Here is a 1,153,433-nt window from a genome sequence, read left to right on the forward strand (position 1 = left end):
TCAGAACCACAGGCAAATGCCCACTGACTCCTATGTAACTGTGCAGAGACTCCTGTTACTATGTTTTGTCCCGTGGATTAGGAGGACAGAGCCATACTTAAGTTTGTTTTGCTCTTTGACTCTGTATTGCAGGCCCTTTTTCAGGCTTTGTAACATCTTTCTTCTTCCACCTCCTGGTTTATTGTTGCTCTTCCAACTTGCCTGAGCTCACTGTTCCTTAGTATGCCCATTCTCTCCTGTGTGATTTTTTTTCTTGCTATTTACCTAATCTGGAAAGGGCTTTTTTTCCCCTTTACACTCTAGATCCTACATACCTGACAGAGTCCAGAACAAATTCCAGTTTTACAAAACCTAACCGATATATATATATATATCTGTGCTACTCAATAATGAGCCCTTGTAGGCATAAAATAAAATGTGTGTTTAAATTAATTTGAGTTAAGGTAAACCTTCCTTAGTGGAATTTGGGATTTTCGCCATCCCAAACTGCATCTTACTCACTACCTGTACTTTCTCTCTACTTTCCCTCTCTACCAGCTTTTTTTCTGTTTAAAAAATTTACTATTGAAATAATTGTGACCTTGGCTTAGACAATGGTTTATTACACAAGCAACAAAAATTAAAAAAAAAGATTACCTGCATATTAACAATATTAAAAGCTTTTATGCTTCAGAGGACATCATAAGGTGAAAAGAAAGCCCATAAAATGAGAATTATTTTTGCAAGTCACATATCTGATAAAGGACTTGGATTTAGAATGTATAAAAAACTCTTACATCTCAAAAAGAAAAAGACAACACAATTTTTTAAATGGGCAAAGGATCTGACTAAACATTTTTCCAAAGAATATATATAAATAGCCAATAAGTACATGAAAAGATGCCCAATATTATTAGCCACCAGGGAAATGCAAATGAAAACCACAATTAAATACCACATCATATCCACTCACTCACTCACTCAAGTGGTTTTAATAAAGAGACAATAACAAGTGTTGACAAAAATGTGGAGAAATAGGAAGCCTGATATACTGCTAGTGGGAATGTAAAATGTATGACTGCTTTGAAAAACAATTTGACAATTTCTAACAGTTACCACATGATCCAGCAATTCTAATCCTAGGAATACACCCATGAGAATATGTCCATTGAAACACTTGTACATGAATGTTCATAGCAGCATTATTAATCATAGCCAAAAAGTAGAAATAACACATTTGTCCACCAACTAATCAACAGATAAATAAAATCTGGTATATCTATATAATGGAATATTGTTTGGCAATGAAAAGAATTGAAGTACTGATTCATTCTACAACATAGCCTTGGAAACATTATGCTAAGTGAAAGAAGCCAGTCACAAAGAACCATCTATTTTATAATTCCATTTATATGAAATGTCTACAACATACAGGTCTACAAAGACAGAAAGTAGTGTTTGCCTAGAGCTAGGGGAGATGAAGGGATTGGGAGAGTGATAGCTAAGGAGTATGGGTTTTTTTTGGTGGGGGGGAGGGGATAATAAAATGTTTTAAAATTGATTGTGGTGATAGATGCACAATTCTGTTAATATATTAAAAGTCATTGCACTTTAAAATGGTGAATTGTGTGGTATGTGAACTTCAATAAAGCTGTTTAAGAAAACCCCAGACTTCACTCTATTCAGCTATTCCTCCTCCCTGCTCCCAAAAGGTGCCATTGACTATTTCTTTGTAGGGAGTGTTGTGATGCATTACTCAGACGTACCCCTTAAGGACTAAAGGACCTAGTCTCACAGCTGCTGAGAGTATTGACGACTGTGGTTCACAGCTGAGTCTCTCCTGGAGTCTTCAGTTGATGAAACTGCTCTTCTGAGATGACACCTTATCCCAACCACAGCTCACACCAATTAACTGCTCATTAGTGGGAGTGTAAAGGCCTGATCCCCTTGCCTCAATTCAGGACATTTCTGAAGAGTTATCTCAGCCCCAGAGCTTCCCATGGGATCATTTGCAACTGTATCTCAGTTTAAGGTTTCCCTTACTCTTTTATAGATGTTCTTACTAGCACTGCTCAATAAACCTTCCCCATACAAATCTCCATCTGAGAGTCTCCTTCCCAGGGAGCTCAACTTGAAACACCCGACACTGAATAAATCTGACTGATTCTCACTGTCTTTTTTTCATTGATGCATAACAAATGTATGTAGTTCTGAGATATGTGTGATAATTTAATATGCTCATGTAATTGGCAAAGATCAAATCAATGTACTTGGAATATCAATCACCTTAAATATGTCTTTTCTTTATGCTAGAAACATTTGAATTCTAGCTACTTTGAAATGTACAATAGATTGTTGTAAATGATAGTCTCCCTGCTGATCTATCTAACACTAGGTCTTATTTCTTCTATCAAAGTGTATATTTGTACCCATTAATCAACTTCTCTTCATCCCCTCTTCCCTGCTACCCTTCCTGGCCTCTGGTAACCACCAAAATACTCCCTACTTCCATGAGATACACCTTTTAGCTCCCACATTTGAATGAGAACATGTGATATTTGTCTTTCACTTAAGGTAATGACTTCCAGTTCCATCCATCCATATTGCTGCAAATGAGAGGATTTCATTTTTTATGGCTGAATAATATTTTGTTTTCTATATATATATATACACATACATATATATGTGTGTATATATATACACACACACACACACTCCATTTTCTTTATCCTTTCATTGACTGATAAGCACTTAGGTTAATTCCGTATTTTGGCTGTTGTGTATAGTGCTGCAAGAAACATGAGAGTGCAGATGTCTTTTTGATATATTGATTTCCTTTGTTTTGGGTATATATACTCAGTAGTGGAACTGCTGGATCATATGGTAGTTTCATTTTTAGTTTTTTGAAGAAGCTCCAAATTGTTCTTCATAGTGGCTACCATGACATTACATTCCAACAAACAGTATACGAGGGTTCCCCTTTCTCTGCATCCTTGCCAGCGTTCATTATTGCCTTTTTGATACAGCCATTTTAACTAGGGTTAGATGATATCTTATTGTGGGTTTTATTTGCATTTTTCTAATGATTAGTGATATTGAGCATTTGTACATACACGTTTTAGGCAAGTTGTATGTCTTCTTTTGAGAAATGTCTATTCAGATCTTTTGCCCATTTAAAAAATCAGATTAAATTTTTTTTGCTATTGAGTTGTTTTGATATATATATATACACACACACATATATACACACACATATCTATACACATATCTATACACATCTATACACATATATACACATATATATATTCTGGCTACTATTCCCTTGTCAGATGGGTAGTTTCAAAATATTTTCTCCCATTCTGTGGGTTGTCTTTTTACTTCGATGATTGTTTCCTTTACTGTGCAGAAGGTTTTTAGCTTGACATAATCCCATTTATCTATTTTTGCTTTGGTTGCCTGTGCTTTTGAGGTCCTACAAAAAATCTACCCAGACAAATATCCTGAATTGTTTCTCCAATATTTTCTTCTAATAGTTTTATAGCTTCAGGTCTTACATTTAAGTTGTTAATCCATTGTGATTTAAATTTTTGGTAAGGTCAGGGGGTCTAGTTTCATTCTTCTGCATATAATATAGTTATTCATGTTTGCCAGCATCACTGATTAAAAAGATTGTCCTTTCCCCACTGTAGGTTCTTGGTACTTTTGTTGAAGATAAGTTGGCTATAAATGGGTGGATTTATACCTGGGTTCTCTATTCTGTTCCATTGGTCTGTATGCCTGTTTTTATGCCAGTACCATGACGATTTGGCTACTCTGGCTTTGTAGTAAAATTTGAAGTGAGGTAGTGTGATGCCTTCACTTTGTCCTTTTTGCTCAGGATTGCTTTGACTATTTGGTGTCTTTTGTTATTCTATGCCTTTTATATTTCTGTGAAGAATGTCATTGGAATATTGTATTACATTGAATCTGTAAATTGTTTTGGATAGTATTGTCATTTTAACAATATTCTTCTAATCCATGAACATGGAATATCTTTTCATTTTTGGTGTCTTTTTCAATTTCTTTCATCAGTGTTTCTATAGTTTTCCTTATATAGATCTTTCACTTCTTTGGTTAAATGGATTCCTAGGTATTTTATGTTCTTTGAAGCTATTATAAATGGGATTCCTTTCTTGATTTTTTTTAGGTTGTTCACTGTCGGCATATATGCATTTTACTGATTTATGTACATTGATTTTGGATCATGCAACTTCACTGAATTCATTAATAAGATCTGAGAGATTTTTTGTGTGGGTTCTTTAGGTTTTTCTAAGTATAAGACTATGTCATCTGTGAACAAGGCTAATTTGACTTTTGTCTTTCCAATTTGGATGGTTCTTACTTCTTTCTCTTGACTAAATGCTCTGGCCAGGACTTCCAGTACTACATTAAATAAAAGTGGTGAAAGTGAGTGTGCTTGCCTTTTTCCAGATCTTAGAAGGAAGGCCTTCAATTCTCCTCATCCAGTACAATGCTAGTTGTGGTTTTGTCATATATGGCCTTCATTATGTTGAAGTATGTTTCTTCTGTATCGAGTTCAAGGAAGGTTTTATTGTAAAGGGATGTTAAATTTTATTGAATGTTTTTGACATCTATTGAAATAATCATATGTTGTTTTTCCTTCATTCTATTTATGTGATGTATCAAATTGATTGATTTGCATATGTTGTAACATTTTGCATTTCTGGGATTAATCCCACTTGATCATAGTGTGTGCTCTTTTTAATGTGTTGTTGAATCTAGTTTGCTGGTTTCTTTGTTGAGGATTTTTGCATCTTTGTTTATCAGTTATATTGGCCTGTAGTTTTCCTTTTTTCTTATTGTTGTTGTGTCTTTGTCTGGTTTTGGTAGAAGGGTAATGCTGGGCTTGTGGAATAGGTGAAGGAAAATTCCTTTCTCTTAAATTTTTTTGAAGACTTTGAGTAGAATTGGTATTAGTTCTTTAAATGTTTGGTAAAATTCAGCAAAGCCATCTGGTTCTGGGCTTTTCTTTGAAGGCAGTCTTCTTATTATAGCTATTAATCTTGTTACTCATTTTTGGTTTGAGGTTTTCTATTTCTTCGTGGTTCATTCTTGGTAGGTTGCATGTGTCCAGGAATGTATCCATTCCTTCTAGGTTTTCCAATTCATTGGCATATAAGTGTTCATAATCTATATTATGATTAAAATGGAAATGATCATAATGATTTGTTATATTTCCATTGTTTCAGTTATGTTTCATATTTTGTTTCTGATGTTTATTTAGTTTTGTCTTCTTTTTTGTTAGTCTAACCAAAGGTTTATCAATGTTATTTGTATTTTCAAAAACCCATATTTTCATTTTGTTGATCTTTTGTATTGTTATTTTGGTCTTTCTGTCATTTATTTCTGCTCTAATCTTTATCGTTTCTTTCCTTCTACTAATTTTGGATTTGATTTGTTTTTGCTTTTCTAGTTCCTGGAGGTGCACTCTTAGGATGTTTATTTGAAGTCCTTCTGCTTTTTAGATGTAGGTGTTTATTACTATAAATTTGTCTCTTAGTACTGCTTTTGCTGTATCCCATAGATTTTGGTACGCTTTATTTCCATTTTTGCATGCTTCAAGAAAATTGTTAATTTCCTTCTTAATTTCTTTAACTCAATGATCATTCAGAAACATATTATTTAATATTTATGTATTCGTGAAGTTTCCAAAGCTCTTCTTGTTATTGATTTCTAGTTTTATTCCATTGTAGTAAGAAAAAATACTTGGTATAATTTCTATTTCTTTGAATTTGTTCAGACTTGTTTTGTTGCCTAGCATATGGTCTATTCTGGAGAATATACTATGTGCTGATGTAAAGAATGTGTATTCTGCAGCAATTGGGTGCAATGTTCTATCAATTTCAGTTAGGCCTATTAGATCTAGTGTGTAGTTTTAACTCTGATGTTTCTTTGTTGATTATTTTTGTTTGAATGAGCTGTTTATTACTGAGATTAGTGTGTTAAAGTCCCCTACTATTATTGTTTTGTAGTCTATCTCTACCTTCAAATCTATTAATGTTTGCTTTATATGCTTGGGAGCCCTGATATTGTGTGCAAAGAGATTTGTAATTAATATATACCCTCTTGCTAAGTTGACCCCTTTATCATTTTACAGTCACTTTCTTGATCTCTTTTTACAGTCTTTGATTTGTAGTCTCTTTTATCTGATATAAGTATAGCTACTCCTGCTCTTTTTTGGTTTTCAGTTGCATGAAATATCTTTTTTTCACCTTTTTGCTTTCAGTCTGTGTGTATCTATACAGATGAAGTAGAATTCTTGAAAGTAGTATATAGTTGGGTCTTACTTCTTTTATCTATTCAGCCACTCTATGCCTTTTAATTGAAGAATGGAGTCTATTTACAACCTGTGATGGTTAATATTGAGTGTCAACTTGATTGGATTGAAGGATACAAAGTATTGATCCCCTGGGTGTGTCTATGAGGATGAAACCAAAGGAGATTAACATTTGAGTCGGTGGGCTGGGGAAGGTGCCACCCTTAATCTGGTGGGCACAGTCTAATCAGCTGCCAGTGAATACAAAGCAGGCAGAAAAAAACGTGAATAAACAAGACAGGCCTAGCCTCCCAGCCTACATCTTTCTCCCATGCTGGATGCTTCCTTCCCTTGAACATTGGACTCCAAGTTCTTCAGTTTTGGGACTCAGAATGGCTGTTGTTGCTCCTCAGCCTGCAGACGGCCTATTGTGGAACCTTGTGATCATGTAAGTTAATACTTAATAAACTCCCCTTTATATATATATGTGTGTGTGTATATATATATACACACACACACATTCCCTTTTATATATATACACACACACATACACACACATACATATATATATACACATATATATCTCTCTCTATATATATAGAGAGAGAGAGAGAAAGAGAGAAAACAAGGGAACTAATAGGTTCTTTATATATAGTTCTGTCCCTCTAAGAGAACCCTGACTAATACACATCCTGTGTTGTTATTGATAAGCAAGGACTTACTGCTGCCATTTTCATTTTGTTGCTTATTTTCTGGTTGTTTTGAGATTCCTCTCTTCCTTTCTTATTGTCTTCCTTTGTGATTATTTTTTTCTGGTAGTATATTTTAATTCATTGCTTTTTATTTTAGTTAATCTATTTATAGATTTTTGTGTTGTGGTTACAATGAGGCTTCTCAAAAAATCCTATATATAGCTATATAGTTATATCTATAAGTTATATAAATTATATAGTTATTTTAAAAGAGGTGACAAATTATCTTAGATCACAAAGAAAATAGAAACAGAAAAAATAAAAAGAAATTCTACACTTTAACTTCATCCCCACACATTTTGACTTCTAGTTATCCCAATTTACATATTTTCATTTTACCTGTTTCTTAACAGGTTGTAATAGCTATTATTGTTTGTGATATATTTGTGTTTGGAAGCTTCATACTAGAGTTATGAGTGGATTTTACAATTATAGTTGTAGTATTCTGGGTCTGTCTGCATATTTTATTTTATTGGAAGGTTTTATACTTTCAGTATTTTTTCGTGTGTTATTGGTTTGTTTTGTTTTGTTTTAAGATTGAAGAATTCCCTTCAGCATTCTAATAAGATGAATCTGGTGGTGGTAAATTCACTCAGCTTTTGTTCTTCTGGGTGTGGGAAAGACTTTATCTTTCCTTCACATTTGTAGAACAACTTTGCTAGATACGATATTCTTGGATGGCAATTATTTCTATCAGCACTTTGAAAATGTTGTTTCCCTGTTTCCTGGCCTGTATGGTTTCTACTGAGAAGTTAGTTGCCAGACAAATGGAAGCTCTTTTATATGTTACTTATTCTTTTCTGTGGCTCCTTTTAGGATTTTCTCTTTATTCTTGAATTTTTTTTTCCTACTCTTGCTCTGTTGCCCAGGCCGGAATGCAGTGGCACGATCTCAGCTCACTGTGACCTCTGTGTCCCAGGTTCCCTTGACCTTTGAGAGTTTCGTTAATATGTGCCTTGAGGTAGTCTTACATGGGTCAAATATGTTTGATGTTCTCTGACTGTCCTGTACCTAGATATTTATCTCTTCAGTTTTGAAAAGCTTTTTGTTATTAATTATTTGAATGAGCTTTCTACTCCTTGCTCTTGCTCAATTACCCCTTGAACATCAATAGTTCTTTGATTTGGTATTTTTAGTTAATTTTCTGTATCTTGTAGGCAATCTTTGTCACTTTAATTCTTTTTTTCTTTTGTCTCCTCTGACTGAATATTTTTGAATAGCCTGTTTTCAAGTTCACTGATACTTTCCTCTGCTTGATCCATTCAGCTGCTGAGAGCCTCAAATGAATTTTTCAGTTCAGCAGATGTATTTCACAGTTCCAAGATTTGTTTTTTAAAAATTATTACAATCTTTTTGTTAAATTTCTCTGATAAATTTCTGGATTGCTTTTTTGTATTATCTTAGAAATTAGTAAGTTTTCTTAACTCTACTATTTTGAATTATTGGTCATAGAGCTCACATACTGCCATATCATTAGGGTCAGTTACTGGTTCCTTGCTTTGCCCATTTGGGAAGATTGAAGTTCCCTGTTTGTTGTTATTTCTTGTGGGTGTATATCTTTGCATTGAAAGATTAGTTAACTATTCCTGTATCCCTGTCTGGTTGTTTTGGTTTTTATTGGATATATTTGCTTAGAGGTTCTTTATAGCTAGTTTACTGTCTCCTTTTTGGCTCTAGGTGATGTCTTCAGCCTATGTTCACCCTGCCTCTAGTAAACACTCAGAGCACTGCCTTTGTCAAATAGGGGAGGTCCCCAAGGGGATGTCCTGGAAGTGGAAAGACTAACTATGGGTTCCTGCTCAGGGTACCTGTAGGACAAACCTCCTACAGCATGGTGCTGCTGAATAGCCACTTTAATTTGGTGTCTCCTTTGGCTGAGTTACAGTCCAGAGCTTCCAGGGCTGGGATGATAGTCCCACCTTCCCCTTTTTTCTCTGCCTGTTTTTATGGATATTTCTCCCTTCAGGCACTTGTGTTGCTTCATATGGGTGACGGCAGGGACAGGTCTCCTTCCAGGGAACCCAAGATGGTGGGGAAGCTGGTTGTCCACCTTGGTCTCACTTTGCTCAGTGTAGAAACAATGAGTTGAGGAAAAATTTCCACATGCTTGGTGCCAGGTAGTATGGGATGAGGCGTGTTGCAGATGTGGAAATCTGATTCTCTTACAATCTGCTTTAAGTTATTTCATTTCTCTGTGGTTCTAGGAATTGTCTCATCTTCATATTTGAGTTCTGGGATATTCCTGATGATGATCTCACTGTTGCAAATTTGTTTTTTATTTTCTGTTGGTGGTAGGCAGTAAAGCCAGTTTGCTTCTATACCACCATTTTGGAACTGAACATCCAAACAGTGCCTGATTTTCACTATCTTTAATACAAGTAGTCCTCATCAGTCACATACCAGGTGCTCAAAATACTTGATGAACTGAATTCTTCTCTAGAGACTGAGTGGTTTGCCATCTCTGTGGAGAATGGTTTTATGGACAATGGCTGCTTATCTTCTCCTTGATTTCTGAAAGTAGTTATTTCTCAAGGTTCAATCCTCTGATCTCTCTGTTCTGTACTTCTGGCAAACTCAACTTTTTTTTCACAATTACAATTCACCAAATAAATCTTTCTCCTGGTAAATGTCAAATCCTCACCAGGCTGCTAAGTATTCCACTTTGTCCTGCAGACTCCTAGTTAAGATTGAATGCTAGTCTGTTCTGTTTCTATGGGTTGGCAGAATTAAGAGTGACAGTGAGGGGTGGCGGTGAAGCATGCTGAAGGGGCTTCTTAGAGTCTAAGGGCAGAGGAGAATGGAAGGAAAACACAAGAAGCACCTGGAAGCTTGTGAGAAGGAGATTGAGGGAGAGAGAAAATGAAAGTATGCTGAATTTGTAGAAGAGGTAGCTGGGATTTGCAATTTAGGACTGAGAGATAGGCACACTGCAATCAGAGCAGTTAGAAATTGTGACTTTACTATGATTTGATCATTACACATTGTATACATGTCTAAAAATATCATAGGTATCCCAAAATATGTATAACTATGATATACCAAATTTAAAAGAAATTATGGCTTGAATCTTGAGCCATTTTTATGAAGCAGCCAGGTGTGTTTATTTCTGAAAATGTCAACTGTGGTGGATGTCACCACACCCCTAACTCAACAATCTAACACAAAACCCACTGTCCTATTTTAACTTGATATCCCTAAATATCTGTTTGTCAATTACTGGCCCCACTTTTGTTCTGATCACTCAGTCTCAGAATATTCAAGAAATCTCTGACCTTTCCATAGACATTGTCCTTCATAGCCACTAAATTTTAATATTTTTGTAAGTATCATTCTTTCTCCAGTTAGGGAGAATGGAGTTAGGGCGAATGCTTGCTTGATTATGAACTGAATTTTGGCATTCATTAAACAAATATTTATTAAGCATTTACCATATATTATTTACCGTTGTGCTGGGGCTACAATGAATACATTGTATATGTATGATGTATTTCATTATACAATGAATGTATTGTACAATGAAACATTATACATGTTCCTCAGCTTATAGTTTAAAGGAGGAGATAGATTTTAATAAAACAATTATGTAAATCAATGTAAAACTACAACCATAACAGTTGCTGGCTAAGTAGGAGAGATAAATAGTGCTACAGGTGTTTTAACAGGAATATTTTGATAAATAGTCAGATGGCAGGAAAGAGACTTTGAGTACATAAAGATATAAAGAAAGAAACATACATATGATATATAATAAATAGGCACTGATGAGACAAGAAAAGGAGGGAAGGGTATTCTTAACAGAGGGACAGTTTGTGCAAAGACCTTCGGTGGGAGGGAACATGGCAAAATAAGGGAATTAAAGGAAAGAAGCATGGCCAAGGCATAAGAAATGTATGGCTTATTGCTAGGCAGCCAGGAGCCAGGGGCTTATAAGCCATAGTCAGGTACTTTGTCTTTATTCCAAGAGTACCACTAATGTTCAAAGCAGGGATGTGGCATGATTGGTGTTCATATTTAACAGATCACTGGCTGCTGTGTAGACTGGTTTGGGGAGGGTGGTGAGAGTGAATGGGTTAGAACATTTTGGAGAGTTGCCTTGTGAGAAATGAGAGTATCATTCATTTGATGGCTGTGGTGGAGGCAGAAAGTAGTGGGCATATTTGAAAGGTACTTGAGATCAAATAGGCATGATTTTATGATGGATTGAAGGAGAGGAAAGTATCAAAGATGATTCTGAGGCATCTGGCTTTTGCCACTGGATGAATTATGATAAGATTCAGTGGCATAGGAAACACTGGAAATTAAACTTAGATTTTTGGGGAACTTTATAAGCTAATTTTAGACCTGCTGAGTTTGAGATACTTGTACGACTTCCAAAAGAAGATGGTGAAGTAGAGATGTTGGTTAAATAGGCAGCTGGATATATGAGTCTGGAACTCAGAGGAGAGGTCTAGGCTGGATATACAAGGGGATCATTAGGTTATGAATGATAATTAATGTGTTGGTGTATTTTAGCCCAGGGAGAGAGTACAGTGAGGAGAGGAGAGGGCCTAGGATGAAGACTTGAAGAACTCTAAGATTTAATGGACAAGCAGAAGGTAGGAAATGAATGACTATTAAAAGTAGAATGCAAAACACAAAAACCTTCCATCAAAGAAGCCAAGGAGAACCCACTGAGTGGTAGACAAGGGTAAGTAAGACTATTGGTTGGAGAAAACAAAATGTCACTTGTATTCAGTGAGGTGAATAATACTCATGGCCTTACTTTCAGCTGTTTTGTGGGAATAATGGGAGCAGGGCCAGATGAAAGAGTTGAAGAATGGGTTGTGGTTGAGGAAGTGTGTGAACTCTTTGGAGAAGCGTAGTCACCTACCGAAAGAGAGAGACAGGGCATCAGGTGAAGAGGCGAGAGGATGAACAGGGTGTTTTCTTTTTTTTTGTGATGGAGGAGACGGTTTAGATATAGCAGTATGGAAAACTTCAAGAAATGCAGACAGAAAGAAAGGTATCAGAATCAAGAAATACAGACAGAAAGATATCAGAAATGTGAAAGATGGTTTATGTAACTGTGAAAATGAATAAAGCATATCTGTACATACTGAAAAGGAACAATCTCTAAGATATATTTTTAAGAAAAGAACAATATGCAGAACAGTATTATAGATGCTACCATTTGCATAGAAACTTGTATATGCATGCTTTCTGGATAGGTAGACATTCAGATTGCTTTTAAGCTCTTTTTTTTTTTTTTGTTATAATCACTGTTGTAGTGAATACTCACCATATCTTTGCAAACAGATTCCTAGAACTAGAATTGATCTGTGGATGTTCATTTAAAATTTTGATAGACATCAGTTTGTCCTCCAGAGAAATTGTTTCAGTTTCCACATTCACATTATATGGGAGTGTCTGTTTCTCTACATACTGGCTGACATGATGTATTATCCAACAGTGCTAAACTAAGAAATAAGAAATAGACATGTATTCATGTCTTAATTTTATGTATTTAATTTTGATTGTTTATACATATACAAATGATATTTATATTTCTTTTTAAATGAACTATCTATACATAACTTGGAAAAAAAAAAGCTCTTGTGTCCAGGGTTGACTTTCAGTAAACTGTAGTGAGGGAGCTACTCCGATATGTACAAAACACCCATGCAGAAGCAGGTCATTTAGAATGGTTTAGAACCAGCATCCCCATGAACATGCATTGTGGAATGGGCGAGGGGGTGACCACATTTCTGGCCTCATCCCATTTCCTGGAATGAGGGGATCTTAGCACTGAATCCCAGTTCTGGTGTGCAGTGGGACATGCCTACCTAGTTATGACTGTTTTTTCCTATTGGGTTGTTGATAAATTTTTTTAATGACCTGTAAGAGCTTATATATTAAGGAAAATATCCTATAGCTTTCACACTTAGTTGCAAGTTTCTATTTGATTACTTGTTGTTTGACTTGTATGGGTTGTAAATTATTTTTGTTATGTTGAAATTTTGACATTTTGTTTAGTGAAGTAAGGGTCATGAGTTTAAACCCTACCTTCCTTCGAAGTTATTTAAAAATATTTTTTTTCTGGTAAATTTTTCCTTTACTTTTATGTTTGAACATTTAATCTATTATGATGCAGTATATTTTATTATGAAGAGTGAGTTAGGGATAACCAGATGCTAGCCAGTTTTTCTAACACCATTTGTTGAATAATCTATTTTTTCTACTAATTTGAAATGTCAGTTTACTAAACAATAAGTAATTGATGTATATGGGCCTATTTCTGGACTATCCATACTTTCCCATTGTCAATCCATTTTAATTAATTTGCTTTATAATATGTGTTTATGTCTTGTGGCTCTAAGTTGTATGATGACTTTTTCTTTTTTTATTTCTTTCCTGGGTTTTTCCAGCCTATTAAGAAAAACCCATAAAACTCCTTTGGTCTTCTTATTTCTTTCTTGACTCCTTCTATGTTTTAAACTTTTATTTCATAGATGCCATTTTTGATACTGAAATTTTCTAAAGAGTGGTTTAGCCGGATGTTCACCTGTTTCATGGGAAAATTTTTCTGGAGTGCATTCTTTGTCTGCCTGCTATTTGTCCACGTTTCTTTCCTTCTTTTTCTTTCAGTATTCTCACACAGGTTTATGTGTTCTTTCTCAGCCTCATTTTGTATACAGGTCCAATTTTCACTGCAAGCTCTCGTTCAAATATACTGTGGTTTGTCCCATCTATTTCTGTTTCTTATTCTCTTTGTTGTTTTCAGATAGTTTCAGAGGGAGACAGAATCACTAACATCTTTATTCCTCTGTTTTAACGCTTGGAGTTCTCTGACTTTTATCTTTTGAGGCTAGATTTTGCCTGCCTTGAGTGCTATTGATTTAAATACTTAGCTGCAAAGTTTTGAGAACTTACACCAATCTGCATGACTCTGTTACTGGGAAAGTACTGGAGTAGCTACAGGACTGTGGAGCAATTCAAAGTTTGCTGGTTTATACATTTTTTGGTCTGATTCTAATAAATACCTTAAAAAACTGGTTATTATAAAATATGTCTATATCAAGCCCTTCATCATGGGAGTTATTTAGAGTCCCCAAATTCCTGGTCCTCTATGAAAAAATATGGGAATAGGTGTGAAAAGCATTTAGGATCTGGGGATATCTCCTTGGTAGAGAAGACATAGGTGTATAATAAGGAAGCAGCCTAGACAATTTTTTCTACTCTTATTTTTAATAGAACACTCTTGGAAACTTATCAAAGGAAAGAGGTGATTCAACATTTCTTTAGGATTAACTGTTCTGGAAAGTATATCTCCCAAGGTCTGTTTTCTATGCCCCATTGTTTTAGTATTAGAAATTAGACCCACACAAAGCGTCTATTGTATTTCTTAATCTTATCAGGAAGTAGAAAATAAACTATGGCCTTAATAGGTGACTTAGTGATGCAGCCATACATTTGGGATATTTTGTTAACATCTCCTCTAGTCATGTAATTATCTTTAGAAATTATCTTTTAGGGTTGATTAAGGAGTAAGGCAGGAGAAGATGGTCTGGACATAGGGAACCTGAGACCAGTTTGTGCTGAATTCCTGGAACTGGATTAAAAGGAAAACCCCACCTCTCCATGCCCAAGTGACAAGGGACCAGAGGCCACTCCCCCTACAACCGCCCGACTCCACTGCGTCACAAACGAAAAGTGCCTCTGATTGGCCATGGGCCAATCCTTCATTTGTATAAGGTGCCAATTCACATCAGCCTCTGAGTGGCAGTGGGCCAAGCCTTCGCTTTAGCCTCTAACTGGCCATGGGCCAATTCTTCATTTAGATAGGGTGTAACCAATTGGAGACAACTAAAGGGTACTTTGAGGTGTTACCAAATTCTCTTAGCTTAATAAAAACCCTACAGAACATTGTAATTGGGACTTCTGAGCTGCTTGCTTAAACTTGCTCCCACCCTGTGGAGTGTACTTTCATTTCAATAAACCTGTGCTTTCATTGCATCGTTATTTTGTTGCTTTGTTTGTGTGTTTTGTTCAATTCATTGTTCAACACACCAAGTATCTGGACAACTCACACTCAAGACTATCCATCCAGTAACGGGGTACTAAGAAAACATTGCAACCCTACCTCAATGTAATTGCCACAGGTTCAGAATTTGTTATGTTCCACATTCAATTATATATATATTGAAAGTTTGTTATTAGTATCAAAATTTGAAGTATGTTGTGTGCTGGCTAAAAACAAAGAACTTTTTCAAATATATTAGAGAAAAATAAAAATCTAATATGAAAGAGAATTTTTAAGTGGGTAAAATAAAACCTTAGTAAAATACTTAAATGAATGAAAATAATTTAATATTTTCCCCTGTGGAGTTGGTTGTATAAGAAACTTGTAAAAATGAGGGGTACACTGAGTAGACTCATTGCTTTTATTTTAAGAATTATAAAAGAGTTCAAAAAAATCTACTTTTTATTTAAACAAACTTAATTATTTTTAAATGCAAAGATTTAGTTGTTAGACGATAAATAGGTGTTATTTCTTATCGTTCAGTTCAATGTATTAAAGGTATACAAAAATAACAATGACAATATTCAGACCAAGACAACATATTTCCCTCAACACATGAGTAAATACAGTATTTTTTTTCTGTTGCAAAGTGCATTAAGCACCTGTTTTCTCACACAGCATGTTTTGTAGAATCAACAGTTTTTGCTTTAGATTTTCTTTCCCATAAAACAGTGATTTTACTACATCCAAAAGAAAGCAGGCTAAAATGTTTTTATCTGACTTTTAAAAATATGCTGCTTGTTCATCTTTCCTTCATTTTTGTTGTTTTGTCACTGTTGAGAGATGTAATTTTTTTGATGTTCACTCAGTTACAGGCAAATTGTATATACAGTTTAACAGAAATGTTCAATTTTTTCACAATCATTTTAACCTATTTTTTAAGGGCTCCACAAGTTCAGATAAAAGAAGTAGATCCAAGATGTTTATATCCAGAACTTTTCTGGAATTTGCAGGTGTCCGGTTCTCTATATGATGACTTGACTTTTATAAAAAGAAGAGCTGCCGTCTATTAGAAGATAATCAACTGCTATAACCTATTTGTCATTTCGTCATAAATGATACTGTAGAAGGTTTGTTCCCATCAAAGCACTAAAAATTAAGCATTGTTATAATTCAGTTTTCTCTGATTCAGTACTGGTGATTCACTGTTGATTACTGTTCTTCCTAGACGCACATTATGTGAAGTGGCTCTAAGTTATAATTATCATATCGATTCCAATGTACTAACTATCAATGATCATCCTATATAGAGCATTCAGTCTAGTGTAAAGGAGATTCAGGAAAGTTTATTATATTTATTACTAACTAATGATTTTATTATTGTAAATATGGGAGGAGAATGATCTTGGATAATCTAAATCAGAGATTCACCCCAAAGTGATTGAGATTGGGGTTAGTAAATTATATGTCATTTTATGGTTGGAAGCAAATTCATCTGTTTCATTCTATTTTACTATATTGAAAATATTCACACTTCTCCTCTCCTGCTGCAAAGAAGGATCTGTAGGCTTTCTCCAAATCTAAGCCAGGCTATTCAGGAGAGCTACCAACAATGAAGGTTTAAATGGATGGAAATAAAACTTTTTGGGAACTTGGGTGACAAAACGTGACATAGAGTTGAACAGGTTGTCATTCTTTTCTCTTCCACATGGAGCTTAGAAACATATCTGATATTTGTTCCAAAGAATGGAAGTATTAGGAGTCTGTGTAGTTAGGACCCTTGATTTGGACCTTGGAGTTCCAGTTATGGATAGTGTAGAGTGGAGCCTCCCTTGGTGGTTTTATGAGAGGTGAACATAGAACAGCTGAAGACAGAATGGTGAGTCTCCTAAAAAATTGATTTTTGGGGGGAGTTCCAGAAAAACTGAAGGAAATTATGAGAGAAACTAGTTTTCAGTAATTGGTTTGTTGGGAAAGGGAAATAAGATTACGAAAATCTGGTCTTTAAAAGTAAATGGGGCCTTAAGGGTGCTTTAGTTAATTCTGAATCTCTACAGGGATTTTTATAATAATTGTGCAATATATATCTACAACCACTGCCTCACTCATAGAATGAGAATTATTGCTTTTTCCCAGAATTATCCTTAAAGCTGGGCAACCAGATTTTGAGGGGGCTTTTCTTTGGTCCTCCTCTCTATTCCCTCCCTAGAGGGTATGGAGACTGCTGGGCTAGGGCATGTGCCTGCCCAGAGCCTGTGTCCTATACTCCAGACAATACTTACTGTCTGTTATTCTGGAGCTTCTTGTTCAAATGTGCCAAGCATGCTTCCAGAACCAGCATGGGCCTCTGCTCCCCGGGTGTCCTCCTAAGTACAGATCATTTTCTCTTAGGCCCAAGTGGTGGAGGCGTGAATAAAGGTTGGCTCTTGGGTTAGAGTGTACATATACATATGTTTGAGGTCCCATACATTGCAAGTAAAAGCTGTGAATGGGAGGAGAAGGGGGTTAGACCATGGAACTAGACTCTCTTGATACATTCTTACCATAGGCCCTGTACATACTAGGAGCAAGCCTAAACTTGGGACAATGTCAATGTCTTTATTGGAGGATTAGTACATGGAATATGGAGGAGGACTTTCAGAGATTAGATATGGTGTGGTGGATATTAGCGAATTGAGGTAAAGCTTGATTTAGAGAGATTTTACACGTGGCCTTCAAGCTCATCGGAAGAAACTTCATGTGGGAAATTAACAAGTTTGCAACATGTTTTGAATTTTCCCAACATATTAATTTCCTCATAATTTTTCCTCTTTATAAGAAAAAGAGGAAATATGAAAGTTATTTTAATGTTTCTATTTATCAATTTGTGTCTTATTCCATTTTTTGCTGCTATAACAGGATACCACAGATTGGGTCATTTATAAAGAACAGAAGTTTATTTGGCCCACAGTTCTGGGGAAGTCCAAGAGCATGGTGCTGCCATCCCACAGTGGAAGGCAGAAGGGAGAAAGGAGCATGTGATACAGAGGAAATCTGGTCATCATTTTTTATCAGGAAAGCACTCCCAAGATAATTAGCCCACTTCACAATAATGGCATTAATCCCTTCACAAGGGCAGAGTCCTATGGCCTAAACACATCTTAGAGGCCCTACCTCTTAATACTGTTATAAGGGCAATTAAATTTTCAGTACATAAACTTTGGGAGACATATTCAAACCACAGTACTGTGGATTTTGAAAAAGACAGCCAACCCAAGAGGTTCGTATGAGGTTCATATGAGGTATGATAGCACTCGTAAAGTTCCCAGTAGCCTTTCTTAAGTGTACAATGATAGTTTTATTGCTCTTACAATGAATGAAATGTATACTTGTGTATTGTTTCAAAAATTCTGTTTTAACTTCTAATATGATAAATATCTATCTATCTATATATATAAAACCCATATAAACAAAAATATTTGGGCATGCAATAATTTTTAAGAGTATAGAGGGTTCTTAAGGCCAAAATGTTTGAGAACCACTGGGTTAGTCATTACTGTTTCTCACAGGAATACAGAAGCAAATTACTTTTCAGCAGTACAAGTGTTTTGCTAAGAGCTATAAAAAGACCAAACAGCATTGTGGTTTTTAGGCCTTCCCAGTACGGTAGTTGAATGTTATTACTATTATTTTTTATCACTGCCCACCACTAAAGACATTGTCAAAAAAAAAGACAGAATAAATCAAAGGGAGCCACTAAAATAATTCCTGCCAACTATTTCTGATCCTTGTTGATAAGAATAAGACCTGGAGAATGCCTTCATCTAGGTAAGATTTGCTGAGCAGCTCTCCTGATTGCATGGGAAAGAGAGAAGACAATGAGGCAGTAATACAGGGAATGAAGATGGGGCTACTGACATTTCATACTGGAAAGCCTGCATAGTTTTGCAGCACTTATTCAGTACTCTTTGATCCTGAAGGTATGTGAAGGACCTCTGACCTGTGGGAAAAGAAGCTAAGACCAATCCAGATACAGACTCTCATTCTGAAGGGGACCTTGGAATGAGTGGTATATTTTAGATGGTGATACAGTGGGAAGATTGTGGGAAGGAACAGGGCAATATATGGATTTGCTTCCCATCTCATGCTATTTCTGGGATGCCAGGAATGCCATACAAAAAAGTTGGGTTCCTGGTGAGACTGTTTCTTGGATCCCACCTATGAAGAAATACACAGGTATATCAATGGAATGATTGTGCTCTTCTTCAGCCTCTACAAAATAATTGTTAGAGGAGAAGTAATCTTTATAAGGGAGTATAATGATGTTTTCAGAGGGAAGGTATATAGAGAAAAACTTTATTTCCTGGATTGTTCTATCTTCCTTCTGCTATTATCTGTATAATAGAAAAACTAATTTTGAAATTATCCAAGGCATTTTCCATTCCTCCTAATTCTTGTCATCTCAGCCTTTCATACATTGAAGGGAGGTGGAACTCAGCCAGTGATAACAATAAAAATAATTATTATTTTGTTAGTGATAATTAACACTAACATAGTGCTTTTTAGTATATGCCAGACACTGTTCTAAGAACTTTACATATATGGGTATACCTTGCAGAAAGTCTCCCTGGTAAGCATTATTCAGGCGAACACCTCTTCTTTCTTTTTAATCGTGTGTGTGTGTGTGTGTGTGTGTGTGTGTGTGTAGCTCTATACATATATATTTCATTTTATTTAAGAAAGAATGTTCTTGTAGAATCTTCCAATTTCATTTTGCAGTTCTGATTTTGAATGTTAGAAATAAAATATATTGAGTTGAATACATTTCAATTCTTTAATAGTACAGACTCTCTGAGGGGCCTTTTGTTCCTGAGACAGAAAGCTCAACATGCAGGCAGCTATGGAGGCAAACATAAGGGCCCAGAACAAAATCTGAAAGGGTTTAAAGGAGGTTACAGTCAGAAGTTGGCTTATCTTTCATAAAATGCTTACAGATATAGATTATACTGATGTTCAGTTTCATAACTACATACAGTAGGACAAACAAAATCTTGCCATATTTTTCTAAACATAGAAAAATGATCGTTATATAAATGGATTATATGCACATATTGTTTTATTGTGTTTCATTTTATTCTGCTTCCCAAATAATGAGTTTTTCACAAATTGAACGTTTGTGGCAGCCCTGTGTCTAGCAAGTCGATTGACATAATTTTTCCAACATATGCTAACTTTGTGTCTCTGTATCACATTTCGGTAATTGTGGCTGTGTATCACATTTTGGTAATTCTCACAATGTTTCAAGCTTCATTATTATTATTATACCTGTTATGGTGATCTGGGATTGATGATCTTTGATATTACTATCGTAATTGTTTGGGGCACCATAAACTGCACCAATACAAGATAGTGAATTTAATGGCTAAACGTGTGTGTTCTGACTGTTTCACTCACTGGCCATTCACCTGTCTCTCTACATCTATATCTCCTTGGGCCTCTCTATCCCCTGAAACACAATAATATTGAAATTAAGCCAATTAATAACCCAATAATGGCCTCTAACTCTTCAAGTGAAAGAAAGAGTTACATATCTCTAACTAAATCTAAAGTTAGAAAAGATTCAGCTTAGTGAGGAGAGCATGTCAAAAGCCGAGATAGCCTAAAACCTCAGTCTTTTATACCAAACAACCAAACTGTGAATGTAAAGGAAAAGTTCTTGAAGGAAATTAAAAGTGAAACTCCAGTGAAAAAATGAATAATAAGAAAGCAATACAGCCTGATTGCTGATATGGAGAAAGTTTGAGTGGTCTGGATAGAAGATCAGAACAGTCACAACATTCTCATAGGCTAAAGCCTAACACAGAGCAAGGTCCTAACTCTCTTAAAGTCTATGAGAGCTGAGAGAGGTGATAAAGCTCAAGAAAAAAAGTTGAAAGCTAGCAGAGTTTGGATCATGAGGTTTAAGGAAAGAAGACATCTTCATGACAGAAAAGTGCAAGGTGAAGCAGCAAGTTATCCAGAAGATCTAGCCAAAATAATTGATGAAAGTGGCTACATTAAACAACAAGTTTTCAATGTAGATAAAATAGCATTGAACAATGTCATCTAGGGCTTTCCTATTCCAAGAGGAGAAGTCAATTCCTTGGCTTCAAAGCTTCAAAGGACAGGCTGACTTTCCTGTTGGAAGCTAATGCAGCTGGTGACTTCAGGTTGAAGTGAATACTCATTTACCATTCTTAAAATTCTAGGGCCCTTAAGAATAATGGGAAATCTACTCTGCCTGTTGCTCTATCAGTGATACAACAAAGCCTGGATTGACAGCACATCTGTTTATAGCATGGTTTACTAAATATTTTAAATTCACCATTGAGACCCACTACTAAGAAAAAGGTTCCTTTCAAAATACTACTGCTCCTTGACAATGCACCTAGTCACTCAGAGCTCTGGTGGAGGCATACTAGGAAATTCATGTTGTTTTTATGTCTGTTAGCACAACATTCATACTGCAGCCCATGGATCAAGGACTCATTTTGACTTTCAGGTCTTATTATTTAAGAAATACATTTCATAAGACTATAACTGCCATAGATAGCGATTCCTCTGATGGATATGGACAAAGTAAATTGAAAGCCTTCTAGAGAGGATTTACTATTCTATATGCCATTATAAACATTTATTCATGGGAGGGGGTAAAAATATCAACAGTAACAGGAGATAGGAAGAAGATGATTTTAACCTTCATGAATGACTTGGAGGGGGTTCAAGATTTCAGTGGAAAAAGTCACTGCAGATGGGGTGGAAATACCAGGACAACTAGAATTACAAGTGGACCCTGACTGATTTCTGCAATCCCAGGAAAAATCTTGAATGGATGAGGTGTTGCTTCTTTCGCATGAGTGAAGAAAGTGGTTTCTTAAGATGGAATCTATTCCTGGTGAAGATGCTATGAACATTGCTTAAATGACAATAAAGCATTTAAAATATTACATAAACTTAGTTGATAAAGCAGTGGCAGTTTTGAGAGGATTGACTCCAGTTGTGAAAGAAGTTCTACTAGGGGAAAATGCTACTAAACAGTATCACAAGCCACAGAGAAATCTTTTGTGAAAGGAAGAGTCCATTGATGGGGCAAACTTCATTGCTGTCTTAATTTTTAAAAATGCCACATCCACCTCAATCTTTAGCAACCACTACCCAGATCAGTCAGCAGCCATCAACATTGAGGCAAGATCCTCCACCAGCAAAACAATTACAACTCACTGAAGGCTGAGGTGATTGTTAGCATCTTTTAGCAAGAAAACTATTTTAAAATTGAGGTATGTACCTTGTGCTGTTGCACAATTAATAGACTGCAGTATAATATGTAATATGTAATTGTGCTGTTGCACAATTAATAGACTGCATTATAATATAACATTAATATAACAGTACAGTATAACAAAACTTTTATATTCATTGGGAAACCACAAAATTTGAATGACTGATTTTATTGTGATATTTGCCTTATTGTGGTAGTATGTAGCTGAACCTGTAATATCGCTGGAGGTATGCCTGTATTTACTTGTTCAAATAATTAGTATCAGTGAGCTAGAGTAATATTGGACAGTAAATAAGAAATCATGTTCAAGTGATGTTATAAGTATAAAATCTATTTGTTACTTCAACAAATCCTTCAAAATATAATTTGAAGCTATAAGAAAAATATAAACCTTTTAGCACAGTTATGTCAAGTCTTATTCATTACAATGCAGTTGTGATTGTTTGGATTAACTCAGACAAGAAACTTAGACTCTCTTTCAATTACTTATGACTTAGCTTTGTATTTGCTACAAATGATCCGTTCATAAAGTATATATGTTGAATTTAAGCATACTTGGTGTTGTGCAAAAGGATTAATGTGTTATTTTTGAGTATGTGAGTGATCATAACAGGAAGAGCCTATTGCACATTATCCTCTGAACTATAATTTAGAATAAACACGATCTTTCCTTTTTATGCACAGGACTTTCAAATTCATTTAATTGCACATGAATCAGGAATTTATGCAATTCTGAATTAATAAATATATTTATTCTACTTTCATGATTCTCTACAAAATCTGTAACAATTCTAAAATCAGCTTTGACATCATAACATTGTTTTAATTTAATAATTCAGATTGATTGGCACAAATGTCAAAACAATCCCACATATCTTTCCTTGATGTGCAAGAAATAATCCTGTATCTAGTAATTAATCATATCATTCCTTGATATTCTTCTCCTCAGGTAAATGAAAGAGTTAGATAATGAACCCTGGAAGTAGAAAAATGTGCCTGCCTGGAGGAGAAAAAAATATCTTAGATTTACAAATGATATGGAGAAACAGTGTTTTATGATCGGGGTGTATTATAGTTGACTGATGGACCTTTTACTCTTAGAGCATCAGCTTAATGTGAGGGTGTAAGAATTATGCCCATAATCAACATGGAACCCAAAAGATGTAAATGTGTATGTCACTGCAAACACTCTCATGCACACACACTCTCCTGTTCCATAAATTAATTCACAGTTTCAAGTTATTCCCTCCCTCCCTCCCTTCCTTCCTTGACAGTGTCTCACTTTGTCGCCCAGGCTGGAGTGCAGTGGTGCAATCTCAGCTCACTGCAACCTCTGCCTCCCAGGTTCAAGCGAGTCTCTTGCCTCAGCCTCCTGAGTAGCTGGGATTACAGGCGCGCAGCAACATGCCTGGCTAATTTCTGTATTTTCAGTGGAGAAAAGGTTTTGCCATGTTAGCCAGTTTGGTCTCGAACTCCTGACCTCAGGAAGTTAAATTTCATTGCACATAGTTTAAACCCATGGTTCTCAAAGTGTGTGCTGAGACATTGAGTCACTGGAATGAACTCACAAGGTCATTGCATGATATTTCAAATATTCAAAGAAAGAGGGCAATACTTCACATCTGTCAGGAATTACATGAGCTACTAGCTTGAGGTAGTTCACAGTTCGAATATTAGATAGTGCTACATTCCTTTCAGTGATGCAGTATCTTTGCAAAGTTGGTTTTTTGGTGGTTGCTTTGAGAAGAAAATGACTAACACATAAAATCAGTGTGGAACAGAAAATGAGGGTGGCATGTAGCCTGATGCCAAGATTTGAGAATTTTTTGTGTCCTAAAGGCTCACACATGTTATGAGTAATTGTTGTTGAGAATGAGATAAAAACATTTTCTCTAATTTATTATTTTTTCAAAGGCTACTAAGTTCTTAGTATATAAATATGTGTTGGTTGTTTAGACCTAACTACTTAATACATAGGATGGTTAGGTATTTCTTTGGGCCTAGAGGTGCTGTGAAAAGATTGCAAATGTTCACGCTGCTGTGAACATTTGAGAATCTTTGGATCAGCATTTATTTTTATAGTAATAGCCAAAGTCATTTTGTGCTAAATTAAAATTTTCAGTACCACAAATATTTCCCAAATGAAAGTTCTTTGTGAATGAAAAGAAAGTTTTGTTTTACATCACTTTTCACTTCCTATTTGGGAATGCTTTAAAAAAATGACAAAAGGTAAGTAACCCTTGCAGCAAGAGAATGTGAGGTAAATTCCTAGCCTTTCCTATTTTCTCCCCTCTCCAAGTAGGCGTCTGGCATTTAGGGAGGTTTAGCACATCCCAGCCCTAAGGCCAGCATGCCCCCAAGCAGGCAGCAACTCCAGTCGTACCCATGGGCGTTCAGAGTGGGGCCGCTGCCCTCCACCCTGAGCCAAAACGGTGAAGCCAGCGACGGGGCCCTGACACTTGAGGTGACCGACAGATCTCTGCTTCCTATCTTTTGCCGTTACCTGGATTCCTCGCGTCCATTTTCTGGTAGTCCTGGGCCACCACAGTAAAAGGCCACAGGCCTACAAAGCCCTTAGAGCTAACCAGTTTACTTCTGAAGCTGGTGAAGATCTCGGCCCATGAACAACAGCTAAGTCTGAGGCTACGTGACGGCCATTGTTTTTCTCTGTAGCTATGACCCCTTTCAAAGGCACTGAAAGACCTCTTTGCCTGTGAGAAACACTCGTTTGTACCTTGAGGGCACTGTCTTGACCCTGCAGGAGGTTTGCCAAGTGGGTGGACGGCTGAGGTCTCTGGATCACTGACAAGTCGGGGTCCACCACAGGGAAGTGGCCGCAGGTTGCTGAGGACTAGGCAGTGGGCGGGAGGAAGGCGGGGAGGGGTGCGGGGAGGAGTCACGTGACGGGCGGGACGCAGCGCGCGCTGGGGCTTGATGAGGCGTGTGGAGCGGGTGGAGGTGCCGCACGCTGAGGGGGCACAAAGTGCTTCAGGAGCGGAGCCCGGCTGAGGCAGAAGCACAGGTGAGCTGCCTTGGGGCAGCAGGAGGGGTTTGGGCAAGAGTTGGGGTGCAACTTGGGGACTTTTTTTTTTGTTTGTTTTAATACTTACACGTCATAGATTGTACATACCTTTCAGGCAATGCTTATATGGGGAAAATGTATATGTACCTTCTCCAAACTCAATACAACAATTTTAAACAAAAGGATGTACAGTAAAAAGTCTGGAGTTTTTTCAGAGTGACAGAAGATCAGAATACCGTGTAGACTTTTCGAAAAGCCATAATCTTGGGCATTTTGAATGCTACTGGCTCCAGTTGGGGCGTCACTGCATCATACTCAGTGTGACCCCCACTCTGTCATTGTGTGCTGGTCCTGAACTGTTTGTACAAAGGCTTTGTGTTTAGGCCTCGTTTTGCCTAAAACTGTGTAATAAGAAAATATTGAAGAAAGTAGAGAAGACGATAGCGAAATGGCAAAGCAACTGAGAAAAACAATTAAGTGGAAAAGATGTTACTTCATAGAAAGTTTTTAAACAAGCATATTAATGATGTTTAGTGATCAGAAAGAGATGTTTTGAACATTTTAATCCCCAAACGATTTTCTGTTAGTTACAAATAGGCACAGTGTTACTGCTTCAGATTCTATTTAGGAAGTTGACTGTGGATTTTTCTAATTTAGAATAATATAGGCTGGTGAGCCTTTGAGCATACACATTCAATTTTCAGGAACAGATTACTGGTATTAAGTACAAGAGGCTTTTAGTAAATTATTTAATCCTTACTATCCCATAAGGTAGATGCTATTATTTGGATCCATTTCGTAGATTGGGAAACTGAAGTTCAGAGAAATTAATTTGCCAAGGTCACACAGATAGATAAGGGCAGTGCCAGGATTGAATCCAAGAGACCTAACCCCAGTGTTTACGCTCTTAACCACAACTCTGTGAAGTCTCTCAAGACTTCTTTCCAAATGGTTTTCTATTAAATCCCTAGAAGAGACAGCAGCCATGACAGTGGCTTTCAACTGTAAGAATCCAACATCTGAAGAATATTTTCTTTTCTTCGTCCTTGCAGGATGCACTTATTCTTTCTCCCTCACCAATTCCTTCCATGTGATTTTGGAATAAAACCTTTCAGGTGAAGAACTCCCAGAAAACTTTGCTCATGGGTAAGCAGAGGATACTTGTGCTCTGCTTCTTGATAATTGTTAGTATGTTTATTCAGGGCAACAGATCCTTAGAAACAGTGAAGTTGTACGTAGTACGTATTAGACTTTGCAGTCCATGTGGTTTCTGTCGCAAGGACTTAACTTTGTTGTTGTAGGTTGTATTAGTCCATTCTCACACTGCTATAAAGAACTGCCTGAGACTGGGTAATTTATAAAGGAAAGAGGTTTAATTGACTCACAGTTCCTCATGGCTGGGGAGGGCTCAGGAAATTTACAATCATAGTGGAAAGGGAAGCAGGCACCTTCTTCACAAGGTGGCAGGAGAGAGAAGTGCAGAGCGAAGGGGGAAGAACCCCTTATAAAACCATTAGATCTTGTGAGAACTCACTATCATGAGGACAGCATGGGGGAACTGCCTCTGTGATCCAGTCACCTGCCACCAGGCCCCTCCCCCAGCACATGAGGATTACAATTCTGATTGCACTTCAAGATGAGATTTGGGCAGAGACACAGAGCTAGACCATATCATAGGCTGAAAGCAGCCATAGGCAATATGTCAATGAATGAGGCATGGCTGGTTTCCAAGACAACTACTTATAAAATCAGTGGCCCACTGGATTTGGCTTGTGGGCCTGGCTGTATTTTGCCAACCCCTGGTCTAGACTCTAATTTCTATTAATAGATCATTTTTCTGGATAATGGTCAAAGTATATTAAATGGATGTTCTGTGTCAGGCAATGCACACGTACATTATATGGACTCATTTGTTACACTATACGAGGCAAGTACTTTGATAACCCTGTTTTACAGGCAAGGACATAAAAATATACAGAAATGAAGTTAATTCACATACAGGCATACTTCAACTGTGCTTTGCTTGATTACACTTTACAGATACTGCATTTTTTATACATTGAGGGTCTGTGGCAACCCTGCATTGAGAAAGTCTATTGACATGATTTTTCCATCGGTGGGTGCTCATTTTGTGTCTCTGTGTCACATTTTGGTAATTCTCACAATATTTCAAACTTTTTATGATTATATCTGTTATGGGGATCTGTGATCAGTGATCTTTGATGTTACTATTGTAATTTTTTTGAGGTGCCATGAACTGCGTCCTTTTAATACAGCAAACTTAATAAATGTTGTGTGTGTTCTGACTGCTCTACTGACCAGTTGTTCCCTGTCTCTCTCCCTCTGCTTGGGCCTCTGTATTTACTGTGACACAATAATATTGATATTAGGTCAATTAATAACCCTATAATGACCTCTAAATGTTCAAGTGAAAGGAAGAGTTACAAGCCTATTAAAATCAAGAGCTATAAATGATTAAGCTTAGTGAGGAAGGCATGTGGAAAGCTGAGATAGGCCAAAAGCTAGGTTTTTTGCACCAAATAGTCAAATTGTGGATGCAAAGGAAAAGTTATTGAAGGAAATTAAAAATGTTATTGCAGTGAACACATAAATGATAAGAAAGCAAAAGAGCCTTAATGCTGATATGTAGAAAGTTTGAGTGGTCTGGATAGAAGATCAAACCAGCCACAGCATTCTCTTAGGCCCCAAGTCCTTTCTAGAGCAAGGTCCTAACTCTCTTCAATTATGTAAGGGCTAATAGAGGTGATAAAGCTGAAGGAAAAAAGTTGGAAAATAGCAGATGTTGGTTCATGAGGTTTAATGGAAGGAGACACCTTTATAACACAAAAATATAAGGTGAAGCAGCAAGTGCTCATGGAAAAGCTGCAGCCAAGTTATCCAGAAGATCTAGCTACGATCACTGATGAAGGTGGCCACACTAAATCAGATTTTCAGTGTAGATGAAACAGCTTTCTAATAGAAGATGCTATCTAGAATTTTCCTAGCTAGAGAGAAGTAGTCAATTCCTGACTTCAAAGGACAGACTGACTCTTGTTTGGGACTAATGCAGCTGGTGTCTTCAAACTGAAGCCAGTGCTCATTTACCATTCTTAAAATTCTAGGGCCCTTAAGAATAATGGGAAATCTACTCTGCCTGTGCTCTGTAAATGGAATAACAAAGCCTGGATGACAGCACATCTGTTTATAGCATGGTTTACTGAATAAGCCTACTGTTGAGATCCACTGCTCAGAAAAAATAATTGCCTTCAAAATATTAGTGCTCATTGACAATGCACCTTATCACCCAGAGCTCTAATGGAGATGTACAAGGAGAATCATGTTGTTTTCGTGCCTGCTAACACAATATCCATTCTACAGTTCATGGATCAAGCTGTCATTTGGCTTTCAAGTTCTGTCATTTCAGAAATACATTTTGTAAGACTATAACTGCCATAGATAGTAATTTGAGTCTGGGAAAAGTAAATTGAAAACTTTCTGAAGACGATTCACCATTCTATATGCCATTAAGAACTCTCGTGATTCATGGGAGATCAAAATATCAACAGTTACAGGAATTTGGAGAAAGTTGATTTTAACACTGATGGATAACTTGAAGGGGGTTCAAGGTTTTAGTGGAAAAAGTCATTGCAGATGGAGTGAAAATAGGGAGAGAACTAGAATTAGAAGTGGAGCTTAAAGATATCACTGAATTGCTGCAATCTGAAGGCTGAGATGATTGTTAGCATCTTTTAGCAATAAAGTATTTTAAAATTAAGATATGCACATTTTAAAGACATAATGTTAATTGTCTTTAAAAACTAATAGACCATAGTATAGTGTAAACATAACTTATGAGAAACCAAAAGGTTCGAGTAACTCACTTTATTGCAATATTTGCTTTATTGTGGTAGCCTGGAACTGAACCCACAATATCTTAGAGGTATGCCTGTGTCTCATAAGTAGGGCTAGAATTTCAGGGAATTTACTCTTAAATACTACATTGTACTAATTAGTCAAAAGAGTTGCTTGTGTTTTAACTCTTCCAGTATTATTTTTATTTTATTTTTATCTCATTATTCATTCTTATACACTTGGAAATTTATGTTACCATTCCAGTTATCCATATTACTTTTTGAGTCTGCAGTTGTTGCTGTTGTTGTTGTTGTTTTTAGTCTGCAGTTTCTGTCTTAACATTTCTGTTCTGAGTCTTTAAATTTAAATAGCAGCCCTGATTGCCCATTTTGCATCTGATGCTTAGCATGTAGTCATTAATATTTATATAGGCTACATGGATTATAATACCATCTGTTTATGGCTATGAACATAAAAGGTCTAATGACTTTGAAGAATACTTAAGAGCAATATCCAAGAATTCGGGAGGTAAGTACTTTTAGAACCACTTAACAAAACTATAATAGAAGATGCAGAGACAAGATCACTTCTTTCTGCACAAGAGTAACGAAGACAAAAGACCCTCCTGGGAATGTGAGAAGGTTTTCTTTTTGTTCTTTTCAAGTATGCACGTGCCAGCTGAGAAAGCTGAAACAGATCGACTAGAAGGGTATAATTCCAGGGGTGTGACTGACATCCTCTTTGAGAATCTTTGGTCTTTCACCAAAGGACAGGGGCCCCAAATTTAACTTCTGGTGAATTTTACAGGCACAATGATATCATTAAGCGAATGAGCATTAGAAATCATCAAGATATAATTTTTATATGCAAGAGGATGTATTTGCTTTTGAATTAATGTTTTAATAAAGAAATTTAGTCATGCACTATAAAATGTATTTAAAAGGAATAGTCATTCTGTTTGGATTTAAGAATTTGTAAAGTACTTATATAGAATGACATTGTAAAACGGAATTAATGATAGTATTTTTTAAAAACAGTATACATTTTAACCAGAGGCCTCACTGAATACGATAAACCATGTTATTTTTGCGTCAAACATTCTTGGTTGTACCCTTCAAGTAATATCTCTGTTTTCCAGTGAAAACAAACAAAAAACTAAAGCCAAGAATATATAATAGAATCCTGCTTATGGCTCTGTAATGAAACAGGACAGAGATGCTGACTGAATCTAGGTTTCTGGAGTATTTTTCTGCTTTTTATACCATTGGATTAAACAAATAGCTGATAGAGAAAAAGAAGTGATTTTAGGCAGAAATTTCTGGCATTTTCCCTCTTGTTAATTTTTTTATTCCATTAGACTATATCACCTACACTAAGGAAGTTTGCTGAGCATTATAACCATTTTCAACTTTTGAATTTATACTGAAATTTTATTACCCTATTTTCTTTATGGCCTACATATATTTCACTGCAGAAATTCACATTAAAGAAGTCATTTTTGACCACTTTTCGTTAGATCACTAAAATAAATACAATTCTAGTGAACATCAAAATAAAGCATCAGAGAATGTTAAAGGTGAAAGAGACTTCAGAGGTTATTTAATGAAGGATCTTTCAACCTCAGCACTATGATAATTTGAAATGGATAATTCTTTGTTGGGAAGTAGCGGGGGCAGGAGGAGACAGTACTGTGCATTGTAGAATGTTTAGTAGTATCCCTAGTATCTACTCACTAGATGCTGGTAGCATATTCTTATTTATTTGTAGCTGTGACAATGAAAAAATTCTCCAGATGTTGCCAATGCTTCCTGGGGGGCAAAATCACCCTCAGTTGAACCACTGATTCAGTGCAACCTCTTTTTTGTAAAGTGATGTTAATATCCTGTTTCCTGAATTAAGAGGCTTTCCCTTTTTGGCCCAATTAGTAGCTCAGGTAGGTCTGCCAGAGGTAAGATAAAACAATGAATGGAGTTATGGATATAAATAGAAATAGCAGATATAAATTTTTTATTTAGTAAGTTTGTTTTTGCTTTTAAGGTCCTATTATTTAGTTCTTTTTCTAGGGCCTTCAGATTGTGCTATAGATCAGTGCCACTAAAAGTCACTAAACACACTGTTTAAATTCAGCTAATTATTTATTTATTTCTTTTGCAGCAAGACTTTCTCAATGAAGGAAGCAGTGTTGATTCCCAGTGTAAGCTTCTGTCTTCCCACTGTCATGAAGCAGAGTTCACACAAGAAACTTGCTGGTTCCTTGTTTGGTGGCACTGATACAGAGATGGTCATGGCCTGTAAATGGGCACCCCATCTAGGTTTGCATCTATGCCTACTACTCTCCTTGGACTTTTCTCACCCTGAGGCTCTTTTCTGTGCCTGCCATATTCACAAAGCAAAATGTATTGTTACCTTCACCAGGTTCATTACATGCAGATAATTCTATGTCCAATTCTCCTAAAATTTATATTCGCATCTTCACAAAGATGTCCTAGTAAGAGAAATGTTTTGAGACAGATGTCTTTTGATGGCAACTCTAATTCTATCAGACATTAAGAAATACTGTGTGTATGTGTGTATGTGTATTAGAATCAGAGACAGAGAGATGAGATGAGAATGAGAAATAGGTAGGCAGGCAAAAGGGATCATAGTACTTCCAGCAAGAGTGTTCAGGTAGAGACAGGGATGTGTGCAGGCTCCAGTACAACAAAGAGTTTGGTGCCTTGCAGAATGGGAAGAAGTTTACTGAAGCTGAGACTAGAGTTCAAGGGGAAAATGGGGCCTTGGAAGAGTGAACAGAAGGCAGATGGTACAGGACTTGTAAGCCAAATTAAGTAGTTTTGATTTTCATCACAAAGACAATGGAAAACCAGGGATGTAAATTGAACAGATTTAATAAAGACTATCTACCAGAACGTTATTTCTACTATGCAAGGGTTTCTAGTGTTTTACTACCTTGATCTTAAAAGTGACCCAGGAGAGTAGAACTAAATCATAATTATAAAGAAACTGAGGCAACACTATTTTCTAAATGTGTTAATGTTTGTGGAATGATGCCACACTAAACAGAGGGATCAATCACAATTTCATACAAAGGGGAATTTGGTTCAGAATCTAATAGCCAGGAAAATATCTAGGCATATGACCAGATCTTCTAGGCAAGAGAGAAAAGAAATAGTCTTTAAGTTCAACTTAGAAAGCTAATGGCCACATTTAACTTCTATTAGCATTTGAATAAATAACCTTAGTCCTAACTAGAGCATGCACATTTGGAAAACAGTCTCAGTTTTAGAGAAAACTGCTGCTGGTTCGATTTTTGTTCTGCTGATGGAACAATCTGTTCCTGTTATGGTGCCCCGCTACCTCAGTGAAATAGAAAGATTGCAAGCTGTACAATTGGGAACCCAACGAAGTCAAGCTGTCCTGACTTTTCTAGTTTAGCCTTTGAATTGTCAACTTAGCCATAAACTGGGACATGTTTAACACAGGAGGAGGTCCATATTGCCACCCCAAAATGTGGAATGCTTATTACTTTTTCTAAATTTAATTAAACATATGATTGTTCTATGCAATATGAAGAGAGCGAGGCCAATGAATCAGAGGATGACTAAAATAGTACCATGGTGCTCTTTGATGTAAAATCATAGATTTTACATAATTGAGTGGGATCTGGCAATGATAACTCCTGTCATTATTCAACTTTTAAAGAGTTAAATCCTAAAGTTTGACTCCTTCCTACTGTAGTTCACATAGATAACAATGAGAAAATGATTAACGTAAATTCTACTTAGTACATTTCCCTGAAGCTGTTGGACAAGATTCTTTTCATATCGTGAATGAATAAACGAGAACCTAGTATTTTATCCATGTTACCTGTTAGACTTTGAAAGGCAGGACATTTTAACTGTAAGTTAGAATAATATTTTTTTCAAGATTGTTTTTGGACATGTACAGGATAAAAGTACTATTCAAATTACTTAAAGGATAAAAGTACTATTCAAATTACTTAAAAATAAATGTTAGGTATTTGACACAGTGTTTTGAGATGCTTAAACTCCAAGGATTTCTTTGACTTTTTACATTAAGATATCAAATTCTTTTCAAATGAGGGTTTGGGGAAAATTATCTTGGCCATATTGGCTTTGGTAATAATTCCATTCATTTAGTGTACTTTATTTCCTGTTTTAAAAAATACTAGTTTTGATTCTAAGAAAATTAAGAAAGCCAGTGTGATAAAGTCAACTTTCTTTTTATGCAAAAATAAAAAGTCTTACTAATTTTACAAACTAGTTCTGCATTCTAAGTGTGAGGTTACATTAAAAATTTTTTCAAAACCCGCATTTTTTTTTTCTTTTTTGGAGAGGTGCTTGTTAGGTCACAACTGGAACTCTCAGCAGTATTGCAATTCTTTCTACACTATTCTTGAAAATACAGGAAATTTCTGCATTTGATACAGAACAGAGGTATAGTAAGTATAAAAGTTGCAGGGTAAAAATATCATCACACTGTATTTAAGAACTGTGTTAAAATAAGAGTAGAGTAATAGGCCATGGAAGAGACATGTCTTCCAAGATTGACAAATGACTAGGAAGAGAACACTGGGGATAAGAAAGACTTTAGTGGACAATGGGTGTTTAGAATTAGCTGCCTTTTCTGAGGACAGAGGAATAATGGTTGCAGATGAAAGGGATTTGTTTTACGTTCATGCTTATTCACTCTCACTACAGTTGATGGTCTCTATGTCCTAGTAGCTGTTTACTTTTAAGAAGAAAATATCTAATTATTATCTTTTGGCTTCATCACCATGATGAACACTAATTATGAATAGTTTAGACAGACTGAGAGTAGTTAAAGAATCCAGTAAATAGTCTTCTCCAAACTGAGATATTTGGGCAGTCTTCTTTTGATTTATCTTATTGTAGTGAACAAGTAATATTGCTTCTCAAGTTTTATCATTATTTAACATTTCTCCATATAGTCATGTCTTAATGCTTTTTGTCATTCTCATTCCTCTTTCTTCTCTGTAGGTACGTATACTTTCCCACAATAAATATTTTAACATTTTTTTCTTTCTTTCTTGGTTCTCTCCCTATTAAACTTCTTGTAGTTTCTAACGTGTAGTATATGCAAAGATTGCTTAACTAGCTACCTCTGTACTTTAGACATGATCTTTCTCTAGTGCCTTCTTGACACATCTGGAGTATAAGGGGATGGACTAAAGCAGTGTATCTCAGTGAAGACTGTCATAAATTGGGTTCCATGGAAACAAACTGAGAGTGAGAGTTGAAGGCAGAAGTTTTACTGGTGTGTGTTCATAAGAGATACTTTTATAATGAAGTTGGGAAGGCAGGATTGGGCAGAGGGAGAAGCTAACCTGCAATAGGATACGAATTGAGGCCCTCAGTCAATCCTACAAGGAGCTATAGGAATAGGAAGGCCCTGTGGAATTGTCCCAGGTTGAAGCAAAGGAGTCAGCCATTGTTTCCTGTATTAGGCAGACATCACCCATGGGTACCATCTGGGAGGAGGAATAATAAAACCTTGGGCAAGGCAGGTCTCTGCAGCAATGCCTTGTGAAAGACACAGCTATGATCCAGAAATGAGCAATATTCCCAGAAACTGGGAATGGGTGACCTTGAAGAGAGGACCTGGGTAGAGCACCAGTTCTACTGCTGGTACTTTGGGCAGGGGAATTCTTTGTTATATGGAAATAATTCAGGCATTACCAGCATGTGACATCCCTGGCCTACCCACTAGGACCATCAGATACTCTCCAACATTTAAAAACCATACTTAGGAACCTGTTTGAAAATCACTGGAAATAACTGAGCAAAAAGATTTTTCATGTCTACTGCGGCTCTAACGTTGTTTCTGGTTGTGTGAGTGTTTTCTGTATTAGAGTACTATCTGATTAAAGTTAGAAAAAAAATCTGCAAGTGAATGAATCTATTGTGAATCAAATAATGCTGTGCTGGACTTACTTGACTATAAATAGTTATGTGGAATTACTGGGTATAAGGGCATGAAGATTTTAAAAAGCGTTGCTTTATATTGCCCTGCAGAGCAGTGGGACCAATTTATACTCTCATTAGCAATCTAGCAATCATGTGCTTTTACTTTTTTCTCCCTATTAACTTGAATCTCTGTAAATTTCACTGATAGTCTGGATGGGGTCCAGGAAGCGAGGTAAGGAAATGAGGCTTGTGTAACATGCTGCTATGCCTAGTTTTATTCAGGTTTCACTAATACTTCCAAGGACCACTTTGACAACACAGGAAAGAGCCAGGCAAAAGAGAGCAGTAGAATTGATAGGCACTTATTTACAAGCAATATTTAAGAAAAAGCAGAGCACTTAAAAGAGGTAAGCACAATTAGCTGGGCATAGTGGTGCCCGCCTGTAGTCCCAGCTTCTTGGGAGGCTGAGGCAGGAGAATCGCTTGAACCCAGGAGGCGGAGGTTGCAGTGAGCAAAGATCCTGCCGCCACTGCACTCTGGCCTGGCGACAGAATGAGACTTCGTCTCAAAAAAAAAAAAAAAAAAAAAAAAAAAAAAAAAAAAAAAAAAGGTAAGCAGTCATGGGGAAGAAAATGGAAATGTTCTAAATTTTGACCATAGAATTCAAATTCCCTTGGAGGCAACCTTTGTTTCCAACTTAATAAATTTAGATTAGTTCAACTCTATCCTTTTAACATCTATTAACAGTTCAAAAAGAAGTATCTGCTGTTAGCTTAGTCTTGTTCCCAAGAGGCCAACTGGTGCTGGGTTTGGCAGCTTCTCTGGAGAAAGGCTCAATGAGTGTGGAGACTAAAATAACAAACTTGTTTTGAGACTGAATGCTTTCAGAACATGATTGGAGACTTTAAAAATTAATTCCAGAAGTAGCCAACTATCATCTACAAATAGAAGAACCTGTCTTCCACATTTACACAGAATCCTTCATGTGATTAATTTCAGAATCCTTTATTTTCCCTTGTTTATTTTTTTCTGTAGCTATGATTCACCTTCTAAATAATTAATCTGTCATCGTATTTTAGTGTGTTCGTAGGCACCATGACATTTTTCTACACATTGCTAGAAAATGAGTCAGCCAATCAACAGCGTGTGTTGGATACTAATATTACATCATCCATTTTAGTTTAAAAACGAATTGACCAGCAGACACTTACAATTTTACTGTGGAAAGGCTAAAATTATAAGGGCTAGAGTAAGTATTAGCTATACTCCTTGGTTTTAGATTTTAGAAGCAATGAATCAATTTATCTTAAATGTGAAAAAAAATAATACTAGGAAGACTGGTCTATTTTAGTGTAGATGCAAAAAAAGAAAAACAGTATTCCTCTGTAAAATCAGATTGGTTTTCTTTAATTAATGTTTATGAGCCTATTAAAAAGATGAATATTTTAATATAAATTCTTTGGTTGTAATAAGTTTAATTACAAAGGCAAAACATGTTTATTAAAGAAAAATCAGGAAATATTGAAACTAAAGGAAGAAAATAATATTTATGATTTAGCTATTCATAGACAACCATGTTAACCTTGGTTTATATTTTTCCAAGCTATTTTCTTTTATTTCTTTGGCTACACCTTTCCGGACTTAAAAATATGTATTTGATTACATAAATTGTATTATGCTATAATAAATAATTATCCCCTAGCCTGCTTTAATCAAGCTATGCCAAGAACAGGTTTCTAAATATTAATCTACTTTACTCTACTTTACTTTTCTAAACAAATGAATTACATATCATAGTATGGAAATACCATAATTTGATCAACAAACTGAGGGACACTTACGTTGTTTGAAAGATGTCATCGTTTTAACTAATTTTTCCATAAATTCCTTTCTACACGACTTATTGAATACTTGTTAGATTTGTTCCTTAGAAACATCCCTAGCAGTAAAATTGCTATTTTGAAGGCACATATATTTTGAATTTGATGTAGATTGCTAGATTCCTTTCCAGAGAACTTGTACCTATGTATTCTCTCACTGGCAATGAAATGAGTCCCAACTTCCCCAGCACTGGGCATTAATAATCATAATAATTTTTGACAGATAGGTTAAAAGTATCAGATTGTTGTTTTAATTATTATCTTTCAATCATCTTTTAATTCCTGGCCATTTTCATTTATTTTATGAATTGTCTCTGTATGTCTTTTGATTTTTTAGAAACAATGTTCATCTTTTTAAATTGATAATTTGTACTTTATTAAAGATATGCTGCAAATGTTTTGCTCAATAATATATCTTTTGATTTTGTTTATCGTGTATTTTTTGAACAGAAGTTAAATTTTACAGGTCAAAACTTTTAATATTTTCCTGTATGATTTTTGGCTTTTTAGTCATACTTAGACAGAACAGCCTCAACATAAAAATACTCTAATTTTAAAAATATGCTATTGGGTTTTTATACATAAAATTTTATTTTGGGGACAGGTATGGTGGTTCATGCTTATAATGCCAGCACTTTGGGAGTCCTAGGTAGAAGGAGTGCTTGAACCCAGGAGTTTGAGAGCAGCCTGGTCAACAAAGAGAGACTTATCTCTACAAAAATTTTAAAAGTTAGCCAGATGTGATAGTGTGTGCCTGCAGTCATAGCTACTCAGGAGGATGAAATGGAAGGATTGCTTGAATCCAGCAGTTCAAAGTTGCAGTGAGCATGATCATGCCACTGCACTTGAGCCTGGGCAACAGAGCAAGACTCTGTCTCTAACAATGACAACAACAATAGCAATAAAAGTTACTTCCTCTGTAGTTTATTTTTTGTATGTTATGGTGTGTGGCAGGATTTCTTCTTTCCAAAATGGAGGGTTATTATCCCAATTATATTTATTTTATAATTCAATCTTTCTTATTTATTTCAAATTATCTTTTAATACTCTGAATTTTTTATTCTCTTCCATTAATATGTATGTTTGAAACAGGATAAAGGAATATTTGATAGTTTAGTCTCTCATGAGAATGATTCTAATGTTTCATTGCATCTGGGACCCCTTATGGACAGAACCCACTCTATGACCATTGCTGCCAGCTCTCGAGCTTGCTTTTGGTTTTATTATACCTCCATTTGATGCCTATGACCTGAGAAATCTCCTTTATTTATCTGATCTTTGATTTTTGCAGTAGTAGAATAAGAATCCTAATAGATAATGATAGAACCACCTCAATTAGATTGTTGTGTCTAGCATGTTAGCTACCACTATTATTAGAATCTTGAGTTTTCCAATGGATTCATTTCCCACCCAGCAGTCAGAAAAGCTCGACAGTGGTCACTTTCTGGACTGTCTTCAGAACCCATGGTCAGCAATAAATGTGGAGCTCTTGCTCGCTCTCTGTCTCTGCTCTTTGTCTTCTCACAAAGACCCATAACCTATTTCATGGGAGAGTTAATAATTAATGGCATGAATTTTCTTGCATAACATATGTTTCATGCTCTTGATATACATTATGATCTCTACTTCACAACTAAAAACCAAAACCAAAACAACCAAAAAATAAAAATAAAACAAACAACAATAAGAGCAAACACCAGAGGCTCTGAGTGATTATATAGCTAGCCCAAATTTACACATCCAGGAAGGATCCCAATCAGGATTCCAATTCAGGCTTTTGATTTTATGCAGTTCTTTAAATAGTCAAACTTTTCAAAATTTTATCTCTGGATACTTGGCCTTTTGTCCTAGGATTTTAAAAGTCTCCATTTAAATATTTTAAAAATGCAATTTCAGTTCTTTCACGTTCTAAACTTGGGAGCAACAGTGCAAGTTAGGAAAGTATACCTTGATATCTTGTCCGTCTTTGCAACAACTTGTTTCCTCTATCTTGTGTTCCTTATGTGATTTTCTATACTTTCTATTAATCTCTGAAAACCTGGAAAGATATCAGCATCTCTTAACCACTTTCTCCTGCTTGGAAACATTTGCGGCAGTCAAGCCTTTCTCCACTTGTGGAAATCAAAATAAAACTACTTACAGAACAGAATGCTTGAAACTTCTCTGACTTTATTTCAACCTTGACATTCCTACTGTAGGGAATTCAACTAAAAGAAATTGTCAGATGTAAGGGTTATAGTCATTGTTGAAAAGGTGAAAATGTGGAGGCTTCTGTATTTGAACTAACTGAAATTTCCCACCAACTTTTTATTTTCGGAAACTTTTAAAGACATTTAAGTCCTGCTTTTCTTCAGTTTTCTTATCCACTGCCTTATTCTTTAGGTATCAGGTGTTTATAGTTTTCATACTAAATTGTAGTGTCAAAAAAATCATCAGATGAACACATGCGTGTTCAGAAGACCCAAAGTCCTGAAGTCGTTTTTTAGAGTGTGCCCAGAGTGATATAGTGAAACATTATAATTCAGTGTTGTTGGTGAATTATGACCAAGGTCATGGAAAACACATTGCTTTTTCTAGTGGTTGCATGATTATCATGCCTGTGATGATAAATCTGCACCCACTGAAAATGCAGTTAACTTACCTTGGTGATTTTGATTTATTAGCCTTGCGATGGACAAGGTTGCCCATTTGTTAGTGCTTGTTTTATATTTGAATAGCTTGGAAGCATATAACTTTGAGGCATAGCTTAGAGTTGGTTTAGCTATTTCGTATTTCATAGAAAGCATCTGATCAGAGAACTTTGGTTTCTGATGTTTCTATTGTGACACTGCATAGTTTTTAGTATAGTGAGGATACCTGATTTGTATGTTGGAGCATCTCTCTTCATGATCAAGGTTGAAGTTTCAGAGAACTGTCATAACTATAACAGAAACAGGAAAATTGCCACTGAATAATCAACTTCATTTGGGAGTAAAAGTTAGATGGCTTAAATAGAAGACATTGAAGGACTAGTGACTGACAAAATGTATTTTATTTAGTTTCTCTTTGAGCTTTTGTTCAGAATAGACATATGACCCTGAGGGCTTTTATTAAAAATGGTACTTAATATTAATTATTCAGAGGTATCTGCCAGTATTGGATTGGAATGGCATAAGAAGATTCTTGAATGAAAGTATGTGACTAGAATGAGAGCTTAATGAATGAGTATGGATTTTGAGTGCCAAAATGTAGAATAAATTCTAGGGTTAAATTGACCATTGAAAAAGTTGTTAGCCTTAGTTCTTTCATCTTCCTTATTACAACATGAAGCATAGCACATTAATAGGATCTTTGTACTGTTAGTCCTTTTGCCAGGGTTTCTCAATCTTCACAATACTATTATTTTGGATCGGGTAATTCTTTGTTGTCTGGAGTTGTCCCGCACATTGTAAGGGGTTTAGCATCATGGTTTAGCATCATCCCTGGCCTTTACCCATTATATGCCAGTAACACTATCCCCATTGCGACAACCACAAATGTCTTTAGACATTGTCAAATGTCCCCAGGTGAGTAAAACCATCTCTGATTGAGGATCACTGCCTTATAGTGGTGATGCAAGAGAGAAGAGTGACCAAGAAGAAAGTGTCAATTTTGAAGATATCACAATGTGTGTATTAAGATCAGATGCCAGTCACAGTATTTAGTTCATTTACCACCAAGCCCAATTAAACTGAACTCTTATAATTTTAAACCCGTCAGAGATGGCTGCAAAGTAATTTCAGTTTTCTAGGTCTAATACTTTATAACATTTGTTAGTTTTGCATTCAATGTTGCATCAGATGCAACATTGATTACAAATGTTGCATCTGATGCAACATGGATTACATCAAGCCTTTTGATGTAATCTAATACTTGGTTTTATAAGCACTGCAGTTTTAATCATCCATGGAAAACTGTTGTTTTATACTGTTATATAATGTTAAATATTTTAAGAAATGATGAAAAATAAGGAATGCTTATCCTTCAGTCAACTTTTATTGGTTCTTTTAAATCTTACATGTTAAAAGTAGAGTCTTTCTTCTGTGAGGTATTTTATTATTTTCTGTTGTCAGATTTGGTGTTCTTCACGAAGGAGCTTAGTCTGGACCTATACTATTTGGAATAGGGAACTCCCCCTGACATAGGCAGGATGATAATAATAGCCAATTATCTAATACATCACAAAGAATTATTCTGATTCTAGAATTCTTTTGGTGCCAAAAGAAGACAGGCATATGTGAGAAGAAGCAATCAGAAGATTGGCAGGATTTCAGAATCTATTTGAAATATTCATTACCTATTTGGAATTGGTCTTAAAAATTTAAAACAATGTAAAGCTGAATAATTAAAGATAAAAAAATAAAGGAAGAATACAAGGTTTCTATGCTATGAAGCAACTGGGATTACTATGATTTTGGGGCAGTGAATTTGTTTCTAGAAGTTTTGTTGGAACTAAGGCAAAAAGGTAAGTAATTAAGCACTATCAGTTGGCTTAAGTAGTATTATCTGTTTCTTATAAAAGGCTTTCCACACTTTCTGCAAGGCACATTTTTTTTCTCATGGAATTTGTCTAAAGAAATAAGTGTTCTTAGGATTTAATAAAATTATGTTTATAATTTTTTTTTTTTTTGCTTAGATGATAAGATATATGGTTCACAATGTTTTTTGTTTTACAACCCATGAGTATATTTTCAATTAGCTCTTCTGTGCCTTCTAGGAAGAAAAGCAAATCACCTTGCAATGAAAAACTTTAAGGTGGAAGTTACTAATATACCACATTGTCTGTACACAACAATTCAGGCCCCTCGGTCTGTGTCTGATTTTAAGTAGAATTGCATCCTCATGCGCCTTCAGTTATAAACTATACCCGCATGTAGCTTTGTGAGTTGGTTTTCTTATTTGGGCTACTTAAAATTTTCCTTTTAAAAGCTAAATGATTTTACCAAATTAAATACATTTAATGTTAATACTGAGCTTTATGACTGTTGTCAACAGAGACCAACACTTATTTGAGAGGCCTCTTACAAAGAGAAAATAAAATCATGCATTATCAAAGAGTAGGATACTCTACTATTGCTTTATTTTTGTAAATCAACACCATTACTAAATCACTTTTACATATAGATTTTTAGAGTGCTCTTGAACACAGACATATTTAATCTCTTTAAAGAGTGAATTGGAAGATTGAATGTGGCATAAGAAAAATCCTGGCTTTTAACTGTATGTGATTGATATTCCAGAGTGGTCATATACACAATCGTCAGCATTATACATTTTTTATTCTTGATGGTCTCTGCCTATTGGGTCAAATGCTAATAATAGACCCAAGAGATGGGTCAGAGAAATTATTCAGAGAAATTAATTTGAACTGTTAATTAATCTTAACTGTCCCTAAGTGAGATGGAACAGAGGTGAATAGTGGCTTTAGAATAGCTGTTCTGGATACCTGATTGATATTTGTCATTTGTTATGAAAAAATCTGTTATGGAGTTCTAAAAAATACTAAAAATATTATCAGTCTATTTTTTGGAATGATTAAGTATAAAAATATCACCTTGCCCATCTTGAAGTAATTACCCTATAGACTTAAGATAATTAGCTTGATAAAGACTGGGTTGTTCTTCCAGAACAGACTGTGAAAATATTTCTGGTTGTAAGAGATCATTTTCTAGAGCTGATTCCAATATAGCATGACTAGTTATATGTTTTCAAGGGGAGGAATTACAGGCTTCTAACATGATTTTTAATATGGAACTATCAACATGAATTATCATTTAGAGTAAAATTATTTCACCAGTATTTGTTGGAAATCTGTACTGCAATATTTCCTCTTGGAAGGTCTTGACATTTTAAAACATAATTCTCTGTATTTTAGAAGTTTAGGTAGTGTGCAAAAGCTTTTATTGCAATGAATGTTAAAGAACTCAGGACCTAGGCTCCATCTGATTTTCTGTATCTTAACCATATCCAGAAAGTCTCCTGTTTACTTTTAGAATTGTAAAGGAATTCAGAAGATTCGTTTCAGCTGCTTCCTACCATTCAGATACTTTCTTCAGGAAGCCCTGGATTACAGCATGCTCATAATGAATTGCAGTTGTTCAATTATTGGGAGGTTTGTAATGAAGCTTTGGAGGCTAAATGGGTCAGAGCAGGTTTTGCACTTTATCAGCTTGTGAGAAAATCCAAGTGGCACTCTGTGCTAAAGACTATGGAATAATAATTTTGGCACCTCTTGGTCTCTGTTTTTCTAAAGAGAGGAGGATATTATTGAGGACTAGCCAATAAATGAATTCTTTTTTTTTTGTCAATATTATTTTTATTTTTTTTATTTTTATTTTTTTTTAAAATTTATTTATTATTATACTTTAAGTTCTAGGGTACATGTGCATAATGTGCAGGTTTGTTACATATGTATACTTGTGCCATGTTGGTGTGCTGCACCCATCAACTCATCAGCACCCATCAACTCGTCATTTACATCAGGTATAACTCCCAATGCAATCCCTCCCCCCTACCCCCTCCCCATGATAGGCCCCGGTGTGTGATGTTCCCCTTCCCGAGTCCAAGTGATCTCATTGTTCAGTTCCCACCTATGAGTGAGAACATGCGGTGTTTGGTTTTCTGTTCTTGTGATAGTTTGCTAAGAATGATGGTTTCCAGCTGCATCCATGTCCCTACAAAGGACACAAACTCATCCTTTTTGATGGCTGCATAGTATTCCATGGTGTATATGTGCCACATTTTCTTAATCCAGTCTGTCACTGATGGACATTTGGGTTGATTCCAAGTCTTTGCTATTGTGAATAGTGCCACAATAAACATACGTGTGCATGTGTCTTTATAGCAGCATAATTTATAATCCTTTGGGTATATACCCAGTAATGGGATGGCTGGGTCATATGGTACATCTAGTTCTAGATCCTTGAGGAATCGCCATACTGTTTTCCATAATGGTTGAACTAGTTTACAATTCCACCAACAGTGTAAAAGTGTTCCTATTTCTCCACATCCTCTCCAGCACCTGTTGTTTCCTGACTTTTGAATGATCGCCATTCTAACTGGTGTGAGATGGTATCTCATTGTGGTTTTGATTTGCATTTCTCTGATGGCCAGTGATGATGAGCATTTTTTCATGTGTCTGTTGGCTGTATGAATGTCTTCTTTTGAGAAATGTCTGTTCATATCCTTTGCCCACTTTTTGATGGGGTTGTTTGTTTTTTTCTTGTAAATTTGTTTGAGTTCTTTGTAGGTTCTGGATATTAGCCCTTTGTCAGATGAGTAGATTGCAAAAATTTTCTCCCATTCTGTAGGTTGCCTGTTCACTCTGATGGTAGTTTCTTTTGCTGTGCAGAAGCTCTTTAGTTTAATGAGATCCCATTTGTCAATTTTGGCTTTTGCTGCCGTTGCTTTTGGTGTTTTAGACATGAAGTCTTTGCCCATGCCTATGTCCTGAATGGTACTACCTAGGTTTTCCTCTAGGATTTTTATGGTATTAGGTCTAAGAAGGTCCTAAACGAAATGAAAGAGATGAAAACCATGACACGAGAAATACGTGACAAATGCACAAGCTTCAGTAACTGACTCGATCAACTGGAAGAAAGAGTATCAGCGATTGAGGATCAAATGAATGAAATGAAGCGAGAAGAGAAACCAAAAGGAAAAAGAAGAAAAAGAAATGAACAAAGCCTGCAAGAAGTATGGGATTATGTAAAAAGACCAAATCTACGTCTGATTGGGGTGCCTGAAAGTGAGGGGGAAGATGGAACCAAGTTGGAAAACACTCTTCAGGATATCATCCAGGAGAACTTCCCCAACCTAGTAGGGCAGGCCAACATTCAAATCCAGGAAATACAGAGAACGCCACAAAGATACTCCTCAAGAAGAGCAACTCCAAGACACATAATTGCCAGATTCACCAAAGTTGAAATGAAGGAAAAAATCTTAAGGGCAGCCAGAGAGAAAGGTCGGGTTACCCACAAAGGGAAGCCCATCAGACTAACAGCAGATCTCTCGGCAGAAACTCTCCAAGCCAGAAGAGAGTGGGGGCCAATATTCAACATTCTTAAAGAATTTTCAACCCAGAATTTCATATCCAGCCAAACTAAGTTTCATAAGTGAAGGAGAAATAAAATCCTTTACAGATAAGCAAATGCTTAGAGATTTTGTCACCACTAAGCCTGCCTTACAAGAGACCCTGAAGGAAGCACTAAACATGGAAAGGAACAACCGGTACCAGCCATTGCAAAAACATGCCAAAATGTAAAGACCATCGAGGCTAGGAAGAAACTGCATCAACTAACGAGCAAAATAACCAGTTAATATCATAATGGCAGGATCAAGTTCACACATAACAATATTAACCTTAAATGTAAATGGACTAAATGCTCCAATTGAAAGACATAGACTGGCAAACTGGATAAAGAGTCAAGACCCATCAGTCTGCTGTATTCAGGAGACCCATCTCACACGCAGAGACATACATAGGCTCAAAATAAAGGGATGGAGGAAGATTTACCAAGCAAATGGAGAACAAAAAAAAGCAGGGGTTGCAATACTAGTCTCTGATAAAACAGACTTTAAACCATCAAAGATCAAAAGAGACAAAGAAGGCCATTACATAATGGTAGAGGGATCAATTCAACAGGAAGAGCTAACTATCCTAAATATATATGCACCCAATACAGGAGCACCCAGATTCATCAAGCAAGTCCTTAGAGACTTACAAAGAGACTTAGACTCCCATACAATAATAATGGGAGACTTCAACACTCCACTGTCAACATTAGACAGATCAACGAGACAGAAAGTTAACAAGGATATCCAGGAATTGAACTCATCTCTGCAGCAAGCAGACCTAATAGACATCTATAGAACTCTCCACCCCAAATCAACAGAATATACATTCTTCTCAGCACCACATCGTACTTACTCCAAAATTGACCACGTAATTGGAAGTAAAGCACTCCTCAGCAAATGTCCAAGAACAGAAATTATAACAAACTGTCTCTCAGACCACAGTGCAATCAAACTAGAACTCAGGACTAAGAAACTCAATCAAAACCGCTCAACTACATGGAAACTGAACAACCTGCTCCTGAATGACTACTGGGTACATAACAAAATGAAGGCAGAAATAAAGATGTTCTTTGAAACCAATGAGAACAAAGATACAACATACCAGAATCTCTGGGACACATTTAAAGCAGTGTGTAGAGGGAAATTTATAGCACTAAATGCCCACAAGAGAAAGCATGAATTCTTTAAAGGTATTCCTTATTTGGAGATGAATCAGTTTGTTTTAGCTCAGTATAAAGATGCTTAGATTGAAACAAGATTCTAATAACTTAAGTGACTAAAGTGGAGTAGGGGAAGACATATAGGTATCTAAGTACTTCTGAGATAGCTTTTATCCAGTCTCCTTATTTTAGGTTTCTATCTGCCTACCCATTTTTAATTCCCAGTTTTAGAGAAGTTGGTACTGATAGTTGCTGAGCATTTGGGGGTATCTGTTGTGTAACTAGTTAATTCTTGGCTTTTCCTATCACTCACTTAAGATTGAGCTGTCTTGGGTGTAGTACTTCAATTACTATTTGTCCACCTGCTTCTCAGCTTTAAAATGTCATTGCCATTGTCTCCTGTCCTGTTCTTCCCATTCTTGTGGGTCATGTCTTTTAAAAAAAGTTGAATTAGATACATTTGTTCACACTATTCAAGATGTACCTTTGAGTGGGGAAATGACAGCCTCTTTCAGATGATAGATCTGAAGCTAATAGTGCAGCAGGGTTTGGTATAGAAAATTTACTTAGCTAGAAGGATTTATTTTTTGAGAGGAAAGAAAAAAACTAATAAAAATTTTCTTGTTTGGGGAATATATACCAGGACTAAGAATGCTTTTCTTGTGTAATAACCCTTAATCCAGCCCCATCATATGAATTTTGAAAATTAATACAAAATGTAATATTTTAATGCAATGAAAAAGTTCACCAAGGGCTAAATATAGCCTGACATTTCTGCAAAAAGATGCTTATTAACTCTGAGATATTAATGTAGTTGACTGATAACCAGGGTTAGGTTGTTGATTTTTAAAACTATTGCAACAGAGTAAAATGCTAGAGGCTTTTATCATGACCAGAGAGGTCTGCATTGTCACCTGGGTGTAGGGGAGGGCAAAATATACAATAAGCCAGAGCAGAGGATAAGCTTCAATTTATGTCAGTGAAACTGAAGGCCGAGATAAGTAGTTCCTTCTCTTTGCATTTTATGCCTGGTATAAGGGCAGAAAAAAATATACTGTCAATCAAAGCAAAAAGGTAGTCCTAACTACATCAAACCTATTTTATTAACAATAATGATATGATAACATTGTAATTATGAATGTTATTCCAAAATTTTAGATAATAGCTAAATTTTAAGAGAATACTCTGTAAATACTGTTTGAGGAATGGTGGATTTTACTGTCCTCAAAGGTTAATGTGCGTGCGTGTGTGTGTATGTGTGTGTGTGTGTGAGTGAGAGAGAGAGAGAGAGAGAGAGAGATCTAGAAGGTAGGATGGATGAAATGAAAGGAATAACTTTAGTATGAGGTTTCTTTCCCAGTATATTGTTATTTGCATCTTTGCAATATACAGAGCTATAGCATGTATTTCTGGTGCTCATTCCCATCCTCCAATTAAAAGTTTACAAACATGCAACTAATCTAAAAAAGGGTCACTTCCACAACAAAGGATTTGCCGTTTGTCATAGTGATATTTGGTGTTTAAGGATGACTCTTAGGAATTTGGCTCCAAATTTAAAGAAGCATTTGTATTTCTCAGTTCACCCAAAGGAGTAATAAACCATACTTTGACTTCTGAAGTCTGTTTCAAAGTCAAATGCCTTCCTTTGAGAGTACTTTGCTGCTCACTTATAAAACTGGAAAAGGACATTTCAGTCAATGCTTTATTCTCCTAGTTAGGAATGGAGGCTGGCTATGTGGCCGCCAACATGGATAATTTAAGGAACCCTTAGAAGGCCCTTCTATCAAAACATATCTCCCTGAATGAAGCCTATATATTTCTCTTTACTTTTTTGAACTGTTTGAAATTCTGCCTGTTACAGAGTCACTCAGATTAGAGTGTCCTCTTTTAGAAGAAAAATATCCCAGGGAGGGTTAAGTAGTCTATTAATCAATTATTCACAGTCCAGTGTGGCTTAGTTTAATTAAATTGCTTTTTTCTAGTTATGTACATTTTGATAGAGCCCAGGAAGAGAGAAAAGGGAAGTAATTTAGTCCTCGGGATTTTTCAGCATAAGGCAAGCCTGAGCTGAGAGTACTGAAGTGGGCTCACTATTGTCATCCAAAAGGCAGAATGAGGGCCCTGGATATCTGTGAGTGGGGCAGAGGAGACACAGGAGCTAAGAGAGGAAAAGAGAAAGAGAAGCAGGGAAATGCCAAAGATAAACTTTGACATATTGTGGACTAGTCCATTCTCTATCATAAAAGCTTTCACATTAATATTGTTGGGTGCTATGCTGAAATGGTTTTGTATTTCTTTTTTGAATTTGTTTTTTGTTTTAATATATATCTTGATATTTTGGGAAAGAGAATGTAGACGAGCTGTGTTAGAATGATGCCATAAACATATAGTTCTATATATATGTTATTCATTAAACAATGAATAATCATGGTTATGGATTAGTTATTAACCAAAACAAGGAGAAGAACTCAGAATTATTCAGTAAAATAATTTGGAAACTGTTGATGGAAAGAAATCACTAGATTTCTATCAAAGATGAATTTTTTTCATGTGCTTTTGGTACATGGCAGGGATAATGCAATGTAGTTGTGTCTTTGGTAGACTTGAAAGATATTTCAGTTCAAGCAGGTGCCTTTTTTTAAGACTTGCTCTAAATTGTAAATACTTTGAAATATAATACACTTATTTTAGAAATTTTTAGGCTTGTTCTTCTTATAGAACAGTATCTATGAGTAGAAAAGCAAGCTAAGAAATCAAACCAATCTTGGTTAATCACACCAATGGGAAACTGACAGCTATAGCAGGATTCAGGCACCACCTACCACTTCGAGTGTTTAATTTGCAGATGTATTACATAGGAGGAATGAAATATCATTCATACAAACTTGGCAAAATGACATCTGGTGGGTTGTATGAATTCAAATATAATAGCTAGGGTGATCACATGACTTATCACCCACTCCAAATCCAGACATTTTTGAGAGTGAAAGGTGATGTTCAAAATAATTAAAATTATATGTTTTTGGCCGGGCACAGTGGCTCACACCTGTAATCCCAGCAATTTGGGAGGCTGAGGTGGGCGGATCACAAGGTTAGGGGTTCAAGATCAGCCTGACCAATGTGGTGAAACCCTGTCTCTACTAAAAAAATACAAAAATTAGCTGGGCGTGGTGGCACGTGCCTTTAATCCCAGCTACTCAGGAGGCTGAGCCAGGAGAATTGCTTGAACCTGGGAGGCAGAGGTTGCAGGGAGCCGAGATTACGCCATTGTACTCCAGCCTGGGCGACAGAGTGAGACTCCCCCATCTCAAAAAAAAAATTATATGTTTTTGAAGTAATATGTATCCATCTATAAATAGGCTTATTATCTTGGTATAAGCACTCCAACTTTTTTTTTTTTTTTTTTGGATACAGTATCTTGCTCTGTCATGCAGGCTGGAGTGCAATGACAGAATCATGGCTTACTGCAACCTCCGCATCCTGGGCTCAAACAATTCTCCTGCCTCAGCCTCCCAAGTAGCTGGGACTACAGGCATGTGCCACTGTGCCCCATGATGGGTTTCATCATGTTGCCCAGGCTAGTCTTGAACTCCTGGACTCAAGTGATCCACCCACCTTGGCCTCCCAAAGTGCTGGGATTAGCCGGTGTGAGCCACCATGCCCAGCCCGTACTCTAACATTTTAATACCTGTGGGGAGGAAAAAGTTAGCAGCTGATCTATGACTGAAGGAGGAGTTGGAGATACAGACATGTATCTGTATATCTGCAGAGAGAGAGAGAGGAAAGAAACATGGAAATGATGGAAATGTGCTAATCAGACACTCGGTATTTATTAAGGAAAAGACATACCTGAGAGTCCTTGTCTGTGGAATACTTTCAGCAGAAAATATCTGATCTATCTGGGTTGCTTATGGCAAACAACTATAGAATTGAAAGATTCCTGGTGCATATCCTGTTTGAAAGTGTCAATGTCAGTTTTAGGTAATTATCAGAATATGAAATGGAGATACTTTATGATCAAAATAGTTCCCACTCTGTAAGTAATGCCTCCCATGCATCATTTGGTGATTACATGTGTTAGATGTAGACTGGAACACATCCTAATGTGGCAAGGATCAATTAAGGAGCTGTATTGTTGCCCTCAGACTTCTTTAGGTGTTGCCTGTGTATCAAGCTTACTTTTATGTTTTGAAATTACTAAAGTTTGATACTGGGTAAGATTTCTTATTTTATTGTATTTTATTGGCAATTCAATTATTTTCTGGTCTCAAACTATAGAATATTCCTATTCAAATACTATTTTCAAAAATAAAAGTCTTTAAGTCAATTAAAATAAATATGTACATATACATTAAATCTAAACAAACAAAAAACCCACTTGGTTATCTGACTATCAAAAAAATGACTATAAGTGGAATAGTCTTTTTTGGGAAGTATTTGTGTACTGTAAGATTGTTCTTAGCCTATCTGTTTTTATTATAGTGACACCAGTATTTGTCTGAAAATTGTACTTTTCAACGTTTTCTTTTCTTTTTGAGACAGAGTCTCACTCTGTCACCAGGCTGGAGTGCAGTGGCATGATCTTGGCTCACTGCAACCTCCACCTCCTGGGTTCAAGCGATTCCCCTGCCTCAGCCTCCCAAGTAGCTGAGTTTTTCATAAGATTGAACTTGTTGATACCTTCAATGAGTCTTGTCTAAGATCACACTATTTTTAACTGAGAAAACACTCTCTACAGGTGTTGAGGTGCCTGGTAAATTCAGGACAAATATTAAATGAAGGATATCCTTAGTTCTTATTTTTAAAAATATTAAAATGTATAAATATTCCAGACCAAACATCTTCAAAAGTGTTTGCTACCTTTTTACCTCCATTTAGAGTAACTTTCTTCAAAAAATGATCTTATAAGACAACTCATCAAATTTGTTTCTATTTATAATTTCTATGACTATTTAACAAAACTTAGATACTACAGTCATACCCTTCTAAATTTCATTACATTCTGATAGAGGATATATATTTGTCCACTTAAAAATAAGCACTTCATCAAGATTCTTCTTCCAAGTTGAGAAACTTGAAGCACAAATAAAGATTTTCTTTATTTTATTTTTTAGGATATATTGTACATATTTTGGGGATACATGTGGTATTTTGATACATGTATACAACGTGTAATGATCAAATGAAGGTAATTGAAATATCCAGCACCTCAAACATCTACCTTTTTGTGTTAAAAACATAATTATTCTCTTCTAGATATTTTGAAAAATATGATAAATTATTAACTATAATTTATTTACTGTACTATCAAATATTAGAACTTATTGCTTCTATGTAACCATATTTTTGTACTCATTAACCAACTTCTCTTCATCCTTTCTGCCTTCTCTAGTAACCACTATTCTATTCTCTATCTCCATGAGACACACTTTTAGCTCCCTCATATTTGTCTTTCTGTCTGGCTTATTTCACTTAACATAATGACCTCCAGTTCCATCCATGTGCCTGCAAATGACAGGATTTCATTATTTTTATGCATGAATAATATTCTATTGTGCATCTATACTACATTTTATTTATCCTTTTATCCACTGATGAGCACTTAGGTTGATTCCATATCTTGGCCATTGTGATTAGTGATGCAATGAAATAGGCTTGTAGATATCTCTTAAATATACTGATTTCCTTTCTTTTGGAAATATGCTCAGCAGTAGAATTGCTGGATCACATGGTAGCTCTATTTTTAGTTTTTTGAGAAACTTCCATAATATTCTCCATAGTGGCTATACTAATTTACTTTCCTACCGATAGTGTAAAAGTGGTCACTTTTCTCTGCATCATCACCAGCATTTGTTATTCTTTGTCTTTTTAATAATAGTATTCTAACTGGGGTGAGTTGGTTTTGATATGCATCTTCCTGGTGATTAGTGATGCTGAACATTTTTTCATATACCTGTTGACCATTTGTGTGTCATCTTTTAAGATGTGTCTATTCAGGTCTTTTGACCACTTTTAAAATTGGATTTTTTGTTCTTTTTCTATTGAATTGTTTTTTCCTTATATATTCTAGCTATTAATTCCTTGTCAGATGGGTAGTTTGCAAATATTTTCTCCCATTGTATGGGTTATCTCTTCACTTTGTTGATTGTTTCCTTTGCTGTGCAGAAACTTTTTAGCCTGATGTAACTCTTTTGTCTATTTTTGCTGTGCTTGCCTGTGCTTTTGAGATCTTACCTTCCAAAAATAACTTTGCCTAGACTGATGTCCTGTAGCATTTCATCAGTATCTTCTTCTCATAGTTTCTAGTTTCAGTTCTTACATTTAAGTCTTTAATCCACTTTCAGCTGATTTTTGTATACGGCAAAAGATGAGTATCTAGCTTAATTCTTCTACATATGGATATCTAGTTTTCCCAGCATGATTTATTTAAAAAGAGTCTATCTCTTCCCCAGTGTATGTTCTTGGAGTTTTATATCAGTACCATGGTGGTTTGATTACTGTAGCTTTGTTAGAATAATTTGAAATTAGGTAGTATGATATTTCTAGCCTTGCTTTTTTTGCTTAGGATTACTTTAGCTATTTGGAGTCTTTCATGATTCCCTATGAGTTTTAGGATATTTTTTCTATTTCTGTAAGAATGTCTTTGGTATTTTGATAGGGATTATGTTGGAAATGTAGATTGTTTTGGATAGTATAGAGATTTTAACAATATTCATTCTTCTAGTCCATGAGTGTGAAATATATTTCCAATTTTTTGTGTCCTCTTCAATTTATCAGTGTTTTATAGGTTTTCTTTTAGAGATTTTTCACCTTCAATTTAATTTATTCCTGTGTATTTTATTGTTTTGTAGCTATTGTAAATGGGATTGTTTTCTTGATTTTTTTGTAAGATTGATCACTGTCAGTGTCAAATATACATTTTCAAAATTAAATCATGTATGTTTTTTAAGCTCTCATCATTTGATTTGTTTACCCTTCCTTTGTTTTGCTGTGATACATGTATAGGTTTTTCTGTTTACAAGCTTGTTTTCAAAAATTGCAATTTGTGAAAAACTTCAAGGTCTTAAGATTTTTGAACCTTTATTTACTGATGACTTTTATTAAAAATTTCCAACTATTATTTAATAAAATATAAACAGGGACTTACTTATAAAAGTTTATTACCATTTCTCAGTTTCTAGGTACAGAAAGACAAATATCACCTATTCCTACTCATATGTAGGGGCTAAAACAAGTGTCTCATGGAGGTAGACAGCAGAATGCTGGTTACCAAAAACTGGAAAGAGAAGAAGGGAAGGAGGATGAAGGAAGGTTGGCTAATGGGTACAAAAATACAGTTACATAGGAGAAATAAATTCTGGTATTTCATAATACAGTAGAGAAATTAGAGTTAACAACAAGTTATTGTATATTTCAAATTAGCCAAAATAGAATAATTGTAATGTTCTCAACACGTAAAATAAATCTTTAAGGTTACTGATATACCTCCTTAAAAAATAACTAAAATAAATAATATTGTCCTGGAAAAATAATCCAATTGAGCTGCAGAGAAAGAAAACACATAATGCCATGCTAAAGCATATACATAGAAAAATTAACAGCTTTTTGCAAAAAAATTTTTAAATTAATATCTTTAATATTTCTATATGTACTTCTTTGCATAGTTTGACAATCAAAGTTTCTATTTCATTTGGCAGAATATCATAGCTCATTTTGGATGTGAATATATATATTATGTGTGTACCAATGCCAACTCCAATTATATTGCTCCAAGCTTTATTAATTTAGCAAAGCCATTCTAACTTGTCACTGTGCTGTACCTAAATCTATATTAACATCACAAAACAAAGAATTTAATCTTCAACATTGAATTTTAAGCTGATGTTACATGCATATTCACAATAGTATCTGATGTTTAATTTTGACAGACTAAAGATCCAGAAGCTTTAATTTCAATCCATGAATTAGATGAAAAATAAAAATCAAACACTATTGGAATTTTTTTTCCTTCAAAGCAACTGATGACATTGATATGAAATTGGAAATATTTAACCATTTGCAAATTCTTTTTATGCTAATGGAGCCAACATTTCAACAGCTATTACTTCACTTTTTATTTGTGTAATGAGAAAATGTAGAATTAAAAATGTACAAAATTGTTTTAAAAGCCTTATTTGATCTAAATGAAAGGTCATGTTTCACAGAGTGACACATAAAAATACCTTCTGCAGCTACATGTTAAATTTTACGATAATTTAAAAACAGATGCTGATATTTCTTCAGTATGTTTGTTCCTCTTGGTTTCATGTGGCTAGAAATGGCCATCCCAAAGGATGGAAAATGCTGAAAAACAGTTTGTGTCAGTTACACATTTATTATCAACTCTCTAGAGAAAAGAAAATTCATTGCTCACTTTTTATTTAACATGTACTTTTTTTGAGCTAATTTCTCAGTAAAGGATTTATTTAAAAACAAACAGAAAAGGATTTCCAAGAAATAAAATGAATGAATCACTGTAGATATACAGTATAGAATAAAATTTAAAAACTACATAGCAAGAGTACTCATACTATTCTCTATATGCTCAAGAGCAGATTTAAATTTCTTATACATATTCATGCAACTCTAGCCTATAATTTCTCATATTTCTTATGCTCATGATGGATGACTTGACCGCTTTATGAACAGTACAAATCTCAGCACAGAGCACTTTGCAACTGGCTTTTCCTTTAAGTGGCCAATGGGGCAGCAATGTGAATATTTCTTCCATCATCATTCAAGATTAGAGGCAGTTATATGTTCCCAGCAGCTTGCATCCTACTTAGTGCAGTTCATTTTACTAGTAAATGCCATAGATGCTATTCTTGAAAGGGATGTGCTACTTATACTGTATCCAGAAAGGGTCTGTGGAAGAGAAGGAAATACAATAAATATCTTTCAAATTTAATCATGTATTAAAGTGAGAAATCTGCCCACTGTACAACTGTTTCTCTTACATGTTACTAGAAAAGACTATGATAGAAGTTAGAATTAAAAAGCGGAGGTCTATCAAGCCCATCATGGTTTATTTTAATGCAACTGTTAATAACAATACTTCTTTTCTAAAAAAGGCATAAACATCCAGGGCAAAAATTAAATAGACAAAACTTCCAGTTCCTGGTCTGACATGTCAGCTTGGAAGTCGTCACTTCTGTCTTCACAACAAGAAAAAAGTGGAACAAACTGAAAGTCAACAACTCTTCTTAGATTCTTTAGACAATTGAGGTCACAGGCAGTCTGTCACTCTGTAAACTGGAGAGACAGGCAGATGCAGAGAATCACAGCTCACTGGCAGTGGAAACTGCTGCTAGTACCTGGAAGGGACACTTAAAGGGTAATTGATTGCTGAAGACTGAGTGTGGACTTCCTTGAGAAATAAAAATTCCTGGGGTTCTAGCTTAAAGAAGGCCCCCATACTTTAAAAATTTTGTGTCCAGGAGCTCTACTATGTTGTCATGGTGAAGATTAAAGAAAAATCCTGGCACGCAAGATGGCTGAATAGGAACAGCTCCAGCCTCTGGCTCCTAGCATGAGCAACACAGAAGACAGATGATTTCTGCATTTTCAACTGAGGTACCAGGTTCATCTCACTGGGGCGTGTTGGACAGTTGGCTCTGGTCCGCGGGTGCAGCCCGATCAGTGAGAGCTGAAGCAGGTCGAGGCATCGCCTCACCTGGGAAGTGCAAAGGGGAAGGGAATTCCTTTTCCCAGCCAAAGGATATTGAGACACACAACACCTGGAAAATCGGGTAACTCCCACCCTAATACTGTGCTTTACGAAGGGTCTTAGCAAAGGGCACACCAGGAGATTATATCCCACACCTGGCCCAGAGGGTCCCACGCCCACAGTGCCTCCCTCATTGCTAGCACAGCAGTCTGAGATCTAACTGCAAGGTGGCAGCAAGGCTGGGGGAGGGGCGCCCACCATTGCTGAGGCTTAAGTAGGCAAACAAAGCCGCAGGAAGTTCAAATTGGGTGGAGCCCACCACAGCTCAAGGAGGCCGGCCTGCCTCTGTAGACTCCTCCTCTGGGGACAAGGCATAGCTAAACAAAAAGCAGCAGAAACCTCAGCAGAGGTAAATGCCTCTGTCTGACAGCTTTGAAGAGAGCAGTGGATCTCCCAGCACAGAGGTTGAGATCTGAGAATGGACAGACTGCCTGCTCAAGTAGGTCCCTGAACCCTGAGTAGCCTAAATGGGAGACATCCCCCACTAGGTGCAGACCGACACCTCACACCTCACATGGTGGGGTACACCCCTGAGATGAAGCTTCCAGAGCAGGAATCAGACAGCAACACTTGCTGTTCAGCAATATTCTATCTTCTGCAACCTACGCTGCTGATACCCAGACAAACAGGGTCTGGAGGGGACCTCAAGCAAACTCCAAGAGACCTACAGATGAGGGTCCTGACTGTTAGAAGGAAAACTAACAAACAGAAAGAACACCCACACCAAAACCCCATCAGTACGTCACCATCATCAAAGAGCAAAGGCAAATAAAATGACAAAGATGGGGAAAAAGCAGTGCAGAAAAACTGGAAATTCAAAAAATCAGAGCGCATCTTCCCCTCCAAAGGAACGCAGCTCATCGCCAGCAACCGAACAAAGCTGGACGGAGAATGACTTTGACGAGTTGAGAGAAGAAGGCTTCAGTCGATCAAACTTCTCAGAGCTAAAGGAGGAACTATGTGACCAGTGCAAAGAAACTGAAAACCTTGAAAAAAGAATGGATGAATGGATAACTACAATAATCAATGCAGAGAAGACCTTAAAAGAACAGATAGAGATGAAAACCATAACATGAGAACTATGTGACAAATGCACAAGCTTCAGTAACCAATTCGATCAACTGGAAGAAAGAGTATCAGCGATTGAAGATCAAATGAATGAAATGAAGCGAGAAGAGAAGTGTAGAGAAAAAAGAGTAAAAAGAAATGAACAAAGCCTCCAAGAAATATGGGATTATGTGAAAAGACCAAATCTACGTCTGATTGGTGTGCCTGAAAGTGTTGGGGAAAATGGAACCAAGTTGGTAAACACTCTGCAGGATATCATCCAGGAGAACTTCCCCAACCTAGTAAGGCAGGCCAACATTCAAATTCAGGAAATACAGAGAATGCCACAAAGATACTCCTCGAGAAGAGCAACTCCAAGACACATAATTGTCAGATTCACCAAAGTTGAAATGAAGGAAAAAATGTTAAGGGCAGCTAGAGAGAAAGGTCGGGTTACACTCAAAGGGAAGCCCATCAGACTAACAGCAGATCTCTCAGCAGAAACTCTCCAAGCCAGAAGAGAGTGGGGGCCAATATTCAACATTCTTAAAGAATTTTCAACCCAGAATTTCATATCCAGCCAAACTAAGTTTCATAAGTGAAGGAGAAATAAAATACTTTACAGACAAGCAAATGCTGAGAGATTTTGTCACCACCAGGCCTGCCCTACAAGAGCTCCTGAAGGAAGCACTAAACATGGAAAGGAACAACAGGTACCAGCCATTGCAAAAACATGTCAAAATGTAAAGTCCATCGATGCTAGGAAGAAACTGCATCAACTAGTGAACAAAATAACCAGCTAATATCATAATGACAGGATCAAGTTCACACATAACAACATTAACCTTAAATGTAAATGGACTAAATGGCCCCATTAAAAGACACAGACTGGCAAATTGGACAGAGTCAAGACCCATCAGTTTGCTGTATTCAGGAGACCCATCTCACATGGAGAAACACACATAGGCTCAAAATAAAGGGATGGAGGAAGATCTACCTAGCAAATGGAAAACAAAAAAAAGCAGGGGTTGCAATCCTAGTCTCTGACAAAACAGATTTTAAACCATCAAAGATCAAAAGAGACAAAGAAGGCCATTACATAATGGTAAAGGGATCAATTCATCCGGAAGAGCTAACTATCCTAAGTATATATGCACCCAATACAGGAGCACCCAGATTCATAAAGCAAGTCCTTAGAGACTTACAAAGAGACTTAGACTCCCATACAATAATAATGGGAGACTTTAACACCCCACTGTCAACATTAGACAGATCAACAAGACAGAAAGTTCACAAGGATATCCAGGAATTGAACTCAACTCTGCACCAAGCAGACCTAATACACATCTACAGAACTCTCCACCCCAAATCAAAAGAATATACATTCTTTCTCAGCACCACATTGCACTTATTCCAAAATTGACCATATAGTTGGATGTAAAGCACTCCTCAGCAAATATAAAAGAACAGAAATTATAACAAACTGTCTCTCAGACCACAGTGCAATCAAACTAGAACTCAGGACTAAGAAACTCAATCAAAACTGCTCAACTGCATGGAAACTGAACAACCTGCTCCTGAATGACTACTGGGTACATAACAAAATGAAGGCAGAAATAAAGATGTTCTTTGAAACCAATGAGAACAAAGACACAACATACCAGAATCTCTGGGACACATTTAAAGCAGACGGATTCACAGCCGAATTCTACAAGGAGGAGTTGGTACCATTCCTTCTGAAACTATTCCAATCAATAGAAAAAGAAGGATGCTCCCTACCTCACTTTACAAGGCCAACATCATCCTGATACCAAAGCCTGACAGAGATACAACAAAAAAAGAGAATTTTAGACCAGTATCCCTGATGAACATTGATTCAAAAATCCTCAATAAAATACTGGCAAACCAAATCCAGCAGCACATCAAAAAGCTTATCTACCTTGATCAAGTGGGCTTCATCCCTGGGATGCAAGGCTGGTTAAGCATATGCAAATCAATAAAGGTAATCCAGCATATAAACCAAACCAAAGACAAAAACCACATGATTATCTCAATAGATGCAGAAAAGGCCTTTGACAAAATTCAACAGCCCTTCATGCTACAAACTCTCAATAAATTTGGTATTGATGGAACGTATCTCAAAATCTTAAGAGCTATGTATGACAAACCCACAGCCAATATCATACTGAATGGGCAAAAACTGGAAGCATTCCCTTTGAAAACTGGCACAAGACAGGGATGCCCTCTCTTCCCACTCCTATTCAACATAGTGTTGGAAGTTCTGGCTAGGGCAATCAGGCAAGAGAAAGAAATAACGGGTATTCAGTTAGGAAAAGAAGAAGTCAAATTGTCCCTGTTTGCAGATGACATGATTGTATATTTAGAAAACCCCATCATCTCAGCCCAAAATCTCCTTAAGCTGATAAGCAACTTCAGCAAAGTCTCGGGATACAAAATCAATGTGCAAAAATCACAAGCATTCTTATACACCAGTAACAGACAAACAGCCAAATCATGAATGAACTCACATTCACAATAGCTTCAAAGAGAATAAAATACCTAGGAATCCAACTTACAAGGGATGTGAAGGACCTCTTCAAGGAGAACTACAAACCACTGCTCAGTGAAATAAAAGAGGACACAAACAAATGGAAGAACATACCATGCTCATGGATAGGAAGAATCAATATTGTGAAAATGGCCATACTGCCCAAGATAATTTATAGATTCAGTGCCATCCCCATTAAGCTACCAATGACTTTCTTCACAGAATTGGAAAAAACTGCTTTAAAGTTCATATGGAACCAAAAAAGAGCCCGCATTGCCAAGACAATCCTAAGCCAAAAGAACAAAGCTGGAGGCATCACGCTCCCTGACTTCAAGCTGTACTACAAGGCTACAGTAACCAAAACAGCATAGTACTGGTACCAAAACAGAGATATAGACCAATGGAACAGAACAGAGCCCTCAGAAATAATACCATACATCTACAGCCATCTGATCTTTGACAAACCTGACAAAAACAAGAAATGGGGAAAGGATTCCCTATTTAATAAATGGTGCTGGGAAAATTGGCTAGCCATAAGTAGAAAGCTGAAACTGGATCCTTTCCTTACCCCTTATACGAAAGTTAATTCAAGATGGATTAGAGACTTAAATGTTAGACCTAAAACCATAAAAACCCTAGAAGAAAACCTAGGCAATACCATTCAGGACATGGACATGGGCAAGGACTTCATGTCTAAAACACCAAAAGCAATGGCAACAAAAGCCAAAAGAGACAAATGGGGTCTGATTAAACTAAAGAGCTTCTGCACAGCAAAAGAAACTACCATCAGAGTGAAAAGGCAACCTACAGAATGGGAGAAAATTTTTGCAATCTGCTCGTCTGACAACAGGCTAATATTCAGAACCTATAAAGAACTCAATCAAATTTACAAGAAGAAAACAAACAGCCCCATCAAAAAGTGGGCAAAGGATATGAACACACACTTCTCAAAAGATGACATTCATACAGCCAACAGATACATGAAAAAATGCTCGTCATCACTGGCCATCAGAGAAATGCAAATCAAAACCACAATGAGATACCATCTCACACCAATTAGAATGGCGATCGTTAAGAAATCTGGAAACAACAGGTGCTGGAGAGGATGTGGAGAAATAGGAACACTTTTACACTGTTGGTGGGATTGTAAACTAGTTCAACCATTGTGGAAAACAGTATGGCAATTCCTGAAGGATCTAGAACTAGAAATACCATTTGACCCAGCCATCCCATTACTGTGAATATACCCAAAGGATTATAAGTCATGCTGCTATAAAGACACATGCATACGTATGTTTATTGCAGCACTATTCACAATAGCAAAGAGTTGGAATTAACCCAAATGTCCATCAGTGACAGACTAGATTAAGAAAACGTGGCACATATACACCGTGGAATACTATGCAGCCATAAAAAAGGATGAGTTTGTGTCCTTTGTAGGGACATGGATGCAGCTGGAAACCATCATTCTCAGCAAACTATCGCAAGAACAGAAAACCAAATACCACATGTTCTCACTCATAGGTGGGAATTGAACAATGAGATCACTTGGACACAGGAAGGGGATCATCACACACCAGGTCCTATTGTGGTAGTTGGGGAAGGGATAGCATTAGGAGATATACCTAATGTAAATGACGAGTTAATGGGTGCAGCACACCAATGTGGCACATATATACATATGTAACAAACCTGCATTTTGTGCACATGTACCCTAGAACTTAAAGTACAATAATAAAAAAAAAAGATGAAAAAAAAAAAAAGAAAAATCATCTTGTGCTTCTGCCAGGGTGATGGAGAAAGTAACTGTTTTTAAATAAGCCCACAGTGCTCTCTTCTCCTTAATAATGATCTGCCCTCAAGGAAAACTATATTACCAGAGCCTAATCTCCTTGGGTTTTAGTAGAGCCTAAGCAACTTGAGGAAAGGGAAATACCCAACTCCAGCCCCCTGTAGCCTTCCACGTGTGGAAGGAAAATATCTAGTGCCAGCCCCCTCCAGCCATCTTGTATCACCTAAGGGGAGGACAGAGAAGCTAAGAAGCACTTTTGAAGATCACAACCAAAGGGCACAGGCTTATTAAAAGACTGAGACCTGCAAAATATTATAGAACATTTCTTCTCTCGTCTTACCACCACATCAACAGGGCTCTTATACAGTAACAGAAAATTAGAGCTCAAAGAAATGCACATCTCAGACCCTATTTAAGAAATAGTCTTTAGGGAAACCCAGAGACCACTGAGGAGATAAAACAAAAACACTAGCAAAAATGTTGACACCTATAAGAAAAGCAAATGTAGACATAGATAAACTTCTAGCCAGATAAACATAAAACTCCACACTAAAGGTGTGTTTACCCCTGTTCCTTTTCATGAAACTGTCCCGCTTAAAAATAATGGGACATTCTGGAAGGCTAAAAGCACACTCTAAAGAGACAAGACAAACATCAGAACCAGACTCAATTGTATCAGAAATTATTGAATTATCAGATTGGGAATCAAAGGAAATGTGAGAAATGAAGAATGCCTTTGACGTGCTTATTAGTAGGCTGAAGATGGTCAAGGAAAGCTCAGTGAGGTTGAATAAATGTCAATAGAAACTTCCAACCTTCTCTCAAAGAGAAAAAAGAATTAATAAAAAAGGAGCAGAATATTTAAGAATGGCAGGACAATTACAAATGTTGTAATATGCATATAGTGGAAATATTAAATTGCCCATTATATAATGTATTACATGGGAATTGTCCTAATGATGGTACATAACACAATATAGGAAGGGAAATGGACAAAATCAAGAGTATTGAAGAATTTTTTTCTTAAACACAATCTGTGTCTCAGAAAGCTTTAATGACTTTCCATACCAAGTATTCAAGAGTACATACAGGCTCTGGAACTAGAAGGCTTGGGTACAAACCTCAGTTCCATAGTTTACTAGCACATGGATCATGGGCAAGTTACTGCATCTGTCTGAGGATCAGTTACCTTATAAAATTGGGCTAATCTTAGAGTCTAACTTATGAAGTTGATGTAATGATGAAATGAGATAATATATATTAAATTTTAGGATTGTTCCTGACCTCCAAACATAGAACATTAGAAAGTATTGTCATTGTCATATGTAGAGCAGCATTTTCCCAAATGTCTTCTGTAGAACACAAGATTCTAGGGGTGTTAAGAATTACCAGAAACATGCTCCACAATAAAGAACTTTTAGGAAATATCTGACTACAGAAAAAATTTAAAAGAGTCTTTACTATATAACCTTAAAATGTTATATATTTTAGAGAAGGGGAATTAATATGAAGCATTTCTCAAATACATTTGTCATCCTAAAAGGAAGAAGGTGAGGTACAAAATATAATTTAGAGTTTACTTGAGCCAAAGTTAGGAAAGCTTCCCAGGACGTACTTTTATGTTGCCTTGGAGAATGTTCCATTGGCTTTTGTTACAAGCAGGTTTTTAAGGGCAAAGGGAGCAAAAAGTGGGCCGATACAAGTTTTTGACAGGAATTCTCATCAGTTTACAGAAACAACATTGATAGTGATTGGCTGTACATCATTGAACTATAGGTTATGAGTTATGGTGTCTAGCCTGTGGAATTTTTATGGCTACTTGGTGTCAGTTAGTCAAGAGGCCACATAGCCAGTGACTGCAAGAGGTCATTATTTAGCTCAAGGTGAAGTGAGATGTGACTGCTGTCACATTTTAAATGCTTCTGTTGGCCTGATAATTTTAAGGGGCTTGCATTCCTCAGATGAAAAGTTTTTTTTTTTTTTTTTTCCTCTTTCACATATGACCACAGAAACATTTTTAAAAGGCTCATCCTAGGGGACTAGTTTTGCAGAAAGCATACTTTGGGAAACATGGCTTTTTCATAATCACATCAAAACACATTGGCTGCCACTTAAATCCTTTAAAATTTGGCCTAATTTAACTTACCAAACTGTATAAGCCATACTTCTTTTATGTTTTATATTTTTATTCTTTTAATTTTTTGTGGGTACATAGTAGGTATATATATATATATAAATAGGATACATGAGATGTTTTGAAACAGGCATGCAGTACACAATAATTACATCATGGAGAAGGGGGTATCCATCCCCTCAAGCATTTATCCTTGATGTTACAAACAATCCAATTATACTTGTTTAGTTATCTGAAAATGTATAATTATTATTGACTATAGTCACCCTGTTGTGCTATCAAACAGTAGGTCTTATTTATTCTTTCTATTTCTCTTGCTACCCATTAATCATCCTCACCTTCCCTCCAGTCCTCCACTACTCTTCTTAGCCTCTGGTAACCATTCTTCTACTCTCTATGTCCATGGGTTCAATTGTTTTGATTTTTAGATACCACAAATAAGTGAAAACATGTGATGTTTGTGTTTCTGTCCCTAGCTTATTTCATTTAACATAATGATCTCCAGTTGCATCCATGTTGTTGCAAATAACAGGATCTCATTTTTTTAATGGCTGAATAGTACTCCATTGTGTATAAGTACCATATGTTCTTTATCCATTCAACTGTTGATAGATACTTAAGTTGCTTCCAAATCTTGGCTATTGTGAACAGAGCTGTAATGAACATAGGAGTGCAGATATCTCTTTGATATACTGATCTCTTTTCTTTTGAGTATATACCCAGCAGTGGCATTGCTGGATCATGTGATAGCTCAATTTTTAGTTTTTTGAGGAACCTCCAAACTGTTCTCCTTAGTGGTTATACTAATTTTACATTCCCACAAACAGTGTATGAGGGTTCTTGTTTTTTTTCTGCATCCTCACCAGAATTTGTTATTGCCTGTCTTTTGAGTATAAACCATATTTGTTGGGGTGAGATGATCTCATTGTAGTTTTGATTTGCATTTCTCTGATGATCAGTGATGTTGAACACCTCTTCATATGCCTGTTTGTCATTTGTATGTCTACTTTTGAGAAATGTCTATTCATTTTGCCCAAAAAATTTGCCCCCAGATATTTTGCCCCCAAAATGCCCAAGGGATAACTTTGGCTATTTGTAGTCTTTTGTGATTCCATATCAATTTTAGAAATGTTTTCTTATTTCTGTGAAGAATGTCATTGGTATTTTGATAGGGATTGCATCGAATTTGTAGAGTGCTTTGGGAAGTATGGAAATTTTAACAATATTGACTCTTCCAATCCATAAACATGGAATATCTTTCTGTTTTTGGTGTCCTTTTAAATTTCTCTCATTAGTGTTTTATAGTTTTCATTATAGAGATCTTTCACTTCTTTGATTAATTCCTAGGTAAATTTATGTGTGGCTATTTTAAATGAGGTTACTTTTTGATCCCTTTTTCATATTGTTCTCTGTTGGCATATAGAAATGCTACTACTTTTTCTTCCTTGACTTTATATGCTGCAAATTTACTGAAACTTTTTTCAGTTCTAATAGTTTTTCAGTGGAGTCTTTAGGTTTTTCCAAATATAAGATTATATCATCTGCAAACAAAGATAATTTGACTTTTTCCTTTCCAGTTTGAATGCCCTTTATTTCTTTCTTGTCTGATTGCTCTAGCTGGGACTTCCAGTACTAAGTTGAATAACCGTGGTGAAAGTAGGCATTCATGTGTTCCAGATCTTAGAGGAAAGGGTTTCAGTTTTACCCCACTCTGTGTGATTCTAGCTGTGAGTCTGTCATATATGGCTTTTATTATGTTGAGATATGTTCCTTCTATACACATTTTTGGCATGATTTTATTATGAAGTAATGTTGAGTTTTATCAAATGCATTTTTAGGTGTCAATTGAAAAGATCATTTGCTTTTTATTCATTATTCTGTTGATATGATGTATCACATTGATTCATTTGCATAGGTTAAGTCATTCTATGCATACCAGGAATAAATTCCACCTGGTCATGATGAGTGATCTTTTTAATGTATTGCTGAATTTGGTTTGCTAGTATTTTGTTGAGGATTTTTGCATCAATATGCAACAGAGATATTTGCCTATTAGTTCCTTTTTTGGTATCTTTGTCTGGTTTTGGTATCAGGGTATTATTAGATTGTGGAATGAGTTTGGAAGTATTTCCTCCTCCTCTATTTTTTAGAATAGTTTGAGTGGAATTGTTATTAGTTATTTATATGTTTGGTAGAATTTATCAGTGAAGCCATCAGGTCCTGATTTTTTTTGTTTTTTTACTGGTAGACTTTTTATTACAGCTTCGACCTTGTTACTTATTACTCATCTGATCAGGTTTTGGATTTCCTCTTGATTCATTTTTGGTAGGTTTTATGTGTCTTAGAATCTGTCCATTTCTTCTAGATTTTTCAATTTGTTGGCATGTAGTTGCTCACAGTAGCCACTGATGATCCTTTGAACTTCTGCAGTATCAGTTGTAATGCCTCCTTTTTCATCTCTGATTTTACTTCTATCTTCTTTCTTTTTTTCTTAGTCTAGCTAAAGGTTGGTCAATTTAACTTTTAAAAAAACAACTTTTTGTTTCATTGACCTTTTGTATTGTTTTCTTCATTTCAATTTATTTCTGCTCTAATCTTTATTTTTTTTCTTCTACTAATTTTGGGTTTTGTTTGCTGTAGCTTTTCTAGTTATTTTAGATGCATCATTAGATTATCTGAAGTTTTTCTTCTTTTCTATGCAGGCACATATAGTTATAAACTTTCTTTTTAGTACTTTTCTGCTGTATCCCATAGGTTTTGGTATGTTGTGTTTCCATTTTTATTTTTTCAAGACCTTTTTCAATTTCCTTATTAATTTCTTCATTGACCCACTGTTTCAGGAGCATATTGTTTAATTTCCATGTATTTGTATAGCTTCCAAAATTCCTCTTGTTATTAATTTCTAGTTTTTTTTCCATTGTGGGTAGAGAAGATGCTTGATGTTATTTTAATTTTTTGAATGTGTTAAGCCTTGTTTTGTGACCTAACACATAGTCTGTCCTTGAGAGTAATCCATGTACTGAGTGAAAAAAAAAAAAAAAGGTTGAGTATCTTGCAACTCTTGGATGAAATATTCTGTAAATATCTATTAGATCCATTTGGTGTATAGTGCAGATTAAGTCCAATGTTTCTTTTTTGATTTTCTGTGTAGATAGTCTGTCCAGTGCTTAAAGTGGAGTGTTAAAGTCTCCAGCTCTTATTGTATTGGGATCCATCTCTCTCTCCAGCTCCAGTAGTACTTGCTTTCTATATCTAATTGCTAAAGTACTGGGTACATATATATGCACCCTCTTGCTGAATTGACATCTTCATTGTTACTTTTTTCGTCTCTTATGGTTTTGTCTTGAAATTATTTTGTCTGATATAAGTATAGTGAACTTTTTTCATCTCTTATAGTTTTGTCTTGAAATTTATTTTGTCTGATATAAGTAAGTATAGTGACTCCTACTCTTTTTTGATTTATATTGGAATGGACTATCTTTCCCATCCCTTTATTTTTAGTCTATGCGTGTTTTTACAGGTGAAGTGTGTTTCTTGTAGGCAACAGATAATTGGTCTTGTTTTTTCATTCATTCAACTACTGTCTGTCTTTTGATTGGAGAGTTTAGTCCATTTACCTTTAAACGTATTATTGATAAGTAAGGACTTACTCCTGCGATTTTGTAGTTTGTTTTCTGATTGTTTTGTTGTCTTTACTTCCTTCTTTCTTTCCTCCTTGTCTTTCTTTAGTGAAGGTGATTTTCTCTGGTGACACAATTTAGTTTCTTGCTTTTTAATTTTTGTGTATTCATTGTATGCTTTTTCGCCTGAGGTTCTCATGAGGCTTGCAAATACTATATTATAATCCATTATTTAGACCTGATAACAACCTAACACTGTTTGCAAAAACAAGCAAAAAGAAAAGTAATAAAAACACTATGCCTTAACTTTGTCTCCCCACTTTTTAACTTTTTTTCTTGTTTCTATTTGTATCTTATTGTGCTATCTGTGTCTTGAAAAGTTGTTGTAGTTATTATTTTTGATTGGTTCATTATTTAGTTTTTCTACTTATGACAAAAGTAGTTTATACACCACAGTTACAGTGTTATAATATCCTGTGTTTTTCTGTGTAATTACTATTACCAGTGAGTTTTGTGCCTTTAGGTGACTATTTATTGCTCGTTAATGTCTTTTTTTTTCTGATTGAAGTACTCTCTTTAGCATTTCCTGCAGGACAGGTATGGTATTGATGAAATCCCTCAGCTTTTTTTTTGTGTGTGTGTGTCTGGGAAAATCTTTATTTCTCCTTCATGTTTAAAGAATATTTTTATCATAGTATGCTATTCTAGGAAAAAAAGTTTTTTTTTTTCTTCAGCATTTTAAATATGACATGCCACTATTTCCTGGTCCGTAAGGTTTCCATTGAAAAGTCTGCTGCTTTTAAGTTTCTTTCTTTATCCATAGTTTTGGGAATTTGATTATTAAATGCCTTGAAGTAGTCTTCTTTGGATTAAATTTGCTTGGTTTTCTATAACCTTTCTGAACTTGGATATTAATATCTCTCTGTAGGATATTGGATATCCTATGAGTCTCTTATTATCCCTTTGAACAAACTTTCCACCCCTGTCTCTTCCTCTACTTCCTCTTTAAGGCCAAGAACTCTTAGATTTGCCCTTTTGAGGCTATTTTCTAGATCCTGTAGGCATGCTTCACTTTTTCTTCTTTTTCCTATTATCTCCTTTGACTGTTATTTTAAAATAGCCTGTCTTCAAGCTCAGTAATTCTTTCTTCTGCTTGATCAGTTCTGCTGCTAAAGAACTCTGGTGCATTCTTCATTATGCCAAATGCCTTTTTCAGCGACAGAATTTCTACTTGATTCTTTTTAACTATTTAAATCTTTTTGTTAAGTTTATCTGATAGAATTCTGAATTCCTTCTCTGTATTACCTTGAATTTCTTTGAGTTTCCTCTACATAGCCATTTTGAATTCTCTTTCTGGAAGGTCACATATCTGTGTTTCTCCAGGATTGGCCCCTGGTGTCTTATTTAGTTCATTTGGTGGTGAGATCATGTTTTCCTGGATTGTCTTGATACTTTGTAGATGTTATTTTCTGTCTGAGCATTGAAGAGTTAGGTGTTTATTGTAGTCTTTGCAGTCTGGGCTTGTTTGTATTCATCCTTCTTAGAAGACTTTCTAAATATTTGAAATGACTTGGATGTTGTGAGCTAAGGTGTATCTGCTTTAGGGGAACCCCAAGTCCATTAACACTGTGGTTCTTGCAAAATCATAGAGGTACTGCCTTGATAGTCTTGGACAAGATCTGGGAGAGTTTTTTTGGATTACCAGGTAGACATTCTTGTCCTCTTCCCTTACTTTCTCTCAAACAAATGGAGTCTCTTTCTGTGTTCTGAGCCATCTGAAGCTGGAGGTGGAGTGACTCAACCACCCCTGTGGCCATCACCACTATGACTGCACTGTGTAAAACCTGAAGCCAACATAGGACTGCATCTCTCCCAAGGCCTGATGTAATCACTCCCTAGCTACTGCCTATGCTCACTCAAAGGCCCGGGGCTCCACAATCAGCAGGTGACAAAGCCAGTTAGGCCTATGTCCTTCCCTTCAGGGCAGCAAGTTCCGCCAGGTTTCTGGCAGATACAGAGGTGCTGTCCAGGAGCCAGGGATTAGAATAAAAGAACCTTAGAAGTCTACCTGGTGTTCTCCTGTACTGAGGCGGAGCTGGCATTAAACCATGAGACACAGTTCTTCCCACTCTCCCTTCCCCTTTTCAAAGGGAAAGGAGCCTCACCCTGTGACCACCACCACCTCAGACACAGGAGGAGTACTGCCAGACTACTGCTTATGCTTTCTTATAGCCCAATGGCTCCTCAGTCAGCTTGTGATTATGCTGCCTGGCTTGGATCTCAGCCTTCAGGGGAGTGGGTTCCCCTGTCCTAGGGCAGGTCCAGAAATGCTGCCCAAGAGTAGAGTGCTAGAATTGGATACCTCAAGGCCCCACTTGGTACTCTACCCTTGTGGCCAAAGACAAAGTTCCCCTTACTTTTCCCTCTGCTTTTCTCAAGCACAAGGAGTCTCGCCCCAGGGTCACAATAGCTGGCAATGTTCTGAGTCTCACCTAGAGCCAGCAAGTCTCAGAGTCTCACTCAAGGCCCTCAATGTAGTTCCTGGGTATAGCTGCTTGTTATTCAGTGCCAAAGGGCTCTTAAAGTTAACAAGTGATAAATGCTGCCAGAACTGAGTCCTTTCTTTCAAGGCAGTGTGTTCCCTTCTGACGCAGGGTGTTTCTAGAAGTGTCATCCAGGAGCTAGGACTTGGAAAGGGGCCTCACAATTCTGACTAGTGCCTTATCCTGCTGTTGCTGACCTGTTATCCAAGATGCAAGATAAAGTTCTCCGACTATTCCCTCTCTTCTCCTCACTCTTACCTCTCTTCTCCTGAAGCAGAAGGAAGGGGTATCTTTTGGAGGTGTGAACTCTGCAGCCTGGGGTTAAGGGTGAGGTGATGCCAGCACTCATTTTGCCACTCTGGCTGTTGTCTCATTAGGTTGCATGTCCTGTGAGTCCACTGGCTCTGGGCCCAGTTCAACACTAGGACTTGCCTAAATGTGGCCTTCTGAAGTTTATTTAGAGCTTCAGTGCACTTTAGCCTGTGGTGGTGAGGCTTGTGGGAACTCAATTCTGACCACTGGGATCAGTGATTCCCCTCTGACTAGGGCTGGTTTAAATGCTGCCTCCTTGGGCAGCTATTAGCTGAGTTTGGTCTGGTCTTCCTTTCTGTTACTACTGCACAGCACTGCGTTAAATGCCTCACAATTGCAGTCCTCTTCCTTCCACAGCACACAGAAGTGCCCTCCACAGCAAGCCATAGCTGCCAGGGGTGGAGGAGTTATTAATCTGTTTCTTAATCCATGCCTAGTTTAAACATGATCACTTTTACTGACCTGTAAGAGTTCACTACTCTTTTCTTCTGTAGTATGCAATCTGAAGTTAAGAGCATTCAAATAATTTTTAAAAATTTTAGATATAATTTTCAGTTGTAGAATTTCTCTTTAGTTCTTTTTAGAGTTTCCGTTTATCTCCTGAATACCCCATATTTTCAACCATTGTATCTTTTACTATAAATTCTTTAATGTAATTATAATAGATGTCTTAAAATCCTTGTCTCCTAATTCCAATAACAGGGTGATTCTGCTTCTGTTGAATATATGTTCACTTGATTATTAGTTTCTTGCCTCTTTGCAGGTCTTAAAGTTTTAAAAAATGATATTCTGAATATTATTTACTAAAGAACAAATGCTGAAATATCCATATCTTAACTTTTAAGTTTACTATTTTTTCATTGTGTGAGTTTCTTGACTTTATCTTATAGCTCTTGTATTGAATTTTAATTTTAGTAATTATATTTTCAATTTCCTTTAAGCTCTTATTTTCTAATCACTCCACCACCACAAAAGTCTTTTTTATTATTATATGAATGCATCATTTCTTGGAATTTCTCTTATACTATTGATTTACCTCAAATGTCTGGTGATCCATGGTTGCCTACTGTTCCTTGTTAATGGGAAAAGTTGAGTAACATAACTTGCTGGCTAGTTTTCCTTTGCCATTGTACTCATCTACTTCCCCTAAATGGGATATTTTAACATAAACTATGTATATTTGGGTGAACGTGTTCACTGATTCACTGGTAAATAGACTTGAATTTAAGATGGACACTGTGTAATAGGCAGATAGGCTGGTAGTTTTCTTTGGAGTGTAGCACTTCCCACAAAAATTATTCAAATTATTTAGAGATAAGCTGTTTTTTTCCTGTGTCATATGGCATTTCTGCCAGTTGTCTGAAAGAGAAAATGTGGGAGAGATTTATCCAGCTGTTCAGTAGTCAGTACTTTAATGAAATATCCTCAATACTGCCCTATAATCTACTCCTGCCCCATTTCTAGCCTGTGTGGTTAAATCCTTTCTGAGTTCTTTCCTAGGCACAACAGACCTATCTTCTGTACAGGCCTCATGTGCCACTCCACAGGCTCTGTCTTCTCCATCACTGCAGTAATCCCATCTGCATGCTGTCTTCTCTAAACCCTATTAAACACTGTAGAACACTCATTACAGTTTCCTGACCACTCTGCTTCCATACCTCATTCACTTTTTCCTATTGCATTCTGTTTTTACATTTTTAGAATCATTTCAGTGTGATTTAGGAGGTAGAAAGGTAAACATTCATGCTCAGTCTGCCCTCCTGCCTGAGCAGTAGCATGCATTTAGAATGTCATCTTGTTATTAAAATGTCCATGTTTTTGCCTTTTTTTGATTTTTAAAGAAATTTAGAAGCATTAAAATCAGTCTTAAATATCTTATAGGGTTTTTTTTTTTCCCTCTCTTTACATTTTATAGATTCTATCATGGACCGAATGCTGGACAAACCCAGTAAATATTTGTTGAGTGACTAATTTATAAAATCCATTAACATAAACCATAACTGAATGTATTACAACAGAATGTGTAGAAGTTTTGTTGTGGCAAATTTGTGTTCTGGCAAAAGCAGAAAAACTAAAAGCAAATTCATAACATGCATATTTAAAATAATATATGCTTAAAATGAATTGTGCTTAAAGCACTTTTTGGCTTTGCTTGATTTTATTCTTAGGAAGCAGGAAAGGATAAAGATAGTCAGAAGCTGGTGCAATTAGAAGAGAGAGGCACTAGGAGGAGTAAAGCAAAATAACTGACAAAAGGTGGAAATGAGGTGCCTAAAAGTAAAGAGTAAAAATAGAAAATATCTTATCTTCTGCCTCTTGTCTCCTTTGGCATGGAAGGAATTTTGAGGTGGCTCTGACCCTGAACACTCAGAACTCAAGACTATTACAGAAAAACAAATCTGAATTTCTGTAGATCTTGGGTATAAATTCTGTGGATTCATTAGTTTTCCTCAGGCAGAAGGTAGCTATCTACTTTTTAACAGTGAAGTGTTTATGAGAACTAGCAAGGGGCTGCAAACCTCTCTTAACACTTTTTAATTAGGCTAAAATTCCATCAAGGGATTTGTGCTGACCTCATAAATAATGAATATGAAATTTAATTTTCCAAAGTCACAGGTGCCCAGTCAAGGATATAGACAATTTATGTATCTTTTCGGGATAGGCTACTGCATGTGAACATTGCTCCCGTGCTGAGATGTATGGGGCCTATGGTAGAACCTGCTTTTGCATTATGGTTGAAAGCTTCTTAAAGCATTTGTTCGTCTGAACACTTTGGAGACCAGTCAGGTGCATGACTACCTGACTCACTATAATTTTGCAGCATCACTTGTATTTTCCATCACTTGGTTTAATTGTTTGCTTTTCTAATATCTGGGAATGATATAGTACAATGAAAACAGTAAGCATAGCAGTTAGTTATGGCTTCTGTTTATAAACACATTTAATACTAAAGAAGGTAAATGAAGATGGGCCAAAGACAAATGTAGAGACTGCCTACATGTTAAATTTTTCTGTTATTTGAAAGTCACCAATGATGCATTTTGGGAATGATTAGACAGAAAATATTTTTAAAAATAGACATTTTCCCCCTGACTGTCTAACTTTCCTGTGATGAATTGGCCTAAACATATAACTTTGTAAAAATAACATGACCCTTTAAATTATAATACTTTACAGTTAACATCACATAGTATAAAGTGCTCCTGCCTGAAAATTTTATATTATTTATTTTTTTGGTAGAGACAGGGTCTACTGTGTTGCCCGGGCTGGTTATATTTAATTTTAATCTTACAGAATTACACTGTATAAATAGTTCTTACACTATCAAAATTAGTTAAAAATGCATATTTCATTTTTACATATGGTAAAATTTTCTCAAGTGATTAAAATACTGTTAATCTTTTCATTGAATATAAATATGGACTCCCCTCTGATGTAATTAATATAACCTATACTATTCAGTAGATAACAGAAATGTTAAATCATACATAAAAAAGTGGTAAAGAGTATTTCATTAGCAAACCAGTTCTGCAATTTCCATAGACTTATGGAAAATGTTATTCACCTCTTGGGGAAAGCTTTTGGCAGAAAGCTGAGTTTTGCTTGGCATCCTATTTGCATCAGTTTAGTCTCTGGTTAGCCTGCTCTTGATGTCAATTGTGTATATGCTCTTCGTGTGTTGAAAAAACAATTTTAGTTTTCAACCTGTATTTATTTTTCTACTGGTATATAATCTCTGTATTGAGTTTAAGATTTAGCATTCCAATGTGATGGCTTAAATATGTACTGTTTGCAATAATGACTGTTTCCAACTGATCATATGGTATTCTGAAATTTTGATGCTTATCCTATTAGGTGCTCTTCATCTAAACATCCCTGTGGTATAAAATAAGTACATTATATGAAGTATGGTTATGTTACTTATGCACAGTAAGTCTTTTAGAATTCTCAGCCATCCAATGGCATACATGCAGAATGCACACTAAAAAACAATTTCTAGGTAAAAGTAGAATGATGGTTACCAGAGGCTGGGAAAAGGTAGTGGATGGGGAGGCAGATAAAGAGGGAATGGTTAGTGGGAACAAAAATACAGTTAGATGGAAGCAATATGATCTAATGTTTGATAGCATAGTAGGGCAACTACAGTTAGCATTTTTTACGTATTTCAAAATAATGGAAAGAGTGGAATTGAAATGTTTCTAACACAAAGAAATGATAAATGCTTGAGGAGATAGCTATCCTAATTACTTGGATTTGATCATTGCACAACGTATGCTTATATCAAAATATTACATGTACCCCCACAAAGTGTACAACTATTACATATCTATAATAATTTTTTAAGTTTCTAGTTAAAAAAGAAAATATTTAGAGTCAATAAAAAAGATAAAAATCAATAAAAGACAGTAACAAAATTTAGCCAATAAATATGTATTATCTACCAAAATGATTTATGTTAGTGAAATATGAAGCATACATGTCATTATTAATCCTTTTATTGGAATTTTTGGCTCCTGAATAAAATTTCTTGCACTTTATATTGTTTCACTTTTTAAATACTGAAGGTTTGATTATCTATAACTTTTGCTCTAAAATGAGGCCAGTGGTTCTCAACATATGAGTATAAGAGAGTTATTTTCTTTCTTAGAGTTGTTTATTTTATTTTAGAAGTAAATGTTTTATTCTTCCAACTAAATCCAGAACTTCAAGGGCAGTAAAACAATGATACACTGGAAAAAAATGTGGCAATAAACATTTGTTAAAAAGACTGATAGAATAAATAAAACTACCGGAAAAAAAAAAAAAAGAAAATCATATAAACCCATTCTGAAACCCCAAGAAGTCCTGGAATACAGAAATGCCCTCCTCCTTCGCTATTTCACAGGAGGCACTGCAGGCTTAATATTGTCCTGGGATTACATTCTAAAATTAGTAACTGGTTACAGCTTGGTTGTTGTGCACAATTAAAATCACACTAACTTCATTTGAATGTCATTCTACAATTTTTTAATACAACCAGTGAAGGGCATGTTCTAGAATACCAGCTTTAATCCTTTTAAAACATTAATATAAGAAGCCAGATTGTAATGATACAGCAAAATGAGGCCACTGGTATTACTACAGGTAGCAAACGTCCACATCCAGGTGGTACTGACATCAGGGAAATTTCCAAAACCGGTTGCTGCTCCCTAAGAGTGGTTGCCACTGAAGAAAGCTTGAAATAACCTGTATTCACAGAAGGGGTGTTGGCATTGCTGCATGTCATAATTGGTACCTCTTGCAACAACTCAACAAGGAACAAGGCAGCTCGCAAATGCAGAATACATGATTCATGAAACATAACTAGCAGGCTGTTCCCCATATCGTCGCATTATTTGGTCATGTGTAAACTTCACAGATGCAACATATTGTTCTGCAAGTTTTGTGTTCAATATTCTTCATATTCTTCCCAAACTTTCTCTTCACGTTCTTTCAACAAATGTTCACAGATCATCCCAACCTGCCAGAGAGTAAATAAGGGCTGCTCTTTTTTTAATGGTGAGGATGCTGCAGATGAAGTTCCTGGTGAAGCTGATCCAGTAAGGAGAAATGCATGTGCATCAGAAGTACAACATGGATCTGTCTGTTGGAAACTCATTTCTGAGTATCTTCTCTTCTGCCTTTCTTTTCTTTTTCTTTTTCTTGTTGCTTCAGCAAAGGCAAAAGCCTTTGCCTTTTTGCCTTTGCCTTCACCTGAGACAGGGTCTCACTCTGTCACCCGGGCTGGAGTGCAGTGGTGTGATCTCAGCTCATTGCAATCTCTGCCTCCTGGGCTCAACAATCCTCCCACATTAGCCTCCTGAGTATCTGGGACCACAGGCATGCAACACCATGTCCAGCAATTTTTTTTGTACTTTTAGTAGAGACGGGATCTTATCATGTTACCCAGGCTGGTCTTGAACTCTTGAGCTCAAGTGATCCATCCACTTGGCCTTCCAAAGTGCTTGGATTACAGGCATGAGCCACTGCATCTGGCTCTTAAGGTGTATATATTCATAGTATTTGTCTGGATGTTAATATTGAGATGATAAATTTAAAAGCTAAAGACCATTAAAATGGAATGACTGCATTACTTACCTCAAGTCACTATACTTTATTAAATTGATACTGGAAGGAATGGGGGGTACAAATGGGAGTTTGTTTTTTTCTTGCTATGTGGCCTGATCCTTGGGTTATCTCAGAATAGAATTTATAATTACTGAACTGTGCTATTTCACTGTCCTTTTTATATATAATACTTTAAATATTTATGGGGTACGTATGATATTTTGTTGCACGCATAGAATACCTAATGGTCAAGTCAGAGTGTTTGGGGTATCTGTCACTCTGAGTATTTATCATTTCCTTGTGTTGGGAACATTTTAAGCCCTCTCTTCTAGCCACTTTGAAATATACCATACATTGTTGTTAACTATAGTCACCCTACTTTGCTGTTGAACATTAAACCTTAACCTATCTATCTAACTGCATGTTTGTACCCATTAACCAGCCTCTCTTCATCTTCTCTACCACCTGCACATTCTTCCTGGCCTCTGCCATCCATCTTTCTACTCTCTACCTCCATGAGACTTACTTATTTAGCTCCCACATAGGAGTGAGAACATATGATATTTGCCTTTCTGTGCCTGACTTATTTCACTTAACATAATAACCTCCAGTTCCACCTATGTTGCTGCAAATGACAGGCTTTTATTCTTTTCTAAGGTGAATAGTATTCCATTGTGTAAATATACATTTTATTTATCCGTTCATCCACTGATGGACACTTAGGTTGATACTATGTCTTAGTTATTGTGAATAGTGCTGCAATAAACATGCGAATGCATGTATTTCTTTGATCTACTTCCTTTTCTTTGGATAAATATCCAGTAGTGGGACTTCTGGATTGTATGATAGTTCTATTTTTAATTATTTGAGCAATCTCCATACTGTTTTCCATAGTGGCTGTACTCATTTACATTCCCAGCAACAGTGTATAAAAGTTCAATTTTCTCCACACCCTCACCAGCATCTGTTATTTTGTGTCTTTTTATACAGTAGTCATTCTAACTAGGGTAAGATGATATCCAGTTGTGGTTTTGATTTAGGTTTCCCTGATGATTAATACTTTTGAGCATTTTCTTATATATCTTCTCCTCATTTGTATGTGTGTGTTTTTTGTTTTTGTTTTTTGTGTTTTGAGATGGAGTCTCATGCTGTCGCCCAGGCTGGAGTGCAGTGGCGTGATCTTGGCTCACTGCAACCTCTTCCTCCCAGGTTCAAGTGATTCTCCTGCCTTAGCCTCCCAAGTAGCTGGGATTACAGATCTGTGCCACCATACCAGCTAATTTTTGTATTTTTAGTAGAGACGGAGTTTCGCCATGTTGGCCAGGCTGGTCTCGAACTCCTGACCTCAGGTGATCCGCCAGCCTTGGCCTCCCAAAGTGCTGGAATTACAGGCATGAGCCACCGCACCTGGCCTGTATGTGTTCTTTTGAGAAATGTCTATTCATGTCCTTTGCCAACTTTTTAATGAGATTACTTGTTTTGTTCCTATTGAGTTGTTTGAGCTTCTTGTATAGTCTGAATATTATTTTGTCAGACAAATAGCAAATATTTTCTTCCATTCAACTAGCTGTCTCTTTGTTGATTGCTTCCTTTGCTGTGCAGAAGCTTTTTAGTTTAATATAGTCCCATTTGTCTATTTTTTATTTTGTTGCCTGTTGTTTTGAGGTCTTAGCCATAAAATCATTGCCTACACCAATGTTTTGAGGTGTTTTCCTTATGTTTTTTTCTAGTAGTTTTATAGTTTCAGGTCTTATGTTTAACTCTTTAATCTAGCTTGTGTTGATTTTTGTATATGGTAAGAAATAGAGGGTCCAGATTCATTCTTCTGCATATGGATATCCAATTTTCATAGCATCATTTATTGAGGAGGATGTTCTTTCCCCAATGGATGTTCTTAGCATCTTTGTACAAAAATCAGTTAGCTGGAAATACATGGATTTATTTTCAGGTTTTCTATTCTGTTCCATTGGTCTATGTGTCTACTTTTATACACATACCATGCTCTTTTGGTTACTATAGCTTGGTAATGTATGTTGAAGTCAGGTAGTGTGATGTCTCCAGCTTGGATATTTAGGATATATTTTTGTTTCTATATAGGTTTTAGGATTTTTTCCATTTCTGTGAAAAATGATGTATTTATTTATTTATTTATTTATTTATTTATTTATTCTTTATTTCTTCTTAAAAAACCCCGGGATACATATGCAGAACGTGCAGGTTTGTTACATAGGTATACATGTGCTGTGGTGGTTTGCTGCACCTATTGAGCTGTCCTCTAAGTTCCCACCTCCATCCCCCAACGTTGTTCCTCTCTCTGTGTCCATATGTTCTCAATGTTCAACTCCCACTTATGAATGAGAACATGCGGTGTTTGGTTTTCTGTTCCTGTGTTAGTTTGCTGAGGATGATGGCTTCCAGCTTCATCCATGTCCCTGCAAAGGACATGATATCATTCCTTTTTATGGCTGCATAGTATTCCATGGTGTATATGTACTACATTTTCTTCATCCAGCCTATCATTGATGAGCATTTGGGTTGTTTCCATGTCTTTGCTGTTGTAAGTAGTGCTACAATAAACATAAGTGTGCATGTGTCTTTATAGTACAATGATTTATATTCCTTTGGGTATATACCAGTAATGGGATTGCTGGGTCAAATGGTATTTCTAGTTTTAGACCTTTGAGGAATCACCATACTGTCTTCTACAATGGGTGAACTAGTTTACATTCCCACCAACAGTGTGAAAGCATTCCTATTTCTCCACAGCCTCGCCAGCATCTATTGTTTCCTGACTTTTTAATAATCACCATTCGACTGGTGTGAGATGGTATTTCATTGTGGTTTTAATTTGCATTTCTCTGATGATCAGTGGTGTTGAGCTTTTTTCATATGTTTGTTGGCTGTCTTCTTTTGGGAAATGTCTGTTCATGTCCTTTGCCCACTTTTTGATGGTTTTTGTTCTTTTTCTTGTGAATTTGTTTAAGCTTCCTCTTCTACTTTGGGGTGGTTCTGTTCTTGGTCTTGAGTAGTTTCCTTACATGCATCATTATTTAGCTGAAGATTCTAGAGTACATTTTTATATCTCTGGACCTCTTTCTCCATAAAATCTCTCCACTCTGGTATTCTGCTTCCTGATCTCTCCAGACTACCAGGTCCCCTTCAACTCAAGGAGCTTGCCTGGCTCCACCTGGCTTCCTTCATTGCCAGAAATTCCCTCCAGGCAGTAAGCTGGGGGCAATTGTAAGGCTAATTTTGTGTGGGTCATATGTCTCAGGAGTCACTGACCCTTCATTGTGTGGTTTCCAAAGTCCAGAAATGTTTCTTATATTTGGTTCATTTATTTAGTTGTTCCAGATGGAAGGAAAATTTAGCCCTTATTTCATCTTGGCCAGAAATGGAAGTTCTACACATTATAATTTGGAAATACAAAATACCACAATTAGTTTTACTTAAATTTAACAGAATCAAAAGATTCTAGAGTGAAACTGAAGAAACAACGGAATTTTGGTTCAGTGTTACATCATTGTAAGCCAGGAGTCAACAAACTACAGCCAGCAGGCTAAATCCAGCTCATGGCCTGTTTTTGTGCAGCTTAAGGGCCTAAGACTTTTTTTTTTTTTTTTAAACATTTTTAAAGGGTTGTAAAAGACAGAATAATAAGCAACAGAGATTGTATGTGGTCTGCAAAGTCTAAAGTGTTTACGATCCGACCATCCACAGAAAAAATGTGTACAAAAAAGCCTAAAAGATCTAAGGTGAGAAAAATTATTATGAAGGATTAAGTTTTTTGGGTCATTTTTAAACAATTTCATGCTTCAAGTTGAGATAATATAAATTTTCTCCGATGTTAATTGTAAGAAAGTACTTCTTTCAGCCACTTGCGTACCATCCTTCAGTTTTGTTGGTTATATTATTTTTCTTTGTCAACGTTTAAAACATTCAAATTATAGTTTCCTACCAATTGCTATAGTTGTTTAAATAAATTATTTAAATTGATGTAATGCCTACCAACCCTTATTCATTAATTATATTTCTATTTGAGTTCCTTATTTTATACATTTCTTCATTAGCATAGGATTTTACTTTTCATGAAGCTAGTGTAAAAATTATGTTTCTTATAACTTTGCGTGCCTAATAAAGTCAGCTGCCTCAGTCTCAAAGGAAAAGTTTGATGAATATAAAATTCTAAGGTCACACTCTCTTTCTCTTAGAACATTTTACTCATTGCTCCATTGTTTTCTGGCAGTTGCTGTGAAGAGGTATGAAGGCAGCCTATTTCTCATGAGTGGAAAAGTTATTATTTTTCCTGCCTAGATAGTAAAGAATTAGGAAGTTAGCATCTATTATAGCCATGGATGCATTTTCTGTTCCATTTGTTACATAAAACATATCTCTATATTAAATTATTTTGTTTACTCTTTGTATCCATTAACTTCTCTCTAATTTCTTCAATTTCATAGTGTATTCATTCTGATTGTTAATTTGTTCATTAACTTATCTACTCATCTATTCATTTGTTTATTTAACAAATGTTTTCCATGTGTAAGTTTACAACAGTTAACAAAACAAAGTCTGTACCTCCTTACAGTTTACATTCTGGTACAGAGAGAAATGCAATAAATAAATGAATGAATGCATATTAGGCGGTGATATGTGAATGCTAACGAGAAAATATAGCATTCATATATTTGCAATGCATATTGGTTGGGGATAAGATTTACTTTTTTCAGAGAAGGTGTCTCCAACAAAATAATCTTTGACTAGAGATCTAAACAAGGTGAGGGTTATGAGCTAAGGAGGATATCTGGGGAAACAGCATTCAGGCAGAATGTTTGAGATCCCTGAGCCAGTGGCAAGTTTTTCATATTTGAGGAGCAACATAAAGGCCATTGTAGCTAGAGAAAGTGAGAAATATAGGTAATGGAAGATGAGTCAGAGTTGGGTATAGGCCAAATTGCGGAAATAACTTGAGATTTTACTCTGAGTAAGATGGAAAGCCATTGGAGGAAATATTAGTTTTCTATTACTGTGTAATACATTTTCACAAATTAAGTAGCTTAAAACAACACACACATTATCTAATTGTTTCTGTGGGTAAGGACGCTAGGCATGGCTTGAGTCTGTTTTGTGCTTTGAAGTCTTAAAAAGCTTCATTCAATGCACTAGCCAGCCTGCATTCTCAACTGGAGGCTTGACTGAGGATGAATCCACTGCCATGCTCATTCACATTGCTGGAAGAATTTATTTCCTTGCAGTTTTATGATTGAGGGTCCCAACTGTTTGCTGACTGTCAGCTGCAGGCTGCCTCAGGTCCTAGAGGCCACCTGCAGCATCTAGATGCTGTTGAAGCTCTTTGTCACGTGGACTTCTTTACATGGTTGTTCACTGCATCAAGCCCGCAATGAGAGCCTCTCTGTCTAGTCTGATGAGATAGTCTTACATAATGTAATTATGGAGATAACATTATACTAGTCTTGCCATTTTCTACTGGTTATAAGCAAGTCATAGCTCTTGCCTTCTCAAAGGGAGGAGATTACATAATGACATGAATATCAAAGGGCAAGGATCACCCTAGAGTCTTTCCTCTACAGAGTTTTATGCTGGCAGTGACTTGGTCTGAATTCTGACATTAAATGATTCTTCTTGCTGCATGAAAAATATCCTGCAGTGAGATCAAGACAGAAGCAGGTGGCCCAGCTAGGAGGCTAATGTAATAATCAGGTTGTTTGCAATAGGGTGGTAATGGGGAAGGTAATAAGAAGTGGTCAGATTCTAGATATAATTTTGAGAGCATCTGTTAATACTAAAGAATTACATATGATATACAAGCAACATAGAAGATTTAAGAATTATGTGCCAGTTTTTGGCCAAAGAAAATTGAAGAAATGAATTGACAATTACTGAGATGAAGACTTGAATGAAGAATAGGTTTTACTGTGGGAAGGTTGGCAAAAAAAAATTCAGTTTTAGACTTGTTAAGTTAGGAAATGCTGGTTAGATAGCCAAGTGGAGATGTTGAGAAAGTAGTTAGATAGATGAATGTGGAGTACAGGGGAGGGTTCTGTGCAATAGATACACATTTAAGATCAACCAGACAAGACAGAATTTAAAACAGTGAGATTGGATGAGATCACCAAATAAGTAAGAATAGAGAATCAAGGCCATCTGAAGTCTGATATGTGAAGCACTCTAATGTTTAGAGGTGGAGAGATGAAGAGGAAACAGCAAGGAAGACTGAGAAGGAGTGTCCAGTGAGGGTGGAAGGTGAAAGAGAACCATGAGAGGGTATAATCCTAGGAGCCAAGTGAGAAAAATGTTTCACATGATTATCATAAAATCTGTCTTCCTTCTATATCACTAATTTGACTTGTAGCTGAGTCTATTCTATTCCTTGCTTTTTAAAATGTATTAGTTACCTAATGATGTTAGATTCACAGTGGTTGATAGTGGTGGTTTTTGTTTTCTTTTGTTTTTTGTTTTTTTAGTTCTGGAATCTTCCTTTTTCTTTTGAATCTCATTGTATTCTCCCCCCAACTTTTTTTATTTCCTTGAGACAGGCTCTTGCTCTGTCACCCAGACTGGTGTGAAGTGGCATGATCATAGCTCACTGTAGCCTGGGCTCAAACAATCCTCTTACCTCAGCCTCTCAAGTAGCTGGGACTATAGCCATGTGCCACCACATCTGGCAATTAAAAAAAAAATTGTAGAGAGAGAGTCTCATTTTGTTTCCCAGGTTGGTTGTTATATTGTTTTATCATCTTATTTTTGAGTTCTTGTTTTGTTACATGTTTCGTGTGACAAATATTTTGGGAAAATCTCTTTTTTATTTGCCTTATATTTATTTTTCTTTCCTTTTTTTCCTCATAGCTGAGTTCTTCATCTGTGCAATGATCATTTCCAGTTTGCATGTATGTGTATTTAAGTAGTAGTAGTAAGAGTAGCATGTATATTTACTTTATTATCTTGCTTATGTATAACGTGGGCAGAATGAATTTTCTGAATTCAGTGGAATTCAGAATTTCCACTGAATTTATAACTTATTTGGCCCTCTGGGCTAACAGTTTGAAGGCTGAGTATTGTTATTATTATTGTTGCTTGAGCAAATACGTGCTAGGGCTGTTTATTGTCTTATTTGAGACCTGGTCTCTTCTCTCTTTTCTGAGATTAAAAAATAATACTGTCTTATGCAGTGAGAATACATTATCGTCCTGGGGATGGATGCCTTTAGACATCATATTGTTTCTCCTGCTCAGTGTGTTTCCCTTAGCAGGCTTTTATGCTTTTGCCAAGATCTCAAATTCTTGGAGATTTTTCATGACCTTTTCCTAGGCTGCCTACTCATTCCCTTAGTCTACTTCTTTTCCAATGTATCAAGCATAGAATATTCTTACAGTTTTGTCAATTCATAATGTTTTGGTAGTTCACTAGTCTCCCTTTGAGGGGTATGCATTCCAAGACCCCCAGCAGATGCCTGAAAATGCAGATAGTACCGAATCCTATATATACCATGTTTTTTTCCTATATGTACCTATGATTAAGTTTAATTCATATGTTAGGCACAGAAAAAGATCAACAACAACTAATAATAAAACAGAACAACTATAACAATATACCAGCATCACTACTCTTTCATTTCATGGCCATTATTAAGTAAAATAAAGGTTACTTGGACACAAGCATTATGATACCTTGACAGTTGATTTGATAAATGAGATGGCTACTAAATGACTAAGGGTGGGCAGCATAAACATAACATATATATGCTGGACAAATGGGTGAGTCACATCCTGGGTGGGATGGAGTGGGATGGCATGAGATTTCATCATGCTACTCAAAAACAGCATGCAATTTAAAACTTCTAAATTATTTATTTGTGGAATTATCCATTTAATATTTTTGGACCATGGTTGACCATGGGTAACTGAAACCATAGAAAGCAAAACAATGGATAAGGGCAATTACTGTATTGTTCAGGGGCCTGGAGTGAAGATTGAAGCTACAACTTTATCATCCTTAGCTTTCTGCTTCTTTTCTCGAAATAGGAATGCTTTCTAAAATCCAGGTTCTCAATCTTTCTCTCTTACTTTGTACTTCTTTTAGGTATTTAATGATTATATCTATATAAATAATTCTTAGAGATTTATATCTATCTTGGACTTCTCTCATCATTACTTAAATTCACCATTTGAATGCCTTTGTTTCCTTAAACTCAACGTGTCTAAACCACTCATCTTCACATGACACCTGGCACATAGGAAGTGAACAGTGCATTTAATACATTCCATTTGAATTCATCTATCTCTTCACTGTCTTAGGCTTTTATTTCTTTGACTTTTCTTTTTAATCTAGCCCCATATACAACCAATTACTGGTTGTGGTGATGTTTCTTTGGAGTATTTTTCACCTCTAGACCTGGTTCCTACTCCCTTTGTCAAGGTATTTTAATTTTATTTCCACCCCTGACCTTAGGAAATGAAATTTAGGAACTGTTTTTCTTTCTCATGTATCTCTTTTCAGTACAATAAGCCTTTCTTGTTTATTTTTACCAGTAAGTTTCAGGGTAGCTCTATTTAAGGGTTTTCTTCTGTGGAAAAAAAAAATATATATTTATATATGTTATATATATATTTTTTATATATATATAAAAAATGTATTTTAAAGTTGCTTCATTAAGGCTAAGAATTTCTTCATTGTTCATGTTGGGTTTCTGATGATGTCTTGTATAATGAGACTCTCTGTCTGGGCTGGTAGTCACTTTTGGCCAATGTATTTTTTACCTGGGTTTTAAAATCTTCATGCAGATAATTTTAGAATTATTAAGAATCATTTTGTTCCCTACTGTGAACTTTCGTTTTCAGGCTAATCCATCAAGTCGTGTCAACAAAGAGATCATCCCTCTATGTGTTTCAGGGTCAAATGTGCAAAAGTTGGGCAGTATTTACTTGTTCTAACATGAGTTCCTTTTCCATAGAACTAAAAATAATTAAACATTTCTAATTACTCCTCACTTGTAGGGACTGTCTTCAACAATATGTTTCTAATGTTTATGCTGTAATATTTAATTGTATCCTTTTCTAATTGACATAGACTTGATGGTTTAAATCGAACAAATATCTCATTGAAGCTAAGAATTTGCTATTTTGGATACATTCAATAATTTGCATCTTTCCCACAAGTTCACTTGGATTAATATGACATACTTCCTATCACTAGTGACAGCAATTGAATTTTTCAGTGTTTCACTAATTTTGTGAAGTAATGAGGCAAAATGCAATAAAAATTTAATTAGTTGCACAAACACCATAGTATATAGTGACCTTACAGCAACTGACTTGTTGCCTGGTAGCCGGTGCCATTTCAGGGTTTGAAAGTTGGCATAAAGTTGTCAAAACATATTTATGGGATATTCAAAAATCAAATGCATGTTTGGAGACTCTATACCAGAACCTTTTACCAATTGCCTTCTTTTAGTGAATGAATAGCTGTCTGCTCATTTAATACTGGTTCTATGTGATTTATTTTTTGGTTTTGACTCTCCAAACCTATTCTTACATTTTATATTTAGTCCATGATTCATTTTGAATTTTTTGTATAAGGTTTAGGTTGATGTTCACTTTTTGGTTTACAGATATCCATTTGTTCTAGTATCATTTATTGAAAAGGCTTACTTTCATTGAATTTTGCATCTCTGTCAAAACCCAGTTGGGCATATTGCTGTGGATCTATTTCTGAATTCTCTACTCTGTTTTATTGACCTATTTGTCTATGCCAATACAACACAGCCTTAGTCACTGTAGCTATGGAGTAAATCTTGAAATTGGATATACTTTAATTCTTCTCACTTTATTAATCTTTTTCAAAATACTTTAGCTATTCTAGTTCCTTGACTTTCATATGAATGTTAGAATAATCTTGTCTGTATCTATAAGAAATCTTGATAGGGTTTGTATAGGAACCTGTTAATAGAGTAGATTACATTGCTGGGTTTTTGAATATTAAGCCAGCATTGAATCACTGGAATAAACTCCACTTGGTCATGGTGTGTAATTTTTAAAATATTTGCTGAATTTTATTTCCTTCTATTTTGTTAAGAATTTTTGTGTATGTTCGTGATGGTTATGAGTCCTTTAATTTTTTGTTTGGTATTATCCCTGTCTGGTTTTACTGGATTAGTAAAATGAACTTGGAAGTGTTTCTCTTGTGCAGTATTCTAGAAGAGATCATGTAGAATTTGTGTTCATTCTTCTTTAATAATATGATAGTATTTTCCAGTGAAACCATCTAGGTCTGGCAATTTCTCTTTCGAGAGTGTTAAAATTATCAGCTTGATTTGTCTAATAATTATAAAGTGATTCAAAAATATCTGTTTCTTATTGGGTTAATTATGACGATTTAAACTTTTTGAGGAATTTGTCTATTTCATTTGTTTTCATGTTTGTGTATATAGAGCTGTTTGTAGTATTTCCTTATTTTTTGATGTCTGCAAATCTGTAGTGATACCCATTTCATTTCTAATATTAGCAGTTTTTGTCTTCTCTCTTCTTATCCTTTGTCAGTCTTACTAGGGATTTCTCAATTGTATTAATCTTTTCAAATAATTGGGTTTTTGCTCTTATTTTTATTGCTCTTTTTCTAAGTTCTTAAAGGTGAAAACTCAAATTGTTGATTTAAACTTTTCCTCTTTTCTAATTTAAGCATTCAGTGCTATAAATTTCCCTCTTACCACTGCTTTAGCTGTGTTCCCCAAATTTTGGTATGTTGTATATTATTATTATTATTATTTGTTTTTTTCCGAGACGGAGTCTCACTCTGTCGCCCAGGCTGGAGTGCAGTGGCGCGTGCTCTCTTCTCACTGCAATCTGTGCCTCCCGGGTTCACACCATTCTCCTGCCTCAGCCTCCCGAGTAGCTGGGACTACAGGCTCCCGCCACCGCGCCCGGCTAATTTTTTTTTGTATTTTTAGTAGAGACGGGGTTTCACCGTGTTAGCCAGGATAGTTTCGATCTCCTGACCTCGTGATCCCCCTGCCTCGGCCTCCCAAAGTGCTGGGATTACAGGCGTGAGCCACTGCGCCCAGCCAATTCATTTTAATTTAACTGTGTTTTAAAAAATTTCCCTTGAGACTTTCTTTCTGACCCATAGTCAGAAAGTACGCTGTTTAGTTTCCATGGGTTTGGAGATTTTCCTGTTCTTCAAGGTAGAGAGAGTAGGCTTTGGTTTGGTTTGGGTCTTTTTTTGTTTGTTTATTTGTTTTTTTTTGGTCTGTATCTGTTGTTATTCTTGGATTGCTGACTTCTTTACTTCCAACTCTGAGATATTTGAAATGAAAAGAAAAGTTAGGGAACGCACCACTGCGTCATTCCTTGGGTGATGAGGTCCCTAGCTAGCGTGCCACCTCCTCTTTACTTTTGGAGTCTTCCAATGCTTATTTTATATAATGCCCAGAGTTTTTAGTTGTACTTCAAGGAAAGAAGAGGGAAAAGTACATGTACTCCGTTTTCTCAGAAGCAGAAGTTGGTATTTCCTTTATTTCTATATTCTTGAGGAGTACCATGCTTTTGATCACGTATGCCTGTTATAGTCAAAATAGATGAAAGGTGTCAGGGAATAATCTCAACACAACAATGAAATGAAAATTATTTTAATGTTACCAGCAGTTTTTCAAAGGGTGATATATAAATTGCATTGATAAATAAACTTGTTTCTCAGAGTTTGCTATCTTTTTAGAAATCAATTATAAAAGCTGAAAAACAGGCATAAAAAATGGGCTATACTGGGCTATGAGAAAGCCAGTTATGAACCAGACGATGTTCTAAAAACACATACGTATCCTTTTTATCATGGACATTTTTTTTCCTTGTCTGCATTGAATGCTCTGAGAGTGAATGTCAATATTCATACATTCTTGAAGAGTAGAAGCAGAGACAAATTGGCAATTTTTATATGGCCATAAATTTGCTGCTAGTAGTCAAAGATTAGGTGCAGAATTTCATACAGTCTCTTTGTCCTGAAAGGAAAGATTTTAGTAAATCCTAGTGGTCATAGATAGAGCAATCATTGCTCTAATAGTAGCTTTGGAATTTGGAGAAATTTTCCAAACAAGGTACTTTAGAGGTGGGATGTTCTAAACTCCGTTCAAGAACATAAAATCCTCGTACCACTGGAACAGAGATCTATACAGAATGAGGAGCGGTCTGGAGGTGCCTGAAACTGATAGGATGAGGACCTTATCAACAGAAATTAGAAAAATTTCTGATTTAAAACTATCTTAAATCTAGCCATCTTATCAATCTTAAAGGTTTTTAGTGATTATTGTTTATCGTCATTTTTATTACAGATTCTTGAATGTTCTATGTGTATAATCTTATTAGCAAAAAAGATGTTTTTATGTCTTTTTAGCCAGTATTCTTCATTTGTTACAACTTGCAAGACAATTTGAATAATAATGATGAGGAGGACATACCTCTTTACATTTTGAAATTGTTTTAACTATTTTTTGTAAGTAATCTTTACATCATATACAATGTTTCCTTTTATTAATCTACCCTTATTTATCCACAAATACATTTTACCATCAAAATAGTAATACTTTCAAATTGGTAAATGTTTTCTCCCTATATCTTTATATGGATGTTATAATCAGAAGAACCATGTTTCTTTCAAGTTGTGATTGTAGAATTTAGCTATGTATCTTGTGGTTACAGTTATTGATGCAGCAATGTGTTATAGTGGAAAGACATTAGATTTGAAATTAGAAAAGCTAAGTTCAAGCATTGAACCTAACGTTTATTAGCTATGTGACCTTAGGTTAGTCCTTTAGCTTCTCTGAGCCTCAGTTTTCCCATCTAAAAGTGGGGATAGTGTTGTGTTTATTAATCTCATATCTTTGTTTTCAGAAAGAAAATAGATTTTTGAAACAACTTAGTAAACTACAAAGCATTGTATGCCATAGTTAGGGTGATTATATGTTCCAGTTTTCCTTGGACATTTATGTCTGTTATCCTTGCTTGATCTCTTTTGCTTTCTAAATTTAAAATAAATTAAATTTTTTAGAGACAGAGCCTTGCTCTGTCCCCAACTTGAAGTGTAGTGGCGTGTCAGAGTTCATTGTAGCCTTGAACTCTTGTGTTCAAATGATTCTCCCAAATTCTTGCTTAATTTGTAAGAGCACCTCTTTCAGTCTCAAAAGTGTCCTAGATTGAATAATAAGTTTTGTCATCTAAAATACAGTTATTCTCTTTCTTATACATATCATCCTAGGTAGATTGAAAACTGACTGAGGACAGGGATAGCTCTCCACCTTTATGTTACCAACCCCACATAGCTCCGCGCCTTTCATTTAGGGCACTCTTAATCCTTGGATTAAGGAATATTTTTTAAAAATAGATATTTAAACCTGCTATAGATAGTATTTTCTAGTGAACGTCATTATCTTGGCTGATACTAGAACTTAAAATAGTTGTGTGGGAGGAACTTGCAGTTATATAATATGCCGTGTTTTTCAGTTTGGGCAAGCAAAGTATAATTTAAGAGATGTATCTATAATAAATTGGAAAATATACAGTTAGAATCATTGAGCTGCTTAAAGACCTGATTAAAAGCCCTATGCGATACAAAGTGAGTTTATGACCTGTGTTGACAAATAGAACTATAGAAAAGAACATTATAAGATTGGGAATTAAGAAGTGATGTTTTTATCTCAGATTATTTAGTAGGTTTTAGGAGTTTTAGAGCTCTATTTTTATTTTTATTTTTTGTCTCTTAATCAGCAGATTAAAGTGCTGGTGAACTGCAATGAATGCTTTGCTAAGTATTTACTGGATTCCCTTTTGTAAATCTTAAAACTTCAGACACTACTTTTTTTTTTTTTCTTGACTTGGGCTGAGAAATATGTATTCTGGGTCATATCATGAGACATTTGTTTTTGGAGAAGCAACATTCAATCAGACACTTATTTTAGAGATTTTGTGTTTAGTCATTTTCAAGAACACGAGTAATCAAGAAGTCTATCTTCAAGAAACCTTGAATTTAGGGGTAGTATGAAAGAAAATAATTTAGCTTTTAAATGTTCATAAGAAAGGAGAAATAATGCAAAGTGAAATCATTGAGTTGCTGCATTGTCTAAAGTAACTTGGATTTTTTTTTTTTTTGCGGGGGGCATAAAGAACTCAAGAAAAATGTGGGCTTATTTTCAGGATCATTAAATGAAAATGAAGCAGTGAAACTCATGAACCTGTCCAATAATGTGGAAATGATTACTTGGTGGTAAAAAAAATAAATTTCTAATTATTACAACATCTTAAGTTGCTAAATTAAAAACAAATTAAAACATATTTTTCTAACCTCTCTTTTATATATACTTTTTTGCTGGGAAAGGGAGACAGTTGGAGGTATTTTATTTCATCTTCCTGTGTGTGTGTGTGTGTGTATATATATATATATAAAATATATATATTTGGTTTTAAGGAGAGGGGAGTTTAATAGGCAAGAAGGAAGGGAGAAGAGAGAAGGAAGAAGCTCCTTCGTACAGAGACAGAGGAAGGGAACCTCCAAAGCTGAAAGAGGAGGTCCCCAAGTGTGGTAGACTCCAGCCAGATATATATGTGGAGGCTGGAGGAGGCAGTGTCTGGTTTGCATAGGGCTCAGGGGATTGGTTTGACCAGGCATGTCATTCACGTGGCCTGTGGAAAAAGCTGGCCCTCCTACCCTAGTCTTTTAATATGCAAATATAGAGCACCATGATGTACTACACACATGGGGATATGTGGGGGCAGCCATGTTGCCAGGAACATGTGAATATGTTTTTTTTTTTTTTAAAGGAAGTAAAGGTTTTATTTTATTGCAAGATTCTCGCTACTGTAGGTTTGCAAATTGAGGAGGTGACGTATTACAGAGTTAGTTTTGGTTCTGCAAGAAAAAGAACTTCTGGATATCTGTTTCACAACAGCGTGAATATACTTAAAACTACTGAACTTTGACACTTAAAGTTAAAATTGTAAATTTTATGTTATGTGTTTTTTTTTTTTTACCACAATAAAAAGACAATTTCAATGTAGTCTATTTTCTGTAAATAAACCCTGGTTTAGAACTTACCCAGAAATCTAAAATAATGATGCCTAGAGATTTTAACAGACCATTTTCTTGGTATGAATGCAATTTATCTTGAAAGTCACAGTAGAGAAGGACAAAGAATCAGCCATGTACATACAAAAATATATAAGGTATATAAAATTAGAACTATGAGTTAGGCTAGATGAGCTCACCATTACCATATTAATATTGTTACAGATTTGGCATTTCAGGGCTGAGATGACAACTATATTCTAAGTCTTCAATTGTAGGTTTAGTTAACAAACAAAAAACACCAAAGGGAAATAGATAATCAGGATAAAGTGTTAAGGGAGCATATGCATATACCAATTCACCACTTTGGCCAGTAGTATTGAATACTTGCATGAAATAATTATTCTAACTTTTAACATGCACAGCAGTCAACTCATTTAAGTGAACTCCCCTCTGCCCCCTCCACCTCTAGTGGGAGTGCTAATGAACAGTGAAGTGACTGAGAAGAATCACTAACTGGCTATTAAATGATGGAACATCAGCTTTATCTTACAGTTTGATGTAAAAAGCGATGTGAGAAACGTGGATTAAATCTCAGTAATATTAACATCACATTATGCCAGATTTGGAGAGATCATTACAGAACAGTTAGTTTAAATACCCATCTGATGCCTAGCTCCTTTCTCTAAAACAAGATTAAGAGAGTGTATTTAAAAACAATACCAGATTCCAAATTGGTCGTCATGTGGGCTTTTTTGCACTGTGATATTCGATCTGTTTGGTGGATAGTAATTCTTTTTTTGAGATGGAGTCTCGCTCTGTCCTCTAGGCTGGAGTGCGGTGGCTCAATCTCGGCTCACTGCAAATTCCGCCTCCTGGGTTCGCGCCATTCTCCTGCCTCAGCCTCCTGAGTAGCTGGGACTACAGGCACCTGCCACCTCGCCCGGCTGTTTTTTGTATTTTGAGTAGAGACGGGGTTTCACCGTGTCAGCCAGGATGGTCTCGATCTTCTGACCTCGTGATCCACCCACCTCGGCCTCCCAAAGTGCTGGGATTACAGGTGTGAGCCACTGTACCCGGCCGATAGTAATTTTTAAGTGGTTAGCTCTGACCATTAGCTATTTCTTCACTAGATGATGCAAAATCTATGTCCACTTAAATTTTCTCCCTCAGATAACCATTCCCAGGATCTTTAAGAGTTCTGTATACAACAGGCTTTCAAGTGTTTTTTTTTCAATCTTAGCTGCTAGCCTTTAATAAACATGTTCCACTTAAAAAAGTTTCTCTTTAAAGTGTTCACAATATTAGACTGAAATTGATATCTAGTTGTTAGTTTAAGTAAGTACTTCAATTTTAGATACTTTTCTGTTTGAATTACTGTTTGAATTAGTAATGTCTGAAAAGAACAACAGCACAGAAAATGACCTATGTTACTAACCAATGTTACCATGTTATTTTCAAAGATGCTTCTTGCTTTATGCCTCATTTACTTATACAAATTGATTTCTCTACTGCCCAAATTCCAAAGTGGTAGATTTTTTCTAGTCATCCTGATTCTCTTTCTTATATTCTTGTGACAATGTTTTGTTGTTGTTGTTTATAAAGTGACACATTATTAAACAAAATTTGAAAAACACAGCAGTTTGAAGAAAATATAGGACCCATAATAATTATCCATAACCATTCATCATTTTGCACATTTCTATTTTTCTGAATGGGGTGTTTGTATGTGTATGTATTTATGCATGAAATATATGTAACAGAGTAGAGATTATACTATATACACATTTTGCACTTTATTTTTTCTATCAAAATTACATTTTGAGCATTTATTATTAATTGAACATTTGAAAAACTATAATATGTAAGTTATGTATAATATTCCATTTATTTATGAACAGTTACTTATTTAGTGGTTCTTCTATTTACATTGTTTACAACTGTATTTACACTGAATTATAAATAATCTCATAATGGACATATTTCTATACAAATGTGTATCTCTGCATTTGTAATTATTTTATTTGCATAGATTTCTTGAAGGATTAATGTACCAAAAGATATGAACATTTTCTGAGGCTCAGAGTTATCTCTCTAAAAGGCAGGATGACCATATTGTTGATCATTTCAGCCAGGACATTTTTCCCAGAACAAATGCTAACCTGGACAGAACTGGGATAATGGTGCAAAGATTTAACTGATTGAAGTGGGACATAAGGTCATCTTACTAAAAGAAAATAGAGTTATTTTTCTTTTAAAAGTCTTCCAATGTTTACCCCTTAGTAGGATTAAAAAATAAATCCCTTAGTATGATCTATTTTAATAAAGATAGTAAAAGCATATTGTCATGATAATTCATTATCCGCACAAGAATTTATGCTTTCTTATTCATCAGAATCTGTTTATGAATGAATGTGAAGACACACTGAGTGTCAGAAATAACACATACAGACACACACACAAACTTAGGGTCTATAATGTAATCTCACTATAAAATTACAAAATAGATCTGAACATAACACATTTCAAAGCATTACTATAAAGAGGAAGCCTGAACCAAGTAACCAACCAAGAAGTAAGTAAAGATGTTGAAGAAATAACTTTATTAGTCTTTTAAGTCTTTCCCAAATAGAATGAGGAAAGGATTTCACTCTATAATGGGATATTTTGAAGAGATAACTTTTATCATCTAAGTGAATAAATTAATTAGCTTGTAATATGAAGATTTTTAAAGAGAATATGACATTTAAGTGTGACACAACTATGTGAAGGCCGTCTTTGTCTTAGCTTTTATTCTTTTGCCTTTGTATTACTTGGGAACCTGTGATAAGGCATTGTGCTTGACAGGGGCAGATAGTTAGATGATAATTCTAAGACAAAAATTTAGTAGGACATTTTTAAAAACAGTATGTTTAAAAGGGGTTGCTAAGAGGGTTCTTGGCCGGCAATGATACTCTGTTTCATAGATAACAGTTTTCTTGGGTCATCCGTTCAAAAAATAAAATTGTGTTCTTTATAGAAAATATATAACTGCTAATAAACATTCTTGCCATAATTTTAATTGTAGATTTCTTTTACTATTTAAGATACAGAAAGAGATGGAAAATATAAATCATAAAGTTAGAGGTATGGTAGAACGAGCACTGGACATATAAAGACAATTTTCCTTCCTTGCCAGTCCAGATGTCTTTCATTTAATTTTCTTTGCCTATTGTAATGATTAGAACCTTCTGTACAATACTATAGAAGAAGTATTGAGAATAGGCATCCTTGTGTCATTCCTGACCCTAGGGGGAAAATTGTTCAGTCTTAGGCTGTTAATTTAAGTATGCTACTAGCTGTAGGTTTTTCCCAGGTGCTCTTTATCAAGTCCAGAAAATTCTAAATTCATAGCTTGCTGAAAGTTACTCTAAAATGAAGAATGAATATTGAATTTTGTCAAACTTGTTTTTCCCTAAATCTACCGAGATGATTATATGGGTTTTCTCATTTAGTTTGTTAATATGGTGAATTACATTCATTATATTTTATTGTTAAGATAATTTGCATTATGGGATGAACTTTGTTATGATGTGTTACTCTTCTTACATATTACTGAATTTTATTTACTAATTTGATTTTTCATCCATGTTCACAAAGGATATCATCCATAGGTTTTATTTTATTTTTCTTGTAATGTATCTCTGGTTTTGCCTTAACACTTGCCTCACAGAAGAAGTTGGAAAGTATTTTTGTCTTTCCAATTTTCTGGAAGAGCTGTGTAGAATTTCTTAAATTTTTGATAGAATTCACCAGTGAAGCCATCTGGGCCAGGAGCTTTGTTTGTGAAAAAGCTACACAGTCAATTTTAAAAATAAGCAGGTTATCTGTTTCTTCTTGAGTCAACTTTGGAAGTTGGTATCTTTTAAGAATACAATTTGACCTAAGTTGTTGAATTTTTTTGATATAAAGTTATTGATAAAATACACTTATTATTTCACTTTGTGTAAAATCTGTAGTGATGCCCCCTTTTTTAACTGATAATTTGTGTCTTCACCCAGTTTTTTTCCATGAGTCTGGCTAGCAGTTTATCAACTTTATTGATTTTCTAAAGAATGAGCTTTGGAGTTTATTTTTTCTTTTTTTTTCTTTTTTGTTGATTTCTGCTCTGCTATTTATTTATTGTGCTTACTTGAGGTTTAATTTGCTATTCTTTTTATTCTATAAATGCCAGTTATGTCAAGTTACTTGATAGTATAATTTAAGTCTCCTGCATTGTTGCCAATTACCTATTTTTCTATCAATTATAGACAAAGAAATATTCAAGTTTCCAACCATGATTGTAGATTTGCATATTTCTCTTTGCAGTTTTGTTAGGTATTTACTTTGTGTAGTTTCAAGCTCTGTTATTAGGTGCATAAACCTAAGCACAATAGGATTGTTACGTCCTTTTATACAATTGACCCCTTTATTAAGTTTTCTTTTTATCCCTGGCAATATTCTTTGCTCTGAAATATACTTTAATATTAATATAGCTACTCCATTTTTTCTTTTGATTACTGTAGCATGGTCTACCTTTTCTATCCTTTTACTTTTAACCTTTTTCTTTTTTCTTTTTTTTTTTTTTTAGCTATAGAACATTGTATATTTTGTGGCTCTAAGTTTTATGTGGGTGGATCTTTGATATCATTTTGTACTTTTAAGGGACTTGGACTATATCTTCTCTCCTATGTGTACCCCATTAACATGCTGAGTCATAATGGTAGGTAGTTTTATTTGTGAAGATATGGTGAAGGGGATATAAAGGGTTGTTGGATTTTTTGTGGTCGATTTGAGCTAGCAGTTCCTGATGGTCTACCTTGGGGGCAGATATGTCCAGCCGGCAGTTAAATATATGTTTCTGGATCTCAGAACTATGTGTTCAGGGGGACTTGAATTCATGGGTATGGATGAGTTTCCCTAATAAAACTCTTCAGAATGAGAGGACCAAGTATGAAAACCTGGCATGCATGAATATTTAATAAGATAGAATCTGTAGTTTAGGACATTCTAATGCCATAGTGATACTTATTATAATACTTTTTTATATCTATGAATTGTTAAATACAAAAAACAGTGACTCCTACATAATGAAATGTTATTTGGATATTTCACTCTATGATCTGCAGAGATTTTAATATTTCTTCTAAAGTACTTGATCTAAATGTATTACCTCAGATAGCTTAAATGTCCATAAGTATATATTTTTTAAATTTAGTTTCAGATGCCACAAAGAATTCAGTTGTCCTGGTGAACAAGTTACATAAAGTGCCCCAAAATCACAAGTTTGTCAGCTTTTTTGTTCAGAACTCTTAGTACCAAGTAATACGACAGAGGAGTCACATATCCTAAACCTTTGATAATTATGTGATTCAGTTGCCGTGTCTCAGAGTATTTTCTCTAATAATCTTTGATTTCTCTTTAAGTGCTCCTGTTGTTGAGTAACCTTACCCTGATTAGGGGTGGGGCAAATAGTGGGATAATCCCATTACACGAAAAGTGTCACAGGCTGAATTCTGCATGCTGAACTCTTGGCAGCAAACGTTCAAGTTCCTAAGGGGTGTGTGTAGGCTGTTCAGAAAATTGGTCCATATAAGCTTTTATTTTAACTTTAAAATGCACTTGTCCAAAAACTTTTAAAGTGATGTAATAATATTTGGCATAATGTCTCTACTTAATTTTTTTCATGTTAACTGTTGGTTATCTATGAAATTTATTGTACTTGTCCATAATCCAATGATGTGATAGAAAATTGGATGGTTTCTTGTAAGTGATTTACCTGGGAAGTAAAAATTTCAAATTCTAACTCTGGTTTTATTATCAGCAGATTGTGATGTGGGCAAAGTTATACCACTGGCTGGTATTACAGTTAATCCAATGTCCAAATTTCAGAAGGATTTTGAAATTATGTCTCTACTGAAGGCATGATTACTAACAGTTTAATCTAACCATCCCTTCACGTTTTTATAAAATACTTAATTTAAAGCCAAATGCAAGATTTGTGAATGGAACCTCATCTCCAGTTTAATTATTTTAGGAACTTAGGTGATAAAATTAGTTACATCAGGGCTGTGAGTTACTTGAGACATGGAACTGATTGTCACATTCATTTCACATGAATTTTTTCTAGGACCATATAACTAAAATTAGGCCAGCTATATAAGTTAAAAATAGTAAATACTATAAACCGTAAAACAGATATTCTCAGTGTATTTATATTTATAAAAGTCCATTTTATGTTGTCACTTAAACAATCCGTTTATAGTTCCTCCTACAGTCGTATATGTTCTCTTTGTATTTTTCAGGAAATATTTACGCATAGGGATTGCAATTATTCAAATATCATTTTAACTTGTCATGTTAATGATAAGAGTGATGATCAGCAAAGAATAACACAGCTCAACAAACCATTTAATACAATGAAAAGGTGTAGTTACCATACTGAAATTTTTACTCACCAACATCATCAGTGAGGAAAGACCATAGGCCTTCAAACAAGATGCATCCTAGAAACTAGGGTCCGGTTCAGGAAATATTATCCTCCAATACTGATACTAGCACCATGCATGGATGGGATTTGCTATTTAAAGCCATCTCTCATCTAGTGTAATTTTGAAACTGCAGCAGCTGAATATGACAGCAGGAATGAACCAAACTAAAATATAATTAAATATAGTGAAATAAAAATTATATATTATGGACATATGTTGAAACAAATACAGGTAATAATCTTTCATGAACTGTTGAAAAACCAGTTACAGAGTAAACATTCTCTTTGATACACAAAACTTGTGTGTATCAAGTTTTCTGAGGCAAGATGGCACCCAGCTTAATACCCTTTTTTGGTAATATCTGAGCATCACATGTCTTCATGAAGATCTTCAGGATAGTTACTTTAAGAAATAAATAAATGGCCATTTTAGTGATAGATAATTTTGGTTAATGAAAATCATTTCATTAGATTTTACCTCTTTCTATTCTCTCTTTTAAAAATTATATGAGTAATGCAAATTTTTTAAGAAAAATTAGAAAAGAAAAAAGATTATGAAATTGCATCACAATTTCATTTGTACTTTTTATAAAATATGATCCTTTTAAACATATTATTTTAAAGCCTAATATTTGTTTTTGTTAGTGATATCTTTAGGTAAAGATATTTCAGTTAGCCCTAAGTAAGGAAAAAATATGATTACTACTATTAGGTTTGCTTTCCATTAATGTGAAAAGAGTAGCAGTAGTAACACTGAATGTAAACATCAGAAAGTTATATGCAATGAGTTTTTTAACTTACAAGCCTGAGAGCCAAATCCTGTACCTATAGGAGTCCACCACATTTTCTATTTTCATCAACCATCTTTTCTATAGTAATTATTCATACTAATTCTTCCTGTTATGGAGTAATGATTGCAAAATAGTAACAGTTGGGTCATTTGTTAGCAAGTAATAGAAATACAATAATAGAAATGTTAACAAAAGACTGTAAGACCTGTGGGGACAATAAAAGGGACTTTATTTTCTGAAAGTAATCTCTAGATTGGATAGACCCAGCCTTTGGGACAACACAAAAATACACTCTGAGGAAGGACTGGAGAGTTAGAAATTATAAAGGCAAAAACTGAAATGCAAGGGAGGAATATCTGGGGAGCCAGGAACAGAGCCTTGCTTGGACCACTTTTAAGCCTAAAACGAGAAGTCTCTATTGGATAATTCCGAGTGGTCAGTTGGGAAATTTTTAGCAGCAGTCTATTTTGGCATCCATAGGCATCAATAACAGGAACTGGTTTAGCTTGAGTGCAGAAAGGGAAGTCATAATAATTTTGCAACATTTTCCAAATATATGGAGTATGTGACTGCCCCTTCATCCTACTATGGCTGTCGAGTTTTGCTTTAACTTGAATGTCTCAGTTAGCCACAGGGAGTGCATTTTGTCTGTAGATGGGGCATAATTTGACAGCAATAAGTGTTACAGCCCAGTGGTTTCTTCTTGCCTGCTGCACAGAAAAGCCAATACACTGAGACAGTAGTGTTGCAGTACAGAAAGAGTTTATTTATTGCAAGGCAGCTGAGTTGAAGAATGGGAGATATTTCTCAAAGTCACCTCCCTGAGAACTCAGAGGCTAGGATTTTTAATGATAATTTGGCAGGCAGGGGGCTAGGTAATGGGTGCTGCTACTTGGTTGGGGATGAAATAATGGATCTTGGTCAAAAAATTTCTTCGGTGCTGAGTCAGTTTCTGGGTAGGAGCCTCTGGACTGGTTTAATCAGTTCCTTGGTATGAGTCATGGGTCTGGGTGGAGTCAGTCCGTTGCTAGAATGCAAAAGTCTGAAAAATATCTCAAAGACCAAGATAGTAATATTATCTATAGGAGCAATTGGGGAATTCACAAATCTTGTGATCTCTGGTTACATGACTCCTGAGAACTAAGAAATTATAGAAAAGTAAGCTAGGATACAATAACTGCTTATCATTTAGCTACACTAACATTTTAGCAGAATTCAGGCCCCTCCCATAATCCTAACCCTGTGGTCTTTTGTTAATTTTACAAGGGCAGTTTTCAGTTCCCAACCAGAAGGGACTTAGTTTGGGGAAGGGACTATTATCATCCTTGCTTTAAAGTTAAACTATAATTCTGTTAGCTTGACCTACACTCAGGACAGTTAGCTTGTGAGATTGGAAGCAAAATGGAGTTGGTTATGTTAGATTGTTCTCAGTGTCATAATTTTTGCAAAGATGATTTCATAAGCACAGAGATTCTTACCTTTTTTCTCTTCGAAATTACTTCATCTTTGATATATCTCTTATATTCTCACACATATTTTTATGTTGGCCAATGTTCGTCTCATCCTTCATAATAATGCCGCCTTTCTTTCTCCTTGAGGTCACCTCATCTAGGTGAAGACTGTTCCAGACAGACTCTGACCTTGTCTTTTGGTTTCCCTGATCCCAACATTAGCCAGTACATAAGATGCATTAGTGTAGCTAAATGTATCACATTCTAAATTTTTCAAGGATAGTTCATAAAGAAATTTTTATTGGTACTTTTTCTATGTTTAAAGTGATTTTGAATTGGTTTGATAGAAGAAACTTTTTTTTCTATGTCTAGCAGCTGTCAACTCTTCTCCTCTTTATCATTTTCTAGGTTAGTGGCAGACCCAAATATCATTCCAAGACCCCTTTACTGTTCTTTCCTGATTTCTGTAACATTCAGAAGCAAATGTTAAAGCAATGCTGCTATTGAGTTTGAGCTATGGTTGAAGTAGTAAAACCTTAGTAAATCATTTTTGTTCAATAACCCATACCATACCTGACCAGAGATATATGGCTTAGGACTTGTCATTTTTGTTAGGGAAATGTAGGATTTGTAGGATGTCAAGCTTTTATCCAGCTATGAGGTCCCTAGTACCTGTTCCTGCACTAGAGAGTTGTAGAAAGGCAGGGAAAACTTTTCCTTTGTCCTCTGAAAGTTTGCTGAAAATCAACTGACAAAAGGCAAATTAAAAGGAGAAAAGGCATTCAACATTTATTAATGTGCACATATATGCAGGGGAGTCATACAAAATATGAACTTAAATAGGGGCCAGACGGTGATGCTTAAATACTCTCTTCACAAGAGAGAGATGGCCGGGCGCAGTGGCTCACGCTTGTAATCCCAGCACTTTGGGAGGCCGAGGCAGGTGGATCATCTGAGGTCGGGAGTTCAAGACCAGCCTGACCAACATGGAGAAGCCCCGTCTCTACTAAAAATACAAAATTAGCCGGGGTGGTGGCACATGCCTGTAATCCCAGCTACTCGGGAGGCTGAGGCAGGAGAATCACTTGAACCCGGGAGGCGGAGGTTGCGGTGAGCCGAGATCACGCCATTGCACTCCAGCCTGGGCAAAAAGAGCGAAATTCTGTCTCAAAAAAAAAAAAAAAAACCCCAAGAAAAACCAAAAGAAAAAACAAGAGAGAGATGTATGGGCCTGGGAGGTGGGAGGCAGACATGGGAATGTGAGCGGGGAGCTGCACAGCAACAAGAGTTGTCTCATTATTCAGACTAAATCTCTCAGGAAATCTCTTAGGGCTGCTCTCAGAAGAATAGATGAAAAGTCTGTCCAGGCTAGTGAGGACTGTCAGTCTCTTCTCTTATACAGTGATTGGTCTTTCCTGGTTATTTGATGAGATCCCTAGGGAGAGGGTTTAAGACAATTGTATTTCTTTGGAAAGAAGCTTTCTTGGTCAGATAAGGAAATTCCAAAGGGAGTCTCTCCCTGTGCTTGGGGGTGAAATAAGACAAGGTTAGAGGGACCTTGAATCTGAGGCAGGTTCTAAGATCTCTTAGCATATCCAAGCACCAGTTTTTGTGGCGATTGGTTGTTGTGCTCCAACAGGGTATAAGAGCTTCCTCATTGAAATCCAAATTTGCCTTGTGATTCCAGCACTTGATCCCAGCACTTTTGGTCACAAGGTAAATTTGAGGATTTATTTATTTATTTATTTATTATTATTATTATTTTTTAATGCATCCTTTCTCTGGCAAGTAGGGCACTTTGCTCGGCTCTAACACCAAGATCACCAAGTGTTTTCTGTTCCCATTACAGAGATTCCTGCAGATTAAAAAAAAAAAAAGTCCCCTGTTCTTCAGGTATTGCATCTTTTTGCAGGACTTTCTCTTCACTCATTTCATAGTGAAAAGCAGCATGCCCAAAGGTTAAGAGCTTGAGTTTTGGAGTCAGAGGAGTCTGGATTGAATCCTGGCTCTGCCGCTGTAGTTCTTCGGCCTTGACAGGTCACTGGCTCTCCCCAAACCCCAGAGTCTCTAGCTAAGAAATTGAGATTATTTGTACTAAATGCAGAGCAATTATTATTAAATGTAGCTTTTCAATAACGTAATGTATTAAAGGGCTTAGCATAGTAACGGTCATACCCTGGGGACTTCACATACCAGTTTATCCTAATTTACAGCCTTTTGTGAGATTCCCTCTGAAGTTGTAGTTTAGGGGAGGGGCTCCTCCACTCATTGTGCTTATCTAAGCCTCTTTTTCTCCTCTAGAAAACTCTTAAAAATCTCATCTTCTGTGTGGATTTTTGTGTATGTGCTCAACTCAACATGCAAAAAATTAATATTCTGTGATGACGGCAGATGTTTATTTCACCATATCTGGATTTGGCATCTGCTTGTCTATCTTTCCAACTAATAGTTTAGGATGCAGACAAGGCTTTTTTGTTTGTTCTTACTGATGTCATATAAATTATGCTATACTGTACACCAGTTGGTATAATATGCTGTCCACATTATTGCTTCCTGGTGATGACCATGATGATAATGATGATGATGAGTTCTGTACAAATACAAACCCATAATATTTTTAGGATGAAGGCCAATATTAAATTAAATTTAATTAGATTTTAATGTGACTAATTGAATGCACTCCATAGCCTTTTGAACGCTATGGAGGCTACTGAAGGCTACTATGGAGTATGAAGTTATAGGAGCATGGAACTGGTTGTAATACATACAATTCTCAATATATATTTACATGAGGATGTGTGCACCTCATGTAAATATGTATTTAAATTTAACACTTTTATAAAGCTGCTACTAAAAATTGCTATGTGGCAAGGGATTAACATCTCTGAGAAATCCTTATAAGAGTAATTAGGAAAGGTGATTCAAATAAAGTATTAAGGGATTTGTTTGTTAAATGTTATAGAGGTCTGTGGAGAACCTTATCCCCTGACTTACAATTGAATAGGCTTTTAATAAATTAATCTGAACTGGGAATTATTTTTTCAAATCCCTCACGTGGAACTCCACCCAAAATTTATTAAATAACAAAGAAATTAAATGTAATTTCCCTCCTGGCATTGATTGTCTTATAGAGAGGAGAGGTGAGCAGAGCCTAGGAGATCACAATATCTTTTTAATATAGAAATACTGCAACCTTTGTCTTCAATGCATATGTCTTTGTTAGGAAGGGCCTGCTCTCCTAATCTGATCTTGTTCTGTTCATTACTTTAAAACTTGCATATCACTCCATTTTCCCTACCAATAAAGAATTTCCTCTGTCATATTTTTCAAGCTTTTAGATACAATTTTAAAGATTCACCATGCAGTTTTTCTTAATATTTTGCTTAAACTTGTTTTACTGTATCTTAACTTTATCATTTCTTATTTGGCTACCCTAATGATTTTTTGAGTCCTGTCCTCCCTAACTGTGACAGCTATTATCCTGCCTCCTCAGTCATTTTTTTTTTCTTTTTCATCACTGAGCATGCCTGGATCTTTTACCCTTTAATCATGAAAATTATTTTGGGAAGCTTGCACATTTAATTATTAAAGTTTTAAAAATTATGACCTCTTGTGTCTCACACAAGAGTACATTTTAATAAAAATCAAATAAAATAATCATTGTTTCTGGGCTAAAAGGCATTTTCCAGCACAAGAAATCTGAAACCAGACCCTTAGTGAGTAGTTGGATTAGGGATCCTTCTCTGGAGGAAGATTGGCTGTGCTTTCTTAATAACTACCTTGATTTCTGTTAATGAGCTATTCACACCCCCTTACCTAGAGATATTTTCCTGATTGATGATTAAGCCTTGTCAATGGAGATCAATTCTTCAGTTCTTTATGATAAGCTAGCTGGTTGATTTTTTTTGGAGGATACTTACAGTAAAATCTGCATTAATTTCTGAAGACCTTAGTTTTTACTTTGTATATCATGTAAATTTTTTCATAAATTTTATAAGTTAAAAAGTTTTTACTGCTCTTAATTAATACCATACATATTTGAGAAATTAAGGTCCCAGAAAATTAGTCATATCATACAAGAAGTCAGTAGCTAGACATAGTTTTGGCACATATATTTCTGAGGAACTAGTTTTTGTACTACTAACAAAATCACTGCAATTTATTGCTATATCAATTGTTTTGCAAATAGTTTTGACCACTTGTATTAGAGACTATTCCTAGGAACTATGAGGGATATTATGATAATTCAGATAGAAATATTATCCTTAAGACTCTTGCAAGTGTAGTGGGGGAAATAATATGTGCACACAGATAACCACACTACAAGATTTAAAAGGACAAGTATTAGAGAGGATAGATAGTGGAAGTGCTGTGGGATTCTTATGAGAGAAGAAAGACTTCGATGTGGAGGAGCAAAAGCAGAAAATTTTGTGGAGGAGTCATTCAGTATGTTCCTCTAAAGAAAATCAACATTGAAGAAAGCAGCATGAGCAAAACTCAGGAAGGAGGAAAGCACAGGATGGTAGTAGTGTTGGGAATAGGAAGTGAGTTCACCTTTGCCCAAGCGTGTTGAGCGTTAGTAAGGGCATGGGGACTTTGAGCTGGAAATGTGGTTTTGAGTTATTTATTATTAGATTATTTATAAACACCGGGACTTTTATCAAAAGAGATCCGTCAATAGATCCATGATTAAGGGAATTTTTGTGATTTTTTAATATTTAGTAATAAGGTTGTATGTGAAGGAAAGCTAGATTGTATATCATTTATTTGGCACTGTTATTTAGTTTCACATGCTGGCATATGTATCAAAGGTATTCTTAGCCCAAGGACTTGGCAGAATAGCAGTGGTCCCCCCTTTATATTGTGATTTTAGAAATACCAGGAAAGTTTGTTTTACAAAATTATCTGTCCTCTGATACCTGATATTTTCTTTGACATATTCTCTAAAAGCAAGTGATCAATGCCTGATACATTTCCTTTGTTAGAATACAAAAGACTTTGGGCATAATTTGGGAGTCCTGTGTAGGGAAAAAATATCTCTAGGAGGAGAATATTTAGGCCAAATCTGGTTTTAATATTTTTTGACTGACTTTGTAATTTTATCTACTCTGTTCTGGTGTATCTCAGAAAAATGTCAAATATAAGTAAATGAATATATATAAACATAAATATAACACTGAGTTCATTGGTAGATTTTATTTGTACATTTTAATAAAAATCAAATAAAATAATCATTGTTTCTGGGCTAAAAGGCATTTTCCAGCACAAGAAATCTGAAACCAGACCCTTAGTGAGTAGTTGGATTAGGGATCCTTCTCTGGAGGAAGATTGGCTGTGCTTTCTTAATAACTACCTTGATTTCTGTTAATGAGCTATTCAGATGTATAAAAGGACAATTAAGTTCACTTTCAACCTTCTGCTGTACTATTTTCATCTTGTATAAATAGTTCTTAATAAAGTCATTTTATTCTAAATTGCTTTTATTTTATGTAACGCCAGCGTTTTACTTAGAAGGAAAATACTTGAAGAGCTAGCATATGGTTAACTTATGCCACTCTTCACTTGGCTTTCTTTTTTTTTTTTTTTTTTTTTTTTTTGAGACGGAGTCTTGCTCTGTCACCCAGGCTGGAGTGCAGTGGCCGGATCTCAGCTCACTGCAAGCTCCGCCTCCCGGGTTTTACGCCATTCTCCTGCCTCAGCCTCCCGAGTAGCTGGGACTACAGGCGCCTGCCACCGCGCCCGGCTAGTTTTTTGTATTTTTAGTAGAGACGAGGTTTCACCGTGTTAGCCAGGATGGTCTCGATCTCCTGACCTCGTGATCCGCCCGCCTCGGCCTCCCAAAGTGCTGGGATTACAGGCTTGAACCACCGCGCCCGGCCTCACTTGGCTTTCTTGTTGGTATATTTCATGCTCTTCTTTGTGGTCTTTTTTCCTTATTCTCTGTTATTTCTTTTTCAATGTAAGACTCATTGCCTTTGTGCTGCTCTTGAATGTTTGGGCCTTCCTTGCTGTCCTCCTTTAACTGGGCCTATTTTGTCCACCCAGTACCCGAACAAAATCTAGACTTCTCTCCCCATGATTTTCAGCCTTGCCATTTTTCCTAATATTACTTATTTCTTCCTCCCTGCCTCCTTCGTTGCCCTCCTTCCCTTCATCCCTCCCTTCATCCCTCCCTTCATCCCTCCCTGCCTGCCTGCCTGCCTGCCTGCCTGCCTGCCTGCCTGCCTTCCTTCCTTCCTTCCTTCCTTCCTTCCTTCCTTCCTTCCTTCCTTCCTTCCTTCCTTCCTTCCTCCTATCTAAAGGTTTGTATATTTTGTTAATATTTACAAAGAACTAGTTTTGATTTTGTTCACAATCTCTGTTGTGCCATATTTTGTAGTTGTTTTCTATTCATTTTTACTCTTACAAATTTCTTTCTTCTATTTTCTTTGAATTTAATATATATTTTGCTTTGTATCTGTTAAAGTTGAATGCTTGTTTAAATACTTATTTTTGTTTTAATAAATATATTTAAGACAATTAATTTTTTTTGATATTACTTTGCTTTTCATAGGTATGGTTTATTGTGTTTCTGTTTACTCCCAATTCTAAATATTTCATAATTTCCCTTGTGATCTATTCTTTTTTTTAAAAAAAAAATTTAATTTTTTAAGAGAAGTTTTGGCTTTATGTAAAATTAAGAGGAAAGCATAGAGATTTCCTGTATATCACCTAAACTCACTTGAGCTGAATTTTATTTGTTTTATTTGGTAATCTCTATTGATAAGTGAGTGTAATCTGTTTATTTCATGAGGCTATACTATAGTCTCCCCTATTATTGACATCACCCCCCAGAGTGATATATTTGTTACAATTGATGACCCTATATTGACACATTATTATTGCCCAACACCCATAGTTTACATGAGAGTTCAGTCTTGGTGTTACACATTCTATGGGTTTGGACAAATATATAATGACATGTATGCATCATTACATGGTGTATTTCACTGCCCTAAAAATCCTCTGTGCTCTATTAATTCATCTCTCCCTCTCCCTTTACCCCTGGCAACTAGTGATCTGCTTGCTGTCTCAATCGTTTTGCTTTTTCTAGAATGTCATATAGTTGAACTTATATAGTATGTAGTTTTTTCAGATTGGCTTCTTTCACCCACTAGTATGCATTTAAGTTTCTTCCATGTCTTTTCATGGCTTGATAACTCATTTCTTTTTAGCACTGAATAATAATCCAATCTACTGAAGAATATTGTGGTTGCTTCTGTTTTAGCAATTATGAATAAAGTTACTATGAACATTCATATGCAGGCTTTTATGTGGACATGTTTTAAACTCTTTGAGTAAATACTAAGGAGTGCTATAGCTGGAATACATGGTCAAAGCATGTTTAGTTTTGTAAGAAACTGACAAATTGCCCTCCAGAGTGGCTGTATCATTTCACATTCCCACCAGCAATGAGTGAGTTCCTGTTGCTCTACATCCTGTCAGCATTTGATGCGGTCAGTGTTCTAGATTTTGGCCATTCTAGTAAGTGTGTGGTGGTATCTCATTGTTTTAATTTGCATTTCCCTGGTGATGTATAATGTGAAGTATCTTTTCATTTATATTCTTTGGTGAAGTGTCTGTTAAAATATTTGGCCCATTTAAAAATCAGATTGTTTTCTTATTGTTGAGTTTTGAGAATTTTTTGTATATTTTAAATAACAGTTCTCTATCAGTTATATATTTTGCAAGTATTTTCTCCCAGTCTGTGACTTGTCTTCTCATTCTCAAGACAGTGTCTTTCACATAGCAGAAGTTTTTATTTTAATAAAATATAGCTTAAATCAATTATTTTTTCATGAATAATAACTTTGGTGTTATATTTTAATAAGTCATCACCAAACCAAGTTATCTAGATTTTTCTCCTGTTATTGTCTAGGAGTTTTATAGTTTTGCATTTTACATTTAGGATTGTGATCTATTTTGAGTTAGTTTTTGAGAAGGGTTTAAGGTTTGTGTTTAGATTCTTTGTTTTTTGCATCTGGATGTCCAGTTGTTCCATACCATTTGTTGAAATGACTGTCTTTTGTCCATCGATCCCTATTTACCCCATTAATAATTTTTCATCTAATGGCTATTTTGTCTGATAATATTATTGCTACAAAAGCTCCTTTGTCACAGATCAGCTGACTATATGTAGATGTATTTCTGGGCTATCCAGTCTGTTCCATTTATCTACTTTTTTATTCTTTTACCAATAACACATTATCCTGATTACTATAGCTTTATATTAAGACTTGAAATAAGGTAGTGCCAGTCTTCAAACTTTGTCTTGTTGTATTGGCTATTGATCTATGGTTTAATCAATGAGTTATTCAGGAGTATGTTTTAATGAGCTTTCATTGTTGTTCATTTTTAACAATTATATTATTCAAACATTTAACATTTATTGAGACATTTCATGTGACTTACAATGTGAACACTTTTTGTAAATGCCCCACATGTACTTAAGAAGAATGAGTATTTTCTCTGCAGAAATACACACACACACACACACACACACAATATGAGGAATATATCTAATACTAGATCTAAATTCTTTCTAATTTGTGTGTGCTAAAAAGTTTGGAACTATTTTGTTAGGTACGTATAAATTCATGTTTTCCCTATCTTCTTGAACTGTTGTTCCCTTAATCATAATTTGGTATACCTATTTATCCCTATTAATAATTTTTCAACTAATGTCTATTTTATCTGATAACATTATTGCTACAAAATTTTTTGTTATTATTTCTTGGTATTTATTTTCTCAGGAATTTTCAACCTGTCTATGTTCTTTGGTTTTAAATATGTCTTTTATAGCCAACCTGAGCTGAATTGTATTTGTATTATCTTATTTGGTAATCTCTGTTGATAGATGAATAGAATCTGTTTATCTTATTGTACTTATTAATTTATATTTTTGTTGACATCTTAATTTAGGCTTCTGCTTATCTTCCTTTTTTCTTTTTTTTTTTCTCATCTTTGGCCTTATTTAAGCATTTTCAAAAATTACTATGTGGTTTCTCTGGTAGTTTGGGAGTTATACGTTATATTTCTATTCTATTAAATGTTACCTTTAACATTTCTATGGGAATATTTGTCTCTAACTTTTTCTTTAAATGTTGTTCGGTCTATTTATCCTCTTCTTAAACAAGCTAAGGACCCGAAACCATTAATCCACTAACTCCTCCTTTCTGTGCCTTCTTTCCCCCTTCTTGGTTGTTGAACTTAAAATTTTAGGTCTACATGAAAAAAATCTACACTGATTGCTCTTTTAAGTTTTTGTGGGTAATAGCTATTTAAATTTATGAAGATAAACATTTATTAGCATAGTTATAAACATCAATTTCTGGGCTCACTATTTTTTTTCTTGTGTTCCATTCATTCTTTTGAGTTCGTTTTTTTTCTTCCTGTAAAGCTTATTTTTTAGCAGCACTTTTGAGGATCTGTGTGTTTAGGTGTGTTGTATGATTTCTTAGACTTAGTATTTTGGAAAGTCTTTATTTGGTTCTCAATTTTGCATGACAGTTTAGATTGATTTAGAATTTTATATTTATTTGTATTTTCACCCAGATGTTTTAAAACATTGTCTTCTGTTAATTATCATTGCTGTCAAGAGTTCTTTTTATCAAAGTTGCCATCCTTTTCTAGATAGCCTATCTTTTCTCTATGTGAGAATTTTTTTATTCATTATTCGTCAAATATTTATTGATTTCCAATTAGTGTTGTAGGCACAGGGGATACATCAGTGAATAAAGCAGTAAAAAATCCCAGCATTCATTAACCTTGCAGTCTAGGGAGTGAATATATAAGCTAAGATAAAGCTAGATGCTATAATAAATTAAACTCCTAATTATCAGTAGCTTGATTACTTGGGATTTTATTTTTTATTCATCAAACTGTCCCAGTTAGACAGCTCTCCTCCAAACAATTATTAAAAGACACAGTCTTCTTCTTCTGCTATGTGACTCTGCCATCTTTTACATTTGGAGTTTGGTACCAATGGTGTCCTAGGGTTACCTCCTTTCCAGCAGACAGGGAGGAAAAAGAGCATAGAGGATTGCATGGAGGGTATTTAGGTACCAGGCTTGCAAGGAGCACTTACTTTGATCACATTTTTTTCTGGTGGCCAGAAGTAAGTCACTTGCCACACTTTAACATCAAGGGCACCTGGAAAAAGTAGTCCAGCTATGGGTCCAGGAGGAAGAGAAAATACATTTGGGAATCAACTAGCAGTCTCTGTCATATAGAGCCAGATAATAAATGAGTATATATATTATATGTTAAATCGTGTTAGTGTAAAGGAGGAAAATAAATTAGGAAGGATTTAGGGAGGGTTGTGATCATGAATGGGTGGCTGGTGAAGGCCTCACGGAGACGCTGTATTTAAGTACACACCTGGGAGAAGTGAAGTGTTGGTACCTTGTGAATCTGACAAAAGAACATTTCAGGCAAATAAAGTAGCAAATGCAAATATCTTCAGGTGGGGGCAAGCCTAGTCTGACCAGAGCAGCTGGGAAAGAAAGCTGTGTGACACCAGGAGAGGGAGTGAGGGGCTGGAGGGAAAATGAGGTCAGCTAGCCACAGATAATGTAGGGGTGCATGGGGACATGGTGATTTCTGTATTTACTCCATTGTTACTGGAAGGCATCAGTAGCTTTTGAATGGAGGATATTGTCTGACTTGTGTTTTATTTGAATACCTTTGGTTGCTAGGTTGGGTGTAGGTCATGGATGGGGCAGGAAGTAGAACTAGGCCACTTAGGAGGCTATTCTAATAATTCAGGTAAGAGAGAACAGTGGTTTCAGCTAGAGTGTTAATAGTAAAGGTGTTGTGAAGCTATCAGCTTCTGAATATAGTTTGAAGGTAGAGCTGACAGGATTAGCTAATGAATAGGATGTGGGATGTACAAAACAGAGAATAGCCAAGGATGATTGTCTGGCTTCAGTAACTGGAAGAGTGGAGATGTCATTTGCTAAGGGGAAATCATCAGAATACGATCAGAAACTGTTTTGATGTGTAAAATTTGAGATGACTTGGTGACATCCAAATGAAGACGTGAGATAGCCAAGGGGAGAGGCCCAGGATAAAAATATCTGTTTGCCAGTTATCAACATAGAGATGGTGTTGAAAGCCATGAACCGGGACTAAATCACAAAATAAATGTATGTGGTGGAAAAGAAGAGATTCAAGGCCTGAGCCTTGGGACATTCCAATATGTTGAGGTCAATGAGATGAGAAGGAACTAGCATAAGAGACTGAAAAGGAAGTAAGAGAAGGTAACAGAAAATCTAGGACACTGGAAATCCCTGGAAGCTAAATGAAGAAAATATTTCAAGAAGGAGACTGTGATAAAATACGTAAAATGCTGTTAACAGGTCAGCTAAGATGAGGACTAAGATTGACAAATTAGATTTAACAGCATGAAGGTTATTGGCGACCTTGATCCATGAATGGCAAGTTGCATTCCCCAGAAAGGCACTCTGACATGGAGATGAGAGAGATGTTTGTTAATTAGTCCTCTTGAAATAGCCATCTCTGGATTTCGAAAGGAAGAAAGCAGGAATTGTCAGAGGGAGAAATTGAGGTGCAATGCAGTGTAGTGAAGACTCCTGGCGGTGTGGGGGTGGGGGGGCTTTGATGTTGAGTTGACCCTTCAGAGTTGTCCTGAGTTGGGACAAGTTTATCTGAGTCTGCATAAACCCTATTTGACTAGTCACTGATATTGGACTGCCCTGTAAGGTAACTATGTGACTCCTCAGCCAGGGCAATTCTGAAGGGCAAAGCTGTGGACTGTAATCTGGTAGCATTGCTCGCAGCTGGGTAATAAGTTCTTTGGGGCCTCTGAGTAGTGTATCACAGAGTTCACTAGAAGCAGTTTAGATAAAGTAGCAAGGGCAAAAGCCTGGTGAGAGCCAGTTCAAAAGAGAATGGGAAGAGAGAAATTGGAGATAATCAGCTTAGATGACTCTTTTTTTCTTCATTTCTGATACTACTAGGAAGTGTCTGGGTGTGGATTTATTGTTATTCTTTCTTGGCATCTGGAATGTACTTTTAATCTCATTCATGTCATTTTTCAATATGATACTTCAAATATTGCTTTTCCTCCATTTCCCACCCCCCCTCCGAACTTCCTTTATACACATATTGGAATCTTTCAATTTTTCCTTTATATCTTTTCATTGTTATTTCATCTTTCCTTCTCTATCTCGTTTCATCAACTTTTGGGAAACTCCTTAGTGTTATCTTCTAGCTCACTGATTCTCTTATACTGTGTCCAATCCAGATTTTATTCTGTATATCAAGCTTATATAATTTTTGAAAGAATATATTTTTATTTAAAGGATTCCAATTTGTTCTATATCATATCTCTATTTTGTTTCTGGCTATTTTGTTTCATATTTTTATATTCTTTTTTAGAGGCATTATTTCCTCCTCTGTCTCTTGGTAGAGTCTTAACCTACTTATTTAAAATTCTTTTTCATATTTTTGTTTTCATTTCCTATGGAGTGAATTACTATTCCAATTGTTGATCTTATTGATCTTATTGACTGTCTTTTCTAGTGTTAGTTTTGGACATATGTTTAATAATTTTTAAATTACTTCATAATAATTTTCAGGCTTATGTAGAGTAGTAAGTTTTATTATTTTTTATGTTTTATTTACTTCTAATGCTCACCACTTTCTGATTCACAGTTTTGTAGTTGCCCCTGGGTTCCCAGTCCAGAACCAGATCTTATATTGGTTCCTTGGGGCTCCTGTCCCTTTGATAGTGATATTTCAAACCTGTTTCTGAGCCAGTGGTGGTGTGGCACGGGCATGGTGATGAGACATGTCTGTCTCCTCTCCCTCTCCAAACATGGAGCTTGTGATAACCCCCTGTATCAAGCACCAGTGGGAAGTTGCATTTCTACTTCTTTTCAGCTGTCATTTTTAGCAGAGCCAGGCTGTGATCCCCTACGTCGTGTGAGAATTATTCTGAGTTCTTGTTACTACACTGGAGCTGAACTCCAGGTTGCTTCTACCTGCTTCTGGGACCTGGGGACAGCATCCACAGCTTCAGTCCCATCACCCCTCTGTATTTATTTTCTATTTCTGGCCCTTGAAGATGACTAAAAGTACGTCCCTACCCTATTTATGCTTGTCTCATTCCTTAGGGAAAAACTTTCAGTGGTTTTTTTTGTTTTTCTTTTTTTTAGACAGTCTTGTTCTGTTACCCAGGCTGGGGTGCAGTGGCATGATCTCGGCTCACTGAAACCTCTGCCTCCCAGGTTCAAGGAATTCTCCTACCTCAGCCCCCTGAGTAGCTGGGATTACAGGTGCATGCTACCATGCCTGGCTAATTTTTGTATTTTTAGTAGAGATGGGGTTTCACCATGTTGGCCAGGCGGGTCTCAAACTCCTGACGTCAGGTGATCCACCTTCCTCGGCCTCCTAACGTGGTGGGATTACAGGCGTGAGTCACCTGTGCCTGGCCTTTCAGCCAGATATTGATGAGAAAAAGGTAGGTGCTTTGATAATAGTTACTCAATGTGTTATTCCTCCCAGGGATTTTTTCTTTTTTCCTAGAAAGATGTGAATGTTAGACATGGTACTGTATGCATCCATAATGTGTTAATTGTGGACAATATTTGCTTTCTTGGGGACTCTTCATGTTTCTAAAGTCACCATGTAGTATGCAAAATATCATACCTATTGATCTCTTATCCTTTCTCTTTCTTACTTTTGTTTTAATTCTTTACAGAATCCACACATATTTATAGACTCAAGAGTAGAGTTTATTACTAAGTCCTTCCACGCATATCATGTCCCTAGAATTCCCTTCTTTTCTTCTTTGATGATGTTGACGAATATGGCCTTGAGGCACTCGCCATCCTTTATGTTCTCTGTTCTTTCTATGCTATTCCCACCCTCTCTGAGTCTGCTGCTTGCCCTGTTTCTCAGAGAACTCATTCTCTCTCTTGGTTTTACATATAATCTCTGGTTTAAACTACTCTCAAATTTACGTCTCCAATATAGAATAAGATCCAATAAGAACTAACAAATATGGAAACAAGTACTTACTGAATGGACCAGGTGTAGACCTGTACTAAATGTTTTAGACATTCATTCATTTGGTCTCGCAGTAGCCCTGTGAGATATGAAGATTATATAATGATTATTACAGATGAAAGAGCTTAGTCTATGAGGGTTAAGAAAATTGCCATCCTAATTTCTGGGACTGTGCAGCTCCCAGGATTCAGGACCTTTTAAAGCCGCGAAAATCTCAGGCAGACTGGAATGAATTGATTACTCAAGGCCTAAGGCTGTTGATTAGGAAGTGATGAAGCCTGGGCTTGAACCCAGTCCCATCTGAGCGAGTCCCTGCTCTTCAGCATGACGTCATACTGTCTCTGTTAGGACAACGTAGAATAAGAGAGTTGAGTCAGAGAGCAGAAGGTAAAGAAAGAGTTCACGGAGGGGAAATTCACGGAGGGGAAAATCCTGGAATTTCATCAGGGGGATTCTTGCTTCATCAGGAATCAGGAAACCCATATTCTGGTTCCAGTTCATTCACAAATCCAGTGTTAAGCTGAAATCGCTTATATCCCTATGTTGCTCTTCCCTCCCCTGTAAAATGAGAGGCTAAACAAGACAACTCCCAAGACTGTTTTCAATTTTAAAGTTGTTTTCCTTGAAACTGTCCCTTACATATAAATGCTCCAAAACCATTTCAGGCCTTGTAAATATTAGCTAGTTTTTATAAGGTTATAGAGATAAAAAAGAAAACAGAACATATAAGCCAGAATTTTGCAATATTTCATGATTTGCTCAAATTTCTAGATTTTGCTCTTTAACATCACTATTTCTGAGTGCAGCATAATTCTATTGAAACAGTTGAACAGTTTTGGCCTTTAATTTATTGTAATTAACTTTATGGTGTTTTCATTGTTTTCTTTAACTGTTAACATAGTGTCCCAAACATCTCAGCGGGGAATGCTTATAAATTTTCTCTCTTTATTGTTATTTATAAGATGTTAATGGCTTCTATTTAAGGCATGTGAAATTAATAACTGGGAGAATGTACTTCTATAACAGCACTGTTTTAATCTGTGAAAATCACAAGAAAAACAGAGTCATAACATGCCACAATTATCAGTGAAGGCATAACTACATGTATTGATATGGGACTCTTTATAAAATACTTTGAAATCATTTCTGATATAACAGAGTGCTAAGGGAAGAAGGCTCTTATTACCTTTTCTGTTCTTGGACATATATGCCCTAACAGATACATTTCTAACTGAAATTCCCCAGAAATAAAATTTACAGTAAGACATAGCTTCTAATATTTTAACATTTTGTTCAAGAAAAGCCTCACTCTATTACCCCCACCTCTGCCTTTCTCTTGCATATGAGGGTTGTATTCAATGACTGAATGGGAATTTCAGGTAAGAAAAATGTGGAATAATGTGAACTTTTCTGAAACCAGTTTTTGGGGTGTGTGTGTGTGTGTGTGTGTGTGTGTGTGTGTTTCTTTACCACTCGCTTTGAATCAAAGTACTTAGCCCCTCATTGGATAATTATGGTCTTCCTATCAAAACCTTATCAAGATAACAAGAGGGAAAAATTAAATAAGCAAAGCCCACTATTCACAGTACAAAAATTCATGACAGGTTTCACATACATTTCAGTAGTAGTGGAATTTCCAAATAAATATTAGGAACTCTGAGAAAACTAAGAAGATTATAATGCTGATGCTTTAGGACTTCTTTGCAGGAATTCAAATAGATAGTTTTTATAGAGTTTTATTACTTGGGTAGTCATGTGCTCAGTCTTATGGGAGACAAAAGAAATTTAAACAACTGGTTCCTGCCCTGCTGGGGCTTACAATCCAGCACAGATCTTGGTGGCTTGTACCAAAGCTCTATGCTTCATATTTCTTTTGAGTGAGTGTAAGAGGAGAAATGGAACTACCTGTAAGGAGAAATGGAACTACCTGTAATGACTAGGGTAGTATTTTCAGGGTTCTAATAGGTTATACTGAAACATTAATAAAGTGTATATAATTATTGTTAAGTAAATTGTAATTGATTTATAACATATAATCAGAAAAGTGCACAATTCCTGTGTGTAGCTCAATGAATATTGATGAAGTGAACACATCTCTATAATCACCCTCTGATAAAGAAATGTCCATCCTCTGGAGGGTGTTCCAGAGGCCTTCCTTGTGCTCCTCACCTCAGACCCTGCATTCTTTCCTCACAGGTCACCATTATCGTGTTTCCTATTGTCATTAGTAAGTCTTGCCTGTTTTCGAACTTTATATTATTAAAAACATAGATTATGTCCTCTTTATGCTGTCTTCTTTCCAAGTAATATATGTGAGAATATACTATGTCATTGAGTATAGCAGTTTATTTTCACTGATGTGAAATATTCCATTGTATAAATAAAATGCAAATTATCTATTCTACTGTCAATGGACATTTGGGTTGCTTCTAGTTTTTAGCTGTTACAAATAGCACTGCTATGATCATTCTTATATGTGCCTTTTGCTACACATCATAAGCCTTTCTGTTGGGAGTCTGAGGTTTGGGTCATAGTTATGGATTCAATTTTTAAAGATAATACCAAATAGTTTCCTGAAGATTACCAGTTAACACTGCAACAGGCAGTGTGTGAATATTTCAGTAGTTCTATATCTTTCTCAACATTTGATATTTTTTAAGAAGCCATTATTTTGGGTGTGTGTGATGGTCGTGGTTTTATTTGTGTTTCCTGGTTGATGAATGAGTTTTGAATGAATATCTGTTCACATGCTTCTTTCCCATTTGGTTGCCTATTTTTATATTCAACTGCCTGTCTTTTTCATTGATTTGTAAAAGTTCTTTATATTGTAAGGTATATTTGTGCTTAGAATTGTGGATAATACATAGACTAAAAATTCAGTATTTCGATTTACTCTAGTAGTTGATCTCTAGTCAAGTATGGCTCCGTCTAACATTGATCATTTCCTTTTTACCCCCAAGTTACTCCACTTAACCACTATGAATGATAGCCTTGTCTCACCAACCCCAGCCCATCATCTGTTGGTAAGCTTTGATCTTCAGTGACCTTCAATGTACATGTTCATGTATTGCCAAATCCTATTTTATACATAACTGTATCAAAATCCTAAAATAAAATCACAGAAAAACTCCATAGCTTGTTGAATATGGCTCAGAATCGTTGGTTTTACCCATTAATAGAGGCAAAAGGTGAAAAAAAAAGAGTGCATTTTAGTCAAAAAGAGTAAGAATTTTAAAGTGTGATGGGAGAGTGTTCTCAGATTAACATCTCCTTTTTAATGAGTTGAGAACTGAAATGTATTAATAACTGCTTTTTTGTGATTTAAAGATTTAAATATTTCATGTAAAGCTGGGAATATATGAGATCTCTTAATTAATGTAAGTGTCCATGCATACCCATAAAAGAACAGAACATAACATCTATTTTATGAAATAGTGAAAACTTATATCCAGAAGGTACCTTTGAAGTCATTGATGGAGAGCCTCTGAACCTGGAATGCTGGGGTTGAAGATGGATGGGGGGTAATTGGGAGTGACGGACAGTTCAGGGAGAGCCCATGAGATCCTCTTCAGTCAGAGCAGCCAGGCTTTCCACCAGCTATTCTCATTGACTTCTGAGACTTATGAGTTCCTTTAAACATAAATTGAAGCTGCTGTTTTTAATATTATGGGTCTATTTTAAATACTTTGCTTCTAGACAAGGAGGTAGGACTCAGAGAGATTAATTGGTTTGCTTCAGATGACTTTGGCAATGGCAGAATCAGTATTGAAATCCAAGTTTGCTCTCATCACAGTGTTCCTAGACTCTGAGCTTTGTGTAGGCTAAAGTGATATCCTAATGATTCATTTATTTTCTTTCCTTCCCACTTCCTGGTTCTGGGTTATATATTAACCTGAGTTAATTGGAGATTTAGAGGAAGATTTCTGCATCAGGAAAGGAGTATAATTTCATGGGCTTTCCACTGTTCCATGTGGTCCCTGGGTTCCTAGCTAGCCTGATATTAATCATAAATTCATAGAGTATCTTCTTTCCAACTCATTTTATGGCCCTCTCACAAGTTTGAATTATAATTTAATTATGCAATTATAAGTTTCTTATTCTCCTTATTTCTTCTTCTCCTTATTCATCTACTGTAGTTGGACCTTTGTATCCATGGATTCCACATACATAGATTCAATTAAACATGGATTGAAAATATTTTTAAAAAATGGACAATTGTGTCTGTACTGAATGTGCAGACTTTTTAATTGTCATTATTTCCTAAACAATATGGTGTTAGAACTATTTGCATAGCATTTACATTGCATTAGGCATTATAAATAATCTAGAGATGATTTAAACTGTATGGGAGGGTATGCATAGGTTACATGCAAATACTATGGCATTTTACATAAGGGACTTGAGCATCTGCAGATTTTGACATCTACAGGGGTCTTGGAATCAATCCTTCATATACAGAGAAATGACTGTATACCTTTGCACATTTTAGATGCCTAGTATTGACCCTGTTATATTGGCCCTCATTGGGACTTGTTCTGTTTGGTTTTCTTTAACTGCTCTCCTTTCTCTTTTCTTATTCCTATTGTTTGGTGCTAGCAGATCTGATGATATGGTCTGAGACACCAGGAGACTTGACAGAAGTCAGAAAGAAAGTCTAGAAAATAACCTAAAGGTCCTTGTTGACTTAGTAGAGGAAAAGTGGAAGGGGGCTTATACTTATCAGAGAAGGGTGGCTAGGACAAAAGCTGGGAGGGAGGTCCTAGTGGCCTAGGCTTGAGAGACACATGATGAGGCCTGCAACTAGGGACATGACCAGAAGTGGCCTGTCTAGACTGCTTTTATTGGTATTCTGCTCCAGAGTTACAGAGCACAGAGTAAAGTAGAGAAGGACAGGAGGGAGGCACGAACTCTTGCCCATGCAGTTGATTTCTTGGATTTGGAGCCAACTATTTTTTAGCATAGTACACAAAAGCAATGGAATAATAGTTTTAGAAACTGGTGGGGTCTTAGAGATCTTCTCGTTCTAGAATTTTACCTTGTAAATGAGAAAACTAAGTCCAAGAGAAGTCAAACCAAGCTTCCTAGCTCAGTTCTGTGTGGAGTTGTGGAATACCAGTCCTATGCTTATCATCCATATATACTCAGTTTCATAAGAGAGAAGAGCTCAGGGCAAGAGGTTAGGTTTTATTTTAAATGAAGTTCAGAAACCATGGAAGGGAAATAACATAATCTGATACACAATTAAGAAGATGAGTTCTGCTGTGTGGAGAACAAATTGGCAGAGAAAGAGTGGAAATTGAGAGAGCAGTTAAGAAGCTATTTCAGCAGTCCCAGAATGAAATGATTGTGGCTGGGAGATGAAGATGGGGAGAAGCAGATGTATTTTTTAGTTAAAAACCTAGAAGACTTGATGAACTGGATATGGTAGACAAAAATATAGGAGAAATAAAAGATTTATGGCTTGAGCAACTAAGTGGATATAGGTACAATTTCTAAGATAGAGAAATGGGAAAGGGTGAAAGTAGGATTCGGGGTTGGGAGGATTGAGGTAGAGGGACAGTGGGGAGAAAGTTTGGGGTAGTAAATGAGGACTTCCATTTGCTATAACATCAACTGCTGAAACTGCCTTTCCAGATCCCTGGAACATGGCTTGTTTCCCTGCATCCTGCTAATTACCATAAGGCATTTTATTTTATTTTATTATTATTATTTTTTTGCCAAAGAATACTGAATTATAAGGGCCATGATAAAGTCTTGTCTTGTCTTTTTCTTTTTCTTTTTCTTTTCTTTGAGACAGGGTCTCACTCTGTTGCCCAGGCTGGAATGCAGTGGCATGATCACGGCTCCCTGTAGCCTTGACCTCCCAGGCTCAACTGATCCTCCCATGGCATGATCACGGCTCACTGCAGCCTTGACCTCCCAGTCTCAACTGATCCTCCCACCTCAGCCTCCAGTAGAGTAGCTGGGACTACATGAATGCACCACACCTGGCTAATTTTTGTATTCTTTGTTGAGAAGGAGTTTTACCATGTTGTCCAGACTTGTGTTGAACACCTGGGCTCAAACAATCCTTCTTCCTCAGCTTCCCAAAGTCCTGGGATTATCGTACTGAGCCACTGCACCCAGCCTTAAAGTCTTATCAGTCATCTACTTTAGGAATGTCAAGCTAAGAAGATAAAGTAGGGAAATAGTTTCTACTTCTGTTTGTCTTTCATCCATGTAGAAATGGAATTAGAAATCCTTAGCACTCCTGCAGCCCAGTTTCAGAGACCCTTAAGTTGCATCTACTGTAAAAGAAAGGGTGAAAGAACTTTTTCACAGATGTGCTGAAGGAAATGTGAGAAGGTAGGCCATCCCTGTCCAGTATGCTGTTGCTATAATTACTGATTATACAAATAGCAAATGCTTTTTGAGATCCTTCTAAATGCCAAGCCTTGTTCAAGGCATGGATGATTCCAGAGAGGAAAACAGAATCTTCGCCTTTATGGAAGTTACATTCTAGAACATTGGTTATGTCAACGCCCTGTTCAAAAACTTTCAACAGTTCTTTTACCATTTCAGCAGCATAAAATGTAGCTCTCTGCTACCATCAAATAGACACGCAACTTGATGTCCCCCAGACTACGTGTATTGTCACCTCCATGCCTTTGCTTGTGCTTTTTCTCTCACCTCCCTGTCTTCTCTGCTCTTAAGTTAGCCATTCTGATCCACTCAGGACTGGTAGTCAGTACTACAGGGGTGTACTGGCTAGCATTCGGTTCTGATTAACCCTGTGCTCACCCTTCCATGTATAAGTAGCTCAGTTCTTCTTGAACCCTCTTTTATGTCACCTCAGGCCTCGGTGATGTTGTCCTCATTTGAAGTCATAGTACTCACTGATTTATATCACTTATTTCACAAAGCTCACGTATTTCCTTATGACATCTGGCATACTTTTTTCCATGTTGTTTGCATCTTTATTTACAATTTGATTTATGTTTTTGGCTTTTTCTCCTGAAATAAATGGCAAGTCCCTTGCACAACCCAGGCACTAAATAGGCTTTTATTAATTGATGGATGCATTAGGAAGGACTCAGCGTCTCGTAACTGTCTGCTGGAGACTTAAAGTGGAGAGGGGCCCCATTTGCTGATATTTTGCATCATTGTGCCCATCTCTAAGCAATTCCATCCTTCATGGCCTTTCTATACTCCCAGCTCCTGTCTCAGAGTCCTCCCTCATCACCTCAAGTTTGCAGGGACATTACCATGCCAGCACCCCTTAGGATGCTTGGCTAGTTTTCTGCATTAAAAGGACAGTGGGATGTCTTGCTTGCCAGCCAATTTAATGCAGGCTGACACTCCTGGCACACTGAATTAAGGTGGAGGAGCCAACAGACCCAGAGAAGAGTCCATTTCTATGGAGATTAAAACAAGAAAATGATGGAGCACAAAACACTTCTATTTCCTTTTTATACTTAAAAATAAAGAAGACAGTAATTAAGCCAGACCAGAAGATGAGTTCTGATTGTTAATTGCTGAGGGAGATGCAGTATTTTAATTTATCCCAATTCATTTGCAGAACTAGGCAGACAAGGTAACATGTTCTGCGCTCTAGCCCATGAGATGATGCTGACAATTTGAGATTTAATCATTTTTGGATGTTCCAGATTTGCTATTTTAAAACTGTAACTGCAATAATATTTTCCCCCTCTGGGTAGAAGCTGAAGAAAAGTGTTGTAGCCTTTTATCTAAGAGCGTGAGGCTACAGGGTCCTGACTTTCATAGGGCAAAGCTGGCTTACAGATTTACTGAAATAATTACCAAATTATTTAATAGGTTTTGAATTCTGAACTCATAGTTTGTTAGTGGAGTCTGCCAACTGAACAATTATACATAGACTCTTAGAACAAGGGCCTCCATGGAACTCTGCTAAAGCATTTAATATTCCCATTTCTAATTGTAAAGCCATTTGAGCATATAGTAGTATGCACTGGTGTAACTGACTCCTTGGCTATAGAGGTAGCATTTGATACATTTTGGATAATGCTTTTGAAGTAATGATAATGTCAAATGTACAAGGGCTCAGCTAATGAACCCATTAATCAGCCCGTTATTGAGCACCTCCAGAATGCAATGCACTGAGCTGGGAACCATGAAGGATGAGGAACAAGGCAGATTTCATTCCTCTAACTGAACATTTAAATATTCTGGGAAACTTTAAAAAATGCAGATGCCTAGGTCCCACTCTAGGCATATGGTTAAAAACTCCTTAGGTGATTCTGATAGTCATCCAGCATTGAGAACTACTTTTATAAAGTATAGTTTTGTTTTCAAGGCATTTGGAGTCTAACTGGGAATATATAGGACTAAATTGGGAATATAGATATAGTATATGTCGATCACTCTGTGTTTTTAGCCCCGTAGACAGACAGCATCTGATAAATTTATAGGGAGAGGCACAGACAACATAACTACTGTATTTAAGAGAGGAACAGATCACAGGAACAGAGGCTGGGTCGTCATGGAAGAGGTAGGATTTGAACCTAGGCTTTGAGGGCAGGTAGGATATAAATAAATATAGATGAGAGGTCAAGGCATTCTGAGTGGAAGGCTGGCATAAACCTAAGCTGAGGGCAGGAGTGTATAAGGTATGTGCCAGGTATTAACTGCATATTAGTTGAAAGTTGTAAGAAAGCAAGTAGTAGAAAGTAGTAGGAAATCAGAGAGACCTGCATAGGGTCTTGAGCCCAAACATCTGGATTTGAGTTTTGCACATGCCACTACATAGCTTCTTACCTTGACAAATTATTTTACTTCTCTAAGCTCCAATATCCACATCTGCCAAATATTCCTAATAATAGTTCCTATCAAGTTGCTTAGATCCAGTAAGGCAATGTGTATATGAGCATTCAATAAACTACAGAGCCCTACCCAGTGCTAGCTATTGTTATTGTGTTTTGGAGGGGAAGGCATTGAAGGTTATAGAGCACAGAAATGACATATAAAAATTTTTAATCATTCACCCTATTTGCTTATAAGTGAGCAAAAGAAATAGCTAAAAATAAATATTTATCATCACTGAATTACTTAATGTAACTGTGTTTAAGGACTTGGAGCTCACACTTTAAAAGAGAAGATCATCCTAACTGCCCCTCATGACTACTGCAGAGGCTACGCCTGATAAAGCAAAATGTGAGTATCTATGCTTACCTAACAACTTGACATACAAGTCATAACACTCCAACTGTTTTAACCAGTCTTTTCTATTAATTAGTGACCCACAGAGCACTACACTTATTGGCACATCTTGAAAGGATTTATTCCATTCCCTTTATTTAAAAATAACCAACTTTTGAGAGATCTTTTTAACTTATTGTGCTGTCCCATATGGTATCCACTTGTCACGTGGGTTATTCAGTCCTTGAAATGTGGCTGGCGAAACTAAGGAACTGAATATTTAATTTAAATTTAATGAATTTTAATTTAAAATTAAAAACTGATAATTCAGTTATTGGAAAACCTTTAAGCATGTTTGGAACAAATTTGGGCATGTAAATCTATTTTTTCAAGTGATGATTTTATAAAATGTAAATACAGATTAAGTAGTTCTGATAAAAATTTAGCATGTGAGTTGAGATGTATGTAACTACAAACAAAATACATACAGAGTTTTGAAGATGGAACAAAAAAGAATGTAAAATATCTAATTCATTTTAAATATTGATTAATGTTGAAATGGTAATATTTAGATGTATTTTATTTAAATATTCTATGAAAATTATGTTATACAAATTAATTTCACCTATTTTAGTATGTCTACTAGAACAATTTAAATTACATATAAATTACATATTCAGTTTACACTGTATGATCCACCTTTATTGAGGTATAATTCACAAATAAAAATTGAATATATATTAAGGTGTGCAATGTGTGTGTTAACATACATACACATTGTAAAATTATTACCACTATCAAGCTAATTATAATATCTTTTACTTCACATAGTTAGCTTTTTTTCTGGTGTGATGAGACTACTTAAGAGCTCTCTTAGCAAATTTCAGGTATACCATACATTATTATTAATTACACATTATATTTCTTTTAGAGTTAATCTAGACTCGGCAACAAACACAAGCAATCCTAAGATATAGTGCTGCACATAGAGCTGAGGCTATTACTGTTCTGCTACTTCCTCTTGGCTCCTGTTACCCATGACAGTATATGATACAGGCCAGCTGGCATTTGCCCAGGGCTGCCAATAGAGCTCTGTGATGATCACTTTAACTCTGTTTTTATTTGGATAACACAGAACATTTTTAAAGATGGGAAGGTCAGAAAGGGTGGAAGATCCAGGAAGTGGAGGAGGAATGTTCTCTAGTTCCATTTTGCCTTAGGTCATGCCCACATGACCTTGATGCTATGAGCTTGGCATTTCCCTACATCTCCTTAGTAACCTGACCACAGTCTGAGAAATATTAACATAGAAAGATTTTTGGGCAGTACCCTGTAAAATCTGTCTGAGGTATATATGAAACTTATTAGCATTTCTTGGTGCAAAGAAGGCAAGATACTTTGTTAAAGAAGACCAGAGAATAAGGGAGGGGGAAAGTGAGTCAATAAGAGACAACTCAAGAGAGTGCCTTTAATTTGGAACTGAAGAGTTGAATCTTAATGAAGAATATATTATGAGAAAACATGTTGAATATGTGTTTTAGGAGATAATAACCAGATACCACTTGAAATTTGGGTTTTATTTGGTTCTTTAACTCTTTTTAGGAAGAAATTAGAAATAATTTGTGTTTTCTTCACTTACATGTAATGAAATTAATATAAATTATTATATTTGAAGTTTTTGTCCAAAGAGCTTCTACTTACTTTCCAGCTTCCATAACTCTTTACCCTAGAACTGATGGCCTTAGTTCCAGCTTCTCTCCTCTTCAGCTTCTCCTCTCTACAGCTTCTCCCCACTTCTTGGCACTCGAATCCTCCTCTCCATCTGAACCTGTTTACAAGCAGGTTTTTTCCACAGATGCACTGTTATTCAGACCTTTATTTGTTTTTTGCTTAGCTGGTGTGTGTTTACTTTTCAGCAAAGAAATTCTGCAAAACAAAACTTAGGAAGAGCTCAAATATGTAAATCAGATAAGATCTGAGCTTCTCTGATTGAAAGAAGGAAGCAGCCCCAAGGCACATGAAATTAATGAAGCACATATTTAAAACCACTGCCTTAGCCTGGCTTCCATTCACGTGTTATTTCTCTTGGGACATTTCTGTTTTCAATATTATTTTCAATAATACAGTGTAAAGCTTTATCTTTTTAAAGGGAAATTCACATTAGTGAGCTAGCAGTAGGGGGTGTTGGTGGTTTATGTTGGCTTCTATCACGGTGCCCATCTTAACTGACTGTCAAGGCATTTATTTACACATTTTTTCTGGCACTAGATTCTTAAGAACTTGGAAGACAGAAATAGCTAGTCTTATTTTAGCACATTTAGCATCAAAACAGCATCTAGCACTTAGTAGGTACTTAATTAATATGTGCTAAACTGAGTCCCTTGTGTCTGAGGTGAGGCTTTTGTTACACCTGTCAGGCATTTACTCTGATTACACACACAGGGTTGGCCTTAGCCATGTGGTCACACATCTTTGCTTAAGATTATCTTTTAAATAAATTTATGTGAAGCCTCTCTGAAAATGTAGCCTATTAATGGGAAGGATGGAAACCCTCTGAGTATGACCAGTTGTTTTTATTATGGTTATGAAAAACAAATGTTTTTAAGCCCCTGGGGCTTTTTGGATACAGAAAATACTTATTCAATGATTCTAATTAAGAGATGGCTCATTCTCTGTCATAGTTTCCATGACTAGATTTTCTTTTTGTATCTTCACTTCAGAGATTCACTGGAGCAACTCTGTAGAACCTCTAAAGTAGTAGAGAAATCTGGTTTTTTGAACCATCATTACAATTGTGTTAAGCTGATGATATATGAAAAATGAGGTTTTTTTAAAGATAAAAGAAATGTATGAAAATGTTTTAGGCTAGTGAAATATTTGGGATTAGAGCTACTTATATATTTTTTTTCTATGGAAATGTTAGTATTTACACTCATGTGTTAGATGAGTTTAATATGACCATTTCAACCTCTTCATGAACTTTATTGCAAAACATTTATTGCTTATAATGACTTACTATTTCTTTTGGGGGCTTTAATAACATGAAGAATCCTATGTATGAAAATATTTGATTAATTGCAAACATGTTGGTTAGTTTTGGATAAAAGGAATTTTAATAAGACAATTTACCCAAACTGCATTAGGAAGTTATCTTTGTGATTTTGAAGAAATGAGGATTGACTTAAAAAAGTAATTATATAAACACTTTTGAAGAAAAGTTTAGCCCAATGATAGTAATACAATAATATCAAAAATAATAAAATTTCTCACATTTATTGAAAGCTTATATGTCAGGTGCTGTGCTGTTTTGTAACAATGTTTAAGTTAATCTTCAAACAAATCTCTGTGACATATGTTATTATTATCCTCAGTTTACAAATAAAAAAACAAGGGTTAAGACAATAAGGTTCATGAGCAAACTGGAATTCAAGCACAAAATTGTGTGACTCAGGAATAAGAGCTCTTAAAAATCATTTTATATACTATCAATATGTATTTGCAAATTAAGTTATAAGTATAATTTGTGTAATAAAGAAGGAACAGACCTTGGCAACTTCCTCAAAATAATAGATGAAGTGCACTTGAACGTGTAAAAGATGCAAACTTATATTCTTACCCCATTATGAAAAAGGAAAAGAGAAGCCTCAAAGATTATTGACTAGCTGGAGCTTTAATATAAATGTTGCTTAATTTCTTGTAATTTTTAGACTCATTTGTGGAATAGATACTTGTGCTTGGAAATTATAAAAATAAATGATGCTAGCATTGTCTTTTCTAAGGCATTGAGGTATGAGTTATCTTGTTGTATCTTGTGAATTTAACTTTTTTGTTCAAAGGCTACTTTTTAGTGATGGTAGAAAATCAGAACAGCTACCTCATTGCCTCGAATGACAACAAGGACTCAGGACTGCCAGCTGGAAGTCAATGTCCACATGCCTTCATTGGAGCCATTTCAGGATCTATGTGAAATTTCTACTTTCCGACCATGGCTGCCTTTCTCTGCTCCTTTATGAACAAGTCTCAGGCCTTGTTCTGCTCAATAATCTCATGACCTGACTGTATGGGTATGCTGTGTCAATACCTTGATATGTCAAGATCTGCTTTCTGGCCCCAATAAGGACATTAGGGCTGCCAGATCACATATAGTTTCTCCACGGTCCACAGGTGATGGGTGGCATTTGTGGACAGGTGAAATCAGGGACTAATCAACAAAGAGCCCAGCAAAGAAGAAAATGCTACTTTGGGAATTAAACTACTCTGTCAAAAGCTAATTCTAGTTACAAAGGGGGAAATCGGAACAGCTGCATCAGCACATTAAATGACAAAAAGGGGCAGGAGTGCTGGCTTAAAATGCAAGTGTCAGGGAAATGTGTGTATCTCACCAGGGTGACCAGCCAAGTTTCAGAGGAATTTCCAGTACTTAGAGGGAGTACATGGCATTGGGAAAAGCAGTAGATTTGTAGAAAAGAGCAGCAAGGAACTCAGGAGCACAGTACCTATGCAGAGCCACAGCACTGCTGTGTGACTTCAGCAGGCTGTCAGGTCTCTGCATTTCAGAACTTTGCCTGTAAATGAAGACTAGCTCATCTCTAAGGTCTTGTCTGAAATGAAGACATGATGATTTCCACAAAGCTACATTTCCAACAACAAAACAACCCAGTGACTTAATATATTAATAAATTATATTGCTTGTCACGTGCACAACACATGACAATATTGTAATTATAAGTGATTGTAATTAAAGTAATGGTAAGGGATATTTGATTAGTAAGAAGAAGGGAAATAAAGGAGGAAAGGGCTGTCATGAGAGAAGGGAAAGGAGGACAGGTTATGAAGTTACAGCTAGGAATAACTCCCAGCCTTTCCTCCATGAAGTAAATGCTCTGGCTAGAGGCCTCCTCAAAGCAAAATTAGATTTTAGTTGAAATTTGATGAAACAGTTTTAATTCCAGAACTCTTGCCCTTTCCATGTGAGGACAGTGATTCTTTTGGCTTTGAATTGGGAAATTAATGTGAACCAGGCTTCATTCCTCAGGACCTCATTACCCTAAGGTAGCAGCTGCCTGTGGGCTGTGAGTCTACCTGGTGAAAAGCAAGGAGATATTTTGTGCAAGAATAAAGGGAGAGTTTGGCCTTCAATAATTTATTGTGAAATTTTCAAGCATACAGCAAACTTGAAAGAATGTTAAATTAATGCCCATATACTTACTACCAAGTTTCTTACCATTAATATTTTACTGTACTTGATTTGTCACATACTCATCCATCAATCAACATGCATATCATTAGTTAGAATTCATTATTTGTTTATAGTTTTTCTTCTTTTGATATAAAATGTACATCCAATGAAATGCACAAGTCTTAAGTGTACAATGAGTACACTAATGATAATATATGCCTGTGTAATCCAAATTCCTATCAAAATACAGAACATTCCCATCACTCCAGAAATTTCCTTCATGTCACTTCTCAGTTAATCCATCATACCTTCCAACAGAATAATAACTGTTTTGTTTGTTTTTTCTACCATAGATTAGTTTTATCTGTTCTAGAACTTTGTATAAGTGGAACCATATAGTATGTGCTTTTTTGTGTAAGTCTGCTTTAACTTGGCATATTATTTTTGAAATTTATCCATAGTGTTGTACATGTCAGTATCTCTTTTTATTGCTAAGTAGTAGTTTATTGTACACATATAACCATAGCTTATCAACTCTCCTGTTGTTATATATCTGGGCTGTTTTCAATTTAGAATTATTATGAGTAAAGCTACTGTAAACATTTTTGTACAAATCTTTTGAAAACATACATTTTCATTCTCTCTGGTAAATACCTAGGAGTGGAATTGCTGGGTTGTAGGATGGAAGTATATTTAGCTTTATAAGAGATTGCCATACCTTTTCCAAACTGATTATGCTATTTTACGTTTCTACCAGCAATACTTGAGGGTTCCAGTAACTCTACAGCCTCATCAACATTTGGTGTTATCAGTTTTTTAAATTTTAGCCATTTTGTTGAGTGTGGTGGTATCTCATTATAGTTTTGATTTACATGAAGATTGAGTTTTTAATTGCTTAAAATTTGAGTGGGTGAAGAGGAGAAAAACCTTCATAGTAAGAGTACTAACGGAGGTAGAGTTATAAAAACAGAGAGCCCACTGGCCAGACTTTGAATAGGTAATATATTTAAATTTTGCTGAGTTCGAGTTAAGAGGAGGAAGCCAAGAAACGCTTTTAAGTGTCTGGATCCTCTAATATAATTCAATTTTTAGTATTTGTGCTGCTGAAGCAAGCACACAATCAGCTAATAATAAAGAAAATATATAAAGAGGAAAACTTAGACAAGGCTAAATGAGAAGGATATAGTCTACATGCTGTAGAATTGTATACATAGCCCTGGTTAAAAGAAATTAAGAAACTTAGGCTGGGAGCTTTGGGTCATACCTGTAATCCCAGCACTTTGGGAGACCAAGGCAGGTAGATTGCTTGAGCCCTGGAGTTCAAGACCCGCCTGGGCAACATGGTGAAACCTCATTTCTAAAATAAGTACAAAAATTAGCTGGATGTGGTGGTGCATGCCTATAGTTCCAGATACTCAGAAGGCTGAGGTGGGAGGATTGCTCGAGCTTGGAAAGTAGAGGTTGCACTCAGCCATAATTGTGCCACTGTACTCCAGATTGGGCAACAGGGGGAGACTCTGTGTCACACACAAAAAAAGAAAAGTAGAAAGAAATTAAGAAACTTAAAAAATAGAAATAAGAATTGTTATAGCATCATTCATCCATAGGTATGTGTTTTTTTATTTCAGTGCTGCTTCTATTTAATTTATTGAGGCATTTTATTTTACAGTTATAATTTTATCTACAAGTTGGAAGGTAAATACTCTTGAGGAAATGTACAGCTTCATACATTAGTCATCAAGTATGGAAAACACAGATAGACTTGTTAATAACTTTTGTGCCCAAAACATGTTGTTATATCTTCTATACAGTAACATTTAAAGGACTTTCAGAACTGAAGGGTGTTTCTGTTTTGTATATTTTCTTTGTTTCTCTGGACTGAAGTAACTTAGGATAATCTATCTTATCACATGACCATTACAAGCTTATATTTCTTCTTAAAAGCAAAATATTATGTTAAGAGATCATTATATTCTTTTGCTTCCTTTTATAATGTCAACTTATAAAATTTACTTTCACATTAACTGCTTAAAAAATGTTTCTCTGTTTCTATATTAGGTCCTACATTAGAGATCACCAAGCAAGACTTTTTTCAAGAAGCAAAAACTCTCATTGCCCAACATTATGAGAAAATAAATGAGGTTAGTCCTTTGCATTTATCTAATGTTACATTTAAAAATTTTTGCATACTACAATGATTATTCCAAAGGATTGCATAAACCCTGATATGTGATCAAATAAATAGAAAAGAGAATAGAATTGAAGAGAAAAATGAAATTCTCACTAGCTATAAAAATTGATTTCAAATGACATTTTAAAATAAGATTTTTTAGTTATATGAATTTTAATTATACAAATGTGTTTAATTTGTACATTTAATACAATTTTAATTGTTTTGAAGAATTTAAACATAAATAATTGGATTTATCATCTCAAGTAAATATCCCTTTAAATGCTGTTTAGACAAAGCTAAACTAGAAAACATATTGTGAGATGAGTCTCTTCTATACTCTTAGCATGATTACCTTAGCATGATACATTATATTCCATGTGTCTTTTTGCATTAGGATTGTCTGTTTGCTGGTCTGATAGATCCTTGAGGGTATAGACTGTTTTTTGAATGTTGTATCTCTAGCAATAATGATTATGCTTGGCTCAATAAATATTTGCTGAATGGCATATATTTGGAACGTGAGAAGAAGGAGTGAAAGGGAAAGGGATAGCAAAGAGATGGAGGAGTGTCAGCACAGCACAGGGTGACATTTTGGAAGAGAGCATCTATAGGGGAGGCAGCAAATTTGGGGAAGGGGTAACTATTGTGAGCGATGGCCCTTTGGGAAGACAGGTGCAGGGAGGGTACCTTCGGATGGTTTACTGTGTGTCAAATGATCCTAGTCCCCTTTTGAATACTTAAAAAATTTTTTAAACAAATTTTTAAGTAAGCTTTTAAATATTTTTCAATATTTCTTGTGGTTGGAGAGGGGGATTCTAATTTTTACTTATGTTTCTTTTGAATGGTCCTCTATGCCAAGACTGGCCATACATAGTTTTAATCTTGTAATCAACATTGTACACATTGCTTAACTAGTTTTTCCTCTAACCAATTTAAAAGATTTTCAATTATATTAATTTCACTGGTGGGAACATGGGATGAACGTTTCACAGTCTTCAGAGTTAGACAGATGTGCCTCAGAAACTTGACCTGTTTTAAAATTTTTATCGAATAATAACAGCCCAATGTTCCATCTTCGGTTGCCTGGCAAATGTAATACTAGCACACTAAAACCTTCTTATTGACTTTTTGAGTCAGCAACAATTTGAATTTTTCTAAATCTTTTTTTGGGTGTGTGTGCTGTTGGGGGAATAGGGAAGAACTATAGCTCTGTCTGTGTGTAGAACAGTTACGCTATTTGGATAATTACCTGTCAGAACTTTGGAGCTGTATTATTTCTCTGTTGTTCAAGGTGGTCAAAATAAAGAAGCAACTTTGATTAAAAGGATATGAAATGTATGTCCTATTCCCAATATGCTCTTTTTGAGAGCTTACCTCCATGTATGTTCAGTTATTTCTGGTTCAGCAAAGGAAGAGGTTTGGGGGATGTTAGCATTTTATGGACATCTGAAAGTTCTTCAAAGATGGTTGAAAATAATTTAATTCCTATATGTTTATTTGAAAAACTCCTATTTTACAATGGACTTGAAACCTGTAATTAAAAATATCACTTTGGGGAGAAAGTTGCTATTTTAAAATTTACATTTCTTTCAAAGTGGAATATAATCCTTATGCTTGTGAAGGACTTTTAGAGAGTGACGTAGAATAACGTCTGATTTAGCTGGTTATTGTCATTTGTAATTTACTGTATAAGAGTAAATGTCTTATACAGTAAGGTACTTTGTAAAATGTATCTAGTAGAGATGCGATTTTGTGAACTTATTAATAAAATTTATTATATAACTTTATTAAATAATGCATACTAAAATTAAATTTTGCCAAAATCTGTTTTTGTTTTATTCATAGAATAAAGTTCAAAGAACTTCTATAAATGTTTTCAGAAAGAAACACCAAAAGCCGAAATCTGGTAAATACATACCTTTGGAGATTGACAAAAAGGAAACACATGATGTGGTGCAAGAACATCGGGCAGCACTCAGAAGGATTTGCTTTCCCAAGGAGCTTTCCAAAAGTGAACATCTTCAGGAACCCCCACAACGAATCTCCTTCAAGGAACCACACATTTTTAGTAGAAGAGAAAGATGCAGGCCCATAGATCTAATTGTGAAAGGTAAGTATGGTTGAAGAAATTCAGCAAACCCACAGGCAAAACTGTTTGCTTCTTATGTGCCTGTAATGGAATTTTCTTGTTCAAATAATTCCCTGAACTTTAAATCTTAACAGTGAAAGGTAGGCAGGCCTGATTATTAGAGCTGCCAGTCTCTGGGCACCACCAGAAATTGAGATGAACCCATTCTAAAGGGAAAGAGAAATTTAGGGGAACAAAACTGGTTAGCCATGTCTTCCAGAAGTGATCTTCTTCTTAGTGAAAATCCTCAGAGACTGTTTATTTCACAGATGCTAAAGCAGCCATGGATGATAGCCCTGAATTCTGTTTTTGAGCAGGATCGATAGGATAGGCAACTTACTCGTGAGTGTGTTTCCTCAAAACACTAAAATGATTTTTGGAAGCTATAGAGTTTTCCCTTAAAAGAAATTGTAAAGGTTTATCGTCTATCAGTAACATGGTAGGTATAAATTAGAGATTGATTTAAGCAAAGTGATACTGTTTTCCTGAAACTAATGGCTTGAATACATGACCACTTATAATACATTTCTAGTATAGCTTTCACAGCCTCATCTTATTTTTTTCCTCTTATGTTATTTCTAAAGATGTTTATTTATTCATGCACTCATTTGTATTTTTCCTATTCAACAAAGAGTGACTGCTCTGTGCCAGGAACTAAGTTAGGAGCTGTAGAAACAGAAATAAAAAGGCTCAGAGAGTAATGGTGAGGATAAACACAGGGTAATTTCTTACTATACAGTGTAACAGTTGCTGTAAGAGGGTAAGTGTGAAGCATTATGGAAACACTGAGGAGTAACCAACTAAAGGCCAGAAGAGATCTCTCCTGAAAATTTATCAGAAGAGATCTCTAGAACTGGGTTTTCAGGAGAAGTAGGATGGAAACAGGAGAGGCCATTTTGAGCCGCAGGAACAAAATGTATTAAAGCTCTGAAGGATGTAAGAACATGGTATATTTTGGGAAGGCAGAGATGTGGTAGGAAACAAATTTTGGAAGATGGGTGGGCTAAAGTTTGAAGGGAATATGATAGTAGACCTAGAATTTGAACTTATGTTTAATGGAAAGACATGATGATTTCAAAGCTATAGGTGGGGGAAGGGGTGAGGTATGATCAGATCTTTCTGTTAGAAAAATAAAACTGGCAACAGAGACTGTAGAGAGAGGGATGACAGAGAGCTAAGTGACGAGGCTGTCCAGGTGAGAGATGACAGGGCCTAAATTAGGGCAGTAGGGAAGCATAAAGTGTGGAGGAGGGCTGTTCCATCAGCATTTCTCAAAGCATGCTCTTCAGATTGTTAGTCCTGAGAGGTTCAGTGACCTGACAAAGGGTTCTTTGGTTAGAAACATTTTTTAAAAATACATGTTATATTCCTTATTGGAGATTCAGATTGATTATTAATATATTGAAAGGTCTGGGAAATACTGCAGAAATCTGTTTACTTTTTTTAACCTTGCTAACCCCAGTTCATTTGGCCAAAGAACCCCCATTTTTTTTTTCACTTTATACCAATTAATGTCCTCAAGACTAGTGTTCTTTTAAATACATTTTGGTAAATACAGGATTAGTGGATTATTTTAGGATGAATTAACTGGTTTTTGAAAAATCAACTCATTGTGTAATGAAAATGAAAATGATAAAGATATTGAGGTTTCTAGATTGGGAAACTGGACAAAAATCCTTAGGTTGGGATAGAAATTTAGAGGGTGTCTTAGTCTGTTCTTGCTGCTATGACAAAATGCCTGAATAATTTATAAACATACTACATTTATTGCTTATAGTTATGGAGGCTGGGAAATCCCAGATCAAGGTACTAACCAGCAGGTGGTTTTGTGAGGGTCCAGTCTCTGCTTCCAAGATGGCACCTTGAATGCTCTGTCCTCTGGAGGGGACAAAAGCTGTGTCCTCACATGGTGGAAGGCATGGAAGGGAAAAGGGTCAGCAGCTCTCTGAAGCCTGTCTTTTAATCTCATTTATGAGGATGAAGCCCTCATAACTTAATCACTTCCTCAAAGGTCTATCTCTTAATACTATCACATTGGATCTTAGGTTCCAACATGAATATTGGAGACATACAAACATTTGAACCATAATAAGGAGAGAAGCAGATTTTGGGCAGTGGGGAAAGGGGTGGAGGAAAATAATGAATTCATTTTTAGACCTTTTAAGTAGGCACACATGTGGAGATAGCCATCAGGAACTTAGAAAAGGAGACCTAGCTCTAGAGAGGCAGGTGAAGACTGAAGATAGATGTGAGGGTTCCCCACCATACTGAAATTGTGGGGCTCATGCATTTATTCACCTAACACTTGTTTAATTTAATATGTGAGGTATGAGAGACAAAAGATATGCTGCTTCCCCTCAGGAAATTCAAACTTGATGTAGTTTTTGCAGTGGCATTGGAGGAGGATAAATAGACAATTATAGTATGACTCATACTGTAATAGAAACTCTACTGCTTTAAAAGGAATAGGAGGATATCTAATTCTGATTTAGGGGTCAGGAATAGATTCTCAGGAAATTTAAAGTGTTTGGTAAATTTTGAAGGATAAATAAGTGTTAACTCAAAAAAGAAAGAAAATCCTGTCTAGCTAGAGGGCCTAGCATCTACCTGATAGTGGATATCTGAGAAAGTGATTATGACGTTTTTGACAATTAAAATGATTTTACATGATTGGACCATGAGGATTGGGGAGTGATTAGAGATAACAGACTAGATACTGAACAACATTTAATTTTAACCTAAAAGCTTTGAGAACAATTTAAATGTTTTAAAGAGAAGTTGCAGTGATAATGTTTGCATTTTAGCATGTTTACTGGCTGTGGAGATGGGGTGTGATGGATTTTAGAGGCATAGAGACCAATAAGGAGACAGTAATGCACATGAGGAAAGACAACTTAAATGAAGGTAGTAGCACTGGGGATAGTGTTGAGGGGAGAGATTTTACAGATATTAGAAAAATAGAGTTATTTAGACTCGGTCAAAAATAAAGTAAAGCATAAGGCACAGGGAAGAGCTGTGGTACTGGGTTAGTGGTTTACACTAAGTGGCAGCATGAAGCCAGGTATAGCAAGTTAGAAGGTTGGAGATGCATCTTACATTAGTAATGGTAAAAACTGCCACCAAAAATAAGTTGGAATCTAGACCATATACCTACTGAGCTTTGTAGCTTGAGGTAAAGAAGTTGGGAAATGCATTATTAAAATATATTGCTGGTTTCTGGCTGGCTTTGGGAAGTTATTATAAACATGAGATAAACTGAGAAAAGTCCTGGCTAGTTTCCAATTGGAAATGAAAGGGCAGAGAGAGATACTAGGTACTTGGGGTCTTGGTTTTAAGCAAATATCTACTAATACTTAACATTGCAGCAAAAAGCATATTAAAAGTACATCTTTTACCACCCAGCCCATTATCTCAGACACCCTCATGGCAGTCATTATTGAGAGACTAATCCAAGAGGTAAGGGAAACAAAGATACAAAGGATATTTTAGAACCATATATTAAAAAAATGACTTTGCATCCTGGCCAGCATGGTGAAACCCCGTCTCTACTAAAAATATAAAAATTAGCTGGGCATGGTGGCAAGCGCCTGTAATCCCAGCTACTTGAGAGGCTGAGGCAGGATAATCGCTTGAACCTGGGAAGTGGAGGTTGCAGTGAGCTGAGATCGTGCCACTGCACTCCAGCCTGGCAACAGAGTGAGACTCCGTCTCAAAAAATGTAAAAAGACTTTGAATGTGGTTATTGTCAGACAGAATTAACTGGAAGCAAATAGATTAAAAAGTCTAACAGATTATTTTAGAGAATTTCATTCCCAAAGAAATCATGAACCTTGATGTAATTGAATGTTCAAAGAGTAAGATAACTTAGATTTATAAGGAAGTAGGTGACACAAGCCATACAACCTCCAAGGAGAGTAATAGCAAGATGTAGCCAAGGAGCAAGTAAAAGGCTTCTCAGAGAGTAGATGCAGAGGCCACTAAAAAACTGAAGAGAGTACTTCCCAGGACAAAATCATTGTCTATTCAAGGAGCTTCCCCACCTTCAGGTTAGGGGGCCTTCTCAGTGACTTTCCAATAGAATTCTACAACATCTTTGGACTGGTGACTATTGTGTTTACTATCTTTCCTTTCACTGATGGAGTTTTTACTGAGGTTATCCTATACCTGCTCTATTACTATATGTTATATGCTTTGGGGAAGGTGGAGATACCTTCTGTACTTGGGTCTCATATTACTGGGCCATAAGGAACCATGTCTGAACTTGTTGGATAAAACTACACAGCAGCTGGAGGTCCTGTTCTCTGAGCTGGATGCAGTGCCTGGGGGGAACTTTCGGTTGTCATCTTTGGGGAGAGGAAAGGTGTGTTCTGTAAAGGAACAAGAAGGAATGAATATTTAGTGTCCTAAAGAACAGACTGTAGCAGAGACTGGATAGATGCTCATCAAACTTATATCCTTTTCTTCCTTGGTACTTGGAAAATAGATGGGGCTATGTGACAGATTTGTCTCAGTGGATTATAGCTGGAAGTGATGCACATAAAATGCACATAACTGATGCCCATAAAAGTGTCATGTATTCTCCTCCCAATGTGGCTTCCCACATTTTCAAGTAGGAGGACTACTTCTCAATATTATGAAAATAATGAAACAGTGGTAATAGTACTTTTAATATGTGTTGATTAACACATATTCAGTAAATATACAAAGCTCAGTGCGGATAATACAAAGGAGAAAAAATGGACATAAATTGTGTCCTCATGGAACCTGTGGTCTAGCTAGGGAAACAGATATCAATTAACAATCACATATATACAGATTGAGAGTACATCACAAATAAATTGGATGTGGACTGGGTGTCAGCAAGACTTCCCCGGGGGAAATTACATTTGAGCTAAGATATAAAAGATGCATAGGAATTACTCAAACATTGGGAAGTTTGAGGCAATTGCAAAACCATTTGCAGTGACCCAAGGTGTGGGGCACATGGAAGAACTTTCAAATAACGGAAAAAAGAGTTAATGTGGTTGCAGTTCTGAGAATGAGCTGGAGAGGAGTGAGCAGAGACTGTATAAGAACAGAACCTTTTAGTCAGTACTGTGCTAGCACATGTTTAACAACTGGCTCTGGTGAGGGGAGGGAGGAAGACCTGCTTTGTAGCTTTTACTGATTTCCATGGTGTAAATACTCTTAACATAGCCAATTTCAAACTACCAATTTGGTACCACTGATTATAGGAGTTGGGAAGAGATGTACACAGTCAGCTCTCCTGAGCAGATCTGAGCTTGTTGCAGCACACCACTGCATGCAGGCTGTGTCAAACACTTCTTATTCATCACCTGAAATCCTCTTGGGCTCATCTCTTATTCCAGGCACTGCAGCCACTGCTCGGGTGACTGGTCCTTGTTCCATACTTCCTGGACTCCTTCCTGGCTTGAGACACTTATAGGACCAGCTTCAGCTGACACATAAACAACCAGGAATGGGGGATGAGAGCCAATGGATAAATGTTTCCTCCTGTCTGTCCCTGGGCAGAAGGGTCTCAATAACATTCTATAAAGCTTCTCAGAAGGTTCTGGACAGTTAAGCAACCAGTATCTTATAATGATGGTCAACTCAGAAATTTTTTCACATTAGTTTTCCTTTCTCGCTTGTTTTCTTTTCTCCTCCTTATTTCTAATATCACTTTAAAAATGCTGTCATAAAAACATTTTGATGGCAGAATTGTCAGTGCTTGCTGAAAGATTAGGTGTGGAGTGTAAGGGAAAGATTGCATGAAGGATGGCTCTTAAGCTTTAGTCCTGATGAACTGAAAGATGAGAATTGCTCCTTTCTGAGATGTAGAATAGAGAGAGATGCATTTTAAATGGGCAGAAACCAAGAACTGGGATATGGATATATTAAGTTTGAGGAGGCTATTAGATATACAAATCAAAATGTCAAATAGGTAGTCCATTATAAGTAAGTGTGGACTCATGGGAAAGGTTGGAGTCATTAATTTATAGATAATATTGACCAGTAGACATGCCACATGAGCCACATGTAATAAAAATTTTCTAGTGACCACGTTAAACAGTAAAAAGAAACAGGTAAAATTAATTTCAATAATATATTTGGGGCCAGGTGCGGTGGCTTACACCTGTAATCCCAGCACTTTGAGAGGCTGAGGCAGACAGATCACTTGAGGGCAAGAGATCAGCCTGGCTAACATGGTGAAATGCCATCTCTACTGAAAAACACAAAAATTAGCCAGGCGTGATGGCAGGCACCTGTAATCCCAGCTACTTGGGAGGTGGAGGCTGCAGTGAGCCGAGATCGCGCCACTGCACTCTAGCTGGGAGACAGAAAAAAAAAAAAAAAAAAAAAATATATATATATATAAAAAATCAATATATATATAAAATAAAAATAAATATAAATATAAAATAAATATATATATAAAATAAATATAAAATATTTATTTTACATATATATGTAAAAATTATTGAGATATTTTATATTTTTCATATTAAATCTTCAAAATCCAGTGTATATTTTACCTGCAGCGACTCTTAAATTGGACTAGCCACATTTCGAGTGCTCATAGCTACATATGGTAATTGGCTACCATATGGGACAACACAGGTATAGATATTATTTACAGTCATAGACTTAGATATAAGATCATTGAGGAAGTAAATGTAGGTAGAAAAATAATTCAAGAACTGAGCCCTTTGAATTTCTAACACTTAGAGGGCAAGAAAAGGAGTATCCAGCAAAGGAAGTAGAAAATGAATAGGAGCCAAATCAGGGGAGTGGGAAATATATTAGTCATATTTCAGTTAAGGAGTAATGCATTAGAAAGGAGCAAGGACAGCTTATCTGTTGTCCCAAGAGAAAGGCAGGGGCATGAGCACAGATGCAGGTGGATCGATAGAGCAGGTGGTGAGATTACTTCAATTTCTTTTTCAGTGAAGTTAGAAGTGAGTTCTTCACTTGAGGGTGAGATGGGACTGAAAGTATTAGGGTTTTGAGGAGCAAGGAGAAGGGTGAAATAATCATAATTTGGAAAAATGTGAAAGTGAAAATATAGTTTGCTATGAAAAAATGAAATTCCTTTTCTCGTTTCTTTTTTTCTTTCTTTCTTTCTTTCTTTCTTTCTTTCTTTCTTTCTTTCTTTCTTTCTTTCTTTCTTTCTTTCTTTCTTTCTTTCTTTCTTTCTCTTCAAGGGAAGAGAAATGGTTGGGCAGTGTCACTGAGCATCAGGGAAGAAACTGCCTTTGCTTGAGGCCCTAGGGTATGTGAGGGTGGAAGAAAGGAATATCTATTCCTTGAGAGAGCTGCTGAAAAAGCTGTCTCCTTAGGAAAATAGGATTATTAGAACAAGAATATAGGGGGAACATGTACATAAGATAGCAAGAATATTAATTTAGGTGATAGAAGGTCTTGGGTTTCTTAGGGCAATGAAGAGTTTGGGAGCTGGTTCAAGGAAAGATGAAAGATGGCAGGTCTATGGAGATTGAGGTCAGCAGTAAGAAGAGTGAGAAGACTAGTTCCGAGGGTCACTTAGAGTATGTGAGTAATCCTTTCTAATGATAGTCTCTTTTGGGGGATTTTTGTCTTTAGCACTTTGTAATCATGAGGCCAAAGGTGTTGGGGGTGGACAATGTAAGAAGGAAGTGAAGATTTTATCAGGAGCACAAGGAGGACAGAAATCCTCCTGAAAATCCCATTATAGCTGAGGTCAGAGACATGCTGCTAGGAACATTTGCATGTGCCTCACTAGACAGCTCTGAAATGCTGATCTTTGAGTTTATATTTGAATTAAAATTGCAATTCATTTTTCAAAGTTCTTATCTCAAAAGGCATGTATTAGCTCTGTACTTTGGATCTATTTTTTAAGCACATTCCCAATATTCACTTCAGGGTGAATGGAAGCATGATCTAAGAGATCAGTGGCATTAATTCTAGAACTTGATTAAAGTCTGTGAGATTAGAAAGAAAAGTGTGTACTGCGTGTGTAGAGTATATAGTTTCTGCTCAGACAGCCCAGACAAATTCAGTTGCATTATCTTCCATAAACTGAATATCTTATGTGAGAATAGGCCAAACATTCCTTGAATTTGATCCAAGGATATCAACTTAAAAAATACCCTGTAACAATTATAGTATCAAATATCCTTAGTAAATATCTTCTTTGTGCTTGCCTGTAAATACATGCCCATAGTTTTGATACAGCAAAGTCAGGAAAAATATGAAACTATTTTTCTGTGTATAGATATTCTACAGTACTGCTTAACCAGTTTGTGTTGTCATTCTGCCAATAATTTATGAATCTTAATTATTAAAAATAATTAAAATTTAAATTATTAGATTACTAAAATGATTGACTATTAGAAATTAGAAATCTCATGTAAAAATCAGTGTTTTTGGAACATATATTCAATATTAATTTTAGTTAACATATAATACAGTATTGTCTTATCCATGTAGTACCATATAATATATAATTTGCATTCTCTTAGGAATTAAAAATATTTAGATCTATTTTGAGTTATTTAAATTTGAAAACAGGCTGTAATTAAGCTCAACAAAATTTCATTACATCCATGTCATGCACATATATTTAGGGTTGATATGGAGTTGTTCCTTACCCAGTCTGGAATAAGGTAGAAATATGTATGAGTGTGTGAGTTGTGAGAGTGTGTTTGAGTGTGTATGTGTGTGTGACTTTGTGTATGTGTTTATGGGTGTGGGAGAGTCTGTACATATGTGTATGAGTGTATGTGTATGTGTGTCAGAGAGAGATAGAGAGAGAGAGAGAGGGAGAGTGTTTGTGTTCCTTGGTCTCCAAATCACAAATTGTTTACTTTATATATAAAATGAGAGCATAATAAATGTTAATAATGCTTTAAAATGACTACATAGCTAGAAGGCACTGGAGAAATCTATCAGAAAAAAATGACTTTGTGCTGTGATTATTCCTTTGCCTACAGTGGTGACAACTTACCAAATAGTTTTTTGATCAACAGTGTTTATAAAACCTAATTTATATTTTAACAATTTCAGGTATATGGTCATTCCTTGGTATCTGTGGGGAATTGGTTCTAGGAACTTCGCAGATTCCAAAATTGTCAGATGCTCAAGACCCTTATTTAAAATGCTGCAGTGCAGAAATACAAGCATTTGAGACTACTATGAACACCTGTATGCACATGAACTAGAAAATCCATAGGAAGTAGATAAATTCTTGGAAACATACAATTCCCCTAGCTTGAATCAGGAAGAAATAGAGATCCTGAACAGACCAGTGACAAGCAATGAAATTTAATCAGGAATTTAAAAAAATATCCCAGGAAAAAAAAAAAAAAAAAAAAGCCCAGGCCCAGATTCATAGACAAATTCTACCAGACATCCAAAGCAGAATTGGTATCAATCCTACTGAAACTAGTCCAAAAGATCAAAAAGGAGGAAATCCTCTCTAACTCATTCTGTGAAGCCAGTATCACCCTGGTACCAAAGCCAGGAAAGGACATAACAACAACAACAAAACTACAGACCGATATGCCTGATGAACATAAATGCAAAAATCCTCAACAAAACACTAGCAAACTGAATCCAACAGGACATCAGAAAGATAATTCACCATGATCAAGAGGGTTTCATCCCAGGGATGCAGGGATGGTTCAACATGTACAAGTCAATAAATGTGATTCACCACGTAAACAGAATTAAAAACAAAAACCATATGATTATCTCAATAGACGCCAAAAAAGCATTTGAAAAAATGCAGCATCCCTTTACAATAAAAACCCTTAACAAACTAAGAATATAAAGAATATACCTCAAAATAATAAAAGCCATATATGATAAACCCACAGCCAATAACATGCTGAACAAGGAAAGGTTGAAAACATTTCTCCTAAGTACTAGAACAAGAGAAGAGTACCCACTTACACCGCTTCTATTCAAAATAATACTGGAGGTCCTGGGAGAGCAATCAGGCAAGAGAAAGAAGTAAGAGGTATCTAAATTAGAAAAGAGGAAGTAAAACTATCTCTGTTTGCTGATGATACAATCTTATATGTAGAAAACCCCAAAGACTCCTCCAAAAGACTCCTAGATTTGAGCAATGAATTCTGTAAAGTCTCAGTTTACTAAAACAATATACACAAATCAGTAGCACTGCTATACACCAACAATGACCAACCTGAGAATCAAATCAAGAACTCAATTCCTTTTACAGTAGCTACAAAAATAGGTACCTAGCAATATACTTAACCAAGGAGGTGAAAGATCTCTACAAGAAATATAAAACACTGATGAAATAAATCATAAATGACAGAAATAAATAGAAAAACATCTCATGCTCATGGATTGAAAGAAACAATGTCATGGAAATGACCATACTGCTCAAAACAATCCACAGATTAATGCAATTCCAATAAAATTACCAATGTCTTTTTTTTCCACAGATTTAGAAAAAACAGTCCTAAAATTCATCTGGAACCAAATAAGAGCTTGAATAGCCAAAGCAATCCTAAGCAAAAAGAAAAATTCTGAAGATATCAAATTACCCACTTCAAATAATACCACAAAGCTATAGTAAAAAAACAGCATGGTACTGATGTAAAATTAGACACACAGGTCAATAGAACAGAATAGAGAACCCAGAAATAAAGCCAAATACTTATAACCAGCTGATCTTTGACAAAGCAGATGAAAGTGTAAACTGGAGAAAGGACACCCTATTCAATAAATCGTGCTAGGAAAATTGGATACCCACATGTAGAAGAATGAAACTGGATCCCTATCTCTTGTCATATACAAAAATTAACTCAAGATAGATTAAAGACTTAAATATGAGACCTAAACCATGAAATTCTAGAAGAAAACCTAGGAAAAATTTTTCTGGACATTGGCCTAGGCAAATAATTTATGAGTAAGTTCTCAAAAGGAAATGCAATAAAAACAAAAATAAATTAATGGGACCCAATTAAACTAAAAATCTGCTGCCCTGCAAAAGAAATATTCAACAGAGTAAACAGACAATCTACAGAATGGAAGAAAATGTTTGCAAACCATGCATCTGACAAAGGGCTAATATACAGATTCTATAAGAAATTCAAACAAATCAGCAAGGAAAAGACCAAATAATCCCATTTAAAAGTTGATAAACAACATGAACAAACATTTCGCAAGAGAAGATATGCAAATGGCCAAAAAACATGTGAAGAATTCTCCATATCACTAATCATCAGGGAAATGCAAATTAAAACTACAATGAGATACCACATTACTGTAGCCAGAATGGCCATTTTAAAAAGTCAAAAACAACAGATGTTAGCACAGATGTGGTGAAAAGGGAATGCTTATACGCTGCTGGTGGGAATGTAAATTGGTACAACCTTTATGGAAAATAGTAGAGTGATTTCTCAAAGAGCTAAAAGGAGATCTACCATTCAACCCAGCAATCTCACTACTGCATATCTACTCAAAGTAAAAGAAGTCATTTTATAAAGAAGACACCAGCATGCAGATGTTTATCACAGCACAATTCACACTTGTGAAGATATGGAATCAACTTAAGTGCCCATCGACTGATGAGTGGATAAAGAAAATGTGGTATATTTATACCGTGAAATATTACTCAACCATATAAAAGAACAGAATAATGTCTTTTGCAACAACTTGGGTGGAATAGAAGGACACTATCTTTAGTGAAGTAACTCAGGAATAGAAAATAAAATACTGCATGTTCTCACTTATAAGTGTGAGCTAAGCTAAGGCTACACAAAGGCATATAGAGTAGAATAATGGACACTGGAGACTCAGAAGGAAGGAGGGTGGGAGAGGTCTAAAGAATGAAAAACTACCTATTGAGTACAATGTACACTGTTTGGGTGATGGGTACACTGAAATTCTAGATTTCACCACTGTACAGTTCAATTAGGCAACGAAAAACCACTTGTATCCCTAAGCTATTGAAATAAAGAAAAAAGAAGAAAAAAATGAAAATTGTGTTTTTGCATATAACTTAAGCATATCCTCTTGCATACTTTAAGTCATATTAAGATTACATATGATACCTAATACAGTGTAAATCTCATGTAAATAGTTGTTGTTTTTTAAATTGCATTATTTTTATTGTTGTATTTTTAAAAAATATTTTCAACCTGCCATGAGTTGAATCAGTAGACGCTGAATCTACAGAAACAGATGACCGATTATACATACAAACATGCAACAAACATGCTAAAACTTTTTTACTCATTCCTGCAAAATTATTTGGAAGAATTTAAGACTAGGATTCATAACAATTTATAAAAAAATGCAGAAACTAGAGATTGTTTTCAATGAAGTGGAAAATTATATGCTGAGTTTGGTGTCACAGAATAATTGGATTTGAAACCTTGGAACTTTAAACATACTAATATTCTCCATGCATAAAAACAGATCCTTATTGTGAAATTTCTAAATGAGGGAATAAGTTTGAGATAATTTCTTGAGAGATTATCACACAGATAATTTTGCAAATGCTTCTGCCTTTCGTTTCTTCCTGGTTTAGATTATTGTATTTCTTCCCATTTCTTGTCAGGAATTTTCTTTTGCTTGCCCTTTTGAATGCTCTTACAGAAAGAACCTAAGCAGAATTCTTAAATTAGCACATGAATAGAATTATATAATTCATATCTGAGTGACAAATGTCTTGAACATGCTCCTTTCTTCTTTACACTTTTTCTCTTCTTATACTGACCTGGTAAGCTCTGACATAGAAAGATGCAAGATGAGGACTCAGAGTAAGACAGGAGACTCATTGCTTCTGAGCAACATGGTTTCCTACATTGAAGTAGCCAAAGTTCACTAACTTTTAGTGAAGTTAATAGCATCTTAAATATGAATTAATATAATTGAATAAAACTATGAATACATATAATTAATAGTATGTTATAAATAGAAAACATTGTAAGGATTTAGAGGCAATTGAAACACATTCTTTTTTACCATTTGCCTTCTACTAACTCTGATATTTAGAAATAATAAGGGGAAATTTAGAAATAAAAAAAACCTTATAATAGATTGGTGACTTGCAGAGGTTTTCTGATTAAGCACATGTTTTGGAATATTAGAACTTGTTTGTTCCATGTTTTGTACTTGACAAAGAACACAAGCAGAGAATTAAGAGGTTAGTCAAATGTTTTACAGTGGGCCAGGGCCATTCTGTCAGCTTTATGTGGGTGCAAATAATACCACCTCTTCTGAGGAAGTGAAATGAGAGCAGTAGCTTTCTAGAAATGGTTTTCTATTTGTAGTGCAGACCCTCCTCAGTGAACATGTGTTGGTTTTGGCTTCTCGGTATTCTTTAACCTTAGATCTGGAAACAAGATTTCAATTTGATTTGGAAAAATACTCCTCTACTTGGAGTTCATGTAGTTTGGGTACGACTGTTATGTCACCTGTCAGCTTCAGGCTTGTGATTCAGGCATAGCCAATGATATTAGATTATTCTCCTAGCCACAGTGATGGGTTGAGTGATGGGGCTCAATCCAACAAGGATGATGTGAGCTTGAAGGTCACAGAGGACACAATGTGAAATTCTGGAATAAAGTCAACATGGAAGAAAGAGCTGGATGGTGGAGGGAGATCAAGTCCTGATGACATTGTTTACATCTCTGAACCAAGCATTGCTGAAGATAAACTTTAGCTGGACTTTCCAGTTTATGTGAATCAGTGAATTCCTCCCTTTTGAGAAGGCAGATGGTTTAGTGTCTCAGAGCAAGGGATTTCAACTCCCCAGGTTCAAATCCCAGCTTTATCACTTGGTAGTTTCTTATATTTGTTCAAGATAATTTAGTTTTGTGTTGGTAGTCACTGGAGGTCTAATGGAAACACCTTTTCTTTTTTCTTTCTTTTTTTTTTTTTTTTTTTGAGACTGAGTTTTGCTCTTGTTGCCCAGGCTGGAGTGCAATGGCGCTCAGGTCACTGCAACCTCCACCTCCAGGGTTCAAGTAATTCTCCTGCCTCATTGAGTAGTTGGGATTACAGGCATGTGCCACCACGCCTGGCTAATTTTGTACTTTTAGTAGAGATGGGGTTTCACCATATTGGCCAGGCTGGTCTCGAACTCCTGACCTCAGGTGATCTGCCCACCTCGGCCTCCCAAATTGCTGGGATTACAGGCATGAGCCACCAGCCTGGCCTGGAAACACCCTTCTTATACAATCATTCTTGGAAAATTTTCACTTCAGGTGTAAATAGTAGGCTGAATAATGGCCACGCAAATATATCAGATGATAATTCCTAGAACCTGTAAATGTTTTATTTGGGAAAAAGGTCTTTGCTAATGTGATTAAGATAAGAATCATTGGGTGGGGAGAATATCTTGGATTATCTGATTTGCTATAAATACTGTCACAAGTGTCCTTATAAAAGAGAGGCAAAGAGAGATTACAGACAAAAGAGGAAAACACAAAGAGGCCATGGAGGCAGGATTCATGTGATATAGCCACACCAATCTGGCAGCCACCAGAAACTGGAAGAGGCAAGAGATGGATTTGTCCCTAGAGACTCTGAAGGAGAGCAACCCTGCTAGGATCTTGATTCTGGACTGCTGGCCTCCAGAACTGTGAGGAAATCCGTTTCTGTTGTTTTAAGTCACAAGCTTCTGGTAATTTGTTTTAATGGGCATATAAAACTAATACAGTATACTACTGAAAGTACATTTCAATTCTACACATCATTTTTCTAAAATAATTTCCTTGTCAAAAGGAGTATAGAAGTGTGATCAATAGGCTAATTGTTTCAACTTTCATCTCTTCATTCATATATTTATTCAGCAGCTATATTAAACTCCTACTTGAACCAGATACGGTGTACCATGGTCTGTGTCCTCATGGAACTTTCAGTTTAGCAGGCATTACTTTTCCTCTCTCTTGCTTAAATAAATACATATTTCAGTGTTTTTGAGGGGAGGGTAGGAATCAGAGTTATGGTAACACCACCTTTTTCCTACTGAGTTTGGAACCACTTGAATTGAGAAGTAAGACACAGGGACAGAGCAAATGAAGATCAAATGTTTATTTTATATTGGAGGAAGTTGATGAGAGAATATGGCTTTAAATAAGTGGTTCCATGGTGTGTTGATCCTCTCCCAGAATTAAACTTACACTTCTAGTTGTCGGCAGGAAGGCCTTTTACTGTCACCAAAGCCATGAACCTCTCTGTCTAGCCAGTTTCCTTGGTCTGAACTAAGAGAAAGGGTATAAATATACTCCCCATGGATACAAATTCCTATTATCAGAGGCCACCATGTTACTAACTACTTGTAGGCACTGGGGATTTGCCAATAGTATGAGGTTTACATACCTTTTGGAGGGTTTAGGAAAGGGACAACCATAAACTGGTTATTAAAGTAATTAAATCTTTTATTGAATGACACATGCATTTCTTCCTAGCAGTATGAGGCCCTTTAGGACGTTAAAAGGATATGCCATGAAATACTTTCTGTGCCTCAGTAATTTATATGTAGCCAAGAGACCCATAATTATTTTTGCCATACTCTGTGTAAGTTGGTCAACCTCACCCATTGACATTTGTATTACTTTAACCTTTTTCAGGCTCAATTCTTCATATTAAATGCCAATTAGTAAATCAAGCATAGTTAACTTTAAACATTTGAGGCTGAACTTATTAATATTTTAGTTTTCTTTCTGGGATAATAGTGTGCTAAAATTGGTGTATAGTTATATAAAAGAAAGAAGTTAAAATAATGGAATTATCTTTTACTGACTTCGAAATGGATTTCTCAGTCATAAAGGGAAAAACAAAGTGTGTTTCTTCTATTCTCTGCTAACCACAACACAGAATAATTCTGTGTCCTCTGGTCACCAAAATGTATGGGAAATTCTCCCCACACACCGAGCAGTTCTCCAGTGGACACCAGCTGGGTGTCCTCCAATTCAATTCAAATCTGACACGATCTGCCTGGAGGTAGCATCAGATCCCATAGGTTGAGGGCTTAGTCCTCAAACTGCCCCGCACTTCAGATGCTATTCTCAAGTACGAGCATCTAGAATTTCTCACCAACTGGCTATGAATTGGGGTTTCCACAACTCCCAACTCAGTTTGATGAATTTTCTCAGTTCGCAGAAGGCAGGGAAACACTTTACCTAAGTTTACCAATTTGTTGATAAAGGATATAATAAAGGATGTAGATGAACAGCCAGATGAAGAGATACACAGAGTGAGGTCTGGATGGGTATTGAGCTCAGGAGCTGTTGCTGTAAAGTTGTCATGTGCCATCCTCCTGGCACATAGTATGCTTGCCAACCTGGAAGCTCTCCAAACTCCCATAGTTCAAGGATTTTTATGGAGGCTTCATCACGTAGGCCTGATGGATTATTAACTCAATTTCCAGCCCTTCTCTCCTTTCCAAAGAACCTAATGGATTTTCTAATGAATTGGTTATTTGGATTTGAGAGGAAGATGACTCCAAGCTTTTGCTTTTATGTACTGTGGATGGGGTTGTCATTTACCAAACTGGGGAAGTCTTTGAGAAGAACAGGTTTGATGGGTATGATCAGTAGTTCAGCTTTAGACATGCAATAGTGATGGCAGCAGTAGCTCATCTGGAGCGGCTGCTACAAAGATGCCGGCTGCAGGCGGGGAGGCTTGGCTGGGGCAGCATGCTCCATGGAGCTGCGGGGAACCGAAAACAGGTGGGAGCCTCACCCCCTTCCGAGTTGGAGGGTCTTGCCTTCTTTGGTGCAGCTGCATCTGCTTAGCTGTAACAGCAGACCTTGGCATCCCTGCACTTTTGGGGGCCCGAGAGGCTCCACCTGCCCTACAAGCTCAGAAATGCCTGTTCTGGCTGCCTGGCCTCTCCCAACTCCCAGTCCCCACTCCAATTTTGGAGCAAAGCTGTGGCCAAGCCCTGGTACTGTCACGACCCAGCCAGGTGTACACATGCTCAGGGCTGTGCTGACATGCCAGTCCCCTGCCATCTTGGCCTCCTCTGAACTTTGGGTGCTGACAAGCATGGGAGGGAGGCGAAGGGGGTTGCTGAGGGCAGCTTGGCATGGGACTGGAGGTGCCCCTTGGCATGAACAGCTTAGGTGCTGTGGATGGCAGGTCGATGGCAGCAGGAAGCAGATAGGCTCCTGGGCAGAAGGGGGCGGATCCCAGTGACGCTCCACCTTCGAGCTGGGGATGGCCTGAAGCCTGGGGCTGGGCTGCCAGTTCTGTGGACTAGAGTGAGAACCTATGATGCTTTTTCTGGGTCCACCCATGGCCACTCATGGACCAATCAGTAAGCACTTTCTCCCCGGGACTCAGCCAGACTTGGACAGAGGACAGGAAGACCTGTCTGCAGATAGGAGCCACCCACTACTCTTCTCATCTCCCCTGAGGGCTGCAGAGACATTGATGTCGGGATGATCTGACTGTGGAGAGGATTCTGTGGAGCTGAGAGCAGAGCAGATGTCTGGCCGGCCTGCCTGCAGAAAGAAGCTACCCACTTCAGGTCTCCTGAGAACTGTACTGTTGCTCAATAAAGCACCTCTTCACCTCACCATCCAGCTGTCCACATACCTCATTCTTCCTGGACATGGGACAAGAGCTTGGGACCCACCAAATGGCAGGACTGAAAGAGTTGTAACACAAACAGGGCTGAAACACGCCCCTTGCTCACCATGTTGCAGGTGATGAAAAGGAGAGAAGAGGGATGGAGAGAAGAGCTGCAGCCCTTCAGGGAGCCCAGGCCTAGGAGCTCCCCAAGTTAGGGCTGTGACACCCTCTTTGGGGCTCTGAGGTTCCTGGCATCTCCAAGCTTCCAGGGGCTACTATGTTCCCTGGTTCCAGCAGTGGAAGCTGCTTGCAATATGCCTGGTATTACTGCAGCCTTGCAGGAGTTGGTGCTGGGAGCTGGCCACCCCTCCACAGCCAGCATTACTGACTGTATGCAGTGGCCTAACCCCATGCTTGCTCGTTCATGCACCCCTTGCCACTCCAGGCCTGGCTCACCCTTAGCAGGCATGGGATCTGGGCCAGTAATGTGAACTGAGCATAGCCTGTCAGGCCAAGCAGGTGGACTAAGCCCAGCAGGCTCCAGCAAAACTCAGGCAAAGGCGCCACCAGCCACAGAGGTTTCTGGCTGGTGAAGTGATGCTCCAAGGATCCCGTGACAGTAGTCTCTCCTTATCCATGGTTTTGTTTTCTGTGGTTTCACTTTCTGAAGTTTTTGTTACATGAAGTTAACTGTGGTCTGAAAGTATTAAATGGGAAATTCCAGAAATAAAAAATTCCTAAGTTTTAAATTATACCTCTTTCTGATTAGGGAGATGAAATCTTGCCCCATACCAATTCATCCCACCTGGGATATGAATCCTCCCTGTCTCCAGCATATCCACAGTTTAGATGTGCCCCATCCATTGAATCACTTAGTAGCTGTCTTGGTTATCTGCTTGGTTGTTGCCATATTGCAGTATTTGTATTCAAGTAACCCTTACCTTATTTAATAATGGCTCCAAAATGTAAGAGTAGTGATGCTGGCATATTATTATAATTATTTTGTTTTATCGTTGTTGTTAATCTTTTACTGTGCCTAATGTGTAAATAAATTTTGTCATAGGTATGTATGCACAGGAAAAAAACATGGTATGTATAGGATTTGGTACTATCCACAGTTTCAGGCATTCACTAGGGGTCTTCGATGTATCCACCCTCAGATAAGGGAGTACTACCATATAAAGTCTGAAATGTTTGTTAGATATCTAGATGGAAATATTGAACAGAGAGTTGGATATGTGGATTTGGAGTTCATGGGAAAGGACCAGTATCAGTTATCAACCTAGGATACCTCAGTTTATAGATGGTATTTAATGCCATGAGGCTATGATATAATCATGGGAGGGAGTTAGAGAAGTCTGTATTCTGCAGTAGTAAGCTGCAGAGTATTTAGATGTCAGGGAAGTGAGGAGAAACTAACAAAGAGACCGAGAAGGAGCAGCAAGTGAGGAAGAAAAAAAAATGGGAGACTGAGATGTGCAGGAAACTGAGTGAAGATTGTCTTCCCAGGAGCAGAGAGTGGTGGACCTACTGTATTAGATTCTGCTTACACATTAAGGAAGACAAAGACTTAAAATTGACATTGGAGTTAGCACTGTGGAGGTCAATGGTGACCTTGATATCTACTCTTTTAGTAGAGTGATCAAAAGAGAATTGAGGGAGAGAAATTAGATAAATATGGAGAACTATTTCAAATAGTTATGAAGAACACAGAAATTAGGTGCCTGTTGGGGGAGGTGAGATCAAGAGAGAGCACTTCTTTTTTCCCCTTATTTAAGATGAGAGAAATGTCAGTGTATTTTTTTATACTGATAGAAACAATTAGGAGGAGAGGGAAAATCACCAGTGAAGAAAGAAAAGGGAAGAAGTCCTGGAACAGTATCTATTAGAAGGTGAGAGTGGATGAGAATTGTTGTAATATAAGTACAGGGGTTGGCCTTAGATGGGAATATAAAATATTTTCACTTGTAGTAATGAGAGGGCACATGGAGTGTATGGGAACACATACTCTCAGGACCCAGGCTTTAGAAGGTCTCTTCTGATTGCTTCTGGTTTCTCAATGAAATAGGAAGCAAAAAAAGCCGCTGAAAGTAAGGGCAGGGGAAAGTGTTGGAGGTTTAAAGAGAGAAAATATGAAATACAGACTGGAGAGTAAATGGACTGAGAAATGGAGGACGATTACTGGATAACAGTAATGTCCACTTGGGTTAGTGTTAATGTTATGTGAGACCAGTCATGGTTTTGTTTTCTTCCATCACATTAATTATGCAGAGTACAAACACCACAGGGTAGATAGAAAGACTTACATTTAACTAGGGCTTTGTGTTTTCTCAAATAAGATGACAAAATAAGAGGGAGGCAGCAAAATCAGCCTGAGAGAGAAGTGTTCATAAGGATTGACTTTGGAATTTAAGCTGCCTAAGGTGTGAAGGTGGCAAGGGAGGGTAAAAAGGTGGTAGGATCAATGAATCACAGGTCCTGGCGGGGAGTCCAACGTTGTTGGTGATAGGGAATAACCCGAAGAAAGGAGAAAGTGGTGATTGGAAAGTGGGATGCTTCCAGATGAGCTCCTCAAGTATCAATGATGTTTCAAGTAGCCTCTATGTTTTAATATTTTGTTTTAGTAGGACTTCAGTAGAAAGTAATCCTATTATCATCTAGATCATTAATCATCTAATATTGGTTATTTTGCTAGTGACCATTACTATTAGCAAGCCTTGGCTAGCCAGGATCTTTATAAACTTTTTGACATTTCCTCCTGATAAGGCCCCTTATTTGTATCCTGACCTAGGCAGTTAATTTGTACCAGAACATATGAGGGCAAGTTATTTTTCAGGCCAAATATTTTAAAAATAAGAAATATTCTTTATAGTCCTATACTCCAGGGATATGGATTTCTTGGAAAGTAGCCTCATGAGACATCAACAATCTTCCAAAGTGATTGGGGGCAGTATTCAGTATTCTTATTACCATTTTGGAGAGGTATTAGGTACTCATGAAAAACACCTTCCATCAGATTGGTTTGCCTATGTGCAAATCTGTACTCTATGCTAGAAAGTAAGCCTTTAGAAGGCAGAGACCTTACCAGTCTCGTTTGTATTTCTGTCCTCGGTGGCTACATAGAAAAACAGTAGGCTTCTTGAGAACTTGAAATATATTCTATAAATGCTTGTTGCATAATGAAATGAAGTGAATATATGAGTGTAAGTGTAAATTGCTAGCCAGGTTTAAGCAAGCCAGGTAGTTTTTCAAACTGATCTATGTACCACGGTGGGGGTACTTCTGTTATGCTGATCCCTGAGTTATACCAGAAGACTCTGTGTGTGTGTGTGTGTGTACATTGAAGGTATGACAGTATCTGCACAGAATAAAGAGATCAATCCTAATCACTGTCCGGTGCGAAACAGCTGTTGCCTGAGCAAATTAGTGCCCAAGGTAGTTATTAATTTCTCTGGCCTGCATGAATGCTTCCAAAATGATTCTGTCACAGCATGTGTGTTCTGGCATTCCCTCTGAACACTGGGAATCCTGGAGCCAAGGATCTATTAGTGCCTAAAGTGTGGAATGTGAGACATTGATCATCCCGTCTCTAAGCTGGCACTGCTCTGAAGCAGCCTAAGAACCAGGGGAACAAGCCTGCTGCCAAATCCTTCTGGTTTTGGTCCCATTACAGTTAATGAATCAAAACATTATTTTAGAGACACTTTATTTTTTAAACTATTCCAGAAGCCCAGTGAGTACTCAGAATATACTTAGTGAAGATGGATCAAAAAAGTGTTTTATATGGTTACTGTAGAGGCATTCGCAAAGACATATAACATGCATGCTATCATCACATTTAACAGGTGCTCATAAGTACTTCCTATGTGATTGAGTTGATGGTAGTTTCTGCCAAAGTTCCTGGTGTCCAGCTATACTCAACTGCTAAGTATGGCCTTTAAGTAGCATTCAAAATAGACTGGAATAGCTGGTTGTAGCTCTGTAAGCAAGTGACCTTTGCTTTTTTATTTTATGAAAGCTCGAAAGTGTGCTTATATCTCTGCAAATTAGTTTTTGGTTTTAAAAATCCAAAAATGCTTCCACTGCTTTATTGAAAGCCAATTAATAGAGAATAGGACAGAACAGCTAAAAAAAAGTTGGCTTGTATTATCTCCTAATTATCAGTCAGTATATTAAGCCATGTATTATCAAAGTCTTGCAAGATTTGCACATTCTTAGTTGGATTTTACAGACAGGAAAACTCAGGCTCAGAGACATGCTGAAATTGTCACCAATAGTAAATGGCAGAACCAGGATTTGAATCTGAATTTAGTCTTGCTGAATCTAAAGCTTTCACTCATTTAATTCATACAGTGTGCTACATCCTCTTTCTTGAGTAATTGGGGTACTTGGAGGAATGAGGGTCTCTCAAGTGCCTTGGGAGTATGGAAGTGACTCTTAATCTTTTTCCAAATTATTGTATAACCTTGAGCAAGTTGCTTTTCTTCTTAGCGTCTCAGTATGCCTTATAAAACTGATATAGTCTTAGCTGCTTGGAAAAACTATTTTATTTTCATAAGAAGTATGAGCTTTCAGAAGAAAGGTCGCGTTTAAAGTGCCCAACATTATTCTTAGAAAATAAACTGTCCTATTGTCAGTTATATCCTATAGCAATTGAGTACTTTCCTGCTTCTTCCAAAGATGTCTCCAAGTGTCTGTGTCATTTTCAGTAGGTCCTCACAGAGGCATTCTATGGACGAAGACAAAAAATGCCAGAGAGTGGTTATGGCTAGGTAGTTCAGCTCTGATTTCTTGTATGGGTCAGTAGTGAAATATTGGACTACTGCTACTGCCTCCACTCTCCTGTCTGACCAAAGCTACAAAGACCTGATGAATTTCAGAAACTTCACCAGAAAAGAAATGGCATCTGAGAGGTATATTGTGCTGTCGATTGGAGAGCTCAAGAAATCCCAGGAAACAAATATATTTTTGCTAGTAAAAATAAATAGAGAGCTAGTGTTGTACAGATATTTTAAAGGTTAGAATATTAGCTTTGGGATGAGCTTTGACAATCACTTTTTTATTGAGAAAATAGTGACTGTTCCTATGTCTACCTGGAGAGTCTTTCTAACAATACCACATTTATTAATGGGAGCACAGATGCTTTCCTTGAATGGGAGGAGCAGCAAGAATATGGGCATGGATTGCCTGTTTCTATAAAGAAGGTGAGGGCATGATTACTTTGCTGGGTCAACAATGATGAATTGTCCAAAATGGTCATAAAGTTTGTTTTGGAGCTCCTAGACAGTTTCTTAGATAAAATTGTTCTGTGAATAGTTAGAAATGAATAGACACTATACATTTAGAATTCTAGGACCCAATGCTGGTCCTTGGGTTTACACCTTGCAAGGCATTTCTTTGCCTGGCTTTTAAGTGAAGCCTGATTTTAATTTGTACACAGTGTTTTTGCCTTATTTAAGAAAGAAGATAATACCTAGAACCCTAATTTGCTCAGAGCTGCCTTTTACAACTGGTTCTATTTACTTATAGGGCATAATTACTTTTAGAAAGAGTTTTATGACATCAGCAATAAAATCAAATGAGTGTATAACTTTTCTAGTCATTTATTTCCTACAGATAATTTAATAGTCCAGACATTAAATTTGGATCCCTCTTTCCCTTGAAAATAGAATGTTACTCTCAAAGAGTTGATTTTCACTGTAATAAGAGGTTACACTCCTTTTTTGGTTGGCCTGCAAGCTTCACTTTCTTGAACCTGTAGTGAATTTTATATCTTCCTAGACTTGTTCCTGTGTTAGTTGCCCTGAAATAAACATTCCTTCGAGGAGAAAATATTTGCGCTCCTTACAGGAGCAGCTTCTGTGGCTGGAGAGGATGAGTAACAAGACTTTGCATTTGTGCATCCATGCTGTGAACATAGTCCAGAATAATGATTTGTTCATGGATGATAATGGGAGTCTAATTAAATGTGCCACACTTAATAAAATCACTGCATCTACTTAGAAAGAATCTGGGATTTAGGGACTAAAGATCAAACACCAAGGTCTGGTTCTCCTGCTGAAATATCCTGGCCAAATTATTTAATATACTGGATCCTCCATTTCCTATGTTGTAAGTGGTGATGATAAAAATAACTGCTGCCTATATTGCTGTGAGGATCAAATGAGATTTTTGTGTGAAAACATAATATAAACTATAAAATACCAGACACATTAGTGATGACTCCTTGAAAGACTCATAAGAGTATATATGCTCATACAGAAAAGCAGATGATACTATATCAGGGTAAAGCAGGCGCAAAGTGCTTTTGTAAAAAGAGAATTTTTTGTGAAATACAGGTGGGTTGCATGTTCTCTCTTCCTTTATTTCTTTTCAGCCGACTGTTTGTATTTAAACCTTACTTTCATTTGGTAGAGAATCTAATGCTAAGTATGATACATTTACCTGGAATTTATCTGAAAGGTAATGTTCTAGTTTTATGTGACCATGTTCAAGCTACGTTGATACCCAAGTACATTATGTGGTTTTAGAGTTTAGTGTTTCTTATGGCTTTAAAGAGTTAATAAAACCTTAACTACTTAATAAACTGCTACGAAACAACTGTGACACATGTTTTTGGCATCAGATATACTGGGAAATAGGACTTTCTGCAGAAGTGTTTTAATTAGCATTGGGGCCAGGTTCTATCCTTTATTTCACCTTGATTTCTGATTCTGCAATGAGTTACAAAACTGGTCAGCTTTACAGCCTAGAGCTTTGTGATTGGCTGCAAATGAGTCGGATTCCTGTTCTGTCTGGTTGTTAATACCATTGGCAAGTTTATGTAGATAAACAATAAAAAGAGTGCCAAATTCATTTGAGGACAAACAACATATTATAGTTTGGCAAGCATCCTTTGTCCTTTCATGTAGACTTAGTTTTAGGGATAGAAAAAATATGACTCCTAATGCAAGGTGAGAAAGTATGTCAAGATATTTGAGATATATTACCTAAAACAAACAGTAGTATACAGTGTGAGGAAAGCTAAGATCTGGTGAGAAATAATCATGTACAAAAAGCTGTTTACCTCACTGGAAAATGATCCTAATCAGGAATTTGCATTTCTTTAAAGCCTTTCTGTTAGTGATAATATCTTTATCCTTATTTCTCAAAAGGCAATTATCACATAAAATGGTTTATAATAGAAGTGTTATTGCTCTCCTAGCATTCAGCATGTAAGATTTTTATTGGTATGCTTGTCTTTTTTTTTTCTGAGCACCTGCAATTATATTTACATTCTGACAAAATAGTGTAGAGGTGGCACTTAAATCTTCAAGTTCCTGTCTATGATCCTAAGCAATTTTACAGTCTTTTCGGCTTTTTTTTTTTTTTGGTAGCAATTTCAAGTGCAATTAGGGATAGAAGTATAACTTGGAAAGTTTCCACTAGAAGAAAATATTTTAGATTTCGGTGCTGGATAACATTACAATAACTTGTTTTACAATTAGTGTAGCAGATCTGGGATTAGCTTAGGATCAGAAGAACCTTAGTAGTGAAGCTGTAAGACTTCAGCTTTGAACGTGGGAAACGTTCTGACTTTCTGAGGATAAAGAAGAAAGGTGGTAAGTACTGGCATTTGTCAGAAATGTTGAGTGGATGGCAGGGTGGGATGTTGATGATAGTGCAGTGAATTATGCAACTGATGACAATTTGTGAGAACTGGAAGAAGGAAGATTGAAAACATCTCACAAATAATCTTCCTGGTTCTAGATTAAAATATAGGACTGTGATTATTCTACCAAGAAAAGGTAATGAAATAGACTAATTTACATTCATCTAACAATCATGCATTTATTAAGCCTCTCCATAGGGTCTCTGAAGGGTCTGCAATTTCCCCATATTTATAAGCTAAAAAATTAGTACTGCCAGTTTCATGGGTACAGGTAGAAGACACAGTCAGGACTCATCAGAGACAAGGACATTATTACTTACGGTACAACATGTAGGCTGAGCTTTCCATCCATGTCAGGTCCCCGCAAGTCCACTGGGAGCAACACAGAGGGCTCAGGTCGATGCTGCACACATAGTAGATTTGTGTTAGAGCTGAGAGATGTGAGCTTGGGGAGTCTATCGCTTTTAGAGCAAGCTTGCTGTTTGTCCCAGGGAGAGATGTTACTTCATTCCTCAAGGTTGCCCTGAGAAAAGGCCTGGATAGAGAGCAAAGAGTGGCCGGAGCCTCACATTCGTGGCATACCAGTATGATTTCAGGGATGCTCTGGGTCCATGGTGGATAGCCTCTTCCAATACTAAGGAACTCATATCTTATAAACAATGTGTCTATAGTAACATGCATAACCACTATACACATATATTTGTAGTTTCAGATCATTATTATTCACTGTTTTTAGCAAATGAGGAAGTTGAGGCTCAATGTATTTGAAGAAGAAGCTAAAATCACAAATAAATGACATGGCAGGCACTGTAACATAGCATTCTTAGTTCATAGCCTAATGCTAATACCATTAGCCAGTTTACCTCACTGCTAAAGAATTTTCAAGCCATGTTGGCTCCATGTTTTAGTGAGAGCTTTTCCATTATTTTATTTATTGCTCTCTACATTTCAGGAAATGAGCACTCCTTTTGTTCATCTATTGCTGTCTTTTGATTCTGTCAGTCTACTGTGTTCTTACATCTTTTCTTCCTTTAGCTTAGAAAAATCTGTTTATTTCTAAAGACCTGTACCTTCCACAAAGTTCTAGGAAATAGGCTCAAAACAATGAAATTGCCTATTATCTTAGAACTGTAGAATTGTAGAAATAAAATGTACATTAAACTCACAATTTAACCATATCACTTTCATTTCAGGAATAAAAAATGTAGGTCCAGAGAGCCTCAGTGAATTTCCACTCAAGGTCCTAGGTCTTATTAGTAGAAAAGAGAAGACCAGAACCCATTTTTTTTTGTTTGTTTGTATCTAAAATTCAGCATTCTTGTCATTATACTACATTACATCATGAAAGAAAAAGAATGAAAGTATACTGGTAGAACCTTAGTACCTTCACATTATATGTTCTCGTTTGGTTTAGTAACAATAGGATTTCTGTTTTACACATATAAGATAATACCTAGCTATCAAAATGACAGAATTATAATTCCTTGGAAGTCATGAGTTTAAAACTCAAATGCTTTTCTAAGATGAGCAGGTAACATCAATGTGTGAAAAAGCTGATGTGATCAATGGAAGGGATGGAGTCTATGGCAATCTAGAGAAAGCACAGCCATCTAGACACATTCTGATTTAACATTTCCTAAATACCACATGCCCCCCAAATCCATGTCTGCCTCTGGCTTTGACTTTCTTGTTGCCATTTTGCAGCACCTTACCTGAATAGTGTGGTTTTAAAAGATTTTTCTATATCCTTAAATGTGATTTTTGGCACATAGACTTTCAGAGCTAAATGGGATATTAATTATCAGCTGCTCTAACGCATCATTATGCTGAAATGGAAATAAAGAAGATTCAGTGACATTCTGAAGTCCACAAAGCTAGCTTGTCACACCAGTTGTGACTAGAACTAGATTTGCATACTCCTAGTCCTCTGTTTTTTCTACTTCATATTGAAACTTTTTTGAAAACAGAATATCCTAGTTTGCAATGAAAGCAATGGGAAAATTAGATTTGACATGTAGCAGTGTATTTTGTACATAACTTCTGGAGAACCAATTAATAATTACTTATTGAGTACTGTATATTACCAAGTAACATGGGGCATACAAAGATATAGAATATTTCTGTTTATTTCTGTCTTCTCCAGTTGTGGAAGTCAAAACTAATATAGGAGAATAACTAAATGCTATAATCTTTGGCATTGACTTTAAATATAATAAAACTTCAGAAAGAACAGAAATTATTGGTGACTGAAGGCCTTAACTCTCCATATGCCAACAATTATTTTTAGTAGCATATTTTAAAAAACCCTCTTTCATGACCAAAGGAATACTATGATATTTACTAGAAGGTGCCAGTACTGGAATTACATGTGTGCAGGTATATGTGTGCTAGAGAGATACTGAATTGTAATCTTTGCTATTCATTATTTATGTTAAATTGTAATTTTTGCCTGTTGATATCTTAAATATCTCCTTGGGCCTATTTTGACATTTATGGCAAGTAGTAAAATGGGCGTAAAAGGTATGCCAACTGAAGTTGTGCTGGAATGGAGAGAGATACCTACCCTCTGATGGAGGTGTTATAAGAAACACCAGTTAAAAAAATAATGCCACAGCTATTGCTTTCTATGCCTTTTGACTTATGTTTTCTTTTTACTGGTATTGAAGTTTTGTTTTTGTACCCTGTCATGCTATAATCAGCCCTACTCTAATAGTTATATCCTGGTAGAAAATTTCACTCCTATGCCTATTGTATTAGGGCTCTCCAGAGAAAAAGAAACAGTAGGGGATATATATGTATCTATATGTAAAATATAGATATATATGATTTATTATGGGAATTATATCATTAGCATGTGATTAAGAAGGCTGAGAAGTCCCACCATATGCTGTTTGCAAGCTGGAGAACCAGCAAAGCTGGTGTTGTAAGTCCAAGTCTGAAGGCCTTGGAACCAGGGGTGTAAGTTCTGGAGTCAGAGTCCAAATGCTTGAGAATGTCTAAGGGCAGCTCTCATGTCTAAGGCCAAAAGAAGATGAACATTCCAACTCCAGAAGAAAGAATTTGCCCTTCTCCTGCCTTTTTACTTTATTTGACTCCTTGATGGACTGGAGTTGCCTATCCATGTTCATGAGGATGGATCTTCTTTATTCAGTCTACTGATTCAAGTGTAAATATCTTCTGGAAACACCCTCACAGACACACACAGTAATAATGTTCTCTAGTTATCTGGGCATCCCTTAGCCCAATCAAGCTGACACATAAAATTAATCATCACACCTGCTTTGCAAGTTTGTTAGCATTCTTGGCAGATTTATCTCTTCTGCCTCTCTTTTTTCCATCTCATATGCTCGGCCTTATTACTCTGGAGACCTTTTCCTTCATAAGTACCTTGAAATTAATCCTAATCTAGGGGTCAGAAAACGTTTTCTGTAAAGGGTGAGATAGTAAATATTTTTGGCTTTGTGGGCCATATGGTCTCTGTCACAATTATTCGTATCTTTGTGGCAAGGAAGCAGCCAGAAGCAATTGGTAAACAAGTTGGTTGGCTGTGTGCCAATAAATCTTTATTTGCAAAAATAAGTGATGGGCTTGATTAGGCCCTGACCATGGTTTGCCAATCCCTGTTCTAATCCATTGGTATCATATGGGGAGTGTTTATTCCAAGGGTTGAGCAAGATGATACATGATTGTGTAGGAAGAAGCTTCTATTTATATTTTTTCTATATCTTCTGAATATAATGTGTATTTCAGTGTTAGTTTTATAGTGTATGTGATATGTTAATAAATTCAAATAGGAATATAGTTTATAATAAGATAAATAATGTTAAGATAAGCAATAAGATAAATAACTTTACATATATTGGGGTAGCTGCTGAAAATTTCTTTTAGTGATAGCAGTGTGCAAAAAAGATTAGAAAATTGGAAGCTCCTGCTCCAACTTTTCACACTTTTCACAAAGATCGTACATTTGGAATATATCACTCCTGTGCTTGTATAAGTGAAAGGAATTCTTAGTATAGGGAGTAGTGAGTATGAGATGTGAAATAGTGAAGGGGTTCTAGAGAATGTTAGAACCTTATTAATTATCACTGTCTTTCCTAGTCTAACAGTTTTTGGAGAAACTGTCTCAGCTACTCAACATTTGACCATTAGTTCATTTATCCTTTTAGTAGTAATCATTTTCCCTTTGATAGTCACTAGAATATTCTGAATTATTGCTTTATACATATTGTTAAAATAAATTCTTATTCTGTATAAGATACCATTCTCTAATTTTATTGATGGCCCAGACCATGTATATTATATATTTTATAGCTTTTGTTAACCCTGCAGTGTCTGACGGTATGTTTGATATGCAAAGAGCAACATGTTCATTACTAAATAAAAAGTAAACAGAGTTGCCTGAAAGCCCTATTGGTCTCTATAGAGACCATAATTAAAGATGTTGGCCTACTGTCTGTACCAACACTTCCCAACCATTTTTTTGAAAGTTATGATAGTTATGAAATTTTGTATGTATTTTTTATCCATTCTTCCTAGCCCTCCTCCAAACAATCGACTCCTAAACATGCCACTGGAAGTACTAATTTTAATGTTAACAGGAATTAGAATTAATTTATTTTAAGAACTTTTTTGTTAATTCCATAAACCCATTTGATATAGTTTTAGTACCTTGGGGCTATTGTAAATCTAGAGCAGAATGTCTCTGCTTTCTAGTAGTGTACTTTTATCCTTGTACTAAAGAAGTTGTATGAATTACCTGTGGCTGCTAAACATTTAAGTGTGTATGCGTTTAAAGAGAAAGTTGCAAATGTAAAATATAATAAAGACAGTTTTGCATCTGTGGTGTGGCCTTGTCAAGTTAGCATTTGGATTAAGTTGAGAACATAGAGCAGGCTATGTTAGTATACTGTCTTGATCAGCTTTTCTTACATGCATTTTGTGGCAGGTTGGCTGTCTCCACACGCACATTTTCAGAATTACTCTGATTTCTTGTCAGAATATTTGAAACTCAAGTAGGCCTTTTGAACCTTTATCAGCGCTGTCAACATGTTAGCATAATTAGTCATTATTTGTTTCTCTGTTAAGAGCAGGATCCCTCAGATAAAAAACTTACTCTCTTACTTTCCAGTAATTAGTTAGAATCTTTCAGATAGCTAAAATTGTAAGTATAAATTCCCTCTTCCTAAGATGGAAAAATTCTTTTAAATTGTCTAAGGAAAATAGTTTCAGATACTAAAATCTTATTCAGAGCATGCCTAAAAATGTTGCTATGAGTTTCCATCTGTACTTTCTTATTTCTCTTTTGCTTTCCTTTCATGCTTACCAGTGGGTCTCAGTTTCTATTTGTATTGAAACAAACCAGACATTTGAACTTGAGGAGGCGTCTTGTGAAGTTGAAAAGACAAGGAGAGGAAAAGGATGAATCTTTACTGAGTGCTTGATTTATGTCAGGTGTTTCTTCAAGACCATTCTCCTGTGTGAAAAGCTTATTTTTATGAGTCTTAACATGTTTATTGTCATTTATTTATTTATTTGATTTTTGGTTGACTGTGGGGCAGAATAGGTTAATAAAAAATGCAGGTAGTATTTAGGTGGTCAAATGCCAATGTGCTATGGGGGTGTGTGTGTGTGTGTGTGTGAAGTGAGGGAGTCACCAGTGGTGTATAGAGGGAGAATGGAGGAAGTCATCACGTATGTGATTGCTTTACAAAAATTGATGGTGACATGCCTGTCATTATTTGTAAGTGCCAGTGAATATCTTACTTAGTGTGTTATCAGTTGTAATGACTTTATATTTGTGGCAGATATAAGTCATTCTATTTTTGTTTAAATAGATTGACTTTAACACATTAAGCTGAAACATGCATTGAGATACATACATAAAAATTCACTCAATATTTATACTGGATTAGATCAAGTGACTGGATTGAGGCTCTTGGGCTTGTTATGTTAGAGCATATGGACAAGTTGTGAGGCTAGAAAGATGTATGGTGTTTTAAATTTCCTTCTAATTATAGAATCTTATCTACATCAAAAGAAGTTTATATTTAACTTTATGACAACTGTATGGTGAGAAAATAATGGTACTCACCCATACATCTGTAAAACATAAGTCAGATTTTGATAAAAAGTAAATTGATTCTTGATAAAGTTCTGAATGTTAATGAAACAAAAATTCCCATCTGACTCTAACCATTTTCTATTCTTGTAGTATCTTTTTTAGTGATATAGGCTGATTCTTTTGGCACCCACATATAGCAAATAACTGTGAAACATTTCAAACCTCAAAGTGACACTAAAACTGTGAAGTATGAAATGGAAGTGCCAGAGCGTGTGAGACACATTGCATAGCACTGCTCAGTAATTCAGTGTGTGCATGCAAGAGAAATGACAACACCATTGCAAGATGCAACATGATTAATGCTACAAAAATTAAATAAATAAAAACAACCTGTATTCTCAAACACTCTCTCATGCCTTAAAGTTACCACTTTCTATGTTTAGCGGCCCTGGCCTAGTAATTACACCTTCTCGTCCCATGCTGTGAGGAACAAAATGATACATGAATATTCTTCTTGCTATGTCAAGGTTACTAAATGGTTATAAGAAAGGGCTGTGGTGTTTTAGGCTTCTCCATGAATGCTTTTGTTTTCCCCACAACACATGAAAAAAATTACTTTTGGTCATTACTTTGGTTTTTATTTCTGTCTGTCACCTGCCACTGATGATTGCTCCCTTCTCAGGTTTCCTCAGACAGTATTCCAGCTGGGGTTGAATGAATTCTTTCAGTTCTCAAAATATTATTGAGGGCCTACGTTAGAGTGATCCTATAAATTTACCTGTTTCTGAGACTCAGTTTTTATATTTGTATGCCTCATTTTTGGGAAGCATGTAAAGAGGGATTTGGGGTTATGACTAAGTCTCTTATATTCTCCAGTTCAAACACTATGGGAAAAAAAGATGAATTCTACTAGAGTATCCCTGATGATGTCCTTAGTGGACTCAGGAGTCCTGCCGGGTAAAACAGGTGCTGATGAATTTATGTTTCTTTTGCTTTTCACAATAAAAATATTAACAATAGTAACTGCTCTCTATTTCTTGAGTGCTTATATACTCAGTACTTTCTATAAGTTGTTTATAGCTTATTTAATACATCACAATCTAATTTATAATGCTCAGAAGTATCACTCACCAATTTTAAGAAAGAGGAAATGGAAGTTCAGAGAGACCAAGTGACTTTCCCAAGGTGAGCGGTCAGGCAGCTGAGTCTACTGACTCAAATGCCCATGCTCCTGACTTAAGTATATCACACTCTACAGTTTGGTGCATCTCCTGAGAGAATAAGTTTTTTTAATGAGTTGTTTTCAAATATCCTTGTCCTGAAAAACATTTGCAACAGGATAGTTAGCGTTAGAGGGTTTAGTAGGTACTCAGTAGGTACCCAGCAGTGAGTTAAAAGAGAATAGTGCCGAAGCCGTAAAGGTACCAAGAACAGCCTTCTTTTCACAGTGGTGAGAGAGCCAGGGGACATGTGTGTATGTGTGTGACCTGATAGAGCTACATTTGAGGACACCAGGAGCTGCCCAGAGAAGAGAGTGAAAATGCAAAGGTGTTTAAGCTTGGAGAGCAATTACAAGGGGCCACATTAATTGATGGACTAAAGATAGTTTAAACTTCTGGAAGTCAGCTCTTAACAAAGCTCCATTTGGGCTATTTGTGAAGGAAAGGAGTATGTCAGACCTGCTTAGATTAAGTTTTATGTATGCATATATGTATGCCTATCTATGTATCTTGACAGGAAACACAGGATTTCTACATCACAGACAGACTGTGATTATTCAGAGCATCTTGCCTCAGTTTTCCCATGCCTCGGTCCTCTTTGGGACAACACAATGAGGGCAGATGTTATCTACATGAATAATGCAGTTAGTACCACAAAAAAGGAACACTGGATTTATGAATCTCAGAACTTAAGTGGGGCATTAGGCACATTTGCCCGTCTTCCACTGCAGGGAGCAAGAGGGAAAAGAAAGAGAAAGAGATAGAGGGAGAGACAGAAGGGGAGGGAAAGCAAGTGCTCTGTAAATGCAAACACACCCAATCTGGAGACAGGTGGTGAACTAAAGGTCCCTAGGTCTATTATTCTTTGAAATGTAAGTAAATAAATGGCACAAGGGGAGGTGCCTCTAAATCTCCCTCAAGGTCTCTGTCTGTAACTTCCACGGCTTTTTTTTTTTCCCCCCCACTCAAACCCCTCTTAACCCAGGTGCCAGAATTCCTTGCTCAGAAAGCTCTGACTCTACAGATATGTGAAAATATTCATGGAGAATTGTCTCCTGGACACTTGTTTTAACTTTTTTTAGGGGGAAGATCAGGATTGGCTGACTAGGGATATATGCCTCTATCTTTCCATCAGATGGACTAGAGCCCAGTAAGCCTGAGCAAAGGCTCAGATTTGGTAAAGGTATTGAACTGTAGCCATATCTGTTATTGTTGGAGAGGGTAACCCAGGGAAGATCAATCTAAACACATTTCTTCTGGGCAATTTTGCTAAGCCTCTGACTGTAGTGTTTACTTGGTAAAGATTCACCTTTCTCACTAGTGGATAACTGGTATTATTTTCCTTTTTGGGGAAGAGTGTATACTATCTAATTTGGCAAAGACTGGATGAGCACTTTTGTATCTTATAACTGACATGGGAGAAAATTGTTGATAGAGAAGTTTTGGTCATGGGAATATAAAGCACAATATAACTTTGCATTTTGTTTTCAATATGTTGTGCTATTACTAAAAGTTTACGTATTTGAGATAATATTTTCATATCATTTTGTCTTATGGCACTTATAGTCTTATACTGTATAATGTTAGATGTCTGCCTCATCTCTTGTATAGACTATAATCAATAACATGTTATTAAAATTCATATCTTTATAATCATAAAGATCACTAATTTTATTAAGTACTTACTATGTACCAGGCCTTGTGCTAAGGACTTTGCATGTATCACTTACACAATCCTTATGGCAATCTGTTGTCCTCATATACTTTTTTATGAAGGACAAAGCTGAGCTCAGATGCAATATAGCTTGTTGAGGGTCATACCGGTGATAAATTGTAAAGTTCAAATTTATACTTACTTAAGTCTGTCTGCTCTCTTAACCACTTTTCTGAATTATATGTCATAATTAATGCAATGTATTTACCTGGAGGATAAGATTTAAATTCCTGAAATATATGTTAGCATAAAATACACTGAATTGGTTTTTATTACCTTGTCTTTATTAGAGTTGTGCAAACTTCATCTTACTTTTCATTACTATCATGTTTTTGGATTTCTGAAAATAGTTATGTTTTTGTAGTACATTTTGCACTGTTGCTACACACATTGAAGTTTCATGGTGAAGTTAAATTGCACTGACAAAACATGGATTAACTTTCAACTCTTCTACTGACATTATAGAGAAGTGTATATATATATATATATATATATATACATATATATATATATATATATTTTTTTTTTTTTCTTTTTGAGACAGAGTCTTGCTCTGTCGCCCAGGCTGGAGTGCAGTGGCTGGACCTCAGCTCACTGCAAGCTCTGCCTCCCGGGTTTGCGCCATTCCCCTGCCTCAGCCTCCCGAGTAGCTGGGACTACCGGCGCCTACCACCTCGCCCGGCTAGTTTTTTGTATTTTTTAGTAGAGATGGGGTTTCACTGGGTTAGCCAGGATGGTCTCGATCTCCTGACCTCGTGATCCGCCCGTCTCGGCCTCCCAAAGTGCTGGGATTACAGGCTTGAGCCACCGCGCCCGGCTGAGAAGTTTATATTCTTAAGCATTTAATTCAGCTCTGCCCTCAGTTCTTGGCAGAGTTTCATTCATTTATTCAGCAAACATTTATTGGGTGCCTAATATATGCTAGACCAGTCACTATGATATTTGTTCAATCAATATTATGAACAATATTATGGGATTATGAAATATAAACTTTGCTCTTATGGGATTATGAGATATAAACTTTGCTAAGTGGAGATGATGTTTCCTTTTTTTTCCTATAACCTCCATGGTCCCTAGCACATGGCTAAAAGAAATAGTCAATAACAACTTATTAGTTAAATGATCTTATTGAATTGAGGACAATAATTATTTACTTGAAGGTAGGGTAGGAAAAAAATCTATATAATGAAGTCCAAAGTATTCAGACAGTCTGTCTAGCACAGATGTCTTTATTCCCCTTCCTTACATCAAATCTGAAATTCATTATATCTGTACCTAGTAAACACATTAATAAATGATTTCATTTATCCAATTAATATTTATTGGGCTTCTGATTTATAATGCTATATGTGAGTTAGAGAATAAGAATGTTTCCATTCTTAAAGAACTCATACCAGGGGAAATTCATTCATTCAATAAGTATTTATTAAACATCTATTATATGCCAGGCATTCTTCTTGACATTGATGATATAGTTGTGAATAAGTGAAGCTTACATTCTGCTGGGAGTAGATAGGCAAAATGCAATTAAGGAGCAAACAGATAAGATATGACAAAACATGATAATCAAAATGAAGGAAATAGAATGATATAATAGACTAACTGTGGGGACACATTTTAGATGCAAATGCCATGAATGCCTGTCTTAGGAACTTATATATTTGATTTGAGATATGAAGGACAAGAAGGACCAGTGGTGTGCTGGTAAATTGGTTCTGCAGGGGACAAAAGTCTGATTTATGGCATTTCCTGACTTCCAGGGTATAAATATTCTCACCCTGGCTGATTTCAGGCTACCAGACATTTAATCTGGGTTGCAAAATTCCTTATAATTAACAATCAACTCTTGAATGCTGGTACAAATCAGCCCTGAGGAGGAACAGGCCTTGACTTATTCAAGGTCCTGAAGGGAAACATTGTGACTGCAGTGTAATGGCAGATAAAATGATAGTAATGTGAAATCAGGTGAAAGAGATAGGCATAAATTAGATAATGTATGGCCCTGTGGGTAATGGCAAATAATTGATTTATTTAAGAGTGGTAGAAAGTCGTTGAATGATTTAAAGAGGAATGTTGTGATCAGATTTCCATTTTTAAAAGATATGCAGGCCTCTATTCTGTAGGATGGAATAAACAGAGGACAGAGGGAAGACCACAGAAAGTGATTTTTCAATCCAGGAAAGAGATAATGATGGCTTAGATTGGGTTATTGTTCCACCTTTTCTTTCCGCCTCCACCTTGGTTTAGAGTATATTTTCTTGCTTCACTAAATTTGAGATGGACCCTATCTTGTTTTGGCTAATGGAATATGAGAAGGCATGATGCAGACAATGACTTTAAATGTACTTAGTAGTTTATCATGTCTCTTACACTTTTTGATCTACCAAGAAAAGACCATGCCCCAGGTGGTGGCACCTATCTAGCCTGATCCGTCTAAGCCAGCTGACTCATAGCCGGAAGCAGAACTGCTTTGGCTTATTCAAATGACCATAAGCAAGAGAAATCTAAACTTGTAAACTGCTGAGTTTTGATTCCATTTGTTATACAGTGTTATTGTGGCAATTGTAGTGTTTGGTAAAGTGAAGAGAAATGGACAAATCTGAGAGGTAGATAATGAGTTTCTGGTTTGAAAAAGTAGCTGTATAGTGTCATTTACTGACATGAGAAAGATAAGAAAGAATTTTTTTAGAGAGGATATCAAGAGTTCCATTAAATATATTATATTTGAGATAGTAATTAATGCATACATAAGTCTGAAATTTCGAGGAGAGATGTGGGCTAGAGAATAAAGTTTTGGAGTCTTTGGTATATGAACATTATTTAAAGCCATGGATGGAACTGGATGAAATTTCCTAAAGAATAAGTGAAGTTAACATAAACAAAAAGGCTTAAGACAGAGACTTAAGACACTTCATTCATTGGAGGTCTGATAGAAGAGGGAGAGTTAGTAAAAGAGATTGACAATGAGAAGTAGCATCATAGGAGGAACTCTAGGAGAAAGTGTTGGAATCTTTTCATAAAAGAAAATCATCATTATCATTGAGTGCTGCTGTGAAGCCTCAGCAAAAAGTTGACAAATACTTGTTCACTGGGTGTGCTACCATGGAAGTCATTGTACCTTTGATGAGAGCAGTTTCCACAGAGCAACCACTGTACCAGGTAGATTGGGAGTGTAGGGACAAAAAAATGGGGTGAGAAAGAGCAAACAATATATGTAGACAACCAGTCTAAACATTTTGCTATGAAGTGTGGAGAAACTGAACAATAGGAAGAGAAGGTTTGTGTTTCATTTCAAATGCTAGCTATGATTATGACTGCATTAAGTAGTAATCTAAGTTAAAAATCTTTCATTTGACCTTTTTCAATTATTTTACCCATCTCAGTTACTATTTAGCCCAAACCTCCACAACCCTTGTCAAATCTCTGCCTGCTTCCCTCAGTAAATGACCTTACCTCCTACTTCATAGAGAAAATAAAGGTCTTCATGGTGAACTCACTGGAAACTTATTAATAGCCACCTGAAATCTTGTCTATAGTTTTAGAAGATGCCTCTTCAGGTATTAATTCTATCTCATTCTTTCCCTTTTCTGTCAGGAACTTATCTCATCTATTATGTATTGTTTGCCCTCTTTTATGTCTCCATACTCTCCTTTCCTATAACCTAGAAGCATACTAAAGTTTCTCTCATATTAAAAATATATTGACACTATAATTTACTTTCTCAAACTTCTGTTTCTGTGGTGATCATTTCATTGCTGTCTGTTTCTTCAAACCACATACCTCTCGAAAAAGGAGTCTACATTTATTACCTCCAATAACATTATTCCTTCGACCCAAAGAAATCTTTCTTCTACTTCCATTAAATTGTCCAATGACCTCCCAATTCCAAAAGCGGAAGGGTGCATTTCATTCCTTGTTTTAAATTCATGAGATAATGAAAATAAAGTTTCATAGCACTGTATTGGGAATTATGTAATTATTTGTAGTTAATTTCATTCCTAAGAATGTTGACTTCATAATCTCCAGGTTCTTTTTTGCATTCCTAGTGCCTAGCAGACTGCCTGTCACATTGTAGGTATTCAGTAAATATTTGTTGAATGAATGATTGAATAAATGGATGGATGCATAAAAACACAATGTCTATCCTCAAGAAACCGTCAGAGTTCACAGTCTAGTGAGCAATTGGCATTCTATATAACACACATGTGCTTGAAATTCCAACAGTAGAAAATTATATGACATCTACCCAGCCCACACACTAGAATGTGAAATGTCAGTAAATTGCAATCTGTCATTCTTGACTAATGAATCTGTCTATAAATTTGAAACTTTAAAATTTTTAAGTTTCGTTATAATTCATATGAAATTAAATAAAATTTAAATAGTGGATCTTAAAAAGAGAGAAAGGTAAGAAAATCATTTTATAATTATTCAGTGTACAAAATATAAAATCTCTCATTGTTTGAATGAAAACCATTTTACCGACCTGAAGCACTTTCATAGTAGTTAGTCTTTGTGTAGAAGAGACCTTAAAGCTCTTCTAGCCCGACTATTTTCACAACATAAAATCCCCTCTACAATGTTCTTCTGAAATTTTCTGCTAACAAATATCTGTAATGAGGAACACACTCCCTTTTCTGACACTGAATTTCCAATTTGTTTGAGCTTTAAATTCTAGAAAACTAGTTTCCAATAGAGAGGAAATAAAACCTGAAATAGAGATGCTGGTTTTTGTGTGTGTGTGTGTGTGGAAGGAAGGGGAGAAATAGGGATTCTTTATGAAGGTCAGGAGAGCAGTGGGAATTAGTGGAAGCAAGTATGTATATAGTATCTATGGTGTCCGAGAAAGTAATGGAAAGAAATTAATCCATGACACTGGCAAACATAAAAATGATACTGAAAAACTATGTAACTGAGTAAGAGGTATTACATGTTTTATTTATTGATTCTTATAACAAATGTTTGTTGAATGTGCTGGGTACTATAAGGAAGTGCTGAGGATTCAAGGGAAATAAGTCCCAGTCCACCTGATCAGAGAGTTTACAGATTAGTAAAGGGATGGTGGGCCAACCAAACAATGAGCGCTGAAAATCGTTTCAGTGTTAAGATAGATTAGAGAATATCCTTCGTGCGGAGTCTTGAAATGACTAGCAAAATGGAGAACAACTAAATTAACAAATTGATTTATCAGGTAGATATAAGACATTGCTCCTAAGAATTAAAGAATATACATTATTTTCAGACAAATATGCGGCATTATGAAAATTGACTACACAAGGGTATATAAAGTAGGAGTCAACAAATTTCAAACAATTGGAATTATACAAAACCTGTTCTCTGATTACTGTGATGTTAAATCAGAAAATAATAACACAATGATAATTTAAAATTCCATAATTGGAAATGAAAGATTATTTATGGAAAGTATGGAGGATAGGTTAGAGTTTCATGGCTGGATTCAGGAATCCAAGTGAAGCTGTTAATGTACCAGATGAAAGATGATAAGGGTCTGAATTGAGAGAGTATGAGTGGGAAAGGATGGAAGGGATTAAATGACTCTATTAGGGGATTGAGGGGGAGTGAATGGGGAGATGACTTTCAGGTTTATGGATGGACAGTAGTGTCATTAAGTGTGAGAGGGACATGTTGATTGAGATGGAGATAGTTGGCTATTCAAATTTGGATCTCAAGAGTGGTCTTAGCAAGATATACAGATTTGTGCACATTGAGGTAATAAATACAGCCAAGGTCATGGACCATATCATTCAAGTTAAGGGTTAGAAGGTAGCCAAGGAAAGAAATAGCTTTGGGGAACACACAACAGCTGGAGGTGGTCAAAGCAAAATAAGCCCATGAAGGACAAAGGCACAATTTTCAGAAGTGAATGAAATTGAATGGATGATTGATTTCAGGTGAACAAATGATTGAGCTCAGGTGAATGAAGGATTAATTCCAGCTGGACTCTGAGGAGCACATAGTAAGTAGCGTTAGAGACTAAAGTCTTTTGGTTGGCAGTTTTTGTTGTTGTTGTTTTTCTTTTTTGCCTGTCAGCTCATACCTAAGTTGGCAGTTTTAATGCCTTACCTTCCTTTTGCTTAACTTCATTGTAAAACCTCTAAGAATTCATAACTCTACCTCTGTTTTTCGTGCCCTGATCTCCCTGTTGGTCTCTCGTGTTCTAATCAGAAGTTATTTCTAATTTATATTCCAGAACTGAAATTCTAGTTTGGTGGAATTGGTTTATCAACTAGATTTTACATAAGCAATAGTTAGAAACTCAGAGATGTTATAATTGGGCCTAAAGTCACACACTAACTCTAATTTTCCATCTAAACGTTTATCTGCAGCAATGTTGGATTTTCACATGTTTTAATTGCCTTTTTAGAGATCTCTTTTAACTCTATATACTACTTTTAAAAGAGTTTATCTGCATTTATTTTGTATGTTGGATGCAGTCCTAATACGACTTAGTTAAATGGTACTATAGAGGGCTTTTAGTTTAGCACTTAAATGGATTATACCCAAAGTATTTAACAGGTTTCTTTTCTCTAAAATAGACATATCTTTTTCTTAATTATTGTATTAACACAAGCTCATTATAAAGATTTTAAAAATACTTACATATATAGTATTGAAAGGGAAAGTCCTAACAATATTACATTTTCCCCTTCCTTCCAAAGATAGACACTGTTGATGGTTTTAGTTTGGTGTAAATATTAGACAAGAAAGGTTGGGCTCTGTTGAGTAATGAATGAACACTAGATTCTCTGTGGCTTCATGTTTCATAAAGACTTATTTATCCCCCTACATTAATCACGGTGTGATAGACAGTTTACCTTGTAGTTTTGCCATTTGGTGCACAGGCTTCCTGGGGCACTGTGGCAGGGAAACAGTGGGCTGGAGAAATTTAAGGCCCAGGTCTGGTAGTGGCTCACACCTAATGTGCTCACATCTCATTGGTCACAGTTTAATCACATGTCATCAAAGTAATTGTAAAGGGATATGGGAAATACAGGGAAGCACATGGATAATTTGGTGAGTACTAATTGTCTCTGCTGTAGTATGCATTCTTCCATATCTTTCGTGTGCATTTGCAAATAAATAAACCAAGATACACATATGTGTGTTTTATGCATATATGTGTATTTTACAAATATGAATTCCTCATTAGTGAAAATTTATTTTCATAATGTGGCTTTCAAAATAATATTATCCTTAAATAATACCTTCACTTGTGAACTTCATCACATCCTTCCTAGGTATGCAGTGAACCTGTTCCCTGGTCATGTATTCAATTCCAAGTGTGTTCAAATGTAAGCATCTGTAATCTCTTGATCTATATTGGCTTCTTTCCTATTGACTTGAAAACCTCCTGCGTTGAAAAACAAAACAACAACAAAAATTTCACTAAATCCTATTGCTTTCTTTAGCTTCTATGATTTTCTTTCATTGCAAAGTTAATTTCTTTACCATTGCTGTAAAATTCACTCTTTATATCTCCAGATTGCACGTCCCATCACCTTTGCCCCATCCTTTTTCTCCTTCACTTTTCTGCAGTGATTTTCACTGTTATACTGTCCATTGAGGGTAGCAATAATGCTTTATTAACGATTATATTCTACACTGCTCCCCTCCCAGGAGTCAGCATAGCAATTTTTACTAAGTAAATATTCTATAAATAAGTACAATAAACAAACAGGCAGATTGAGCATCAGAGTGATTAAGAATTCAGGTTCCAGAGGCTATCTGCCTGGGTTTGAATATCATCTCTACCTTTTGCTAATGGTCTAATCTTGGGCAAAATAATCACACCTCTACTTCCATATCCTCATCTGTAAAATGGAGATAGTAATAGTACTTAATCTTTGGGATGGCTCTAAGAATAGAACATGATAATCCATATATAGCAATTAGCGCACTTGGCATATGGCACGTATTTTAATGTTTCTATTTTTAAGACTCAAAAATTCTCCTTCACCTTAATATGATATCGGTTAACATATGACGTGTCTTTATATAAAGTGTGTCCTCTGAGCTTTATTGTTACCTTCTGAAGTAAACAAGGCAGAAATTACCCACTTTTACTGATGAATCCCCTGAAGACCCACAAGTTCTAGGGGGCAGTGTAGAGCACAGTGAAAAAGAATGGAGTCCTGGCTCTGTACCTTCCAAGTTAAAGGATCTTGGGAAAGTTGCTTCTCTGAGTAAATGGACTAATCACAGTACTTTACAAAAACAAAAACAAAAACAGAATAAAACTGTTGAAACTTACATGAGATAATTCACAGGGAATGCTAACCAATACTTCTGGTACCTTATAAATACAGCCTTTGCTCAGTATCCTTGGTGAACTGGTTCCAGGACTTCCCCTACCTCCATCATTCAAAGATCCGAGAATGCCCAAGTCCCTGATAAGATATGTAGTATATATTTGCACATAACCTATGCACATCTTCCCATATATTTTATTTTTTAAAATTTATTTACTTTTTCTATAGGTTATTGGGGTACTGGTGGTATTTGGTTACATGTTAAGTTCTTTAGTGGTGATTTGTGAGATTTTGGTGCACCCATCACCTGAGCAGTATACACTGCACCCTATTTGTAGTCTTTTATCCTTCACCCCCTTCCCACCTTTCCCCCCAAGTCCCCAAAGTTCATTGTATCATTCTTATGCCTTTGCATCCTCATGTCTGAGCTCCCACATATCAGTGAGAACATCTGATGTTTGGTTTTCCATTCCTGAGTTACTTCATTTAGAATAAGTCTCCAATCTCATCCAGGTTGCTGCAAATGCCATTAATTCATTTCTTTTTATGGCTGAGTAGTATTCCATTGTATATATATATACTACAGTTTCTTTATCCACTTGTTGATTGATATGCATTGGGTTGGCTCCATGATTTTGCAATTGCAAATTGTGCTGCTATAAACATGCATGTACAAGTATCTTTTTCGTATGATGACTTCTTTTCCTTTGGGTTGATACCCAGTAGTGGGATTGCTGGATCAAACAGTAGTTCTACTTTTAGTTCTTGAAGGAATCCCCACACTGTTTTCCATACTGACTGTACTAGTTTACATTCCCACCAGCAGTGTAGAAGTGTTCCCTGATTGCTGCATCCACGCCAGCATCGACTGTTTTTAATTTTTTGATTATGGCTATTCTTGCAGGAGTTAAGGTGGTATCACAATGTGGCTTTGATTTGCATTTCCCTGATTATTAGTGATGTTGAGCATTTTTTCATATGTTTGTTGGGCATTTGTATATCTTCTTTTGATAACTATCTATTCAGGTCCTTAGCCCATTTTTTAATGGGATTTTGTGTTTTTTTCTTATTGATTTGTTTGAGTTTGTTGCAGATTCTGGATATTAGTCCTTTGTCAGATGCATAGATTATGAAGATTTTCTCCCACTCTGTGGGTTGTCTGTTTACTCTGCTGACTGTTCCTTTTGCTGTGCAAAAGTTATTTAGTTAATTAAATCCCAAATATTTATCTTTTCTTAATTTTTGTTTTTATACTTTAAGTTCTGGAGTACATGTGCAGAATGTGCAGGTTTGTTACACATGTGCCATGGTGGTTTGCTGCACCCGTCAACCTGTCATCTACATTAGGTATTTCTCCTAATGTTATCCCACCCCCCAACAGGCCCCGGTGTGTGATGTTCCACTCCCTGTGTCCATGTGTTCTTACTGTTCAACTCCCACTTATGAGTGAGAACATGCAGTGTTTGGTTTTCTGTTCCTGTGCTAATTTGCTGCAAATGATGGTTTCCAGCTTCATCCATGGCCCTACAAAGGGCATGAACTCATTCCTTTTTCTGGCTGCATAGTATTCCATGGTGTATATGTACCACATTTTCTTTATCCAGTCTGTCATTGATGGGCATTTGGGTTGGTTCCAAGTCTCTGCTATTGTGAACAGTGCCACAATAAACATATGTGTGCATGTGTCCTTTGTTTTTATTGCATTTGATTTTGGGTTCTTGGTCATGAAATCCTTGCCTAAGCCAATGTCTAGAAGGGTTTTTCCAATGGTGTCTTCTAGAATTTTTATAGTTTCAAGTCTTAGATTTAAGCCCTTAATCCATCTTGAGTTGATTTTTGTATGAGGTGAAAGATGAGGATCTGGTTTTATTCTCCTACATGTGTCTAGCCAATTATCCCAGCACGATTTGTTGAAAAGGGTATCCTTTCCCTGCTTTGTTTTTGTTTACTTTGTTGAAGATCAGTTGGCTTTCAATATTAGGTTTTATTTCTGGGTTCTCTCTTCTCTTCCACTGGTTTATGTGCCATTTTTATACCAGTATCATGCTGTTTTGGTAACTATGGCCTTATAGTATAGTTTGAAATCAAGTAGTCTGATGCCTCCAGATTTGTTCTTTTTGCTTAGTCTTGCTTTGGTTATGTGGGCTCTTTTTGGTTCCCTATGAAGTTTAGAATTGATTTTTAAGAAATTCTGTGAAAGATGATGGTGGTATTTTGGTGGGGATTGTGTTGAATTTGTAGATTGCTTTTGGCATTATGGTCATTTTCACAATACTGATTCTACCCACCCATGAGCATGGCATGTGTTTCCATTTTTTTGTGTCATCTATGATTTCTTTCAGCAATGTTTTGTAGTTTTCCTTTTAGAGGTCTTTTGCCTCCTTGGTTAGGTATATTCCTAAGTATTTGATTTTTTGTTTGCAGCTATTGTAAAAGGGGTTGAGTTTTTTATTTGATTTTCTGCTTGGGCGCTGTTGGTGTATGGAAGAGCTACTGGTTTGTGTACATTAATCTTGTATCCGGAAACTGCTGATTTTTTAAATCAGTTCTAGGAATTTTCTGGAGGAGTCTTTAGATTTTTCATGGTAAATGATCATATCTTCAGTAAACAGTGACAGTTTGACTTCCTCTTTAGAGATTTGGATGCTTTTTATTTCTTTCTCTTGTCTGATTGCTCTGGCTAGTGCTTCCAGTATTATGTTGAAGAGAAATGGTAAGAGGGGGCATTCTTGTCTTGTTCCAGTTCTCAGAGGGAATGCTTTCAACTTTTCCCCATTCAGTATTATGTTGGCTGTGGGTTTGTCATAGATGGCCTTTATTACATTGAAGTATGTCCCTTGTATGCAGGTTTTGCTGGGAGTTTTAATCATAAAGAGGTGCTGGATTTCGTCAAATGCTTTTTCTGCATTTATTGAGATGATCATGTGATTTTTGTTTTTAATTCTGTTTATGTGGTGTATCACATTTATTGACTTGCATATGTTAAACCATCCCTGCACCCCTGATATGAAACCCACTTGATCATGGTGGATTATCTTTTATAAATGTTGTTGGATTCAGTTAGCTAGTATTTTGTTAAGGATTTTAGCATCTATGTTCATCAGGGATATTCCACGCTATTCTTGTGGAATAGTGTCAAAATGATTGGCATCAATTTCTTCTTAAACAATCTCTAGATTACTTATAATACCAAATGGTATGCAAACTCAATGCAAATAGCTTTCATACTATATTGTTTTTAAATTTATATTATTTTTGTTGTAATGTATTTTTAAATGTTTTTTTTTTCTGAATATTGTCAATCTGTGGTTGGTTGAATCTGTAGATGCAGAACCCGGGAATACCGAAGGCCGACTATAGTTAATCAATATTAATATTCTGTTTTCCATTTCTACAAAAATTTTATGTTCTCTGAATGTACATTTTGAATATACGTTACATAATTCAGTCTAGTATGCTCTTCTTTTTGTTGACATTGAGATCCAACTAGCCTATAATTTTCTAAAGCAGAGGGTTTTCTCTCATGTGTTCTGTGTATCTTTTATTAATAATATATCTGAGCTAGTAGCTGGGAGGTGCTCAATAGTTACCTGATAATGTTTTTGTTATAATATTTCAAACTGTATGTTTGTCCCATTATCTGTGCACAATAGAAAGTAATGTGTATTTTAAAAATACTTATGTAAATTTCTCTTTACACTTGAAGAATTAGATTTTTAAAAAAGTAGAACCTTTGCCTTTTGTGGACTTTAGTCTTACTCTATCAAATAATGAGATTTTTGGAGCACTTTGTGTTCCTATTTATAGGAACTAATGATTTGCCAAATTATTTTAAAATGGCAGCCCCTTCTGTAAGAACTAAGCTTTGTGATGATAATGATATAATAATACTGATATGTACAAATGAGGCTGTTTGTATTCATTGGTATATGCTATGCTGTTGCAGCCATTTCTCTGAGAGCAGTCTCCTTTCTGATATATGTAGTTCATTTGCACTATAATTTTCAGTCCTAAAGTTTAGTAATTGCAAAGCATCTGAGTAGCATGGAGTAAAGAAAACTACTCAACTGTGTTTTTTAGTATCTCTGTGTTAGTAACATTTTAAAAGATTATAGCTCTTGTTATTAAAATCTGTGATTTGCAACTGAATTCAAAAAATGCCTTTACAACTTGAAAACTAATAGTATGCAATTAAAACTTTAACAAAATTTCAGGACAAGTTAAATTGGATAAAATCATGACTATTATTGAACCAGTGAGTAAAAAAATGGAGACAGCAAAGCAACAGCAGTTTGAGGAGTCCAGGTAATGTATAATTAGTTAAACTATAGAAAATATATATTTTCTTCTACTTTGCCAGTATTCCCTGACCAATTGTCATGGTCTCTCAAGTTTATCTATTAACGCCCCATACATGAAGCTAATTTATTGTTCTGCTTGAGTTCTTCAAAGCATATCAATTATCAAAATTTTTGTTTTCAGTTCAATTAACTTTTGAACTGGAAGATGTCTGAGTAGTTAAGTAAACCATCTGGGTTTTATAGTGCATAAGCTTGAATCCAATTTGTGGCTTTCCTGAGAAAAAAATGCCATATTTTATGATAATATTACATAAGTTTAGAATTTTAATAACTCATCTGCAGCAATTATGGAGCAGAGTAAGTTATAATTTTCCTTTCTAAATCTAATAATTAAAGGTTAGTCTTTTTCTAACAGAAGGTGAGGCTGGTTCTACAGAACATAGTTTGAACACAGGAATTCTAAGCATTGCCTCTGCTTTCCAAAACTGTCTGAAGATGGGTCAGTTCCTTTTCTGAATTGCATGAAATAGCATCAGCGTCTTCAAGATAACTTTAAAATTACATACACAATAGTTGGCCCTGAAGCTACAGACAGAACCTCTAAGCTCTTCAGCACATATTTTGTAAGAACATTTGTACTTACAGACAGTAAATACTTCTCTGCTAAATGTATTTTTCAGTAGCTTGTTTCACAATAATTCATTGATATTATAACATGGTCAGAAATTTGGGGTGATTGGCACAGCTATAAGTTAGTTGAGGAAATGCTGGCAAGGCTATGAAGAACTTTGTGGGTCTCCCAACATTTAAGTTGTGAACTATGTGTTTAACACTAGAAGATCCATGCTCAGGGTAACCACTTTCTGGGCTTAAGTGTAATACAGTACTCAAATTTGAAAGAGTGAAATATATACACAGCCTTAATACTAAAGGTTTGGTTATACCCATGATAAGGGAAGATATTAATTTCAAAGGAAAAGAAATTATTATATTGGAAACTTATTTTTTATAAATTTCTTTTCTGCCTTTGAATTACCCATTTTAACTTAAGATCCAAATTGGTCTTGCAAATTGGTAGCTCCTAAAAGAGTAATCAATATAGCAATTTAGCCAAATTGTTTAGAATTTCAAGTCAGCTTTTACTAACTGAAAAGGTTAACTGATTTGAAAATCATTTTCAGTATCTTTAGATGAGGCTGGTAAGCCATGGCAGAATAGTCATGTTTTAGGGACAAGCGAAGCACTTATTAATAAATCTGATCAGGTATAATATCTTTCAGTATAACGTCTTTCTCAAGAGAGTTTATCATTTCCCGAAGAATTGTTTCTTCTGCAACTGGTAGAAGATAAAGGTCCCTTGACACCCTAACTTCCCATTTTTAATGAAAACATGTCCTGCTTAATGAGGAGGATCAACATCCTTTGAAATTAAGAGCAAGTGCATGTACTTCCAATGACAGCCCAGGGCATATAAAGCCTGAACTTCAATACACCTGGGCTGTCTTGTCTTTATTTATAGCTAGCTGATGGTGGTAACTTGTTTCCTACTTTAACAGTTAGCTTCATTTCATTAATGTTAGAAGTGTGATGGGAATGCCAGGGAAAAGACAAATAAGTGTTTTGGGATGTGGTGACTAAGGATTTTTGGAAACCTGAGCTTAACTAGACAAATAGAATGTCACTAGACCAAAATTTTTTTTTGAAATCTAGTTCACCACATAATGAAGACAAGGAAACAGCAATAAGAATATAAGCAGAAGAAAATATATTATAATCAGTTGGGAAATTAGGTATGAGATTGTTAACAATGCAGGGACAGACTCTAGGACTAATTAGTATGAATGACCCAGCTCTTCATGAAACTCCCAAAAGGTTTTTGTTCAAGTTAAATAGACCCCTGTGAGAAAAGTTGTATATAAACAACTTATAATTATCCTGAAGATGCCTTGAAAAATACTGATTGCTAAGATGACTATAATATTTTTGGGATGACTATTGAAATATTGGCCCAACAAAAGAAATTTCCTTGAGCAAAACATGAATATGATCAAATCTTTTAAATATATGATTTCTTCCCTCTTCTAAACTTGTCTATTTTTGAACTGCAGTGGGAAAACACAATTGAATACTTTTACAATTTCAATATAAATTTAAGAAAGTAAAGTTCTTCAATGTGCCTTTGAATTCTAAATTCAAAGATTGTCCTACGTTAAAATATCCTTTATGATGATGATAAATATGGGTTCATCCCAAATTTTAATTTCCCATCAGTAAAATTCATTTATGAATCACTTATTTACTAGTGCTAATTTTTACTTGATATTATTTGGTGCATTTGAAGGTATGACGACTGCATTTCAGTAAATGCGTTCTGTAATTCAGGCAAGTGAGCCTGGCCTTCTTCACCTAGTTTTGTGATCAGTGAGTTTCCTGTGTTACATAACAATTCATGTTTAGGTTATTCTGATCAATTTAATAACATAATGAGGGTATTAGAAAATAATGATAGAATCCCTCATGGCATTTCACATTTGTGTGAAGCAACTGCCATTTCATCTTAATGTCTGTGAAATATTTTGCTTCAGTGGTTGAATGGTCTCCTTCCGTTAGAATCTTCCATTAGTAGGGAATACTTGAAAATACATAATTAGTTCTAACTTGGAAATTAAATAACACTTATCCATGGACCAGATATTAGAAAGCAAAGGAAATTATGCCTGATCAATGGAATTTGACCCCATTCTTGGTGATACATAAAAACGTTCTAGAATTTCAAATGGAATTTTATAAAACTGACTGCATACTCACGTCTCTCTAATTTCTCTTGATACAACTTAAGGCATACCTCAGTCCTTTGGCCAACTCCATGGGCATGACCACATGAGTGACAGTTAAATTAATAGATCCTATCCTTAGTTATTTCTTTACTATCTATTGAGTGCCTACTATGTGCAAAATGTAAATCTCTGAAGAGTCTCCTCCTTCATAGACCATGCTTCTTTCTGGGTAAATGTTTTAAAATTCTAGAAATTTATGTAAGATGTATATAACTTTTGAACCAACATTTTAATTTCTAGGCATTTATAGTAACACAAGAAAATAATTGGACAGTTGAACAAATATGAATGTTCAAAGATTTTCATCCTTGTTTATAAACAACACAAAAGCAAAACCAACAAATATATCCCATAGAAGAAAACTGGTAAATAAGCGATCAGTATGTTAAAATCTATACAATGAATTTCTATGTAACGGGCCAAAATAACATGGAATTCTATGTAATGGGTCAAAATAACAATGTGCACCTTTGTACATTTTTAAAGAAAGAGCTCCATGATATATTAGGTGCAAAATAATAGTTTAAAATTTTGTGTGCATTTATGTACATTTAAACATAGAAAAGGTATGAGATATATTCCACATGCTAATCATGTCAAATGGAATCAGTATAAAATAGTAATATGGTTCCTGAAGTCCTGCTGCCTGAATTTGAATCCTGACCCCACCCATTTCTAGCTGGAATAATCTGAACTGTATACTACGTAACCCCTAAATGTCTTAGTTTCATTTATACAATGAGTATCATAATAGTAAGTACCTACATGCTTTTTTTGAAGAATAAATCAGATAAAACATATAAAAAGGATTAGAATGGTGCCTTAAATGCTGGCCTACAGGAAGCATTGAAGGGTTTGCAGTTATTACTAAAATATCAGGGTAATAAGATTGGGGAGATTTTTATTTTCTTTCTTTTTGCTTATTCACATTTTCCAAAGTTTCCATGTGGTACTTGACTTTATTCAGCTGTTGGGATTGAAGCTCTCCAAATCATGTTAGGAAAACATGCTACTTAAAAATCTCTTGTAAAACACTGAAGAAATAGATAGATATGATGCTTGTTCATTTTCCTGATTTTTGCTAGTTTGGGCTCATTTGGAAAGCAAATGTTCCTATTTGTTATTCATCTCAGAACCAGCAAAATTTGGTAGTATTTTGTCTTTGTTTAATAATATTTACTCTGCAAGGCACTGAGGGAACAACAGGTGTAGCCCTGTTGACCAGAGACACGTGGTTTTCTATGATTAGCATTTAGTTTTATAACTTTAGTGTTGAAGATTTGTATTACAAAATAGAGACTATTAAATCACTTAAAGATCGAACTTAATGTTTTGGAAACAGAATGTTGGAATTACTCTATCCCTTTCCTGTCCATCCTTACTCACAACCCGGGACCTCTACCTTGGAACTTCTGAAAGAACCTGGTGAGTCTTGTACATAAATATTGGTAGCAGCACATTGATTTTCATTATTTTGCATTCATTTAAATGCAGAAACAAAGAACTAGTATTGAACAGTTATTTCCTTTATTTTCATTTCAAATACTGTATCAAAGATAAACAGATTTTGGAAGAAACTATTAATAACTAGTTTTCCATGCCTTTATCTGAAATTGAGAGATTGGATTTTTAAAAATATGAATATTGGCCGGGCGCGGTGGCTCACGCCTGTATTCCCAGCACTTTGGGAGGCCAAGGCAGGCGCATCACGAGGTCAGGAGACAGACACCATCCTGGCTAACACGGTGAAACCCCGTCTCTACTAAAAATACAAAATAGTAGCCAGGCATGGTGGTGGGGCGAGTAGCTGTAGTCCCAGCTACTCAAGAGGCTGAGGCAGGAGAATGGCGTGAACCTGGGAGGCGGAGCTTGCAGTGAGCGAGATCATGCCACTGCACTCCAGCCTGGGCGACAGAGCGACTCCGCTTCATAAACAAATAAATAAAATATAAATATTGCAAGTTGTAAATTATAAAGATAAATTCTTATAATTTTAAAAGTTTATTTACAGTTGACTTATTGTTGTTTTAAAAAAATACATTTCTTTAAAAGAGAATATAGATGATTCTTTAAAGTCCCTTAAGTGTGACTGAGAAACTCTCTGGAACTTGAACTACTTAAAGACCTAGGGGGCTATTGATTAAAAGCAACTATTTTTTAGTTTTCCCTCTTTTTGACTTGTTCCTCATGAGCTTCAGCCTTCATTAAAGGAAAACTCTTTTTGTAAAGTGGGACTTTTACTGATTTCAGAAGAAATTTTTAAAAGTTTGCTGAATAAACTCCTCCTTGGGTTCTCAAGGCACTTTTGCATAAGATGCCCTTTATAATTTTACCACCTTTTATTTGCTTGGATTGTTATAGAAGGAACTCAAGCATTAACTGGAAGCTCACTTCCTAACAAATTCTATGAATCACGTTTTCATTATTCCAATCAATATTCACCAAAACTAAAATTTGTGAATATGCTGTCAAAATGTTGAAGATATGCAATAGATGTGTTTTACAATTTTGATTGTTACATTGATTCAGAGCTTAAATTCTTTTAAGGCTTTATTAGATAATTTGAGGTTCCAGAGCAATACAATAATGTATGGGTCTCAGTTGATTCTAAAATTGAATATACATGTGTGGAAGTAAATGTAGGCAAATGTTTATACAAGGCTAGGGTCTAATGGGTGTAATAAATAAGACTCTTAAAATCTGATCTCCCTGAAAGCTGTGTTCTATAGCTGTTTACCATAAGTTAAAGTTCTACTAATTCTGTAACATTTAGAATTTGTTCACGATGATCGAAGGGTTGATGAAAGCCTCAGTCTTCAAGTATCATTCACCTCACATGAATCAGTTGCGTCATCATCTTGCAGAGGAGCTTTTTAGCTCTTTGAAGGACTTGGCAATTCTCATAGCTTTAGTTTGGATGTTGAAATTCATTTAAGTCTTATTTTTCTGTATTTATGGAGCTTATATACAGGGTCTAGACCATAGTTTATTTAATGCTAAACAAAAGTAGAAAACTTTCCTAAAATATTTGAGAGAATCCTGGTTATTAGCTACAAATTGTTATGAAATTGTGAATGGAAAAGGCTGGCAGAATTGGTAGTCAACCATGTGGTAAGTTTTGAAATTTTCTAAAGGTTCTACCCATGCAAAAATGTTCTGCTGAATTGTGAAATGTTTATTAATTGAACCATAAGTTCATAGAAGCTAAAAGACTCCTCATACTTATTCCAGTGCATGATACATACATAGTAGGTGCTAATAACCATATGATAAATGAATGAACGAATGTAAATTAAAAAAGAAAAACCACCCAAGTGAAGTATACTTCAATATTATCTGTGTGCCTGTCTCTGCATAGTAGGCTAAAACTCAATAACTGCTAAAGAAAAAAAGAAATTGAGAAAATAAAATACTAGATACTATTTTTTATAATTCTTTTAAAAAACTGACTATATGTGGACTGCAGAGATACCATAAAAATAAATAAAATTTTATGCAGTTCAGTTTATATGCTTTAAAAACAAATTGTTGAGGAGATTATTAGTTTTATGATATTATAAGTATCTCAATACTCATATAACTTCATGGAGAGTTGAAAGGTTGAATACGCAGAAAAAGTAAAAAGTCTTACAATAAAAATCATTCTTTCCAAATGCTATAGAGTAGGTGATCTTTTTTCCTTTAAAATGAAATGTATCTTTAATCAAATAAGAATAGGAATTTTCACTGAAATGTCATTTATGAAGTTTTTATTTTATTTTCAGCTATATCACTCTTTTATAATTACATATTTTTAAAGTAAGGCTAGAAATATCTGAAAGATTGTGATCAGCAACTTATTTTGTGTAAGCTATTAGTAAAATGTGAAAAATGTTCATTTTTTTGGTAATCATTTAAGGGTGGTCAACACTTTGTGTCTTTGGTGAAAAATAATGAATACTTTTTATGGTTGTTAATTTTTTAGTTCATATTAAGGCTATAGTCTAAAAAGTCTGCACAAAATGCTTATTCTCCACATCATTATTATAACTCTATGTAATAATTTATACCTTCAATGAATATCTGACATAGTCACTGAGGTCTATTTGACAAGATAATATGTAAATAGTAAAAAAGTAGATATTGCAGTTTTCCCTGGGGTACATGGTAATCTACTGGACTCAAATTATCATCCAACTCTTTTTTTTTTTTTTTTTTTTTTACAATTCATGCATAATACATGTACATAGTTTGGGGATATGCATGATTATTTAATGCATTCATGTAATTTGTAAAGATCGAATCAGTGTTCTTGGGACATCCATTGCCATAAATATTTATCTTCTCTTTATGATAGAACCACTTCTATTCTTCTCTTCTAGCTATTTTGAAACATGTGATAGATTATTGTAAACTGTAGTTATCCTGATGATCTATCTAACACTAGGTCTTATTTCTTCTGGCAACCTATATATTTATATCTGTTAATCAACTTCTTTTCATCTTTTCTCCTCTCTGCCCTTCTTGGCCTCTGATAACTACAAATCTACTGTTTGTCTTTGAGATCCACTTTTTTTTTTGCTTTCACATATAATTGAGAACACACAATATTTGTCTTTCTGTGCTTAGCTTATTTCACTTAACGACCTCTAGTTCCCTCCATGTTGTCACAGATGACAGGATTTCATTCCTTTTTATGGCAGAGTAATATTCCATTGTGCATAATATATGTCACATTTTCTTTACTCATCTGTTGATGGGCACATATGTTGATTCCATATTTTGTTGTGAATAGTGCTACAATAAACATGGGAATGCAGATGTCTTTTTGATATATTAATTTCCTTTTTAAAAGATATATATCCAGTAGTGCAATTGCTGGATCATATGGTAGTTCTAGTTTTAGCAATTGTAAGGAAACTTCATATTGTTCTGAATAATGACTGTACTAATTTCCATGCCCACCAACAGTGTATAAGGCTTCTCTTTCTTCATATCATCAGCATCTATTATTGCCTGTCTTTTTGATAGAAGCTATTTTTAACTGGGGTAATATGATATTTCATTGTAGTTTTGATTCACATGTCTCCATTGAGCATTTTTCATATGCCTATTGGCCATTTGTATATCTTTTTTTGAAACATTATCAATCTCTTAGCAGGTCAATCTAACTATTGTTGTTGCTAGATTTGTCTTTTGGACCTCATACCAGATTGATTTATGAGTCGATTGCATATAACAATTATATTATTATAGTATTCTGGGTTTGTCCTTGTACATAATTTTACCAGTGGGTTTTATAACTTCCATTTTTTAAAAACACGTTGGTGTCTTTTTCTTTTAGATTGAAGAACTTCCTTTAACATTTATTGTAAGATGGGTATTATGGTAGTGAATTATTTCCACTTTTGCTTGTCTGGGAAAGACTTTATCTGTCTTTTATATTTCAAGGGTAGTTTTGTTGGATATAGTATTCTTAGCTGGCAATACTTTTTCTGTTTCAGTACTTTGAAAATGTAATTCTATTCTCTCCTGACATGTATGATTTCCATTGAGAAGTCTGTTGCCAGATTAATTGGAGCTTTTTTATATGTTATTTACTTCTTTTCTTTTGTTGCTTTTAGGATTCTTTCTTTATCCTTGACCTTTGAGAGTCTGATTATCATATGCCTCGGAGTAGTCTTATTTGAGTCAAATTTGTTTAGTGTTCTCTGACCTTCCTGTACCTGGATATTTATCTTTAATCAAGTTTTAGAAAGTTTTTTGTTATTTCCTTGAATAAACTTTCTACCCTTTGCTCTTGCTGACCTCCCTCTTAAACACCAATAATTCTTAGATTTGGTCTTTTGAGGTAATTTTCTATGTCTTTTAGGTGATCTTTCTTGCTTTTCATTCCTTTTTCTTCTCCATATATTTTCAAATAGTCTATATTTGAGTTCACTGATTCTTTGCTCTTCTTGATCCTTTCTGTTGAGAGCTTCTAATGAATTTTTCAGTTCAGCAAATGTATTTTTCAGTTTCAAGATTTCTGTTTAATTTAAAAAAATTATTTCAATCTCTTTGTTAAATTTCTCTAATAAGTTTCTGGATTGTTTTCTTTTGTTATCCGGGAGATCATGAAGTTTCTTTAAAACCACTGTTTTTGGTTATTTGTTGAAGAGCTCACCAATTGTTGTTTCATTAGGGTCAGTTACTAGATCTTTGCTTTGTCTGCTTGGGGAAATCATGGTTCCCTGTTTGTGGTTCTTACTTGTGGATGTATGTCTATGTCTTCTCATTGTAAGATTAATTTGGTCTTATTTATTATTATTTTATTTATTTTTGTCTTCTCTGTCTTGCTTCTTTTGTTTTTTATTGAATATATTTGTTATAGGTTCTTTACTGCCAGGCAACTGCCTCCTTTTCAGTTCTAGATAGCACTTAAGTCCAGATTTGTCTCAGCTGTAGCAAGTGTTTGGAGTTCTGCCCTTCCCAAGTGCAGGAAGTCCCAATGGGGATATCTCAGCAGTGGGATAGGCTGGCAAAGATTTCTGCCCATGGGACTTGTGAAATATACCTCCTAGAGTGTGGTGCTGCTGAAAAGTCACTCTTATTTGGCCTTTGGCCAAGTTATAGAGCAGTTTCCAGAGCTGGAGATGGTAGTCCTGCATCCCTACTTTGTCTCTACCTGTCCTCAGGGATATTTCTTCTTTCAGGCACTAATGATGCTTCCTATGGGCTAGGGGAGGGACAGATCTCCGGTCAGAGAACTCAAGATGGTGAGTAAGCTGTTTGTTCACTTTGATCTCACTTTTCCAGTCAAAACAGTGATTTTGGGGAGTATTTTTTGCACACTTGGTGCCAGGCAGAATGTGGGGTGAGGCATTGTGGATGTGCCAATTCTCTTACTGCCTACATGAAGTTTTTTCACTTCTTTGTGGCCCCAGCAACTGACCTGTATTCATAACTTTTGTATTTGAATTTTGGTATATTTCTGGTAATAATCTTGGCACTGTATATTTGCTTATGGTTTTTTAGGGGGTTATGCTAGCTTGCTTCTAAGCTGCCATTTTGGAACTGGAGGTCCTCAATTCTTCTTTAGAATAAATAATTATTCTTATTAAAGGAAAAATAAAAGGAAATTAGAATATAAGATATAAGGCAAGTTATGATTTCTATCCATTTGATTAAAAAATCATCTATTTCATTTTGAAGCCTTGCCTTTTAAAGCAGTATGGTATAGCAATTAATAGTGAAAGCACTGAAGTTACTCTAATGAGGTTAAAATTCTGGTTTTACCAGTTTCTAGCTTCAAATCTTATCCAAGTTACTTAATTGCACTGTGACTCAATTTCTTCTTTGGATAACAGGGGGATAATACCAATTCCAATCTCAAAATGTTTACATGATGCTTGTCAAGTGCATAATGTACCTCCTGGTGCTTAATAAAATTGAGCTACCATATTAGTCACAACTTCCTACATTCATATAAATCGTAATGCATAATATACTAAAAAACATGGTGTTTGATTACTTAGCTTTGTTCCTGTCCTAAAGGACATATTACTATAATCACAAGACACACCCCATCCCAACATTGGCTGACTTTCGCTATGACATTGTGAACTCAGGAAATGTAAGTGAGGTTTATGGTTTTGTGTAAATACTATAACTATAGCCCTTTGTGGAGTCTGTTATTTTTGCTATTGTCAATGTTATCCTGCTAGAGACCTTGACTCTGCCTTTTGCTCTTCTATTTTGATACATTTGGTAGGCCACTCTTAAAGTGATACTCCTCAAGTATTCACTTTACTGATCATTTTAAAGCTTTTGTAAGGAAATAGACCCATGGCAGAAACTCTTGTGTTAAGAGAAACACTTTAAGAGACTTTTTCAAAAGAAAAAAAGCTAGTAGTGCTCTACATAATAACCAACTCTCTGTGTGGCCTGGTGCAAATCTCTTCAAACCTCTGGGCTTAGTTTCATCATCTGTAATCCTCAAGGAAAGAATAAAACAGCCCTCAAAGAAAGAGATAAAAAGTTAGAAAATTTCCTCTTTCTGGATGGCTGCTTCTCAGATATTAAAAACATCTCTACATAGTCATTGTCAGGAGAGAAGAGGGATCCCCTAAAGTCAGCTCCTGGCAAAATTCTTTATTTCTCTCTACTTGCCAAGTTGACCGCCTTCAGACTCTTAAGATGGATCTCATTATGTATTTAAGCTCTGTCTACCTCAGTCTCCACAAGACACCTAGGACTTCCAGGCTACCTGCAATCACTAAAACCCAACTCTATGTAATTTTGTATATTTTCTTTTCTGATGTCACCCCTCAACCATCCCACTCCTGAAATTCATCCATTGTGCTCTCTGAACTCATAGCCAGCAAAAACTCTGAATCCTTAATCTCATCTGAGTGTTTCCTTCCCCTTCCTTGCTTAACTGAAATCTGTGCCCGGAAGATATTTCTTCCCCTGCCACCCTTTCAAGTGGTGCTGGGATTTTTCCTCCCATGCCTCATAACTCTGGGACTGGTGGTGGGGTGGTTTCCTCCTTGCTCCTCATTGCTGTTTCCAAACCATTCTCCCTTCCTCTTCCCTAGCATGCTCAGCTTTGAATCTCATGTCATCAAACTATATCCTCTCCTTCTTATAGTAATCTATTGATTTGTATCCATGCTTGCATACCTTTAAAGAAATGTAGACCCTGATCCTTGTCAATTTCTCTAACACTAATATTTTCATAGTTTTTGGTGATATTTATCTTGGATGGATACCATCTTTTAATCCATTCACTTTTCTATTCCTTGAGCTCTTTTCCTCCCATGATTTTGCCCTCCATCATAATACATACATTCTCCAATAATTATGGTCTAGATAACTTTGTAATACTTTCAAAATCTCACTTTGAAGAGCACTACGGTTTAACCAGATCACTTTCTATATGCAAACAATTTTTAAAATCCCTACTGGGAGCCTGAGGCTTACAGTAGGCCCAGATATCAAGTTTTTAATTTCTTCTCTGGCTAAACAACATTCTCTTGGTAATTTTATCCAGATCACGACTTTAAGTACCATTAATTGATGATTCCACACTTTTATCTCCAGACTGGTTATTCTCCAAAACTCCAGCTCATGTTCAACTTCTTAATTAACAGTTCCACCTGGATTTTTAATTTTTAATAGACATTTCCAACCTAACATGTCAAACTCAGGAACTGTGTACATGTTCTCTCTGCCTGGAAAGTTTTTTATTTGGAGATTACAGGCATCAATCCATCACTATTTTCATGCTTTGCCCAAAGGCCTCTCCAAAAAAAGTAAGGCCATCCCTGACTCCTCTGTCATAGGCATAGCCACATCCTCCAGACCTACCTACTTCTCTTTCTTTGATTTCTAGCATTTAAGATAGCAAGATATACTGCCTGCTTTACTTATCTGGTATTGTTTGCCTCCTCCTGCTAGAATATAATCTCCATAAAGGCAGTTAGCATTGGCTAATGTGTTCATACTAAATCCTTTAGAAGTGGAATAATGTCTAGCACATAAAAAGTGCTTACTATATTTTGTTGGATTAATTAAGGTACTGGCATTTTATTTTGTAAAAGTGTTGTGCCAATTATCATATTTTTTTTCTATTTAATGAGGACATTTACCTAATTTATTAGATTAAATATTTTCCTTTGGCTCTAGGGAGCTCAAATATGCTGTTTCATTTTTAATAAAAAATACACCTGAAAAAAATCATCAATGTGTTTTTGTTTCTTTGTATCTTTTTCCGAGAATATGATGAACAACTCTGCAAAGAAAGACTTCTGAGTACAGAATACCTAATAATGCTGCTTAAATATGAAAAAATAATTTTTAAAACCTGACCGAACTGGCATGAAAGTTTAAATAATTAAATTCATAAAATATAAGAAAGCTATATCACATAGGGGTTTAAATTCATTTAGAGTTTGATTTCATGGTTCATACCTACCTCTGGTGGCCTAGAACTCTCCTAGAAATAAAAACAACAACAAAAAACTTATCCTTTTTTGGAATAAGTGTGATGTGGTGCTGAGAAGAATGTGTATTCTGTTGATTTGGGGTGGAGAGTTCTGTAGATGTCTATCAGGTCTGCTTGGTGCAGAGCTGAGTTCAATTCCTGGATATCCTTGTTAACTTTCTTTCTTGTTGATATGTCTAATGTTGACAGTGGGGTGTTAAAGTCTCCCACTAGTATTGTGTGATTGACTAAGTCTCTTTGTAGGTCTCTAAGAACTTGCTTTATGAATCTGGGTGCTCCTGTATTGGGTACATATATATTTAAGATAGCTCTTCATGTTGCATTGATCCCTTGACCATTATGTAATGGCCTTCTTTGTCTCTTTTGATCTTTGTTGGTTTAAAGTCTGTTTTATCAGCGACTAGGATTGCAACCCCTGCTTTTTTGTTTTCCATTTGCTTGGTAGATCTTCCTCCATCCCTTTATTTTGAGCCTATATGTATCTCTGCACATGAAATGGGTCTCCTGAATACAGCACACTGATGAGTCTTGACTCTTTATCCAGTTTGCCAGTCTGTGTCTTTTAATTGGAGCATTTAGTCCATTTACATTTAAGGTGAATATTGTTATATTTGTATTTGATCCTGTCATTATGATTTTAGCTGGTTATTTTGCTCGTTAGTTGATGCAGTTTCTTCCCAGCATTGATGGTCTTTACAATTTGGCATGTTTTTGCAGTGGCTAGTACTAGTTGTTCCTTTCCATGTTTAGTGCTTCCTTCAGGAGCTCTTGTAAGGCAGGCCCAGTGGTGACAAAATCTCTCAGCATTTGCTTGTCTGTAAAGGATTTTATTTCTCCGTCACTTATGAAGCTTAGTTTGGCTGGATATGAAATTCTGGGTTGAAAATTCTTTTCTTTAAGAATGTTGAATATTGGCCCCCACTCTCTTCTGGCTTGTAGTGTTTCTGCCGAGAGATCCACTGTTAGTCTGATGGGCTTCCCTTTGTGGGTAACCCGACCTTTCTCTCCGGTTGCATTAAAAATTTTTTACTTCATTTCAACTTTGTTGAATCTGACAATTATGTGTCTTGGAATTGCTCTTCTCGAGGAGTATCTTTGTGGCATTCTCTGTATTTCCTGAATTTGAATGTTGGCCTGCCTCCCTAGTTTGGGGAAGTTCTCCTGGATGATATCCTGAAGAGTGTTTTCCAACTTGGTTCCATTCTCCCCATCATTTTCAGGTATACCAATCAGACGTAGATTTCATCTTTTCACATAGTCCCATATTTCTTGGAGGATTTGTTCATTTCTTTTTACTCTTTTTTCTCTAAACTTCTCTTCTTGCTTCATTTCATTCATTTGATCTTCAATCACTGATACCCTTTCTTCTACTTGATCGAATTGACTACTGAAGCTTGTGCATGCACCATGTAGTTCTCATGTCATGGTTTTCAGCTCCAGCAGGTCATTTAAGGTCTTCTCTACGCTGTTTATTCTAGTTAGCCATTTGTCTAATCTTTTTTCAAGGTTTTTAGCTTCTTTGCTATGGGTTCAAACATCCTCCTTTAGCCCGGAGGAGTTTGTTAATACCGATCATGATCATCCGAAGCCTTCTTCTCTCAACTCATCAAAGTCATTCCCTGTCCAGCTTTGTTCCATTGCTGACGAGGAGCTATGTTCCTTTGGAGGAGAAAAGGCACTCTGATTTTTAGAATTTTCAGCTTTTCTGCTCTGGTTTCTCCCCATCTTTGTGGTTTTATCTACCTATGGTCTTTGATGACAGTGACATACAGATGCGGTTTTGGTGTGGATGTCCTTTCTTCTTTTTAGTTTTCCTTCTAACAGTCAGGACCCACAGCTGCAGGTCTGTTGGAGTTTGCTGGAGGTCCACTCCAGACTCTGTTTGCTGGGGTATCACCAGTGGAGGCTGCAGTACAGCAAATATTGCAGAAGGGCAAATGTTGCTGCCTCATCCTTCCTCTGGAAGCTGTGCCTCAGAGGGGCACCCATAGTTGGAAGTAAACCACTCCTCAGCAAAAGTAAAAGAACAGAAATTATAACAAACTGTCTCTCAGACCACAGGGCAATCAAACTAGAACTCAGGATTAGGAAACTCAATCAAAATCGCTTAACTACATGGTAACTGAACAACCTGCTCCTGAATGACTACTGGGTACATAACGAAATGAAGGCAGAAAGAAAGATGTTCTTTGAAACCAATGAGAACAAAGATACAACATACCAGAATCTCTGGGACACATTTGAAGCAGTGTGTAGAGGGAAATTTATAGCACTAAATGCCCACAAGAGAAAGCAGGAAAGATCTGAAATTGACACCCTAACATCACAATGAAAAGAACTAGAAAAGCAAGAGCAAACACATTCAAAAGCTAGCAGAAGGCAAGAAATGACTAAGATCAGAGTAGAACTGAAGGAGATAGAGACACAAAAAGCCCTTAAAAAAATCAACAAATCCAGGAGCTGGTTTTTGGAGAAGATCAACAAAATTGATAGACTGCTAGCAAGACTAATATAGAAGAAAAGAGAGAAGAATCAAATAGATGCAATAAAAAATGATAATGGGGTTATCACCACTGATCCCATAGAAATACAAACTACCATCAGAGAATACTATAAACACCTCTATGCAAATAAACTAGACAATCTAGAAGAAATGGATAAGTTTCTGGATAAAATACATTCTCCCAAGACTAAACCAGGAAGAAGCTGAATCCCTGAATAGACCAATAGCAGGCTCTGAAATTGAGGCAATAATTAATAGCCTACCAACCAAAAAAAGTCCAGGACCAGATGGATTCACCGCCAAATTCTACCAGAGGTACAAAGAGGAGTTGGTAGCATTCCTTCTGAAACAATTCCAATCAATAGAAAAAGAGGGAATCCTCCCTAACTCATTTTATGAGGCCAGCATCATCCTGATACCAAAGCCTGGCAGAGACACAACAACAACAAAAAAAGAATTTTAGACCAATATCCCTGATGAACATCCATGCAGAAATCCTCAATAAAATACTGGCAAACCAAATCCAGCAGCACAACAAAAAGCTGAAGTACTCGCAACTTTATTTTCTTCTTCTTTTAAAAACCAACTTTTAGTTTTGCTGATTTTCACTGTATTACATTGATTTTATTTTATACATTTCTATTAATTGGTATTTCTTCCTACTCTTCATGTTGATCAGCTCTGACCAAACACTTTCTTTGAAATCCTAATATTTGTTATTTAATTTTACTTCAGCATTTACTCATAATAATTCACATTAAAAAAAATTATTATACTTTAAGTTCTGGGAAACGTGCAGAACATGCAGGTTTGTTACATATGTATACATGTGCCATGGTGGTTTGCTGCACCCATCAATCCCTTGTCTACATTAGGTATTTCCCCTAATGCTATCTCTCCTCTTCCCCCCCACCGCCCTGAGAGGCAATGTTGATGGTCTTTACATTTTGGTATGTGTTTGCAGTGGCTCATAGCAGTTTTTCCTTTCCTTATTTAGTGCTTCCTTCAGGAGCTCTTGTAAGGCAGGCCTGGTGGTGACAAAATCCTTCAACATTTGCTTGTCTGTAACGGATTTTATTTCTCCTTCACTTATGAAGCTTGCTTTGGCTGGATATGAAATTCTGGGTTGAAAATTCTTTTATTTACAAATGTTAAATATTGGCCCCCACTCTCTTCTGGCTTGTAGGGTTTCTGCAGAGAGATCCGCTCTTAGTCTGATGAGTTTCCCTTTGTGGATAATTCGACCTTTCTCTCTGCCTGCCCTTAACATTTATTTTTATTCCTTTATTTCAACCTTGGTGAATCTAATGATTATGTGTCTTTGGGTTGCTCTTCTCGAGGAGTATCGTTGTGGTATTCTCTGTATATCCTCAATTTGAATGTTGGCCTGTCTTGCTAGGTTGGGGAAGTTCTCCTGGATAATACCCTTAGGAGTGTTTCCCAACTTAGTTCCATTCTTCCTGTAACTTTCAGGTACACCAAACAAATGTAGTTTTGGTCTTTTCACATAGTCCCATATTTCTTGGAAGCTTTGTTCGTTGCTTTTCATTCCTCTCTAATCTTGTCTTCATGCTTTATTTCATTAAGTTGATCTTCAATCTCTGATATCCTTTCTTCTGCTTGATTAATTTGGCTATTGATACTTGTGAATGCTTCACGAAGTTCTTATGCTGTGTTTTTCAGTTCCATCGGGTCATTTATGTTCTTCTTTAAACTGGTTATTCAAGTTAGCAATTCCTGTAACCTTTTATCAAGGTTCTTAGCTTCCTTGCATTGGGTTAGAACATGCTCCTTTAGCTCTGAGACATTTATTATTACCCGCCTTCTGAAGCCTACTTTTGTCAATTTGTTAAACTCATTCTCTGTCCAGTTTTCCCTTGCTGGGGAGGAGTTGTGATCCTTTGGAGGAGAAGAGGTGTTCTGGTTTTTGGAATTCTTAGCCTTTTTGCACTGGTTTCCTCATCTTCATGGATTTATCTACCTTTGGTCTTTGCTGTTGGTGACCTTCAGATGGGGTTTTTGTGTGGTTGTCCTTTTTGTTGATGTTGATGCTATTCCTTTCTGTTTGTTAGTTTTCCTTCTAACAGGCCTCTCTTCTGCAGGTCTGCTGGAGTTTGCTGGAGGTCCACTCCAGAACCCGTTTGCCTGAGTATCACCAGCAGAGGCTGCAGAACAGCTAAGATTGCTGCCTGCTCCTTCCTCTGGAAGCTTTGTCCTAGAGGGGCACCCGCCACATGCCAGCCAGAGCTCTCCTGTATGAGTTGTCTGTTGACCCCTACTGGGAGGTGTCTCCAGTCAGGAGGCATGGAGGGTCAGGAACCCACTTGAGGAGGCAGTCTGTCCCTTAGCAGAGCTCGAGTGCTGTTCTGGGAAATCCGCTGCTCTTTTCAGAGCTGGCAGGCAGGGATGTTTAAGTCTGCTGAAACTGTGCCCACAGCCATCCCTTCCACCAGGTGCTCTGTCCCAGGGAGATGGGAGTTTTATCTTTAAGTCCCTGAATGGGGCTGCTGTCTTTCTTTCAGAGATGCCCTGCCCAGAGAGGAGGAATCTAGAGAGGCAGTCTCGCTACAGTGGCTTTGTGGTGCTGTGGTGGCCTCTGCCCAGTCTGAATTTCTGGTCAGCTTTGTTTACACTGTGAGGGGAAAACTGCCTACTCAAGTCTCGGTAATGGCAGATGTCCCTCCCCCCACCAAGCTCTAGTGTCCCAGGTCAACTCCAGCCTACCGTGCTGACAGCAAGAATTTCAAGTCAGTGGATCTTAGCTTGTTGGGCTCTGTTGGGGTAGGATCTGCTGAGCAAGACCACTTGGCTCCTTGGCTTCAATCCTCTTTCCAGGGGAGTAAACGGTTCTGTCTTGCTGACATTCCAGGTGCCACTGGGGTATGGATAAAAACTCCTGAAGCTAGCTCGGTGTCTGCCTGAATGGCCACCCAGTTTTGTGCTTGAAACCAAGGGCCCTGGTGGTGTAGGCACCTGAGGGAATCTCCTGGTCTGTGGATTGTGAAGACCATGGGAAAAGCATAGTATCTGGGCCAGATAGCACCATCCCTCACAGCCCAGTTTCTCATGGCTTCCCTTTGCTAGGGAAGGGAGTTCTCCAACCCCTTGTGCTTCCTGGGTGAGGTGATGGTCTGCCCTGCTTCTGCTTGCCCTCCGTGGGCTGCACCCACTGTGTAGCCAGTCCAAATGAAATGAACTGGGTACTTCAGTTAGAAAAATCACCCACCTTCTACGTTGGTCTCACTGGGAGCTGCAGACTGGAGCTGTTCCTATTCGGCCATCTTACCCAGGACTGAAGGGGAGTTTATTAAGGAGTATTGACTCATACAAGGTGAAGTCCCACAATAGGCCTTCTGTAAGCTAAGGAGCAAAGAAGCCAGTCTGAGTCCCAAAACCTCAAAAATAGGGAAGCCAACAGTGCAGCCTTCAGTCTGTGGCCAAAGGCCTGAGAGCCCCTGGCAAATCACTGATGTAGGTCCCAGAGTCCACAAGCTGAAGATCTTTGAGTCTGATGTTTGAGGGCAGGTGTCCAGCATGGGAGAAAGATGGTGACCAGAAGACTTAGCCAGTTGAGTCCTTCCACCTTTCTCCACCTGCTTTTATCCTAGCCACACTGGCAGCTGATTAGATGGTGCCCACCCAGATTGAGGGTGGGTCTGCCAATAATTAACATTTTCTAAATACAGTTCCATATGAAATTATTGTCCAATTAGTGTGATGAAACCTTCTCTCAATAAGATGAATGAGAGTTGTTAGGATAGCAATCTCTTTCTAAAATCAGCTCGTAAACCAGTGATAGCATGGCCAACTGGAGTTGCCTGGCATTTATCTCCCCACAAAGAGAGACCAAAACAACAAGTAGACAAGTGTATTTCATCTGGAGTGACTGAGGAAGTTTGCTGGATAGCACCAGAGGAGCAGCAAAATCTGTGGAGCATGGAAGTACAGGACAGCACCATAGAAAGGTGAGTGAGACACCCTGCCTCTGACACATACACTGTCTTCCCTGCTAGAACAGGCTCAGAGTCAAGGAAGACTTCTTCTTAAAAAGAAAAGGTAAGGTGGAGACCCCTCAGTGGTCCTCATTACTGCCGTAGATGCCAGTAGTTTGCCACAGGAGAATCCTACAGTCCTCACAGGATCTGAAGCCAATTTGGAGAATTGCTAGGAGTTTCTGCTGCTTAATGGTCTTGGGGTAGGGGTCCATGTTTAGTACTTTCCTTTCGTATGATTTAAGTTGCTATGGAATGGCACCATCTTGAGGCTGGACCTACTACCAGAGTGTGTCCTACCCCAGGGGCCAGTGGCCACTGACTCTTTCCATTTGTGAGGTCCTACAATTGTTCCACCACATTTATATGGGTTTCTGCAGCACTGCATTTCTGACTGCTCAGAGCCTAGGTCCAACAAAACAATGGATAATTTGGTGTCCAAATCCATGTGCCTAAACTCTTTCCAGGGAATGGAAAGACCTGCATAGTGAATAAGCTGCCTAATAGCTAGCTGGCCTGCTGCACCTGTGCACACTGGCATTGCATAGCCAGCTGGCCCACTGAGGCTGTGTATGCCTATGTCCAGCTTGAAAGCCAGGACAGTGGTGGCCCTGCCTCTCTGGAGAGATCAACCCACAGCCACCTGACTTGCAGAACTTGCTTGTAACCCCACCTGTTGCCTTTCCAGACAGCCAGTCTGGCAGCAGCCCTGCACCCTTAGAATGTCCATTGCACAAACTGTTGATCCATTATGAGTAAACATGCTTGGCCTGACAATCAGCCCAGTGCCCTTGTCCCCAACAAAACTGGCATTGCCGTCACAAACTCTCACATCTTAGCCGTTGAAACAATCATAGACATAATGAGGAGGATTATAATTACAGAAATTGCACAGAGATGATGCTACTGAGTCCTCACAGAACAAAAGGCAATGCACCATAGCCAACTGACACTCTAGGACAATCTGCAGGAAAATGTCTCTCCCTACAAAAGCTACTCCATGAAGTTAGAAAAAGTGACGGCTCCATTGGATACACAGATCTCAATGTGGGGACATAAGAAACATGAAAAAGCAAGGAAATATGACACCCTCAATGGAACAAATAAGTCTATAGTAACAGACCCCAAAGAAAAGAATATTTATGAAATGCCTGAAAGGAATTCAAAATAATGATCTTAAGCAAGCTCAGGGAGATGTAAAAGAATATAGACAAATAATTCAATAAAATCAGGAAAAATGTTTATGATCTGAATAAGAAATCCAATAAAGAGATAGATATCATAGAAAAGAACCATACAGCAAAGAGCTGAAGAATTCAATGAATGAAGTAAAAATACAATTGAAGGCTTCAACAACAGACTAATCAAGCAGAAAAATTTCTAAACTTGCTTTCAAAATAATCCAGAGGAAAACAAAATTTAAAAAATGGTTCTTAGGGAACATCATTAAGTGAACTAATATTTGCATTATAGAGATGCTGGGGGAAGAAATGGAGAAAGGTACATAAATCCTCTTTAATTGAATAATTACTGAAACCTTCCCAAGTCTAGGGAAAGGTATGATCATCAATATCCAGGGATTTCAAAAATTCTAAATTAGATTCAACCTTCAAAAATCTTCTCTGATGTACATTATAATCAAACTGTCAAATGTCAAACACAGAGAATTCTAAAATCTACGTGAGAGAAACATCAAGTTAAGAAACTAAAAATCCTGCTATATTATCAGCAGATGTCTCAGTTGAAACCATCCAGGCTAGAAGAGAATGGGATGGTATATTCAACATACTAAAAAAAGAAAACTAACTGGCAGTAAAGAATACTATACCTAGCAAAGGTTTCCTTCAGAAATAATGGAGAAATAAAGAAGAAATAAAGATCTTCCCAGACAAGCAAAAGCTGAGGGAAGTCATCACTAGCTTAGCCTTACAAGAAATGCTTAAGGGAATATTACAACTGTAAACTAGAGGATGATAATTACTATCATGAATACACATGAAAGCATAAAACTCACCAGTAGAGGTAAATACATAATCAAGCTCAGAATACCCCAATGCTCTAATGGTGCAGTCCAAATCTTTCAGTGTTCTAGTATAAAAGTTTAAAGTAAAAATGGTTAAAAAAAAAAAGCAACCAATACCGTTAGTTGCTGAGGAATGCATACTACATAAAGATAAAAATTAGGGAAAAAATATAAATTGTAGGGTGGAGGGAAAATATCTAGAGTACTTTTATGTTCACTGAACTAAGAATGTTATCAGCTTAAAATTAGCTATTATAACTACAAGACTCTTTATGTTAGTCCTGTAGTAATCACAAGGAAACAAATTATAGTAAATACGCAAAAGAGAAAGAGAAAGGAAACAAAGCTTAGCATCACAAAAACACCACCAATCTAAGGAGGTAAACAACAAAAGAGGAAAAAAGGGCCTTAAAAAATCAGAAAACAAGGAACAAAGTTGCAGGAGTAAGTTCTTACCTATGAATAATAACCTAGAATGTAAATGGATTAAATGCCCTTATTAAAAGAAACAGAGTGAGTGAATTGACAAAAAAACAAGACCCAACTGTATGCTGCCAACAAGGCACTCACTTTGCTTTTAAAGACAAACATAGACTGAAAGCGAAGGAATAGAAAAAGATATTCTTTGCAAATGAAAAACGAAACAGCAGGAATAGCCATGCTTATGTAAAAAGATAGGCTTTAATTAAAAAAGTATAGAAACAGAGAAGGTTATTATATAATGATAAAAGGGATCAACTCCACCAGAGGATATAACAATTGTAAATATATAGTCACCCAGTGCCAGAGCCCCAAATATATAAAGTAAATATTATTACATCTAAAGTGAAAGATAGACTGCAATATAAAAATAGTAGAGCACTTTAACACCCAACTTTCAACAATGGACAGATCATTAAGATAAAAAATAAAGAAATATTGGACTTAAACTGCACTATAGACCAAATGGACCTAAAAGACATTTATGGAACATGCCATCCAACATCTGCACATGGAACATTCTTCAGGCTAGGTCATATGTTAGGCCACAAAACAAGTTTCAACAAATTTAAGGAGATAGGGATTATATCAAGTATCTTTTCTGATCACAATGGTATAAAGCTAGAAATAAACAAGAAAATCTTCAGAAACATAACAAAAACATAGACATTAATCAACATGTTCCTAAATAACCAGTGGGTCAATGAAGAAATTAGAAGGGAAATGTAACAATTCCTTGTGACAAACAAGAATGGAAACACATATCAAAACCCATGGGACATAGCAAAAGCAGTTAAATCAGAGTTGTTTATAGCAATAAATGCCTACGTCAAAAAGGAAGAAAGATTCTTAATAAACAACATGATAATGCACTGCGAGGAACTAAAAAACACCAAGAAAAATTAACCCCAAAATTGGTGGGGGGGAGGGAATAATAAATATCAGAGCAAAAATAAACAAAATACAGACTGAAAACCAATTCAAAAGATCAATGAAACAAAGAATTTTTTAAGAAACATAACCAATATAGACAAATCGTTAGCCAGACTAAGAGAAGACTCAACTAAATAAAATTTGAAATAAAAAAGTAGACATTACAACCTGATACTACAGAAATACAAAGGTTCAAAAGAGACTATTGTGAACAACTATACCTCAACAAATTGGATAACATAGAAGAAATATATAAATTTCTAGACATTTACAACCTGCCAAGATTAAATTATGAAGATATAGAAAATCTTAACAGAACAAGGGTGAGTGAGGAAATTGAATCAGTAACAAAAAATCTTCCATCAAAGAAAAGCTCAGGACCTGATGACTTCACTGCTGAAATCTGCAAAATATTTAAAAAAGAACTAAAACCAATGCTCCTTCAACTCTTCTATAAACTCGAGGAGAAAATACTTTCAAGCTCATTTTGTGAGGCCAGAAATATACTGATACCAAAACAGAAAAGGACACAACAACAAAACTACAATTCAATATCCCTGACGAACATAGATACAAACATTCTCAACAAGATACTAGCAAACTAAATCCAACAGCACTTTAAAAAGATCATTCAATAGGATCAAGTGGGATTTATCCCAGGCATGCAACGATAGTTCAACATATGCAAATCAATAAATGTGATTTACCACATTAACAGAAAGGAAAACAAAAACTGTATGATTATTTCAACATTTTTAGGAAAGGCATTTGACAAAATTTAACATCATTTTCTGATAAAAACTCTCAACAAATTAAGGGTAGAAGATATGTACCTCAACTCAAAAAAGGCCATCTATGACAAACACACCACTAACACCAAACTGTTCCTCTAAGACTGGAAACAAGACGAAGATACCCATTTATTTTTTTTAACCACTTCTATTCAACATAATACTAGAAGTCTTCATCCAAGCAATTAAGCAAGAGAAAGAAACAAGATGCAACCAAATTGGAAAGGAGAAGGTCAAATTGTTCCTGTTTGAAGACAACATGATTTTATGTATAGAAAACTCCAACAACTCCACCAAAAAATATTAGAACTAATAAATGAATTCAGTACAGTTTCACAATACAAAATCAACATACAAAAATCAGTGCATTTCTATATGCTTATAGTGAACTGTCTGAAAAAGAACTCAAGGAAACAATTCCATGATAGCTATAAAAAATTAAGATGCCTAGAAATAAACTAAACCAAGATTCTGAAAGGTGCCTTCATTGAAGACTACAAAACACTGATGAAAGAAATGAAGAAGGCACAAATAAATGGAAAGATGTCCCATGTTTATGAACTGGAAGAATTAACATTGTTAAAGTCACTATACTACCTGAAGCAACCATATGAAAATATCAATATTCTTCACATAAATAGGAAAAAATCTTAAAATTCATATGGAACCACGAGAGACCCAAAAAAGCCCAGACAGTCTTGAGTAAAAGGTACAAAGCTTAAGGCATTTCACAACATGACTTCAAAATATATTACAAAGCTTTAGTAACCAAAACAGCATTGTACTGGCATAAAAACCAAACACATAGACCAAGGAAACAAAACAGAGAGCCCAGAAATAAATTCCGACATCTACAGCCAACTGATTTTCAACAAAAGTGCCACCAAGAACACACATTGGGGAAAAGACAGCCTCTTCCATACACAATGGTGGGTAATTGGATATCTACATGAAAAAGAATAAGACTAGACCCCTACCTCTTAACATACAACAGTAAACTCGAAATAGATTAATGACTTAAATCCAAAACTATCAAAGTACTAGAAGAAAACATAAGGAAAATGCTTCACAACATTGAGCTGGTCAAGAATGAGACCTCAAATGCACAGGCAACAAAAACAAAAATAGACAAATAAGATTATATCAAATTGAAAAACTTTTCCACAGCAAAACAAAACAAAAAATCCAAAACAAACAAAATAATAGCATAAAGAGACAACCTATAGAATGAGATAAAGTATTTGCAAACTATATATCTGACAAGTAGTTAGTATCCAGGATATATAAGAAACTTAACAGCAAAAAAATCTAGTAGCCCAATTAACAAATGGGCGAGAGACCTTAATAGGCATTTCTCAAAAGAAGACATACAAATGACCGACACATATAAGAAAAAATTCTCATCACTAATCATCAGGAAAATATAAATCACAACCATAATGAGACACCATCTCATTTTAGTTAGAATGGCAATTATCAAAAAGACAAAAGAAAACAAGGATTGGCGAAGATATGGAGAAAAGGAAACACTTATATACTGCTAGTAGGATTGCAAATTAGTACAGCAATCATGGAAAACAGTATAGAGGTTTCTCAAAATGTTAAAAATAGACCTGACATATGATCCAGCAATCAAACTACTGGGTTTATATCCACAGGAAATGAATTCTGTCTGTTGAGATATTTGCACTCCAATGTTTTTGCAGCACTATTCACAATAGCTAAGATATAGAATCAACCTAAGTGTTTAACAATGGATGAATAGTTGACAAAATGTGGCATATATGCAGAATAAAATACTATTCAGCTATAAAAAAAATGAATCCCATCATTTGTGACAATACGAATGAACTTCAAGGACGTCATGTTTAGAGAAACAAGCCAGACACAAAAAGACAAATACCATGTGATTTCAGTCATATGTGGAATCTAAAAAAAATCGATATCATAGAAGCAAATAGTAGAACAGTGGTTATTAGAAATTGGGGAGGCGGAAGGTGGAGGAGGATGGGAAGAGGTTGGTCAACTGGTACAAAGTTACAATGAGATAGGAGGATTTAAGTTCTGGTGTTCTGTTGTACAGTAGGGTGATGATGGTTAACAGTAAGGTATTGCATATTACAAAATAGCTAGAAGAGAGGATTTTGAATGTTCTTGTATCCCATAAACATTAAAGAGCATTTGGAGAAATGGAAATAACTTTTGTTAATGCCACCACCCTCTCTCAGCCATGATCAACAACTTAGTTTATTTCCTTCTGATTTTGTTGCCTTTGCTTCTCCTTAAAACACACTAGCTATACAAATTTGAACTTTTTTGTAGTTAAGTTTACTATAATTATTTCATTTCAGTAACTGGAAAAAAAATGTCCAGTTCATTTTTTCTCAAGGCTTGTAAGAGAATTCCGCCTCTACATACCAGTGCACCAACTCTCCAGCCTTCCCACCTGCCTGCCCCACCACAGATTGCTCAGTATCAGAGCAAAAGCCGTGCTGTTTTTCCCGGTCTTCTGATACTTTGTGAAGGCAGCTGAAGGAAGTAAGGAAAGGAAGGAGGTATTCTTAATCCATTTAGGAAGTGGAAAATAGATTTTTTTAAAATAGTAAAATTTAGACATTCTAAATAGATTTTATTTCATGCAGGAATCTACTGTATCACAACAGGTACAGTGGGAGGTAGATGATGCTTGCCTACGTACATTCAGGTTGTTGCTGCTTACCCTTTTAATTCTATGGTCAGCTATCTCCCAAAATTCGATTGTCATCATCAATTATCTTTTCATAAATATTTTTATTTTTTGGTGTGCTTTTAGTAATTAATTTATACCAAGATGATTCCAAATGATTTGAAAATGCTGAAATTTAATATATTTAAAATATTTTTATTTTGTTACAATAACTATTCAAAACATTAATTGAAGTGTAGATGTTTTTAATAAAATAATAACATAAACTCATTTTTAATATAATGATAGCATAATTTGTGTCACACATTACTGGTAACACATTTCTTTTATGTATGCTCTCCTTTGAGTTTCACAGGCTCCCCAGGCATGGCCAGCCTTACTTTTCCTGTTTTTCAGATGAGGGAATTAAAATTAGAAAGTTTGTGACTACCTCGAGCCTCACAGTATCTGGCTTGTGATTCCTGTGTCTTTATATGTTCCATTTTATAATATTGCTTTGTGTATGCTCATACTGTCTTATATGTATTATGACAATTTTGTTTTTGATGATAAAACTGGAATATTTCACTTTTATCAAACAGTTTCAGTTTTATCAAAAGGCAAAACAAAGTGATTCAATGTAGAAGGGGCTTATAAAGTGAGCATTTTGTGGTACATAAAATACCAGTTTAGTTTAGTTATGAACTAAAGCGGAGTATGAATTTGTGTGATTTTTTTTGACAGTTTTGATCCATGCACTCTCAGTCAAAATTTGATGTTTCTCACTATTGTACATATTTTTTTTTAATTACATTTTCGATCATTCTTACAAGTTGATCAATATAGTTACTGTATCTTAAACAACTTTGGGGTGTTCGATTTTATGTTGAATTATAAATTTATATTGCTCCTTCAGCCTGTAACAATATTATAGAAAAGATACCATTATGTATGATTCCCCACTGTTCACATTAATAGATATTTCATAAAGACACAAATGTTTTATTATCTGAAAATACACCTTGCCTCTTCTTCTTTAGGAAAATTTGAAAAATATTTTAATGTACCAAATTATAAACAATCAAAATTTTTCATGCTGGCAGAAATGCATGCTATGATGTTAAAAGTGTTCAGCAGATCTCTAAGAGAGACTTGTGGGATGTAAGAAAAGAGTTTTAAATCTATTACAAGAATTTCTGTGTCTGAAATTGAGGTATCTCCTGCTTATTGTGTACTCTGTCAGGAAAAGAAAAACCAACATGATTTAGCTAATTTTAATTTGACTTCTAAAATTTCAAGAGAGATTGAATATATAGTCAATAAGTATTGATGATGGCAGAAAGTGGATTACAGGTATTTCTTACTTGAAATAATCTTGAAATATAACATTTAAACATTACAGGTAGGTAATTCATGTGTATATCCTAAAGCGAGATTGAGATGGCATCTTTAGACCAGCGGTGTATAATAGAAATGAAATGTGAGACACACTTATAACTTAAAAATTTTTGGTACTCACATTTAAAAAGTAAAGAGAAATTGGTGAAATAAATTTTAAACCTCATATCCAAAATTAATTATTTCTACAGGCAATCAATATAAAAATTGTTATGTATTTTATATATTTTTTTCACCAAGTCTTCTAAATATGATGTATTATTTAATTTACAGCATATCTTAAATCACACTGGTCACATTTCAAGTGCTCATAGAGGTACATGGCTTGTAGTTACCATATTGACAGTTCAGGCTTGGATCTTGTGCTCCCAAGGACTTTGGTCACTCATTTCTATATTTGTACTACCTGTCATAATGCTTGACACTTAGTAAATGTACAGTGTGTTATGCTGTTCTTGCATCACTATAAAGAAGTACCTGAGATTGGGTAATTTATAAGGAAAAAGGGTTTAATTGGCTCACAGTTCTGCAGGCCGTACAAGCCTAGTGCAGACATCTGCTTCTGGGGAGGCCTCAGGAAGCTTTTACTCATGGTAGAAGGTGAAGCAGAAGCTTGCATGTTGCATGGTAAAAGCAGGGGCAAGAGAGAGTGGTGGGAGGATGAGGGGATGAGGGAGTAGGTGCCACACACTTAAACAACCAGATCTACCAAGAGCCCACTCACTATGGTGAGGACAGTACTGAGTCATGAGGGATCCACTCCCACAGCCCAAACACCTCCTACCACACTGCATCTCCAACACTGGGGATCACATTTCAACCTAAGATTTAGTGGGGACACAGATCCAAACCAGATCATACGGTAGATATTTAAGAAAGGAAGACAATGAGAAAGGCAAAGAAAGGTAATAGAACTTTGTAGTAGATAGAGGTACATATCCACTTACTAGCTGATGGCCTTGGTTAGTATATTATCCTCCCTAACTTGTGTTCTTTGTAGGAATGAGGATATTTGTATCTGCTTTTCAGAAACACTGTGTAAGAATCAAATGAATGTAACATAGGCAAAGCACCTCCTTTGTTTTCTTCCATCCCTTTCCTATCTGTAGTCTTAAGTTATATAGTTAGATGACATAATATATGTGTATCCACTTTTATTAGATTTTATAAATTGCCCACCAAACATAGTACATTTTTCCCCCAGTTACAATTGAGTAGAAAGGAAGAGACTAAAAATCAGAAAGTAGGAGTTTCTTGGCATCAAGATTATAACCAAGGACAATTACATTAAATTGCTTAGCATGCTGTGGAATTAATTGCCCATGATTTAAATTATAAATAACATATAAAACAGCTTCTAAATGTATATGTCCACATTTCAATGTATGACCATTTTGGTAAATGTGTCGGTCTCAGTCTGACATCCGATTTAAAAATTTAATGTCACAGTCATCTCAAATCTCACTTTCTTTCTGCTTACGCCTGATCCATGACTCAGGGAATTGCAGAAGAAAATAGCGGCATGATCTGTTCTTTTCTACACTCATGCTCATACATACACACATACAATATAAAAAGCCTGAAGAAATGTGCAGGAAATATATATGTGTGTGTGTGTATGTATACACACATATATACATATATACACATATACACACATATATATACACACAATAAATGTACACATGCACATATGTATGTTATATATATATACATACACAGAGAAAGAGAGGTTGGCTTCATGGGCATGAGACCCTGCAATCACACAAGACCTTGCCTTTAGAAGAGTTTAATGCTGTGTAGCTGCTGTCTTGAAATTCTTAGTGGCTTTGTCTTTAAATCTGTGTTTGGTAAGTGAGTCTGATGGGATAAGGAAACATGCAATGGAGGTTTGGAGCCTTAGCTTTCAATTGGCCACACCTGCTGCCATCTTCTCCACCTCCCAGGGAAGATTCCTGACCACCTGCTCCCTGGTTCATGTTATTAATTTTATTTTATTTTTATTTTTTTATTATTATTATTTTTTTTAATTTATTTATTATTATTATACTTTAAGTTGTAGGGTACATGTGCATAACGTGCAGTTTTGTTACATATGTATACTTGTGCCATGTTGCTGTGCTGCACCCATCAACTCGTCATTTACATCAGGTATAACTCCCAATGCAATCCCTCCCCCCTCCCCCCTCCCCATGATAGGCCCCGGTGTGTGATGTTCCCCTTCCTGAGTCCGAGTGATCTCATTGTTCAGTTCCCACCTATGAGTGAGAACATGCGGTGTTTGGTTTTCTGTTCTTGTGATAGTTTTACCAACTTCTTTTCCCTCTCAAAATTTTGGTTAGTTAAGATCTTTATTGATTTTATAACTTAGGCTAGGATAAAAAATCTCATGTTACACTTATTTTCCTTGAGTATTTTGTAAACATTTATCACTGCCTTCTAGTCTGCAGCTTTGCTTTTTACAGGCAGATTGTTCTTTTTGCCTGGCTATTCAAAAGATTATTTCTGTATTCCAGTAAAATTTATGAGGTGTGTTTTGGTGAGCATCCTACTGTGGCAACTCTTTTCCCCTGAGATAAGGTATGTCCTTCAATTTCAAGATTTTAATCTCATTTAACTTCAGTAACTTTTTATTAAACTATGTCTTTAACATGTTTTCTATTTTTTTTCTTTTTTCTTTTTGTTTCCTTTCTTCTTTTTCTGTTTACCATGTCTATCATTTTTCTTTTACTCCCTTTAAACTCTTCCTTTATTTTGTTTCATGTTTTTCACATCTATCAATCCTATTTTCAATGTTCCATCTTCTCTCTTCATTTCTGGAAATGATTTTTTTTTTCTTTGCTACTTTATTGAACTGTTGGCTCAAGTCGTACTTTCTGTTGTCTCACCATTATCTCTCCTCAGCTTTTATATCCTTTTTGTTTGTTCTTTTAATAGAGGTGATAAATTTTTACCCCCAAAATCTTTTTGGTTTTTACACTATGGTTTCTTTCTTTCATTTTTTTAAAATTTTACTTTAAGTTTTGGGATACATGTGCTGAATGTGCAGGTTTGTTCCATAGGTATACATGTGCCATGGTGGTTTGCTGCACCTATCATCCCGTCATCTGGGTTTTAAACACAACATGCATTATGTATTTGTCCTAATGCTCTCCCTCCCCTTCCCTCCACCCCCCAACAGGCCCTGGTGTGTGATGTTTCCCTCTATGTGTCCATGTGTTCTCATTGTTCAGCTCCTACTTATGAGTGAGAACATGAAGTGTTTGGTTTTCGGTTCCTGTATTAATTTGCTGCAGTTGATAGTTTCAAGCTTCATCCATGTCCCCAGAGAGGACAAGAACTCATTCTTTTTCCTGGCTGCATAGTATTCCATCGTGTATATGTACCACATTTCATTTTCTTTATCCGGTCTATCATTGATGGGTATTTGAGTTGGTTCCAAGTCTTTGCTATTGTGAATACTGCTGCAATAAACATACGCATGCATGTGTCTTTATAGTAGAATGATTTATGATCCTTTGGGTATATACCCAATAATGGGATTGCTGGGTCAAATGGTATTTCTTGTTCTAAATCCATGAGAAATCGCCACACTGTCTTCCATAATGGTTGAACTAATTTACACCCCCACCAACAGTGTAAAAGCGTTTCTATTTCTCCACATCTTTACCAGCATCTGTTGTTTCCTGACATTTTAATGACAGACATTTTAAGTGGTTGACCCCAAAATCTTCTTAGGCAATATATTTAGTCAAAATATTTATAATGTTTGTGGCAACATTTTTTTTCCTTAGCAACATTTTTCTTTTGTCATTAATCTGCCATATCTTTTTATACCTTTTCCAATTTGTTACTTCAGTAGTTTTGTGTAACTTACGTGTTAGTTCATTTTCAAATTTTTATTCACTTTAATGTGGTGAATTCTTCCCAGACCAGTGATTTATAAGGAAGTTTGTGTGTGAGAGTAGCCAAAGCAGTGTTCCAGGTGAATGGGAAACACTTGTAATGATACAAATTTGTGTATGTACATGAATCCTTTTAGCCTTTATTTCTCCTAGCCAGGTTATTTCCACACTGAAGGGCAACTCACTTTGTTGAGTAGCTGTTCTTATCTCTGCTTCAACTGGAGGTCGAGTCCTAAAAATATGAATTATCTGTGAGATTCCTCATCTATTTCCACCTTCCAGTTTCTTGAGACCTTGCGAAAATGTGGTCCAGGGTGCTTCTGCTGTCAGAATAAGCACTTTATCTCCCTTTTTCTCAAATGGATTTGCTCCTCAGGATATGACCACTTATTTTAGAAAGCAATTTTCTGTTGTCTCAGATCTGCAATTGTGAGTGTCTTTAACTTTCTCTTCTTTCACTTCCAATTTAATTTTCATTTGTATTAGGAAGTTTATTCTCATGCAATGTGCTTTAGGGTTATGGATGTCTTCTGATTTAATGTAAGGAATTTGAATTTCTGATTTTTCACTTTTATTAATGGTTTTGAATTATTTCCAAGAAGAAAAAGGGGCAAAGACTGTATTTTTCCTCCACAATTTACAAATAAGAAGATGTGTAACAACCTTTTGAGGAACTAAAGCAAATGCCAAGAAGAAAGCTTCCTTGAAACAATTGCAGTTCATACACAAATATTTAACACAAAACTTATTACCAATCTATACTTTTTTGTTAAATGATAGTATTATAACTTTGATCAAAAGATGTAAAACTAGGGTACATTAGTTTCTTAGCTCCGTGGTAACAAATTACCACAAACTGAATGGCTTAAAAACAACAGAAATTTAGGTCGGGCGTGGTTGCTCATGCCTGTAATCTCAGCGCTTTGGGAGGTCGAGGTGGGTGCATCATCCGAGGTCAGGAGTTCAAGACCAGCCTGGCCAACATGGTGAAACCCTGTCTCTAGTAAAAATACAAAAATCAGCCAGGCATGGCAGGCTCCTATAATCCCAGCTACTTGGGAGACTGAGGCAGGAGAATCGCTTGAATCCAGGAGGTGGAAGTTGCAGTGAACCAAGATCTCGCCACTGCACTCCAGCCTGGGTGACAGAGTCAAAAAAACAAAACAAAACAAAACAAAACAAAACAAAACCAAACCCAGAAATTAATTGAAACTAAGGTGTTGGAAGGGCCCTGTTGCATCCAAAGCTTCTAGGGAAGGAACCTTCCTTGTGTTTTTTAGCTTCTGGTAGTCCGTGATGTTACTTGGCTCATAAAAGCATATTTCTAATCTGTGCCTCTGACTTTCACAAAACTGTCTTCTTGTATGTCTTTGTGTCTCTCCTCTTGTTATAAGGACATAAAACATATTGGATTAGGGACCTACCCTACTCCAGTATGACCTCATCTTAAGGTAACTAATTACATCTGCAATGACCCTATTTGAAATGAGGTCAGATCCTGAGGTATCAGAGTTGGAACGTCAACATACCTTTTTGGGCAACATAATTGAATCTGTAACATAGGGCCTACTATCTTTCGGTAGATACTGGATTAGCTGATTGTTTTAATTCATTCATAGTTTATTTTTTAATAGATAAGGAAGGCTTGTGAAACGATCCTTAAAAAACACAAACATTGTTCTCTTTATGATAACTGTATCAAATCATTGAGACATGTGGATTTCCTTGTTTTAATACTGTGTTTAAATTTGTATAATTTTAAAGTTGGGTAAAAGATATATGGAGACCTGACAGTAGTTATTATATCAAGAGATTTAAATACAGTCCAGCATTTCCTAGCTGTCTATTTTATGGACAGATGAATACTTAGTAAGTCTTTAAAAGTTGTTACCATGCAGTCAAAGAAATGGAGGCCTTGGAATAGTGCTTTGTTTTAGTTTGTGGGTAAATGAAACCTATTAAGCTTTGGCTTTTTTAATTTGACAATTTGACTAAAGTAATTAGTTGAGTTAATGGGTGGGAGGTAATATTATTTGAATAAATAATCCTTTTTGAAATAATCAAAAATAAACTATTTTAAAAAATTATCTTTAAAATGTCACCAAAGAAATTAAATAACAGTGGGGGAACCCCACAGATCAATTTTTGTTTGACCAACTTTATCCAGAATAGGAAGTGAAATATTGGAGTGCCACACCTGTTTATACCATGAAGGCATTGTTGACACTGCACACTTAGGAAAATCAAGCATGCAGGTAAGGGAAACAGTCAAGACCTAGGGTCTGTCCATGTTGGAAATCTTCATAAAAGACCCTCCCTGCATTAAGCCAGGGTGAGAGCAAACTAGAATGGAACCCATTCCATCACCCAGCAGATGATGGGAACTGTTAAGGGAAGGATCCGTCCTTAAGAAAATGAGGGGTCCTTTTCTGAACAGGTGGGGTCGGGGGTTTCTTTGTTGCTGAAGAGAAAAAGAGAACAACAATGACAAAAAAAAAATCCTCTAGAAGTTGTGGCCACATACAGTCTTGCATGAATTTGCACCTTGTGTATGTATAGCCTAGCCTGGTCAGGTGATCTCAAGTTATAATGTAGTTTAAGATGATTTCCATCTGGCAATGCCCAAGATGCTGGCAGAAGGAAATGTGAACCATATTGAATAAAGGTAACTTATGTAAATTATTTTTTAAAGACAACAACAAATAAGGAGTCAATAATAGCTAAGCACATAAGGAAACAATGCAAAAGGTACAAAAACCAATGGAAAAAATAGACAATAGTAACAGCTTAAATCAGATTCAGATACTGTAATGATCAGATTTAGATACTAAAGCAATTATATTCCATGTGTTTAAAGAAATAAAAGTTGAAAATATCTGCAGAAAATAGGAAATTATAAAAAGGAACATAAATTTGAAATAGAATAGCATATCTAGAAAAAATATATTGTCAATGAACATATTTGTTAGCATATTGAATGCAGCAGGGAAGAGGTAACTAGTGGAGTGACTTATCCAGAATGCAACACACAGCAATGAGAAAGAAAATACAAAAAAGTAGGTAAGAATGATCCAAAAAAAAAAAAAAAAACTGCCAAGATCTTACATTCTTATAATCAAGAGTCCAAAAAGGAGAGAATATTTTCTCTTGTGGATATGGCAAAGGCCACAGCTGTAGGGATAATGGCTCAGAATGTTTCACAAATGATGAGAGACATTAATTCTTAGATTCAAGAGACCCAATTAATCTTAAATTTGATTAATATGAAGAAATATACACTTTGAAATCATAGTGAAGATGAAGAAAACCAAACAAAAAGAGAAACAATTTCTAAAAGCCAGCAAAAGAGAAGAAAAAAAGGAAAATCAAAAGAAGTAAAAGAAAAAGGTTAAGAAAAATAGAGAAAAATTATTTCCAAAGCAAGAACAGTAAAATAACTGATTTCTCACAGTGATAATGAAAGCCTGAAGATAGTAGAATAATAACCTTACTAGGTTTAAAAAACACAACTGCCAATCTAAAATTCCACAAACATATTTCGGGATGCTTGATAAATAAAGACAAAGTAGATAAATAAAAACATTGTGTTTATGACCAACAAACTTTCATGAAGGAAATAGTAAAATTGTACTTTAGAACCAAAAAAAAATGTTCTTAGAAGGGAGACCTGAAATATAAGGGAAAATAAAATTTTCCTTTAAAGACTTTAAAAGCCCGAAATAGTGATTATAATCAATTATCTATACATTAACATATAAATTAAGGTATTAAAGAGCAATTGAGTTGTTTTATCCAAAAAGTGGGTAAAAATTTTTACATATACATTTTTTAGTATCTATAATATCACTTTTAAAACTGTACAACTTTCAGACTAGTAGTGGGTTTCAAACAACATAATAAAAAGTATTTAATGCAAGTAGGGACAAGAAGGGGGAGAAAAGGAACAAGTGGCAAAAGAGAAGAGACAAATTAGAAGGTGAACACAAAAAAATTATTATTATTATTTTTTTTTGAGGTGGAGTTTCACTCTTGTCACCCAGGTTGGAGTGCAGTGGCACTATCCCAGCTCACTGCAACCTCCACCTCCGGGTTCAACCAATTCTGCCTCAACCTCCTGAGTAGCTGGGATTACAGTTGCCTGCCACCACACCCAGCTAATTTTTGTATTTTTGGTAGAGATGGGCTTTCACCATGTTGGCCAAGCTGGTCTCAAACTGCTGACCTCAGGTGATCTGTCCGCCTCAGTCTCCCAAAGTGCTGGGATTACAGTCATGAGCTACCGCACCTGGCCTAAAAAAGTTATTAATTGAACATAAATGAATGAAATATACCAGTTGAAAATGAAAGAACTTCAGAGTATGTAAATCAATGATCAAATATAAAAGACACATTTAAAACATAGGATATAGAAAAGTTGAAGTAAAAGGTTTGTCAACTCTCTTTTGATTACTGCTTATGTAGTATATCTTTTTAGTCCTTTTATCAATATTAAGAATGTAAAAGGTGATATTATAGATATAATAGACTAACAGAAAAGAGAGAGATGTTATACCAATACTTTCGAATATTTAAACATAATAAAAATATTCTGGAAAAATATGCTGTACCCAACTGACTTAAAAAAAAAACACTCAAGAATCTATGATGCATTCAAATAGTAAATAACTCTAATCTGATATTTCAGAGGATATTAAATGTTTATATTTCAGAAATAGAAAAGATTTATATTAGTCTAGGTCTAATCAAGAGACATAAACAATAGAGCGATTTAATTAAGGGGAAGTATAATATAAAGAATTATTAAGCCTTGATAAAAGAATAACTATTAGATTTAAGAGAACTCTACAGGATTCCCTAAGGCTGACAGAGAGTACCTAGGGATGGAAAAACTTGGATGCCTTCTCCCCGCCTTCTCCCCCATGGCTGGGATTCAGACTTCTTTAGAGAAGGTATAGTTGCAGACCACTGGATGGTAGAAAAGTTCACTGTGTGCCTGAGCCAATCCACATTCACTGGGTAAGCAGGAAGTATTCCTCTGGGTTGCAAGCAAGTCTCAGCCAAGGGCATGTACACAGGCATGCAGGTGTGCAGAGGAAGTAGGGATGCTACTGTGGGTTGGAGACCTGGAATGCCTGGTGTCCACATCAGGAGGGTATTGGAAGACAAGCCTCTGGGAGGGGATAGGTGAGCAAAGGGAGTTGGGTGCCACCGTGGGCAGGAGGTCTGGAGTGTGATGTCTTTCCTGAAAGGGCCTTGGGAAAGTAATCTCCAGGTCAGTCTGGAGCTATGAGTTTGCCAAGGGATCTACACCCTATATGCATATTTTATATACTAAAAAGGCAGTGCTATGTATGAATGGAAAAAGAAGTGATTTTTCAATACACAATAGAGAAATTATCATCATAGAAAAAGGTGAAATTGGACAGCTGTCTCACATTACCTTACTTTTGGGCAGTACTGATTAAAGGGGAGCATCAGAGAGGCTCCTGGATTGCTTGAAATGTTCTGGTTCTTAATCTAAGCACTATTAACCAAGAAGTTTGTGAAAATTCCTAAAGTTGAATTCGTATGTTCAGTTTTCTGCATGAGTTGTATTTCAATTAAAAAATTAAAAAATGTGGATCTTTTAACTTCTGCAGACAATATAGGAAAATACACTGATTTTGCAGTAGGATAGGATTTCTTAAAGAAGATGCATAATCACAAACATCAATTAAAAACTGATTAAGTTACATTAAAATTAAGAACTTCTGTTCATCAAATAAAGGAGTGAAATGATAAGCCACTCTGGCTTGCAAAAATTTGTAATACATATAACCAATGATTTTTAAAAACCTACATGTATAAGACATTTCTGGAAACTAAAGAGTAAATGAGGAACAACCCAACAGAAAACTGGACTGAGGACTAGAAAATGAGGTTTAAAATGAAGAAATCCAAATCCTCTATGAACTTATAGAAAGATGCTCAATCTCATTAGCGATTATGAATATGAAAGCAAATCTAGGAGAGTCTAGTCTATACCTACCAGATAGTTATAGATCTAAAAGACTGACAGTGCAAAGTGTTGGTGAGGATATGGAAGGCTGGTAGACTGCTGGTGCCAAGTAAAGTTTAATTCTAGTGATTGCACTCTTTACGTTATATTCTGGGGGAGTGCTTCTTTTATTTTTCTGTGCATACTATTCACACAGACCTTAATGTGCAAATGAATGTTGTTAAAATGGAAATTTTTATACAGTAGGTCTGGAATGAGGCCTGAGCATCTGCATTTCTATCAAACTCCCACATGTTGAAGGTTCTGCTAATCTGTGGACCACACTAGCACAGTCCTAGAGAACCTCTTGCACATGTACTCCTGGATGAACATACGGGAATGTTCACAGCAGCATACTCTGTAATAACCTGAAATTTCTAACAATCCAAATGTCACCAACAGTTCAATAGATAAATAAATTGTGGAAAATGCATTCAAGATAAGACTATATAACAAAAAAGTAGACGATCTACATTTGCATGCAATAACAGAAATCAGTTTTATGAACAATGTTGATCAATAAAAGCAAAATATAAAAGTGTCTTGGTAGATTAAATTCAAATTAAAAGTTAAAGCTAAGATTTATAGTTTAACACCATTGGCAAGTTTATTTTTTTTTTAAGAAGGCAAATATTTACAAGAAAAGTTAGGAAAGTTGTTAGCTCTTGGGGGAGGAAAAGTATTTTGGGAAGGAAGGATTCTGGGTGGTAGCATCTATGTTGTTTCTGGTAAGTGGCCCACTATTAAAAACTGTAGGTATATAATTTAAGTGCTTTTCTCCACGTTGTATTTTACAATAGTAGATTAAAAAAACTAAATTTACTAGAACAGGAGGTGCTGAACATCTATTTTGCTAGATGCTTTGGGAATAGGAAATTTTAGGCCAATCTAAGGCCAACTGGCCCAGTTTGCCTTAGACGGAGCTGTTTTCTTGGAGCATGATTTTCAGTGCTAAAAGCAAGGCAGTCTTGGGCAAACTGGGTGTTTGGTTACCATGTATCCATTTAGACCACTTTATCACTAAAAAGGCCATTAAATGTGAAGAATAAGGCCTGGATATATCATCAGTTAATATAAAATTATGATTGGAAATATATTAAGAGTAAGAAGGCGGAGTCTGTAAACCCAGGAATTAAAACAAGAATCTAAAGTGTAACCCACTGGAGATATTTATTTGAAGTTTCTAGTTATAGCATCTAGGAACAGGCCACAGTATTAAACAATTACTTGTTTTTTACAAGTTCCTGACTGCCAAGGCTTGTTCTGACTGCCAAGCCTCTCTGAATACCATTGGCAACCTCTGGATTTTGACTGGGTTCTCTCACTTACACCCTCCTGTTTGGGTTAACAGTGCTTGGTATTTAAGTCATAGAGATCTCTAAAAAGGATTTGAGTACTCTGATAACAAGAGACTCAGAGCCTGATCTCCTCATTTTTATTGTTGCTGTGTTCTGAGGAACTGAATCTCTTTCACCCCCTGGTAGACCTACTCACCAGCCTTTGATGTCCAGCTTAAACATCTCATCACCCGTGGAGCTATCCCTAGACTTCCTCTGGTAGAGTTGCTTTGTCTTTGAGAGAGCCTCCACAACATAAATCTACGATAACACTTAGCACAAGGTGATAGTGAATTTTTAAAATTTACTTTTCCCCATTAGATGGTATACTTTTTAAAGCCTGGGGATTTTTCTTGTTCGTCTTGCATTCTCAACACTTGGTACACGCATGACACATAGTAGGTATTCAGTGTTTATCTGCATCTAGTAAATATGAAATAAATACCTGCTGAGGTTGTAGACAATAGCTCCATGTGTAAAACTGAAATGCTAGGTATTACAATTAGTTTGGCCCAAAGAAAACCATGCTATGTTGTTGTTCCTATGTCTGGTTAAGTATTGCTTGTTTGATTAAATATAACCACGGTAAATAATGTTTTGATTTTTTTTTTTAAGTAAGGAAAAAAAGGAAAAAGTTAAAACAATTTTAAACAGGTCAGTAGTGAACTGTAGGCTACTGATTCTTATTGAACATAAATTTCTTAGAATATAAACTACTCTAGGGCAGGTACTGTATTGTGTATGAGTTCTGCTAAGTAACCACCAATTATTACGATTTTTTAAAAAAAGTAACATATGTTTTCTCTCTAGAATACATATGGCAAAGAGTGACACAAATTTTATGAACCAGTAGACTTGTTTGTGTCCCTAAATATATTTTTTAATCTATCCCAAATCTAAGGAGAACTATTCATTATTGTGTTCTAACTCATAGCAAAGTGAAAGTCATTCTCAAATTTAATATACTGGAACAATATTCTTGTGTTCTAAAATGTACTTTAAACCAATGAGGATCTCTGTTGTCTTTGGATGACTGAGCTTTGAAGGAGCTCCAAATTTTCCTGTGTAGTCCATAGATGAGTTTATAGTTTAGATATATGAAGGCAATAACTGTTGGGATCACAGAATATCTCTTATTTGCTGAAGGAGGAAAATACTTTTTGTCATTCCTGACTACTTTGCAAGAGGTAAAATATTTCATTGCCTTAAAGTTGGAATTAATTTATAGCACCTATTTGAAGAATCTATTCAATTACACACCAATGGGTATGAAAATAGATTTATTTTACAACCTCTCATTTTTATCAGTTTGTGCTAAGCTTTGTCCACTGGGAAATACAGTGGCTATATATATGCAATGTTTCTTTCAAGCATTTCATCTATATGAATCTTTTAAACATGAGGTAGTAAAATTATGCTGGCAAAATATACTATAATTCTATTGTTTTAAAATAATAAGCAAAGTTGGTTTGACTTGAAAATTTACTGAAGCTTAGCAGTTTTTCAAAGTGCCATTTATTAAATGTTATATTAATTACTTAAACTATCAGCCCTATAAAGCAACTCTCTGTGCAAGCATTTTCTGATTCTTTTCCCCCTTGTTCACTGTCTGGGCTATTTCTTCTTGAGTATATACACTGAGGATTTAACTTTGTCCACAGATAGACAAAGTATTAATGTTGGTTAATTTGTCTACAGTGACTAATTTTTATAACTAATTTTTGAACTAATTTTTAGAATATAAAAATCAAGATCTTATCCCTAATTTGCCTTTTTTAAAAGGCAATTTCCCAAACAGATTAACAATCTTTTTTTATCCCCAAGGTAGTTTCTCTGGCATATGTTTTAAAAATTAGCATTAATAATTCATGACCCTTGTAAATTACAGTCATGCTATATAACACTTTATGCGCTTTATCTGACTTAAGGAACAGCAAAGAAACCAAATCATGGAAATAATGATAATTTTAATGTTCTAAATTTTTCTTTTTCTGATATTATAGTATTTTGCTGAAATCCTCTGTAGGGGAAAATATGGTTGGGAAATATATTAAAAATACATTTAAATGACTGATGCATTTTTCTCTTATTGTGTTTAAAAAATGAGACCATTTACATCCCATTTACAAAAAGAGAAAACATACAGACTTTAAAAAATATTTTTGCTTATGTTTTTCATGATCTTTAATTGCCCCAAATCATTTTCATCTAATTGTATATGAATGAAAGTGTTTTTCTTCAATTAATTTGTAGGATATTGATTTTTAAAATGGTATTTATAATTTTTCTCCATTTTCAGTGTTTCTGAAATAGTGCATAATTAAATATGGGGAAGGATTTTGTGGGTGATTGTAATATGCTGGGTCTTTTAAAAATAATTTCAATCAGAATTAATAAATAGATGTAGAGAAAAACATTAAATAAACTGGCTAAATAACATAATTATTTTATCTTTTTGTTATAATTATTTTCTATTTTTCTATTGTTTTGTTTCTTCAGAGTTAAATATCTGAACATCAATTAAAATGAGAACACTTTTTTTTTTTTGAAACAGAGTCTCACTCTGTCACCCAGGCTGGAGTGCAGTGGCACAATCTCGGCTCACTGCAAGCTCTGCTTCCTGGGTTCAAGTGATTCTCCTGCCTCAGCCTCCTGAGTTCTGGGTCTACAGGTGTGCATCACCACGCTTGACTAATTTTTCTATTTTTGGTGTGGACGGGGTTTTACCACGTTGACCAGACTGGTCTTGAACTCCTGACCTTAGATGATCCACTGGCCTCGGCCTCCTAAAGTGCTGGGATTATACAGGCGTGAGCCACTGTGCCTGAATGAACACATTTTCTGAAAGGTGGATCAGGGATGTTATCTGGTTGTTAAAAAACGTTTAATATAGTCTCAACTCCATTAGATTGTCTTTGTATCAAAAGATTGGCCTCAAAATGAGAGAAAAAAATCACACAAACACAACGTTGGATAAAAAGGATAACTTCTTTAGAAAAACTGAAGATGTTAACTCTGGGAAAAGCCTTAAACAAAGATGATATAGAAGTGCAAAATGTGGCTAGAATTTAAGCAATCCAGAAGGAAGACAGTTTTAAAGAAAAGAGAATTTTCGAGCAAGATAAGGAAGAATATTAAGAGAAGAGAAAATGATAGCTTTGCCTGTTTTTAAAATGGGGGAGGAAACCACTTTCATCTACTTCTCAGGGTGAATATGACGACCAGGTGAGATTGTTTATGTAGAGGTTAATTTATAAATTGTGAAGCACTAAACTTTACTGATTACTGTGTTTAGAATAAAGTGTTAATACTTGAATTGTTGATCATTTAATATGATATTGTTCTGCATTTTAAAGTAACTAATAGAGTATAACTGGATTATTTGTAACACAAAGGATACATGCTTGAGGGGATGAATATCCAATTTTCCATGATGTGATTATTATGTGTTACATGCCTGTACAAAAATATCTCAAGCACTCCATAAATATATATGCCTACTACGTACCCACAAATTTTTAAAATTAAAACAAGTGTTCTAAAATTCTAAAGTCAATTTAAAACAACCACAAGAATTTTGATTCTCAGTATACTTTGAAATCCACCTGAATGCAACATTCAAGAAATAATTTTTAAACTTATTGCATGTGCTAGTGAAAGAACAAGAGCTTAATTTCAGAAAATTGAGTTGGCTACTTTAGATTTTGAAATGCTCTAATTTATTTTGCAAATATTTTATTTTAAAGATGCAGTTGTCTCATTGTGTCACCCAGGCGGGAGTGCAGTGGTGTGGTCTCGGCTCAAGGCAACCTCTACCTCGCTGTCTCAAGGGATCCTCCCACTTCAGCCTTCCAAGTAGCTGGGACTACAGATGCATGCCACTATGCCTGGCTAATTTTTTTATTTTTTATTTTTTGTAGAGATAGAGTTTTGCCATATTTCCCAGGCTGGTCTCAAACTCTTGGGCTCAAGTGATCCACCCACCTCAGCCTCCCAAAGTGCTGGGATTATAGGCATGAGCCACTGCACGTGGCCTAAAGATGAACTTTAAGAAAGTATCTTTAAAATATTTGGTAGGAGCTTTTGAGCTTTCAGGAATATGACTCAAATTTGATTTGGCACCATAACATGAATAATATAAATTGCTTATAAATTGCTTATGTGGGGATACTAATAGAAGATAAGTTGAATATTTAACTTGTCTTTTTTTTTTGTTTTTTTTTTTTAAGACAGGGTCTCACCCTGTTTCCCAGGCTGGAGTGCAGTGGCAGGATCATAGCTCACTGCAGCCTCGATCTCCTGCACTCAAGCAATCCTCCCACCTCAGCCTCCTGAGTAGATGGGACCACAGGCTCATGCCACCACATGCAGCTAATTTTTAAATTTTTTGTAGAGACAGGTCTCCGTGTGTTGCCCAGGCTGGTCACAAACCAGTGGGCTCAAGTGATCCTCCTATCTCAGCCTCCCAAAGTGTTGATATTGTAGGCGTGAGCCCCTGACCCAATCCTTGTCTTCATTTTTTGATTGAAATATAATGTACATTCAGTGAATGACCAGATCTCAAACGTGCTTTTCAGTCAGTTTTGGCAAGTAGATGTCACCTTAGAAAGCTCCCTTTGGCTCCTTCCCAATTTACCCTTGCTCCATCCCCTACCTCTAGAAGTAAATGCTGATCTGATTTCAATTATCAGAGTTTAGTTTTGCTAGTTTGGGACTTTGAAACGGGCAAAACTAAACCCTGATAGTGGAGAGTTTAAGCTGATGGTAAAGCCATGTAATGCGTTCTGTCCAGATTAGTATTTCAGGGCCCTGCTTTCTTTCTCAGTGTATGCATGAGCTGCTCACATCCGCCATTTTGGAACAGCCTTGATGAATCCGCAGTTGCTATTTAGATAACTGGCTAATTGGATCTACCTAGACTAAGCTAATTCACTGATTGGAATTAGTCAATAGTTGATATATGAAATCCTACAGTATGTATATATTCCTGACTAGCTGCTTTTAATTAGCATAATGTTTTTAGATTTATCCATGTTTTTGCATATATCAGTAATTCATTCTTTTTATTGAGTAGTAGTCCATTGTTTGACTATACCACAGTGTATCCATTCATTATATTATTGAACATCTATCTTATTTCCAGGTTTTATCTAGCATAAAGCTTCTACCAGCATTTGTTTACTCATATTTGTGTGGGCATATGTATTCATTTTTTTAATACCTGGCTGTGGAATTGCTGGATCATAGCCTAAATGTATGTTTACTAAGAAACAAAAGCGTTTTCCCACGTACCATTTTACGTTCTCATCAGCCATCTATGAGTGTTTCAGTTGCTCCACATCCTCTTCTACATTTTATGTTGTCAATCTCATTTTAATCATGTCAGTGGGTTTACCCATTGGGTTTTCAATTTACACATCCTTGCCTGATGACTGATGATACTAGGCACTTTCTCACAGGCATGTTTTTTATTTGTCTGTTTTCTATTGTGAAGAATCTGTGTCCTTTGCCCATTTTAAAAATCGAGTTGTCTTTTTATAATTGAATTGCAGAACTCTATATATATTCTGAGTTTAAGTCCTTTGTCATGTGTTGTGAATATTTACTCACAGTCTGTAGCTTGCCTACATTTTTCTTGCCTTTTTTTTTTGAAACGGAATCTCGCCCTGTTGCCCAGGCTGTTGCAGTGGTGTGATCTCGGCTCACTGCAAGCTCCGCCTCCCGGGTTTACGCCATTCTCCTGCCTCAGCCTCCCCAGTAGCTGGGACTACAGGCGCCCGCCACCGCGCCCAGCTAATTTTTTGTACTTTTAGTAGAGACGGGGCTTCACCGTGTTAGCCAGGATGGTCTCGATCTCCTGACCTCATGATCCGCCCACCTTGGTCTCCCAGAGTGCTGGGATTACAGGCGTGAGCCACCGCGCCCGGCCTCTTGTCTTTTTTTAAGAACAGTTTTTATTTTTGATTAAGTCCATTTTTTTCAGTTTTTGAAATAGTGTGATTTTGTTTTGTCTGTTCCAGGGTTGTGAAGATTTTCTATAGTTTTTCTCTGGTAGCTTTGTTGTTTTAACTTTCATAGTTTGACCTATGAACCACCTGAAATTGTTTTGTGTGTGTGGTTTAAGATAGTACCATTTGTTGAGGAGACTTTTCCTTCTCCATTGAATTGCTTTGGTACCTTTGTCTTTGATATTATATGTGCAGTTCGATTTAAGTACTCTCATTCTGTTCCATTGGTCTGTTTGTATATCCTCTTGCTAATACCATATTATCTTAATACTGTAGCTTTATATTAAGTCTTGAAGTCATGTCATGTATGCCCTCCATTTTTGTTTCTTTTTAAGATTGTTTTAGTTATTCTTGTGTCTTTTGCCTTTCCAGGTAAAATTTTAAATTATCTTGTCAATTTTCAGAAAAATCCTGCTGTGATTTCAATTGGGATTACTTTGAATCTATTTATGAATTGAAGGGACATGGAATAACAATCTTAAAATTAAGTCTTCAATCCATGAATATAGTGTATCTCTTTATTAATTTAGGCCTTCTTTAATCTCTCAATGTTCTATATTTTGAGTGTAAAGTTCTTACATGCTATTTATTAAATTTATCCTTAATACTCAGTCTTGAAACTATTATAATTAATATTGATTTTACATTTTTCTAATTGTTTCAGTTACTATATAGATTACAGTTAATTTTTAATTTACTTTGTATACTGTAACATTGCTAAATTCACTTTCTAGTTCTGCTAGTTTTCTTTTGGATTCATTAGGATTTCTACATACATGGTCATATCATCTGTTAATAAAGACAGCTGTACTCCCTGCCCCCCAATTTTATGTCTACTTATCATTTTCTTATTTTATTTAACTGATTAGAAACTCTAGCACAATGCTGAATAGAAGTAGTGATTATAGACATCCTGCCTTATTTTTAAATCTTAGGCAAGATATTAAATATTTCACTAATATTAACTATTCTGATGTAGGAGTTTTTTATAGTTTCCCTTTCTTGGGATAAGAAGGTTTCCTTTTATTCCCAGTTTGCTATAAATAAAAGTTTTTTTAAAAAATGTAAATGGGTGTTAAATTTTGTATAATGCATCTATTTAAATAATTATTTGATTTTTCTCTTTTAGTCTCTTAAGGTAGTGAATTACACTCATTAATTTTCACGTGTAAAGCCAACCTTGCATGCTTGGTATACACCCAAGTGATCAATATCTTCTTTATCTTATATTTTTCATATATTGATATATTTAATTTGCTAGTATTTTGTTAAAGATTTTGGTATCTATATTCATCAAGGACATTGGTCTATAATTTTCCTTTCTTGTGATTGCCTTGTCTGATTTGCTATCAGGGTTATAATGGCTTTATAAACTGATTTGGGTTTCTTGTGCCTCCCCCAGCAGCATACAGCTCTTGCCTGGTATCAGTGTAGAGGTGGGGCATGCGTGGCTTTTCTGATCCTTCTCAGCAGCATTTATGCAGTGTTTGGATTGGAGATAGACTTCTCTGGGTTCTTCTGCTCCACCTCCAAACCAAAAGAAGATCCACACATTTCTGTCATGGAGGAGGTCTACTCTTAGGTCTCCTTTCCTGCCACCAGTCTTTCTTATTGCCAGCCAGTGGAAGCCCTTACATAAGAGTAGGAGAGTCAGTGCAGCTGCCCCTTTTGTCCAGGGCTTCTGAGGATTCTGTACTCTCAAATTGGGTCACAATTGGCCTTTAAAGATTAATTAAAATTTTATCTGTTTTCTTCTTGTCTGCTTCTGTGGTGGCCATCTCTTCCTCTTTTGTCTGCCCAAGGTATTATAGTATTGTGTTCCGTCTCTGTGGAGTAGTTTGTCAACTTTGTATTGCAGTTCATCAGATTGCCTTGTGACCATAGCACTCTAGCTAAAAAACGAAATCATTATTTTGTAGACTGTCTGGTTGGTTCTCATTGTTATAGTGGGAAAGATCTTTTTTTATTTATGGCTTTCTATGTCTAAAGTAAACATAGAACTCTACGTATTTTAAGATTTTTAAATGATATTTCTTAATATTGTACCTAAAAGTTGGTGTAATGCATTTTATTTTTCAAATCTCCTATTCTGTGGGCCTGAGTCCAACCTCTCAGCATCTATTTCGTCTATTACTAGAAATAATGGTACTGGAAATGCTTGATTAATTGATGGGCCCTAATTTAAAGAAATATACAGGTATTTCTACAATGTATAGAATAATGAACTATGAGTCAAAAAACAGAGTTGGAATTTCATCAGATTATCAATATATTCTGAGTTTCATTTTTTTTCTTTTCTAGGACTGGAGAGGTAATTCTTGTTTTTATCTACCTCTCAGTGGACATAAGGCTAACATGAGAAGAGGCATGCAGGTTTTATTTGTAAATTTTTAATATGCAAAATAGATAAGTTAATGATAAGCTATTTTCAGAAAGGAACATAAAATTGGAAACTTTGAAATGAATTTGTATTCTAATAGCTTAACATTCATAATACTTTATGACCTCTTTGCGGTGGGCAGGAGAGGGCATATTTTATACATAGAAATAATTGACAAATGTGTATTGAGTACCTGCTATCTGGGCTAGATGCACTGCTTGTTGCTGGAGAGATACTGGAGTACAAAGTAAAGACGTTGACCTAGTGGCACTTACATTCTAGTTGAGAAGATAGCTAATAAGCAAGTAAACACATTTCTGATGCTTTGCTCTAACAGGATAGTTCTGATGTAGGAGTTTACAGTATTTTCAACAGTCATCCTGTGAGGATCTGGAGAGTTGCTTGGGGGATTGCTTAGATGTGCCTCCTAGCACTTTATAATGCAGTTCCATTCTTTCTTTTTTAAAGCCACACTTTGTTGGAAAAGTAGTAGTATTCATGTTTTGCTGTGAGTCTGATCTCTTTTCCTCATGAATAGATGTTTAATTCAAACTTTTCTTGGCGTTGGAAAAGTTTGTGCATTTTGGAACAAAGTAAAAAACCATTTTATTATGGAAAATCTAAATATACAAAAGTAAAGAAACTAGGATAATAAATCCACAAATATTCATCATCCAGCTTCAATAATTATGAATTCATGGCCAGTATTATTTCATCCACACACCCATTCAATTCCCTTCTCAGCTTGGATTAGATGAGGCAAATTCTTTGATATCCATTCATAAATATTTTTCAGCTTGTATTGTAAAAGATGAAGAATCTCTTCTTAAAGCACAATCAAAATATGTCACCTAAAATTAACAACTTATTAATATGAACTAATATATAGTAATTGTTCTATGTCCATGTTTCATTATATTTGATAGAGGCTTCATTCAAATGCAGATGGAGTTGTTACATCTTTTTTTGCTTCCATCTTTTAAAAGGATAAAGGCTTTTGTTATAAGTGTACAGAATGAAAGTGAAAATGTCCTCTGAGTTTTAAAGACAAAGAAGTGTTGACTAAGGACTTTTTGTTCATGTTTTGAAATGTGACCATACAAAATGCTGTGCTATATGTATATAGGAATACAAATTAATTTTAGATGTCATCCATGTCTTATAAGGAATTTGCAGACTTGTGGCTGAATTAGAATGCAAGAAAAGGTAATCCCTTTTGTAATCTACAGTACAAGGCAATGGGGTGTTTTCTGTTTCTGTGGTGGATATTAGTAGTTCTCCTTCTCCATGGTCATTCATGTCAGCAAATCAGGATCAGTGAAGTGATTGCAAGGTATATTTTTCTAAATACTGAAAAGAAAAAGCTCACTTTGGGAAGCTGAGGTGGACAGATCACTTGAGTTTGGGAGTTTGAGACCAGCTGGCCAACATGGTGAAACCCCATCTCTACTAAAAATACAAAAATTAGCCAGATGTGGTGGTGCGTACTGTAATTCCAACTACTCAGGAGGCTGAGGCAAGAGAATCGCTTGAACCTGGGAGGCGGAGGTTGCAGTGAGCCGAGATCATGTCACTGCACTCCAGTCTAGGCAACAGTCAGAGTCTGTCTCAAAAAAAAAAAAAAAAAAAAAAAAGAAAAAAAGAAAAAGATAAAGCTGAGAATTATTTAACCTTTTAATAATTAGAGTACATTCAAGGTTATCTTTGTTATCACATCATCACATTCCTTTGAATTCAAATGTACCATCATGAGTGGAAAGAAAAAAAATAACAGTATAGCTTGGCCTTGAAAGTTGCCCATACTTTGGGAAGGTAGAGATCAGTGAGGATGGGTTATTGGAGGACCATGGCTTAGGCAACTGTGTGGAGATATGTCTGAAAGTTATTTTAGGTTAAGGTAGTAGAGTAGTTTAACTGGAGGGAAGGTTCCTATGTGGACGTAGTAGTTAGTAAGACCAGTAAGATAGATTGAAAAATAAACTTAATTTTGTTCTTAATTCTTAAAATTTCTATGAAAGTAGTACTTATTATGTTTCTCAAAAGAACCAAATTATGTTGAATTTGATCTGTTGGTGTGTGGGAGGGAGAAGACAGAGCATATTTGGAATATTTTATTAGTACCATCAATTTTCAATTATTAGTAATAATGGAAGCAGAATCCATGTGGCTATCTGAGCTTCACAGATAACATCCAAAGCATTAATATTCAGATTTTTCTTCATCCTCTTAAGACTTAGTCTTTTACTTACATTGATAACAAGTAGAAATAATGATTTGTGTTACACTTTGCTTTCTTTCTGATGAGAGGACTGAAAAGGATAGGTAGAAATTGGCTAATATGTACATCTAATAATTGTAAATATTGATCACAATAATAGAAAGTCTTTGCCTTAGCTCATTTCACTATTCTTGTTTCTTATATTTATGTGTGATATTTGCTTTTTATCTTTATCTTTTACTTTAGCTTTATCACTTGGACTTCATGAGCCTCTCAGTACTGACACAGATTTTTAATTTAATTCTCCACATTACTATGCCTACAATTTAGTGAAGTTCCCACCAGTCATATACAGTTCATACCTTGTAAGGTGACAAGCTAGTTTCTAAAGTAAAACATTTGGAATGAATATATAGATATAGGCAGGGCTAAAATTTTGTTCTGTAGTTATCCCTTTGTTTTTGTCACCAGGATCTTTTTTTCCTCTTTTGAATGTATTACGTTAATGAGCTTTCAGTAAAGATAATGTTACATTAGTGACCTTCAATCTTCTGACAAACCAGTCATCAAAAACTGATGAAAATAACAAAATTAATACTCTTTTTTAGGAGATTAGTTTCTTATTTTTGTTTCCTAAAAAGGCTAGCTCATTGAATTTGCTCAGAATTTGCACCATTATTCTAGCTCATGCATAACCTGTGAATAAATAAAATACCAAAGATTTATGACCATACATTTTGTAGGTAGTTTTTGTTTTCTAAAGCTTAATCATTCTTTCACATTACCAATCAAATACTTCTTCATTGTAGAAATTCTGGAAAGCCAAATGTACAGGTCTGTTTCTTTATAAAACCTGTAGAAATTTCCTTTAGTGATGGAGCTTATATGTGAAGATATCATGGAAAGTCATCCCTTGACCCCTGTCATTCTTGGTTCTAGATTTCCCAATGCTGGGATTATCAACCAGCTTCAGAGAGAACTGGTGAGGTTGGTTCATCTCTCAGCTAACATGGCCTGCTTCTATTCATTCACCTAGCTTTTAAACTGTTAACATGTAAGATTTGATTTTATCAGATTATTTCTATGTGGTGTAGAAACCAAACTGGGCAGAGTTTGAGCCAAATATGTCCAATGTGCTTAATCACTCATGTCCAACTCATGTGCGTTTGCTTCAGACTCACAGACTGCTTCCTAATCTTGTACTCCAAAGCTCAGTGGCAAGTCTGGTTTCACAGTGAAACCATGGTTTAGGTACAATGGCAATTGATATAGAGAAAAAACAATTAGAATAACATTCCTTAAGAGGTGGCTGTATGTGAGTCAGATATTTAAGGTTTCATGAACTCCACAATCAGCCCATTCAGAAATAAGAGAATAGAATACAGAAAAAAAAATCGATCAAACCAAAAGCTACTACTTTTATCATTTTGGCACAATTTTGTCAAGTCTTTTTGTTTATGGACTTCTTTTGGTCCATAATTAAAAGCGCAAGGTATATGAGACTTTTTTCTTACAATGCAGTTATAATGTAAAATATTTCATGAGCATAACTTTTGTTGTTGAGGAATAAGTCAATGCATGAGATAGTAAAATTTACCCAGTCTCCCATTTCTGGACATTTATATTATATTTACATTTATATTTTTTCCAACTTTATTTTTATGTTGGAGTCCCAAAGACCACCCCAAGTTTGGTGATTCATTAGAGGATCTCACAGTACTTAGCATATGGTTGTAGTCATGGCTAAGATTTATTACAGTGAAAGGTTACAAAGCAAAATCAGCAAAGGGAAGAGGTACAGGGAATGAAATCCACAGGAAACCAGGAGCAAGAGTCCAATAGTTCTCTCCCAGTGGAGTCAGAAAGGATGTGCTGAATTCCTCCAGCAACAAGTCATGACAACATGTGTGAAGTGTTATATACCTGGGATACTTGTTTAAAACTTAGTACCCATGATTTTTATTGGAGCCTAGTCACGTAGGCATACTCTGCCTAGCATGTACCAACATTCCGGATTTCTGGAAGGAAAGCAGGTATTCAACAAAAACCATATTGCTTGCACAATTGGTCTGGGTATAGTGAGACACTCTTATCATTTAGGGAAAGTTTTATATCAGGAATTGTTTACCTGCTGAGTTCTAAGATATCAACTGAAGGTCAACTTTACAAGCAGATGTTGCTAAGAGTAGCAGTCTCAAGCTTGCTATATTAAGTGTTTTCTGTATAATTATTATAAATAATGCTATAATAAACAATTTTGTTAACCTTTACTCACATTTCAGATAATTTTCTTAGGAAAGACTCTTAGAAATTGATATTACAAAAAAATGAACATTTAAAAGACTTTTATTACTGACAATTACTTTCCTAAAAGTCTTTTCAAATTTTCATTTTCATCAGAGATGTATGAGTTCAGGCATCAAAGTCTTGGCTAAAATCGGTAAGGTACATATGATTCATTAATATATGATAAACTTGGAATAAGTATTTTTTTAAAAAAATCAAATTATGTGAGATAAACAAAAGACTAGTTAATTGTTGCTTCTTCTCAGGTAGACCACTAAGAATATGCCCTTTAAATTATCACTCAGTGTCCATTTTTCCCCAGGACCTCTGTCTTTCTTGCTTAGAAACCTATACTTCACTGTTATCTGTAAAACATGTATCATCTAGTTCACCAGAACAATCATTTGTACTACACAATTAGTGCATATCCTGTTCCAGTAACTGTGGTTATGCAGGTGGCAAAACTGCTCGGGACGCAGTCCCAATCCTGCTGGAGTTTGCAGCCCATTGCCCGCAAGAGCTGCGTTTGGCAGGGTACTTCCTGACAAAGATGACAAGTATGCTGCCATCCAAGAGGCTTTTTCAAATTACAAAGCCAGATAGTAGCCCCTACATTGCAGAAGTCAATCTTTGATAGACTTGTCATCAGGACCTCCGATTTTCTTAATTAAGAGTCTTCACTTTGTAAGCCTGAGACCAAAGTTTTCTAAAGCTATTATGACACAGCAGGTTGTCTGTCTCCCTTCCTGGGAAGGTAATGTGCGTTCTTACTTTTACCTAATGATATTGTGGTTCACACACTGCCCACCCCCCCCACCCTACACCCACATCCACAAAGGTGCCATTGAGGGCATATTTAAAGGAAACATTCATTTTATTATGTATCTTTATTAAAGGAAGTTTAAACAAATTGTATTTTCTCCTTTACAAATACAAAATGTTCTCTTTAGAAAAAGATGAATGAAATTTAGTCTAAATCTAATGCTTCCTTAGAGACAAACATTTCTAAACTTCATTTTGCTATCTCCATACCTTGCTTTGCTCATAATTTTAACATAATTTTTGCCCATATTTACCTAAAATTATATAGACTTATTTTTAATGTGTTTTCTCTAAAATTGCCATTAGTTATGATTAATTGCAAAACATTTGGAAAATACAGAACATTATCATGACAGCCACCTAGTATTCTGCTGCCCAAAGACAATTGCTTGTTATTTTTTTTCCTCTTAGTTAAGCCACCCAGCTTTATAGGAACACCCAGAGGCTGCTCCTATGATATAAGGAAGAGCTTTGTGAAGGGCATGGTCATGATTCAGGTGATTCAGTTTGAGTTGCTAAAACAGAGAAAACTCATATTTAAGTTACAAGAAAATAAAAATCGCCATTATATTGGGTCTCTGGGTACATGTTCCAAACCAAATAAAATGTTTAGTCTTTGCAAGTGCCTAACAGAACAAACTGGTTATTGTTTCTTTGGATAATCATAGAACAGAAATCAGTTTGAAAGCTCATTTCATTTGAACTGTGAGTAAGTTCAAGTTTATACCCTAGGGGAAAAAAAATGGTTTGGTAAGAAAGTAGAATATGCAGAATAGAAACTGTGAGGTGAAGCCAGGCAGGACCACACTTTAAGACCAAGCTGTAGTATCCGTGTAACTGCACCTGATCCTGTGAGAACTGAGTATACTGGTGAGGGGAAGAACTGCTAGTTCTCTTATACCGTGGTTTCTAAATTCTTTTATTGATTCATGCTTCAGTCTTCAGTCAAGTGTTTTCTCAGCAAATTTTCAGAGCATTGGTATATTTGATACTGATTTTTTTCCTGGCCTTTACACATTGAAGACAATTTGGTTATAAAATTTATTTAACTTTTCACTTTCCTGAAAATTCTCTTGGTGGTCTATTATTTATTGATTCTTTTGCTGTTTCACAGAAGAAATTTGAGAATAACCTGGAGTTTATACCTTTGCAGATGTTTTTCTTCTTGAATATGTATGAAATTTTCTTTATTCTTATCATTTAAATTTTCTTTACTCCTGTAATTTTGCAGAATATATTTGTATGTAAGTCTCTTTTAATAAACTTACCCCAAAATTCAATAAACTCCAATAGTCAGATGATTCAAATCTTTTGTTCAGCTCAGGAAATTATTACATAGTATATTTTCTTCATTTCTGATTGTTCTAGTTTCATCTTCAGTAATGTGTGTGGTTCCTTTGATGGATATTTATTTTTTGTGCTCTTTAATCTATAATCTTCTCTCTTATAATTCTCATCTTTGATGCTTTTCTTCTGCATTCTAGGAGTGCTTGCCAAATCCAGTCATTTGATATTCTATGCTGTCACTTATACTCCTACTAACTCTGAAGTACATTTTTATTCTGCCATTACATTTTTGGTTTCTTTGTATTTCTTCCCTTCAAAAAATGCTAATTTTCATTTTTATTTGACTTACAATTATTATTATTGTTAAACTCTTAGTTATTTCCTTATTGTTTTGACTTCTATTTCAAGGAGTTGGCTTATTATAATATAGTGAGAATGCCAAGCACTTTTCTATAATTTTCCCCTGTGTCTAGCAGAATATTTTTAGACTTAAACACTTTTACTGAATTTTTAGAATTGTAGACTGTGTTAGTTTCCCTAAGGCTGCTGTAACAAATTACCGAAAACCTGGTAACTTGAAACAATCCCCAATTTTTTCTTGTATTTTTAGAGGCTAGAAGTTTGAAATCAATTTCACTGAATTAAGTCAAGTGTCTGCAGGACCAGTTCCTTCCAGAGACACTAGGAAAGAATCTATTTCCATGTCTTTTTCAGCTTCTGGAGGCCACCTGCATTCCTTGGCTCAGGAGCCCTTTTTCACATCACTCCATTCTATTTTCTGCCACATCACATCTTCTCTTCTGTAGTAAAGTCTCCCTCTGCCTCTTTTGTAAGGACACTTGTGATTACATGTGGGGCCCACCAGGACAGTTCCAGATAATCTCCCTCCCCATTTCAGAATCCTTAATTTAATCACTGTTGCAAAGTTTCTTTTGCCATATAAGCTAACATTTATAGGTTCCAGGGATTAGGACATGGTTCTCTTTCTGACTGGTCTACCAGAGACCCTTTCCCTTGTGTCAGTCACAGGTAAGCTTCAAGATAGATCTGGGTTCACACAACCCCTTACCCTCTGTCTGAGCTTGAGCAAGGGACATAATAAGTTTTCTCCTCTGTCAAATGGAACATCCGCCTCATGGGGTTATTCTGCAGCACAGGTCAGGTAATGTGTGTAAATTGTTTAGTAATTTGAGCCTTCAATAAGTGTTAACAAGTATTACCGTGATTAATATAGGCCCTAGTTTATTTACTCTGCCCCAGATAAGGAGAAATTGATCTAGGCAGTGAGTGATTACAAATAGAAAGAACGTGTGGATTTTTCTCAGCCCTGAGAAAAATCTAGTTCTATAGTTGATGATCAGGTGTCAATGCCTGGTTCTCTGCCTAATTCCCAATAACTTGCAGACATCTGTCTCAAACAGTTGAGCTCTGCTAAGGTGGAGACTTGCCTATTCCACACCTTCGTTCTTATTATTTGCAGCTATTTAGCTCATGAAAAATTACAATCTCCATTATGCATTGTTATCAATACCTGCCCTCCCCAGCCTCCACACAGAACTCTTTCCTTTCCATAGGACTGTATCAAATACTATTGCTGAAGTCAGGGCTGCTTTCTTGCCTAGTTGTTGTCCTGGAGCTGTAGTGTCTATGTGAATTGTGGTAGATGAAGGTAGGAAAAGGGAATCAGTTATTTTAAAGTGGCACTTACATTGTAGAGAAACATTTTTCATTCTTTTTTTTTCCTGCATTTTTTTCCTTGGGAGATATTAAGCATCTTTCTACCGTTTTTCAGATTAGGGAGGGGTGAGTATATTATTATGTAAAAGTCACTGATTGGTTTCCTCAATTCATTTCCATTATCCTATTTAAATTTTCTTCTCAATTGCAAATTGGTAAATAATTAGATTTATTTTTTGTGACCTTGAGATTTTCATCTTCTCCTTTGTCATTATAGTATTTATTGAGGTTGTAAAGGGGCTGCCTCACAGCCAAGAGTAACAGACTATATTGGACCAGAAGTCATTATTTTGTTGAAGATTTTTTAATCTACTATTAGCTTCAAAGTATCTTCCCAACTTGTTCAAATACTTGGCAGTTCAGAAACATGTTACGCAACAGTGATGCTACTTATCTATATTACATTCTTTTCTAATCAGAATGAAGTTCCCATATATATTCTGACTTACCTTAAGCTTATTTGCTTCTTAGTTTTTGCTCTCTATCTACAAACCTCTGGTTTCTTCAGATAGCCAAAAAAGGATTAAAAGCATGTCTTGTTTGCTATAAACTCATATATGTATATATATGTTTATTAAGTATAACTCACAGAATCACAAGATCCCACAAAGGTCCCACAATAGGCTGTCTGCAGGCTGAGGAGCAAGGAAAGCCAATCCAAGTTCCAAAACTGAAGAACTTGGAGTCTGATGTTCGAGGGCAGGAAGCGTCCAGCACGGGAGAAAGATGTAGGCTGGGAGGCTAGGCCAGTCTCTCTTTTCATATTTTTCTGCCTACTTATATTCTAGCCATGCTGGCAGCTGGTTAGATTGTGCCCACCCAGGCTAAGGGTGGGTCTGCCTTTCCCATCCCACTGACTCAAGTGCTAATCTCCTTTGGCAGCACCCTCACAGACACACCCAGCATCAATACTTTGTATTCTCCAATCCAATCAAGTTGACACTCATTATTAACCATCACAGCACACAAAGTGTTAAATAGAACATAGTATGAAAAGAATTATCCATATTTCTTAGATATTTTATGACATAGAAACGGTATCCATTATTATTAACCGGCATTCACTAGATGTACATAATTTAGTCTATCGAATCTGTTAGGACTCAGAACATGATACCCCAAAAATGTGGTCTCTTGGCATGCTGAGTATTTTGAGCTGCAAGGATTGAGAGGACAGTAGAAGCAGGAAGCTCTCTCTGGATTTTTCTCCCTAGAAGCTGGACATAGAAACTAGAATTCCTTTACTCCAAAACTAGCCATAAAACCCAGGAAATTCACTCTCTGACGTCCTACCTTCCCTTCTGAAGACTCTCTTATGACAAATGTCCTGCCCCATACCTGGAAGCCAAGACGAATCTGAAGAAATAGGCCTTGCTGAGTTTCCCCTAGTTTACTACCATAAGGTCATACGGCATTTTTGTCCAATCATACTTCTACATGACCATTCTTCATAAAAAATATAGTTTTCCCTGAGTCTTTGGGTCTTCATTTCTGAAGCTTCCCATGTTACACAAAACTTTGATAAACAAGCTTGTTATACTTTTCTCTTGTTTATCAGTCTTTGTTATAGAGATGTCACCTCCATGAACACTTCCAATGGGTGAGGAAAATATATTACTTTTTCTCCTCTACAAATCTTTAATTGAATCCTTTTGGAAACAGCTTATTATAAACAAACAAAAGAAGATGGTTTAAGTAATTTTAGAGTATATGCCTTGTTCATTTTGTACTATAAATTCAACACATAAGAACTGATTTAAATGGACATTTCAGTCATTAATTCTAAAATTTAAACTAATGTAACAGATGGAATTCAGCCACCCAAGCAAGCTTCTGGGGTTTGATTATTCAAATGATTAAGATGCTATTTGTCAACTCTAGTTTACCACCCCTTTTAATTATATAGATAATCAAACTAAGAACTGCTAATTCTGTCTCCTAACTATTAATTGTTTGTAATTACCTACAGATTAAAACTGCATGTGCAATTAACTCAAAGAATTAATTGATACGAGAGAATTGATAAAAGGGAAACAGAACGAGCTTGGCATAAAAGAGGCTCTAGGGACACAGGACCACTAAACCCAGTAATGTCTTTGATTTTATCATATCCTAATAAAGATTCATTTTCATTTGAACTTCCTTCTACTCTGGAAGACACATATACAGACTATTTCTTAAGAGCATTTGGTTTCTAAGTTGACTAAAACAGCATATTTTTAAATGCTGAACTACTATTGCCTTTGGGTCTTTTGCTGATATCCAGGTGAATTGAACCAATGTATTCATTTGCGATACGAAGATAATATTTGTCACTACAAAAATTACAGATGTGGGGACTGTTTTAACTACCTAAGAACTTTTCTTTCCTTCCTTTTTCTTTCCCTTGTTTCTCGTTCCCTGACATTATCACCTGTCATATACGATCTTTTCAGTTTTCTGTGAGTCATTTGTATAATTTAAGCTTCTAAAATAACAACTGCTTATTAGGTTTTGGAAATGTCTCCCACCTGTGTAAATAATTGACTAATTGTCAACTACATAAATTTGAATAAAAACAGAAAATAAAATTGGAAAATGATTATCATTATAAACATCAAGATGATGCTAGAAAATGAGGGGAGATGGTCTGGTGAAAAATATCTAAAAATCAGAATTTTAAAAGTCCATTTTTAAGGATTTTCTGTTTCTTCATGTATTTATTTCTGTTGGATTCTATGGGACCTTTCACTCTTATGGCTTTGTTGGTTAGCCTTGTAGTCAATGCCAAATCAGTTTCTAATCCAGAAGCACATGCGCGTGTGTGCACACAGACATGCACAGACACTTGGGGCACACCATTATATTCAGTTTTATGGTGCATACAAAGCAAGCAAAAGACTTTTAAGTCTTGATATGCAAATTAGATATGCAGAATGGCAGCACACTAACATGAATTAATATTTTTTGATGATAGTCTAAAATATTGAAGAAATGCAAAGTCAGATATCAGTATGAGTAGTTAATTAACACATTTTTTTATGTTCAAGGATAGCTACTTTTTAACTCCTTGTTAAACTGAGGTGACCATTTTGGTTTCTTTCCAAATCTTGATATTGAGTTTTCCTCAGATTTGTTTACTCTTACGATATTTTCTTCTGTCCTGCTGACTGATAACTGGGATTACTGACAAGATTTCTGTTCCACCTATCAATATATAGCCTACTCTTGTGCAGATGTGTACACACACACACACACACACACACACACACACACCCTTGGGATTCAGAACCTTTATTTCTATGTGGCATTATCTGTGAAGATTGTTGACTCCAGGAAGGTTTTGTGAAGATTTAGTCTGATTAATGACTTTGGTCTTCATCAAACTATTAGCTTATAACTTTCGACTGACTTTGTGGAATAAACTGGAATTTGTTGCATGTCACCTTCTGTGCCTGGCTTCTAAGGGGGAGTCATTAGCATACATCAGTATGTGAATGATTACCTTGAGGATTTTAGTGGAGGCTTTACTGCTTCCAGAAAAGTTATAGCTATATTTTCTAGTATGATACCTATATACTGGGAGAAAATAATGCATGGTGTTTTCAACTCTGTGAGTCTGCTTTGTGAGTAAACAAGATAAAACATTTGAAAATGCTCTGGACACTATTGGAAAAATAAGTCGTATAGGTTTTAGTTTCATATATTGGGTTAGACTCTTCAGTATCAAGAAGATAACCTCTTTGCCTGTAAGATTTAACCTTTTTAGACCAATTCTTTTTTTAATCACAGAGAAATTTTATTTATTTATTTAATTTTATTTTTTAAATTAACAAATAATAATTGTACACATTCATGGGAGTACAGAGTCATGTTTTTATACGTATAATGTATAGTGATCAGATCGGGGTAGTTAATATATTTATCATCTCAGAAATTTGTCATTTCTTTGTGTTGGGAATGTTCAGTATCCTCCTTCTTATTCACCAGTGTTTTCATAGCTACCTCATTCACATTGCTAATGAATCAGAAACACAGAGCAGTTCCAGGTAAGTTATAGTCCTTGCCTTGAAACAGTTTATAAATTCAAAAAGAAGATTGGAAAGAGAAGCATGATTATCTAAAATATGAGATATCGTTTATTGTATGTAATGGTGCATTAAGGGGAGTGGGTAGGTCAGGAATAATGCTGATGAGTTGGAGAATGCTTTGAATTCATTAAGAGGGCTTCATAAGAAATGTAAGGGTGTACACATCTTAATAACTCTTGTGTTACTCTTTTATACTCTCTTGGTCTTATAAAGCTTCCAAATGAAAATATAAAGGGCATAGCCTTTTCCTTGCTATCTTCTTCTTAGGACTAAAATGCTCAGATTCTCTACAAGCTACTCGTTATTGGCCTTTGCTTCCATTAAAGAATTTTGAGTTTGAGACCATCCTGGCTAACACTGTGAAACCCCGTCGCTACTAAAAAATACAAAAAATTAGCCGGACGTGGTGGCAGGTGCCTGTATCTCAGCTACTCAGGAGGCTGAGGCAGGAGAATGGCATGAACCCCGCGAGGGGAAGCTTGCAGTGCAGTGAGCCGAGATCCCGCCACTTCACTCCAGCCTGGGAGAAAGAGTGAGACTATGTCTCCAAAAAAAAAAAATAAATAAATAAAAATAAAAGATTTCCACTGTTTCACATTGAATTTTGATTGAAATATATGATTGTGTTGCCTCTTCGAGAGATTTTGCCTTTTTGAAAGAGTGCAGAGACTCTTGATTGAAATGGATGAGGTAGAATGTATTTGTAATGATTAGACTGTCTCTGAGATACCATTACCTTTTTATTGTTTTATGTTACTTCGTTGCCTCCCCATAGAGCACTCAACTTATGATCCTGTAAATAAATTGAAGCAGTGAAGTGAGAGAATTTATTACTTCTTGAGTTTTCTATAAATTTATATACAACTAAGCAGTCCATGGATGACTTTATTACATTGAAAGTTTCAGGAAAGACTATATAGATACACACATATACATATATGAAAGAAAACTGGAAATATGAAAATAGTTTGGTTCATTTGGATGGCAGGATTGAACTGAATTTTCTTCTTTTTAAATGATTAATATATCTGAGAAAAAAAATGGACAAATCAATCTTAAATCTCCTTCCTATGATTAAAGAAAAAAGGTTCCTGTAGAAATCTTATGTACCAACTGCCAAGAGACAGAAGAAATATGTGGCGATGCTGGCTAACCTTTTGTGCTTTCAACCTATTTACCTTAAACACTTTTCATAATTTAATTTACTTTGCAATATCAAAACATGTGCCTTATAAAATACTGAATTTTCTTTTAAAGTGTGTAATACAGAGAGGTTTTCTTTTTATTTTTATAAGTGCTATTCACAAATATGATTTTGCTTTAAGCCTCTTTTAAAAAAAAAGAAGTTGATGTTCTTCAGGAGGAGATAGTGAAGAGAATGAACCTATTCGTTTTCTGATGGGCACACTGTGCAATAAAAACACGAGAGCCTTACCGTATGAAGGCACCAGTTAATTGAAGCCTCTTTCTATGCAGTCCTATCATTTCTTCATTTCTCTCTGATTAGATGACAAGATGTGATTTTAATACAGAATAGTGAGGCCATAAAGATGATTTGCTTTACTCTTTGCAACATTAAGCAATATAGTCAGTGTGTACTTTTCCTGGATAAATATTGTTTTAACCTGCATTGATATTTCTAACAGACAAAGCATTCTATGATTGGAGAGGATTTGTGCCGACAAGGTCTTTCTGTTTGCCTTATGACTCCAGTCGAGTTACTTTCTCTCAATCATCATCAATATTTCGGGATTATTATACTGTAAGTATTTATAAAACTGGATGTAGATTTGAATTACCATTTTTCCAGTAAATTATTGGGTTAATTTTGATGAAAGCACTTGAGATTTTACTATGGACCTATTTCAGGCCTAAGATAGTTCTCCACTGAAATTCATTTTTTTCTGAAGCAATGCTTTAGTTCTGTTCTTGTGTCTTGTGTAAATCTTGCTGATCACCCGATCCCACAATATGCGTGTCATTTTTTATTTGAAGAGCATTAGTTAAAATGATCATCACATGGTTTGCCCCAAATGTGTTAGCACCTCAACTATTTTTGTAGTGGTACATAGGCTATCAAGAAAACATAATGAAGGCAAGGGGAGAATGTAGATATCTGTTAAAGGCATGATAATGAAAGGATTAAAGAATCCAAGGGCAGTTTTATGACCACATGTTGATGGTTTTCTGAATGAAGGCTCTCTAATCCAGGACATGAGAACTTGTGATCTTAAAGCAGAATTGGTACTTTAAATTCATCTATTTCTCAAAGCATGTCCTAATATATACATGTAAATAGCAGAAGAAACTCATGTTATTCAGACATCTTTAGCAACAATTTCTTAAAAGACCATGTAATGCTATTTTACAATATTGTGTTTCTCAGTGTCTGTAAATATGTCTGGGTTTCTTGCATCTCCTACATGTTCTGTTCTGTGTGTGAATGTGTCTGTCCTGTCCTTTATCTTCTTTATCTTTTTCTCTCTTTTCATATCACTGATTTTTTTTTCCCCCTGGACTTGCCATTTGCTGCTATTACAAAATACCACAGACTGGATGGATTAAACAACAAAAATTTATTTTCTTACTGTTCTGGAGGCTGGAAGTCCAAGATAAAGTTGCTGGCAGCATTGGTTTCTACTGAGACCCCTTTCCTTGGCTTGCAGACTGCTACCTTCTCATTGTGTCCTCACATTGTCTTTCTTCTTTTTGTTTGAGATGGAGTCTCGCTCTGTTGCTCAGGCTGGAGTGCAATGGTGTGATCTCAGCTTACTGCAACCTCTACCTGCTGGGTTTAAGTGATTCTTGTGCCTCAGCCTTCTGAGTAGCTGGGATTACAGATGCTTGCCACTGTGCCGGATAATTTTTGTATTTTTAGTAGAGACGAGGTTTCACCATATTAGTTAGGCTGGTCTCAAACTCCTGACCTTAGGTGATCCGCCCACTTTACCCTCCCAAAGTGCTGGCATTACAAGTGTCAGCCACTGTGCCTGGCCACGTTGTCTTTCTTCTGTACTAATGCATCCCTGGTGTCATATTGGATTAGGACGCTACCCTGATGATGTCATTTAATCTTAATTACCTCCTTAAAGGCCTTATTTCCAAATTAAGATACAGTGGTGGTTTGAACTTCTACATATGAATTTCAAAGGGACACAATTTAGTCCATAACATCATTAGACAACTGAAATATATTTTACAAAATTATTTTATCTACCTGTTGAATAGTTCTTAATCTGTCATTTTAAATAACACATGTTGAATTTTTATTTTTTCTGTAAACCAAAGCTTTTAAGTTATTAATATATAATATTTAGCATATGTTGCTAAATTCCTTGTGAGTCAAATTTACTAAAACTAATTTTATTTTATTTTTAATGTTTTTATTAAGTTTGTTTTTATAGATTTAGCAATAGTGCAGTTAGTTGTTTTACATGGATAGTTATATTGTGCTGAAGTCTGGGCTTTCAGTGTAACTGTCACCTCAATAATGTACATTGTCCACAATAGATAGCATTTCATGCCTCACCCCTCTCCCATCCTCCCACCTATCAGCATCTGCAGTGTCTATTGGATGACTATCGCTATCCATAGTTTAGCTCCCATTTACAAGTGAGAACATGTGGTTTTTGACTTTCTGCTTCTGAGTCATTTCGAATGGCCTCCAATTCCATCCACATTGCTTCAAAATACATGATTTCATTCTTTTATATGACTGAGTAGTATTCCACGGTGTGTGTGTGTATGTGTGTATGTGTGTGTGTATATATATATATTTCCCATATTTTTAATCCAATCACCTATTGATGGACATTTATGTTTATTTCATGACTTTGTTACTGTAAACAGTGCTGCCATAAACATAATGAATGTGTGTATCTCTTTTGATACAATGATTTCTTTTTGTTTGGGTAGATACCCAGTAGTTGGATTGCTGAACTGAAGGGTAGTTCTATTTTTAGTTTTGAGAAATCTTCAGACTGTTTCCCATAGAGGGGGTACTAACTTATATTTCCACTAATTGTATAAGTGTTCCCTTTTCTCTGCATCCTCACCAACATCTATTGTTTTTGACATTTCAGTAGCCACTCTGATGTGTAAGATGGTGTTTCATTGTGGTTTTAATTTGCATTTCTTTGGTGATTAGTGATGTGGAGCATTTTTTCACGTTTGTTGGCTGCTTGTGTGTCTTCTTTTGAAAAATGTCCACTTATGTCCTTTGCCCACTTTTTAATGGAATTATTTGTTTTTTTCTTGTTGTTTGCATTTCTAATAAATTCTGGATATTAACCTTTTGTCAGATGCATATTTGCAAGTATTTTCTCCCATTTGGTAAGTTGTCTGTTTATTCTTTTAATTATTTCTTATCTTGTGCAGGAGCTTTTCAGTTTAATGAGATCTCATTTGTCCATTTTTGTTTTCATTGCATTTCCTTTTGAGGGCTTATCTGTAAATTCTTTGCCTAGGCCAATGTCCAGAAGAGTTTTTCCTAGGTTTTCTTCTAGGACTTTTGTGGTTTCAGGTCTTATGTTTAAGTCTTTAATCCATCTTGAGTTAATTTTTATATACAGTGAGATATAGGAGTCCAGTTTTATTCTTCTGCATATGGCTTTCCAATTTTACCAGCACCATTTCTTGAATAGGGTGTCCTTTCCCCAATGTATTTTTAATTGACTTTGTCAAAGATCATTTGGTTGTAATAATGTAACTTTATTTCTGGGTTATTTATTCTTCCGTTGATGTGTGTGTCTATTTTTGAACCAGTATCATGATGTTTTGATTATTATAGTCTTATATAATTTGAAGTCAGGTAATGTGATACCTCTAGCTTTATCATTTTTGCTTAGGATTACTTTGTCTATTCAGGCTCTTTTTTGCTTCCATATAAATTTTAGGATTATTCTAATCCTGTGAAGAATGACATTGGTAATTTGACAGGAATTGTATTAAATCTATACATTGCCTTGGGCAGTATGATCATTTAAATTATTTTTATCCTTCCAATTCATGAGACTGGGATGCTTTTCCATTTGTTTGTGCCATCTATGATTTCTTTCATCAGTATTTTTTAGTTTTCCTTCTTGAGGTCTTTTGCTCCCTAGCTTAAATGTATTCCTTGGTGGTTTTTTTTTCTGTAGCTATTATAAATGGGATTGAGTTATTGATTTGGTTTCTCACTTGATCATTATTGGTATATTGAAATGCTGCTAATATTTTGTACATTGATTTTGTATCCTGAAACTTTACTGAATGCATTTATCTGTTTTAATAGTTTTTTTTGATGGAGACTTTAGGTGTTTATAAACTGAAAATTTGGGATGTACTGGAGTGGACACCAGGTGGTCAATAAAGTGACATTTTGTGTCTGTCCAGTTAGAGATAATAAAGGTTTATATCTTACCCTTGTGTACCAACTACATGGGTGGGGCTGTGTCTGAATGAATATGAGAGAATGATATTCAAACACTCAAATTTGTTGTTTGCTGCTCACTTCATTTTCAATTTTCATCACTGGAAGTTTAAATGGAAATTTTAGTAAGGATTCCCCTTTTGTTTATTTTTTAAAATACCAACACTTATAACAGGAATCAAACACCAAGTTCTTTTTTTGTTTGTTTGTTTGTTTGTTTTCAGTTTACTTTAAGTTCCAGGATATTGGCTGGGTACAGTGGCTCATACCTGTAATCCCAGCACTTTGGGAGGCTGAGGCAGGTGGATCATCTGAGGTCAGGAGTTCAAGACCAGCCTGATCAACCTGAAGAAACCCCATCTCTACTAAAAATACAAAATTAGCCAGGTGTGGTGGCGCATTCCTGTAATCCCAGCTACTTGGGAGACTGAGGCAGGAGAATTGCTTGAACCCAGAAGGTGGAGGTTGCGGTGCTGAGACAGCACCATTGCACTCCAGCCTGGGAAACAAAAGTGAAACTCCATCTCAAAAAAAAAAAAGTTCCAGGATACATGTGCAGAACGTGTAGGTTTGTTACATAGGTATACATGTGCCATGGTGGTTTGCTGCACCTATCAACCTGGCACCTAGGTTTGGGTTTGTTACATAGGTATATGTGTGCCATGGTGGTTTGCTGCACCTATCCACCCACCCATAGGTTTTAAGCCTTGAATGCATTAGCTATTTATCCTTATGCTCTCCCTCCCCTCCCCACACCCCACTGCCACCCAACATGCCCAGTGTGTGCTGTTCCCCTCCCTGTGTCCGTGTAAACACCAAGTTATAAGTAGTCTTTTCTCATTTTAAATAATGAAAATAATTTAAAATTATTGTTTATAAATTTATATTTTGTAAAATATACATAACATAAATTTTACCATTTTAACCATTTTTAAGTTTATAGTTCGTTGACATTCATCATAATCACATTGTGTGTAACTGTCATCACTATCCATCTCCAGAGCTTTTTTGTCTTCCCATACTGAAACTCTACATAGTAAACACTAATTGTCTGTATGTCCCTCCCTTGATTCCCTGGAAATCACCATTCTACTTTCTGTTTTCATTAATTTGACTACTCTAGGTGTCTCATAAACAGAATCATAGAATATTTGTTCTTTTGTGGCTGGCTTATCTCAGCATGTTTTCAAGGTTCATACGCATTGCATCATGTGTCAGAATTTCTTTCTTAGGCCAAATAATATTCCATTGCATGTATATACTACATTTTGTTTATCCATTCTCCCATCAGTGGCCACTTGGTTTGCTTCCACCTTTTGGATATTTTGAATAATGTTGCTACGAACATGGGTGTACAGATATTGTTTGAGTTCTACTTTTACTTCTTCTGGGTGTATACCCAGAAGTGTAATTGCTAGAATATATTGTATTTCCCTGTTTAATTTTTTGAGGAATAGCCATATCATTTTCCACAGCAGCGGTACCATTTTACCTTTCCACTAGCAATGCACAAAGGTTCCAGTTTCTCCCCATTTTCTTATATTTTCTGGTGCTTCACATACTAATGGATATGAAGTTGTAAGTCATCTTGATGTGAAATTGTTAATTCAGAAGACAAAACATAACTGGGAAAACTCAAAACAGAGAAGCCTGCATTGTTAAAGGAGGAATGGAGACAGGGACATAGGAAATTTGGTCTTTGATTTCATTGGAAGAGAGATAAATATAACATACTCTACTTGGAAGAACTCTTTACAGCTTAGTTACTCTTATCAAAATTTTAATTTGCTATAATAAAGTCATTGTAGATATGCTTTCTTTAGGCTAGAAGAACACTATCCTTTTTAAACCTGAAGTGCTTTTTAAATGTATTTTGTATCCTCATATGTTTTTAGTTCTAATTAAAAAATTCAATAGTGCTATATGTCTTTATGCTTTAATGTTTCACTTCTGCAACCACATGTTTATTGTAGTGTAATTATATTAGAATTTCCAGTTACTTTAATCAGTGGCAGATGGGCCCCTAAACTTTTTAATGTAAAATTTTAGAAACTGCATCCTGAAGAAACAGTTTCTCATATTATTTTTCTGGTCTCTGAAGTACTAAGATATTTTTAACCTTATTAATTATCCTGAAAGATAATATTTATCTAAGGTGAATGAGACTTGTGAATATAATTTCTCATGTAACATAAAATGTAATATTATATTGCAATCAGATAGGAAAGATCATCATCTCCAACTTTTTGTGGCAATGTCTCGTCATAACTCTTCTTTAAAAGGTTTGCTAACTTTATGATAATGTATGAAGCAATCATGGAACATATAATGTAGAGGATTGTAGTCATAGTTGAAAAAAAACAACATCTAACCTTGGTATTTATCAAACTTCTGAGATGCAGCAATCAATGCACTTATCTATAGTGTTCTTAAAATAGGAGGATAGAAACAAATATTGGCAGAAATTTATATAAGTAATTTCTAGTTAGTATTTAGAAATACAGAAGAGAGTGAAATAACTGTAATCAATTAACTGTCATTATGGCGGGACTCTCCTCAGCAAGTGGCTAACGTACTATGTTGCAGTGGTCCAAGAGTCAGGAAGGTATCCCTGAGAGGAGCTCTGCCAGTTGTGGATGCCCTAGAACAAGTTTATCCAGCCCAAAGCCCATGGGCCACATGTGGCCCAGGATGGCTTTAAATGAGGCCCAATACAAATTCGGAAACTTTCTTAAAACACTATCAGATTTTTTGGTGATTTTTCTTTTTAGCTTGTTAGCTATCGTTAGTGTTAGTGTATTTTATGTGTGGCCCCAGACAATTCTTCTTCCATTGTTGCCCAGGGAAGCCAAAAGACTGGACACCCATGCCACAGAATTAGGAAGAGCTGACAAGCAAGGGAATGTCTGTGCTGCATGAGTACATGCACTTTGCAATGGTGATAGGGCCCAGGGATAGCAGGAAAATTGTTCCAGCCCCAGAAAGGACGCTTGTGGTTGTCCAAGGTGGAAGGACAGGATTCATCTCAGAGATTGAAAGAAATTCAGTGTGGCAAAAGCACAACAAGCTAGAGGGAAGGTGGCAAGAAATGAAGCTAAAAAGATAAGCAAGGACCTAGAATCATCAAGTGCCATGTAGACCTCTTTGATGAGCTTATGCCCTAAGACAGGAGGAAGCCATTCAATCACTTTATGGCTTCTTAACTCTCAATGAAAAGAATTTGACTAACCTTGTTGCTTGAAGTACAGGATTACAAACAAATAAAACTCAGTCTCATAATAGGCTGCATTAAAATTGTTTACAGAGAACACATTATGGACTTCTGGACATTAGACTTTTCACCTGCATCCTTAACACTCCCACTAAGGGGTACACATCCTACATGAGAGAGGAGAATAAAAAAGTTGCTGGTCATATTTTTTAAAAAACATACTTATAGGTTTAGGTCATGAAAAAATCAAAAGCAGGTCATTCATTTTGTAGAAACATATTGTTTAAAAGTGAAAACAGGAATTTCAGGTATAGCTTAAGTTCTTCACATCAGGTTAATTTTGACCATAGAATGGATTGATGAGATTTTAATGTATGAAATTTTTCATTTTTCTCTGGAGAAATTTCTTGAATCATTTTGTTACAAAAGAATATCGCAAGAATCTAAGGAGATTTTCTTCTTCTGACTTGGAAATTTCAACATGTTTTTAAAATTCTTTACCAAATTGTACTGTCAGATAACTGTGGGCATGCACTTGAACAATTTTATTATGTAATAAAAAATAGTAAATTAAATTTTATTATGTAAAACATACTTGCTCATTTTCTTCTCCCTCATCACATTTTCTTCTCTTTGCCCTTTTTCTTTCTTTGCCCTTCTTCTCCTTTCCTCGAAAACATTTGAGGAGGTATTGTAATTATTTTCATACTCATGATTTTCTCCCCTAATGGGTTACATTTGATAAAAGGTGGTTATCTCATTTGATTTCCTGACATTTCTATGAATTAGCACAAATCATCAGAACTACTGATTTTAAAAATTATTTTTATTCATATGATTTCCTAATTTTGGGGGGTCATTTTGTTTAGAAATAAAATTACTTTTGGGAAATTCTGTACTGGGGTTGGAATTAACTCAGGTCCTGAGTTAACAGTTAAGTGACTATGATGTTTTTTGACATTTTGAATAGCATTCCAGTAGTTAATTCTGTGTTTTGTGTTTGTTTTCTTCCTACCATAAGGAGTAGTGATGCCCAAGGTTGTACATTATCTTTAAACTTCCCAATTTTAATTTTGAAACTCGTATTTCTTTTCCTATGAAATATTAAAGTATGAACCTCTGACAAAATGACATAGATATTTACTTAGAAAAAAACCATATATTAATTTACATAGTTACAGTTAAAACCCACTTTTTGTGTTTTTTAAAAAAATTTTATAGTACAATTTAGAGCAGAGAAATTGTTCCTGCTTTGCTACTTTTAGTACAAGTCATTTCATGTCTTTGTGATCCATCTTGCTCCTTTGAAAATGAACATACATATGTATGTATGTATTAATAACTCACCTTGTTTCACAAAGGTTGTAAACCTATATCTAAAAGTGTCACAAAAATGACCTCAGAAATATGTAAATGAGAAAATGGGTGGAAAAATAAAATGAAGCTAAGGCTATATTGGACATACATAAAGTAATTTCACTTGGTAGAGATGGCCATGAATGTGCTTTGGAGCTTTGCAATCATAATTGCCAAAGGAGTAATATGGTTTGGCTCTGGGTCCTCACCCACATCTCATCTCAAATTATAATATGTCAGGGGATTATACCTCCTGGTGAGAGGTAATTGAGTCGTGGGAATGGATGTCCCCCTTGATAGTGAGTTTCCACAAGATCTGGTTGTTTGAAAGTGTGTGGCACTTCCTCCTTTGCTCTCTTTCTCTCTCCTTCCACCATGTAAGATGTGCCCTGCTTCCCTTTACCTTCCACCATGATTGTAAGTTTCTTGAGGTCTCCCCAGCCGTGTAGCATTGTTAGTCAATTAAGCCTCTTTTCTTTACAAATAATAAAAAATTATTGTTAAGCATTGTAAATACATAATAGTACATTTTCATGGGGTACATATGACATTTTGATACAACATGTCATTATCAAATCTCAAGCATTTATTATTTCCTAACATAAAGTTAGGAACATTCCAATTTCACTTTTTAAGTTATTTTGAAATATACAATAAATCATAGTTAACCATAGTTGCCCTACTGTTCTACCAAACACTAGATCTTATTCTGTCTGTCTAACTATATTTTTGTACCCATTAATCATCTCTTCTTTATCTCACCTATCCCCTTTACTCTTCCCAGGCTCTGGTAACCATCGTTTTACTCCCTCTCTCCGTGAGATAAAATTATTTTTTAGCTCCCATATATGAGTGAGAACGTGCAATATTTATTTTTTTGTGCCTGGCTTATTTCATTTTATATAATGTCCTCCAGTTCCATTCATGTTATTGCAAGTGACAGGATTTCATCCTTTTTTATGCCTGAATAATATTCTATTGTGTATATGCACCATACTTTCTTTATTCATTCATCTGTCGATGGACTTTTAGGTTCATACCATATCTTGGATTTGTGAATAGTGGTGCAACAAACATAAGTGCAGCTATCTCTTTGACATACTGATTTCCTTTCCTTTGGATATATACCCAGCAGTGGTGTTGCTGAATCAAGTAGTAGTTCTATTTTTAGTTTTTTGAGGACACTCCATACTGTTCTTCATAGTGGCTATAGTAATTTACATTTTCCATTTCTCCAAATTCTCACCAGCATCCATTATTCTTTTTTTTTTTTTTTTTTTTAAATAAAAGCCATTTTAACTGGGTTGAGATGATGTTTTACTGTGGTTTTGATTTGTATTTCTCTGATGATAGTGATGTTGACCATTTTTTCTTATATTTGTTCATTTTTATGTCTTCTTCTGAGAAATGACTTTTCAGATATTTTGCCTATTTTAAAATCAGATTATTTGTCTTTTCCTATTGAGTTGTCTGAACTTTTTATATATTTTGGTTACTAATCCCTTGTTAGGTGGTAGTTTGCAAATATTTTCCCCCATTTGTCGGCTGTCTCTACTTTGTTGATTTCTTTGCTGTGAAGCAGCTTTTTAACTTAATGTGATCCCATTTGTTAATTTCTGCTTTGGCTTTCTGTGCTTTTTAGGTTTTACTCAAGAAATCTTTGCCAAGACCTACATCCTAAACTGTTTACCCAATGTTTTCTTCTAGTATTTTCATAGTTTCAAGTCTTATATTTAAGCCTTTAATTCATTTTTGTTTGAGCTTTGTATAAGGCGAGATATAGGGGTCTAGTTTCATTCTTATGCCTATGGATGTTCAGTTTTCCCAGCACCATTTATTAAAGACTGTTATTTTCCCAGGCCATGTTCCTGGCACCTTTGTTGAAAATGAGTTTACTGTAAATGCATGAATTTAATTCTTGTTTCTCTGTTCTGTTCCATTGGTCTATTTGTCTGTTTTTATACCACTATCATGCTGTTTTCATATCTATAGCTTTGTAGTATAATTTGAAGTCAGGTAATGTAATGCCTCCAGCTTTATAGTTTTTACTAGGATTGCTTTGACTATTCAGGGTCTTTTGCAGTTCCATATACATTTTAGGATTTTTTTTTTAATTTCTGTAAAGAATGCCGTTGGTATTTTGATATGTTTTACACTGAATTTGTAGATTGCTTTGGGTAGTATAGACATTTTAACAACATTTGTTCTTCCAATTCATGAACATTGGAATATCCTTCCATTTTTTTTGTCCTCTTCAATTTCTTTCATCAATGTTTTATAGTTTTCCTTGTAGAGATATTTTACTTCTTTGGTTAAGTGTATTCCTAGTTGTTTTTATTTGTGGCTATTATAAATAGAATTACTTTGTTGGTTTCTTTTTCAGATTGCTTGCAGTTGGCATATAAACATGCTACTGATTTGTGTAAGTTGATTTTATGTTCTTCAACTTTGCTGAATTTGTTTTCAGTTCTAATTTTTTTGGTGGAGTATTTATGTTTTTATAAATAGATGATCATATAATCTGCAAACTAGGATAATTTGGCTTTTTCCTTTTCAATTTTGATGCCCTTTATTTTTCTTGTTAAATACTCTAAGACTTGCGGTACTATGCTGAATAAAAATGGTGAAAGTGGACATCCTTGTCTTGTCCCAGATATTAGAGGAAAGGCTTTCAGTTTTTCTCCATTTAGAATGATATTGGTTGTGGGTTCGTCTTCTATGGCTTTTGTTATGTTGAGGTATGTTCTCCCTATACTGAGTTTGTTGAGAGGTTTTATCATAAAGGGATGCTGAATTTTGTCAAACTGTTTCTCAGCATCTATTGAAACAATTGTGATTTTTGTCCTTCATTCTGTTGGTATGATGTATTACGTTTATCGATCTGTGTGTTTTTCCATCTTTGCATCCCTGGGATAAATCCCATTTAATCATGATGAATGGTCTTTTTATTGTATCGTTGAATTTTGTTGCTAGTATTTTTGGAGGATTTTTGTATCTATGCTCAAGATATTGGCCTGTAGTTTTCTTTGGTTTTGTTTTGGCTTTGTCTGGTTTTGTATCAGCATAATACTGGCCTTGTAGAATGAGTTTGGAAGTATACCTCCTCAATTTAAAAAAAAATTTTTTTGAGTATGATTGGTATTAGCTGTTTTTTAAATGTTTGGTAGAATTCAACAGTGAAGTCGTCAGGTCCTGGACTTTTCTTTGATGGGAGATTTTAAAATTATTGCTTCTATCTCAATACTAGTTGTTGGTCTATTCAGGTTTTTTATTTCTTCATGGTTCAATCTTCGTAGGTTGTATGTGTCTAGGAGTTTATTCATTTTTTATAGGCTTTCCCATTGATTAGCATATAGTTGCTAATTATAGTCTCTAATGATCCTTTGAATTTCTGTGGTATCAATTTAATATCTTTGTTTTCATCTCTCATTTTATTTATTTGGGTCTTCTGCCTTTTTTTCCAGTCTGGTTAAACTTTTGTTCATTTCATTGTCCTTTTAAAATATCAACTTTTTGGTTTTTGATCCTTCATGGTGGTGTTTTCATTTCATTTATGTCCGCTCTGATCTTTAAATTTTTTTCTTGTATTAATTTTGGTTTTGGTTTGTTCTTGCTTTTCTTGTTCTTTAAGAGGCATCATTAGGTTATTTGACTGTTTTCTGCTTTTTTAATGTAGGCATTTATTGCAATAAATGTCATTCAGTGCTGCTTTTGCTGTATCCCATAGGTTTCGGTATGTCATGTTTTCATTTTCATTTGTTTCAAGAAAGTTTTCAGTTTGTTCCTCAATTTTTTAATTGACCCACTGATCATTTGGGATCATATTAAGTTCCTTATGTTTCTACTATTTTCAAAGTTCTTCTTGTTATTGATTTCTATGTTATTCCATTGTAGTTAGAAAAGGTACTTCATATGATTTCAATGTTTTTAAACTTGAGATTTGTTTTGTGGTATAACATATAGTTTATCCTCGACAATATTCCATATATCGAGGAGAAGAATGTGTATTTTGCTGCTGTTGAATAAAATATTCCATAAATGTCTATTCAGATCATTTGGTCTAAAATGAAGATTAAGTCTAATGTTTCTTCATTGATTTTCTGTCTAGATTATCTGCCTAATGCTGAAAGTAGAGTGTTCATGTTCCCTGCTGTTATATTGGAGTCCATATTTGTCTTTAGTTCTAATAAAATTTGCTTTATATTTCTGAGTGCTCCAGTGTTGGATGAATATAATTTGGAAATTGTTACATCCTCTTGCTCTATTGTCTCATCTACCATTATATAATAACCTTCTTTGTTCCTTTGTATACTTTTTGTCTTGAAATCTCTTTTATCTGATAAGTATAGCCATTCCTACTCTTTTTTTTTGTTTTCCACTGGCATAGAGTATTTTTTTTTTCCATTCCTTTATTTTGAGTCTATGTGTGTCTGTAGGTGAAGTGAATTTCCTGTAGGCACCATATTGTTGTCTCTTGCTTTTTAAATCCATTCAGCCACTCTATGTATTTTGATTGGAAAATTTAGTTCATTTACATTCAATGTTATTATTCATAGGTAAGGACTTACTACTGCCATTTTGTTATTTGTCTCCTTTTTCCCTCCCTCCCTTCCTTCCTTCCATCCATCTTCGTTTGTGTAAAAGTGATTTTCTTTGGTAGTATGTTTTAATTTCTTTTCTTAAAATGTTATATATCTAAAATAGGTTTTTGTTTTATGGCTATCATAAGGTTTACAAATAACATCTTACAATGAATTATTTTAAACTGATGACAACTTACCTCTTATTACAAAGAAAACAAAGAGAAAACTAAAATACTCTATATTTTAACCTCATGCTTCCTATTTTGTGACTTTTTATTATCTCTATATCTTTTATATTATTTATCTCTTAAGTTGCAGTTATTATTTTTGTTATATTTATCTTTTAGTTTTTCTACTAAAGATATGAGTGGTTTACACATCACAATTACATTGTTAGAGTATTCTGTGTTTGTGTACTTTTAGCAGTGAGTTTTATACCTTCAAGATGATTTCTTATTGCTCACTAACATCTTTTTTTTTCTCAGATTGAACAAATTCCCTTTAGTATTTCTTGTAATGGTGTCAATGAAATCTCTCACCTTTTGTTTGTTTGGGAAAGTATTTATTTATATTTGAAGGATAATTTTACGGGATATAACATGCTAGTTGTTTTTTTTCTTCAGCAATTTGAAAATGTTGTCCTACTCCCTCCTGGCCTCAGGAGCCTGTGGTCAGACTTGTCAGAGTTCCTTTATATGTGATTTCATTTTTTTTTCTTTTGCTGATTTAGGATCATTTCTTTATCCTTGATCTGTAAGACTTTGATTATTATATGCCTTGTGGTTGTCTTATTTGGGTTGAATCTGCTTGGTATTCTTTGAACTTCTTGTACATGGATAGTAATATCTTTCTCTAGATTTGGAAAGTTCTCTGTTATTATTTCTTTGAGTAAACTTTCTACCCTGATCTCTCTGTGTTTATATCTTCTTTAAGGCCAATAACTCTTAGATTTGCTCCTTTGAGGCTATTTGCTAGATGTTGTATGTGTGTTTCGTTGTATTTTTTATTTTTTCTCTTTTATGTACTTTGAAATAGCTTGTCTTTGAGTTCATTAATTATTTGTTCTGCTTGAGCAAATCTTCAGGTGAGAGACTCTAGTGCATTCTTCAGCTTGTCAATTGAATTTTTCAGCTCTAGAATTTCTGCTTGATTTAAAAAATTAATTTCTTTGTTAAATTTATTTGATAGAATTCTGAATTCCTTCTATGTGTTATCTAGAAGTTCATCGAGCTTCCTCAAGACAGCTAGTCTGAATTCCCTATCTAGAAGCTCACATATCTTCATCACTCCAGGAATGATCATTAGTGCCTTATTTTGTCAGTTTGGTGTGGTCATGTTTTCTTGGATGTTCTTGATGCTTGTGGATGTTCACTGATGTCTGTGCATTGACAAATTAGGTATTTATTTCAGTCTTTGTGGTTTGGGCTTGTTTGTATTCATACTTCTTGAGAGGGCCTTCTAGTAGTTTAAGGGGACTGAGTGTTGTGACCTAAGGCTGTGGTCACTGCAGCTGTTTCAGCACTATGGTACACCAGTGTTCCTGGTAAACCCAGGAATATTGCAACTCTTGGGTTACCAGGCAAAGTCTCTCACTGTATTTCCTATGTTGCCTCCAAACAGAAGGAGTCTCTCTCTGTACTGGGCTACCTGGAGCTGGGGGAGGGGTGATGCTGGTACTCCTATGGCCATCACAAATGGCACTGTGCAGGTTCCCAGATGAAGCCTCGCAAACCAGCACAGAACTGGGTTTCACCCAAGACCCACAGCAAATACTGCCTTGCTTCCTCTTTTGTTTATTCAAGGCTTAATGCCATTTTAGTCAGAAGGTGGTGAATCTTGCCAAGACTGGGTCGGTCCTATCAGAGCTGTGGATTTCCTTCTGGCTGAGGGTAGGTTTAGAAACACCATCCAGGAGCAAAGGCCTGGAATCAGGGGTTTCAAGGAATTTCTCTGGTACTTTATTTCACTGTGGCTGAGCTGGTATTCAAGTTGCAAGACAAAGTTCTCTGTACTCTTTCACTGCCTTCCCCCAGCAGAAAACTCTCTCTGAGCTTCACTGCCTGGAGTTGGGGGAGGGGTTATATAGGCATTGCATTCCCTTGGCTACTACAGCTGGTGTCATACTGGGTCACATACACCCCAAGTTCACTGCTCCAAGACCAGTGTAGCACCAGAATAAAAGCCCACATTTTAATAGTAATGTTTTCTTTTGTGTGTGTGTGTGTGTGTATTTTTTTTTCTTTTTCTTTTTTTTTAAATTTATTTATTATTATTATACTTTAAGTTGTAGGGTACATGTGCATAACGTGCAGGTTTGTTACATATGTATACTTGTGCCATGTTGCTGTGCTGCACCCATCAACTCGTCATTTACATCAGGTATAACTCCCAATGCAATCCCTCCCCCCCCCCTCCCCCCTCCCCATGATAGCCCCCTGTGTGTGATGTTCCCCTTCCTGAGTCCAAGTGATCTCATTGTTCAGTTCCCACCTATGAGTGAGAACATGCGGTGTTTGGTTTTCTGTTCTTGTGATAGTTTGCTAAGAATGATGGTTTCCAGCTGCATCCATGTCCCTACAAAGGACACAAACTCATCCTTTTTGATGGCTGCATAGTATTCCATGGTGTATATGTGCCACATTTTCTTAATCCAGTCTGTCACTGATGGACATTTGGGTTGATTCCAAGTCTTTGCTATTGTGAATAGTGCTGCAATAAAAATACGTGTGCATGTGTCTTTATAGCAGCATAATTTATAATCCTTTGGGTATATACCCAGTAATGGGATGGCTGGGTCATATGGTACATCTAGTTCTAGATCCTTGAGGAATCGCCATACTGTTTTCCATAATGGTTGAAATAGTTTACAATCCCACCAACAGTGTAAAAGTGTTCCTATTTCTCCACATCCTCTCCAGCACCTGTTGTTTCCTGACTTTTTAATGATCGCCATTCTAACTGGTGTGAGATGGTATCTCATTGTGGTTTTGATTTGCATTTCTCTGATGGCCAGTGATGATGAGCATTTTTTCATATGTCTGTTGGCTGTATGCATGTCTTGTTTTGAGAAATGTCTGTTCATATCCTTTGCCCACTTTTTGATGGGGTTGTTTGTTTTTTTCTTGTAAATTTGTTTGAGTTCTTTGTAGGTTCTGGATATTAGCCCTTTGTCAGATGAGTAGATTGCAAAAATTTTTCTCCCATTCTGTAGGTTGCCTGTTCACTCTGATGGTAGTTTCTTTTGCTGTGCAGAAGCTCTTTAGTTTAATGAGATCCCATTTGTCAATTTTGGCTTTTGCTGCCGTTGCTTTTGGTGTTTTAGACATGAAGTCTTTTCCCATGCCTATGTCCTGAATGGTACTACCTAGGTTTTCCTCTGGGATTTTTATGGTATTAGGTCTAACATTTAAGTCTCTAATCCATCTTGAATTAATTTTCGTATAAGGAGTAAGGAAAGGATCCAGTTTCAGCTTTCTACTTATGGCTAGCCAATTTTCCCAGCACCATTTATTAAATAGGGAATCCTTTCCCCATTTCTTGTTTCTCTCAGGTTTGTCAAAGATCAGATGGCTGTAGATGTGTGGTATTATTTCTGAGGACTCTGTTCTGTTCCATTGGTCTATATCTCTGTTTTGGTACCAGTACCATGCTGTTTTGGTTACTGTAGCCTTGTAGTAGAGTTTGAAGTCAGGTAGCGTGATGCCTCCAGCTTTGTTCTTTTGACTTAGGATTGTCTTGGAGATGCGGGCTCTTTTTTGGTTCCATATGAACTTTAAAGCAGTTTTTTCCAATTCTGTGAAGAAACTCATTGGTAGCTTGATGGGGATGGCATTGAATCTATAAATGACCTTGGGCAGTATGGCCATTTTCACGATATTGATTCTTCCTATCCATGAGCATGGTATGTTCTTCCATTTGTTTGTGTCCTCTTTGATTTCACTGAGCAGTGGTTTGTAGTTCTCCTTGAAGAGGTCCTTTACATCCCTTGTAAGTTGGATTCCTAGGTATTTTATTCTCTTTGAAGCAATTGTGAATGGAAGTTCATTCCTGATTTGGCTCTCTGTTTGTCTGTTACTGGTGTATAAGAATGCTTGTGATTTTTGCACATTAATTTTGTATCCTGAGACTTTGCTGAAGTTGCTTATCAGCTTAAGGAGATTTTGGGCTGAGACAATGGGGTTTTCTAAATATACAATCATGTCATCTGGAAACAGGGACAGTTTGACTTCTTCTTTTCCTAAATGAATACCCTTGATTTCTTTCTCTTGCCTAATTGCCCTAGCCAGAACTTCCAACATTATGTTGAATAGGAGTGGTGAGAGAGGGCATCCCTGTCTTGTGCCAGTTTTCAAAGGGAATTTTTCCAGTTTTTGCCCATTCAGTATGATATTGGCTGTGGGTTTGTCATAAATAGCTCTTATTATTTTGATGTACGTTCCATCAATACCGAATTTATTGAGCGTTTTTAGCATGAAGGGCTGTTGAATTTTGTCAAAAGCCTTTTCTGCATCTATTGAGATAATCATGTGGTTCTTGTCTTTGGTTCTGTTTATATGCTGGATTATGTTTATTGATTTGCGAATGTTGAACCAACCTTGCATCCCAGGGATGAAGCCCACTTGATCATGGTGGATAAACTTTTTGATGTGTTGCTGAATCCGGTTTGCCAGTATTTTATTGAGGATTTTTGCATCGATGTTCATCAGGGATATTGGTCTAAAATTCTCTTTTTTTTGTTGTGTCTCTGCCAGGCTTTGGTATCAGGATGATGTTGGCCTCATAAAATGAGTTAGGGAGGATTCCCTCTTTTTCTACTGATTGGAATAGTTTCAGAAGGAATGGTACCAACTCCTCCTTGTCCTTCTGGTAGAATTCAGCTGTGAATCCATCTGGTCCTGGATTTTTTTTGGTTGGTAGGCTATTAATTATTGCCTCAATTTCAGAGCCTGCTATTGGTCTATTCAGGGATTCAACTTCTTCCTGGTTTAGTCTTGGAAGAGTGTAAGTGTCCAGGAAATTACCCATTTCTTCTAGATTTTCCAGTTTATTTGCGTAGAGGTGTTTATCGTATTCTCTGATGGTAGTTTGTATTTCTGTGGGGTCGGTGGTGATAGCCCCTTTATCATTTTTAATTGCGTCGATTTGATTCTTCTCTCTTTTCTTCTTTATTAGTCTTGCTAGTGGTCTGTCAATTTTGTTGATCTTTTCAAAAACCAACTCCTGGATTCATTGATTTTTTGGAGAGTTTTTTGTGTCTCTATCTCCTTCAGTTCTGCTCTGATCTTAGTTATTTCTAGCCTTCTGCTAGCTTTCGAATGTGTTTGCTCTTGCTTCTCTAGTTCTTTTAATTGCGATGTTAGAGTGTCAATTTTAGATCTTTCCTGCTTTCTCTTGTGGGCATTTAGTGCTATAAATTTCCCTCTACACACTGTTTTAAATGTGTCCCAGAGATTCTGGTATGTTGTATCTTTGTTCTCATTGGTTTCAAAGAACATCTTTATTTCTGCCTTCATTTCGTTATGTACCCAGTAGTCATTCAGGAACAGGTTGTTCAGTTTCCATGTAGTTGAGTTGTTTTGATTGAGTTTCTTAGTCCTGAGTTCTAGTTTGATTGCACTGTGGTCTGAGAGACAGTTTGTTATAATTTCTGTTCTTGTACATTTGCTGAGGAGTGCTTTACTTCCAATTACGTGGTCGATTTTGGAGTAAGTACGATGTGGTGCTGAGAAGAATGTATATTCTGTTGATTTGGGGTGGAGAGTTCTATAGATATCTATTAGGGCTGCTTGCTGCAGAGATGAGTTCAATTCCTGGATATCCTTGTTAACTTTCTGTCTCGTTGATCTGTCTAATGTTGACAGTGGAGTGTTGAAGTCTCCCATTATTATTGTATGGGAGTCTAAGTCTCTTTGTAAGTCTCTAAGGACTTGCTTTATGAATCTGGGTGCTCCTGTATTGGGTGCATATATATTTAGGATAGTTAGCTCTTCCTGTTGAATTGATCCCTTTACCATTATGTAATGGCCTTCTTTGTCTCTTTTGATCTTTGATGGTTTAAAGTCTGTTTTATCAGAGACTAGTATTGCAACCCCTGCTTTTTTTTGTTCTCCATTTGCTTGGTAAATCTTCCTCCATCCCTTTATTTTGAGCCTATGTATGTCTCTGCGTGTGAGATGGGTCTCCTGAATACAGCAGACTGATGGGTCTTGACTCTTTATCCAGTTTGCCAGTCTCTCTCTTTTAATTGAAGCATTTAGTCCATTTACATTTAAGGTTAAGATTGTTATGTGTGAACTTGATCCTGCCATTATGATATTAACTGGTTGTTTTGCTCGTTAGTTGATGCAGTTTCTTCCTAGCCTCGATGGTCTTTACATTTTGGCATGTTTTTGCAATGGCTGGTACTGGTTGTTCCTTTCTATGTTTAGTGCTTCCTTCAGGGTCTCTTGTAAGGCTGGCCTAGTGGTGACAAAATCTCTAAGCATTTGCTTATCTGTAAAGGATTTTATTTCTCCTTCACTTATGAAACTTAGTTTGGCTGGATATGAAATTCTGGGTTTAAAATTCTTTTCTTTAAGAATGTTGAATATTGGCCCCCACTCTCTTCTGGCTTGGAGAGTTTCTGCCGAGAGATCTGCTGTTAGTCTGATGGGCTTCCCTTTGTGGGTAACCCGACCTTTCTCTCTGGCTGCCCTTAAGATTTTTTCCTTCATTTCAACTTTGGTGAATCTGGCAATTATGTGTCTTGGAGTTGCTCTTCTCGAGGAGTATCTTTGTGGCGTTCTCTGTATTTCCTGGATTTGAATGTTGGCCTGCCCTACTAGGTTGGGGAAGTTCTCCTGGATGATATCCTGAAGAGTGTTTTCCAACTTGGTTCCATTTTCCCCCTCACTTTCAGGCACCCCAATCAGACGTAGATTTGGTCTTTTTACATAATCCCATACTTCTTGCAGGCTTTGTTCATTTCTTTTTCTTCTTTTTTCTTTTGGTTTCTCTTCTCGCTTCATTTCATTCATTTGATCCTCAATCGCAGATACTCTTTCTTCCAGTTGATCGAGTCGGTTACTGAAGCTTGTGCATTTGTCACGTATTTCTCGTGTCATGGTTTTCATCTCTTTCATTTCGTTTATGACCTTCTCTGCATTAATTACTCTAGTCATCAATTCTTCCACTTTTTTTTCAAGATTTTTAGTTTCTTTGCGCTGGGTACGTTAATTCCTCCTTTAGCTCTGAGAAATTTGATGGACTGAAACCTTCTTCTCTTATCTCGTCAAAGTCATTCTCCGTCCAGCTTTGATCCATTGCTGGCGATGAGCTGCGCTCCTTTGCCAGGGGAGATGCGCTCTTATTTTTTGAATTTCCAGCTTTTCTGCCCTGCTTTTCCCCCATCTTTGTGGTTTTATCTGCCTCTGGTCTTTGATGATGGTGATGTACTGATGGGGTTTTGGTGTAGGTGTCCTTCCTGTTTGATAGTTTTCCTTCTAACAGTCAGGACCCTCAGCTGTAGGTCTGTTGGAGATTGCTTGAGGTCCACTCCAGACCCTGTTTGCCTGGGTATCAGCAGCAGAGGCTGCAGAAGATAGAATATTTCTGAACAGCGAGTGTCCCTGTCTGATTCTTGCTTTGGAAGCTTCCTCTCAGGGGTGTATTCCACCCTGTGAGGTGTGGGGTGTCAGACTGCGCCTAGTGGGGGATGTCTCCCAGTTAGGCTACTCAGGGGTCAGGGACCCACTTGAGCAGGGAGTGTGTCCCTTTTCAGATCTCAACCTCCGTGTTGGGAGATCCACTGCTCTCTTCAAAGCTGTCAGAGTCCTTTGCGTCTGCAGAGGTTTCGGCTGCGTTTGTTATTGCGGTGTCCCCAGAGGTGGAGTCTACAGAGACAGGCAGGTTTCCTTGAGCTGCTGTGAGCTCCACCCAGTTCGAGCTTCCCAGCAGCTTTGTTTACCTACTTAAGCCTCAGCAATGGCGGGCGCCCCTCCCCCAGCCTCACCGCTGCCTTGCCGGTAGATCACAGACTGCTGTGCTAGCAATGAGGGAGGCTCCGTGGGTGTGGGACCCTCCCGGCCAGGTGTGGGATATGATCTCCTGGTGTGCCTGTTTGCTTAAAGCGCAGTATTGGGGTGGGAGTTACCCGATTTTCCAGGTGTTGTGTGTCTCAGTTCCCCTGGCTAGGAAAAGGGATTCCCTTCCCCCTTGCGCTTCCCAGGTGAGGCAGTGCCTCGCCCTGCTTCAGCTCTTGCTGGTCGGGCTGCAGCAGCTGACCAGCACCGATCGTCCGGCACTCCCCAGTGAGATAAACCCAGTACCTCAGTTGAAAATGCAGAAATCACCGGTCTTCTGTGTCGCTCGCGCTGGGAGTTGGAGACTGGAGCTGTTCCTATTCGGCCATCTTGCTCCGCCCCTTCAATAGTAATGTTTTCTTGCAGCAATATTATCTGGGCCTAAAGTGTATTTTTACAACCATCATTTACTTTATTTTACTTAACGTTTCTTTTTAGATAATAACCCTACTATTTTGCTAGCTTAGGAATGCATATATACACATACTTATTGGGAGTATGCATATATACATGCTTAGTATGCATATATACACATACTTATTGGGAGAATGTACTACATGCATAATTTATTTAGCAGTAAATAGATCAAGATGTATATTCAACTATTCTCATAGAGTTTTGAAAGAAAGCAGTCTTGGCAAATGCAAGATGTGAGTTGTAATGTTACTTAGATATACCAACATGCCCCCTCCTAAACCACATCACAATCCCACCCACATAAATGATTTTCAAATGTGAGGTTTAGGTAAATAAGTAGTATAATTTTAAATGTGTATTTTTTTTTTTTTGAGATGGAGTCTCGCTCTGTCGCCCAGGCTGGAGTGCAGTGGCTGGACCTCAGCTCACTGCAAGCTCTGCCTCCCGGGTTTGCGCCATTCTCCTGCCTCAGCCTCCTGAGTAGCTGGGACTACAGGCGCCCACCACCTCGCCTGGCTAGTTTTTTGTATTTTTTAGTAGAGACGGGGTTTCACTGTGTTAGCCAGATGGTCTCGATCTCCTGACCTCGTGATCCGCCCGTCTCGGCCTCCCAAAGTGCTGGGATTACAGGCTTGAGCCACCGCGCCCGGCCCTTTAAATGTGTATTTTTTAATGAATTTAATATTATAGAGAAAACTCTTAATACTATATTTTCAGTTTTTATATTATTTTTTTATATTATATATTTTTTTATACTGATATATTTTTATATCAGTTTTTATATTATATTTCAGTTTTATATTATTATCAAAGGCCATTGACTTTTTGCTTTTGGAGGCCATTTCATGATCTTTGTTTACTGTGGAAGCCAAAATATTCAACCCAATTATCAATCATAATTGACCTTTTGCTCTGAGATATCCTTATGTGGGAAAGATATTTGGGGAGCACTAGGCCCATACACATTAGTAATACTGTTAACAATAGTTTTAGTTATACAGTTGTGTCAACATAGGCATTCTTTGGTAAGATAAACGGATATGTGATTGTAAAATCACACAAGTGAATACCTGGATGGGAGAATGAAAAGTTGAATGTAGAGAGCATTTGAGCAGATAGTAGATTAAGAAAATGAACAGACTGTTCCTGCCCTGGGGAATCCCTCCTCCCACCTCCCACCCCCCCGCATCACCTCCTGGGAAGCTAGGTATGCTTGTTCTCTAGTAAAGGGAACATTAACTAAATTTCTTAAAAGTAATGAAAGAGAACAAACTGTAAAAAGGCAGCCAAATAAGGCAAACATCTGTTACTGAACATGTCTCACTTGACTTCCTTTTAATGTTCTTAGGAATAAATTTATGAACTAGGGAAGGTTTAGCATTAATTAGCTTGTTTTCATCAAACAAAATGCACCAGACATGGATGTTGAATATGAATAAAAATTTCAATAGTAATAATAAGAAGACTTAGAAAGTGCTAGTAGTCAGGGTTATGGCCACAGGCTTTGGATATTGTGGCTATTAATATTGTGCTGGTTTAAATTTGCGGTACTTTTTTTTAAATGATCAGGTAAAATGTTTTAAAAGTTGTGTATCCATTAAACAATAGATGGATCTTTAGTTTTACACCTTTAGGCTGATGAGCTGTTAGAATGATCTGGAATAACAAATATAGAGCTACATAAAGGCAAAGTTGTATAACACATGCAGCAGCAGTGGTAATAGTTGTAGCTTATATTAGTTGTATAGATCCATAATCCTTTATTTGAAACTCTTGGGCCTACACATATGTAAGAATTCTGAAAATTTTAAATTTTAGAAAGGTAAGAAGATAAGTGGATTCACAATCAAACTAGTAATTACACTTGCTAATATTTGTTGCATATGCATATTCTCATTAGGTGGTAGACAGAGGCCATTATATAGGCCTTGTGTTGGTCAGTTTAGATCAGGTTTTGCCACCCAAAATCAGGTGTTAAGTTTTGCCCTTATGTATGTTACGAAAAATTTGTTGGTTTTCAGAGCTTTTTATATTTCAGAGTCTTAGAATTGTAGACTTGTAGCAGTAGTACTAATAGTAATAGTAGTGGTGGTAGTAGTTGGTGAAGGAGACCAGGAAAGATAAGGAGATGAGAACGCACATGTCACAAGTGTGCATATATACACATAGTTCAAAAGCAGTGAAAAACACAGCTATAATATTAAGAAGAGGAAAAAGGGTAAAAAATACTGAATTTAGGATGTTGTCTACATTTTGCTGTAATTTTTTTTCTATATTGACAACAAAGACTCATACAGTCCTTAATTTCTTTGTTCTGAAATTGACTTTTTTTTATTTTTATTTTTTAATTTTTATTTTTTAACCATTCCTCTTCTCTGAAATCAGTGGCCATTCTCATTTTGTCAGGGAGTTTTCTTGTTGATTTCTCTTCTTCTATTTTCTAACACCCTCTAACACTCATTGGAAGACAAGTTTTTCAACCACAGGCAAGGCATGTTGCATTGGCTAGATGGAAGGATTGAGTCTATCATAGGGACACAAACCCAAAACTCCAACACTTACGGGATCCTAGTAATGAAAAATAGGTCACAAATGGTAAGACCTGGTTGGTAGTAATTAAGAGGCTACACCAAGTTGTTGTGTTAGGAAATATCAAACAATTGATGCCATATTAATGATGAAAGATTATTATTATTATTTTTTTTCTTGGAGACGGAGTCTCGCTCTGTCGCCCAGGCTGGAGTGCAGTGGCCGGATCTCAGCTCACTGCAAGCTCCGCCTCCCGGGTCTACGCCATTCTCCTGCCTCAGCCTCCCGAGTAGTTGGGACTACAGGCGCCCGCCACCTCGCCCGGCTAGTTTTTTGTATTTTTTAGTAGAGACGGGGTTTCACTGTATTAGCCAGGATGGTCTCGATCTCCTGACCTCGTGATCCGCCCGTCTCGGCCTCCCAAAGTGCTGGGATTACAGGCTTGAGCCACCGCGCCCGGCCCAATGATGAGAGATTATTTTAAGATGCTTGAGTCCTCAGTGATTGTTTCCTAATCTGATTCCAGTTTTACTCTTGAACCTAACATGTAAGATAACTTTTAACCTTTGCCTTTTAACATTTGTCTTTTATCATGTGTTAAGATTTTTAAAAATTATGCTTTCAATGCATATATTTTGAAGAAAACTCAGATAAGCAAAATAAGGAGAAAATCAACCATAATTAGTATAACGATGCTTAATAGCCACTATTTTTTCAAAATTAATCTTTCTGTATAGATTAATATATTTCTTACCATGAAATCAATGACAGCAATATCCTATTTATGGAAATAAATTGTTTTTTGGTTATTTGGCAATTGAACAGTGCTTTGGCAAAATGTAATACACTGTATTTGTAGTAAAGTTTTTGTAGATTTAATATTTTTACAATAAATTCCTTGCAGTGGAATTTTTGGTACCTCTCCTATTCTCACTTTTTTGCTTTGTCTTTTGTTATATACTGTTAAATTGCCCTCTAAATAGTGTTGGTTTTGAATTTTTTGGATTTTTTATTGATTCTTCTATTCCAAAACAAGAGTGCATAAAAAAAGACAAACTGATAACCAACAAAAAATAGATAATCATATATGAAAAGGGCTTAGCATAGTATTAGTGGGTTATAGTAAGGACTTACTATATTATAGCTATTATTAACTTTATTAAATTATTTAAAAAATTATTATATTCTTTCATGAAGAATTTATGATACCTTATAAAAATCTATACAACATGAAATGTTACATAAAGACATCAGGTGTTATGGAAAAGAAAATGGAGAATAAGAAATTAAGATTTAGGTAAGTATACAGATTCAGAATTTGGTATATTAGATGTTTGTAATAAGAAGGCCATAAATTTGGCTGTGGACATTTTAGCAATTAATAAAAGAGGATATAATTTTTGGTCACTTGATTCAGAGTGTTTCCATAAAATAAATGCAAACAAACCAGAAATATGCCCATGTAGATGATAATGAAGAGGGTACTATGAAATCAATGTAATGAATAGTTATCTCACCATATGCATGGGGGATTGGTTCCAGTGTCCAAATTAGTATTCGAGGTTCTGAATTGATATTCAGCAGATACCACATTCCAGTAATGTTCAAATTCCTTATATAAAGTGGCATAGTATTTTTTGTATAACTTATACACACCCTCCCCTATACTTTAGATCATCTCTAGCTTACAATACATAGTATGATGTAAATACCATGTAAATAGTTGTTATACTCTATTGTTTTTTTCCTTGTATATTTTGATTGATATATTCCAATTTCTTATTATTTTGTATAAAAAGCATATATATATATATTTTTTTCCTTTTTTTTTTTTTTGGTCACCCAGGCTGGAGTGCAGTGGCGCAATCTCCGCTCACAGCAAGCTCTGCCTCCCAGGTTCACGCCATTCTCCCGCCTCAGCCTCCCAAGTAGCTGGGACTACAGGCGCCCACCACCATGCCTGACTAATTTTGTTTTTGTATTTTTAGTAGACGGAGTTTCACCGTGTTAGCCAGGATGGTCTCGATCTCCTGACCTCGTGATCCACCTGTCTCAGCCTCCCAAAGTGCTGAGATTACAGGCGTGAGCCACCACGTCTGGCCATAAAAAAACGTATTTCTAATCCACTGTTGGTTGAATCTGCAGATGCAGAACCAGCAGATATGAAGCGTTGACTGTAATGTACTAAGACATATACTTTCATAAAATGTAGTAGTATACTAAATATTGACCCTTATTTTATTTATAAGCCTGAAGTGCAATTTGGTGAAAGCACTTTTTCAGGGGTGGGAGGGCTTGGAGGTGTTGGTTGTTGTGGAGGTGGTGTGGAAACAATATTATCCTAGAACAGTTGGCCATCCTTATCCATAGGTTCTGCATCTATGGATTCAACCAACTGCAGATCAAATATATATATATTTTAAATTGCATCTGTACTGAACATGTACAGCCTTTTCTTCTTGCCATTTCTGCCTAAACGGTAGCACAACTATTTTGTTTAATTGTGTCATTGTTTGTTTAAGTTTACCTACATGCTGTCTTAGTTTCAATTAGAGATAGATTTGAAGGTATCTTGAGGAGTGGAGGAATATATTTTTGGCCCTGTCTACTCTATGTGTTGTCCATGGGTCAGTAGCATTGTTATCACCTAGGAATTTGTTAGAAATGTAGAATCTTAGGCCTCAGCCTGATCTATTGAATCAGAAGATCTGTAGTGATTTATAAGTACTTTAAAGTTTGAGAAACACTGTTTTAAAAGATTCTCCATAAATTATTCATATTAAGTGAGCTTTTTATAAGTAGTGACAATGTGTATTAGGTAATTTTTTTTCTAATAAATACCTGAAGTGCAGAAATTCTATGAATTTAGTCATGGTGTGGGGTAGGAATTCATTTCTCTGTGAAAGTTGAGGAATGAGATAATACCCAATCAAATATATTAGAAATATATTCTCAAATAATGAAATAGGACCACAGTTGATGTCAAAATTTTCCTGAAAAAAATTTCCAGATATTTGGATAATAGAGCTTTCACCCAAATGGATTAATCTGGACAGTTTCAACAAGCTGATATATTTATGTAAGCTTATCCTGAGTCTCTAGGAATCAGATCCGTGGTGATTTATAACCACATTAAAGTTTGAGAATCACTGTTTTAGATAATTCTCCATCAACGTCCTCCAAACAAGGAGTGATAGTTGAGTTGTAGTTGGGAGGCTAGGGCAGCCTTTGACCCCAATGCATTTGATTGGCAGCTGTAAGTCCCACTAAGATTAATTCCCAGAGACTTACTAGAAAATCACTGGATCTTTTCTTAATAAATAAACAATGTAGAAGACAAAATTGCTGACTGCTAAGTAATTAAAAATCTAATGCGAACTCCATTATTGTATTTTTTCACTGTATTCTATTTCATAGATTAAAAACTTCCTGCCTATAACCCCAATTTAACTTTCTGAACTAGTATATGGAATTTGAATCCTATCCATCTCTTACTTGTGGAATCAAGGTAAGGATACTAAATTTTTCAGTTTCCTCAGGAAAAGTGGGAATAAAACATCTGCTTTGCAGAGTCTTTGTGAAGATTAAAGATAATACACATAAAGCACAAAGCAGGCTCTAATTGTTAGATATAACGATTTATTAGTTCTGTGGTGCAGCTCCAGACCTGCCACATAGAATATAAATCTCATAATAATAGCAAAACTCATCATTGAGAATGGATTTACATTCAAATTAGTCCTGAATAAATACACAAATAAAAAGGATCGAATTCAATTTTTTAAAATACTGTCCAATTTATAGCTGAATTGTTTAGTAATAAATTAACTACTCAGGAGCCTCCCTTAAAATCCAAAGCTGGGAATCATGTTCAAAACCAAATAATCAACGTGTAGTTTTAAGCATCAACTTCAACATCAATATGAACACAAATATATTAAAATGCCCCAAATTATAAAATGGAAATTCATTTCTTCAATCTGACGTTTTAGATATAAAGTTTTAATTCCAGTTAATAAAAAATTAGTAACAAGTATTACATACTCTTACACTTTAAAACTTCAGAATAAAGTAATGAACACCTGGCAGCAACTGTTTGTTGCTTGGCATTCTTCAATCTTAGAGTTTCCAAAACATACACAAACCACAGGAGAAATTTGAATCCATATAACCTTCTAGGAAGTTGTAATATATCTGCCAAACTTATGGGTTTTCAAATCTTTTTATCACAGGGTGATATGCTCAATTAAAGCTCAAGGAATATTTCCACAATTTTATTAAACATTTTCTATTGTTTTATATGTCAGTCATTTAAAAGAGCATATATATGTATACATGCATGTGTGTGAAGGAATAATACTCAAAAAGTCCCACAAAGCTTAAGGATTAGAACATTGTGTGTCTTTTTCCTTCTCTTCATATCCTGAGGAAACATCTCCTTAATTTTATGTTAATGATTCTCTTACATTTTCGTACAATTTTAGCACATGTACACACATTTCTAATTAGTATTTTGTTCACTTTTGCTTGGTTATAACTTTGTGTAAATGGAATCATTTCTTCACTCTCTTTTTTGCTCAATGTATTTTTGTGATCCATTCATCTTTATTGATGTGGTTATGTAATCCCATGGTTCATTCATTTCTATCAATGCACAACATCCCATTGAATAAATATACTCTAATTTATTTATCCTTTCTATAGCTGAGAGATATTTGGCTTTTAAAAAAGTTATTTCTTATTGTGAAAAAATCTGCCACAAGCATTCTTTTATGTATCTCCTGAAACATAGGTGTGAGAGTTTCTCTAGGGCAAACACTCCTAACATCAATATAAACCTACATTCTGTTGCATCTGGGATGGCATATATATACATACATACACACACACACACGTGTGTGTATATATATGTATATATATACACGTATATATATATGCTATTCAGTCTTGGGAGCAGATGGGCAAGGCCTGCACAGTGGGAGCTCAATAACTGATTACTGATTACCTGAATAATTGATTGCCACTAGCTGTAAGTAGCTCCTCTATTTACTCCACCGACTCCTATAATCCCTAGCCATGGAATGGCTGTGCTGTCAAGTGGGCATAGGTTCAACTTTTCCAGGCAATAGCAAACAGCTTTCCACTCTCAGAAACAGTTTATGAGAGTCTCCATTGCTTCATATACTTGGAAACAATTAATATTGTCAAAGTTTTAACCTTCGTCAATTTGGCAGTTATAAAATTATATTTCTTTGTGATTTTAATTTACATTTTCCTAATGACACATAAAGTTGAGAATTTTTATATGTTTCTGGGCCATTATTTATTTCTTCTTTGTGAACATCTCATGGTTGTGTTTTAAAAAATGTATTTATATTCATTTCTTTCATTTCATTTTTTGCCCTTTATTTGTTCTTTCCATTTTGTACTTGTTATTTGCCCAAGAAGAAGAAATAAAAATACTTCTCTTATTTTTTGAAAAGACACATTTTAGCCTCTTGTGCTATCTTTCCTTTCTACTAGCTTGGCATTTTATTTTTGTTTTTATTTTTTTATAAATGGTTAATCTGTAGATTTTAATGTATTTTACTTTAAACTTCCTACTTTCTTATTCCACACAGCAATGGTGGATTGACTTAACTTCTAGAATTTAGTTCTTTCTTTTTTAAAACCTCAAAAATTAGACACAATTATTTTGTTTCATTGTGTCGTTGTTTAAGTTTATTTATATGCTTACCAATTATTTTACTTGCCATTACATCTAGCATCACAGACCTCTTGGATAATTTTCCTTCTTGAACTACATCCTTTAGAAGTACCATTAGTAAGGGTCAGTTGGCAGAAAACTTCAATTGATAATGTATTTTTTCTTCCTCTCAACCATACTTTCTTAGCATTTTGAAGTTATCATTCTTCTGTCTTCCGGCTACCATTGTTGCTGGGGAAAAAAAAAAGATGTTTGTCAAGTTGTCTTTCTTTTGTAGGTAATCTGTCTATGTACTTTATTTCTAAGAACTTTTTTTTTTTTGTCATTCTGTGGTTTTGTTATGAGGTGTGTAAGTGTAGTCTATTTTGAACTATTCTCCATTTTTGTTGGCCTTCTTATATCTGAAAATCAGTGTCAGCAATTCTGAGAACAAAACCCCCAAACACAAATCTCTGCCGTTATATTTTCAAATGCTGTTTGTCTTCTATAATTTCTGTATAAAACTCTAATTAAAAATTGTATGAATCTCTAGGTCAGGCGCAGTGGCTCACACCTGTAATCCCAGCACTTTGGGAGGCTAAGGCAGGCAGATCATTTGAGGTCACGAGTTAGAGACCAGTCTAGCTAACATGGCAAAAACCCATCTCTACTAAAAATACAAAAATTAGCTGGCCATGGTGGCATGGGCCTGTAATGCCATCTGCTCAGGAGGCTGAGGCAGGAGAATTGAACCTGGAGGCAGAGGTTGTAGTGAGCTGAGATCACACCACTGCACTCCAGCCTGGGCAACAGAGCAAAACTCCGTTTCAAAAAAATTATAATAAATAAATAAATAAAAATACAAAACAAAAACAAAAAGCAAAACACAAAACAACAAGAAAAAACTTTATAAATCTCTAATCAGACATATGTGAGTCATTCACTTGTCCTTGTCCTTACTCTTTTTCCTCTTTTAATATTTGCCATCTCTTTATCTCACTGCTGCAAACTAGATTTTTTTAATCCTTTGTAGTTTATACTCTAGATGATCAGTTCTCTTTTTATCTGTGTCTATAATTTTGTTATTCACTGAATTTCCAATTTTAAATATTATTATTATTATTATTATTATTTTTTTTTTTGAGACGGAGTCTCGCTTTGTCGCCCAGGCTGGAGTGCAGTGGCCGGATCTCAGCTCACTGCAAGCTCCGCCTCCCGGGTTTACGCCATTCTCCTGCCTCAGCCTCCCGAGTGGCTGGGACTACAGGCGCCCACCACCTCGCCCGGCTAGTTTTTTTTGTATTTTTAGTAGAGACGGGGTTTCACCATATTAGCCAGGATGGTCTCGATCTCCTGACCTCGTGATCCGCCCGTCTCCGCCTCCCAAAGTACTGGGATTACAGGCTTGAGCCACCGCGCCCGGCTCAATTTTAAATATTATGTGTTTTATTTTTATAATGTTGATTGTTACTTTCCAAGTCTGCTCAATCAATTTTGATAATTATTTTTGTTTCTTCAATATATTTCTCTAAACATGTAGAAATGGAATTTCATTCTTATTTTGTAGTCTGTACATGATAATTACAGTATATTTAGTATTTGAGGTTCTGTTCTGAATATGTAGGTTCTGATTCCTTGATTGCTGCTTTCTCATATTTACTGAATTTCCTGATTTTGAGCTAATTGTTCTTGGTATTTTATTGTGAGAATTCTTAGAAGCCTGGGTTAAACTGCAATCTAAAAATGATTGATAAAATTGCTTTTACCTGGTGCTTTAGGGCACTACTAAGGTGAGATCACTTTTATTCTAAATTTTCGAACCTTTTTGGTGGGGGCCCAGAGTTGTAGCGCATTACAGTAATGTGAATTGAACCTCTAAATCTAGATAAATGGTATATTGTCATTAGAAATTCCTAGAGAACTTCTAGGAATTTTACCTCTTCACCTAGAGCCAAGGTCATAGTGTGCACGTGGTCTCACAGTCTCTGTCTTTCTACAGGGCAACTTTAAAATCTTGGTTTATGCCTTAAGTCTACTGCCCTTCCAAGACCTGGGTTTTATGAATATTTTTCTTAGATTTGAATTTCCTTGGTACTCTGGGTTCCAATGTTTGCCTCCAATGACTGCAGGGCATGCAGGTCATTAAAACCTAGGCTCTAAGCTGTCAGGAATTGCTATACCATCCCCAAGGTAAAGACAAGCTTCTGAACTTATAAAATAGTAATTTCAACATTTCAGTGTTTGACCAGAATGGAATTCCATTACTTTCCCATCAGCTCAGCCGTGCATTAAACAACATCTTTTATTTTTATGTTTTTAGAATTTATTGTTGGATTATGTTGAGATTTGTTACTATGAACATATTCCTAGAAACAGCAATCCCTTTGTATCTTTTTTTCAAATGGATTCCAACCTTTACAGGGGCTTATGTTGGGATGCAAAGTTGCCTGTCCATTTCCCTCCTTCTCTTCAGCCTGTGTATTGCCTCCTACACTTAGCTTAAACACCTACATAAATGAGTAAATTTCTGTAGTTTTAATTTTTTGTTAAGGTTAAAGAAATTTTCTGTAGTGACTGGTAGATGGCAACCTATATTTTTCTGTGTCGTCTTCTCCAGTGTTTCCTAATCTGAAAGTTGAATGGCTTTTTGAAGCCATGGCTACTACAGAGTGACCAGCATTATCTTTGGGATACCTTCACATCTGTAAAGAAATGTAAAGGGAATACTACACTTAAGACCGCCTTCCAAAGTGGAGGCTGGTCTGGCTCCATGAGAAGATTCTGGGAACCTATGGTTTTCACATGTCTATCATAACTACCATGGGTGGTTATATGGCTTTTAAACCATACTGTGGTTTATGTGCATTCTTGGAAGCTCTCAAATTCAAGAATATAAAGAGATTGGCTTGTGAAAAATCTCAGAAAGATGTGTTGAGTGCCTTCTGATTCTGCATGTGTGCAAGTGATTGACAGTTTTTCTGTTTAAACCATTGCAGTAGTGGCGTAAAGAATACAGCTCACTGCTATTTCACAGAAGGCGCTAGGGACGTGACTGACTTCTTCAGAGCAAATGCTAGTGTTAATAGCCCAGTCTGGCAGAAAAAAACTCTTCAGTTTACTTCACATGTTTTAATATATAATTTGTAATTTTATATGTGTTTGCAATTAATAATTTTCTCTTCACAGTACCTATTTAAACAAATCTTTCATTTTACCTTGAGTGATGTGTTTATTAATGTTTCTGGTAGGGTCACCAGGCTGTTTAAAACCATGAAAACCCCTTCCTACTTAAAAAATACCCTTTAACCACATTTGGGAGTAAGTGTTTGGGTATAATAGGCCAATTATAAATGAGATATTTTATAATTTTATGCCAATAGGAGTTAAATGAAATATTTCTACAATTAAGATGCAAAAATTGAAGGCTAAAGATTTATGGTTTATCAATGAAAGAATTTAACCATTAGACCATGAGGGAATTGTCAAAAGAAAAAAAAATCCAAATGAGATTTGAAAAGAGGAAGGGAATTGATGGATTAGACAGGTGCTTTTTAAGAAAGAAGCCTCAGGTGTAAAAATATTGTGTAAATTATCAGAAACTTGGTACCAGTTAAACTGTGGGATTTGAGAAAATATGTGGGGAAAAGGAGTATGAAAAGTAGTTTTCAATACATCTATTTAGGTTGTTACAAAAATTTGAAAAATTTACCAGGGGAGTTTAATAAATGACTTACATCTTCAGCCAAATGTTTAGGATGTGTCACTCCAAATGCATTGGCATGGGAAGACCAGGTGTTTAAAGAAGGATTATAAATCATTCTGCTATAAAGACACATGCACACGTATGTTTATTGCAGCACTATTCACAATAGCAAAGACTTGGAACCAACCCAAATGGCTATCAATGATAGACTGGATAAAGAAAATGTGGCACATATACACCATGGAATACTATGCAGCCACAAAAAAGGGTGAGTTCATGTCCTTTACAGGGACATGGATGAAGCTGCAAACCATCATTCTCAGCAAACTAACACAGGAACAGAAAACCAAACACGGCATCTTCTCACTCATAAGTGGGAGTTGAACAATGAGAACACATGGAGACAGGGAGGGCAGCATCACACACCAGGGCCTGTTAGGGGGTGGGGGCTAGGGGAGGGATAGCATTAGGAGAGATACCTAATATATATGACGGGTTGATGGGTGCAGCAAACCACCATGGCATGTGTGTACCTATGTAACAAATCTGCATGTTCTGTACTTGTATCCCAGAACTTACAGTATAATAATAAAAAAAGAAGTTGAATGAAGCAGATAGTGGCTGTGTAAAGAGGAGAGAAAGAATTTGAGAGAAAATAGAGGTGAAATATCAAGGCAGAATGGACTTGAGATGTCAATATATAAGTATGTAGAAGACTAAGACTTAGAAAAACACCAGACCCGTTATAACAAAGGCAATATTTACTTTGCAAAAAGGAAAGGAAAAAAAAAAAAAAAAAAAAAAGAATCAATTGCTAATTATGTTAGGTAGAAAACATCAATGGAGGTTGCAAAGACAGTGAAATTGGAAGAGAGAAAATAGAATCACAGAGGACATCTAAAGAAAGGAAATCCTCAGGAATGTTTGTCTGAGATTGTTTTACTTAGCAGCCTTCACATTTGCCACCCCTCATTATGGAGAATGTGTCAATTGAGTTAGTCTGGCCAAGAAGGAAGTAGTTGAAAAAAAGATGAAGTTGGCAAGTGTAAACAGTAGTAGCACAGAAGGACAGTGTATCCCAAGCCAAGTGTATTGTTTTGTGTAAAAGTATGAAATATCAAGATCAACAATATTTTTTGGCCATTAGTATTTTTATATCCATGAAAATGTGTCACGGAACATCTTGAATGAGACATTTAAAATATAGGAGGTCCTGCTTCCTGCTTTATTATCATTTACATGTTGTACATGTATTTTAAAACGTACAGTATTATTCTTGAGGATGATTGTTTAATTTGAAAAAGGAAACATGATCAAGGAATTCTAATGTAACAAATATTGAGAGATGATGCACAACAATTTTCTGGGTTATTGTGTTCCAGAAGAAAGGTCAATCTTAGTGCTTAAGAAGTGAATGCCACGAAATGAAATTAATACTTACAAGTAAGATTGCATCTGAGATGGCAGCATAAGTCAGAATGAAGCTTAACTCAGTATAAGAGATTTGCGATTTGTTTAAATTGTTTTAGAAATCAGTGTATGTCTTAATGCTGAATATTTTTGCAAGATAAACACAACTTTCTTCCACATTTCATCTTTACATTGGCTCTTTATATCTCCTGATAGTTTATAGAGGAGACATTTTTGGCTTTAGTTGTCAATGACACCTTTGAAACTTAAAATGCAAAACTAAAATAAGCACTTTTCTTGTGGTATCATGAACACACCATATATCACTGACCAATAAATTTCTGTTACTGACTTCTGAGAGAGTCTGAGGGAGACAACACTAACAGCTCAAAATTCCCTAATCATTTTACTCATTTATCAAGTTTACTTCAAATTCCTCTTCCCATTTTTTAAAAGCTATTTTATACAAAAATTGTCCTGGAAGATTATAAAGTAGATATGCAAGCCATCAGTGGCTGTAGCTATCAATTTTACATTTGGATCATACTGAATGACCAGACAACCAATCGCCCAGTTTTTCTGGGGTCTTATAGAATTATCTTCCCCAGTTATTCTTTTTATCTTTGACTAATATTGAAGGATTATATAAGAAAAATCCATAAATTGTTGGAAGTGATGCTGCTGAAGCTGGTACATTATACCAGGTTTATTTGAAAAACCGATGGAAACAATTTTTCACTGAATATGTTTGTTTTATTATAGACATTATGAATGTTAGAACTACTGTTTTATTTGTTACTGTGTGTATTAGTGTGTTAAGGGTACCATAAGAAAACACCACAGACTAGGTGACTTCAACAATATAAATTTATTTTCTTACTGTTCTAGGGGCTGGAAGCCCAAGATTAAGGTGTCCGTGAGGTTGGAGGTTGGTTTATCCTGATATTTCTCTCCTTGGCTTGAAGATGTCCATCTTCTTATTGCGTCCTCACATGGCCTTTTCTTGGGTATCTTTTCCTCGTCTTATAAGGTCATCAGTCTTGTTGAATTAGGCCGTGCCCTTTTGACCTCATTCAACCATAGTTACTTCATTAAAGACCTTATCTTCAAATACAGTCACATTGTGGGGCTAGGGCTTTGACATATGGAAGCACAATTAAGTCCATGACACCTCAATAGTTAGGTTTTTGACAGCCAGATTTCAAATATCACAGATTATCAGAACATATTTGGCATTATTTTTCTGCCCATATTTTCCCCTTCACTGGATTTTATTTCCCTTTTGCATATGTACTGTATTTATTAAAAGCCATCTTAAATCTCTTTTGTAAGACAGAGGACAAATAAATAAATAAAAGTCTCATCTATAATAGAGTTGTAAGGATATTTGCTCATTAAAATAACTAGTAGAAACTGTATTCTTGGGTGCTAAAAGGTTCTGAAGGAGGTCCAATAGTCATACCCCTCTGAGTATACTAACAAATGTATATTAATGTGTAGATTTATAATATATATTATAATGATTCTCCCTTTGATAATATAACAGAACATCAATGGAATTAAAATTTTATAGCTGATGACATTGTTTTTCTACTTATGTCAACTCTTCTTTTCCTTATTATAGAAAACCTTTAAAGCCTTTATTAAAAAGGAGCAAAAACCTATCAGGCCAGAACCACAATCACAACCCAGGTATATCTTTTATATAATAGAAAAATGTAAATTAATGCCCTCATTTTTGATGTTATCAATGTAATTGCTGACTTTAATACCTAGGTTTAAAGAAGTATAGGTTGTTGAAAGCTCAGGTTTTTAATACATATTTTTCAATGTGGCCTTTTAATTTGACTGAGGAAAGGAGAAAAATACTTTTTTTTGAGTGTTTTGGTAATCAGTTAGTAGACCCAGCTGAAGTTTTACTTTTCAGTATCTAGGAGAAAGCAGTGGAAACATTTAATTTGCCGTAAATGACAGTATATGCCGTAAATGACAGTAAATGACACTGCGTATGTTTTCGCTATTTTTTTGTTTATTAGAAACTATGTACCACAATTCACTATGATTAAGCATGCATTTGCATTTTCAATGACTCTATTAAAAATTCTTAGATAGCTTTGCTACTTTATATACTTTGCTACTTTATATACTTTGTTGATAAACTGTTTTGAAAACATCGATTTTGTGAGACAGATTAGAGTGTGAGATTGAAAGAAGCAGTTGGGGAAAGTTAACAATGAAGTTTCTGAAAAGGGCAGGTTTCATACTTGTGTTTTCTTATTCACTGGGAATGCATTCATTTATTAATCATAAATGATTATAAACTATAAAAAAGAATATTTGAAGGCACTGCAGAGCGATGGCATGTGGACAGAAACTGGAGGGAAACTATTTGACTTGAAAGAAGGGAACAGCAATGAATAAGATCTCCATTTATCTAGCTTTTCCAATGTCATGCAATGTAAGATAGTGAGACCTTAGGCAGAAAACGCCACTGTTAATGGTGTGAAATGTCAGAAGACAGAGTTTAGAGCTGCCAAAATGACTAAAAGTTGATTAGGAAATTTCATAAAAGGAGAAAACCACAGAGAGAGGAGTCCCAATTCTGTGTACAAACTCTCCTAAAATTATGGGCTGACTCCTGAATTGTGCATGTGTAGAAAAGACTTCAAGAAAGTGCACCCTAAAGGAACAGCTTGCATAGTTTTCAATTTCTTCATCTGTTTACATAGAAAGAAAAAAAGTTTTTTTCTTTTTTTTGGATGTTGGAATTAGCAGAGAAGGGCTCTAAAGCAGTTACTATAAATGTTCAAAACTTAAAAAGGTGTTCATAGTAACAGGAGATCCCCAGTGCACAAATAAAAGCTATACAAAAGAATCAAAGGAAAATTCTACATATAGCAGATTTGAACAAACTATTAATTAACTTGCCATAAATGACAGTTATAGAAAGCTACATCCAATAATGTAGAATATACATTATTTTTAACAGCACATGTAACAGGCATTATAAAGATAAGAACAGAAAGCAATGAAATAGAAATTAGGGAAGCAATAAATCAAATTAACAAAGCACATTAATCTTTGGAAAGATTAATAAAATTTATGTGCTCTTTTTAAGACCAGTTTTAAAAAAGAAGAGATAAAACACAAATTGCCAATATCAGGAATGAAAGAGAGGGCATCATTATATATCCTATAGACATTAAAATGATAATAAAATAATCCATAAATAACTTCATGTCAGTTGCATTTAAGAGGAAGTAGTCCAATTTTTTTGAAAACAGATAGCATACCAAAACTGACACATGAAGAAATAGAAAATCTGAATGACCTGTGTCTATTAAAGAAATTGAATTTGTTTTCATAAACTTTTCCACAGAGAGACTTCCTTTAAAGCAAATAAATTATAACTGTCCCATGTACATTATTTTGAAAATATTTGATGGTGTTCAAAGCAGTTTGTTCTTGCATAAGTCCTTTTCCTAGAAATATTCTTTACCTGGTTAATTTGATTGGGAAGCCTTTATTTTTTCCTTACAGATGTTACTAAGTTAAAATTACTCCAGCCATTTCAATGATAAAAAATTGGACAGCCTCCAAGATAAGCGTTTATAATAGTTATTTCCCTGGAACCAGCCAGCCAGTCAGATAATCTGAACTCTAAACATTTTTCTGTATAGTCTACCTTCTGTAAGTTTTTCAGGGATGTCTTAAATATTTTAAAGAATGATGGCTGAAGGAATTTTAGACATCACTTGATTCAATCCTTCTGTTTTCCAATTAGGAAAACTGGGATAAAAAGATTTAATGACTTCTTCAAGGTCCTGAAAGTGAAAAACAGAACCGTGACTAGAATCTAACTCTCACCTCACAGCATAGTGATATTCTTAGTCAATCATGCTTCTTTTATACCGTTTGTATCTTAAATTTTAGTAGACTTTATGATGATTACTTAAGAGAGTTAAATTGAAACTATACTTAATAAATTATTAAACTTGAGTGGCTCTAGTGATTTAAAAAGTATTACTAGCATAGAATCATAGAGAAAGAGAGAGAGAAATATAAAAGAGTGAAATTGAATGTGAAAATAAACCAAAGTAGTGAACAATATAAAACTATGTATATGTATATATGTGAGATTTTATATATGTCTATATAAAATACACAAACATACTTAATTGGAAATATTTAAGTAAATCAATATTGATTCTCTTCTTTATTTGAAATCCTATACCATTTCTATCATAAAAATTCTGTGAAACTTTAGAATCCACATGTTGGATTTATAGCTTTGCCTCAAGAACTTTTCTTGTTACAGAGGAATTTCCCATATATTTTTCAGCTAGAGGTTTCCTTAGAGCCTGCATGAGGTAGAGTATATTATAACCTTCCATCAGTCATCAGTCAACTTCTATAAAGTACTGGCCAATTTCTAAAGTACTTTTGCGTTTCAAGGGTAAAAATATGTCACACATATATTACTATTGCCAGGCTACAGTAAATATAAGAGAGTCTGTTTTCCCCTGTCTCTTCTTAGTTGTAGAAAAAAAGATGATGGAATTAATTTACACATACCCACAAGCTTTGCAGGAACCCTTTACAGTTGGCAAATAGGACTGGTTTATGTACCCACTCAGCAGTATTTTTTTTAAAGGAGGCAGTCACTTGGCTGTTAAAAGGTGGGAGTGGGGAAGTTAAGCACACTAAAAATGCTGCAGCAGCACTTGGTCTGCTAATGTGAACACCCACTCCTATTCTTGGTTGCCTTATATGGATTAATAGTGGTGGATAAGCCAGAGTCCTGGTTGTTTCTTTCCTAATCTTCAATGATCACAAACCTAAAAAGCAAATTTCACATTCATTTGTCATTGTTGTTGTTCATCTTCCTGTTTTCTTCAACTGTAGACATTTCAATATTCAGAAAGGGAAGAAAAGATGGTTCTATAGTGTTTGGGTACGTTTGTTTGTACAAATATATGTACAAGTATATATAAGATTTTCCCTTAGAAGCATTATTAAACAAAGAACTATAATGTTAAAATTGCACACATTTAGAATGAATTTACTGGGTTGAAAAGACTGCATAGTGAATACAGATACTTGATTTAATTTGGGGGTTCTTAAATATATTTATTTTTATGAGAAAAAGATTATATTTTGCTATCATTTTATAATTCTGCTATATAAGTATTCATTTCATATACACCTCAGCCCAACATTTATAGTAAATTATTTTCATAGATGAAAACTTACAAAACAAAATTGCTTAATGTCTGAATTTTTCTACTTCCTCAATATTTTAATTTATATTACACATTTTCAAATTGTTAGAACTCCATAAGTTTCTGAAAGTTGTTAGAAATTCATAAGATTAAAATATGTTTAAGAAATTCTAAAACCATTTTTAAAGGAAAAGAAGTTTATGTTAAACATTTCAAAGAAAGCCAACAAATCTCAGTTCAATCAGAATTGCCAAAGGAACATTTTTCTGTTTTTTAAATAAAATATCTATTTTTTTAAAAAAATTAAATACCTCTAAACCAGATACAATTAGATTGAAATAAATGTTCTTAATTTTTAGTTTAAATAAATGTAATGTGTACATGAATGATAGTGTATGCATTTATTTTTTATTTTTATAAAGGTAAATATTATTTTGTGATGAAGTGGGATCTCATCTTTTCCTAGCATCATATTTTTCTACTTCTTTATTAATATATTTTCTCTTTTTTAATATAGTATCTTTAATATAAAGTATCAAAACCAGTTTATATTATTAGCTAAAGGGAAATAATGCATTGAGAGCTCATTCTTAATACCTAAGCAAACACTGTGAACCAGAAGCTGTATAGATTATAATTCTACTATTGTGATCTATAATTGTACTATTGTGATGTTATTGTTATTTTATTTTCTATAAGAAAAAATACTTTATATATAATGTTCCTTGAGGTCTACTTGAATTTGTTTAGTACCTCTAACCATATTTCAAAAGTCTGCGTTTTCCTTAAGCTAACCTATTGCATTCCATGAATAAAACATTCTTTTGATTTTTTTTTTGCAGTGAGCTGTTAATCCTTTCTAGTTTAATATGACTTCAGTGATAAATTTTCCTTTTTTTGAACTTCTAAAGCTCATAATTGTTTTTAAAAATGCTTGACTGATTTCCAGGTATAGAATATAACAATTGCTGAGTCTTTAATTCATAGAGGAAAAACATTCTATTGTTGACTCATAATATTAAATTTGTGATTGTGATTAAGTTCAGAGGCTGGTCATCAGCCTTTCATCTTTTTAGTATTTAATTTGCTTTAATTCTTGATATAAGTGTTAGCATTTAAATTTACCATCTATGAAGTAAGTGTACTGTTTTGGAACTTTTGAGTTTTCCTTATTTTCAAAAAATCTTTAGAATTTCAAGTATTATTATAGTTCATTTAAATATGTAGATAAGGAATAGTTGTATTCTTCCTACTTCCTATTTCGTAGCATACTGGAATTAAAATGATAATAAGATATGACACTAATATCTTTCTGAAAGGCAAATTGAATTGCCAATTCTAAATATTTTCTTATTTGATATAGTGGTATATGGTACATCGACTTACATACCTAAGTATAAAATTCGCGTTTCAGAGTCCAGATATTTATGTAGGTCCTTGAATGTTTCCCTTTTATCTTGAAAAGTACTGTATTCTCTTTATCACCATTTTTTTTTTTTCCTGAAAGAGATCAAGTCCTCTTATTTTATCTCAAAACAATCTTACAATTTCCTACCTAAAAACTTTTCTTTGGTCTCTTCTGAAATTTTGTTACCTATGAATAGAAAGTTAGCCTGCTTCTCATTAGACATCTTTTGTCAATAGGTTCTTCTGGGTCAGTGCCTATCCTAAGCATTGTTTGAAAATAAATATATGGTGAATAACATTTCTCAGGTGACCTCCACTTGTGTGTTCTGTCTTTGCAGAATTACAGACTTTGAGAGTTTGAGGAAACTTAAAGGTTTTCTACGGAAACTCTCTTTCCAAAGGACAAATCTCCTCTATAACACTGTACACACTTAGACTCTACTCGCAAAATCCAGAGATTCATAATACCTCCATTCAAGTGGCATCTCATTTAATTCAAAGGACTGCTCTGATTTTCAGACAGTTGTCTGATTTAAGCTTAATACCGATCTCTCTTGAACTGGTATCCCTTGGTCTTCTAGAAGTCACCCCTCCTTACCAACTTTTTCTTTTCTGATTAATCCCCTTAGCCTATTTCAACTATATATGTATATATAACATCTTCATTGGATGGTAGTTCAAACTATCTTGGACAAAAATGGGGCTTGACTGACCCATCTAAATAGGAATTACAAGGGGGCAGGATATGGTCGCTCTTTGTTCTTTGTATTGGTTTAGCATCTTGGGCTCAGATGACTCAAGGACTCAAGTAATGTCTTCAGGATGCATTGTCTTTTCTCTCATTTTTAATCTCTGCTTGGCTTTTATTCCTCCTTCTATAGAATTTTTCTCCATGTAGCAAGGAAAATAGGTAGCTCCCAGGTATCTAATTCACTTCTCATTCTTACCAAAATGGCAGTGTTGTATTACCACAAAAAATAAAAAACAAAAACAAAAGCAACAAACAATCCCCCACCAAACTTCCCCCTTCCAAAACAGGAAGCACCCCGCCCCTCCTCTTCTCTTCACACACACACACACACACACACACACACACACACACGCGCACACACACAGAAATATTCTGGCTGACTTCCCACCTTGGAAGACATGACCAGCCCTAGACAAATCATGGGAGAGTCACATGACTGGAGTGGGGAAGTTCAATTCTCGAAAGGAATAGGAGGTGCTAGACAGAGGAAAGAAACAGATGCTCACTGTACTAAAAAATATCCCCATTAAAATATGATGCTTAAGAAAGAACACAGTATTTCAAGTAAAATTTTAGTAGCACAATGTAAAGTGGAACCCAACCCTAGACCCTGTACATCAACTCGTGAAACCCATCATGTCAGCTTTGGGGGTCAACTTCCCAAGGGCAATAACTCATATTGATTTGAGTTCTGAAAAAAAGATGAGCCTGAGAAATTATCAGATATTCTAATGTGTTACCAATATATTCTCCCTTTCTCCTTCCTTCCTGTTCTTTCTCTACCTCTTTCTTTCTCTCTTCATCTATTATACAAAGAAAAGTAGTCACTTTCAGGGATTCTGGGTATAGAAAGGAGATAGACCTGGAGATCATTATAAAATAGTGTTAATAACTACAATGAGGGAGGTAAGATACGTAACGTCTTCAAGGTCATAGTGAAATTATTGTGTAGTTGCACACACACAAATATATATATGTGTGTATGTATATATATATATGAACTGAAGTACTTTACAAGTAATTTTATTACATTTTGACTTAGCTTCTTGTCACATTTTCCTCAGATAATTACTATATGTCATTTTTTCAGTAACCCCTCCACCTGCAATGACATACTATTTAAAATTGCGTATTCGATCCCTGCCAGAACTCCCCAACCACCAAATCCTACTTTATTTTTTACCGTAGCACACGTCATCTTCTAACATACTCTATTATTAACTTGCTTACTGTGATTACTATTGATCTATTCTACTGGAATATAAGCTCAGTGGGGACAGGGGAAGTTTTTTGTATTTTATTCAACAGGGTATCTGCAGCATTAGAATAGCACCTTACACAAGTAGTAATATAAATATGTACATAAATATTTGTTCAATTATTGAATCACCCTTTTAATATATTTTCTCTGCTTTATAATGAATTTTCTTTATCTTCCATCTATGTATAGTTCTCATCTCAAGCTAGAAATTACAGACTGCTTCCTGGGCATCTTCGCTGGAATATCCCATAACAACTTTTAAAAATTGAAATAGTTATGTGTTAGTTTTTCCATCCTTTTCTACTGTATTCTTTGTCTCAGTTAGAAATGATGGAGTCCCTCTCATCACTCAATAACACCTAATCAGCCTGTATTTCCCGACCTTGTTTACAAAGATTTTATGAGAACCTTGAAAATTGCCTACCTGAAATTCAGACACATCAAAAATTATTTCCTGGTCTAGCAATATAGTAAGAAAAAGCAAAATAGTTACAAAATTAAATTAAAATAAATAAAATAAATTTAGCATGGCATGGCTTCTTCTCTTTATGTACATTCTAGCTCTTGGCACCACTGCTTCATTTGTTAAGTCCTCACCCAACATCCAATTCATAACTGATAGACTCTGAGATTTAATTTACTGGTCTAGAGTTTACAATATTTTATTCTTTTCTTTTTTAAGGTGAGGACATTTGTCATTCTCCAGAATTCTCACATCACTTTTATTTTCCTGTTTCTCAAAGATAGCAGATCTGCAGATGTCTATGGAAAATTATTCACCTGAGCCCAGAAAATTTAACTAATTAAAAGAAGTCTCAATTTTCTTTATGAGATCTTTTGTGGCTTGTGTTTCAGTTCTCTCCTATCAGTATCTGTTCTATCATTTTTAGTCTGATGGTTATTCTTTTTGAACATAACAGAATCGAAATGGCCTGAAATACTGCATTTCAGATAAACTCTCAGGTGATACTGATCAGCTGGTACTCAGACCACACTTTGAGTACTAAGCTAGGGAATATACTTAACTGTGTCCAGTACTTACTTTCCTCGTTCTGTCAATTCCTCGGATGACTTAGTTGCTTTCTGCTATGATTAGCTAGTTAACAGAGCTATAGTTAATTACCTTGATGATATCTCAGTGTCATGATCTTGGGATAGGATGAAGTCTTCAAAAGCAGCTGCTAGAGACTGCAACTCCTGAAAATGCTACCATCTCCAAACTCCCCCATATACCTCCAAATCAAGTGTTATTTAGCTGTACCTTAAGTCTTCTAGGCCTGTTTTCTTTAGGATTGCTTCTCAGTGATATGAGGCAAAAATAAAGATAACCAAATTTAAGGCAAGCAATTGCCTCTTATGCAAAGGTCCTGCCCAAGAGAGCTGCTCAAGAGATGCTGAAGCAGCAGCAGGGTCAGGCAGTGAACTGCTGGTAGCCCAGGCCTCTGAATATGTCCAGAGTGTAACACTGGCATTAGTCACAAGGAATCAGAACATCAGCATCACTAGTTTCCCAATCTAGCCTAATTTGATGGAAAAAAAACACTGCTCTGATAGGCAGAACAAAGAGAACACAAAATAACCAGTTACTGATGGCTGGGCTCTCTGGTATGCTGAGCACATATTGGCTTCAGCTACAGGCTGAATCGGGGCCTTCTGCTTTCTCCCCTGGAATAGAAATGGCCTCATCTCTAGAAAAGTCAAGAGTGTACTTCCTCACTTGTAAGCATGGGACACACATAATTCCCCTAGTTTCTGCTGAAGGATGTAGCAGAGAGTAAGGAAACTGACTATAGGAAATCAGCAGCTGGGAAAGAGGACAACTGGGCCTGGTTCAAGAGGAAGGTATAGGTGCGACTCCTGCATGTAATAAGAAGAAAATTGCCCAAGGAGGAGCAAGCAGAATAGAGAAACAGAACACACATAAGTTCTCTTCTTTAAAACATAGTAATCCTACCTGATAGTGCAATAAGAATGAATTAAGTCTCCGGCAGGGAAAATTATATTTGCAATTGCTTTTTCATGGAGGAACACATTAAGAGGGTGAATAGAGAGGCAAAAGCATGGGGAAGGAGGCCAAAGGATCCTATCTGTCTCTAATCCAGGTTACTCTCAGACTGTCCACAATTCTACTTCTCTAATAGGCTTTGCCTATGATTGCCTGACCATCATTCTGTGTGTTCCTGCTTGAGGGTATCCCCAATCTTTTGGAAATGGTAGGCCCTGATATATACATGGTTGGGAATAAAACATTGAGTATAATATTAGAAATTGTTTTTAGAATCACCTTAATTGTGGACATTTATTTATTTTCTGGAGCCCTGTAATCTAAAGTCCCTATTCTAGGGATAAAGTATCTTATCTTTCACCCTTTTTTGAGCAGAGGTGAGAGAGATGGATGGGAGTAGGTAAAGTCAGCTCTTCTCCATGACTGACTAGAGTTTGGGTTGGGAGCAGAAGTATCCCAAGAGGAATAAATAACTGTGTTGGGATGAAGAGCAGAGCAATTTACTGTGTTCCCTTTTTCATAGATAAAAACTGACAACTCTGGTCACTGTGCCACTGAAAAATCAGCCCTCATCACACCTTTGGCATAAAAACCCTAGTTATTTCAGTTGACTTCAATGATAATATTTTTCAGTATCCTACCAGTAAAACATGTAGGTACAATAAAATGGAGTTTCCAACATGTTTAGGTTAAAGAGAGTTCCCTAAAATGCATTATATATTAACTTGATTTAAAAAATCAGAATCTAGAAGTCTTAGCCAGAGCAATCAGGCAAGAGAATATAAAGATATAAAAGGTATCCAAATAACTAGAGTGGTCAAACTATCTCTTCTCATAGACGAAATGATTCTATACCTAGAAAACCCCATAGCCTCTGCCTAAAGGTTCTGTGATCTGATAAACTGCAGCAAAGTTTCAGGATACAAAATCGATGAACAAACATCACTAGTATTTCTATTCGCCAATGTCCAAGCTGACAGCCTAATTCAGGAACACAATTCCATTCACAATAGCCACCGAAGGAATGAAATACCTACAGATACACCTAACCAGTTAGGTGAAAGATCTCTACAATGAGAATTACACAACACTGCTGAAAGAAATCAAAGATGACCCAAACAAATGGAAAAACATGCTCATTTATAGGAAGAATCAGTATTGTTAAAATGGCCATATCGCCCAAAGCAATTTACACATTTAATGCTAGTCCTATCAACTACCAGTATCTTTTTCACAGAATTAGAAAAAACTCTTTTAAAATTCATATGGAACCAAGAAAAGTGCCCAAATAGCCAAAGCAATGATAAGCAAAATGAACAAACCTGGAGGAATCACACTACCTGACTTCAAACTACACTATAAGGCTACAGTAACCAAACAGCACGATACTGGTACCAAAACAGACATATAGACCAAGTAGCAGATTAGAAAACTCAGAAATAAAGCCGCACACCTACAACCATCTGATCTTTGACAAATCCAACAATAACAAGCGATGGGGAAAGTTTTCCCTGTTCAATAAATGGTGCTGGGATAATTGGCTAGCTATATGCAGGAGATTAAAACTGGACCCTTCCTTTCATTATATACAAAAATCAACTCAAGATGGATTACAGACTTAAATGTAAAACCTAAAAGTATAAAAAATTCTAGAAGAAAACCTAGGAAATACCATTTTGGACATCAGCCCTGGCAAAGATTTCATGACTAGGACTCCAAAAGCAATTGCTGCAAAAACAAAAATTGGCGAATCAATCGTAATTAAACTAAAGAGCTTCTACACACAAAAGAAATTATAAACAGAGTAAACAGACACCCACAGAATGGGAGAAAATGTTTGCAAACTATGCATCTGACAAAGGTATTATATCCAGAATCTATAAGGAACTTAAATCAACAAGTAAAAAACAAGCAACCCCATTAAAAAGTAGGCAAAGGACATGAACAGACATTTTCCCCAAAGTAAGACATATATGTGGCCAATGAGCATATGAAAAATGCTTAACATCACTAATCATTGGAGAAATGCAAACCAAACCTTCAATGAGGTACCGTCTCACACCAGTAAGAATGGGTACTATTAAAAAGTAAAAAAATAAAAGATACTGGTGAGGTTGTGGAGAAAAGGGAGCACTTATACATTGCTGGTGGGAATGTAAATTGGTTCAGCCACTGTGGAAAGCAATTTGGAGATTTCTCAGAGAACTTAAACTATCATTCAACCTAGCAATCATTACTGGGTATGTACCCAAAGGAATATAAATTGTTCTATCATGAAGACACATGAACATGTATGTTCATGGCAGTGCTATTCACCATAGTAAAGACATGGAATCAACTTAAATGTCCATCAGTGGTGGACTAGATAAAGAAAATGTGGTACATGTACACCATAGAATACTATGCAGTCATAAAAAAGGACAAAATCCTATTCTTTGCAGAAACATGGATGCAGCTGGAGGCCATTATCCTAAGCAAATTAATACAGGAATGAAAAACCAAATACCACTTGGGTGATAGGTGCACTAAAATCTCAAACCTCACCACTATACAATTCATCCATGTAACCAAAAACACTTGTACCCTTAAAGCTACCGAAATAATAATAAAAAAGCAAATCAAGCTAAATATTGAGTACACATGGACACAAGGAAGGGAACAATAGACACGAGGGCCTACTTCAGGGTGGAGGGTAGGAGGAGAGTGAGGATCAAAAAACTTTTTAGGTACTGTGCTTATTACTTGGGTGACGAAATAATCTGTATTCCAAAACTCCATAACACAAAATACCATATACCCATATAAAAAACCTACACATGTACACCCTGAACCTGAAAAGTTGGAAAGAGAAAATCAGAATTGATTAAATTTGAATAAAAACAGTATTCCTGGTTTTGCTTTTCCATTACGTGAAATGATAATTTCAACTTAATTTATAATAAGTAGTGCTCGTACAGAATGTTTATCTATGCCAGGAGGAAAGAAATGATTGTGTTTTTTGAACTGAATTTGGAATTTTAAAAGTCTCTATTTTGTTTTGAGGAAAATCTGTTGGAAAATTGAAACCAAGCTGCAGTAGTAGCAGTAATAACAATAAAACCCCTCTTTCCTTAGACATGATATCATGCACCTGGAAAACGTCTTCTGCCTCCCGCACCCATGCCTGATTCTCTTCTCCCATATTGAGTGCCTTAAGCATTTTACTACCTGAAATGTTCTAACTAGGGATCTATATAGGTGGTAAAAGGTATCCTACCCAGAAATTCAAATTTTCTTAGAGATTTTAAATGGGATATCAATCTCCATCTTTTGATATGATCTAGTTAAACAGATTGCCGTGGACCTAGAAATAGTCAAAAATAGGAGGGCACTTGTTTGGGGGGATTGGCATGGAGTAGCATTTTGAGGAATGATTGGGATACAAAAAGAGAACAGAAGGCACCCAAGAATTACATGTCCTTTAGGTATTTAAACTATTTTTAAAATTTGCCTGAATTAAAGTGACATTATCTTCCACTTCAGGAGGAGTGCATCTTATTTTAGAAAGTCCCAGGAATGCTGCTCTGATTTTTGAAGTGAACAGGTTTTACTAGCGTGAAGTACTGAACCCTTGGGAATATTTGGAAATGGAATAGTAAAATAATAAGGAGACAAAAGATGGATTTCACGAGCATGTATTACATCCCTCCCCTTAAAAATCTATATCACCCATGTTGAATTTAATGCATTGTTTTCAAACTTAACAGAAATCATTTAGGGGTTTAAAGTAGGCCACAAACTTGTTCCACTCATTACTCAAGTTACTTTCAAATCCCACATTCAAAGCACAAGAGTATCACATGTTTCTACTTCAAGGCTGCACGTACAGGAAACGAAAGCCCTCGACACAGCTTGGTAGCAGAAGATCCAAATCAGAGTAAATTGTGTAAATTATAACTAAATTGCAAAGCATTTGGACAAAGCAGGCATGCTAGTCTAATCAGGAAAGTGGTGATATTTACTTTTCGATAATGCAGGTTGGAAGAGGAATTGGGGGAGGGAGGCATCACAGATCTCTTTTCATATATTTCTGAACTTGGCAACCTGATCTGGTTTTGTCACAAATTTTCAGCTTGAAAAGTATTTGGCTTTTACAACAGCCAAAATAAGTATCCTTAATCACTTTCAACCTATGAACAGATGGGCAAACAGTGCTTTTATAAATGGAGCATACAAAATACTTCAATATCAGCCAAAACTAATTAGTAGCAATATCTGAACCAAACTCTAAAACTGATTTAGTGTTTAATATATATTATTGTATAAGCATTAGCAGTTGAAAGGAAATTCCCTGTTCAAATGTTTGCCAAGCTCAGGGTGTAGTGTTCGGACATGATTAACTTACTAATTAACTTATTGTATCTTTTCTCACATGTAATCTTGCATAATGATCTCTTCTCTCTCTGAACTATTTGATTTGATGCTTTGAGCATAGATTTGTCAAACTTCAAATGAAAAAGTAAAAGGCAGCCAGTCAGCCCTGTTCTTTCTCTCATTCTTAGAGTGACATTAGTAGGAGTTGGCATGAAAACAAGTGAAGTGGTCTCTTCTATGATGAAAACTTGTTTTGGATCTTGCCTTTAATGACTCACATTTTTATTTTCATGAGAATTTTTAAAAGAGTCATATGGAAACTCTCTAGTGGCTAAAAATGTCTATTAAAATGACAATTTACTGCATATCAAAATTCTATTAGGACATGGTAAAGAAAGATAAATTTAAAAATTACATTGGAGGGTAAGCAAAGAATAATTACTATGATTCTCTAACTCAGAGGAGGTCACTTAGTCTCCATGTATCTGACAGTCACAATACATTTCCCATATCTCATCTACAACTCATTCTTATACAAAGAATGAACATAAAGTCCATGGCATAAAACTGAACATTTCTTTAATAGTCTCTCTGTATTTGTGATATGACTGCATCTTTCAATACTCCTGAAACAAACAAATGAATGAAAACCTCAAGCCAGTTACCCAAGGCATCCTAACTATTGAGGATTGGCTACTGTCAATACCAGTCTTTCTGTTGTCATGACATAATTTTGTCCTCCTTTGATTTCATCACACACACAATCAAGAGGGCTTGGAATTATGGCTATACTACTTATAACTTTATCTCATCTATAAAATCAGGATAATATTTATCCAATAAAACTATTTTTTTTTAATTTTGATTTTTTTTTTGAGCCAGGGTCTCACTAGGTTGCCTAGGTTAGTTTCTCACTCCTGGGCTCAAGCAGTTCTCCTGTCTAAGCCACCTGACTTGCTGAGATTACAGGTGCATGTCACTGCCTCCATCCCTAACAATACTATTTTGAAGATTGAAGGAGAAAGTATGTCTGATATAAATGCTTAATGAAAGATTGTTACTACCACTACTGCTGATATTAATGGATTTAATTATTATACTTTACACAGTGAATGCTAGCCTATTTCAGGAAATATGAAAAAATTAGAAAACAAGAAACAAATTATCATTTTTCTTTACAACCTAATTTTTTTTTTATAACCCAACATCTAATCAGGAATTTGCATCAGTTTTACTGAAGGAGTCAATGAAACAATCTTTGAAGGAAGGTCCTGAATAGGAGTTCCTTGGAAATAATGGTCGTGATTCCTATCCATTCTTGATTTAGAAATACTGAGTTAATATAACCACTAATAGTATTTGGCATGGTTTAATAGTCTTTTATAGATATGTATATAAATATATACATATATCTTTTTTAAAGTTACAATTATGTAATGCATGTAATTTAATATCCTTATTCTTTTAATATCAATTTTTGAAATGACAAGCGTTTACTCAAATTATTATGTAATCTTCATAAACAACACCTTTATGACCTCATAATAGTCTATGGATTGGCTCTAACACAATTTACTTAGATATCTGTTTCTAATTTTTTTCTACTATAAATGAAACTGTGGATGGATATCTTCATGCATATCGCTTTTTTCATACTTAGGGGAAATTTCCAAAAAGGAAATTACTAGGTTGTATGCTCTTGATTCATATTGCCAAGTCAATCTATTTTCCAAGTAGATTACACAGTTGAGAATAACGTTGGAAATGCATCTTGAACCAAACTTTCTCTGGAATTCTTTAGGTTTGCAGGGTTTTCCTTTTAAATTTGGAAGTGAAAAATGGTGCCTTATTTCTATTTTAACTTAAAATAATTATTGAAACATTTTTCTGTATGTATGTTTCTAATCATTTTTTGCCAGGTGTGTGTTTTTAATTAATCACAACAAAAAATTTATTTGAGAACACGATGAAACCTTCAAGGCACTCTGATTGTGTGGTTCTCACAAAAATATGCTCAGAAATTATTGTTCCAAAGTTAAGAAATATAATGCAGATGAAATATGGGATGTTCATTTTGGAAGGGAGATTTTATGTATATACATATATGTATCTTTTAATAGAGATATAAGATTTGAAATTAAGTGAAAGACACTTTAATGAAGACAGATTTGGTTGCTGGAAACTAAAAGAAAAATGAGCCAGGCATAGTGATGCATACTTGTAGTCCCAGCTACTTGGGAGATGGAGGCAGGAAAATAACTTGAGCTCAGGGGTTAGAGGCTGCAGTGAGCTGTGATTGCACCACTGCACTCCAGCCTTGATGACAGAGCAAGACTCTCTTTCTAAAATAAAATAAAAATAAAAATCTGTTAATAAAAGGAAAATAAAAGAAAAAGATCAGCAATAGATAAATTGTTATATCCAGAAAATAAGTATAAATCTGAAATAATGTGAAGGGAGCCAGTCCCTTTTGCTTGTCTGCATACTATTACTATTCTTGGAATGTGTTAGGTGGTCAAAAACTAAATGACCGACTAATGTTTATCTTTCCCATCCAGGGTCATATATCAATGAGAGCTAAAAGTCATTCTTTGGTTATAGATTCAGTAATAACTTATAAAAAAAAGCTGGAGGGGGGCTTGAGATTCTAATTATTTTGGAGATTAGTGCTAGACAGAATTACCTGTGTTTGTTTATCACAGGGTAGCAGGTGCTTATTCCCCTTGATTATAAGATATTATATACTACTAATTCATGATGGAGGAAGCTAAGTTGTTAGTTTGCTTTCTCATCCCTATCTTGTGATCAAGATGCATTCATAAAGCATGGTTGTGACTGTATAAGTTTGTTCAGCAACTTTTTCTTTGGTTTACTCATTGTTTATTTTTATTTACAGACAAAATTGTATGTATTGTGTACAAAATGATGTTTTGAAGTACATATACATTGTGGAATGACTAAATCGAGTTAATTCACATATACATTACTTTACATAGTTATCATTTTTATGGTGAAAACACTTTATTTCCACACTCTTCACATTTTTCAAGAATACAATATATTTAACTATAGTCACTATGTTGTACAATAGATCTCTTGGACTTATTCTGCCTATGTAAATACCATTTTATATCTTTGGCCAACATCTCCCCAACATCTGCTCCCAAATGCTCCAGCTCTTTTTGCCACCATTTTACTCTCTACTTCTATGAGATCAACATTTTGGATTCCAAAAATGAGTGAGGTCATGTGGTATTTGCTTTTCTGTACCTAGCTTATTTCACTTAGCACAGTGTCCTCCAGGTTCATCCATGTTGTCACAAATGACAGAATTTCCTTCTTTGTATGACTGCATAGTATTCCATTGTGTATATATGCTGCATCTTCTTTTTTCAATATGTTCACAAACACTTACGTTGATTTCATATCTTGGCTATTGTGAATAAAGGTGCAGTGAACACGGTGGTGCAGATGTCTCTGACAAACTGATTTCATTTCCTTTGGATGTGTACCCGGGAGTGAGATAGCTGGATTGAATGGTATTTTTTTTTTCTTGCCTTTTTAAAAATTATTATACTTTATGTTCTAGTGTATATGTGCACAATGTGCAGGTTTGTTACATATGTATACATGTGCCATGTTGGTGTGCTGCACCCATTAACTCGTCATTTACATTAGGTATATCTCCTAATGCTGTCCCTCCCCGCTCCCCCAACCCCACAACAGGCCCCGGTGTGTGATGTTCCCCTTCCTGTGTCCCAGTGATCTCAATGTTCAATTCCCACCTATGAGTGAGAACGTGAGGTGTTTGGTTTTCTGTTCTTGCGATAGTTTGCTGAGAATGATGGTTTCCAGCTGCATCCATGTCCCTGCAAAGGACATGAACTCATCCTTTTTTATAGCTACATAGTATTCTATGGTAAATATGTGCCACATTTTCTTAATCCAGTCTGTCATTGATGGACATTTGGGTTGGTTCCAAGTCTTTGCTATTGTGAATAGTGCCACAATAAACATATGTGTGCATGTGTCTTTATAGCAGCATGATTTATAATTCTTTGGATATATACCCAGTAATGGGATGGCTGGGTCAAATGGTATTTCTAGTTCTAGATCCTTGAGGAATCGCCACACTGTCTTCCACAATGGTTGAACTAGTTTACAATCCCACCAACAGTGTAAAAGTGTTCCTATTTCTCCACATCCTCTCCACCACCTGTTGTTTCTTGACTTTTTAATGATTGTCATTCTGACTGGTGTGAGATGGTATCTCATTGTGGTTTTGATTTGCATTTCTCTGATGGCCAGTGATGATGAGCATTTTTTCATGTGTCTGTTGGCTGCATAAATGTCTTCTTTTGAGAAGTGTCTGTTCATATCCTTTGCCCACTTTTTGAAGGGGTTGTTTTTTCTTGTAAATTTGTTTGAGTTCTTTGTAGGTTCTGGATATTAGCCCTTTGTCAGATGAGTAGATTGCAAATTCTGTTTTTAATTTTTTGAGGAAATTCTGTACTGTTTTCCATAAGGTTGTGCTAATTTACATTCCCACCAACAGTGTGCAGGGGTTCCCTTTTCTCTGTGTCCTCTCCAATACTTGCTGTCTTTTCTCTTTCTGATAATAAATTCTAAGATGTGTAAGGTGAAAACTCATTGTGATTTTAATTTGTACTTTCCTGATGATTAGTGATGTTGAGCATTTTTTCATATACGTTTTGGCAATTTATATGTCTTCTTTAGAGAAATCTCTATTTGAATGCTCTACCCATATTCTAGCACTTTTTATTCAATATCATTAACTTGGTGTTTTACTGAGTCAGTTTCATTAGTGGAATAAGGAATGGATTAAAACATGGATGCTTATATTGTATCATTAGCAAAACTAGAATTATATGATACTAACATATCAGTAACTTCTGTCTAGAAGACTAATAAATCTCCTGGTGTCATATTATGTTCTTTCATAATGATTTTATGTAGCAGGATTTTTATTGCCCTTGTCAGTTTTTTCACTGAGGTCAGGAATTAGGAATCATCCAATTTTATTCTTCCAGGTTTTACCTACATTGCATATAGTGGTAAAAACACCCCTTTCTCTTTTTAATATCCTCAAATTTCCCAATATATGTTTTCCTGTAACATTCCATTAGTTGGCAATCCCTAAGCAATATAGAAAAGAGTGAGCTGGTTTTTTAGGAGGACCTAGTGGGCATCATTTTCACGTAAGGATTAAATCCACGTTCCTTAATAGGAGCCACCATACCTAGTTTACTGACTTACCTTTAAATGTTATATATTAAAATGGAAAATGGATTACAAACTTGATTTTTCAATTACATTTTGATAGAAAAAAGTATCAATTCTTATTAAAACTTTGTAAATAAATACTTCTATAATGAACTCAGTAGAGGCATTTTGTATATATTTAACTATTGTTCTATATTGTTTTAAAGATAAAATAAAATGTGTTCTTAATTTCTATAAACTTATTCACAATGATTTATTAATTTATTGTATATATGAACATTTTCATTAGGACTTTTTTCCCCTCAAGTTCTGATGGATTAGTTGAAACCATTTATATACCATTTAAAGGATATTTCATTCTAGTTTGTACTAGTAAAGGCAAACAAATTCAAATTTATAAATTGATTCAAAAAAGCTTTCTCATATTTTATCAGAAAATAAATATGAAACATAATCAGTGTATTCAATTCTAGATAATTAATTCTTAATTTGTTGATCTGGGTTTAAGCAGAATACCATATGAAGTTTTCTGTTTCTGGATGAAAAAAGTCCTGAAATCCTGAATCAGTTCTTTTGCTTAGTCTAACAGGTTCATGGTTGTGACGTCAGTTTAAGCTGAGAAACCTGTGCCCATAAGACTTTTCCTGCTACTATAAATTGTTAAGAAAATGCATTGTTCATAAGGCTACCATTCTTTTGATGTTTCTTTCAGAAGATGAAATTTATAACCTGTAACTTGTAGCAGGGCTTTGGGCAGAAACTAGCTGCTGATGATATGATTGATTTGTATAATATATGTTTAGCAAAAATTTGCTGTAATAATCAACAATCTCAGAGTGGAGAGGAATGGAGTCCTCTACTAAGGACATACATATTTTTTTTCCATATGGATTTAGTCATTGATCACTTTGAAATAAGAACATATTGACAAGGAGGACATTGACAAGCCTCAAGGTTTTAAAAATTTCATCTCTAATGTCACAACTTGGCAGATAATTTACCTCTGAAACAAAATCTTTGAAAAAATCAATTTGACAGTTATTGTGTTAGTCTTTGAGTATAGACCTAAGTATGTGCATCAGTTATCTATCACCCCAATGGCATCACAAAACTTAGTGGCTTAAAACAACAGCTATTATTTCCCATGCAACAATAATGATGATCTGTTCCAGACCTGGGCTTACATCAGTGGGTACAATTTCTCTCTTCCCCATGTGGCTTCTCATCCTTTAGAGACTTGCTGGCTCATTGTCATGTAGATGTAGGGTTCTGAAAGAATGAAACTGTGTAAAGTCTCTTAAAGCACATACTTAGAACTGGCTCATTATCACTCTCATTGAATTCTATTGGCCAGACCGATTCACAAGACCAGCTCATAGTCCTAGAGTAAGTGAATAGACTTCACCTCTTGATGAGTAGGGCTGCAGAATCACGTTGCAAAGGCATGGATTTAAGAAGGCTTTAATTGACCATCAATATACCACACTGTGCTTCTAATATGTTTATGTAAATGTAAAAATATATATGTATATGTATATTTTGAGATAGGGTCCCAATCTCTCACCCAGACTGGAGTGCAGTGGTATGATGATGGTTTACTGCAGCCTCGACTTCCTGGGTTTGGGCGATTCTCCCACCTCAGCCTCTCATGGTAGCATGTGCCACCATGCTTGGCTAATTTTTCATAGTTGCTTTTGTAGAGAAAGAATTTCACCTTATGACTCAGGCTGGTCTTGAACTCCTGGATTCAAATGATCCACTGCCGCAGCCTTGCTAAGTGGTGGGATAACAGGCATGGAGCCACTGCACCCAGCTTTATTAATATTTTATTTGTTATATATTCAACTTAGGCCAAATTTTTCCTTGATTAGTTACTTGTTTTTATATTTTGAAATTTGATAAACAGGACAGTCCTCAATACAGTATTGAATTAGATAAAAATAAGGACCATTGTAACAAGGTCGAGGATCATGGCTCTGGTCGAGAAAAAGACATGACCCTGAAGTGGCAGTAGCCAATACCAAGCTTTATTTGGTCAGCACATGGATAGGCTTGCATGAGAAGTCTCTCCCAGCAAAGGCCTTCCAGAGACTGTGACATGGAGCCCCTACCCAGAAGGAGTAGCGATCTCCTGTGGGAGAGGGAAATCAGAGAGGGGACTTCCATGTCTAGATGATGACACTCAACCACAGGATGGAGAATCTCTGGGTCATTGAGCTCCAAAGAGCAGCAGTGGCATGAGGTGTTTTATAGCCCCCGGATTTGCCTTATTGATGTCTAACAGATATTGGAAGCGATTTCATGGTGTAGGCAAAGCAAGTAGACTCCAAATGGCTAAAAATATGCTTATTTGGGCCATGTTTAAAACAACTGAATGTCTAAGAATTTTGAATTTGGAGCTGGCAAGCTGTTGAGCCAATGGTCCTAATATGCAGAAGTAAACATAAGGGCCAATATATAGGAGTCATCTTTGGTTTAAAAAAAATAAAATTGTTATAACATTTGTATAACAACCATGCAAGACGTACGTTGTCATGTGTTGCAGCCCTCCTTTTATAAGTGAAGAAGAACATCTTTGGTATGATCCTGAAGCCATTTGGGGTACCCAAAAGTTAGGTTAAAAAGACATTATTATTACTATTATTATTTTCTTTTAATTTGCAACTTGAGGCCAGTTACTGTGGCTCACGCCTGTAATCCCAACACTTTGAAAGTTGGAGGCACGGGATCATTTGAGGACAGGATTTTAAGACCCACCTGGCCAGCATAGCAAAACCCCGTCTCTACTAAAAATACAAAAACTTAGCAGTGTGTGGTGGCACACTCCTGTAATCCCAGCTACTCAGGAGGCTGAGGCATGAGAATTGCTTGAACCCGGGAGGCGGAGGTTGTGGTGAGACAAGATTGCACTGTTGCACTCCGGCCTGGGTGACAGAGCGAGACTCTGTCTCAAAAAGAGGATAATAATAATAAAATAAAATTTGGAACTTGAATGTGGGGAAAATATTGAAAAAATTGTCAGATGAAGTAAAATATGAACAGAAGTCATAGGTGCCTTTTGAGTAAAAAAGAAATAACAGAGACACAAGTAACGAAATAACTTTAAATGTTAGGAATACCAAACTTTGCAAAAAAGTCACAAAGAAGAGAAAAAAGATTCATAAGCACGATAAAAGGAATACTTAAGTGATAAAAGGAACTTTTTGATATTTGGGCAAAATATATTGGAGGCACAGAATGGTCTTCCCTCTGTTAAGAGCAGACTGTGTAATCAAAAATCAGTTTGTCAGTATAACAAAAGTGATATCATATTCTAATTTTACTTTTAAAATATACCACCTATATAATGTTTTATAGTTAAGGATTTACAAGCATTTCTCTGTTTTATGATTAAGCTCATCAAAATTTACCATTGTCAAAATTTAGTGTATTAGCTTCTTTTCAAACTCATTATTTGTAAATACAATTTGTTTTCCATCAAGACGTCTATAAATTGTTCACTTCTATAAATTGTTCTTGTCTTTTCTTTAACATTCCAGTTATCTAGAGATATAGTATTGATCAAAGTTCATCTGTTTCAGATCTAAGATAAAATTCATTTCTTTTTCAATTGTTATGAGAATCAGACAAATCACATTCGTCATTTCGTAAACATGCTTGCATTTCTTCATATTTTTTACGTAATATAGTTCTGATCACTCATATGAACTACAACTTTTACCCGAAATAACCTTCAGTTCTCTTTCAGTCTCTGTTGTCTGTCTCTGTCTCTCTTTCTTTGTCTCTTTTATCTCTCTGTCTGTGTCTCTCATACACATGTATACACACACACTTTTCAGTAGAGGATTAAAAACTCTGTGCCTTTCAAGGCAACTTAGGAGACCAGAAGACTCTAATGACCTAGAGCTGTCACTTCAATAATACACATTACACATCACCTTACCATCACACATATTCCTTTGTTATTTGCATCTCGTTAGAACATGAAACCTTCCCTCACTTTTTGGTTTGGGTATTTAACTATTTCTATAACAGTCCTCTTATTTCCTCTGAGAGAAATGAGAAAAGATGTCAACTCAGAATTTCTTTGATTTCATAGTAGATCTTGATGATATGGACAAGCAAGAAGTAATCATTACCATTTCACCTGCATTCCACTTGATCTCATACATCAATGCCCATTCCTAAAATGTATAATATTAACCAAGCAAAAATCCTCTTAGAAGGCAGAGCTGCCTCTTTTCTAAGCTATTCAAAATCAGTCTTAATTTAAACAAACAAATACAAAACTTTGTTTCCTATTCTTCAGCTCTTCTGGCAGCTTTGTTTAATAAGATATCTATCCCTCAGTGTACAAAATGATATATATTTGGCTCAGTAATGTATAAACATTTTCAAGGGAGTGAAAAAGAGAGAATGAGAGAATGAATCGGCCACTGATACAAAAGAGCTCCAGTTACATGAATATTGTACGAAGCTAATTTATTTCCTTTTGCAAGAAGGAAAAGGACTTTTTTTTTTCATTTACAAACATAGACACAAAGAGAACTAGCAGCCTCAGTTATACATAGTTAGATATAGGTCAAAAATAAATATACAGCACAATTTTCTGTGCTTCAACAAATCTCACTGGTTCATTGCAGCTACTTGGGAGTAGGAAGGTCAGGAAGTCAAAAAGATCTACAACAAATTCTTCTTATGAAAATTTCTTGATCTGGGGCTGATCTCCATTCTAATGAGTGCAAAATTTTCTCTTGAATGATATTCAAACTAATGTTCAAAAATGGTGTTATGCTAGTGTTCAAATGACATACAATATAGAGAACATCAGGAGGTAGTACAAGCTTCAAGAAAAACTACAGAAAGACGAATACAGAAAGACAGAACTGGGTTTTCCTGCCATCTACCACTGAACAGAGACTTCGTGGCTGGGTCAAGTAATGAAAATCATACTCCACTTTTCAGTTACTGAGAGAATAAAAATAATAGCCATGTACAAAACAGAACAAGACTTAAAAATCAACTTAACATAAAAATTAAATAAAACAGACTAAGAAAATAATGCTAAAACAGAGTGAACGTGAGTCAGAGATTCACTCTGAGAATCAAGAAACTTGAGTCTGGGATTCAGAGATGTAGGTACAGATCATTTTTGGGGCAAGACTCAGCCCTGGTGAATGAATTGACCTGGGCATCTCAGTCAGTGGAACTCCATTTGTGAGAGAGCAGAAATAAAAACATTAAGAAGAAGAAAGCATTTTTATATGCTAAAAGTTGCAAGGGAACTAGACTTTGGACTTTGGAAGACTTCGAAAAAGTGGCTATCATATATAAAACATAACAGGTATATACATATAAAGAAAAAGCTGACACAAGGTTACCAAGATTACAGATGATCTGCTAATGGTAGTAAATCTTCAATTTTCTCAAATGTTATTAATCGCTACTAGGGTCACTGTATTAGGGTTCTCTAGAGGGACAGAACAAATGGAACATATATATATTCCATTTATATATATATAAGAATTTATATATATATATATATATATGAATTTTTTAAGTATTAACTCACATGACCATAAGGAGGTCCCACAATAGGCCGTCTGCAGGCTGAGGAGCAAGGAGAGCCCGTTGGAGTTCCAAGACTGAAGGACTTGGAGTCTGATGTTTCAGGAGGCATCTAGTATGGAAGAAAGACATAGTCTGGGAGACTAGGCCAGTCTCTCTTTTCACATTTTTCTGCCTGCTTATATTCTAGCTGCACTGGCAGCTGATTAGGTTGTGCCCACCCAGATTAAGGGCGGATCTGCCTTTCCCAGCCCACTGACTTAAATGTTAATCTCCTTTGGCAACACCCTCACAAACACACTCAGGATCAATACTTTGTTCCTTCAATCCGGTCAAGTTGACACTCATTATTAACCACCAAGTCACCCATAGCAATATTGCAGACTGGTCATTGTTTGCGGTATCACCTTTCCCGTCTGCTGATCCTAAAGGCCGTGATCCTACCACCATAGTACAGAGCCTCTCAATTCAAAGTATTTGAATCAAAGTTATTTTTCTGATGATGTTTGGTTAACAGAATATCAGTGTCAAATAATCAAATAATTTTGAATTACTCTGTAGTTTAAAATAGCTTCTGGGACAAGAAAATTATTTGAACTAATCTGCCCTGTCATATGAAAACATTCTCTTTTGAATACTTGTAGATAGACTGAAAAATTCACTTTCTTTTGGATTTCTTTTCTTCAGAAGGTTAATTTTATCCATGTAATATTGATCTTGGCATATTCAACCTTCTTTGGAGGACCTTATTGACATATTTGAATTCTATGTACATGCATTGAATTCTGTGTACAAGGTATAATATATTTCCTATTTCAATGTATTCATCACTGAAAGAATTTAAAACTGTGGAAGTGTTAATTTTTCATATTATCTATAATAAGAAATTGTTTTATTTTTAGGATAAAAGATACTCCAAAGAAAACTGATAAACATGACAATAAAGTTAAAAGAATTGGACCACACATAGAAATTTTCCAAGTATTCCGAGAAAGAAAAAAATTCATGATTACCCCAAAATTGATTAGAATGGTCACCATCATGCAGGCGTATGTCAGGGGATGGCTTGAACGCAAAAGATTGCAAAGAGTAATGACCAAGGTAAGCTATACATCAGATATTATAATGTGTTTAAAATTTCTCATTAGATTCAATTAAGTAAAATTTTTCAATATGCCTCTAATATTTCTAAGTAAAATTCTGTGTACATACTTTTTTTTTTTTTTTTTTGAGATGGAGTTTTGCTCTTGTTGCCCAGAATGGCATGATCTTGGCTCACTGCAACCTCTGCCTCCTGGGTTCAAGCGATTCTCCTGCCTCAGTCTCCTGAGTAGCTGGGATTACAGGTGCCTGCTACCACATCCAACTAATTTTTGGTGTACATACTTTAAGAAAATGTGATGAATAATCTGCTATGATGATAGTTTTAGACTGTGCAAACTTGGAGACTCCAAACAAAAGGCCTCATTTATCCTTAACTCAGCAATTCTGGGACCACCTATTCTTAAACAAGGATATTTTGAAATAACTTTGCACTAAAGTTGTTTCTTCCTTGCTATCTGCTCATTTTCTGTTTAGAGCAACTTTCCTTCACTTCCCACACTCCTGGGTACTCTTTCAGTGCATAAATGTTCAATTTCAAAGAATTACACACACATACAAATATCTACCTGGTCAACTTTCATAGATTGCAATTCTGATTTTTAAAATAAATAATGCAGACCCATTTTGGCTGGGCAAATGCAGATGAACCTAAGTGGGTCCATCTTGGAAAACCTTTGAGAGAACCCAAAATGTCCTCACCTTGAGGGCTAAAGTTTTACTGCTAATAAGGAATTTGGGAAATCAACTATAAATAAAATATATTAGTAGTGCCCACTCCAATTCCTTGATCTTCTGGGAAAAACCTCTGGAATAGATTTGCAGTGGGCATCCTGAACACATTTCTTTGACAATGTGGTGATACTGTTAGAGTTAATCCATCTGCCTATCTCTGGGTATACATGTTTACATGTACTAACGTGTGTAAATTAATATGTATGTGAATCACATATGTAGTTATGATTAAACATGATAATACATGTAAAACTCTGGCAAAAGGTAAACACTCCATATACTTAATCCCATAATTTTGTAAGGTAGCTGCTATATCTGTTTTATTGCTGAAGAAACTGAAGCAAATTATTTGCCCAAAGTCAAACAGCTGGTAAGTGAAAGAGCTAGAATTCAAACCCATGTCTGTCTAAGACATTAAAAGATCTATGGTTAAATTAGAATTAAATTTCTCCACAATGGGAAATGAACTGATTTTCTTACTCCACAAAGCTCTTTCTTTCCTATAACTATCTATATTGATAAACTGTTCTACCACTCATTGCTCAAGCCATAAACCTGGATGTCTCTTAGATTCTTTCAACTTTTTCACTCCCATATTCAATTGGTTCCACTTTCATGATGTTTGTTGAACTGCTCTTCTTTGTGCTTCTTGCCAGAACTTCCTTTAATCTACCCTTACATGGAGAATTGCAATAGTTGCCTCATTGATCTCTATGCCTACAGACCTACTTCCGTCAAATCTATTTGCCATGTACCATATTTGAAAAATTCCACTGTTATTACCTTATTTCATTTCTTATAATCTTTTTGAGGGCCTATATTGCTTACAGGATATAGTAGGAACTATAACATAGTACACATGACTTCCCTGTTTTGGCTCTTGCATTTTGTCAAGCTTCATCACATCATACCCCCTGACATATTCTCTGTGTTTTAGCAAACTGCAAATCTTGATTGTTTCTTGTCATCTTATATTTTCATGCTGTTCTCTCCTCTGCCTTCCTTATCTTCTGATAAACTCCAATTCATCTTTCAAGATCTTCCTAAAGTATATTCACTTAGACACCCTCTCTTGTCCATCAAGCAGAGCCGATCTCTCCATTTTTCTGGTCATTATTGTGTCCAGTTCTTTACATTATTATCATCTGTTTACACGTTTGACATGGACAGTATGGTTTATATGACTTATTTGGAAGCACATACTCTTTATTTTTCTATTCACAGCACCACAGACTACCTTGACACATAATATATACTCTATCATTTTAACTGTATGCATGTATAATCTAATATTTTTTCTTGTTTATCTCTCTGTTTGTATACACATATTTTTTAGTTTGGCTAGATAGATTGCAAACTCCATGAAGACAGGTATCTGTCTGTCTTGTTTGTTTCTGTATTCAAATGCCTAGAATGGTGTTTCGTATGTAGTAGGCACTCAACAAATACCTATTGTATTTGATTATATGTAGGCACTCAACAAATACCTATTGAGTGGATGAATTAACATAATTGTAGAAGTTTATCATGGCAGTCTAAGGAGATCTCACACACACACACACACACACACATCCTTAAAGTTCTGTCTGCATACATTTGATACATGCTATATAATTTAATTATAGCATTTCCTAATATCAGAAAGAATTGTAGAATCATTCATAACCTCTGGGACAAAAATGAATCTAAAAAATTGAGAGAGGAAGAATGGGCCAAAGATGAGGGTGAAAAGGAGTGATTTAATTGATAAGGAAAATGCTGAATTTCTATACGGAGATAGGATTTGAGATAAAAAGAATGGGAAGTACTTTTAAAGGATCAGAGCCAATATAAAGTAGATTGTTTACTTTTATTTGTTTATAAAATTTGTTATGATCAATGATTTTCTTTTTTATTCCATCATTGGCATGGTGCTTTATCTGTTGGATGATTACTTTGCTGATGTGGTTAAAGTTGTTTTGCCTAGTGTCAAAATCCTAGTGTGACACCCTGTAATGCAGTTAATAGTAAGTTTCCTGGACTGTGCCTATGTGAAGGGTTGCTGTTGGGGGAATTCTTCATAACTTTCTGATCTAGAGGGTGCACAGCAAATCACTGAATAATTGTCAGCACTGTGGCAGTTCCTCCACTGGGAGACTTCCATAGTCATATTGCTTTACTGCCACTTCAGAGTTTGTTGCTGTGGACAGTGTCTGCTAGAAGTTTAAGATTACTCAAGAGACCGTACAATTTCCATTCCCTATGAAAAATTTAGTTTGGAATTCTTTGGAAATAATGAAGCAGCATCAAATTGTCTTACCAGTCATACATCAAAAGACCACAGAGATTGCTATATTTTAATATGAATATTTTTTCCACAATTAAAAGTGTCCTTTCCCTTTAAAAATTTTTGTGCTGTTTGTTTACATGTGTTTAGGTATAAGTAATAATGATATTACAGAATCATAAAGACACAAAACAGGGTTCATTCCTTGATGTAACGCTTCTAGGATCTTACTTAATTCCAATATTTTTCTCTAAATATTTATAATTTTAAAGTTTTAATCCTAAATTAAATATATTTGATTGCTATTGACTAAAAATGTTGAAATTCCAGGACATTGGAATGGTTGATAGCTACAATAATAAAAAGTGTTTGAAATTGGCTTTTAATAAATATTTGTTGAATCAGTAAATTTGGAACAGCCCTGGAGAATCTGAGTTTCATTATTACCTTAACAACGTCTTATACATAACTCAATGGTCTTCAATATTTTGGAGGTTATAGAATTCTTTGAAAATTTGATAAAGTAGGAATTTGCTATCATTGTCTCAAAAGAACAAAACAGAAATAATAACAAAATTTGAACCTATTCGTGAACCCTATAGGACAGGGCACCTTGTATAGCAACAGTCCCCAACCTTTTTGGCACCAGGGACCAGTTTCGTGGAAGACAATTTTTTCCATGGACAAGAGCAGGGGCAGGGATGTTTTCAGGATGAAACTGTTCTGCTTCAGATCATCAGGCATTAGATTCTCATTAAGAGCACACAACCTGGATCCCTTGCATGTGCAGTTCACAATAGGGTTCTTGATCCTATGAGCATCTAATGCTGCCGCTGACCTGATAGAAGGAGCTCAGGCAGTAATGCTCGCTCACCCAGTATTCACCTCCTGCTGTGCAGCCTGGTTCCCAACAGGCCACAGAGCAGTTGGTTGGGGACGCCTGTTGTATAGAACAGTTTTATTACATAACATGTGTGCTAACACAAGTACCTGTAGGCCTATGTTCATTTATTCAATAACATATGTATTTTTTAATTTGATAATAGTCACTATATACTGGGTCCAATTTCCTGCCTGGTGTGTGAAGAGCATACATAGTCTAGTGAGTAATGCAGATAACTGAAAGAAGTCTTAGGTATCATCATAGCATTTAGAAAGGCCATTTAACCCCAAGTGTGTTTGATGCGCAATTGGATAAGACCAATAAACTGAGATCTGGACGGTGAGGGGTATCTTTATTTTGTCAGGTGTACTGGGAGGCTGAGAGGCACAGGAAAGACCGTATCAATGAGCTTAGGTGAACTATTTACATTTAAGGGGCTGGGGCATAGTTGGGAGGACAATGGCAGTAAAGGAAGTTGAAGGTAGGAATCAGATTAATAACGTTCTTAGAAACCTTCATAAGGAGTTTATACTTGGTGTCTGAGAATGGATGCCTTTAAAATAGATCAGTGACATAAATATATTTGTATTTTTGAAAAATTACTGACTTTGGACAATGGATTGGGAGGAGAGGGTGACAAAATGGAAGGAGAACAACTAGTATGCTTTTTCAATAATCTACTGCATGGTGGTGATGGGGAAATGGACAGTTGATAGGACTCTTGGGTTTGGTTGTATTTGGAGATAAGGAAGAGGGTGGAGTCAAGAATGATTCCCAGGTTCTTGTCTTGAGCAATCTGGTGTATGGTTGAGAAATGCAGAATCTAAGGGGAGGGGCAGGCAGGAGGGAGCAGTAGAAAGGAATGAAGGTAGAGTCCAATTTTCAACACTGGGCTTAAAGCTTCTGTGGGAAATCCTTGAGATGTCTGGGAAGCAGTTGAGTATATGGGTCCAAAATTCAGAAGGGAGATTGGGCCATATAGAAAGACTTGGGATTCATCAGTAGTTCTTAAATTCTTTCACTGAGAAAGAATGTAAAACCCTCTCATCTATAAAAGTACCTCACTTTGGTAATGAATCTCATCATATTTCTAAGAAAGCTCTTCCCCGAGGTGTTGCTCCTTTACTTCATTCAGGTCTCTGCTCATTGTCACATTACCGAAAATCTGTCCCATACTAACCTGTACAAAATAACTCTCTAATCACTCCCTGTCTCTTTTAAAGCACTTTATTGTTCTTCGTGGCACTTACTACCACCTAACCTATATTCGTTTATTAGATTATTGCTCCTTTCACTAAAATGTAACCCTCTGAAAACAGAAATTTTATCTTTCCTGTCTTCACAAGGTCTTGTACCTTCTTGGCCCACACTAGGAGCCTAATACATGTTTTTAATAAATTATTTTCAAGAGAGTGAAGGATACATAACAGCATTTTGGGGCCAGGAGGATTTGAAATTTGAGGAACCTCTTCTAAATATGTTGATGCAGCTCCCTGACCAAGGATGCCGTCCTTGAAACCTGCTGCCACCCATAGATTTGAGAATCATCATTACTGATACTAACTGGAGCCATGAGAGTCCATGTCATTGTCTAGGGAGACTATATAAAGAGAGAATCCTACAAAGAAAGATTGAGAGAAACTGGTTGGCATTCAAAGGGAAGCAGAAGATGAGTATTCCACAAACATGAAAGTAGTAACCAGAGAGGTAAGAAGAAAACCAGAAGATGCTACATCAAGGCACTTGAAAGGCAGTAGAAGGAAGAGGGTTAGGTCCACAGTCTCCAATGCTGCTAGACAGAATTTTCTGGCTCTAGTAACAGTAAGTTCATGCAGTGAAAACATCTGCAGTAGATAAATTGAGGCACTATGAGGTTTAGAGAAGGATAGTTTAAGATAAAAAATATTTATGTATGCTTAAATGCTCATTGGAAGAAGCCAGTAAGGGGGAAAGGTTGTCAATACAAGAAAGATGAAGATAATCTGTATTATAAGGCCTTTAAGGAGATTGGAGGGGGTGGATTTCCAAGATACTTGACAAGATTAGCGTTAAGTGAGAGGAAACATATTTCTCCATTGTTGCAGGAGAAGAAGATGTGTAGATGCAGTTAAGTATTTAGACTTGCTGGTGGGAAGTTGAGGTTGCAATAAACTAATTGTTTTTTCTTCCTTTGTGAAGTAAGGAATTGGGCCATTTGGTGAGAGTAAGCATTTAGATGGGTTTGAATGTTTGAGGAGATTGAGGTACTACAGAAAATGGCAGAGAGATGCCTTAAAAAGCATGCATGAAATTCCAGGCCACTTTGAGAACCTCACTGAGGTTGGTGATCAAGAATTGGAGTGGTATCATTTCTCCAGGTTGTATAATTTTCTTTAGTAATTATGAAAAACGAGGCATGGAGATGTAACATAATTACCCAAAGTTGGACATCTTGCAAGTGACATAGATGAGAATGAATTTTGAGAATCAAACATAAGTCTGTCTAGCTCCAGAGCACTGTAAAACATGAGACCATTCTGGTACCAGAATTGTCCAATCATTGCAAATGGTGGAGTCTTTTCTCAGGTCAGGAAACTCCAATGTTTGGAGTTTCCTGCCAAAAGCCAAGGCTAGATAATACTCCCACCTGGTGCTAATAGAGCTAATTCAGGTGAGCTCACACCAGAAACATGAAGATAAGAACCACGGCCTGTAGAGAGGCACCCTTTCTATGGCAATTAGGAGCTGCTATTTAACGTTTTTCAGAGTACACTGTGGGGGAAACAATATATTTTTATTTATATTTAATGATAAAGTTGACCAAGAATGTTTATTTAACAGTTTCTGTACTGAGCAATTAGACATAGAGTGATTGAGGCATATGCTTCAGATAGTAGTAAAAATAATCTCTTTGACTCAGATCAAAATGAGTACAGCAAGCAACATGGACACAGAGGAGAGGCCTGAAAAAGTGCAAGAGGAACCAAACCTAGGAGAGACACATGTCCACTAGCTATGCATGGAATAAGGTCTTCACTAGTTTCTTAGTGGATGGGGAAGTGAATATAAGATTCACACTTAGTGGTATTTGTGGCTTGCATATTTGTGTTTGTTTATGCATATGAGATTGAGATAACAATTTAGAATGTTCAATTATTATTTCACTGTGTATAGGTTTAATCATTTAAAAAATTTTCCGTTTTGTTTTTATAAGACTTTTGAATAAAGACTTTTTTGATATTTTCATACCTAAATGCTTAGATAAGGTTAGACTTCAATAAATGTGGTCAAGATATCTTCTTATAGGTTTATAGCATTTTTTTTCAAAGTTAAAAAGTCAAACTGGCAAAATATTTGCTGAAATATGACACAAAGTTTAAAAAACCTAACATATAAAGATCTCTTCCAAACTGATAAGAAACACACTAACGGAAATTAAGTCATACTAAGTGTCATATGATGGCGGAATTCTCCAAAAGTTGAATAAATTACTTAAGAAAAAAAAGACATGACCATATCAAGCAAAAGCAAATTGAAATAAATACTGGAAAATTTTATTAAATGTTGATAGGTATAATACATTTGTCCATTAAGATAATAGAAATTTGAATATTATAATCAGTAATTTGCAATAACTATATTGCAATATTGCTGTTGTAAGTAGAAATTTGTATTTTTTTCTGATAAATTCTACCTTGAGAAATATTTAGACTTATAGTGAAAGATTTACATACTGAAATGTAGTAGCACAATAGCTGAAGCATATTTCCATGCAAAAGGCTGGTAGGGACACTCCCTGTAATAAAAACCACATGGATGGACCATTGTAATTTTCTCTGGCTCAACTTCCTAACCATGAAACGCCCTAGGTGACCTTCCAAATGCCTGAGATCTGAAAAGGGCTCCCTTACAAGATAGGTTGTGTTGCCCAAAAGAGTTATTACATTCAGAGGAAAAGGTACTCAAATTGAAGTAGGTGGTTGCCCAATGCCCTTCCTTTTCTCAGAGACATCATCTGTCCAAGTAGCACATTCCAAGCGGGAACTTTTCTCTTCATGTTTTAAAGATACAATCAAAACACTGCTTGATTCTTAATTATAAGCAAAAGAAATCCAGTTACAGATTTAAGCAGAAAGATGTTGAGGAGGATATTGTACACAGGTGTAGAGAACTAAGTTCAGAAACATAAAGGAATAGTAAAGGCTGAGTAGCTCCCAGTAATCCAGCCAAATCCTATACAGAAAGAGTCTGATGCAGACACTGAATCCTGGGTGTTCCTGACTTCACAAATGCTGCCCTTGAAAAATGTATATTTGTGCTACAGTTACTCAATGTATATTTGTGCTACAGTTACTCTATCACACAAATAGATTTCCCACTGTTTCACTCTTAAAAGCATTATTTGTTTCCATTCAAAGTTTGGGATTGGTGGAGTTAATGGTGAAGTTCACGTGTCTACATCCTAGCAACAGAAGAGGTATGAGTCATAAGCATCTGACTTTTGGCTTCAAATTGTGGGAAGTGGGTTCTGTCTCCCACTAAGATTCATATGTAGGGAATGTGCCAAAAGTACAACCAATTTATTATCTTTTTAAAAGACAAAAGCCTATTGAACAAAAGGCAGATTAAAAACACACATTGAAAAATGCTATTAAATGTTGAGAGACATTAGCAAACATCCAGAATCTGCTATTAGATGGAAGGAGAAAGGAGAAGAGGAAGGTAGTAAAATTATGCTAATTTATTTTTCATTCAAGTAAACAAAAAATATTATTTCACATAAACAGAAAATAACATGACAGAAACAAGAAAAATAATGTGTAATATGGGCCGGGCACAGTGGCTCACGCCTGTAATCCCAGCACTTTGGGCAGATAACAAGGTCAGGAAGTCGAGACCATCCTGGCTAACATGGTGAAACCCCGTCTCTACTAAAAATATAAAAAATTAGCTGGGCATGGTGGCGGGCACCTGTAGTCCCAGCTACTTGGGAGGCTGAGGCAGGAGAATGGTGTGAACCTGGGAGGCAGAGCTTGCAGTGAGCTGAGATCCCGCCACTGCACTCCAGCCTGGGCAACAGAGTGAGACTCCATCTCAAAACAATACATAGATAAATACATAAATTAATTAATGTGTCATATGAAATATGCTAGGAAACAAACAAACAAAAAAATCCTGTAGAATGGGTGAAAACATGGCCAGGTGCGGTGGCTCATGCCTGTAATCCCAGCACTTTGGGAGGTCAAGGTGGGCGGATCAGGAGATCGAGACCATCCTGGCTAACATGGTAAAACCCCATCCCTACTAAAATACAGAAATTAGCCGGGCATGATGGCGAGTGCCTGTTGTTCCACCTACTCAGGAGGCTGAGGCATGATAATCGCTTGAACCCGTGAGGCAGAGGTTGCAGTGAGCTGAGATCACACCACTGCATCCACTGCACTCCAGCCTGGTAACAGAGCGAGACTCCGTCTCAAAAAAAAAAAAAAAAAAAGAATGGATGAAAACACTAAATTAAAAGGAATGTAGAGTATAGTTAAGTGGGCTCTCAAATGTCTCTATGCTGGTTTCAAAACCAATTATACAACTTACTGGCTATGGGGCCTTGGGAAAATTATTTAAAGATTTTCTGCTTCAGTTTTTTCATTTATAATACGGTATGCAAAACACAGAAAAGGAAAGCCTACTCAGTGGAAAATGTTTAAATGTAAACACATTCCTAAACAAACAAGAAATAATGAAAATTTTAAAAATTAAGCCTTTAAGAAGTCAAGAACAGGAAAATAAATCTAAATATTATTTAGAAGTAAATTAATAAAGATATATAGAGACATTAATAAGCCAGAAAATATAAAATGTAAAAAAAGTTGACTTGTTAACTAAAAGGGAATTGCTCTTTAGAAAAGAGAAAACAAATACAAAATAGGTAAATATTTAAAACTTTAATAAAAAAACTGTTCTGGTGGAATGTTGAAAATGCATACACAGAAGAATGTAGTCACAGGTAAACTAATAAAGCAAAATGTGCATATATGCTGAAAAAGGTTCATTTCTTGAATATTCAGAGATTTTTAGAAATCAGCAACAACAACAACAAAACCTTAAAAAGCCCAGGGAAAAATAGGTAAAGGACATGAATGTACAATTTCCAAAGGAAATAAAAGAGGAAGATTTGAGCAACCAGGGTGGACTGCTTAGACAAGAATCATCCATTACAGAATAATACTTTAATAAGACTACATCGTTTCTGGCAGTGTAGGCTACATATTATAGAAATCCGGACACAAGTGTAGGAAGTGTCTGTGAAAGAAGCAAATATTGGAAGCTCTATTCTATGGGAAGTATGAATATATAATAACAAAGCAATTCATAATGGAAATCTCTGAACTACAGGGAGATTGTGTTACTCTACAATACATATATTTAACCAACCTGGGCAACCAACAATAAATACACCCATAATCTAAGAAACTAGGTGAAATAGACTAAATGAAAGAGGCAAGTCATATTAAATATAAATACCAGAAATATATAAGGAGCTTTTTTGTCTTTGTAGGCTTTATATCATGGACCGGATATGAAAGAAGTTATTAACATGTATGGCAGACTAATCCACCGTGTTAGATATCGACGTGGTCTTTGGAGGACAAGACAAATTGTCAACTTATCAGAGCTAGAGGAATGGATGGACCGAAAAAAATGTAAGTGATGCAGACACTTCTGGTTTGAATTTAAGTTTGGAGTTAATTTAACCATGGAAATTTTAAATATAATTACCTGTAGAAAGCAAAGGTAGATTATATTTTATATTGCTGTAAGCAATTTGCATTTTAAGTTAGCATGTTGTATATTTGAATTAATTTATTTGGATCCTCTGCAAGTAACAGAAAACTCATTCTAGCTAACCAAAGCAAAAAGGAAATTTAACGGGAGAATATTGCAAAGATAGTTAAAGAGTTGGATTTCAGACTGAATATTAAACACAACTGCTTCAGAGATCTAGGGAGGAGGAAATAAGGAACAATCTCAATTTGCCTCTGGGGGATAGATAAACCCTTACCACTTAAAGACTCTTTGTTGCTATGCTTTAAATTCATATTCCAGGGAGATAGCAACTGATACGTATAGCTTGAGTCACAAATCCAACACTTTGCAATGGGAGGGTAGGGAATCTTGCTTGAGAGTTGCACCGAAACTCTTCATTGGAGGAGGGATAGCTGCACAAAGGAAAATTAAGTATTTATACCAGAATAGTAGTTAATGGACACTGAGCATACTAAACAACATATTGCTTATTAGTCTTAGAATTCTACTCATAGAACAAATTCTCTAATTTATATCTTAATTTTCAGAGATTCCAATTTATATTTATATTTAATGAATTCAGTATTGCTTAGGATTAGGATAGATTATTAGAGCCAGTTTCTTGACTAAAAAAAGATACAAGTAAATTATATTTAATTGCAATCATTGTCTTGCTGCTTTATAAGGTAAAAATGTGAAAATGTTGGTAGTCTCAGCTAGTCATACAGTATTTATTTTACATTTAAGACTAAGTTCCATGAAGAAAGGGATTATGTCTGTTATATTTATCAGTAAATACTATCTAGCAAATGCCTGGTTTATAAGAAGGACTCAAAAATATTTGTTAAAATGATAGTTTTCATTAAGTTATGATAAAATTATGTGCTAAAAGCTATTTACAGTTAACCAGAACTCTTTGAGTTAGAATAGTTTCTTTTCTGTGGCTAGAGGTAAAGGGAGGAAGTCAGAGAGAGAGTAGAAAGAGAAAAGAGAAAGAGAGATTGTTCTATATAAGTCAGAGGTTGCTAGATTAATTCACCCAGTCCAGCCCAACAACCTGGTTTCTAGAGAAAAGAGCAGAAAGGAGCAAAGTGTTGGAGAGATGGGAAGACAGGAAGAAGAAAGAATGAGAAAGTGCAAGAGAGAGAGAGGCAGAAAAAGAGAAGATCCTTCTCCCATTGGGAAGCTACTTGGACTCCTTTTACTTATAGAACCGAGAGAGAGTCAGATTTTAAGACTTTTGCCCATAAACTCTCCATACCACTAGTACAAAATTCAAGAAGATCTTAGTACTCTTTTTATGAATAGTAGTTTATATTATATAATCTAATATGAATGTACTGATTTTATAATACCACAATATATACTAAAACCTTACAGTTATTACACTGGCCAAATTTTCTTTTCCATCCACTTTAATTTTTAGCTACTGACTTCCAAATCACATATCCTTTCCAAAATGCTCCTACTATTTTACTCAATTAGTCTTCTCTGCATACCCCAAACTATCACTAAATTGATTTTTTTCACATTATGGAATGTTGCTTATTTTTCATATCTTTACTTTCTTTCTATGATTTCTCCTTCTCAATTTGTAACTGCAGATTTCAATATTTTTGCATCCTGAAATATCCCCTCAGTTTGAAAAAAATAATTAATGTGATTTCTGTTTTCCGTCCTGGACTCTGGTGCTTTCTAGCTGAGAAGTTTTTTGAGTAAAAGTCGTGTAGATAGTGAGAGATAAGCCAGGTGGACTATGGGAGGAAGAAGGTTCTAAGGAGAGGCAGCAGCAAGCACAAAGGCCTTAATTTGGAGGCTGCTAGTCTTGGAGGAAGCCAGGAGACTAGTATTACTGGAATGAAGTTTGTGACTGGAGAGCAGAGCAAGATGGAATTGGAAAGGTAGTCGGGAGCACAGGTTTTGTCAAGCTTTATAGACCATTGTATTTTACCTTGAGAGAAATGGGAAGCCATTGGAGGATTGGGAACAGAGGACTATGAAACAACTTGTGTTGCAGACATCACTCTGGTAATTTTGTTGAGAATAAGCTAACATGTGGCAAAAACAGAATAAAGGAGTCCAGTTAGGACAGATGGTGGTCTGTCCAACATGGGAGCTGAACAGTAGAACAGAATTTGGTAAATGAATAATTTAAAGAATTACCAACCAGAGCATCCATTTACATTGAGGGGTAAAGTAACTCAATAGAGACAGAATTTGCAAGTTCTAATTTGTCTTCATGTTACTTAGAAAATTCTTCATCTTTTCCATGTGTTGATGGCTAATTGGGTGATATTTGGCAGATACCTATACAACTTTTTAAGCATCTTTCAATTATCAGAAAATTTCATTAATTTTTGTGATTTAAATTTTGTATTTACCCTAGGTATATCATCCTTGAATACTAATTCTCCTTTCATGTTGCTGAAAGTTTGCTCATAGGGCATAATATACAGGTTAAGGGCACTGTTATCAATTATACAGTTTCAAAGCCATAATATTAATAGGTATGTCAATATTATCTTGTGAGAAACATATAAAATGATTAATTCAAGGAGAAACTAATAAAGGGCTATATACTTTTACAAGGAGAAATACATTTACTTAATCACAAAAGTAAAAGGTGATATTCTTTTTGTTTTAGTTTAGAATCAGATGCTGAGACAGTAATTCAAGTACAACTAATTTGCTTGGGAGTTAATACTAGGCAATACTGTTAATGGAATGGAGAAAGGAGACAGAAGGGAGAGGGGTCAAAAAAGAGTGCAATATCAAGCAAATTACCACGTGGACAACTGGAGCTTAATCCCTCTAGGGAACTCAGAAAAAACAGTGTAAACAACTTGAGTGCTGGGTCTTTCTCAGCCAACTCCTGAGTCTGGTTGAGGCCCACTGCTTGGTGCATAGATGGGTTGTGTGAAGGCCTGTAGCCAGAGGGAGCCCTTAGGCAATGGAATGCAGATGCTGGCAACTGAACATCAAGTTAGCATGCACAGAATTAAGGGACAAGGAGATATGGATGGGACACTGAAAGAAACTGCTCTAGTTTGCTTATTTCAAAAGAGACAAATAGTCATACATACACTAAATATAAATTTTCATTTATTGTACTGCTGTGTTTTAGGATCTCAAATAGCTATTCATATTTAGACAATCACTAAATATGTCTTGAATCTGTTGATGTCTCATAGCTATCTCCCTCAACTAAATGAATGAATGAATGAATTAATTAATTAATAGAAAAACTGAAATCCATGTGGTTGAGTGCCAGGATGATATAACTTCTGTTAGAAACCACCTTGGTGCCCTTTGCCATTGGCAGTCGGAGCTAAACCTGTATTTGAGCAGTCGCTGACATCCTGTAAATGTTGACTTATACAATCAGCTTCATGGGGTTAAATGTAGCATATTTCAAAGTAGAAACTCAATGTCACTTTTTTGAAAAAAGAAAAAAATTATTTACGGAAAACTACACTTATAAAATGTATGCATCAATTGTCTTGCTCGTTATCTAACTCCTTTCTAAAGTCAAGTATGGGAGATAAGTGACAGGTGGCCCAACTGAGTGGTTTTCTGTGGTAGTTTTGAGCCAGGAGTGACAAAGTACCTTAAATGTGAAAGTAGAAATACATGAAGTTAGTGAGCAAAAAGTAGATATTGCTCCCAATTAGGGGCCAACTTTAGAAACAGAATAAGCCATCCAAAGTGGAATTTAAGTAGTTAGAATGTGAGTAAAAGCCAAAAAGAGATGAAAAAAGTAGAGCAGCTAATAAACAATGAAGAGTGAAGTGGATCAGTAGGTGTCAGGTCCTCAGAAGTCCTGATATAAAAGCTACGTCTTATGACATGGTTAAGTTGACATTATAGGATTTATCGTCAACTGTCATGAAGCCAGTATAGAAGGTGCCAGTATTCATCTTGGGGAATCAAGTAAAAATTTCACTACTGTGGAATGTGAGGAGAGAGAAACATGCCCACTTCCTTCTAACCTTTGCCAGAAGGTCGACATAGTGCTAGACTAATCATGGATACTTATTGGTAGACAGGAAAGTAAAGCTAGAGTTAAAGTTTTTTACTTGATATATTGTTTAAAAAATATTTTCTTTTACATTTTTGTCCTTTTAGTCTATGAAATAATGTTTGCTAAGAGGGAATATTGGCCAAAAATGGAAAGAAGTGAGCTCCCCAATTTCTTCAGTGACTGTGGACATTTCCCAACTCAGAAACAAATTGATGATACCTGGGACCTGGTCCATCAAGGTGAGTAGTTTCTCATTTCTTTTTCTTATTTTTCTCCTTCTTTTCCTTTCAACTTTCTTCTTTTCTCTTTCCCAACTTTCCTCAGTTGTTCTCTTCCTTTCTTCATTCCTTCCCTTACTTTTACTAAACTTTTTTTATAAGTCCTTTCCCTCAAATTTATTTGTATCTGATCTTAATATATGTGAAGGAAAATATTTGAAAAGTAGGTTAAAAGAAGTTAATACAATACAGGTTTTTTGGAGGAAGATGGAAGAGATGGTTTTCATTTTTATAGTTTTTAGGTGTTTTTTGATATAAAATAAGTTACATCAAGTTGAGTATATTTTAAACCATTGTGTTTTAAATACTGATGCTAGGAGGCTTTCTCCTGGATAATTAGATTTGGTACTGGAGAACACGGTCAAGTTAAAATGTGTAAACATTGTAAGCTATTTCAATATAATATAGTTTCACAGAAAATCATTTCTTTTCTGAATAGTAAGTGAAAAATATTGTTTATGGGAATATTTAATAATTTAAATGGAGCAAGATTTCTCTCTTCACTAAAGACTAATAAGGGGATGTAAATTGTCACAAAAGCATGAAAAAATCTCAATGAATTTTCCTTTAATTTCTTAAGATTCTTCTCAGCTTTTCTTTCTTTTTTTCCCCAGCTTTATCGAAGTATAATTGACAAATTAAAATGGTTTATATTAAAGATGTAATGTGATGATTTCAGATACATATGCATTGTGTAATGACTACCACAATCAAATTAATCAACATATCCATCACCATCCATAGGCACCGTGTGTGTGTGTGTGTGTGTGTGTGTGAGTGTGAGTGTGTGGTAAGGACATGTAAGAACTCTTCTCTTAGCCAATTTCTGGTAATTAATACAGTATTAACTACAGTCAGCATGCTGTACATTAGATCCCCAGAACTTATTTGTCTTTCAAACTGAAAGACAAAAATTTGTATGTTTTGACCAACATCTCCTTAATTCCCTCCAACCCTCAGCCCTGGCAACTGCCATCCAACTCTATGCTTTTATATCAACTTTTATAGATTTCACATATAAGTAAGACTACACAGTGTTTGTGTTTCCATATCTGGCTTATTTAACTCAACATGATGTCTTCCAAGTTCATCTTTATTGTGACAAATGACAAAATTTCCTTATTTTTAAAGGTTGAATAACATTCCATTGTGTATAATACCACTTTTTTAATCCATTCATTTGTTGCCAGGCACTTACATTGCTTTCTTATCTTGGCTATTGTGAATAATGCTGCAATGGAGGTACAGATATCTCTAACAAACTGATTTCATTTCTTTGGATATATACCCAGTAGTAGGATTGTTGGATCTTATGGTAGTTCTATTTTTAATTGTTTAAGGAAATTCCATACTATTTTACATAGTGGGTATACCAATCTACATTCTACCAATAGTGTACAAAGGTTCCCTTTTCTCTGCATTTTTGCCAATACTTGCTATCTCTTGTCTTTTTAATAATAGCTCTCATACTAGGTGTGAGGTAATATCTCACTGTTGTTTTGACTTGCATTTCCCTGATGATCATATACCTGTTGTCCATTTGCATGTCTTCTTTGGAAAAATGCTTATTCAGGTTTGTTGGCCATTTTTGAATTGAATTATTTGGGGGTTTTTACTATTAAGTTGTATGTTTATCATTTATTTTGGATATAAATCCTTTATCAGACATATGGGTTGCAAATATTTTCTCGCATTCTACAGATTTTCTTTTCATTTTGTTGATTGTGTTTCCTCTGCTGTGCATAAGCATTTTAGTTTGATGTAGTCCCACTTGTTTTCTAAAAATTATTCTTATTTTTTATGATAGAGACTGGGATCTAAGTTGCTTAGGCTAGTTTTGGACTCCTGGGCTCAAGTGATCCTCCTGCCTCAACCTCCCGAGTGGCTGGGACTACAGGCACATGCCACTGTGCCCAACTGTTTTTTGTTTGTTTGTTTTTGCTTCTGTCATGTGTGCTTTTGGGGTCATATTAAAAACTAAAACCATAGCCAAGATTGCCATCACAGTGCTTTTCCCCTGTTTTCTTCTAGAAGTTTTGTGGCTTCAGACCTTACATTTAAGTCTTTAATCCATGTCAAGTTAATTTTTAAATATGGTGTTAAATAAACATCTGATTTTATTCTTTTGCATGTGGTTATCAAGTTTGCCCAACACCATTTATTGTAAAAACTATCCTTTCCCTATTGTGTATTCTTAGCACCCTTGTCAAAAATTAGTTGCATATAAATGCATGGGTTTTTCTCTGGGCTCTCTATTCTATTCCATTGGTCTATTTGTCTGTTTTTATGCCTGTACCATACTGTTTTGAATACTATAGCTTTTAAATATAGGTTGAAATCAGGAAATGTGATGCCACTAGCTTTGTTCTTCTTTCTCAAGATTTATTTAGCTGTTCAGGAACTTTTATAGTTTCATGTAATTTAGGTTTAGTTTTTATGAAATGCCATTGGAATTTTGATAGGGATGGCATTGAATCAATAGATCATTTTGAGTAGTATAGGCATATTAACAATGTAAAGTCTAATTCATGAACACAATATATCTTTTCAATTATTTGTGTCTTCAGTTTATTTAATCAGTGTCTTATGGTTTTCAGTGTACAGATCTTTTACCTCTTGGGTTAAATTTATTCCTAAATATTGTTTTTTCTTTGATGTGATTGCAAAGGGAGTTGTTTTCTTAATTTCTTTTTCAGATAATTTTTTGTTAATGTAGAGAAATGCAACTGATTTTTGTTTGTTAGTTTTTCTTTCTATTTATATACTCATGCTCTGGCTTTCTACTGTGTTTAGAGATAATGTCACCACAATGTAATTGAGAAGAGATGGTAAGGAAGTGAAACAAACATTTCAAGACTTTTTTTTTTTTTTAATCTAAAGAAAGGGCTCACATACTAGTACGAAGGTGTGAGTAAATCAGAATGTAAAGATGGATGCTTCATTATATGTTTGGAGTTCTCTTCTTTCATTCTTAGTGCAAATTTACACAATTCTTTACCTATGGACTTTCTTTTGCAACTGCTGTATCCTAATATCTGGAACAACTTTTTAGACTTTGATAAATATTTGTTCACCTATTTGTAGACGCATCTACATCACTTTGTGCTTCAGTTTAGGTTAAGTGACTTTTTCTTAATGATAAAAGTATTTAATTTTTATTATAGAAAATTTGTAAAATATAAAAGTATATAAAATTTTGAAGATATAGCAATTGTTAACATTAACTATCTCTCTAAGTTTTTCTGTCAATATGACATTATTTTATGAAAATCCAGATTTTCCATATATAGTTTGAACATATTGTTTTTGTTTAACAATACTCATCAGTTTCAAAACTACAAATAACTTTTACAGTGTTATTTATGACAGAGTAGTAATCTGCCATATGGATGTTCTATAATGTATTTATTGTTATACATTTAAGTTGTTTTCATTTTTCTTATAATAAAATAAAAAAATTAAATGCAGCAAAATATAACTAATCAAGTAGTTAAAAAATATATGACTAGTGTTAGTAATTTAAAATATGTATTTTTTTTCAAATTAACAGCTTCATAGGGATATTTTTCTCTATTCAGTATTTTAGAATATATCATAATGGCTTAGATTTAGAGCATGGCTCTGGGGTTAACTTGCCTGGGCTTAATTCCCTATACTACCACTTTCTAGCTGTCTTTGGACAAGTTATATATTCCTCCTATACCCCACTTTTTTCAGCTATAAGAAGAAGATAATATCTAAGTCACTGGACTGTTGTGAGGCTTAAATGAAATAATTATGTAAAATATATGGTCCATTGTAAGTGTGCAATAAAAGTTTGTTATTATTCATAAGTAATTCTCACATATTCTTAATTATGAAAATAAACATTTATAATTATCTTTATTTTGAAAATGTTTAAAAATTAAACAAAATTGTATAATGACTCATTTTAACAGAGATTTTATATTGAATGCCATCAATTGGTCTCTACCCATATCATCTCTTTTGATTATCATAATGATCTACATGCTAGAGGAGGTGATATGCTTGTTTATACATATTTTATGGATGGGAGAACTGAGGCTTAGAAAGAGACTTTTCTAAGCTCATTGATGGAGCTGGAACTTTAATATTGCTCTCTTCGAGTTAAGGTGAATGCTTTTTCCATTCTACTCTGTGCAGACATTTTAAAAATCAATGTTATAAAAACATAATTAGATAGATGATTAAAACATTCTTGATAGCAAGAGCTGCCTTTTATTCATGTTTCACAGACTAGCTTAATGCCTTGCAATATGTTAGATTTTTCTGTAAATGATTGTGTCTGTTAAGATTCTTATTTAAACTAAAATTTTCAAAAGAAAAGTTAATTTAAAAGCATATTTTTATTATAATGCAGAAGATTGGGAAACTTCCCTTTACAGAAAGGGGCCACTCCAATGTAATTTTAAATGTGTCTAATTATATTGGTCCATCCAGCTACAACACTTTTTGATGCATAAGAAGATTTAATTTAAAATGGAGGAGATATTCTAAAATACGAAAAGACAACAGAAAATTGATGCAAGAAGGAGCTAAATTAATGGATTCCTATTTGCTTCTGGTATATATTCTATTCTTAAAAGAATTTGATTTTATGCATTTTAGATTGTCTGTCATCTTCATTCATACTGACTTCTTTGATTGTGTATAATAGCTCCAGATGTGCAACCTACGCATTTTTTCATCCAGTATAATATTTCACCTGAACGCATATGTAGCTAATTCAATTGATTAACTACTTTAGTGCACAACACCGAGTGGGTCACATTTCTGAAACTGTCTTCAGGTATTTTTAGCTTTTGTTTTTCATTCTTTATTCTTATCACTATGGTAACAAAAAAATTTGTGACTGAGGACATGATTTTTGTCTAAAAATCTTACTTTGGGAGAATGAAGCAACTTCCGGCTACATGTGTAGGCAGATCTTAAAAGCTGCAGAATATGCAAACATGAAAACCATTACTTGATATTCATTTAAATTCCAATAAATGAAACTAATAATATGAGAATAGCATATCACAAAGTAAAGAAAATAATGAATTGTGGGCATATATATATTATCTACTTATACTTCTGTCCAGTCCTTAGAAATGTGAACTTTGAAGGTTTTCCCATATTTTTCCAACATGTAAATAGAACTTTTAGTTCATTTTCTGCAATTAAGATAATCAAAAAACTCAACAACAATGATAAGTTCATTTGTAGTGAGGAGCCCTAGACCAAAATCTTAAAAAACATGAAAGGTACTTACTTATGTTCTGTTTAACCTGAAATATCTTATGCATCTGAACAAATTATAAGCTGAGATATGATATGAATCATTTTAGGTTTTCTGACTAGTTAGTGGCAAACTATAACTATTTCCTGAGCCCCTGTTCCTCAGACCACAGCTTAGTCCACCACAAACCAACAATGCTGCATTTTCTGCTCCTTTACCAATATATAGCTTGTTTTTATTAGATGGGAAACATATAATGATTTTCTCTTAAAAGTTTTTCACGTTAACAGGCACTCTAATCATAAAGTTTAATTATTTAGGAAGGGGTTTAAAAAGATATTTTCAAAATAGAGGAATTTAGACTATAAAAAATTTAAGACTGAAAAATTCTGATGGCAAAAGAATGAAGACGTATCAGAGGTAACATGCTACAATAACCTTATTTTAAATAACTTCTAAAATAGAAATTTAACACATTCTTATTGCAAAACATTTTGAAAATACACACTAAAAATAAAAGGTGAAACACTGGCAACTTTATGTTTGAGAATGGCATGAGGCTCCTGACTAGGGATCAGTTCTTATAAGGATCTTATAAGTTCCCCCATTAATATTTGGTTAAATGTGTTTGGCAATTTATCTTCTTCATTAATAGAATAAAAGTAGGATCACATTATACATATGTTGCTGGTGCAAATCTCAGCTCACAAGCTCACTGTTTAAGACTTACTTTATATTTTCAGGCTTCATGCATCAGAAATTTAATTTCAGGCAATTTGACTTTTCATTCTATTTTTCTGAGGTTTTTGCTAAATAAGAGTGGATGACAGTCAATCTCTATTGCTACTGTCAGCTCCAGCCAACCACTGATCTGCTTTTTGTCTCTATAGATTTGCCATTTCTGAAAATTTCTTGTAAATGGAATCATACAATATGAAGCCTGTTAGGTAATGACAGAGCTTGTGGGGTCCAGATGATCTGCAGTATTATCTGTCAACTTTGGCACTTCCTGGTAGTTAGTTCACTACATTACCACATACTAGATCACTTAAACAATGACAATTTAGTGTCTCATAGTTCTAAACACTAGGAGTCTAAGATCAAGGTGTTGGCAGATTTGGTTTCCCTTAAGGCCTCTTTTCTGAGCTTGTTTTCCTTCTGTGTCCTCACACGGCCTTTCTTCTGGGCATGATCACCTCAGTATCTCTTCCAGTTTTATAGAGACTCCTGTCCTGTTGAAATAGGGCCCTACCCTTATGACCTCATTTAACCTTAATGCCCTCTTTAAAGGTTATAGCTCCAAATAAAGTCACGTTAGGGATTAGAGCTTAACAGTTTAATTTTGGGAGAGGACACAATTGAGTCTATAACACCTGGGATATCCATTGATTTTTTTTTTTAAATTTATTTATTATTATTATAATTTAAGTTGTAGGGTACTTGTGCATAACGTGCAGGTTTGTTACATATGTATACTTGTGCCATGTTGCTGTGCTGCACCCATCAACTTATCATTTACATCAGGTATAACTCCCAATGCAATCCCTCCCCCCTCCCCCCTCCCCATGATAGGCCCCGGTGTGTGATGTTCCCCTCCTGAGTCCAAGCGATCTTATTGTTCAGTTCCCACCTATGAGTGAGAACATGCGGTGTTTGGTTTTCCGTTCTTGTGATAGTTTGCTAAGAATGATGGTTTCCAGCTGCATCCATGTCCCTACAAAGGACGCAAACTCATCCTTTTTGATGGCTGCATAGTATTCCATGGTGTATATGTGCCACATTTTCTTAATCCAATCTGTCACTGATGGACATTTGGGTTGATTCCAAGTCTTTGCTATTGTGAATAGTGCCGCAATAAACATACGTGTGCATGTGTCTTTATAGCAGCATAATTTATAATCCTTTGGGTATATCCCCAGTAATGGGATGGCTGGGTCATATGGTACATCTAGTTCTAGATCCTTGAGGAATCGCCATACTGTTTTCCATAATGGTTGAACTAGTTTACAATCCCACCAACAGTGTAAAAGTGTTCCTATTTCTCCACATCCTCTCCAGCACCTGTTGTTTCCTGACTTTTGAATGATCGCCATTCTAACTGGTGTGAGATGGTATCTCATTGTGGTTTTGATTTGCATTTCTCTGATGGCCAGTGATGATGAGCATTTTTTCATGTGTCTGTTGGCTGTATGAATGTCTTCTTTTGAGAAATGTCTGTTCATATCCTTTGCCCACTGTCCCTGTTTGCAGATGACATGATTGTATATTTAGAAAACCCCATTGTCTCAGCCCAAAATCTCCTTAAGCTGATAAGCAACTTCAGCAAAGTCTCAGGATACAAAATTAATGTGCAAAAATCACAAGCATTCTTATACACCAGTAACAGACAAACAGAGAGCCAAATCAGGAATGAACTTCCATTCACAATTGCTTCAAAGAGAATAAAATACCTAGGAATCCAACTTACAAGGGATGTAAAGGACCTCTTCAAGGAGAACTACAAACCACTGCTCAGTGAAATAAAAGAGGACACAAACAAATGGAAGAACATACCATGCTCATGGATAGGAAGAATCAATATCGTGAAAATGGCCATACTGCCCAAGGTAATTTATAGATTCAATGCCATCCCCATCAAGCTACCAATGAGTTTCTTCACAGAATTGGAAAAAACTGCTTTAAAGTTCATATGGAACCAAAAAAGAGCCCGCATCTCCAAGACAATCCTAAGTCAAAAGAACAAAGCTGGAGGCATCACGCTACCTGACTTCAAACTATACTACAAGGCTACAGTAATCAAAACAGCATGGTACTGGTACCAAAACAGAGATATAGACCAATGGAACAGAACAGAGTCCCCAGAAATAATACCACACATCTACAGCCATCTGATCTTTGACAAACCTGAGAGAAACAAGAAATGGGGAAAGGATTCCCTATTTAATATGGTGGTGCTGGGAAAATTGGCTAGCCATAAGTAGAAAGCTGAAACTGGATCCTTTCCTTACTCCTTATACGAAAATTAATTCAAGATGGATTAGAGACTTAAATGTTAGACCTAATACCATAAAAATCCCAGAGGAAAACCTAGGTAGTACCATTCAGGACATAGGCATGGGCAAAGACTTCATGTCTAAAACACCAAAAGCAACGGCAGCAAAAGCCAAAATTGACAAATGGGATCTCATTAAACTAAAGAGCTTCTGCACAGCAAAAGAAACTACCATCAGAGTGAACAGGCAACCTACAGAGTGGGAGAAAATTTTTGCAATCTACTCATCTGACAAAGGGCTAATATCCAGAACCTACAAAGAACTCAAACAAATTTACAAGATATCCATTGATTTATTGGCACTTATTAGTCAATTTAATCAGGATGCAATAAAGATTCTTTTTAAATTTAATTTAATTTTATTTTTTGAGATGAAGTCTTGCTGTGTTGCCCAGACTGGAGTGCAGTGGTGCAATCTTGGCTCCCTGCAACCTCTACCTCCTGGGTTCAAGAGATTCTCCTACCTCAGCCTCCCAAGTAGGTAGGAATACAGGTGCCCACCACAATGCCCAGCTAGATTTTTGTATTTCTTTTAGTAGAGATGGGGTTTCACGATGTTGGCCAGGTTGATCTCAAACTCCTGACCTCAGATGATCTGTCTGCCTTGGCCTGCTAGGATTACAGGCATGAGCCTCTGCTCCTGGCCAATTCTCTTTTTATTTTTTGACTTCTCTAATGAGACATAATTTACATCTTAAAAAATTCACCCATTGTAAGGATTCAGTTAAATGATTTTTAGTAAATGTACATTGGTGTACAACCATAAGCATGTTAGATTAAATTTAAAGATTTTTCATAACCTCAAAACATCAAATTGGGCCCAAAATGAGTAATCCCTACTCTGACACCCAGCCCCAGACAACCACTAGACTGCCTTCTGTCTCTATAGATTTGTCATTTCTAAAAGTTTCTCATAAATAGAATCATGAAATATATAGTCTACAATATATATTCTGGCTTTTATCAACAATATTTTTGAGGTTCATCCATGTTGTAGCATATTTTAAGTACTTCATTCCTTCTTATTGCTGAATAAGATTTCTTTGTATAAATAAGTCACATTTTATTTATCTATTCATTAGTTGATGGACATTTAGGTTGTTTCCACCTTTTTGTTATGAATAATGCTGCTATGAACATCTCATTGTGGTTTTAATTTGCATTTCTCTAATAATGAATGATATTGAGCATCTTTTATTAGACATTTTTATTTATCTTCTATAGAGAAGCCTATTCAAAACTTTTGCATATTGTTTCAATTGAGAGCTTTGTTTTCTTCTTATTAAATTATTGACTTCTTTCTATTCTGGATACAAATTCCTTATTAGATATATAATTTACAAGCATTTTTCCCAGGCTGTGGAATATCTTTTTCTTTTCTTAATGGCATCCCTGAAAAGCAAAGGTTTTTAATTTTTATAAAGTATAATGCATCAGTTTTTTTTTTTCTTTTCTTGTGTATGCTTGTGTTGTTATATCTAAGAAGTTTTTGCTTGTAACAAGATAAAGGTTTTCTTCTACAATTTTTCCAAGAATTTTAATGACTTACTCTTACTTTTTGGTCTATAGTTTATTTTCTTTCAGCCTATTTGCATATTTGAATATAAAGTGTTTTTCTTATAGAGAGCATAGAGTTTCATCTTTTAAAAATATAGTCTGAGCCAGGCGCGGTGGCTCAAACCTGTAATCCCAGCACTTTGGGAGGCCGAGATGGGCGGATCACGAGGTCAGGAGATCGAGACCATCCTGGCTAACACGGTGAAACCCCGTCTCTACTAAAAAATACAAAAAACTAGCTGGGCGAGGTGGCGGGCGCCTGTAGTCCCAGCTACTCGGGAGGCTGAGGCAGGAGAATGGTGTAAACCTGGGAGGTGGAGCTTGCAGTGAGCTGAGATCCGGCCACTGCACTCCAGCCTGGGTGGCAGAGCGAGACTCCGTCTCAAAAAAAAAAAAAATATATATATATATATAGTCTGTTTGATTGGAGTCTTTAATTCATTCATATTTGGTACAATAATTGATATGCTACATTTATGTCTGTCATTTTACTATTTTGTATATGATTCATGTCTGTTTGTCCCCATGTTCCTCGTTTACTTTCTTCTTTTGAATTTTGTATGTATACTTTTAGTTTATCATTATAATTATACCAGGAATTTTTAAAGTATATTTTAATAATTATTTTCTTAGTGGTTGCTCTAGGTGTTGCAATATACATTTTAATTTATTACAATATTTTTAGATAAATATGAAAATAATTCCAGTTAAACATAGTCACTTTGCTTCAATACAGCTGCCTGTCATACTTCCTTTATGTTGTTATTGTCATATATATAACATATGAAATTTATAAGCCTAGCAATATAGTTTTATAATTATGTTTTATATAATAATATAGTTTTGAAAGGAGTTAAGAGATGATATTTGCAGATATCTTTTATACTGTTATATATATATATAAAACAAATATATAAGTATATAAAATATATCTGCAAATGTATATTGCAAATGTGTATATGTATTCATATATATATATGAATTCCTTTGCTCTTCATTATTTCTTTTGCTCTTTACCATTTACCATTTCCTTTGCTCTTCATTATTTCTATGGATATGAGTTATCATCTGGTGCCTTTTTCTTTCAGCAGGTCTTCTGGTAGTGTATTCATTTAATGTCTTTATGTCTGGAAATGTCTTTATCACCTTTATTCTTGAATAATAGTTTTGCTGGATATAGAATTCTTCATTGCCAATTTTTTACTTTTCAGTCTGAATTGTGAATATGTCCTTCCACTGCCTTCTGACCACCATTAGTTCTGATGGGAAATCAGCCATTAATCTTATTTTTTGTTATCTTGTGTATGATGAGGCATTTTTCTCTTTCTATTTTCAAGAGTATGTCTTTGCCTTTGTCTTTCAACAGTTTGGCTATGGTGTGTTTACATGTGATCACTTCATGTTTGTTTATTATAGTTGGGATTCATTGAACTTCTTAGATTTTTAGATTAATGTTTTCCATCAAATTTGGCAATTTTCAGCCAATATATTTTTATTCACTTTTCCTCCTCCCTCCTTTCCTTTGATAACTCTCATTATATTTATGTTAGTACAGTTAAAGTTTTCCCAGAAGTCTCTGACGCTGTTTATTTTTAAATCTTTCTTTGTTTGGTGGTTCAAATTGGATATCATCTATTAATCTACCTTCAAATTCACTATTTCTTTCTTCTGCCTTTTCAAACCTGTGGCTGAGACCATTTTGTAATTTATTTCATTATTGTATTTTTCAACTCTAGAATACATTTAGTTTCATTTTATTGATTCTATTTCTCTTTATAGTCTCTATTTTTAATTTTATCATATTTTTCTTTAATTCTTTAAATATAATGTATATTAATTATTTAGACATGTTTATAGCAGTGTCTTTGAGTTCTTTGTCTGTTAAATGTAACTCCTTTTCACATAAGTATGGGTCACCCTTTTCCATTTCTTGGCATGTCTTATTTTGTTGTTGTTATTGTTGAGTACTGGAAATTTTAGATACCATATTGTTACAACTATGGATTCTCCCCTTACCATTATGGCCTGCTCCAGGATTTACTTATGTAAAGGTTTTGGGCAGTGGTGTCTACAACTTTTGTGTAGCAGGCTGCCACTTTTCTGATATTTAGTAGGTATTCTTTAATGCTTTCACCCATCTGAGAGATAAAAGTACATTCTCTTTTCTGGTTAATAATTTAAGGAATAAGTCAAAAAGTGAAAGGAAATTCATGAGAGTGTGCTAATGGATACCTTCCTTAGTTGAAGCAATATAGAGTCTTTTTCAATGAAATTGTTTGTAAATATAATTAAATATATTTTAAACACTTAATATGTGCTGTGAAAAGTAATGTGGTTCAAATATTTCAGACTCTCCATAATAACTAGAGAGACATACACACATATAACTACATACATACCATGTTGCAAGTGCTTAGATATTCACACATATATCAAGTGCTCAGATGATATAGTATTAATTATATGTTCCTTAGATAGAGGGTAGGGTTTGAGTTAATCATTGGAAGATGAGTTAACTAGATAAGAAAATAAAAACAAAGGTTTAACACATAGAAGACAGTCAATGTGCAAAGCAGATTAGAATTTTCAGGATAGCTGGTAACACTGAATAGGGGAAAGTCTGTGTCTGTGGAGTAGATACCTGGAGAGGGAGCCATGCTACTAAAACTGCTGACTAAAAGACATCTGATCATTTATTTAGACCTAGTTAATTATGATTGCTTTTCCCCATGGGATTCTATTGTTTTCAGTTCATTATTTACCTATCATCTGCCTACTGTAAATGGATGTTTTCAAATATACAATGCAAATTAGATTTTGGAAATAAATCAATTTTGTCAGTAGAAGCTATTTAAACCCTTTCCCCTAGAGCTGAATACCTCTGGATAAACAAGAAACCAAACACTAAAGGCAAAGAGCAACCCTGAAAGATTTGTCTTATCATCACCTTGCTTTAGCTACCTAATCCAGGCAGCTGTTTCTACAATTCTGCTTGCTCTCTTCCCTAGCACTTTTTAAAGATGGTCTCATATTACATTATTTAACTCTGTTAATGCCTGCTTCTACCCTAGCAATAGCTGTGCAAAGCCTATTAAAGCCCCTGGTAATCATCATGGTTAGTGAAAGACTTTTTCTTCCCCCCCCCACTTTCCTGTCTACCCTACAGTCATGTGAGTTGTTACTCCAATTAGTAAGTTACTCTAATTTGCCATTCTGTATTTTTTAAACCTTTGACTCTTATTATTTGGTTTGAAATATTTGTACCATTGTTATATAAGCTGCACAGAGAATCTGATTAAATTCTGTAATATTACTTAACAACAGTTATTCTTCTAAAGTGTGTCTGTTTTCTTTAAGTAGAAAATAACCATCTTTAAGAAACAGTGGGAACAGCAGGGACTTTAGAACGGTATAACTTCAATAAAGGTATAATTACTTTCATAAGTCTGCTGGAGAGCAAGCCTTTTGGTTCCTTTTGTTAGATCACTGTTTATTAAGATTATACACCCAGTACTCCTAACATGCAGAGAGCCACTAGCAAGTCTTTGTTTTATAATATTAAATTACTATAATATCAGGAATATAAACTCCCTGATGAGAACAACTTAGCTATACAAGTCTCTGATACATGAAAGGAACACTAATATAATATATTGTATCATAAATTCTTGATATACAAGCTGTTAAGATATGCAAAATTTTGATTAATATACTTATCCCAACATCATAAATATAATATTAAGGATATTTTTATTTTTTTCTGGCATTTATCTTGGTCCAGAGTCCTATAAATTGCTATAGTAAAATGAAAACTTCCAAAAGACTTAAGGTAGTTTTCAGTCCTTTACTGTCATAATGCTTTGTAGTTCTCACTGAATTTGCTTAAGTCACATTTAGTAATGAACATTTTTCTAGCTTTTCTGAATCAAGCTTTTATTATACATTATGCATTGCTCAATAAGGCAACATGATGCTTCCATGCTGTGAAGCCTATCATGCACGATATAAATTATTAGTAGTATTGAATTGAAAGCTTATGATTCAGGTTTGTAAAAGCAAGCCTCTTACTGGGAGCTGCCAGTTTGGCAGAACATAAACCAATTGTTTATGCTAAAAGCTTGCTTTTTTAAAAAGTTTACCTCTAGAGCCATGATTGGTCCATAAGAGTTTAATTTTGGTATTTTGATTTCCAAAATTTAAAATTCAGTTTTCATATTGAAATCAACATGGAATACAGTGGTGTAGCTATATCTTTTATAAACCATGCTGACTTATAAAAGGAGGTATTTTTGGAGTAAACTTCTTGGGGGCATAGGTTTTCAGAGATTAATGTAAATATCTCATGTTCCTACTATAAAATTATTGAGTTTTTAAAGAATAATATTTTATTCTTTAAAAATATTCTTGTCAATGATTCCTTAGATACCACTGTGTATATAATTTTAGCATCATGAGGGACCTAACATCCTTTTGGCTGACATTGTTCTGTGGTTTGGATATAGAGGACATGATTTTCATATACCTCTTCATATGCACTTGTCATCTTTTGAAGTAAACACAGATACACACATACAAGCATATTTGCATAGCACATGCATCAATAGTAATGCCCATCAGCATTCACAACTTCCTATAATAAAGGCAGATATCAGAACCATCTCTTTCTCTTTTGTGTGGGGTTTAACTCATAATACTAATCAGAAAAGGCACAAAATTGAATGTACACTTACAATTTATAGTATGCATTTTCTAGCATTAAGGTTTACATTTAACATTAAACAAATATTTAACTAGTGGCTCTTAACCAAGGTCTCATCACCTATTTATGTATTTAAATAAATTGTAAAGTGAGTGCCAAATAAGTTAATTCTAAGAAAGTTAAGGTCCCTAGATTTTTAAAGTAAGAAATACATTCGAATGGATTAAAGGATAATCCCTATACCATCACTGTCACTGACTAAAATTCTAAAGACAAAAAAAGCAGTAGAAATTTCCCTGCCAGATATATTACCCTTCTTGGACTTTTTCATTCTATACAAATGTGAGAATTAGTCTTTCTAGTTCCATTAAAACTGCAGTTAATATTAAGACAGTTTGTAGAGAATGGATTTCTTTCTTTCTATTAAATCTTCCTGTTTAACAATAGTGTTGTGGTTTGGCTGTGTCCCCACCCAAATCTCATCTTGAACTGTAGTTCCTATAATCCCCACGTGCCATGGGAGGGCTTCAGTGGGAGGTAATTGAATCATGGGGACAGTTACCTCCCTGCTGTTCTCATGATAGTGAGTTCTCATGAGAGCTTATGACTGTATAAGGGACTTTCCCACTTTCATTCTGCACTTCTTTTTGCCTGCGGCCATGTAAGATGTGCCTTTGCTCCTCCTCTGCCTTCTGCCATGACTGTGAGGCTTCTCCATCCATGTGGAATTGTGAGTCCATTAGCTTATTTTTCTTTACATGCCCAGTCTTGGGTATGTCTTTATCAGCATCATGAGAACAGATCAATACAAATAGGCTATCTACTTAAATTTTGTTTTATATTTTTTAATAAGGGTTTAAAAAAAAATTCTCTATAAAGCAAAAATCACAAGCATTCTTATACACCAGTAACAGACAAACAGAGAGCCAAATCATGAATGAACTCCCGTTCACAATAGCTTCAAAGAGAATAAAATACCTAGGAATCTAACTTACAAGGGATGTGAAGGACCTCTACAAGGAGAACTACAAACCACTGCTCAGTGAAATAAAAGAGGACACAAACAAATGGAAGAACATACCATGCTCATGGATAGGAAGAATCAATATTGTGAAAATGGCCATACTGCCCAGGTAATTTATAGTAATTTATAGATTCAATGCCATCCCCATCAAGCTACCAATGACTTTCTTCACAGAATTGGAAAAAACTGCTTTAAAGTTCATATGGAACCAAAAAAGAGCCCGCATTGCCAAAACAATCTAAGCCAAAAGAACAAAGCTGGAGGCATCACGCTACCTGACTTCAAACTATACTACAAGGCTACAGTAACCAAAACAGCATGGTACTGGTACCAAAACAGAGATATAGACCAATGGAACAGAACAGAGTCCTCAGAAATAATACAACACATCTACAGCCATCTGATCTTTGACAAACCTGACAAAAACAAGCAATGGGGAAAGGATTCCCTATTTAATAAATGGTGCTGGGAAAATTGGCTAGCCATAAGTAGAAAGCTGAAACTGGACCCTTTCCTTACTCCTTATAGGAAAATTAATTCAAGATGGATTAGAAACTTAAATGTTAGACCTAAAACCATAAAAACCCTAGAAGAAAACCTAGAGAATACCATTCAGGACATAGGCATGGGAAAGGACTTCATGTCTAAAACACCAAAAGCAACGGCAGCAAAAGCCAAAATTGACAAATGGGATCTAATTCAACTAAAGAGGTTCTGCACAGCAAAAGAAACTACTATCAGAGTGAACAGACAACCTACAGAATGGGAGAAAAGTTTTGCAATCTACTCATCTAACATAGGGCTAATATCCAGAACCTACAAAGAACTCAAACAAATTTACAAGAAAAAAACCAAACAACCCCATCAAAAAGTGGGCAAGGGATATGAACAGACATTTCTCAAAAGAAGACATGCATACAGCCAACAGACACGTGAAAAAAATGCTCATCATCACTGGCCATCAGAGAAAGGCAAATCAAAACCACAATGAGATACCATCTCACCCCAGTTAGAATGGCAATCATTAAAAAGTCAGGAAACAACAGGTGGTGGAGAGGATGTGGAGAAATAGGAACACTTTTACACTGTTGGTGGGATTGTAAACTAGTTCAACCATTGTGGGAAACAGTATGACGATTCCTCAAGGATCTAGAACCAGAAATACCATATGACCCAGCCATCCCATTACTGGGTATATATCCAAAGAATTATAAATCATGCTGCTATAAAGACACATGCACACGTATGTTTATTGCGGCACTATTCACAATAGCAAAGACTTGGAATCAACCCAAATGTCCATCAATGACAGACTGGTTTAAGAAAATGTGGCACATATACACCATGGAATACTATGCAGCCATAAAAAAGGATGAGTTCATGTCCTTTGTAGGGACATGGATGCAGCTGGAAACCATCATTCTCAGCAAACTATCGCAAGAACAGAAAACCAAACGCTGCATGTTCTCACTCATAGGTGGGAATTGAACATTGAGATCACTTGGACATGGGAAGGGGAACATCACACACTGGGGCCTATTGTGGGGAGGGGGTAAGGGGGAGGGATAGCATTAGGAGATATACCTAATGTAAATGACGAGTTGATGGGTGCAGCACACCAACGTGGCACATGTATACATATGTAACAAACCCGTACGTTGTGCACATGTACCCTAGAACTTAAAGTATAATAAATAAATAAATAAATTCTCTATAAAGAACTTATGAATCCCTTTTTATACTTATTTCTGAGAACCTTAGTTTTCTGTTGCTCTTGGGAAATGAAGGAGATTCAGTTCTCTTATATTGTTTCTTAAGTCAGGTGCTGGATACAGAGAAGCTTATTTATTTCTTTTTTATATGTCAGAAATACTTCAAAATAAAAATATAAAAATTCTCTCATTCCTTCCTATCACATGTGGAATAAACACTTAATGAATGACACATTTTCTGCCTTTCTGACTTCAGCTCCTATTCCTCTCATCTTTGCTCACTACACTCTAATTAGGCTAATAACTTGACTTTTTAAATACACTAAATTACTTGCATTTGCTGTTTCTTCTATTTAAAATTTTCTTCCATTATGGCTCCCTTTGCAAGACTTTGATTCATATCTCTGCTTCAATATCAATTACTCATAAAGCCCCTTCCTGACTTTTCTTTCTAAAATAGCGTGCTGTCCTCCCACTGACCTCTGCCCTCCATCTTTGCTCCATTACCTTAATATTTATTTTCTTTCATCCCACTTATTACTACTTGAGATTGTATTACACATGTTTCTCTTTATTTGTTTATGGTCCATCTCCTTCTTCTAGCCTGTTGATTTCCAGTATGGCAGGGGCCATACCTTTCATGTTCACTGCTATGACCCAGTTCATGGACTAGAACCTTGTTTGTAGAAAGGAGGGAAGAGATGGTGTCACCAGCCACAGCAGACTGAAGGCCACATGCCCATAGTAAGCTAAGAAACATGAAAGGAAAACTTTCCTACTTTCCTTTAAAACTAGTAGTGTAGGAAAAAATTGTAAAGAGGTAGCATATGCTCACATAGTCCTCTGATGATAAAAAGAAATGATTCAGACTTTTTTTTTATTGTCTTGTCTTGGGACAAAAATAAAAGAAGATAATTATCTTTCAGAAAAAGCCTGCTCCTCTCAGAACTTTCCAAAACTCTTTGTCAGGAAAGCTTGTGGAGATCCTATAGTACTTCCCAGGTAATACTTTCTTATTCATGAGTATTCTGTGTGATTCTTGGGAAATATTATTTCAAACATGGCATCTCTTGTAGGTCTCTTGCCAATGTGTCGCCTTGTAGGCACTGAGAATGCCTAATGGACCCTGGCATCATACCATCATTGCCTTTGTATACTAGGTAAAAGACATGTTGCTGCTGTTGTATTTATTTGTTTGTATATTATTTTGGAGCATTCTAAGGTGAAAACAGCTTTCATGTATACTGAGGCTGTATTTATACAGGAACACTCGCATTATTTTCTGCTATGATCTTGTGAACTTAGGACACACTTGCAGAGCCAGCCAAGTATGAGTCACCCAACAAAAGTGAAAGTTGGGAGGGGATTAAATAAGATTAGGATTCAGATACATGAGATGATAGAGGAGCTGACCCTGGTGTCAGGCAAAGCTACCCTCTTACGTGGACAAGAATGAACCTTCAATGACCAGTCATGTTAATAAGACACCTGCTATAAACAATATGTTCATAAGAAAGTTAACAAACAGTACCAGACCAGTGTCTGTTATGAGTGAGGAGAAATGGACTGTTTAATCAGAGAAAATGTTTAAATATTAAAACGATCATTATTCTAATTGTTAAAATAAAAGTGAAACAGAATGGTAACTAGCATGCAGTCTCCTCTGAGGGGCTCAGTTGTGCTAGTGCTACATATAATTAATTTTAAAAGCTGATGGCTGCAAGTTTGCATCTAAGAAATTTCTACATATTTATAATAGTTTCTGGTGGCAAATACATTGAAATTAATGCTTTTTCCTCTTTTACATACTAGACTATAAGCACCAGGTCATTATCTTATGCCTTTTTGCATGCTCAGGATTAGCACATTTTAGAAAGGTTGATAAATATTTGTTGAAGGAAAGAAGGGAAGGACAAAGAGAAGGAAGTGGTATTTGGAAAGAGAGAGGGAATAAGGAAGGAAAGAATGCAGGGAGGAAAGAAGGAAGCAAATAATCAGTGAGGATTACAGTAGTTTTGAACTTTTTTAGGTTGAAACATACGGAGTTTACAAAAATAGAGAAAAATCTCTTCTCAAATGTTTATCTTGTTACCATCATTTCTTGCCATTTGAAAGGAGTTAGAAAGGAGTTTACTCAGAACTGGCATACCATGCAGATACTTAAGAGGTAAAACTCATGTCACTTTTTAAGGGATGAGTTTATGCATATGACAAAGAACGAATCAAATAGTTCTTCATAGAATCTTACAATACAATGAATATACTAAATTTATCATGTAGACACACGTATAACTTACTCTATCATTTCTGCTCCTGAGTAAAACTTTTTCACATGAATTCCAGTATTGTCTAATTATATTGAATATATACATGAAGTATGAAAGTTTTTCTTAAAAGTATTTCCAAAACATCCTTGCAGATAAGTTCCAGTTGTTTTTAGTCCACCACTCATCAGAAAATAAATGTGGTAATTGTGCATATAGAACATAAAACAAAGTAGCCCATACATTTTTAGGAATCTGCGCCTCTGCTATTTCTCTACCTGGAGACTTTTATGGTTTAAAATAGGCTATGATGTTAACTGATTGAGCACAATTAGTGTGTGTGTGTGGCGGGGGGATGGGGGGGTTGTGCCTGTGTCTGGAGTATACAATAGGTAACATGATAGCTAGATACATCTTCACTGGATAAGGTGTTAACCTTTTCTTTGTTCTTTCTACCTGGAAATAAATCTCTCTGATTGTCTTACCTGAATCAGGCCCCTAGTGGCAACTATCAGTGGTAAAGTACAACATGAAGAGAAACTAAATAGATTTAATTTAGAATTTGGGATTTAATCTACTTCCAGTCCCTTTGCCATAATACTCTCTCAGGACTAATATATTTCAAAACTACTTTTATGTTCCAATAACTTAGTCTATGTGTCAATTCTGTATCCTTTCTTGGATACACAGAGATTGCTTTCCTGGTTTTTCCCATAGATACATAGAGTTTTCTATCCCATTCACTCATTCAACAAATATTTATTGAACATCTTATATGTTGTATGTTCTTCAAGGTTTCATGGGTACAGTATGAATATAGCAAATTTCCTGCCCTACTGAAGCTTGCATTGTCCTGGAGAGGGATATATATATTATGTATATATACACATATACACATGTATATATTTCTGTATCAAATCAGTGATAAGTTATATGAAAATAAAACTAAAGCAAGGTAAGAAGATAGAGAGCAAGGTGGGTACATTTTTCTTTGGGGTGGTCAGAATAATTGTTTGGAATACAGTGGTGTTTAAGCAAGGACCATAAGGAAGTGAGTGAGGAAACCATATTGATGACTGTGGGAAGAATCAAGTCCTAAGGCAGGAGTGGATATTGATAGACAGCAAGAAAGCCAGCGTAGCTAGAACAGATGGATCAAGGCAGGTGGCGAAAGGAAACGACAGTGGAGCACTTGCCAAGGACTAGGTCATAGAGGACCTTGAAGGCAGCATTAAATACTTTAGATTTTATTGTAAATATGATGGAGACTTCATGTGACTTATATTACAAAAGAGTGGCATGACTTTCATGCGAGTGGGCTGTGGGGCCCAAAAGAGGAAGCACGAAGAATTGGCTAGGAAGCTATTGCAACTGGACCCGTAAGAGAGTGGGAAAGCTCAGTTAAGTGGGTTTACAGGGTATAATGAGAATGATGGATTCAGGAACCTCTCAAAAGGAGCATTTTATAACCTTTGGAATCCTTGCAACTAAAAACTGGGCTATGTTAGAGATGTTCTCTGTAGAGTTGTAGACTTTTGGTAATAGTGCAAATCTTTATTCAAAGATTTGGCAAAATCCCTATAGCCTAGCATATGTCCTGTAGGAAAACACTGTTGGTCAATGCCAATGAAAGTCTGAGATGGGATGAGACCTTTATGGTTTTATGAGAAAAATATGTCATCAACCCAAGGGAAGTAAATTAAATATAATAACTAAAAACCAGAATATTTGGAATGACGTAAACCTTTCTTCTAAAATGTATTCTTCTGGCTGGGTGTGGTGACTCATGCCTGTAATCCCAGCACTTTGGGAGGTCAAGGCCCACGGATCACTTGAGGTCAGGAGTTTGAGACTAGCCTGGCCAAAATGGCTGAAATCCCATCTCTACTAAAAATACAAAAATTAGCTAGTCGTTGTGGTGTATGCTTGCAATCCCAGCTACTAGGGAGGCTGAAGCAGGAGAATCACTTGAACCCAGGAGGCAGAGGTTGCGGTAAGCTGAGATTGTGCCACTGCTCTCCATCCTGGGTGATGGAGCGAGACTCTGTCTCAAAAAAAAAAAAAAAATATATATATATATATAGGAGAATATATATATATATAGAAGAATATATATATACACACATATATAGAAGAATATATATATATTTTGAAGAATATATATTCTTCTATATATATATATTTTTCCCTACCCAGTAATATTTGCTTTTCATAATAAACTTTGCTCATTAAATATTATGTCTCTGTGCTCAATTCCTTTACTTCTGCTTTATTGCTACTTTTTCACTTATTAAAGGAGTCTATTATTTAATGAAGATCCTTTAGTGCAGCAGAATAAAAATACTTTTACTTCTTATGCAAAAAAAATTCTTCCTTTTGCTCCTGTAAGCCTCATCTGAAGCTGAATGCTATTCACACCTCAGAGAGCTTCTATAGTGCAAGGTACACTGTCTGTCAAGTTAACTGATGGTCAGAAGTACCATCTAATGAGCATTTCAACTAACCTAAGACAAATTGTGGCATGTGAGAAATTTGTTTTGGGGAGTCCTCTATCAATGGTGATACTTTTATATTCATTTTTTATGCCCAGAATCCTCATTGCCATGTTCTGTTACCTTAATTCCTCAGGCTTATTCTTTCCTAATTTACTCTCTTGCTTCAAACATTTGATTCTCCCATGAGCCATTTCTTCAGAGCTTTCCAAGGCAATTGGATGATTACATTTTACCTCATCTTTTCAGAATTTGAGATTACCTATGTTATGTAGTAATATCTGATGAGATAGTGATGGGTGCATAATACTATCCTTGCCATGTAGCAGATATGTAATTTTATAAAATCTTTTATATACCTTAACTCAAATAATTGATAAAGGATGATTGAAAAAATGTCAAGCTGTGAAACTTTTTGGGTTCTACATGGTGCCTCAGTTGAGAAGACCGAGTATTCTATTTAAAATTCAAGATAGGCTGGGTGTGGTGGCTCACGCCTAAAATCCCAGCACTTTGGGAGGCCGAGGTGGGCGCATCGTCTGAGGTCAAGAGTTCAAGACCAGCATGGCCAACGTGGTGAAACCCCGTCTCTACTAAAAATACAAAAATTAGCCGGGTGTTGGGGGCAGGTGCCTGTAGTCCCAGCTACTCAGGAGGCTGAGGCTCGAGAATCACTTGAACCCAGGAGGTGGAGGTTGCAGTGAGCAAAGATTGCGCCACTGCACTCTAGCCTGGGTGATAGAGCAAAACTCTGTCTCAAAAAAAAAAAAAAAAAAATCAAGATAAATCTCTCATGAGGATATCCAAGCAACATAATTAAGTACCTGTTACGTACAAGATGACTAGGAAGAAATACTGTTACTGAGTTGATTGCTGATGTCAGGAAAAGGAAAGTGGCATTATTCTTTGAACATTGTCTCAGAAAATCACTTTTTTCTTCATATTGCTGTATGGTTGTGTTTACTTTAACACAGCATGGCATGGGAGAAGCAAAAAGACTTGAGTGAAATATAACTGTTATGTTTCCACCACTAACTAGCTGTATAATCTTGGGCAAGTTTCTCTTTTGGAACCTTATTAACTTCTGGGTAAATTAGAATAATACATACTGAAATTAATTAGGTATCTTACTCTGCTCAGGCTGTTTTAACAAAATACTAGAGACTGGGTTGCTTAAACAATAAATATATATGTCTCACAGTTCTGGAAACTGAGAAGTTCAAGATCAAGGGGCTGACAAATTCAGTGTATGTGAGGGCTCTCTTCCTGACTTGCAGATGGCAGCCTTCTTGCTGCATCCTCACATGGCAGAGAGGAAGAGCTCTTGTTTCTTCTTCTTATAAGGACACTCATCTCATTCTGGAGGCTCCATCCTCATGACTTCATTTAAACCTACTTATCTTCCAAAAGCCACCTGCTAATACTATCACATTGGGTGTTGAAGTGTCAACATATGAATTTAGGGAAAGACACAAACATTTAATCCATAGTAAGAGGGAAATATATGTCACATATAAAGCAACATATCTTCAGGTTCATAAATATTAGTCACTTCATATCCTTAGTCTTTCTTATTCTTGTGAAAAAGATTCAACTATTAAATCTGCTTTGGTAGGTGTGGCCAGCACCATGACTGCTTTAGTGCTTGATAGTTTATGGGAACGATAATCATGATCTTTTTATAATAAGTTTATATGGTGATTTCTGTTAGTTTTTGCTGAGATCATAATTCCAGGAGTCAGATAGGAAAGTATTTTGGCATGTAACTAGAATTCCCCTTGCTGTACTGATCTGTAAATGTCCTATAAACTGACTATATATTATTACTTTTCCAAGAGGCTATAAAAATAAATACTGGAATTTATTATTTAAAAATTTTCATAATAAATTATTTCCTTAAAATGCAATAAAACATTCATTAATAAGCAAAATATATAGGAAACAACAACAAAAAGGATACAAATTATGCAAGATAATTTTTTAAATTCTGGATATTAATACATTGCATTCACAGTTTACATATTTAAAACATTGCCATAAAATATTTTTTCATGGAATTTTCTAGTTTTACTATTTACACATACGTTCATTGTCAAAAACAATATCAGCTCATTTTAATTCTGTTGAGGGCATTTTATCATTATAGTATAATTTATTTATACATTAAACATGGATTAATCTGTCATGATGATTGCACAGAGAAGTAGGTTTCATTTGTCTAGATTAAATTTCCATTTGTGTAATGTAAGCAGGCTACAAATTATTTAGGAGCCATGTTTTACATTTTTATAGCTCTTTGAAATTTTTCACAGTGAAAATAACTTTTTTGATGATATAAATAATATATTTTTGTAAAATTAAAAAATATTCAGTGCTCTTCTTCTTGCTTATATATGCATATAAAAGTACATGTTTGTGGTCATTGTTTATTACACTGTCTGGAATTGCCATGAGAATCTTCTAACCCTTTTCAATGTCTTCATAACATTCCGTGATATAAATATACCCCATTCTATTCAGTCATTCTCCAGTTAGTCAGAATTTACTTTGTTTATAGATTGGTGCCATTACAAACGTCTTTTTGGATTGGTGCTTCTATTTTTATGAAACAGATTTATAAGAGTAAAATTGTTGGATAAAAGCATATAAATATTTTTAATTTTGATTGATATCTACAGAATGATTATCAATTCAAATTTCTCAGCAAAATTTGAGCACATCTTTTTATTTCTAAATTCCCAATGGTAGATGTATTTGCCAATGTGATGAGTGTGAAATGATTTACACTTACTTTAATTTACATTTCTGTGATATAAGTTGCTCTTCATATATATGTAGCTCTTCTATGGAATGCCTATTTATAATTTTTGTCTGTTTTTCAATTTTTTATTTGTCTTTTTCTTACTGAGCATTTTTACTCTATTTATATATTAATCCTTCACTTGTCATGTATTTTACAACCATTTATCAGTCATTTAATTAAGACCTTTGTTTATGTTATTTTTGGTAATGTGAAATCTTTAAATTTCTATGTAATTAGTATATATTTACACTTTTGCTTACCATTGTTTGGTTAAAAACATTTTTCAAACTCCAGAGTACACATAGAACCTATTAATGTTTTCTTCTAAAATTATTATTTTACAAATCTTTAATACATCAGGAACTTAGATCGAATGTAGTGTGAGTAGAGGTCCAACTTAATTTTCTTCCAGCTGGATATTAATGTATATGAATATCATTTACTGTCTTTTGACCACTAAGTGAAAATAATTCTTTGTACATTAAATTCTCATATGTGCTTAAATCTAGTCAAGGGCCCTTTGTTCTGTTGTATTTATCCATGTGTTTGTTTTAAAGCTTTTGGTAGGACTGACTGCTTCATTCAATCTATTGCCAGTTTAACATCTATGAATCACATATTTTTTGTTTTAATATTTTGTTTTAATACATTTTATTAGCAAATTTGCTGGCATTGTAGTGACTTTCCTAAAATAAATATACTTTTTTATAGTGAAAATCCTACTACATTCTATTTTGTAATATTTTACGTAGAATGTTTCATCTACTTTCATAAATGAATCTAGTCTGTGATATTTAGATAACTTCAAATTTTGCAGTTAAGATTATGTTGGTTTCATAAAATAAAGATCTTTCTGTGATCTCCTAGGGTTCAGGAAAGTTTAATTAAAATACTGGATTTATTTTTTCCTTAAAGATGAGGTAAAATTTAGGTAGGAACATTGGGTTCCAGTGCTGCTTTGAAAGAAAAATCATTGATCACTGTTTCAATTGACTTTAAAGTAATTGCTTTATTCAAATATCCAATTTTTTTTGATTACTAGTGATACTTTATGGTACCGCTACTAGTTTATATTAGTTTTAGGAAATTATTGGTTTCTTTTAGGTTTATAAGTATATTACGATCAAATTGTTTTTCAGGTTCTCATAATTTATTTTATTTTATTTTATTTTTTTTTAATTTATTTATTATTATTATACTTTAAGTTGTAGGGTACATGTGCATAACGTGCAGGTTTGTTACATATGTATACTTGTGCCATGTTGCTGTGCTGCACCCATCAACTCGTCATTTACATCAGGTATAACTCCCAATGCAATCCCTCCCCCCTCCCCCCTCCCCATGATAGGCCCCGGTGTGTGATGTTCCCCTTCCTGAGTCCAAGTGATCTCATTGTTCAGTTCCCACCTATGAGTGAGAACATGCGGTGTTTGGTTTTCTGTTCTTGTGATAGTTTGCTAAGAATGATGGTTTCCAGCTGCATCCATGTCCCTACAAAGGACACAAACTCATCCTTTTTTATGGCTGCATAGTATTCCATGGTGTATATGTGCCACATTTTCTTAATCCAGTCTGTCACTGATGGACATTTGGGTTGATTCCAAGTCTTTGCTATTGTGAATAGTGCTGCAATAAACATACGTGTGCATGTGTCTTTATAGCAGCATAATTTATAATCCTTTGGGTATATACCCAGTAATGGGATGGCTGGGTCATATGGTACATCTAGTTCTAGATCCTTGAGGAATCGCCATACTGTTTTCCATAATGGTTGAACTAGTTTACAATCCCACCAACAGTGTAAAAGTGTTCCTATTTCTCCACATCCTCTCCAGCACCTGTTGTTTCCTGACTTTTTAATGATCGCCATTCTAACTGGTGTGAGATGGTATCTCATTGTGGTTTTGATTTGCATTTCTCTGATGGCCAGTGATGATGAGCATTTTTTCATGTGTCTGTTGGCTGTATGAATGTCTTCTTTTGAGAAATGTCTGTTCATATCCTTTGCCCACTTTCTGATGGGGTTGTTTGTTTTTTTCTTGTAAATTTGTTTGAGTTCTTTGTAGGTTCTGGATATTAGCCCTTTGTCAGATGAGTAGATTGCAAAAATTTTCTCCCATTCTGTAGGTTGCCTGTTCACTCTGATGGTAGTTTCTTTTGCTGTGCAGAAGCTCTTTAGTTTAATGAGATCCCATTTGTCAATTTTGGCTTTTGTTGCCGCTGCTTTTGGTGTTTTAGACATGAATTTATTTTAATATTTTCTCTACAGATGGTTATGTCTCTTCTCATTCTTATTGTCTTGTATGTCTTCTCTACTCTTTGAAAGCTTGCAAAGATTTTCTATGGGATTAATTATTTTAAACCACTGGATTTGAATTTACACTTTTTTATTTTTTGTTTTCTTTTGTGTTCATGTTAGCTTTTATCAATACTAATTTTATTTTTTGCTTATTTTATTATTTAAAATGTAAAGATGTGTATTAAGTTCCTTTGTTTGTAGTTGTTCTCCCTTTACAATGCTACAAATTTGATCTAGCTATAGCTCTAGTTCTCCTAATTTTTTTGGTGTGAAGTATTCGTTTTTCACTCTTCTCTAACAGAGTTCTTTCTTTATTTTAAATATTTCTTTAATGAGGCAAAGCTTACCTACTCTAAAGTGTACAAATCTTAAGTTTACAGCTGGATGAATTTTACATATCTGTACTGTACACTTGTGTAGCCACTATTTAGATCAACATGTAGAACATTTTCATTGCGCCAGAAAATTCCCTGTGCTGCTTCTCAGTCAGTACACCACTCCAAGAGATAACCACCAATTTGACTTGTATCACCATACAAGTCATACATAATTTGACAACTTCTTGTAAGGGGAATCATACGACATCTACTCTTTTCTGTCTGACTTCCTTCACTTTTAACATTTCTGGGAGTCATCTGTGTGGTGTGTAACAGTATTACATTTTTAAAATTGTTATTTGGATTTCCAAATAAAATTGTTACTTGAATTTATCTATCATAAATTATTCATTCTCCTGTTGATGGACATTTGATATATTTCCTGGTTAGGGTTATTATACACAAAGCTGTTATAAACATTATGTATGCAATTATGTATGAACAAGTTAGTATTTCCACCCACTCTTTTCAGTCTAGAATGCATTTACTCTGTTCTTTTCCAACTCTTTGGTTTTGCAGAGATAGTTAATTATTTGTACTTGAAGATCATTTGATTTTTCTTTGTATTATTAATATTCCTTTCCAGAATTCTTATTTAGTAATTACTTTGTATATAATCCCAGTCTCTTTCTCATTGTGCATTTTGATATAAATCTACCAGCTAATCAGCCAATCAGTTCATCAATTGATCTGGCTATCCACCCATCCATCTATCTATAAATATTGAGGTAGATATTCCAGTGAATGGTTATTGCTCACCTTTGTCTGCTCTCCTCTTTGTCTTTCTCTATCTGTGGTTTTTCTTCTGATTTATTTTTTGTGATAAATCAGAATAATACTTGGGTATGTAGTCTCAAAATACTTACTTTCCATAAGCATGTTTATTTTTTTATTTTTATTTTTTAATTTATTTTTATTATTATACTTTAAGTTCTAGGGTACATGTGCATAACTTGCAGGTTTGTTACATATGTATACTTGTGCCATGTTGCTGTGCTGCACCCATCAACTCATCAGCACCCATCAACTCGTCATTTACATCAGGTATAACTCCCAATGCAATCCCTCCCCCCTCCCCCCTCCCCATGATAGGCCCCGGTGTTGTGATGTTCCCCTTCCCGAGTCCAAGTGATCTCATATTTTTATATTTATATATTTACTTTTACCTGACATGTGAACTGTCTTTGTGTAAATATGTTTGGTTATATTCCTTTCTCCTGACACCTTGAGGATTTTTTTTCAACTATATTTTAACTTTCTATGTTGTTGATGAGAAATTCAATACTTTGTCTGATTCATTTTTCTTTTTAATTGCATGCTATGGACTGAATGTATTTCCCAAAATTCGTATGCTGTAACCCTAATCCCCAGTGTGATGATATTTGGAGATGGGCCTTTGGGAGGTAATTGGGTCATGAGGGTGGGTCACGATGGGATTAGTGCTTTTATAAGAAGAGACAGGAGAGCGCTTCCTTCCTCTCTCTCTGCTCTCTGCCATGTGAGGATACAAGTATAAGGAAATTTTATACAAATCAGGAAGCAATTCCTCCCTCACTAGATACTGAATCTGCTAGAGACTTGATCTTGGACTTCCCAGACTCTCCAGAATCATGAGAAATAAATACTTGTTGTTTAATCACTCAGTCTATGGTATTTTTGTTATAGTAGTCTGAGCTAAGATATCGTAGTTTTCAGTCTGGAATCATGTACAAAGGTTTTCTTTTATCTTTGGGGTTCAGGAATTTTACCAGGATATACCTATTTTGTGTATTTTCTTATAGTCCCAATAGGAACTCTGGAGCTTTATAAACTCTTGCAACTTGTACATTCAAGTCTGGATTAATTCAAGAAACATAATTTTCTCTCAGTTGATTAATTACCCTTCCTTCTGTAATTACTTTTTTCTTATACAACCTCAATTTCTGTGTTATATTTTTTGGATCTGTTGATATGTTGCTTATCTTTACTCTGGAGATATTAATTCCTCCTTCTCCCCACTTTTTCCCCCCTCTATATCTTGAATTATTTCCTCCTCTGTATCTTCTAGGCTACTAAATCAGACTTTAATAATGATTATCCTCTTTTTACAATGTATCCACTGAATTATTAAAGTAGAAAATCATGTTTGTGCTGCTGTTATAGAAAGTCTTTTTGGTCTTTAATGGTACATTTTCTTACGTTATTTTGTTCAAGTGCTCCTCTGTCTCCATCTCTTCTATTCTGATAGGAGCCATCTGTTTTGGGTGTTCTATTTCTTCTACCTGACTCTCGGCTTCCTGGAGCATGGCATTATTTTCCTTTGCATACTTATGGTCCTTTATATCTTGGCAGACAGGGCCAGCTACTGGTTACTTTAAGCGGTGGCAATCTGGATAGTGGTGGGGTGAGCAGCTGTCCTGCCCTATGAATTGGCAGGGACTGGCTGGTAGTCACAGGAAAGGTTCCAGAGGAAAGAGAAGAACTCTGTCTGTTCCATGGTAGTCTTAACAGCAGAGGCTATCTTAGCATCAGATGGCAGAAGCTCTGGGCTTATTTGCTGGCTCCCCTGTAACACCCCCAGTGAGAGGGAGACTAGCATATGCTCCCTGAATTGGCAGCCTTTTGTTTCTAAGTTTTGTATCACTACTGGTCCAACTCTGTCAGAATAAGGGGTGGTGTTTTGATCCTTGTCCCACGACTCTCCCCTTCAGCATTGAATGTTTCTTGCATTGGATGCAGATGTCAGATCTACTGAGCCTTGGTCTGAGCCCTGGATTTACTCATGCTCTCCAGGCCCATCTTTTTTTTTTTTTTTTTTGTTTTTTTTGTTTTTAATTTATTTATTATTATTATACTTTAAGTTGTAGGGTACATGTGCATAACGTGCAGGTTTGTTACATATGTATACTTGTGCCATGTTGGTGTGCTGCACCCATCAACTTATCATTTACATCAGGTATAACTCCCAATGCAATCCCTCCCCCCTCCCCCCTCCCCATGATAGGCCCCGGTGTGTGATGTTCCCCTTCCTGAGTCCGAGTGATCTCATTGTTCAGTTCCCACCTATGAGTGAGAACATGCGGTGTTTGGTTTTCTGTTCTTGTGATAGTTTGCTAAGAATGATGGATTCCGGCTGCATCCAAGTCCCTACAAAGGACTCAAACTCATCCTTTTTTATGGCTGCATAGTATTCCATGGTGTATATGTGCCACATTTTCTTAATCCAATCTGTCACTGATGGACATTTGGGTTGATTCCAAGTCTTTGCTATTGTGAATAGTGCTGCAATAAACATACGTGTGCATGTGTCTTTATAGCAGCATAATTTGTAATCCTTTGGGTATATACCCAGTAATGGGATGGCTGGGTCATATGGTACATCTAGTTCTAGATCCTTGAGGAATCGCCATACTGTTTTCCATAATGGTTGAACTAGTTTACAATCCCACCAACAGTGTAAAAGTGTTCCTATTTCTCCACATCCTCTCCAGCACCTGTTGTTTCCTGACTTTTTAATGATTGCCATTCTAACTGGTGTGAGATGGTATCTCATGTACCAAAACAGAGATATAGACCAATGGAACAGAACAGAGTCCTCAGAAATAATACCACACATCTACAGCCATTTGATCTTTGACAAACCTGAGAGAAACAAGAAATGGGGAAAGGATTCCCTATTTAATAAATGGTGCTGGGAAAATTGGCTAGCCATAAGTAGAAAGCTGAAACTGGATCCTTTCCTTACTCCTTATACGAAAATTAATTCAAGATGGATTAGAGACTTAAATGTTAGACCTAATACCATAAAAATCCTAGAGGAAAACCTAGGTAGTACCATTCAGGACATAGGCATGGGCAAAGATTTCATGTCTAAAACACCAAAAGCAACAGCAGCAAAAGCCAAAATTGACAAATGGGATCTCATTAAACTAAAGAGCTTCTGCACAGCAAAAGAAACTACCATCAGAGTGAACAGGCAACCTACAGAATGGGAGAAAATTTTTGCAATCTACTCATCTGACAAAGGGCTAATATCCAGAACCTACAAAGAACTCAAACAAATTTACAAGAAAAAAACAAACAACCCCATCAAAAAGTGGGCAAAGGACATGAACAGACATTTCTCAAAAGAAGACATTCATACAGCCAACAGACACATGAAAAAATGCTCATCACCACTGGCCATCAGAGAAATGCAAATCCAGGCCCATCTTGTCTGGAGTCAAAGCAAGCATTCCAGTCAGTTGGACTGGAGTGGGAGAGAACTGCAGGCATGAATCCAAAGGCTAATATAACCTGACTCATTACCTTCATTTCCCAAGTTGGAACTGAGATACTATTAAATTCATGTTTGTCTCAGTCACACCCAATTAGTTCTGTGAAGCCTTTAATGTTGTCCCTGTTAGATACTTAAGTAATAGCTTCTACTTTGGAGAAAGCTTGGTCAAATTATTGTCTAAAGGGTCAATTCATTTCAAGACTCTTCAACTGAATGACATCTGAATGCATTTTGACCTAAAACATCTGACCCATTCTGAGGAAGCGTGAATGATTCAAATATTTAAACATAACTAAACAATTACTAAAATTAGATTGATTTTTCTGTCTCTGAAACAAAATCTGATTTATTTTTTATGGCAATTGTGAGTAGGTAATAATTTGCATGGTAGAAAAAAGAGAAGAAACTTTTTAAAAATGAATTTTTCCTTTTATTTTTTCCTCTCCCTCCCTTCCCTTTGCCTTGCCTTGCCTTGCCTTCCACCCATCCTTCCTTTTTTCCTTTCTCTCCTTGTTTTTGTTCTCCTTCTCCTCCTCCTTTCAAATGCATGGGGGCTAAGAAAGATGAAAAGGAGGAAATGACTTACAGACTAATTCTTTGTCACCTCTTGTTCTCCAACTAATAACCTGATTTAAGGCCTTGTTTGAAGAGGGTCTGTGACCATGAACAGAAAGAACTATTCATGAATAATTTGATGACACTTTGGGGAAGAATGGATTCTTATGGACCCAAGTGAGAAACAGCAGACCAGAGTGGGTTAGCTAGGTGTCCTGTTTTTAGCTCTGCATCGTCACAGAACTCAGGGTAGCTTGGGATCCTGCATAGAAGCCACCAGCAGAGTGTTGCTGTGCACAGCAGAGCAGCAAGAGAGGCTGGGGCACTTGAGACAGTGCAGTTCCTATTGGGCATATGAGATAGGAATGGTGTCCCTGTAAGTAGGAGGCAAGGTGGAAGAGTTTGAAAGCATTTTGTCTACAGGTATGTGGTATATATTCTGGAGACTCTAACATAACTTGGAAAGACTTTGAGGGAAGTATGATGTCTTGGCATCATCCAGATGGTAACTAGAATTTATTCATTGAAGCTAATGAGATTGCATTTTTGCTGACAGGTTAGTGACATCTGTAGCATTCAAATTACATTTCTATAATAAGGAAAAAAAAAACCTGATATATTACTAGCCCCTTGAGATGGTACATTTTAACTTTAAAATATCCACTGTTCTTAGCAACAGTTTCTTCATCTCCCCCTTTTTCATCCTCAGCACTGCTAGCTTTCTGCCAAGGAGGCAGCATTGTGTTGTTGATAAGGATTTGGGTTCTGGGTAGGCTAATGATCTAATTCATCATCCCAAATAGGACATTTTGAGAAATAAAGGACAAGCCACTAATAATTACCCTGGGACAACAGGCAAAATGGCGAACCACCCAGGAAAACAGGAACGTGTTCTTCATTGAGCTCTGGAGTCAGCCATGTGGGTTTGAGCTCTGCATCTGCCATTTATGGGAACCTGGTTGCATTACTCAAACTCCCTTTGCTCTGATTTTCTTACCTACAAAACAAAACAAAACAAACAAACAAAAAAAACCATGGTGCCCACCTTATATACGGTTTTGTGTGGAATAAACAAATTAATATACAGAAAGTACTTCAGGCAATGCCTGGCCTATAGATAAGCACTTTATAATGTTAACCATTATTACCCTACCATTATTATTTAGTGGACATTCTTAACCAATTGTACTACATATTGTTTAATGGGTATAAAATAGGATAGTGGTTTTGTTTTTGTTTTATTTTGAGACAGAATCTTGCTCTGTCGCCCAGGCTGGAGTGCAGAGGCATGATCTCTGCTCACTGCAAGCTCTGCCTCCTAGGTTCATGCCATTCTCCTGCCTCAGCCTCCTGAGTAGCTGGGACTACAGCACCCGCCACCACGCCCAACTAATTTTTTTGTATTTTTAGTAGAGACGGGATTTCATCATGTTAATCAGGATGGTCTTGATCTGCTGATCTCGTGATCCATCCACCTCGGCCTCCCAAAGTGCTGGGATTACAGGCGTGAGCCACCATGCCCAGCCCAAAACAGTATAGTGTTTTAAAAGCATGACACATACATTAAGAGGTGCATTTCTAAGAAAGCACTTTTAAGGGTATAGTCTGGTGAATAGAAAAGCAAATATCATCCTTTTTGCAAGCAAAAAAAGTTACAGTAATTTTCCAATGATTCAAAATGGTACAGTCAAACACTCACCAAACACCAGTAGAAAATGAATCACAACTTTGTATAACACTTTATATTGTATATGGCATGAAGCTGTTCTTATTTATTTGCTTTTACTCAATTCAGAAAGGTGATTTCTATCTAGAAAAATAACAGTAATGTCTGGGAAAAGTGGTCACTTGCACTATTTAACAAGAAACCAGACCATGGGATTTACTGTCTTTCCTCTGCTTTTTTCTCTATATCAAATGATGGGATTTGTTATTTATTATTTGTTATATGATTGATTTGGTGGGCAAGGAAGCTTAATATTCTTTCTTTGTTTCCTTTTCACCTCTTCCCTAAGTGCAGGAACTCTTCAAGAATGTCTCCCTTATTGCTTTCTACATGTTTCCATAGTACTTTCCTTAAGTAACCTCATCATCTTTCTCAACTTCTGTCTGAGACTTTTACATTTCTCTCTCTTTCTCTCTCGCTGGTCTAGTTCCTTGACTGAACTCTCTTTTCCCATTTACTATATTCTGTGAGTCATTTCCATCTTAATATCCACTAGAACCTAAAATCCATTGTGATTCTTTCCACTTGTTTCACAACATTGAATTAGTTGTCAAGTTTTTTAATTCCTTCTTTCATTATATCTCTGACTTTCTTTTCTTCCTGTTTTCCTAGCTACTACTTTATGTGACCCATGTGACTTGTAATATGCTACTGAGACAGCCCCTAAATATTCTCTTTTGAATAAAAAAAGATATACAAATTTACTGCTCTGTTCAGGCTTAATAATACCTCCTTTCTGGGGAGCTTTTATTATACTACAGGATTCCTACATATCACAGAGACTTAACTCAAAGGAATAAACTTAAATAGTGATATTTTAGGTAGATTGGTGAGTAGGGGAATACCCTTTCACAGGTGTGTCATCTACCCAGTAAGCACTAGGGTAACAGAGACTTACTCTTATTTTGCTAAGTAAATTATGACATTGAGGCTTGTGAAATTGTCACTTTTCCCTTCCTACTCCCTTCATGGTTAGGAGTATACTTCCCTACATTCTTGATATTGGACTTGGCCATATAACTAGCTTTAACCTCATGGTAGGTGAAATGTACTTTTTTCATCCTTTGGTGTTGTGTTTGGCCATGTCACTTGCCTTGGTCAATGGGATATTAGTAGATGTGACACCAGCAGAGACTCAAAATATGCTTGTGTCACTACTATAACAACATACACCCACTAGTCAAGAACCTTTGTATTAGCCAGGGTTCTCTAGAGGGACAGAAGGAATAGGACAGATACACGTATACAAAGTGGAGTTTATTAAGTAGTATTAACTCACACAATCACAGGGTCCCACCATAGGCCATCTACAAGCTGAGGAGCAAGGAAGCCAGTCCAAGTCCCAAAGCTGAAGAACTTGGAGTCTGATGTTCCAGGGCAGGAAGCATCCAGTACAGGACAAAGATATATGCTGGGAGGCTAAACCAGTCTAGCCTTTTCACATTTTTCTACCTGCTCTATATTCTGGGCACACTGATAGCTAATTAGATGGTGCCCACCCAGATAAAGGATGGGTCTGCCTTTCCCGGTAAACTGACTCAAATGTTAATCTCCTTTGGCAACACCTTCACAGACATGCCCAAGATCGATACTTTGCATCCTTCAATCCAATCAAGTTGACACTCAGTATTAACCATCACAAGTCTACCCCTTGTCAACTTGAACCCATATACATCTCCTGAGATCATACATAATCTTCAAATAAAGACAACAATAAGGTCATAATTATGACTAACACAATACAACTATCCTTTGCACAACTGGAAATGCACAATCCCCAACCCAAATGCTATTACATAAAGTTAATGATACTTAAATGCTGATAAGAAGTCAATAACTCTTACGTCACATGATAAAGGGTAAAGGAAATAAAATGAAGATATTTTCTTAGTACAAGTGTATACAAGTACAAACATGTTTTTAACAAAAGAAGGAGGAAATGCTCATGACAATTACGTCCTCATTTCTGCAACTGGTTACATGGTCATAGCTGAAATTGATGACTACCTTCTTCTACTACCCAATCTGTATTCCCTTTGCCTTTAGCAAGCGCCTCAGCAGGTCATGGTTTTTTGTTTTGTTTTGTTTTGTTTTTTGTTTTTTCCTGGTGGAGTGACCCAAACCTTCATTTCTGAAGGGTCTGGGTCTTTGTAGTCATGCCTAGATTGGGTTGTTGTAGTTTCCCATTGACCTTAATCACAGGTCATGGTAATACTAAGAGGCACCCTAATGGATCTCCTGTATTCCATGCATACTCTTGTTTACCTTCATCAGGAGTAGTAGACTGGTTTCATCTTGATATTCCAGGTCAATCACCCCAGCCAACACTGTAACTCCCTTCTTAGCCTGTTGACTTAAAGGTGGAAGTGTCTAGGTGGTAATCTTAACTTCCAGTTTACTGGGATCGTTGTGTCTCCTGATGGCAGTGTTCCTCCCTGTGGAACTAAGACTTCTAGGCAAGCAGAACATAATGTAACAGGAACAGGAAGCAAAAATTTTGCTAGTGGATCACTGGGGTGATGGTGAGTGGTACCACTTCCCCTTCCACTTCCACCCCTTGATTCCTGGACCTGTGAATCCTGGCTATGGGAGAAACAGTGCCATGTATTGAACACCAATTCAGAGCATACATGTCCTTCTGGAGAACTTTGTCCCAGCCCTGAAAAGTACTGTTACCTAGTTGGCATTGTAATTGTGACTTCAAAAGGCGATTCCACCGTTCTATCAATCCAGATGCTTCAGGATGATGGAGAATATGGTAAGACCAGGGAATTCCATGAGCATGAACTCACTGCCACACTTCTTTAGCTGTAAAGTGAGTGCCTTGGTCAGAGGCAATGCTGTGTGGAATACCATGATGGTGGATAAGGCACTCTGAATCCATGGATGGTAGTCTTGGCAGAAGCATTGTGAGCAGTATAGGCAAACCCATATCTGGAGTAAATGTCTATTCCAGTGAGGACAAATCTCTGCCTTTTCCATGGTGGAAGAGGTCCATTATAATCAACCTGCTACCAGGTAGCTGGCTGATCACCCTGAGGAATGGTGCCATATCGAGGACTCAGTGTTGGTCTCTGATACTGGCCAGTTGGGCACTCAGCAATGGCCATAGGCAGGTCAGCCTTGGTGAGCAGAAGTCCATGTTGCTGAGCCCATGTGTAACCTCCATCCCTGCCTCCAGGGTCACGTCATTCATGGGCCCATTGGGTGATAACAGAGGTGGCTAGGGAAAGAGGCTAAATAGTATCCACAGAATGGGTCAACCTATCCCCTTGCTTATCCTTTCTTATGAGGTTACCAGTTGGTAAGCGCTCATATGGGATACAAATATCTTCACAGCTTTTGACCACTCAGAGAGGTCCATCCACATACCTTTTCCCCAAATTTCTTTGTCACCAGTTTTCCAGTAATGCTTTTTCCAAGTCCCTGACCTTCCAGCCAAACCATTGGCTACAGCCAGTGAATCAGTATACAGTTGCTCATCTGGCTATTTCTCCTTCCATGTAAAGTGCACAACCAAGTGCACTGCTCAAAGTTCTCCCCACTGGGAAGATTTCCCTTCACTGCTGTCCTTCAGGGATGTCCTAGAAAGGGGCTGTAGTGCCGCACCTGTCCACTTTCGGGTGGTGCCTGCATATCATGCAGAACCATCTGTGAACCAGGGCCTAGTCTTCTCTTCCTCTGTCAACTGATCATAGAGAACTCCTCATGAGAGCATCGATGCAGGCTGGGGGAGAGAAGGCAGTGTGGCAGGAGTGGTGACCATGGGCGTTTGAGCTACTTCCTCATGTAACTTTACTATTGCCTTCAGGACGTATTGCTCAAGCTCAATCACGTATATACAACTTCTGTTTGATGATGGAGTGCTGCTGTGCATGACCCACTTTGTGGCTAGATGGGTCAGAAAGCACCCAGTTCATGATGGGCAATTCAGGTCGCATGGTGACTTGATGACCCATAGTCAAATGTTTGGTTTCCGCCAAAGCCCAGTAACAGGCCAAGAGTTGCCTCTCAAAAAAAGGAGAGTAGTTATCTGCAGAAGATGGCAGGGACTTGTTCTAAAAATCCTAAAGGCCTCTGCTGTGATTCACCTATGGGCGCCTGCACACACACACACATACACACACACACACACACACGTGTATACATGGGAATTTATTAAGCATTATTAACTCACACAAACACAAGGTCCCACAATGGGCCATCTACAAGCTGAGGAGCAAGGAAACCAGTCTGAGTCCCAAAACTGAAGAACTTGGAGTCTGATGTTCCAGGGCAGGAAACATCCAGCACAGGATAAAGATGTTGACTGGGAGGCTAAGCCAGTCTAGCCTTTTCACATTTTTCTGCCTGCTCTATGTTCTGGCCACGCTGGCAGCTGATTAGATGGTGCCCACCCAGATTAGGGGTGAATCTGCCTTTCCCAGCCCCCTGACTCAAATGTTAATATCCTTTGGTCACACCTTCACAGACACACCCAAGGTCAATACTTTGCATCCTTCAATCCAATCAAGTTGACACTCAGTATTAACCATCACAAGCTCCAAGAAGGGTAAGAGACATTAACAGACTGAAAAACAACTTGCAGAGTATAGCTGCCTAGCTATGTCCAGCCTAGATCAGTTGACTCCCACCTGACTCACGTGAGCTAACTAAATGCTTATCATTGATAATGATAAACACATATGAGGTAAGTAAATGCTTTTCATGCTATGCACCTGATAGTCATTGTTTGTTTCACAGCAATAGCTGCCTGGTACAAGTTTCTGGAAGATTTGTTTAGCTTCAAATATGCAAATATTTTAGTATGTGATACTCATTAAGGAGGTAAAGTGAATTCATATAATTTACGAAGATTGACATAATAATGTTTGAGGAGAAGAGAGGAATCCTAATATATATTTACCATGTTCTTTCACAATTAAAAATCTAATTCAGCAGATCTCAAATTTTCATGTGATTAAGAATCACCTGGGCAGATCATTTAAAGAACAAATTCCTGACTCTAACCCTAGCAAGTAATTCATTTGTTTTGCGTCAAGTACTAGGAATCTCTATTTTTAGTTGTTACTCCCAAATGGTTATAATGCAGTTAGTTTAAGAAACACTGGTTCCTCTTTTTTTTTACATTCTTCTCTTTTCTTTTTCAAGATGCCACAGAAACAAAAAGTATAAGATGTGTTTGAGTGACACATAAAACAAACAAATATAACATAGAAAATGAAATGCTAAGGGGTCTATTCAGTTCATTTATACTCTGTTGAATCTTTTGTCCATTATGAGTTGAAGATTGAAGAGCAACATTATCCTAATATTTCTGGTATCTAGGAGTTTATGTCATAAACTTGGCATGCTTTAATTTTTATTTTAGCATTATTTCTATTTAATACCAAACAATTCTCCAGAGACCTCTTTTCAACAACCAATGTTCCCTTTGGCAGTGAAATCCACTTACCTTAACTGACTGTGATTATACTTCAACCTAGTTCTCAGAGACATGATGGTAATATTCATTTTACTCTCCCAAAAGGCTCTTAGTATTCATTAAATATTTGATTAACATTGTCTAATAAAGCTTATAGAATGCAGAAACATGAAACCTAACTCCACCATGATTTTTAGTTCTGTCTCTTTCATTAACACCATGAATTGCTTCTCTAAAATAATTAAAATCCATAATTGAATACACTAGAATAATTTTGGAAAATTAGCTTAATTATTCCAGTACTTCCATTTGGAAAGCTTGCATCATTTATTACAACTAAATGGATAAATGTGGTCCTTCTTTTATTTTTTTTTTCATTTAACATTTACTCTTTAGAAGGGAATATTAGTTTTGTGTATTTGTATTCTTTTCTAAAGGAAGTGAAAAATAGCCTTAAAGCTAAGTTGACAAGAAGAACATAAGGATGACTTGGGCGCTATAAATAAGATGAGTGCACTAACTGCAGAAGTCTCATTCACCTTCAGGAATTGGCTCATTATACTCTGAAATATCCAGCTCTCTCTCCTCACTGAGTATATTTTCCAAGTTTTAAATTATTCCATACCCTTTAGAAGCAAAATAGAATATGGGAAATTGTAAATTTTTCAAAGATTCTCTTTGGAATAAAGAGACTAGATTTTCTTTTTCTAATAACTTTAGGCTTTATGGTTCACCGGTAACCTAGAGTGAATTTGGGCTACACATAGTTCATTAGTCTGCATTATGTCTGTAGCTGAGCATGGCATCTAGGACACAGCTTGGTTATTTATATAACAGAAAAACTGGAGGTATTTTATAGGCCCAAATATAAACCTAAATAAGACATTGTAAACTTATATTAAATCCCTCTTGGTTATATTCACATAGCAATCCAAGCAATCATACTGTAGGTAGAGCACAGTATTTTTATTAAAAACATTTTAGTTCAGTTTTATGAGATAAAAGGTATTCAGAACACTGATGACTGTAATGACTTTATTTTTTTGAAACACATATTTATGGGAAATAGCAAGGGTCTCAATGGAAATTACACAATTAATATTTTAGAAGATCTGGGGTTCATCCAGTCAGTAGTAAAATGAGCTGCTGGGTCATAAGTCACAGATATGCTTGGATTTCATAATTGTAAGTTTTACCTCTGACTTAGTAGAATAACTCAACGGTCCACATAAAATCAAATAAAAATACTCAAACAATTTAAAAGAGAAAGAAATTAAACCTAATATAAAATGTCAAAAGCTCTCCATTAAAATTTATATTTGTGAATTCTCTCAAGTTAAGCTAAATAGGTATCTGTAATAAAGAGTTCTAAAATGCCACTGTCATCGTTACTACCAAATTTCTTAGCTTAGCATTTAAAATAAAATTTGCAGAACCAGGTTTTGGCATGGTATCATGTCAGTGCTGAAATCCCCAATTTCTATACCATTTCCTCCACTTTCTTTGATATTTCTGTTCCCCATTCCCACACTGCCTCCCCAACCTCTATAAACCACTTACTTAGGCTTTCCAAGGGAAGTTGATCGATGGAATAAGAGCACTTGATTTCTATTTCCCATGAAGTAGAGCTCATGTTGCTCTGGAGCCTAAGGGGTTGACCAGTCAGTGTTGACAGCCACAAGGTGGCCCATGAACAACTTTTTGGAATGGACTTAACCTTTTAAAAAGTTTCATTTTTTGCAGTACATGACAGTATGGTCATGAAAGCAGAGGCCCTGTCTGTCTTGTTCACTAGGCACCCAACACCTAGGACTTAGGATGTATCTGGCACAAAGGAGGTATACAATAAATATTGATTGAATAAATGAATGAATAAAGGCATGCATAAATAATTGAAAATTAAGAGCAATAAACAAATGTTTTTGAGGGCTACTACAGTCAAGACATTAGTATTTTGAAGCAGCATGTATTTATTTGTTTATAAAATATTTACTCAGTACACATTATGTCACAGGCACTATGCTAGCCTCTGGAGATACAGAGAAAAAAGGATAGACACTATCACTGCTCTGCTGTAATGTGTAGTCCTAGTACAAGATACAGAGGATTATAACACACAATAATAAAGTCGATGACGGGGAGGACAACATGCCATGGGAGCACAGAGATGTGTCAACAGACCAAAACTGGAGACTTCACAAAATACAGTTTTTAAAATTTTTACTATTTATTTATTTATTTATTTAGAGACAGGGTCCCACTCTGCCACCCAGGCTGGACTGCAGTGGTATGATCTCAGCTCATTGCAACCTCTGCCTCCCGGGTTCAAGCGATTTTCCTGCGTCAGCCTGCTAAGTAGCTGGGATTACAGACATATGCCACCATGTCTGGCTAATTGTTTTTTGTTTCTTGTTTTTTTTTTTTTTTTTTGTATTAGTAGACATGAGGTTTCACCATGTTGGCCAATCTGGCCTCAAATTCCTGACCTCAAGTGATCCACCTGCCTTGGCCTCCCACAGTCCGGGCATTACAGGCGTGAGCTAACATGCCCAGCCACAAAATACATTTTAAAAAGTGATATATAAGTTGGTATCTGAAGAAAGAATAAGATTTAACTCAGTGAAATAAGAGATGAGGGAGAGAAAGGAAGAATATTACAGATATTTCAGAATGAAGCTGAGAAAGATACTGACAGTGACATTCTGTAAAGACTTAACTTAGGGGTCATGTTAAGGAGGCTGGCCTTTATTCCATAAGCTTTGAGGAAGTATTCTAGGAAAGAAAATCAAAAGTTTAAATGAAAATTATGCATTTGATTATAAAAAAAAATGTATGCCTTTAGTGACTTGCTTTCAAAGAACAGTGTATAGAAAGAGACAAGGAGTAACTTAACAGTGGAGAAACGTGACAAACACTACAGTACGTAAGTGATCAGGGTTACTGCCATCAGTGATGTGTGGATAACAGGTACTGCCTGATATGATGTGATGAGAGGGGCACCTCTATGGCACTATATCTACAAACATATAACTCCAGTCTAATCATGAGAAAAATATCAGACAAATCCAAATTTAGGGTCATTTTATAAAATACTTGACCAGTATTCCTCAGAACTGTAAAGGTCATGAAAGAAAGCCTGAGAGACTATCATAAACCAGAGGATATCAGAAAGACGTAACAAATAAACATAATGTGGTCTCCTGTATCAGTAATATATCAATACTGATTTATTAGATTTAACAAATGTCTTATTATAATGGAAGATGGCAACGGGTGAGGAGAATTCAGTATTGCCTATACTATCTTTACAATGTCTCTATAAATCTAACATTCTTCTAAAATAAAAATGTTTATTGTAGAAGAGTGAAAAATAATGTATGGCTATGACATGATAGATTTGCAAATAATACTTATAATACTTGGGATATAAATATTTAAGTTCTATACCACACAAAGATTCTTTAAATTGATAAGAGAAACACAAATAACTGACTAGAAAAATAGGCCAATTTTATTGCAAAGAATTTCCCAAAAGAGTACATTCGAATGACCAGTAACCATGTCAGTCTTACCAGTAGCCAGAGAAATGCAGATTAAAATAATGTGATAATCTCTTTCTAACCTAGTAAATTGTTAAAAATTTAAAAGAGTGGTAATTTCTGGTGTTAACTAGGATTCTAAAAATGTAGCATTTTCATATATTGCACGTGGAAATTTTGCTATATTTTCATGAAAATCATGTTGGCAATATATTAGAATATAATATGCATACATTTTCCTAGCACACAGACTCATGCTTTCTGCTTCTATGATTTCATAAAAGTAAAAGTTAGTATAAAATAAGGGTAGATATTGCAGTGGGATTTTTTTGAGCAACAAAAAATATTGAAATGAAATCAAAGTGATTAACATGAGAATGATGAAAAACTGGGGTGAGTACATTGGACCAAAGATTCAAAGCAGTCATTATGGATGAATTAGAATCAAGGTTTGGGAGACTTTCTAGAGTATTTTACTAAATTAGAAAAAAAGATATAGATAAATATATAAAATACAGTTGCCTTTTATAAATTTAATGGTATTTATTTACATATACAGTGAAAGTAAAAGTCTCAATCCCTTACACTAGTGAAATAATTTTTGCTTTTCTCCACTAATAAGCAGACTTTTCTCAGATCTCCCTTTCTTGGCCTTAGATTATATCTTGATCTCAGATTTCTTGGTTTTACCAGTCATATTTTTAGATAATAAAAATCTAGGCTGGGTACGGTGGCTCATGCTATAATCCCAGCACTTTAAGAAGCCAAGGAGGGAGGATTGTTTAAGCCCAGAAGACCAGCTTGGACAAGATAGCAAGACCCCATCTCTGTTAAAAAGAAAACAAAAACTGGGCATAATGGTGCCTGCCTGTAGTTCCAGCTACTCGGGAGGCTGAGGCAGAAGTATAACTTGAGCCTTGAAAGGTTGAAGCTGCAGTGAGCTATGACTGTGTCACTGCACCCAAGCCTGGGCAACAGGGCAACACCCTGTCTCAAAAAAAAAAAAAAAAAAAAAAAAAAAAAAAGTCAAATCTAATCTGATATTAAAACTTCAATCTCCTAAACAGTTCAAATTGTATCCCATACCCCTAGCTCAGGCTGGATCTTGGCTTCCACAAAACATATTGAGGATGATGAAGGGGAGGGTGGTATATTAGTCTGTTTTCACTCCACTGATAAAGGCATACCTGAGACTGGGCAATTTACAAAAGAAAGAGGTTTACTGGATTTATAATTCCATGTGGCTGCTAAGGTCTCACAATCATGGCAGAAGGTGAAAGGCACATCTCATATGGCAGAAGACAAGAGAAGAGAGCTTGTGCAGGAAAACTCCCCTTTTTTAAAACCATCCAATCTCCTAAGACTTATGCATTATCACGAGAAGAGAGCTTGTGCAGGGAAACTCCCCTTTTTAAATCCCCTGAGACTTATTCACTATCATGAGAACAGCACTGGAAAGACCTGCCCCCATGATTCAGTTACCTCCCGCTGGGTCTCTCCCACAACATGTGGGAATTCAAGATAAGATTTGGGAAGGGACACAGCCAAACCATATCATTCCACCCCTGGCTCTGCCTAAATCTCATGTCCTCACATTTCAAAACCAATCATGCCTTCCCAACAATCCCCCAAAGTCTTAACTCATTTCAACATTAACTCAAAAGTCCACAGTCCAAAGTCTCATCTGAGACAAGGCAAGTCCCTTACACCTATGAGCCTATAAGTCAACACAAATTAGTTATCTCCTAGATACAATGGGGGTACAGGCATTGGGTAAATACAACCATTGCAAATGGCAGAAATTGGCCAAAACAAAGGGGCTACAGGCCCCATGCAAGTCTGAAATCCAGTGGGGCAGTCAAATCTTAAAGCTCCAAAATGATCTCCTTTGACTCCATGTCTCACGTTCAGGTCACACTGATGCAAGAGGTGGGTTCCCATGGTCTTGGGTAGCTCTGCCCCTGTGGCTTTGCTGGGCACAGCCCCACTCCTGGCTGCTTTCATGGGCTGGCGTTGAGTGTCTGCAGCTTTTCCAGGTACATGGTGCAAGCTGTCAGAGGATCTACCATTCTGGGGTCTGGGGGATGGTGGCCCTCTTCTCCCAGCTCCTCTAGGTGGTGCCACAACAGGGACTTTGTTTGGGGGCTCTGACCCCACATTTCTCTTCCACATGGCCTTAGCAGAGGTTCTCCATGAGGGCCCCGCCCCTGCAGCAAACTTCTGCCTGGGCATCCAGGTATTTCCATACATCTTCTGAAATCTAGGCAGAGGTTTCCAAACCTCAATTCTTGATTTGTATGGACTTGCAGGCTCAACACCACATGGAAGCTGCCAAGGCTTGGCACTTCCACCCTCTGAAGCAACAGCTCAAGCTGTACCTTGGCACCTTGTAGTTATAGCTGTAATGCAGGGCACCAACTCCCTAGACTGCACACAGCAGAGGGACCCTGGGCTCAGCCCACCAAGCCATTTTTTCCTCCTAAACCTCTGGGTCTGTGATGGGAGGGGCTGCTACAAAGGTCTTTCACATGTCCTGGAGACATTTTCCCCATTGTCTTGGGGATTAATATTCAGTTCCTTGTTACTTATGCAAATGTTTGCAGCTGGCTGGAATTTCTCCTCAAAAGATGAGACTTTTTTTTTCTATTGCATTGTCAGGCCGCAAATTTCCCAAACATCTGTGCTCTGCTTCCCTTTTAAAACTGAATGCCTTTAACAGTACCCAAGTCACCTCTTGAATGTTTGCTGCTTGGAAATTTGTTCTGCCAGATGCCCTAAATCGTCTCTCTCAAGTTCAAAGTTCCACAAATCTCTAGGGCAGGGGCAAAATGCCGCCAGTCTCTTTGCTAAAATGTAACAAGAGTCACCTTTGCTCCAATTCCCAACAAGTTCCTCATTTCCATCTGAGACCACCTCAACCTGGACTTTATTTTCCATATTGCTGTCAGCATTTTGGGCAAAGCCATTCAACAAGTCTCTGAAGTTCCAAGCTTTCTCACATTTCCCTGTCTTCTTCTGAGCCCTCCAAACTGTTTCAACCTCTGCCTGTTAGCCAGTTCCAAAGTTGCTTCCACATTTTCAGATATCTTTTCAGCAGTGCCTCACTCTGCTGGTTCCGATTTACTGTATTAGTCTGTTTTCACATTGCTGATAAAGGCATACCCAAGACTGGGCAATTTACAATAGAAAGAATTTATTGGACTTACAATTCCACATAGCTGGGGAGGCCTTACAATCATGGTGGAAGGTGAAAGGCACATCACACATGGCAGCAGACAAGAAAAGAAAGCTTGAGCAGGGAAACTCCCATTTTAAAACCATCAGATCTTATGAGACTTATTCACTGTCATGAGAACAGCATGGGAAAGATCTGCCCCCAGGTCCCTCCCACTACATGTGGGAATTCAAGATGAGATTTGGTTGGGGGCACAGCCAACCTTATCAGGTGGGTAGTGATGCAGTATCATTTATTCTTTCACTGTTGCTCTATCTTGTTCTTACCTTTCCCCTCACACTCTGGCTGCTTCTGACACTGTAGTGTCTGTCAGAGCAGGAAGGGGAGATAAGAGGTAACCAGGCAATGGCTGATGTTATGTGGAATTTTTTCTTGGTTCCTCTATGCTGTCTGTCATAACAGATGTCTAACTGTTGCTAGATTTTTCTCTTAGGAATTATTTGTGGATTCTTTAAAAAAACTACTACCTCCAGCAGCCTGGTACTATGGCTTTTTATATTCCACCTTTTTCTAACTTGAGTGATGCACTTTTAGGCTAGCCTTTTATTATTTTCTCTTAACTCCTTCCCAAAGGCTATATATCCTGGGTCCTCTCCTTCTGCCAAGCACCCTAAAAAGGGATCCTTTCAAGGCAGCTTTAGCTTACTTACAGTGATAGTATCACTTGACATGGAAAATTTAACCTCTTGCCTCACATCTACGGACATGTACTTTACTCTTGTTGCAATCTTCTCTCCTTATTCTGATGTCAGGGAATTCCAACAACTTTTAGTTTTATCATGTATTCTTCCAAATTCCTATAGGGATATATCATATTTTCCAAGAATCCTTTTGCAATAGAGGTAGATGAAGGAGTAGTTGAGCTAATGAGTTTCCTTATGTCATCAGGCATCCAACCAGAAAATAACCATGGCAGAATCTCCTTATGCAAGTACCCATGAATGTTCCCGATGACTTTATGGCTGTCCTCCCCATTCTCCACTCCTGCACTTGGCTTGATAGGTGAGAAGGCAGCATCCCCTCTACTAATAGAAGGAGGAAAGGCTGATGCACACTCTTTTAAGTCAGTGCCTTTTTGTATAAATAAATCTTCATATGTAGGCTAGATCTTGTGGGTAAGTAAGAGTCGTAGGCCCAATTGTGTTCCCCTCTTAGAAAGTCTTGTAAAAATGTATCCAGGACCTTTCTTTAACAAATTTAGAATGTTTTGACATTTACTATGCATCATCTTCTGCTTAGGGCTTCAGGCCAGTGTCAGAGTACAGGGTCAATTCCATTTAACATTCTGTTATGTAAAAATGTGTACATGATTATATAAATGTGGGGAAAAGTAACAACAAGGTTTTTTATATTGATTTTCTAGATGGAGAATGGAGAATAGAGGGGTAAGAGAAAAGAAAAAAGGAAAACAAATGCATTCACAAATAGCAACAGCATTTTAGAATGATCTCTAAATATTTATGTTTGATGGTGTGGCTTTATAGACATGGAAAAATGAAAGAAGAGAAGGTCAGCAACAAACTGTTTCTGGTGATTATCTCAGGATGGCAGAATTTCAGATGATTTTTACTTGCTGCTTTATGCTTTTCTTTATGACAGTGTTTCAAGACATTTGTATATGATCAGGTAAAAACTATAGAGCAACATTTTAAAAAATACAAGTTTTGGGAATCTTAAAGAAGATGAAAAACATATCTTTTAGAAGTTTTCAGAGCCTTTAACTTGGTAACATATATTGGGAAACTCTAAGAGTATTTGTCAATACAATGTAACCGTTAACTCTCATTTTAAAAATATAGAACACCTTTAAGAAACTCTACTCAATGGATATGTCAAACAAAGATTATTTTAAAATTACATCTAAGTCATTGATGTTCTATAACTGAGCAATTTCTGTTTTCTTTCATATGTGTGTTTGAGGTGATATATTCAGAAATGTCAGTGATATCCCCGCTCTCCCCCTTTTTCCTATTATAATGTAATGGGAGCATAAGAATAGGGATCTGAGCTGTCATGTGTAACACTACAGGTTGCTGTCTTAGTTCACTTGGGCTACTCTAACGGAACACGATAGACAGGGTGGCTTATGAGCAGCAGATTTTTTTTTTTTCCCTCAGGTCTAGAGGTTGGGGAATCTAAGGTAAGCTGCCAGCAGACTCGATGCTGATGAGTGTCTGCCTCCTGGTTCATAGACAGTCTTCTTGCTGGGATAAAAGAGCCCTCCCGGGTCTCCCTCTCTCTCTCTCAATCTCTGTTGTTTTGAGACAGAGTCTTGCTTTCACACAATCTCAGCTCACTGCAACCTCTGCCTCCTGGGCTCAAGCGATTCTTGTGCCTCAGCCTCCTGAGTAGCTGAGATTACAGGCACATGCCATCATGCCCAGCTGTTTTTTGTATTTTTAGTAGAGATGGGATTTACCATTTTGACCAGACTGGTCTTGAACTCCTGATCTCAAGTGATCCACCTGCCTTGGCTTCCCAAAGTGCTGGGATTGCAGACGTGAACCACTGTACCCGGCCCCAGGTCTCTCTTGTAAAAGCACTAATTTCATGAGAGTTCTGCCTTCATTACCTAGTCACTTACCAAAGGCCCCACCTCTTAATATGGTAACATTGTGGGTTAGGATTTCAACATATGAATTTGTCGCAGGGGTCGTGGGGGGTGGGTGTGGGTTGGGATTGGGGGAGGGGGGCACATAATCATTCAGTCTATAGTATCCCCATTTAGAATAGTACCTGACACATAATTTGTAATCAGTAAATGTTTATTAAGTGAATAAATGGATGATTTTTCTATATTGTTCTTAAATTCTGTTGCACGTTCATTTCATGCAGTAATTTTAACATAGAATTGTTTAATTATTTAAGAGTAAATGATTTTTAAGTGTTTTAAATTTATACTGTCAAATGTGTCTGGAGAAAGGCTATAACATTACTATATTACCACCAGTTGTGTATGAGACTATCCATTTCTTCTCACTCTGGCCATCTTGGGGTAGTATCATGCTTTTTAATTATTATTGATAGATGAAAAATGGTTTCCAAGTATTGCTTTAAATTTTTTTTATTCATTTGCTAGTAAGAATGAATCTTTTCTCAAACTTACCACTTTAAATTCCTCTTTTGTTAATGGTCTATTTGGGTGATTTGCTAATTTGTTTAATTTGTGTGGTAGTCTTTTTTTCTTAGTAATTTGGAAATGCTCTTTAAATACTTACAACAATAGCTTTTTCTCCCTCAAAATTCCAGATGCATTTCATCTCCAATTTGATGTTTATGTTTTTATTTAGATTTGTTTTATATGTAGATATTTTGATATGAACATGTCCCTCAATTCACTGCAATCTACATGAAATTTTGCAAGTCCTTGACATTTCAGGGCTGATATAGACTTAAAAAATTTTCGTCTATTTCATTTTAGTTTTTAATATTTTAGTCATTTAGTTTTTGATATTTTCCTGTGGTTCACTGCCATATACCTTCAAAAATATTTATAGAAAAATACCTTATATCCTAGATTCTGAATCTTAGCATTCAGATAATGTAAGTCTTTAGCATTTACATGTGTCCTACAATTTGGCTGCACATCAAAAATTTTCTCTAAAAACTCTATAGGTATCATTTAATTTTATTATTTAATATTTGGTGGGAAAATTCTGGAGTCACTTTGATTTTGGTTCCCCTCATCCTCAAATGTCTTTAATCTGGATGGTGAGGAAAGTCTTTGTCTTTAAAATTTAAAAATATCCCTGCTGTGTATAGCCATGTGTTATTTTCTACACTAATTTTCTCAGTTTTTAGTAAACTCTTTAGATATGCAGATTCAGACATTTCTGTAAGTCAGAAAAGATATTTTAATTTATTATTGTTATTAATATTATTGTATTTAATTTTATTTGTAGGGACAGGGTCTTGCTCTGTTGCCCAGGCTGAAGTGCAGTGGCATGATCATAGCTCACTGTAACCTCAAACTTCTGGGCTCAAGCAGTCCTCCTGCCTCAGCCTCCCAAGTAGCTAGGATTATAGCCACATGCCATCACACTGGCTAATTTAAAATAACAAAGATTTTTGTAGAGTTGGAGTCTCACTATATTGCCCAGGCTGGTCTTGAACTACCGGTCTTGAAAAATCCTCTCACTTCAGTCTCTCAAAGTATTAGGATTAGAGGCATGAGCCACTGTGCCAGGCCTATTTTTTTTTAATCAAATTTTTTCTGGTATTGTGTTTAGGAACAACACATAGATGTCAACTGGATACTGATTTTCTAGCCTTTAGCTTATTTGGCCTTCCTCTGATTGCTTGTACATTTTCACTTATTCATCCTCTACATAACAAGTTCAAGTTTTCTGTCAGGATGATTTGACCATTCATTGCTCTTGGCACATATTTCAGTTCTTCAGCTGCATTTCTTCCATTTCTCTCTCTATGTTGTTTGTTTGTCGCTGTTTTGTTTGGCTTGGTTTTTGAGACAGGGCCTCATTCTCTCACCCAGGCTGGAGTGCAGTGGTGCGAGCATGGCTCACTGCAGCCTCGACCTCCAGAGCTCAGGTGATCCTCACACCTCAGCCTCCTGAGTAGCTAGGACTACAGGTGCTTGCACCATATCTGGCTAGTTTTTTGTTTTGTTTTGTTTTGCTTTGTTTTGTTTTGTTTTGTTTGCAGAGACAGGGACTCCCTGTTGCCCAGGCTGGTCTCAAACTCCTGGGCTCAAGCCATCCTCTCACCTCCGCCTCCTAAAGTGTTAGGTTTAAAGGCAGGAGCCTTTAAAGGCACGCACCCACCCTCTTCCATTTCTCTTATCTCATTGTGCTTTTAAAATTTTTCCTCTCAGTGTGTTTTATTTTACCATTTAATTTTTCATATCTGGTTTAAGAATCCATTTTTTCTTTGAATTTTATTGTGAGTACAAAGTTGACATATTTACAATTTTTACTTTTGTTTTCAATAATAAGGTACTTTGGGAAAAGTACACACATACATATTTATGTGTATACATGTGTATATATATAATTTAAAAAATTATTTATTGAATGAGAGAAGTCTATTCGTGGTTAGTAATTACCCATAAGTGGTTTGATGTATACTCATTGTCTAAATTGTTGCCATAAAAATATTTTACCATATCTTGAGATTTTTGACTGGTAGACATACATTTACATAACCAGTGATATATGAGCCTAAGGTGAACTGAGAGGGAGCTAAAGTAATAGGAAGTTCAAGCAGAGGAGCTTCCTTACAGAGAATTTTCTTCTTAATGAAACTGATGTATTGGGAACCAGCTTTCAGATGATGTCTTCTTTAGGTCTCAGCCTTGCACCAGGGTCAGCCTTCCTGATCTGCTGCTGCTCCATTCATCTGCACGTAACTGTAACCCTGGGTCTTGCAGGGCAATCAATTTCCAAGTGGCAAACAAGAGTCTAAATGGGGTGTTCCACATTGGCCATGCGCTGTTCATGAATCCAGTGTTTGTTTTCCACTTAGTTACTGGTTTCTCCTCCTTCCTGGTGTTTCTGATGTTTCTTAGCAGGAGAATTTGGAGATCATTTCTCATTTCCTATCTTCAATATTATCTGTACTTTTTTGTATAATTTACTACAGATTGCTGTTTTGTTGGTGGACCCTTTCATGGTTGAGCAAATTTCTCTATTTTGTTTTTTTACATTCTATGGCTCATTTCAGTAGGAATCTGGGGCAATAAGCAGGCCTTTCACGTTACTAGGAATTTTCTGTTATCTAGATGGCTGCAGCTTCTTTTGCAGTTTCTAACCGGAGTTTCTTAATGTCCTGATGAACTTCTGGAATCATTCAAGTTGGTTTTATTTATCAAATACTGAATATCTATTATGTTTCAGGCCCTCAAGATACCAAGATGAATTTTTAAATATGCTTTCTTCCAGACAGTACCATCTAAATGGCTAAACAGCAAGAAAATTTATACACAATGTGATTAGTTCAATCATTCAGGTATGGGAAAAATATTTCTGCAGCTCCTTATTGGAGGCAATAGGGAGAATATAATTGTAAGTCATATTGAGATTAGTTGGAAACACAGAAGCAATTAGGAAGGGCAAAGGAAAGTCACTGAAGAGGGAAGTAACCACATGTGAGCAAGCCAAAATATGAAAGGGAAAGAGCTTTAAGTATTTCATGCCAAATAAATCTAAAGAGATTTTTGTCTTCTAAAAACAGATTATCATGACTTCTGTGTCTTCTTTCAAGTCACTGAAAAGCAATATTGCCAAAGGAAACAACCTCATGGCATAGAATAGCATAACTGTCAAGATTGGTATTTTGTCATTGTTCTCTTTCTGCATTATATCCTAAAATATCATGTGATTTTGCTGAATATTTTAATGAAATTCCCTTTGTATGTCTGTTCTATTCATCTATTCTTCTAATAGAGAAACAGTACGAAAAAAGGAACTAGTATTGATTTGATTTGGATTTTCTTACTGACCCTAGGTGGACTGCTTTGATTTCCACTCTTTTCTTCCTAAATATATACAAGCCATCTGCTTAAAAACCTGTCCCAGTATTTTCTTTTGAGATTGATGTCAACATTTCTATGGTTTCTGGAGCCCAAACTTAAAATAAAAGGGATGAGACACTTTTTGCCTATCTCAGTCTTTTGGTACCTTTTCAAGTTTGTATGGCTTTTAAAAGTTAATTTAAGGTAGTATGTGTTCATATCTGAAAATGCCTCAGCCGTCTCTATTTCAGTAATCTGGGTCTGAATATTTGAACTCTTTTCATACACTTAAATGTTAATTTAATTTCTTCTCTGTTATCTTGAACTTCAATTCACTACATCTCACAGATTTTTACTTCTTTCTAGATGAATAGAAAGAGGTTTTATATTATCTAAAAGATACTAACTTAAGCCTCAGAGTCATTTGATACTTTGCTGTCTTGGATCATAAATAATTATGCCAACTTTTAGAAGGGCAAAATGTAAATTGTCCCTCTGCAGGGATCTCTCCCACTATTGATAAGTTCAGGCTTTTGTCATTTAATCATTTCTTATTGTTATATTGGATTCTTTATCTTTCAAATACTAAATGAAAGGTCATTGAACACAATTTTTTAACCAAATTGTATTTGGACAAATTATAAGCTTATTTATTGGTTGCTCATTTAAACTATTTTTCTCTAGAGAGAGCTGGAAGGTCTGCTAAGCTTAGGCTGTTACCTTGGGCTATCTAGGAAAGAGACCTATGTATTCTTACAGTGCAGTGCATTACAGGAAGTTGTTGAGCAAGAAAGGGTCAGACACAAGAACTTGCATAGTCTTGAGGCAGTTTCTGAGGTATTTTTTGTATTCCCTTGCCTCCAATATTGGAATAAAAATTATATCCCAAAGTAATTACAACTGACTCTCTGTCTACTATTTTAGTCAGTCTATATTTCCTTTCTTCATTACTGGGGATTATGTTGACATCTTGAATTTATTTCAAAGCCACCACTTTAATTAGTATCACATTACTGTAATATAAGGTTTGGATTTTTTTCATGATGTCTTTAAGATCTTTCATTTCTTGCCTATAAGGTATATAGCTGTTATCTTAGATAATAAATAAGGACCATTTCTATTAATAAAACTATAGTAGCAATTTTTGCTTTGCTGAGGTAAGCTGTTAGTCATCTGCCTCCAAAGGGAAATCAGCTAGATTTTAAATATTGCTGTGTCTTTCTGGTTTTACAATATATTTTATTATCCAATATAGGTTCAGTATCTTTCCAAATTAGAGTTACTATGTTTACATTCTCCTTTACTAAGTCAAATTATCTTTTTCCTAATATTTTGATGAAAAAAGTATTGTGTTCTTGAGAAAATTAAAGAAACTAAATAAAACTGTGGTGATTGTATTTTTTGTTTCTAGAAAAAGTAGCAGGTATATGCACATGCATGCATATTTTTAACTTAAAGAGTAATATGTGATATTCAAATAGGCATTGGCACCTGACATTTCCTGTTCTCTGCATAACATCCTCCCACCCCTCATTCTGCTTTCTAGGAGCCAGAAATTGTGTTAGTGTTCCAGGGACTTTTGGAAAATTGAATATATGATTTCTCTGCTTTATTTTAAGGATAGTAAATCACAGTCTCAAACTTTATTTCTATTTATATATCACTTGTAAAGATGTTCTGTAAACACTCAAATATGCTGGTAAATACAAGTTATTGAACAGTTTGAACTTGGTGGAGAACTTTGTTTATTTTTTTTTTTTTATTTACCACCTTTAGCTATGCCCCCTCTCTGTCTCTTAACAATTTCTCAGACAAATCTCTAACTTTCTTATACATTTATTCCAGTGCAAAACTTCAGTTACATTTCTTCCATGTACCCTATCCCTTTCTAACCCAAACAGGTGGGCCTTGGCTAGAATCATGGTGGGAAAGTGAGCATGGTCTGTGTGTTCCTTTACCCACCTGTGCCATATTCTTCTGCTTCTCTTGAAAGTAGACCATGGTGTTGGAGTAGTAGGAAGAAGTGGTGGGAGAAGAGGAATGTAGATTTTTTTTACTTGACTGTCTTCCAATCGCTTGCTCTCTATGAGCTGTATGTGTTCTTCAGTGCACCCTTGGAGGGCCTCCCTGCTGCAGTTTCCTGATCGAGAGATGGTTCCTGCATAGCCCCTCTTAGTTCCTGCCCTGCTCCTTGGGGTACAGCAGGCCTCAGAGCTGGGATCCCCTTGCTCAGAAGGCAGTCTTCTTGGTTGAAATGCCTGCAAGGAGGTCGAAGCCTGGCTACTTTCCATGGTAAACACAATCTGCCAGGAACATGAAATCCTTGCCACACCATGATGGAAGTGACAACAGGTCCCACCATTGATCCTGCCTCTTCTACCACTTCTCTCAGTTCCATTTTCTTTGGTCCAAGAGTCACGGAGCTGTTCTGCTCCATAGGCAGATATTAAATGTTGGTCTCCTTCTTGCAACCTCACCCATTTTTTCTGGGTCATCACTTGGTTTTGTGTGGGAGGAGCATACTTCTCCTTTTTCTTGTTGAGTAAGGATGGGAAAAACAAGTGGTTTCCTACCTAGTTCACTCACTTGCTGTTCCAGACATTCTATCTTACGTTCCTAATGCCTGTTTAAATAGCGTGGACCTGGAGTGGGGTACAGGGTAATGGTGGCAGGGCTGGTTCTAACTTTTCTTAGGAACTTTTCCAATAATATATCCAGACTAGTCTTTAGAATGTGGTGTTTTAGCGCATCTGTGACATTCACCTTTGGAGCATCAGTTACGATTTGGTGACAGGAGAACAAAAACCACTCAACATCATGTGGGAAAAACATATAGACTTGTAAACCAAAAAGAAAAAAATACTGAGAGACAAAAATTTATATCAGAGTACACAAATTTGCAATTGATAAAAAAATATGTAGGTTTTTTTGGGTGGTTGTTTTCTTTCTTTCTTTTTTTAAGTGAAATACAATTTCAACATTACTTTTTCCCTTGATAAACTTTCAGGAAAAGTGACTGATACGGTTTGGCTGTGTCCCCACCACAAATCTCATCTTGAATTCCCAAGTGTTGTGGGAGGGACCCAGTGGGAGGTAATTGAATCATGGGGGGCAGGTCTTTCCAGTGCTGTTCTCGTGATAGAGAATACATCATATGAGATCTGATGGTTTTAAAAAGGGGAGTTTCCCTGCACAAGCTCTCTTCTCTTGTCTGCCACCATGTGAGACATGCCTTTCACCTTCTGCCATGATTGTGAGGCCTACCTAGCCACATTCTAATAAGCCTCTCTTGTAAATTGCCCAGTCTTGGGTGTGTCTTTATCAGCAGTGTGAAAAGGAACTGATACTGTGACATTTCTCTCCTAATATCTGGCCTTCTGGTGAGGAAATGGATTAATTTGCTGAGGATTCCAGTGCCTGAAAGCCCTAGGGCTTTTCTATTACTTGTCCTGAGAGGGCTTCTTAGTCCCAGTCCTTCCCTGAGGTTCCTCCTCCTCCCAGAAAGCTCAGGATCCAGCTGAGGAGGTGGGAGCTGCTGTCACTCAGAGCATTCTTTGAAAGACTGACTAGGAAATGGGATAGACTCTCCTGCCCTGTACATTAAAGAAAGGAGAGACAGAGGGAGAAATTCCATGAAGCCTTTCTGAATGCCCCTCTCTCTTCCTCCAGCAGAGCTGAACTTTCTTTCCCACCTGCAACTATCACCCCACTCTATCACTTAAAAGATTTTATTACACTTATTTGTTTTTGTGCCCTCCAATAGACAGCATTTTAGTAGCAAGTACCTTGTCTTATTTTGCCATTCGTATTTCAGACACCAAAGGAGGCCTTGGCATGCCTCAAGGCTTAAGTATTTGATGAATAAAGGGATTAATTAATATTGAATGAGAGGAATTATAAAAATAATAAAATGAGCAAATTAGTGAGCTTACAAATTTTATTAGCTTCTTATTGATGCTATAGCAAATTACCACAAACATAGTGGCTTAAAACAAAAATGTTTACTATCTTGAAGTTCTGGAGGTCAGAAGTCCTAAAATCAAGGCATCAGCAGGGCTGCATTCCTCTGGAGGCTCTAGGGCAGAATCTATTTCCTTGCCTCATCTACCTTCTAGGGGCTGCCTGCATTCTTGGGCTGATGGCCTCTTCCTCCTTCTTCAAAGCCAGCTTCAAATCTCTTTCTCTCTGGTTTCTGCTTTCATCTTTATCTCTCCTCTGACTCTGACTCTCCTGCCTCCCTCTTATAAAGACCTTTGAGATTTTATTGGACTCACCCAGATAATCCAGAATAATCTTCCAATCTCAAAATCCTTCACTTCATTACATCTGCAAAGCCTCTTTTTTCCATGTAAGACAATGTATTCACAGACTTCAGGATTGAGATGTGGATATCTTTGGGGTACTATTATTCTGTCTACCATAGATCTTTGCAGGATTCTTATAACTCATGTAATACTTGGCTCATATTAAGTATAAATGAGAATTATATTGGGTTGGGTTAGATATTGTTATTCCTAGAGCTAGAATTTGCAAATATTCCCATTTCACTCCCATACTCTTCTACTCGTCCACCCTCCCAAGTCTGACTCTCCTTTTAGAGAAGACTTTATTGCACATTTCTCAAAGATGCCTGCTTCCCCATACAAAGGCCAATAAATGGAAACTGCCCAGTTGCAGAATATCATGGACCTGATCCAGTTGCTCAATCTCATGCAGCTAAATATCTTCCCTCTGAGATGGTGAAACACTCAGTACTCAGATATCATGTAAGTAAGGAGCTATCAGATTTTTACCACTAGTGAAATAAATTAGGTAAAACACTCTACCAGCTTAGGGTAGACATTTATTTTTGGTGTCAATTGTTTTTGGCATATCATGACTTCAGCAAAATTACATCTGAGGAGAAGTATTTTCCCAAACTTTTCTTGGATTCTCTAACTGAGGTACCTTTATCTTACCTATTTTTTTTACTTATACTAAGCATTTTGCCTGGCAGCTCCACCCTGCTCTGCATTTGTGTAAAAAGCTTGCGTTGCCATCAAGGTTCATTCTACACTGCCCTGCTCAAAGTAGCTTTTCCCCATCCCAGATGCTTAGACTTGGAATCAATACTCTATTGCACCTTTACTACAGCACTTTTAGTGTGTGTATGTGTGTGCATGTGTGCAGGTGTGCATGTGTTTTGAAAGTCCTGTGGTATAAATGGTCAGGGTCATGGAGTTTTTAGCCAAACTGCCTCAGTTTTAAATCCCTGCTCGAACATTTATCTGCTCAGTTGCTTGGACTTGTCACTACACTTTAGACCCCAGAGCTTTCACCAGTAACATGGGTTTGTGTGAGATTGAATAAGTAAGGCTCTCAAACTAGTGCTTAGCTCACATTTAATATATCTTACGTGGTAGCTATTCTTTTCTAATGTTTGCTTATGTATTTGTGACTCTGTGTCACAGTAGGTCTAGCTTTTAAAAGACAATGACAATATCCATGACATGAGAGAGTCCCTGGAATATATAAGAAACTTAAAGATTGTTGGGTTGAATTTTGTCTAAGCGTTTATTTTTCTCTCTGTATCCCCTGTTTCTATAAATGGCACTGTCACCCTCTCTCTCATATGCCTGAGTCCCAACCTGGGGCTCTTTATCTCTACCTTTTTCTTACTTTCTCCTCTAATAACTATTCTTGATCTGTCTATCCTTTCTGGCATTATCTCCAGTTCCAATCCTGAAGATCGTAACTCCTACTATAGTAGAACATGAGTGGTTTCCTGGTTTTCACTTTGGCCCCATATAACCCATTCTCTAACCAGCAACCAAAGTAACCTTTATGACACATAAGTTAGATCACGATATTAACTTGCTTAAAACTCTCCCATGACTTTATTGTGCTTTGAATATTTGTTCCTGTTATTCTGATCCACCAAGCTTTCTAAACCCTGGTTGCTCTCTGCTTCTCCAGTCTCATCTTGTTGCAGTCTGCCCTGCCTCACAGGCTCCGCCTCTATTGGTATTTGTTCTGTTCTTTATGTTTGTCAAGAAACTTCTTACTACCTTAAGGCCTACTGTTTGCAGATGGAGTGCTGAAGGTTTGCCCTGTTTTGTTCTGGACTGAGGTATTATAATTTCTTTCTGTTATGGAAATGATGCAGTCACCCAAGGGCCTTGAGTTCTCTGCTGGTGTCTTGGGCACAAACATGAAAATTGAAGACTTGATTTTTATTTTTGTTTCCTAATCAGGGCTCTCATTTTTTGGCATTAAAAGTACAATCTCATTAGGGACTTTAGTGTATTGAAATTACTGAAGGCAACAAAAGATCAGAGCTTTGAATGACATTCATACCCATGCAGTTGCATTGAGACACATTTCCTTGGTTGCTACTGGTTATTTTTCTTTATATTCCCTTATTTGTTGCACAGACTTGTTGCAATTGTTGTAAATGTTTATATCTACTTATTAGAGTGATTACTTTGCGTTTACGTCTCAGCAGTGTGCATACTGTAACTCACACAAAATGTTAGCCGTTAAAAACGACTGCTGGGCCTGAGTTAATTAAAAATACAGAGGAGGCTGAATCTTATTGTGGGTGTAGTATCAGGCTCTGTTTGGACAAGAGTTTTTATATATTATGAGTGGAAAGTGCAAAAAAGCCCTTAAAAATAAAAGGAAAGAAAAGCCTTGTATCTTGACAGAGCCACATGCTTGAACCATGCTTCCTAATTTTTGTACCACAAAATAGATGGTTTGTGTCTGATTATAATTCTGCTCTTCAGAAATTTATATGCCAGCAAGCTCTTGGCAGAATGTAGATTTTTTTTTTTTTTTTTTTTGCCATTTCCAAATTCCTTTCCCTATAGTCCTCCCAACTACTTGCACCCACCTATTTTTTTTTCTCCTCAGTGAAGGACAGCGTTTGCAGCAGCAACAGCACTTGAATTAACTTAATTTATTTTTCTGTGTGTTTGCAGAATGGTTCAAGGTCCATAGCAAGGTGAATCATTCTCAGATTATGCACACATTCTCAGACTGCAGAGGTCACCTAAGGGTAAAAGTACTGATTGCTAGGAGCCATTAGAATCCCCCTCCTTCTCTTCCTTTAGAAAGACAGGCAAGTCACAGGGCTACTTAATGCAAACACATGAGATCGCTCTCAAATCACATAGAGGCAATTTCAACATATATATTTTGGGGAGATAATATATGCTAACAAGCATTTCTATACCTGCTTGGATGAACTAATAGTACTTAATTAACATTTGTGATAAATGTGTCAGTTGGTAACACATTTTCCAAGAATGGTAAAATTATGCTGTCTAGATTAAAATATTATTTTAAAAATCCTAATTTTGTCTTTAATTGACCTAAAATAGTTCTTTTAATTCAAGGCAAATTAGAGCTCATTTAAGTTTTTGTTGTAGAAAAATTTTTTTCTTCTCTATATCCCCTTTTGCTCAATGAGGAAAACAAAGAAAATTAAAGATGACGAGAAAAATTAAAATTTGAAAGTATTTAAAGATTGTTGCCCAATTGAATATGAGGGTATTGAGAAAAAAATTCTGGATTTTCTGGTTGAGTAGCTGCATTTGGGGATCATGGGTGGTCCTGGTTAACCTAGTTCCCCAGGAGTGAATATTCCCCGTGAGTCTGATGCACATCATAAGTAAGTCTTATACCCACCACCTGATGTTCAGGCAGTTTATTTTGGCAGTGCTTTTACAAGATGGACATCAGGAGCACACCGGTGGCATGGGCCACATACAGTCAGGAATCAGATGACTTCCTGACTGGGAGGATCTCTGCCCTTTGGAGACCATTCTCAGAGTTTGAGGACTTCTTCCTTCTTTCTTATACCTGTTTTCAGTCTGGGCTAGTTACCAAGTGTTTCTACCATAAAGGGAATTTAAGCTCTTCTTGTAAGGGTAAGCTTTGTTTTAAGCTTCATGAAAGTTGCATCTGTGCTAAGGGGATCTTGTCTCTAGGGCAAGCAAGGTTTTTAAGTCCCATTGTCATACAGACCCTGTAATCTTGGGGCCAGAGTTAGAAATTCCCAGACCAGGTTGCATCCTACTGCTAAGTGACACAGAATGTAGGCCTTGCAAGATGTTCAAATGGGCCTTATGGTTATTATTAATCTTGTAGCTACAAAATATCTCTTATAGTGTATGAAAATGGTCAAATTGATAGTGTTACCATTAACTGAAGCAGAGAATATAAGGGGAGGAAGACTTGTGCAGGTCAGTACCAAGTAGGGCTTAGTTTGTAGATACTTGTGTTTGAAATGTCCAACAATCAGTTAGACGTGTTTCTTGGTAATGAAGGTGACCATTCATCCCATTGGTGCTAAGAGTTATCTGATACATCTAATGTTTTAGATCATAATCTTTTTATCCCTTTCCACTTCTGTAACCCATCCAAAGTTGTGCAAGAAAATTACCTTCCCTGATGTGAATAACACTTACTTTGAACAAAGACCTATTTAAGAGTTATAGTCACTGTAAAGAGACAACCTATGGAATGGGAAAAAATACTTGCAAGCCATATATCTGATAAGAGGTTAATATCCAAAATGTATAAGGAAGTCAACTCAAGTTTTAAAACAAAACACTGGATTAAGAAAATGAGCAGAAGACCTAAATAGACATTTCTCAAAAGAAGACATACAAATGACTAATAGGTATATAAAAAACATTCTCAAAGTCACCAATCTGCAGAGAAATGCAAATAAAAACTACAATGATATCAGCTTACACCTATTAAAATGGCATCTATGAAAAAATGAAAGATAACAAGTGCTGGAGATGGTGTAAAGGAAAGGGAAACCTTGAAAAAAATGGTAAGGATATAAATTAGTATGACCACTATGAAAACCAGTATGGAGATTCCTCACAAAATTAAAACTGTAACTACCATATGATCCAGTCATCTGGCTTCTGAGTATATAGACAAAGGAAATGAAATCAGTTTGTCACAGAGATATCTGCACTGCATGTTCATTACAGCATTATTCACAACAGCCAAGATATAGAACCAACCTAAGTGTCCATAAATGGATGAATGGATAAAAAAAACTTATATGGACATAATGTAATACTATTGCATGCTTAAGAAGAAGGAAATCCTTCCATTTTCAACAATGTAGATGAACCTGGAAAACATGTTAAGTGGAATAAACCAGGCACAGAAAAACAAATACCACATGATCTCACCTATATGTGAAATCTGAAGAGGTTGTACTCATAGATGTAGAAAGTAGAATTTTGGTTTACCAGGGGCTGAGGGTTGGGGTTTGGTCAAAAGATACAAAATTTCAGTTAGATAGGAGGAATAAGTTCAAAAGTTTTATTGCACAAGATGGTGACTATAGTTAATAACAATGTATTATATTCTTGACAGTTGCTAAGAGAATAATTTTAAGTGTTCTTACCACAGAAATAAGTATGTGGGGTAATTCACATGTTAATTAGCTTACTTTAGCTATTCCATAATGTATGCATATTTCAAAACAACACATACATAATATGTACAATTTTTATTTGTAAATTAAAAAAAAAGAATTATGGTCACCTATTAAAAAACTCCAACAAGGATCAGGAGTTCAAAAGTCAAAGTTGGTAATTTAGGCCTAGGAATTGTTTTATCCGCAGTTCCACAGGATGGTGAATGGCAAAAGAGAAACTTGCAAACAATAATCAGTTCTACTCACGTACTTTATGAGCATAAGAGGCTAGGCAAGCCCCATAGGAAATTATACATCAAAACTAATCTTCCTCTTAGCATCTGTTTCCCTTCTGTTTCCTCGTGAGCTACTGTCAGGGTGTGTGCTATGGTTAGCAGTCCACTTGTGTGGAGAAATTATCCAGGTCATGGGAGATTGTGATTAGTGTTACAAAGGATAAGTAAGTCTTTCATATGCATTATTAGAAGTAGGTAATGTTTTGTTAAAGAATGGAATTTTCGTGGGATGGTTGTTGGTGGGAAGAGAAGCACTTTCCAGGTGCACTGTGGGAGCTTTTATACATGTGTGTCCTCAAAACTTGTGTTGGACTATGAGGAAAATGCATTGTATTGAAGGAAATGGATTGAAAGAAAAATAGTGGGCAATATATTTATTCAGTCAAAGCTAAATAATGGAGTAAAGGATAAAGAGTAGTCAGGGATAAATTAAGAATATGATTGTAAAATGTTTTTCCAGTCTTACCTGATTTGGCTCATAGTATGTTTTTTATTTTCTATTGAGGAAGTTCTATCTTAGAAATAAAGATTATTTTCTTATCAAAACTCAATGCAATTAGAGTTGGCAATAAACTATATTTGAGATACAAGGTTTTGCCTTTTTGAAAATATGTTTAAGCATATCCCATTGATATTGTATGATAATAGATGGTTGTCATGATCATTGTTTTCAATGTTTAATAGAATGTGACACTTGGTTTCAAAATGCTTATCAAAACATGTATCTGCATAGGTAAAACTATCATGCATGCAGATATATATATATATATATATATATAGAGAGAGAGAGAGAGAGAGAGAGAGAAATTGAAAATTAAGGAATTTTAGGAATCATAACCGAGTCTTTTTAGAACCATTAGTTTAGTACTTTGACTTTTTTCATTGATTATGCAACTTATTTCTCCAACCTATTATAGTAATGTTTCATGCTTTATTAATCTGTTCCTTTTCAGAAACTGCTTCTAGTGTTCATAGAGCTAGCATCAGTAAAATGCAAAATCAGAGACAACTACCTTTTCTAATGTTGGATTTTTAAAACACAAATATTGATGTTTGTATTTAACCACAACAATAACAAAACTTTTAATCATTTTTATATATAGCTTGTATTTCAAATTCTAGACAACTTCTCATTAATATATTTATTGTGCTTAGGAGAATTTCAATAGAATGATAAAAACTGTATTCTAATATATGTTTATACATATGTATATATATGTGGGTGTACATATATGTGTGTATTTATATACACACATATATGTATTTAATTATAGAGATATCCTTGAGCCCATAGTGCATGACAGCAAAGGAGGTCAATTTTTTAAACAACAGTATTTCATTCAGTACCTTGGTGGCTGTAATTAACGTTTCTGTTTAGTTCTAATTATAGTTTTTGTATCACAGCCATTATGCTAATGGTGTTATTCAGTAGTATGTGAGATTGCATTCATTATCACTGGTGAATTAAACCTTTATTAAAGAAAAATTCCCTCAGGCCTCATTCTGGAGTTAAGTAATTATTCATTTGGTTTTATCCTAGCAATTAGCTTATATACTGTAGCACTCATTATTGAGTTTCTATACCTCACTGAATGAGATTAACCCACCATGGTAAATAAATGCCTAACAGCTCCCAAGCTCACAATGTGTTGCTTTTTAAGCATATTATTATGTAACAAAATAAGGAATCAGAATGCATTAAAACAGCATTCTGACTTCCAACAAATAATGTACTTGCTGAGAAGACTATGCTGGACATTTCATGTTTAATTTGAAATTTTTTAAAAATGCAGTTGAAGCCCTCCAACGCTAAGTTCACTGTTGTGGGTGTATGTTTTCCTTTGTTTAATTCCATTTCATTACTTCCTTGCTTGTTGAATTATGTCACTATGCCTATTTGATGTGGGTAAAAGTGTAGTTCAATAGCACAGTGTCTAAATAGAACATCCAGTTAGATCTCCATTCCAAATGACTTGAAGAGGGCTGGTCATGAAAGTCTTTTAGCTAGATGGGACTTTGGAAATCACTAGAATTTGTTGATCTATAGTTTTAGTAAAGATATCGTAAATTACTGTTCTGTTTTTATGTAGCCATTGATGTCATCAAAAGGTTTACCTTCTCACTATTCTATATAAAAGGCTACTCACATTTTCAGATAATCACATTTATCAGCTGATGTTACCTTTTGAGATAAAGTGTCTACTATTGCCTTTTTATTCTTGGGAATTATCTTTATCTACCAATCTGCCTCTTTGATTTTTTTCTATAATTTACTTAAAAAAATTGTTCCAAATTAAATTCTCCTCAGGGACTGAAAAGAGGCAGGTATGACCCAACAGAGCCTTTTTGGGTCATATCTGACTATTTTCTGTCCTAAGGAGAAAGTTGTCACTGTTTTTACACTTTTCAATGTAGTCTATAGTGAATGTATACAACCTCAAAAACAGCAGCATGAAGTGTGTTACGACAGCGATCTATCTGGAAAAATACCACTAACAACTTTTCATAATGTATTTATGTTTTTGACCTAAAATGAAATTTATATGAAAATAAACTTAGATGTTTCAAATTTGGTTGTTTCAAATTCCTAGTCTATCCCAAATGTATTTTTGGAAAATGAACAGTATTTTCAGATAAGATTTTTATCATTTTGAAATAGTTGGCTTATTTTAGCATAACTATATTTTTATGCCTGTTTTATAATCAGAATATGACATAGTACTGATTCATTGGTAAATATTCATAAGACAAATTAATATATTTATTTCTGAATGCTTTTGTTTGTAATAGATAAATATTGCATGGTAACCCCATACTTTTCACATCAATGTAGACATTGAAATCCTTAAAAGCATAACAATACCAATAAATTTATATGAAGAATTTTATACAGTAAAAAAATAAAATATGATAAAATATGTTTAAATATTTTATACCTATCTAAATAATTTTTCAAACACACACACACACACACACAAATGGGCAGAGCAAGATGGCAGAATAGAAGCCTACACCATTCATCCTCCTAACCCCTGCTGGAACACCAAATTTTAACAGGTATCTGCGTACAGAAAAGCACCATCAGAAGAACCAAAAAACAGATGAGCAATCACAGTACCTGATTTTAACTTCATATCACTAAAAAAAGCATTGAGCTGGGCAGGAGAGAGAGTCTTGAATCGCTGGTATCACCCACCCCCATCGCCCAGAAGAGGCACTGCTACAGGAAGAGATAATCCTGTATATTTTAAGAAAGGAGAGTGCAGTGACTAGGGGATTTTACAGTGAACTCAGTGTTGCCCTGTCACAGTGGAGAATAAAACCATGTGGTGCATAGCCTGCACCTGTGCAGGGATTAATAACCAAACTATAAAAGGTGTTCAAACAACTGTCTAGGAAAAAAATCTAATAATCTAATAAAAAATGGGTAAAAATAATTGAATAGGCATTTCTCGAAGACGTACAAATGCAAACAGGCATAGGAAAATGTGCTCAATACCATTGATCATCAGAGAAATGTAAGTCAGAACTACAATGAGATGTCAGCTAACACCAATTAAAATGGCTTATATCCAAAGACAGGCAATAACAAACGCTAGCAAGGATGTGGAGCTAAGGAACCCTTGCACACTATTCGTGGGAAGGTAAGTTAGGAAAACCACTAGGACAACAGTGTGGAAGTTCCTCAAAAATCTAAAAATAGAGCTACTATAGGCCAGCAATCCCACTGCTGGGTATATACCCATAATAAAGGAAATAAATATATCAAAGAGATATCTGCACTCCCATGTTTATTGAAGTAATATTAACAATTGCCAAAATTTGGAAGCAACGTAAGTGTCCATTGATGGATGAATGCCTAAAGAAAATGTGGTACTTACACACAATGGTTTACTATTCAGCTATAAGAAAGAATGAGATCCTGTCATTTGCAACAATGTGGATGGAACTGGAAGTCATTATGCTAAGTGAAATAAGCCAGGCACAGAAATACAAATATTGCGTGTTCTCACTTATTTGTGGGATCTAAAAATCAAAACAGTTGCACTCATGGAGATAGAGAATAAAAGGCTGGTTACTAGAGGGTGGGTAGGGTAATGAGAAGGTGTGGAGGAGATGGTGCTGATTAATGGGTACAAAAACATAGAAAAAATAAATAAGACCTAGTATTTGATAGCACAACAGGGGGGCTATAGTCAATACTAATTTAAGTGTATATTTAAAAATAACTTTAAAAAATATAGTTGGATTGTTTATTATGCATTGCATGCCTGCACCAAAATATCTCATGTACCCCATAAATATATGCACCTACTGTGTACTCACCAAAATTAAAAAGAAAAAAAGTAAAAAAATACACAATTGGTAAATCAGAGTGATGTTATGTGGATCTACCCATGGCATATTAATTAACAATGCTTATGATGTTTGAAGAGAAAACATTTTACATGTCAGTAGTCATATAAGATCATCCTTTAATATTGGACAATGGCTTTTCATTGCAAATGAGTTGCTCTTTGTACTTCATATATTGTCTACATGTGTATTCACACTTAATTTTTCTGGGTGTCATCTTGTTTCCTTGTGGCAGTTGCTACTAAAGGTCTGGGCATATGGCATATTATTAAATATAAGAGGTTTGGTATAATCTCCTGGGCCCCTGTCTTGGGCTCCCTATGCATGGCTGCCTTCCTCACCCCACTTGGGACCTAACTCACCACACCAGGCTGTCCCTGGTTGGAGACCCGCTCCTTGTCCTGCTCAGGCTCTGTAGTCCATCACCCCAGGCCAGCGATACTGCAGCTCTCCCTGCTTGGTGCAGATGTCTACCATACTCAGTTTCACCTAATGGCTTTAGATCTGACTTTTCAGAAAGGAAAGGAAAGAGAAAGAGGAATGAAGTCCTTGAATTCTTAACGTGGCTCTGCCACTTAAAATTGGTGTGACCTTGTGAATTTTACTCTGTTTTTCAGGGTCCGCTTCCTTAAATGGAAATAATAAGAGTGCCTATTTCTTAGAGTTACTAGGAAGATCAAATGAGTTTATATGTGCCAAGCCCTTAGGACAGTTACTGATATATAGTAAATAGTCTCAAATAATTGAGATTTATAATTATTATCATTGGTATTATTTTAAAATTTAAGGGGCATGTCCAAATATTGTAATTTTGGCCATGTGGCAGAATCAGGATTTATGATCTCTATCCCTAGAATGGTGTTTTCCCCTCTATATTCCATGCCATTTGAGAGGAATCTTTTGAAAATAAATGGTTCATCATGTTGTCTTTCTGCATCATACTTAAGCTAATAGGTTCAATGTGACCAGTCATTGTCGTTAAGTCATTCAAATATGAATTACCGGTGCTATACTGTAAAAAGTTTTCTCTTCTTGTGACACTTGTCCAAATTTTGAAGCAGAGTAAAATTGAATGATTCTTTACTTCTAAAATATGCAATTCTTGCCTCTTTGGATTCTGTCAAAACTTTTTATTCTATTGAAAGGACTCTAATCATCATCAACTAATATTTATTAAATGACGATTTTATTAAGAATTTGTGGGGGACACAGTCCCTTCACTCTAGGTGGTTACATTCTATTTGGAAAAATAATAAGCATATATAATCCAAATGTCCTCAGTCATCATTAACCTATACATATGAATGAAATCACATTAATGTTAATATCCATATTTCCCCTAATTATAACTAACTGATTTGACTGTAAGGAATTCCATACCTATCAGTATTTTCCTAGGAGTCCTTAGAAAGACTCTTGTAGATTCTCATGTACAGGATCATTCCTGCTTGCCTCATGTCTTCAAATGCCTGAGGAAAGCTTAAGGCTACAGCGCTCTTTCCTGCCACTTGTCTCCTCCATGAAATTGCTCCAGTGTGTTTCCTGGTAGTCCAAATCTGCATAACTCTAGAGGTATCAAACATGCTGTGTTCCCTCCAGACCTCACTGAGCTAGAATTTTGCTGTTTTTCATACCTTACTGGAAAGCATATACCTGTCACTAATTATGTATCATGACATTCTTTTCATCTGGTACCTAAGCTGCAGAGGTAGTGACCCATGCATCATCATGCCCTGCAGCCCTTTGCTATTTAGAAGTCCAACAACCCTTATTCCAGGCTGGAGAATAGGCCCAGACTTTCAGAACATGGGAGTCTATGATATCTACAATCAATAGTCTCCAGTGTGTGCAGTCTTGCACCTGCCATTACACAGACAAGAAAGACAAGCCCTGTGGTCACTAGACTTGATACCCATCTCCTTGCAAAGACTGTTAAACTCTTGCTCACTTATTTCAAGTCACACTGGCCTGGTTTGTGTTCTTTGAATAAGTCTCAGGGGCTTTTCATATGCTTTCCACTCTATCTTAATAATAATAACAACTAATACTTACTGTACACTAACTACATCCCTGGCAATATTCTAAGTAATTTTAGGTGTTTACTTGTCTAATTCCACAAAACAACCCCATGAGATAAGTATTATTATTATCTTAATTTTATAGATTAATAAACAGAAACATACAGCTTAAGAAATTTGCCCAGTGTCATACATTTGAAGGTTGAGAGTCAGAATCTGAACCCATGCCAGAGATCTCCACTAAGCAAGTCCTTTCTGTACAAAACCTTTCTTTGAGAGCTCTGTTCCATTTGACCCACCATTCACTCCTCCCACACGCATTTTTTCCCCCAGTACACCCTCTCATTTTTTGTCATCTCTGATATCCTGTTATTCCCTCCTGGGCAATTCTAACATCTACATGGATTTCTCCAACAGAGGCCAGGATATTCCTTGACCACTTCATTTACAGTGACCTATCCTTTCTTCCACTTTAGCTACCCATTCCAAAAGCATAATTTCACCCTTGCCACTACACATACCTGCTCCATTTCTGTTTGCACTTACCTATGGGACAATTTGATTTAATGTCTGTCTTCTTCCAGCCCCCACTGGACAGTAATCTCTGTGAAGGCAAAGACCATGTGGATTTTTACTTCCTTATATATAACAACTTCCCAGCACAGTGCATGATACAGAGTAAATACTTTAAATATTCACCTCCTGGTTTTTCACATGTCCTCTCCCTCTTACCAGAGGGGAATTTCTGCTTTACAGACTCCCTTACCCTTGTGCATATCAGTTCTTGTTAACAAGGCCCTGAGAGATCATAGCCTCCCAGTTCATCAGAAAAGGCCTGAGCATCAATCCTCATTTAGGTTTAGCTGAGACACAAAAAAATAGCTTCAATAGAAAGTAGTCTAAGATAAGCTCAAAATGAACATCATCAATTGATTTATCAAAGGTGGCAGGAAGGGTATTTGAACCTTTAGCTTTAACTTTATGTATTCAGCCATATTTCACAAAAACTGATGTCTTTTGATAGGTTTAAGATCTGTTGCTACTTATTTTGCCCTTAATTTCTTATCTTTGGGGTGTGATTAAATAAAAATGAAGAGAATACACGATAGTGCTGATGGTGTATAAGCTTCTATGTAGCCAGCTGCCTTCCCAGGGGCCAGATTTCTGTCTTTTCTGTATTTGCAGGACTCCTTTCAATGTAATTGCCATTTAATATAAGTTGTAAAATTCTATTCAAATGAAAGTTGTTATTGTACTAATAGGTGTATTATTAAAGTACAACAGGACTCAGTGCCACTGATCTGAGATGCAGAAGGTTTTTTTGGTTGTCGTTGTTTTTGTTTTTCTGATGAATGGGAAGTTTACCCTCTAAGTGTGCGTTTTCCTATACCTGACTCCTAAAGTTTCTTAAAACTAGTTTAAAAGAAAAAAAATAAGCATTTTTTCCCCTAGAGCTTAGACTAATCTAATCTGATGGGAGATATCTGGGATCCAGCCTCCTCTACCTTTAGGTTAATATCTTTTATTAGACCTTTCAAGATAATGGTTTTTTTCCAGTTTACAAAGAATATATTAGTTCAAACTCCTATTACTTTTTTAAGCCTATAGTCCCAGTCTTTTCTTGTTTGAGGTAGGCTCACATAGTGACCACACTGAAATCCATATATCCCAATCTTACAACTTGTCACTTAAGCTTTAATAGTGGTTCAGTCGCTTTCTGCCTTCAAAATTAAGTCATCTTACCTATATGATAATTTCATATTGTAATACAAATCCTTACTCATCATGGAGAATCTATACTTCTTCTGCCACTCTGGGGAACTTGAGTAAGGAAACTAAGATTCATTTTGAATGTTATTTTCTGCCAGCAGACGAGTAAGCTGATGCATCTTCCCATACAAAAAATATTTACGCCTTTGTTATTTCTATCTAGTGCCCTGCCTTTCTCTTGCTGCCATAGATGCGCCAATTATTCATGCTTCGATCTGAAGTTGGTTCATTCACTTGTGCCCTAGATCCATCCCTATCTTTCCTTCTTAAGGACATTATTACAGTAATTTTCATCTCTCTCTCCAAATCATTATTTTTTCTTTTTACTGGATGTTTCCTAACATTATACAAACATGCTATTATTCTTCTCATCTTATAAAACATTCCCCTCTGTCATCTACCACTTCTTTTGCAGCAAACTTTCTTGAAAGAGTTGTCCACGCTCATTGTCTTCAATTCCTCATATCTTATTCTCTCTGAAACACACCTTCCTAAACTGCTCGTGTCAAGGTCACCAATAACCTTCATTTGGCTAACTTTAATGGCCAATTCTGTTATTATTTTACTTGGCCTATCAGCATGATATCCCAAAGTTGGTCATTCCCTTCTCTTTGATATATATTTTTTAATTTTGTTGTTATTCAAAGACAGCCCACTTTTCTGGTTTTCCTCCTCTTCTGTTTTTTCCTTCTCATTCCCCTTTGCTTATTCTGCTTCTTCTCCTTTCCCCATCAGTGCTACAAAACCACAAGCCTCAGTCTTCAGCTCTCTTCTCTTTTGCTATGTCTACCACTTCCATGGTGATCTCTTCCATTTTACAGCTCTAAATATCATTTATACAGTGTATATGCTGACTACTCCCAAATATCTATTTCTAGCCCAGAGTTTCTCAACACCAGGATCACATATGTATCTGCCTATTCAATATCTCCATGTGGAGGTCTAATAGATTCTCTAGATTCAAACTGAACTCCTGATCTTATAGTCCAAGTTGGCCCCACCTATATTCTTACCCATCTTGGTTAATAACAACTCCATCCTTCCAGTTACTTCAAAACCTGGAATCTGGGGACATCTTTGACTCCTCTCCTTCTCTCATCCTCACATCTAATCTATAATGAAAACCTATGGGCTCTACCTTCAGTGATATTCAGATATGACTACTAACCTCTGCCATGAGATAGTTTCATCCATCTTTTTACCTGGATTACTGCAGTAGCATCCTCATGTCCTGCCTTGGTGACCCTCTAACAGTACAGAATATTTTCGACACAACAGCCAGAATGGTCTTTTCAAAATATGTTAGGTTATGTCTTTCCTCAGAACCCTCTGTCAGTTTCTCATTCATCCGAGTAAGGATCAAAACCTTTTAAATGGCTGTTAAAACCTTGCATTATCTGGCCCCCAATACCACTCTGACTCCAACTCTTATTATTTTCCTCCTCACTCTACTCCTGGCACTCTAACTTCCCTGCTTTTCTTGAACACTGCAGCCATTCACCAACCATTTCTTCTTCCTAGGATGCTTTCTACTCAGATTTTCATCCAGCTAACTACTTCATCTCCTTTAAGTCTTAGCTCAAATACTTCTCAGTTATGTCTACTCTGTTTTCATTTTTTAATTTTATTTATTTATTTTTGAGACAGTTTCACTCTTGTTGTCCAGGCTGGAGTGCAAGGACACAATCTCTGCTCACTGCAACCTCCGATTCCCGGGTTCAAGCGATCCTCTTGCCTCAGCCTCCCAAGTAGCTGGGATTACAGGCATGTGCTACTGAGCCTGGCTTTTTTTTTTTTTTCTTTTTTGTATTTTTAGTAGAGATGGGGTTTCACCATGTTGGCCAGGCTGGTCTCGAACTCCTGACCTCAAGTGATCCACCTGCCTCAGCCTCCCAAAGTGCCGGGATTACAGGCGTGAGTCACTGCACCTGGCCTAATTTTTATTTTTTAAAGACATGGTCTTGCTCTATTGCCCAGCCTGGAGTCCTCTGCAGTCTTGAACTCCTGGGCTCATGCAGTCCTCCTGCCATGGCCTCCCAAAGTTCTGAGATTACTGGCCTGAGCCACTGTGCCCAACCAGTTATGTCTACTTTGACTACTTTATTTTACAGCCCTCTCTCCTGATCTCTGTATTCCCTATTCCTTTTCCCTGCACTATTATCGTTATTATTATTGCTTTTCATAGTTACTGCTTTCTTCTTTTTTTTTTTTTGACTAGCCATCTTATTTATTTATTTATTTATTTATTTATTTATTTTTTATTATTATATTTTAAGTTCTAGGGTACATGTGCACAACGTGCAGGTTTGTTACATATGTATACATGTGCCATGTTGGCGTGCTGTACCCGTTAACTCATCATTTACATTAGGCATATCTCCTAATGCTATCCCTCCCCCTTTCCCCAACCCCATGACAGACCACAGTGTGTGATGTTCCCCACCCTGTGTCAAGTGTTCTCGTTGTTCAATTCCCATCTACGAGTGAGAACATGCAGTGTTTGGTTTTCTGTCCTTGCAATAGTTTGCTCAGAATGATGGTTTCCAGCTTCAACCATGCCCCTACAAAAGACATGAACTCATCCTTTTTTATGGCTGCATAGTATTCCATGGTATATATGTGCCACATTTTCTTAATCCAGTCTAACATTGATGGGCATTTGGGTTGGTTCCAAGTCTTTACTATTGTGAATAGTGCTGCAATAAACATACATGTGCACGTGTCTTTATAGCAGCATGATTTATAATCCTTTGGGTATATGCCCAGTAATGGGATGGCTGGGTCAAATGTTATTTCTAGTTCTAGATCCTTGAGGAATCGCCACACCGTCTTCCACAATGGTTGAACTAGTTTACAGTCCCACCAACAGTGTAAAAACATTCCTATTTCTCCACATCCTCTTTGGCACCTGTTGTTTCCTGACTTTTTAATGATTGTCATTCTAACTGGTGTGAGATGGTATCTCATTGTGGTTTTGATTTGCATTTCTCTGATGGCGAGTGATGATGAGCATTTTTTCAAAACAGGAACAATTTGACTTCCTCTTTTCCTAATTGAGTACCCTTTATTTCTTTCTCTTGCCTGATTGCCCTGGCCAGAACTTCCAACACTACGTTGAATAGGAGTGGAGAGAGAGGGCATCCCTGTCTTCTGCCAGTTTTCAAAGGGAATGCTTCCAGTTTTTGCCCATTCAGTATGATATTGGCTGTGGGTTTGTCATAAATAGCTCTTATCATTTTGAGATACGTCCCATCAATACCTAGTTTATTGAGAGTTTTTATCATGAAGAGCTGTTGAATTTTGTGGAAGGCCTTTTCTGCATCTATTGAGATAATCATGTAGTTTTTGTCTTTAGTTCTGTTTATATAATGGATTATGTTTGTTGATTTGCTTATGTTGAACCAGACTTGCATCCCAGGGATGAAGCCCACTTGATCCTGGTGGATAAGCTTCTTGATGTGCTGCTGGATTTGGTTTGCCAGTATTTTATTGAGGATTTTTCTCATCGATGTTCATCAGGGATATTGGTCTAAAATTTTCTTTTTTTGTTGTGTCTCTGCCAGACTTTGGTATCAGGATGATGTTGGCCTCATAAAATGAGTTAGGGAGGATTCCCTCTTTTTCTATTGATTGGAATTGTTTCAGAAGGAATGGTACCATCTCCTCTTTGTACCTCTGGTAGAATTCAGCTGTGAATCCATCTGGTCCTGGACTCTTTTTGGTTGGTAGGCTATTAATTATTGCCTCATTTTCAGAACCTGTTATTGATCTATTCAGGGATTCACCTTCTTCCTGCTTTAGTCTTGGGTGGGTGTATGTGTCCAGCAATTCATCCATTTCTTCTAGATTTTCTAGTATACTTGTGTAGAGATGTTTATAGTATTCTCTGATGGTAATTTGCATTTCTGTGGGATCAGTGGTGATATACTCTTTATCATTTTTTATTGTGTCTATTTGATTCTTCTCTCTCTTCTTCTTTATTAGTCTTGCTAGAGGTCTATTTTGTTGATCTTTTCAAAAAACCAGCTTCTGGATTCATTGATTTTTGGAGGTTTTTTGTTTCTCTATCTCCTTCAATTCTGCTCTGATCTTAGTTATTTCTTGCCTTCTGCTAGCTTTTGAATATGTTTGCTCTTGCTTCTCTAGTTCTTTTAATTGTGATGTTAGGGTGTCAATTTTAGATCTTTCCTGCTTTCTCTTGTGGGCATTTAGTGCTATAAATATCCATCTACACACTGCTTTAAATGTGTCCCAGAGATTCTGGTATGTTGTATCTTTGTTCTCATTGGTTTCAAAGAACATCTTTATTTCTGCCTTCATTTCATTATGTATCCAGAAGTCATTCAGGAGCAGGTTGTTCAGTTTTCACTTAGTTGAGCGATTTTGATTGAGTGTTTTAATCCTGAGTTCTAGTTTGATTGCACTGTGGTCTGAGAGACAGTTTGTTATAATTCGTGTTCTTTTCCATTTGCTGAGGAGTGTTTTACTTTCAACTATGTGGTGAATTTTGGAATAAGTGCGATGTGGTGCTGAGAAGAATGTATATTCTGTTGATTTTGGGTAGAGAGTTCTGCAGATGTCTTTTAGGTCTGCTTGGTGCAAAGCTGAGTTGAATTCCTGGATATACTTGTTAACTTTCTGTCTTGTTGATCTGTCTAATGTTGACAGTGGGGTGTTAATGTCTCCCATTATTATTGTGTGGTAATCTAAGTCTCCTTGTAGGTCTCTAAGGAGTTGCTATATGAATCTGGGTGCTCCTGTATTAGGCGCATAGATATTTAGGATAGTTAGCTCTTCTTGTTGAATTAATCCCTTTACCATTATGTAATGGCCTTCTTTGTCTCTTTTGATCTTTGTTGGTTTAAAGTCTGTTTTAGCAGAAACTAGGATTGCAAACCCTGCTTTTTTTTGTTGTTGTTTTCCACATGGTTGGTAAATCTTCCTCCATCCTTTTATTTTGAGCCTATGTGTGTCTCTGCATGTGAGATGGGTCTCCTGAATACAGCAAACTGATGGGTCTTGACTCTTTATCCAATTTGCCAGTCTGTGTCTTTTAATTGGAGCATTTAGTCTATTTACATTTAACGTTAATATTGCTATATGTGAATTTGATGTTGTCATTATGATGTTAACTGGTTTTTTTGCTCATTAGTTGATGCAGTTTCTTCCTAGCATTGATGGTCTTTTTCATTTGGCATGTTTTTGCAGTGGCTGGTACCGGTTGTTTCTTTCCATGTTTAGTGCTTCCTTAAGGAGCTCTTGTAAGGCAGACCTAGTGGTGACAAAATCTCTCAGCATTTGCTTGTCTGTAAAGGATTTTATTTCTCCTTAACTTATGAAGGTTAGTTTGGCTGGATATGAAATTCTAGGCTGAAAATTCTTTTCTATAGGAATGTTGAGTATTGGCTCCCACTCTCTTCTGGCTTGTAGAGGTTCTGCTGTTAGTCTGAAGGGCTTCCCTTTGTGAGTAACCCAACCCTTCTCTCTGGCTGCCCTTAACATTTGTTCCTTATGTCAACCTTAGTGAATCTGACAATTATGTATCTTGGGGCTGCTCTTCTCAAGGAGTATCTTTGTAGTGGTCACTGTATTTCCTGAATCTGTATGTTGTCATGCCTCACTAGGTTAGGGAAGTTCTCTTGGATAATATCCTGCAGTGTTTTCCAACTGGGTTCCCTTCTCCCTGTCACTTTCAGGTACACCAATCAGATATAGATTTGGTCTTTTCACATAGTCCCATATTTCTTGGAGGCTTTGTTCATTTCTTTTTACTCTTTTTTCTCTAAACTTATCTTCTTGCTTCATTTCTTTCATTTGATCTTCAATCACTGATACCCTTTCTTCCACTTGATCAAATTGGCTACTGAAGCTTGTGCATGCATCATGTAGTTCTCATGCCATGGTTTACAGCTCCATCAGGTCATTTAAGGACTTCTCTACACTGTTTATTCTAGTTAGCCATTTGTCTAATCTTTTTTCAAGGTTTTTATCTTCTTTGTGATGGGCTCGAACCTCTTCCTTTAGCTCGGAGAAATTTCTTATTACCAATCATCTGAAGCCTTCTTCTCTCAACTCATCAAAATCATTTTCCATCCAGCTTTGTTCCATTGCTGGTGAGTAGCTGCGTTCCTTTGGAGAAGAGGTGCTCTGATTTTTAGAATTTTCAGTTTTTCTGCCCTAGTTTCTCCCCATCTTTGTGATTTTATCTACCTTTGGTCTTTGATGATGGTGACATACAGATGGGGCTTTGGTGTGGATGTCCTTTCTCTTTTTTAGTTTTCCTTCTAGCAGTCAGGACCCTCAGCTGCAGATCCGTTGCAGTTTCCTGGAGGTCCACTCCAGACCCTGTTTGCCTGAGTATCAGCAGTGGAGGCTGCAGAACAGCAAATATTGCAGAAGGGTAAATGTTGCTGCCTGATCCTTCCTCTGGAAGCTTTGTCTCAGAGGGGCACCCGGCTGTATGAGGTGTCAGTCGGCCCCTACTGGGAGGTGTCTCTCATTTAGGCTACTCAGGGGTCAGGGACCCACTTGAGGAGGGAGTCTGTCTGTTCTCAGATCTCAAACTCCATGCTGGGAGAACCACTACTCTTTTCAAATCTGTCAGACAGGGATGTTTAAATCTGTAGAAGTTTCTGCTGCCTTTTGTTCAGCTATGCCCTGCCCCCAGAGTTGGAGTCTACAGAGGCATGCAGGCCTCCATGAGCTGTGGTGGGCTCCACCAAGTTCAAGATTCCTGGCCACTTTGTTTATCTACTCAAGCCTCAGCAATGGTAGACGCCTCTCTCCCAGTCTCGCTGCCGCCTTACAGTTTGATCTCAGACTACTGTGCTAGCAGCAAGCAAGGCTCTGTGGGTGTGGGCCCCTCCGAGCCAGGTACGGGATATAATCTTCTGGTGTGCCATTTGCTAAGGCCATTGGAAAAGCATAGTATTAGGGTGGGAATGTCCCGATTTTCCAGGTACTGTCGGTCACAGCTTCCCTTTCCTAGGAAAGGGAACTCCCTGACCCCTTGTGCTTCCCAGGTGAGGTGATGCCCCACCCTGCTCCATGGGCTGCACCCACTGTCTGACAAGCCCCAGTGAGATGAACCTGGTACCTCAGTTGGAAATACAGAAATTACCAGTCTTCTGCATCACTCACGCTGGGAGCTGCAGACTGGAGCTGTTCCTATTCAGCCATCTTGTAACTTCCCCCTAGCAATCTTCCATAGTTACTGCTTTCTAATATGCAATGACAGATATTTTTCATTTGCCCCTTCAGAGCCATTCACCCTACTCTGTGCCCTGCATTGATAAAATGTATAAACAGCATGAAGAGGCTCCCTAGTCCTTTGGGTTCCAGTTAAGTATAGCCAATGGGAGGCAGCAACACTAGATCTGAAGGCAGAAGAGCAATGAAGTTGGAATATTTATTTCTCCAGCAACCTCCTACTGTGTCTGTCTCTACCAATTAGCTGCATTGCTCTACTAAAACCCACAGCTCCTATCAGACTGCCTTTTCTGGATTCTGGTAACTATGCTCTTCACTTGTTCCATCCAGCCTACTGGTATAACAACACCTTGAAATTTCTAGTCTGGGAATTCTGCGTGAGCCTTGGTTGGTTTTCCTAGATCTTGTCCTTACCTTTTAAAAGAGGTATTTTCGTTAAACTTTTATTAAGTATGTCATGTTTGCAACTGAAGTCCTAGCTAAAAAACATACAAGCAGTTTACTTACTTATCATGTTATTTATTGTCTGCATTTCACAACAGTGATTTTTGCCAATTTTGTACATGGATGCATCCCTAAAACTGAGAACAGTGCCTGGGGTATAGTATACACTCAATACATATTTGTTATTATTATGAATAAACAAATGAATTAAGGATTCTCATTATGCCTTTTCTCCCTCTTCTAATAATGTAGTTCCCAACACTCTTAACTTAATCGATTTGAAATATTCTCCCAAATCTAAGATTATAGCATCTCAGCTTTGGAAGAGATTTTTGTAGGCATCTATTCTTCTAGTGAATATTCCTGAAAAGTGTTTGCCTGAAAAGGTGTTGCCTGTCCACATATTGAGTAATAGCACACTATTGCCTCTTACAGAATATTTTCACTTTCAGACATTACTAATTATTAAATATGTGCTATGGTCTGAATATATGTGCCCCCCCCAAAAGAAATTCGTATATGCAAACCTAACCTCCAATGTTATGGTATTAAGAGGAGTGCCTTTAGAAAGTAATTAGGTCATGAGGACCCTGGATTCATGAATGGGATTAGTGCCCTTAGAAAAGAAGCTGGAGGGAGGCTTTTTGTCCTTTCTGTCTTGTGTGGATGCAGCAAGAAGGTTTTATTTCTGAGGAACAGACCTTCACCGACACTGAATCTGCTGGAACCTTGATCTTGGACTTCCCAGCTTCCAGAACAATAAATTATGGGAAGTAAATTTCGTTGTTTTTAAATTAGCCAATCCAAGGTATTTGTCACAGCCTGAACATGTTAAGACAATGTGTTATTAAATTGAATGAAAATTCTCTGTTGAGATTTACATTCTTTTCTCTTAGTTCTACCTTCCAAAGTTACAGGGACAAATCTCATCTGTCTTCCCACTGGCATTCTTGCTAACAATTATAGACAGCTATCATGGCTGTCTGCATTTTTGTCCCTCTTGAAAATAAGCATTGCCAACTGTTTTGTGATAAGTAGTCCATGCTAATCCTAGGAGACTTTTTGATATTTCTCCTGATAAAAATTCCACAAAAAGTGTAACGCATAGACTTGAGTATATAATTTCAGATGTGGCCTGACCCATGCAAAAGAGATAAGAACAGGAATCTCCCTTTATCAGATTATTACACTTCTGTTAGTGAAAACTAAGCTCCATTAATTGAACATTATTATTATTATTAATAATAGACCTCAATTATGAGCCAAGCATGAATAAAGGCTCTTGGTTCTATGATATATTCAGTGTACTTCCTTCACTCAACTGGCTTACAGCCTAGTTGGAAGAGGCTGGACAAATAAACAAATAAGAGTAGTGATATGTCCTAGCTGATATGATAGAAGTGTGTATATTATTAGCATTGTTCACAGCTACATCACAATGTTGAAGAACAGAAGAATTATTTGTTGTGGTGATAAAGATGTATTGAGTCAACTGGGTTTTAGTTCTTGTTTATTCAATGCTATTAATCAGTTTACTTTTTGAAAATTTGATGAGCACAACAATATTTCAGCTGTTTCAATATGTACTTCTCTGGTTATAAATAAGGTTGACACCCTCCCACCTCTGCAGTGTATCCTCCTTGATTTCATGGAAACTAGTGACATGAGGGCAGTCCTCCCTGTTCCACCTGACGGTTCTGTACCATGCCATTAGGAATCATTCCCTACTATTTTTTTTCTCCATTCCAGTAGCACAGAGGCAGATCAGTAAGCATAGTGGCTAATAAATGGCCAACTAGAAACAAACAAACAAAAAAAACAACAAAACTTTTCTTTTCTTTTTTTTTTCCCCCTTCTTGAAGAAGCCCTGATTATTTACAACCAGTTTTTTGGAATCTTTTTCATTTGACTTGGGATAGGGTCCCACAAGAAGGTGAGAAGAAGGAACTATTTTCTTTCTTCCCTCAAAATGGCTTCCTCTCAAAGGCACCTTCATTTCCCCCAGTTGTGGTGGTGGTTATTGTATAGTGAGATGAAAATTGAGTTAGTACTTGATCCTCCACAGTATATGTCTCTCAGCAAGCTCTTTGGGAAGATAGTTTCAAGAGCATAGCTTTGTGTACTTAGAATGTGGTTAATCAGCCTTTTTTTGGTACTCATCTGGGAGCCCTGGTTACTAATTTTGTCCCTTGGCTTCTAATATCATCCTATTGTATTGAGAAACACTGTCTAGTGGCTGTGCCACAAGGATTTATGTGTAGCTCAAGGAACAACTAAAAATTTCTGTATTATTTATATAAATTGTGTTTTTCAAGCTACATAACTTACATCTTCTGTTAAGCAATTGATTAAAAAAAAACAAAACGTATTACTATGTTGCTCTTGATAGAAATTTATCTTATTTGTATTCAATAATGTAAAAAAAACATAAAAACTAGCATCTAAATATCATTTTTATTGACATATCATCTTGAATGTGTTATCAATGCTGTTGTTAATAGTTTGGGCACTTGTGTAAGCTGGTTAGTGTCATACAATGAAAATAAAATGAAGGCAGAAGTAAAATAATAATATGCATGGTTTTCTTCTCTTTGCAGGTGTATGTACATACTCTTCATCTAGACTCCATAACTATTCCTATTTAAATTTATATTGTGATTTACATTTCTAAGCTACCAAGAGGTTAGGGAGGATCTAGATCTGTGCTATCCAAAATAATATCCCATTAATCAAAAATTTTTAAATTAAAAATTTAATTCCTTTAGTCGCATTAGCCACATTTTATGTACCTGAGAGGCACCAGTTGATAGTGGCTACCAAATTGAGCAGCACAGATATAGAACATTTCCATCATTCCAGAAAGTTATTTTGAGTAGCACTGATTATGGAGAACTGGAACCTAGGGATGATGTAGATCCCCTAGGTCAGGCAAAGTGATCTCAAAAGGTCAAAAGGTCTCAAAAGGTCGCATCAAAAACAATGCTTGGAGGTATGATTGGACAAATTTGCCATATGGTAAGCTAGGTATGATGCCTGAGGATAATGACAGTGGCAATAGTCACATGGCAAGATGGCAAAATCAGACAAACCTGGCAAGAAAGAAGCTTTAGGGGCCAGGGGCTTAGTCCAGAGGGCTCTGGCAAGATCAAAGCAGGAGAGCTCTAATCCTAGATGGGACTAGAAATATACAAGATACTTTGTCAAGAATTTACTTTGTGGGATAGGAAGGATCTGAATCCTGGATCTGGAGTGAATTTAAGATAGAGATTGAGATTTATTTAAGTGGACCTAGTCTAGAAACCGATATATAATCTCAGTCTAAAGCTAGTGTTAACAGTAATCAAGCTCCCCTGATTAAGAATGTGGTACACAGCACAACCCTTACGTAGAGTTGTATCCTTTCTGCCAGATGGTAGGTATGAACATTCTGAGTCAATAGTTCATTTTAGTTAGCCGAGTAGCAGAGTTACATATACAGTAGGAGGAAAAAGATGGATATCACAAAGCTTTATAATTCTACCTTTGTACCTAATCTGGAAATAAATGTGCTGTTTACTCTAATTTTTTATCTGAAGAGCTACTGCTTTGAGATTCAAGTTTTCTTTCAAAATAGCATGATTCAAAACTTTCTAAACAGGTCCTACTTATTGGATCTCCTAGTATTATTTTCATGTTTTACCTCTGAACATTTTTAGAAAGCTAAGTCTATGTTATTTCTCCAGAAATGTTGAACATCTGGTATGACAATTGTAATCATTCTTTTATATTCATTATGATTTTAATTTTGAATCTCAGCTATCATATTTTGAAATACCATATTTGCTTTAAGTTACCTAATCAAAATGTTATAGGCATCTTGTAAAGAACAATGAATTCATTTTAAAAGGAAACAAAATAAAAACCCATATGCTTAGTATTGAGGTAGTAGTTACAATAATGCACTATTTAGGGACTTGTAATTTAGCCATCACAATTTCATAACCAATTGTTCCCCATTCCTCAGGGATTCAGAATATGGTTTCCATGGTAATTCTGAATTTTAAAAAGACTCATCTTTGCCCTAAATGGATAGTAAATAGTTTGAATAGAAAACGACCTGTCTGTTAGCTAGGATTATACTTTAGTGTTGCAGGAGAGAGAAATACACTACCTATTTAAAAATAGACGAGTTTCAGGGCACCATAATACATTCAACGTCTCTAAAATCGCAACCCCTTGATTGCCAGTGTTAACAAAAGCTTGTTCTTTAATTACCTATATTGCATCCGGCTTCTGTTTCCTTCCCAAACTCAATTATAGTTAATAGCAGCAGTAAGCTGCACTCTTCTTGTTTATGGCAGTTCATTTTAAAGTGCTCTATTTGATCATCATTTGTCTTCATGACTTGACAAATCAGGTTCAGATTTTCACTGGACAACCCCATAGGCTTCACCTTGCCCACGTGTGTAAATGGAATTCTTATATAATGTGGATGTCTTTTTAAAAATTTTTTCCTAACCAGAGGCTGTTCCCTAAATATTGGGAACCATGCTATTTTTATAAGTTCTTACTAATGGTCTTTTCAGTGCAATAATTCCAACACCCCACAACAAAGGGCTATTTAAAATTTGTAGGAAAGGGACAGAGAACTTTTATTTATCCTTTCCTCCTACAAATGCATTTTCTCCCAGTGTGCTGTTCATTGCCTAATCATTCTCTGCAGTTCAGATTCGTATGTTCTCCTGCAGAGACTAGCAGTCTGCCTTCTAGAGTTGAATCCAGAATAATTCAGCTGTCTAATTTCTGATTTAATTTTGCTGCTTTCCAACTGTGGTGTAAACCTAGCTCTGAGAATTGCATGCAATTTGTGGCACTTTGCCTCAGCTGAAAATACTTACGTCTTTATTCCTCATTCTCACCAGAGTCATTGTTTCCATGATAACTAATGGGTCTCAAGAGGAAAAAGGAGAAAAAGACACATGTAAGGTAAATAGGAAAAGACAGAAATTCAAACAGTAGGAAATACTCCCATTGCTTTATTGAAAATTAACGTCAGCGTACTGTTTTATGTAGGTGGTAGGTGCTGTTGTAGAGATGTGAAAAGAGGAGTAGTTTTTCATTTGCATCTATTCCTCTAACACTCCATCCTCTCCCTCCTATGTTTTTAGATGGTCAAGGAAACACATGGACAAGAGGACAGTGGGCCTGGCCTTCCATTCTGTACAGTTATTTATCATTATTTTGACTGAGTCGTTTTCTTCCTGAGAAAGTATTGTTATTCTGCTTGTGGTCTATCCCAAAAAAAGCCCCTCTTCTTGCATTGGCAGACCAGCCCTGGAGAAGCTTTCCACTGAATGTGCAGTGGTATCAGCAACATTGATGTCACTTGGGCTTATGTTAGAAGTGCAGAATCGCAGGCTCCACTCCAGACCTACTATATAATGACCTGCATTTGTACAGCACAGATACAGAACATTAACAAATTCCCAAATGATTCATAGATCACTCAATATGTATTACATATAAAACCTTTTTAAGTACAGTATATTGAGAGAGGTAATAACATATATGTAATACATACAGCCTATAAAAGCACCTGATTTTTATAGGATAGGATAGGGGACCCCAACCCCCAGGCCACGGACCAGTACTATTAAGACTAATCCACGTTTTCATAAAATTCATTATTTTCTAATAAAAATTTCTTCTGTTGAAAATGATTCATACTGATAAGAAACTTGCCATATTAGAATCTTTCTCCCTTTAAAAAAATTAATTTCAATGTTGAAAAGAAAATCAAAGGTGTTTTTTTTTTCTTCTTTTTTTTTTTTTTTTTTTTGAGACTGGGTCTTGCTGTGTTGCCCAGGCTGGAGTACAGTGGTACAATCACAGCTCATGGCAGCCTCGACCTCCCAGGCTCAAGCAGTCCTCCCAACTTAGCCTCCCAAGTAGCTAGGACTACAGGCACATGCCCCCACACCTGGCTAATTTTTGTATTTGTTTGTAAATATGGGGTTTCACCATATTGTCATGTTTGTTTTTACATTTTCTAATCTAGGTTGTTTTAAACAAAGAGAGATATTCATAAGCATAGTGAGTTGTAAAGTTCCTATAAAGGGGAAATAATTATTGATATCATAAGATTGTAAAAGTGGTCATTAGATGTTACCTAACCACGAACAATAGCATTCCTTGTGACTCTTTAGCTGTTTGGAGTAAAATACTACTTTGATGACTTTTTTTTTGAGATGGAGTTCCGCTCTTGCTGCCCAGGCTGGAGTGCAACGGTGTGATCTTGGCCCACCACAACCTCTGCATCCCGGGTTGAAGTGATTCTCCTGCCTCAGCCTCCGGAGTAGCTGGAATTAAAGGCATGCGCCACCATACCCTCCTAATTTTGTATTTTTAGTAGAGGCTGGGTTTCTCCATATCTGTCAGGCTGGTCTTGAACTCCTGACCTCAGGTGATCCTCCCACCTCAGCCTCCTAAAGTGCTGGGATTATAGGCGTGAGCCACCATGCCCAGCCAATGACATTTTGACATTGATTTTTTTAAACAGAAAATTATCAGTGTGTAACACTGGTATGCCAAGGGGGCCAGTACCTCATTTTGTTTTAAAAGAAGACTCCTTTATTCCATTAGAAATAAATATTTTCCAGTGATTGTCAGTACCTTTTGTTCTACATGGCAAAGGTAGGTATTACAAAGCATTACAGTTTTCTGTGTCCTCTGGTAAATTCATACATTGTATCATTTGATCCTTTCTTCCTCGTTTTGCCTTTCTTCCTTCTCATCTCCCTTTATTTTTTGCCTTTCTTTCTTCTTTCAACATATTACCATTGATCATCTTATGTGATGCTCTACTTGTTACCAAGATAAAAATTTTCATCATCAATTCCAGAGGCCTTTTAACCTGAGGCAACATAATTATGTTACTCAAGGTAATTTAAACATTTCTTTGGTAATTCTAGAGTAGACATTATACAGCTAAAAATATGCTACATATGTCCTCATCTATTTCTAAAACCTTGAAACAGTTAAAATTAGATTATGAAATTTTTTAATGGATAGACACTATCAACAGAGTAAAAAGACAACCCACAAAATGGGAGAACATATTTGCGAATCATATATTATATAAGGGATTCATACCTAGAATACAGAGAACTCTAAAAGGTCAACAACACAAAAACATCCCAGTGCAAAAATGGAAAAATGACTGGATTAAACATTTCTCCAAAGTAGATATACAAATGGCTAATAAGCACACAAAAAGATGCTTGACTTCACTAATCATTAGGAAAATGCGAATCAAAACTACAATGAGATACCACCTCATACCCATTAGGATGGCTACTATCCAAAACCACAGGAGACAAAGAGTGTTGGTGAAGATGTGGAGAAATTGGAACCCTTGTGCACCGTTGGTGGGAACGTAAATGGTAAAGCCTCTGTGGAAAACTGGCAACTTCTCAAAAAATAAAAAATAGAATTATATGATATGATCCAGCAATTCCACGTCTGAGTATTTGCTCAAAATAATTGAAAGCACGGTCTTAAAGAGGTATTTGTTCAACCCACGTTCACAGCAACATTATTCACAGTAGCTAAAATGTCTATTGATGGATAAATGGATAAGCACAATGCGGTATATACATACAATGGGATATAACTCAGCCTTAAAAAGAAATGAAATTCTGGAATATACTACAACATAAATTAATCTTGAGGACATTATGCTACGTGAAATAAGCCAATCACAAAAAGACAGATTCTGTATGAGGAACTTAGAGCGGTCAAAATCATAGAGACAGAAAGTAGAATGTTGGTTGCCAGGGGCTGGGGGAAGAGAGAGTGGGGACTTATTGTTTAATGGGTCTGAAGTTTCAGTTTTACAAGATGTAAAGAATTCTGGAGATAGATGGTGGTGATGGTTGTACAACATTATAAATGCATTTAATACCACTCAACTGTCATTTAGAAATGGCTAAGATGGTAACTTTTATGTTATGTGTATTCTACCACAATAAAAACATTGGAAAAGTTGTGGCAAGGGGATGTGTGCTTCATTTTTGCAATCGCTTCTTCATTGTTCTCTTTTCAGTTAATTCAACAGCCAACATTTAGTGAGTACCTGCCAAGTGCCAGGCACTGGCAAGGCAGAAGTGAATGGCTGAGAGACACATCTGACCTTAATGGGAGGCAATGTAATAACCTCAGCACGGAGCACCCTTCGTTTCATCCTGTATGTGTTTTGTTTTTATCTCATTGAAAGAAGAGAACAATTATTTTATATTTATCTCAAATATGTGATCATACCATAACCTTTTCGAATGAGTTTTCTTGAGGTATTTGTAACACTGTTGTGGCAGCACAAAGTCACTCTATGAAACATATGGGAATATTTTGAAAGCATCAGGCAGGAATTCACACCCCCCACTGCACTATAACCTAGTGGTGCTGAAAGTAAAATAACAACAGAAACCCTCTATCTAGCTTTATTGTTATGACTTCCATTAGCCATTTACTAGACTGGATGACTGCCTAGGGCACCCAAAAGATAAACTATTTAATCTGTGGTAAAGCATAATCCTGAAACCTAGTACTTTACAGAGGATAATGGAAACTAAATACTTTTTAAAGATTATGTCTGTTTGCAACCTATTAATCAATTACTAAATTTTTCTATTCCTCACCACATGGAGAAAAAAATTTGCTACCAAAATACTAAATTCTGAATTAGCTTTCAGAATGTTTAAGACAACAAACTAACTTGTCTGTAAGAACATTAGGTAAAATAGTTTGAATTTCTCCTTTTTAATCTTTTCCCTAAGAAAATTAACTCCTAAGTTGGTTTTCTGTCTTGCAAACTAGATGCTAAAAAATTAAAACCTGCCACACAGCAGGGTTATTTAATTTTAAAAGATTGGCATTTAAGAAAAGTCTGAAAATACTAAGAGGATTAGAGAATAATCTTATGCTTTACAGTTTAAATGTTCTCTTTATTTTCACTTATTTATTATCGTCTTTTACTAATCTTTGGCTCTAAATTTACTTACTGGGTACTTTATAAAAAATAAATGTTAAGAGCTTTTATCATCTCTTTTTTCCTGAATTTATTTTGTTTATGTATTCAAAAGTATTTACTAAGCATAGTACACTGTTTACTGCGCAGGGACGTTCCTTTTACATTCTTTGTTAGTGTTATTTTAATATTAATAAAATCACATTATTTCTCAGATGGCTAAGATAATTTAAACGATTAGCACAGTATCTGAGTTATTAAGCACTTTCAAGTACAAAATTAAGCAGTTTCTAAACACTTTCATATTTGTTTTCCTGAAGGGATTTTATAAATCTTAACCTGTGGTACTTACAAAGTTAATTTTTTTTTTGTTAATTGTTTGTTTGAAATTGACCTCCCTACTCTATTTTATTTTGCTTCTGTTATGTTCAACTTTGTTGAACAAAGTTCAACAAAGTATCACCCCTCTAGCATCACCTTTGCTGATGTGCATAAAGCAGTGCTTGATTTATGTGTACTAAACCAATTATAAACTTGTATATGATGTAAGGAAAAGAAAGTAAAGTAACAAGTCAAAATGAATTTCTAATTCTTTGTTCTCCCTCTTAAAATACATAGATTTTTCTTTATTACCAAAAGGGAGCGTGATTGCTATAGAAAATGTTAAAGTTACAGAAAACAGTAGAATTCTAAAATCTATTTGTAAATCCCATCTTTAGACCATAATGTTGGCATCATGGTGCCCTTTGTTCCAGTCTCTTTTTCAAGAAATAACTTTCTATATTTTGATCATATTTCTGTATCTTTTTATCCTTCAGCCAACCAACCTCTGATATGTCTTTTTCTTTTCTTTTCTTAGGCTAGTAGCAAAACAAACACAAAAACGAAACCTAAAACTGATGTTTTTCACGTCTTGTTTTAGAATTCTTTCAATTTATTATACATTTAAAAAATCAAGTATTCCAGATGAGTGACCCTTTGCTAGAGTCTGTTCTGGAAATGCATATTAGAAGAGAGCACACTATTCAGTTTATTTTTTCTACTTTTGGGTACATTTACATCACCCTGCTTTTGTTCAAATGATGGTGACAAAGGTAACTATCACTAAGTATCTAGGAGTCTAGAGAGGACAATCAGAGATATTTCCAGGGCCTGTGTACATCTATTTGTGGACAAATAGGACACGCTTTTTTAGATAGTCCTAATTATAATGTAATCCAAAAGCAGAGAAAGTTTCTGAAAGTTTTCTTGTAACTCTAGTTATAAGCAAGTGAGATAGGTGAGAACTATATCAATTTTAAGAAAAAAATAAATGATTGGTATTCTTTTTAGTATGGCCTAAGGAGAAGAAAATTGAAATCAGATAACTCTGAGTTTGGAACTACAGCTTCATTTAGAGTTGTGGAACATTCAGCAAATTTAACCTCTCTGAGCTTTTTAAAATGTTTAAACAGTAATAACAAAAACATAAAATCTTGGTGATTGATGCAATCTCATGTGTGGCAATGCCTGGGACACCATTTGGCTCGTAGAAAGTTTTAAATGTTAACTCACCTCTTTACTTTTTCTTTACAGCAGCTTTCATAGGGTTCAGGACATGCTAATCCAAATTAAGGTACCTTGGCATATAAGAAAACAGCAGAAGCGGGAAGGTCTTTCTGACCTTCTTTAGTCCTTCTCTCCTGAAGTGGACCATAAAGAATTCTCTGACTTTTCTCTAAAGTAGGTTATAAGACTCTCATGAAAGGGATTCTCTCCCAATGCAGGTTTAATATTTCTCACCAAAAAAAACAAAATCTGCTCCCAAATTAAAAACTTTTTGAGATCTTACATGACACCACAAGTAGAGAATTCCACACCTGATCTGCTCATGTGATGGGTTGCAGTAAAAATACAGTCAAAACTTTGTTTCAGTCACAAAATTATTTAAAATACAGTACAAAATTACCTTCAGGATGTATGTCTAAATAATATATAAAACATAAATGAATTTCATGTTTAGACTTAGGTCCCATCCCAAATATATCTCATTTTGTATATGCAAATAATCCAACATTTTAAAAAATTAGAAATCCGAAACACTTCTAGTCCCAAGCATTTTGGATAAGGGGTACTCAATCCATAATCCAAGAAAAGGAATGTCCCTATCTCTGAAGACACAGGGACACAGAGAACAACTTAAACAGGTTTTGATAAGTTCCCCTAAGTTTATTACCATGAAATCATATCCTCTTTGTCTGATCATACTTCTGCACAACTCTCTACTTTTCATTCACAAATTTTCCTATTTCTTTGGGTCTTCATTTCTGAACGCTCTCATGTCATGTAAAACTTACATTAAGTAAATTTGTTTACTTTTCTCTTCCTAATCTCTTTTTTTTATAGGGATCTCAGCCATGAACCTAACTGATGGTGAAAAAAGAAATATTTTCTTTTTTAAAAATTTTATTTTTATTTTTTAAGAGACAAGGTCTCATTCTGTTACCCAGGCTGAAGTGCAGTGGTGTGATTATAGATCACTGCTGCCTCCATCTCTTGAACTCAGGCAATCCTCCTGCCTCAACCTCCCTAGTAGCTAGGACAACAAGTGCATGCCACCACACCCAGTTAATTTAAAAATTTTTTTTTTTTTTTTGTAGAGACAGGTGTCTTGCTATGTTGTCCAGGGTGGTCTCAAACTCCTGGCCTCAAGTGATCCTCCCACTTCAGCTTCCCAAAATATTCAGATTACAGGGGTGAGCCACCTTTCCTGGCTTATTTTATTATTGAAGGTGTGGTTTTACATGTCTGCAGCTCCTGCTGAAAAATTACCACTCCAGCAATAATTCATTTATTTATTGTATCTAGCACATAGTAGGTACTCAGTTTGTTCAACAAAAGGAATAGCATTCTGCTACACACTGAGTGTCTGGGAGTTGTAAAAGGGACATAATTCTGTCTTCGTGGGGTTTAAAGTTTATTGAGGAAGGTGGTCATAAATACATGAACAGTCATATGTTCTACCAAGGGGTGCTGGGAAGGGCATTCTCACAGGATGTCAGGCAATGAAATACTTACTGCAGAGTCTGGGTGCCAGGCAGGAGTCAAGGTTCCCCCACAACATTCTGCCTTTGGGATGAGGTAGTTTGGGGTAAATCCTGCATTGGGTGAATGAGCCGCATCTATAGCTCCTCTGAACCTGAGCCATCTTACAGCCTTCCTCTTCCTTGGAAGGTTGCATAAACTGCCAGTGCAGCAAATGCAGCACAGCAGTCTCTCTTGATAAAGCTTACAATAAGGTTACATCTAATAATTGTATCATACATTGTTGGATTTTTCAGGATGTAACCCCACCATAAGTTGAGAAGCATAATGAATGTTTATCACTTTCACACCATCATTATGTTGAAAAATTGTAAGTCGAACCTTATGTTGAACCATCCTAAGCTGGAGATCATGTGTATTACTCAATGACAGGGTATTCACAGAGTCATGCAACCATCACCATAACCTAATTTTAGAATATTTTCTTCATCGCAAAAATAAACCTTGTACCCATTAGCAGTCACACCCATCCCCTACCCTGCTATTTACCCCCATCCCTTAGTCTTAGGTAACCACTAATCAACTTTCTACCTCTATGAATTTGCCTATTCTGGAGGTTTCACATAATGGAATCATACGTGAGGTCTTTCATAACTTCTTTAACTTAGCATAATGTTTTAGAAGTTTATTCATGTTGTAGCGTGTGTCAGTACTTCACTCTTTTTTATTACCAAATAATATTCCAGTGTATGGATGAGCCACATTTAAAAAAAAACTTTTATTTTAGTTTCAGGGGTACATGTGCAGGCTGATTCTGCAGATAAATTGGCTGTCACTGGCCCCTGATGCACATACTATTTCATCACTAAGATAATAAACATAGTACCCGATAGGTATTTTTTTGATCCTCACCCTCCTCACACTCCCAACCCTCAAGTAGGACCTGGTGTCTGTCATTCCTTTCTTTGTCTCCATGTGTAGTCAATGTTCAGCTCCCACTTATAAGTAGCAATATGCAATATTTGGTTTTCTGTTCCTGCATTAGTTCGCTTGGGATAATGGCCTCCAGCTGCATCTATGTTGCTGCAAAGGACATGATCTCACTCTATTTTAGGGCTGTGTAATATTTCATGGTGCGTGTATAGAAATATATATATGGGGTGCACCCAAGATGGCTAAATAGGAACAGCTCCAGCCTCCAGCTCCCAGCATGAGCAACACAGAAGGCGGGTGATTTCTGCCTTTTCAACTGAGGTACTGGGTTCATCTCACTGGGGCGTGTCGGACAGTTGGTGCTGGTCCATGGGTGCAGACCAACCAGTGAGAGCTGAAGCAGGGCAAGGCATTGCCTTACCTGGGAAGCACAAGAGGGAAGGGAATTCCTTTTCCTAGGCAAACGAAATTGAGTCACACAACACCTGGAAAATCGCGTAACTCCCACACTAATACTGCGCTTTACCAAGGGTCTTAGCAAATGGCACACCAGGAGATTATATCCCACACCTGGCCCGGAGGGTCCCACGCCCATGGAGCCTCCCTCATTGCTAGCACAGCACTCTGAGATCTAACTGCAAGGCAGCAGCAAGGCTGGGGGAGGGGCGCCCGCCATTGCTGAGGCTTAAGTAGGTAAACAAAGCTGCTGGAAAGCTCAGATTGGGTGGAGCCCACCACAGCTCAAGGAGGCCTGCCTGCCTCTGTAGAGTCCACCTTGGGGACAGGGCATAGCTAAACAAAAAGCAGCAGAAACCTCGGCAGAGATAAATGTCCTGTCTGACAGCTTTAAAGAGAGCAGTGGATCTCCCAGCATTGAGGTTGAGATCTGAGAACAGACAGACTGCCTGCTCAAGTGGGTCCCTGACCCCTGAGCAGCCTAACTGGGAGTCATTGACCACTAGATGCAGACTGACACCTCACACCTCACACGGCTGGGAACACCCCTGAGACAAAGCTTCCAGAGCAAGAATCAGACAGCAACACTCGCTGTTCAGCAGTATTCTATGTTCTGCAGCCTCTGCTGCTGATACCCGAGCAAACAGGGTCTGGAGTGGACCTCAAGCAAACTCCAGCAGACCTGCAGCTGAGGGTCCTGACTGTTAGAAGGAAAACTAACAGAAAGGACACCCACACCAAAACCCCATCAGTACATCACCATCATCAAACCAAAGTCAGATAAAACCACAAAGATGGGGAAAAAAGCAGTGCAGAAGAGTTGGAAATTCAAAAAATCAGGGCACAACTCCCCCTCCAAAGGAATGCAGCTCATCGCCAGCAATGGAACAAAGCTGGACAGAGAATGACTTTGACGAGTTGAGAGAAGAAGGCTTCAGTCGATCAAACTTCTCAGAGCTAAAGGAGGAACTATGTAACCAGTGCAAAGAAACTAAAAACCTTGAAAAAAGATTTGATGAATGGCTAACTAGAATAACCAATGTAGAGAAGTACTTAAAAGAACTGATAGAGATGAAAACCGTAACACCAGAACTATGTGACAAATGCACAAGCTTCAGTAACCGACTCGATCAAATGGAAGAAAGAGTATCAGTGATTGAAGATCAAATGAATGAAATGAAGCAAGAAGTGTAGAGAAAAAAGAGTAAAAAGAAATGAACAAAGCCTCCAAGAAATATGGGATTATGTGATAAGACCAAATCTACATCTGATTGGTGTGCCTGAAAGTGACGGGGAAAATGGAACCAAGTTAGAAAACACTCTGCAGGATACCGTCCAGGAGAACTTCCCCAACCTAGTAAGGCAGGCCAACATTCAAATTCAGGAAATACAGAGAACTCCACAAAGATACTCCTAGAGAAGAGCAACTCCAAGACACATAATTGTCAGATTCAGCAAAGTTAAAATGAAGGAAAAAATGTTAAGGACAGCCAGAGAGAAAGGTCGGGTTACTGACAAAGGAAAGCCCATCAGACTAAAGCAGATCTCTTGGCAGAAACACTCCGAGCCAGAAGAGAGTGGGGGCCAATATTCAACATCCTTAAAGAAAAGAATTTTCAACCCAGAATTTCATATCCAGCCAAACTAAGTTTCATAAATGAAGGAGAAATAAAAACCTTTACAGATAAGCAAATGCTTGGAGATTTTGTCACCACGAGGCCTGCCCTACAAGATATCCTAAAGGAAACACTGAATGTGGAAAGAAAAAACAGGTACCAGCCATTGAAAAAACATGCCAAAATGTAAAGTCCATCGATGCTAGGAAGAAACTGCATCAACTAACGAGCAAAATAATCAGCTAATATCATAATGACAGGATCAAGTTCACACATAACAATATTAACCTCAAATGTAAATAGACTAAATGCTCCAATTAAAAGACACAGACTGGCAAATTGGATAAAGAGTCAAGACCCATCAGTTTGCTGTATTCAGGAGACCCATCTCACATGCAGAGACATACATAGGCTCAAAATAAAGGGATGGAGGAAGATCTACCAAGCAAATGGAAAACAAAAAAAAGCAGGGGTTGCAATCCTAGTCTCTGAAAAAAGAGACTTTAAGCCATCAAAGATCAAAAGAGACAAAGAAGGCCATTACATAATGGTAAAGGGATCAATGCATCAGGAAGAGCTAACGATCCTAAATATATATGCACCCAATACAGGAGCACCCAGATTCATAAAGCATGTCCTTAGAGACTTACAAAGAGACTTAGACTCCCATACAATAATAATGGGAGACTTTATCACCCCACTGTCAACATTAGACAGATCAACAAGACAGAAAGTTAACAAGGATATCCAGGAATTGAACTCAACTCTGCACCAAGCGGACATAATAGACATCTACAGAACTCTCCACCCAAAACCAACAGAATATACACTCTTCTCAGCACCACATTCCACTTATTCCAAAATTGACCACATAGTTGGAAGTAAAGCACTCCTCAGCAAATGGAAAAGAACGGGAATTATAACAAACTGTCTCTCAGACCACAGTGCAATCAAACTAGAACTCAGGACTAAGAAACTCAATCAAAACCTCTCAACTACATGGAAACTGAACAACCTGCTCCTGAATGACTTCTGGGTACATAACGAAATGAAGGCAGAAATAAAGATGTTCTTTGAAACCAATGAGAACAAACATACAACATACCAGAATCTCTGGGACACATTTAAAGCTGTGTGTAAAGGGAAATTTATAGCACTAAATGCCCACAAGAGAAAGCAGGAAAGATCTAAAATTGACACCCTAACATCACAATTAAAAGAACTAGAAAAGCAAGAGCAAACACATTTAAAAGCTAGCAGAAGGCAAGATATAACTAAGGTCAGAGCAGAACTGAAGGAGATAGAGACACAAAAATCCCTCCAAAAAATCAATGTATCCAGGAACTGGTTTTTTGAAAAGATCAACAAATTTATAGACTGCTAGCAAGACTAATAAAGAAGAAAAGAGAGAAGAATCAAATAGATGCAATAAAAAATGATAAAGGGGATATCACCACCGACCCCACAGAAATGCAAACTACGATCAGAGAATACTATAAACACCTCTATGCAAATAAACTAGAAAACCTAGAAGAACTGGATAATTTCCTGGACACTTACACTCTCCCAAGACTAAACCAGGAAGAAGTTGAATCCCTGAATAGACCACTAGCAGGCTCTGAAATTGAGGCAATAATTAATAGTCTACCAATCAAAAAAAAGTTCAGGACCCGACGGATTCACAGCCGAATTCTACCAGAGGTACAAGGAGGAGTTGGTACCATTCCTTCTGAAACTATTCCAAACAATAGAAAAAGAGGAAATCCTCCCTAAGCCATTTTACAAGGCCAACATCATCCTGATACCAAAGCCTGGCAGAGATACAACAAAAAAAGAGAATTTTAGACCAATATCCCTGATGAACATCGATGCAAAAATCCTCAATAAAATAACTGGCAAACCGAATCCAGCAGCACATCAAAAAGCTTATCCACCATGATCAAGTGGGCTTCATCCCTGGCATGCAAGTCTGGTTCAACATATGCAAATCAATAAACGTAATCCAGCATATAAACAGAACCAAAGACAAAAACCACATGATTATCTCAGTAAATTCAGAAAGGGCCTTTGACAAAATTCAACATCCCTTCATGCTAAAAACTCTCAATAAATTCGGTATTGATGGAACATATCTCAAAATAATAAGAGCTATTTATGACAAACCCACAGCCAATATCATACTGAATGGGCAAAAACTGGAAGCATTCCTTTTGGAAACTGGCAGAAGACAGGGATGCCCTCTCTCACCACTCCTACTCAACATAGTGTTGGAAGTTCTGGCTAGGGCAATCAGGCAAGAGAAAGAAATCAAGGGTATTCAGTTAGGAAAAGAAGAAGTCAAAATGTCCCTGTTTGCAGATGACATGATTGTATATTTAGAAAACCCCATTGTCTCAGCCCAAAATCTCCTTAAGCTGATAAGCAACTTCAGCAGTCTCAGGATACAAAATCAATGTGCAAAAATCACAAGCATTCTTGTACACCAGTAACACACAAACAGAGAGCCAAATCATGAATGAACTCCCAATCACAATAGCTTCAAAGAGAATAAAATACCTAGCAATCCAACTGACAAGGATGTGAAGGACCTCTTCCAGGAGAACTACAAACCACTGCTCTGTGAAATAAAAGAGGACACAAACAAATGGAAGAACATACCATGCTCATGGATAGGAAGAATCAATATTGTGAAAATGGCCATACTGCCCAAGGTAATTTATAGATTCAATGCCATCCCCATCAAGCTACCAATGAGTTTCTTCACAGAATTGGAAAAAACTGCTTTAAAGTTCACATGGAACCAAAAAAGAGCCCGCATTGCCAAGACAATCCTAAGCCAAAATAACAAGGCTGGAGGCATCATGCTACCTGACTTCAAACTATACTACAAGTCTACGGTAACCAAAACAGCATGGTACTGGTACCAAAACAGACATATAGACCAATGGAACGGAACAGAACCCTCAGAAATAATACCACACATCTACAGCCATCTGATCTTTGACAAACCAGTTATAATGGTGATCATTAAAAAAACAGGAAACAACAGGGGCTGGAGAGGATGTGAAGAAATAGGAACACTGTTACACTGTTGGTGGGACTGTAAACTAGTTCAACCATTGTGGAAAACAGTGTGGCAATTCCTTGAGGATCTAGAACTAGAAATACCGTTTGATCCAGCCATCCCATTACTGGGGATATACCCAAAGGATTATAAGTCATGCTGCTATAAAGACACATGCACACGTATGTTTATTGTGGCACTATTCACAATAGCAAAGATTTGGAATCAGTGCAAATGTCCATCAGTGACACACTGGATTAAGAAAATGTGGCTCGTATACACCATGGAATACTATGCAGCCATAAAAAAGGATGAGTTTGTGTCCTTTGTAGGGACACAGATGAAGCTGGATACCATCATTCTCAGCAAACTATTGCAAGAAAACCAAATACCACATGTTCTCACTCATAGGTGGGAATTGAACAATGAGATCACTTGGACACAGGAAGGGGAACATCACACACCACCGGGTCCTATTGTGGGGAGGGGGTAGGGAGGAGAGATAGCATTAGGAGATATACCTAATGTAAATGACAAGTGAATGGGTGCAGCACACCAACATGGCACAGGTATACATATGTAACAAAACCGCACGTTGTGCACATGTACCCTAGAACTTAAAATATAATAAAAAGAGAAATATATATATATATATATACACACACACACATATCATGCATTGTAATTGTGTGTATGTGTATATATATATATATAACTTTTTCTTAATCCATCTACCTTTATTGGCATTTAGGTTGATTCCATGTCTTTGCTGCTGTGATGAACATACACGTGTATGTGTCAAAATTTTGTTTAGCTACTCAACAGTTGATGAACATTTTGTTTACCTACTCATCAGCTGATGAACATTTGTTTACCTACTCATCAGTTGATGAATAGCTAAATTTTCCAATTTTCAGCTATTTTTGATAACACAGCAAAGAACATTGATTACAAGTTTTTGTATGAACATATATTTTAATATTTCATGGGTAGATACCTGGGGTGGAATTGCTGCGTCATATGGTATATCTTTAGCGTATTCAAGAATTGACAAACTCTTATGCAAAGTTGTTGCACCATTTTACGATCTCACAAACAACATATGAGAGTTCTAGCTTCTCAATAATCTTTGTTGTCACCTGTTACTTTCTGTCTTTTTGATTATAATCATTCTAGTAGATGTGAAGTGGTACCTCATTGTGGTTTTGATTTACATTTCCCTGATGACTAATGATGTTGAATATCTATTCACGTGTTATTGCTCATGTGTATATATTCTTTGGAGAAAGGGTCATTCAAATAATTTGCCCATTAACTTTTTTTTTTTGTCTTTTTTATTGTTGAGTTGTGGAAGTGCTCTACATATTCCTTATACAAGTCCATTACCACAAATAAGATTTACAGATATTTTCTTCCAGTCTATGGGTTGTCTTTTCATTTCCTTGGTGGTTTCCTTTGAAGCCTAAGTTTTTTGTTTGTTCATTTGTTTGTTTTTTTGTTTTTGTTTTTGTCAAAGTGCAGTTTACTGAGTTTTTTTCTTTTGTCATTGTGATTTTGGTGTTATATTTAGGAAACCATTGCCTAACCCAAGGTTATGAAAATTTACTCCTGTGTTTCCTTCTAGGAATGTTATGGTTTTTGCTCTCACACTTAGGACTATCATCCATTTTAAATTAATAATTAATTTTTGTGTATGGTGTGAGGTAGAGGTCCAATTTGTTCTTTTGCAGTTTTTAGTATACAAGTGTCACACTTTGTTTGTTAAAATTAATTGTTTCTTCTTTCCTATGATATTGTAAATTGCTTTCTTTTTGTCATCTTTTTTTTACTCATTTCTTTTTTTAAAAAAAATTTCTACTTTTATTTTAGATACAGGGGTACATGTGCAAGTTTGTTACATGGTATATTGCATGATGCTGCTGTTGAAATTACCCCAGCATCATGCAATATACCCTATTTGTTTAAAGCTTTTTTTTAAACCCACTCTTTCTTACTTTCCAATGTCATTCTTAAAATTAAACTTTCCTAGAGAATAATTGTCTTTATTCAAGTTTTAAACAAATTTATTAAGGCCTAATTGACAATAACAAACTTTACATATTTAAAGTTTTCAATTTGAAACAAAGCAATAATGATAATAAAGAGAGCAAAAGGAAACTTTGGGAGGCGATGGATATGTTTATTGTCTTGATGATGGTGATAGTTTCATGGGTATATACTTATGCACAATATGTATACACTAATTTTGTACAACTTTTTATATGTCAATTATTCCTCAAAAAAGTTTGAAAAGACTGTCTTTTCCACACTAAGTCATCTTTAAAACTTTGTCAAATATCAAGTTAACCATATATATCTGGATCTATTTCTGAACTCTATACAATTCTGTTTTTCTATTTATATATCTTTACATGAATATCATCCTGTCTTGATTACTGCAGCTCTGTGATAAGTTTTAATATTGATAGTATATGTTCTTCATTTTATTTTTTTTCAAAATTGTTTTGGCTATTCTACATGCTTCATATTTTCATATTTATTTTAGAAATCATCTTGTCAATTTCTGCAAATAATTGTGTTAGAATTATAATTGGGATTGCATTGAATCTATAGATCAATTTGGGGAGAATTGATATCTTACAATATTGAATATTTTGATGAATGAATATGACATATCTCTCCATTTAGTTAGATTTTCCTTAACTTCTACTAGTAATGCCTATAGCATTCAGTGTTCAAGTCTTGTGTATCTCTTATTTGATTTATACTTCTATGTTTAATATATCATGATACAATTTTTATATTAATTTCTGATTTTTATTGCACATATATTAAAACAATAGATTTTTAAATATATAGCTTGTGATCTGCAAGCTGACTAAAGTCACTTGTTTATTCTAGCAGCGTTTGTACATTTTATAGGATTTATACATAGATAAACATGTAGTCTGTGAGTAAAGACAGTTTTATTGCTTCCCTTCTAAGATAGATGCCTGTCATCACTTTTTATGGCCTTATGGCACTAAGTAGAATCACCACAATGGTGAAAGGAAGTGCTTTGTTACTGAATTTAAGGGGAAAACATACAAGTTTTCACCATTACACGTGATGTTAGCTGTTGCTTTTTGTAGACGTCCTTTATCATGTTGAAGAAATGTCCCTCTGTACACTGCTGAGAAAATTTATGAGAAAAAGACTATTAGATTTTGTAAAATACTTTTTCTGCATCTATTGAGATATTATGTGGTTAAATAACATGGTGAATTTAATTGATTAATTTTCAATCAATTGCTTTTTTTTCCTAAAGTCTTAAGGCTTTAGACTTATTGTCTAATTGTTAAACCAGAATCTCAGGAATAAACCTTACTTACTCATAATGCATTTTTAAATTAATTTTTTAATTTAAATTTTTGTGGGCACATAGTAGGTGTATATATTGATGGAGTACATGAGATGCTGTGGTACAGACATACAATGCATAATAATCACATCATGCAAAATGGCGTATCCATCCGCTCAAGCATTTATGCTTTGTGTTACAATCTGATTATACACTTTTAGTTATTTTAAAATGCACAATTAGGTTATTATTTACTAAAGTCACCCTGTTGTGCTGTCAAATACTAGGTCTTATTTATTATTATTATTATTTTTGTACCAATTAATCACCCCATCTCCCATGACCCGACCCTTCCCTTCGCAGCCTCCAGAAACTATCTTTCTGCTCTCTATCTCCATGAGTTCAATTCTTTGATTTTTAGATCTCATAAATAAGTAAGAACATGTGATGTTTGCCTTTTTGGCCTGACTTATTTCACTTAGCATAATGAGCTCCAGTCCCATCCATGTTGTTGCAAATGACAGGATCTTATTCTTTATTATGGCTGAATACTAAACACATTCGATTTATTCCTTCATTAATGGACACTTAACCAAATTTTGGCTATTTTGAACAGCGCTGCAACAAACATGAAAGTGTAGATATCTCTTCGATATACTGATTTCCTTTTTCGGGGCAGTGGGATTGCTAGATCATATGGTAGCTTTATTTTTAGTTTTTTTAAGGAACTTCCACTTTGTTCTCCATAGTGGTTGTACTAATTTACATTACCACAAACACAAACACTGTTTGTGCTAATGTAAATGGGTTCTCTTTTCTCCACAACTTTGCCAGCATTCGTCATTGCCTATCTTTTGGATATAAGCTATTTTATCTAAGATGAGATTATATCTCATTGTAGTTTTGACTTACATTTCTCTGATGATCACTGATGTTGAGCACATTTTTATATACCTATTTGCCTTTTGTATGTCTCTTTTGAGAAATATCTATTCAAATCTTTTGCCCAGTTTTTAATTGGATTATCAGATTTTTTTCCTATAGAGTTGTTTGAGCCCATTGTGTATTCTGGTTATTAACCCCTTGTTAGATGGTAGTTTACACATATTTTCTACCATTCTATGTGGTGTTTTCTCACTTTGATGATTGTTAACTTTGCTGTGTGGAAGCTTTTTAACTTGATCTGATTCTATTTGTCAATTTTTGCTTTGGTTGCCTGTTCTTATGGGGTATTACTACTCAATAAATTTTTTCCCAGACCAGTCTCTTGGAGATTCCCCCCAATGTTTTCTGGTAGTAATTTCACAGTTTGAGGTCTTAGATTTAAGTATTTAATCCATTTAGATTTGATTTTTGTATAGAGCAAGACATGGGGGTCTCACTTCATTCTTCTAAATATGGACATCCAGTTTTCTCAGCACAATTTATTGAAGAGATTGTCTTTTCCCCAGTATATGTTCTTGGCACTTTTTCCAAAAATGAGTTCATTATAGGTGGGTAGATTTGTTTCTGAGTTCTCGCTTCTGTTCCATTGGTCAATGTGTCTGTTTTTATGCCAGTATCATGTTGTTTTGGTTACCATAGCTGTGTAGTATAAGTTGAAGTTAGGTAATGTGATTCCTCCAGTTTTGCTCTTTTTGCTTAGGATAACTTTGGCTACTCTGGGTCTTTTCCTCATCAATTTTAGGATTTTTCTTTTCTATTTCTATGAAGAATGTCATTGGTATTTTGATAGGGATTGCATGGAAATCTGTAGATTTCTTTGGGTAGTATGTACATTTGAACAAAACTGCTTCTTTCAATCCATGAAAATGAAATATGTTCCTTTTTTTGGTGGCCTCTTCAATATCTTTCATCTTTGTTTTACTGTTTTCATGATAGAGATCTTTTGCTTCTTTGGTTAATTCCTAGATATTTAATTTTTATGTGTGTCTATTGTAAATGAGATTACTTTTTTGACATTTCTTTTTCAGATTGTTCACTGTTGGCATATAGAAATGCTACTACTTTTTATATGTTAGCTTTGTATTCTGCAACTTTACTGAATTTGTTTTTCCGTAATAATACTTTTTTTGGTGGAGTTTGTAGGTTTTTCAAAATATAAGATCATATCATCTGTAAACAAAGATAATTTGACTTCTTGCTTTCCCATTTGGATGTCCTTTATTTCTTCCTGTTGTCTGATTGCTCTAGCTAGGACTTCTAGTACTAAATTGAGTAACAGTGGTGAAAGTGGGCATCCTTACTGTGTTTCAGATTTTAGAGAAAAGGGTTTCAGGTTTTTCCCATTCAGTATGATACTAGCTGTGGCTCTGTCATATATGACTTTTATTATGTTAAGGTGTATTCTTTTTATACCCAATACTTTGAGGGTTTTTATCATGAAGAGATGTTGAATTTTATTAAATGCTTTTTTAGCATCAAACTGATCATATAGTTTTTGTCTTTCATTCTGGTGATATGATGTATCACATTGATTTATTTGCATATATTGAAACATTCTTGCATCTCAGGGATAAATCCCACTTGGTCATGATGAATGATTTTTTTCAATGTACTCTTGAACTCAATTTGCTAGTAATTTGATAAATATTTGTCAATATTTATCAGATATATTGACCTGCAGTTTTCTTTCTTTCTTTCTTTCTTTCTTTCTTTCTTTCTTTCTTTCTTTCTTTCTTTCTTTTTTTTTTTTTTTGATGTGCCTTTTTCTGGTTTTGGTATCAGGATAACATTGACTCCTAGAATGAGTTAGGAAGTATTCCTTCCTCCTCTATTTTTTGGAATAGTTTGAGTAGGATTGGTATTAGTTTTTCTTTAAATGTTTGGTAGAATTCAGCAGTGCAACTACTGATCCTGGCTTTTTTTTAATTGCATGATTTTTAATTGTGACTTCAATATTTTAAACTGTCATTAGTCTGTTCAGGTTTTGGATTTCTTCATGGCTTATTCTTAGCAGGTTGTATGTTTCTAGGAGTTTGTCCATTTCTTCTAGATTTTCCAATGTTTTGGCTCTTATTTACTAATAGTAGCCACTAATGAACCTTTGAATTTCTCAATATCAGTTGTAATGTCTCCTTTTTCATCACTGATTTTATTTGGAGCTTCTCCTTTTTGTCTTAGTCTAGCTTAAGATTTGTAAGTTTTGTTTAACTTTTCAAAAAACACACACACACACACACACTTGTTCCTTGATCTTTTCTATTTTCTTCATTTCAACTTCATTTATTTTGGCTCAAATCTTTATTATTTACTTTCTTCTACTATTTTTGGATTACATTTGCTTTTGCTTTTCTAGTTTTTTTTAAGATGCATTGTGTGGTTATTTGAAGCTTTTCTTCCTTTCTGATGTAGGGACTTAGAGCTATAAACTTACCTGTTAGTACTGATTTGCTTTATCCCATAGGTTTTGGTATGTTGTGTTTCCATTATCACTTGTTTCAAAAAAATTTTTGATTTTCTTCTTAATTTTTTCATTCACCTACTGATCATTCACAAGCATACTGTTTAATGTATATGTATTTTATAGTTTCCAAAATTCCTCTTGTTATTGATTTCTACTTCTATTCCACTGTGGTTAAAGATTATGCTTGATATTTCAATTGTTTTTGAATGTTTTAAGACTTGTATTCTGAACTAACATATTGTCTATACTTTCAAAGGATTCATGTGCTGGGGAAAAGAATGCATCTTCTGCAGCCATTGGATGAAATTTTTGGTAAATATCTATTAGGTCCATTTGGTCCATAGTGCACATGAAGTTCAATGTTTCTGTGTAGACTTTCTGCTTGGGAAATCTGTCCAGTGCTGAAAGTGGGGTGTTGAAGTCTCAAGCTATTATTGTATTGGGGCTTATATCTGTCTCTCTAGCTCTAATAATATTTGCATTATATACCTGGGTGCTCCAGTGTTGAGTGCATACATATTTATAATTCTCATCTCCTCTTGCTGAACTATCTGCTTTATCATTATGTAGTGACCTTCTTTGTCTCTTATTACAGATTTTGTCTTGAAATCTACTTTGTGTTATGTAAGTATAGCTACTACTGCCTTTTTTTGTTGTTTCTACTGGTATGGAATATCTTTTCCCCATTCCTTTATTGTTAGTATATGTGTGTCTTAATAGGTTAAGTGTATTTCTTATAGGCAACAAATCATTGGTTCTTGTTTTTTAATCCATTCAGCCACTGTATGTTTTTTGATGGGAGAGTTTAGTTAATTACATTAAATGTTATTATTGATAAGTAAGGACTTACTCCTGACATTTTGTTATTTGTTATCTGGTTGTTTTGTATTATTTTCTTCCTTCTTTCTTACCCTCTTATCTTCCTTTTAGTGAAGGTGATTTTCTGTGGTGACATCATATAGTTTACTGCTGTTTATTTTTTGTGTATTCATTGTATATTTTTTGGTTTGAGGTTAACATGAGGCTTACAAATACTCTTATAACCCATTATTTTAAGCTGATAGTAACTTAACACTCCTTGCATAAACAAAGAAAGAGAAAACTAGTAAAGACTACACTTTAACTTTGTCCTTCTGCTTTTTAACTCTTTTTTGTTTCTATTTATATCTTATTATACTGTCTATGTCTTGAAAAGTTGTTGTAGTTATTATTTTTGATTGGTTCATTGTTTAGTCTTTCTATTTAAGAATAGTTTACACATTATGGTTATAAGATTCTGTTATAATATTCTGTGTTTTTCTTTGTGCTTACTGTTACCATTGAGTTTTGTATCTTCAGTTGATTTCTTATTACTCATTAATATCCTTTTCTTTCTGATTGAAGTACTCCCTTTAGTATTTCTTATAGGAAAGGTCTGGTGTGAATCAACTCTCTCAGCTTTTGTCTAGGAAGCTCTTTATTTCTCCTTCATTTTGAAGGACATTTTCACCAGATAGAGTCTTAGAGGGTAGAAGTTTTTTTTTTTTTTTTTCTTTTTCCTTCAGCACCTTAAATATGATATGCCACTCTCTCCTGACTTATAAGCATTCCACTGAAAAGTCTGTTGCGAGATGTATTGTAACTCTGTTATATGTTGTTTCTTTTCTCTTGCTGCTTTTAAGATCCTTTCTTTTTTTTTTTTTGAGACGGAGTCTCGCTCTGTCACCCAGGCTGGAGTGCAGTGGCCGGATCTCAGCTCACTGCAAGCTCCGCCTCCCGGGTTCACGCCATTCTCCTGCCTCAGCCTCCCGAGTAGCTGGGACTACAGGCGCCCGCCACCTCGCCCGGCTAGTTTTTTGTATTTGTTAGTAGAGACGGGGTTTCACCGTGTTAACCAGGATGGTCTCGATCTCCCGACCTTGTGATCCGCCCGTCTCGGCCTCCCAAAGTGCTGGGATTACAGGCTTGAGCCACCGCGCCCGGCCAAGATCCTTTCTTTATCCTTGACCTGTGGGAACTCGATTATTAAATGCCTGGAGGTGTTCTATAACCTTCTTGTACTTACATGTTGATATATTTCTAAGGTTTGGGAAGTTCTCTGTTATTATTCTGTTTAATAAACTTTCTATCCCTATCTCTTTCTCTACTTAAAGCAGTTTAAGGCCAATGAAAGTTTTTCCTTTTGAGATTATTTTCTATTAATAGGTTCTATAGGCATGCTTTGTTGTTTTTTTATTCTTTTTTCTTTTGTCTCCTCTGTGTATTTTCAAATAGCCTGCCTTCAAGCTCACTCATTCTTTCTTCTGCTTGATCAATTCTGCTGTTAAATTTCTCTGATGCATTCTTCAGCATGTGAATTGCACTTTTCAGCTGCAGAATTTCTGCTTGATTCTTTTAATTTTTTTTAGTCTATTTGTTAAACTTACCTGATAGAATTATGAATTCCTTCTCTGTGTTATCTTGAATTTCTTTGAATTTCCTCAACATAGCTATTTTAAATTGTCTATCTAAAAGGTCACATATCTCTGTTTCTCCAGGATTAGTCTGTGGTGCCCTATTTAATTCATTCGGTGAGGTCACATTTTCCTGGATGTCCTTGATGCTTGCCTATGTGTCTGGGCAAGGAAGTGTCTGGGCATGGAAGAGTCAGGTATTTATTATAGTCTTCTTAGTCTGGGCTTGTCTGTACCCATCCTTCTGGGAAGGCATTCCAGATATTTGAAAGGATGTGGGTATTTTTGTCTAAGCTGTATTTACTTTAAGCACCACCCTGCCCCCCCACCCCTACACACACAAAACTCCATAACCCTGTGGTTCTTAGACTCATAGAGGTACTGCCATGATGGTCTTGGATGAAATCCAGAAGAATGCTCTGGATTACCAGGCAGACTCTTGTTCTCTTCCCTTATTTTCTCTGAAATGAATGGAGTCTCTCTGTTCTGAGCCACCTGGAGCTGCAGGTGGAGTGAGCATTCACCCCTGTGGCCACCTCCACTAGGACTGTACTGGCTCAGACCTGAAGGTCTCACTGAAGGCTTGCTGAAGCCACTCTCTGGCTACAACCTGTATTTGCTGAAGGCCTTTGGGCTCTACAATCAGCAGGTGGCAAAGTTAGCCAGGCCTGTGTCAATCCCTTCAGAGTGGTGAGTTCCTCCAAGCCCTGGATGTGTCCAGAGGTGACATTTGGGAGCCAGAAATTAGAATCAATAACCTTAGAATTCTATCTAGTGTTCTATTGTACTGCAGCTGAGCTCACACTCAAACTGCAAGATGCAGTCCTTCCCACTCTTCTCTCCCCTTTAAAGGCAGAGTAGCCTCACCCCATGGCCCCCACCACCACAGACCCACAGGGAGTACTGCCAGACTACAGCTAATTTTCCTTTAAAGCCTAAAGGCTCTTCAGTCAGCTTGTGGTGAATGCTGCCTGGCTTGGGACTCACCCTTCAGGTAGTGGACCCCCTCAAGCTCAATGCAGGTTCAAAGCTGTCCAAGAGCCAAGTCCTGGAATTGGGGACCCAAAGAGCACACTTGGTGTTATATCCCCCTGTGGTCAAGCTGGTATCTAAGGTGGAAAACAATGTCTCCTTTGCTTTTCCTCTGATTTTCTAGAGTGGAAGGAGTCTCACCCTATAGCCACCACAGCTGAGAATGTGCTGAGTCTCACCTGAAGCCAGCAAGTCTCAGAGTCTCACTCAAGGCCTTCAGTGTAATAACTGGGTATCACTGCTGGTTATTCAGCCCAAGGGCTTTTTAGTTAATGGGTGATGAATCCTGCCCACAGTGTGTCTAGAAATATTGCCTGGGAGCTAGGGCCTGGAAGGTGGGCCTCATGAGTCTGACAGGTGCCCTATTCTACTGTGGCTGAGCTGGTATCCAAGAAGCAAGGCAAAGTCCTCCCCACCCTTTCCTTTCCTCTCCTCTCCTCAAGCAGAGGCACGGGGTCTCTTTTGAGCCATGAGCTTTGCAGCCTGGGCTTAGGGGAGGGGTGATGTCAAAACTACCTTTAACCACCCTGGCTAGTGTCTCAATAGGTCCCATTTCCCCTCAGTCCACTGTCTCTGGGTCCAATACAGTACTAGGACTTGCCTAAGAGTTTCAGTCCTCATGGCCTAGATTTTCTTAAAAGTTTATTTAGGGCCCCAAAGCACTTTAATCCATAGTGGCCAAGGCTTGTGGGAATTCAAGTTCAGACTGCTGGGATCTGCCATTCCCCTCTGGTTAGGGCTAATTTAAATGCTCCCTCTGTGTGCAGGAATCAGCCGAGTTTTGTGTTGTTTTGTTTACGTTTACAATAAGGCTACACTGAGTTCAATGCATCCCTTCAACGCACAGAAAATACCCTCCTCTTCCCAATGCACAGAAATGCTCTTCACACCATGCTGATGCTGCCAGGGAATGGGGAGGGGTGGCATTGGCAATTAAAGAGTGTTTTTCCTATCTCTTCTGTGCCTCTTTCAGCAACATGAAGTTAAAACCAGGTACTGTGAGTACTCACTTGACTTTTGCTTCTTATGATGGTGTTTTGCTTTTCTTGTTTGTTTGTTTTTTGATAGATACTTGTTAAATTGGTGTCCCTGCAGCAGGGGGTAGGGGGGATATAATTGGTGGAGCCTTGTATTGCACCATCTTGCTCTACCTCAAGTCCATGATGTATTTTATTTTATTTTGTATATTGCTAAATTCAGTTTGCTAAATTTTTAAGAATTTTTAAATCTATGTTCTTGAGGGATATTTTTCTGCAATTCTCTTGTAATATATTTGCCTTGTTTTTATATTGGAAATATTTTGACTCACATAATGAATTGTGAAGCATTCCTTCCTATTCAAATATCTTTGAGGTCTTCCAAAGAATTGCTATAATTCCTCCCTTAAGTATTAGGTGAAAATTATCACTGAAGCTATCTGGGCATGTAGGTTTCTTTTGTGGGAAGGTGTTTAACCACAAATTCAATTTCTCTCATATATACAGCTTTTCCATTTCTCCTAGAGTGAACTTTGTTAATTGGTGTCTTTCAAAGAATTTGTCAAGTTTATCAAAGTTGTTGAATTTATTGGCATAAAGTTGTTTATAATATTCCCCTGTCATTCACTTTAATTACCTGTAGATGCTGTAGTGATACAATTGTTCCCATTCCTGATATTGAAAAATTTTTTGTCTTCTTTTTTTGGCTAAAATTTAATCAATTCTATTGATCTTAAATAATCATTTTTTGTTTCATTGATTTTCTCAATTGTTTTTCTGTTTTATATTTCACCATTTTCTGCTCTGATCTGTATTTTTTGCTTTATTTTATATTTTCTGGGTTTTATTTACTCTTCCTTTTCAAAAGTCTTAAGGTAAAAGCTTGGCTCTTTAATTTGAGAAGTATTTCTTTTCTAATATAGGCATTGGTACTATAGGTTTCAAAGTATCATTTTAGTGACAGCCCAGAGATATGAATATTTTATGTTTTTGTTACCGTTTAGTTCAAAATATTTTCTAATTTCCCTTTGAGCCAGGAGTTATTTAGAAATGTTGTATAGTTTCTGAAGTTTTCAAAATTTTTCAGATATATATAGATTTTTATTTTTCACTTAACTCCATTTTAGTCATAGAGCATATTGAATATAACTTGAATCTTTTGAAATTTATTGAGTTTTTAATGCAGAATTTAATAAGTCATAGAACATGTTCTGTGTGCATTTGAGGAGAATGTGTATTATGTTGTTGTATGTTGAAATGTTTTGTCAATGTCAATTTAGTTAAGTTATTGGTAGTATTATTCAACTCTATATCCTTGTTGGTTTTCAATGTACTTGTTCTCTCGATTATTTTAAAGGGAATATTGAAATCTCATTGTTTCTAATTCCTATCTTTGTTCCTCTGTATGTAATGTCTTTTTTGTCTGGATTCATTAAAGAGTGTTTATCACCAGTTTTATACAGTTTGATTATGATTTTTCTGTAGTTTCATTCATGTATCTTATGCTAGGAGTTTGTTGAGCTTCTTGGACCTATGAGCTTATAATTTTAATTTAATTTGGAAAATTGGTCATTATTTCTTCAAATATTCTGTTCTGTCTTTATTCTGCTTCTTTAGGGAACTTGAATTACACATGTATTTGGCTATTTGATGTTGGTTCCACAGCTCACTGATACTCTGTTTATTTTTTTACTCTTTTTTCCCTGTTTCATTTGCAGAGTTTTCGTTGGTATGCTCTCAATTTTACTTATCTTTCTTATGCAAAGTATAATCTGCCATTAATCCCATCAACTGTGTTTTTCATCTCAGATTTGTATATTTCAATTCAAGATGTGTAATTTTAGTCATTCATGTTTCTACTTCCTTTAACTTCCTGAACATGCAGAATATAGTTATAATAACCGTTTTAATGTCATTGTCTATGAAATCTATCATCTGTGTCAATTGAAGATCGGTTTGGATTCATTTTTCTCCTCAGTATGAGTTGTATTTTCCTACCTCTTTGCATGCCTGGTAATTTTTATTGAATGCCAGACATTTTGAATTTGACCTTTCTGGTATTTGGTATTTGTGTCCCTAAAAACATGCTTGTGCTTTCAATTTCTATGAAAGAAATTTCTTGCAAACCTACCTTATATGGTTCATTTTTTTGTATCTACTATATTATTTTCCCTCATATCACTACATACTTTACTTGTGTTACATGAGTAATAATTATTTTGTTTTTGTTCATTTGCTTCTTTATTATCTCTCTGTCTTGTATTCCAGTAGACCGTGATCTCCGTGAAAGGAAGGGCCACTTTGCTCTCTTTTTATCCCTATTACCTAACACAGAGTCTGTCACATAATTTTTCAATAAATAATTGAATTATTTTAGATTGTTGCTGTTTTAACATCGTGAATTAACATTTTGTTGACTTAACATTCTTGACAACATTTAAATTTTATTCTAATAAATGTAAAATATAAGCCATCTTCAGGTTTCATAATTTTGATTCTGACTATCTTTACTTTAAGGAATTTAAAACAGTGTATTTTGCCCTGAATTTTTACTTTTTTTTCTTTTTTTTTCTTTTTTTTTTTTTATTATTATACTTTAAGTTCTAGGGTACATGTGCATAACGTGCAGGTTTGTTACATATGTATACTTGTGCCATGTTGCTGTGCTGCACCCATCAACTCGTCAGCACCCAACTACTCGTCATTTACATCAGGTATAACTCCCAATGCAATCCCTCCCCCCTCCCCCCTCCCCATGATAGGCCCCGGTGTGTGATGTTCCCCTTCCCGAGTCCAAGCGATCTCATTGTTCAGTTCCCACCTATGAGTGAGAACATGCGGTGTTTGGTTTTCTGTTCTTGTGATAGTTTGCTAAGAATGATGGTTTCCAGCTGCATCCATGTCCCTACAAAGGACACAAACTCATCCTTTTTTATGGCTGCATAGTATTCCATGGTGTATATGTGCCACATTTTCTTAATCCAGTCTGTCACTGATGGACATTTGGGTTGATTCCAAGTCTTTGCTATTGTGAATAGTGCCGCAATAAACATACGTGGTGCATGTGTCTTTATAGCAGCATGATTTATAATCCTTTGGGTATATCCCCAGTAATGGGATGGCTGGGTCATATGGTACATCTAGTTCTAGATCCTTGAGGAATCGCCATACTGTTTTCCATAATGGTTGAACTAGTTTACAATCCCACCAACAGTGTAAAAGTGTTCCTATTTCTCCACATCCTCTCCAGCACCTGTTGTTTCCTGACTTTTGAATGATCGCCATTCTAACTGGTGTGAGATGGTATCTCATTGTGGTTTTGATTTGCATTTCTCTGATGGCCAGTGATGATGATCATTTTTTCATGTGTCTGTTGGCTGTATGAATGTCTTCTTTTGAGAAATGTCTGTTCATATCCTTTGCCCACTTTTTGATGGGGTTGTTTGTTTTTTTCTTGTAAATTTGTTTGAGTTCTTTGTAGGTTCTGGATATTAGCCCTTTGTCAGATGAGTAGATTGCAAAAATTTTCTCCCACTCTGTAGGTTGCCTGTTCACTCTGATGGTAGTTTCTTTTGCTGTGCAGAAGCTCTTTAGTTTAATGAGATACCATTTGTCAATTTTGGCTTTTGCTGCCGTTGCTTTTGGTGTTTTAGACATGAAGTCTTTGCCCATGCCTATGTCCTGAATGGTACTACCTAGGTTTTCCTCTAGGATTTTTATGGTATTAGGTCTAACATTTAAGTCTCTAATCCATCTTGAATTAATTTTCGTATAAGGAGTAAGGAAAGGATCCAGTTTCAGCTTTCTACTTATGGCTAGCCAATTTTCCCAGCACCATTTATTAAATAGGGAATCCTTTCCCCATTTCTTGTTTCTCTCAGGTTTGTCAAAGATCAGATGGCTGTAGATGTGTGGTATTATTTCTGAGGACTCTGTTCTGTTCCATTGGTCTATATCTCTGTTTTGGTACCAGTACCATGCTGTTTTGGGTACTGTAGCCTTGTAGTAGAGTTTGAAGTCAGGTAGCATGATGCCTCCAGCTTTGTTCTTTTGACTTAGGATTGTCTTGGAGATGCGGGCTCTTTTTTGGTTCCATATGAACTTTAAAGCAGTTCTTTCCAATTCTGTGAAGAAAGTCATTGGTAGCTTGATGGGGATGGCATTGAATCTATAAATAACCTGGGCAGTATGGCCATTTTCACGATATTGATTCTTCCTATCCATGAGCATGGTATGTTCTTCCATTTGTTTGTGTCCTCTTTTATTTCACTGAGCAGTGGTTTGTAGTTCTCCTTGAAGAGGTCCTTTACATCCCTTGTCAGTTGGATTCCTAGGTATTTTATTCTCTTTGAAACAATTGTGAATGGAAGTTCATTCATGATTTGGCTCTCTGTTTGTCTGTTACTGGTGTATAAGAATGCTTGTGATTTTTGCAGATTAATTTTGTATCCTGAGACTTTGCTGAAGTTGCTTATCAGCTTAAGGAGATTTTGGGCTGAAACAATGGGGTTTTCTAAATATACAATCATGTCATCTGCAAACAGGGACAATTTGACTTCTTCTTTTCCGAACTGAATACCCTTGATTTCTTTCTCTTGCCTGATTGCCCTAGCCAGAACTTCCAACACGATGTGGAATAGGAGTGGTGAGAGAGGGCATCCCTGTCTTGTGCCAGTTTTCAAAGGGAATTTTTCCAGTTTTTGCCCATTCAGTATGATATTGGCTGTGGGTTTGTCAAAAATAGCTGTTATTATTTTGAGGTACGTTCCATCAATTCCGAATTTATTGAGCGTTTTTAGCATGAAGGGCTGTTGAATTTAGTCAAAAGCCTTTTCTGCATCGATTGAGATGATCATGTGGTTCTTGTCTTTGGTTCTGTTTATATGCTGGATTATGTTTATTGATTTGCGAATGTTGAACCAGCCTTGCATCCCAGGGATGAAGCCCACTTGATCATGGTGGATAAGCTTTTTGATGTGCTGCTGAATCCAGTTTGCCAGTATTTTATTGAGGATTTTTGCATCGATGTTCATCAGGGATATTGGTCTAAAATTCTCTTTTTTTGTTGTGTCTCTGCCAGGCTTTGGTATCAGGATGATGTTGGCCTCATAAAATGAATGAGGGAGGATTCCCTCTTCTTCTATTGATTGGAATAGTTTCAGAAGGAATGGTACCAGCTCCTCCTTGTACCTCTGGTAGAATTCAGCTGTGAATCCATCTGGTCCTGGACTTTTTTTCGTTGGTAGGCTATTAATTATTGCCTCAATTTCAGAGCCTGCTAGTGGTCTATTCAGGGATTCAACTTCTTCCTGGTTTAGTCTTGGAAGAGTGTAAATGTCCAGGAATTTATCCATTTCTTCTAGATTTTCTAGTTTATTTGTGTAGAGGTGTTTATAGTATTCTCTGATGGTAGTTTGTATTTCTGTGGGGTCCGTGGTGATATCCCCTTTATCATTTTATATTGCGTCTATTTGATTCTTCTCTCCTCTATTAGTCTTGCTAGCGGTCTGTCAATTTTGTTGATCTTTTCAAAAAAGCAACTCCTGGATTCATTGATTTTTTTTTTTTTTTTTTTTTTTTTTTTTTTTTTTTTTTTTTTTTTTTTTTTGAGACGGAGTCTTGCTCTGTCACCCAGGCTGGAGTGCAGTGGCCGGATCTCAGCTCACTGCAAGCTCCGCCTCCCGGGTTTACGCCATTCTCCTGCCTCAGCCTCCGGAGTAGCTGGGACTACAGGCGCCCGCCACCTCGCCCGGCTATTTTTTTTGTATTTTTTAGTAGAGACGGGGTTTCACCGTGTTAGCCGGGATCGTCTCTCGATCTCCTGACCTCGTGATCCGCCCGTCTCGGCCTCCCAAAGTGCTGGGATTACAGGCTTGAGCCACCGCGCCCGGCCGGATTCATTGATTTTTTGGAGGGTTTTTTGTGTCTCTATCTCCTTCAGTTCTGCTCTGATCTTAGTTATTTCTTGCCTTCTGCTAGCTTTCGAATGTGTTTGCTCTTGCTTCTCTAGTTCTTTTAATTGTGATGTTAGAGTGTCAATTTTAGATCTTTCCTGCTTTCTCCTGTGGGCATTTAGTGCTATACATTTCCCTCTACACACTGCTTTAAATGTGTCCCAGAGATTCTGGTATGTTGTATCTTTGTTCTCATTGGTTTCAAAGAACATCTTTATTTCTGCCTTCATTTCGTTATGTACCCAGTAGTCATTCAGGAGCAGGTTGTTCAGTTTCCATGTAGTTGAGTGGTTTTGATTGAGTTTCTTAGTCCTGAGTTCTAGTTTGATTGCACTGTGGTCTGAGAGACAGTTTGTTATAATTTCTGTTCTTGTACATTTGCTGAGGAGTGCTTTACTTCCAATTATGTGGTCAATTTTGGAATAAGTACGATGTGGTGCTGAGAAGAATGTATATTCTGTTGATTTGGGGTGGAGAGTTCTATAGATGTCTATTAGGTCTGCTTGCTGCAGAGATGAGTTCAATTCCTGGATATCCTTGTTAACTTTCTGTCTCGTTGATCTGTCTAAGTTGACAGTGGAGTTTTGAAGTCTCTTATTGTTATTGTATGGGAGTCTAAGTCTCTTTGTAAGTCTCTAAGAACTTGCTTTATGAATCTGGGTGCTCCTGTATTGGGTGCATATATATTTAGGATAGTTAGCTTTTCCTGTTGAATTGATCCCTTTACCATTATGTAATGGCCTTCTTTGTCTCTTTTGATCTTTGATGGTTTAAAGTCTATTTTATCAGAGACTAGTATTGCAACCCCTACTTTCTTTTGTTCTCCATTTGCTTGGTAAATCTTCCTCCATCCCTTTATTTTAAGCCTATGTATGTCTCTGCATGAGAGATGGGTCTCCTGAATACAGCAGACTGATGGGTCTTGACTCTTTATCCAGTTTGCCAGTCTATGTCTTTTAATTGGAGCATTTAGTCCATTTACATTTAAGGTTAAGATTGTTATGTGTGAACTTGATCCTGCCATTATGATATTAACTGGGTATTTTGCTCGTTAGTTGATGCAGTTTCCTCCTAGCCTAAATGGTCTTTACATTTTGGCATGTTTTTGCAATGGCTGTTACCGGTTGTTCCTTTCCATGTTTAGTGCTTCCTTCAGGGTCTCTTGTAAGGCAGGCCGAGTGGTGACAAAATCTCTAAGCATTTGCTTGTCTGTAAAGGATTTTATTTCTCCTTCACTTATGAAACTTAGTTTGGCTGGATATGAAATTCTGGGTTTAAAATTCTTTTCTTTCAGAATGTTGAATATTGGCCCCCACTCTCTTCTGGCTTGGAGAGTTTCTGCCGAGAAATCTGCTGTTAGTCTGATGGGCTTCCATTTGTGGGCAACCCGACGTTTCTCTCTGGCTGCCCTTAAGATTTTTTCCTTTATTTCAACTTTTGTGAATCTGGCAATTATGTGTCTTGGAGTTGCTCTTCTCAAGGAGTACCTTTGTGGCGTTCTCTGTATTTCCTGAATTTGAATGTTGGCCTGCCCTACTACGTTGGGGAAGTTCTCCTGCATGATATCCTGAAGAGTGTTTTCCAACTTGGTTCCATTTTCCCCCTCACTTTCAGGCACCCCAATCAGACGTAGATTTGGTCTTTTTACATAATCCCATACTTCTTGCAGGCTTTGTTCATTTCTTTTTCTTCTTTTTTCTTTTGGTTTCTCTTCTCGCTTCATTTCATTCATTTAATCCTCAATCGCTGATACTCTTTCTTCCAGTTGATCGAGTCGGTTACTGAAGCTTGTGCATTTGTCACGTATTTCTCGTGTCATGGTTTTCATCTCTTTCATTTCGTTTATGACCTTCTCTGCATTAATTACTCTAGCCATCAATTCTTCCACTTTTTTTTCAAGATTTTTAGTTTCTTTGTGCTGGGTACGTAATTCCTCCTTTAGCTCTGAGAAGTTTGATGGACTGAAGCCTTCTTCTCTCATCTCGTCAAAGTCATTCTCCATCAAGCTTTGATCCGTTGCTGGCAATGAGCTGCGCTCCTTTGCCGGGTGAGATGCGCTCTTATTTTTTGAATTTCCAGCTTTTCTGCCCTGCTTTTTCCCCATCTTTGTGTTTTTATCTGCCTCTTGTCTTTGTTGATGGTGACGTACTGATGGGGTTTTGGTGTAGGTGTCCTTCCTGTTTGATAGTTTTCCTTCTAACAGTCAGGACCCTCAGCTGTAGGTCTGTTGGAGATTGCTTGAGGTCCACTCCAGACCCTGTTTGCCTGGGTGTCAGCAGCAGAGGCTGCAGAAGATAGAATACTGCTGAACAGCGAGTGTACCTGTCTGACTCTTGCTTTGGAGGCTTCCTCTCAGGGGTGTACTCCACCCTGTGAGGTGTGGGGTGTCACACTGCCCCTAGTGGGGGATGTCTCCCAGTTAGGCTACTCAGGGGTCAGGGACCCACTTGAGCAGGGAGTCTGTCCCTTCTCAGATCTCAACCTCCGTATTGGGAGATCCACTGCTCTCTTCAAAGCTGTCAGACAGAGTCCTTTGCGTCTGCAGAGGTTTCTGCTGCTTTTGTTGTTATCTGTGCCCTGTCCCCAGAGGTGGAGTCTACGGAGACCGGCAGGTTTCCTTGAGCTGCTGTGAGCTCCACCCAGTTCGAGCTTCCCAGCGGCTTTGTTTACCTACTTAAGCCTCAGCAATGGCGGGCGCTCCTCCCCCAGCCTGGCTGCTGCCTTTCCGCGAGATATCGCAGACTGCTGTGCTAGCAATGAGGGAGGCTCCGTGCGCATGGGACCCTCCTGGCCAGGTGTGGGATATTATCTCCAGGTGTGCCTGTTTGCTTAAAGCGCAGTATTGGGGTGGGAGTTACCCGATTTTCCAGGTGTTGTGTGTCTCAGTTCCCCTGGCTAGGTAAAGGGATTCCCTTTCCCCTTGCACTTCCCAGGTGAGGTGATGCCTCGCCCTGCTTCAGCTCTTGCTGGTCGGGCTGCAGTAGCGGACCAGCACCGATTGTCCGGCACTCCCTAGTGAGATGAACCCAGTACCTCAGTTGAAAATGCAGAAATCACCGGTCTTCTGTGTCTCTCGCGCTGGGAGTTGGAGACTGGAGCTGTTCCTATTCGGCCATCTTGCTCCGCCGCTTTTGCCCTGAATTTTTAAATGAAATGTTCTAATAAAGGAATGCTTCATGGTAATACATATATATGTATAATTTATAAGAATGTATAATGTTTTTAATTTGAATTTTTAACCTGAAATAAGTAATGCTACAGTTAATAAATGAGTAAATGTATGACCCATTATTTCTCTCAACTGCTTCCAAATGTAATTAATATTAAGATCCTGGTGTTACATAAAAAATTCTATGTTTTAGTTTGCTGTAATAATTTCTCGAGTTTTCCCACATGCCTGTGCCTCTCCAGAAAAAGGACACTTTGCATCTTAAACATGTTAATATAATAAAAGTATCATTCACATAAATTTCTATTATTGTTCAAAAGTTTAAGTATTATTCATATTTGAGCCAGTAAGCTCTTTTGAATGGAGCATATTAAAGAAAAGTAGCATCATGGATTGAATTATTTCATGGACCAGTTAGCTTACCACAAAGAATCCATTCTGTTTCATTGCTCAAGAATAAATTCCTTGTTAAAGACAGTTTCCGTATAAATATATCTCAGAGTTCATAAGAGTCACCAAATGAGACAGTGTGAACAGCTTATTCTAAATTTCTCAGGACAACTAATAAAAGAAAAAAAAAGCTTTGAACTATATTTTTAGTATTTTAAGTCAGTAACATGACAATTTTATTCAAAACATTACATAGTATGAATATAATAATTCTCACATATTTGTTCTTAGTCCTTGGTGATTTATCTGAAAGTAAGATAAAATAATGTCAAGATTTTTGAGGGAAAACCCTACACAATTGAGAAGTAGATGTTACTCTTTAATTTGTAACACTGATCTAAACCTCATGGGAGTAAATATAGGGAAAAACATTTTTTAAAAAAACCTGATCAGAAGCAGGTCATATGACAAAGTAAATGAATGGGCAGCTGTATTTCTCAGGGAAAAAATGATATTCCTTTTTTATTTTCAAGTGCAATTTTAAGTAAAACATGTTGATGCTGCTTGAAACATAAACATCCCTTTAAAAATTGGAATCAAGATCCCAGATATTAGGGTAAATAATCTGAGAAACAGCTGTTAGCCTGTTATGAAAGGGCTGCATAGAGTAACGATACAGATAGAAAGGCTGAACTCATGAAACCTTTTGTTTTACTGCCCAATGATGATAACAATTAGCCTAAGCACAGGCAACATTTAGCAGAATGATTAAATTGCTTCTATGTAAGTTATCATTTTGACCAGAAAGTGAGGCTGTATATTTGATCTTGCCATGTTCTTTTTATTAGGATCATATTTTTAACTACCAGGTGGATGGTTTATTATATTGATTTCAATCTTAATTTTTAAATTATATACCTGGAGTATCAAGTGTGTACAAACTAAAAAGCATGATAATTTATATGAGAAATAACTACGTACATGTTTTAAGTCTAAAACTGAGGGATGCACATAAATATTTATATCTAAATGTGGTTACAGCTAACTTACATGAGCCTGTTCAGGAATCCAGATTTACCCTACCTTGACAGCCCTGTTGCCCATTTGGCCACCACTTTTTTCAGTCACTTATATTTGACTGATTCTAGTCTTTGAACCAAAAAGACCACACTAATGTTCAATAAAGAAGTGCCCCTGAAGGCCTGTCCACAGGTTATATTGTTCGCAAGGAAGAGCTGATTGTCAACAAAATGTCTCTTGATCATGCTTCAGGGTTAAAGGAAAATAATGAACATTGTAACTATGATCCAGTCACAGTGTGTTATATATTATATATTTTAGACACAATTCTTATAAAGGGTATTTCCAACCCAAAAGGGAATGGACATTGACAGAAAGGGGATCATTTAATGAACAGTAGTTATTTATCTTAATGTAGTCAAAGTCATCCATCTTTTCTTCTTTGCTCTATTTCTGAAGAATATTTCAATGTATTATCTGAACTACATTATATGAACTTTTCCCCTATTTCCTCAAGACAATACAATATGTTAGGCTCACATTTGTTATCAATTTAACTAATATCTTCTGTCAATTTGCCATGGACCACTAAAAACAACCTGTTCATTATTTCCTTCAATTCATTTTATCTTGGTGCCTGCTAATCTGTTTTTTTCTTTCAGTTCTCATATAATTTTTTAATGAAATATTCTTTAAAACCCCATTAATAGAGTGATAGCTGGTCTCCAATTTTCTTTATCCTTTAAGCTTGTTATCCTATGAAAGAAATTAAGTACAGCACAGTGGACTGCATACACAGTATATGATGCATTATAAATAGTGTGAGCTTATCTTTATTCAAGCAATTAATCTTGCTCTTTTAGAATAAATCCAAAGGGAAATAACCCAAGTTGTCTTATATTTCCAGGAAACATCATGCAAAAAACAGAGAAATTTACTATTTACTATATCTCAAATGTTAGAAATATATCACCCAAACAGCACTTTTCTCCCAAATGCAAATTGTTAGATAACCTGATTGATAAATGTTTACTTTGATCATATATAATTTTGACAAATTTATATATGCTATAGAAAAAAGTGTGCTATTTACACATTCATTTTTTAAAAGTATGCCATGAGAATTTAAAAAAAAAAAACAACACTATGTCTTTCCAAATGTCTTTAATTCATATGGATAATAGAAGATGATAATATAAATATATGTAATCTTTCTCCTTTGAATTGATAGCCAAACCTCTAAATTGTTGAAGGCAGCAATATGTCTGGCTAAAATACTGTGTTATGCATTGGGAATTTAGCTTTATCAGGAATTATTACGTATTATTTTTGATCCTTTTAATGAATACTTTTACAAATTAGAAACTTAAAGTAGTTCCTAAATTATCAATCTCCTCTACTGACATCCTACTAATAAAATAAGAAACTTACCACATTTAAGCTTTCTTTTACTTCTCCTTCCAAACATATCCCTATATGAAAAAAATTAATAGTTAAAAATATTTTCAAGGATTCTAACATTTTTACTTTTTCTACAAGTCTTACAGTTGTTTGACCTTGTAGTCTGATGTATTTAAATGTGTTGAATGCTTGCCAGTTTTCTCCCTCCCCTCCCTTCCCCTCCCCTCCTCTCCCCTCCTTTCCCCTCCCCTCCTCTTCCCTTCCGTTCTGTTTTACCATTGGCCTCTTGATTCTTTTTTTTTTTTTGTCTTTTTTTTTTAAATTTATTTATTATTATTATACTTTAAGTTCTAGGGTACATGTGCATAACGTGCAGGTTTGTTACATATGTATACTTGTGCCATGTTGATGTGCTGCACCCATCAACTCGTCAGCACCCATCAACTCGTCAAACTATCACAAGAACAGAAAACCAAACACCGCATGTTCTCACTCATAGGTGGGAACTGAACAATGAGATCACTTGGACTCGGGAAGGGGAACATCACACACCGGGGCCTATCATGGGGAGGGGGGAGGGGGGAGGGATTGCATTGGGAGTTATACCTGAGGCCTCTTGATTCTTTAGTTATTTTAGTTCAATTTTATTGGCTCTGTTTTAACAAGATTTAGGGTTTCATCTTGTTGTATTCCAAGAAGAGGTTGTAGGTGCTATGTTTTCTGAGAATGTTTTTTGGTGTATTTATACTTGGCTTCATATAAAACTTTTGATTACACAATTTTCTCAGAACTTTATAGGTATTTTTCTTGTTTTGTTGAATGTTGTTTTGGAAAATCTAAAGCCAGCTGTTATTGCCTGTTGGAAGTGATTTGGATTCCCAAAGGACACTTTTTATATACTTAAGTTTATTAAGCTTGTCGTGAACTTTATGATGTACAAACTTGACTAGACTACGATTTCCAGTTATTCAATCAAACACTAATCTAGATGTTGCTGCAAAAGGTATTTTGTAGATTCGATTGAAGTTCATGATCAATTGACTTTGAGCAAGGGAGATTATCCTAGATAATCTGGGCTGGCCTGGTACAACCAGTTGAAAGGGCTTTAAAACAGAACTGAGGCTTTCCTGAAGAAATCCTGCCTGTGAATAGTAATATCTGCCATGCACAAGAGTTTCAACTTGCTTTTCCTGGTGGCCAGCTCTATTGACTTAGGACTTGTCTCGTCAAGCACACAACTGCATAAACCAATTCCTTGCAATAAATTCCTCTCTCTCTCTCTCTGTGTTTGTGTGTGTGTGTGTGTGTGTGCATGTGTGCATGTGTGTGTGTGTGTATTGAGAAATAGCCTGCTAGTTCTTCCTCTATATCAGTTGAACACTGACTAATATTGATTATCTTAAAATGTAGAATTGACCAGTGTGTGGAGGCTAGAATATTGAGGAGCCTTACAGAAAAAGCCTAGATTTCCTTGAACAGACCATTAGTAGAATTATGGATGTCAAAGACTCTGCTCATAAGGACTCAGAAAGAAGTGAGGAGCATGGTAGGGAAAACCTAAATTACCTTAGAGAATATATAATTATAAACAGACAGTAGAAATATGGAAGTTAAAGATGCTAAAATTGAGAGCCCAGGAGGAAATTAGGAACATGCTATTGGTAACTGGATGAGAAGAGATTCTTGTTACACAGTGGCAGAAAGCTTAATTAGTGAAATAATGTCCTGCAGTTACATAGGAGGAGAATTTTTGAGATATGGCCTTGGACATTCAGTTGAGAACAGTTTTAAGCAGAATTGAATGTGCAGCCTGTTTTTAGTTGTTGTTGCTTGTAGTAAAATGCTAGGGGAAATTGCATTTGAAAGAAGTACTGTTGCACAAAAAGGAACCAGGATGAGATGATTTGGGACATTCCAATCCATCCAGACTGTGAAAAATGCTAAAATGGAGATTCACTGTCAGGAAAGCATATTCTAGAGGGGCAGCTGAGATACTGCTGGACGACGTTTTGCTGATACCTCAGAAAGATCAAAAAGAGAATTTAGTCACACAAAGGCTCTTTGAAAAGAATAAATGTGTGACTCACAAGTCTCATTAGTTACCACGCAGAAGCTAGAAATGAAGATACTTTTCTTTGTTTGTTCTGTGCTACTATAACAGAATACCTGAGCCTGAGTAACTTACAATGACCAGAAATGTATTTTCTCACAATTATGGGGGCTGGAAAGTCCAAGATCAAGGTGCTAGCAACAAGTGATGGCCTTCTTACTCTATCATTACATGGTGGAAGGTGGAAGTGCAAAGGCACAAAAAGGGGCTGAACTTAAGGCATTAATCGCACCCATGAGGGCTTTGCCCTCATGGCCCAATCACCTCCCAAAAGTCCCACCTGTCAACACTGCCACAATGGCAACTAAACTTCAAACTGAATTTTGGAGAAAACAAGCATTCAAATCATAGCAATGGGATTATACAGGAAAGATTTGTGGAGAAGTCTCTTGTCTAATGAAGTGAATTCCCATAATACACATGAGGCCTCAGGATTTCCGAGAATTTTAAATCAGTGGAACACTGCCAGCTTGGACCAAAAGGGACAGAAACCGTATTAAGTGAAAGAAGGCTACTGGACTCCCAAAAGTGTACAGGCAGGAAATAGACTATTAAAATGACTCAGCTGCTAACCCATGCTACTTTTCATGAAAAAAGAAGGATGGCTTAAGAGGGCAGAGCTGAAAACCACAGAGGATTATTCTCAGACTCAGAAATGTTCTCAAGTTTGCCCAGCTGGGTTTTAGAATGACTTGGGATCAGTCACCCTTTTTCTTTTTATTTTATCTCATTTTGAATGGGAATTGCTTATTCCTGTCTCATCAAGGTATTCTGTGAGCAGATAACTTATTCTTGAGTTTCACAGGTCCATAAATGGAGAGGAATTATGCATCACAACAGATTATACCCAGGGCTTCACCCATATTTAGATGTGTCAATTCTAGACAGTCTCTTTTATTTAGGTGTTAATTTTATTGTTTCTGTTATATATTCTTTAAAGTTATTGAAAGTTGTAGGAATTTTCATGCTTCAGTAAAGATGCAGTTATATTTATATTTTTGGTTGATTAAAATATACTTTATTTTGGCATTGTGGGAGAGGAAAAGAGAAAAACTTTGCTATTATTGTGTCTCTTTTAGCTAGGAAATTGATTACCTATTAATGCATATAAATAAATCAGGGCCAGGAAATTGTACATTTGTTAAGTAAATTCTTCCATTTATAAACTGACTTGTATCCAGTCATATTTTGGAAAGAATTTAAAGTAATCTTAACATTAGTATAATCAATAAACAAGCCTTAAATTATGGAATCTTTAACAGGATTGAGAAATCTAAATAAGTCTGGAAAATGAAGTCTAAAAAATTTAAAAATGGCTCAATTCTGAAAGACAGCACTTATTTAAAAAAATAATACATAAGTTTATAAAACACATTTATTTGGAATTCAGTTCGAAAAATCCATCAGGAAAAATTCTCACTTGTTTGGAGTTCGTTTTTTACTGAAATAGCATGGTATTACTTTTGCCTCTTGAATCTAGAAAAAGGCCTAAGCACAATAAAAGGAAAGAAATATGTATATATTTTTGCATGTCAGGGCTAATGTAATTGTTGAGTAAATGCGTAAACCTAAGCTTGTTATAGTCAACTGCCAATTATTGCAATTTTTCTTAGGGATATAAATAGTATGGGAAAATAATACTTAAAATATTTAACTGTGTAATTAACTGCAATGTTTAGCTCAAAATACATTTAAAACTGATATTAGTAATGAAGAGCTTAAAAATTCATTGAATTGCCCTCTGCCCCTTAAAGATATAGAACAATAACCAAAGTGATGTGATTTGTCTCAAGAAAAACAAAAGGACTGGGTAATTCAAATTTGATTTAACAATTAAGAATAGCTACACTTGCCGGGTGCTGTGGCTCACGCATGTAATCCCAGCACTTTGACAGGTCAAGGCGGGCGGATCATCTGAGGTCGGGAGTTTGAGACCAGTCTGATCAACATGGAGAAACCCCGCCTCTACTAAAAAAAAAAAAAAAAATACAAAAAATTCGCCTGGCGTGGTGGCACATGCCTGTAATCCCAGCTACTTGGGAAGCTGAGGCAGGAGAATCACTAGAACCCAGGAAGGGGAGGTTGCAGTGAGCCCCGATCGGGCTACTATACTCCAGGCTGAGCAACAGAGCAAAACTCCATTTCAAAAAAAAAGAATAGCTATACTTAATTGGAAATTCATGCATCTGACCCGTGAGGGCAATTTTTTTATTAAAGTTATCTTCCCAACAAAGTGAAAGGAAATATCTTGTGGATTATGTATGCTGAGCCCAATAAAAACTGTCATTATGCTCTTAAATTTTAAGAATTTTTTTGTGTTATTGTATTACTCTCATAAATGTAACTAAAGTGGAAGGAGCATTTATCTTTAGTCTTTTGTCTTTAGTTAGAGCAAAGTCTCATTAATGGATTTAACCTACCCATGTTGAGACTGAGGGATAAAAATATTTATATTTTTAAAATAGAGTACTTAAAATTAATAACTTTAATAATTTGACATAATGTTTGTATTACTCCAAGGACACAGACACACTTATACACACATGCACACATACACACACATGCTTTTAGAAGAAAGAAAATGCCCCTCCTAAGGAATCCTTATAATTCTATTGGAATTACTAACTAAAAGTATTTTAGTGTTTTGGGCAGCTATAAAATTTATTTATATATAGTGATATGATCTGTGTTTCTATCTAAAGCCCTTGAAGACAGGAAAAGGAAAAAGTTAGCTTTCTATATCGAATACTTAAAAATCTATTTAAGTTGTTTATTAAGCAAACAAGCAAAAAATAAGTAAATACAGAATGAAAATAAAGTTAAAATGTTAGTATATTTCTTTATGAACTCTATTCCACTGAAGAAATGAGCCTTTTGAACTAACTGTAGTTTGATTATTGAACAATCACATAGCTGTGATTCCCTAATTTTCTACTCTAAAATAGCATTTTGATTGGATTTATAAAGGTATGTATCAACAGCACAATTTTCATACATTTAACATTTAAATGTATAGTGAAGAATATTCTGGCAAAATTTAAAATATGTGCCTGTTTCATGACCTGAAGAGATTTAAAGGTGGTAATATTTGCTATAATTTAACGTTTTTAAATAATTCATATCCTCATTTTGTATTGTTATTTACTCTTAGTCAAGGGTTAGAGAACATTTTCACTCTTGTTTAAATTATGCAATGTTGGTATTTCATTGTAATATGAGATCAGTAGTCCTAGCATTTATTTTTACAGATCATATTATTTATTGGCATATCGTTTAACTGCCTTCTTAACCATTTTGTCCCTTGGTTTTGAATCTTAATCTTAATGTTTTCCTTCATCACTGATCTTTAAGAATGATCTTTCAGCTTAAAAGAAGCTAAACGTAAGAAAGTTTCATTAATTTAAGAATAGGGCTGCTTTGGATTCGCTTTTTCCTTGTTCAAGAAGTACATAATTTTTCATATTGATAACCTGGTGCCCTCCTTTTTAAATATTACTAATGAACAGAAATAAACTTAGATAAAAATGGCATGACAAAAAGTATGACATTCACTTATTTCAAATCAAAGAAAATGAATGCAACATAAAGTGCTTTAACTGAACACTGACAAGATATTAAAAGTACAAAAACTGGTCATTTACACTAGGTTATAGATTATTTGTCCACCAGTTCAAACTCACGTGTGAAAACTCCATACTAAAAACCTCACAGTATTGGCTAGTAGTCCATGAAGGATGCATTAGCAATTTAATGAATATCATTCATTATTTATTAAATATTGTTCATTACATTGCTAATTAATTGTAAATGCATAACATTCACAATGAAAGAAAACATCTACCTGTTGTCATTGTTTTTAACCTGTGATCTTTGTATTAGTATGAAAACTATAAAATATGTTTTTTTTAAACCTTGCAGATAAATTTAGTTACTTAATCGGACCAGTACAGGGTAAAGATAAAGGATTAGGCTATTTCTATCTGTACTTATAAATACTTATTAAAAATTGACTTCAGTAACTAGCCCTACCATTCTGGTTTAAGCTTTGTTAGTCACCCAAGTCTCCCTGGTACACTTAGAACTGGTCCTGACCTTAATAATTTATACATTTGCCCTTTTTAAAGTATTGTGTCTGTGCTGGCATTTGTGTGAAGGGGCAGGCACATTAGAAAGAACTTGAAACTTTAAAATTTCCTAGAAATTCATGAATCTCCATGGTTCAATGTAAATTATTGTTCTTTCATCTGAGATGTTCTTGCCCATGCATTTTGAGTGTTGAAATATTCTTCAGTAATACATACAAAAAGAGGAACAGTTGTGACAAGAGATGCTCTTTCTTTTTATTATGCCCACTTAGCAGAATGTAAAGCTGTCTGCCATCTTTATGTCAATTTTCTAATATTTATTTATTTATTTTTAAAATCACTGTGATTCTTGAAGTACAGCCCTGAAACCACTGCCTTAAATACTCCAGGCTCTGCAGGAGGGAGGCAACAAGCTCTCAATAACACAGTACACTGTTTGGGAGAGGAAGGGAAGGGCTACCTTGAGTTCTCTGAAAACTCCTCATCTACCCTGAATATTAAGCATAACGAGCCTCACTTATCTGAGAAGCAGGGGAAAACTAGAGGTGGTGCAGAGTTCATACTGTGGGATATTATACTAGCCGTTATTCTTAGTGAACTGAGAGGGCTATCATCAGTTTACAAATGGTGGTTTTGACCTGAGGGCTTTTCAATAGCTGCTACAAAATAAATTTTTGTGGAGAAGACCAACATCAGTAAACCTCCAGGAAACAGCTATATGCTGCTCTCAGAGGGCTGACCAGCAGAGTACACTTTACAGGTATAGCTGTAGAAGGATTTGAAAAGATTGGAAGGGTGATTAGCAACAGGAGAGACCACCAGTTGACTCGTAACCATTGAAGTGCTAACAGTCTCTTGATACCAGGAACCATTGGTTAAAACAATATGGCATTGTGGTTTAAAAAACAGGCTTTGAAGTTAGACAGAATAGGGAATAAATTCTGGTTTCACCTCTTACCAGCTGGAAGGCCTTGAAAATGCCCTGTAACCTTCCTATGCTTCAGTATCTTGAGCTGTGATGTATGGTAATATTGACTTCATAGGATTCTCAGCAAATTAAACATATTCTGATTTCAGAATTAAATTAGCAAATGTGTATAACCTGCTTTGCACACCTGTTGTATACTAAATTCTCAATAAATACCGGCAACTATGTTCTATCCATTTGTTAATTCAAAAAACTTCAGATATTGCGTATGTGGCCTAGTGAGGTAGGGGTAAGGAAGAGCTCTTATTCTTCTGAGTTTCAAGAGTAGTGTGTTGCTACATCTAAATCCCATATGGCAATATTGACTTAGTATATCAAAAAGAAGTAGTCCATAAACAGCAAAAATTATTAATATCAGAAACAAATTAAATTCCTGCTTTTGTCTTGGGATGACATGCGTAATGAAAAATAAGGAACAGAGTTTTACCAGCTATATGCCTTTCAAATGAAAATATGTTTATTTGTAGTTAACTTTGCAATTATGAAAGAAGGTACAATCATTTAAAAAATCATGAGGCCTTGTTTGTGTAAGTTCCAAGACTCCATTGACACTACCAATTGGAAAATGGGGCATTAGCAAGACTCTAAGCTACAAACCTTCAATATATGTCTAATGTTACATTTATCTTTACGTTTTCCTTGCAAATTCAACACTCCATTGACTTCATGTGTTTCTATTAGTCTTCAATCAGGATAAGCTAGTGGGAGAAAGTGGCAGTTCTATATTCACCTCTACTTAGATTTTAGTGTAGGTATTTTATTTGACCTGATATTGAGGCATATGAAAAATATAAGTAGGTAATTGTAACACAATGGTAAGGATTTGTGTATCTAAACACATCAAACATAGAAAAGGTACAGTAAAAATACAGTATCCAAAACAAAACATGATACACCTATATAGGGCACTTATGGAGCTTACAGGACTGAAATTTGCTCTAGGTGAGTCAGTGAGTGAGTGGTGAGTAAATGTGAAGGCCTAGGACATGACTGTACACTACTGTAGACTTTATAAATACTGAACACTTAAGTGACACTAAATTTGTAACAACAATGTTTTCTTTCTTCAGTAAAAAATTAACTTTAGCTTACTATATTTTACCTTATAAACTTTTAAATTTCTTCGTAACTTTTTGACACTTTGTGATAACACTTAGCTGAAAACACAAATAGATTGTACAACTGTAAAAAAATATTCTTTGTTTGCATCCTTGTTCTGTAAGCCCTTTCTATTTTGGGATTTGTTTATATATATATTTTAGTTTTTTATTACAAATTAACACACAAACATACACATTAGCCTCGGCCTACACAGGATCGTCAATATTCACTGTCTTTTTCCTCCATATCTTGTCCCACTGCAAAATATTCAGGGCCAATAGCAGCAGGAAGCTGCCATCTACTATGATAACAATGCTTTCTTCTGGAATAGCTCCTGGAGGACATGCCTGAGGCTGTTTTACAGGTTTTGTTTTTTTTATTTTTTTATTTTTTATTTTTTTTGAGATGGAGTCTTGCTCTGTCACCCAGGCTGGAGTGCAGTGGCCGGATCTCAGCTCACTGCAAGCTCCGCCTCCCGGGTTTACGCCATTCTCCTGCCTCAGCCTCCGGAGTAGCTGGGACTACAGGCGCCCGCCACCTCGCCCGGCTGTTTTTTTGTATTTGTTAGTAGAGACGGGGTTTCACCATGTTAGCCAGGATGGTTTCGATCTCCTGACCTCGTGATCCGCCCGTCTCGGCCTCCCAAAGTGCTGGGACTACAGGCTTGAGTAGAAGGAGTACACCGTAACATAATGTTAAAAATTATAGTATGGTAAATACAGAAACCACTAACAGCCATTTATTATCACGTATTATGTACTGTAAATAGTTGCATGTTCTGTACATTAATATAACTGGCAGTGTAGTAACATTGTTTACACCAGCATCATCATAAACATGTGAGTAATTCATTGTGCTACAATGTCACCACAGCCAGGACTTCACTAGGCATTTAAGCTCCATTTTATATCTGGTCCATCATTGACTGAAATGTTGTTATGCAGCACATGACTATATTTCAAAGCCCATTAAGAATTAGGACCCAGGTCTGTCTGTATCAGTTAGGGTCCACTTAGCAGATAGAAACTGCATAGTAATTTAAGCAGGAAAAGTCTAATATAGTAGTTATTAACTACGACAGAGATTGGAGTAAATGTGATTTTCTACTAAGGGGTAAAAGAACTCTAATTGACAAGAGGAGATATAGGGACCACTTGGTCTGAGGCAGAGCACCTGAAGAAAGACAAATTTTTACAAAGGCCACCCATGGGGAGTCAGTGAATGGGGGACTACACTGAGCTGGCATTCTAGTGACACTCATGGAGAAGCCATTCTGGAGATCTGTGGCAAACTGTCTGTAAGGTGATGTCACATTGTGGAACTCAATGGGAAGCCAATTCATAGGAAGGTGCTGCGCTGGTGGAACTCTCTAGGAAGTGCCCAGTGGTGGGAGGAGCGGAGTGCCCTCTGAGATGCCGGAGAAGTTGCAGGCGCCTGCTAAGAGACCCACCAGATCCAGAAAGAACCCATTCATTGTCCAGTTCTCTCCATTGCCCAATTTGTTTTATACTTAAAATCATACCGTATTGCAAGGAAGAAGCGTTCTAACCTCCCAAGCAGGACAGTGAAGGATGGATTTGGATTTGTGAGGCAATAGATGGATACCTAGCACACTGTTCGCCATCAAATCATGTCATATGGCCTTATATTCACTTTATCAGAAAATATGACATGTAACAAAATAAAGAAGACTAAGAGGAAAGGAAGGAAATATATGTAATCGAGTTTTAAGTGGAGATTTACATTAGTGTCTCTTCTTTAAAATGTTTCTAGGCAGAGTCACTTTAAATCCTCACGAGACTGCTTTGTTGAATTTTAGGACCCTGGCTTATCAACCAAAAACTAGAATTACAAACTGGAGGTCCAATGGGCATACCAGAGATTTTTCACTATATAATTTAAATTATTGTTTAATTCCAGTTTTCTCAGCTACTAGTTAATACAGGCCATGTTCAGTTGACAAAGATTCATTTGCAAATAAGAGCTTCCTTAGGTATCTGAAGCCTACTTGCATCATTTATAGATTGTAAAATTTAGGCAAGTTATTTAACTTCTCTGGGTCTCAATTTCTACATGTAAAAGGAAATAATAATAGGACTTACCTTATAGGTATGTTATGAAAATTAAATATGTTAATATTTTAAAGCACTAGGAATAATTCTTTGCACATAATATGTGCTATACAAATGTTTGCCAGATAAAAATAATTCAGTCACAGCAATATGCATTTTATATTTTCTTAAAAACCTTCACCTAGGAATATTAATTCCTTTAGTAGTTCCAATATATGGAACTCTATATTTACTCAACATTTTTGTCAGATTAATCTGATTCCATTGTTTAACAGAAGTTAAAAGTAAGAATCTATGGTTATACTATAGAATGTATAATGTGAATGCTGTTCATTGGATATCTTAATTTTTTTCACAGCTTTAACAATACTGCTTTAAGCTGATAGTGGTTTAAGATGATATTAGTAAAGCCCTTACTCTTTAGTTTTTGGAATTAACTGAACAAGAAGATTTTTGGTAAAGTAACTTTGACTAAAAAAAAACATGTTTTCAGTGTGACCTGTTGTACCCAAATTGTTAAATAGTTTTTAATTTGCATCCCTTAAAAGAAGCAAGTATGACACTCTGTAAAATGTCTCAAATTTTATATATTTTCTCTTTTCTTTATAGATGGCAAAGAAAAATATTCTGAACTAATAAAAAAGTCCAAAGCAATTGAAATGTTATTTACACTCTATCCTCCTGAAGGTGCACACGTGCCTAACAGTACACTACTCAAGTCAACTTGGTTGAGACCCATAGTAAATGGGGAAGAAGGTTATAAACATATAGGTAAGATATTGAGCCTTATTTTTTATTATAAATAAGTGATATCTTATAATATATATAACTATATTCATCACATAGATGATGTGGGATGATACATAGATCCTATAGAATGTTCTCTTTACTTCTTAGATACTATGCCTGCAATTTAAAAAGGGACTGTTTTGTGCTTTTGTACCTCCACTAGAATAGTGGAACTATATTGTGCCTGTCTACTCACTAGTTGATGGAAATTTGGGTTGTTTTCACTTTTGCATTACTACAAGTAAAGCTACTATGAACATTCATGTTCAGGACTGTGTTTAGACATGTGCTTGCATTTCTCTTGGCTAACTTGTTTTCCAGTCATTATAACATTTCATATTACCCACCCACAGCAGAGATATAAGAGTTGCATTTATTCCACAGCTGTATCAACACTTGGTACAATCAGCCTTTCTAATTTTAGCCAATCTAATAGATGTATGTTGGTAACTCTTTGTGGTTTAAATTTGCATTTCTCTAGTAAACAATGTTATTTGGCATCTTTTCATGTATTTATTATTTGTATATCTTTGTTGAAGTGTCTATTCAAAACTTTTGATCATTTTCATATTATTATTTATTAAGTTTTGAGAATCTTTTACATATTCTGAATACAAATAAGTTAACCTTTATATGCTTTGTGAATATTTTCTTCCAGTCTGTAGTTCGTCTTTTCTGTCTTTTAATAGTATCTCTGGAAGAGCAGAAGTTTTCACTTTTGATAAAGTACAATTTACTACTGTGTTTCTTTATTGCATGCTTTTGCTGCCATATCCAAGAAGTGTTGGCCTGGATTGTAGCAACAAGGTTTTCTTCTATAAATTTTATAGTTTTAGGTTTATATTTCAGTGTGTGGTTGATTTGGGGTTAATTTTTGTATGTAGTTCAAGATATAAATTGAAGTTCTTTTTTTAATACTTTGATATCACAAACTTTCCAACAATATTTGTTGAAAAGACTATTTTTCTATAAATTAACTTTGCAGTTTTGCAAAACCGAATAGTGAAAAAAGATATATAGATAGCAAATGAGCACATGAAAAGATGATCAGCATCATTAGTCATCACGGAAATGCAAATTTAAACTACAGTGAAATACTACTACTCACTTATTAGAAAGGCTAAAGTAATTTTTTTAATCTAATGATACCAAACAAGGAGGTGGAACACCTCAAACATTCACACATTACTGATGGAAATGCAAAATAATACAGCTATTTTGAAAATATTTTGATACTTTCTCATAAATGAAATATATTCTAGTCATAAAGCCTAGCCATTCTATTCCTAGGCAATTACCTAGGAATAGGTAATTGAAAGCATTTACTTACACAAAACACACATATTTGTAATATATATAAATAGGAAATATATACAATATATTATATATGTAACGTATGTGTGTATACATACATATATATATGCATACATACATATATATATATAATCAGCATTTTTCAAAGTCGCCAAAAGCTGGAAACAACACAACTGTTCTTCAACTGGTGAGTGAATAAACAAAATTTGGTTCATCCATAAAAATTTGGTTCAGCAGTAAAAATGGAGGAGTGAACTATTGATACACACAACATGGATGAATTTCAGATGTATCATATTAAGTGAAAGAAGCCAGAATCCAGGGCTATGGTATGATTCCATTTAAGTGGCACTTTGGAAAAAGCAAACCTATAGTAACAAAGTTCAGGCCTGTGATTACCAGGGTTTAAATTTGATGGTAGTGTTTTACTACAAAGAGGCAGCATGAGGGAGTTTTTAGGGTGATGGAACCATTCTGTATCTTGATTATGATAGTGATGACATGATTTTAAATAAGTCAAAACCCATAGAATCATACACCAAAAGGAATGAAGTTTACTGTAAGTAAAATGTTTTAAAATAAACACAAAATTAAAAGAGAATCATTTATATAAATGGCCAAAAAGTTCATAAGAAGATGTGTACCATCATTAGCCATAGGGAAATGTGAATTAAACCACAGTGAGATATCACTATACATCTACGAAAATGGCTAAAGTTAAGAAGACTGGTTATATCAAGTGTCAGCAGGGATGTGCAGCAACCAGAACACTAATATCATGCTACTACAAATATAAAATGGTAAATACAGTTTGCAAAATATTTTGGCATTTATTTATCTATTTTATTTTTCTTTTTTTTCTTTTCTTTCTTTTTTTTTTTTTTTTTTTTTTTTTTAGAGAGAATCTCAGTTTATAGCCCAGACTGGAGTGCGGTGGCACAATCTTGGCTCACTGCACCCTCTCTCTCCCAGGTTCAAGTGATTCTTGTGTCTCAACCTCCCAAGAACCTGGGATTACAGGTGCCCACCACCGCAACCAGCTAATTCATATATATATATATATATTTTTTTTTTTTTTTAGTAGTAGAGACGGGGTTTTACCATGTTGGCAAGGCTGGTCTTGAACTCCTGACCTCAAGTGATCTGCCCACTTCTGCCTCCTAAAGTGCTGGGATTACAAGCATGAGCTACTGCACCTGGCCAATTTTTTAAAAAAGTTAAACATACACCTGCCATACAACCAGGCATTACACTTCTACATATTTATCCCAAAGAAGAGAAAATATATGTCTATTCAAAAACTTGTATATGAATATTCATAAAACATTTTTATAAAACACTCAAACTAATAGAAACAACTCAAATAACTACCTACAGATGGATGGATAAGCATATTGTGATATTTCTATGTAGAATACTCAGCAATATAAAAGAAAAAACCTGGATACCTTTGATACACTAACAACATGGCTGAATCTCAAAATAAGTATGCGAGTGAAAGAGGCCAGACAATAAAGAGCACATACTATATGATTCCATTTATGTAAAATACTAGAAAATGCAAACTGAGTAGAAACAAATCTGTGGCTACCTGAGAATGAAGATTGGAAGTAGAAGTGAGAGGTGATGGGTTAAAAAATTTGAGAGTGATGGAAATGTTTGTCACCTTGATTGTGGTTATCATTTCATGGATGTACAAAGTAAAAAGTTATTGAATATTACACTTTATGCAGTTTATTGTATATATTTTATGCCTCAATAAATCTATAAAAAGCAAGTTAAAAACATAAATATTAAAGAACCAAGGTAAGGAAGTTTTTATTTTGGTAGTATTTTTAAAAGATGTTTTCTCTTGAAGCTTTAAAACTTGCATTTTAAAACTTATTTAAAGAGAGTCACAAATTCAGTGCAATATCATTGGACTGATGCATACAAAGGCATATTTAAGGGCTCAGTTCTGTAATAGCCTAGAGGAAGAAGAGAGAAAGAAAAGGAAAGAAAATTATGAAAAAGAGTAACTTAAGTTGAAAGTTTTGGGTTTAATAAAATGAATTAAGAACCTGACTGCTATTTATTTTCTCTGCAATTTTCCACCTGAAATTATCAGAAGGTGACCTATACCTATTTGTGTTTGCTGTTTACAGTCTATTTGCAAACACTTTGTTAAAATAAAACAAATTAAAAGGAAATACGCAAGTGGCATTGTGTTGTTATTTTCAAACTCTGTCTTCTAAGCTTTTTGCTGATTTTTTTTCTTTTTCTATGGGTAAGTGACCAGAGCCTTGAATCTTTTTGAATTACATTGTTATTGAATTGACTGACAAGAGATTTGCAACATTTGCCTTGAAAAAGATTAGTCTATTACAGAAGTGCTTCCTAAAACTGAGTAACTCCTTAACTATAAACATTTTAGGGAAGATAGCTTTGGGAATTTATTATGTGTTCCAACATTAATACTCTACAATGTAGGTACTCCTGTTTATTGATTTTACTCTGTAAATTCAGAGATCTATCAACAGCAAGAACCAATGATTAAATAGAGTTACGAATGCTCCATAAATGGCATGAGTTGCTAACAAAGTACCTAGTATGAGGACCATACATTCTCTAAAAATACCTGGTACAACCATATTTTTATATCCCATATTTCCTAGAATAGTGGCTTGATCGTAACTGGAATGCTGCATAAGTCATAATTTCAACTTGCTTAATAGGCACAAAGAATTTCCTCTAGATTATAATTTTATAATCTTAGACCAAGTAAAAAACAGGTCTTTAATTTTTTTCCAGGAATATATGGCTTGTCACACTTAGTTTTAGAAAGGCTATTTTGGAAAGTTAGTCTTTTAACATATCTTCGGTTGTCTTTTTTTTTAAGCACTGTCTGTCCTCAAGCTCCGCAACCCTCTGGACTATCGCAAATATGCTCAACTTGTTTCTCTCCTTTGTTAAGCTTTTGTGACTTTGATAAATTTTTAACCTTGAAGCTATAGATTATATTAAGGAGCATTTTAGGCCTATAATTCTTGGAATTCTAATGGAGATACCTTGAAGGGGTGGATTAGCTATTATTTTTCAAGAAAATCATTTAGGGAATACAAATGAATGATCAAATCACTTTCCTAAACCAATGGTCCATTTTAACTGAAATCGTATTATTGTATTACTGTCAAGTTTCTCATTAGTTCAGATGCTGAGTAATATCAATGACCTATAGTTCTGCTACTTCTTTTTCATATCATTTCCAGCACTTCATATAATACACTTTACTTACCCTTAGAATACATGGTTATTTAAATTACATAATTAATACTGGAACCTGATTTCTTGGCCTAATTACTGTTTTTTTCCCCATTAAAAAAGTACAAGGTATTTTTTATGTAATTTAGTTTGCTTCACTGCCTTTAGTCTAGACTTGATATACATTTGCTAAATTAGAATCTATCTTAGCTTTAAAGATTCCAGCAATTAGACAATCATCCTTGACAGTCAAGGCTGATTTTTGGTGATCTTCTTTAAGAATTTTCTACTTTGTAACATAAGACTTTCTTATATATCCTTTATTGCAGTTGAAACTTATTCACTAACAACAAAATAAAGGTTATGCATAGATTATTATGACTCTCTATTTTCTAAAATGGGCTATTTAATGTATTCTTCAGAATCCCTCCTTCTAATCCTTGATCCCTTTTGGCACTTCTCTCTGAACATTTTTCCAATTTTCTCATTTATTTTAAGGGATGAAGCTCAGAATACAACATGATAATCCAATACATGTTTGACTTATTGTGAATGTAATCTTAGCTACTACTAGTTCTGCTTATATTTTTGCACTTTTTAAAGACTTTTAAAAATACACATCCCAGCATTTACTTGGATTTCTGCCCGTATTTTTTAATCTAACTTTTTGTCATATTTTCTTGTAACTATTTGATGTGTATATAATTTATTTTGCCTTCTTAAATTTGCTATCCTGACTTGTCCTGGTTTTCCTTTGCTTATTTAGAATATAGACATTTATTACTCTTGTCAAAAACTAAGCTTAATTTTGAGCCTATTCTTTGAGGTGTTCTGTAGGATTAATTACTGTAAAAAACTTACATTCTCATTTGAAAGGAGCTCTATATATTTTATATCATTTATATCTGCTCAAGTATAGGAAATGGCCTATTCTAATTTGGGTAAGTTTAAATGCACTATGTTTAGGTCAATGTCATGCTTTGCCTATAGAGTATCTGCTTGCTTGAGATGAATAATATAGTCACTGAAAAATATATTTTATACCAAATAGGACTTGAAAAGTTGTTTGGGTATATCCCCATTCATCCCGTATTTTATCTACTATACACTGCCATCAGCCTCCAATGTCACGTTCTCTAATGTCCTTTTTGGTTTTCTTTGGTAGTGGCAAATGGATATGAATGTGTTTTCATGGTAATTATAATTGTTGATTGAAGAAATGTTTTATGTTTACATGGTTGAGTTGGTTCAAACTTTCAACACTTGCTACACTTACATGAATCATCCAACAGTAAGATAAAAATGATTGCCATATTGTATCTGGCTAAAGTTTTTGACTATGTTCAAGTTATAAAAAATGTATTAGGGTGATGAATTAGGTCTTTCTCATTTAATGAAATGGTTGTGTTCTATGTGAATTCCATTTTTCCTTAAACTTCAATGATAAAATCAGACATGTGTCTCCTACTTCCCGAACCCAGCTTCACCAAGCATGTTGGAAACATTTGAGTAAGAAAATATTAAGATGGCACCAGGTCTATTAGATAAAGAAAATATGAGTTGTACATTTACAACAATCCACCACTCAATATTGCTTAACTTTGTGAGGTAAAATTTGGAAGATTAATATTTCGTTATGATTTCTGCATCTATTTATTTAACAAATATTAACTGAGTGTCTACTATATACTTGGCAATAAAGATTGAGAAATAACTTAGGCTTAATACCTGCCATAGAAGTGTTCACATTCTAGCAGATACAAAGCACTATCAGAGTTTTGGTTGAAGTAGGCGCAGTGAGCACTGTTGTTGGTTCCTGGGTCAAATGGAATACTTCCAAATGAGAAACTTCAAAAAATCGAGGAAGAACATCTAGAAATTAAAAAAAGGATGACACTAACACTCAATATCTGAAATAAAACCCATAAATCTGAATTTACTATATATTTAAATAATGGGGCATTATACTGGTTAAGCATGATCTCTGAGCAAAGCAGGCAGTTGATCTTATATAGGGTTTTCAGGAAGAGTGGTAGCCAGTCTCTAAGATGGCTCCACAGATGTGGTTCTTGGTTCATGCTTGTGTGTATTTTCCTCTCATAGTGTATCAGGTGTTACCAATAGAATATAGCAGGTACTTCACTTCTGAGTCCAGATCATAAAAGAGAGTCTGGCTTCTTCCTTGCTCTCCCTTGGGTAAGTTGCTCTGAGGAAAGCTAGGTGCCATGTCATGAGGATACTGCAGCAGCTCTTAGAGAGGTGTATGCAGTGATGAACTGAGACCTTCTGCCTACACAAATTAGGCACTGAGTTCTATGTGAGTAATACAATGTGGAAATTGAGCCTCCAGTCAATCCTTCAGATGACTGCAGCTCTAGTGAGAGGTTGAAGGCAGTCTTATGAGAGACCCTGAGCCTGAACCACCTAGTAAAGCTACCCAGATTCCTAACTCTCAGAAATGGTGTGAGATAAATTTTTGTTGTCTTATGCTTCTAGTTTTGGGGCAATTTGGTTTTCTTTTTTTTTTTTTTTTTTTTGAGACGGAGTCTGGCTGTGCCGCCCAGGCTGGAGTGCAGTGCGTGATCTCCGCTCACTGCAAGTTCCGCTCCCAGGTTCACGCCATTCTCCTGCCTCAGCCTCCCCAGCAGCTGGGACTACAGGCGTCTGCCACCACGCCCGGCTAATTTTTTGTATTTTTAGTAGAGACAGGGTTTCACCATGTTAGCCAGGATGGTCTCGATCTCCTGACCTTGTGATCCACCCGCCTCAGCCTCCCAAAGTGCTGGGATTACAGGCGTGAGCCACAGCGCCCGGCATGGGGCAATTTGTTACACAACAGTAGATAACTAATATAGAAAGCATATAGGTCAGTGATTAGTGGCTTTTAGCAGCGGAAGTAAAATGACACTGTTTGCTGAGTGTGGTTACACAGGAAAGACTGAGTTGCTGATTGGCTTTCAGAAATGTGTTACTAGAATAAGACTTTTGTTCAGTGGTCAACTTTGAAAAGCAGGAACTCTCACTGACTGATTGGCTTTCAGAAGTGTGTTTACTAAGTTTAGCTGTCACTGGTTGATATTTAAAACCAATTCTGAGAGTTTCTTATCACTGTGATTATAGAAATATAATGGATTAGTTAAATAGGTTCAAAACAAGTTCAAGTTTTAACTTGTTACCATGGCTGTAGAACTCTTAGAATATTCTTAGGAGTGTGGGGAAATGTAACTGTCAAGAAACAAGGCATAAAGTAAAACAATAGAGATTGCATGTTAGTTGATATAATGGAAGCAATTAAGTATAATGCCTAGGAAAAGAGAATGAGTACATCTGGCAGTATAAAATATACACATAGAGAAATCTTGAAGTAATATTTAATAGTTATAAAATAAATCTATATAATATTTTGAAACTGAAATAAATTACGACTAGAGTTTTTTGAGCAAGGGGTAAACAGGGTTGGACAGCTCCACAGTTCCTTGTATCTACTGTAATTGTTGTGAAGGTTAATTTTGTGTGTCAACTTGACTGGGCTTATGGATGCTCAGATGGCTGGTAATGTAATTTCTGCGTGAAGGTGTTTCTGGATGAGGTTAGCATTTAAATCAGTAGGCTAGGTAAAGATTTCCCTCTTTGATACAGGTGGTCATCATCTAATCTGCTGAGGATTTAAATAGAAAAAAAAGGTGGAGGAGGGGCAAATTTCCTGTATCTACTTGAGCTAGGACATTCATCTTATCCTGTCTTGGACATCAGTGCTCTGGATTCCTGGACTTTTGGACTTGAACCAGAACTTACACCATCAACCCCCAAGATCCTAGTCCTATAGACTCAGCCTGGGACTTATACCATTGGCTCACCTAGTTTTCAGACCTTAGGGTTTGGACCATCAGCTTCTCTGGGACACTAGAGTACAGATGGCAGACTGTGGGACTTCTTGGTCTTTGCAATGGCAGGAGTTAGTCCTTCATAGTCAGTTTCTTTATGTATATCTCTATATAGCCTATTGGATCTTTCCTCTGGAAATCCCTGATGGACATAATTGCTATGATGACAAAATTATATAATTAATGTAAAGTTAATGCTTATTCACTTTATACACTTAAAAGACTCAGAGCTATACATTTTATGTATATTTCTCATGTTATCTTCATAATTTATATGATAGAAGCTATTATCAAGCTCATTTTACAGAGGGAGATATTATTTCCTAAGAGGCTGAGTAACTTGCTTGAAGTCATGCATCTACTGAATGGTACAATCAGGATTTCATTCTAACTCTAGAGCAAACATTTCCACATTAAACTGAAAGAAATATGCTTTGTTTTGATGGAGATGATATTGAGTCATCAAGAAGCTATTAAATTATAATCAGTATATTATTTTAGAATTTAGTGAGGTGTGTATAATAATCATAAGAAAATAATGCATATGGATTTATTTACAAGGATGGTAATTACAGCACTGTAGTGAAAAGAAATGTTGAAACAATGCAAATGTCCAGCAATAGGGGAATAGTGAAATAAATTATGATTCATAAAGAAGATGGAATTCCATGTGACCATTACAATTATGTTATTGAATATTTATAGGAAATTTGAAAAATAAATTTTAATGAAAAAAGATTACAAACTAGTATGTCATGTATAATATACTCATATAGTTACATAAAATGAGTTAAGAATATACAAACTTTAATATCTACATTTTGTGAATCCAGTGGACTTTATTTACTGTTTTAATATAACAGAATTTTCTAATTTTTCTGCATATTCTACACATTTTGATGCACATTTATTTTTTAATATAACAAAAGATTAAGACTTAAAAATATTATTCTGAACTTACATGTTATACCATATTCCTCAATTTAAAATTAAGCTTTATCTATTTTTATATTGTTCTTTGTTGGTAGATATACATTTATCTTATTTGTTTTGATTTTGCTGTTAAACTATAATAAAAAGAATACGTTTGTATCAAAGTAAAATATAACCTTTCAATGAAAAGGAGAAATGAGCCCATTTTATTATGTCATATTTCAAAACTATTTAAAAATAATTTTACATTTTAAAATACATTTGAAATATATATTTATTTGAGAAATCTCTGATAGTTCTATAAGCTTTTGAGAAACATTCTACTTAATTATCCTTATTCCCCACTGTAATTCTCAGCCCATAGTAGGTATTTGTGCATAAATTGTTTAATGTGTACATGAAGGATTACTATAGCAGCTAAGCTATGTTGTCATATTCCTTAATATGATATATAAATGATAAATGATAAATATATTTTTATCATTTATATATTGAAATTACCTTATTTGCTCTCTCTGGGTTCATTCAAAGATTGTTATAACATATGGCTGTAATGTAGTATGGCAGTTCTTTAACATTTACATTTGCTATTTAATAAATAAAATATAAATTTACCATTAGGAGGCAAAAATCCAAGGTGAGATAAAAGCATTATTCAGTCACTCCACAAATATTTATTGTCTGTATTCAATACCCTACGTTAGACATGAGGAGGATTCAAAGGTAAATAAAACATCTTCCCTCTCATGTATTGGTTTAGACTGGGTAAAAGATACATTTAAATAATTAACTACAGAAGATGGCTGAATAGGAACAGCTCCAGTCTCCAACTCCCAGCGCGAGCGACACAGAAGACAGGTGATTTCTGCATTTTCAACTGAGGTACTGGGTTCATCTCACTAGGGAGTGCGGGACAATTGGTGCTGGGCAGCTGCTGCAGCCCGTCCAGCGAGAGCTGAAGCAGGGCAAGGCATCGCCTCACCTGGGAAGTGCAAGGGGGAAGGGAATCCCTTTTCCTAGCCAGGGGAACTGAGACACACAACACCTGGAAAATCGGGTAACTCCCACCCCAATACTGTGCTTTACCAAGGATCTTAGCAAATGGGCACACCAGGAGACCATATCCCACACCTGGCCGGGAGGGTCCCATGCCCACGGAGCCTCCCTCATTGCTAGCACAGCAGTCTGCGATCTACCTGCAAGGCAGCAGCGAGGCTGGGGGAGGGGCGCCCGCCATTGCTGAGGCTTAAGTAGGCAAACAAAGCCCCTGGGAAGCTCGAACTGGGTGGAGCTCACAGCAGCTCAAGGAAACCTGCCTGTCTCTGTAGACTCCACCTCTGGGGACAGGGCACAGCTAAACAACAACAACAACAACAAAAAGCAGACGCAAAAGACTCTGTCTGACAGCTTTGAAGAGAGCAGTGGATCTCCCAACATGGAGGTTGAGATCTGAGAACTGACAGACTGCCTGCTGAAGTGGGTCCCTGACCCCTGAGTAGCCTAACTGGGAGACATCCCCTACTAGGGGCAGACCGACACCCCACACCTCACACGGTGGAGTACACCCCTGAGAGGAAGCTTCCCAAGCAAGAATCAGACAGGTACACTTGCTGTTCAGCAATAATCTATCTTCTGCAGCCTCTGCTGCTGATACCCAGGCAAACAGGGTCTGGAGTGGACCTCAAGCAACCTCCAACAGACCTACAGCTGAGGGTCCTGACTGATAGAAGGAAAACTATCAAACAGGAAGGACACCTACACCAAAACCCCATCAGTACGTCACCATCATCAAAGACCAGAGTCAGATAAAACCACAAAGATGGGGAAAAAGCAGGGCAGAAAAGCTGGAAATTCAAAAAATAAGAGCGCATCTCCCCCGGCAAAGGAGCGCAGCTCATCACCAGCAATGGATCAAAGCTGGACGGAGAATGACTTGGACGAGATGAGAGAAGAAGCCTCCAGTCCATCAAACTTCTCAGAGCTAAAGGAGGAATTACGTACCCAGCGCAAAGAAACTAAAAATCTTGAAAAAAGAGTGGAAGAATTGATAACCAGAATAATTAATGCAGAGAAGGCCATAAACGAACTGACAGAGATGAAAACCATGACACGAGAAATACGTAACAAATGCACAAGCTTAAGTAACTGACTCGATCAACTGGAAGAAAGAGTATCAGCGATTGAGGATCAAATGAATGAAATGAAGTGAGAAGAGAAATCTAAAGAAAAAAGAAGAAAAAGAAATGAACAAAGCCTGCAAGAAGTATGGGATTATGTAAAAAGACCAAATCTACATCTGATTGGAGTGCCTGAAAGTGAGGGGGAAAATGGAACCAAGCTGGAAAACACTCTTCAGGATATCATCCAGGAGAACTTCCCCAACCTAGTAAGGCAGGCCAACATTCAAATCCAGGAAATACAGAGAATGCCACAAAGATACTCCTCAAGAAGAGCAACTCCAAGACACATAATTGCCAGATTCACCAAAGTTGAAATGAAGGAAAAAATCTTAAGGGCAGCCAGAGAGAAAGGTCGGGTTACCCACAAAGGGAAGCCCATCAGACTAACAGCAGATCTCTCGGCAGAAACTCTCCAAGCCAGAAGAGAGTGGGGGCCAATATTCAATGTTCCTAAAGAAAAGAATTTTAAACCCAGAATTTCATATCCAGCCAAACTAAGTTTCATAAGTGAAGGAGAAATAAAATCCCTTACAGAGAAGCAAATGCATAGAGATTTTGTCACCACCAGGCCTGCCTTACAAGAGACCCTGAAGGAAGCACTAAACATGGAAAGGAACAACCGGTAACAGCCATTGCAAAAACATGCCAAAATGTAAAGACCATTGAGGCTAGGAAGAAACTGCATCAACTAATGAGCAAAATACCCAGTTAATATCATAATGGCAGGATCAAGTTCACACATAACAATATTAACCTTAAATATAAATGGACTAAATGCTCCAATTAAAAGACACAGTATGTCAAACTGGATAAAGAGTCAAGACCCATCAGTTTGGTGTATTCAGGATACCCATCTTACATGCAGAGATGTACACAGGCTCAAAATAAAGGGATGGAGGAAGAGCTACCAACCAAATGGAGAACAAAAGAAAGCAAGGGTTGCAATACTAGTCTCTGATAAAACAGACTTTAAACCATCAAAGATCAAAAGAGACAAAGAAGGCCATTACATAATGGTAAAGGGATCAATTCAACAGGAAAATCTAACTATCCTAAATATTTATGCACCCAATACAGGAGCACCCAGATTCATAAAGCAAGTTCTTAGAGACTTACAAAGAGACTTAGACTCCCATACAATAATAATGGGAGACTTCAACACCCCACTATCAACATTAGACAGTTCAACGAGACAGAAAGTTAACAAGGATATCTAGGATTTGAACTCATCTCTGCAGCAAGCAGACCTAATAGACATCTACAGAACTCTCCGCCCCAAATCAACAGAATATACATTCTACTCAGCACCATATCACACTTAATCCAAAATTGACCACATAATTGGAAGTAAAGCACTCCTCAGCAAATGTACAAGAACAGAAATTATAACAAACTGTCTCTCAGACCACAGTGCAATCAAACTAGAACTCAGGACTAAGAAACTCAATCAAAACCACTCAACTACATGGAAACTGAACAACCTGCTCCTGAATGACTACTGGGTACATAACGAAATGAAGGCAGAAATAAAGATGTTCTTTGAAACCAATGAGAACAAAGATACAACATACCAGAATCTCTGGGACACATTTAAAGCAATGTGTAGAGGGAAATTTATAGCACTAAATGCCCACAAGAAAAGCTGGAAAGATCTAAAATTGACACCCTAACATCACAATTAAAAGAACTAGAGAAGCAAGAGCAAACACATTCAAAAGCTAGCAGAAGGCAAGAAATAACTAAGGTCAGAGCAGAACTGAAGGAGATAGAGACACAAAAAACCCTCCAAAAAATCAATGAATCCAGGAGTTGGTTTTTTGAAAAGATCAACAAAATTTATAGACTACTAGCAACACTAATAAAGAAGAAAAGAGAGAAGAATCAAATAGATGCAATAAAAAATGATAAAGGGGATATCACCACGGACCCCACAGAAATACAAACTACCATCAAAGAATACTATAAACACCTCTATGCAAATAAACTAGAAAATCTAGAAGAAATGGATAATTTCCTGGACACTTACACTCTCCCAAGACTAAACCAGGAAGAAGCTGAATTCCTGAATAGACCAATAGTAGGCTCTGAAATTGAGGCAATAATTAATAGCCTACCAACCAAAAAAAGTCCAGGACCAGATGGATTCACAGCTGAATTCTACCAGAGTTACAAGGAGGAGCTGGTACCATTCCTTCTGAAGCAATTCCAATTGATAGAAAAAGAGGGAATCCTCCCTCATTCATTTTATGAGGCCAACATCATCCTGATACCAAAGCCTGACACAGACACAACAAAAAAAGAGAATTTTAGACCAATATCCCTGATGAACATCGATGCAAAAATCCTAAATAAAATACTGGCAAACCGGATTCAGCAGCACATCAAACAGCTTATCCACCATGATCGAGTGGGCTTCCTCCCTGGAATGCAAGGCTGGTTCAACAAACACCAATCAATAAACGTAATCCAGCATATAAACAGAACCAAAGACAAAAACCACATGATTATCTCAATAGATGCAGAAAAGGCCTTTGACAAAATTCAACAGCCCTTCATGCTAAAAACGCTCAATAAATTCGGTATTGATGGAACGTATCTCAAAATAATAAGAGCTATATATGACAAATCCACAGCCAATATCATACTGAATGGGCAAAACCTGGAAGCATTCCCTTTGAAAACTGGCACGAGAAAGGGATGCCCTCTCTCACCACTCCTGTTCCACATAGTGTTGGAAGTTCTGGCTAGGGCAATCAGGCAAGAGAAAGAAATCAAGGGTATTCAGTTAGGAAAAGAAGAAGTCAAATTGTCCCTCTTTGAAGATGACATGATTGTATATTTAGAAAACCCCATCGTCTCAGCCCAAAATCTCCTTAAGCTGATAAGCAACTTCAGCAAAGTCTCAGGATACAAAATCAATGTGCAAAAATCACAAGCATTCTTATACACGAGTAACAGACAAACAGAGAGCCAAATCATGAATGAACTTCCATTCACAATTGCTTCAAAGAGAATAAAATACCTAGGAATCCAACTTACAAGGGATGTGAAGGACCTCTTCAAGGAGTACAAACCACTGCTCAGTGAAACAACAGAGGACACAAACAAATGGAAGAACATACCATGCTCATGGATAGGAAGAATCAATAATGTGAAAATGGCCATACTGCCCAAGGTATTTTATAGATTCAATGCCATCCCCATCAAGCTACCAATGAGTTTCTTCACAGAATTGGCTAAAACTGCTGTAAAATTCATATGGAACCAAAAAAGAGCCCGCATTGCCAAGACCATCCTAAGTCAAAAGAACAAAGCTGGAGGCATCATGCTACCTGACTTCAAACTATACTACAAGGCTACAGTAACCAAAACAGCATAGTACTGGTACCAAAACAGAGATATAGACCAATGGAACAGAACAGAGCCCTCAGAAATAATACCACACATCTACAGCCATCCGATCTTTGACAAATCTGAGAGAAACAAGAAATGGCGAAAGGATTCCGTATTTAATAAATGGTGCTGGGAAAACTGGCTAGCCATAAGTAGAAAGCTGAAACTGGATCCTTTCCTTACTCCTTATACAAAAATTAATTCAAGATGGATTAAAGACTTAAATGTAAGACCTAATACCATAAAAACCCTAGAAGAAAACCTAGGTAATACCATTCAGGACATAGGCATGGGCAAGGACTTCATGTCTAAAACACCAAAAGCAATGGCAACAAAAGCCAAAAGGACAAATGGGATCTCATTAAACTAAGGAGCTTCTGCACAGCAAAAGAAACTACCATCAGAGTGAACAGGCAACCTACAAAATGGCAGAAAATTTTTGCAATCTACTCATCTGACAAAGGGCTAATATCCAGAACCTATAAAGAACTCAAACAAATTTACAAGAAAAAAACAAACAACCCCATCAAAAAGTGGGCAAAGGATATGAACAGACATTTCTCAAAAGAAGACATTCATACAGCCAACAGACACATGAAAAAATGCTCATCATCACTGGCCATCAGAGAAATGCAAATCAAAACCACAATGAGATACCATCTCACACCAGTTAGAATGGCGATCATTCAAAAGTCAGGAAACAACAGGTGCTGGAGAGGATGTGGAGAAATAGGAACACTTTTACACTGTTGATGGGATTGTAAACTAGTTCAACCATTATGGAAAACAGTATGGCAATTCCTCAAGGATCTAGAACTAGATGTACCATATGACCCAGCCATCCCATTACTGGGTATATACCCAAAGGATTATAAATCATGCTGCTATAAAGACACATGCACACGTATGTTTATTGCGGCACTATTCACAATAGCAAAGACTTGGAATCAACCCAAATGTCCATCAGTGGCAGACTGGATTAAGAAAATGTGGCACATATACACCATGGAATACTATGCAGCCATAAAAAAGGATGAGTTTGTGTCCTTTGTAGGGACATGGATGCAGCTGGAAACCATCATTCTCAGCAAACTATCGCAAGAACAGAAAAGTAAACACCACATGTTCTCACTCATAGTTGGGAACTGAACAATGAGATCACTTGGACTCGGGAAGGGGAACGTCACACACCAGGGCCTATCATGGGGAGGGGGGAGGGGGAAGGGATTGCACTGGGAGTTATACCTGATTTAAATGATGAGTTGATGGGTGCAGCACACCAACATGGCACAAGTATACATATGTAACAAACCTGCACATTATGCACATGTACCCTAGAACTTAAAGTGTAATAATAATAATAAAAATAAAATAAATTAAAATAAAAATGCTTTGAAAAAAATAAAATAATTAACTACAATGAAAGGTAGAAGGTGATGAGTGAGGTAAAACAAGCACACAGTGAGTGCTCCATTGTTCTGCTAAGCAATGTTGAGAGGAAAAGCAAAGAAAACCCTTTGCAAGAGAGAGGAGCATGGAGGCTGCCAACATCTTTCGAGAACAGTAAGAGCTTCTTTAACATTATTCAAAGCTCACAGAAAGAGTCCCCTCAACTGAGACTGATACAGTTTTGCTCTTTGTCCCCACCCAAATCTCATCTCGAATTGTAACCCCCAAGTGTTGTCAAAGAACCTGTAATCCCTACTTTTCCAGGGACGGAGGCCATTGGATCATAAGGGCGGTTTCCCCCATGCTGTTCTCATGATAGTGTGTGAGTACTCACCAGATCTGATGGCTTTATAAGTGGCTGTTTCCCCTGCTCTTTACTCTCCTGCTGCCTTGTGAAGAAGGTGCCTGCTTCCCCTTCTACCAGTTGTAAGTTTCCTGAGGCCTCCCCAGCCATGTGGAACTGAGTCAATTAAACCTCTTTCCTTTATAAATTACCCAGCCTCAAGGAAGTTCTTTATGTAGTGTAAAAGTTGACTAATACAGAGACATTCCAAGTTGGCATAACCATCCCTTCTAAAATAATAATAATTAAAAATAATGTATTTGTTTACTAGGATTAAACACTATTTTATTATACGGTGATCAACTATAATGTCCTATGCATCAATATTTTTATGTATAAATTTAATATAAAGTGGATTGCAAAAAATTTGTAAAATTGCAAACCAAGCACTTACTCTCTAATATAACCACTTTTTATTATTTTGTCATAGTTTCTTCCACGATTTTATAAAACTATTTATAACTATAGAATATTTAAGCCTTGAGTGAGATATTATGCCAACTTCCTTTAGATGTTTACAGAGAACCAGTTAGGAGGTATTAGAATATTTGAGTTGAGGATCTGAGGGCCCAGAGGCTAAGTGGCTTGTTTGTGATCATGTCCTTAATTTTAACTGCTTTGAGGATTCAAATTCAGAGTCTCATTAGGTCCATATTCCACCCCCTTCATGCACACACATGTACGCACACACGTGTGTTGTTGCTGTGGACATGTTGAGTACGAACCTCTTTGGAAAGCTCTTATCATGCATTTTTGGCCCCTCAAATCTTGCTTTATATGCCTATTTTAAGCTCAATTCCTTTACTTTTCCAACTACACATATCAAGTAGTAGGAAATAGCACTTCATTGTTAAACCTCTCATAAAGCAAAACTGATACTTATTAAATGTAAATGTTGCTTAAGATGAAAATTATTTAATATCCCTAGGGGAGAATGATGACGTTTCCCCCATCAAGACTGCAGCATAATGAAGTGAAAATGTTTTCACAATACTTTGGAATTTTTATAGTTGTCCTCTGTATTGTTTGACTGTCAGTTAAATTAGAACATTTGATAATTGTAGGGAGCTGATAAGACTTTCTATTAAAGGTATGTCATTATGTAAATCTCAGTTCAAATATAGTTTGCCAGAATCCTGTTTTGATTATATAATATTATAATAAATTAGCCTTTTAAATAAGCATACCTGGAGGGCATAGAACATTTTAAATGTCTTTAAAGTTAACATTAAAAAAGCATGTAAATCTTATACTAAAACCATTCTTGTCTTTTTTCCTTAAAGGCTTTAAAATTTGAAGCATAGATTTTTATATAAATATAGATACTTTAAACTTAAAATCAACCTATGAATATAATTTATTTAGCTTTAGCATTTGCATACTGTGGGAAAATAGTGAATGATAAATACAGGAAAAATGGCTTCCAGGTTTCATTTGGTATGCAAACACCTGGATACTAGAGTTATTTAATAAACATATTGACAGCTGTATGTAAAAACACAAAATTTTATAAAAAATAATTTATCTTTGTGGCTTGTTGCAAATAATAGCTGTGGTCTTATAATTTTGACCATATTTATTTTACTTATGGATGGGAAGGGCTCAGTGATCATGATTTTCACATATCTGTTTTTATACATTCACATCACAGTTATATTCTCTTCATTTTTTGGTGGTGTGGCCCACTTTTTTTTCAGTGTAAGTTTGACACGTATCTCTGCAAAAAATAATTGATTCTATCTCAAGAAGGAAAGGTTCAAATCTTCATTCATGTATATATTCCTTCATTTAATGAATACTCTAAAGTGCATACTGTGGTATTATGTACCAGGAATCTGTAACAATGTAGAGACAAAAAGAATCATAGAGCGACTGGACATTGAATAGATGTCTATCTATCCAGTACACAGATGGCCTCCCAGAGTGCCTGAATTTAAAAATATGCAGAGCATAAAATGTTTTGACACTATTGAACATTTGTGCTGTTCATAATTATGCATAATAACCTCCATCTGACAGTCTGTCTAATGGGCACCTACTATAGATTTTAATAGTAAAATATAGAAGCAGAAGAGAAAAGTGGAAGAGATGGATGGGAGAAGAATTTTATAGCAGATGCTGGTGCCTCACTACACATTGCCATAGGTATAGGCAAAAGTCAAGAGAATGATTTTTATTTTCAAATCAGAATTACTATATAATATACAACCTATATATGTTACCAGTATTCACTCTATAATAATAACCTGGTATCTGTGGTTTCAGTTTCTTGTTTTAAGTTTGAGGTAATTGTAGTTCTTTTTATAATTAATTTTAAATTTTGTTTTAAGTTCCAGGGTACATGTGTAGGATGTGCAGGTTTGTTACATAGGAAAATGTGTGCCATGGTGGTTTGCTGCACCTATAGACCCACCACCTAGGTATTAAGCCCAGCACACATTATCTATTTTTCCCAATGGTCTTCCTGTCCCCACCCCACCTCCCAACAGGCCTCAGTGTCGTTATTTCACTCCCTGTGTCCGTGTGTTCTCATTGTTCAGCTACTACTTGTAAGTGAGAACATGTAATACTTGGTTTTCTGTTCCTGCATAGTTTGCTGAGGATAATTCATGTTTCTGCAAAGGACATGATCTTGTTTCTTTTTATGGCTGCATAGTATTCCATCATGTATATGTACCACATTTTCTTTATTCAGTTTATCATTGATGGGTATTTGGTTTGATTCCATGTCTTTGCTATTGTGAATAGTGCTGCAATGAACATACATGTGCATATGTCTTTATAACAGAATGATTTATATTCCTTTGGGTATTTATCCAGTAATGGGATTGCAGAGACAAATGGTATTTCTGGTTCTAGATCTCTGAGGAATTGCCACACCATCTTGGACAATGGTTGAGCTAATTTACATTCCCACCAACAGTGAAAAAGCGTTCCTATTTCTCTACAACCTCACCAGCATCTGTTGATTCTTGACTTTTTAATAAACACCATTCTTATTGGTGTGAGATACTATATCATTGTGGTTTTGATTTGCGTTTCTCTAAAGATCAGTGATGTTGAGCTTCTTTTCATATGTTTGTTGGCCATGTCAATGTCTTCTTTTGAGGAGTGTCTGTTCACGTTCTTTGCCCACTTTTTAATAGGATTGTTTGTTTTTTTTCTCGTAGATTTCTTTAAGTTCCTTGTAGATTCTGGATATTAGACTTTTGTCAGATGGGTAGATTGCAAAATTTTTCACCCACAATGTAGGTTGCCTGTTCACTCTGATGATAGTTTCTTTTGCTGTGCAGAAGCTCTTTAGTTTAATGAGATCCCATTTGTCAATTTTGGCTTTTGTGGCAATTGCTTTTGGCAATTTCATCATGAAATCTTGGCCCATGCCTATGTCCTGAATGGTATTACCTAGATTTTCTTCTAGAGTTTTTATAGTTTGGGGTTTTACATTTAAGTCTTTAATCCATCTTGAGTTAATTTTTGTATAATGTGTAAGGAAGGTATCCAGTTTCAATTTTCTGCATATGGCTAGCCAGATCTCCCAGAACCATTTATTAAATAGGGAATCCTTTCCCTGTTGCTTGTTTTTGTGAAGTTTGTCAAGGACGAGATGGTTGTAGATATTTGGTCTTATTTCTGAGTTCTCTATTATGTTCCATTGGTCTATGTGTCTGTTTTAATACAAGCACCATGCTGTTTTGGTTATTGTGGTTTTGTGGTATAGTTTCAAGTCTGGTAGCATGATGCCTCCAGCTTTGTTCTTTTTGCTTAGGATTGTCTTGGCTATACGAGCTCTTTTTTTGGTTCCATATGAATTTTAAAATAGTTTCTTCTATATCTGTGAAGAATCTTAAGGGCAGTTTAATAGGTGTAGCATTGAGCATTAAACCTCTAAATTACTTTGGGTAGTATGGCCATTTTCATGATATTGATTCTTCCTTTCCATGGAATGTTTCTCCACTTGTTTGTGTCCTCTCTGATTTCCTTGAGCAGTGGTTTGTAGTTTTCCTTGAAGAGGTCCTTCACTTCTCTTGTTTGCTATATTCCTAGGTATTTTATTCTCTTTGTAGCAATTTGAATGGGAGTTCCTTCATGGTTGGTTTCTCTGCTTGCCTGTTGTTGGTGTACAGGAATGTTTGTGACTTTTGCACATTCATTATGTATCCTGAGACCTTGCTGAAGTTCCTTGTTAGCTTAAAAAGCTTTTGGGCTGAGATGATGGGGTTTTCTAGATATAGGATCATGCCATCTGCAAACAAAGACAATTTGACGTCCTCTAATCCTATTTGAATATCCTTCATCAGAGATACTGGCCTGAAGTTTTCTTTTTTATTGAATCTCTGCGAGGTTTTGGTATCAGGATGATGCTGGCCTCATAGAATGAGTTATGGAGGAGTGCCTTCTTTTCAATTGTTTGGAGTAGTTTCAGAAGAAAGGGTATCAGCTCCTCTGTATTTCTGGTAGAATTTAGTTGGAAATCCACCTGGTCCTGTGTGTTTTTTGCTTGGTAGGCTATTTATTACTGCCTTAATTTCAGAACTCACTGTTGGTCTATTCAGGGATTCAGCTTCTTTGTGGTTCAGTCCTGGGAGGGTGTATGTGTCCAGGAACTTATCCATTTCTTCTAGATTTTCTAGTTTATTTGTATAGAGGTGTTAATAGTATTCTCTGATGGCTGTATTTCTGTGGGTCAGTGGTAATATCTCCTTTATCTTTTTTATTGTGTCTATTTGATTCTTCTCTCTTTATTAGTCTAGCTAGTGGTCTCTTTCATTTCTTTCATTAATTTTTTTTTCAAAAAAAAAACATATCCTGGATTCATTGATTTTTTAAAGGGTCTTTTGGTCTCTATTTCCTTCAGTTCCTCTCTGATCTTGCTTATTTCTTGTCTTCTGCTAGTTTTGGGGTTTGTTTGCTCTTGGTTCTCAGTTGTGATGTTAGGGTGTCAATTTGAGATCTTCCTATCTTTTTGATGTGGGCATTTGGTGCTATAAATTTCACCCTTAACACTGTTTTAGCATTTGCTAGGCTCAAGTGTATATAGGTGATAATTATCATTCATCCCATAAACCACAATTGCTGTTGATAAATTCCAACAATCTTCAAGTGGCTATTTTTACAAACTTCAAAGTGCCTTTCAACGAAAAAGAAAAAAAAAGGAAAAGGGGAAATAGAGAATGCGTTTGTTGCATTTAGCATCTGAACATATCCCCACTAGCTTGGAACCTAAAGGACAAATCATTAGAGAGGAGACAGTAAAGTGTGTCTTTCTCCTGCGTAACAGAGAGGGATGGCTCAATTGTACAACTTTAAATATTAAATTGTGGACCTTGAATCTAGCTGGTTTTAGGTACCAATCTGTATTAAAAATGTCCACTGTGATGTATAATGAATTATGTTTCTAATTTAGTCACATTAGAATATTATTAAATTAAACTTCACTGGACTTAAGCTAACAGAATAAGGTGACGCCCAGAAATATGTTCAGGTAGGATTAGTTCCATTGGAACCAAAGTGTGCCAGAACCACCACGTTTCACAGCACCACGTCCTCCTGGCACGTAAACTGTACCACACTTCCAATCTGACATGAGGGGATCGAAATCCATGTGAACAAGGAGATGAACATGCAGATAGATCTCCAGGGAATCTCTCCTCCAAGCTTTAGGGATAATTCTAAAGGATTCTTAAGGACAAGGCCAGATCAGCCTGTGGCAAATGTTCTGACAACATGTGATCCAATGGGGTCCTTGAATTTGCAAACTGAGTAAGAAGAAACCTATTTTATGCAACTTTGCAATCTTGAATTGAGTTTTGATTAATCTCTTCATCTGCTAAAGTATGTCTAAAATAATTTGAAAATTATATAAGTCTTCACATCCCTGTGAAAGTCTTTCTGTTACCTTTGTAAAACTGGAAAGCATGTGAGAGTCTTGCATCTAAATCTTTTCCCCCAAAAGCCTAAAAGCAATTCCTCAGTTATTTTATATATTTAGACAGTTTTTTATTACAGAAATTTTCAACAGACAGAATAGCAGTAAACCTCATTATCCAGCTTCGTCAGCTCTCAGCATTTTCCAGTGCTCAAAACATACCTTGCTCTCTACTTCTTCCATTCTTTTTCAAGTCACATTATTTTTCTCTAGTTTGGACTACTTAAAGTCTAATAATCTTCCTCTTGCCCACCTAGTCTGTATTCCACACAAAAGCAGAAGGGTTTATAACTATGTGAGTTGGATCATGCCATTTCCATGCCTGAAATCTCCTCTAATCAATATCTAAAATTATATCATTTCTCTGTTCATGAGGTAACTCTTATCTCAAGAACTATGGCCACCCATGTTTACAGGTATGTCCTCCACTGCTAGCCATATGGTTTCTCAGCCCTCGCTGCACACTAGAATCACCGACCTAGACAGCATTGACTAACAAGGTCTGGGGTGGGGCCCAGGCATCACTTATTCTGTTTCAGGCTACTCAGGAGATTCTAATGTATACCAAAAATTGAGAAACACTGCCTTATGAAAGAGATGAAAATGACTGGAGCAAAGAAAGTACTCACCTAATGACCTTTTATTTAAACAAATGAATGAGGACTTCTAATTTATAGAGACCATGTACCAGTTTCTAACTATATATATATATAATACAAAAATGGATATTTTCTCAGGAATATATTAGTTATTTAAATCTTCAGGATCACTATGTTCTGCAGTATTATTTTTAAGACTTCATGGGGGAGGGAGGGAGACAGAAAGAGAGAGAAAGAGAGATTGATCCCGAGATTCGTGTCTTCATCCCTAAATGAAGAAAACTCTGTCTGGGTTGGTTAGTGTTAACCAGGTTTTTTTATGGGTCATACTCATTCCATCATCTGATTAGGATTCTAAACTAACTCTACTAACAGGCTTTTTACCCAGTTCAGCTTTTCTAGACTGAGATGGGATTTTGTACCAGCCTCACTACCCAGCTCTCTGACTCTGAACAGATGAGTTTATGAAAAGCTATCCTTGCAGAGTTTATTACTACTTTACCTATAATATTACATATTCCATTATGGAATATTCTATTATTTATTTTAGTCTCATTCCTGACCCATTTTTTCCTAGTTTGGTTGCAATTTATGATTAGATGTAGGGTGTACATTGCTGTTAGGTGGAAAAATTTAGAAAAATACTCTGCCTATTCTAAAGAAAAGCAGGAGCCACAAAACAGAGGAACAATCATTTGGTGTTCTAGCAAGGATGTTCCTGCTGTCTTCCTTGTGAATATTTCCATGTATTATGTGATTTACAGAAAGACTTATAAAACACACTTATCACTGTGATCATTTCCATAATACTGAGGCAAGTAATAAATAGATACTTTCTTTTTCATTTTGCATAGTAGAAAACTGAAGTTTAAAGAATGATGTCTTGCACAATATTCCCCAGTCAGTGGATGGCAGGTGCTCTTTCATATAGTGGTATCATCAATTACAAAGAACGATGAGCAAGAAATGGTGATTGAGCTTTCTTCACAAGCCAATGATTGCAATGTAATTTTTCTAGGTAACCTCAAAACTTCAAATGTTCAAGGCTATCCTTCTCTACATGCATTTTTAAATATGATAAAACTGTGACATGATGGCATTTTAATAAAAGTATCCATTTCTTTTTCCAACATAATTGACATTTTTAGAAGTCATATAAAGTGAGTTTATTTTCAACCAGATACAAATACTATGGAACATAAATGAAAAATAAGAATTATAAAAGAAAAAATATATAGCTGGATCTATGTTACAAAACATAGTTTTATTATATTTGATGCAAAACATTTTTCTTGAATCTACAAGTCAGAGAGGGTTTTTCACCTTGCTTCAATACACCTGATATTTTTTTCTCTGTTACTTATTGTCCTATAAAAATCAATTAACACTTTTAATCCTTAAATTTTATATTTGAGACTTCTGATTATTCTATCAGTGTGAGAATAAATTTCTTAAATAGGTATATTGTTGCTGGAAGGAGAAATCTTATTTTTTAATTTTTAAAAATTTTTGGATTTTTTTTATTTATATAGATTAATGACATAAATCTTAGTTGTGTAATTGAAAAGTATCTATAAAATATAGAAAATTATCATGGGGGCACTTAAAAAGGAGGAGGAAAAGATAAAATGAAAGTATTAAATTTTTATTGTAAGGAGTATAATGGACAAACTCTGAGTGTATTGGTGATTATTTATTTCACTAATATATGGCTCTATGCACTCTCTCAGGTTCACATCTCTGCTTTCCAAAACTGCTTTTCTCTCATAGTGAGACTCAAATGAATGTACCATGAATCAGAGACTGAAATTCAGACCTTAGCATTCTTATATAATAGAAAAACTGTCATGATGAAAGGAAATCTCTTACTCCTGAGGTAATTTGAGGCATCGGTTTTGGGCAAAATCATCTTTTATGAAGAAGATACAGTAGAACTGACTGCATACTTTGGTGATATTCAAAATGTATTGGAGCTCTATGTCCTTAAGCAGTTGGATGAAGAGAGGAGAAAGCTCTGAATTTACTCATTAATTGTTCCTCAATCCTCCCTCAGGAAAACATTCATTACAAGAGAGGAGTTGATAAATAAGACAGGGGTTTTAAATATAAAAGAAATCAAACCAATTCTTTTGTGTGGCATTTGTCATTTTCAAAAATGTGCATTTAAAAAAACTACTGGATCTCAAGCAAGACTTTGCTTTAATACTAGAACTAGAAATGTTTTTATAACATGCCTAGGGGAAAATTCTTTGTTATAGCTTCACTGAATACTCATTAATTTTGTAACAGAATAAGAGAGTTGATAGCAATTTTGCACCTATCTCTAGATGCATGAAATGTTTCATTATTTTAAGGTAAGAAATTCTCACATGTCAACATTTCAGTGAGTTTAACAAAAGTGCTTAGTTTCTGTGAGGAGAATTTAATCTTTAATAGTCAGAGGTATCAAAATTCTCCACTAGTTAATAAAGTTTATTTTAAAAATATAAGCATGTGAATAAGCTATATTTTTATTTTTAAATATTTCAAAACCAGAGAAACATGGAGACATGTAATGAACACTCACCTATTCACAGCCCAAATCGAACTCTGTAAATTTTGTTTAGACACTGCTCTTTATTGTTTTACTTTTCTCTATTTAATTGATTTTTCCTTCTTAAGTCTTGATATAGAGCATGCAGAAGACGAGTACCCCTAGGAACTGTATGTGTGGTTCTGAGCAGCCATGGCAGATGGCATCCTAGCATTCACACTCCCCTGCCCACACTATCTCAGCATCAGCCTCTGCTCCCTGCTACAGGTTTAACTGAGGTTCCCATTATCTCCTGACAGTTACTCTGGGCTCCACCCAATCTCTTTCCCACTAGATTTGTTTTCAATCTATTCTCCTTACTTCTTCCTGAGTTAGTCTTTTTAATAGGCAAAGCTGATTTCAGCATTTGCTTGTTTTCATATCTTCTGTATTGTCATTGCCTAAAGGAGTAGTTTCTAAAGTAGGGTACACAGATACAGAATGAACTATTAGGTAGGAGAAGGCAATCTTAGTATCTCTATTTGAAATTGTTATTTTGTATTTTTGAAATTTGTGCTTTTAATGTGTGTTTTATAATGTGCATATATGCTCATCTATACATAAATAAATATAAGTATACTGGGGGATTCGTGGTAATAGAGGTGAACAATAAAATATTTTAGAGACCACTGGCTTTGAGAATAAAACTCAAACTCCTCCAAAGTCTGACCCTGGCACCTTTCTGTCCACCCCATCACCCACCACTCTCCTACCTCCTTGCCACTCTGAACTTTTTAACTTTTCCTGGACATGCCTTAGCACATGTTCCCTCTTACAGAAAAGCCATGCTCTCCCTCTGGACTGGAAACTCCTTCACATACATTAACTAAATTTAAAACATGACACCATGATATATAACATTAAGATTTCTGTAGTCGCTACATCCTCTGAATTCACATACTCCCTTGTACAGACATTTTGAAAATGCTTAGCACAGCTCATTATAATTTAGATCTATACATATCTGTCTCTCAGGTTCTATACTGAACTATGGAAGGTGGGAGTCGTATCTTACTAATCTATCTACAGCACCTCGCATATTGATGCCACATCACAAGTGCTCAGTAAATAGTTTGGATGAATGAGTAGAAATGTGAGATTCCACTACAGAGGTACTACTACTGCTTATAACCAACAGTAAGGCAAACAAATATATGACTTGAAATTTGGTCAGTGCACAATGACTCAAAGAAGATGTCAGAATACAAATGTAAGAATTAGTACCCTTTGGGAGGGGTCAAGGTAACCTACAGTTGTTTTTTTAATGGTCAAAAATTAAAAAGATATTATAATTTAACTACTATAGGGAAGAAAACCTCACTAGCCTTATTTTCAAGTTTTGAGGAATTTCTTAGGCTCAGGGTGGCCTGGCCTTTTACCTTTTTCTCCATGGAACTCAAAGATATAGCTATTAGAACAGCATATCTACTGTGGGGCCACTTCCCTTGTATTCCTTTTCTATTCTCCAAGATTGATTGCAGAGTGGCGAGGTGAGCAAGTGTGGGAGAACTGAAGAATTTTACACACACACACACACACGTTACATGTTTTAAGAAATATGTGTAAAGATCTATGAAGATATATAAAATATATATGATGATATCCATTTAAAAAGACAACATAGCTTAATTATATAATACTTTTTTTTTTTTTTTTTTTTTTTTTTTTTTGAGACGGAGTCTCGCTCTGTCGCCCAGGCTGGAGTGCAGTGGCCGGATCTCAGCTCACTGCAAGCTCCGCCTCCCAGGTTCACGCCATTCTCCTGCCTCAGCCTCCCGAGTAGCTGGGACTACAGGCGCCCACCACAATTATATAATACTTTTAAAAACCCACATGATTTAGCTGAGACCTTCAGTTCTGAAGTAGAAAAAAACAACAATCTGGGTTCAATCTCAGCTCCATTACTATAGTTGTGTGTCTTAGGACATAGTATTTATTTTCCTTAGCATCAGTTTTCAAAAATTGATGCAACAGTATTGTGTTGATTGAATAATATAAGATATTTAAGTAACATAGCATAGTACCAATTAAAAATATCTAATAATTGCCAGCCATTTTTATTATTCTTCCTAGTAAATGTAAGTACTTTTCCTAATCTAACAAAATTAATTATAAGATGAACTGGAAATATTAACCTAGTGAAAAACATGTTGGAAATTCCTTTCCTTTGCTTTTTCTTCTCTTCTTCTGTATGAAATATTTGACAAATAAATTTTATTTTTCTATATAGTTGAAAAGTGATTTATTTATTTCAGCCTCTGTTAATGTTGCCAAGTAAATTTTCATTCCCCAATACAAATTAGTTAATACATAATTTGTCACCCAAAAGAAGACTTGACACATAGTGAGCACTCAGAAAATGTTAGCTACAACTAGCTCTTTTACTGACAGATTTTTCACCTTCTTTCATAACCAAAATATGTGTAAAAATACAAACATATTTTGAACTGTTAAACAATTATGTTTTCTCCAACAGAACTGTAATGAACGAAATCTGTATTTTGCTTTAAAATACACTAAAATATTAATCATGTAAAAATATTTGAAAAACATATTGTAGAGAAAAGTTGCTACTGAAGATTATTGAAAGTGAAGTATTGAGGATACATAAGTTTTATAAATTTCAGGAATATTGCAATAGAAGTGCTACAATGTAATTGGTGATTTTGATGAACTTCAGTTTTTTTGAAAAGACCATTATTAGAAACAGGATGCCCATATCCATGGCAACAAAGAAGACAACTATTAGCTTTTAGAAACACAACAAGATTATTACTTTTATTTATTTTCCTTTTCTATAATTTAAAATAGCAACAGAAAAGAATTTTGCTCTTTTGTTCACCACAATGTTATACATATCCAATATAAAAGTTAAAATCCAGTGAGGTGAAATCAATCAATAACATCTATTCTGTTGAAGGGTTGGGAATAGGTCCTTTGTCTATGTTAACTACTGGCCAGCACTAACATACCTTCATTAAGACAGTCAGCTAAAGCCACAAAATTTCATCTTCATCAGATATCATTAGATAAAGATAGAAGTCTGACTTTTTACTAATTTTAGCCTAAATGTCATTGAAAATAGCTCTTCATAAGGCAAAGGTACAAGAGCAATTTGCCTGTTAAAAAAAAAAAGTGTGACAATGTGAATGCTACTGTTAATATCCTTGATCTTGAATTCCAGTATATAGAAATACAAATTTTTCATGACAAGCCGGTGGTTTATAAATCACAAAATGAAAATATTACATACATTTTAGTTATTTATATTAGGATGTATATAATATATTGATATATATGAAAAAATATATAAAAATGTTTAAATATATGTATACATACATAGATGTGTGTGTGTATATACGTATGTGTATATGTCTGTGTGTGTGTGTGTATATATATATATATTTGTAGAAGAACCTCCATCCAAGAGGGAAAATTTATTTTGATAATTTAAGGCCACCTTGTTTTCTATATAAATATGCTCTATAAATATAGTACTATAAATAATATTAGTTAAAATTGTGGTTTGAAGGAGTGCTAGGGTGCAAATGGGAGCAGTTTGGGACCTTTTGGCTGTGAGAACTGTGGTTTTTTTTGTTTTTAAATGGAGCCTCACTCTGTACCCAGGCTGGAGTGCAGTGGCACAATCTCAGCTCACTGCAACCTCTGCCTCCTGGGTTCAAGCAGTTCTCTGCCTCACCTCCTGAGTAGCTGGGATTACAGGTGCCCACCACCATGCCTGGCTAATTTTTGTATTTTTAGTAGAGACAGGGTTTCACCATCTTGGCTAGACTGGTCTTGAACTCCTAACCTCGCAATCCACCTGCCTCGGTCTCCCAAAGTGCTGGGAGTACAGGCGTGAGTCACCTCGCCAGGCTGAGAACTGATTCTTTTACTGGGCTGTGCTACTGGATGCAGTGTGAATAAGGCCAGCTGGCAGGGTAGGTAGAGACCAATAACAGGCTATTGCTGCTGCCTGCTTATCCTCTCTGTGCTACTGCTTCACTACTGAGGCTTTTGCTTCTTTTAGAAAGGGAGTGTGGAGGGTCTTCATAAATGGTGGAGGAAACACTAGGGAGAACAGGAACATTTTCAGCATCCCAGCTCATTAGGCAGAATTCAGAGCTGTTCATAAGCCTTTGCACCCACTATTCTTTCTCTTTTATTTATAAAAACAGTTACACCCTATGTCACCACACGAATTTCCAATTGACTTCAAAAAGGGAGTTGGTGAAGAAACTTCAAAAAGTTTTCTGCCATCCTTTGTTTTGTTGTTTGCCAGTTGGGCGTTCACAAAATAGAACAAAAGCAGCCCTGTGATTTATACTTAGTGAAATGCCAGATTGATAATTGCTAGACTATTTGCCACATCCTATGACTCAGCGTGCAGCCATTGGGAGTGCCAGAATATCTGAGTGGAGGCCATTCTGGTGTGGGCCATGAATTCCTGGGCTAGAGGATGACTGGCATGGGCCACAGTCCAACTCCTGCTAGGCCTTTCAGTCTGTCAATTCACGCATGCCTCCTTGCACCCATCCTAGAGTCATTTGTAACATCTTCTGAGGCCCCATCTTGACTGACCTTTTGTGCATCCTTAGTAAATATTTTCTGATCTAGCTTCTCACTCACTGGATCGTTTCCAAAGACCCTGGAAGTAGCCCAAGGCCTCTGCTGGTAGGGAGCCCATCCTTATTTTCCAGAATGACATGGGGCAGTACTTCCACTATCTCCAGGAGTGTTATGGAAAGTTGTTGATCATTTTATGTAACTTTACCTGGTTTGGAAAATAGAAGTATTTGCAGGAAGTAATTTTTTTAAAGGTTGTGATGTGTACACAAAATGTTGAACAGCTAGGTTGAAGCAAGGTGAGGTTTTTCTTGAATGACATAAAAAAACGCATCTAGACCTCCCTGCCTTTTCTTTCATATTATGTACCAGCTGCTAGACTTCTGGTGAACCTGAGAGCATCAACAGGGGAGACGTCTGCTCTTAAAGAACAGCAGTTGTGTTTCTCTGCTATGGTATTATCTGAAAAAAAAAAATAGAAAAACCTCAAGTGACCAATTGTTTTTTTTACCTTTTATAACCTAATATTCAATGATATGTGCACACATACATAAACACAAACATACTGAGGATAATAATCGAAAACGTATTTGGAACTTATTGGAACCTTAAATTTAAACAAATTTCCAAGTTCTTTAAGACTCACCTCCTGTTGTTATAGTACCAGAGAATGGGGATTGAGTGACTGCTAAAGCTCTTTCTTAAAATTGCTTGGCTTCTAATGGGTATTTCTTACATGGTAGGAACAAAAGGCATTCAGAGGTAAAAGAAACAACACTACAGTTCATTTAAATTCAGATGGCGTAGTATATCAGTTTAGGAGAAGATCTTGTAGCTTTCTGGATGACGCATCTTATGCCTCTTTTCAATATTTATCCTTCATCAATTATTTTATAACCAGTTTACTTTTCATACTTTAGATATAATCATCATCTATTTCACACATTCATAGTTCATTTTCTTTATGACTCCATATGTCACAATTAAGTAGGTTTAATTTTAAGGAGAAAAATACCTGGTTTTCCTGGCATTATTTTTGTGTAAACTGACAATTAATAATTGTATAAATGTATGGGGTACAAAAAGAAAGGAGAAATACAAATGACCAACAAACATGTAAAAAAAATCAACATCACTAATCATCAGAGAAATGCAAATAAAAACCACCATCTTCCACCAGTCAGAATGGCTGTTATTAAAAAGTCAAAAAACAGCAGATGTTGGTGAGGCTATAGAGAAAAGGGAATGCTTATACACTGTAGTTGGGAATGTAAATTAGTACAACAAAACTGTATGGAGCTATCTCAAAGAACTAAAAATAGAAATACCCTTTGATCCAGCAATCCCACTACTGGGGATCTACCAAAAGGAAAATAAATTATATGAAAACTTACCTGTCTTTATATGTTTATTGTAGCACTAGTCACCATAGCAAAGCCATGAAATCAACCTAAGTGTCCATCAACTGTTCTAAACTGAGTGTCCATCACTGTTCATCATCCAAAGATGATTGCATTAAAAATATAGTACATATATACTATGTAATACAACTCAGGCATAAAAAAGAATGAAATCATCATGTCTTTTGCAGCAACATGGATGAAACTGGAGGCCACTGTCCTTAGTGAAATGACTCAATAACAGAAAACTAAAACGAAAACAAAACCACGTTTCCACTTTTAAGTGGGAGCTAATCAATGGGTACATGGATATACAGAGTAGAATAATAGACACTGGAGACTCCAAATGGTGGGGCAGCAGAGGGAGGGATGAAATACCACCTGTTGGATGCATTGTACACTACTTGGGTGTACAATGTACAGTAAAAACCCAGCTTTCACCACTACTCAATATAATCATGTAACACAACTGAACTTGTACCCTTAAATCCATAAAAATTTGTTTAAAAATTAATTTCAAAATGTTACAATTTATGAAACCAGTGTAGAATAATTAAATTGAGAATTAACTGTCAGACTGTGATATGGTTTAGCTTTATCAGTCCCTACCCAAATCCCACCTTGAATTGTAGCCCCCCCATAGTTCCCTTGTGTTGTGGGAGGGACTTGGTGGGAGATAATTGAATCATGGGGGTGGTTTCCCCCATACTGTTCTCGTCGTAGTGAGTAAGTCTCACCAAGTCTGATGGCTTTATAAGGGGAAAACCCTTTCATTTGGCTCTCATTCTATCTTGGCTGCCACCATGTAAAACGTGCCTTTTGCCTTCTACCGTGATGGTGAGGCCTCCCAGCCATGTGGAAATGTGAGTCCATTAAACCTCTTTTTCTTCATAAATTACCCAGTCTCAGGTATGTCTTTATCAGCAGCATGAAAACAGACTAACAGAGACTGTTAGAATTTAATTATCTAGGTAACTGACATCTACCTCCGGTTTTTGAAAAATAGGCATCTTAGTGGAAAATATTGAAAATGTTACAGCTGCTATAATTCTAGGAATTCATAAATAAATAATTCAGTTTGTATGCTATGTGATGATCATGACACTGGTCATGTCATATATTCCACTTTGGCTTAAAGACTTGTATTTTTCACTTTGGCATGTATTTATTCACTTTGCTCTGATAATAGAGACTTGTTACTAGGACCTGTAACCCTTGCCTTCTTACAGAGCACTCTGATATTCTCAGTGCTCTATCTACACAGGTCTTCCTAAGTCTCTTGCTTTTCCCATGCTTCCTCTTGCCACAGGACCTTCATACATGATGTCCTATGTTGAATGCTCTTCCTTGTTCCTTACTGGTTTATTCTATTCATTCTTCAGATCTCTCTTCAAATGTCAGTTTCTCAAGTAAACCTTTTCTTACCTCCCTGACTGGTGGTGATATTCAATATTATGGGCTCACTACTATACCCTAGCATATGTCACCATATCATGTTTATATGTCTATATTATTATAATTATCTCCCTTCTTAGAAATGAATCCCATAGGAGCAGAGACTTTGATTTGCTCACTATTAAATACATTGTGCCTGGCAGTGCCTGGCTATGGGTAGAACATGTACGTTCAATGGGAATGATATTTTCTTCAAGGAAGCAAACTTGGTTCTTGAGAGAGTGAAAAAATCTTGGCTATTACAATGGTTTGAGAACTTCCAAAGGGCCACCATTTATAAAAATATGAACAGTATATCTGTGGTATTATAATTTCATGGTAATACCAAAATAGAGCAAGAAGGAGTTTAAGGAAGAAGGGGATATGTGTGTGTGTGTGAGTGTGTGTATATATATACACACACACGCATTATATATACACACATATACATATATACACACATACACATATATACACATACATATATGTGTGTGTGTATATACATACGTACACACACACATATATACACACACACACACATATATATATATGCTCCTTAGGAGGTGAAAATTTTAAAAGGGCTGAAAAATACTGACATAGATGATCAATAAATATTTATTGAAACAATAGATGAATAAAACAAGTTTGTGACTTTAAGTAATATTCCTGTCCTGCACATCATTTCAGAAGCTATTCAGAGCTATTTCAGAAGCATATTTCAACATTAAGTGGCTGATGTTGAATATTCTTGAGGCTTTTTCAAATTTTATTTTCTATCCCTTTCTTTAGTCTTTGAGGGTCAGCTATTACTTATTCTTTTTGTTTTATTGTACTTTAAGTTCTAGGGTACATGTGCACAATGTGCAGGTTTGATACATAGGTATACATGTGCCATGTTGGTTTGCTGCACCCATTAACTCATCATTTATATTAGGTATTTCTCCTAATGCCATCCCTCCCCGCAGCCTCCAACCCCCTAACAGGCCCCAGTGTGTCATGTTCTTCTTATGTGTTTACTTATCTCCCTCTCTAATATCTTGGGAGCTAAGAAAACAAATGACAAACCAAGAAAAGTGTTTAAAATGAAGGCTAAGTGGCTGTAGAATGAGGGTCTAGGAAGTTCCTGTTTGACTAATTCAGTGATCAACAAACGCTTCAAGCACTCTACCAGGAACTGTTTGTTGTGTATATTATGACTTTATGCAATTTGTTTCGGCTGCTTAGAAGCTTTCTTTTTTTCCTTTCTTTTTGTGGCCTAATTTTTCTTCTCTTCTGGACATGAAAATTTACCAGACAGGAGACTCCTAAATGAATGAACTCTCATTTTATTCCAAAACATAATTTTCTGTTTCATGATGGAACACTTTTATACATTTCCTGAATTTTTGCTTCTCTGCAATGGGAAATTTTAGCAAATAATTTCAATTTGTTAGATCTTTAAAATTATGCTTGCTACATAGAATATAGATTGGTGTCTGTGTCTGTTAAATATATTTCTCTATGAAATATATTTCTCTGCTTTCTCTAGAGAACACTTTGTTATTAACTGGTTAATTCATATTTTTCCATAAACATTTGGTATAAAAAGCCTTATATATATACATACATATTTTCTGTACAATTATTTTTGTACACCCTTGGAGACTACATTCTTTTCTTTCATTTATGCACTCCAAACGCTGCCCTATCTATGGTCACTAACTGTACTTTTTGTTCCATATCTGATTTAATTTTGTTCAGATTTAGCTTTTGCCAGCTGCTAGACTTCTGTATTTTGCACTCCAAAAAATGAACACCACCTTTCCTATAGAGCATTTCTGATATTGTCTTCTGGCTCTGTATTCATACATTGAAACTTTTCATAATATCTCCACCTATTGTGTATTGCAATGTTTTTAGTAAAGATTATTCAAACGCACGTTTGAACTCTCAGGGTACTCTTTTGTTTGAGAGTCAAGAGCCCAGAAAGTTTTCTATGAGTTTCCATCTGGTTAATATTTTCTAACAGAGTTTAGAAATAGAAGTCAAAGGTCACATATTTAGAGTCTAGGAGGCCTTACTAAATCCATGCTGATAGTGGCCATTTGCACTACTGTACTGATTGATTTTCTGTGTTGATTGGTCTGATAAAGACGTGGCAGCTGGGGTTGCCTCAATCTACTCAGTTCTATCTCCATAATTCTGGATACATACCTGAGTGAATTTGAACAGTGGTGCAAGGTGCATCGAAGAACGTGTGTCTGTTTAGTGCTCCCAAGAGGTGAGAGCTCTTTAAGGGAAGAAATTCTGTCTTACTCTGTGTATCCATCTTCTTATCCATTTTGCTTGACAGGATGCCTAGCAAATATTAGACACTTAATAAATGCTTGCTGAATACTTGATAATTAAAGAAATATTTATTTGGTTGTTTGTCTGTACCTGACTCATTTCTCTCCTTCATCAGCACCATCTACTTCCTAACTAACTCATCTTTAATTCTGCTATACGGTTGTGAATATTTAAAAAATGAAAAATTGAAAATGTTTAATTGCTTTTCCATAATGTATTATCTGTGACATCAACTACCTAATCAATATTTTACCTCTAATTGAATTTGCACACATAGGGACATTATAAATGATGTCTTATGCACTCAATTTTGTCTTCTGAATCCTCGAAGCTCTTCTTTCTCCTCCATCTGTCCCATTATGCTCCGGATTTGATGATGATGCTACTATCAGCAATGGCAGGCATATTCATAGGATGAGTGAAAGACTCATGCAGGAACTGATCACTAATTAGCAATGCATTTCCCATAGTGAAAAATTGGCCTAAAGTTTCAAGAAAAAAAAAAAATAGGGTAGCTGAGGCTGAAAATTAGTCTGCCAGTTCAGGCCCATAGCAAATTGTTATTGCTCTCAAACTTAGGATCTTTACAATGGATAATTGAAGATTCTTTTAACTAAAACACTGTAAATGGCATAACTATGATAATCCTATTTGGAATTCAGCCCTTGTTTTCAAGGATTTACTGTTTTGAAAAATGTTTGATAAATTTATTGCAGAAGAGAAAATACTTCTGCCAACTACGTAAGTGCTTTGGACATAATTTGTATTCCTGCTGTTACATGCAGGAACTTGTGCCAGAGGAAAAAAAGTTAAAAGAAATTTTGTTTGGAAAGAAATCAGCAGTCTGGAAAGGTAGTTTCAATCTATAAATATCTCTCTTAAGGAGAATTGAACACCAACTAAATTCAGTCTTAAGAAATAAAACACTGAAGATAATCAAAATATTTCATTCACTTAAAAATGCTTATGCTGGATATGTTTGTGATACACTTTTTAAATAAGAATGACATCTGAGGATTATGATAAATTATTTTATAAGTGAAAAATATAAAGCTAGTACATCTTCTGTATCATAAAATGCAAGTACCATGCTGAATTGGAAATAACATGTGATAGAGTTGAAAGAACTTGATTAACATCCTGGTTTGGTCATTTACTAGGCATTGAAAAACCTCATTTGTGAAATGCAATGAACTACTCAAAAGTTGTGAGGTTTAGATAAAACCTTTTTTTTTTGTGAAACTGCTTTGCAATTTGTGAAGCACCATACAAATAAAGGCATAATTTATTTAAAATAATTAAATGACATAGGATACTCCAACTAGAGACTTCCTAGTTAAGTTTCTAGGAAACGTAACTACAGAGTTCCATTTGTTTAAAAAAGCATTGTTAAGCAGTTTCTAATTTTGGTTTATGGTATATTGATTCCCAACATGATTCTGTCACAAAAAAAGGAACATTGTTTATTGAATGTAAATAAGAGTCATTAAGTCAGTATTCTCTCCTCTCTTATTCTGTCTCATTCCTTTGTAAGCCAAATCCCTTCACCTTCATGGGAAAAAATAATTGATCATGGCCTAGAGTTAGTATTAGATATATATTTGAAAACACATGCTCAGAACCAACAGATATCCACCAAAATGGTTTATAAACTGTGAATACTAATTTCTGAGGTACACTTATTTTTTTTGCTAAACTCACATGAACATAAACTCCCTTATATACTTTGCGACCTTAGGCCCCCAGCACTGCTTCTTCAGTATTGAATTTCTACAAAGGTATGGGTAGAAGATCAAGAGGAATAACTGTTTTTCTAGATCCGCACAATAGGATCTAGTGTTGTCCTATTATTGAGAGTACAGTAAAATGAAAGCCAGTGGAAAAGAGGAACCCAAGAACCTTAATATTGTTTTGTGCCTTAATGGAATTCACCAAGTTCTGAATTTCAAGAATGTATCATTTCTGTTCTTTTTTCACCTCTGTCAACAGCAATAACAACTATAAGAAAAATATTATCATTCAGACCAAATTATCCATATAGTTGTCATGAAAAGTTACAACTTATGTCCGTGCATCAACATTTCCCTATAAAAAAGTTCTGTTATGTGTATTTCCACATCATCCAAGTGAATATTAGAGTTTCGCACTAAAAATATAATTAATGTTTAAAGTTGTATGTACAAAATGCTCTCAGTATCCTAGAATCGAATCAACCTTTATAAAAAGAACCTTCAAATTGTGCTAAGTTTTCATGGAGTAATTGTTGGGAAAGTTGTCATTTTCATTAGCAGTGCTGAAAAATAATCATTTAGAAACAGTTTCATTGCTCTAAAATTGTTATATTTTCTTAACTCACTTTGTAAGCAAAATATCTACCTAACCATTGAAATGTAATGTTTGATACCTGCATTTTAAATCATACCTTTATTGTACTTGTGTCCGCAGCATTGTTCTGGTCATCTTCACAAAAAAATGTAAATATATTTCTATGAGATGTTTGCTAGTATATATAGGGACAAAATCAAATTATTTATCACACAAATATTGATAAAAACTGGACTACAAATGTCTGGATCAAACATATATCATCCTTAACTCAATGTTTATGGTCAAATATCAGGGAAATTCTGAATCTCCTAAAATTGTGTGAAAAAATTATTGCCTCTGTCTCTCTTTAGGAGTGTTTACTGGCAGGGATTTAATTCTCAAAGTCTGTCACCCACTAAAATATAAAGACCATTCTAAATAGTATACATGAACCTAAAAGTTATATGTTTTTGCTTATTTGACAAAAACATAAATGTTTCCATATGCCTTCTTGAATTAATTTGAATACTGTGAATTCACAGAATATTTGGTTTGCATCTGCCTTAGACATCTGTAACATTCTACTTGTATTATCTTCTTTGGGAGACTTACATCATCGTATCCCTTCTGGCTGTAAGGTTTTTGAGGGTGGGCCTATTTTACTCATCTAAATTTAGCACAGCCAGAAACATCTAAAGATATATGCATTAAATTATTTATTGTGCATGTATTGAGCACACATACACTCTTTTAGAAATTGCTGATAGGTTGCATTGCATTGGGAGTTATACCTGATGTAAATGACGAGTTGATGGGTGCAACACACCAACATGGCACAAGTTTACATATGTAAAAAAAAATAAAAAATAAAAAATAAAAAAATAAAAAATAATAAAAAAAAAGAAATTGCTGATAGAAAACAAGGAAGTCACCACTTCTAATAGATGTAAAAAGTGCTACAGCAAAGTATACAGCAATAGCATATGAAAGGGCACTCTGATTTCCTTCCGTAGACATCGTCTATCATAAGAATTAGTCTATACAGCTTTGCATGAGATTTGTGGATAAACCTAATTTCTTTTCCATTAATAATGTTAAAAGTTATTGAGTGCTTCTTTCCTTCACCATCATTTGGTCATGCCTAATTTATCATATTAAACTTTTGGATATTTATTGAATTTAATATTACTCCATTGATCTATCATTTAGTTGTCACTCAATGATATATTAATTCAGTTATTTTTGCCTCATAATATATCTTAATATACAGAAGGGCTGGTGGTATTAACCTGTCATTGTTTTTTCTGAATATTCTCTCATGTTCTCAACTACAAGTTATCAAAAATTGAATTTAAAACTAAAAGGTTAAGACTTTTATTTTGATTTCTATCTATATTGGTAAGGAATATATTTGGCTAGAAATAGTGGAACCCAGAGAGGCAGCTCTTAAAATATATACATGTATCTAATGCCACATGAAGTCTGCATGTAGACAATCTAGAATTAGTGCCTTAACTCCATGGTGTCATAAGGGACTCACATTGTCCCTATTTTCCATTCTTTCACCCTTAACTTTTGAGGCTTTGTTTTTAAGCTTCTTGCCTTAAGATAGCTCACATCCCATTATAATGTCAGGTCGATGTTCTAAGCAGAAGGATGTAGGAAGAAGCAAAAAGAAAAAACAAAAACCCAAACAAAAAAACAAACCTATTGCTAATGTCCCAGGAACTCTCACCTACTCACATTCTCTTCTCTCATTGACCATAATAGTGTTACATGACATCATAAGCAGTGGAGGCCAGAGAATTGAGTAGTAGAGATTTTTAGCTTCTAAAGTTAAAAAAGATAAGCAACAAAAGTATTGATAATGCTTTTCTACAGCCAATCCAGAGTCTCCAATCATATTTCATTAAATTATGAAATATATGTGGGGTGTGTGTGTCTCTGCCCTTAAAATGACAAGGTGTTTTTCTACATAAATTCTAGCCTTCTCATACACTTTCCGAAAAAGGACAACAATTAGCATTTATTGAGGAGAGCCTGCTATGTTTTAGGCACTGTGCTAAGCATTTTGCATGTATTGATTTATAAGTAACCTCATGAGGTAAAATAAGCTATGATTTCTGTCTAACATATGAGGAAACTGAGACACAGGGTAATGAAGCAGCCTGCCAAAAGTCACATTCAGAGCATGAAGATGGCAGGATTCAGGCCCACACAATCTCACTCCACACTCTGTGCTCTTAATCATTACGAGAAGTTGCCCATTTTTGAAGAACAGGGTGAGTACAAAGAAATGGTAGTTTTAAAAAATATAATTACAAATGGCTTTCATCTATTTAAGTGTCTTTTATATTTACATTTTTGTTGCTATTTGAGGGAAAGCTCTATTATCCTCCTCTCTCTATCACTCTTTTTTTCTTGTCTTGTTACTCGTCTCTTCTTCACTCACCCCCTTCCTCCCAACCTCCATTCTTCCTGGCCTTGTGTCTCTCTTCCTCTGCTCTCTTTTCCTCCATTTCTTCTAATTAACATATATTTATGAAGCTATTGTTTGTAGTATTTTCTATAGTTATCATGGATGTTAAGCCTAGTGGGAACCAAAACCTGCAGGGGAGGAGTCATTATTTTAAGCAGGGTGGTTTGAAAAGACTGGGCTTCATCACTGGGATGCAAGGCTGGTTCAGCATTCGCAAATCAATAAACATAATACAGCATATAAACAGAACCAAAGACAAGAACCACATGATTATCTCAATAGATGCAGAAAAGGCTTTTGACAAAATTCAACAGCCCTTCATGCTAAAAACGCTCAATAAATTCGGTATTGATGGAACGTACCTCAAAATAATAAGAGCTATTTATGACAGACCCACAGCCAATATCATACTGAATGGGCAAAAACTGGAAAAATTCCCTTTGAAAACTGGCACAAGACAGGGATGCCCTCTCTCACCACTCCTATTCAACATAGTGTTGGAAGTTCTGGCTAGGGCAATCAGGCAAGAGATAGAAATCAAGGGTATTCAGTTAGGAAAAGAAGAAGTCAAATTGTCCCTCTTTGCAGATGACATGATTGTATATTTAGAAAACCCCATTGTCTCAGCCCAAAATCTCCTTAAGCTGATAAACAACTTCAGCAAAGTCTCAGGATACAAAATTAATGTGCAAAAATCACAAGCATTCTTATACACCAGTAACAGACAAACAGAGAGCCAAATCAGGAATGAACTTCCATTCACAATTGCTTCAAAGAGAATAAAATACCTAGGAATCCAACTGACAAGGGATGTAAAGGACCTCTTCAAGGAGAACTACAAACCACTGCTCAGTGAAATAAAAGAGGACACAAACAAATGGAAGAACATACCATGCTCATGGATAGGAAGAATCAATAATGTGAAAATGGCCATACTGCCCAAGGTCATTTATAGATTCAATGCCATCCCCATCAAGCTACCAATGAGTTTCTTCACAGAATTGGAAAAAACTGCTTTAAAGTTCATATGGAACCAAAAAAGAGCCCGCATCGCCAAGACAATCCTAAGTCAAAAGAACAAAGCTGGAGGCATCACGCTACCTGACTTCAAACTATACTACAAGTGTACGGTAACCAAAACAGCATGGTACTGGTACCAAAACAGAGATATAGACCAATGGAACAGAACAGAGTCCTCAGAAATAATACCACACATCTACAGCCATCTGATCTTTGACAAACCTGAGAGAAACAAGAAATGGGGAAAGGATTCCCTATTTAATAAATGGTGCTGGGAAAATTGGCTAGCCATAAGTAGAAAGCTGAAACTGGATCCTTTCCTTACTCCTTATACGAAAATTAATTCAAGATGGATTAGAGACTTAAATGTTAGACCTAATACCATAAAAATCCTAGAGGAAAACCTAGGTAGTACCATTCAGGACATAGGCATGGGCAAAGACTTCATGTCTAAAACACCAAAAGTAACGGCAGCAAAAGCCAAAATTGACAAATGGTATCTCATTAAACTAAAGAGCTTCTGCACAGCAAAAGAAACTACCATCAGAGTGAACAGGCAACCTACAGAGTGGGAGAAAATTTTTGCAATCTACTCATCTGACAAAGGGCTAATATCCAGAACCTACAAAGAACTCAAACAAATTTACAAGAAAAAAACAAACAACCCCATCAAAAAGTGGGCAAAGGATATGAACAGACATTTCTCAAAAGAAGACATTCATACAGCCAACAGACACATGAAAAAATGCTCATCATCACTGGCCATCAGAGAAATGCAAATCAAAACCACAATGAGATACCATCTCACACCAGTTAGAATGGCGATCATTCAAAAGTCAGGAAACAACAGGTGCTGGAGAGGATGTGGAGAAATAGGAACACTTTTACACTGTTGGTGGGATTGTAAACTAGTTCAACCATTATGGAAAACAGTATGGCGATTCCTCAAGGATCTAGAACTAGATGTACCATATGACCCAGCCATCCCATTACTGGGTATATACCCAAAGGATTATAAATCATGCTGCTATAAAGACACATGCACACGTATGTTTATTGTGGCACTATTCACATAGCAAAGACTTGGAATCAACCCAAATGTCCATCAGTGACAGACTGGATTAAGAAAATGTGGCACATATACACCATGGAATACTATGCAGCCATAAAAAAGGATGAGTTTGTGTCCTTTGTAGGGACATGGATGCAGCTGGAAACCATCATTCTTAGCAAACTGTCACAAGAACAGAAAACCAAACAGCGCATGTTCTCACTCATAGCTGGGAACTGAACAATGAGATCACTTGGACTCGGGAAGGGAAACATCACATACTGGGGCTATCATGGGGAGGGGGGAGGGGGGAGGGATTGCTTTGGGAGTTGTACCTGATGTAAATGGCGAGTTGATGGGTGCTGACGAGCTGATGGGTGCAGCACACCAACATGGCACAAGTATACATATGTAACAAACCTGCACATTATACACATGTACCCTAGAACTTAAAGTATAATAATAATAATAATAATAAAAGTGAAATCCGTTATAACCTCATCATCCATAGGAAGTCACTGTTAATTTTTGGAATTAGTTTCTTTTCCTTTAAAATGTATTTACAGTGTTTGCTATCTATATAAATATGTGTATAAGCACACATATCATTTTAAACATCACTTTAAGGCCTATAGTAATTTTCATTAAAGAATGTAACAATTTATTACAATAAAATCTTATTGATGAAAAGTTTCCAATGTTTGCTAAAATAATCAATGCTGCTATAAATAGCTTTCCACAAATATCTTGCACACATAATGTATATTTACTTAAATTAACAGATATGGAATTCGTGGGTATAGGTATGGACAATTTTTAGGCTGATATGTATAGATTAAATTACCTATAGCTTACTGTTGAAATGGCAACAGTTTTTTACTTCTCCCATAAGTAAATGGATTCTGTTCTCTTACTTTTTGAATCTGGCATTGTTTTTGCAAATTGCTTTGCCTAATAGAATGCCCTGGAATTGACACTGTGCTAGTTCTGAGCTTAAGCCTCAAACAAGCCTTGCATACTTTTGATTACTGCCATGGGACCCTGCCTCCAGCAAGTAAGCAAGGCATGTGGATCTAGCTCATTCAGAACAGTTGTCCCAGCTCAGGCTCTAAATATGTGAGCATACCAGCACAGATTAGCAGAACATCCCAAGGTGCCTGCAGGGTTGTGTGCCTATAAATGCTTGTTGTTTTATGCTATTAAATCCAGGGATAGTTTATAAACTGCAATAGCTAGTTAATTTATTCACGTTTAGCAAAGGACACTTCTGTAAAGAGTAAGAGTTCCAGTTTCCCCAGACCTTCAACAACAGTGAAGATGCTCCGTATGTTTATCGTTTGTATTTAAGTTTCTTTACTAATAAATGGACAAATCTTTTCTTTTCATAAAAAAAAAAAAGAAAAGAAAAGACCACACTAAGAGGATGATGTTTGAGAAAAGACCTGAAGGAGATGAAAGTAGGCACCATAGGACTCAGAGACAAGAGCCTTGAGACTATTTATGAATGTTACTCGATTCATAAGTATGAAACTACATGTGCACCAGTTTATTTACTATGTCATGTTTTGTAAAGCAAAAGATTGGAAATAAGCCAAATATCCGTCAAAAATAAAATTTGGGGCAAGGCACGGTTGCTCATGCTTGTAATCCCAGAACTTTGGGAGGCTGAGGCAGGAGGATCACTTAAGCCAACTAGTTCAAGCCCAGCCTGGGCAACATAGTCTCCACTAAAACAAGCAAACAAACAAACAAAAATGAAACAACAAAAATAAAACTAGCCATGCATGGTGATGCATGCCTATAGTCCCAGCTGCTCAGGACAATGAGGCAGGAGGATCACTTGAGCCCTGGAGTTTGAGGCTGCAGTGAGCCGTGAGTGTGCCTCTGCACTCCAGCCTGGGCGACAGAGCTAGACCCTGTCTCAAAAAAATAATTAAATATAGTACATCCACACACTGGAACATTCATCTGTCAAAAAAGAATGTAATAATAACTATCCAGAAAGTAAATTAAGAAAACAATTCTATTTACAATAGCATCACAAAGAATAAAGCTTATGTTAAGGAGGTGAAAGATTAACATACTGAAAAACTATAGATCATTGATGAAAGAAATTAAACAAGAAACACATATAAAGTGAAAACACATCCTGTGTTCATGGATTGGAAGTTATAATATTTGTTGTTAACATGTCTATACTAACCAAAGTGACCTACAGATTCAATGTAATCTCAATCAAAATCCCAATCATATTTTTTATAGAAAAAGAAAAAACAATTCTAAAATTCATATGAAACTACAAAAGAATTCTAAAATTCATGTGAAACTACAAAAAAATCTACAACTACAAAAAAAGTCTTGAGAAAGAAATCTAGAGGTATCACTCTTTCTGATTTCAAAATATATTACAAAGCATCAAAATAGTATGGTACTGGTATAAAGAAAGACATATAAACAAGTGGAGCAGAACTGAGAGCCCAGAACTAATTATACCCATACATGGTCAACTAATCTTCGATAAGGGCACCAAGAATACACAATGTGGGGAGGATAGTTTCTTCAATAAAGGTGTTGGGAAAACTGGATAACCATATGCAAAAGAATGAAATTGTACCTTTTATTCTTACACCATTCACAAAAATCAATGTAAGACCTAAAACTGTAAACTCCTAGAAGAAAACAGAGGGGAAAACCTTTGTGACATTGATCTTGGCAATAATATCATAGGTATGACACAAAAACTACAAGCAACAAAAATAAACAAATAGCACAGCATTAAACTAAAAAGCTCTGCACAGTGAAAGAAACAATCATTGGAGTGAAAAGGCAACCTATGAAATGGGAGAAAATATTTGCAAACCATATGCGTTATAAGGGGTTAATCTCCAAAATGTATAAGGAACTGCTACAATTCAACAGCAAAATAAGAAAAAGGAAAAAAAACCTAATAACTGGATATAAAAATGGGCTAAAAACTTTACTAGACATTTCTCCAAAAAAGACTAAAATATTGCTGTATTAGTCCATTTTCACACTGCTATAAAGAACTGCCTAAGACTGACTAATTAATAAAGGAATTTTAATTGACTTACATTTCTGCATGGCCTGGGAAACCTCAGGAAACTTACAATCATGGCAGAAGGCAAAGGGGAAGCAAGGCACGTCTTACATGGTGGCAAGAGAGAGAGTGAAGGGGAAGTGCCACTTTTAAACTATCAGATCTCATGAGATCTCACATTATGAGAACAGCAATAGGGGAAATCACCCCCATGATCCAATCACCTCCCATTCGATCCCTCCCTCAACACCTGGGGATTACAATTCGAGACACGATGTGGGTGGTGACACAGAGTCAAACTATATCAGTTGCCAATAGGTATATTTTAAAATGTTCAACATCACTAATCATCACGGAAATGCAACTCACAATCACAATGAAATATCACCTCATGCCTGTCAAGATGGCTATCATTTAAAAAAAAGAAAAAATTCCCCAGTAGTTAGAAAGAAGCAATACATAACCCTTTGGGATTCCTTCCTGTTTATACTTTTACATCTCCCAAACTTTGTCATATAAAACTATGCTTCAATAAAACAGTAAATCCGGGGTGCTCATATGTAAATCATTCTTGAAAGAGCAGCACTCTAATTGGACTTGAGTCTATTAATCCACATACTGGTATTTTGCCTGAAAGCCATATCCAGCAAATGGTATTTCTGTAATAGAAACAGTTATTACTGTAAAAGTAAATCTCTACCATTTGTGTAAAGTGGCACTTGCTTAGTTTTAAAACACACACAACACCCCTAATACTTTGGATTCTAAGGCAGGTTAGCCCTTTAACTGCTGGCAATGAAAATAGGATTTTCTTCCTAGTTGCCATGTGTTTCCTAGAGGAACGTGTGATCAAAACAAATGTTAGCTATAGATATGTTTATATGTTTTACTTCGTGACATCTTTCCCATTTGAATTGGCCTCCTTCGAATTCTTAGATTTCAGTAGAGAAGCTTTAGATATCTATTTGTGGACATGTGTTCTTCCTATTCCCTTAGCTAGATTTTATTTGGTGGGGTTTCCTTCTAAGATTTTTTTCACGTCAGTTAAATTATAGGCCAATAAAAAACAAAATAAGCTTGTCTGGAGTGAGTGATACAACCTCATGGCAGTGTAACTGCTTATCAAACAAATTCTCTAGAAGCATTTATGTCCCTTTTTCTGATACAAGTTAATGAATAGCTAGGTAAAAATATTCAAATTAATCTTTCTCCAAGATGAAGAGATTAGATATACAAAACTGTAGTACATCTTTTAAGTTTAACTCTTCAGAGTGATGCAATTGCTACTGTGGAAGCCAGATCCTTTGTGCTTCACGCCAGTTTTCAAGTAGTGACACTGGATTTAGTTGAGCAGGACTCTGGCATCCACCTGTCAGAACTCCTACTGTAGCAAGCCCCCTGGGGGCCATGGAGACTGATCCTCACCCCCAGGGTAATTGAGACATCTAGTTATATCAGAAGAGAAAGTGAGATGACCTGCCAGGACTCTCTCCATAGGCAAGTGACTGCGGAAACCTAAGGAAGTACATAAATTATACTCAGTACAACAGAAAACCCAAACATTGCTTGGAAATCAATATTATAATGAGAATTAAAATAATACTTTTGCAAGATAAATAAATATCTCCAAAAGAAAATGATAAAGTACACAACAGATTTTTTTTTTAATGGGAACAAAATATAAGAAAATTAAAGGATTAAACTGAAGGACAACTCTGAAATATTATAGTTTCAAAACATGAAGATTTAAGAAATGAAGAATATTATCAAAGAAATAATGAAAGAAAAATTTTCAGACATTTAAGATATGAACCAATTATATAGGCTTTCAATGTACTCATCAAAATAAATGCAGTAAGATAACCAAAATTTGTTATCATGTTAAATTATCCAAAAAACTCACAAAGAGAAAACAAAATAAAGACATTATATTTAAATAAATTGAAATAAGTGTGGTATTGGACATGCCAAGAGCAACACTGACTACAAGAACACAATGAAGAAATGCATGTGAAATTCTACCTCTTAATTTGGAAACTACTGTTCAGTGTTTTTAGATCCACCCTGTTTATTGTTTTATACAAGCAACATTTGTTTAGAGGTTTTTGTTTTGTTGTTTACATTTTCTTTGCTCATTCTTACCAATTCTTCTTGCATCTCAGACTTTTCTTTTGGGATCCTTTTTCCAGAAATACAGCTTTTAGAAAACTTTTTAAGGGGCTGTTGGTGATGAATAATTCTCATATTTTATTTTCGAAAATTATCTTTATTCTCATTTGGTCTTGAATGATTCTTGAGCTGGACTTTTAATTCTTGGTCTACAGTCATTTTCTCTTGGTTAATAATATTAATATGGATCTATCATTGCTGCCATTTTTGTTGTAACTATATCGTTCTCCCTTAATCCTTTTAAAATCTCTTGGTCTTTGGTTCCCTGCAGCTTCAGTAAGCAGTGTTTAGATGTGGATCTATTTTTATTTCTTATTTGAGATTTGAGAATCTTGAATTTCTATATATCTTTATGTTCTTAAAAACTTTTATCTCCTATTTTTTCGAATATTTTATCTTTTCCATTATATTCTTTTAAAAAATGCTCCCATTAGGTTTGTATTGAAACCTCTCATTCTTTTCTTCCTATTTTATCTCTCATATCTTCCATCTGCTCTACATTCTTGCTAATTTTTTCAATACCTTTTAATGGCTTGTTCATTTGTCCTCAACAGTATCTATTTTGCTATTAAACCAAATGGAAGTTTATAATTTCAATCATTATATTTTTAATCTCCAGAAATCTAATTGTTTCACATTGCCTGATATTTTAATAGTATTTTATCATTTATTTATATATGTGTATATAGTTTTTGGAGGCAGGGTTTTACTCTGTAGCCCAGACTGGAGTGCAGTGAAACAATTGCAGCTCACTAGCCTTGAATTCCTGGGCTCGTATGAACATTCCACCTCAGCCTGCTGAATAGCTAGGACTACAGGCATGCGTCACTGTGCCCAGCTATTTTTTTATGTTTTTATTTTTTGGAGACAGGGTCTCATTTTATTGCCCAGGCTGGTCTCTAACTCCTAGCCTAAGCAGTCCTCCCACCTCAGCCTCCCAAAGTGCTGGGATTACAGGTATGAGCCACAACTGCCAAATATTTGTTTATATTTTGGTTCAAATCTTATTCCTTAAAATTTAATTAATTCCCATTATATCTAATATATATTTAAAATTTGAAGTTCTTGAGAGTAAGTCCTCAGTGTATTGTTCTGCATTCACTGATGGTGACCTTTTTCCTGGAGCGTTGTGTAAATTTTGGATTCTGAGTTTATAAATCCCTTGGCAAAGATTTGCCCTGGCTTCTTTCCAGGCTTCTGGGACACCCCTTGCATGGAACAAATATAAATTAATTTCAGAGTCTGGAGTTTCTGGAACCCTCGAGTTAATATAAATTTTAATATTAAACTCATGAGGGAAAATCTGAGGTTATATGTATGTACTCAATGAAGAAAAAAAACTGCCTAGTATCCAGGTCATGTCACACGTGTATCTATGTCATTTCCTTTTCCCTATGGACAGATTTTTATCTAGTCCATTCTTTTACTGAGGTTGCAACCTTCAAAAACATTATATAATGATGGTTGTTATAACTGTTCACAGTTGCAAAGCTTGGTTGCAGTTGACAGAGATTAACAAATCACCACTGTCTAGCTATAGATTTAGTTATTGCTTTATCTTCAACCTTCCTGCTTGTATATCTCCATTTATTTTTTGCCCCACCAAAAATGTGAATAGAATCACTTACAGGAATTTTAGTCATTGATTTTAAATTTGTAAAACAAGCTAATAGTTAATAATATTTTGCCAGGAAGAATATCTGCCAAATATCTACAAGATATATTCACCTACTAATGGAGTCCCAAACTATATGAAAAAAACTGACAAAATTGAAGGGAGAAATAGACAACTCAACAATCATATTTGGAGCCTTCAATTTCCCACTTTGAGTAGTGGGTAGACAGCTAGGGAGAAGATCAACAAGGAAATAGAGAACCTAAACACTTAAACCAACTAGACTTTATGGACATCTAGGGAGCAAAGCAGCAAACAGCAGCAGAATACACATACTTCTCAAGTATATATGGAACATTCTTCAGGATAGACCAAATGCTAGGCCAGAAAACAAACCTCAATAAATTTACAAGGATCAAAATCAGACAAAATATGTTATTTGACCAAAATGTAATTAAATTGGAAATCAACATCAGGAAAATTTGGGAGATTCATATTATGTGGAAAATAAATAACAGCCTCCTAAATACCCAATGAATCAAAGAAGAAATTATAAGTACCATTAGAAAATACTTTGAGACAAATGGAAATAAAAATACAACATACTGAAACTTATGAGATGTAACTAAAGCAGTGCTTAGAGCAAAATTTATGTAGCCACAAATGCCTACATTTAAAAGGATCGAGGCAACAACCTAATCTTCTACCTTAAGAATCCAGAAGTAGAAGAGCAAACTATACTCAAAGCAAGAAGAATAAAGGAAATAATGAATGTCAGAGAAGAAACACAGTAAATGAGATAAAGAATAGAAAAACAATATATTGAATGTCGACAAAAAACAAAAGTTGGTTTTTAAAAACTAACAAAAGCTATCAATCTTTAGTTAGACTGACAAAGAAAAACAAACAAGACTCAAATTACTAAATTCAAGAGTAAAAGAGGGGCTATCATTATTGACCTTACGGATGCAAGAATAATAAAAGAATACTATAAGCAACTGTATGCCAACAAATTAGATAACTTCCACAAAATGGACAGATCCCCAGAAACACAGGAACTATTGAAACTGACCTCCCAGAATATATAAAATCTGAATAGCCCTAAACAAGTAGAGAGATCGAACTACTAGTAAAATACCTTCCCATAAGGAAAATCTCAGGTTCAGAGGGCTTCATTGTTGGATCCTATCAGACATTTAAAGAAGAATTAATACCAATTCTTATCTAACTAATTTTTATTCCATTTATCTCTCTCTATCCTTGTGCCAGTATCACATTGCTTTGATTACTTCTGCTTTGTAGTTACGTTTTGAAGTCAAGAATAGAAGAGGAGAGGATATTTCTCTCACTCATTCTGTGAGGCCAGTATTACCAACACCAGACAGGTATAAAGAAAAAAAAAAAAAAAAACCCAAAACTACAGACAAATATTCCTTGTGAATGTAGAAGCAAAAATCCTCAACAAAATACTAAAGAGTTGAATCCAAAGGCTTGTAAAAATGATTACACCCCATGATCAAATGAGATTTAACCCATGAAACAAGATTCATTTAACTTCTGAAAGTCAATTAATGCGTTATACAATATTAATAAAGAAAAAAAGCACATGATTATCTCAATGCAGAAAAATTATGTGACAAAATCCAACACAGTTTCGTGACAAAAGTGCTCAACAAACTGGAAATATAAGGGAATTCTTCAACCTGATAAAGTCAATCTATTAAAATCTCATAGTTAACATAATATTTAATGGAGAAAGAATTATTACTTTTCCCCTAAGATCAGAAATGCCTTTAGGGTAGCTATTCTCACTGCTACCATTCAACATTGCACTAGATGTTCTAGCCAGGATAATTAGGAAAAAAAGCATCTAGATATCCAGATGGAGAAGGAAGAAGTAAAACTATTTCTATTTGCAGATGATAAAATCTCATAAAAAGAAAATCCTACTGTTAAATGAATTCAGCCAGGATACAAGGTAAATTAATATACAAATCCATTTGTATTTCTATATATCAGTAATTAGTAATCACACAACAAAATTAAGAAACTGATTCCATTTAACCATTTAAAATAGCACAAAGACTGAATGTTTTTAAAAGAATAATTCTAACAATGTAAGTACAATACTTGTATACTCAAAGTACAAAATATGGTTGAAATAAATTAAATAAGATCTAATTAATTGAAAGCATCTCATGTTTACAGATCAGCATTACCACCAAGATGGCGGTCTCTCCAACCTAATCTACAGATTCAATGCAATCCATATAAAATCTAAGTTGTTTCTTTTTCTAGAAATTGATAAGCTGATTCTAAAGTTCATATGGAAATGCAAGGGACCAAAAATAGAACAATCTTGAAAAAAAAGAACAAAGTTGAAACACCCACTTGAATTGGAGGATTCTTTATTTAAGACTTAACTACAAGGGAACTGTAATCAAGACTGTGATATTTGCATAAAGAGAGGCATATCAATAAATGGAATGGTATTAAAAGTCCAGAAACAAACTCTCACATTATGATCAATTATTTTTTACAAGATTGCCACAAAAATTGGTAGGAAAAGAATCATGAAAACATCAAATGGTCCTGGGACAACTGTGTATCCGCATGCCAAAAGAATGAATTTGGATCCCTTCCAAAATTAGATACACAAAAATTAACTCAAGATGCATTATATGCATAACCATAAGAGTGAAAACTATGAAATTTCTAGAATAAAACATAAGAGTAAATCCTTATGATATCAGATGAGGCAATGGTTTCTTGACTATGACACAAAAAAGCACAAATAATAAATAAATAAGTAAGTAAGTTGTACTTCACCAAAATTTAAAACTTCATGCTTCACAGGGCACCCATCAGGAAAGTTAAAAGACAACCCATAGATTGGGAGAAAAAAATATCTGCAAGTTGTATTTCTGATAATGGCCTTGTATTCAATACAGAAGAACATTTACAATGAAAGACAACCTAATTTAAAAATAGGCAAAGAATGAGAATAGTCCTTTCTCCAATTATATGTGTGTATATATGTGTGTGTGTGTATGTGTGTGTATGTGTGTATGTGTGTGTATGTGTGTGTGTATATATATGTGTGTGTGTATATATTTGGACATATATATATGTCCAATAAGCATATGAAAAGATGCTCAGTATCTTTAGGGAAATGAAAATCAAAAGTACAGTGAAAATGTATTTCACACTCACTATGATGGCAAAATAAGAAAGTCAGTATTAATGAATGTATTCATATATCCATGATGAATATATGGAGAAATTGAAACACTTATTTATATGTCACTGGTAGCAATGTAAAATGGTGCAATTTGGGAAACAGTTTGTACTTCCTTGAAATGATAAACACACATCTAACATGTGACCCAGCAATTCCACTTCAGATATCTACCCAAGAAAAATGAAAACATAAGTCAGTATAAAACTCATCAACAACTGTTGGTAGCAATATTATTCATAATAGCTCCCAAATGGAAATAACCTAATGTCCATCAACTGAAGAATGGATAAACACAATATGCCATTTCTGTACAATGGAATATTGTTCAGCAATCAAAATGATGGAGTATTGATGCATGCTTTGCCATAAATAAACCTTGAAAATGTTGAGCTAAGTGAAAGAAGAGAATCACAAAATGGAATATTACATGATCCCATGTATGTGAGATATTCAGAATAGGCAAATCCATAGAGACAAAAATCAGATTATTGGTTGCTTAAGGCTGAGGAGTAGAGGTAGTAGGGGATGACTATTATGGGTGGGCTTTTTGGGAGAGTGGGTATTGAAAATGTTATAAAATTCTACTATGATGATAGATTGTACAACTTCGAATATACTAAACACCACTGAACTGTGCACTTTAAAGGAGTGAAATTTATGGTACATGAAATAAAGCTATAAAGAAAAAGAAATAGGCCCTAGACCAGTTCCTATTATCAAAGGAAAATAATTAAAAATAATGCAGCTTTCTATATGAATTATACTTTAGGGCAAACAAAAAGCCTTGAATGATAAAAGAAAGTTTTTCTTGAAAAGAAATTCCAGCAAATAAATATAAGAGAATTGATAGAAGTAGAAAAATCATCATTTTATAACCCCTAAGAAACCTAATTTGGACAAAGATCACCAAAGAATGGAGCTGTTGGGTAAAAGACTGACTGGTAATTCTATAGTAGAGGGATCCATCTGTCACCACCCGCTATGGTCGGAAAGTTTGTGTCTCCTAAAAATTCATATGTGGAAATCCCAACCCTCAAGGTGATGATATCAAGAGGTAGGGGCCTTTGGGAGATGATTAGGTCATGATGATGAAGCGCTTATGGATGGGATTAGTGCTGGAAGAGCTTGTTTGCCCCTTCCATCATGTGAGGACTCAGCTAGAAGGTGTCATCTACAAACCAGAGAGTGGAATCTCACCAGATGCTGAATATGCTAGTACCTTGATCTTGGACTTCCCCATGTTAAACTGTGAGAAATAGATTTCTGTTGCTTATAAGTTACCCAATCTATGGTATGTTGTTATAGTAGCCTGAATGGACTAAGACACTAATTGAATCCATATCTATTTTAGCATCACCAAGGGGTAGACCACTAGGTATTTTGTGCCTGATTTGTGGTGCTACATGAAATAGATAGCATCACTTATGTAGTTTTTGGTAAAGGGAGATACAAAAAGACATTAAACCTGAACCTATTAAAACCTTTTGAGCTGACAGCTGACAGAAAATTTGTATTACTAGTAAGAGAAGTTAAGTGAAACCACAGAGGACCAAACAGAAAAATATATAATATAGGACATTCTATAGGACACCTGACCCAATTTCTTCAAGTCAATGATATGAAATTTTAAAAAGAACTGACAAAGGAATGCTTCAAATTAAGAGACTTAGAAGACATCACCAAACACACTGTGTGGACCTTGTTTGGATCCTGATTATAATAACCCATATTTTAAAAAGATAGTTTTTTTGAGACAACCGAAAAGTTTTGAATATGGCTTTGATATCAGATGATACAAAGGAATTTTTGCTATTTATGTTAGTTATGATAATGATTGTAGAATGCAAGAAAATCTTCATATTTTTAAAAGGCTTATTTAAATATGTTGAAATTAAGTGACATGAAATTTAGGATTGCCTCTAAAATACTTCAACTAAAAAATTTGAATGCAAAGTATTGATAACTGTTTGATCTATGTAATAAGTATATGGAGTTTGTTATATATTCTCTGTATTTTGTGTTTGAAAAATAATTGCAATTAAAATTTTATTTTCAAAAATATGTGCCCATGAGATTACCACTTTCCCTCACTCTTCTCTCTCCACTTGCATCCACTGAAGTACGTGATACCCAGAGTTTCAAATTATTCAAGCTGGAAGTGTCATTACAGTGAACATGTTATACAATAATAGTAAATTACAGGTGCACAAACTCACATTTCTTATTTTGTTCAAGATGGAGCATTAACCAATACATTTATGTAGGACCTTACTATTATGATTTTTTTTAAGTGGTGAGAAGCCAGTTAAGGATTTTAAATAGGAGAATCACATTAGAAAGCTGACTAGATCACTCTGCCTTCCCTCTGGAAAAATGAATGAGAGAGTAAGGAAAGGGAATGAAAGGAATATAGTTCAGTCAATAATCTATTCATTCAAATATATTTATTAAGCATTTAGTATATGATAGGCATTCTTCTAATTACTGAAGTAATGTAATAGTAAAGGTGGTTGATGATCATAATTTGAATTATGGTAGTAGTCAATAAGAAAACTGAAAAATTTGGACTTATTTGAAAGATACTTTGGGGGTAAAATTAACAGGAAAAGACTTGGCAGTGGTTTAATAATGGAGGAATCAAGATTAGATTTCTGATTTGAGATATAGGATAGAATATCTACGGCGAAGACCAGGTTTGTAAGGAAAGACCATAAGTTGTATTTGAGCATGTCAAGCACAATAGATGGGTCAAGTAAATCAGTTGGATATATGGATCTGTATTTTGCGAGAAAGATTTTGGCTTCCAGGAGTTTTTTATATAAATTTGTGATTGATCCACCAGTACAAAAATGGCATAACTTACTTATCACCTTTCCCTTAACAAGCCACTTTTCATGAGCTCAAGGGTCACCTCTATTGAGTTTTGTCAATTTACCCTATTACAATTGTCTACTCTTGCCTTTGTCCCCTGTTATTCTCGCACAGGCTGCTACCATGGTGTCTATAGCCTCTTCATTGTATTCGTTTTTCAGCTGTCTCCTCAAATTTGATTGTAAGGCCTTTAATGACAGGCATCATGACTTCCCTTTGTTATCAATTGTCTGATACTTTTTAAGCCCCAAGTAATATAGGTAGGTGCCTAATGGTATGAATATGGAGGCAGATTAAAACCATTAACATTTAAGCTCTGGAATATAGCTAGAGCTACAACATTAAAACAGTAGGCACTCTCCAGTATCTTTCTAAAACAGTCTTTTAGGATAAATGGCAATAGCAATCCCACCCCTCAACTCTCCCCCACCTCATCATCACCTCAATACATGTAGCAGGTAGAGGAATGGAGCTCTAAAGTGGATAGTGTAGAAAATTTTAATGAAGAATTTTTTTAAGTAAAGAAGCTAAATCACTAACAGTTGGATTACAAACACATGACAGAAATAGATAATAATGAGGACATTCTTAATGCTTGTTATTTAATCAAGTGGCAAATAATCAAGTGTGTCATGAGATGTCATAAGAGAGGAAAAACGTTTCGTCTACTCTCTTAGGTTTATAACTGGGGTTTGCAAGTTAAACTGACAAAAAAAAAAACCAGATTAACAGGAGAAAAGGCATACATATGTTATTGATGTTAATATTTTTACATGCGTAGTTGGAGAGGGGTTCACAGAAAAGAAGTTAAAATCCCTAAGAGGTGGTTAGACCCAGGGGCTTATAAATCATTTTAACAAAGGTTGATAAATTGTGGAAAAGTGACTAGACAAAGAAAAAGAGGTTTAGGCTTCTGAAATGGTAAATTGTGGGAAGGTAAAAATACGGAAAAACTAATGTAAAGTAAGGATTGTTTATTAAATATTCTTATGCCAAATACTCTCCAGTGACAAGAGTAGTCTCCAGTGATTAAGAATTGTCTCTTTTTCTTGATGTGAGAGAAGAGAGCAGGAAACCTTCATAAAAGGAAATTTATGCCCTATTTTTAGTCAGAAAGTGGGAGGACAGAGAATTCTTTCTTCATCTGCTGCTTCTCAGTTGCTTTGAACTCAAAATAATTCTTATGCCAAAGTAACATGTTTTGGGGTGGCCTTTTCTGATCCCTTTCAGTCATATAATGCAATTAGAACTTCTAATATGAATCCATATCACTTTGCTTTACTGAATCTCAGTTTCTTAACTGTAATATAAAAAATTACAGCAAGATAATCTCTAATGTTATTCTCAAGTCTCAAATTTAATGAGAAGATATACTTTTTATCATCTGTCCTACATGATTTTCACATTCACAGAAACTGTAATTTTATAAGAATATCTAATAAAGGATATGCTCTGGAATATTCTTTCTTTCTTTTTTTTTTTTTTTTTTTTTTTTTTTTTTGAGATGGAGTTTCTCTCTTGTGGCCCAGGCTAGAGTGCAATGGCACGACCTTGGCTCACTGCAACCTCTGCCTCTTGGGTTCAAGTGATTCTCCTGCCTCAGCCTCCCCACTTAGCTGGGATTACAGGCATACACCACCATGCCCAGCTAATTTTTATTTTTAGTAGAGGTGGGGTTTCTCCATGTTGGTCAGGCTGGTCTCGAACTCCCGACCTCAGGTGATCTCCTGCCTCAGCCTCCCAAAGTGCTGGGATTACAGGCATGAGCCACTATGCCCGGCTTATGCTTTAGAATATTCTATAGAGAATATGAAGATTAATCATAGAGGTCCTTAGCTGATCCCTTCAGTAAACAGTTTACCAAAAAGATCTAGTCTTTTAAATATAATGTTAGATTTTGTAGCTAAAGACTTTAAAATTTCTGGAATCAGCTACTCAGTCTGTGACATAACTTAATTGTACACTTAAAAACAGAATTATGTTAAATGTGGTTTATTGCATATGCCAAAATGCTGTCCACTTGATCACAGTATCACATTCATGTGGTATAAAATTTTAGTGCCTGTTGGAATCCATATTATCCTTATAGAGCCATTAAGGTATTCGTTTTTTACTTATGAGATCAAACATGGTTTAATGACTAGATATTACCTAAGTTTCCTAGATTCTGGAGAAAGTCAAAATATATTGACTATCCATTTTGTCCCAGTTTGTATTACCCATTTCATTATTTAAAGTGTCTACATATGGTAATGGAATCAATTACCAATCTAACCAGACATCAAAGTATGAAGACACAAGAAATTGAAGACAAACAAAGTGTTGTTATTTCAGCCTGTGGACAGATGGGGGGACTTCATACACTTTTGATCCTAGTGTTGTCTCATTGGGATATGTTTGTGCATGTTTCAGGGTATTGGATATTGATGCCTCAATATAATTTTTCTTTTTTCTTTGTTAAAGAATATGATCAATAACGTTGAAATAAGATTAAAAGTAAAACTCAAGTTTTTGTTTTTCCTTGCTGGTCTAAAGTAGATGCACTAGCCATTAGCAAAATTGATGAGCTTGAATCTGTGTCATTATTCTAACTGATGTATCAGAGCCTCAGGGTGATTCTGCCTTTGGCATCACTGAAATTTAATGTGAACAATATCATTCAAAACAATTACATAATAGGGCCTTTATTGTTGGCTCATTAGCATCCAGAGACAGTTTTACAAGGGATTATTCCCTTCTATTCGGCAGGAGGTTTTTCCTTTCTTCTCACTGACATTGTGTTTTTATCTGAGAAGATTGCTATGAGTGATCAGATGCCAAATAAAACATGAGCTTTTTATCTAAGTTCTGCAGGAAAAAAAAAATGCCCAGGGAAAGTACTTATTCTGCTACTAGAGAAACTTTAGATTGGAAATTAGAATTATAATATGCCATGGTGTCATATTAAAACTAGGACCCAGTGCCAATTTCATTATAATCAGTTTACCAAGCATCCATGGAAACAACTCTTTCACTGACTAAATTACTATACATCCCCAAATTTTGGAAGAGAAATCTACACAGATGCAGAATCTAAATAGAACAAAGCAGAGCAAAGAGTTGGCAATATTCCACTGAAATAGGGCAGTAGAGACAAATAGTTTGTGTAATTCAGCCATTTCCCCAACTGCACCCCCACAAGTATTTTTATTCTGTGAATTCACTTATTCATTTATTCAAGGGTTTCTTGAGCATCTACTGTATGCCAGGCACCATTCTAGAAACATGGGAAACAGCTATGATCTCAATAGTCAAAAATCCCTGCCAGCAAAGAGTTTATATTTTAGTAGAGAGAAACAAAAAAAGTAAAAATGAAGAAAATGCATGCTATGGTAAATACTTCAAATTCTATGGAGGGCCAGGCACGATGGATCATGCCTGTAATCCCAGCACTTTGGGAGGCTGAGGCGGGTGGATCACTGAGGTTAGGAGTTCGAGACCAGCAGGGGGAAACCCCATCTCTACTGAAAATACAAAATTAGCTGGGCTTGTTGGCACATGCCTGTAATCCCAGCTACTCAGGAAGCTGAGGCAGGAGAATCACTTGAACCTGGGAGGCAGAGGTTGCACTGAGCCAAGATTGTACCATTGCACTCCAGCCTGGGCAACAAGAGCCCATCTAAACTCCATCTAAACTTCATCTAAAAATATATATATATACACATACATACATACATACATACATACATACATACATACTATGGGGGAAAGAGCTAGAAGAGGGATAGGACATCCTAGGGGTAGGTGATACTTTAGTTTAAATGCAATGATAGGAAAAACTGCACTCAGAAGTTGACATTTGAGCAAAGACCTGAAGATTAGTAATGGGGCTAGGTAGATAATTGAGGAGAAATCCTGAGAAGTGGAGTGAACAGCAAAGGCAAAGGGCCTGAGAAGAGAGTGTTTCAGGAAGAGCTGAGAAGCCTATGTAGTTGGAAATAAGTCAATGAGGAGGCAAATAGTTGGAGGTGAGGTTAGACAGTGAAAGAGGAGATGCCATTATAAGGTTTTTGGCTTTTAGCCTGAGAGAAATGGGAAGCTTAATGGCATGGTGATCAGAAGAATGACATGGTTTAATCTGGCTGCTGTGTAGAAAATAGACTGAAGGGAGAAGAGGAGGCAGAAACAGGGACTACAAAGGGTTATTGCAATAATCCAAGCAGGACAAAATAATGGCTTAGAAAAAGGAGGTGGTAATGAAGATGACAAGAAGTGTGCAGACTTTGAATATTCTATTCAGAAGATAGAGTCAGCAGGACATGCTATGGGGTTGGATATAGTTATGTGAGAAAAAATGAATCAAAGTCAAATAGTTTTAGCCTGAAAAAGATACAGAAATTTACTGAGCTGAGAAGAAGATGAAATGTGAAAGAAGCACCTTTGGGGGAAATTCAGGAGTTCAGTTTTAGGCATGTGAATTTTGAAATGACTATTACACATCTAAGCATAGATTGCAAGAGGTCAATTAAATACCAAGTCTAGAAATTAAAGAAACTTTTTTCTCAACTAAACCTTAAATGATATTATTAATAAGAACTGAGCAAAAGTGGTATTCATTCGAGAACAGAATGGAAGCATGTGAAACCTAATAAAACCATGCTGCATGGGAATTGGGGTTGTAGAATGTCAATTGGCTCTCTCTCCCTCTCTTTCGTGGTCTGTGGGATCTCTTAGCACTCTTTCTCTTTGAACATTTACTTTATTCTCTTTCCTGATACCTGATTTCCTCTGCCCCCTAACACATGGGTTTTTATGGCAGCAGTGTCAGACAGGATATATAAAGATGACTTTCCAACGTGGCTACCAACAGCTAATTGACCCTCTTCTTCCAAAAGAGATTCTGGCCAGTCTGTGTTTAGTATCTTCTCCCTTATCTAAGCACATGGATCAGAGAGAGATTAGAAGCACCATAAGATTCTTAATCTAGACAATAATTATGAGCAAAATTTTCCTAAAAGTAATTCAATTTGTTTCCTTGACTTCACATATTGCCATAACTTTGTAATTGCATCTGGAATAATAGGTTACATACCTCTGGGCCACCAAATTGAGCTGCCAATCTGAATTTGGGACTTTGTGGGTATAGATTTACTTTTAATAAACTGAAAGAATGGATTTAAGGAATAGTATTAAAGGAATTGCTAATACAATAATCTTTTCTCACACACACACACACACACACAGAAGAGCACATTCATTATTCATGATCTTCTTGGTCCTGTTTTTCTTGGGCCTTGTATTAGTCCATTTTCAACATAGCTGAGACAGGACAATTTACAAAAGAAAGAGGTTTAATGGACTCACAGTTCCATGTGGCTGGGGAGGCCTCACAATCATGGTGGAAGATGAAAGGCACATCTCACATGGCAGCAGACAAGAGAAGAGAATGAAAACCAAGCCAAAGCGATTTCCCTTTATAAAACCATCAGATCTCATGAGACTTATTCACCACCATGAGAACAGTATGGGGGAACCGCCCCCATGATTCAATTATCTCCCACTTGGTCCCTCCCATGACTCAAGGGAATTATGGGAGCTACAATTCAGGATGAGATTTGGGTGAGGACACAGGCAAACCCTGATGTCACACTTGGCCCCCTCCAAATCCCATGTCTTCACATTTCAAAACCAATCATGCCATCCCAGCAGTCCCCCAAAGTCTTAACTCATTTCATTATTAACTCAAAAGTCCACAGTCCAAAGTCTCATCTAAGACAAAGCAAGTCCCTTCCACCTGTAAGCCTGTAAAATCAAAAGCAAGTTAGTTACTTCCTAGATACAATGAGGGTATAGGCATTGGGTAAATACACCGATTCCAAATGGAAGAAATTGGCCAAAACAAAGGGGCTAAAGGCCCCATGCAAGTCTGAAATCCAGCAGGGCAGTTAAATCTTAATGCTCAAAATGGTCTCCTTTGACTCTATGTCTCACATCTGGGTCATGCTGTTGCAAGAGGTGGATTCCTATGGTCTTGGGCAGCTCCATTTCTGTGCTTTGTGGGGTACAGCGTCTGTTCCAGCTGCTTTCATGGGCTGGCATGGAGGGTCTATGGATTTTCTGTGTGCAGGATGCACACTATTGGTGGATCTACCATTCTGAGATCTGGAGAACAGTGGCCCTCTTCTCACAGCTCCACTAGGCAGTGCCCCTATGAGGACTCTATGTGGGGGTGCCCACCCCACATTTCCCTCCTGCACTGCCCTAGCAGAGGTTCTCCATCAGTGTGCACTCCTGCAGCAAATGTCTGCCTGGACACCCAGGCGTTTCCATACATCCTCTGAAATCTAGGAGGAGGTTCCCAAACCTCAGTTCTTGACTTCTGTGCACCTGCAGGCTCAACACCACCTGGAAGCTGCCAAGGCTTGGGACTTGCACCCTCTGAAGCCATGGCCCAAGCTGTAGTTTGGCCCCTTTTAGTCACAGCTGGAGCAGCTGAGATGCAGGGCACCAAGTACCTAGGCTGCACACAGCAGAGGGACCCTGGGCCCGACCCAGGAAGCAATTTTTACCTCCCAGGCCTCCAGGTTTGTGACAGGAAGGGCTGTTGCAAAGGTCTCTAACATGCCCTGGAGACATTTACCCCATTGTCTTGGGGATTAACATTTGGCTCCTTATTACTTATGCAAATTCCTGCAGTCAGCTTGAATTTCTCCTCAGAAAATGGGATTTTCTTTTATATTACATTGTCAGGCTACAAATTTTTCAAACTTTTATGTTCTGCTTCCCTTATAAAACTGAATGCCTTTAACAGCACCCAAGTCACCAATTGAATGCTGTGTTGCTTAGAAATTTCTTCTGCCACATACCCTAAGTTATCTCTCTCAAGTTCAAAGTCAGACAAATATCAAAAAAGGGCAGGGATAAAATGCCACCAGTCTCTTTGCTAAAACATAACAAGAGTCACCTTTGCTTCAGTTCCCAACAAGTTCCTCATCTCCACCTGAGACCACCTCAGCCTAGATTTCATTGTCCATATCATTATCAGCATTTTGGTCAAAGCCATTCAACAGGTCTCTAGGGATTTCCAAACTTTCACACATTTTCCTGTTTTTGTTTTTGTTTTTGTTTTTCCTGAGCCCTCCAAACTGTTCCTACCTCTGCCTGCCTGTTACCGAGTTTTAAAGTTGCTTCCACATTTTTGCGTATCTTTTCAGCAGCTCCCCTCTCTACTGGTACCAATTTACTGTGTTAGTCCACTTTCATGCTGCTGATAAAGACATAGCCAAGACTGGGCAATTTACAAAAGAAAGAGCTTTAATGGACTCACAGTTCTATGTGGCTGGGGAGGCCTCACAATCATGACAGAAGATGAAAAGCACATCTCACATGCTGACAGATAAGACAAGAAAATGAAAACCAAGTGAAAGGGGTTTCCTCTTGTAAAGCCATCAGATCTCATGAGACTTACTCACCACCACGAGAACAGTATGGGGGAAACCATCCCTATGATTAAAATATCTCCCACTTGGTCCCTCCCACAACACGAGGGAATTATGGGAGCTACAATTCAAGATGAGATTTGGGTGAGGACACAGCCAAACAATATCAGGCCTATTCAGGACGTGATAGGCAGTTGTATGCTGCTAACCTAGCTCTGGAAGGGCAGGTGAGGATTTTTAGCATTTGCTGATTTTCATGGGCTAAATACTCCCAATATGGCTGGTTTCAAGCTACCTACGTGTCTCTGAATGCAAAATTGGGAGGAGACATATAGAATTTGCTCTTGCTAGCATAGCACGTCACTGACAGGGTCCACATTTTCTGGATATGTAGTAGATCATAGAATTTTTCCCCACCAAATCTGGAGCTTAGGGAGACATTCAGACTGGAAATATACATTTGATAAACACTAACAAATTCATGATATTTAAAGACACAGGACTGGACGAGGACATCAAGAGAGTGAAAAAAGACAGAGGAAAGTTTGAGGCTTACAATATGATTCCAGGTCAGAGAAAATAGAGAATCTTTAAATATTGAGGAGAAGTAGCTCAATAAGGTAGGAGGAAACTAGAGAGATGACTCACCTGGAAATCCTGCAAGCATCATTCCAGATGAGACTGGAAAGATAGGAAGCAGCCAGACCTTTCAGGGCCTTTCAGATAATCTTCAGAAATGTTCTGTTTATCATAAGCTAGTAATTGCTTTGTGTCTTGAATTGAAAATATTATCATGTTACGAAGATTTCAATATGTTGTATTTCAGTTCTAGCATCTAAATAAAATTTAATATTTTTTCAGAATGGTAATTGATTCAATCCTATCAAATCAGCCAATGTTTCAAAACATATTAAAAATATACTTTTTAGTTAGATGGATTAAAGTAATGACTTATTTTTTGTTTTAATACTAGAAATTTTCTGTATTCTGGAGAAAAATAATGGTCTATAAAATATTATTATAAACTTTAATTTGACCCAGTAGCTTCATGTGACCAAGTAATTCCTATGTCTAAAAACCAGAGATTGACATAACCCAGTATGAATGGTAGCATTATTATACTAAATTGTAGATATTTTTTACACTACTGATTTTTCCTTCATTTAAAGCAAATACAATCTGAAAGCCTAAATTAAGGTCTTGAATAGTCATACAAGATTTAAAGCCTTTTCAAAGAGCAGAAAGATGTGTGTGCTCATTATCTTATGTACATATCAGACTCAATTAGATAATAGAAAGATGTGTGTGCTCATTATCTTATGTACATATCAGACTCAATTAGATAAAAGTTAGTAGCTGAAAATGGACCCACAAAATATGTTTGGTTATTTTTTATTGCAGAAAAATGCATTTCTTATCTCTCTTACCACATAAATATTAATCTGATTTCATGTTAGAGTCATAGAATAATCTCCTGAACTAAAGGACCAGTGAGTGCCGTTTGTGAATAACATCAACAGTTTCGGATGATCCCAATCATCTGTCACTGCACATTGTCATCTCAGCTGGGCAACCCTGGCAATATTGCAGCAGGCTATTGTTTATTGAGAAAGCTAATATTAGGAGGAGATGTGATAAGAATGCCTTTAAAAAAACTAATTGAATGCTATCTGGTTTTTGGCAATAGCATCTTGTATCTCTCTGTAGTTTATCGCTTTAGAGTCCTTTATTCAGTCTTTTTATAAAATCCCATTATTTAAAAATTGAGGGCAGAGTGATGGCATGTAAGGAGTTTTATATATTAGTCTGATACTCAATGATAACCCTTTCTTCTCTACTTCTCAACAAACCCTACTTTATTGAAAAGCATGGGAAAAACTACAGAAAATATTGAGGTCTGAGTCACAAAATCCCAGGGTTCACTTAAAACATTTTCCAAAATTTTATAGCAATTTTGATAGTAAAAAGCAAAATCAAAATGTATGAAAACATTATTAAGTGTGGGGTGGGAATATTTCTATAAAATCATGCCCTTTCTGATGTTTTTCACCTGATTCCTCTTTTGAGGTGGTTATAGAATTCCCAAACAGAGCAAATAGATGGAGAGATGCATGATAAAGAAAACACAGCAAAATATTAATTGTACAATTTAGGTGGTTTTCTCTGTATAATTCTTCCATGATTTTAATATATTTGTAAAATTTTGTAATAAATCATTGGAAACAAAATACCTAAATATTCCATTTCTGTTATTCAAAAAAGGAGTTTAGGTGCTTTTACCTGATACTTGGCTTTTGCTATAAAATATAATTTTCTATAATTGTCTATATTGTCTATATAATTGTCTATATTCTGTTATTCTGGCCTTATCAGTGAAAATTGAACAGACGTTTTTTCGTTTCATTAAATAATTATTTGTAAGTTTAAATCAAAATAACCTTGAAGCATCCAATTCTGTTTTCTGAGAAAATGTCATACTTCCAATCTGAATTTGAAGAAACATAAACTGAGAGGAAGAATCAATGAATTAAATGGAAATATTTAGGAAAAACAGAAGCAAGAAAATAGCAATGATAATTGTAGTTCATATTTTTGTAAAAGACCTGGAAAGAAACCAAATGACAAAAAGTGCTTGTTCTTTCCACAGAAATGCATTAACCTGATTAATTTTTCAAACTAATGTTTAAAACATTTTGAGAGTAGGAATTGTTTACTACACATACACATATATTTTTACAAAACTCTTCCTGATTGCCATCCAGAAACAGAAAGTAGAAACTAACCCAGCTTCTGGTGATATGGACTTTCCTTTGTGTTATTCTTCTTTGATTTGACCATGGTGTCTGGGACTAAGACATAGTTCTTGATCTCTTTGCTTCCTCCCTTCCTTCTACAGAGAAAGATGACAAGAACAGAAATATCAGATGGCCTGTAGGCGCCCATCTATGTAGTAGCACAAATACCAGCTGAATGTAGTTTTGGTCAGGTACAAAGAAACAAATGCCTGTTGGTTTTCCCAAATGTTGTTTACCCTTCTGATATTCTTCCCAACAGCCATCACATATAAATATGTATGGTATTTATTTTAGTGTGCCGCTGAGTACAAATTAAGCAAGGTGCTTCGATACCAATATGTATTCTTGAAAGTTACTTAACTGAATGTATTTGAGACTACCTTAATGGCTACTTCTCTGTTAAATTTTGCTAATAAAGAATATCTCTCTCTCACGCACACACACACAATGAAAGAAAACGTGGCAGAGGCAAGGAACTTGGCATAATCTTGTCCTCTGGTTTTTATACACATGTCTTGAAGACAATTATATTTTATGGCAAAAGCTAAGTATCAGGTAAAAAAACCTAAGCTTATTTTTTGAAACATAACATTCAGGGCAAGAGTCAAGCAGCAACAGCAGCAAAGCATGTAACCACAGTGGTAAAAGGTGAGTGGAAGGTCAAGGTTGGCGGGAGTTGGGAGCTAGGTCTCAGGACATGTTTCCCAGTATAAATACATTAGAAAACAGGAAAACAAACAAACAAAACTTCCTTTCATTAATAACATTATTATTTTAAGTGTCTTACAACAAATAAAAATTTGAACATTCTATGTCTAGAATTTTCTTTTTCTTTCAAAATAACTTTCCTAAACTGGAATGTTATCATTTTGGGGTTTGTTAGGCTTGGCTGTCAAAATGGTTTTCAAAGATGTTTTTGGAGTAGTGAACGGATGAAGTTACTGAGAAAGGGGGATGGGATGAAGAAGATTGACTGAAATTAATGGAGAGACAAAACTGTAAAATAGGTCAGCAACACAGTCTCTGAAAGGCATTAGCTACAAGAACTTCTATCAGGCAGCCCTAATGCAGTTTGAACAATGAATACTGTATCAGTCAAAACCCAGGGCAGGAAACACACACTAGAAATGTGATAGATAAATAAGTAGACGGGATACAATAATTAAGTACTTAAATTTGTTGGGGGGCTAAAGGGGTGATTTCTAGTTTGGGCTTCCAGAAATAACTCAGAACACTAAAGAGATGACCTATCAAGGGTGCTACCACCTTTGTGTCTTACATTGGATTGGAGTTATGAATTCAAGAACATACCCCAGGTGGGGATCCACAAAATCAGGAGGGGAAATCAAGAAGATGCCATTGCTGCTGCCACTGCTGCTGCTACTGCAAATGCTTCTGTTCTAGATAACAGCCTTTCTAACACTACAGCAGAAAAAACTCACTTTTCTTTAACCTTGCCTGCAAGAAGAACTAAAAGAAAAGGCAAGGGCAGAAAAAAGGTTTCCACCTTATTTCTGTCTTCTGAATCTTAAGTGAATGTAGCTAACTGGTGGAAAATAATTAACATCCAGAGTTTGAGTTCCATGGTCCTCTGAGAAATAGGTTTTAAAATTTCTACATGCTCTAGATCTAAAAGGTGGCCAGAAGTGAGGAGTCAACCCGCAATATCCATGACAGAATCAATATCCATGAATAGAAAATATTTATAAATGCTTGTATAACCATTTATATTTTAATTCATGTGCCTAAGATTATAATGTCAACAATGAAAAAAATGTATAAAATACACGTATGTTGACTAGCTAGATTCAAATCCTGAAGAGCCATCCATTAAATATGATGTATTGCACAAGTTATTTAACCTCTGTGAACCTTTGTTTTCTCATTCTTAAAATGAGAATTACAATAGTAACATCTCATAGGGTTAGTGTCAAGGTTAAATGAGAAAATACAGGTAAAGTGCTTATGCGGTGTCTGATTCATTGCTGTTATTGTTGCTGCTGGATTCAGATACCCCACTTACACTACTTAGGTTTGAAGTCCAGTCATGGAGTTTACTAGTGATGTGACTGTGAGAAGTTTACTTGAAATTTCTATGCTTCACTTTCCTCATGTGTAAAATTTGAGATTACAATTGTAGGTGTCATGTAAGGATAGTGATTGAAAAAAGTAAAATAACATATAAAGTGATTTCACTAGTGCCTGACACAAAATAAGGTCCAGAGTATTGTTTAAAACTTTCTACATTTAGTTACTTCATTTGCTTTCACAATATCAGTCTAATCAACATTTTCTTTCAGAAGATTTAACACAAGGTCTTTATTTTTGCAGTTTTTCTGAGAAGCCTCACTTACCTATTCTGTTTATTATGTCTTATAGACACAGATTGCATGATAAATCATCTCAGACATGCAACTGTCTGGATTGGTACATAATATTCATGTGCTATGCAGATATGGTATAATGGATATTATACGTAAAATCTTTACTACCAGTATAGTAGATGCCAAATGATAAAAATTCTAGGATGTAACACCACTAATTTTGTCCCTCAAAACCAAAGAACTATGACAATAGAATGAAGTGAGAAAAAGAGGTGCAACTGAGAATATGATTACAAACTGATTTTCTTAAGGTTAGTTTGTTAATAAGAAAAAAATTAAAGCCAAAACTGTAAAATTTGAGAAACAGTCTTCACTTTGAAAGACTGCTCAGTTTAATGAAAATTAAACAAATGTTATGGTCAGAAAACCCAATCAGTATGTACACTTTCATCCTGCCAATTACTGTTTATGTGACCTTAACTTGTTCTTAAACCTTCTGAAAGGCTATCATGAAGCCCCATATTTGAATAGAGAAAGCTCATTCAAATATGGGGCTACCCTACAGGTTGCTTAGGAAGGTTACATTTAAGTTTACACATATCTACATGCCCATGGGTTTAGCAGGCACATCCCCCAGAGTTTCTTTTATTGTAAAATTCATGGAACACCTTATATTAAACACTTATGTTTGTTCATAAAACTTATCAGTAATACATTCTATGAGTTCATAAACAATAGTAAACTTTAGTTTACAAAACAAAATGCAAATTTAATGTAAAGATAAATTGAAGAAATACAACTAAGTTTACAAATAATTGAAATATATTTCTCTGAAAATGTAGGTAATAGTCAAGCTTGGCTTGATTGTCAACTGCAGTTACTATGGGTTAAAGCCCAAGCTTTGGCATTTAGTAGCTCCTTGATCTTGAGCACGTTACTTAAATTGTTAGCTTTAGTTTCCTCCTTAGTTGTGAATAGGGATAATTAAAGTACTTATCAGAAAGTTGTTGAAAGAATCAAATATCAGATGTTGTTTTTAACTATTGGTTCATATTAATTAAAATTTTTTAAAAACTTGAGAAATTCATGAGAAGTATCAAATGGAGACAAAGGATTTGGTCATGGTTAGATCATACCACTAGATCTTTAGGGATGGCCATCCTTAGAAGCAGAGAAATGCTACATGTGAATCTAGAAAAAGTAGAATTGGGATTTTTCATTAATTAAGCAATGTTTTATCACTTCAGTTCCTGTGCAGTTTTGAGAAGGAGAAAAATGCTGCATTTTCAGCCTCAAAATTAACTTTCATGATCTGTCAGCAGTGGCAGAATGAATCTTGGAGAATCGGGGACAGCTAGGTCATATTTCTGTGGAGCTTTATGTGATAAAGAGGTATTGACTAATCTTGGTTTTCATCACAAAATCAGAGGTCCATATGAGTTCTTGCTAGTGATACCAACACAATCTAAGAGAACAAAAGAGGTAATTCCATCAGTCTTCTGGCATGATGGAGCTTGGAAAAATAGATACTCTTGGAGACAGAAACATGGCAGTTGTGCCTCAGCCCTTTGGAGGAGGACAGTTAATAAATGAAGTCCTTATTGGTGAAAATAAGTGGGTTTTCCTATCCTAATCAGAGGACCCTCAGAGCCAGCCTCAGTATTACATTGGAGATTAATCTTTATTATTTGTTTCCAGTGTGGCAGTGGGTCACAGGCAGAGTCGATGTTAATGTTAGGTGTTTCTCAGGTCTGGGGCAAGTGCCTTGACTCCAGAGTACTTTGGTAGTAGAAAGTTGCCCCACATTTGTTTACATGTTACAAAGGGTGACATCTAGTGGTAATTTACAACTTTGAGCCTATTTACCCTATAAACACGTCCTGTTCCAGCCCTTCCATAGATGTAGACCCTGTTTGGTAAGGGATTATATACTCATCTTAACAACTATGCTTACTCAGAAGTTGTCATTGCCCAACTTTAAGTCTAAAAGAAGGAAATTCGAGAAATTCCCCTGACTGAGTCTTACAATATTTCCAGAGTCATGTTCACATAAGAAGGGAAGGGTGAGAAGACAGGAAAATTGGGCTGTGTATTGGTTATATCTGAGATACACCAGATAGATCTATCTATCTGATTTATCTATGAAGAATTAACAAAATAAAAATACACATTTGCTAGAATTTAATGTGGGCTGTGTGTGGAGGTGGAGGAATAGGGTTGGGTGTTGGAAACCTGTCAGAGTGAAAGAAGAATTATATATTTCAGTGGTCTAAACATCTGAATGTAGATGCATCAGTGGTAGATACACAAACGTATCTACAGGGAAAGATGAGAAGAAACAACTTGGTGGTCAGTTTACTGGAATAGAGGGTTGTTTGCTTGTCTGGAAGTACATTCACAGAGCAAGCACACTTTTTACAAAACCCAATAAACCCCATATAAGGGTGTGTGCGTACGTGTGTGTGTGTAGTATGTGTATTGTGTGTGTGTGTTTATATATATACATATATATGCAAATTATGATAAGCTATTATTGGCCCTCTGGGTGGAGGAGGACAAAAAAAGAGGAAAAGGGGAATAATAACAGCTCAAGTTTGTTGAGAAATTACTGTATATTCAAATTAAGTGCTTTATGTATATTTTCTCTTTCAATTCCTATACTAATCCTTGAAGGTAGGTTCTGTTATTTTCATTTTACAGATAAAGAAATGCAAGTTCCTCTTTCTTAAAATCACAGAGGTGTTAAGTAGAAGTGCCAATATTTGGACTCCGGTCTTAACTAATTCCAAAGTTCATGCTCATAAACTCTATGCTAAAAATATTACAATAGGTGGGGTGTGGTGGCTCAAGCCTATGATCCCAACACTTTGGGAGGCTGAGACAGGAGGATTGCCTCAGGACAGGAGGTTGAGACCAGCCTGAGCAACATAGGGAACCCCTGTCTCTACAAAAATAAAATAATTGCCAGATAGATGTGGTGGCCCCAGCCTGTAGTCCCAGCTACCTGGGAGGCTAAGGTGGGAAGATCTCTGAAACCCAGGAGACTGAGGCTGCAGTGAGCCATGATTGCACCACTGCACTCCAGCCTGAGTGACTGAGTGAGACCCTGTCTCCTAAATTAATAAATAAGAACAAATAAATATTTTTAAAATTATTGCAAGATTTTTATTACTTTCTGGTGAGATATTGCTTTGCAAAGTTTGTCTATTAAACATTGCTATCTAAATCTCATTAAGATAATTTGGATTTCAATTAGAACCCAAAAGATTATAAGCACAGATGGTTTGAACCTTCTTTGCTTTTTCTCATTGTGCACATATATCAGAACACTTGTTTAATTTTCTTATGATTATTTCTTCTCAGGCAATTTGGCAATTCAAATCTTCACTGCTGTTTTCCTAACATAGTTAAAATAATTAAGCTCTTGCTTGAGAATTTTCTGGTAGATCATCATAGTAATGCTTTACCACTTTTATGATAAGGTATAAAACAAATGAAGGTTAAGGAATATACTAAGTTATGTAGAACATTTGGGATAAAATGCATTTGTACATTTTTTTTTTTTAGGTTTTAAAAATGTCTTTTTTTAGGTGGGCCTCTTCCTTATGTTAATCTCATATATTTGTTTGGAATATTAGGATCTAGGTCAGCTCAGAGAAATGTATTTGTGCTGGCCAGGTGTGGTGGCTCATGCCTGTAATCCCAGCACTTTGGGAGGCCAAGGCAGGAGGATCACCTGAAGTCAGGAGTTCAAGACTGGCTTAGTCAACATGGTGAAACCCCATCTCTACAAAAATACAAAGATTAGACAGGCATGATGACAGGTGCCTGTAATCCCAGCTACTCGGGAGGCTGAAGTGGGAGAATTTCTTGAACTCATGAGGTAGAGGTCACTGAGCTGAGATCATGCCATTGCACTCCAGCCTGGGTGACACAGCGAGACTACATCTCAAAAAAAAAAAAAAAAAAAACAAAGTGTTTGTGCCTTTCACATTGACTCTAATGTCTTTAACTTTTATTACCCTGTATTTTCCAATCATTCCCCTTAAAGCCTCAAAAAAAGAAATATGATGAAGAATTTCAAATTGAAAGGCCTAAAATTGATCTTGTATTTTCATCTCTTATGTCCTTGCTTCTTGGAAGCCTCACCTCTTAGCTACTGGCAGAGAATGAGATCCAGGTAATAGAAACAGCCCCAGCTACTTTTTATATAAACCTGGCTGCAGAGCTATTAACTGAAAGTGGATTTGTTATTATTGAACCTGAAGGATCCAAAGGTTTCTAACAAGGTGGAAATGGTTGGGTATTCTTTGCCTTAGCAGTCATGAGTACTGAGTATGTGGAGAAAAGTTAAGTTGTCCAGCCATCTATTGAAGGATATACTAAGACCAAATATATTCTATTTCAGAATGATACCATATTAATAATTCTATTCTCATGGTTTATAACATCAATACCTTTAAGAAGGAAGATTATATGATATTATCACTAAATACTAAAAGAAGTAATTGATAAAATTCAACAAGTCCAAAACAATTATTTAATTAATAAAAACTTTGGAAGCCAATCTAAAGAGCTACATATTCAATTTAGGAACAGGAAAGATATCCTTAATAAAGAATATAAAAGAGAAGATAAATGACTTTGTTTGTATATAAAATTCAAAACTGTTATGTAAAAAATAATATAAACAGATCTATAAAAATAATTTGAAGGGGAATTGCACTTTAGAAGGCAGAGGTTTGATACAATGAGCTATTTAAAATAGAGAACAAGGGGACAATCTAATAGCAAAATAGGCAAAAGATATTGAGGAACCATTTGCAAAACAAAATTGCAACAGCTATCAAATATATGCAAAGATTCTCAAAATTACTAATAGGTGAAAAAACACAGTGAGATTCACAGCTTTCAGATTGGCCAAAATTAAAACAAAGCAAAATAAAGCAATAATTTCTCTTGCTGGCTGGGACATAAGCAAAGAAGCACTGTTCCACATTGCTGGTAAAAATATGACTTTCCTAGAGTTTTAGATAGCAACTTAGCAATATCTATTCAAATTAATATGATATGTAATTTTGACTCTGCACTTCATGTTGGAAATCTTATCACATGGAAATAAGAGCATACTGAATAAATAAGCATGCTTATTTTAGCATTATTTTTAGTTGGTAAAACTGGGCAACAAAGAAAATGTTAATCAGTAGAGGAGTATTATGGTCCATTCATATAATAGAATACTATGTGCTACTTAATGAATTAGAGATACACTAGTTGGTTTGGATAGATTTCAAGAAATTCCTCTTGAGTGAGTAAGTCAAAATGTGAATAGTACGATATAATTTCTGTAAAACAAAAATAAGCATTAACAAATATTTACTAAACACTCACTTATCTATAAGATACTCTCCTAGAGTTTAGTGTGGTGATATAGGGAAGTGAATTACCTCTGTTTTGAAGTGAATTGCTGATGTTTTGTTTGTATTCAGGGCATACATATAATAAGGCACACAACAATACAATGTAGCATGGAACTCCTTAAAAAATGAGTGATATAAATAGCGCTATGGTTTCCAATGAGTTGTTGTAAACATTTCTGAAATCATATGTGGATCAAGACTTATCTATAGCTCAATGAAACGTGTTACTAATAGGAGTCTTAGTTTCTCATAATAATAATGATAGCATCAAGTATTGGTAAACAGAAAAATTGAGATAATATAAGTACAGCACTCAGCACAGTGCCTTGCACAGAATTAAATACATTAAATGGCAGTTATTCTTCTCAGTGTTATTAGTTTTTTTCATTGTTAGTCATTATTAGTTTTTCAAATCCTGTTTTGCAATTGATGAAATATGAAATTATTTCAAATATTTTTTAACTTCTTGTATTTTTCCCCAGCATTTTATTGTGAAAATTTTTATACATACAGGAAATTTGAAAGAACTTCTTGAGGAACACATCCATTCTGCCATTCACCCATCAAATCATATCTTTTTTTTAATGCATTTTACAGTAAGTTGTAGATATCAGTACATCCCCTAAATCTTCTTGTAGCTTCTTCTGTTTGTTTATTTGGCTTGGTTTATTTAGTTGTTTGTGCTGTTATGTATTTTCTAAGCGTATGGACTTTCCACTCTCTTTTTGGGGACAATGAAAAATATAATGTTAAAAATGGTAAACATTGACATAGAGTAAAAAGATTAGAGAGTTTAGAAGACAAAGTTGTTACTAATGCCTGGGAATTCATCAAACAGACATGAACTTGAACCTCCTATTGAAGGATGGCCAAGAAACAGGCAATGGAGCAAGCAGGATGAAAGCATTCAATGAAAAGAGATATAGGAAGTTTTGAAGGTAGGATCATGGAGGAGTAGACCGATTTAACTGGGAAAGAGGATTGATATAGGGCTCTTTCTTTCTAACAGTCATAAGTAGTATATTTTGCCATTATGTTTCTAAAATTTGTTGAAAACTATACCCTAGGTTTTCACAAGCCAGTCTAAAAAGTCTAGTATCTAGCCACTATACTGTTAGTACTCTTTTATTAGAGCTATGATATTTTCTTTTGTATTTCTGTTATTTTGCTTTAATGTTTGGGCTACTGGTGATAGCTCTCCTATATAGTAAAAAAGTTGGTACCACCTTTTAAATGGACTTTTCAATTCAGAATAATTTTAGATTTATAGAGGACTTACAAAGATAATACAAAATTCCCTCCCCTACTTCTCCTTTTAACATCTAGGAGATAACTGTGGTATAATTGTGAAAACTAAGGAACTAACATTTGTACCTTATGATTAACCAAACTCTGAACTTTATTTGGATTTCACTGGTTTTCCCACTAATGTCCTTTTTTCCATTCCAGCATCCAATTCTAAATTCCACAGTGTGTTTACTTGTCATGTCTTACTAGGCTCATCTTGGCTTTGACAGTTTCTCAGTATTTCCTTGTATTCATGACCTTGACAGTTTTGAGGATTACTGATTGGGTATTTTGTAGAATGTCCCTCAATTTGGATTTGTCTGATTTCTTTTAAGCTTAGATTGGGGTCACAAATTTTTGGAAAGAATATCACAGAGGTGAAATGTTCTCATCGTATCAGTGGGAACATGATATCAATATGACTTATCACTGGTGATATTAATCTTGATTACCTGGCCAAAGTAGTGTTTGTCAGATTTCTTCATTATAAAGCTACCCCTTCCCTTTACACGATCTGTTTTATGAAAGCATGTAACTGAGTCTAGCTCACACTCAAAGGGTGGGGGTAGGGGACAGGAATTAAAGTTTTCTTCTGGATGTGGGGGTATCTACAAAACTTATTAAGAATTCTTTTGTACTAAAAATTTTCTTCACCATTTATTTATTAATTATACTAGTACATATTCATGCATATTTCTTTAATACTTTGAATTCTAATCTAATACTGTATTATTTTGTTATTGTTGTTGCTCAAATTTTTCCAGATTTAGAGATTGGAAGCTTTTTCAGGTTGGCTCCTGTGCCTCTTTGACATGTACCCATCTCTTTGTCTTTTGTGCATTTCCTTACTTGCTGGCACTACACAATTCTGCAGGCACGTCTTGTATTGCTGCTATCCCAGCCCTGGAATCATCTATTTATCCAAGGAATCATGTTTCTTTTACTTGGAAAATAGTATTTAGAAACTGGATGTGCTCATTGCTACTGAAGTGTCACTATTTCCAGGCCTTCTCAGAGAGTAGAACTAGGAAATATATTTATGAATATGAACCCATATTTGTAAACATATCTCTATCTATCTAATATATATATTCCATCTGTATCCATGTGCATTTTGTCTTTAGCCTCCAGTTTCCAATCAAAACACTGATTTCCAGAATTACTTAGGTTAACTCCTTTCTACCCTTTGCCCTTCATCGAGTTGAAATCACTTTTGATGAGCCTTATATTTCCAGATTGCACAGTGTATAGAGTTTCAAACTCAAGTATATCGTGTAGAAAATATTTTCCTGTAGGTAATCAGACTGACTTCTTTTATTTCAGTATTCTATAAGCTACATTTTGACTTTTTATGATGTTCTTATTATTTATATATGCCATCTAATTTCACTCTCTATTATTACTTACTCTGTGACTGGTTACCCATTTATAATAGGCCTGCTCTCTCATTTCCTTTCATCTGGTGCAGATATCCTCAATGCAGTCTTGTCTCCTTGCTGGCCTCCTCTGTAGCATAAATCATGCAACCTGGACCTTAGGAACCATTAATTGGCATTCATTCTTAATATCTGCTATAATTCCAGTAACTGAATGAATATACTCTGTCCTCTTCTTATCCTGACCTTAGATCTTTTCCAGTCAGTCAGCCTTGTCAGAATTCCCATACCCCTTAGGAAACTCATCAGTATCAGTAGCTCTCCTTATACCACCTTGAGCTGTGATTTGTTCTGTAAGCCTAGATGGTTCTCATCATCTAGACAGTGCCCAGAGCTATTGCTATAGCCCCCTTCAACAAAACTGCACTCCTGGTTTTCCCCAAAACAATATGTGACTTTTATCATTGAGATTTCTCTTTTTCTATTCCTCCGGGGTGAGGTACAATGGAGGAGGGTGCCTGGTCATTTTACAAAGCTCAGGATCTCATAAATCTCTTCTATTTTGTTTCTTCTCCAGTCTTCCAGTTCAGTTTTTATCTCCTTGAAGTTGGAAAGGGTTCTTATGCCATTACATAATCTTCTTTACCATATGTCTCTCTGTGTTAAATTCTTTAGGTTCTGTCTGGTATTTTGGATCCTAAGAATGCTATTCATTCTGAACAAAGTCATACTATTCCAGCAGAAGCGTAACTTTTGAAAGTGTTGTTTATGCTTTATGTTTTAAAACCTTCTTGAAATGCACTTGTCCTTGTTGTTCTTGGGTTTTTCTGCTTGAGGGCAGTCAATATATGGAAAGCCACAAATTTATTCACTTCAATTTAAGTAACTATGTTTATTAAATACCTGTATGTCTTCCATGTTTGCAGATTATTAAAAAAGGACCTGATTATTTAAAAACTCAGAAATACAATATGTATTAGCAACTTATAATTTTTTCCATGTTTCAAAATTGGTAAACATAATAAATGAGGTGATTTGTTTCCAGTCACCCTTTAGGAAACCGTTATTACTGCCTGGATGATAGACTCAGGACCTAGGAGTAGTGAGGGTTGGAAAGCAAATGTTTAGTATTTCAAAACAATCTTCAAACTACGTAACTCTCTCTATATATATATACACACACACATACACATATATACATATATAGTCAAAAAAATGGTCACAATCTCTGCTGTCTATGAAAACAATCCCAATAACTGCAGTAAATCCTACAAATTCTCCTTGGATATCTTGCGTGCACTTATAAATACGTTCTTCTAGGCTGCAACATGGAATTCCATATTCCCAGACCCACCCTACTTCAGTCTGCCCCCATTGAAGTGATGTCTGATGCTGTCACTCTGGAGCTCAGGAAGCCTAATGAAGGTGTCTTGCTGCTGCTGTTGCCACTAACACCTGTCCAGGCCATGCTGTGGTGATTCCACATGGGCTCAAGTCAACCTGCAGAAGGCAGAAGGCCCTCTCCTGAGCTTTCTACCATAGTTACCCTGATCCCAGAGCACTGATGCTCTGTGCTCTCAGCAACCCAGGACATTGTTTAAGAGGATAGCTTTTCAGTTACTTCCATTTTCTCACTGGGGACTTCCTCTCACAAAATGTAGGCCAAAGTCTTCCTACTGAGGATGTGAAAAGCTGAGGAAGAAGAGAGTGGAAAGTCAAAGCAAAATAGCAAGAGGCATTCCAGAGTACATAAAATCATCCAACTCTACTAACTGCCATTGTCTTATTGGAATAAGACTGAAATACTCAGCTCGTTCTCCTCTTACTAAAAGTTTTTCCCCAAGAAGGTTTGTTGGTCAGAGGTCCCTAGAAGATTTGTTCTGCCAGTGTTCTGGACGTATCCCTCTGAGAAACTCTGAAGTACACAAAACTAACGTTCAAGCTTGGACCTGTGCTATGTAAATATAACAACATTAGTTGTATTAGTCTGTTTTTACACTGCTGATAAACACATACCCGAGACTGGGAAGAAAAAGAGATTTAATTGGACTTACAGTTCCACATGGCTGAGGAGGCCTCAGAATCATGGTGGGAGGTGAAAGTCACTTCTTACATGGTAGTGGCAAGAGAAAATGAGGAAGAAGCAAAAGCAGAAGCCCCTGATATAGCCATCAGATCTCATGAGACTTATTTACTATCATAAGAATAACATAGGAAAGACTGGTCCCCGTGATTCAATTACCTCCCCATGGGTCCCTCCCACAACACATGGGAATTCTGGGAGATAAAATTCAAGCTGATATTTGGGTGAGGACAGAGCCAGACTGGATCATTCCACCCTGGCCCCTCCAAATCTCAAGTCCTCATATTTCAAAAATCAATCATGCCCTCCCAACAGTCCTCTGAAGTCTTAACTAATTTCAGCATTAACCCAAAAGTCTGTGTTTCAAAGTTTCATAAGGCAAGTCCCTTCTGCTTATGACCCTGTAAAATCAAAAGCAAGCTAGTTACTCCCTAGATACAATGGGAGTAAATACAACCATTTCAAATGGGAGAAATTGGCCAAAACAAAGGGGTAACAGGGCCCATGCAAGTCCAAAATCCAGTGGGGCAAATTTTAAAGCTCCAAAATGATCTCCTTTGACTCTAGGTCTCACCTCCATGTCATTCTGATGCAAGAGGTGGGTTCCCATGGTCTTGGGCAACTCCACCTCTGTGGTTTTACAGGGTACAGCCTCCCTCCAGGCTGCTTTCACAGGCTGGTATTGAGTGTCTACAGCTTTTCCAGGCACAGGGTGCAAACTGTTGATGGATCTAGCATTCTGGGATTTGGAGTAAGGTGACCCTCTTCTCACAGCTCTGCTAGACAGTGCCCCAGTAGGGACTCTGTGTGGGGGCTCTAACCCTGCATTTCCCTTCCACACTGCCCTAGCAGAGGTTCTCTGTGAGGGCCCCACCCCTGCAGCAAACTTTTGCCTGGACTTCCAGACATTTCCATACATCTTCTGAAATCTAGGCAGAGGTACCCACACCTCAATTCTTGATTTCTGTGCACCCACAGGCTCAACACCGCAAGGAAGTTGCCAAGGCTTGGGGCTTGCACCCTCTGAAGCTACAGCCTGAACTGTATGTTGGCCCCTTTCAGCCATGACTGGAGCAGCTGGGACATTAAGTTCCTAGGCTACATAAAGCACAGAGACTCTGGATCCCGCCCACAAAACCACTTTTTCCTCTGGGGCCTCCAGGCCTGTGATGTGAGGGGCTGCCATGAAGTCTTTGACATGGCCTGGAGATATTTTCCCAATGGTCTTGGGGATTAACATTAGACTCCTTGCTACTCATGCAAATTTCTGCAGCCAGCTTGAATTTGTCCCCCAGAAAATGGGGTTTTCTTTTCTATTGCATACTCAGGCTCCAAAATTTCCAAACTTCTATGCTGTGCTTCCCTTATAAAACTGAATACTTTTAACAGTACCCAAGTCACTTCTTGAATGCTTAGCTGCTTAGAAATTTCTTCCACCAGATACCCTAAATCATCTTTCTCAAATTCAAAGTTCTGCAAATCTCTAGGGCAGGGGCAAAATGCCACCAGTCTCTTTGCTAAAACATAACAAGAGTCACCTTTACTCCAGTTCCCAACAACTTCCTCATCTCCATCTGAGACCACCTCAGCCTGAATCTTATTGTCTATATCACTATCAGCATTTTGGGCAAAGCCATTCAACGAGTTTCTAGGAAGTTCCAGACTTTTCCACATTTTCCTGTCTTCTTCTGAGCCCTCCAAACTGTTCCAACTTCTGCCTGTTACACAATTCCAAAGTTGCTCCCACATTTTCGGGTATCTTTTCAGCAATGCCCCACTCTGCTGGTACCAATTTATTGTCTTAGTCTGTTTTCACACTGCTGATAAAGACATACGCAAGACTGGGAAGAAAAAGAGGCTTAATTGGACTTATAGGCCTCAGGATCATGGCAGGAAGTGAACGGCACTTCTTACATGGTGGCAGAAAGAGAAAATGAGGAAGAAGCAAAAGCAGAAACCCATGACAGACCCATTATCTTATTCAATATCATGATACTTATTCAATATCATGAGAATAGCATGGGAAAGATTGGCCCCCATGATTCAGTTACCTCCACCTGGGTCCCTCCCACAGCACATGGGAATTCTGGGAGCTACAATTCAAGCTGAGATTTGGGTGGGGACATAGCCAAACCATATTATAAGTGCCTTGGTATACACAGAGAATTGACTCCAGGACCTCCTGAGCATACCAAAACCCACAGATGCTCATGTTTCTTATAAAAGATGATGTGGTATTTGCATATGACATACATGTGTCCTCTTGGATACTTTAAATGTTCCCTAGATTGCTTATAATACCTAATACAATGTAAATACCATATAGATATGTATTGTACTGCATTTTTAAATTTTTGCTTTTTATTGTTCTAGTGTTATTTTTATTGTACTTTTCCAAAAATATTAGATTCACAGTTAGTTGAATTGAGGTACAGAAGGCTGACTATGCTTATATACATTAATTGCCATCTAGAAGTATATTTTGCTTTATGTTGATTATGATAATCATCTGATGCACAGATCCTGATAACCGTGTTAGGTAGTGTGTTCACTTTATTTTTTTTAACTAGATGACTATGAGTAATATAATAATTGTAGTGTTTTCCTCTCTTGTTTATTTCTTGATTAGGAAATGGAGACACAGAAAGCTCTCAGCTAGTGCCCTTTATATCACCCCATAGCACTTAGCATGAATCTAAACAAACAGGACTCAGTAGATACTCAATGACCTAAATGCTTATTTTATTTTGCAAAATTATCTGTGTTTGTTTTCTTTCCAAGTTGCTCTACAAAGATTAATTTTAAATTGTTCACAGGAAGTAGTCAATAGTGTGAAACGATATATAACCTTGAGTAGGTCATGGAATTTGCATGAAAAATAATAACACGGACTTGCGAATATAAAAATTTGTAGATAATTTAAAAGAAAACATAGGACACAATCATACTTTGAACCTTTGAGAAAAAAAATCCCATTTCTGAAAATCCAGCCTATAAATTGTGTATTCAGCATATTATCTATCTTATTTGAACATTTTCACAATTTCAAACCATTTCTTTAAATTGTTGAAATAGAAACAAAAATGTTGTTTCTGATTTTTCCTAATTATCTACAATAAAAATTACTTTCTACGATGCATTCCAATCTAGAAGCTTAAATCTCGAATATTGCTATTTTTACATAAATAATATTTTCCTTCGAAAATGTAGATAAGCAAAAAATATAAGGCTAAATTATAGCTAAGCTCATCATTAATATTTTGGTATTTAATATTTTACATGTGTTTCTATCTGTATAACTTTAAAATACCACTATTATAGGTACTGCTTTTGCATTGAAAACTACATTGTAACACACTGTGGGTCAATAAAATATGCTTTTATGACATATTTTAAGGACCTTTGTTGAAGTTACTTTCCTCTAGAGAGGTTTTTTATTTGTTCTTGGGGACCAACAAACATTAAAGTTATTTGGGATACTTTTGGATCACACAAGTGACATGAACTAGAACACCAAAACAAGGGCCAGCTTTGGGGTTATTTATGATCTCTCTACCCAGCTTATGGAAACAGGGAAATTTCCTTGATAACCCCTTCTTCAGGTTTTTTCATTTTTTCTTCCTTTTTACTTTTCCCTCTCTCCCTCCTTTCCTGCACCCTCCCTACCCCTCAAGCCATGTCTCTCTCTCTTTCTCATTTCCACTCACTCTGATGTCACAGCCCTCCACTGTGGTCTCATTATATACTGTCCACTGTGCTCTCATGATATACTCCGTCTTTTGGGTGGATCCTATGCTTTATTCTCTGTCCCCAACCTACGACCAAAAAAACTGGCTTGGCATTTCAAATATTTACTAAGCGTACTGATTTCACTTTGTTTTTGGCTTTTGCATTTTTTTCCCTCTTTGCCAGCTTAGCAATGAAGTTAAAATACATTTAATAGACTATCCAGGATTTGACTTGTTTTTATCAAAAGGATTGTTCTCTGAGTCTATTCTGCCATATGACAAAAATGAAGGTCAAGAACATTTACTTTGTAAATATTAAAGATTAAAGATGTATTATGTGTACTTATATTTTCATTCTTCCTCAAGGAAATTATCCTTTAAATGTTTATGAAACAATAATATTATAATTGTCAGTGAAATTTCTTTAAAACGCTTATTTTATAGTATCATAGGGTAGATAATAATCCAGCAACTATTTTTTAAATACTTATAAACTGTCAGACACATGTCTGTTTTTAAATTAATAAGCTTTTAGTATTATCATTATTCTACTTTTACAGAAATATTGGTTTACAGAAATATTGAATGGAAAGTAGAGTGTTCCCATGTACTCTCACACCTGCATCCCAGCCCTATTAATAGATTCTTCTATTATTAACACGTTGCATTAGTGTGGTACATTCATTACAATTGAAGAGTTGATATTCATGAAGTATTACTTGAAATATATCTTTTGACATATAGTTTTCGGTCCTTTCAGTAACTGAACAAGATAGATATTACCCCCAATTTCAAAAGTAGGAAAACTAAGATTGAGTAACAAACCTGGATTCACTCAGAAATGTTTAAGAACAAGAACTTGGGCCCTTATTTTCACATTTCTTTCTATTTTAATTCCTTTGAGTAATATTATATTTTAGGTATCTCTTGCTTGATGAAATATACACTTGATATTATCAAAGAAATTCATAATAGGAAAGCACTTAATCTGAAGATCTCATTTCAAGAACTAGCATGCATATCTCATGCTTTTCTAGTATAGCTGTGGTAAATTAGGATTAGGACACTAATTCATGGTTGCCTTTCCCTGTGATCTCACTAAGAATGAAAACTACTAATTGTTTTGCAAATACTCTTACTGTGGCCTAATTTTTCAGTTTAAAAATATAACTTTTATTGTGTATGTTTAAAGTAAACAACATGATGTAATGGGATACATATAAATAGTAAAATAGATACTATAGTGAAGCAACATAACCATCATCTCTCCCATTTATTTTGTTTTTGCTATAAGAGCAACTGAAATCTTTAGTGGGAATCCCAAATATGGTACAATTGTATTGCCTGTGGTCCTCAGGTTGTACATTAGATCTCCAGACCTGTTCATCTTAAACATCTGCTACTTTGTGATCCCTGAGCTACTTTCCGTCATTTGCTCTCCATCCTCCACCTCTAGTAACCGAGTTTATTCTCTATGTTTGTGTATTTGACTCTTTTTTTCAGATTCCACATATAAGTGAAATCATGCAATATTTTTTCTTTCTGTATCTAGCTTATTTCAGTTAATGTCTTTCAAGTTCACTCATGTTGTGGCAAATGGCAGGATTTCCTTCTTCTTAAGGCTGAATAATATATTCCATTGTATATATATGCTATAGTTCTTTAATCTATTTTTGTCCACTGACATATCTTGGCTACTGTGAATAATGCTGCAGTGAATGTGGACGTATAGATAATCTTACAAGGTGGTGATTTCATTTCCTTTGGGTATATGCCCAGAAGAGGCATTGCTGGATCTTGTGGTAGTTCTATTTTTAATTACTTTAGGCAATTCCATACTGTTTTCTAGAATGGTTACACCAATCTAAATTCCCACCAATAGTGTACAAGTATTTCCTTTTATCCACACTCTTGCTAAAGTTTGTTATCTCTAGACTTTTTGGTAATAGCCATCCGAAGGGGTCTGAGGTGATATCTCATTGTGGTTTTGATTTGCATTCCCTGATGATTAATGGTGTTGAGTACATTTTCATATACCTATTGTCCATTTTTATATCTGTTTTGAAAAATGCCTATTCAGGTCCTTTTTTAATGTGGCCCAATTTAATCTTGTGGTTATAAGGCCTTACTCATTGTGTAATAACAATATGGAGATACATTAACCCAGAAACAATGCCCTGTTTCTTATAACACCTCAAGTCATTAATTTCCTTTTAGCCATGTTGATTGTTCTTCTTATAATTTTAACTGGTTTTTGGCAGCTGGTTATGTTTTTGTTTAATAACAACTATAGGACCTAAACAGCAAATATATACTACCCTATCTGTAAATTATTTCTTTGTATAATGGTGGCCACAGTAAATCTATACCCTTTATTTATTAATTGCAAAGTCATTTTATACATAAAGATGGATCTCTACAAGCAATCTATATGAATAGTGGCTTATGTTAATTTAAATATCATTATCAGAACTGATTACACTGTAATGTAAAAAAGTCAATACTGCTTGTCTTAAAAGCAAACATGTGTTGCATCTAATTTATTTCAAATAAGGTTTTCCCTCAGGGCTGGTAGGAAATTGATTCCAGAATCTCCCTCGAATATGAGAATCTACAGATGCTTAAGTCCTTTATATCACATGGGTTAGTATTTGCATATAATTTATACCCATCTTCCTATATACTCTAAATCATCTCTAGGTTACACATAATACCTAATACAATAGCTACACACCTCTTCACTCATGTGGATTCAACATAGTACTTGTGTAGCAAATTCAAGTTTTGCCTTTTAGAACTTTGTGAAATTTCTTTTTTTGAATAGTTTTTATCTGTAGTTCATTGAATCCATTGCTGGGGAACCCACAGATACAGAGGGCTATATTCTGTATATTAGTGGAACCCAGTTTCACCCATCCCTTCCATCAATGCTTTGGTCTAACAGTAACTTTGAGTCTCTTCGCATGATATATAAGGTAACACACTACACCTGAAGGAAAAGAGCCCAAGTCCAATCTTTTTCATGTTCTAACACAACCATAATTAGTTTCCTGTAACTTATAGAATTTCAAAAGCATGATATATTACTATCATATTAATTGAAAATGTATTAATGTAACTGTATGTTTTGTGTTGTAGTGAATGGACATCCAGTACTCAAACGAGCTAACATCCAGGTTGTTGGAAAGTTGGTGGCCAGTTCCATAAGAGAAAGGAAAATGAGACAACATTATCAGTCATGTAAAGTTGAATGATGTTTCCAACATATTATTACCTGTAATAGTTAAAACTCTCTACCCAAAGAGACAAGTTAATATTGGAGATGGATCAATTCTGTATCAGTAGGAAGAAAGGATAAAAATCTTTGAATATACAAAGAACTTTGACAAGTTTATCTATAATTTCTAGTATCTTTGGATGAACACAATTCATCTGATCTCCTTCATAAAAAAAATCTGTTTTATCATAATGAAGTGAACCTGCATAGTGTCAAGTACTCTCTTCATTAGACTATAATTTATGTTGTTCCATTACCAATAAATAACATAAAGAAACTTTAAAATTCTTATTTCTAAAACTCATGAATCTGGTATACAATACTGTTGGATTCATCTTTTTTGTTCTTTAAAAAGGTGTGATTTTCATTTTATTCTTTAAAAAGGTGTGATGTTTCATTGAAATCATATATGTCAAACAATTTCTTTGTTTTCCATAATGTCCTTTATCATGTAAAGTTTTTGGAAGTGGTTGTTTTAAACTGTGTTAATTTTTGGTGGAGTCATGGTATTATTTTTCCCTACTCATTGCTCACACTAAAGTAAAAAGGTGAGAAGCAATATACAGTATTCTTGAATTGATATGCCTTAGTGCTGAAAGTTTTTTTTGTTTTGTCTTGTTTTTTTGAGATGCAGTCTGGCTCTGTCACCCAGGCTGCAGTGCAGTGGTGCAGTCTCGGCTCACTGCAGCCTCTGCCTCCAGGGTTCAAGCCATTCTCCTGCCTCAGTCTCCCGAGTAGCCAAGACTAAAGACGCATGCCACCACACCCAACTAACTTTTGTATTTTTAGTGGAGACAGGGTCTCACCATGTTGGCCAGGCTGGTTTCAAACTCCTGACCTCAAATGATCCACCCTCCTCAGCCTCCCAAAGTGCTGGGATTACAGGCATGAGTCACCGCACGCAGCCCCAGTGCCGAAAGAATTTGAAGCAAAGTTTTCTTAAGAATCTTTAATTTAATTTTATCCATCCATGTACACATCCCTCTATTTTGAATGGAATTAGAGAAACAAGTGAGGAACAATAATTGAAGGAAGACAGTCTATGCATAGCATAGAGGCTAGATATGAAAAGAGCTGGGAACTACATGACAAGTGTCCCATTGTTTTCACAGTTTTTACTTTGCATCCATTACTTCTGTAATAGTCTCTTTGATTTTAAACAAACAAAACCACTCAGGTTATTTTTATGCAATTGAGTTTACTATAAGAATACCTATGGAAGTTATTAAATCTTTAGAAAAGCCAGTTACAAGAATCATGTTAAGTCAGGCCTCACCAAAACCAAAATCAAGGTGCACTAAAAATCATGATGAAGCTCTAACCAGAAAATTGTAACAGAGAAACCTTTGATGTGGGGGGAGGAAGTGATTACTAGCTAAAGTTAAAATGTGGAATTTGGCTTAGCTGTGAAATTTAATGATGCATATTCTCCTTATTGATAATTGAATTTTATTTTAAAGCTAAAAGTATTTTTATTTACATACTGAAAAAAGCGGAAAATGCACAACTTTTTAAAAAAGGAAAAAATTACACAAGTTGAATATAAGCATGATTACAAGTCATCAGCCTGCTCCTTTTTAAAACATAATCAGGATAAAAATTTGGCTAGATTTCAACCACTGCTATTCCAAAAACATTAGGAGCAAAATCATGGAGTTATAATGAAAGGCACTTCCAAATTAAATATAAGATTTCTTAATGAGTGTTGTGTAATCACTATTCCAAGTAGTAAATATATTTATAAGAGAAAATTAATAATGTCACAATTACTTTATAAAAATATAAAAGTTGTTCTGATTATGACAGCTTGGGACAGGATGTGGAAGTTCACTTTTCGTTTAATAAAATGTGATTGTTCTTGTTTCGGGTTTTCTACATTTGACTCTGATTTTTAGCAAACTGAAGTAAGGCTACTGAATGTCTTTTAGAGGTGTGATCCTACATTAAGTTCAGTAACAATATTTCACTCTAGAGCTGTAGAAGACAGTATAAGGTCATGGAAAAGAAGCCTTCACTTTTCAATAGTCAGTTTCTATATAAAAATTGGCACTTGGTGCTCATCAAAGAACAAGAAATATTGGATATGCTCTAAATGTCCATTGTGTTTTTGAGCCAACTACCTGATGGAAGCCATCACTTATATGCAAATGAACTGTCAATGGCTTGCCACAGTTGGCAATCACTGGACTGTGAAGGGTATGTCTTAATAAAAACTGAAGCTCTTCACAGACTTTGATTTACTGGAAATAAAATAGAAAAGTCCTCTGAGACTACAAAGGACACTTGTTTCAGATAAAACATCTAGACAGTAGCAATATATTTAGGGCTTTTATTATAGCAAAACTGCAAATTAGAATGGAGTGGTGAGAAAGTTCCTGTGACCCAGCTGAATTCTAAAACACTGCTTCTGACTAGAGTAATATGATCTTTAAAATAGCTAAGCCAAATTAAATAAAAGTGCATTAAGGAAAAAAACAGAAACAATGCAAGGTCAAGATTCAGGTTTGTTACATCTTTTAAATTGTCTATGACTTACATATTACGTCTTCTTATAAATCTATCTTTTTCTTAATCAATGCAACCATTAGAATAGTTGAAAGCCAGACTTCTCTGGTCCTGTAACATGGATTTCTTCTCACAATATTCAAATTTAAGAGGATTTTTCTTGCCTATTCATTCCTTTCCCCAACTTCCATCCCAAGCACAAACACAATTGAAATACGGAATTCTGTGTAACTATTAATATTTTTATTGTTTTATTAATAATAATATATTTGTAAAATGCTTTTGAGTTGGCAGTATACTTGTGCACCAATATGAAGCAGCTTGAATATGTAGTTTCCATTTTTATACTAACTACTTTCTTCCAAAGCACAGTATATTCACAGATGTACATCAGTCAGTGTAGGTTAAAGGCATTAAACAGCAATCCTAATAATCCCATTGCTCACTTTACATTCTAGTGTGAATAGGAATAGGCAGGGACTCTGTTCCATTTTTTAAATTTTTTTTTTCAGACGGAGTTTCCCTCTTGTTGCCCAGGCTGGAGTTCAATGGCCCGATCTCGGCTCACCATAACTTCTGCATCCCATGTTCAAGCGATTCTCCTGCCTCAGCCTCCCAAGTAGCTGGGATTACAGGCATGCGCCACCATGCCCAGTTAATTTTGTATTTTTAATAGAGATGGGGTTTCTCCATGTTGGTCAGGCTGGTCTCGAAATCCCGACCTTAGGTGATCTGTCCCCCTACCTTGGCCTCCCAAAGTGCTGGGATACAGGCATGAGCCACGGCGCCTGGCCTCAGTTCCATTCTTCAGGGCCAGCACTGCAGCCTTTGCACTCAGGCAACAGACAGAAAAGAGAGAGTGTGGAGAAAGCTGACTTTCTTAACCACTTCAATCTGAATTTGGAACTTGTTACTTCTACTCACATTCTAGTGGAGAGAACTTGTCAGCTGGTTCCCTCTAAATTATAGAAGTCTAGGAGATGTGGTCTAGCTTTGTATCAAAGAAGAGAATGTGCCAATTTCTGCCAAAGAAAATGAGTTTAATTCCTCATTGTTTTAGGAAACAAGAAATATTTCAAATAGCTTCACTTAGGCTGTCATAAATCTGATTTAAAATTTTTAGTATAAAAATATCCAAACAATCCAACTTTTCCTAGTTTCTTCTAGTTTCTTCCTAGTTTCTTCGATATTTTGATAATAATTCCCTTGCACAATTCATCAGAAATACTGAAAACTGCTAGCATCAATGTAAAGAAAACATATATATATATACATTTTTTAAAAGTATCGATAGATACTTTTCTGTCTGGAATGAAGAACTTTGGGTTTTATTTTTGTTTAGCTTTTTTTTGTTATTCAAATACAAATTATATAAAGTAAATAATTTTCAGTAATATGCTGATAATAATAATTTTTCTTATGAAACAACAACAACAATTTTCAGTTTGGGAAACAGGCTATCAGAAACCAATACTTCAAGAACAGTGGAAAGGGACACAAAATGATATCATCTCCAGATTTTTCTATGTAAATGATCAAGAAAAGAAAGGCCAACAAAATTGTGGTAAGGCATGACCGTCTTACACCTCAGAAGTAATTCTTAACTTTATTCCAATAGGTTGAACAATTAAAAAATCTCTCTCTCTCTTCCCTCTTTTTTATGACTTGGAAACAAGTCAGGGGAAGGAAAAAGAGAAAACTAAAAGAAACAAAAATTCTAAATAGATTTGCTAAAAGTTTTGAACAAATGTGCTAGTTTAAATCTGTTGTCTTCAAGATTGCAAGATCTTTCTGGAATAAATCCTTAAACTTCCAAGATTTGGGATCATTAAACAAATTTCATATAAGATATTTTTAAATTTGTGTGTCTCCTGATTTTTTTGAGAAGTCTGCATATTTTGCTAATTTTCCACATTGTAAAACATGTATTTTCAATATAATAATGATAATAGTACACCAAACACTGTTCAGCCTTCCTCGTCCCCACAGACAACTTTGCTTTAGAGCTTGGTTATATAGGGATAAAGGGCAAGCACAGAGCATTCATCCTACTGGTATACTGCCTGGTAGGGGCCAGGTTCTGAAGTCAGCAGCTGTGGGGTGGTTTTCTGATTCAGTTTCCTGATTTTGGCAAGTGAGTTCTGGGGTAATACAAGGAGTAATTCATGGAACGCCCCTTGCAATCTGTTTCTTCTGCAATCACAACAATTTTGAGTTGCCTATGTGTCTTAATAAATATCTTTCTGATTAATATAGCTAGTGTTACCCTGTCTTCTCTAACTGAGAATCCTGACTCATAAGTTATCTTTCCTTCCTTCCTTCCTTTCTTCCTTCCTACCTTCCTTCCTTCCTTCCTTCCCTCCTTCCTTCCTTCCTTCCTACCTTCCTTCCTTCCTTCCTCCTTCCTTCCTCCCTTCTTTCCTTCCTTTCCTCACTTCATCTTTTCCTCCATTATTATTAAATAATGCTAGTCAATAAAGGCTCTACTAATCAAAATATATTTAAAAGTTAAGGTGCAGTTTTCAAAATGAAGACTTTTGATGTACTCCATAAGCATATGCCAGATATTTGATATCCCAGTATGTTACATTGTTCCAAGCAATCCTAGCTCCACTTTTCCTCTGCATATTACTGCAACTTCATCTTACTGGAAAGAATATTTGATATCCTAAATAGCATTCCTATAAGTGATTCTCTGTATAAGAACAGGCAGAGATATCAGAAATGTAATTTTATATTTGATAGCAGGATGATTATTTATTTATTTATTTATTTATTTATTTTTGAGAGAGTCTCGCTCTGTCACCCAGGCTGGAGTGCAGTGGCACGATCTTGGCTCACTACAAGCTCCGCCTCCCGGGTTCACGCCATTCTCCAGCAGGATGATAATTTTATAAAACTCCAGAGACTTGACAGTTGCTTATAATTCACAAAAATGAAGAGATGCAATAGGAAGATATTTATCAATTTAATCTCTCTGAATTTTGACAACATGTATATTAAAAACTAAAATATTTGTAAATTTAGTACAATTTCAATGATAATGCAGTTATTCTGGAAGAAACATCTCTCATATAATTATATGACTAACAGAAGAAATATCAGGACTTTGTAATGAGTGAAATATGATTATAACAAAAATGGATGTTGCCTTATGCTTGTGTAGGTTCTATAGATTTTCATTGTAAACCAAGATACATGGCTAATCTGTAAAAGAGCCTGAAAACATACATCTTTAAAACATCACCAGTTTTTCAATCTCAAATAGGTGATTTTCTTGATAAAAGTGCTTTTTAAAAATAAAATTCTCCTGTACTAAAAGAAAAATACCAATAACAAAAAAAGACTGTGAGGATAAAAATGTGAGTAACTATCTTATAGAGTGGAGTAGCTGCAGTAGGTATTACTTACCTAGTCTAAGGCCCTCATTTTACAAAAGTAAAAGCTGAGATGAATAGGGTAAGTAAAGTCATTCAACAATTTAGTGCCTGAGCGAGAACTGGCATTGACTTCTGATTCCCAATTCAGTCTTCTTTATCCTATTTTTATGCCTTCCCAGAAGACAAAGTGAGTGTGTATTAATTAACTAGAAGGATGAAGGATCTACAATGCAAGCTCAAGCTAGGCAGCAACACAAAGAAACTACACACAACCCACATGATGAATGCCTCTTTCTGACTTCTTCAATAGTCTCCCTTCCCATACACAGAAAAATCTCTCTGGTGTTCTTGCTTACATCTCCCTTTTCCTTGTGATTTAAAATAGATTAGATAATTTGATCAATTAAGTTGGTTCAAGGTGCTAATGAATCCTCATGGCTTCATGTATCACCTTGTTTGCATTTTAACAAGGCCTGTCAACTCATCATGTATGACTAATGATAAGAGCTTTAGACATCTCACATCTTGTGCAACCCAGTTCAGGGGCATCCTGGTAATCTTCATGTCATATGAATTGACTGCTAATTTCATAGAATTATAAAAGCCTCCCTATATATAACTTTTATTTTGTGTGTTTGTTATGACTTTTTTTAAGTGAGCTTCCTTCCTAGTACGCATCTTGTAACTACACGATTACATCAATACATTACATTATTTCAGGTTTTATCTAGGGAAAATATTTGTTTAATTTTGCATCCCAGGTTAGCTAGCACAGAATCTCTGCATTAAACAGCCACAAATAATTACATTTTTAGAAACACCTCATGTTTCCTTTAGAAGATAATTTACCAATTCTTCTCAACTCTTTTTGCAAAATATTTCTGGATTTGTCCCCCCCCCCCCTTTTTTTTTTCTTTCTCATTCCAGCATTCATTCTGTTAGTCCAGGTCCTTCTAAGTCTAGACTACTTGATGTCTCAGAATTGTCTCAGATATAAATATCCTCATTCCTTAATTCATCTAGCATTGTATGGCCCTCCTACTCAAATCTGTTCTATAATCTCTCAATTATGACTGTCTAGACCCTTAGCTGAAGTTCAAATCTTCATGCTTATATCCTGTGCTGCTTACAATGTATCTCCACCTTATTGATCAAACTGCTGACCACCCCAAAAAAGCCATATTCCTGACTTAGTTCATAGCATCAACCCTTCCCTCCCATTTTTTTTTCTCTTTGTCTCCTGAAAGTTTAGCTGGTCTTTCTAGGCAACCAGTCCTAGAGCCACCTCCAAAGCTTTCCCAGAAAACTCAGTCATCTTCAGTGCTTTCATTTCCCTTCTGCCAGTGTGAATTTGTCTACACCATTTATTTTTGTTATTAAAGCTATGTTGCACTTATTTGCACTGATCTCACTTTGCTTCACAAGCATTACTTTTAACTCACCAGAAAAAGAAAAGAACAGTTCCTGAGAACAACGATTATACCACATGCTTAACACTAGTGTAAGTTTTTCAGAAATTCTTATTAAGATCATTTAAACTAGACTAGTTTACAAAGCAGAGTAGGCTAGCAAGGGTATTATAAAGAAGCAAAAGGCTTTAGTTTTTTTTATACTACAGCAAATTCTAGAAAACACATAGATAGTAACAGGTCATAAAAAGGCTAATCAAAAATATAACATCTAAATTGAGATCATTGTGAGTGTAAAAGGAGTACCAAAAGGAACTAAAATTATGTATTTATTTTTCAACAAGCTAGTTTTATTATACTGGTGAACCTATACAATAGTCACATCCAAAAACATTACAAAAATACAATTTTTTTAAATAACATACATCTATAGGCCTTAATATAATATAGAAAAATGTTTTCATTGAATATTTAAACATTAAAAATTATATAAACAGAATACTTATTCTTGGTATTATAAGGGAAAAAAGTGGATATGTTTTCCCCACTCATCACAAGGTTTATGGCATACACCCTTATAACAAAAGAAAGATTAACAGGAGGAAAGCATAACACAATCATGTAATCAAAGTTTTATGTGACATGGAAGCCTTCAGAAATGAAGATCCAAAGACCCAGGGAAAACAGCATTTTTATGGTTAGTCTGAGGAAAGAAGTTGATAGCGTGAGGAAGCATGATTAGACAAAGGGGGTTATGATCTAATCATGATAATAACCTGGCGAGAACTCAGCAAGGCCTGCTTGTTCCGATCCTCCTTGGCTTCGCTTTGTAGCACTCCTCTCCCCTGGTACAGGGCGGCAACCCTCTGGAATGATAACCTTTCGACCGACTTTCAGGAGACGTAGGTCAGAGAATTCCTTCATGGCCAGGCTTCACACAGAAAGGCGAGGGAAGGTCAGAGTGAACTTCTTTCTTCTGTGACTTCTGTCAATGTGCTGTATTTTGAGATATCATATTCTGAGCCTTGACAGTATAAATTCCCATTTTTAAATTGCATAATTTAATGAATTACTTACCTGTAGCCCTTTAATATAATGTCATTGGTATGTTTCCCAGATATGGTCTCATTTTCATTTTTTTTCATAAAATTATGTACAGTATTCTTCTAAGTTGCATTTGATGGCTAGAAATTTTAAAATTGTGACACCTTTAATTAAATCTTTTCTTTAGATTATTTTTAGCCAAGAAGCTGGAAAAAAACCCACTTTTTATATATGCAGTAAGTTCAGAGCAAATTCTGCTAAGTGAAGATATTCTTAACTGTAAATATTTTGTGTGTGTTGATATATATATATCAACACCAGTTTATATATATATATATATATATATATATATATATATATATATATATATATATATATATATATATTTCAACCCAAATGTTTTCAGACATATTCACTTTTGGTGTCCTGTTAAGGCATATTCTTTGACAAATACTTTCGCATGAAAAATGTATCAAATATATCTATATCTATCTATCTCTCTCTCTCTCTCTCTCTATATATATATATAATTTGTTGAATGTTTTACCAACTTCAGGTACTGCAGAATCATTGGCACTGTCAATTTCATTGCATCCAGAACATAATTTGTCAAATTTGTTAAATATTAGAACTCCAATAACATAGTGCTTCTAACAGTCAACATACTTCATTGTGAAATTACAGAATTTCAGAATTACATCTTATATGCCGTTAAAACTACTATTGTTTAATTTGCTCACTTCTTCTCTTGCTTTTATATGGATAAATGTCAGTGTCTTTCTGTTTCCAAGAATTGTGGTTTAATAAAATATTTAAAAGATAGGATCTTTTAACAATGATGTTTATTGTATATTTTTATTAAAAGTTTTATACTGATTCTGAAGAAAAAGAACCCCAAATGTAAACGAATCATGAAAGGTTCACTATCATTGTAGGACTCTTCAGTTGAATTATACAGTAGTTCTTTAAAGAAAAAATATTTCTGAAATCTTTTTCAGATTGATGATGCGCAAGAGAGAAAATGCTTACTGCCAAGCTGAAGTATTACTTCATTTTCAATCTCATCTTCATGTCCTCAACTTTGTAGTAGTTATTCTAACTCTGTTTACAAATACATGTATGTGGGTTTGAAATTTAACAACTCCAGCTTCTATTTCAAGTTATAGAACATTACAGCTTATTTGTATGCAATTAGGAATTATGTATGCACCACAACCAACTCTAGGAATATTTCTGCCCTAAAGATTTCTTGATTTTATAAAGACATTGTTTATACCAAAACACTATTCTTCAAAAATTTTATACTGATATTAGCACTACAAAAACAAAACTTTGATTTTCTATGTTAAACTTTTAAACTAAATTTACAAGTGTTCATTAATGTGCCAAATATTTCACATTTAAGAAAATAAAATTCCTAAAAACTTTTCCTTAATTCCATGGAACATATGAAAAAATAGTATTAGTAGAAGTATCTTAATCTATTATTGTTCTCTAAATAGGATTTGATTATGTTAATGTAATCTGGTTTGTGTAGTGTCTTTCTGCCAAAAAAAGTTAACTCATAACAGCTATTGTTTAACCTGGAGAACATGTTAAAAACAAAGTTGAGGTTTTGCTGGCAACATGGCAGAATAAGAACAGCTCCAGTCTGCAGGTCCCAGAGAGATCAATGCAGAAGGTGGGTGATTTCCGCGTTTCCAACTGAGGTACCTAGTTCATCTCATTGGGACTGAATGGACAGTGGGTGCAGCCCACAGAGGGTGAGCCAAAGCAGGGTGAGGCATCACCTCACCTGGGAAACACAAGAGGTCAGGGGATTTCCCTCCCCTAGCCAAAGGAAGCCATGAGGGCCTGTGCCATGAGGAATGGTGGACTCCAGCCCAGATACTGCACTTTTCCCACGGTCTTCACAACCCGCAGACCAGGAGAGTCCCACCAGTACCTATGCCACCAGGGCTCTGGGTTTCAAGCACAAAACTGAGCAGCTGTTTGGGCAGACAACGAGCTAGCTGCAGGAGTTTTATCGTACCCCACTGGCACCTGGAATGCCACCGAGAGAGAATGGTTCACTCCCCTGGAAAGGGGACTGAAGCCAGGGAGCCAAGTGGTCTGGCTGAGCAGCCCCCCGCCTCATGGAGCTCAGCAAGCTAACATCCACTGGCTTGAAATTCTTACTGCCAGCACAGCAGTCTGAGGTCAACCTGGGACACTTGAGCTTGGTGAAGGGACGGGTGTCCACCATTGTTGAGGCTTGAGTAGGTGGTTACCCTCATAGTGTAAACAAAGCCACCAGGAAGTTTGAACTGGGTGGAGCCCACCACAGCTCAGCAAGGCTGCTGCAGCCAGACTGCCTCTCTGGATTCCTCCTCTCTGGGCAGGACATCTCTGAGAGAAAGGCAGGAGCCCCAGTCAGGAACTTACAGAATAAACCTCCATCTCCCTGGGACAGAGCACCTGGGGGAAGGGGCGACTGTGGGTGCAGCTTCAACAGACTTAAACATCCCTGCCTGACGGTTCTGAAGAGAGCAGCAGATGTCCCAGCACAGTGTTCGAGCTCTAATATGGGTCAGAATGCCTCCTCAAGTGGGTCCCTGACCCCTGTGTGTTCTGACTGGGAGACACCTCCTAGTAGGGGCCGAAAGACACCTCATACAGGAGAGCTCCGGCTGGCATCTGGTGGGTGCCCCTCTGGGACAAAGCTTCCAGAGGAAGGAAAAGGCAGCAGTCTTTGCTGGTCTTCAGCCTTCACTGATGATACCAAGGCAAACAGGGTCTGGAGTGGACCTCCAGCAAACTCTTGCAGACCTGCAGCAGAGGGGCCTGACTGTTAGAAGGAAAACTAACAAACAGAAAGGAATAGTATCAACATCAACAAAAAGGACATCCACTCAGAGACCGCATCCGAAGGTCACTGACTTCAAAGACCAAAGGTAGATAAATCCACGAAGATGGGGAGAAATCAGCATAAAAAGCTGAAAATTCCAAAAATCAGAGCGCCTCTTCTCCTACAAAGGATCATAACTCCTCACCAGCAAGGGAACAAAATTGGACAGAGATTGAGTTTGATGAATGGACAGAAATAGGCTTCAGAAGGTAGGTAATAAAAAACTCCTCCAAGCTAAAGGATCATATTCTAACCCAATGCAAGGAAGCTAAGAACCTTGAAAAAAGGTTAGACAAATTGCTAACTAGAATAACCAGTTTAGAGAAGAGCATAAATGACCTGATGAAGCTGAAAAACACAGCACAAGAACTTCGTGGAGCATACACAAGTATCAATAGCCAAATCGATCAAGCGGAAGAAAGGATATCAGAGATTGAAGATCAACTTAATGAAATAAAGCAAGAAGTCGAGATTAGAGAAAAAAGAATGCAAAGAAATGAAGAAACCTATAAGAAACTTGGGACTATGTGAAAAGACCAAACCTACATTTGATTGGTGTACCTGAAAGTGACGGGGAGAATGGAACCAAGTTGGAAAACACTCTTTAGGTTGTTATCCAGGAGAACTTCCCCAACCTAGCAAGACAGGCCAACATTCAGATTCAGGAAATACAGAGAACACCACAAAGATACTCCTTGAGAAGAGCAACCCCAAGACACATAATCGTCAGATTCACCAAGGTTGAAATGAAGCAAAAATGTTAAGGGCAGCCAGAGAGGAAGGTCGGGTTACCCACAAAGGGGAAGCCCATCTGGTTAACAGTGGATCTCTCAGGAGAAACTCTGCAAGCCAGAAGAGAGTGGGGACCAATATTCAACATTCTTAAAGAAAATAATTTTCAACCCAGAATCATATATCCAGCCAAACTAAGCTTCATAAGCAAAGGAGAAGTAAAATTCTTTACAAACAAGCAAATGCTGAGAGATTTTGTTACCACCAGGCCTTCCTTACAAGAGCTCCTGAAGGAAGCACTGAACATGGAAAGGAACAACCGGAACCAGTCACTGCAAAAACATACCAAATTGTAAAGACCATCGACACTATAAAGAAACTGCATCAAATAAGTGACAAAATAACCAGTTAGCATCAAAATGACAGGATCAAATTCACACATAACAGTATTAACCTTAAATGTAAAGGGCTAAATGTCCCAATTAAAAGACACAGACTGGCAAATTGGAAAAAGAGTGAAGACCCATCAGTGGTACTGTATTCAGGAGACCCGTCTCACGTGCAAAGACACACATAGGCTCAAAATAAAGAGATGGAGGAAGATTTACTAAGCAAATGGAAAGCAAAAAAAGCAGGGGTTGCAATCCTACTCTCTGATAAAACAGACTTTAAACCAACAAAGATCAAAAGAGACAAAGAAGGCCATTACATAATGGTAAAGGGATCAATTCAACAAGAAGAGCTAACTATCCTAAATATATATGTACCCAATGCAGGAGCACCCAGATTCATAAAGCAAGTTCTTAGAGACCTACAAAGAGACTTAGACTCTTACACAATAATATTGGGAGACTTTAACACCCTACTGTCGATAATAGATCAATGAAACAGAAAATTAACAAGTGTATTCAGGACTTGAACTCAGCTCTGGACCAAGTGGACCTAATAGACATCTACAGATCTTTCCACCCCAAATCAACAGAATATACATTCTTTTTAGCACTACATCGCACTTATTCTAAAATTGACCACATAATTGGAAGTAAAACACTCCCCAGCAAATGCACAAGCACGGAGATCTAAACAAAAAGTCCCAGACCACAATGCAATCAAATTAGAACTCAGGATTAAGAAGCTCACTCAAAACCACACAACTACATGGAAAGTGATCAACCTGCTGCTGAATAAGTACTAGGTAAGTAACAAAATTAAGGCAGAAATAGATAAGTTTTTGAAACCAATGAGAACGAAGACACAACATAAGAATCTCTGGGACATAGCTAAAGCAGTGTTTAGAGGGACATTTATAGCACTAAATGCCTATTAGAGAAAACAGGAAAGATCTAAAATCAATACTTTAACATCACAATTAAAAGAACTATAGAAGCAAGGCAAACAATTTCAAAGGCTAGCAGAAGACAAGAAATAACTAAGATCAGTGCAGAACTGAAGGAGGTAGAGACACAAAAACCCTTCAAAAAATCATTGAATCCAGGAGCTGGATTTTTGAAAAGATTAACAAAATAGATGGACCACTTGCCAGACTAATAAAGAAGAAAAGAGAGAAAAATCAAATAGAAGCAATAAAAAATGATAAAGGGGATATCACCACTGATCTCACAGAAAGACAAACTATCATCAGAGAATACTATAAACACATCTACACAAATAAACTAGAAAATCTAGAAGTGGATAAATTCCTGGACACATACACCCTCCCAAGACTAAACCAGGAAGAAGTCAAATTCCTGAATAGACCAAAAACAAGTTCTGAAATTTAGGCAGCAATTAATAGCCTACCAATCAAAAAAAGTCTAGGACCAGATGGATTCATAGTTGAATTCTACCAGAGTTACAAAAGGGAGCTGGTAACTATTCCAAACAATAGAAAAAGAGCAAATCCTCCCTAACTCATTTTATGAGGCCAGTGTCATCCTGATGCCAAAACCTGGCAGAGACACAACAAAAAAAGAAAATCTCAAGCCAATATCCCTGATGAACATTGATGCGAAAATCCTCAATAAAATACTGGCAAACTGAATCCAGCAACACATCAAAAAGCTTATCCACCACAATCAAGTTGACTTTATCCCTGGGATGCAAGACTGGTTCAACGTACGCAAATCAATAAATGTAATCCATCACCTAAACAGAACGTATGACAAAAACCACATGATTATCTCAATAGATGCAGAAAAGGCCTTCAACAAAATTCAACACCCCTTCATGCCAAAAACTGTCAATAAACTAGGTATTGATGGAACGTATCTCAAAATAATGACAGTTATTTATGACAAACACACAACCAATATCATACTGAATGGGCAAAAGCTGGAAGCATTCCCTTTGAAAACTGGCACAAGACAAGGATGCCCTCTCTCACCACTCCTGTTCAACATAGTATTGGAAGTTCTGGCCAGGGCAATCAGGCGAGAGAAAGAAATAAAGGATATTCAAATAGGATAACAGAAAGTTAAATTTTCTCTGTTTACAGATGACTTGATTGTATATTTAGAAAACCCCCTTGTCTCAGCCCAAATCTCCTTAAGCTGATAAGCAACTTCAGTAAAGTCTCAGGATAGAAAATCAATGTGCAAAAATCACAAGCATTTTTGTACCCCAATAACAGACAAACAGAGAGTCAAATCATGAGTGAACTCCCATGCACAATTGCTACAAAGAGGATAAAATACCTAGGAATACAATTTACAAGGGATATGAAAGACCTCTTCAAGGAGAACTACAAACTACTGCCCGAAGAATTAAGAGGACACAAACAAATGGAAAAGCATTCTATGCTCATTGACAGGAAGAATAAATATTGTGAAAATGCCCATACTGCCCAGAATAATATATAGATTCAATGCTATCCCCATCAAGCTACCATTGACTTACTTCACAGATTGGAAAAAACTATTGTAAATTTCATATGGAACCAAAAGAGAGCCCACATAGCCAAGACAGTCCTAAGCAAAAAGAACAAAGCTGGAGGCATCATGCGACCTGACTTCAAACTATACTACAAGTCTACAGTAACCAAAACAGCATGGTACTGTTACCAAAACAGATGTATAGACCAATGGAACAGAACAGAGTCCTCAGAAATAACACCACACATCTATGACCCTAATTTTTGAGAAACCTGACAAAAACAAGCAATGGGGAATGGATTCCCTACTTAATAAACGGTGCTGAGAAAACTGGCTAGCCATATGCAGAAAACTGAAACTGGATCCTTTCCTTACATCTTATGCAGAAATTAACTCAAGATGGATTAAAGTCTTAAACATAAGACCTAAAACCATAGAAACCCTAGTAGAAAACCTAGACAGTACCCTCAGGACATGGGCAAAGACTTCATGACTAAAACACCAAAAGCATTGGCAACAAAAGCCAAAATTGACAAATGGGATCTAATTAAACTAAAGAGCTTCTGCGCAGCAAAAGAAACTATCATCAGAGTGAGCAGGCAACCTACAGAATAGGAGAAAATTTTTGCAATCTATCCATCTGACAAAGGACTAATATCCAGAATCTACAAAGAACTTAAACAGATTTACAAAAAACAAACAACCCCATCAAATGTGGGCAAATGATATGAACAGACACTTTTCAAAAGATGACATTTATGTGACCAAGAAACATATGGGGGAGAAAAACTCATCATCACTCATCATTAGACAAATGCAAATCAAAACCGCAATGAGATACCATCTCACACCAGTTAGAATGGCGATCATTAAAAAGTCAGGAAACAACAGATGCTAAAGAGGATGTGGAGAAATACGAATGCTTTTACCCTGTTGGTGGGAGTGTAAATTAGTTTAACCATTGTGGAAGACAGTATGGCAATTCCTCAAGGATCTAGAACTAGAAATACCATTTGACCCAACAATCCCATTACTGGTTATATACCCAAATATTATAAATCATTCTACTATAAAGACATGTACATGTATGTTTATTGCAGCACTATTCACAACAGCAAAGACTTGGAACCAACCCAAATACCCATCAATGACAGACTGGATAAAGAAAATGTGGCACATATACACCATGGAATACTATGCAGCCATAAAAAGGGTGAGTTCACGTCTTTGTAGGGACATGGATGAAGCTGGAAACCATCATTCTCAGCAAAATAACACAGGAACCAAAAACCAAACACCACATATTCTCAATCATAAGTGGGAGTTGCAGAATGAGAACACATGGACAAAGGGAGGGGAATATTACACACCAGGGTCTGTCGGGGGCTGGGAGGCTAGGGGAGGGATAGCAGTAGGAGAAATACCTAATGGAGATGACAGGTTGATGGGTGCAGCAAACCACCATGGGACATGTATATCTGCACAACAAACCTATACCTTCGGCACATGTACCCCAGAACTTAAAGTATAATAATAAAAATGATAATAATTAAAACAACTTGAAAATAAGCAAAATCCCATTTAGTAATTGATCTAAATGAAAGTCAAGCTTCTCAGAATTATACTTAGATATCTTTTAAATTTTCACATTTTAAGTCATCTTTAGGTGCAATCTCCTTAAAATAACTGCTAGAAAATGTTATTATTAATCTTTTGTGAAACAAATTCAGCCCTTAATTTTTAATTGAATGTAGTTTTTTTTAGTTCATATCTGCTAATAAGTGTTGGTTGAAAAATTAAAATGTTACCAAACAAGATATGAGTTGACAATTCTGAAACTATTAAGTACTTTACGTGTATACTAGACTTGAACAAAGAAATATATTGCAGATAATGACAGCTAAGTTTCTCACTTTCTGAGATGTTACAAATAAGCAAATGGGAGCTAGAATGAACTCTACTAATATTATTGGATTTTCAACTCAAAGAGGAAAAAAATTCATGAATCCATAAAAGTACAAATAAATGAATACATAAATGGGGAAAGGGGAAAAATGTGTTACCAACATAGGTGTCAATTTTAAAGCCACTCTGCAGTCACATTAAGATTATTCTCTACACTTTATGGCTGCCTGCTGAGCCTCCATTTCCCATACAAATTTCAAATACAACTAACCTGTAATTTCCCTTGTTTCCTACTGACTCCAGCAACTTGAGGTCTGGGAGCTCTGTGGATCTTCCAAACTATGGCAGGGCTACAGCACAACTGTGTGGTACACCATGTGACTGGCCAGAACAGCAGCATGAAATACTTTCCTCCTTGTAGCTGGTGACTAAAAGTTTGCTTTCTCTAGCTGCATTTGTTACCACACACTGTTTTATCATTGAATGCTCTGCAGGTTGTCCTTTTTTGAGGAACTTCCATAGAGTTTTCCACAGTGGCTTTACTAATTCACATTCCCACCAACAATGTCCTAGGGTTCCCTTTCTGCACATTCTTGTCAGCATTCGTTATCCCCTTTTTTATGAAAGCCATTTTAACTGGAATAGAAGGTGTAAGTTGCATTACTCAGGAAAAGACAGATTTTGATGACTGATTTTGTAAATTAACCCTATGTTGAATGAAAACTAATTCACTGCACATACATACCACACACTACTAGATGAAACTATGGTAGAAGCTAGAGGTACACAGTAGAGGGTTACCAAACCAATTCTGGTTTATTTTAAATTTAATTTAATAGTTTGGTAAAAAATCTGGGAAAGAATACTAGTCAGATTGGAAGGTGGTACAATGGGTAGAAGCCAAAACTGTTTCAAGCAGAATAGAATGTGTGGTCACCTTAGTTATAGATTGCAGACTAAGTTTGTTCCATAGATAAATTGTTTATCTTTCTGAAAATATTAATGCCTTTAGCCAGGAGTGTTTACTTTCAAATTTGCCATATCTTCTTACACCATAAAATGATTTCATTAATTTGTTTGAGTGGATTGAACATCTTTATATTTCCACTCATAATCATGGTGAATTTCATCAATTATTTAGGTACGATGAAAAGCACACTTAGCAGATGTCAGCTAGTGACTGGTTAGTGACAGCTAGATGGCGGTGAACATAATGTTACAGAACCCCATCAACTGAGGTCATTGAGACTGTGATGGAGGGAGGCAAAAATAATGCCATTACCTAATGACATAGATCAACACATGCAAATCACAAAAGTAACCAAACATCCCCTTTCCCAGCTAACATGTGTGTGTGTTACTTCTTTGCAAGTTGCAGAATTAGCCTCTGTTCCTCATACCTTAGACAAAAATTGTTAAGATCACCAGTGACCCCCCAACCACTCCCACCTCTGCTTTCCCAAGTCTTTTCTTACATCATCCAGAGAAAATTCTCACTTCTTTATGCCCTCCCCCAAGTCATTTAATACAAGCTGGAGTTTCAATTAAAACAAACAAACAAACAAACAAAAACACCCTTTTCTTACTGAGATGCCTCATTGTTCCCCATGGCATGCAGTTTTCCTTGCTGCATCAAATAATCTTTAAAATTGACAACAGGTCAGTTTGTCAGTTTGACAACACGTCTGTTATCCTAATGGTCTTTGACTTTTGAACAATGATATGGGCCTTCTGTGTCCTTAAATAATGCCTTGAACTTTGAGATTGTTATGGGTTGGATTATGTCCTCCAACAGGTATGCATAAGTCCTAACCCTTAGTACCCCAGAATATGACATTATTTGGAACCAGAGTCATTATAGATGTAATTAGTTAAAATGAAGTTGCTCTGGAGTAGGCTGGGCCCCTAATCCAATATGACAGGCGTCCATATAAGAGGAAGGCCACGTGAAGACATGGAGACAAAGCGAGAAAGAACACCATGGGAAGGTGCAAGGAGAAATTGGCATAATGGATCTATAAGCGAGGAACACCTGAGGCTATCAGAAACTGAAGGAGGCAAGGAAGGATCCTCCTCTAGAGGATATGGAGGGATTATAGCCCTGCCCCCATCTTGATTTCTGACTTCTAGTCGCCAGATCTTTGAGACAATAAATTTCTATTGTTTTAAGCCACGCAGTTAATGCTACTTTATTAAGGTAGTCCCAGGAAATAAAAACAGGGCTTACTTGTATATTTTACACAGTCTTTTCCTAGGTATATTATAATTTTTGTTGCTAGTACAATTAGTATAATTTTCTATTATAAATTTTAATTAATTATTGGTTTATTTTTATATATTTAATATATTAAAATTGTATATTTAATATACAATTAAAATATGTATATTCCTTTTGATTTTTATACATTAATTTTGTATCTAGTCATTTTGTTCAATTTTATTGTGACTTCTAATTGTTTAGAGATTATCATATATCTTCTTTATTGATAAACATGCTCTACATAAATAATTAACATTTCATTGTCTTTTAGCAATTCTTATGTATTTATTATTTTTCTGGTAGCCTTGCCTTGGCTAAGAATTCAGCACAATGGTGGATAATGATGAGTGATGGGTAATGATGGGCAACATTGTTTTATTCATGACTAATGGAAATGTTTTAAGTTTTACTGTTTATAAATTCCTTTTCTCAGAAAAGTGTTCATTTGTCAACGTGTAAATTGCACTGCAGTATCTTCTGAGGTTGAATTATTCTTGAATTCTTGTGATGAGTCCTCCTTGGTTACAATGTATTTATTAACACTGATGGATTTGATTTACAAAAGTTATATTTAGGATTTTTGCACCTGTGTTACTACATGAGATTGTCTATAATTTGGGTTTTTCCTGAATTCTCTATCAGGTCTTATTTTCAAAGCAATACCAGTTTCTCAAAATTAATTTGTTAACCCACTCCCTAAATCTATTATGTAAAACTGTTTTACATAAAAAAAGGATTTGATGGTTAACAAAATGATCCTGTAAAATTGCCTGAACTTACAATTTTTTTTTTGAGGGAGGAATATTAAATTTATAGTTCCAGTTTTAAAAAAACATGTATTGCATTATTTAGTTCTTTTCTTCTTAAGTTACTTTTTGTAATTGACAAAGACAGGTTTTCAATTTATTGGCAAAAAGTTGTCCTCAGAACCTACCACTGATTTATAAAATCTCTGCTGTATTCATAGCCATGTTCTCCTTCTCCTCTTGATGTTAATGTTTCTTTTTGCTATTTCTTGATAGTACCTACCCTATAGGGTTGCTGTGAAAATTAAACGAATTAATGTAATATAAAGCATTCACCTCAGTGCCTTGATAAATAATTATTTATTTTATTAGTCTTTTAAAGAAACATTCTGTTGCTCCTGTATGTATTTTTTTCTATTTCATTATTGTCTGCTCTTGTTTTTTTCTGTTCCTTAATTTACTTTCTTTAAAATCTATTTCTCTTTTAATAGCTTCTGTAGCCAATTTGTTTTAATATCTGTTGTTATTAATACAAATGCATTTTGTCTAAAATTTATTTCTAACCAATGTTTTATCAGCATTCCATTAGATTTGATATGTAACAGTTTTATGTTTATTGTAAATTTGGATTAATAGTGCAGGCAGTGCTTGGAGGGTTGTCAAGAAATATGGTCTTAGTTTACATAGCACAAAAAAGGGCCAACAGAAATGGCTTCCCACCTAAAGGGGTGTGTGTGTTTGTGTGTGTGTGGGTGTGTGTGCACTTGCACATGCGCATACACGCACAGGATTGAAAAACAGAGAGAGAGAGGGGGCGAGCATATGTGCATGAGAGTGTGGATATGAGTGTGTGAGGAAACAACCAGAAAATAAGACAATTTACTCAGGAATCATTAATGGCTGTTTCATTAGCATACAAAGACTGAGAGAGTACTGTTTCAGTAAGACAGAAATTAAGGACAAGTAGGGTAGCAGCAAAATGGTTCAAGAAAAATGCACTCCAGCCTAGGCAAAAGAGTGATAGAGTGAGACTTCGTCTCAAAAAAAAAAAAAAAGAAAAAAAAGTTCAAGAAAAATGGTGTACTTGTTGAGAAATCTAGGTATGGGCTTGATGGTCCTGTTTCAGCCCCTGATACTCCTTAGGAGTCAACTCAGTGACCACTGCATATTTCTGAGCCTGAAGCCAAACAGGCACGTAGCCTTAGCCCTTGATTTTTCTGAGTTTCTGTTCAATTTCAGATGCACGGAGACTTTTATCTCTTTATTTTAAAAATATAGGTCTTATTTTATACACACACACACACATACACACACACACACATATATGTATATATACACACATATATATGTATATGAACTCTCAGAGGTATCTGGACTCCAATACACAATATATGCTTAATGCATGCTTAAGATTCATTTCTAGAGTAGAACATAGAGGAATGTTCTGGATTGGGCACATTTCCTTTTTAAAATGTTTGCACATAAAAAGAGTTAATTTTAATGTGATTATTACACGTTGCATGCCTGTATCAAAACATCTCATGTATATGAATATATACAACTATGTGTACCCACAAATAAAAAATTTTTAGAGTTACTTGAAAAGTAACAATAGAAAAATCATTTTGTTTTTTGTGTCAGAGAACTCTGACACCCCCCCATAAAAAACAACAAATAAAAAAAAACTTTGAGAAATCAGATTTTAGGTGGTTTGAACTTTTCAATAAAATCTCTGTGTTGGCCAGACATGGTGACTCATGCCTGTAATCCCAACACTTTGGGAGGCCGAGGTGGGTGGATCACCTGAGATCAAGAGTTTGAGACCAGCCTGGCCAACATGGTGAAACCTCGTCTCTACTAAAAATACAAAAAAAAAAAAAAAAATTAGCTGGACGTGATGGCACGCACCTGTAGTTGCAGCTACTTGGGGAGGCTGAGGCAGGAGAATCGCTTGGACCCAGGAGGCGGAGGTTGTAATGAGCCAAGATTGTGCCACTACACTCCAGCCTGGGTGACAGAGGAAGACTACATCTAAAAAAAAAAAAGAAAAAGAAAAAGAAAAAATCTCTGTGTTGGCAATAAAATATCACCTCCCACCTGTTGGGATGGCTATTATCTCAAAGTCAAAATATAACAAATGTTGGTGAGGATGTGGAGAAAACAGAACCCTTATATGCTGTTGGTAGGAATGTAAATTGGTATACTAACTGTTGAAAACAGTATAGAAGTTCCTCAAAAAACAGAAAACCAAATACAGCATGTCCTCACTCATAAGTGGGAATTTAACAATGAGGACATATGGGCACAGGGAGGGGAATATCACACACCGGGCCTGTTGGGGTGTGAGGTCTAGGGGAGGGATAGCATTAGGAGAAATACCTAATGTAGATGACGGGTTGATGGGTGCAGCAAACCACCGTGGCACGTGTATACCTATGTAACAAATTTGCACGTTGTGCACAAGTATCCCAGGACTTAAAGTATAATAACAAAAATATCAATCATTGACCCAGGATGGCCCAGTGCCCTGCACACTACCTGCCACATAGTAGGTGTTCATTAAATATTTGTTGAATGAATAAATTATAGCCTTATATAAGACTATGAAGAAATGGCCTGACTGATAAGAGCTGAGTCAGCCCCATGTCAGGTCAGCGAGATCTTAAAGTAGAAGACATTCCTAGCTCCTGCTTCCCAAGTTATTACATTTGAGAAACAGGAAAGACATTTTTATGTGAAACTCCTCTGAAGAGGTTCCTCACTTATTTGAGTCAAGCCATGCTGTTCTAGTCTACGATTTCTCAGAAATTCCCAAAGGTTTATACAGCAGAGTCCCTTAACGTGCAAATTTAATTCCCTTGAATTCAACTTCACAGGTCACACAAGAAAAGAAAATAACAATTTCCATCACTTGGTAATGCTCCTAGCTGTCAACTCAGTAATGCCTGAGTGAAAGGAGGGGGCTTGAAGCCCTGCTTCTCTTAACCAGGCTCAACTCAACATGGCCCTCACAGCTACAAAAAAAAAAAAGAAAAGGTTAAAAACAGAACTGCCATATAATCCACCAATTACACTTCTGAGTATATATCCCAAGGAAATAACATGACTGTCTCTAAGAGAACTGCAATCCTGTGTTCACTGCAGCATTATTCACAATAGCCATGGTATGGAAACAACCTATATATCCATCAACAGATGACAGATAAAGTAAATTGAATAGATAAATATTATTAATCTATATAGAAGAATATCCTATTTACTACAACATGGATGTAGTAAGTAGGATATCTACCATTACCTAGCATCATCTAGAGGATATTATGCTAAGTGAAAGAAACCAAACAGCTTTTGTATTTGTACTTTTCTTTACAAATACTTCATGATCTCATTAATACACATTATAGAAAAAGTCAAGCTCATAGAAACAGAGGGCAGAAGAGTGGTTATCAGGGGTCAAAGGTAGGGAAAAATGGGAAATATTGGTCAAAGGGTACAAACTGAGAGTTATAAGATGAATGAATTCTGAGACATAATGTACAGTGTGATCGCTATAGTAATAATAATGCATTATATGTGAAATTTGCTAAGAGAGTAGATCTTAAGCATTCTTGCCCACAAAAACAGGTAACCATGTGAGGTGTGGATATGTTAATTACTTTGATTGTGATAATCATTTTACAATGTATACATATATCAAAACATCATGTTGTATACCTTGAAATACAAATAGTAGTTGTTAATTATATCTCAGTAAAGCTGAAAAAAATAGTGGCAATACCAAATGCTGCTGAGGATTTGGAGAAACTGGATCAGTCAAACATTGTTGGTGAGAATGCAAAATGGTACAGCCACTATGGAAAATCATTTGTCATTTTCCTTAAAAAACGAAACATGCAATTACCATGTAAGTCAGAAATTCCACTCTGGGGCATTTATTCCAGAGAAATAAAGATGTATGTTCAAATAAAAACCTGTTCAGGAATATTTATAGTGTTTTTATTAATAGTAGCCTCAAAATGTAAGCAGCAAAAAGTGAATGGCTAAACCATACCATGGAATACTACTCAGAAGTAAAAAGAAACTGACTATTGATATACACAACAACTTTATAGATCATACACTGTGTATTATTCAATTTATGTAGCATTGCTGAAATGAAGACACGATGGATATGAGGAACACTTAGTGGTTCCCAGGGGTTAGGGAGAGGATGAAGGTGGGAAGGATGTGGGGGTGACCATGACAGGGCAACATGAGAGAGCCTTGTAGTGATAGAAATGTTCTGCATTTTGGTTACATCAATATCAGTATCCTACTTGTGATATTATACTATAGTTTTGCAAGATGTTACCATTGTGGAAAACTGGATAAAGGGCATATGGGATCTCATGATACTATTTCTTAAAACTATAACTGAATCTATAATTATCTTAAAATTAAAAGTTTAATTACAAATATAGCTAAAATATCTGCATTGGAGCATATCAGGTATTTCTTTTCCCAAAGAAGGCTACAGCCGGTGAAACTCAAAGAAGAATGTTGAAAAGGTAACATAGTAGCAATACACATTGAGTGCTTGCTCTGCGTCAAGGCCTTGCAGGTCAGTGGCTATAATGCTCAAAATTACCCTATGAATATATTATTGTCCTCATAATATGGATGGAGAAACTAATGGCCGCTCAGACAGTGCAGTTACACCAGGCCTGAACCAGAGGAGAAATTTAGTAGTGCCTAAACCTGAGCTAAAGCTCTTTTTCCACCAAACAACCTTCCCATATGGCAAATGTGATTTCCCACACATTAAAGGGTACTAGTGAAAAAAGGCTTTAAAAATCCACTAGGCAAAAATACTCTCTTCTCCTTCACTGTAGCTCATCCTCCCACAGTCTAGTCGTTGACTCCTTTATCCAACACCTTTTGCCCATTCCTCATGTTAATGAGAATACACACATCAGCCTGCAGGAAACAGTATTTGTTCCCTGGCAAATTTAGAGGTTCGTGAAAACCAAACAAGAAGAAAATCCAGAGGGAATGGTGAGACCAAAAGGCTCAATTTCCTTTAATCACACTTCTGACTCTTTTTTGGTCCTTCAGCAGATGGACTTGGGTTTATTTAGGGGATTGTTGAAATCCCTAAAAGATGGGTGCCGTTGGGGTAGAGTTATCCACAGGGACAAAGCTTAGAGCAAAACAAATGTCTTACTTCCTAGGAACTGAAAATGTCAACAGGATAAGCTTAAAAATCAATCTGCTCATTCGCAGAAAGGATCAGAAAAAGTGTAAAGTGATCACAGATGCTCAATTTTCAGAGCAGACATGGTGTGGTATGAAAGAAGAAAAAGTACTCTTGCTAACCACCCAAATTCACTTTTCCCTAGACTGAGGAAGCAGTGTTTGTGAGAAGGCAAGGCTAATACATATTTCTCAAGGAAAAACTGAAAAATTCACTTGTTTGGCATAAAGGTCAAAAGAATACAACAATACTAATAAGAGCAATAGAAAATATATGTCAGGAGTGTTTCCCATATCAAGAAGTAGTTGTTTATTATAACATCTCATTTAATCCTTGCAATACTCTATATGAGGTACATATTACTATTCCTATTTTGTGTACATATAATTGATGTTCAGGAAAGCTAGTAAACAAGAGTCTGAACTTCAAATCCTATCTGGACTTTTTGTATTATTATGATTTCCACTCATCAGGGTTTTTCAACGTCAGTACAAGTGGTATTTTTGGCCATATAATTCTTCGTGGAGAAGGATTGTTGTATGTATTGTAAGATATCTAGTATCATCTTTGTTTTTTATTAAGATATATACAGTATTATGAAGAGATGGTAGTACTTCCACACTTGTGACAACCAAAAATGCCTTCAAACATTGCCAAATAACTCCTAGAGAGTAAAATTACCCCCAGTTTAGCGCCATTTCCTGTATCAAACTATTACAAAAAAGAATAGATGTTGGTAAAAATTCAACTTGCCCAGAATTATAGGCAGATTTGAAGTTTATAGATATTACAGGTTTTGTTTGGCATAGAAAAAGAAGGACATATCAGTCATACTCAATAAGAATCCAGGCACTTGCTAAAGCCACTCACAAGAAAGCAACTTTGCACCAAGAATATCTGCTGGGCTGTTGGAGAGCTTAGAGTCACACACAAAAAAAGCCATGGCTCTATCCTCATCATGTAGGAGGAAATAACGTGATATAGCAGCAAAATAACAGGATTTGAAGTTTGATGAACCTGGGTTTGAACATATGTAGATCTTTTACTTATAGTCCTGTTTGAATGATCGTGGCAATAATTACTTACACCTGCCATGCTTCGATTTCTTAATCTATAAATATGAAAACTTTACTCTTTTTCACGTTTCAAGTTTTTAGAGGCTTACGTACAAACATGAGTGTATGTGATATACAGTATAAAAATTGGCACAAGTGCAAGTAATTGTTCCATTTATATTAATATAAACTGACTTATGACCAAGAATATTTATAAACTTGCTTCTGCATGTTATAAACCCAAATATTAAGACTGATATTCTCATTAGATGTTATGTAATAAAACTTAACAAAATTCTGAATCTGAACTGCTGTGTGTACAAGAAAAATTGGCCATATTCTTCTAAGTGACAAATGGTTCTGTAAGCAGAATTCACAAGAGACAATTTTGACTTTGAGAACAGGGGGCAATACTGGGGTGTCACCAAGAACTTGGGAAAGAGGCATCAAAGTTGGCTTTTGAGAGTTAAAGTGTGAAATCACAGTGGATCAGAGCATAGATGACCAAACATTTTATAGAGCAAATGACTCCCAGGCAAGCAAGAAAAAAAACATAATCTGACTAAATATACTAGAAAGTCTAGAGATAAATAGCATGTCCTACCTTCAGGAAGTGGGGTGAGAATTTGTGGGCCAGAAGAAGCACAAAAGGAGAATCATTTTGGTAGTGCCACATGTCTTGGGAGAGAAGACACCAGCAAACACCGGGAGTTTTGGACTTATTAGCAAGGCTATCTCCAGAGAGGGATGCATAAAGCCATATTAGAATAATTCTTCCAACATTTAATTTATTCATTTGATAAATATTTATTGTATTCCTACTATGTATTGTTACTGAAATGCCAGCAGTTTGGTCTAGGTCCTGTTGCTCACTGCGTGGAAAGCCAATCACTGAGATGATGAGTATCACCAGGGAAGAAAGCTTTAATCAGGTACAGTAGCCGAGGAGATGAGAGATCAATCTCTAATTTGTCTGCTTGCTTGGCTAAAAACAGGGTTTTATATAGCAGGGAAGAAATGTAACCATGTGTGGGAAGGCAGGAATTAAGGAGGGGTAAGGAAGAGGAACTGGTCAGCAGAAAGCAGGTGATAGGATAGATATTCATGATAGGCGAGAGGCCTAGCATCACATTGTCCAAGTGTCATGATCTGGTAAGTTTCCTTGATACATCAGGAGACCTGATGGTTGGTTTCCTGAGAAAAGAACTCAGATAAGACAAATGCAGCTTTCTCAGGTTTTAAGACTGGGAGTATCAATTTCTACATTAATGTTTAATTTATAGAAAAACTCTAATTTTATCCCTGAGAATCAGCCCTTACAATCTCACATGCCCACCTTTTCCACAATAGTCCGTGGGCCTAGAGGGACTGAATATGTTTAATTTTTGGCCTGTGTTTTACAAAAGCAGTTCATTTTGTCCGTGGGCCTAGAGGGATTGAATATATTTAATTTTTGGCCTGTGTTTTACAAAAGTAGTTCATTTTGATTGTCATCTTCTCCTGGTTCTAAAGAGGAGGCTTTGACTAGTATCAAGGCTCAAGATTTAGGGGAATCAGTACCTCTTTTACAGCCAGAGCTCTGTCACTTAACAGCACAAGGATTAGTTAACAGGACATGTATACAGCAGAAAGTCCTATCATTTTTCTCTAATATGTCATAAAACACTGAGTTAGTGTCTAATCAGCACTTGAATCATTGTATTAAAGTTGTTAGGTTACTCCTTGCACATGTCTAATTGCTAGCATTCCAGTGACAGAACTGTGACCAAATGCATTAAAAAAATGTGATAGGTCATATATCAAACTTATCAAAGTAAGACAATTAACTTTTCTCTCCATCAAATAAAGGTAAATGCAAACATCAGTTTTGGAAATTCAGTATGAGGATAAATAACCTCCTTTCACTTAAATACTGTTCAACAAGGACAAAGTAAGAACAAGCACACAATAATGTCTTTTCAGCTATTTTATAAGAGCATCATCACACACTTCCAAAATAGATTGGCTTCTAGATACAGTACTGACAACTGATTAGGCAGCTTTCACCATTAGAATCTTCAAACCAGTGCTACACTTGTACGTATTTTATTTTCAAGTATACACATGAAAACCTAATAGTGATAAAAGGCTTGGGATCAAAAATCATGAGAAAGTCTCACTTTTAAAAATTACTACTTAATTCAAGTGAATTTCACTTAATCTTAATAATGATAAACACAACTAAAGTAGTTTGAGAGAAATCCTAGTCAATATAATTTCCTTAAGGACAAGGCTAATCATTTCTGAACATTAAAACTTTGTACCCAAATCACAGTTTTTCTTCATTACCTGAAGGAAGAGATCTGAAACCACTCAAGTTATGAATTGAATTAAATTATCTTGGAAACAAGCACTATGTAAACATTTCTCCTCTTAGTTACCTTTCCAAATAACAAAATAATAATGTACTATTTTTGCTCAGAACTTATAAAAATAAGTCTTTTATTTTATTTTATTTCCAGGAAATGTAAAGCTATTATAGCTCTCTAAATCATCAGAGGGAACCAAAGCCAACCAAATTTTCTATGGCTGTTGTGCTCTATCAACTTTTGCAGGCTTGACAAAGGTAGCTCAGGAACTTTAGATAAATCGAGAAAATAATGAACTTTGGAAATGCATCTGGCTATTCATAGAACCAAATACACGCCTTTTATTAGAAACTAAAAAACATCAGTGGTATTATATGTTTATATATGAGTAAAGCCCAAAGGAGAACAAACAGCAAAGAAATGAAATCAATATCGTGAAAATGGACATACTGCTCAACGTAATTTGTGGATTCAATGCTATTCCCATCAAACTACCATTGACATTCTTCAAGTAATTAGAAAAATCTATCTAAATTTTATATGGAATCAAAGAAGACCTCATATAGCCAAGATAATCCTAAGTAAAAGATCAAAGCTGGAGGGATCACGCTACCGGACTTCAAAGTATACTACGAGGCTACATAACCAAAACAGCATGGTACTAGTACCAAAACAGACATATAGACCAATGGAGCAGAGCAGAGACCTCAGAGATAACACAACAAATCTACAACCATTTCATCTTTGACAAACCTGACAAAAACAAGCAATGGGCAAATGATCTCCTATTCAGTAAATGGTGCTGGGAAAACTGGCTAGCCATATATAGAAAACTGAAACTGGACCACTTCCTTACACCTTATACAAAAATTAATTCAAGATGGATTAAAGACTTAATGTAAAACCCAAAATCATAAAAACCCTAGAGGAAAACCTAGACAATAGCATTCAGGACATAGGCATGGGCAAAGACTTCATGACTAATACACCTAAAGCAATTGCAACAAAAGCCAAAATTGACAAATGACATCTAATGAAACTAAAGAGCTTCTGCACAGCAAAAGAAAATATCATCAGAGTGAACAGGCAACCACAGAATGGGAGAAAATTTTTGCAATCTATCCATCTGACAAAGGTCTAATATCCAGAATTTACAAGGAACTTAAACATATGTGCAAGAAGAAAATAACCCCATCAAAAACTGGGCAAAGGATATGAACAGACACTTCTCAAAAGAAAACATTTGTGTGGCCAACAAACATATGAAAAAGTTCATCATCACTGATCCACAGAGAAAAGCAAATCAAAACCTCAGTAAGATACCATCTCAAGCCAGTTAGAATGGTGATTATTAAAAAATCAGGAAACAATAGATGCTGGCAAGGCTGTGGAGAAATAGGAATGCTTTTGCACTGTTGGTGGGAATGTTAATTACTTCAGCCATTGTGGAAGACAGTATGGCAATTCCTCAAGGATCTAAAACTAGAAATACCATTTGACCCAGCAATCTGATTACTGGGTATATACCCAAAGGATTATAAATCATTCTACTATAAAGACACGTGCACATGTATGTTTATTGCAGGACTATTTACAATGACAAAAACATAGAACCAACCAAAATGCCCATCAATGATATACTGGATAAAGAAAATATGGTACATATACACCATGGAATACAATGCATCCACATATAAAGGAATGAGATCATGTCTGTGCAAGGACATGGATGAAGCTGGAAGCCATCATCCTCAGCAAACTAACACAAGAACAGAAAACCAAACACTGCATGTTCTCACTCATAAATAGGAACTGAACATTGAGAACCCATGGACACAGAGAGGGGAACAACACACACCAGGGCCTGTTGAGGGGTGGGGAGAGAGAGGAGGGAACTTAGAGGACGACTCAATAGGTACAGTAAATCACCATGGCACACATATACCTATGTAACAAACCTGCATGTTTTGCACATGTATCCTGTTTTTTTTTAAAGAAATAAAGCAATACTACTAATAATAATATAACCACAATATTATCTCACCTTAAAAAAAAAGAAATGGAAATTAAAAGCAAAAACAAATATATGGGAAGCCAATCTCCAATTTTTCTCCTACTCAGTTTACCTTGGAGGCTGCAGCATTAACCAGAGCCAACAAATACGTATGATGAATATTTTGTTCCTGATACATGAATTCAGGTTTTTAAGTCCACCAACATCACTATACATTTTGTACAATTAAGAAATTTACTTCAGGTGTGTGACCAGTAAGTATTTGAGTGCTAGTACTATTTATGCACAATAAAAAATAGAGTGTGAAACAAAGCAGTGCAAGCATTTATGTGAAATTTGGCTCCATGCTAAAACTGGCATCATGATTAACTATATTAGAAAAAAATTGCTAAACTGCCAATGTATTTCTTTACCACTTTTCATATTTTACCTTCATTAAGATGAGCTTTAACTATAAGCAATGCTAATTAGCCAAGTTTCTCCAATTTTCTATCAGGTTTTAAAGAATATTTAATAATCTAAAATTGTTCAACTTTCTATTTTTCTCCATATGTACATAAGGACAGACACACAGAGAATAAGAAAAAACAACAACAACAAAAAACAACAACAAAAAAACCTACATATATATATGACTTACACAGACCATCTATGACATACACGGACTTTCTGTTTTGTCCTATGTTTTTTCTTTTTAAAATAACCAGTTCATTTTACTTTAGGACAAAAATTAAGCATACAAGATTGTTTTCTCATAAAAAATTATCTTTTCTTTATAATATTTCTGTCCCAAACACATCTTTATATTGCTAACTAGAAAGTCACCATTTTGCAACCATGATGGTAATAATTGATTAAGGCAAGACTCATCAATGGATGCTAAAACTAGAAGTTGGAAGTTTAATGAGAAGTAGGGTATATATGTAGTCTCAAAGTATCTTCTCATCAATTATTTATTAACTGAAAAGGAAAAAGTAATAACTTTATTGGAAGAAAACTTGAAGGACATTACTTTAACAAAATGATTAGCGATGATATATACCAATAATGGGACAAGCCAATGCTTTGTGCCACCTGATGAGATTCACTGATGAGAACATAACATCACTTATGTACTCCTACCAGACATTAAAGCCCAAATCTCATCATGAGGAAAGCCTCATTCTACCAAAAAATGGTCCTGTATTCTTTAAAAAGTCATTATCATGAATGATATAGTCTGAGGAACAATTCTAGATTAAAGGAAGCATGATAGGTAAATGCAGTCATGATCCTGGATTGGATCCCTGACCAGAAAAACAAAATTATTATAAATAATATTTTTGGAAAAAATGGAGAAATCTTCTTAACGTAAAATAGATAATGGTATCATATCAATGTTATATTTTCTGATTTTGATTACATCACTGATATAATATTATGATTATGCTGAAGAATTTTCCTGGGTCTGCAGAAATCCACAGAGAAGTAAAGAAGTAAAAGGGCCTGAGGTCCCTAATCTACTCTCAGTGGTTCTGGAAAATCCATGAATGACAGAAAGAGAGAAAGTGATAAATTGTAGCAAAATGTAAGCAGTTGGTGAGACTGGATAAAGGGTATATAGAAGTTTTTTGTACTATTCATGAACATTTTCTATAATTATAATATTACTTCAAAATGCAAGTTTAAAAAATTATTGAGAAACAATGTATAGTAGTTGGAATGCTGAGGTAGGATCTTGACCAGGGGCATAATGACTTAAAAACCAGAGAAGGAATGTTTTTTTTTTGAGACAGAGTCTCGCTGTGTCCCCCAGGCTGGAGTGCAGTGGTGCGATCTTAGCTCACTGCAAGCTCCGTCTCCCGGGTTCACGCCATTCTCCTGCCTCAGCCTCCCGAGTAGCTGGGACTACAGGCGCCCACCACCACGCCCGGCTAATTTTTTTTTATTTTTAGTAGAGACGGGGTTTCACCGTGTTCGCCAGGATGGCCTCAATCTCCTGACCTCGTGATCCGCCCGCCTCAACCTCCCAAAGTGCTGGGATTAGAGAAGGATTTTAAGGAGGAGGATGCCAAGCTGCTGAAAGTTCAAGCAAGGGTGGAATGAAAATTTGCCATGAGATTTAACAACATGGAGTCCTAATTGGAGTGGGTTCAAGAGATAATGGAAGACTGGGGAGACTGCAGAGACAGCAACATAGACAACTCTTCTGAGTTTGTCAGGAAGAAAGAGCAGAACCATGGAGCTCTTGGTGGAGGGTGATAGGTAATCAAACTGCATGTTATTGACTAGTGGATTATTATGGTATATTTCCACACTATAACTGCTCATGGTCTGATTTCTGCTTACCAAGAACACTTCTAATATGTATTTAGCTTGCATGGAGGTCTACATGCAAGAAATTTGAATATTTTGTTTTCATTGCAGATATTATTCATTGTAAGTTAGCAAATTGGTATTCTAATTTTATATATGAGCTGATAAATAACGATTCTGTCCCTCAGATGTACATAAAATCAAATCATGTTTCTGCTGCACACAGAGCTTTTGGGGGTCAAGTAGAGGGATGTGTCTAATTTTGCCAAGTTCTTTTAGAAGTGCATTGAAACTTTCAAAGGTACAGTAAATCGGCTACATACATTCTGTAACGTTAGAGTCAGTTCTACTTGTTCTGCAACAGTGTAAAAACGACTTCAAGAAAAAAAGACACCTACCACCTACTATAATTACACCACAGTAATTGTGACTCTTAAACACTTTCACCACAACAAGCTTATATCTGACCATATAATGAACTTTTATGTTCATTGGTCACTCTTTGCACCATGGGGAAATCACTGGGATAATGAATGTCTCTTTGTGAAGCCTCTTGTGTGAGACAATCTGCCTGCTTTTTCTTTTGGCAGCACCAGTCCAACTTCACTTTGAGGCTGAGACTTCAGAATTATTTTTCCACTGTAGCCATGTGATGTTTGCAGTATCTTGCAAAACATTAATTGAAAATTTTTTAGTAAAAATTTTGACAGAAGCCTCAATGTTTTGCTTTGTTTTTCTTTTATTTAACCAAGGGAAACCTTCATCGATACCATTATAAATTTACTTTGTATAATTTTAATGTTCTTGTCTGACTGGATTATTAATTTTAGAATGATATAGTCATTTAAAAGAAAAAAAGTAAGTGAATTTAGAATAATTGACATAATTGCTACCCATTCATTGAGAATTTACCAACTGCAAAGAAGTTACTGTAAGCTTTAGGGTATATCATTATTTCTCAGAAAAAAATCCTATGGTTTAGGTTGTTATTATCGCATTACAAGAAATGAGATGGTTGTGGCTTCGCTTTAAGCAACTGAAGCACAATTTGAAATGAGCTGGCCCCAACTGCTTTTTCCACTCTGCACATTGCTTCTCTACCATGATAATTTGCCTATCCACAGCTGTATTTAATCTGCTTTTACTTCCCTACTCTTGCTCCTTGTGAATATCCATTGAGATTTTTATATTCCAGGAGAGAGAGCCTAAGATTCGAATACATTCAATTTTCAAATGGTCTTTAAACCTGAATCGAAAGACATTTGAGAGAAAAGAAATTCAAATGGTTCAATCAGAGAACTATATTGAAAAAGAAATCAAAACTAAGATAAAAATCTCCATATTGAGTTATATCTTCCACTGACCACTTGCCTTCTCAGCAATATTGAATTAATGGTGCTATGCTGCAGGTGCAGATGCGTTGAACATTTATTTGTGGAATCTACCTAATTTTCAGGAAACAGTCTATAATTAGAAAGTATTAGCATTCTGTACACCATGCCAAGCAGATAAGATCCTAATGTACCTTTTCAATTGGGAAAATAATGGCTAGAATATAGTTACTAAAAATGAATGGTGGCCTAGAATCATATTCATTTTCCCCTTTGTTAATAGTAGTTAAGCTCCATAGTCACAGTATATTAACTCCTGCATTTTCAGCTTCTCTAGTGGGGAATCAAAAGATTCTCTGCTTCAATTAGCAAATTTTATATTTATAAAATGGAAAATGTTTGACAATTTTTGTCTTACAATTAACTCTTGCTGGGGAGACACAAAGTTACTTGTAAACTTACCTAAGCAATGCTTTTTATTCAAAAATGTTCTAATATACTATTTTTTTGTGGGAAGAACTTAATAACAAGAAGCATCATAGTGAAAAAAATGAAAGAAATAAATGTGTTTATAGCTGGACCAAAGAAAATTCAGCTGATCTAAAATGACATTATTATTACTATACATAAGATTTTGTTTGTATTTGGTCAAATCTGTTTATATTTGAATTTAAGTGATAAATGAATCTTATGAAGGAGGTTTTTATATAAAAGCAAAATGAGAATTAATGATTGTTAAAACAATAAGACAGTTTCAATGTGACTTTAAGGTACAAACATGCAAACATGATTAACTAAGGCAGATTTTCGTTGGCTTTTGTAAATTCTTTTTTTCTGCTCAGTGTTTTAAACAATACCTTCATCATTTGAAAGTATTAATGTAGCTTTCAAAGATGACTAAATTACATCCAGAAAAAGATATACATTGAAAATGTCAAAATCTGAATTATGTAAAAATGTAAAATCTACATAGTTTACATGTTTTCTCATTTGTAGGTCCTTTGCACAATCTAAATTTATGACTGTAGCTTTATCATAGTTATCAATATAACCAATTATTTAAAAATATTATAAAAACACAATATACAGTAAATAGAATGAATTTTTTTCATTAGAAAGTGTGGTCAATTATTTCAATTCATCTCTCATATGCCTTTCATAGTTCTAAGCACTTGGAGTATGTAAGTAAGGCAAAGTAATGCTCCCTACTGTCGTGGGGCTTACTTAAATTCCAATAGGGAGTGATAGGCAGCTAATAAAATATAGCAAGGCTGGGTGTGGTGACCTGTAATCCCAGCACTTTGGGAGGCCGAGGCAGAAGGATTGCTTGAGTCCAGGAGTTTAAGATCAGCCTGGGAGACTGCTGAAACCCATCTCTACAAAAACACAAAAATTAGAGCAGCATGGTGGTGCACACCTATAGTCCCAGCTACTTGGGAGACTGAGGTGGAAGGTTGAATTTGGCCTGTAAGGTCAAGGCTTCAATGAGCTGTGATTGTACCACTGTACTCCAGCAGTGAGATGTATATAACTATCTATCTATATATCCATCTGTGTGTGTGTGTGTGTGTGTGTGTGTGTATACACCAAAAATACAAATATAGCCCGTAAGATGGATTATGATGGGAGGACAGTATTAACTTGGATGGCCAGATAAGGTCTTATTTAAAAGGTGCCATTGGAGCTTACTTGAAAAAGGTGATAGATTTCTGTCAACTCTTGGACTAAGAGCAGACTGGGTAGAGGGAACAGGTAGTACAAAGGTCTGCAGGAAGAAGCATACTAGCATATCTGGGTAAAATAAGGAGACCTGCAGGGTTGGAGTGGAGTGAGAGAGGGAACAGCACTAGCTGATGAGATCAGAGATGTGCATTTTGAGGGATGGAGGCAGTGTCATGGATGGATTATCATGATAATTAGACCCCTTGCTTCTTGTGACCTGGGAGTTATTACAGGATATTGAGCAGAAGGGTGATATAATCCAACTTCCTTTTTAAGAGGATCACCGTGGGTCCTATGCAGAACATGGACTATAGGGATGCCAGGGAAGAGGCAGTGAGGTAAGTCAGGAGGCCCCACAGTGATCAGATGAGAGGTTACAGTAGTAGCATGGAGCAGTCCAAGTCACCCAATTCTGAATAGACTTTTTAATGAGCCTTGTGTTGCCCTATGAGGAACAAGTTAACAGAGGGTTGTAATTTTGTGAAAACAAAATATATGCAAGTGAAATGATTTTTAAAAATACAACATAACTAATAAACCCTGAAATAGCATTAGTTTTGGGGGGAGTATGTGCATGTGTGGTGGGGTGGAATAACCAGTGAATGTCCACTGGGTTCTAGTTGCAGCTCTGTCATTAACTAGCTAAGTGATTTGAGGCAAATAGTAACAATGACATCTCTTGGCCCCATTTTCTCAACATGTAAAATACTGAGTTTAGATCAATTGGTTTGTAAGATGCCCACTATATTAAATGTTTTTTAATACATGATCTAAGCTGACTCATATAACAGATATTTGTTGATTATGGCCTATGAATAAGACATGGAGCTTGTGGTTTTTATTAAAAATATGTGAAAGTAATGAAAATTTCAAGAACAAGGATACTTAATAGGAATGTGTTCATGCAGAAAGTCACTAGACCCATTTAAGTGATTTTTACCAACTCTTTAGACTCTTATACAGTTATATAAAACTAAAATCTTAGAGTTGTATAGAAGTTTTGGTATTTTCCCAAAATATTATATGATTCAATGTTAACTTGATTAATTTTGGTATGATTCCTCAAAATCATGTATTCACAGATTTCAAATCAAATATTGTATACCTACCAAAATCATCAAAATTTTATTAAAATTAGGCTGATATAAAACTAATTTATATATTGTAATATAAAACTAACATCTTAGACTTGTATAGAAGTTTTGGTATTTTTCCAAAATATTATATGATGCGATGTTAACTTGATTAATTTTGGTATGATTCCTCAAAATCATGTATTTACAGATTTCAAATCAAATATTGTATACCTACCAAAATCATCAAAATTTTATTAAAATTAGGTTTATATAAAACTTATTTATATATGGTAATATAAAACTAACATCTTAGAGTTGTATAGAAGTTTTAGGATTTTTCCAAAGTATTATATGATGTGATGTTAACTTGATTAATTTTGGTATGATTCCTCAAAATCATGTATTCACAGATTTCAAATTAAATTTTGTATACCTACCAAAATCATCAAAATTTTATTAAAATCAGGCTTATATAAAACTAATTTATATACGGTAATATACAACTAACATATTAGAGTTGAATAGAAGTTTTGGTATTTTTCCAAAATATTATATGATATATGATGTGATGTTAACTTGATTAATTTTGGTATGATTCCTAAAAATCATGTATTCACAGGTTTCAAATTAAATTTTGTATACATACCAAAATCATCAAAATTTTATTAGGCTTATTAAAATATATTCATCTTACAAAATACTAATAACTTACTGTTTATGAAAAAACAAGCTCATATGCACTACCCACTAATCTATTAAAATTGCATGAAAATTACATAATTTGAAATTGTTTTCACAATTTACTTTGAAAAATATAAATATTCATTACCTCTTGATTTAACATGTGAAATGTGGTAAGCTATTTAGCACTTCTCTAAAACTACATAACCATGTAGTATTACTTTTTCCAAATATCTTATGCTAAATAAACTATGTGTCAACTGGTAAAATACCTTACTTCTTAGCAATAATGGAGGAAGTGTACTTGTTCCATGTGTGACCATGTCCAACTTTTCAGCTCCATTTCTGTTAATATAAGGATTCTGACATTTGTTAACATGCCTTGCTCTCCTTTCATGAGCAGACACTTAGGCTCTTTCATATATGAACTCAAGAAACTCAAATTCTTACATCTTCATGAGATGTTCAGAAACTCTATATACTTTATATTTTTAATAATAGATTTCCCGCACATTTTGCCAATTGTTTTTATTTTACATAAAATGAGTCTACTTCTAGTTCTAGATCCTTGAGGAATCGCCATACTGTTTTCCACAATGGTTGAACTAGTTTACAATCCCACCAACAGTGTAAAAGTGTTTCTATTTCTCCTCATCCTCTCCAGCACCTTTTGCTTCCTGACTTTTTAATGATTGCCATTCTAACTGGTGTGAGATGGTATCTCATTGTGGTTTTCATTTGCATTTCTCTGATGGCCAGTGATGACGAGCATTTTTTCATGTGTCTTTTGGCTGTATGCATGTCTTCTTTTAAGAAATGTCTGTTCATATCCCTTGCCCACTTTTTGATGAGGTTATTTGTTTTTTTCTTGTAAATTTGTTTGAGTTCTTTGTAGGTTCTGAATATTAGCCCTTTGTCAGATGAGTAGATTGCAAAAATTTTCTCCCATTCTGTAGGTTGCCTGTTCACTCTGATGGTAGTTTCTTTTGCTGTGCAGAAGCTCTTTAGTTTAATGAGATCCCATTTGTCAATTTTGGCTTTTGTTGCCATTGCTTTTGGTGTTTTAGACATGAAGTCCTTGCCCATGCCTATGTCCTGAATGGTATTACTAGGTTTTCTTCTAGGGTTTTTATGGTATTAGGTCTAACATTTAAGTCTCTAATCGAAGTACCATATGACCCAGCCATCCCATTACTGGGTATATACCCAAAGGATTATAAATCATGCTGTTATAAAGACACATGCACACGTATGTTCATTGTGGCACTATTCACAATAGCAAAGACTTGGAATCAACCCAAATGTCCATCAGTGACAGACTGGATTAAGAAAATGTGGCACCTATACACCATGGAATACTATGCAGCCATAAAACAGGATGAGTTTGCGTCCTTTGTAGGGACATGGATGCAGCTGGAAACCATTCTCAGCAAACTATTGCAAGAACAGAAAACCAAACACTGCATGTTCTCACTCATAGGTGGGAACTGAACAATGAGATCACTTGGACTCAGGAAGGGGAACAATGAGATCACTTGGACTCGAGAAGGGCCTATTATGGGGAGCGGGGAGAGGGGAGGGATTGCATTGGGAGTTATACCTGATGTAAATGATGAGTTGATGGGTGCTGATGAGTTGATGGGTGCAGCACACCAACATGGCACAAGTATACATATGTAACAAACCTGCACATTATGCACATGTACCCTAGAACTTAAAATATAATAATAAAAATAAAGAAATAAAAAATTGTAGATATAAAAAAAATGAGACTACTTGCAGAAAAATCCCTAATTTTTGTATCTTCCTACTTTCTTTAAATTTAGTTTTTAGAAAACCATAAATGCTTTATTTGTACATGCAAATATGTCTCTAATTTATTTTGATGTTTTTTCTAATATGCTGATATGGTTTGGATTTGTGTCTCCACCCAAATCTCATGTCAAATTGTAATCCCTAGTGTTATAGGGGGGACATAACAAGAGGTGATTGGATCACGGGGGCAAATTTCCCTCTTGCTGTTCTCATGATAGTGAGTGAGTTCTCATGAGATCTGGGTGTTTAAAAGTGTGTAGCACTTCCTCCTTTGATCTCTTCCTTCTTCTCCAGTCATGTAAGATGCATCTGCTTCCCATTCACCTTCCACCATTACTGCTAAGTTTCCTGAGGCTTTCCCAGCCATGCGTCCTGTACAGCCTAAGCAACGGTGAGTCAAATCTCTTTTCTTTATAAATTATCCAGTCTTAGGTAGTTGTTTATAGCAATAGGAAAATGGAATGAAACATGCATATTAAAATTTTTCTAATTTGTAAAATTCGAATTTATAGGTGTATTAGTTTGTTCTCACACTGCTAATAAAGACATATCTGAGACTGGGCAATTTATAAAGGAAAGAGGTTTAATGGGCTTACAGTTCCACATGGCTGGGAGGCCTCACAATCATCGTGGAAGGTAAAGGAGGAGCAAAAGCACATCTTACATGGCAGCAGGCAAAAGAATGTGTGCAGGGGAACTGCCCTTTATAAAACCATCAGATTTCATTAAACTTACTCACTATCATGAGAACAACATGGGAAAAATCTGCCCCCATGATTCAGTTACCACCCACTGGGTCCCTCCCATGATAAGTGGGGATTATGGGCACTACAATTCAAGATGAGTCTTGGGTGGGGACATAGCCAAACCATATCAATAGGCTCTTGATTTTCAGTCTAGCTGGACGCACATGGGAAAAATGTTTAGCTAGCAAGTTATCTAACACAGTACATTCTAGTTGCATTCTTATAGGCCCAATATCACATCAAAAGTAGTTTTTAATTCCTCCTAAAAATGAGTAATTACTTGATTTTGAATAGCCTATGTGTAAAAATATGTATGTGTATATATATGCATGTATGTACATTTAGGATAACATATATTTCTTAGAACAAGCTTTCTAGTATTTCAAATTTTCACATGAAACAAATAAAATGTAATGTGATTTTACATTGTATTTCAATAAAAGTTTTCATTGTTAAAATAGAGTATAACAGTACTACATACTTGTTTATTTCTTGTGTCACTAAATTAAAATATAGAAATACCTCTTGTCTTCATGTTCTACTTATAAAAACTGATATGTATCTACGTGCCAAGTTAATCTTTCAGTTTGTCTATATGAAATTTTAAAAGTATGTGATGTATCAATATCATGGCTTTTATTTTGTCTTCACTAAAAATCTATGACTATTTTATCAATGTGGAAATTGATGTATTTTTGTAATTATATATTATTATAAAACAAATAATTTTTAAGAACTTTTACATGTATTTGAGTAGAATTTATATGCATGAATAATATATGGAAGTCTGTACTCACATGTTTGAATTAGAAAGCTATAGGACATCCAAAAATAACCAGTCAATTCCCTTGACTACAAATGTGGTCCTACTTATATAGTGCCTTGAACATCTTTCGCATGGGATATTTTAAATTTTTGTTAAATAATGAATTATTTTCAGTTATTTTCTCAAAATATCTAAAATAAGTCTTTTCTGATGCAGTTTGAATTATTTTTTCTCCTCATTTTAACTCCCACATTCTATAGGCTTTCTTTTAATTTAAAAACTCAAACAGCCCTGGCCTCAATAACCTGTGCCCCCGTAACAGTCAAATTTATACAAATAATTATGATAATCTTAAGCCTCTGCTTATTGATGCTGGAATTTTCCCTCCTTAAGTTGTACATCCCTTGTCTTACAGAATTTCTCGGGGTGTTGCTCTGCATGTGCTCAGAGAACAGTCCCCCATTTTCTACTTCTCTGGCCTCTTGCATAAATCTCCACTCCTTGCCCTGCTACTTCAATGTAACTGCTGATCCCTCAGGTACAAACTTCCCTGCAGGGATCTGTTGAGTGGCTCATGCAACCAACACTCTGGCCTAATGGATGTAATGGGTTCTTACCGCATCTTTATCCTTCTGTTGCAGGTGTGGTTCATGATCTTTCTTAATGCCCACAATGAATTAAATAAGACTATACTATATAAAGCCATTTACTCAGGTTTAGAGTAACAGAGAGTAAGTATCATTTTAAAATGCTATTACACATAATGGTATATATTGGATATAGCTATGGTCAGAGCCCAGAGGCCAATATCATCCCTAATTTTCTTTATTGGATATCTCCCAGCCAGCTTCCAGTCTAAATGCAGCAGAGGCCATGAGGAGAGCTCTAAATGTGTTTGTTCCTTGGTGCCTTGGAATTCCTAAGACTTAGAGGGGAAAAAAGGGGGGTCTCCTTTCTCTCTGATCTATGGCTTTCCTTTTAAGCGCTCCATTGCTGACCTAAGATTGTTCTCTTCTCTGAATGATTGACATTGGTGAGGTCCCTTGCCTTCAGAAAAATTCCAATATGTAAACCATACATGTCTTTTAGTGTGCTGTGACTCTTGCTAGAAAAAATTATTTCTATGCTTCATCATGCACATTAGTAAATCCCCACCAACTTAGTCTTAAAAAAAAGTCATGCAGGATAGCAACTGAGTAGCCCCACTGATTTCCTTTAGTCCAATATAGTTCATATTTGTGAAGCTCATGCTTGCCTATATTCTCTGCAGTCTTCTGCTTTTTAGATTATGTTTACCTATGAACAAATTTTTGACTGAGAATTATCTCTACAAGGACAAGCTGTACAATAATTCCTTGATTCTAAGACATTATGAAGTGAAAGCAAACCCTAAAATAAGTATTTAAATGCAAGTCATTTATTTTGGAAGTGATATCAAGAAACACTGCTAGGAGAAAGAATTGAGGCAAGGAAGGGAAGAAAGTCAAGAAAGTTTTTTTTTTGTTGTTGTTGTTGTTTTTAGTCAAGTTGCTGATATGGAGAAATGGTCCTCAAAACCACTGGGAAAACTGGGTGACAGTATAGAACATATCCAGGAGTTACCCTTGCCAAGGGGATTCACCCTAGCCATCCATTCTTAATTGCTGCTACTCTGGGATAATTGCTCCCAATACTTACAACTTGAAGGCCACAGGGAATGCTCCTGTGGCTGGATACAGTAAAAGTCCTCAGGCAGAGGTGAGGTATTTGCAGTAAACAGCTTCAATATGTACAGATGTGTGCCAGTGGGATAAGAGGTGGGCACTGACTGTGTTGCACCAACCAAATTTACTTGTATCCCAGATTAAGTCTACTCAGTTTTGTCACTGATTCTGTAGGTAATTACTGGTCACAGTTTTCCATAAAAAAGACTTCTAGCTGGAAGTTTCGTGGAACAAACATTTTATCCTATAGCAATTGGTCTGAGACTGTAATTGGTATTTACATTTTCTCCTTTACCACCCATTTTATTATCTTTTACCCTTGGCCAACTTTTATGTTAATATAAGTAATTTTCTTTGTAAGGTAATCTAGACCTTTAGCTCTGAGGGGTCAGAGATCCTGGTTAAAGCTCCAGAGTCTAGTCATGGATGCCCTATTTCCCGGTTCATAGGAACGGGAAACATGAAAGTACCCAGGGGGGTAACAGTGAATGGATTCCAATGGAATGGTTTTAGATATGTATTCTAGATATTCTGTTTTCAGGTCACATCACACACTAGCAGTTTTATCCTTCATGATCATCAGGGTCAACAACACTGATAGTCTGCCAACTCCTTTCCCACTTACTGCTCTATTGGCACAAGGAACCCAAAACTATTTAGTGAAATCCTTAATGTGTTTCTTCTGGAAGTATCCCTCTTCTGGGAATCAGACCTATTTTCTGCAAGTAGGTCACTGAGAGTAGGATGACAAGGTCACTCTTAATTCTACCTTTTTCCCCAATACCACGTGTTCTACCTTTCAAAGACACAGTGCCATATAACAGCTGCTTCCAAATATAGACCACATATTGAAGGACAAGCCCAACCTCATAGGGTGTCATCTTCAAGCAGGCATCATAGATGTACATTTAAAAGATTATTATGTTTTCATTCTGACTGTTTCAGGATGAGGTGGTAATAGTAAGAATAGAAGACTGCACAGTCATGTACTCACTATCTTATCATTTCCTCTATAACGTTGGTCCAGGGTAATGTTGCATAGGATTCCTTGATGGTAGATAAATTAGACACTTTGTGAATCCTTTTATGGTGGTGCTGGCTAAGACAATAAAGGTAAGAAACACAAACTAGTACTCAGAAACTGCATTTATCTCAATAATTATGAATCTCTATCCCTTTCAGGAAGGAAGTGTCTCAATGTCATCATCTTTCTTCCACATGATTCCTTGGTCTTTGCTATGGTTTAACTGTTTCCTCAAAAACTCCTGTCAGAATGCAAATGCAATTGCCAATGTAATTGTATTGGGAGGTGGGGCTTTTAAGAGGTGATGAGGTCATGGGGACTCTTCCTTATGGAAGGATTAATGCTTTAACTTGGCAATGGGTTAGTTAACATGCAAGTGGATTACTCATAAAAAGGATATGTTTGGCTTCCTTGTTTTCCTGCTCACTCACATCCTCCTCTGTCTCATCTGTCACCACCTGATGCCTTTCACTATGCCTTCACCAGATGCCAGTGTCATGCACTTGAATTTTTTGGTCTCCAGAACTGTGAGCTGAATATACTTCTCTTCTTTATAAATTATCTAGTCTGTGGTAGTCTGTTACAGCAGCAAAAAGTGGACTAAGACAGTCTCGTTGAGGGAGGATTCTTTAGAGAATTCCATCTGCCAGGAATAGCCATGAAACACAAAGAACTGCAGATTCCGCTTGCGTTTTCATAGGGCCAGCCACAGACTTACTTGGCTCTAATTTTTCAATCATTCTTTTCGTAGGCCTTCTGATCAGACAACCAACCACACCATTCACAACTGTCCAAGTATAGCCATACCTCACAAGACTGATGATCAGCTATACTGCTTAAAACTCTGCCCACTGAAATATTGTCTCTTGCCAATGTTTTCAGGACCACCCCTGAGTGGTGCTATGCTGTCATAGTGCATTTGCAATTCAATTTTGATTGTCACAGATGCAACAAGCCAGCTCATCTGTGAAATAAGTCAGGTTTTGTTCCATCCCCTTCATTATATAGTCATAGGCAATCCTCAACAAAGCCACATTTGTGAGCTAATAGAGAAAGAGTTAGTTGCAGCAGAGGTAGGTGACCTAGTGGTGTGGGCCACCTGTTCACATAATTTGCTTTTGCCTTTCTGACCTGATTAAATCTCATTAAAAATATGCCATTTCTGTTGACTGATGGATTGCTTCTGTGCCCATCAATCTTATGAGTTGATGGGTCTGGCAATACCCAGCCCATGATAAGAAGCTCCAGTTATATAGTCACTCTACTGAAGCATAGTAGCATGGTAAGGTCACTTTTTAAATGTTGACAATATGGCCTTGCTCCAGAAATCTAGGGGAATGCATTGTGATTTTGCTATCAGGATTTGCTAGCAAATCCATATGATGTCTTTATCCACCATGGGTAGCCCCTCTAGTAACCTAAGACCTGTCATGCCATGTGGCCAAATAGCAGGATTGTTTGTACTGCAGTCTGTATATGCTACAGAACCCTCTTGTGGCTCCATATAAATTACCAGACTTCCAAATCACTTGATAAGTGGGTCAGGGCTACATTCCCAGATGCTTGATGTGTTGGCTACAAAACTCAAAGTAAGCTAGTATGCATCATGCCTCTTTCTTAGTTGTGGACAATATGAGGTACAACAACTTGTTTGTTCTTTATGTGGCAGAAAGCAGGAGAATTAGCTTAGCCCTGAAGCAAAACCAAGAATATTTACTGTTGTTTATCTTAGGTGAATGTAGATTGCTTCAGAACCTCCTTCATGATAGGAATTGAAAAAAAAACACATTTACTAGGTCAATAGGCACACACCATTTCACTTTCTGCGGTTTTAGTTACCCATGGTCATCCATGGTTCAAATATATTACATACATTAAGTAATTTTGAGAAAGAGACATTGCATTCATGTAAGTTTTATTATGGTTTATTATAATTCTTTTATTTGATTATTAGTTATTGCGTTAATCTCTTACTGTGCCCAATTTATAAATTAAATTTTATCAGCTGGGTGTGGTGGTTCACGCCTGTAATCCCAACACTTTGGGAGGCCGAGGAGGGCAGCGGATCACGGGGACAGGAGATTGAGACCATCCTGGCTAACCTGGTGAAACCCTGTCTCTACTAAAAATACAAAAACAAAATTAGCCGGGCATGGTGGCGGGCGCCGGTAATACCAGCTACTCAGGAGGGTGAGGCAGGAGAATGGCGTGAACCCGGGAGGTGGAGCTTGCAGTGAGCCAAGATCGCGCCACTGCGCTCCAGCCTGGGCGACAGAGTGAGACTTTGTCTCAAAAAAAAAAAAAAAGAAAAAAAATTATCATAAGTATGTATGTGTAGGAAAAAACATAGTATATATAGTGTTCAGGACTGTCCGTAATTTCAAGCATCCACTGGGCATCTTGGAACATATGCTCCACTGGATAAAGGGGAAACAACTGCATTTCCGGAGGCTGTGTTGATGTGTTCCAGTAAATACATTACATCTTGCAGAGCAGCTGCATTGGGGGCTACTATTTATTTAATTTCTCAGCAGTTGGGTCTCATCTGCCATGATTTATCTGGTTTTTCAAGGCTCCAGACTGGTGAATTTCACAGAAATATAATTGGGCCACTACTTCTGCATTACTTACAATCTTTGTAGGAAACACAGATCTTGCATTTACTGAAGACGTGTTTCTGCCTCTGCTTTGTGATTTGGGCTGGATCTGGGGTTGTTTCAGGAGCTTTTTCTTGTTTGTTATTCTACCTCTCACTATAGCCTTTAATGTACAGATTAGGAAGCCAATGTGTGGGGTTCTGCAAGCATTGATTATATCCACCCTGATTATACACTTAGAGACTGGATAAATAACAACTGAGAAGGTTTATATATTTCATTTATCACTAGGCCTCCCAAAGTTGAACTCTATCAGGGAGCCTTGTGGGTCTTTTGAGTCCTCTAGCTATCAGTGTCAGGTCATTCCCTTTATCTAACAATCCTTAAAATATCTGGGTGCAATCTCTCTGGTAAATGTCTGTATGTTTCTTTGGGGGTAAATTGGAGAATACATGCTATGAATATTTGTTTAGACATTTGTAGGTTTCTTCCTCAGACTACCCCACCTTCTCTTCAGTCAATGATCTTTGGGTCTGAGAACTGATTTATGTCTCATAACAGGTCAAATAATCATGTTTTTCTACTCTATTAACTGACATCAGTATTTTCTTTGATTTTTTTTTTTTTTTGGCAGGGATATAGAAGTTAAGCAATACATTTGTTAGAAGTCTATCTTACCTCTCAAAACACTATGATTTGTTTGCCATGACAGATATCTCACAGTTGGTTCCCCTTGGCAACGTTATGGCTTTTCTGCCCATTATGGTGATTGGCTCCAGTGATAAAGTGACATTATTTGACTTGCATTATTGTAGAAGTCTATCATTTTCATTGACATCATGGGGACCAGTTACTTAACTGTATCATCTATACTGCCTGCAAATGATAGCCATTATGGAATTTCTCAATGTTATCAATTCCCCCTTACTAACCTATTTCTTATCATTTGAATAAAGGGAGTTTATTAGCCGGGGTTCTCCAGAGAAACAGAATCAGTAGGTGATATTTATTTATTACAGGAATTGGCTCGTACACTTATAGAGGCCAAGAAATCCCATGATCAGCCATCACAAGCTGGAGAACCAGGAAAGCTGGTGGTGTAATTCAGTCCATGTTCTGAAGGCCCGAGAACCAGGGGAGGTGCTGGTTGTTAAATCCCAGTCCGAAGGCCTGAGAATGAGGAGCAAGATTCCGGAGAACAGGAGAAGATGAATGTCCCCGCTTAAGCAAATGGGAAATTTGCCCTACCTCCACCTTTTTGTTCTATTCAGACCCTCTGAGTAGAGGGATTGGATGAATCCCACCTGCAATGGTGAGGGTAGATCTTCTGTACACAGTCTACTAATTCAAATGCTATTTTGTGTGTGTGTGTGTGTGTGTGTGTGTGTGTGTGAGAAACACCCTCACAGACACACCAGAAATAATGTTTTTCTAGATATTTGGGCATCCCTTAGTGCAGTTGATTTGACACATGAAATTAACCATCACAAAGGGTATTCCTTGGGCCCTCCTGGAGAAAACAGTCCCCTGTGTCTTACATGAAAATCTACTCTAGCACACCCACCTCTCTGAGCCTTTGACCCTTCCTCAATAATTTGGCAGGGCAGTTCAGATATCTTCACATCAATTACCATCATTTGTCCTTTGCTTGAAATAATCAACCCATCTGTCATTTAGGGCTGGCTGTAGGTGACCTTACCAGGATGCTGAATCTTACCTCACATGAAATGCTTCTGTATCAGTGAACTCTCTTTATTCAACCTTTTATCCAGCACCCTTGGGCTGTCGCTCAGAATATCCATTCCCAGTCATGTTCTCCTCATTCTTTCCAGAATGTTCTGGCCAGATCTCAAAGCTGTTTTGGTGATAATCCTTTTCCTCCAATAACAGAGACATTTTTTTTTCCGTCTGACTTTTTTCTGCTGAGCCTTAGCCCTAGTTATTTATCCAGAAGAACTGAGCGAAGATGGGGACAGATTTTCAGAAGGGCAGTCATAGTCTTGTGAGGTATATGCATCAGGTAAAACATTTACATGCTCTCCAACAAAAGGATAATGACATTCTTTAGTAAAGAAGAGGAGTCGTCATCTGGCCAGCCTAATAATTTCAGGAGAATCTGCAGCTTTATGCTTCTCAAATGTATTCATCCAAATATTCTGATTTCAAGAACTTTCTCGGGCCCTAACTTTAGCAAAGGAAACTTGTAGGTGATGGGGTTTCAATCTATTGCAGTTAGCAATAGTCAACATAATTTGCAATCCCTATATTACTGTAGATTATATATCCTTTAAGACAAGAAGTTTTGCATAAGCCAGGAATTCCCCTCTAGCTGTATTCATCTCAATTCACCACACATGACAGCTTCAGTAATTAAGGTGCTACAGCACATCAGGAGTTGTAACCACTCACTTACAGCCATCAATGGTGCCCTTAATTGCCATCTGATTGATGAATGATTGAATTCAAGAGTATCATATTGAGAGACTGTTTTCTCAACAAATTCTTGTACTAGCTATTTTAATCTTGGTTCCTCAAGAAGCAGATCCTGAGACAAGGATTTGAGTGCAAGTAGCTAATTTTGCAGGTGATTTCAGGAAAAAACAAGTTGGGAGACTGATGAAGTGAGGCAGAGAAGGAAGTAATAAAGGGTGACTTAGCAAGCCAGCTACCAGCATGGACAACTGGGGATTAATTCTTTCACCCATTAAAAGAAAGAAAACAACTTGGGAACTCTAGAAGACTGTGTGGAACACATCTCAGAGTTATCACAAAAAGACACAAGTGACCTGAGGCATTTATGTACTAGTTTCGTATCACTGGATGATGAAGTGTGTGTGTGTGTGTGTGTGTGTGTGTGTATGTGTGTGTAAACATCACTCACTCCAGGGTTGCCCTGCATATAGTTCCAGTGTACACCCACAACCAGAACAAAAAGAAGTTATTGGGTAGAGAATTTGTAGGTTTCTAATAATTCCTATTATGGAAGTACTGTCCTCCCTTGGCTTCTATGGTGGCATACTCTACTGGGTTTGAGAGACCACCACCAGAGTCCAAATTTATTCTTCGAATCCAGTCTTTCATGTACCGTAGACATTTGCCTGTTAGATAGTTCTACTTAGAGTACTCATAATAATTTGAAATTTAGCATATCCAAAACTGAACTCATCATCTCTCCACCTTCTAAAATAGTTATTCCTTCTGGATTCCCTGAGTATACGATTTGCACCTCCATACCCATAGTTGCCTAAATCAGAAATCTAAGGTTACTCTAGCCTTGTCTCCCTCACTGTCTCTTCCTACATTTACCAGTCACTCAGAACCACCATTGTATCTTCTAAATATCTTTTTAATCCATCTTTTTTATCTCCCCCACCCACACTGTTATATTTCAGATCATCATTATTAACTGGATTACTCTTACAAAGACATAATTTGTCTCTCTGCTCTCCACTCAAACTATTCTTCACAGTGTAGCCACTGTAATGCTGCTAAGGGCAAATTTGATGAATCGTTTCTAGACTTAAAATCTGAAAGCCAATCCTATTGGGGTAGTGTTCAAGATTCTTTATGATCTGGCCCCCGCTTCTCCCTTTATCATCAATTCTTGTCACTTCCACTTTTAGAGAATGGAGTTCGGCTCCTAAACTTCTTTCAGATCCTTCCTTCCTCTTCTCCAAACTTTCACTCAAATTGTTTCTCTGCCTGTTACCCTCCCTTTCTGCTACTCACTCTGCCTTGGTCTTGTAACTGCTAATAATACATTAGGTCCCAACTTAGACATTTTCTCATAAAAGTCTTTACTCTTTGATTGTCTTGGATGGCTTAATTGGCCGGTTATATGCTCCTATTAGTAATCTTTACTTCCTTGTCAAAATTGATCACATTTCCTTGCAATCATTTTAACTCACTTCCTCTTATGCTAAACTATATGATCTGAAGGCCAGTGATCATGTCTTTCTTATTTGCGTTAAAAATCTCAGCAACTAGCCATAGATTCTGGGATATATTAGGCACTTCATAAATATGTGTTTATAAATAGGCTTTTTTTTTAACTCATTGAAAAGTTAGTATTTACAACATCATGTATCTTATAAGATATTTTTCTTAGTCATTTCTGTTTCTTCAGTGCTTAGTACAGTGCTTAATATGTAGAAGGCACTTGATAAATGTTAATTGACTTGAGAAATTGAGATCTTATAACATCGATTAGTAATGATAGCAAACACTGAACACTACCAATACTAGACAAAAACACTTAATGAGAAAATGTGTTTGGTCATATTTGTGCTCAGGGTACATGTCAGTTTCAGTTTGCTAATGGTATCTCTATTCATAATTACATGTGCAATGTAATAATATACCATGCAAATTTTATTTCTAAGTGAATGTGGAATGAAGGAATACTTGTTAAATAATATCTGTGAATATTTCCTTAGTTTTGTTGGGGAAATAAATAATTCACATGCTCAAACTAAAAAAAATTTGACAAATCCCCATAAAAGCAATGAAAATCATTACCATTCCAAGATTCAGTGGTATATTTTAAGATAAGAGTTGAAGAGGCATCCTCAGGGAATTAGCAGGGAAGCCAAAGAATTTCCCCTATAAAGTTTTCGCTCCATGGAGCTAAATATTAAATACCTTCATGGTTAGGAAATGTATTCTCCTTTCCACTAGCTAACTATTTCTCTGTGACTTGTATTATCATTTCCTAAATCTGTCATGACACGCTCCTTCAGATTGCAGCTCGAAGGTGCTTCTGTTGCTTTCCTTCTGCCTTGTGAGGAATATCTAATAACTTCCCGCCAAATCCTTCATGTCTTAGTTTTCCAAGCTGGAAAACATATGGTCTGTTTCATCCAAAGAGAGTTCCTGTCAGGCAATTGAGAGACCAGGATATCCTGTTTTAAACTGAGGTTATCTACTGGGAAATGACACTTTTTGAAAATATCTATTATTCAGTGGCTTGTCATGGAAATAGTCATGAAATTTGAGGAGAGAAAGAGAATATGGTAATACAGGTTCATTTTCTGTTTTCACCATCCTGTGGTTATTGCCATTCTTTCCCCCGTTAAAAGAAAGAAAGCAAATGATTTTTTGGAAAAGTTCTGAAATAGTGCTGTACTAAAACATTTCAACATGGTAGATAAAGTTGTAAGACTTGGAAACTGGGTGATTGGACATGTGAGGGGAGTCGGTGTCCTGAACGGGTCATTTAAGAAAGTGAGCACATATTGGAAAGACGTATTTTTGCCATTTCATGTAAGGCAAAAATCCAGAAAGCTTGACTGAGCAACAGTGTCTGCAGTAAGATACAGTATAGTTCTTTCATTAACATTAGATTGAATTCTGGAGATGGTCCAAGATCTCTTAATGGAGATCTGCTTGAAAACCTGATTCACATTTGTTGAATTTTCCATGTATTTCTAAAAATCTGCCAGATCTGGTATCAATGGAAGTGCTGTATATTAAAATTTTTAAAACCCCCAAAACTATTTTCCATTGAGATCAGACAATCACCAACAGCTTGATCTTTTTGTCCAATTGTGTCAGATGCCCTGAGAAAAGCAAAATGGCATCCTTTTATGTTAAAATTAGTATAGTAATTTTCTTCATGAAAATTAATAAAAATGTATAGCATTTCTCTAGTGTCCACATAGGGCGTGTTTAAATGAGTCCCCTTATTTAAAGCTGCTAGACTAGCAAACATACTACACAGAGGCAATGAAGATTTTATTTGAGAAAAGAATACCAGTGTTCCGACAAAAAAAAGAAAAAAAATGTTTTATACTATAGTATTTTGAAGAAAATTCTAATTTGATTTTAAGTTTCTATTTGATTTTACATTCTTATAACCTGCAGAGTTTTATTTTACCATGATTGGATTGCCCTTTCATATATTCAGAGTCCTACTGCCCTCCAAAATCACCTGGGCATGTATCCAATGGTCAGTGGGTAATCTTGAATTTAGTAAGCGAACATTTTCAAAGAGTTTAATTCACTTCTAGGTATAATACAATACAAATGGTTAATGAGGTATAATTACTGGTTTTTGTTTTTGTTTTTTTGTATTTTTAGTAGAGACAGGGTTTCACCGTGTTAGCCAGGATGGTCTCGATCTCCTGATCTCGTGATCCGCCCGCCTCGGCCTCCCAAAGTGCTAGGATTACAGGCGTGAGCCACTGCGCCTGGCCTATAATTACTGTTTCAAGCAGTGCTTCATGTTTGCTTTTTTGTTGTTCTTTTTTTCAGTATAATACCAGTACCTTTTCTTTTTTCTGATATGTGTCTACTTATGTACATGAAAGCTTTAATTCTACTAATTCAAATAGGTGTGAGCAATGTAGTCATAGGTCAAATTCCATATGACCCCTCCAACTACAAAATGTGTATTTCATTGTGTTCTACTCTAATGTGAATTGAGATGTGATAAGCCTTTTATTTCATTTTCTTATTCTAATTTTAACAGCAACACCTGTGCACATATTCACGAATCTCTGGCATCCCATTTAAAGTGCATATGTTACAGATTGAAATTCAGTATAGAATAGAGGAGAAGTAGTTAAGTGACAGGAACTGGAGAAATATAATTATTAAGAAAGTTATATCAGCAGCTCAGTGCTCTTTCTTCAAAGTAAATCCACCACTAGTGAACATAGGTTTTTTTTTCCTTCTAAGATACATTCGTTAATTCTGGACTGTACTTAGACAATTCAGTACGAGTTATTGGTTAATAGCATGAGCAGAAATATTTTTGGTAATTTAAAGCTATGCATGCTAACTATTTCTATCTTCAAATATATAATTTACTTGCCATATGGAAACCTTTCATCAGCACGTTGTATAGGACTGCAATAGATTTAATTTTAATTTTCTAAAGTCCTCTAAAATCATCTATTAAACTTAAAATATTTGCATTGGTATTTATGTGTTATAGTTAATAATTCATTATCAACTGGAAGATACTGAGTTTACATTTCTATCTTTATTCCAAACTTATCCCACGGGAAAGTTATTGAGGAAAATGTTATCTTGCATCAACATTGTAGACTAAAACTGTCATACTCTTTACTTTCAAGGGAGATAGAAGAACCTATGAATATTTCATGGATTCTTTAATATAAAGTATCTGAGAATAATATTTTCTTCAGAATATTTATTTGAATTGAACAAGAACAAAGATGAGATGCTTATCTACTTCTACAGCATATGTATACTTCAATGAAAGCTATAGTATAATCTACAAAGAGGGACTCTGCAAGAGGAAGATCTTCAATTTCTACACTGTCATACTTTTTTACTCTGAGGAGGCTAGTCATTCCTTTAAATCTTATCTCAGAAAGATATTCAAGGTCTCAAACATCTAGCTTTGCTTATCAGTTGAAATCCACACCATAATTGCAATAAAAATCAATGACACATTTATTTCACTTGAGGCTTATATGGTTGGTATGCATCCTGAACATCTTTTCTCATTTAATATTTTGGAGTATTACAACACAGTCTAGAAATGTGATTCATTTCAATCTAAGCATTCTGACAAGCTTGACCTCAGAATGATCCTGAAATTTACAAGCTAAATAAAATAATTATATTCTAATCTTGGGAATGGGACGAAAATTATATAGATGATGCAGAGGAAGGCAGATTACAGTTTCTTAGAAAATACAAGACATAGAAAAATCAGGTTTTAGTGTGCTCACAATTATTGCTAATTGACATTGGAATTGCAGAGTCTATCATTGAATTTCAATGTAGGAGGTGCCATAGAGCTCATCTCAATATAATTGATTTTCTACTCATTTTACCTCATTTTATTCGGTATTTATTTGGTTGTTCAGGCTAATAATAAATGAGTACCTATGAGGTATTTTTTCCTCCTGACACCAAATACATGGTGTTTTCCCAACACCACTTCTCAAACTCTGCAACACTCACCAGGTATCCAACAATTCAATCCAATTTTTACACTACCTGGAGTTAGTACAGGCTCCACAGTTCAAGGGCTCAGCCCCACGAGACTGCTCACTGACTTCATATGCCACTTGTAAGTCTAAGGCCACCTGGACTTCTGACTAACTGTCCATAAACCCAGAAGCTCTGTGAACTCCATTGCATAGGGGTTTTTCTGGAGGTCTCACTAGTAAACATCATTAATAAAATCACAGGCATTGGTGATGAACTCAGTCTCTAGCTCCTCTCTCCTCCCCAGAAGTTGGAGGGTTCAAAGCTTCGAATCTAACTGTGACCATTCTGGTGACTAGCCCCCATCCTGACACTATCTAAGGGCCCACCAAGAATGCCCTCATTAGAACAAAGGCTCTCTGTCTTCCTTGTCACCCAGGACGTCACTGTTCTCCCCATTCCTTCTTCCATAGGCTTCTCCTACTTTTCTTAAAGCCTTTTGGTATCCTCCAAATATAGAAGAAATCCAAACTGACTCCAGGAAAAAAATAAAAATAAACCAAAATTATCATTTGCTTAACCTCATTGGTAACACGTACTTGGAATAAAAACAGTAACATACATTGGAAAAGTTAAAAACAATGAGGGGTGCTTTTAAAGGAATACACTTAAAGGAATACACTTTATTCCAGTTGAAATTTTAAAGTAGTATATAATTCTCTGGAGACACTGTGAGGCAGACATTGTCCAGATTTCAGATTTTTAAAAATATCACATTACAGCAGCCAAAATGCTGTTATTTTGGTAATTACTAGCACCTCAGTTTTCTAGGATAATGGAATACAGAGTTGCCCAAACCACTGACCAGAGTCAGTGTTGCCCTCCCTGTAGGCCACTTATAGGGGAGGGTTTGCCCCAAACCACAGGTTTAAACAGTCTGGTCTCTTTAGCAGTGTCTCAGTTGTGTTTTACACAACCATCTTCACTTATTATGGTCTGTGTTCACCAAAGACGTTTTTAAATTTACCTAAAAAAGGTAAATTAATAAAATGTCATTCCAAATCTAAATACATAAAAAATAAGGTGTCATTTCAAATTGTGCACCAGCATCTGATGTTCAATTAACATCATTATTCCCAATTAAATCAAGTCCCTCCAGTTATCCTCTTGTAAGTGAAATAGCACAATTCACCTAGATATCAGCAAAATAATTTCATATTTTTGGCAATATTATACTAGCACCTTTTAGTCACTCCATTTGATTTTACCACTCGTCTTTCTCTTAGATGATAATTAATGGTGTTTCAAGATTATTATAGTAAATGTACTGAAGTTGGGTGATAAGTAATCTTCTCAGGAGTTAGCTCTTTAAATGTTTATGTGTAGTAGAAGCATTGTGTTTGATCAAGATCTTTAATAATATGAAACATGTTTATACCAGTAAGAGTTATAAAAATAAACATGTGATACATAGAAAGGAGAATAACATGATAAAATTCAAGTTTAGTATGCACTAGGGAGGAAAAGTTTCTCAAATATTCAGGGACATACATATCAAAGACTCCCAGTAATTTTAAAGCTTTCTTCTCCAAGAAGCTACAACCAGCTACCAAACTTAAAAAGGCCAGATATCAGAATCATAGTTCTAACCTGGGAAAGCCAGTATTTCTGCTAAAAATATTTCTTTCATATTAGCAGAATTGAGGGAGAGGAGAGCTCCAAATCAGAGATGATTTGAGATGTTCTGTAATACAAATCTCTTCTAATGCAAAAGATAAACTTCCTACTCTTTTATCTGAAGCCCATAAGATAATGCTAATACCAAAACAATATACCAAAAAGAAAAAATGTTGATGAAAATCCTAAATAAAATATTAGCAAATAGAATCTAGCAGAACATTAAAAGAATAATTCACCATGGCCAAGTGGGATTCAGTCCAGGAATCCAAAACTGATTCAATATTTTAAAATGCATTAATAATACTCAGCATACTAATAAGTCAAAGGAGAAAAAAAATGGTGTCTTTAACATATGCCAATATGACATTTGAAAATTTTCCTTACCCATTCTTGATTCAAGAGGAAAACCTGTTAGAGAAATAATAATAGATATGAATTTACTTCACATGAAAAAATATTTATGACAAATAAAAGGATCATGGTGAAGACTGAAGCACTTGAAACACATTAACCAGAAATGTCATAGTGATGCCTACAATTATTGGTAATTTAAGACTAAAGAAGAAACATGTAACTTGTTGGTTAGATGGGAAAATATCAATATTTTATCCACATATTCCACAAACATTGATTGAGGGCCTGTCAATGCCAGTCATATAATAGGGTATTATATACAATGGTAATTATTAGATACAGGTGACTCTTGAACAACATGGATTTGAACTCATGGACCCACTTATACACACATTTTTTTTCAGCCAAACAATGTTGGAAAATACAATATTCAGACATGCAAAATCTGTGAATACAGATGGCCAACTTTTCCTAAAGGCAGGTTCAACGGGGCCAGCTTCAGGACTTGAGCATGAGTCGATTTTGGTGTATACAGGCGGTCCTGCAACCAATCCCCCATGTATGCCCAGGGAAGACTGTACTGCCATGCAAAGATGAACTGGTTGCCTTCCTGGAGTTAATATTCAAGGGTGGTAGATTATTTACACATTATGTTATGACTGCATAACTGGAAGGAAAAAAACACAACAGATTATCAATTGCATTTTTTAAATTTAGTTGGGTACAAGTTGAACATTAACCTACAAATGTTAATAGTCAGAAAAGATGACTGAATAAAAATATTCTAGTCAAAGAAATAACAAAAACTCATGGAAATATACAAAAATAAAATAAATACACAGTACCTATTTTTAAAAACAATAAAACTTAAGTGTGAGAATTGTATCTTTAAAATGGGGTAGACAATCTTTATTGTACAGAAAGACTCAATGCTATAACGATATAATCATTGATCTATACAGTAAATTAAATCTCAATGTGAATCACAACATAGCTTTTTTTAAAAACTTCATACATTTTGTCTAGATCTATAAATATCCAAGACTTATATGGAAAATGGTGTATGGAAAAATAATCAGGAGGAAATATTCATATCAGATTTTAAATTGTTTTGATAAAGCTACAGTAATTAAAATAATCTACCAGCAAGAGAAAAGATAATCCAATGCTACAGAATAATGAATCAATAAATTAAAATATTTATTGGAATTCACTGTATGATTAAAATGGCATTTCAAATCAGTGGGGAAATGATAATTATTCAATCACTGATGTTTTGAATAGTTATATAGTCATTCAAAAAATTGGAGTTGGATACCTACCTCAAAATTAACACCAGAATAAATTTCAGATAATTAAAGATTTAGATGTTTAAAAAGAATACCATCATAGATGTATTGGGATGAGATGCAACTGATAATATGAAAATCTTGGCTTAAGGGAGCTTTTTACAAGCCTGACGTAAAATCTAGAAGTCCTAAAGAAAGGAATGGATACATTTTTACTATATACCTTAATTTACAAATAAATAAATAAACAAATATATTTATAGTGTGCAACATGATGTTTTGAAATATGTACATAATTTGGAATGACCAAGTTGAGCTAATTTACACATGCACTACCTCACATATTCTTTTTGTGTCATGAGGGCATATTATTTTTTTGTGGTGAGTAAAATCTACACTTTTAGAGATTTTCAAGTATATAATATCTGAATTACTATAATTTGACTTGATATGGGATGTAGATGTGTAAATTCATAGAGACAGTTGTACAGTTCTATACATCAGACTGTTAGCAGTTTTTATGCTAGGGTATTGGATTCAGAGGAGGAGGACTGAGCAGGGAGAAGAGAGTATTATAGGTTCTACTTTACATCCTTTTGTAATGTCTCATTTTTTAATATATAGGGAGCATTAATTACTTTTATTATTAAAAACTACCTACAAAGACTTAAAAATTATTTCCTAAAAAGAAATCTGGAAACAGAACTCTGTGTTTTCCATGTTTTCTAATTCTCTTTGAGAAACTTTTTTTTTTTTTCATTTATCCTGGCATGCTGAATTTCCAGCCAAAGTTAACTTTATGAACAAAGTTAATAATCTACATTTTGAATTATTTATATGCACTTTGAAGCTTTAAGGCAGAGAGGGCAGCTTCATGTTTTCCTCCCCTTCAGATCATAATCCTCCTTCTGACACCATGGTCTTCTCCATATTAATGAGGTCCATAGAGTGGAAAGAATGTTAGATTTCAGGTTCAGGGTGTGCTATCCCCTCTTATCTGTTACCTTCCACATGTTCACCATGAAGGGCAAAAGAAGTGAATTAAACTGACAAATATGTAGTATTCTGGGCTGTAAGGCAACATTGCACAGGAAAACAAATTTCTATAGATATTTTAGGAAGGATTCTTGATGAAAGATTTTTTCCTATTTTGGCCTAGATCGGGGGATACTCTTCACCCCCACCACCTCTGCCTGCCAGGCTTAGAGGCAGGTTTGATCCCTGGAGAGACCTGGGATTTGATTCCAGATCCTTAAGTGGACCAGCTTTGACCCTGGTTCCTACTCAGTCTAGGGGGCCATTTCAATTCTAGTGTAACCTGAGAAGGTTGTTTGTTGCAAAGAAGGGAGGCAGCTTTTATTTTGGCTACTTGCCATGAAGTTAGTTCCAAAGAACATCCAAATGGATCCAGCCTTGTGAAGTGATTCTTGTTTCTTGGTAGTTCTCCTGACCAGCCAAGACTCACAGCCAAGCAGCCCACCAGACCAGAAATGTAGGTAGCCCTGGCCAGGCCTAGAATCTCATAGATTCTTAACAAAGAATTCACCTGTTCCTCTATCCATTGCACTAAAATTTGCCTGAAGAAGAATAGCTGTGTGATTTTCTATTTTCTAGACTATGGCTCTAATCTATCAAGTTGTGTTTTGTCTGTGTGCTGAGCAGATCTCAGAATAAAGCAGTTTTTTAATGTTTTCTAAACATTCTCATTGTTCATTCATCACCATTCTGTCAAATATTTGGCACATCAGTTGCCCTGAAATCTGGCAGGTGTGATGGCATTGATTTGAGTTATTTCTCCCTCTAAATTCTTTGCCAGAACTCTGATGTGATAAGAACCATTACACCATGTCTCCTCTGTTCCCTGTGTTTCAAAAATGCATTCTTCTGAAAGAATGACCAAGTCCTCCAAAGGCTGGAAAAAGAAGTCACTGCTTCACTTCAAAAGTGATCAGGAAACAATAAAGACACTGGTAGAAAACAGGAGAATCAAAAAGACATTACCAAGCATGGCTTAGCATTTTGCCATGGAAATTCTGCCTGTTTCTAGTTTTGGAATTATGTGCTTCCAGGATGAAAAAGAAAAGACATATAAGATGGAAGGAACAAATTCTATTTTAACAACAGGCATTGTTATTGCGGTCACAGCAGATGCAGAGCTCTACATCAACACTTTTCTAGCTCTGGATAAGCATTTAAATATTGCAAGAACTCACTCCTTAGATGTTATCATTGGGGACCTGAGAGACTTAAGCCACAGGGAGGTAATATAAAATAACACTAGTCTGATCGAATTTCCTTCTTCTTCTTTTTTTTTTTTTTTTTCCATTTCCTTACCTGAAAATCTTTAACAGTTGTTTTAGTGCAGAGATCATTTGATGGATTTATCTTGAAGGAAGAATAATGTGGCCAAGGCTTATATGTGTTTTCTTTCTTATTTCTGAAATCCTGTAAAGCCCCAGAGTGTGAAAACTTTTATATTGAGACAAAAACTACCAGGAAATGAGAATAGTCTTGTTGGAACAACAGTAGCATAATAATATTGAAGGAGTAGGAAGCCTGACTGCAGCATAGGGTTTAAAAGGTATATTAGTCTGCTAGTGCTGTTACAACAAAATTCCACAAACTGGGTGGCTTAAACAACAGGAATGAATTGTCTTATAGTTCTGGAGGTTGGAAGTCCAAGATCAAGGTGTTTGCAGGTTTGGTTTCTCCTGAGACTTCTCTCCTTAGCTTGAAGATGGCCATCTTCTCCCTGTGTCTTTGCATGGCCTTTTCTCTCTGCCTGCATTTCCCTCAGGTTCCTCTCTCTTCTTGTCAGGACACTGATCATATTGATTAGGGCCCCATCCTAACAACCTTAATTTAAACACATCTTAAAGAGCTTTGTAACAAACCTGCACGTTGTGCACATGTACCCTAGAACTTAAAGAATAATAATAATAATAATAATAATAATAATAATGAAAAAAGAGCTTATCTCAAAATACAGTTACATTCTGAAGTAATAGAGGTTGGGATTCAATGTAGGATTTTGTGGGTTGGGGGCACAACTCAGTTTATAACATGGGATGAGAGAACATGGCTCCAATAAAAAGACATTTAAAGAGGAAGAATGTGCCATTAGGGTTAGCAACATTCACAGGCACTAAGGAGAAACTGTGATGACTGATGAGAGCCAGTGAATTGTAGAAGGGAATTCCCTGATTCTTCAGTCATAATATTGGCTCTTCAACTAGCTGTGAACCAGGAGAATTCTTTAACCTCTTGCAATCATATTAGATGCTTCATCAAAATAGGATAAGAATGGCCACTGAACCCACCAAGCATGGATCAAATAAATTCCATATTTTAAATTTTAAAATGCAATCTAAAATAAAAAGTATTTTTATAGCTGCCAATTCTCTGGGGAAACTCCCTGGAGGAAGTAAATGTTGAGGAACATTTTGGAAGAGGAAAAAAGGGGAAAGCTGCCAGAAAGAAGAGCACATTTTCCATGGGAAAATTATTTGTGTTCATAGAGCAAGTGTTTTTTTGAATAAGGGACAATTTAGAAGACTTGATTCTTTGGAATGAACAGTTCAATACACCATCTCTTTCTTAGGCCTTGCAGTCTTCATTTTTTTTTTAATTTGGGGAACTGGGTAATTGATTAACTTGTGACATGGCCTTAGTCACAGTGCCTTAGTTTCCACACACATAGAATGGAGAAAATAACATCTGCTTAGCCAATTCACAGAAACTTAATCAAATAATAGATGAGAAAGTTCTTCAAATTGGTTAAAAAGAAGTTGTGCAGTTGGGAAGTGATAATATTTTAAATAACAGAACTAGCCGGTATCCAGCACCCAGCATACGATAAGAGCTGAATAAATGTTCATTGACTGACAATGATGGTTTAAATAAAACACCAAATTTTTAAGAAGAGTGTAATTCTAAGCTGATACTTTTGGAATTGACTTTTCAGTGTCATGTAGGAAAGAGAAATGACAGAAACAGGATAGCAATTGGGATGCACACAAGCATGATCCACTTAGGACTGATCCAAAGGCTATGAAAATTGAGGGGGAAGGGATAACATACTTTGAAAATTAGGGACATCAGCAGGTAAATATAGAAAGAAGGTTAAACAAACCAGCAGTCTTGCAATGATAAGGCAATTTTCTTCATTATAGAATTTAAAAGTGTGTTTTTGCAGGCTTTCTTCAAATGCTTATGCAATGCACAATACATTGCTTTGTCTACAAGATGATTCTATAGAATAATAATTTTTACTCTTAGAACTTTTATGGAATTCTGCTCAAATTTTCTCAATTTCACTCTCCATTACCCCAGTTATGCCCTAGATACCCACACAATAAAGCTCAAATTACACTTTATTTTCCTTAAAACTCAGCTCTTTTGTCTCTCCCTGTCTCCACCAACAAAAAGTGTCCCTCCTTGTATATTTTAATATTTTCCACACTTTTTTATTTCTATCTTTCCAACTTTATAATCTCTTTCTCATGCTGAAAATTGACTTGGAGTAAATTTTTAGATCTCATTATAAAATGGGTGTGGAAAATTGCTTCCAAAACCAGTTATATTATGTTCTTCCCTACAAAAATACCCTTACTATGTTACTTAGCAGTTCTTCCCATCAAGAGATGAATACAACCCTACCCATAGAATCTGGGCTAGCCTTATTACTTGCTCTGACCCATAGAATGTGGCAGAAGTGAAAGTTCAGAAATTCCAAGTTTATACCCCAAGACAGTCTTGATCATTTGCTGTTTCAGAATTCTGATGTGCCAACATGTGGGCTAGCTTGCTGAAATATAAGACCTTGTGTCACAGAAATGAGCCATCCCAGCTGACTGTAGATTTTTAAGTCCAGCCAAGTCCAGAAGAAACAGCCAGTTGAGCCTAGCTCAAATTACTGGCCCACAGAATCACAAGCTACGTAAGTATCATTTTAAAGTAGTTCTTTATGCATTGAAAGCTAACTATTACAGTGGGCTACCTGGGATATTTATGAAGTCTTCTTACCTTTTCTTCTATGAGAAATATTTGCAGCAATTCTTACATCAATATGCTACTGGATAAAGGATGAGTAATACCTTGAAGACATTTCAAACTCCTTAATTTTATTATGTAGTAACATCCAGATATATTTTTGTATTAATGACATTTGAAACATGCCAATATTCTTAAATATGCCAAAGTAAAAAGTCCAGAAGTTATACATTTTCATTTAACTTTGCTCTTGCAAACATCTCCTGTGGGTTCAAATGTAAAGAGGATCTGTCAGTGAACAGAATCCAGAAAATGCTGATTTTCTTGATGCTGTCATGGAGAGATCATTGGCTTGGTGCCATTGCTGGTGTGGGGTCATAGCCAATCTGGGAATGAACAGCTGTTGTTATTCAGAAAAATTCAGACAATATTTGGGAAGACATTATTCAGGAAAAACAATTAAGAGAAAAATGGGAAAAAGGCAAACTAAATAAGAATAGCATTTCTAGACTGTAAAAATATCTAATGATTCCAGAATTGTTTAATATACTTTCCAGTATAGTCCAGAGGGAAGGGAGGTAGAAATAAACAGGATTTGTAATGTCCCTAACAAGACATTTATTTGGAGAGCAACATGACATAGTGACAGAATACAGGATTTGCAGCTGATTCCGAGATGTTGATTCTAAGTTTTTGCTAAGGCAATAACTTTTTTATGTTTTCATACACATGGAAATAAGTAACTTTCAGCTCTGCTTATGACTGTATAACACACACCATCTTAAAACATATTCGTGATTTCTACACAAAGAATCATATATAATTCGTTAATTATTGTAAATTTAAATTTAAATTGAATTAAATATATTTGTTCTCAGTTTTAATTTCTAATATTGTAAATACTGATAGGCATAACCCATAAACAAAATTTCTTTGGCATTTTTAACAACTTTTAAGAACATAAATAAAACTGAGCCAAAAAAACATTGAGAATCACTGCTATAGAGACAGTTGGGTCAGTTATTATTGCATCCATGTTATAGATTGGGAACTAAAGTAATTAAAAATGAATTGCCTTGATGAGGGTGACCTATTAGAGACTGATGTAGAATGAATATCTTCTAACTCAAAATTTCTTTCACATTTTAACTTTACTATTCCCAATACAATTTTAATAGTAAAATAATTACATTGTTCAAAATAAATACAATAAAAATATAATTTTTAATTTGTCTGAATTTTTACACAATAGTTTCATATAACCGTTAACATAATTAAAATTCAAAACAGTTTCATCACCACAAAATATTCCCTCATTTACCCCTTTGTAATCAAGCCCCTGCCAGTGATATATTTTGACTTTTTGAGAATATCATATAAATGAAATGACATAATATTTACCATTTTAAGACTAGCTGCTTTAGCTCAGCATATTGCCTTTGAAAGACATGTAAGTTGTGCGTATCAAGAGTTCATTTCTCTTCATTGAGAGTAGTGTTCCATTGTAGGAATGTTTCACCATTTGTTTATCTATTCACTCACTGATGGATGTCTTAGTTTGTTTCCAGTTGGGTCAGTGCCAGTTTGGGCCAGTGTCCAGGAATGCGATTGCTGGGTCATATGGAAATCCTCTAAGAAGCTGCCAAACTGTTTTCCAGAGTGGATGTAACATTTTGCGTTCTCACCAGCAATTTATAAAGTTCTAAGTGCTCTGCATTCTCACCAGCCTTTGGTATTACATATATATATATATATATATATATATATATTTTTTATTTTTAGCCTATTTTACATTTTATAATAGGTATGTAATGGTATCTCAACATTGCTTTAATCGAGGATGTCTTGGATGTTAATTTTATTTTAATGTGCTTACATTTCATGTATATATTCTTTTTGGTGAACTGTTGCTTCAAGTCCTTTGCTCATTTTTTAATTGGGTTGTTTGGTTCTTTTATTGTTAAGGTCTGAGGGTTCTTTACATATTCTGAATTAAAATAATAGTCTAGACATATAATTTACAAGTATTTTTCTAGTCCTCAGCTTATCTTTTCATTCTCTCAATAGCGTCTCTCACTTGCTACCCAAGTTTTTAATTTTGATAAAATTTTCTTTATCTATTTTTTAAATTGATGGATTACGCTTTTGGTGCCATGTGTAAGTGCTCTTGGTTAACCCTAAGTCACGCAATTTTAGTCTGTATTTGTCCTAAAAAATAAGTTTATATCAGTTTTATGTCTGACATTTATATCTATAATCCATTATGTGTTAATTTTTGTATAAGATAAAAGGTTTAGGTTGAAGTTTTATTGTTGTTGTTCATTTGATATACAATTCTTCTGACACTATTTGTGGAAAATACTATTCTCAGTGAGTTGCCTTTGTTTTTAATTCTTTTTTTCTTTTGTACTTAAAAAAAATTACTTTAAGTTCTGTGATACATGTGCAGAACGTGCACATTTGTTGCAGAGGTATCCATGTGCCAAGGTGGTTTGCTGCGCCTATCAATCCATCATCTAGGTTTTAAACCCTGCATACATTAGGTATTTGTCCTAATGCTCTCCCTCCCCTTGCCCGCCAGCCCCCAACAGACCCCAGTGTGGGATGTTCCCCTCCCTGTGACCGTGTGTTCTCATTGTTCAACTTCCACTTATGAGAGAGAACATGAGGTATTTCGTTTTCTGTTCCTGTGTTAGTTTGCCAAAAATGAGGCTTCCAGCTTCATCCATGTCCCTACAAAGGACATGAGCTCTTTATTTTTTGGCTGCATAGTATTCCATGGTGTATATGTGCCACCTTATTGCACTAACTAGGACTTCCAGTTTAATATTGACTATGACTGGTGAGAGTAGAAATTCTTCCCTTATTCTCAACCTGTGCTGGGAAGGCATTCAATATTTTATCATAAAGTATAATGTTAGCTGTCGTTTTTTTGTAGATGCTCTTTACCAAGTTGTAAAATTTCCTTTGTTACTAGATTGCTAAGAGTTTTTATCATAAATTAATTTGAAAGTTTGTCAAATTCTTTTTCCTCATGAATTAATGACCATGTTGTTTTTCTTCCTTAGACTGTAACATGGTGGATACCAATTGCTTTTTGAATATTAAAGTTGTCTCACTTTCCTGGCATAAATTTCACTAGGTTGTGGTGTAGCATTCTTTTTATATATTGCTAAATTTGATTTGCTTATATTTTGCTCAGGAATTTTTGTATTCATGCTAATGAGGGATGTTGACCTGTAAGTTTTTTCTTATATTATCATTATCTAATTTAATCAGAAAAATGCTGGTCTCATAAAATTTGTTAGGAAGTGTTCTATCCTCTTCTATTTTTCATTAGGAAGTATGCAAAATTTGTTTTGCTTCTTCCTTAAATGTTTGGCAAAATTCTTCAGGAAACCCATTAGGACCTGGATATTTCCTTTTTGGAAGATTTTAAAATATGAGTCAATTTCTTAATAGTTGTAGAGCTATTCAGTTTATTTATTTCCACTTGGGTGAATTATGGAATCTAGCAGTTTCAAGTGATTGTGTCATTTTATTTAAATTCTCAATGTTATGGGCATAGATTTGTTTTAGTATTCCTTTGCTATGCTTTTATTGTCTTCAAAATCTGTAGTGATATAACCTCTTCCATTTCTGTTTTTTTGTTTTTTTGTTTGTTTGTTTGGAGACAGAGTCTCGCTCTGTTGCCGGGACTGGAGTGAAATGGTGCGGTCTGCTCACTGCAACCTCCGCCTCCCAGTCAAGCAATTTTCCTGCCTCAGCCTCCCAAGTAGCTTGGATTACAGGTGCCCACCATCACACCTGGCTGATTTTTTGTATTTTTAGTAGAGACAGGGTTTCACCATGTTGGCCAGGCTGGTTCGAACTCCTGACTTTAGGTGATCCACCCCCATCGGCCTCCCAAAGTGCTGGGATTACAGGTTCATTTCTTTATTGGTAATTTGGGTCTTTGTTCTTTCCTTGTCGGTTTTGCCTGAGATGTATCAAATTTATTAATTTATTTTTTAAAAACTGCTTATTTTTTTCTCTATTTTTTTATTTTCAATTTTATTAACCTATTCTTTTTTATTTTATTCTTTCTGCATGATATGAGTTTCTTTCACTTTTTTCCCTTAAGATAGAAGTTCATTAACTTGAAGCCTTTCTTTCTTTCTTTTTTATCCGGTGTAAACACTGAATCCTATAAATGTACAGCTAAACACTGCTTTAACTGCCTCTCACAAAGTTTGACATGTTGAAAAAAAATTTTTTTTTTTGTCTTTGAGGCATCCTCTTTGATCTATGGATTATTTAGAATTATCTTACTGAATATTCAAGAGCTTTGAGATTTTTCTGTTAGCTTTCTGTTATCTATTTATAATTTGATTCCACTGTGGCCAGATAACACACTCTGTATTTACTAAAGTTTATTTTATCATCCAGGTTAAGATCCATCTTGGTCAATGTTTCATGTACACTTGAATAATAAAAAAAATAATGTTGCTGGCTATGAGTTTTATAAAAGTCAAATAGATCTAATTGGTTGCTAATGTTTTTCAGTTTTTCTATAGTCTTGGTGATTATCTGTCCATTGTTTCTACTGATAACTATGACAAGACTCTTGTCTTAGTTATCAGTCTCCAGCTACATCTTCAACTACAATTGTAAATTTGTCTAATTCTTCCTTCAGGTCTGTTATTTGTTTTATGAATGTTGAAGCCTTGTTGTTTGGTGTGTATTTAGGATTATTATGTGTTCTTGGTAAATTTAATTTTCTATTATTATTTAATGTTCTTTTTTTCCTAATTTTATTTGCTCTAAAGTCGATTTTTATGATATCAATATAGCCATTCTTACTTTCTTTATATTGGTATTTTTACAGTATAGTTTTCTGATTCCCTTACTTTTATTCTAACTGTATAATCATATTTGAAGTAAGCTTTTGTAGGCAACACACAGTTGGATCTGGTTTTTCTTTTATTAAAAAATTCTGACAATCTGTGTTTATTTTGTTTTTCATTAGCTCTCTTAGACCATTTTTGCTGAATGTAATTTTTGATATGTTTGAACTTGGGTCTACCACTTTATTATTTGATTTATATTTCTTCCCTCTCTTATTTGTTCCTCTGATTCTAGTTTCTTACCTTCTTTTGAGTTAATTGACCAATATAAAAATACTAAAAGTTTTCTGTTTTATTCGATTGTATTTTTTTATTTCTTTGTACAAGATTTTAGTGGTTTCTCTAGAAATTATAATATACATAACTTTTCTCAGTCAATTTAAAATTTGTAGTTTACCAGTTGAAGTAGAATGTAGAAAACTTGCCATCATTTAGGTATCCTTACCCCAGCCCCATTTGTGATATAGTGGTGTAATGTTACATCTACATACCCTGAAAAATATATCAGGGAATGTTATAACTTTTGCTTTCTACTATCAAACATATTAAAAAGAATTTGATAGGAAAATAGCCTATTATATTTACCCAGTTATTTACCATTATGTTGCAATTCCTTTATTTCTTACCATCCCCAAGTTTCCTTCTTGTATCATTTCCCTCTCTCTGATGAACTTTCATTAGCAATTTCTTTAGTACTGGTCTATTCGCAATAAATTCTTTTAGTTTTTCTTCATTTGTTAATGTCCTTATTTTACTCTCACTTCTGAAGGATATTTTCGCTTTATAGAGAAACCTGGGTGGGTTTTTGTTTTGTTTTGTTTTTGTCTCAACACATTATTGTTCTCACTTCTGTTTTTTCCTTATGAAAAAATGCAGTCATTCAACTCATTGGTATCCTGTAAGTATTGTGATTGATATTTTTATCTGGTTTCTTTTATGATTTTTTTTCTTTGCTTTTAGTTTTAAGGAGTCTGATTATAATTTATCACTGAATTTCTTTGGGTGTATTCTGTTTAAGGCTTTCTGCACTCCTTAAGTCTATAGGTTTACGTTTTTCTCCAAATTTGGAAGTTGTTATTTCTTCTTAAATACTTTTCCAGTGTAATGCTCTTTTTCCTCTTCTATTGTGTCTCCAACAATACAAATTTTTAACTTTTTGGCATTGTACCACAAGTCCTTAAGACTTTGGTCATTCTTTTTTTACAAGATCATTTTCCTCCCTATAATTCAGATTTGATGTATTTCTTAAAATCTGTCTTCAAGTTTACAAACTCTTTGTTCTGTCATTTCCATTCTTCTATCGAGCTCATCCAGTGAGTTTGAAAATCTGATTAAATTTATTTTTCAGTTCTAAAATTCTCTGGTTCTTATTTATATATTTTATTTATTTGGTGAGACTTCTCTCTTTCCCTTCATTTTTATAGTATTTGATCTTACTCTCAGAGGACTTTTCTAGTAGTTTCTTTGAAGTCATTATTAGATAATCTCAACATCCATGTCACCCCAGTGTTGGCATTCGTTTATCTTCTTCCACACACATTGACATTTTCCCAGTTCTTCCTATGCCATGCAATTTTGGATTCTATCCTGGGCATTTTTACTATTATACTATGATTCTCTGAGTTTTGTGTAAGTCTTCTGGAGAACGTTGATATTTCGGTTTTAGCAGGCAATTGACATGGCTGGTTTCAGATTGCTAGTTCTGACAGGCCTCAGAGGAGTTGTGGTCTTAATGTCACTTCCTTATGCCTTTGCAGAATTATTTGGATTTGCCCTATGTGTGTGACATCTGTAGTCATTCTGAGTTATGGATGATCTATCTTGTAGTTCAGTTCTCAAAGTTGACGTTATGCTATTATGTGTCAAAGCCATACATGTGCATCTTGTGGTATTCCTGGAGTTTATAACTACTTTTTCTGGTCACTCTCCTAGCTCCTTCTCTCTGTGATTGCCCCACAACTTTTGGCTCCCAGAGCTCCTCTTTTCAGTTCAGACAGAAATACGGGGCTTTATTTCTCAGCTCAGTCATGCACTTCCTGCAACTGTGATCATTTCTTGAGCCTAATTGCAGCAAAAAAAGAGAGAAATAAACAAGTGCTTACCTCACCCTTTGGGGTCCAATATCTTCTGATTTGAAAGAAAAGTTTTTTCTTCACTACATTAGGCTCCTATGCACCCTGTTACCGTTGTTATTGCTGTTTCTGCCACTGCCACCACGAATAGCACTGGATAACTTGATGATGGGGTGGAAGGAAGCATGTAGGAGAGAAAGGAGAAAATAAACACCAAAGGAGGATTTCTTCCACTTTCTGAGCATTGAAGACCTTCTTCCCATTTTGCAACCCAAAACTTGAGGACTTCTCCTGCAGCTCTATGTAACTGCAAGGACATATATTTCTGAGTTTGGGCTGCATTGAACTCAGGTCTGGATATATCAGAGAAAAAATGATAAGATTATCGGTGATTTAGTGGCACTTAGCATTCTGATCTTCTTTCCTAATTTACCTACTACTTTTTACTTTTCAGAGTTCTCAAATACCTGTTGATGTATTCTGTCCATGTTTTATAGCTGCATTCAATAGAAGAGACAGGGTATAATGTTCTTACTCCATCTTACCTGGGACCAGAATTTCAATGAACTTTTTCACAATCACATAAGGCAAGCACTACACATGTCCAAGAGGATCTTCAGAGCATCCCTTAGGGAAACATGCTGGTTGAATTTTATGCCACAATTTATTTCTCTGACTTCAGTCTCCATTTGTGATCTTTTACTTTTAATCACTAATATTATGGTAATTTCTCAGAAGGAGCGGCCCTAACCTGAATCAGAAGTCATTTTTCCCCTCAATGTCTTACAGTACATTTGGTATCTAATTGGAATGTTTAAATAAAGTTTCATTCAAAGTTAATGATAAAATAAATAAGTAGATATAGAGTAATATGTGACTAAGATGATGGGTAGGCAAACTAAGGCCTCTTCATAAGCCACATTTAGCCATACCAATTCATTTATCTATTGTCTATGGCTGCTTTTGTGTTATAACAGTGGAGATGAACAGGTGTGAGGAAGACTGTCTGACTTTTCAATGCCTAAGATATTTACCGTCTTGCCTTTACCAAAAAGTGTGACAATTATTGAACTAGATGATTTGAACTGCAAGATATAGATCATTATGGTCAGCTTGGGGCTCCAAAACATTCTTCTATTAAACTTCTAACCTGACCTCCTATCTGTGAATGCGAGTGTACCCTCTAGATAGCAAGTCCTCTAGGGTAATGGGAAGTTTTTCCCTTTTCCTTCTAAAATCCTAATTCCATTCATTCCATTAATACCAATAAGATAACTATTATTTTTCCACACACTGCTAGATGCTTAGGATACAGTGTGATGAAAGACAGATGCCATTCTTGCCTTCATGAAGCTTAAAATATAAAGTAGTTTATGTATATAATTGAAAGCAACCCATTTCTAACAGCTCCTTATTGATCCTAAATCTATTCTATTAGGCAACATAGAGAAAGTCTAAAATCTCTTTTACATAATAGCATGTCTGATCAGAAAATACGTTTTATGCTTTTTTAGAATCTTCTCTTTTCCAGGTAAATATTTGCTTTCTCAATTTGTGATCAAGAAATGATGCTAAAAATGCAAGTCTAGTCGGAAATATTCAAGCTTGTTGGTGCATCTTTGCATTATCTGCAAATGCAGAGAGTACATCTAATTCGTTAGTGTGTTCTCCCAAAACATACATAGTGGATTATCCCTGATAATGGATGAAAACCTTCTTTAGTTTCAGAAACTGAGAAACATTTCCCATTACACATGTTACATTTCCATTTATTTTATGAAGAATAAAATTTAAAATATGCTTATTTCAAAATTCAGAGGCAAATTTGTCAAATCTGTTGAGCAACAAAATCATAAGTTGAATTCATCTAATCCCATGAATTCTAATGACTATCTGTTTTCTGGGTATTTTATAGGCTCTTCTTGCCTATCAGCTTCTTCTCAACCATAAAATGGTAGCATTTTCTCTGTAGAAAATATATCCATAATGTAAATCAGGAATAAGTTAATATGTGTTCTAATGTCAGAAGTGCTATAAAGAGCGGAACACAGACGACTGCTATGGATTTTGTGTATTTTTATTGTTGTTAAACTTAATTATTTAATTATTTGTTTTTTTCTTTACATTCATGTACCAGGAAAGTCAAGAAACAATTTTGTTGGGAGTGTTGGAATCTAGATTAGTTTGATACTATAATTCATTTAATGGATCAAAGGTTACAAAAATGCCAACTAGAATCTGGCTTGGAAAAAAGTTAGAGTCAAGTAAAATTATGACTAAACAAAAGCAATAGTAAATAGCTGAGAGGTGCTCTCTCTAAATTCATTTCACGTTGTTTGTAGTGTCCAGCTAAAGTATCTGGGTCTAGATGGGGAAATTTCATGGGGAAATCATTTTTAAATGATTTTTTTTTTGAAAAATCTGAAGTTTTATTTTGTGGTCTGTCACTCCAAGAAGAAACAAAAATTTGGTCATGAATATAAAGAAAACAAAACAATTGGCATGAAGTTGCTTCAATATTTTCATCCCATGACTTTCCCCAAAATTCTCAGCACCATTACATGTTCTATTTGAACACTATGTATTCAGAGGCAGAGCTAAACACTGCCAGATTTTGAGACATGAAAATAATATAGATTACTTCTACTTTTGAATTTGTCAAATTTTATTCAGTGGCTCATTTCTACTATTTTACAAATGACTATATTATTCTTTTCATAATCTTTAATCATTTATTTAGTGGTTTTTACTCCTGATCATCCAAGAGAATAAATCAGAAATATGTAACTTGATGCTTTAAGTTTATTTTCTCACTGAATATTCATTTGTGAATATTCAATGTGAAAATAAAGAAGGTTTCATAATAGGACTGACACACACTCTATTGTGTTCTCTGAAACACATGCTTTCCAGAGATGAAAGCAGTAAAATTCATCATCATGGGTCCTTTTGGTTCTGATGTCGAAGAAGCTCAGGGGCAAAGTTAGAGTTCAACTGTTCAATTGAGTCAATTCTGCTATTCTTTCTTTTAAAATACAGGCTGCCTGCATTCTTTCTTTCCTCTTATATCTTATTTGCTGATTCTGTTCCCCCAATACTATTGTGTTTCTTGTTGCACCTTTTCTATAAGTTACTTTAACTCATTTTTTTCAAGGTTTAGACAAGTTAAATGTCGAAAAAAATATACAATGCAATGTCATCACTAGATTGTGACTCAGAGGCCTCGAGTTCAACTATAGAGGTTGTTACATTGAGAAATATTCCTAGCTACTTTTATGAGTTTGATCAGGACTACAATTCTCTCTCTTCAGAGACAAAAACAGGAACTGAGTAGTAGAAAATACAGCTGGGAAGGATGATCTCAGAGCACTTCTAAAACTTTCTCTGAAAATAACACAAATGTTAACGCAAACAGAATGTACCAAAGCAGAATTCTATGAGCCTATTGGTACCTTATCTGATTTAATTACCTGGGTAAGAATTCATCATCAACAAATAACCAGAAATGGGAAAATGGCATGTGAATTGTAGTAAAACAAACAATAACTCATTTAATCCCAACATTTCTTATAACCCCCGCCTCTGCTGCCTCATAGACATAGACAATTATAATGTAATAACATGAACTCAATTAAAATAGCAGAGTGTTTAGGTAGTTGTACAGACTTTAAGATCAAAATGATGAAGGTTCAAATTTGGTATTGCCTCTTACTTGTCATAATCCTGGGAATTATTAAAGGCTTGAATGTTAACTTTTCTCACTGTAAATAATAAGGATATTACTTTCACAAGATTGTTATGAGAATTAAATGAGGAGATGTATATACATACATATGTATGTATATTACTATCACAATTTTAAGTGATCAATAATATTAGCTGCATTCATCTTTATTTGGAAATACAAAAAAGCATAACCCATCTTTTCTTTATTGTAATAGAATCTAAAGATGTCATTTTTTAGTACAAAGTAGAAGGAAAAATTAGCAAACTGTTCCACATGATTAATGGCTGAGGTGACTACAGGTGAGTTTTACAGACTGATCACAGACTGATCAATGTGGTTGATATTGCACTCATGTTGCAGGAACTGTCGAAGCAACTGATTAAAATATTGTTCCATAATTTATCAGACAACAAGGCCATCAGGAAGGGATGGCTTACTTCTCCTGAACTTAGATCCCCGAGAAAACTCTGACACCTCTAAAATCAAACAGTATTTGACAGCAGTGTCTGCAAAAACTAATTCTAATTATTTACCAAAAAAAGAAGATTATTTTTTATTGTGCCGTGCTGAGAATTTTTCTGTAATAAACCGGAAGGACAGAATCACATTTGTATTCCAAAATTATCTGGTTCCTATGCTTATCTGACATCACCATAATTGTACATTCACCCAAAATGCTCTTCCACGTCACCCTCAGGATCCATCCTTTCTCTGCACTCTCCACTCTGACATGCACTCTACCAGACTCTACTTTATCAGTGTCTCTGATCATGTGTATGTGTGGATGGAAGCTAAAGTTATCCTCTGATTTTTCTGAAAGCAAAACTAATAATCTTCCTTGCTAGAGATACCTGGCCAATATCCTTTCTTTCAGAAAGCAGTGTAGTGTGAGCTCACAGTTGAGACTTTTTTGATCATCCAATAGCTGATGCCCTCTGCCTTCACAGTAATTATGCTACCTTAGCATTCATCTTGCTAAAAACATCTGGGGAGAACTTAAGTGTGAAAGGTGTAATAATATAAAACCCAATATTTTTCCTTCGAGGGATATCACTGATCACAATGTCACAGAAAAGGAGTATCTAGCAACTGCAAGTGGAAGAAGAAAAAGAAATTTAGAAAGATTTATTGAGTAAGGAAAGCCCTCAGAAATCTTCTTTTACAACTAGAGAAGAGCTTTAAGTTCTTTGATACAATGCGATATGACGAACTAAGTCCTCCAGTTAAAAAAAATTTCCCATTACAAAGCTACAGTTTATTTACTAAAATTACAGAACAAGCTCAGTTATTTACAGGAAACTATGACTCTGGTATATGTTTTCCCAACAGTTAAAAGGAGAGAAAAATCTATTTTGGTACTATTAGTTAGCTCACAGCTGGGTTTAATAATGAGGGGTGTTTGGGATATTCGATGTGGTATGTAAGACAAACCCAAGGAGGTTTATTTAACTATGGTCCATGGCCAGAGACAACAAAGATAATGACCAGTGGGAAATATCTATTTCATTCAATTTCCAGAGTCTAGGGAAAAGCTTATGTTATAGAACCTACATGTAATCTAAAGGAACCTTTTAGTCACAAATCAACACTTGCTATTTCTTCCCCACGTTTTCTTATTAAAATAAATGGAACTTGCTAGAAAGGGGCTAAGTATCTCAGAAAAGGCAGAAAGAAAAATCCAAGGGGAGGAATAGGTCAGAAGAACCACAAGATTAAGGAGAATGGGTTAAGAATGAATACATTGATTTTCTTCTTTTAGAAACTTGATTCATTTAACCAACATGCAGGAGCCCCTTAAATATTAAAAGCACATGAAGGAAAGATAAGCCCAGGTTCTATGAGTTTGATGTGTTGGGTATTCCCTTAAAAATACAGCTTTACATTATAGTACCTACTGTAACTTAAACTATAATAGTGATTTTATATTAGAAATCCTAGGATTGCCTAGTCTATTGAGAGATGAGAATAATTCACAGTTAATAATATTAGTTATTTTTATTAAAATGTTTACTCCTAATTTCTTGGGAAGTTGATCTTTCATTGTTATTAGAATGCTCCCTACAGCCCCAACAATCCCATTCACTCTTTTAAAATCTCTTGGTTCGTTTAGCAAAGAAAAGTTCTGTTCCGTCTTTTATCGAATTATCAAAAGCTGTCATAATTCTTGTCAGATTATGCTTTGATGCTCTAGTTTCCAATTCCCCTTATCTAATTGGAAAGGGAAATGTTGTATCTTTCTTTTTTAAATGGCCTTACATGTAGTTTTGCCGTTTTCTTGTCAAGAAGCTTGTGCTTCTCTCCCTGCATCTGGGTCTGTGAGGACATTCTGCCTTATATCTTTTTGGTAGAAACAGTGATTAAATCCCCCTTCCCCCTCCTAGCTTCAGACAGACATAATCTAATCTGTGTCATACGAAAAGACCAATTAGTCTCGCCCACTCTCCAGCCTTCTGTCCCTCCCCTCTCAGCTGCTACCCTCTTGGCACTCCACCTCTTTTAGGAAGTAGTGATGGGAGCCAAATTTCTAAACTGAATTCATTAGATGAATATGCAGGTCCAGATTGCATAAATGTGCTCACATCCTCAAGTAGAACTCAGACTCAAGACTTCTGACTTTTTCCATGCATCACATTTCATGTTCATCAGATTTCCCACTGCAAAACCTCCTCACTGGCTAGAAAGAAAGAAAAGCTGCATGCACTTGAATGAGGGCAAGTGGAAAACCCAGAGCTGGACGACACAAAATATATGCAGAGAATGTCATATATTTTGGATGTGCTAAAGTTTTTTTTTTACAGCCTTTTACAAGTAGTAACCTGCCTACTTCTGACAGGCATAGGTGGCCTGCAGAGTCTAGATGATAAATGGACAAGGCAAACCATTCATAATTCATGTGGAGAGCACTTGCACTACAACCAGTAGGGTCAACCACAATCAGAACGGAACCCTGGAGACCAGACGCGGAAACAGCACAGCTGGTGGTGCACAATTCTGATGAGTGCTATTCTTACATAGCCAGATTGGAGCCACCATGGCTGGGGACAGCACTGCCAAGAAAGCTAGACCCATCTAGATGTTGTGGGACCAAAAGAGAAAACATGTAAAATTGCTTCATTTTGTTTCTGTTGTCCGAAATGGTTTTTAGAGTTTAAAAACCTGTACTACATCCTAGCTACTAAAGGAGATATGAACATTCTACAGTAAGCTATTTAGTAGCTGGTAGTTTAAATTTCAAAACAGATAACTATAAATATTATCTCATGTTACCTGACAGGAAGATCATAGTAACTATCTCTGGGTCAGTCACTAAAATAGACATTGGACTTTTTTTTTTTTTTTTTCAATTTTACAGCGTCCATCAATAAAACTAAAGTCACACTGCAAATGTGCCTACTACTCCATGTTTATTAGGGAATACTATTGTTGACTTCCTGGTGTTTTAAAAACACAGGTAGACCCCTTTGGATTAACAGAGAGTTTCCTTATAAATACATAGATATGAGAGTGAGACACAAAGAGGTAGAGAAAGAAACAGAGAAAGTCTCACTCTGCTGCCCAGGCTGGAGGGCAGTGGTGCCATCTCAGCTCACTGCAGCCTCCGCCTCCCAGGTTCAAGCAATTTTTGGGCCTCAGCCTCCTGAGTAGATGCGATTACAGGCATGCACCACCATGTCCAGCTAATTTTTGTATTTTTAGTGGCGACAGGGTTTCACCATGTTGCCCAGACTGGTCTCTAACTCCTAAGTTGAAGAGATCCACCCACCTCAGCCTCCCAAAGTGCTAGAATTACAGGCGTGAGTCACTGCACCTGGCCTAAATGCCAAATATTATACATTTTTTAAATCTAGGGTTTGAGATGACAGACAATATAATAATATTTATTCTGTGTGTCAGTTTGCCCCTCACACTACAAATTCTAGCTGCCACGTTCATTGCCATCTGCTCCCAAATCACCACCCACAAGAAGGCCAAAGGTATTCAGTGTGATGTCACAGCCCGTGTCCTCATCACTAAGAAAATCTTGGCTGTGACACTATTGACTCTGTGTTCATACGTACCCTAAATAGCAGGCTTAGATTACTGACCTAATCAATTGGATGGAAATCCCCATTATATTGGCAGGAAAACAAAACTATTAGTAGAGTATGTTGAAGTCAATTAAGATGTGGCCTGAGAGTGAAAACATGGCTACTTGGACATAGAGGTTGTTTTCGTGAAAACATTTCAGAGCGCTGCCTCTTTTTCTAATATATATTGACAGTGTAAATAAGAGTCAGAATTATTTTCTGTTTTTCCCAAGTGGTTTTTAATCTTTTGTTGCTCAAATTTCAATTTACTAAATTCTCGATATGACCTGTCCAATAAAGTTTGTGCGTAATCCCAGTGCAGTGGCAATCAAGGTAGCCTGGCAGTCTGTCTTTCTACAGTAATTCACCATTTCTCTGCGTTTTCCACACCATGACTTGTACTGCATTACAGGAGCTGCTGAAGCCAGCTGGATCCTTTGTCTTCCCTTGACTTCTGGCCAGCCTCCATTCATATTGCTGCTACCAGAAGATTAAAAAAAAAAAAAAAAAAAAAAACCCTCAGGTTTAAACAGTCTATAAAGCTATGATAGAAAATTATAATTGAGGTATTATTTATCAACTAGCTCCTAAGAAGCTTCTAACATGTTCTGAACATGCAAAGCTCATCATGGAAAACAAAAATGTACATAGCCAAGTTCTTGCCCCCAAAGAAGGTTCAACAGAATTGATGATTTAAGGAAATAACCCCAATTTATTAATGTGTTTGAGCTTCCATAGAAGAGGTGACACATGGTCTGGAGGCTTTCAAGAATTAAATTTCCCACTTGAGGGTGTAAAAATGGAGAGTCTCTCTGAAAAACTATCATCAACTTGGATCTAAGTTCTGAAAAATGTTCATAGTCTTTGACTAATAATTCCAATTCTAAGAAACAAACAAAAATAAATAACCTACAATATACAGAAAGAATTATATACAAAGGAGTCATCATAACACTATTCAGCAGAGTAAAAAGTTATAGCAAGAAATTAAATGTGAAATAAATAGAAGAAAAGTTAGATTGTGGCAAATAATATATTTCTGTATATACACCTAAGCTGGATCTTTGCATTAGAAATACATAAAAATATGAACTTCAATCATTAGATAATATTTTATAATGCTGTTTTAAATAGCTCCATATTTAGGATCTGGACAAAGGAAAGGCAAAATAAGTATCTTGGTAGCAACATTTAAGGCAATGCTCACCCTCTGCAGTATTAGCACTTGGACAATGATGAGAGTGAGTCCTTACATTTTGTGACCTGAGCTTCTCTCTTGCCACATCTCAGTCTCAGCTGTGCACAAAGTATTCTGTAGATGTACCACAATGTTCATAATTGTTGCTCTACTGTTGGGCACTTAGGTCACTGTTAATGTTTTGCTGTTATAAATAACACTATGATGATGTGGAAACAACATTATAGACATTAGATTTTGTCACTGCAATACATTGAAAGTCATAGGGTTTCTTTTTAAAAGGTTTAAGGATTTGATCTATATTGACACATTTCCTCCAGGAAGTTGATAGACATGGAAGTGTATACATTCTTCTTCTAGTAGTATATTAGAGCGCTTATTTTTAACATATTTTAATCTTTGCAATCTGATAAGAGAAAAATGTGGTTGTTTCCATTTTCATTTTCAGTGTCAGTGGTATGAAATATTTAAATGCTTTATTTTCCACTGTATTTTCATGTGTGCTTATTAGCCGCTTATGTTGCTTAGCAATTTTTCTGTCAGTGTCTTTGATTTTCTCTTGAAGATTTGTACATTCTTCACAAATTAAAGCTATGTACTCTGCCTCTCAGATATGTTACAAACATTTTGCCATTTATATTTATTTGCTGTGTTTTGCTGTACTCTATATATATAGTAAAATAATAATAGTTATTACTTTGGGCATTTTGTGTCAGGCACCATTTTCATTCTTTATAATTATTAATTCATTTAATTTTAATAAGGGTACATACAATTATTATTATTTTACATTGGATGAAACTGGAGGTACAGAAAGGTTAAGAGGTGAAAGAATATGCCCTAAATCATTCAACTGCTTAGGGGCAGGTCAAATTTCTTATCTAGGTAGTTAGGAGCCTGGGTCTGAACTCTTAAGTGCTACCATACATCATCTCGTATGATAGGATAGACAGTAAGAAAACTACAATTCAGATCTATTGACCATTTATGTTTTACTACCTCTACTGTTTGCTATTTTCTTTTTTTATGGTTTACTCTTCAAATAAGTAAATTAAAGATAAATTATATGACCAATGATGTTGGGATATTTGCTATACTCATGCTTTTAAGAAACTAAATAATTTGTCTTATTATATAATAAAGTTAATTCCAGATGGATTAAAGAGTTAAATGCCAAAAAATTAAATAATTTGTGTCTTCTTAGAAAATTATACATTGTATCAACATTATCATTTAATTATATGTAGAATTTTTCGTAATCCTTTTGTGATCTTTCTATCTGTGGTTATCTATTTTTTAACAGCACACCTTTCACATCAATTTGTGAGGAAAACATTAATCTTGTTTGTGCCCTATTTGAAAAGGATTGACATTGAACAACAGAAACAATAGCCAACACCATAAACATATTAATTAGTTCAGTTTACACAACTCTGATTGAAAAATTAAAGTTGAGCAAATTTTTCACTAGATGGATGCCAAAACCATTGCACCCAGAGCAGCTGCAGACAAAAGTAGAGCTTTCCGTGGAAGTTTTATACAAACGATATCAGGAACCTGAAGCATTTCTTTGAAAAATAGTAACAGAAGATGAAACATGGCTTCACTGGTACAATCCTGAAAAAAAAGCACAATCAAAGCAATGGCTACCAAGAAGTATAAATAGCCCAGTCAAAGCAAAAGTGGACTGGTCATGAGCAAAGCTCACAGCAACAGTTTTTTGGGTTACTCAAGGCATTTTGCTTGTTGACTTTCTGGAGGGCCAAAGAATAATAACATTTGCTTATTATGAGAGTGTTTTGAGAAAGTTTGCCAAACCTTTAGCAGAAAATGCCCAGGGAAGTTTCACCAGTGTCTTTCTGCACTATGATAATACTCCTGCTCATTCCTCTCATTAAATGAGGACAATTTTGCAAGAGCTTTGATGGGAAATTATTAGGCATTCACATTATACTCCTGATTTGGCTTGTTCTGACCTCTTTTTGTTTCCTAGTCTAAAAAACATCTTTAAAGGGCACCCATTTTTTCTTCAATTAGTAACATAAAATAGAATGCATTGATATGTCTAAATTCCTAGGGTCTCAGTTATTTAGAGACAGACTAAATGGGTGGTATCATTGCCTATAAAAGTGTCTTGACCTTGATGGAGTTTGTGTTGAAAAATGAAGTTTATGTTTTTAATTTTTACCTTTTAATTCAATTTTCCACAGACTTTATGAAGACCCCTTTGCATACCTTCCCTACTTCCCAATTTTCTGTGTTTTTCATTTTTCTTTCAGGTCATCCAGCTAGTGTTTAGCTTAGATTATTTTATTCCTTTAAAACAAATCAAATAATTAACCCTTGGATTTATATACCACTGGCAGAGTTGCTTAAATAATCATGAACTATTTCTTAAATAAATCTTGGCTTCTGTTTAACCTGAAACATGTCACACAGAGTTGTACAGATAAGTTGCTGAGCAATTACCAATCAGTATCTGTAATTTAGAGCAACTATCTGTGTTCAAAGCCAATTCTCTATAGGTCTTTCTTATTTCCGTACATATTGTTAGCATAGATACAGGGAACCTTTGTTTAGGACTATCTTTTCAAGAATGTTTATACAGCAAACAGCTTTGAAAAATAGAGATAATGTCTCCCTCTGAAACAGAGGTGAGATTTGTTTGTCGTATAGCAAAATAAAGAATATCTCCCTTTGGAACAAAAGTCAGGCAGGTTTCATGGCAGCCCATTGTAAAAGATTTGGGTTTGACTCAGGGTTCTTTAGCTGTGAAGTAAATTCACTGTGTGCACAGCATCCATCTGGCCCACCCACCGGGGTGCAATGGGAACTGATGCAAACATGGAACTCATAAAGTCCTTTGGGTCTTGCGTCTTCTGCCATCATCCTTGGAACTGGTAGGCTAACTTGCTAGTTTGAAGGTAGGATAAAAATCTCAGACCCCTTATAGTTCTTGACCTTGTCTTTATGATTTGTCATTTTATATTTATATTGAAATGGCCTATTTCTTTATCTGTTTATTATATCTTAACACGAATGGCATATTTCTCCTGTCTTGAAGTCTATGCATCACTCATTATGCCTCAGCTCCAGTTGCTTTGTACAATTATGAACTTTTCTTTTAGTTGTCCTGATGGGCTCCCAAAGTGAAGTTCGTAGCCTTTATTTGACAGCAGACTATCTCAGTTTTCCTCAGGATTAAGTGAGAACTCATCCTCAATTTTAACTGTATTGAAATGTGAAAATGTTTTTGTTTCATTGCTCCATAGAACTTCTAAAATTAATTTCAAGGGGTCCACATATTCAATATTTTAAATCAAGTGATCTCAAACGTAATCCCATATTTTATTAACATCTATATAAATGGCTTTGAATGACATAATGAAAGGAGTTTCTTTTGTTCATAGATTTCTGCTATATTTTGCCTACATTCATTCACTTCTGTATATATCTTAACTCCTACCTCTTTTTTCTTTTGAACTATTTGTTAATTTATTTGTTGCAAATCTTCATTCCTCATTTTAGTCATAGTATTTCATGGTGTAAATTTGCTTTTAATTGCGGCTTTGACCAGGTTCCATAAATTTTAATATATAGTATTGTCATTATCATTCTTTATATATTTGATAAATTCAGTTTGGTATATTTAGTAATCCACAGTTTATTTGGAAGGGTATTTAATTTTTAAGTGCTTCATCAATATCAAGAACAAAATCATATTTGTCATAACCCTTATGATGCAAAATGAAAACATTACCATACTTTACTTTCTCACTCAAATCTTGGTTTCATTTTCATGTAATCTAAGATTATAATTCTGGTTTTTAAAATTCTCGCAATGTCACATATGTTATTTTCCAAAAATTAACATTGTCATTTTTACATCCATATATATAACAATTTTTTAAACCTTTAAAAATTGATTCAATGTCTACTCTCAGCCAGTACATTATTACTTTCCTATTCTTTAAATCTATTATTTTAGCATTTTGGAGCCCAACAAGGCCAAGTTTAAGTCCTGGCTCAGTGGCCATTTACTTTTACTTGTGTAAATAATAGGCAATCTCTAAAAGAGGAAAACTGTCTTTTCCTAGTGGTAATGGCGCCAGTGGGGCCTGAGAGAGGAGTGTCATCGTGCGCTCACTGTCTTTTCAGGAACAGATCTGCTTCTTGGAGGAAAAGCCCCCATAAGTTGCCTGCTGTTTTTAAACACCCCAGGCATAGCCTTGATATGTCTTCAATCCACAACTGCCAAAGGAAACGCCTTCTGCTCTAAAGCTCACCTTCACCTCCAATCTTCTGCTCTCCAAATGAGATGGTCTTTATAGTATCTTGAATTCTTCTTCCTGGATCCCACAAGGCCACCCCGTCTCATATAGCAATGAATGGCAACTCACCCCCTAGTGTATCTTCTCAGCATGGTTTCACTGTCGTGATTGCCCTTGGAAATCCTTGAAAATTCCACTGTGAGGAGGATATCTTCCTCAGACATTTTTCTCTTACGGATTTCTCATTCCCCGTTCTCACATACTCTTGGTTATGTCCATGGTTATTTGAGGAACACTCGTATGTTGGTATATGCAAGACATTCTACCCAGAAATCTATGTTACTTTACTTTTCCTTGCCTTAATGCCCTGTTATAATGTAAGAGTCAACTTATAATGAGAAAGGACAATACACCTGTTTTTAGATAATAGTGGTTGTCATTTGGAACTGATCATTGTGCTAAGTGCTTTGCATATGCATTATGTGAGGGAATTCAAAACCACCTGTGGTTACATATATGTGTTATTCATATTTAACAGACAGAGCATCTGAGGACTTGAGAGATTGTCTCATTTTCCCAAGGTCACATACATTATAACTGACAGATAATATCACCAGATAATTATGAGGTAATATACGGCAAGGAGCATGTAAGCGGAAAAGAGAGTTAGCACCATTAGGGATTTAAAAGAGAAGGAGGCCACTGTGCCTTTGAGCAAACTGGGAAAGGAAGTGGTCCTAAAATTGCACCAACAAGGGTTATGTTTGGAATTACAAAAAAGAGAAAGGTGTGTATCCACTGTTTAGACAGAAGGGATGGAAAGCCAGCTCTAAGTTAATTTCTCAATAAAGAGCAAGTAAAAGACTGATACAACTCTGGCTAAGGAGGGACTGGGCTGAGGAAGATGAATTCCCTTATCTAATAATCATCTTTGAAGATGTAGGAGCTGGAGAGGATGCAATCAAGTCATGGTTTGAGGAGGCTAAATGTGCAGGATGAATTAGCCATAAAGACAAAAGTTGTGAAAACACTTAGGAAGCCTTTGTGTGGAAAAGAGTCTGAACCAAGACAGTGGCCTTAAAAGTTGGGGAGACATCATGAAGGAAAACTCAGGAGTCCTTGTGGGATGATCAGTAATGGGGGGCTGGAAGACAGGAAGAATCAAAGATGGACTTCGTAAGACACAAGAGCTGATAAACATTAAAACACTCAGTCCAATGTCCTCACTTTATAACAGGAGAAGCTGCAGTTGGGAGAGGAAATACTTACTGAGGCTCCCAGCCTGTGAGTAGGAAAGCTTCCTCACCACCAGCCCAATACTCTCTCTGCTGCCTCACAGAAACACTTGTGTTAACGTCATTCTAAGATCCTGAATATGGTGAAATGAAAAGTATAAAATTGAAGTAATCCCCCATTTGCTACATCTTTCACAACAAATACAGTTCTACAGCCTTTGTCACTGTATCTCAAGCCCCATTACAGTTCCCAATGCCTCAAATTTTCTACGTAGTTAGTACTTTAGACCATCTATAGTTTAGTTTATCTCATCTGAATATGGCCAGCATAATGCTTTACATAGTGCATAAGAACGTTTCTCATATGTATCCAAAGAAGAAAATGTATATCATATGTATCCAAAGAAGAAAATACGTATCCAAAGTATATTTAGTTAGATATAAGATAAAGAAGATGAAAACAGGACAATTTTGAGCCACCTGACTGAGGGTTGGCAGTAGGCAGGTTGTCTTCTTAGTTTTGTTGTGTGTTTATGAACAGGATTTACATGGCAGATAGCTAAAATACATGCTATTATTTCTTAGATACAAAATAATAGAGCTATGACGTCTCATAAACCAGTCCTGGAGAAGGAGGGCTGATAAAGTGGTGTGGTTTTCAGTGCACTGGAGTTTTCTAAGCACCAGTAATAGAAGGTGAAAGAATCTCTGCACCTGACTCCACACACAACTCACTAAAATCAAGGAGTATTTATGGAATTCTTGAGGCCTGTAAAGCATTTTTTGAAGTGCCGTGGGGTATTCTAAGATGTACAAAGCAGTGTGTCTGTCCTATGAAAATTTTGGACCTAGTTCTATCCATTCACTGGAAAGGCCATGAGGGAGAAAAATGTACTTTCAGACTCTAAAGTAAGTGATGAGCAAAGAATAAACCAAAAGATAAAAGATAGTGTGTCTTCATGTGACTAGGAAACTTTGAAATTTCTGCTTTTACTTAAAACTATACTCATTCTCATAAGCCCCTTAAAAGTGAATAAGAAAGAAAGTATTTTACAGTTATATATTTAATGTCTTCCCAGTGTAAAATGAAACTATTTCTATGGTATTTCATTATCCTGCTTCATAAGAATGAAAGATTAGGGGGATTTCACTGTTTTATTAAGTGCGGCTCCAGAATAGCTAAGGCAGTCATGGGCAATAGCCAAATCTGGCAGAGATGCATAGAAACTAGGCAATCATATTAATAGATGTTTTAAAAATTGGATTTCTCTTCTCTATTATATTTTACTTAATTTTTCATGATTAATTCTCTCTCTTACACACACACAAGGTTTACGTTCTGTTAGCTTAGTCATGTGTTAAAAAAATGGAAAATGGGTGGTCTTATTCAGAAAGGGAAGTGCTGATATTTTCAAATACAAAGAAGCAAAATATGTAGGTAGTGAAAAAAGTGGTGGGCAAGGTGCAAAGATTCTTGGAACTTTTCTGCAAGGCTTCAGGAAGCGACCTCTATATTCACAATGATGTTTCTGTCTTGTCAGCATTTCTTCTTTATTTGTATTGGACTTTATGACATATCTAAGAATAATAAATAATTTATAAGATGCAATAATGGCCTGGTACATTTCTGGCAGATTCAGAAAAAAAATCTTTTCCAATAACTCATTTGATAAACTCTTCAGTTCTTTTCTCTAGAACATTTTACACAACAATGCTTTGTTTTAAGGGTTGTCTATCAATGAGTGGCAAAGCATTCATTATGTATTCAAGCCTGCTTTTTTGTCAATCTCTTTCTTGCTTCCTTTTATTTTTCCCATTTAAGTGGTATTTTTCTGGGAGCAATCTGATTTTGGGGGATGTAAAATAAAATCAAGCTACAAAAATATTAACTCTTTAAAATCACAAGGAAAATGACAGTCTCTCAAAGCAATAATCAAACATCAAAATACAATTTGATTTAATGCATATTTTATCATTTGCCTATTCATCCCTACCCAGATGCATATACATGCACATGTGGCAGTTAGACTGCTGGGCTATGAAAATGGGAATATAAACAACAGAAATTTCCATGTTATTCCTGATAAATAATAATATTTTTGCCTTATCAGAGATTTGATGAATATATATGTACATATGTATACACACACACACACATATATATATTTAACTTAGTCATGTGTTAAGAAAAATGGAAGCTGGGTGGTCTTATTGGGAAAGGGAAGTAAGTGTGTGTGTGTGTGTGTGTGTGTGTGTGTGTATGTATGTATAGGCTTAAGGAGTTGTCTGGCCATTATCCAAAACGAATGCAGTATGTGATTTCTCTCCTCTCTTCACTTTTATAGTTTCTATGGATAATCTCATACTAGGTGGCAGGGCATCAGAGATGGTTCTTATTCTTGATTATTTCCTGTCCTGCAATGTGGGTAGTTTAGCCTGCTGTCCTTTGTGATTAAGGTCATGTTCACACTGTGCTGTCAGCATGTTTAGTGCTGAAGAATGTTTTTCTAGGTAGAATTCTAGGTGCAGTAGTGATGCATGTTTTTTGTTTTTTCTGGACCTGTTTGTTACCAAGAAATTCACGTGAAAACTGGCCAACTGCTATTTGGCCATAGACCCAAGATTTTACATCTCTAAAGTAACTAGAGTTTATCATGAATGAGAAGGTTCAGGCAAAACATGAATGAAGACAGAATGGAAAAGGCAGCTATATTTAAAGATGACTATGCATTGCAGTGATCATAGGGACATGCAAGGTTAGCAGATTCACATTTAAGAACAAAGGAATGCAGGAAAAACAGTGAACAGGTGGCTGGCTCCCCTAAAAACAATTCCTTGTAGTTCTTCCGAAGTCAATATTAGCTATGATGTATTCCAGTCACAGATAAGACTTACTGGTTTCATTCCAGGAATGACATAGAAACAAAGACTCTGCACCTCTCTGAAAAGATGGAAAGTTTTTCTCCTTACTCTCAACCATGTACTCTCTCCGGGGCACATAGAAATCCAATATCTGATCCTTAAGTTTGAGGTTTAGACCTATATACTCGTTCCTCAAATCAAAGATGCCATTTATTCTAAGATGTGCCATTGAGTAATAATTGTTTTTCACACATGCACAAACAAAATCCACACTGGCAATGTTAAATGAAATATCCAATTAAGAGGTATTTTAGCCACAGACTGTATAATTTTAAAACGTGCTGCTTAGGATTAAGATCAGTTGTTAGTCTCTAGACACAGACATTTTAACTTGAATGCCCCTTATTAATGACATAGGCTCTTTTTATTTTTTTTTTTCTTCAGATGGAGTCTTGCCCTGTCACCCAGGCTGGAGTTCAGTGGTGTGATCTTGGCTCACTGCAACCTCCACCTCCTAGGTTCAAAAGATTCTCCTGCCTCAACCTCCCCAGTACCTAGGATTACAGGTGCGTGCCACCATGCCTGACTAATTTTTGCATTTTTAGTAGAGACAGGGTTTCACCATGTTGACCAGGCTGGTCTTGAAATCTTGACCTCAAACAATCTGCCCACTTTCGCCTCCCAAAGTGCTGGGATTACAGGCATGAGCCACTCTACCTGGCCTGACATAGACCCTTATTCATTCATGTATGCATGCATGCATTGAATCCCTTCTGTTTGTAAGCTCTGCTCTAAGTGTTGGGAGTCTTTAAAAAATAAATTAAACTTGACCCCTTAAATACCTTATGGCTTAGAAGGGGACAGATCACATTAGTACATTCCAAGTCGAAAATGGGAATATCCAAAGCATGGTTGAGAAAGAAAACAAGTGCTTGAGAAATAAATTCTATGTTTTGGTTATTTATCTTAGAAGGCTACTTCTAGTTTGGCTGGGGAAGGGAAGGGAATGGATAAGGAAAATCTTCGCAGAGAAAGTGGCATTCTTTTCCTACACTGTGACGAATGAGTAGAATTTTCTATGTAACGTTTTCACTGTAATGATCCCAGTTACCTTTAAAAGTGAATTTCATCAAATCATTGTGCATTACATGTTTTCAGCCTGAGCTTTACGTAATTTATCAAAATACTGTTCATAGTTTCTAGTTGTGTTGTCAGATGCTGGGCTTTATTTTTATGATGCTATCTTACCATTAGACTATCATTGAACCTACCTCCTTTAAACACAGATTTACTGAGCACCCGAGTGTGCTGGTGCTCTGGGTAACTTGGATATAATGAGATCAAAAATATGAGTTTTTTTCTTAACCTAGTTTAGGGATTTTGGTTGTGAATTTAAAAGATAAGTAACGACTCAAAGCAGTTTGTAGTAGTAAGAGCTAGCTAGAAAAACTGGAGGAAATACTAAATACTGCAGGAAGGGAAAAATCCATGTTTTCTGGGAAACAGTGTTTCATAGACTGTGTCTACCAAGAAAGGAAAAAATGTAAAAAGTAAAGAGGTGAGGATGTTCTGTGTCTGGGGATCAGTAAGTTGATCAGCTGGATTGGAGATATGTTTATGTTGAGACATAGTAAGAGAATTACATAAAAATCAACAATTTTGTATTGAGCCCCTGCCATTTCTCAAGAACTTTCCTAGGCCATGGAGATACGTAAAAGTTACTAAGATATTATTTTGTTCCTTAAGACACCTCCAATCTAGTAGAAATGACTGCCAAATCAGTAGATAATATAAATATTTTAAGTAGTTAAAATAGGAAGAGGGGATCATCCATACACAAAGAGGACCGCTGAGGACCTTGGATCAGAGGAAGGTGTTTGCAAGGCAGTATTATCTGGAGCAAAGCGATGAATGCCAGATGCAAGGAAAGAGCTAGGAAATGAATGCAAAATCTATTTGTAACATTGATTTATTTTTCTCTTAGATATGAATATTAATATACAAATAAGACACCCTGTAAACATTCTAACTTAAACACTACCTTTAAGTTAAGCAGCAAGCTTAATCGTTTGTTTTCAGCAGAAAACTATTATATATAAACCAACTCGAGTAAAGCTCACTCTTGGAGTATACATTTTCTACATTTTTAGCTGACATTTCTAGGTCCCTGAGCAGATCTTATTAGCTTGGTGATTTTAATCTCTGCCTTTAAAAAATGAAGGTCTTTCGCTCCGAATTCCTTCAGTTGATTTATACTTTCCTTATCCTTTTCATCATGCTGCTGCCTCCCCAGGAATATTAAAGAGTGATTATTGGGCTTGAGCAACACCACAGGCTTCCTTTTGATTTAACAGTCAAATATACACAGGATTTTGTGATTATTTTAAAATTCCTTGTAAACTGTGTTTATATGCTGAGCTCTTGAAACAGAATAAGCAGCTTCTTGGCCTTGAAAGGAGATTGATGCCACTGTATTTTTTGTCACTTTAGGCAATATTGCGTCGAGTGTTTATCGACTGTCGCCCTTACCCAACTACAGTTCATTTAGGTTCAAAAGGAGGCTCTGGAAATGGCACTATCAGTTATTTTCTGTGTTACATATTCCTTGTTTACAAATAAGCTGAGATTTATATTAATCAGCTCTCTAGAGCAACCATAGCTGAGGAAGGGCTAATACATCATCCCCAAATTGCTACCCGAGTTCTACTCCAAAACCTTTATTACTGCTGCAGATAAATGGAAATAAAGCAAAATAAAAATTTGGAATTTTCAGTGGTCTGGTAACTATAGGGAAGACAATGTTATGCAATTGGAGATACATTTTGAAATCTGCATATATTTAAATAGTTTTGATGAACCAAAAATGATGACACGTCATAAAATGCATGTTTATTGTGTTTCTCCAGAAGATTATTTTAGATCAATACGATGTTAATAAACCCCCTTTTGATCCTGGAGCAGCTTCAGGACTCATTGCCCAAGTCTAAGAATGTAAGAAACTATATAGCAATGACCAAAATACTTACTGATAACATTGGGATGATATTCATTGGCTTAGGTAGGCATTTTTCACAATGGCTTTAAATTTCAATTGTCTTATACAAGGTAAAATATCACAGCCAAAAGATAAGAAATCTTCTAACAGAGTCCAAGAAATGTAGGCTTGTTCCTGCAGATCATCATGAGGGTAAGACATGCAGTAGACTGGTTTTCAATCTTTTAGAGCACTGGAACTTGGGGCTGTCTAATGATGTGAAAGTAGGATGCTTAAATCTGTCCATCAGTCTCTGAAACATCACCATAATTAAGTTTCAAGGCTGTACTCTATAGATCACTGAAACAGATATTAGGGTTGAAAAGGTCTCATTGATATGAATGGCATAAGCCATCTAGATGCCCAAGCAGAGATGACAACTTAAATATCATCCTTTGATTAACTCTGAAAGGAATACATCTACTGGGAGGGAGTGAGAAAGCCACAAGGAAAAAAAAAAAAAAAAAAAAAAAAAAACTACTGAAAAGTAGATGGTTCTTCTGAGGAAAAGCAGGCTTACAAAGAATAAATTGCAAGACAGGGCAGGAGAATAAAACACAAAGACAAAGAGATGGTGTTGCATATATGTAAATACAAGGCCTGGGGGAAAAACAAACAAGCAAAAAAAAAAAGTCATATATTAAACTTTAGGAATGCACAACTGTTGTCACCAACATCTGTGGAATCTTCTTTCAGACTCTTTGGGGGAAGCTTGCAACTCCTATGTTACCAAAATAGCACCTAACTTAAAACACTATTTCCAGCTAAACCTAAAGCTTCAACCTGGCTTCAACTAAAACTGCTTCCTCCCATGCTAAGCAGGGAGAGACAGGATCATTATGAAGGAAACATCTAGACTGGAAACAGAGAAAGTCTTTATTTGTGATTTGGCAGTGGCTTTTCTTTAATATAAGCTTTGCAAACTTGAACAATTTATTTAACCCACCTGAGCCTCAGTTTCCATTTGTGAGGAAGGTGCAATATTCCTGCTCATCTTGCGCATTAATGAATAGGGACGGGGATTTGAAAACTGCAGTATTGTGCAAACTGAAAATTATTGCTATTAAGAATCAATTTGTTCATAAAGTAATTTTTACTGGGAAGATATTGTATATATTAGGAATGTCAATGAGAATAACTAACAAATAACTTGATCTTTGGCTTAACCCATGTCTTTAAAGAGAGTCATTGTATTTATTTCTTTTCCATTGGGTTGACAACTCGAGGTATATGGCCTGAGAGTCTCTCTGGAACCCAGGGACCTTGTGTCTGCAATTTTTAGCATTTGCCACCAGATGGCACAGGGTAGCAAGTAAACACCAACTGACTCATCCTCAGGTAGGGAAATCTGTGCTCCTTCAGTACAAGGAAAAATAATTTATGGGGACATGCTCATGATGGTTATTTTCATGCTATGCACAATATTTTTAAAAAGCAATAAAAGTAAAATTCTATTGAAACGAATGTGCAAACAACCCGTATATCAGGCCATATTTGTTTTCTCTGTCTTATGCATTTTTTGTGTTTTGTTTTTTTTAAAGGAGTGAATGATTCTTTGGTTAGCTCAGTGCGCAGCTTCTCAAGCATTTCTGCTTTGAGTAAAAGTATTTACGTAGCTCAAGATGATCTTGTGTGATCATAATTGAATGTATACTATGTAGAGTTTACTGAGTTTTGCTGTTGTTTCAACCTTAGAGGTGCAAATATTTCCCTGTGTGCCTTGCTTAAATAAATCTAAGCTTTAAGATTTGCTGTCTGCATTGTATATAATTCAAAAGAAATCCAGATGTTACTCCAGAAACCTTCAATACTGTTAAAAATCTGTTTTCAACTCTCTTGAAGTGGCAAGAAAGTAGGACCAGCATGGGTGGAGAACATGTTTTTAAACAAGAGCAGCCTTTCCAAACTATTTTCTGTTTCTCTCAAAACTTTGATGCTCTCCTCTTTCTTCTTATATTCCAGATCTATTTTTCTTCCCCTGCTGCCTCACCCCAAATAGCACCTTGCTTTCTTAGGTCTTAGTATTTTTCTAGTCCTTTCCAAGGTAATTTCCTTTTTTTTTTTTTTTTTTTTTTTTTTTTTTTTTTGAGACGGAGTCTCGCTCTGTCGCCCAGGCTGGAGTGCAGTGGCGCAATCTTGGCTCACTGCAAGCTCCACCTCCCGGGTTCACGCCATTCTCCTGCCTCAGCCTCCCGAGTAGCTGGGACTACAGGCGCCCACAACCGCGCCCGGCTAATTTTTTGTATTTTTAGTAGAGACGGGGTTTCACCGTGGTCTCGATCTCCTGACCTTGTGATCCGCCCGCCTCGGCCTCCCAAAGTGCTGGGATTACAGGCGTGAGCCACCGCGCCCGGCAAGCCCAAGGTAATTTCCATCCGCACTATTAAACCTGAGGTGAGGGGTACAACATACGATTCTTCTTAGAATGATTATTTTTTTCCCTTAATGTGGCGATCTAAGTGGTTGCAGATAACAAGTGACTAGAACAATCCAAGTTGTTGGAAGTTATGGTCATGAAAAGTCAATTAAGTCTTAATGTCATCCAGAAGTCCACTTTTCCCACATTGCGAAATTCATCAATCCTGATAATTAGGAATCAGCTCCTTCTGAACCATGTGAGCCATGGAGGGTTCCCCTCCTCTGGGCTCTGTCACAGTGCCCTGTGATATGTTGCTTTACATGGCTTAATATCCTTTAATATATGCATGTATCTCATGGCCTGATATTGTTTAAGAACGTGTTTGCTGCAAGTAACAGAAAAGCTAGTTAAACTTACCAAGTCCTAAAATATGGAGTTTATGTTTCCTAATAAAGAGTTCCTAATAGAACAACATGGGCAGCTCTGCATTTCATTTGGAAAACTCTTTCATGATAACAAGATGGCTATACCAACATCAAGCACAAGCTGAGTCTGCTCTTTCATCAGGAATGCTATTTTCCCCAGAAGCCCTGAGCAATTTCTACCCACGTTACATTGTCCGAAACTGGACCTGTGGCCACTCTGGGTGGCAAGGGCAAGTAGGACTGTGAGATGAGCTCTTAGATCAAAGGACCAAAGAACTAGGAAAGGGCCAGTTTAGCTAGCCAATAGTCACTGTCAGATTCTCTGTACAAGAGCCTGCCAGTTAGCCTCCAACATTTGATAAAAGCCTCGAATTTTAACTGAGCACATGAGTTCCTAGAATAAGAGCCTTTCCCAACTTCTCTTGTAGCTCAGGGTGGCCACTTGACTATTCTTACAGAGAGATATAAATATAAATGTATATATACAAGTCCAAAAAAAGCCATACCATTTTTGGCTTCAGTTTTTATTCTTGGCTTTCTGCTACTCTATTTCTCTTTCTACTGTCTCAAAATCAGATGTGGTGGCTGGAGAAACCATCTTGGATTATATGGTGGTCTTCAGAAAGAAAGTTGCTTTTAGCAGGAAAATCAGATAGTAGGAATCTGGGTTGCTGACACAGTATGGAGAATTATATCAGCATTTGACTGTTTGCCTAGGTTTTATTAGAGAGAAATAAACTCCACATTGTTGTAGTGGGTTGAACTGTGGCCTCAAAAATATGTTTCCACATCCTAATCCCTGGGACCTGTGGATGTAACTTTATTGGGGTGGGAGTGGGTGGGAAAACTTTGCAAATATAATTAAGGATCTCAAGATGAGATCATCCTGAAATTTTCAGGTGAGCCCTAAATCCAATAACAAGTGTTTTTATAGGAGTCTCACAAGGAGAGTCACACAGAAAATTGAGGAAAGGACGCAAACACACAGAGGAGGTGGAAAGGTGCACAGGGAGCAGAGGTTTGGGTGATACAGCCACATGGAATGCCGGAAGCCACCAGAAGTTGCAAGAGGTAAGGAAGTCATCTCCCTCAGAGTCTCTAGAGGGAGCCTGCGCCTGCCAACACCTTGCATTTAAATTTCTGACCTCCAGAACCGTGAGAGAACCCATTTCTGTTATTTAAAGTCACCAAGTTTGTGATAATTTTGTGCAGCAACACTAGGAAATAGATACACTTTTTAAAGCCACTACTTTTTCTTAGCTTTCAGCCATTCATAAAGTAATCTAATGCTAAATAACATTTTCACAAACTGTATTGTAAACATCTTTAGATCAAAGAGTGCATCTCATAGTTATTTATATCTCCCATGTGGACTAGAAGAGTGTGTGTATGTGTTATTATTAGTGGTACTATATTTGCATTGCTATCCATTCATAAGGGAATTGGTGTTTAGTAGATACTGCTACTTTCAAATAAAGCTTGGAAGAATTTCAAGAATTATCATTATTATCAGTATTATTGCCTAGAAAAATACATAAGCTAAAGCAAAAGATGGGTGAAAGGCAAGTAAAACCTAGAGTGACAAATCTAAGTTTTGGATATGCTAATATGTTGCTATCTATTGAAAGGTTTAGTTTATACTGTGAATGGACTAGACATTTTTTTTTTTTTTACTCATCAATATTAAATAAAAACCCAACAGGTTGTCTGTTGTACTTATATTTAACCTGCTTCCCAAGTTAATTGGTTTCCTTCCAGTTTTAGCATCTTGAAGACCTCCTCAGTTTTCTATCATGCTGGTTTGTGGCTTATTTCACTTGAATACTAATTCACATTTTTGTTTGTTTGTTTTCGTTGTAGTACTCAGCTAGGTATAGAAATAATCAATTAGAGCAACCTGATAATTTGCAGAAATGAGAATTTGAGAGTTCTGCTGACTTTCTGGCCTTTATGAAGATCACATAAACTATGAGAAACTTTGAAAGACTTGTTTTAGATTCAGACCTGATTTTGCCATTGAAAAGCTGAGTCAGGGTCTCAATTGCTATATATGTAAGGGGGGAAATATGTATGTACATACACACACATATAAATACACATATATATAAAATATTTACTATGAACCAAGTACTTTTCATAAATTACATTATTACATTCTTGTGTCTCAGTTCTGAAAGGAAGGCATTACTATACACTATCATCAGAGAACAGCTCAGAACCATGTTTAAATCATTTGCCCAAGATCAAGCACTAGTAAGTAGCAGAATCAGGCCCAGCTGACTCCAAAGCATGATGCTGCAAATTTATTCCTAAAATTTTATCTTGGGAAAACATTATTGATTTACCATTGTGTAGAAAGATGAGCTACCACAGGCTTGATATTGCTAGATAATTACTGGCTTTTCTTTTTTGAAATGTGTTCTTTGTGACTATGCCTATTTTACATCTTGTCAATTTAATCCTATCTGCAGATTCTTGGGATTTATCCCATTACTGCTTATCCCTCATTAGAGAATATGAAATTTAAAATTCAATGAGCTTGTGACTATTAAACATGGACAATAATTAATTTGTGTTTGTATATGCTGACATTACTTTTAAAACTACTTGTGTATTTGAAATCTTTCAAAGTCATATTATTGGTTTAACACGTCTTTCCAAATATATGTATCTGTGTATTATATAATATGTATATTTTCAAAATTAAACCATGGAATTGTTTGTGCCACTTCTACTTAATGCACAGACCTTCAACTCTAAATGATGCAAGGTCCATAGTAACTATATTTGGAGGAAAGTTTTGAAAGCACACAATTTATCCAGTCAACCAAATGAGCAGCTGATCTGTGTCCTGGTGTTCTGGGATCTTGTTCACTGTGCTGAGGGCCATGGTACTTCTGCTTACCTGTGTTCATCTGCCAAGTACACCATTCAAGATAACAGGAGGAAACTTAAATCCCTTCCTTTTCTGAAAATGAACCATACTAGAAGTGCTAGAGATTTTATTTCAAAGAAAAATGGCTACTTTATTCCAGTGAATCCAAAAGCCATTTACATCTAGAGACAGCTAAGTGGATAGGAACTTTCATGAAATTAGACTCACCTTTTTCTAGAAATGCAGAAGCAGCCACATGGCTGACAAGATGCTATGTCAAATATTGCAGATGTCCCCTTTCCTTGGAAATATCTTTGTTGGACATTCCAGGAAGTACAGATTATCAAATGCCAGCTATTTGGAATGCATTCATTTCCTTTTGATTGTCTTAGATATAACTCATAAAATGCTACTGAAAGTCTACACTAATAGATTGTCCAGAACTCCAAGAGTTCAGCTGTCAGGCTAGTAATTGACATATACTGTACCAATGTTTGAATCAATTTACATTAAAAAAATTATTTCTTGTGCTGGCCTAAGTAACTTAAATTTCTATAAAATAGGACACTAGAAAACCCCCAAATTCTTTAAAGAAATTAAATATTGAAAGGGTTAAGCCTATTAAAAAGTAGAGTGGAACTAAAAACAGACAACATGTTAGACCATTCATACATAGCCCAAGATGGTTTATGGGAAGGACGAATAGCTGTCTGGATAACAAGGAGCTCTCTTTGCCCTAGTGCCAAGTTAGTCCTGAGGAGGGCTCTTCAGGGGGGCACATTCATTCTTTAAGGCATTAGGAACTCATTTAGTACCCCGAAATGGACTCATTATTTCTTAAAAGCAATGCTGCAGCCCACCTAAAAGTCTTTTATACAGAATCCCACAGTTTAAGCTAATTAAATTCTGCATTATTTAGTTTAATGCACATCATTAAAGTCATTTTTCTTCCTTGGGAGTGTGGAGAATTCAAGTAATAATAATGCCTTGTATTTGTAAAGAATTTAACTTGTAAAGCGTTTTTCCTCATTTATTATCCTGCTGGATCTTAAAGCAAGCATAGGAAGTTTCCTGTGTATGCAGCAATTCTACAACAAACTGCATAAGAGCAAGGGCCAAATCTGTCTTATTCCCTATGAGTCCCCGTATCTCGTGAGGGGTCAGGAATGATGATGCAAAAAACACCCAACACTCACTATTTACCAGGCACTACTCTAACCATTACAACTCAGTTAAATGAGCTGACTTACAATAAAGTCCTAAGAGGCAGGTAAAAAGGCTGAGTAACTTGCCCAGTGTCTTTTCAGGACGTGTGGCTCTCCAAAGTATCACCTGTTGGCCACTGTGTTCCACCGTGATAATAGCACAGGATAACACAAACCTTTGTTGCGTGAATGAAGAAATGCAAGGATATGATGGGCAGACACAATATCATTATTCCCAGTTTAGAAGTAAGGGCACTGAGGCTCAGAGAGAGTGTCATTTTCTGTCATACAGCTGGAAGTTGCGCAGCTGGACCTGAATAGGTCATCTGATGCTAGCTCAGTAGTCTTTCCACTGTGTTATTTCTGCTTCTCTCTACTTGTCCATTTATAAGCCACCTTTTAAAAAATTAGTTATTTGTTTTAGATATTTTAGCTTGTGAGTTTTATGAAGCTCTTTATGGCACAGGCTCAGTACACTGGATTTTTATTCTGTGAGGCTAATGCTGACTTCCTCAGATATTAGATTGGCCCACAGACTCCTCAATGCAGAACAACTTTCTTAATTCTTATCGAGTATGTTGAAATAGATCCAACGGTAGGATCTCAAAGCCTCTCTTATTTGGCACCATCTGTATCTTTAACTCAATTCAGTGTTGCCTGGGAACAAGAAGTGATTTAACTTTTTGAAAATAAATTGAAATTTTAAAAATGAATTTGGCAAAATATCTGTTAATCTTTCCATCCAAAGGGGCATTTTAAATTTCCAAATAAATTCAATAATGCAACCATCAACCACATGGGGCCCTTACTGGGATTTAGAAGACCAATTTCTAAGACGGGCTGAGCTTGGTTATTGAGGAGGGAAAAGCTCTTTCCCTGTATGTATATTTTCAAAATTAAACAATGGAATTATTTATGCCACTTCTACCTAATGCACAGAGACCTTCAACTCCAAATGATGTGAGGTAACATAATAAATATGTTGGGTGGAAAGTTTTGATAGGACAGAATTTCTCCAGCTAGCCAACTGAGTGGCAGATCCATGTCCCAGCATCTTGTTCACTGTGAAGCCCGTGGTGCTTCTCACCTGTGTCCTTCTGCCAAGATACACAGCACAAAGGAGAATTTGAATGTTGGAATCAGAATCACTGTTTAGAAAGACTCAGTGATTCTGCCATTTGTAATGGACCACACTTAATTGAAGATTTATGTGTCTAGGTACAAATTTCAATGTTTGAAAGGCAACAACAACATTCCATGTTTTTGGTTTCTTTCTCTGCAGCAAAATGTGAACAGACAGCGAAAGTCTCTGGCTCCAAAGTCTCTGGTCTCCGAGGAAAGCAAAAACAAAGTTCATTTTCCCTAGTTGTCAGCTTAGATTAGCAGTAAAACACTGAAGACATGACCTGTGACTGTTTCTGTGATGGGGAAGATATCAAAGAACAAAAGAGGGACTCAGGAACAGTGTCTAGGGCTTCGTGGGCAGAAGGGGCCTTCTGGCTCCCTCTCACTCTCTGCCATCCTGCATCTCATATCAGCCCTGCTTCTGGTGACAGGGTCCATGATCTGAGGAGAAGAGGGTCAGGAGACCAGGATGAACAGGAAGAGGGTCAGGAGACCAGGATGAACAGGATGAACAGGAAGTGGCCAGAAACAACGTAATTCATGGGAAGAACTAACTCCATGGTCAGGAAACCAGGCGGTAGCACTAGTTAGAATTGCATCTGTGGGTAAGCCTTTTTCCCCGTACACTTTTTACCTCTGGTGAAAAGTGGTGAACTGTCCTGTGTCCCTGTTCATATCTAAGCTACCCTCTCTATGCTGCACCCAATTTCATTTCTTCTCACCTTCTCAAGGCTTCAGCTCCTTCCTTCATTTATCACCTGTCCCTCATCTCTCTCTCATCTCTCTTTAACAGCTCTTTTTCTCTCTTATCTATTTCTCATACCTCTCTCCTCCTGCTCTTCCTTTACCTTCTCTCATCTCTTCTAGGTTAACCCCACCAGCTTACTAACAAGCTGCATTATCTCTAATCTAAGCCACAAAATAAACCAAAACAAACCTCCCTTCATCCCATGTGTTCCTCTAGCTCTCACCCATTTATTTGCTTCCTTTTATAATAAAAATCTTCCAAAGAGATGTCCGTATTTGGTACCTCTTCTTCCTCACCTTCCCACATCCGCTTACCCCAATCTAGTTTGTTCCCAAGACTCCACTAAAACAACTCTAGATAAATTGCGATCACCTCTGTTACCAGAAGTAGGGGGCTAATATCAGATGCAGGATGGCAAAGAGAGAGAGAGAATGAGAAGGTCCTTGGAATCCCAGTCTCTTTTCCTGAGTTCCTCTTACTTCAAGATATCCTCTCCATAGCAGAAATGTTTGCCAGGACACATCTTCAATGTTTTCCATGGCCTTTGTGTTGCCAAACCTGAGGATCAACTCCCAGCCTATTGAACTTAATCTATCACACCGAATTTGATGCAGGTGTTTGCTGTATCTACTTTAGTATATTTCTTTCCTGGCTTTTGAAAGACAACACTACCCTAGTTTTTGTCCTATCATTCTCTTTGCTGGTTCCCCCCCCCCCCTTTTTTTTCTAAATGCTGAAGGACTCATTTCCTCTCCTTGCTTCCCCTCCCCCTCCTCTCTTCTCTGCTCCTCTCTGTCGGCAAACCCAGGGTTGGTAATGATGCTTGCCTGGAAATAAGAACTGTGAAGTAAAGGGAATTGTATTCAGTTTCAGCATGTTGCTTTGGGTGCTCCCAGATCACAGGCCATCTGTAACATGGCATCAGAAGACCTAGGCAGTTACGGTTAAAGTGTGATGGTTTCCCAGCACGCAAACAGAACCAGCAATCCAGCACTGTGAAGGAAAGCAAAATGAAGCCTAATTATTACTCCTTGTTTCTGATTTACTGAGACCAAAGCTGTCCACCTACACATTGCTTGATGGACGCCAAGTGTTTTGCAAACTTCAGAGTAGCTTTTTTTGAAACTTACACTTTGATATGTTTCCCATCGGATCTTTTATGTGACAGAATTCTTGTATTGCTTGGAAATCCTCTGTCTTCTCAGTAAATGTACACACAGTACTGCAAAGAGATAACATAAATACCCAGTCCTACTTTTATTTGGGGGAGGGTAAGGGTGACTTTATCATGCAAGTTCACATAAATTTTTGCAACTGTCAAATAATATATTTATAAAAGAAATGTAAGAACCTAAGAAGTCTTATTATAAAGAATGCCCAGATAATGGGCTAATTTTAATTTTATTCATAAGTTTCCAAACTGTGTATTCACACCTTCTTCAGGGATGCTAACTTGTCACAAAACAGATTCATTTGAATTTCATTATTCATTACCTGCCTTCCAAAGCTTACATAAACTAGCTTTAAAATAGCCAAAAGGCTAGAAGTATTGAAGAGGATAAAGAGAATGAATATCCTAGAGCGGGGTTGAGGATGCATTGTGAGCTGGGACCAGTTTAGGGGATGAGTAAATTCCCTGCCTCTGATATTCTCACAATAACAGAATAACAAGACGTTCACATAAGCGATGGACAACCCAGAACAAAGACAGCATTGTCTGGGGGCTGGTCTAAAAGTCGGAAAATGGGATGAGATGAAGTCTGGCTTTTCTTGAAGAGATTTCAAAGTAGCAAAGATAACCTGCACATAACCATGAGAGAGAGAAGCAGCCTGGTGTGGTGGTAGAGCACAGATTATGGAGAAAGGATGCTTGGTCTTCAGTATCAGCCTTGCCACTTGTCAACTGTGTGACCTTGAACCAGTTTGTTAACCTCTCTGTGTCTCACTTTCCTTATCTATGAAATGAGGATAATAACAGTATCTACTTAATAGGGCTGTTAAGAAGATTAATGAGTCAATATACAGAGTTTCTCAACAATGATACTACTGATATTTTTGGCCAGATAATTCCTTTTTGGGGGTGGGATGGAGGGGAGATGGGCTGTCCTGTGCATTATAGCATATTTAGCATCATCTCTAGCCTCTACTTATTGTAGTAACACCTCCTCTCAAATTGTGACAACCAAAATTGTTTCCAGACATTGCCCCAGTTGTGAACCACTGAGCTAATATTTTTAAAATTCTTAGAGTAGTGCTCAGCATACAATAAGTGCTATGTAAGTATTTGTTAAATGAAGCCAATCGTATAACTGACAGCAGTACTTTTAAAGCAAGTGATAGAAATAAAGCATAAAGATGGGCTAGACATGCACAGTAGGTGGAAGAAGATAGGCTGTTGGTCTTTCTCAGTTTATGGATTCCACCCTTAACCAATTATCAGGACATGATTTATTAAGAAATGATATCCCTATATGCCTGAGAAAATAAAATTAAATGGTTTCAGGGTTGACTCTCTGAAACCCATGACTGCTGCTAGATTGAAACTTCCCTGATAGCCACTAAGAGCCATTCATTCCTCTATACTCATCCTTTGCATGCAGGTGCTCACCTCGGGCAACATCCACCTTGCCTTGGGGACTTTCCCATTCTCCTCACACACCTAGCTTTGTAGAATCTCACTTTTTGAATAGCTTTTCCTTACTTCTTATTGAAGTCACTCTGTTCTCTCTAAAAGTAAATAAAGTATCCCAAACCCTGATGCCTCAGGGGCGAAGAAGATAATCAAAATGGCAGAAGTGGGCCCAGGAAGAGACACGACTGAGTTCCAGCATTTGGGTAGCACTGGAGATGGGCCCAGGTATTCTCTGTAGAACCTCTTTAGAACCTCATGAAGATGTCAAATGCAACTTGATAAAGTATCAAGTGAGTAACTGTGATTTTCCAGTATCTTTTTTTTCGTTGAATTTTCAGAGGATTGTAAACTTGACACCAATATCTCTTTGGAATTTTGAAGCAATTGTGTGGGAGAATTTTGAGTAAATATACAAAGATAATTCTAATACTGTTTGCTGTACACCCTTGTAGTCCTATATGCCTGAGAAAATAACTTAAATTTAGCATTTGGATAATGTTTAAAATCTACAACCCAGTGGAACAAATATATTGACACTAATATATAGACATCTTGCTTACTTTGATACAAACAATTTTTAACCAATATTTTAGCTTTGGGTATTGGGGAAGGAATCTTTATTTATAATTGCATCAAGTCACATTATAATATTTCAAATAGTAAAGACATAGTTTGCATAGTAATCTTTCACTAGCAGGAACTTCATTCATTTTGAATAGCTTGATAGTAACTAATTGTGCAGAACTGATTGTTAAAGCCAAAATAAGCAATTCAATTATGCTATGGCTGATTAGGCCTTGTCATACAGACAAGATCTCATAGTCAGTAACTGGTCAGACATTGTCTATATACACTAAGTAATTTCATAACCTTATAATTATCATGTCCCACACATCGCAACCACAATGAGAGAATAAGACCAACTCCCCCATGGTGATGGCATTTATTGATCATACATTAGGTGTGAAATGTTATACTAAGCACTTCATGTATATTATCATATTTAAATTGACAGCAACCTGTGAGATAGGCATCCATTTTGTAGGTGAGAAAATTTAGGCTCAAAGAGGTTAATTATTTTGCCCAATGTTACCAGACACTAAGTTGTGTAAATTATTTTAGATCAAAAACTCCCTTATTACACCAGGCCAATTTCCATCTTAGAATTAAAATAAGTACAATGGTGACATGTTAGTTAAAAAAAGGTGTATCATGTGTATGTATGTATGTATATATATTTATATATATAAATAAAAATTTATCTCTATACATACATATATATGTATACATACATACATACATATTCATTTGTAGGAACTGTAGACACAAACATGTGACAATTATACAGAAAAGCATAAGTGACTACCATCGTAGGAAATAGAGGGATTGGTTAACATACTAATAAGACTTAGCACCATCTTGGCATGGAAGATTCAGAAGTGAGCAAAATTGACACAAGTCTTGCCTTACAGAGCTTACTCTTCAGCAAGGGTGCAAAGCAGTACTGGAAACAAAAGTCAAAGAAAAGAATCCAAACCTAAAGAAGCCAAAGTCAATCTCTTGAGCTGAATTTACTTAAGAATGTCACCCATTGAAAGAAGGGTTGAATTTGATGTTAACATTAGGACCAAGCTTCATTTATAATTGAACCTAAGTAAAGTGTATGCAGATCTCATTCCATAGCAATATCTCCATAGTTTGATTAAGATTTAGTAATGATTCATTCTATTATTTTTATAGATAGTTGCTTAAACCTAGAGACATAACTCAAAATCTCAGGATTCTGGTACACAAAACAAACAGAAACACTTCTTCCATAGTAGTTCCTTAACAAGAATCATTTTTTTAGAGGGTAAAGGAAAAATAAAGAACAGATACAAATACAGAAGACATGTAACAAAAGGGAAAAATAGATAGACACACAAATACATTTATTCCAGTTGTGTGGTCAGAGAATAATTCCCAACTTGTAAAGAGACAACATAGTCTGAGAATGCTCAAATTCTATGATTTCTGAAAATGTATGACCCTCTGCAACATTTCTACTGGATCCTATTTTTAACTTTATGGACCTCTTGACCTCCCTCTGTGATAAACTATTGCCCATAGGACTGAGCCTACTGGAACAAGGTAAAATAACACAGTAACTTCTCATATCCATCTCAATAATGTGGTGACTTTCAAACCCAGTTATGAGCACCCAAATGTCACCTCTGTTAAACATTTCACTTCTGATAATTGTAATTGCTGTTAATCAGTTCATTCAGTATAAAAAAAGATAATGACTTGCCAGGCCTTGATATTCAATGGCAGGAAAAAATAAATAAATTTATGTGAATATTCACAAGTCTTAGTTTGCCTAATTGAGAGTCTTTATATTTTGTAATTGGATTAAAATACAACCTTTTAAATAATATACTTGCTGTTCTGGGTCCTATGAGTTTTTGGGGGAAAAAATGTGAAGGCAGTTTGAATTAATGAAGAAATACATTATAAATAGCTTTCCTTGTTAGTATATTTGGTTTTGAAATTTGAGTCCTTGACTCAAGAGAGTTCATCAACAAAAAGTGGTCTATGTTTGCCTTTGATTCAAGTATGTGCCAGTGCATAATTTTATTGGAGATTTGACTCAGAGCCTTACCAAGTGATTTTAGGGTCTCACTACATTTAGTCGGTGATCTGGGAGCCAGCAAACAAACTGAAACTTACCATACTGCTCCTGCAGCTCATCAAAGAGAAAATTAGATGGAGCTGATTGACTGAAGACGCAGAAGAAAGAAAAGAAATTTAAAAACAAACAAACAAAAAAATGGTGGAGACCAATATGGATAGAGTGAGACTGAAGAGAAACATGGCATAGGAGGCAACATCTACCTAAAATATTTCAATAGATTTGAAAAGCAGGAAATATTGCCAATAGATAAATGAAGTATCAAAAAGGTCAATTATCTATAAATTAACCTGTGTTATGATTTGTTTATGTATCTGTTTGTCTCTCCCCGTTGGATGATGGGCAGAAACAATGTCTTCTTCATTCTTCTATATTGAGTGTTTAATCGTCTATAAGAGCTCCATATGCATTAGTTTGATGAGTGAATAAACTTGACCATGTGTCTTTCACACTATTCATGGGGTGGTGAGAAAATACTGGAGCATGGCCTCCTAGGTTGTAGGCCAACTGTCAGCCTCTCTAGCCACGCCAAAGATAGCCTCCTCCTGGTGTGCCAATTATCAGATGCCACAAGAATTCTTTGGAAAATATCTGAGGAGAAAACCTTTGCTTTTATGGGTGGACAACATCATGAAGAAGGGTTGGGAGAGAACTCATTTTAGACCAGGCTAGATGATATATCCAAGAATGGGTTCAGAGAAAAATGTTTTCAAGAAAAGTAATTCACTTACACAGTCACTTTTCATATGCTATCTTATGCTGTAATAATAATAAAAGCCATCATTAATGGAGAGCTTACTGTGTTCCAGGCACTAAGTTAATAGCTTTAATATCTCACTGAATCCTCCAAACAACTCTATTATTTAGAAGAATGCAATGTATTGATCTCTATTCATTTGGTTCATTTGGCTGGACCTTCCATACCAATACCCTGGCATCCAACATCATGTCTCCTTGTGATCCCTACCAAAAGTTTTCAAAACTTCTACAGAACACAAATGAAGGTCAGATATAACTACAAGGCCATGAGTGAATCCAGAATGTCTAGAAAATTCACAGTTGGTGACAAACTGAAAAACAATTGAATTTATAACAGAATATATAAAATCTGATTAAGACATATTATGAAAAAAGAAAAAGTGAGGAGAGATCTGGGCTCAGAGCTAGTTGGCAATGAACAAAGAATAACCAGACAAAATTCCTAGAATCATGGACTTCTCTGGTGGGGCTCTCATCAAAGGCCTTTGATGGTACCCACAGATGCACTTTCTTGAATATTAAAAAAGAGCCTCCCCATGAGAGATGCAAATGAGGTTTTTCTTCCTTATTGGCTTAGAAGGTGAATTAAAAGCACTGTCCAAGATGCAAATGGAAACATTGAGTACAGCGACTTCAGCCACATACATCACTGATGTATGGCAACAGCATCAGAGTCGCTGCTCAAACAGTAAATTTGGAGAAACCTAACCTGTGAGAATAGAGCTAAGGTGCATTACAAATCTCTTTCATACCCACCAATTTATTTTCATCAAGCCCCCTCTCAATTTCATTTTGAGCAGGAAAAAAATTAAAAAACACTTATTCAGCAGATTGAATGTGGCACCAATACTGAATCCAGTTCATGGACAAATCAAAGGTCTATAAAGAGGTAATATTTTTAACCTTCTGGAAACTAAGTGGCCTATAACTTCCAAATACATACCTCACATCTGGCTTCCTGAACACCACCACTAATATAGTTTTCTTTGGATGGATAAATAAATCTTCCAATGAGTGAACCCGAGAGAAAGTTAAATAAAAAGAGGGCTGCTCCATAAAAAGGACCTTGGAACTCAGTCAACATAGGAATGAAGTGATGTAGGACACAGCACACCTGGACTAGCGACAGAAGAAATAGGGAGGCCCTGAACAAGGAGGACAGAAAATACCCTGCAAAGATAAAATAAATGAAACACCATGAAAGAAGGGTGATACCTACATTAAAACAGCAGAAACCAGTCAAACCAGAGAGGAAGGGTGAGAATTGATCTTTACTGATTGCCTATTATGATTCTGTCACTTGCTTGTCATTTTTGTATGTTATCCTATGCTATAATAAGAATAAAAGCCATCATTAGTGGAGAGTTTACTATGTCTCAGGCACTAAGTTAATAGCTTTAGATAACTTATCTCACAGAATCCTCTCAATAACTCTGTTATACCCTCATTTTGCATATGCAGAAACCCAGTTTAGAAAATGTAAGTATCTTGCCCAAGGTCATGCCATAACTAAATGATGAAAGAAGGATTTGATCTTGGTTCTCTGACTCCAAAGTAGATGATATTTCCATATGGTGTCTTCCTATGTGGCCAAGAGTCAGAGTCACTTATAAGAGATAAACCCTGAAAATAGTGGAAACCATAAAGAACTCACTATTAATTCTTTAAAATAATGTGTACATCAGCATAGATAATATTATCTTACAATTTTCTATAGCAAGCTGCAGTGATATGCATCTATATGCCAGTTGTGTCCAGCATTTGAATTCCAACACTCCTAATCAATCACAATCCTGATATGCTTCCTGAAGGATCTAAGCTTGGAGTCAACTCTAGAACACTTGCATTGATTGGACTTACTGCAAGGCAGCACACTGTCTCTTACCCACCTCACTTGTTACTCACGGCATGCATTTGCAAGATGTCTGGCCAGGTTTGGGGGTACAACGTGTGAATGTAGAATAGGTTTGTTTTCTTTCTCTGAGTCAATTTTCCCGGTTTCTATGGGGAAAGAGTCCATGCTTTTGGCCTTATTAGCACTGTACCAACTGAGCTCACTGACCCAGATAAATATTGTCTGTCTGACATGTGCTTCAGGAATAATAAATATGCAAAACTATTTTTAAACAGAACTCTGTTCTCAGCTATGGGTATTCACTGAGAGAATCAGACATTGGAATAACCCCCAACATCACAGAGCTCCATACTTTTCCCCCAAATCACTCCTATTTGTCTTTGGTCTCTGCCATATAATGTGTGTTCTGTGGTTTTAAGATTCTAATAATGCTTTGGTTAAGCTAAGGTTAAAATTAGCTTGCATTTGCTGCCCACGCAGCAACTGATGGCAGGGAATTTATCCCGGGAGCATGCTGCACAGTGGGAGAAGCTGGCTCAGAAGTGCCGGAGGTAATCTGGGAAGTGGAAGATATCCATGATGAACATGGAAAGGCACTATAGATCACTGCAACTGCACACACACAAAATCCACTTATTGTTCAAACATAGTGCAAAAAGAGCTAGAAGCTGGGGTTCACAGCTATAGGGAAACAGAGGGGAGAAGAGAAGGTTACATGTAAATGCTGATGCTGTGGTAGCAATAAGAAGTAGACTCAAAGTGAGAAAGGGGGCATGGGGCCAATCTTCTTAGGAAAAAAAATTCCACTATTGTTATAGATTTTCCGTAACATATAGTTTTTCTAGGATCTAGCTTATTCATCTGTGAGTATAAAAATAATGCCATTTTCTTTTTGCATTATGAGATTTCTACTTCATTTCTTTCACTCATGAGAATTTGCAACTAAAAAAAAAAAACCCAAAATGCTTCTAATTAACCTGCTTTGTTCACTCTTCAAGGGACCTTGCTGCCAAGGCTTTCATTTTGACTTGATAGTAAAATCATTGACACTATAAGCATAACACAAGGAATTAAAAATGTAAAGACTGCCACTGAAAACCATTTTCTTCTATTGGAAAGTTTTTGTATGTGGCCCAGATTACTGCTGAACATTTTTGCCTTTAGGTAAGTTTATAATACTTTTTCATTTTAGAAGAAATGTGGAGTTTTTGTTTAGAAATGAGCAATATGAAAGTTAAATTGAATTTGTGTTTCTTAAGCTCAGAATGCTAAAATGCAGTACAAAATTATGAGAAGAGGAAGTCATCAGAAATTTCAGAACTGCTCAGTGTGTAAGACTGCAGAGGCCCAATCATCATAAACTCAAATGCATTTTAATAGTCATTTTCATTTAATGTAAAATTCTGGTGTATTCAAACTGTTTAGCAGCTCAAAGATCACAAGATGTGGCTCTATGACTGTTGTATGCTAATCGAAAAGCAGCTGGGAAACAAAGAGTCATTTGACAGAAGTTCTTTATCTTGGCAAGTTTATGTGGAACTAATCTTGAATAAAGCACTGTAGCCCACTACTACAGGGACTTAAAATGTTCTAAAATATTAAACATAGCACTTCTCCCCTTAGTTTACTGAGCTTTGCTTGGTTAATAATTTAACTAGCAAGTTTCTGTGTCCCCTTTGCAAGTCTTTGTTTCTGTTATGCTTGTAAATTTAGAAGGATCTAGTCTTTGCATATTCAGTGGCAAAGTCTCTTTTTCACTACAGAAATACTAGTTAAAAAACAGCTTCCACCAATATACCAAGGTGACCGATGAGAGGAAATGCCGTTCTCCAGCTATCTGCTGAAAATGCAGCACAGACTCTGGTTCCACTCACCAAAATTGGGTACAGGATATAGGTGAGGCAAGAAAGAAGGTTTAACTGGACAAAAGAATGTAGACCATCATGAGCAAACAAACTACATGCCCCCAGAAATCCTGAGCTTCCAGGGCCACTTCTTTCATGTTGCAGATGTTGATTGTTAGGACCATGGAGAGGTAGGGAAGGAATAATTTCCCTCAGCTTCTACGTGCAAATATTCTTGTAGCCTGGTAAGGCAGTCTGGGTCTTTTACCCCAGTGGTAAGGTTTGTTTGGCAGTACCAACAAGGTAAGGGCTTAAAGTCATTATTAACAAACTGATATTTAGAGCAGTCGTAGGTTAGTAGTTTAAAGAGTAGTTTAAGAGTTCTGTATGTATACCAGTCAGGACTGAATCTGGCTTATACAATAAACTTGACAAACAAAGGGATGAATAAAACTGGAGATTATCATTCTCAAATAACAAAAAGTTTAGTTGTAGGCAGTTCAGGACTGGTTTGACTACTTAAAGATCTTATCAAAAACCTGCACTCCTAATTTCTTGTTGTCTTTTTGGTTTGCAATATGGCTGTTGAACTTATGAGACATCGTGTTTGTGTCTCAGCAGGGACAGAGGGTAATGTTTTCTCATTATGAGGTTTGTCTTTGTATCTGGGAAGGAAAGCCCTCCTTAGAAACTTACGTCTACATCTTCCTGACTAGGATTATATTATGGGTATGTCATTTTTAGTGGAAAGGGAAGCTGGGAATTGATATACTTTGCTAACATCTCTCAATGTATCATGGAGAAAGGTGAAGAAGGATAAGGGGGTTTCTATGGGTGTGGAATAAGCTGGCCGTAAAGTAGAAAGGGGAAGGGGACAAACTATAAGAATATCAAGCATACAACATCAAGGACCACCTATGTCTCAAAAGACTGACCAAGTTGAACAAAGTAGGAACAAATTCTTCCCCAAGAAGATGGGGTGATCTTGTTTTATTTGAACTTGACGACTTTACCCTCCCTGAATTATGTCTCTTTGTTCATCCTTTTTTTGTTCTCATATTGTCCAAAATACATGACATTGTACCTTGAGTTCTACATAAAATACTACAAAATTTCCAGGGCAATAAAAGTTCTAATTTGAGCTTGCCTCACATGCAGTGCTCACTGATAAGTGAGGATTATCTGAAAAGCCACAATAGTATTATTGATTCCATTACTACAAAGCTCACACTATATTACATTTGTCAGAGCATAAGTATATCTCATTACAGAGCTAGATATAGAAATAGAAAGTGCAGTAAGACAGGGTAGGCCAGCAGATTCTGGGAATTAAGTGAACATATTCACTGGAGTGGAACAAGTTGCATGTGGGATGGTGGGGGGTGGGAGCAGTAGCTGCAAGCAATTTAAGAAATCCAGACCTATATTCCATAGAGCAGTAGTTTTCAAAATGTGAGCCCTGGACAAGCAAATAGCAACTCCTAGGATATTGTTGGAAATGCAAACTCTTGGACCACACTCTAGGTAAACTGGATCAAAACATAGAAAAGAACTCTCCAATAGATCACATAGACTTGTCTTGGAGTAGAGATTTAGTGAACTTGAAGGGTAGCAAGATGTGTCACCCCAAGTTAAGCCACTTTTGCATAAGGATAATTTTGGCTGAACGCAATCAAGAAGAAACAGATAGAAGTTAGCTGCCCTTCCCCTGTTTGATTAAAAATAAGATATAAGTTTGTAAAGATGTCTTCTCTTTACAGAAGAGAAGAAGATGTCTTCTCTTCAGAAGGAGGAGAAGATGCCTTCTCCTCCTCTTCTCTCTAGCAGAAAGGACAGAAATTTATAACCAGAGACAACTCTAGATACATATTAGCCCCAAGGTGGTGATAGAGGAATCTATACAACAAACACTACTCTCTAGCTCTTCTCTCTCATAAATTCCCTCTCTATATTTGCCTTCCACAATTTTCCATGCCTAGAAGCTCAAAGTTTTTCCTTTTGTCTTTTCACCTCTCTAAAAAGTATTATTCTTTTGTTAAGATACTATATAAACTCAAGTTCTAACCAACCTCTTTGAGTGACTCATCTCTGAGTAACATGTGTATGTGTGATGCACATGTTAATAAACTTCTGCTTGTTTTTCTTTTGTTAATCTGTCTTTTGTGAGTCTGTCTTACTGGGCCCCGTCAATGAATCTAAGATGTATAGAGGAAAATGTATTATTTTTTCCCCCTACAGATTCTAGACCCAGCAGAAAATTTAGCATGAGCTAAATGTTTCATGATTTCTAAAGTGAGCAGAATATGGTAAAAGGAACTTGGGTAAAGACCTTACGACTTGGTGTTTGAGACAAATCCAAAGCTTAATTATTTTGTTGTGAGTGAAGGTTAGAAAAGGACTGCTATCACTGGTGACTTGCTCCATTTCCCATGGCCATCTCCTTGAATTTCTCCTCAGACAACACTGACGGCACAGGAGAACCACCTGGTAATTAGAGGTCAGACCAATTGCATTAGTCTACTCTCACACTGCTAATAAAGACATACCAGAGACTGGGTAATTTTTAAAGGAAAAAAGTTCGGTTAATGGGCTCACAGTTCCACATGGCCAAGGAGGCCTCACAATCATGGTTGAAGGCAAAGGAGAAGCAAAGGCATGTCTTACATGGAGGCAGGCAAGAGAGCTTGTGCAGGGGAACTCCCATTTATAAAACCATCATATCTTGTGAGACTTATTCATTATCATGAGAATAGTATGGGAAAAACCTGCCCCTATGATTCAATTACCTCCCATTGGGTCCTTCCCATGACACATGGGGATTATGAGAGTTACAATTCAAGATTTGGGTGTGGACACAGCCAAACCATATGATCAATTAAATCACAATTTCTTAGGGAAGTTCCCAGGCTTTGGTAACCATAAGAATCTCTTCAGGAGATTCTGAATGTGCTGCCAAGGTTGAAAACCCTGCCCCAGGAGCCTCTAGGTACCAACCAATAACTTCAGCTTGGGAGAGCGAAGAGCTATGGAGACAGATATGACATTCTAGCAAGGAGCTAATTGACTAACCTTTTCTCATTTGGAGAAAATAATAGTACACTTAGAAGAGTTTCTAAGTTCCATGTTGCACAAAATGTTCAACAATGTGTATTTGTCCATATTTCTTATGATAATGTAAGCTTTGTAAGAATGGAAGAATGGGGACTATTTATGACATTCACCCCAGCACCAAATGCACTATACAACACACAATCAACAGAGTTAATATGTTTTAAATAAACAGATGAGGCCAGCCATGGCAACTCATACCTGTAATCCCAGCACTTTGGGAGGCCGAGGCACGCAGATCACCTGAGGTCAGGAGTTCGAGACCAACCTGGCCAACATGGTGAAACCTGTCTCTATTAAAAATGCAAAAATTAGCCGGGAGTGGTGACATGCGCCTGTAATCCCAGCTACTTGGGAGGCTGAGGTAGGAGAATCGCTTGAACCCAGGAGGCGGAGGATGCACTGAGCCGAGATTGCATTGTTGCACTCCAGCCTGGTAGACAGAGTGAAACTCTGTCTCAAAAACAAACAAATAAACAAACAAAAGACCAGATGAGTATTTCAGTTTCCCAAGGTTTAAGATGAAAGCTAAGCACATTCCCAATATTCTATTTTCACAGAGATGGAGTGAAGGCAGCTGAGTCTAATCAAAATAGCTGTTTTGTGAGCTTCTTCTTTTTTTTTTCTTTTTTTTTTTTTTGAGACAGGGTACCACTCTGTCACCCAGGCTGGAGTGCAATAGTGTGATAACAGCTGACTGCAGCCTCGACTGCCTGGGCTCAAGTGATCCTTCTACCTCAGCCTTTCGAGGAGCTGGGACCACAAGCATGTGCCACCACACTGAGCAAATACTTTTTTTATTTTTGCATAGAGACAGGGTTTCACTATGTTTCCCAGGCTGGTCTCGAATGCCTGGGCTCAAGCAATCATCCCACCTCAGCCTCAATTAATGCTGGGATTATAAGTGTAAGCCACCATGCCTGGCCCTGTAATTCTTAAAATATATATATTTTAAATCTAGAACTGTGCTGTCCATATAGGAGCCACTAGCTGCATATGGCTATTGAGCACTTGGCACATGCCTAGTCCAAATGGAGATGTGCTGTAAGTGTAAAATAGGCACAAGATTTTGGAGACTTAGTATAAAAATATAACTTAAAATATCTGATTAATAGCCTGAGCAACATAGTGAGACTCTGTTTCTACAAAGAATAATAATAAAAAAAATAACCAGGTAGGGGAGTGTATGCCTGTAGTCCTTGCTATACAGGAGGCTTAGGCAGGAGGATCGCTTGAGCTTAAAAGCTTGAGATTGCAGTGAGTCATTACCGCGTCACTGCACTTCAGCCTGGGTGACAGAGCTAGACCCAATCTCTATAAAAATTATATATCAAAATTGTAATATTTTGGACATGGAGTTAAATAAAAATTCATTATTAAAATTGATTTCTTCTGTTCCTTTTCCTTTTTTAAAATATATTAGAAAATTTTAAATTACGTATGTGGCTTGCACTTTAGGACTGCTTTATATTACTGTTGGACTGTATTGGTCTAGAAGGCAACAATACTATGATGTTTCAGCTTTACTTGATGGCTGTGTCACAGGAAACAATTAAGACAAGAAAATCAGCAAGGCCTGGATATTTTGAGTTAGAGCAGCCCAGTTTTAACCATAGCCGATTATAGGGAAATTACAAGCAAAAGATATGAAGACACTTAATAAAACAAAGCAGAAGGCTTTATGAAGTCAGTCATCCAATCTTAGATAACCCTTTCCTGAAAAGCGGCTTTTGTCTAACCTGAGTTTGGTGCCCACCTATGTGAATATATTAGGCCTGTTATCCATTACAGGGCTTTGGTTAGGAATTATTGACTACATATCGTTTCTCTGAAACATCTACATCAACACTGTTATTTTAACATCTGTGTTTCTTCGTCTGTTTATAATCATGGCAATATTCTTCACAAAACTTGCTTTTTGCTCTTTAAAGAGTTTTTACTAAATAAAAGTTTGCCAATGTATTAGATGCATTGATATGTTATCAATAAAACTTCCCCTTTCCTTCCAGGAACTTAAAGTACCAGGTCTTTTTTCAACTGGATTGCTAATGAAGATGAATGTGTGAGTGTGTGTCTTTCATGCAAACAGACAAATGAAAAAATAATATAAAGTATTATCTGATTCATTATTTTTTGAACCCCTACTTACCATTGATGATTGTAGGTTTTTAAATTAGTATTAAATTAATTGAGCTGAGGAAGTAATAACGTGCTTTTAAAATCATGGTATGCTAGACATTGATAAAATAAGCTTTAAAATGTATTATAAAAAGAATCTAGTTCTCCCCCACCCCCACTTTGTAGGTAATAGAAAATGAAACAGTGTTAATAACAATCTAATGCTCGATAACAGCAAAGAGAGGCAACATATCATTATCCATCTGCAACAGAATTATCATTCAGGAAGACTTCTATAATGAGACATATATCCATCTCTCTGTTCATTCTATTCATGGACAAGAAGTCTTGTGCATTCTTAAGTACTTGAAACTTGCTGTCAAAGATCTTTTTAGATTAAGCAAATAATGTGCTTTGAAATACAAGTGATGAACTTGGGGAATTTGATTTTTCTCTCAGATACAAAGTAGAAATCTGTGCTTTTAGACTAAAAAGTAAAATGATATAATTTCATGGTCTTATATTCTTCAAGATACACTTTCGATTACTCAATTTTTGAATTGGCTCTGCTCCCTAATAGTTCACTCTTCCGTTTTAGTCAATCCTTATTGACTGTTCCTTCTCTGTGTTCTCTAAGGAATTTAAATTTTATGCCAAACTCAAGGAGAACACCATGAAAATTCGACATCACCACGATGTGAAGTAGGGTGAAACCAGAATCCAGTTGACAAATGATGAAGGTCTAAACTTAAAAAGCGGAAGGTAAGGCAGAGAAAGGGGATAGATTCTACAAATATTAAGAAAGCCTAACTGTCTTCCATTTCTATCGTGACAGATTGGATATCCTAAACAACCCTATTGAAGATGATAACTAATAATTTAGGCAACATTTTAAAATAATGAAACAGACAAATTTTAGTATACAACGGAAATGGCAAACACACACACACACACACAACCCTACACACAAAGGTTGGAACCAATAGAGGACAAAAAATGAAGTGAAAGTAGGAACTCTGAGAGGTCAGCTAGTGTCTAAGCTACTCTGATGACTTCTACAAAACTCTAGTGACCCTGAGTTTTAGTTTCACTGACTACAACATGTGTGAAACTTACAACCTAGAGCAGACAAAAATGGAGACTCCGATAAAACTCCCTGACATAAATCCGGTGAACAACAGGACTATATCCTCAGTGTCAGGGTGCCCTGCAGAAGAGGCCAGCAAGGAATCTTGCCTATCTTAATTTTGTTGCTACAAGAATATGAAAAATCTTCCCCTGAGATATCACAATGCAATCCTTTTATTATGTGAGGCTGTAGCACAAATTCATGTCAACTCAGATAAAGTGACTCCAAATTGGTGGTTATCCAAAAGCTATCCAAAAAGTAGCACAGAAAGATATATTTGTTTTCTATAAAGAAATAATCAGGAGAATAAGAAAATGACACTATGTAGAAAATATTACTCAGTTATGGAAAGACAAGATGGGAAGCACCGAGTAAGAAAGTAGAAATAAACTTAGAAAGTAATAACAAAAACGTAAACAAATTAAACTCTTCACTTACAAGACAAAGATTGTCAATTATATTTTTTATAATACATTGAGTTAAGTGTGCTTTACTAAGGAAACTCCAAAAATATAAAAATGCCAAATGATTGAAGATAAAATATAAAAAGTTATGGGGCAAATACTAATCAAAGAGTCTCAAAATATATTTATAAAGCAAGAATATTCCAAATTAGAAGCCAAACTTGATAAAGTTATAAATTTTCATGTCTTGTTTTAGGAGCAGATTTAAATTATAACTGATCACAGGTGAAAAAGAGAATTAATGTTCAATAATAAATAATCAAGCAAGCAAAAATTCAGCAAGGATATATGACTTTAAAGAGTTTGATGAGCAAGCTCAACTAATGGATATATGAAATATTATACTAGACTGGGCACAGTGGCTCACGCCTATCATCCCAGCACTTTGGAATGCTGAGGTGGGCAGATCAGTTGAGGCCAAAAGTTTGAGACTAGCCTGGCCAACATGGTGAAACCCTATATCTACTAAAGATACAAAAATTAGCCAGGCATGGTATCACAAGCCTGTAATCCCAGCTACTTGGGAAACTGAGGCACGAGAATCACTTGAACCTGGGAGGCAAAGGTTGTAGTGAGCCAAGATTTTACCACTGCACTCCAGCTGGGCAACAGAGAAAGATTCTGTCTAAAAACAAACAAACAAAAAAACTATACTTAATGCATAGAAAACACACTTTTTTCAAACACATATCATAGATTTAGGAAAGTTGACCATAACCTAGGCAATAAATCAGTCTCAATAAATGTCACAGAATTTGACAAACAACAATGTAAGATATAAGAAATGCAATTTTTTCAAACAATGCATAAAACTATTTGATAAAATTCAATAACAAAAAGATGACCAGGAAAGATGCTGATATTGAAATTTAAAAATCACATGTATATGCAATTCTTATTAAAGAAATAATAGTGAAAATTGGGAAATATTTAAAACTAGTTTTAATGAGAAAACCTCATATAAAAATCTTTGGTAGCAGCTAACAGTGTACATAGAAGGAAATGTAGACTTAGACTTAAGTGCTGACATTTTTACGAGAAAGTCTAAGAATGGAAAAATAAAACACCCAAATTAAGAAGTTACAAGAGGAAAAGAGAAGAGTTAATCTGCCAAAACTAGAAAATGCAGATAAGAGCACAAACAAATGACCAGGAAAATAAACCTACAAAGGAGCAGATCAACAAATTTAAGAGGTGAGTCTTTGAAAACACTAAGAACAGATAAAAACAATGGCAAGATTAATGACGATAAAAAGAAGAAAAGAAAATACAAACAACATGGAAATAAATTGAGTTTATATTTAAAGATACAAATTTGAAGGATCATTACAAGAAGACTTGCCAATAAATATAAACACAATTCAGAAAGTCAACAAAACCTTAAAAGTTGAGTACAAGAAAGAAAATTATAGACCAATCTTTTTCATGAACACAAGTACAAAAATATTCAATTACAATAGCTTTCATTTATATAATACCAAATGTCAAGCATGATTCTAAGGACTTTACATACATCAACTCATTTAATCACCAAAGCAACCCTATGAACTAGGTACAAATATTGTGCTCAATTTACAAATAAGAAGACTGAGACAGAGAGTAACTTGGTCAAGGTAATACATTAAGTTGCAATGCTGTAATTCAAATTCTGCCAGTTTTGCTCTAGGGTCTACTAAAAAGGCTGGCAAAAACAAGTTTTGGCAAGATGCAGAAGTACTGGCATGCTCATGCATTGCTGGTAGGAATGAAAAATAATATAATTTTTTGGAACATAATCTGGCCAAATCTTACACACATTCACCTTCCCTGTGACTCAGGAATTCTACTCCAGGTACTTCCCCAAAAGAAACAAAACATATGTCCACAAAAGATCTGGGGGCTACAATGTTCAAAATAGCAGCTTTATTCATAATTGCCCTAAAATGGAAACAACCCAATGCCGTAACCAGGTGATTAAATAATAAAATTGCAATATATTTATATGATAGAATACTTAGCAAGAAAAAGAACAAACTACTGATGTGTACAACTTGGATAAAAATGCCAGACACCAAAGATTTTATTTACATATATGTTGCAATTTATATGAAATTCTAGGATAGGCAAAACTAAGATATGGCGATCGAAATTAGAGCAGCCTCTGGGATAAGATGAATTAGAAAGGGACATGAGGGAATGTACTAGTTTTCTGGTGCTGTATAACAAAGTACCACAAACTTCGTAACTTAAACAACCTCCATTTATTATTTTACAGTTTCTGTAGGTCAGAAGTCTAGGCATGGCATAGCTGAGTCTTCTGCCAAGGGTTGAGAAAGTGTTAGCTAAAGCTACAGTCTTACCTGGAGTCCAGGGTCCTTGTCCAGGTTCTTGTTGTTGCAGGAACAATTTAGTTCCTCACATCTGTAGAATTGAAGTCCATGTTTCTTACTTTCAGATAGAAGTCACACTCTAAATTCCTAAAGTCACCCTCATTTCCTAATCACAGGGACCCTTCTATAGGCAGTTCACAACACGCCTGATTATTTTTTTATGAATCAGAAGTGTGTCCGCTGCTGCTGGCGAGGATGTGGAGAAGTAGGAATGCTTTTACACTGTTGGTGGGAGTGTAAATTAGTTCAGCCATTGTGGAAAACAGTGTGGCGATTCCTCAAGGATCTAGAACCAGAAATACCATTTGACCCAGCAATCCCATTACTGGGTATATACCGAAATATTATAAATCATGCTACTATACAGATGTATGTTTATTGCACATGTATGTTTATTGCAGCATATTTACAATAACAAAGACTTGGAACCAACCCAAATGCCCATCAATGATAGACTGGATAAAGAAAATGTGGGCACATATACACCATGGGATACTATACAGCCATAAAAAATTAGTTCACATCCTTTGCAGGGATGTGGACAAAGCTGGAAACCATTATCCTCAGCAAACTAACACGGGAACAGAAAACCAAACACTTCATGTTCTCATTCATAAGTGTGGGTTGAATAATGAGGACACTTGGACACAGGGAGGGGAACATAACACACTAGGGCCTGTAATGGGGTGGGGGGGAAGGGGAGGGAGAGTATTAGGAAAAATACCTAATGCATGGGGGGCTTAAAACCTAAATGACAGGTTGATAGGTGCAGCAAACCACCATGGCACATGTATACCTATGTAACAAACCTGCATGTTCAGCACATGTATCCCAGAACTTAAAACAAAATTAAATTTAAATTAAAATAAAAGCTACCTAATTACATTAGGCTCACCCTTTTTATTGAAATCGACTGACTAGGGACATTAATTATAACTGCAGAACCTCTTTGTCTTTATAACAAAGCATAATAAAGGGAGTGATATTTCATCATATTTGCATACCTTACCCACATTTGAGGGAAGGGATCATATAGGGTGTGAACCCTAGAGACTAGGAAATTTGGGGGTCATCTAAGAATTCTTCCTACCACATGGAACTTATTGGGGCCTGTACACATTTACCAAAACTGATTAATCTCCACATTTAAAATCTGTATGCTATATTATGTTTAAAATATATTTCAATAATAATAATAATAATGACATAAACATTATATTTAATGATAAAATATTGAAAGCTTGTTTCCTGATGTGGAAGAAGAAAAGATTTTTGCTCTCACCAATTCTATTTAACACTGTACTCGTGCAGGCATCCATTTTGGTCCTCTACTTAATCTTCAGGAGACATTGGAAATGGGGAGAAAACTTCCACAAATATGTTGAAACTCATGTTGCCTCTTTTTTATTTATTAAAGTTCTAGGGTACATGTTCACAACGTGCAGATTTATTACATACATATACATGTGCTGTGTTGGTTTGCTGCACCCATCAACTCATCATTTACATTAGGTAATCCTCCTAATGCTCTCCCTCCCCCAGTTCCCCACCCCACCAAGACCTGGTGTGTGATGTTCCAGTGTAAAAGCGTTCCTATTTCTCCACATCCCCTCCAGCATCTGCTGATTCCTGACTTTTTAATGATTGCCATTCCAACTGGCGTGAGATGGTATCTTATTGTGGTTTTGATTTACATTTCTCTGATGACCAGTGATGATGAGCTTTTTTTCATATGTCTCTTGCTGCATAAATGTCTTTTTTTGAGAAGTGTCTGTTGATATCCTTTGCCCACTTTTTGATGGGGTTGTTTGGTTTTTTTTCTTTTAAATTTGTTTAAGTTCTTTGTAGATTCTGGATATTAGCCCTTTGTCAGATGGATAGATTGCAAATATTTTCTCTCATTCTGTAGGTTGCCTGTTCACTCTGATGATAGTCTCTTTTGCTGGGCAAAGGCTCTATAGTTTAATTAGATCCCATTTGTCTATTTTGGCTTTTGTTGCCATTGCATTCAGTGTTTTACTAATGAAGTATTTGCTCATGCCTATGTCCTCAATGGTATTGCCTAGGTTTTCTTCTATGTTTTTTATGGATTTAGAACTTACATTTAAGTCTTTAATCCATCTTGAGTTAATTTTTGTATAAGGTGTAAGGAAAGCATCCAGTCTCAGCTTTCTACATATGGCTAGCCAGCTTTCCGAGCACCATTTATTAAATAGAGAATCTTTTCCCCATTGCTTATTTTTGTCAGGTTTGTTGAAGATCAGATGGTTGTAGATATGTGGTGTTATTCCTGAGGCCTCTGTTCTACTCCATTGGTCTATATATCTGTTTTGGTACCAGTACCATGCTGTTTTGGTTACTGTAGCCTTGTGGTATAGTTTGAAGTCAGGTAGCATGATGCCTCCAGCTTTGTTCTCTTTGCTTAGGATTGTCTTGGCTATCCGGGCTCTTTTTGGTTCCATATGAAATTGAAAATAGTTTTTTACAATTCTGTGAAGAAATTCAGTGGTAGCTTGATGGGGATAGCATTGAATCTATAAATTACTTTGGGCAGTATGGCCATTTTCACAATATTGATTCTTCCTATCCATGAGCATGAAATATGCTTCCATTTGTTTGTGTCCTTTATTTCATTGAGCAGTGGTTTGTAGTTCTCCTTGAAGAGGTCCTTCACATCCCTTGTCAGTTGGATTCCTAGGTAATTTATTCTCTTTGTAGTAATTGTGAATGGGAGTTCACTCATAATGTGACTCTCTGTTTTTCTCTTATTGGTGTATAGGAATGCTTATGATTTTTGCACATTGATTTTGTATCCTGAGATGTTGCTGAAGTTGCTTATCAGCTTAACAAGATTTGGGGCTGACACGATGGGGTGTTCTAAATATACCATCATGTTGTCTGCAAACAGAGACAATTTGACTTCCTCTTTTCCTAATTGAATTCCCTTTATTTCCTTTTCTTGCCTGACAGCCCTAGCCAGAACTACCAATACTATGTTCAATAGGAGTGGTGAGAGAGGGCATCCTTGTCTTGTTTAGGTTTTCAAAATAAATGCTTCCAGGTCTGTCCAATCATTATGATACTGGCTTTGGGTTTGTCATAAATAGCTCTTGTTATTTCAAGATACAGTCCATCAAACCCTAGCTTATTGAGAGTTTCTAGCATAAAAGGCTGTTGAATTTTGTCAAAGACCTTTCCTGCATCTATTGAGATAATCATGTGGTTTTTGTTGTTGTTTCTGTTTATGTGATGCATTACGTTTATTGACTGTCATAAGTTGAACCGGCCTTGCATCCCAGGGATGAAGCCGACTTGATTGTGGTGGATAAACTTTTTGATGTGCTGCTGGATTCAGTTTGCCAGCATTTTATTAATAATTTTCACATTGATATTCATCAGGGATATTGGCCTAAAATTCTCTTTTTTGTTGTTGTGTCTCTGCCAGGTTTTGGTATCAGGATGATGCTGGCCTCATAAAATGAGTTAGAGAGGATTCCCTCTTTTTCTATTTATGGGAATAGTTTCAGAAGGAATGGTACCATCTCCTCTTTGTACATCTGGTAGAATTTGGCTGTGAATCTGTCTGGTCCTGGAGTTTTCTTGGTTGGTAGGCTGTTAATTATTGCCTCAATTTCAGAACGTGTTATTGGTCTATTCAGAGATTCGACTTCTTCCTGGTTTAGTCTTGGGAGGGTGTATGTGTCCAGGAATTTATCCATTTCTTCTAGATTTTCAGTTATTTGTATAGAGGTGTTTATAATATTCTCTGATGGGGAGTTTGTATTTCTGTGGGATTGGTGGTGATATCCCCTTTTTCATTTTTTATTGCGTCTATTTGTTTCTTCTCTCTTTTCTTCTTTATCAGTCTTGCCTGTGGTCAATCTATTTTGTTGATCTTTTCAAAAAACCAGCTCCTGGATTCATTGATTTTTTTTTGAAGGGTTCACTTTCCATGTAGTTGTGCAGTTTTGAGTGAGTTTCTTAATCCTGAGTTCTAATTTGATTACACTGTGGTTTAAGAGACTGTTTGTTGTGATTTCTGTTCTTTTAGATTTGCTGAGGAGTGTTTTACTTCCAATTATGTGGTCAATTTTAGAATAAGTGTGATGCAGTGCTGAGAAGAATGTATATTCTGCTGATTTGGGGTGGAGAGTTCTCTAGATGTCTATTAGGTCTGCTTGGTCCAGAGCTGAGTTCAAGTCCTGGATATCCTTGTTAATTTTCTGTCTCATTGATCTGTCTAATATTAACATTGGGGTGTTAAAGTCTCCTATTATTATTGTGTGGGAAGGTAAGTCTCTTCATAGGTCTCTAAGAACTTGCTTTATGAATCTGCTTGCACCTGTATTTGGTGTGTATATATTTAGGATAGTTAGCTCTTCTTGTTGAATTGATCCCTTTACCATTATGTAATGGCCTTCTTTGTCTCTTTTGATCTTTGTTGGTTTAAAGTCTGTTTTATCAGAGACTGGAATTGCAAACCCTGCTGTTTCTTTGCTTTCCATTTGCTTGACAGATCTTCCTCCATCCCTTTATTTTGAGCCTACGTGTGTCTTTGCATGTGAGATGGGACTCCTAAATACAGGACACCAATGGGTCTTGACTCTTTACCCAATTTGCCACTCTGTGTCTTTTAATTGGTTTATTTAGACCATTTACATTTAAGGTTAACATTGTTATGTGTGAATTTGATCCTGTTATTATGATGCTAGCTGGTTATTTTGCCCGTTAATTGATGCAGTTTCTTCATAGCATCAATAGTCTTTACAATTTGGTATGTTTTTGCAGTGGTTGGTACCAGTTGTTCCTTTCCATCTTTAGTGTTTCCTTCAGGAGCTCTTGTAAGGCAGGCATGGTGGTGACAAAATCTCTCAGCATTTGCTTGTCTGTAAAGGATTTTATTTCTCCTTCACTTACGAAGCTTAGTTTGGCTGGATATAAGATTCTGGGTTGAAAATTCTTTTCTTTAAGAATGTTGAATATTGGGCCACCACTCTTCTTGCTTGTAGGGTTTCTGCTGAGAGATCCACTGTTAGTCTGATGGACTTCCCTTTGTGGGTAACCCGATCTTTCTCACTGGCTGCCCTTAACATTTTTTCTTTCATTTCAACCTTGGTGAATCTGACAATTATGTGTCTTGGGGTTGCTCTTCTTGAGGAGTATCTTTATGGTGCTCTCTGTATTTCCTGAATTTGAATGTTGGCCTGCCTTGCTCGGTTAGGAAAGTTCTCCTGGATAGTATCCTGAAGAGTGTTTTCTAACTCAGTTCCATTTTCCCTGTCACTTTCAGGTACACTAATCAAATGTTGATTTGGTCTTTTCACATAGTCCCATATTTCTTGGAGGGTTTGTTAGTCTCTTTTCACTCTTTTTTCTCTAATCTTGTCTTCTTGCTTTATTTCATTAATTTGATCTTCAATCACTGATATCCATTCTTCTGCTTGATTGAATCGGCTATTGAAACTTGTGTATGCTTCACGAAGTTCTCATACTGTGGTTTTCCACTCCATCAGGTCATTTAAGGTCTTCTCTACACTGGTTATTCTAGTTAGCCATTTGTCTAAAGTTTTTCACAGTTTTTAGCTTCCTTGTAATGGGCTAGTACATACTCCTTTAGCTCAGAGAAGTTTGTTATTACTGACCTTCTGAAGCCTACTTCTGTCAACTTGTCAAACTCATTCTCTATCCAGTTTTTTTTCCCTTGCTGGTGAGGAGTTGTGTTCCTTTGGAGGAGAAGAGGTGTTCTTGTTTTGGAATGTTCAGCCATTCTTCTGTGGTTTCTCTCCATACTTGTAGTTTTACCTACCTTTGGTCTTTGATGTTGGTGATCTATGGATGGGGTTTTGGTGTGGAGGTCCTTTTTGTTGATGTTGATGCTATTCCTTTCTGTTAGTTTTCCTCCTAACAGATAGCCCCCTCAGCTGCAGGTCTGTTGGAGTTTGCTGGAGGTCCACTCCAGACCCTGTTTTCCTTGGTATCACCAGAGGAGGCTGGAGACCAGCAAAGATTGCTGCCTGTTTCTTCCTCTGGAAGCTTCGTCCAAGAAGGGCACCTGCCTGTATGAGGTGTCTGTTGACCCCTACTGGGAGGTGTCTCCCAGTCAGGCTACACAGGAGTCAGGGACACACTTGAGGAGGCAGTCTCTTTGTTATTGGAGCTTGAACATTGTGCTGGGAGAACCAGTGCTCTCTTCAGACCTGTCAGGCAGGGACATTTAAGTCTCAAGAAGCTGTTTGCTGCCTTTTGTTCAGATATGTTCTGCCCCCAGAAGTGGAATCTAGAGAGGTAGTAGGCCTTGCTGAGCTGCAGTGGGATCCACCCAGTTCGAGCTTCCCTGCTGCTTTGTTTACACTGTAAGCATAAAACCACCTACTCAAGCCTCAGTAATGGCAGATGCCCCTCCCCCCCACCAAACTCCAGCATCCCAGGTCAATCTCAGACTGCTGCACTAGCAGCGAGCAAGGCTCTGTGGGTGTGGGACCCACCGAACCAGGCACAGGAGGGAATCTCCTGGTTTGCCAGTTGTGAAGACCATGGGAAAATACAGTACTTGGGCAAGAGTGTACCGTTCCTCCAAGTACAGTCACTCATGGCTTCCCTTGGCTAGGAGAGGGAAATCCCCCAACCCTTTGTGCTTCCTGGGTGAGGCAACACCTCACCCTGCTTTGGCTCACCCTCCATGGGCTGCACCCACTGTCCAACCGGTCCCACTGAGATGAGCCAGGTACTTCTGTTGGAAATGAAGAAATCACCTGTCTTCTGCGTCAGTCTCACTGGGAGCTGTAGACTGGAGCTGTTTCTATTTGGCCATGTTGTAAGCAACCTCATGTTGCTTCTTACGCTGTGTGAAATAATTTTTCTTTGTCTGTGACCCAAGAGTTTCATGTCTTCTGTCAGCATTCATGGAAGAGTAGTATACTAATCCATTTGTTTCTAAATAGGGTAAAATAAATTTTTTTTTTTTTTTTTTTTTTTTGTGAGAGATGGGGTCTCACTCTGTTGCCCATGCTGGAGTAGAGCAGCATGATCTGGACTCACTGCACCCTTCTCCTTCTGAGTTCAAGCAATTCTCTTATCTCAGCCTCCTAAGTAGCTGGGACTACAGGCGCACACTACCTCGCCCGGCTAAATTTTGTATTTTTAGTACAGACTGGGTTTCGCCATGTTGACCAGGTTGGTCTTGAACTCCTGACCTCAAGTGATCCACCTGCCTTGGCCTCCCAAAGTTCTGGGATTACAGGCATGAGCCACCATGCCCAGCCAAAATAAAATTCTTGAACTAACAGGTATATACCAGTAGGAATGTAAACATACATACGCCAGACTGTACAAAAAAAGAATTTAATCAGACTATTAGTAGCAGCCACAAATCCAAAACAATACATCAGTATTAGAATAGAAGAGTAAATTGTGAAGTATTACCATGCTAACTGAAAACAAATCACACAACTTATAAATTTGGAGAAGGGACTTTATTTCTTATAAAGGGTTATAGCCTGCAAGGTGGCCACCTGCAGGCTCAGAAGAGTAGCCTCTGGCAAAGACCAGAGACAGGTACTTCAAAGGAGGAGGGGTTGAGGAGGAGCTTTATGCTGAACGGCTTGCCTAAACATAGATATCCAACAGCTGATAGGAGAATCTATGAATATTCATGAAGGTGGTCCTGAGGCAGGTGTATTGAACAAACATGCATGTAACATACAACTCATGTTCACTTTGGAGTGGAGACTTAACATGTAAGTGTATTACAGTTAGACCCAATACATCAAAAGGTCTTTTCAGGACATGAAGGCACTCACATGTATGGCCTCATGAAACTGTCCAGAACCAATCCATAGTCTCCAGTCTTCTTATCAGGAGACAGTTACTGAAATCAATGTCTTGTCCAATCAAAGCTGTAGTTATGGTTTGTGGAACAGGGGCTGGAGGGATCAGTTAGTCAGCATCTGGGGAAGGTGCAATAAATTCAGCATTGCTTATCTCAAGGCCAATGCTTGTTTAGCTGCCAGAGGAAAAAAAAATCTTGTGGCAGTTGACATAGTTTATTCTTTAAGTGTAGGGCTGTGGCATGGTCTTAGGTCATGTTTAAAATTTGGTATCGTATTGACACAAACAGTTCATTCTATTAATCTCATGATTTCTATTTTAACATGAATGCTGATCAGTTGTTGTGTCTAAACCACTAAAGGACAGGGATATAATGAGCTGTGTCTGACCTTCTATCCTGCCATGGCCAGGAACTCAGTTTTTAAGGTTTCTCTGGGGTCCTCTTGGCTAAAAGGGGGTTGGTTCAGTTGGTTGGGGGGCTTTAGATTTTATTTTTAGTTTACAATCACAATGTAATATAGTATACAGCAATGAAAATGAATAAGCTAATGCTGCATTGATACATCTCGTTAATACATCTCATTAATATAATGTTGAGTTAAAGAAGCCAGTCACATACTATATGATTCTAATCAAATAAAATTTTTGAAAACAAGTAAATTAACTTATGAATTAGATAGAATAGTCATACTTGTGAGGAGAGGAGGTGTTGAGACTAGAAGCATCCTGCAGGTGTCTTTTAGGGTTATGATAATGTATGATAATGTTTGTCAGGGTTATGATAATGTGTTCTGAATATCATAATTTACTGAATGTTACACTTATGATTGTGAACTTTTATATATTTATGTTAGTCTTCTGTTGAAATTTTATTGTAAAAAGGTAACAATTTTGGTAAATACATAAAATACTCTAAAACATATACAAAAAATAAGCAAGCTCTTTGTGGAGAATGTTGTAAAACATGATGATGATAAGTAAAGTATACTCACATAAATCAAGACATGTGGCATTTATATAGATTGCAATACATAAATTCTATCATGATTTTCTATATATTAATAGACATTCTATTAAAATTCTAACAAGATCCTTTCACATACTCAAATAAAATGTTTTCACAACTTGTATGGAAGATCAGTGGACCAAGAATAACCAAACATTTCTTAAGGGAAACAAAGGTAGAGTTGGGAATGATTTCCCTGTGAAATACCAATGTATCATAAAATTATATTAAGGCAATTTTTATATTAATGTGCAGTCAATCAACAATGAAAAAAATAGACTGTTCAGGAGCAGATTCATGTCCTTGTGAAAATTTGATTTGTAACAAAGCTGGCACCAGTATTTTGAACGAAGGGATAAATTGAGTATCCATGTGGAAAGTTTGGCATGCTAAATAAATGATGGTGGAACACTGGTTATGACTACTGGAAAAAATAAATTTAGATTCCTACATCACACTACACAAAAATCAGCTTCGGTTGAATTAAGGACATATATAAATAACTAATCTATAAAATTCTTAAAAGAAAATAGAGACAAATTTTTTGTATCTTTGTGGTGTGGCAGGATTTCTTAAACAAAATAGAGAAGTCACTAAAGATAAAGAACAAATAAGCTTCAGATCATCATAAGACATCATAATGTTAATAAAATTATAAGAGAAAACTGGGATAAGATAGATAGCTATATATAACCGAGAACAAATTAGCAGGAAATAAAGAATTCCTGTAAACCAATTACAAAACAACCAATAGACCAATAGAAAAAGAAGTGAATAAAAGATATGAAAAGGCACTTCTCATATGAGGAGATAAGATTGCCTGGGAGAAGCTGCCCAGCTTCGTTAGTAGTCAAGAATATGTACTTTAAAACTAGATATCACAATATCACTACTCGAGATGTTATTTCACTCCTGTACATTGTCAAAAGTTAAAAAAGTCTGACAAGATGTGTATTGATAAGGATAAGGAGAAATAAAGACTACTATATTGATAAAAATATAATTGGGTACAAACACTTTGTTACAGTCAATATTACTTTGTAGATTGACAATGCACATATCCTATCACCATGTATTTGTACTCCCAAAGGCACACATACACAAGGAAACAAGTAGGAGAACATGATAGTGTTGATAGCAATTGTAAAATTAGGAAACAACCCAAAAGTCCATAAGCCATAAAACCAATAAATTTTGCATAGTTATATAATGAAATGGTATATAAACTAAATTATATTAACAAATATTAAGAGTATAATTAATTTATAATGCAAAATTATAATATAAATAAAATATAGCTGCACAAATCAAGATGGAAAGATGTCAAATACTTTGAGGAAAATATGTTACAGAGGATGCATAATATATTATTACACTTATATAAAGTATAAAATCAGAGAAAAGTAACCATATGTTACATACAGATACATATAAACTTTTAAAACTTTAAGGAAAAGCAGGTAGTGATTAAACACAAACTTCAGGACATTAAAGACCTTTGGAATGAGAGAGTAGAATATATTATGGGAAAGAAATAGGGTCCTCTGTATTTCTGATGTTCTGTTTTTTAAACTGGGATTGTGTACACAGTTATTAGTACTATTCATGTATATTATGTACATTATTTTGTATATATGATAAAAATAACAGTAACTTTTAAGAAATAAATTAACAACATGCAGGATGTTACATGTGGTAAGAGAGAAAAGGAGTTCATTGTTGACTTTCGGTTTTTTTTTTTTTTGGCTTTTGTGGGTCTGGAGCTTCAGTTTCTTTCCTCCTGGGCTTCTCCACATGCTATGCTGCTTGGGCTTCCTCACAACATGGTGCAGGGTTCCAAGAGCAACCATTTCAATATACAGGAATTGAAGATAAAACTTTTTAAAAAAATTTTAAGTTCAGGAATACACGTGCAGGTTTGTTATGTAGGTAAATTTGTGTCTTGGGGGTTTGTTGAACAGATTATTTTGCCATCCAGCTATTAAGCCTAGTACCCATTAGTTATTTTTTCTGAACCTCTCCCTTCTCCCACCCTCCACTCCCCAATAGGTCCCAGTGTATGTTTTTCCCTTTTATGCGCCCATATGTTCTCATCATTTAGCTCCCACTTATAAGTGAGAACATGTGGTATTTGGTTTTCTGTTCCAGTGTTAGTTTACTAAGGATAATGGCCTCCAGTTCCATTCATATTCTTGCAAAAAACATGATCTCATTCTTTTCATGGCTGCATAGTATTCCATGGTATATATGTACCACATTTTCTTTATCCAGTCTATCATTGATGGGCATTTAGGTTGATTCCATGTCTTTGCTATTGTCAATAGTGCTGCAATGAGCACATGTGTGCATGTGTCTTATGATAGAATGATTTATATTCATTTGGGGATATACCCAGTGATGGTATTGTTGGGTTGAATGGTATTTCTGTTTTTTGGTCTTTGAGGAATCACCACACTGTCTTCCACAATGGCTACACTAATTTACACTCCCACCAACAGTATATAAACATTCCTTTTTCTCCACAACCTCACCAGTATCTGTTATTTTTTAACTTTTTATTAATAACCATTCTGACTGGTGTGAGGTGGTTTCTCACCGTGGTTTTGATTTGCATTTCTCTAATTATTAGTGATGTTAAGCTTGTCTTCATATGATTCACCAAGCATGAATGTATGTCTTCTATTGAAGAGTATGTTCATCTCCTTTGCCCACTTTGTATGGGGTTATTTGGGGTTTTTAAAATAAATCTGTTAAAGCTCCTTATAGATGCTGGATATTAGACCTTTGTTGGATGCATAGGTTGCAAATTTTTTCTCCCATTCTGTAGGTTGTCTGTTTAACTGTTGATAGTTCCCTTCACTATGCAGAAGCTCTTTTGTTTAATTAGATCCCATTTGTCAATTTTTGCTTTTGTTGAAATTGCTTTTGCAATCTTTGTCATGAAATGTTTGCCTCTTCCTATGTCCTGAATAGTATTGCATAGGTTGTCTTCCAGGGTTTTTATAGTTTTGGGTTTTACATTTAAGTCTTAATCCATCTTGAGTTAATTTTCATACATGATATGAGGAAGGGATCCAGTTTCCATTTTCTGCATATGACTAATCAGTTCTCCCAGCACCATTCATTGAAGAGAGGATCCTTTCCCCATTGCTTGTTTTTTTTCAAATTTATCAAAATCCAATAGTTGTAGGTGTGTGGCCTTATTTCTGGGTTCTCTGTTCTGTTCATTTGTCTATGTGTCTGTTTTTGTACCAGTACCATCCTGTTTTGGTTACTGTAGCCCTGTAGCATAGTTTGACGTCAAGTAACATGATGCCTTCAGCTTTATTCTTTTTGCTTAGACTTTGTTCTTTTTACCTTGGCTATTCAGGCTATTTGGACTCCTTTTTCATTCATATGAATTTTAAAATAGTTTTTTTCTAGTTCTGTGAAGAATAATAATGGTAGTTTAAGAGAAATAGCATTGAATCTATAAATTGCTTTGGGCGATTATGGCCATTCTTACAACATTGATTCTTCCTATCCATGAGCATGGAATGTTTCTCCATTTGTAGTGTCATCTCTGATTTCTCTGAGCAGTGTTTTGTAGTTCTCCTTGTAGAGATCCTTCATCTCCCTGGTTAACTGTATTCCTAGGTATTTTATTCTTTTTGTGGCAGTTGGGAATGGGATTGCATCCTTATTTGACTCTTGGCTTGACTATTGCTGGTGTATAGAAATGTCAGTGATTTTTGCACATTGATTTTATATCCAGAAACTTTGCTGAAGTTGTTTATCAGCTTAAGAAGTTTTTGAGCCGAGACCATGGTGTTTTCTAGATTTAGGATTATGTCATCTTAATTTCATTCAAACAGGTGTAGTTTGACTTCCTCTCTTCCTATTTGGATGCCCTTTATTTCTTTCTCTTGTCTGCTTGCCCTGGATCGGACTTCCAAAACTATGTTGAATAGGGGTAGTGAGAGAGGTCATCCTCATTTTGTGCTGATTTTCAAAGGAAATGCTGCCAGCTTTTGCCCATTCAGTATAATGTTGGCTGTAGCTATGTCATAGCTGGCTCTTATTACTTTAAAGTATGTTCCTTCAATACCTAGTTCATTGAGAGTTTTTAACATAAAGTAGTGTTGAATTTTATCTAAAGCCTTTCTTGAATCTATTAAGATAATCATGTGGTTTGTGTTAGTTCTGTGTGTGTGATTAATCACATTTATTGGTTTGCATATGTTGAACCAACCTTGTATCTCAGTGATAGAACCCACTTGATCATGGTGGATAAACTTTATGATGTGCTGCTGGATTCAGTTTGCCAGTATTTATTTTTTAGGATTTTTGCATGATGTTCGTCAAGGATATTGGCCTGAAGTTTTCTTTTCCTATTGTATCTCTGCCAGGTTTTGGTATCAGGATGATGAGTTAGAATGAGTTAAGGAGGAGTCCCTCTTCCCCATTTTTTTCAAATAATTTCAGCAGGAATGTATCAGCTATTCTCTGTACATCTGGTAGAATTCAGCTGTGAATCCTTCTGGTTCTGGGCTTTTTTGGGTTGGTATAGGCTATTTATTACTGGCTCAATTTCAGAGCTCATTATTGATCTGTTTAGGGATTCAATTCCTTCCTGATTCTGTCTTGGGAGGGTGTGTGTGTCCAGGAATTTATCCATTTCTTCTAGATTTTCTAGTTTATGTGCATAGAGGTGTTTATAATATTTTGTGATGGTTGTTTTTATTTCTGTGGGGTCAGTGGTTATATCCCCCTTGTCATTTCTGATTGTGTTTATCAGAATCTTCTCTCTTTTCTTCTCTTTTAGTCCGGTGAGTGGTCTATTCTATTAATTTTTTTCAAAATACCTGCTCCTAGATTTGTTGATCTTTTGAATGGTTTTGTGTGTCTCAGTCTCCATCAGTTCAGCTCTAATTTTGGTTATTTCTTGTCTTATGATGGCTTTAGGATTTGTTTGCTCTTGGATCTCTAGTTCTTTCTGTTGTGAGGTTATTAACTTGAGATCTTTCTAACTTTCTAACTTTTTGATGTGAGAATTTAGTGTTATAAATTTCCCTCTTAACACTGCCTTAGCTGAATCCGAGAGATTCTGGTTTGTTGTATCTTTGTTCTCATTATTTTCCAAAAGCTTCTTGATTTCTGCCTTAGTTTCATTATGTACCCAAAAGTCATTCAGGAGGTTATTCAATTTTCACATAATTGTATGGTTCTGAGTGAATTTCTTAGTCTTAATTTCTAATTTGATTGCACTATGGTCCAATGGATTGTACATTGTTATGATTTCAGTTCTTTTGCATTTGCTGAGGAGTGTTTTACTTCTAATTATGTAATCAATTTTAGAGTAAGTGCCATGTGACCATGAGAAGAATGTATATTCTGCTGAATTTGGGTGGAGAGTTCTGTAGATATCTATCAGGTCCCCTTGATTCAGAGGTGAGTTCAGGTCCTAAATATGTTTGTTAATTTTCTGTCTCAATGATCTAATATTGTCAGTGGGGTGTAAAAGTCTCAAACTATTATATCTTTGAGGTTGCTGACTTTTGAATCTTTTAAAATCATATTTGATGACCTTAAGGGTTTGATTGTGGTATAAGGTGGATTTGACTGACTTGCTTCCTTTCTGGAAGATTTTAGGGGACCAATCATCAGCCCCCAACTCCTGGACTGCATACCCTAATTCTAGGGTACTTGTATTGGGCCCTGACTTTGTTCTCTGGCTCCTCAAGGTTTGGAATCCATTGTGCTGGAGGTGGAGGATGGGAGGGCTGAGATGTAGCAGTTGTGGCAGAGTACCAGCACGTGCCAGGATGTTTGCCTCCCTCCCTGCAGGCATTCACCACGGTGGCAGAGGCAATGCAACTGGTGGGAGGAGTATGGGTAAAAGTGGGAGAAAGGCCCTTGCTGGAGACTGTGTGTGCTGTTGCACTGGAGGTGGTGTTAGCTTGGGACGTGATGTTGGTGGGCATAGGCCTGGGTGCCTTATCTGTGCCCCACAAGCAGGAGTGATCACTCAGGGTAGAGGAAGATCTGCTTTTATCTTCGCAATGTTAGCGCACTGGTAGGGGTGGGGCTTAATGGCTCTGTGCCCACCAAGGCTGTCTGCAATGGGAGTGGGGTAGGGGGCAGACTGCACTCCTGCACTCTGGTGAGGCAAGGAAAGCAAAACCTGCCCATGGAGATATGAGCCAACAGATTTATGTGAGGAATTGCCATTGGCCCAGGAAAAGCTGCAGTATGAAGAAGGAGCAAGTGAGCTGGTACATAGCCATAGGGGCCACCTTGCTGGAGCTTTCCACTAGTCAGGCACAGTCCATCAACTCAGAAACTATAGTGTGGGCTCCCAAAACACCCAAGATTGCCCTGCAAGCAGGCATGGCCAGGCTGGGGCCCCTGGAGAGGTCAGTAGACCAAGGGGTGCTTAGGTTGAAACATCCCCATCTGATGGGCTAGACCAGTATGCAGAGATCAGGTCCAACAGTTCCCCTAGGAGTAAAATCTCCCATTGAGCCTAGAAGTTGGCCATCCCTGGCTATGCTCCATAATAGCCACTTCCACACCAAGCCCTCTGGGCTCCAACAGCTGGTTTACTGCCCCTAACGCTTCTCTAAGCAGCTCTCCCTGCCAACTTGAGTGTCTGTGGTGGTGAAGGGATCTTATCCTACCAGGGTTCCAGAGGCCATGGTGAGAGTGGGTTGCTTCTTGCCAGTTCAACTCCCCTGTTCCCCCGGAGCTGTTGTGATCCAAAAATGAGTCCTGGTGCATGGTCATCCCATGCAGATTCCCATCTTTCTCCCCTTTCAGCCGAGCTTCTGTGTCTTCCCCTTGTCCACTCTCAGCACCTTCCTTCTGAAGATCTGTTAAAAGCACTCAAGTCATCTCAGTCCCCTCCAGTGGCAGCTGTTCCACCTGACTGCATCGAGTCATCCATTTTGCTCTCCTCCTTTGTCAGTGTCTTAAGGTCTAGTCCCAGAAGCTGACACAATGTCATATTACATTCATCAGGTAGTCAGACTCAGATTAAGGAAAGGGGATATAGCCTCCATCTTTTCACAAGGAAGACTGTCAAAATACATTATGGCTGTGACTTAAATCTGCCACCAGTTCACCCATGGCCGCAAATTAATTTATATTCTACCCACATGCAAAATACACTCATACCCTCCCAACACCCCTCCACTCTCAAGAGCCTTATTTATTACAACATCAAGCTTAGGCTCCGGCTTCAGGATCATGTCATGTACTTCAGGTCCAGGTGCAAATGCAGTTCCTCAGACACAGCTCCTCTCAAACTGAAGACCTGTGGATTAAAGAGACATACTATCTTCTCCACCCCCCATACAGCCAACATAGAATACCCACAATAGATATTCCCTTTCACAAAGGATGAATATGGATGTGATAGTGGCTGGTTCATGACTGGTGCTGGCATATGTTGCCACTTCCTTATCAGAGCCTGGTCCTGGTCCCCAAGAATGATTAACTGTGGCTACTAGATATACCCTCTGGGTTCTTGGTCCTGTCCTTTTCCATAATAAAAATGAGTTTGCAACTGAATTTCCTTCTCAACTGCTTCTTGTCCATAATAAGTTGGAAGCCTAAAAGCTCTTTTCATTTTGTACTATCTCTGTTCTTTAGAGTTAAAGCTGGTAGTACTTCTTCCAGAACAATTATATTTAAATCTGTAAATTTCTATGACTCTTAGTGAGTTCACTCCACTAGATAAAAGTTATATCCCAAAATATATTTAAGATAAACTCTTTATATTATGGATGACTGAAGGGCAATGTCTGATTTCTGTGTCTCCAAGCCTCTCTTGGTTTTCTCTCTATTCATTTTTTGATAAAGAGGCATGTTTTTCTTAATTTTGAGTGTGGTTCATAAGCAAGACTAGCTAAATTACTTTAACATCTTTGCAAGGACATTTGTGGCAAATTAGTGTGGAAAAACTCATTTGTATTTAATCTAACTCTAAAACTTACAAACATCATTGTCAATTCAGCTTCTAAAGACAGGTTGATATTTAATAATGTTGTTGTCTATTTTTGTCTGTCAAATTATTTTTGCTTATGTGCTAGCTATGTAGTCAAATGTAATGGTAGTTTCTGAAGTGTCATGAAAGTAGTTGATTTAATTCTAAGGTGTTTGATTTTAAAATTCTTATCCTCTCAGTATATGGGCTCAGAGATGCAGGAATTCTCCTGGACCAGATTTCTGACCTGCAGAGCAGAGGCTCAAGCAACCTCAAGGAGCAAATCACTACACTATTAAGCAAGAACTTTGAAAGGAATCAATATTTATAATGGATCTTAATGGCTCACTCATGCTAGAAGGATAGAGAAATACTCTTTCTATTTCATACTTATTAAAAGTGTGTTTGTTTGCTTATATATTAACCTATTTTTCTCACAATTAAGACCACACAAAGAAATATATTCCATAATAAATAAACATCACAGGGGGAAATGGTGTATGTTATCTAAAGATGCAATAGCCTATAATCTTTATTTAAGACAGATCTTGCGTTTTAAAAAGAAGTGTTATTCCCAATGTAAAGTAAAAGTATGCAAGTTTATCACTGGAGATAAGAAGGCTAACATATGCTAATTGACCCTGCTTAACAGGAAACAAAAATATTTTTGAGGTGGGTCTTGCTATGTTGCCCAGGCAGAAGTCAAACTTCTGGACTCTAGTGATCCTCCTGCCTCCGCCCTCCAAATAACTAGGACTAGAGGTTCGTGCCATCACACCCAGCAAGAAACATAATTTTGATCTTGAAATAATATATCTACTTAATGCTGTAACCCATTAACAATATTAAAATTTACAAATAATGCAACACTTTTTTTAATTGAACATCTCAGACTACTTCTGGGATACAATGAATAAAAGTGTAAGATCCCAGCCCTGCAAAAACTCACTTGATAGTCATTATAAATTATTTGGTTCAGTTCTCTATGTTTTAAACCTTGATGTGGACTTTTTAAAAATGTGCTTCTATTTTAGAAGTATATAATAGTTTGTGGAATGTTCTAATTAATTAATAATCCATTTTGAAGTACTTCTCATGTGTAATCTTTTAAAAATTTTATTTATTCTATTTTATTTTGCATTTGTAATTTTACTTTGTGGTAGTAAATTAAGAGAGCCTAAAATAAAGATAAATACTGTATTAATAATATGACTGCTATGCCACAAAAGTTTTCTTACGTGTTTAGAGACAAGAAATGTTTTCCAACTCAAATAAATTTATATTAAAATATCTTACATGAATTATTAGTATTATTTCATTTACTTCATGAGCCAACAATGAGGTCATTCTGTAGAGGAATAAGGCCAGATTGTTATCTTACATAATGCAAAGAGAAAAATATAAAAATCTAAGTATTAGCTAGCACTCATGCTTGTTTAGGGACCCATAGTTCAAAGCAAATAAGTGTTATTGATTCTATTATTAAAGCCCAAAGTAAACAGTAACCTACTTTTCCTTTAAAATTTTATCCAAAATTAATCTAGAAATATTCATTTCAAACATAAGAGAATTAATATAACTGCAATTAGGTTACAATGTCAAAAGCACCCATGCAGAAATTATTAGCTTTACCATTTGTAAGTTAAAAGAATCCTGTCCCATTTTACCTAAAATTAGGCCAGGTGCGGTGGCTCATGCCTGTAATCCAAGCACTTTGGGAGGCTGAGGCAGGAATATCACCTGAGGTCAGGAGTTTGAGACCCGCTAGGCCAACATCGAGAAACCCTGACTCTACTAAAAATACAAAAATTAGCTGTGGTAGCAAGTGCTTGTAATCCCAGTTACTTGGGAGGCTGAGGAAGGAGAATTGCTTGAACCAGGGAGGTGGAGGTTGCAGTGAGCTGAGATTGCACCACAGCACTCCAGCCTAGGCGACAGAGTGAGACTCCATCTCAAAAAAAAAAAAATTAATTAAATAAAAACAAATTAAAATATGACTCTGCCTTCTAATATTTTTCATGAAGGGATGATTTTGCTAGTTTTTAATTCATTAATACACTGTAAATTGTCTTTCAAGAGGATCATGAAAATTTTAACTCTTTAGCTAGTCCAGAATTTAGTCTTCCCAAACCTAAATTCATTTTAGGGAATTCATGTAACCTTAACTACATTTGGGTAGTGATTTAAACCCTATCTCCTCCATATACATTGATTTTTCCCCAATTACCAGGTTTCAACATCATCCAGGTTAGATTGTTCCAGAAATCCAGATTGAGAAAAAGTATCAAGACAAAAACAACAAAAAAAGAGCCCCCCATAGTATACTTGAAATGAACCAAAGAGATGAAGCTTTCATTTGAATTTTTGCTTTCTTTAAACATCTACTTGCAACATGATTTGGTGAAGGTCAGTTGCTATGAAGAAAGTTTATTTGTGAAAGAATGAAAACCAGTGGAAAAAATGTTTTCCAAAATATAGTCCATAGGCCTAAATAATTTACATTGATTTTATAGCTCTTGTAAGGAAAAGAAGTGGGGGTGGGGGGCAAACATGTAATTTGGGGTTAATGTCTGCCAACCTGAATGATGACATTTGTAAGAACTTAGTATTTTAATTGCAGTTAACTGTTGGAAAATGAACAGGCTTTTTTTGTTTTTGTTTTTTTGGCAACTACAATGTATCCCTGCTTCTTTCTGTGCTTTCTTCTCTCTACAAGAACTGTAGAAGCGTATAAGCAACTTTTCCAAGATTCTTTTGTTCCTAGGATTCTAGTTGCATTTCCTGTTCTGCCAAAAAAAAAAAAAAAGTTGCTCAAATCTAGTAAGAGACATGGGCCTTGGAAAACAAGAGTTTTGTGGCAGCCTCTGGCATTAGGCATTGCTCTGTGAATGGCCTGTGTGAGCGCTCCAGGAACTGGGACATTTGGTAGCAGTTTGGCACCATTCTTAACCTGGGTGTCCAGAGAAACTTCCTGATTCTTTGGAAATCCCTGGTAGTCTGGAGAGCTGGTGTTGTCCTCTCCATTCTTAAATGATGTTTAATACACCAAAGTCCTTATGTTAAATCCCTTTCTGCTTTGAATATCTAGAAATGCTATTTCTTTCTCAATAAAACTTTGACTGAAAAAGAGTACTCGTGGCTTCTATACATTGTGGCTTATCAACAATGACTTGCTTTAATGAAGCAGTCTGCCAGAGGCCTAACTAGACATAAAGAAGGCATGACAGAGTGAATGTATGCACGCTCCCTTGGGCTTTCTGATTCCCTTCTAAAGCTGAATAAATACAACATTCTAATTACTTGAAAATAATGTTCTTATTGACAAAAATTTCACATAACATAAATTCATTATTTTAACCTTTTTAAAATATACAATGAATTGATCTTTGGTATACTCACAATATTGTACAACCATCTATCTAATTCCAGATCTTTTTCATCACCCCAAAGAGAAACCACATATACACACTGTCCCTTGGTAATCACTAGTCTGCCTTGTCTCTGTATGGATTTTCCTTTTCTTGACATTTCATATAAATGGAATTATACAATAGTGGCCATTTGTGACTGACTTCTTTCACTTAGTGTAATGTTTTCAAGGTTCATCCTTGTGGGAGAATGCATTGGTACTTCATTCCTAAAATGGTTGACTCACATTCTATTGAGTGGATATGCCATATTTGGCTAATCCATTCATCATTTGATGAACATTTGAATTGTTTCCACATTTGGCTATTATAAACAATGACGGTGTAAATATTTGAGTATAAGTTTTTCTGTGAACATATGATGTGTTTAACTCTTTGAGGAACTGCCAAATTGTTGTCCACAGTGCCTGCATCATTTTGTAGCCTTACCAGCAATATATGAAAGAGTTTCCACATCCTTACCACACTTGTTATTTTCATATACATAAATATAGGAAATAGTGTTAGGTGGCACCTCAGATCTCACTGCGGTTTTGATTTACATTTTTCAAATGACTAATAATGCTAAACATTTTTGCATTTACTAATTGGTCATTTGTATATTTTCTTTGAAGGAACATCTATTCAAATACTTTGATAAATTTTTAATTGGGTCGTTTTCCTTTGTATTGCTGAGTTACGAGTTCTTGATATAGTCCAGATACTAGATCTTTATCAGACATATTTTTAAAAGATTTTTCTCCCATTCTGTGGGTTTTGTTTTTACTTTCTTGATAGTGTCCTTTGATGTACAAAAGTTTTAAATTTTGATGAAGTCCAGTTATCTCTATCTACTTTTGTTATTTGTGCTTTTTGTATCATATTTAAGAAACCATTGCTTAATTCAAAGTCAAGAAGATTTACACTTATGTTTTCTTCTAAAAATTGTATGGTTTTGTTTTATACATTTAGATATTTGATACATTTTGAGTAACAAATTCCTTTTTATATAATGTTACTTACTTTTGCTGGTACTGTTTTGTTTTCTATTCTGTTTATGCTCTCCACTACTGCAGATAATTAAGAATTAATTCCATTCTGAAATCCTGCTGATTGAGGAAGCTTTGAAGAATGCAGGCATCAATGCCAAAAGAGTCAATTCAAGCATAATGACTCGAAAAACAAAGTGCTACTAGTTAAATATGAAAATCTGAAGTCTTTCTTTAATGTTATTTAAAATTTCAAATAAGTATATGTTTTTCATGTATAACATATATTGTAACATTTGAAGCATTTTTCACACTAGATTAAAAACCCCTAGTCTTTTTTCTTTGATGTTCCAACCCCAGCAGTAAGATTCTTACATACAGTACCTAGAAATGGGATCTTTCCCAGGATTCTGGGTTGAAAATTTGTTGCTTTACACAATATAAAATATCTACCATATCATTACATTTTTGTGAATTCAGGAGTTTTCATCTTGAGTCAGACCCAAAGTTCATCATGCCAGCATTCTGTGAACAGAAGTTTTAAGCAATGTTTTGTTGAAAAGCAATGGTATAACTTCTCTTGATATCAGCTTTAACAATTATGTATACCCAAATTTTTGTTAAGTAGTCATTTTTAGCTCTGTTATTTGTAATACTCATCCAATTTCTTCAAAATCACTTAATTATTGCTATGGTTTGAATGTTTATTCCCTCCAAAACTCATGTGGAAATGTACTTCCCAACGTGGCAGTGTTGAGAGGTGTGGCCTTTAAGAGGTGATTGGGACATGAAGGCTCTGCCTTCACGAATAGATTAATTCATTCCTAGATTATTAGATGAATGGGTTATCATGAGAGTGGGACTGGTGGTTTTATAAGAAGAGGAAGAGAGATCTGAGCTTGTATACTCAGTTGCCTTGCCATGTGATGTCCTGTGCTGCTTGGGAACTATCTGCAGACTTCCCATCCGCAAGAAGGCCATCACTAGATGCAGTCCATTAACCATGAAATTTTCTGCCTCCATTTCTGTAAGAAAAAAATTATTTTTCTCTATAAATTACCTAATTTCAGATATTCTATTACAAGCAACAGAAAACTACTAACACTGAAAGGTAAAGTACTTGACCTCTTAATAGGTCCATGTTTGAAGGAAAGGATTAATCTAATTTAAAATGTGTTGGGTTGGAAATACCTATAGTATATTAATTTGGGGTGATTCGTTCATTCATGGAAATGAATCTGATCACAATCGAATAATATTTAAAATGAGGAAAAAGGCCAAGGGAAAGTCTGGTTGGGTGTGGAATAGATGTTAGTATGTAAGTTGCCAAGAGAGGAAGGGGAGCCAGCAACAAAGTTGAGAAAGAAGAGTTGACGTAAAGGAAGAACTCTAGAATGTGAAGTACCCAGAAGTTGGAGAAAGAAGAAAATGCAAAACAAGCTCAAATATTAAGAAATTTAAAAACAAGAATGTAGTTAAATGTTAACAATTTCAATTAGATTTGAATAGTAAGACTAGTGGTAATCTTTGCTTGAACTGCTTATTGTGGTATTATAGAAGTAGATTCTGAACATGAACACAAAGTCGGGAGACCATGCATAAACTTACCTTTATCTTGTTAAAATTGACCTTATTTAGCCTGAGAGTACTGGGTAAATTCTGGACTACTAGACCTAGCAACCAGAAAGTGCCTCAATACTTCTTCTACTTCAACCTCCATGACTTTAATGCAAACAAAGACTCTAGATTCTTTACAAAATATGATGTAATTAAGACTCAAAGAGTTACCCAATGTTAATAGTTAATTGCTGAATGGAAAGACTAGGGTACCAGGAAGGGAAGTGCCACCAGAGAACATGAGAAGTACATTTCTGTGGTTGATGGATTTCTGGGGATTTATTTTGCTAAATGTTGTTTTGGAGGTTGGAGCTGTGCAGTTGCTCATTGTGTATAACATAATGTAAGGTGATTGAACACTGATAACCTAACACAGATGTGCTCTTTAAAGATTTAAAATGCATTTTCATTTGTATATTTTAGTTATAATGATATGTTGGACTTTTTAAAATCTAAGCGTTTACCCCCTCTTTTGAAAATTTGTTGTCTACCAAAAGACACACAGTAGATCTAGCTATCTGAGTTAAATGTCTCTGGTAATGAGCCAATACAGAACCAGAAGCAGGAACAAAATAAGCCCTTTGTGCTGCTTATGGCACCACAATAGAGCAGCTACTTGAGCATCAGTATGTTTTGTTGTACAAGGTCTTTATTAGGTCATAACTAAATATGTATTAAATCTTTACAAGAAAGGTAAAAATGGAATAAACCTAATAGGCTAATTCTACACAGTGGGAAAATTCTTGATAAAACAGCTTTTAGAATTCAAGGTATTATAAATTTACATAAAAATACTAAAATAATCTAGAAACCTTCTTGGAACAAGATGGCAATTTCAAGGTAGCTACTTACAGGATTCCATTAAATATCATCTTCTCAGCACTGTAAGTGTATACTGGGGTTTTATTCTGTTAATGGGATTTGCTTTGGTTTTAAGACACATCAGTTTCTTAAAGCACCATATGTAGAAGTAGACTCCTGCTGTTTTCAAGGTTTTTGCTTTCTCACCCCATCCAAGGAGGACTTTAGAAGAAAGACTAAATAATGAACACATAGAATATGCATCTATGTGAATATATAGCATATAGAAATACCATTCATTTGTTTAACATTATTAAACCTTTCTCATATACAAAGCATGTATTAGGCTTTTAGGAGTGACAGATCCATTCAACTAAACAAATAACTATACAACATCTACTATGTTCCAGACATGAACATAAAGATGATTAATAGTGGTCTTTGTTGATAGGTGTCCGATCATCTCTTTATATGTACTAACTGAAAAAAGAGAAAGTAAAACAGTCATAGTTGCAGATATGCATACTGTAGTTAGCCACTCAAGGGTTTTCTTTGCCATGGCATCTGTGAATCACTAATTCACTGAAGAAGAATGTGAGCTTCTCTCTCCTGCTGGTAGAGAGGGTAGTTAGGCTGTGGTTACAGTGGTCTAGGCAGGAAACTGCAAATGCCAGAGACAAAGCAATGGAAGTAGAAATAAAAATGGGGGAATATTCAGTTTGTATTTAAGTGTTATTACCAATAGGAATTGGTTTTGGATTAGACAGAGACAGTGAAAAGGTGGACTATTCATGTACTGAATTTCACTCGCATTTGGGGCCTTTTTGATCAAGATCTAGCAGTGGCTTCTTGGGGCTCATTTACTATTTAAAAATTTGATAACAAATATATAGTCTCCCAGAGAAAGTAGATATACCAAGAAAATTTTTCACATAGTATCAAGAACATTATTTTCTCCTTGAAATCCAGCTATGATCTCCTTTGATCTCAAGCATGGCTTATATAAACTTGGATGATTTGGGATTAAATTCCAACTGAAAGAAAATTAATCTTTTCTGCTCTTCCTTTTTATTATTAGCATGTATACATTCATACAATTATATTTATTTGATCTCTTAGGATGTTTTAGGGTCTTTCCATTTATTAATAATATGCAACATTTCATATTTTAATAATTGAAACTATTTTCATGAGCCATGCCCATTATAGTAGGTACTGCAGACACATCAGTGATCAGAATAGGTGAGATCCTTTGTCATAAAGACTGCAGCATGATTAGAAATGTGGTATATGCTCTGAAAGATAATTGAGGGGTGTTGTGAGGACATTCTCAGTCTAGAGGTAGAGATGGAGATAGAGAGGCGACAATGCCAGAGAAGGCCAATCTTGGGTAGTGCATGCGCATACATGAATGAATAAAATAGTGAATGATAAATGAATAAATGAATGTTAAGCCCCTATAAGCTCACCTTTTCAAAACTATGTTTGTAACACCTTTATTGACATATAATTCACAGACCATGCAATTTACCCATTTAAATAAATACACAATGTAATGGCCATGGGTATATTCATAAAGTTGAACAATTATCCATCACCACAATCAATTTTGGAAGATATTCAATAGCCCAAAAGGAGAGTCATATGTAATTACAGTCACTTCACATTTCCCTCCAGCCTTGAACCCCTCCTGTACCATGGTAGGCACTGTTTTCTGAATCTTCAGATTTGTCTATTCTGGACACTTCATATAAATAAAATCATCAAATATATGATCTCCTTTGCAGATAATGTCTTCAAGGTTCATGCATGCTGTGGCATGCCTCAGTACTTCATTCCTTCTTATAACTACATAGTATTCAGTTGTATGAAGACACAATATTTTGTTTGTCCATTCATCAGCTGATGGACATTAGGGTTGTTTCTACTTTTTTTGGCTATTATAAATAGTGCAGTTGTGAACTTTCATGTACATGTTTTTGTGTAGGTATATGTTTGTTTACTTGTTTTTTCTTGGATGTGTACCTTGGAGTGGAATTGCTAGGTCATGTTAACTCTATTTTTATCCTTTTGACAAACTGCCAGACTGTTTTCCTTACCTTTATTTTATATCTATTACATTTATCTTATTATTTCTTTCTCTTACATTGGGTAATAGATCTCTTTTCTGGAAACATTCCAGTGGCGTTAAAATATTTGCTAATGGAATCTGTGTGTGTGTGTGTGTGTGTGTGTGTGCCCTAAAGAAGCTTGATATTTAATGGCATCTGGCTTTTTAACACATATATAAAGCTCTGATTTAGAAAACAGAAAACCCAGATTCCAAAGCTGAGTTCTAATACTATGTGACCTGGATATGACTTCTCACCCATAAGAAAGAATTTTTTTGAGAAAATATGATCTAGCACAATACACATGGCTAATGAAGTACTTCAGAAAGGAAAATTACATCTGGTGCCCTAGATTACAACATGTTTAGACAAGGATGTCCAGAAAACAAACAAAGTACAGATAAATTAAAATTACTTAAGTGGAAGGTCTAACTGGGATATTTGTCATTTAAATTTGATTTATAATCGAAATACGCAAGTAATTCAAAGTGAAACTATCATTTTAATCCATCCACTCTCTTTCCCCAGATATTCTTTGGTCAGAACTTTAGTTCCAACTTTTCTATTGCCACATTTTACCTAAGGGTTAAGCAGAACAGGGAAAGAGGTAGGAAGATTAAATAATCTGAACACTCAGTTCACTAATCAGCCCCTTAATGTTGATGCTCAGAATTTTAATGCAGAGTCAAGCATTCAACAATGCCAAAATTCCTGGGAAACCAGGTTAGCTGTATTCCAGGAGCTTAGACAGTGTAACATCTGGTATATAGCTGCCATTACTAGTGGTGGGTTGATTTTGTTTTGTCTTGTTTTGTTTTTTAGATAGGCTGATTCTCCAGCCTTTTATTTTTAAAGGAGATAGACTACCTGGTGATCAGAAAAGATAGGCTGGCAAATTGTAATTTTTGAGCTCTTCCCTGTATGGAAAAGAGGGAGATAATATTCAATTAGTGCTCAGCATGCATATATTGACAGCCTAGTGCATGCAAAATATTTGTCTGGGAAAGGTGGTGAGTTCAAAGATAAATAATACCCACTGCTTCCCAAAAGCTTATCATCTGAAGCACACATATAGTTATTATATATGTTGAGACTGTCTAAAGGTCATCGTGTCAGTAAATAAAGAAGCTAAGGAAATTAAGAGGAAGGAGAAATGACTCCTGCCAGAATAATTAGAGAAGGGTTTGAAGAGGGGATTTGGTTCCATTTAAACTGAACCTTGGAGGATGGATCATATTCCATCTGGCAGAGGAGGTAAAGTCATTCTAGCCAAAAGGCACATTAGGAGCAAAGGCATATAAAATAAGAAAGTCTATCAGGCCTGTGTGGGTAAGAAAAGTTTTATGCAAAAGTATTCAAGAAAAGCCATAGAAAGGATCTTTCACAAATTTTGGATATTTCATATAACATAGGAATTGAACAGCCTTCTATGAATCTTAAAACTCTTTTTCTGCATGACTTTTGGGGGATCCTTTTCTCCTCATTTATTGTCATCCCACTGGAGTAAAATATAATCTCAAAAGATGGAAAGGGGGATCGTTATGCTTGCCATGTGACTTTATGCAAAGAGAAGAGTTTCTATCCAGTGGCAATGACCACATAATATTGGACTATTAGGCCCTTCTTCCTGAAGACAGGGACATCCAGAAAGTATCTTGGATGAAATGAATGCATGAATGAAGAGGAGACCAGCAGACCATTGTTTATGGTATAGACAGGAAGCTTAGGGGAACTTCTTTAGAAATGAGTTGTAACATGTTCTGATACTTGCTCTGTGAAATCCCCTCAAGACCGCTTTTGGGGTACCATAGATTGTTTTACGACTTCCTATGGAGACCACAGAATTCATGCAGAGCATGGAGAGATGAAGATAGAAAGGAAGAAAAATCTTCAACGGTTAAACATTTGCCAATGAAGTAATTTAGCTCTAAACATGCCATTGTCAATACATGAAATTAAACATTTCTATTTTCAGTCTGCTTATTATTTGTTTGGCATGGCCATATTCAGAAAAGCAATAGAAAGATGTTCAACATTAAAAAATATAATGTATAATCCAAGAGACAGAAGATATATTTTTATAAATGAATAAAATCTAGAATGTAATATGTGTCAAGAAGCTTTCTATAGACTTCAAAGTATGTTGTCTATGAAGGAAGCTATGAAAAAAAGAAAATGATTTAAATAATTTAATTAATAAACATTATTAAAAAGATAATTTACTCTATTTAATAAATTAAGTACTTTCATACAGAATTTGGACTTTCAAGTCACTATGGGCTTGAATAATTTAAACTGACCAAATCTGCAGATAAATATTAAACCTTTGACTATATTACATAATCTGAAACTGTCAATTATAATTTTCAATCAGAAAGATATTATATAAATTAAGCAATTAAAATGTTAGTTCTGATGACTTTTGTAACTAAATCGAGTCATAAACACAATTGATAAGAGTTAACTTTAAGAGAAATAAACTTGAAAGACAAAGCAAGAAGAAAAACAATTCTGCCTTTTTCTCTATATGAATTGAAACCATATATAATTTTTCACTGCATAACATGTGCTCTAACCAATTGTGCAAATTATTTATTAATGTCATACCTTTAGCTGTGGCTGAATTTGTTTGCTTTTTGTTTCTTGCCAGAGCTCAGTATTTTGGCATGTTTTATATCAGGGTTTTCTTATGGCGATACAGTATTGTAGATACAGGTGGTGCCTTGTGTTCCTCTTGCAGTTTTATTTCTCTCCTTTATCCAGTGGTAACCACTAACTTGAGTTTAGTGTTCCTCACTTCCATCACTTCTCATTCATTGGATAAATATTTCTTAAAGCCTCTTAGGGCCCAGGGTGTCTTCTCTGTGCTGGGGAATACAGCAGTGAACAAAACAGACAACAGTCTCCAGGTTCGTGCACTTTATATTCGCATATGGGAGTGGACAGACAACATGCAAATAAGGAAGGAAATTATTCTGACAGAAGTGATCATTTTATCTGAAGGATGACGTTTAACACTAAAATTCATCTTCATACAAAGTGCAAGGAGCCAATTATATTTATTAATCTTAACATGTACACCTCAGAGTCGGTCAATGGGATCGTCTGTGAATACTGCCAAGCACCTCTGTTCATGTGTAGTGAAATTTGCATTGCCCGGAAAATTCCTCAGTGTTTATAAATAGTCTAATCTGGAGTGTACAGACCAATTACACAGTCACAAGAGGCACCAAACTTGTTGTACAGTGTCCAAACTTTAGTGAATTCACTTGGCTTGTTGTCAGCAGTCAACATTGGATATCAAGCTTCTGGCAGGAGCCTGCACGAAATCATCTCTTCCACCTTCACTTGACCTCAGCCCAAAGGCTGTAGAGCTCAGCTGTAATGTTTCATAATACATCAAGACACATCAATTCCATGCCAGCCTGCCCACCATCCTGGCTGAGCTTAACTAATAAATAAAGAAAGCAAGCTCAATTATGAGAAACAATGTTTTCAGCCCATTAGGATGTTTATTAGATTTCCTACTTAATATGATTTTTATTTGAGGAAGCAAAAAAACAGCATCCAATCTAAAATCAAACCCTACTCTCAGCATTTAAAAAAATTGTTTTATCTGGGTCAATGGCTCTTTTCTATTTTTATATACCAATCATTATCAGAGGCAAGGTCAAAAATTATAGCATATGAAAAATAAATATGAGATATTTGTATACTATTTCTGGTCTGCTAAGAAGTAGAGTATACTAGTAAGAAATCTGTACTTTTCAGGCAGATTTTTAAAATTCCATCTGAAATAGTAAATCTAACTGATATATTGGAAGAGTCATTCATTGAAAACTGTGTTGTTTGATGCCACTACAAATATACAAGCACAACAAGAATAGATTTGGAGCTATTAATCTTGTAACCAATCTTAATCAAAGGGCATTAAGATGGGATTTCAAATAAGTGGACAAATAAAGAGCAAAAGTCCAAACAAAAAATCCCAACCTGAACAATTTGAAGTGGTTTTATAATGTGTCTGTTCTCTTGGGGATAATCAGGAATGAACAAATATTCACTGAGAATCTACTTTGCATGTGCAAGTCATTTTACTAGTGAAGGTGCCGCTATTAAAATGCCATTTTCTTTGCCTGGAAAAACAAAAGGGATGAACAAAGAGTTTTGGAATCTCAGAAGCTTTTGTAAGCGTAGAGATCACTTACTGGTTCACAAAGTTCAACAACTTTTCACTGAAACAACAAGACCTTGCCATAGTCACTGGGAGGTCTCAGTTTTGGAGAATTCACAAAAGGACTTTTTTCCTTCATTTAGTATGTCTCAGCATTCTGAAGGTTGTCCAACTCTGGGAGCTCACCAAGTTTCATTTCATCCATTAGGCTGGGAGTAAAGAACAAACCTGCAAATTCTGTCAAAATTGGTGATGTATGGCTGCTGAGAAATTCAAATTGCTTTAAGTGTGGGAGCCAACAAAGTAATGTCCAACTACAGGATGAGATCACATCATGCACTCACTCTTTATTTGAGCTGCATTCTATATGCATGGGGGAGAGCCAAAGCATGAGTTCATTGAAGAAATGGTGAAGAGCTTCTCCTTAACTCTCTAGCTTCCAACAGTTCAACCAGATCCAACATGAACACGACCATAGACCCTACTTTGGATGTCTCTAAACATTGACCTGCACTCCACTTGGCCCTAGTAATGATAGGTGAAACAGATGCATGCAGAACAAAGTGCAAACTCAATTTAGATTGCTTATTGAACTGAGATTCCCAGGTGTACTATCATCTTATCAGCCATGATGGTCAACATTCTCCGCATTTATAAAGTTTGGCTGGAATGAGTTAAAGAATCTTGTTGTAGCATCAGCCTTGAGTAAGTTGTCCAAAATACATATTGTATATGTAATAGCAACAAATGCATTTTGGAGAAGTAAAACTAAGGTGTTGGTTTAGGAGGAGAGTTACATTTTTTTTAGACATGTTGCAAAAGCATTTGGCATATGTAAAAGCATTCAGCTCAGGGCAGTTTGGGTGCCTCCTCTCCTCATTTGTACCAATTATTTCTAGATTGCGGAAGACAAACAATGTTCACAAGAGGGGAATGTTCTGTTCAGTGAAGGATTAAAACAATGTGTGGTCATCAGGAGGAGGTTTCAACAAAACATAGCCTCACATAAAAACAGTTTGGATAACAAAAGGTAGTAAAATACATTTGTGGCTCTTAACTCAAATAAGGCTTTCAAATTTGTATTAGAGCACAAGAGACTCTCAGAATTCATGAGGAATATTCAACACAGGCCTGAAATGGTGATGGAGAAGGAAAATTATGCAAGATAGGGACTGGTAGAGAGGCTTTTCATGGAATGGTGATATGACCTTGGCTATCATGCACCTCCTTTTCCTTTCTTCTTTACAAGCTTGTCCTTGTCCATGCTCTCTCCCCACATCTAAGGCTGTTGAGGAAATTACAGAATGTACAGTTAAATTTGTATCTTGGATCATTGAAAAATATTCATTCATTGACAAAATTATATATTGTTTATCTGAAATCAAGTTTAACTGAGCGTCCTGTGTTTTTATTTGCTAAATCTTGCAACCCTACCAATATCCCATCCATTCCATCCTATCCAAGCTTAGTAGCAGATGGAGAAAAGGATTGTCATTAATAACATTAGCCAAGGAAAACTTTGCCAGATGAATCAGGTTGGCCCTGGTACCTCTGATTTTCTGCCTATCCCAATCCTCGCCTCCTCCCCAACACTGACAGCTTTTCTCTTAAGTTAATGTTTTGAGTAAAGTACTAAATAAAGTGGTTAAGCCTCTTGTCTTCTAAATAACTGTCACAGGTAAGGGGCCCCTACAATATCTGTGGAGAACACTTATTCTCCATGGGAGGAGTTGATGGGGTCAGCCTTTAGGTTTTTGTTCATTCTTATTCAGCAAAATAGAATCTAGCAAGCACCGCTGTGAAATCACCCTCTTCGTTTGGCTCACTAATTTTTGCATATGAATGCTTTGGATATTAAGTAGAATCTTGAGAAAAAAATGAAAACATTGCTGTGTTGCTGCTCTCACACATTTACCATGGGGGAAAAATGTTTTCAAATATGCATTTCTTTGGACAGATTTAATGAGATAACTATAAGAAGAAGAAGAAAAATAAGCCTTATGTATTGTTGTGTATTCATTGAGTACAAAACTGAAAATGCTTGCACTAAAAATTCCATGATTGATTGATGCGAGCCATGGAAATGTGTCAAATTTAACAGCTTTTATGAACTATTTTGCAAATTGCACATATTTTCTTTTCTTATGTAAAATTTAAATTGGCAATAAATTGTATCTGTTTTAGTCTCAGTAAATTATATAAATAACTTCCATGATATACAGAATTTCTCATGAATGCATCAAATGTTACAACACATTTTCATCTTTACTACATAGATCACATATAGAACATAGAATGTACCTAGAACGTGAACTATGAAGATGTTAAAACGTAGCACATACTAGGAAAATAAGCATTCCTTTGCAGATTGGAATGAATGCCTTCCAAGTGATAAGACAAAATACCACAAATCTGCTAATAAATCTGCCAGTAAACTTTCCTTCCAAATATATTCAAAGGGAAAATAATTACCTTATAAAGATTATTACATAAATATGCCTGTTTATTACGGCTCAGAATATCTCTTCCACAAGTCTCTTTAATGTTCAAATCCAATTCTACCTAATTTTAAGTAATCATTTCATTTGTTGTCATCTCACTCTTTTCTTATTTGTGAGGCTGTCCCAAAAATGTCAGCAACTGCACTTATTTTTTTTTTTTCAGATCTTAACCCAAGACTTTTTTTTAAAACCATGTCAGACACAGAAAGACAATTGTCACACGTTCTCACTCATAAGTAGGTGCTAAAACATGTGTACACATGAATAGAGAGGGTGAAATGATAGCTGATGGAAAGTAGGAAGGTTGAGGGGGTGGAGGATGAGAAATTACTTAATGGGTACAAAGTACATCCTTCAGGTGATGGACATCCTAAAAGTCCTGACTTGACCATTACACAATCTATGCATGTAATGAAATTGCACTTGTACCCCATACATTTGTATATTTAAAAAGATTGATTTTTCTCATTAGTGTCCATCCCTAAAACTTAAATGTTAGAACTTATTTCACTTTGCTAACAGAAAAAAGCCAAGGTATTTACTTTGTATCTTCTCGTAGTATTTTACTTATGCATGCTACAAATGTACATTGAGCAGACACTTTTTATTGTGTGTATTAAACTTCTTTTCATCTTCCTTTTAAAAATTGATTTAGGAGTCTGTTTAAATGTACTTTAAAATTATAAAATACTTTAGTAAAATTGATAAATATGAATATTTCAGAAATGTATTTTGTATGTGAAATTACTCAGGTGTCACAGCTGGCTGAGGATGAAATATCCAAAGCAAATGAGTGTGAATTAGATGTTGCCACAAAGATCAAAGGACTGAGGTGGAGAAGAGATAATGATTTAGTCTGATTAGAAAGAGTATTATGGGTTCATGACAACAAAAAGAAAAATGTGTACAAGTATTCTAACTTTTTGTTTTTGATTTTGTGTTTCTTTTTCTTTCCAAGTCTGAAAAAAAAAGCAGAAGCTGGAAGAGCCAAGGTAGGCTAGGGCAGAACTCTTGGAGCAGAGATGACAACAATAAACTCAGAACAATGCTTGTCCTTTATTAAGGGTGAGAAGGGAGGGAGGATTACCTTATTATAAGGGGCTGTCGAGAAAAATGAGCTTTAAAAACTCGCTGCTCCAGAGCCACAACACTAGACTGAGTCTAACCTAACCCTAATTTTTCCCCAAGGGAGAGGGATTTGCCTCTTTGAAATGATTATATTTGGGGGATAAATTGTTCTGTATGGAAAATCAGAGTTAGATAAGTAGAAAGTGATGACAGTTGAGAATTCATGAAAACAGTCCTAAATTGTACTTAGATTATTTATTTCTTTAAAGTTTTCTTAACTTGTATATAACCTTGTTATATAGTTGATATAATACCTTTCCCTAAACTTAGCAAAATACCCAGAAATAAGTATGTAGAACGTAACATCTTGACTTTGCAAACCCATATCTCAGTTTAAAATAGAGCAACAGAAATCACTGCACAATGACCCGTAAATCTATTACTTCCCCCATGACCTCCTTCCCTCTCCCAAAGTCTGGTTGTACACTTCTGTGTACCTATCAGACATCTCTGCCCCAAATCTGAACTAATGTTCGGGTAACTGTCTTAGTTCTGTCACTTGAACTAAGAGATATAAAGAAATACAATACAGAGATATAAAGAAAAATAAAGCAAATAATCAAATCATTGGACTTTTTCTTCTTTAATGGTTACAAGGGCCCTGGATTAGATAACTTGTCTAAACAAATCTTTATACCGAAAAGTAACCCAATTTTGATATTCCCTTCCCTTTAATTCACGCGAAAGAACAGGAGTTCTCTTCAACCCCGTGCCCCTCTAATATACACGAAGAACCTGGTGACAAAATATTCATAAACTATGGATATACTAGGGAAACCACAGCATCCTTCCATTCTGTGTGTTGTCTCACCAGAGTATTCTGCTCGGCCTCTCCCTGACCATCTTCCCATTCTCAGCACCACCATATACCCACCCTCCGTCCGGTCCCTCTGGGCTGTCACTTTACCTGTTTCAGCGCCTTTGATTTAGTCTTCCTGACCAGTCAGGGATGTGAACATTCTGGTTTGTTTGATTAAAGAATGAGACACATTACTAAAAAATTCAATTGCATGTGCAGTTGAGTTGTGAATAATCATTACCATTTAAGCAGATATCCACATAGCGTATTCACAATTATTGCTCAACAAATAACTACTTTGAGTTAGGATTTTCAAGAAGCAGTTTTTGCGGATTCTTAAAGAGTTTCTACTCTCTGGTAGGTCTGACATGCCCTATTTCAGTTCACTCAATTTCATTTAACACTAAACTAAATGAGGGAAAATATGTCTTTCTAATACAAGATTTTAAAGAAAATTATGTAGAATAATAAACACATTATTTATGCAAAGATCCTATGTTGATAAGTATAATGTAATAGGAAATAATTGAGAAGTGATATATATATGTTAAAATATTGATTAATCCTATTGAATCGCAGACAAATTTAAATAATAAACAAGGGCCTGAAAGACTTTTAAAGCCTTTTGCAAAAAATACAGTAAAAAAAAAAAATCGGTGAAAAAAGAAAGTTAAATTTTAAAATTCCTTCCAACTGAAAGAGATTTTCTATAGTGTAGAGTTGAAGAAGAGGATGCTAGTGCTAACGTGCATGATAATACATGGTAAATTGACAAATTGGGATGAATACTGATTAGAAAAAAATATGTGATTATTGGAATCAGTGCAGTTTTGTGCCAAGATCTGAATGAAAATTGAGGAATGGCTAGTGTTTTAAACTTTCAACTTCAAAGACTGTTGATAAAATGGAAGATGTAGACAGGTCAATAATTTACAGGACATATGTAGTTAATGAAAAGGTTTCTTGTCTCATTTAAAGAAGTTCCAACAATCTGTCCTTCTACATATAGGCATTTCTTATTCTCATCCATAATGGATATAAGGCCGGTTAACATTTAACTGGCACACAATTGCAAAGCACTTTGCAAATATAAAATATTATGTAAGTGCCATAGAATCCATTGCTTCATACTCAATCTTCAAGCAACAATTAATGAACAATGCAGTATTATAGAATAGTCTTACTAATGGAAATTTAACTTCCCTTTAGCTTTGGAAGATTTCAGAACATTCAATAATTGTGTAATGTCAAACTGAATTTTAATCCTTACATTATTTATGCTATTTAGTTGTCTGGCTTTAAGAAGAGACACACATATAATATTTCATACATAGAATTATATATGTATGCATATGTAAAATCTCCCATTTCCTGCATGAGGTAATACTTTTCATTCTAGAATTTATATATTTATGGCCTCACAGCTAAACATTTAATTCGTACACGCACTGTGCTGAGCATTATCTGTAATTTGCAAAGACTCAGTCTTCTCGAAGCCAGTATCACTAAATGATCCTTCTATGAAGAATTCAATGAAAAAATATAATTTTTAGTCAGATTTTGAGGAGCATTTTATTTGTTAAAAGAGCCCTGGGAAATTTGCAAAGCTGAAGATTGCTATAATGTGACCCAAGACTCTAATACAGGCAGGGGCTACTGTTATATCACTTGCAGATCCACTGACTGTTTTCACGTTGTTTGAATAGATGAGATTAGCCTCAACAGCTATACCAGTTTTCAGTGTTTGGCACTTTCAGTATACTCCTGTCTTTAAGAAAAAAGTGGGAGACAACAGACACAAAGAACTTCAGAAATTTTATCAGTTCTCAGAACTCCTGAGTGTTGTGCGGGCAGATGAGGTGAAGGTGAATTTCAAGAATGAAGATCTTGAGGCACACTACCCTTTCAGTGAACTGAACAGATTTGAAAATGTGTGGGCCTCATCATTTTCAACAAAAAAAAGCTGTGCTCATCAGGTCTAAGAAGAAAAGTTTGATCAACCATCCCCTACTGCTTTTGGTATTTTTGTTGCTAAATAGATTTTTAGGTACCTCTAAAGATGGTAATTTTGTTGGAATTTAGTTGACTTTGCTACTAAATTAAACCTAATTCAGGAAATCTTTCATAGTAGTTTTAGGCCACCATTCCAGGACTCTTCAGAAGAAAAGAAGAAATTAAAACATTCTGTTCAACAAAGCCCAGAATATTTCTGCAGCATCTGACCCAAATGGGATAATTTATTCATTCATTCTGTCATTTATTCATTCAAAAGACATTTATAAATTGCTACTATGTGACAGTCATTGTATAAGAAAGTAAACATGATGGGGATGCATTAGAAAGTTCACAGTGGAGATTAAAAAATAAACAATTATCATACAATAGGACAGCTAGAGAGAGAGATTTATGTATGATGAGGGGTCTCTAACAACCTGAAAGGTAGGTGGGTCAAGACAAGTTATTCCGAATATGTGAGTTTCAGTTTCCATGAATGAGGCAGAAAGGATATTTTTCTTAGAAGAGATAGAAATATCAATTTTCAGGCAGGAGATAAGATTATAAGTGCACACAAAACTTGTTATTGGAATGTAGAAGATATATGGAAGAGTAGCAGAAAATATAGCTAGTGAGAGAGGCAGAGATAAGATCACAAAGGCACTTGTATGTAATACTAATGAGTTTGAACTTTATCAAGAAAACATTAAAGAGACACTAAAGAAAAGTCAGTGAATGGATGGATGAATAAATGAATATACAAGTGAGAGAAGAATACTTTTAATACATTTCCAAAGTGAAATGGAAATCTTTGGTAGCTTGGATGCTCTTTAAGGTCTAATACACATACACACACACAAACAAACACACATATAAGTGTTTATGTTTATATATATGTGTGTGTGTATATATATGTGTGTGTGTATATATGTATATTTAAAATGATCTGTAAACAGCATCAAGCAAAGAACCTGGTCATCATAGTGTCCTGGGCCCCTAGAACTGTAGATGCTGAATATATACTTGCTGATGAAATGTATGAATAAACATATTTTAAGCAGGAAAGGAAAGCCATATCTCAGAATATGGAATGAAAACAATATGGAAAGAGGAACACCCAGTGAGGATTGGCGCGTTAGTGTGGTGATTTGAAGAAGAAATGATGAAATGTTGGATTAGGAGCCTGAAGACTGAAAGACTGAGAGAGAGTGTAAAGACATTTGTAGAACTTAATTGAAAATTAGATGATGGAAGTCAGGGAGTGATAGAAAAGCAGGATAACTCCTAGGTTTCTTGTTTGGACTAATGAGTAGATTTCAGGCTGTCCCTCAGAGAGGGAATTTAAGAGAATAAAAATATTTGGGATGTGAAAGTAAAATTTCATTTTAGATGTGTAGATTTTAAACTCTCAGTGAGACATCCAGGGATTTCAAGAAGGTAGCTTGATCTGTAACATTAGGAAATCTGAATTTTAAATGGTAGATGAAACTAAGGGGGTATATATTTTTCAAAAAGAAGATTTAAAGAAGAAAAAAGATTGAGTGCAGTGATAGGAAGAGGACTTGCTCTGTTTTCTGTAAGTTGGTCCTGTGTTCTTCCTCATGAGAGTGGCCATAAGCTCTAGCTCTGTCCTGACTAGTAATCAAAAGATTCAATCACGGATGTTTACAATGTGCCTCTCATGGGATCCTTTTTTTTTTTTTTTTAATCTTGTTAGACACTCCACTGCCTAAGTGTCCAACCCATGACCAGGTGGCCCTCTCACAGAAAATTGTTTATGCTGGCAAATGCCCTCGCTGCTCTTGTCTCATCGCTGTTTTATTTCTAATAATGTAGCCACTCTCTATGAGAGCCCTAACTGGGAAAGAAGTTAGGTTTGGGTATATTGGTCACATGAGACCCAGAAGAGGCAACTCAACAAAACACATGAAATAACAGAATCATTTTTTTACTCACAGATCCCAGACAGACAAGGGCAGCACCCTTTACAAAGCCAATTGGAAGGGGCATGGACACTCAACCAGGAGGTGGGGAGCAAGAGAGATAAGAAGACCTAGGGACCATGGCATTCACTGAGGTCCAAGGCATTATCCAAGCAGTATTCTCTCAGGGAGTTCTGCTTGGTGGGTTTAGAGTACACAGAAGCGAGTTCTGTGGAGTCACACTGTGACTGAGAGGTGGTCACTGTGGCATATCTGCACAGTCCATGCAGTATGCAGGGCTCCATGGGGTGAGTCAAGTAGGTTGTATCTAGCCGTCCCAAAGGAAGGTGGTCACCAGAAGATGGTTGTTTTAAGGCAGATGTCTAGGTCTACCATTTTGAGGAACTGGAAGGAAGTAGAGAACTGGAAATTGTGTCAATGGTGGCTGAGCTCTGCTTCTGTTAAAAGAAAGTTAAGCTTATATTGAAATGGATGATGAAGCAATATGAAATTCCAATAATTCACTTCAAGACATTATATAGGAGATGGAAGAAACATTCAGAGAGGTGGAAGAAGAAACCAGGAAAGTGTGGGGCCTCCGAAGCTAAAGGAGAAAGTCGATACATTTTTATTGTGCATGATGAATTTTAAAGAAAACTATTAATATAATACAGAGATATAAAGAAAAACAAAGCAAATAATCAAATCATTGGACTTTCTCTTCTTTAATGGTTACAAGGGCCCTGGATTAGATAACTTGTGTAAACAAATCTTTATACCGAAAAGTAGCCCAATTTTGATATTCCCTTCCCTTTAATTCACGCGAAAGAACAGGAGTTCTCTTCAACCCCGTGCCCCTCTAATATACACGAAGAACCTAGTGACAAAATATTCATAAACTATGGATATACTAGGGAAACCACAGCGTCCTTATTATAAGGGCCATAAGATTCAATTTTCCTCCCTGGACAGTCCCCCACCCCCACCATCATTTATCAATGCAAGGAAACCAGCATTCATTGAGTACTTATCACATTACAGGCTCTGAAAACTTTATGCAAATCATGCCATATCTTTTAATCTTGAAAATAATATTTTCTCCAAATAACTAGTTTTTCACCATTTTACATAAAAGAAAACAGGCACAGTTACTTAGCTGGCAAATGAAAAATTTGGAAATTGAATGTAAGCATTTCAACTTTAAAGGCTGTACCGTTAACCGTCATACTATACTTTTTCAGCATCAGCAGAGTAATGATCAAACACCCCTTCAATCAGAATAGTAATTGCAGTTTTTAAAAGGTGTACCTATTTAGCACAATAGTGACCTGTATAATTATATACTCTTTGAGACACTGGGAAATGCCTTAGCTTGAGCTCTCTTTCTTTTATACACCAAGAATAAACAAAAGTTTCCTGTTTCAGTTAGGAGGACTATTTCTAGTGATCTATTGCACAGCATGGGGCACTATAGTTAATAATAATGTGTTGCATATTTCAAAATTGCTGGAACGGTAAATTTTAAATGTTCTCATCACAAAGAAATAAGTGTGAGAGGTGAGGGTCATGTTAATGACCCTGATTGTATCCTTCCACAACATATACCTGTATCAAAACACTACATCATAATACATAAAAATATACAATTATTATTTGTCAATTAAAATGTAATTTTTAAAAAAAAAGATTTAAAATTGTTGATATGTTAAAACTTTTATTAAGTTTGCAAATGCAATCAAATTACAGTCTATAATACATCATGCTTTCTCAAGTCCATTTACATTATTTAAATTATGGTTTTCTAGGCATGCTTTTAAGTAAAATACGATAAAATGATGAACTGATCATTTACACTCTCTAATTAGTATTATTACATAACTTTGCTTATAACTGAGAGCTAGTGATTTGTTTTTCAAGATGGTAAATTTCTGACAGACAGAAAAATGAAAATCATACCAGAAGCTAAATTAATTTATTAGCATCTATGTTAAACTGAAAATCTCTATCAACATAGAGTTAGAAATCGTGTAAACTGATGGAAAATGATTTTAGAACTAAGGAGAAGAATATAAAAAAGACATAATTCCAAAAGAAAATAAAAATCTAGAGAATTTTTTAAATTTGTATTTTATTATTATGTATTTTATTTATTTATTTTGAAACAGAGTCTCGCTCTGTCGCCCAGGCTGGAGTGCAGTGGCAGGATCTTGGCTCACTGCAATCTCCTCCTCCTGCGTGCAAACGATGCTCCTGCCTCAGCCTTGCAAATAGTTGGGATTACAGGCTCCCACCTCCATGCCCAGCTAATTTTTTAGTATTTTTGGTAGAGATGCAGTTTTACCATGTTGGCCAGGCTGGCCTCGAACTCCTGACCTCAAATGATCCACCTGCCTCAGCCTCCCAAAGTGCTGGGATTACAGGTGTGAGCCACCGTGCATGGCCTAGAGAAATTTTTTTTAAGTTACTTCAACTAAGAAGTAGATACTATAGGTAGACACAAAGTGTTTAGAATTGTTCCAGTTCATAGACAAATGAAGACATATTTTCACTGGATATAAACACAGATGAGTAAGAAGAATAGGAGAGTGATTCCATAGGAAGAACCACCAATATGAATTGATAAATATTTAATCATGAATAACGCATACATCCCAGATGATGAATAATGAACTGATTATTCTGGACATGAATAGAAATAGGAGAGGAATTTGTTTATCCTAAGTAATATGGGAGGCAGCATTCACTATTTTATGACACCGGGTAGAATTACTTGCTTTTACATCTTGTTAATAAATATGAAGCCCAACATAGCTGTCTTCAGCTTGCAGTGAGGTAAGAATTTTGAAGAGAAAGTGATGTTGATCCTGCTGCAATGATTTCTTTAGAGTTTGACATTGTAGCTCAGCATGTGAAAAGGTGAGTGTCTTCATGATCTGCATCTTCAATAAGGGTGTTTTAAATTGTCAGCATATTTAAATAGAAAAGGACATACAGGATGAACATCTTAATTTCTCTGCAATTGCTCAGTGACTTACCCTCTGATATAACACATGAACGCTTTGTACAGATAGCTATCTGTTTCAGGTCTATGACACTTTTCTTTAGAAATGACGTTTCTTCTTTTCTTTTCTTTTTCTATTTTCTTTTTATTTTTTGGGTGGGGGTCGAGGTGGGTTTGTCTTTGCTCTGGAGCCATAGTTCTTTGCCAATGCCTCTCTGCCTACTCTCTCCCCTCTGCTCAACCTCCTCCTTCCTCAGACATTACAGCTTCTTCTAGAGGTAGAGACAGCAGGTGGCGGTGATGGAGAAGGTCTGTTCATACTCAGAATGGGATGGATTTTGGAGCCCTTTTCTCTCTGTCTGAATATTTTGGAACTGTTTTCCATAGTTATGAAGGAATCTTGCTTCCTGGCCCCCACTCACTAACGTTTCCCCCCACCATCCGTCTGTGAACATTGCTTTGTTTCTGCGATCACTGAACTGAAACCAGTTGAGTGTCAGCACTTATCCCATATGTTCATTAGCAGTGAATCTGTAATTAATTTCTTGTGGTTTAAAGTTAATGAAACTCTGTGTGTGTGTGTGTGTGTTCTGTGTTTATGGGTTTTTAAATGATTGCTTAATTATTTTTCTTAGTGTTGCCTGCATTCATAATAAAGGGACCTTGTTTTCTTGGCTGTTTACCAGTAGATTTTTTTTCTTTTTTGCATAAACCTACAGTGTAGATCATATCACATGAAAGAAAGAGTTTTACTTTTGAGCTACCTTGTTGATTTTGGGGACAAAAATATTTTACTGGCACATTAATAAAATCCATTAAACTATTTCATAGGGAGACTGAGACATGTTTTCACATGTTTCTACAAAACCACAGTAAAAATAGACTATGAAAAGCACGCAGACTAGTCACTTAATATTAGATATTGTTTAGGAAGGTTTTTCTTAACTTTTTTAGTTGATTGATAGCTGATAAGAAAGCAAATGATAAATTTGAAAGTTAAAACCAGTGCCAGCATAAGCCCATTTTATATGTGCATATATATATATACACAAAACAATACTTTCTACAATGCTTTCTATAATTTTCTACAATGATGATGCATTATATATGTAATAGGAAATAAAAACAAAAAATACTCTGAATGTAAACAAAAGCACACATCGTGTTGACTTTTCAAAAGACATTAATACTTGATGTTCTTCCTATATATTTTCAACCATACTAGCACTTAAAGAAATAGGAATTTACTACTTTAACAAATATTTATGAAAGTATACTTTTAACAAAGCAACATGAGAGATTCAAAGACGACCATGGCCTGGGAGGGCTGATGAATGGGCAGTTGCAGTCGGGGAAGTTAACATCAGAGAAGGTGTGCAGGGCCTAAGGAAGCATATGCTCAGATTTCTATCACACATAGAATTTTTCAGGACATTTCTGTCTAATAGTGCTAAGGTGAGAAAGAAGCTAACACTTCAACTTGCTTGTCATAAAAAGACTTACACTACAGACTCTAAAAGCTCCAGCTATTAGGGAAAATAGCGAACAACTATGACATTTTTAACCTAAGTGTTTGAATATTGAGGAATCAAAATAGGCAGAGGATCTGTTTTATCCTCTTCTTGTGATTAACAGCATGAGACTAGGAGTCGGAAACCCATGGGTTTAAATGCTGGGTCAGTGTTTGCCACTGTGTGTCTAGGAAGAGGACTTAGCCTTTCTACTCCTCATTTTTAACAAGTTTTGAATGGTTTTTACTGCATAAGTTTGTGGTAAGCATTAAAAGAAAAAATATCCTAAATAATTTATGACAATGCCCAGCCAAAAAAATCATAATAATCAGTCAATACTTTCAGCATCACCAGTATTTATATTTTTACTGGCTTGAAGGCAAGTTCCTCATACGTCAAAATAATTGTTAACTTTCCCTTTGTGAACCTGAAATAGGAAGTTTCCCATTCTCACAGGGAAAAGGAGCTGTGTAAAGAAAAATCTGGAGAGACGTGCCATTTTGCTGACTGTAAAGAAGGGCCAGAGAAATGGCCCTTGTCAATGATATGCATTACAACAGTCCTCTCACTTAATTCAGAAAAAGATTCAGCTGCCTCTTGTTCTTTCTAACCATGCCAAGTGCCTGTCTTTTGGGTTCTGAGTTGTGTGGATTGTATATCATTCTAGAGTCTAGACCTGGAGAAATTTCTTTGACATAGGCTGTCTCAATTTGTTGCAGTAAGGCAAATCGAATTCAGAAAGGCCAAGGAACACATCATTGTAGCAAGAGTCTAGGTAAATTAGGAGGTCAGCGGGGGGTTGGAACTGTATCAAATTAATGCGGCTCCTGGTTGCTAGTTGATGCCAAGACCCTGGAAAGACCTGAAGATCTCACTTAAGCATTCCTAAAGAATGCAATGGATTTCTTCTTTTCCTAACTGAATACCCTTGATTTCTTTCTCTTGCCTAATTGCCCTAGCTAGAACTTCCAACACTATGTTGAATAGGAGTGGTGAGAGAGGGCATCCCTGTCTTGTGCCAGTTTTCAAAGGGAATTTTTCCAGTTTTTGCCCATTCAGTATGATATTGGCTGTGGGTTTGTCATAAATAGCTCTTATTATTTTGAGGTACGTTCCATCAATACCGAATTTATTGAGAGTTTTTAGCATGAAGGGCTGTTGAATTTTGTCAAAGGCCTTTTCTGCATCTATTGAGATAATCATGTGGTTCTTGTCTTTGGTTCTGTTTATATGCTGTATTATGTTTATTGATTTGCGAATGTTGAACCAACCTTGCATCCCAGGGATGAAGCCCACTTGATCATGGTGGATAAGCTTTTTGATGTGTTGCTGAATCCGGTTTGCCAGTATTTTATTGAGGATTTTTGCATCGATGTTCATCAGGGATATTGGTCTAAAATTCTCTTTTTTTGTTGTGTCTCTGCCAGGCTTTGGTATCAGGATGATGTTGGCCTCATAAAATGAGTTAGAGAGGATTCCCTCTTTTTCTATTGATTGGAATAGTTTCAGAAGGAATAGTACCAACTCCTCCTTGTACCTCTGGTAGAATTCAGCTGTGAATCCATCTGGTCCTGGACTTTTTTTCGTTGGTAGGCTATTAATTATTGCCTCAATTTCAGAGCCTGCTATTGGTCTATTCAGGGATTCAACTTCTTCCTGGTTTAGTCTTGGGAGAGTGTAAGTGTCCAGGAAATTATCCATTTCTTCTAGATTTTCCAGTTTATTTGCGTAGAGGTGTTTATAGTATTCTCTGATGGTAGTTTGTATTTCTGTGGGGTCGGTGGTGATAGCCCCTTTATCATTTTTAATTGCATCGATTTGATTCTTCTCTCTTTTCTTCTTTATTAGTCTTGCTAGTGGTCTGTCAATTTTGTTGATCTTTTCAAAAAACCAACTCCTGGATTCATTGATTTTTTGGAGGGTTTTTTGTGTCTCTATCTCCTTCAGTTCTGCTCTGATCTTAGTTATTTCTTGCCTTCTGCTAGCTTTCGAATGTGTTTGCTCTTGCTTCTCTAGTTCTTTTAATTGCGATGTTAGAGTGTCAATTTTAGATCTTTCCTGCTTTCTCTTGTGGGCATTTAGTGCTATAAATTTCCCTCTACACACTGCTTTAAATGTGTCCCAGAGATTCTGGTATGTTGTATCTTTGTTCTCATTGGTTTCAAAGAACATCTTTATTTCTGCCTTCATTTCGTTATGTACCCAGTAGTCATTCAGGAGCAGGTTGTTCAGTTTCCATGTAGTTGAGTGGTTTTGATTGAGTTTCTTAGTCCTGAGTTCTAGTTTGATTGCACTGTGGTCTGAGAGACAGTTTGTTATAATTTCTGTTCTTGTACATTTGCTGAGGAGTGCTTTACTTCCAATTACGTGGTCAATTTTGGAGTAAGTACGATGTGGTGCTGAGAAGAATGTATATTCTGTTGATTTGGGGTGGAGAGTTCTATAGATGTCTATTAGGTCTGCTTGCTGCAGAGATGAGTTCAATTCCTGGATATCCTTGTTAACTTTCTGTCTCGTTGATCTGTCTAATGTTGACAGTGGAGTGTTGAAGTCTCCCATTATTATTGTATGGGAGTCTAAGTCTCTTTGTAAGTCTCTAAGGACTTGCTTTATGAATCTGGGTGCTCCTTTATTGGGTGCATATATATTTAGGATAGTTAGCTCTTCCTGTTGAATTGATCCCTTTACCATTATGTAATGGCCTTCTTTGTCTCTTTTGATCTTTGATGGTTTAAATTCTGTTTTATCAGAGACTAGTATTGCAACCCCCGCTTTTTTTTGTTCTCCATTTGCTTGGTAAATCTTCCTCCATCCCTTTATTTTGAGCCTATGAATGTCTCTGCGTGTGAGATGGGTCTCCTGAATACAGCAGACTGATGGGTCTTGACTCTTTATCCAGTTTGCCAGTCTGTGTCTTTTAATTGGAGCATTTAGTCCATTTACATTTAAGGTTAAGACTGTTATGTGTGAACTTGATCCAATTGTCCCTCTTTGCAGATGACATGATTGTATATTTAGAAAACCCCATTGTCTCAGCCCAAAATCTCCTTAAGCTTATAAGCAACTTCAGCAAAGTCTCAGGATACAAAATTAATGTGCAAAAATCACAAGCATTCTTATACACCAGTAACAGACAAACAGAGAGCCAAATCAGGAATGAACTTCCATTCACAATTGCTTCAAAGAGAATCAAATACCTAGGAATCCAATTTACAAGGGATGTAAAGGACCTCTTCAAGGAGAACTACAAACCACTGCTCAGTGAAATAAAAGAGGACACAAACAAATGGAAGAACATACCATGCTCATGGATAGGAAGAATCAATATCGTGAAAATGGCCATACTGCCCAGGATAATTTATAGATTCAATGCCATCCCCATCAAGCTACCAATGAGTTTCTTCACAGAATTGGAAAAAACTGCTTTAAAGTTCATATGGAAACAAAAAAGAGCGCGCATCTCCAAGACAATCCTAAGTCAAAAGAACAAAGCTGGAGGCATCACGCTACCTGACTTCAAACTCTACTACAAAGCTACAGTAACCAAAACAGCATGGTACTGGTGCCAAAACAGAGATATAGACCAATGGAACAGAACAGAGTCCTCAGAAATAATACCACACATCTACAGCCATCTGATCTTTGACAAACCTGAGAGAAACAAGAAATGGGGAAAGGATTCCCTATTTAATAAATGGTGCTGGGAAAATTGGCTAGCCATAAGTAGAAAGCTGAAACTGGATCCTTTCCTTACTCCTTATATGAAAATTAATTCAAGATGGATTAGAGACTTAAATGTTAGACCTAATACCATAAAAATCCTAGAGGAAAACCTAGGTAGTACCATTCAGGACATAGGCATGGGCAAAGACTTCATGTCTAAAACACCAAAAGCAACAGAAGCAAAAGCCAAAATTGACAAATGGGATCTAATTAAACTAAAGAGCTTCTGCACAGCAAAAGAAACTACCATCAGAGTGAACAGGCAACCTACAGAATGGGAGAAAAATTTTTACAATCTACTCATCTGACAAAGGGCTAATATCCAGAACCTACAAAGAACTCAAACAAATTTACAAGAAAAAAACAAACAACCCCATCAAAAAGTGGGCAAAGGATATGAACAGACATTTCTCAAAAGAAGACATTCATACAGCCAACAGACACATGAAAAAATGCTCATCATCACTGGTCATCAGAGAAATGCAAATCAAAACCACAATGAGATACCATCTCACACCAGTTAGAATGGCAATCATTAAAAAGTCAGGAAACAACAGGTGCTGGAGAGGATGTGGAGAAATAGGAACACTTTTACACTGTTGGTGGGATTGTAAACTAGTTCAAGCATTATGGAAAACAGTATGGCGATTCCTCAAGGATCTAGAACTAGATGTACCATATGACCCAGCCATCCCATTACTGGGTATATACCCAAAGGATTATAAATCATGCTGCTATAAAGACACATGCACACGTATGTTTATTGCGGCACTATTCACAATGTTGCGGCCCTATTCACAATAGCAAAGACTTGGAATCAACCCAAATGTCCATCAGTGACAGATTGGATTAAGAAAATGTGGCACATATACACCATGGAATACTATGCAGCCATAAAAAAGGATGAGTTTGTGTCCTTTGTAGGGACATGGATGCAGCTGGAAACCATCATTCTCAGCAAACTATCACAAGAACAGAAAACCAAACACCGCATGTTCTCACTCATAGGTGGGAACTGAACAATGAGATCACTTGGACTCGGGAAGGGGAACATCACACACCGGGGCCTATCATGGGGAGGGGGGAGGGGGGAGGGATTGCATTGGGAGTTATACCTGATGTAAATGACGAGGTGATGGGTGCAGCACACCAACATGGCACAAGTATACATATGTAACAAACCTGCACGTTATGCACATGTCCCTACAACTTAAAGTATAATAATAATAAATAAATTAAAAAAAAAAAAAGAATGCAATGGAAAGAATGGAACCTCCACCAGCTTCTTATGCTTCCAAGAAGCAACAAGTCAGAGTTATCTTACCTCAAGCAGTTTGGTAGATACATCTACTTCCTCTTCTTAGACAAGAATATACAAATTCCTAGCCTCCTTTGGTGGGCCTTTGGTACCCTGTGACTGAATTCAGGTCCACAACGTGTGAGTAAATGTCACGAAAGCCATTTCCAAGTCTGGCCTTTAAAAATATCTTACACAATCTCCCGTCTTCTTTCTTTCCCAGTCTCAGCATCCTTGGGGACTACACATTCTAAGTCACACAGCTATGGAATGGAAGAGACTCCTGGCCTATACCAGACTTTACATGAAGAAGAAAAAATTCTATATTGTGTTACACCACTGAAATTTTAGAGTTTATATTTGCTATTTCAACATAGCTCAGACTATCCTGACACGTGGAGAGAGTGTAACTCTCCAAGTGTCATGGAGAATGGTTGCGAGAACTACTCGCAGAATCATATTTTTGAAAGCTTAAGTCAGATCATACTTTTTTTTATAACCTTCCAGTGACTTCCTCTTATAATTAGAATAAAATCTGAATTCCTGGCATGGTAAGACCCTGCATAACCTGATCCCTGTCTTTCTCTCTGACTTCGTGGCCTACATTTCCCGTCTGAATTCAACTTTTTGAAATCCTTTGAATAGGCCATGGATGTGTCAGAACCGAAGGTCTGAGCACTGACTATGACTTCTCCCTCAAATGTCTTTGCCTGAGAATCCACACGGCAGGCTGTTTCTCATCTTTCAGGTCTCTGTCACTTCCCCAGTGTTACTCACTCCTGGTGAATTCACTCATGGGGAATTTCTCTCCCTTTATCCTATATTTATTTTTTCTGAATATTTGAAATGTTGCTATCTAATTATTTACTAGTTAATTGTCTGCCTCTCTCACCTTCCACACTAGAATGTAAGTCCTGTGAGGTCAACCACCTCATTTGGATGAAGTCAGACACACCCTGTGTCTAAAACAGTATCTGAAACATAGAATATATTCATGAGTAAATGGTTGCTTACTTAGTGAAAGAAACAAGGTTGTTGGGTTTTTTTTCCACTCTTAAATCCAAGTGGCAATATAACATAAGCTCTATGATTCCATAGGTCTGTGTAACAAAAACAAACAAACAAACAAAAAAGAAAACATGACAAGGAGATATACTGGAATATACTTGTACTAGGTTGAATACTGTCCCAGAAAATTTCAGCGAATACGACCCCTTTTGCAAATAAGGCCATTGCAGATGTAATCAAGCAAAGATGAGGTCGTGCTGGATTAGAGTGGGTGCTTAATCTAATGCGACTGACATCCTTTTATAAAGAGGGAAATTTGGGAGCAGAGACACAGACACACAGGGAGAACAGCATGCGAAGACGAGGGCAGGGCTTGGAGTTAGGGTACCCCACGCCGAGGACCACCAAGGCTTGCCTGCAGCCACCAGCAGCTAGGAAGAGGCAGGAAAGGATCAGGCTTCAGAGAAAACATAGCTTTGCTTGTGTGTTGATTTTAGATGTCCAGCCTCCAGGACTGTGAGAGAATAATACATTTCTGTCACCTTAAGTCATCAAGTGTCTGGGGCTTTGTTGCAGCCGCCCCAGGAAGCTGAGAAACAAAACCTCAAGAAGTCTAGTTTAAAGCAGGGTGTCATTGATGTAAAGAAATCAGGGTCTTAAAGGAAAAACGAAGACCCTGAAATCAATTCAGCTGCATAACATTTTTATAAGAAAAAGCAAAATATGAAAACAAAGCAGAAACAATGTCCATTTTGAAAACTGTATTGCTAGAACTGCATAGCAATTGGCCAAAAAAAAAAAAGTAAATCTAACCCAACAGAGGTTATACTAAATTTGTACTTTTCCTTCTAGAATTACCTTCCCCTTTAATTCAAGTAACAATAAACAAAGCCTCATCCTATTGGACTCCAGGAAAACTAAATCTCTCATCCAAGTATTTCTGAGCATGTTAGCGCCCCCTTCCATGTATTCTAAGAGTAAAGTATTCTAGCAGTCTAGCATTCTTTCACCAACTTCACCTCCAAAACATGAATTTGGATATTTTATTCTTACTCAGATTGTAGTTGCCTTGATCAGACTGAGGCTGGAAGCTAAAATAATGAAGTGACATTGTGGAAAATAAATTAAAACTAGAAATAAAATATTCTAGTTCCCAGCATCCATGGACCATCCCAAGATAATCTTATGAGGATTTTGTTTATAGGCTGCCCTTCATTGTTTGGAGTCAGCCACCATATTTGTGAGGCAAACTGTCTACCCCTCAGGAGAGCATTCTATTCCAAGTCGTCTTGTTCTCATGTTCACATCCTCCCAGTCAATTCCAACACTAGCACCAGCTGTAGAGGCCCTGCCAGTGAAACCTACAAATTAGTTAGTGTCATGAAAAATCTCAAGGCCGGAAATATACATCTCCCCCTTCTAGGGCAAATCCCAGAGATCACAGCTTTCCCTTTACAGGATATAAAAGGTAGCAACTTCTAACTGAAAATAATACAGAATTTTAAAAAATCTATAGATGAAAGGCTATTTGTTGTATTTGACACAACAAAGTAAATTACAGAAGGACACTGGAAAATTAATATAGGCTTAAAATGCCTATGTAATAAAAATAAAATTAACATAAAATAAAATTAACATAAAAAGAAAATGGATGTTGGAAATCTTTGGAATAAGATTGATAAGGGGTTGCTATCTATCATATCGAAAGAACTTTGACATTTACTAGAACAATAGCAAAATATCAAGAGCATCTATTTTGTGCAAACTTGTATAATGGTCTCCTGAATAGGCATGACACAGATATCTGGGAGTTTATTCACAGGGATGGAGACTCAGGTACAACACATAAAGTATTATAGAGAGGGCGAATGGGGATTTTCAAAAAGCAATTTCCCAGGTAAGAGACAGAGTAACTGTTTTCTCTGCATGAAATGAGAAGTAGTCTTGAAGGAGAGGAGAAGATGATAACAGGATTTGTTTCATGAGGCCATAGATAATAGGCACAGTGCCTTTCTGTCTCACAATAAATGGGAGAGGCCAGCACATGGCTAAGGTTAGGCTAATGAACTCCGATGGGGCTCCCCAAATAATACTTTAAGGGTGGGAACAACCCTAAAACTGTCCAGGACTCACTACTGAGGTCAAGAAATCCAAGCAGAAAAACTCTCCATCTTTTCAGTCACACCAAGTAAATAGGAAGATGAAGGAACATTGCAAATTGACATTACAAGGAAAAGGAAAGCATTTTGCTTAATATTTGGTTTATCCTCATCATTTTCCATGGCTTTTTTTTTAGGTTGTTGTGACATTTTTCTGAGTAATAAAATAATTGATAATCATTGTAAAAGCCTCAAAGGAAATACAGGAATGTGTAAATAAAAACTAAAAATGACTAATAATTCCATTACTTTTTAATAGTCACTGGTGACTTTTTTGTGTTTTATATTTCTATCTAATCATTTCTATGTATACATCTCTACCAATAGCTATAGGGATATGTATAGGACAAACAACCTTTCCCCGTCTCTACTTTTACTATGGTTTGAATATGCGTTCCTTCCAAAGCTCATGAAATTTAATCCCCACTGTGGCAGCTTTGAGAGGTGGGGCCTTTAAAAGGTGATAGTCATGAAGGCTCTGCCTTCATCAATGGATTAATAATGGATTGATGGATTAATGGGTTCTCATGGGAGTGGGACTTCCAACTTTATAAGAAGAGGAAGGGAGACCTGACCTAGCACCCTCAACCCTCTGGCCATATGATGACCTGCGCTGCCTTGGAACTCTGCAGAGAGTCCTACCAACAAGAAGCATCTCACTAAATGTGCCCCCTTGACCTTGGGCTTCCCAACCTCTATAACTGAAGAAATAAATTTATTTTTTTAAATAAATTATCCAGTTTCAAGTATTATTTTGTAAGCAACAAAAAACTCTTAACCCTTCACTTCTGCTCACCGTAATGTATGAGGATTTTTTCCATGCTGAACAATGCTCCAATTCTCTGCAGACAACAACTAGGTGTCCTATAATTTTTTTTTTTTTTTTGGTGAGACATGGTCTTGCTCTTATCACCCAGGCTGGAGTGCAATGGCGCAATCTCTGCTCACTGCAATCTCTGCCTCCCGAGTTCAAATAATTCTCCTGTCTCAGCCTCCTGAGTAGCTGGCATTACAGACACCCACCACCATGCCCAGCTAATTGTTGTATTTTTAGTGGAGATGGGGTTTCACCATGTTGGCCAGGCTGGTCTCCAACTCCTGACCTCAAGTGGTCCACCCACCTCAGCCTACCAAAGTGCTGGGATTACAGGTGTGAGCAACCACGCCTGACTGGTGTCCTATAATTTAACTCACTTCTAACACTATCTACCTGGAGATAGCATCAAATCCCACGGGTTAAGGACTCAGTCTCCACAAGACTGCCCCCACTTCAGATGCCACTTGCAAGTTTTGGTTGTCACCAGTGCTTCTGAGCAACCAGCTATAAAATCAGAAGTTTCCACACCTTCTCGTTGGGGTTGATCAGTTAGCAGACTGTCCCCCAAGAACTCAGGAAAACAATTCACTTATTAGATTACTGGCTTATTATAAAAAGCAATGAGGGAGAGATGAGGGGCTTCCCTGGCCTCTCTGAATATGCCATCCTTCCCACACCTCCACGTGTTCTCTAACCTGGAAGCTCCCTGAATCTGTCCTTTAGGGTTTGTATCTTTTTATGGGAGCTTCATTACATAGGCATGATTAATCAAATCAGGACCCATTGCTGATCATTCTCTAGCTCATCTCCTCTCTCCTAAGGTTAAGAGGCAGGGCTGAAAGTTCCAGCTCTCTAATCACATCCTGAGGCTGTTCAGGAGTCCCTAGTCACCAGTCATCTTATTAGCATTCAAAAGGATACTCATCATTCCAGAGATTCTGATGGTTTTAGGAGTTGTGTGCCACAGAACAGGGGAAGAGACCAAATATATATTTCTCATTATGCCACAGCATATATCTGAATGACGTAAGTGTATAATATTCCATCATAAGGATATACCTTAATTTAGAGGATCATTAGATCCTATTCTTTAGATCCTATTCTTTAGATATTTCAATTATTTGCAAGGGTTACCATTATACTTGTATGATATATGTATATAATATATAAAATAATGCCAAATTTCATTCTAATGAAATTATATGTAAGTCTCTAATCAGCTCTCTCATAATTTAAAATAAAAATGCATTCCTAAAGCATTTATGGTGAAGTTAATGGCATGAATATTTTGAAGAGTCTTAATAAACGTCATTAGAATTCACTCCACAAAATTGCACCAACTTAAATTACTACCTTCAGCAAATGAGAATATCTTTTACTATGTACTTTCTAATACCAGATATTAACATTTCGCTTTCAATTTTTGTTAATTTGATAGTTTAAAGACATATTTTAATTTTTATTTCTTTATTATTAGTGAGGTAGAACACATTGGATTCTTTTTTTCTGCTATTTATTTTTTTTTTAATTTTTTATTTTTTATTATTATTATACTTTAAGTTCTAGGGTACATGTGCATAACGTGCAGGTTTGTTACATATGTATACTTGTGCCATGTTGCTGTGCTGCACCCAACAACTCGTCAGCACCCATCAACTCGTCATTTACATCAGGTATAACTCCCAATGCAATCCCTCCCCCCTCCCCCCTCCCCATGATAGGCCCCGGTGTGTGATGTCCCCTTTCCCGAGTCCAAGTGATCTCATTGTTCAGTTCCCACCTATGAGTGAGAACATGCGGTGTTTGGTTTTCTGTTCTTGTGATAGTTTGCTAAGAATGATGGTTTCCAGCTGCATCCATGTCCCTATAAAGGACACAAACTCATCCCTTTTTATGGCTGCATAGTATTCCATGGTGTATATGTGCCACATTTTCTTAATCCAGTCTGTCACTGATGGACATTTGGGTTGATTCCAAGTCTATGATCAAGTGGGCTTCATCCCTGGGATGCAAGGCTGGTTCAACATTCGCAAATCAATAAACATCATCCAGCATATAAACAGAACCAAAGACAAGAACCACATGATTATCTCAATAGATGCAGAAAAGGCTTTTGACAAAATTCAACAGCCCTTCATGCTAAAAACGCTCAATAAATTCGGTATTGATGGAACGTACCTCAGAATAATAAGAGCTATTTATGACAAACCCACAGCCAATATCATACTGAATGGGCAAAAACTGGAAAAATTCCCTTTGAAAACTGGCACAAGACAGGGATGCCCTCTCTCACCCCTCCTATTCAACATAGTGTTGGAAGTTCTGGCTAGGGCAATCAGGCAAGAGAAAGAAATCAAGAGTATTCAGTTAGGAAAAGAAGAAGTCAAATTGTCCCTCTTTGCAGATGACATGATTGTATATTTAGAAAATCCCATTGTCTCAGCCCAAAATCTCCTTAAGCTGATAAGCAACTTCAGCAAAGTCTCAGGATACAAAATTAATGTGCAAAAATCACAAGCATTCTTATACACCAGTAACAGACAAACAGAGAGCCAAATCATGAATGAACTTCCATTCACAATTGCTTCAAAGAGAATAAAATACCTAGGAATCCAACTGACAAGGGATGTAAAGGACCTTTTTTTCTGCTATTTAAATTCTTATTGTAAATCAGTAACAGGAGAAATTGTATGATTATAGTACATTAGGAAAAAAATAAAGGACGCTATTTAATTGGAGTTAATAGATATTCCCAAGTGTTCCACATACAAACAAAATGGGAAACTTGGAAGAACTGTAATCTGGACCTTTTTGCACATAAAAGCATAAAAATTACACATAAAAAATTGAACTCTCTAGCATCAAAGACATACTAATACATATAATAAGTTACCATTTATAACAAAAGGTGAATCAGCCCCTGTTAAGGACCCATTGTTGTGTCATTCTAGAGTTGCTATGCTAGGGATGATGTCTAACAAGGGAGGGAAGGATCTGGGTGATAATAAGATGTGACTGGGGAAGAATGGCTAATTCTGAGTACAAGTGAATTATCTGCTGTTCTAGGTAGCAGTTACAGACTTTTGTGGCCATTGAAGGGGAAAAGATTACATAATGTCAAGTTAAAACAGAATCTTTTCTGCCATGCATTATGTGTAATTATGTCCAGGATTTACCAGGGATAGGGTTTAAGAACAAGTGTACCATGTAGAAGGCTTTAGGTTAGGATATCTTCCTAGACATGGCAGGGAGAATGGCTAAACATTATCACTGGCTACTGCTGATTTTGGTTTTGTAAAGATGCCAAAAATATCCAAGCCTCCCTACCTTTGTTTGCCTAAAAGGAAGAAAATTGTAGCTTCATCACAAGATAGATGGCAACGTGATTGACAGAAAGAAGCCAATGGAAATAAATAACATAATACAATTTACTTTACTGTCAATAAAGATACGGAAACATAACTGCATTAAAGCTGAAGTTGCCCCTACAATGCATGGACCACAGCAGCACTCCTGATCAAAGTTCCTAATTTCCAGGCATATGTCTTCATGCTAATAACACTTCCTTTTCATGGTGGGGACACCATCAAGTCCTTCAAGGTGCATCCCGGTTCTGTCTTTAATTTTTCTTTTTTAAAATACCTACACCCTTCCACCCATGCTGGAAAACCTGGCTGTGAGCCTCTCTATCTTTCTGTGAGGTATAAGTAACTGGTAGTGATGTAGGCATGTTGCTGAATATTTACTGTGAGGTGAGTGACTTCAAGGCCATTTCCCAAGTACATGATCCCTAGCAGCTCTAGGTTTTATGCTTTCTGCAGGCCTAATTCTAAAGTTATAAAATTACAGGTGCACACTGAAAATAGATTAACTTATTGTAGTTTATTTTTTAGTATACTTTAAGTTCTGGGGTACATGTACAGAATGTGCAGGTTTGTTACATAGGTATTTAGGTGCCATGGTGGTTTGCTGCCCCCATCAACCCATCATCTACATTAGATATTTCTCCTAAAGCTATCCCTCCCCTAGCCCCCCACATCCTGAGAGGCCCCGGTGTGTGATGTTCCCCTCCCTGTGTCCATGTGTTCTCATTGTTCAACTCCCACTTATGAGTGAGAACATGCGGTATTTGGTTTTCTGTTCTTGTGTTAGTCTGCTGAGAATGATGGTTTCCAGCTTTATCCATGTCCCTGCAAAGGACATGAAGGTATACTTTTTTGTGGCTGCATAGTATTCTATGGTGTATATGTGCCACATTTTCTTTATTCAGTCTATCATTGATGGGCATTTGGATTGGTTCCAAGTCTTTGCTATTGTGAATAGTGCCGCAATAAACATATGTGTGCATGTGTCTTTATAGTAGAATGATTTATAATCCTTTGGGTATGTACCCAGTAATGGGATTGCTGGGTCAAATGGTATTTCTAGTTCTAGATCCTTGAGGAATTGTCACACTGTCCTCCACGATGGTTGAACTAATTTACACTCCCACCAACAGTGTAAAAGCATTCCTATTTCTCCACATCCTCTCCAGCATCTGTTGTTCCCTGGCTTTTTAATTATTGCCATTCTAACTGTCATGAGATGGTATCTCATTGTGGTTTTTATTTGCATTTCTCTAATGACCAGTGATGATGAGCTTTTTTTCATGTTTGCTGGCTGCATAAATGTCTTCTTTTGAGAAGTGTCTATTCATATCCTTTGCCCACTTTTTGATGGGGTTGTTTGTTTGTTTGTTTCTTGTAAATCAGTTTAAGTTCTTTGTAGATTCTGTATATTAGCCCTTTGTCAGATGGACACATTGCAAAAATTTTCTCCCATTCTGTAGGTTGCCTGTTCACTCTGATGATAGTTTCTTTTGCTGTGCAGAAGCTCTTTAGTTTAATCAGACCCCATTTGTCTATTTTGGCTTTTGTTGCCATTGCTTTTGGTGTTTTCATCATGAAGTCTTTGCCCATGCCAGTGTACTGAATGGTATTGCCTAGGTTTTCTTCCAGGGTATTTATGGTTTTCGGTCTTACATTTAAGTATTTAATCCATCTGAAGTTTTGTATAAGGTGTAAAGAAGGGATCCAGTTTCAGCTTTCTGCACATGGCTAGCCAGTTTTCCCAACATCATTTATTAAATAGGGAATCCTTTCCCCATTGCTTGTTTTTGTCAGGTTTGTCAAAGATCAGATGGTTGTAGATGTATGGTGTTATTTCTGAGGCTTCTTTTCTGTTCTATTTGTCTATATATCTGCTTTGGTACCAGTACCATGCTGTTTTTGTTACTGTAGCCTTGTAGTATAGTTTGAAGTCAGGTAGCGCAATACCTCCAGCTTTCTTCTTTCTGCTTAGGATGGTCTTGGTTATGTGGGCTCTTTTTTTGGTTCTAAATGAATTTTAAAGTAGTTTTTATCTAATTCTGTGAAGAAAGTCAATGGTATCTTGATCAGGATATCATTGAATCTATAAATTGCTTTGGGCAGTATGGCCAGTATGGCCATTTTGATGATATTGGTTCTTCCTATCCATAAGCATGGAATGTTTTCCCATTTGTTTGTGTCCTCTCTTATTTCCTTGAGTAGCGGTTTGTAGTTCTCCTTAAGGAGATCCTTTCCATACCTTGTAAGTTGGATTCCTAGGTATTTTATTCTCATTGTAGCAATTGTGAATGGGAGTTCACCCATGATTTGGCTCTCTGTTTGTCTGTTATTGGTATATAGGAATGCTTGTGATTTTTGCACATTGATTTTCTGTCCTGAGACTTTGCTGAAGTTGTTTATCAGCTTAAGGAGATTTGAGGCTGAGACGATGGGGTATTCTAAATATACAATCATGTCATCTGCAAACAGAGATAATTTGACTTCCTCTTTTCCTATTTGAATACCCTTTATTGCTTTCTCTTGCCTGATTGCCCTGGCCAGAACTTCCAATACTAAGTTAAATAGGAGTGGTGAGAGAGGACCTCCTTGTCTTGGTGCTGGTTTTCAAAGGGAATGCTTCCAGTTTTTGCTCATTCAGTAGGCTATGGGCTGTGGGTTTGTCATAAATAGCTCTTATTATTTTGAGATATGTTCCATTAATGCCTAGTTCATTGAGAGTTTTTAGCATGAAGGGCTGTTGAATTTTCTCAAAGACCTTTTCTGCATCTATTGAGATAATCATGTGGTTTTTTGTCATTGGTTCTGTTTAAGCAATGGATTACATGTATTGATTTGCATGTGTTGAATCAGCCTTGTATCCCAGGGATGAAGCTGACTTGATCATGGTGGATAAGGTTTTTGATGTGCTGCTGGATTCGATTTGCCAGTATTTTATTGAGGATTTTCACATCAATGTTAATCAGGGATATTTGCTTGAAATTTTCTTGTTTTGTTGTGTCTCTGCCAGGTTTTGGTATCAGGATGATGCTGGCCTCATAAAATGAGTTAGGGAGGATTCCCTCTTTTTCTGTTGTTTGGAATAGTTTTAGAAGGAATGGTACTAGCTCCTCTTTGTACCTCTGGTAGAATTCGGCTGTGAATCCGTCTGGTCCTGGACATTTTTTAGTTGGTAAGCTATTAATTGCTGCCTCAATTTCAGAAATTGTTATTGATCTATTCAGGGATTTGAGTTCTCAGGAGGGTATGTATGTCCAGGAATTTATCCGTTGCTTTTAGATTTTCTAGTTTATTTGTGTAGAGGTGTTTATAGTATTCTCTGATGGTAGTTTGTATTTTTGTGGGATCCGTGGTGATATCCCCTTTATCATTTTTTATTGCATCTATTTGATTTTTCTTTCTTTCTTATTAGTCTGGCTAGTGACCTATTTTGTTGATCTTTTCAAAAAACCAGCTCCTGGATTCATTGATTTTTTGAAGGGTTTTTCCTGTCTCTGTCTCCTTCAGTTCTGCTCCGATCTTAGTTATTTCTTGTCTTCTGATAGCTTTTGAATTTGTTTGCTCTTGCTTCCCTAGTTCTTTTAATTGAGTTTGTTATTACCCACCTTCTGAAGCCTACTTCTGTCAGTTCATCAAACTCATTCTCTGTCCAGTTTTGTTCCCTTGCTGGCGAGGAGTTGTGATCCTTTGAAGAAGAGGCATTCTGGTTTTTGGAATTTTCAGGCTTTTTGTGCTAGTCTCTCCCCATCTTCGTGGATTTATCTACCTTTGTTCTTTGAAGTCAGTGACCTTTGGATAGGGTCTCTGAGTGGATGTCCTTTTTGTTGATATTGATGCTATTCCTTTCTGTTAGTTTTCCTTCTAAGAGTCATGCTTCTCTGCTGCAGGTCTGCTGGGGTTTGCTAGAGGTCCACTCCAGACCCTGTTTGTCTGGGTGTCACTGGTGGAGGCTGCAGACCAGCAAAGATTGCTGCCTGTTCCTTCCTCTGGAAGCTGCGTCCCAGAGGGACACTTGCCAGATGCCAGCCAGAACTCTCATGTATGAGGTGTCTGTCAGCCCCTACTGGGATGTGTTTCCTAGTCAGGGTACACAGGGGTCAGGGACACACTTGAGGAGGTAGTCTGTCCCTTATCAGAGCTCAAACGCTGTGCTGGTAGATATGCTGCTGTCTTCAGAGCTGCCAGGTAGAGACATTTAAGTCTGCTGAAGCTGCACACACAACCACCCCTTCTGCAGATGCTCTGTCCCAGGGAGGTGGGAGTTATATATATAAGTCCCTGACTGGGGCTGCTGCCTTTTTTTTCAGAGATGCCCTACCCAGAGAGGAGACAGTCTGGCAGCAGCAGCCTTGCTTAGCTGTGGTGGGCTCCACCCAGTTTAAACTTCCTGGTGGCTTTGTTTACACTGTGATGGTGAAACCACCTACTCATGCCTCAGCAACGGCAGATGTCCCTCTCCCCGCCAAGCTCAGGTGTCCCAGGTCGAGCTCAGACTGCTGCTGTGCTGGCAGTGAGAATTTCAAGCCAGCAGATCTTGGCTTGCTGGGCTCCTTGGGGATGGAACCAGCCTAGCCAGACTGCTTGGCTCCCTGGCTTTAGCCCCCTTTGCAGGGGAATGAAAGGTTCTGTCTTTCTGACGTTCCAGGTGCCACTGGGGTATGAAAAAAAACTCCTGCACCTAGCTCAGTGTCTGCCCAAAGGCCACCAAGTTTTGTGCTGGAAACCCAGGACCCTGGTGGTGTAGACACCAGAAGGAATCTCCTGGTCTGCAGGTTGTGAAGACCTTGGGGAAAGTGCAGTATCTGGGCCAAAGTACGTGGTACAGTCCCTAATGGCTTTCCTTGACTAGAAGAGGGGATTCCACAATCCCTTGCACTTCCCTGGTGAGGTAACACCCCACCCTGCTCACCTCTCCCTCCTTGGGCTGTACCCAGTGTCCAACCAGTCCCAATGAGATGAACCGGGTACCTCAGCTGGAAATGCAGAAATCACTGCCTTCTGCATCAATCTCATTGGGAGCTGCAGACCGGAGCTGTTCCGAATAGATGTTCCTATTTGGCCATCTTATTGTAGTTATTTTTAAAACATTCAATCAGTATGAGAAAGCTTTCTACTTTCTTAGCATTAATTACGTTTTCTGTGGTGGATATTAGCTATATGTGACCTAAAATTGACTGAAATTTCTATGTTCTTACAATCAGAATCAATACATTATTAAACCCAACTTAAAGTCATCTGTGTTATCTACATGGTGATGATGATGATGTAATATCTTAAATAATACATATGAACAATCTGTACAGAGTTTCTGTGAGTACTAATACAGTCAAAAATAAATTTTGGTTTTTTATCTTGATGCTCAGAACATCAATAAACCATTTAACAGTCAACACTGTAATTCAGGAACACCACAAGTAGCAGTCAACTATATTCAGACCTAAAAAGAGTTTTCAAGTCAAAAATTTTATTACTAAGGACTTCTAAGCTTGGTTTAGTCACCAAGAAGAGTATGATCTCTTAAAGATAAGTGAATACTTCAAGCTCATCAATAGTAAAATTTAGCCAATGTTTCTTAGGCAATTTACAGTTATTAGATTGTGATGGTTAATTTTATGTGTCAACTTAACTGGGTTAAGGGATACCCAGAGAGGTGGTAAAGTGTTATTGCTGGGTGTGTGTATGAGGGAGTTTCTGGAAGAGATTAGCATTTAAATCTGAGTAAAAAAGACCTGCTCTCACAAATGTGAGTGGGCATCATTCAATTCCTCGTAGGTTCTGATGGAACAAAATGGCTGAAGAAGAGTGAGTTTGCCTTCTCTTTTGGAGCACATGCATCCTCTTATGCACACAGACAGCAGAACCCCAGGTTCTTGGGCCTCTGGACTCCGAGTCTTACATGAAGCCTCACCCCTACTCACCCCATCCAGGGTTCTTAGGTCTTTGGGCTCAAACTGAATTAGAACACCAACTTTCCCTGTTCTCCAGTTTGCAGGTGGCATATTGTGGGACTTGTCAGCTTCCATAATCATGTGAGCCAAGTCCCATAACAAATCCTTTCTTGTGTATCTATGCATATCGTACTGATGGTGTTTCTCTGGAGAACCCTGGCTGACACACAGATGAAAGGTAAACCTTTAGAAATGGCTCACTGACAAAAACATCCATATAGTCCATGACTTTTGATTCTCAGAAAGCAGTGTATCTTCCATGGCTTATCAGCAAATTCAGGTAAATAACATTAACTTATAAAATATATTTTCATTTTAAAATATGAAATCAATATACATTGAAAATATTTAAAATATATGCTAATCTTTTAAATGATAGAGTTATGTATACTAAAACATAGCAAGTAAAATACACAGAAATTATTGTTTTTTCTAAAAGGGAAACTAAAGAGGAAAGAGTATGTATAAAATGAGTGTATTAAAAGAGAGAGAGAATGTTAATTCACTAAAAGAGGCTATGCATTATAAAACTAATAAAATGTTCTTGAACAAGGGTCGTGAAGCACTTATGTAGAGGGAGTAAGAGCAATGAACATATAATTTCCCCAGAATTTAAGACATTTCTTAATATAATGGAATACAAAAAACTGATTTACAAGGTCAGCAATTAAGGTGTGAAGGAACAAGATATTTGAATGAGGAGGAAGGTAGTTTGCATAACCAAGATCGAAGGGAATTGAGAATGGTAACTGGTCAGGACTAACTAATGGACTGCTACAGGGATAAATATTAAGACGGATTTTTGTTCGCTTTATACATCAGTGACCCGAAAGAGGGCATCTGCATTAAGAGGATAAAATCTGCTGACATAGGGATAGTTGGGGTGTTGAAGGGGCATTCACAAAGAGTGCTTAGACGGACTTGGACAGGCTAAAAGCATGGAGTGATAAGTGGCTCTCTCCATTCAACTCTGAAGAAAAAATTCCAGAAACTTAAAACCATAAGAAAAAAAAGGAATATATACCTTTAAAGTCTCTGGAGGCTTGAACTCTGAAAGAAAGACACTAAGGTAAATCTTTGGTTATGCTTAGAAGTAAAAATATAGGCAAAAAATAGGAAAGTAGGCATTCAGTATATGGATATTATATCAATAGCCTAGAAAATTGTACTTCTGCCGTAAGATTCACGTGTCCTCATTTCTAAACCACCCACATTCCCGATGTTTTCTCTTTGACCCCTAACATGCAATGACTCATCATGTTGAGACTGTAGTTACTTTTCTTTTATCTTTTTAGCTATTCTGGAGACTAATGATAAGACAGATGTGGCCGTCTATCTATCCTGACCATGTACGTGTGTGCATGAAACAACCATAATAGGCACAGCAGAATCCCCACAAGGTAGCCCAAGGGTATTTTGCCCCTACTAGTTTTCGTAGTTTCTATTAGTATATTTATTAATAAGAAGCAGGAGAGAAGTGTAAGATAGTAGTTGCGTAACAGAAAAATGTTTTCTAGACAGCCCAGTGCCTTTATACACAGAAGACTGTTAGTCCCTGACTATGCCTATGCCCAAGGGGAGGCAATCAGACCAAATCTCTTTAAATTCTTGGTACTTGCAATGTAATTGCAGAGTGACTTGTGTTCCACAAATCTGAGCAACAGCAATAGAAGTAGATTACTAAATATTTATATCACTACCTACTGATGAATTCTTTAAGTCAAAAATCAAGCCTCTTTTCTGCTCTATTTAGAAATCAAAACCAAGATATAGTTATCTTACTCACTTGCCTAAAACATTTTCAGTAGCTTTCCATTCATTACAGGATAATAGTCATACTGTTAGGTAAATAATGAACATTCAGTAATAATTATGAAACAAGACACTGTGGTTTGAGTTTATTTTAGTCTTCATAATAATTCTTCAGGTTATGATAATATTATGCTAATTTCACAGATAAAGAAATCAAGATCCAGAGACATCAAATAATTTTTTTGAGATCTCAGAGCTACAGAGAGAGATGGAGCCTGGATTCACACAGAGGTCTATCGCGTGTCAAAGTCCTTGTTCTTTCCATCACAATTGTGATGCATTTGTGTTTACACCAACAAGCAGCAGTCAACTATATTTGGACCAAAAAATGGTTGATAGGAGGCTGGAAGATAGAAAAATAATGCATAAGAAGATAAGATGGTCACACCCACCTACATGCATACCCTTTCCTTACCTTGCCTTGGCATTCCACATCTTCATCAACAGGGCTGGCATCTGTTGCCATGCAATGTATGCACCAATTGAGCTATACTACTGGGTATTTCTCTTGAATGTTCCTTGCTTGTTACAAGCAGCTTGCTGCAAACAGTGCCACGATCTCCAAATGTCCAGGTCCCCATAGGGGGAACAATTATCTCCCTCTCCATATCATGCCATTTATGCTGTTCTTTTGCACTGCAGCTATTGATATACCTCTAGGTGCCCTTCAGGTCTGAAAAGTTGTACTTCCTGCCCACGTCACTAGCACATTGCCTTGAACATGGTAGCTGCTCAATGTGTTTGTGTTTGTTGTTGAATGAATATACATATGTGCTTATGTCAAGTGGTAACTCATCTGGAGCTCACCTATCATGCTGAATTTTTTATACTTGATTAACTCCCAGCATGTAAAGCAGAATTACTATTAATCCCAGTACTGAAAGCATAATTACTATTGTGAAGTCTTAGACTTTACTTTTTTTCAGTGTTGTATAAATTTGCAAAATTTGTCAACATTCTTCAAACACTTTTTCCTTTCCCTTAGGTGCTTTTATAACCTAACTTGATAGCATAATAGTCTGGAGGAAACTACCTTTTTAGTTAACGGTGCAGGCTCTGTTTATTACCTAGATCAAATCCTGGCCCTGGCACTTGTGTTGTGACCTTAGGCAAATCACTTAAACTTTCTGTGCCTCAATTTCTTCATCTGTCAGATGGGTTAGATGAGTACCTACTTTCCTAGAAAATTGCCTGGAACATTAATAATAACACTTAGCAAGTATTAGCTCAGACTGAAATAATTGCAAATCTGATGATCTTATTTCCTCCCATTTTGCTATTCTTTCACTTCATTTATGATCTTTCCTCCTTTAGTAGATGGAAAGCTCTAATTTAAGGTTATAAAGAAAATTAAGATGGACTCGTTTTCCACATTGAGTTAAATTAAGCTCACAAACAATTATTGATAACGTACGATGGGTCAAGTACTGGCCTGATGCTGGGAGACAAAGAGCAGAGCAGACATGCGTATTCACCTCTGACCTGGAGCTTACAGCAGAGAAGCAGAGAAGCACCTTTAAAAACCTCACTATCTGGTGCTCTAAACAGAGGATTGTTTAGAAAGTGGTCTCAAGATGCCAAAGTAGAATTTATTACTAGAGCTAAGTTTCGTATTCTTAGGCAACAAAATGATTACTTTGTGAATCACTTTGATACCTTTCACCTAAACACCAGCAAGAAGCAGAGTAAAGCTCTGAGTTATCATGGCCTTTCCCTGACAGCACGCGCTGGCCTTCAGCCTCTAGCACAACCCACCCATCTATCATAGGAACCACAGACAGTACTCTGCTAAGGGCAAGCATCCTACTTTGTTAAACGTGTTTTGCTCCTCAATTCTAAAGTCTAGGTTTGGTTTCCCTAGGCTTAGGAGTAGCCCCACGCTAGTTATTTTGGAGAATTTCTGTATAAAGCACATTTAACATATTCAAAGATTATTACTTAATGCATGTTCTGAAAACATTGTTAGAAATACTGTATTTAGAGGACAATATATGCACTTATTAATATTACTGGTTTAAATAATAAGCTGTCTAAATAAGCATACTGAACATATATAATATGCATATATTATATATATATATAATGTATTATATGTACTGTATATTTATGGTAGAAAAAGGCATAAATGAATCTGTCAGTATTATGGCAAATTCTAAACTAAATGCAAAGAAATGTGTGTGCGTGTGTGTGTGTGTGTGTGTGTGTGTGTGTGTGTCTGTAGCTCTCCTCTCCTCCTCTATGTAGACATATAGGTCAGTTTTTATTTGTTTTATGTGGTAAATTGCTAGTTTTTATCTATTATGTTCTTCAAGTGGATACATTGTTATGAAAATATTGCAAAATGCAGGAAGCCAGACAAATTGTACATTAGCAAATCTCTTGGTGACCGTCCAGCTTCTTGGCTGTCCTCATTTCCACTGACATCTTAGGACAACCAAGAGTGACCTTCAGGTTCTGGATTCAAGGTCTCTTCTCAGGAAAAGAAGCAAGAGAAAAATTGTTTCTTAAAGTGGCTATAGCTTTTTATGGAAAGGTTTCCTTATATTTAATACCATCTAATAAAATTTTGTGTTTCTCATGTGATTGCATAAAAAAGTGGCAAACACCAAGAGTCAAATTGGTAATTGTTTTATTTTCATTTTAAGCAGTAAAAAATAATTTTTTGATGTGAAGAAACTAAGGCTACACACATGAGAAAGGCAAATTATTTTAATTGATTTCAAATATAATGTGTAGTGACTATATTTAATTTCTAAGTGGTGAATAGTAATAGTTAAATCTATATTTATCTATATTATTGGATTTGCTGAGGCTCAGACAATAGTCCAGATGCCATCACCAATGTGCATTGGTTACCATTTGCGTCAATGAGAATTTATTGAGCAACATTTAAGGCCAGGAATACAATGAGTACAAGGACACATTGATTACATTTAAGAGTTCCCATATTCTGTTTTCAAAGTACTTATGTGCTTTGGGGAGAAGAAGGCACAGATCTCAAAGCAGGTAACTAATACAAGCCATAGAAAAATAAGTTTATTAGAGCAATATGAGCTTAGACTTTCAGACAGAGCAAGAAATGTGAGTGGAAATTAGTACAAAAATATTTTGGAATTGAATAAAAGCTGGAAAAGAGAAGAGGAAGAAAGTATTAAACATAAGAGAAAAGGAGGAAGAGCAACTGCTTCATCTGAATTCATCTTTAAACACAAGACAAATATCTAGAGGGTGAATTCTTAATTTATGTTCCCAATAGACTGTGCCATGATAGATAGAAGAGGCTGTGTGTACGTTTAGCTCCAGTCTGATCCCAAGCATTCAGCACACTTCCTTGGCACGTAGAAATAGGTGCTCAGTAAGCATTTGTTTAGTGACTTCTCCCTGTCTTCTACTCCTCTCACACTCAGTAATGCTTCAAGATCATTTACTCTGCTGAATTAAGCCCCTCTCTTCCTTACCCTATCTTTTAAATGTTATATTAAGTTAAACCAGATGGAATTCCACTTTTTTTAAGTCCAAATGGTTGGAAAGCAACAATTTCATATGGTTCAACCTAGTAATGCAACTAGTATACAGGAGTTAATCTATTTACTCCAAGAAACTAAGACAAACAACCAATTACATTGAACCAAATGCATGATACATTTTGCCAGGCATAATCTAACAGGAAGCTTTCCCAGAACCTTAATCAAAATGGTTCATAGGACTAAACGATGTGGCTATTTACAATGTTGACAATTTTGTCAACAATTGCGTGTGTACTTCAAACCTGAACCTCTGAGTACATGTAACTGGGTCCGACTTGCGGTTGACTTCCATCATCTGAATGCTCTGTTCAGATACTCTGCTCTTTATTATTTAACTTTCTTTACTGGGAACTCTTTTAAGATGTTAATGCTTTTTAATGCTTTAATTTTGATGTAGGGGATGTATCCTACAGTGATACTCTTCCTTCTGCTTCTATAAACCACGCATTCTTTTGTACCGGACCTGATATTCAATCTCAGCCTCGCTTCCTATTTCACAATCTCTAGAAGTTGGATTGTGACAAGGAGTAATGAACCTCAATAGGCAAAGCGACTATGATGCCTGGTATTGGGTTAAGAATTATGGCAGAACCCTGTATATTCTAATGGCAGGAGCATGTGTCCTTAACTAATAGAATGACCATGTAATTTATCATACATGTTAAATATAGACACCTTTGAGAGTGAAAAGGTGGAACTATTAAAAATTACACCAGAATAACAGACCTAAACAGAGACTGTCCCAGGCAAACCAAGACATCTGGCTATACTATAAATTGAAGATTTTCTGAAGTAGTTTCTTTAGAACACATCCTGAGGTGCATTTCTGTGAATAAAATGGGTAAACGATCAAATCACTAACTCACTAGAGAGTGACTTAGATATTAAGAAGGAAAGGTCAAATTTGTTATTATCTACATATTTTGACTCTCTTTACTTCACATTTCACATCCTAGATTTTTGTTTTCTGTGGGACTTTGTGGCAGATGCTACATATTATTTTCCATGACTTTTGGCAGATAGTAGTAATTTTTCCGATTCCCTTAAATTTTCTTAAATTCATTTGGAAGGAAAGAAACTTCTCTATTCTGTTATTCCCATAATGCTTAGTACTAGATTATTATTATTTGGATTATTCTTTGGCTACCATACTTTCTTATTTGATTAGAAAATGAGTAAATTAAAGCAAAATTATGTGTGAATATTTGACAAATTATCTTTAATTATAATCAACAAGGTATGAAAGGTAACAAATTCAGGCCAAAAGTCAGAACACTCATTTTTTAATTTAATCTCCACTATTAACCATCTATGAGATGGTAAGTGAGTCTTCATATTCATAAAGGAAAAAAAAAAACAAGGGGCTAGTACATTCTACCTGCCTTCTATGTGCTAGGATTGCATGAGGTTATGCATAAATCTCATTCACTCCCTATACCTGTCCTGTAAAGGTGACACTACATTGTTTATTTGCAAGTTCATAGAAATTGAGTAACTTCTCCCAAACCCTCACCTAGAAAGTGATAGGGCAGGCTTTGAATCCAGTTTTGTATGCAACGTTCATGCTGCCAGAAGATCATTTCCTTATTTAGCTTGAAAATAAGTATTTTATTAGTGAATCACAATATTGTTGTGATGATTCAAAGAATAATTAAATACTAAAATATGTTTTCAAATTCAAACAATGTGTAAATGTGGGTATTACTGGTCTTTTTCCTTGTATTTTCTACTCTTTTCTTGATTCTTTAAATTGGGATTTAAATAAAACTTTTGAAACAACTATTGTATTTTATAAAAAGAGAATGGACTGCAAATATGTTTTCAAGTAGTATCTAATTTCCTTTGAGTCCAAGTCAAGTGAGAGACCACCATGCTGGGATGGTATCTGTTCCCAGGGGCTCGTGCCATGGGCATTTGCATCTTTCTATTATCACCGCTCTAGGTCACCCTGACATTTCAAAACACCTGCTTTGTCTTGTATTTATAGTGGAGTCCTTTATTAAACCAAGGTATAGTTTATTTTTAATTATTATGTCATTCTGTCTTCATCTGTAAGATGACATTCTAGCTTATCAGCTACAGTACTACTATATAAGGCAAGAGAAGAAGGTGAAAGGAGAACAAGGCAATTACAAGGTTAGTCTCTATTTTCAAAGCATTGCCTGAGGCTCCATTCAGGTAATTCCAATTAACTTTTATGGAAAGTTACTCAGCTAAAACTCCAGCAAATGCTACTGTAACTAGATTCAGTGTTCTAGCGCTACACGACTGCTGAGAAATTTAAGCTATAAATTTTTTCACACAAACCAAAAACAGTGCTTCCAAGACTGACCTATGTGACATGTTCCCCGTGGTCTAATGCAAATTAAGATGACTGTGATATAAAGATCTTCAAGACCAGGGTCATCATGGAAACATTAGCAGACCCTGCACTACCAAAGCCCTGTGGGGGGCCGCTAAGATATTTTATGGAAGTGCTAGTGGCAGCCTTAGAGCAAATGGCAAAGAGCAAGAAACATAAGCAACTGTAAAAAGAACACAAAACACAAACCCAGTAAGAGACAATGAGGACATCATTAAAAACATAAAGGCAATGAAAATGCCTACAGTGTATTTTCCATTATCTGTGACCTTGGGTTGCAGTTTTGGCTCCATGTTCATTATCAGTTTCAGAAAAATGTCGCCTCATACTCCTCAGCTCACACATTCTTTGTATGATTACTTAGAAGAGGAGAGACAAAGTCCAAAGCTGGCTGTCAAAACACAATTTACTGTTCTCATCTGGTAGGAATTTTTTCTTTGCACTTTTCATTATTGTCTCTTAGGGAATCTATCCAGGATGACAGGAAGATAAAAATTAGATTGAGGCTCGTTACCCTGTCTTGACTGTTCATAGCCTCCCAGTGTGTTATTCATATTAACAAATTCAGCTTTCTGCCTCCAAAAGGCAGCCAGTTAGCAAGATGCCACTGAGCAAAAGAGATCTCTTAGCCACAGGTAACGTGGCAGGTTATCATAAATTAGATTCACAGATAACAGTAATCTAGATGTAGAAATATGTTACTCAACCTAGATCATGATCCAAATTTGTAAGTGATTTCCAACAACTCCTCTAAAAAATAATAAATAGGTTTCTTAATTCCTAATATGTTCAGCTTTTTCTTTTGTGTTTTTTAAGCACAAGACCAAAAATATATATGTGCTTTAATTTTAAGTGAAATAGATATTATATATTCTAAATGAAGTGAGTAATTGGAGTTAATTTCTCGATTCTTCCCATCACAAGGCATTTTATTCCAGGTATCCCAAGGTTAAATTAGATGCCACCACAGACTACTAGGAAAATATATATCCCCATTTCTTCCATTTGCTCTGCATGTATAAATACAGTTTTCATATAATCCTTTTGTAGACTACTAAATTAAATATGACTATGAAGCCTGTATTTTTCCAATATTTAGTAGATGTTTTATGAAAAGTTTGGCCACCTAATTCTCATAAAAATGATTAAGTAGAATTATATTGGCAAGAATCAGCTATCATATAGTATTTGTGAAAGTGGATAAGAAAGAAGATAGTGAACAGGAATGTTTCTTTTTCTCTGTCTTGTTAATCAGACAACCTTTCTATATGATTCTTACATAATTGAAACTTAGATCCTAAAGAATTAAGCATGAAGTATATTGGGGGTTCCTCTTTGCGATCAGTCTGAAATGGATTGATTTGTTATCTTTAGAAATACTCTCTTACTAGGTAAAGTAAATTATACTAATTTTTTTCTCCATGACCAATACTACCCTTCTTCTTACTTCGTTTTCTACTGGTACAACTCTAAAGTAAAATATCTACTTTTCAAAAAAAATCATTAGATTTGAACTGGAAAATGAAAAGCACTTACAGAGATTATTGTATTTCTTTTCATTTAAAAAAACCTTTCAAAACTGACCTGTAGCATTCTTGAGGATCATATTCAGTTAATAGTTGAGTCTTTCTCTTTGCACTATAAAAAGATGCATGAGATAAGAATCTTTCTGGAGGGATGGGGGAGGTTAATTAAAGTTCCTCTCTCCAAAGCAGTCTCATCTTCATTTTAGAATAGACATAATAGAGATAATAGATAATTTTTTAACTTAGTATGAATCTATTTTGAAAACTACTCCCTACTCTCATGCTTACCCTCGATGTCGAGGTCAGTTGATTCATGGAAGTTAGAAAGCATATTGAATAGTTAGAGAATATGGCAGAAATGTGGATGTAGCGAGTCCTTCAACCTTGACCTCAACCACTGGATGAGTAAGAAGCTAGCAGGAATCCATGGAGCCAAATCAAGCACAACGTCAGCCAAGAAGACAGCCAGCAGAGACCAGAACCCATAGCCACAGTAGAACAGAGCTAAGACTGGAATACCAAAAATTGTGAAAATAGATGTAATTTTAAAAGGTTCAAGGTCAAGGCAGATGGTTGAAATCTAGTGTCTCTGTAGAAACAATAAGCAAAACCACACCAGTAGTGACAGACCAATGTTCAAAGCAGTATCTTGTTTTAATTTCTTGACTCAGGGCAAACATCAAGCTCACAGTGCTTTATCTGTATTCTGAAGAATATGTGTGTGTGTATGTGTGTGTGTGTGTGTAGACGATAAGAACCCCCTGTCTGGGGTATAGAAGGGTGGGGAGGGATAGTTACAGAGGAACTAAAGCACTTTTCTTTGGGATTAGAATGGGACTGTGCTCACCTCACAGTGTTACCCTTTTCCCCCTGGTCCCCCTAGAATGACCCAGCTGCTTAGCCACACTACAAAGAAATTTCACAATTCCACATGCATGTCTAAAAAGACCTCTTGTGGTGAGGCATTGTCTCTCTGCTTTCAGGCTGGGTGCTTTGGCAGAATCCATTCATTCAATAAAGAAAGTCATGCTTTCAACCTCTTTTCCCCTTTCTTTCCAGGAGAGGAAGAGATACCTCAAATTCTTGGATGGCAGCTCACTGTCTGTATGCTTTGGAACAGGATATGATAGGAAAGAGGGAGCAGATTAAGTTTATATTTGAAAAATTCCTTCTGCATGAAATATGTGCCTGCTCTCTCTACTACCAAGTTATTTTTTTCTCTTCTTTTTCCTTTTTGATTGTTGACTTTTAATCAATTAATAACAAAACCAAGGAGTTAGGTGGACTGACATATATTACCATTCTTATTTTCCCCAAAATATAGTGCTTCTGATAAACTGTTGGAAGATAGAGTTGCTTTTATAAAACATCATAGGTTTCTCACTTCCAGTATGGTATAGGAGAAAATGTGAATTATATATTGCTTTTCTTTAAGGTTGCAGACAAGTCATGGATTATTTATACATGGTATATGACTATCTAGAAAATGAAACAAAATCAAGAACGTTTAAGAACTAATAAAAACATTTAGAAATACTGCCAGAAATAAAATTAACCTACAAAGTTATACAGCACTGGCAATAAGCAACTAGAAAAATAATTAATAAAAATCATGTACAAACACAGCAAAAATTTTAAGTATTAACTTTATTTAGAAAGCATAAGATCTTCTTGGAGGAAACTATAACATTAATAAAAGACAAATAGAAAAACATCTTATGGTTGTGGATAGATGTCATTTATATTATACAGATGATGCTACCTATGTTCTTCTAAAAATTTAATGCAAGTTCAATTAATATCTATTTAGACATTTGAGGAACTCAACAAAGTTTCTTAAGTTATTTGGAAAACAGAGTTCCACAAATAACTACAATCTGAAAAATGAAGAATTACATACAGAGAAATTGCCTTATCAGGTTTTTAAGATATATATTCTGAACAACAAGCAGGCAATCCATGGATCCTGAGTTAGGTGTGCTTTTTCATGCAGAAAAGACCCAGGGAAGAATCTCACTAACTTTCTTTCAGTTCTCCAAAGAGCGTGACCCAAGGAAAAGAGAGAGAATGAAATAGAGGCTGAAACTGTGTCTCCACCTGAGAGGTAAAGGAATTCCACACTACTGAAAAATGTGAGCTAATGAAGATCAGACTTGTACCAATAAGCTTAGTTACTCCTCTGACCTTGTGGAGTACAGGTAGTGAGAAGGGCAAGGGCTATCTTACAAGACCAAGTGTGAGAGTGATGGAAAGTGACAGTGAGAACATGGGGACTGGGGAACATGGGCTTCCCTCTTCAAAACATTCGTAACATTCTATCATAAGGATGTATCACAAGTCATTGAACCATTTTCAGATTCTTAGAAAATCAATTTGTGTCTAATTTTTTAGCATAAATAATACTGTAATATACTGGTAAATTTAAATCATTGGATACCTGTCTGTTTAAATATTGTTTGCAAAAATATAAAAAAGCAAAAATACAAAGCTAAACACCTTTTCACAAAGTGTTTCAAATTTAATATGAGCATTTACTTAACACAGTGAGCAAGCTCACATTTGCCCTGAGGATAATGATTATTACTTTTTTAATTTAAAAAAATTTTTATGTTTAGGAGGTACAAGTGCAGATATCTGACATGCATATGTAGCATAGTGGGAACTCTGGGCTTGTAGTATACCCAGATAGTGAACATTGTACCCAATAGGTGATTTTGCAGCCTTCACCACCTACCCCCACCCTCCACACCTCCCTGTCCCCTGTCACCCTACTACCTTTTGGAGTCTCCAGGGTCTGTTATTCCACTCTCTATGCTCATATGTTCCCATTGTTTAGCTCCCAATTATAAATGAGAACATGTGATATTTGACTTTGTTTCTAAGTCCTTTCACTTTGGGTAATGGCCTGAGGAATATTATTACAGTTTAATTTGTCCAGTACCTTTCTTTCCTTTTGCTTTCTATGCATATTGACTCTAAAGTCAATAGCATGGAGGTGATAGTCAGCAGGCACCTTTTTGATTCATACATTAGCACTTGCACAGACTACTGAGGCCCGCTTGGAATCTCCAAATCTTTGCTATGAGAGGACAAGACTCACAAAAGGAACCTCCTCAAGGCTGGCTTCCAGATCAAGGATTTTGCTAATGCCCTTCGTCGTTCTAGAGACTAGCCTAAAGATGACAAAACTGCTTTTCTTTTCTTTTTTAAAATAAAGACTATTCTGTCCCCACCTCAGTATGAAATTTGAACTTATTAGGGCAGAATGAAACAAACATAATTCCCATACTTAGTCACACTCCTTTCCTCCCATTCTCCAATGATTTCATCTAAAGTCTACCATTTGCAGCCCAGTTGTCTGTGGAAAAATATTTTAAAATATTAGAAAGACTGCCTCTTGTTGGCCTTCTCAAAAAGTATTTGCAGAGCCAAAGAGGTGATTGCTTCAGTTGTTGATACCTATCTTTTATTTCATCCATTCATTTCTTTATTCACTCATTCATTAAACAGATAGTTATTGAGGGCTTTTACATTGTCATTTATGTTTGATCCAATGGTGAATAAAACAGACATATTCTGTATCCAATGGAACTATATAAAATGAAGAAATAAAGTAAATACAAATTGTGATGAGTAATATAAAGTAAACCAAAAAAGGAACTGAGATAGAAAATCATGGAAAGGAATGACTTGGGATGGAACACTTTCAATGGTATATCCATATAAGAAAGATCATGTGATATTTTTCTGATGTAAATAAACACAGCCACTTAAAATGCAACAACAAAATATCAAAATATGAATATCGCATGAGTATTATTCACTGTCGTAGAAAAAAATTACTACAGTTCTATAAAGTCATCTTGATGTATCAAGTACAATTTTCAAAGTTCTAAGCAAAGGCTTACCTTGACAGGATTATTAGTGGCTGATAACTATGGATTTGGGCTGTCTCATTTTAGTCATGTCACTTGTGGGACAGATTCACCACGAAGCTACGCTAACTAGCACCACATCAAGAAGATTGAACTGCTCTGGGAAGGAATTCTAAGTATGGTACAGCCAAGGACTAGACGCAAGAGGTTTAGCAGAGAAGCTCTGCTGCAGAAGAGCCAAGTCATTAGTATTTATTTCTTAACCATCTACCCTGAGAATTGTGTGAGCCTGTGTAAGTGTGTATGTGTGTGTGTGTGTAGACAGCCATTGAAACTGTGCTCTGAAAGTAAAAACTGAAGACAGTACATACCTGACACAATTTAGAAGAGAGTGCTTCCTGTATAGATCACAACTATTTTAGCAAAACAGTTATTAGAAATGACTACATTACCTCATGCCTGTAATCCCAGCACTTTGGGAGACCGAGGTGGGTGGATCATGAGGTCAAGAGATCAAGACCATCCTGGCTAACACAGTGAAACCCCATCTCTAGTAAACAAAATACAAAAAATTAGCCGGGCGTGGTGGCAGGCAAAAGGTATGAACCCAGGAGGTGGAGCTCGCAGTGAACCGGATCATGCCACTGCACTCCAGCCTGGGCGACACAGCAAGACTCTGTCTCAAAATTAAAAAAAACAAAAAAACAAAAAACTACATTACATTTTTCAAAATTAACTTCTCTGTCTAAATACTAAATATGAAGCACAAAAGATGCCTTAGTTCATGTTAAGGACCAAATTCTTGTAAAGCTGTATGTCATTTTTGGAATACAAACTGCATTTGCTCTAAGCTTTACATGCATGTGCAAAATAAAACAACCCCTAGCAAATGCCCGTAGCCACTCCGATATATACCACCTCCTGTGGCTTCCCCATATATCAAATACAGCTGAGTTTATTTCAAGATTGTTAAGAATGCATCTTGCCCACAAGTTTTAAAAACTAAGTTCGGCCCAATAGATGACCTAAATGACCCTTTATTGCTACACAGCTCTTATTACCTCTTGTAGAAATCAACAGTGTAAATATTCTGCCCCATGTCAACTAACACAGAAACTGGTGGAGTTAGGTTGCTGGAAACTTTGGCATGGTGTGTAAATTCACAAGAATTCATGGAGCTGTTCTACTATTTATTCTGTAGAATTTGTAGGCATTCTGTGGAGTAACAGGTGCAGCCCCTATGGGTCGACCACCACCTGGATTATGCATGGGAAAAGGAAAGCAGTACCATATATACCACAGTTTGGTATTGTTCATTTGGGGGAATAATTTTGCCTACAATGGCTGTCTGAAAAATCTTTCTCAGCAATGGTCCATATGTTGTACAAGCATGCATGTTGGCTAGGGCTGCTTCCTTTGAGCCTGATGAGCAAGAGTTAAACCTGGCAGTCCCACCTACTGTTTACTGATTTTTGATTTTGGTCAAGACATTTTTTTAAACTCAGTTAACTGTCAGTTTCATTGCCTGAAGAGTAAGGAAAACAATATATATTTAAGTAATTTATCATTAGTAGAACACCAATAACTGGGTCCTATTATTATTGAAAATGCATTAAGGTCTTAATTATTAGATAGAAGAGACAGGAATAGAACGGCAGTTATTTGTGTTTGAAAATCACTAAAGTCAAATCTTCGTGCCCTCGACATGAAAGGTTGTGTATCATGATAAGTTATTGCCATTATGTATTATTTTAGGACATATTTCTGATGTCATTTCCGATCATGAATGGTGATCCTGGAGAGTGAGGCTGTGTCATGAAGGGAGAAGAGGAGCAGACTTCCACCACCTGAAGGGCCTGTTCTAATTCAGACTTGTGATTGGAGACCCAGCAAGTCACAGAACCTCTGTCATTAAATATTATCATTTGGACAGTAAAATGATGATCCAAAATAGCTGTTATACTTCACTATATGTATAAGAAACCTACATGTAAGGAAATTATATGAGGTATAAGAAAGCCTAAATAACCCAACTGAAGTTTACACTCGGTTATGGAGGAAAGCACTTTGTTATGTCGCTATTCCTTAGTTACAAGCAATGGAAATGCACAATAATCATAACAATAACAATTCTAATATTATCCAACATTTACTGATAATTTGCTCTGTGCCAGGTATGCTGCTAAGTGCTTTATGTTTCATTTCCTCAGGCAATTCTTATAGTATCCCTAAGAGGCAGGCATGAATATCATTTTGATTTTTCAGAGAGAGAAACTGAGGCTTAATTAGTTTAAGTAAGTGGTTCAAGTCTACACTGGGAATAAGAGCTACAGTCAGTTCTGTTTGACTCTAAAATTCAGAATTATAGTTGCTCTTTAAAGTTACCTAGGACAGATGTAACAGGATTATTTACCTCTCCGTAAACCAGATCAACATTTTTGCTATGGTGCTCAACACAGTTGAGACACTGACATATGAGAGAAACAAATGCCTACTTTCTTCCAAAAAATAATGGAACGAAATTTTCATAAATCTTGTCAGCTTTGTTTCAAAATTTTCTTACTATGACTCATAAGCAGAAAAACCAAAGCTGCCATGAAAGATGCAGAATTAAACAAAATTAGAAAAAATGAATTTTTGAGTCTCAACAATACTATCTATTCACTTCATTTTTGTGGCCCTGATTTCCCTGAGACATAAATATTATATTTATGTCTATGTGGAAAGTACTGCATGAGATGAGGCATGTTTTATTGTAAGTTTACTTTTTCCCCAAATGATAGATTTTCCCATTCTTAGAAGTCTATTGTGGGCCCAGATGATAACTCATCATCTCACTGTTATTTGCAATTGAAGACATTTCAGAGCCGATTCTGATCATTGAAAGTTAAAGAGCAACAGGTTCTGAAGCACCATTTATACCTTCACTTCACAGTAGATGAGTCTTAAAGGCTGGGAGTAGGAAGCCCCAGAGCTAAGGGTTGTTGGGTTGTTAGTTTCTTGCATGTATCTTTTCTGGAGATAAGAAGCCAATTATTTTCCCTCCAAAAAAAAAAAAAAAAAAAAAAAAAAAACCCAGTCTTGAGTGAGACACGATAAACAGCCCCTCCCATTTTCCAGAAAGTTGATAAAAATCCCAGAAAAAATTCTGAGCCAAACGTTGGGCATGCCAAATGAAAAAGGAGAAGAACCAGAAGCAGTGACAAGCCAGGAAGAAGTGGCCCAAGCAACAGGGAAAAAGTTGAGAAGGTTAAGGTATGAGGGCTCTAAAAAGGGAAGTGGTTCTCTGCATCCTTGAAAACTCCGCCATTCCAAGGTGCCTGAGCACTTCTACAAGCCAGAAACAGACAGAAAATGAACTCAGCAGTAGTCGCCAAACTCCACCTGTTTTAAGTAAGGGAAACATCAAATGACAAGAGAAAAAATAATTAATAACTAAACAAACAAATAAGTACAGACAGAAAGAGTTCTACATAATGAGTGAGAATCTGCCAGGGCAATCTGTAAAATTCCTACCAATAAAATTGTAATATTCGTAGTAGAGAAGACTTTTCATTTTAATTTTTGTGACACAGCTTGCAAAAAACTTTAACAGAAGACATTCCAACTAGCAGAGAGAGGCACATCTCCCAAAGCTCATATTTTTGCTCAAATTTGCACAAAAACAGAATAGTAGAAATATAACTGGAAAAGTCATTGTAACTGAAACTGACTATTAAGCAATTTCAGTCAATGAGCTGTGCAATTAGTACTTTTGTTATCAGAATGCTAGTAGTGGACTGAGGAAATCAGAGAAGACAAAAAGAGTATTTAGAAAAGAATATTTCAGTGTTGAATTAAAGCTAATTGACATTGTGGTTATACTGTATATCACAGTAGTTATGGCTAGATTGTCTTAGTCAGCTTGGGCTACCATAACAAAATATCACGGACTGGTGGATTAAACAACAGATATTTATTTTCTCACAGTTCTGGGGGCTGAATGTGCATGATCACAGTGCCAGCAGGATCAGGTTCTGGAGAGGGCTCTCATTCTGACTTGTAGATGGCTGTTTTCTCGCTGTGTCCTCTTGCGGCCTTTCCTCAGTGACTGCCAAGGAGAGTGAGCTCTGGTGTCTTTCCCTAATCCTGTCATAAGGGCTCCACTTTCATGACCTAACCTAATTCAGATTACTTTCCAAATGCCTCATCTCCAAGTATCATCACATTGGGAGTTAGGGGTTGAGATGGTTTGGCTCTGCGTCCCCAGCCAAATCTAAACTTGAATTGTAATAATCCCCACATGTTGTGGGAGGCACCCAGTGGGAGGTAAATGGATCATGAGGACAGTTTCCCCCATTCTGTTTTCATGATAGTGAGAGAGTTCTCAGGAGATCTGATGGTTTTATAAGCCTCTGGCATTTCCCCTGCTGACACTCATTCTCTGCCCTGCTGCCCTGTGAAGAGGTGCCTTTCGCTATAATTATAATTTTCCTGAGGCCTCCCCAGCCATACAGAACTGTGAGTCAATTAACCCTCTTTTCTTTATAAATTACCCAGTCTCAGATATTTCTTCAAAGCAGCATGAGAACAGACTAATACAGGGGTTCAACATATGAATTTGAAGATCCCCAACCTTCAGTCCATGACATATATGAATATCTATAATTACTCAATAAAAGCTAAAATCTCTGCAACGGCCTATACAATAGTCTATATGTGTACGTGATCTGCCTCTTGCCTTCGGTACTTTTTATCCTTCAAAGACACACTGATGTCTTTGTGTGTCTTATCCTTCGTCAACCACACCGATGTCTTTGCTGTCCCTCCAACACACTAACATTACTCTTGGTATTTACACTTGCAGTTCCCCTTACCTGAAATGCCCTTCTCCTAGGTAGCTACCTCATTTGCTCTTCCTTCCAGAAGATGTTGGTTCAAAGCTTATCATACCAGAGAGGTTTTTCCTGAGAATCTGATATGAAATAGCAGCCTTGCTTACCCACCCTCACCCTAGCCGGACATGCTATCCTGTTTACCAGTTTCATTTTTTTTGTATACTTCTCAACATTCTGAGCTGTATATATCTGTTTATCATCTGAGTGTCCCATCAGGGACCACTGTGTTTTGTTTCCTGCTATATCTCCTAGGTCTAGGTCTATATTGGAACACAATGGCATTTAATAATTCTTTGCTGACCTACTGGTAAGAGAATGCTGTGTGTGCTATGCATATTTTACATACAAAAACTTAATGCATCCTCATTCTAACTACTGTTACACGAAGGTTCTGGATTATACTTCTTGTAAATGTACCACTCTGCTTTGGGAAAGAAATTTCAGGCAGTGTCATTTCACCCACATATCAATTCTTAACAACTTTTGTATGCCACTCACTTAGTCAAAACATAGCCCAGGCAAATCAGAATTTTGTAAAAAGTGTTGCTCACATGCCATACTACTTTTGAAAAACAGGTTCTCAACCACTGTTATTTGAAGTTGACCATTCCATATATTGAACTAAAACTAAACAGTTTTTTAAATTCAGAATTTAATAAAGACTACCGAGAGGATTAATGAGATGACCTGAACTACACACTGAAGTGAAAATGCTCTACACATAGTTTATTAAGGAGGTAACATATCATAGAAAACTCACATAATACAAAATGTAGTACTAATAAAAACGTTCAATTTCTTGGCCAAAGGAACTGCAGAAATCTCTTAGGTAACTCTGGCTAAGTAAATAATCCCTTTTTGGTTCTATTCTGGTCATCAATTGCTATGTAACACCAACTCCCACCCTGCACCACACACACACAAAAATTAAAAACTAGTGGCTTAAGATAACAGCCACCACTTATTTGGTGCAGAGTAGCAATCTGGGCAGGGCTCAAAGGGGAGGGCTCTTCTCTGTTACATGTGGCATCAGATCAATTGGACACTGGGTGATTCCCTCCCAACATGGCACAGTCACATGTATGGTGATATGATGGTTGTCAGCTGGAGCTCAGTGAAAGCTGAGGGCCAGGGGCCTCCGTTTCTCTCAGCTTGAGTCTCCTGTTGTGGGCATCTCCATAGGCTTCCTCTTGGCCTTCTCACATCAAGGCATCAGGGTTTACAGAGAAAGTGTCCTAAGGGAGCAAGGTTGAACAGAATTTTTATAACCTAGCCTTGGAAGTTACAAAGCATTACTTCTGCTGTATTCTATTGAGCAAAGCAGTCACAAATGTCTCCCTGTGTCCTGGGGGAGGTGGGTGCTGGGGACAGGGATTCCACTACTTGATGGAAGGATGGTCAATGCCACTGTAAATGGGGCATGGGGGATGAAGTCTACTGTGGTGTCCATCCTTGGAAAACACAATGTACCATAGGTCCTGGCCTGATTTCTCTTCTTGCATTATCCAAATTATCCTAACTCTCTATTTGGTGTTTCCTACACCATGATTTTCCCACACTTATCTGCTATGGGTTGCTGCTTGCTTGTATCTTAGTCTTTGCTATTATTTATAAACGATCCTGATTCTCGGTTTATGTACCAAGCCTTTATTCAACAGTGTTCCTTAGGAGGTTTCTTTTATCCAAAAAAAATTTAAAGATTTCTACCATTAATTGCTTAGTCCTCAGAGAATTCCTTATTTATTTTTGTTGATCCCAAAACTCTACTTAATCTCTCCCTTCCTTAGGCATTTGGTACTCTCTGGCTATTTTCTTCTGAGTTCTGTATCTTTTCTCACCTATGATAACAGCAAAGAAAGTCTTATCCTTCTCCTATTTTGATGAAAAGAAAGTAAGAAAATTGGGATACTTGCTGATTAGGGCTTGAGAAGAGAATGAATGTTTCCCTTCATGTTATAGGGAGCAAGACATTTTCTCTGACATTCTATCAGCTGGCCTTTACCCAAATACTTACAGGTACCCTCATAGGGGAGTTTCCTTTTACAGAAGATTAGGCATCATTACCTTTTCCCTAAATTGAACCTTAAAAGATTGGACTGGCAGCCACCTGGCAGCTCCACGGCTCATCTTCTTCTGCTACCCTCCATGAATTTTCTGTGTAGCTATGGAAACCACTGGGGTCCTCTTTTACACTGTGGTGTATCACAGAAAATTGAGAGGAGTAGGGTTACTACCATCTTTCCCCCAAGTACACCTCACCCTGTCCCTTTAAGGGCTGCTGACATGAGCCTTTCTACTACAGAAAGCTCAAGGCCTATGTACACTTCCCAAACTTCAGAGACACAGTTCTTCTTCCTCCTGGTGGAAGAAGAGTACTGAAAAGGATAAAGTTCTACACTTTGGACTCTCAATGCTCTTCCAGAGCCCACTCTTTATGACTGTACTCAGCATCATTGATGGCACAAAAGAGAAGCTTTGTGTTCTACCGCTCAGCACACATTCAGCCAGGTTCCCCTTGCAGGCCCTGTCAATCTTTTTGTGATTCTCATAGAGGTTTCCCACTTTGCATTAAAAGAGGAAAATCAGAGCTTTCATTTCATACCCAAACTCTACTCTCTCCCAAAATCTTAGTATCTCTGTCCCCAATCAGCCTTCCTCTTGCTTTGATCAGGATGATGCCGGCAAGTGGAAGGAGTTGGTGGATACACATTTTCTAAACAGGTTCTTCCCCCTAATCCCTGCTAGTAAGATGGTGGGGTCCCTGAACATAGAACATGAGGTACATTGGTTCTTGGTTTTGGATCATAATAGCAACTTTAGAAATACATATCCTATTTGACATCCTATTACATATATAAAATTTCTCTCACACACTACTAATAATCTACACATTTGCCATTAAGGATCTGGGTTGCAAAATGATACTGGAAAGTCCCAGGCAACGGGAATCTTTAAATGTTCACTTGCATCTCTCACAAATATGAAACTTGATTCCTTTAATTAATTCCACAAACAAACCCTTTGTTACATAAGCTGCTTCTGTGGTTGTACCTGGCTCCCCAGAGATGGACGTGTTCTCATTCAGTGTGTTGTTCCTTCCCTTCCCTGGAAATGACTCCTGAAAAAAATGGATTTCACTTCAGAGAGAGTAGGAGAAGCCTCTCTCATTCACCTAGGAACAACCAACTCTCTTCTTTGTAACTGCCAACTCCAGTCTTTCATCCTCATCTTTTTTCACACAAAAAGAGAAAAATAGAGAATCTCCTACAGCAGATGAAGGGTCATAGGAAATTGTAATTTTCTTAACACTCCCCTAGCAACAGGCCCAGTTAATTCTTTCCACCATATTTCTCTTGGGTGTTATAACATAGATATAACAGTGTGGATAAATATATAAATGTAGATACATGAAAAAAATACATCAGGAAGCTCACTGCTATGTAAACTCTATACATTTTTCCTATAATACTGATTCCATTTTCCTCCTTTTTTATCTTTCCTACTTTAGTTAAGTCATTGTTTTGTTATTGTCACAAAAATTTCTTTAGTTTTCTTTTCAGAGAAAACTAACTGAATGGGTTGAATTCATCCAATATGTGACTCTGAAGCCAGGCAGTCCTAGATTTGAATTCTGCACAACTCCGGAGTTTTATGTACCCAATAAGGAAGCAGAGTTTACGAAAAATGTATTTGCATGGAGGTGGTTTTTACAACTATCAACTTCACTTCCAAGATCTCTCCATGAAAAGTATAATAGGGAAGTAAAAAGTATACTGGAGAAGATGTAATTTATTCATTCAGCAAATAATGATCAAGTGCCTTCTAAATGCCAGACATACTTTGAAGGCTGAGGTAACAACAGTAAGTAAAAGAGACAAAAATCCTTCTGAGGGCAATCACATTCTCATGGGAGGAGGTAAGTAATAAAGGAATTAAAGAAGAAAAATATTGAATGTGTTAGATGTTCATAAGTGCTAAGGGGATAAAAAGGAAGCACAGTCATCACCAATCCATAATTCAGTGATAGTGGGCTGTTGTGTACCCTAGTGAGATTTGCTTTTCTCCTCTGTGAAAGAGGGTTTGTGTAGATGATCATTAGCTGACTTTTGGTACTGACATACTGGGAGACTTTCCTTTCACTATTTTCTGGTCTAGTTTGTTGGTGCTGAGTTTAGAATGGCCTCCATACAGGCAGTACTCCAGATCCATTCACTAAGGGAGGGAAAGATTTAGGTCAGACTTGTGTCTGGACAACTGATGTGATTCATAAATTTGCAATAATTGCTTTTAATCTACTCCTTTTTCTTCTTTGGTCCTAAACTTTGACTGAATAATCAAGCAACTATGTATTAACTTTACCCTACAGACCTTAGACCACCTGTCTGTTTCCTGTTTTCCTGGCCAAGTATCCCTTCTGGGAAAAACTGATTGGAAACACAGCAGGACAAAACTCATTGCTTTCTTTTCTGTGTTCCATCTGTCTCCCCTCTCATCTGGGAGATGCCTTGTTCTCTTCCTCATTACTTCTCACGTTCAGGGCTAAGTTCTCCACCTGTGTGCCTGATCTACTGCTTCCCATCTTCTCCCAGATGTTGCTCCTATAAGTCCTACTCTTTCCCATCATCCCAGTATTTTAAGTCTCTTCCTCTAATGATTGTTTCACACAAGCTGAAAATATTACCATTGAATTTGTCTCTAAATTTTACCTGTTGAAAATCTTGTTCCCATTAATATGCTAATCTATTCTCTTTGCAGGTAATTGACTTGGGAATAGGCATATAACCAATGCTCACAAAAGATAGGTCTGGAAATGGTCTCCTTACTCCTGTGTCACAGGAAGATAGAGATTTTTTATTCTTCTGGATGTTGTCTGTCTGGATAAGATCCATGTTGCGGACACCAAGAAGGAGGTCAATCTGCGATCTCAGCTGAGGTATTAAGAATGGCAGAATGAGAATTAGAAAGGACTGGATTCTGGAAGACTTGTAGAGCCCCTGCTCATTATAAGCCTGATTTTAATGGTAAGAGTAGGTTTCCATGGTAATTAAGTCAGTTTTATATAAGGTTCTTGTTGCCTATAGTCAAAAGAATTTTAACTATACATTATCCTATAATAGTTTTTAAAAATTTTATACTTTCACCAACAACATAAAAGGGGTTGTATTTATCCATTGCTTTATGAACACTTGGTATTATCAACTCTTTTAATTTCTGAAAATTATATGGATGTAAATTGTAGCAGTTGATGGTGTAATTTAAATATCTGTGATTTTCTAGGTGTATAGTCATATAATTCTCAAAAACCAATTTATTTATTGATAGTTTCCATCTCATTTCTTTTCTTCTCTCATTACATTTGTTAATACGTTCTAGTACAGTGTTGAGAAAAAGCAATCATGGTAACAGCAGCTTAAATGAAGTGGAAGTTTCTTTCTTTCTTACATTTCAAGAGGAGGCGAAGCCATCAGTTTGGGACTGATATGGTGCCATATGTTGTTAAACATTCATTCCTTTTCCACCCTGGCATCCCTTAGTTCATGGCATCCTCCACATCAGCAGCAACAAGGAGAACGAAGAATAGAAGAAGAAAGAACAAGATCATGGGCCAAGTATGTATTATGGAAGGCTCCTGGAAGCTGCCACATAGGACTTGTACTTGTATTCATTTGACTAAACTTACCCTTCAAGGCAGATATGTGGGGGAATAACTAAGGTAGGAAATGTTTCCAACAGTTTGCCATCATTGTATTTGCTTTCTTTTTAGTAATAATTAGATTAGGAAATTTACTTTCTATAACTACCTTTGTTCATTGTTTCTTTCATATGTTGATTTTTGAATTTTGTTAAATGGCTGCTGCATTCATTGATACAATGTTTTTTATATTGTCAATTTGGTGTATTACATTAATGTGTTTTCCAAATTTATATCCTCTTAATACTCTCAGAATAAACCATATTTAGTTATGAGATTGTTTTACCTTGCATACACACACATACACACACATGCACACACAGTATGAATCAGTTTACTATCTTTGTGTTATTTCGACATCTATTTCATAAATGATAAGGCCCAATAATTTTCCTGGTTCTATTATATTTGCAGCATCATTAGCAATCTCATACTAGTTTCATAAAATTAGTGGAGAAACTATAACATTTTTTCTAAATCCTGGGGAAGTGTTATAAGAAAAGTGTTATCTATTTCTTGATAACTTTCTTTTTTTATTATTATTTTTATTTTTTATTATTATTATACTTTAAGTTCTAGGGTACATGTGCATAACATGCAGGTTTGTTACATATGTATACTTGTGCCATGTTGGTGTGCTGCACCCATCAACTCGTCAGCACCCATCAACTAGTCATTTACATCAGGTATAACTCCCAATGCAATCCCTCCCCCCTCCTCCCTCCCCATGATAGGCCCCGGTGTGTGAATTCCCCTTCCCGAGTCCAAGTGATCTCATTGTTCAGTTCCCACCTATGAGTGAGAACATGCGGTGTTTGGTTTTCTGTTCTTGTGATAGTTTGCTAAGAATGATGGTTTCCAGCTGCATCCATGTCCCTACAAAGGACACAAACTCATCCTTTTTTATGGCTGCATAGTATTCCATGGTGTATATGTGCCACATTTTCTTAATCCAGTCTGTCACTGATGGACATCTGGGTTGATTCCAAGTCTTTGCTATTGTGAATAGTGCCACAATAAACATACGTGTGCATGTGTCTTTATAGCAGCATGATTTATAATCCTTTGGGTATATACCCAGTAATGGGATGGCTGGGTCATATGGTACATCTAGTTCTAGATCCTTGAGGAATCGCCATACTGTTTTCCATAATGGTTGAACTAGTTTACAATCCCACCAACAGTGTAAAAGTGTTCCTATTTCTCCACATCCTCTCCAGCACCTGTTGTTTCCTGACTTTTTAATGATTGCCATTCTAACTGGTGTGAGATGGTATCTCATTGTGGTTTTGATTTGCATTTCTCTGATGGCCAGTGATGATGAGCATTTTTTCATGTGTCTGTTGGCTGTATGAATGTCTTCTTTTGAGAAATGTCTGTTCATATCCTTTGCCCACTTTTGGATGGGGTTGTTTGTTTTTTTCTTGTAAATTTGTTTGAGACCTCTTCAAGGAGAACTACAAACCACTGCTCAGTGAAATAAAAGAGGACACAAACAAATGGAAGAGCATACCATGCTCATGGATAGGAAGAATCAATATTGTGAAAATGGCCATACTTCCCAAGGTTATTTATAGATTCAATGCCATCCCCATCAAGCCACCAACGAGTTTCTTCACAGAATTGGAAAAAACTGCTTTAAAGTTCATATGGAACCAAAGAAGAGCCCGCATCTCCAAGACAATCCTAAGTCAAAAGAACAAAGCTGGAGGCATCACGCTACCTGACTTCAAACTCTACTACAAGGCTACAGTAACCAAAACAGCATGGTACTGGTTCCAAAACAGAGATATAGACCAATGGAACAGAACAGAGTCCTCAGAAATAATACCACACATCTACAGCCATCTGATCTTTGACAAACCTGAGAGAAACAAGAAATGGGGAAAGGATTCCCTATTTAATAAATGGTGCTGGGAAAATTGGCTAGCCATAAGTAGAAAGCTGAAACTGGATCCTTTCCTTACTCCTTATACGAAAATTAATTCAAGATGGATTAGAGACTTAAATGTTAGACCTAATACCATAAAAATCCTAGAGGAAAACCTAGGTAGTACCATTCAGGACATAGGCATGGGCAAAGACTTCATGTCTAAAACACCAAAAGCAACGGCAGCAAAAGCCAAAATTGACAAATGGGATCTCATTAAACTAAAGAGCTTCTGCACAGCAAAAGAAACTACCATCAGAGTGAACAGGCAACCTACAGAATGGGAGAAAATTTTTGCAATCTACTCATCTGACAAAGGGCTAATATTCTTGATAACTTTCTTAAACACAACAGTTAAAACCTATAGACCTGTTGCTTTTCTTGTATGTAGATTTTTTCTCTAATGAATAAATATCTTTAATTGCTATAGATTTGTTTAGGTTTTCATTTATAGATGAGTACCTTTTGTTAATTTACACATTTGTAGATAACTAATACTTACTATTATTTTTTCCTACTTTTTCAGTTTTACTCTATTATTTTTCTAGCCCCTTAACTGTAGTTTAGATAATTAATGTTTAATCTGTCTTCAACTCTATATTAGGTAGAATATGCTCTAGTCTGATATAATGAAAATCCAAACTAAATTTTCAGGAATATTTTGAATAAGACTCCAGGCCTCTGAAGATGGCTTAAAAGCTTTAAGAGCTTGAAATCTTTTAATTTTTTTCCCTCTCCTATCCGTAAAGAATTGCCCTTATATGCATAGTAGAAGATTACTTGATAGCGCGATAGTGTAGCTGCATTCCAGTCCATGGGTTTGGACAATGAGAGAAGAAAAAGATTTTTTTCTCATTTTTCATTGAGGACGTAACTCAGATAGTGTAACATCACTTCCATTCACTAGGATAAAAGAGCAATCCTCTTTTCCATCCCCTTGATTGGCTTGCATTGGCTGCCTAGACACACACACACACACACACACACACACAAATTTATATAAGTAATTTTAGACATTAAATAATTTATCATGGCTGAATGGGTCTACATTCTAATCCTGGCTCTACAGCTTTTCTAACTGTGACATCCAAGAAATCATTTAAATTTTCTGAAACTTGTGCTCATCTGGAAAATGAAGGTAATAAAACATATCATGAGGCTGTTGAAATGCTGAAAGTAAGGCAAGTGCGCAGTTCAGTGTCTGGCACCTATGGGCATTCAATAAATGTGCACTTCTGCGTATTTACAGGAAATACCTCAGCAAAGGCATGACTGCATGATTCCCAAGAAGTTCAGAAGAAACTGCTCTGTGATTTCCTTGCTATGTTCCTGCTCTGGGGACACAAGACATTGTTTTTGAAAGGTGACAATTCTCTAATCATGCTACAGAGAGATAAATACTTTATTTTCCTCTAGGGAGAAAAAGAGATGCAGTAAATGCTTAATGGTCTTTTCTTCAATGCCACAAAGTCAGTAGCTATAAATCTTGACCACAAGTTGAATTATTTTTGACTTTTTATTTCCTTGGGATGTTCGGACCACATCATTAAACTCTATCACCTGTCATTGACCTAATTTTATCATGGAGTTCAAAGGATTAAATAAATACTTTAAAAAACAAAAAGGAAACAAAAAAAAAAAAAAAGAAAAGAAAGAAAGGAAGGAAAAAAAACCAGAGGTTCCATGCAGTTAGTCTGATGTCCTTGCTAATTCCTTTAATTTGCTATTAATTCTTTGTTTTGGCTTGAAATAGTGCAGATGAAGCTAAAAAACTCTTGACTTTCTTTTGTGGCATGGTATTTCTGTAAGAGAGGAGGCTTATAAGGAGTCTAGCTCAATTTTTCTTATTTTATTTAATAGTTATCAAGAGCAATGTCTAAGAATAAGATGAAAAATGTTCTTCACAAACTCATTTAAGTGAATTTTGAAAATGTAGGGTTAGAGGTTCTTGTTATTATCCTTTATCTCACAGATTGGTATACCTAAACCTTAGAATTCAAACATCATCCCATTCTCACTTCCTAGAACAAACGTTTACGGCACAAAACAGAAATCAGTTAGATGGGATTTTTTTCCCTTGAATGAATATGAAATGAAGCCTAAGAAATGTATTTTTGCCCCACCTGAGAAACAAGTAATATAATTTGTTTCGTATTATATATTTCTATCCAAAATCTTATCTAGAAAAAACAATCAGTTAATTCTAAAGTTGATAATATAACCGCAGGGGAAAGATGAGAACAGATGTGGGAGAAAGACAGAACAGGGTCAGAGAGACACAGCAACAGCCACATGGACAGACAGACAGAGAAAGAGACAGTAAGAGGGAGAGAATGACAGAGAGGCACTTCCCCTTGTGTCTAAGTGAAGTCGCTTGCTCCCTTGGTTTGTGTCTGCAGGCGCCAAGTACAGAGTGGGGGCCACAGAAAGCAAGACCAAGTAACTTCACGAAATCTGTGTAAACTCATTTTAGTTAAAAATTTGCACTTCTTCCATCAAAACATTTTTTTTCCTTCTTAAGACTACTTATGTAAGACTAGGTGCAGTGGCTCATGCCTGTAATCCCAGCACTTTGGGAGGCTGAGGCAGGGGGATTGCTTGAAACCAGGACTTCAAGACCAGCCTGGACAGCATGGCAAGACCCATCTCTACATTTTCATTTAAATAAGCCAGGCACAGTGATTTGTAGACTATCTGTCTATAGTCCCAACTACTCAGGAGGCTGAGGCAGGAGGATCATGTGAACCCCATGTGAGCTGTAGTGAAGGATGATGATGCCAGTATACTCCAGCCCAGGCAACAGAGTGAGACCTCCTCTCTAAATAAAACAGTAAATAAATAAAAATGGCATTTTAAAATGTGAAAAGGACTAGTGATATATACCATTGGAAGAACTGAGACATTTGATGCTTGCCCTTTTTTTTTTTTTTTTTATGGCCTTCCTTGATCTGTCTCACGGGAAGGTGCTATTCCTCAGAGAAAAGAGCTCAATACCTCCCAAGGCACAAGCAGCGCAAACCCCACCAAAGGCCACATCTAGGCTATCATCTTACAATGATGTTCAGTATTTTCCCCCAATCAAATGGATCTGGCTTCCAAAGTTTAAATCCAGTTTTACATAAGCAATCTATGTTCTTGATTTCTTTCCCTTAGACTTTCTTTCCACTCACAGCTATTATTATTTGATTTCCCAAGAAAATTGTTTTTTCCCAAACTAAAAGTTAACCTTTGTTGAATTCTATTTTCACCCAAAATAACATGAATGGGGCATTTTTTGCAAATATAACTGATTGTTCCAATAGTGGTGGAGATAGCTTGAACTAAGAAAATATGCATATTTTGAGGTAATGGTGAAAAAGCAACAACCCGAAGGGAAGCTTTATTTTGATGAGTAACTTTCTTAATTTACATTTCCACTCTACCACACTCTGCACAGCTGAATCAATAGTTGATCTCTCATAGCCACATTTCCTTCTGCTCATCCCTGAAGTGTGCCTGTGACACCGCAATCTGTCACATGGTATGACTGTAACCCCCACTCATTCAGCATTAGCCATACCAAGTGTAACGAAAAGAAGAACAATATCCTCCACACTCGGTTAAAATGTCACAGAAAGCTGTGAAAAACACACACACGGAGTGTTCTGTGTGTCCATTTTTCAGCATGATATATTTTTAGTGTTCTGTAGCCAGGAAGTCTTAATTCGAATCAAAGAAAAATATCAGTGGACTGCATATGGTATACGTCTCAGCATCTTTAAACACATTTGAACTAAACAACATCATCCCCACAGTTTTTTCAAGGCTAGACTGTCACTGCTAACATGTACAGTCCCTCCATATCAGGGGATGGAAAAGCACAAGGAGGAATCATTGCCGGGCATTTTTCCCACCTTCCTGGATTTTCTCAGGGTTCTTGCTAGTCCTTCCTCATCTCCCCCATTTCTGATGGGGCCTTGAACTTGAGCCTCTTCTCTTTTATGGTCTTTCCTATTTACATCCATCCACCACTGTCATCTGGACCCAGGTCTTTAGTGATCATCTATATACTGATGATTCCCAAATTCATATTACCAGCAAGACCCTTCCCCAAAACTTAAACCCCTATGTCCAGCTCCTGACTTGAATTCTTCACTTGGATGTGTAAGAAGCAGCTCAAACTGAATATGTTAAACATGTCCAGACACCGACTCCCAAACATGCTTTCCCACCTGAGTTCATGGCAACTTAAATTTTGAGTTGTTCTGCCTCAAACCTCTTGTAATCTTTAAATGCTTTCTTTTACTTATAACCTAAACCAAATCGGCAGTAAGTCCCATTGGCTTACCTTAAAATATATCAACAACTCACCCACTTCTATTCACAACTGCTACCATTTGTTCTAAGCCATAACCACCTCCCACGGGCATTCACAGATTGCCCCCAACTGATCTCCGTGCTTCCCCCTTCCCTCCCACCAACCACACCCCCTGCAGTCTACTCTTATCATAGTCATCAGTAATGTTAACACATAAGTTAAATCGTGTCACCCTTGTGTTCAAAACTGTCCAGTCATTCCTCGTGTCACAGTAAAAGTCATAGTCCTAACATCTTATGTGATTTTTCCTTCACTCCATTACCTTTCTGATTCTTCAGAAGGCCATATTGGCCTCCCTGAATGTCTTATTTGCAAACACACACACACACACACACACACACACACACACATTGATCAATTAATTAAGAGGGCAGAAGGAAACTTTGGGAGGTGATGGACATGTTTATTGCATTGATTGATGGTGATGGTTTCACAGGTGTATATTTATCTCCAAATTCATTAAGTTGTATACATTAAATATGTACAGCATTCATTGTCAATTATGCTTCAAAAAAGTGGCTTCTTAAAAAAAGAACCATCACTAATGTTAAAAGTCCTTCACACTTGTTATTCCTACTTTATGCTTAACTTTATCCTTTATTATAAATTACTTTGTGTGTTGGCTATCCTTGCAACCAGAATGTGGGCTACTTGAGAGCAAGTTTCTTTCTCTCTCTCATTAATTTTGTTTATCCCCAGCACCTAAAATAGTGCCTGGAATATAATGAAAGACAGAAAGAAGAAATATAATGGAAGGAAAAAGAGAAAAAGAAAGAAAAAGAAAGACAGAAAGAACAAAAAGAATGAACGAACGAATGAAGAAATAGAGGAAAGAAAGAAAGAAAAAGAAAGAAAGAAAGAAAGAAAGAAAGAAAGAAAGAAAGAAAGAAAGAAAGAAAGAAAGAAAGAAAGAAAGGAGGGAGGGAGGGAGGGAGGGAGGGAGGAAGGAAGGAGAAGAAAGAAAATGAAGAAGGAGGAGGAAGAAGAGGAGGAGGAGGAAGAGGAAAGGAAGGAAGGAAGGAAGAAAGGAAGGAAGGAAGGAAAGAAGGAAAGAAAGGAGAAGGGAAGGAAAAGGAAAAGAAAAAGGAAGGAAGGAAAGGAAGAAAGAAGAAAGAAGGTTTTTTTTCCTTCAGTGCTGGAAAAGTAGCCTACTATGGAAAATGGTGCTTTAATTTTAGGGAGTACTTTTCTTCTTTACGAATATATATATATATATGTGTGTGTGTATATATATATGTTTATTGCATTGATTGGTGGTGATGGTTTCACAGGTGTATATTTATCTCCAAATTCATCAAATTGTATACATTAAATATGTACAGCATTCATTGTCAATTATGCCTCAAAAAAGTGGCTTTTTAAAAAAGGAATATGTATGACTTTTAAAAAAGTCATATATATATATGACTCTCCTACCCTTTTTTATTTGCTTCTTCATTTTTTCATCTCCCTCTTACCACTGCCTCTCAAAATATTTAGTGAAAAGTGTTGGAAGATGAGGAATGGGGAGCAAAGTGTTGAAAATGGTTTGGGATGAACGAGATTAAGAAGATGTAGTAAACACACCTACCCACACAGGAACACACATACGCAGAGATTGCTTTTTTCACTAAGGCAAACCTCACTTCATTAATCCATGTAAAATGTCCCAGGTGTCTTGTTATTCTATTTCTAAAAATTCCATAACATAATAGTTTTAAGAAGTATATTTTTAGTAATTCCTCACATTGAAAGCACTGACATAATTTATTGCATGTTGAAAAAGCCACCAGAAATGGACTCCACAAAATGATAGGATAAGCAAATAACCAATGCTTAACACAACTTTATACTATGGACTCAAAAATGGCGAATAGATGAATAAATAAAGCAGCATGTAATGAATAATATATTAATGTGAATATGTAAAGTGTGGTCACTATTTAAGAATACAGACTATAGAAGTAAAATCTAAAAAATGCATAAAAATGAAATATTTAAGCCTCTTTCATTTACCATAAAATCAATAAGTGATTTACCCTCATTTCCCTAAATCCTGTGTTTTGAAGAACTAGCTGAATAAATTGCCTCAATAAATGCAAAAATTTGTCAAGTTTGAGGAATAGCCAGTACAAAGCTAATGAGTAAAAGTCTAGAAGACTATTCCTCTATTCCAAAATATGCAAAGTGTATATTGCTTAGATAATATATCTAGCTAATGTTCATCAGCAAGTCGACTTACAAGGAACTATTATTTATCAGTGTATGACCGTTAAGCTCCCATTGTAGTGCATAATTTAATAAAGAGAGTAGAGAATGTGCCAAAGCGTCTGTTGAATTAAACACTCATCCCAAATATTTATAAAGTATGTTGATTACTCTTTTTCAAACTCTTACAGTTAAAATTCTTACCTTTTGCATATGGGTGAAGCTAAAGAATACTGGCTTGCAATAATGTCTTTAATGCTTAAAATATAAACGAAACCAGTATATTGAAATGGTGTCAAAAAATTAAGAAAACATTTATGGTAATATTTCTTATTTAAACATTAATTAGCAAGCAAAATCTAATTATTGGTCTAATGACTACCACAATATTAAAATAGGAATGAGAATAAAATTTCTAAGTATCTATAATAAATACAGTGTGTTATGTAAATATCTTATTTCTATTGGAGACAAAGTCATCGATACTACTAATACTAACGTAGTGGGTTGTCTGCATTCGTAATGGTAGGAAATGTCTAAATTTAAGTTATAGGTTAGTAAAAATAAAATGTACCTTTTTTCCCATCTAAATCTGCAAACCCCCTAGATTTCTATCTACAGATCTCTTGAGGATGGGGGGTTCCTATGTAGGAATGCTTGGTTTAGCACCACTTTTGATTAAATGGTGTTTTCTTGAGCCTGTCAAACGATGCATGATTTTCTTTTCCTTTAAGGATTAATGTATGGTTAAAATATATATGTGTATGCCTTTTGTAAAGATTAATTGTCATTTTACTTGTGGTAGATATTCACTTACCCCAGAGTAGCACATCCATAAGTATATTCATGCTTCTTTCCATGTTTCCTCTCATATTCTCAGTAAAAACTTTGCTCTCCTGTGTGTTCTCCAAATTAGGTAGCAGAAAGCATTTGCTTAAATGAAATGCTCATTTGTGATGCTTAATCAAAAGGGGAAAAGCTTTTCCCCAGCTTTTTCTAACTTGACACATGAAATAGCTTAAAGTATTTTCAATGAGACTCATTTATGTGGTTGCTGATTAGTAGCTGGCTGCTTGTTTAGGGTGATTGATACTCATTTCTGGAGAACTAGGAAATGGAGTTTTGCCAAATTTAGAAGCTGACCCACTCTTATGGGGTCTGTAGTTTTGAACTAAAAAAAAATGAGGCTTTGGGTGTTTAAATTTGTTTGCTTCTGGCAAAATACATCTCAAAAGACTTCCTGGAAATCCTATAATTGTTAAAAATTAACCTTAATGACTTCAATTATATTAAAAAGTTTAGAGTGTTTTTCTTTTTCAATGAAGGTTAATCCCTCGGGAAAATATGTGTGGGTTTACAGTGAACTTCAGATGTACACATGCTATGAAATCTTCAGAAACCCAGAACAGATTCTGAGTCGTTAATGCAGGGTCGGTTTGGATCATAAAGATCTGCCCTCAAATTAGAAGGCCAGAGTATCATCTTAACTTTACTTCTGCTAGTCTGCAGCACTCGTCAGTGACAAGAGTCTTAAGATTCTATGATTATTTAAATGTGACTTAGAAGGTCTGACACTGACCCAATTTTCCTTAGGGAACTTATTGAGAAACACACAAAGATAGGCTTCCAACGCATCCATCAGGAAAAGATGGAAGTTGATATTGAATGAATCCTCTATGACAATTAATTTTAAATAATTTATGTCCCAAACACCCATAGTATACAAAGTCAAAATTGGTATTTTGGAATATAACTTAAATAAGTCATAGATTTGCACTTATGAAGCTTATAATCCAAAAAGACATATCTTTCCAATACATCCACTTCAGATTGTGCTAATTTAAAACATTTAATATTTGTAGGCATCTTCATTTATTCAACAAATATTTACTAAACACTTACAATGTCCTAGGCTCCATGCCAGGTATGCCAAACATAAAAATGGATAAATTACAGGCCCTTCTCTCAGTGAGCTCACAGGGTAGGGAGAGACTAACAGTTAAATATTCTTTAAGGACACTAGCTCCTTCTGCTTTAGGTGGCTCCACTTCGTATTTAGATGTTGTATCCTTGTGCTTTCTTCTTTCTCTTGGAATTAGAGAAAAAATTAGATGCCTTTAGTATTCCTGCATTATGTATTTCATAAACTCATGCTACAAAATTAAGGCTAAGAAATATACTTCCCATTTTTGCAGAAGCTTGGCATTGGTGTGAGTCACAGACTAAGGGTAAAATCATTCTCCCTATTAGAATCTCCTAATATGAAAATGTCCTTCCTCAGTTTCTTAGCATTTTTCTAAGTCACCAGTAAGTCCTACATCCTGAGAAAGGAAACTGTTTTGTAAAGTTTGAAATTTTAATAAATTCAATTCTTATAAGAGGTTTGACAATGAGGGCAAAAACCTTGAGATGAATACTGTATTGTCAAGAGTGGGCATACTGCAGCTTTATTTAGTCATGCTTTGCTTTGAGTTATTTCTTATCAAGAGAGTTAATTAACAATTGCAGTATTTAATTCAGCCTTAAAAAGAGTCATTAGCCCACTCATCAAGAAAGAGTGACAAACTGTTCCTTACTGTTTATGAAATCTTGATTATACCTCAAAGGCTATTCTCACCTCTCCAACAGGCTAACAATCTGTGAAAAGAATTATGGGTAAAAGTGATTTTGGAAATGCTTAGAATGGATCCCAGCTGTGTAGACCAAAAAAAGAAAGATAAAAGAGGAAAGAGAGAAGTAGAAAAAGACTAGGCCATGAGAGGAATGATGGAAATGAAATAGGAATGCATGATAATGGGAGAAAAGTTCAGCCAAAAAAAAAAAAAAAAAAGCAACTAGTATCAAAGTTAGAGTTTTCAAAGTGCCTGGAACTAAGGAGTAGAACAGATGATGGAGTTTGAAAAAAAAAAAAAAATTGGAAATCTATTGACTCTTACAGACTTAAAGAAGCCCTGTAGGACTAAAAATAATTAAGATGAGCCAAGTTCAAGAGACTTGAGTTTCCACTGCTCTTTTTATGTGAAAGCATTTGAGAAAACCAATTTTTTTTAACTAGAGAGTAAAGAAAATTAACAGTCACAGTGCTTGTAGAATAAAAGACAATTTGGAGGATGAGAAAACAGTGGAAGAAAACAAAAGGAACTCATGTCTCCGTAGCCTTTGGAAATTGAATTGTTGATTTTGGGGGCAATAGTTCAAATGAAGTTCACTTCCAACTTTACTATTTAAAAAAGAGGATAAGTTTGCGTGGTTTTGGAGGCACTGTGAAAATATTGTGTGCTTAAATTGACCTCAGTTCCTGTTAATATTGGGCCACTGTTTTGTAAAAGGTGATTATTTTTTAGTAGTGGTTTTTGTTTGTTTGTTTGCTTCAGTAGTGTGACTATTTTGCAGTGTGGGGGGGTCTCAGTTGCTAGGTTGAAGAACTGTAAACTATTTTTCAAATCATCAAGTACAAAAATATATATGCTGACATGTTTCATATTGGCACAAACTCTATCCCACAGTTCACTCTATTGTTTTCCTGCCACTTCTTAACTTCTTCTATTTCTTCCCCAAATTTTTAGAATTAATTTTTTAAAAGTTTGCTGTAAACACACACACACACATACACAGACACACACAGACTTCTTTGTCAAATGGATTCAGCCCCAAAAGAAAGAGAATAAAAGGACAGAGAACACAATCAATTCATTTTATTTCTATTAGAACATTTCCATTAGAATTTAACTTTCATTTCACGAGCTTTACTATGAGCCCTTCCAGGTTCTGAAACAATGAAGAGGCCCTCATTTTGAGACTCTCTCAGTCTCCTACAAAGCTTTGTTCCCATTTTATGCATTCTGTAATAAGGAAGTTAGTTCATTCTGTAATGAACATTAAAAGGATTAAGTCCCCACTGGAGTTTTATTAGCTGGAAGGAAGAATTTTAATTTACTTATTCCAGAAAATAGATGCAACTGGGTGTGGTTTTCTACATGACTTAAGAAAAGTAGCTGGTGTCATAGTCTGGGATTCCATGACAGGGTGAAACTGATGTTCTATGAGCCAGCTTTCTTAGGGAATTAGCTTCCAGGGCTCTGCTGTGGCCAGCAACTTGCCTTGCCCTCTTCAAGTTCCCCTTCTCTAAAGGAATGGCCCATGAATGATGAAACCCATGTCCTTTCAATCTCAATAATTTGGGAAGTTATTCATATCTTTGCTTTTTCATCTTTCATCTGAGGTTACCAAATTTTTTCTGTGCTTTCTTTTTATCGTATCTAGTATATTAGATTTCATCCCCAATAATACTGGGGTTTTTGAATGAATGTAAACAGTATGACCAAAGGCTTATTTAAGGATATAGGTTTCTGGCTAGATTGTAATTTCTAAGCCAATTCACTCTTTGTCTGAACATGAGGAAGTTATTGACTGGAACATTTTTATATTATCCCTAGAGTGAGCCTTTCACTTAGGCTCAACATTAAAGGTCAAAGAGGCACCAATGATGTAAACGTTAAACCTAATTTTACCTAGAGAATGTGCTTGTATGCAGCCTACGAATTATAAGGGAAGTTTGCCCATCAGCTGCTACTCCTGCCTGCTTAGTCTTCACACGGGAAGACTTTCATCTGACAGAACTAGTTGTCTGTTTCTTCTCAAAATTAAGTTTCCTTAGTGTCTTTCCCACCCTCATATTTATAATTACATCTGGTTCATTGAGACATGGAAATCAATAGAGGATGTACTGTTTTTCTCAGGAGGATGGCAGCCGAGTAAGATGTGTAAACTTTAGTCTGTCTCTGCATTTCCCACCTCTGCCCTGTGGCCCAGCTGTAAGAGTTAACTCCTTTTTGGTAGTATTCAATTTCCCCACTAGTAATTTGGCCTCCATTCCTATAATATAATCATGTCTTCTGAGATGAAAAATAAAATAGTTTCTGTAGAGTTATGATCTAACAAGGAAGGCATATAGATACAGAGAGATAATTAATATTGGAGATACAGGGCAGGCAGATATTTTAGAAGATGCCTATATATTTTGTTAATTTCAAACATAGTTCTCCAGTGGAACAGGAATGCCCATAGAACCTCTTGCAATCCAAGAATTGTTTGACTGCAGTTTACTCAGTGATTCATCCAAGTATGAGGCCAATTATTTGATGATTGTTGGAGTGAATGGATGAATGGCCAACGACAAAGTCACCACCAAAAATCACCACCACCTTCCTACCCTCATGATCTCAAGAGGACATTCAAACTGGCTTAAGGGCTTTATTCTCTAACAAGTCCTAAAATAGATGTGAGAGACAGAGACGGACAGACAGACAGATTGGGACTCAGAGAGATCCTCTCCCCCTAAATTATGGACAACTAGGAACTTGGAGTTACAAAATGCATATTATATTCATACAATGTTGAGCCCTTGCAGCTGTGAAGACAGATCTCAGCAATTTTCAGCTCTTAGATATACACATCCTGGGGGAGGGCAGGCCCAAGGTAACATTGTTTTTATTCCCACCTTTGCTGTCCTGTGGCCCAGGCTGAACATGATCCAAGAAATGCTAGTTCGTCACATTTATAACACAGCTGTGCATAAAATGGGGCCAAAGCATCACACATCTCAGTTCTGGCCTCTCTCTTTGAAGGTCTTTTCTCATAGCCTCATATCCTCACCTCCGGTACCTCCCTTATCCCCCTGAGCCATCTCTACAACAGCAGGACCACGTCTTTCCACATGGAAAGTTCCAGTACCTTTTGTCCTGCGGAAGAGTGTTGCCTGCAGCATGACTGTATGGTTTTGTTAAGAGCTGTGGATATACATAATGACATAGCTTTCTTGGACTGTATGGTGTGTGAGGGTGGACTCTCTCATGGACACGTTATCCAAGACGGCCTGTGTTCTCTACAGGCAAGAGAGCAGGAGAATACTTGGACGATGCTTCAAAATGTATAGCAAAACCCTGGCTTCCAGTCAAGGACAGAAGGCTGGGGGGCTTAGGAGGAGGTTAAGACTCCCTCAGCATTTATAATATAGACCAGACTTGAATCCATATGGCATTGTAACAGCAATCATTGTGGTTTTACTCTCCAGCCAATTCTGATCTTAGCAGGGAAGGAGTGTTTCTTTTGTTGGGTGTGCCCTTCCTCTTTTCTGCATATTTTGGGGCCTGCATTGCCTATCAAATAGTTGAAAAGATGGAATTGTTCATATGTTACTCAGTTTTCACCGAAGAGTTGAAACTATCAAAAATCTGAGAAACCCGTCTTGTTCTTACAAAATTGGCTTATTTCAGGAATAACTGAGAACTTTCAGAAATGGACAAATTAAAAAAAATGGTATGTCACAAGTGAAATACATTGACAGTCCATAGCTTATCCTTGGGCCTTCCCCTCCCTGGATTCAAATTAAGTCAAATCTTTTCAATAATATTCTCACTGTGGCCCTAGATCTACCTCTTGGGTGACAAGTAAATAGGTAACAAATTGAATCTCTTTTTCCTTCTCTTTGTTGCCCTTTAACTAGATAAAGGGGCTATAGGGACACTTTGGCAAAATTTACCGAGATTCTGTATAAACATAAAAAGGAAGGCTAGAATATCGCCATAAAAATGGAATGTCTGGTTTGCATAGTTTCCAGAAATAAAACTAATTCTAAGTATAATATATTCTAAATCAGAATAATAGCTTTGAGGTTATTTGAAGACTGAAACATGGAGGAGCCATGATACCACGCAACTTTCTATCATTGGACTCGCTCTTTCTTCTGGCCTTATGAGCCCTTCTCTCTAGGATCCCTGTTACTCTCCCACTGGATAGGGAACAGGGAAGAGGTGGCATAAAGAAAGGGAGGAGGAGGAGTTGAGAGAAGTAAAGCCCACAAATCCAGGAGAAAGGAAGTGTCTACAGTGGAATTGGGAATATGAGGAATTAGACTCTGATGCATATGGAATTGTGACTCTCTAATAAACATTTTTTAAAGTTGGAAATAACATTGCAGTATAAAGATTTGTATAGAAATCTTTAATAGAAGAACAGAAAATAAAAGACAGAGCATGTAGAAGGATCTGCTGAAAAGAAATGGGGAGGCAAGAAGGTCTTAAAGTTGTCATTGCTTGTTAGCACTTGGGTGCCCTGGGAGGCTTGGAAGTGCAGACTAATGGCTTATTGGGACAGAAAAGGTTTTCCTGCATCAGCATACTCTTCTTTCTAGCCCTAATTCAATCTCTTGTGGGGTGGGGAGTCAAAATCTCCTTTAGTCATTTCAAAAAGCATGCTTATGGAGCTATTTCAGGTCATTCTACACTGAGGGGGTCAAACCCCCTCAGAAATTTCCTCATGAAGAAACAAAGTCCTGTGATGTTAGATAAAGCATTAAGGGAAAATAGAGTTATGGCAAATGGTGACCTCTCACCATGTAATGACAAAAGTGGTTCACACCCAATTCAAGTCGGTTAAAGGTCCTCAGGGTTTAGTAAGATGTGTCAGCCTACAAAGTGCAAAAGTGAGATTGTTGTTTTCCTCACTAGCCAGGAACTGGGGCCATTCTAGAAGCTGAAATAATCATTTGGTAAGAGGTAATTTTCTTTTGTTTTCATTTGTTGTTTATTTCTTTGTTATTTTTATTTTTTAGAGGCAGGGTCTCACACTGTTACCCAGGCTGGGGTGCCATGGTGCAATCATAGCTCACTTCAGCCACAAACTTCCAGGCTCAAGCAATTCTTCTGCCTCAGCCTTTCAAATTGCTGGGACTACAGGCATGCAACCCCTGCTGGCTAATTTTTTAATTTTTGTAGAGATAGGATCTCACTATGTTGCCCAGGCTGGTCAGAAGTCACGTTCTTAACCACAGAATGTAAGTCAATTGAAATTACAGTTCTGTCTGCAAGGCATGGGATCCCTTTAATGCACATGATGCTGGTTTTACATGTAAAGGTAGTTTACAGAAAATATTTAGGTGGCTTCATTCATCACATCCTGCCTGGCTATGTTGCTATTTGCTAAAGTATGGCAACATTAAATTGAAATGTTTTAACTAGAACTGAGAAAACTTGAAAGTGTCTGCCCATGTAAACACATTTATTTTCGTTAAGAAAAGGAGGAATTTGAGAGGGAAAAGAGAGCGCCAGTCCTGGCCACACTCAGAAACCTGAGGAAGGAGCTCAACTTCTGATTACACCTAATTTGAAAGAATAATGATGCCTTAGTCAGTGTCACTCTGAAAGGAGCATGTTCAAATGTGATAACTTTGAAGCCCTCAGTCAAGAAGTTTGGACACCAGTTTATATTTTTTGCCAATTAAGTCACTAGAGTTCTACTTATTTGCTACAAGCACTGCCAAATTTCTTACCACCCAACAATTATCCCCAAAAACATGTGAAGAAAGAGATTTGGATGGTGAAAATAAATAAATGATACAAAATAACTAACTTTTGACCTTTGAATTTTAAATGTAGTCCAATCCACATTGGGGAGAAACATAATTTATCCCTGTGAGCAAACACTGATTCTCACCTGTTCTTTCATTCTTCTGGTAAAGAATCCTAGATATTTGTAACATTAGTCAGATTTAAAAAATTGTATGGAGGTTGGAGGGGGGCTGCTGAATAAGACTCCTAAGGTCTAAAGAGGAAAATAAGATTAGTTCTTATGCTGGGCCAGGCGTGGTGGCTCACGCCTGTAATCCTAGCACTTTGGGAGGCCAAGGTGGGCAGATCACGAGGTCAGGAGATTGAGACCATCCTGGCCAACTTGGTGAAACCCCACCTTTACTAAAATATAATAAATTAGCTGGGCGTGGTGGCCCGTGCCTGTAATCCCAGCTACTCAAGAGGCTGAAGCAGGGGAATCACTTGAATCCAGGAGGCGGAGGTTGCAATGAGCCAAAATTGTGCCACTGCACTCGAGCCTGGCGAAAGCAAGACTCTGTCTCAAAAACAAAAAAACAAAAAACAAACAAACAAAAAGGTTTTTTTCTTATCCTGAAGGCTGGTAGTAAATATAGAGACTGTATTAGTTTCCCAGGACTGTCATAACAAAATAGCACATATTTAGTTGTTTAAACAAGAGAAATTCATTTTCTTGTAGTTCTGGAGGTTTCTTCCAAGATCTCTCTCCTTGGTTTGCAGATGTCTAGCTTCTTGCTGTGTTGTCATGTGGTCTCTTTTCTCCACATATGACCACTTTTCTAATGTCTCAATGTCTCTTTGTGTGTCCACATTTCCTCTTCTTATAAGGATACCAGTTAGATAAGATTATACACCTCACTTTATTTTGATTATCTCTTTAAAAACTTTATCTTCAAATACAGTCACTGTATTAGGCTGTTGTATTGCTAGTAAAGAAATACCTGAAACTTAGTAATCTAAAAAGATTGCCCTAGTAAAGATTCTCTGTGGGAACTCTGCCCCTGCAGTAGGCTTCTGCCTGGATACCCAGGCTTTCTCATATATCTTCTGAAATCTAGGTGGAGACTGCCAAGCAAGCCTCAGCTCTTGCAGTATGTGCACTCTCAGGCTTAACACCACATGGAAGCCACCAAGTCTTACAGCTTGCACCCTCTGGAGCTGTGGACCAGGCTGTAACTGGACCTCTTTGAGCTGAGGCTGGAGCTGGAGCAACCAGGATGTTGGAAGCAGTGTCCTGAGACTATGCAGGGCAGCAAAGGTACCTGAAATGCCTTTGAGGCCTTTTTCCCATTGTCTTGGCTATTCACACTTGGCTCTTTTTTGGTTATGCAAATCTCTCTAGCAAGTGGTTCCTGCACAACCTGCATACATTCTTCTCCTAAAAATGCTTGTTCTTTCCTTGCCACATGGCTAAGCTGCAACTTTTCCAAATCTTTACACTCTGCTTCCTGTTTAAATATAATTTCCAACTTTAAGTCATTTCTTTGCTTCTACATCTGTGCATAGGCTTTTAGAAGCAGTCAGGTTACATCCTGAATGCTTTGCTGCTTAGAAATTTCTTCTGCCAAATATCCTAAGTCATCACTCTCAAGTTCAACCTTCCACAGATCCCTGGGGCATGAACAGAATGTAGCCAAGTTCTTTGCTAAGGCTTATTATGCCTTAGCAAACATGGGTAACATTTACTTTAGTTCCCAATAAGTTCCTCATTTCCATCTGAGATTTCATTAGCCTGGACTTCACTGACCATATCACTATCAGCATTTTAGTCACAACCATTTAATCAGTCTCTAGGAAGTTGCACAACTTCCATCAAGCCCTCCAAACTCTTTTAACCTCCACCTATTACCCAGTTCCAAAGCTGCTTCCACATTTTTGGGTATCTTTATACCAAAATGTCCCACTCCTCAGTATCAATTTTCTGTGTTAGGCAGTTCTTGCATTGCTATAAATAAATACATGAGGCTGTGTAATTTGTAAAGAAAATAGGTTTAATTGGCTCAAGGTTCTGCAGGCTGTACAAGAAGCACAGTGCCAGCATCTGCTTGGCTTCTAGGGGAGCCTCAGGAATCTTTAATCATGGCAGAAGGCAAAGAAAGAACAGGATTTTCACATGGCCAGAGCAGGAATAAGAGAGAGAGAGAGAGAGAGCAGACTTTTAAACAGCCAGATCATCCTAGAAGTCACTCACTAACATGAAGACAGCACCAAGGGGATGGTGCTAAGCTATTCCTAAGTGATTTGCCCCCAGTCACTTCCCACCAGGCCCCACCTCTAATACTGGAGATTACATTTCAACATGATATTTGGGCAGGGACAAATATACAAACTGTATCACTCACATTCTGAGGTACTGGGGCTCAGAACTTCAACATATAAATTTGGGAGAGAACACAATTCAGTCTGTAATAGATACATCAACAGATAAATGAAGAAGTGTAACAAAACAATGTGGTATAATAATAGAAGATTGAATGAGACTTGGAAAAAAAGATTAATTCTGCCCAGAGGCATGCAAAAAGAGGTAAGTTTGAAAATGATACATGACAGTTGTCCAAGCAAGGAATGGATGTTAGGTGGGTGGCATATGGAGTTGTAGAGAAGGAGGGATATGCAGGAAAAGCATTTAAAGCCCAGGTAGATGCATAAGTACAGGCAGGGAGTTATGAAACAAGATTTTATACAAGATCAGTCTAAGGGGACAAGAGACAGGTGTGACAGGAGACAAGCCTTGAATGGCAAGCAAGTGTGGGGTCATGGTAAGCCTTATACTCAGACAGTGTTGATTTATGGTCATAAGAGCAAGCTCTGAATCAGACAGACCAGAGTCCAAACCCTGGCTTCCAAGTAGTACCTTTTTCAAGTTACTTAATATTTTTGTTCTTTCATATCTTCATCTACCATGTAGAGTCTCTATAGAATAATATTAACTAATTAGTAATTTATTCCTAAGGATGTTTGAGGATTAATTATGCTTAGCAGAATTTGGCACTCTGGGCCTCATTATCATTATTATTTTGTCATTTAATGGTTTTGGACTTTGTTCTCCAGGATATTTGGAGACAATTAAAGTTTTTAAATAGAGGGGTAGTGTGTTTAGATCTTAAAAATCATTCTGGTAACAGTGTGGATCACAAATCAATAAGGCGAAAGGCTAGAGGAGAGTATCTGTTTGAAACCTCTTGCAAAATCCTTGTAAGAGACCAAAGAACATAAACATGGAAAGTTCAAGTGAGAAGGAGAAGAAGCAGGAGAAGGAGGAGGAGGAGGAGAAGGAAGAGAAGGAGGAGAAGGAGGAGGAGGAGAAGGAGAAAGAAAGAAAGAAAGAAAGAAAGAAAGAAAGAAAGAAAGAAAGAAAGAAAGAAGAAAGAAAGAAAGAAAAGAAAGAAAGAAAGAAAGAAAAGAAAGAAAGAAAGAAAGAAAGAAAGAAAGAAAGAAAGAAAGAAAGAAAGAAAGAAAGAAAGAAAGAAAGAAAGAAAGAAAGAAAAGAGAGGAAGGAAGGTAGGAGAGAGGGAGGGAGGGAGGGAAGGAGGCAGGGAGGGAAGGGAGAGGGAGAAGGAGAAGGAGAAAGACTGGGTAATCCATCAATGAGAGAACAAAACACAATAATCAGGTTTGGAGAGAAATATTATGGAATCAATTTTGGAAATGCTTGTTGACCATACCATTCATGACCTCTATCCCTTCTCCCCAAGCTTCAGTTCCATAGTTTTTCACCTTAATCATTCCTTTGAAAATCCCCTCAGCTCCTTTACCAATCTTGCCTCTGTCATTACACATAACAAGACACCTACCCTAGTTAAAAACACATCCCCACAGCAGAAAGCAGCTACAAGTACAAATCCAAAACCATGTTGACTTGTCTCATTTTAAATTTATGACCACAATCTCAAGTGGGCCATCCTGTCCAGAAGTCTTTTTTTTTTTCAATTTTTTTTCTGAGACAGAGTCTTGCTCTGTCACCCAGGCTGGAGTGCTGCAGCATGATCTCGGTTCACTGCAACCTTCGCCTCCTGGGTTCAAGCCATTCTCCTGCCTCAGCCTCCCAACTATCTGGGACTACAGGCATGTGCCACTATGCCGAGCTAATTTTTGTATTTTTAGTAGAGACACGGTTTCACCGTGTTGGCCAGGCTGGTTTCCAACTCCTGACCTCGAGTTATCCACCGACCTTGGCCTCCCAAAGTGCTGGGATTACAGGCATGAGCTAGCACACTTGTCCCAGGAGTCTTATTTTAACTGACTTCTTGTCGGAAATCAGTTCACCTCCCATAACTATTTCAACCATTTGCTCTGTCACCAACTCCCCAATCTTCAGTCTAGTCTCAGCTGATAAAACATGTTTAATAATTTACTTAGAAACTAGAAGCAACCAGAAGTCTACATCCTCATCCTCCCCATCCCCCCGCATCTCTTACCATAATACCCTGTCTTCTTCCTATCACAATGGATGAAGTGTCTCTTCTATTAAGACCAATCCTTTCGGCCGGGCGCGGTGGCTCAAGCCTGTAATCCCAGCACTTTGGGAGGCCGAGGCGGGCGGATCACCAGGTCAGGAGATCGAGACCACAGTGAAACCCCGTCTCTACTAAAAAAAAAATACAAAAAATTAGCTGGGCGCGGTGGCGGGCGCCTGTAGTCCTAGCTACTCAGGAGGCTGAGGCAGGAGAATGGCGTGAACCCAGGAGGCGGAGCTTGCAGTGAGCCGAGATCGCGCCACTGCACTCCAGCCTGGGCAACAGCGTGAGACTCCATCTCAAAAAAAAAAAAAAAAAAAAAAAAAAAAAAAAAAAAAAAAAGACCAATCCTTTCACTTGTCATTGGATTTCCATCCCCTCTTAAATATGCAAAATCTTTGCTCCCACATTCATTCCTGATTTCTCCTTTATTTTTAGTTTCTTCTATTGGATGATTTCATCAGCATCCAAACATTGTATATCTCTCGTCTTAAAAAAGAGCCTCTCCCATAACACCAGGTTTTCCTTCCTGCTTCTCCCATTTCACTGGTCCACTTTTCACAAAACTTCTTGGAAGACATATTTACATTGTCTCCTTCTTTTTTGAAGTCATTCTTCCCTATCTACCAGAATGCTCCTTTCCTGTCTCTTCCATTGACTGTTCATTCCTTTGGTCCAAAGACCTCCTTTCTTCAATTCTACGGTCTCTCCTATGTAAAGTCATCCAGTCTCATCCCAGTGAGTAGCATCTTTATTCTGGCAGATCTCTAACCCCAGCCTCTTCTTTGAGTTTCTGACTTGCATGTCCAATCGTCCATTCAACATCTCAAACTTAACATGTCCAAAAAAGAATTATTGATATTCCTCTACCCTACACCCAGCTTCTCCACAATGTCCCCCATTTAAGTAAAGATACCACTGTTCACCCATATGCCAGGCAACCTTGGAGCCATCCTTGACTCTTCCCTTTCTCTAACATTCTGTGTACAAATCTGCCAGCAAGTTCCATCTTCTCTCCCTTCAGTGTGTGTCTTGAATTAAATTACTGGCATGCAGCTGATAATAGAATTATTAACAGTTCAGAGGCTGAATATGTGAAATGTTTCAGCAATAGGGAAGTTCCAAGGAGGCACCTGAATTTTCAGGTAAGAAACTAAAAGACAGTAATGATGATATACTATATGTATTTTCTCTGTTCTCTTAACTCCTGAGGGTATTTTAGTGGTTGGATATAGAAAGAAATCACAAATTGCATTCAAAATTGTGAAATTGTAATTCAGTGGTGAGACCGTGAATGTATTGGCTTGCTTTTTCATATTGAGCCATTTCCCTAATTTTTGTTTTATTATGTTTTAATTCAAAAGAGCATTTTGGGGTGAATATTATATGCAAACAGCTAGGTGGTAGAAAATGCACAGTGGTGTCTTGAAATTTGAAAAAGTAGATACTATATGAATGCTATGCCTCCTGAGAACAAATTGTTTCAAAGGGAGTTAAGATTCTATTCTAGGCATTCAGGCAAAGAATAAGAACCCAGAGAACAAACTAGCAACCACCAACATTAGAGCCCTCCGCAACCCACATACCTACTTATATACCATTCCAATGTTTTCAGGTTAGTGGGATGGCCAAAGAAGAGAACAGACCATTCCCACTTCAGGGGTTATAGTGAGAAATTAAGAGCTACTTAATATTTTACTTAAGTAACATCTGTCAACTGGTATGACTTTCTAATAGAAGAAAATAATCTGTTTCATACAGCACCTGGCATCCCTGTAATCTTCCGTGCTTTGATAAATCCAGGAAAGATAATCTTGTAGCTCTCTGATCACACAGTCTCACTCTCTTGATCCCATACTCCTTTTCCTTCTCTTTTTCTTCCTTCATCCCTCCCTCCCTTCTGCCCTCTTTTCATTTATCTATCTATCTATCTTAATTTAAATTTCAAATTAAATTACTTCAAAGTAAGCAATCACAAATTCTTGGACGGGAACCTTATAAATGCTATCCAGAATAGAGCTATCCTGGCTAAGTCTAAAAACTTTCTCTTCAAGAAAGTCCTCAGCAAGCTTTACTTGCTGACTTGTTAAAGGTCTTAAGGTTGAGGAAGGAAAGGAGGAAACGGTGGGATAATTTTTTTAATTGAATAAACTAACTTCAAAATAACTTCTTTCAACCTGCCAAGGTTCTTAAAAAATGGGATAGCATTTTATAGTAGGCAATACATTACATTATTTCCTCTGGTGTTGCTTGTGATAATCACATTACTCTCCAGCAACCCTCCAGGTATTCATGTGGCTACAAGCTGTAATTCCATAGTAGTTTAGATGCTCCACTGTAATTTATAGTAACCTGAATTAATAGTCATTTACTCTGAAGTATTAATAAGAAAAATACAGGTAGGGGCTTTGTGCAGTACTGTGTTTTTGTACTTTAGGGAAAAGATAAAACCTTGCACAGTACCACATTCCCTAGTTATTCACAGTGATAGCTTATTAAACCGTCATTTTGCAGGCAAATAATCTGAGGTTGCCAAAGGCTGAGGACCCAGTAACAAATGATGAAATATTGGTGGCTTGGCAAAATCATGAGATTGATCAAATCAGTCAAGTAGCTGAGAAAGAGCAAAGCAGATGAAACAAAATGTTTCCAGGATGTGTCTAATCACAAAGACTTTTGGCACATTTTAAGTCTCCCTATGATGCTTCTAGCCCTCTACCTTCCTACCCCACTGACTGATCTCACACCAATGACTCGGTTTGGCCAGTGGAATATGAACGGAAGTGACAATGCTTTGCCCTGAGTTCTGCGGTCCCACATTGCCGTTCCTCAATCCACCTGCATCACTGAATAAGTAGGAGCTGGAGCAGAGATCTTCCAGATGGGCTACCCCACAGGGAATGGGTAATGGGGATAAGTAATAAACATTTGTTGCTTTAAGTGACAGATGTTTTAGAGTCATTCATTACTGCAGCATAACTTGGCATAGGTAAATAATACAACCTATTCAAAGAGGCAAAAATTTTCTCAATCTGAAAAAAAAAAAAAAAAGAGATAGGATTTAAGTTGCAATCATGTTATTCTACTTACAACACAAAAGGCCACAGATCTTTATTAAACTTAGCTTCCAGGGAAAACCTTCTTAATATTTCCAAGATTACAAATTCCTTTGTGTAATCTGCAATTTTTATCTTTATTTAAATTGAAATATAAAAGGAATACGACTAATAGTTACGATGTTATCTGTAGTAAGATGTTAAATGTAACTAAGAATTCAAAATTAGGTTTTTATGTTAACAATAGAATTCACAAAGAGGTTTCATTTATTTGCTTGAACAAAGAGCTTGAACATAGGCAATTTAATTCACCTTCTAGCTAAGGATAGTGGTTCAAAACTAAAGGAAGGCAAAATAAAATCATTAGAATTCTCAGAAGGGAAAAAGCTTCTTATTCTGGATACATAATGTTGGGTGTGTCCTTTATAAATTTGTACCATGTGCCTTGGTCTACCTAGTAATAGAGCCTTACTCTAACTTTTGAATTAGTTGAAGAGGTTATGAAAAAAGAGCTATTCCATGGTACTCCCACATGAATGTCTTTTCTAACAAGTAACCCAAACTTACCCAAGGCTATTGCCTTACCCAGCTTGGCAGCCTGAATGCAAATTTTCTGAGCAGTATCTGGGAAAACAACTCTTTGAGAGACAAAGAGTAGTCCAATATTTTGTGTCATGTCATGCTATACAGGCCCTGGTTTTTAGACTTTTGCCAAGTGAGGGGAAATTGACAGCCGCAGTGCAGAGATCAGCATGGAGGGCAGGTTCCTGCAGCAGCAATCAAAGCCTGGGCTTGCCACTGTGGCAGCCCTTGGATTTCTCCTTCCTTTATTAAGCTCAAGCTGTTTTTCGGGGGAATTCAAACAACTATGGCTTATATTTCTAGTGAGGAGATAAACTATAGAATGGTGACCCTTCTTTCATTGAAAGAAACTAAATATGAGTAGTTTCCCACCCCTTCCCACCAAACCTAACCCTATAATATTCCCGCAGCCTGGACACTCGGTCCCTGCTTACTTGTCTCTAGAGATGGAGAACTTAGTGTCTCCTATGTCTGCACAGCTGGAGCTATTAGAAAGCATATCATTATACTTCACTATAATCTGGCTCTCTCTTGTTTACACTCATTGACGCTAGTTTTATCTCTAGGGTCACACTGAATGAGTTTGATCTTTCTTCCACATGAAAGGGCTGAAATACTTGAAGTCATTCAATATTGCTTCACCTTTCCCAGGGCAGGGACTCTCTGCCCCAAACAAACCTTCCTCTTTCTAAACAAGTCACTATCCCTCCACTGTTACTCATTTGGTAGAATTTCTAATCTACTCACTATTTTTTTTTTTTCTAAGACAGGGTCTGACTCTGTTGCCCAGGCTGGAGTGCCAGTAGCAGGATCATAGCTCACTGTAACCTTGAAGTCTTGGGCTCATGCAGTCCTCCAGCTTCAGGCTCCTGAGTAGCTAGGAGACTACATGCCACCATGCCTGGTTAATTTTTTTCTTTTTTTTTTTTTTTAATTTGAGACAGAATCTCGCTTTGTCACCAGGCTGGAGTGCAGTGGCACGAATTCGGCTCACTGCAACCTCCGCCTCCCGGGTTCAATACATTATCCTGCCTCAGCCTCCAGAGTAGCTAGGACTACAGGTGCACACCATCACACCCAGCTAATTTTTGTATTTTTAGTAGACATAGGGTTTCACCATGTTGGCCAGGATGGTCTCAATCTCTTGGCTTTGTGATCCACCCACCTTGGCCTCCCAAAGTGCTGGGATTACAGACGTGAGCCACGGTGCCCAGCCTCCTGGCTAATTTTTTTAAAAAAAATTTGCAGAGAAGGGGTCTCACTTTGTTGCCCAGATCATCTTGAACTCATGGCCTCAAGCAACCCTTCCACCTTGGCCTCCCAAAACACTGGGATTGTAGGCATGAGCCACTACACCTGTCTTCATCCACCATTTTGATACTCTCCCCAGAATACATTAAGGTTTGACGCTATTTTCCTTAAAATAGGAGTCTCTGGGCTCCCTGTACTGAGCCTAATTATCTAGAAAATGGAGAGAAATGTATTGCCATCAGCCTTTCAGTCTAGGTATTTGACCAATGGGCTATGTGAGCAACCACACCGCATTATTGATCCATCAGTGCTACTTATTGAGAAAACTCTTTAAATCCACTTTGTATGTGTGACTCCTAAACCTTCTTCATTATAGGGTAGTGCTAGGGGAATATTTGGCACCAAGGTTTCAAATCTTAACTTAGTAAGATGAAACTTCACCTTGCTAACATGGTTGGAAAAATCAAAAGACTGAGTATGTAGTCATAATTCCTACCAACTAAAGGTAATTTGAAGATAAATTTTAGCTACTAGGACCTTTATTGGGATCCACCTAACCCTATAGGATTGTGGAGAAAGCACTGAGAGCTGCTGCCACAAAAGGGTTGTTTGCTCCTTGTTCAAATCTCTGGCACCCAATATAAACAAAGCTCTTTGAACTTTTTTGCACGTTCACTCCAACTCCATGAAACACGTCTCATAAATGTCTGCTAAGTCATTTTCTCAAGCCTCTGGTTAAGACAAGGAAGTCCTAGCAGCAGCAGCAGCAGCACATCACACAGTCCCTCCACCACAAAGAGAAAAACGAAATTTAATTATAAAAATACTCCTTACCGTCTTACTTTTTGCAGAAATATACAGACACTGAGTGTGATATTGTAAACATGACAGTCCCCTCAATGTGAGCTGAATTAATTGATTTATTAGGGGCAAAATAGCTGTGTGGGCTGGACTACATTGGCTTATTAAGGATTCAGTTGTACTAATTGCTTGCATAGTGGGCAAAGGAACAAAGGGACGAGGGGAGAAAGAGAGGCAAGTGCCTGTGGAGAGATCCTTGCTAGTCAGTCCATAGTGAAGGAAAATGCCCTACACCTCAGTGGCTTATGTAAAGCTACTGGGCTCTTGCAAGGAAGCAGGAATTTAGAATACCATGTTAACCCAGCTAAAGCTCCAAAGAAAAATCTATTGTGTTACAACTAGTCACTTGTCTTATTCTGCCTGACAGATATTGGTGCATAAACACTAAGGAAAAATAAGGCTCTCCCTTCTCACTTAAAGAGAGTAGGTTCTCTGAAATGAAAAGAATCCTGGCTCTGAGCTGAGGGAAAGCAGGAAAGGCCTGGGGTGACTAGGTGGTGTGTTAGGGCAAGTTTAGATTTTCCCCAGGCACAGAGATTATGGAGAAGCCACACCAAAGGCAGCTTAATCATGGTACAGAGCATAGATTCTGGAGTCAGAGAGAACTGGGTTTGAGCTTCTGTTCTGTCATTTTCTGTCTATTCTTATGCAACTTACTTAGTTTTCCTGAGCCTCAGTTTCCTGTGCCTACCTCACAGAACTTTACAGAGATGCATATGAGAGAATATTTGAAGGTGGTTTTTCTCATGCCTGGCACATAATAAGCATTCAATAAATGAAATCATTTTTTAAATGCCTCTGTGATTGTCAGAAGAACAATTTTATATAATCCACTCTAGAATCTCTTCCAGATCCAAAATTCTATCAGTCTCCATCTGTACAGTTAATTAGAATCACAGAATGTTAGAGCTAAAAGGGACCTTAGAGATCATCTATTTCAACCTTCTTGCATTACATATGGAAAAACTAAGGTCCAGATTAAAGATTAAGTGCTTTGCCCACACTCCTCCTGAAATTATTCTTATCAAGAGAAACTAAATCTTAAATTTTAACTAATTAAAATTATATTTCAAAAAAATGCTTTGCACATACTATGCACTTCAGCTTTCATCTACAGAGCTCTACAAACATCACTCAATTAAGGCGCAAATCAACACTGTGCTATAGGTAAGTATTAATTCTTATTCTTATTTAATAGGTATTAAGCACTGACAAGTAAAACTCAAAACATAAAAAATGACCCTTGCCTCATAATGTCTACTCATAGATGTTTCAGGTTAGCTTTGCCTTCTTTCCCACCCGCCCTACCAATATCTATCTCTCTATAAATGAGTCTCAGTATCACTGGGGTTGATAGCCTTTGTTAGTAGTGAGCATCTGTTGTGTGCCTTCATTGCTGGCTCAGGACCTTAGGTGGGAGTAAAGCCTCTCTGGCCTTGTGTTCAGCTGTGAGTTTGCACTGGTCACCCGTGATTATGGGGCCTGTTGTAATGGTGTAAATGGACCCAGTAGAGTAACATTCGCCGATCCATCATTCTCTTCAAGGCTTCCATATCCATTTAGGAAATTGCCTCTTCCTGGTGCATCACGTTCATTGTGCTATTATAGTATTTAAAAATAACCAGAGAGGATTTTACTCAGATGATAGTAGTTGGTGGTTTTTGTCTCTCTATTGAGAGCACAGTTTTTGTTTTGTTTTGTTTTTGTTTTTAAGTTATTTGATGATGGCAGAAAGGATTTCAGGCAAAACAAGGCAAATGTCTTGACTGAGGAGGACGAAGAGAAGTGAAAACTTCATCCCCAGAACCATTACACAGCTCCATTTGCATCTTTTTGTGCAGTGGTTTACAAGTAGCCTGTCGAGAGGCAGGGAGTAGATGGCTCCCTCGAGGTTCCTTTGAGCACGATGATCACGTGCTCTGTTATAATATCCCAGGAGACCTTGGATAAATAAAACCATGACTTGAAAAGCATTTCCTTCCACTTGTTCACATGGACGACAAATATGTCAACCACATCCTCCCCGGATATGCTCTTTCCTTTTCTGAGGAAAAAAAAAAAAACAAAAAAAAACCTAAGAAGAAATGACACTTTTTCCCCCAAAGAAAAGAACCACTCTGGAGACTAAGCAGAGTAGAAAAGAAGGTAGATATTATGTAATATTTCTCAACCAGGAGAGAGAAAATGAAGCCTTAGCCCCAATATTGCTACTGCAGGAATCCAGCTGAGACTCCAGACTGGTGATCCTGACTCATGAGCTCCTGGTATCTAGGGTACTGCAGGAAAAATTACAACAGAAAATGAAGGCTGGGCTTGATTTAAGGATTATAGGAGGTCAGAAATAAGCCAGTGTTTATGTTGCCTACAAAGAGCTTAATGGCTATAGTGCTTGAACCTTTGTGTTTATTTTAAAAAATGCCAGCAAACAACATTTTTTCATTTTTCTCTGCAGTAACTCTTGGTTGTTTCAAATCCCTTCATGAATGTATTATGGAAAACGGTGACAGAGTTTTCCCCTTGTTAGCTAAGTGCAGGCCTGCTGAGGTTTTATGTTAGAAAATAAGATTTTCTTTAAAGGAAATATACAGTAGAAACCTAAACCATCAAGCACAAAATCATGTAGCCCAGAAATGCATGCCTGTTGGTATTTTTTTTGCCAAACCCTCTACCTTTCATTTACTGTATGCACACTATAGAGCCAAACAATATTAGTTTTAAAAGGGTAATATGTTAATGGGTTCAACTTTGGGTTACTTTTTTGTCGTTGCTGTTATTTTTTGAGACAGAGTCTCACTCTGCTGCCCAGGCAGGAGTGCAGTGGTGCCATCTTGGCTCACTGCAACCTCTGCCTCCCGGGTTCAAGTGATTCTCGTGCCTCAGCCTCCCGAGTAACTGGAATTACAGGCACTCACCACCACACCTGGCTAATTTTTTTTTTTTTTTTTTGTATTTTTAGTGGAGACTGGGTTTCTCCATGTTGGCCAGGGTGGTCTCAAACTCCTGGCCTCAAGTGATCTGCCTGCCTGGGCCTCCCAAAGTGCTGGAATTACAGGGGTGAGTCACTGCGCCTGACCAATGGGTTTAACTTTAGAGCATTTTACCTTTCTTTGATCTGCAATGAATTTATTTCATGAAATACTTTATTAAGCATTCTTATGAATTTATATTTTTGTATTATTATTTATGATCTGGTGGCCAGAATATAGTCTTTTACACAGAATATACTGAATGTATGTTATATTTGCTTTCCTGTGTTAACACAGTATACACATATATATGTATTTGTTAACACAGGATATATATACACACATTTGTTAACACAAATATATATGTTAACACAGGAGATATACATATATATACACACACAGACACATACACACACATACATACATACACACACATAAAATATGTTGAAAATACTTGAAACCCTAGTAAGTCTTCCAGTCCCTTAAAAATTTATGTACACTCTTGGCCTGACAATCAGCTTTTTGGGGGCAAATCCATGAAATTTGGAGTTAGACCGAGATTTGAATCATGTCTTGGTACTCACATAATCTCTGAGCCTTGAATCCCTAATTCGTAAAATGTATCTATCAAGATCCACCTCTGTAATCTCAGCACTTTGGTAAGCCCAGGGGGACGGATCACGAGGTGAGTAGATCAAGACCATACTGGCTAACAGGGTGAAACCCCGTCTCTACTAAAAACACAAAAAATCCCAGCCAGGCATGGTGGTGGGCGCCTGTAGTCCCAGCTACTCGGGAGGCTGAAGCAGGTGAATGGCGTGAACCCGAGAGGCAGAGCTTGCAGTGAGCCGAGATCGCGCCACTGCACTCCAGCCTGGGCGACAGAGTGAGACTCTGACTCCGTCTTAAAAAAAAAAAAAAAAAAATCCACCTCATAAGGTTGTGGGGAGTATTAAATGAAGTAACTGGCACATAGTTTCCAGCTTACTCGTGCTATATAATCAGGTTTTAATCAATAGTAATTATTGCTAATATTTTCAAAACTCTACAATAAGGGTCTATTCTGAAACCTATATATACTCTGTACAAACTCTTGAGTGCTAAAATTTTATGGAGAAAGACCCATGAAAATAATCCTAGATTTCCTGTCCTTAAAAGGTTTTCAGTGATGAGAATTTTTAAAAAGTCAAATATTTAAAGGCTGTTTGTTCCATATTATCTCCACTAATTAATTAATGCAAAGCTTTTGTATGATAAGCCACATTTCTTAGCCAAATATCTAGCCTTTGAGTAGCGACATTGAAATGGACAGTACTTTATTTTTCTATGCGGTGATGTTTTTATTTTCCACTCCTTGGACAAGTTAATACAGTATTAACCACAAATAATAGTTCATCTAATTTTCATCTCTCTAGAAGAGGAGTAAGCTTGTAATTGTCCTATGCTCTGTGACCAATAAGATTAAAAAAATTCTTCCTGAACAGGTTATTTTCTCAATACAAAAATATGAGTAAATTATTACAGTTCTTCTCCCACTTTAAGGAGTAATTGGGATCTGACATAAATACGGGTTTAGCAGAAGATTGCACCCTTTGACGGGAAACGTTAATGTCATGTTTAAAATTTAAAAATATATATTTTAACTTTATGATAAATGTATATTTCACGTGGTCTCTGGCATTTTTGAGCTTTTAACTTCAAAAAAATAGGTAGACTGGTAATTGAGAAGAGGGGAATACAATGCAATTTTTTTAAAAGAGCATTTTTTAATATTCTGGTTATTGCAAAGATCTGACTCTTTAGAAATTATATTGTCCTCGACATTGTAAGCTCTTTGAAGGCATAGATATTTGTTTTATTTGCTGATGTATTCCATGCATCTACAGCAGAAAGTCCTGGCTAAAAGGTGCTCAGAAAATTGCCCATCAAATGAATGACTAATAATCACTTAGATCAGAATGCAACTATATATTGTGTGCATATTACCAAGAGTTAACTATTAAGGGAGGAAAACAATTCTTGCTTTATTTATCACTCTGTTGTTTGAGATTTTCCTGCTATTATACTTGAAGATTAACCAAAAGATCAAGTACTGCCTCATGGGTGTGATCACACTGCCTTCCAGCTCCTTTGATGGTCTCACCTGCGGCCTGCCGTTGTCATCAGCCTGGGACTTAACTGCAACTTCTGCATTATTTTTTAGTTGCAGATTTTCTTACCAAACATATTCTGAGTTTGTTTTTTAAAAAGGTGGAAAAACAAATTTGGAGGTCTCAAAACACCAGATATGAATTTAAGTTTAAAAAGCTTATTTTTTATGCTTACTCTTCTGTCCAAACACCACAAATTAATTTCAACATTTGTGGAAAACCAGATACACACCAAACATTGTGTTAGACAGAAATAAGCATAAATATTGTAGAAAGAAGGTTTTCTAAACATTTAACAATAGTCAATTCTCAGTTCTCCTTGGTGTTCAGTTGCAGTGCTTTGTCACACCTTAAATATTAGCATGTGTATTCAATAAGTGTATACATATATACATATGTACATATATAACATATATGTATATATTCTTTGTCTAAGAACAAAGAATAGCTAATTTATGTATTTTTTGAAGGATGGGATAATAAAGTCCCAAATTTGGAATGCCTCAGATATTGAAATGTTGTGATGTAGTGTAAATAACTCTTTCAATAATCCGGAAGAAGCCATTTTACCAGCAACTTTTTGAAGCTTTCATCTTTAGGTTCTTTCTTTTTCCTTGGTATGTGAGACATTTGTATTCTTCTCACAACCTCACATAATTCCTAGTCCTCATCCTCTGTACTACCAAGCTGAGAAATGTTGGGAGTCCAGAATCATTACGCAAACCACACAGCTGCTGTCATATCCCTTGCCTCTATAATTTCCCCTGATTGATATATTTGTGCTCAGAATGGATAATCCATCATTTTAAAAGGTTAATATAAAATGCTCGCAATGGCAATTTTCTTTGTATTTGGTTTAATTCTATCTTCTCCCACTCTCCCTTATTTTGTTCTGTTCTTCAGGACTGGGCTTCCTTATCCCTCTCTGAAAAGCACAGTTGGAAATGTTTGCCTGTTACCCACCAAACACAATATGGTTGTAATAGAAACAAAGGACATTCAGCCACAAGAATTACTGGGACAGACACAAAGACAAATATCTAATGAATTGGGACTAAAAGCAGCAGAACAAAATGAGAACTTTTTCCATATTGACTATGATTTACAGTCAAGCACTTAGAATACTTTGTAGCATCCTTCTCATCCTTTGATGTGAAAAATCTCCATTTCTCATGCATTCGTTAATAACTTCAGCAAACTTATACGAGGCATCTTGCTGGCGTCAGGGACTGTGGAATATACTGGGGACCAAAAAATTAATAAATAAAACATGTTTTCTATCTTTGAGGAACTCAAATTAGTGGGAGAAATATATGCATAAATAGACAATCACAATGAAATTATATACATGTAATGGTATTACAGTAATCCACAGGGATATTGCACCAAAAGTAATGAACTCTGCCTGAGGAAGTAAAAAAAAAGCACCAGAAAAGAAGTGGTATTGAGTTTGGCTTTGAAACAAAAGTACAAATGATATCTTACACAGAAAGTGGGCTGGTCCCAGGATGCCAAGTTAAGAACATCTAGAATGCAAGCTGTGGAGGAAATTGACACGATGCTGGGACAGGGGAATGAGGGAGCATTGCATTGCTATGCAGTTTCCATTTAGTTGTAATATCAAGGGTTTCAGAGCAGGAGTTAGTGTTGCCTTTCCTAGAAACAGCTCTAATGCTAGAAGGAGGAGAAGAGGTGGGAGGAATAGGGACCTGCTGGGAGGCAGAAGTGCTAGCAGTCATTTGTTTTCTCTTTTTCCCATGTTGCCATTCATTCAGCGAAGCATTGTCACATATTATTTTGTCATCTCAAAGTCATTAGAGGCTTATTTTATTGCAGAACAAAGCAAAATTGTCTTATTTAAAGCCCCAGCCTGGCATGGAAGAATGAGTTGTCTTCTCTAACATTCCAAATACAAGATGATATGTGTGTTTCACAAAGAATCATTCATAGATATTAGTCCATTCTTCCTAAGGTAGCAGCCTCTGGAAGGAACATCACACAAATCCCATTTCTGCTGCCTCCTAGGTCCCTCAGGTAGTGTCTGATATTATCCAAAAAGATCTGCACATTATTTTTAGATACTTCTTCCTGAAACTTTCTCAAGGACCTCAAGAGACCTGTTGCAGGTCTAAATCATTATCTCCTTCCATCTGCTCTCCTCTTTCCCTTCTCTTCTCTCCTGTGATTCCTCTATCCTTTTCTCAGATTCTGGAAGTTCTCCAGCTTTCCATTTTGTATTCCTTTGGGAGTCTTTGATTGTGCTTAGTCCTAAGGCATGGATATATGCAGCATCCAATGGGTAAAAAATGTTCTTCTTCCCATGTACTTTTTTCTGTCTCCATATTTGTCAGCCAGAAAATGCAATAGCCACTCATCAAGGTGTCATTAGAAACTTCTGAGAAGTGACTAACCATTACTCTATAAAATGAAGTGCTCCATATTTGCTGTGCTTGTTCATGTCTGCCAATTCTATTAAAAGATTCTTTGAGCTTTCCCTGGGACTTTGTTCCATCACACATGCCCTGAAGAAGGGTATTTCTACCCACAAAATGTGCCCAAATGTCTGCTTCACTATTTTGAACTCTTGAGAAGGGCACACAGTGTGACAGTTCTCTCTGCTTCCAAACAAAGGGGAAAAGGCCCCTGATCCCTTTCACCAGGATCCTGAGAGCAAATCCTGAACCAAATGAACTGCTAAGTGATGCAGCCATTTTGTTACTAAAGATTTCCTAGATTGGCCTCCTGGTTTCCCTCAATATTATTTCTTTAGCTGCTTATTTACTTTTATGCTTCTTTAATCTTTCTAATTGAAACTTAGAAAACAACATGATCCTTTTTGCTAGAGAACCAGTGTTCTAGTGGAAGGCTTTAGAATTCAATCATATTAATTCACAACTTTGCTTCTTTTAAAATCATTATTTTTATTATTATCAAAATTACACACATGCACATAACTCCGAAAGTCAAACAATCCTGCAAGTCTTAGAGTTAAAAAACATCATTTCCCTGCCCCTGAATCTTCCAAAGCCTCATCCCCAGTTTCTGGAAAAAGTCACATTCAGCGTTTCTATTTTCCTTCATATTTCTGAATAACATGCTTATATACTCTTATTTGTATTTTTCAATTTTCAGAGAATGTCTATAATTTCTCTTCATCATATAAAAGATGAAGATTTAGCTATCTTAAAGACTTTCTGCTCATCTCCCTCACACATGATTATCTCACAATTCTTGCTCAAATCTATCTTCAAGTCCATTTCATTATTAATGTACTCATACTAAGACATGTACAATGCTTTCATTGTATTTTCTTTTGTATACTACTATCCAGTGTGGTTCTACCTGTTTACACTCCTGCCAATAGTGTATGAGAAATCTGTTGATTCACATCCTCACCAGCACTTGATATTGTCAGATTTTTAACGTTTGCCAATCAAGTCAGCCCATAGTGTACCATGAATCATCGATTCAGGAAGAGCTGAGTTGCGCAAAGAGGCCCTTGCTGTCTGATGGTTTGGATATTCCCCAATTAAGAACTCCTGATAAGTGGGTGTTTATTCAGATCTTCCTTGCCTAGTTTTCTCATGCCCTTTAAATATTTTAAAAGATATTTCCTTTTCCTTTTATTCTTTTTAGTGAATGTATATTTTATAGATGATTTGGTTGAAAGAGAAAGCCACATGTTTGCAGAGGGGAATGCATTCCCGATGATTCACAGTCACTTCTCTTTTGTCCATCCTCCAGCTCTGCCTCCAAATATGATATACCAGGCCCAGCATTTGTCACTTTGGCTGAAAGCAACACCCCAATCACAGCAAATCTTACTGAGCTAAAACATTCTCCACCATAGATAACATAAGGAGATACTTCAATTTCAATTCTACCTTTTAGGCTTTAGCCTTTAGAAAGTCTTGAGTTCACTGAAGCAATATAAGATGTTAGCCAAGTAGTTAACTAGGACTGGCAGGCGTTAACTGTCTATAAATACTTGAAAGCAAAATGTGCCTCAGGTAAACTCCACGGAGCAGACAACTTGCCGGAGGAGTCTAAGTTGGCTACACAAATAATACTCCAGGACCAATATAACCCCTACCATAGAATTTCCAAGGATCATAAATGAAATAATGTATTTTGCTAGTTTCCAAAATTTTCTACTGCTTTGGAGTTCCACTAAACCTTAACACATAATGATACGAAAGATAATAATTGCTTGTAAATGCCATGCTAGTGATCAAATTGTCTACACATAGTTCTACCTAAGAAGAAAATATCTTTTTAGTGATTAATACTTCTCGGTTTCATGTTTTAGTCTGTTTTGTTTTGTGCTGTTATAATACTTGAGACTAGGAAATTTATAAAGAAATGAAATTGATTTCTCACTGTTCTAGAGGCTAGAAAGTCTGAGATCAAGGCACTGATGGATTTGGTGTCTAGTGAGGACCCAATGTCCACTTCCAAGATGGCACTTTGAACACTGTATCTTCCAGAGGACAGAAACACTGCTCCTCACATGGCAAGAGTGGAATAACAAAAAGGAGTGAATCCACTCCTGAAAGCACCCCTCCTTTTTTTTTTTTTTTTTGAGACTGAGTTTTGCTTTTGTTGCCCAGGCTGTGCAGTGGTGTGATCTCGGCTCACTGTAATCTCCTCCTCCTGGGTTCAAGTGATTCTCCTGCCTCAGCCTCCCAAGTAGCTGGAATTACAGGCATGCGCCACCACACCCAGCTAATTTTTTGTATTTTTAGTAGAGATGGAGTATCTCCATGTTGGTCAGATTGGTCTCAAACTCCCGACCTCAGGTGATCTGCCTGCCTCGACCTCCCAAAGTGCTCGGATTACAGGCGTGAGCCAACACGCCCGGCTGAAAGCCTCTTTTTAAAAGCATTAAACCACCCATAAGAGTAAAACTCTGTCTAATCACCTCTTAAAGTTCCCACCTTTTAATACCATCAGAATAAAAATTAAATTTCAATGTGAGTTTTGGAGAGGGCAAACATTAAAATCATAGCACATGTGTATGCATATTATATTCATCATATACTGTGACAATTTTGAGAATTTCAAGAAGGAAATATGTCATAGGTAAAATGTCTGGCACATAAAAAGTAACCATCACCAAAAACACAACTAAAAAGAAGCAATATAATTATTAATAATAATTTGGCTGTATAGTACCTGTATTTTCTCTGCACTGATGATTATTCATGCTTGATTCTAAAGATATTAACAACATTAATAATATTGATATATTTTCTTTTCAAACCAACAAAATATATTTACATTTTTGAAATTACATTTTTGAAAATGTTGACCAAATTACTCCATGTCTTAAAATATTGATAGATCTTCCACATGATGTTCACTCCCTAACTCCTTGCTTACATCTTTAACCATCAGCAACAAACATATGAGGTGCTCATGTCTCTTCAGGATCAGAAAGGAAAAAGCAGAAGGTAACTAGGCATTTCTTTATGACTTTTAAGGAAAGTCTGAATTTGTGTCATTTTGTGATATGGTTGTACAACACAAAACTATTATTCAACTGAATGACAGAAATATCAGCAAAATTTATCTTTTTCAATCAAGTATCATTGAAGTTAAAAAAAAATCAAGATATCTAAGTATCATACAAACACAGTTTAGGACTCTAAGATGGAATATAACCTCTGCCTGATGCCAAAAAATTGCACAGTTGAGCAGTATCATGACTCATACCCAGTCTAATTTTTTGAAGTTTCCCAGGTTTGACTTCATTTTATTGCTGGTTTCACTTCTATAGATAATTCAGTAATCCTTTATTCATTCTGTGATCTTGTTTTATTTTTGCAAAAGCATTGCAGTTTCCCTTTAAAATGACTTTTGTGATGTTGTGCACCAAAATCATCTTAACACATACACATAATATTCTGGGATACATAAAAATGATGATGACATATTTTGGCTTGTATTTTTTTTTTTAGAAGTGAGGAGGTTTTTCTAAGCTAGAATATAAATGATGGAGTTTATATATTTTAAAAAAATGTCTAAATGTGTTTTTTAATGAGGCATTTCTGTATTTCCCATGGCAATTTGAGATAATCACTGTGTACAATCTTTTAAAACAATTTTCCACATTTATTTTTAATTAAACTTGAGTAGGCTGAAAAATCTCTCAATTTACCTTCAAATGAACACTCTATTTAATTCAAGTCTACCTCCCATCACCCACTAAACCTCTGGCCAAGCAATGAGGTGAACAACGTTCTCATTAGTTTGTAAATATGGATGTGTTGGCATTTTCTCTACTGGTACAATTAAAGTTATAATTCTTTGCTTCTGAAGTTGTGATAAAGTAATATTTTAAGGATTGACCTTGAGTAACATATATCATTGTAATTGTTTTCCCTTCTTTTAAATCAGAATTATAGATGTTACAAAGAAGTCACATAGAATTTATTTACTGTGACATTCTAGTCACCAAAATTTATTAATCAAATGTCTAATTTTTTGAATGATGTTTTATCTGGTTTTGAGGTCCAAAATGGGAGGGGGAGGGCAACCTCTTCATTAGAGACAAGCAGTCTCATCTGATAGCTTTTATGTAAATAGGATTACTAAGGAAAATGTTGCTGTTAATCATGCTTATGCATCACAATTTTTCCATGAAGTAGAAGTAAATCCTCACTTTAAAGGTGAAATAAATGGTATAGAGAAAATTTGAAGTTGCTGTCAATAGCTGAAAAACACGCCGTCTGAGAAAACAGTACTGCCCAGTGAGTGAGTTTTTCTTAGGCTCTCTCTCTACTGTGTTCAGAAGAACAGTTTCCAGCGCAACTCATAGCCCAGTGAACATCACTGGCTGTCCCCATGCCTTGTAAAACAAAAGGTAACATAACAACCTTTGCCTCATGGGCAATCGACGTGTAACAAAGGGCAAAAAAGAACTGATGTGACTGACCAGGTGCTGCTCTCTGTGCTTTAGGAAATGAACTGGGACAATTAATCTGATTTTCCTACATAACAACAACAAGAGCTCCACTATGCACTGAGAGAGGTTTTTTATCCAAACGGCTCCAAGTGCACCACTCCAAGGGAATGGCTCATAATTATTTCCTTATTATAACTCCTGTCCAGAGCAGATTTGAGTCATGATCAAAGAGAAGGCAGGTTGCTGATTAATCCATATCAACTGTCATCCAACAGATTCATGGTATAAAATATTACCTGAATTTTTAAAACAAATAACTGTAATTACCATTTAATTGATTGTTAACCTTCAACCACATTTTTCAGTCATAATTTTAACTTAAGTTAGAACAAAACTGAGCTTTCAGATGACTACAAACCCGCAAAGAGGGTGCTGCAGGAAAGAAGAAACTCAACTCAAAGCAGGTTAACTTTTACTAACCTTAGCCATTACTCTAATAATATGTTTCCTTCTTCTCACAAAGTGTCTGCAACTTGTCTAATAAAAAATAAGTCTCCATAGAATAGAACTAAAACAACCTATCAAATAGTCACCTAATCTAAACCTTAAATTTCATAGATTTAAGACTAAGACTAGGAACTTTAAGCAATGTGCTCAATGTTACACAGCTAATAAGTGACAGAAATAGTATTGAAACTAAATCAGTCACTTTCTTGTACAAATATAAAAAGTAGAACCCAAGGATTTCAAGTCATTTTTTCAAGTTTATGGGTTGGTTGGTGGAAGGGCCAGAACTAAAGCTTGGGTCACTTCCAGGTTGTCCCTAATATATTCTAGACTCAAGGCAAGAGTACATATGGAAACTCACATACCATATGTCTAAATACTTAAAAGTTATCAATCAAACTAACAAACTCTTAAATAAAATATGTTCTGTACTTTGTCAACCTGAAATAATTAAAAGATTGGAATCTAGTTTTAAAGAATTTAATTCAAGCGAAAAGCTGGGAATAGCAATTTGGGAAGCATGGACTCCACAGAAATGGGGTCTGTGCTCCAAAGTTAAAAAGTTAAGTTCTTACTACTATACACAGAAAACGAAGACACTTAGAAGGATTATAACATAGTTTATAGAAGGCTCATTGATGACTAACAACAATAAAATTAAAGTTTGTTTTCTTTTCTGTCCAGTTTATTTTCTCTTTTTTTTTTAACAGCTTGTTTTCCTTTTCTTTCTAATTTAAGAGTGTATTTAGCATTCCATCCTAAACAATGTGATAGTCATGAAGTCTTTGTGTGAGAGAGGAAAGAATAGCTAATCTATAATGAAGATTGACATTTAAGAGGGAAGTGGTCTTCCCTGGCACCCTTTAGTCATTTATGACATTTACACAATAATGTAGGTAAGGAAGAAGGCTAACCTGTAATCAGAAAAATAAAGACTGTAGCTGTCTAGGTTACAGCTGCCAGTTTACATGACCCAGGTCCCATAATCACATTCCCTTAAGGCTCAAAATATTTTAAAGTTCCAACAGTTTAGGTGTTCGAATTACTTATTTTCATATTTTTTCCCATTCATCAAGATCTTTTGAAGAAACTATTGTAGATGAATTCAATGGTTCTTTTATGTTCAGGAATTTTAGTCTCACATTACTAGGAAGCCTCATTGCTAGGATATCATGTCCCATGGCAAGGGATGATTGGACAAGATATGAAGCTGATGGACTTTAGGCTGAATTTAAAGCGACATGATGGAAGTTAACTCTGTGGCCTGAGTCAGGCTAAACAGCTCTATCTTCAATGAATGCAATTCTTTGGGAAACCATTATTTTAGTCTTTTCAGCATACATTGGCTCCATTGTAAACAAATGCTGTAACAACAGTGTTGACACAAACAGGCCAAAACACACATGCAATTATAATTCCTAGAATAAGTAACAGCTTTGCCACCAATTTCCTCAGGATCCAATTTAGTGACCTAGGGAGTTGTTTAGAGAAGATTTTAGATATGAAAGTTGGGTTATTTGGGTTTTCATACCAGTAATTAATTTAGTGATATTATTTGATTTATCTGGGATATAGACAAAAAGTTCAGTTTTTATGATAAGGCAAGTTCCCTCTTGGGCTGCAGTGACTATGTCTAGAGCCATACAGTTCTGTAATACAGCCTTTCTCATAAGAATAACTTTCTTGTTTAAAAATGAAATATCCACATGCCTACCATTTAGGGTTTTGTGTATAATTGGTTATGACCTTTACATGCCAAATGACATGATCAAAATCCAGTTGTGGTACAAAAATGGAAGCTAAAAAATCATACCAACGGAACACAGAATGAACCCAATAAGACTGTAAATGAGGAACATTTGCAAGTTTTTACAGGGTATGTCAACTTTGTGCCCAAGCATAACCCAGGGAACATCCTCTTAACCATCTGAGAGTCATCTTGGCCATAGGTTAGTGCCACACTGCCAATATGTTCCACTTGGAGCTAATCAATAAATAGTCATCGTGCCCTTTCTGTGGCATGTCAATCAGTACTTTGTAATATAATGGTGTGGATATACCATGTTTTGGGGATCTATATCTCTGGTGCAATTGGACCAGGTATCTTTGGTATGATTTCTCTTTTCCCAACATAAAGAGGTTGGTTGACTTATGCTGACCAAAGGAGAAAGTAAGCCAGATTAAAACATGCCAGATTTGTGTTATACCATCTTGACATTGAGTTATCTTATTTCTCAACTGGGGAAGCATCAGTGTTAAAGCTAATAAATTAATTTCTTCTACTGAGAACCTCTTCCCACGCACTTTATTCTGTATTATTTATAGGCCAGTGATGTACCCATATTAGTGTTAAGAACCAATATGTAGCCATATTAGTGTTAAGAACCAATGACCGTTGTTGAGAAACACAAATATATTCCTGATATTCTATCCAACCTTGTCCTTGGAAAGGAGATACCTACCATAAAAGGCCAGAACTACTGGACAGGGGCATGAGGCTGCAGACCCAACAAGCATCCTTTGTAATCTACTAGTATAGTCTTGAACCCACTACAAAAGAGGTTTGCTTTATGGAAAATAGCTAGTGATGGTAGTACCAAGACAGGACAACTAGGATGAAAAGAAAGAAGTTTAGTGGGAGTTTATAAAAGAGAACTTTTCCCATCTATTATCAATTGATACTATTAAGCAATCTTTTAAAAACAGGTGTAATCCAGGCTCTTGGGAAAGATGACCCTGATGTCAGCTTTCTCACCACCTCTGATGTCTTTATCTCATCCCAGCATCACTTATCTTACTTTGAAGATCATCTGGCCAGTCTAGTAGGCTCAACTTTCTTATGATGAGAGATGTGAATCCAAGAGTCTATGCCTTCTAGTTTAGAAGCACAAGGATTAGTAAAGAATACCTGGTAAGGTCCATTTTATCTTGGTTGGAGAGAGTCCTTGAAGAGATGTCATTTCCAATAGACAAAGGGTCCAGGTTGAAGCCCATGGTTCTTCAGATTTTTGTGTCTGCATGCTTACTGTGAAAGGATTCTTTTACCAACTCATATTTTTTAGTTAATTGTTTCTTAAAACCATTAAAATAGGTGAATATATCTCCTTTTACTAATAAGGAGGCACAATTTCCAGGAGATATTTTTTTTTCCCTAAGTCTACCTCTTATAACTTCAAATGGAGATAACTAGTGTCTATTGAAGAGTGGATCTTAGGTTTAGCAAAATCAATAAAGGAGCTTTTGGCCCCCAAATTTTAAAAGCCTCAGTTAATTTTGGTAGTTGAGTTTTAATTATCTCGTTTGTATATTCTACTAATCCAGATGACTGGGGTTAATAAGCACAATGAAAATGTTGGGAAATAGGTCAGATTCTACACATTAATTGAATGATTTTTCCAGTGAAGTCAGTGTCTGTCACTATGAAGTTCCAGAGGAAATCCTCAGGTTCAGAATAATTTTTTCTAAAAGTATTTTCCTTACTGCTAATGCTGTTGCTTTTCTGTATGGAAATACCTCTATCCAAATGAGAATATATGCAAATCATTACCAGGACATATTTGTAGCCTTGTGAGGGTGGCAGCTGAATAAAATCTAGTTGCCATATTTCAAAGGGGGCCTCAGGTAAAGAAAAGTGTCCTTAGGAATCACCTAATGGTTTTCTTGGATTATACTTTGGCAAATATGACAGCAATTATATACCTTACAAGCTGTAGTCAAAAAAGGTTTCCAATAATATCGTTTTCTTTAAGCAACCTTTTTGTCAAGACTCCAGTGAGTTAGATCATGCACAGAAGTTAAAAATGATAACTGCAATTCAGCAGGAAGTATGGGTAAGTCATTTTGCCCATTAAATACCTCACCTTCTGGGGAGTATTTTCCCCCTTTTGTTTTCCAGACTTACTGCTCTGACTTTGGGGCACTGTATTAAATTGATTTTACATCAACTTCGGGTGCTTTTTAAAAAGTTACTATAGGTTGGTGTTCCTGTTTAGATGTGTTTGGAGCAGTTCTCTTCACTATCTTTTCAGTCGGCTGTTTTCCTCTGCTTTCTGGAGTATCTGATTTGGAATGATCTGGAATTTGAATAACAGCCAGTGATTTTGGCAATATGGCTTTCAGTAGTTGTGAAATAAGATGTCTATTTTTTATGGATTGTCCCAAAGAGGTTAATAGCCCTCTTTGTTTCCATAATATTCCAAAAATAATGGGCTATTCCAAAAGTGTATCTACTGTCTGTATAAATATTAGCAGATATTCCTTTTGCCAATCGATAGGGCCTACTTAATGTTATTAATTCTGTTTATTGAGTTGAGATGGCTTTCAGAATACAGGTACTTTCTATCTCTTCAGTTAAAGAAACTATGGTGTATCCAGTTCTGTAGACTCCAGATTTATCCTTTCAATAAGATCCATCTGTAAACCTAACAATATCAGTATTGGTAAGGTGGGGGAAGGTTTCTCATAGGTGCGACCTGAAAGAAAGAAGTTGATCAGGTAGGGTTATGGAGTCATGCGTCATTTTTTCTAAAAATTAAGGCAATACAGTTGCATGGGTTAGATGGTTACACCTAGAGATAATGATATGAGGAGCTAAAAGAAGCAGGACCTTATGTGAAACCAATCTACTAACTAAGAAATGTTGAGTATGATGTGAGTTCAGCAATGTGTCCCCAGAATGAGGGAAATGGCTCAATTAGTTCATTTTCTCTTTATTATTAGTGCTAATTCTTCATTTAGCTCATTTATAAAGCTAGAATTGAGGAGTTAATCATTCTGACGATTAGCATAACTTGCCTCAGATAAGCCTGAATATTGTGTAAACATCTTTTCAAAGCTTTCAAAATATGACATTACCAACTCATCTGGATTTTGTCAACACTGTTGTATTTTATGCCAGTCAACTACCTTTTGGAAGACTAAAGGCAGGGCTGTAAGCAGAATCTTTGCAGTTTCACGAGCACTACTGTGGTATTCTTCTGAACATTTATGGGAATTCTCTAGGAGATTTCTCCAGGGGCCCTTATCTATCCAATCTTTAGTCTTACTTTCTAAAACTAATGTGAACTAGTTGATATAAATTCAAATAGCCAGGGTAATAAGCTTGAATATTTAGTTCAAATTGTTTAGCAAAGCCAATAGAGCACTGATGAATGTCAGGAAATTCCTTAACTACGCCCTCAAATTCTACCTTTGACCATGGTTGATAAAGTAAGGCAGGTCCCTCCTTGCCCCACTACCAGGCATTGGCTGTTCATGAAACTGAGCCAGAACAGCAGAGGCAGGGGAGGAGGAAGGGAAGGCAGATGAGGGTAAAGTAACTCAGATGGTACAGGGTAAACAGAAAGGGGAGCTGAGGATGGGGAGGAGAAGCTTCTAAGGGAGGAGGAGAGACTTCCAGAAGCTTTTAAAATAGAGAAATTGTTTTAAACAATCTTTCATTTTTCCTCCACAAAGAAGTAACTTTATTAGAACCTTCTTTGGATGCTTCCAAATACCACTGGAAATAACTCTCACGATTATTTTGTTTTATCTTAGAGCCAGCTTTTTCTAATTAAGCATGCAAATAAGTTATTAATAGTTTAGGTATTTCAAAGGTACCTCAACTTTGCTATAATAATTTAGGTTCATCACAGGTTATATGAGACCATTTTAAAAATTAATTACAAGAGGTGACATCATAAGTATTGCATATGAATCTAGCTGGAGTTTGTAAAGGCAGATCTCTCCTTAAGGAAGACTTGGTTTTAGATGGCTGATTGACTACAATTTATATTCTCTTTTTAAGTGACCAAAAAGCTGAAAGGGAAAGATGTTTTGGATTAAATGTACTGCTTATGGGAATAGCTCTCCAAGTGTCACCCTTGGGTTGGTTCTCCTCTCCTACATGCTGTGGTGAAACCCAGGAATTCCGGGCACTCAAAGCACTGGGAGATTAGCCCTTTTTGTGGGTTATCTTCCTATATGTCCCTCTTTGGGGATTCCCTAAGGGACTAATGCTTGTCAGGAGCTATAAACTCTGACACTCTCACAAGACCTTAGTCATCTAAGGTGCTTTCTGGCCCGGAGAATCATCGTCCTTTCATCTTGGGCACTTATCACATTCTCATAAAGTTTTTTTTGTTTTGTTTTGTTTTGTTTTTAAACAGATCTTCAGTCACTCAAAAGAAGAATTTAAATATGCCAATTTGAACCAAACTTCAAAACCTGGCCAATTTGAAACTCTCATTCCTGCTTAAGCCAGAGACATTTATTCCCTCCTATTAAAGAGAAACAGTTTTATCTTTAACCAGGTTTTGAAAGAAAGAAAATGTTGCAAATTTTAGCAAGTAAGGTGAACAAAACCTTAACCTCAAAGAAAAGTGAAACCATAAACCTGCTAACAGCAGCATCTCCAGAGAAATAACAAACAAAATTCCTTTCTTAAAGCAGTGGAGGTTCAATGCCAGCCCTGTTGAGCATAGAATCACGTTGCTTGAATAAAGTCTGGGTCTCACCTAAGCCAGGGACATTAAAAACCAGAGAGGAGTTCCACTAAGAGCTCCCGTAAACTCTGGTGAAAGACAGTTGGACAGAAACAGTTCTGCAGGTACCAGGTGCTGATTAACGAAGCAACAGGATTCAAAGGAAAGGGCCAACTCTGGATTCCATCTGAGTCACCACTTTTTCAACCAGAAATAATTGAAAGAGTCAGAATCCAGTTTTAAAACATTTATTCAGGCAAAAAGATAGGAATGGCCATCCAGGAAAGACAAACTGCAGAGAAATAGAATTAGTGCTCGAAAGTTAAAAGTTAAGACCGGCTGGGCATGGTGGCTCACACCTGTAATTCCAGAACTTTGGGAGGCCGAGGCAGATGGATCATTTGAGGTAAGGAGTTCGAGACCAGCCTGACCAACATGGTGAAACCCCGTCTGTACTAAAAATACAAAAACATTAGCTGGGTGTGGTGGCGCACGCCTGTAGTCCCAGCTACTTGGGAGGCTGAGGCAGGAGAATTGCCTGAACACAGGAGGCGGAGATTGCAGTGAGCCGAGATTGAACCACTGCACTCCAGTTTAGGTGACAGAGCAAGACTCTGTCTCACAAAAAACAAAAAAACAAAAAAAAAAAACTTCAGACCTTGCTTATATAAGCAGAACATGAAGAAATTTAGAAGGATTATAACATTTTCTATACAAGAGTAGCTTTTGACTTACGACAATTTAATTAGCTACAGTTTGTTTTCTTTTCTGTGCAGCTTATTTTAATTTTCTTTCTAATTTAAAAGAGTGATTTAACATTTCATCCTAGACAGTGTGATAGTCATGAAATCTCAATGTGAGAGAAGAAGGAGAGAAGTTAATCTTTAATGAAGATTAACATTTTAGAGGGAAGGAGACCCTTTAATCATCTACAACATTTTACGCCCTTCAGTCATTTATGACTGGCACCCTTTAGTCATGACATTTTATACAACAATGCAGGTAAGGAAAAAAGCTAATCTGTAATCAGAGAAACAAAGATCACAGCTGTCTAGGTTATAGCTGCCTGTTTACATGACTTGGATTCCATAATCACAGTCCCTTAGGGCTCAAAATATTTTAGAGTTCCAACAGCTTAGATTTTGATTTTCTTATTTTCACAACTCCTACTTTGACAAACATACATCATTATGATGTGGAAGGCTAAGTTTGAAGTAAGTCTTTAGACTCCTTAAAGTGCATGCAGAGAGCCAGACCCTGGTACCCAGTCTCTGCTCTGCAGCCTACCATATTTTTTCACCCCTGGCTCCAACTCCTGCCACTCTAGGCCTCACAGACATACGTGTAGATAATGCAGCTAGCAGTCTAGGCAAGTCTGAGTCCCATCTCTCTACTTCTCTCACTCTCTTGGCCACCTTTTGGGCTCCTAGGTCCAGGAAAGAGGTCTTCTCAGGTCAACAAGCTGATTCATGACTCTTCAGTGTATTTCTTAAGTGTATTTCAAGATACCCATTACCCAGAGAATGGTCTAGTGGTAGTGGAGAGTGAGATGGGTGCTGCTTCTGGATGGACACACACCATTGGCCCTGAAGACAACTAACCATAGATAGAGAGAGTAAGGTTAGAGTTGGAGCTTGCAAAATATGGAGGCCTAAATCAGGGGCCTTTCTTGCCCAGATACAAGGGAAACACTTGTCTCTTTACCTCAAAGTCCTGTGTTTTTATTCTTTACCAGGATAACCTTCTGAGACATAATTGTTCAAAACATTTTATTATCCTTCAAAAAGATAAGTTAGAACATATTAATTTCTTATTCCATTTTCTATTTTAATCAAAACCGATCAGCAGTATTGGACTGACTAGTTCTATAACATTTTCCAGAATAAAATGCATTTAAGCTGCTTACAATCATTCTAAATCCCAACTGCATATACCATTCTCAATGAACATATCTTCTTTTTATTAGACTATGAGATAAGCTAATTTAAGTTTCCAAATAATTGGAGGAATTTATAAAACTGGGAAGTCTTATAGAAATATTAAAGAATTTCAATATGAAATATATGGTAAAAGGTTAAAAGAAGTGGTAGTTGTTATAGTTTAATAAATGATGGGCTGAGAGATAAATTAATAGTCATCTTTAATTTGATGAATGATACTAAATTATCTCTCTGACTTCTATTGTGGGTAGTACTAACATGTTGAAAAGTGAAAATTAAATCAATGATCTAGATTTTTCTAATTGTATAAATTCTCATTACAGACATCACTCACAATCCACACATACCCACCCACATGCACATATCTCAATAATTTAATCTGTTACTCTTATCTGAATATATGCCTGTAGTTATCACTAGTTATCACTCTCCCTTTTCAAATACTATTTCTTCAAACCATTCCACTTCTCCTTTGCCTAGAGGGGAAGCAGGTAGATAAAAATGCTAGATTCTTTAGAGTTCACAAAAGTCTTTTCCCCAGTTCTGTCTTAACTTTATGATACCCTATGAAGTAGATATTATTCCCAATTCACTGATGAAAAAAATTGAACATTAATGGCATGAAAGAAACTGAATAAGCCACAGAACAATTATATGGGAGGGCAAGGACTCAATCAAGAAGTGAGTACATGACCAACGTCCCTTTGTTTACATCATGTGTCTTCTCAAACAGAAAACATCAATTCCTGAGTAGTGAGCACCAACATAGAGATAAGAATGTTTTAAAGGATTTCATACTTAAGCAACATCCAGTTAAAACTGAACTTCAAACTATTAGTTTGGTACAAAAGTAATTTCGGTTTTGCCAACAGAATAGTAAAACTGCAATAACTTTTGCACCAACCTAAAATAAGAGCTTGTTGGAGAATCACAAGCTGCATTTGCTCCTATCCTCTGAATTTCTGCCACCCTTGTTTCATGCTTCCTCAAACTCACCTGTTGCTGACATTCACCTCTTCATCTATATTTGTTCTTTGTGTGTCACTTATTAGTTTATTCTGACTCCCTCCCATTACCTTTTATGTGCTCTGATAAGATTTGTTTTGTTATTATTTAGTGAGAAAACTGAGGCTAAGAATGAATAATTGCCTTCTTTAAAGACCACACAACTGGGAAATGTTAGATTCAGAGCCACATGACTTCCACTCTATTGGGACAGTGGAAAATTCAAAAATGGATAATCTAGAAAAACCAAGAAACATTATCATAAAACCCATATTATTATAACTATTAGTTGATTGCTTGCATCTTAAATTTGAAAATTCCTCAGAAATCTAGTTAATAAATTAGGCCTTAACTAACTCGGGAAAGGAGCAACAGCTGCTGATGTACTACTAATAGAGCCATGTTCTTCAGCCTTTTCAAATACAAAGGACTTATTTTAAAGTAAATATTTAAAAAAACATTGACCACTACATGATAGTAGTTATACTTTTAGTATTCATTGATTACAAATATTTTTTAAACCCACAACAAATTCAGGCACATTTTAAACTAAATTTAGGTTTCAATGATCTATTATACCTACATACATTAAAAATGGGTGATATAATAAGACATGTAGAATTTTAAATGCATGTTGCTAAGTGAAAGGCTCTGTATTATATGATTCTATTTATATGACATCCTGGAAAGGGCAAAACTATAGAGGTAATAGAAAGATCAATGGTTACCAGGTATTTAGGGGGAGAGAAGGAGGGTTGAATAAATGAAGCACAGGGGATTTTGCAGGGCTGTGAAACTATTATGATACTATAATGGTGAGTACTTGGCACAAGGCAAGTACTATAGAATTTCACTACACAAATAGTGAATTAATGTATGTAATTGAAAAATAATTTAAGGGGTGGAGTGATCTGAGAACACGACAGAACATCTAACTTTATTACAAATGTATGAAACAACCACTCTGGAGGAAATAGGTGGGAAAGTGCTGATCAAAATGACTTTGGAAATAAGAGGAATGTATGAAACTGAAGGCAACAGAAACTGTATGTAAGCACAATATTCCAGTTAAAAAAGTTGTTTGGCTTGGAAGTATGGGTTAACCATTCTACTATTGCTATACATGTATAATGAAATTTAACAATTATGCAAATGGCAGGTAGTGGGAACCAGGTATCTTACTGTTGAAGGGAAAATTTACAGATAGGGAAGGAGAAGAGGGAGAATGATCCATGTTGCAATAAATTAGGGTTGAAGATATCAATATGAAATCATTTTTAGTTTAATATACACACATATGGTTGCATATAGAAGTATTTACAGATGTGTGTTTATACATGTGTTAGTACACACACATATATTTTCTTTTTCTGTCAGGTGAGATGGTCTGGAAACAAGTACAGTAGCAATGAGCACACTTAGAGCCCAGATTTTGGTTTCTAATACCATTCTGCAACAAAAAGACAGATCTTCTTTGAGAAACAGCTGATTGTACTACTAGGGAGGGGAATATATAAGATGAGCCTAGAGCATATTATGGTAAGAATTCAGAAGTCAGAAAGTAAGAACTCAGCACACACACATTCAATGCTGGAAGACAGGAGCCAACTGAAAGAGCTCCAATGGCCAAAGCTGGAGCAAGTTGAGCCTGGAGCATAGCATCTTTTAGTGTCAGAAAGTAAGAAAGTACTAAAAACATCACACACACACACACACACACACACACACACACACACACACACAGATGGAACAGAGGAGCCAGCTGAAAGAACTGCCAGTGGCCAAAGCTGAAGCAAATTGAGCAATAAAATAAAATATATTATATTACAATCCAAACTTAAATATCCATGAGTCTACACTAACATAAATAAATGATTTAATATACAATTAAATGTGGAAGAAGAGACAAATTTCCCATGCAGAATGACTAAATAATTTACGTAGATAAACCACTCCCAAGAAGGTGAAGCATAACTCCACACTCCTTAAGTGTGGGCTGTGTATACTGATTTCTTTCCAGAGTACAGAATGGTAAGGAGGGGAAAAGAGTAACTTCATGGTGAAGAAACCTGACAAATGATGAGAAATTTTATTTATTTGGTCATTCAATAACTCTTGGTATACATATTTATTTATAGATGCTGTTTAATAGCTGTGGAACTCTATGACCTACATCTTGGATACTCCTTAGTTTATAGAGAAAATAATGCCAATGTTCTGAGAAGGTTCAAATACCATTGAAACAAATATTAGAATTTCTGATTCTAATCATGATGTGGTAACTGGTACCAGACTTGCCTCCCCACCAAAAATAACTATATTACTAGAAAAGCTATATGAAATAGGTAGCCCAAGACAGTAATGCTTTAGAGAAGGAAATCACATGAACTGAGCTCCATATTTTCTGGCATTTTTGCCTGAGAGTAATTTCTGGAGGGGTAGTATAAAGAAAGAAGGGTGGAGTGATGATCAGAGTTCAGACATCCTGAAGTGACATAGTGTGGTGCAGGGTACCAGAATGTAGGGAGCTATGCAAGGGGTGGCCCAAATCCCTGTGAGGCATCTCTATGAGTTTTGGCCAAAGACTTGGCTGTGCATGCACAAGCCTAGACAATCTGAGGCTTCATAGAAAGTAGCTTATGTGAGACTGAGAGCTGAACAGGGATAGCAGAGCTATAATGGATAGAACAGTTAGCACAGGTAATGCAAATCTAAGAGATACTGGTGCTCCAGCCAAACCACAGTAAACTATACTGAGATCTTTCATCATTCAGTATATATCCCAGAAAAGCCATGCTCGCAAGTAAAATCCACACCTTTGAGTAAGGACCGTACTCTAGGACTAAGAACTAAAGACAAAACCTAAAGAATCCCATCTTAACAAACAATAAGGCTAGCCTGAGAAGCTCTAAAGAATCTAACAATAATTTAACTGTCTTCCAGAATAAAATGGAATGTTCTTTAAGAAGACAGAATAATCTAGAATCTGCATCTTTCACAATAAACAATATCAAATTTTGTAAATGATTATGTAGCTTAAAAAGGAGAAAATTGAGATGCATAATCAACAAAAAAGCCAATGCACACAGGCTACAAGATGGCCCAGAAGTTAAAATTTGCAGATAAAATCTTTAACAAATATGTCCAAGGATTTAAAGAAAAATATGGACACAGTGAGTGAACAAATAAGGAATCTCCACAGAGAAATGAAAATGAATGTTAAAAAGCCAAAAGGAAATTCTATAACTACAAAGTACAATATCAGAAATAAACAAAATTATTGAATGGGATTAACAATAGATTAGAGATAGCAGAAGAGATGATTAGTAAATTTGAAGAGACTAATAAAAATATTAAAATCTGAAAAGTACAAAGGAAAAAGACTGAACAAAGGAAAAAGCCTTATGTATCTGTGAAGCATCAAGCAGTCTAGTATACATACAACTGGAGACCTACAAAGAGAAGAGAAGGAGTCTGGTGAAAAAAAATGAAAAAAATAACTGACAGTTTCACAAATTTGATTTAACAAAACAAAAACTACAGATTCAAAATGTTTGGTGAAGCCTCAAAAAGAAAACCACATTTGAGCAATCATAGTCCAATTCCTCAAAACCAATTATAAAGAGAAATGCCTTGAGAGACTGTATTAGTTTTCTATTGCTATGTAACAAATTACAACAAACATGGGAACTTAAAAACAATACTCATTTATTATCTCACAGTTTTTTCGGTTGGAAGTCTGGGTGGGTTCAGCTCGGTTCACTACTCAGAGTCTCAAGAGGTCAAAATCAAGCTGTTGGCAGAACTGAGCTTTTATCTGGAGGTTCTTGGGGAATAATTCTGTTCCAAGTTTATTCAGGTTGTTGACAGAATCCAGTCCCTTGTGGTTGCATGTCTGAGATTCTTGTTTCCTTTTGGCCCATCATTCAGAGGCTGTTCTCTGATCCTAGAAATCACCACCATTTCTTTTCATGTGGTCTCTTCCATAATCAATGCCAACAAAGGCAAATCAACTCTTTCTCACACTGAATCTCTCTGATTTCCTCTTCCACATGCTTACATTTGACTTACCCAGATAATACCCCCATTGATTACCTTAAAGTCAACTGACTAGTAACCTTAATCAAGATTACTAATATCTTTTGCCCTGTAATATAACAAAGTCAGGGCATGATATCTCATCATATTCACAGTCCTGATAATAAAGATGGCAAATTTCAGGGGCAAGGAAGAATTTTAGCATTCTGAATGCCACAAATGAGAAAAGAAACTTTGTATAGAGATAAATAATTATGCCTGATTTCTTATCAGAAAAAGTGTATGACAGTAGACAATAGAAAAGTACCTTTAAGACAGAAAGAAAGAAAAGAGAAAACTGTCAACCCCAAATTATATATCCAGCAATACATCCTTTAAAAAGAATATATTAAAATAATAATTCTTATATAATAATACTAATATAGCCTTATGAATTTATGAGATAAAATTAAAAAAACATTTTTATGTAACTAAAATCAGAGAGAATTCAGGAGATTGCACTATAAAAAATGTTAAAAGAAGTTGTTCAGGCTGCAGGGAAATGATGCCAGACTAAATTCACATCTGCAGGAAGAACAAAGAAAATTAAATATGGTAAATATGTGGTCAGATTAAAAACCTATCTTTTTTCTTACAATAATATCTTTAAAAGACAACTGGCTTTTTGGAGTAGTGGCAAATACACTATAAGCCATGGGCCAAATCCAGCTCTTGGCTTGTATCTGTATGGCCTGATTCTAAGAATTTTTTTAATTTTTAAGAGATTACAAAAACATAAGAATGAATCAAAAACAGCAACAAAAAATAATAATATGTATGCAGGACATATATGGACATCAAAGCCTAAAATATTTACTACCTGGCACTTAACGGAAGTTTGATGACCTTCTTTTTTAGAGCAAAAATGCAATAATAATAACATTTCATTATAGAGATTATAATAAATATTGTAGTAACATATATAACAACAGGAGCATGAAGGATGGAAAAAAGTAAATGAAATTATATTGTTGAGAGATTCTGACATTTTATGTGAATATTAAAATCACAATGTTAACTATAGGAAAATTGTGATAAGAATGTATACTGTAATTTCCAGAGCAATCACTAAAAAAATACAAAGTCATATATTTAGAAAGCCAAAAGAGGGATCAAAATAGACCACTAAATAATCTTTTACATACATAAACTAAATCTCAGGAATAGAACAAAATAGAAAAGAAAACAGATTAGAAAATTAGAAAGCAATTAGAAACATAGTAGAAATAAATCTAGCCATATCAATAATTTTATTAAATATAGTTGGACTGAACACTCAAAGTAAAAAGCAAAGTCTGTCAGACTGCATAAAAATCAAGACTCAATCGAATGTTATGTGCAAACTACATGCTTTACATATAGAGATATAAATAGGTTGAAAGTAAGAGGTTGGTGCAATGGACTGAATTGTGTGTCCCACAAAATTCATATGTTGAAGCCTTAACCCCTCCCCCACCACATGACTATATTGGAAAGAGAATGTTTAAGGAGGTAACTAAGGTTAAATGAGGTACTAAGGATAGAGCTCTGATTCAATAGAACTGGTATCCTTATAAAGGGAAAAGGACATCAGAGATCTATCTCCCCCTACCACGTAAGCATACAGCAAAAAAAGAGGCCATCTGCAGAGAAAAAGACCCCCTCGCCAAAAAATGAACTCTTCCAGGTCTTGATCTAGGACTTTCAGCCTCCAGAATTTTGAACAAAATAAATTTTGGTTGTTTAAGATATTGAATCTATGGTATTTTGTTATGCCACCCCATAACAAAATGCAGTTCAAAAAAGGTATACAACACAAACAGCAAGAAAAAGGAAGATGATGTGGGTATGTTAATAACAGGCATCAAGACAAAGTGTGTTACAAGAAATAAACAGAGACATTTCAAAATGATAAGAGTTGCCTCCTCAAGAAGACATAATATAAATTGCATACACTAAATACAAAACCGAAAACTGATGAAACTGAGGGGAGAAATAGATAAACACACATTGTTAGGAATTTTAATACTCTTTTCTCAATAATTGATAGAACAAGTAGTTACAAATCAGCAAGGCTACAGAAGGTTTGAACAACACTGTGAACCACCTTGACTTTATTACCATTCATGAAACACCCTACCCCAAAACAAAAGAAAGCACATTATTTTTAAGTGCACATGAAATATTCACCAAAATATGCCATAGGCCATATGCTGGGCCATAAAACTAGTCTCAATAAATTAAACATATTAAAATCATACAGTATGATGTCTGATAAGGGTAGAATTCAGTTGCATATCAATAACATTAACATCTCTATAAAGCCCCAACTATCTGGAAATTAACCACACACTTCTAAAAAAACTAGAATTTAAAATACAGGATATTGGAAATTAGATGTTTTGTAACTACTAAAGAAATTAGATTTCTTTTTTTTTTTTTTTTTTTTTCAAGATGGAGTCTGGCTCTGTGGCCCAGGCTGGAGTGCAGTGGCCGGATCTCAGCTCACTGCAAGCTCTGCCTCCCGGGTTTACGCCATTCTCCTGCCTCAGCCTCCCGAGTAGCTGGGACTACAGGCACCCGCCACCTCGCCCGGCTAGTTTTTTTTTTGTATTTTTTAGTAGAGACGGGGTTTCACCTTCTAATCCAATGCCTTTACACACACACACACACACACACCCACCAGCATAAATATTTTTATTAGTGAATTCTATCAAATCCTCAGGCAAGAAACAATACCACTCTGATATACATTTTTTCAAAAATTAGGACAAATATTATTTTCCAACCAGTTTAAATGAGACCAGCATACCTGTGATATCAAAACTTGACAGAAACATTATAAGTAAAGAAAATTGCAGGTCAAAATCCCTTAGAAATATTGGTAAACTACTTATTAGCAAATTGATTGATTCCAGCAATATAAAAAGAGAATATACATCATAAGTGAGGTTAATCCTAAAAATGCAAGGTTGGTTTAAGCTTTGAAACAATCAGTGTAATATGCTGCATTTACAAAATGGAGGGAAAAATATTATCATCTCAGACAGATGCAGAAAAACATTAGACAAAATCCAATACCCACGTTTTATTTTTAAAATTAAAATCCTAGCAGTCTTTTTTTAATTAAAGAGAGTTAAAAGCCAGTTCTAATATGTGTATAGAGATTCAAAGATCCTAGAATAGCCAAGACAAATTTGAAAAAGAGCAAAGTTAAGGGATTAATATTGCCTTATTTCAAAACTTATTCTAAAGCAATAGTAACCAAGACAGTATAGTATTGATGTATAGGAAGGCTAATATATCAGTGGGACAGAAAAGAGACTTCAAAAATAGACCCACGGATTTACAGTAAATTCTACCTCTATAAAGGTGCCAAGGAGGATATAATTTTTTTAATAAATGGTGTTTTAAAATGAATAAAGCATATGGAAAACACAGATCACACCTTTCACCATAACCAATAATTAATTCAAGAGGGAACTCAGGAACATTCTAATTCCAGTCTTTTCATTATTTTGAAATATACTAGAAATAACTATAGTTGCCCTATTGTGTTACTGAACATTAGATCTTATTCCTTCTATCTAAGTGTATTTTGTACCCATTAACCATCCCTAACATAAAGAAATGACAAATGCTTCAGGTGATGGATACCCCAATTACCATGATTTGATCATTGCACATTGTATGCTTGTATCAAAATATCACATGTGCCCCATAGATATGTACAACTATTATGTATCTATAATAATTAAAAATTAAATATTTCTAAAGGAATTCAGTGGGTTCACATAATTTAAAGAGTTTTAAAATTTTGCTTTTGCTTTGTTTTTATTGTTTTTGTTATATTTAAAAATAAAATTTAAATCTATAAACCTTCTGAAAAAGAAGTTACAGGCAGCCAGGCACAGTGGCTCACACCTGTAATCCCAGTACTTTGGGAGGCCGAGGTGGGCAGATCACAAGGTCAGAAGTTTGAGACCAGCCTGACCAACATGGTGAAACCTGACCAACATGGTGAAACCCTGTCTTTACTAAAAATACAAAAATTAGCCTGGCATGATGGTGTGTGCCTGTAATCCCAGCTACTCTGGAGGCTGAGGCAGGAGAATCTGTTGAACCCAGGAAACAGAGGTTGCAGTGAGCCGAGACTGCACCCCTACACTCCAGCCTGGGTGACAGAGCAAGACTCCATCTCAAAAAAAAAAAAAAGGCAAATAAATATCTTCATAGCATGGGAGTAGGCAAATTTTTTCTTAGGCATTATGAAGAGAAGCAATAGCATAAAAGAAAAAATGATAAACTAAGCTTCATTAAAATGTAAAACATTAGCTCATCAAAAGACACCATTAAGAAAGTAAATAGGCAAGCCACAGACAGGGAATTCATATATGGGTCTGATAAAGTACTTACATCTATAATATTCAAAGAATTCCTACAAATAGAAATGAAAAAGAAAAACAGAATAAAAATGGGCAAAAGACTTAGACACTTTGCAAAAGAAAATATACGAGTGGTGAAAAAGTACACAAAAATTTTCTCAGCATCATTAGGGAAATGCAAATGAAAATCTACTAGAATCACATTCTGCATACCTGCTCCAAATGGTGAAATGTGAGACAGATAATACAGAATGTTAGTCAGAATGTGGACAAACTGAACCTCTCAGACATTGCTGGCAGGAATAATAAATGCTATAATTTCTTTAGAAAACTCTTTGGCAGTTTCTTATAAAAGTTAAATATATACTTACCCTGCGACCCAACAATTACACTCTTATTTATTTACCCAGTAGAATTTAAAACAAAAGTCCGAAAGAGTCTTCCACAAGAAAACTTGAAATAACTTTGTAATAGCCCCAAACTGGAAACAACCCAAAGTCTATCATAGGACAATGGATAAACAAATTATGGCATATCCACACAAAGGAATGCTTCTCAACAATAAGAAAAGAATAAACCACAGTACACCAAATAATATCAGTGAATCTCAAAATTGTCATAACCAAAGGAAGCCAAACATGAAAGATTACATGCTGTTTGATTAGACTTATGTAAAGTTCAAGAATTTGAAGATAAAAATCAAAACAGGAGTAGCTTATGAGGTGTGTGGAGTTATTGGATAAAAATAGTGGAAACTATCTGGAGTAATGAAATTGTTTTATATCTTGACTAAGGTATTCAATTTGTCAAAGTTCATTGAATTATACATCAAACATCGAAGATACGTATATTTCTCTGCATGCAAATTTTACCCAAATTTTTGAAACTAAACAATGTAAAAGTTGAATAAAAACCATCTTCCAAGGCCTTGGGTAACATATTTAGACACACGACTACACGTGAGCAGAGTAACGAGCAGAAAATCTAAAAAGAGTAGGCAGAAAAGTTAGACAGTGTCATGCCAATACCACCCAAGCTGTTTACAGCCTGTCTGTAAAAGGTTTCTCACAAGTGGAAAAACAGACAGGCCCTGTATTTGCACTGCCAACTTTGATTATGGAGGACACCATGGGGATTGGACAATCTGCTGCCATTACTGTCCCTCATCAGTAAACCACTTCAGGGATATCCAGCAGGTAATCTTTGAAAAAATCTTTGCAAAGCAAATATTCCAGAGAAACATTGACAGCTCTGGTCCCATAAAAGGCTATATAAAGAACCACTCAATGGGAAAAGCTGTTGATGAATTTGAAAGACTGTTCAGGGTATCTGGTGAGAACAGAGTGTGAGTCCAGACGGAAGAAGTAAATCAAAGTACACGACCAGATTGAGATTTTTTAAATCTGAACCATGAAGATGGCCTAAATCTTGCCTTTCTTAGGAGAAAAGTGCTATAACCAAAGGGGCCTCTCAGGGAACTTAAAGACACACACCAAACTCTGAAGAAAAGAATTAGCAAGACAAAAATGTGCCGGGATTACTTTTGAATAGTTTTACCAGTAAAATAGACACCTATAATCACTTCAAAACTAAATTAAAATACAAGCAACTAGTTTGTGGGAGCTCTATGCCAACAGCAGGGCAATTTCAAGGCTGAATTTGATTAGTGCACTGGCCAGGAACAGAAAAAAGAAGCAAAATGTCAAGAGATGATGAAACAATACAATTACAACATTCATCAGGGTAAAAGAATGAGTAAGACACAAGATGGTGACAAAAAAAAAAAAAAAAAAAAAAAAGCCCCGCCTATAGAGGTTTTATCACTATCAACTGATAACCAGAGCAGTTTTTGATACGTGCTGGCCATGTTTGCAGGATCTCTGGTTCTTGGATTCTTAGTGAGATGAACATGCTGACCTCACTGACCATGCTTATAAATATAATTCACAGTCTACTAGTTTAACTGAAGCTGTACTTCAATTTTAGAAAGTCATTTCTTTGCAAAATAAAAAAATTAGTACCTGTGAAGATGCAATCAGCATCAACAGGGTTCAATTTACATCCCCCTCTCCTTCATTTTAAACAAATGGAAGGGGGTAAGCTTGAAACTGCATTTGTAGTTTCATGCAATTTTTTTTACTCCTTTGTAGTACATAAAAACCACATTCTCGACTGTGTCTTTTAAAAATCTAAGCTTAAGCGCCACTGAGGAAGGACAGCTAGAGCTGATTAAAATCTAAAAGCAACCAAGCCTCAAATGTCTTAGCAGTCTTCATTTTGTTATAGTATGAGGGTTACTGTAGTTAAGAAAGGGCATTTAACAATTGTAACTGCATGAACTTCAAGCCAGGAGAGTGAATTGGAGAAGTTCACAGCCAGGATCTAGGCTGATAGAAAATGAAATATTTTCTGGAACACAGGTGGTCACTGGGAGCTGGCCTTCAGGAACCTGTGTCATAAATGCCTGCTCCTTGCTTCCCTTCCCTGGGGCTTGTGGTCAGACAAGGCTGGACTGCCCCTCTCTGACCAGAACAAGCTGGATATTCTCGGCCAGCCCACAGACTCAAAGGACCTCAAGGAAAGGGAAATGCAAGGCTTGTGTCCCTGTTTTCTCCAGTCCAAGAAGGATGAATGCTGCCCTGAATTGCTCAGAATAAAGGATGCTTTTTTACTAGGGACAGTATTAGTGGCTGGAGGCTTTCACTGTGTGAAGAAAGGAGCTCAAAGATCAATAGCATGGAGTTGGGGGTAAAGGCAGTCTTTCTTTCCTTTGCTGTCTCTGTAAATTCATTCTCCTGTGCTGCAAGACCTCATAGCTGTTCTTCTTGGGAATAACTTCCATCACTGTCTTTCAAGGTAAACCTTGTCCTGATGCTCTCTGAAGCCCTCAGATGGACAATTCTTGGAATCCGGGTGCTCTTCTCTCTGGATGCATTCTGTTAATTTCCCACCACCTCAGAGATGCATTCCTCCTGCACCATCCTCCACAAACAATAATGATGATGATACTAATAAAGCCTAAGACAAGAAATTGAGCAAGCTCTGAACTAGACATTGGGAGGAAACTTTCCAGCCTGCCCTTTCTCCTGTCTCTTGCTAGTCTTCTGCCTGTATCTAGATTAGCTCACTATCAAATTGCATTGAGATTGAGGACCCAAGCCTTAGCCACTAATTACTGTACTATTTCACCTAGGATGATGTCTAGAAGAGGTCTCTCCTCTGAACTCCACAACTGTAAGGCCTATTTCATCCTCGATGTCTCCATTTGGTGTCTCACAGGTCCTTCACACTTAGTATGTCCAAAATAAAACTCTCCTTCTCTCCACCCAACGTATTTTTATCTCATTCTTCTCCATTTTAGTAAACGGCACCTAGTTGTTAAAGGCAGACTTACGAATTATATTTTATCTCTTTCCTACCCATTCCATTTCTAATCTCTCTCAAAAAGTCTTGCTCAAACTACCCGCAAAATATATCTTGAGTTTGCCATTTCCAGACCAGGCCAGCATTGCATTATCTCTTGTCTTGTCTTGACTATGAGGTAATAAATGTTTTTTGTTTTAAGCCACTAAGTTTTGTGGTAATTTGTAACACAGCAATAGATAACAAATAGAGTTTACTCATCTATGAAATGTGCATAATAATACTTAACTTGCAAAACTGTCGTGAGGATTAAAAATAACCTATCATAAGCATCTTACATGTCATAGGTATTCAATAAAGAGCTGAACTTGAAAATGCAATACAATCCAATGAGAAACTGGAAAGGAACACTACCCCCAAACTCCTGGGCAGTCGATGAATGCTTATTGACATTATGTAAATATTTTCTATCTAGCAAGGATAAAAAATTTCCTGAAAAGCTCAAGGGAAAATGTATTTTATACTCCATTCCTGTGTTTCCTATATTTTATTTTCTCTTTCAGAAAATGTAAAACAACTCCTTGAATATGGTCATCATCCTATTATGGTGATCACCATCATCAACAATAAACACTTGCTAAGTGTGTTATGCTCAATTTTGCACACAGCTCCCAAGATCCTCCAGGATTAAGAATGCTCATTCCCACACCTATAATCCCAGCATTTTGGGAGGTCGAGGCAGCGGATTGCCTGAGCTCAGGAGTTCAAGACCAGCCTGGGCAACACAGTGAAACCCTGTCTCTACTAAAAAATACTAAAAAATTAGCCCAGTGTGGCAGCATGTGCCTATAGTCACAGCTACTTGGGAGACTGAGGCAGGAGAATTGCTTGAATCCGGGAGGCGGAGGTTGCAGTGAGCCGAGACTGTGCTACTGCACTCCAGCCTGGGTGACAGAGTGAGACTCCATCTCAAAAAACAAAACAAAACACAAAAGAAAAAAGAATGCTCATTCCTCACAGCCCATTCCTAACAACTACTGTGTACCCTATGGGAGCTGTTGAAGGCTAGGGACAATCAGCAAACTCATGTAAATTGTGCTTTGTTCTGGGATTTCTCCCATTTATTTTGGACACTACAACCCTTTGTTTTGAGGGACTATTACCCCTCCCATTCCAACCATAAGTGTCTCTGCTCTTTCCTCTCCCTACTCCTCCACTCCTCAGAAGTGGTGGACATGGGACCCAAACTGATTAGAAGCCTTCCCCAGGACTTTTCAAATTGAGAAAGGGGCAAATGAGGGAAGTGGAGCATTGCTACTGCTAACAGTCATGACTAGAACTTTGTGGAACAGGTTGGTCTGAAAGAATGACGTTGTCATAGAAATGAGAGAGAAACAAATCAGAGAAACGACACAAAATGCTCTGAAGCATTCCAGTCTCTGAAGCTTGCCTTACCCTTTTCTCTGCAGTAATTTGTTTACATGCATCAATATATTCCACTTTGTGCTGTTTCAAATTGGGTTTCTGTCCCTTGATATCCAAAGAACCCTGACTAATGGAGCTAGGCATGCCAGGAATGAACTTGTGAGTACTAGAAGGGTAAGTGGACACTCAGTCCAAATTTGGACGGAATGTTGAATTTGATGAGGTGCCCTTATTCAGCCATAATTAAGGAGGGGAATCTATACCAATTCAAAATGTAAATTATTCAACTTATCTTCTGAATACATTTGTAATAATTGCTCTTCATTGAAGTAGAGCCCACATAGTGAAAGCTGCACGCATCATGAATATGCAGCTCAATGGATTATCCCAAAATGGACATACTAAGGAAACATCATCCAGATTAAGAAAAAGTGTCACTGTCACCCCAAATGCACCCCTTAGTATTAGTGTGCTGAGAGATCAAAGGAGGTTGTTTTGATCTCATCTGAAATTAAGCTAGAGGGGCCTCAGAGAAACCACACGAGCTTGATTACAGGCCCCTGGAGTTTAAGTGACATCACAACTGGCACGTAAGCCCTAAAGAAGCTCGGGCTGGAGATGTGACGGAAGCTGCTCCTTCCTGAGCACAGACTTAACAGAGCCAAGTTGAGAATGAGTCCACCACATGCACAGACGGCAGGGCAAAGGTGGGTGCCTGCCCAACACCAGAAGCGGGCTTTGCAGAAGATCTTGGGTCCATCAAAACTGAGTTTGTTTGAAAAAGAATCCCACTCCAGAATGACTTGAGAGGCAAAAGACCCCTACAATTAAATGGAACATAAAAGCCCAGAAGTTGTGAGACGATAATGGAGGTGGCCAGTGGGAGGACCCGCATGGCTTAACTCATGGCAGATGCAGTCAGTGACAGATGTTCTCAGAATGTGCAAACATGTTACACAGGAGAGTCCTTAACACAGAGTCAAACAGGGATAAGGTGACAGAAACAAGGCTGCTTTTATATGACTCTCATATTATACTCTAACAAGTGCAGCTTGTTTGACAAAACAGATTCAGGCATGTGTATTTTCTTCCCTACTCAATGGTAAACTGAGAACAAGTGTGGTTCATTCACTCCCCACCTGTACCATGCAGATGAGTACATTACATACTTACTGGTCAGCACACTGAAGTGAGTTTTGATTCACTGCCTGTTATGTGAAGATACACAAAGTGTCAAACACAGGTGGAGCAAGGGAAGGCTAGAAAATGAATGTGAAGACAAGAGTTATTCAGCACATCCAGAGATCTAATGCTACTTGTAAATCTTCCTCTTTTTTTTGTCTTTCTATTCCCTTTCCATACCTCCATGACTAGAAGCTGGAGTGGCAGCAGCCCAGGACATGTGTCAGGTCAGGAGCTGAGGAGAGAGCAGTAGAGGCAGGGCAAAGGAGATGGCCTGCAGGGAGGGTCACACATGGGCCCTGAGCAGAGGAGGCGACATGAAGGGTGATGAGAGCAGAGTTTCTCACTGTTGGAGAATGGATTTGCAAATGTGGGAAAGGTAGGAGTGGACATAAAAATGTGTGTGCACACACGTGTGTGTGTGTGTATGATATGTATAAGTATGTATATTGCTAGATATTTATTTTATAGTTCTGTTTCTGAGAGGGCCTCTGAGCAACTCCAGAAGCAATGAGCATAGTGAGGGCCCAGATCATGAGTCCTAGAAACCTTCTTCCACTAAAACAAATAAGGAGACCTCAGAAAAATGGCTGATTCAGGGCTTGGACAAGGAAAGTACAAGACACACCTATAACATCTTTTTTGTGGCAAAATGTAAGGAAGTGCTCAAAGAATGATAGGGATATGTCAGAAGGACACAGGAGCCCAGCAAGAGCCTGTCACTGACAAACTCTGGAAAATTTGAACACCAAAATAGTAATTATAGAAACAGATTGCAGCCCTTTGAATAAGATAGAAATCTTGAAGAATATTCTGGCCTTAAAAATTAAATGAAGAAAGAAATTTACATGAATTTTCCTTGAATTAGTATACCAAAGAGTAATGGTGGGAGAAATAATGGAAACAGAAAATACCACATCAGTGGTTGTTGATCCAGGTGGTAGTCTTCCAACAGATGCTTAGGCTTGGAGCTAGAGATTTGATGAGGAGCAGGATGTTGATAGTCTCAGAGTATCTCTGAGATAAAAAAAAAAACAAAACTTTTCAATTACAAAAGGAAACATGGGGACTTTAAGGTGAAGAAATCTGACAAACATCCACTTCGATGTGATAAAAGTTAACATCACTGGCTATAGGACAGATCAACTCCATGTGGCCCCTGATATGGATTCACTGAGATGAGCTCAGCATCACTTCTGTGGTATTCCTACAGGAATGCACAGCTTGAGACTGGACACAAAGAAGAATCCAGCAGATAGATTGAAGGACAGCCCACAGAACCAAACTGTCAAGATCCTAAAAAGACAAGGGAAGATGAAGAAACAGTTGCACATTAGAAGAGACAAAATACACATGACAACTAAAGGCAATATGTGATTCTGAACTGAATCTTGAGCTGGAAAGGAAAAAGAGACCTTGTTGAGGTATTTGGAAAAAAATTAATATGCTTCATTGACTAGATGTTATTGTTGCATTAATATTGATTTACTGATTTGGGTGGTTGCAGTGTGGTTTTGTAGGTATCTGCCAACTCTCAACACCTTGTTTTGGAGATTTACATACTGCTGTTTTTAAGGGCAAATGGGGTACTATGACTGCAACTTGCTCTTGAATAGTTCAGCAAAGGAACAGTGTACCAGGGAGGGGAAGGAGGGAGGGAGGAGAAAAGGGAGGAGAAACAAAGAGAGAGAGAAAACCGTGATGAATACAACAAAATGTTTACAAAAGAGTAAAACTGAAAGGGATACAGGAGTTTTTTGTTCTGTTGTTGCAACTTTTCAGGAAATATGAAATTACTTCAAAATAAATTATTAAAACATTTAAAATATTATTTTAATTGTTTATGCTTACATATTGTCATTTATTTGATTCATATGACAAGCTCACTAATTGTTATGAGTTGAATTGCATTTTTCCAATATTCATATGCTGAGGTCCTAACCCCCTGTACCTCAGAATGTGACTTTATTTGGAAATGAGTCATTGAGGATATCAATAGTTAAGTCAAGATGAGGTCACATTGGATCAGGTGGGCCCCTAATCAGCTATGACTAGTGTTCTTGTTAAGAGGAGAAATTTGGAGACAGATATATATACAAGGAGAGTGCCATCTGAAGATAAGGACAGAGCCAAGAGATGCCAAAGATTTCCAGCAAACCACCAGAAGCTGGAGCAAAGGCAGGGAACATATTTTTTCTTACAGTCTTCAGAGGGAACCAACCCTTAATGTACCTTCATCTCAGGCTTCCAGCCTCCAGAACTGTGGGAAAATAGTTTTTGTTGTTTAAGCCACTCAGACAGGGGTGCTTTGTTACAACAGCCCAAGCAAACTAATACACAATCTCTGAATGCCTACGGAAATGAAATGAAATGACAGTGTTACACAATAAGATGCAACAATTAGGGGGGACTTTAAGACAGTTTCTTTGGATTAGGAAAGAAGACAATTACCTGATATTCCTTTACTTATTCAATTAATGTTTGCATATTTTTAATGTGACCATCTCTGTTGTAACTACAAGGACACAGCAGCCACTATACAGACAAAGCTCTTACTTTCATGGAGCTTATATTCTAATGGAGGAAGGGGGGTAATAAACAGGTGAATAAATAAGTGAAGAAATATAAAACAAAAAAGGATGAGGAGCTGTGGAATAATAAAACCTACTATTTCAGATGGGTCAATCTGAGAAACTCTCTCAAAAACTCAAATAAAACGAGGGGATGGGAAAGACCTTTCCACTAGCGATAACAGCAAGTGCAAAACAGGCAGGAATTTGGAGTATTGAGGAATAGCAGGAAGGCCATTGTAGCTGAAGCAGAATAAGAGATGGGAATAGTAATTAGAGACTGCACTGGAAAAGTAGCCAAGGATGAGATCATGGAAGAACTTTAGAGGAAATATTTTAAATTTTATTCCAAGTGTCAAGGAAAGCCATTTCAGCATTTTAAGCACTAGAATGATGTAAATAGATTTATATCTATCTTCAACGGGTTCCTGTGGCTGCTATAAACAGCCTGTAGGAGGCTTGCATAGAATAAGGAGGCCACTTGGGGGCCTGGGCTCAGGAACTTCTATTTGCTCCTCCAGACTCTCTCTGTACCTGTCTCCACAATGGGTCCCTAGAATCTGACCTTTTTGTGCTATGTCTGAGTTTCTTTGTCTTCAGCTCATGGGAGCCGCCAGCAGAAGACTGAGAAGAGAATGCAGTTGGTGCATTAAGCCTCCCTGCTACCCTCCCTCCTAGGTTGTTGAGGGTTGGCTACATCTCCCTACCAAGGCCATAGGTGCTATCAGCCCCTAATTTCCCTGAATTTTGGTATCTGCTCACTCCCTTTGTCCCTTCAGGGTTTGGGGTGAAAATCACTTCCTATTGATAGAACATTTCTTTATTGGTTTCCCTAACCCTACCTTCACCTTTTCAAATAATCTCCTTAGCTTCTCTCCCTAATTCATCAGTTTGGGTGTACTATCTTTTAACCCTGCCAGATCCCAGACTGACACTGAGCTATTGCAGTAATCTGATGTTGTCTTGGAGTAAAGTGGTATCAGTTAAGGTATAAAGAGGTTGGATTTGGAATGTATCTGGAAGGTGGAGTTCATGGTATTCAATGATGGATAGACTTTGGGGCATAAAAGAGAAATAAAAGAGGATGACTATAAATTTTGACTTGAATGACCAGAGCACAGAGGAGAATTTAAAAGCAGCTTTTGCAGATAAAAAAGAATTCAATTGTGTACACAATAATGTAGAAAGTTAGACAGTCAAGTTTTAATGTTGAGCGGGTAATTGCTGTTGAAGAAAAAGGCCAAAATTGGAGACTGGCCTCCCTCCAGTCACCATGGAGCAATAGGGGCTGGACTTATCCTCTAATCTGAAACAATGAACAAATAAAAAAAAAATATGAAACAACAGTTTTAAGACACCAGGCAAAAAAAGGACAGTGAAATTGAGGAAAGAAACCAATGGGATGAGGTGTACAATTGCCCTGGATTACTTCCTTGAGAGAGATTACATGCTCTGACACAGGAAAGAGGAACTCAAGTAGAGCCTGGAAGACTCTTGAGTTGAAGAGATGGAGTGGAGACTGCTGGGAGGCCAAGGAGGCAGAGTTCACAGGACAGAGTAGCAGACAGAAGACAGTACACAGAAAGAGAATTCCAGAGATCCACGTAGGGTTTCCCTCAAGTATTTAGCAAGTATAGATCCATTCATGTATGTGAGGAAATTATCCAAGCCTGGATAAAGGACCACTTGAAGAATACTTGGAACTCATACAGGACCAGAAATAGTGCCTGTCCCAACCAGCCGGAATAAAAACCTCATTGTTTACAGGCAATGGGTAGAGAACACAAAAGGCCTTCCCTCAGTAGTGGGGATTAAGAAACCCTGGACTGAGCACTTTTCTTGTCTCATTTAGCAAATCTTTAAAGCAAGATTTGAAAGGATCAAACTGTTTGCAAGAACTAAGTAACTGACTATATCCCAGAACTAAGCTCAAGAACACTTGTAGGAAACAAAAATGTGTCCAGTCGTCAACAAGTTAAAATTTACATCCATAATTAGGAGAAAAAGCAATCAGGATAAATAATCGATCTTATCTGTCTAAATTCAGACAGATACAGATGTTAGAATTAAAAGACAAGGATGTTAAAACAGGTTTTTAAAACTGTATTCCATATGTTCAAAAGGTTAAATATGGAGAGAGAAAACTAGGGGGGGAAACAAACTTGTTGAGGTGAAAATTACAATGTGAGAAATTAAAAAATAATAATGCTGCATGGGATTAATAGCAGATTAGACATTATGGAAGAAAACATTAGTGAACTTGCAGCCATAGCGATAGAAACTATGCAAAAGAAGAAAAGGAGTAAGAAATAATGAAAGGATTGGTGAGCTGTGGAATGACTTCAAGTGGTCTAATTTGTCTTTAACTGAAGTCTCCTAAAGAGAGTAGAACAGAAAGAATATTAGGAAAAGTAATGGAAAAATTTTTCCTAATTGCATATAAACCTATATACCTAAGAATTCAATAAACTCAATCACAAAAAAATGAAGAAAATTATACCTAGATACATTATAATCAAACTGGTTAAAACCAGTGATAAAGAAAAATCTAAACACAGCCATAGAAAATATATAATCTACTAAAGAACGAATTTAACAATGACACCAGATTTCGTATCAGAAACAAAGCAAATGAGAAGTCAGCAGAGTAACATCTTTACTAAAATGAAGAATGCAGATACAAACTGACAGTCAACAACTTTTAGATGATATTTAAAACTATGGGAACTAGGAAGTGAATGATAAAAAAAAGAGGATAAAGAGAGTCGAAAAAGAGGAATGAATAATAACGAAAAACGGCCAATACTGTAAGAAGGAAGTTGACGTGAGATATTTAGAGCCTGACTTTTTGAGAACTGACAACACTCTACTTTTGTTCTTGACCGATAAAGCCAACAATTGTTAATATCACTTAAGAATGAGTAAGACACAATAGTATGAGGTCAATTTGCAACTGTTTAGGGGACAAAATATTGCTCGTATTTTTATTTTCATGCTCAGAGAGCCACATGAGGTAAGATTTTTTGCTGTTTTGGCCATTGTTCAAAAAGAGCCTTTTGTTTTTCTCTTTCTCATGTGTCCACAAGGTTGACACGTTCGTCAGATTCATTGAGCCCTCTGATGTTGTCCTTACCTGAAATGACTCCTAGAAATCCTTAAATTAATCCATTTTGCTCAAAGATAAGGCCTTTAGTTTTAATTATGAAATTAAAACCAAATTCGGAATCCATATAACGAATGGCATGGCTTCTCTTAGTAAATTCTGAAAGGAAAAACAATTTAGGAAAAATATTCAGGTTTGTTGTGATTATGACTGGGCTGTCAAAAATTGAAAAAGGGAGAAGAATGAGGAAGAGGGTAGAAGAGAATAGATAAGGCAGGCTGATGGCCACCGCAAAGCCAGCCTCCACACTCCACAATGCAAACAGGAACTCAACCAGAAGCAGAGCCGGGGGACCTTGGTTTGGTTTATGCCTAAAAGAGGGAAAGAAACCGTAGTTGCCAAAAAATAAAAAAGGAAGTCAGCCACTTTAAATGTATCAGACTACGTATTTTCAAATTTGTGCGTATGAATATGGTATTTTAAAATTTTTTGCATGCAGAGCAAAGTCAAAGCAGAAACTTAACTGTATTCTCTATTCACTCTCATTGTCCATAACGATGGTTTTGTTCTCTGTAATTATACTATTCTTCTTTAACTTGTGTGAAAATCGATGTATTTTATAGCATATTTTTAACTATTCCATTACCAGGCAATTCTACCAATGCCTAATTTAAAAGTAAAGCAATTCTATCACTTTGTCTGTGACTACTTCATGTCATTCTCTTTCCTTTGTCTTTATTCCCTCTCAATATTTATTCCTCTCCCGTTCTCCTGCTCTCACTCTCTCTCTATATAAGTCCATTTTCATGCTGCTGATAAAGATATACCTGAGACTGGGTAATTTATAAAGAAAAAGAGGTTTAATGGACTCACAGTTCTACTTGGCTGGGGAGGCCTCACAATCATGGCGGAAGACAAAGAGCAAAGGGACATCCTACACAGCTGTAGGCAAGAAAGAATGAGAGCCAAGTAAAAGGGGAAATGCCTTATAAAATCATCAGATCTCCTGAGACTTATTGAGTACCAGGAGAACAGTATGGGGGAACCGCCCCCATGATTCAATTATCTCCCACCGGGTCCCTCACACAACACGTGTGGGCACTACAGTTTAAGATGAGATTTGGGTGGGGACACAGCCTAACCATATCACTCTCTCTCTCTTTTACAGTGAAAAAGAAATAATTTATGTGGCATTAGAGGCAAAGCAAGCCCCTAGGGATGCAAAAGGGAAAGAGAACAAAGCTAGCAATCATCCATTACATCATGTGAGTGTAACTAATCACAGTTTCTTTCTTTTACTTGCAGCAAACATGACCAGAATTGTAGAGAAAATAGTGCACTTAAAAATAATGCCTTTAAGAAGAGTCATGTTTTTATCCGTTCAGTTGAAAAGACACAGTATTAGATTCTATAGTGGCAATTCCCTAAGGCAAAGAAAGGAAATTCCACTTTTGGAAGCATTGAAAATATCGCTACTATTAAACTATTTTAGAAAATATGGTTGAGCCCTTCATCTAAAAATCCAGTTCAAATCACAGCTATCTTAAGCAACTGCATTTGAGAGCAATAAGTGATCCCCTGAAAAAGACCCTATTGGACCTGTTCCAAGTGGGCCATGTCATTTCAAATCACAGAATCTTGGAGTTAAGAGAATTTTAGAATGTATCTATTCCAACCTCCCAATGAATTAAAGAATCCATTCTATAATACCTCTTGTAAATGCTAATCTCATCTCCATTTGAACTGCCCCAAAAATAGGAAACTCACTATCTTACAAAGTATCACATTTCAGTTTTTTGAATGATATTAATTGTAGAAATGTCTTTTTCAAATTTTTTTAATCATTTAAATTTTTTTACTTTTTACTTTTTTTTAAAGTCTTTTTTATATTTAACTAAAATCTACCTTCTTGCAGCTTCTAGTCTCGGGAAAAGATCATAAGCATCAGCACTGGTCTCTCTGCCCTGGGAACTGTTCTAGAGTTCCAAAGTCAGAGATACCCATCTGGCCAGCTCTCCTCTACCCCACCCACACCCTTCCCAGACTCTGGTAACCATCATTCTACTCTCTAGCTCTATTAGTTCAATTGTTTTAATTTTTAGCTCCAACAAGTTAGTGGGAAAATGTGAAGTTTGACTTTCTGTTCCTGGATTATTTCACTTAATGTAATAACCTCCAGTTTATCCATGTTGTTGCAAATTAAAGGATCTCGTTCTTTTTTATGGATGAATAGTATTTCATTGTGTATGTGTACCACTTTTTTTTTACCCATTCATCTGTTGATGGACACTTAGGTTGCTTCCCAATCTTCTGCTATTGTAAACAGTGCTTCAGTAAACTTGGGAGTGCAGATATATCTTCAGTATATTGATTTCCTTTCTTCTGGGTATATATCTAGCAGTGAAATTGGTAGGTCATATGGTAGTTCTATTTTTAGTTTTCTGAGGAGTTTCCATACTATTCTCCATACTGATTGTACATTCCCATCAACAGTGTACAATAGTTCCCTTTTCTCCACATCTGCACCACCATTTGTTATTGACTATCCTTTGGATGAAAGCCACTTTAACTGGGATGAGATGATATCTCACCATGGTTTGGTTTGCATTTCTCTGATGATCAGTGATGTAGAGCACCTTTTTATATACCTGTTTGCCATTTGTATATCTTCTTTTGAAAAATGTCTATTCAGATATTTTCCCCATTTTAAAATAAAATTATTACATTTTTTTCTAATTGAGTTGTTTGAGCTTCTTATATGTTTGGGTTATTAATCCCTTTTTAGATGTATATTTGGCAAATATGTCTCCCATTCTGTGGGTTTTCTTCACTTTGTTCATTGCAGAAGCTCTTTAACTTGATGTCACCTCATTTGTTCATTTTTGCTTTGGTTTCCTGTGCTTGTGGGGTATTATTCAAGAAATCTTTGCCCAGACCAATGTACTGAAGAGCTTCACCAATGTTTCCTTTTAGTAATTTCAAGTTTCAAGTCTTAGATTTAAGTCTTCATTCCATTCAGATTTGAATTTTGTGTGTGGTGAGAGATAGAGGTCTAGTTTAATTATTCTGCATATGGATATCCTGTTTTCCAAGTACTATTTATTGAAAAGACTGTTCTTTCTTTCTGCAAAATATGTTCTTGGCACCTTTGTCAAAAATGAATTCACTGTAGATGTATGTATTTGTTTCTGGGATCTCTATTCTGTTCCATTGTCTATGTGTTTGTTTTTATGCCAGTATCATGCTGTTTTGGTTAGTACAGCTCTGTAATATAATTTGAAGTCAGGTAATATGATTCCTCCAGTTTTGTTCGTTTTGCCTAGGATAGCTTTGTCTATTCTGAGTCTTTTATAGTTCCACATAAATTTTAGGATTGTTTTATCTATTTCTGTGAAGAATCTCATTGGTATTTTGATAGGGATTACATTGAATCTGTAGATTGCTTTGGGTAGTATGAACATTTTAACAATATTGATTCTTCCAATTCATGAACATGAAATCTCTTTCCTTTTTAAGGTGTTCTCTTCAATTTTTCTCATCAATGTTTTACAGTTTTCATTATAGAGATATTTTACTTCTTTGGTTAATTCCTAGGTATTTAATTTCATGTGTGGCTATTGTGAATGGGATTACTTTTTTATTTCTATTCCAGATTGTTCACATTGGCATATAGAAATGCTACTGATTCTATATGTTGATTTTGTATCCTGCAACTTTATTGAATTTGTTTGTCAGTTCTAAAGGTATTCTGATGGTATTTAGGTTTTTACAAATATAAAATCATATTATTTGCAAACAACGATAATTTGACTCCTTCCATTCTAATTTGGATGCCCTTTATTTCTTTCTGTTGTCTGATTGCTCTAGCTAGGACTTCCAGTACTATGTTGAATAACGGTGGTGAAAGTTGTCATCCTTGTCACGTTCCAGATCTCACAGGAAAGGCTTTTAATTTTTCCCTGTTTAGTATGATACTAGCTGTGGGTCTGTCATATACAGCTTTTATTATGTTGGAAATATGTTTCTTCTATACTCAGTTTTTAATTTTTTAATCATGAAGGGATGTTGAAAATTATGAAAAGCTTTGAAATAATTATATGGATTTTGTTCATTCTATTGATATAATGCATCCATTTATTTATTTGCATATATTTAACTATTCTTGCATCCCTGGGATGAATCCCACTTGGTCATAATAAAAGATCTTTTCAATGTGTTGTTGAATTCAGTTTGTTAGTTTTGGGTTGAGGATTTCTGCATCAATGTGTGTCAATGACTTTGCTTGTGTGTTTTTTGTTTGTTTGTTTGTTTTGGTTTTTTTTTTTAATGTTTGTTTGGTTTTAGTATCAAGATATTACTGGCTTCCTTGAATGAGTTTGGAAGTATTCCCTCTTCTATTTTTCAGAGTAGTTTGAGCAGGATTGGTATTAGTTCTTCTTTAAGTGTTTGGTAAAATTCAGCAGTGAGGTCATTGGGTGCTGGGCTTTCTATACTGGGAGACTCTTCATTACAGCTTTGATCTCATTACTTGTTATTGGTCTATTCAGGGTTTGGATTACTTCATGGTTTAATCATGATAGGTTGCATGTGTGTGGGAATTTATCTGTTTCTTCTAGGTTTCCCAATTATTGGCATATAGTTATTAAGTAGCCCACTAATGATTCTGTGAGTTTCTGTGGTATCAGATGTAATGTCCCCTTCTTCATCTCTGATTTTATTTATCTGGGTCTTTTTTTTTCCTTAGTGTTGCTAAAGGTTTGTCAATTTTGTTTATATTTTTTTGTTAAAAAAAAAAAAACCTTTTGTCTTATTACCCTGTGTGTTGTCTTTTATTTCAATTTCATATATTTCTGATCTTATCTTTTTTAATTTCTTTTCTTCTAATTTTGGGTTTGGTTTGCTCTTGCCTTTCTAGTTCTTTAAGATGCATCATTACATTGTTTATTTGACATTTTTCTACTTTTTTGATGTAGGTGTTTATTGTTATAAACTTTCCTCCTAGTGCTGCTTTCTCTGTATCCCATAGGTTTTAATATGTTGTGCTTCCATTTTGATTTGTTTCAAGACACTTTTAAATTTTCTTTTTAATTTTTTCATTTACCCACTAGTCATTCAGGAGCATATTGTGTAATTTCCATTTGCTTGTATAGTTTTCTAAGTTCCTCTTATTAATAATTTTTAGTTTTATTCCCTTGTGGTCAGAGAAAATACTTGATATGATTTCAATTTTTTGAAATCTCTAAGACTTGTTTTTGGCCTAACATGTGGTCTATCCTTGAGAATGATCCATATGCTGAGGAGAAGAATGTGTGTTCTACAGTCATTGGGTGAAATATTCTGTAAATATTTGTTAGGTCCCTTTGATCTATGGTACAGACTAAGTCCAATGTTTCTTTTTTTGATTTCCTGTCTGGGAGATCTGCCCAATACTGAAAGCTGGACCTTAAAGTCACCAAATTGCATTGATTTCTTATCTCTTTCTTTAGTTTTAATAATATTTGCTTTGTATATCTGAGTACTCCAGTATTGGGTACATATATATTTACAACTGTGATACTCTCCTTGAATTTGACCCCTTTATCTTTGTATAATGACCTTCTTTGCCTCTTTGTATAGTATTTTTCTTGAAATCTTTTTGTCTCATATAAATGTAGCCACTCCTGCTCTTTCTTGGTTTCCATTTGAATAAAATTTCTTTTTCCATCCCTTTATTTTCAGTCTACATGTGCCTTTATAGGCAAGATGTGTTTCTTGCAGACAACATATCACTGGGTCTTCTTTTGTTATCCATTCAGTCACTCATTGTCTTTTGATTGGAGAGTTTAGTTATTTACATTAAATGTTATTATTGATAAGGACTTGCTACTGCCATTTTGTTGTTTTCTGATTGTTTTATCATCTTCCCTCCCTCCCTTCCTTCCTTCCTTTCTTCCTTCCTTCCTTCCTTCCCCTCCCTCCCTCCCTCCATCCATCCCTCTCTCTCTGTCTCTCCCTTCTTCCTGTCTTCCTTTTTGTGAAGGTGATTTTCTCTGGTGGTATGTTCTAATTTCTTGCTTTTTTATTTTTCATATCTCTCTTGTAGGTTTCTTAATTTAAGGTTTCCATAAGGCTTGCAAATAACATCTTATAACCCACTATTTTAAGCTGATAGCAACACTGATTACAAAAGCAAAGAGAAAACTAATGAAAACTATACTTTAACTTCATACCCCCTCCTCACTTTTTAACTTGTCGTCATATCTATTTCTGTCTTATTATACTATGTTTTAAAAAGTTATTGTAGTTATTATTTTTGATAGGTTCATCTTTTAGTCTTTCTGCTCAAGACATGAGTCATTTATACACCACAATTACAGTGTTATAATACTCTGTGTTGGTCTGTGTACTTACTATTACCAGTGAGTTTTGTACCTTCAGATGATTTCTTATTGCTCATCAATGGCCTTTTCTTTCAGATCAAAGAACTCCCCTTAGCATTTCCTGTAGGATAGATCTGGTGTTGATGAAATCCCTCAGTTTTTGTCTGGAAAAGTCTTTGTTGTTCATGTTTAAAGGATATTTTCACTGGATGCATTATTCAATGATTAAAATGCTTCCCAACAGTACTTTAAATATGTTATGCTACTCTCTTCTGGCCTGTAATGTTTCCACTGAGAAGTCTGCTGCCAGACATATTGGATCTCCTTTATATGTTGTTTCTTTTCTCTTGCTGCTTTTTAGAATCCTTTCTTTATCTTTGACCTTTGGGAGTTTGTCTATTAAATGTTTTGAGGTAGTCTTATTTGGGATAAATCTACTTGGTGTTCTATAACATTCTTATACTTGAATATTGATACTTTTCTCTCAGTTTGGAAAATTATGTTATTTTCCTTTTGATAAAATTTTACCCGGATCTCTCTCTCACTACCTCCTCTTTAAGGTCAATAACACTTTTGAGGCTATTTTATAGATCTTGCAGGTGAACTTCAGTCTTTTTTTCTTGTTTTCTGTCTCTTCTGTGTTTTTTAAATTCTGTCTTCAAGCTCACTAATTCTGTCTTCTGCTTCAATTCTGCTATTAATAAATTCTTCAGTATGTCAGTTGAATTTCTCAGTTCCAGAAATTCTGTTTGATTGTTTTTAATTATTTCACTGTCAAATTTGTCTTTTAAGATCCTGAATTCCTTCTCCATGTTATCTTGAACTTCATTGAGATTTCTTAAAACAGCTATTTTGAATTCTCTGTCTGAAAGGTCACATATTTCTATCACTCTGGGATGGGTCACTGGTGACTTACTGATTTCATTTAGTGAGGTCATGTTTTCCTGGATGGTCGTGATGCTTATGTATGTTCATCAAAGTATGAGTATTGAAGAGTTAGGTATTTATCATAGTCTTCACAGTTTGTACCTGTCCTTTTTGGGAAGGCTTACCAAGTGTTCAAAGGGAATTGAGTGTTGTGATTTAAGTCTTTGGTCACTGCAGCCATATCCACATTAGGAGGCTCCCCAAGCCCAGAAATGCTGTGACCTTTATAGACTCATAAAGATACAGCCTTGGTGGTCTTGGGTAAGACCCAAGAGAATTCTCCAGATTCCCATGCAGACACTCACACTCTCATTCTCTCCCCTTAGTTTCTCCCAAACTAATGGAGCCCCCCTCCATGCCGAGCTGCCAGGAGCTGGAGGAGAGATGGCACAAGCAACCATGTAGCCACCACCACTGGGACTGCACTGGATCAGACCTGAAGCCAACATGTCACTGGCTCTTGCCTAAGGCCTACAACAACCACTGCTTGGTAACCACCAATATTCCCTCAAGGCCCAGGGGCTCTACAATCAGCAGGTGGTAAATCCTAACAGGCTTATATCCTTACCTTCAGGACAGTGAGCTCCCCTCTAGCCCAGGGTGGGTCCAGAAATGCTATATGGGAGCCAGGACCTGGAGTTGGGAACTGTATTCGTCTGTTTTCTCACTGCTACCCACCTGAGACTGGGTAATTTATAAACAAATGAGGTTTAATTGACTCACAGTTCTGCAGAGCTGGAGAGGCCTCAGGAAACAAGGGGAAGGAAGGCACATCTTACATGGTGGCAGGAGGAAGAGAGTGCGTGAGGAAATGCCACACTTTAAAATCATCAGCTCTTGTGAGAACTCACTCACTATCATGAAAATGGCATGGGGGAAACTGTCCCCATGAGCCAGTCACCTCTGATCAGATCCCTCCCTCGACATGTGGGGATTACAATTCAAGATGAGATTTGAGTGGGGACATGGAGCCAAACTATATCAGAAATCTTAGAGATCTACCTGGTGCTCTATTCTACTCTGGCTGAGCTGGCATCCAAACATCAAGACAAAGTACTTCCCACTCTCCTCTCGTCTTTTCTCAAGCAGAAGAAACCTCTTTCCCCGGGGCCAGCACCACCCCAGGCTGGTGATGAGCACTGCCTGGCTACTGCCAATGTTCACTCAAGGCCTAAGGGCTCTTCAGTCAGCTTGTGATGAATGCTGCTGGGCCTAAGTACCACCTTTCAGGGTAATAGATTCCCTCCAGCCTATGGTGGGTCCAAAAATGCTGATCAGGAGCCATAGCATGGAATTGGAGGCCTCAGGAGGCCACTTTGTGCTCTACCTCACTGTGGCTGAGCTGGTACCCAAGCTGCAAGACAAAATCCCCTTTACTCTTTCCTGTGTGTTCCTCAAGTGGAAGAAATCTGCCCCCCAACCCCACCCCACACCCTGCCCCATGGCCACCACAGCTGGGAGTGTGCTAGGTCACACCTGAAGCCCGCACTGCAGTGGGTCTCATCCAGGGCTCAGAGCGAGTACTGCTTGGCAACTGCTGATGTTTATTCCAGGTCCAAGGGCTATTTGGTAAGCAGGTAATGACTCCTTCCAAGACTGGGTCCTTCCCTTCAAGGCAGCAGGTTCCCTTCTGGGCCAGGGTGTGTCTAGAAATATCACCTCAGAGATAGGGCCTGACATGGGAGTCTCAAGACTGTCTTGTGCCCCATCCTACTGTGGCTGAGCTGGTATCCAAGCTGCAAGACAAAGTTATCTTTCCTCTCCTCCTCTCTCCTCCCCTCCCCTTCCCTCCCCTACCCTCCCTTCTCCTCTCCTCTCCTCTCCTCTCCTCTCCTCTCCTCTCCTCCTCATCTCTTCTCCTCTCCTCTCCTCAGTGGAAAGAAGGAATTCCTCTCAGAGCTGCAAGCTGAATTGTCTGGAGTTGGGGGAGGAGTGAAACAAGCACTCCCTTGGCCACCCCAGCTGGTGTCCCACTAGGTTGTGTGTACCCCAGGTCCATTGGCTCCAAACCCAGCGTAGCACCAGGATTTGCCCAGGAATTGCAGTCCTTGTTGCCTAGACTGCCTTTCAAGTTTATTTAGGACCCCAGCAGCTTTAGCCTGTGCTGGTAGGGCTAGTCGGAACTCATGTTCTAACTGCTGGGATGAGTTATTCCCCTCTGGCTAGAGTTGCTCTGAATGTTCCGTTTGTGGACACCAGCCAAATTCTGCCCTCTATTGCTTTCTGCTGTAACAGGGCAGCACTAAATTCAATGCAAAGTTTCATAATCACTGTGCTCTCCTCTGAAGCACACAGATTCTCTCCACACCACGTGGCTGCTGTCAGTGATGCAAAAGTGGTAATTTCAGTGATACAAGACTGTCTTTCCTACCCTCTTCAGTGCCCCTTTCCTTGATATGATATTCAAGCCAGGTATTGTGATTGCTCACCTGATTTTGTTTTTTATGAAGGTGCTTTCTTCTATGGATAGTTGTTCAACTTGGTGTTCTTTTTGGGGAGAGGTGGGTACAATCGCCAGAGGGTTCTATTCAGCCATCTTGCTCTGCCTCCTCCTCAACCAAGACACTTTTGAGAGTAAGAGAGGTGTTATGAGCAATCATACCAGGACTACAGGCATGAATTAATACTCCCTCAGGTTATGTGAGCGTACTATTTAAGAAAAATGTTCCTCCTGGACAAAAACACACATACACACACAACTTTATTTGCTATCATTACCACTCCAAACATACACACACACTCACAAAAACAGCAGATAGATACACTGAGTCATGACACATACATTAGATAGATAGATGATAGATAGATAGATAGATATGATAGATAGATAGATAGATAGATAATAGATAATAGATAGAGTTATGATTATAAGTCATGGGCAACTTGGTGTGAGCTGAGGTGATGTTCTCTGTTTCAGGCACAGCCATAAAACATCCTGAGTCATATTAGGACAGTCCCCATTGACTCCTTGATGATGGAAACATACAGTGAAACGAGTCAAGATTCTGAGTTTACTGCTTGGAAGAGAGCCACCAAGGAGAGCCACTGACCAGGAACCTCCTCATAAGCCTCTGCATGAGCAAAAAATAAAACTTTGTGCTATTAAAGCTCTGTGAGTTTCAGGTCGTCTTTTATATTTTATGGTAGTTAGCATACCCTGAGTAGCACAGATTCGAAGCATGGAAATAACAAGATCAAGCATTCCAGGTTCCATTTTTAAAATTCTACTTCATAGGGTTTATCCTTAGAAAAACCCTCTATCATCCTTAGGAAAGTATTATGGGTGTGCTACTCAATAAAGCAAAACTATTTATTATAACATGAATTTTTTAAAACATTCTAAATGTCAAAAATATACATTGATTAAAAATGTGGTACATTTGTAGGATGAAATATTATGAGAACACTAAAAATGAAGAAAAAATAGACACATATTTTGTGACAAAGTTAGGCTATCTAATGCCTTACATTTACATCTATGCATAGAAAATGTATTGAAAATATATGTTCCAAAATGTTAACAGTGATTACTTTAAGTTGTGGATGTGATTTTCATCTCTTTTTTGTTATTTTGCATTTTTAATATTAAAATTACAAAACCACATACACATATAATGTCTATCATCAGATATCTGCAAATTCTCACAGACAACAAGTAGGTGAAATTCAAGAATGGGTAGAATAGAGCCCTGGAATATTCAGTGCCAGGGAAATGGCCATCAGGAGCTATGGAACAAAAAACTACTTCTGCAAAGAAGAGGCACACAGGTACCTGTAACAAAGCAAATAAACAAAAAGACTAAATGTGGAGCCATTGTCTCAGTCCCACCTGCTTTCACCTATCTAAGAGCTGATAATGACCCAGTTTTTTAATTTGCTATTGATCACTACAAATAACTGAGTACCTGAGGGGTAAATTCAGAGACTAGATTCAGACAGTTTGCTGGCAGAAGCATTTACCTGAAACTAACCTTACTTATGGGGTGAAGAGTAGAATGGCAGGAGAAAAGAATGGATATCATCTCCCTGCATTGCTAAATATCAATAAGTGTATTTATTGCAACATGTTTTGATCCAAAATGATAATGCAATAAGTATCTCCCTTGAATCTCAAAGGGAAAACAGAAAATGACAGATTCCTCTTAAATATTTTATTGTTCTCAGTTTAATAATACATCAACAGAAACAATTTTTATGCATTCAATTCAAATCATGTCTCTTTAAGTCTCTTTTCAGACTAAAAATTGTATCTTTGCAATTTGAATACTCTAGAGAATAACATCAAAAGTTAACAAAAATGTATAATATTCCTAATTTGCAAACATGGTATGTAACTAAAGAAATATATTCAGGGTTTTGTCTGTCTGCTTATTTACTTGGCTATTTTAAAATTGATCTTTATCTAGTTTCACTTCTTTCAGCTGTAGGCCTTTTTTGTTTCCCATTCTTCTTTGTGACTTGTCAGAGGTTTTAAAGAGTGGTAATCCAGAAACAAAAGTCAGGGAAATTAAACACTGTAGCATTTCAATGAAGGATTTAGCAAATCCCCTTTAATAAATGTTCAGAAATTCTGGCAATGAAGTAAGAAGTACTATAGGCTGAATTTCACCACCAAGACATTTGTATAGGTATTATACCAACAGGTAACATGGTGAAACTCCATCTCTACTAAAAATAAAAAAATATACCTGGGTGTGGTGATGTATGCCTATAGTTCCAGTGGCTTGGGAGGCTAAGGTAGGAAGATCACTTGAGCCTGAGAGGTTGAGGCTGCAGTGAGCCATGGTTGTGCCACTGTACTCCAGCCTGGGTGAAAAAGCAAGATTCTGTCTCAAAAAAAAAAAAAGAAAATATTATAGCTACAGTATATTTCAATCTTTGGGGATATGGTTAACATAGATCATGATTTCTGATTGTACAATAGATCATATTTCATTCAGGAATCTCATTATGTAAAGCATTTCAAACCACAAAACCATGTTCTTTAAAGCTTGAAGTTTGTGAGGGGTTTTGTTGTTTATTTTTATCTCTTTTTTAAAATCTTATCTCTGTAAGACAAAATAAATGAAAAAATGTCCCATGTTCATGGGTTGAAAAAATTAATATTGTGAAAATGTCCATAGTACTCAAAGCAATCTACAGATTCAATGCAATTTTATCTGAATTTCAATGACATTTTTCACAGAAATAGAAAAAAAATTCTAAAATTCACATGGAACCCCAAAAGACCCCAAATAGAAAAGCAATCTTCAAGCAAAAAGAATAAAGCTGAAGATATCACATTACCTAATTTCAAAATATACTACAGAGTTATAGTAACAAAGACAGCATGGAACTGCCATTAAAAACAGACATACAGAACAATGAAACAAAATAGAGAGCCCAGAAATAAATCAACACATTTACAGTCAGTTGTTCTTAGACAAAGTTGTTAAGAACACACTATGGGGAAAGAACAGTCTCTTTAATAAATGGTGTTGGGAAAATTGGATATCCATGTATAGAAGGTAAAATTAGATCCTCACATTGTACCATCTACAAAACCCAAGTCAAAATGATTAGAGACTTAAATGTAAAATCTGAAACTATAAAACTACTAGAAGACAACATAGAAAAAACATCTTAACATTGGTGTGTGGGCAAATTTTTTTTGGATATGACCCTAAAGGCACAGGCAACAAAAGCAAAAGATATACAAATCAGATTTCATCAAACTAAAAAGCTTATACACAGCAAAGGAAATAATTAATAGAGTGAAAGGCAATTTATGGAATGGGAGAAAATATTTACAAACTCGGTATCTGATAAGGGATTAATACTCCAAATCTGTAAGGAACTCACCAACTCAATAGCAAGAAAACAACCCAGTTAAAAAGTGGGCAAAGGAGCTGAACAGACATTTCTCAAAAGAAGACACACAAATGACCAATAGATATATGAAAAAATGCTCAACATTTTTGTTGAGCATTATTGCAAAAATCAAAGAAGTTTCTCTAATCATCAGGGAAATGCAAATTAAATTCACAATGAGATATCATCTCTCAACTGTTAGAATGACTGCTATCAAAAAGACAAGATAGCAAGTGTTGGTAAGGATGTGGAGAAAAGAAAACCCTTGTGCACTGTTGGTGAGAGTGAAAATTGCTATAGCCATTATGGAAAGCAGCATAGAGTTTCCTCCAAAAAAAACCAAAAACAGCACTATCATGTGATCCAGCAATTCTGTTCTTGGCTATATAGCCAAAGGAAATGATATCAATATCTCAAAGAGATATGCACTCCCATGCTCACTGCAGTATATTCACAGTGGCAAAGATAGGGAATCAACCTAAATGTTCAATGACAAATAAATGGATAAAGAAAATGTCTCATATACATATACAATGGAATATTACTCAAACTTAAATAAGAGGAGGCCAGGCACGGTGGCTCACATCTGTAATCCCAGCACTTTGGGAGGCCAAGGTGGGTGGATCACGAGGTCAGGAGATCATGACCATCCTGGCCAACATGGTGAAACCCCGTCTCTACTAAAAATACAAAATTAGCCGGGTGTGGTGGTGCACACCTGTAGTCCCAGCTACTCAGGAGGCTGAGGCAGGAGAATCACTTGAACCCAGGAGGCAGAGGTTTCAGTGAGCCGAGAGGATGCCACTGCATGCCAACCTGGGTGACAGAGAGAGACACCATCTCAAAACAAAAACAAACAAACAAAACAAAACAAAACAAAAAAACACCGTGCAAAGTGAAATAAGTCTAGCACAGAAGGACAAATACAAATACCGCATGATCTTACTTTTCTCCACATCATCACCAACACCTATCTTGTCTTTTTGATAGCAGTCATTCTAACAGTGGAATCTAAAGAAGTCAAGCTTATAGAAAGAGAGTAGATTAGTGGCTGCCTAGGGGCTGGAGGCTGGGGAAAAGGGGAGATGTTGGTCAAAGTGCACAAAGTTTCAGTTATACAAGATAAATAAGTTCTAGAGATCTAATGTACAGCATGGTGACTACAGATAATATCATTGGGTTGTATACTTGAAATTTGCTAAGAGAGTAGCTCTCACCACACACACACACACACGCACACACACACGCATACACACACACACGCAACAGATATAACTATGTGTAACTATGTGAGATGATATGTATGTTAATTAGCATGGCTGTGGTAATCATTTCACAATGGACGAAGCATGTTGTACACTAAACACATGTATTTTTATTTGTCAACAATACTTCAATAAAGCTGAAAAAAAATCCTGTCTCTTAATTATTGTAGAGAAAGTTACTATAGTCTGTTACACATGGTGATGGTACACTTCATATAAAGTCTTCGTGGCCAAATGTTTTCAATAAGGATGGAGGAAACACGGTTACGTAGATCACCACTGAGTGATCTCTCAGTTTCCTTGTGTGCAATATGATTTGTTGTAATAAATTGTATGTTTTATAAAGTACCAATTATTTTAAAAGTGTTTAAATGCAATTGTGCAAATATCTGTAGTGTGCCTAAATATGTACACTTTTCAATGATTTTACTCTTTTGAAGTTAAAAATGTCTGATGTCCAGAAATAAATTCATTTTCAGATATTTTTAGTTTCAAATTTATTTCTAATAAAATTCAATGAAACATTTTCTCCAAGCTGCTTTACATAAACAATTCCCATTGATTATTTCACTGGAAACAGCACAGCCAGTTAAATCCTCTGAAGCATTTTGGGGGATGATGGGGGCGGGGGTTCTTCACTGACAAGGCATTGAGTCATGAATCTGACCAGGGCTTCTTGTGTGAACACCAAGATGAACAAATTAACAGAACTAGGGCTAGAAATCCAAAAAATATATATCTTCGAGCAAGTCCAAAGCTATAGCATCCCTTTCAGGGCCAAACTGAGACATGTGGGCACACAGGGCATGCTAATGCTTTGGCACTGCTTCCAACTGATAGTTTTTGAACATGGAATATATATTAGCAGACAGACTGAGCACTGAGAGAAGCAAGAGCAGAAAAGTGTTGGTTCAGACAGCAGACTCTCCTTCAAACTGCAGAGCAATTCAGGGTACGTTCCCCACTCAAGGAACACACATTCTCTAGAGGGCATTTTAGAAGAAAATAAATGTTTCTTTGAAAGCATTTTAGAGACCATCAAGTGATCATTTCCTACTTGAACATGCCTCTGGAGGTCACACTTCCCATCATTTCTGGTTAATGAATATTATTTAGCACCTACTTTGTTTCAGGCACCCTGCTTAGCTGGGGCTACAAGGGTAAGGGAGCAGCTTATCATGTTATGTCTTCCAATCATCTGCAATTCCTCCTTGAGAGGAGCGCTGGAAAATGAAATCTGCTACAGCTCCCAGCATTTTCAGTCAGCTAGAGTGGCCTCACAGACATTTCAGTGCCCCTGGTGCTAGCTCTGCCGACCTATTCCTTATTCTGGCTCTGAGCATACTATTTCTCTATAGACAGAAATAGCTTGACCTTCAAGAAACCATTCTTATATTTCCTCTCTGCCAAACTATTTTAAATAACAACACAGGAATGGGCCATCATTACCGTGTTTTACTAACAACTTGGAGTTGGCTTAGCAAAGCTCTGTGAAGTCAGGTGGCAGGAATGGCATCTGAGGTGTAGGAGGGCCTGAGACCAGGGCTCCTCAAGCCTGGTGTGATCAGGCCATATGGGCTGTGAGGGTTTGCAGACTTTCACTGAATCTTTTTCCCAGGTAACATAGAAAGACAGGTGGACCACCAGGATTTTATGCGAGCCACTGTTTAACTCTCCTACCGTAGGTGGTTCCTTTGACATCATCTGTATTGCTGGGGAAAGACTTCCAATGGGTTTATAGATTCGAAATCTGTAACTCAGGAATGATACAAAAAAATGGGCCAACAAGCAAAAAGCATAATGCCTGTTCCACCTTCTCATATTCCCAAAGAGTTCAGAACAGATAAACAGTGATTTGTATAACAGGCGTTTTAGAGGTGGTAGAAATGCCTTTTGCTGTATCATATTTATTGTCTCCTTCATAGGCATAATACCAACTGACACTATTTGCTGAGGTTGAACCAATTCCTGAGGCTTGCTTTTGTGGCTTCTCCTGCAGAAGCAATCCTTTGGTACACAAATGTATTGTTTTGTGGTTTCAAGTACAATCCTTCACTCACTATTTTAACCTTAAAGCAATGGTTAATTTACTCCACTGAGATCATATGCTAATTTTAGCAATTTTTACTGCCTTGATATAATGGAAGAATCATAAAATAAGGTTTAAAATTTTCAATACAAAAATTATTTTCAGTCTGTAGAAGGAGGCCATTTTTTACATTAGTTTATCTGTACTTCTTGGCTTACTTGAAGAGAACAAAAATGCAGCACACCTATAAACGAGTAAAACTGGAATTTCCTCCTTCTTGAGAAAGTAAATCACAAGCATTCTTAGGCCCCAGGGAAGTGTGTTTGTATGCATTTTTGGCTGTAACATAGCTCTACTATTGAACATTAACTTAAAAAGCAATAGGACCTTGATATTACAGTTGAACAATCTGTACATAACTTGCTTTCTCGTTTTTGCACATCATGCCTCAGCCCCCTCTAGTATCCCTCTCTTCCCTGATTCTAACTAGGCTCCATGCTTACTGATGTGAGGTGTTTTTTTTTTGTTTTTTTTTTTTTTTTTTTCTGATTTCACATTCACCACTACATTTAATTTGAACTAAGAGGTTAAATACTCCACCTCACATACGTGCCCTCAAAATGTGAAGATTTAAAGACTGGGCTGGGCTTATGAATCAGGAATGCAAATTATCAACCAAATGACAACTGTTAACTGAAGTCTCAAAGAAATTGTGCCTGTTTAACAGCTAGGTAGCTAATAACTATACTTATCTAAACATGCCTTGGGTTTTTATTCATTGCTGTATAAACAGAGATGGGGACAGCGCAAGAGAAGTTTTTCAATGTGGTAATTATTTTTCAGTCTCTTTGCTGTTCCTCTACATGTTGTGATATTCTGCCTCCCAAATTCTGGAAACAACTCTAATGATTTGATAAGAATGTCGTTCATGCAAACAGATGGAGTATTTGAGAGAATAAATAAAAATATTCAACGAAATTTCCATGCAGAAGTAGCATACCTTCTGTGAAACATCAATAATGGATTGATAGTTAATATTAACATTGTGAAATTATCAATTCTTACCAATAATATCCAAATTATTTTTGCTTTAAAATAAGAAAAAACTATTTGATGCTTTGGAGTTGAGGAGGTAGTAGTTAATGAATTTTTTTAATTTAATAAAACATGTATGTAACTGACACATGACCTCTGAAAATAAATAAAGCAGCCAAATGATCTCTCTGTCCTTCTGGTGCTGTTGGGTAGATGCCAAAGTGCAGTGCAGCTGGTAGAAATGCATCTGTGCTCACAAAATATCATTGCTGCATATTCACTCATGAATGCAGAAGCTCTGGCACATCCAGAGACTGCTGGACAAATAGGCCAGACCCACACTGCTTGCACAGACATTTAGTTTCAATCACATATAGATTCCTTTACACTGATGTGTATTTGTGTGTGTGAGAGCACAATATTATTGAACCAAATTGTTCACTTAAAGTTAAATCCTCGCATGCACTTATCACAGTACCATATACGCAATACAGTAAGCACCAAGTAAATACCAATTAAGGTTGATGAGATGGATGGATATAAAGAAAAGATTGACCGCTTCCATGATGTGGAAAATGGTGTAATTGATACATTAGCTATGCAAATCTGAAAAAATTATACTTCTGTGAACATCTACACACACAACTGCTCAAGTTACAATTGGAATATGACATAAATGTCAAATGATATTGTTAATTTTCAGATTTCACAATAAAAGTAAAATATCTGAAATTCATAGCTTCTAAAACTGCACCAAAATATAAGAAATAAAAGATAGAGTCCTGATTTTGTAATTATTGTGCTACTGAATATGAAAAAATGGTATACACAAAATGCAGTTTTCAAATAGGTTTTATTACAATCTGAGAAATTTGTATGCTTACATCTCTGTGGTGCAAGGGACAGAAATGCTCAAATATTTCAAACCATTGAAAATTCACATCCAATATTTAACAAAAAGAAAAGATTAAATTGTGAATTAAGAGTAAGAGAAATAGACTTTGTGAAGAGGAAAATATTCTTCTGGATTGCCAGAGCATGTGTGGTTTGGACCTCACTTTCATGTTTTCCTCATACTGTTTAAAACATCACATTTTAAAGACAATGTGATTGTATTCATTTGTTTCCATAGATTCGTGTCATTACCACATAGTATTTTATGCAATTGTCTGTGAATTTATAACCAGTCATGTAATGAGAGAAATTTAAATACATATGCTCATTTTAAATAACATTTCTGAATTTAAAAATATATGGACACGTGAGTAAGATGTTTATAACCTTCACTGTGATCTGGCTAAGCATTTAGTATATTTAACATGGAATAAATGTTGGTTGTGTGCTCAGAAACACACAAATGACCACAACATGAATCCGTATATAATGATGGAGTCCCACACTTCGCACCTACAAATAACTTGTCTGCAAGAAATATGAATGAATGGAAAGATAAAGCTTGTGTTTTGCAACTTGATGTGTACAGGATCTCACCCATAATCACTTATTCCACAATCCATAGCACTGCAGAAAAACCTGCTTCCTGAATAGCACACAGCTTCTGTGAGCAAATAAGGCCCGTGGGTTAGCTACTCTGGAAGTTCAAGTTACACTGCTTCATTTGCCTGCCTTTTCACTGCTTTCCTTCAGCTGTGTGAACTATTTCATTTTGACATTTTAAATACCAACCTCCTTAAAATAAAATGTGACTGGGTCCTTTGGAGTGCTTCCTGACATGGATCCTCTTTGCAAAATGGATGTGCTTTAATAATAGAGATTATTCTAAAGCTACCACTGGGCTCCCACCTTTAGCAAGTGTCCGAAAGAATTACAGACCTTTAGTTTGGTAGGTGCCAAGCTGAGCACTGAAAAACCTGGAGGGGGAAGGAGAGGTGGAGGATAAGTATGCCATATATTTATTTACTTATTTATAAAATGGAAAGAAGAAATATTAGATAGAGCCTAATGTATTGCTACCTATGACCAAGTTGCTGCTGCTATCCAAGTCAGCTTTTAAAACTAATAGAAGCAATATATTTTAGTCTTTTCATTTGCTTTTGCCTGGTATTTCTGTGACTGTTCTCCTGTGTTAACCATAGAATCATCTCCTAATGCCACACTGAGATGTCTGGTAATATCTATAATTTAGAACAGCATATGAAGAATAACGGGCTATTGATGTTGTTCATGCAACCCCTGTTACTATACGTTCCAAAATACTATATGTAGGTTCTAAAGAAACAGTGGCTGGAGACAGCATCCAGGGTTTCCAACATGAAGATGACAGATTGCTCTAATAAAGACCTGACAGGCAGTGTAATTTCTAAAAAATCTAATCTCACACTGCATGTGAAAAGAGTATACAGGAGTTACCCAAAAGGCCAAACAAAAATAAATAAATAAAAAAAAAGAGAGAAAAATAAAATCTTATGAAGCATTTTTTTCCCCACAGCATTTTTCTGAAGCAATAGCAAGGAGAAAAAAGCTATCGTGTCATAAAAAATAGATCTAAAATGTGCAGTAGCTGAGGAAGGTGGTGAAAATGCAATTGAACACCAGGCAGCTAAAGAGACATGGCCAACACTTTTGGAATAGCAAGCAGTTTGGTTAAACAATAAATGACATATAATTGAAGACTGCTCCAAAGAGCTTGCCTCTGGACTATGCTGTCTCTATTTACTGAACACAAACCTGCCATTGGTCTGTGCTGAGCAGACCTGGCACTCAGGTGACCTGAATTTGACTTTGAGAGTCCCCTAAGAAAACTAATCCAAGACAGGCTTAAGGAGAATCTCAGCATCTCACTATGTCTCCTTTCTCTTGCTATCTTGACACAATAGGTTAAAACTGGAAGATTTTCATATTAACTTGCTTTTCATTTTGAAACATAGAATATTTTGAAGCTGTATAAAAATATTATGTCAATTTCCTATTATAAGTACTACAGGTATAAACATTTAAAACAGACATATGGATCATGCTTAAATGGATATTTTAAGTGCAACCATTGGAGGGAAAGTACTCATCTCAGTCATATTGCTTAAAATAAAATTCCCAAGCATTTTTTCAAGGAAAATTCGGGGTTAGCAGGCATAAGGGGAGATTACAGAGAATGCAAGAACCAGACATTACAGGCAGGAACTATGTAACCCACTGCCCCCGCTCATGCATCTGCTGGATTTCTGAAACTCTGACTTGCATTTTAAAAGCTATTTCTTTCCTGTAGCCATCATGGGCTGACACCAGGGTCTGGTGGCATCACATGCACTGCCAACAATTGGTGAGACTGTGGGAGGACAAAATGAAACCCACAGACCTATCAACCTCTTTAACCACCAGGCCTGCAAGATGTTCATAGTTGAGCTTGTATCTTCCCATCTGTCTCCTTGAAGTGAAATTATTTTCATCAAAAAGAAAAAATGTATTCAGTGTTCATAGTGAGGAAAAAGTGCCCGGTGGAGAGTGTTTTCATTTAAAAAGAAATTAATTCCTAGCCCCAAAAAAGAGAGGTGAATCAGTTAGTTTTGACGGAGATGATAAGAAGTAGCAACGAGCTACTTAAAAAGTTATTAAATGAATATACTTTCCCTCGAAACTATACCTTAAGTTTATTTTTTATTCGCTTTCCCTAGTGTGGTATTTTCATCAACAGTGGAAAAGCCAACTATGAAGTCCCAGAGACAAGCTTCCTTCCAGTTTCTTAATTCAACTCAAACATACACTGAGGCTAATGTACCTGGCAGAGTGGAGGAGACGGAGAGGAGGCCTTCACAAAAGAGTAGGAAAATCTGCAGGAGAGGACAGGCATGATTAGTGACCTCTCAGCCAGGCAGACCCCCAGCCAGTCACAGGGAAGTTCTCTTCATATCCTGATGTGTCATGACTAAGCCTGTCTCTGGAACTATTAATCTGGTTCCCCACTGGGTCCCTGTTCGCCTCAATGAAGGTGCTCAAAAGCAAGTTCCATCAAGAGCAAGCAGCTGAGAGATGAAGGAGAAGCTAAAGATGCTGTTCATCCATAAGCCAGATGAGCAATGCTAGAATATTTAAGATTTCATCACAGCCATTTTTCCAAAAATAATAATATCAGAAAGGAAATTGTCTTCACATTTCACAGGCATAAAACTTAGATTATCCTATTGGGAAGATTAAATATTGTAATGATACAATTCTTCCCAAATCAGTTTGTATCTTCAAATTTCAGTCCCCAAACAAATCCCAATGGAATTTGTTTTGTAATTTTGGAAAACTTACTGAAAAATGCATCTGAAAAAAATAAACAGTGAGGAACTATCCAAAATAATGAAAAAGAAGAATTAAATATTGGAACAAGAGGACTTATTCTGTTATAAGAGCCAATAATTTAAAACAGTGTGATATTGGCATAAGAATTCACAGACAGATCAAGGGAACAGAACAGATAACCCCAAAACAGATTCCAGAATAACAAGAGTCAGAAAATACTGCAAACTACTAGCGTTGGTTAATTGGCTATTAGGGGCAAAAATGAGTTGTGTTTTTACTTTTATAATATAAATGGCTAGATAGGTAGATGGATAGATAGATATACATACATACATGCATAGATACAAAGATATATAGGTGCATAGATAATAGATATAATCTGAGCTGGATTACCAGTGTTCAATGTTAAAAAAAATCTATAAAAATTGGAAGAAAATACAACTAAATATTAATTGATCTCAGGATATGGGGAAAAAAAATTTAAACATAAAAGCAGTTAAAGAGTTGGCATCTTGGAACTAGATATCTGCACATTGCATGTTCTTTATTGTCATAAAAAAATAAAAATAACAGCAGCCAATCACTAAGAGGGTTTGAATAATCGAGTGGAAATGCATAGCTTGCTAACGACTGTCAACTAGCCACAAAGAGTGCAATTTCCACGTCCCTGAGAATATAACTAAAACCTAAGCTTCTCATTTGTGTTTCAAATTTGATAAAGCATTTTTATGGCATGATAGTCACAGACCAGTTGGCTATTTAGCCTTTGGGACAGGTATAGAGGATGTGAGTTGTAGGATTCCTACTCTGTAATAATGTTAGATACCTGAAGGTAAGCAGAGCTTAAGGGCAAGGCAGGAGAACCTCCTCCCACTGAGGAGGAAGGCCTGAGACAAGGTGAGAGACTGGGAGTGGAGGCTGCTTCCCAGAGGAGGGCAGTAACTAGGTCAATCTGGCCGAAGAGCCGGGAGTTGAGAAACAGGGAAGTGAAGTGCGGCAAAGGAGGCAGACCAGGACCTCAGGGAAGGAGGCAGAGCGCCAGCTTAAGCTTTCAGGCCTTTATTTGCCCTCAATGGACAGGCTCTGCTGGTTGTAGAGGGTAGAATCAGGGTGGAAGTGAAATTATGAGGGTTTCCTCCAGAGTCCTTTTCCAGTATTTTCCCTCACCTTCTTTTACTTGTCTTGTTTTGGCTCAACGCAGCAATGACTTAAGAAAATCCATTTCTAACTAACAGCATTTTCAATGATCCAGCAAGATACTTCTCAGCTTTATTTTAAAGATCTTGGATGATGACTTTTATCAATGGCCTAAATATATGGCCCTTGAATAATACGCTCTATTCTCTGGAACACTATTATCTTCTGTCACAAATGCAGTATTTCTCTTCCGGTTCAGTATATTCACTACAATTTTACACATATTTTATCATGTTCATCTTTTTATTTTATAACTTACTTCCCCCGCTCCCCAATCCTTAATCCTAAATATCTAGGACTTAATGTTTGCATAGTTATCTTTCCTACCAACCATACGTGTCCTTCTCTCCCCTTCCTCTTTCTATAGCCTCACTTATATAGCTTTGCATTCTTAAGTGAGATTAGATGTGCACAAATATATATATATACACACACACACACACACACACACACACACACATATTTTATCTTTTCAGATTTCTTTTCTATTTGGATCTCTGCCAACTCTATATCCCCATTTTACATTTCAGTGAATTAATTCAGGGGCTGAAATTGTTCTCCCTAGTGTTTTATGTATTCTGTCTAGCTCAAATTCACTAGTGAAGTATAAAAACTTTATCTTTTCCATTAAAAAAGAAGAATTGGTGGGTGAGACAAAGCATGTTGAGGAACCAAAGCAGCAGTAAACAAGATAGGCAGCAACATGCTACCTTCTAGGGATCAGATCTGTGGGGTGTCCCCAGTCCCTGCTAGGAAGTGGTCTCCCCTGCATTCCCTAACTTCCATCTAAGGCATTTGCTGGCCTTAGATGTTCCTTGAGTGATTCGTGATTTAGGAAATCCCTTCTCAATCTTCCCACACTGCTTCAACCCTTTGTTCCCATTAAGAAAAGAATTTGTTGTCTATAGTTTTTCTCTTTATCGTGGTGGACAATTCAAATACTACATAAAAGTGTAAAGAAAAGACTATAATATTGATGAAAATTGATTTTAAAGAATTAACCCAGCCGCTCTGTCACTCATCAATATGTCCAATTGTCAGCTGGACTTTATTTTTATAAACATGGTTACAATTGCTACCATCAAAAATACTTTGCATAAGTACAGCTAATGTAGCTGTAGGGCAATATTTAGTGTAACAGCACAGGTATTTGAAAGAGTAGAGGTTGAAATACTAGTGTCTCAAGGGTTGCCTCTCTTTCATAATCCCAAATAGATTCCTGGCTTGGTAATCAAAGAAAATAATATATTTTACCTGATCTTAAATCTTCATTTTCCCTGAATTAAATAGACAATTTTCATCCTAGTTTGAAGCAAAGTCCTTCAGTTTCCAACCTATTGTGAACAACATATGTTGGTCTTCACATGCTCAAATATAGGCACACGCAGGCTGAAAGCACCAATGGAAAGAACCAGAATTCTTATTTCTGTAATCATGGTTTGATACAAAAAGGAAGCTACAGAAATTGTGTGTGGACAGAATTCTGCTTTTGAAATAAAGCAGCTCAGACGATAGAAGAAAGACATAGATGTGTAGAAGCCAATAGAATTTAGATTAGCCAATTCTCAAAATGTATTTCTTTAAATAATTTTTAATTTAATAGCTCCCTATCTAATATCAATGAATTTCTTAGTTTTCTTCTAGCATTGAAATAAACTCAGATGAATTTGGTTGTCTTTATTCTGCCTGTGCATAAGGAAAAAACATCGTTAATTATATATTTGGATATATACACAGAAAAGTTTCCATCACGCTCAACAGAAGAGATGTCCCATCTTCAACAGCACAGAAAGGCAAAGACTAGAATTATGTCATATGTACAATTATTAATCCAGGTTGGCAATTTAGAGAGACAGTGTGGTCTAGCTGATAGAACACCAGATGGTGAGGCATGGGACCTGGTTTCTATTCCCAGTTTTTTCACTGTTAGATGTTTGGCAAGGGATTTCTCTCTGTGTCTATCTTCCCATGTCAAAGTGCTTATAATTCCTACCCTCTTTTGTCTTCACAGGTACAATACGAAAGGCAACCCAGAAAATGGCTAAGGATTCTCAAAAAGATATTAATAAATATAAAGATGTTTTCATGTTGAAGTGTTAACTGACTTTCTACCTCACTCTCGTTGAGCTCCAAATGCTTCCTCACCACAGCAGGTGGGTAGCTAGTTTGCTTGTGGTTGTTGACAAGCTCGGTCATGGTAACATTGGCTCAGGCTTGAAAATAGCTTTCAAAACTCTTTAGCCTTCAAATATGTCTCATTTATTTACTTTGTACTGTTTCCCTGATACCTTCCTAACTTAACTCCTTTCTTTTATGATAATATCCACCTTCAACAACTCAACCAGGGCAAGGAAAGCATCTTTATTTTGCAGTCAATGCTAAGTTTATTAGCTTTTGCTAAGTCTGTGGGACTGCGGTGGGTACGATAGGGAATGCAGAGAAAGTCTAATACATCTTTCTCCATGAGAAATGATACAGTCAAATTTGGGAAGTAGACCTAACACAGATGAAACAATTAGATTAATTACTTGGTATGAACTATAAAATATGACAAGAGTTTACAGAAATAAAAACTAGTGGACTAAAAGGAAGGCTTCACAGAGTGTATGGAACTTGATTTATGCAAAATTAATAGGATTTGGGTCAGAAAAGAGAACAATAGAGGGCCATTCTGGAAGGCTGAAGTAAATACAGGAAGGCAGAATTAATTAAGAATTAGAGGAAATGGGTTTCACATAGATGCTATAGCTCCATTACAGAACACCTGGTTAATTATGGAAATTTTTATGCTCATAGGTTTTAAATAACCTTTTGGAAGTTTTCAAAAGAAGAATATCCTGATGAAAGGATCAATTTGGGCAAATTAGCCATGAAATGAATATTATGTAGGATGGCCTTGGGAAGGTCTGGATATTGGGAGACCGAGGGAAGGAGAAGTGAAGTAGAAGGAGAATATTCAAGGGGCATTTTTAAAAAAGAAAAGACCCTATGATTAAGAGCTGGTTTAAATGATCGGAAGAAAGAATGGGCATGAGTACTAAGGATTCCAAGGTAGGAAGAACAGCCTTCCCACATCAGGGGTATGATATTTTAGGTAATAGTGGGAGGGATTGAGTGATCATAGATACATGGAGATCCAAACTGATGGATTTGCTGAGAAAAAGTGACAATTGGCATGTTCAGAGAGGGACATTCCAAGGGAAGTGTTCATCTGAGGTATGGTGCTGTGTAATGATCCGGAAAGGAAGCACACAAGAATGCAGTGATCAATGTAGACAGGGATTTGCAGTCACTGTGAGATGTAGGAATCTAATGTGAAGTCATTTGGGAGTGTATTAGTTAGGGTTCCCTAGAGGGACAGAACTAATAAGATATATATATATATATATATATATATATATAGAATAGTATATAATATGTATATATAATATATATATAGAATAGTATATAATATATATATACACATACACACACTAATAGGATAGATATATATATATATATATATATATAGTGGAGTTATTAAGTATTAGCTTACATGATCACAAAGTCCCACAATAGGCCGCCTGCAAGCTTCGAGGAGCAAGGAGAGCCAGTTCAAGTCTCAAAACTGAAGAACCTGGAGTCTGATGTTTGAGGGCAGGAAGCATCCAGCATGGGAGAAAGATGTAGGCTGGGAGGCTAGGCTAGCCTCACCTTTTCACGTTTTTCTGCCTGATTTATATTCACTGGCAGCTGGTTAGATTGTGCCCACCAGATTAAGGGTGGGTCTGCCTTCCCCAGCCCACTTACTCAAATTTTAATCTCCTTTGGCAACACCCTCACACACACACCCAGGATCAATACTTTGCGTCCTTCAATCCAATCAAGTTGATGCTCAGTATTAACCATTACAAGTCCACCCCTTGTCAACTTGAACTCATATACATCTCCTGAGATCATATATACTCTCCAAATAAAGACAATAATAAAGTCATAATTTAGCTAACATAATACAAATATCCTTTGTACAACCAGAAACGCACCAACCCCCAACCCAAATACTGTTACATAAAGTTAACAATACTTAATGGCAGATATGAAGTCAATAAATCTTATGTCACATGGTAAAGGAAAAAGAAATAAAAATGAAGATATTTTCTTAGTACAAGCATATACATGCACAAACATGTTTTTAATAAAAGAAGGAGGAAATACTCATGACAGGTATAGTCCTTGTTTCTGGATCTAGTCATATGGTTGTCACTGGTATTGATCACTACCTTCTTCTATTCCCCATTCTGTATTCCCAGCAAGCACCTCAGCAGGTCATGGTGTTTTTCCCAGTGGAGTGACCCAAACCTGCATTCCTGAGGGGTCTGGGTCATTTGTAGTCCTGCCTGGATTGGGCTGTTGTAGTTTCCTATTGACCTTAATCACAAGGTACGGTCATACTAAGAGACACCCTAATGGATTTCCTGTATTCCATGCATACTCTTCCTTACCTCCATTATGGAGTAGTAGACTGATTTCATCTTGACAGTCCAGGTCAATCACCCCAGCCAACACTGTAACTCCCTTCTTAGCCTGTTGACTTAAAGGTAGGAGAAGCCCAAAGTGTCCAGGTGGCAATCTTAACTTCCAGTGTCTTCTGGTGGCAGCGTTCCTCCCTCTGGAACGAAGACTGCTAGGCCAGAAGAACAGGGAGCAAAAATTTTGCTAGTGGATCACTAAGGGTATGGTGAATGGTACCACTTCCACTTCCACCCCTTGATTCCTGGACCCATGAATCCTGGCTACAGGAGAAACAGTATCATATGTTGGACGCTGATTCAGAGCATACATGGCCTTCTAGAGAACTTTGCCCCAGCTCTGCAAAGTATTGTTACCTAGTTGGCATTGTAATTGTGACTTCAAAAGGTCATTCCACCGTTCCATCAATCCAGTTGCTTCAGGATGGTGGGGAACATGGTAAGACCAGTGAATTTCATGAGCATGAGCCAACTGCCACACTTCTTTAGCTCTAAGGTGAGTGCCTTGATCAGAAGCAATGCTGCATGAAATACAATGATGCTGGATAGACCTTCCGTGAGTCCATGGATGGTACTCTTAGCAGAGGCATTGCATGCAGGATAAGCAAACCCATATCCTGAGTAAGTGTATATTCCAGTGATGACAATCCTCTGCCCTTTCCATGATGGAAGAGATCCAATACAATCAACCTGCTACCAGTAGCTGGCTGATCACCCTGAGGAATTGTGCCATATCAAGGACTCAGTGTTGGTCTCTGCTGGTGGCAAATTGGGCACTCAGCAGTGGCCAAAGCCAGGTCATCCTTAGTGAGTGGAAGTCCATGTTGCTGAGCCCATGCATAATCTCCATCCCTGCCACCACAGCCACTTTGTTCATGGGCATATTGGGCAATGACAGGGGTGTCTAGGGAAAGAGGCTGAGTGGTGTCCACAGAATAAGTCATCCTACCTACTTGATTATTAAAATCCTCCTCTGCTGAGGTCACCTGCTGGCAAGCACTCACATGGGATACAAATATCTTCACAGTTTTTGACTACTCAGAGAGGTCCATCCACATACGTCTTCTTCAAATTTCTTTGTCACCAATTTTCCAATCATGCTTCTTCGAAGTTCCTGACCGGCCAGCCAAACCATTGGCTATAGCCTGTGAATCAGTGTATAATTGCACATCTGGCCATTTCTCCTTCCATGCAAAGTGCACAACCAGGTGCACTGCTCAACGTTCTGTCCATTGGGAAGATTTCCCTTCACTGCAGTCCTTCAGGGATGTCCTAGAAAGGGGCTATAGTGCCGCAGCTGTCCACTTTCAGGTGGTGCCTGCATATTGTGCAGAACCATCTGTGAACCAGGCCCTAGTCTTCTCTTCCTCTGGCAGCTGATCATAGAGAACCCCCCATTAACCATCGGTGCAGGCTGGGGAAGAGAAGACAGGGTGGCAGGAGTGGAGAGCATGGACATTTGAGCCACATCCTCATGTAGCTTGTGCCTTCATGACCTGCTCGAGCCTGATCACGTATATACCACTTTCATTTGATGATGGAGTACTGCTGTGCATGACCCACTTTATGGTTAGGTGAATCAGAAAGGACCCAGTTCAAAAGAGGCAGTTCAGGTCACATAGTGACTTGATGACCCATACTCAAATGTTCAGTTTCCACCAAAGCCCAGGAACAGGCCAAGAGCTGTCTCTCAAAAGGAGAGTAGTTATCTGCAGAATATGGCCAGGCCTTGCTCCAAAGTCCTAGAGGTCTCCACTGTGATTCACCTATGGGGACCTGCCAAAGGTTCCAAATGGCATCCCTATCTGCCATTGACATCTCAAGCACCATTGGATCAGCTGCGTCATATGGCCCAAGTGGCAAAGCAACTAGCATAGCAGCCCGGACCTGTTGCAGGGCCTTCTCCTGTTTGTGGCCCCACTCAAAACTGGCAGCCATTTGGATCACTAGATAAATGTGCCAGAGTAACACACACAAATGAGAATTGCATTGCTCCAAAATCCAAATAGGCCCACTAGGCGTTGTGTACCTTTCTTGGCTATAGGAGGACCCAAATGCAGCAACTTATCCTTCACTTTAGAAGGAATACCTTGATAAGCCCCACACCACTGAACCTCTAGAAATTTTACTGAGGTAAAAGGTCCCTGAATTTTAGTTGGATTTACTTTCCATCCTCTGACACGCAAATGTCTCACCAGTAAGTCCAGGGTGTTGGATACTTCTTGCTCACTGGATCCAATCAGCACAATGTCATCAATGTAATCAACCAGTGAGATATCTTGAGGAAGCAAAAGCAATCAAAGTCTCTCCAAATAAGATTGTGACACAAAGCCAGAGAGCTGACATACCCCTGAGGTAAGAGAGTAAAGGTATATTGCTGGCCTTGCCAGCTGAAGGCAAATTGCTTCTGGTGGGTCTTATGGACAGGAATGGAGAAAATGGCATTTGCCAAGTCAATGGCTGCATACCAGGTACCAGGAGATGTGCTAATTTGTTCAGGCAATGAAACCACATCTGGTACAGCATCTGCAATTGGAGTCACACTTGGTTAAGCTTACGATAATCCACTTCTTCAAGATCTGTCTTCTGCACAAGCCGAATGGGAGAGTTGAACAGGGATATGGTGGAAATTATCACCCCTGCATCTTTCAAGTCCTTGATGGTGGCACTAATCTCTGCAGTTCCTCCAGGGATGCGATGTTTTTTATTTACTATTTTTCTAGGTAGAGACAGCTCTAATGGCTTCCATTTGGCCTTTCCCACCTTTCCCACCATGACGGTTCTCACTCTACCAGTCACGGAGCCAATGTGGGGGTTCTGGCCAGTTGCTAAGAATGTCTATGCTAATTATGCATTCTGGCACTAGGGAAATGACCACAGGATGAGTCCAGGGACCAAATGGATCCAATGGAAGTTGGACCTGAGCTAAAACTCCATCAATTACCTGACCTCCATAAGCCCCTACTTTAACTGGAGGACCACAATGACAGTGTGGGCTCCCTGGAATCAACGTCTGCTCAGAGCTAGTGTCCAGTAGTCCCCTAAATGTCTGATCATTTCCCTTTCCCCAGTGCACAGTTACACTGATAAAAGGCCAGAGGTCTCCTTGGGGAAGAATGGGAGAAAAATTAACTGCATAAACTGACAGTGATGTAGTGGGGTCCTTCCTCAAGAGGACCCAGCCTCACCTTCATTTAAGGGGTTCTGGGTTTGTAAACTGGCTCAAGTCTCAAAACTGATTGAGGGGCCGTGATTCTCTGTTTTTATAGTTCAAATTAATCTTTTGTCCATTAGACCTAGAACTTTTCTCCTTATATAAATTAAGTGGCAATGCAGTTGGCTTCCTATCAATTTTACTTCTAGGAACACTGTGATGAATTAGCCAGTGCCAGAGCTCTACACAAGTCAGATTATTTGTCTCTGCTGTCCATTCCAGTATCTATGCCCACCTTGTCTTTGACAGTTGAGTGCTGCCACTTGGCCCCTGCCACCTTTGGATCCAATTATTCCCATTGTAATTTAATTCTGTAGTTGAGTGACTGTGGTTCCCACTGTTAGATCCAACTTACAGAGAAGAGCAATTACAGGGTTCTTCAAAGATGCAGGTGTTGCCCTCACAAATCTATTTTGTAAGGCATTGGTCAACAGTATATTTTCTGGACCCTCCCAGCTGGAATGAGTAGGTCTAAAGTGACTAATCCATTCCACCATCCCAATCTCCCTAAGCCTTTTGATCCCTTCCTCTACATTAAGCCAAGGGAGATCAGGCATTACCAGCTCACTCACAGTGGACCATCTTCTAATCCATATTTCAGCTAACCAAGCAAATAAACTATTAGAACTTTTTAAACTCCCCATGCTGCAATATTAAACACAGAAACACAGAATATTAAACTTAGTGGGCCCAAATCTATAAATTCAGCCTAATCCAACTCTATGTTTCTTCCATCATTATCACATACCCTTAATATCCATTCCCATGCCTGTTCTCCATACTGCTGTTTATATAAACTAGAGAACTCAAGCAGTTCTTTTCAAGTATAGTACACCTCCTCATGGGTCACAGTCTTAACCTCACCTCTAGGGTTCCACCAGGACTTTAGTCTACTTATAGGTCTAGAAGCAAACAGGGGTGTTGGGGGTGGCTCCTGAGAAGAATCAACATTATTTTGCCAGGCAACTGCCTCAGGGGAGGCTGCCACTGTTGCCTCAGGCAGTGCAGGGTTTATCTCCTCAGACAAAGGTGGAAAGGCTGATGGCAGCATGGATTGGGGAGGGAACTTTGCCACTACTGGGAATGAGGAAGCTGTTCCTTCTGGCAAAAAAGCTTCATCAGAGTTTACAAACTCAGTGTCGCCAACTTCATCAGGGTCCTCCGACGCATCCCCATTCCAAGTTGCAGGGTCTCATTCTTTTCCAATCAATGCCCTTAGTGTAACAGTAGACACCTGGCAAGGCTGTGCATGCACCTTTCATTGCAGGTCAGCTACTCACATAATAAGAGCTTGTGTCTGTTTTTTCACAATTTCAGCTCTTTCTCTACAAGAGATAAGACTCTCACTCACGGCAATGTTAGCATATTTGAGGCTCATTATCTGCTTCTGAAGCCAGGAGACAGAATGCCTGAGTTCATAGTTTTCTTTCATCACTTTATCTACCAAACTTAGAAACAACCAACCAGCTTCATTATGTTCCTGGTTCTCCACATATGGTCAAAGACATTATGTATAGAGTCACTAAACTCCTTGTCTCTCATGAGCAGGGAATCAGAAGTTTCAAATGCATTTATTTTGCATAACTCTCTAAACAGTTCACACCAAGGACTATCAGTGTTATCCATACTATTAGAAGGAGAGCCCTTAGCATCTTTGAGTCTAATTGTATTAAGCAGCCAACCCCAGAAACCCCAAAACCAATGAAAGAACTCCATTCTTAATATTCTGTTCCTCTACAACCACTCCTGGTACCAAAAGCTGTACTAGTCAAAGACTGTTTGTCTTTGTTCCATATATATATATGTGAGTTCCACATATATATATATGAGTTCCCTATACACGGAATATATATATATAGGGAATAAACTCCTAGGCATTTATTTTATATATATAATATATATATATAGGAGTTTATTAAGTATTAACTTACATGTTCACAAGTTCCCAAAATAGGCTGTCTGTAAGCTTGAGAAGCAAGGAGAGCCAGTCCAAGTCTCAAAACTGAAGAACTTGGAGTCCAATGTTTGAGGGCAGGAAGCATGTGAGAAAGATGTAGGCTGGGAGGCTAGGCCAGTCTTGCCTTTTCATGTTTTTCTGCCTGCTTTATATTCTCTGGCAGCTGATTAGATTGTGCCCACCAGATTAAGGGTGGACCTGCCTTCCCCAGCCCACTGACGCAAATGTTAATCTCTTCGGCAACACCCTCACAGACACATCCAGGATCAATACTTTGTATCCTTTAATCCAATCAAGTTGATGCTCAGGGGATAATTAACCCTCACAGGGGTAATTGCAGGGGAAAGACCCATATAGATATCTGAGAAAAGCAATCCAGAATGGAAGAGAGAGAAGAAATGTCTTTGGTTGAAATTCTCTTCATATTAGTATTGGATTCCTACTAAGTTGCTACCTTGGTTTTATTGGAGATACTTTAAATGTCCTTTAGACCTTGCCCATAAGGGACAGAGTTTATTTTGGTGAAAACACTGGCTGAACTGATTTTTTGCTGCAAGAACTAGTGAATAGGGTCAAAAGTTGGCAAGAAAATTTTATGGTCATGTGACGGTCACTCATCCATCTACCCATTCATCTATTTCTTTATTTTTTCACTAAGCACTTCTTACATTCCAGAAATATACTAGTATAGGAAAACATGACGCTGTTCTCATGGAGCTTAAAGTATATGGGATTCATTTTTATAAAAGCTTAAGTAAAGACTTATGAAAATGTGTAGCAGTGGACACTGTGCTAGCCCAGAGTTTCAGGGAATGGTTCTATGAGAAAACGTTATTTTTAGTAATTATTAGTAAAGAGGGTTAATATAAGAAGAGGAATATATAGCAAATCTGAAACTGTGATAAGAAATAAATACTAGGTCTCTATATGAGTCCAAAATTTCTGTGCTAAATCTCCATTAAATGCATATCTATGCATGTAAGCTAGTTTCTGCAGGCAATTGACTTCAGGCAGGAGCATGGCAAGACATCTTGGAGAATTGATACGAAACAAGGCAACTTACCAAAGGTCAGAAATACAACTGCAGTAAATGTTTAGATTCTGGGAAATACAGCAGAGCAGCATTGGGAATGAACAACATAGGGAAATGTGCTCTGAAGATTTCTAGAGAACTCGGATAAGGAATAGACCTTATGAATAGGGCATTCCACTTCCGTCTAAGTCCCATGATGCTAGGTCAGTGCAGCTATGCCTGGAGGCAGAATGATGGCTATCAAAATTTCCGGACATGTGATAGAAACAACACCAGCAAAATGCATGAATATTATACTGACTTTATTTAAGGAATACTAAGCCTCTAATTTTTATTATTTCACTTTTATTCATTTTAATGTCACTTTTCTAATTACCAAAATAATATTGAAAAAATATCACCAGCTTTTGCTAGAGTCAGCTATATCTTTGTAAATACCTGGTTATATTCGTCCTTCTGCTGCGTGTGTGTGTGTGTGTGTGTGTGTGTGTGTGTGTGTGTGTGAGAGAGAGAGAGAGAGAGAGAGAGAGAGAAAGAGAGAGAGACAGAATAGCTCATTTCATATTTGAGATGTTGCTATATATACTGATTTACACTTCTTGAGTATATTTTGGTAATCATAATTGGGGAAGAGAAAAATATAGTATCTTAGCAGCTGTCATTTGAGTTCCTTTCAGAAAGAATCTATTGTCTATTGGAAAATTACCTTGATGAGCCACTGGTATAGAAGATGAGATCTGAAAGACATGGGTGTTAGCAGAAACCAAGATTTTTAGATGTATGCATAATAAAATGAAAGTATTATTGTCCTATGCAGTGCAGAGAGAAAAAGTTCGGAGTATAGAGAAGGAAGAGATGAGAGAGAGAAGTTAAAGAGATGTTGGGACAAGGATATGAAAAAATGCTCAATATCACTGATCATTACAGAAATGCAAATCAAAACCACAATGAGATACCATCTCACACCAGTCAGAATGGCTATTACGATAAGTCAAAAAAATGAGATATTTTGAAATTCTAAAATAATAGAATATGCAAATTTTAATAAGAATTTCAAAATATCTCATCTATTATGATACATTTTTGTCACACATAATGTCCTATATTTAATATTTTCTATCATTTTTATTCATAGTTTGATGTCTTCCAAAAGACCAAAATCTTGGATTAGTTGATCTATTCTCATCATTTTTGGTTTCCAATTCATTAATTTATAACTGTATTTAATTATTTATGCATATATTGGTCTTATGAATTTTTAAGATATATCAAAATACAGAGAATAAAATAATGTATACTCATCTACCATCCTAACTTAAAAATAATGCTCTTACTTTCTCGAATTGCCTTTTTATATCTTTTTGCCTATTTTCTGTTGGGTTGTTTGTCTTTTGTTACTGATTTTAAGAGTCTTCATATTTCTGGAACTTCCTTCTGTTATGTTGGTTATATTCGTTGCAAAAAAAACTTTTCTAAGCCTGTGTTTTGTCTTTTGCTTTTTTAAAAATGGTGCTTTGTGATGTATATACAATTTTAATATGAATGTGATCAGAGTTGTCAATTATTTCTTTATAAAATTATTTTAGGTTTGTAAAAGAAATCCTTTTTGGCCTCTATGGTCATGAAGGTATTTTCCAATATTTTATTTTTCCACTCTTGTTTCTGTTACTTTTTTTTGGTTGAATTTATAAATTTTGTATTTGTGGTGAGAGTAGTTCTTGTACTTTTCTTCATTGATTAAAAAATTCAATTTATAAATGTTCTGTCTACATCCCATTTGTTTATATATACAACATTGTCATTTCCCCCTAAATATTCCGTACAACATACAGCTTTTATTTCTTACTTGTTACTGAAATGATCTAATCAAACTACTTTGTTTAAAAGTTTGTCAATGATTTAATTTAAAAATGCCATCAGGATCCATCTAGGTATTGATTATTATCAGTTTTTTTTTCTTATACAAATGTTATCATTCCATTTGTGTAATATTTTGTCTCAGGAAATTTCCTGTAAGCTTGCTTTTAGGATTGTTTGTATAGTAATATTTACCAGTGATCTGTACGCTGGTGCTTCACTTCTGACCTTTAGATCTACCATCTTCTCTCCCATTTGGTCTTTTTGTTCCTATTCTCTATGTCTATTTGGGGAAAGCTTCTATTTTACTCCTTTTACAACAAAAATTTATTTTTCTGCAGTGTCATTTCTGTCTTATTCTGAACCTGACTTTAATTTTGTGATTATACTTACGTTTTTACAATTTTTCCTTAGGCTATTCAATTTTTTTGTCATTTTAGTTGCGGTCTTACCATCCCATCCTTTCTCTTTTGTTTTGTAGCATACAGATTTCCATAAATGTTATCAAGAGGACAAAGCTTTCTAACATGCACTCCTTTTGAAGTTAAAAAAATCATTTGTATCTTACATAGTAATTCTGTTTTCATCTTGAAACATGTGGAGACTTTTCATAGACTTCACATGTTCTTTTCTTTATTTATAAGAAGCATATTCCGGTATGGATTACTAAGGGTTATTCAGGGTTCCCCAGGTTGACCTCCTGATTCTTGCAGAATCTTCTCATATAATGGGCTAAGAACTAGTTAACATTCTCCAGCCCTAATATTGGCAGTCTCTTATTTGAAATGGATCTGTTGGACTAGGGGAGGAGGTCTTCCACATCACCTGCCATGTCATTGCATAATCAGGAGTTGTAGAATTTATTCTTTGATGATCAAGCATGAGTATAGTGATTTAATTGCCCAAATCAGAAAATGAGACACTAATTTCCAGAATTGATTGTGCCCCCTGGTTCTTCCATTCCCATTGCTTGATTTACAATCCCTTCGTGTAAAGATTCTATTATTCTGTAATTCTGCCTCTAATTGCTACGCATTTCTTCTAATAGTAACAAAGGAGAGGTAACAATAGGTTACCTTGTAAAGTTCCTCCCAGGCAAATAGGTGGTGAATTCTCTTCCTCGGTTTCGTGTCCTTGCCTGGGAAATTGGGGTTTCCAGGAGGAGTGCTTGGCTGAAAATCAATGATCAATTTTCCTGCACTGTTCAACATATCTGTCTGAGAGATTTTATCCAAGCTTTGGATATTAAGAATTTCTAATATCCAGTATTTGAAGGGCCATATCCTGTATTTCTCATGTAAGTTGTGGTTAAACATTTGCATTTATCTTTTTGTGTGTGTTTTAATAGAATATTGAGAGAATATTGAGAGACAGAGAATTGGTCAATTTTGTCTTAGACTTCTGACAAAATTAGAGTGTATGTTATTTGGTCTCAGGTCCCCTTTACAGTTTTAGCAAATACTAAGAGCACAAAATAATCTTTGTTTACATGGTTCATTTCAATCAATACTTGCCATATTGGAAATTAAAAATGAAAAATATTTAAAATGCATATTTATTAGTTCACCTGAAATAACAATAAGCCCACTATACGTTAACATAAACAACACACTTTTATTTTTAAAAATCTATACTTTCCAAAAAAACAAAAGCCTAGGGAGAATAATGGTATTGTTTCACCCTTTTGCAGAACTCTTTAATGAGTAATTGAATAGAAGACAGTTCGATTATTCTACATTCAATCTGTTGTTATAAGTTACTTTGATTAATGTATATAAAACAAATCTGTCTTTATAAATACTTAATGCAAAAGTGAACCCCTTCCCCAGGGATCCTTGGATCACACTGAAGAAACATTTGAAAATGTGCTTTTTCATGTTGACATACCTCTATGCAACACAGATAATCTGATTACAGAAGAATAATTTAGAAGGATCAAGTGACTTGACTGACTAGTAATTAGTAAAAGCAAAACTTGAACTCGGAGGATCTAAATACAAAACCTTTTCTTTCCTGCACCTAAGCTTCATCTAATCAAGAAATGAATCAGCCATCTTGCTATTATATATTTTATGTTTGTATAACTCCATGTAACTGGATGATAGGAGAATATCTCATGTTTAATCTCAGGTTTCAGAAACAAGATTCAATACTGCATGGCGTTCATCTTAGACATACAAAAAGTACAAATCTTTCACTTGTTCTCAATCGTTGAATTACAACAGAAGGAAAGAGAGTCAACGTGCAAGCTCCTTGAGGAGGGAAAACCTGTTCACTCTCCATTTGGTTCACCTTGTGCCTAGTACATAGCATATACCCTGATGACAGATGTTTAACAGGGAATTATCAAGAATAAAAAAATTATCACTGTGTCCACAATGAGGAAAGTTTTCAATCACCTTAGGAAGGAAAAATCACAGGAATTGCCCTCATTTAAGGAAAGGCGCAGACGGTGAGATGGGATTTTGGAGCTGGATCACTCATCAGCTGGCGAGCAATGAAAACCTAATAACTGGATTAGGAATAGCCATTGGTGTAAGGTAACAGGACAATTGTTAAACTTTTCACTAAAGGTGAACCGGAATGGTACAGCTGTGGAGGAAAGTGCACAGGCAGGTGCAGGTGCAAAGTGTCAGGTCTTTCAGAAAAGAAATGGGGAAATAGTAATGATAAAGATAATGGAATTGAATGGCAACTGCTGGGGACAATTAATGTTCTGGTGAAAGATGACAAAGGCTGAAGGTGATTATTCATTAATTACAAGCTAAGTGTGAACAACCAGAGGGTCTCCAGGGCAGCATACAAAGGCTTTCATTTTCTAGAGCAAAGATAAAGAAAGCCGAGGACCAAGCAGAGTTCCAAAGTTGGTAAATTCTCAACCTAGTCAGGTCCTCTCTGCTATGGGTAGAGGCCTAATGGGAAAGAATGGGACCTAGAAACAGGATGGGGACATTTGGGGTGATGAACTAAAACATCTCAAATCTCCTAATTCCATTAAGCTCTCTGAGCCTGCACAAGTAGCTCACCCCTCCCTGTAAAGACTTCACACTTTTCTTGTTACTTGCAGACAATGCAGAGGCCCCTTTTCTACAAGACAAGAGGCACCCCGCTCAGGATCTGCCACTATGTACTCCCCTTGACTGCAGGCCAACATGTAGGGTTAAGTTGCAGCATAAGACAACTAGAGAAGTGTTGGGCTTGCCAAGGGAGGAAAGCAAATATACACACATGGAGTCAATATGCACCAGAATGAAACTGGGGAGTACTATGTGCCTGGATTCTAAAGGTATTTGATTAAGGAAAGGCGGGATAGAATATAAAAAAGGACAAGAGAGAATTTACTATTAGAGCCCTCTCCAAGGATGTAGGATGTGATACCCTGGCAAGAGTCTTGGACAAAGTATAAATGTTCTGCTGGGATAGCTTGTGAAACTTGGAGAAAGCAGTGACCCAAATGAAATGAACTTGAGATGCCAGAAATATCATGGCAGGCAGTAAAAGTAGGGAGCAAAAGGGTTAGGCAAGTTGGCGTGCAAGAACGTATATACTGTGTAAGTCTAGGTAACACACCAGATGAATACATCCTATGGAAAGGCCTGGAGGGCATGCAAATTACCAAAGTGAGTGAGATGGGTACCCACATCACTGAGAAGTTCAGAAGAGGCATTGTCCTGTAAATTAAGACTGATAGTAGGAGATGCTGTTGTGGAACTGGGCTCGATGATGGCAATGTGGATGATAGGCTCCCTCCTCCCATCTATCCAAAGTGGCCACCACTTAACCATAGGAAGCAAGATGGGCCAAATTATCATATGAAGTGGCAAAGGCGAGTAACATTCAGGGACTTGATCCACAGAAAGCTATAAATATGATTAATAGAACATGATATTCTCAGGGGCAAAATAAATGTATAGCCTGCAATGATGTTGTAAAATCTACAACCAAAATAGTTCAGGAAAGGATAATCAAGAGACTGAGGGCCACTAATACAATAAAAAGTCACAAACCCTGTCCAGTTTCCACATTTGCCCCAGTTTTCCAACTCAGAACCCACTGACTTAAGGAGAGGTGAATTTTCCAGAGGGAGCAGACTGGCAATACTATGGCAAATGCCTATGGTAAAAATTACCCTGATTCATTTCTTGATTAGATGCAGCTTAGATGCTATTTACTCAGGTAATTATAAACTGTGGAAAGAGAATTTTGAGAACAATTGTATACATTAGACATTGATACTTGATCATCCAAACATCATCAGGGCCTCCCTGTTAGAGTGGGGGCACGTAGAGTGGGTAGAACTCAGGTAATAAATTATAATCCTGGCTCAGATTCAGCTTACAAAAAATCCAATAGTTTCACAGACCCACCATCAACCATTTCATTAGTAATATATGATTGATTGGATATAAGTGGTAGTTTGCCCACCCTACTCCCAACCTTGGTTGATTGGACTGTGGGGTAAGAGATACCATTGTACAGAAAATCAAGTGGAAACCAAGAAGCCTCAGTCAATATAGTCAGAAACAAGATCATATTCCTGGTGAATGGGCAGGGATTAGCGTCATTCTTAACTACCTAAAAGATGCAGAAGATATAGTCCTTAATACGTCTCCAACAAATTTATCAGTCTGCTCCCCACAAAAGTGAAATGTTTCCTAGAAGAGGATACTAGACCACTACAACCTCACCCAAACATTAGCCCCAAGATTCTGTGCTAGATGCACTATCTCTGCTAGGGCAGATTAGCATGGCTTTGCTAATGCATGTAACCTCAAATGTTATAAATGTATCACTCTCCATTTTTATCAGAAAGGGTGTAAGGAACATGATTGTGCTGCAGTCAAGCAGGCATAAGGCAGCAGACATAGGCTGAGGTAAACAGCCTGGATGACTCAGCAGGTTTGTGGCACAGGTGCACAGTCCCATGTCTTACATAATCATAGCCACGTAGACATAACATAGAGAAGCTCCCCACCTGGCTTTCAGCCACTATTGTTTGTGTAGTGTAGAAATGTAACACTGACCCTGTGAAGGGGCTGCTGAATAAAGCCATGTCTCACCTACCTGCTGTCTTTCAAATGTTCTTCCAGCTCCCTGTCCGACATCCACCCACTCCCCTCAGCCCTCAGTTGGGGCTGGAACCTGACCCTGAGCATGACAAAGGGAATCAGAATCAATTCATGTTCACTCAGAAGGATCAAGAGTGAATACTCCTGACCAAGACTATGATATTTATCTTGACTTCTGTTATGTTATCAAAGATCACTTTGATCAACTATATTGATGATTTTATACTAAATTAAACCAGATACACAAGAAGACATAGAACTACAGAAAGAGGAGCCCCTTCTTAGGAAGAATTAGGGGTCTGACACAGAAGTAAACTTTTTAAAAGTCCAGTGGTCTGGGGCATGCCAGGATAAGCCTTCTAAAGTAAAAGACAAATTCAGGTTATTGCATCTCATGTGCTCTACCACAAAGAAGAACGCACAACAGCTGGTAGATGTCTTCAGGTGTTAAGAGGGAGCATATTCCACACCTGGGCATAGTTCTCCAGCCTAGGTATCAGATGTAAGGAAAGTCTGACAGCTTTGAATAGGATGTAGCTGGAAAGGGTTCTGCAGCAGGTCCAAGCTGTATTTATGACCTTATTTCCCAGCAGATACGATCAGATAGGAGACACATGGTGTGAGAAAAGATGCATGAGATGGAAGTGTGAGAGACCCCACTTAACATCCCTCCAAGTGACCCACTATGTGGATGTGAGCTGCCCATCCCCCAACTCCAGATGCTGTGGAGATAGAAGTCCTGGTTCTCAAAGAACACATCCACCTAGGGACACAGCAGAAGTCCCATTGAACCTTAAGTTACAGCCACTGTCCACACACTTACGACCCTTCATGCCAACAGACCACAGCTAAGAAGACAAGTCACCATTTCTGGAAAGAGTAATTGGCCCTAATCCTCAGGAGAAAGTAGAAATCCTGTTATACAGTGAGGGCATAGTGGAATAGGGTTGGCACCCAGGTGATTCGCTTTGATGTCTCTACTTATTCTCACTCAGTTTTTGTGATTCATGAACAAATGATATGCCATGGCCTGAGAAGGGCATGATGGTTAGGGGCTCAGATTCCTAAGGCCCGAGAGTCTGTTTCAGAGCCACCCGAGAATGGAAGAAGTGCTAGCTGAGAATGAGCAGCATGCAGAATGGATAGTAGAGGGAAAAGCTGATGAGTGACAGTTGTGGCTACAAGTTCAGCACAGGTGTTGAGAGGCTGTTGTTTGTCCCACTCGCCTTCCTCTAAGTTTCTCCCAGGACAAGAGGTCCATCAGAATTCGCTGCTCTCAGAGTCTACACAAAGAATTGGATTGGGACATCATATGGGGTGGTCTGTAGTGGGTGCTCTGATGCACCACCTCGATCTCCCTTTAGTACTAAGGGACATAATCTTTACGCTTCTGGGAGTGCTGTGGGATGACGATCCCAGCTGCCAGCCTCACAGGAATTACACTCACCTGGGGAGGTACCTTGCCAAGGCCATACTCCTCCCTGGGAAAAGCCTGTAGCCAATGAATAGTATGAATGGTCAACACTGTGGTATGAAGCTCAGCTGACTCTCTCAAGCTGGGAATAACTTTGAAGGGCCATCCCAGCTGTAGAGCCCTATATGGGTTTAATGGAGAGCTTTGCTGAAATTTCAACATAGCCCAGCTCCTCCCTCTGCCCCATCTTACTTACTCTTCTTCTGCTACAGAGCTTGATCCTATAAGTAGTTCCTAATTTCTGCACATTAATCTCTATTTCAGAGTCTACTTCCCTGGAAAGATTACCTGCATGACCTACAACATGCACCTAGCAATCATTTATGTATTTGATATATTTTTTAATTCGAGCCACTATTATGTGCCTGGCATTGTGTATGGTAAGGGCAATGATTCAGAACACAAGCATAAAACATGAACTTATAAACAATTTACAACGAAGTTGTAATACACAGAGAATAAGACAATGCCACATAAAATAACATCAAACACGGGAATGACAGGAAGATAATGGTGACCAGGAGCTCAGACCTCTTAGACATGAGGGTTTGGGTCACGTTACCAAAGGAACTGCTTAGTAAGGATGAGAAGAGAGTTTGATTGTACACAATGAGTTCCTAATTGCATAGCAAAGCAGCAAGCAAAAAATGATTCTTTTTCTGGGAAGATATGGACTGTTATGCAGTTACCTTAGCAGAGCCTGCTGTTATCCCCAGCTATTTGTGACTGTGTGGGTGAGTCTGTCCATTTTATAGGTAAAATATTAGCAAGTTCATCTTGACACTTATCCTCCCACACACTTTTTAAAAACTCCACCTTATCCAGCCTGCCTTCATCATTTAAAAAAAGAAAAAGCTGACATTTTAACTCTCCATTTACTTACTGTCTAATTGGTTCTAACCTCTGATTCAGTGGAGCTGGTGATGGCAATTATTAACTCCCTATGATCCCAGTTGACTGTTAAAAAAAAGTAACCCAATTTCTGAGTATCTGGTCATCATTAGGGGAGAAACCGATGTTCAATTATACATGGGTAAGCATCCCTCTTCATTGCAGGTAGGTCTCTTTTGAAAAGAGAATTTATTCCACCTATGAACCTTTTAGAATCTTCAAATTTGAAGGTTATGCCCAAGATAGCAGGATTATTTTAAGAATAAGTATTTGGATACAGCTAAAATCTTGAAAGCTTATCCTTAAATATTGTAAGGAACGAAATTTCTGGGTTTTCTCCCATTCTCTGTTTTTTTATTACAGAGATTATTTTCTCTTTATCTTTTTTACACACACAAACTCACACGCAAGATAGAACTGAAACTAGTTTGTGTAAATATAGAACATCTACTAGCACATTCGTTAATTAAAACCTCATTTGTTTATTTTTTGCTCCATTTAAAATATAAAGAAGATACTACAGTATCCTGAGAATGATAATTCTATTAAAACACTAAAGAAAGATCCTTAATGGAAACTGTAAGCATTTGAAACAAAAACAAAAATTATCTCCTGCTGAGGTAAATGAGGAATACATAAACTTAGGAGACCTTGCTTAAAGTAACAATTATTATTAATTAAAAATGACTCTTAATAATGGTTGTATGCATTGTAATTCTTCCTAAAAAGAGATCATTATGTCTTCAGTTACTATATCACTTAGAACTCAGAGAGCAGAACCATTATAAGTGATATGGAAGTACAAATTTGTCCTAGGAGCTAGATGACGCATAATTTTTGAGACTGTTTGAAAAAGTCTACAGAAAGCTGTTGCTGCTACATCAGTTTATGGTTCTGATGCTGTTGTATGTCATCAGGGCTGCCAGTCAAGAAAAAACACTGGACATGAACTAGCATATAGCCAGGACCAACTGGAATCTGCAAGGAAAAAGTGGAACCCACGTCTGTCTCACCACCTCAAACCTTGATGACACGGATGGGGTGGGTGACCCACAGAGGAAGCTGGTGCCCTTTCCCAGAGACCTGCAAATGTGCCTAGTACAGGACATGGAAGAGCTGAAGGATGAGATCCAATGGGAGCTGAGACAGCTACAAGCCCAGTTACTGGCTACAAGCTCAGCTGCTAACTCACCTTGGCACAGGACTGGTTCAGCAGATCAGTGACAATGTGCATGAACTTCAGGGATGCCTGGAACCCTACATCAAGCTTCAAGGTGTAATGGCTGCTACTTTACTTTTACCTTCCAAAACTTGTGCAAATTTCTCTTGTGGCCAATCTCAATCAGGAGCCATAGAAGGAAGGGCATTCTCAGAAATGTATTTCTAACTCAGTTAATTTGACATTGAGCAAAAGAAGAAAATACGAGAGCCCACTCCTTGTCAACTTGGTACCCTTACAAAATTCTTTTAAGCATATTTAACTTCCAGGTAAACATGTTAGAACATGATGCAACTACAATTTGTACAGCCAAAAAGACACTTTCTCTATGAAACAGCCTCACACTCTTCCTCTGATATTCTGTAACTTAAATATTGAACTCTGACATTAACCACTATTAACATTCCTTATATTGCATTATAGAAAAATAGAAGAAGGGGACTAAATAATTTTTACACATACACACATATACAGTCATGCACCTTATAACGATGTTTCAGTCTACAATGATGGTCCCATGAGAATATAATGAAGCCGAAAATTTCCTATTGCCAGTGATGTCTTGATCCTGATTTTGTGCAGGCCTAAACTAGTGTGTGTATTGGTGTCTTCATTTTTAACAAAACATTTAAAAAGTAAAATAAAAATTAGAAATAGATAAAAGCTTTTAAATACAAATTAAAAAGAAGATATTTTTGTACAGCTATCCAATGTGTTTGTTTAAGGTAAGTGTTATTACCAAGATTTAAAAAGTTAAAAAATTTAAAAGCTTATAAACTAAAAATAAGCTACAGTAAGCTAATTTCTTATTGAAGAAAGATTTTTTAAAGTAAATCTATTGTAGCCTAAGTGTACCATGTTTATAGAGTCTGCAGTACTGTACAATCATGTCCTAGGCCTTCACATTCACCCACCGCTCACTCACTGACTCACCAAGAGCAACTTCCAGTCCCACAAACTCCATTCATGGTGAGTGCCCTTTGCACATGTACCATTCTTCATCTTTTATACTGTAATTTTTACTGTCCCTTTTCTATGTTTAGATATGCTTAGATGCACAAATCCTCACCATTGTGCTACAATTGCCTACAGTACTCAGTATGGTAACATGCTGTGCAGGTTTAGAGCCTAGGAGCAATGGGCTCTGTCATCATACAGCCTAGGTGTATAGTAGGCTATATCATCTAGGTTTGTGTAAGTACACTCCAAGATGTAAGTATGATGACAAAATTGCCTAATGACACGATTCTTAGACCATATCCCTCTCATTAAGTGAAGCATGCCTGCATATAAAATTAAGAAAGAAATGCTCGTAACTATTAAGTCCTCATTGCTGCTATTGGCCATATGGTCATAGCTTGTATTGATGACTTCCTTCTTGCACTGCACATTTCATATTTCCCTTGCCCTCAGTGAGCACCTCACCTTGCTGTGATCCCATGCCTAGTGGAGTGATTAAAACTCCATTCCTAAAATGTCAGCCATGAGAAGTCCTGTCTTTATTGGGCTACCACGGTTTTATATTAACTTTTACCACAGGATAAGGGAATAGTAAGCAGGACCCAAGGTGACCAGGGTATTCCAGAAAGCACCTACCCCTGTGCCCACTGTATGCTGGAAACCCAGTTTCCCCCTTGATAGTCACCATCAAACACTTCAGCCAATCTAGTAGCCACTTATTTGCAAGTTGATTTACTGGCATCACAGTTTTCAGGGAGGAGTCTCGACTTCCAATTTAACAGGAGTGTTACTGTGTTTCCTGGTGGAAGCATTATTCTTCTGGAAAAGTAAAATGCCCTAAAGCAGCAGAGCCCAAAGTTGCCAGAATTAGAAGCAAAATTTGTTAATGGATCACAAAGGGTAATAATAAGAGCAACTGATTTCATTCCCATTCCTTGATCATGTTATGGGAGAAACAGCACTATACTTTGGTTGCTGATTTGGGATATGTACTACATCCATAGGACACTACCTCAGCCCTATAAGATGATGTTCCCCAGCTGAGAACATAACAAAATCTTCAAAAGTCCCTTCCTTATCCACACTTCATTGGCTGTGAGATGAGTTCCTTGGTCAGAAGTAATGCTACATGGAATATCATAACAGTGAATAAGGCATATACAGTGGTGGTTTTAGCAGAACAAATATGTGCAGTAAAAGCAAATTCATATTCTAAGCAAGTGTCTGTTCCAGTGAGGACAAAATGCTGCCCCTTCCATGATGGAAATAGTCCAGTGCCATCATCCTGCCAACATGTAGCTGGCTGACCCCTCTGGGGAATGGTGGTACCAGAAAATCTTGTAGGTCCTTTGGTAAACCAGACCCAAATATTTTCTTGTTCAGTGATGATCAAAGGGAACTCTGAAAGAGGCCACACCTGCAGTTGAGACAGAGGCCATGTAAAAGGAGTACGAACCATGAGCTTTTGCACAACTTGCTACGAAACTTACCTGTGCCTTCATGACCTGTACAGGTTGGATCTTATACTAACCACTTCCATTTGATGAGGGAATGTTGCTGTGCATACCCAACTTCACGGTTTTGATCAGACAACACCTAGTTCATGTTGGGTACCTCAGGTGGCACAGAAAATTGATGACTAATGGGCTAGCATTTAATCTTTACTAGTTCCCAGTAACAGACCAGAAACTATTTCTTAAAACAAGAATTGATATCTGCAGAAGATGGTATAGCCTTATTGTAAAATGATAAGAGTCTCCACAGTTATTTACCCGTAAGTGCATGCTATTGGCTCTTAACATCATCCAATTGCCCATGGACACTTCAAGCACCACAAGATCTGATAAGTCCCAGGGCCCAAGTGGTACAGCAGCTTGCACATCAGCCTGGACCTGTTGCAGAGATGTCTCTTGTGCTAGGATCTACACAGAAAGCTGGCGTCCTTTTGAAGTTATTTCATAAATGAATGTAAGAAGCACACCCAAATGAGGCATATGATGTCTCCAAAATCCCCCTCTAGGTATGTCCCTTTTTTTTAGTGGTAGGAAATGTAAGACACAGCAACTGTTATTTTTAACTTTGGAAGAGATATCCCAAAATCTTCAGTCCACTGTTTCTCTAGACATTTCTAGGGATGGCAGATCCTAATTTTTGTGGGGTCTATTTCCCACTACTTGACATGCATCTGTCTTATTTCATTATCTAGAGTAGCTTCTACTTCTGCTCACAAGTTCAATGAGCATGACATCAACAAGGTGATGGCCTACCATGATGTTCTTTGGAATTGTGAGGCAATTAAGCCCCCTGTGGACCACATTATGACTCAGGGCTCACGAGTTAGTATAGCCTTGAGGTAGGACAGTGAAGATATATCGTAGCCCTTTCAACTGAAAGCAAACTGTTCCTGAGATCTTTGCTAAATGGCATAGAAGAAAAAGTATTTGTCAGAACATTAGCTGTATGCCTTCCCAGCACCGATTTTTTCTCCAGAAAGAAAATACATCTGAAATAGCAGCTGGAATTGGAGTCACTACCTTTTTAAGGTTGTAGTCACTCACTACATACTGCAATATTGGTCCTCTGCACTGGCCAAATAGGCACGTTAAGTAGAGATCCCCAACCCTGTATTTTTCAAGCCTTTGATATTGGCAATAATTTATGGAATTTCTCTAGAAAGCCGTTTGCTTTTGGTTTACCATTTGGGTAGGTAGAGTCACTTCCAGTGACTTTCGCTTGGTCTTGGTCTGTTCTATCATAATAGCCCTGACTGCACGGGTTATGGAATCAATGTCAGGATTCTGCCAATAGTTGAGTCTATTATTCTATGTATTTCTAAGTGAATAAATTACCCCAGTGTAGGTTTGGGGGCCTCCTGGAGCCACTGTGAGAGGAAAGCAGTCCTGTGAGAGGAAAGAAGTGTTCACCTAACATCATTTGGTCTTTACTCTGACTAGTGGACCACAGTGATATTCTGTGCCTCCAAAAATTAAGATCAGAGCCAAGGACCAATAATTATTCTGAGAAACGGCCACGTGTCCCTTCAGAGCAAAGCTGGGGAAGAACGTTTACAGTGTAAATTTTTGGCTGTAGGGCAGGATGCTTCCTCATTCATGTCCTGGCCTCCCCTTCATTCAGGGGCTCTAGGTCTATAAATCGGCTTGATTCTGGAGGTGGCTGAGATGCAGGATCATTCTAATGATTAAAGTTAGACTTCCATCCACCAGAAAAAATTGTTGCCATATATATATCAAATATTTTAAGAGTCTGCCAACCTATTTCTGTTTTAGTGATACTCTATTGGCCAACTCAAAGATCTCTGTGGGCCAAACCACTCTGTCTCCATCCATTAAGTGCCACAACTTGGTCCCTGTCACCACAGGATCACATCAGCCCCTCTGAATTTAGAGTCAAGTTGCAGTAGTATCCACTGATATTTCTCGACTGCTAGGAATACCCACCCTGGAGCTCCCTCACAAATGTGTGCTGCAAAGCCTGAGTGAGAGAATGTCCTCCAGACATAGTAGGAAGGTGAATGAGCAGGTCCTCTTCAGTATTCCAACCTTGGATGAGTATCACCATCTCCAGAGTACCAAGGAAGTTCACTCATCTAACCAAGATGACTATTAGAGTCATTCCCAGCTGCTAACATACTGAATCTACAATCTCTTTTAAGTGCACCCATATCAGCAAATTCAGCCTAATATGGTCTTCGATCCTTATCTAACACCCTTAGGATCCATTCTCATGCATGTTTCCAGGTGTGGTGATATAAATTGGATAATAATTTTGTTTGTTGATATAGGTAAATATTTTATCTTTTTGCCTTTACAGGTACCCCTGGAGCCTTGCCAAGACTGGATTTTAATTGAAGGCCTAGAAGCAATAAGAGATGGTGGAGGCAGGTTCTGAAGAGGATCCGCAGTCCCCAAACAGGCAATTATCACAGGGTAGACCAGTGTAGGTTTTCCCGGCAAGGGATTTGACAATGCGGGTTACCCAGTGAAGAAGCTGGTATACTTTGCCACAAGTCTTTCATGCGCCTGGTCCAGAAATTGAAGAGCTGCAGGAGATCAACCAGGCAAGAGCTGGGGGAGCTGCAAACCCCGCTGCTTCCCAGTGACAATCTGGAGAGCCAGGAGATCAGGGGGAAGATGTGATCTGCTATGGTACCTGGAGTCCACACAGACAAATAGGGCATAAAGTCTACTTCCAAATCTCACACAAATTTCTCCTGTGGCCAACCCTAAACTGAATTTATACAAGCAAAAGAATTCAGGAAAACATGGTTCCAGCTTAACAGAGTTGATGCAGTAAGGAGAAAAAAAAATCGCAGTTACATATCCATATGAATGCAGATTTATACTTAAACATACAGTGATACTTAGAAAGAACCTTTTTTCCTGTTTGGTTTTGAACTTGATTTACATGAAGTGTCAAATTCTGACTACTACTTTCTTAGTGTCCCACTGAATTCTGATTGAATCCCTTTGTTTTCTTGCCTGATTATTGGATAGAACATTTGTATGATTTCAGGAAAAAAAATAATACAGAATTTAAGTTTTGAGTTTCTAGTGAAAATCTTTGACTGTGGGCAGAGTTTCCCAGATTAATATGTAGCCTCAGTCGTCTTCAGAATTCTTATCAGTCGGCCGGGCGCGGTGGCTCACGCCTGTAATCCCAGCACTTTGGGAGGCCGAGGCGGGCGGATCACAAGGTCAGGAGATCGAGACCACGGTGAAACCCCGTCTCTACTAAAAATACAAAAAATTAGCCGGGCGCGGTTATGGGCGCCTGTAGTCCCAGCTACTCGGGAGGCTGAGGCAGGAGAATGGCGTGAACCCGGGAGGCGGAGCTTGCAGTGAGCTGAGATCCGGCCACTGCACTCCAGCCTGGGCGACAGAGCGAGACTCCGTCTCAAAAAAAAAAAAAAAAAAAAGAATTCTTATCAGTCCACATCATGATTATTTTTGCATATAGATTTCAAAAGCACATTTATGTGTCGACATGGCCCACTGAGAAGAAACATTTCTCAGATATACAATGCATATTTTAATGGCAGAGACGAGATTCCTTGCTGCATCCTCAAGCATTGCTAATACATTATCGAATGCTTTATTCATTCAATTCAAACAAAACTCTAATTTGTCCTCATTATGTTCATTCACAGTATCAGAGATGGGAACTTTCTAGGTCCAATGTCAGGTCCAATATTTCTGTGCAGGGTAAAGTTGATTGGGAGGGGGAGTCTGGAGCTTCTAGAGATAGTACTTTACATGATATGAGGAAGAAAAATGGTCGAGGAAGAAAAACGGTCAAGGAAGAGGGAATTATAGCGATGAAGAGGGAGCCTAACTTCTCCACTGAGCCACCCTGGATGCTACCACTATCTTTGCTTTTGACTTGCCATTATCTAAGCCATTATCCTTTGAGATATCTCTGATGTGCTTAACTTCTTGGTTAGTAAAGAACAATGACTTGCCCCAATGGGCTGGCAATAAGAAGCAAATTCAATCCAAATCGAAATCTCTTCATTTATATTTCCTCAGCGACTCTTGAGAAGTTGGCAAGGAGAACGGAAGAAAAGGAAGATATCAGGAAGGAAGGGGTCCATGGTTGTAACTCCTTGATTTACCAGACATGTGATTTTACAATATTTAGGTTCTCTCTTTCTTACGAAGTTTTGTACACAGTAAACCACTCAGTAGAATTTCATTTAGTTGAAAACACGGAAGTGATTTGCAAATGTGTGAAAGGAGATCAGTTTTAGGATTTCACATTATTGAGTAGTTGCAGATTTGAATCTATGCTACATTCAATAGAAGAAAAATAAAAGGCCACTTTAACCCTCTATCCGCCAGTTAGACGGAAGGGAGTTGAAAATGAAGGAGGTAAGAGGTAATTTATTAACACTGGGAATTAACTAAGCTTTTGCTTCCCTTTGCAGCTAGTCTACTTAAATATGAAAGATCCTCTAGACACAGTTATGCAGTGAAAACAAGCCACTAATTTTTGACAACTGCATTTTTTGTGTAGATCAAGTACAAAGTCTCCAGCACTTAAAGACTTTCTAAATGCAGATAAATGTGGTTTTTTTTTTTAATTTATTTATTATTATTATACTTTAAGTTGTAGGGTACATGTGCATAACGTGCAGGTTTGTTACATATGTATACTTGTGCCTTGTTGGTGTGCTGCACCCATCAACTCGTCATTTACATCAGGTATAACTCCCAATGCAATCCCTCCCCCCTCCCCCCTCCCCATGATAGGCCCCGATGTGTGATGTTCCCCTTCCTGAGTCCAAGTGATCTCATTGTTCAGTTCCCACCTATGAGTGAGAACATGCGGTGTTTGGTTTTCTGTTCTTGTGATAGTTTGCTAAGAATGAGGGTTTCCAGCTGCATCCATGTCCCTACAAAGGACACAAACTCATCCTTTTTGATGGCTGCATAGTATTCCATGGTGTATATGTGCCACATTTTCTTAATCCAATCTGTCACTGATGGACATTTGGGTTGATTCCAAGTCTTTGCTATTGTGAATAGTGCTGCAATAAACATGCATGTGCATGTGTCTTTATAGCAGCATAATTTATAATCCTTTGGGTATATACCCAGTAATGGGATGGCTGGGTCATATGGCACATCTAGTTCTAGATCCTTGAGGAATCGCCATACTGTTTTCCATAATGGTTGAACTAGTTTACAATCCCACCAACAGTGTAAAAGTGTTCCTATTTCTCCACATCCTCTCCAGCACCTGTTGTTTCTTGACTTTTTAATGATCACCATTCTAACTGGCGTGAGATGGTATCTCATTGTGGTTTTGATTTGCATTTCTCTGATGGCCAGTGATGATGAGCATTTTTTCATGTGTCTGTTGGCTGTATGAATGTCTTCTTTTGAGAAATGTCTGTTCATATCCTTTGCCCACTTTTTGATGGGGTTGTTTGTTTTTTTCTTGTAAATTTGTTTGAGTTCTTTGTAGGTTCTGGATATTAGCCCTTTGTCAGATGAGTAGATTGCAAAAATTTTCTCCCATTCTGTAGGTTGCCTGTTCACTCTGATGGTAGTTTCTTTTGCTGTGCAGAAGCTCTTTAGTTTAATGAGATCCCATTTGTCAATTTTGGCTTTTGCTGCCGTTGCTTTTGGTGTTTTAGACATGAAGTCTTTGCCCATGCCTATGTCCTGAATGGTACTACCTAGGTTTTCCTCCAGGATTTTTATGGTATTAGGTCTAACATTTAAGTCTCTAATCCATCTTGAATTAATTTTCATATAAGGAGTAAGGAAAGGATCCAGTTTCAGCTTTCTACTTATGGCTAGCCAATTTTCCCAGCACCATTTATTAAATAGGGAATCCTTTCCCCATTTCTTGTTTCTCTCAGGTTTGTCAAAGATCAGATGGCTGTAGATGTGTGGTATTATTTCTGAGGACTCTGTTCTGTTCCATTGGTCTATATCTCTGTTTTGGTACCAGTACCATGCTGTTTTGGTTACTGTAGCCTTGTAGTAGAGTTTGAAGTCAGGTAGCGTGATGCCTCCAGCTTTGTTCTTTTGACTTAGGATTGTCTTGGAGATGCGGGCTCTTTTTTGGTTCCATATGAACTTTAAAGCAGTTTTTTCCAATTCTGTGAAGAAACTCATTGGTAGCTTGATGGGGATGGCATTGAATCTATAAATATCCTTGGGCAGTATGGCCATTTTCACGATATTGATTCTTCCTATCCATGAGCATGGTATGTTCTTCCATTTGTTTGTGTCCTCTTTTATTTCACTGAGCAGTGGTTTGTAGTTCTCCTTGAAGAGGTCCTTTATATCCCTTGTAAGTTGGATTCCTAGGTATTTTATTCTCTTTGAAGCAATTGTGAATGGAAGTTCATTCCTGATTTGGCTCTCTGTTTGTCTGTTACTGGTGTATAAGAATGCTTGTGATTTTTGCACATTAATTTTGTATCCTGAGACTTTGCTGAAGTTGCTTATCAGCTTAAGGAGATTTTGGGCTGAGACAATGGGGTTTTCTAAATATACAATCATGTCATCTGCAAACAGGGACAATTTGACTTCTTCTTTTCCTAACTGAATACCCTTGATTTCTTTCTCTTGCCTAATTGCCCTAGCCAGAACTTCCAACACTATGTTGAATAGGAGTGGTGAGAGAGGGCATCCTAAAAAAGTGGAAGAATTGATGGCTAGAGTAATTAATGCAGATAAATGTTAATTAATATATACCCTTATGTCTATTTGTGCTATTGGATCCTTAAATGAAAATTCTAATAAATGTTTTAACTTCCTCATTTTTGCACATAAATGAAACAATATATGGATTAAAGGTTATACTGCCTAAGCAGGTTTTTTCTTTAATAAGTTATTCAAATCAGTCAGTATTCAATGTCAACTATCACACATATATGAATTTGGATGGCCCAGAAAAATAGTGGATAGAAATCACTTGTTGGAATTTCTTATGAACAGAGATAGATAGATAGATAGATAGATAGATAGATAGATGATAGATAGAGATAGAGGTATAATTTCTTCATATATATTGTTCTTTATATTTTGAATTTCAGAAGCTTGTGCTTCAGAGGATGGATAAAGTTTGTCTTGAATCACGGACTGTTTGAATTATTTAGATATTTCCACTGGAAGCCAAAACATAACTGAAATTCTGAATATAATAGCACAATCTCTTAACGATATGGTTTGGCTGTGTCCCCACACAAATCTCATCTTGAATTCCCATGCGTTGTGGGAGGGACCTGGTGGGAGGTAATTGAATCAGAGGAGCAGGTCTTTCCAGTGCTGTTCTCATGATAGTGAATAAGTCAAACAAGATCTGATGGTATCACAAGGGGGAGTTTCCCGGTCCAATCTCTCTCTTTGCCTGCTGCCATCCACGTAAGATGTGACTTACTCCTCCTTGCCTTCCACCATGATCGTGAAGTTTCCCAGCCATGTGGAACTGTAAGTCCAATTAAACCTCTATCATTTGTAAATTGTCCAAGCTCAGGTATGTCTTCATCAGCAGTGTGAAAATGGACTAATACACCTCATCTTTCGGTGTCCCAGCCACCTCAGTAAACCCACATTCTTCCAAAACATAGTTGTTTTGAAAAGATAATTACATCTGGTCCCTATCTATGATTTTCCTTACGCATGTAACCATATCAACTATTTTGGCCTTTAATTTATTTAGAAGATAAACCAATTCGGTCTGAAAATATTCAGTTAAATCAATAGTCTGACTTAATCTGCTAATGTTATTCTGTTTTGCTTTGAGATTGGATTGTGCAGAGAAGGTATTTTGGGGAAATGGCCTGATGAATAATAACATGGGTTCTGTTGAGAGAACTTTTCCAAATAACACACCCCTCTGCAAAACAGAAGTGGGAAGAGACAGAGAGAGAGAGAGAGTAGAGAGAGTAGAGAGAGAAAGAGAAAGTTGGTGGTGGTTGTTTCCATTCCATGAAATAAATGAGCAAGAATATCTGACAATCCAAATTTGTGGGCAGAAGCAAGTCCCAAACTATCTCACTGCTGTCCTCAGCCCTTGCCCAGTGATGCCCAGGCAGCTCTCCTGCTAGAATCCAAATAAATGGAAAGAACTGCTGAATCAGCAGGGGTTAAGTGACATCTAACAGAAACTGGAGAATAAAATGGATACTGTAAACCATAATATCTCCTGCGTCTGGATTAATTCCTTTAAGAATTTTCTTTTACTAAGTTCTGTAGGGAGATTCCTCCAAGGGTAACAAATGTTCACAAACTGCAGATCTTTTAAAGAAATAATTACTTTGCCCACATGAGACCTAAGAGAAATGTCTGCCTGTCTCTGCTTGGCATCACTGCCACCTCATGGATTAATGAATGGTGTGTCCTCCGGTCGCCTCATTATGTACCTCTGTTTCATGTGAGTAGCCAAATGTATCAGAATTCATTTTAATGAATGTGAGTCATTCCTCATTTTTCATAATTTAGACTCACTGGTTTGTAAGTAAGCCATTAACTAAGCTAAAAATAATAGATACTACCTGCTGGAAAACCTGTGTAGTAAAAGGGCTTATTGCCAAGAGCACCAAAGAAAGGGGTGGGAAGAAAAGGGGCTATGATGGTGGAAAAAAATACAGCCCCCACCATTTTTAAGGTTAAAGAAACAGTTCTTTTACCAGAAAGCTTAATTTTATAGTGCCGTGGATTCACAGAGCCAAACAATTTTGTGACCATATTCAGAACCACACTCAGTCTATTTTATAGTAAAGAATTCAAAACATCCATGTTTGTTTTCTCATAGAAAAAGAAGGCTCAGTCTTTCTGGTCATGATGACTCTCCCAAATTCTGTAGTTTAGCATCCCCAAGAGGAGCAAACAGGAGTCTGTGGTCTGAATTAGATGTTTCAGTATTTTAGTAGCTGCTTCTGCTAAATGATAGCTGCTTCTTAATAGTTCCCAATAAAACCCAAAGTCCATAAAACACATTTCCTTAAAAGGAGAGTCTCTGTCTGTCTATACATGTATGTGTTTGGTTCATTATGTGTCTTCTCCCTTAGAATGTAAGTTCTATGCGAGCAGGGATGTTGTTTTGTTAACTGCTATATATCTTCAGTGCTTCACCAGGGAGGGTTTGGCACATAGTGATTTATCCATAAATATAGGCGAGTGGATCACCTGAGGTCAGGAGTTCGAGACCAGCCTGACCAATACGGTGAAACCCCATCTCTACTAAAAATACAAAAATTAGCTGGGTGTGGTGGCATGCACCTGTAGTCCCAGCTACTCAAGAGGCTGGGACAGGATAATTGCTTGAACCCAGGAGGCAGAAGTTACAGTGAGCCGAGATTGCGCCACTACACACCAGCCTGGGCAACAGAGCTAGACTTCATGTCAAAAATAATAATAATAATAATAAATAAATAATTGGCCAGAATATGAGGTTATAATATCAGAAATGACTACAAAAAATAAGTTCATTAAGTCAAAAACATGGGAACTAGTATTTCTCTTAATTCTACTCAATGATATGGTTATTCAGTATAGAATTTGTAAATGAAAAGGGGAGAAATTAATTCCACTATTTTAATTTGAAATGTGTAATTTAAATGGACTTCTGAGATTAGAGTTATTTTAAGATAAAATGCCATGAACTTATCTCATTATATTGATTAGCTTCTTTGGCCAACTAGTGTTTATAATTAAATAAGTCCAAAGCATTAGCAGTTTCATTCATTCAACCAATTCATATTAATACCCCTCTATGAAAGGCTCTCTGCTAGGTATAATAGATACAAAGCTGGAAAAAAGAAAGGTCTTCTCCCCAGAATAGCTCATGGTCCAAAAGAGACACAGTAAATCAAAATTGTAGCAGCCAGTAATTCCTATGACAAATGTTCATGCAGTTTGCTGCCTGAGATGAGAGAAGTCACACTAATGATTGTGGAGAGTCCAGAGAACGTTTCCTGCGGGAGATGATGCTAGATTTGCCACTTGAAAGATAAGTAGAATTTGAGAAGAAGAAATGGAAAGGGACACTCTGGACAGAAGGGACTGTACATTGAAAGTAGAGTGGCCTGAAACATTATAATGCAATTTGAAAGCTGGAAGGCATTTTCTGTGCCCTCCCCCCGATAAAAGCAAGGAGATAATGTCCTGCTTCTCATGTGCACAGCCTTCACCAGTCTTCAATAATCATCTTGCCAGGCCAAGGTAGGGAGCCCACATGATACATGGATACATTTCTGGTTCGTTGGTTGGTTGGTTTTGAGTACCATTTGCATAGACTATAAAGGAGACACGTGGCTTTTCTCATTTTTTCTTTTTGAGATGATGTTGTGACATTGTGTCTGGGCATTTTATCTGTGTCATCAGTTGAAATGGTCATTGTCAGGTATTTACTTACAAATAAACCTACATGAACCTAATTCTACTGCAAGAGTGGTTTACTGTACACGTTGGAATGGGTTTCACTGGTAGAATATTGGGCCCATATCTCCACATAGGAATTTTTCCAATCTAGCTTAACAGTGACCTCATTATGAGCTGCTCACAAACTCTAGAGTAGCCTGTCAGTCCCTCCCATCAGAACTCAATACCCAAATTTTCCAGTTGTAGTTAACCACAATGTATATGTAAAATAAACGAATTAAAAAGTCATTTGCTTTTTGCTATTTGCAAATCATAAAATTATAAGGCTACATTTAACAAAAAGCATCTTCAAGCAGTAAAGGATATGACAAGTATAGAAAATTTGAATCCAATAACACAAGAAGAAGAGAAAGAAGTGGAGGAGAGGAGGGGGAGGGAGTAATAAATGGATGGCAATCTGCATGATATCTGGAGTACAGGACACATGTGGTGTGGCAGAGGGAGATTTGACTGGAGAGGGAGGCAGAGAGAATCATGAAGGACCATGGACGTGAAAGCTCTGGGGATAAGTTAAGGGTATTTTTACTCATTGGAGTGGCATGTAAAACTCTTCTTTTAAAATTTCAATATTAAAAGAAAATGCTGCCAGCAAGGTGTAAAACATAGATCTTCATTAAATAAAATTATTTTCAACATTTTCTTACACCAATGTTTAATGTCATCAGATGACTTGACACTACTGTCAAAAGAATTTAAGTATTTCTCCACTATCTTCAATATAAGTATTTTTCCATTAACATAAATAGCTATTATATATGTATAATGGAATATTATTTTGTATAATATCCTATTGGATTAATTTTTCTTTGTGTTCATGAGACTTCTAAATAAATCAAATTTAAATTTGTACTGTAGCATATATTCATGCCTCCTGCTACTTACACATGTGGATGGAAGAAACATCACCAGTTGTTTTTATTTTCTTTAAATGAAGAAAGAAAGTTGGAAGAAAAAGCTTCCCTTCTTTCAGGAAGATAGGTGCTTTTGTACAAAAAGAAATTGTTGAAGCATCTGTAAAATCTTATGTTTAATTAAGCACAGTTTTGTCACAATGAGTAAAACAGAAAAGACAGGGTTTTTCAACCTAAGGAAAAGTAAAATAATAAATAAAAACAGAAACATGAAAGCTGGTCTTCCATCCACCCACCTTGGTGGAGAACGAAAACAAACAATGACAACTAATTAGTATTGGCCCCAGTACTGTTCTAAGAAGCCAAAAATGAAACACCCACAAAAGAAAATGATTCCTTGTTCACTGCATCGTTTGCTTTTACTTTTGAATGATGAATAAATAAAATTCCAAAGAGTCAAGATAATGCAGCAAATTCGAATACAGAAAGGGTTAGAACAGGAGACTGTTTAAACTTGTCTTTAGTCCATAGCCAAACCTGTAAAATTTTAAAGTAAAAATTTTAGAACATACTTCTAAGATTTTCCAAATTGAATATTTTATACCTCCCTTTCTCAATTGACAGAATGAATGAAATTTCTAAAATAAGTGAAAAAGGGAAAGAAAATAATACCCAACTCTTCTGCATCACAACACGATTGAATTTTGCTGTTGTCTTGAGGTGAGAAGCCTTAGCCGCTCTCCTAACAAACCTCACAAATATTTTACTTCCTGTTTTCTTTGTCAACAAACTGACATACCATGGGCATTACACAGAAGTCCTCTGAAAAGCTTTAAAACTGGATGTCTTTGTCCAGTACATGTGTCAAATTTATTTGACAAATTTATTACTTTCATTTCCATTTAAAGCTCTGTCTCCAACATCCTCACCTGTCTGCACTCTGCTGCTCTTAGGCCTGACCCTTTGTCTGTAATCCCGTTAAGAAAGCTGCAAGTTCAAAGTGGATATGAAATCTGAAACTTTTAAAAGACAGACACAAGGACAAAGAAGACCAGTTTATTCAATGGCCCTAACAGAAGAGCCAAGCAGCTCGGAAATATAGTAAGTTTAAGGTGACATATTTTAGGATGGATTATTTGGGAGATGGTGTAATATATATTTCTATTCCTTTTCCAGCTCAAATTGAGAAGACAGTAAGTTAAGTATAATTATTTGTATTTTGTGAAGAATAATAGCAGAGATTCCTTTTCCTTAAGAAAAATGAAATAAGTGACAAAATCAATCTTACAAATGAAATGCCTTCACACAAATCTAGGCACCCAGAGAACACTCAATAGTTATTGAACAGTTACTGTTGATCATGAGAGAAACCTACTTACAACAAGCTGCAGGGGACTTGGGAAAAACCACAATGTCTTGTTTGCCAGACATAGGCTTGCCCACCCTCCAATGCTGGATTAGTAGCAAACAGTATGAGTATTCGAAGCAGTGAACTCGAAGTTGGAATTCTTATTGAAATTCAATCACAGCTACCATCAAAACACAACTTTTGGATGGTCATACGTCCCTAAGTGACAGTGGCTCAGCTTTTATTCTCCACTCAGTTTAAAATTCGAACTAAAAAGAATTCTCTTCCCTATCATAATTACTAAATATCATCATTTTCCCTCAGAACTTTGTACTCCTCAAAAATGTTGGTTTTCCACTATACTAGTTAGTTCACCCTTAAGAGGACTTGAAAACACTTTTCAGCATTGAAAATGTGTTTGACGTTTCTCTTTAACTGTTTTAGTAAATGATGCTCTCTATTGGCAGAAAAATAAGTATTGAAACCATGGGTGAGTTTTTGCCCTTTTGAGTGAGTGACAGGTGTAAGTTGCACTCTACTGTTGGAGGCAGGAAGAAATGGAGACCCTGAGGCTCAGCATATGCTGCAGCCAGGAATCATTTTCAAAAGGGGAAACCCATTCTGCAGAAACAGAGGGGGTATTTTGCATCTTGTCATCGACCCAGGTGTGAAAGGGAGAAACTAGACTCAGCAGACTGCAGAATAGGAACTGTGAACCTAACTCAAAGTGGATTCACCCAGAAGGTATCTTTGAAAGATCAGTTTGTCTTTGGCAAGTTCAGTCTCCACTAAAATTAGGATTACTGTATATTCTGTTCTGGTATGATAGCTTAAGGGCAGGAAACAGTAATGGAAGTTTTAGAAAACTGTTAGCATTCTGTACTGAAAAATAAGTAAGTCTATAGTGCAAAGAGCCACCTTATCTCATGGACAGTGCAGGGTGGGCTTGGCCGCGGCTGCTCTGAAAAGGTTGCTCTGCACAACACGGTGGGAACTACCTTGGAATTCTCTTTATCATCTACAGAGTTCTCTTCTGAGTATCTTCAATGCTGCTGGGGAGTGTTTTCAATCCTGAGAAGAAATCAAGTGCTAATAAATGCATTATATTTTTTGAGGTTTAAAAAATGTGAAGCTGCAAAGCAAAGGTCAAACTGCAAATGCCTATAAGGGCCAGGCAGATAAAGAAGCAGGCCAGGTATAAGTGCTTGCAACATTGCAAGAGTGTTGTGGCCCATGGAAAAGACCAGAGCACTCATACCCAGGGAAACAGCAAGGGTTGCGTCCCTAGCCGGTTATTGCCATGTGAGATGCATATGTGGTCTTGATAAAGAGGGAACAAAATCTAGCATTTTAATATTGTGTATTACTTTTCTATTTATGTATAACAAACTACCACAAACTTAAATTACCACAAAAGCTTAAAACAATAGAAATTCATTTTCTCATACTTCCAGAAGACAGAAATTCCAAACCAAGGTGTCAGTAGAGTTGGTTCCCTTTGGAGATTCTGCAGGAGAAACCATTCCATGATTGTCTCCAGTTTCTGGTGACTGCCAGCAGCCCTTGCTGCTCCTTGGCTTAGGGCTGCATAGCTCCATTCCCTGCCTCCTCCTTCACAAAGGCTTCTTCTTTCTGTTCCTCTGTGTTACCAACTTCTCTGCCCACACTCATTCAGGATCATCTCATCTTGAGATCCTTACCTTAATTACATGCAAAGACCCAATTTCTGAATAAGATCAGATTCTGAGGGTCAAGTAGACATATTTTTGGCAGCCACAATTCAACCCACTACACTTGGAACTTAAAATAATACGAATTTATTATCTCACAGTTCTTGTAGGTCAAAGCGTGAATGAGTTAGCTGAATCTTCTCTGCATCTCACCAAGCTGAAATCGAGATGTTGGCCAGGACTACAAACAATCTCAGCTCTAGGTCTTCTTCCAAGCTCACTGGCTGTTGGCTCAATTCAGTTCCTTCAGGGCATATGACTGAGGTCCCACCATTTTTGCTGGCTGTCATCCAGAATTTGCTCTCAGCTTGAAGGCTGCTTGACATCCCCTGCTGTATTGTCCTCTCTACAACAGGGCAGTTTGCTCAGTCAAGGCCAATAGGAGAACACGAACAGTTTTGAATCTGTGTGACATCTTCTCTCTCTGACCTCTAGACTGAGATTTAAATGACCTATTTGATTGTTTCAGGCTTACCCGAGATAATTTCCCTTTTGATTAATCTAAAATTAACTGGTTAGGGACCAGTTACATCTTTCCCATATAACATAATCTAATCCCTAGATTGAAATTCTATCATAATCACAAATCACTCACACTCCAGGTGAGAGGATTATGCAGGTATGTGTACTAAGGGCGGGAATCTTGAGGGCTACAACAGAATTCCACTTTCCACAATGGGCTGTCTTTTTTTAACTACTATATACATAATACCAAAAACATATGCCCCATTTGCTCTGAGATCCCAAAGCAAAGAGATGGATTTTCTAAGCTGGCTCTAAAAACAGATGAGAAAGAGTGAAACTATTCTAAAAAAAAAAAAAATGAAAAAAAATGTATATTTTAGAAAGGTTGCACATTGAGAATGCAAATGATTCACATTCCAATGGAGTTAGTGCACGGGAATAACAACTTTAGATACTGATTAGTTTGTTTAACAAAAAACCTAGTTTTCTTTAACTATCTTTTGATATAGCCTAGTATGGAACATTACTGACACACAGCATGTCCATGATATACATTCCTGGGTAAAAAGCTAGCTAGACATACTCTGTACTGCACAATCCAATTTTGACCCCCCAAGATAATAACAATGCAGCCATATATGAGTCTATATGATACATGTGCACATGTGCATAAAGATGGATGTATGTATTTTAAAAGGCTCCACTGGATCACTGGAAAGATACATATCAAACTGATAAAAGTGACTAGCCCAAGTAGGAGCAGAAAGAGTAGAGGTGTTGTGATGGGGAAAATCTATATATACATTAAATCTATGTATACTTTGGTATCATTTCAAATGTCTACAATGAAAACATTTTGTTTTTGAAATTTAAAATAGATGTTTAAAATCAATGTCTTCGGCCTAGGAAACAGAAGAAGACCTTATCTCTGCAAATTTCTTTTAAAAAAATTAGCAGGACATGGTGGCATGTGCTTGTAGTCCCAGCTACTTGGAGTGCTGAGGTAGGAAAATCGCTTGAGCCCTGGGAGGTCAAGGCTGCAGTGAGCCAGGATCGCACCACTGCACTCCGGCCTGAGTGACAGAGCAAGATCCTATTTCAAAAGAAAAAAAAGAAATCAATGTCCTTATTATATGAATCCCCCAGTTGCTAGGCTACAGAAGCTGAAAGGTGGCATTGATGAGTAAAAGGGGTTGGAAGTAACACCAAGACAGCCAAGTACCTCATGTGGCTGCTACAGGTTTCATCTGTCCCTTCTCCACTCAAGTTTTTACCAGGTTTCCACCATGAAGAAAGTAAGAAAAGAAGGAAAAAACACTGTGAGTGCTACATTCACTGGCCAAGGAATGCCCCAAAGGCCAAGAGGTGAAGGATTGCTCAATCCTTTATGAAAACTCCTCCCATTGTTGAAAATAAAAACCTACTTGGCCACCAGCTCTTGCTCCCTGGAGTACCTCATAATCCTGAGAACCTGATAGAGGAATGGTAAAAACTCCAAAGACCTCAAGAAACCTGATGGGTCATTGAACATTATTTGAAAAATAATGGCAGTTAAGCTACAACTATATATTAAGACTTAATAACTAACTTCAACCTCACTAATCACCACGATTTTATTGACGAAAATCTTAGACAGAAAATCAATGTTCTTGTTCAAGGCAGAGAGTTTGTTTAATTAGAATCAGCATTTAATAAGGGATAAACATTAATGTCTTACCCAGGACCATCACTTTTTAAAAGCCAAACCAAATGAGTTGATTGCATTAACTTCCCTTGCCAACAACAACAAACACTAAAAGAGGGACATCTTTGTGATAAGCATCTCTATCATTGAAGAGCTGAACCTTTTCTCTGGGATAGTTTAGAGTGTCTCTGTACTCAGTGGCAAAGCCCAGAGGTATATTTGCAAAGCATTTGCCTCTCCTCACTCAGGCATGCGCTATTGCATCCAAAGCACAGCATTCCTCACCCCATCAGAAACAGAGGCCAATAATGTGGCCAGAGGAGATGTCTCAAGAGTTCATATTTGCCCTATGAATATAAATGAAATTGGCAAATATTTTAAGAGAAATAAATTCTTAACTGAGGTGCCAGGAAGAAAAGGCAAACCAGACTCTGTGAAGGTGTTTACAAAGTGGGCAAGTTTGCATAAAGCACAGTGTCAAACACCAAGATAAAATGGCTTTGCCCCTTGGAGGCTGCAGTAACTAAAAGAACTGGGAAGGACTTAGCAGCCACTTAGGTGTTATTCTGGAGAGTTCCCTGCAGAGAGGCCCTTCTGCCACTGCAGCTATGGTAACTCTGACACTGTGAATATTTGAAGTCCTGGATCTATCAGGAAATTTCCCAAAAACTCTGGAGCAAATATATTCAATTTGGCACTTTATAAAGAAGCTATAGCCAATATACATCTAAGCAACCATGCTGCAAACAAAAGGCCAAGGTCAATGCAACACAAGCTAGAATTATCCATAAGCAAAGAAAAAAAATGGAGGTTTTGTTTACACAACAATGTGGAATGATAATTCTTCATTTTGTGACTGATATGACTAGTTTTAATACATACATGTCTCCAAGAGCCAAATTAACTATACATTTTCCAGTTCCTTGTATCACTTTGCAGTATGAAAGCCAATGTCTAAAAGACAGCAAGTTAATTTATGTATCCTTCCCTTGCCAAGTGTGATTAATTGATGTAATATGTCAATTCCCTTTATGCAAATGTTAAAAATGCATCTTCATTTCTATCCATATATATTGTAGATAAATGCTTTCAGAAGCAATGATCTCACTGGGGCAGTCGTGGCACTAGTTTCTTCACAGTTCAATTTAGGAGATATTTATTGTACTTACTACTCAAAAGGCTCTGTGCTTTGTGCTATGAAGGACATAAACTCTTCCTTACTCTCAAAAAGCTTAAAATCTAGCAAGAAAGATCAGCTTTGCTCCCTACAAATCTGTCCTCTGCAGCCTCTTGTCTTCTTGATCCCAGTAAATGGAACTACTATCTACTATATTACTGAAGCCAAAAATCTAAAAGTCATCCTTTATGCCCTCTTCTTCACTCTCTACATCCCTTTTCTCTGCAAGTCTTTTAGATTCTAACTCCAAAATATATCATGGATCTGCCTTCTGTCACCTTCTCTATAACCACTCGTTTCATTTTGATTTCTAAGAAACAGTCACCCCAAAAGTTAGTTTCATGAAATAACCTTAAAAAAAAGTGCTCACAGATTCTGTGAATTAGGAATTCAGACAGGGTACTACAGTTTGTGTTTGTTCATGATGCCCAAGCTTTAGCTGGAAGACCTGAAGACTGAAGGCAGAGATTATCTGAAGGCAGAATCACTTGCATGCCTACAGAATGACACTGCCTGAGGGCTGGAGGTCTCACTTCCTTTTCATATGGGTCTCTCCACATGAGTCCCTCCAAATGGCCTCTTCACACAAGATAATTTGCGCTTCCTTACAGCATGGTGGCTGACTGCCCGTAGCATGAATGCCCCCCAAAGAGAGATAGCAAGGAGGAAGTTGTATCCTTTTTATTGTCTAGTCAATGAAGTGACAGTATCAAGTCTACCCCACTCTACTGTTTGGAGCAGTCGTAAGCCATTATTCAGTTTAAGTGGAGAGAATATCAACTCCACCTCCCCATGGAAGGATGATCAAAGCCACTTGATGGAAGGTAATGTCTGGTCATTTATCCATAAATACAATATACCATATCTGGACTATTGCAACACCCTTCTAATGAATCTTCCCCACTCTACTCAATCTCAAAATCCGTTTTCCCCTCGAAAGGCAGGGATCATTATTTTTATATTACCATATTTAAAACAGAAATGTCCCTCTTCATCTAGAGCCTATAGATGGATTCCCATTGCACTTACAAAAAAATCCAAACTTCTTACTGTGGACTCCAAGCCCCTAAACATCTCCCTCCCCCTTGCTTTAGACAAAAATCATCATTCATTTCCTCAGGTGTGCCAAGCTCTTTTCTCCTCCTGGGCTTTTGTGCTCTTTCTTCCTCCTGGGCTTTTGTATATCTTTGCCTCTGCTTGAAACGCTCTTCCTCTGCTCCTTCCATAAATGTACCTTCTGATCCCTACCTCTTACCTTCAATTTCATCTTCTCAGGGAGGCCTTCCTTGACCAAGTATCTAAAGTTCTTCAGCCTCAGTGATAGTTCTAATTTGTTTGGTTGGGGGATTTTTTGCAGCATTTCTTACAATAAAATTTCATTATTTATTTGCTTCTTTTCTTCTCTCTCCTCTCGCTCCCTTTTTCTATGTTTTGGTCTATCCGTACCACTAAAATATAGGATCTCTGAAGTTGTTCACTATCATAGTCTAACACCAGCATTTTGCCTAGCACATAGTGGGTGCTTAAGAAATATCTGTGAGATGAAAAACAATATAAGTATATTTTCTAACAATTATAGAAGAATCTATAATGTGACTAAACATATAAAATTTAAAGTTGGATGGATTACATCTAACCAGAAGGATCAGAAAAGGTTTATGAAGACAAGTTTGAATTGGGTTTTAAAGTATGTACATAAGAAGAGAAAGATATTATGATAGAGAAAGAGAGTTATTCAGGTAAGAAAAGCAGAGACTGTTAAGGGAAATTCAAAGAAGCAAGAGTAGACAGAAAATAGGGTGTTTAAGAAGTTAGTGAAGGAAAGAATGGCGAGGTAGTATGAAGCCAGACAATGAATGACCTTCAATGCTATATTTAGGGATTTTGACATTATTCTGTAAGTAGTAAGGCCTTATTTAATGGTTTAGAGCAGAGACTGAGATATGAGGCGAGTTGTACTAAAAGACCATCCTGGCAATAGTGTGTAAGATAAACTGTATAGGATGAAACGGATTAGATATTGGGTAGAGGTTTTCTTCCTATATATATTATCTGCCAAAGGTCTAAATTTTTCTCCATAACTTTTAGCTAAAACCCAATCCAGAAACATGAGGCAATTATTCTAGCACACAAACTTGAAATATGACACCTTTTCTACTTTTTACTAGCAGAGATAAGGGATATTCGCAAATGGATCCTTATTTACCCTGGAATTTACCAACCAACTACTAAAACTCCTCCTGCCTAACATGGATAGGCTTGGATTCCAAGTGTTAACATTATGATTTGTCAGCTTTCCTCTTAGATGATAGCATCATTTGCTGTATTAGTCCATTTTCACACTGCTATAAAGATACTACCCCAGACTGGGTACTTTATAAAGGAAAGAGGTTTTATTGACTCATGCAGCTGGGGAGACCTCAGGAAACTTACAAGCATGGCAGAAGGGGAAACAAACTCAGACCTTCTCACATGGCAGCAGGAGAGAGAGAACTGCTGAGCGAAGGGGGACGAGCCCATCAGCTCTCAGGAAAACTCACTCACTATCAGGAGAACAGCATGAGAGAAACCATCCCCATGATTCAGTTACCTCCACTTGGCCTCTCCCTTGACACGTGGGGATTATGGGGATTGTGGAGATCACAATTCAAGACGAGTTTGGATGGGGACACAAAGCCTAACCATGTCATTTGCCTAAATAAAACATGGATTGAGGAACATTATTTCCCTCAAATTCCAGGTTTTAGGCCTAAGTGGAGGAAAAACATTGTGATTAAAAATAAGGGAAATGCTGACCATTACAACAATTGAGATAAAAATCTCTAAATGCAGAAACCATTTGTGAAAGGAAAATAAATCGCAGGACCCCCAAACCTGCCTCCCATTTTATTCCTAAATAAGAAAGCTACAAAGATTTTTAAAAAGCTTCATACCTCCCTCACAATTTGTCCACACGGAAATTCTTTGCAGACAAGGGACAGACAGAACTCAAAGTCATTCCTTTGCTCACGTGAGACAAATGCACATCTGATGGCTTCCTCTGCCCTCTTGTTTCACTAAGCCAGACTAGGGCTTAAGTGACTATTCCTCTACCCACTTTTCACATTAAATTGTGCATTCAGCTAATCAGAGACTCAAAAGAATGCAAAAGGTTGTCTCTTATCTACCTATGACCTAGAGACCCCTCCCTGCTTGAATTGCCCTGCCTTTCTGGACCCAACCAACGTACATCTTACAAATTGATTGATGTCTCATGTCTCCCTAAAATGTATACCACCAAGCTGTGCCCCACCACCTTGGGCACATGTCATCAGGACCTGCTGAGGCTGTGTCTCCTGCACATCCTTAACCATGGCAAAATTGAGACCTGTCTCAGACACTTTGGGTTCACACATTCATTCATAAATTTCCAAGTTCAGGGACTAGCAATTTGTTACTTCTCATTTTGACTAAGCTTTCCAAGCAATACAGGTAGCACTCCTTCCCAAAAATGACCCTTAAGTTTTTTCTGTTATGGTTTCCAATGTAAAAGCCACCTCACTTTTGTCAAATCTGTTTACCTGACAGCAGGAGACCTGAAGGCTTGGAGCAGTAATGGTAATGCCATAGCTATGGATTATCTCAATCAGTAGGATTTTGCCCCATGGTGCTCTTTTCTGAGGATGGATAAAAATTCAAGAGGATAATAGCTAGTTAAATATAAGCACAATATTAAATTTGTCAATAGCAATCCATGAACAAAAGCCTGCTGTTGATCTTTTAATATTTAGACTATTTCTGTGTATTGTCACCCTTTGGGTGGATATATTTAGTGTCTTTGCCTATTGACCCCTTTATAGCTGTTGCTGCACTTGCTTTTACCCATAAGTAAACTTAGAGCATCACAAGGGAGCCACTAATATCTAACAAATTGGCTACCAAATTTTATAAATAACTTTTGTTGGAGAAAATCATTTTAGAACTATCTCCTGAGAGAGGGTTTCCTCCATATCTCTTACCAGTCGATTATTTAGATAATACATTTGGTTTTCAATGCCCCATGTTCTGATAAACAAGGTGCTAACCTCCTGGCTTTTGGTTCAACATGAATATTTTAGAAACACAGAAAAAAAAAAGAACCCGAATAAGTTAGCACGTGGCACTTAAACTGAAGTATAAAAACTGCCTATGAATGTGTTGAGTTTAACAAATGCCCTATTACTTTTAAAAACTCGCAAAACCTGGAGTATAATAAATTCTAGTGGGAGGCCCTGGATTTGGCAGTGAGGACTAATAATTATGGTAGATTTTGGAATACAGTTGCTGACAGCATGGCTCTGGGTAAGGTTTCTCTGTGAGCCCAGATCTCTATTGGCATGTGGGAAGCTCATTCTCACAGCTCTCTGCCCCCAAGGCACCCCACATATCACTATCATGGCACAATTATAGGACATTGTTTTATAACTCTTTATTTGTCCATCTTTACCACTAGACTGTGAACTCTTTGAAGCCAGATTTTCTTCCCATTTTCATCTTATTGGGCTCTGTAGTCCTAGTAACTAGCATAAGTCTGACCCATAGAAAAAAATTATCAAAAATTTGTCGTGTATATGTGTTTTTTTAAATAACATGGACAATTGTCTCTAAAACTATAACCAAACTGCTTTTTCTAGGCGAGATCAATAACATCTTCAGTCATTATTCATCTTTACTAAGCATTCAGTTAAATAAGGACCCAGGAAAAATCTCTTACCCTCAGGGTTATATAAATTTAGGTGGATTTTAATCCTTGCCAATCACTGCAATCTATTCCTCAGGCAATACATTTTGTGATCATTCAATGTGTCTTACTCTTTAAAATCTTTAGATTCTATATATTTTCTGAATAGTACCTGAATGGATTACTATGTTTTCCTCTTCTTGGAAAAGGAAATGAAATACTTTGAAGGCATCAAAAAATTAGAGAACTATATAATGTACTCACTACCCAGGTTTATGAAATCTTAACACTAGGTCACATTTGCTTCTTTATTACTTTTGAGAAGTTGAATACTATATATATATAATCGAAGGTCATCGTGTACCTTTCCTGGTGACTTCTTCCTCTCCTTAACATCCTATAGATGTTTTTATACTTTTCTTATGTGCTTCTGTTACTTAAGCATTGTAGATTACTACTTTGCAGGTTTAAATATCCAAATTAATGATATAACATTTCATATATACTTATGTAATTCACACTAATTGTCAATTTATTTATTTATTCAACTAACATCTATTGACCTTCTACTACAGGTCAACCAAAGTGCTGAAGATACAGCAGTAAACATCACCAGTAAATTGCCTTCATAGCATATTCAAGAAGGAAGAGGCAGCAAATGAACAAATAAGTGACACTTAACCTAATATGTCAGATGGTGACAGATATTACAGAGAAGAATCAGGCAAAATAAAGGAGATCCTAGTACTTAAAGAGGGGATGTGTTATCCAATGCTTGTTATTACGTAGAGTTTTCAGGAAAGACTTTATTGATAAGGAGACACTGGAGTACAATTTGAAAGCCAAGAGTGTGAGCCAAGAAGACAACAAAGGGAAGAAAATTCCAGACAGAGGGCCCATCAGGTGCAAAGGCCCTGAGGTAGAAAATGGACTGGGATGGTTGACAACGACAATGATATGTTGTATTTGGAGTAAGGAGCTATGTCATAAAAGGACTTGTAGCCTTTGAAAGGACGTGGCTCTTACTTTGAGTGAAGTGGACAACCTTTGAGTGATTTTGAAGAGAGAAGTGATATAATAACACTTACATTATATTTGTTTTAGTCTGGCTGCTATGTAGAAAACAGACCATAGAAGGGCAATGGTGAAAGCAGGAAGACCCAGTTAGGAGGCCATTTCATAATTCAAGTTGAAATGCTGGTGGCTAGTAAGAAGTGGTCAGATTCTGGATACGTTTTTAAAGAAGACCTGGCAAAAGTTGGTGATGATTGGATGTAAAGTTTGGAAAATAGAGGAGTCAAGGATTACTCCAAAGTTGGAGATTTGAACAACTGGAAAGAGAGTTATTAATAACTGTGATGGGGAAGACTGGGGGAAAAGTCGGACCCAGAGAGAAAAACTTCCAGATTGATTTTAGTCATGTTGCGTTAGATATATATGTCTGTTAAACAGCCAGGAGTGTTCAGTGGTATATATCTGGAGTTCTGGAGTTCAGGGGAAGGTCCAATAAAAAATATGCAAAACTGATAAAGCTGGAATTCGGCCCTAATGTGTGTGCAAAACCATGAGACTTGATGAGATAAGCAAAGAAGGAGGTATGGATAGAAAAGAGAAAAGAAAAGGCTAAGAATGAATCCCTGGCATATCCCAATGTTTACAGTTTAGGGAGATAAGAAAGAGTCAAGACAAGATCTCTAGGAATAAAAAGAAATATGTAAGGTTATATGAAAGGAACTTGCCAGAAAAAAATAAAAGAAATGAATGACACACCAAGCTCTTGGATCAAAAAACTCAATGTTACAAAGATATTAATTCTCTGTAAGTTAATTTATAAATGTAATGGGTTGCTGATAGAAAGTACCAATGAGATTTTTTGTGGCACTAGACACCTATGCTATCTTTGTGTGGAAAAATAGACAAGAATAGTGAAGGAACTCTCAAAAAAAGGTGGGGGGCAATAATGGAGGAATTAGCCTGATTAGATATTAAAATCTGCTTGAAGCCTCAACCCCTAAATTGAAACAATGTGTTACTGGTACATAAATAGACAAATAAATCAATATATAGAAATAAGGAAATCTAGAAGTAGCCTAAAGTTGGCCTTTAAAAGATGGAATACTCAAAAAAGATGGAATAACCTGGTAGCTATCTGGAAAAATAAAATAAAATTGGATCGAAGCCTTATACCATATTCTAAGCATAAGTTCTAAGAGGTCCGGAGATTTAAATGTTTTAAATAACAGCTCAATAAAAGCACCAGAAGAAAACTTGGGGAAATTGTTTTATAATTTGAGTGGGGCCAGTTCTTCTAACCAAGATATAATATCAACAAGTTACAAAACAAAAAGAAACGTCTGCATGGCAGGAAAAAAAAGAACAAAGTAATAGCAATAGCAAAAGTAAAAATTATGTCACAGACAGAATGACTATTGGAGCTTCTTTTATAGCTCCAATATTTAAAGAGCCCCTAGAAATTGATAATAGCAATAACCCAGTTTTTTTTTTAAACGGCAAACGAGAAAAACAAATAATTTGCAGAAAAATAAATACAAAATTTTAAACATATGAAGAAATATTCAACTTCAGCTAGAAAAATGCAAGTTAAAACTAGTTGCCATTTTCCACCTATAAGAATTTTTAAAATAAAAATTTCATGATAGGACTTCTCGGAGAGGTGATGGGGAAGCAGGTACTCTCATACATTGCTGGAAGTTTAAACTGTCATGATCCCTTGAAAAAGAAATTTGTCAGTATCTAAAAAAAATTAAATGCCTTTTTTCTTTGACCTAGGAATTCTGCTTCTGGAAATTGATTCACATATCCTTACACACATACAAAATAGTATATACACAAGGTCATTTACTGCAGCATTGTAAATGCAAAAGTATGGAAACAATTGAAATGTTCGTCAATAGAAAAGTGGTAAAATAAATTAACTAGACACTTGCTAAAAGATAATTGAAAAGCTGTTATGTGCTGATATGAAATGGCCTCCAAAACACATCATTAACTGAAAAAAAGAATTATGCAGCAGTCAGCATAATATTCTACATTTATGTAGAAAATAGAGGAAAATAAGAATATTTATTTGCAGTTTCATGTGTTATACAAATAAACTGAACTAATACACAAGAAAGAAATAAGAGTTGAGAAAAGAGAGTGGAAATTGTGTAGAAGAGAGATTGGGGTGGATGGAAGAGTTTTCACTGCATATAGAATCTTTATATTTTAAAGTTTCTAAAATATGAGTCTATTATCTATTGAAAATATTTAATTAATAAAAGAAGAAGAATTGAAATTTGCAAATAATATTTTGGGAGTCATATATTATTGATATAAGAATTTTAAAAGATTAAGCAAGAGAATGGTAGGAGAATTGGAAACATTAAGTATAATCAACTCTTCAAAGAGTTCTACTATAAAGGAAATGGAATAGTAGCTGGAAGGGAGTATAAGACAGGACAAGGTATAGCAAGTTGTATGCTCATGGGAATAATCCAGTTGAAATAATAAATTTGATCATGCAGATAAGAGAGAAATTCTTAAGAGTGATGTGCTATAGTGGGTGAGAAGAAATGGGACCTAGTGTACAAATCGTGATTAACATTATGGTTTTGATATTTATCCATGTTGATGGACATAGCCCTTGTTCTTGTTCATTCATTGTACTGAATGTACAGCTTCTTTATATAAATTTACCACTATAGTATTTATCCATTCCTCTACTGAAAGACATTTGGGTTTCTTCCAGTTATTTACCATCATAAATGATATTATTAAGAATATTCTTATATGTTTCTTTTGCAGCATTCATACTAAATCCCTAGGGTTTATATTTTGGGAGTACAATTGTTGGATTATCTACCATGAGCATCATCAGTGTTCCTTGATAATGTCAAATTATTCATTATTCTCCAAATTGGTTGTAGTAATTTACCCTCCTCCGCCTCCTCCTCCTCCTCCTTCTTCTTCTTCTTTTTCTTTTTTCTTTTTCTTTTCTTTTTTTTCTTTTTCTTTTATAGAAACAGTGTCTAGCTCTGTCACCTAGGCTGGAGTGCAGTGGCCTGACCTTGGTTCACTGTAGCCTCAACCTCGGGCTCAAGCAATCCTCCCACCTCAACCTCCCAAGTAGCTGAAACTACAGGCACATGCCACCACATTCAGCTAATTTTTGTACTTTTTGTAGAGATGGAGTCTCACTATTGCTGCCCAGGCTGGTCTCAAACTCCTGGACTCAAGTAATTCTCCCTCCTTGGCCTCTCAAAAAGCAGGGATTACAGATGCGAGCACCGCCCCTGGCTGTAATTTATATTCATAGCAAGTAGTTTGTTGATTTTCTATTGCTCTACACCCCTCCCTACACTTTGAATTTTGACAATCTCATGAGCATGAAACAGTATCTCCTTGTAGTTTTAATTTACATTTATCTGATCAGTAATAAGTTTGACTATCTTTTCTAATAGTTATTGGAAATTTAAGTGTCCTATTCTTTGAAATGCTAAACCACATATTTGCCCATTTTTCAATTTATTTGTCTTTTTCTTACTTATTTTTAGTATTTCTCTATATATTTTAACACCAATTCTATAACATAATATCTAACATTATTAAGTGCTTATAATATGCCTGACCTTGTTTTGGGCACCTTATGTTAATTAACCCATTTGATCTTCATAACAGCCCTAAAAGATGGGGAGATTTATTAGCTCCAGTTTATGTATAGGGAACTGAAGCACATAGACGTGACATACCTTGCCCAAAGTTGTCCAGTGGTTAAATCTGGATTGAACTCTGATAATTTAGTTCCAAAGAATATTTCTCAATGTTTCTCAGTCCTGCTTTCACTTTGTATACTGAAAATATCTCCAGCTCTGGCACGCCTTTCTATTTTGTTTATAGTATCTGTTCATATGCAGACTTTTTCCTTTTTGTGTTTTTATTTTTTTAACTTCGATCTATCAATGTCTTCCTTATTTTTAAAAAACCGTTCCATTATCTTAGGATCATGATGACATTAATACTTATTTTCTCTAAAAGTTTTCAAGTTTTGCCTTGGACATTTTGGTCCGATTCCCCGCCCCACCTTAGGATTAATCTTTTCTCTTTGTATGTAGGGTTCTATCATTATTTCTATATTCTCTGTGAATTATGAATTTCTCCATCAGCATTTATTGCTTAGTCCACTGGCTTATAAAGTCACCTCTGTCATATATCAATATAAGGATTATTTTTCTGGATCTCTGTTCTGTTCTCTTTGTCTGTCTGCCTCTGCATAATACACACTGTCTTAATTTCCAAAGTTTTCCAAGTTTTGTTATCTGCTAGGACTTGCCCCTCCCAATTTGTTCTTCCTTAGATTTTCCTTACTGTTTTTGACCTCTTGCTATTCTATATTAACTTTAGAAACCGCTGGTTTAGTTCCATGAAACACTGTACTTAGATTTTTATTGAACTAGCATTGAAATATATTGATTATTTGCCTAGAATTTATATTACTGCAATATTGAGTCTACATTTAAATTGACACCATGTATTGTTCCTTTACATACTAGCTTATTTTATGTTTTTAAGAATTTTTATAATTCCTACATAAATTCTTAGAGATTTTTGTGATATTCAGCATTACATGCCTTTAATATTTTGTAGCTTAAAAATGAGTTTTTTCTCATTGTCTAAATGGTTATTATAAAAGAAAGCGATTGAGTTGAGTATGTTGGGTTCATATCTAACAATTTAGTGTTCATATTAGTTGTAATAGTGTGCATATTATCTAAATATATGATAATTATATTGCCTGAGAAAAAATATTTTATTTTTTCCTTTTTTTTTTTGAGGCAGAGTCTCCCTCTGTCACCCAAGCTGGAGTGCAGTGGTGAAAACATGGCTCACTGTAGCTTCAACTTCCCAAGTGAGCCTTGACCTCCCAGACTCAAGTAATCCTCCCACCTCAGCCTCCTGAGTAGCTTGGATCACAGGCACACACCACCACCACATTCAGCTAATTTTTTGTATCATTTTGTAAAGACAGCACTTCAACATGCTGCCAGGCTGGTCTTGACCTCCCGGGATCAAATGATCCACCAGCCTCAGCCTCTCAAACTGCTAGGATTACAAGTATGAAGCAATGCTCCCGCCCCCAACCTATCTCTTCCTTTTTAATTCTTAACATTCTTACTTCTTTGTTTTGCCCTATTATAATGTCTGGGATGTTAAGACAATATTGAATAGAAATGTTGAATGTAGGCATTATTATTTGCTACTTAAATGAGAATACTTCTAGAAGTTTAACATTAAGTATGATGTTTGCTACAAATTTCTAAACATGTATTTTCATATCAAAATCTACTTTGTCAGAAATTAAAATTAAACTGTATAAAGCTTCACTTTATTCTTGCTTTGTAAAGCATTTTTATCATGCATTAGTGTTAAATGTTATTTATTTCTTTTGAATTAATTGATATAATATGCATTACATTACTATATTCTGCCAGTGTTATATCTTCCTTCCTTTCACAGAATACTCAGCCACAATATGTTTTTAATACATTTTAATTTGCCAATTTTTAATTTATATATTTTTACATCTATATTGTTAAACGATATTGGTTAATAAGTTATTTTATTGTACTGATCTTATCGTGTACTTTATTGTCTTTATCAAGGTTATATTTACCTTGTCTCTTTTTCAATTCTCTGGAGTAGTCTATTAAAAGTGAGAATTATTGTTATATGAAAGCCTGGTAAAGCTCATTTATAAAACAATGCAAATGAACCCGTGGAGGCAGTATTTGATTCTTAGTTGCTATTAGTTTATTCATTTTTTTCTATTCTTCAGTTAGATTTGGTCACTGACAATAATATTAACAAAATAATAGAAAATATTTATGAAGCACTTAATATTTGTCTGGTGGTGTTCTATGCATGTTACAACCATTCTTATTTTTATCTTTATATCAACTCTATGAGATGTTATGATTACCCACATTTTCCAAATGGAAAAGTTGAGAATTTAATTAATTTGCTCCAGATCACACCACGAGTAAGGAGTAAGCTGAGATTCAGGCCCAGGAAATATGACACAGAAGCTACACTTTTAATCATTATACTATGCTGCTTCTAAAGAAAAACAATAACAAACATTTTTTTCTAGAAAATTATTTCTAAGTATTCTAATTTATTGAAATAAGGTTGTTCATGATATTTTCTTACAAGTTTTAAGGCTCAAATGCATTTGCACTTGCCCCACTTCCATTCCTAATCTTGTTGATTTGTGTCTTTTTTTTAGATCAGTATTGATTGAAGTTTGTGGATTTTATTCATCTTTTTAAACAACCAGCTTCTGAGTTTGCTCATACTTGGTATTCTTTGCTTTCCAGTTTATTAAAATATGCTCTTATCTTTACTATTTCCTTCCCTCAACTTTCTTTCATTTATTATGTGGTTCTCTTTGCAGCATCTTAAATTGAAAGTTTAACTCCTTTATTTTTTATTCTTATTTTTAAATAAATGTCCTTAAAGCTGTACATTAATTACAAATATGGGTTAAACTGGGTCACAAATGTTTTGATATGTAGCTTTGTTGTCATTAACTGTAATTATTTCCTAATATCTATTTTACTTCCTTAACCAATAAGTATATGACTAAGTTAGTAAATTTATGTGGGTTGTGGGAGATACTTTTTACTATTGTTTTCTAGTGATCAGAGAAGGTAGCATACTAGCCTTTCTTGAAATTATGTTGTGACTGGTATTTTTAAGTAGTATATAATCAATTTTTTATAAATGCTCCATTTGTACTTGAAAAAATATGTATTCCCTGTTGTGAGACATTTTAATATATTTATTACATCAAGTCTATTAATTGTACCTTTTTTTTTTTTCAGACAGGGTCTCACTCTGTTGCCCAGGCTGGAGTGCAGTGGCACAATCGAGGCTCACTGCGGCCTCGAACTCCCAGGCCCAAATGATCCTCCTACCTCAGCCCTCCAAGTAGCTGGGACTTCAGGCGTACGCCACCATGCTTGGATAATTTTCATAATTTTTGTAGAGACAGGGTTTCCCCATGTTGCCCAGTCTGGTTTCAAACCCCTGGGCTCAAGCAATCTGCTCACCTCAGCCTCCTAAAGTGCTGGGATTACAGGTGTGAGCAACTCTGCCTGGTCATAATTGTACATTCTTGTACAAACCTTTTTTGTAGACATGTGTTTTCATTTCCTTTGGGTAAATACCTAAGAGTATAATTTCTGTGTCATAGGATATTTGTGTGTTTAGCTTTATAATAAACTGCCATTAGTTTTCCAATGTGGCTGCACCATTTTGTATTCCCAAAAGCAATGTGTGAGATTTCTTGCACTATATCCTCATCAATACCACTTATTGTGAATCTTTTTACTTTTAGTTAGTTGCAGTTCATTGAATTTTTTTTCTAACTAATGATAAGGAACATCTTTTCATATGCTTATTGGTCATTTGTATATCTTTTTAAATATCTGTTGGAGTCTTTTGCCTTTTTTTGTTTTTGTTTTGTTTTTTTGAGACAGAGTTTCACTCTTATTGCCCAGGCTGGAGTGCAGTGGCACGATCTTGGCTCACTGCAACCTCCATCTACCAGGTTCAAGCAATTCTCCTGCCTCAGCCTCCCTAAGTAGCTGGAATTACAGGTACCCACCACCAGGCCCAGCTAATTTTTTTGTATTTTTAGTAGAGATGGAGTTTCACCATTTTGGCCAAGCTGGTCTTGAACTCTTGACCTCAGGTGATCCAGCCACCTTGGCCTCACAAAGTGCTAGGATTGCAGGCATGAGCCACAGAGCCCGGCCTTGCCCATTTTTTAATTGGGTTATATATTGTATTGTAAGAGACCTTCATACATTCAGCACAGATGTTCTCTTCTCCCAGTGTGTGGTGGCATTTTGATTGTCTTAATGATATCTTTTGATGACCAAAAGTTTTTAGGTTTTATATAATATCGTTTATAAGTGTTGATAAATCTTCGTCTACCCGTAGCTTGCAAATTTTTCTTCTAGAAATTTTATAGTTTTAATTTTTACATGTATATCAGATTAATTTTGAATTAATTTTGTGGTGAGGCAGTTAATTATAGGAAGTCCTCCTAGTGTCTCTCTACAACGTGCAGCATGGGGAATCTAATTTCCTTGAACTTTGAGCTATCTCACAAACAAAGTATGCAGAAAATAACTTCTTACACAGACATAGATCAGAAACATCAAAACTATAATATTAGATAATGCAGTTACCATAACTGCTGCATTTTCTTCCTAACATCACACTCAGATCTTGGTCTCTCAAAACCCCATTCCAAAGCTACCTCTCCCACGAATTTTTTTCCTGAATGGATTAGAGAAGGAATGATACCTTCATCTAAACTCCCAACACAGTTCATCCCTGTGTTTCTTCAGGAGCATAGCTCTTCCTGCCACATAGCAGAGTTATTTGTTATTTGTCTCATTTTGCCTACAGACGAAAAGCTCCTTGAGGGCAGTTCTCTTGTCTTATTTACTTTGTAATCTTGAGATCCTGGAAGAGGATGTGTTCTGTACATTTTTTGTGAGATGCATGGATATACTGGCAATTGATATTCTGTGGATGACAACAGCTGGTATTCTCTTGTTGGAAAACAAATCTTCATTTCATTCTGGATTTCACCACTCAACTTTACTGATATAACTGAATAAGAAAATAATTCAGTTTATCAAACACAAAGATAACATCTGAATATTTACAATGAGCCGCTCATAGGTAATATTTAGGAACAAAAAGAAAATGGCCATATGGCCATGTGAACTAGGAGTCAGCTTTTATAACACGTGAAGCTTTTATCTCCCTCTCACAAACATCCCATTGGTAATCATTGTAGTTAACAAGCACTAGTCTTAAAAATCATTTATTAGCAACCAAACAGTGTTTAAGTGTTCTATGCATACTATCTCTCCTTCAATCCTTGTAGCAATCTGGTAAAGTAAATAGGATCATATCATAATCCCCATTTACTTCTGAGAAAAATTAATGCTTAAAGAGATTAAATAATACACCCACAGTCACAGAGCCAGTTAGTGGTAGAGTCTGGATTTAAACTCAGGTCATCTAATTCCAGAGTCTGTGCTCTTAACCACTACCCAAGAGGGCCTCCCATTATTGTCATGAAGCTAGCTGCCTGGCAAGCATGCCTGCTAAAATTAAGCCTGCAGAGCAATTATTCCATTATTTTAGTTTAATCACACATAAGATTTTAAATATCTGGTACACATATTTGGGCTTCTACAAATAGTTTCTTCTTAAAATTTAATTCTTCAAAATTAAACTGATTGAAGTATACTTCAGTTATGTTACCTTCTCTAGTGAAAAAAATAGCAAAAATTTTGTATGAAACAATCCTGTAATGTAACATTTTTTGTGTGTATTTAATTCTGAACTCTGCTCCTTCCCTAAAACAATCCTGACAATTTTGTGGTATAAATTTCCCTTAAAGTTTGCCTTATCATGGGCTACACAGAGTTAGAGACTATTTTTCTTTGTGATTTTCAGACAGAAGGTATAACTCAGAGTGCAGAAGGTAGGGAGGTTGCTATCTCAAACTGCAGGGTGAAGGGAGCCATCAAATATGTGTTTATTAGAAAAACTCTCCACTATCTTATTCCTGGAGTCTGTGGATCCAATGGAGAGAAATAAGAGAAAGATAATTTCAAATTCGATATCCCAAGTTTGATAGATCTTTTTTTCTTATTGAAAAAACAAACAAACAAACAAAAACCAACAAAAAAAATAACCCGATGCTTTACATGACTTATTGTTAAGGGCATTTGAATCATTTGGGAAAGTGTACACAACTATAATTCAACAGTAGTTATATCTGAGTATATCACACCCACACACAAAATCCATCCGAAGGAGAATGCAATTGCCTGTAATATGTATCTACTCTGTCAAGAGTTCTGGTGCTCCAATATGTCTCATTGCACATTTATGCCTTTTGCAATCAATGGGTTGCCTGTAATTATTGATTTTGATATAGTATATTCAGGTGATGGGAGAATTGCCCAAATCCAATGCATGACTTTATGAAGGTGTTAAACCATGAGAATAATACGTTTGTAGCTGCAACCAGTGGGGGCTATGAGAAGGGTTTAAAAGCCTGTCATATTTCACAAGACTCAACTTGCTACACAAGACATAAGAGATTTGTTTACAGATTTCAATGGGAATTTCTCCATAAGTCTGGTGAAACATGTAGTGTGTAGTTACACGGCAGCCCTAAATGTCAGGTGAGAGAAAATTTAATTATAACAGATGGCATTAACTATATAAAATTCAGGGGCTCTAGTTTATATATGAGTAAGCATGGAAGAATTGAGTGTTTGCCTGTATTGCCCCAGAACATGACTAGACTGTGTGAGATTATTGTAACTGGTTTCTAATCTAGGGATAGGTTAGCGATTTAGAAGGTTATAGGTAATGACACCTTCTCAGTAGTTAACTAATAATATTCCTTCTGAATGCTTTTCATAATGGATGTCCCTAAATGTTACAGCTCTTGTAGAATTTTTCTAGTAGATTTTCTGGTTTTTATTGGGAAACCACACCCACTTCCCAACCAACTCCCCGAAAAAAAAAAAAAAAAAGAAAAAAAGAAAACAGGAAAAGAAAAAGGTATCCCTAGATAACACTGGTTTTTCATCTTTTTTTTTCTACTAAGCTAAATAGTTACTAACCTGAGTTTGTTCGTTATTGGCCCCACCATTCATCCCAGACCATTAACCATATTTGGGTTCATGTTGACTAGCCTAATACCACCATTGTGAATAGAAAATAAGTAATATAAGGAGAAAAGAGAAAAAAATATTTTCTAAAAGTCTACAGGTTTTAAATCCAAATTTCTGAAAATTTGCAATAAGTTTTATTTTTAAGCAATTAAAGTAATACATGCTTACTATAGACAAACTGGAAGCTAATTTAAAAAATTAAAAGAATATAAAAATCACACATAACTCCACCATCCAAAATAGATACTCTAATATTTTAGTATATTTCCTTCTGCTTAATTTTAATAATTTTACAAGGTCAAAATTACATAGGTTATAATGTTATGTTATTTAAAATTGTGACACATAAGCCAAACATTTTATGAATATAACTTATAATTAAAAGCTATTATTTTATTCTATGAATAGACTGTAATTTTCCAAATCATATTCCTTTATGGAGGATACTAATTTTTTTTCAGATTACTTTTAGTATTATCGCGTTATCAGAACATCAGGGAAAAATATTATTTTTTATTAATTTGCAAGGAGGAGTGAGAATATAATACGATTTTAGACACACAAAAAGAATGACTCATGTTTGAACAAAACATTTAAAAAGTCCTTTGGTTTAAAAACTAAGGCAGGTCCAGAGCAAAGTTTAGAATGGGATGTCAAAATTAAGGAATCTAAACAGCTCTGCAAAATAAAGTGAAAATACATTTCCTCTAAAGGAAAGGGTTTTGAAATAAAAAATGATTTGGAGCAGCTCTCTGGGTCCTCAGAGAAAAGTGTTGAGGCTGGAGGAAGGAATCCAGGAGGGCTAAGTTGCTAGGACCCAAGGAAGAAAGGACAGGAAAGGAGGCTTTGAAAGAAGAGACCAGGGCCCAGCAACATGGCTGCTGTGCAGAGCCCAAGGAGAGACTCAGCCAGGGAACAACTCCTGGATGGCCAACAAACTCTAACAGCATGGATGTGGCCCGTGCATGTTTAAGTAATTTTCTATTTTGCATTGTAAATCTTTCCACCACTCTAAATTCTAAATGCTGGAGAAATGACGGAAAAGGCATAAAAAGGAACCAGCAAAGCTTACATGACATACAAAGGCAGAGATGAGATGTCATAGGGATTAAAGAAAGGCCTGCTACAGGGCTTCAGAGCAAGTTATAGCAGAGACAAGGTAGTATAAGTATCTCTTGTCCCCACCTAATTCCCCTATTTAGGCATTTTGAAAAGTCACTGGGACTCTCTGCAGTTAATGTGGGTGAGAGCTTGGCTTATTTAACTAGCATATTAAAACTATCTGGGTAATCCCAGATAGTTGAAGGACCTGGCGATCTTTGGGTTACATGAAAATCAACATATTGGCTTTTTTATTCTGTATCTGGTATTTTTTCTTATGATATATTCTAAAAAGAGAAATGACCAATTCAAGAGCTACATTGTTAAGATTCTTACAGCATATTACCAAGCTACTTTCTTGCTTACACCAATTTATAATCCCACAGTCACTGGACAAGAATGCCTAAAGATACTGAATATTTTAACTAAAATATGAAAGAATGATGTTGTTGCCAATGACATCAAGATGGGTCTAGAGATTTTCTAGGTGTTTACACTCTCATTTAAGACTGACAAGTTGGGCCGGGCGTGGTGGCTGAAGCCTGTAATCCCAGCACTTTGGGAGGCCCAGACGGGTGGATCACGAGGTCAGGAGATCGAGACCATCCAGGTTAACACGGTGAAACCCCGTCTCTACTAAAAAAAATACAAAAAACTAGCTGGGCGAGGTGGCGGGCGCCTGTAGTCCCAGCTACTCGGGAAGCTGAGGCAGGAGAATGGCGTGAACCCAGGAGGTGGAGCTTGCAGTGAGCTGAGATCAGCCACTGCACTCCAGCCTGGGCGACAGAGCGAGATTCCATCTCAAAAAAAAAAAAAAAAAAGACTGACAAGTTGCTAAATCAGACATTAATAAGATGTGATTCTTTCTTCATTGAAGGCCTCAGTATCTCATGAAAGAGTGAAATATCCATCACCTTAAATTAATAATGATGAGAAAAAAGGTCTGTTTTTAACCAAAATTGGCCAGTGATGCTTTTAGCTTACCCACAGTTCACACCTCTGGTTTTACTTTAAAAGTGAGTAAAGAAAATGTAAATTGTGATTCTTGATTTTTGCAATTCACTACAGTATGTCTTCTCCTTCCCCAGGCTCTATTTCCAGAAAAAAAAAAAAATCTGACAGCTGAACATTCTTAAGAAATCACATAATTAAAGAAGGCAAATACAACACTTTGATTATGAGGCACAAATTTACCCACAAATGAATGCTTTAAAAAATAATACACTGGCTTGCTATTTTCTTCATGGGTGTAAACATCAGTGATATTCTGCTAACTGCTTTTTGAAAACATACATGACAGAAAAAGCAATGGTAGCAGGACCCTGGCATTTCCACAAAAGAGTAAGATTTATCTACTCTTTTTAATCAACACTGTTCTTTTCACCAAGCCCAAGTCCACATATTCTAAAGCCTACTATTTTCTCTGGTAGTTTAAAAGGTAATAAATATCTGTTTGGTCAGCCTGGTGACAGGGTGCAGGTTGCAGCTCAGACCAGGAGAGGTTTTCCTAACATTTTATTGAGAAGGTTCTGTTTCTACTAAACACTCTTACTTGGAATAGCTTTTACAGAAAAAAAAAAAAAAAGAAAAAAATAAAGTTTTTTAAATGCAATATCTAAATAGAAGGGGAAAATAACAAGAAAACAGTATTATTTTTGGAAATAAACTTTTATTTTGGTCAAAATCTGTATGGCAATACAAGATAATGTAAACAGTTTTGTTTTAGCAAGAACAATTGTCAAAAGTCTAGCAACTTTGAACATTCATAAATTATTTCAGTTCCCTGAGGCTTTTATAAGTTTTGATTCTTCAAAGATAAGAAAGATCTGGCTCAACTCTAGAGACATTTGGTGTTTTGTATTTTGTTTTGTGTCTGAATGATAGATGTGTGAACAGGGGTGGTTACTACGAGTCCCTAATCATGTATTTGGACACATGAATGGGATTTAACAAACTGTCTCACACAGGATCAGCAAATTCCCATGATACCAATCTAGTAATCAAGTTTCTCAGAACCCCAGCTCACAGCTGTCCCCTGCCCCACCTCTACATGTATAGAAACTGAGGTTACTACATAAAAGAAAGGGCACATCTTAATGTACTCTCCAAATCTCTTTGGGGGCTTTATTAAAACCAATAATTAGGCCCTAAATAATTTTATATATTGGGCCAGGCACAGTGGCTTATGCCTGTAATCCCAGCACTTTTGGAGGCTGAGGCCGGCGGATCACAAGGTCAAGAGTTCCAGACCATCCTGGCCAATATGGTGAAACCTGATCTCTTCTAAGAATACAAAAATTAGGTGGGTGTGGTGGTGCACACCTGCAATCCCAGCTACTCTGGAGGCTGAAGCAAGAGAACTGCTTGAACCTAGGAGACCGAGGTTGCAGTGAGCCGAGATCACACCACTGCACTCCAGCCTGGGTGACAGAGCGAGACTTCATCTTGAAAATAATAATAATTGTAGATCTATGGATTTTTATGTCTTAATATACCTCCTCCTTCCACCCACCACTTCCAACTATCCTTCAACTTCTTAGTTGCTTTGATGTTCAGACCCTCAAATGTCATTTATGCAAGTGAAGTCGGCCTTCTTCATTTAAAGACATATGTTCTTATTAACCTGTTTAAAGTCAGAAAGTAGAAGGATCTCCGGGTTATGTTGGAGATCTCCAAGCTATCATTTTCTTTTTGCATTTGCAGAGTATGAATCAGGGAATATATGTCCAAAACATGTCTGTGTGGAAACAGTTTGCACTCTTAGCTTTTCGTTATGGCTTTGTACAAAACTTAATAAAGAGAGCTACTCTTGTGCAATTTAACTCTCCAGCTCACCCACCAAAGTTGACTGCTAGGTTTTTTATGTCACTACATCCAATTGTCCTCACATCATCCTCTTAATCCAGCTTTACAGGATATTTCTGGAAAAGATGAGGACATCCATATTTCTAAAGCCAGAAAAGTTGTGCACAGGAGAGAAGGAGATAGAAGAATTATAATTTTTTGCTACATTTTTCCCAGAAATACTTCAAACAGATACTATCTTATTCTTTTATTTGCATATTGTCTGTTCTAAATAATTCAATGTTTTACCTGTGGTGATCTGCCCTTGTTGAAAGTCTTCATCGAGGTATTCAAACTGATAAGAGTAATTCCTTTAAGTTCCTTTGACATTTTTGCTTTGGGAGGAGGGAATGGTAGCCATAAGGGGTTAAAGTAACAGGCAATGACCTAGAAAGATAGGTTATTCAGAGTAACTGCCAGCCTTAGAAATGCGTGGGCCTTAGAAATGTGTGGTACCGGTGCCAGTACAGTAAATACACTTGGCATGTATTCTTCTATCTGACTCTCAGATGACCTTTAGCACAATACTAGAGGTGCCAAGGAAATAATAAAAGTGTCAGGAGGGGACCAACACACACCCAGCAACAACACAGCAGCCTATGAGTCAATGAAGCCTGTTTGATCAGGTCTTTAATGAGAATTCCTACAAGCACCACTGTTTCCATCTCAGAGTCTGGGAAGTAAGCAGGGGTTTATTAGCACAACCAACTCCCCCTCTCATCTTCTGGAATCAAATGGAAATAATTAGAGATATCATAGATTAAAAGCTAAGTGCATAAAAACGTGATAGTTTATGTCATTGTATTAGTCCATTTTTCATGCTGCTGATAAAGACATACCCAAGACAGGGAAGAAAAAGAGGTTTAATTGGACTCACGGTTCCAAAGGGCTGGGGAAGCCTCACAATCATGGTGAAAGGCAAGGAGGAGCAAGTCATGTCTTTCATGGATGGGGCAGGCAAGGAGAAGAGAGAGCTTGTGCAGGGAAACTCCCCTTTTGAAAACCACCAGATCTTATGAGACTCATTTGCTATCACAAGAAAAGTTCAGGAAAGACCTGCCCCATGATTCAGTTACCTCCCACTGGGTCCCCTCCCACAGCACATGGGAATTCAAGATGAGATTTGGGTGTGGGCACAGCCAAACCACATCATTCTGCTTGTGGCCCCTCCCAAATCTCATGTCCTCACATTTCAAAACCAATGGTGCCTTCCCAACAATTGCCCAAAGTCCTAACTCATTTCAGCATTAACTCAAATGTCCACAGTCCAAAGTCTCACCTGAAACAAGGCAAGTTCCTTCTGCCTGTGAGCCTGTAAAATCAAAAGCAAGTTAGTTACTTCCTAGATACAATGAGGGTATAGGCATTGGGCAAATGCAGCCATTCCAAATGGGAGAAATTGGCCAAAATAAAGAGGCTAGTCTGAAATTTAGCAGAACAGTCAAATCTTAAGGCACCAAAATGATTTCCTTTGACTCCATGTCTCACATCCAGGTCATGCTGATGCAAGAGGTGGTCTCCCACCGCCTTGGGCAGCTCTGCCCCTGAGGCTTTGCAGGGTATAATCAAAAGCAAGTTGCTGCTTTCATGGGCTAGCACTGAGTGTCTGACTGTCTGCAGATTTTCCAGGCATATGGTACAAGCTGTCAGTGGATCTACCATTCTGGGGTCTAGAGGATGGTGGCCCTCTTTCACAGCTCCACTAGACAATGCCTCAGTAGGGACTCTGTGGGGGCTCTGATCCCACATTTCTCTTTATCACTGCCTTAGCAGAGACTCTCCATGAGGGCCCTGCCACTGCAGTAAACTTCTGCCTCGGCATCCAGGCATTTCCAAATCCTCTGAAATCGAGGCAGAGGTTCCCAAACCACAATTCTTGACTCCTCTGCATTTGCAGGCTCAACACCAGATGGAAGCTGCCAAGTCTTGGGGCTTGTACCCTCTGAAGCCATGGCTCGAGCTATACACTGGCCCCTTTCAGCCATGGCTGGAGCAGCTGGGACTCAGGACACTAAGTCCCTAGACTGCACACAGCACGAGGACCCTGGGCCCATGAAACCATTGTTCTTACTAGGCCTCCAAGTCCATGATGGAAGGGGCTGCTGTGAAGACCTCTGACATGCCCTGGAGATATTTTCCCCATTGTCTTGGGGATTAGCATTCAGCTCATTACTTATGCAAATTTCTGCAGCTGGTTTGAATTTCTCCTCAGAAAAAGGGATTGTCTTTTCTACCACATTGTCAGGCTGCAAATTTTCCAGCTCTTATGCTCTGTTTCCTCTACAAAACGGAATGCCTTTAACAGCACCCAAGTCATCTCTTGAATGTTTTGCTACTTAGAAATTTCTTCCACCAGATACCCTAAATCATCTCCCTCAAGTTCAAAATGTCACAAATCTCTAGGGCAGGGGCAAAATGCCACCAGTCTCTTTGCCTAAACATAACAAGAGTTACCTTTGCTCTAGTTCCCAACAAGTTCTTCATCTCCATCTGAGACCACCTCAACCTGGACCTTATTGTTCATATTACTATCAGCATTTCTGTCAAGGCCATTCAACAAGTCTCTATGAAGTTCCAAACTTTCCCACATTTTCCTATCTTCTTTTGAGCCCTCCAAAATGTTCCAGCCTCTCTCTACCTGTTACCCAGTGCCAAAGATGCTTCCACATTTTCAGGTATCTTTTTAGCAATACACCACTCTGCTGGTGCCAATTTACTGTGTTAACCTGTTTTCATGCTGCTGATAAAGACGTACCCAAGACTGGGAAGAAAAAGAAGTTTAATGGACTTATACTTCCACATGGCTAGGGAGGACTCACAATCATGGTGGAAGGCAAAGAGAAGAGAGAGTTTGCCAGGGAAACGCCCATTATTAAAACCATCAGATCTCCTGAGACTCATTCACTATCACAAGAGCAGCACAGAAAAGACATGCCCCCATGATTCGATTACCTCCCACTGGGTCCGCCCCACAACACATGTGAATTCAAGATGAGATTTGGGTGGGGACACAGCCAAACCATATCAGTGATCTTCAGATACTGCATCCCGTCGGTATCCCAGAACTGTTACCTAAATACATACTAAATATTTGGGCAGTACGGAGCAAATGATCTTGGAGAACAATTACTCTGTAGATAAGACAGGCCTTACTAGACAGACCACATTGATGGGACAACCCGTCTATAAACACAAACAGGTCCAAAGTCATAGTTGATACTGCTTTTGTTTCTTCTAGAGATGGAGCCTTTATAAAATTTAGACAGGTGAAATGTTAACATACTGATTCACATCAAGAAAGCCAGTGTAGGAATATCTCATCTCCACCTACACATGTGTGCACACACACACACACACACACACACATACACCACACATCATTTTTATTTTACACTTCTCTCAAGAGAGTGGTGACAAACTGTCATTTTTATCAAAGTCTCTGTTCAATCAACATATAGAGCTTTCCAAAGGTATTGAAAGGTTACGTGTTCTGTAGTTGTTGTTTTACACATATTTACATCAACCACAGCAAGACCATTTGCATTCCCCTTGAGAGACAAGAATTGCAGCGTGCCCTGGTTCATGTTTAGTACCTCTTCTGGCAGCGTTTCTATTTCAGTGATACCTGGAACCATCAGCTGAGAGGCTCCTGGAAGCCAAGATCTTGCTTTTAGCCTGTAATTCATTTTCATTTCCTTTCATTTTACTTAAATGTGCTTAAACTGTTGAACAGAACATACTATTACCTGTAAAAAAACCTGAGGGCCTTTAACCCAGAACTCTCTAATTTATTTTTCCCTACCACCAGAGAGGAAAAATAGAAATGCAAAAATGAAAAATATCGTTATATTAGCTCACACGACCTTGCAAAGTTTTTCATTTGTTTGTTTAAGAAGAGGCCTGAGCAGAAAATTTCAACATACTACCTAAGTTACATCAAATCTCTGCTTCTGAAACTGACAACAGATCTAACCTGCCAGAGGGAAGAAATAACAGGAGCTGGCACCAGGAAATGGATTTGTCATTCTTACTTGGGGTGAGGTGGGGCGGGGAATAAAACACCTAAGCAGTTCATCATCTTACATTTGAACTTTCCAGCAAATTATAAACCCACAAGTTTAGTGTTCAAGATAGCAAAAATTGGCATGCACGCACAAAAGGAAACCCAAATAATTATCGATGCAGAATAGAAGGTCTCTTCCATGACTAAAATAAATCAGACTCACCATTCTTCATGGCTGTTCAGTGCTCTTGAGACTGGAACTGTATTTCCTAGGAAGATGAATCAGAATCGTAGAAATGCAGAGCTAAAAGGGAACTTAGAGGGCAGCTAGTTCCTTCCTCTACAGCTGTTCAGCAATGGAGTCTGCACTCGACTTCACAGGTCCTGATTTCTTGTCAAGCACTCTCATCAAGGTGCCTTTCTTTCAATTACGTATTCATATTTGTTTGTCTTGTTTTGTTTTAAAAGCCAGTGTGTCCCTTCTTTACTTCTTGACCCTACTTCCTGTTACTGAATACCATAACTCTTTACCTAGATGAAATTATCATGGATGTGTTTAAGTCTTCATACGGTAATGTCAAAAACAGTCAAGACCTTAGCATCTTCAACAAATTATAGCATAGTTCAAGTCTGGTTCATTCACAAGGAATCTGGCTGAGCGTCATAATTGTCTATTTGTTACCCTGGTGCAGGACTGCTTCTCCAGGCAACAATTTTGCCAAAGCAATAAGATTTGGGTATTGAGGGGGAGAAAGAGCTGCTATCTTTACCGTTGCTTTCCTTCTTTGAGCCATGCTTTGCAATCTTTGGTTTCTTCATCTCTTGTTGGAGTGAGTAACATCTAAATTTGGGTACTTCCTTTATCAAGTTTCCTGCCCACGTGTCTGTCAGGACACAGAGTTCCACAGCATGCATCAATGGCCATCATCAACAAGGGTCCACCTGACATGCTCATTCAACATGGAAGTCCTCAAGAATGCAAGGCCACAGTGCATCCATAGTTCAGTCAGTTCCTATGATAACTAAAGGAATCAAAATATATTTGAGAACTTGAATGTTCCTAAGCATACCACAATCAGAAATAAATTTAGCACAGTAAGAAAAGAACACAAAATAACAAGGGTTTATTTGTGGTACATAGTTATATCTCTGCTGTTTTAAAATTTGCTTGTGAAACAATGCAGAATCTTTTATCCTCTCTTTCATATTCAAAATATTTTATCTATGCATTCCCATCTTAAACATTCCCTGATAAATCTTCTTTTTGATATTTTTTTCTTGTTCTTTCTGTCGCTCTTGGTCTTAGCTTTCTCATACGCTTCTTCTCTCATTGCTGGTCTATATGCAAAAGTTCTCTGCCATAAGGCACTGGAATGGTTTATGAATTCCACTCCCTGAGTAATGCCTTTGGGTCAAGCTTCCAAGACCCCAAACAGGCAACCAAACAAGACAGATGATGAGACTTGGGAATATCTGCCCCAACATGGATGACACTCTCAACTCCCAACAGGGTCAAACAGTTACAAGGAAATGCTTCACTTCCCTCAGTTTCTCCTGATGTCATTTTTGTAGACTAGTGAGATTTTCAGCTTTAGAAACGTGTGTGACCCAAAGAAAAACTGGGCCTACATTCAATTGCATATCCCTCTCTTTTCCTGATCCTGCATCTGCCCTGACAGCCTCGCAACCATCCCTACTCCCTCTGTCCAATGGAGTCTGGGCATTGCAACCCGGGGCCAAGCCCGGTTCTGTGCAGCTGGTCCCTCAGTGCCCCCGTTCTTGTCCTCAGAGAAGGGAGGCAGAGAATTCTCTATAGTCAGGTTTCCTTTTACTTAACTGCAGGAATAACTCTCATCCTAACCCAGAGCAGAAGATTCAGAAAAGTCTTTGGCTCTCCCAAAGGCAAATAGAGCATTTATAAAACATTCCTCTCAGTCAGTGTGAGCATCCTAGGCTACCCCAGGCCACATTTCTTCAGCTACTGTCACTCTGTGCCCATGGTTGCTTGTTTTTGTTAAGGAAAAGCAATGAAGGAAGGAAGGGAAATGGCAGAAACAGAAATCTGCCAAGGAATGAAGACACTGCTTAGAATTTCTTAATAAGGATAAATTAATGAAAGCAATTTACTGAGTGTTTTCTGTGTGTCACCATTGATGAAGTTTTATGGGTATGATATCATAATTTGGCTGTCTTTGACCTGCCCCTCCTGGCCATTCTAAATTCTGCAGACATTATGCAGATATCTTGCCAGCTAAGAGAGCTGAATGCCAAAGGCCTGCTTTATTTGGGCAGAAATCAACAGGCCTTGTGGGCTTAAGGAAAGGCAGGCACAGTTACTTTCCCCAGGTCCACACTGCTCAGCTGTGGCTAGAATCTGTTTGTAAATATAGCTGGAGCTTGAACTAACCTCCATCACTCCCCAAAGATAAATGAATTTCTAAGCATGTTTGTACTTACAAATGCATACCATTATACACTTCATGCCACCTTAATCCCTATTAAACTAATCTGAAGTCATGTCAGGCCATCCGTCCGTAGTCAAATGGATTAGACAAGCCAATTGATCAAATATAGAAACAGGCCAAAAGCTTTTCCGTCTGGCACCCATGCATTTAAAGCATCGTTTCACACCAATATTTGTTCTTTTTCTTTCTTTTGGGCTTCAGCATATTCACAAATGAAACCAGTTCCTTGAGAATGATTACTTTAAAATCTAAGGCAGAGGCTGAAATCTGTATATTTCTTCAACACATATGAGAACAAAAATATGGCAATACTACGAACTGCGTTTTAAAGAACTACTGACATTTCATGAAAAAGAAATTGGAAAACATTCAACTTAAATAATTTGGCATCTACCCCTATATTTTCCTTTATCCCTGCTATGCAGGACAATGGAAATCTTCAGGGATTTGGCAAAATTGATGGTGACTGAATCCAAATAATACAATATTTTTACAGTAGTACCTTTGTGTTTTCATTTTGCCTTGACTATTTCCCTGTGTGTTAATGCCAGCACCGAATGGACAGATCTGAAACCCTTTATTAGTTTCATAGACTACAAATGGCATTACCAATGCTGGAAGGTGTCAAAGAGTAGGTGCCTCACCACATCTCAAATTTCAAAACATATTGATTTGGCCTTTGTTTAAAAGAATATTGTACTCAGCTGTGCTTCATATTGGCTTGTGCCACCTGGCTTTGGGTTTTTTTTGGGAGGGGGAGGGGCAAATCTGGCTGTGTGGTAGTTTTTTTGTTTGTTTTGCTTTGTTTTTTTCTGGTCTTCCAACCTCTAAGCTCTCTTTCCTTTAGCCAATTCAATCTGCTAACAAAATCTTGAATCACTGCATCACTACCTTCTCCCTAGACACTCATGAGGACTCTATTGCCTTTCAGATGAAAACTATAGTTTATGACTAACTATATGTGTGTGTATATCCATTGTGGCCAACCCCGTTTCCTAAATTATTTCTAAACCCTCTTCTTTCCATCTGTCTTTATTCCCAAATCCATTCTCAAAGGAACATCTTCCCACATTGTTATGGGTTTTGTCATGGATTTTCAGGTAGTAAGAACTTTTCACGACTGTGTAAATCAGGCAATATGAAAAGGCTACATTATTTGGAGAGGAGGAGAAAGGAGGGGCTAATATTCAATATTTTAAACAAAGAAAATTATTTTTTAGCCAGTTGCTAAACTCAGAGACATACCCTCACCCCAAAAATTCATGGAATAGTTAAAGCACAAGTCCTAAGTGTGGCCCCTGGTGACAGCTTAAGCTCCCTCTGCTGATAGAGCTTGGTGAATAGATGAGACCTGGGAGATTCCTAGAGAATAATGGTATGTCACATGGCTCAGGAAGCTCTGTGGAGGTGGCACGCAGAAAGAAGTTTTATTATCCTTGCAGAAAGTTAAGAATTGAAATGGCTCCCATCACTTCTGCGTGTAGATCAAGAAGATATTCCCGGGCAGCTTTGCCAGACATATTTGGCAGGGCAATCTTTGGAGGCAAGCTGCACCCCTTCAGTGTCAGCATTTGTTCAGTGGTAGAAATAGCTACAGCTGGAGGACTTTATTTGAAGAAAATTCTGTACTTTAAAATGTGAACAATTGTTGAAGGATACTTAGACTTCTCAGCAGTGGATCTATCCAGCAGGGAACATGCAAAGGGTAGATCTGGCTGGAACACATTTCATTATGGGCCCCAAAAAAGATGAGTGAGTGGCAGGACAGTGAAAGAAAAAGTCTATTCCAGAGCTTAGCGGATGCATCATCCTTTGCCAGTGCTGCCTAACTGATTAGGTAAAGAGGGTTGGCCATTGACACTGAAATCATACATTTATCTCTCTATTATTCAAAGTTGCCATAAATTGTTTTAGTAAATTATATGTGCTTTATTTCACAATGCTGGTTCAGATCTCAACTCCTTATTTTCATCACCCCTTTAAAGACCAGTTTTAAAGTGTCTCCTTCATTATATTTAAAGAGAAAGAACTACCTGGGTTCAAATTCGGGTTGTGCTACTTATAATCGATATAACCTTATATAAATAACTAAGCTTTGTAACCCTCAGGTTTTATAACATTAGATAAGAATAGGATTCATCTCATGGTTGTTTGAGGATTAAATGGCAAGCACCCTGTCTGGAACAAAGTAAGTGTTCATTTGTTTATTTGACAAATACTTGTCTTAGAGCTGTGAAGACAGGAAGTCATTTGAAAAAAACTGGAACCAAGGCAGGCTTCATGAGTGTCCGACCTGGGCAGTCATATAGCACTTAGAGGCCAGAAGGCTTCTGTGCTTGGTTGTATGCTCTGTGGTTATGGTCTTGAAACGCTTATGAATTTTATGTTTAAACTTGTGTTTTGAAAGTAAAGTCTGATAGGACAATGGAGCATGTGTGAGCAAAGGAGAAAGATGCAACATGTGTGTTTGCAGTTCCCTGAAGCCCCATCACATACAATGTGATGCCCCATGAGCACAGACCCCTAGAGGACTCACAATGCACAGGAGCTTGGTGAGACTCAAAGCAAGTACAAGGTAAGCTTGCAACGTCTTCCACTGACAGCTCTGGTAGGTTGCAGTTTCTGTTTGAACAAGAATTTGCTTAGAAGACAGAAGAAGGCAGTGGCATTCTAAGAAACACAAATGGTCCAGGAACTTTATCATATCTTTTTTACTTGTATTGCTTCCCCATGTTAGCCAACCATTTAGGCTGAAAGTAGTGGCATAACAAGAAAGGAAAAGATGAAGCAACCCATAGTTCCTTTTCCTTTTATTTCTACCTTCACTCTTTGAGAAATCCAAAAATAGAGTATTGGTAGAATGTGTATGCATTACAAAGTGAAAAAAAATCAGTTGAGTTAGCTTTGTATATAGTTGCCACTGCATGTGGCATATGCATGTAGGAGCTACAAAATAGGAATTGTGTAATTTCAGTGATTCCACATATGAGTTCAATGTTCTTATCTCTGCCTTTAAACTGGCCTTGCATAATATAAAGATGAACAGTAACATTTACCATTAAAGAGCAAATAAACACCATAATAAGTTGAGATAGAGATAACAGAAAAAAGAAAAAAAAAAGCTTTATATTTTAGAATCTTTAGTGAACCTTTTTTGCTGCTTTTTTAACAGGGAGTCCCAGATAGAACTTATATAGAAAAGATTGGCACCAACTATGTGAATATTCTAAAGGGAATCAACAACCAAAGAAAAAATTTGATGACGTTTAGTGTGGAAGGGCATAGGATGTCAATAGTTAAAGTACTTCTAGAATCTGATGTCACATTTGGAAAACTAGAAATGACAAACTAATCAACTCACCTAATTAGACACCTGACAAGTATGAGAAGTGAAATGAAAAGCCAAGCCAAGATAGGCAGTAGTCTATACAAATGCTAATAGCATAAATAATACAAAGGAATCATTCTAAATGCTTGGCAGCAAGAGCAAAACCTTGAGAAAAACTCACTAAAGACTTGATGCATGAGAGGAACCAGTTAGATGTGCTATTTATTTACCAACTCTAAAGAAAAATTAGGAAGTTACATGCATGGAAAGCACACTTCTTTTTTTTTTTTTTTTTTTGAGACGGAGTCTCGCTATGTCGCCCAGGGTGGAGTGCAGTGGCCGGATCTCAGCTCACTGCAAGCTCCGCCTCCCGGGTTTTTACGCCATTCTCCTGCCTCAGCCTCCCGAGTAGCCGGGACTACAGGCGCCCACCACCTCGCCCGGCTAGTTTTTTTGTATTTTTTAGTAGAGACGGGGTTTCACCGTGTTAGCCAGGATGGTCTCGAACTCCTGACCTCGTGATCCGCCCGTCTCGGCCTCCCAAAGTGCTGGGATTACAGGCTTGAGCCACCGCGCCCGGCCGGAAAGCACACTTCTTATTTGGACCATTGATCTTTTCCCACTTCTGAGGAGTTTTGTTTCAGTAAGCATGTGACTTTCTCAAAATTTCCTTATTTTTTAAAAGCAAAACTTTGTAATAGCTACCTCCTTTGGTGAAGATTAACTGGGCTAGTTTATTTTAAAAAGACAACAGAACTTTATGGAGTTTTGCATGAGGAAGTCAGCTAGCTCACCCTACAGCCAGTGACTCAGTTTTCACACCAGCCCGGAAGCACTCAGGATTCAAATCCTCTCTTAGGAAGAGCAAGATTTGCTACAAGGGTGTTCATTGTCACATTAATTTATTCACAATAAATAAATAAATATCTAAACAGGTAACCAATTAAGCACATCTTGACGCATCATGCAATGGAATGCTATGTATTTATAAAAATTATATTGTAGAAGAGTATTTAGTGATTTCAAAAGGCTATTCTATTTTGTGTATAAAATGTAAATAATGCAACATTATTTATAGTATGATCTCATTTTTCTTATATATAGTTTCATTGAAAAAAAACACATAAGAAATTATATACATTCAAGTGTTCACAGGAGTTTATCTCTCAGGATACATCGTGACTAATATTTATTTCATTTTTCTGCTTCTAAATTGTATACCATAAGCAAATTTTAGTTTTGTGTTTTCCAAAGAAAAAAAATTTATCTTACATTTTTAAAAGTTAATAAAAAGTGCCTCAGTGTAGTTACATATGACTTATTACATGACTTACAAGTTACATGTCTTTCAGGGCTATTTAAACATACCACAACTGTAGATATCAAATCCACAATGACGTAGAGCCAGGGTGTCCACTCTTTTGGCTTCCCTGGGCCACACTGGAAGGAGAAGAACTGTCGACCAGGTGCAGTGGCTCACGTTTGTAATCCCAGCACTTTGGGAGGCCGAGGCTGGCAGAGCATGAGGTCAGGTGTTCGAGACCAGCCTGGCCAACATGGTGAAACCCCCGTCTCTACTAAAAATAAAAATAAAAAAATTAGCTGGATATGGTGGCAGGTGCCTGTAATCCCAGCTACTCAGGAGGCTGAGGCAGGAGAATCACTTGAACCCCGGAGGCGGAGGTTGCAGTGAGCGAAAATCATGCCAATGAACTCCAGCCTGGGTGACAGAGCAAGACCCGGACTCAAAAAAAAAAAAAAAAAAATGTCTTGGACGACACATAAAATACACTAACACTAATGATAGCTGATGAGCTAAAAAAAAATATATATATATATATATATATATATCTCAAAAAAACTTCATAATGTTTTGAGAAAGTTTACGAACTTCTGTTGGGTTACTTTCAAAGCCATCCTGGGTCACAGACAGCCCATAGGCCAAGGGTTAGACAAGCATGGCCTAGAGTTTCCTGCATCAGCTGCAAACCTGAATGTCTGGAGGGGCTTGGCAAAGGTAGTGGATGCCTAGAGAACATGCCCTTTCAAAAGACATTCAAATTCAAAAATTGTTAAGACACTGCAGACCAAACGGAATGTGTCTCTCATCTGTACTGCTAACTCTCCCATACTCAAAAATAAGTCCTTGACCTCCCCTTCCCCTCCAGTTCCTTTCCCATAATTCTGTTCCACTTTTGCTTTCTTATAGAATTTCTATACTTTCGTATACTTTCTTTTTCTCTTTTTTTCTTGATCTATCAACATTTGTCACAGTTGATCATTCTTCCTTGGAGCATGTTTTCAAGGCTGCATTAGTTTCCTTCCTACCTCACTGATTTTTAATGGTTGCTTTACAGGTTTCTCCTCTTTTCTGCTTAATATAGAGGTTCCCAGGGCTCAGCCCTCAGACCTCTTCTCTGCCTTGATGCTCCATCTCTTCTTGACATTCCCTAGTATCACAGTTGGAAAACTGTCTATACCCTGAAGACAAAAAGATTTCTATCTCCAACAAACCCTTTTACCTGAATGCTAGTTTTCATATCCAATGGACTGTGTAACATCTCTATTTGCACCTAACAAACATCTCAAGATTACCATGTGCCACACTAAATTCCTAAGTTTGATGAAACTGCAAGTCATAGAAACTTCGTTACTCCATATTCCCAGACTACTAAATTTTGGAGCAATCCTCTCTTTGTCTCACACTCTGTCCCCAAGTCATCAGAAAATCTTGCAGTCTCTACTTCCGAATTATATCCATCATCTGATGACTTCTCACTCTTAACCCAGCAGTTGAGTGACTTCAGTCGGATCATGTTACTCACCTGCTCAAAACCTCCAACAGCTCTCTACTTCTAACAGATTCAAAACCAAGGTCCTGATCTATACTATCGGGCCCTCTCTGACCTCTCCAACTTGGTCTCTCCCTACTTCTCTCTTGTTGACTCTACTTTGCCATCCTGACTTTGCTATTCTTTGAAAACATCAGGTATGGCCCTGCCTCAGGGATTTGGCTCTTTTTCTTCTGCATGAAACGTTCTTACACTGGCCTGGCTTGTTTCCATAATTCCTTCGGGTCTTTGCTTAAATATCACCTTTTCAGTGAGGTTCACCCTGCCCATCTAATTTAAAATTGCACATACACAACCCCCAGCACTCTGAATCCTTGTTATCCTCATTTAGTTTTCTTTATAGTGCTGATAATCTTCTAACATACCTTATATTTTACTTATGTTTCTTGTTTATTGCCTTGCTTACCCTCTAGAATATAAAATCCATGGGCACAGAAATTTGTGTATTTTTGGTTGAATGCTTTACCTCAAAGCCTTGAGCAGTGCCTAGAACATAGTGATAAAAAAATGCTTCCTGAATGAATTAAACAATTTGTGATACTTGAACTACTGTATATTTTATATTCTCATCCAGATTGCCAGTATCTTAAGAAAAGAATGGATACCTCACATCTCTCTGTAAAAAATGCATATACTGTTCATGAAAATGGCAACAGAAATGATGCTAAAAGATAGTAATAGTGAAATACACTTTTCATAAGAAAGAAACAACATAAAATTGCTGTTGGTGAAAGTTTCATACTTAAATAATGTGTATGTGCTAACAGAGCTAAATACATTTAGTGGAATAGGGAAAGCATCAGAATTTATATTAGTAGTTTTAATAGAAAATTTTAAATTGAAAATAAAGTAGATGACTCTCGTGAAAGCAAAAGTAAAAGAAATGTACTAGGCTTCCTAAATAGTAAATAAAAAATAGAGGTGATACCTCTGTATGAATCACTTACTGAACTCCCATTTTACAAAAGGATATCACATAGTATTGTTCACTGGGTGTTTGGATCTCAGCAGGTATCTGGATCTCCATTATTTAACCGGTTCTCACAGTTCCATTGCTACCAGATCCACTATCATTTCTCACTGTACAGTTGCAATAGATGAGTGGTTTTAGGAGCAGTAATTTTGTTTTCAGGAAAATACTTTCCCCTGGGAAATCAGACAGAGCTATTAATACAATCTAAAGAAATTAAAGCTGAAAAATGTTTGCAAAGACACATGGTGTGAGTTTATTTTAGCTATATATATATATATGTATATTTACATATACAAAAAAATGTATGAAAAAACAAACTCTAAACTGATGATAATGGTCACCCCTGGAGATAGAAGTGGTGGTGACTAATGTAGGGAGAATAATTAGGAGACAATGGATAAATATTTTTCACTTTTTACTTGTATATGCCCTAAGTGCTTAAAGTTTGAACAAGGAGTACCTTTTCTAATTAAAGGTAAAGTAGAAATGTTATGACCATTTATCTAAATAGCACTCCCAGCATCCAGAATGAGTCAGGAATGTGTTCCAGCAGACTGGGGCACCTTGAAGTCAGGTAGTCAAACAAAGGCAGTGAAGCCATTACCTTCAGTGCTTTCTTGTAGTATTTTCAGTGGATATTGGTCCTGGGATGGAAGTTTAAAACAGTAATGTTTCCTGAATCCAGGGTTGTCGCAGCCTGGTTGGGTAGGTGACAAATATTGTCTCAGAAGTTCCCTGAAGAATTCTGCTGCTGTTTCATCTGCCTCTGCAGCCAATGCTTCTGAATTTAGAGTCCTCACATGTGTTTGGCCTGGCTCCTCAATAGATACCACTGACAGGAGTGTCTTCTTCAGAAGGTTAGCAAGCTCAATGATGACCCCTAACATACATGTCTACATCCTAATTCCAGGAACTTGTGAATATTACATTATATGGCAAGAGATGTGACTAAGATTCTTGAAGGGGCCAGGTGCAGTGGCTCATGCCTGCAATCCTAGCACTTTTGGAGGCTGAGGGAGTCAGACTGCTTGAGCCCAGGAGTTCGAGAGCAGCCTGAGCAACATGGTGGAACCCCGTCTATACAAAAAATACAAAAATTAGCCAAGCGTGGTGGCATGTGCTTATAGTCCCAGCTACTTAGGAAGCTGAGGTGAGAGTATCACTTGACCCCAGGAGGTCGAGATAGGAGTGAGCCATGATTGCACTACTGCACTGCAGCCTGGTCAACAGAGGGAGACCCTGTCTCAAAAACAAACAAACAAAAAAGATTCTTGAGTTTATCCTGGATTATCTGGGCGAGCCCTAAATTCAGTCACGTGTATCCCTATATATTTATCCTTACAAGAAAGAGACAAACGGAGTTTTGGTAACAAGCACACAGAGGAGAAGGTGACATGTAGATAGAGGCAGAGATTGAACTGATACCACCACAAGCCAAGGAAGCCAAGAAATGCGGCGCTTACCAGAAGCTAGAAAAGGCAAGGAATGGACTATTCCCTAAAGTCCCCAGAGGGAGTATAACCCTGCTACATCTTGATTTCAGACCTCTGGCCTCTGGAACTGTAAGATAGTACATTTTTCTTGTTTTAAACCATTGAGTTGGTGGTAACTTTTTACAGTAGCCACAGAAAACTAATGCAGCTGGATAGTGCAGAATCAGAGACTGAAGTACCAAATCACTAAATGACTCAGTCCCAAGCTCCAGGTTGAAGGAATATATTGCTCCTGTCTTCTATATGCTGAGCATCACCAATGGCTCATGGACATTTGCATAGTGTCCAAAATTATCTTAGATGATGCACAGTAAGTGCATTACATCATTGATCCCAACCGCTTTCCTAAGTTCTACCTTTTTCTTGTTTTTCAGATGAAGAAACTGAAACATAGAAAGATGTTCAAAGTCAAAACTATATATGCTGGAAGCTGGATTCTATCCTATGCAGTCTGTCTTTAAAAACAAGTTCTAAACTACCAATATTCTATTGATTGACTTACAGTAAAGGATATCAGAAAAGAATACTATTGTCCAATATAAGTAAACCAGTAAAGTACTATAAAATTGTTATCTCTTTATTCACATTATGTCTAATGAAAAAGAATGATTAGGAATAAAAGGAAGCATAAGGAGAAAAGACAGAGTAATTTCAAAAGAGTTTAAAGTACTTCTGAGAATTTCGTTATTATTTCCTTTGAGTCTCTTTTCTTTCAAAAAATGTTTTGTAGGGAAGACTAGGTCTGTCATTTTTCTGAAGTTATGTCCTTAATAAATTGTAGATTGTGGATGGATCAGCTGGGGTTGTCTCAGCTAATGCCTCTACAAGCTTGCATAATTATGCTTCCTCACTTTTCTCTTATGCTTCTACCTTTCTTTCAAATGCCAGTCTTTTCTATGCAGCCTATTTTTTTCTCATGAAAACAAAATAGCTGTGAAGCCCTAGATCCTGAGGATGTTTTCAAAAACTTTTTATGGTGGAAAATCTCAAGTATATACAGAAGTAGAGGAAATAATATAACAGACCTAACATACCTATCACTAAGCTTCAACAGTTTTCAGTAAATTAACATATTGCCAATCTTGTCTCCATAATTTTGAAGCAAATCTCAAACATTTTATTACTTCTTCTGTATTTTATTATTTATCTCCAAAAACTAAGAATTTATCTACATAATCATACCTACCATATGATGATCACACTTAGAAAATTAGTTATTTCATAATAAGATCAAACATCCAGTCAGCATTCCCATTATACTGATTGGAATATATTAAATGTATACATTAACTTAGGTGAAAACTGACATCTTTATGATGTTGAGACTAGCTATACAAGATAAAGATATATCTTTTCATTTGTTCAAACCCACTTTCCAGTTCTATACTTTCCATTTGTTCTTTCTTATAAAATTTTTGTTTCTCTGCTGAGATTTTATGTTTTCCATTTTTTTCAAGAGAATTTGAAATTGCTTGGTGAAACATTTTTGTGACAGCTGCTTTAAAATCCTTTTCAGATAATTCTAAAATTTGATTCACTGGCATTTACCATTAGATAATTGTCTTTTCTCATTCAAGTTTTGAATTCCTGATTCTTGGTATGATGTATATATACATATACATACACATATTTGAAACAGAGTATTACTCTGTTGCCCAGGCTGGGGTGCAGCGGTGTGATCACAGCTTACTGCAACCTCCATCTTCCAGGCTCAGGCCATCCTCCTACCTCCCACCTCAGCCTCCCAAGTAGTTGGGACTACAGGCGATGCCACCATGCCCAGCTAATTTTTGTATTTTTTATATGCACAGGGTTTCACTATGTTGCCCAGGCTGGCCTCAAACTCCTGAGCTCAAGCAATCTCCCTGTCTTGGCCTCTCAAAGTGCCAGGATTACAGGCGTGAGCCACCATGCCTGGCCGATAGGTAATTTTTGATTGTATGCTGGACATTTTGGCTATTATGTTAGGAGTCTCTGAGTCCTACTTAAATCTTCTATTTTAAGAGACAGTCACTCTATTTTGGTCTAACACACAAATACTGGCTTACTTTGTAGGCTGTGGTTCCAACAACAATTTAATTCTCAGAGCTTCACAATGCTATTTTGAGCTGTTTAGTTTACTTCCTGCTCCTGAGGCTGCCACTGGTCCTTGATGGTGCTGCTTGAGGAGACAGAAAGAGCTTCCAAAGTCAGGGCTTCCTGGTTCTCCCAAGTTGGGGAAAAGAGTCCTCAGCAGACAGGGGCAAATAGGTTTCCCCTGCCAGTCCACTTGCTGTAGTGGGGTTCCCTTTACTAGTGCTGCAGAGCTGCCAGGTCGCTCTCAGTAGGAGAGGGAAGTCTCAAGAACGCAGAGACAAAATCTTCCTGGGCCAAATGCTTCTTGTCACAGGATGCCCCTTGTTGGCAACTCCTAGATTCCCTGTGTCTCTCCTGCTTGAAAGGGTGGGGCACTTTTTGTGGAATAACTTTTTAACTAGTGACTGACTCTATTCCACTTATGATAATTTGTGACTCTGTTTCTAATGAGGTCATTTTGGAAATGCACTTTTTTAAAAAGAAAATTACCTATTTCTCTAAGTCAGGAGTCATGAAGTATTTTCTGTAAAGGATATTGATAGTAAATATTTTTTCCATAAGATCTCTGCCACAAGTACTCAACTCTGCCATTTTTGCAAAGGAAGCCGTATATAATACATAAAAGAATAGGTACGTTCCAATAAATACTTACAAAAATAGGGAGCCGGATAGATTTGGCCATGGGCTGTAATTTATCAAATCCTGCTCAAAGTTTTACAGTGTATTTGCATAGAGCATTGCAAAGTAGTTTCTTACAACTTTTTAAACATTTTCTTTTGTTTTATTATTTCCTCCTTGTCATTTTGGATTTTGTGTATTTGTGCTTTCTCCTTCTCTTTATTTGATTAAGTTATACATACAATGGTTTGTCTATTTTGGTAAGTTCTTTCCAAAAACTGGGATTTAGTTTTATTTTCAGTCCTATTGGTTTTGTTTTTTAATTCATCAATTTTGTTATTATCACTATTAATTCATTTCTAGTTTATTTTGGTTTTGTTTTTCTCATTGTACAATTTTGAAGTAGGGATTTAATGTATTTATTTACATTGTTTTTTATATACATAATTCTTTAAATTTTCTTCTGATAGCTTCTTTTCCTGTTTCCCACAGATTCAGATGTCATATTTTTATAATTTTTAAGAAATTTTATAATTTTGTTTTGTATTTTCCCATTGATGTATTAGTTCCTTAATAGAAGTTTTAAAAAAATTCTACATGGAAATGTCTTTTTTTAAATTTTGTTATTAATTTTTGTTTTTTATTTACTATGGTCTAGACTATTGCTTGTATTATTTCTAGTCTTCCTAATTTATTGCATTTTTTTCTATACATTGATACAGTCAATTTTTATAAATGTTCCATGTGCACTGGATAGAAAATATCTCCTCCATTACTGGGATTGATTTTATATGTAACTCTAAGATTTACTTTATTGATCATATTGCACTTTTCTCTAACCCAACCAATATTTTGTCTACTTGGTTTGACTTAGATTTAGAAATAGGTGTTAGAGACTTATCTTACCAATATAGTTTCTGCTTTATGAAAGTTAACACTGAGTTACTGGATGAATTATAATCATCAGTGCTATCAAGTCTCATTTTTGTATCTCAATGCATTTGGTCTTAATTCTACTTTCTTAGATATTTAGTATTCAATATTCAATTTTGATTTTTTAATCTGTCTGAATATTCTTTGTAGATGGGTGAGTTAAGCTTATTTACATTCATTGACACGATCAATATGTCAAAATCTTTTGCCTTAGTTCTATTATACACACACACATTACATGAATATTTTTTAAAATTTAAATTAATATCTTTCAATAGTAACTTTCATTTTATCCTTGGCTATTGGTTACTGATTCCCTACTATAAGCCACATTGAAATTAACTGGTAATCTTTTCTTACCCCTCTTCCTTTCTGTACAGCATCAAATTTGAAGTAATGCTCTTTTTCTCTCAGTCAGTATTTTTAAAGCAATCAGCAGGTTAGTCAATGTTTTATACACATTCTCCATTTTCTCCCAATTTTTGATCATTATTCCCTGTCTATATTGTCAGAAATATAACATCACATTTTTAACTTAAAAGTCTCTCCAATCTTTTGGTTAGCTGAAATGTACCCTTTAGTAAATCACTCAGGTAGAGCTCAGGGGAACAGTATTTCCTAAATTATCACATGTTCGTAAACATTTATTTGGAGCCTTTATATTGACAAATTGGTTTGGTTACATAGGAAATGTGGCTCACATTTTCTTTCCTTGAGTATCCTAAATATGTTACTCCACTGATCTCTGAAATAAAGTCTTCCTGATGAAAATTTCAATGACAATCTGATTTTTTCCCTTGTGAATTGCTTTTTGCCTCGATCCCCAAATGATTTTTAAAAATTTAATATTTTTACTAGACTGTGCCTCAATGTTTGCCTTTCCATGTAGATTTTTTCCAGTATGAGATATACATTTTAATATGTTTCAAATAACCTTGTAGTTGAAGACTTTTAAATTGATCATTGTTAGAGTATATTCTATCCTCTTGGTTTGGTTTTCTCACAAAGACTTCTATCACATACATGTTGCATCTTTTCTACGAACTTCTATATCTATCACTTTCTTTTGAGTCCTTTTCAATCTTCTTCCTGATTTATTTTTCACTGTTAATTTTTCCTCCTTTCCATCTTCCATTTCTATGAAGGCATTAGCAGTAGTTTTATTCATTCTAGTATCCTTCGACTTTATTCTTTATTTCTAAAATGACTTTTTCTTTGTTTCCTTCTTTTATGCAACTATCATCATTTTCCCCAAAATTTAACTCTTCTCCAATTACCTCATTCTAATTGTCAACATTTGCGTCAATATTCATATTTCATAGCTTTTATCACTTTCTTAATTTCTTTTGAGTAATTTTGAAATATTAGTATGTTAATTTCCTATTCCTACCGTAACAAATTATCATAAACTTAATGCCTTAAAGCACCTCATATTTATTATTTTACAGTTCTCAGGGTCAGACATCCAAAATTGGTCTCACTGGGCTAAAATTCAGGTGCCAAGAAAGGTGTGTTCTTTCTGGAAGCTCTAGGGGAGAAACTTCTATAGATTACTCACATTCCTTGATGAAGGCCCTGTTCATCCATCTTCAAGCCAGTGATGTTGGGCTGAGTTCCTCCTACACTGCCATTTCTCTAGTTCTCCCTCTCCTATCTCCTCCTTCCACTTAGAAGGATCCTTGTAATTGCATTGGACCCACCTGATAATCCAGGCTAATTTCCCTATTTTACAGTCATCTGGTTAGCAACCTTAATCTCATCTGTGACCTAATTCTCTTTTGCCATGCCACCTAACATATTCACAGGCTCAGAAGATTAGGATGTCAACAACATCAAGGGGTCATTATTCCTCAATCAGCTTACTGTTTTCGAATATTTTGTGGCATGTCAGTTTTGTATGCTTTCATTTTCTCTAGGAATATTAGTCTCCTTGTTCTCTTGTTTTAAACAATAATACTATATTGTATACAAACATAATCTCTTTAAGTAAATGAAGTTTTTAGAAGAAAATAACAATGTGATATCCTTTGAAACTGGTCCTCCTCCCTTTCTTTCCACACCTTTATCTGGACTGCCTAGCCCTTTGGTGCTTCTGTCTGTATTCTGCTCAGTTTGGATTCTATTTCTAGCAATTTCTCCATAGTACAAGGCTTTGTCTTGGAAGACAGCTTTGTTTTCATAGTGTTGTGAGTTTATAGGACCCAGATGCCTCCAGAACCATTAGAATTTATAGCAACATAATCCACTGTACTCATCTGTGAATTGGATCCTGCAGGATCCTCTCATAGCTTTTTAGACTGCAGTTCTCACATGAGTTCACCACTCACCTATTCTGAGAAATAACAGAAACCCAGCTGGCTTCCCTCTGCTTCTGCCTACACAGATGTAGACACCAGGTATTTCAATTATTGGTGGTTTGTTGACAATCATGTTTGGAGGTTCATGGAGATTCCTTTTTCACATAGTTTTGCTTATGGGTCTTTGCTTATGCTGTAGGCCATGCTTGTTTATTTTAATGGGGAGTCAGGGATATTCAAAAAATATGCCATTACCAGATTCCACAATTTCTCTCTATCTTTTAGGGATATCACAGAACTAAGTGCAGCAGACCCAATCTCCTTTTGAGTGATACATGATAGCTCTGTAGTGTATACAGGGTGAGGTGAGGAGACAAAATGTCATTTGTTGCTATCTCTTTAATCCTGTCTCTTTTCTTTAAGGGAGGTAGAGTAATATAGGAGAGGAAGAATAGTCAAAGAGAGACAAACGGTTCATTCAGATGGGCCACTTATCTGGTTCAACCATTCCTTTTTTGTGTCAAAGGAGTTCTTGGCCCAGCTCATAACTTGGATTTATTTATGAATTTATTTGTTAATTTTAATTTTTTAGATATTCATAATGTATCTTCTATATGCTGAATTCTTGGGAGGCCAAGCTGGGCGGATCACGAGGTCAGGAGTTTGAGACCAGCCTGGCCAATATGGTGAAACCCTGTCTCTACCAAAAATAAAAAAATTAGCTGGGCATGGTGGCATGCACCTGTAGTCCCAGCTACTCAGGAGGCTGAGGCAGGAGAATCGCTTGAACCCAGGAGGAAGAGGCTGCAGTGAGCCAAGATCATGCCACTGCACTCCAGCCTGGGCGGCCGAGTGAGCCCCTATCTCAAAAAAAAAAAAAAAAGAAAAGAATATAAAGATAATTAAAAGCTGGACTCTACTCTCAAACAGCTTGAGTCTAGTACAGAAGATAAGATGATTACACAAATAACTATAACTTAAATGCTGTAAGGATATATCCTCAGAGAGAGGACTAATTAACCAGAAAAGGGCCAAAGGAAAACAAAATATCATTTTTTCTTCTACTTCATTTGTATCTGAATCTTCCCAGTAGCTCAAGGATACACTGTAAGTAGGACAGGCAAGCCTTGGTTTTCAATCACCACAGAAAAGGAGAGTGATGACTTTGCTCATCTGTAGGGATGTCCATAAGGGAAGTGCTATCCCTCAAGGGATGCCTGTTCAGCGGTGATCACCATGTGATTAAGTCCAACATTCTGGCAAGAAAGGAAAGCCAAAAATATTCATCATGAAGTTACTCTGTTTTAGAAAGGGGAACTATGAAAAAATATAGGTTTTATTAGGAGGAAAAAAATTAAATAGTTTTAAAAGTAAATAACCACGAAGAAGCTGAGAGACTGTTTAAGAATGGCTTATTGGAAACTTGGGGAAATTGTCTGACTCAGCCCAAACAGGACAGGCATTTAAAAAATAAACACTAAATGGCAAAGGAAAGAAGGCTGTTATGGGGAGTGGGAATGAATCTTTTTATGGAGGAAAAGAATTTTCCAGGAAGAAGAGTAGTAATTCCGTAAAATGTGACACACCAAATGCAATGCAAACTAGTAATTAAGTAGGTCAAAAGCTCTTTAATTACCAGGGCACCTTGCAAGTAAATCCAAAATCAAACACTAAAGTTTTCAAACAAAGAAAGGAAAGCTGGTAGGAGTATTAATGGGACTACTTCAGGCTGATAAAAACATTGTACTCAAGTGCAATATATATATATAAAATATATAAATTATAATTTATATAAAGACAATAGTGCAAAAAAAGGAGTTTGTCAGAGTATTTAATTTTTAAAAAGTCATTTTATGAAGTTCTCCCAATTTAAATACTTTAAATTGTACTTTCAACAGAAAATCTGTATCAGTTAGCTTTTACTGCATAACAAACCACCTCAAAACTTAGTGGTTTAAAACAACAATTACTTATTAGTTCATAATTCAATAAATTGGCAATTTGGACTAGGATCAGTTGGGCAGTTCTACTGGCTCATCTGGTTCTCACTCATGTGACTGTAGCTAACTGGCGGCTCAGCTGGAGCTGGATGGTCAAGATGGCCTCATTCCCATTTCTGGCAATTCTGAAGCTCTCTTCCATGTGGTCTCTCCAGCAGGCTACTTCAGACTCTTTGCATCCTTGTTTGATGATGACATTTGCAGCAACAAACACTTTATAATATAAGCCTTGGCTTACATCCTATTTCTTCATGTCCCATTGGCCAAGGAAGTCAGTTGGCTAAGCCCAGACTCAAGAGATGAAGAATTAAACTCCACTTCCTGATGGGAAGAGTGGCAAAATCTCGTTATAAAGGAACGTGCATAAAACATAGGAGGAAGTGTTGTGGCCATCTTTACAAGCAAGCAACCACAGTTTGCCCTCAGGTCACAAAATTAACTTGCTTTCCACAGGCAAAATACAAATTCTGTCTTCTACAAAAGTCACATCCCACAATGGTATCAGGCTTGAAGGATCTTCATCGATATCAGTTCCAGATATAGACAAGTCTCTTTAGGTGTAGCGCTTCAGGTTCAGTTCCTCTTAATCCAAAGACTTACCCACTAAAGTTAGCTGCCGTCTTCACACACACACACATCCAACATGTAACAGTGAGAGGGGACAGGTAACAGCAATAAATGCTCCCACTTGAAATGGGAAGAACACCGGCACAAAGCAGTCACCAGTTCAACTACTGTGAGATCCTGCCAGGCAAATTTTAACAAGGGCCTCAACTGTTGGAACAGGAATTAGAATTAGGGTCCAATTCTAGCTCCCAAGAAGTTCTGTGCTGCTCTTGGCTATACCCTTAAGAAGCCTGAATTCTACCCATAGAAAGTTGGGGCCCACAGATCTCCTTTGGTTTTAAACTGCTTCAGTCCTTTTTAGCAAAAGCTGGCAGTGCTTTCACAAAGCTTTGTGAATTCTCCCATAAAGCAAAGTCAAGTGTACTCCATACACCAAAAGCCAAACCCACACCTTATTTGAAAATAAGCATCTCTCTTATTTGGGTATCATTTCAGGCTAATTGGGAGAATGCCTGTAAAATTACTGAAAGCTCTTTTGCCTGGCTGAACATCTACTAGGCACCATCTTAAATCTATCAGAGGGCTTTAAAGAGGACCTTATAGCCATACCCTTACTTTAGCCTTATTCCTAAAGATATTTCTTGTTTTGAAAATATTTTGCTGGCTGCAGAAACTGGAAATAAAAAATAGTTTTATTTTCCAATCCAGCAAATTTGTCTTCTATGTATACCTCTAAATTCTGCTTGCCAAATGGTTATTTATTTAGCTCATCTTTCTCTCACCGTTTCACATCAGGTACAGCTAGCAGAAGCCAATAGACACTTTCCCCATTTTGCCATAAGATCTTCTTAGTCCTATCTCTAAGTTTATTGCATACATTTTTAAATCTGTGACAGTTTTGTCAATTCTTCTGCAACAATGTAACGTGAATTACCATCTTTCCAACCTTCTATTATGGTTTCCTCACCACTTTTCTAGCCTCCACTAACAGCTTGTTTGCCTTTTTGTTGTTGTTGTTCACACTTTGGTAGAAATTTCCTCACTGCTTTTTTAGCCTCCACTTGCTGTCTGATCCCAAAGCCACCTCTACATGTTTTAGGTTTTTATTACAGAAGCCTCCCACTTCTGGTAGCAATTTCTATGTCAGTTAAGTTTTACTGCATAATAAACTACTCCCCTGAGAAACTGGCTCAGAGCAAAAAAAAAAAAGCATCTCTTTTTTTTTACCATGATTTTGTGGGAAGAGTGGGTAATATTTCTGGTACGGATTTGCTCAGCTTGGGGCTGAATGGTCTAGGATGAGCTCTTTCAGAAATTTGAGGCAGAGCTGGCCGGGGACAGCTGGGCCTCTCTCCAGATTGCCTCTCATCCTCAAAATGGTGAGTTCAGCTTGTTCACACGACAACAGCTTTCCAGGAACAGGAAAAGAGGGTAAGGCTCAAGTGCACAAACACTTTTTAAGCTTCTTTTTGCATAACCTTTGCTAATATTTCATTGGCCAAAACAAGTCACATACCAAGCTCATATTCAAAGGATGCAGAAATAAACTCCACATCTTGATGGAAGAAGCAGCCATGTCACGTTGCAAAGAGGTGTATGTGTAAGAATGAGAATAACTGTCTCCCTCTTTGTAAACAATCTACCACAAAAGCTAATAATTATAGTTCTAGCAACGGAAAATGCACACAAGTTTGCTGCACTGATTGATACGCTAGATGCAGATAAATCACAGGGTTTTGGAAAAATGTAAGAATAGAGACAGTAACTATAATATATAATTTGCCAGAGATGGCCACAGGGCTTGAGGCTTGTTGAATAAGCAGCGATCACATTCTCCACTCTACGTGAACATCTCTAGAGAAAGTTCTGGGGAGTGCAGAGATGAGCATGAACTGATAGAATCATAAACGGATAGGATCCAGCCTAACTGAGGGTATGAAAAGCAGTACAGTATTTTATACGCCCCCACTATACAACTACTCCCTTACATGTATTCAAGTGAATCAGAGCAAAAGCAATATCAAGGGAAAAGAAGATAATATTTTTTCAAAATGACAACATGAAACTCAAAGACTGCAATGTGGAAAAAAAATAAGTTAAAAGAAGTTGAAGACTGTTTCCCCTGACCTCCCTTGCCCAACAAAATGATACCTGCTGAATATAACCGTAGGAGGGTCTCAGGTAGCGCTAATCCTCATTTGGGATTACATACTTCTCTTCCAGTTATTTCCCAGAAGTTTCAGGAATTTACCCTCCATTGTGTTATGAATCTTCCCAAAGCATAAAGTCTGAAGTGATGACCCCAAATGTTATAAACCAGAAACAGTCCTGAGTGGGAGCCATAATAGAACAGTAGAACGTCTAAAAATAGCCTGTGGGGAAAAGGCATTTGTACCAATCTAAAAAATGCTATAAGAATGCACACCATGATTTCTTTCTTTTATGTCATTACTACATGAGAAGACTAGAAGGAAATACATTAAAATAATAACATGTTTGTCTCTGTTGCTTGACTCTAATATTTTATCTCTTTTATTTTGTATGTTTTATATTTATAAGAATTTCTTTACCAAATAATAACAGATTACACATTAGAAATGGTAATAACTAAAGATATAAAGCGACTCCATATAACAGCATAATTAGTTTGCTTTAAATACTTTTTTCCAAAGGTAGGATATGAAACATACATACATGCCTCAACATGGGATTATCCTTTCTAAGTTAAAATCAGTGTTACCCCTCCAACTGAATAAACAGTCTTTTATCCAGGAATTTGCCCTAGAGAAACACATTTTGTTTAGCACTTTTATAAAAGATTAGGCATATAGCAAAACATTTTTCCAGTTTGTAGATGGCTCTGCATAGATTGCTAAATACGAATAAAATGCCAAAGTGATAAGAAGAATGCATAGAATAATCACACAATAATATGACATAGGCAGAAAAGTGACTGCTGAGTTTTAGGGTGGGCAGAGTAAGGAAAAGTTGAGGTGGCACTCACAGAGCTGATATGGTTGCCGCTTTGGGAAAGTTACAGTCTAGATAAGATAAGGCATGTGACACTCATCAAAGCAGGGAGGATACATTTGAACTGACTGTAAAAATACATTAACACATTGGGTAGGGATATATTTATTGGAGACAGATATGAGTCTGAACTCATTTAGCATTCTCTAGAAAGGTTTTATTTTGACTTTGAACAAAGTATTTACATAAATCCAAAATTAAACTCTTCCTACTATATTCCGTTTAGCTCATGTTTTCCAAAAGTTGGGAAATAGGATGGGGAATAGAGAGACCAACCACACTGTATGTTCCTTACTGAATGTATTATTACCTTCCTCTCCACAACTGCAATAACATCTAGTAAGGTGAAATGTAACTATTGCATATTTAGACAGTGAAGTCGTAAGACAGGACCATATAATAATTTCTACTTGCCAAATATAATAGGAACCATTTGAACAAAATGTGTAAGAGTCAAAAAAGGAAGAATTATTTAATCACACACACTTTCCAAAATCTAAAAAATATCTATATATGTACACATACATACATATATATATATAAAAAAAATGAATCAACATTTGAAAACATCTGCCTTATCTACTAAATGTCAATAATTTTCTAATCATGTTTTGTTTTGTTTGTCTGTGTTGTTCATTGCTGTTTCCCCAAATCTTCAGTCTCTGGAAAAATAGATGGCAGATAGAGTAACTGCTTAATAAATATTTGCTAAATGAATTAATGAATAAATGAAAAATATTTTTATATGTAAGAAAATTCCTGAGAAGAGGTAGCTGCAGGCATCCAGGGAATCAACTATTGGGTTCTCTTAACAGGAAAGGAATATCATATCATTATCCTCGGATCCACCCAAATTCTATGATCGTCAAGATTCATGTTGAGATCTATTTCTTCTTTTAAGGTTTCCTGACCACACTGGTCTTCACTGGTCTCCCTACGAGACTTTATCAGCTCATCATTTAGCTTGTTTATTTCTTTCCCATTGTTTACTGTTAATCTGCAATTTTTTAATGGACTACAGTATGTTCAAGCTATAACCTCTCCTTAACTCATTGATGCAAAGGTTAATAAGACATGGCCCCTGCCCCTGAGGGGCTTGCAGACTGGCAGGAACTTACAGGTGAAGTAAATGACTGCAGTGTGTCAAATATTATACACGCTTTGGTGCATTTGGGTTGGCCTTCCCAATCACAGCTCTACTCTCCCTCTATTTGAAGAAATCAAAAAACTGATTCCAATATTTCCCACTGGCACTTAAAAAGCTAAGTTTCTAAATCTGAGCTAGGACATACCAGATGCACTTGCACAACAGTTTAAAATGAATGTGAGCTGGTAACGGTGTTCCTGCCTCTATCAATACCAGTTTGTGGTAACTAGGCCTCATGTCTCAGAGTCTGGTCACCAGCTTTATGGGTATGAGAGCAAGTGGGGCGGCGGCAGCAGCAGTTTCCGACATCTGGATAGCAGTGATGGTGCTGTGACTGCCAAATCAATAGTCCAGTAGCTGTCTTCTAACTTCCATTCCTCTTATCCTACGAGCATCAAATTCCCTGAATTAAACACTGCTTGAAATCGCTAGTATTTTCACTGTATCAAACCCTGATTGATTCTCATGGTATATGGAGAATAGAGTAAGGACACTAAGAAGAGAGCAGGTGGCTGTCCCATGGTAAAGTGTTAATGGAAAGATAATTTTCCAACTGAGTCAGGCAGACGAGGGGTGGAAGAATTTAACTCAACCTGAGTACATAGTAGTAACTCAAAATCTCAGGATATTTATGTACACTGGGAAACTTAGCAAAGATCTACTCTATTCCCTTTACCTTAAAATAAATGAAAAAGAAACTCAGAGAGGGAAAGAGACTCTCCCTAAGAAATGGAAGGTGTGAGTCCAATGAGCAGCAGGGCGAGGGCAGAACCGGAGTCCCTGCTTTCTAATCCAGTGTCCATCCAGCTGGAATGCTCCTGTAATTTCTATTAAGCAAAATTATTCAGAAGAGTATCTAGGTATTTCACTTCTTATAGAAAATAAGCACCAAAAATGTTAATATGATGTTAAGATTGTATTTCCATTGATGAACACAATAACTGAAAATGAGCAGAATATCCTTTCATGGGAATATTGAAATGGATAGCCCCAATAATAAATGGGAATCAAATTATTCTAACCATTACATTATTTTTCCCACCCCTTACATGGCCTATTTTTAATAAACATGTATTTAATACCCCTATTTCTCAGCAGATCTATCTACTCAGAATCCAGTGGGCTATCTAAGCACTGCTCCCACTCAAACAACATGGCGTCAGTGAAGACAGGATTTATTGTTCTGTTTATTCTCTAAAGTTCCTTCAAAGATAGGCACTTGTGAATCAACCACACCTCTTTAGGAAAACACGACACAGCCTCATGTTCCCTGTGACACTCCTGAGTCCATGAATAAATGGATTTGAAAACGCTCCTTCTTCTATTTAGAGTGTGAGATTTTAACTGTCTTCATCAGAAGAGCCAACAGTCTCTCTGCAAACATTTAACTTGCTGAAACACACCATAATCTTATGATGGTAAGTCTTATTTCTAGAAGATATTTCAAAAGATTTCCTGATCTAAATCCCTGATATCAAATAGTTTAGGTGTTACTACTTTCATTTTACTGGGGTGAGGCCTATGAAATTAAATTTCCCTTATAAAGTCATAAAGTTAGTCAGAGGCAGAAACAGTGTCATTCCCTGCATTTCCGTCTTCTAAAGTTTCAAATGCAAAGGAATTCACCCCATGGGTTCAGCCGCACCCAAATCTCAAGCCAATCCTAACTGAGGTAGGAAGTATACTTGGAGCTCTGTCCAGACTCCAAGTACCCATTGCCCACTGCAGGTCTCAAGTACCTGCAGACCCATAATCTTCAGACTTCCCCCAACCGTTGCCATAATTATTAAATCCTTATGAATGGCCCTCAACCTCCCCTGTTTACATCCCATTACTTCTGGTGTGATTGAAGCCTTGTAAGAGACTCAGTGGGCCTTTGGGGTTGAAGGAAAGTGCTGACATCATACTGCATCCTTCCAAAAAGGAAGCAGTAGCCTTTGGGATAGTGGAATAAGTTAATATTCCAACTTATTCCAATGTACACTGGGAAAACTTAGCAAAGATCTACTCTAGTCCCTTTACCTTAAAATAAAGGAAAAAGAAACTCAGAGAGGAAAGAGACTCTCCCTAAGAAATGGAAGGTGTGAGTCCAATGAGCAGCAGGGCGAGGGCAGAACTGGAGCCCCTGCTTTCTAATCCAGTGTCCATCCAGCTGGACTCCTCCTGTAATAAGTTAATATTCCAACTTATTCCAATATCCCAAAGGCTACTACTTCCTTCTTGGGTCCCCAATTCTGACTGGGCTGTTGCTCCAAACAGAAGAAATCATCTGGAACTAAGATATTGTTCCCAAGACTCAGAATATTAACAGGTGTCTAGATAGCATTCTTGATTTGCAAAATGACTGATTAAGGTGCCAAAGACAATATTCACATGTCTATTTATTTTTATTACATTGATCCTTTTCAAATGTATATTAATATGCACTAGTAAAGTAGTCTATATGGTAAATGAATAAATGAATAGAGAAATTTATATAAGGAGGATGTGCTAAAAAATATGTATGATCAAGAAAATTTAGAGATTCACTTTAAGAATATGTGCAGTGGGTCACATCTACCTAAGTGGCGTCCTTTGGACGCTTCTAGACTATAAGCTCCATAAAGATATCGTGCCTGTTTGTGGAAGCCATCCTCACTGCCAAACACTGTGTCTAGCACATAACAGGTCTTCAATAAATATTTGTTGAATAAATGAATCAAGAAATGAATCAAAATTAGCCAAAATCAAAATAGTTCCTATGTATCTTTAGATACTGTAGCGAGGGGAATAGTGTCTCCCCAAACTTTATATCCATCTGGAACCTTAGAATGTGACCCTCTTTGGAAATAGAGTCCTTGCAAACATACTTCAGTAAACATTGACATGAGATCATTCTGGATTAGTGTGGCCCCTAAATCCAATGAGAATGTCGTCATTACAGACAGAAAAGGACCCACAGAGACACAGAGAGGAAGGTAATGTGAAAACATAGGTAGGCAGAGACTGGAGTGATGCAGCTCAGCTACAACCCAAGGAATGCCTGGGGCCCACCTGAAACTGGAAAAGCAAGGAAGCATTCTTTTCCAGGGCCTCAGAGGGAGCATGGCCTTGCTGATACCCTGATTTTTTACTTCTGGCCTCCAGAACTGTGAGAGTATATTTCCAATATTTTATGCTACCAAGTTTGTGGTAATTTGTGAAGACAGCCCAAGGAAACTAGTACAGATAGTATATTTTAGATGCCAGGCCTCTTGCCTCAGTCAGTCTTATTAGACCTGACTCACCTGCCCTTCTCCAGTGGTCTATTGTAACAAATTCAACATGCCCTCCAGTGCAAGTAGTAGAATCTAGCTCCCCTGACACCTAGTATAGCATTCTGTTCACTACACATGACCATTTATAGCCAGAGAACTTACCTGATAGGAAAAAGTTCTCAGTCTAAGGTGTGGGGACACACTGCGGGTATGTACCCATGAATTTATGATGTAACCTGAAACTCTCTGCTCTTAAAATTGTTTATGAGACTAAGCTTCTGACCTCTGATATATGCTGGTTCCAGCCAGTTCACAATAATCATGAGACGTGTTATAGTTTTATTTATGTACTTGATCTTCTGGTCAGGGCAAAAACCAGGAAATGAAGTTTTTGATTTTTTTTTTAAAACTCATCTTTGTCGTCATTTAGTATTACTAAACTCTCATTATGTATACGTATCTATATAAATAAAAAACGAGTTAAATTTTAAGTCAATCACATTTTCTGAAACTTTCAAAGAGAATCAAATTTCCTTCTAATTGAGGTAAAAATAAAAATTTAATTTACCATTCATCTCCCTAACTAGCCTTGCCAACAATATAATTTCCTTCAAACAACAGACTACCAAAATGTCTTTTGTATACTTTACATATAACTTATATAAACATAGATCTGACTGTGCTTGCCAGAAAGGGGGCACTCAAGAAGTGTTAGGACTGTTTTTCTGGATTAAGAAAGAAAATTAACATTCAGAAGTACCCCTTTGATTTGAATTGCTCGCTTGCTTGTTGTTATTAGTTACTGTTGATGTGATTGAAATGATCATATCTTCTTCATCTTGAACTTATTTACAAGGGTACTTGATTTTGAGCATCAAGAAAGAATGTTATTGGTGATCTGACCTGAGGTCAGGAGTTAGAGACCAGCCTGACCAACATGGTGAAACCTCATCTCTACTAAAAATACAAAAAATTGGCTGGGCATGGTGGTGGGCGCCTATAATCCCAGGTACTTGGGAGGCTGAAGCAGGAGAATCTCTTGAATCCGGGAGGCAGAGGTTGCAGTGAGCCAAGGCTGCACCATTGCACTCCAGCCTGGGCAACAAGAATGAAATTCCGTCTCAAAAACAAAAAAAAACCAAAAAAAGGATGATATTGGTGATCTGGAAGTGTCATAATTGAGTCACAATCACTGTGAAAATAACAAAGTGGGTAGCAAACCAAGGCAAACGAACCCCAATCTATAAATCACAAAATTTTACAAGAGAAAAACAAAAAAAGGAAGTATCATCCCGAGATTAGTCATTCAGAAAAGGAAGGAAGATTAGGAGGTGTGGAGAGTTCAGAAGTGAAAGTCTGATGAAGACAAACCCAAGAGATCAGAATTCCGTTAGACTGAGATCCACAAACACGTAATAAGCACCCACCCTGAGACAAGCAGCAGGTGAAAGTGAGTAAAGCATGGAGCTCGGACCCACAATCTAGAGAATGTTTAGACATTCTTTGAGAAAGAAAAAAGGTAGAAATCTGAAGAAACTTTTGCATTCATGCATGGTGCAATTTTTCGAACTCTGCTATAAAAGCAAGCTCCAGAGAGCAAGTCTTAGAAGTATCCACAACACTTAGCATGCATTTTTGAATACACATAGAAAGTTCCCAGTAAATGAATACGTTTTGTGTGTTTTACTTAGCCTATAAATTAATGTGCGAAGAAATGGGCCATAAAACCAAAGATGAATATATTCAGAAAGAGCCAAGAACAAACAGTATGTAAGAATAATGTCAGTAAGGCTAATATCCAGATGTGGCTTTAAAAATTAAACAACTATTCTTACCTCATGGTTTTAAAAAACAAAAAGAAAAAACAACAACAACTACTAAAGATTATAAGAGTAGATGGCTGACGTGTCTGCAGACAGTCACAGGTGGAGGCCTCTGAGGCAGCTGCCATTATCTCTGCAGGGTTCAGGATGACTCAGGGAACCCTAGAATTACAGCCAATCAGATGGACTGACCTGGAGGTATCCCTAAGAAAAGCACATGGAGTCATGTTCTAGGAATCTGTTTTACACATAGCCTAGCTCAACACTTTTATCAATTACTTGACTGAAAATAAAGGGAAAAAAATTATGTGAAATGTGAGGATGTCAGAAAGCTACGGGACAAAAAAAAAAAATTAATCATCAAATGATGGAAATAATTTAAAAATATACTGATTGGTCAAGTTGGTGTGTACAAAGTTATAGTAAGAGCGTAAAGTTTCATGTTGAGTTCAAAAGGTCAATCACACTAGTACAGAAAGGATGATGTAGTTGCTAGAAATTTATGTTCCTATTTGTTTTCTACTTGATTCCAAACTTAACATATAATTTAGGTGCATGCATGCACACACACACACACACAAACACACAACCATTTGAGTCTACATGTAAAAAATATAAGATGCAAATTAAACCCTATTTTATTCTACACTGGTCCAGGTTTCAGTGTGCCCCATTCTGAGTTTATTTTGGAGGCCCCTGAAGGATCTGGAAGCAAGGATTTGGAAAAAATTTGCACAGAGGAGAGATCCATTCAGGGAATCAGTAGGGGCATCAAATAGCTGAAGGTATCACGTAGTGGAAGGAGTTGACTGATTACACTATTATCAAAGGTAGAGGAAAAGCAATGGGTAAAAGTATAGAAGGACAGTCTTCAGTTGAAGATAATGAGTCATACTCTGTCATTAGAGCTGTTCAGCAATGGTCAGCCTACCTTAGGAATACATGAGCCCTGCATCACCAGCAGCATTCTAGGGCTGGATGACTATTGACAATGAGGGGCAGTGGAAAATAGACTCTTTACATCCTTTTCTACTCTAAAGTAGACAGTACAAATAACAGAAAAAATGTGGAATCAGATAAGCATATGTTCCCATATATACCGTCTCTGGAATGTCAGACAACTTTTTAAATCTCTGAGAAAACTTCTTAAGCCTACTTCTCAGATTAAATAACCTGTGTAAAGCACCTGCCACATAGTAGATGCTAAGTAAATCATGGAAAAACAAATTATCATGATATCATATAGTTTCTACAGAATAAGGAATAGCAACCCTCTTAATACCACTAAATGAAAAAGAAAAACAGAGAAATGAGATAATGTTCTTTAGCTTTCTGATCCTACCTCTGTAACACAAACATGTGGGTCACACTGATTACCTGCTGATTGTTTAAACAAGAGATCTTCCTTTTGCAGAAAACATTTACTTGAATTAAAATATTCATATTTCACAGGCAAGTTGGATTACTGATAGAAATAAAAAGTAAACCACTAAAGTAACTAAGATGCAAAATTCTATTTTCAGACAAGTACCTTAAATAGAAAAATATTAAAAATATACAGTTGAGGGTGGAGCGTTTTTCTCAAATGGTTTTCCCCGCAATATTATCTGAAGAAGGGGCCCTTTTCAGAAAGAGAAAGGCATCATTTAAGATAGGCATCATATGTTAACCCATTAAAGCTGATGTTTGATAACTTTGAAAATTGCTTTATCTTTTAGCTTTTCCTTTAAAAAAATAGACAGACTTTAGGTAACTTAGTATATAGATAAATTTTTAAAATTTATTGAAATGTCCTTTAAGTGTTAGTGAATTAAGATTCCCAATTAAAAGTTTGTATCCTTAAGTGCAAGTGAAATTGTGCTGGATGTTCTCATTATGAACTTGCCCAATAAATCACAATTAAGATATTCCTAATAAAAGCATTCATCTTAGAAAGAAATTTGCTTGAACATAGTGCTAGGAAAAAAAGAATTGCCCTAATGTAGATAGAGCGGGGAACATGGGTTTACACAGAGACCTTTACCAAACAGGCCAAAAAGATGCACAAAAAATTATTTTGAAGAAACTTTTTTTCATTTTTGAGATCAGATGAAAGACATTTGTGATATTAAAAGCAGTAGCTGTCACCTAATCTGTGAACTCTGCCAATTCCAAGGATCTAGGTAAAACTAGTGTAATGAGAACTGCTTCCTGGACTGTTAACAAATACAGACAACAAGAGAAATGAAGCTTATGTAAAGATATTGGAAAGTTAATCCAAACAATTATCACCAGAGACAGGCGAATGGAAAGAAAGACAGAGGGAAGGTACAGGCGCGGGGAGGGCATGGGGAGAAGGGGGAAATAGAAGAGTGACATTTGGTGATGAACCATATGTGCGTGGTTTGAAAGACATGACTGAATTGTTTTTGGTGCAGTATTATTCTGACATTTAGAATGAGGCAATTTTCCATTTCCATTAATGTACTGCCAAATAGAAGGGGAACTGTCGCGAATTAAAGACTAAAGAAAGCTGTTCCTCAAAGTTGTATTAAATCATTGCTGATGAACTCATTAAGAACAAATTAACAAGGTAAATTGTACTAGGAATAACCAGCAAGAAAATCCAAGTGAAATTATACAACTTCACTAGTTTCTAAACGGTCCAGCATTAAGCAATGCCAGCACATGACGTCAAAGTGGGAGATACTCTTTGGTCTCTACAAATTTCCCAGTATCCTCTGAAAGGACCCAGGGTTACTTCAGAAAGAGGAGAAAATTTGACGTAGTATCTCAACAGACTTCATAACAACTAAAAGATGTTAAGGGAGATGACCCCCACCCACCTTTCCACTCCATTTTTCAAAGCTAAAACTTTGTACGAGGCATGATAAAAAATAAAAATGGGTTGTCTGTTATCCAAGCAATACATTTAGCCATTTTCTAATGATCAGCATAGAGAAGATTGTTAAAACTGTACAAATAAGTTTCCTCATTTTCCATGAGATCAGCTAGACATGAATTTTTTTGCCTTTCGCAGATGAGGGTGAAAAATCTTCTCTGTTGTCTTCAAATCCTCCTAATGGATTTCACCTTTCAGGTGGAAGAGCTGAAAAATAACATCGAGGTGCTCCCATCTCAACATTCCAGGATTCGCAAATCCTCTAAGGTGACCAGTGCCTTATATATCTAGTTACAGAGCAACTCAGACTTGTCATTTCTGTTTTATTCTCAGCACTGGTGCTCTAGGTATTGTAGACAAGCTGAGAAAAAAAAAAGGCAGCAGAAACTCACAGCAACATGCTCATTAATTTGCCCAACGGCCACACTCTACATTTCCTCATGTTGAGTCCATATTCTGGAACTCAGCAATGAAATCCCAAAACCTTTTTACATGATGATGTCCACCCTCTCACTTCATGTTTTCTATTGACATTTTGATAGGTCTTCTTTCTGCAATAAAAGAGAACTCAAGACATCTCCATTATAGCATGAGTCTAGGTCCTGGACTCCTTTTTTCTCCCTATGGCATTCCTAGGGCCTAGCATGTTGCTTAGAACACAAGAGTCACATAATAAAAGCTGTGTTATTTGGATAGAGGAATAAATAATAATGTTGTGTACTTATATTATGGTCCATATACAGAATTCTCTCCCATATACTAACAAATGATCATTTGAAATTCCAGGAAATACTGGTTCTAACTTGAGATTGATACAATAACAGCCATGTCTTAAGTGTGAATTAATCTGCTGCATTTTCTCCAATTTTTCATAGTCACTAAAGCTCAACTTCTCAAAAGTAATTCCTTTATAATGTATTATAATTTTTTTCTTCAATTGAATTAATTCATTTATAAGAATCTTTTTTAAAACTACAATTTCAGTTGGGTTCATTTTAAATGATTTTGAATAATTCACATTTATGTAGCCCTTTATCTCATGATCTCAAAGTCCATTTATATGTTATTTATTTCTAACGTAGAGCAGGATGGAATAATTGTTCCCATTTTACAGACACACTGAAATAAACACTAAATATATGGCTTTCAGTAAATAACTCAGATGGGAAATTTGAGACTCAGGATCAAAACCATTATTCCTCATCCAATAAATCACACATTTCCATCATATTGTTGCTTAAAAATTTATTTTCTATTGTAACTTCAGTCTCCCTCATGAAACACTTAACTTCCGCTTACAAAATTTTAAATGGAAATACGCATGTGGATTGCTCCAACCCTTCCCTTCCCCTAATTCATTTTCAAGGTCATTGAATGTGACCAATTGTTGTTAAACTGGTGCTAAAACAAGTTCTGCTGAAGTCAACAGGAACCAGAAATGTGCTTCATCCAAGATTTAAAGTCTGTATAGGTATCTGATCTTAAAAGTTGTAGCCCCTTTAAATTAATTGAAAGGACTACTGAGTGCTGGCCAGAACATGCTGCCTGGCTATTTCCATAATAAAGGATTGCAACATGGAAAACTAGTATGTCTGGACATGTTACCCCAACTTTGTTTATATATTCAATATATCGTAATCAAAATGTATAAAACCAAGATAAACCACCTTTGACTTTTAAATCAGACAATTCCTTTTGCTTTTGCGGTTCATGGTTGCAGTTTACTGATCTGATAATTATATCCACAGAGAAACTGATCTTACCAAGGAAGGAGAGAGGTCTAGAGAGGAAACCAAAAAATCCTTTCTCCTTTGTTTGGTTTGTTATTTTTTCAAGGAATTTTTTTTTAATCATTTGTCTTATAGATAACAAAAAAAATGTTTGATGAAGTAAAAACCATTTAAATAAAAGAACCTAAGTCAACTCTCTCCTCTGAAAATGTTCTGGCCTAAGGGTGCATTTTTCCAGCTTCATTGCTTGCCAGTGCAAGGTCAGGGCTCCTACTGAATGTTGTTTTCTGAAATCAGGATGCTTCATTTTAACCTAAGTAAAGTCACCAAGGACCATGAATCCTCTTCTGACCTCCTTGGGGCTGAGCTCCATGCTCTGTTAGCTGGCTAAGCAGAGCGTAGTGAAGGCCCATCTAACCCTGGATACATACATTTCCAATCATCCCTGCCTAGAGTCACACTAACAAGGACACTTACAGGGTGTGAAAGGAGGATCCTCTTTTCAGTCATCTGACTTTATAAACACCATCTCCATCAGTGGAACACCACAGTTAAAACCTTTTCCAATGACCTGGTTATGCTTTCCTTCCTGATTTACATTTGCTCACTCATCACGGTAGCATTCTCAATTTTAATGAAAATAAAAATGTATTGGAATTAGATCATTTTTTATTTAAAAAAATTTTTGACTCTAAATATGTGACATGGGCAGCTTCATAGGCAAATGACTGCTTCTTTATTTACATTATGAATGTAGGAAGACTCTCCCTCTATTACCAGGCTTGAATCTATGAATATAAGGATAAATAAGTTTTACTTTAATCTTTATGGTAACTCAACAATGGCAATGATCTTTCCAGGGCATGTTAGTAGCAAATATCCAAGGACAAATTTAGGTCAACTCAATTCACCCTGAACCTCTTTGGTCTCCCCTCCCCTTCCGGCCAATTGCCAAATCTTGCTTTCTAACCCAATTAATTACATTCTGTAGGTCTTTAAACTTTGATATAATAAATCTCACCTTCTACCTTGAATGTTTTTACAGAAAAATGGATTTTCTCTAATTTCATGTTTAGGAAATCATTTTCTTTTCCATGTACGTTGCTATAAAATTAAGCTGACTTCGGCACATAGTTTCCCTTCTGGCACCTCTCCAAGAACAAATATTCCCATGGAGAAGCATTCCCTATGATGGGACTACATCTTGACACCTCATCACCTGAGACTGATGAAGCTCCTTCCAGATATTTTATTCATGTCTTTTGATAACCACCACTAAATTATTTTCCCCAGACTTGGCTTGTCTTCCATCATTAAGAAAACTCCACACCCAATTCTCTAGCTGCAACCTCTATGTGTTCTAATCCAGACATACTATCTCTGCTAAAATAAACCTTTTTTTCTTTTTTCAGATTTACCACTCTCCAAATCCTTGCATTAGCTTTTCAAAACCTCCTCACATTGGTAAGACCCATACAAGTGAGAAGTTACTCCTTCCTGTTTTGTATGCGCAACCCACTGTCCTGACTGTCCTCCCAGGTGCTATTTGCTAATTTGTAGGCTTCTTTATCTAATTTGCCTCACAGCAACAGATATCTGAAAGTAATATCCTTAAAAATAGGAGAAAACTTGCCTCTCCAATTGCTTCCCATGGCTAAGCATAGTGATTTGAGCCTCCATGCCTCCCTCTTTCAGCGCCTCTGAAATTCAAAGCTTTGTCATTTAAGCAAGGCTCTTCCCATATCTCACTCTAGACCTCTTTAGATGATTAATACACTCAATTAAGAACCCAAACCAATTTCTTCAGCACACACTAGTGATGGACAAGAAAAGCTCAGCATGCATCCAGTTGTCCTACAGGAAGGAGGTGCAAATAGCTAAAAGCATATTGGAGTTAAAGAAACTGGAATTTGAATCTCAGTTTTGCTACTGACTAACTGGGCAAGACATTGGGCAAGAGTCTTTTGCCCAGTTTTGGGGGCTTCAATTTCTCCACCTACAAAGTGAAGATAATAATAAAACTACCTTATTGGCTGACATTTTGCATGTGAAGCACATTTAGCATAATACCTCCCATATAATAAGTATAAGTGAATACTGTCTTTCAATTAAACTTCACATGCTGCATTTGACTATTTACTGTGGATCTGAAGTCACATTATACTTTATGACAATATAAAATATGATCAAGAATTTTTCCAAAGGAATATTTTTATATCAAAATATATATGTATAATCAGAGTATCATGGAAAAGTTCATAGTGAAGAGAGGCTCAGATAAACCAACCAGCTGTTTGAGGTTTAAACAGTTGGTTTGTTACAGAGTTCTGCATGAGAACTCAAGCTGCCTGACTCCTAGTTAAGTGCTCCTTTGCCATATAGAATTGGCAGTGATCACTCTTCTCTGAGAATTATTAATTTTAGTTTGTGGAAAAATGCATTTTTTGGAAATAGAAATGATTCTGTATGCTTACCCTAGAAAGCCAACCGAGTTGCTTCAAGAAGAAAAATGCTCAAGTTTTAAGGTGAAATGTCCATCGGCTGCCAAGGCAACTCCAACTACAACAAATGTCTGTGGTCCACTGTTCCTCTTTCACTCAGCACAGACCTTTGTCTCATAGTAGAGTTGTTTCTTCTCATTGAACTTTTTCTGTGTTGTTATTACTGAGTATTGTAATTAAACATTCTTCTTGAATCTGCTTGGCAGCTGCCACTGTGTTCTAAGGAACCATTCAGAGCCCTGTGTATTATTATCCTAATCCTCTGTTATAAAGAAAACTACTTAATGCCAAAAATCAGATACAAATACTGAAAGTACTTTACATTTGGTTTTATTAGAATGAGTATTAATTGACATATTGAGGGTGGGGGTGGGTCCAATTCTTCAAGACACTAGGACCTCTGTTAAGTTAAAGTAAGCGTGCAATTTTGAGTTCCACTTGAGTTATATTCAGCTTATGTGTTAACTTCAACATAGCTTGGGAAGCATTCACTGCACTGAATATTCATATGGCATGCGTGATACAGACACTGAACCCAATTTAGTAAATGAATACTTGTAATTTCACCAAAGCCCCGCCGAGAGATTATTATGCAGATTTATGAAGGAATATCACTGAAGCAATTCTTGGCTCTGTCTTCACTCACCAAGGACTCAAAAGTGTGTAAACCTCAAATCATTTTCTATATATTTACCGCTACTGGTTTCATCTTCTGAACTTTTCTGACATTACCTCTCACTTTCTGTTTTATCTCTAATTTTCCCTTTAATATTCTTGCCCTTGAGCAAAGAGCCAGCATCATAACACCTACGAGCACTGCCAAGTTCCTCCTGACAATATCCTGGCTGCCATAATGCCAGCAATCTGTTCCAATCCTGTCACTGCAAAATCTCATTAAAGGCAAAAGGATGCCGGGTCACAGGCATATAGATACACAGCAGAAGGGGCTCACATTTCCAGGACTGGCTATGCCCTGTGCTAGGTCTCCTGATGTCTTCAGAGAAATCACATATTGGCAAAGAGCTGGGCTCAGAGAGCAAAAGCTAGTGTTGCTCGTGCACGCTGCAGTATAGATACCTAACATTCCTATTCCCTTGAGGGACATTAACAGGTTATAGAGATCAGATTCAGAACCAGCACATTTCCCCAAAGGTTTGTGCAAAAGGAAATGAGACACAGCCTGACTGAATAAGGCCTGGAGTGCATTGCAGGAGACCTGGATTTGAGTTTAAGCCTACAACTAGCTCATGGTCACCCTGGAACAGTCACTTAGATCCTCTGCACCTCATATTCCTAGGCCATTGGAACATCCAGGTCTTCAATTCTATAGTAATTTTCTAGAATTTAGAAACCCCAGAATTTTATAGGTGACAAACTCCAACTCATACTACAAATCAGCATGAGAGCCAGACATGTAAACTTGCAGGAACATCAGCTCACGAAATGACAAACACTTAAGTCCATGTAACAATTCAGTTCAGGCCTAACAAGTTATCATCACATCTCAGTAAGTGTGCGTTGGAAGTTTGTAGAAACCTCCAAATAATTTAGTGGCAAGCTTTTTTTATTACAACTTACAAAATCATCTTACAAACATCCATCTATCTATCTTTATTTCTTTCTGTAGCTCACTGGAATTACCTCTTTTTCTGGGATTAAAACCAAAAAGATACTGCTATAGCCATATATACCATGACATCATGTTACATTTCACATCTTGGGCTTTGGAGTGAAGCTATCAATCCTAACTTCTTTCTTAACTTCTCCAAAGTTAAACCATCTCTTTGAGCAGATGTGAAAATTAACAAAATAATGCAGGAAAAAGTTATCAATACTAGGCCTGGCATTTATTAATAGTAATGCTTAATAAACTTCAGTTCTGATTGTTATTACAGCAAACAATTTCATTGCAATTTTTGTGAAAATTGCCCTAGCGTGCAAGACACTATCACAGTAGCAAGAATCATTGGGGGAAAGGGTTGAAGAGAGACTGAACAGAATGGGATTTTTTCTTGGTTTGTGTATGTGTCATTATGTAATCTTGGATGAGCAATTTAACTTCTTGAAGCCTCAATTTCTTCATCAGTAAAACAGAGATAATACTAATGTTATGTGAAAATGAAGATAATATATGTGACAAAAAATACTGAAGGAAACTTTTTATGCTTACCTGAAATCAACAATGGAGCTCAAGTTCAGGGAACATGATTTAGAACCCCATATTTACAGGGCAGCAGCCAGCCATTGGGGCCACGGTGCCCTCTAGGGCCTTCTAAAAAGGGGGAAAAGGCTGGGCCCGGTGGCTCAAGCCTATAATCCCAGCACTTTGGGAGGCCAGGGCTGGCGGATCACGAGGTCAGGAGTTCAAGACCAGCCTGGCCAGCATGGTAAAACCCTATCTCTACTAAAAATACAAAAAATTAGTTGGGCATGGTGGCATATGTCTGTAATCCCAGCTACTCAGGAGGCTGAGGCAGGAGAATTGCTTCAACCTGGGAGGTGGAGGTTGCAGTAAGCCAAGATCGCACCACTGCATTCCAGCCTGGGTGACAGGGTGAGACTCCATCTCAAAAAAAAAAAAAAAAGAAAAAAGAAAAAAAAAGAAAAAAGGGGTGGGGGGGAATAGTCTTACCACAATCAACCATGATCACTGGACCCTTGCTAATCTACGTGTGGTCCATAAACCAGCAGCATAAGCATCACCTAGGAACCTAATAGGACTCTCAGGCCCCACCTCACAGTTACGGAGTTAGAATCTTCACTTTAAAAAGTTCCGGGGTGACTCAGGTGCACATTAAGTTTTGATTAACACTCACTTAGACCATCTGTATAAACTTTAGCTCATACAAGCAAACAAGCAAAAGACAGGTGAGAAAAAGAGAAGGAAATCTTCAGATTAATGAGTTGTCAACTCCTTTAGGTTGGGAGAGACATGACTATGGGTTTTTTTCTCCCAAGGGGCATGATTTAACTAAGTGTGAAGAGGGGCTAGGTAGGTAGAGTATCAGATGAATCACTTGAAAAGATTAAGGATCTCTGCAAGAAGGAAAAGTTGGCATTTTAAGTAGCTTTTTGATCAATTTGTGGCTACCTGAAACAAAAAAGAGCAAATTGGTGAGAGGTAATAGAGTAGACATAGAGGGAGCATAATGCAGAGGCAAGCTGCATCCTCCTCATTTTGTGGGGCTGAAATGCCTGAGTTTCTGTATGGCAAGAAACACTGCTAGAGATAGCCAGGGTTGAGCCGCCATTTTGCTAGGGCCCTCCTGCAGAATGCTGTCCTGTAAGCAAAGGACATAGGAGGTGGGAGGTGGGAGATAAGGAGGCAGGAAATTGCTCAGTCAGGTTCAATCTTGTGCTTCTCCACATCAGGGAACTCTGTGATGAAGAAGTCTCTGCAGGACTCTGGGAAGAATGGTCCTATACTCGAGTTTGAGTTTTAAGCTAGGAAAATGGCTAATAATTGAAAATGATGGGAACACTATGGAATTTTCTTTGTATGTCATTATGAAATTGCTGTGTAACAAAGAACCAAGAGCCAAAATAGCAAGGCTGGGAGGTATGACTGCAGAAAAAATTAATCCCATGATAAGAACCAATGGGTTGAAACTGTCCAGTAAATGTTGCTTAATGAAGTCCAGGAGAGATTATAAACATCCATTGAAGGGTAGATATTATTATAAAAGTAATATTGAAAAACAACAAAAATATAATTTTCAACAATAACATACTGAAGTATGATACATCAATATAATCACATAAATATTATCACGAAGAGAGAAATAATGATGAGATGCACAGAAGACAGACACATTATTAAATAAATGTTCCAATGGTTTTGTTGATATGCACATTTATATTATCTACACATATTTAGGAGGATAGACTTAGTAAGATATAACAGATGATCCGAGTGTTTGATTTTGTGAATAATTTTTATTTTGTGATTTTTCTTAGCTACACTTAGTACATTTTCTTTCATGTATTTACTCATCCTGTAATTAGAGGAAAAAAGATGATGCTATCTATCCCCAAATCTCCTGCTATCATTTTACCCCTGACCTATCTGTTGAAGAACGCTTATGTGTGCACATAACTGTTCATAACTTTGTTCACAAAGAGTTTGTGTGCTGCAGGAAGAGACGAATAAGAAACAGATCAGTCAGTGCATGGGTAGATGACATCTGTGCATCCCATTGTGTGAAAAATAATCTGCTTATTTTGCCCTTTGTTCTAAAATAAGTTCATTGCACAGGCTATATCATGACTGCTTCTCAACATCTTTATGTATAAAGATGCTTTATATTTGCAGAGCTGTATCTGATTTGCTTTCAATATTCTAGTTCTGCAAACAGCAAACCTAGGTGATTTGACCCTGCTTTCTGTTTTATCAATAAAACTTCATCTCCTCTCTTCTGCTTCTCTTTGCAGGCAATAAGACAGCTGTGTATCACCTTTGATTGCTGTGAGCATGGGGAGTGTCCCAGGCTAAGTGGGCCTTGGAAGGAGCTGAGAGCACTGCTCTGCTGGGACTTCAATTCTGAACCTGAGGGAGTCATGATGACCACCCCAGAGTTTTTTCTTTTTTGCTAGGTTTGCCCATTTCCCAAATTTCTAGATTGCTATCCCTATACTAAAGGATTACATTGTCAGAGTTGAGACCATGTTGAGCTTTTCTTTGCATGCTCCACCACACCTACCACAGTCTTCGGCATATGAGGGGCTAACTTGGTGTGAACTGAATTTCTATTATGTGAAAACATTAAAAGCCTTGAAAATTCATGTGACCCTGCACTAAAACAGATAAAGTTTATTATAAAAATTTGGGGGTCAAGAACAAAATGGAGAGGAGATTATTATAAAGTAAGGGTACAAATAAGGTTTTTACTTATATACAAAATGTTTTGCTTTTTTTTTCTTTTTATTACCTCAATTTGGTTCTGTGTCTATGGCTTTTACTCAAAAGTTGAATCCTTCAGAATCATTGAGCTATTATTGTTCCCTATCCCATGTAAAGAAAAACACATCTAGTAAGAAGAACTCAGGAATGTAAGTTAAGGGAACCGGTATTGTTACAGGGTCTCCATTACTTACTTTTTTATGTTTCCTCGCAAATCATAGATACTGAATTTTGAATTGCCAATAAAAAAGAAAAGAAAGAGTAAAATGTGGCTGTACAGCAATACTTATAATACTCTTTAGATAACAGCCTTTTAATCAACCTATGTATTATTGATTTCTGTTTACATGATCTCCAAAAGTAAATATGCAGGAGATTGGAGTGAACAGAGACAACCCATAAAATTTGCTCTGCGTGACACCACTTGTAAGCATTTCCAAACCCACGTGGCCACTGGAAATTTACACTTTGTTTTTAACTATTATTCTCTTATTACTCTTTCTACCGCTTTCTGCAGTGGTGTTTCCACAACCTTTGCTCTCTTATGTCACTGTCTGTAACCAGCATTCCCTAGTAAAACAGTTAACAGCAGAATGGATGTGTTTGCATTCTGTGGTTCTACTGCCCTCCAGGCTTTAGCTTCTCTTTTCCTTCTCCAGTAATTTCAGAATGTGCTTCTGAGGATCCCTGCTCCTGGATTTACCGTGTTGTGTGGGCAGATGTGTATATAACGGCCTGGTAATGAAATGGGGGACATGGAAAGCACTCAGGAAACTGTTCCTAATTCCTCTCAAAGCTACCTTAATCTAAGCATTTAAAAAAAAAAAAAATGGAAAGAAAAGAAACAGAAAGTGCTCCACTTCCAAAGGAGTGGAGCCTATTTACCCCACACTGCACTTTCTGTCCAGCACTCTCCCACCTCCAACCCCTGCCAATTACGGAGGCCTGTTAATGACTCTCAGACTTCCAAAGCTTGTTTCTAGGAGATCTCCCAATGCTTGCACACTTTGCTTAATGCCACATGGTTTCATGCCCCTAGTGTCATTTCACTAACCAACTAAGAAGTGATCATCCTAAAAAAGAAGAGTGTTTTAAACATGGTACCAAAGGGACTGACAGAGCAAACGTACAGGGAAAGGCATTGCTTATACCTCCGGGGATACTAGACACCAAACAAAATATTGGACATCGACAAGAAACTAATGAGAAAGAAGACAAACATGTAACATTTCAAAAAAGAAGAGAGTGGTGAATAAATTTTCAAAGAGCAACAAACCTGTGTTAGTTAAAGATAAACATTTATACGGAGTGTTCTTGGTCTAAAGAGAATTGATACTAAGGGTAGAAAGCAATAAAATAGGGGAAAGGGCCAGGCGCGGTGGCTCATAATGGCGCGGTAATCTCAGCACTTTGGGAGACCAAGGCAAGTGGATTGCCTGAGCTTAGGAGTTCGAGACCAGCCGACATGGTGAAACCTTGTCTCTACTAAAAATACAAAAATTAGCTGGGCGTGGTGGCAGTTGCCTATAATCCCAGCTACTCCGGAGGCTGAGGCAAGAGAATTGCTTAAACCGGGAGGTAGAGGTTGCAGTGAGCCAAGACGGGGCCTTAGCACTCCACCCAGCCTGGGCAACAAGAGTGAAACTCTGTCTCAAAAAAAAAAAAAAAAAAATTAAGGAAAAGGGGAAAAAGAAAAAGCAACCTTTTAATTTGAGACATTTATTTATTTGTGCTTTTATTATTGACATTTTTCTTCACTTTTAGAATTCAAACCAGAACAAATGAACAGGCAGTGCTGTATGCCTCTCTATAAAATGTTATCAATTCAAATCTCTGTTGAAGTTTACCTTTATAGTATATGGGGTAAAAATGATTAGTAAGCATACAAATAGTTTAAACAAAATAGAAAGGGAATGTTTATTCTTAACTTGCTAAGATTACTATTTCTTTGTGTAAGTTAAGCAGACAGCAGACAATTGACCAACTTAAAAAGAATATTTGCAACATGTCTCACAAATAAAGGGATAATAGTATCCCTCATTTTTAAAGAACTCTTAAAGAATAAGGAGAAATTAAAAAAAAAACCCCAATATAAAAATGAATAAAGGATATGAACAGACAATTCACAGAAATGATATATGATGTCACAAATAGCTGAAGTAAATGAAAAGATGTTCAGTCATACTCACAATAAAAGAAATGCAGATTAAAACTATACCAATATGTCATAAGTAGAGTTATTTAAAGTATAATAACATACTTTGTTGGCAAAGCTGTGGGAAAGCCGGAACTCTTACGTATTGCTGAAGTGATGCAAACTGATTCAGCCCTTATGAAGGTGAATTTGGTAACATCTAGAAAAACAACATATCTGCTTGTCTTTTGAATTTAGAGTCCTACTTGTAGAAATTACCTTACAGATATACCTCCAATAATATGAAAATATATTTGCAAAGGGTCAGCATTATTTTTCACTGCAAAATATTAGAAACAAATGATAAAGCAGAGTGGTTCACACTGTAGGATGATTTCAGTTAACAATAACACATTTTTTCAAATAGCCAGAGGAAGGTTATTATTCAATGTTCCTGATACAAAGAAGTGACAAATGTTTGAGACGATGGATATGCTAATTACTCTAATCTGATCTCTATGTATTACATGTATTGAAACATCACTATGTACCCTGTGAATACATACAACTATATTTGTCAATATTTAAACATTAAACTAAATTTTTTCAAAAGGGAGTGGTTCAATACCACATAAGAAAATATCCTTGTATCTTCTCCTTTGTTCAAAAAAGAAATATAGGAAAGAAATAAGGAACTAATAACTGGAACTTACTGGGGTGAGGGGGCAGAAGGCACTGAGTGGAAAAGATAGGATGGAAAAGGATGAAAGCAGTAAGTGGCACAGTGACATGTCTCTGAGTTTACCTCTTTGAACACTTCCGGCTCTGAGATTAAGATAAGAACCCATATGGAATATATACAGAAAAGAATAAACTGAAATATATTTTAAATGAATAACATAAGTGTACTGAAGAGGAAAAAAACTAATGCAAATTACTTCCAAATATATTATTTGGACTGTACGTCTTCAGGCTAAAGAAAAATAGGAATGAACAAATATTGAGCTCTGGGCATAAGTTCCTTTCCCACAGAGGTATGGGTAAGCAATTCTGGCATTACTGTATATTCTAGAATTGTGAAAATAAGCAAATGGATTGTGGACATTGGGCGTCTTATTTCTCACTATTGGAGAAGGCCATTATAAATATTGAAAAAGGAAAACTGTGGTATTTAATGGGAAATGGAGAAATCAGTAGGAATTCACAGTGCTTCTATACATACTACATATATAAACTCACATATATCTATGTCTTATCTCTTTTCACTGAGAGAATCTACAATTAATAATACCCTTATAGCAATAAGCACACCTAATGCTTAGCTCTTGGTTTCTAAATCCTATGTATTAAAAGAAACCAGGGATCTTTCTTTGGGAAATGGCTGATTCTAAGGCTGGAGCTGGGAAAATGCAAAATGAGCCTGGATCAACTTGTCACAGAAAGTAAGGAAATGTTCAAAGAATGATGGGGACATGTCAAAGCTAGCTTAAAGAAACTGACACTGAACAGACCTCAGAATTATCATCCTGGTTTCATTTTATTTAACCACCAAAACAAATAATGACAATAAAAAACTATAACCCATTGAGTAAAATAGGAATCTGAGTTCATGGTGATAAAAATATCTTCTAAAAAATGAAAAAAAACTATTTTTTATAGTAGCAAACCAACCAATAAATATAGAAGAAATAAAATATTGAGAAAATCACTATTAAGAAACCACCATATAAATAATTCAGGAAGGTATCGCTTAACATGTTAAAATCAAAGTAAAAGCTTGAGGAACAGTGAGATGTTTACATAATTTCAAATTAGCTCCCCCAACAGATACTAATTAAATAGAAAGGAAAAAATAGTAACTTAACCATGGAGAAACCTGGCAGACATGAGGAAATCAAAGCTACCAGCATTAGTAATAGGACAAAGCAAAATCATTATGTCTACGGATAGAGTCCCCTAAAAATGACACAGTATCACCTCTGCACTTTTTCTGCCCCAAATTCATTATCTGAATATCAACACAAGCAAACATCAGACAAGCCCAAATGGAGAAACAGTCTACAATATTAATTTCCTGATTTTTAATATTTGCACTATGATTATGTAAGAGAATATCCTGATTTTAGGAAACATGTAGTCAAGTATTGCAGTAGCCAGTTTTGGATGGCTATAAATACCTGAGGCTGGGTACTTTCTAAAGAAAAGAGGTTTATTTTGGCTTATGGTTCTGTAGACTGTACAAGAAGCATGGTGCCAGCATCTGCTCTGGTCAGGACCTCAGGAAGCTTTTACGCATGCTGGACGGAGCAAAAGAGAGAGAGGAGGAGGTGCTGGGCTTTTTAAAACAACCAGCTCTGGCATAAACTAATAGAGTGAGAACTCACTCATTACCGGGGGAGGGCACAAAACCATTCATGAGGGATCCTACCAGACTACCACAACTCCTCCCACCAGGCCCCACCACCAACACTGGGAATCACATTTCAACATGAGATTTGGAGGGAACAAATATCCAAACTATATCAAAGATTTATAAATGAAAAAGTCCACTATGTCGGTAATTTACTCTCATAAAGTTCAGAAAATATCTGCAGGGGGATGTGTGTGTGCATGTATGTGCATCTGTACATGTATAGAGGAAGAGGGTAAAGGAAAAGAAAATGTAGTAAACATCTGGGTTAAATATATATTGGAGTTCTGTATACTATTTGTGTGACTTTTCTGTATGTCTGAAATTACACAAAAAGATTTTTTAAAATAGAAGACAACTTGAACATGTTACATCTCCTTTTGCAATTTTCCAGCAGCTTCTATCAGAAAGCTTAGTAAGGACAGAGAAGCTCAACGCCCCTGTCTCACTTCCTACCCCGGACCTACACTGCAAAAACACAACAAGAACAAAATGTGATTAACAATGTGTGCCAGCGGCTGGCAAAAAAATACCATCTCCTCCAGTTGCCTCTCTGCTTCAGCATAGGGGAGGTAGGAATAGAAAGGACCTCTCCCTTCTAGATTACACTCTTCCTAGCTAATAGTACATTTTTTCCTAAGTGAATTCCCTGCCTCCTCAAAGAGGGAAAGTTAGCCTCATTTCTACTAGGCTATTTCCATTTTAAATATTCCCTAGTTAAAAATCTACAGGTTTCATAGTGATACTCACTTAACACTTTCTTTACATAAGTGAGGCAGCTGTGAAAAAAAAAAAAAAAAAAGAGTAAGAATGCCAGACCTTGTTTCAGAAATTGTAAATTCGTGTCTTTGTGTCCCTGCTCTGCATTCATGAGCTGTCTACCTTTGGGCAAATCACTTGAACTTTTTAAACTGTTTCCACATCTGTAAAACTGGGCATCCATACTTGTTGCAAAAATAAAATATAAAAATGCACATGAAACACTTTATAAACTGTAATATACTATATGCCATCATGTCTTTATATGAGTGTGCAAAAAAAAAAAAAAAAAAACTCATTTTCTGATTTGTTTTCTCTTACGGTCACTTTTTGTGTATTGTTAAGGGAAATGGTACTGCAAGTCAGGTGTTCTAAACTACTGGCTCTGAATAATCACTTTGGAGCTTAAGTTGATGTTTTTATGTTGAGAAAAAAAGAAGCAAATCACAATTTTATAACCATAAGCACTATACTTCTTGGGAGCCAGCTTCCTAAGCACTATACTTCTTGGGAGCCAGCTTCCTCTCTTCTCTTCCCCTAAGAATGGAACAGGTTTTTGCACACAGATATTGCTCAAGGTTGGTGCAAAAGTAATTGCAGGGTTTTGTTGGTTGGTTTTTTGTTTGTTTGTTTTTAGTGATCCTCCCAAAGTGCTATTTCTACTGCACCCGGTTGGAATTTTCTTTTTTCTTTATTTATTTTATTTTAGTTTTTGTATTTTTTTCCATAAGTTACTGGGGTACAGGTGGTATTTGGTTATGTAAGTTCTTCAGTGATTCATGAGATTTTGGTGCACTCATCACCGGAGCAGTATACACTGCACCATATTCATAGTCTTTTATCCCTCGCCACCCTCCCACTCTTCCCCCTACATCCTCAAAGTCTGTTGTATCATTCTTATGCCTTTGTGTCCTAATAGCTTAGATCCCACATAACAGTGAGAACATATGATGTTTGGTTTTCCATTCCTGAGTTACTTCACTTAGAATAATAGTCTCCAATCTCATCCAGGTCACTGCAGATGCTGTTAATTCATTCGTTTTATGGCTGCATAGTATTCCATCATTATATATATATATATATATATACACACACACACAGACACACACACACACACACACCCAGAGCACAGTTCCTTTATCCACTCGTGGATTGATGGGCCTTTGGGTTGGTTCCACAATTTTGCAATTGTGAATTGTGCTGCTATCAACATGCGACAGTGCAAGTATCCTTTTCAAATAATGACTTCTTTTCTTCTGGGTAGATACCCAGTAGTGGGATTGCTGGATCAAATGGTAGTTCTACTTTTAGTTTTTAAAAGTAATTTCCATACTGTTTTCCATAGTGGTTGTACTCGTTTGCATTTCCACCAGCAGTGTAGAAGTGTTCCCTGTTCACTGCATCCATGCCAACATCTACTGTTTTTTGATTTTTTTATTATGGCCATTCTTGCAGGAGTAGGTGGTATTGCATTGTGATTTTGATTTGTGTTTCCCTGATCATTGGTGATGTTGAGCATTTTTTCATATGTTTATTGGCCATTTGTATATCTTCTTTTGAGAATTGTCTATTCATGTCCTTAGCCCACTTTTTGATGGGATTGTTTGGTTTTTTTCTTACTGACTTGTTTGAGTTCATTGTAGATTCTGAATATTAGCTCTTTGTCAGATGCATAGATTTGTGAAGATTTTCTCCCACTGTGGGTTGTCTGTTTACTCTGCTGACTGCTCCTTTTGCTGTGCAAAATCTCTTTAGTTTAATTAGGTCCCAGCTATTTATCTTTATTTTTGCTGCATTTGCTTTTGGGTTCTTGATCATGAAATCCTTGCATAAGCCAATGTCTAGAAGGGTTTTTCCAGTGCTATCGTCTACACTTTTTATAGTTTCAGGTCTTAGGTTTAAGTCCTTAATCCATCTTGAGTTGATTTTTGTGTAAGGTGAGAGATGACGATCCAGTTTCATTCTCCTACATGTGGCTAACCAGTTATCACAGCACCATTTGTTGAAAAGGGTGTCCTTTCCCCACTGTATGTTTTTGTTTGCTTTGTTGAAGATCAGTTGGCAGTAAGTATTCGGGTTTATTTCTGGGTTCTCTATTCTGTTCCATTGGTCTATGTGTCTATTTTTATACCAGTTCCATGCTATTTTGGTGACTATGGCCTTATAATATAGTTTGAAATCAGGTAATGTGATGCCTCCAGACTTGTTCCTTTTGCTTAGTCTTGCTTTGGCTACGCAGGCTCTTTTTTGGTTCCACATGAATTTTATAATTGTTTTTTCTAATTCTATGAAGAATGATAGTGGCATTTTGTTGCAAATTGCATTGAATTTGTAGATTGCTTTTGGCAGTATGGTCATTTTCACAGTATTGATTCTACCCATCCATGAGCATGGGTTGTGTTTGCATTTGTTTGTGTCATCTATGATTTCTTTCAGCAGTGTTTTGTAGTTTCCTTATAGAGGTCTTTCGACTCTTTGGTTAGGTATATTCCTAAGTATTTCATTTCATTTCATTTCATTTTATACTATTTTAAAAGTGGTTGAGTTCTTGATTTGATTTTCCCCTTGGTCATTATTGTTGTATAGAAGAGCTACTGATTTGTGTACATTAATCTTGTATCCAGAAACTTTGCTGAATTCTTCGATCAGTTTTAGGAGCTTTCTGGAGGAGTCCTTAGGGTTTTCAAGGTAAACAATTGCATCATCAGCAAACAGGGACAGTTTGACTTCCTCTTTACCGATGTGGATGCCCTTTATTTCTTTCTCTGATCTGACTGCTCTGGTTAGGACTTCCAGTAGTATGTTGAAGAGGAATGGTGAGAGTGGGCTTCTTTTCTTGGGCATCTGTTTTGTTGTGTTTCCAGGATTTGTTTCAAGATTTAGCCCTCCTTCAACTTTTCCCTATTCAGTGTTATATTGGCTGCGGGTTTATCATAGATGGTTTTTATTACATTAAAGTATGTCCCTTGTATGCCAATTTTGCTGAGAGCTTTAATCATGAAGTGGTGCTAGATTTTGTCGAACGCTCTCTCTGCATCTATTGAGATGATCATGTGATTTTTGTTTTTAATTCTGTTTATGTGGCGTATCACATTTATTGACTTGCATTTGTGAAATCATCCCTGCATCCCTGGTATGAAACCCACTTGATCATGTTGGATTATCTTTTTGACATGTTGTTGGATTTGGTTAGCTAGTATTTTGTTAAGGATTTTAGCATCTATGTTCATCAAGGATATCGGTCTGTAGTTTTCTTTTCTGGTTATGTCCTTTCCTGGTTTTGGTATTAGGGTGATGCTGGCTTTGTAGAATGAATTAGGGAGGGTTCCTTCTTTCTCTATTTTGTGGAATAGTGTCAAAAGGATTGGTTCTTTGAATGTCTGGTAGAATTCTGCTGTGAATCCATCTGGTCCTGGACTTTGTTTTGTTGGTAATTTTTAAATTACCATTTCAATCTCGCTGTTTGTTATTGGTCTGTTAAGGGTATCTAATTCTTCCTGATTTAAGCTAGGAGAGTTGTATTTTTCTAGTAATTTGTCCATCTCTTCTGTTTTCTAGTTTGTGTGTGTAAACATGTTCATAGTAGTCTTGAAGATCTTTTGTATTCCCCCTGTTTTTTTTTTTCTGAGTGAGGTTATTTGGATTTTCTCTTTTTTTTTTCTTGGTTAATCTTGCTAACGGTCTGTCAATTTTATCTTTCTTTTCAAAGAACCAGTTTTTTGTTTCACTTATCTTTTGTGGGTTTTTTGTTGTTGTTGTTGTTGCTTTGTTTTGTTTTAATTTCATTTAGTTCTGCTCTGATCTTGGTCATTTCCTTTCTTCTGCTGGGTTTGAGTTTGGTTTCTTCTTGTTTCTCTAGTTCCTTGAGGTGTGACTTTAGAGTGTCAGTCTGTGCTCTTTCAGTCTTTTTGATGTAGGCATTTAGGGCTATGAATTTTTCTCTTGGCACCACTTTTGCTGTTTCCCAGAGGTTTAGATAGGTTGTATCATTATTGTCATTCAGTTTGAAAAAATTTTAATTTCCATTTTGATTTCATTTATGACCCAGTGATCATTCAGGAGCAGGTTATTTAATTTCCATGTATTTGCATGGTTTTGAATGTTCCTCTTGAAGCTGATTTCCAGTTTTATTCCACTGTGGTCTGAGAGCGTGCTTGATATAATTTCAGTTTTCTTAAATTTATTGAGACTTGTTTTATGGCCTTTCATATGCTCTATCTTGGAGAAAGTTCCATGCACTGTTGAATAGAATGTGTATTCTGTGGTTGTTGGATGAAATATTCTGTATATATCTGTTAAGTCCATTTGTTCCAAGGTATAGTTTAAATCCATTGTTTCCTTGTTGACTTTCTGTCTTGATGACCTGTCTAAGTGCTGTCAATGGAGTACTGAAGTCCCCCACTATTATTCTGTTGCTGTGTATCTCATTTCTTAGGTCTATTAGTAATTGCTTTATAAATTTGGGAGCTCCAGTGTTAGGTGCATATATGTTTAGGATTGTCATATTTTCCTGTTGGACAAGGCCTTTTACCATTATATAATGTCCCTCTTTGTCTCTTTTAACTGCTGTTGCTTTAAAGTTTGTTTTGTCTTATATAAGAATAGCTACCCCTGTTTGCTTTTGGTGTCCATTTCCATGAAATGCCTTTTCCACCCCTTTACTTTAAGTTTATGGGAGTCCTTGTATGTTAGATGAGTCTCCTGAAGGCAGCAGATGGTTGGTTGGTGAGTTCTTATCCATTCTGCGGTTCTGTATGTTTTAAGTGGAGCATTTAGACCATTTACATTCAGTGTTAGTGTTGAAACGTGAGGCACTATTTCATTCACCATGCTCTTTGTTGCCGGTGTACTTTGGGGTTTTTTTGGTTTTTGCTTTTGCTTTTTAACTTGTATTTTTGTTTTATAGGTTCTGTGTGATTTCTGTTTTGTTGTGTTTCCAGGAATTGCTTTCAAGGTTTAGAGCTCTTTCAGCAGTTCTTGCAGTGGTGACTTGGTAATGGTATATTCTCTCAGCATTTGTTTGTCTGAGAAAGACCATATCTTTTTTTCATATATGATGCTTAGTTTTGCTGGATACAAAATTCTTGGCTGATAATTGTTTTGTTTAAGGAGGCTGAAGATAGGTCCCCAATCCCTTCTGGCTTATAGGGTTTCTGCTGAGAAATCTGCTGATAATCTGATAGGGTTTCCTTTATAGGTGACCTGGTGCTTCTGTCTCATAGCTCTAAAGATTCTTTCCTTTGTCTTAAGTTTGGATAACCTGATGACAATATGCCTAGGCAATGATCTTTTTGTGATGAATTTCCTGGGTATTCTTTGTGCTTCTTGTATTTGGATGTCTAGGTCTCCAGCAAGGCTGGGAAAGTTCTCCTCAATTATTCACCCAAATGTGCTTTCCAAGCTTTTAAAATTCTCTTCTTCCCCAGGAACACCAGTTTTAAGTTTGGTCATTTAACATATCTCCAGACTTCTTGGAGGCTTCATTCACTTTTTCTTATTCTTTTTTTCTTTGTCTTTGTTCAACTGGGTTCATTCAAAGACCTTGTCTTTCAGCTCTGAATTTCTTTCTTCTACTTGTTCAATTCTATTGCTGAGACTTTCCAGAGCATTTTGCATTTCTAAAAGTGTATCCAAAGTTCCCTGAATTTTTTGTTATTTTTTTCTTTAAGCTATCTATTTCCCTGAATATTTCTCCCTTCACTTTTTGTATCATTTTTTGGATTTTCTTGCATTGAGCTTTGCCTTTCTCTGATCCCTCCCTGATGAGCTTAATAACTAACCTCCTAAATTATTTTTCAGGTAAATCAGGGACTTCTTCTTGCTTTGGATCAATTGCTGGTGAACTAGTGTGATTTTCTGGAAGTGTTGAAGAGTTTCATTTTGTCATATTACCAGTTGGTTTTCTGGTTTCTTCTCATTTGGGTAGGGTCAGAAGGAAGGTCTAGGGCTGAAGGCTATTGTTCAAATTCTTTTGTCCCATGAGGTGTTACCTTGATGTAGCACTCTCCCCCTTTTCCTATGGATGTGGCTTCCTGTGAGCCGAACTGCAGTGATTGTTGTCTCTCTTCTGGGTCTAGCCACCCAGTGAGTCTACTCAGCTCTGGACTGGTAGCTGGGGGTTGTCTGCACAGAGTACTGTGATGTGAACTGTCTATGGGTCTCTCAGCTTTGGATACCAGCACCTGTTCCGGTCTAATTGCAGTTTCGGACCATGAATTTTAAATCATTATAACTAGGCTCAAATACAGCTTTATTAATCAAAATAGAAACCATTACAATCAACACATTTTTGCCAAAGAGAAGTAAGTTTGTTCATTCCTGTAGCATAAAAATCCATGCCTTGGGGTTTGACAAACTCTTAGAAAGCATTTTCTGCATCCTGTTCATCGTGGAAGCGTTTTCCCTGCAAAATATTTCCGAGATGCTTGAAGTGGTCTCCAGTTGGCCAGAGGTCTGGTGAATATGGTGTGGTGAATGAGGCAAAACTTCGCAGCCCAATTCTTTCAACTTTTTAAGTGTTGGTTGTGCAGCATGCAGTCAGACATTGTCATGGAGAAGAATTGGGTCCTTTCTGTTAACCAATGCTGATTTTAGGCAGTAGAGGTTTTGGTGCATCTCATTGATTTGCTGAGCATACTTCTCAGATGTAATGGTTTTGCTAGGATTCAAAAAGCTGTAGTGGACCAGACCAGCAGCAGACCACCGAACAGTGACCATGACCTTTTTTTGGTGCAAGTTTGGCTTTGAGAAGTGCTATGAAACTTCTTCTTGGTCCAACCACTGAGCTGGCCATCGCCAGTTAATGCATAAAATCTGCTTTTTGTGACACGTCACAATTTGATCAAGAAATGGTTGATGATGTTGAGTAGGATAAGAGAATACAATACTTCAAAACAATGATTTTTTTTTCTTTTATTTTTACTCAGTTCATAAAGAATCCAGTTATCAAGCTTTTTTCTTTCTAATTTGCTTCAAATGCTGAATGACCATAGAATGGTTGACATTGAGTTTTGGGGCAACTTCTCATGTAGTTGTAAGAGGATCAACTTCAACGATTGCTCTTAATTGGCCGTTGTCAACTTCTAATGGCTGGCTACTATATTCCTCATCTTCGACCCTCTCATTTCCTTTGTAAAACTTCTTGAACCATCACTGCACCATACGTTCATTAGCAGTTCCTGGGCCAAATATGTTGCTGATGTTGTGAGTTGTCTCCACTGCTTTACAACCCATTTTTGAACTCGAATAAGAAAATCATTCAAATATGCTTTTTGTCTAACATCATTTCCATAGTCTAAAATAAATACAAAATAAACATCAAGTAATAAGTCTTTAGCAAAAATACACATAAAGTGAAAAATGTGCATTAAAATGATGTATAACATAACCACATTTATTTAAGAATGTATTGCAATATCAAACAGCAAATTTCCACAATGTAAAAACTGCAATTACTTTTGCACCAGTCTATATCACCTGAGCTAATCATTGCCTGAGTCGGCCACCACATAGATACTAAATGTGTCATGTCTCACAACCCCGACCCATAAGAGGCTTCATCATGGCCTCTGTTATTTGAATCAACAGAGAATAGTCCAAGTTTACCAGTCAAAGAAACTGTATGGGAAAAATGTGTTCAACCAAGGAGGCCCAGTGGGCCATGATGGGCAATTACAATGACACTGACTCCATTCTCTGGCCTTCCCACAATGTCAACTTCTGTACCCAATGGACCCCTGGGAAAAATAATTTGACTGCTTCTGCCCAAGAGTTTTTACAGTAAAGCTGCTGTTTCTGGGCAAATACATAAATAATATCAAGACAGCAAACCCAGGTAAGTTGGAATTGGCAGAGTCCTGTGACCTCAAAGAGCCCCAGCTCTCCTTTGTAGCTTGTGGTGACCCATGCTTTTTCTGAGTGCATCTGCATTATCATAATGGTTGTTTGGTAGGAGTAGGGTGGGGCCAAATCATCCAGGCAACTCAGTCTCTGGACCACTGCCAACCAGCCAGCTGGCCGGCTGCATCCAGGTCTTGAGACATGGAGCTGTGCCGGGGATTTTAGTCCTATGCAAAGTCACCTAAGGTGAAGTCAGATGATTCAGCTATTTTCTTGGCTGCATTTCTCAAAGCCTTTTACATAGGCATGTGCCTCTGTCAACATTCTTCCTTCCAAGGGTTTATGCAGGCCCATCTGGAAGCCCACCACTTAATGACCAGTGATATGGGCATGCACATTTTCCCATCCTGTTCAGGGTCCCCGGGTCCTGGGCTTCCAACTCAGCAAATGCGCCCAGCAGACTGTTTAAATGAACTGTCATCCCTGTCACTCTGCTCAGAATGGGAACCTCTCCCTGCTTGACTGGAGACGCATAGGTGTTCCAAGATTTGGCACAAAACCTTGTAAAATGAGGCCAAGTTTCTCTCCCTTTGACTTTATATATTCTCTTTGGATACCTTCCTCTGTCCCCCACTGACCTCCCCCTCGCCCCAACTGGAACACTGCTGAAGAGACCATCTGCCACAAAGGCCCATACCCAGTGATCAAAATATTTTAGCTTCTTTCCCAGCTTGGTGTCAGCGACAAAATATGTGGGGCTTGCAAACTGGCCTTTCAGTATTTAAGCCTCTTTAAAAGCCAGGTGACATTGCCATCCTATTTGGCTCTGTTAACCATCACCAGAAGACATGATGTTTTATGGTGAATTTCTCCTCATCAGACGAAAACCAAGTCTAAATATGAAAGGATTTGAGAAGAGGCACAGCTGTGGTCTTGTGCTCTGCCATATTATTTCAGAAAGATGAAAACTAAACAAATGACAAATAATGGCCCTGGCAAGCCCAGAGACTGGGAGGATCTTGGATGTCAGGGAGAGCCACCGGCTTTAGAACGCTAACACCTGTTCTCAGATGGTCATGCATCACACTCATACCCACATAATAATTATGCTTGGGGACCCAGCAGCAAATAGGCTGCTCTCATTCCTGACAAACCAAGACACATGCAAAAGTCTTTCTGTTCTTCTCCGTTGCCAGGGTAGACCAAATGATAAAGTCAAGATAATCTCTAACTGGGCTCCTCTTCAATGTGGCTGTCTTATTTTAAATATCCAGTTTCAAGAAAAGAACGGCCATTTTGAACTTGGACCCCAACAACTGGCCATCAGGGTAATGAAACAGCTATGACAGACCCTAATGACAGTGAAATCAATTCTAGCCAGTAACATATGATGCTTCTCCAGGGCCTTCTCATTTAATCATAAGAACATTTTGGGCTTTAAATAACATAATTTTTGACAATAAAAGAACCTATACAGCAACAACTCAAACTATATTTACTACACAACCTCTGCACCAAACCCTAAGAGGTATTAAGTTCAACATTCTCTGTTCTACAGAGAGATTTTTGATGTGTAAACCATCATTTATGCTATCTTTGATTCTTTTCCAATGACCTTTTTTAGAGTAGTGGCAGTATAACTCTCTCACTACAGCGGTCTCCAGCACCATTCCCAGACAGGCCTCATAAAGCTGGCCTTTCACATTAATCGATCACCTTATTATGAGAGTAAATCAAAGCAGTTAAGCCCAGGCTTCCTGGGAGTTGAAGGTCAAATGTGGAGAGTCAACCTTATTCTGACAAAAAGCTCTGTAAAGAAATTCTTTCAGACCTTTTTCCTTGCATTCACTGGCTTTCATAGTATAATATGCATGTACTATAACCATGTGTCTCAGATTTCCTGGGTCACTTTTCATCTAGCATGGGAGAAGTATTGAGAGCCACATCGTACATCAAGCCATACTTCCTAATGCTTAGATCAGAAAATATGATTACCCTATCAGTTGTTGAATGTACATGCCAACATATACATTTTAGGAAAGTAAATGTGAGGCTTACCACACTTACAACAAACTCTTGGAATTCAGTTTCAACAGTTTCTACATTTCCCAAACAACTGCCAAAGATTTATGACACATAAGAAATACTACTAGAAATACTACTAGTTATCTACTTTGTAGAGTTTTCATAAGAATTAAATTGGTTCATGTACAGATCTTAGCTGGAGTCCTCTAGAAAGATGATCTGGAAGCAAACATTATATTAAGAATAATTTATGTGGGATTCCAAGCCTAGGGTGGAGACAGTGAGGGTAGAAGGGAAATGGAGGTACAATGAAATGCACTGTGATGTGTTCTATGCTGGTTACCTCACAAGCAGCTAAGAAGACAGTGCATTGCTCAGCTGGTGTTGTTTCCACACACAGGACTTTCACAGTATTTTTGTGGGAGGGTTGCAAAGAGTTGCTGTATCTCAAAGCAGCCCACAAAAGATAGAGAGGAAGATAACATACCTGTCTGGCTCCTTTCTGCCTCTGAATTCCAATGGCCAGTGTTCACTTTGCAGAGAGCTAACTCCTTTCTACTACCAATAGCATCATGTGGTCCCTTGGCAGGCACTTTGAAAGCTAGATTCCATGTGTTGGCCAGGTCTTAAAATGGAGAGGTAGCAGATGCAAGTTGAATGTTGAAGGAGAAGGATGTGGTTGGGGAAATCTGAGAAGGCACCAAAGAATTGTACCCTCCCCCCACCCCTTACCATGCAGTATGCAAAGAACTCAGAACAGAGCCTAGCACAGGGGGAAGACCATGCAAGTGCCTTCATTAGTGCTCACAGCTCCCTGAGAGTAAACCACGGAGAGATGAGAGTGATGTTTCATTGAGAAAACAAGCTCCAAACAGAAAGTCAATTGTGCTGGTAATAAAAGAAAATAAAAATTAAGATTTAGGAAAATGGCTCATTCTTGATTAGTCAAAAAGAAATTTTGGATAAGCTAAAAAGAAGAACACAGAAATCCGCAGCCGCCCAACTCCATGAAAGGAGCGAGTCCAACACATACTGTATATGGAAATAAGAAAAAACTTCTGATAAAACTTGTTAGTACCTGCTCCTCCCTCATGGCAGTGTGGTGCAGTGAGAGTCAGAGAAGTCTATAGCTGGGAGCAAGGAGAGAAGGAAGGAAATTGGCAAGATGGCAAAAAGAAAGGAGGGGGAATGGTATAAAGAAGGGAGGACTTCGACTTCTTTCGAACAATCACATGAGAAAAGACATGAAGCTAAGCAGCTGAAATAAGTATCCTCCCCAAATTACATGTCTTATTAGAAGACTGCTGGAAAATATTTTAGGCCAAATGTGGAAAATATAGAGGATTCACAACTCTTTGAGGATGAAGGAGGGGCTAGGTGAAATATTTACTTACAGACCAATGCACAGCTCTTGGAACAATGCTGGAACATACTAATGCTATGGAAATATTTGTTGCTAGTATCAACTGTTACAATTACCTTACTCTTTCTTTACTTGATAAAAATTTCTTCCTTAACCCAAACCAAAAGCACCTGTATTCAAGCTCATAGGATCTTAAAGAAGCAAAAATGTCTTATATGGTGATCAATCACCTAACATTCACATGTAGGGAAATTTGGCAATATCTATCAAAATAAGTGCAGGTTATGCTATGTCCTAAGCAATTCTGCTTCTAGGAATTTACCCAATGGAAATATATTTTCACATATGAATGAATTAATCCACATAGAAAGTTATTTATTGTAACCTTTCTATAATAACAAATGTTTAAAAGAATGTTTAAAAGAATATCTAAATGTTTATTAATAGCTGGTTAAACAAATGTGTCCACAGAATGGAATATTTATTCAGTAGCCATGAAAAGAATAAGGAACTACTCTTCCTAATTATAAGGAAAGAGTTCCAAGATATATGGTCCAATAAAGTGAAAAACTCAAAATATAGCACAGCATGTGTAGAAGGCAATCATTTGTGAATAAAGAGGGAATACATGTGGCGTGCGTGTAAGCGTGTGTGTGTAAGCATGTGTGTGTATATATTGTATAAAATAGCTCTGGAAGAATATATAAGAAAACTAATATCTTTGTCTACTGGGAGAAGGATTGGCTGACAGAAAGAAAAGGTGGGGAGGGAGGGAGATATTTCCCTGTGTACTTTTTCTTATATACTTTTGAATGTCTTTGGGCCATGTAAATGTACTATTCATTTAAATAAAATAAATGGAAGTGACTTATCTTCTTTATTTTTAAAGAATTGAAATAGAATGTGCTTACAATGGCCTCTCCTCATATGAGAGTCTGTTTCTGGAGAGTTCTGAGTGTCGCCAAGGAAGCCCATGATTGCCTGTGGAAATTAGTGGCTATACGAGGCATCTGAGACGTGCCAGGAATGGTATCAGCAAAAGAGGGAAGACATATTTTATAAGACAGATAAAAAATTTATTGGCCTAGAAACAGTTTCAGATCAATGTCCAAGTTGGGTGTAGGCCACCACCAATCATACCAGATAAGACATTTGACCATCTTATCGGAGGTAAAAATAGTTGAGAACCCTCGTCATCATATTCATGGCAAAAGTTTATGAAACTCATAAAATATGATAACAACTAGTCTTACTGCAAAATGGAAACAATAATAGAGATGCCATGGTTTACTTAGACAAGTATCTTCATTCTGAGGCTGCCTTCTCTTATACTAGCACCATAGGGCAAGAGTCACAAGTAGACACTGATGTCCCAACTCAGCCCCCAGTTGACTGGGCCAGTCACTTAACGTCCCTCATCCCAACTCTCCTCTTTTGTTCAGTTGAGCTTCTGGGAGCATGAAGGAAAAGCATACTGGTAATTATCAAAGAATCAACCACAGAAGTATGGGATGTTCTTCCCATTAAACAAACTGCAAAATCAAGCTTCCCCCTACCATCGTCTCTGTTAGACAGTCAGGTGCATACATTTTATTAATAATTAATGGAAGGGGTATTGGGCAGAGATACCAAAAGCAAAGGGCTTATCTTTGTCCTGATATTGCCACAGACTTATTAGCTGATCACGGCAAGTCACCTATTTTCCTGGATTTCAAGTTCTTTATCTGGAAAGTGAGGAAATCAGACCACACAAAATTTCTGCCCATTTCAAAAATGTACTTCTTTGAGACATTTTTATTTATTCAGTCAAGTAGTATTTAGGGAGGGCCTACGTTCACCGCACTGTTGCTCCATACATCTCAACTCAAAATCACTTCACAGTCAAAGACAATTCAATTAATAGGAAATTTAAATATAAATATTTGAGTTTACCTTTTTTGTAGTTCTTTTAAGACCTGAGCACCATATAAATGAGATAAAATTAACACTGAAAGAATATCAACTACGCCATCATGCAGAGAAACAAAACTTGTTTTTGGAATACATATGTTGTTATTATTATTATTATTATTTTGTATGCTCCTTGACTGCTCATGCTCATTCAAAATGTCTTAAAAGATGTGTTCTGCCTTCATTTTGACAAAGAGCCACTCTCACGTCTGTGTCCAATTTGTCAGGCTGAGAAGGTTATGCCTTGCTTTCTTATTTCATTAAGTAAAAGCCCCACAGGTGACATGAGAGGCCTGTTCTGGAGTCATTTATCTCTCATAAGGACACAGCTCTGGTATGTGCACAAGAGGACATGGGGCAGCCATGTGGTTGCTAGGCATATCAAAAGTCACCAAGTGTTTTATAGCTTTTATCAGCTTTTTACCCATCCTATTCCAAGACATCTTTTCTGGCTTTAAACTCATAGCATAAACAATGTCAACAGAAAAATTAGAGAATTAAAAAAATACAAAACATAGAATATACAATATCTCCAGTATACAAAAAGGACTAGATATTGATAACAAAAAGACAGAAACAGGCTATGAACAATTAGCACAATAGGAGCAGTAAGTGGTCAATAAATGTGTGAAAAGGTGCTTTGGAGATTGCCCAACACCCTTTCCATTAATTAAATAACATGTACTCACCTGACAACAGAGTGTTGGACAAATGGTAGGGAGAAGCATGGTTTTGCAGTTTGTTTAATGGGGAGAATATCCCATGGTTTTGTGGTCAACTCTTTGACAATTACCGGTATGCTTCTCCTGATTCTCCCAGAAGCTCAACTGAACAAAAGGAAAGCTGGCCTGAGGGAAGTTAAATGAGTAGCCCAGTCAATTAGGGGCTGAGTTGGGACTTCAGGATCTAGGGTGGAAAATCCGATTAAAGGGGGAATAAATGTGTGTGTGTGTTGTATAAAATAACTCTGGAAGAATTCATAAGAAAACTAGTACCTTTGTCTACTGGGAGAAGAATTGACTGACAAGAAGAAAAGGTGGGGAGGAAGATTTTTCCCTATGTACTTTCCTTCATCACTTCATAAAGTCTGTAGGCCATGGGCCATGGAAATGTACTATTAATTTAAATACAATAAAATGGAAGTGACTTAACTTGCTTATTTTTAAAGAATTGAAATAGAATGTGCTTACAACTGCCTCTCCTCATATAGTCTGTTTCTGGAGAGTTCTGAGAGTGGCCTAGGAAATCCGAGATTGCTCATGGAAATTAGTGTCTGTAAACGGTCAATAAATGTATGAAAAGATACTGAACTGAAAGGAGCTGGGCACATTCCTCAGCCCCGGGCTCAAAACTCCCTGAGCCTAGCACAAACACATCCCATCCTCCCATCCCACCACCATATATCTCTCAAACTCCCTGAGCTCAGTACAAACACCACCTGGAAAGTCTCCGATAAGGAGACAGCCGTTCAAGGTTACTGAAAGCGCAGGAGCCAAAAGAATTTCTTTGTTCCCCTACAACTTTCGGGCTATAAAAAGCAAACGCTCGCATTGTTCGGGGCCCTCTTGTATACTGTGTAAAGGAGGGACCAAGTTCGAACTTGTAGTAAAGATCCTTGCCGCTTGGCTTTGACTCTGGACTCTGGTGGTCTTCTTTGGGGAACAAACAGTCTGGGCATAACATCTGGGGGCTCGTCCGGGATTCCCCAAGCCCACCAGACCCCTGGTCAACGGATCTGCTAGGATCGATCTACTGATAGGTGAGCTGGCTCGTCTCCGTTTGTCTGTCTGTGTCTGTGTGTCTGTTCTGAATCTGAATCTCTGACTCGCGAGGTCTGAAACTGAGGCTGGCACAGTCCTGGCGGACGCGCTATAGGACAGCCAGTGGAGACCGGTGGGAGACGTCCCCTGGCTCTCTTCTGATTTAAATTGCGATCTGAGTTGCCGGAGCGGGTTCGCAATCCGGGCAACAGCCGAATCTGACCCCGGTCCCCGGGTGCGCGCTCGCTCTCTGAATCGCCCCGGTCCCCGGGTGCGCGCTCGCTCTCTGAATTGCCCCGGTCCCCGGGTGCGCGCTCGCTCTCTGAATTGCCCCGGTCCCCGGGTGCGCGCTCGCTCTCTGAATTGCCCCGGTCCCCGGGTGCGCGCTCGCTCTCTGAATTGCCCCGGTCCCCGGGTGCGCGCTCGCTCTCTGAATTGCCCCCGGTCCCCGGTGCGCGCTCGCTCTCTGAATTGCCCCGGTCCCCGGGTGCGCGCTCGCTCTCTGAATTACCCCGGCTTCCGGCGCGCGCTCACGGCCCCGGTCCCCGGGCTCCCGGCTTCCGGCGCGCGCTCGCGGCCCCGGTCCCCGGGCTCCCGGCTTCCGGCGCGCGCTCGCGGCCCCGGTCCCCGGGCTCCCGGCTTCCGGCGCGCTCTCGCGGCCCCGGTCCCCGGGCTCCCGGCTTCCGGTGCCACACTTCCGGCCCCGGTCCCCGGGCTCCCGGTGCCACACTTCCGGCCCCGGGACTCCCGGCTTCCGGCTTCCGGCACCACACTTCCGGCCCCGGTCCCCGGGCTCCCGGCTTCTGGCGCCACACTTCCGGCCCCGGTCCCCGGGCTCCCGGCTTCCGGCGCCGCGCTCCCGGCTAGCTATCAGTAATAAGTCAGATCAGATTTCCTCTATTGGGATTCTAACCCACATTCCTTTACAAAAAGAGACACAGAAAGTGAGACTGGGGAGAAGAGAAAATAAGTGAGAGAGAGACCATAGAGATGGAAAAGGGAGAAAGTGAGAAGGGAAATCGGAAAGAGAAAGGGGAGAAAACGGCAGACGTGGAGAGTCAGAGAAAGAGATTGAGTATAAAGGAGAAAGGACACGGGATGACAGAGAGAGAGAGAGAGAGAAAGCGCGCGAATGAGATAAAAACTTAAAGAAAAGACCCTGTAAGTATGTCAATCAAAGATTTAGACAGAAACGGAAAAATTAGAGAGAGAGATAGAGGGAGGGAGCAGGCGGAGGGGAGGCGGGCTCGCTGAAAGGGAAAGTAACTTTAAAAGGCCGGGAGGGCGGACGCGAGGGCGCACTTCGCGGACTAGCCCTCCCCCCCCCCCAGCCGCCTGACTCCACGGTGGCTTTACCCCTTCGGGAAATAAAACCCCCAGATGACACAGGAATCCCCAAGCTCCAGTACTGGCCATTCTCCACCAGTGATCTGTATAACTAAAAGGCTCAGAGTGCTCGGTTTTCAGACAACCCCAAAGATTTACTGGCTTTACTGGATAGTGTCATGTTCACCCACCAGCCCATTTGAGATGATTGTCAGCAGCTCCTCCGAATCTTGTTTACCACGGAGGAGCGAGAGGGAATACAGGTAGAAGCTAGAAAGCTGGTCCCGGGGGACGACGGTCAACCGACTGCCAACCCCGACCTCATAAACGCGACCTTTCCTCTGACCAGGCCGGCATGGGACTACAACACGGCAGAAGGTAGGGGACGGCTACGCCTTTATCGCCAGACTCTAATGGCAGGTCTCCGGGCAGCTGCTCGCAAGCCCACTAATTTGGCTAAAGTATATTCTATTCTGCAAGAAAAGACAGAGAGCCCAGCCACCTACTTAGAAAGATTAATGGAAGCTTTTAGACAGTACACCCCCATAGATCCAGAGGCTCCAGGAAGTCAGGCAGCTATTGTAATGTCATTCGTAAATCAGGCAGCCCCAGATATATTAAAAGAAAACTCCAGAAATTAGAAGACTTGGAAGGAAAGCGGATTCAGGACCTCCTTCAGATAGCCCAGCGGGTTTACAATAACAGAGATACTCCAGAAGAAAGGCAATTTAAGGCCACTGAAAAAAATGACCAAGGTCCTGGCAGCAGTAGTACAGAAAGAGCATCTACAGCCAGAGTACACCCAACCCAGGCGGCCCCCCAGGCATGATAATCTGAAAAAAGACCAATGTGCCTACTGCAAGGAGGCTGGCCACTGGGTAAGAGACTGCCTCGCTACTGCCCAACCTGGACCTGGACGCCCCACTCCACGACTGCACCGAGGTACTAGCTCAGGTGCACGGAGTTCGAGAAGACCTGCAGGATCGCCCACTTCCTGACGCCGACCCCGTCTGGTTCACTGATGGGAGCAGCTTCATGCATCAGGGCCAGAGGTACGCTGGAGCGGCAGTGACTTCAGAGACTAAGGTAATCTGGGCGGAACCCCTGCCCCCGGGGACATCGGCCCAGAAGGCCAAATTGATAACGCTCACCCAAGCTCTTACCTTAGGGGCGGGGAAAAAGCTGACGGTATATACAGACAGCCGATATGCTTTTGCAACAGCGCATATACATGGGGCCATTTACAGGGAGCGGGGGTTACTAACGGCTGAAGGAAAAGAAATAAAAAACAAGCAAGAAATCCTAGCCCTGCTAACAGCCCTATGGAGGCCAGAAAAGTTAGCCATTGTGCATTGCCCAGGGCATCAGAAACTAACTACTCCAACTGCTCAAGGCAACTTTCTAGCGGACCAAACTGCAAGAAAGGTGGCGAAGGCTCCCAGCCAACTCCTTGCACTCCAGCTCCCTGACCCGGGCCCCCGGGACTTGCCATATTTCCCTGATTATTCAGAACAAGATCTCCAGTGAATTGACAAACTTCCCCTGAAACAGATCCAGAATGGGTGGTGGACTGATACTAATGACCAAACCATCCTACCAGAAAAATTAGGACAACAAGTGTTAGAACACATCCACCGAACCACCCACCTGGGTGCTCGGCGGATGATAGACCTGATCAGACGCTCTAAGCTCAAGTTCAGACATACAGCCGAGATGGCCAGCAACATCGTGACAAGTTGCAAAGTCTGCCAGCTTAACAACGCCTACCCCCAATCCCAGGCTGCAACGGGAACAAGGCTCAGGGGAACCAGGCCCGGTATCTACTGGGAAGTAGATTTTACTGAGATAAAGCCAGGAAAATACGGGTATCGGTACTTACTTGTCTTTGTAGATACTTTTTCAGGGTGGACTGAAGCATTCCCCACCAAGAAAGAGACTGCTCAGGTTGTAGCAAAGAAAATCCTGGAAGATATCCTCCCCAGGTATGGCTTCCCCGTCCAGATAGGGTCAGATAATGGGCCGGCCTTCGTCGCTAAGGTAAGTCAGGATTTGGCTTCCATCCTTGGGGCAAATTGGAAACTACATTGCGCTTACAGGCCCCAGAGTTCAGGACATAGTAGAGAGAATGAATCGGACCTTAAAAGAGACCTTAACTAAATTGACTATGGAGACTGGCGCTAATTGGGTGGTCCTTCTCCCCTACGCTCTGTTCCGGGCCCGTAACACCCCTTACAGACTGGGCCTTACTCCTTATGAAATTATGTATGGCAGACCCCCACCCTTAGTTCCCGGCCTAAAAGATGATCTGCTCAAGTCTGAAACAGAAAATGTCTCTGAACTCTTGTTTTCCCTACAAGCCTTGCAGAAAATTCATCAAGAAATCTGGCCCAAGCTGAAGGAACTATATGAGACCGGTCCCCCGCCGACACCCCATCCGTACCAGCCGGGAGACTGGGTCCTGGTCAAGCGACACCGACAAGAGACCCTAGAACCCAGGTGGAAAGGACCACTCCAGGTACTCCTAACCACACCCACCGCCCTGAAGGTAGAAGGCATCGCATCGTGGATCCACTACACCCACGTCAAGCCAGTGGACCCAACCTCTGATCTTCTAGGACCAATCACGGCGGCGGCTGAAGCACCGGACACGTGGACTGTGGACAGAGCTAGGAACAACCCCTTAAAACTCACCCTGCGCCGGCAGCATAGCTCACTGCAAACATGCAGTTAGATAGTCTAACCCTAATGTTAGTCGCCCTAGTGGCCGCTGGAGAAATCACAAAACCAGCTCATAATCCCTTTGTCTGGAGATTCTGGCTTTATGAAAACCGAACCCACCCTGGGCAACCTCATAAGCCCGGAAAATTATTGGCCAGTGCTGATTGCCCTTCCTCAGGGTGCAACAGCCCAATTCTACTAAATTTTACTGGTTTTCAAATAGCCAAACCTATGACACCAATAATATGCTTTGAGTTTGATCAGACTAAATACAATTGTAAACACTATTGGTGGCACCAAAATGCTGGCTGTCCTTATAACTATTGTAACATCCACAGACCCCGTTATTGGGGAGAGAGAAAACAGTTAGACCCTAAATGGCCCTTCTATCGTAGACGGGATAGAGACTTTCCATATACATGGATAGTTAGAGACCCCTGGAACTCCCGCTGGACCACACCTCAACATGGGGCTGTATACTACTCCCCCTCCTCCACATGGCCTAGCAGTCACCTCTATCTGTGGCGAGGCCTAGTGCAAGTACTGCCCCTGGTCCACGGGAATATCCAACGACAGGAAAACAGACTAACACAAGACTTACGTCCTTTCTCCTGGTTAAAGTTATTACAAGAAGGACTAGAACTTGCTAACCTTACAGGACTTCATAGCCTGTCTGGCTGCTTCCTGTGCGCCACTCTAGGGCGTCCACCGCTAACAGCTGTCCCTCTGCCATGGGGATCCTCTACCTTTGCCCAAGCTAACAACCTCCGAAACCACTCATATGCTCCTATCCTGAACGTGCCCCTATACCTAAACCCCAGTCAGGAGAAGTTTCCCTACTGTTTCTCAGGAACCAATTCCAGCCTCTGCAGCATCACTGCAACGCCCCCTAATATCACCTTAAGGGCTCCATCAGGCATATTCTTCTGGTGTAATGGAACCTTATCTAAGAACCTACCTAGTCCTTCTGTTAATAACCTACTATGTCTCCCTGTCACATTAGTTCCCCGGTTGACTCTACTAACTGCTGGCGAGTTCCTAGGGTATACCGGTAACTGGACTAGTGCTGTTATTCACCCAGACCCTAGACCAAGACCTGCACGAGCCATATTTCTCCCCCTCATTGCAGGAATCTCCCTCACCGCATCCTTCATTGCGGCCGGACTGGCGGGGGGAGCCCTAGGTCACACCCTCATAGAAAGTAACAAGTTATACCAACAATTTGCCGTTGCTATGGAGGAGTCGGCTGAGTCCCTTGCCTCCCTTCAGCGGCAGCTCACGTCCCTAGCTCAGGTAACCTTGCAAAACCGGAGGGCCCTAGACCTACTCACTGCAGAAAAAGGTGGTACATGTATATTTCTAAAAGAAGACTGTTGTTTCTACATAAATGAATCAGGACTTGTAGAGGACCGGGTCCAACAGTTACGCAAGTTAAGCACTGAAGTAAAAACACGGCAGTTTGCTTCAGCTGCAGACCAATGGTGGAATTCCTCTATGTTTTCTCTGTTAGCCCCCTTCCTTGGACCCCTGCTAAGTCTACTATTTCTGCTTACCGTAGGACCTTGTGTTGTTAACAGAATTTTACAATTTGTTAGGGAGAGATTTGACACCGTACAACTCATGGTCCTCAGAGCCCAATACCAACCTGTAAACGCTGAAACAGAATCAGACCTATAAGACCCAAGATTGGCTCTAAAGATACCTGAAAAGAAGGGGGGAATGAAAGGAGCTGGGCACATTCCTCAGCCCCGGGCTCAAAACTCCCTGAGCCTAGCACAAACACATCCCATCCTCCCATCCCACCACCATATATCTCTCAAACTCCCTGAGCTCAGTACAAACACCACCTGGAAAGTCTCCGATAAGGAGACAGCCGTTCAAGGTTACTGAAAGCGCAGGAGCCAAAAGAATTTCTTTGTTCCCCTACAACTTTCGGGCTATAAAAAGCAAACGCTCGCATTGTTCGGGGCCCTCTTGTATACTGTGTAAAGGAGGGACCAAGTTCGAACTTGTAGTAAAGATCCTTGCCGCTTGGCTTTGACTCTGGACTCTGGTGGTCTTCTTTGGGGAACAAACAGTCTGGGCATAACAGAACTTCACTACAAGTAAGAGAAATGCAAACTGAAAGTAAAATGAGATCCCATTTTTAAGGGACAGATTGGCAAAATCATTAAAAGTGTGATTAAATTCAGTCTTGATCCAGGAAAAGGAGAAAGAGATACTCTTCAGTTCTGATGAGAATGTGAATTGCTATAAGCCATTTTGGAAATTTTTCTTGTAATACTGATCAAAAGTAAAGAAACTCCAACTTTGACCTACTCATGTCATTTTTTCTTGTGTAACATATATATATATATATATATAAAACATATAAGCCAGTACATAAATATATATGAAAAGTATGTTAATTACAACACAATTTTTTTCTAGCAGAAAAAACTAAATTGACTGAAAAAATAGAGTAGTTTGAACAAATAATGGCATATTATCATGAAATACTATAGAGTCATTAAAATAATACATTATTTTTGAAAATTACTAAGTAGATTTAAATGTTCTCATCACATAACAATAAGTATGTGAGGTAATGCATATGCTAATTAGCTCACTTTAGCTATTCCATAATAGATGTTCATATACATATTTCAAACAACTTGTTTTACACAATAAATATATTCAAATTTATATGTCAATTAAATAAATAGAAAACTTTCACATATTAGAAAAAATACATTCTTGGCCAGGAATACAGTCCATAATAATTTTTTAAGTGAAAAAGAAGTAAATTGCAGAGTGATGTGTTTGGTATAATTCAAAATTTATAAAGGCAAAAAATAGCCAAAATTATACATGTACTTACATGTTTTAATATACATACAGATGTGTAGCATGAAGAGAAGTATTCAAAGATGCACACAAGGCTGTTAACATCATTATCTACTAGCAGCTGATGGGTTGTGGCCATAAACAACAGGGTACAGGGTAAGAGATGATACGGGAAGATTCTTAATTATTTTTCTTTCTATGTATTTACATTACAACTTTGGTTGCAGGAATCATGGGCTACTCTTAAAATGTTTAAAGGAAATTTGGCAGTGAGGTGGGAGAAAGCAAGAAGAATGTGAGGTGAAAATAGTCTGCAGACAGAAGCGAAGAACACACTAGCCCTCACGTACACTGCCTTCCCATACAAGATCAGCCAACACCCAGGTACTAAACACAAAAGAATAGGGAGCAGAGAGTTTTGTCTAACTCTGTGTGTATAATAAGCACAATTGATCTCCAGAATGTTTGCATCTTATTTAATAAAAGACAGAATTTCCTTCCTGCTGAAAATTTCAAATAGAAAAAACATCAATTTACGTTTCGACTTAAAACGATCTTTCAACTCACAATGATTTTTTAACTTTACCATGGTGTGAAAGTGAAATGAGTTCAGTAGAAACTGTACTTGGAATACCCACATAACCATTTTGTTTTTCACTTTCAGTACAGTCGTCAATAAATTACACAAACATATTCAATACTTTATTATAAAATGGGCTTTGTGTTAGATGCTTTTCCCCAACTATAGGTTAATGCAAGTGTTCTGAGTGCATTTAAGGCAGGCTAGGTTACGCTACGATGTTTGGTAGGTTAGGTGTATTAAATGCATTTTCACTTAAGGTATTTTCAAATTATAATAGGTTTATCAGGACGGAACCCCACCCTAAGCCGAGGATTGTCTGTACATCTAAATCTCTTTAGGTGGCCACTATCATGACTCCTTGCTCCACCTACAAATATAACTGACATCTGTAAAGGGCTTTGCAGTTATGAACTACTTTCTTTCCAGCCCTGTTCCTATGAGGGGCATAGACATTGTGCTTCCCATTTTACAGAAGAAACAAACTCTTAAACAACCTGAAATGATAACTGAGCCACTAAGAAACATTGTCACTTTTCCCCCTCTATCCTTAGGGAACAGGATACACAGCTTTGTACTGCAAACACCAAAGTACACTACGATTTTGACTACACAGGAAGCATAGCCGGGGCAATTAAAGAATAAATGTGGTGAAATCTATCAGGAAAGCCTATTAGTTGGTTAAATTCATGTCAAAATTAATCACAGAATCTTCATTAACAGGTAGCTGTTATTCCCACCCCCCCACCCCACAACTCAAATAATTACCTTAAATCTCTACTTTATTTTGTGCATACAGACTTGGCCTCAAAAACTCTGCCACAAAGATGGGAAGCAATCCTTTCAAGTTAATATATTATTTCTGTGTAATTTCCACCATGAACAGAGCATATTAATGCATTCATTTACCATCTGTGTCCACTGGTACCACGGCCAGTTACCCCAGAGGACTAAGACACCCTCTTTTGTGATAGACATTTGGACAATAACAGGGACTCCCAAATGAACAATGTGAGGTCTATATTATGTGCAGATGGAAGACAGATAAATAGGCAAACACTGCAGGTTCAGCAGTTTGCTTGGAATCCTCAGTCCTGGAGGATTAAGATAGGCACACAGAAATATGTCAAAGCTCGTCTCCATTCTTATAAAACACTACAAGTGAAGCTTAGAGAATATTTTTATGTTAGCTTTTCATTTGTACCAACAAAGAAAATTGTCAGTTCATTTAAAAAATACCCCTTCTTGGGGAAAACCTGGCTGCTTGTTCATTCTTAATGTCCTTCAAACGTTCTGTTTTGTTTTCTCTGTGGGCAGCTTCAGGTGGAAAAAAAAAAAACCCATTGATGGAGAAGGAATGAATGAGAGATTGGTAAACAAAATGGCTAGGCAGCTCTTCTCTTTTGGCATTGAAGAGACATAGGAGTACCTACTTTAAAAATCAAATTCCATTTAAATTTAAATAACTCATTTTTTGGCATGTTAGTCATTTTTTAAAGAAACTCGAGAATAATTACCACATTTGTATAATATTTTCTGGTTTGAAATAGTTAATTTATCTGCTCCGAGACCAAATGTCATCCTTCTTAGTCATTCATCATTCTCATTGGCTTCATAGAGAATTACGTACAGATAATTGAGACCTGAGCAGAACCTAAACATTTTTCTGTGGGCTACATTATTCTTTACTCAATATATGACTCACTATTATATTACTTGGTCTACTGCTCCAGGATTTTTCTGTTACTTGGTTACTATTCTATGAATTTCACATAATGTAAATTATTATTTTAGTAAAACTAAAATATTCATTTCACATAAATACTAAAGGAACTTCTTGAGGTTTTTCAGGTATCTGAATAGAATGCTTACCTGCTGAATTCTCAATCCAGAGCAATTACCTCTTCTTCCCAAAACATACATCTGTTCTAGATAGGTTAATTATTCATTTATTCTTTATGCATTTATTGAGTACTTATTATGTGCCAGGTACTGTAAAATATACTGAGGACAAGTTGATAAATGACTCACTCCCTATTCTGGAGCATCTCACAATCGGAGAAAGCAAAGAAAGCATATAAGATAAATTACAACTCAATGTGATAAGAATCAAAATAGAGCTATATAAATAGTGCTATCAGAGCACCAAGGAAATGTGCCCAGTGCCAAGTGGGAATCTGGGGGTGCTTCAGAGGAATGGAAAAATTTCGTGTGGATTTTCAAGGATGTATAGAGGTGGGTCAGGTAACACATGGAGGGATGAATGAATGAATCAATCAATTGTTTGGCCGGATAACTGAAGAGACAATCATCCACACATGCTGTGTTCTAAGCAGCCTTGGGAAGGGTTTTTCAGACAAAGGGAACAGCATTTGCAAATGCAGGGATGCATGAAAAAAACATGGCAAGCTTCAGGAATGACAACATTCATGTTATTTGAACAAAAGTTTTGTGCAGAGGAAGATGCAAAGAAATTAAGTAGAAATTCAGGTCGAGACCACTGCATAAAGTATCAGTGTTAAGAAGTTTGTACTTCATCCCGGAAGAAACAGAAGGGCAAGGTAGATTTTTTAAGGAGGGGATATCAAGTATTCAAACATATTTATTGATCTCCTAGTATATGCCAGGCACAGTACCCACAGCTGTGAGGAAACAGATATCCTTGTCTGAAACAAAACACACAAGAACTTCTGGTCTAATGGGTGTTATAATCTAATGGAGAGTGGCAGACAATAAGCAAAATAAAACTATGCAATACATTTAAAGATGAGAAGTGCTAGGAAGAGACAAAAGAAGAGAGTGGAGGAAAGGGGTCAGACTGGCACTTTAGAATAGTTCCTTTAAGTCATTAGAAGATATTAGACAGATATTGGAGATAGAAATAAAAATTAAGATTCCATTAAAGCATTCATGGTGGATGTGATGAATCTAGGAACTGAAATTATATAATGGGAACAAATGGAGATAGGTTCAAAAGAATCAATAGGATTTCATTGGAGATATATTGCATATTAGGAGATGTATTGTATACTGAAGAAGAAAATTAACAAAAATACTATGCTGAGTTTTCAAATAAGAGTTTGAATCATCATTATGAAGGGAAGATAAAGAATTAAGCTTTAGTTCTATAATTCCATTAGAGTCATATGTTGCTTGATTTTTCTTAGACCCATAGAGGATGTTTTTGTTACCAGCAAGTCTTTGTTCTTAGAGCTCCCAAGATGGTGACAGGCCACTCCCAAGATGGCGGCAAGTCTTTTGTTCTCTGACCTGGGGTTCTTGGCCTCATGGATTCCAAGGAATGGAACCTTGGGCCATGGGGTGAGTGTTATAGCTCTATTAGAAGGCGTGGGTCACAGAAGAGAACCATGGAACCCAGTGACTAGTGCTCAGCTGGATTAGGATGAACCTGGGAACTTAGCAGGAACAGTGGTGAGTCCCTAGCCCAATCAGGAGCTGCAATGGGTGCCTCACTGGATCAGAAGCCCAGCTGACATCCTGCCGGATCCAGAGGGGTGGAAGTCAGGGGCGGGTTTGCGAGGATGGCAATCAGCAGTGGTGGACGGCACGCAAAAGCTCAACTCAAGCCAGAACAAACACAGACCAGAAGAGTGTGCAGTTGCAAGATTTAATAGAGTGAAAACAGAGCTCCCATACAAGGGAGGGGGCCCAAAGGGGGTTGCCCCTGCCAGCTCGAATTCCTGGGTTTATATGCCGATCATTGTCGCTCCCCCTGTGCTCTCAGGTGATAGATGATTTGATTATTTCTTTATCTCCTGTTTTTAGCCTAATTGGTATTTTAGTGAGCTTACTTTACTACCTGATTGGTCTGGTGTGAGTTGAGTTACAAGCTCCATGTTTAAAGGTGGCTGCGGTCACCTTCCCAGCTAGGCTTAGGAATTCTTAGTTGGCCTAGGAAATCCAGCTAGTCCTGTCTCTCACTGTCTCTCTTCATTCTTTGCAACAATGAAGTACTGAATAGATTGAATTGTCTGAGACAGTTTGGTATAGGCCACAATATCAGAGCACATAGTCTAATGATTTGTGTGGGTCACCTTGGGAGAAAATATTTGAAATGTTTCTGTGCCTTTTTCTAATTACTGTGAACCCTAAAGTTAGAAACATAGACCACCAGAAAACACATCCTTCAACTTGCCTAGTTCCACAAGTCAAGAGAATCATTGAAGTCTGGTGGATAACAGTGTGGGCCCAGGTACAAGGCTGCGTGGGTACAAATTCTGACTCACCCATCACTATCTGTGTAATTTTGGGCAAGTCACTAATCTTCATGTTTCTTCTCTAAAAATGGAGATAATAGTATTTTCTGTAGATTAAATTAGGCAATTCTCATAAAGTTCATGGCACAGTGGCTCCTGGTAAGTTTTCAGTGAACAGTAACGGATATTACATTTGTTAACATCTCTATGAATTAGGGATTTGATGGACACATTCTGGGACCCAGCGTCCGTCATTTGGCTCAGGTTTCTTTAGACTGGAATAGAATTGTGATGCCTTCAGATGTATTCCACCCTAATAACGGAAGTGCTGGTGTTCTCCGAGTCTCCTTGGTGACTCTCCATGCTCTGGACCACCTGTGTTGTCTGGCATCGATGCCTGTTGCTGCAGTCCTGGCTGCCACATCAATGACAACTCCATCCTTGTGTGGGCGAGCTGTGGAGACAGATGGTTCCTTGGTACAGGGTAGGGACTGTCAGTCATGATGGGGAGGGCTGAACACGAGGCTGACGTGTGAAGTGTGGATCAAGAGCACTCCTTAAGCGGGTCCAGTATCAGAAGTTAAAATGGAGGAACTCTACATTGGTTCACTTTCAGGGAATTCCTGGACCCAACTGAAAGACTGCTGAATTTTCTTAAAAAAAAAAAAAAAAAAACAGGGAAATGAACAACCAAATGAGGACTACCCATTTTATCATGCCTCTTTTCTAGCCATTATTCAGTTTGGTTAGGTCATTGATCATTGAAGAAATGTTGTTTCCAGTGTAAATGTCTTCTTAGTATTGGTGCCAAGACTGACTGCCTTTCTCCCCAGGTAGAAGGGCCATAGCCACCCCCTTGACATAACAGCAGAGTCTAGAAAGGAGGCACAGAGTTGCAGAGGACAGGGGCTCCTTGGAGGTTATCACAACAGTTCCCAGAAACTAACTGACTCCAACAGTGGTAACTTATTCTTGAGGGGAAAGAGGAGTTTGTAGTGATGAAAATAAGTTTTTTAAATTTCCTTTACATCAGAAGGGGCCTTTATTCCATGTTTTCTTTTATTTTGACTATATATTTTTCACTTTCTTACTTTTCTGGGGATAAGGAAGAGAAAATTCAGGGAAAGCTAAGGACATCTTCTTAAGTGAGCATATAGAACCTCGTCTGAGAAACTTCATTCTTACTCCCAGGTCTTCTTCTTGAAGCAGAATGAATGAATAAAACAAACTCATCGCAAGCCTTAAGGAGACAAAAGGTAGTTTCCTCAGAATATGTCCTTTGTTCACAGAGGATCTCAATCACCTACTCGTTTTCTAGCTGTTGATCTAAGGAAGACTTGTTCAGAGTGAGGTGATTTTCCAAAGAACAAGACAAGGGTCTTGGGTAGAACCTAATTATCAAGTAGTCACAGTGTTGTCCCAAGGCTGGGCTTCTATTTTTATCCTCACTTGAGTTTTACCATTCTCTACTTTGACCTTTTCAAAAAATATTTTCGGCCGGGCGCGGTGGCTCAAGCCTGTAATCCCAGCACTTTGGGAGGCCGAGACGGCCAGATCACGAGGTCAGGAGATGGAGACCATCCTGGCTGACACGGTGAAACCCCGTCTCTACTGAAAAAATACAAAAAAAAAACTAGCCGGGCGAGGTGGCGGGCGCCTGTAGTCCCAGCTACTCAGGAGGCTGAGGCAGGAGAATGGCGTGAACCCGGGAGGCAGAGCTTGCAGTGAGCCGAGATCTGGCCACTGCACTCCAGCCTGGGCGGCAGAGCGAGACTCCGTCTCAAAAAAAAAAAAATTTTCTTTCATGCAGATGTTGCCCACAGTGTGTGCGTTTTTGCTTACATATACGTGCACACTCACTTGGATACACATGCAAACAGAGAAGGAACAGGAACACAGGAAAAGAATACATTAGGTATGCACAAGGCCTCATGGACTAACATCCACAATGGCCCTCCGCCAGGACCAGAAAAATCACTGGCAAGCTTGTACAAGTGAAGTCTGAAGCCCTGCATTTTTACACCATGTTGCATATAAAGGTAGATACAAGAATAGGTAGACCTATAGGTATTCCTATAAGTTTCAGGACTTCTTTCATCCACCTTGAAATGTATTGCTGTTAGAATTCTAAAAAACAATCACTCAGCATTCAGAATTATTTTCTTCTCCCAGGAGAGATGAGAGAGAGAGAGATCAGACACATATGGCACTGATTCCCAAGAGCAAGACAAGAAAACAGGCAAATTGGGGGCAATGGGAACTGGCAAGGAAGAAGTGAAAGGAAGCAAGCCAGTGCTTTATTGATCTTGGGACTCCCTGCAGCACTCTCCAAATCAATAGAACAAATTGAGGCCTCGGCAATTGCATTTCTTGTGTTTATAAATGTGCAGACCCTGGGGCAAAATTTGGGGGGTATTATCGGTCTAGATTCAACAGAAGAGACAAAACAAAATATAACACTTTCAAATGTTGGCAAAAGTACCAACAAGAAGTCTCCCTGAGACTTGAGGATAAACTCATCTAAAACCTCTACTCCTGGCTGCTATGCCCCTAACCCACCCTCTCCCACCTTATACCTGGTGGACAAGAGTCTCAAGGATTCTGGGAAACTCCTACAGACTCCTGAGTTCTAACCCTTGAAAATACTTAGACTTACATTGTTTTAAGGTGACAGAGAACAGCACTAATAAGTGCTTATTTGGTTTGGACATCCCTTCTAAAGAATTAAGTCCAAATTCTGTACCAATTATATTAAAACATTACCTTACTAATTTCAGACAATTATAAGCAGATGCCCCATTTTCTGTACCTCAGTGGCTATCCAATTTCTCAGCATTTCAAGACTTTTTAAAAGGTGGAGAGCTGCATATCATTTGTTCCTGAGATAACCTTTACAAGTCAATCTCCCACATAAGCCTCTCCCTCGCTGGTAGGCAGATGCATTATGGAGAATTTGGCAAGGTTCAATTGATAACTGAAGTAATGCAGGAATGACACTAGTGTGAATACTGCTGGCTTAGATATTTCCTGTTTTTCAGAAGGAACAAGTACCCACTATTCCTGTCATTTTAAAGGAAAGAAACAAGGACCATTATTTCCTTGGCTTAATATTAATATTAAATGGATGCCCACAAAATGTTGTCAATGAAAATCTGTGTTCAAAGCGATAATATATTCTGGAATGCTTGGCTCAGAGTTTTCTTAAGAAACAGCTCCTAAAATATTGGAGTTTAGGACAAAATTTCTGAATATCTTCTAATCTTAAGAAAGGTAAAGGGGAGCCCAGCGGGTGACCTGCCATGTCTTTGATGTGCTTGACAAACTAACAAATTTGTGGCAATCACAGTTCACATCTGCATCATCCTCACTGATTGGATAAGACTCACAGATCACTGTTGAATGGAAGTCAAGGTAAGGTAGTTATTATTATAAATGCCCACCTTCTGGGGTGCTGGCCTCAGTCACATGCCAATGTTATTTTAATAGTGTTCAAAGTAGCAACGGTGTTTTGTTGTTGTTGTTGTTGTTGTTGTTCCATAAGGGATTTTTACTTTCTTTGTGGTTAGAAAACCAACCTGCTGGATGGTCAAAAAGATTAAAATTTACCAAAGAAAGACATCACGTAAAGTTAAGTCATTTAAAAATTGACACAGAGCTGTGAGTTTTTATTTGCTGTTTTTCTTTAGACGATAACTTTCTCAGAGATAAACAGCTAAAAATGTCCAAGTCAGCAATGAGGTTTCCTCGGGTCCATTTGTATTTCAAACATGGCTAGCATGAAATACATAAATAAACAAATAAACAAATAATACACGGTGACCCAGGATGTACCTTGGAGCCTTGCTACCCAAGCTGTGATCTGCAGACCGGTAGCATGGGTGTCACCAGGGAGCTTGTTAGAAATGTAGAGTTTCAGGCCTCTCCTAAGACCTAGTGAATTCAAATCTGCATGTTAACAAGAAGGATCCCTAGGTGTTTTTCTTGCATATTCAATTTATGAGAATTTCATTCTACAGTTAATGTTATCTGCAAGAAGAGCAAATATTTTCATATGGTAAATTAGAGTCATTTCCATCCTAAAATATCTAATGGGATATCTGATGGGTCAGGGGAGCAGGGAGAGAATGCACATTCCTAGGCTAACTTATGACAGTACTAGGCAGTTAGCAGAGCACATTTTGAAAAAGGGTTGAATTCCTCTTGTTCTAACTTTGCATAAATCTGTGCAGCAGCCATTAGTAGCTGATAGTTTTAGGCATACAGTTGATGGGCATTTACTTCTTTATTGTGTGTAAACATTCAATGACTGAAACAGAGAATCTGAGATTCTAAATTAGCATAAAATCCAAGTCAGCCTAAGGCTCTGGAGATGATCAGTAAATGATCACTGCAGAGGTAAAAATACCTGCAGAGGTAGAAAAATAAAAGAAAACTAAGATAAGGAAACAGGCTATACTGGTACAATTCCAGTAAATTTGGTTAACCAAATTTAACTCAGTTTCACCATTTTTTTGTCAAGTTGGGACTATAAGGGAACATCAAAACCACACAATACTTTAAGCAAAATGAATGAACAGTTATTGAGCACACACTATATGCTGGGTCTGATGCCAGGTTCCAGGGTCTGTTTTTTTCTTTTCAATCTCACAGCAACCCAAATGAGAAATGAATTTTCATTTCCATTTCACTAATGAGAAAATGGTGGTTTAACAAGGATAAAATAATTGCCCAAGATTACAAAGCTAGTAAGTAGAAGAACTGGGGTTTAAAATTAGTTTAATCTGACTCTGCAGTCTCTCCCAATTATGGAATGGTGCTAAGTGTAGTTATTGTAAAAGTAAGTTATATATTTAGTAAAATATACACAATTATTACAATGCTCTGATTTATTCCAAACCAAATGGTTCTTTTGTCTTTATATAGTCTTGAGTTAAAAGAAACTCTTCGTATATTGTTAAATACAGATAGCTGAACTGGGTGGGCCACAAGTGATCATTTCAGTGAGCAGTCCGGTATACGCAGTCAGCAGAACAGATAGATGGCATCCATTTGAACATTCTGCCTGAATCAGGCTGGTTTGCAATTGTATGTGCCACCCTCCAATTACGAAAGTGTGTTTTCCAACACAATTTCAAAGGATTGTTAAAGTTCACCACATCAATATCACCCCCCTTTTAATTATGAATTTTCAGAGGAATTACCTTGAGGAAATGGGAGGTGGAAACAATAGAGACCTTGTCATGTGTAGCCCACAAGAAATGTGTATTGGTCCAAGAAATAGTGAATAATTTAAAGGTGATGAAAACATTTGTGACACGTGTGGTAGTGTGATGCACTAACAGGAGGCCTGAATTAATACCATATTTTTGGCTTCACGCCATAAATGACCAGTGGATGTAGCTCTGGGCTTTCTACTTTCACTTTAGTCAGGACCGCTTAGCTTTTATCTGGTTCATTTGTTAGGATTCCATGAAAAATTTGTTGCTGTTGTTGTTCAAAAGGCTCTATTGCTTTTTTCAAAATTGAGAATGCTTGTGTTATCAATTAAGACTTCTCATGTCATGGATGAAGACAGTAAAAAACATTCAGAACCCATGATTCTACTTCTTATGTGCCTGCTATATGCTAGGCACTGTGCCAGAGATTTTCACAGGATGTTTCATGTCTTTGTCTATACAGTAAGAAACGAAATCTAAAAGATGAATTAACTTGCCTAAGCTATTCAAGTAGTGAAGACAAACTGAAGGCTAGAAGCCAGGTTTATTAACCACCAAATTCTACGTTTTTCCCAAAATATCTTATTGCTGGCATAAAGATAAGACACCTTGGTTTTCTCATCTTTGTCCGAGGTTGGATAATTGGAATCTGTTCTCAAATTCTGTTCTCTCTACATAAAGATCATAATATTGATAATCCATAGGGTTTATATGCTAGACATTTTTTCCAATAATTAAATACCGATGACACAGAGTCACATTTGTCTATTTTTCCCTCTTCTGGCCAAGAACACCAATTGACAGAATGGTTAGTTGATATTCAAGCTGCCATTTTGACTCTGTGACGTTTTTTTTTCCTCAATCCAAATGCGTACAGATATACTATGGGGAAGGAAATTCCTATTATTTCACTAGACCAACTCCATAATAAAATGGGTAATAAAAAGTATCGTATCTTCTCTATATGGTTAAAACAGCAAATGCTAACAAAGCTACTTTGCTCATTTACCTCTTTTACGAGAAATAAAACATCATGTGAATGAACTTAAACACAGTCAAACTTGATCCATAAGCCTAATGTTACAATGGATTTGTTTTCTTCACACTATATTTTCTCATATTTTTTTCCCCACTGAAATAGAAAGAAGATCAAGGTAAGAAGACAGGGGAGAGTGAGACAGTGTCCTACATGGCCACCACTTGAGGTAGCAATTAATTCTGAGATACAGGTTAATGAGGAAGTATGATCCAGTCAATGTCATAAAGTGAATAGTGATCAAATTAATTATAAGCCAGTAAATTTCTGGCACATTTTTTTTCCTTAGTGGTACCATGCAGTTTAAAGAGATAAGATATTAAGATAGAGAGAAATAAAAAGAGAAAGTAGAGTTCTGTAATAGATAAAAATATTAAAATATGGACTTTACATTTAGGATTCCTTTTCTTTTAAGTTCCAGAATATTTAATACTTTGGGACCCTCAAAAAAATGGTTGGTTGGCTAATTTCTAACCGCCCCATCGACCTGATTTCACCACAGAGTTAGACATATATTTGTAAGCGAATGGTAGAAAAGAGGAAAACAGATACAGAAGGACAATGACATCAATAGATGATATTTAGATAAGTAAACAATGACCAGCTCTTCCTTTCCTGAAAAAATAACCCATGCTCAGCAACTAAAACTTTAATGTGACCCTTTCTCTATGATGACAATGACAAAGTATATTCCACTTCATAGAAGCTTCCAGAGGCAGCGGTAATTGTTATTTTGAAAAAAGAAAATAGACAATCATGAAGAGAAAGCTTTTTTCCTGCATGTGTATATTATTCACAATTTCAGCAGGAGAAAAATTATACAAAAAGTTAGGTGAAGCAGGAATATGTGTTAGTGTAATAAATACAATAGATAGCCAAACTGTCAATTCACTGAAATTTTATAAATTTGCCAGTATTTGTTAGTAGGCTCTATTGCCTCAAGTGTCTAGTTTTTCCCAATTGAAAAATAGTCTCCTAGAAGACTTTAATTTACTACTCAACCATTGGTAAAATAGGGAAACATGGAATATTACAGTAGGAAAAAAATCTTTAAGGCCATCTTATCCAATTTCCTCATTATCACGGATAGAGTAGCTGAAGCCAAGATAAGTTAAGTAACCACCTGAGACCAGGCAGTACTATTCACACTTCTTTGCCAGTTCTTTTTCTCCCTTTGGCCTATGTCTTATGCTATTATTATACGAGTAGTTTATAGAAGATTCAAATTGGAAGAAATATTGAAGATTATCTATTTTGTCCTTTTCTCCTTCTCAGCAAGTAGCTATGTAGCCACGCCTGAATACCTCTAGTGACAATAATTCACCATCAAAATATTCCAGGGCAGTTTTTACTAATGTATTAAATAATTTCTAAGACATTTTTACCGTTTCTTTAACAAGAGCATTCCCAAAAGTAATCAGATAATTTATTGCCAAACTATTTTTAACTCTTTGATTAAAGGGTTTTTTAAAAGATTAAAAACAGAAGCAGTGAATATTGGGGCTAATACAATATTGGAGAATCCAGGTAAACAACTCAGGTTTAATACTACATTGAAGGGACACTTACCAACTTGAAAAAGATGATTTACTTCCCTAAAGAATGACTTGGGCACTAGGAGAAAAAGGGCAACATTAATAAAATTATTTAAGTTTACAAATTTTTCTCATTCCTATTCAATATTACCAGTTTATGTCCTTCCTGAATGAACTATGGAAAGAGCAACTGCCTTTGCAATGGATCAATATCTAATATTTTAGTTTAGTTTTTTTTTTTTTTTGGAGGAAACTTGTGTTCTTTTGGGGGGCGGGGAAAGCATAATGATACATAATGAAAAATACTGTTACTGTCCTGGCAAATTTTCTATGTGAAATTGCAGCAGAATTCATCAATTATGGTAAATGACCAATAAAAATGCTCAATCAAAAACTCATTTTAACATACATTGTTAATGAACTGTATATAATGATGCTTAATCAAAACCTGACATGATCGTATGGGAGAAAAGTTCCACAGGACCTGCAGAGCACTATTGTTCTGAACAAAAGATAACAATAAAACTGTATAATTAATAGCCTGTGGTCATGTGGCACTCTCTGGGAAGCTCAATTCCACAACAAGCCCCATTGTTTTTTAAAACACAGGAATTGTGTTCCGTAATATCACTAATGCCATCAGTAAGAAGGTACCATTTTCAGGCTGCTTTTATCTGACATGGAGTTTTTTATTGTTGTTACTTGCTAAAGTATAACTAAGATGCAAAAATCAGTGAATGAAGCTGCTGACCACAAAGATAGGGGAAAAAATCTGCTTATTTTATATCTTCACAGTCTATAAACGACACAGTATTTAAAAATATATTCTAAAAGAATATCTGTATTAAATAAGTCTATACGGAACATTTATCTTGTTCTCGGGTGACAGTGTAATAGTGATAGATAACACAAGGCACTTCGAGATGCTGAGATACAGCCCTCAAGGTGCAAATGAAAATATTCATGGAAAAGTTTAGAGTGAGAAACATAGTCAATTGTGAAAGCCACCTTGTTAAATCAAACTTTACCTGATAAGCTGTATGAAACTTAGTATGCCAGCTTAGAGAGTTATCAACCCTCAAAGTTCAGTGTGTCTATCATTGGTAATAACACTTTGCAGCTTATATATGTGCAGCCCATGTATGGACCCCAAAATATAATTCAATGCCAATTCTATCGACAGGAAAATGAAATAATGAAAAAGATGCTTACCAAAACCACATTGGGAGGCGTGAGACCTGTTTATGAAGGGTATGAATCAGAAATCGGTGTTGTAGTATTTCACTGCTAAAAATCTGGGTTAAGGCCATTGGCTCAAATGCTGATGTGTAGTTTATTTTTCATAAATATGAATACTGAGTATTAAAAAACCTGTCTCTATGCATGCAAACTAAATATATTAATGTTCCCTATATTTCAGCTATATCTAAACTCAGAATTAAGGACACAGTAATGCTAATGTATATTTTCAAGCCAATGAGTGTCCTGTATAAGTTAGTATTCAAAAACTCCTCCTATGTCAGATGGCCTCTTGACCCTGCTGATAGGAAAATCATAGTTGAGAAATGGAGAAACATTTTACTTTCCCATTAAGGCTAATAAGCAATGTGGTTGCTATCAATCTCAGAAAGATTAGTCAGGAAAACATTAATCCTGGGTATAAGTAAGCACTTTTTCAAAAAGACCCTACACTGAGCACAGAAAGTCATGTACAAAGGCAATTCCAGTGATTGAGAACTGTCAAAATAAAAACTAAAAATAAAAACCAAAGAAAAAAGTGAGAATCTGTTTTATTCCTCCAGGGAGATCCTGGTGTATATCTATATTTACATTTAGATAGATAGATGATAAAGATAGATAGACAGATAGATAGATAGATAGATAGATAGATAGATAGATAGATAGATAGAGATATACATCATTTCAGGGAAAGCCTGAGACTCAAATGTAGATAAACAGAGTCCAAATATTGGTAGTAGTTGTAGTATGGTTAGAACTAAAGAAGAGGAAATAGTAAGAGGGCAAGGGCCCAGAAAGATAAGCTATACTAACAAAGACTTACTGCTGCATTGCACCTTTCAATTAGCATTTCATTACTTCCAAGCTGCTCTAAGACCATTTCTAAACTGTCTACAAGGAAATGGACAGTGGACCCAATAAGGACCGTGTCTTAGTCTGTTTTGGGCATCTACAACAGAATATCTGAGATGCCATAATTTACAAGGAAAAGAAATTTATTTTCTCACAGTACTGGAAGCTGGGAAGTTCAAGATCAAGGCACTGTCAGGTTGGGTTGGCTGGTAAGGGTTGCTCTCTGCTTCCAAGATGGTGCCTTATGCCGCATCATCTGGAGAGAAGGAATACTGTGTTCTCATATTGTAGAAGGCAAGGGGGCCAAACTCCCTCTATCAAGCCCCTTTATAAGGGTACCTAATCCCATTCATGAAGGAGGAACCTTCATGGCCTAATCATTTCTTTAAAACCCCACTTCTTAGTACCAACAGGGAAGAAAGGAAAGGATCAGTTAGGCAGATAGCTAGGGCAAAGTCCTGATTTGAATTTCTTTTCTGACAGAAGGGACAGCCTGAAAGACCAAGCTGCAAGCACAGATAAGAAAGCAAGGTCCAGCATAAAATAAGGTCTTCTGTATAACCAGCAAGCCTCACGTAAACACAATGGGCCTCAGTGGGCACATTCTTCTCCTTTTTTCAGATATACCTAGGTAAGGAAGCTTACACAGGTGGAAGGTTTGCTTGGAACATGTCTACAGCTGCACAGATAAGAGGAGCTACACTGGACCAGGCACATCCGCAATGGAGAATCCCATCCCCTAACCCACGTGCAGGAAGGGAGATTAAACAACATGGAGTAACTTCAGCCAAGAGCCCACATGCACACTAGAAGAACAGGGTGGGGGCTGTTGGGAATTCACATCTTATACAAATGACATACCTAGTCCTAATGGGTTTGCACCTTATGTAGAGGAAACACCTCTCCCCACTAGCTTGTTTATAAAAGTCTTTGTATTCAACTGTAAAGCAGCAACCCTCTTTCGGGACCCCTCTCGTGGCAGAGAGCTTTCTGTCTTCCTTCTGCTTATTAAACTTCTGCTCTAACTTCACCCTTGGAGTCCACTTTCCTTGATTTCTTCAGTTATGATGAAGAACTCCAGGTGATGCCTCAGATAACAAGACTGTTTCAATACTATCACATTGGGAATACCTGAATTTTGGAGGGGACACATTCAAACCATTGGTGGTCCTGTATCTCCTTCAGACGGCTTCTAAAAATAGAGTAAGATCACATTTTAATATATCTCTTTTGGACCATATTGTGAATCCCTTTTGGACCATATTGAGAATACTCAAGGAAGAAACAAACTTAGAAGCCTCTATGCCACCCCCACCAAGACTGAGATCTATAGCTTTTTGGAGAGGGTGTGGCCCACTGGATGACACTGAGGAGTCATAGGCTGGGATTGACAAGCAGGAAACAACGAGTTGGGGTGTCAGGGAAACATGTTGGGGATGGACAGTACTGAGTCTCCCTCACTGCACTGTCAAGGGAGTTGCCCACTGGGGTACTGGTGAAACTCACTGAAAGCTGCCCACTGAGGTGCTGGCAGAAGTCACTAGAAAGATGCTGGCAGGAGTGCCAGTAAGACTTGCTGGAGAATGTGCATTCTCTGGTCTCCCATGTGAGGATGCTTGCTGGACACTGCATTGTAGAAGCCAGAAGAAAAGCAATGGAACAAGGTGCTCATGCAGAGTTCCTCCAGCATCCTCTACTGATAAAGCTTAACCTGGAGATTACTGGCACAAGAGACATTTTTATAGGATCCAGATTCAGTTTCAAAATGAAGTACACGGGAGGGTGAATTTGTACTAAGAAGGTAACAAATTGGCAACTGGCACATGTGGGTAATAGATCTGGGAAACAAAATTCCAAGTCTGTTCTCTTGAATTATATCTTTCCCAATCATCAAGTTACTGAAGTGACTCCATTAGATATAGGAGTCCAGGAAGACCAAATTTCATGGAATAAAAGCATGGAGTTGAGTCTAGGAAACAATTTAAATAACGGAGAAATTAGTTGTTACCAAGATTTCAGTGACAGAGAAATGAATTTAGAGGAAAACATACCACAGGCAGATTGAAAATACTAGGTCTTAGGTCTAGGACTAGAGTCAGCACTTGCAGAAACCCAGGAAAGTGTGTCTGTGTCCTAGGTACCTTGCTTGTCTCTCCTTATACCCAGCCCTGTTAAATCTATAACTATATGGCTCACAATTTCACATTGTCTCTCAGGGACTGACACATGTGTGATACCCAATAGTTGCTGTTTTTCTTTTCTTTTGTTTGTTTATTTTTTAAGATAGGATCTCACTATGTTGCCCAGATTAGTCTTCAACTTAAACACTGGGCTCAAGGAATCATCCCAACTCAGCTTCCCAAGTAGCTGGGATGCCCAGCAACGGGTTGCCTTTAATTGCTAAAAAAACCACTTATGAATTGAGATACAAAGAGCATAAGTATATAAAAGTGGGTGGAAGTTTTGTCCCAGTTCTGAATTTTAATAACATAGACTAGATAACCAAACAATAATTTTAAAAGAAACTTGGACATTCAGTGTCAAAATAATGCAGGTATATTAGCAACAGTAGTATAGTACTCAAGTATATAAATTAATTCATTGTGAGTGTTAAGCAATGATACTGGATTCTAACATCTAAAGACTAGTGGAAATGAAGAGTGTCAGTGGCATCAGACTAACAGACTTTCGATGTTTTCATGTCAGTTCATAGATTCTGAATCTCATGAGTTATCATGGGTAATACTAATTGATGAACGCTGATAATCTTAAATACAAAGTCACTCTAGGCTTCCTTTCAAATGCCGCAAGCAAGGAAACATCAAAGTGGCCACACACACAGTGTCAGTACCACCTCAGCTGTTTCTGCAGACTTAAAGACCCAAATTCCTTTTTCCCTCCTCAGCCCAGGGTCATCTTGTGGAATATTATTCTAGAGCCTCTAGAGCACTATTACAGCCTGAATACCCAGTCCAGGAAGGCCCAACTTCATAGAATAAAAGCATAGGGCTGAGACTAGGGAACAACAACATAAAAACCAGTATATATATATTGAAACAAGAGAGAAATTATATATGCTTGTATATAACCAGAATTGAGGAAAGGTGCTGTGTGGTAGACACCTGACAGCAATATCCTAAGAAATGAGGGTTACCACATGGAGGTTACTGCGGGGAGGGAGCTAAGTGAAGACACTATGTATATAAACTGCAGGCTTTTTATAAGTGGGAGCAGTTCTCCTGTCCAGCCCACTGACACTGGACAACCCTGTAAGCAAGTTCCCTCAAATACACCCTATGTTTCACTCACTGGCTCTGGATCTCTTCTTCGGCTTCTTGAACCTGGTGTCATCCCTGTTGTAGTTAACAGGGGTCCAACACAACAGGTACTGCTGGAAGGAAGCAGTGAGGCTGTAGGTCTTGAGTCAACACAAATACCTGTGAGCAGCTTGAGGAATTTCCCAAAAGGTGGTAATTTGTCAGGAAAGATGAAAAGGAGCTCTGAGAGAAGCAAGGCTTCACAGCGTTTAAGGTTTTGAATATAAGTCACCAGGGGGTTCTTGTTAAAATGCAGATTCTTATTAGGTACACCTGTGGTTCAGGTGGATTCTGCATTTCCAACAAGTTTGCTAATGTCAATGCTGCTGGTTTTCAGACCTCATTTTGAAGAGCAAGGTTCTAGAGGGCAGTGTTCCTCAAACAGAGGGGATATTTGACCCCCAGAAGACATCTGGTAATGTCTGGAGACATTTTTTGGTTGTCATTGTGGAAGTGCTACTGGCATCTAGTGAGTGGAGACCAGGGATGTTGCTAAACATCCTACAAGGCACAGAATGGCCCCCACAACACACGATTATCTGGCCCAAAGTGTTGACAGTGTTGTTGAGAAAATCTGCTAGAAAGAACACCTTCTGAAGGGTTTAGCTTTCAAATGCTTTTCCCTTAAATGAGTAGGATTATGGTAAATGTCATATTTAAAGGAGAATTGTGCAAACTTTCCTGAGTCATTGCAATGTCCTTTAATTCTCAAAGCCTTTTGGTAGACTTACACATTTGCATACAACTTTGTTCAGTGACATACTAGAGGTTAGCAGAACAGACGATAGACAACTGGAGAGAAATAGTCGTTTCCCAGGTAGAAATATCAGCTCAGAGGGCCTAACAGAATAAAACTGCTAACAGTAACAGCAAACAGTGGTAAAAGACTTTACAAAGCAGAGGGGATTCCATGAGTTTCTAGCTAAGAGAGAGGTGGCCCTCGGTAGAAAGGAGAGTCAGAGCTGAGCACATAATTCAAAGAACGGTCCAGGAATTTCTGTTCCAAGCCTGCCATTCCTGACCAAAGGAGAATGCTCCTTTAATATAAGAAATACCTCTTTTTCCTCAGATATTTATGATAATATATCATAAATTTTATATGATAATATAAAGTACTGGCAAGCTGGACTATTATTCACTCAATACAAGTGGTTTGTTAAGGCCAGTACCCATGGTCCATGGTGTACAGGCCTAATATTTCAAATATGTGCACACATACTTGTGTGTATACTTGGTAGCTTGATAGAGATGATGAGAGGCTGCCTGGAAGCATCCAAGGAAATGGAGAGTGGGGGGTAGACAGTAGCTGAGCTCTCTGGTGTGTAAAAGCCACCAAATCATGGGAGTCCTTTCTAACAAAGGGCCTTTATCTGTTCCAAGGAGGGACAGACATAATCTGAGATGGGTCAGAGATGCAACAGGAAGTCCAGCAAAATACGCAATAGGCAGATTTGGTGAAAAGGTTGTAATAAGTACATCCCTAAAAAGGAAATTCCCATTCTACAAGAAAGGGTTTCTCACTCATCAAATCGTCCAGTTAATAAGTTAAGAATGCCTCGACCATTTCCTTCAGAGACCAAGCCATGTGGCAGAAAGAGTGACTTTTTATCCTGTGATGCCAACTGTGATGTTTAACAGGTAGAGAGCCCTTTGTCTCCTCCAAGACAAACAAAAATGAATTGCTTTTCAAATCTAGTCTTGGAACACCAGAGAGGAGGCGCAATAAATGTACTTTACTTCTATGACCTAAGTTTGAAAAGAAATTTTTAATAAGCAAGTAAGTTATAATTAATAAGAAATAGAATTTTATTTGAAGAAAGAGCCACAAGCCACTGAACACAATGGCTGCAACTGCCACGATTATTGGAAGCTGGGTTCCAAAATTCAAGGCTTGAACCAAGGATAGGACAGCCCTACCCCTTCAAAAGTGGCACCTGGGCAAATAAAACCATCCCCAGGCAATTGGCATTACCAGTCCAGCCTACATTCCCTGATATCACCAGTTTCAAAAGCTTATCTGTTTATGTGTTCTTATTTACTTGGTACACCATTGTCTAAGATTTGTCCATTTTACCCTGGGTATCTCTTATTCTTGCTTTTTAGGTAACCTACCTTTTGCCACATTTCCTTGGCCTCTGTCAAATTTGGAGCTTTAATTTCTTTTGTCTGACTCTATCCTGCCACCAAGGAAGTACCACACCCACAGTGTTGAAGACAAGCAGCTTCCAAAGAAAGTAGTTGTATGGAAAATCAGAAAGAAGTACAGGTGATATGGTTTGGCTGTATCCCCACTCAAATCTCATCTTGAATTGTAGCTCCAATAATCCCCACACGTCATGGGAGGGACTTGGTAGAAAGTAATTCAATCATGGGGGCAGGTTTTTCCCCTGCTATTCTCATGATAGTGAATAAGTCTCATGAGATATGACAGTTTTATAAAGGGCAGTTCCCCTGCACATGCTCTCTTGCCTGCCGCCACGTAAGATGTGCCTTTGCTACTTCTCTGCCTTCCACCATGATTATGAGGCCTCCCCAGCCATGTGGAATCTATGAGCCCATTAAACCTCTTTTTCTTTATAAATTACCCAGTCTTGGGTATTTCTTCATAGCAGTATGAAAATGAACTAATACACTAAATTGCTACCAGTAGAGTGGGGTATTGCTATAAAGATACTCGAAAACGTGGAAGCAACTTTGGAACTGGGTAACAGGCACAGGTTAGGAGAGTTTGGAGGGCTAAGAAGAAGACAGGAAAATGTGGGAAAGTCGGAACTTCCTAGAGACTTCTTAAATGACATTGACCAAAATGCTGATAGTGATAGGGACAATGAAGTCAATGCTGAGATGGTCTTAGATGGGGATGAGTAACCTTTTGGGAAATGGAATAAATGTGACTCTTGTTACAATTTGGAAAAGAGACTGGTGGCATTTTGCCCCATCTTATAGATCTGTGGAGCTTTGAACTTGAAAGAGATGATTTAGAGTATCTGGTGGAAGAAGTTTATAAGCAGCAAAGTGTTGAAGAGATGACTTGGGTGCTGTTAAAAGCATTCCGTTTTATGAATTCACAAAAGTATGGTTTGGAATTGAAACTTATATTTAAAAGAGAAGTAGAGCAAAAAAGTTTGAAAAATGTGCAGCCTGATTATACAACAGAACTCATTTTCTGAGGAGAAATTCAAGCTGGCTGCAGAAATTTGCATAAGTAACAAGGAGCCAAATGTTAATCACCAAGACAATGGAGAAAATGTCTCCAGGGCATGTCAGAGGTCTTCATGGCAGCCCCTCCCATCACAGGCCCAGAGGCCTAAGAGGAAAAAAATGGCTTTGTAGGCAAGGCCCAGGGTCTTGCTGCTTTGTGCAGTCTCGGGACATGGTGCTCTGTGCCCCAGTCATGGCCAAAAGGGGCCAACATACAGCTCAGGCCATTGCTTCAAAAGGTGTAAACCCCAAGCCTTGGTGGTTTACATGTGGTGTTGGGCCTGCAGGTACACAGAACTCAAGAATTGAGGTTTACAAATCTCCACCTAAATTTCAGAGGCGAAATGGGAATGCCTGGATGTCTAGGCAGAGGTGTGCTGTTGGGGTGGCACTCTCATGGAGAACCTCTGCTAGAGCAGTGCAGAAGGAAAATGTGGGGTGGGAGACCCCACACAGAGTCCCCATTGCAGCACTGCCTCATGGAGCTGTGAGAAGAGGGCCACCATCCTTCAGACCCCAGAATGGTAGATTCAATGATAGCTTGCACTGTGCACCTGGAAAAGCCACAGACACTCAATGCCAACTCATGAAAGCAGGCAGGAGTGGGGCACTGTATCCTGCAAAGCCACAGGGGAGGAGCTGTCCAAGACCATGGGAACCCACTCTTGCATCAGCATGAGCTAGATGTGAGACATGGAGTCAAAAGAGATCATTTTGGAACTTTAAGATTTGACTTGTCTGCTGGATTTTGGACTTCCATAGGGCCTGTATCCTCTTCGTTTTGGCCATTTTCTCCCATTTGAAATGGGTGTATTTGCCCAATGCCTGTACCCCCATTGTATCTTGGAAGTAACTAACTTGCTTTTGCTTTTACAGGCTCATAGGCAGAAGAGACTTGCCTTGTCTCAGATGTGTCTTTGCACTGTGAACTTTTGAGTTAATACTGAAATGAGTTAAGACTTTGGGGGACTGTTAGGAAGGCATGATTGGTTTTGAAATGTGAGGACATGAGATTTGGGATGGACTGGGGCAGAATGATGTGCTTTGACTGTGTCCCCACCAAAATCCCATCTTGAATTGTAGTTCCCATAATCCCCACATATCATGGAGGGACCCAGTGGAAGGTAATTCAATCATGGGGTTGGGTTTTTCAATGCTGTTTGTGTGATAGTGAATGTCTCATGAGATCTGATGGTTTTGTAAAGGGCAGTTCCCTTGCACATGCTCTCTTGCCTGCCACCATGTAAGAAGTGCCTTTGCTCTTCCTTCACCTTCTGCCATGATTGTGAGGCCTCCCCAGTCATGTGGAATTGTGAGTCCATTAAACCTCTTTTTCTTTATAAATTCCTCAGTCCCGAGTATTTCTTCATAGCAGTATGAAAATGAACTAGTACAACAGGCATACCTTGGAGACATTACAGATTTGTTTCTAGGTCACTGCAATAAAACAAATATTGTAATAAAGTGAGTCACACAATTTTTTTGGTTTCCCACAGCATATGAAGGTTATGTTTACACTATGCTGCAGTTATTAAGTGTGCAGTAGTATTACATCTAAAAAAACCAATGTATATACCATAATTTAAGAATACCTTATTGTTAAAACAGGCTGACACAGAGTCACAAAGTGAGCAATGCTGTTGGAAAAATGGCACCAATAGCCTCACTACACAGGGTTGCCACCACCTTCAATTTGTAAAAAATCACAATGAAGCAAGGCACAAGGGAAGCCCACAAAAACAAAATATGCCTGTAAACCTGTACTTCCCTTATTCTTTTCTATGCTGAAAATGATATGAACCTTTTCTACCTTTTGTGCAACTTATCGAATTCACAGTATTTACAAAAATCAGAGGGAAGGAACATATATGAAATAGTGTTAGGATCATTCCCTGGACTTCTGCAATTGGCATATCATCTGCCTGAAATACCTTTGGCCCCACTCCCCTTCCCTCACCATAACTGCTCAAGCTTTGGAGTCATATAGCCCTGTTGTCAAGAACTATGTGTTACGTGTTATGCTAGGCAAACAGCTCACCTTTATAAGCCTAATCTGTAAACTGACACTAGTAGTCCCTGCCTCATAGGGTTGTTAAGAAGATAACAAAAGAAATGAATGTAAAATGCTTAGCATTGTTCAAGGAACTTAAGAGGCACTGCTGAAATGAATAAATGAGATAATGGCCAAGTAAGTTGGCCATAATTGACAACATTTGCCACGGAGTCTTTAATCATAGCATAAGCAATAAAAATGATAGCTAACTATGTGGCAAGCACTGTTCTAGATGCTCTCATCTCACAACAAAGCCAAGAGGTTAGTACTAGTAGTATCTTTTCATGGGTGAGAAAACCAAGGCGCAGAGAAGTTAAACGACTTGCCCAAGGTCAAATAATTAGAGGATGGTGTTGATAATAATTTTTTGTAGACCTTATTAGACCTAAACCAACATGTGTTTAGTACCCATAATGCGTTAAATCCTACACTAGGCACTAGAGATGCCTCTACCCTCTAAGAGCTTATCGTCAACCTGTTGGACAGAGCACATGTGCTCTGGTGTCCTTGAATTCAGAGTTTTTCAGGCATCAAGCTACAAAAAATTTAACATATAGCAAAGAAAAAAAAAGGAAGAAGAAAGAAAGAATAGAGAAGAGTGGAAAACATTCAAGGGTAATTATTGTTTCATGAAATCGTTGCTTCACGTGTGTGTGTGTGTGTGCGTGCATGTGCTTATACGTATTTCGGGTATAATGTAAAAGATGTAAAATGCGTTAAGTGTGAGTCATAATCAAAAAGATGTGAAAACACTGCCTTCACAAATTGCATACTCTACTTCATTCTCCCTGAGGAAGCTGGGGCAATACTCTTCACACACATTCTGCTCAATTTGACCAACAAATAGCCATTTGTGCTGAGAAATACATATTTTAAGGAAAAAAGAAATGTCTTCCCACATTTTATAAATGGTTTTCTCCATTTCCAAAGTTCAAGTAGTCGTGTAAAAATAATATTGCTGAGCAACCTAAAAAGACATATTGCCACTCCTAGAAGCCCACCTTCTAAAACATATTCACACAGATACATACTAAAATGTTTGGAGACTCCCTGAAGGCTACAAAGGAAAAGCAGTGGCCTGCGTTCCATATCCCAATCCTGCAGGACTCACTCTTAGTTACTCTGAGCATGAACTTGCATACATCTGCAATAGATTATGTGTTCTGTATTAAAAGATGCAGTAGGGGAAAAGCATCTATTTTGAAATGCCGTAGCTTTCATGAGGCACATTTGTCATAGACATAGGCTTCATCAATAACTCATGATGAGGCAAGAATGTTTTTGTTGTCACTGCAGCCACTGTTATAGTCTGTAGCAAATTCTCTCAAATGATGTCGCTTTTATCTTTTCTGGCATAATTGTTTGGGAAGAGAAGGTAAGGTTGTTTCTCATTTGTCCCAACTGGTTTTTATTTTTTTTTTGTAGACCTAATTAGATTCACTGTCAGGGATACTCTTTTGAGTCAATGCCCTTTTCCCTCCCAAGGCTTTTATAGTGTATTCTTTACCCACAGTAACTAAGGGTGATGGTTATTTTCAATTCTAGGACTTATCACTCCTGCTCCTCCACTTTTGAGCCATTACTTTTTATTCTTTCTGTACCCTGCAGCATCTTATGAAATATAAAATATAATAAAACATTCAAACATTTGACATTCTCCTTATGGGTTTTCAGAGAAGCAACAGTGTGCACACGCTTTAGCTTTCATTTCATTAGTTACCTCTGCACTCCAACAACGTTCTCAGAATAGCAAAACAGATCCACCTGCACTTGCTGGTTGGCAGGGCAACCCATTTTCATCATTGTCATCATCATCATCATCATCCTCATCATCATCATCGTCATCATCTAACTTTCACTTCCACGGCAGATTGTACAAAAGCCAGATTAGCTGTACCAACAGACATTCATTCTGAATCCTGCTTCATACTTTCCTGGAGCTGGCCTAGTTCCAAGTTAGCCTTACAAGGATGGAGAGAAATACAGATAAGACTAGGAAATTTGGAAGGTGGGCAGCTAAGAGAGTGCTTAGCTCCCAGGGCAGGTGATATATTTGTGTTCTCTTCCCTAGTTCCCTGTTACAACTTGTAGAATTTTTTTTCAAAAATGAATAACTTCACAGCAAAACTAATATGCATGGTGATATGGTTTGGCTCTGTGTCCCCACCCAAATCTCATCTCGAACTGTAATCCCCATGTGTCAAGGGAGGGACCTATAATCCCCACATGTCAAGGGACGGAGGTGATTGGATCATGGGGCACTTTCTTTCATGCTGTTCTCATGATAGTGAGTGAGTTTTCATGAGATCTGATGGCTTTATAAATGGCAGTTTTTCCGAGCTTCTTCTCTCCCCTGATGCCATGTGAAGAAGGTCCTTGATTCCACTTGCACCATGGTTGTAAGTTTTCTGAGGCCTCGCCAACCATGTGGAATTATCAGTCCATTAAACCTCTTTCCTTTATAAATTACCCAGTCTTGGGCAGTTCTTTAAACTACTGTGAGAACAGACTAATACATGTGACCAGGTGTAGTGGTTCATGCCTGTAATCTTAGCACTCTGGAAAGCCAAAGTGGGAGGATCACTTGAGACAAGTCTGGGCAATATAGTGGCACCCTGACTCCACAAAAATACTCTGCAAATTTAAAAATAACTAATGCAAAAGTTAAAATTGAAAGCTCTTCAATTGGTGTCTTTGCAATGACCCCATGAACTGGTATTTGGGGATATCTGTCCCCCTCTGCAAAGTTAAGCCTGAGTACTTCTCAGACCATAAATGCCTGGGAAGCCAAACTGGACCTCTGCAGAGCTAACATAATTTCTCAAAGGCAAGGTGGTATATAAAAAAGAAGAGATGGGAGTCGAGGAACTTTCATGTTAAGGAAATTTATGCCACTGAATTGTTATTTCACCTTGAGGATCAACTTTCCTTTGTGTACAGTGAAGAATGGACTTTTCTACTAAAACACCAGGATCTCATCTACAGTCCTGCAGGTTCCAAGCCCTAGCCTTGGCTTTCAGCCACAGTGCAAATGTTTGCAGAGCCTGAGCTGCTATGCACCATTACCCTTGTCTCACAGTTTTCCCATACTTTCTCAGAAAATAAAAGCCTTACTTTATTTGCTGCATTCCTGGCCAGTCTGTGGGTGGCAGGGATTTCCCAGTGGCTCCCAAATATGCTACAACATTGAATGCGGTACTTCCAGGCGACCTTCAAGCATTTTCTCCTATGGGGTAGCTTGAATTTGCCATGGATTCTGCAGACAGATATTTCCCTTCAGAACTGACCGTCCATGTCATTTAAGGCAGGACAGGGTCTTAACCTTGCCATTGTCTTTTGTAGCATTGAAAGTTTTGTGATAGACTCCCTTGTTACCTGAAAGAGCTCACAATTTAGCAAACTGAGTGAATTCATTGATCATCATTTTTTCTTGGCAGAGTTGACTGGCAACACAGAGTCTTTCACCAGGATTCTTCAACTAGGCAAGTTAAAATTCAGAAACAGTCAACACCTTATTTTTTCTTACCAGGCTGCTTTGAATCACTGAGAGATAAAGAAACCAGAGCTAGAATGAGAGTGGAGCAAGTACAAGGAAGAGAGCAAGAGTGAGAGCGAGAGTGAGAAAGAGAATTGTGCTCCATCCTCCTTGAGTTTCAGTGTTCAGCTCAAACACTGATTATATACAATTGCTCAAGCATTCTTTCAAAAAATTTCTCTTTTGCCTAAGAAGTTATTATTCGGGTTTCTGTCACTTGCAACCAAAAAGATCCCAAATAAAAAGTAGTTAGACTAATATCATCTAATCTAAAAAGCCACTCAGTGCTTGGATGTCTTCTGTCTGTATTACAGTGAAGGACACTTGTGTCAGAGAACTAGCTACTTCCTAAGGCAATGCTTTTGATCAACTCTAACCATTATTATTAAATTACTCTATTTGAACTGATGTCTCTCCCATGGCAGTTTCCTCTAGTAGTCTGTGACCTACCTTTAGAAGAAACAAGGATACCTTCCAAAAGGCTGTTCTTTACTATTACAAGGCAGTTAATAGATATCTCTTAGTCAAAGAGTTAACTTTTGTTTTTCCCAAGACTCAAATACTCAATTTCTTCCTCTTTCTAAAATGTGTTCCTCTTTCTCAATATGTTCTTAAATCCCTTCATCTTCCTGGTAACAGTTTTCTGACTACCAATGGTATAGAACTGAGAACTGGACACAGTACGTAGAGTGTGGGCAGTGCGGAAAACGGCAGTGTTGATTCCAGGACTATTCTTCAATCTAAGTTTGCACTTACTCTTTGGCAATCACAATTGAGCCTGTTGGCTAAGACCCATAATTGTTTTTCACTCATGCTATAGATATATTCCCATCTCCTTGGCCTCATGCTTATGAAGTTGGTTTTTACATCCAAGTATCAGATCATATGTACTCCCTACAAAGTTTCATTTCAAATTCATTTTAGCAAAAATTGAGAATGATTATGAAAAAGTTCTGGAGATGGATGGTGGTGATGGCTGCATAACAATATACTTACTGCCAACGAACTGTGCATTTAAAAACAACCAAAAGGGGCTGGTGTGGTGGCTCATACCTGTAATCCCAGCACTTTAGGAGGCTGAGGCGGGCAGATCACAAGGTCAGGAGATCCAGACTATCCTGGCTAACATGGTGAAACCCCGTCTCTACTAAAAATACAAAAAAATTGCCGGACGTGGTGACGCATGCCTGTAGTCCCAGCTATATGGGAGACTGATGCAGGAAAATTGCTTAAACCTGGGAGGCAGAGGTTACAGTGAGCTGAGATCGTGGCATTGTACTCCAGCCTGGGCGACAGAGCGAGACTTCATCTCAAAAAAAAAAAAACAAAAAAAAACCAAAAAAAAACCAAAAGGGTAAATTTTATGTTGTGTATATTTTACCACAATAAAAAAATTTGGAGGAAATTTAAATGTGGATTGGATATTATGATCTGAGGGAATTCTTGCTAATCTTCTTAGGTGTGAGCCATAGTACTAGAGTTGTATAAGATAAGGTATTTTTAGAAGATATGAAATAGCGAAATTTCATGAGGTCTACGATTTGCTTCCAAATAGTAAGAAATTCAATATTTGCTAAGACATGTAAATAAAACTGGTAAAATGTTAACATTTGTTAATCTAAGGACTTGGTATATATGAGTATTCATTGTAGTATTCTTTCAACTTCATTGTATGTATGGAATTTTTCTTATTAAAACCTCAGAGAGAATTCAATCCAATATTTTAGACTGTTTCGAATTTTGAATTGTTTTTCATTCTTGCTATCCTTCCAGCATTTCTATTATTCCAAATTAAATAAATATTACCAATATATCTTCACCCAAGTCATAAACAAAATTGCTGAGGTGAACTTGCTTAAGGACTTCACATTGGGTGAGCTACTTCACACTTTACTCCGAGCCCACAATAACCAATCCATCAGTGCCTTTATGTGTGGTTGTTAAACAAGGTATGTATCCACTTAATTATCCTAGATCCACATCCTATTTCTCCATCATTTCCATAAGAATATTACTATGCACACTGGTAGCTTCTTTTCTGAAGTTCATATTAATTTTGTCTCTGTGAGTGACACATTATGATAGATGGACAAAACTGTGGTTTTGGAAAGCCAACCACCTCAGTTTAAATCCTGACTGGGCTACCCAGCAGCTATGTGACCTTGGATAAGCTTAATAATTGCCTTAATTTGAATTTCTTCATCTCTAAATTGGAGCAAGATAGAACCAGTTATGATGATTAATTAGGCTTTTTCATTCATCTCATACCATGTCCCAGGCACAGTGCCAGGTGCTGGACATGACGCTTGTAACATGGCACAGGGAAGATGCTCAGTAAGTGCAAGTTCACCTCCTCTCAGCCCTCATGAGAAGATGCTCATGCAAAGAAACATGTGCTGAACTTGCTCTTTAGAAGAGGACAAGGTCTCCAGACTACACCAGTCATCTTTGATAAGGAAAGGAAGATAGAGTAGGGAGACCAGACCCCTGACAGCTGATGCCCCTAGGGGAAGGAAGCCATCCTGACCCCAGATATGGTCTGAGAGTCTGAAAGTCTGGAATGACCAGAAGTTTCAACAGGAGGGAGAAGAAATGAGAAGGGCCTTTAAGGAAGCTCATGTCCACTTTGGAGCCAACTTGAAATCTGCCTAAAGTGCTACTTCTTTATTGCTTAAATGCATTTTAAAAGATATAGTTTTAAGTGTCATTTTATTCAAGCCTTCAAAGATCTTCCTCTATCCCCCTGCTGTCAGAATAGGGCCCAGAGTAGAGCACAGAAAGTTCTTTAGGATCTGATGCTTACTCCTCTTTTCAGTCCCACTACTTCCTACCCTCTCCAGTTCTATACTTCAGATGCTTGGAATTAACTTGCAATTAATTCCCTGATTGCTCTGGGCCTTTGCACCCATAATATTTCCTCTGTCTGGGAAGCCTCATCCTCACCCACACCCATTCTCAACTTCACAACTAATTCCTATTGCCTTCCTTAGGCAATACCTTTAACCACCTCCCCCCGCCCCGAGCTTTTTGTGCAGTATCCTTGCATTTATTATTATATGCAATAATTTTCTGCTTAACTCAATATTTGCCACCCAAAGTCTCCAAGTCCTCATTAGTTCTGGGTCATCATATTTCCTTCAAAGCCTACATTAAATTGCTTGGGTGGAAAACTCCAGGCAATTTCCAGAGGAAAACTCCCTCATTAGCTTGCATTTCCAAGGGGCTTAAGTTCTGGCCACCACTCACTCTGATCCCCTCTTCTCATTCATCAACCTACCTCCAAGAGTACCTCTTTGCTTTCCAGCATTTCACCCACACAACAGAAATTTCCTTTTCCTGCGTTCCTCCAACTTACCAGGAATATAAGGTTGCTGGACATAACAGACTTTTCCTAAGGTCATAAATAAGGTCATAAATAACAGGCACTAATTGTAGCCCAGTACAAGAAATAACTTCGCATTCCATATTCCTTAAAACTTCTCCATGACAGGAAATTTTCACTGGCCCTGCCTCTCCGGAGAGCCCAGCCTGCTGCCTGCTGTCATATCTCACTCTAAAATCCTTTCCACTGCTCTCTCTAGTTTATTTCATTTCCTGGGGACCAATATGAAAACTACAAATTCCTCACATTTATTATGTGGATCAGTTTTGCTCATCTGTCCAAACCTCTCCCACCATACTACCCCTAAGAGACTTTGTGTTTTATAATTAAAAACAGCCCGTTCTATCATTTTCCTGAATAAGAAATTTTTTCCTCTAAAAAAAAACCTCTGCTGGCTCAAACCTCTACCAGCATTAGTTAATATGTCATCTCTATCATAAAGCTAGAGGATCCATGAGGTTACAATCTTGCTTGGATCACCAGTATGCAGCACAGGGACTGATGCACGAGGGAGTCTCTGTGAGTGTTTGGTAAAGCGAAAAAGCGAGGAAGAAAGCAGAGAATTCAACCTTTTCTTGTACTTCGGAAAGTGTGTGGTGTCACTTTCTACTTAAACACCTCCACTGGACTCTGTAGGATCAATCGGCTTCCAGAACACCCTTTCTGTTTTGTCCTTCTAGGGTGTCAGTCTCAGAAGGGCAAGACTCTCAAGGGGCAGCCCAATCCAATGCTTCCTGTGATGAGGGGGGCAATTCTAATCCTAATGCTGTCTAGTATTTGGAATACCACTTCGTCCATAGATACAGCCCACATTCTCTGTTTGTTTTATCAATAATAAAGTTGATATTTTGGTCACATTCTCAAAAATATTAGTGATATGGTTTGGATATTTGTCCCCTCCAAATCTCACATTGAAAAGTGATCCCCAGTGATGGAGGTGATCCTAGTGGGAGGTCTTTGGGCCATGGGGGTGGATCCCTCATGAATGGCTTGATGCGCTCCCTATGATAATGAGTGCATTCTCAGTCTATTAGTTTGCAAGGGAGCTGGCTTTTGAAAGAGCCTGGTACATCCTTCCCTCTCTCTCTTGCTCCCTCTCTTGCCATGTGACACACCTGCACCCTCTCCCCTTCCACCATGATTATAAGCTTTCTGAGGTCCCTCCAGAAGCAGATGCCAGCACTATGCTTCTTGTACAGCCTGCAGAACCATGAGCCAAAATAAACCTCTTGTTTTTAAATAAATTCCTCATTTCAGTCATTCCTTTATAGCAACACAAAATGGACTGATATAATCAGTTTTGTCAAATAATAAAGTTGATATTTTGGTCACATTCTGCAATATTACTTTCATCAGTAATAAAGGAGATATTTTTGTCTTAAAATGAAAAAAAAGGCTAGTGTGGTGGCTCACACCTGTAAATCCAGCACTTTGGGAGGTCGAGGCAAGTGGATCACTTGAGGTTAGGATGGTGAAACCAGTGTGGTGGCTCATGCCTGTAATCCCAGCTAGTTGGGAGGCTGCGGTACAAACACTGCTTGAAAGCAGGAGGTGCAGGTTTCAGTGACTTGAGATCACACCACTGCACTCCAACCTGTGGGTGACAGAGCAAGACCCTGTCTCTGAAAAAAAAAAAAAACAAAAAAAAGAAAAACAAAAAAAAAAATGTTGCTCTTCATTAAATAGCTTCCCACTAGGCTGGAAATAAATTCCCAATTCCATGCCATGCCATGGCCTGTGTGAACGGACTGTGTCTTTCTCTCCAGCTTTATCTCCTTCTGTTCTTCCCTCTCTCACCACACTCTAGCCTATCTCACACCCTCTCTGTTCTAGAAACCCCACGAAGCTCACTGTTGCATTGAGCCTTTGCATTTGTTCCCCCTTCAGCCATTCCCTCTTCCCCCAGCAGTCTTGTCCTTTGGATTTCAGCTCAAATGTCACCATCCCAGAGGGGTCTTTCACGATCACTCAAGCCCCACCCCACCCCATTCCCTTTCATCATATCATTCTGTTGTATTTTCTGTGTCCCACACATTATGGCCTAAAATGATCTCGTTGTGTGTTTAATAACTCATGTCTTACGTCCTACTCACATCCATCACCAATGGAATGTTGACTCCAGGAGGGCAAAAACGAAATCTTCTTTATTTGCCTCTGTATTCTCAACACCTAGAATAGTACCTTATAAACAGTAAGTACTTAATAAATATTTGTAGAATGGATTTACAAATAAATTGTTCATCTAATTTACTCACAGTTTAAGGTAGTAGGAATTTCAGGAACAACCTTGAAGAACTATGTCAGTATGTCTGCTTTAGAAACAACTTATTTACATATTTAAAGTAAGAATAGCTAATGCACTGTGATATGCTTGTAAAATCTGCCCACTGTCTGTGAAGAGCTGGGGCCACACTGCCACATACAGCAGAATAATCTTAAATTGTTCTCTAAACAGACTCTAACTGATATCATCTTGGAAAATATGGCTACATTTTTATGCTAGCTCTTCACACTCTATATTAGATGAAAGATGATCAGAAAATGATATATAAAAGACTTTCAAGAAGCACAAAATGATTCTCAGATATTTCTAAAAGTAACTGATCTTTTCTAATATTCCCAGACAGTTGATACATTTCTCAAATCTTCTGATCCACTCTTCTTTAGGACTTATTGAATGTCTCTTCTCTGGTAAAATCTCTGAATTGTCTTTTACATGAACTGTTTCGAAGATATGCTCTCCAGATTCCCTGTCCAATGTGAAAGTCCAAACTGGACTTGCTCCATTGGGAGTTCCTGTTCACTCCATGGCCCTGGTGCTCAATCTAGGTCACACTATAAAAGGTTCCTATTGCCTTTGGTAGCCTCTAGTGATATTTTCAGGTTCTATGAAATCCTCGAGCTTGACCTATATTACCTGTTCTCTGTCTAAACTTTTTCTCCCTCCACCCCCTTATCCTTCCCTTTGCCTCTCAGTTCCTACAGTTCAGTTTGAGATCTGGTTTCTTGAATTTCCAGGAAAGGAAATGCATTGCCATTGCCAAGCTTCTCTGATTATAGTTATATCTCTTCCAAGGACTTAGAAAGGATAAGTACATTGCCATAATCCTAGGCAGTATTTCCAAGAACTAGAACTTCCCTACCATTTGCAGGGCCCTGCGTTTTTCCTCTCTTCAGTCTCTAGGAACTAAGGCTCCCCTCACAATTATCCATAGCAGTTTCTGACTTCAAAAGCATCCTTCACCCACTGGTGCCCATCATCTGAACAATGAATTATACTATTTCGCTTTGCGGTAATCTATTACACTTCAGATTAGGGTTAATCTAGTTAATCGCTGCCTCTTTATCCTTCATTCCCTTTAGATTCCTTTATTCCTCTGGGGAGCTTCACTGTGCCATGAACACATGGGCAAACAGCCTTCTTCCCTATTTTCATTCCACTCCCACCCACAGCCAAGTCTTCTCCCAAGCTGCACTCTAAACTCAGAATACCCCCCCTGTCTAAACTCACTTACTTTTCTCCCTCCTTTCATTTAAACAGCTCATAAAAGTCTATTCTTACAAAGACTTTCCAGAACAATTAGTGTTTTGTATTTATAATTTATTTAACAGTGGTTTCCAAAAATAATATATGGTATATATAATCACCTGGGAAAAAGTTATTCTTTTTATGTACAACACAAGTTGTATCATACTACCTATGTACTTATCTCCCTGACTTAAGTAACTTAACATTTTCAGTTAACTATATTCCTAATAAACCTTTATTTATCACCAGCATCATCATAGTCTCAGACTATAATTTTAGAAGACCTATGTGAATAATGAATACCACTTATTATGCATATTTACAAGGGGTAAAGAACTTACATCAGAAACTTTATAAAGTCTCTAATCATAATAACACTTTAAATTTGGGGAAAATAATTAAACTAATCATATTTCTCTCAGTCTGAAAAAACTGATAAATAAAACTTTATTCATATTTAAAATATAAATTGTAGTAATCCTTGGATTAGGCTTTCAGAGGGCATGGACTATATTGTTTTTCTCCTCAATGTACTTAGCACCCCGCACAGTTGCAGGCACTATATATGAAGTAAAGAAAGATGCTTGATATTATGTAATAGGTAAATACTAAAATTTGAACTCAATTCAGCTCTCTCAGACATCAAAGCCAATAGGTTTTTTTTCTTCTTCTTTTTTCTTTTTTCCACAAGTGAAGTCTTGACTCTATTACCACATTCTTGACTACCATTATCCCATTTTACTTTGTTGTTACTTAATAGCTTTAATTTTTAAAATTCTGACTTGAATTTAATGACTCCAAAAGACCAATCTACAAGACAGATGAAATTCCAAAAGCTTGCAATAGTGTGTCAGTCACATGACCCAAGCTTGTAAGGTTTAAAACTGCCAGCTAATTTGATCGACATAAGTAAATTTTATCTTTTTTCTCTAAAGATAATATATTATAAAAATAATTGAACTTAAATAGTATTAACTATTACAGCATAAAACACTTTAGAAACACATTTGAAAGGAAAAAATCTAAGGTGCAGTTCAAGAGTTTCCTGGACCTCTTTCAGATGGTCAAAATTACCTCTCTCTGAGGTCAAGCTTGTTTCAGAGAAATTTCCCTGAGCAGCTTGTTAGAAAACTTAGTCTATTCTCTTTCAGGCTAGTCACCCCTGTCTACACTTTGCATACACAAGAGACAGTGTCAGTTTACCTTTTCAACTCTCTTTTCTCTCCAATTTTGGTCTTTTTTTTTCTTTTTTTTCCGTGATGCAAAACCAAAAAGTGAAGAAAAAGTTCCGTGATAGCATGATGTTGCTGAGAAACTGTTGTTATCCAATCAGAAGAAAATATCTACAGTTTACCTACGTTGGTTTTCTCCATTCTACCTGTCAAGATTCTATTTCCCCAACACATATGAACGCAGCTCATTAAAAGCACACATGTGCAAGCCATGGTAAGAGAGACCCAAGACCCAGTTCCACATTGGAAGGGATATTAGAGATTCAAATCAAGGGAGTAACCTTATTTATTGAGCAAAGTTTGAGAGCCATGACAGAAATGGACCAGGGAATATCACATCTACAAAGTCCCAGAGGAACGAAAGATCATGTCACTTTTAGGAAGCTGAAGTGGTTCAATATGTCTAAATGCACATGAAATATCCATCAGCACCTACTTGTCCACAGCCCCTTATGAGTGAAATTTTCCAGCCCATGGTCTCCTGATTCCTAATCAGTAATGTTTTATAGCATAGGAACTTTTTACCCACATCAACTAGAGCTGGTGAAACCAGGACTGGTACTACCTCAATCTACCTGTTGGCTCATGATACATGGCACTAAGCACTGAAAGATAAGTAAACCACTAAGTTTCCTTTCTCAGAAATTTGACCTAAAAATCACCAGGAAAATGAAATAGATAAGAGTGAGAATTAAAACTGAGATGCTGGAGGAACAACGATGAGACACACAAGCTAAATTTATCAGGGAACAGAAGTTATTAGTACAGGTAAAAGGACAAATAAGAGAGGAAAGTGGAACATACATGCAGAGAGCAGAAAAGCATGCTCCTCAAAGAGCTTTGTAAAAATACAATTTTATTCTTGTCAAATCTATCACAAAAATGTGCCCTCATAAACATGAACGACAAGGCTGTGTGACTAGTCTGGCTATGGTCCACTTCATAACCTTTGTTTTTCCTGGTACCATTCACATATCTCTTCTCATTCCCTTGTACAAATGACCCCATTTTACAGATTACATAACTGAGGCACTGAGAGAATAAGTGACTGGCTGAAGTCAATATGGTACATTTTTGGTGCCCTTCAAGAACTTACATTTTTTACTCATTTAGCATAATTCACTTCAATGGGCCGTGAATCAATCAGAAAGTTATACATTAAAAGCAGTCAGAACCTGTATTTGCATCGGCCAGAGATTTTTCACAGCCATTCTCTGCTTCTTATCCAGATTGCCAGTTATACATTATAATTTATTTGTATACCTAAAAGTATAAAACAATATTTTTAATATTTAGCTTTAATGACTTTCTAGTATGTGTCATTATTCTGATGCTGTCATCTCATTGAGCTTAGTGTAAATGACATTATTAAATTATATGGGCGGTATAAAATTACATTCTTTAAATCATGTGCTTCATAATATTTTACTTTAATAAAGTCTTTGCAGTAGAAATCTTCCAGTACTCACTTATTCTTTCTCATGAGATAAAAAATTTTGCTCTAGGCCTTTAAATGAAGGCCAATTGAAAAATTAATCATAAATGCTATATAACAGTCTCAAAGTCATTTTGGAGTGTTGTTTAGAATTTAATTGACTATCCTTTGGTATGAGCATCAAGACCTAATATTGTGGTGAAAGTAGGAGGAAGAGAAATACAAGTAAGCACATATTCTAATACATCTCAAAATGACAAAGATTTGGTTAAAAAGTTTGTCGGTCAGGCGTGGTGGCTCATGCCTGTAATCTCAGCACTTTGGGAGGCCCAGGCAGGCGAATCACGAGGTCAGGAGGTTGAGACCATCCTGGCTAACATGGTGAAACCCTGTCTCTACTAAAATACAAAAAAAAAAAAAAAAGTTAGCTGGGTGTGGTGGCGGGCACCTGTAGTCCCAGCTACTCCGGAGGCTGAGGCAGGAGAATGGCGTGAACCCGGGAGGTGGAGCTGGCAGTGAGTCGAGATCACGCCATTGCACTCGAGCCTGGGCGACAGAGCAACACTCTATTAAAAAAAAAAAAGGTTTGTCAAAGTTTGTTAATTGCTGTATTCCATCTCCAGATGTTGCCATGGCAATACATCCATAGTTAAAACACACACATGCACATGCACACACACACACACACACACACACACGTTCGGTCTTTTTGGTACTTTTACATGTATCTACATTCTCATTATATGGAATCTAAATGAAATATTCCTTGGTAGTCCCATTGCTGTGGCTATTAGAAGTCTGTAAAAAGTGAGGTAAAATATGTAATTGGTAAACTACACTGAACTTTTTAAAATACAGCATATCCTACATAACCCAGATTTTTAAAATACCAGGCTATGAAAGTGTATCATGTGAGATCCCAAGTAATGTTTTATTCAAATAGGCTAATCAGAGACAAGTCTTTGTGAGCAGGCGGGATTTAGGTTACAGCATCTGTGTTTACCAGGTGCATCCTTGCTGACCTTGAAGATAACAAATAGGCGTAAGTAATGTTTAGGCCCCTCCACTGCTGGCATTCTGAGTTCTTTGTGATCCTGCAGGAGATTCATTAGCATGACACTGTGGCTACAAGACCACGGCAGGGGAACCGAAAACCCACCTCTTAGATATTACTGCATTATAGCTCTGTGGACACTCTGGACTCAGGGAGTAACTAACAACAAAATGCATTTTAAAATTTTCAAAAACACATTAGCATTAAGAATCCTGAAGGTCTAGTATGTATTATGAATGTGGAAAAAGAAAAAGAAGAATCCCAAAGGAGGAATGTTCTGACTGAAGAACCACACTTGTGTCTTTTGGTTGTGATTCTGGACTTTCAAGGAAGTTGCTGGTAAACTGGCCTCTCCTGTGAGCACTTTCAGTTCTCAGGAACCTGGGTAATAGAGCAATTCAAGTTATTACTGTTCAGGGAAAACCTGGCTACTTCAGCCCAGCTGACTGAGCCAAAGATTGTCTTCCTGATAGGACTTGAGAACCTCAGTAACATTTTAACCCATGATCCCAGAAAACTATTTACACATCACTTACTTGGGGATCAGTAATGATTTTTTACTTGGATACTTAATTTCATTTTCCTAACACTGAAGTCTCCTGGCTATGGGAGTGAGAGTCAGGGAAGGGAGGGCAGAGGATGGCTTGATGGATTATTCCAAAGAACTAGAGCAAATTTATAAATTAAAGACACTATTATCTAGCCCTCTCCTCTCCTCTTGTGCATGCTCCCTTTCTCCTGGACTCATCATTCTACTTAGAATCTAAGGCATCGTTAGACAGCAAATTTTTAAAGAATTTGCTACATATTAAACACATGTGTCACCATGTTGTCCCCCAGATTGTGCTAAGTGACACTGCCCCCAGCAAGATCTGCGATAGTCCACCTTCCAGCAATCTGGTCAACTTCTAACAAAGTTCTCTTTGCTTTGCCAATTTCATAAACGAATGTATTCCTCTCTTTTTTTTTATTAGAGCCTGATATGGTTTGGCTCTGTGTCCCCACCCAAATCTCATTTTGAATTGTACTCCCATAATTCCCACATGTTGTGGGAGATAATTTGAATAATGGGGTGGGTTTCCCCCATACTATTCTCATGGTAGTGAATAAATCTCATGAGATCTGATGGTTTTATCAGGAGTTTCTGCTTTTGCATCTTCCTGATTTTCTCTTGCTGGCACCAACTAAGAAGTCCCTTTCACCTACTGCCATGATTTTGAGGCCTCCCCAGTCATGTGGAACTGTGAGTCCAACTAAACTTCTTTTTCTTCCCAGTCTTGGGTATTTCTTTATCAGCAGTGTGAAAACAGACTAATACAGTAAATTGGTACCAGTAGAGAGGGGCGTTGCTGAAATGATACCTGAAAATAAGGAAGCAACTTTGATAGTGGGTAAGAGGCAGCGGTTGGAATGTTTGGAGAGCTCAGAAGAAGACTGGAAAATGTGGGAAAGTTTGGAAGTTCCTAGAAACTTGTTGAATGGCTTTGACAGAAATGCTGATAGTGATTTAAATAATAAGGTCCAGGCTGAGGTGGTCTCAGATGTAAATGAGGAACTTTTTGGGAACTGGGGCAAAGATGACTCTTGTTACCTTTTAGCAAAGAGACTGGTGGCATTTTGCTCCTGCCCTAGAGATTTACAGAACTTTGAACTCGAGGGAGATGATTTAGGGTATCTGGCAGAAAAAAATTCTAAGCAGCAAAGCATTCATGAGGTGATTTGGGTGCTGTTAAAAACACTCAGTTTTAAAAGGGAAACAGAGCATAAAAGTTTGGAAAATTCACAGCCTGACAATGTGATAGAAAAGCAAAACTCATTTTCTGAGGAGAAATTCAAGCCAGCTGCAGAAATTTGCATAAGTAAAGAGGAACCAAATGTTAATCCCCAAGACAATGGGGAAAGTATCGCCAGGGCATGTCAGAGGTCTTCACGGCAGCCCAGAGGCCTAGGAGAAAATGGTTTTCTGGGCCCAGCCCAGCATCCCTGTACTGTGTGCAACCTAGCGACTTGGTGCCCTGCATCCCAGCTGCTCCAGCCATGCATGGCTGAGAGGGGCCAACGTAGAGCTCGGGCTGTGGCTTCAGAGGATGTAAGTCCCAAGCCTTGGCAGCTTCCACCTGGTATTGAGCCTGCCACTGCACAGAAGTTGAGTTGAGGTTTGGGAACCTCCACCTAGATTTCAGAAGATGTATGGAAATGCCTGGATGCCCAGGCGGAAGTTTTTGCAGGGATAGGGTGCTCATGGAGAACCTCTGCCAGGGCAGTGCAGAAGGGAGATGTGGGGTTGGAGCTCCCACACAGAGTCTCTACTGGGGTACTGCCTAGGGGAGCTGTGAGAAAAGGGCCACCATCCTCCAGACCCCAGAATGGTAGATCCACTGACAGCTTGCACTGTGCACCTTGAAAAGCCACAGACACTCAATGCCAGCCCATGAAAGCAGCCAGGAGGGAGGCTGTACCTTGCAAAGCCACAGGGGCAGAGCTTCCCAAGACCATGGGAATCCACTTCTTGCATCAGCGTGACCCAGATGCGAGACACGGTGTCAAAGGAGATCATTTTGGAGCTTCAAGATTTGACCACCCTGCTGGATTTCGGACTTGTATGGGACTTATAGCCCCTTTGTTTTGGCCAATTTATCCCATTTGGAATGGGTGTATTTACCCAATGCCTGTACCCCCATTGTATCTAGGAAGTAACTAACTTGTTTTTGACTTTATGGGATCATAGGAAGAAGGGACTTGCCACGTCTCAGATGAGACTTTGGACTTTGGACTTTTGAGTTAATGCTGAAAGGAGTTAAGACTTTGTGGGACCTAGTGGGAAGGCATGATTGGTTTTGAAATGTGAGGACATGAGATTTGGAGGGTCCAGGGATGGAATGATATGGTTTGGCTGTGTCCTTACCCCAAACCTCCTCTTGAATTGTACTCCCATAATTCCCACGTGTTGTGGGAGGGACCCAGTGAGAAATCAGTTGAATCATTAAGGCGGTTTCCCCATGCTGTTCTTGTGGTAATAAGTCTCGTGAGATCTGATAGTTTCATTGGGGGTTTCCGCTTTTGCATCTTCCTCATTTTTTCTTGCTGCTGCCAAGTAAGAAGTGCCTTTCGCCTCCCGCCATGATTCTGAGGCCCCTCCAGCCATGTGGAAGGGAGGTTTAAGTCCAATTAAACCTCTTTTTCTTCCCAGTCTCAGGTATTTCTTTATCAGCAGTATGAAAACAGATTAATACAGAGCTCATTTTGCCATCAATTTAAATTATAATATTTTAAATCTAACCTGCTAAAATATTTATATTGTTTCACAGTAGTAAACCAATCTTGCATTCTTAGAATAAAATCTACAAGATGATTCTGTGAATACTCTGCTGGTGTCAGTTTGATCTCCTTCATTTAGGATCTCAACATCTATGTTAGTTAGGAATATTGGTCTCTGACAGTCTCTGTATTAGCTGAGAACACTAGAACACACCAAGGCCTGGAACACTTGAGGGACAAACATTGTGCGTGTTTAATAGGTATATAGAGCAGGGCAAAGAAAAAAATAAAGGGGAGGTTCTCATGGTCACATAAATTATAGAGATTTATAATGTATATTAGCATATTCTAGATTCTAGGATATCCTGTATTAATGACCTCTGTTAAGATTTGTTTCACCACTGGTTTATTAAATATATTTTGCTAAATATACACAATGCTATCTGTATAGAATAACTATTAACCTCTCACAGGATAGTCAAGTGTTCTATTTAACAATTTGAAAAGAAACATAGTTTTCTTTTTCTTCTGTTTGGCACATGTTTTATGCTAGCTTCACAAAATTAATTTGTATTTTCTGGTTCTCTAAGGTGACTTAAATGTAAAGCATATAATTTTTTTTTCTGAAAGTTTGAAAGAATGCTCCTATGAAATCTACTAGTCTGAGTAATTTTTGGTGATAATGGCTTTATTTATTTTTTAATTTCTTTTATGGTTATTGATATATTTTGATTCTCTATTCTTCATATGTACTTTTGGAAATTCTTTTCTCAAAAAACGACCTACCTCATGAAGACTGTTAAATTAATATGAAAATGTTATATACTTAATATTTTTTTAAAATGTCTTTGTAATTTCTTGATATTTCACTTTTATTTACAATATTTTATTTGCATTTTCTCCCCTTTTTCTTCATTAGATGTTTCAGAGTTATATTTCCTTTCCATGACTTTACCATTATTATTATTCAATTATCACTACTTAAGCTTATCTATTGTTATTATTTTCTTTTTTGAATGCTGCACAATTTATTTCTTTGTCATCTTTACTAGTTAATTAATAAAAAAGTTAAGGCTCTGAGTTTGCCTTTGAGTAAGATTTTGGCAGCATTTTATAAATTTTGGCATACAATATTCTCTTATTTGTTATATTCTATATTGTTTATCAATATGGTATTTGAATATTTTATGATTTAAGAATTATTTAGAAGAATGTCCTGTAATTTTCATTTTGTTTATTCATCCCATTTATATGGCTAATTTCTAATTTTATTGCATTTATTCAAAGAATAAATGAATGAACCTGTACCGATTTCTACACTGAAATCTAACATAGCATTGTTTCTAAATGTTCAATAAATGCTTTTTTAGAAAGTTGTAATTTTGTGTACAGGACATAAAACTTCACATAGTCCAGATAATACCTTCTCTTTAAAAGACTGAAAATTTTATATTATTGACCTTTTTATCTCCTAAAAAAATAAAGAGGTAGAATAAGATCTTCAAATAAATTGCATTGACTTTAGTTTACCCATGTATCTCTAGACTTCCAAAATATATTCAGAAAATGTACTATTTGGTATATAAAACTTACAGCTATTATAATTTCATTGGGTGAAGGAAAGTTTATTAATATGAAAGTACTTTTGCCATCTTTAATATATTGCTCTTAATTTTACTTTATTTGAAATGTAATGCTACCACTCATAATTTCTGTGATTGTCTTTACATTTTAGATCTATGATTCTCAAATGTAGTCTAGGAACTCCTCAGAGTCTCTGAAACCCTTTTTGAAAGCTCATGAGGTCAATATCATTAGAATAATTCTAAGATATTAGTTGCCTTATGAACTCTCATTTTCTGAGGAGTGTAAGGACTTTCACTCCTCAGAAAATGAGAGCAAAGGACTTTCCAATCTTCATGACACGTGATGACATCAACACTGATGGCTTACAGAATTTGTGCTTGAGTATGTTTTTTTTTCTGTTTTAAAAATTTCTCAGATTTTATAAAACTTTTAGAAGAAAACATAGGAGAAAGTCCTTGTGACCTCGGGTTAGGCAAAGATTTCTTAAGTAGAATACAAAATCATGAACCATAAAATAAAAAATTGATAACCTGGACTTCATCAAAATTTTAAAACTTCTCTGAAAGATACTGCTAAAAGAAAAAAGAGAAAGAAACAACAAGCCACAGAGTAGTAGAAAATATTTACAAAACTTATATCTAATAAAAGACTGGTATCCAGAAGATATAAAGAACTATCGAGATTTAATAGTAATAAAACAAACAACCAATGGGCAAAAGATTTGAATAGACATAATACATCACCAAAGAAGAGATACAGAAAATAAGCACATAAAAATATGCTCAACATCATTAGTCTTTAGGGAAATACAAATTAAAACCACAGAAAGATAATACTACACATCTATTAGAATAGATGAAATATGTTTTTAAACTGAAAATATCAAGTGCTACGAGAATGCTAATGCTAAGTAAGTGGAATTCTCATACATTGCTGGTGAAAATGCAAAATTGTTCAGTCACTTTGGAATTGCTTCTTATAAAATTTCTTATAAAGTTAAGCATACACTTACCATATGACACAACAATCCCACTCCTGGTTCTTTACTCACAGAAATGAAAATGTATGTCCCACAAAACCCTGGACACAAATGCTCATAGTAGGTTTGTTTGTAATAACCAAAAACTGGAAAACTCCAGATATCCACTGACCAGTGAATGGATAAAAAAATCTTGGTGCAGCTATACAACTGAGTACTGCTCCACAATAGAAGGAACCAAACTACTGAACCAAAGAGCTTGTAACAACATAGATGAATCTCAAAAGCATTATGCTAAGTGAAATAAGTCAGATTTCATAGCCTACATAAAGTATGATTTATTTATATAATATTTGGAAAACACAAAACTACATAGCCACAAAACAGGGCAAGAAGTGGAGATGGACAATTGATCTCAAAGGAACACAGAAACATTGTGTATTTTCACTGTGGTGACATTTGCACAACGGTATAGATTTGCCAAAATTCACACAATTTTATACATAAAGGGTGAATTTTACTGTATTCAGATCTATCAACCGGACCAAAAGAAAAATTTAGTTTTAATGTGTAACACAATTCATATCCATAGATACAATCCACATAAATAAAAGCTCTTTGGCATCTTCAATAGTTTTTAAGAGGTAAAAAAAAAGAGATCCTGACATTAAAACATTTAAGAACCATTATTATAAGTCACGGTAAGTAATACAATTTATATTTATTTTTTATTTTAATTTGTTAAAGCAGCATACTATTAATATTTTTAACATATTCTGAGTGTTTTCAGCTTTTACTATGCAGATTAGAACATACACAGTAATTTAGTATTAAAAATATTTTTAGGCTTACTTTAGTTTTCTTATTTTACCTTTTTGTTGAGATGGAGTTTCACTCTTCTTGCCCAGGCTGGAGTGCAATGGCACCATCTTGGCTCACTACAACCTCTGCTTCCTGGGTTCAAGTGATTCTCCTGCCTCAGACTCCTGAGTAGCTGGGTTTACAGGCATGTGCCACCACACCTGACTAATTTTGTATTTTTAGTAGAGACAGGGTTTCTCCATGTTGGTCAGGCTGGTCTCAAACTCCCGACCTCAGGTGATCCACCCACCTCGGCCTCCCAAAGTGCTGGGACTACAGGCATGAGCCACCACTCCCGGCCTCTTATTTTACCTTTTTAAAAATCTCTACCTTTTGCTATATGCAATTTTATATTTCTCCTGTCATTTGAAAAATATACTTTGTATCTATTTGTATTACTCTTTATGTGTCTCAAACACACAAATACAACTTTTTCTAACTATTGGGATGAAATGAAATAATGTCTTTTATCTTTCTTTTATACCTTTTGAGAACAGATATTATTTTACCCACCTTATCCTGCTCTAATCTTTAGCTTGAAATGGGGGCTATTAGAATTCAAATCATTTGACATTATACATATTTTCTATTAAGGCCTATGCATTTTTAAAAATTATATTGATAATCATTTGTTAATGTACTTATTAAGTCTGATTATTTCTTTCTTCTTCATTTATTTTATTCTCTCTATTGTCAAATGTTTGAACGTTGGGTTTATTATGTGTTTTGTTTGCAATGCTGTGCCAAGTATCTTCCATCTGTCCCTCGGTGTCCCTTCTCTATCCTGTTTTCTGCCCTGAGAGGTTGACCTCAGTGACTTGTAGCATTGAGATCCCATGCCCTGTGGCTTTCTGGTAGATTTGGACTATGGGGCCAAATCTTGGAAGAGAAAGGAGAGTAATTTTTTACTACAAAATTAGTACTTTTTTCCCTCTGTGAGGTTGCCTAAAGTTGGTATGTTCCTTGACAGAAAGTCACTGATCATCTCAAGGTGGCCTGCTCTATGTACCATTGTTACATGTTGGATGGGATAACCTGTCTTCCCCTTGGATCTACAGTGGGTGGCAGCCTGCTGCTGCCAGCCCTGGGTTTTCGCCTTATCTCTTGCAGTTCTCTTAACATCCCATTCACCCCTTTGCAATAAATCTCTCTGTAAACAAACTCTCCTCAGATTATCCTCATTTGAGTCTTCATATATTTTGTGTAGAGACACTGACTGATGTCACTGATTATTCAAAAGATTAACCAAGAGATAGCTTGGCATAAGTTCTTTTCATAATTTTATCTAGAACATGTTGAGCTTTCTCAATCCATATGCTCAGGTCTTTCTTTTTTTTCAGTCCAGACACTATTTTTCAATTTGTCTTTGTTTACTGCGTCTGTTCCAATTGTTTGGCATTTTCCTCTAGGTTCACGTGTAGTTTTTATGTTAGGTACTTGTTTTCGGTCTTCACTAACTGTTCTCTCTCTTTGCTGTCATGTTTTTGTCCTATGTCTCTGCACTCTGGGATCACTTATCACATTTACCCTTGACATTACTCATTTGGTTTTCCAGAATGCTAATTCCTCCCTTTTCTGGCATATTTTAATTCTGTCATTAGTTATTGGTGTTCTTTAAAAAAAAATTAATCCCACCTCCATTGTTTATCTTTATAGTACTACTTTGCTGGATAGTTTTTGCTCTTGTTTAATAAAAATTTTATCTTCTTGTAAATTGTGTAGACTGGGTGTTTTTATTAAATTTTTCTTCTGTTCTCTGCAGTAATTCACTTTCTGGGGTCTATTCTTCCAATAAATCTTCAAGAGGGTATTCCACTCTTAATTTTTTTTTTTTAATGTTTAGAGACAGTCTTTCTACATTGCCCAGGTTATTTTCAAACCCCTGGGCTCAAACAATTCTCCCACTTCAGCTTTCTGAGTAGTTGGGACTCACAGGCACACACCACTGTGCCCGGCTAATTTTGTTTTAATGTTTTTTTCTTAATGACTCATTCACTCTCTAAATTTCCCCAGCTCCATTTACTATCCATTTTTTGATGGGTAGATTCCCAGTCTCATATACTCATCTGGAGAGCAAGATTATGTATACAACTTCTAGCTCCATTCCTGCATCTTCTATATGCAGGTCTTTGAATCCCTAATCCTCACTCTTTTGGAGTAAATGAAATGTGTGAAATAATCTAATTTGCAATTTGTCTTCCTATAAGGGCTTTTCCAGATCTTCCTCTATTTACAGCTTTTTGCCTTCATGACATAATAGGTCACTCCCATTCTCTTTTTACAACAGCCTATTTTGTGCTATATCTTTACTTTGCTTTTTCATTCTAAAATGTGTATAGAAAGAGCTGCTGATGGTGAGAGGAAATGGGGAATGGTGCCTTAGCAAACTGCTACAAAGACACCTGTGTTGCCCATTTTATGTTTGGAATAGACACAGGAATTCGCAGCCAAAGCTCAACATGAATAGGACTGAAATAATTCAGTCTTGTTTGAGACCCCCAAATGAGATCTGTTAGAGAAAGAAAACCGTGTATAAACTACTACCCAGAGTGGAAACTTTAATGGCCTCATAATTCATGGCGATTCTTCATAAATTATGGTAATAGAATGGACTTTTTTACTTCTACTTTTCAGCATTGTTGTGTGTTTGTCCATATTTCCATATCCAGGTTGAGAGAAACTGCATCAGGACTAACAGATTCCTGAAAAGTAGTTAGGCCCAAATTTATATATTCTTAAAATCTAAGATAGACTTCTGAAAGAGTGAGGCTGGATTGGCAATTCAGAGAATCCTTTCCCTGATGTTGCTTCTGATGGCATTAAGATTTATAAGAACCATATTTAAAAGTCTATTGTTTTGATATCTTGAACATCATCAGCTATTATATTTATTGCTTAAATTCAGGAAAAAGAAATCCAGTTTCGCAAAGCTTGAAGCTTATCCTAGGAAGACTTTCTTTAAGAAAAAGAATGCAAAATCATGAACGTAAAATTCGGTGCAAAATGATTGCTTATTTAGAAATGGAAAAGCTAATATAAAAATATTTTTAAAGACTGAAAAATAAGATGAGCATCACAAAATCCAGAAAAATAACAATGTTTTTATTAATTGACACAGTTCTATAATTCTTTTTTTAACTATAAATTTTGGCTGCTTCCTTTTAACTCACCACTTCTTAAGACAACAATTTTATAATTTTTATTGAGAGAATAGAAAAATAATTCAGCATTGCCCCAGCATGATAGACCAAGATTTGTTTGTTTTAATTAATGATACTTTAGAAAGTTTCTTTCAGCTTCACAAGTTATTATTGGTATTGTCATGTGTGTTTTTGTGTTATTATCAAATTTGGTAAACATTCTATTTTTATTCTCCCTGCCTTTTTATTGTGGTAAAAAACACATAACATAAAATTTATCATCTTTTTTTTTTTTTCGAGACAGAGTCTATGGCCCAGCCTGGAGTACGGTGGCGCAATCTCAGCTCACTGCAAACTTCGCCTCCTGGATTTAAGTGATTCTCCTGCCTTAGCCTCCCGAGTAGCTGGGATTACAGGCATGCACCACCATGCCCAGCTAATTTTTGTATTTTTAATAGAGACGGGGGTTTGCCATGTTGGCCAGGCTGGTCTTGAATTCCTGACCTCAGGTGATCTGCCTGCCTAGGCCTCCCAAAGTGCTAGGAATACAGGCTTGAGCCAATATGCCTGGCTAATTTACCATCTTAAGTGTACCATTTTTAAGTGTACAGTTGGCTAGTGTTCAACATATTCACACTGTTGTGAAAGAGATGGCCAGGACTTTTTCATCTTGCAGATCTGAAACTCTCCACTTGCAGATCTGAAACTCTCCACCCACTAAACAACTACTTTTTCCCTTCCCCTGGCCCCTTGTAGTCTCCATCCTTTCTGTTTCTTTGAATTTGACTGCTAGATGCCTCACAGAAGTGGAATCATATAGCATTTGTCCATTTGTGACTGGCTTATTTCACTTAACATGACATCTTCAATGTTCATTTCTGCTGTAACATGTGTCAGAATTTCCTTCCTTTTTAAGGCTGAATACTCTTCCATTGTATATATAACACATTTTGTACCTCCATTTGTTTGTCCATGAACACCCAGGTTGCTTCCACCCCTTGGCGATGATTGTGAATAATGCTATTATGAACATGGGTGTGCAAATATTTCTTTGAGACCCTGCTTTCAATTTAATTTTTGATACATACCCGTAAGTGGGAATGTGGGGTCATGCAGATTGCTTCCTACATAAACTATAAAATATGAAAACATTTTCTTTGGCTCACTCTCCCGACTTGTTACATTTAACACTTTATTTCTCCTCCACTACAGGCTCCACATTTTCACCACTAGAGAACGTATTTATATCCTGATATACCTGTGCCTCTGTGTCATAGTGCTGCGTGGGTCAGCACAGAGCAGGTCACTGCATTTCTGAATAGAGGTTTTCCCTACACCAGGACAGACAGCAATAACATAAATACTCATGGAAATGACAGTGAATTACAGAAATAAATTTCACTAAACCCAAACTAAGTATATCCACGATTCAATTTCCCTGTTGTGGCCAGATTCCCAGTTCAGACTTCATAGGTTCAGCAAAGTGCTCTGCCTATCAGCTTTGGAGCCTGTCTGAATGAAACTGTACAACAGTCACAGCTCTTTTAAAGCAATTTCTCCATTTTAGCTTCCTTTATTTTAGAATTGCATGTGTATATTGACTTTTCTTTATATCTCAATGTTTTCGCTGAGCGTCTGTTTCTTGCTTACATGTTTGCTCCATGTAGGGTCTATGAATGGTGAGAATGGATCAGCTGAGTTCTGTGGCAGACGTTTCTAGGGTGCTTTGTAAAATACTAGTTACCTGTCTTCTATTCAATGTAAATAGCATGTGATATGGTGGTTTTCTCATACCTGACTTTTCCATGTTCAGTTTCTATAGTGGCTGCAGTCTCCTTGTTATGTCAATGTTTGGCAAATTTTGACAATGGAAAGACATTTTGAACATCCTTTAGAAGGAAAAAGCAACTCTTGTTCAAAGCTCATTGCATAATTCAGGACCCACTTCCTGCTACCACCATTAAGTATCATGCTAGAGGCAGCAGTTGACCTGCATTTCTGCTAAATCACTTTGTGCTATATAACATGTGGACTATATATGCGTATCAAAAATAATGTGCACATAACTAAAAGAAAACACAGTATCTGTTATGAGATTCATATGAATGGGACGAGAATGTAGGCAGCAGCAACAGACAAACAAGGATGAAAGCACATGAGGACCACTCCATATCATGGGATTGCTGGAGACAATGCAGACATCACTCTCACTTACTCAATGTGCATTTCTGAGTAGGAAAATTCTTTCCTTGGGTCAACAGTGATAATGGAAGGCCAAGTTTAAATAAAGATGTAATTGGGTCATGGTCTTTAAGGAAAGTCCAATCTATATTGAATGGCCTGGATTCAGGGTTTCCCAGATCCCAAACTTTCTATTTTTGCTACCTTTTATTATTTCTGACCTAGGATTTGACCACAGGCTTTTACTTTGTGTTAGATTTCCATATTTTCTGTTCTCCAGGATAATAATATTGGGGGAAAAAAAACATAGACTTTATTGTCAAGCAGATCTAGGTTCAGATTTCCACTCTTACACTTATCAGCTGTGATCTTAGGTATATTACTTTACCCGAACTTCAAATTTTTTATCTGTAAATTAGGAATAGCAATATCTCTTTCTTAGAAACCTGTAGAGATAAAATGCAATGTTATATCTCAGGTTCTGAGGCAGTCCTTTCCATAATTTTATCTGATCCTGGTCAAATCCATAATTCTGCATTATACATATGAATTCGTTAGTAATTTTTTTTTTCAAATTACACTGCATAGTAAAGAACAGAAGTGCAGAGACAGATCTGTAAAACCCCGTTCCAAACCTCAAATTGCTTAAATGTTTGCCTTTCTAAGAAAAAGGGAATCTAGGGAGTGGAAACCATCAGAATGAGAATGAGGTACAGGCAAGAAAATAAAAGGACTTGAGGTATATGTAGATCACTGGGAGCCAGCAAAGCTTCTGGTCCCCTGACATATATCTCAAGGATCTGAACTCAGTCAAGCCATGATGGGAATTCTCCATCCGAGGACCCTGATCTGCTTTTCTATATTTGCTTCCACTGTTCTCCAAAAAGCCCAGCTCTTTAGATTCTAAAGACCTCTTCCATATCCCTACCTCCAAACTTATCCTCACATACTGTGTGCTCATTCTCCCTCTTCTCACCTCTGCTTTTCCAAACTATTCTCTGGAGTCCTATTGCATTATGTTTCTCCCATGAAGCCTCCATGGCTGCTATAAAAATAAATAGATGGGTAGAAGGAACTCTAAATCCTCTATCTTATCTGAAACAGAGCAAATGTGCTTTCTTTGTTTTCTATGTTGGGCTCCTATGTAAGATCTCAAAGATTTTTCTCTGACATTAAAAAAAAGTTGAATATCTACTATTAATTTTGGTCAGATTCTTTCCATCTATCTGATAATTTTCTACACATCTGTTCAATTCAGCTAGAGGGTTGAGTTCTAACTAAGAGGTAAATTCTAAGTAGACAGGGATCTACTAATTTATGGGGTAAATCTACTATTTATAGTAAATCTACTATTTACAGGGATCTACTAATTACTAAAGATGTAAATTAATCCCTAATTTACATCTTTAAGCAATGTCGAGAATGCCCACAACCATGCTTGTATTGAACACTCAATTTAAATCAAGGTATTTCAAAAATTTTATCCCAGTTATGGATAGAATTATGTTCCTAAAGTTTATCTGTTGAAATCCTAACCATCCATAATTGAGAATGTGACCTTATTTGAAAATAAAGTTGTTGCAGAGGTAGTAAATGAATAAGGTGGGCCCCTAATCCAATATAACTGGTGTCCTTATAACAAGCAAAAATTTGGACATAGACACAAGCACAGGGAGGAGGCCATGTGAACTGGAGATAGAGAACAAGATGATGGAACATGAGCCAGAGGCCAGAGATTCCAGCAATCCCCCAAAGCTGAGAAAGGTGGATGGAACAGACTGATTTCTCCCTCACAGGCCACAGGCCTCAGAAGAAACAACTCCACCAATACCTTAATCTTAGACTTCTCACTTCCAGAACTAGGAGACAATAAATTTATGTTGTCTTCAGCCATACAGTTTGTGGTGCTTTGTTATGACAGCCCTAGGAAATGAATACAGTCCCTTCAGACAGAAATAGATCAAGGACAAAGTCAATGTGATTCTCTAGGTTCCTGTGAAATTCTGGCTTTGACCATGAGGAAACTGCAGAAATCTGCAGTGGTCTCTTAGCAGATCGTAAGTCCCGCTGTGAAGGAACGTGGTCCATGGCAGGCCAGGAAATATTGGAGCATGCTATGTGGTTAGAGCTGTCTGCGTTTATTGTGATTTTAGAAAAGCATGGGTAGTGAGAGTGTGGCTATGATTTGGCCCTGTGTCTTTCAGGTGATGCAATTGAAACAGCAAGGAAGCAGAGGGCGGGTCTCCTTTGGGCTCACCATGGAAACCGTGACGAGGGCCCTCATGGCGGAAGACCTGGGTGTGGGCTTTCTTTGATCTCCTCTTCCCCAAGGCACGAACCCTGCAGGATTAAATCCACACTGGCTGCTGCATAGGTGGAACAAGGTTTGGTGGTGGTAAACCTGGAATGGGCTCACTGCCCAAGCCTCATCAGTATAATCACACCTCTGAAATTATTCCCGTCTGTAGTCTATACTTTTAAAAATTTCCAGAGTCTCACAGTATAGAGTTATAAGAGGATAGTGGCTGCTCTGGACTGTGAAAAAATCAATAAACAACCCCACAGTGGAAATATATGAAGGCTTATTTGTCACGAAATCTTAAGACTGGCATGAAGCCTAGCAGAGCCTACGATCCAGTCCCCAACCACGAAGCTTTTTTCTTAGAGATAAGAAGCTACCTTAGAAAGAAAGGTGAGACTTTCCTATCTATATTTTCCAGCATTCTGCTACTTGGAATTCCAAGGGAGAGAGAAAAGAGGTAAAGACTGAGGAAATCCATTGATCACACTAAAACTCACATCCATATTTACTCTACATGTTACAAAGAAGTTGTTTTATCTGTTATTTTATTTTACACTCTCAGAAATCCTATGAGCCAGATATTATTCTCCTCCTTGTACAAATTAGAAAACATGTATTCATTTCTTTTTCTAAGAATGAAACTCAGAGAACTGGCTTAAGTTCATACATCTAGTAATGACTGCTGAAACCTCACATTCAGAACTTCTGGCTGCAAATCTTATATTTCCACCAAGACATGCTGGAGTAAAGGGGGAAGGGAAAACAGAAAAGAAAGAGAAGGGAAAGACGGATATGTGGGAAGGGACTTCTTCACCTCAGACGAGCAGAATTAAAGACCCCAAAGGAAGAAGCGGGGTTCCATCCCAGCACCTCTTGGTCTGGCCTGGCCCTCTGGGCACTAAAGGCTGCCTTCCTGCTGCACATGGAATCTCAGCTCTTTTCATGGCTGTAGTATTTTTATGGTCCAACTCCTCTCCAGGCTTTCTAATCACAATCCCATTAGCATTTCCTCCCAGGCTTCCCTCTCCAGCCTCTTGGCATCTTTGGGCCTTATCACTTTACCTTCCACGGGTTGTCTTTACTCCCCCTCACTTGTAGAAGCCAGAACTGGATAAAATCTTCCAATTCAGTTTTGACCTTCTCTGCATCCAGTGTATCTCACACTCTCTATTTCACAGTAAATGAGTCTGTCAAAAGATTAGGATGTGATTTAATTCAACGCACATCAGTTTTAAAATAAACTACATTTCAAGTAACGAGACCCTTAGGACCAGTGTTTTATTTAGTTGGCTATTGTTTCGGCTCTTTTTCCTTTTACTAATACTGCCTGACCATTAGATAATGAATGAGGAAAATAAATTCTATTGCTTCTAAACAATACCATACATCCTCATTTCCTGGAGTGCCTCACATGTAGAGATACCATTTTGCAGTTCAAGCAACAATCAATTCTAGTAAAAGTTGAGTTAAAACTTTCCATCAAATGATAATGGAAAGAAAAGTGACTGTCTATTTCTATTTCTGGTTGCCTTCATTCATCACCACTTAACCCAAAGAGCTAAATTAATTGATCGTTACCTGCCTCACTCTCTGTGTGCCAAGACCTTCACCTTCATCATCCCTGCTAATCCCTGCAACCTAAGGAAGTGGATATTGTAACTTCCATTGTAGAGAACAAAAACATTAATGCTGCAGGTGAATGCTAAGACTTTTCCTAGGTTTAACTCTACAGTTTTTGGCCACTATGTTATACCACCAGAATGCTTGCAGTATTCTCTACAGCCACCAGAGATAGAGATGTTATCATAAGGAAAGGAGGGAAGTATATTTTACAGACTTCTAGAATAAATAATGCCAACTTTACAAATGATAGTAGAAAAGAACAGGAATGGAAATATTTTTCTCAGAATATTGATGGCAAAACTGAAATGGATTATTTTGGTGTTTAATCATTTTACCAGATTAGTGCCTTGATCAACTTATTTTTGCCGTTACTCTCCGAACCAGGGCGGCTGGGGTCATGTGTATGTCTCAATTAACCATAGCATAGTACAGTCTGGCCAGCTATGTTAATTAACTACAATTGCTAAATGATGGATCAGTTCAGTCACTAAACAATCCAATTAATAGATGAGAGTAAGTAGCAGACAGAATGTGCCATGGCTAATTTCATCCCTGCCTGTTGATTTTTTAGTAATTGATCTGCTAACCCACTTGGTCATTAGATGCCTGGAATACTGTGTGGTGTTCCAGCTATTTCACTAACACAATTATGGTCTTCAAATGCCTCTCCCTCAGAAAGAACCAGCCCCGGATGAAAGCAAATACAATAGGCCTATTTGATTTTTTTAATGGATACATATTCTAATACTTGGATTTTCTATCTCAAATAAATTTATTGGTTTTCTTTTATATTGAAATATGAAATGTATGTAACAATAAAATAATGTGCCTCTAAAAGTGGTTACTTTACATACTAGAGTGCTTTGAATTGTTACACTGATAACTAACAAGTACTACTGGTTATTGTTAACTAATAGCTTATAGGGTCTTACATACTATTTCCATATAAAATGTCCTAGTCATGCTATTTTATTTTCTGTTTCAGATATTGATAGTCTCCATTGCCATTGTTCCATATTAGAGCTTCTGCTCAGAAAGAATTGTTTAGTCAATAAACAATCAAAAAGAGTGACTAGTTGCATGACTAATAAAACTATATGGTTTTAATGAAAAGACCACTAGTCTATCTTTGGGAAAACTAGATTGTAATCGCAACTACATCACAGATCCACTGAGCTCAGAGAATCTTGAGTAACAGGGAATGGGATTTTAGAGGCCATTTAGTCCAAACCCTCAAACAAGAGCATCTGGCAATATGAAAAAAATTGCCATATCTCCAGATTCCTATCCCTGTATCCCTCTACCTTTACTGCCAATTAATATAAGAAAAAAAGGTTAGAAAATATAAAATAAACATTAGAACTAATTGGATTATGTGATATATCTCATGTGTTGATTATTATGAGTGAATCTATAAAGTACAGAATGATTGTTAAGATTATATGACTAATGGTAGCCCTCAAATTTTGAAATATGAATGCAAACCTATTTTGTAAAGCTTACTTGAGTGAGACTAGTTATAACAAATTACTAAATTTCTAACCATATACCTTTATTACATATTCCACGATGTTTTAGTCATAATAAAGCTTTTTAGTATTAATAACGATTAATTATTAGTAGTGGCAATTAGTAATTGTAGTGGAAGTGGGTAGAGAATATAATGTACAAATTGATAGGTTTATATCCTTCTTTTCACTATCTATTCATTCATTTACTTACATATTCAACAACCATTGATAGATGGCTCACGGACACTGAGATACAAAAGTGAATAAAGGTCGGGCACGGTGGTTCATACCTGTAATCCCAGCACTTTGGGAGCCCAAGGTGAGCAGATCACTTGAGGTTAGGAGTTCGAGACCAGCCTAGTCAACATCGTGAAACCCCCATCTCTACTAAAAATACAAAATTAGCTGGGTGTGGTGGTGTGCACCTGTAATCCCAGCTACTCAAGAGGCTGTAATCCCAGCTACTCAAAAGGCTGAATGATGAGCATCACTTGACCCTGGGATGTGGAGGTTGCAGTGAGCCAAGATAGCACCACTGCACTCCAGCCTGGGTGACAGAGTGAGACTCAAAAAAAAAAAAAAAAAAGAAAGAAAGAAAAGAAAAGAAAGTGAACAAGACATGGCTGCCTCCAGACCAACAGCCTAGGAGAAGAGACACATATGGAAGCCTAGGCTCACCATGCAAAGCAGGATGGACTGTGGAAGGGGTCTAGGAACAGGACAAGCAAGCACATGGATGATGCTGATGCAGACTGCTCAGAAAAGGGGAGGCTTCCAGCAGATAACACCCACTGTCAGACTTTTAGCTTAAAGGATGAATAACAATAGTAGTAACAAATGATATCTGACTTTTTAATTTTTATTTTAGAGGCAGGGTCTTGCTCTGTTGCCCAGGCTGGAGTACAGTAGTGTGAACACAGCTCACTGCAGCCTCAACCTCCTGGGCTCAAGTAATCCTCCCACCTCAGCCTCCCAAATAGCTGGGACTATAGGCGTCCACTACCACACCCAGCTACTTTTAAAACTATTTTATAGAGATGGGGTCTCACTGTGTTACCCAGGCTGGTCTCAAACTCCTGGCATCAAGTGATCCTCCCACCTAAGTTTTCCAAGCACTAGGATTACAGGCATGAGCCACCGTGCCCAGCCCTAGATGATATCTTATTGATCCTTACAATGAGCTGGGAACTATTCCAAGAACTTTATGTCTATCAACATATTTAATCTTCACAACAACACTTTGAGGCAGGTCCTATTATTATCCCCATTTTATATATGAAGTAACCAAGACTCAAAGTCCCAGAGTTATAGAGTGGTAGAACTGGAATTTGAACTCAGACACACGCAGGGTTGTGACAAAGAAAAGGGAGTGTGGTTGCACAAAAAGATAGGATGAGATAAGTCTATAGATACTAGCAAATCATAAAGACTTTGCATGACATATTAACAATGGTGAATTGATCCAAAAGGTTAAATTCACAATGCTCCTCAGTGTATCAAAAGTATGACTCAAGCACATATATTCTCACTTCTATCCCTTTGCTCATATTATCCTCCCAATAATATGCTCCTCATACTCCTCCTCTTCCTTAGTTCTTCTCCATCCTTTAAAACGTACCTCCTCTGTGGTACCTCCTGTCCAAACCCCCACTATCCAACTCTTTCAGCAAATAGCCCATATCACATATCACATAATTCTATAATTCTGTTTCATATAGTGTACTAATCTTTCACATGTGTTTATCAAATGATTCCATATAGACTCTACACTCTTTTTGTTTTTTTTTTTTTTTTTTTTTTTTTTTTTGAGACGGAGTCTCGCTCTGTCACCCAGGCTGGAGTGCAGTGGCCGGATCTCAGCTCACTGCAAGCTCCGCCTCCCGGGTTCACACCATTCTCCTGCCTCAGCCTCCCGAGTAGCTGGGACTGCAGGCGCCCGCCACCTCGCCCAGCTAGTTTTTTGTATTTTTTTAGTAGAGACGGGGTTTCACTGTGTTAGCCAGGATGGTCTCGATCTCCTGACCTTGTGATCTGGCCGTCTCGGCCTCCCAAAGTGCTGGGATTACAGGCTTGAGCCACCGCGCCCGGCCTAGACTCTACACTCTTAAAGGCTGGAAATCATGTCCTATTTTCCTCTATGTTCCCACAGCATCGAGTTTGGTTAGTGGGCATCTAGAAGTTACTCAATGAATAAAAACTGATAAATTGATAAACTGTAAGAACAGTGGAATCTGTTTTTATTACTGTTCTTCAAAGCAGAACTTTCCCAATGTCTCTATCTGGTCTTTCTTGGTACTTGTTACATAATCAAGAGATTTCAATCTCAACAATAGATAATTATAACTTGCTTGGCAAATGCCCAAACTGCTGCCCAGGTTAATGGAGGAAGAAAGATAAAATAAGAATTAACTCACAACACATATTAGCTGTCTCTGATTTTCTAATTCTACTTCATAACTTGTATTATTTTCAAGATAATCTTTATATTTTAAGATCATAAGGTCTCTTTAGTGTTTATGTTACTCTCCTACACCTTCTAATTCACCAGTCTCTAGCCCTACTATTCAGACAGGATTTAATTTTGAAATTAGCCTTTACAATTGAGAGACTATTTTTAAAGACCTCCCACATAGGAAATTCCATATCCTTCCATAGTAATTCATCCTTCTCAGCCAGTTCTTCCCTATATTTAATCTAAATCCCACGCACTGCAGTTTGGGCCCATTTCCTTTTCTTTTGACCCTCGCTGTGTAAATGGAGATTACTTGCTTATCATCAATAATAATGAAACAATTATTTAAAAAAATACTATTAAATAACCCAGGCCTCTCTTGCTTAGCTGAATAATCAGTTATTTTAACCTATACTCATAGATCTTATTTTTTTATTTTTATTTTTTACTTTCACTCCTATGTTTTTTTCTAAGTCATCTAAATACTTTTGTGTAAAATCTAAAGCTTTAAAATGGGCATGGCTGGCTAGCCGTAGACATAACTGGAAAATGGCCTCATGGTTCCTGATTTCTGCATTTCTGTTCCTGCCTCCCAGGGTGATGCTTCCCACCTCTTACAGGCCTGTCTTCTGGATTCATTGCTTGATAATCACTCCTAAAACATTCATCAGCTAATTTAAGGAAGATTACAGAGTAAGGACTCCCTTTAAGTAAGTATTGTCCTGTCCCAAGTACTTGATACTTTTAACTGAGACTGTCTGGGAATCTTGTACAATTTGCCTACATTCATAAGAAATCTATGTTAATAATGCTAATCATATGCTCTAAGATCTATGCCGTCATTTGCAGCAAATTTAACCAGTATACTTTTTTTCCTGAATTATTGACCACTGTGTCCACACCAATCCTCCTCCAAGTAGACCTATATTTTCATTATCACACTCCACATTTGGTCCCCCAACCAGTGAGCCTACACAGGATGGCTGTAATCTGATTCCTTAATATGTAGAATATAATTTAAAATGTGTTAAAATTGAAATAAAGTGCACCAAGTCTTCCTGACCTACTTTTCACGGTCATAATGAGTGAGTCTGACAAGGTTTGTTTCTTTATAAGTACTCAGTAATCTGTCCAAGTTCAAAAAGCAAAACAAAATTGTAATTCAGGTTGCTCTTTTTTTACTTTGAAGATGCATGATCATTCATTACTAACTTTCTCCTTCCACTAAGTATAATATTGTTACCAATTTCCAGAAATATTTTCCTGTATTCTTTTCCCCCACCCTCAAATTATTTCCCAAGACCTGATCTTGGATATTTTTGTTAATCCTAAACACTTCACCAATTCTCTATATTTCTTTTAAAATATGCCTTGGATGTTGTATTTTTAATGATAGCAAAACAATCCACCAAATCCATCAAACTGGACAATTCGGTAAGAAAAAAAATTAAACTACATATTTAGTACCTTTTAATGGCTTGTATTGTCAAAATCACTTGAGTTAGTAGCTTTAAATATAACCTTCTTGATAGTCCAGATTATTTCCATTTCAAATGTAGTTCTGTGTTCGGGAACTTCTATTTTTTTTCTTTTTCTGCCTTTTGTTGCTTTATGTTATTTTCTAAAAGTATGCTTAGTTCTTTTGGGCCCCCTTTCTCCCTAAGCTGTTTTAGTATGGAAGTTTTTTAAACTAGTTCACCTAAGATCATTGAAACCTGATCTAAAAACATATTAACTTTATTTAACTGATAGAAAAGCATCTGTCAAGTGTGACAATCACCAGACATTAGTAGTTGAATCAAGATGCTAAGAGCTAAGATTCCTCAGTCTCACATGCAACTGGAAATGCTAGGTTAAAGTATTAGGGGCCAGGCACAGTGGGCTCACACCTCTAATCCCAGCACTTTGGGAGGCCGAGGTGGGTGGGTTGCTTGAGCTCAGGAATTCGAAACCAGCCTGTGCAACATGGCAAAACTCTATCTCTACCAAAAATACACACACACACACACACACACACACACACACACACACACACACAAAATAGCCAGGCATGGTGGCCCACACCTGTAATCCCAGCTATTTGGGAGGCTGAGGTGGAAGGATAGCTTGAGGCCTGGAGGTGGAGGTTGCAATGAGCCGCGATCACACCACTTACTCCAGCCTGGGAGACAGAGCCAGACTCTCTCTCTCTCAAAAAAAAAAAAAAGATAAAATATTAGAAGGTGTTTCTCTAACATTGTCTCTGATCTTCTCCTTTTAACCTGTTTCTCTCATTAATCTTATTAATTTCTTTAATGCTTTCTCTATGTCTTTATTTTGAGTGCCTTAGCTACATGTTAGCCACTTCATTGATGATTCCATCAAATCTGCCCTTCTCCTGCTGTTTCCATTTCTCTTGTCCCCACTTTCCTACTCACCCAAAAAAGCTGGAACTCCGTAAACAGAGACGTGGTTTTCCTCCTCCTTCACTAAACAGTCTTCAATTTTGCCTTCATTTCTATCGCCATCAGTCTTCGTTAAGGCTTCATTACCTCTGACTTAAACCATTCACTGGTCATGTAACATGCATCCTAATTTGTTGAATTTCCTTCCAACTCATCCCAGTCACTATCTACTACTGGACTGGTATTTCCAATAACAAGCTGTAGAGAGAAGTGAATGCAGGTAAGTGAAGAGCCACTTTCTAAGAGATGAAGAGAGAAGTTAAAATAAAGGAAAAGTTTGCTTCTCTTGATAAAATACCACCTTCCAGTTCGAAATATATATATAATGCCTTCTAAAGCTTAACTTATAAAGTTCAAAACCCTTACCTTAGGTAAAGTACTCAATACCTTTTTGTTCTGGCTCCAATTCCCCACAATTCTCCTTTGATGCACCAATGCAACGAACATTTCATTAATTCTCAAGCATACCCTGTACTTCCTTGCCTCCATGGCAGTATACATGGCATTTGCTCTCTTCTGAAAGCCAGCTCTCCTCCAGTTTCTACTCATCATTTAAAGTTAAGATCTTATGTGATGTTTTCACTAGTTTGTTCACCTATGAGGGACTCATGTCCTCTAACGCAGGAGTCTCCAAACTGGCATACACACCAGGAGAAGAGCAAACGATCTATTGGAGTGTGGGAAGAAAATTTTTGGACATCTTTTTACAAAACATCTTTTTAAGTTATATTTCTTATTAAAAATAAGTAATAAGAGTTGCTGATTATTTATTGATACATAATGTTTATACATATTTATGGGGTACATGAGATATTTTGTTACATGTATAGAATGTATATTGATCAAGTCAGAGTATTTGGCATATCCATCACCTCAAGTATTTATCCCTTCTATGTGTTGGAAATATTTTAAGTCCTCTCTTCTAACCATTTTGAAATACACAATACATCTCTATAGTCATCCTACTTTGCTGCTGAGCATAAGGACTTATTCCTTATATCTAACTATATGCTTGTATCCATTAACCCACTGCTGATTTTTATATACAGATTGACACTAAGACCTTCACTGGGCCTATGCATCAGACATAGATGCTATGGAAGGTAGCCTTCAAAAGTTTGGAGTTACACACTGGGGAAGTGTTTGCTATGGCATCTATCCATCATCATTCATTTTCAACCTCTTGTGACATATTGCAGATTATATAGATATTTGAATAGTCTTATCTAGTTTTGAATTAAACTAACTCTCACAACATACTTAACATTTTTCTTACAAAGAACCTGCAAATTAAAATCACAATAATAATGTAAGCACCCACAAATAAGAATTACACTGATATGATATTCCCCATCCTCCCAATATAAGCTTTAAATCAGCCATTTTAGGTGCAAAAACAATGACTATTGAATCAGACTGACATAAAAACCACAACACTATCACTAAAAAAGTTATTAATAGCATATTCAACAAACCAGGAAAAGTTTTGTATGGTTCAATAAAACTAAAATCATTTAAACAATACAACCTATTTCATCTTTACATTATATGTTAATCTCTATGCACACAATTATAATGTATGCAATATATTAGTACAGAGTACGTATACATAATTTATATAAAATATATATTGGTAGGTGTGCAAAAATTTTATTAATGGGCTGCACAATAAAAAAGTGCGGAGAATACTCTTCTCATCTAACATAGCACAGTCCATGCCTCTTTTGTGGAATTCATTACTTTATTTCTTTTATTTGATCACTTATACACAGACAGTATTTGCTTCCCTATCTCTTCTAAATTATAATCTTTTGGAGGAAAGGGCACTGTCTTATCTTATTCACATAGAGTTGTCCACTGTGCCTGATATATGCACTGAGCACATATATCACTATATGCATAAGCACATTAGTGATTATTCAATGTGCTCAGTAGAAGAATGAATGGAGACATAGATGGATAAATGGGAGAGTGAATATGGTATGATTTAAAGTGCTATCCAAAGTTATTCCTAGTTGGATGGCCAAGAAAGAACATTTAAGATAGCACTCCTAAGGCAAGAAGGGTTAAAGAACAGCTTGGGTGGGGCTACAAAAATCAACACAGGACTCTGGATTTCCCTGAGAAGAATGTCATGTTTCAGGAAGTTGAAAGAAGGTAGAGTCCAAATTAGTAGTGGCAATAGTTTCTCTCACTGGAGAGAATAAGGGCTCCTGACACATTCTCCTTTCCCCAAAAGAAAAATGTTTGATTTTGGTCAAGTTTCCTCTTGACCCATATTGCCTAAACCTGCTCTATAACCCAGGGTTTCATTTGTTACCTACAATGTACTGACTCATCATAAAATGCATTTCTACTGCTTCATTTAGACGAGTACCACAGCCCTGTTCATAGTATAATAGTTCATCGCAGCAGCCACATAAAAAAAATAATGCAGGACAACCACCAATGATAAAACATTTTAAAGACAAAAGTCTTCACGAGGCCAACACTGTAATTACCAAGGGTTTAGTGCTTCCTGCACTTAAGGAGACACAACCAGGCAATAATAGATGATAATGCCCCATGACACCAATAAACCTAAAAGGAAGAGTAGGACTGAGTCTAAAGGAAGGAGGTTGCTAAGGAGAAAAAGTGTCTGAATCTGATAAGAAAAGTGCAACATGTACTGCATTCAAAGAAAGGGATGAGGTAACAAGATGAATTATTGTGGGGAAAGAAAATCCAACAAAAGCAGAAAAAGCAAAAAGAAATGTACATTCCCAGTGTTCTACAAGTGCTATTTTGGAGAATAGATGCTTTACCGTATTTCAGAACACTGCAGAGTTTCAAACCCCTTAGTTACTGACAAGTCTCAGCTAAACACATCGCTCATGAAATCCAGATACCACAACAACTAGAGCCAGGTTCAGTTATGAAGTAGCCTCTAGTTGCTCTGGCAGGAGATGACTAGAAGATCACAGGGTCAAGTTAGCCAAAGGAGAGGCCCACCCACCCATTCCTCACCAGCACAACACCTCACAGTTTGCAGAGGATTACATAAACACTGAAACAACAAAGTCTGAGGCCATCCATGGAGGGAAAATACTCTCCCCTTGCACATGCCGAATTGAGCTGCAATTGAAGTATGACAACTCCACCATGGTGTTAAGAATTGGCTGGTTGCATAGTTAGGGAGCAGGAGGGAAATTCATAATAGATCAGAAACTCAGAGTGAGGATGAAGGACTTGTTACAACTTCACTGAAGCCCAGCTAGAAGCCTAAAACTAGCCTCTCCCACGTAGTTCTGAGGTCCTTGTGTGCCTTCAAACCAATCCAATGCTAGAGTCCTTTCTATGAAGGACACTAAGTTCAGAAAGAATCATACAGTGGGGGAAGCTGTAAAGCCCCATACTACTTACAATGTGTTAAAATGAAGTCAAAGCCAGATTTAATGTCCAAACACTTTGCCAAAAGGTTTTGTAATTTCTCATAAAGGTAGACACCCACCCACCATGCCACACTAATTCCATTCTTGAGCATCTATCCAAGAGATAGAAAACATATGTCCACACAAAGACTCGGACAAGAACATTTACAGCAGCTTTATTCATATTAGCAAAAAACCTGGAAACATACCAAATGTCCATCAACAGAATAAACAAATTGTGGAATGCATACATATAACGAGATAATGTCTAACCAAAATTTTAAAAAACCTCTTAATTTGATACACATAGCACATATGAATCTCACAGACATTATGCTGAGCAAAAGAAGCTCAACTCTGAATACATACTGTATTATCTATGGTATGACGCTCCAGAACAGGCAAAACTACAGTGAAAAAAAGTAGAACTGTGGTTACTCGAGGGAAGGAAGGGGAACTGGATTAAAAAGGGAAATTATTCTGAGATGATGGAAATAGTCAATATATTTAGAGAGGTGTAGATTATATGAGGTATGCATTTATCAAAACTCATTGAATTGTATACAATTTTTTATTTCATTGTGTGTAAATTTCACCTTTAAAAAACAGTAGACAGTTATTGAAGTCTAATTCATAGACTTTTTTTTTTCCTAGTGGTATGGGTTAGTGATATGGTTTGGCTGTGTCCCCACCCAAATCTAATCTTGAATTCCCATGTGTTGTGGGAGGGACCCAGTGGGAGGTAATTGAATCATGGGGGCAAGTCTTTCCCATGCTGTCCTTGTAATAGTGAATAAATCTCACAAGATCTGATGGTTTTAAAAAGAGGAATTCCCCTGCACAAGCTCTCTCTCTTTTTGCCTGCTCCCATCCATGCAAGATGTGACTTGCTCCTCCTTGCTTTCTTCCATCATGGTTGTGAGGCTTCCCCAGTCATGTGAAACTGTAAGTCCAATTAAACCTCTTTCTTTTGTAAATTGCCCAGTCTCAGGTATGTCTTTATCAGCAGCTTGAAAACAGACTAATACAGTTAGTAATTCTGAAATGAATTTCTCTGTATCCTAATCTTAATCAAATGAGTAAATAAGCATAATGAGATCCAAGTTTCTCAATGTTGTAGAAGAAAGTTACAAATATGGAAAAAGGAGGATTAGAATGTACAATGTGCTTTCAGATTAAAACTGGAGGCATCAGTATGAACTCATAGTTTTTGATAGATGGTGAATAAAGGGAAACTCTCTCTATATATAGTTTCCCATATCTGTCTGCTTGAGGGACCTAAAAGCAACAACAGCAGTAGGAGAATATATGGCTTCTCCCAGGTAGTTCAGCAGTCCTTGTGCGACTTCAAGCCACTACAGTGCTTCAGCCAAATCAAGCCAAATATGTGTACTTACAGTGCTTCAACCAAATCAAGCTAAATATGTATACTTATCAAATGCACGCCTGTAATTCCAGAACTTTGGGAGGCTGAAGCAGGCGAATCACTTGCGCTCAGGAGTTCAAGACCAGCTGGGCAACATGGCAAAATCCTGTCTCTACAAAAAATACAAAAATTAGCCAGGCTCTGTGGTGCATGCCTGTAGTCCAGGCTACCTGGGGGCTGAGGCAGGAGGATTGCTTGAGCCCAGGAGGTCAAGACTGACCTCCTATCCCATCATGGCAGGAAACTTAGTTTTTGAGGTTTCTCTGGGGTCATTTTGGCCAAAAAGGGTTCCTTCAGTTGGTTAAGGGGCTTAGGATTTTATTTTTATTTCTCAGTATGAAGGATTAATTGTATTTTTTGGCAGAATATATCCAAAGGACACCAGATCCTAATCCTAATTTCTGCTTCCATTTATACCCTACTATCAAAAACAAGCCAACTAACCTACAAAGTCATACTTTTTTAAATAAATCTATTAGATAGCTGAGGATGAATGAAACCAAAATAAACTAATATCTAGGAAGTGACAAGCCCTTCCTAGGAACTGCCATACAGCTCCTATCATCTTTTGTAGGGTAGTGCAAGTCGGAAGAAGTTACCATTAATAGATTTAAGGAGAAACTATCTGAATTTTGTAAGAATTTTAATGACTAAATGACAGCTGATGTGATGTTTAGGATCCTAAGCTCGATGCACAATGAGAATCTGCACCTACTCATCACACCTTTCCCATGGGCCTTCACTAAGTGCCAATGCAAAAGATGATGAGCAGAGCAAGAGAGGTGAGACAGAATGATGAAAAGAGGGCAGGAGAACTAAGGGAAACTCTAGTGCTACAGGCCTTCATTAAGTACTTGTCAGAGGGTTCTCACAGCTGGAGGAAGGACAAGAGACCTAAAAGATCTCTTTGGGGAGCAAGTTCCCAAAAACTCAAGGTCTTTTTAGCTCTTCTACATTGCCACCACTCAAAAACACACCATCCTAAACCCCTTATGGACACGCTGAGTATTCACTAAATTCACTGCCCAATACTCCAAGGATAAGGGGAACGCAGCAGAGCAGAAAGAGGTCCGCTGAACCATAGAAAGCCAGGAGGCAGAACTGTACAACAAAGCGAACTCTTTAACAACATAAAAATCTACAAGCCAGTTTAGAAAGCAGAATGAGATTCTCCCTGGTTCAGGAAGCCAAAGATTGTACAAAAAGATCTTGCCCTGTTGGAGGTAAAGTACTGACTCATTCTTGATTCATTAACCTATTGGTGAACTAAACCTAATTAAAATGACAGTAAACTTCACACACAGTTCAACTATAGTTTATACAGATGGCTGATAGAAAAAAAGGTATCCTGGGCAAAAATACTACTTACTTCAGTCTCTACTGTATTTTGACAAACAATGTCCTGTACACATTCAAAAATTACAAAATACATGAAGAAAAATAGCATATTTTGAAAGAAAATAAAAACAGATGGAGAGATGGCCCAAAAGTTAATATTATATCACATGAGACTTTAAAATATATTCGATAAATATGTTAAAAGATCTAATGGAAAAGGTACATAATATACAATGAGTAATTTGGCCACAGAAATAGAAACTATTTAAAAGAGCCAAATGAAATTGCTAGAAATAAAATATATGATGTCTAAGATGAATAATTCATTCAACCAGTTTTTCAAGAGACTGGAAACAACAGTGAAAAGAATCAATAAACTTGACAATAGGTCAATAGACCATCCACATTTTAGCACAATAAAGTGAAAAGTAGAAGAGCAATATCAAACAGATTGAAGTATATGTAATTAGAATCATATAATATGAATTAAAATTGTATTAATTATAAAGGAAAAGATATATATAACTTAACCAAATGATCAGAGTTAACAGTTCATCAGTATTGGAATGAACCAATAGCATGTGCCACCTGATATGACACACTAAGTATACTATATAACTTCAGTAGTGCAACTGTCCAAAAAATGCATAATCTGAATCCTACCATAAGGAAATATCAGACAAGACATAATTGAAGGACATTCTATACAACAGATGACTTGTACTGTTCAAAATTTTGTCAAGAAAGGCAAAGGAAGACAGGCATTATTCCATGTTTAAAGAGGCCAAAGAGACAACTAATTGCAGTCTGTAAATCTAAATTGAATCTTGGACAAGAGAAACTATCAATTAAAACATTATTTGCATAATTAATTAAAATCAAATGTGGACTGCATATTATAGTATATATCAATGCTAAATTTTCTTGTTTTGATAATTGGACTATGGTTATGTAGGAGATGTCTGTGTTCTTAGGAGATATACAGTAAACTAACAATAAATGGTCACGATGCATCAAACTTACTCTCAAATGATTCTCTATAAATACATATAAAGTATATGAATATATATGCAGATATACATACAGAGAGGGAGTAATCAAATGGGACAAGATGTAAATAATTGGTGAATCTGGAGAAAAGTATTACTGGAATTCCTTATGCAATTCATGCAGTTTTTTCGTAAGTTTGAAATTATATCACCATACAAAGTCATCCCCAAAGAGCATCCTTGAAAAGAAATGATGCTGCCAGAGAACACTATGCTGCTTGATAAATGGTTATAGAGCAGATAGGGAAACGCTGTGGTCAGGCAAGCAACCTAGGATTTTACTGTTGATCAAAGATATGTGTCAGTTCTGTACAGATTCTGAAATTACATTAGCTCAGAATCTTGGGACTTTAAAACAGGAAGAAACCCTGGCACTGCCCTAGCCCACCCTCCTCCTTTTACAGATAAGGAAATGAGATTTAGGTGTGAAGTCCAAGCTTCTTGGAGGAAGGTCCAAGTCTTTTGATTCTCAGTCTTCATCCCTCATGCCTTTGTTCTTTACTCATTCATCATGATACCTTCTTAAGAACATTACAGTGTTCCTAGTAGCCTTGCCACAGTCTCCTTCTCTTCCTCCTTCTCTTTAAGCCACCCTGAAACTCTGGCCCATAATATAGGTAACCACCACAACTTGTGAAAGCTGAGGTGTGTATCTGCTTAATGTAATGGCATTTCTTTCAGGGTGGGTATTGAGTTCCAAGGAACACGAGGGCTTTGCTGGCTCCTGGGGGCAGCATAACTCTTTACTACCTTTTACCCTCCCAGGCTACCTCTTCCAAGTGGAGATTCATCTTAATTACTGTCCCTCCTATTTTTATTGACTGGTTGTTGAGATTTATTGAACACTCAATGTGTACTTATCACTCCCCTATCACATTGATAATATGACTTATTACTCACAATTTCATTATTTCCTGATTAAGCACTCTTGAACTAAACAAGGGTGTGGTGTGTTTATGAGGAGGAGTAGAGGATAGGAAAAGCACTTTCTTTCTCAGGAGTAGGGGCACTCAGTAATATGTGGCATGTAACTTTTCTGTGGCATGAATTAATAAGGAGAAATCTTGGATTCCAACTTCATGTTGAGTTATTGCTAGCCTGATTTTTCTCCATGCCACAGGGTAAGCCCTAAAGCCTCACCACCATATCATAATGAGATTCAACAAATTCTTCCTTCCCTGGAAACATACTTTATGGCAATCATCCCACTGGAAGCCTGATAATCTCTTCTTCCTATAGGAAGTTCAGTTTGGCCATAACTATAAGCATTATTGTGACCATTAATCCCAGTAGCAGCAGTGTTTTGTTAGTGAATTGTTTATAATAGATATTAATATTTATTTTCTAAAGAATGATGCATCAATATCAATATCTTTTTGGTCACCCAGAAACAAGGGGCCTGGGAGTAAAGGAGACTTTCTCTGTTAAAAATCATTTTATGCCACGAGCCCCCTCCACTCCACCATCCCTATACCATGGGTAATTGCTTTTTATTTTTATTTTTTTCACTTCTTTTCAATATTATCTCCATCTTCCTCTACCATTTAGATTCTATTGAAAGCTCTCTAGTGTAGGCCCCACTGTCACTTGAACTTGGAAGGAAAAGAATTGCGTGGATGGAATTAAATGACCTGCTATTCAGGCTGGCCGCAGTAACTCATGCCAATGATCCCAGTACTTTGGGAGGCTGACGTGGTAGGATCACTTGAAGCCAGGAGTTCGAGATCAGCTTGGGAAACAAAGTGAGACCTTGTCTCTACAAAATAATAATAATAATAATAAATAGCTGGGCATGGTGGTGTATGCCTGTATTCCCAGCTACTCAGGAGGTTGAGGTGCAAGGATCACTTGAGCCCAGGAGTTCAAGGCGGCAGTGAGCCAAGATCACACCACTGCATTCCAGTCTGGGCAACAGAGTAACAGCCCATCTCTAAAATAAATGAATTAATTAAATAAATCACCTGATATTCAAAGAAACAGTATGAAGGAAGCAGTGAACAAAAAATAAATGGGTATATAGAGATATGAAATCAAACATTTCCTGCCACCAGCCTCATGAGCTAGAGCTGGCCATTGGGGTGTGACAATCTTCATAACTCAAGGCATTCCTGGACTCTTCTACCTCTTTATATCCTGTAATGTTTTCAGTTATTTCACTACTATATTTCACATAGCAACAATGCTCAATAAAATTTGTTAAGTGAATGACCTCTAGCACGTATGTATAGAAGTGACATCACTGAGCTTTTACTGGAACTATTAGGTGAAATCATTTTGTGTTTTTAAAATTCCATTCAGTATACTCCCCTCCCCTATTGCCAATCTCCCTCCCCTTCCAATACACACACACACACACACACACACACACACACACACGCGGTGATATAGAAAGATCACGGACTTTGGTATCCACAAACTTGATTTCAAATCCAGTTCTGCCTTTATTACATTTGTGACCTTGGGGAAGTTACTTAATCTCTGTAAGGTCCAGTTCCTTGTCTATAAACAAGATTAGGTGAGATAATGTGAAATTCACTTGCAAATGGTTTAGTGACAAACATAAGTATTATTCCACCTCTCCTTCTAGTATTTTCTTTTTGAATAAGTCACAATATAATACTTTGTATATATGCAATTACTCCCTCAAAGTGTTAGTTTGTTTTTATGTGTCCCACAAAGCAAGTTACAACACTTTCCAGTAGCTAGCCACACCTTAAGCACATGACCACGTGGATATAGTTTCCATGAAGTAAGTTTGTGCCACTCTCCTCAAATAACCTTACCTTAATATTTAACCAGGGCTGTCCACATTCAGAGAAGCTCTGCACACACAGGAAAAGTATACTCTGCCCAGAGATTTTCAGTCATGCACTCATCTTCCTTAGATTACTTGGTGTATATCCCAGCAACACAGGAACAAATTAACTCCTGTGGCGAAATAACCTGCATTTAGTGTGCTGGAGCCAGCATCCACCCTTACCTAAGAGCTGTCCTCACAATGCCACTTTGGAAGCCAATTCCTATTCCAGAGAACTGTAAAGAGATAGTGAGAAAAGGCAAGTTTCCAGAATCATCCTGCTCCACCATGCCTCCATCCCTCAGAATAGTGAAGGACAAAGTGCTTGGAGCCAGACTACCTGAGTTTGATGCTAATTCTGCTGTTTCCTTTCTATGTAACTTTAGGGGAGGTTATTTAGTCTCTCAGTGCCTTAGTTTTCTGATCTTCAAAATAGTGCTAACTACAGAACCCATCTAAAGATTTATAGAGAGGATTAAATGGCCTAACATATTTAAAGCCTAGAGTCCACACCAGGCACACTGGTAACTGGTGAATATTCACTATTATTATGACCATGAAGTAAGCAGATTTCGCGGAAGTCCTAGGAAAGACCAGATTCTACCTGAAGCTACTTAAAATCCTAGCTCACCATTGAGTCACAGCACAAGCTAGTCATTTCTTACTCAAGAAAAGTGGGTGCTAACAAATCTGTTAGTACCTGTGTCCTCACCAGAAAGCATTGCTGTGCCTGCCTAATCTCCTCATTTGTTCCCATTATGTATCTCGAGCTCAGGAACCAGCTGTTGTGTCATGAGTATTAGCTGTCACAGCTATTAGCGGCAACAAATACCCATGCAAGTCCACTTCCAGAAAGAACAGAGAAATACAAGTACTATAGGTGAAAACAGGGGACCCTGGGGCTGGTCCCCTTTTTTTCTTCCTTGGAAGTTGTGTATTTATGTTTGGAATGGAGATTTGCAGTGGGAAGGCCGTGTGAAGCAGTGGAAGTCAGTGATCAGTGGCTGATGAGTGGCTCTTGACCACCATAATTTTCTTCCTGACACATCTGACAGAGCATTACTGTCTTATTTCTTAGCATCATGACACTATCTGGGCAGACATTTGCACATGCCTGTGAAGATTGGATTGCAACTGCCCCTTCACACCTGTAAGAGTTGCTTCTCCATGACCACTCACAGAGCAACCAGAGGCAACGCCTTGGGAGTACTTCTTTAGAAGGGCGTTTGAAGGATAGGTCAAGTTTCTTTTAAAAGTTGGTTTTGGATTTTCAGTGCCCCAACATCATCACCAAAAGAAAAATATTCTTTCTTCTGGAGGTAAGTGATAACATATTAATCTTTGAATTTCTTTTCTGAAGAGATAGACAGACAGTAGATAGGTAGATGGATAGATGATATAGATACACAAAAAATATGTTTACATACTAGTAAACTATGTAGGTATCTATATATATTATATATGTATTAATATTGGTTATACTTTTGTATGTATATACTTCAGAGTGGGAAGACTGCACAGTTGTGTAGGGTTTAGTTGATCCTTGGTCTATGAGGCCTGTCTCAGTGTTCTACAGTGAGGTGTTTCATAGAGAGGAACTGATCTTAATGCAAAAGAACAAGGAGACAAAGAAAGCAAAACATCAGCAGGCAGTGAAAAGCCAAGAGAAAAGGATGGAGTGCACATTTCAGACAAGCAATATAGAGTGTTAACTGCAAAATTAAGGTCACAGTCGTCGTACTACAGGCCTTTGACAGCTGTTCATTTATCATTGTCCATTTCTGAAATGGAATAAAGAACAAAATAAAGGCCAATGACTTGGGGTTGCTGGAGTAAAATTGCCTAGAACATTTTTTCATAAAAGAAATAGACTCCATTAGCAGAAAAATGTAAAGAGGAAAAGCTAAATTAGTATCAGTAAATAACCACAGTATATAAGCTTCAGCCAATGTGGTTAATTATGGAAAATTAGGGGTAAAAGCTCAAAGAAAAACAGACAAACACGTTCAAGAGAAAATGCCATCCTTTGTTATTAGAAAAAGGGGTTGGGCATGGGAACTGAAAATCCAGAAAGTTCACTTGTCTATTTTTGTTGTTTGAATCCATGGTAAAATAACCCCTTAGTTTAAATGTATCAAACCATACATATAATAAGTAAGAGGCTTTAGCTTCTGAAGAAAAAATGAATAGATAACAAAAACTAGACACTTAAAGCAGACATGGGGAAAGGAAGTGACTCTATCCTTCTTTGAAGACAGCTTCTTTTATTCCATTCAGTTAGTAGTGTTGGAGGGAAACACTGTAAGAACGTTAATGAAGCAATAAAAAAACTCACTTTGAAATCTTCTGCATATGCTTTGTTCTTCTCCCAGAGCTGCTCACAACTACATCCATAGAAAAAAACCGAAACAGCACCCATAACTGACCTGTGATTGCTTATTAAACATTTACCTTAACGACTACATATAAAACAGTCAAATATTAATACAACAGGAACTTGCAATTTCACAATTTCTCTAGTGCACAAATGGCAGCTCAAACTGCTAAATGGGCAAGGGACGAAAGGAGAAGTGTTCCCTGAGCCTTTGAAATCCAATGTTTCCCTTGTCTTAAAATGTTTTAAGAGAATAAACTGGCAGTGATCTATGCGCGGCCTGAGTGTGCTCTCTTCCACCTTCCACTCCCAGGTCTCCACTTCTAACAAAGCTGAACTCCCCCGGGACACAGTGCATCCCAGCCACTTTCCCTCGGGCTAGTACCAAACAGCCCTCAGTGAACACCAGATGATGATAGGCTTCGCCTCCCAGGTTCATGCCATTCTCCTGCCTCACCCTCCCGAGTAGCTGGGACTACAGGCGCCCACCACCACGCCCGGCTGTTTTTTTGTATTTTTAGTAGAGACGGGGTTTCACCGTGTTAGCCAGGATGGTCTCGATCTCCTGACTTCGTGATCCGCCCGCCTGGGTCTCCCAAAGTGCTGGGATTACAGGCGTGAGCCACCGCACCTGACCGATGTTATATTTCTTTTGGTAATAGGTGATAAGGAAAGTGGATGAAGGCTGAGGCAGTTGGCTGTTTAATTCATGAAAGGTGGGAGGGGTGACATATGTGGTTGTGTGTAATGTATATATGTGTGTGTTGTTTGAGTCCATGGTAAAATAACCCCTTAGTTTAAATTTTCAAACAATACATATAAAAAGAGGCTTTAGATATCTGTATCTTGTGGCCAAGATACACACACACACACACACACACACACACACACACACACTTTTTTTTTCCAACTATAGTAGCTTATAGTTCATAAGTCATTTAATTTTCATGCCATGAAACCTCAACTATATTCCTGAGTGTAATTTTACATGTATGTTCATAGTTCAACATTTTATTTCACTTAAAATTATCTTGGCCATTATTACGTTGTGTAACCTCAAGGCACTAAGTTTCTTGAAACAGGCATCATGGACAGGGACTTTTTCCCTTCTCTTACAGTTTCCTTTATCGAACCCTATTACCTTAAACTTGCAAATGCCTCTCAGGCCTGTTTCTTTTTCTATGTGCTCTCTTACTGTTCTAAATTTACCTTTATTTTCTTTCTCATTATGAAAGTGATGTCCCCTTTCCTGGGTATTCCAGATGAAAAATAGGATTTGGATTGCAAATATATGGGCTGTAATCAAGGATTCATGGATTTTTTCCCCTTAGTATTTAAATTTTCCAGACAAAACACAAAAGGTCCTCATTCTCCAACTTTTCTAAGAGGTTTTTCCCTAGGTTTATATTCTGCATATTCTTTTAAGACTCAACCATTATGACTCTCTTTGTCAAGTCCTATGATATAATTGACTCATAATATTTTTGCCAGCTATTTAAAATGTTCTGTTAACGTGTCATGGCATTTCAGGTATCCAGTGTCAGCTATTGATTTAAGAGAAATTTTTAGCCTCTTTTTTTTCTTCAGTGGTTCATTACCAAGTCAAATTTACAAACTAATTCCTTTGAATTTACCATACTGCTATCTTGGGAATTAATAACATTCCCTTCTATTTGAGAAGCCATTTCCTCTAGCTACTTGGCAATTGTGGTTGCTGCTGTCTCCAGTGAAATACCTCTAAACTAAGAAAGGAAATTTCTCTCTCTAAATTAAATTTTTTAAAAACCCTTGATCTAGAAAATAATAAATATAATAGAAATAAGAAACCTAAACCATTTTTTTCCTTCTGTTGTGTTCTGCTGCAGAGTTTCTCATCATTCATACTACTACCTAGAGCAGTGGAAATGCTGGCTAGATCAACATGTTTCTCTTCTGGTTCTACATTTGATTTTAGAAAAAAGTAAGCAGTGGAGAAAACCACTAGCTTTGTCTTCCAAAATGGTCTGTTCCTCAGGGCTGTGGCCAAGCCCAGCATAAGACCAACTATCTGGAAATGGCAGCTATTTTGAGGCAAGATGCAGCTGCATATTTTCCCTCGAGATTCAGTCATTAATAACAATGTCATTTACTTACACAGTGAGAAAAAGTAAAAGAGGAATTCTGCAGCCTGTGAACTGTCAATCCCGTTACTTCACCTGACATATTTGCTGCATCTCAGGCTTCTCAGCCTGACCAAGAGCAACATCAACCTGTGTTTGATTTTCAAATGTATCTTTGGGTTTTTCCTAGTCTTTTTTATGCCCCATAATTTTTAAAAGTACAAAAGCCCAATACACTATTCTCTAATTGTTTGTGATCTTGTCCTACCTATTGCATTTAGGAGAATAAGATTTCTTATTTTCTATAGTATAAGTACTCTCTGGCAAGTAAACTTGAGCATGGAGGAAATACACTAGACAAGGTCGACAGTGAAACATATCTAAAAACAAAGATAACCTCCTAGTTACTAACAAACCAGTTGCTTTGGCTTGAAAGGTTTCAGAGAACATGAAAAGTAATAACTCCTATGCAAAGAACCCAGAGAAGGCCAATGATCAAGCTCAAGAACTAATTTAATTAGAAGGAGGCAAGTAGGAAAAATGGAACAATTTGTAGAAGAGGGGCTAAATTAGTGTAACTTAAAACATGGTACTCCATGTCTATAAAATCACAAAATCATAGAATTGAGAATTGTGGAGCCAGAATGGTCCTTTCAGTTCTGTTAGTTCCATGCTCTTTAGGCACCAACAATTTACTTGGCTCTTTAGCTCTTTTTAAATTTAAGAGTTCAGCAATTCATAAATCAACTTTGATTATCTCTGTGGTTTGGTATCCCAGGGCAAAATATTCCCTATTCCAACTTTCCCTATTCCAACAATAAATCTATATTTAAGCATTTTCTGAAGAAAATCATAAAAATAATAGACCCTCTTAGCTGAATATTGTGCCTTTCTTCTAAGGAGCCCAAAATTCTTTCTCCCCGTGCCTGCTTAAATAAATGATGTAATTAATATATGGGAAAAGTATCAGTGGTAACTCTTACTTTATAAACCTACAACTAAGGACCAGGGAGAGGAAACAAAAATCATGCTGTCCTTCCTTTCAAAAAAATGAACCTTTTTTGCTACCAAGTGGCAAGTAAAACAAACAAACAAAAAAAATTAAGAAAATGTTAAAAAATGAATTTTCTCATGTATTAACTATCCATGCACTTTGAGTATTTCCCCTGTCATTGTCATGAGTTTATAGTGTATTTCACAGCTATACTAACACCCTGATTCTAACCTAATCTCTCCTGGATTCTTTGCACCCACTTTGCTGTACTACATTGTTAAACACACACGCGCACACTTGCGCACACACACTCACACACACACACACACACATACATGGCCTTTTGGGATTTGTACTGTTGTGTCCATACTGACCAGTTTCATTAGTGTTCTCATCTTGAGCGTTACAAATCCACATAATAAACACAAGAATTAGGAGTCCAATCTGTGATCATGAAACAGGAAAGTCCACTGGCCCACACTAAGATCACATGGATGAACTTAGTCCCATTAACGTCCTTATTAATAAAGCTAACCAGTTTTCCTAAGGCAGAAACCCAATAGAAGGTATACTCAATGCATCTAATATCTAACTAATAGCTCCCAACTTTATCAAGAGGCACCCTACAATGTACATTGAGATTTACCACTAATAGTTACTATATTTTGTGAGTCATTCATTTCAAGACCTCAATCTTTAAGCAAAACGAACTTACATTTTGTTATGATTCTGCTGCTTATAATTCTACGAATCGGTCTATTTTGAAATAAATGTCCCTGATTTGAAGAATTTCATTCTATAGACATGGCAACTGGGGCATTTAAAAAAGTAAAGTACTTACTCAAAGTCATGCTTTAATAAAATGGTAAACTATAATTTAAATCGATTTCAATTTGACTTAAAGTCATTAAGTTCAACAACAGCCAGCCCACATAGAAATGAGGCAACGGGTCACAAGCTGCCCCAGCCAGCAGTCACTCGACACCCAGACTTGTCACTGAGCCCAGTGAGGTGTCCCAAAGACACCAAGCCCTAAACTCCCAACCCACAGGACTGCAAGCTAAATATGAGATTATGATTTTAAAGCAACTGAATTTTGGGGTGTTATATACAATATACTTTGCAAGACATTGCAAATGTTGATGAATTTAATGTGTTAAGCACTGGTTAAGCACTAGGTAATTTCATTATCTTATTTGAACTTCACTACAACCCCATTTTAGGGATGAGAAAAACAGTAACTTGGATTTGAAATAACTTAGTCTACATCTATAACTAAACCCTACCTTATGCATAGGCAATTGAGTAGTCACCTACAGAGTTTCAGGGCACCATTTCAAGGCACTTGCACATACCTGTCCCTACCTCACATAGGCACACTGTTCCATCATTAAGGAGTTAAGCCCTTTGAATTAAAGTATCACGACTTAAGTCATCACAGCTAAAACATAAAATCTTAGCCTTCTTTGTGCCCCTATAAGTATGAAAAGCTCAATAAACTCTTCTCTAGTTGTTTATTATCTTGTCCGTATCTGTGGCATTTAGGAGAATGAAATTTCTTATTTTCTATAGTGGAAGGAAATAATAAATACCTTACATTTGGTACTGCCTTAAATTTGGTATCGCGAAGTAGACTCTGAGACCAAGATTATGTCTATGAGATATACACACTTCTGGGGTATCAGGAAGAAGAGAGGAAAGCAGGGGAGGGGGAGGGAGAAGAAGGGAGGAGAGGAGGCTGAGCAAGATCCAGCTTGAATTTATCATTCCCTGTGATCCAAGTGAGAGAGACCCAAGTGAGAGGGCTTTCAGAATTCTATGCTTTTCAGTTGTTCATTAAAGACCATTCCAAGAGCATGTAAATTCCCAACTTCTTGTAAGCAAAGAGGCTCCCAATGCAACAGATCATGGCCACTGAAAGTAAAAGGACACAAAGCCAGGAAGGCCCCCAAAATGGGGACAAGGGATTGCAGGGGACCTGGGCAGAGCACCAATGTGGTCTGCACACACACGGAGCCTGCTCATCCATTAGCATTTCCCCAGCAAAGAGTATAAATCCCTGGGGGAAGGGGAAATTCCCTGGGGGAAGGGGAAATAGATTGGGAAGTTCTGTTGAAGCAAAAAGAAGAAACAGGATGTCCGCCAGGGTCCATGGCCTGAGAAAGGCGTAAGGACATTGAGAGAATGGTCTTGAGCACGAGGAAGCTTCTAGCATGAGGAAGCAATAAGACAGAATAAATGTGAGACAAGAAAGAGCACAAAGCAGTGAGGAAAAAACAAATGCAAATTTAACCTTCTTCACAATTTGACTTGGTCGTCTGGGATTTTTCTTTGTTGGATAAATTTTCAAACATCTCAGCAGCCTTCTAAGAAGGGTTACTATTCACACATACCTATGGACCTTTTAGAACCACTGTAACTACTGTACTAACATAGCCTTTGATGAAAATAAAAAATTATGGTACATTATTATTGTAAACCGACTAAATTCTCACAATGAAGAAAAACAAGAAGACATTTTAAAAATTGCTCTTTTAATTTTCAACTGACCTGTTTTATTTTTTTCTTGTCAAATATAGCTATAATGACTGCTCTTCAGAAAAGCATTTAGGTTGGGTTTTGTTTTTTCTTATTCTGAAATTTCAAATTATGGAAATGTTATGGAGTTTACGTGATGGTGGAAAAAAATATACTTTGTACCTGCTTTCAGAAACTCTGTTACATATGAACATTAATCATGTTTGGGATGATTTATTTCTGCATTCACGCTGGCCAATTTTATTAGTGTTTGGTTTGGCTGAATGGAAGAAAATCTGCTTTCTATTTCACCTCTATAAAAAGAAGAGTTAGATCTGTGCTAGCTTATAGAAGGTCTATACTTCAGCTTTATTCCTTAATCTCAGCACTTTATATTCATCTTTCTTTTATATTCATCCTCTGCAATGGCTTCTACAAAATCTCTTAATCTAGGTCTGTTCAAGTATATCTCGTTGTTTTCTTTTCCAACCCCTTCAGAATCTTCAACATTGTACAAAAGAAACATTTCATGCACACCATGTGGCTCTTGTCACAACCATTTCTCGCTTTACTACTTAGTCTTCAGTGCTTGCCTCAAATAATTGTACCACTGAGACTGTGTGTCCATGTGCTCTGTGTCCACCACATGGCCACAACAGCCCATCCCCCGCAGCCCCCAGAGCTACTGTTCTTTGGCCACTGACACATCAATGGCCTTTATCACTCCCAAATACAGCCTTGCTCCTTTTCTTCCACAGAGCAAATGTTCTCTGTCTTTTTCATGGTTGTTCGACTCTCTGCATTCAGAAATTTTCTCAACTGCCTCTGCCCAAAATATTCCGTCAAATGTCACAAGATGATCAACAACACATTTATTTGGTTTTGTATTTCATATTCACTACTACCCTGGTCTCCCTGAGGGCAGAATTCACACTGAGTAATTACTAAATTCCTAATGCCAATCAGCCTGAACACTAAATAATTAAATACATGGGCTCACTACAACATTTTGGTCATGCTACAGGTGTTTTGATTTTATTTTTCATGAGGGGTACATCTGAGATAGAATTTCAGAATTTTTTTCCACTTCCAATACTCAAATTTCTGCCCTCTTCCAGCACTTCTGCCCAGTAGCATGCAGTATAGTAAAAATCCTATCTCTCTGGTATATATTTGTGTACCTACAGTGTTTCAACATTGTATTAAATGTTTGACTAAGTCTATTCATTTACGCTTTGTTCCTTGGTTCCTTTCTCACAGTTAGGTCCACATGAATAATCAAAGGTAGGTCTAGCTTCAATTAACTCAAAATGTTATGTTATAAAATTTGTTGGCCAAGTTACTGACTTGAAATAGTTCAGGCCATTTTAAAACATATGGATAAAGAGGAAGAAATAAATCCTCTGGATATTTAGTCTATACTAGAACAAACATTTAAATATTTTTTATATTTTCTACAAATATCCTTGGAGCTGTAGATACAACTGTGTAAGGAGAGGTGAAGTTTTCAACAGCATGTTGAGTAAAACACTTCCCTCTTCTCCTGCTCCTCTATGCTCTATTTCATCTGGCAAATAATCAGGACAAGAACTTTTGCTCGTGGCTATGTAGGAGGCCGGTGCTTGTAGAATGGGTAAGAGAAGAGGGACTGGATTTTAGTGGAATGATTTGAAGCTTGGACTTTGAAGTCAGACATGGGCTAAAATTCTAACTCTGCTAACGGACTCTGAGCCCCAGGGCAAGTTACTTGGCATCTTTATACTTCATTTTAGATTTGTTTTCGTCTGGTAAAGGAGGACATGCTAGTACCCACTTCACAAAGTTTTTTTGTTTTTGTTTTGTTTTTGTTTTTTGAGACAGGATCTTACTCTGTTGCCCGGGCTGGAGTGCAGTGGTGCAATCTTGGCTCACGGCAATCTCCACCTCCAGGACGCAACCAATCCTCCCACCTCAGCCTCCTGAGTAGCTGGGACCACAGGTGCATACCACCATGCCTGGTTAATTTTGCATATTTCTGGTAGAGATGGAGTTTTGCCACATTGCCCAGGCTGGTCTCAAATTCCTGGACTCAAGAAATCCACCTGCCTTGGCCTCCCAAAGTGCTGGGATTACAGACTTGACCTACCATGCCTGGCCCACAAAGTTTTTTAAGCGAGACAGAGCAGGGATTTCTTTTTAGAGGCCTGTGGACCCCCAAGCATGGAACTAAAGGAAAATCTTGATTTCTTTCAAAGGAAATTCCAGGCCAGCCTTGAGAATAATTAAGCAACTTGATAAGAAGGTAATAGTAGCTTAAAAAAATAGCCAAGGAAGCTGGCATCACTAGATGTTTGGTTCCCTATAGAAACTAAAAGTCACATCTTAGCATATGTCCAAGTTGTTTTTCAGAAACCCAGACCCCCACCAACTGAATCCACTGGAAGGTAGACCTCAGATAAAGGAGAGATGAAGACTAAACTCTGACCACAGTTCTTTGTTCTAAATTTCTTTCTGAGGAACCTTGAGGAGGTCATACCCATGAGCCAGAGCTAACATTCTTTTCTGATGATCCCAAATTTTTAGACAAAACTTCACCTCCTGAACCAATCACAAATTGGAAAAGTTTTGAATTCATCTATGACCCTGTGAGCCTCCTTTTTCCCCCAACCCTCTCCCTCTTCTGCTTTCCTAGAATTCATGCTTGCCTTTAAAACCCCTTACCTGCAAGCCATCAAGGAGGTCAGAATTTAAGCATTAGCTGCCTTGTAATTCTTGCTTGGTGCCCTTCAAATAAATACTTTGCTTTCTACCACTGCAAAACCTCAGTGTGGCTATCTGGTCTCACTATGCCAGGCAAGCAGACCCTGATTTGATTCTATAACATACATATTAGATGAGATAGTAGGTATAATGTAGGTAACTTTGTGCTTAGACAAATCAGTGATTAATAAATGTAAACAACAATTTGTATATTAAAATTATTATCACCACCATAATTCTAGATGCACTGCATATGCAAATCTCGATGAAATTCTAAATGAAAGATGATATTAGATAAACTATGGCAACTATTAATGGAAAAAAAAACTCAATCAAATAAATAACGTATTTCTGTAAATTAAAAAGAAGAAGCTTAATACATACTGCCATGTTCCAAAATCATTATTAGATTGATGGCCATATACTCTATCATCCAAATTGGGACCATTTGGAGAGTTAAAAGGGCACTATGAGCAATTACTCCGGGACAAAAGCATAAACAAAGATCAACCCAGGCTGAATGGGACTTAGGGTCATCTTAAAGAAGAAGACTGAGACAAAGCCAACTATGCAGTTCTGAGATTTTCTAACAAATATAATCCGTGAAAGTCTTGGTTATTACAGAGAAAATAGTCTGAGCCAAACAAATTACCAAGATACAACTAAACATCTAGAAATACAAATGAAATTCAAAATAATGAACTGTAGAAAGCATATAAATGTTAGCATCAAAGCCCTGGGGCAAGTTCTGTGTCTGCATTTAAGTCTGCATTAACTTGGGCACGTCATTCAAAATCTCTCTTTGTTTTCTCACCTGAAAGTGGGAATGATAATAATAATACCTACCCAATTATGACATATAAAAAGCTGCATTATACATTATAAAACAATAAACAAGTTAGTTACTTGAATCAATCATTAAAGATAACTTCCTGAAGATCCTATTGCAATTCTCTTTCTGGGAGAAATAGAGAGAGAACAAAAAGCTTGTTTATGGAATGTAAGAACTATAATCATAAGAATGCAAAAGCCTCTACTTTGTTGATGATTGTTGACCTGATTCTAGAATATTTTAGGTATTATTAAAATTTATGTCCTTCAACAAAATGTTGCAATTGAGTCAATAAATATCATGGTCTTGCATTTTTTAGGTGGATCCAAAAAGCAATTAAATCAAAATGAAAATGTCTTTCTTTAAGAGACAAGGATTAAAATGGTTTAATTCAGTCTGTGAGTAGGTAAGGGAGAACTGCATAAAAATGTTTCGTGTGGCCCTACTCCTTCTAACTCCCTGGTTTTCAATTTGACTAAACATTTGAATTATAAGCAGGGCTTTTAAACACTAAAGATGTCCTATCAAACAATTAAATATAATTTTTGAGGTGAGGGGCTTAGGTGTTACATGTTTGAAAGCTTCTGGGGTGATTCTGATGGGCAAGTAGGGTTGAAACTGTTAGAAATGCTTGTTCCTTGGTGCCATAAAGAAATATCACTTGAACGTAAATTTAATTTGCTCAGCAAGGTCATTTTTGCTTTCTGCAGAAAGGGTACACTCGCCAGCAGTTTTGCCATGAGAGTACACTAAACAAAGGAGACAGGGTCATTTATAACCTGATGTGTCCACCTTACTGCTGCGTCTGGTTTCCATTGGCTGGAATGGGACCTCACATTCTTATTTGTCCCGAATGGCTAGCAACTTAGAACTTTTTAAAAGAGGCAAAGGCAGAGGAGAACAAAGGAAGGAAGAAGTAACTTGTGGAATGCTGAGAAAGGTAAAAACACCTTTAAATAAGGAAGAGGAACAGGCTATGACCTAATGCTTGCTTGGACCAGTATGAGCATGCTAGGGCAAATACTTAGGCTAAATTGTGGGAGTTAAGAACATAAAGTACATTGATTTTTTTATTATGGCTAGCAGACATTTAAGAATGTTAGCACAGGACTTTGAATAGGTTTTGCTTCTAAGAGAAGTTACTACTTATTCCTAATTAGATGGGGAGGAAAGTCTTTGAAGAGGAACCTCTACTTTGCTTTTTACAAGACTACTCCCCTAATTCAGAGTCCAAATGTGAAGAGACCTCAGAATAGCCTTTGTACCCTTTGTCCCCTAAGGCTCTGAACTTTTCATCATACCTCCATATATTCCCTAATCCCTCAGGTCCCAGAATTCTAGTGCCTTAAACATGTCTCTTTCACTTTTTCACAATCAAATCCCACTGAAATGATCTCTGATAAATCCATTCACATCAAAGGGTAGCTGTTGGTAAAACTCAAAGTATTAATTTACATGGTGCTTACATCTTAACAATGAGCTAAACTTTACAGAAAGAACACATTGAAGGTGGAAACAGAAACATCAGGTCAGTATGTGAGAGGGAGGTTTTGGAGCATTTTCCAGACTTTTCCAGTATCTCAGAAATTATACCAAGGAGGTCTGCCTCTGCCTCAACTTGTAAAGTTGATGTAGGTATCAGTTCATGATAAAACAAATCATACAACTCAATAAGCCACCATAACATTTTATTTATACCCTTCATTTCCAGACACTGTTAGATGTTTTTACACATTATCTTCAGTTCTAAAACCTGATGGAAAGTTAGGAATTGTTAGTCCCATTTTGGACGAGAAACGAGGCCCAGAGAGGCGAAATCACTTATGCAGACACGGATATGAGGCTGTAACCTCAATCCACCTGACTTCAAACCTAAGCTCTTTCCACTCCTCCGTACTTCTTCCCCAAGGGTGATCATTGCTTTGGAGAATTGATAAAGGCCATGATAAAATGAATTCAGAACAAAAGAGAAAAAAACTGTTAGAAAGATTGATAAACTCTGCAGAAATTTAGAGCTTCTTTTTCTTTTTTGTTTTCTGTATTTTAAAGTCAGCTATCATGGGGAAATGCAAACAGGTAACTTCCAAAACATGTTTATTAAGTTTATTCAACATCTCCTGTTTCTGCTATCACTTCGGGTATTATGGAGAGATCAGTAAGTCCCCATAAACTGCCCTTAGTAGGAAAACTCTTTGGGGTGACAGAGTAAGCAGCATGTTTAGTGTAATCTTGTAAGAGCCAAAGAAAGAATCTGCACCATCTCAGGAATGAAAAGGGAAACCAGTGATTTGTGTATTCTATATCTAAGCCAATCTATTAAAGATTATCCAGGCACACTTCATAATGTATTGGTTTAATATTTTAAAGAAAATATAACATATCCAGCCAGGTAGTGGTTTATGTCAAACAAGTCAGCTAGAATCTTGGCTTATTGATCATTTTTAAGAACAAATCAGTGAGTAGAAAATGAGTGGAAATAATGTATAAGATGGTAAACTGTGTTTTTATTTTTTAAGGATGATTTTGATACACTATTTATTGAATTTCTCAGCATTTGTCACTAAAAATTAGATTTTAAAGTTACGTGTGAAATACGATGAACTATATTTCAGTGTTATATTAAGTTGTAAGATTAATATGCACATATGAGGATAGAAATTGCTGGACAGAATTATTTTGAAGGAAAAAGTAAGAGAAAAAAATGACCTAACAGAGAAAGGAGAAAGAATGTATAAAAGATCATCTGTTGGGCAAAGAATATCAAGTTCCTCATATCATACATTTCTTTTTTCCCAGGAAGATGAAAGTTAAGATCGAAGGGGAAGAAATAATTTCAGTCTTGTTCCCAGAAAGGAAAAGGAGGATGGATTGATTAGACAGAGTATGAAAGACACAATAAGTATTCATTGCATAAGGAGAGAAGAAAAATGTGGTACCAAATAACAGTATTTAAGTAGTCAACATGAGTAGATGGAAATAGAGGATGTGGCAAATCCACAGTTTCCAAATAAGCAGGAAGACCTATTTAAAATTATACAAAGACACAGAAAGACAGTAAAGTTGATGTAATGTGGATTCATTATGATACAGATTCACTAAATAGGAGCCTGTTGCTGCTGCTAGAATAGGAAACTATAGAGTAAGTGATGACAGAAATCCCAGTGATATATCACAAAGCAAATGGCCTTAGGAAGGACCAGATGAGAACCAGACTTCAGGGAGGCTGCCGGAATGAACAAATGGCAGGGGGCCAGCCGCAAACATGTATAGTTTTGGTGGCAATCGAACTTTCAATGACCACACACACTCTTTATATGAGGGCAAAACTCAAGCCCAATGTCCTTAAAAGTCAAGAAGTCCTTCATCCCAAAGAAAAAAAACAAATGTTACCCAATAGGCAAACAATGCTGAGAGTTCACTTCCTCTAACTCTACAGTTAAGTTAGTCACTCAGGATAACATCACCCTCCTGCCAGGGGTTGAAGTCAGGAAGTAGTTTATTTTTGCTGCAACTGAAGGGGGAAGTTAAAGAGAAAAACAGCTGCAACTTGGTCAATTCGGGAAAACCAGGTACGAAAAGAGGAGCAAGTTAAAGGGAAAGCCAGCTCGGATTTGCTCACCAGTGAAAGGCAAAAATCACAGTGTTATTCATCTGCATTCGGTGTGAAAGACAAAAGCTCAACTGGGAACTGAGGCTTTCTGTGTCAGAGGGCAAAGAGTCAATGGGGTTAGGGGGAAGTAAGACCATTTGAGACATCAAAGAAAAGTAGATCAAATCACTAGATTCCTCCAAACAGGAGTAGGTGAACACAAAAAGTGGAGAGAATCCAGAGGGAAGAGAGGAGTAGGGAAAATGGTGGAAAGGGAAGGATTTTGAGCTGGCAGGCAGAGAATGGAGACAAAAGAAGAAAAACCTGCTTGTTTCAAATCAATATGTCTCCAAGAGGATGTCGTGTTTCCCCAGGGATATTCGGAGGGAGTCATAGGATGAGAGCTGTGACACTCCTAACATCTGGTAGACGATGGTGGCTTTACAGTTTCAGGAAACCTCTTCCTCTGCATCTTTTTCTCTGACTATGAGGCCCTACTACCAGCCCACCCTGAATTCTCTTCACTTCCCACCTTCCCTCGAGTGCCGAGTGCTTTCCTCCCTTCTTCAGGGTCAAGAAAAGTGAAAAACATCACCGGTGTCTCCTCCCAACAGCTGAATTATTCTTCCATGCTTTTATTTTGATAGCAAAGTAGTTCAAAGTATGTTTGAGGGTTGTGGAAACCCTCAAAGGGATTACAGAATGAAAAAGTTTTGAGAACTGTGCTCTAAATAAAGAATTGGAGATGAAAACCTGTCATAATGAAAAATTAAACTAAACTGCCTCAAATACAGCAAAGGAGCAACCGATGTCTTGGCAAGCATGAGGAGGAATTCATATAATATGGGGCTGGTAAGGAGGCCGTTTCTTGCCAAGGTCCAAGCCTCTTTCCACCTGCCCTGTGCTAAGGAAATGCAAGTGGAGAATTTACATCAATGCAACAGTAATATGCAAAAGCCAAAAATAGGAACCTGCAAAAGCCAAAAATAGGAACCTGAGGAAAAGTCTATTCCTAAATTTGAAATTTACTATTGCCAACTTCTACCAGTCTAAATAAACCTATATGAATGAATGAGTCTGATAGCATCAGTAGACTATTATGCTCACTCCCTGGGTGACAAATCATTTGTACACACAACTCCAGGGACATGCATTTTACCCATGTAACAAGTCTGCACATGCACCCCCTGAACCTAAAATAAAAGTTGAAAAAATTAAAAATAAATAAATAACTAATCAATATACTAGGATAATGAAGAGTCAAGGATAAAACCATCATCACTTATTAGTTATGCGATATTGAGAAAGTTAGTCACTCTTTCTAAGCATTAGTTACTTTGTTAAATGGAGATAATAATACCTACATCACAGAGGGATGTGGTAAGGATTAAGATTTTACAATCATTATTATTTTTAAATGCTTTCTATATTATGTGTAGTATACTATTTTATATGCATTATCTCATTTATCTCTAGAGCTACCCTCTAAATAATTGGATGGATGGATGGATGGATGGATGGATGGATGGAATTACCAACCCCTAGTTTAGAAATGAGGAATGAGACCTAGATGAAATAATTTGCACAAGGATTCATGATTATTGGAAGGATATCCATGACACCTTCAGACTCCAAAGTCCTTTCTTTATGTTCTATTATTACTATATCATACTACTATCTCTATTCTGCACTTTCAGTCTCTCTTTAGTCCACCTCATCCCTCAGTTCTGAAAGTCCTACCAGCTGGCTCCCATCCCTAATCCAATCACCCAGAATTTTCAGATTATTTTTCTTTCTTTTCCTAAAATTCGTTCTAATGGGAACACACACACACACACACACACACACACACACACACACATATGCACTCATGAACATGTACATATACAAACACCCCTGAATGTCCTCTTATTCAATTCAGCAAACAATAACGCTCCAAAAGGAGTGTGCCAGGCACTGGGTTAGATACTGGAGAGACAGAATAAAACACAGTGATTCACACGTAATAACATCAGCCTTAAAGCCTGGGGTTCCATCCCACTTCTGCAACACTACACCTCCCCAATTTCAACCCCCTGCCTAATCGTCCACCACCACTCCTCACTCCCCTTGAAACTCTGCAAAGAAAATTATTTTTTTAGTAGGAAGTGACGAAATGCTGTAAGATAGCATTTCAATTTTGGTGGACAGGTGTATGCATGTATTTCTTTTGACAGAAGGTCATTTTTGTGCTTTTAAATTCATATCCCTTAGTTGGCTCTAACTTTGTCTGATGAGAACAAATGTGATTTTTAAGTCAAATGGCAATAGTCTGTGTGCTTGTAATCATTTTTGAATCAAAGCAACCTGAATTTTTCATCAAGTGTTCAAAACTCATGAAGAAATGTCCCAAAGTATTTAGAAGCAGAGAGTTTTCTGAATTAGGGCTAGACATATACTAGGAAATCATGATCTTCAGTGGAAATATGGCTTTTTGAGGCAAAGAAGACTTTGGGTTCAGAAAGTCTGATTTTTCATTGCCAGCTCTCCTTCTCACTAAGAATGGGACTGTGGGCAAATTGATTAACCTCTCTGTGCATCATTTGCCTATCTTTTCTAAAATGAGCGCCATAATACCTTTGTCTCATGGTTGTTCCAGAAATTCAATAAGATAATTACATAAAGCACTGGCACATAAGTGGTCAATAAATGGCAGCTGTTATCACTATTATTTTCCATGTTAAAATCAACTAAGCAAACTTCTGAAAAAAGATTTAAGATAATGCTGCTCCTTTTGTCTTTCCCATCCTAAAACCTACACACAGGCTTTCTCTGCATTTGTACATCATGCATTTTTTAAACCCATGATGGACAACTAGCCTCTCTGTATTCTGACAGTGCCAGAAAGTTTTTCTGCTTAGTGGACTTTAATTATTACTGAATTGCATTAGGATTCCCATGGAATTACTTATTACAGCTGCACAGTGCCAAAATGAGTCATCATGATTACATCTATTACAATGGCTACCAAGGAAACCATGTATGAGTTTCCATCCTGTAAAGTATCTGGTCACATGAAACCAACAACCAATGAGTAGCATGAAAAATATCCCATGGATCTTATGGCATCATAGACAATGAGTAAGTAGTTTAACACATCAAATAGGAACCATAGGGACAATATTTATTTTGGCCCTACAGTGTACTTCGTTTTCAATAACTTAAAAATTAAAGTAAAGTTATAATAGTTTCACATATCTTTAATTATTCATACATGCCTTTTGCTTTTAGGGAAGCCATAAAATAAAAGAATAACTAAAACTCTATGATATATGATTACTTGCTAGTATACAGATATCCCAAGTTGTATTTAGTTAAAAATATTATTTAGTCTAGTAGTCTACATAGCAAACATAGAATACCAAACCTACTACATAGTTTTATGAAAAACAGCACTAAAATAAGGAACAAAACATTATTCTCTCTTCCCATGATTAAATCATTTCTTAGAAAATAATTTTACAACTCTATAGTTATATTCCACAGGTCAGTTTTAAAGTTAGCATAAACATTAACACTGCATTGATGGATCCGGGTCTTGGGAATGATAAATAATAAGTAACAAAAATAAAACTAGTATGATGCTGTGTGTTGCTTGATTCATAAATATATAAAAATTATATTCACACTGAAATAATATTGCAACTAAGTTTGTACTGATATGGCATCATGGTTTATTCATGTAGAATTCTCTCGATTCTGATCCCCTTTGACCTCTGCCACACAATCCCAAGACAACCCCAGACCCCAGGCTCCGGAAACAGGGGAGGGGCAGGTAAGCAACCAGAGGCAGGAAAGGAAAAATGGGAAGGTATGGGAAGGTATGGAAAGCCAACTCTATGGGAAATTAAGATTTATGGGGTCAAGTGCTGGTGGAATCATTCTACAGTTTTATTCAATCTGAAATGCGTGTAACTTCCATGTACTATTTTTAGAAGTTACTATTTTGTGAAGTGGGTCAACATTAGGTAAACCATCAATGATTTGGTTTTACTGTTTTTTTTCCAGGGACCACCTTTCCCCTACCCTGCCCCCGCCAGAATTTATAGGAGAACACAAATATAGATTGAAACATCTTATATTTTTACGAATTCAGTTGACTCTACACACCCTTCCCTCCATTTTCTTTTTATTTTATTTTTACTTCAAGTAGAGATGTTTATATATCTGAAGGCACTGAACTTATTTTGTGCAGTCAAGGCATATATTGTTTCAAATCAATGTGTCTCTAAGGGGATAAAGATATTATTCCTTGAAATGTCATTAATATAACTTTTCTAATGTCATACCTTATTTATATTACTTATAAATGAGAAGAATAGCATTGCTACTTGTTTTAAAAGTGACAGGAACCACAGACCAGAAATCTTTCCTTTAATCCTTCCCACTTATTCACTGACATAGGGAAAGACTTCAGTCATTTTCAGCTTTTATCCTTTTCTCCCACTTGTATATTGGGTGCACTTCTATTCTTACATTTTCTCCATCTCCATCAAATTCCAAAGTGAAATACAAGAAGGAAACTTACTAATGCCATAGTTTGGGGGCAGGAATTATGCTCAGTGAGGAGTGGATATATTGGGCAAGTAGGCATTTCTAGTACTTTTCTCTACTTTCTCATTTAATTCCTTTTACTCTGCTGAAGGCTATCTCTTTGAGGGAAATTCTAGGACTCAGGAGAAAGAGCCTAGGTTTTTATGCCAGAGATGCCTGCCCTAGAGTCTCAGAGACACCTATTTTCCCTCTTTCCTCAACTTTAAAATGAAGGTACAATACTTATTTCACAGCACTTTTACAAGCACCAAATGCACTAAACATTCCAAGTATCTGGACTGCAAAACTGGCCCTCACTCAAGGCAAGAGCTTAAATAATGTCGACATGGACAAGAGACAGGGAAATACTGGGTAGAAGAGGGCGGTTCCCCTGCAAAGGCCCCACCCTCAAGCCTGGAATCCTACAGCCCTAAATGAGAATAGGCATTCTTGTTTTCACTCCCAAAAGTTGCCTTATGGCCTGCCATGCCCCCTTCCTGTACCCATATAAATCCCAGACCCCAGGTTCCAGAAGAAGACGAGGAGACAAACAGAAAAGCAAATGACCAGCAGAACAGTGTGGCAGAGAGAAGAGAAGGAATGTCTGAATGTTGAGAGGAATTCGACTGGGGGTGGTCAGAGAGGGAATCTGCTGTGGGACAGCAAAACTCCAGGGGAAGATCATCTTCCTACTCCATCCCCCTTCCAGCTCCCCATCTATCCTGCTGAGAGCCACCTCTACCACTCAATAAAACCCCTACATTCGTCCTTCAAGTCCATGTATGACCTAATTCTTTCTGGATGCCAGACAAGGACTTGGGTATCAAGAGGGTCCACTGAGCTGTCTGACACTTAAGCTGTCTGTGGACAGCAAGGCTAAAAGAGCACACTATAACACATCCCCACCTGGGCTTCAGGAGTCACAGACATGCACCCCTAGACACTACCATGGGGCCGGAACCCAACAAGCACTTGCCCTGGATCCTGCATCTGCCCATCTGCATGCTCCTCCTCCCACAAGGGGTTTGAGCACATGGCGGCCAAACACACGAGCCACATCCCTGTTGCATGTCCTGCGAGGGGGGTCAGGGAACTCTCCCATTTCAATGTTGACTTTGTTAAATGGTCCATAAGGGCTATCTCCCCATACCTCTACCACACCATACCCCACCTGTTTTCTTCCCAGGGAAGTCCACATATTTTCTATCACCCAGTTCTCTCTAATCATATCACTCTTTCAATCATTATTACTATGTGCAAGGCACCATGTAGAGAATTTTAGAAAATACCACTCTGTATAGAACCTTTCTCTACATAGGCAAGAGAGCATACACACCCTTATGCCAGGCATCAACCAGGTGCTAGATAAGCTCCACAAACCCTGACCTGTGTGAACAGAATTAAGTTACCTCACAGTCTCCTGAGACTGTGTCCATATACTTGCATGGGTTTTGACACTTCTTTTTTTGAGACAGGGTCTTGCTGTCTGCCAGGCTAGAGTGTGATGGTGCCATCATAGCTCACTGTGGCCTTGAACCCGTGGGGTCAGTGATCCTCTCACCTCAGTTTCCCAAGTAGCTGCAACCTTAGGGGTGCATCACCACTCCTAGATAATTTTTGGATTTTTTGTAGAGATAGGGTCTTGCCATGTTGCCCAGGCTGGTCACGAACTCCTGGGCTCAAGAGATCCACCTCCCTCAGCCTCCCAAAGAGCTGGCATTACAGGCTTCAGCCACTGTGCCTGGCCTCTATCTTTGTTTTAATATTATCTTTTCCAACATTATATTCTTATATCAGATCAAATCACAGTAATTATGAGAATAGATTTTCAAAACTGTAACAAATAAGCTATAAAATGTTCAATGTAAATGTAAAAAATGTATCACAGTTGTGTCAAATCTGGGAGACTTACGCTCTCTCCATAGAAATACGCAGCTCACATTTCTTTAATTTCACTCTTCTTTCTATTCAAATTCCAGTCCTCACTGAGGCAGAGTTCTTGAAGAACCTACTCTGCCTCAAAATGAGGTGCAATCTTTTCCTCCCATTATCACTTCATTAAAACCTAATGAGGTGAGGAGGGGAAAGGGGTCATGCCATAGCCTTTAAATCTATTCCAAATACATTGTTGGAAGCAGTGCTTCAAAATAAGCATAAAGATAGGTTTGCAAAATAAAGTTATTGTCTACACTTCTTTAAAGTAGTTAAAATCTGTGGTGAAATTTGAGTTTCATTCTTTGTATGTCACCTTATTTTCCTTCTGACTTCATCAAACTACTCTAACAGAGGGCTGCATTTCGCATCTGAATCAAACCCTCCACACTATTGGTGTAGACCAGTTGGATTGGATCAACTGAAGTCCCATCTAGATAAAGTTGCCCTGAGGGACATGAAAGGGCTACACAGAGAAGTCAGGTAAATCCTGAATGGAGTCTTCTGTGTGGAATAAATTAACTACAAAAGGCCCCAGGTGGCTTCTCCTATCTTCCAAGAATTAACAACGTTTCATTGTTATTTGAATAAATGTATGAGATATGTTTTTAAATGACAGAATAAATGTTACATATACACTATATAATTCCTTCCATCCTGACAGGAAATGGCCTTCAGTTTTCTCTGGGGAACTGTGCAAACATCTGGATGATCTTGAAATCTTTTAATATGAAAAAAGTGGTAATTACCCCCAAACTTATTACTTCCCACATTTATTTCTTCTTTCTCGATGATTAGGAATTTCTTTCTCAATGAGGATTTAAAGATTGCTTGCCAAGGAATTAATTTGGTCATGTGTCCACAAAAGATATAGTTCTCAGCCTGGTCCTATGGAAATTTGGAAATTCACAGAAAGTTAATTTTTACCATTTTTCTTTAAGGCAGCCAAATTTCCCAATTTTACAGATGTTCTTTTTCTTTTTTCTTTTTTTTTTTTTAATTTGCCAATGTAGTTCCTTTGGTTTTGAATGTTGCACTGAAATTCTTTTTTAATGTAATGAGCAGTGTTATGTGATTATTTATATTTAACTCTACGTTCTCATTCATCACTACCCCGTGGAATAATTTTGACAAGTAATGTACAAATGTGACATGGGTATGAAAGCATATCTCAGAGGTCTGGAATCTCTGAATGAATTCCATGCTCAGTATAGTGCTGCAAAACTCTGGAGGAGGTTCCCAGGAAGTTGCATGGGACACAAATGCCACCTTAACTTTTCACTCCGTATACTCTTTTGCTTCTCCAAAAGCACTGAGTCCTTTCCTCTCTTACACTTTTTCCTATATTCCTTTCTTCTTCTATGTGTTTCTGAGTGGCTTTTCCTTATTCTTTTGCTCAATTCACTCTGCGTTTTATAGTTTAGTCTGCAAAATGTTCATCTCAAATGCTTTTCTTTCTTCTAGTCCTCCCTTGCCACATCTGTGTAATTCGTGTTTGCTTGGTCTCTTTATTTACAGTACACCTAGAGCTGTATTAATTCCTTATGTAGACTGCATTTGAGTTCCTTTATTTCCTTGTGTAGGTTTTTGGTGTTCTATGCTGAATTACGAGGACCTTGAAGAGAAGAAAAGCTGAGCGGCCGGGCTGGTTGCTGAGCCACCAGGCTTCACTTTGTTAGGATGTATTTTTTTGAGCTTTGGCAAATCTAGCGATCTTGCTGGACTCCAAATTCCTGATCTGAAATAATAATTTGTACGTTCTGTTAATGGGTTTCAGTATAGGGTAATTACTTATTCCTCCTAAAGTTTTTAAAAGTATAAATTCTATTCTAATAGCATTTAGAATATGATTAGAATAATAAAATATTTAATGATGCCTACTAATGCCTGGCACCATGCCTTTGTGCTGGGGGCACAGAGATGAATTGAGAATCTCTTTTCTCAAGAACTTCAGTGAAAGAGAGGCTCTCTTAGAGAAGGATACTTTCAATAGACAATGGTAAAGACTTTACATAAGTTCATGTTTTAGCACAACTATATTTTTAAATGTTCTATATTGAAATAATGATAAGAAGAATTACCAATGTAATCTAGTGTTTCTGGATCCCAGCAGAATTGTCCAAATGCCTTTTAACAAAATATACCCAGTTAATGCCAGTCATTAAATCTGTATTTTAAGAGTTTTTCCCATATCTAGTAAAAATGCACTTTTGCTTCAATTTAATCCACATTTTAATCCTGTTTTAAATGGAAGTAGGAGAAGAGAAAATTGAAATTTGTTGCATGTCTACCATGTGCCCAATACAATGCTAAATCTTTCAAAAGCATGATTTCCATAAACACGCAGAACAATTCTCCAAGGTAGGTATTATTACCCCTAATTTAAAGATACGGGAAATTAAAATGGTAGATCAGGTGATTTGTCCAAGGTCACCCAACCAGAAAATGTAAGTCAATATTCACACCCAGGTTTACTCACTCTAAAACTTATGCTGGCTGTATTTTACCACATTTCTACCCCAAATGAAACCACAAACCTGGACTTCACACAGTCTTTTAAAGGTATAGAGGACTGTGGTAACCTCTGAACCTAACTGCTTAGTAAAACAAGAAAAATAAAGCTTCGAGAGTTTAAATGACTTGCCAGAATTCATTCTGCTAGTTGATGTCAGAGATTGGAATAGACACAATTCTTTCTCCAGGGCAAGTCCATGCTATGCTCTGCAACATTCTGTCTAAAAAAAAATTTTTTTAAACTGAGCTCCCTGCTTCAAGTAATTCTTAAACAGAAATGTGATGACCAAAAATATTATGGAAGCACTTATTAATGGATGGAAGTTTGGATTTGAAGACCTGCCAGAGCTCTTCCATCTCTCTGATTCGTTGAGGCTGAGGAATGAAGATACTTTTCTGTTATTTTCTCTTCAATTAAAAATAAATGAATAAGCTTGGACAACATAGGAAGACCCCCATCTATACAAAACAAAAATTTAAAAAAAGAAAAATTAGCCGGGCATGGTGGCGCCTGTAGTCCCAGCTATGCAGGAGTCTGAAATGGGGGCATGGCTCCAGTCACAGTAGTTGAGATTACAAGTGAGCTGTGATCTCACCACTGCACTCCAGCCGGGACAACAGAGTGAGATCCCATCTCAAGTAAATAAATAAGTTAATAAATAAATTCATTTTCCTTTTCCCTCAAGATTTTTACCTTTGATAATTTTTAAAAGTCATTTTTCACCTTCTAGGTTTTCTCAGAGTTAACTTTCTCTAACCTTGAAGCCGAAACCAGGGGCAGGAGCAGGAGTCAATTCTGAGAAGTAAGGACATTTCTCTCTCCATAGCTCTCTCTGGTTCTTATCCACCCACATCTCCTTCTAGCTCTCCTTCTCTTTCTTTCTCTCCTCCCTTTGAGCCTCTTTCCATCTCCTTATCTAAATCACACATACACACACCGACACAGACACTTAAAATATCCGGTGTCTTGTGACCTTAGGCAATCTGTGGTTAAGTTTATTAAAATAACAACAACAAAGCTTTCCTAAGCTCAGCACTGACATGCCAGGCACTGGATTTTTCCATACACTATCCCAATATCCAATTATTTCTTGTAGATTTCTCCCTTGTTTTATCCGATTGGTTTCTGAGCTATTTTCCTTCACACAAATATCCCTTTAAACCTTCAATACAGAAATTGTGTGAGAAAAGATTTTTCCCTTAATTAAAAAAAATTTTCTATAAGTAGACTTGATGACACCAATTTTTATATTATTAAATTACTATTTTAAATCTTGTACCTTAAAGTGCAATTTGGGATCAAATAGAATGATTCCAGGGCCATTACGTCAATATTTATCATCAGATTCCAGGATTATGGATGGAAGGAGGGGTGGATATGAAAAATTTTCTCATTTTTTATTTCTAAAAATAATTAATAAATAACTGGCGATTAATGTGGCTAAAGTGGAAAAAGCTTTTACTTGAGATATGTTTCATTTTCTTAATTATCATAAGAATTCTGGTTCACCATGAATCATTCAAACATTATAGATGTGTGTTAAATAAAAGTAAAAGTTTCCATCCTGATATGCCCCCACTTCCCATTGCTCCAAGGTTATCACTGTTAATAGTTCAATTACTAGACTTGCAGACCTTTTTGCACATACATATATGTTTGCATACAAAAGAACAGGATCAACTATACATAATATTTTGCAATTTTTTTTTCCACCCAACAATAGTTATGGAAATTTTGTGTTACTGTATATAGATGTGTCTCATTCATTTTAATGTCTACCTAGTATCCCATCTTACGGATGTGCCATAATTTGACTATTCTCTGACAAACATTTAGTCTGTATCACAATAGTGCTGCAGTAAAACAGCTTGTACATATATTATTATAACATGCTTACTTTCACCATTTACCCAACATGTCAGACACATCCACAATCTGAGACTAGAAAAATCCTTCGCTGTCTACTTCCAAGGTTAAGCTGTGGGGCTCACAGTGGGGCAGGTCCTGCAGAGGCATAAAACACAGCATGGCTTTTCATTCAGGAGGCTACAGATGACTTCCAGGTCCTGAAGATCAATGGATCTTAATATATTCTCAACAAGGAGAGAGCCCATTTAGATGCAGGCTAGGATATACAGTTCATGTTTATAAAGGGAGGGACACATGGGAGGAGAAAATTAATCTCTCAGAGGGTAGTGCCTGAAATATAAGACACACCAAAGGGCATCTGAGGTAAGACTCAGAAGAAAAAAAAAAAAAAACAAACAAAAAGTCCCTGTTACACTTCCCAAGTGCTTACAGAAAGCAAAGGTCAAAGCTTAGATAAGTTTGATTAAGTTTTCTGTCTCTTTAGAAGTTATACACCCTCTAAATTGCTATAGTCATTCGTTGTCATGAGATCTTAGCAAGCGTCATCTACAAAAGTAGCCAACTTGCAATGCCACAAGCACTTAACACCTTGATCACTGGCTGCATATTTAATCTCCTAGAATTATTGCATTTCTACTGTATGTAGAAAATATCCCCTCAAAGTTTAATTTTTCTCACTTCTATACCATCTCTTTCTCTTTTTTTCTTTGGCAAAATAGTTTAGCTACAATTTTTGAGCAACTGCAATGTGCCCAGCACTATGCTAAGTGCCTTTGAGACATTATCTCATGTAACTTCCACAATAGTGTTATGAAGTCAATGCTATTATTACCACCATCATGAAGGCTCAATGAGATCACACTGCTAATAAGTGGTAGAGCCAGGGCTCAAATCCAGGCAGGCACACTCTAAAGCCTGTGTATCTCATCACTGTGGGATATTGTTCATTTTATTCTGAAAGTTCATGGAATAAGTGTGCAGATTGGAGTGATGGAACTCTATTAATACGTGATAACGAGACTAGAACTACTTAACTTCTGTTGGCTTTTTAGTTGCCAGTTAACATAATCCTCAGATCGTCAAAAGAAGAATTTTGGCCAAAAGGCCCAAAATCCCAAAGTAAAGGGAATAATTAGCCCTTCAAAATATGTTTGAGATCTTTCCAAAAGTTCTTTACAAATGCCAGATAAGACTGTTGACTCATGTTTGAAGCCTTTGAGGAAATCTGGAGAATGAAATAAATCATGATAATAGAAAACAGAAAAATACAGGATTCAGGTTCAAAAAGGTGAAAAGGGTAAATTTTGCAAAATTTGGATCTAGGCTTATTTAGCAAACATGAACAAGATTCCAGGACTGATTATTTACAGGATCTCTTGTTTGAAACGAAACAAAAATCTACACAGAACTACAGATTTCAAAAGGTGAAAATCTATTCTTTTTTCTTTAATAAAGCAATCTATTTAGCCATTGCTGCAGTCTTGACTATCATTTTGCAGAAATGTATTTAGCAAAAGTTTTCATGATAGAAATAACAAGAAAGAGAAATACAAGGTCAATGACATGCCATTTGGTAAAAGACTAATTAATCAATTCAACCATCAAACCTAAGCCTATTGGCTAATTGTCCAAATATATACAAAATACCAGTCTCTAATGTCTCTAATAGCAAGCTGTAGAAAATACAGTGGGTGGCAGAATAAGGATGTAAACAGTTTATTACAGGATCTCCATGCTTAAGTCTAGAAAGATGAATTTTAATGTGGACAAACAAAAATAAAACATATGATACAGTCCATTTCCCCCAAGTAACTTTGGATAATATTTTCTAATGGCATGATTGAGCATTCCTCAAAATATTCAAAAAACGAGACAAGCAAAATCAAGTTCTACCAAGAAACTTAATTAAATAGCGAACACTACCATATATAAAGCCTTAAGTAGATAAAGTACATAAAGACAAAAAGAATTGGACAATCTCAAGTTGCATGATTGTCCAATGTTACCATGTCCAATGTTGTTTCATTTCTTTCCTAGGCTGAAAAAATTTTTATTACTTTTTAGCTTATGCTTGCTTCTTCTTTTTTTTTTTTTTTTAATTAACCCTACTTTACTCAAAACCTACTGCAAATGCTGACTTCTGCTCCCATGCAAAATTGCTAACCCTGACATTTATAGCACACCGTGTGTATTGTCAACCTAACAGTCATGTGCTTCTTTTTTATGCTGCCATGGCTCAAATTCATTCTGGGGTATGAATGGAAATTCACACTTTTCCATTCAACTCAAATAAACTCTGAAAGGTCACAGACAATCATAACGTTCTCATCTTCCTTGTCCACGATTGGCTTGGGGAAAGGGCATACAACCCAGTTTTGGCCATTAAGATATATATTCAGTTATTCATTCCACAAGAATTTACTGAGCACCTTCTACAGAGCAGGAACTAGGTGCTAGGGAAATTGCAGTGAACAAAACACAAGTGTCTCTGGAGCCCCAGATTGTAATTGTGGGAGAAATAAAACTAATAGTAAACACAAATAGTGTTAAAGGAGTTCAGAGAAAAGATTACTCACTTTTAATATTCTAAAAATGATGCCAAAGGAAGAAATTGCTATTTATATTCCTCTGACATTGATGAATAGGACGTGATAGAGCTTTAGCAACATGGAGAGGATAGCCAGTCTGGCTAGGATGGAAGAAATGTACATGGAGAAGAAAGAACTGTCACTGAGCACTAAACTAATCAGCCATAATGTGTAAGCCACTTTTATGAATTTTTTCTTTCCTTTCTTCCTTCCTTCCATTTCTTCCTTCCTTCCTTCCTTCATTTCTTCCTTCCTTCCTTCCTTCATTTTTTCCTTCCTTCCTTCTTTCCTTCCTTTCTTCCTTCCTTCCATTTCTTCCTTCCTTCCTTCATTTCTTCTTTCCTTCCTTCATTTCTTCTTTCCTTCCTTCATTTCTTCTTTCCTTCCTTCTTTCCTTCCTTTCTTCCTTCCTTCTTTCCCTCCTTCCTTTCTTCTTTCCTTCCTTTCTTCCTTCCTTCCCGCCTTCCTTTCTTCCCTCCTTCTTTCCTTCCCTCCTTCTTTCCTTTCTTCTTTCCTTCCTTCCTTCCTTCCTTCTTTGATACAAAGTCTTGCTCTGTTGCCCAGTCTGGAGTACAATGGTGTGATCACAGCTTATAGCTCACTGTAACCTTGAACTCCTGGGCTCAAGGGATCGATCCTCCAGCCTCAACCTCCCAGGTAGCTAGGACTTGTAGGCATGTGCTACCACAGTCAGCTAATTTTTTATTTTTTGTGTAGACTGGATCTCGCTATGTTGCTCAGGCTAGTCTAAACTCCTGGGCTCAAGTGATCCTCTGCCTCAGCCTCCTGAGTTGCTGGGGTTAGAGCTGTGAGCCACCAAGCTTGGCCCCTGAATTTTCCATTACTCTCTGTTGAGAGTACCCTCACTGATATGACATTGTACACAGGTTTGGTAGAAATATTTTCAGAGCAATTTACGTTATCTCTGACCACTTTTCACAGGCAGATTGACTGGCAAGCCTATCACCTCCTTCATAATAGATGACATTAAAGAGAAAGGTAAATATATGCTGTTTTGCTAAGTTTGTGCATTGGCCAGAGAGGAAGAAAAAATATGTAGAATGAATGCACACAGACTACAGACCACTTAGATAGAAATACACATCCATTGTAAATATATTTCAGTGTAGATGTGAACAGCTATTGTTTGGCACTGAAATAGTAGATATTTGTCATCACAGAAGAATTAAGCTTATTTTGAGGCTTTTCTTATCCATGTATATCAACGAATAATCACATATATATATATATTTCAAAATCATCTTCTATGAAAGATTTTATATAGGATTACATATATACAAAATCTTTCATAGAAGATGATTTTGAAATATATATATTATAAATATAATATATATATAAAATATATATTCTTAATCTTTAGATGCATGTAGAGTACTCTCGGGGCAGTGAATAGCTTGCTTTGTTGACAGTACATGTTTCTTATAGAAGAGTCATGAGAACTAAGTTTGAAAGGGCAGAGTGGGGTCATATCATAGACGTATTTAGGGGTCAGGCTAATACTTGGTCTAAAGGTGTACACAATTGGAAGCCTATTTAAGCAAGGCAATACAATAAATAAAGGAGCTTAAGAAGAATTTTCTGTCACCGATGTAGCAAATGGAAAACTTTTTTTCACTTACTGGACTGTGATGTTTGAGTTGAAATTAGGCTGCAAAAGAAAGGTGAACAATTGTATTCTCACACTAAAAATGGGATGAATGGGGTGAATATGTATACAGTGTACTGAATCTGAGACCCCCATAATAATGATGAATAGCAATATGAAAATGTGTAACTGTTCGAGTTTGATTAAAGCATAGATAAGAGTAAAAAATAATTTAAGCAACAGAATCACCCAACCTATGTTTACTTCAAAACAAGTAAAGCTTTGAATTTCAAAACCATAGTCAAAATGTTAGTGTAAAAATGTAGCCTATTTAACTCATTCATCACAATTATTTCAAAATATAATACTTTAAATGTTAATTTTGATCATAAAAATCCCATTTAATGAATTGAGCAGTCTCCTAGAAAACCTTTTATTAAGCCAATCACATTCTATAACTATTAGAAAGACTTGGGAATGATAATAAGACAAGGAATGTTTTAATGAAATGGAACATCCTAACACAAAGCTACCCAGATCGAGCTACTTCAGAGTCTCAATGGAGAAATGCTAAATATTATCAAAGGTCGCTCCAAAGCCAGAGCCCTAAGGGCATAACAAACTCCTCCAAGAATTATGTTCTAAATTAGCTAGTGTTTCCCTAGACTGGTTATTAAAACCTTATAACCATATCTTGGAAATAAAAAACATTCATACTACACACACTGTCAATATTTTATGCATTATATTAAGAAGGAGGCACTTCTAAAGTTTAAATTTCTCATTGGCTCTGTCTCCAAAAACACCACTTGGGAAAGTATGACTCAGATTCTCACCTGGCAGGTAGAATACAAAATGTTCTCTTTTCACTCATGCAGACAGCCTGGACACATGCCAGGAAGATTCTCTCTGGCTAATGGGTGAACATTCATTGATATTTTAAACACACATCTTTCTATTAAAAGATGATTGATTTTTTCTTCTGGATATAGTGAAAATGAGTACTTACTTAAGTTAATCTTACTTAAATGACTTTCTTCAACTTGAAAAATTTGATGTGAAAGTTGTCTGAACTGCCAATGATTGCACCCCAAAGGAAAGCTAAGGATGAAAAATAATGACACATGGAATATTCCAAAGGTAAAAGAGCCTGTCTGTTATTGAAAAGAACTCTCAAAGGAATGTGTTAATATTCTTCTGAACGCTCCCCTCAAAGTGTGTAATTATTACATACACGTGAATTGAAAGAATGATGATGCTTTTTTCTTTTTACACCCTGCCCCCTCTCCCCTCTGAAGTGCTTACACCAGAGGCAAGGAGAGTACTATTCATCTAGCATTAGCAATTCATGCAGCTAAAATAAAAGGCTAGTTTAAGCCTACAAAACAATCTGCTGTAGAAGGAGGGGATGAGAGAGAGGTTGGGAACCTCTTTTTGGTCTGGCCATGACAATCACAAATTGTGAGTGTGCACAAGAATATTTTGTGTACTGTCTCTGCTGGTGGAGATTCTTCTCCATTTCCCCTTTCCTCCAACATAAATGGGTTTATGTGAGCTCATCATCCAATTCTAAAGTATGATTTCAAGCTCAGTCATCAATGTTAGACCTCAAAGTTTAGAACTACCTGAAACTGAATGTATTAACTCAAAGATAGATGCAGCATATATTACAGGACAAAATGAGATGATGATTTTGTACACAGACTTCACCAAATATTTTGTTTTCAATAGCCCCTCATTTTTTAAGAGTGGTTATGTCATTATTTTGTTCATTTTTGTAATGGAACTTTATAAGTACCCATTGGTTTTAAGGGAATCTTCAGGTGCTGTGAATTTAAGAGCAAGTTTCAAAAAGAAAAATTTTCAGATAGAAGTTGAGAAGTTCAGATAGAAGTCATTTACCCATTAATAGAGAGATGAAAGTTAATTCAATTTTTTTTTCTTGAGTTGTTTTTGACTTCTTTAACATCGTGGGAGATTCCTCATAAGCTCAGACAAGCATGGCTCTCAGCAACGCTACCCAAAAGATTAGTGATATCCATAATGCTCTAAGAAAGGAATTTCGCGCCACTGAAGTTCCAATCTCTATACTTGCATGTTGTGTTTAATAAGGAGCATCATAGTATTCTGTGCATCAGATACGTGTGAGATGGCTGAAGAAAGCGAGTAAGCCCATGGAGGCAGTTATGAAGCTAGAAATAGAAGAAAGAAGATAAAATTTTCCAGAGAAGTATAGGCACATAAAACTTCTTCAAAAAACAGCCAACAGATAAATCACAGAATAAAATAAATGTTCTGTTAGATTAAAATGTGTATAGCTTTTTTAAAAAATTAACATCTGACACACACTGAATCCTTTATATGGGAAGCATCAGAAAAAAAAATACATCCCAGTAATATCTATTCCAACAAACCACTTCAGCTTTTCACCCTCTTGAGGTATTATAATTATTCCCTGTACACATTGCCTTTAGCCTGTCAAGAAAAAGTGTTTAATATCCTCATTTAAAAAGATTTACGTCATTGCTCTTGCTCCCCAGGATGCTGTCATTTTCATGCATCCATTGTTAAGTGAACACCATGCCCTCATTTTCCTTTTCATTTTCAAAGGAAGATTGAACCAGCCTTATTAGTATTTTTAATCTATTTTTCTAAAAGGAAAAAGATACCAAAACTCAACCAAATAATTCCCTGTGATATTAAAAATCGCTAGGTGGTCTTTAAATTTCCTGCCTTTATATGCTTCTTTCATGTAAGAAACTTGAGACATATTTTTACTTGGCTTTTACCCAAAGAGAACTTCAGTTGGCTCAAACTTGAACAGGCAAACTGTGGTTTCTTTAAATAAAAAATCTTTTTTCTAACACTTTTTTAAAAAGCATTAATTCAACTTACTATTAAAAAAAAGAACAGGTAAAAGTAATGTACTTTCTTTACCTTATACATAGAAAAGGGAATAAGACTTAATTCACAATCATACAAGCAGCCTAAGTGAATTAATAAAATTAAAAGACATTTCTGAGTCGAATAAAAAATGGTCATGAGAAATGTGAAACCAAAAGATGAATTTATATGGCAGAAAAGTGGGTTTCATCCAGTTTGTCACAATTTGGTGTTAGCCAGTTGTCATACAAATGGGTACTTCAAGACACCAGGAACCTCTGCGTGATAATGATGATGACTTAAAACCTTTTCAATATCACTGGGAAAACTCGAAGCACACATTTACTAGGTTATTAGCTCTAACTATACATGGAGGTTTCTTCTCAACATCACCTATGAAAGAGTCAACATCACTGATCCAATTATCTTTTTGATTCAGCAACATATTCTTCATTGAAACCACACCTAATAAAGAATACATATTTTGTTAGACTTGATATAACCAGTTATTTAAATGCTAATTCCATTTATTTGTTTATGCCACATATACAAAGGAGTTTCTAATATTAGCTAACAGAGAATAAACAATAAACATAACAGTTAATTTGCTCTAACATTGCTGCAGCTTAACTTATTGAGACAACTTTTATTTTTGTTATTCTCAGTATTCCCTTTGGGAGCTAGCTAAGAAACATGCTTTTTCAATCTTATATTTATAAATAAAGGGTTTTAAAAAATCAAATATCAAATATATTCCTATTCAAATCTGCTTTAAAAATATGTTTAAAAATAGATCTCCTGAAAGAAAAATCACCTTTCTAAAACATATTACATATTCATAGTATATGATTTTTTGTGTGTTCAGACAGAAATTCCTGCCTAGAGGATATGTTATCTAAAATTCAATACAAGGCAGTGTTGGGTAATGAAAACAGGCACTGGATTCACCCAAATCTGGGTTTGAATCCTAGCTTTGTCACTTATTAATGCTGTGACTTTTGGCAATTTAACCTTCTTCAGTCTCATCGTATAAAAATGAAGATAATAATCTCTATCTTGTCAGGTTCTTGTGAAGATTACTATAGCACCTATTACAAGGTTTGGTCATAGGCAGTGCAGCATAGCAATTAAGAGCACAGTCTAGAGCCTGATTGCCTGGGTTCAAACCTCAGCACTGTAATTTGTAAGTTTTCACCTTGGGCAAGTTACCTAAATTATCTTTCCTTTCATTTCCCCATCTGTTAAATGTGAAAAAATATAGTATCTACCTCATAGAGCTATTATAAGGAATGTTGACTAGTAGTACATGTTGATTATTAAATAATAGACTTGGGATAGAATACATACTATGCAAATATTAGGTGCAATTATATAACAGTCTAACAAATAATAGCTATTATGATGATGATGCTGAAGAAGAGGTAGATTGTGACCATAAGAAACTCATCAAATGGCTCCATTCCAAAAGAGCAAGGATGACAACTGCATTACTATGACAACATTGAAAATAGCTTTCTCCATTACAGTTATCTCTAGTCTCCAGAATATGAAGAATGTTTTCAAAGCAGTCATAATTCTGCACATGCTTTGAAATTGCCCCTTTCATATAACCAATGGCCAAATAGAAAAATTTGAAACTTCTTGATTCCTTATTCAAACTATGTCATAACCTTTTAATACCTTTCTTTTTTAATTTCTACACTTGATCTTAGCCAAAATGTTGAGATGTGATCTTTGTTCATTTCTTTATTTTTTCTTGTTCATTTCTTTATTTTTCCTGCATACATCTTTCTCCCCAATCAGGTTATCAGTTTTTTGGATGGCAAGGATTTGGTAGCTTAATTTGTTCCAAGCCAGGAAAAGTGTTGTTAAATATAGATGTTATCAAATCTAGACAGTTAATAACTTCCATGGCTAATATTTTGTATTCCTGTAAGAGACACATACTTTTATGACTAATATCAGCATGGAATAAACCAATGCTTTAAACCAATCTAGTGCTTTAATTCAAGTTTATGGGAGTTAGCCTGGAGGTTATTTTAGTCAGCTGTGCTTAAACTTTGCTTGGCTTTTACACAAATAATATTAAGCATTGTAACTATTTCCAAATTATAAAAAGCTGTAGTCTTCTTGTATAGCCAGAAATTCACATAAAACAATAGGAACTTTTACTTAATTATACAAGTAAGATATACAAGATAGATAAGATACTGTTGTTTCAGTATTAGCTAGAAAATAGAAATAAACAATGAATAGTTTTTATATCAAAGAAAAATTTCTTCTAGTATATCTTCGATAAGTGTTTCATTCACTTTTGATTTGTTTTTTCCTTCAGGGATTATCTGTTAGCTGAAGGATGGCTCTCTTATTTATTATTTTGATCTTATCATTTTCATTTTTTGCATAAGAATATGCAAATATGGGGAACTTTTCCTAATTTCCTTTACATCACTGATTTGACTTTCTCAGCATCAATTCTGCATTTACTTGACTACAGAGTGGGTTTTAATTTAGTTATTACCTTGTAATAACCTGCTAAATATTTTATTTCTCTGCAAATGTTGCCATGAACTGAACACTCCTGTTGTTTTTAGAATTCAAAATACTAATACGATTTGTAGATCTTTGAAAAGTGATTTTATCTAATTTAGACTTACAACAGCCTCTCAGTTTATTGAACTAATCATTATTATCTCCATTTTAAAGAAGAAAGGAATCTTAGGTAAATAACTGGCTGACTACAAAGATACAAGTTCAGTAGCTCATCTCTACATCTCTAAGCAGCTGCTATTATAGTTCCCCATCAATAGCCTGGTGTGTCTTAGAAACTCTCTGGGAGAGTATCATTGGCATAGTAGACATTTTTTTCTGATTGGCACACCCAATGGTGAATTTTCTTTCCCATTTACATACTTCAAATCAATGAAATTATAAAACAATTTTACATTTTATACTAATTATTAACAATTTCACATTAATAACTAAAATATATTTTTTATATTACAGTGTGTTTTGAGAGGTTCACAGGGTCTTTGTTGAATATAGAGACTTATAGATTGTGATTTAAAATGTACTTTACCTAGTTTCTGCAGAGCTCTTATCATGTTTGTATGTATATAATTATTTTTTGTAATTATTTAAATAAGCTTTGTTCTCCCCACTAGATTATAAATAACATAAGCACAGGGACCAGATCTGCCATGTTTATTTCTATTACCAGAACCTGATGGTATAGTGTCTGACATTTAATACATAATTGTTTAGTGAATTAATCAATTAACAGATTCAAGAGATTCAAGCAATTTAGGGTTGAAATTCAATCTCTAGGTCCATCTTTATATTTTCCAGGTCAGCCCATGAATTTTGTATTTTGACCCTTTTGCTTATTTTGCCTCAATTTGTTTTGAAGGAGAATGATTTATTTTGTCTTATTTTTTAAGCTACTTTTTACATTGTGTTAGCCTACATTGTGTTTTTCATCCCCTTGGCCCTTCTTCAGGTTACTGCTTCATGTCACAAAGTAGTCCTCATTTCAGGTTATGGTGACCACAGAATCTATAGAAGGAAAACAGTCAGAAGGCAAAGCCTCCAGGACTGTGATGACCAAATATAAGCACAGGACCTTCTGGTGTAACTGAGTGGGGGAAACAAAGGCATGAGAGAGAACTATTGACTATACATTTTTTTGGGGAAACACTGTCAAAGCTTTACTATGTTGCAAAAGTAGTTGTATTATTATAAAAAAGCCAATGATTAGTTTAAAAACAAAAATAAGCATAATTTCCTAAAACCCCAAAATGAAAAAGGCATTAAAGAGGAATAATAAAAGCATATTTGATAATGGAATTATTTTCCCCACACTCTCTTCACCAAAAGGTAATTGAAGCATCAACAGAAGTACATGTAAAGGGACTGAGAGACATTTATAAATATATCAAGATGGACAATCCCACCAAATTATATGTAATATGTTAGAGGACCCTTTCTCTAGCCATTAGCTCCAATTTTGTAACCCTTCAGAAGGAAAACTGAACCACAAGAGAAACTCCCATTTATATACTTTGAGCCTAAGGCATATTCAAGCCCTAGTGATAGATTGGAATGGCTTTATAAAGCTAAAATAATCTACTGATGTCAGTCGGGGCTTTCTCATCATCCTGCATTTTTCCTCCATCAAAGAAAAGGAAAGAAAAGTGCCTGAATGGGATACGGTTCTAACAAAAAAACATCTAACACATAGGAAATGCTATTTCCCCTTGACACACTGTCATTATCCAACAAAGTACTAACTGAAGAGACAGGTGTTTCCTGGGGAATAGGATAGAACAGTGGGGGGCATTCTTTGAGATTTGAATGGGAGTATGACTTTACTTAAAGGTCTGCCTTGACCTTTTCTTCCTCCCTCCGTCCCTCCCTCCCTCCCTCCCTCCCTCCCTTCCTTCCTTCCTTTTTTCTCTCTTCCTTCTTTCCTTCCCTTCTTCCTTTTTCATTCTCTCTCTCTCTTCTTTTCTGTTCTTTCCTTTTCTTTCTCTTGAAGAGAACCTTAAAGAGTGATATTCCTTCAAATCTTCCCTGTCTATGATTCAATCAAGGTAAGAGAATCTTGGTTCATTCTTGCTTTTCAGTCTTTTGGAGACAGAGAAATGTATGTGTAGAGGATTCAACTTTAATCTCTCTCTCTCTTTTTTTTTTTTTTTAAATTGATACAAAGTCTTGCTCTGTTGCCCAGGCTGCAGTGCAGTGGTGAGATTTTGGTTCACTGCAACCTCTGCCTGCTGGATTCAAGTGATCCTCCCACCTGCACCTCCCAAGCAGCTGGACCACAGGCATGCGCCACGAAGCCTGGCTAATTTTTGTATTTTTTGTAGGGTCAGGGTTTTGCCATGTTGCCCAGGCTGGTCTTGAACTCCTGAGCTCAAATGATCTGTCCATCCTGACCTCCTGAAGTTCTGGGATTACAAGAGTGAGTCACTGCACCCAGTGGAGGATTAAACCCATATGAAAAAGACACTCCATGAAGCGTCAGATACATATTTGGAGATTAGGGACAGATAAGCCTTTTAGCTGTTTTTTGTTTTATGTATAAATATGCTTTACATCAATGCCAGTTGCAGCCAAGAATAAGAGCAAACCTGGTCTTCCTCAGTGGTCAGAACTTGAGTGAGATCAACATTCTCACAGGCAGGGAAATAAACTGCAATTATGGCCGACTGAGGAACATGAGTTTGTTTTCAAAAAATCATGCTGAATTAAGGTACTTGTTTATGTTGAGCTTTTAAAGCTAGAATTTGATATTTCCCTCTACCCTTTTGGTCCAAGACTTTCTGCATGGAAAAAAGGGGGAAAGAACCACTTCTTTCTAATCAAATACTGAGCACAGGACACTCCATATGTTGAGAACAGGCCCCCAAATCTGGCCATAAACTGGCCCCAAAACTGGCCATAAATAAAATCTCTGCAGCACTGTGACAAGTTCGTGATGGCCATGATGCCCGCACTGAAAGTTGTGGGTTTACCGGAATGAGGGCAAGGAACACCTGGCCCACCCAGGGCGGAAAACCAGTGGAAAACCGCTTAAAGGCATTCCTAAACCACAAACAATAGCATGAGCAATCTGTGCCCTAAGGACATGTTCCTGCTCTAGATAACTAGCCAGAGTCCATCCCCTTGTTTCAGCCCATCCCTTTGTTTCCTATAAGGAATACTTTTAATTAATCTATAATCTATAGAAACAATGCCCATCACTGGCTTGCTGTCAATAAATATGCAGGTAAATCTCTGTTCGGGGTTCTCAGCTCTGAAGGCTGTGAGTCCCCTGATTTCCCACTCCACACTCCATATTTCTGTGTGTGTGTCTTTAATTCCTCTAGCACCACTGGGTTAGGGTCTCCACAACCAAGCTGGTCTCAGCACCATATTCCCACTTAGAGCATCCAGGCCTTCCCAGCACGTGGGTGGAAAATCAAGAAGCAGAGTCAAGAAGGTGCTGAAATAGCAGACACAAGACTGGTGAAAAGTGACATCCTTCTTCCTGATAAACCCTTCCCTCCAAAGTTGCCTTTTCTGGGCAGGGCCCAGAAAAACCATGCAGTAAGACATTTCTCTCTGTGAAAATATTTCATTAACCAATTAAACAGGCTTAAAGAGAAGCAAAATGTGTGACAATTTTCAAACTAATCTGATCCTTTTGGACTTGAAAATAGGAACTTTGGCACTGATGGCTGAGTTATTTTCTTTCAGTGTTAGAAGTTATTAAAAATTATAAACGCTTGTGAACTTTTTGATATAAATCAGTGGTTTTAGTATCAAAAACAACTTTCTTATTTTGAACTTTGAAAAGTGGCTCAATATGTTTTCTATAACAACTTTACCACTTTCCAAGACATAGATTTAATATTATACAACCTTCACTATCCAGGACAAATTGAGTTCTTAGAGTAAAACCATGATAATTATAGTATATTCCCATAATGGCATGGAGAAAAATCCAAACTGATATTCATTTTGTCATTCTGATGATTACTGAGACATGGCTTGATGTTACCTTTGCACTATCTCTTGAAAAGAGGGCTAAGCACATTACTATGGGATGGGCAAACCCATAAGGAGATTGTTTACCTAAGTATACTCATTTACATACAAATTATATAATTGCAACACATAAGCAGGCAGTTCTGATATATTACTGCCAAATCATTTGTCTTTTTAAGCTTTTCTTAGACAACACTAGGTTATCATACTGTTAGTAATTGTGAGAACTTCAATAACTTAATTTCTTGGGGGGAAAATATTCAGATGATGTTTTTTCTTGATACTTGGATCCAACAGACTCAGTTTAAATTCTTGGGCAAGTACATTTATGTATCTCGCTTTCATCGTCTGAAAATAAAATAATCATACTTTTGTTACAGTATCACTGTGAGGATTAAATGAGATGAAAAATAAAACATCTGTTAGAGAGCCTGGAATATGGTAGGTTCCAAATCAAATCTTTTCAAATCTGAGTGTAAACTTTTAACAAAATCTGATTTTCTTTTTCCCAGATATTGTAACTACCACGGGTTTTTTTTCCAGAAAATTTATGTCCATATTTCCTTAAGGGCTCCTTTAGAAATATTCCCTTACTTTCAATGTCTATTTTTAAAAATTATATAGATCTCTACTAAAATATTCGGCTGGGCATGGTGGCTCATGCCTGTAATTACAACACTTTGGGAGGCTGAGGTGGAAGAATTGCCTGAGCCCAGAGGTCCAAGGTTACAGTGAGCTATGATTGCACCTCTGCACTCCAGCCTGGGTGACACAGTGAGACCCTGTATCTAAGATATATGCATTTTTAATATACAGGGATTTTTTTTTGTTACTGCAAGCTTCTGTAACCATGGGGATTTAAGGATGCATACTCTATCCCATTACCTATATATTCACAATCCAGAAAATTGAAGTTCAAGAGCGTGCTGGCTTTGGGATTCCTAGGGAGGGAGGAAGAGCAATGAAAAGGTGGAAGAGGATTCATTCCAGATGTCCACAAATTCCAAATACTACCCACGATGGCCTTTGTAGAAATGTCTTTCTTTCACTTGGTAGTTAACAGCTTTTTCAATATGAACAATTAAATGTAGAATTCTTGCCAGCTTTAGTTTCAATGAATTAAGAATGTTCCTTTCACAGAGGTATGCGTCTAAATCTTGGTTAACATAAAGATAGTACTTTGGTCAGGGACAGGGAATTTTAATTACTATAATCAATGTCTGTAGATTATACATTTCTAAACCACAGAATATTAGGGTTTAAAAAAATGGGAAAACATCAACACAACATTCTCATTTGTCAGAATGAGGAAATTGGGACCTAGAATAATTTACCACTGTGTCAGATATCTAATGGCACTCAATTCTAACACTTAGTATATTGACTAGTTTCTAAGTATCATTTTAACAGCACTGTTCTTCTCACATATATGTATTTACTTGAAAGGTTAGCTCTACTGTCTGTACTATACCCTTATGAATATCTACATGAAAATTAGGGCTTTGTCCTTTTGTCAAAATGACACCATTAAATAATTAGCTGGGATTCTGGTTTTATACATGATCACAGAGACAAGTGAAACCAAAATGGAAATAGAGAAACAGTAAGAAATACTCAGAGCCAGGATGAAGAAAACCTAGTTTGCATAGACGTTATGTTTTAGTGTAAGACAAAAAGTTGACTGTATAGTAGAGAAGGTCACTCCTCATAGTCATCCCGGGAATGAGGAAAGGGAAGAGTGAAAGTGGTGTTTGGTGGAAAACATAAAACAACCCCCTTTCCCACTAACAAACAAAACAGCTCAAACCTCTTTTCATGTTTGCATGCTTGGGAATATTTCAGCTACTCACTCCGAATTTGGGATACCTAGCCAATGTCCACATTACAAACTGAGAGTCAGAAATAAAATCTCTGAAGAAAAACAAAATATTTAAAAGAACCTGTAGAGGATGCAGCTGGTTGACCAGCACACACACCAAACCCATTATCTCCTTCAACTTGTTTGTCAGAGAATTGGAAAAAATTCGATATTCAGGGAAGGCATCTATCTAAGTTCTCTTGGCTTAAGCCAAGAAGTAACAAAGAAGAGAGGTACTGTTTCTGTTTTAATTTTAAAATACAGCTAGGACACAGCTCAGGAGCCCATTTTCGAAAGCCATAATATATAACCCAAGGCTCCTAAGATGGATTACCCTGGTGTTGTTTGATATCTGTTCAATGTTACATTGCTATTCCAAACTTAAGTGTCCCCTCAGAGTTGCTGCTATACCTACCAAGCTGTCATGCCTAATCTTCAATTGTTTCCACAAATCCCTTGAAAATGTTCTTCTTAGAAGACCAAATATCGCTGTAAAGTTTTAGAAGTGAATCCTGCCAATTACTTTCTGTTTGTGTGGTCTGCTGGGAGTAAATTTCATATTGGGCTATAATCTATGAGATTTGAGAGTATTGGGGTGGAGGGATGTACTAAAACACACCACAGTTTTAACCACTGCATAAAATCCTAGAGACCTACTAGGTTTCCAAATATCCACCCTTTCTGAAACTGATTAATACCTCTTGCAGCAATTACCTTCAAAAGGCAAGCAGATTGATGTAATGATATGTTAGGCTCTAAAAAATGCAATCCAAAATTGTTTGCAAAAATATACTTCTAATAATTTGGCCAAAGGTCTAACTATTCAAAGATTTTCTCCATTCCATAAATAGATATACCTCTTTCATGCCCTAGCCGATGTCAATTCTAAGTTTGTAAATGCCCTACTGTCACAAGCAAACACAGGAGTCACAATGTGGCCAAAAATGGCAAATGGACAGGCTCACTGTTAGACTGCACTTTCCTTCTCATATCCTTGCAAAACATAAGATAATCTCAGTCAGATCAAGATGAAAAAGCTTAAGGACCCTTCTGAAATCCATGAGGCAAATCTATCTGAACAGCCCAAACACCAAAGAATCTATTTGGACAAAATAAAAATGTATCCCATTTTGGCAAAGAAAAGCAACTGGCATGAATATTGAATGTGTTGAAAACTCTTACATCACTATTAAAATTCTCCCAGATAGTTCTTTAAAGATGACTAGCTTCTGAAATGGAAGTTAAATTTTTGGAATGTGTGTCCAATTCTAGATGGTTTCTCTTCTTTCAGGAAGGACAGCAAGATTTTCTGCCCATAGTTAACTCTGAAGATGAGCAAACATTTTCTAAAAGACATTTTTGCTAAAAGACTGACCAGACCACTCTAAACAAACAGAAAGGGAATGAATACATCTCAATCAAGATCTGGTACGGACCAGTTTACCTAAAACATTGAGCTTTCTTTGGATGTCTTCCTGCACAACAACAGATTCAGGCTTAAAAAGTGCTTTGTACAAAATAGCAACCCTTGCCCAAAAGCTGGATCTGTAACAAAGAAATAAAACCTCTTCCTTCCAGGGAGCAAACCAGTCAGCTTAGTTCATGCCATGAATATCTTTCTTATGCAAAGAAAAGTATGAACTCATTGGTAATGAATTATAACATTAACTTCCCTATTTCTATTCCAATTTCAAGAGAACTACAACACCAAGGGAATTAGCTACAATAAGAGAGAGAAAGGGGGGCCAAAACTTATCTATAAATATATTATGAGGACAAAAAGAGTAGACAGGAAAAAAATAAACTAAACGGGGACACAAGGAAATATGAAATATGGGCTAAACTATACAGAAAAATGTGTAGAGTAAGAAGGAAGTTACTAGCTCCAGCCTTCAAGATCACTGAAACATTCAGAGTCAATCATGGCCTCTCACACCTGCAAGGCTTTTTTCAACAAACAGAAAATGCTACTCTCAGTCACAGGTTCTTTGGAAAACCTGAATGAAAAGTCTAAAGAAATCTTCTTTTATTGTTCACTCTTTCATCCTTGGAAAGATAACACTTGTCTGACTCAACTCCTTGAGAGCGAAGAGACTAATTTATCCTTGTAATTCCAGAGCCTGGTAGAGCAACCGGTATACAATAGGCTCTTAATACATGCTTGGGATGATGACAGAGGCATTTTCTTCCACCATATTCCATGATCTTCTAGCCCTGGGGGTACAGAGAGATTACCTGGCCAAGAAGACTAGGGTAAAGTACTTTTCTTACCTGGTAAGTGGGTTGGGAGTTAGGAAAACACCATGTCTGGCCAACCCCTTTCCTAAAGGAGTTTATGTATCCCAATGCCCCACCCCCCACCTGCCTCCACCACACATCCAGTGTTTGTTGCTTGTAATAGGTCAATACATCAATGAATTGATGAATTGCAAAGAAAAAAAAAATACATGCTTGGAAAATGAATTTAACTAAACAAGATTGAATGTAACCCAGCCGTTTACTCACAGAGCTTGAAGGCCCAATTCTCCACAATCTCCCGGGGAGAGAGGAAAGACATGGCATTAGTACCAGCGCTGTTAGTGCTAGCTATTGCAACATCAGAAGTATCAAAACTCAACTGTCTGGTGCCAATGGCAAAACCAATGCTCACCAAATACATTATAATAATAAATATAACTTTATAGGTCTCACAGATTTATTTATGTATGCAACTCTAAACCTGCTCCCAGCCCCCAATCTCCAGAAACCAACCTAGCTGGCCTTTTGGAGATGAGAATAGCATCGGGCATCAAGGGTGTGCATTTATGAGCGGGACAGGAGGGTGGACTAGCACCTGAACCTTAATGCATTCCTTAAAAGTTTTCAATGGGAGCATGAGTCAGGGGTGCCACCTGGAGAGAACTGTTCTCAGTAAAAGAAGGACAATGTTTACCTTCAACTACCCACTTTTTTTTGCTTCCAGGAGATGTAACACACAGATTTCCTGTAACCATGGCAATCAGCTCAGCTGTGAGCACCCTCATTTATTCAAAGCACAGAGGCAGTATAGGAGAGAAAATACTATTACAAATAGGAACAATAAGATTTAATGTCAGATGCCAAAATATGATTGGTTCAGTATTGTATTCCCAGCCATATGAAGCACATTACACTTTCTTGGTTTCATCTGCTCTTTCCTGATCCTCAAGGGTAATATTAATTTCAATTTCTTCCAGAAACAATGATTGACTTGTTTCTAGCACTGTCTTGAGAGTAAAATAAAAATTTTGGAAAAATATATTCTCAGCAATGCACTGTGTGCAACAGAGTTGAGATAACCATGCCAAAAACTATAAGGAAATGTCATCATACACTTAAAAAAATTTTGATGGAGTTTTTTTAGGGAGGTATTCAACTTCTCTTGGATAAGTAATAAAGGATATACACTGTGTTCACTGATTCTTCTCCCTAATTTCAGTCTCTTTACACTCCTGTAAGAAAAAAAATATATTATGGAGGCTACTTTACAATTTTCTAGAAGTAGAGTAACAGAAAACCTATTCTTGATTTTTTTTTTTTTATTTTTTAAGACAGAGTCTTGCTCTGTCGCCCAGGCTGGAGTGCAGTGGCTGGATCTCAGCTCACTGCAAGCTCTGCCTCCCAGGTTTATGCCATTCTCCTGCCTCAGCCTCCCGAGTAGCTGGACTACAGGCGCCCGCCACCTCGCCCAGCTAGTTTTTTGTATTTTTTTTAGTAGAGACGGGGTTTCACCACGTTAGCCAGGATGGTCTCGATCTCCTGACCTCGTGATCCACCCGTCTCGGCCTCCCAAAGTGCTGGGATTACAGGCTTGAGCCACCGCGCCCGGCCCTATTCTTGATTTTCAAGGCAATTACTTATAACACATCAATTAACTAAACTTCAATTATTACAAAATTTATTAGCTGTATGCTGAGATTTCCACTGATAAAACTCAACTGATGTATTTCAGAGATACACGAATATCCAAGATTGGAACGAAGAAAGAAAATGACAACAGAATTTTGCAGTCTACAAGGCAAGCATTGTCATTCATGTAGTTATGGAGTTCCTACTATGTGCAGACAATGGGAAACTTTACGAAGGTGAGCAGACAGTGATCTCACACTCCTACTATGTGTAGAGCAATGGGAAATGTGTGGCGATGAAGTAAAGGTCTTTTTTTCAAAATATTTTAGCATAGAAGGAGAAACGTCTCCTTGAACAATGAACAAAATACCTAATTGAGACAAATCTGTAGAAATCTGTTTAATCAGAAAAGCGTAACAGTTATTACTCTTAGCTTAGTGGTAACTAATTGATTCAAGTTGTCTAAAATTTTCATTGCAGATTTTGAAGCTTGATAAAGCCATAATTTGAAGACTACTTCATTTCCCCTAATGCTCAGCCTATTTATCACTTGTAATTCAGAAAGGATTTTTAAAAGACAAGAAATAATTTTTTAAATGTTATGCATGTGCCTTTTAAAAAAAAATCCATTTAGCCTTGTGCCTCCCACTAAAGCTTCTTTTCTCAAGTTCCTTGACCCAGACTGTAAGTGACAACCAGCAATCCCATTCTTCTGCCTTATAAAGTTTTGGAAGAAAACAAATTCAGATCACTTTCCCCCCTGACCACTTAAGCACTTAAGAGAAAGCGATACATTTTAGGGTAATGATTAGAGACATCTAAGACTTACTATAGTATTTCTAACCACGAGAAACCATTACTATTTTACAACACTGGTTTGTAGAGGATTTGTCACTGTTCCTTTAGTAATGAAATTTACTATTGCAAAATTTTCTTGCTAATGCTAGTTAACAACTACTTATCAAGAAAACCAAGTGACAACATTCATACCAATCCCTTTAATTTCAGTAAGCCAACACCAACGAGACTTACTTGTCACTCGGTATGACTTTCTTCTTCTGTCAAAGAAGCCTCAGGGTTTTTTTTACTTAGGCATTTCCTTAATAATAAGTGTTTTAATATCTAAATTGCATATACTAGTCATTGTTGGGTAGCTATCCCCATAACCTGAACACTTCCAGGCTTCATTTCTATGTGAAGTCTTAGTAATGTTACCGTCCCAACTATGGCAGCTCTTTACCCGCCTCTTCATGACTGGAGGAGCTCAGCATGCTCTCAAACCACCTTCTATCTGTTCTAGGCATCCCATGGTGGTTTCTCCAGAGAGCTCAGAAATACATCTGCTCCTGTTCCCATTTTCCTGCTCTTTCCTCCAGGAACCTCGACATAGCCTGTTCCCAATGCCCGCTATGGAATCAGCCAGGTCCTTGCCACAAGTATGAATTGTTTCCAGTGCTGCAGTCCTGGGAGTGCCTGAGTCATAAGCCAGTGTCCCCTACTCAGTTGTGCCCTGTGGGGACTGAAGTTGGACTGTATTCTCACAGGCTCTCCTGAAAGCTGGGCTGCCAGCTTCTAGCTCTTCTCCTTTCTCAAAGTAGCCCAGGCCATCTCTCAGACCAAGGGTAAATGTTATGCCAGTTCTACCTGTTGTCTTTGTGTGCATAAGTCTCATTCTTTGTGCTTTATCTCAAAAAAACAAAATCAACTTACAGGGTTACAATCTCCTGAAGAGATTCCCCAACCCATCAGTCCTGTAAAGTCAGACATAGAAGGCCAGTTTAGGTATACATATAGATACATACACACACACGTTTATATATAAACATATATATGTAAACTCTATATATGTGTGTGCACATATACACACACAGAGTTTATATGTTTATATATACATTAAACTATAGCATTTATATAGACATATGGTTTATATATGTCTATCTGTTCTAGGCATCCCATGGTGGTTTCTCCAGAGAGCTCAGAAATACATCTGCTCCTGTTCCCATTTTCCTGCTCTTTCCTCCAGGAACCTCGACATAGCCTGTTCCCAATGCCCGCTATGGAATCAGCCAGGTCCTTGCCACATGAACACTCTCTCTCTCTATATATAAACTCATGTTATATATGACAAATCCCATATATAATAAATCAGTGATAGGGTATGATAATTCAAAAAAATGAATATGGTTTCAGATGGAAATTAATTTATATGGCTCAAGACTGTTAATTAGGCTTTTGTTGCCTTTAACCTAAGAGTAAGGCCAGAATCTGTGGTTATGAGCAAATACTTAAGGCTATGGTAGCTGCAAACACTTGTAGCCCTGGGTTGAAGGACAAAGGTTGGAATAAATTCCCTACCAAATACTCTACTCAGAAGTTATATTTATGCAAATAACATGTATATTTTAATAAATATTTGTGAGATACCTATTACTTGCCAGGAACAAAGGACACAAAATGGATTAAAGCATCAGGTCAGCCCCGAAACAGCATGAAATTTGCACCCAGGTAGAGCCGGCTTCAAGTCCTAGTACTGTCCCTTGCTACTTCTATGACTTTAAGGATCCTCAAGATGGAGTTCTCAAGAGGCACAAGTATGACAGTGTACATGGGATTCCTTGCCATCAGCACAGATGTTTGTCATGTATTCATTTGTGAGTAAATATTTATTGAGTGACTACTATATCCCAGGCATTGTTCCAAGAATTAGAGTTATAGCATTAGACAAGAAAGAATGTCTCATAATAATGAAATGAAGCTAACTTTATTACGTTTATATTATAGTGAAATCAACCAGGTAAAGGAAATTATTATTATCCTGTGTCACTCCAAAAGATCTTCTCCAAAATAAAATTATGTATTTTTTAATTTCCAAAAATAGATTAAATCAAGTTGAGGTCTCTACCCATACAGTGGCAGGAGGGATGAATCAGCACCTTAACAATTTATTTTGCTCACCTCCTCCTTCATTTTGTTCTCTACGCTTTCCCTCATTTGGTAGTTTCTGTCCCTAAATGGCCTCTCCTTCTCACACTTTTCTGTAGACAGACATGAATTTTCAGTTTTGTGTGTGTGGTGTGTGTGTGTGTGTGAGAAAGATAACTAAAAGAGAGTGTGCAAATGTGTGTCTGCAAGAACAATGGTAGAAATCCATGATCCTTTGAAGAAATTTAACCTGGGTTAATTACTCAAAATTCTTATATTCAGAACCGTCCATATTCAAGCTTCCCTGATCTTTTTCTGCTCCAATAGCTCATAGCAATACCTGAATGCTTTTTTTTTTTTTAAAGAGGAGTTTAAATTTATAGAGAAGTTGTAAAGAGTCTCCATATACCCGCACCCAGTTACCCTGTTAACAGGAATTTGCACTAGTATGGCACATTTGTTATCATTAATGAACCAAAACTGATATTGTTGGCTAAAGTTCATACTTCATCTAGGTTTTCCAACTTCCCTGAGGTCCTTTTCTTGTGCCAGGATCCCATCCAGGACACCACATTACATTTAGTCTTCATGACTCTTAGACTCTTCTTCTTGACTGTGATAGCTTCTCAAACTTTTCTTGATTTTGATGACCATGACAGTTTGAGAAGTATTGGTCAGAAATTTTTGTAGAATGTCTCTTGGTTGAAATTTGTCTGGGGTTTTTCTCATGATGAAACTGAGGTCATGGGTGTTTGGGAGGAACACCACAGAAGCAAAGTGCCATTCTCTTCCCATCATATCGAAGGTACATGCTATCAACATGACTAATTTATCACTATGGATTTTTACCATGAACACCATGCTGAGCTGAACATCCTTTTTTTTAACAGATTTTTACCAATTATTATATATGTATTCCCAAACTGCTTCAAAGATATTTATCAAGAAATCTCAAAATAGCCTCTTATTTTTCCCTAAAATTCATTCATCCCTTAATTTTCACTGGGAAAATATATTGAGTTTACTATCAAATGCCAGGCACTGAAGATACAGACATAAATAAAACATGTCCCTACTTTCAAGAGCTCATGGCCCAATCTAATGCAAGAGAGACTTGTAAAAACGTAAAGAAGGATCCAATCAGTTAAGGGACACTGTTTAAGGAATAAAAGGAACCCTGAGGAGGTACAGTTATCATTTCCATGAGGAGCTAGGAGGAGGCAGAATCTCCTTCCTAGAGAAAGGGACTCCTGAGCTGATCTTGAAAGATACATAGGATTCTGCCAAGCAGAAGAGAATCCATGTGTAAAGCAGGTGCATGTTCGTGAAAGCTGGTTTTAGAGAAGTGGCGGGGAAGGAGGATGAAGTGCTAGGTAGAGATCATGGAGAACCCAGTTTGCATTTTGAATTGTGTGGCTCTCAGGCTGCTAGAGTCAAAGTATTAGAAGGTAAAGGCAGGATTCTAGCAGGTTCCACATCTGAAGCAGGATTAATAGTTGGTCAAGTAGTCTTTCCTGAAGGCTTGGAGACAGGGCACTAGAGCAGCACACATCTATGCACAGATAGGATCTGTGCCTCAGCTCTGGCACAGATCGATCTCTCTCTCTCTCTCTCTCTCTCTCTCTCTCTCTCTCTCTCTCTCCCCCCCCCACACACACACACACACACACACACACACACACACACACACACAGAGGGCGAGACACATTTGCCACATATCCATTTCCTAAGAGCTGCCAACCCAGACTGATAAATCTTTAGAATTGACCACTTTGTCTCTTTTTTCTACACCGTGGCAGTGGATGCAGCGGCATCAGCCATGACTCAGAAATGCAGCCGCCTACTTTCCTGTTATCAGCAGGCATTCCTGTGGTTAGGCTATTCCCGCTTAGCTTATCAATGGCCCTTGGGAACACAGAGTCAGCACCCAAAGAGGGCCAGAAGAGCCTGCTTGTTGATGCCCATTCACACCATGAGGCTTTCCTGGATGTAGAGAGAAGTTATTGTTCCTCGGGAAAGCCCCTCTTCCCAGCTGGTATGAATGCTTTAGCTTAAGAATCTGCCTTGTGTGTTTCATACTCAGAGACATGACCCCCTATTCTTTATGTGTGAAAACTTCCCGTTGATACCAAAGGAGCATTTCCTAGGATATCACTGACGCAGGGTAAGACACAGTAAGTGAAGTCTGTGCATTTTGTTAGAAGATTAAATATCCATTATATCCTCCCATATTCTTCCTCACCCCGACATATCTCTTTGTCTCCAAGTTTTAGAACTTCTAGAATATAAAATATATGTATGATATATAGTCATGTAACATCTAATATTCCCTCAATAGCATTCCATCATCAGAATAGAGTACAAAATCTGCCGTCCATCATGAGAGACTTTTTAGAATCAGGATGCTGCCCTTCTCTCTGGCCTCATCTGTCATCACTACCTGCTTGGCCATTGATGCTCCATCTTCCTGAACTACACCCCAGAAACTCAGCAATCAGGCCATGTTCTCTCTAATAGCACTGCCTTTGACATGCTGGTCTCTCTGCTTGGGTTCCTTTCTTTACAGGATTTTTCTATCCATCTTGATCTGGCTAACTCCTGATCTGCCTACACCATCTTTTGGAACTTTGAGATGGGTGCCCCTCGTTTGTGCTATCTTTGCTTATTCTTGAAGCCCCTTAGGCTTCCTTTCTCATGACATGTCTGAGTTGCCTGTAGTGGTCTACCTCTTCAACCTCACTCCCTGGGACCATATCTTATTGCAGAGGGATGTGATTGAGTACCGCAGGCTAGTCATCTTTCTGCTCTGCCATTCACAGGGCATGGCCATTTCTTCCTCGTGCTTGCTACCCCATGATTGCAAGATGGTTGCGGTACTTCAAAGAATCACATCCTCACTTCAGGGTCTCAAGCAGGAATGAAGAGGACTATGTTTTTTTCTTTTTTTTTTAATCAAGGAGGGAAAAAGAAACCCCAGGAAGAATTCCTCTATGCCACATTGGCCAGAACTGAGTCATATGGCCATGCCTTGATGAAAAGAAGGCTAAATAGCAAGTATCTGGCAAAGCAGAAAGAATTGTCACAATGAATCCAATCATGATTCATGAGCTGGTACATAGCCTACTGAAGCAAACTTCGGATTTTGTTAGGCAGAAAGAGGTTATAGCTTTTGACCTGTCAAGTAATAATATCTTCCACACTGAATTCCACTTTAGAAAACATAGATACAAAACACACTTCTGAAGATTGCACCAACAGGAGGCAATATTTAAGGAGAAAGAAAAACTATACATGTAGGCGATAAAATAGTAATATTTATCTGTTGGGACTCAAATAGGTGTTTTGTCCCAGAATTATCTCAATTCATCAAGACTTCTTTGAAACTCCTTGCCCATGCTTAGCGATTTATTCTAATTAGAACAGTAAATGAATCTCCATTCTTATACAAAGAAAAGGCGGGCCTAGCTTCATAGAACCACATACAGCCCTATTATGTAATACAGCTTGGAAACTGTATGAGCTAATAAGTTTGATTTGATAGGTTTGAAAGTTTGGTAGAGCCTTAGTGATAGGTTTGGGAAAAAAATGAAACTCCATAATTGTTTCCATTAGCTAAATCCATCAGCTGCAGATTTGGAGAATACTTGTTTCAGGTATTTGGTGAGCAACTCTCTTCTCTGAAGGTATTCAATCCCAAAGTGCACATCAAATCATTTCCACTAAAACGCATAAAGGTCTTGGTCAAGTGTGACTCATGTGTATTTATTTTATCCTTTTGCTGAAATGATTTCACCCAACCTTAAAATAGACCGAGGTTAGTTGACTCAGAAAATTAGTGCACAGGATGAATAAAGATAGTATCATGAGCTGGACATCCATCAGGTCAATGCATACTGCTCGCTGATAGCTTCCCCACCCTTCTCTGTAGTATACCATCGCTGTTTTACTATCCTTCATCCATCTGCTACGGATGTATCATTTTTTGGTCCTCAGGCTAATAATTTTCACAGGGTTTAGGATAGAAGTCAAAATCGGAGTGTGCCAGAAAGTGAGGATTAAAGGACTCAGGTCTCTAGGATTTGTTCTCTCAGGGAAAGAACCCAAATACCTGTCTCTGAATTTGCTTCTTCCCTGCAAAGTAAAATAGGATCGGGCCTTGGTCCCAGTTAGGAATATGTGCCCCCTCTATCCCCTATCCCCTTAGAAGCCAAGTGGGAACCAGAAAGAGGCAATGGGAAGGGAGGCACCTTGGGGCAGCTTCCAGTCTAAGTAGGTGTTTGGGGATTCTCCGCGAGGTCCAGATTAGATCCCCAAGGAAATGCACAGAACTATTGGTCAAAGACACAGATAATTGTAAAGTGCTTGTGTTTGCCAGACATTCTTTTCTGTGCATATGTATTTCTTGGAGGTTTTTCAGGGAAGTGTGGTAGGCCAAGGATGGGATTTGAGAGTTTCTAGATCATCTAACTAATTACCATTTCCTACTTTCTCAACCATTTATTTCTAGCTTGGTCCTCCTGCAAAGCTAGTAATCTGGCACTGTATACCCTTGATTATGCCAGGGAAAGGCCACAGAGCATTCTGATGTAAAGACGCATGCACAGATAATGTAGTAAAAAGAATACAGCTTAGCAACCCCACAGGTCTGGGTTTAAATCTTAGTACACCTGCTTTTTCATTCTGCGACCTTGGGTAATTTATTTATTAGCCTCTCTGAGCCTCAGTTCCCTTACAGAGTTAGTAACACTTACCTCAGGGAGTTAGTATGAGGATTAAATGTATAAATGAAATAATTAACAGCTTATAAAATGTGCCAGACATCTAATGTGTGTTCAACAAGTGTTAATCTCTTAAATGAATATTCTTACTAGAAAACTAACTCATAACTCTATTGATGGTAAGTCAATAGAAAGGTATTCCTATAAAAAGACATTCATTTTATTTATACACAAACAATAGGAAAAGATGGCGACAATGACCTTGCATTTCTAGGCTACTTTTGTCACCATAATATAAATTAATTGAAACAGACAAACTACATTAACAAAGTATTTATTATTTTTATTTCAGGATTTTAAAAAGCAGCAGGTTTAAGAGCTGACCATATTTGAAAGACTCTAGAATAGCAGAGGATTGATTAAAGGCCTGTTACTACAGATTGGATGTGTTGATTTTGTTTCCCCAAAGGTATCTACATAGCAACTTGGCAGTACACATATATTCCAAATGTATGTATACAGTGTTTACAGAAAATACTAATTGTACTCTTACCTAAAATGTTAGGTCCCATTTTCATTTTAAAGACTCAATGCTTTTCATAAACTAACACTTTTGTTCATTTCAATTCTGTTGTGAATTTGAAAGAAGGACACAGCAAACAGGTACTTAACTAAAATAAGTGCTTTCTCTCATGGTTTTATCAATCCAAGTCTATGGACATAATACAGAATTAAGAATCCAAGGAAACTGCTCTCAATTTCACTATAATCGTAGCTCATTTTTTTGACGTGTTGATTGCAGTCAATTTAAGGTCATGACCCGCACCTCAGAATCTCTCATGTCCCATGCAGCTTTGCCAGGATGCTTGGAATATAGCTGGTACCCAGTGAAGGTTTGCCACATTGCATGGAGTTGATCACCCATTTTATTCACTGGATTTGGCTTTGAGTAACTTACACTTTTTTCTCTCCAAAAATTAAGTCCACCCACGAAGGAAAAAGGCAGAAGAATGCTGTGGCAAAAATGCTATCCTGGAAAACAGATCTTGGCTCTGGTCCCAGCTCTCTGTGTCTTTGGACACATCATTTGATCTTTTTAGATCAAATTTCCCCATAAAAGGGGGTGCTAGACAAGATGCATGTGCCAGACTGCCAAGGCCAGGGCACACCCTAAGACACTCACAGTAATATCCCTAGAACTGTAGACCCTTGCAGAGAGATTAGAAAAGTGATTTTGAATAATCATTGAGTTAAGTGCTAGCATTCCAGCATGACCGTTTCAAAAGAGATAATGCACATTTATTTCTTCTGTATTGTTTTTTGGCTTTTTTTAAAGTTACATTACTTTAGTGTTATATGTCATATAGTCATTAGGATTCCAAGAGAGCAAATGTCAACAAAGGTCTGAAGTTGTTTGACATTTTATCAATCATTATTTAGAGTTTTCTTTTTTTCTTTTTCTTTTTTCTTAATGTGGTTAGGAACCCAGAGGTTCATGTGATGTAATAAGAAAGAAATAAAGAAAGCTTTATCTGCTGCTCTTTCAACCTTATACACTCAACACTCACCCTGTGACAGACCCCAATACTCTTAATGAATTCCCAAGGTTACGAAAGAACTTGGAAGATCTTAGATTCATACATGGTGACTACAGAGGTTCACATTTTGCCAAGTCATAGGCAGGTGGCTGAAAAGTAAGTTTACTTTATCTGCATTTCATGTTACACTTGTTCTTTCTTATGAATGTTTCTTTCATAGTCATGCAAAGTACTCAATCAGTAATTCCCCACCAAAATGGTTGTTACATAAGTGGCCATGCAACAATGCATATGTCAGCTCAGATTCATGTCAGAGAAAGTCCTCTAGTTTATATAACTCACTCCCAGCAGCCAGTACACAGTTTAAAAAGTGCGGGCCTTTACATTATGGGGGGAGGGGGGTTATTTTGTTTTGTTTTTTAACACATCACATAAATACACTTCCTTTCTTCTTTGTAACGTATGGGATACATGGAATTCCTAAATCACGCAGAACTCACTGTAGACCCAATGAATGGCACGGAGCCGACACAAACACCCACACACTTGTCTCAGTTACAGATCTCTGCAAAAGACCAGAAGTTGGCCATTACTATGAATATACACTTCTGTTGGATTTCTATGGTATTTGGTTTCATTAGATTGTATGTTAAGTTAAATACGTTTTTTAAAGTTTCATTCTCTTACCTCAAAGTTACGGTGCATCAAGGGGTCTCAGAAAGAAGTGGAGCTGCCACCTCAATGTCCTGACCCCAGAGAGGAGCTTCTCAAGCCACCCAAGGCAGCTGAGCCCCAGCTCGCACCAGATCACTGTGGAGCAGAACCAATTTTTAAATGTCTTCATCTGGTCCCTCCTACTTTTATGGTGCTCTGGGGGTGGTGAGAATCGGGATGCACTGAAAGCTGCTGGGACATCTGACTCTTTATTTTCTTGGCTCTACGTGTCTTAACTCTGCACCAATCCTCCCGACTGTGCAGAATTTCACTTTGGAGAGCAGAGGCAAAAGGAGATTCACAGAGAGGGGCAGGAGCCATCAATGCTGTCTAGTGAGAGGACAGAAGAGGCATTGTAAGTCCCCACAGCGCTGCTGCTGGGCTGCCTTGCCAGTCAATGCCACTTTTCCCTCAGGCTCCATCCTCACCTTCCCCTGCTGCAATATGATGATGGGAAGAAGGGCTCCTAAGAGGAAACTGATTTAAGTATCCTTATTTTTCAGAAAACACTTCCAAGTGCTCTCTCAAGAATGCATTTCTATTTCATGAGTTGATGTCATACTTTTAGGGGGAGGGATGTGTGGAGAGAGAAAACTGTTTCAAATATCTGGAAATCAGTGGTATGATGAGCCCTGTTCTTTGCTGCTCCAAGTACAACACCAAGGCATGTGGTGGAAGTGATGGGACAGATTTGGTTCCATATTAGAACTTCCTACCAGTATCCTGAATTTTAATGGATGACTAGGAGTAACATCCACTTTATGGAGGTATTCAAGCAAGTTCCAGGCAGTAATTTGGTATGGAGACTATGCCAAGGATCCCATTGTCAGAAGGGAAGTATGGCGTTGGGGAAGGACATTTCTCCCTTCCCTTCCCATAGTGCCATCCTCTGCTTATAGAGAAGGAAATAGCTACCCAAGCTTTAGCCCCTCCCACTGCCCTATGGAGGGAATACATTCCACTCTGGACTAAAGCTGGCATCTTTGGTGCCACATTTTAATAGAGGGTCAAGTTACTGTATCTTGAGAAAGACATGGGTATGTCATGCTTCCTTCCACTCTCTGTACCCACTCAAAGTGAATAGTTCCCCATTGATCTCTTTAAATTTTTGATTTACACAGCAAAGGATCAGGGTATCGCTCCCCTTCTCCTCCTGACACAAAAGGCAATCAGATTGAACAGTGGGATAAGCCCTGAGGATGGCTGGGAACAGCCATCAGTGGAAAGGGAACCCTTCTTTGCTGCCTTTCTCACTGCCCCAGCACTGGTAAGTACAGCAGATTGACCTTTTTCACATTGCAGGGATGAGATCCTTGGGATTTGAGAGGGTTCATCTGACTTCCAGGATTAAACAGTGTTTTCAAATCTATCTTTTGACAAAGCCCAACATTAGGGTTATTTCTGTTTACCCATGCATTTCTATTAATTCAAGTTGGTGCCTCCTTTCCCACTCAGTTATCATTCTTTGAATGTATAATCAAATCCTTAAATATGTGTCCAACCAAACTTTCACAGCTACAGTGGCACACTCACACAGAGTGGTCTAAACAGAGCATGGGTTTTCTATAACCACAACCAAACCATAAACAGCATTTTACATACATTATCATCCAGAAAGAAATCAGATTTTTTTCATAGCAAATGGTAAGATATAATATAAGAAAATTTGAGAATTATCATATAACTTATAAGGTCTCTTTTAGCCCTAAGATCCTAAGATTCAGTGACATGTGGTGTTTTCTCTTTATCCTACCACTTTTTCAGCTTAATTATTATCTATAGAGATTAAAAACACAACTAAAATTTCTGCAGATTCACAGTGCTATTTCAGAATAGATTTTACCCCTTAGTACCTTCTATTTAATCAATTAATGAGAATTCTTTGGAGCCCAATTCAGAAACTATAAATTCCAAATGGTTCCTCGGAACAACTCATCATCAAACCAATTAGACTGTCGTTGGTAAATACCACAGCCTGCAGTTGCCATGTGTTACAAAAACAATATACCCTTCATACCTCTTCCTTCCCTAAAACAATTACTCCTATAAAAGTCTGTCTCTCCGGATTTTTTGTTGTGGTGTTTCTGATACCAGTACAATCAGAAAGTAATGAAAGTGTTCACTGAAAGCAAGTTTTCACCGAGCATTGCAGGCCAATGAGAATGCAGATTAACTAAAATAAACTTTGGAATGCCAGCCAAACCCATGAAACTTGTCAGCAGTTCATCTACTGAGAGTGGTTATGCTTTTTCAGTAGTACCTTATCCTGAAATGACCTGATGGAAAAGCCAGTGTCGGATGACACATGACGTCAAGTGTTCAATGCAAATTCTGCTGGCATACTATTCTGTTTGACTCCCTTGCTCTTGAGCCTTCCACAGTCACTAATAAGGAACTGAGTACCTTTGCAATCTCCAGCGAAACATGTGAGATGGAAATGTAATTCCTTAGGGAAGCAATTCCCAATGGCATTCATAGATTTGATTTTTGGGTTGAAAAGTAGTAAATGATGAATTGAAGTTTCTTTTTCTTCACTTAAAAACTATTCTTGTCATTAATTTTACTTGTATTTGTTAACCAGTTTACATTTTATTTTGTTACTGAAGACACTCAAACGTGTCTATATTTTAGTCAAAGCTAAAACTGAAAGACTTTAACAAATTGATTTTTCTCTTTCTCCCAACAAACATTAACTCAGTATTTTACCTAGATTTATTTTCAAATATGGCATTTTATAGCACCTTGATTTATAGCTGGGCGTAAGAAAAGGTTATGTCAGCATTTACATTATGAGGCCATGGTTTTGTGGGTTTATAACTAAGCCATAAAAAATAATTCTGACTAAAATTTGGAATGCCAGTTTCCACCTTGAAACACAAGTGTGTCCCTAGCTGTATGACCACACACACACACACACACACACACACCCCAGAATTCAACAACTGCTGTTTTGTATAATACATTTATTCAATATATTGCTTTGATAAAAATGAACTCAAAGAAAATCAAGGCTATGAAGTGAATTCAAACAAAGCTGTCATCTAATGGTAACAATTTATATCCCAAGATATATTTTAGTATATTTGAAGGTTGATTTAATGACAAAAGAATTTATTGTATAGTTTTCATAGTTAAAGAAAAAAGGACAGAAAGATGAAGTAAGACCTCCATGGAAAAAAAAAAAAAAAAAAAAAGCCTTTTCTTAATAAGAAACGTTTGCAACATTCTTCCACACTGTATGGTAGATATTCTCTGAATCTCTTTGCAGATGTGATCTAATGTCCTTGAACACATTTATTACAATCCATCATCTACATGGCAACAGTCAGGGCCATGCTCATAAACCAGAACTGGCGCTAGATCTGGTAAGTCATTAAGCAAACATATTCCTACGTTACGCACAGCGTGTGTGCCCACTGCCTGCCTGTAAAATGGAAATAGGATTTCTGATCTACAAATCACCTCCTAAGACATGTAGAGCTGGCTCCTTTAATCCACGTTACTCATTTTTGCATTTCGACTGTTTCAAATGCTAAAACAGACCTGAATACAGATTCTATAGTTCTCTTTATAATTATTGTATTTTTCATTTACGTGATCATGAAATCTGTCAGCAAGTGAGAAACAGAACCATTTTCACTGAGACAAAATTATTGAGAATTAGGGGGAGAAATTCTGAAGCAACATAAGCAACAGAGTCTAATCTTATCAAAGAGAGAAGGCAGTTGGTGAATCTGAAAAATCATTTAGTTACCAATTAATCATAGAACTTATATCCCCAAATAGGATTTAAGAAAGAAAAAAGCAATTTAGTAGGAACTGGAAGTTATAGTACATAGGTCTGCTTTAGTTGGTGACAAACATTATGCCTCAGAGGTTAAGAGCATGAATTAGGGTGCTGGGTTGCCTGGTTTAAATCCTAGCTCTGGCACTACTGGCATGGTCCTGGACTAGTTACTTAACTTCTCTGTGCCTCGGCTTCCTCATGTGGAAAGCAGAGAAACAGTATCTCCCTTACAGGGAGGCTTTAAAGTTTAAATGCACTAACAAAGGGAAAATCCTTTCAATGTTGACACATCATGAGTGTGACATAAGTATTACCTATTATTTTTACTATATGACCAAATGTGGAAGAAAAATTCTATAGGAAAGTAGTAACATTGTTTAGTCTTTCAAAAATCATATATTTTCCTCCAATCTTGGCTCTTTGCAACCTCTGTACACAGGAGAAAATGGAGAGGAGCAAAGGCAATATTTGGCTTATTTGTTATAACCCTAATAAAACAAGACTGCTTGAAGAAATAGACCAAATTGTGGAATTTTTAACATTGATCCAGGACTGGCTTTTTCTGAGGAAAAGACATAATATTTATCATGTGGCCAATTTTGTCTGTGAAAATAAGGAGGAACTAATCGGTCTCAACTTCCTGATGTTGCTTAAAGGAGCGTATAAACGTATGATCATAGGTGTCCTCAAAATGAAGTGGTTGGTTTTATGACTGCAGAAGTGAGAAAGAGTAAAGTCATTTAGCCTGAGCAACACAGTAAGACCTTGTCTCTACTAAAAATTAAACAAACCAACCAAAAAATCATCCAGGTGTGGTGGTGCACGCCTATGGTCCTAGCTACTCAGGAGGCTGAGGTGGGAGGATTGCTTGAACCCGAGAGGTGGAGGTTGCAGTGAGCCTTGATCGCATCATGGCACTCCAGCCTGGGTGACAGAGCAAGACTCTGTCAAAAAATGAAAGAAAAGAAAGAAAAGAGAAAGAAAGAAAGTAAAGAAGAAAGAGAAAGAGAGAGAGAGAGAGAGAGAGGAAGAGAGAATGGAAGGAAGGAAGGAAGGAAGGAAGGAAGGAGAAAGAGAGAGAGAAAAGAAAGAGAGAGAGAGAAAGGAAGAAAGAAAGAAAGAGAGAAAGGAAGAAAGAAAGAAAGAAAAAAAGAAAAAGAAAGAAAGAAAGAAAGAAAGAAAGAAAGAAAGAAAGAAAGAAAGAAAGAAAGAAAGAAAGAAAGAAAGAAAGAAAGAAAAAAGAAAAGAAAGGGAGGGAGGGAGGGAGGGAGGGAGGGAAAGAGAGAAAGAAAGACAAGAAGGATGAAGTTTGAGGTTATTCTACTCTCAGAGTAAGTTCCTGAGCTGTTAAATGTGATCCTGGTTACAAAGAAAACAGAGACCATTACCCTCTCTTTTCTGGACATGGAGAAGGGAGGAATGTAAGACTGCACAATTCAGTTAAAAGAATAACTCAAGATGATTTTGCTGCCATTCAACCTAGAAGCAGCTAGGAAAGTAATACTTTACCTGTTTCTTGACTACAGTGGTTTAGTCTGATACATGCTTTTGATTGACTCAAAAGCATGTACCAGACCAGAAGACAAAACACAAAGCAATTTGATCAAAGTGATCCCTGTGGAAAAAAGCTCTATTAGTCAACTTAGCATAAGGACATATTTGGATTAATTATTTCCTTCAACAATGGAGCTTTCTGGACATAGAAAAACAACTCTTACATGGTTATCCTCCCATATTTTCCTGTCAATCGAGAGTTAAGTTGGGAATAGGTTTCTGGGTGCTGTCACTAACCACTGCGAAAGAAGTTTTGGTTGCCCACTTCAAACAAATGGAACTCCTTCCAGGGAGGAGACCAATGATGTTTAATTACTGCCACAATATGGATCACTCCACCCATGAGCTACACTCCACCTATAAAACTGAACCTTATGTGTGTAAAGCCACTTGAGATACACCTTCTTCCCTAAGTTTCTATGACCCATACTGAATGAGAGCAATGGCAAAAAGAGGCAAGCTTCTCTTATTTTCTGTGTAATTCCTAAGCTTGTTGCATTAAAAAGTAAAGCTGTGGATGCCCCCCACCCTTAATCTCCTTGCATGTTTTAGAATTATTCAGTCCTTTAGCCGGGCACAGTGGTGTGTACCCCTATAGTCTCAGCTACGCAGGAGGCTGAGGCAGGTGGATTCTTGAGCCCAGGAGTTTGAGGCTGCAGAAAGCTATGATCGTCCCGCCACCATCACTCCACCCCCAGCAACAAAGCAAGACACTATCTCAAAAAAAAAAAAAAAAAAGGTATTCAGTTCTCTTCACCTCTCTGCTGTCTTATTAGAAAACAAGGTAATTACAGTTAGAAATATTAAAGTCCTGTTTGAGACTAGGATATGGCTGAAACAAGTTCTACTCCTGCAGAAGAGTGAGGATGTCTTACTATATCTCTTTAAACATCAGATGTTATAAGGGGAATTCTGTGAATCAGCCCTCCCGCACTTATTTCTCCAGTTGATGTGATGTCTGCAACAGCAAGCTTCTCTCTTTATTTCCTTTTAGCACTAAATGATATCAGCTGGTCAATGTATCAATGAAGTTATTCTGCAAAAAATATCTCCCTTATTTTGATTCCATTTGATGCCCAAATGGTAATATTAGGAGAAGGGGCTGGGTGTGGGGGCTCACACCTGTAATCCTAGCACTTTGGGGGACAGAGGTGGGAGGATCGATTGAGCCCAAGAGTTTGAGACCAGCCTGGGCAGCATAGCAAGACCCCTATCTCTAAAAAAAAGATTAGCTATGCATAGTGGGCATACCTGTAGTTCCAGCTACTGGGGAGGCTGAGGTGAGAGGATTGCTTGAGCCCTGCAGATTGAGGTTGGAGGTGAGCTATGACTGTGCCACTGCACTCCAGCCTGGGCAACAGAGCAAGACCCTGTCTCTAAAAAATGTGTGTGTGTGTGTGTGTGTGTGTGTGTGTGTGTGTGTGTCTGTATTAAGAGATGGTAGATGTACTAGGAATTTGGCTCCACTTCACTTCAGATGGTCTGAATACCAGCATCCATATTACCTGTATGACTCTTGGGCATGGAGAATCTCAGGCCCTACCCCAGACCTACTGAATTGTAGTCTGCGTTTTAACAAGAACTGAGGTAATTTACATGCATATTAAAGTTTGGGGGCCGGTTGTGGTGGCTCACACCTGTAATCCCAGCACTTTGGGAGGCCAAGGTGGGTGGATGATGAGGTCAGGAGATCCAGACCATCCTGGCTAACACGGTGAAACCCCGTCTCTACTAAAAATACAAAAAAATTAGCCATGCGTGGTGGCGGGTGCCTGTAGTCCCTGCTACTTGGTAGGCTAAGGCAGGAGAATGGTGTGAACCCAGGAGGCAGAGCTTGCAGTCAGCCGAGACTGCGCTACTGCATTCCAGTCTGGGTGACAGAGCGAGACTCCGTCTCAAAAAAAAAAAAAAGTTTGGGAAGCACTGGTTACAATAGTCAGGGGTTCCACTAGAAATCATAACAAGGTAGTTTCCCAATATTGGTTTCAGCAACAAATCAAGATCATTATAATTCAATTTAAGTAGAATTTTTTTTAATGAGTTACTTTTTTTGTAAGTCTACATTATATGCTAATTAGTTTTGAAGATGTTTTAATGATTTTGATAGCCATGATATAGAACTTCCACAGAATGTATAAACTTGGAATTTTAAACATTTGCGTACACATAATTTATAATTTGTTTTAAGCATTGTTGGCAGAAAAACTGAAATCTACAGATAATTCTTAAGTTGGTATTTTTCTAAAGAGCATTTTCATCCTTCATTCAAAGTTTGGATATACATTACAGACTGATAATAATTGAGGTAAATGTTATCTTGCAAAGTTAACTAATGAATACAAACTTTTAGTTTATTTATATGAGTGATACCTTGCACATATACAAGGTTACATGGCTTTATTCTATATTTTTCAAATGTTGATTATTCACTCATTTAACATGTGCTAGGATTGTTCGAGGCAGGGACATTCAGCAGTGATCAATACAGACAACATTTTTCTCCCTCTCTATAGGAGGGAAGACAGGCAATTGATAAAAATATAAAATTAAAAGCTACAGTATGTTTAATGGTGATAAGTGCTATGGAGACGACAAAGCAGGGGCGATATAGAGATTGCTGGGGAAGATGGAGATTGTGATTTTAAGCCGGTGGTCAGGGAAGGCCTTGTGGAGAAAATACCATTTCATCAAAGACCCCAAGAAGGTGAAGGGTCCAGCTTTGAGGCTGTTCAGGCAGGAAGAACCAGCAAGCGTGATGGTCTGAGTCAGGAGTGTGTCTGGTGTGTTGCAGGACCAGCAGGAGGTGAACACAGTGGGGTAGAGAGAGTAAGGGCAGAGTAGGCAAAGTCTGTGAGATAAAGGGTGACGGGGCAATTGGGCAAGTCTGATAGGCCATTGGAGGAGTCATTCACCTGAACTGAGATGGAGAGGGATTGGAGTAATGTGAGCTAGCTTATGTTTTAAGAACTTCAGCATGTCTGCCCACTGAAGGCATACATGCATCAAGCTACAGGGGCAAGGATAAGAAGCAAGGGCACGTATCTTCCCTATTTCCTCTCTCCAACAATATCAGATTCCCACCCCTTCCCAGTCACACATGCACTTCTCATTATTATGTTCATTTCTTCTAATCAATGCATTCAGAACTATAGACCTAGAGTGAACTTAAAGTCTATATAATACACTGCCTCATTTTAGAGATGAGGAAACTGAGGTGTGGAAATCGGTATGATATTCTCAGCTCACCAGCTGAGATTATGGCCCAGACAGAGCTGAAAATGTTGTGACTTCTATTCCCATTAGGTGCTCAGGGTGCAGCAGCTAAATGGCAAGGGCTTTGGCACCAGAACAACCAGGATCTCAGTTACATAAACTCTCCAAGCATCAGTAAACTGGAAATGACAAGAAGAGTGTCTACCCTTAGGATTGTGGTGGTGATTAACTATATGTACAGCAAACCAGTAGAGTATTTGAGAGTTAGTTGGTGATCAAAAAAGCAGACCTTTCATTCTGCTTCCTACTATCACAGCGTCATGCGACAGCTACTAGAGGTCAGAGCCTGCGTTGTTCAAACTGGTCAGTTTAGCCCACTGTACAATGCTCATGACAATACTGATATTAACAGACAACTCTACGATTGAAACAAAAAAGTAATACATTCACATCCTTAGCCATTTTGCTCACTACCCACCTCTATATATTTCTAGAAAGAGGCTACTGAGGAAACACAGACACCACACAGAGGTTGCTTTTGTTTGTTAGACTATGCTTTTATATGAGATGAATTATGAATTAAAATTGTAATAATAGTAACTACTATTGAGTTAACTCCTACATTGCAAACACTGTACTAGGTACTTCATATACATATTAAATAATTTATACTCCCAACAAAACCCTACAGGTGGGCATAAAATATGTTCATTTGACAGATGGAAAAACTGAGGTTCATACAGATGAAGCCACTCATGCATGTTGACAATAGTACATGGTAAAGATGGCAATAGAAACCAGCTGTGTCACCCACAGGAAGCTACCTCTCTAGGTATACACACAAAGTAGCTAATAGTTGCAATTTATTAAATGCCGATGTGCGCCAGGCACTCTGTCAGTTTACATACTACCCCCATTTAATCCTCACAGAAATAATACTTTATAAAGAAGGAAATGGACTCAAGTAGCTTGTCCTGAGCCACTCTACTTCTTGAGCTGAAACCAAGCTTTGAACCCATGCTCTCTGACATGGTTTGGCTGTGTCCCTACCCAAATTTCATCTTGAATTGTAGCTCTCATATTTCCCATGTGTTGTGGGAGGGACCCAGTGGGAGATAATTGAATCACAGGGGCGGTTTCCCCTATGCTGTTCTCGTGGTAGTGAGTAAGTCTCACGAGATCTGATGGTTTTATAAGAGAAAACCCCTTTCACTTGGCTCTCATTCTTTCTTGTCTGCCACCATGTAAGACCTGCCTTTCACCTTCCACCATGATTGTGAGGCCTCCCCAGCCATGTGGAACTGTGAGTCCACTAAACCTCTTTTTGTTTATAAATTATGCTGTCTTGGGTGTGTCTTTATCAGCAATGTGAAAACAGACTAATACACTCTCTGACTACAATGTCCTGGGTTTGGCCTACTGTTGTGTGACTCATAGGGCCAGATCTCCTGTGGCCATCTCACCAACTAACTATTCTACTGATTATAGCAGCCCAAAGGGGCACCTGGGGAGAACAGCTATGCCTTTTAGGGTCTTATCCCTAAATGTTGCCTATATCCCAATTTTCTCAGTACCAGTTTAATGCTCAGGCATTAAGAAATGAGGAAAATGCCTTTAGCAACATTCTAGAGAATGTTCTTCACAGTCTTAGAGTGGTGGTAATTTAACAACTTTTCAAGCAAAGGACAGGTCAGATATGTTTCAATCAGCTCTTCTCACTTATATTTCTTTTGTAGATCATTTTAGTCCGTATTTGAATGGGTTGCATTACCAGACCCAGTTTAAGCAGTTCGCCAGATGGGAATCAGCCCCACCGGGGTCCCAGTCCCCAGCCTGTGGCTGCTTGTTCTAGTGGACAACCTGAGCCATCACCATTGTCCCTGGTCCTCACACCATCAGCATCTCAGTCTCTCCTACTGCAGTGGCAGCAACACTGGCTCTTGGGACCAGGTCCAAACTGAACTGACCTATAAATCTATAATTCTTCTGACATTTCCAAGCTTAAATGATGCCCTACACTGTAGTATGTGTAATCTGTTTCCCAAGTGATTTCCTGGAGGGGCAAGTAACAAAGTCCAAAAGTATAATGCCTCATCGGGTGAACTTTGGCCATTGAGAGAGGGTAGACAAGAAGGAAAAGGCAAGTAAATTTTTCTCCTTTTCTCTCTAGGACAGGGATTATGAAACAACAGCCACAGGACCAATCTAGAGCACCTCCTATTTTTATAAATAAAGTTTTATTGGAACACACCCATGCCCATTTATTTGCTTATTGTCTATGGCTGAGTTCATGCTATAGTAGCTGAGTTAAGTAATTGTGACAAAAACTACACGCCTTGCAAAGTCTGAAGTATTTGCTTTATGAGCTTCACAGAAAAAGATTGCCCACCCCTGCTCTAGGGTTACAACTGTCTGGAAAATACTGTGCAGAACCAAGCAATCAACTGCCTTTCTGCTGATGCTATGGCCAGTTTGCTTATGTACTTTTTTGTGTTTGCAACTCCTCCTTCGTGCCTCACTTTCTTTGCACTGTATTCCTGCCTCCCTGAGATTGTATCTACCAATAAAGCCTGGATATGTAAACTTTGTCAAAGGTTCCATTTTCTGGAGAACTGGAGATGCGGAGAGCTATACATCTACGACCCATATTCATGAATTTTGTTCTTTGAGATGCATTTTTTTATAAGTTGCATTAATTCGTCAGAAAGAATACAATCATGTGCCTCATAATGACATTTAAATGACGGAACATGTGGACTGTTAAGAGTATAACGGTAGATAGAAAAATTCCTATCACCTAGTGTCAGTGCAATGCATTACTCACATGTTTGTGGTGATGCTGGTGGAAACAAATCTGCACTGCCAGTCGAATAAAAGTCTTAGCATATACAATGATGTACAGTCGTTATGTACATAAGATTTGATGACGATATTACTGGTTTATGTATTTACAGTACTACACTATTGTCAGTGTACTCCTTCTACCTATTAAAAAAAGTTACTTGTAAAACAGCCTCAGGCAGGTCCTTCAGGAGATATTCCAGAAGAAGGTGTTGTTATCATAGGAGAGGGCAGCTCCATGCATGTTATTGCCCCTGATGACCTTCCAGTGGAACAAGATGTGGAGGGAGAAGACAGTGATATTGATGATCCTGACACGGTGTAGTCCTAGGCTAACATGTATGCTTATGTCTTTGTTTTTTAACATAATATCTAAAAAGTAAAAAATAAAATTAATAAAAATAGAAAAAACTTATAAAGATATAAAGAAAATATTTTTCTACAATTGTACAATGTGTGTGTGTTTTAAGCTGTGTTATTACAGGAGTCCAAAAGTTTTAAAAAATTTAAAGTTTATAAGGTAAAAAAGTTACAGTCCTGCAAGCTCCACTCATAAGTGCCCTATATAAGTGTGCCATTTTTAATCGTGTATACCATATTTCACTGTACCTTTTCTATGTTTAGATATGTGCAGTAACACAAATCCCTATGACTGTGTTACAATTGCCTACAGTATACAGTACAGGCATATGCTGTACTGTATAGGTTTATAGCCTAGGAGTAATAAGCTATCCCGTATAGCCTAGGTGTGTAGTAGGCTATACCACCTAGCTTTGTGTAAATACATCCTATGATGTTTGCACAAATATATTCTATGATTTTGCACAATGACAAAATCACATAACACATTTCTCAGAATGTACCTCTGCCATTAAGCAACTCACATCTGTATAATCATTTTCTAAGTTCTGCCATATTAATGTGAATATGTTTTATAAAGCTATCATATTTGTCAGATCTCTGGGGAATATATTTTGAAAAATCAAACCAATTTTATCCATCTTATGTATATCTTTGGGAGCGGTTTTGCAATCCAGGATTTCTCCTGCCCATAGTGTCATTTACTTGGCAGCAGACAGTTGGGAGTCACTTGTGCTTTCCATGTTCATATTTAATGAGCATATGGATGGCAACCTTCATCTGTCCTGGCTCAGTGTCATCCCTCCTTCTTTGTATTTTGATTCCCCAATAACTAAGTCTACCTACTCCTGTAAGTTTCTCTGTTCTTATCTGCTATACTTTTTCCTATCAGTTACAAAGATTTAATGTACAAATCCTATTACAACACCAACAAAACACTCATTTTCAGCCTAAAGAAAAGCATTAGCTGCTGAGGCTGATAAGCAATTAAATGTAAATTACAGAAAGCTGGCATAGCCAAGGAGCCTTCAAAAATGCATGTTGTCATTCGCAGTGTTGTCCCCCATACCCTGCTTACTAAAGAGCTTCTCTAATACCAACTTGAGTTTGAGCTGAGCTGTCAGTCTTCTTAAAGCCAAGGATGAAAGAAATTCTGTAGGTATATCATAGATTTAGTCTAGGTCTTCTCTCATCTCCTCTCTGTATCTCTGGTTAAGATGATCTAGATGAGATCAGATCAGAGAATAAGAAATTGACCCTATCAGGACCATTTGTTGAGTCCGTCTTCCAAAGTGCTAACGTAGTCTGAGACTTCTCAATCAATTTCAATCTTGAGAAATTTTTTGGAACAAAATTGTGGAAAAGGAATTGATCTGGTTCCTTCCTCAAGTTCTCCTCCAGTCTCTTGAGCCAAAATAATCTTTCATCCAACTATTGAGAGAACAATTTAAAGTTCTTTATTATCCTTTCCAGTTTTTTAGTTGTAGGTGACCACAAAAGAAATCATGATTGGATTCAGGAAATAGAGATTAAAGTGAAATGGTGGCAGCTCTACAGAAAGCAGGGGCTGCGCTTCCACTCTGCAGTGACTGCATTCCTTTGAGCCTTCTCAGCCTTCTCAACTGTTGTCTTTCATGCTTGGGGAAATTCATTTGCGAGTTTGGAATGTGAAACAAAATCTAAACTTCACTAAAATGTTATAATGCTTTGGTTTAGCCAGTGAACTTTCTCTTTCATTTAAATCCTGTTTAAATATCCAAAGCAACTCTACCTTCACAAATAGAAACGAATTCACCGATCACTGCCTTAGCTTGTGTGGAAGCACCAGCCTTAAAGAAGTCATAAACATTCTAATTAATAAATTAAAGTATTCCTTTGGTGTTACTATCAACAGTATACATCTGCTTCAGTCACAAAAGCAAATTAGCAATAAGTATTTACGACGTTTGAAAAAAATCTGGAAATGTGAAATGCATTTGGAACCAAACGCAAGCCTTTGAAATTTGGTTAATTTTGTTCTGACTGTGTGAAATCCAGTAAAGGTCAAATCAGATTTGGGGGAAAAATTATACAAATTGGCTTCCCTTGTGATTATGCATAGTCTAGAGAAGCCCATACAAATCATGCAAAAAAACATCAAGGGATTGTTTCCTTTTAATCTTGGTATAGCAGTAGTTACCTCATAGTCTGTTAGAGGTCTAGTACAGGACCTAAATATCCAGATTATTACAGACAAAATATCCTGATGGTTTTCAAATACTGTCATTTTTATCTGGATGACTGAATAAGTATTAATACAATCATAGGCTTATCATCCCCAAACTAAAACAAAACAAAAACAAGGAAAAAGTCATTACAATTTCTCCTGAACTTCATTTTAAAACTACTTAGTTACATGTCTCTGAGCCCTTTCTAGTGTATCCAAGTCTGCTGTAAGTTTTAGAAATAATGCTGCCACTAAAATCGGTATTACGTGTAGTGAGAAGAAAATTATCATTCCAATGAAGGATCTATTATTAAACACAAAATTTCCCAAAACAATATGATTGTAGTAGTTACAGATACTTATGCAATTAGAAACAAGACCTTATAAACGATCTTAAAAGACATTTTACTTATGCTGCTGACTTCTATAATTTGTAAAATAATTTAGGCCATGTAAATTTCTAATATTTCACAATGCTTTACTTGTGTGAAGAGTCTTTAAAGAGATCAGATTTCCACAATCTCAGAGATCTGGTCACACGTTATTATTTTACACTGTGCACTAAGATAAACTGTGTCTTGCCAGTATAACAACACTGGACTGGAGTCTTGCACTCTTTAGGCCCCAACTTAGTGGGCCAAAATTACTGAGGTATTGCTACTAGAGCCACAGATTCTGCTTCCTAATAGCAGATGGTAATGGAGCCATGTTTACCCTTCAACACCATCATACCACATTTCAACCTGCAAAGAAACCCTACTCCTGTGAGAAATAGAAGAGACAAGTGTGATGCCATATTTGACTCACTAGTACTGTCTTGTAGGCCCCTGAGCAGTGTGGTCTGGCAATGAATTACTGCTCCCTTATGTTGGAGCTTTCTCACCGAACAACAGACATGGTGTTCACTCTGAATCCTTGGCCCCAGACACCTGAAATTTGAGAGAATCTTCCACAGGTTGTTTAGCTCAGAGGTCCTCAAACTTAGTGTGGAGAGAAGCTATATTGAAATATTTACAGAAATTTGAAGGCAATACAGACTCCTACGATGGGGAGAGATTCGTACTTTTCTCTCACTAATTAAAATGCTGCCCAGCCACATTAAACGCCATCTATCTGTTAAACAAAGTCTTAGGAGCTTTATCATGTGAAGATAGGTTAGACAACATGGCAAGCTCTCAGCATTCACAGATTTAACACTCTTGGTTTTACCAATAGTAAGTAACTTTGAAGGGGAAAAATTGGAGCTGGACATGATGCAAGTGTAATGCTTCCTAACCTTATCATCCACAGCTCAACTTACATCTACTGTTCTCTACTTGTTCCAACACAGTACAGATCAGATCATGAGGTGATACAAATTTTGTTTTCCTGTGAAAAAATAATCCTTAAAAGAGAGGGAGTTGCTAGTGCTAGAAGCAGAAATAAAAGAGATTGTGGAAGCATCTAAGTTGTGCATCTTAGACTATAAAAAGTTTTATGGGAGAAATAACCCATTACTGTGATATTCATCAGTTTGAGTATTTACAAAGCCTTCCCATGTCTTCCTCTTGAATTCAAAGAGTCTGTTGTAAGCCTAGAATTTTATAATCATCATATAATACCACAAGCAAACTATTTATGAGATTGAAAATTTAGGAAACCAAGCACAACCAATGCAGTCACCAAGTCAGCAAAGACAACAAGTCACAAAAATCAATGTTTTATGAGGGAACCACCACATAGAGATGGAATATCAGTTCAGCCTCATTAAGCATTGGCTTGATTTTCACTTATCACAAGGTTTGTTGTATGTTAATACAGGTAAAGAGAAGGGACTTTTGGGTAATTTTCATCAAAGAAAATTCTTTTACATGTTGATATATTTTTAGGTGCACCTAGAGAACTCCAAAATTTTTTACGTGAAAGAGAAAAACAGCATAAAATCGTCATACAATCTGATTGGTTTACGTTCGGTGGCTTGAGTGATTACTGGGTGCCTTATCTTTTTTTTAATGTACCACCAAAAGAGCAAACTGTCTTTAGACATAAAATGTATAAGGTTATATCAAATTCAATGGTAAGTCTCAGTCCTGAATGGTCTTGCAAATACATTACAATGGAAGATAAAGAATGGAGGAATTATTTGGAGAACTGAGAACATTTCATTACTCTCTGGAGTGCAGCCATAGCCAGCCAATATAAACCCTTTCGTGAAGCGGCACCCATCTGGCCTTTATAGACTGGCACTAAACTTCCATAAGCGGTGTCATCCATCTGGCTTTTATGAATGTGTGATGTACTGGGTTCAACTCAAATGATAACACCTGTCTCTATAGATAAACCAAAGCTAATTTATACATATCTCTATGAATTACATAATGAGAGACCTGGCTGGTAAAGGTTATTGGTGGCCATGTTGCCTTACCACCCACCCTCCACCATCTATAGTTATTTTAATGGTTCCCCTAAATCTTCACAAATGCTTCAGAAAATTCATACTATTTTATGACTGTGGGTGTGTGTGCATGTGCAAAGTAAACCTTTATGATTTTTTTCACCTGTTCAATGATGGTTCAACTGTTTCTAGTTAAATACATTTTTAAAAACTTGAAATAAGAGGAGGTTAGCCTTCCAAAGTCTATGCTAATTTTCACCGGTTCTTCTGGAAATACATAATGCTGCAGAACCTGCTTGGCATGTAATATTGAGATTCTCTTCATCAACTGGTATGCTACACACACTGTCAAGAATCTAAATCTTTCCAATTTATATGCCTGAACACTTGAACAATTTATCAAAGAACATGCTCATTTCCAAAGCAAGAAGCAATTAGTCATATTAAACATTCAAGACATTGAATGAAACAGAACACTTTAAAAATTATAAAGTAAACACACCAAGAATAAATTCTTATCCCTCCAATAGTTTAACTACAGGACATCAGGGCTTTCATCAGACGTGAAACGCAGTGTTTGCTTCAGTAACTAAACCAATGGTTTTGCACTCATAGAACAGCTACAGTGTCAGGTAAGATTAACCATTTGTTGGGGCACTGATCCAGATTCTCGCGTAACCCTCTTGAATCAGTGCCCAACTCCTCCTTATCTTCTCCTCAGCCTCCACTCAAAATAGACTCTAGTGGGTAGCCTAGAGTTTTCCCCCATAAAAACACACTGACCCCAAGATACTAAAATAAAGCATTGGTAACAACAAGCAGAAATGTGATCTCATTGACAATAGTCCAGTGTATCCAAGAGACATTGCTTCAGCCCTCTAACCAAAGTAGATCTTCTCTGGGTCTACTGATGTGAGTGATGTGGTGCACTCCCTGGTTTTCTCCTCCAGACTGGAGAGAAAACCAGGATCCCAATTGTTCACAAAATCCTGATCGTGTCTTAAGGACATGCTATATGCTTCATTGCTTCTCCATACTTTCTAGAATTCCTCATCTCCCAGCTATTTATTTTATTATCTAGCTATTACACTCTGCTAGTTCTCTCAGAAGGGTTTTTGTAACTAAAATGGTGAAGCAGAGGGGTTTACTTCTTAAAGTTATTCCTTTCATTACCATTCAGTCAGGGTAGGATCAACTATATTTAGCATATAGAAAACCGTAGGAAGAAAAGTGTAGCCCTTCCTCCTGGAATTTCATTGTCTGGGAGAGTCATTGTCCCTGGTTTCATATCCATTTAGAGAAACCATTGTTTTGCCCTGATGTCCTTTAACATCATTGGTGAGATGAGGAGAGAATCATTTTCCAAATATATTATATATTTCAAAATTACTCTAATTATCCATAAATTTACTTCCAGGAGGCAATAATGTACGTCATATAAATTAAGCACACACACAAGCACAAATGCACACATACATACACACACACACACACACACACATCACAATAAAAAATAAATATATATAGTTTTTTTGAGACAAAGTCTCACTCTGTTGCCCAGGCTGGATTGCAGTGGTGCAACCTCAATTTACCACAACCTCCACCTCCTGTGTTGAAGCAATGTTTGTGCCTCAGCCTCCTGAGTAGTTGGGATTACAGGTGTGAACTATGTCCAGCCACAAAATAAATTATATTTTGAATACAAAATTCTCATTCCGCACAAGCGAAAATATTTTCCAAGTGCAGATCTAATAATGAAAAAGGTCCCTAATATAGTCTGCTGCTTTCAGATGCAAAAGATAGAATTTCTTTTCTCATTATCTCACAAATTCCTCAGTGGCTTCTGAAAAATGAAATAAAATTTCAATAGAGTCCAATTCTCTCTGTAAAATCACAATATTACAGGTGAGCATGATATAAGTTTTAAGACATTAGAATAAATGGGCTTTAGTTACAAAGAATAAAGCCAAATTAGCTGTGGAAAGAGCTTTGGACTTGGATTGAAGACTTGGATTCTAATGTTCATTATTTAGCTTATTAGTTGTACGACTTTACTAAGTCATTTTACCTCTCAACTTCATACATTATAGAAATTATACTTATGATATATAATGTTTGTGAAGATTAAATTCAATAATGCATATGGATTAGCCAAGCCGAGTGTGGATGCATAGTAGACATTCAGTAAACATTACCTTTCCCCATTTATCTGAGGTTTTGTACCCTAAACATGGTTGCTGTATAGCCTTCTAACAGCAATAAATAAAAGCCAATTTCAACTCTAACACTTAAAGTTGAAGTTTATTTCAAAATATCAAAATGAGAGGTGAAAATTACTTCTGATTTACTATTACAAAAACATAATTTGCTCCAATTACTGTCTAGAAGGAGAAAAACAAGTATTCATTTCAGGTTTGAGGGATTTCAACAGAGGTTTGCGACATTTTGCAACAGAAGCCTCCTTTATGCTCACTGCATGGCTGAGCTCCTCAACAGGGGAAGGTGGATGGACAACTCTGCCCAAAGAAAGAACCATGCCATCACCTCTAATCTCTTGATGTTAAATTCTGATAGGAATGCTAGGCTGAGCCCACACAAAAGAATCATCTTATTCATTTACTAAGATCACTAAGTGAAATTACCTTGATTTCACTAAATCAAGACAATTTTCATATTAAGAAAGCCACAGACAAATGATCATTTAGTATACCTATAATCTTGGATGAATTGACCTAGCCAAGGTTTATTTTGCTGGGCAAGTCCCACAATTCTTTTATTTTGAAATGGGAAATGATGATGTCATTAATCCTGGGAAGCTGACTCAGAGAGGACTGAGATTTGCATGCACACAGTTAACTGGGGAGTGCCCTTGGGATTAACATCTATGGAATAGTAAAAGAAGTAGGACTGAGCAAAGAGAGAAGGTGGGCATCTCCAAGCCTTCAGCTAAGTTAGGATTGTCAAGAGCAGAGTTTTCAGAAATGGGGCAAAGGAGTCAGCTTTTCTATCCTTCTCATCAAGCATTAAGTCAGGCTCCCCTCGGAAGGAGGAGTGGCCCAACTGTTGAAAAGATAGAGTCCAGCTTTGTATTGTTGGCCTCTAACACTCCAAACAGCTGGGAGAATGAGAAATGCAGTCCCAGGAAGGAGAAATGAAAATGGAGAGCTGTTTCAGAGGCTTTTGCTTGGCATTCCTCATTAAGATTGCTCTTATCCTGCAGGCTTAGGAACCAATGTGGGGTTTCTGCCCAGTGCACTGAATTATACTTTTAGACACTAGGGAAATAACCACCGGGTAGGTCTCAGAACCCCTTGAGTCTAATCTGGGCCAGGATTTTATTATCTATTCCTCATAAGACCTGTGTCCAACATTCCTCAAAATAGTTGGGTATTCACCTTTCCCTACTGTATAGTTATTAAGTAAACACCCATAGATTCCACCGTGGAAGCACTGGGGGGATTATTACCACATATACTTGCCATGATTTTACTGTGTCCTTTCTTTGGGGGATCAGGTCTCCCCTTTAATGAGTAGGTTCTAGATTGATAAGCTGGCTCCAATACAGAAAAAGGGTAAGAGATTTCAACTCTGTGTTTACCTAGCCTATTGATTGTCTACTATTGATGATCATCTTAATTGTGCCATACCTTAGTTGACTTCCCATCTATCTTGCTCCTAGAGATGCTGTGTTCTATTCACCATGTCTAGAGAGCCCTCTGCAGCTCATCTCCCATCTGCCACTCCAGCCTTTCTGCTCATTACAATAAGTGTGCCCAACTGGCTTCTGACATTCAAGCTATGTCCATTGGCCTCTATTATTTGAGAATCTTGTCATTCCCCTTGCTATCAGGGCACCCACTTCTGTAAAGGCACTTCCTAGCATCAACTCTGGCCTATGGAGGAGCACAGCCACCAAGGGGCCTCTCTGTGATGTTGGTGCCACTCTTGCCTAAGCATTCCTTATTGTTTTGATAGATGGGGCTTCCTCTGGATCTTCTTTTAGAATATAGTCATCAGGTGGGTTTTCCAGATTTACATCGTATATCCACTTCCTTGAGCCTTTTGACTCCTTCTTCAGTGTTGGTCCCACAGGAATTCTATTTCACATAATGTGGGTCATCATTTCCTCAACCTCCTAAGCTTTTCCCAAGCATACGATAGCATTCACTCTCAGGATCCTTTATCCAGAAGAGTTCTACCATATTGATAAATTTTCACTCAGGCAACTTCATTCCTTGGATGCATACCACACATCTGAGAAAATTTGAGAGCAACCAACAAACAGAGGATACTGTGCTATCAGAAAATTCCTCCAAATCATATGACTTTTCACAAAACAGATTAGAATCCTTAAAGTAGAATAGTCTTGTGAGAAAAGCATTCTGAGTTCAAATAATAAAATGATTTGTAAATCTAATGCCATCTCAAAAACATGGGTGAGGTAAAGGAGAAAAATATAATTCATTCATACCCATTTTTTCTTATGATTTTCCTACCTTCAGATATTTTTTGCTTTCTTTTACTCCATAGGATAAGAGAGAAATCTGGCCCTACAACAGTTTGCAGATGGAATAACTAACCACTTGACCAACACCCATCTGCTAAGGCTTGCAAGGCACATAGTTTCCAACAGAATCTGCTGCAGTTGAATGAAAGAAGGAAGTTTGCAAAATATGGTTATTTCAGGTGAAAAGTAAGCATTTTCCCAAATTTTCCAGGGGTCATATCCATGGAGGTAAATCCTCATTGATACTACCTGAGACAGTCATTCACAATGGCAATTACTTAAGTCCCATCATAAGCGTTCCAGTTTTTTTTCCTCGAGGCCAGCTGCCCCTACTGCCACAAAGCCCAGGCTGCCAGCACAGCCTATCTTTCTCATGTGGTAAAGAACTACAATGCAAATATGGTGGTGAAAAGGGGAAAAAAGTCTTTTAAAAGCCAACAACATCAAAAATTAATCCTTCTGAACTTGTTGAGTCACCAGATAGTATCTCTATGAGCAAAGCAAGTACAGTTAGTAGCCTAAATCACTAGAACTGAATTCACCCCTTTGCCACATATTCGTTAACATGCAGCTGACCCTTGAGCACCAAAGGTCCACTTATGCATGGTTATTTTCAATAAATTTATTAAAATTTTCTTTGGAGATTTGCAACATTTGAAAAAACTTGCAGATGAACTGTATGCCCTAGAAATGTCAAAAAAAATAAGAAAAGGTATGACATGAATGCATAAAATATATGTAGATGTTAGTCAATTTTATCATTTACTATCATAAAAATACACAAGTCTACCATAAAAAGTTAAGATTGGCCAGGCACTATAGCTCATGCCTGTAGTTCTAGCACTTTGGGAGGCTGAAGCTGTCAGATTGCTTGAGCTCAGGAGTTTGAGATCAGCAGGTGCAATGTGGTGAAACCCTATCTCTATAAAAAGAAGAAAAAATCCAAAACATTAGCTGGGCATGGTGGTGTAGGCCTGTGGTCTCAGCTACTCTACTCACCTACTCTACTGGAGAGGCTGAGGTGGGAGGATGGTTCGAGCCTTGTGAGCCATGATGGTGCCACTGTACTCCAGCCTGGGATCAGAGCAAGACTCTATTTCAAACAAACAAAAAAAGTTAAAATTTATCAACACTTATGCACACACTTACAGACCATACATGGCACCATTTGCAGTTGAGAGAAATGCAAACAAATTAAAGATGCAGTATTAAATCATAACTGCTTAAAATTAACTGCAGGACATACTGTACTAATGAAATAATTTTGCAGCCACCTCTTGTTACTATTGCAGTGAGCTCAAGTGTTGTGAGTATTCACATAAAACACATGTGATGCTAATCATCTCATGAGCAGTTCACCTCTCCAGTAAATTGTGTGTCACAGTAAAAAGTGATCTCTTGTTCTCGTATATTTTTCACTGGGTTTAATGCAATACCCTAAATGTTGAATAACCCTATGGACTCATATGAAGTGCCACTAGTGATGCTGCAAGGGCTCCCAAAAAAAGCAGATGAAAGCCAGGACATACAAGAAAAAGTTGAATTTCTTAATATGTACCATAGATTGAAGCCTGCAGCTGCAGTTGCCAACCATTTCAAGATAAATGAATCCTGTGTAAGGGCCATTGTAAGAAAATAAAATTGATGAAGCTGTTGCTGCAGCTACACCAGCAGGTGCAAAAACTTTGCATTTCTTGTGACATATCTTTTATCTTGTATTGAAGAGGCAGATTTTAAGTGAGTACAGGATTGCTATAAGAAAGGCATACCTACAGCCTCTAATACAATTTGAGAAAAAGCAAAGTTATTACATTACATGACAACTTAAAGCAAAAAGGAAGTAAAGGATCTAAAACTGGAAAATATAATGCCAGCAAAGGATCTTTCTCTTGCCTGATTGCCCTGGCCAGAACTTCCATTACTATGTTGAATAGGAGTGGTGAGAGAGGGGATCCTTATCATGTGCCTTTTCAAAGGGAATGTTTCCAGTTTTTGACCATTCAGTATGATATTGGCTGCAGGTTTGTCATAAATAGCTCATATCACTTTGAGATGCATTCCATCGATACCTTGTTTATTGAGAGTTTTTAGCATGAAGGGCTGTTGAATTTTGTCAAAGGCCTTTTCTGCATCTATTGAGATAATCATGTGGTTTTTGTCATTGGTTCTGTTTATGTGATGGATTACGTTTATTGATTTGCATATGTTGAACCAGCCTTGCATCCCAGGGATGAAGCTGACTTAATCATGGTGGATAAGCTTTTTTAGGTGCTGCTGGATTCAGTTTGCCAGCATTTTATTGAGGATTTCTGCAAGGATGTTCATCAGAAATATTGGCCTGAAATTTTCTTTTTTTCCTGTGTCTCTGCCAAGTTTTGTATCAGGTTCTTTGGTATCAGGATGATGCTGGTCTCATAAAATGAGTTAGGGAGGATTCCCTATTTTTCTATTGTTTGGAATAGTTTCAGAAGGAATGGTACCAGCTCCTCTTTGTACCTCTGGTAGAATTTGGCTGTGAATCCGTCTGGTCCTGAACTTTTTTTGGTTGGTAGGCTATTAATTACTGCCTCAATTTCAGAACTTGTTATTGGTCTATTCAGGGATTTGCCTTCTTCTTGGTTTAGACTTGGGAGGGTATATGTGTCCAGGAATTTATCCATTTCTTCTAGATTTTCTAGTTTATTTGCATAGAGGTGTTTATAGTATTTCTCTGATGGTAGCCTGTACTTCTGTGGGATCAGTGGTGATATCCCCTATATCATTATTTATTGTGTCTATTCGAGTCTTCTCTCTTTTCTTCTTTAGTAGTCTGGCTAGCGGTCTATCTATTCTGTTGATCTTTTCAAAAATCTAGCTCCTGGATTCACTGGTTTTTCTGAAGGGTATTTCATGTCTTTTCAAGCTCCGGGTTTTTTGAAGGGTATTTCATGTCTCTATCTCCTTCAGTTCTGTTCTACACCAATAATGGACAAACAGGGAGCCAAATCATGAATGAACTCCCATTCACAATTGCTACAAAGAAAATAAAATACCTAGGAATAGAACTTAGAAGGGATGTGAAAGACCTCTTCAAGGATAACTACAAACTACTGCTCAAGGAAATAAGAGAGGACACAGACAAATGGAAAAACATTTCATGCTCATGGATAGGAAGAATCAATATAATGAAAATGGCCATACTCCTCAAAGTAATTTATAGATTCAGTGCTATTCCCATCAAGCTACTATTGACTTTCTTCACGGAATTGGAAAAAAACCACTTTAAACTTCATATAGAACTAAAAAAGAGCCAGCATAGCCAAGACAATCCTAAGCCAAAAGAACAAAGCTGGAGGCATCACACTACCTGATTTCAAACTATACTGTTTTGCTACAGTAACAAAAACAGCATGCTACTGGTACCAAAACAGATACATAGACCAATAGAAACAGAACAAGTAACAAAAACAGCTACTGGTACCAAAACAGGACCAATAGAACAGAAAGAGGCCTCAGAAGTAACATTATACATCTACAACCATCAGATCTTTGACAAACCTGACAAAAACAAGAAATGAGGAAAAAGACTCTCTATTTAATAAATAGTGTTGGTAAAACTGGCTAGTCATATGCGGAAAACTGAAACTGGACCCCTTCCTTACACCTTACACAAAAATCAACTCAAGATGTTTAAAGACTTAAATTTAAGACCTAAAACCTTAAAAATCCTGGAAGAAAACCTAGGCAATACCATTCAGGACATAGGTATGGGCAAAGACTTCATGCCTAAAACAGCAAAAGCAATGGCAACAAAAGCCAAAATTGACAAATGGCATTGAATTAAACTAAGAAGCTTCTATACAGCAGAAGAAACTATCATCAGAGTGAATAGGCAACCTACATGATGGGAGAAAATTTTTGCAATCTATTCATCTGACAAATTATCCAGAATCTACAAAGAACTTAAACAAATTTACAAAAAAAAAAAAAAACAAAAAGGGCTAAATCTACAAAGAACTTAAACAAATTTACAAGTGGGCATCAAAAAGTGGGATATGAAGAGACACTTCTCAAAAGAAAACATTTATGCAGCCAACAAACACATGAAAAAAACCTCATCATCACTGGTCATTAGAGAAATGTAAACCAAAATCACAATGAGATACCATCTCACGCCAGTTAGAATGGGGTTCTTTAAAAAGTCAGTAAACAATAGATGCTAGAGAGGATGTGGAGAAATAGGAATGCTTCTACACAGTTGGTGGGAGTGTAAATTAGTTCAACCACTGTGGAAGACAGTATGGCGATTCCTCAAAGATCTAAAACTAGAAATACCATTTGACCTGCTAATCCCATTACTGGGTATATACCCAAAGGATTATAAATCATTCTACTATAAAGACACATGCACCTGTATGCTTATTGCAGCACTATTCACAGTAGCAAAGATTTGGAACCAACCAAATGTCCATCAATGGTAGACTGGATAAAGAAAATGTGGCACATATACACCATGGAATACTTATGCAGAATGTCCATCAATGGTAGACTGGATAAAGAAAATGTGGCACATATACACCATGGAATACTATGCAGCCATAAAAAGGATGATTTCATGTTCTTTGTAGGGACATGGATGGAGCTGGAAACCATCATTCTCAGCAAACTATCACAAGAACAGAAAACCAAACACTGCATGTTCTCACTCATAAGTGGGAGTTGAACAATGAGAACACATGGACACAGGAAGGGGAACATCACACACTGGGGCCTGTTGCAGGGTAGGGGGCTAGGGGAGGGGATGGCATTGGGAGAAATGCCTAATGTAGGTCACCGGTTGATGGGTGCAGCAAACCACCACGGCACGTGTATACTTATGTAACAAAATTGCATGTTCTGCACATGTGCCCAGAACTTAAAGTATAAGAAAAAAAAGTGTCAAGACAAGAGAAGCAGCTTCTGCCAACCAAGAGGCAGCAGACAAGTTCCTAGACACTATTAAGAAAATCACTGAGAAGAAAGGATAGCTGAGTAGATTTTTTAATGCAGACAAAAGTGCCCTATTCTGGAAACATGTGCCACAAAGGATTCATAGACATGTGCCACAAAGGACATTATTCATAAAGGAGAAAAGTGAGCACCAGAATTTAGCAAAAGGAATAGGCTAACTCTACTTTACTGTTTTGTGCAAATGCAGTTGAATTTATGATCAAGACTGCCCTCAGCTATAAAGCCACTAACCTCTTAGCCTTGAAGAGAAAAAGATAAACACCAGCTTCCAGTCTTTTCATTCTTCAACAAGAAGACCTGAACAATGAGAACACTCTTTCTGGATTGGTTACATCAATGATTTGTCCTTGAGGTCAGGAAGAAGCTTGCCAGTAAGACACTGCCTTTTAAAGTTCCTTTGTTATTGGGCAAAGTTCCAGACCACCCAAAACACCATGAGTTCAACAGGAAAGGTGTCAAAATAGTCTACTTGCCTCAGTACAATGTCTCTAATTCAGCCTCTAGATCAGGAGATCATAGGACCTTTAAGGCTCATTATGCATATACTCTATGGATAGGATTGTCAGTGAGGTGGAAGAAAACCCCAATTGAGGGAACATGGAACATGATGAAAATCTGGAAGGATTACACCATTGAAGATATCATCACTGTTATAGAAAAAAGTTGTGAAAGCCATCAAGCCTGAAACAATAACTTCCTGCTGTAGAAAACTGTGTCCAGATGTTGTGCATGACTTCTCAGGATTTATCACAGACTGAATCAAGGAAATCATGAAAGAGATTGTGGATACAGCCAAAAAGGTAGTCAGTAAAGAGTTTCATGAAACAGATCTTGGAGAAATTCAAAGGCTAACAGACACCACACCAGGGGAATTAACAGAAGATTATTTGATGGAGATACATGCTTCTGAACCACTGCCAAGCAATAAGGAAGGAGATGCAGAAGAAACCATGCCAGAAAATGAATTGACATTAGAAAATCTGGAAGAAGGGTGCTTCTGATGATTCAAGACTGCTTTTGACTTCTGTTACAACATAGATCTTTCTATGGTACAGGCTAATATGGTTTGGCTCTGTGTCCCCACCCAGATCTCATCTTGTAGCTCCCATAATTCCCATGTGTTGTGAGAAGGACCCAGGGGGAGATAATTGAATCATAGGGGTGGGTCTTCCCGTGCTGTTCTTACGACAGTGAATAAGTCTCACTTGATATAATGGTTTTAAAAATGTGGGTTTCCCTGCAGAAGCTCTTTTTGCCTGCTGCCATCCATGTAAGATGTGACTTGCTTCTCTTGGCCTTCCATCATCATTATGAGGTCTCCCCAGCTACGTGTAAGTTTATTAAACCTCTTTCTTTTGTAAATTGCCAGTTTCAGGTAGGTCTTTATCAGCAGCATGAAAATGGACTAATTCACAGGCACTTAAACTAAAGCAAATGGTGAAAGAAGGGTCATATAGAAAATATTTTTAAAGAAATAAAAAAGAACTAGCCGGGCAAAGTGGCGGGCGCCTGTAGTCCCAGCTACTTGGGAGGCTGAGGCAGGAGAATGGCATGAACCCGGGAGGCGGAGCTTGCAGTGAGCTGAGATCCGGCCACTGCACTCCAGCCTGGGCGACAGAGCATGACTCCGTCTCAAAAAAAAAAAAAAAAAAAAAAAAAGAAATAAAAAAGAAATAAAAAAGAAAAAAGTCAGACAGAAATTACCATGTATTTCCATAATTTAAAGGATGTTTGATAGTTTTAGAAAGAGGTTTGGCTTAAAAAATGTCAAGACAATGATTTCATATCCTGAGACTTTGCTGAAGTTGCTTATCGGCCTAAGGAGACTTTGGACTGAGACAATGGGGTTTTCTAAATATACAATCATGTCATCTGCAGACAGAGACAATTTGACTTCCTCTCTTCCTATTTGAATACCCTTTATTGCTTTCTCTTGCCTGATTGCCCTGGCCAGAACTTCCATTACTATGTTGAATAGGAGTGGTGAGAGAGGGGATCCTTATCATGTGCCTTTTCAAAGGGAATGTTTCCAGTTTTTGACCATTCAGTATGATATTGGCTGCAGGTTTGTCATAAATAGCTCATATCACTTTGAGATGCATTCCATCGATACCTTGTTTATTGAGAGTTTTTAGCATGAAGGGCTGTTGAATTTTGTCAAAGGCCTTTTCTGCATCTATTGAGATAATCATGTGGTTTTTGTCATTGGTTCTGTTTATGTGATGGATTACGTTTATTGATTTGCATATGTTGAACCAGCCTTGCATCCCAGGGATGAAGCTGACTTAATCATGGTGGATAAGCTTTTTTAGGTGCTGCTGGATTCAGTTTGCCAGCATTTTATTGAGGATTTCTGCAAGGATGTTCATCAGAAATATTGGCCTGAAATTTTCTTTTTTTCCTGTGTCTCTGCCAAGTTTTGGTATCAGGATGATGCTGGTCTCATAAAATGAGTTAGGGAGGATTCCCTATTTTTCTATTGTTTGGAATAGTTTCAGAAGGAATGGTACCAGCTCCTCTTTGTACCTCTGGTAGAATTTGGCTGTGAATCCGTCTGGTCCTGAACTTTTTTTGGTTGGTAGGCTATTAATTACTGCCTCAATTTCAGAACTTGTTATTGGTCTATTCAGGGATTTGCCTTCTTCTTGGTTTAGACTTGGGAGGGTATATGTGTCCAGGAATTTATCCATTTCTTCTAGATTTTCTAGTTTATTTGCATAGAGGTGTTTATAGTATTCTCTGATGGTAGCCTGTACTTCTGTGGGATCAGTGGTGATATCCCCTATATCATTATTTATTGTGTCTATTCGAGTCTTCTCTCTTTTCTTCTTTAGTAGTCTGGCTAGCGGTCTATCTATTCTGTTGATCTTTTCAAAAATCTAGCTCCTGGATTCACTGGTTTTTTGAAGGGTATTTCATGTCTCTATCTCCTTCAGTTCTGTTCTACACCAATAATGGACAAACAGGGAGCCAAATCATGAATGAACTCCCATTCACAATTGCTACAAAGAAAATAAAATACCTAGGAATAGAACTTAGAAGGGATGTGAAAGACCTCTTCAAGGATAACTACAAACTACTGCTCAAGGAAATAAGAGAGGACACAGACAAATGGAAAAACATTTCATGCTCATGGATAGGAAGAATCAATATAATGAAAATGGCCATACTCCTCAAAGTAATTTATAGATTCAGTGCTATTCCCATCAAGCTACTATTGACTTTCTTCACGGAATTGGAAAAAACCACTTTAAACTTCATATAGAACTAAAAAAGAGCCAGCATAGCCAAGACAATCCTAAGCCAAAAGAACAAAGCTGGAGGCATCACACTACCTGATTTCAAACTATACTGTTTTGCTACAGTAACAAAAACAGCATGCTACTGGTACCAAAACAGATACATAGACCAATAGAACAGAACAGAGGCCTCAGAAGTAACATTATACATCTACAACCATCAGATCTTTGACAAACCTGACAAAAACAAGAAATGAGGAAAAGACTCTCTATTTAATAAATAGTGTTGGTAAAACTGGCTAGTCATATGCGGAAAACTGAAACTGGACCCCTTCCTTACACCTTACACAAAAATCAACTCAAGATGTTTAAAGACTTAAATTTAAGACCTAAAACCTTAAAAATCCTGGAAGAAAACCTAGGCAATACCATTCAGGACATAGGTATGGGCAAAGACTTCATGCCTAAAACAGCAAAAGCAATGGCAACAAAAGCCAAAATTGACAAATGGCATTGAATTAAACTAAGAAGCTTCTATACAGCAGAAGAAACTATCATCAGAGTGAATAGGCAACCTACATGATGGGAGAAAATTTTTGCAATCTATTCATCTGACAAAGGGCTAATATCCAGAATCTACAAAGAACTTAAACAAATTTACAAGAAAAAACAAAACAACTCCATCAAAAAGTGGGCAAAGGATATGAAGAGACACTTCTCAAAAGAAAACATTTATGCAGCCAACAAACACATGAAAAAAACCTCATCATCACTGGTCATTAGAGAAATGTAAACCAAAATCACAATGAGATACCATCTCACGCCAGTTAGAATGGGGTTCTTTAAAAAGTCAGTAAACAATAGATGCTAGAGAGGATGTGGAGAAATAGGAATGCTTCTACACAGTTGGTGGGAGTGTAAATTAGTTCAACCACTGTGGAAGACAGTATGGCGATTCCTCAAAGATCTAAAACTAGAAATACCATTTGACCTGCTAATCCCATTACTGGGTATATACCCAAAGGATTATAAATCATTCTACTATAAAGACACATGCACCTGTATGCTTATTGCAGCACTATTCACAGTAGCAAAGATTTGGAACCAACCCAAATGTCCATCAATGGTAGACTGGATAAAGAAAATGTGGCACATATACACCATGGAATACTATGCAGCCATAAAAAGGATGATTTCATGTTCTTTGTAGGGACATGGATGGAGCTGGAAACCATCATTCTCAGCAAACTATCACAAGAACAGAAAACCAAACACTGCATGTTCTCACTCATAAGTGGGAGTTGAACAATGAGAACACATGGACACAGGAAGGGGAACATCACACACTGGGGCCTGTTGCAGGGTAGGGGGCTAGGGGAGGGATGGCATTGGGAGAAATGCCTAATGTAGGTCACCGGTTGATGGGTGCAGCAAACCACCACGGCACGTGTATACTTATGTAACAAAATTGCATGTTCTGCACATGTGCCCAGAACTTAAAGTATAAGAAAAAAAAGTGTCAAGACAAGAGAAGCAGCTTCTGCCAACCAAGAGGCAGCAGACAAGTTCCTAGACACTATTAAGAAAATCACTGAGAAGAAAGGATAGCTGAGTAGATTTTTAATGCAGACAAAAGTGCCCTATTCTGGAAACATGTGCCACAAAGGACATTATTCATAAAGGAGAAAAGTGAGCACCAGAATTTAGCAAAAGGAATAGGCTAACTCTACTTTACTGTTTTGTGCAAATGCAGTTGAATTTATGATCAAGACTGCCCTCAGCTATAAAGCCACTAACCTCTTAGCCTTGAAGAGAAAAAGATAAACACCAGCTTCCAGTCTTTTCATTCTTCAACAAGAAGACCTGAACAATGAGAACACTCTTTCTGGATTGGTTACATCAATGATTTGTCCTTGAGGTCAGGAAGAAGCTTGCCAGTAAGACACTGCCTTTTAAAGTTCCTTTGTTATTGGGCAAAGTTCCAGACCACCCAAAACACCATGAGTTCAACAGGAAAGGTGTCAAAATAGTCTACTTGCCTCAGTACAATGTCTCTAATTCAGCCTCTAGATCAGGAGATCATAGGACCTTTAAGGCTCATTATGCATATACTCTATGGATAGGATTGTCAGTGAGGTGGAAGAAAACCCCAATTGAGGGAACATGGAACATGATGAAAATCTGGAAGGATTACACCATTGAAGATATCATCACTGTTATAGAAAAAAGTTGTGAAAGCCATCAAGCCTGAAACAATAACTTCCTGCTGTAGAAAACTGTGTCCAGATGTTGTGCATGACTTCTCAGGATTTATCACAGACTGAATCAAGGAAATCATGAAAGAGATTGTGGATACAGCCAAAAAGGTAGTCAGTAAAGAGTTTCATGAAACAGATCTTGGAGAAATTCAAAGGCTAACAGACACCACACCAGGGGAATTAACAGAAGATTATTTGATGGAGATACATGCTTCTGAACCACTGCCAAGCAATAAGGAAGGAGATGCAGAAGAAACCATGCCAGAAAATGAATTGACATTAGAAAATCTGGAAGAAGGGTTCTGATGATTCAAGACTGCTTTTGACTTCTGTTACAACATAGATCTTTCTATGGTACAGGCTAATATGGTTTGGCTCTGTGTCCCCACCCAGATCTCATCTTGTAGCTCCCATAATTCCCATGTGTTGTGAGAAGGACCCAGGGGGAGATAATTGAATCATAGGGGTGGGTCTTTCCCGTGCTGTTCTTACGACAGTGAATAAGTCTCACTTGATATAATGGTTTTAAAAATGTGGGTTTCCCTGCAGAAGCTCTTTTTGCCTGCTGCCATCCATGTAAGATGTGACTTGCTTCTCTTGGCCTTCCATCATCATTATGAGGTCTCCCCAGCTACGTGTAAGTTTATTAAACCTCTTTCTTTTGTAAATTGCCAGTTTCAGGTAGGTCTTTATCAGCAGCATGAAAATGGACTAATTCACAGGCACTTAAACTAAAGCAAATGGTGAAAGAAGGGTTGGTACCATATAGAAATATTTTTAAAGAAATAAAAAAGAACTAGCCGGGCAAAGTGGCGGGCGCCTGTAGTCCCAGCTACTTGGGAGGCTGAGGCAGGAGAATGGCATGAACCCGGGAGGCGGAGCTTGCAGTGAGCTGAGATCCGGCCACTGCACTCCAGCCTGGGCGACAGAGCATGACTCCGTCTCAAAAAAAAAAAAAAAAAAAAAAAAAAAAAAAAAAAAAAAGAAATAAAAAAGAAAAAAGTCAGACAGAAATTACCATGTATTTCCATAAATTTACAAGTGTGTCTGCCTCTCCTGTCTCCCTTTCCACCTTCCCCACCTCTGCCACCTCTGAGAAAGCAAAACCAACCTCTTGCTCCTCCTCTTCAGCCTACTCAACATCAAGACAATGAAGATGAAGACCTTTATGATGATCCACTTCCACTTAGTGAATAGTAAATATATTTTCTCTTCCTTATAATTTTCTTAACATTTATTTTCTCTAGCTTACTTTATTGTAAGAATACTATATAATGTCTGTGACATATAAAATATGTGTTAATTGACAGTTTCTGTTATTGGTAAGGTTTCTTGTCAACAGCAGGCTATTGGTCATTAACTCTTGGGGGAGTCAAAAGTTATACATGGATTTTCAACAGCATTGGGCAATCAGTGCTCCAACCACCATGTTGTTTAAGGGTCAATTGTGTATCCAAAATGAATTAAATTTTATTTATTTATTAGATCATAGAGAGGTCCTTTTCCTTGCTTTGATACTGGAGACAGGTAAACACAGCTGGGCCTGGGGACCTTCCACATATTAATCAGAAATTTTTAAATATTTCATAACAATATATTTACACAATTATTTTTCTTTTTACATTGCTTGATTTTTTGAGTAATTCATTCTATATGCATTTGAATCCTTTACACTTAGATTATTTTAAAATGTTTTGTAAGATCTATTTGTCATTCAAAACTCTAGAGGTATATCTGTGTTCTCTTCAAGTGCATTATTAAAGCATACCCACAAAGGAAACTATGATTTGCCAGTATAAACAAGAATAGACACCAAATGTCTCAAGTAGACTTGGAAACCTGACTGTGAAATACAGAGTGAAATTTCATCCTTGGTTCATGCTAAAGATATGTCCATACCCACTCCTGCCAGATTCCTCCACTGGCTTCTGTAACATAATTGCTGTTTTTTCGTCATGGACCTTTTCAGTTTCCAACACTCCCATACAGAGAACTTCAATCTGGCTCTTTGAACCCAAGAAGTCACAGTCTTCTACCATAAAAACAGTAGCTCTGTCATCAATCATGGCTGGAGAAAGGGAGCTATACACATGTGGGGAACTCTGTCAATGAGGAGATGCCAACTGATAATGGATGGCACTCCCTGCCATATGCACCTTCTCTCATTCTTATTTATCACAGACATTGCTTCTATTCCCTTCCTTCCCTATTTTTCCTCTTACTTCTACGGATTTTCTTACATTTTCTTTCTTTTTTCTTTTTCTTTTTCTTCTTCTTTTTTTTTTTTTTTAACACACTGCCTTTCTTAGGCCTTACTTCTTAGGAAAACCACTCAAGACATTTGAGATCCTATCATTCTCCTTGCTATTTACAAACAGCCCTAGATCTACAAAATAGTTTTGGTATGATTGAAGGGAAGTCTCACAAATTGATGGGAGCAGGATGTCACCTCAGCTCCTAATGGCAAGACACAGCACCAAGGCTTCTGGGTTCAGTGCCTGATTCATGTCAATAGTTGTCCTTTCCTTTCCCAAAGAAGAAACTGCTCCTGCAGTGGTCCTCTCACCATGCATCCAAAAGGCACTCCACCCAACTCTACAAGCAAATGCAGCTTGAATTTTGCCTTCAATTACCTTTGTGTAGGGTTGACCAGGAATCCTTTGAAAACTTTACAGAGAGCACATTGTAAATCTCTCACTTCAAACTACCATTGACCTTCACCTAGATGACAACAGGAGCCTCTTAACTCTCAACCCACAGCCTCTCTTTGTCCCCTCCATTCCACATTCTATACGGCATTTGGACAATGCTTTTCAGAATGCAAGTTTGATCACATTGCTTATTTCCCCCTTATAAAACTTACCAAAACCTTTGAATGGTTCTCAGAGTGAAAACCAAAATCTAGCCCCCTCTTGTGTCACTCTCTCCTTACTCTACATACCCAACAGTTGCCCTTCTTTCCGTTCCTCAACCCTCCATGCTCTCTCCTGTGACAGGGTCTTTGCACTTATGGCCCCACTTTGTGTACATGTCTCCCCATCTCCCACTCTCACTTCCTATCCCTATCCTTACCCCCTTACAGAGTTAATGCTTACTCACCCTTCAGCTCTCAGCTCAAGCATTCTTTCCTAAGAAGAATTTTGGTTCCTTTGTTAACTAATGTCATTGTACAATATTGCATGACTTCTGAGTCCTTATCTCAGTTTTAGTTATACATTCTTGTGATATAAATCACCATTGCATCACAGGAATAGGGTCTAACACATAGGAGTAACTTGATAGTTATTTGTTGAATAAATAAATGACTTCATAGAGGACTATTTGTTACAACATGCCCTCAAACATCTTGTTTTGTCATCAGCTATTAATATCTGTGTCATTATCTGTACACCGAATTAGATATGGGGACTATGGTTTCTACAGACTTTGTAGTTTAACTGTCATCTTAATGATGGTCTTTACACCATAGACAGCAATGTTTTTCCTCTGGCTGCGCTCATGGCATTGTTAAAATTACGTTCAGAAATTTAAAACTTTTGCTCTGTTAAAACTCATATGAAGAAGATGAATGACAAAATAGAGACTGAAAGAAAATATTTGCAAACAACATATCCAACAAAGGACTCGCATCTAAAATATATAAAGTATTCTCAAAACTCTACAGTAAAAATACAAGCAATTCAATTAGAAAATGGGCAAAAGACATGAACAGGCATTTCACTGAAAAGGATATAGGTGGCAAATAAGTGCAAGAAAAGATGTTCAATATTAAGGAGTTAGACTCTTTAATCAAGAGTCTTCACAGCAAAGACTCATTAGCAGCTAGGGAAATACAAATTAACACCACAATGTGATATCACTATATATTGATCAGAATGGCTAAAATAGTTGACAAAACCAAATGCTGACAAAGACATAAAGAAACTGGAGAAACCAGATCACGCATGCATTTCTGGCAAGAACAAAATATGGTGCAGTTGCCCTGGAAAACAATTTCTCATGTCTTTAAAACCTAAGCACACATCTCCCTTACAACCCAACAATTGCACTACTGGGTTTTTGTCTCAGTGAAATGTCAATTTATGTTCACACAAAACCAGTACATGGATGTTTATAGCAACTGAGATCATTTGGTTCTGTCCCCACCCAAATCTCATCTTGAATTGTAGTTTCCACAGTCCCCATATGTCATGGGAGGGACCTAGTGGGAGGTAATTGAATCATGAGGGCAGTTACCCTTATGCTGTTCTTGTGATAGTGAGTGACTTCTCACGAGATCTGATGGTTTTATAAGGGGCTTCCCCCTTTGCTCGACACTACTTCTCTGGTTTGCCACCATGTGCCACATTCCTATTTCTCCTTCTGACATGATTGTAAGTTTCCTGAGGCCTCCCTAGCCATGTGGAACTGTGAGTCAATAAACCTTCTTTTCTTTATAAATTACCCAGTCTCAGGTATGGCTTCATAGCAGCATGAAAATGGACTAATACAGCAACTTTATTTGTAATAACCAAAAACTAGAATCAGCCCAGCTGTCCCCAACAAATGAATGGTTAAGCAAACTCTCATCATACATACTATGGGATACTACTTAAAAATAAAAAGGAATGAATTATTGATACCTGCAACAATTTAGATGAATGTCCAGGGAATTACATTGTATGTGTGTAGGGGGGGAAATACAGTCACAAAAGTTCCTATGCTGTATGATTCCATTTATATAATATTTTGAAGTGACAACATTTTAGAAATGAAGAGTTACCAGGAGTTAGGGATGGGGCATAAGAAGGAAGGAGGAAGGTGGGTGTGGTTATGGAATCCCCGTGGTGCTGGAACTGGTGAGTATCTTGAGTGTGGTGGTGGATACACAAAATTACACAGATGGTAAAATTGTATAGAATGTAATACACATATGCACACAAACAGTACAAGTAAATCTGAGAAAATCTGAATAAAATCGGTTGATTGTGTCAATGTCAATATTCTGATTGTGATATTATACTATAGTTTTACAAAATGTTACCATCAGAGAAGCTAGGTAAAGTGTACACAGGATCTCTTTGTATTATTTCTTATAGTTACATGTGAATCTACAACTAAAAATGATATCCATAGATTTTTATAATTTTACTTATTTCATCACAGATGAGCAGCCACTCTGTGCCCATTATGCTGGTAGGCTCTAGAGACACAGTGAACCAAAGGTAGACACAACCCTAGCTGCTATGGGGCATGTGTTCCCTGTGCATAGAGTCTGGCATGCATTAGACACTCAGATGTTTGAAGAAAGAAAGAAAGAGAGAGAGAGAGAGAGAGAGAGAGAGAGAGAGAGAGAGAGAGAAAAGAAAGAAAGAAAAGAAAGAAAGAAAAGAAAGAAAGAAAGAAAGAAAGAAAGAAAGAAAGAAAGAAAGAAAGAAAGAAAGAAAGAAAGAAAGAAAGAAGGGAGGGAGGGAGGGAAGGAGGGAGAGAGGGAGGGAGGGAGAGAGGGAGGGAGGGAAGAAAGAAAGAGAAAGAAAGAAAGAAAAAGAGAGAAAGAGAGAGAAAGAAAGAAGAGAGAGAAAGAGAGGAGGACATAATTTTCATGATATTCCACCTTCTGATCCTGATGGCAGGTCAAGTCTACTACTCTGATTAGTTTGTCATCATAATATGGCTAGGGTAATTTCATATTGTGTCCATTTAAAAATAGGCACTTTTGCTGAGTAGAAATAATCATTTTAAATCTCAGTTCAGGCCTGGAATCAGACTGACATAGAATTCTTTTCCTCCCTTTGCACACTTGCTTTGTAATATTGGGTAAATCTCTTAACCAGATGAACCTCAGTTTCATCATCTATAAAGGAGGATATTACCACCTACTTTACTGGCTTCTGATGAAGATTAAGTAATATAATGAGTTTGGATAAGTCATGCAAGTATATAGCTCATGCTTTTGCATTCACTAAAGGGAAGAATGGGGAGAGGAGAAGCAGAAAGATAAAAAGAAGAGAAGAAAGATGGAATCTCTCTTCCTCACCACAGGAAGCAGGTGAATCCCCAGAGAGGAGGCTCCACTGATAGAAGCACCTGCCAGGCTGAGAAGGGGCTCTGCCGCAGTTAGATGGGGGCTTTCAGTGGCAAGACGTCTGGTAAGGATGGAAGAGGAATGAAGAGTGATGCTTTCAGAAGCTGGTTCCATGACTGAGTGGTTTGGACTTAAGAGTAGGTGGAACTACTGCTGCCCCAGAACCCTCCGTAGCAAGTTTCTTAGCCTTGTGACTTCAAATGTAGGCGAAAGTAGTTCTAGGCGTTATGGTAGGGACAAGGCAAGATTTCTGATGTCAAAGGAAATAGTAGCTAGAGGAGTAAGCCAATTAGAGATGGGGAAACTGAGGGGGAGTTGGCTCTCTATAGACCTATATAGCAAAGGAAACAGAAGGGGAAAGAAGGTGAAGGTGGTCATTTATATATCAGGCTTCATGGTAGGGTGGCTGTAAATTTCACCTATGTACAGTTCCATACGGCCTCATCTGCTGCAGATGTGTGTATGTCTGTGTGTGTGTAAACTTATAATTTACATAATAGTAATCTGTATCTGTTTTGGCTTTGCTAACTGTCTTAACATTTTCATAAAGTGGTCACAGCTGTTGACATTACAGTTCGGATCTCCATCCCCTCAATTAAAAGCAAGATGGTGGGTTTAATTATACTACAGGGAGTTTTAATAAGGTACCACCAAAATTATCATGAGATCTCATTAGGTTTACCACAAAACTTTAAATATCTGTGATAATGCTTCTCATAGGCTAGATTCTAGAATAATGTTCAAGGAAATGTGGGAGTTTACCAGATAGCGCATCAGCAATGAAATCGCCACACTTAATTACTGGAAAATTATTAATATTTATTTACAGGTGTAATTGCATGACATGAAAGTTGATTGTGTGTTTTTCAAAGAGGCAAAAAATAATAAATGCTGCAGAAAAGCTGACAGCAAGACTGAGGCTATCCAAAATGATGCAGAGAAAACATGCTAATTAGCAACTCACTAACAATATCTCACCAAAGTGTTCTCTGAAAGAAAGCTGCACTTTTTTTCATGGAACATCTGAAGCCCTGGGGGTACAGACTATGAAAATGAGGTTAAGGAAGTTGGCAACGGGCACACAATGATTATGATGTCACATCCATAAATATTAAATGATAATAAAACACTAAAGCGGTAGGGTGATATACACAGAGCCAGGATGGGATTGGATTTCTCAAGAGCCAAATGAGAGCCAGCTGGAAAAAATGCCCAGCACTAGAGAAAAAGACAATCATGAAAAGGGTATACTGTTATTATACTGAAAGAAGCTTACCAAGTCGCACCATACATTCACTGCAGAAGAATCAGGTCACTTCAGGAAGGAGGCCTATGATGAGCTTTAGAGAACTTAACTAGGAAATGGATTTAGTAACTGTTGACTGCAACCCTGGTGGATGCTTCAAGCTACCTCTGTAATGAACCTAGCACACATCAGGTAGAACATCCTGTCCCAAGAAGTCAACAATCTATTACTTCACATACAGCAAACGTTTCATGAAAACCTGCTTTTGTTTTCACCATGGCATTTTTGCCAATTTCCTCTAATCGACCTGGATTATAACGTCGGTCCTAGAAGAAGAATCTAAGCAGTCAGAAGGCCTACGTTTCTCTTCAAAGATAATCCTCAATTCACAGATAGAAACAGGGGGCAGGGCACGGTGGCTCACGCCTGTAATCCCAGCACTTTGGGAGGCCGAGGCGGGCGGATCACAAGGTCAGGAGATCGAGACCACGGTGAAACTCCGTCTCTACTAAAAATACAAAAAATTAGCCGGGCGCGGTGGCGGGCGCCTGTAGTCCCAGCTACTCAGGAGGCTGAGGCAGGAGAATGGCGTAAACCCAGGAGGCGGAGCTTGCAGTGAGCCGAGATCGCGCCACTGCACTCCAGCCTGGACGACAGAGCGAGACTCCGTCTCAAAAAACAAAAAAAACAAACAAACAAACAAAAAAAAGAAACAGGGTCCAAGCCAGGTCATGTAATGAGATTTATGGAACATCTAGTTATCCATGAGACTCCTGGCTGTTACACAAGTTGGATATTTTATCACATTTCCCTGGCTCAAAACTGACAATTTTAGGATACTTTTTTCCTTGTTTTTTCCTTCCCTTTCTTCCACACCCATAACTTCATTTGGACATTCGCTTTGTTGCCCTTGTGTGAACAAATCTGATACAGATTTATTCACAGAAAGGCAATAGCTGAATACAATTTCTGATTCTGTTTTGTCAAAGTATCATTACTCAGTGACAGCTATCATGGTATTCTGCTTTTTGTATGGCTTTTCTTTCTAGAAAATCATACACATGGGCACAAATGCATAGACAAGGTGTGCAGACATAGGCAAAGGCAAGGCCCTATGCATGTGAACACACACACACACAGACACACACACACACACACACATTTAGAGCTTCATAAAGTCCATGAATATAGAAAAATACTGTCAGCTTTTGCACTTTGATTTCCCACTAATTTAGATATTTGCTTTAGTATTCTTTGGTCCTGGAGCTTGTAATAATAATAAATTACCTCCATAGAACTTTTCTAGATTCTGCAATTTTGCCTACAGCTGAAGAAATTATGTTTTCTTTTCCGAAGTCCAGTAGTCATCTTCAGTTTTTTCAAGCACCTGTGATTCTCAGTCTTAGTATCCTGGAGACTTGTAGGTTGCTGTGCATTAGGGAGGACCAAGTACCCTATCTTAAAATAAGCTATTGTTCCTGTTTATATATTAGTATCAAATTTTTTGGATTTTTGGCTTTGAAATTGCTTAAATATTCATAATATGCAAATGGTCAACACTCTGTTCTTTCCTTAGAGCAGGTATTCATGGGCAACAATTTAGGAAATGGTACAGAAAGAAAGGCAGGCTGGAAAGACCAAAGAAAAACAGCTACAGTTTTGCCAAGAACCAGCCCCATGCTTCATGAAATTGCGATACATTTACATTTGGCTTTTAATTTCTACATCAATTTGGACTGTGTTTGTGTGAAAATGAGATTATATATGTGAAAGTACCTAGCCGAATTCTTGGGACATGGCAAAAACCCAATAAATATAAGTTTTTACTACTATATTAAGCATCTTCTTGTTGTAAGCAGAATTTACCCAGTTGATAAGGAAAAGTTAAAGCTTAGTTGAGCCAATTAGTATAACACATTTCAAGCTGAGAACACACACTTAATGTTACCTTAAAAATTTGAAACCAGAGCTGGGCAGGATGGCTTATGCCTATAATCCCAGCACTTTGGGGGGCTGAGGCAGACGGATCACGAGGTCAAGAGATCAAGACCATCCTGGCCAACAAGGTGAAACTCTTTCTCTACTAAAAATACAAAAATTAGCTGGGTGTGGTGGCAGGTGCCTGTAGTCCCAGTTACTTGGGAGGCTGAGGCAGGAGAATGGCTTGAACTCGGGAGGAGGAGATTGCAGTGAGCCAAGATCGCACCATTGCACTCCAGCCTGGTAACACAGCAAGACTCTGTCTCAAAAAAAAAAAAAAAAAAAAAAAAAATCGAAACCTAACCATCATCCAAGAATATCATAGTCATTGCATTCAGCTCCAACAAACCTAAGAATTTCCCTTTTCTCATCTCCAAGTCTCACTAAGAGAGTTCCAAAAGAAGCCAGGCAAATTTTCAAGTCCTTTTAATTTTATTTGTCCCAGGTTGTCAATCTGGTTGTGAACAATAATTGTTAAACCAATCTCATATATAATCTCTTAATAATGCATATTTTAAAATTATAAGGAAATCTAAGTATACTAGCAATTATGCTTTAAAAGTAAAATTCCATTTTAGAAAATGTGAGTGTGATGTTTGGCATTTATATATACCATCAGTGGCCACGGACAGGGCTAGTGACAACCACGTGTTTCCAGTTTCACCGTTAGTAGAGCAGGAATAATGACCCACTGCTGAGGGCTTCTGTGTGAGTAACTCTTTGGATGCTGTTATGCAATAGGTGAATTTGTCAAATTTTTAAAAATGGAACCCAGGACTCTAACTCCCCAGCCTGCGACAGGAAACACTGAGCACATATTAATTCATATGTTCTACCAGTTTATTTAAGAGTAAAGCATCCACTGATGCTACAATAAAGTTATCTGGCAATGCCATTGAGAGGCCTCTAATACTTGATTTATTATATTTTTATTTTCTTTATTCTTATTCCTTATAATCCTTATGCTATATTTTAAAACTTTCAACTTATTAAATCAAATATCTGTTGTATTTAATTCTGGTGTATGTTTTAAGATCATTTTTTATAGGTCTATCTCTAATTATATGTGGAAATTCAGTAATTGTTACACAAAATATTAAATATATGTAAATACATTATAAACTACATCACAACATCATTTTTTACCTTGGAAATGTTTTCAGGGTGTCATTTTTGATTTTACATTCATTCTGCTTTCAGCCAAGTCAATCTTAACTAACCCATTATCTTGAGATTATAGGAGAGAACTAATCATCCCTATCACTATGGAAAGAAAAGTAAGTGACATTTCCTAAAGCTTACAAAGATACAAACAAAATCTGTAGAAAGTACTTTACGCATTTCCTATGGGTTTTTGTTTGTTTGTTTTGAGACAGGGTCTCACTCTGTCACTCAGCTGGAATGCAGTGGTGCGATCATGGCTCACTGCAGCCTCGATCTCCCTGGGCTCAGATGCTATCCAACCACCTCAGCCTCCAGAGTAGCTGGGACTACAGGTGTGTGCCACCATGCCCAGCTAGTTTTTGTTTTTGTTTTTGTAGAGACAAGGTTTCACCGCATTGCCCAGGCTGGTCTTGAACTCTTGGGCTCAAGTGATCCACCTACGTCAGCCTCCCAAAGTGTTGGGATTACAGACATGAACCACGTGTCCGGTCCTATGTGGCTTTTTCATATGGCACTAATTTGATACACACACTATATCTGATAAAATATTCATTTTTAGATCAAGTAAATTAAGACCTCAATATCATATATTTGTTCAAAGTAATTACTTCTGTGACTGAAAAAAAAAAAAAAACCAATTCCAGCTCTCAATCCAGACACCAAGCTTCATTCATTATAGGAGACCACATAGCTTCTAAGAATCCCTTGGAACATTGAGGTCACAGGGTCAATCTCTGCCTTGTTCACAGTGATTTAAAGTCATTAGCAACTAATGATTATTTGTGTTGTACAAGAGTTCAATCATGCCACAAGCTGTCATACTTCGTACTAATTAACAGCCCTGGTAGCAGCAGCAAGTTCAGAAATTGAATAATCCTACCAAGTGCAGTCTCAGTAGGAAGTTGCCTTTCCCATCCCTACCTGTTCTGGAAAGGGAGCTCTGATGTCTGGAAGACTGGCCACCGTGAAGCTTTAATCCATCTCCAGTCATTTTTACAAGACGAGGACAAATTTAAAAGTGCATGAGAGAAAGAGGAGTAAGATTGTCGCTCTTAATATTCAAAAGTATGATTCAAGAAAATATTATCCAAGAATAATTGAAGGCTTGGTTTAATCAAAAGCAGATTAAACATGTCACTGAAAGCACAGCACCAATATCCAGTTATTAATAGGCAGTGCCAGCAATCATAATAATGTACCTTGATGTATACAGTAGAGGCATGCCCTGCAGGTGAATCAATGAGTAAAGTTGAAAACCCCTGTATAAATTAGAAGTGTTAACATTTTCATGAATACTAAATAATTGATTCTTATGACTCTATAGAAAAAAATAATTTACCTGAAGAATTTTATCTTATTCCAATATATAACTCTCCCTGACATTTTGTTCTGATATTCAAAATTATGTCAGAGCAAATGAACTATTATAGGAAAAGTTATATTAATTTTATCCATTGATATAAGCAAAACATATTGCTTTTGATTTTTATGAATAGGTAATTTTGTTTTTCATAAATACATAATGGACTCTGTTTTTTTCTTCCATGAGTAGAAAGGGGCTTTTGAATACATAAGATATCCACAAGAATGCCAATCTCTTTTTGTTTGTATCTGTTCAGCCAACACATTTGAAATGTTCTGAAGCTTTTTTCTTTTTACACGTAACAAAGTCTGTCATGAGCACAATGTTGACAAGATTCACAACTGACCCACCCTTTGTATTACAGGTCTTCCCCTTCAACCCAGGCATCAGTAAAGAGTTTGTGATTACTATCAGATTTGAGACATTTTTGTAGAAATGTATTGTGCTTAGTAATAGTATCCTTTCTCATTCTTGGTATCACGATGGTCTAACTAAATAGGAAAAGCAAGAATACAAATAGCAACATCACTTTAGGCATTTTCTTGTCTCACCATTATGAAAGTGAAAATGACATTTCAGTTGTGTTCGCTCAATGTGAGGTGTGCTTATGAATCTATGATCTTGAGGACTTTTTTTAGGGGAATGACAGAGAGGATGGCCCTTCTTAAGAAGTGTTTCTCCATCTGACCACTCAGCACTTACTTCACTTCATCAAACCAATAAAAGATTTTTCTTCAGCAAATTATTTTAAATGACATGTGATCGGCTGTCTACATTTGGTCATTGTGAAGTTACTTCAAAAAGTAAGATAAGAAAGGCAGTGGTCAGTACCAACCTGGCAATCAAATGATGCACTTATCATGAACTTATGCTGTTTGTAGCCGAATATTCTTTTTTTATTTTACTTTAAGTTCTGGGAGTATTCTTTACTGAGAATTTGGAATTCTTTCCAGAGAAACGGGATTTCTCTGAATTAAATACAAGGCATTAAAGCATCCAACCCATTTTCTCCACTAAAGTTCAATTAGGTGAACAGTTTTATTTTTCCAGTGTATGTATGAAAAAAGGCAGTCCTTTAATGACTTCTGAATAGTACTGCCCACGGGCAGAAAAGTATGCACATTTAGATTGATGGATCTATGATCTGGCCATTCATCAATTATTTTTTTAAACTTATATTATTTTTTATGCCAAGAGTTGTGCTTAATGCTGGAAAGACTCAAATGGAGAAAGGAAAATGCTCTGAAGGTGCTCAGTGTGGAGGAAGATATGGTCAAATAGACCAGTCAGTGGGTCTCTTCCTATGATAGAAATCTAACTAGCTAATCAAATGATATTTTCTATAACTGGAATTTATATTAAAATCCCTAGGATAGTGCTCACAGAAGCTACTCAATAAAAACCTGATTGATTGATATAAATTTAATTTTAAATGGAGCACACAGTTAAGCTTAGTAGCATTTTTTTTTTGTTAGAGATGATTTCTTTTTTTTTTTTTTTTTTTTTTTTTGAGACGGAGTCTTGCTCTGTCGCCCAGGCTGGAGTGCAGTGGCCGGATGTCGGCTCACTACAAGCTCCGCCTCCCGGGTTCACGCCATTCTCCTGCCTCAGCCTCCCGAGTAGCTGGGACTACAGGCGCCCGCCACCTCGCCCGGCTAGTTTTTTGTATTTTTTAGTAGAGACGGGGTTTTACCGTGTTAGCCAGGATGGTCTCGATCTCCCGACCTCATGATCCGCCCGTCTCGGCCTCCCAAAGTGCTGGGATTACAGGCTTGAGCCACCGCGCCCGGCCCTATTTTTTCTTTGTTTTTTTTTGTTTTTTTTTTTTGTTTTTTTTAGAGATGATTTCTTGCTACAATACCCAGGCTGGCTTTGAACTCTTGGGCTCAAGCAATTCTCCCACCTCAGACTCCCAAGTAGTTGGGACTACAGGCACACACCACAGCACCTGGCTAGTCTTTAAATATCTTAAACAAATATTTTCTAGTTACTTATTTTATTTTCTCATGTAATTACTAGTATACATGATATTCATTGTTGTCTGCTGCACAATTTTTTGGCCAACTTTCATGTCTACTAAATCCAATGCAACTTCTATGCCTTGTGCATACTGGGTTCTTGGAGAGTGTTCAGATATCCACGGAAGGCACAGCATCACTTAAAGCTCTTGGCCTCATGGGCATCATAATCCTAATAAAGACTGAATAAACAAAATATCAATAAGATCAAACCCCATCACGAAACAATCCAAGAACTCACATAGAAACATACACTCTCAAATGTGGATAGCACCCAATTCACAAAGTGTTAGGAGGATTAAAAGACAATCCAGTCTTTCCTGAATAGTTGATGTTCTCTGAGTATCGAATAGATGAGTGAGTGGCTCTCTATACAAAATAGAGTGGCACTTTATTTTTAAAGAAAAATGAACAAATTCTTTAGGCTTTGAATTCCAAGTCATATGTTATGGAAGATTAAGTTCAAGTTGTGGCAAGAAAATTTATTCCACTTCATTCCTTGTAAATAAATCAGGGTTTATCAGGTACAGTTTATGAGTTAGAGATAACTGACTATCCCACCCCTGAACCAATTTGTCATCTGGTTTTCCTCTAATGGTCATAGATCCAAGCAAGCCAAATGAGGGCATTATTTATAACTGCTCCCTAGAAGTGCTGCACCCAGACTGGAATCAGCCCAGAAAACAACCAGGTAAGAATTAAAAGAATTAAAGAATCCCTTTCTTGGAAAGGGTATGCTATTTTGTAGCCAGAACCAATCGGCTAATAAAGCCAGCTATTGCTAGAGCTTGTTTTACCATCTCTAGCTACCTCAATTCAAATGAAATAGTCCTATTCTTCTTCTAATTGAGTAGCTTTATAAATGTGTCAGAGGTTTATTCGACTGGGCATATCATCTAAATGCTAAATAATAGTGCCATCTGGGCAAACACCTTATTAAATGGAGGATGGATACTCCCACATATGCTTTTGAAGAGAATAAAGACCTTTTTCTCTCCTGAGAATTCTTTGTATGGTTCCTAAATATGTTGAGAAATTTACAATTTAGCCTTTTTCAGAAACGATATTATTTTACACTGATGTAAGATATGCCCTTCAGAAATTGGGAGTTTAAAAAAAAGCACTCACTCAAAAAATTATGAATTCTTCCACCTTCACAGAGAGAGACTGAATCCCTTAGTATTTTATTCAAGTTACTAATTATAGCAGAACGTCAGTCAAAACTCTTTCTGACTACCAAACCTAGGGAGTTTGAAACGATGAATAAACAGTGTGACCCAAGGATAAGATGAATCCTGATATGGTTCAAAGAGTCCCACAAAATCAGAAAATCCCTTTCAGGCTCAAAGTACCCAGCCACTTCTGCTCAGTCTAGTAATCAATAAAAACTGTTTTATTAGTAATCAATAAAACACTGGAGAGTACCCCCAAACATGAGACGACCGAATATGATTGGGTTTCTCTGAGTTAACTTTGCCTTTCTGATGATAGTCCTCAGCCCTCAAGGACAGTGGGGCTTTTGTTTGTGTTTTGTTCCATAATTACATAATTCATTCTCATTCATTTACCAGCCTTGATTAGTATCCCCTGGATACAGTATTTTACTGAGAGCTGTTTTAACATACTACAGCCATCTGTCTTCTCTTGTAAACCCAGAGAGATTAGGGATACTAACTCTAAAGCTGAGCTCCACTCCCCAAAGCAGGCTTTTCAAATTGCCATGGGCTTAGGTCAAAGCAAAAGACTTCTTTGGGATCCAACCAATTTAACTTTTCCACTAAGAAAAAAAAAAAAAAAAAAAAAAAAAAAAAAAACAAGAATGAGTGAAAGAAAGAAACAAAGAAAGAAAAGAACAAATTTAAGGTGTTCATGGAAATCAAAAATTAACATTTTATCAAGACTTTCTGAATTATTGTCATATAATTGTTCTGAACACTGTTTCCAAAATTTTACATTTCTGTTTCTACAAGTTATTTTCCACTTTTTAAATTTGCAGCCATGTCTCTTGATTGCTTTTCACAACAAATTTTATTAGCCTTTTTAAAAAACAATTTTTAAAAATATATCTTTCTTGTTATAATTGCTTTTGCTGTTTTTCATTTATTGATGTCCTTCCTTTATTACTTCTCTTTTTGTTTTCTTTGGATTTATTTTGATGCTATTTTCAAGTTGCTCAAGTTGAATATTTAGTTCCTTGGCTTTCATATTTTTGTTTGCTTTTTGATAAATATATCTGACATCAGAAATGTTACTTTTGGCAATGAATTTGCTACATCCACAAATTTTAATATGCACTATTTTCAAATCTATATACTTCAGAATTTTCTACGTGATTTTAAAATTGAGAGTTATTTTATGGTATGTTAATTGTTTCAGATAAATAAAACATTTTAGCTATCTTTCTGTTATCAGTTTCAAAATTTATTCTTATCGAAGTATATGATATGTGTGATAATAATTCTCTGGAACATGTATCGAACTTAACTTTCAAATTAGTATCTTCTCAATTTTTGTAACTTTGTTACATATGCTCAAAAACAATGTATTCAGAGTTGGGTAAAAAAATTATATGTGCATATGTGAATTTACATATAATGTGATTCTATTATTTCAATCTTCTATACTTTTTTTTCCTTCTGGATCTCAGTTAAAATCTCCAGCCACAATTATTGGTGTGACCATTTCTTTTGCTATAATTTTGTTCATGTCTATATTTTGAGGCAATATTAATAGGTACATATATCTTCATTATCATTTTATCTTATTTTGCTTGTATATAACATCCCTTTTATTTTCTTTTACATTTTAATTCTTAAATTGTATTTGTCGTTTCTAAAATTGCTACTTCACTTTCTTTTTATTGCTACTTGCCTTTATATTTTTTTCATATTCATACTTATTGTTTTAAAGTTTTCTCTCTTTTCTAATTTTTAGGAAATGTATTGCTAGATCTTGGTTTGTTTTCACAGATTAATCTGAATCTTTGTCTTTGAATAGTAAGTTTAACATATATACACTTAGTTTAATTACTATTAAATTAGGCCTTATTGGTGCCATCTTATTTTATGTTTCATTTTATAATACTTTTATTGTACTTCTTTTTCTGTTACTACTTTCCATTAGCTAAATCAATTTTTTTCTATTTTAATATTTACACATTCTATTCTTACTCTTCTGGCAGGCACCCATTACGTAAAACTCATGACAATCCACCCAGATAGGTCTGCTAAAGCTTATAAACAAATATATCATAGCCATGAACAAGATAAAATATTCTATAAGCTAATACCATATTCCTATTGAGAATCTGATGCCAGATTCTTATTTCTTTGTAGGTGGTCTGCTGTGTTTCTCTGGAAAATTTTAGAAGTTTTTCTTTATGTTTTATGGTATAAAAAGTTTACTATAATGTGAGTGTGTTGGAGGGAGTCCCTCATCTATTCTACTTAGCACTCTCTGTACCCTTTCTAGCAGAAGTTTCATAATTTGTTTTGTTTCTAGAGAAATAACAGTATTATTGTTTAAATATTGTATTCCCTTTATTTTCTTTTTTCCTTCTGACAAATGTTAACATTTTATCTTCCATATCTGTTAGCTTTTCTCTCACTCTTTATCTCATTTCTTTTATCTCTTGATTGATGCTTTAAATTTCTACATAGATTTATTATTTGTCGATATCCATTCTGTTATTCAAGCCATCTTTTATGTTACACTGAAAATTAAGTATTTCAGGCCGGGCGTGGTGGCTCACGCCTGTAATCCCAGTACTCTGGGAGGCCAAGGCAGGCAGATCACGAGGTCAGGAGATGGAGACCATCCTGGCTAACACTGTGAAACCCCTAAAATTTTTCTCTACTAAAAATACAAAAATTAGCCGGGCATGGTGGCGGGTGCCTGTAGTCCCAGCTACTCAGGAGGCTGAGGCAGGAGAATGGCGTGAACCCGGGAGGCGGAGCTTGCAGTGAGCCGAGATCGCGCCGCTGCACTCCAGCCTGGGCGACAGAGTGAGACTCCATCTCAAAAAAAAAAAAAAAAAAAAAAAAAAAAAAAAGAAAGAAAGAAAATGAAGTATTTCATACCAAAATTTCTCACTTGTTTCTTTCACATAACTCTTCTTCCTGCATCTACTATGCTTCCCTGTCTCTCTCAGGGTATTTATTAAGTTTATTTTCAATATCTTATTATTTTTATTTCCCCTGTTATATGTTATTCTGTGTATTGCCTTTTTTTTTTTTTTTTTTTTTTAAACAATGCTTGCTTTCCACAAAAGCTTCATTATTTTTTCCTATGCATTTATCTTTTATTCCCTTAGGAAAACCAAATACCCTAGCTAATATAATAGGCAACATCTATTTAAACAAAGCACCCAAAAATTTCACTCTCTCTATTTCCTCTGAAAATTTTACAGGTACCCACAGCATGCTGTGTGTTTAAAACGAATAAGCTATTCTCATGCCCATAAACTTCTGGTCCCACCAACAGAGCACAACTTTCAACATCAGTTTGCTTTGTACCCAAACCTATTTGTGTCTGTTGGTATTGTTATTGAACATAATTGAATTAAATCTTATGTAAATTGATGACACATAAATGAGAAAAGGAAAAAACAGGTATTCCCATGAAAATAAGTTTTGGGGAAAAAAAAGACAATTTTGAGTTTTTTAAAAAGAATTCAGCCAAAAAGACAAGATCTCTTTCTTTAGAGACAGGGTCTTGCTTTGTCACCCAAAATGGAGTACAGTGGCACAACCACAGCTTTCTGCAGCCTCCCCCTCCTGGGCCCCTGCCTCAGCCTCCTGAGTAGCTGGGACTACAGGTGCTTACCACCATGCGTGGCTTTTTGTTTGTTTGTTTGTTTTGTGGGGTAGAGACAGGGTTTTGTCATGTTGCCCAGGCTGGTTTCAAACTCCTGGGCTCAAGCAATCCTCCCACCTCAGCCTCCCAAGGTGCTGGGATTACAAGTGTGCACCACTGCCCCCAGCACTGTTTACTGTTTTTAATAATGGGAAAATATCACGAAAATCTAGGAGGAATCTTTTTCAGATTGATTCTCAAATGTTTTACAATTTTAGCTCCAATTTAAAGAACCAAAAATGAGAATAATAGATATGCACAAGAGTATGATTTATTCAAGAAAAATGGTAAAACTTTAAGCTGGACAACCCTCCTCAAAGGAGAGGCTTTGATCTTATATCAATACATTGGTTTAACAAAATGTACCTCTGAGTATTTAATTAATGATACCTTTGAGATACACAGGTAACTTTTTATGATTCCTTTCTTTAATCAATTTTTTTTTAAAAAAACAACTGAATAATGGTTGAAGCCTTTCTTGTAGGTGCCACACTCACAGGGTAGGTAGGCTGGTGGGGCAAGGAGGAAATGCTCCTCAGCAGCCTAGCCCTGCACTGCCTGTGCTGCTGCTCCTCACGCAGCCAGGCCCCAGCACTGCTGGGGCCACAGTGCTCCCTGTGCCTGGCTGGCCTAGCCACTCTTGTTTCCCACAGGAGAGGCCTTGGAACAAGACAAGCAATGACTTGCTCAGAGGAGCACAAGGCATAGGAAAGGGCACAGCCCGGGAGTTCTTTCTCAGCTAATACCGTTCTAGGGTCCTGGCTGCCTCTCCCACCAGCCCTACATTTGCCACCTCTATACCAGATCCCAACTATTTTCTGCCTACCCACAGGTTTCTTAAAGTTTCTGATTTTGTGTCTGACGACAGCTCTAAGGCCAAGAAATCTCCCTATATCTTCTCTGGCATGTTTGAGTTTATGTGAGGGAAGGATCCAAGAGCCTGTACTCGTTCACCTTCTTGGCTACTTATATAGTATTTGTTTAGTTTTAAAATCCAGTTAATTTTTTTAACAACATACCCCCATCTGTGTTTTCTTGACATCCATAGCTGTTTTAAATGTTTTCCAAGGACTGGAAAATTTCAGTACATTTGCTTATCCCCCATAGTATGTAAAGCATTAGATTTACTAGAAAGACTTTTTTTTTCACTTTTTGGAAGAGACTCAGTATATCCAGTGACCACTCCCAGCCCACCTGCCTCCTTACCCAGCCCAAGGGACTTTGTTCACTCTATTTGCCCAGTCTGCACCTTTTTATGGACAATTTGCTGTTCCATATAGAACTGGCAATTTTTCCCTGTGACTTGACTCTAATTTTGAACTTTTAAAATGACTCCCACAAGAAGATCAAATACCATGGCCCCGAAAAGATACTTTTACCGAGAATTTGAAAGTAGAGTAGGGTTTTTGAACTGCTGAACTACAAAGACAAATGTTGCAAGATGTAGAGATATCATTAATTTCTCTTCCTGAAGACAAAGCATTTGCACCTAATGAGGTGTTACTGAACTTGATACCTCTCTGCTTTGAAAACTCACTACATTTATCAGCACTTCCTGCCAGTGAGATCAAATGTTCTAACAAATCAACTTTTAAATGCTGAATTCAGGTACATATATAATATAAATTATCAACATTCTCTCCCACATTTATCTGGGATATTAAATCCTTCGTAATCATCAATACTAACATATTGGGTTCAAGGTATTTTCAAGTAGTCATATCAATATAATCAATCAATTGGAAAGAACTACTCAAAGTAATAAAAGAGGAATCAATTTATCATTTTATATAGAGTTTGTGAAAGTACCAAGAAGTCAGGTTATCTTGTCTCTTTTAAAATAAATTTTCAGGTTAAAATAAAATTTAATCAAGATTCTAATTTGGACTTTCTCATATGGAACTTCTGGGGTCTCTCATAGAATCTAGCTAAATATTTCACATAAAGCAGAACACTCAATAGATGTTTGTTAAGAAAAACTGAACTTATTAACCTGGTAGATGAATTACTAGACATTGAAGATTCCAAAGCTGCTAACAATATTACATTTTTCATATTCCCAATTTACATGCATCAAAACATTAGTCTCAGGCTACCACAGAAGATTGTTGGTCATTGTTTGGTATTCGATAGATAATCTGGGTTTTCTTCCCAAACTTAATGGAAAGAAATGTAGGAAGGAGTAACACCTGTGAATTCTGAGTGCTGTAATGTGAGTAGTTGCCCAACCCCAAACCTGCTTACACCCAATATCAAAACCTTTCATTGGTTCTCTGTCCATCTCTGAATTAAATACAAATTCATAATTCTTTTTCAGTCCTTTGAAAAACATCTGAGTATCAGCCATGTGTCAGGCACTCTGATTTCCTGATAATTAAGACATGAATGAAACACAATCCAATTTGAATGTTCAGGATTAGTTAGGGAAAAACATGGCTCATCAGAGAGATACCTATAGTCCTAACTATAGGAATCCTAATAAGAGTTCTAGGGTCCCCAGGAGATAGAATAGCATACAGCAGCAGTTCTGGGCCCGTCCATTCTCCGCAGAGCCCATTTGATAGATTGATTCTGCATCTATCAACTCTGAAGGAATAATATTGCACAAATATTCCTCTCACCACGTCTGTATTAGTCTGTTCTCAGCCAATCTTTACTCCCATGATCCCGGGGCCCTGCCACCATGACCCTAAGAGAAAGGAACAATTAGGATTATCAATATGGAAGGAAGGGCAAAGTCATGTCTTAAATGGCAGCAGGCAAGAGAGTTTGTGTAGAGGAACTCCCCTTTATAAAACTATCAAATCTCGTGAGATTTATTCACTATCAGGAGAACAGCATAGGAAAGACCTGCCCCCATGATTCAATTGCCTCCCACTGGTTCCTTCTCATGGCATATGAGAATTATCGGAGCTACAATTCAAGATGAGATTTGGGTGAGGACACAGCCAAATTATATAAACTTCTTATCAAATTTGTCTGCAAAACACCAGCGACTCAGTCATAAATGAAAAATGGCTTAATTCCAAAAATCCAGTCTATATGGTCTTTCCAAAGGGTCTTCTAAATTTGTTTTTCAGACTTACACTTTACCTGATGGTTGTCTTATAACTCAAAGTAGCTGAAAACCCAGAATATCGTGGCTCACCTAGAACCCCTTGACAGTGACCCAATGTATTCAAACACACTGACAAAAAACAACAATCCCACATGACATCATGCCTCCTGCTATTAGGCAAACCCCAAAAGGCTTATTTATTTGCAATTATATGCAGGGAAGCTCATTTCATCACCATTGTGTCTCACTCAACCTGCAATAAAAACACCCCTAAATACAATAAAGTAATATTGTCTTAGGTGCTTCTCAACTTTCACAGTCATTCCCTAACCAATGCCCACCCTGCCCTACCCGACTTGTGAAAAGATAACTATCAAGGCAGGAAAATTAGCATCTAAGATCTTTGATCTTCTTCCAATTTCGCTCTTTCACAAAAGCCAGCGAGAGTGAGAAGAGAATCATGGGCCATGAAATATGCACTTGGCAAGAATTAGGCAACTGATGTTCTATTTAAGCCAGGTATGACCTTGAGCCAGGTGTTTAACTCCTTTCTTTCCAATTTATTCATATGTAAAATTAAGGATTAGAGTAAATGATGATGAGTGAGCTCCTTTCTAGCTCTAGAATTCTAAGATTTTAAGTAAGGCACTAGTTATTCCTCTTATGAGAATCCTTGGCTATTAACACACTCATTTACTAAATGACATTTTAAATTTGGCCCCAAGTGTTAGAGATTTTTACATGTTCAACAAATGGTACAATTCACTAGCTAAGTGCTTTAGGTTTGATCATAAATTGCCAGAAGTCGGTTATAGCCCTGAGTCTGTGATGAGAAGACTGGGGATTTATAATTGAAACAGACAGCACGGCTTCTGGAGTGCCACTGGGGGAAAGGAATCTATTCCAAGATGAAACAGACATGACTGGGTTTCTCAGAAAAATATCCCAAGTCTCAGTGGCCAGCCTATTAGGAACTCTACTCCCTCTTGCCAGTTTTTCTAGTGACTGCTTTTTGTTATCACGGTCTAAAAAATAGAAGCGTATTTTCTTTTTTTTTTAAACCAAGAGAAAACAAGATGCATTTGGTCATCAAAAGCAACCCTTTCAGAGAGGGCAATTCAGTGTAGTGGAGAGCAAGCACATGCCTGTTAAAGCCACAGTTATTCCCTCACTGCCTCACTGGCCAGTCTCTGTTATTCCAGAAACAGCTGCTCTGAAGGTTGGCTGAGGTCTTGTTTAGAGAATCAATTAGCCAAAGAAGTTTGGGCCAGTAAAGAATGTCACTCAAGTATAGAAAGATTTGGAAAACACTTCTCCTTTTGTGTTTCCTGCACATAAACTCATCCACATTCTGCAAAACTAATATAACATGTGCTTCACAGAGAAACGAATCAGTCTAAAATGGGTTTCACGGATGACTTTGTTAGCAAAAAAAAAAAAAAATGCTAACCAAACCAATATGGAGCCCAGTGACAAACAACAGTCCAGGCATTTATAGGAATACATCACGGTCTTCAGGATAGGCTTTTGCTTTATTTCTACTTTCTTTAAAAGAATGAAATGTTTAAAAGTTCTAATAGCAATATAGACTGTTGCATTCAATTAGGCAGTATATGCCAAGCAACTGAGATCTTATCCACATACATGATGGACACATTCTTTGCAATGACTCCTTGATGTGGTTGAATTATACAGAAAACATACATTTTACTTTGAGAGAAAGAACAAGTTTTATTTAGTTTTTAAATACTTAATTCTACACTTTTATCAGCATCATGTTTATTATTCTCCTCCTTTATAAGCAACTGATGAAATATATTCAAATGCATGCGATATGATTACACTGGAACTATGTAAAGAAAAGTTTGGAGATATTCACGCATAAGTTAGAGATGACAACGAAGAGGCTATTCTGATAATTCAAGCAAGAAATGGTGAGAGACGGAATGAAGTTTTGGTGGTAGGAATGAGTCCCATATGGTAATTACCAATTATTTAAAACAACATTTTATTTCTATGTTGCCTAGCTTCTTTTCTCAATAGGAACAGATGGCTCCAAATATATTTTATATTCCAAGAATTAAACAAGTTTGGGAATATACTTCCTGTGGTAACTAAAGTCATGTAACTGGAGAGAACATCAGAAGAGAAAATGTAGATAGAGAAGACAAGAGAAGGGAAGGGAACAGAAGACAGAAGAGGAGGAGAGAGAAAAGAAAGGGAGAAGAGAGGAGAGGCACACTCATTCAACAAATAATTTGGCTCCAGTACTTAAAATTATAAGTGCTAGAAATTTTTTAGATAGGCAAAGGAAAAAAAAAGAGTATTCTCTGACTTCTTGGAACTTTCATTCTTTGTTTCAAATGGGCACATGATATAGTAGGTCAGGTGTTCATAAGTGCTTTGGAGAAGCAGGAAGTTGAGGTGAGGAGTGGGGAGGCGGTGACGATTTCAGATATAATTGATATGGAAAGTCTCTCTGAGGAGCTCATTTGATGGAAGTGAAAGAATGATACCTGGGGGGAAGGTGTCCGGGCAGAGGGGACAGCAAATGCAGAAACTGGAGCACACAGCAAGCTGACGAGTATGGCAACAGGGAGAAGAAAGAGTGGTGAGAAATGAGGTTGGCAGATCATCTTGCCTCTTGCAGGCCACTCTAGGGAGTTTGGATTTTGCTCCATGTTTTTGGAAGGGAATGGAGGATTTTGAGCAGAGAAGTAACATTATCCATTTTACTTTTTAGCAGGATCACTCTGGCTGCTGTATTGCTTTGCTATAGGAAAGCAAAGATGAATCAGCGGCCCTATTGTTAGGAGACAGTCATAACAATCTGAGTGAGAGATCACAGTAGCAGGGAACTGACACGACGTGGTTAAGTTCTGGAAATATTTTTAAGGTAGAGCCACTAGGGTTTGCTGATAGATTTGGTGTATGATGTGAGAGAGAGAGAGGAGTTAAAGGTGAGATTTGGCTGGAGTCTGAGATAAGGAGATAAGGAAGAATGCATGAGAAACAAATTTGGAGTGAAAGATCAATAGAAGTTTAGGAAAAAAATTAAGGTCATTCTTGACACTTTTTCTTTTTTTTTGAGACAAGGTCTCACTCTGTCACAAGGCTGACCACTGCAGCCTCAACCTCCTCCCACTTCAGCCTCCTGGGTAGCTGGAACTACTGGTGCATGACACCACACCTGGCTAACTTTTTGACTTTTTTGTAGAGACAGGGTCTCACTTTGCTGCCCAGGCGGATCTTGAACTCATGGGTTTAAGCAATTCTCCCACCTCAGCCTCCCAAAGTGTTGGAGTTACAGGTGTGAGCCACCGTGCACAGCTGGACACATTTTTTATATACCTATTAGATATCCAATTAAAGATGTTCAATAGGCAGCTGGAACTAGGAGTCTGGAAAGAGCTAAACCTGCAATGATACATCTGAGAGTCATCAACACAACTAATGCCATGAGATGAAAAAGATGGTCAAGAAGGTCAATAAAGACAGAGAAGAGAAGAGACAAGGACTGACCGCTGTGCACTCCAATGCTAAGGTGTCTGAGGAATGATTATGAGGAAGAATTACAAAAACCCCTGAGAAGGAACAGCCAGAGGAGGATTCTGAAGAATGTGTCCAAGAAGCCAGGCCAAGAACTTAAAGAAAGAGGGAGTGATCAATTCTGTCAAATGTTAAATCAAGTCACACGAGGCTGAGATATGTGACCCCAGAGGTCAGTGGTAGATCAGATCTGGTGCAGACAAAAGGTAGACTAAGTAGGTTTTGAGAGAGAACAGATAAGAGAAATTAAATCCAAGTAGAATGGAAAAGCTTTTCAGGGAGTTTTATTATAAAGGTTGATAACTGAAGGGAAAAATGAGATTAAGAATTTTATAGAATTTACTCACATTCATGTAAGAGTTCTTTCATCATCTCCCTTCTCTTTTCCTATAAGGAAACCATTAGGTCTTCTTGAATATTTCTGTTGATCTTCTGTTTCACAAGACGAAATAACCACACTAATGTGCGGCATCCTAGGCATTGCCATATCAAGTCTTCATTTAGATTTGTTCTTATTCTTGCTTTAAAAGATCAGGGAATTATTAGGAACTCCAAATTTCATTTGGAGGACAAACAGTGTTTATCCTCAAACATAGATAATTTGCTCTGATCTTAATGGTTCTACGCTAAAAAAGAAATGATGATTATTGGCTTTAATTCATGTAACAAATACCAATTGAGCACCTGTCATAGGTACTATGGAGACAACACAAATATTTATCGGTCATATATATTTCCCTTAAGAAGTCTTTGGTTTATTAGAGAAGATAAGACATGTATCTATGTAACTATGATATAAATGCATATATTTTATGAAGATAAAAATTGTCAACAGTCAGGTTAACCTGATTCTGTTCTCATCAACACACTGAGAGCTGGAATGGCTGAGGTATTTAACAGTGTATTTAACATTCCATTCTACTGGTCCCTTTCTTCTTTTTTCACAACAATAAATCAAATACCATAGCATTTTTTATAACCTCAGGGCTTCAGGGAATGGTATATATTTACATCTGAATAATGTCCTCCAAGGGAGAAACAGGATTGAGTGTTCAGATTGACTAAGAGAGTGGATACTACAACAGGTGCCTGGGAAGTTTCTGGCCAGAGGAGAGAGTAGATACGAGAGTATACACTGGAACTGTGGAGTCCTTTCCAGGCTCTGTTTCCTAAAGGTCCGTCTTGCCACGAACCATTCTGGGTATGGGAGTCCATTTCCCACCACTGAGGTAGAGTGTAGTACAAGTTGTGAGGTGGTACTAGTTACACCAATAATCTTCTGATACTTATTTAATTACATAACATACATGAAGCTGGAAATTACTGTGAGTTTATTCTCCAGTGAGGAATTGTGGCTTGGTTGCATATGTGATACTGGGAAACAGCTGGAGAAGCCTAGGGGAGTGTCACCAAGTCAATAAAGTGCTCCCAGTAAAAGATCTTGCAAATGTCAACAACAGGGAAATTTACTTACGAGGCATATCATAGAAAGTCCCTTTTCTTCAAAGAAATCTGATCTATGTGCCTCTATGGACAAGCCGGAATATTCAATAAAGCCATGACAATACCAGTGGCTTGAGGTTTGAAATAGAGCATAAACTTGCATTTTATGGAATTAATTTTATTGGAATTAAGTATTAAATAATGTGGGGCAGATATCTGCCTACTAAATCCTCTGCTCTATAGATTTAGCTTTCTTTAACAATTAATTGGAGTAGAACCTATAATATATACTACAAAAGAAGTTGTTTAGTGGGTAAAATGTAAAATAGTCAGAAAGACTCATTATTTAGTCCAAATTCTAATGTGCCCTAACAAATAGCAACCTCTGAACACTGAGATTGTCTCTTTGCTTCAAGACTTCTCCCAAGGTCTTAAGATAATCACACCTACCCTTAAATCACATTTGCTTAACCTTACTTAAAATCCTACACCTGAAAACTAAATAGAAGTCAGGAAATGGGCTCCCCTTGGCAGAGGTGGGGTCAATGATGAGAAGGAATACTAAGGTGACTTCTGATATGAAGATTATGTGTTTCCTGACCTGGGTGTTGGTTACACAGGTGTGTTCAATTTGCTATGCATGACTCATGTGTGTGTGTGTGTAATACTTCAATAAAAAGCTAAAAAACAATTATGTCTGATGTTCAAATTCTTCTGAAAATAGCACTGCTGCATTGGTTTTTTTTTTTTTTTTTTTGAGATGGAGTCCTGCTCTGTCACCCAGGCTGGAGTGCAGTGGTGCAATCTCAGCTCCCTGCAATCTTCGCCTCCTGGGTTCAAGTGATTCTCCTGCCTCAGCCTCCCGAGTAGCTGGGACTATAGGCATGTGCCACCATGCCCGGTTAGTTTTTGTATTTTTAGTAGAGACGGGGTTTCACCATATTGGCCAGGCTGTTCTCGAACTCCTGACCTCGTGATCCACCTGCCTCAGCCTCACAAAGAGCTGGAATTACAGGCGTGAGTCACCACGCCCAGCCAGCACTGCTGCATTTTAAGGAAAGAGTCTCAGCCTAACATAATTTGCACTTTGCATTTTATAACATGATTGGAATGATTGGTGTATCAGTCAGGGTTCCACCAGAGAAACAGAATGAGTGGGGTATGTATCTTAAGAGATTTACTGCAAGGAATTTTCTCATGTGATTGTGGGGTCTGGCTGGGCAATGTCTGACATTTGTAGGGCAGGGCAGCAGGCTGGCAAGTCCCGGATGGGAGCTGATACTGCAGGCCACAGCCGGAATTCTTCAGGGAACCCTCCATTTTGCTCTTAGGGTCCTTCAACTCGGTAGGTGGGACCTATATGATTGAGGGTAGTCTCCTTTACTTCAAGTCAATGGATGGCAGATTTAGCCACATCTACAAAGCACCTTCACAGCAACAGCTAGATTATTGTTTAAGTACTATTACCCAGCTGTATTTGACACACAAAACTACCCATCATAAAGGGTTATGTGAGGACTATGGGTTCTTGTGGAAACTCATTCTTCATTTTGTCAAGGCTAAGTTGTCTCACTGGGAGTTTTGAAAGGAGTACATGAAATAGCAAGTTATGGATGAGAGGAAACTTTTTCTTTTCCTCACGTGCACAAACTCAGTACTTTCTAAGCATCCGCCAGCATGACCTTGAGGAGGAAATTCTTCATGCTTATTGTCTTCTCAAAAATAAATCATATTTAGAAAGGCTGAAGAAATCTGTTCAATCGTTTGGAGTGATAATAACATTCCAACAAGCAAAAGCGGGTTTTTTCACCAGCATCAAAATTTGCCAGAATTTATGTGTATGCAAAAAATTAGAGTTTGAATTTTAAAATTTCCAACTTGGCACATGTATTTCTCCAGTGAGGCATGTGGGTTTTACAAGTTTTCAGGGGCAGGGATGGGGGAGGAGGACTTCACTTGGAAATGAGAACCCAATAAGAAAAAAACTGAAGTTTCTGTTTAGGTTGCCAACATATGAGGACATAGTGGTACCACCCTTCTCCTCCTCCATTTCCTCCTCCTCCTCTTGGTTTTCCAAGATCAACCCTAAGCATCAGGAGGGGATGCTCCTGTTCATTTGGGGTCATTGGGTAGAGCCCCATCCATCGTGCATCCCTTCCCCAAATTCCTGCAATGTCAAGGGCACCAGCCAAAGAGCACCTAATCATGTCTTTTCATTGTTTATCAGCTTAATACTTTAATAACAATTCTGTCTGAGTTGATAATAATAATAACTTATAAGTACCGGGTACTTGCTATATACCAGGAACTGTTTCTCAACGCTTTATATATTTACTCATATAATCCTCTCAACAACCATGAAATAAGTATGATTATTTCCCCCTGTTTTTTAATTAGAAAAATCGAGGCACACAGAAGGAAGGTAATATGTTTCAGGTCACGGGTTACTTAAGCGGCCGGACCAGGATTCAAACCCAGGCAGCCTGACTCCAGACACTGGCTCCGAACCACTAGACAATTCCCCAGAACCCTTAGGAATGTAACTGATATCCAGACACAAGCTAAAAAGTTATTCTCAAAATCATTCAACTGTTAAAATAGCTTCCATTTTTTTTCAGCACAAAGTTTAAATAGAATCTCTGTAAGATATTAACACACCCCAAAATTTAAACTTGGTAATGAAATCCACCCAAACTAAAGTGCTGAATGGACACTCGCTAATAATATCTACCAATCAGATCTGGGGCTGACTTGTTTTGAGTTTTGAATGTGTAGGGCTTCATGTGACAAGGACGATTTATAATGTTTAAGTCTTGTATTTGTATTTTTGCCTGAAGGGAATTACCTAGGATTGTCACTGGGTAAATAATTACCAGTTTCTTTATTCCAAAATCCTTTGAGACAAATAGGTAGGGTTTGTTTTTTGTTTTTTTTTTCCTAATCCATTAATTTTTATTGGGTCACAAAAAGCTTTAGGGTAAGATTCTGTAGAAAAGAATTCACAGCTTGTTTTGTTGGTAAAATTCCATTTTCTCCAATATTTTGTCTCTAGACCAACAAAAAGAGCAGTGATAATATCTTTTCAGAGGCAAAATTGGTGTGGATTCTTTTTTCCTCTTAGCAAAACTTTAGACTCCGAAGAAGTATTTTGGTATGCTTATTTAAAGAACAGGCTAGATTTACTGCCAAATAGCTCTTCATGAAAGACATATGTAAATACAGCAGAGTAAACCAGATAATTCTATTTCATTTGAAAAACACTTTCTTAATTATGTGAACTTGTTTGAAAGAAAATGAAATGCTCTGTATTCAGTTCTGTAAGAAGTTTGGCTGTGATATTTATGATGAAATCATAGCCAGGAGTTGAAAATTACATTAATATTGAATGCAAGACTATTTTCTTTTCTCTCTTCTTGTATTTTTAATAAAGGAAAATGCTAATTAAAAAATTGATTGCAAAAAATATCCTCTCTGGCACTAAGTACTGCCATTTAGCTTTATTTTATTTGTAATGTGTCAGAATTTACATTTGCAATGTTCTAGAAGCCAAACTATTATATGAAAAAATTGAATCAAACATACTTTTACTCAAAGGTGACGTTAAATGTACAAAAGGCTAGTCTTATTTATATCATAGAGTAGTATATCAGAAAATTTTTGCCCCAAATTTGCAGTTGCCTACAAATATCTAATATTTTGTTTCTCATCATTTCAGATATAAAAGCAGCATATGGAAGCAATTTTACATCAGCTACCTAGTTCACATCTTAAGATCCTGTGAAATAATTGAGAGATGATATTATCTATCTTTTACGAATAGGGAACCTAGGAACCAAATGACTAAGTGTCTTGCCCCAATCCTGCTGTTAATGAGTAAAATCCGTTCAAAGATATTAATTTCCTGTCTTCCAAAGCTAAGCTCTTCTCACTCCAGTGTGCTGCCAACTCAACCCTGATTTAAATACTGATCTCGGCAGTTAATTTTCCCCCTTCATTGCTCTTAACAACAGCATATCATACCCCAAATAGTATAAATCGACAGTGCATGCTCACTACAAATGTAGCTTATTTTGTCCTTGGAAACATTTTTGTTCCACTAAAGTTAAAATTATCATTGCCTACATTGAAAATCATCTACATGAAATTCCTAATGAAATCCCAAAATTGAACTCATAATTATCACTCCATACCCCAGCCCAGACAAACCAGTTTATCACACTCATTGATCCTGTATCTTTAACCAAATGTGTAAGAATCATCCTAAATTTTTCCCTTTCCCTTGCCCTCTATTCCAATCTCATAGCCTTTTTCATTTTTCCTCCTAAGTACTTCTTGACTCCGTATGCACCTCCACATTACAGATGTGGATTTATTAGGTCAAGATGTTATCTTTTTCTTGCCTAAAAGATTGCAATAACTTCCTATATGGTCTTCCCACCTGGAGCCTCTCCTATCCAATAACATTCTTGTCAAAGAGATCTTTCTTCCCATCACGTCACACACCTGCTTTAAACATTTCAATACCTTCATCAGGATAAAGTTAAACTCCACCGTCAAGTATATATAGACACAAATCTCCTGACCTTCTCCTCAGCCTCATCTCCTCCCATCCTTCTACATACACCCATCTATACACAGCTCATTCAATCTTCTAGCAGGCCCTGGGCCCACAATGGTCCTCCCATCCATTGGCCTATACATACATTCTCTCTTCTGAGAACACTGTCCCTACTCTGACACCACAGAAAGAGGTGCAAAATTGCAATAGTAACACCAAATAGCATGGCAGAATAATAATTTTGAATATTAATCCATGTACACATCAAACGTCCTCACTAGCACCCAAGAGAATCTGTTCATCTCCCTTTTACATCAGACCTGCCTGCTTTTGTTCTGTTCATGAACAAAAATTTCAGCAACATATAACAATTGTCAGATTTAAGTGGTACAGGGGAATGTAAGGCCAACACTAAGAGGAACAGAGACAATAAGAACTTTTAGAGCAGCTCAAGGCATTGAGGTATATTGAGGTATAGTATTTATATTTTTTTCTTTTTAAAATTCCAACTTTTATTTTAGATTTAAGAAGTACATGTGCAGGCTTGTTACATGGGTATATTTCATGACGCTAAGGTTTGGAGTACCATTGATCCTCTGACCCAAGTAATGATGCATAGTACCCAATAATTAGTTTTTCAACCCTCTTCCCACTCCTCTTCCTCCTTCCTCTAGTGGTCCCCAGTATCTATTATTGTCTATATGCACTGTTTCTAACACAGGAAGAAATATAAAATGCCTCAATTTATTCAGGAAAAAACTTATCCTCCTTAAGCATGGTATAAACAGTAGGAGATTATAATTCAGCAGAGTTGAAGCTACCTGAATTACCACAATTGAAAATCAGGCTGATACTTTTGCACATCATCCAAATACTAGCTTAAGATCTAACAAGAGACCGTTAACCACAATTAACTAAATGGTTTAATGACAAACATTGGGCTTGAATCAATCTCTTTCATTCAAGAATGGGTAAATATAAGGCTGGGCACAGTGGCTCATGCCTGCAATCCCAGGACTTTGAAAGCCCAAGGTAGGCAAATCACCTGAGGTCAGGAATTTGAGAGCACCCTGGACAATATGGTGAAACCCTGTCTCTACTGAAAATACAAAAATTGGCCGAACGCAGTGGTGCGCACCTATAATCCTAGCTACTCAGGGGGCTGAGGCAGGAGAATCACTTGAACCCAGGAGGCCGAGGCTGCAATGAGCCAAGATTGTCCCGCTGCACTCCAACGTGGGTAACAGAGCAAGATTCAATCTCAAAAGAAAAAAAATGGGTAAATATAAATTAATAATAATAATAGAAAACTTCAATGGATTCTACACAGGAAAGAAGAAAAGATACACTCACAGAGCAGAAGACTTACAGGCATAAGGAAGCATCACTTCATGTTATCAGAAATTTCCTGAAAGCATGCACTCTATTAAATAAGAGAAACAAGTGAAATGATACCACATCAACTGAAATAAAACCGAGCACATCTCAAAGGTACGGAGAGAGAAGATCCAGGGATAAGCCTTGAGTTGCATGAAATAAGGGAATCACGTGGGGAAATTAGCAGTTCCAAAAAAGAATTAAAATCTGCATCAAAATCAGTATGGAGGAAATGAAAAGCACAGAAAAATCAAATCAGCGATGAGGTGCGCAAATCTGCAAAGATAATCCGAATGCAATGAATCAAAAACGAAAATGCCAAGGAGAAAATTAAAACAAGAAAAAAAGTATCTATATATGTAATTGTAGAATATCTTTTGAAACTGAGGTGCAAGCACACTGAGTGTGTGGTAGTGCAGGCACTCTAAGTGCTGCAGGAAGTTTTCATGAAAAGATGCTAATTATCTAAACTCTGTTGTAGGTTTTGTATTACAAAGACAAAGAACAGGTATACAAATAGAAAAAATATGCTCAAGAATAATTTGGAAAGTCTCAGATGTATATTCAGGCACAGAAAATGTCAAAAATAATGATCTAATTAATAATTGTATATGTATCAAAATAGTCATTTTACAGGGGTGTAACAAAAATAAGACACCAAAACATGTTCCTCCACGATAAGATAAATGGTATACTAGAGCCATTGGAGTAATGAACCAAAATTAAGAATTATACTAAAAAGTGACATGTACAGATATTAAGGGAAAACTTTTATATCACTCCAAAATCTATACCCAGCTAAGATATGAATTTGTATACTAGCAATAGACAAGAGCTTTAGATATACATACAACTGTGTATTTATGTTTATGTGTATGTCTGTGCAGGACCTAATTAAGAAAATTACTTATGGATCCTCTGCAAAATAAAACATTCGTCTAAGTCTAATGTGAGTTTGCTAAGAAAAGAATCAAAATCTAGAGTCTTTTACCTCTAGAATGCAGAATATGCTATCTATTGGGGCAAGATAGTGCCTTGAAACTACTTAAACATAATTAAAACTAAATAGCTATTCCTGATATAGTTATGGAGATGAATGCAAATGCCATAAATAAATGTTGGAAATGGGAACATAATACCAATTCCAAACAATTTATAGCTATCTCCCAGAAATAAGTGTTCAGATTAAGTAGTTTTGACAAATAGAGCTATTTTAGAAAATTACATTGCTCAAAAACAATGTTATCATGAACCAAATAAAAAAGTCAAATTAAGAACGGAATATATTGTATAAAATGTTTTTAAAATCTTCAATGATCAAAACACTGTAGAGGCATAGAATTAAATCAAACAGGAAAGGGTGTCTGTGTCTCCAAACAGACCAAGTGCTAACACACATAAGAATTCAGTATGGGATAAAAATGATGCTTCAAATTAGTGGAGAATAAACAATTCATCTGATAAATGGAATCGGGAAAATCAACCTATTATTTGGGTGAAAAATTGAATTGCTATCCTCAAACCATATCCCCAGTCACATTTCAGATTGGCTAAGAATGTATATTAAAGTAATAAAACAAGATGTTTATCATTATAGGGGAACATTTACATAAATTTAGCATAGATACAAGTTTTCTAGGATGCCATCAACTCATCCAGGCAAAAAAAATTAAGGAAAATATGGATATATTTATTATACATATATTTAAAACATAGTTTCTATAACTAAAGCTATATCAAAAACTGAAAAAATATTTTAAACATAAATGCCAAGTAAATGTTTAATATTCTTAATATACAAAAATTCTTAGAAATCAATATGAAGACAAAAAGACAAAAATTTCAATTTAAAAATGGCAAAATTTATTATAAGAAACCTATAAAAGCATGTGATTTCACTATTAATGAAGTGTACATTTAGAAAATAAGGAAATAACATCTTTCACCTAACAAATTGGCAAATATTGTGTTTACTTGTAATACCTAAGTTTAGCAAAGGTGTGAAGAAATTGGCTTTTTATACATTGTTGGTAAAATTATAAATAAATTCATCTTTTTCTGGGTAACAAGTTTGCTCCAGCTCCTTATGAATATGTGCCTACTTAGACCCAGCAATTTCACTTGTAACAATTTATCCTGAAATAATCATGGAAATGCACAGGTACATATCTATAAAAATAATATAAAGTGATCTAACACTCACCCATTAGATACGCTTTAGAACTTTAAATACCGGTGCCCTGTAGTGATATTTACTATTTATTAATGCTATCATCAAATATTTGTGTTCCCCCTAAAATTCATATGTTAAAGTCTAATGTTCGATGTAATGGTATTTGGAGATGGGACCTGTGGGAGGTAGGTCATGAGGGTGGAGTCCTCATGAATGGGATTCATGCCCTTAAAAGAAGAGACATGAGGTTGAGCATGATGGCTTATGCCTGTAATCTCACCACTTTGGGAAGCTGAGGCAAGAGGATTACTTAAGCCCAAGAATTTGAGACCCAGCCTGGGCAACATAGGGAGGCCCCATCTCTACAAAAACTTAAAAATTAGCTGGGCGTGTTGGTATGCACCTTTAATCCCAGCTACTTGGGAGGCTGAAGTGAGAGGATTGCTTGAGCCCAGGAGATTGAGGCTGCAGTGAGCTATGATCTGCACTCCAGCTTGGATGACAGAGCAAGACCCTGCCTCAGAAAAAAAAAAAAAAGGACAAGAAGAAGAGACATGAATGCCATTATAAGAAGTGCAACACGAAGATACAATAAGAAGACAGCTGCCTGCAAAATAGGAAGAGTGTCCTCACCAGCCTCACCAGACACTGAGCCTGCCAGAGCCCTGATCTTGAACTCCTTACATTTCAGAACTGTAAGAAATAAGTGTCTGTTGTTTAAGCCCCCCAGTCTATGGTATTCTGCTATAGCTGCCCAAAATAAGACAAGTGGGATTAAACATGTTTTAAATATGGCATATCCTGAGTATTATTTGTTAATTGTTCAAAATCGTGCTGTGTAATTACCCTTAGAATACCTTCAGCCAGAGAAATCTGTATGAAGGAAGACAATGAAACACCAAATGACTGTGTTGGGGAAATTTTTTAAAAAGATAGTGGATTTGCTTAATTAAAAAAAAATAAAGAGGGAGTTTTCTAAAAGGATGGACAAACTGACCAATCTGGTACCCTTTTCCCACCTTTGCCCAAAGAAGAAATTAACTATGTTGGAACTGTGCTCCCTTTCCATGGTTAATGAAGAATCAAAAACATAACGGGTTCAATGTAGTGGGTGTCTCTTGCCCATCCTGGTTTAAATCCATGTATCCACATCTTCCCCAGGACTAATGACTATGGGAGCCTAGTATTATTCAAAAAGTTTGAATCTGTTTGCAAAGAGAACATTTGCAGCTTTCAATAACAAAACAATTCTATAAGCTTTGAAGAGTGCCTTATCTGTAGGTTCAAGGTGAGGAGAAGT

At 36.8% G+C, this 1,153,433-nt stretch overlaps 2 protein-coding genes and 1 non-coding gene across 6 annotated transcripts; all 3 read left to right on the top strand.

The window, feature by feature from the left end:
* The first annotated feature begins 41,309 nt into the window (after positions 1-41,309).
* Positions 41,310-533,154, top strand: IQCM (IQ motif containing M). Of its 3 annotated transcripts, XM_050791177.1 has the most exons (14): positions 41,310-41,529; positions 116,996-117,058; positions 123,122-123,206; positions 130,429-130,511; positions 132,389-132,653; positions 179,346-179,436; positions 183,612-183,694; positions 240,755-240,870; positions 277,098-277,165; positions 302,187-302,385; positions 312,805-312,949; positions 317,178-317,312; positions 447,786-447,947; positions 532,910-533,154. In XM_050791177.1, the coding sequence occupies exons 3-14, from the start codon at positions 123,170-123,172 to the stop codon at positions 533,023-533,025; spliced, it is 1,500 nt and encodes a 499-aa protein (XP_050647134.1). In that variant the 5' UTR covers positions 41,310-41,529; positions 116,996-117,058; positions 123,122-123,169; the 3' UTR covers positions 533,026-533,154. The 3 variants fall into 3 exon arrangements, with proteins under 3 accessions (XP_050647134.1, XP_050647136.1, XP_050647137.1); XM_050791179.1 differs by lacking the exon at positions 116,996-117,058; XM_050791180.1 differs by lacking the exons at positions 447,786-447,947; positions 532,910-533,154 and adding an exon at positions 321,813-321,920.
* Positions 533,155-884,779: 351,625 nt separating this feature from the next.
* LOC126955838 (U7 small nuclear RNA) lies at positions 884,780-884,841 on the top strand. The gene has a single exon (XR_007726125.1). It is a non-coding gene; the product is annotated as a U7 small nuclear RNA (small nuclear RNA).
* A 68,775-nt stretch (positions 884,842-953,616) lies between these two features.
* LOC126955432 (ERV-BabFcenv provirus ancestral Env polyprotein-like) lies at positions 953,617-960,137 on the top strand. 2 transcript variants are annotated; one of them, XM_050792000.1, is made up of 2 exons: positions 953,617-954,059; positions 957,744-960,137. In XM_050792000.1, exon 2 carries the CDS (start codon positions 958,108-958,110, stop codon positions 959,779-959,781), a length of 1,674 nt encoding a protein of 557 aa, XP_050647957.1. In that variant the 5' UTR covers positions 953,617-954,059; positions 957,744-958,107; the 3' UTR covers positions 959,782-960,137. The 2 variants fall into 2 exon arrangements, with proteins under 2 accessions (XP_050647957.1, XP_050647958.1); XM_050792001.1 differs by lacking the exon at positions 953,617-954,059 and adding an exon at positions 956,421-956,472.
* Positions 960,138-1,153,433: the final 193,296 nt, after the last annotated feature.

This window comes from Macaca thibetana, chromosome 5, assembly GCF_024542745.1.
Source record: "Macaca thibetana thibetana isolate TM-01 chromosome 5, ASM2454274v1, whole genome shotgun sequence".
Lineage (NCBI taxonomy): Eukaryota > Metazoa > Chordata > Mammalia > Primates > Cercopithecidae > Macaca > Macaca thibetana.

Excerpts from the sequence above, each read along its gene's own strand:
- LOC126955432 (XM_050792000.1), top strand. The coding sequence starts at position 958,108 with ATGCAGTTAGATAGTCTAACCCTAATGTTAGTCGCCCTAGTGGCCGCT.
- IQCM (XM_050791177.1), top strand. The coding sequence starts at position 123,170 with ATGACTACTGCAGAGGCTACGCCTGATAAAGCAAAAT. Across the intron at positions 132,654-179,345 it reads CATAGATCTAATTGTGAAAG|GACAAGTTAAATTGGATAAA; the intron begins GTAAGTATGGTT and ends ACAAAATTTCAG. Across the intron at positions 317,313-447,785 it reads CTGGGACCTGGTCCATCAAG|ATGGCAAAGAAAAATATTCT; the intron begins GTGAGTAGTTTC and ends TTTTCTTTATAG.